This window comes from Melozone crissalis, unplaced genomic scaffold, assembly GCF_028551555.1.
Source record: "Melozone crissalis strain CALT ecotype California unplaced genomic scaffold, PUWL_Pcris_2 ptg000120l_1, whole genome shotgun sequence".
In the NCBI taxonomy this organism is placed as follows: Eukaryota; Metazoa; Chordata; class Aves; order Passeriformes; family Passerellidae; genus Melozone; species Melozone crissalis.
In genome coordinates this window covers 892067-2010661 of record NW_026535896.1, presented here as the reverse complement: position 1 = coordinate 2010661, position 1118595 = coordinate 892067, and the positions used below count along the sequence as shown (strand labels likewise).

Below are 1118595 nucleotides of genomic sequence, written 5' to 3'. Positions count from 1 at the left end.
AGGAAAATTGCTTTTTTCAGAGTGTTTTGGAAATTTCTCAGCCAACAGGATGGGATCATCTGCCAGCTCCTGGGCCTTGCTGCTCTAGGGGCAGGAGGAAAGCAGCAGGATTTGTTGCTGGTGGTTCCCTGGCCTGTTCCCTGCACAGCCCAGGCTCTGGCCATTCCCAAAAGCCCACGCACAGAATCCTGTTTCATTTTTCTTGCTGTGATCAGCCCTGTGCATGACAGGGTTGAGCACTGGTATGTGTGGCAATGCCAGAAGTAAATGAAACCCTTCCCTGGGGAGAAGGGTCAATTGCTTTTGGCTGCAAAATTTGCAGAATTTTCATTCTATTTTTTTTCTTTCCAAAATGTCTCATTGGAAAACACCTCTGTGTTTTCATTCAAAGGGAAAAATAAGCCCATGCTTTTGATTGTGCAAGTTAGAGAAATAAAATTTAAAAAATCATTTATATCTTTGAAAGGTGGATAATTTTAGCCAGACATGGGGAACAGAATCTGAACAGGGTCCATGGCCATGGGAAGGGCTTTAGAGGGTTTGGAAGAGTCTGCTGACAAGGAAGCATTACCCTGTTGACACCTTTCTGATGCAATGAGCTGAACTTCCTGCTACAACACCAAAACTCACTGGGGAGGATGGCAGGCAAATTTTTCTGGGATCTGGGGTGCTTCTCACTTATGCTTATCAAAAAATAAATGTTGGAAGAAAGCAATGGCAGGAAAAGAAAGCATAAAAGATAAAAGGATCAAGAAACCCGCTGATTTTTACAATTTAATATCCTTCTTCGAGTGGGAGCTGCTCTAATAATATGCACAAGGAGTGAATAATGCTTTCAAATATTCCCAGAGAGTGAATAATATGTAATTATATTCCCAGAGTATTTATTTGGCTAATTTCCCCCAGTGTTTTTGAACTGAGATCTGAGGAGAGATCTGACTCCCTTGGAAGTGTGGATCAGACCCCAAACACCAAATGAACCCACGTTCAAACATCACCAAAGGGTCAGCTGATAGACATCCAGTAAATTGTTGGGTCACTTTTCCCTGCTGATCCCCAAATAAATTACCTGCCAATAAATGGACCCAGAAGTGGCTTGGCCAGGTGTTCCACCGGGGCCCCAAGGGAGCTGTGGTGAAGAAAGGGGAAAATGGGGGAGAAAGGGAAAAAAAAAGCTAATAAAAAATAAAATATTAACATCCCCACCTCATTTGCTGCTCGGTGCCTCCAGCAGCTGTGCCCATGTCACAGAGCGAGCTGCAATGGCCCAGCTGGGAGCACGTGCCAAAAGCAGGATATGGGAAAAGGCTGTTCTTAAACCAGATGGATTAAACCTTTATTCCCTTTTAAATTACATTTTAATGCACTGGCTACTCTGGAGGTGTTGGTGGGACTGGCTGGGCCTGGGCAGGTTTGGGGTGAGTGTCCGCAGGGAACCTGCTGAACCCAATCCTGGTGACTTAAACAGCAGGAAAAAGAAAGATTGATTTTTTACAGAAAGATTGGTAAAGTTCTGGAATGTTCTGCCCAGGGAGGTGGTGGAATCTCCATCCCTGGGTGTGTTTAACAAAGCCTGGATGTGGCACTGGGTGCCAGGGTTTGGTTGAGGGGTTGGGGCTGAGCTGGACTTGATGATCCTGAAGGTCTCTTCCAACCTGGTCATTCTGTGATTCTGTGTGACTTGGTGGATCTCTGTGCCCCCAGCCCACCCTTCCCCATCCTGCTGTTATTTCCAACCCCATCCTCATGTCTGCATCACCTCTGATTGCTCTGGGTCAGCTCCACCCCAATTTCAGAGCTGAGGGGTCACAGGAGCAGCTCCTTTGTCCCATTCTCAGCTCCTGTCTCCTGTTGGGGAAGCACATCTTGAAAGACCCTTCCAAAAAACCTCTTGGAGCGTTTGGAGTCCTCAGCACAGTTTCTCACTGCCATTTATCAATTAATTAAAATATTTGGTTACTTTGGCAGCATAAATGAAGGTTAAATCCTGACATTCCTGGTTTCTCCCCTCTTAGGAGAGCCCTTCCACCCTGCTGGGGCAGCACCCCAGACCCCAACAGTGACACCCAGAGCCAGGTGCTCCCATGGGAGTAAAAACAAACCCATAAATGTTTGCTGCCTGAGGCAGACAGACAGACAGACAGACAGATCCGCTGAGCTCTGTGGGTGGAAAGGGGTCTCGGCACATCCACATCCTGACGCTTCTGGGGGTTTTTGGTGAGTGGTTTGGGTGGAAGGGGTTGTTTGGGTGCCTCTGATGGTGGGTAAGAGCTGGTAGGGGGATGTGGAGGGTGGGTCAGGCTCCTCACCTGTGTGAGAGGGGATGGTCTGAGCACTCCATAACCCCCAGAAAGGGCAGATTTACAGATAAAGAAGGGAACTAAAAGAAACTGTTCAGTTTGTTTTGTTTTTCCATCTGGAAAGAGAAATAGAAGGGAACATTCCCATGGACTGAACACGGTATTTAATTATTTTTGTGTTGCTTTTCTCATGTGACTGAGCTGAGCTGTACCAAGTCACTTCAGCCCCCTCAAACACAGGATTTTCTCACTTTTTGGTAAACTGCAGTTACCATGGAGAGGGCTGAGGCAAGCCAAATGCAAAACATTGGAAACTACACCCAAACTCACCGCAGCCATATCAAACAGTTAATTAGAAAGGCCGTCCATGTGTTTCCCATTCCCTGGAATGGTTTGAATCAATGGCCCTGTGATTTATCACCTGTTTTCTGTGTGAACGGTTCTGCTCTGCTCTTGTGCATGTGTTGGAAAGGGGATTTGTGCTCTACAGTGAAATAAGGAAGGGAGATATTAAGGACTTTAAAAACAACCCCAACACAATCATCAAATAACCACTTCTGCCCCTTCCCCCAGTACAAATCTCCCACTGGAATGATATGCTTTGGATCTTGATGGGATTTCTAGCCTTTGGCAAGAGGGAAAAGGAGACAGAGCTTTTGTCTTGCTTTGATTTTGGAGAGTGAGAGATCAGAGGGTGCTGGGTGACTCTCAGGGCTGCCTTATGATGTGCTCAGATGGAAATCAGAGTGTGCTTTCCTTTCCCACTGCACTGGGTGGAGAAGCAGGAAAGGCGTGGCTGGAGGGAGGAGGGAGGGAGAGGAAGAAGAAATCCAAACTTCCCACGAGTTCTCTCAATGTGTGATGTTGTCTCCCCCACACTAAGGAGAAAGAACTTGATGGTGGCAGAGGTGCTCCAGTGACATGGCTTATGGCTGGAGAGTCACTTGGAGGAGGTCCTGGTAGGAACCAGAGTCCATCCATCCATCCATCCATCCATCCATTCATGGATCCATCCATCCATCCATGGATCCATCCATCCCTCATCCATCCATCCATCCATCCATCCATCCATCCATCATCCATCACTGATCCATCCATCCTTCCATTCCTTCCATCCATCCATCCATCCATCCATGGATCCATCCATCCATCATCCATCCATCCATCCATCCATCCATCCATCCATCCCCAGGATGAATGCAACATTTTCCAGGTGAGCCATTCCCTGCAGCCCTGCTCCAGTGAATCTCCTGGTTGGGGCTGGCTGGAAATCCTGCGCCTTTGTCCAGCCCAGTCCCAAAAGGTGCTGGCCTGAGGTGGCTGCACCTCTCCATGACCCACGTTCCACCTTCCGTGCCAAGACTGAGGCAGAGAGGGAACAAAAGCTGCTTTCCTATCATTACGAGATGATTGGAAAACCTTACAGCTCCGCTGAGCCAAGTGAGAGAGGTATCAGCCCCTCTGAGAACTAAAAAGGGTTTTTTGGGGGGGAGGTTTGGAGGCTTGAGAGTGAGGATGAGACCTAAGAGAGCTGGTGTCATAGTCTTTTTTTCTGAAAAATCCCCTTGCCCAGGATTCTTCTCCTGGGAGTCTGAGGAGCTTCAGAGAAAAAGGAAAACAATAATTATCTCATTTGCTTCTCCTGTGTTTTGCTGCTTTGGAATGTGTTTGGAGATTGTTTATCCAACAGCTGGTTGTTTGATTGGTTTCATGTGAATTGTTTTAACTTAATGACCAATCACGGTCAGGCTGTGTCAGGACTCTGGAACGAGTCATGAGTTTTTCATTATTATCTTTTTAGCCTTCTGTAAGTATCCTTTCTGTATTCTTTAGTATAGTTTTAGTATTGCATTCTTTAATATAATATAATATAATATAATAAAATAAAATAAAATAAAATAATAAATTAGCCTTCTGAGAACATGGAGTCAGATTCATCTTTCCTTCCAACGATGGGGACTCCAGAAAATACCTCAGGCTGAAAAGGGAGATTTGAGTAGGATCCAGAGCAGAGAAAATCTCTATTCAAGGGGAAGCTGAAGCATGGAAGTGCAGTCAAACATGGGTGTTTGCCCCATCTCTTCAGATCATGCAGAGGTCTGGAGAAGGTCTCCTCCTAGAAAGGGCAGATTTGTGCCTCAGTTTCCCCTCTTACTGCAAAGGAAGGAGATGGTGTCAAGGAACACAGAGCACTGGCCTGGGAAGGAGGGCAGCAGCTGGGAGAGCTGGGGAGGCTGTGCTGCTCTAACTGGCTTTATTGCAGTCTGCAAGGAAGGAAACTGGTCTCAAGAAGCAGAAGAAGAGACATTTCCTAGGAATTTCCAAAAGTTTCCCCACCCTGGGAAGAACTGGAAGCAGTGAATGTGAGCACTGGGATTGCTGCTCTACCCAAACCCATGAGAGCCCAGCAGCCCCAGGCTGAGATCCTGCAGGGAGCAGGGAACAATCCTGCTGCATTTCATCAGGGTGGATGAACTTCTCATCGCCCTCTCCCAAATTTGTTGGACCTGCTCCTTGTGAAGCTCCAGCACTGGATTTCATTTCAGCCTTGCAGCACTGACCCTGTGAAACCACAAAGAAACCACCAACACCTCATTTTGGGGCTGTGGGTTGCTCGTCCCAGCCTTGGGCTGTCAGCAGCAGCAAATTCCACTCTCAACTCTGAGTCCTGGTGATGAAAATGGACCTGTTTTATACAGTGGAGCTGCTGGTGGGAAGTTTCCCAGGAAAGCTGAGTGAGGAGCAGGTGGTTTCCCCTGGAAAAATGAAGAGGGGCTCTGCTGAAGGCCCTGAAACCTCCCAGCAGGAGGGAAGAAAATGGCAGAGATGTTTGCAAGGCAAGAGGGAACGAGGCTTGCAAAGAGGAATGACCTCTATGAAGTGCTCTGAGAAGAAGCAGCTTGGAAAGGAGAATCACAGCTACAGATGTGTGAGGAACGGATCCAAGATTATCCAGCTGGGATCCAGCTCAAAAGGGCGGCTTTTCATCAGTGCAACACACTCCCTTCCATGGCAGCCCCTCTTCCAGCACTGCTCCCATGGATTGAGGTGTCCCTGCCCATGGCACAGGCTGCACTTGATGGTCTTTAATGTCCCTTCCAACCCACACCCTTCTGTGATTCCACAATTCTAAGATTAAACCCCATTCTTCCTAACTGTTTTATCCAAATCCAGAATCAATCACTGTTTGGTTGGTTTTGTTTTGAAAATAAGGCATTTATTTTCACTGGGGATCCTTCCCCAGTCTAGGGGCAGAAGTTTTGCATGGGATGGCACAAACTTCCTTCAGTCCTACCTATTTCAGAGAGCAGGTCTCTGGATCAAGGTCAGAGTTGGCAAAACTAGAAACCTGCATGCATCCCAGGGGCTCACTGGGTGTTTGTCACCTGCAGCCTGCAGAAATTATTGGATATGAGAAGCAGAGCCAAGATTTGCTCTGCAGGCACACAAATGCCTCATACAATGGGAAAAAATCTCAAAACAACCCAACTGCTAAAAATCATGAAGAGCTAAGCCTGCTTGATCTGCAGGTCCCTTTGTGCTGGTGGAACATAGGAAGGCTCTGCAGGTGGGACTGATGGCAGCAGGTGTTGCTGGCCCAAATTTGTTCCTGGGCTTGAACCTCATGATCTCAGCCTCTGCAACAGCTTCAGTTAAGGATATTCAATTCAATTAAGGATATTCAATTCAATTAAGGATAATTAGCCAGGTAAGCACAGACCACCTCCCTGCCCTGTGCACCTTTCTGTGCTTGGAGTCAGGGCTACGCTGCCTTCACGTCTATCAGGAAGGTGCTGTGGGGTTTTGCATTTTATGATGTTTAATGGGTTATTATTTTTTTCCTTGCTGGCTGTTTGTTTGAGAAATTTCTCCCAGGGGAGCCTTTTTTTGATGGCTTGCTTGCCAGACAGAATGACATCAGACAGACGCTCGCAGGAATGATGAAAAGGCAGAGCCTCATTTCTTAATAACAGCCTCTGGCAGGACACAGCGTGGAGTTGAACACACTGGAGAGCACCAGGCCCTGCTGCTGACAGGGCACAGGGCAGGGAGGGAGGGAGGGAGGAGGAGGAGGAGGAGGAGGCTGCTGCTTTGCCTAGCTTGGGCACCAGCACCTCCACATTAGCCCGTGGTGCTGCCAAAGTGTCGGCATGGACTGATGGGTTTTGTCAGAGGGCAGGGTTAGATGGGATATTGGGAAGGAATTCCTGGCTGTGAGGGTGGTGCAGCACCAGCACAGGGTGCCGAGAGCAGCTGTGGCTGCCCCTGGATCCCTGGCAGTGCCCAAGGTGAGGTTGGACAGGGCTGGGAGCAACCTGGAACAGTGGAAGGTGTCCCTGCCCATGGCAGGGGGCTGGGTGAGTTTGAGTTCCCTTTCAATTCAAACCATCCTATGATTCTGTAATTCTGTCTTTCTTCAAAGAAGAGGAAAAGAAGCAGCAGAGGATGCTGATGTCCTTGCCCTATCCTAATTATCCCTTATAATTTTCCATGCAAGCTGTGCAAGTCTCCTCTGTCCTGCTTTAGTTGAGATTTTCTATTTAATCCTTGGACCCTGTTGTGGTGCTGTTGCTGATTTCTCCCTGAAAAATGGTGCCAGTTTAAGATCTAAGCCCTTCTTTGTAACAGGGACATCCTGAGTCTTGAGCATCTCTCAGCCTCATCCCTTACCCCAGCCTGATGCACAGAGGTTCAACCAAGATGTCCTTTGCTGGAGGAGCTCTTGCTGGTGTTGCAGGAGCTCCCTTCAGTTCCTGGGGGGTTGCTTTGTCCCCATCCAAAGCCACTTGTCCCTGTTGTGAGCAGAGGACCTTCCTTCCTCAGCTCACCCCTCTGCTGATCCTCCCTCAGCAGAGCCAAGCTTTGCTCCCAGACCTCTTCATTCCGGGTGTGAGTGTAATGAGGTAAATACCACACCAGGCCTTGCTGACTGTTTAATTGGAATAATTCCTTTCTCTGCAGCTCCTTCCCTGGGATGTGCATCCAAGCAGAGCAGGTCTCTGTGCTGCTCGGGGTGTCTCACAGCTCCCGAATCTTTGTCTTCACAGCATTTCTGCTGATTCCTGCTGTTCTCTTCCTCATCTCAGCATCTGAAAGCAAGAGGTCAACGAGATGGTCAGATACTCCCTTTTGGATGTGGGCAGAAGACCAAGAAATAAGTGATCAAAAGTTCACAGTTGCCTCAATACCCGATTACAGACCCGTTGCAAAAATCCAACAGTTCCCTGTCAGAGCCCCTAAAAAAGTCTGAAACTAAACTAAAAGCCATCTAAAACTGCAGTTACATCTGGCTTTCAGTTTTTTCTCACTGCCTTCTCTTTTTAAGTCGCTCATAACTTCTTTGGATACAATTCCTTTTGGGCTAAAGTTTTTAAGTTTGGCCATCCCTCAAAAGTACGTTAAAAAATAAATAGAAAACTTGAGAAAATGGGCTTGGCAGTTGACATTAAGTTGTTGTGCAAAAATGCTGCCCTGCCTTCACTTTCTCCAAACCAGAGCCACCCCCAGTCAGCCAGACTGCACCAGTGTGCAAACTGCAACTTAATTGGATGGGCCATGAGACCTTTGAAGGGGCCCTGTGGAAGAGGACTCAGATCTCTTTCATCCCAACCCCTTCCTCCTGGCACTTCTGCAGAGAAATAGGCCAGATTATTTTCTTTAAAGCTCCTTTCCCACAGTTGCTCCCTGCTCCATGTTACCATGGGATGCATCACAGGCAGGCAGACAGGGTTTGCAGGCTGGGAGGGGAGGGGATGGAATCTGTAACAATTTTGGGATCGCATCAGCTAGGAAAAACCTCATCCCATGGTCATACACAGTCCATGTGCAGTCCCCAAACTCCTTTTATTACTCAGCTAATATCCATTTCCTGGAGTGTTCAAGGCCAGGTTGGACAGGGCTTGGAGCTACCTGACTGTCTCAGGTTGGAAGATGTGTCTGCGGTGTGCATTCTATCCCCATCTGTCAGAGCTGGGGCAGTTCTCTGCTGTTCATTGGGCAGTTTTCTTTATCTGTCCCACAGCCAATCCTCCCTCCAGGAGATCTCTGCTGTCCATGGGCCATTAATTATTAATTATCTTCTGTCCATGGCCACTGAGTGTCCCAGCATGGCTGATCCAATCCCACCATCCCATGGGGAGATGCTCCGCCCAGGGGAGGAGCCAAGCATTCCTCCCTGGATCCAATCTGAGCTTTGGGATACCCCAGCAGCCTTTGCCCCCTGCATTGCCAGAGGAGCAGCTTTCTGCTGCCCTGCATGGCCAGAGGAAGCCCAGGCCCATCTGCAGCAGCCCTGGAGCTGCAGAGGAAAACTCCCCCCTTGTGCAGGATCCCTGCTGCAGCAGAGCCACAGCTGGCACTGCAGGAGGGCTGAGCCCCCATGGGATGGGGCTGGGACACCCCCTGACACACAGGGGGCAGGGCATGGTCTGACTCTGGCAGGGTTGGTTTGTGTTACTGCATTTTTATTTTATTTAATTTTATTTTTTATTCCCTATTAAAGAACTGTTATTCCTGCTCCCATATCTTTGCCTGAGAGGCTCTTAATTTCCAAATTATAATAATTCAGAGGGAGGGGGTTTACATTTTCCATTTCAGGAGAGGCTCCTGCCTTCCTTAGCAGACACCTGGCTTTTCAAATCTAGACACTGGTCTGGGGAAAGTTGTTCCTGCCCTTGGTAGGGATGGGATGGCTGTAGAGGTTCCTTCCAACCCAAACCATTCTGGGGTTCTTTGGTTCTGGGACATGCAAAATGTGGCATGGAAAATGCTAAACCCCAGTGTCCTCTACACACCCTGGATGGATTTGTGCCCTCCACAAATCCTGGATGGATTTGTGCCCTCACCATTTAAGAAGTGGCTGAGATGGTTTAGGGAAAAGACAAAGCTCCTGTGGGTATCATCCAGCAGCCTGGATGTTCCAGAAGGCTCTTCCTTCTCTCTGTTCCCTTGCCATGCTCCTACAAGCAGATTTTGTGGGAGACTCCTGAAGAACCACCAGTAAATAATGCTTTAAAAGAGTATTTTCCTCCTCCTCTCTATTTGTTAAAGTACTGAATTATCCAGGAGCTGTAAGAAGCAGCAATGCAGCTCTGGGAAGATCAAAGCAGGGATTTTCTGGGGTGGGAAAGCTCCCTTCACCCAGGAGCTGGGAGCTTGCCTGGGGAACAGAGAGCTGGCTGTCAGCTCAACACAGGAGATCATTTTCCATTCATTCTCCATCCCCATTGTGTGGATCACAATGGCCATGCCCAGCCTGGGGCAGGACGGTGGTGCCACACTCTGGAGGGTGACAAACAAGGGACACAGTGTGGTTCTTCCTGGACCAGGGAGGAGGGGGATGCATGCCTTAATTCAGATATAGACAGAGGGGTTGTAGGAGTTGGGTGTTTGCTGCTTTTATTTGTGTTGGTTTTTTCCTCCAGGCTGAATTCCCACTTTTCTGCAAGCCTGCAGAACATGGACACCCTGGTTTAACTTGCAGCACACAAACACAGGATCTGAATGAGTAAATCCACCAAAACTCAGTCCTTGGGGATTTATTAGATCAAATTTCTCTTCTCTTCTCTTCTCTTCTCTTCTCTTCTCTTCTCTTCTCTTCTCTTCTCTTCTCTTCTCTTCTCTTCTCTTTTCTCTTTTTTTCTTCTCTCTTCTGAAGGACTCCTGTAGGATGCAAGTCCATATAAATCACAGTTTCTCCAACTGCAGACAAGTTTTGAGAAGGGTTTTTAGATAACTTGCATCATTTAAATGACTTTGCCTCATCTGCAAATGCCTTTAAAGGGCTTAACAATGGTGGGTTTGGAGATGGAGAAATAAATGTTTTCACCCCTCAGGGTTTGGAGCAGGGATCCTGGATCCACACCCAGAGCTATTCTGGCAGGTAAATTAAGGTCCTTCATACAGCATTTGTCTTCCTCATCCCCTTGCAAACCCAACTTTACTGCCTGTGAGCGCATGGAGATTGGCTTGACCCTGTGATGTTCATAAATTGGATTTGAACAAGAACCCCAAATGACTAAGGGAGAGAAAACCCCAAGCAGAGCCCAATTCCAACCCCTGGCATCACTTTCCCTCCTGCCAAATTCTCCATCTCCAGCTGGGATGGACGCTGGGCTGCAGGGAGCTGGGCTCATGAGAAACAGATAATGTTGAGAGGCCCCTGGAGAACTGTCAGGGCTGGAAATGTCCCTGGAGAATGTTCTGGAGTGGTGGGACAGCAAAGGTCTCTTCCAGGAGAGAGCCAGCTGAGATTGTCACATGCAGTTTGTCATCACTGCCAGCTAAAAGTGCCATTGGAAGGCTGGGGGAGGGCTGGGCTGTCCTGGAAGGGGGTCTGGATGGCTGAAATCTGGGCAGCTCATGTGCACCCTCCTTGCCTGTGTGAACCCTTGGCTTTCTACTCTCCTGCTCCTAATCTTCCAAAAAAAAAGTGGAAGGCTTCCATCCCTGCCTGTTCTGGTGCCTGTGGGCTCACACTGTCCTCCAGCTCCTGCCTTGAGGGAATGGAGCCATGGGCCAAATTATCTGGAAGAGTCCTCCAAACCAGCTCTTGCTGGATGAGCTGGGTGAGTACAGGGATCCTCCTAAAATTCAGCATTCCTGGAGCTGGCTGGCCCTGGAATCAGGCTCTGAAGAACTGCAGCAGTAATGCCTGATCCCTGGCTGGTGCTTTTTTCTGTCCTTTCCCTCATTAACCACCTCATTAATTGATAAGGGAAGGAAGTGGGGAGCGGCGTTCCCAGATGAAGGATGCATGATGCACTTCCCTAAACTTCCATTTGGCCCTTTTTCCTCTTGCCAAAACAAGCAAATAAACAAACATCTGAGACTTCACTGTTGTTCTGGGGCGCTGGAAGCCACGGGGACAATGCTGATTTTCCAAAGCATCTGCAGGATCACTCTCCAGGGCTGGAGGAGCACTCCTGATCCAGGTACACAGCTGCCCTTGCCCTGGGGACACTGCTGACAGGACACACAACAATGGCCTGGGAAGGAGCTGAGAGGTTTTGATCAGAGTTTAAGTCAGGAATCAGCAACATTCCTTTCCCTGGAGGTTACTGTGGCATGCATTAAAGCAGGACTAAAGTTCAAGCAAAACCTGAGCCAGCATTGCACAATGCTGGCAAAAGGTCCCATCATGAACACTTGGAGATTGTGGGGAAGAAGAAATTTAACCCATTTGCCTGCTTTTTTCCCTACTGCTGTGTCATCCAGATGATGTCCAGGAGGTCCAGGGATTCTGCTGAGCTTTCTGATGGCTGTCCTGAGGGTGAGGTGATGAGGGTTTGCTGTCTCTGACAGGCCTGGCTGTCACACAGTCTGCCCTGGGACACAGCTCAGAGAGACCAGGCCAGGGGCTGCTCCCCACAACTCCTGTCAGACCACTTGGGATGGTGGTTTCACTTTCGGACCCTGGATTTGGGAAGAAAAGAAAGGGGCTTGTTTTCAGAGCAGTACAGCACGGAAACGGGGTCCAGATCTCTCTCCAAACAACTCTCCATACAGACCTGCACCTTCCTCACATCCCAGAAGTGCTTGGCCCTGCATCCCTGTCCTGGATTTGCTTTACCTCTCTCTCCATCAGAGACATGTTATCAATTTCCTGATAACTGGATTATTTTCCATTGGATTGTAATTGGATTACTTTCCCTTTTAAATCCAAGTCCCAGCCATCCGGCTGTTCCTGAGGGGTATTTGGGTTTCAGCAGTCACAGACATCCCTGCCTGCATCTCCTTACAGGGGATGTGAAGCCCACGGTCCCACTCTGTGAACTTCAGGCTCCTGCTGGGCTACTCAGCCCCAGATCCAAGCAGGCAGCGTGTCCCAGGTGCTTTAGGGGAAGAAGGATCCTCACCTGTGCAACCCCACACCTCTGCAATCACAGGCACAGGAGGGCCAGAGATGAGGCTCCGGTCTCACTCTCTCCCTATTGTGGGAATCTGTGAGCTCAGCATGCTGCTGGCTCTAAAGGAGCAGCCTGGGGTTTCACAGCAGGGCCCTGTGTGTGACCCAAGCTGTGACACCAGTGTCCCTGCTGACAAGGTCTCTGGTGTTGAGATGACCCCGAGGTGTTGGAAAGCCTTTTTTTTCCCCAGCCCTGAGACCGAAGAAGAAGACAGAGTTCCTTGGCTCTGGTTCTTCAAGGTTGTTTATTTTCTGTTATCTATAAAATTCCTTCTCCAACCTGCTGAGGTCTGTCCAGCAGGTCGGTTCATGGCACACTTACAACCTTGGGGTGGTGTTAACTTTTTATACTAAAGACTACCTGTGCTTTATTTGCAATAATTCTCCAATACCTATCACCTATGTTAGACTGAGTCTCTATTCTAAACCCATCTAAAAGTGCCACCATCACAGCAGAAGATGGAGGTCAAGAAGAAGCAAGAGGAAAGACAGAACATGCCCAGATTCCTCCATCTTTCCTCTTGAACCCCCATTCTAAAATGCCCAAAATTCTACATTTTCACCCCATGATAAATTCACTATCATTCTATTCAAACTCTCATGGCTTGTAACCCTTCACACAAAGTTGGTAATTGTTTCCATGGGCTAAAATAGAAGGCACGGGTGTCTTTGACTCCAAGCCAAGGTCTCTGAGCCTCCAGGGCAGTCAGAAGAATTTCTTGTCACATTCCCCTGTGGCAGTGCCCTGGAGCTGCAGCACAGCCATGGAAAAACCATCCCAGGCAGGGCAGGCAATGAGGAAAGCTGCATGCCCAGCAGAGCTGGAATTCAAAACCTCTGCCTGGAACACACCAGGCCCCTGGCTTGTGCCTGCTTTCAGCACAGCCAGATGGAATCCAGGAGATAGGCTAGGAGAAATATGGGCTTGGAAAACAGAGACACGGCTTTGATGTGCAACCACCACCCCTCTCCTCTCTGTTGTTCCTTCTCCCTCACGCCAAGCTGCTCTGACAGATGCTTTCCCTCTGCCCCACGATTCAGGGGTCCCTGGGCAGATGAATTCATCACTCAGATAACTATCCAGCAGCCACGAGGCAGAGGAGGCCAAGGAAAACACACATCCATCAGCAGATATGTGGTGCAGCTCTCCCCCTCCTTGAGGCATCCACCTTGGGAATTCAAGCACAGAGTGATGGCTGCAGTGAGGAGAGACGGGAGGGGATCCAGGACCCCCCAGGTCCCACAGGGGATCTGCCAGTGTCCCTGCAAGGTGAGTCAAAGGAGAGGAGCACAGCCCACACCTGAGCTGGGCCCAGCCAAACTGATCTCCTGCAGGACTCTCTGAGGGGACGGGGATGGTGCTGCATCAGGAATCAGCATGGACAGCACAGATGCCTCCAGCTCACAGCACCTGACCTCCCTGAGCTGCATAAAACCAAAAATGGCATTGTGGTGCATTAAAACTGCCCCCCAAAAAGCAAAAAAAAAGAAAAAGCAAAAAAAAAAAAAGCAAGACAAATTCCCATGAAGGCAGAGCTTCACCGTGTCTTCCATCTTGCCTTCCCACAGAGCCCCTGGCTGGTCTCCAGCCCCCAGCTGGGCAGCAGCACAGATTTCCCAACACAGCAATCTGACTGATGTGTGGGACACTGGGAGCTGCCTCCCGACCCCTGCACTGCAGGAATGTGTGGCCTGCTGGGCCAAGAGAGATAAAAAAATGTTCCATCCCCATCCAGGGGGGTGCTGGGACTGCAGGAATGGGTTTGTATGGCTAAACTGGGAGAATGAGTCAGGCTGGGGAGCCATTGCTTTCCCTGGGTCTGGACTGAAGGCACTTGAGACTCAGACTCATGTCCAGACTCAGGTGTTTATTATTTCTTATCAGTAAAGCCATCTTACAACAATGAGATCTGCAGTTTTTCATTAGAAGGCACAAAATGGCCAACAATCCTTTGTTACAAGGTCTTTTAAGACTAAAGTATCCAATTAAGAACTGACTCCTAGATTATTTTCCCTTTTAACCCAATAACTGATCCCAAAGAGCTGCAATTCTGCCCAATTACAAAATGCCACCCAAACCCATGAAGAAGAAGCATGAAGAAGAAACCCAGAACAAACCCTGTGCCCGCCATCTTGCTTCCATCCACACCATACTAAAAATCCCAAAACCTAAACTGGGACAATGAGTCAGGCTGGGGAACCATTGGTTTCTCTGGGTCTGTATTGAAGGCACTTGAGATGGCAGTTCATGTTCAGACTCAGGTGTTTGTTATTTCTTATCAGTGAAACAGTCTCACGACCATGAGTTCTGCAGCCTTTCATGAGAAGACACAGAATGGCCAACAATCTCTTGTTACAAGGTCTTTTAAGACTAAATTATCCAATTAAGAACTGACCCCTAGATTATTTTCCCTTTTAACCCAATAACTGATCCCACGGAGCCCACAATGGGGACTTTTCTGGCCAATTACAAAATGCCATCCAAAGCCAAGAAGAAGAAGGAAGAAGAAGAAATTCAGGAGGACACCCTGTGCCCTCCATCTTGCTTCCATCCACACCACACTAAAAATCCCCAAACCTCAATTTCTCACCAAGTGACACACCTACACTGCTCTGTAATCTATTTCACACTTTAGTGGATTCCAGTCTATCTTGAAGTCTGGGAAACTTTCTCCATGAATGAGGATCAAAGTCGGTGCTCCCCAGGCACCATGACATTTTCTGAAAAATTCTCTTTGCCCAGGATCCTTCTCCTGGGAAACTGAGAAGCCTCAGGGAAAAAGGAAAACAATATTATCTGATTTGCTTCTCCTGTGTTTTGCTGCTTTGGAATGTGGTTTGGAGATTGTTTATCCAACAGGTGATTGTTTGATTGGTTTCCTGTGAATTGTTTTAACTTAATGACCAATCACGGTCAGACTGTGTCAGGACTGGAGCAAGTCACAAGTTTTTCTTTAGTATCTTGTTAAACCTTCTGTAATTATCCTTTCTTTATTCTTTAGTATAGTTTTAGTATAGCATGATATGATATGATGATATGATATGATATGATATGATATGATATAATATAATATAATATAATATAATATAATATAAGTCTTCTAAGAACATGGAGTCAGATTCATCATTTTTCTCCCTTTGTGGACAGGGTTTATCCTACAGGGTTAATCCTGCGGGGTTAATCCTACAGGAACACTCTTGGACACCTCTGTGGGATGTGATAGAAGCTGGGCTGAGCTCTGAGAGGAGGCCAAAGTCAACAGCAGTACTGGGAGAGGAGCTCAGGCACTGGCTGGGAGAACAAGGATGGGATCATGATGGATTTAAATGTGACACATCTGCCTGGAGCTGTCCAGGAAAATAAATTTTTGTGGTGTTAGGGTGGTGGCAAAGAAGAATGAGGGAAACAACAAGAGGGTGTAGCAGGTTCTCTCAATGCTTTGCTCCACGTCAATCCCACCCTTGGGTGGATTTGGGTCAGTTTGGACGGAAGAGGAGAAATTTGGAGTGAAGTCAGGATCAAAGCCTCAGGAAGTTGTTGGCACTGATGCAGTGTAATAAATAGATGTAGAACACAACATTTTCCTGTCATCCCAGTCCATTTTCCACAGATCTGGTGAGAGCCCAGACTCTTCCCTCCCACTGGCTCCATCAGTGCTGTGCCTTTAATTGCTGATCTAAGGAAAAGCTGAGAGCTTGCTGCTGCTCCTCTGCATGTGATGGATCACCAGGACAGCCTCTCCTCCATGATATTATGGGCCCCAACCCGTGATCTTGGGTAGAATTCAAAGTCTGGCTTATCAGCAAAAAAATAATCTAGTTAAACTTAAAACAGCAAGACTCAGCTCAGGCTAGAGGATGATTTATTAAGAATCATGGACTTTGGAGACAGAGAGAGGGAAAGGAAGCCACAAACCCCACAGACAGCCTGTAAAAGTTCCAGTTTATAATCCAACAGGAGTGGCTGGACAGCCCAGGCTGGAAAATCAGCTGGAATTCATCACAAGGATCTGCCTCCTGCCCCCTCCCTGGGTGCCCCCATCCCAGGCTGGGGTGACCGGGGGGATGTGGCAAATCTCACGTGCTCACCTGATTTGGGCACAGCAAAGAGGAGCTCACAGCAAAATCCCTTTCAGTGACAGATAGCTGCACTTTTTCTCTCTTAACCAGGCTGAAATATTTCATTTAATCAATTAACAATTTGTGTAAAGCAGGCATCTTGATGATAAATATATCTCTAAATATATACCTGGCAAGTTTTTTACAAGAGGAAGACAAAAAGCTGGAAATAAAGTTAAAAGAATTTATCAGGATCAAAGTGTCATCTTTACAAAACCTTATAGTTTGGAAAGAAAACCTCCTTTTCCACTAGGAAGCTGTTACATCCCAAATATTTGGCTCATGCTTACAGAAAGTACTGCAGGCTTTATTAATGATCACTAAAATCCAAGGATGAAAACATCCAAGCTCACGACTCCCTTTCTGCAAAAGTATTATGTTCATTCATAAAAGGGGAAAAACCCACACCTACCAACCTGATACCATCAGCTGGGATAGAAATATTCAGGAAACAAAGCAGTGAAGCTAGATTTCTTCCCCATATCATTCTCATTAAGACCTTATATTTGAATAAAGACCCTGAAAACAGGCAAAAAACTGAGATTTTCTCAAGGGTGAAGTCACAGCTTGGGTCCCTGTCTCGGACATCTTTTATGAAAAAGCCTTTCCTTAGGATTTTTCTTCCTGAGAAGCTGAGAGGCCTCAGGAACAAAATGCAAACAATGATTATCTGCTGCTGTGGAATGCAACAGGTGCATCTGTGATTGGTCTCATGTGGATGTTTCTAATTAATGGCCAATGACAGTCAGCTGGCTCGGACAGAGAGCACAAGCCACAAGCCTTTGTTATCATTCTTTCTTTTTCTATTCTTAGCTAGCCTTCTGATGAAATATTTTCTTCTATTCTTTTAATATAGTTTTAATAAAATATGTATCATAAAATAATAAATGAAGCCTTCTGAAACATGGAGTCAGATCCTCGTCTCTTCCCTCAACCTGAGACCCCTGTGAACACTGTCACAGGTCCCAAACAGGGAAAATGTATTAATGAAGATAGAAATTATTAGGGGAGAGTTAACAGGGGGAACCTTCCCTTGCCTGCCCCAGAAGGGATTTTCTGGGCAGAGCTTGCAGGGACACGTGAGAGTTCTGTGGGGATGGGAACGTGCTTGGTGGATGTTATAGAATCACAGAATGATGAGGTTGGAAGGGACCTCTAAGATCATCAAGTCCAACCCATGCCCTAACACCTCAACTATAGCACCAAGTGCCATGTCCAGACTTTTTTTAAACACATTCAGAGATGGTGATTCTACCACCTCCTGGGAAGAGCATTCCAGTGCTTCATTATTCTTTCAGTGAAAATTTTTTTTCCTAATATCCAACCTATGCCTTCTATTTTTCTCCCTGTTTAATCTGTGGCTAGCAAAATATGCTTTCCCCTTAAATCCAGGCCTCTTAATCCCAAAATGGTGATTTGGAACCCATCCTCACTCCTTTAACCATTAATTTTTGCTTTTTTGGTGGCTCTTCACCTTGCTTTGATAAAACATTGACTGCTGGGTCTCACATGGGATTTATTTGTGAGAGAGGCAGAGAGGTGAATGCACCAGGGAAATAAGAGCTCACCCAGCCCCAGAATCTGTTCTGTGTCCTGAATTCCCAAATCCCAGCCAGGAGGAACCAGGAGCTCAGCACCACCAGGGGCTCAGCATCAGGAGCAGAGAGAGGAGCCTCATCCTGCATGGGGCTGACATCAGTTCCTCCTGCTTTTATTGACGTGGTCCCAGCTCTGGCCTGATTTTTTTTAATTACCTCATAATTCTTGCAGCACTCAGGGTTTTTATAAGCCTCCTGCTTTCCTCCAGGTCAGCAATGAGTGGCCCCAGCTGCCCCATTTTTTAATCACCAAATAAAAGAGGAACGCAGATGCATTTCCTTGCACTGATGAGAGACCCACGGTGGGGTTTAAAGGAGAAAAAATTACTCACCTTTTAAGTCATTTTGGGGCCTTTCTTGCCCCCTCCTATGCCTTGGTGCCAGGAGGTAACCAGAGAGTTGGGGATGCCCTGAAGCCATGGACATCCTTCATGCCCTGAGAGCTCCAGGTTTCCCCTTCAGGGAGGTTTTTTGAGTGTTTTATTTTTGTCAGACACTTTGGAAATGTCTAATAGAGAGAGTAGCAGCAATAAGAGGTGAGTTTAAACCTGGAGAGTGGGCCTGGTGGGCTGCCTGTGGGTGGTAGGAAGCAGGTGGGGTTTGGCTTTTTTTTTCTGGCAATTAGGAGCAGATCGAAGCTATACGAGAGCAGGGAGTAAGGGCTGGGTTGAGCTGCAGCCAGGAGGGGTTTTTAGGGAAAAAAAACTGCCCAGTTTTCCCACTGAAACACCCACCATGCAACAAACTTGACCAGAGAACAGAGATGGAGACATCCCATCCCACAATGGTGACATTCCCACTGTACATGAAGAAGAACAGCTCTGTTCTGTGAGCTGGCCAAGACACAGAGAACAAATTTTCAGATCTCCTGGGGCCCAGAGCCACCATCTTCTCAGGGCACAGAAATTCCTGTGCAACAGACACTCAGCAGGCAGCACTGTGAAGAGCAGATGACATTTTAATGCAATATAAAATATGTTACTGGGTCACTCGGTGCTGTTTGGGTTGGCTGGGGGACACGGGGACAGCACATGGGTCAGCATGGCCCTGCTCACAACACAGCCACGCTCTGAGCCCTGGGAAACCATGTCCTCCTTGCAGGGAGAGGGCTGAGGGTGTTGGAATATCACCAATATAGCTGGACAGGGTGTGCCTGAGCTTGTCTGGGCCTTGGTGCTGAACCAAACAGCAGCACTGTGGTGTTTCACCCCACAGACACTTTGGGCTGGCTGGGTGTGTGGTGTTTCACCCCACAGACACTATGGCCTGGCTGGGTGTGTGGTGTTTCACCCCACAGACACTTTGGGCTGGCTGGGTGTGTGGTGTTTCACCCCACAGACACTTTGGGCTGGCTGGGTGTGTGGTGTTTCACCCCACAGACACTTTGGACTGGCTGGGTGCTGCACTGGGCCCGTGGGGACAAGTCCAGGCCTGCAGGAGCTCTGGTGGTGCTGGGATGGAGCTTCCCCCCATAACAGGGGCTGCTCCTCAGGTTTCCCTCTGGCAGAGAAGTGTCAGAAAGTCTCTTTTCCCAGCCCAGCACTCGGAGAAGGAGTCAGAGCTCTTAATTTCTTGGTCTCAAGGTTGTTTATTGTTTCTTATCTATAAAATTCTTTCTCCTGTCCAGATAAGGTCCACTCAGCAGGACAGACAGAGGCACTCTGCCTGCCCCCAGGGCAGTGTTATCTTTTTATACTAAAAACAACATGTATGATATTTACAATCACTTCCCAATACCTATCACCTATGTTAGACAGTGAGCTTCTACTCTAAACCAATCTAAAAGTGCCAACATCACAGCAGAAGATGGAGGCCAAGAAGAAGGAGAAAGGCTGGACACACCCAGATTCCTCCCTCTTGCCCCCTGAATTCCCATTCTAAAAACCCCAAAAAATCTATTTTTCACCCTGTGATAAATTCACTATCATTCTACTTAAACTTTCATGGCTTGTAATTCTTCATATAAGGTTAGTAATTGTTTTTTCCAAGGGCTAAATCAAAGGCACAGGGGTCTTGGGCTCTGTGCCAAGGTCTCTGAGACCCCTGGGCAGGGTCTTGAACCCTTCAGGGCAGCCAGAGGAATTTCCTGGGTTCCCACAGGTGTCCACACTGACCCCATTCCTTCACCTGGATGGAAGCTGGAGGGGGATGAGCAACAAAACAGCCCCTGAAAACATCCCCTAGACTGAGGCAAGTCCTCCTGGCCTGCCAGTCAAACCAGTAGCCCAGGCTGGGGAAGAGGCCCAGCCCTGTGAACCCTCTGCTGGGGCACTGCAACAGCTGGCAGCAACTGATGGTGTTTGTTCAGATGAGAACAATTTTTCTGAGCTTGTGCTCTTGACAAATGCAACCTGGAGGCCTCCAGGCCTGCCTGCCAACAACAACATTAGGGCAGGATGGGGCTGTGTCTGTTCCCAGCCGAGCTGTCAGCTGCAGTGGGGGCTCTGGGGTTCATTGGGCTTGTCAGCCCTACGAGCATCCTCAGCCTCCAGGGAAAATGTGAAATCACAGCCAGACCCCTTCCCTTCCCTTCCCTTCCCTTCCCTTCCCTTCCCTTCCCTTCCCTTCCCTTCCCTTCCCTTCCCTTCCCTTCCCTTCCCTTCCCTTCCCTTCCCTTCCGCTTAGCCAGGGCCAGTGTTTCCCATGGGAGCAGAGATGTCAGGATCACCAAAATGATGATTTGGAACCCATCCTCATCCCCTTAACTATTAATTTTTGCTCTTTTGGTGCCTCTTCATCTTGCTTTGATAAAGCATCCACTGCTGGCTCTTACACAGGATTCACATTTGTGAGACAGGCAGAGAGGTGAATGCACCAAGGAAATAAGAGCCCACCCAGCCCCAAATGCACAAATCCACACAGGAGGGGTCACTCAGACTGACCAAGGCTGCTCTTCCCATGAGAAAGTCAGCCTGGAGCTCCCAGTGACCCCAGCTGATGCAGAAATACCTCTCCATCCCTTGCCAAGGCCTCAGAAAGGGCCAGAGCTCCTCCTGACCCCGGCATTCCCTGGGCACCAGGATGAACAGAAATAACACAGGAAACACAGATTAGAACTGCAGAATATGCTCAGCTGGAAGGGACCCACAAGGATCATCCAGCTCAAACCCTGGCCCTGCACAGGACAACTCCAAAAATCCCACCATGAGCCTGAGAGACAAGGACTGAAGCAGAAAGGTCCAGATTAACATCCTAATTTCCCAGGACATGGCAGGGCATGAGGCAGGAGCTGCTTCCATGCACACAACTGTCTCCAGGCCTTTACAGCTTCCCAGGAGTGTTGTGGGCTGAGAGCATCACCAACCATCTGCATCCCCATCCCCATCCCATCCCATCCCATCCCATCCCATCCCATCCCATCCCATCCCATCCCTATCCCATTTTTCCCTCTCTCTGAATTTTCAGAGGTACCTCATGGCTGCTTTATTTCACGTGCTGAATAATTTCATCAGCATCTCCAGTGCCAAATAAAAAAACTCATTTCTGAAAACACATTTCTGGTTCTGAAACTCACTGAGAAGCTCTGAGACATCTGAGAGTGAATCAAACCCACAGCAGGAACAGAGTCAATTGAAATGAAATTAAAAAGGGAAGGAAATTAAATAATTTTTTTTTAAAAAGAAGGAAATTTAAGGAATGAAAAAAAAAAGAATAAAATCATGATTTGTGGGCACCTTGAGATGGAGAAGTGGACCCCATCTCAGTAAGGAGTGAAAAAATAAGGCTTTGTATGAGGTCTAGGGAGATAACTTGAAGGGGAAAAGCTAGACAGTGTTTTTCCAGCTGAACTGAGTTTTAGCAGACAGAATTTTGCAGGCACATTTTGGTTTGATGAAAACCTCTTCAAAGAACACTTCTGCAGGGTTCTGAGTGTGGTGTTTGGGGAGGGTCAGCCCTTGTGCTGTGCCTTATTCCTCTCCTGTATTCAGTTTTACTTGTAAAGACAAGAGGAAATTTCTCCTCTGTAGGTGAAATTCCAAACTTCTTTATTTAAAAATGACACACACACAGTCTGAAACGTTTGGATTTTTGGCAGGATGGAAATTCCTCATTTCCTCAGCACCTTCTGTGGGACTGAGGGGTCCTGCTGCTGACATTGAGGGGTTGTGGGGCACCCCTCTAGGAATTCCTGCCTCAGTTTCCCCAGTGCAAGGACACGTTGGCGAGGGGCAAAAATGTTGCTGGCACATCCAGGGCTGATGGTCCTTAGGGTTAGGGTTAAGATTAGGGTTTGGGTTAAGATTAGGATAGGGTTAGGATTTGGGTTGGGGTTGGGGTTAGGTTTAGGGTTAGGGTTAGTGTTAGGATTAGGGTTGGAGTTAGGGTTGAGGTCAGGATTAGTATTAGGGTTAGAGTTAGCATTAGGGTCAGGAATAGATATAGGTTTAAGGTTAGGGTTGGCGTTAGGGTTAGGCTCAGGATTAGGATTGGGATTAGTGTTAAATTACCATTAGGATTAGGGTTAGGATTAGGTATAGGTCTAAGGTTAGGATTAGAGTTAGGGTTAGGTTTAGGGTTAGGGTGAGGTTTACGGTTAGGATTATGGTTAGGTTTACGTTTCGGATTTTGTTTAGGTTTGTGGTTAGAATTAGGGTTAGGATTAGGATTTGGGTTAGAATTATGTTTAGGGTTAGGGTTAGTACTAACTTGAGTCTTAGGGTTAGACTTAGGGTTAGGTTGTGTTTTAGGATTATGAGTAGGGTTCAGCGTAGGTTTAGGATTAGGGTTAGGGTTAGGCTGTATGTTACGATTATGAGTAGGGTTCTTTGTAGGTTTAGGATTAGGGTTTCTCTTTCTAATAGAGGTCCAGAGAATTTTCTACATTTTCCTAGCTGTGGGATTAGGTTTAGTGGTAGGGTTAGGCTTTGGGTTAGGTTTAGGGTCAGGATTAGGATTATGATTAAGGTTAGGGTTAGGGTTTCTCTTTTTTCTGGAGATCCAGACACGTGTCTGCCTGCTCCTGGCTCTGGGAAGCTGCATGGGGCAGAGGGTCTGTGGAGGGCTCCCCTCGGTGCTCACAGACAGCCTCTTCCTCCTCACCAGACATCTTGGCTCGCTCTGGCTGCTCCTCAGGTGGGAGCAGCGCCAGCTCTGTCCTGGCCCCCGCAGGCAGGCGGTGATGGAGGGATGGAGGGAAGCTCTGCCTCCCAAATCGCATCCCCAGCCCCAGCCCCGCCGCTGCCGACAGCTTTATTGCAAACCCGTGGGGAGAGCTGGCCCTGCACCATCCCTGCTCCACAGCTGCACAGGCAGGGAGAGAGCTGAGCAGGAACGGGGGAGGAATCCCCTGGAAAGCCGTGGTGGAAATTTGGCCACCCTCAGGGAAGTTCCTGCTTGTGCAGAGGAAGGCTGGTGGGAAAAACTCACGAGGTGAGGTTTTTGTGATGGGATAAAAGGGAAAAAATCCCAGAGGTTTTGCATAGCAGCTGCTCTTGGACCTCCTGAGCCTGGCCCAGGAGGGCCAAATCTTGGTTCTCCCACACATGGGGTCTCACCTTCTGCCCTACACAGAGCCCAGCCCTAGCCCAAAGCCAGGGGGCATAAACCCACCCAGCCCTGCTCCACTCTGCTTCCCTCCTTCTTCAGACCTTGATCTTGCTGGGATTTGAGCCGTGCAAAATCCACATTTTAACTTTTTAACAGTAAAGATGTGATGAAGGAAAGGTCTGCATGGATGGAGAGCACTCCATCCTCGGTTGGGCTTAGTGGCTTTTCCCTCTTTCCTTTCCACATTTCCACAGCAACTCCTGGGCATCCTCACTCACCCTGCAGTCCCTGCATCCTCCCCAGGCTCCTGGTGCCCTCCACACCCTGTGCCATGGCCACTGGGAACCTTTCAGAGCTCATCTCCTGCAGGAAGGGAGAGTGGAAACAGCCGTGATCCTGGGCAGAGGGGCAGGAAAGGGAGGGCTCACCCTGTCGCAGACATGCTTTATGAAAAATCCTTTCCTTAGGATTTTTCCTCCTGAGAAGCTGAGAGGCCTCAGGAACAAAATGCAAACAATGGTTATCTGCTGCTGTGGAATGCAACAGGTGCATCTGTGATTGGTCTTATGTGCTTGTTTCTAATTAATGGCCACTCACAGTCAGCTGGCTCCAACTCTCTGTCGGAGCCACAAACCTTTGTTATCATTCTTTGTGATTCTATTCTTAGCCAGACTTCTGATGAAACCTTCTCTTCTACTCTTTTAGTATAGTTTTAATGTAATATATATCATAAAATAATAAATCACGCCTTCTGAAACATGGAGTCAGATCCTTGTCCCTTCTCCAATCCAAGAACCCCTGTGAACACGGTCACATCACCCAGCATCCCACCCACCCACCCACCAACATCCTTCCAGGCATGCAAGCAGCACCTGCCCCCCAGAATATTTTACCTGCTGGGACCTGCTGGGTGTGATGAAGAGAAGAAATGGGAGAGTTTAGGAGGTGGATTGTGGAAAACTCTGCAGACAGAGCCTCCCTTATTCCAAACCAAAGAACATGTGGGGCTGGGGGGCTCCCACAGACCTGGGGTGCCAGGGGGACACTGCAAAGCCAGCAGGGGATGGCTCAGGCCCTCAGCCCTCACTCCCTGGGCTGCTCCAGGCTTGCAGTGCTGCTTGCAGGGGCTGTGGGATGTCCCCTCTGCCTGGCTGCCCAAGCCCTGACCCCATCTCCTCACTCTGCTCAGCTCATTGTGGTGCCCAGATGGTCCCAAAAATGCCGGTGCCCAGCGTGACCCAGGTGTGGAGGGCAGTGTGGGCTGGCTGCCCTGCTCTGAGATCCCCCAGTGTTCTCCAAAGAATGTCCCCTTGTCCACCCTGCCCGGGGGCTGGGGGAGAAGGGCAGGGCAGGGATGGGGACAAAACCCCCCAGTGTGGAGCACCAGACACAACAGAGCCACACAAGGGGGGCACCCAGGGCTCCCAGCAGTGCCAGGGCAAAGGGGGCTGCTGTCCCTCCCTGTCAGCCAGCCCTGGGGACACTGGAGGGAGTGGCACTCTGGGGACAGGGCCAAGGGGTGCTGGGTGTGAGAATCCACAAAATCAGAGGGTTTTGGGAAAGCTGCAAAAGGCAGGCCTCAGAGACAGCAGAACTGTGATTAGAGCTAAGCAGTACCATGAGATAGGTCAGCAGAAAAATTATTTAAACTGTAGAAAAGCAAAAACAAATAGAACAATGGTCTGTGTATTAATGCTTGTCTGAATAACTCTCTAAGCTACAGAAAGTTTATCTAGCAAGATATTAGGAAGGCTAAAGCTTAATAATGGAGCTCTGTGCATTGTATTTTAAGGGTTACAAGCAGGTATTGTATTTGAAACAAGCAAGCATTGTTTTAACTTTGTTTTAAAACCAAAGGTAGGTGTGCTTATAGTGGTTAGACAGAACTACTATCAATGTGCTTTTGCTGTGTGTGATTGGTCAAAAAACTTATAAAGCAAGTTGTAACATTAAGTTCTGTGTCTGCTGCTGGGGATGTGAGCTGCTGGCATCTTCCCATTGTTATAGCCATGGAATGAGATTGATGCTGGAAAATAAAAGAGTTCAAGGCACATTCCACAGCAGCCCTGTCCCATTTGTGGTCTGTACATAGACCCCTGGCCAGTGATACTGGGGGCTCCCCCACATCTGCATTTCCCTGGCTCAGCTGGGAGGGCAGGGAGCTCCCCTGCTGCATGGCAGCATCTCCTGCTGAGCTGGGCAGGCAGCAGGCAGGCACTGGCTTCAGGCTGTGCCAAGAGTTTATTTTTCCAGCTCAAATAATTTAATTCAGTGGAAATTCTTTCTTTTCTCAACCTGTCTTCTCCTGTAAGCAGCCTGTCCTGGGGAGTGGCTGGATGGGAACCAGGCTGGATGGCATGGCAAGTCAGCAGGTACAGGAAAAGCCAGAGTTTATGTCATTTATTTTCCTACCAAGCGTAGCTTTCTTCTCACCAGCAGAAACCTGAAGCCCAAAATGCCATTTCTAATGGAATTTATTATTCCTCATGTCACAGCAGGGGGGATGTGTTGTATTTCCAGCTTCTTGCAACCTCAACAGGCAGCATGGCAAAGGTGGAACAAGGTGCACTGAGACATGGTAAAAATAATAATAATAAGGTAACAGGTCCATTGATGCAGCAAAATCCACTCACCTGCTCAGGGCTCAGCAAATCCCTCTCCATGTGGAGATCCTTGTACAGCAAATGCACCAGCTAGGATCCTGGTGGGATGTGGAAGGGTTGGATATTGGAGCTGAGCTGTGCACTTGTGGTTTTGTTAATATCTCCTGAGCAGCAGAAGTTAATGAGCCTGTGGGAAAAAAAACCCCTTGAAATTAAATTCTTTATACTGAGGTTTCCAGTTATCCATTACAGGGAATAGGACAGTTCTTGTGTGTGAAATGTGGCATGATTAAAACCATATTTATAAAGGATTAACTGCTCTGTAACAGCTACACATCTGCTCTGAGGTGGTAAAATCTCCCCAAACATGGCTCTAATCATCTGTACAATAACCAGGTTAATAAATCAGAATAAAGACATATTGGGGTAATTCCAGACTGGACCTGGTGGGTTTATGCACAGGGAAGTGGGGAGGGAAAAAACCCCAACAGCAATGAGAGGTTTGAAGAAAAACCAACTGTGGTTTGTGGAAATGCAGCAGTGGATGTGGAGAGCACCTGTGGAGACACAAGAGCCACTTCCCTGGGTCACAGCTGACCACAGGCTGGGATTCCAGGGATGCCACCCTGCCCAAGCCAAACCATGCTGCACCTCCCACCTGCCAAAACGTAGGGTGATACCAGGAGAGAAACCTTTAGCTCACAGTTAAAGCATGAAACCACCCAGGGCAGTGTAGGAGCGTTGGGGGGTAGCACAGTTGGGACGGACGGAGACGAGAGATCTCTGAAGCCAGGGCTGGTACTTGTGATTTATTGCAAAGGGCCTGGGTGCAGGGCCCTGCTGGGAGCTGCCAAACACAGCTCAGAGCAGGCCTGAGAGGAGAGAGGGGTAGAGAGGATGAGAGGGTGAGAGAGTAAAAGGGTAAGAGAGCAAAAGCGTAAGAGCAAAGAAGGGTACGCTCTTATGTATGAAGGGTACAAGAGAGTGAGGTTCCCATTACAATACCATAAATCTTCTTCTGTGTTGAATATTCTGATTCTCACTAACCAATCTAGTACAAGATACAAATCCTATAGCATTTACATACAGCCTATAAGAATCATTACTTTACCACACTTTGTTACATTTTAAACCCTAAAAACTCCTCTTTGGGCCCCTTCTGCCAAGCTGTAGGGTCTGCTCTGACCCTTGGGCCTGTCTGCAAGCAGAGGGTGTTGTTCCATCAAAAGGGGATTACCTTCAGCCGGCCACACCATTGTTTTCCAGTTGTTCAGTAACTGAGGGATCTCAAAGCTTGCTTTCATTTCAATCTTGCTTTTAGTTTCTACATTCTTAAAGTCTTTTGTCAGACAATCATATTAATAAGGCTTTCCTGTTTCATCTTCCCCAACAGGGCATCCTGCTCTGGCTGCTCCACACAGCAGCCTGGGGATGCTCCCCACAGCCTGGTGTTGGATTTGGGCAGTGGTTCCCCACTGTGGCTGCTCCAGGATTTTTCCTGCACTCTATTTGGTGCATCTCTCCCCCAGCAGCCCAGGTCCCTGCTCCAGCATTGCTCCTGGGGATGGATTTGGGGCAGTGGTTCCCCACTGTGAGCAGAACACCCGGGTGCAGAGAAGGCATTTAGCAAAAATAAACACCGAGACAGAGCTTGAAATGTTTATTTTCCAACTGCAGGCCATTCATCCAGTGACACCACTCTGTTCCAGTGAGTCTCCCTCTGTTTATATCAGATGATTAATGAGACACAGATTGTCTTTAACCCTGATGGATGTCACAGTCACCAGGGTATGAATTTGGGCTCGGTGTCCCAGCTCTGCTTCCACCTCTGCCTGCAGCCACCACTCCATCCTCACTGACCCTCATTCTTCCCACTTTATGGAACCAAAATCAAGATTTTATCACAATATTTGTTTTCTGGCCTCTTCATCTGCCCTCAGCAATCAGCACTCCTGAGGCTGGGACCTCTGATAATGTGGGAAGGGGTCTGAGCTGCAGGAGGAGTGAAGGGACAGATCCAACAATAAAAGAGGGGAAGAGGGTCAAGACAACTTGGATTTAGCCTGCCCAAAGCACAAAAGGGGACAGAGATCTGCCAGGACACCCAGGCTGGTGCTTGAGTTTGCAGACACCACCAGCAGACACAGAGAATCAGCCTAAGCCCAGGGTGGTGCCACCTGCAGGGCTGGCCCTGCTCCAGGAAATGTCCCACACCTTCAGCATCCCCCACAGATTTCATCCTGCTGGGCTGCTCCATCAGCACTCAGAATCCCAGAATGGATTGGAAGGGAATTAAAGCTCATCCAGTGCCACCTCTGCCATAGCAGGGACACCTCCCACTGTCCCAGGCTGCTCCCAGGCAAACCCCATCCAGCCTGGCCTTGGGCACTGCCAGGGATCCAGGGGCAGCCACAGCTGCTCTGGGCACCCTGTGCCAAGGCCTCAGCGCCCTCATAGGGAACAATTCCTTCCCAATATCCCTCCTAACCCTGCTCTCTGGCAATTTTAACCCATTCCCCCCTTTCCTGGCACTGTGGGGATGGCCTGGGTGGCACCAGGACCATCCTGCCATGGCTCAGTGCCATCCTGCTTCCACCTCCTGCTCAGCTGGACCTTGTGCTTTGCCTTTTTTTTCTTTTAGTTTTGGGAGGGTTTTAAGACTGAAACCAGCATTTTCTACCTCTCCCATTACCCTGCTGAAGGTGCTGCTGGTGATGGCGAGAGAAGGGTGGGTTTTTGGGCTCTGGGAAGAACAGGGCGTTTTGAGCTACGAATACAACTACAAAAATCACTGACATCACATGGGATTTACCTTTCTCCAAGGTAAAGAGCTTTAGACTTGCTGGAGGAGGAGAACAATCCCAGGACACGATGTCTCTGACCCCCCCAGGGTTAGGAGGATGTGCTGGGTACTCTGCAGCACACATGGAATTTAACAGAGATGAGCCAGAGGCAGCAGGAGCCAGGAGGGAAACCCCAGAGAAAGACCCCATAGAATTAAGGGATCTTCCTCTAAGAATGTGACCTCCAAAGGTCCCTTCTGACCAAACTGTGCTGTATTTCTGAATGGGGCTGGACTGAAACCAGATTGAACGTGTCACTGCAACAATGCCTTTGCATCCCCTCGGAGCACAGCTCCAGGCAGCAGCAGTGGACACATTTCTCCAGCACTCAAAGCTCAAATTGAAAAGCTGCCATGAACATTAAAAGGAAAAAATGGCTTTTTAAGAACTCCATACGTTTCTATTTCTTTCCTCTTCCTCTCTTTCTCTCTGATTCACCCTTCTGATATTTTCCTTGGACTCCAAGCCTAATGCATTCATCCTTCTTAGCACATTTTTGGGCTCTTTCCACCATTGTTCTTGGAAACTTTTTTTCTTTTTTTTGTAAGGACATATATTTAGATATACAACCTGATCTCCCACATTAAAAAAAAAAAACCCTACCTCAGGCTGGGAAGGGAAGAGCATACAGAAAAGGGAGTTGGGGCCCAGGATGACAGGGTGACAGGACCTCCAGGTGCCAGCACAGGACGTGGCATTGCCATGGGGACATTTCTCTGTGTCTAGAATTTGATGGCTGTCTCCAGCATGGAATATTTCCAAAAGCTTTGCTGGCTCCAGTGCAGGGGGGGTCACTGCAGCTGCCCCCATGGGCCCTGTCAGGGGAGAAAATGGAGTGACCAGAACTCCATGGCTCCTCAGCATCCCTGGGCACCTCACTGCACCCCTGACCCAACTGGGACTCATCCATCCATCATCCATCCATCCCTGTGTCCGTCCATCATCCATCCATCATCCATCCATCCCCCATCCATCCATCATCCATCCATCCATCCATCCATCCATCCATCCATCCATCCATCCATCCATCTCCATCCATCCATCCCCCATCCATCCATCCATCCATCCATCCATCCATCCATCATCCATCCATCCATCCATCCATCCATCCATCCATCATCCATCCATCCATCCATCCATCCATCCATCCATCCATCCATCCATCCATCCATTCCACAATCATGGAACTCACTCAAGGCTTTGGAGAATGGTTCAGGGCTTGCAGCAGCCACAGTCACTCCACACTGGTTCCCTTTTGACCAAACTGGGACCGTTCACTTTTTGGGGATCTCACCTGGAGCAGTGGATGGTGTGGGTTTGGCCAGCCTGGTTTTAATAATCCCTGAGCACTCACCCAAACATGTCATTGTGAAAAGGCAGCTCGCAGTCCAAGAAGCACTCGCAGGCTTTTCATAAACACACTTTAATAATCTTCATCAAGAATTTTAATACAGAGTGAGCTGCCTGCCAGGAAATGCATTTACACTGTCAGCTGCTGAGAGAAATAGCCCTGCACTGCTGCTCAATACCAGAAACACCCTCCCTTCCTCCCTCCCAGCTTTTCCTCTCTTCCTCTTTGGATGAAGTGTGCTGCTTTGGAAACTGGAGGGGCTAAAAACCTTGGCAGGGATCCAGGCAGCTCCCTGGAGCATCCCCTGAAGTGGGGCAGCCCCTTTGCCTTGCCCATCCTGCTCAGCTGGACCTTGTGCATCACCTCTTTTTTATTTTTTAAGAGTTTTAAGAGTGAAACAATCATTTTCTGCCTCTCCCATTAGCCTGCTGAAGGTGCTGGTGGTGATGGAGAGGGAATGGTGTGTTTTTGGGCTCTGGGAAGAACAGAGGGTTTTGAGCTACGGATACAATTACAAAAGCTTTTCTTTCACAGCAAAGAGTAACGGGATCAGAACACATTTCCTTGCTGGCTGTGGTATTAAGCAATTAAAGGGATTAAGCAAGGGCTTTACCATCCTCTGGCACATCAGGTTTTGGTTTGTGCCAGAGGCAAAATACCCAATTTGATGTAGTCTGAGCCCAGAGGGCTGGAATGGTGGGAATCACATTTTACAGCCTTTTTCCCAACAGCTGAAAACACTCTGGCTGTAAGCACCCTCCATATGCTGCTCCAAGACATCCACACCCCGCTCAGCCCAGTCTCCCTAAGGACAGACGGACAGACAGACAGACCCCTCCGAGCCCCTTGCAGCTGCCCCAACGCCCAGTGTCACCAGCAGGGAAGGGCCCAGAGACCTGAGAGGGGAGGGGAGAGGTTGGAGCAATATCCCAGGGGGACTTTGATGCCTCAGGTTTTAGTTTTTATATTTTCTGTGCTGCTTTAGTGTGTGGGTCTGGGCTCCATATTAGGGATCGTGAGGTCTGTGTACAGAGCAGGGAGACAAAACAATTCCTGCTCCAGCTGGGCACCAAGGACAAATGATCCAAATCTCAGCCCAGGAGCACAAACACCGTGGGCTGGAGAGAGAAAAACAAGCAGGGTGGGACTGCATGGGCTAAAGCTGGAATGGGACAATGAACTGCAAGGTGCAAATGGAGCAGAACTGATCCAAGTGACAGACCCCGTGCCTGGTTGTGCATTTTGGGACCATTTTGGTTCATCACGGGTTCCTTTTGTGACCATTTTGGTTCATCTTGGGTTAATTTTGGGACCATTTTGGTTCAGCTTAGGTGCAGCCCTATCTGGGCTCTTGTGCTGCCCAAGGTGGATCTATTGAGGAGATCCTTTTAATAAATACCTGCTTTATTGTTTAGTTCTACCAGTCTCTATTCTAGGTCAGCCTTCACAAGGCATCAACATCAGCATCAGCATCTCTTTACCCACCCTTACCCTGAATCCTATATTACATGCAAGAAGAATTTTTGAACACCAATTCCTGGGCAGTTTTTCTATTTATAAGTCTGTTCTCAAGTGATTTACAAAAAAGGATGCAAAACCCAACCTTGATGCAGTGAAATCAAAGGGTGAGATTAAAAATACACATCCCAGATGTCCTCTCTGAACCTCATTCAGCAGAGGTAGGGAATGCCAGCTTTCTAACAGGAATGGCACTGCCACCTCCTCTGCTTCCCTTTTCCTTGTGAAGTTCTTGCCTTATTTATTTGCTCGAGATGAAGAAAGCTGGGGGAAGCTGCCCAGCAGAAACACCAAGCTTGTGCCAGGAGTTTTGAAGTTTCAGCACAAATCACCATTTACAGGCAGGGGTAGAGGTGGAGAAAAGGTCACTTCTGCTGCAGGAAACCCCCAAAATGCTTTGAAGAGCTGAAGGGGCTTTTTCTTCACACACAGAGTCCATAGAGGGTGAAAGTGCCAGGTGCAGTGGGGGAAAGAGTGATGGGAAGGATGGAGGTGCCTGTGTGGGTCTGGCTCTGGCCCTGCCAGGGCAATTCAGGCTGCAGGGTAGAATCCCAAATTGATGCCTTGGGAAGGCTGGCCCAGAAGGGAGGCTGGATAGAGCTAAAGAATAAAGCAGGTATTTATGAAAAGGCCTCAATAGATCCACCTTGGGCAGCACAAGAGTCCAGCCAGGGCTGCACTCAAGATGAACCAAGATGGTCACAGAATGAACCCAAGGTGAACCAAAATGGTCCCAAAAGAACCCAAGATGAACCAAAATGGTCCCAAAATGCACGAGCGCTCCCGGGGTCTCTCCCTTGGATCAGTTCTGCTCCATTTGCACCTTGCAGTTCATTGTCCCATTCCAGCTTTAGCCCAGGCAGTCCCACCCTGCTTGTTTTTCTCTCTCCAGCCCACGGTGTTTGTGCTCCTGGGCTGAGATTTGGATCATTTGTCCTTGGTGCCCAGCTGGAGCAGGAATTGTTTTGTCTCCCTGCTCTGTACACAGAGCTCACCATGCCCTGATGTGAACACAGACCCTCACACTAAAGCAGCACAGAACCTGAAAAATAGAAAAGCTAAAGCTGAGGCATTTTTGCATTGGTTTGTGTTTGAAGGGATTTTAAAGCCCATCCAGTCCCACCCCCTGCCACGGTCAGGGACACCTTGCACTATCCCAGGTTGCTCTCAGCCCCATCCAGCCTGGCCTTGGGCACTTCCAGGGATGGGGCAGCCACAGCATCTCTTGTGACCCTGTGCCAGGGCCTCAGCACCCTCACAGAAATACAAATAAACCTTCAAATCAATAAGAATTTAAAAGGCACAACCTCCAAAAACCTCTCTGGAGCATGCAGGAACGTTCTGTGGTTTTCTGAGCAGTGCAGCAGGACTAAACGTAAATAAACTACTTATTCTCAACAATGTCCTTCTTCAGCTCTTCAAAGCATCCACAAAACAGCTCCCACATCCCCCAGAGTTCACTCCCTTTCCCTGCCCAAGGGATGCTCCAAATCTGGGGCAGTGCCCACCCTGAGTGTTGTCACAGACATCTTTTATAAAAATCCTTTCCTTAGGATTTTTCCTCCTGAGAAGCTGGGAGGCCTCAGGAACAAAATGTAAGCATTGATTATCTGCTGCTGTGGAATGCAACAGGTGCATCTGTGATTGGCTCATGTGGTTGTTTCTAATTAATGGCCAATCACAGTCAGCTGGCTCGGACAGCAAACCGAGACACAAACCTTTGTTATCATTCCTTCTTATTCTATTCTTAGCCAGCCTTCTGATGAAAGCTTTTCTTCTATTCTTTTAGTATAGTTTTAATGTAATATAGATCATAAAATAATAAATCAAGTCTTCTGAAACATGGAGTCAGATCCTCATCTCTTCCCCAGTCCGAAAACCCATGTGAAGAGGGTCACAGAGTGCAAGCTCGAGGCAGCAAGATCTGTCAGGAAATGATGACTGCAGACCTGGGAGAAAAAGAAACCTCTAAGAACCTTCAGTTGTGCCATGGGACTCTCAAAGGGGCAACCAGGACCTTCCTTGGCACAACAATGTGCAGGGTTTTCCCAGCAGCTTCTCCCTGTGCCTGAGGCACCCTAAAAAATCAAGCCCTGAGGCTGCAGACACACCGCAGTCATGCACTGAAATGCAGTGTCCATCCTGCAGGGGAAAATGCAGGTATGCACCAGGCTGCAGTGCCAGGGAGCTGCTGCTCCCCGGGGGCTCAGCTTTCCACAGGCTGGAGCGAGATGTTGTACCTTGTTTGTGTTTCTATGGAATTCCCCTCCCTGCTGGCTCCCATCCTGCAGCCCCTCCATCTCCACGAGGTTCATTTCAACATCAAAAACAGCCTCCCAGGAGCCACTGCGGTTGATTTGAAATCATAAAAATGAAAATCTCAGGTTTGATGACTAATCCCCGGAGAGAGGTTTAAATCAGCGCTGGCCAATCGGCCACAAAAGTCATGGGGAAAATTCCTGCTGGACTTCTCTCCTCAGTCTACTCCCTGGCTTCATTTTCCATCCCCAGATCCTTCCAGCCTGCAAACATATACAGTGTTGCCTCGGCAACTGGGAGACCAGATATATGTACACGAGAAAATGAGACAATCTCTTTCCTCTGCGATTGCCTGGAAAATGGAAACCTATTCTAGTCTGAGAGCTGTGTCAGCTTGTGCCAGACACACACAGCTCATCCTGCCCTTGAACATGCCACCTCCAGCTCCCACGTGCTGATAAATCCCTCTCCTCTCATAGTACCAGATCTCTCATCCCATGGGATGCTCAAGACTCACAGACTCACCAAAAAATGTGCTTTGCCCAAAGGTGTTTTTTGTCTGGAACACACCAACTGTCTGATTCCTCCATCCTCCAGGAGCCCAGGGTCAGGTGTGAGCTCCAGTTTTAGAAGTAAACATGCTTCCACTCCAGTCTGGGCCAGAACTTCCCTCAGACGGGCAGGGACACCATCCACAGGTGCCTCATTTGGAGAGTTCCTGCGTCTCGGGGCTGCTGTGTGCAGGAGAAACAAGCAGCAGGGCACCAGGAGATCCAAGCAGAGAATCTCCACTGTGTGGTGTCTCATACCATCATTGCATCCTGCTCAGAATTCCTGCTGCTCTGTGGAGGATCACCCTTGGCAGCCCTGGTGCCCTTTTAGCCCTGATGCTCTTGGCAGCCCCTGGAGCCCTTTGCAGCTCCTGGTACCTTTCAGCCCCTGGTGCCCTTTCAGTCCTGGAGCCCTTGGCACCCCCTGGAACCCTTTCCAGCCCCTGGAGCCATTTGCAGCCCCTGGAGGCTTTTGTAGCCCCGGGCATCTTTCATCCCTGGAGCTCTTTCATCCCTGGAGCCCTGTGCAGCCCCTGGTGCCCTTTCAGCCCTTGATGCCCTTTCAGCCCTGAATCCCTTTTCAGCCCTGGTACTCTTTACACCCCCTGGTGCCCTTTGCAGCCCTGGGAGCCCTTTCAACTCCTTGTTCCCTTTGTAGCCCCTAATATATTTAATCCCTGGAGCCCTTTCATCTCTGACGCCCTGTCATCCCTGGTGCCCTTTCAGCCCTGATGCCCTTGGCAGCCCCCAGAGCCCTCTGCACATAGCTGGGATGAGGCAGCCCTGCAGTTTCACAGGGATGTGCCCAGATCTCCAGCAGCACCACCCCTGTCTGCACAGCCCCTCTCTGGGTTATTCCCCTGTCTCTCTGTGCCATTTAATCCTGATCCTGGGAGTTCCATCTGCACCAGCAGCGATTTCCCCTCTCCAAGCCCACACCTGTAGGAGCTGCCTGGTGCCCAGTGTTGCACAGACTCCCTGTGCTGTCCTGGCTGCAAAAGGACAGGAGGTAAAACCCAACTGTCCCAATTCACCCCAGCACAGTCTGTGCTGCCCTACGAGCTTTGCTGTGAGCTGTGGCTCTCACAGCACCCCTGAACTCAGACATTTCCCACCTGTTGGGGAAGATGAAACAAGAAAGCCTTGTCAATATGATTGCCTGGCAAAAGATTCTGAGAATATGGAAACTATAAGTGAGATTGAAATGAAAGCAAGCTTTGAGATACCTCAGTTACTGAACAACTGGAAAACAATGGTGTGACTGGCTGAAGGTAATCCCCTTTTGATGGAACAACATCCTCTGCTTGAAGACAGCTCCAAGGGTCAGAGCAGACCCTACAGCTTGGCAGAAGGGCCCAAAGAGGAGATTTTAGGGTTTAAAATGTAACACAGTATGGCAATGTAATGATTCTTATAGGCTGTATGTAAATGCTGTAGGATTTGTATCTTGTACTAGATTGGTTAGTGAGAATCAGAATATTGTTATAGATGGATAATGAGATGATTGGCTCTTGCAATTAAAAGATAACTGTTGTGTGAATATTAAGAAAAGCTTTAGTGATGTATAGTTATGTTATTGTAGTTTAGAATGGTTTGGGTTGGAGGGACCTTAAAGATCATCCCATGGAACACCTTCCACTGTCCCAGGTTGCTCCAAGCTGCATCCAACCTGGCCTTGGGCACTGCCAGGGATCCAGGGGCAGCCACAGCTGCTCTGGGCACCCTGTGCCAGGGCCTCAGCACCCTCACAGTTAATTTGCCCCATCAAATAATAAATATTTCAGTTAATTTGCCCCATCAAATAATAAATATTCCTCTCAACCCCACTGTTCCCTGTGCCAGGGACATAACCAGCTCCATCCTAACCTCATTTCATATTGGGATTTTCACTTGCAAAGCCAGGAGAGCAGCAGCACCATCCCCCTGAGCATTTGCGAACATCGGGAGTGGCTTTGAAAGGCAAAACTGGGATAGCAAAGGACAGCACGTCATTATTCACAAAAACAAGGTGAAACATGCTTTGCCAAGGTGTGAAAAATGTTTATATCCAAACACAAAGTGTCCCTCGAATTTAAAGTTCCCTGCACGCTCTGGAACCTGAGCTGTATTTGTGGGAATGGCTGTAAAGATAAAAACTGATTCCTGCCATTAAAATGTGCCCGTGCTGGGGTGCAGAGAAGATGAGGTGGGAAAAGGGTGGGAAAATGGGATTTGATCTGCTTTTTAAAGCAATAATTGTTTCACTGGAAAGCCTCACAATCTGTAACATGCAGGGTGGAGCAGGATTAAAATCATAAATATCTCCAGGGAAGAAAAATGATGCCTTTTCACACGCTGGTAACATGGGATCTTTAAAACCAAAGAAAGATAAAATAAATGTCTTCAAATATCCCCATTTTTCATGCAGAAGGACTGTTTTAAACTTGTTTTATAGGGATCACTTTATTCTGTGGGTGCAGTGTGGCCACCTTTGGGCTGGAATGCAGCAGTGGCTGTGCCATGCTGAGTCCTGCTGCAGGATGGATATTTACCCCATTAAAATGATGAGCTGTTAGTGGTAACAACCTCTGGAGGGAGAATTAAAAACTGATTTGGCAGCGAGGCCAGTCTTGAGTAGATGTGAGGGTCCAAGAGAATTTTCTGTATGAGGAACCATTCTGGGATGTGACTGGAGTGGGGATGGTGGATCCTCCCAGCCCTGCTGGTCCCTTTCCCCCTCTATTTTTGCTTATTAATCATCCCAGGTTTCCCCCACCAGACCTGTTCCACCTGTGAACAAGCCTACAGATAAAGGTTTGGGATAAAAACCATAAATCCTGCCCCAGAATCAAGGGTTTTGCAGGAGGAATGCCAGATTCCCTGCTGAGCCAGCCTCATCCTGCAGCTTTAGCTATTTTCTCACTGGTGAAGGGTGGAGAAATTCAGACTTATTGATCCATGGTTGGGAATACAGACCCACTAAAAACGCAGGTGGGACTTTAGGTAGTTGGGATGCATTTCCTTAAGCTGGAATTCAGGCAGGAATCCAAGACTAACACCCTCCACCTTCCCTCTTGCAAACAGTGCTGAGGGCTCTTTAACAAGCCGTGGTCCAGGCCTGGGTTAATGTCTTATCCATAAGTTATTCACTATTTCCTTTTAAAGACAAAATAGTTGGAATACCACTCTTTCTCTCTTTAAATTACAGTTGTAGCTGTTACAAAACCCCCTCTGCACTCTTTCCAGAGCTGGGAAGTGTCCATTTCTCAGGAGTCCCACCCCTCAGTTTTTATGGGAACTCCAGGGTTAGGGAGTTTATAGTGGTGTTAATACCCCCAGAGATAAAAGCTGATCCTCCTTACCATCAGAGCTTGGTGGAGCTGGGAAAAGAGGCTTTCCAGGCTCCTGGTCATGTCCCAGTGTCTCCTGGGTGGGTTTTTGGGGCAGGAGCATCTCCTGGCCCTTCCATGAAGTGGCATCAGGGGTTGGGATGTCCTGGGTGGCTCTCTGGGGGATATGAGCTGCTCCTGCTGTCCCAACCCAAAACCTGAGAACCAGGCAGCTGTGATGACCTGATCTTCACACCAAAATAATTCCATGGAGTCCTAGAATCCCAGAGTCCCAAAATCCCAGAGTCCCAGAATCCGAGTCCCAGAATCCCAGAACACCAGAATCCCAGAATCCCAGATTCCCAGAACCCCAGAGTCCCAGAATCTGAGTCCCAGAATCCCAGAGTCCCAGAATCTGAGTCCCAGAATCCCAGAGTCCCAGAGTCCCAGAATCCGAGAACCCCAGAGTCCAAAAATCCCAGAGTCCCAGAATCCCAGAATCTGTGTCTCAGGATCCCAGAATCCCAGAACCTCAGAACCCCAGAGACCCAGAATCATAGTCGCAGAATTCTAGAACCCCAGAACCCCAGAATCTCAGAATCCCAGAACCCCAGAATTCCAGAGTCCCAGAATACCAAAGTCACAGAATCACAAAGTCCCAAAACCCCAGAGTCCCAGAACCTGAGAATCCCAGAGTTCCAGAGTCCCAGAATCTGAGTCCCAGAATCCCAGAACCCCAGAATCCCAGAATCTGACTCCCAGAATCCCAGAACCCCAGAATCCAAGTTCCAGAATCCCAGAATCTCAGAGTCCCAGAATCTAAGTCCCAGAACCCCAAAACCCCAGAGTCCCAGAACTCAGAATGTTTTTGGGTTCTGGAATGGACCTTACAGACCCTCCAGCTCCCAGCCCCTGCCCCAGGCAGGGACACCTTCCACCACCCCAGGTTTCTCATGTGTACAGGAGGTGCCTTGAGTACATCCTGGTCCCAAATCCCTGGAAAAGTGGGAAAGGTTAAGCCCAGCTCTGGATCCATCCAACCCACTCAGGAAATTATGTCCCATGGCAAAGTTTAACATTTTCCCCCCTCTTCTTCCTTCAAGTTTTTCAGAGCTTTGTTGAAAAAATGAAGAGAGAAAAGCCAGGAATATTCTGTTTTCTGGCATCAGAACTCCTCCTGGGAAGAGAATTCCCACGTAATGGATCATTGCTGGGGAGATGCAGCTTTAGATAGAGAGGAATGGAAAAGGCAAAGGATTTCAGTGTCCAGAGCAGAGAGGGTTTGGCTGGAACAAGAACGGAGGGAATCCTTTGCTAAGGTTGGAGGATGCAGCCTAAAATCGTGGCTCCTTTTGGCTTCCAAAGGGTAACATTTTCCCAAATGCCTCAGAGCCTTTAATCCTAACGGGATTTAGGGCTTAGATTCTTAAACAATTTGGAAACTTGTCCCAGGAATGATTCTCACATATTGAGCAAGGCTTTGAGAACTGTGGATTTAAGGACCATGGCCCAGCATCTCCTCCTCCTCTCCTGCAAGAATTATTCCATGTGGACACAGGCAGGTGAGGATTGGGTCTTTTCTTGGATGCTCTCATCCTTCTTTGATATGAGCGACTAAGGGCTCATACTATATAAATATTATATAGAAATATATATGTTATAGAAATATATATGACAATATATAATATATATTGATAAATATACATATAATATATATATTTAGAAAGATATATAAATATGTTAATAAATATATCAAAATAAATCCATTATATATATAAATAGATGTAAAATAAATATATAAAAATAAATTTATAATATATAATATATATTTATATTTATATTATATATATAATATATTTTATATATTTAGAAATATATAATTAGATTTATAAATATACAAAACGACATTTATAATAGATATATTATATATATAAATAGCTGTAAAATAAATATATATACATACATTTATAATATATAAAAATATATTTTATATATTTATAAATATATATTTATAGATCATAGATAATGTCTATAATATATAAATGTTATTATATAAACATATTTATTTATATATAGAATAATGTATAATATTTTTATATATATACATAAACGTATTTTATATGTGTAATTTTTTATGTATTTATATATTTTTATGTGTATATACATATTTATGTATGTATATATATAAATACGTGCATGTAATATATTTTATATATATATTATATGCATGAATGTACATATATATTTAGATTTGAAAGATCTTTATTTATATATTTTATGTATATATATGTAATATTTTTATGTATATACATATAAAATTATATATATATATGTGTGTATATATATAAATATTATATATAAACATATATAAATGTTACAGCCACCACCGAGGAGCTGCAAAGGCCATTGACAGGAGTTTTCCATCCATCCACAGCACAGACATCAACAGCATTCCTGGAATAGCTCAAAAAATCAGGACTCCAGTGATATGGCATTAGGAGGGGGAAAAATGATGTGGGCTTGATGTCCTGCAACACATTTAATAATATAAAAAAAATATATATACAAACACACACATATGTATTTATATATGGACACAGAAACATAAAACAAAGGAGATTCCGCACTCTGGAAAAAGTCCTCAATAAACCCAGCTCCCCTTCTGGGACTTGATAAAAACATCAGGCACAAGGTCAGGGAAATTATAGCAAATAAGACTTGACACAAATTCCTGACTGGATTTTTCTCCCCTAAAAGAGGACCATTTTCTGGTCTTTTAAATCTCATTTGTGTGAAAAGGTAAAATTAGCAAGAAATGGGTGCTCTGGAATGACAATCTCCACGATTTTCAGGACAACCTCTGTTTAATCCTTATCAACCACAGCAAAGATAATTCAGCATCAGCTTGAGCTCAGAATGGGACAAACGTGGCTAATGAGAAGTTGCAGAAGGCAATCCCTGGGAAGGAAAAAAGGATATTTTATTGCTGATGTTTCCCTAAAGATGTGCTTAGAGAGGATTTAGGCTGCTCCCATTCCGGCTCAGCACAAACCTTCCCTGTTACAGCCTCAGGTGCACTTGGAGTCACCCAGAATAAACCCTCCAAGCTTCTGCTTCATTTATTTCCAAGTCACAGCATCCCTCTGACCAATACTGGGAGTTAAGAGGGGGTTAAGAGAGCACAGGAATTTTCAGGAAAGATGACCAAATATTCACCTTGCTGCCCATTTTCCCTGCACATTTCCAACCTGCAGCAATGCCTGTGGATGGCACTGGCAGCCTGGGTGGGTCTCCTCCATCTCCTCCTCCAGGACAGCATTCCTGACCCCCCTTCCACCACTGGGGGGAAATTTGCCACCACTGGGACATTTTGCTGTCACTTTGCTCATCCTTTTCCATCCTGCTGTGGTCTTGGTTTTGCTGGTGTTAGGAAAATTAATCCACAAACACCAGAGTTTGATGTCCAAAAAGGAGACAGAGGAGTCCTGGAACTTTATTCCAATAAAGGGAGAGGCCATGGGGCATCCCCTGGGGTCTCTCCAATTTTTGGAGGATGCAGCCTCCTTTTTATCCCAATTTCCCAGCCACATTTCCCTCTCTCTTTCCCCATAGGCTGAGGTACTTGAGAGGTTCAGACTTCCCAGAACACCTGATACCAGAGATTCCCCTCTAATGTATAACCCTCTCTTTTAATTTTTAATTCTTATGGAATTTAGGGGTTTTCCCCATTTCTGAGGGGTTCGGACTTCCCAGAACACCTTACACTGAGGATTCCCCTCTAATATGTAACCCTCCCTTTTAATTTTTAATTCTTACTGAATTTAGGGGTTTTTCCCCATTGGCTGAGGTACTTGAGAGGTTCAGACTTCCCAAAATGCCTGACACCAAAGATTTCCCCTCTAATGTATAACCCTCCCTTTTAATTTTTAATTCTTATGGAATTTAGGGGGTTTTCTTCTCCATTGTTTCTTTCATCTTTCAATATCCAATTTCATCCATCAGCCAACCTACAGTTTATTTGTAAAAGCAAATATCTTTTTGTATTCATCAATCAGTGGAATACTTCCCATTGTTTCTTTTATCTCCCAGTGCTGGTTTTATCCACCAGCAGACCCACAGCTTGTTTGTAAAGAGAAATCCACTGTTCTTCTCACTGGGATATGGGATTGGCAGTGGTGAACCTGACAGTGATTCCCACCCCATCCTCCTCAATACCCTCAGAAAAAATTTCCCAAAGGCTCCCAAAAGAAAAAGCCAGAGCCTTTCTTGAGCCCAGCCATTTTAGCCAGCAAATAAACTCAGAAAACTGAAGGTAGAGCAGCTTTTCCAAAGCATTAACACCAAAAAAACCACACCAGGAGTCATTTTCCCTGCTCCATTTTCACATTTCCTGACAGGAATGGCAGCAGCTGCAGTGGAAGTAAAAAGAAAGGCCTGGCCTAGAGCTCTTTGATATGTTGGTAAGTGCTCCTAAATGTCCATTTGCATTTGGATGGAGGATCTGGATCACTCTGTGGTCTGTCAAGGAATATATTTCAGTTTTGTGAAAAATGTCACTGAAAGAAAAGAAGTGTTTCCTTTGATATTTCTCTTTAAAAGGTTTAATGTTTCCTTTTGAAAAGGATATGCCGGAACCCTGCAAGAGGAGAAATATCCAGTTTGGACATTTCTAACAGAAAACTTCCATTTGAAAATAATTTCTCCTCCTTCTCCCCTCAGATCCCTCTCATCTTGTCTTCCCCCTCCCTTGAATGCTTGAATGGCTAATTGTTCCCATCTCCAGATGAATTCCTTCATTCCTGCATCTGCAGCTTTAGCTGTGGTGCAGAACCCAGTGGGTCTAAAGGAAAATCTGCAGATCTTTCATAGTTCTATTAATTCCAAATGGTTCCATTTCCATGCCAAAGGCACCTGGTGCTTTCCCAAGGCACCCCCTCTTTTATTTTTAGGCTGATAAAAAGACAAATAATTATAAATCAAAGCTGGCACATTCTGGGGCAGGGTCAGAACAGACAGAACATGTCCTGAGTGAGGTTAACACAGGGCTGGTGATAATTCAGTTTTAACTCAGCTGAAATGAAGCCAGTGATCCTATCAGGGGGTTGGAGGGATGCAGCTCTCCCTTCACCTGACTCCAGCCAAGGAGATGAACATTGGGAAGCCTTTGCCTTGCAGATAATCTCACCTGGAGGCTGCTCTGGGCAGGATTTCTCTCCATCTGGCTTATAACAACCACGTGTTCCATCTCTAGTGTCCTATGGAGCCCAAATCCAAATCCTGCCTTTATTGTCATGGAATGGTTTGGGTTGGAGGGATCTTAAACTCATCCCATCCCACCCCTACCATGGCAGAGACACCTTCCACTGTCCCAGGCTGCTCCAAGCTGTGACATTCACATTTTCTGGAAAAATCCCTTTGCCCAGGATCTTTCTCATGGGAAGCTGAGAAGCCTCAGAGAAAAAGGAAAACAATAATTGTCTTATTTGCTTCTCCTGTGTTTTGCTGCTTGGGAATGTGTTTGGAGATTGTTTACCCACAGGTGATTGTTTCATTGGTTTCATATGAATTGTTTTCATTCTTTGGCCAATCAGGGCCAAGCTGTGTTGGGACTCCGGAGAGAGTCACGAGTTTTCATTATTACCTTTTTAGCCTTCTGTAAGTATCCTTTCTGTATTCTTTAGTATAGCATAATATCATATATCAATCATATCATACAATATCGTATCATATCATAATAAATCAGCCTTCTGAGAACATGGAGTCAGATTCATCATTCCTTCCCTCATCTGGGGGTCCCAGCAAATTCAATACCAAGCCCTGTCCAGCCTGGCCTTGGGCACTGCCAGGGATCCAGGGGCAGCCACAGCTGCTCTGGGCACCCTGTGCCAGGGCCTGCCCTCCCTCACAGGGAACAATTCCTCATTCCCAATATCCCATCCATCCCTGCCCTCTGGCAGTGGGAGCCATTCCCTGTGTCCTGTCCCTCCATCCCTTGGAAAAGGAGCCCTACAGCAAGGGTTACAAACAATAATTTTCAGGAAAGATGACCAAATGTTCATGTGGCTGCCCACTTTTCCTGCACGTCTCCAACCTTCAGCAATACCTGCGGATGGCACGAGGCAGCCTGGCACATCTCCACACAAGCAGAGAGGTAAAACAGCTCCTTTGGTTCAGAGCTGATCCAGATTTACCCCAGATTTTTACTTTTAAATTTATAAATTATAAATATTATAAATACAGATTTATATTTATATTTAGATTTATATTTAATCTATTTTTAGATTTAACCCAGATTTAACCCTATCTTGCTTTCCTTGCACAGCCCAGGGACTCCTGTGCTCCCTCCCTGGGCACCTGGCAGGGTCTGGCTCAATTTCCCTCCTCCCAGGCTGCTCCAAGGGACCTTAAACTCAGAGGAAAGTAATTTAAGTAATATATTTCACCAAAGCAGGAGTGAGACCAGGGCACTTCCTTGGCTGCGCCACCTCCACCTCCCCTCTGAGAATTCCAGGTTCCTCCCCTGCCCAGGGCTTTGGGCTCCCAGATGAATGCACCCTTTGAGCTGCCTGTTATTAAACACACCTCCGGGCTCCAAATCACGACACAAATGATTTGTTTTGGATGCTTTGAGCCACCAGTAAAAGTTTCCCTTGTTTTCATCTTCCCAGCCCCAGCAGAATGCTCTTCTCCTGCCAACCTAGCCAGAAAAACAGGAAAGGCCAGAAAATTCACCCAAAAAATGGGTGTCACAGCACTCACAGACACCCTTGCACAGTGGGTTTGCTGAAACCTAGAGACTGGAAGGAGAAATAAAAGCAGCCTGGACTTACCTTGGCTAGACCTACAAGCCATTTTGCCCTGAAACATTCTGGAAGATTCATAAATAGCACAAGTTCAGGCTGGTTTTGCAAATTGTTCCAAAAGGAAACGATTTTGAGACAGTAAAAATAGGCCCCTTGAACTTTTTCACCAACCTAGGCACCGGGCTGCTTCCTCTCATGCCTATGATTTTCCAGTTCCAAGTTGATTGCCACTTCTAAATTTTCACCTTTTAAATTTAGTTGAAAGAATGGGAATAGAAATGGAAAAAAAAATTCCCTATGGACCAAAACAAGTCTTGATTTGATAAGAAACACTTCAGATTTTTTACTAGCTGAGAAAAATCAACAGAATTATTTGGACTGAGCCACAAGCACTTTCTTAATTATTAAGCTTTTAGGAGCTGCTTGTAAACCACAGAAACCATTATTCACACAGGTCAGGCTTTGTGTGGCTGACCTGGGAAACTTCTGCAGAGGGCAGAATTTAAGACTTCCTGGAAATTATGGCAAGCCCAGGTTTTCTGATGGGCCCTTGCACTTGGGGAAAGAGCTGAAAGCTCCCTCAAAGAGCTGCAGATGCTGGGGGGGCTGGCCTGGAGCTGGCTCTGAGCAGGGGGTGATGTTTCATGGGATGACAGCAGCAGCTCCAGGTTATGGAGCAAGCTTTGAGCTGTTTTCATGTAAAGTTTGTGTGATAGATGAGTAATGAGATGGTTGACTCTCATAATTAAAAGGCAAATGTTGTGGATATGTTAAGAGAAGATTTATGGATTTATAGGTAGATAGTTATATATATAACTAGTCTATATATTTTATAACTATTATATATAACTATGATGACTATTTATAACTATAATGTATACATACATTATAATTATAACAAATGAATATATATACTGTAACTATATATTATAACTATATATATTATAGTTATAATTTATATTATATATTATCATATAATGTATATCATATATATGTAATCTATGTTATATATATATAATCTATATCATATATAGATTGTATATATTATATATCTATAAAATTTATCTATATATCTCTATATATATAGATAAATATAGATATATTTTTGTTGTTGTTACCATGGTAACAACCCCACCCTCCCAATTGTCCCAAACCCAGGGAAACCCCTGATAACAACACAAGGGGGGAGTAAAACATGACTATAAACCTGTATAACTAGTTATAGTTATATAAATAAAAATCTATATTTCTATATTTCTATATCTATATCTCTCTCTTTATATATATATATATATAATCTATATTTTCATATATCTATATCTATATCTATATCTATATCTATCTATCTATCTATCTATCTAGATATAATCTATACTTGTATTTATATATATCTCTATATATCTCTATATATAGATATAGATGTATATAAAAATACATTATTTATATAACTATAACTAGTTATATAGGTTTATAGTTATGTTTTACTCCCCTTGTGATGTTATCAGGGGTGCCCTGGGTCTGGGACATTTGGGAGGGTGGGATTGTTACCATGGCAAGAGGTGACCTCCAATCAGGATTTAAGGCAGTGATTTCCACCCCTGGACAGGGAAGGAGGAGTGGATGGACAGAACTTTGGGAGGGGCTAAAGGGTTGTGAGAAATACTGCTCACTTCCAAAATTTTAAAAAGGTTTTTTAAAACCTTATCAAAAATACAACAGCAGACTGAATAGAGAAAATATTACAGCTCTGGGAGCAGAGGATTTTTCCCACCAGGTGCTCACCCACACCATGGAGGTTTGGCTTTTTAACCCTTTGGACATTCTGGGCAGACACAACAATTCCTCTCCAGGCCTGGCAATCAAGGACACCTCACTGCCTCAGGCCCCAGAGATGGAAACAAAAGAGAGTTGGGGCAGCAAACTTGGGGTCAATGACTTCATTAGCTGAAGCTGGAATTGGCAGATTCACCCCCAAAATGCAAATAGACCAAACTTATAAAAGTGTGAAAACCCGTGACCATTTTTGGGTGGGTCTTGTCTGCCCTAGATGTACCTGAAAGCTCTTCAATAAATAGAACTGCTTTTTATTCTCCAAATTTTGTCTGGCCTCTATTTTCAGGTAGCCCAAAGGCACCAAGTTTAGAGGGGAAATTTGGTGACAGACAGGAGGCTCTGCAGGGCTGTCATCACCCCCCTTCCATGGACTGGGGGGATTTAAAGCAGGTGTGGGGTTAGATGGGCTTGGGGGCAATTTTGGGGGCTCCAGCCTGAAGGAAACCTGTCCAAAATTCCACACTGGAGATTGGGGGTGAGATGCTCCAACAGCCTCCAAACCAGCCCTGGGGAAGCAAGGAGGCAGGGAGAAAAATGTTAGAATTACTCAAGGGTTTGGAGTAGAAAGGACCTTTCCAGTCTCACCTTCCACTCCATCAGGCTGCTCTAAGACTCATCCAAAATATTCGAGAAACATCCAGAACTCCACTAATTTAAAGGCAGCACCGATAACCAGGAATAATTTTTAATTATTATCATTTTTTAAATCATTATTGTCTTCAAAGTTAGTCAGAAAAGAAGTTAAAATACGTAGGTGTGAGCAAGCTGGCTTCCCTTGGAGAGCTCAGAAAGCAAAGAGTTCATGACTATAATTTGAGAAGAGCTTTTTTTGCTGAACATAATAGGTTTGTGACCTCGGTGGTTGTAAGCAGAGGAGGGAAAAAAAAATAAAGCAGGAGAAACTTGCAGTTTGGGTCAAAAGTAATTGGCTCTTGGGAGAGTTTTCAGGAAAAAAATCCAAATATAAATAAAACTGGGTCAACTTAATATTTTCACTGATTTAAAACAGCATTCTGTTTCACTTTGATTCATTCTTTTCATTTGGTAGTTTATTCTTTTAATTTAGTAGAACATTTTATTCTCTTAATTTGGACATTTCATGAAAATCCTCCATACAAAAAGAAGGGTCAAAAGGGTTTATTTTGAAAAATGTCAAAGCAAAACATTTCTACATCAAAAAAGAAAAAAAAAACCCAAAACCTCCAAACCCCAAACCTCTTTCTGGCTAAAATGTACTTGCCAAATGAGACTGGAATTTGTGAGTCACTTCTCCACCACATTTTTTAGTGAATTTACTATTTGTCAGAAAGAAAAAAGAGAAGTTAAACCTTACTCTAATGAGAGCACGTATATGTTGGGTTCACATAAACAAACTCATGAAGAAAGAAAGGGGTTGGAACGATCTTCCATTTACTGTGCATTTATTTCAGCATCTGTCCCTGCATAAATTGGGTGTAAAATAGAGGCACACAGATAAAATCCAGACACAGTCACCCCCCTTCTCCCTTCCTACACATATTTCCCCCTCAAGACCGGGGGAGCTGCAAGCCACCCCGTGGAGAGAAGCAATTTAAGTAATATATTTCACCAAATAGTCTTTTAGGTTTATTTAAAATTCAGAGCAGGGCACAGTGAGTGGGATTGTTCAGGAAGAAAAACCAGTGGAAGTGCTGGCATCTCTCATCCAAGCATGAGCAGGATCTTCATCCATGTTTTTCTCTCTTCTCTTTTACATTGCCCCAAAAGCTGTTCTGTTTTAGGGAAGCTTTCTCCTCCTGAAAATGCTTTTCAAGATTTCGATAAAACCAGCACGGAGAAGATGGGGCTGCCCCATCCCTGGAAGTGCCCAAGGTGAAGTTGGATTTAGTGGGAAGTCCCCTCCCATGGGGTTGGAAGGAGATGATCTTTCAGTTCCCTTCCAACCCAAAACATTCTGGAATTCTGTGAGGAAAATTTCCAATTATGGAAATTAAAGAAGCCCCAATAATTCTGAGATTCTGTGATGAAACTTTGCAATTATGTAAATTAAAGAAAGGTGTAGATGAATAATGCTATGGTTGACTCACAATTAAAAGCCAAATATAATGTATATATTTTAAGAGAAGTTTCTTAAGAGAAGTTTTATATGTTTATAGTTATATAGTTATATGGATTATTTATATAACTAGACTATATATATTATAACTATTATATGGAACTGTTGTAACTATATATATATATAACCATTATATATAATAATATATATAATACATAATATATAATATATTAATAGATTTATTTTATTTATTTATTATTTTTCTATATATATAGAAATATATATTTATATAGAAATATATATTTATATAGAAATATATATTTTTATATTTTATATGTTTATTTATATATTTATTTATATATTTTATTTAGAAATATATATTATGTTTTTATATATTTATATATATTATATAATATATATGAACTATATATATGATAACTATTACATATAATAACTATATAGATTATATAGATATAATTATAACTAGATATAATTATATAGATTTATAGTTACGTTTTACCCTCCTTGTGGTGTTATCAGGGGTGCCCTGGGTTTGGGACATTTGGGAGGGTTGGATAGTTACCATGGCAACAGCTGACCTCTAATCATAATTTAAGGAAGTGACCTCCACCCCTGGACAGAGAAGAAGGAGTGGATGGACAGAACTTTGGGAAGGGCTAAAGGGTTAAAAGGCAAAACCTCTATTGTGTGGGTGAGCACATGGTGCGAAAAATCCTCTGCTCCTGGCACTACAATATTTTCTCTATTCAGTCTTCTGTTGTATTTTTGATAAGGTTTTAATAAACCTCTTAAATTTTTGGAAGTGAGCAGCATTTCTCACAAGAAATAAACAGATCTAAATTGAAGAAATAAATGACGAGCTGAGAAACGAGCACCTCCTTCCAGGTGAGAGGCCAAGCACCACACCTCGATCCCTGCCACTGCAGTCAAAGGGAATTCCTGAAGCTTTTGCTTCTGAAGGAGAAAAAAATAATGGTGAAAACAACAACAACTAAGGTCCAGCTATCAGCATGGAAAATTTAAGCATCTCCAGTTTCTAGACTTGATAAAGGCCAAGTTTTTACGCTTGTCATCTCCAAATGGTTCGGGGCAGCTGCAGAGGATGAGATCAGCCCGTGCTGCTGAGCAGGGAGAGCTGCAGCCCCACATCCTGGTGTGGAGAATGGCCCTTCCTGCTCCCTTCCCATTCCCTGTGCATCACCCACCCACCCCACAGCATTCCTGTGCTCCCCTTACCCCAGGAACAACCCATCCTACAGACAGGGCAAAGCTCCAGCTCCCCAGGCTGGGATTTGCCCTTGGGATTCACAGTCTGAGCACTCCAGAACAAAACAACGCTGGGACAATTCAACCTCAAATGCAAGAGTTGGAGTTCCAGTCCCTGGAGTTCCTTGGAGTTCCCTGCTTTGCTCCATGGTCCTACAGAACTTCCTCCCTTTTGCAGTTCCTCCCTACTGAACTGCAAAATTCCCTGCTAGGACAGCTTGAGAAATGTCCATTTTGCATTTCGCCAAGGGAAGATTGTGCTCTCATTTAACTGGAAAAAGCTCACCAAAAAGCATCTGATTTCCTTGAAAGTGTTTCACTCATTTTATTGGGAAATAAAAGCAGCAAAACCTGAAAATTGAGAAATACCACTTGGAGCAGTGAATGATAAAGTTTTGGACACAAATCCTTTTTTTTTATTATCCAACAAGTGCTAGCATTTCCCTTTCTTCCCTGGACACACCACAAATGAATGCTTTTCCTGGGCAGACAGCACTTTCACTTTGCATTCAGGTGTGGATTCTTTGCTTCTTTTTTTCTGAGGCTGGGATTAAATGTGTGAGATGGTAATTTCTTGTTGGGACTCAGATGTTTATCACTTATCTCTGTTACAGTCTCACAAACCTGAGTTCTGCAGCACTTCACTCTAACAAAATAAAAATGGAGCCCCATCTCTCTCTACAAGGCCTTTTAAGGATAAACTGTCCAATTAAGAAATGACACAAATTATTTTTACTTTTAACCCAATAATCAACCCCCCATGGCCTGAAATGGGGACTTTTTTATCCAACTACACAAAACCACCCAAACCCATGGAGAAAAAGGAGGAGGAGGAGGAGGAGGAGGAGAAGAAGAAGGAGAAGAAGATGAAGAAGGAGAAGGAGAAGGAGAAGGAGAAGAAGAAGAAGGAGAAGGAGAAGGAGAAGGAGAAGGAGAAGGAGAAGGAGAAGGAGAAGAAGGAGAAAAAGGAGAAAAAGGAGGAGAAGAAGGACCCACCTCAGCCCTAAAACCTCAATCTTGCTTTATATATATGACTATATTCTAAACCCTTAAACTCTAAGCTTCCCACCCTGTGATACCACACACTTCTATCCAAACCCCACACCCACAATCCCAGTTCTGTCATTCCATTTTGGGAGCCTTCTGCACAGCCTCAGGTGAATGCAGTGTTCTCTTGGGGGTCAGAGTCTGTCAGCACAGAAAGTCTGAAATTCTCAATAACCAGGGTCCAACATTCAAACATCTCTGTAGAAGCAGAGACACTCACAATTGTGGTTTCCACCTGCCTGGCCGGGGATCCAAGTGCAGTTCTTGTGTCCTTGAGACAACCAGAGTGTCCCAGGGCAGTTTGTCCCCAGGGAACGTTCCAGAATGAGAGAGGGTTGACACCCTGCAGGGCAGGCAGCTCTTTACAGCTTCTTTCCATCCTCCCTGGGTTTATCCCACACCTTCTGCCTGCAGATTGGGCAATTCCAGCTCAGTTCCTTGCAAAGGAGGCAGGACAGGACCTCAGTGCCTCCAGGGACAGCAACCCCTCCTGCTCTCCACTTCTTTGCTGTCAGCCCCACTCACCCACCACAGAACATGAACACAAAACCTTTCTCCAAATCCCTCCCTAGCTTCTCTTGGGAGACAGGAGCCTCTCTTCACTAAGATTGACTCAACCACCCACATTTGCAGGGTTAATGGCCTAAAAAGTTTTAGATTTAGCTGTTCTGAAAAGCAATTTCCATCTCCCCATGCTCCCCCAACTCGAGCAGCCCTTTGGTCTCCACTGAATAATTCATGGCCTTTCCCCAGGTTGTTGTTTTTCTTTTTTCCATGAAGGCAGGCTATGAATACACCTGCTTGTTCTTGATTTTTCTAATGAATAATCCTGAATTATCCATGAAATGCTAAATGGCACCATGATCTCATCAGGCATTAACCATGCATGAGACAAGCTTAGCAACCAGGCAAAACACAGCAGCCCAAGCTGGAGACCACTGCAGGCTGGGTGGACTTTCCAAGTACTCAACAAGGCAGGAAACAGGAATATCTTTGCTAGAGATAAGGACATCAGCACCAGGAGACATCAAAGGCTGCTATGGGGCTGGGGCTGCAGTGCTTTGGGATTTCACTCTCACCCTGACAAGCCTCATCAGACTTGGTTAAACCCTATTTTTCCCTTTCATTCATATTTTTTTTTCCTTTTTCTTCCTTTTGTTTATCCCCTCTTTCTCCTTTCTGGGCTTGTCTGCTGCAGGACAAGACAAACACCTTCAGTCAATGTACTTCAAGGGCAGCATGAGCAGAAAAAGCCTCAATTCTAAGAAATTTTTCAGTTGAGAGTCAACATGCAGAAAATTCTGAGCACTGGGGTATTGATAGAAAAGCAACTAAAGACCTTTATTGTCCCTTTCTTTCCCCTATTCCAAAGGAAAAACAGCCCCAGAGAAATGTGGGGAGGGTTGGTGTGGTCGTGTGTGGTTTGTGCACAGAGCTGGGGGCTGGAACAGGGTCTGCAGGTGCAGGACCATCATATTTCACCAGTGAGAGACCCATCAGCTCCAAAACCCACCTGGCAGCCCTGATGGCGCTCCAGTCCCTGCTGCATCCCCCCAGAGCAAGGTGTGAGTGAGATGCTCAAGTTACACTCCCATAGAATCCTGGAGTGGTTTGGGATGGAAGGGAATTAAAGCCCATCCAGTTCCACCCCTGCCATGGCAGGGACACCTTCCACTGTCCCAGGGTGCTCCAAACCCCATCCAGCCTGGCCTTGGGCACTGCCAGGGATCCAGGGGCAGCCACAGCTGTGCCAGGGCCTCACAATCCTCACAGGGAGGAATTTTTTCCTAATATCCCCTCTAACCCACTCTCTGTAAGCTTTATGCCATTCCCCCTTGTCCTGTCACTCCAGCCTCTGGTGAATCATCTCTCTCTTCCTTGTTGGCTCCTTCAGACACTGGAAGGCCACAATTTGGTCACTCTGAAGCTTCTGCTCTCCAGGCTGAACAATCCAAATTCTGCCAGCCTTTCCTCCCAGCAGAGCTGCTCCATCCCTGTGCTCATCCTGGAGCCTCCTCTGGGCTCTCTGCAGCAGCTCCAGCTCCTCCCAGGGCTGGGAAGCAGCTCTGGATGCTGGGGCACTGGGGAAACTGAGGCACTGAGGGAGTCAAACTTGCCCAAACCCTGCAGCAAGTTCAGGTGCTCCAGCTTCAATGATGTGAGGCTTCATTTAACCACAGCCCCCTTTTTCCCTCCACTCCAGGGGCCTGCTGTGCTTCATTGCCTCTGTGAGCAAAGCCAGCCTGAGCTGTAAAATGGGGATGGTTTACAGTTATCTAATCATCAGCTTTCCAGTCCCTAGACACACTGGAGCCAAAGGTTTGAGTCCCACCAGCATTCACAAGGTTGTTTTGCTTTAGGAAGTTCCCTCCTGAGGAGAGATTTAAACCCCAGCTCTGGACTGGGGAGATGTTTCCTCAGAGGGATCAGAGGGGCAGAAAACTGCAGCCTGGCTCTAAATTAAGTTTTCCTACATCTTTTGAGGTCCACAGTCTCCATCTGTCGCTGGCCATGGGTTTATGTACAAATCACAAATGGGATAGGACTGCTGTGGAACGTGCCTTGAGCTGTTTTATTTTCCAGCATCAGCCTCATTACATGGTTATGACAATGGGAAGATGCCAGCAGCTCACATCCAAGGCAGCAGACCAAGAACTTAATGTTACAACTTACTTTATAAGTTTTTTGACCAATCACACAAAGCAAAAGCACATTGACAGTAGTTCTATCCAATCACCATAAGCACAGGTACCTTTGGTTAAAACAATGCTTGCTTATTTCGAATACAATACCTGCTTGTAAGCCTTAAAACACAATGCACAGAGCTTCAGTATGTTTTCCTACACCTTTTGAGGTCCACAACCTCCATCCTCTGCTCAGCCAGCCTTATTCTCCAGGTCTGGATTGAATTTGCTGGGACCTCCAACGAAGGAAGGAATGATGAATCTGACTCCATGTTCTCAGAAGGCTAATTTATTATTTTATGATACTATATTATATTAAAGGGTTCTAAACTATACTGTACTAAAGAATACAGATAGGATGCTGAATACAGAATGCAGAAAAGAATGCTAAAAAGATAATAATGAAAATTCGTGACTCTCTCCAGTCCTGACACAGCTTGGATTGGCCAAAGAGTGAAAACAACTCACAGCAGAATCCAATAAAACAATCACCTGTGGGTAAACAATCTCCAAACACATTCCACATGTGAGCACAACACAGGAGAAGCAAATGAGATAAGAATTGTTTTCCTTTTCTCTGAGGCTTCCCAGATTCCCAGGAGGAAAATCCTGGGTGAAAGGATTTTTCAGAGAATGCGAATGCCACAGGTCTGGATTCTGGAAGGTGCTGCAGGATGTTTGCAGGGGAGGAGGTGCTGATTGAACATTTCTGCAGGTCCTGATCCCCGTGTTCCTTGCTCCATGTGCTGACCCAGGGGCTTGCACAACCCCACCAGGGGAAATGGAGTGATTAATGCTGAGGAGAACACTTCTGGAAGCTGTCAGGGCAAAGTGACTGCATGAGGAAGGACTTTGAGTAACTTCTCCAGCTCAGCCTTACTCAGTGAAGCCCACTGTGCCAGGAAACCCTTGGACATGCCCTGCCCTGAGCTGGGAATGAAATCCTGCTCACAGCTGTGCTAACAAATTCCAGGGCAATGCAGAAGGCTGGAGCAGCTCCTCCTAGCAGGGCCCTGAAGGCATGAGAATGCTCAGCAAGAGCCACTCATGAACCAGACATCCTCCTTCCCCTTCATTCCTCATGGAGACACCTCAGGTGCCACTCTGGGAGTGTTTTCTCACTGCAGGACTTGCTCACACAGCCACCCCTGCCCTGGCACCCTTTCAAGCCCATCAGCAGGGCAGCACAACTCTTCATACAGACCCAGCACCTTCCTGACACCAAACCAGGATTTCCAGGCTCAGGGTGGAACAAGAAAGTGGCTGTAAATCCCCTTTGCCTCCTACCTGCTCCCTCTCAGAGCAGGGAGAAGCATTTTGTGGTGTTTGCACAGCACCCTGGCAGGGCTTTGATGTCTTTGAAGCCTCCAGCTGCTCCTTCAGAGCCTCACTGAGCTCCCATTGATCCAGAATACAATCAGAAGGGGGAAAGCCCCAGCCACCAGGATGTTTTTGTAGATAAAACTGATTTTGTTATCTCCTTGCTTTTGTGGATGGCTCCAAAGCTCAGTCTAATGCCATGTCTACGTGGCAAAGCTCTTTGGGGGTGTCATTCCCTGCTCGGGCTTTTCTCTGGAGCCAAATATTTATCATATCTGGAGTAAGAAACTTGTAAAATGCAGAGGTGGGAGGTGGTTTTTCTTGCTGAATAGGCTCTGAAATAAAATACCTTTTGCCTGTTTTGGAGGTAGTTTTTCCTGCTGAATGGGCTCTGAAGTGCCTCGTGCCTGTTTTGTGTGCAGGGAAGTCCACTAGAAGAAGCAGGTGGTGCTGGATTTAATACACATTTTAGGTGACACTGAAAAGGTAAAAACCATAGAGATCCACCACATTTTAGAGTACACCAGGAAAAAAACAGCCCAATTTCAAGCACAGGAACCCATGTAAACAAACCCCAGGGACACCTTCCACTAGTCCAGGTTGCTCCAAGCCCTGTCCAACCTGAACACTTCCAGGGATGGGGCAGCCACAGCTTCTCTGGGCAGCCTGTGCCAGTGTTTTACCACCCTCACAGAGAATTTCTTCCTGATATTTAACCTTATTTTCCCTCTTTCATTTTGAACTCATTACTCCTTGTCCTTCCCATCAAACACTGAAATATTGTGCAGAAAAATCTTATCTATTCCAGCCAATTCAGAGCAACACTAGGTACTAAAACATACACAACCAGTTTCTCCATAAAGTGGAATATTCAGGGAACCAATTCAACAAATCCTTATTGCTGGATTGTTCATCCCTGGCAAGGAGCTGACAAATTCAGAGAGGAATGTGGTTCATTTTGTCCTGACAGATGTCAGAAGGAACAGACAGAGCCCCCCTCACTGCCCAAATGTCATCTCACAGCATTTCAGAGTATCCTCTGAGCTGGCAGAGGGATCAGAGTCAGACCTGAGTGTGGACACGTGTGTGTGACACATGTTGGGCTGGCTCAGCTCAACTTCACAATCCTGTTCCTAAGTACAGTTTGTATTTAAAACACTGGGGATGCACAGTCATCCAATTATAGTAAGCAGAGGGAACTGGGAACGATGTGAATTCTCAAAAGAAAGTGGAAAAAAAATAGCAGGAGAGTAAATGAAGCAACAAAATGCAGATGGTAAGGGAGGCTGGAGGAGGGCAGCAGGGCTGGCCAGGGATACAGCTGGGACAGGACAGGAGCAGAGGGAGTTCAGGGAGTCCAGGTCAGAGGGACACTGAGTGGATTTAAGGGAACAGAGCCGATGCAAGCCCCACGCTCTGGGCTTGGGGAAGGGCGGATTCACACCGAGTCATATCCCAGGTTACCCTGAGGGTTTTGGAGAGCAGGCTGGAGCAGTTCTGGCCTGCCCTCCTGTGCAGGGACACTGGGCACAGTCTGCATCCAGGAGGGGTCTGAGTTCACCTGCACTCACCTGTGCCCAAGGAGACACAACCCAAACACTGTATACAACCCAACACTGTGTGCATTCAGGGGCTGGATATTCCTGGGGACTATCCCCCTAATCCTGGGGCTGATGGTTGCAGGCTTGAACACCAGTTTGCAAGAGCAGGCTGTGCCAGGAAAACAGCACAAAATGGGAAGAACCCACCTAAGAAAGCAGATTGCAGAGCTGAGCAGTCACTGGGGCTGGGAGGATGCAGGGCTGGTTAACCTGCGGTGGGACAGGATGCAGTAAATTGATTTCCAGTGGCTTGGGAGTTTGTTGTAGGTTGTCCTGAGATTTTTCCAGCCAAACCCCTGTGCTTAATGTACCCTGGATATTTGTGCCTAGGTGTTGTTGTTATTTTACCTTGGTTTTATCATCATCTAATAGAGAGTGAGATCCCTTTTTGGCATCCCTGCTGGTTTGGATCCCAAAGCAATGCCTGGCCCTTGGATTGTTTTCCAGACTCACTGCTCTCTAAATGCAAGGACAACACCAGAGGCACCTGATCCCAAACTTCCAACCCAGTTCCACAGAGAGCCCTGGGCAAGGAATCCATCCCCATGAATTTGGGGGGCAGGGGTTTAGCAGCTGCAGACACGCCAAGGGCAGAGGTTTATCTGAGCACTCGAGGGGCTGCAGCTCCCACCAGGAAAAGGCAGTGCCCAACCATGGAGACGCACTGAGCTTGGGACTCAACACTGCCAGGCTGGAGGAGGGAAGGACCCTCCCTCCCTTTTTGGGGTGCAGAGGGGATCAGGCTCTGCTGCCCTCCATGGACAGGACAGCAGGGTGAAGCCTCTCCCTCCTCCCAAGCTCCTGGTGCAAGCCAGGCTTAGGAACACTGCAGCACCCTCAGGCAGCTTTGTCCCCCTGCACCCAGCACCTCCTGTGCTTGCACTGCCTCCCTCCTCCCCAGGGTGCTCCAGCACTGAAATCAGCTCCAGACACAACAGATGCCAGGGCAGGAGCCCTTCAGGGAATGCATCTTCCCCCCACCCTCACTGGCTTGCAAGGAGCCTTAAAAATGCCAAATTCCAGTATATTCCATTACACCATATAATCTCAGCCTAAGGTTCCCAAGCATGCCTTTAATTTAAGCTTAATAAAGCTGTTATTGTCCACTCATTAATGACTGCTTATTAAAACCATATTTATTGCATGTGGTGCTGAGAGATCTCGCAGAGAGCCCGGGGCTGCAATCCCTGCCTGCCTCCAGCCCGGGTGTTTAATGAGGGATCCATGTGGACAGGGCTGGGAATTCCCAGCACATGTGTTCCCAATAAGCACTTGTCTCAGCTGAGGTGCTGTGCACGTACCTGTGGGTGCACCCATACCAGATGCAAATGAAGTGCAGATTTAGAAGTTGTGTGTTCACAGCATTAGGGTTGCTTTGGGACGGGATGAAAACACGTTATAGTGTGACACCTAATAACAACAAAAAAATCAGGGTTATGATAATTTGTTACAGTTTTAAAGATATTTAGTGGGAGTGGTGGGTAGCATCCAAACCCTCCTGCATCCTCCCTGCTGCCCAGCACTACCCCCAAATAACTGGGGGACCACAGGCCTGAAAATTAATTTTATAATGAGGCTGACAGACTCGCTGAGATCCAGAGATAATTTCAATACCAGAAGAAAAGCCCTGTGCAAGCAGCAGGCTTTTTGCTTCCCGTAAGAAATAATCTTATATTGGTGTGAGGCAAGCTGGCATGGCTCAGTTTTATGAACAGGACTTGAAGAAAGCAAAAGCCTTCTGCATCCCAGAAACTGCATTTTCAATGCCATGTCTATAGACTGGAGCCTCCTGTCCAATGTGATCCCAATTATTGAAATATCAAGAGTCTCAGTCACACTGCAGATAAGGAAGTTGCTTCAGTTTGAAAAGCCAGGTGTCTGCTAAGGAAGGCAGGAACCTCCCCTGAAATGGAAAATGCAAAACCCCTCCTTCTGAATTATTATAATTTTGAAATTAAGGGGGCTCTCAGTCAAAGGTATGGGAATAGGAATAACAGTTCTTTTCTAGGAAAAAATAATAAAATAAAAATGCAGTAATAAAAAACAACCCTGCCAGAGTCAGACCATGCCCTGCCCCCTGTGTGCCAGGGTGGTGTCCCAGCCCCATCCCAGGGGGGCTCAGCCCTCCTGCAGTGCCAGCTGTGGCTCTGCTGCAGCAGGGATCCTGCACAAGGGGGGAGTTTTCCTCTGCAGCTCCAGGGCTGCTGCAGATGGGCCTGGGCTCCCTCTGGCCATGCAGGGCAGCAGAAAGCTGCTCCTCTGGCAATGCAGGGGGCAAAGGCTGCTGGGGTGTCCCAAAACTCAGATTGGATCCAGGTAGGAATGCTTGGCTCCTCCCCTGGGCGGAGCATCTCCCCATGGGATGGTGGGATTGGATCAGCCATGCAGGGACACTCAGTGGCCATGGACAGAAGATAATTAATAATTAATGGCCCATGAACAGCAGAGATCTCCTGGAGGGAGGATTGGCTGTGGGAGAGATAAAGAAAACTGCCCCATGAACAGCAGAGAACTGCCCCAGCTCTGACAGATGGGAACAGAACACACAGCCCAGACACATCTTATAACTTCAGACAATCCCCTGGAGCCAGGGCCACCCTATGGCATAGGAGAAGATCCATTACAGGCCCTGGTGCAGGAATGTTTCTTGGAAATCTGGAAAGGCCATGGGAAATGTGACCTTTAGGGAAACAGGAGAGGTGACCCTGAGCTGGCTAATTCACTAATAATTAGTGAATAATTACACTAATAATTACACTAATAATTCACTAATAATTAGCCCCATAATTCACTAATCCAGCTCCCAGTGCAAACATGCTCAGAGCTCAATTACCCTGCCCAGGTTTTAAAAGATGGTGATAGAACACACACCCCTGGACACATCTTCCAACCTGAGGCAGAAGTGCAGGGAGAAGAAGAGGGAAGACAGGGTTTACCAGGGATCTGTCAGGAAAGGCATCTTCCCTTGGAGCCCCCTGTGCTGTGTCCTGAGCCATCCCAGGGAAATCAGCCCCCAGCAGAACTGTCTGGGATGGGGATCCTCAGGGAATTTACAGAGCACTCTGTGCCTGGGATGCTTTGGGATCCCCTCATCCCAGTCACCAGTGTGACAGGGATGCTTGTCCCTCTTAGGGATCCTTTCCACTGTCACATAATGATGGTTCAGATGCACAAACCATCACCCCCACCTGCAGCACTTGACCCACCCAAGCCCCTCGCCCAGGTTTGTTTGCTCAGCTCCAGGAGCCTCTCTGGGTCTTACAGAGGGGGATTTTTTAGCGCTGACTTTTGGAACATTCAAAAACTCCCCCCCTCCTTCTCATTCCTTGTTTTCCCTCCGAGCAGCTTAGCCAGAAGTTGGGGGCAGGAGGGGAAACCCTGCCAGAAAAGCTCCTAACAACCCTCTTTGGAGACAGGGTTTATACACTCAGCTGTCCCTTGTAAACTAAGCCCTGTGTGAGATTTTTTTCCCCCAAACCTTTCAATCCCCTTCCTTGCCCTCACCCCTCCTGCTTTGCTCATGCTGCAAATATGCAGAAAAAAAAATACTTGGGTACAAGAATGTCCTTTTGTGCTGCAGGAGAGAGGGGGCAAGAGGAAAAATAAAACAACCCAGGCTGCAAAGAGGCAGCGGGGAAGCATCAGCATAGGCTTGGCTGTCCTTTCCTGGAGGGCTCCAGCAGGATTTTGTGGATGGAGAAAGGTCCCTCCTCTAGAGCCAGGTGCCCCAGACCACAGTGGGGCTAAAAACCACTCCAGCAACATCACCCCCATGGTCTGTAAGTGGAGGTGACAGCATGGAGAGGTTGTGCTGGGATTGTTTTCCTCAAAGCTGTGGGCTGGGGAGGTTCAGATATTGCTGGAGCTGACAAGGTCGAGTTCTACACACAGAGCAAGCCTTGGTGGGCACTTCTGATCTTGGGAGAGAGCAGGAAAGGGGAGTCCCATGAAAGGTGGGAGATGGTTTTTCACGGAAGCACGGAGTTAACTGGGTGGGATGTCACTTATTTCAGCTGAGAAGGAGCTCATCCTGCTAGCATCCCTCTCCAGGGCCCTTGGTGTGCAGAGCCCCTGTCCCTGGGACCAAAATCTTTTGGAAAGGGAAACCCTGAGCATGGAGAGGTTGTGGTGGGATTGTTTTCCTGAAATCTCTGGGCTGGGGAGGTTCAGATATTGCTTGAGCAGACAAGGTTGAGTGTGGTGATGTTCACAGGGCTCCCAGGATGAGGGAAGAGATGAGAACCTTGACTCCATGTTTCAGAAGTCTGGTTTATTATTTATGAGACATATTACATTAAAAATAAAAGATATATTAAGACTATACTAAAAGAATAGAAGAAAGGATTTCATCAGAAGGCTTGAAAGGAAAGGGAATGGAATGATAAAATCTTGTGACTGACCAGACAGTCCGAGACAGCTGACTGTGATTGGCCATTAATTACAAACATCTAACATGAGACCAATCACAGATCCACCTGATGCATTCCACAGCAGCAGATAACCATTGTTTACATTTTGTTCCTGAGGCCTGTCAGCTTCTCAAGAGAAAAAATCCTAAGGAAAGGATTTTTCAGAAAATATGATGGCTACAGTCAAGGTCTACACATGGAGCAAGCCTTGGTGGGCACTTCTGACTTTGGGAGGGAGCAGGAAAGGGGAGTCCCATGCGAGGTGGGAGATGGTTTTTCATGGAAGCACGGAGTTAAGTGGGTGGGATGTCACTTATTTCAGCTGAGAAGGAGCCCATCCTGCTGCCATCCCTCTCCAGGGCCCTTGGTGTGCAGAGCCCCTGTCCCTGCAGGACCTGACGTGGCCCAAATCCTTTGGAAAGGGAAACCCTGAGCACTTTGCAGCTTGGAGCAGGATTAAAAGGCCCCAGTGAGCAGGGTTTGCTGTGTTGTGGTGAGGATGGATGTGTCAGCACGGCGAGGCTCTGAGGACTCCCAGCTCCAGCTGGGATCACAGCGCAGGAAAGAGGCTCCTGGAGAAGCGTGTCCCTGCTGAGCAGATGTGTGTTCTCTGCATGCCTGGGAGAAGGAACTCCAGCTGATCTGTGAGAAACAACAGCTCAAGGAGGACCCCAGGGCTCACCATCCTTTAGGCATGAGGTGTAAAAGCAGCAGGACATCCCTTCCCAAGGTGGGCTGCACTGAGGTGCCAACCAAGAGGTCAAATCCTTTAACTTTCAGGAATCAGGAGAGGGTGAGGTTGGAGATCAGGGAAAGGTTCTTGCCCTAAAGAGTGCTGGGCACTGAAGGCTCCCCAAGGAATGGGCACAGCCCCGAGGCTGCCAGAGCTCCAGGAATGTTTGGACAGCACTCTCAGGGATAATATGGGATTGTTGGGGTGTCTGTGCAGGGCCAGGAACTGGGCTGGATGATCCCTGTGATCCTTCCCAGCTCAGGATATTCTGACTCCATGAACATCCCATGAATTCGAGGTAACATTCAGGACAGGAAAGGTCAGAAGATTTCTGCACTCAGAGCCCTGACAGCTCCCGGGTGCCTGGGGCTGTTATCAAAGCCTTGCAATGCAGGAACCTCCCATCCCTTTGATGCCTTGTGCAGGCTGGCCTAGAACAGAGGCTGGAGAAGTTCAAGAATAAAGCAGAGATTTACTCAAAGGATCTCCTCCATGGATGCACCTTGGGCAGCAGAAGAGCCCAGCCAAGGCTGCATCCAAGATTACCCAAAATGGCCCCAAAATGCACGAGCGCTCCCGGGGTCTCTCCCTTGGATCAGTTCTGCTCCATTTGCACCTTGCAGTTCATTGTCCCGTTCCAGCTTTAGCCCAGGCAGTCCCACCCTGCTTGTTTTTCTCTCTCCAGCCCACGGTGTTTGTGCTCCTGGGCTGAGATTTGGATCATTTGTCCTTGGTGCCCAGCTGGAGCAGGAATTGTTTTGTCTCCCTGCTCTGTGCACAGAGCTCACCATCCCCTGATGTGAAGCTCAGACCCACACACTAAAGCAGCACAGAACCTGAAAAATAGAAAAGCTGAACCTGAGGCATCAACTTTACAGAGTCCAAACCCGAGGAGGGTCTTGTTTTTATTAAAATGCTTTACATCTTTTATAACCTCCCTGCCAGCTGGATGGCTGCACTCTCAGGGCAATTATATGCATCATCTAAACAACATCTAAAATGGAAGGACTTCATTTAATTAGGTTATTTAAATGACACGTTTGATGGAAAAAGCCAAGCAGACTTAGCAGGATATTTAATGCTCACGTTCGTTTGCATGAGTACAAAACATTATCTGAAAGCCTGGGGAATGAAGGGCAAAATTCCTGGTGATTTCAGAGGCTGTGGACCAGATGTTGGCAAGGAAAGGATCAGAGGGATGACACAGGAGCTGCCACCTGGGCAGAGTGGCACCGCTGCCATGGTGGAGGCTTCTGAAGGGAATTCTCCCTGTGGTTTTTTCTTCCCCTACAGAAATAGCCCTGCCTACAAGTTTAAACTGTTTTTTCCTCCTGCTTTTCTCCTGATTTCCTCTATGTGGAAAAGAAAGCACAAAGATGTTTTAAAAATGGAAAATACTTTCCCTTCAGCAAACCAAACCTCAAAGCACATCTGCTGTTGAAAAACAAGGAAACTGGGATTTTGTACCAAACCCAAGAGGTGTAGTCCTGATTCCTTCAACTCCTTACCTCCCAGATTTGAGAAGTCTAAACTTAAGTGGAGATTTGAAGTCTATTTTAGAGGCATGACAGAAAATACTTCCAATTTCATTACCTTCTAAAATATACACACTGCAGGTGCCAGAGGCAGAGGAGGCACAGGGTGGAAGGTACAGTCTCAGTCATCACAACAAGCATTAAAAAACCCAACAAAACCCCAAGCAGACAACTATAACAAAAAAACCCAACCCCAAACCCACCACAAAAACAACTTCCCCCTCCACTTTGCACAGACAAGCAGCATTTAACCTTTTCAGGTGGTGTTAGCTCCATTCTGCTGAAACACAGAGCTGAGACAGCTTCTCTTTCTGCACAGTGAGCAGTGCGGAGAGTTAAGAGCCAATTCCTAAATTCAATATTTTCCCACCTGAAACACAGAACAACCAATACAACAGATGAAAAAAGAGAATACAGAGAATTGTCCTTGGGAGACAGATAGGAAAGACACATCTGTTAGACTTCAACGAGAAATTACTGGGAAATTTTTAGATTGCACTGACAGCATAAAGCATTTTGAAACATCCTTTTCCACAGTTTCTCAGCAAGAATGAGACACATGGACCTCTCATGCTTTCCTAGATGCAGCTCCAAGTCATCCCCATGAGCACTGCAGTGCCTGAAATCTGAACACTGCCCACAACTGCTCCCAGGAGGAGCAGGAGGCACCAGGCATCCTCTGTGCATCCCCTCTCCTGCTGCCCTGTGCCCAGGGCAGGGAGCATCTCAGCTCCAGGGCTTTTCCCTCTGCCCTTTCCAGCTCAGGAAGTGGCCAGAAATGTCAGGGAGTGAGTCACCAGCACTGGAAAGGCTCTGCTGAGCCCAGCTCTTGGGTCATCCATGACACAACCCCTTGGCCCTGGTTATCCCAGAACTGTGGGGCTGTCACCCCATCCCTCTGCTCCACAGCTCTCTCAGCATTATCACTGCTAGTAATGAAGGCATGGGGCTATTTTCAGGCTAAGAATGCTTGATTGCTCAGATAAACATCAGTCTCAGAGGCTGTGAGATTTTAGAGAACAAGCAGTTGACCATAGCTCAAGAGTAGTCACACAAGTTCTTTGTTACAAGGCAATATAGAACTTTATAACCCCTTATAGCCCCTTAATTTCAAAATTACAACAATTCAGAGGGAGGGGGTTTACAGTTTCTATTTCAAGAGAGGTTTCTGCTTTCCTTACAGACACCTGTCTGTCCAAACCAAGACATTCACCATCTCCAAACCCAGCAGAACCCCAGGGAAACCTGGCCATGGCTTGGGGCTGCAGTTCAGGCACCTGGGGAGGGCTGTGGGCAGGAAAAGAGCCCTGGGGAAAAAAAAAATGAAATGCTGAGAAATTCACTGAGCTTGGCTTGGTATGTGGCCGTGCATCAGAGCTGGGCAAATGAAGATCTCAGAAAAAGCGTGGTGTGGCTCAAGCCAGAACAAACTTTTTCCAAAAATGAATAAAGAAACTGAAAACCAGATCCCCAAATAGCTTCAGTCCTTTTCCTGCTGTTTCCAAAACTCCACTTCTTCTGGTGAATTAACTTTTTTGGACCTCCTACAATGAAACAGCCACTTCTGAATACAAACAGAGCAACCCAGAGCACGTTCAAATAAACACTCTCCTTGTGTATATTTGTATCTTTCATCATGTACTAAGTTTTGTGTAGGACTTATTTGTATTTGTAAACTTTGAGATAAAGGTACTTTGAGAGTTTACTTCTATGTAACATCACACATCCAAATAAACTGCAGCACAAATCCCATCCAGATTCACCTTTCCCTCTAATTTCATACTTCAATTTCCTCCTGCCCTAAACCAACAACAACAAAGCCAACGAGGAAAATTGAACACAAACAACCTTGTTCACTCGATTCCAGGCTGCCAAAAGCTCAAGGATTCAACCTACAAATCCAGCCAGAAGATTCCAAAAATGGTTGTGGGATTGGCAGCAGCAAGAGATTAATCACTTTTAATGATACTTAACATTCCCACCTCAAATTAATTTAGGTCTTCACGAGCCATTTGATTTCAAAATGGGTGAAGAAAGCTGGCAGCAAAATGCACCACAAAAATGGGACTGCTGGGATCAGCATAACCCTGAGTGTGACCCCTGATTCCTCACGTTCAAAACATGCAGGCAGGCTGATGGAACATGGTTTGGAGATGGAAAAAAATCCCCAAAAAACATCACCAAATGGAGATGAAAGAAAGGAAAGTGTGTCTGTTTCTCTCCACACCATGACAAAGAGGATGACACAAACTGGGGTCTCTAATTTTTTCAGTCCAGCATCCCCTGAAAACACAAATATGCCCAAAAGCATCCCCAAAATTGTATCGAGTTATCATTTTAACCTCTCAGCAGCAACATAGGGAACTTGGATTTTTTGTCTGAGAACTGGCCCAAAACACAGCACATGTGCAGAACAAGTTTTCACCATAGAGGATGTGATTTCCTTTATTACCACCCCACTCAAGCTCCTACCAGATGTTTTTTTGGGAAAAACTCATGGGGTGCAGGCAATGACAGCCTTCCTGAGCAAAAAGGGTGCTGAATCTCCTCCTGCAATGCCCTCCCTTTCTGTTCAATAATGGAACAAGCAAAAAGAAGACAGGGAAAAACAATAACCACATTCCTTCAAAAAACTCCTCAAACTGGATGTCCAGAAAATAATTTTTGTGGGTTTGTTTTATCAAAACCATCCCACTTCCCATGTCAATAATGGGCCATTATCCATTACGTGAGATTTCTGCCTTGTAACTTGATGTCTTGCCCATGTTTCTTTGCACTACAACAAAAAAATGTCTGTGAAAAACCACTCAGATAATCCGAATTTTCCAGCTGTTGGCAGCTCAGGGATTGGTGATTGATTGATTTCTTCACAATTGCTTGTTGACTGGTTAAAGAAAACATCCCTGCCCTCATTATCTCTTGTCTCCAGCAAAGTGAAGCTCTGATGTTCCACATCCACGAAGTGCAGCAGAAGCCACGGGCACAGAACCCATCCAGCCCTCCACACCTGCAGATACTGCAGAAAACTGTCAGCAAGGAATAAAACCAGGGGCTTATCACATTCCCTGAGTGCTTTGCAAACACATCGAGCCAGGCTGGATCCAGGCTCTGACCCTGTCTCAAGAGAGCACTTCCTTCCTCTGGGATACACAAATCAAGATTTCCCACAAATGAGGGTTACAGGGATGCAGGAGTACACAAGGAGAGGGAGCACCAGCCCTGCTGTGTCCCTGCTCTGGGATTGACTTCCTGACCACTCCAGCTCGGAGATGCAGCTCTGCAATAGCTGAGTTCCACTGGTTTGCAGCGGTTTTATTAATTTATGAAATTAATTAATAAAATATTAAATTATTAAATTAATTATTAAAACAATAAATGAATTTAATTATTTTATTAATTATTTAAACTGGAACTAATTAGTTAAATTTATTAATTGGTGAAACAGGTTTAATTAATTAATTAATTAATTAAATTTATTCATTAATGAAACAAGTTTTTTAAATTGCACTGGAATTTATTTATTTAATTAGTTTAATTTATTCATTAATGAAACAGGTTTTTTTTAACTGCACTGGAGCTATCTCTGCATTGCTGCTGCTTTTCCTGGTGATCCCCAGTGTCTGGGAGCTGCTGATATTGCATTTCCCCTCTCAGGCTATTTGGGTGCCTTTCCTGCTTTCCCTGCTGACCGTGGTCCCTCCCATTGTTGTAATTCTTTACCTCTGGGCATCAGCAGGGCAGAGCCTTCTCTGACTCCAACCAAAGTCAGAATTGTCATTGTCATTGTCCTTGTCCAGCTGGGTCTGGCACTGTTTTCTTCACTCTCCATCCTTATCCTGCCAGGTGGGAATGAGGCACAGGCTTTGCTCTGGGGCTGCCCTTGGGCTTCACTCTCCTCTCCTTTCCTTAGGAAGCACCAAAACAGAGCCAGATTCTAAATTTCCCCTGATTGTTTTGAATCTGAAAGAAAGTGAAATTTCCTCCCCGAGAATCCCAGTTTTTCTGCCTCAGTTTTGAGTTTTTAGGAGAATTAAGGGCCCTTGTGTTTATTTCACGGCTGTCCAGATGCACTTCCAGTGCTACATTAAGTAAAAACAGATGAACTGAATCCATTAACCTCTTTGGGACACTGTCTCCAAACATGCTGGAAGTCAACATCCTTGGAGAAGCATCTGCTTCCCTGAAAGGTGAGGTTATTCCTGACAAATCTCTCCGGGGGAGTTAGAAGAGGGAGGTGGAATTTTTGCACAAGCAACTGAAAATCCTGGAGATGGCTTTTGGCTGCGCCACGCTAATAAATAAGGGCTAATTTCTGAGAGCATAACTCATGCTGGTGGGAGATAAGAAAGGAATGCAAGTTCCCTGTGAGAGCAGCCTAGGAGAGAGTTATCCTCCAGGATCAGAGCAGGAATGGAGTCCACAGCAGAGGCCAGTCACCAATAATAAATCCAGCCCTGCAGAGCAGAGCCCAGAGCGTGGATTCCCACCCATCAGGCAGCAGGGGAGCAGCAGAACTGCCAGACTCTCCTCACTGAGCAAGAGCTTGGTGTTTGCAACACAAACACCATTTAAACAGCAGGGCCTTTATCTCAGATTTGAGGGGAATGCGTTCCTCCAAGGGGAGACAAAGCAGACAGCAGCAATCCCCCAGCAGAGGTGTCTGGGCACTCCTGTTCAGGGAATCCTCACAGAGGAGGGAGTCAGCTCAAAGCAGATTCAAGCTGGACCAACACTTCTCCACACTCAAGAAAAGCAAACCTGGTTCCCTCTGTTCCTGCTCTGCCTTCTCCTCATTTCCCAAGGCATGGAGGTTCAACCAGCACCTTGGAAATTCACAGAATTCACAAAATGACCAGGTTGGAAGAGACCTTCAAGACCATCCAGTCCAACTCAGCCCCAACTCCTCAACTAAACCCTGGCACCCAGTGCCGCATCCAGGCTTTGTTAAACGCACCCAGGGATGGTGACTCCACCACCTCCCTTGGGCAGAACATTCCAGAACTTTATCCCTCTTTCTGTAAAAAACCTTTTCCTGATATCCAACCTGTATTTCCCTTGGTGCAGCTCGAGGCTGTGTGCTCTGGTTGTGTCAGTACTGCCTGGAGAAAGAGACAAATCCCACCTGAGCAAAACCACCTTTCAGGAAGGAAAGGAGGTCTATCTCTCTCATAGAGAGTGTTGATGTCACCCCTGAGTCTCCATTTCTCCAGGCTGAGCACCCCCAGCTCCCTCATTGCTCCTTCTCTGTATTTGTAGATGAGAAAAAGTGAAGGGAACTGAACTGTGGAGAAAATGGAGTGGGAAGACCATCAGCTATGCAACACTGCATTGTTCTGTGAGCATGTTAAACAAAATATCCTATATCAAACCAAAGCCAGATTATTGAAGTTGTGAGGGGCTAATCCAGTTTCCTATCCAACCCTGCATTTCCCCAGCAGATCTTTTAACAGGATTTCAAAGATGCGCTCAAAATAAATGGGAAGAAATGTGAAAGAAATGCACAGCAATCCTTCAGTGTATTAAAAATCACAAGGGAAAGGTTCCTTGAAAGCAAAATATTTAGGGCCTTGCAGGAGCTTTGTACATATCAGAAAACATGCTGTGGTGAGACAGTCACCCAAACTGGCAAAGACAGGCAATTCTGCCACAGCAAGGCTTGTGAAATCCCTTTCTGGAATAGGGATACCTGTGTTAATGAAAGCAGCAGCATTCATGAAGTGAACAAAGTGAGTTTCAGTAGCAGCTTTCCCATTCACTGTCAGCCACAGCCCTGCTCCATGCCCAGGGATTGCTGCTGCCTCAGGCATGGCTCAGAAATTCTCATTTCAGCAGAAACCCCAATTTCAGAGCGCCAGGAAAACTCAACTCATCCAGCCAGCAGTGGCTCCCTGTGGCCATGAGTGCTCCCATCCTGTCTGATGGGACAGTCACCCAATCCCTCTTGCACTGAGGCATGGCCCTCAGGAAGGCAGAATAAGGACAATAACCTCATGCAAGAAGGGAATCAATCACAGAAATCCCAGAATGGTTTGGGTTTGAAGGGACTTTAAAGCTCATTCCCTTCCACTCTGAGACACTTCCACTGTCCCAGGTGGTTCCAAGCCCCATCCAGCCTGGCCTTGACCAGTTCCAGGGGCAGGCACAGCTTTTTGGGACACCCATCACTTCACACACACTGTGGGCTCCATGAAGTGTCCTCCCAGTTTCAAACCCACCTTGTTAATTCCATTGGGACCGTGCCAGCAGCACTGAGGGCCCAACACAGTCTGTTACCTGGTTTCCAGTGCCCCAAAGTAATTCCTTCCAAAGCCCATTTTCCCTATTCACCAACCCATCATAAAAAACCTGCAAACACCCGGCATTAAAGACCTGCTGGGAACACACTGGGATTTGTGGCAGCAGAAGTGCCAGAGACATCACCAAATAGCTATGCAAAAAGCTCTATTTTTAAACCTTCACCTTGGCTACCTATTAACTGCCTTCCTCCTGGGAAGAGGCACAGAGATTCCTCAGTTTGCAGACAGCACCAGCCCCAGTTCCTGCCTTTTAACCTTTATGATTTGTTTTCATCTCCAGGAGGGAGAGCTGCACCCCCTGGGCTCCATCTCCAGGCTGGGCTCTGTTGGTTTTGGACAGGTCCCGAGCTGTTTCATACTTGGCACTGGCAGGGATTTGTTACAGCAGCTGCTCAATGACAACACACCTGTAAGCAAGGCTGGGGCTGGGGGCTGCAGGGGGACCAGGGCTTGGTTTAATTATCTCAGGGTGCCACGGTGATGCCAGCATGACCTCATGGTTTATTTTAGCCTGCTCTGACACCATGAAGAGCCCGTGTTTGCTCAGCTGTCTCTGCTCCCTCCAGGAGACCTGGCTGACCCAGGGGCCCAAGCCCTGCTCCCAATGTGGGCACCTGCAGGAACTGGAGCCATTCACCCATCCTTAATGAAGTTGTATCTCTTCCCTGCTGATGGATAATCAATTCTCCTCTTGGAAAGCTTGACTGAAAGTGGTTTGGGGTTTGGTTTGGCTTTGCAAGCTGCTGAAAAGCATTTAATTCTCTCTTTTGGAAGTCTGTGCCTTCCTACAGCGAGCCAGGAAGCTACAAACCCAATGGCATCCACATAAAGACTGGGAAAACATCTCTGTGGCAAGCTGAAGGCTTGGGCAGGAAAATCTGAGGCACGTTTACGTAATAATTATAACTCACACTCGCGCAGAGCCTTTCAGCAGGGGATTAAAAAGCACTTTGCGAACATTATCGAGCACAGCCCAGCTCTGAGGTAGGTACCATTCCTCCCTGCTCTCCAGGAGGAGCCAAGGCACACAGAGGTGATTTTCCAGCCCATATTTTGAGAAGGCAGCCAGCACATTTGGGGACTTTAATGCTGGGATGCTGAATATGAAATCACAGGAGGGCTGATGATAGCACTGGACTGAGGGCCTGTCTTGGTTTGGAAAGACAGGAGTCTGCTGAGGAAGGCAGGAGCCTCCCCTGAAATGGAAAATGTAAACCCTCCCCACCCCTCTGAATTGCTGTAAATTTTTAATTAAGGGGCTCTCAGGCAAAAATACAGGAGCAGGAAATAACAGTTCTTTAATAGGGAAGAAAATAAAAGGATAAAATAAACAATGCAGTAAACCAAAACAACACTGACAGAGTCAGAACACAACCTGACACCCTGTGGGTCAGGGTGTTGGCAGCAGTCCCATTGGAATTGTGGCTCAGCCCTCCTGCAGTGTCAGGGCTGGTTCTGCTGGAGCAGGGGTCCTGGAGAAAGGTGCAGTCTCTGCCTCTGAAGATCCAGGGGAAGAGGCAGCTGCTGCTCCTCTGGGGAATCCAGTGGAGAAGCCGTGCTGGTGTTCCAGAATCTCCAGATTATATCCAGGTAGGAATGCTGTGCTGGTGTTCCAGAATCTCCAGATTATATCCAGGCAGGAATGCTTGGCTCCTCCCTCTGGGCTCACGTCTCCCAATGGGATGCTGTAGTTCTTATCAGTCATGCAGGGACATTCAATAGCTGTTATCAGCAGATGTCTCCCCCACAGGGAGGTGTGATTATGGTCACTCAAAGAGAGAGATAAGGTAAACTGCTCACTTGACAAAGATAATCTGCCATACAGATGGTAATTGAAAACATCTTGCATTGCAATCTTCAACAGGGCTTGTGTTCCAGAGGTGGCAGCTGGGGCTGGGATGATCAGAATCCTCACAAATCTGCCCTAAAATCACAGAATGTCCTGAGCTGGAAGGGACCCACAAGGATCACAGAATTCTCATTTCAGCAGAAACCTCAATTTCAGAGCAGCAGGAAAACTCCACTCAGCCAGCCAGCAGTGGCTCCCTGAGGCCAGAGTTTGAGGCCATGAGTGCTCCCATCCTGTCTGATGGGACAATCACCCAGTCCCTCTTGCACTGAAGCATGGCCCTCAGGCAGGCAGAATAAGGACAATAACCTCATGCAAGAAGGGAATCAACCACAGAATCACAGAATGGTTTGGGTGGGAAGGGACCTTAAAGCCCATCTCATTCCACCCCCTGTCATGGCAGGGACACCTTCCACTGCCCCAAGGAGTTCCAAGCCCTGCCCAGCCTGGCCTTGGACACTTCCAGGGATCCAGGGACAGCCACAGCTTCTCTGGAATCAAGTCCAAATCCTATTCTTGCACAAAATCCTATTCCTATTCCAAATCCTATCCCTTCACAGGACAGCCCCAAAAATCCCACCATGGGTTTTGAGAAAGCCAACTACAGAGCTCCTGCACCCAAAAGCAGTGGCCACTTTCACAAATAAAAACCTGTAATAAAACCTGAGATTAGAGTCCAGGAGTTGTAATTACCAAAGCTTTGGAATAAATGCACTATTTCAGCATTATTATTAATGTCTGAGCTGGGAGAAAAATAACATGGTTTTTATCACTCCTGATGCTTTAGGGAATAACCAGATGTACCATGGAACACAGTTCATTCCACCCTCACTAATTTCTGAGTTTGCAAGCAAGATTAATAGATTTTTGTTCTCCCCACAAAATTTAACTATAGAGTTGAAGGATACCAAGCCACACTGGAGACAAAAAGAATTTGGGATCAGCTCACAATGCTGAGATCAACTCTTTCCTCTTGCCTTGAAAATAGGACACAGTCAGGACAAAGGAGAAGCCAGGAGCTGCCAGCATGAGAGGCAGGAATTGTGACAGCTCTCCCAAGGCATCCCTGTCTTGGTTTCAACAGACAGGTGTCTGCTAAGGAAGGCAGGAGCCTCCCTTGAACTGGAAAATGTAAACCCTCTCCATGTAAATTATTGTGATTTTGAAATTAAGGGGCTCTCAGGCAAAGATATAGGAGCAGAAATAACAGTTCTTTAATAGGAAAATTAAAAATACAAAAGTAATAGTAAAAACAATAAAAAACCAACCCTGCCAGATTCAGACCATGCCCTGCCCCCTGTGTGTCAGGGCGGTGTCCCAGCCCCATCCCATGGGGGCTCAGCCCTCCTGCAGTGCCAGCTGTGGCTCTGCTGCAGCAGGGATCCTGCACAAGGGGGGAGTTTTCCTCTGCAGCTCCAGGGCTGCTGCAGATGGGCCTGGGCTCCCTCTGGCCATGCAGGGCAGCAGAAAGCTGCTCCTCTGGCAATGCAGGGGGCAAAGGCTGCTGGGGTGTCCCAAAGCTCAGATTGGATCCAGGTAGGAATGCTTGGCTCCTCCCCTGGGTGGAGCATCTCCCCATGGGATGGTGGGATTGGATCAGCCCTGCAGGGACACTCAGTGGCCATGGACAGAAGATAATTAATAATTAATGGCCCATGAACAGCAGAGATCTCCTGGAGGGAGGATTGGCTGTGGGAGAGATAAAGAAAACTGCCCAATGAACAGCAGAGAGCTGCCCCAGCTCTGACAGATGGGGATAGAACACACAGCCCAGACACATCTTGTAACTTCAGACAATCCTCTGGGGCCAGGGTCACCCCATGGCGCAGGAGAAGATCCATTACAGGCCCTGGTGCAGGAATGTTTCTTGGAAATCTGAAAAGGCCATGGGAAATGTGACCTTTAGGGAAACAGGAGAGGTGACCCTGAGCTGGCTGCAAGGGTTAATTCACTAACCCAGCTCCCAGTGCAAACATGCTCAGAGCTCAATTACTCTACCCAGGTTTAAAAAGAACTATAGAACATATATTGCATTGGCAAGATGGTCAAAAGCACCCCTGGGATGCGTGCTCTGAACTGCTTAAAGAGGCTGTGCTTGAGTTGATTTTTATTTTTTGGTTGGGTTTAGTTTTTGCTTTGTGCTTATCCAATCCATCTGCAGTGTTGTGAGGTATGTGCATAAGCCCTGGGAGATTAAAGAGCTTCTATCTGAGTGCTCTGCTGACATAAACAGAGCACAGTGGACCAAAGGCTTCAAATTCCAAAATATCAGAGGATCTGACTGCCAGCACAGGGCACGCTCCTGCATCCCTAAAGCTGTGCCATGGGCTCCCAACTCTCTGCTGCTTTCCATAATTTTGCTCTGCACCACTCCAGTCTCAGTGGCTTTCCCCCATCTCAGCCCAGCTGCTCCTCAGGCATGCAAAGAAGCTTTAAAATGTGGCTGCATTCAGAGAAGAAACTGCATAAAAGTGACACCTCATCACCACAAACATCTTCCCCGTGTTGCTGTGAGTCACACTCGGAGCAGAAACACAAACACATGTTTTTACTCCTCAGACCAACACGGTGCCAGTGCAACTCAGGAAAAGCCCAGGAGGGTCTCGCTTAGCTCGTGTTGTCATCACAAAACAAGCAGCCCTGCAGTCCACATGGCAACCAAACACTCTCCTTCCCACACAACACCCTCTGCTCTGACAAATTCCTTCTGCAGGTACGGGAACAGAGGCTCCAGGGTCCAGCAGGGGGTTTTAAAGATGAAGAATAGACTGATGAAAATGCCTTTCATAATATTCATATATTCATTTACATTTAATATTCATATTTTATAATAGCCATACCTTTTATAATATTCAAATGCTGCAGTGATGGGGGTTGCAAAGCCACAGATAGACTGATGAAAGTGCTTTTCATAATATTCATATATTCATTTACATTTAATATTCATATTTTATAATAGTAATAATTTTCATAATATTCAAATGCTGGTGACTGCAGCGATAGGGGTTGCAAAGCCACAGACCTTGGTGAATTTGCAGGCTCAGGGTTTTCCTGCTCTGGGTTTAGTGGTGTTCTGGCATTAGGCTGAACATGAATAATATGCAAAGGGACCTGATTAGCTGTAGGAGCAGCATTAATTGCCATCTGAGTGGGGAAACTGAGGCATGAGCTCACGATTAGCAGACACCCAGTGAAAATTAACAGGGGCTGAGGTTGATGCACAGAATCACAGAGTGATGTGAAATTACAGCCCTAAAACTCTACACAGGTGATTCTGCTGGAGCAGAGGATGAAACTGCTCCAGTTCAGGTGAAACAGGAACACAAGGAGCCTCCCAGCCCACATCAGCTGACCCAGCCCTGTTCTCCTGTTCTGTGATGGAATTAAACAAGCTCTGGTGATTTCCCACATCAGAGAGTGAATGGTATCAGGACCAAATTGAGGTCTCCACCCCTTCAGCGACTTCAGAAGGGCTCTCTGGGTAAAGCACAGCAACAAAACACAATTTTTGTAATAAAACAAAGTCCAGCCTCAACCTACACTACAGAAGGCAGCCTGGCACACTTGGCATTGGTAAAGCTGGGAGAGTTGTAAGAGAAACCCACTCAGATTGGAGCTAGAGCAATCCAGGTGTTCTTAAACCTCTCTTTAACACAGAACCAAGGGCTGAGGCCAGCCTGGCAGCAGTGCAGGTGTTGCACATCAGGCCCAGCTTGCAGCCATGCCTCAGGAATTGCTGTGTGCTCACACTGCAGGGTCAGAGCCAAGCAGGTGAGATCCCCATCCCTGGCAGTGCCCAAGGCCAGGCTGGACAGGGTTTGGAGTAATCTGGGATAGTGGAAGATGTCCCTGCACATGGCAGAGGTGGAATGAGATGACCTTCAAGGCCTTTTCCAAGCCAAACCATTGCATGATTCTACAACTCTATGAGATACCCTCTGCTCGAGTTGAACTGAGTCATGCGAGTTGAGTCATCACTAAAACTCATCCAAAGCTCTGTTTCACTCCTCAGATGGTTTTATCTTGTAGTGCCAGGAACTACAACAGCCTGGAAAAAGTCTTGAGAAAGAAGTTTTGCTTCAGCAAAATACTTTGGACTTGCAAAACCTGACAAAACAAGCCCAGTTCAGCAACAAGAACATCACCAACTCTGCTGAAAAGCATTTTAGTGTACCCAGAGCAGCAGCACTGCTGGGTTCTGTAACAGCTTTGAACAGGCAATTCCTGACCTCAAGGGCTGAGAGTGATGCCCTTTTGGTTTTTCCCTTCTCCTTCTCCTTCTCCTTTTCTATGTTCTCTGTATTCTTCACACACACATATTTGGAGCTCTGTCACCTGTTGTATTAGTAGCCAATTTCCCAGTGCTTTTCCATGGCCTTTCCCTAGGTAGAAAGACAAATTCCAGAGCTCCAAACCCCAGGGGTACAAGGCCCCAGTGCTCTCTTGGTTCTTCCAGGCTACCAAAGTTGAGAACAATTTGAGATACATTTCATGGACAGAACACAGCCAGTGCAAGGGGGAGACTCCAGAGAAAGAGCTTGACCTGGGGGGGAATTGCATCACCACTTGTCCTCCTAATTGGTGCTTTTTACCAGCTATACTAATTTCCTTAAACCTTTAAAAATGTCTTCACCCCTGTGGGACATTTTGTGGACATCTTTCCATGACTGCTCCTGAAGGCCTTCAAATAAAGATCCACTTTTATATTTATCCTTTCTGAAAGGATCTCAAGTTGCATTTTCAGACTGGGGAAAAGGCAACAGAGAAAAGTCCCCTGGTGGCCCCAAGCCCGGGGTGAAGGCTCCAAGCACAATCCTGCCCTCCAGACCAGACACAGCATCACTGAGGAACAGGGCAGAGCCAGGACCAGGCAGCTTTCAGGCTTGGAGTCTCTTCTGACCCACACTTTACACGTGTTTCTATTCCTGATTCTGTACCCCCCACTCACCACAGAGGGTGGGCACAGAACCCCTGAGCTCTGCTGGCACCCAGAGCCCAGCCCAGATCAGGACTGGCATCAATCTGCAGCCCAGAAATGGCACACAGGGCAGAGCTGTGATTAGGAAAAGCTGTTTCACAATGAAATGCAGTTACAGGACAACTGGTGCATTCTGCCAGGAAGAGTTTATTCTTATTCTGTCCTTTTTTTTTTTTCCTTTTCAAAACTAAACTGAAGTAGAAAAATGTGTGATTTTCATTGGTGGTGAAAGGTGCTGGATTTGTACTCAAAGGAAGCTCAGGGTTGTGAAATGAGCTGGGGAGAACTCATTGCCTGATCTGATCAGATTTTGCACTGTCCTGACTTTCTTCACATGCACATCACAGCAACAAGAACTCAGAAACACCATTTTTAAGGATTCTCCATCAGTGTCTGACTGTAAATCACAATACTTGACCTAAGAATCATCAAGATTCAAGTGTTCATATTCCTCCTCTAAGATTTTTCAGTAGAAAAACCTCAGTTTCCTACAGGAATTTCCAAGGACTGAAAAACATTTAACCAAAATCCCTCCAGAAGAGATTAGTAACCAGCATGGTGAGCAAACCTCAGCAGGGGTTGGATCTTAATTTTCCATCTGCAGATGAGGAACATGAGGAACAACTCACCCTTGGCTTAGATTGTTTTCTCACCTCTGGTGGTGTAAGAGCTGTGGGATTATCCCAGGAGGTCTTAAAAAAACCTGCCTGGGTTTAAACACCCACCACCCAACCAGTAAAAACACATCAGCTAATACAGAATTTTGGAGAAATGAGGAAAAGGAAAGATATTTGTGCACTGATGGTGGTAGAGAAGATGACTGAGAAGGAGGTGGGGTGAAGAAAATTTAAATCCAACTCCCCTTTAGCTAAAGCACCACTGACTTCAAACTGAGCATTGGCAACAGCAGCTCCAGATGACAGCTCTGACTAATCACAGAATCCTGGAATGGTTTGGGTGGGAAGGGAGCTTAAAGATCATCTTGTTCCACCCTTGCCATGGGCAGGGACACCTTCCACCATCCGAGGCTGCTCCATGCTCTGTCCAGCCTGGCCTTGGACATGTGCATGGATGGGGCAGCCACAGCTGCTCTGGGGAATCTGTGCCAGGGCCTCAGCACCCTCACAGGGAGGAATTTATTCCTAATCTCCCACCCAGAATTTATTCCCAATATCCCATCCAGAATTTATTCCCAATGCCCCATCCAGAATTTATTCCCAGTATCCCATCCAGAATTTATTCCCAATATACTCGCCAGAATTTATTCCCAGTATCCCATCCATCCCAGCCCTCTGGCAGTGGGAGCCATTCCCTGTGTCCTGTCCCTCCACCCCTTGTCCAAGACCATGGCGTTTTCCTTGCCCTCCTATCACAGAGGGAAAGAACATCTAAGCCAAGAAGAATCCTGTTCTGTGGGAAAGAAAACAAAGCTGTTTTTGTGCTGCTTTCGAGGCCAGCCCTGCAGGGTCCCCGAGGTCCAAGAGCCACCGTGTCCATCAGCACACGGGCCCAGCACAGCCATCCCTGCTTTCAGAGCAAACACAAAGCTGGGGCTGCTTTACACCACCAGACAATGTTCTCTCCATCATTTTTCTTGGCCTGGGCAGGACTTGCACGCTTGATTAATCCTGCTGAGGGGAGAGGCAGTGGATTCCAGGCCGCGGTGCTGACGGGACGCGGGGATGGAAACCATCACTGCTGAGCACGCGAGCAGCTCCTCTCCAGGGAAGTCCCCAGAATTGCTGAACCCTTCCCAAGGTGCAGCTGGTCACACCAAAGCTTTGCTGCTGCCCCACCGCTGTAAAAAAATAGGGCTGGGAAAGAGTTCAGGCAGTGCTAGGATACACTCGTTCCAAAGAGCTCCAACCACAAAATAACTTCCCCAATCATGTACAAAAACAATCATTTTGGAAAAGCCTCCTGTGAGTACATACACTCATTTACACTCTGTTGTTATTATTATACATGTTATTCTCCATTGGTGATGAAATCCATATGTCTGCTTTTCCCTTCGTTCTTTCTACATTACTATCTGAACCTTTGATTTATTTCCTGGCTTTCCAAATTGATTATTCAGAGCCATAGAGGAGGGAAAACATGATACTGGAGGCCCAGAGACAAAGTCATAAGCAAAAACAAAGGGGAAAAAAAAACCCCAAAAAAGACCCCAGTGCCAAGTATCACACATCTGTAGTGTCTCTCAACAGAGGTGGGGAAAAACACGGAGCTGTTCCCCGAAATGAAGCAGACAGGGATTTATTGGGAGAGCTACAGTAAACTAAACTTCTTGGGCAAGGGTTAAGCAACTCAGGACCCCATCTTATAAACACTGAAGCACATACTTAACTCGATTTTGACATCAAAGCTGCCTCACGTGAGCAGCATGTGTTTGCAGGGCACGAGGGGTTAGGGCTGCACTCATAAAAGCCTGAGAAGGCTGGGACAGAGAGGCAAACAAGCAAGGATTAAAAATAACCAAAACACAGAAAGCTGGCGAGGAACTCTTGGCAGCTACAATAATAATAGTAAAAACCCCACAGAAATTCAAACATTGTTAGCATTCTATATGTGAGGAGGGATCCTCAATCTGTTTGTTTGCCAGACCCAACGCTGAGATGCTCTTTGCTGTTGGGACCTTTGTTCTCTGTCACCCCTCCTAGTGCACGTCCAAAGCCTTGGAGATGAGAAAACAGCTTTATTTGCTTAAAACTTCTCACCCAAAGCAGAGAGGCTGCAGAGCAGGGCGACTGCAGGATTGGCAGCATCTTCCCAGAGTGATTTTCCCTCTCTGGATACTCTGAGACTGCCTGATGTAGATTGAGGAAGAGGTTCAATAAAAAGCCTTATCAATAAATAAGTTTAATGATTCATCCACCCATCCTATGCCTTTTGCATCACTAGGAGAGTACCTGCATGTTCCCATTGTGGCTGAGGACCCATCTCCTTTATTTAAATAAATAAAAGCCTTATTAATAAATAAGTTTAATGATTTATCCACCTGTCCTATGCCTTTTGTATCACCTGGATGTTCCCATTGTGGCTGAGTATCCATCCCCTTTATTTAAATAAATAAAAGCCTTATTAATAAATAAGTTTATTGATTTCTCCACCTGTCCTATGCCTTTTGTATCACCTGGATGTTCCCATTGTGGCTGAGGACCCATCCCCAGGAACCTCACAAACACATCCAGTGCAGCACAGAGCAGAACAACATTAAATATTCCCCCAAGTACCCCAACACAGCCTCTGTGAGTCACCCCATCCTTTGAGGGACCAGTTGTTGCCACCTAGAAAACCTCAGGGAAAAAAAAAAGAAAGTTTATTGTGGTTGAAAATTGCATTTTTAATGGTGGATTTCCACCTCCTCCTCTGGGCAGAGAGGAAAAGCCTCACCCCTCACTGCCCTTGTGCAACTTCTGCCAGCTCACAACAAGAGTAACACTTGGAAACATCAAGCACAAGCTGGAAAAACTTAGAGACAGCAAAAAAGTGAGGAAAAAAACCCCACTTACCCACGACTTGCAAGTTTCCTGTGGGAAAATTAGGAGGTTTTTTTTTGTGGAAGGCTGTCAAAAAAGGGATTTTTCCCATAACTTACTTTCTTTCAAGGGAAACGCTGGAGTTGCAGCCAGTTCTATTCTAAAGCTCTTTGGTTTCCAGTATTAGGCTGGGAATATAATAAAAATAAGCTTCTTTGGAAGAGTGCTGGTATTTCTAGCTCCTAACAGAGCTGATTTTCGGAGCAGCATGAAGAGCCATCAGTAGTCTCTCAAAAGCTGTCACTGGGAGACAGAGCAGCACTGATTAAAAGTGTCAGTAGGAGCTTTGGAGAACAGTTTAGCTCCTGTTGCCTTCCCCAAGCTATTTCCTTTGCAATATTTCTCAGAGACGAATTATTAATTATTCTCTGAGAGATGAGAGAGCCTTCAGGGTGTCTCTGCTGCTCAATGTCCATGTCAAGCATGGTCTGCCAGATTTTGGCTGAGGAGCTTGATCACTTCTTCAGGCACCTCTTCCTCCCTTGGCTCAGCTATAAACACCTATCCCAGGCCAGATGTCCAAAAACCCAGCTCTGACACACAGACCTTGCCTTAAGGGAAGCAGTGGGAGCTGCTCACTGTTCTGGCTGCTGGAAGAATCCCCCTCTCGTTGTTTCTTTACCTTTTTTCAGGTTGTTGGGAGGTCCCACCTGCTCCACCTTGGGCTGGGAGGGCTCTGTGGAGACCCATTGGGGGAAGATGTGCAGGAGAGGCAGGTTCTGCTGGTTATCATGCATCAAAATTTGCTTTTTCTGGGCCCTGCTTTTCCACCAAGTCAATGTGAACAAAGCAACGAGTCCTGTTTTGTAACATTATATTAAAAATAATTAAAATATTAAATAGTTTAATATGTCTCTATTTAAAATATCAATAAACATTTAATAAAATAGTTAATATTTTAATATTAACCACCTTAATAATTCCAGGCAGTTAAGGGATAAGGCACTCATGACTCAGAGTAAAGGACAGTCCTTTCCATGGCTGCCCCTGGATGTGAGCAGCACACCAGGAGAGTTTGACAATTCTCACTTTGTGCACTTTAGGAGTCCCATCACTGTGGGAGGGATTTCACTGACTGGTTCAGGAGTTCCTCCCCACCTTCAGTCATTGAAAAGCAAAGGTGACTCCTGTGAGTAAAGGTATGGAGGCTGTGCTTGCTCCTTATAAAAATAAAAGTGGAAGAAAGTGTGAGAAATGCTGCTCACTTCCAAAATTTAAAAGGTTTATTAAAACCTTATCAAACATACAGCAGACTGAATAGAGAAAATATTGCAGTGCCAGGAGCAGAGGATTTTCCACATCATGTGCTCACCCACACAATGTAGTTTTTGCCTTTTAACCCTTTATCCCCTCCCAAAATTTTGTCCATCAACTCCTTCTTTGCTCTCCAGGGGTGGAAATCACTTCCTTACACCTTGATTGGAGGTCAGGTGCTGTCACAGTAACAATCCCACCCTCCCAAATGTCCCAAACCCAGGGGACCCTCTGACAACAACACAAGGGAGTAAAACACAACTATAAACCTATAAAACTATAACTACTATATATAATCTATATAGTTATTATATATATAATTATATATTATATAGTTATTATATATAAAGTTATATATAGTTATAATAGTTATATATAATAGTTATAATATATATAGTTATAATAGTTCTATATAATATATATAGTCTAGTTATAGAAATAATCCATATAACTGTATAACTATAAATCTATAAAACTTCTCTTAACTATATCAATGATATTTGGATTTTAATTGTGAGTCACCCATGGCAATCCTCATCTATCACAAAAGCAAATCTGCCACAAAGAGAAATCAGAGCTTTTTCAAGTGGTTTTCCTGGGATAGCTGAAGTGCCAATCCCAGAGCAGAGCATTCCAGCCAAACCCAAGGCACGTTCATGGAGCAGCTGATACCAAGGGACTCAATCAGCACAAACTGCAACCCACAAGGAATGTGGGGCATTTTTATCCCCAGCTTCTCAGAAACCATTCACTTCCTTCCTCCGCTCTTGAGCTGTCTGGGTTTCCAGCACTTGGTGCCACATCCCACACTTGGAAGTGGCAGGAAGGCTGCAGAATCCTATTTGCACAGCACTGCAGAGGGATCATGTCACAGCCAAGCCCTCCCCCCACACCTATCACTGATTATTACAAGAAAAAAATCTCCTTGGAAGTGGGAAAGTCCTTTAATTCTGTCCTGAGACTGTCTCCATTTACAATCTCTGGTGTAACATTAAACCTCTCTGCAGTCACACCAGCCCCACTGGGCATCTGAGCTCAGCAGCCAAGAGTGTCCTGGCCCAGCCAGGCAGACTGAAATGCCGGGCAGGGACAATACCTCGTGTTCTGATAAGACCCAGCAGAAGGAAGACAGAGCCCTGGGGGTTTTCAAGAGTCACTGAAGCCTCGCAGCTGGATGAGAGAGCAAACACAAGGCTTGGTCCTGAGAGCTGAGGAGCTCTTGCAAGAGAAACAGCTTCCCCTGGAGATCCCATCTGGGCCAGTAAACAGTAACCTGAGAGGGGCTGTGGTTTCTGAGTGATGCCAGATAACACCCTCATCCCCACCCAGACCCACCCTTCCCAACAGCTTTCCCAGAAATTCAACCTTTCTCCAGGATTGCTTTGTTTCCTGCAGAAACTCCTGTTTGCTGTTGCCCTGCAGAGATGGTTGCAAACATTTCTGGACCCACACTGATGGCCACATTCCTTCTGCTCCTTCATTGGCCACAGCCTCTCCTGAAAGCAGCCCTGCAGCATCCCTTAACTCAGGTATGAAGCAGATGATACAGGAGCATCCAATTTCACCAACCTTCCCAAAGGAAAACCTGCAACCAAAGGGACTCCTCATCCCTGGAGGTGTTCAAGGCCAAGTTGGATTGGGATTAGAGCAGCCTGGCCTGGTGGAAAGTTCCCCTGCCCATGGCAGGAAGTTGGAGCCAATCTTTAACGTCCTTTCCAACCTATTCTGTGATTTTATGATTTGATAAACACAAGCTTGTGTTTATCAAATCATAAAATTGCAGAATAGGTTGGAAAATAGAGGGAATTTGCCCCCCCAATAAATAGAGGAGTTTGGCCCCCCAATAAATAGAGGAGTTTGCCCTCCCAATAAATAGAGGGAATTTGCCCCCCAAATAAACAGAGGGAATTTTCCCCCTGAACACAATGCAGAGCCATGAACAGACACCAATGACCTCAACCCCAGCCCTGAGGTCTGCCCAGCCTGGGAATACCAGTAATTTATACCAGTAATTTTGCCTGTTCCATGGTTTCTTGCCACAAATAAAAGTGATCGTGCTTCAGGGGCTGCTCTTTCTTCCCATCTCTGCACATTCCCAAACAAAGCATTACACCATGTGAAAAGAAGGCACAGGCCCTGCAAAGCCCATCCCACTGGCTGAGACAGGAAATATCTCCCATCAGCTCAGCTAATCCTCCACCAATACAATGAGAAATGATGTCCAACAGCCGCCAGAAGATTATTAAGTGAAGAACAAAAATACTGCACCGCCCATCGTTACAGAGCCAAAGGCAATAAAGGGGAAATACAAACTGCAGGCAGTGGCTGGGAGGAGGAGGAGGAGGGGGCAGGAGAGGCAGCAAACAGCAGCACAGCCCCAGAGATGGAGCACAACATCTGTGACCGTGTTCACAGGGGTTTTTGGTGGAGGGAAGAGACGAGGATCTGACTCCATGTTTCAGAAGGCTGATTTATTATTTTATGATATATAGTACATTAAAACTATACTAAAAGAATAGAAGAAAGGATTTCATCCGAAGGCTGGCTAAGAATAGAAAAAGAAAGAATGATAACAAAGGCTTATGTCTCGGACAGAGTCTGAGCCATCTGGGCTGTGATTGGCCATTAATTAGAAACAACCAACATGGGCCAATCACAGATCCACCTGTTGCATTCCACAGCAGCAGATAATTGTTTACATTTTGTTCCTGAGGCCTCCAGCTTCTCAAGAGAAAAAATCCTAAGGAAATGATTTTTCATAAAAGTTGTCTGTGACACACCTGGAATTGTGGACTGGGATCAGGTGGTTTGGGTTGGAAGGGACCTTAAAAATCATCCAGCTCCTGCTATGGGCAGGGGCACTTTCCACCATCCCAGGCTGCTCCAAGCCCTGTCCAGCCTGGCCTTGGACACTGCCAGGGATGAGGCAGCCACAGCTGCTCTGGGAAATCTGTGCCAGGACCTCCCCAGCCTCCCAGGGGAGAATTTCTTCTCTATACCCAAGGTAAATATCCTCTCTTTTAGTCTGAACCCATTAGTCCCTGTCCTATCACTACATTTCCTGAAATAATCACATCTAATCAAGCATAAATAATAATCACACACAAACCAGCATTAGCATTCCAGCTGCTTTTAGGAATGAGGCATTTGGATGCTTGGGATGGAATTCTTGCAGTATCTCCCTGTGGCTCTTCCCCATGGTGCTCCAGAGAGTCTGTCAAAGTAAACACAGCTTTTGGATGGACAGCACTGAGGGAAACTTGGCATCTGCTTCAATACCAGCCTCCAAAATGCAGTTCCCAGGTTGAATAACTTGTTTTTAAAGGCAGCATTCCTCGAGATATTTTTGTGTTTTTTAACAAGTGCATTTGAGGCAAATAGATCTGCAGAGGCAGCAGAGATGAGCCTCCTTCCCTTTGATCCCCCTTGGAGGAGATCTTCCAATTTTAGTGAAAGACTTCACATCTGCTGCTGACACAGGAAATCTTAGTTTGGGGGATTTATCAGTAAGTTATCCCCCCTAAAAGAAGCTTAGATTTGATTTATTTCTTTCCATATAACATAACCCCTCTAATTTATTTCTTGGATTCCCATTTTCAGTTGAAATTTCATATAGAAAACACCCATATTATCAACAAGTCCACTCCTGACCATGCAGATCTTCCATTCAACCTTCTCTACACCTTGCTCCTTGCCCCAACAAACCTTGCCCAGCATCTGATCCTCACAGCCAAGGAGATTCCTCAGCTGACAGTGCCAAGTGATGCCATTGTGATCCCTGTGGGTCCCTTCCAGCTCAGAATATTCTGTGAAATTATGAATTTTTTCAGCCCCAACCACCTGTAGAGGAAAATAAAAAGGAAAAACAATTTCAATCTTTAATAAAATAATAAAAAAACCCTCTTTTTTTTTTTCTTTTTTTTCAGCCTACAGCATGCAGACACCCCAGATGCCTTTGCATATCTAAAAATCCATCAGTGCTTCAAAAACTGCTGGTTTGCACTTCTCTTCCTCTGGGCAGCAGTTCTGCCCTGGCTGCAGAGCAGAGCTGGGTTCAGCTGGAACTGTGCTCTGTCCCTTGCCAAATCCCAACAGCTGAAGCCAGGCTTAATCCCTGTATAAACAAAGGCCTGGGAAGTGAATGTAATTTGGGTTTAATTTGTTGTTTGCTTACATTTTTGATAATGAGCACGGGGATGTTGGCATCCTGCACAGCACAGCCTCTCCGTGGTGAGCTCCTCATTGCAGGGAAATTCACTTTCCTGCTCCCTTCAGGGAAATGCTGGAACATCCTGCCTCATGCTGCCTCCCAACACCTCCAGGCATTCCTGCTCTTCCAAGGCAGCTGGGAACTCCTATGGGGCAGTTTGGGGTCAGGAATTGTGGTCAGTGGAATCTGCCTGAACCCATGGGCGGTGTAAACACCTAAATTTCAGCTGGCTACCCCAGCAATCATCACCCAGCTAGATCTGAAGGCAAACCAGAATATTCCATCCTATATTCTAATCAAACTACCCAAGGAGAGCCAGGGATCAATGGTTATGGAGCACAATAAAAGCCTGGCTCTCAATTTCAGCTCCCATTGAGTCAGGTAAGAGTTGCACATTACCAAAACTTTGTTTCATTACAGTTCAGCAAAACACAGGAACTGATGACAAAATTTGTGACTGTGGCACCACAATTATGCTAATAATGATAATAATAGAGGATGTTCCTTCCCAGAAAGTTTGGAGCCTGGTGAAGCAGCCAGACAGGGCTGGAGCAGAGGATTATCCTTATCACCGGTTCCTGTGACTCAGAGGGGCTCACCCAGGAGTCACACACGGGCTGCAGCAGTGCTGGGAAGGAGCTCAGCATCCCAATTCCCACAGCCATCTCTCCCACGTGTCAGGCTTCAGCAGCTCCTCTCCCTACAGCTCCCCCAGCTCTGGGAGCATCCAGGTTTGGAGACCAAAGCTATCATTCAGAGGGAAGAGTCTGCAGCCACTCACATTATCATCACATCCTCCAGTTTCATAAATCCCCAAGACTCTTGACAACAAAGTCTGGTTTGTGACAACTCCCAGCTCAGACTTCTGAATTTCTGCACACAGGACACTGCAAATTGTTCTACAACACATCATTAAAATCCTGTGGGAACACTCCAGTGGTTACACCAAAGCTGAAACACCCAACACATTTCAGAAAAGGTTATTTCCATAAAAACATAACAAATCCTTGTAACCTAGTGGAAGGATGACCTATCCCAGCTTTTGTGTGGTATATTCCCAAATGTAACATTGCCAAATTTCCCACATGAGTAACAGTGGGTCAGTGGCACAGAGGGAATGCACATCCTGCCTTACAACATCTGCCACAGGCTCCAAACTGGAAGAGGGAGGCATGGAGGGCCCAATTCCCTGTTCCCAATTCCCAGTTCCTGATTTCCAACTTATCTGGCCTCCAAAGCCATGAGGAGCAAACTGGAGAATGTGCAGGTCCTGATGCTCTGGGTGCTACTGGGTAATTTCATTATTTGGGTCTGCTCCAAGCTCAAATCCCACCTAACCATATCCCACCTCACTTGAAAGCTGCTGCTCCTGATAAGTGGAACTCACAGAATCACAGAATGACCAGGTTGGAAGAGACCTTCAAGATCATTGAGTCCAACCCAGCCCCAACTCCTCAACTCAACCCTGGCACCCAGTGCCACCTCCAGGCTTTGTTAAACACACCCAGGGATGGGGACTCCATCACCTCCCTGGGCAGCCATTCCAGAACTTTATCACCTTTTCTGTAAAAAACCTTTTCCCTGCTATCCAACCTGTATTTCCCTTGTGCAGCTCAAGGCTGTGTGCTCTGATTGTGTCAGTGGTGCTGGAGACAGAGCCCAGCCCCAGCTGAGCACAGGCACCTTTCAGGAGCGGTGGAGAGTGATAAGGTCACCTCTGAGTCTTTGTTTCTCCAGGATAAACACCCCCAGCTCTCTCAGTTCCTCAAAGGACTTGTGTTCCAAGCCCCTCACCAACCCAGTTGTGTCCCTTGGACCCACTCAAGCTTCTGAGCCTTTTCTCCTGGAAGGTTTAGGAGGAGGGAGGTTCCCAGTGGAGGCTGCTCCTGTTGAATTGTCAGAATCATTCCAGGGCTCCAGCACTGGGAACAATTTGCCACTTGGGAATGGCTTTTGTTCCAAAGCCTGGTGACTCCTCACCCCTTCAGCAGTTCATAGCTCCCAGAGGAGTCACCAGAAAGTTGCCATGGGCACTGCACACCTTTGTTATTCTCCATCACTCCTGAAGGCACTTGTAAGTCTAAGGAGGGATGAATATGCACATGTTGCTGGCTTTGGCACCTGAGTGTGCACATCCAGAACACTTAAAGATAATCCCAGTTTCTACCAGCTCCTCCCAGAGACAGCTGACAGCACGTTAATGTGGAGCCTGAGGGCTTGAGAGCCCTGTTTATACTTCCCAGCACGATACTTGTCTTTTTATTTGCAATACAAAAACCACAAGAGACCCAAGCCTAGGTCAGCTCCAAACCCTCCCAGGCAGAGCTTTCCCTGGCCAGCGTTTCTCCCTCCTCTATTTGTGCACCTGGTGATTTATGTGCAAACTTTATCCATGACAGATTACATCCAGGGGTTTGTTCCCCACCCAGAAGGGAGGGGGTTTCTCTCCACTGCAGCAGCCACCTCCAAAGCTAATCCCATCCTCCAGCAGCACCTCCCTGGCTGGCAGCACTGACACAAGTATTCCCTCTCCTATCATCCACAGCCTCAGGGATTATGAAACACTTTGGGTTTGAGTGGGGTTGGTTTTTTTTTTACATGCCTGGCAAAATCTCACTTTATTAAGTTTGCTGTTTTGGCAGCGAACCACCAGCAACTGTTCTGTGTCTGGTTTTCTCCTGCTCACTTCTACCTTTTCACAGCAGCCTCCAGCCCGTGCTTCCCAGGGCAGGGAAAGGACCACAACAGTGCCAACAACCTGCAAGCTGAACACATCCAAGTTTACTCTTCCCCATCCTCATATCTGGTTACCCAGCAGGAAAGACAATTAAATTATCTGGCTGAGGATAAATCACCACAAGTAGCCACAATTCCCTGACACTGACTTGTTTTCTTCTTTGTCATAGCAAGTGTCTGAGTAAACACCAGGCAAAACGCAACATAATTCAAGAATTCCATTCCAAAAGAGATCTGGAGGCATCACAAGTAACACAGGTCACAGGTGTAGAGTGTCTTTGCACTGACACATGTTTATTTGCAAGATGTTCACAGAGCAGTTTGATGGGAATCTGGGCACTGTTTATGCTGAACTTGCCCAAAATTTTTTACTCTGGATCAATTTAATGGGCTAAACCCTGAGGCAGCACATATTCAATTGATGTGGGATCAGGAGGGCCAACAGAAGCATGCATGGAAGCTTTGGAAATTTTCTATTTCTGAACAGCTCACCTTTTGCAGTATAAAGCTAAAATCTCTGCATAGGTCTGCAGGGACATGGATTGGCACATAGGCTAATTTTAAACTGTCTGAAGCAGAGAAAAGCATAATTAGAGGAAGCTGGAGCCACCTCTGCCTATTGCTAATGGTTATTGGGCTCCCATTCTGTGCTCAGTTCCTTCTCACCCACCAAGAGGAGCAAAAAAACCTCCCACATCATACATGGCACTTTATTTCCAGAGATTCAGAGCACAAGTGTGATAAAGCAGAAGCAGAAGTGATCCAGCAGCTGTTTCTCCATGATACTTTTCCAAAACAAAGCTCATCCTTAAACAACCACCTACGTAGGGAGCACTCATCCTGCTCACCACTTTGGCCAGACACCACCACACATCAGTTCTCATCCTATTTCCCCTTTTGAGCAGGAAACACTGAGTTGTCCAGGAATGAGAGAGACCTCAACACCCACATTGTACCATTGTGCCCACTCCCTGTCTGTGCTCAGGGGTTTCCTGCAGCCCTTCCCAGCCTGAAGAACTCCTGTTTCAGATGTGCAATGCCAGTTCTTCCACAGCTTATCCAAGCTCTTGCATCCATGTGGCAGCAGTTAAAGGATGAGTTCCACTCATGGAAGGCCTCTCTTCAATTCCTGCCTCCCTGGCTCACTGCTAAACCCCTGTTCCTCTGCTCCCCTTCTCACCCTTTTACTCCCACTTCAGCAGCATCTCTCCAAGGAGAGTCTCCAGGACACCCCAGCCAAGTTTGGTTTTCTCTCTGCTCACCCCTTTTGGTGTTCTTGTGCCAGTGATGCCACAGATGTCCCTTCAGTGCCAACCCAGAAGGTCTTTTCCCACTTTCTGTCTTCATCCCATCATCATCCTGCTGTGATCCAAGAGCCCTTTCGCCAAGGGCCCCACACATGGCCCCTATCCCACCCTAATGCGTCCCAGGGATTTCCTCTGGACGTTTCTATAGAACAAGGGGGAAAGGTTTAAACTGAAAGAGGTTTAGATGGGATATTGGGAAGAAATTCTTCCCAGTGAGGGAGGTGAAACCCTGGCTCAAGGTGCCCAGAGAAGCTGTGGCTGCCCCTGGATCCCTGGAAGTGTCCAAGGCCAGGACGTGGAGCAACCTGGGATAGTGGAAATTGTCCCTGCCATGGGGCAAGGTGGGTTTTAACGTCCCTTCCAACCCAAACCATTCTGGGATTCCTTCATTCCTGAGTCTGGACATGAGTGCACTCTCACTAGGGCAATCTGCACTGCAGAAAAGCTTCTTTGCCCCTCTTTCCTTTTCTCCTTGCCCCTGGATTGGTGCTTGGTGCCACGTGCAATTCCTCACCTGTGGTGGCGATGTCCCTGCCTGGAAACAGCAAATTTCTGCATCATTCCCTTTGGCACAAACACCTCAGATAACTCTGGAGGAACAAACCTCCCAACAATGGATTTGACTAGACAAAAGGAGTTATTGTATTTGCTGGGAATGCCCTGATGAAGGCAGGAATGATGAATCTGACTCCATGTTCTCAGAAGGCTAACTTATTATTTTATAATACTATATTATGTTAAAGAATACTATACTACTCTATGAATACTATGAATTCTATATTCCAACTATATTCTATGAATATACTAAAGAATACAGAAAAGATACTTACTAATGCTAAACAGATAATGAAAACTCATGACTCTTTCCAGAGTCTTGACACAGCTTGGCCCTGATTGGCCAGAGAGTCAAAACAATTCACATGAAACCAATGGAACAATCACCTGTGAGTAAACAATCTCCAAACACATTCCACATGAGCACAACACAGGAGAAGCAAATGAAATAAGAATTGTTTTCCTTTTCTCTGAGGCTTCTCAGCTTCCCAGGAGAAAAGTTCTGGGCAAAGGGATTTTTTCAGAGAATGTGAATGCCACAAAGAGTACAACCAACTCAGCCAGGGAGGGCAGGGGGATTTGCAGAGCTCCAAGGTACTCCAACCATTGGGATTTGGGAGGAAGCCATGGGGTTTGCTGGTGTCACGCAATGATGAAATAGCTCCTAATCCTACAGTAACTAAGGAGGATGTTAAAGCACAGCCAGTAAATGAGGGCTTTTGAAATCAGCAAGCACAGAGAACTCGTATTTAAAAGGGACCTGGCCAGAAAGTGCTCTGGATCGTTAATGTTGACTTTTAATAAGTCTTTGGAACACTGAGGGCTGGAAGAAAGCTCATGTTGTGCCAGAGTTTTAAGAGGATAGAAACAGGATGACCCACTTAATTATCCACCTGTGACCCTGACTCTTATCCCAGGTGAAATAATGGAACAGCTGTAAAAGAACTTCATTAATAAAGCATTAAAGGAGAGTAAGAGCAAATGCCAACAGCTTGGGTTTATAGGAAGCAGATTTGTCACTAAGTTGAGAAATTGTTTCGGAGTTGAATATGTTCCTTAAGTTTGCAGGCTGGATGTAAAAGGAGTACAAAGTTTATACAATTTAAAGCCAACTGAGGCCTTACAAAAACCTCAGCCTTCCTATCCCTGTAGAAGGACTACCAAAGGAGTTACAAAATCCCAGCAAGATGAGAAACCCTGGGGTAAGATGGGCAAGTGACCCCCGAGTGTCTGTGTGCTGCAGGAAGGCACAACTGGAGGAGCAAGGGGAAAGGAAGAGCCACAGCAGGAATTTCAGCAGGAATTTCCCCAGTGTGAAGGGCAGGACATTGTCACTCCCTGCTCTGAATTTCCTTGGCTCAACACTTCCATGACCAAGAAGCCCATTGGCTTCTAATTAGTTTTGTTTTCAGCACAACCTCAACATAACATTCATAAAAAATTCATTTATTTGAGACCAAATCCAAGTGCTGCAGCACAAGAATGAACACTGGGGATGTTTCCAGGCACACACCAAAAGCTGAGACACTGAGACAGCAACAAGAACCAGGACAGAGCAACATCCCACTGGTGAGGGACCAGTAAATCCATTACACATCAGGAAGGGCTTGGGTTCTTGCCCAAGGGAAAGAAGGGAAATATGAGGGAAAGAGTTGCTGGTTGTGTCATCTTCCAGAATGAAGCAATGGGTGTTGAGTAGCCAAGCTTCCTCATGCTCCAGAGCTCCACATTACCCAGAGGATGCACCTCAGCTCCAGCAGCATCCCTGCCCTGCCACAGGCCCAGCCTGGGGGCCAGCTGTGGTGTGACCTTCATGAGCCAGCCAGTTTTCCAACCCAAAAATCTTCAGCCACAACCCTGGCATCCTGTGCCTGCTCATGAGGCCTGCCAGCTCCAAGTGGGGCAGCAGCAAGTTGAGCAGAAAAGTAATTTTTCACTCCAAAATTGCCAGTGCTGAGCAATGCACTCCCCTCTGCCAGACAGCTGGGGTACCCTGGGCATCCCAGAGACAGAGACAGAGCCTGGGAATTATTTAAAATCCCCCTGATGGTCATTGCAGAGCCCTTATGACTTCATCTCAGCCACTGCCATGTTTTTGAGAGTCAAGAATAACATGAGTTTTTCCACATCTTGTGGTTTTTTGGAGGGTGTGAATAAATTCTCATGCTGTGAGTTATTTAGGTATCAGCAAACCCAACCCAGCAGCAGTGAAGCCATTGAGCAACACAAAAACCCCCTGGAGGAGATGTGGCAAGCAAAGAGTCACCAGCAGGACACATCAGGAGGTCCTCAAAGTCCAGAAGCACCAAGAAGAATTGCAGATATTCCTCATGGTCACGATAAGCCTACTCAGAGATGTCATCTAAATTCAGAATATATGGAAAATGACTTGACCTTCCCTTAGTGCACTTGGTTTCATACTTTGCACATGAATAGAAAATGCTGAAATGTATGAATACGAACATAAATGCTGAAATAGCATGAATATAAAAAATAGCATGAATATAAAATAGCATGAATATAAAAAATAGCATGACTATAAAAATAGCATGACTATAAAAATAGCATGAATATAAAAATAGCATTAATATAAAAAATAGCATGAATATAAAATGCTCAAACACAACAGACATGGGGCCTTTTGGGCCATCAGGAATCAAGGAATGCTCCAAAGCCCTCAGAAAAATGACTTTTTGGCATGCCAACAAGCAGAGTGGTGCCACAGTGACTTCCCATCTCCATGCTGTCCCTTCCTAAGGATGGGTCTTGACAGGAGCTTTAAGCTGAAGGCCAGGAGTTAGAATTGATGATCCTTGTGGGTCCAACTCAGTTCACAGAGTTATAGGATCATGGAATATCCTGATTCTTATCAGTTCTCAGGGCTGGAAGAAGCAAGGAGGGCTCAATGAATGTGGATCCCGAAGCCTGAATGCTTCCTAAAGGCAAAATTCCACCTCTGACACCGAAGGCTACTTTCAAATGTGTGTTCCTCAGCTGTGCTAAAGCCTACGAAAAGATGATGACTTGGTGGAGTGAGTCCAGAGGAGATCATGGAGATGCTCCAAGGGCTGGAGCCCCTCTGCTCAGGAGCCAGGCTGGGAGAGCTGGGGGTGCTCACCTGGAGAGGAGAAGGCTCCAGGGAGAGCTCAGAGCCCCTGCCAGGGCCTGAAGGGGCTCCAGGAGAGCTGGAGAGGGACTGGGGACAAGGAATGGAGGGACAGGACACAGGGAATGGCTCCCACTGCCAGAGGGCAGGGCTGGATGGGATATTGGGAATTAGGAATTGTTCCCTGTGAGGGAGGGCAGGCCCTGGCACAGGGTGCCCAGAGCAGCTGTGGCTGCCCCTGGATCCCTGGCAGTGCCCAAGGCCAGGCTGGACAGGGCTGGGAGCAGCCTGGGACAGTGGGAGGTGTCCCTGCCCATGGCAGTGGGTGAAATAAGATGACCTTGAAGGTTGTTTCTAACCCAAACCATTCTGGGATTCCATAATTCTACAAAACACCCCCCTAGAAATCCTGCATTTTATTCCCTGGCTTTTTGAATCCTACATGAACAAGTGCAGGAAGAACAGGAGGAGGAGGAGAGACCTCATTTAAGACTGTACAAGGGGAAATTGCAAAAAATTACCTAAACCTTCAGGAACATATTTATATTTTGATTTCAAGTAATATTACTTCCTGGTTTCCAACACATATTCCCTGGGCGTCCCCTATCAAATATCAGGCAGTATTAAATCACTGATCCCTGATCCCCGCAGCTCTCAGAAAAACATCTGTACTAATTTGTTGGTTTTCCTTAACACAAGGGCCAGCTGAACTCCTCCAGGGCCGAGCCAAGTGAGATCGCTGACAGCTGCAGAATAAAAAGTGCAAAGATTTTTTCCTTTATTAAAAAATAAGGCTCCACACTCCAAGCCCCGAGCCCGTGGTTTGCCAGAGTGATGAAATGACACGCGGCAACCTTGATGCAACGCTGTTGTGGATACAGAACCAGGGCTTTACCTCATGCTGCTCCCCCAGAAAATGACTCTGACAGCACAGCCAAAGTGGCACGGGCCAACAAGGTGAGGGGTCTGGCAGGGGGACACAGCCCTGTCCTGCTGGGGGGCTCTGAGCGGCTCAAAGGGAAGGAGTTATTCAAGTTCATTGCCCTGGGAGCACTGCAGATCTGGCACCCTGCCCCTCCAAGGATCTCACTCTGTTTTGGACAAACTTTGCTGCAGCAGCTCAGCACAGAGCAGGGAACAGGCACAGAAGGGCAGGTAAAGGCAAAACTTGTCCTTGTTGTTGTGATAGATGAGGAATGCCATGGTTGACTCTCACAATTAAAAGACAAATATCATGGATATATGTTAGGAGAAGTTTGATAGGTTTATAGTCATGTTTCATCCCTCTTGTGTTGTTATCAGGGGGTGGGCTGGATTTGGGATATTTGGGAGGGTGGGATTGTTACCATGGCAACAATCCTATCCCAATCAGGATTTAAAGATGTGATCTCCACCACTGGACAGGGAAGGAGGAGTCAATGACAGAACTTTGGGGGAGCTAAAGGCTTAAAAGCCAAACCTCCATTGTGTGGATGAGCACATGGTGGGAAAAATCCTCTGCTCATGGTACTGTATTATTTTCTCTCTTCAGTCTGCTGTTGTATTTTTGATAAGGTTTTAATAAACCTTTTAAATTTTTGGAAGTGAGCAGCAATTTTCACATTGTACATGTGGTGAACCAACCGAAATCATCAAGGACTGATGGGAGAAACTGCAAAACCCCTGAGGGATGAGACAGCATTTGGTAGGCAGTCCCCAACACTTCCAAGGCTCTTGCACATACAAGACACATTAAACTCGTGCCACAGGGGGGCCAGGACTCCTGCAAAAGCACACAGGAATCAATTACAGCTTTCCTTTGGAACCAAGAGCCATTTTCCTAAGAAAAAGCTCCCACAAGTAACAGCACAACTTTGGTTTGCAGTTTTTCTGGTGGGCTCTGTGAGGGGGATGCTCCTCTTCTGCAGACCTCACACCCAGTGTTGAGGATGCATCCATAGCTGCCCTTCCCATTCCTGGGAATTTTATCCAAGTGCAGTCCAGCTTCCAGGGAAAGTCCTACTTGCACAAACAACCCTGGCCATGTGTTCCACCCCACAGACTCACCACAGAGCCTGTCAGCACCACGTCTCTGTGGGAGCTGCCTCACACCCTGCACCAGTGCTGATTTCCCTGCAGGGAATTCTCCCCAGGGATGGCCCAGCCAAAGTGCAGAAAATGCCACAAACCCACATCCCTGGGGTGAATCCCAGCCAGGGGCACTGGTCAGCCCATTGACGGGCTGGATCTGCTTCCAATAAACTTTTATAGCCTGTCAATGGGCTGGATCCTATGCAATAAAATTGGTGTCATAAAAAAGGCCCTGCAGTGCCAGTGTCTTCCCCCCTTCCCCATTTTAATTTTAATTTGAGGACATATGGGAGGGGCTGATTGGGAAGCCAAGTTCATAATATATTTTGGGGGGGTGGAGGAGGGGGGGAAATTACTTTAAATTACAATGGGAATTTTCAGAGCCTCCTTCAGGGGAGAGCAGCCATTTTCAAAAGTGACTTCATTTCCAGAGCTGGCTTCCCTCCCAGTATTTGAACAAGCAAGCAAAGAAGAGTTCAGAAAGTAAATGGGTTTCAAAGTATGGCTTGATTGGTTTCAAATTTAACAGCCCTAAACCAGACTTTAGAATTCCAGGCAAATTTTTGGCTGGTTTACTTTATCAGGCTGCCAATCCTGAACCTCAGCTCACAGCATTGCCTGCAGGAGAGAGCTTCAGCACAAACCTGGCACAGACAGGGAACCTGGGCAGCCTCAGCTGGCACATCTGAGGTTTAACACCATGAGGCAAGTCCAAAAGTGTGGATTTTCACCGGGGTTAAAAGGTTTTGCATCCATTCCCTGGGATACGCTTTGTGGCAGTGGTTAAGGGCCATGTTCACTCGTCTGAAATCCCTTCCAGTCCCTGGAGCTGGTGACAGGGGAACAAGGGGACATTACAGAGCAATTCAGACTCCAGTAAAGCAGCAGCTGGAGGCACTGGGACCAAGGGCAGTATCAGCCTCTTTATTCCCTGCTTTAGGGTGCAGATAACATTGTTTTATTAATGAGAACATTACCAGGATAAATTGGCTGCCGTGGGTAAGAGGCTTCAGGACTCTGGGGATCCACAGCCCAATTCCCAGCCCCACTGAGGCTGTTCAGGGCAGCCCCAAGTTCCTGTTTAGGGCACTTTTCACCCATTCCAGCTGCCTGGTTATCAGGAAAAGCTTTTCCTGGGAGGAGCAGGGTGTTTGTAAAGCTGTGAGTAAGCAGGAGGAATTTTCCCTGCTTGGGCTGTCAGTCACTCTGTTATAGATACACATTATAATATTGGCTTTTTGCAAATATTAAAATGGATTTTGTATGTGTGGTGTTAAAGTAACTTTGTTATAAAGATATGGGTTGTGTTTATGTTGTTAATTATTTTATTATTTTTTATTATTATATTTTATTATAATAATTATATATTATAATTATAATATATAATTATATATTACATATAATATATACAATATATTTATATATTATATAATATATAGATATATTATATAATGTAATTATATTATATATACTGATAATACATATAATTATGTTATATAATAATAAGTAAAAATTATATATATAATAATAAGAATTAGAAATGTTTATAGTAATTATTGTATTTTATTATTTTTATTATTGTATTTAATTTTTTTTAAATTTATATTTCTGTTGTTAATTAAGCTTAGTGAAATAGCTGCTTGTGTTAAAATGCCTGCTGGGATGGGATAACACCCAATGCACACAGGATGAGCACACCTGTACAGATCTGCCAACCATCAGCACTCAATGTCTGAAGGGAGTGAGGACCAAGGCCCAAAACTGGACATGATGATAAAAAAGGACTAAAATCACAACCAAGGAATCCACATTCTTTAAAAAGGTGGAACAGAGTAGGAGCCATTCACGGAGCTAAACAATTCTTGGATATGTAAACTAGCTTGGGGAAAAGTTCACTATGCATAAAGATCTATGAATATGCAATAGGCTGATGTCATTAAAAGGTATTTAAAGGGTGTCCCCGAAGAGAACAGGGTGCACTTGGCTGAGTGCCTTTGCTCTGTGCTCCTTGTCTCCTATTGTCCTTTATTACACATTTTACATTTTCACAGCAGAGTGAACGTGTTTTCACCATCCAAACTTTGCTCTGAGTGCTCCCCCAGCCCTGCAGGGAGCTGTAAATCCGTGTCCCAGGTGTGGCTGAGGGAAGGAGGTTCCCCACGCAGGGTGCAAACATCTGGAGCTGCAGACAGATGTTCAGCCCAGCAGTGACCCGTGGGGTCTCTCCAGCAGAGATAAGTCACTAATGATGCTGTTTAAAGGACTCCTGGCAGGGAAAGAACACCGAGGCCTTCATGAAGAGCTCCTCTTTATTTGTCAGAACAGCAGAGCTGGTTAATTGATTTCATTTGCACGTTCCTGCTGTCCCTGGGGTGGGTTGGGGGATGCAGGGAGGGGAGGAACTGCTTTCCAAGGCTTGCAGGCTAGATGTTCATGTCCAGGACATGATGGAGTCCCACAGCTCCATCTCCTCATATCACATCCTCAGTTTTAAAGGATTTTTAAATGTTTCTGGTGAAAAGGGGAGATTGACAACCACAGGAGAGACAGGAAAGCTGCCCTGCTGCTCCTGCTGTGACACAGGGACTGGCTCAGTTCCTCTCCACTCCCAGAAGGGGGATTTAGGCTGCTGGGTGGCCTCTGGTCAGACTGGTTTCTCCCAGCATCCCCAACAGTCACTCTGCCAGCAACCCTGCTGGCCAGAAATGGAATTAAATAGCACAATCAATGCCTGGTCTCCAGGTGGCATCACAAAAGAGAAAGCAAAGACAACAACCCATCCCCTGATGACAGAAACCTCACTCCAAACTTCACCTGGCTTCAGGAGCTGCTCATTCCTGCTTTCCTGCTTCCCCTGGGTGTCTCAGTTCCAACTTCTGCAGTGCACAAGGGTTTTGCACAGCGGCAATCTCCAGCTCTGGGCTTTTTGATCCAAAATAAGAATATTTAGAGACAGCAGTTGCCAGATCCCGTTACATGGAATGGGAGAGCTTCCTGTGAGGTCATGGTGTGGATGCAGGGAAAGGGCACTGGAACTGCAATGGGGAGAGCAGGTTTTGGGGAACCTGGGTCTGATTCCTCCCTGTTTCATCCCACAAATGGGGAGAGCAGGTTCTGGGAGATCTGGGTTTGATTCCTCCTTATTTCACCCCAGAAATGGGAAGAGAAGGGTCTGGGGAATTGGGCCTGATTCCTTCCTGTTTCAAAACCACAAATGAGGAGAGCAAGTTGTGGTGAACCTGGGTCTGATTCCTCCTTCTTTCACCCCAAAATGGGGAGAGCAGGTCCTGGGAACCTGGGTCTGATTCCTCTGCTTCACCCCACAAATGGGGAGAGCAGGGTCTGGGGAACTGGGGAATCTGGGTCTGATTCCTCCCTGTTTCACCTCCAAAATGGGGAGAGAAAGGTCTGGGGAACCTGGGTCTGATTTCCCTGTTTCACTCCAAAATGAGGAGAGCAAGTTCTGGTGAACCTGGGTCTGATTCCTTGTTTCAGCTCCAAAAAATGGGGAGAGCAGGGTCTGGGGAATCTGGGTCTGATTCCTCCCTGTTTCGCATTCAAAATGGGGAGAGAAAGGTCTGAGGAATCTGGGTCTGATTCCTCTGTTTCACCTCCAAAATGGGGAGAGCAGGTTCTGGGAAATCTGAGTCTGATTCCTCCCTGTTCCACCCCACAAAGGTGACCCCTTCCACTCATCCTGGGGTGCAGGGATACCATGGAATCCCACATGATGGATTGCCAGCCTGCTCTACCAAAGGGTGAGAATGAAGTGGTGCCTGTAAAGCACGTTGGGAGACCGGGATGACAGGCAGTATGTAACTGCAAACTCTATTAGATCACTGCACCATCCCCTGGGCCAAAAATCTGCCTTTGCAGAGAAGATCCAGACACAAAAGCTGTTATTAAGTGAGGATGGCTGACAGTAGTTCAGCTGCATAGAGATGTTAAATAGTAATAATAATGAAACAAAGCTCAGCATTTGAGGATGCTGTACATCTTCAAAGCACTTCACCAAAATGTTAACTGATTGCACCCAAAATAAATTGCTCACAGCTGCTGGAGATGCATGAGGTATTCACAAGAAATGGATGGAACCTCATTTATCCTGGATCATACCAGGGGTGCATGTGCTAGAGTGTAATCAAGAGCTCAAAGGAAATAACTCACAGGGAGTTGGGATTTAGTGCTCTCCTGCACACCTCAAAATCGGGTTTGCTGTCAGAGAAAGCAGCAGAGGCCAGAGCTCTCTCCTCTCAATGCAGAAAAAAGTTGTGTCAGAGCCAAAGCCTTCATTCAAAGTTCAATGTTACCATGTGAAAACTCCTATTTCAACCCAATTTTAGCAGAAATAGCCCCATGCCAGGCAGCTTAAGGCATCTCTGGTGTTGAGACACAACCAAGGGAACACAGATTTGCCTCTCTTGTGCAAAACCCAGCCAACTCCTCCAAAAGCTCCTTCTGCACTCATCTGTCTTAATTTAATGTGGATTTCACTACTGCAGTTCTATGTTATGTCAAAGAATTGAGATTGTCTCCCCCAATCAGTTCCCTTCTGACTTAGGAACATCCCAGCCCTCCTCTCACAGCTTGAAAAGCCCTTTCAGGTGCACAAATTTGTTTGCAAATTTTTTTGTCAGCAAAAAATTTGGAACTTCAAGTGCCAGGTAACAAACACCCTCCAAAGAGCAGCAGGGCACTGGTATCTAAATGAACCCACAAGAGTTCTTTCCACAATTCCAACTGGAATTTCCAACTCTGGAGCCAGTTCCTGGCCTGTTCCCTGCCAGAGCATGGCATCTGCCTGGAAAGGCCTGGCACCTGAAATGAGCATTAAGGTGGAAAAAGTTGATTGTTCCCTCACAGTCTGCAGGACACAGGGCAGTACATAGGGCAGGTTTTGCTTTTTGCTCTTGCTCCTGCTCCTTAGTTAGTTTAGCTAGGCAGTCTGAATTTTCCCTGGATTGTTTTTCTTTCCCTTTCTTGGAACTGTTTGAACCTGTTTCAGACTGGGACCTGGGGAGCACCGAGAGTTTGCACCTTGTGGCCTAGCGGGGCCTGCTCTGGGCCGCAGCCATTCCCAGCACTGGAGGGACTGATAACAGAGCGAGCACCCCCAAGAGAGACTTTCTGAATTTGTCATCTTTTTCAGAGCAGTGAAAGAGTGGTGTCATCTGGTATTGTTCATTTTGTGTGTTGGGGGATGCTTTGCCTGATAAATAAACAGGTTCTTTCCACTTCTCTCCAAGGAATCCTTCTTGAGCCAGTTGTAGACAGGGGCCATGTGGGTTTGCTTTCTGGAGGGGCCCCTTTGGAGGTTTTCTCCCAAATTCACCCTGATACAGGACAAAGGGACATTGAGGATCTTGCTCCAAACCCCTTGTCCCAGGGTGACATTATGATGCTTGTATCTCTAGTTGTTGTTCCGTTTATGCTGGATATTATGATTTGTGCCTTCAAGCCTGGCTCTGAAAAGTGAATGTTCTGTTTTGTTTTGTTATCAGCTGCTCCCCCACGGCTGGTGGGACACCGAGACAGGGCAGTACATGGTGCTGATTTTGCCCTTTGCTCTTGCTGCTGCTCATTAGTTAGTTTAGCTAGGTAGTCCAAATTTTCCCTGGACTGTTTTTCTTTCCCTTTTTTGGAACTGTTCGAACCTGCTCTGCTCTGGGACCTGGGAGCACCGAGAGTTTGCACCTTGTGGCCTATCAGGGCATACTCTGGGCCGCAGCCTTTCCCAGTGCCGGAGGGACTGATAACAGAGCAAGCACCCACAGGAGAGACTTTCTGAATTTGCCATCTTTTTCAGAGCAGTGAAAGAGTGGTGTCATCTGGTATTGTTCATTTTGGGGGGGGGGGGGTGCTTTGCCTGATAAATAAACAGGTTCTTTCCCCTTCTCTCCAAGGAATCCTTCCCAAAGCAGTTGTGGGAAGGGGCTGTGTGGGTTTGCTACCTGGAGGGGCCCCCTTTTGGAGGTTTTCTCCCAAATTCCCCCTAAACCAGGACAAGGGGTCTCCTTTGGAGGTTCTCTCCCAAATTTGCCTTAAACCAGGACACGCCTTTTTAAGCAGCTCTGGCACTTGGGATTGCAGCCTCTGACAGGCTGTCAGCAGGTTGCACTCAAGCCTGAAACAGAGCTTAAAAAAATAGATCTGTGTGGGGCATCAGAGTAGGAAGAGCCAGGAACAGCTGGGAGTCAACATTGGGACAGATTGGCAGAACAGCATTGGAGTTCCCAGAGCAGAGTGGGATGGCCAGAAAGGCCAATTTGAGGAACTTTTGTGGTCACCCTTCACCCCAGAAGGGTCCAGGCACAGACAGGAGAGGAGGAACACAGGAGGGCAAAGCACACACAGCACCTGCTCAGGCTGTGCCTGCATCCACTCAGCTCTGTCAGCCTCTCACTTGGAAAAAAAGCCACCACTAATAGACTTTCTCCCATCCAAGGCTCTCTCCTTCCCCTCTGAGCTCATTCATGGCTCAGGCTCTGGGACAGCTGCCGGGCTGCCAAGTCCCCCCAGCTCAGTGAAGCACAGAGCAACACGATCAGGATGATGGCTGGGCCAGCTGTTGGAAACCACTGCAGCACTCCAAACAGCTAAAGAGAGCAGGGGAAAACAATAAACCAGCAGAAAGCCCCTCATTCCTTTGCCTCTGCCTGCACATTGTGGTCTCATTGTTACCACCAGCCCTCAATGGCCAAGTGAGCCCTTGCCAAGATGACAGCTCATTATGAATATTTTAAAAATACTCAGGGTGGGGACTGAGGAGCCCTGGGAGCAGGCAGTGGATTTTTTCACACCTAAGTGATTGTTTTGAATGCAGCTCAGGTCAATAGAAGTGACCTCCATCCTGGCTGGGACCCGTGCCAGGTGACTCCAGTGTGGAGCTCCCCCCTCCAACACCATCAGAGCCACGATGAAGTTCATGGAATTACAAGAAGGTTTAGGAGGGCTCACATACATTTTTGTACAGGCTCTGCTTGTAAGAGCTGCCCAACTCAACAGCCTTTACTTAGAGCAGAATCTCCTCTCTAGAAAAATCCCCAAACCTATTTAACAACAGAGTTCTCCAACAAACCCCAGAAGCTTATTAAAAAACACAGTTTTGCTTAAATTAGAGCACATTAAATCAGGGAACTGTCACTGACATCTTTTATGAAAAATCCTTTCCTTAGGATTTTTCCTCCTGAGAAGCTGAAAGGCCTCAGGAACAAAATGTAAACAATGGTTATCTGCTGCTGTGGAATGCAACAGGTGCATCTGTGATTGGTCTCATGGGGTTGTTTGTAATTAATGGCCAATCACAGTCAGCTGGCTTGGACTCTCTGTCCGAGCCACAAGCCTTTGTTATCATTCTTTCTTTTTCTATTCTTAGCCAGCCTTCTGATGAAATCCTTTCTTCTATTCTTTTAGTATAGTTTTAATATAATATATATCATAAAATAATAAATCAAGCCTTCTGACACATGGAGTCAGATCCTCGTCTCTTGACTCGTCCCATGACTACTAGCCATGTGCTCTTCTTTAAAATGGATGCTTCACTATTTATCTTTCTAGCTCTTCTTAAAGTCTTGTCCTTTGCCATCCAGTGGTGGAGATAATTTTTTAAATCTTCATTGAAGGTCAGGTGTTGCCATAGGAGCAAGCCAAACCTCCCCAAATGCCCTGAGTACCAAGGCCATCCCATGATAAGTTATATCACAGTAACATAACTACACATCTACAGAACTTCTCTTAACACACACATAAAGTTCACCCCTTCATTGTGAGAGCCAACCATCTCCTTACTCATTTAGAACACTGGGAATTTCCCTGGAGATTTTTGGTGCCTCTGGGATGGGGATGGGCCAGGCTGAGATGCCACAGCAACCCCATCACAGTGCCACAGGTGCCCTGATCCACCCTGGGCATCAGGTGTCCCAGGAGCCTCGGGGTTTGGTTGTTATTGCTGCCCCGAGATGTGCAGGATGTCTCTGCTTCGGCCCGCGCAACTGAAGAACAAGTGTGGACTCTTCACTTTTCGGTCTTGAGATTGTTTATGAATTCTTATCTATAAAATTTTCTTTCTGCCCAGCCGAGATCTGCTCAGCAGGGCAGCCACAGGCACTCTGACCGCCCCCGAAGTGGTGTTGTCCTTTTATACTACAAACTACGTATAACATATTTACACTTAACTCCCAATACCCATCATCTATGTTAGACAGTGCACTTCTACTCTAAAACAATCCCAAAGTGCCAACATCACTGCAGAAAATGGAGAACAAGAAGAAGAAGGAGAAAGGCTGGACACACCCAAGTTCCTCCATCTTGTCCCCATAACCCTCATACCAAAAATCCTAAAATCTACATTTTCACCCTGTGATCATTTTGTTATTACACCATTCAAACCTGTGTGACTTTCAGGTCCTCATACAAAGTTGGCAACTTGCTCCAGGGGTCATAATCAAATCCCCAGGTGCTCTGGGCTGTGTGCCAGGGTCTCTGAGCCCCCCGGTGGGGTCCTTGGCAACTCTGGACACCCAGAGGGATGCACTGAGTTCTGACACAGGAGGAACCCCCAGACCTGCCAGCTCTGCTCAGAGCACATCTGCTGAGGCGAAGCCAAAGGTGATACAAGGAAATAAGGTTGGAAATAAGTTTACAAGGACAATAAAGCAGAGGGGATGGAGTTGTGCCTGCCATGGGGATGCCTCCTGAGCTGTCTCCACCACCATCTCCCTGGGGTTTCTGGGCAGATTTTTACTCCTCTTTTTCAGCCCACTGTGTGCCAATCCCAATCAGCCTGCCCTGAGTGTTCCACAGGGGAAAGGAAGGCTCTGCTCCTCAGGAGACTCTTGGCTCTTCAGAGGAGCAGTCACTGCACACAGAGTCCAGCAAATCCATGGGCTGCTCCATCCTCTCAGCTCATTAAGAGCTGACAAGTTCATTACTGGAGACTCTGCTCCAGCTGAACTCCTCCCTTCCTGTCCTCTTCCTTCCAGAAAGAGGGGCTCTCCCTTTGGAGCAGTCCCTCACCTACAGCAAAGGCTGGACAGCACAAGGGTTTGGCATTTTAGGTGGGAACTGGAGCCACCACAGCCCCTCCGCTGCTTTTCCTCACCCAGTCTCCAGCAGGAGCCTCCTGGCAGCTCCTCACAGCCCCAGCTCCCCATGCCAGCCTCACCCCTGTGAGAAATGCTACTCTAAAAACTTAAATTCTTAATACTACTTCTAGATCTTAGAACCCTTTGAATCTATCTTAATACTACTTCTAAAAACTTTAAAAGTTTATTAAAACCTTATCAAAAATACAGCAGCAGACTGAATAGAGAAAATATTGCAGTGCTGGGAGCAGAGGATTTTCCCCACAATGTGCTCACCCACACAATGGAGGTTTGGCCTTTTAACCCTTTAGTCCCTCCCAAAATCTTGTCCATTGGCTCCTCCTTCACTGTCCAGGGGTAGAATTAATTTCCTTAAATCCTGATTGGAGGTCAGGAATTGCCGTGGTAATAATCCCACCCTCCCAAATGTCCCAAACCCTGGGCATCCCTGATAACAACAGAAGGGCGGTAAAAAATAACTATAAAGCTATAAAACTTCTCCTAACATATATACATTATATATATATAAATAATATTCATATTTATTTATATAAAATAGTATTCATATTTATATATCTATATAATGTACATATATATATATAATGTACATGTTTATATATATATATAATGTACATATTTGCCTTTTAATTGTGAGAGTCAGCCATGGCATTCCTCACCTATCACACCCCCACTGTCTCCAGGCTCACAACACAGCACGTTCCTGCCTCAGCACCGCTCCTGGGCTGCTTTCTCTCCCATTCCTGTTTGCTCTGAGGCTCTGCTGCCTGCACAGAGGACAGGACAGATGGAGAGGCTGCAGCAGCCCAGGGTGCCCTGGGGGACAGTAATTGCAGGATGAGGTAAGGCAGGAGGAAGTGGGTGCTCTGGGCTGCAGGGAAGGACAGTGTGGCTGTTCCCAGGATCTGGAGGAAGTTAATTGATAAATACCAGAGCTGGACCTGTAGGAAAACTGGGCATTTCCAGCCAAGAAAGCAGAGCTGCTTTAGAAGGAACCCTGGCCTTTGTTGCACAATGTCCATGGAAAGCACTCACTGTACTCACAGAGCACGAGGAGAGCAGGGATAAGCGAACTCACACCCCCTCACTGAGCCCAAAACACAGCTCAGCCCAGGCCTCCAGCTTCCCACCTCCCAAAAAACACCCCCTGCAACAGCCAGCACTGCAGCCTGTCCTGCAGCTGCCCCTGGGGAGCTCAGGGTGAAAACTGCAGGTTTCACAGAGAAGCCCAAGGCACAGAGCATCCTGTGCAGCCAGGGCCCCTAAAACTCAGTGCCTGGCAGCCTCAGGGGATGGTCAGCAGCAAGCAGGACCTCAAGCTCTCCTCACAAAACAATATTAAATATCCAGCCAACAGTATATTGTTGGCTGGGTATTTAATATAATATTAAATAAAACAGCCACAAACCCTTCAGCTGGGAGCTTCACAACATTCAGCAACACAACCTTGTGCTTTGCTGGATGCTTGCAGTTAAAATTCAGTAAAAGAAAACTCCAGTTGGTTCTCACCACTCATAAGTTGAGCTAAACCCTCCCTTATCACACAAACAGTGACTCAGATGCAGCCAGGACAGCCTCTGCTGTCCTGGGGTAGCTCAGGACGCTCTGGTACAGAAAGGACCTGGGAACAGGGAAAAAGAAATGTGCAAGCCTTCAGAAAAATCAGGGTATGACAAGCTCATATCCTCCTTGCTGCTCCTCAAGCCTCTAATCTCTGAGGTCACTGTAAGTTTCTTGCCACAAAAAGGACATCAAACAGGCAAGAACTGCCTCTCTCAATCTTTCCTGGGAAAGCTCAGCTCCTCCTGAGCCTGATTTATGTGACCTTGTGCCCTCCCACACCTGTGAGGACAGGTTAATTGGAGCCATGGGGTCAGCCCTCCTTCTCTTCTGCAGGTGGTACAGTTTACTTTGTTAGCCCTCCTCCTCTTCCTCCCCCTCCTCCTCCTCCTCCTCCTTCTTCTTCTTTCCCAAAGGGATGGCCCAGAAACTGCCTTTGAGATGCACTTTAAAGCCTCTGTGTGGCTGATGCTGGAGGATAGGGGAAGTTCTGTATTTTTCCACTTTATCTCAAAAGCTCAATGAGGCTCAGAGAGAGAACTCGGGGAATCACTGAGAGGAGAACTCTGAGCCACACTCATGCACCTTAACCCAGCCCAGAGCAGCAGGTTTAATTAACCCAGATCACTGCTGTGCACTTCCAGCTGCAGCAGCAGGACACAACCCCAGTGTGTGCGCACACACACACAACCACACGTGCTCAGCCCTGTGTGCAAAGGCTCTGAGCTCCCTCTGTGTTTGCCTTGGCTGCACAGCCTGAGCTCGCAGGCTGGGCCAGGAGATATCCAGGCAGAGATAAACACCAGACAGCTGCTGGGAGCCAGAGATGTTTGGTGATTAACAGCTGTGTGAGCTCCTCAGCAGAGACCCCCGACCCCTGCCAGCCCCCCAGAGCAGCCTGCTTCATTTCAGATTCCTGCTTGTCAGGAAAAGGCTGGGACTGAGCACAGGAGGCTCTGACACTCACAGGTGGGGAACTTGGTGAGGAGAATCCTTTGTCCAACCCAGTGTTGGGAAAGATGAAACAGGAAAGCCTTATCAATATGATTGCCTGGCAAAAGATTTTGAGAATATGGAAACTTTAAGTGAGATTGCAATGAAAGCAAGCTTTGAGATACCTCAGTTACTGAACAACTGGAAAACAATGGCATGGCTGGCTGAAGGTAATCCCCTTTTGATGGAGCAACACCCTCTGCTTGCAGACAGGCCCAAGGGTCAGAGCAGACCCTACAGCTTGGCAGAAGGGCCCAAAGAGGAGTTTTTAGGGTTTAAAATGTAACACACTATGGTAATGTAATGATTCTTATAGGCTGTATGTAAACGCTATATGATTTGTATCTTGTACTAGATTGGTTAGTCTATGAGAATTTGTCACAGACATCTTTTATGAAAAATCCTTTCCTTAGGATTTTTTCTCCTGAGAAGCTGGGAGGCCTCAGGAACAAAATGTAAACAATGGTTATCTGCTGCTGTGGAATGCAACAGGTGCATCTGTGATTGGTCTCATGTGGTTGTTTCTAATTAATGGCCAATCACAGACAGCTGTTTCGGACTCAGTCACGAGCTGTTGTTATCATTCTACTTCTTGCTTGCCAGCCTTCTGCTGAAATCCTTTCTTCTATTCTTTCAGTATAGTTTTAATATAATATATATAATAAAATAATAAATCAAGCCTTCTGAAACATGGAGTCAGATCCTCATCTCTTCCCTCATCCTCGGACCCCTGTGAACACCACCACAAGAATTAGAATATTCAGCACAGAAGATGATTTATGGTATTGTAACGGGAACCTCGCTCTCTTACCCTTTTACTCCCTTACTCTCTCACCCTCTCATCCTCTCTCCCCTCTCTTCTCTCGGGCCTGCTCTGAGCTGTGTTTGGCAGCTCCCAGCAGGGCCCTGCACCCAGGCCCTTTGCAATAAACCCCAAATTCCAAGCCCTGGCTGCAGAGATCTCTCATCTCCATCCATCCCCACTGTCCTACCCCTCCCACAGCCCAGCACTCATGCCCCGCCATGATTCATTATTTCAACACTTGTGGAATTGAGGAAGGAATAGCAAAAAGCCCGTTCTGTCCTGGTGTAACCTAACCAAACACTCCAGAACAAGTCCTGGAAGTGTTTCACTTGGAGCTCTTGGCACATGGGCTCTTCTCTCCAGCACAGGCAGCCAGCAATGACAGAACTGGGAGAGGAAAAGCTGGGAAAAGGGGATTTGGAATAAGAATGGGGCTGATACTTGGGAAAGACAAAGAAAAACATTATTACCCTTTCACACCAAGAGGGAACCGAATCACATAATCCCAGAATGGTTTGAGTTGGAAGGGACCTGAATCACAGAATCAGGGAATCACCAAACCACAGAATCACCAAATCACGGAATCACAGAATCACATAACTCAGAATGACCATTCATTCATGTTAAAAATTAATGAATTTTTGGAATGTTAATAAAAATCTAATTCCTGTTAAGAAAAATTTTCAGAAAATTAAATTCCATTGGCTTTTATTGAGAAACACCCCAGGCAGGATGCATCTATAGAAATTGATGTATAGTGCCAGTACTAGATATCTGAACAGAAGGGATCCAAGTCATCAAAGTTACAATTGTCTCAAAGATCTCTATAGAGAAAGAGATTTAGAAATATGACATTTCCAAAGAGGAAATAGAAGTGATTGAATTCCTTTTTCCTATAGGAAAGATCATTGAGTCCAGCCCAGCCCCAGCACCTCAACCAAACCCTGGCACCCAGTGCCACCTCCAGGCTTTGTTAAACACACCCAGGGATGGTGACTCCAGCATCTCCCTGGGCAGACAATCCCAAAAACCCATCCTGTTCCATTTGGCACCAGGGACGCCTTCCACTATCCCAGGGTCCTCCAAGCCTCATCCAGCCTGGCCTGGGAGCACATGTTGGCCTCGATGGCTGATGCTGGAGCTGATCTTGTCCAAAGAGCAGCAGGAAGTTCCCAGTGTGAATTTCCCAGTCAGCTCTGTGGGATTCAGCATGATTGCTGGATGGGAACTCATCCCCTGCAGCAGCCCAGGATGCCTCACACACCACTCCAGAGTGTTTTGGTGGAGAAGAGGGGAGAGAAGTGGGAAGTTGCTCACCATGTGACTCTAAAAACAAAGTCTGGGGATTAGTTAATAATGTGTGGCCTGAGAAAACAAACATCTCCCCATAAAGACCCTGGTTCAAATAAACTGGTGCTGTTGTCATTAAACCCCATCATCTGCATGTCTGTTTTCCACTGGGTCTGGTGTGAATTTGAAGAGACCACAATGTGGGGAAACAGCCCCCCAAACACCATCCTTTGGGACACTGTGAAATCCAGATGTGGCTGAAAGATGCCATGGTTTGGACTCATCCCTGCATCCCATTTGCAGTGAGGCTGAACTCACAGAGCTGCAATTCCTGAAGAGTTTATGCAGAAAAGCCTACACTGAAGGCATCTCACCTTCAAAATGCTACAACCTGAAGATTCTAAAGAGCCAGAAATGTGAAAATTTTAGAATTCAGGAATCTGAATCTCTCTTCCTTTCCTTATTCTCAGCTTTAAGTAAAGCTCAGACCTGAAAAACCAGGTCTAGTCCTAAACCCCCCTGAGCTCCTTGGGGGAGTGGAGACCTCACGGGCTCAGGTTGCCCTTTCATGCCTGACTGCAGCTCATCAAGGCCCAAACTCTAATAATGAACCGAGGAGGCTGAGAGCTCCCCCTGACAGCTTAACTGATGGCTGTAATTAGGGACTGGCCCACAGAGCTTTTCATTAAACACTTGTTAGGGCTGCTGTGGACAGAGAGGCTGCATGGCCAGGAAAAGCCACCACAGCCCCAAATCTGCAGGGGAAGGGGAGCAGCACAGCTGGGAGCAGGCAGGGAGCTCTCTGTGCTCTCCTGGATTCCCCCCTGGCCATCAGTGTGTGTCTGATGCACCCAAGCACATCCTGATTTCACTGCACAGTTGTTATTTTTTAAACCTCTGCCGTGCCCTGGTTATTGCCCAGATGTTGGGGACTGCCCTGAGCAGGGTCTGAGTCTCTGAGTTTGGGGCTGTGCTTCCTCCTCTCCAGATGTGCGCTGTGCCCCCAGAGCAGCCTGAGCCTCTCTTGCCTCAGCCCAGCTTCTGGTTTTGGCTGAGATTCCCTCCCTGAGTGCTGGGATGTCCCACCAATGCTGGTACCACAGGTGTCTGTACCACTTCCTCTCTTTCCCTTCATGGAAAAAATAAAAATTTTTACTCACATAGCAAAACCAAAGTAGACTAAGAAATACACCCATTTTCGAGATAGAACAGACTTCTCTCGGCTCCCTTCCTTCCTAAGCACAGGACCTTCTTCTACATTTCAAACAAGATTTTTGGGTCTGTTAGTTTCCTTCTGCAGCTTCAACTTTTCTTACTCCAGGGTAGTGTGTGCTCTTCTCGTGGCTGTTTTATAGAAGAACTTGTGATTCTAAATGGCAAAGTGAAGGAAAAGGAAGTAAACTGGTTATTGTGCCAGAAACACTCCTGGCACTGCTCCCATTCCTGTTTTCCCTTACTTTATAAAGCTGGAATAAATCAAAGTGAGCAATTCACTGGCTAGCTGATGAAAGGGGAGCAGAATCAGCACTCTGGTCCCTTGTACTGATATAAAAAAGGTGTAGTCCCATGCAGGCAACAGTTTGCCTGAATTACAAGTGGCGGGGATGGAGAATAGCCCTGGAGTGTTTATTAGCAGTCATAACCTTAATCAAATAACACTCAAGGATATGTAAAGAAATCTGTTCCACTGCAGCCTCCCAAGCCAAATAAAGGAGTAAATGGGACTTCTATCAAAAATCCCTTTTAAAACTCATGCATGCTGGGTTCTAAAAAAATATCTCTCTATTTCTTGGGGAGCAGCCAAGGCTCCAGAGGAGCTGCCCCAGATCAAACCAGCTGCCCCAGATCAAACCAGTGCCAGGCATTCAGCCTGTGCTGGAATGGAGAGAGGGGATGCTCCAGGGGGAACCTGCCTGCCTAGGACACAGGTGGGAGGAGGAGGAAGATGATGAAGAGGATGCTCTCCCAAAGCACCAAGCCAGGTTGAATGGGGGTGTGAACAACCTGGAAGGTGTCCCTGTGTGGCACAGGGATGGAATGAGATGATTTTTAGATGATTCCCTTGCAATCCAGACAGTTCTGGGATTCAATAACCATCAGTCCTACAGGCATCCCCCAGTTCAGGGATCTTCACTTGGCCCAGCAGAGCCTCATTCCCTCCCCCTCCCCCATCCATGGGGCTGCTTCAATCAAAGTTTGCATATTATGTGGAATTACTTGGGGGAAAAAGAAAGGAAAGAAAAGAAACAGACTCAGTGTAATAGAGGTGCATGTAAATAATCACTGCCCTAATCCCCTCTGACAATGAAAGATATCCAAGCAGAAATTGTTCGAGCCTGTAACTCAACCTGAAATTTAAGCACAAGGAAGTCGTGTCAAAAGGGGACTTGGGTTCCCATAAAAGCCTCTCAACTTCCAGACCCTGGGCCCCTTAGCCAAAAAAACAGAGCAAACTTCCAGACATAACATCTGAGAAGTGCAGGCCTCTCAAAGGACCAGCTGCAGAGACAACCAGCAGGGAAACCAGGGAGAGGAGGAACCTCCAGCCCAGATGGAGTACCTGCCATGGAGCAGGGGCATGCTCTCCATCAGAGCTCTGGGGCATTATCCCAGGAGGGCTGGGGAAAGCCCTCTCAGGGAAAGCATTCCAGACTGGACAGAGCCCTGGGGAAATTCCTGGCTGGAGTCTGTTCTGCTTCTCTTGTGCAGCAGCCTTGGAGTTGATGCATGGCAGGAGAATCTCAAGTGGTGGAGGAAGAGGAGGCCCTGGCAGAGAGGGGGCATTGGTGACCCCTCTGTGGTTTCAGTTCTCTGGCTCCATCACTTCCATCCTGCTAAGGACCCATGGGCTGTGAGGCCCTGCATGGAAACCCTCCTGCAAGCTGCAGATGGAGAGTGGGGACTGTCCCACTGCAGATGGAGAGTGGACTCGCTGTCCAGGTGAATCCACAGTGTTTCAGTTCCCCCCTCACAGCAATGTGCCGTGGTCCCTCAGAAAGGTCCCTTGGGGGTGCAGAACTTGTCATTGCTCTGGAGGAACGCCAAAGTTAAAGAACAGCACACCCAGAAATTCCCTCCAGAGCTGAGCCACAGCTCCAGGGAGTGGTGGGGATGTGGAAACAGCATCACTGAATAACCAGACCTGTTTGAGAGCAGGTCATAGAAATGTGGTTTGGGTGGGAAAGGACCTTAAAGTCCATCCAATGCATCCCCCTGCCATGGCAGGGACACCTCCCACTGTCCCAGGGAGCTCCAAGCCCTGTCCAGCCTGGCCTTGGACACATCTTAGGCTTCCGTGCCCAATGGCTGCAGCTGATCTTGTCCAAACCTGGCCTTGAGCACCTCCAGAAATGGGACAGCCACAACTTCTCTGGGCAACACGTGCCTCATCATCCTCACAGCAAAGAACTTCCTCCTAATACCTAAATTTGCTAATATCTAACTTGCTCACCTTGGCTAGAAAGTTTAGAAACCTTGGTTAGAAACATTGGTTTCTCCCATTATTTCAAGTTTTATGAACCCCCTCTATCTTCCGATAAAGGCTGTGTTCCCAGTGCTCCCCCAGCCCCAGCTGCTCCTGCCTCTGCCCTGTGCTGCTCTGCCTGCCCTGTGAGCAGCATCATCCTAGTGGAAGAGAAATTTCTAAGGAAACTGTTTGGAAAACAGGGAGCAGCCCATGGAGGGCAAAGCAGTTCAGCTGCAGAGCTCTCTGAGCTGGGAGCAGTTCTGGCTGCCCTTCTCCCCTTTATCCACACACAGGATTCCCCTGGCATTGGATTCCTGATGTTGGATTCCCCCTGTGGGTGGCAGGACCCACACTGACCCACCAGGGAGCTCCTCTCCTCTCCTCTCCTCTCCTCTCCTCTCCTCTCCTCTCCTCTCCTCTCCTCTCCTCTCCTCTCCTCTCCTCTCCTCTCCTCTCCCTGGGAATTTCCAGCAGGGTGGGTTCCCATCGGAAAGTGCCAACACACTGAAATCAAAGCCCCGTGTGGGAATGCACCAATTTCAGGGAATCTTTCATGGGAAACTTCAATTCCCAGTTTCAGGGAATCTTTCATGGGAAACTTGTCCTCAAGCCCAGGCTGGAGCTTTCCCCTTGGGATGTGTGAGCAAGGGCTCTCCACGCCCCACATCTGTCACTTGGCAGAGCTGGTGGTCCCTGGGCATGGGGGGACTCTCACCCCCTCTGTGTTTTCTCCACCCCCAGGAGCCCTTACCGTGATGCTCACGGCTCCACGGATTGATTTTACCCCAAATAAATGCTGTAACCCCTGGGACACAGACCCAGGATTTTCTCTGTATTTTCTCCACCCCCAGGAGCCCTTATCGTGAGGTTCATGGCTTGATTTTACCCCAAATAAATGCCGTAACCCCTGGGACACAGACCCTTCACCCCGAGGGCAGGGTTGGATCTGAAGCCACACTTGCTGGCACTTCTCTTCTAGATCGCTGGTCCACCAGCTTCTACTGAGAAAAACCCGGCAGAACAGAAAATCCAGCCGTGAAGGAGGGCTGGAAATGCTCAAATTTGTTCAATGCTCAGGTTTGGGAGAAGCTGCCATGCAGGAGCTGTGTCCTGCTCGGAGCTTGCGGGCTCTCGAGGGTCCCCGGCCACTGGGGCTGTCCCCGGTCCCGGCCATGGCCGAGCCAACAGCACCATCTGGTGACTCTGCTCTGCTTGAGAAGGGTCCAGGGATGAGCCCAAGCTCCCTCTCGTGGATCTGCAGCCAGCCCAGATGTTCCCTGCAGGTTGGACAGGGCTTGGAGGACCCGGGGCAGTGGAAGGTGTCCCTGCCCATGGCACAGGACAGTTTAATCTCAGAGGAGAGTGCGCCTACCCGCTTAGTGATGCTTAAGTGAGCAAACTATTTCACTAGTGCTACAGTACATTTGCAATTGATTGGTCTCCAGGATTAATTAAAGCACTTTGGGTATGTTTTAGACCACCCTCATATTCTATATCTGAGATAATCTTGGTGTCTGTCACGTGGTGGGAAAAGAGGAAAAGATACCCCACACCTGACAAACAGTTCCAATACTGTGAGTTTTCAGATAATGGTGCTCTGTCATTTTGGCCCTCAAGTTTTATTCTGGCTAGGCTGATGTTCTATCATGCCATCACTATTCAGTGTTTTATTCTTCACAAAGTTCGGTGATATTCCATCACTGCCCATTCCCTAGAAAATTGTTTTAAGTCCATCACCATTTAAATATATTGAAGCTTCCTCTTCTTGTGGGAATGAGATGGACTCCAAATTAAACAATTCTGTCATTCACCATCCCTTGAATTGGAGGGTTGGCAGCCAGTGTGAGGGCAAACCAAGCTTTGCAGCTTGCCCGCTCCCCAGAACAAAACATTTTGGAGAAAACACTCCTGGGCATGGCAGGACACAGCATGGACACCCCAAAGTCCACCCACAATACCCAGGATCCACACAGGGATAAGGTGCAAGCAAATATTTATCCTTGGGCTGACAGCTCAGAGTACCCCACGGATTTAGGAGCTCCCAGGTCCCACTTCATTTGTTCTCCCAAAAAAAAAGTGAAGAGGTTGGGTCCCTTCTGAGGTGCTCAAAGGCAGGGGAGGTGTCTCCACCTGTCCCTGCAGTGCTGGGGCCTGCATCACAGCTCTTACAGGCAGCTTACCTTAAACTGACACGTTTTTTGGCAGTTTGAGGCTGTTTCAGGAGGATTCTCCCTGCAATCACACTGTTGGCAATGCTGCCAGTGCCTGCCAGGCTTCCACACCTGCAGGATCAGAGCTGGCACTTCAGTGGGATTTGGGATGGTGCTGGAGGAGATGATAAGTGCATGGAGCTGTTTCTCCTCTTTCCCATGTGATTTCTTCCCCTATGCAACCATTTTCTAATTTTGCCTCGTGATGAAATTGGGACCTTCTGAAGTTTTGCCCCAGAAGGACCCGGAGGGCTCAGAGATTGCAAAAGCTCCCGGTGCCACCTTATCTGCCAGTGCTTGTGCTGCACTCCAGGCTAAACACAGCTGCTGCCAACACCAGAGATGAACTGGCTCTCAAGGACAATACCAGCCTAAGGAGCTTTTGGAAGGGTATTAGGAGCTTTAGGTGCAGCTTTAGTGCAGTGTTCGCCACCCCAGGGAAGGACTGCGAGTGCTGCTCTCACACCCAGATGTTTCAGGATCCCTGCTGTGTGCTCCTCTCCCTCAGCCACAGCCAAGAAATGCAGATTTTGAATAAATCCACAAGCTGGAAGAGACCTGCTAGATCATAGAGTCTATCCACCAGCCTGGCAACATCCCAGTCACCCCATAGCCATGTCCCCAAGTGCCACCTGCAGACACCACCACCTTCCTGAGCAGCCTATTCCAATGCCTGACTGATGTTTCAGCCAAACTTTTTTCAGATATCTGAACCTCCCCTCATGCAGCTTTACACTGTTTCCTCTGCTCCTTTTACTTGAGACAGAAGAGCCTGAGCAGCACCTCACCACAGCCAAGGAGTTGTAGAGAGAAATGAGGCATCCCCTGAGCCTCCTCTTCTCCAGACTGAGCAAACCCAGTTTCCTCAGCTCCTGCAGATTTCAGTCCTGTTCCCCTCCTTCCCTCCACTCAATCTGACTTTTTCATTCCTAATCATTGTGCTGTGCAGCTGTGGAACTGTGGAACTTCCTGCATCCTCTGCCTCTCTGGCCTCTGCTCCTCTCCATGCAGCTCCATGGAGACGCTTTTCCAGGCTGCCAGGACCTTTCCACACTGGAGTTCAGCCTTGCCCTGTCCCTTGCCACGTGCACTGAGCCTCCCAGGGAATATCCTGCCTGATGGCGTGCCAGCCTTGTTGCTGTCCACTATGGATGAGATAATGTCTCTCAAATCTGGATCCCTGACACGAGGGCATCCAACCCCCTTCCTCCAGTGGCTGCATTCCAGTTTCAGGACAGAAATGACCAGGAGAAATATGAGAACTTAGTGACATTCTTGGCTTGGGAATCAGCCTGGCGTGGAAAGGAACGAGATAAAAAGAGATCAGTGTTATTTTCATGTTATTTTCAAGGCCTTGTTTTGTGATGCACTTTGGCACTCATCATTCCAAAGAGGCTTTTGGGCTCCAGGTGAACCCTGCTGGGGAGGGTGGAACAGGTTATTTTTGTTGATGAAGCACACTGGGACAAGAACAGCCTTTAAAAAAGAATTGTGGGCATTGTGGCTGTTCCCTGCACGCTGTTTTTCCTCGAGACAGAAGAGCCAAGGCAAGGACAGGAATGCATCCTGCTTTTCCAGGCAGGTGCTGGCAGGAATATTGCCAGGAAACACTGTGAGTGCCTGCCTCACAGGATAGGGGATTTTCAGAGGGTGCCCATGAATCTGGGATAAACCTCTCAGAACATGCAGGGATGTGTTTAGAGGCGTGTTGAGGGTGACAGCCAGAAAAGCAGTTTATAGAATCCACTTGCAGGGATGAAAGGAAAAGCTTAATGGTCTTGATGGAGCACAGGAGCCCAGAGCAGCCTTGGTACAACAAAGATAGAGATGAAGTGCAGTGCTGGGAATCACCCAGCAGCCATGCCAGGAAAGCTCCAGGGTCTTCATTGTGACTGTGTTCACAGGGGTCTGAGGATGAGGGGAGAGACGAGGATCTGACTCCATGTTTCAGAAGGCTGATTTATTATTTTATGATATATATTATATTAAAACTATACTGAAAGAATAGAAGAAAGGGTTTCATCAGAAGGCTGGCTAAGAATAGAAAAAGAATGATAACAAAGGCTCTGTCTTGGACTCTGTCTGATCCAACTGACTGTGATTGGTCATTAATTAGAAACAACCACATGAGACCAATCCCAGATGCACCTGTTGCATTCCACAGCAGCAGATAATCAATGTTTACATTTTGTTCCTGAGGCCTCCCAGCATCTCAGGAGGAAAAATCCTAAGGAAAGGATTTTTCAGAAAAGATGTCTGTGACACTTCATCACTTTGTGACAACAGGAGTGACAAGAAGCAATCTCCATCCACTCAGAGTTGAGTGTTCCAACAGTGACTTCCTCTCTTGGCTGCACCCAGAGGGGCAGGGGAGGTGATCTGGGTGAGAAATCAGTATGCAGTTTGGTGCTGGTGTTTGCAGCACGTGCATGTTAGTGATGAGGGAGGAATCCAAGACTTTTTGTTGGCCTAATCAGATAAAAATGGTGCTGAAATCCCCACTGGTGCAGGAACACGCTCCTGTCACACAGATGGATTCCTCCAGTGGCCCTGACTGTAGAGGAGGCAGATAAGCACCAGAGCATCTGCTGAGGACAGGAGATTACCCAGAGCTAGTGCTCTAAAGGTGGCTGCAAACACGAGCAGCAAACTGGAGAATACTTTACAGGCAGGAAATTCAGCAGCATTTCTGCAGTAAACAAGGCACAAGAGCTCTTGGCCATGGAGGGAGGGGGGCTCAGCTCTGTTTGCTGTGTCCTGCACCCTGTGCCAGCCAGCTCAGAGAGGATGAGCCCCTGCCCTGCCAGCCTGACCTGGTGTCACCCCAGCTCAGCTCTCGTGGTTCTTTCACCCCATCCTGTGCTGTGGGAGTGCCTGAGACACCCAGAAATGGCATCACCTATCACAGAACCCCAGAAGGGTTTGGGTTGGAGGGGACCTAAAAGATGATCTTGTTCCATGGGCAGGGACACCTTCCACCAGCCCAGGTAAGTGAATTTTAGCCCTTCCAGTGAAGTCCACTGGGTTTCTCCGAGGGCTCATGGCTGCCCTCGGGGCGCTGTGCATGTCTCAGCCTCACAGCAATCAAGTGAAGCTATTAAATATCAATCACTTCCCATGAAGTTGATGTTTTTAATCCCCACGCTGCCTTCTCTTTTCACACACTGCTGACTGGGGCCTCTCCCCACTGTGAGGGCTTTTCCCCCCTTGCCTCATTTCTCCCTCCCACTCACAGCCAGGAATTAAAGGACATAATAAAGAGCCCTTGAAGCGGATGGGGGGGTGGGAGTGGGGCATGAAAACAAAAAGCAGGTTCCTTGTTGGAGCCAGGGATTCATCTGCCTCTCCCTGTGGAGATGAAGAGGCCCTTTCACCCCAGCAACCAGAAGGTTGAAGCTGGATATGTGCTCAGCAGCAGGGCCGGGGCTGGGAGCTGCCAGCCTGGGGTGTGATGGCAATGACATTTCTACCTCAGATTAGAGGGCACGGTGCAAAAACCCATTAGAGTTGCTGGGGAGACTGAACCTTCATCAGGCTGCACGCTTGGGAGAGAGCTGGGGTAGCCATGGAACGGGGCCCAGCGTGGCTCCCAGCCCTGTGTGCACATGGAGGGATGTTGGGAAAGGTGAAAGTTTGACAAGAAAGCCTCACAGATATGTGTGCTTAGCAGAAAGATTTTTAAATGTGGAGTCTAATGAAAGAATAGAGTTAGAAGCAAGTTTTGATATAGAAAAAAAGAATTGCTGAGCCAGTCTTACTCGGTATGTTAGTTAGAAGGGGTTTTTATGACTCAGAGCAAAAGATGAACCCACCTCAAACAAGAAGATGTTTTTACCAAGCAGAAAGATAGCACAGGAAAACAACTCAGCAAATGTAGCAAGTAGGAAAAAAGCCTCAGAATTTTCCACTGAAAAACAACTACTAGCTTAAACTGTAGTGTACTGACTTTTAGTGATTGGAGAACAGTAACATGAATATGGTAATTACAGTAGTTATGATGGGCTATAGATAATAGTTAAGGTATAGATTGGTTCTGCTGTATTGAGATGCTCAGCAAAGAAAAGTATAGAATGCATTGTAACCAAAAGGAAAGTGTATAATGCATTGTTACCTAAAAAGAAAAGTATATAATGCATTGTGACCAAAAGAAAAGTATATAATGCATTGTAACCAAAAGTATATAATGAATTTGAGACCTAAAGAAAAGTATATAATGAATTTGTAACCAAAAAAAAAGTATATAATGCATTGTAACCAAAACCAAGGGGTTTCCAGGCCTGCCTGCAGCTGGAGCTGACAGCCGTAGGCACAGCTCTGTCACCCACCACCCTGGACTGCTGTAACATCTTAAATAAAATAAACTGCATTTCAGAGAGTTCCCTGGAGTCCCCCATCTCTCATTCAAGCCCTTTCAGAGGGAGGTTGATCAGAGCTGCCCAGCCTGCCATGCCCACCACGCTGGCCCAGGTGGGAGCCCAGCGCCTCCAATATCCCCCCCCGGTGCCCCTGCTTTGTTCTCTGCTGCTGCCCGGCGATTTTCATTACAAATATCCTCTTATTATGTGCTCACCGAGGGACAGGGAGGCGGGAGAGGGCCCACACAAAGAGAAAGAAAAGGCTGCTTGCTGGAAAAGCAGTAATTACAGGGCTGGGGGCTCCTGGAGGAGGATTCAGACGGATTCGACATGGCAGAGGTTCACACGTCCGGGGCCTCCAGGGGCAAGCTCCTGGTTTGATTTCATTATCAGCACGCTGGGCTGCAGGGAGGCTTCTGCCCTGAAAGGAGTTCCCAAAAAGGGAAAGTTGCATTTCTTTTATTAGTGCCTTTGAAAGCGGTTTTGCTGCTGCCCCTAGAAGCCTCTGCATCCCTCTGCATGGGATGGGAGAGCACAAGTGCCACGAGTTGGCCTGACAGCACCAGTTAGGATGGGAAAATACATATTTGGTAAAGCCAAATACATAGATATTTGGAAAACACATATTGGTAAAGCCTTATAAAATAAGGGCCTTGTTACCCTTGTAAAATCATGGCTCAGGCCTGCTACTTCAGCTAAGTAGGAGAGGACTGTGGGAAAGTGACTCAGCTGCATTAGGTAGAAAAACAAGTTATATACATGTTGTGGTGTTTGGTGGCTGTTGAATTATGGTTGATTTAAAACTTTGTAACTGATAATAGGAGAACTGTGTAAAAAAGCCTGATTTTTGCAATAAAGAATCTCTCCTTTGCATCTGTCTGGGGGCTCTGTCACTGTGGACCCTCACCCACAGGAAAGCTTCTGACAGGATCCCAGAACTTCTGACAGGATCCTAGAATGGCTTGGGTTGGAAGGCCCCTCAAAAACCATCCAGTTCCAGCCCCTGCCATGGGCAGGTGGGCAGGGACACCTTCCACTGTCCCAGCTTGCTCCAAGCTCTGTCCAGCCTCGCCTTGAACTTGCAGGGATGGGAATCCACATCCCTCTGGTCTGTTATTTATATGTGGTCACCACCTATTTTAGCAAAAGCTGGGGGACTCAACCCTTCAAACATCTCCTAACCCCAGACATGTGGAGACTCTGCTCTCACAGATAAATCAAATCTCTGTCCTTTAATGTTGTAGTTGAGATGGTCACAACACAAAGCAACACACTCCATTTTCAGAAGGCTTAAAACCTGTTTTTATTCTGGCATGCATGCTTTTTCTACATCCTTACAAAACTCTTCAGTTTATACTTTACTCATTGGTCAGGAAAGACAAACAAAGTGCTCATTGGAATAGACAACTGCAGGTTTCTCTTATTTATCCTTCTTTCTTTCTTGGTTTCCATGTCAATGACTGTGGTAGGAAATTCTTTCAGGGGTAAACATGGATCTTCTTATCAAACTTCTCTCTGGCTCACAGAAGTCACTGTAAAATCTCTTTCACACTTTACAAAGGAGGTAAAACAGTATCCAGGTGTAAATGGATGCAGGTGAAGTGTCCCAGAAGCAAACCTGACCTTTATGTACTCACCTGTCACAGGTATGGTGTGACTTTCCCCAGTTAAGTTCAGCTCAGCACCCAGAGCATGGCACTGTTGGGTGTTTGCACAGCTCTGGGTCAGGTAAAAACCCCATTTTTATACAACCATTTATAACCACATAAAAGGCATGTTACCTGGGTGAAACATTAGCTCAGATTAACCATGCTAAGTCCATGCAGGAGCTCTGAAAGAACCCAACCTGTACCCTCACAAAGTGTATTAGATTCCTCTCCTCTTCCCCAATGCCTCCTCATATATTGGACACAAACCTGAAGGGGGCCTGCCTGGGGCCACTCTGCACCATTTCTCTGGGAAATTCATCTCAGGAGCAGATTTTCACCTTGCTTGGTGCTTTACCAGCAGCTCTGGGACACCTGTAGGACACTTAGCAGGGCAGGGCTGATGATGAGAGAGAAACCTCAAGGGAAGATGTTTCTGCCATTAGAACACACACTTTTAGGCAAGTTACCTTGATCCTTTGTGGTTTTATGATGTGCCCAGGACAAGGACCAGCACATCAATCCACTCTGCAGTCCCAGGGGTGAGCACAGTCATTTGTTTGATGACAAACAGTAAAAGAGCTGCTGGCATGGACAGAGCCCCCAGGAGCAGAAGTCACTTCATCCCCTGTAAGCTCACAAGCAGCATCTACCTCTGTACTTGTGGGTGTTTGAGTCCATTATTCTTGGAACAAATGCAAACTGAACTCTGAGGTGGGTAACCCCAATCTCCTACTAAAAAAAAAAAAAAAATAAAATCCCAGAATGGTTTGGATGGAAGGGACACTAAAGCTCAGCTTGTTCCTACCACAGGCAGCGACACCTTCCACTGTCCCAGGGTGCTCCAGCCTGGCCTTGGGCAGTGCCAGGCATCCAGGGGCAGCCCCAGCTGCTCTGGGCACCCTGTGCCAGGGGCTGCCCACCCTCACAGGGAGGAATTTCTTCCAAAAATTTAATCTAATTCTATCCTTGAGCTTAAGGAAGGATAATCATTCCCCCTTATCCTGTCCCTGCATGTCCTTGTGGATGTGCAGATCCTTCTTCAGCCTTAGAAGCTCCCTTAGGTGCTGGAAGGTGAATTCTGGAAATGAGTCCCAGGTTAATGGTCTGGCTCCCCATAAAGCCAGGCTGACTCCCAAACTCAGACCCCAGCCCAGCATTTACTTTCTAAACACCGAATGTTGCTTTGCTTCTCTCTTTTCTTTCTCTCTTTATTTACTTCTTAATTTCCATGGCTCTTAATTTCCTGCACCTCTTTCTCTCTTTATTTACTTCTTAATTTCCATGGCTCTTAATTTCCTGCACCCCGAGCCCTGCTGAGAGCCCAGGCAGTGCCCACATGGGGCTGCCTTGCACAGCCCTTCCCTGCTCAGGGAAAGGTCATGGAGGGAGGTTGGTGTGAGGAGGAGAAAGGCAGCAGCAGACAGACAGACCAACAGACAGACAGACAGACAGACAGACAGACAGAGAGCTCTCCTCAGGGTCTGGCTGTGAGCTCTCTCAGAAAATGTCAGCTTGGGGAGGCTGGAGCAGCTTTAATCTGCAGTACAAGGGGATTAAGAGAGTCCTTCTCACAGGACAAAAGGGAACGGAGGGAGCGGAAGGAGCGGGACAAGGGGAGAATGAAGCCTGCAAGGGAGGAAGGGGAAAGTTAAAGAGCTCAACTCTAAAGAGCATCGGGGCTTAAAGAGGGTAAGAAATGTGAAGTGGCCTGCACAGAAAAAGGGGCTCTGGCCAATGGCTTGGCTTTGCTTTTTCACACTAAGCACACACACTTGAGGCTGCTCCAGGCCAGGCGAGTTGTTATGTTTGGCTTTGTTGATTTTCAGGGGCAAAGGAGTAGGAGGGGGAAGCGGGAGGTTAATGAGGCTCTGCCAGATGGGGCACTCCAGAGGAGCAGTGGGCACTCTGTGCTTTAAACAGTGCTCCAGGGGCTTTGATCCTCACCCCTGCTGTCCCTCCAACCCTCCTTGTCCTCGAGGGCTGGGATGGAGTGCAGGGGCCTGGGAACAGGAAGGAAGTACGTGGAATTACGGGATGCTGCCCTCAAGTACTGCTTGAGCAGCCCTTTCACCCTTCAGCGAGGCTGGGAGAGGGAGAGTGGGACTGACAGGGAAGGGAAGAAGGGGACTTAAAATACTTTTCAAAAAACAAATCAGTGCATTAGTTGCAGGAAATGTAAAGGCCAAGGAGCCACCAACACAGCAGGGAAAACAGGCACTCCAAAGCAGCTCAGGCATTGCAGGAAAGGGGGATCTCAGGGCCCCGGGAAATGGGAGCTCTCAGGGCTGGACCTCAAACCAACACAGAGCTGCTCTGCCTGATCAGCAAGATTTGAACATGGCAAATGTTCTTGAAGGCAGGAGGGCTTTCTCCCATCAAGGACATATTTTAGTCTCCCAAAATGTTTGAAGAAATGGCAGGAGAGGAAGGTTCTGAGTTTCTCCCATGAACACTCACCAGCCTCAGGAACTGGCAGGGGAGAAAAGCAGGTTTCCAGCAGGCACTGAATTAACCAGGGCTGGAACAAGTTCTCTCACCTTCCACCTCACCCACCTTCCCAACTCCATAGCCTTACAACCAGGAGAGATGCTCCAGGAGAACACCAGGCACAGTTAAATCAATGTCTAAAGCAGCTTTTCCCTATTTTAGCAGCTCAGCACAATGCTGGGGCCTGGCTGGTGCACAAATTTTACTGAGAGGGGGGAAAAAAAACCAACTCTGTAACATAATAAGCAAGTTCCAGACAGGAATTAAAGAGTATAGCATATCCAGCAGAGCCAGGGGCTGCAGTGGCATTAAGGTAGGAAGAATATAATTACCTGACCTGGACTGTGGCCAGGATAATGGGATTCATTTATTTCAGCAAAGCCAGAAGTGCCAAAACCTGGATTTCCCATTGAAACCCAGCAGAGGGCAAATCACAGCACCCTGATTGCATTCCTCAACTCTTGGCTGGATGGAACAGTGCTCCTGATAAGGGTGAAAAATTAACACTGACTTCACGTGGCCACGATGGGAGAGCTCACCCTCAGCTTCATCTGGGAAGCCTGGTGGCACCCCAGTGCCATTCCTGGTGGCATCCCAGTGCCCTTCCTGGTGGCACCCAGTGCCATTCCTGGTGCCATCCCAGTGCCCTTCCTGGTGGCATCCCACTGCCATTCCTGGTGGCACCCAGTGCGATTCCTGGTAGCATCCCAATGCCATTCTGGTGCCATCTCAGTGCCTTTCCTGATGCCATCCCAGTGCCCTTCCTGGTGGCATCCCAATGCCATTCTGGTGGCACAACAGTGCCATTCCTGGTCCCATCCCAGTGCCATTCCTGGTGGCACCCACTGCCATTCTGGTGGCACCCCTGTGCCATTCCTGGTGGCACCCATTGCCATTCTGGTGCCATCCCAGTGCCATTGCAGGAGCCCAAGGCAGTGCCTGCATCTGGCAGCCCCCAGAACATTCTCCCACTGCCCACAGTGAGCAGTGAAACCTCGGTGGGGCACAAACTGAGCTCCAGGCCAGCTCTGAGTGTGATCTGGTATTAATTATCCTGTTCTGCACAGATAAATGCTTAATCCTCTGGCTGTTGACACTGGAAATGGCCCAATCTACCCCAGGGTGGATATTATCCCAGGGAACTTGGCTTCAGCCATGGTCCCACATCATGTGCTGTGCAAATGTTCGCTGCCTTGCAGGGAATGGAGCTCTTAGGGTGCATGGGCTCCTCTGTGGCACAGCTAATCCACAAAAACACATGACCCAAGCATTCATTGTATCAGGTTTTACTTATTTCCTCTTTTTTTCCCCCTTTGACATAATATTACAAATTTTATGTGGAATTCCTCGTTTTCAGACATTCCCTATTTCCTTACAGCTTAGCAGCTTTCCTGCTCCAGCACTGGCAGCAAGGAAAGGTTCCTAAGCAGAGCTGCCCAGGGGATGTGGAGATGGTCTGAGATCCCTGCTTCTAGGGGAGTCTTTCCTAAATGCCAGAAGAAAGCAAATGATCCACATTGCTTCCCTGGTTTTAGACTCCCTGGAGAGCCCAAACTGAGGAGTTTGTGTCAGGGAGAAAGCAGCAATGCTCATGGGTGGGAAATTGTTCTGATTCCTGGCCAAGCTTTAAGGACTTTGGTCTCTCCCATGTCTGAGCAGTCCCCCTGTGTGCCAGGGGGGAAAACCTGTCCCAGCCCACTGTCCCCTGCCCTGCTGCATTTTGTGACCCCTGGGAGTCACATCCACCCCTTCCCGCTCACCCCCAGCCTCCTCCCCACTTGTTCTTCTCTCCCAAATGTCGCACACATCTTTTATGAAGAATCCTTTCCTTAGGATTTTCCCTCCTGAGAAGCTGACAGGCCTCAGGAACAAAATGCAAACAATGGTTATCTGCTGCTGTGGAATGCAACAGGTGCATCTGTGATTGGCCCATGTTGGATGTTTGTAATTAATGGCAAATCACAGTGAGCTCTGTCCGAGCCACAAACCTTTGTTATCATTCCTTCTTTTTCTATTCTTAGCCAGCCTTCTGATGAAATCCTTTCTTCTACTCTTTTAGTATAGTTTTAATGTAATATAGATCATAAAATAATAAATCAAGCCTTCTGAAACATGGAGTCAGATCCTCGTCTCTTCCCGCAGCCTCAGACCCCTGTGAACACGGTCACAACCAAAGGCAGATTTTAAACTCTGACAGAGAAGTAAGTTTGAAATAAAGTCTTACTGCACACAAGTACATGGGAGTGGAGGTTTGCTCCCCATTTAACAATTAAATGGCTTTTTCCAGCCAGCAGAATTCCATAGAGACTCCAACAGCACCACAAATAGTTGATACAAATGGTTGAGTACAGAAAATGGGGCAGGGAGTCAGTGCATGGTGGCACTTTTTTCCCCTAAAAACACAATTTAAGAGTTATTTAGCTTAGAGTGGTGCCTTGGAGCTCTACACCACTGCACTCAGTCATTCACATCGCTGCTTCCAGGAAGATTCCAGTCAGCTGTGGGAAACTAAGGCAGTGGGAAGGGGAACACTTCACAAATCAGCAAGTGCTGGGCTGGAGGGAGATCACACAGGGCTGAAGGACCTGGAGAGGGAGAGCTGAGCACCCACCTGAGGCAGGTGCTGCTCTTGACCTAACGTGACACAAAGCTGCAACTCCTTCTTGAGGTCAAATCTGGCTGCTCTCACCACCTACCCTTTAGGAGAGGTGCTGGAGCCTTCTGCAAATTCCTTCTACAAATTCCTGCAGAAAAAAAGGAGCTTGCTGGGAATATGACACACTGAGCAAGCTTAAGCTTTTTTGTCAACTTTGTTTGTTTTACCAGAGCAGTTTTTCTAGTCTTAGTCCAACGGAAATAAACTTCCAGCCCACCTGAATGCAGCAGTTTGTATCTGCCACCATTGTGCTCAATTTAATCCCAAAATCACAGTGAGGCAAAGAACTCTCAGTAGAAAAAAAGCTGAGCTTTTTATTGGATTGGTTTTAGTCCTTAACAGCACGATGCAGAGAGGGCTCTTTGCTCCTGGGCTATTCACCTCAGCTGCAGGGCTGCACAAATGGGAATCTGAAGCCCAGCCAGGAGAAAGGGATCCAACCCCTCATATCTGAGACAAAAAAGGGGGTTTTGCAGGGTAAACCAACACTTTGCAGTTGAAACTCTTTTAGGTCTGTTCCTCACTCTGCCTTGAGAGCGCACATAAATAAATCTCCTTTCTGCCTCTCTGTCCCAGCTCTTTGTATCTGAACACAGAAGGAGCGGAATGATTTGGGGCTGCTGGGACAACCCCAAATCATTGCTGCACCAGCCCAGCAAAGCACCCAAAGCTCCCAAGCTGGCAAAATCACAGATTATTTCCATCTGGAGGACTGAATACTCAGTCATTTGCATCATTTCAGAGATGGGGGTTAAAAGCTGGGAGAATTTGGGCTTCCTGGCAAAGGACAAGTGTCAGCTCATCCTCCCAGTGCCACATCCAGTGTGTGCAGGGACTGTTTCAGACTTTTGCCCTAACCTGGAGCTGGCAGTGGATAATTTGCACACCATGATCCTCCTCAGCAAAGCCTCTCAATATTCTCCCTAATCAATGACAGACCTCAGTCCTGGAGCTCCAAAGCCACAAAATTCACTGGGAAGCAACAGCAAACAGGAACAGCAGGAACATCTGGGAAGCCACCAGGGCTCTGCTGCATCAGCCCTGGCTCAGGGTGCCCTGTGCCCCTCCTGGCAGCTGGGGTGGAAATGGAAGCAGGAGGAAAAGGAGGGGAACAGAGCCTGGCAGTGAAAGATAAGCAGATATTTAAGGGTTTATCTGAGTCCTGCTTCCCAAACTCCTGTTTGGCCATTTGGGATAATCCCAAAGCATTCTCCACCTCATCTTCTCTTAAATCCCTTAACTCACACCTCCTTTCTTCTCCAAGCAGGTGGCCAAGCTACCATCTCTGAAGAGAAATAGCTCCAGTGGTGATGCAGAATTGATTTGCTTCATGACACTGGATTCTGCCTGGTCTTGGGATGTCCACAGAGCTCCCTGAAAATCTTTTTGCTTGCAGCAAAATGATCCCTTTCTGTATTTTCACACAACAGAAGCCCAGAGCAGCTCACACTGTTGTGTATCCATAATTTAGCAGTTTTGGAAGAGCAGGACAGGCATGCTGGAGTTACACTGCCTTCCCTCCAAACATGCCATGGAGCATCCGGCTCCAAAAAACTGCAGCAGTCTCGTCCAGCCTGGAATTCCATGGTTCTGTGGGATGAAACCACCTGGTCCTGCAGCACAGACACCACCTGGGATCCTGCATGGCTCCTGTGTGGAGCCTCCTTAGATCTGCAGAGAACCTTCACCAGCCCAGGGCAGCACTGCTCAGTCTGTTTCTCCCAAAAAATACAGCACAGCTGGTCAGCACACTGGTCAGCAAACTGGTCACCACACTGGTCACCACACTGGTTACCTAACTGGTCAGCAAACTGGTCACCACACTGGTTACCTAACTGGTCAGCAAACTGGTCACCAAGCTGGTCACCAAGCTGGTCACCAAGCTGGTCATCAAACTGGGTCACCAAGTTGGTCACCAAACTGAGTCACCAAACTGGTCACCACACTGGTCACCAGACTGGTCACCAAGCTGGGCTGTGGCTGCACACTCTGAGTCCCTCAGTACTCCCAGAACCTGACTGCTGAGAACATTAAGTGCTCACAAAGCCACTCAAGTCTTGGACAAGATGGAGAAGCAGCTCCAAGTCCCTGTTCCATGACCTGAGCAGCTTTCCAGAGCCCTGTGGCAGCAGCAGGGGCAGCAGAGCAGAGCCCAGTGACCCAGCCATGGACAGCAGAGCTCAGGCAGTGCTCCCAGCTCTAACCCACTGCCTGTCCCTGACACACATCCAGGATTCCCCTGGGCTCCTCATTCCTCTCCCAGAGCTTCCTGTGACAGCCAGGTTTGGGTGGGAGCTGATTTGCTGCTGTCCCACATGGCTCAGCTCCTTTGGCCTGTGCCTTCCAGGTGACTGTCCCAGGGACTAAAAGGTGACTCAGAAAGCACAATATAAACAAGTCCTAAAGTCCAGCCAAGCCAGCACTCCTCCCTAGCCTGGGGAGGGTCTCTTTGCCAGGATCCCAGCCTGCCTGCACCTACTGAGAACCAGAGCAGGGAGAAGCAGCTGAGCTCTGTCCCTAAGGCAGGGCAGCACCTCTGGCCCTGCTCTCACCTCCCAGGTGTTTGGGCAGTTGGATGCTGAACTTCAGGACATCTCCACACTCCAGGACTTCTCCACACTCCATCCTTTCCCCATCTTCCTTCTGGGGACACAGCTGGTGCAGGGCAGGCTGCTCAGACAGCAGGGACAGCCCTGCAGCCCTTCCCTGTCCTGCAGAAACATTCAGCAGCAGATGCCAGCACACCAACTCTCAGTGCCAGGTGGACCCTGGAGCCACAAAAGCAGATCTCCTGCAGATGTTAGAGATGTTCAGAAGGGTCTGTGGTTCCTTCTCCAGCTGGTCAGGCTGGTTCATTGCAGGCTCCCCATCAGGTCAGCAATGGAACAGATGCTGCACAGCACCTCTGGGTTTGCTCCACCACCCAGCTGACACAGAGAAGCCTGGAAGCAGCTTCACTTAGCACTGGCTGGAGAAATTCCTTCCAGGAAGCTCCCAGGCACGTTCAGTAAAGGATGAAAATCCAACACTCCATGCCTGTGGCTGCTTCTCTCCTCCACTGCTGGGGCACCAGGCTGGTTAAAGTGCTGGGACACCTTTGTCTGTGCCACTGCAGGCACATGGTGTGGCAGCTGCAGCCTCAGGCTCCTTGCTGGAGCCCTTCAGAACCAAGAACTCCAGCAGAATGTCCAGGAGGCAGAACACCAGGTGCCTGGAATGGAAAAAACACAAAGCTTAGGCTGGGCAGGGCGTGGGAGGCAAAGCTCAGCACAAGGAAAGTGTGTTCCAATGCTCCAGGGGAGAGAGGAACAATATCAGGCCCCCAGAGAAATGTTTCCAGAGGTGGTTCAGCTTTTTTTCACCTCCCCCAAACCAGTGGGTGTTGGAAGTTGCTGAGCAGCACAGAAAACACAAATGCATCTTCTGGAGCAAAACATGTGTTTAACAGGATCACAGGATCCCTGAAGACACAAAAGACCCCTGAGATCATCAATCCCCACCTTGTCAAGCAGCCCAGAGCACTGAGTGCCACATACTGTTGTTCCCTGGACCCTCAGAAGATGGAAACTCCAACACCATCCTGGGCAGCCCTTTTAATGTTTAACAATCCTTTTAGTGAAGAAATACCTCCTGATGTCCACTCTGACCCTCATTTCTTTGCTCTCCATCACCAAATCCTTCCCTTCCAGACTCACAGCACTGGGAATAGACAGAAACACCCCCTGCACAGACCTGCAGCTCCTCCAGAACCAAACTAAACCAGGATCTGTCTTACTTCCCTGACATCCACTAACTAAGCAGACCGAACAACGTAATTAACATGACTGGCTTAATAACCTGCAGCCAGACATGCAGATGTCCCCTGATATAAGACTGGGATAATAAACTGGGTGTTTGGTGCCAAGCAGCACTGGCAAAACCCTGGGCACAGCTCTCAGAGCCTACCAGGGTGAAAACCACAATCACAAACCTGTTTATCACAGCTCTCAGAGCCCATCAGGGTGAAGACCACAATCACAAACCTGTTTATCACAGACTCAGAGCCCACCAGGGTGAAGAACACAATCACAAACCTGTTTAGCACAGGCTCAGAGCTTACCAGGATGAAGACCACAATCACAAACCTGTTTATCTCAGGCTCAGAGTCCACCAGTGTAAAGACAATCGCAAACCTGTTTATCACAGCTCTCAGACCCCACCAGCTAAAGAACACAATCACAAACCTGTTTATCACAGGCTCAGAGCCCACCAGGGTGAAGACCACAATCACAAACCTGTTTATCACAGGCTCAGAGCCCACCAGGGTGAAGACCACAATCACAAACCTGTTTAGCACAGCTCTCAGAGCTTACCAGGGTGAAAACCACAATCACAAACCTGTTGATCACAGGCTCAGAGCCCACCAGGGTGAAGATCACAATGACATACCTGTTGATCACAGGCTGGCTGAGTGACTCCAGCACCAGGTTCCAGCTCATCTGACACTTCCTGGTCCCAAGGATTTCTTGGATCACATCTGGAAGTGTTGGAGACAAAGCTTTAGGCAGTAAATATTTCCACAGGTCAGCCTTCTCCTGGTGGGTGCTGAATCAAAGCTCATGATGGTGCTCTGGGGCTGGGAGAGCAGGGAGTGCCAGGACAGCATTCCTGGCTGGAAGGGCACATACCAGCAGTGCTTTTTCATTCCCAAAGGACAGTGAGGGCCCTTTACACTCATGAAGGAGTTAAAAGTTCAGACTGCACTCACAGGGATTAGGCAGCAGCTGCTTTAATGCCAAAGGTCCCTGTGTCAAACTTCAAGAGAGGGAAATCCAGTGCAGCTGGGATTTGAGTCCAGTGCAAAAGCCACAGGCTTTGCATGGTGGCTTTGTTCACCATGGGACCCTCTGGCAGCAGGTGGGAGCAGAGCTGTCCTGAGCCCTGCCTTGGTGAGGTGGCTCAGGACTGTGAGCACTGAATCATGGCCTGGACTCACATCCCTTCCCTCCGAGCTGGGCTGCCTCCCAAACCCTTACACAAACTATCCAGAACTGGAAAACTCTGGGTTTTGCTCGCAGGAAACCATCAAACCTCAAGGGTCATGAAGGTTTCCCAGTGCCTTGGCACGAGCAGCCTCCATCTCTGTATTTAACCACATTTCCAGAGATCCCAGTGCACTGGAGTGTTCCCCAGCTGCTTTCCTGTCCCAGGGCAGCTGACAAGTCTCTGGGACACACTTACTGGGCAAGATCCCCATCAGGCTCTGCAGGGCCTGCTCTGCTGTTGCCTTCTTCTGCTCCTCTGTCCTGGGGGGTTTAGGCACTGCTGGTAGGACTCCTCCAGGCCAGATGGACTCCTGCAGCAACTGGAGGTACTGGACCCAGCGCTGGGTGCAGGTCAGGGTGACCATCTGCACCTCCAGCCACCTGCAGAACAGAGAGAGAGACACAAGGTCAGGAAAAGTCCAGCTTGGGAGCCAGCTGGGATATTTCCACCCATCAAGAGGGTTAAATCAGCTTCTTTGAGTTTGTTAACGTGCAGTTTTTATGTCTGTACACCAAAGATTTCCACAAGTATTAATTAGCTGAGTTTTCCATGCACCAAGAGTGGGTGGGATATGTTCCCTGTGTTTCTGATAAGCAAAGGAGCCCCATCACCCTGCTAATCACAGGGACCCAAATGAATCACTGGTGACTAAAGGAAGCCCAGCTCAGGGATATGACTGGCCTGAAGCTCCTCAGTTATCTCCAAGCACAATCTCAGACAGAGCTTGAGGAACTGGAACTCCAAACAACCCCAGGAAGGACTGGAAGGACACGAGCCCTGTTCTGGCAGCCTCTGCTCCTCTCATCAGTCCCTCTGCTACCAAGACAGCCAAGGATGTCTTTGCTGGAGACCAAAACACACTCCAAGGATGACAAGACATGAATATCCTGATGCTTCACCCCTCTCTCATCCTGCTGTCCATGCTGCCCTGCTGTCCAGTCCTGCTTCATCCACTGATGGCAAGCAATGAGATAACAGAATCCCCAAAATGTTTGATTTGGAGACCTTAAAGCTCATCTGATTCCACCCTGGGCAGGGACACCTTCTACTAGACCAAGTTGCTCCAAGCCCCATCCAACCTGGCCTTGGACACTTCCAAGGAAGGGGCAGCCACAGCTTCTCCAGGGTCACCACACTCTCACAGCCAAGAATTTTTTTGTTCCCATCCCAAATCCTACAGAACTGCTGATGGTCCCTCCTGCTGGGGCAGGACTGTGCCCTTTCTGTGTAACCACCTGCAAATCCCCAAATTCCAGCTCCTCAGAAGGGCTCAGAGGGGTTTGCAGCTGCACTGGATGATGTGTCCCCCACACTCAAGGGCTGGCCAGATGTGAAATCACTTCCTAGTCACAGCACAAGGCACAGCCATCAATCACAACTTGCACGGCCTAAAATCTTTGCCCTCAGCATGAGGAGTGGTGTGATGGTGTTCACAGGGGTCTGAGGATGAGGGAAGAGACAAGGATCTGACTCCATGTTTCAGAAGGCTTGATTTATCATTTTATGATATATATTACATTAAAAATATACTAAAAGAATAGCAGAAAGGATTTCATCAGAAGGCTGGCTAAGAATAGAAAAAGAACGAATGAATAACAAAGGTTTGTGGCTTGGACAGAGAGTCTGAGCCAGCTGACTGTGATTGGCCATTAATTAGAAACAACCCCATGAGACCAATCCCAGATGCACCTGTTGCATTCCACAGCAGCAGATAACCATTGTTTACATTTTGTTCTTGAGGCCTGTCAGCTTCTCAGGAGGAAAAATCCTAAGGAAAGGATTTTTCATAAAAGGTGTCTATGACAGGCTGTGGTTGAACCCCACAGGAAGGTTCAGCAAGGCTCAGGGTGCTGCACTGCTGGTGCTGTGGCCTCACTGGCCATGGAGCAAAGCTGGGAGTGTCAGCACAGCACTGGGGTAGGGAAGAGGTCTGTGATTCTGCCAGTTCTTCAAGATTCCCAGAGGACAGGAGGCAGCCAGCAGGGCCAGGAGCGCCGTTCCTCTTGGCAGCTGCTGTTCGTGCTTGCAATTCCGTCACCACTACGCCCCGGCAGCTCCCAGCACAGCCAAGAGCCCTGCCAAGGCAAACTTTATTTAACCTGCACTCTGCCAGACTGTCTGCATTCTTCCTGGGAGAGGCACTCGGGCCAAGGGTGTCCTTCACCACACAGCTGGGCACTGGGGAACAGCAACACCCAAAGGAAGCAGGTTGGCATCATGTGGGACAGGGCTGAGGAGTGAGCAGGGAATGAGGTGTAAACAGTGATTCTTGAGGGATGCTGTCCTGGTTTAGGGCAAATTTGGAAGAAAACCTCTAAAGGGGCCCCTCCAGAAAGCAAACCCACATGGCCCCTGTGCCCAACCAGTTTGGGAAGGATTCCTTGGAGAGAAGGGGAAAGAACCTGTTTATTTAACAGGCACAGCACCTCCAGCACACAAAAGGAACAATACCAGGTGACACCACTCTGCCAGCGCTCTGAAAAAGATAAATTCAGAAAGTCTCTCCTGGGAGTGATCACTCTGTAATCAATCCCTCCACCACTGGGAAAGGCTGCTGCAGCCACAAGGTGCAAACTCTCAGTGTTTCCCAGGTCCCAGTCCAGAGCAGGTTCAAATGGCTCCAAGAAAGGGAAAGAAAAAACAGTCCAGGGAAAATTCAGACTGCTTATCTAAACTAACTAATGAGCAGGAGCAAGAGCAAAGCAGGAGCAAGAGCAAAAAGCAAGAGCTGCACTATGTACTACCCTGTCTCTGTGTCCTGCTGACCACTGAGGGAGTGAGCAGGCTGATAACAAAACAAAATAAAGCTTTGCTCTTCAGAGCCAGTCTTGAAGGCACAGAATAGCATCCAGCATAAACAGAACAGGGGATACAAGCATCATAACATCACCCTAGGACAGATGCACACCTAGGAAATGCCAGCTGGAAAGCAAAGGACTTTAAAAAACCTGAAAAGGATCTCAGTGCAGTGGTAGAGCTGGAATGTCTCAGAGCAAGGGACAGAGGTGATGCGTCCCAGTGCTCTCAGGGAATGGGAAGCACATCCTTCATGCTCAGCATTGCCATGGACACAGAGTATGGATGCTGCTGCAAGATAAAGCCAGAGGTGCAAACCTCCCACTGTCTTAGAGGACAAACTGTCACATCCTGGTCCTGCCTGGGAAAAGCCATGTTGGAAATACAATTAAAAGAGTTTTAATCTCCAGCCATCAGCAGATTTTAACACTCTGGATCATGGTAAACCCTCCAGCTATTCCCAAGCAAATTAAAGTGTTAAACTGTGACTTCTCTAGGGGCAAGAGTTTTCATTAACACAGATTTTCATTAACAGGGTTTTTCATTAACATGGTTTCTTACACAACCCGCTCTCCTAGCTGAGAAAACCTCTGACAAGCAACAAAAGTTCAGAGACTTGGGGACAGAGCTGCAGAGTCAACCCTGCACCAAGGGGGATCAGACTGAACATTCACTCCAAACTCATTACAGCAACAGCCTCTTTCCAGCCTTTAAAAGGTTGCAGAAAGCAAAGAGCAAGCTTTTTTTTCCTTAGAGTTCCTAAAATAGCAAAAAAATCAGGCAAATAGTGAACAGAGAGAAAGTTGAACCTACAGAGAACAGCACACGTTTCCAGACAGCTCAAGAGCAAGCTGAGAACTGACAAATGCTGGAAGGCCCCACACAACCAACCTCCTGTATGTCCCTAAAACCACCAGAATTAGGCAACAAGGCCTCCAAATAACACCTCTAAATGTGATCTCACAATCTAAATGGGATCTGCACACACTGGGAGCAGATGAGTGCGTGCAGGTCTGGATTCCCAGAGCTGTGAAACACCAGGGATGGATTCTCCTCCTTGGGAAGCAGAGGGCAGCATCTGGGAGTGGTTCCATGGGTCCTACACAGCTCCACACAAGCTCCTATTAGAGACCAGCTTGCTCCATGGTGCTCAGAGAGCAGGGGAAGGAGCACCCAAACCCACAAAGTTTACAAGGAAAAGACAAGAAATGGGAGAAGAAAGAAGGAGAAACCAAAGGCAGGTGCAAATGGAACACAGACCAAAGCACCTCTGCTCTGGGCTCCCTTCTGCCAGTGGAGCCATTCCAAAGCACTGGGAAGAGGAGAATGGGGATTTGAAGGAGTTTGAATGAGTTAGAGATGGGATTTCTGAATTGGTTTTGATGATGTTGTTCCTTTTCTCATCTTCTACATAGGCAGGAAGGCTGAGTTTGGCTCACATCTTCACTGTATGGTTCAGGAGGTCACAAGATCTTTAGTTACAAGACCTTTTAAGGATTTATTGATTAATAAAACACTGGTAACAAGGATACTTATGTTTTTGACTCAATCTTTAAATATTCCATTTTATGGACTTATGCTACAGTGTAAGCTTTCTTAGCTAATCAGGTTATGACACACAAATCTACAGTGCTGCATTCTAAACTCCTTGTTTACCCTTGTAACTACTTTTATTTTTATATCTTAAACTCTAAAACTCTAAACTTTCTTCTGCTTAATTTAATGTGTCTTTGTTTTAAACTATAAATCCACATCACTTAAGTTTGGAAGCCTTTTCCAAGGTCTCAGATCAAATCTTGTGTTTAATTCCAAGCTTTGGCTTAGAGGCCCAAAGTTTTGAGAGTTCTTTACATTTCAGATTCGAATAGAGGAGAACTGTCAAGACTGGTCCATGTGGCTCTAAATCCACTCTGGGAGAACAGCTGAGGCTTCAAAAGAAAATCTCAGCACACAGTGAGCTGTCATGAAGAGTTTCCCTTCCCTCCTCTCAACCACAGGCAAACATCAGCACCCATTTTGGGGAAACACATCCCATTCCAACACACACAGAGCTGCACTAGCATTTAAATTGTGAGGAGCAAATTAATTCACAGAATATCTTGAACTGGAAGGGACCCACAAGAAAAGTCAAGTCCAACTGCTGGCCCTGCACAGGACATCCCAAAAATGTCCCCTCAACTCCCACACCTGTAGTTACATCTCAGAGAGAGTCACACCAATTTTATTGAAAATTCCTACCTGAGTAAACCCCAGAAAATGGCAAATTGACCTTTCCATCAGGCAGACTTGCTGCACCAGGATTGGATTAACCCCTCAGGAACTCCAGATATCTGCTGGTTCAAAGCTGACCTTCACCAGCAGGTCACAGATGATTTTTGTGCTATTAAAGGCCTAAGCATTTGAGATTCATGTACCACACTGAAAGCACTTACACACTGCTCTCAGGTAGAAATAAATCCACCAAGAAACATAAATAGAACCTCTCTTATTTTTTTTTTTATTTTTGGATGGCTGATGAGTTACTATTTTCATTCTGCTATTTCATGAAGAAATAGCCTTAATAAGAAAGAAAAAAATAAACCCATCACAGAACCATCTCCTTACACTTCAGAAATAGATAAAGTGACCTGCTGGGCTCAGAATGCTTTGATAGTGCCCAATGCAAAGAGCCAGACTGCAAAGGCTACTGAGGCCTGGAAGATAATCTGCGGGGGCATAACTTGTCCATGCTGTAAGGCACCTCTGTTTGAAATAGCTGCTGCTGGAGGAATGAAATGACTGCTAAAAAAGAGCCAAATTAATGCCATGGTTCAAGCTGGAGCCCCAAGGTCAGCTGAAGAGGTCCATTAGGATAAGAAGGGCCTGGGAATGAAAAATAAGGGCTGGGAAGTGCAAACCTTGGCATTCCTTGGGCTCCTTGGAGGGAGGAAAGACAGGCTGAGAGTCAGGGACGGGTAAATGGGCTTGGTTTTACCTGGCTGGAGCCTCTCACTTAACTGGACCATCCAGAGAGCTCAGCTCAGCAAGGACAGGCTGGATTTGCTTAGTCTGGACATCAAAGATGTACTAAGAATGAACAAAGAGATGTAATAGTCTGCAGATTTACACCCACCTGCTCTTTTTGTCCATCAAGGTGAGGATAAAAACTGAGATCACCTCAGTTAAGGAACAGTCAAGTTAAATATGCTGACTGTAATTGAAACCTGAAACAACAGCAATTGTGATTTCCTCAAACCCAGGGGTTTTAAGGATTTAGATAAACACAAATTGAAGGCCAGGCTAGAAGATGACAGAGATGACAAAGAGGAGAACAAAGCTCTGCTTTAGCTGCATAAATACAAACAGCTCTACAAATATACATGAACTAGCATGTCCAGCTCACCCCTGAGTGCTGCCCACCCCAGAACATGGCCCCCCTGTCCTAAGGAATACAGTGTGGAGATGCAGAAGCTCAAAAAGCCCTCTGGGACCAACGTAGTGAAAAGGATTGAAGCAAAAAAGCAACATCTGGAAAACACGAGGCATTCAAGCATGACTCTGAAATTAAGAAAGTCTGGTGTTTAATCACCAGACCATCCCTGCCTTACCAGCTCTTGTTCCCCAGATTCCTCCTCAGATAATGCACAAGATTATCCTTAACTCAAGGGTTCAAGAGGAGGAACACTGCAGTGCTTTGACTGCAAAACCTTTCTGAGGAAACCTTGTAAAAATGAAGCAGCAGCAGCAGCAGTGGGTACAGCAAGAACTGAAAAACACAAATAGATATTTCTTGCCCTGAGGCTCAGCTTTCAGCACCTGCTACCTGAGCCTAAATCCACCTTCTCCACACAGCAGAAACATGTGCAGCATGCTCAGCTCAGCACCTTCAAAGCAACCTCACACTTGTCCAGGCCATGGGTAAACCCTGTGCTGAGGAAGGAAACAGGAAAAAAAAACCTCCATAAATGAAAGGACATGAAGCATCCTGAGGCCTTTTAAACTTCTGTACAAATTCTCCTTCTTGAAATGTTCCTCTCCTGCTGCCCTGTGAAGGTTTAGAGTGGCAAACAACCCATTCTGGTCCTGGCTGGTTTCCCACCTTTCCTACCTGCTTGACCCAGGGACATGTGGGTGTGCAGGACATCTTACTGTGGGGCAGAGAGGAAGGAAAAGAAACAATTCTGTTCTGCAGGCAATCATTCACCCCTGCAGAGAGGAAAGTACCCCTTGGAGCTGGGATTTCTGTGCCATTTCATGTCTTGCTCCCTCAAAACACACCTGCTGCATGAAGAAATCATGGAAACTCGCAGGGCTGCAATGGCTTCACCCTGCAGGGAATGAACCATTGCTTTTCCCAGCCTGGATCTTCCTCTGATGCCCTGGGGCTCAGGGAAGGGGGGGAAAGGTATGTGATTAAAATAATCATCCCCAAACCCCCTTGATTTTTCACAAAGCATCCTGGCTTTTGATAACATCTTCTTCAAGTATTTATTGAGCCAATTAAGCTCTCAGTGGTGCCCCAGGGAGAGGCCAGGCTGTCTCAGCCAGACCCTGCTTGGAACAATTGCTTCATTAGCCCACTTCAGAATCAAAATACATAAACCCACTATTAACCCTTCTAAAACCAGGGAAAACTAAAACCAACAGGGAGACATGACTTCCACTCAATCCTTTTCTTCTTTGTTCTGTTTGAAATAGGAAGTTGTTGAGCTTTTTTAAATGCAGGGAAAAAGCTGGCATGTGTAACTATTGAAACAGAATCAGAGTTAGAATAATGTTGCAATTATTATCAAAGCATGGAGTGCTGGCTTCATTCTAGTGGCTGTTTTTGGAAGAATGCTGCTTCTAGAAGAGGGGAAAAAAATTTTGTTTGGGACAGAGATTCAAAGCCAGATCCAAAATTTCCAGGTGCTTGGAGACAACTGAATCGAGGCCCATTTCCAAGCTGATTTTATTTACTTTGCATATACACACCAAGACACACAGAGTCCTGAAATCACTTTTACTGACATACCACAGGCTGCAGTTCCTGCTGCTCCTCACGGCTACAACACAAACAGCCAAACCCAGAAATGAGGAGCAAGATGCCCTGAGGTTGGTTCCCCTAACTCAGAATTCTGGTGCTGCTTTTAGGCTTGTTTTTAGGGACAAAAACAAACAGGGACTTTGCTGCCACATAGCTGGGCCTGCCAGCACAGCCCCTCTGTGTGCAGCTGCAAAGATCCTCATCAAACATGCCCAGATCCACTCCCCAGGTAACAAACCAGGAGAATGAGTGGATTCAGATGCTGCAGCTGCACTGATATTGCGTTCCTGCCAGCAAAACTCAAGCACTGCCTGAGGCTGCAGTGGTACCTGCCAGCCAGGAAGCCAAAGGGAAGCGGGAGCACAGTCTCAGCTGTCAGACATGGCCCCTCCACGGCTGGCAGAACTCCCTGCCCATGGGCACTGTGCTCCCAGGGCTGCTTGGCTGCTCCAGGTTTACTCAGGGACACTGAAGAGGGGCAGGCATCACTCTGCTGGTGGCACTTTTCAGTCAAGAGGATCAAGGTGGCTGCCAAGGGTCTTTGTGCCAGTTCTGTTGGCACAGAGATCAAAGAAAACCAAAGAGAAAATCAGAACAAAGCACCAGGCAGGAGCTCTCTGAAGCTCCAGACCTCCTTGAGTTACAAGTGCCTGTGACACTCAGCCTGACACCAGCAGAGCCCAACACCAAGGTGACAGCATGAACTTGCAAGAACCAGTTCTCAAAGGCATGATGGCCACCTGCAGCCAGTCTCTAAGCATCTCTGCCTCTCCACCTACAGCTCACAGAGGCTGGAATGTCACCTCCTCAAATCTTCCAGTTTGGCCAAGGGATGAGGGGACATGGAGGAGCACAGGAATGACCCAAAGCACACAGCAAGCCAAGCAGTGCTGAGCTCGTGGGTAAGGCAGGGATGATTTGCATTTATTTTAACTCCTGCTCAGTGGAACATGACACCAGCAAAGCTGCCTGAGTAGTTCCACATGCTCCTTTCAGGGACAGGCACTTCCGAGCCTGGCACAGACTCTGTGCCCAGCCCTGCTCAGGTTCCAGGGCACAGACAGCCAGGGTGTGCTGAGACACCTTCCCCCCACTCAGTGCTTTGTGGCCATGGCTTGCTGTTGTGCTGCAAGAGAAGGAGCCAGGAAAAGCTGACAGACCAGGATCTGCCCCTTGAATCCTCCCAGGTCCATCATTGGGGTGCTGGGACTCCCCTTTGGAAAGCAGAGGTGGTGGCTGTCACCCTGGCCCCAGCACTGTGCCCAGCTCTGCAGGACACTGATCTGAGGCCACTGTGGGGACAATTGAGGGCAGGGTGTGGGGTCCCAGCAGCCTCAGCACTGTGCCCAGCTCTGCAGGGCATTGGCAGACCCAGACCTGTGGCCACTGTGGGGACAACTGAGGGCAGGGTGCGGGGTCCCAGCAGGGTGTGGGGTCACAGCATGCGCGGTTCGTGTGTTTGCTGCTTATTTTTAACACCTCATTGGCTCACAAGGCTCTAAAAAGCACCCAGATTCTCCAAATGCTTCCACAGGAGGCCAGAACAGCCCCACCTCCTCCCCTGTGCCAGCAGGTTGCTGTTGCAGCTCCCAGGGGAAGGAAGAGGAGCTGATCCCTGCAGGGCAGGAGGGAAGTGGAGCCGGACAGAGGCGGGAGGGGACAGAGGGTTTGGGGTTTGTTTACAGGCACGGCCCCAGCACGCTGAGAGGCTGCTGGAAGCAATCCTCGGCCCCAGGGTCATTCCCACTCCCAGCCCCTCCATCCTCCTCTCCTTTCAGCTCCAAAAAAGGCTCACTCCCTGTTACATAATGGGATGGGCTCAGTGCAGACCCGGCTCGCACACGCGGCCGCCCTTTCCTCAACAATCCCTTATTCGGTCATGGAGCCTTCCTGTCCCACTGCCACCGGCCTGACAGGCAGGGAGACTGATGGGCCTGGCTGCAGCCAGCCCTGCTGGGGAGAAAGGGAAGGAGCAGAGTGCTGGGATGGTCCTTGCACATTACAGGGAATGGAGCAACGCTGGGATGGTCCTTGCACAGAAAGGAGAGAAGCTCCTTGCACAGAACAGGGAAGGAGCAGTGTGCTGGGATGGTCCTTGCACAGAAAGGAGAAAGGAGCAGTGCTGGGATGTTCCTTGCACAGAACAGGAAGGGAGCAGTGTGCTGGGATGGAGCAGAGTGCTGGGATGCTCCTTGCACATTACAGGGAAGGAACAGCATGGTGGGATGCCCCTTGCACAGAACAGGGAAGGAGCAGTGCTGGGATGCCCCTTGCACAGACCAGGGAATGGAGCAGTGCTGGGATGCTCCTTGCACAGAACAGGGAAGGAGCAGAATGGTTGGATGCTCCTTGCACAGAACAGGGAAGGAGCAGTGCTGGGATGCCCCTTGCACAGAACAGGGAAGGAGCAGTGCTGGGATGCCCCTTGCACAGAACAGGGAAGGAGCAGCATGGTCGGATGCTCCTTGCACAGAACAGGGAATGGAGCAGGTCAGGAGGCCCCACCATCAGTAACAGTGTGCTCACAGCATTCATCTGTGAGCACAATGAATCAATCATCTGAATCATCTTGAGCACTGCCAGCCCAAGGCAGAAAGTCCTCCAAGAAGTGGGGACTGGCTCCTGGGAGAAGCTGGATCTTGTTCTTGGGGTGAGTTTTGTTGGTTTATGGTCATTTCTGTCACTCTGCACCCAGTGTCTCATGCCAGAGCAGAATCCTCATCTAGCAGCAGCAAGAGGGCAGCAGGAGCAGCACCTACCTTCCAAATACAAGCTGGCAGAGGAGTGTCCAGCAGCAGCCCCTCCAAACACTGCCAGGACACCTCCTTTTCATCCCCTACCACCTCAGCCAGCCACTGGCAGGAACTGGAAGGTCTAATCTCCTGAAGGGATGATGCCCACTCATACTTTGTGACCAGCAAAGAAGACACAACCCAAATCCATCTGCTGTCCTCTGTTTATCTGTTCTCAGAGGCAGGAGCATCAATTCCTTGAAGAGCAGATGCTCCCAGAAGAGTTTCTGGTACTCTCTCCACCTGTAAAGGGTCCCCAGACACAGTGCCAGCCAGAATGGCAGTGCCAGGTCTGGCTGAGCAGTGATCAAGTTGTAAATATTTAAATGGAAGAGAAATATAACCAAATTGACACTGTGTCCCTGGACAGGCAGGTCTGAGCTGGAGACCTTCTGGTTTGCTCAGGACAGCAGTGACCACCTGGGCCAGGAATGAGTCCAAGCCTCAGGGCCAGGGTGAATGGCAAACTGCAGGAAGGCTCCCCATTCCCAGATCTCCACTGTGGAGGTAACTACAGGCAGCAGAATTGGGAGGAAAATGTTCCCTGCAGCAATCCAGGTGCAACACCATCCTCCTGGTGACAGGTCAGCTCTTTCCCCTGTCCCTTGGGATTCCTGATTGTCCCAGAACAAGAGCAGAGCCAGCCATGTGGATTTCGGCACGGACACAGGGTTTGTTCAAGAGGTTGTTGTTGCACCTTGAACTGATGGGGACACCAAGAAGTCCCAGGGCTTCCCCTTATCACCCCCAGCCAGAGCTCTGCCTGAAGCACATGTGGGTTCACTCTGACCTGTTCAAGTGGAGCAGCTACAAACTCCTCACTCCTTCCTCCTCACTCTTTCAAGCACACAACCCAGGGAGCTCCTCCACCACCCAGCTCCAGGATGTGCTGTGTGTATCCCAACTTCTCTAGTGGAAAATGCCAATGCCACGTGTGGGTGCTGCAGGCTCCCTGGGTGACCAGGACACAGCTTATTAGGAGGTGATGATGTGCCTGTAGAAGCTCTCATACCTCTGTGCTTACACACACAGATTGGGTTGCAGCTTGGTCCCAAGAGGCCAGAGCCCATTCTGGAGAAGTGGGAGCAGCCCCCACCTCCTGCCACTGAAGGAACAGACCAGGACTGAAGGCAGCAGTCCCTGACCTCAAAGCACTTTGGCAATCTCTGCTGAGGGCAGCTCAGGTTACCAGCTCTGTTATAATGAGCTGCCCTGCACATTCTGATGCTGGCTCTGGATGCCTGCAGGAAAAGAAAGGGCACAGCAGTGGGAAAAGCACTGCTCTAAGACTCTCCCAAGCCCTTCAGGGAAGGCTTTCCTTGTGCTGTAAAAAAACCACATCCTCAGCTAGTGATAGTCACCAACCTACACCAAAAAACAGGAATTCTCTGTTTGTGTGTCTTGGCCTGAAGCCTTACCACCCAGAGGCCCTGGCCCCAGGAAGGCTTGGCAAGTGCACCCCAGCTGGAAAGGAAGCCTGTCCCTGCTCCATGTGTGGGTCCCTGCCCCAGGCACAGGCAGAGCAGAGGGATGCAGCAGTGAGAACAGGACCACACTCTGAGCTGTCACTGACAGTCACTGCTCCCTGGGCCTGTTTATTCCACTTCTGCAGAAGGAACAAGCTGAAGCCCACGGCAGCACAGAACAGGAGGCCAATCCTCCCCAGAGAGCCCCAGAGCTGGGCACTGCTGCCCTTGCATGAGCCAAGACTCCCACTCCCAGGGCTGGATCTTCCCTTTCCCTGATTTCAAGGGACAGGAGGCTGCCCATTAGAGCTGCTCATGAAGAAAACAGCTCCTGGTGCAGATCTCTAAGGTGTTTACTCCACATTCATGGAGCACCTGCTTTACAGAACTTTGGTGTTTGGTGCACACACAGCATTTATCTGCAGTCAGGCACAAGCTCCATTCCAGCTGTGACTCCAAAGGGAATGCCTCTCACAGAGCAGCCAGGCTGCTCACTCTGGCCTTACCTTTGAACAAGGGTCCCAAAGAGCACGTTGAAAACCTTCTGGATGTTCTCTGTGCACAGCCAGCCCCAGTGATCCACCAGCACCAGACGGAGCACGTCCAGGGCCAGGTCAGCCAAAGCTGTCTCGGAGTCTGCTGGGAGGAAGAGGAGGGGCAGATGAAGAAACCACCTCAGGGCAAATCTGGTGACAAGCATCATCCCAAACTCATTCATTTCTCCCCAGCCTGGCCCTTTGTCCACTCACAATGACCTGCTGCAGCCCAGCCAGCCTGGGACCTGCCCTCCTCACTCTGGTTTCCACCTCATCCGGGCAGCCCCAGTCTCCCACCAAGGGCTGCACCAAAGGCTCAGTTCCTTCTCAATTAAACAGTGGGATTATCAAATCCCAGTCCATGTGCCCCAAACAGGTGACAGAGCAGGTGGTGGCTGTAGCCAGGATAAGGTGCATTGCTGAGGACTCTCATCCTGTTTTTGCCCATTTCTTTCCCTTCTCCCAGCAGTTTTCCAGGCACCAGGCTCTGTTGGTGGCTGTGGGCTGCCATCGTGTGGCAGATCCCAGGCTTGGCAGGAAGGGGGATGAAACACATCTGGATAAACCAGATTTACCAGTTAAAACATAAACCCACACCTACCCGAATATCTCTGCTGTCACAGACCTGGGACACCAAACCCCCCTCTGATCCTCAGGGGGATGTCAGAGCCTTCAGCAAAAACAGTTTCTACTCACTAAGGAATTACTTTCATGCTGTTTGGCCCTGAGGTGTTGTGCTGAACAAGCTCATTGATGCGCCACAAAACTGCCCCAGACAGCCACTCCCAGGCCACCACCCCGGCCTGAGGCTGCTGCCTCGGCTCTGCTGTCCAGGTGAGATCCTGTGCAGCAGCTTTTCCTAATCTGGCTCCCCTCAGCCTCATCTTCCAACCTCTCTGTCTACAGAGACAATTTACACTTAAAATTTACTATGGGAAATAAAGGGAAGAGGGATTGTGGACCCCACTCCTCTGCTCTTCCTCTTCCTAAAAGCTGGACTAATTAATTCCAGGATTTCACTTGGAAAATACAGGGCACTTGGCACCTCTTGCTCTGGGCCATGCATAAGTTACTGCCCACTTGCTTTGCCCCCTGAGACTTCCCAGTGCAGTCTGGAGCTCACACAGGGAGCATCCTCACAAGCTGTTTATTCCCACAGCATCCAAATCCTCTTCCTCAGAGAGCTGCTGGCCAACCACTTCCCAGAAGTCACTCCATGAGCAGATATGGACATGGCTTTGCCTTTTTATCCAGACATTTGTTTTCCTCACCCTGCCAGCCCAGCCTGAAGCATCCCAGATCTGTGAGCATTTGAGATCACTGACATTCCATTTCCCTCAGAGTTCAGCTAACTTGGCCTGCTCTGTGCACAACCCTGGCCTCCAACTCCAGTCCTGCTTCCCCAGAACCAGGGACATGTGTTCCAAGATGACAGGCAAAGCTGGTAGCACAGGCTGGGTTTCAGAACACCAGGCCTATCCTATCACAAACACGTGCTTTCAGTCAGAGCTTGCCAAACTTGAAACACTGGAGACAAGTTTTTTGGGAAGTTCCAGTTGATACAGCTCAGCTATTCCAAGAAAAAAGATTGGGGAACATATTTTTGCATGTGTTTAGGATAATCTTGTAACTGTTGTGGGGCAGCCCTGTGCTTCAGAGGAGGCTTCTAGAAGCAGAAAGAGAACATCATTCCTTGAACTGAGATTACATTTTGTGCCACTCCCATCAAATCTATCTGAACTTAATCTCAGAGGTCCTTTTATAGTATAGACATATCAAGGCTAACCGGAGACTACCAAGAAACTGTGATTTGGCCCATTTTTAGTTTGTAAGAGCTTGATTTTAGAACATTGCCAGTTTAAGCAGCATGTCCTTAAGAAACCTCTTTGTGCAGTGACTGCTGAGCACACCAAGGTGAAGATGGGCAGTGACACAACTGAGCCAAAACCCAACTTGCTCCCAGCAGCCACAATGCCCAGAGCAATCACCAAACAGCACTGGAAAACCTAATTTGCTTTTCCCTTCAGGAGAGCAGGTCCTGAAGACTTTTCAAGCTGAACCTGCAGATGTTGGAGCTGCTGTGGTACCGAGGGGGAGAAATTCAAACACTGAGAGAGGCTGAGCTCACCAGAGTCAGTGTCTGGCTGTCCTTCCTGCTCTGCTCTGCTCAGCCCATCCATTTCTTCCTGCACAGAGATCTCCTTGGCTTCTCTGCCTCCCTGGCCTTCAGGAGCTTTGCTGGGGACTGCTTCCAGCAGCTTCTCCTGCTTCTGGATGAAGGATTCCATAGCAGCCAGAGACAGGGTGCCAGAGACCTGCAAAAGTGTGTTAGTGCCACAGAGCCTGGGGTCTGCAGGGCCCAGACAGCCTCCCACCTCCTGGTTTGCACCCAGGTGTAGCCAACAGCACAGCCAGGAGTGCTCACTGTCCTTCTGCCAAGAGCTGGCATGTGGCAACAAGGCTGCAGCAGCCACAGCCCTGGTGGATGGTGATTATTCCCAAACAGGGCAGTGGTTGGGGTTGTGAAAGGATTACAAGAGGATCTGAACTTACAGCATTGCCCTCCCTGATGGAGTACACGATCCTGTCATGAGCTTCACTCACACTCAGCACTGGAGTGATTTTACTGGATGAGAACCTCAGCCTGGACCTGGAAAGCAGAGCCATGGCACAGTCAGTTTTCCCTGCAAGTTGTGAGTCATGAGTTTTCCAGCCTCAGCCAAGCCCCATGACCTGTTCCTGCTGTCCACATGCAAGCTAAGATATCTGATTAGACCTGAAGTGGTTCATAAAAAGCATCTGCCTCCAGGATAACTCAGAGCTGGTAGTGAAACCAACAACAAAAGCTGTAAAGCAGTTTTCCTCACATACACCTGAGCTGAGCCAAGGTTTTCCAGCATTCCACAAGGAGCTGTTACACAGAAGCTGATAAGGAGATGTAGGCAGATGTCAGCAAGGTGTGAGCACTGCAACACACACAGGGAAGTGTTCAGAAAAGCCTCTGAGATGAAATAGACTCAGCAGGATTGTGAAATCTAATTATAAACATTGACAAAAAGAAAGATACGAAAGGACATTGGGATTTTTGGGACAAATTGTAAAATAGCCTGTTTATCATTAAGGAATGTCCTTTTCAGCCAAAATGGTTCCAAACTTGTACTTTTTGAGTTTGTCTTTCTGTCCAAAGCAGCTTTTTCCAGCAAAACATCACTTTTTGGAAAGAAAAAGCCATACTTGTGCAGAAACCTTCCCTTCCTTGGTGAGGGAAGAACCACTAATGAGACAATCACAATGAGACTGGGCACTGTCAGCAGCACCAACATTTGGTGAGGAACATACATGAAACAATTTTAAATATTGCTTATAAATAGCTATTTAAATGTTTTCTGGGCAAAGCCACTGTTGGAACACACGGGAGAGGCAGGAGGGGACTTTCAGGTAGATAATTTACAGCTGTATTTTGCAATCACTCCCTGCATATATTTAAGGTTAAAAAGCAATTCCTCAGGACCATTAGAGTCTCTGCTGGCAAATGGCAGCACCTCAGAGCTCCTTTAGGAAGAAACCTACCTTGTGTGGAAACCTGAGCATTGCTGGGAAACCCTTTAGATAAACTGCAGCTCAAATAGTTGTGTTCAGCAAGGGAAGGAGGAAGTAATTCAGCTTCAGAACAGAACTTACTACCCAACACAGAATTTACTAACCAACACATAAAGCCCCAAGTCAGTTCTTCCCCACCATGGGCTCAGTTTGTGCATTAATCCCTTGTCCTGCAAAGCTGAGGGAGCCCTTACTTGCTTTTCTTCCCGTCTGTCTGGGATTTCCCATCCACTTCTGACTCACTCAGATCCTCCGTGGGGCTCTGGGGCTCTGACCTGGGGAACGCCGTCTTCAAGGTGTCCACGATGGCATTGACAACAATCTGCAAAGCCAGCCTTTAATTACTGCCTTTAATTACTGCATTGATCCTTGGTACTTACACTCATCAGGAGTTTTGAGACTTGCACTGGATTTTCTATTAAATAGAAAGAACTGGATTTTCTATTAAATAGACAGAACCTATTAAATAGGTTCTTTAACACAAACTCTGACCCTTTATGCGTTTCTGGGCAAGCTGAGCCCAGCTCCAAAGAAAGGGTTTTGGCTCCTAGGAAACATTGAAGCCTAGGGAGCATCCCTGAGAGCAGCTGGAAAGGACTCAGGTAAGCAGCTTCCCATTTTTCCCACTTTGTCTATCCTGAAGACAAGGATATTATTACTGCCTTTAATTACTGCATTGACCCCTGTTACTTACATACATCAGGATTTTTGAGATTTGCACTGGATTTTCTATTAAATAGGTTCTTTAACACAAACTCTGACATTTTATGGGTTTCTGGGCAAGCTAAGCCCAGCTCCAAAGAAAGAGTTTTGGCTCCTAGGAGACACTGAAGTCTACGGAGCATCCCTGGGGGCAACTGGAAAGGGCTCAGGTAAGCAGCTCCCCATTTTTCCCACCTTGTCTATCCTGGACACAACGAAGGGCTTCTTGACAAAGGCGATCCTGGCATCGGTGTTGAGGGCCAGGAATTCCTGCACCTCCTCACTGTTTGCAATCTCAGGGACTGCACACAATTGCTGCAAGGACAGATGGAGATTCAGATCATTTCCAAGTCAAGTTCCCAGCCTGATTGTGTAATGTGGAAGAGACAGGGTCTGCTCCACTGTCTGCACAAAGCTGTCCTCCGCTCTGCTTGTAGCTCACAGGAGCACACAAACATCTCACCTTCAGGAAAGATTCCAGCAGACTTTTCCTGGCTTCCACTTTATCGCTGTCCATGTTTCCAAATGGCAGATCAGGGAACAGTTTCTTTGGTCCTTTGATGTCTACAAAGGAAACAAACCCACAGGCAAGCTTGAGACAACTGCAAAATCACAGTAACTTTAATTTAAAAGACTTTTAGTTCTTAAAATAAAAAAAAATTAAAAATTTAAAATTAAAATTTTAAAATCTAAATACAGATTTTAGCCTTTATTAAAACCTGAACGCTCTAATGATTAAGGCCATCCCCACACACTGCCTGGCATCAGCCCAAGGCAATACACAGACACCAGTGTTTATATGCATTGTTATGGTGCAAAACTGTAAAGCCAACTGTTGTGGAATGGGAAGAGGAATGGTTTAAAATTCCAGAAGAGATAAATCATTCCTCCAGCCAGCTCTGCACAGAGCACTGGAGGATGTGGGCAGGAAACACAGCCCAGCATCCAGAGCTGCATGAGCAGGGCAGGAAGCCCCGGGTGCAGAGGAACAAGGAGAGAGGGAGAAGGATTTTCTCGGAGGGTTGCTGCAGGCACTGACTTTTCAGGAACTTGCGGAGCTCCGGTTTCTCCTCCAGCCGCGTCTGCAGGTTGAGGAACTCGCGGTAGCGGCGGTTCACGGTGTGGTAAGCCACCTGCTGCAGGCTGCCCGCCGCCTCGCCTTCCAGGGCTGTCTCATACTGAGGAGGAAGGCAAAGGCATCATCCTCACACATCCTACAACGGCCCTGCTTCCTTCTCAGTCCCCACCCAGCAATTCCTCAGTCAACCCTTCCCTGAAGAGGAAGGAAGCAATCATGATGGAACAAAAGCAGGAAAAGAAAAGATTCAACCAGCCCCACAGAAATCCCAAACAGCCACAGTGCCTGATATTTCCCACCACCAGACTGTCCTGGTTTGAAAAGGAAGTGAGTTTTTTGGGAATTTGTGGTGAAACCAATCAGTGCTGAAATTTGAATGTTGGCCCCTGGTGTGGCCACTGAGGACACGGATACACCTCTGAGAACACAGGGAGTTAAAAGTCACATCTTTCTGGTCACATCTCACAGCAGAAACTAGGGAGAATATATTTTCATGGGGGCACTGGCACTGACAAAATTTATTGTTCAGACCCACACAGAGCAAGTCCTCAGGCAGTGGCAGGGATGTGGGAAGGGGTTGAGTACCTGGAGAGCCCTTACCTTGACGGTGTACAGGGTGTAGGGGTGGAAGCCAGTCCCGCTGTGCTCCCGGGCAGTGATGGTCCCGGTGATCCGCAGGTTCTGGATGACCACCGGCCCCTCGGGGCTGCTCAGGGGCTCGAAGCTGAAGGTGCTCATGGAAGCTGTTGGGGAGGATGACAGCAGGGGCAGGCTCTGCCCAGGCTCTGGGGGAAATGGTGCTGGGCCCTCTGCTGTGCCCAGATCTTTCCCCAGGCTGGAAGGTCTTTGTGAGGAGAACCTCCTGGGGACAGCTGGGCTTTCCTCCTCCTTCTCAGCCGCTGGCTCGATCTGGATGTCAGGGCAGGAGCTCAAAGCAGAGGTGGGAAGCAGGCCAGCATCCGAGCTGGGGCCAGGGCCGTGGTCCAGGTCCCCTGTGCCATCCTCCGAGGCAGGTGCTCCCTCTGGCACAGGAGGGTCCTGGGGGGGCTCATCAAGGAGCTCTCCAGCGGGGGAAGGAGCCAGCAGCTCCACATCCTGCCCCACGTCAGGCGCGGGGGATTCCAGCTCCAAACCGTCACAGGGGAAGAGGGATCCCAGAGCTTGGGGGCGCAGGAAGGGTTCCTCTGCATGGCATGACCTGCTCGCCTCCTCTCCCTCCTCTCCAGCAGCCCCTGCCTCTCTCCTGAGCCCCTCGGCAGCCCTCGGGGACGGGGAGAGCCCGGCGGGAGCAGCGTCCGTCTGTGCCGGGAAAGGCAAGGAATCCGGCACTGGGGGTGCAGGGTGGGGCTTCCCACCCCGGGGCTTCTTGGAAAACACCCCAATGAGCAGGAGGTTGATCCAGTCGGGATCGGACATCTTCCTGATGGCCGGCAGCAGCACGTTGCAGGCCACCAGCTCCACCACCACGAAACGTCCCGTCCGTGTCTCCAGGTGCGGCCAGGGCACCAGCGCCCGCAGCAGCGCGTCCACGGCGGCGCGGGCACAGCCCACCTCGGCCGCGGGGCTCAGCAGCGCGGGGTGCGGCCCTGCCAGCCGGCTGTACTCCTTCCACAGCGTCCGGCCGCCCTTGGGGTCGGCCCTCAGGGCATCCCGAGCCTGCAGGAAACTCTGCAGGTGCTGCCCGCAGAGCAGGAGCAGGCGGCGGGCCAGCGCTCGCCTATCCACCCGCCTCATCCGCCGCCGCAGCTCCGCGGCCAGCCCCAGCATGGCTCTCTCCACCTCGGCCTCGAAGGCCGGCTCTCTGCTCACCGTGCGGTACCACGAGGCCACGAAGTCCCGCACCACCTTGCGGACGGTGCTGGCGATCTCCTTCTCCAGGCGGGCCTCGTCCGCAGGGCTGCCGGCCGGGGTCCGCAGGGAGCTGACGAAGCGCTCCAGGCGCAGGCGGCGGCCGCGGGGAAGCAGGGCCGGGGGGCCCAGCCAGCCGCCCAGCACGGCCAGCGCCCCGCACAGCAGCCCCAGCGCCCGCAGGTCCAGCAGCAGCTGCAGCGCCAGCAGCCAGCCCAGGGCCACCAGCAGGGCCAGCAGCGGCCGGCGGGACCCCGAGGGACCGCGGGCAGGCATGGCGGGGCGGGCAGCGGCTGTCACAGCCGGGAGGGTGGGCAAGGGTGCACGGCTCGAACCTCACCGGGCTCGGCAGGGCCCGGCCTGGGCTGCTCGAGCAGGGATCGGGGGCTCAACCACCCCGAAACCTCAGCGGGCACTGGCGCTCAGAGCCCAGCGGGTCCGGAGCCCTGCCTGGGCTGGGTCAGAAGGCCCAGACCGGGATCCTCAGCGGACAGCGGGGCTCGCAGAGTCCCGCACACCGGGAACCCTGAGTGGGTTCTGCGGCGCTGCCTCCCGGGCCCCCACACCGGGCTCCGCATCAAGCACTGAGACAGAGCAGAGTCCCCCAGGCCAGGCCCTCGCCGAGCGCTGGGGCTGGGCACAGCCGAGCCCTTACCAGGCACCGGGGAGAGGCACGGATTCCGCCAAGCCCAGTCCCTCTGGGGCTGACAGAGCCCAGCAAACCGGGACCCGTGATCGGCTATCCACAGCGGCGCGACTGAACGGACCCTTCACCGCGCACGGGGACGGGTCCCTCACCGCGTACCTCAAGCCCCACCGCCCAGACCCCTTCCCGAGCAGGGCACCCAGCCCGCAGGTGCCGGGAGCGCGGGGCCGAACGCGGCACACCGGGAGCCTCGGGCCGCACTCACCGCCCGGGCCCTCCGCCGGCACCGCCACCGCTTCCGCCCGCGCTTCCGCTTCCCTGCGGCCTCCACACAGCGCCCCCCAGCGGGCCGGAGGTCTCACCTCAGTGTCCCATTTCAAGCTATAAAACGAAATAATACTACTAATACTAATACTAATACTAATACTAATACTAATACTAATACTAATACTAATACTAATACTAATACTAATACTAATACTAATACTAATAATATCCTCTGTTGGACAGATGGGAAAGGGGAAGGACGAGTTGTCCTTGCACTTTCCAGGTTTATGTGCCCCACCTTGAGGATTCCTGGTGTCCCTTGATTTGAACACGGATAATCACTGCACCCAAGCTTGTCAGCTGCCCCATGGCTCGGGATCCTTGGTCCACAGAGGGAACACACTACATCAAATCCTAAATCCTATGTTCCTCAAACCCTCCATGTGGGGATCACACTTCTTCTTATTCCATATCCCATGTCCCTTAAACCTTCCATAGAGGGACCACACTTTATCAAATCCTCTATCCCATGTCCCTGAAACCTTCCATGTGGGGATCACACTTCTTATCCCATATCCCATGTCCCTTAAACCTTCCACACAAGGATCATACTTCATCAAATCCTATATCCCATGTTCCTTCATGTGGGGATCCCACTCCACCATATCCTTTATCCCATGTCCTTTAAACCTTCCACAGAGGCATCCCAATCCATCAAATCCTATATCCCATGTCCCTCAAACCCTCCCCACAGTCTGTGCCCTTCTGGGATGCAGCACCAGCTTGTGTTGATTAACGTACTCCAGACTCATAAATCGAAGGAAGTGGATTTGGGGAAGAACTTTCCTGCCTCCAGTAAAACTTGCCTTTAAATTATTTAATGAGCTGCTTAAGTGACTCAGCCATTTTGCATGGAATTTGTCAAGGCTCCACTGGCACAACCCAGAGCAATGTGACAGCCATACTTTTATTATGAGCAGCGTATTAATCTTGGAATAGTGCTATTTGTTTTCCTCTCTTGCTTTTATGGTGCTTAAAAGCATGTATCTTCTGCTGAAAATCAATAACTAAAGCTATGAATAATAAAAAACACTGCAGTGAATGGCTTGTAGAGATCCTACGGATGGAAGTTGCAGCAGTAATGACTCTGTTTGCTATCCATTAAGTATGTGAACTCAGAAGAATTATGCAGATTATAATAGCTGTATCAACATAAGTATGTTTTGCTGATAGACTTTGCTGATTGGATCCACGGGATATAAGCCTGCTAATCCCTTGTGCAGAGGACCTGATTATGTTAGAGTGCTCTGCAGATTTGCAGATAGAAAGTTAAGGAACAATTAAAAAAAGAAAAAAATGTTGGTTGTTGTGTGGGGCTTCTCAAAAACACTTTGTTTGGGTTTATTTGTCAGGCAAATGTGGATTTTTCCACGGCTTTGGTGGAAGCCAAGAGCCCAGCTCTGAGCTCAGGTGTAAATGTAGATGTTTTATGTGCGATAACTGTGAGTTGCTGTGTACTGAGCATTAAATGTCCCAGCAGTGTTGCACAGAGAGGCTTGAGCAGATTTGGGGCTGGGAGGGGACCTCAAGAGCCCACGTGGTGGTGCTCAGCCAGGTGAGCAAGCCCTGGCTGCACGTGGATGTTGGATGCTGCATGGACCCCTCCTCCCTTCAGCTTTTCAGTGATGTGGCTGAAGCTCATAATGGAACTGCAACGAGGAAAGAAAAAAAAACCCAACAAAAATCCCACCCTGTAATTAAAATAATCAGCTTGCTGCGCACTTGGCACAAGGTTAAACGTCACTGCAGCTCCGTGGGTGAAATTCTGCATGGAGGATCTGCCTATTAATATCACCTTGTTAATGCAGTGTGTCACCTCAGGAGGTGACAGTGCCTTCTCAGGAGGTGACCGTGCGCTCTCGTAAATGACAACAAAACCTGTTTCCTTCTTCTTTTCACAGTGCTCCAGCTCTCTTAGAGCTGGGCAAGCTGAGGCTGTGCCCCAGGGAAGTGATGGATCCTCCTTGCCTGGCTGGGCTTTCGCTGGGGAGGTGCCTCAGTGTCTTGGTTTGGAAAGCTAAGGAAGGCAGGAGCCTCCCCTGAAATGGAAAATGCAACCCCCTCCTTCTGAATTACTAAAAATTTGAAATTAAGGGGGGTTCTCAGGCAGAAAATATGGGAGCAGGAATAATAGTTCACTGACAATCAATTATCAGCAGATGTCTCCCCCAAGGGGGGATTGGGTGTGGAAGAGATAAGGAAAACTGCCCACTGAACAGCAGACCACTGCCATACAGATGGCAAATAGAACACAATTTATACAATTTGCTTGACAAATCAGGACACTCAAGTGCTGTGTCCAGGTGTGGTCCCTCACTGTTAGGGAAGAAATTAAAAGATAAAATAAACAATGCAGTAACTAAACCAACACTGACAGAGAACCCAACCTGACACCCTGTGGGTCAGGGTGTTGGCAGCAGTCCCATTGGAATTGTGGCTCAGCCCTCCTGCAGTGTCAGGGGTGGCTCTGCTGGAGCAGGGATCCTGGAGAAAGGTGCAGTCTCTTCCTCTGAAGATCCAGTGGAAGAGGCAGCTGCTGTTCCTCTGGGGAATCCAGTGGAGAAGCCGTGCTGGTGTTCCAGAATCTCCAGATTATATCCAGGTAGCAATGCTTGGCTCCTCCCTCTGGGTTCACATCTCCCAGTGGGATGCAGTGGGATCCATGCAGTGACATTCAATAGCTGTTATCAGCAGATGTCCTCCTGGAGGGAGGAGTGGGTGTGGAAGAGATAAGGCAAACTGCCCACTGAACAGAAGACAGCTGCCATGCAGATGGCAAATATAACACAATGTGCTTCGCAATCCAGGACTCTCAAGTGCTGTGTGCAGGTGTGGCCCCTCACTGAAGAGAGACACTGAGGGGTGGGAGTGTGTCCAGCGATGGGGAAGGGCTGGGAGAGTCAGTTCTGGGGGGCTCAGGCTGCAGAAAATGGGGCTCAGGGGGCACCTCCTCACTCTCTACAACTCCCTGAGCAGGGGCCAGCCAGGTGGGGGTCAGGCTCTGCTCCCAGGGAACAGGACAGCACAAGGGGAAGTTTACATTGGATGTTAGGTTGAATTTCTTCATGGAAAGGGTTGTTGGACATTGACAGGGGCTGCCCAGCGGGGTTTGGAGTCCCCATCCCTGGAGGTGTCCAAGGAAGGTCTGGAGGTGGCACTCAGAGCTCTGGGCTGGGGACCAGGGGGGGATTGAGAACAGCTTGGACTTGGATCTTGGAGAGCTTTTCCAACCTTGGGGATTCTGTGGAGATGCCTTGCTTTGCACAAGCAAAGATTTGGTGTGCAAATCCCCCATCCCTGCACTCCTTGACCCTTCCTTCCTTGGGGACTCTGATCCTGAACTCCTGGTGCCTGGCAGACACCTTGGCTCCCCTCTGCCTTTTGCATCAGTGTGGCAGCTGCAGGAATGAGTGGAAGGGATTCAGCAGAAAAAGATCTCCCAGTCAGCAGAGAGGAATACAAAATGGAAATATGCTTTTGGTTTTTTTTTGTTTTGAGTCATGAAAGCACCCCTTTCCACCAGAATATCTTTTCCAGCATCTCTGCTCCATGCTGAGGGAGAGGAGAGCAGCATCACAGCTTGTCAGACTTTTGGGGATTGCAGTGGGAACTTCTGCTCAGTGAACTGGATGAGTCTGTGACAGTGTTTGCTCCAAAATTCATTTGTTTTTTGAGAGAAATCAGCCCTGGGATGAGTGGCTTCAGCTGTCTTTCCCTGAGGGGGAGATTTGCAGGTGGCAGTGCTACCTGGAGTGGACCTTTTGTCCTTGGTCCCCTCTCAGCTTGAATTTTGCCTCATCTATGGCCAAAAAAAGGAAATTTGTAGCTTTATGGTGCTTCAGGATCCACAGGAAAATGATTTATAGCTTGACTTCCATCTGGGATGTGAATTCACTTAATTCTGGTGGGGGAACTCCAAGAAGGGAGCTGTGTCTATGTTACAACATCAGCCATAGGGTTGCCCTCATCTTTTCCATTCAGCAAGAGTGGAAGAGCAATGCTATGGATTGGGCTAGATGAGGAATTTATAATCAATACTGGTAATTTACTGGCTGGGGAACCCATTTTGCTTCATGCCACGGAGGTGTTGCCTCATGCAGCAGCCTGCCCTACCCCAACTAGCATCTCATTAGCAAATAAAATTGTTATTTTCGGGCTAATGCTGTGAGTTAATGTGATGTGAGCATCGCCAAACCCCAAACGTGCCACACGCAGAGCGGGGCGAGCTGCAGTGATGAATGTCATGCAAAACTCAGAGGCACTAATTGAAGGTGGTTTCAACAGAATATTCAATTAATGCTCTCTGCGTCGCAGACAGTCTGGAAAAGGAGCTGTTTTCTCCCGAGGATCTGTGTTACTGTGCAACAAACAGATGAAAATGAACCGTTTTACGGCCTTCTAATTGAAAGTCGATGCACCAGTTTTATTAAAATTTTCATGGTGGGGGGAGCTGGATGCCCCAAGGGCCCAGTAAGGGATGAATAAGCTCCCTCTCCTCTGCTGCCTCACATCCAGCCTCGGGCAGAAGCGAGTGGAAATAAATTCCTGAGCAATCCCTGGTGGGATCTGTGGCCTTGGCATCTCTTGTGTGCGTGGATCCATTTTCTGTGTCCTCTGCAGGATCCTGGGAGCATTGCTTTGTGGGGACTGGTGGGTAAGGAGAAGGAAACGGCTTTATCCATTATTTTTTGTGGTAAAAAAATTGGTTTCTTCCAGCTTTGAGTGTTTTTCCCTCTTTCTTGGTGCCATGGTCCCACATGTTCAGGAGTGGAAGCTTATACAGGAGTATGGGACTTCTCTGCTCTTCCCTTTCATCTCTCCAGGGCAGACTGTCACTTAGTGTGGGGAATGAAATAATTAAATGGGGAATAAAATAATTAAAGGAACATTTTTCTGGGTTTTTTTTCTCTTGTTACCCTGCTCCTCTGCATTTTCCAGCCAGTGTTTGGCTGCCTGGGCAGCTGCAACTCTTCCCAGCCTGCCTGAGGAACCATGGATGTTCTTGAGGACATGACTGGGAGTGATTTGTTTCCTCCCTCTATCATTTTAACAGCTTCTTTCTTGCCTGATCTATCAATTTCCAAAGGTTATTGGCAGGGATTTGTGATATATTTTAAGCAAAATGCCTGGACCTGTGTGGTTGCAACTTCTGGGTGCTGGGAGGCAGCAAATGGAAGACTTGCTCTTCCCTATCACCTCTCCAGGGCAGACTGTCACTTAGCGTGGGGAAGGAAATAATTAAATGGGGAATAAGATAATTAAAGAAACTTTTTTCTGTTTTTTTGTTGGGTTTTTTTGGTTTTTTTTTTCCCTCTTGTCACCCTGCTGCTCTGCATTTTCCAGCCTGCATTTTTTGACTGCCTGGGCAGCTGCAACTCTTCCCAGCCTGCCTGAGGAACCATGGATGTTCTTGAGGACATGACTGGGAGTGATTTGTTTCCTCCCTCTATCATTTTAACAGCTCCTCTTTTGCCTATCAATTCCCAAAGATTATTGGCAGGAATTTGCAATATATTTTAAGCAAAATGCCTCGACCTGTGTGGTTGCAACTTCTGGGTGCTGGGAGGCAGCAAAAGGAAGATGTTTTCCATGCAGCTTCTGAAAATCCGTGTTCTTGATGAATGGAAGCTGTAATCTGAGCCATTCCATGGGGCTTCATCTGACTATTAATTTATATTCTCACCCCCAATGATGATTTAGCTATTTTAAAGCCTTATTTATGACGAGTTCCTATCCCCATTTTGTCATGGTGATGTTGTTGTGACAATGGGAATTTACAGTTTCTCCTGACAAGAGCCTGCAAGCCAACCGGCTGGATATTTTTTGTATTCCTACAGGCCTAATTTGTAACATAAAGCACTTAATAATTGTTATTAATGAACCTGCTGTGGTCGGTCTATAGACCCAGCTGGAAATCACATCTGCCATCAGATTTGCAGCAAACTCTTGGAGTTGAGGGAGGTGTGAGCAGCCAATGTGGTGCCCGAGGATCAGCGGGAGCTCTGCTTGGCCTTTGTTTTTTGGGGAGAATCCTGGAAATTTAAAATCTGAACGGCTGCTGCATGAGGTAAGGAGGATCATAATCACGAGGATTAAAACCCCAACTGCTGGTTTCTTAGGGACAGGGTTGCTGGGACAATTAAATCCGTGCTGATAAACAATTGCTGGGGACTTTAGTAAACATCCTTAGGGATTTTCAGAGCCATTCCTCATTTGAACAGAAAGCAACCAAGATTTTTACAGCCAGTCAGGGATTTCTGACCAGTTCCAGTCTTGGAAATCCTACCTGGGATAGGAAGATAACAGATGCTTCTCATTTATCCCCATCTCTCCCACTCGGTTGTGTGTGACCTTGAGAAAGGTGTTTAATCTTCATTCCTGGCTGGAATAAGGTGATGCTGTATTCCTTTGGGTTATGGCCAAAACAGTGTAAAGGTACAGGCAGCACAAGCTTTACTGGTAGTATTTTTGATTAAATCTTGCAAATCTCATTCCTGGTAGTCCCTCCTGCTTCAGGATGTTGGCTGACTTGGGATAATGGGCTCGGCTCTGAGTGGAAGCATCTTCATTACAAACAGCAAATTAAAACGTTGTTTGGGAGTGCACAGATGCTTTCGAGCCATGATGTCAGTAATTAGATGACTTCAGAGGGTTTAATCATCTGAGCACCCCCCAGCTAAGCCCTCCTTTCCCAATCCACATCCCCGTGCCTTGACCATGCTGCTGGAAACGAGGTAATCCTTTGAAGTATCACGAGCAGATCTTGGTGAGGAGGATATTTTGCATAATTGGTTTCTGACAAGGCCTAAAATACTATTTAGAGTTACATGGCTGAGTGTTAATTTATGCCTGCTCTCCTCAGCGTAACTTCGTTACACGAAATGTTATTTATGATGCTGGCTCAGATCTATTGTGTGTTGGTGAGAGTGCTGGGATAATGGAGATGTATTGCTCGTTGTGGCAAGAAGCTATAAAAGAAATGGGTAGATGCTTCTCTGCAGTTATGGACTTAATTTTTTAATGTGAGCTATGGTAGCGATTGAGAGTGATGTGATCTGGTAGTCAATGGGAAGCAGGATGGCTGAGGGCTTTTATTCTTCTTTTTTTTGGGAGGAATAACTTTCTTCTTGGAGGTGTTTTTGAGCCTTGTCACTTCTACCAGCATTTGAAGTGATTTGAAATCAAAATAGCAGGTATTGACACGTCGCTGCTTTGTTTCTCTTTAATTAAATGTGAGAATTATACTTAAGCTTAAATCATATGAAAATTTAGTCCTGTATATTTAATATGATATAACAGCCTAGAAGAGGTGAATAAATGGTGTTTTGCTGTCATCAATTTGATGCTTCTTGACTACTTCAAGAACTTCCACTTGATGGAAAGGGTGACTCTATCCTCATCCAATTTTGAAATACATTTGAAACACATTTTTATGCCCTTCCACTAGTGAAATTCTGTCTTCTGCTGTGAATTTTGGTGGCTTTGATTTGAATAGGAATGAAAAGCTGCGTTTCCTCACTCCTTTAAAACATTACAGGCAGGAACATATCTTGGGTTTGCATTACCTTATTTATGTCTTTGTTGCAAAAGCACAACAGGGAAACAATTGAGGGAAAACAAGACTGAGGTTAAAGTTGTTTTGAAACAATGGAAATACCGGATTTGAGGAGTATCAAAGCAGGATGATTCAAAGTTGTCAGATGTGATTTTTTTCTCCCTCTTCTGTGAAATGAAATTTCTGCAGAAAAAGACCTGACTCCGCAAAGTGCTTCTCTTCCAACAAATCTCATTTCTCTGACAGAAAGTGGTTCCATCCCAGCTGTTTCCAGTCAAACTCGCTACTTACCCTTTCCTGGGCCAGATTTATTCCTTTGCTCAACATGTTTCCTTGTAATCGAGACATCCCCAAAGCTCTGGGAAAGGAATCAAAACAGCTCCGGGTACTTCAAAGGGTGGAAGTCACTCTAGCACGCCGTGTTAGATGTCCTGCCACAACTAATCCTGCGTGTGATGTGACCCCTTTCCAGGTGTCCCTGCCTCTCTCAAAGACCTTGAAAAGAGCCCTGATAGACTGAACTCAACTCCTGCTTAAATCACCTGCCTATGCCTCTGTCCCTGTGAAAATGCAGGGGGGACTGGGGGATATGAAAGGCAGATGAAATGAGAAACTAGGGGAGAGCAGGAAACACGCACGGGCAGGGAAGGTGTGAGTGAGAGGGAGGGAGTGAAGGCCTCACTGCAAAAGGGAAAAGCCAAAATGAAACAATCAGGCTGGACATAAAGCCAACAATTTACCCAGAGTCCTGCCGCAGTAAATCACAGCTGAGCTCCTTCTGATGTCCGTGCTGATGTGAGCAGAGGGAGCTCGGGATGGGGAGCAAAGGAAAGCAGGAGCAGGAGGTGGAGGGGGAGGATGTGAGGGTTGAATGTGTGTAAAACACATCCCTCCAGCCTGGAGAAGATACTGAGGAGAGACCCTGTCTGGTGTGCAACTTTCTCCTGAGGGGCAGCTGTGATCTCTGCTCTGGGACAGGGACAGGAGAAGAAGGAATGGCTGGAGCTGTGCCCAAGCTGGAGCTCAGGGAAAGGTTCTTCTCCCAGAGGGTGCTGGCACTGCCCAGGCTCCCCAGGAATGGGCACAGCCCCGAGGCTGCCAGAACTCCAGGAGAGTTTGGACAGCGCTGCCAGGGATGCCCAGAGTGGGATTTTGGGATGTCTGTGTAGGGCCAGAGGTTGGACTCAATCCTTGCAGGTCCCTTCCCATTCAGGATATTCTATAATTCTGTGAAAACGATGGCTCATCCTGGCTCAGTTCATAAAAGGCTTCATGGGACAGCCTGGAGAATGCAGTGAAACTGCTCATTCTTGGCTTCCCCGTGGGTTTTTCTGCAAAGTCATTAATTCCTGGGAGCTACTTGAGGGAGTAAAACCCCACCTGTGTTTCAGTTCATTGAGGCTTAGAGTAACACCCATCAGAAATGGAAGGAATCTATTGTTTAGTCTTGAAATCCCTAAATGATGTAGAGGATCCTTGTTAATACTCTCTTGGATGGCTGCTTGTGATGATTCTTCACTTTTCACATTGCATTGAAAAATTTTTCTTTAAGGGCTATCACTTAAAATATTCTTTGCAATTACGGTTGTTAAAAAAAACCCCACCACAACTTAAAATCCCCAAGGTCAAAGCAGTCTCTTCTTTATATGGCTCACAATAAATTACTTGAAGTCTATTCATAGCATAGGGAAGACCTTTTTATGTAGAAAGGATCATTATAGAGTTGCCAGGTCGTTAATTACATTGGGTTCTTCTACTTGCTATGTGAGTCATTTCCTTGAAGCAGCGAAGATCCTGGTGAGAGATAATGCAGTAAAAAGTGCATTAAAATGCTTCAAATGTCCTTTTGCTCATATCTGTACATCAGTCAGAACGACAACTGATTCCAAAAGGGCGCCGCCAATTTAAATCAATAATTTTTTACTGGTGTGGCTGTGACCCGTAGAGATATCGGGAGTCCAGGCAGGGGGCTGGTAGCACACTCATTGTTGATGCTCAAAGTATTAAAGTTTAATAGACTCTCCAGTCCTGCCCTGGCTGTCTGTCACTTGGTGCAAATCCAGAGCTGCTGCCAATGGAGAAATGCAGGTGCAGGAGCAGAATCTGACCCTCAGTGCCTTGTTTACCAGCCCAACCACCTGCTTGAGGAGATAAAGCAGCTGCTATCTCTGCAGCTTTAAATGTGACATTCAGCCAGTGAGATGCCTGGTCCCCTCATCACTTGAGATGCTTGTTGATTTTTCTTAAATGTCAGGAGAGTTTTCAAACACAATTTGAATGCGGCTGCCAGGCTTGGGTGGCAGTGCTGTTACCTCCTGCGTGGCTCTCCCACATGGTCCTCTCAGTGTGTGGGTGTTGATTAAAATGTTAGGGTGAGGGGAAATTAGCCCCTTTTTAACCTACAGGAAGAAAGTTTTTGCTATGATTTACCTCCCTTATCCTGTCCCTTTCCACAGGCATTGGGGTGGGGCTGAGCTGTTCCCACTCTCTTTTCCTTCAATCCTATAATGGTCAGACATGGGCCAGTAAGTAAGTGAAGCCTGGCTTTTCCTAAAGTGTTTTGTTTTTTTAAAATGGTGCCCAAAAAGAAATGTTTAGCAAGGGAAAGCTCAGTCCTTTTTCTTTATGTTTAACTCAGTCCTTTTTCTCCAAGTTTTTCTCCTCCAATTCATTCCCCTGACCGTCTTCCACTTGCCTTGGAAGTGATGGCATCACTTGATGGTGATGGCATCAGGAGGAAGAGGAGGTTTCATCTTTCAGTCTTGCTTCCCAGAGGGATCCCTCATGTTTATGGGGGGAAAGAGCTGAGGGAGAGCCCTCGGAAGGTGTCAGCTCTGTCTCTGCCTGCTCTCTGTTCAGCTGAGGTGTCCCTTTAAGCCTGTGCAGGAGCACAGATTGTCAGACACTAATTCTGGTTAGAATAAAATACAAGAACCAGTTTGTCCAAGCACATCCAAGAGTCAGACCAGGTGAGGTGGATCCATTCTGGGTTTGGTTCCCATATTTTTTGGGTGTGTAAGGTCATTCCAGGTAAAGCCAGGCAGGATTCCTGCTGCCTCCATTGGCTCTGAGCAAGGTGGGTTGTGGCTGGGAAGACAACCCATCCCTCCCAAGGTCTCCAAGCTCCAGTGGCTTGTCAAGCCCTCAGCAAGTCTTTGAACCTGGAGGGAAACATCCTCTGCATGGGAAGGACCATTGCCATCATCACTGTGGCTCTTTAGGACAATTGGCACTTTGGATTATTGAGGTCTTCAGAACATGGAGCTGATCAGCTGCTCCAAATCAGCTTTGTCAGCTGGAGATCACCCCAAAGCTGCAAAATGGCGTTTGTTCAAAAGCTGTGGAGACAGAATTGTTCAAGGCCAGGCTGGACAGGGCTTGGAGCAATTTGTTCTAGTGGGAGGTGTCACAGCATGGCAAGGGCTGCAATGAGATGTTTTTTGGGGTCACTCCCAACCCAGACCCTTCTGGGCTTCTATGACGTGGGTTGTGAGGAAGAAGAGGGAGAAGTGTGCAGCCACAGAACCCTGGGCAGTGCTTTCTGCAGGTTGAGCAGCATTTTCAGCACTCAGAGAGCCTGACAGGAGATTAGCTCCCCCCTTTTGAACGGGCCAGGGTGGCCGTGGGGCAGGACAAATGTGCTGTGTCTAATCACGAGCTCAAAGCCTTCGCTATCAAACCTTCAGCCTTTCACAGCCTAATTACAACTTGCCTGGTGCATTGGTTACGACGAGCAATGAAGATATAATCACTGCTGCTATTTGTCCTTTCCTGGCTGCAGCTGTTAAAACAATTCCTCCTTCATAGCCCAGACAATTTCATGGCTTTAATGTGTCCCCACCGCTCCCCAGCCCTGGGTGTGAGGAGCCATGCACCGGAATCTCCATGAAAAGCAGCCTATTTCCTGCATGAAGCCCGTGAAATTGGGGAAGATAATATTTTCAGAGCTGCTGGTACCCTGATTGCATGTTTGTTTGAAATGACAGTTTATGTTGTCTCTCTCTTTCATTAGGGAGGTTCAGCGATCGCGATGTTATTAACTAACAACAGCACTCACTGCATATAAACATGATCTGCAGAGACACTCCAAGGAGCACTTGAAGGCAGAGGGGAGGGAGATGGAGAAGGAAAAGAGATGTGATGTTTCTTCCTTCTTTTTATTTTTTTTTTCCTTTCCAGAGGAGGGAAGGTTTGGAAGAGATTTTTAACTTGATTAGAAGCTCAGAAGAGTTTCATTTTGTGCTGAAAGCCCTGACAGCAATGGGGAAGAGTAGCACTAACTCCAGGGTGGGATGTCTGGCATTCCTGCAGTGCTGGGCTCTTCCAGGCCTTCAGACAGAACACTGGGAAGCTCCTTTCTGTGCAGCCCAGTGTCTTAAAGATGGGTCTTGATAGGAAAATTAATCCACAAACACCAGAGGTTTCTGTCCAAAAAGGAGATAGAGGAGTCCTTTTACTTTATTCCAATCAAGGGAGAGGCCATGGGGCATCCCCTGGGGTCTCTCCAATTTTTGCAGGATGCAGACTCCTTTAATCCCAATTTCCCTGCCACATTTGCCTTCTCTCTTTCCCCATTGGCTGAGGTACTTGAGAGGTTCAGACTTCCCAAAACAGCTGATCCCAAAGATTTCCCTCTAATGTATAACCTTTCCTCTTAATTCTTAATTCTTATGGAATTTAGGGGTTTTTATTCCCCATTGTTTCTTTCATCTTTCAATGTCTAATTTCATTTTTCAGCAAACCTACAGTTTATTTGTAAAAGCAAATATCTTTTTCCATTTATCAATCAGTGGAATCCTTCCCATTGTTTCTTTTGTCTCTCAGTGCCAGTTTTATCTGCCAGCAGACCCACAGCTTGCTTGGAAAGAGAAATCTGCTATTCATCTCAGTCTGAAACAGAACTTTCCATCTCCAAATGCTTGATCTTGCATCCTTGGCTGCTCTTACCACACATCAATCCATACACTAAAATTACACCAACAGTCATGTCATGTAATGATGACACGTTAACAATCTGCATTACAGCAAATTATATAAAAACAGGTATTTCCCCAAACTTGGATGTGTTGGAAAATGCAGTGGTTTGTATAAATGCAGGGTGACCCCAGCGTAGGGAATAATGTGCTCTGACTCCATGATTTCAGAAGGCTGAACAATTGCTTTATTAAGCTAGGTTATATTACACTAATACTATTTTAAAATTATACTAAAGAGATACTAAAGAAAAACCTGTGACTCTTTCCAGTCATGACACAGCTTTGACCTAATTGGCCAATCAATCCAAACAACCATCATTGGTGTCCAATTCACAAATCACTCTTGGTAAACAATCCCCATAACACATTCCACACGTGCCAAACAACAGGTGCATCAAGTAGAGATAAGAATTGTTTTCCTTCTCCTCTCTCTGAGCTTTCTCACTGCCTTCTCCAGGAAAAATCCTGGAGAAAAGAATTAAGAAAAATCTTGGAGAGAGAATTATGTCTCTCTCTGTTCAGAGAATGTGAACACCACAGGTTTGCTCTTGAAGTACCTTCTAAAACTTTTGGGAGAAAAAAAATATTAATCTGCCTCCAGACCCTCTAACACAGTGGATGGTCCACTTTATCATGATTTTTTCACAACAGAAAGTAGAAAAACTTGAAAGTAGCAAAACTTGCAAGTAGCAAAACTTGTATTATGTGGCACTTTCCTGCCTTATTTTTTTTCCCTTTGTGCCATCAGTTAGGACAGGGCTAGGTGTCATTCTCTATCAGGGTGGGAGATGAGGGTCTTGTGTTGCCTGAGGAGATCCTTTGCAGCTTTGAGCTGCACCCAGGGTTCTGTGCTGCAGCTGTATCCCCCTCTTGAAATACCTTCTAAAACTTTTTGGGGAAAAAAAAATTAATCTACCTCCAGACCTTCCAGCACAGTGGATGGCCCACTTTATCATGATTTTTTCACAAGAGAAAGTAGCAAAACTTGTATTATGCGGCACTTTCCTGCCTTATTTTTTTCCCCTTGTGCCATCAGTTTGGACAGGGCCAGGTGTCATTCTCCATCAGGGTGGGAGATGAGGGTCTTGTGTTGCCTGAGCAGACCTTTTCCAGCTCTGAGCTGCACCCAGGGTTCTGTGCTGCAGCTGTATCCCCCTCCCAGGCTCTGCAGCATCTCCTGGAGTGGCTCCTTCCTCCTCTCCCGGCTCCAGCTCAGCGTCAGGAAAATGCTGTCACTTAATTACCAGCCCGTGACTCCATCCCAGCAGTCCCTGTCCAAAGGCTCATCACAGTCCTGACAGCTCCTGTGACAACTCCTGTGACAAGGCTGCTCTGCCAGGGGAGCCAGGCCTGCAGGATTGTCTTCCCCTGATGCAATTTAGAGCTGGGGATCCGTGTGGGATAATGAAAATGTTGCTGGGGGGAGGCAAAGGAAGCACATAGCCTTTCAGATTTTGTAAGGGTGTTACTGGGTGATGAGTTGCTGGAGTTTTCATGGGCAGAGGCTTCTGCAGCTAAAATATCCCACTCAAAATTCCAGCAGCACCTCAGAGCATCCCTGCTCAAGGCTTGCTGTGCAACTTAGGGTGACTGGACTGTAAAAATAGCATTTTCCCCAGGGTCTCCTGGGCTCCATGTGGAAAACCAGCAGTGTCTGGGGGCTGAGAGTGAGGATGAAACAGCTCAGCTGTGGCATTTGCCCTTGGAAATAGCAGAAAGGCAGCTCTGGCTGTGGTGGGATCTGTGGCTGTTCCATCCCTTGCTGGGAGAAGAGGAGCTGGTTGTCCTGTCAGGACTGGGGCTCACTGCCCCCAAATCTGTGCTGTCTGTGATGGAAGAAAAAGATAAATTGGTTTAGTGAGTGCACCAGCACCCAACCTGCATGGTGGATGTGCTGCTGATTTCCCATGCTGCTGGTGCTGCCTCTTATTAAACATAAATAGCTGTGAAATGGACTTCGGGAGAGGCAGGGGGGGCAGAGCTATCCTGAGGTATGAACTTGCTTAAAATGAAGCCAGGCAAGTTGTTTATAGCCAAGAGTGCCCATTATAGGATCCTGTTTGCAGCCAGTTAACTCTCTGCCAAGCAGTAATTGTTCAGGCTAAAAATTTCCATGCTGTAAGCCTGCCTGGGGCTATGTGAAATTGGGGGAGAGGGGGTGGATTTTGTCTGGTTTAAGGGAAAAAAATAACTCAGTGAAGCTGAAGAGATCCAGTCTCTCCATGAGATGGAGGCAGAGACTTGGAGTTTGGCAGGGGGAGGCAGAGGCTGTGCAGGATTGAGCAGGGAGAGAAGCGATGGGTCTAGAGAGAGATAAGTGTCTATTTTCATTTCTAGCCCCTCGTAAACAGCAGACTTTGTGTCTGTAATCGCTGTTGTTGTGTTCAGCCCTGGGTGGGCCGGTTGGTTAATGTGGATCTCCTGGCTAGACAGAGAAAAGGTTCAGAGAGATTGTTAAAGGGGTTTGATGAAAGGTATAACAATTTAGGAAATGGCAGAAGGCTCCTTTCAAGCCTTAATTTGGCCATTTGCATGGGTTTGTTCACTGTGATTGCTCGAAATGATGTAATTGGGTGTTATTTTCTCCATGGGAGAGCTTTGTCTCCTTGCAGGAAGTGTGAGCTCCAGTGCAAACACAGCTCCTGGGTTCTGCTGTGTGTCCATCCTGCCTGCAGGAAAAACCAGGGACAACAAAACGACAGGAAAAGCTGCAGATGTCCTTGGATGCTGGTTTCCAGCAGCCTGTGCTGAGGGAATTCTGAGCTGCCTGTGTGAGACTGCTCTTGCTCCAAATCCCTTTTCTCCCTCGGATTTGATTTCTTACAGATTTTTCCCACACTTGTGCCTCTCACAGCACCCTGGTGCAACAAATTTGAGCTAATTAATGAATTAATGTGCGTGTGCACAGAGAAAACTCTTCAGTTTTGAATCTGAAGCCTGCAAAACCCCAGTGAATCATCCTCAGTGGTGCTCATCACCCGTGATGCTGCTGGAGGAAGAGGGAGCTGCATCCTTTCCCTGTCCCTGGGAGGAATTCTGGGCTGGGGTGGTACCCAAGCCTCCTCTGAGGGATGGGATGCCACTGTGGGTTCCTCCCTGCGTGTGCCACCTGATTAGAAAGCAGAAGAATGGCAAGAGAAAATGAAAATGAAAATGGGAAGGAGCTTGACAGCCCATGGAGAGGTATTTCAGCTGCAACACAAAACATTTGGTGGTAATTATAGAATAACCTTCATTTAAATGCAAATAAGCCTGTAATTAAGATAAGGGCTCTGTCATTTGCCAGCATTCCTCCTTCCTTCCCGTGCCAGCCATGGCTTCGGCGATGTTCCCCACCTGGCTCTGGTGTTGCCTGTTTGTCCAGGGGCTCCTGTGGTGAGGGTGAGTGATGAAGGAATCCAGATCTGCTGCCCTTGGAGCCATCCCAGCTGAGTCTGTGATGGGGTTGTGTCCTGCTTGGACCCTGTGGCTCACAGTTTCTGCCAAAACCCCCGCTCCAAACTCATCCCTCTGAGGCTTCAAAGCTGGATTTGGGCTGTGTGTCCTAGTTAAGGGAAATTTGGGAAAAAACCTCCAAAAGGGGGCCCCTCCAGATAGCAAACCCACATGGCCCCTGTGCCCAAACTGGTTTGGGAAGGATTCCTTGGAGAGAAGTGGAAAGAACCTGTTTATTTAACAGGCACAGCACCCCTCAGCACACAAAATGAACGATACCAGATGACACCACTCTGGAAAGGTGACAAATTCAGAAAGTCTCTCCTGGGGGTGCTCACTCTGTTATCAGTCCCTCCGGCACTGGGAAAGGCTGCGGCCCAGAGTAGGCCTCGCTAGGCCACAAGGTGCAAACCCTCGGTTTTTCCCAGGTCCCAGACCAGAGCAGGTTTGAACAGTTCCAAGAAAGGGAAAGAAAAACAGTCCAGGGAAAATTCAGACTGCCTAGCTAAAATAACTAATGAGCAAAACCAGGAGCAAAGCAGGAGCAAGAGCAAAAAGCAAAAGCAGCACCATATACTACCCCATCTCTGTGTCCCACCAGCTGTGGGGGAGTGGCTGATAACAAAACAAAACAAAGCTTCACTTTTTAGAGCCAGTCTTGAAGGCACCAGACATAATATCCAGCATAAACAGAACAGCAACTGGAGATACAAGCATCATAACATCACCCTGGGACAAGGGGTTTGGAGCAAGATCCTTGGTGTCCCTTTGTCCTGGTTTAGAGCAAATTTGGGAGAAAACCTCCAAAGGGGCCCCTCCAGAAAGAAAACCCACACGGCCCCTGTCTACAACTGGGTCAGGAAGGATACCTCAGAGAGAAGTGGAAAGAACCTGTTTATTTAACAGGCACAGCACCCCCAGCACACAAAATGAACAATACCAGATGACACCACTTTTTCACCGCTCTGAAAAAGATGACAAATTCAGAAAGTCTCTCCTGTGGGTGGTCACTCTGTTATCAGTCCATCCTGTGCTGGGGCAGCTGCTGCAGCCACAAGGTGCAAACTCTCGGTTTTTCCCAGGTCCCAGTCCAGAGCAGGTTTGAGTAGGTCCAAAAAAGGGAAAGGAAAAACAGTCCAGCTAAACTAACTAAAACTCCTCCTAATATATATACACTAATTATTTATATATTTATATATTTTTCTTTATATAAAATATATATTTTATTTATATATATATATTTATATATATTTGGAGGAGTTTTAGTTAGTTTAGCTGGACTGTTTATCTCCTTTCAATAGTGAGAGTCAACCATGGCATTCCTCATCTCTCACAGAGGCATCAGTGTCACAGAGCTGACAAAACTCGGGTGATGCTTTGGAAACACCAGCTGGGGGAGGCAGCACCCTGCCCTAACTCTCTGACAGGAGCTGGGCTGGCACAGGCTCTGCTCAGTGGGGAGGGAAACCTGAGCGCAGGAAAAGCCGCTGCTGGAAAGGTTAACCAGCAACCTTTGCTTAAACTGTCTCAATCTGTATGAAATGTTATCTCTCTGCCTGACTAAAGATATGTGAGCCCAGGGAGCGGAGATGCTCCCAGATTGTATTTATCTGGCCCTTTGAAAGGGCGTTTGAGGAATTAACTCGGCGGCTCAGGAGAACTTTAATGTTCTGATAAGTGGCTGGGGCTGCGTCTCCACCTGCCATGTGTGAAACCTGCTCTGGAGCAGCTCCACGATCGCTTAGGAGGAGGAAAACTCTTCATCCCAGCTGTAAAAAAGCTGCCCAGAACCTCTGGTGGCACTTCCTTCCCGGGTTGTCCCCCTCCCATCCTGCTGTGCTCTCTGGACCCATCCCTCGGGTGCTGCTGGGGCTGGGCTGGCTCCTCCAAGTCCATCTGCACTGCAGATCCCTGTGGAAATGGTGCCTGATATTCCCTTATTTTTGTCCTTCTTGATATTCCCTTTTCCTTGTCCTTCTTCCTTCTATTCGCTTTTCCAAATCCTTCTTGGGAGGCTGCAGGTGTCAGAGGGGAAGAGAGGTGGGCCCAGACCTTGTTGAGTTGGAAGTGAAGGTGACTCCGACACTCTGGGGTGCATTTTGGGATGGTTTGGGACTTGGAGCTGAGGGTTTTCCATTCCAAATTTCCAAAATTTCCATTCCAAATTTCCAAAATTTCCACTCCATTTTCCAAAGCAGTTGGTGGTGTGGATGATTTCCTCTGGGTTTCTCCTGGGAGAACACGAGACCTTGTGTGATACCAAAGAGGCCACGTTTCCCTCAAATACTGGCAGCAGGATTTGCTCTTTGGTTGCTGAGCTGAGCAGGGCAGCTGGGAGAAGCTGGGCTGAAGGTTTCCCTTGCTGGAGAATTTACAGCCTGCTGGCCCAGGTGATTTCTGTGCTTCCAGAAAGTTCCAGCTGGAGAGTGTGAGGGAGTGTAAAGATGCAATTACGCAGCAAGATGCAGCAGCAAGCCCTCAGGCTGCTCAGGAAAGACTCCAAAGGAGCAGAGTAAAAAAAGAAAGAACGGGTAATTTGCTGGTAAAAGTGTTGAATATACAAAGAATATGTCAATACAACTCTGCTTTTAATATTTGATATTGGCCTATGAATAATTCCCCTCCATGTAGAGCCAGCTCAGTGACCTATGAAGCGATGCTGGGGGAGCCTGGACATGGGATAAATGCTCGATGAGGACAAAGGAGAGGAAAAAGCCCTGCGGGAAAATCTTCCAGTGCCCACGAGATGGCAGACGGTGCCCATGCAGCACCTGAGCACCTCCGGGCTGGGCTGGGGGTGAAACCACGCCTTGGTCTGAACTGCCCGCCTGGCCAAAAACTCCGCGTTTGGGGCTCTTTGAGCACGACTGTGAAAAACGCCAATCACTTGGTTTGAAAATTTTTAAAGTTTAATAGTAATAAAATGGTTGTAAAAATAGTGATACAATTAGAGGAATTATAATTTGGACAAATTGAATTAGGACAATATGAGACAATAAAGACAAAGACTTACAGACAGTCCAGGTACCTTTTTCTGGGCAGCACAAGCCTGAAAAAGGACCCACGTTAACAGAGGATTAACCCTTAAAAACAACAGCCTGCTGCATATTCATACACCTCATACATGATGCATAAATTCCATTCAAACACAGGATTCTGTCTGGTCATCATCAACTTCCTCCAAATCCTAACAGCGCCTTCGAGGTGGTGGGAAGAAGTTCATTTCTTCTGATAAGAGGGCAATAAATTCTTTTTCTCTGAAAGATTCAGGTGTCCTGTGGCTGCTATCTGGTTCGAGGGCCTCATTCCTTTCTTAAAAAAAAATCCCACGAACATAGATCTTATTTTAACTACAAAAGTAATCTTTTAATTACAAGACTACATTTATCATATAATTAAAATGTTAATACAGCACGACTAATCAATACATCAAAATACATATGGTAAATATCTGTGTAGAGCCATATAATATGCGCTTTACACAACATCCAAAGCCTTGATTGCTGTGGGAGAAGCTGAAGAGTCATGGGATGCTTGGGGTGGGGGGGACATTTAAAGCTCATCTCGTTGTCCCCCACTCCCACCATGGGCAGGGACACCTTCCATAGACCAGGCTGCTCCAAGCCCTATCCAGCCTGGATTTGGACACTACCAGGGGTGGAAGGAGACAGAGAGGACCTTCCTTCAATCACTTTATTTTCTCTAAGATGAAGATAATGCCCCTTCCCTCTGGCAGCCTGGCCAAAAACTCAACGTTTGGGACTCTTTGAGCACGTCCAAAGCCATGAGTTGCTGTGGGAGAAGCTGAAGAGTCATAGAATGGTTTGGGTGGGGAGGGACATTTAAAGCTCATCTCGTTGTCCCCCACTCTCACCACAGGCAGGGACAGTTTCCAGTAGATCAGGCTGCTCCAAGCCCTGTCCAGCCTGGATTTGGACACTCCCAGGGGTGGAAGGAGATAGAGAGAACCTTCCTTCCATCACTTTATTTTCTCTAAGATGAAGCTGATGACCCTTCCCTCTGGCAGCCTGGCCTTGAACACTTCCAGGGGTGGAAGGAGACAGAGAGGACCTTCCTTCCATCACTTTATTTTCTCTAAGATGAAGCTGATGTCCCTTCCCTCTATAGCCTGGCTGGTGGCCCACTCAGCAATTCTGACATGGCAATGTCAGTGTCCCCTCCCCATCCCCCTTTCTGCAGGGGGGTTCCCTCATCAGCTCCTGATTGCTGCCCCAGGTGCAGGGCTGGTGGCAGCTCCTGATGCTTTATTGATCACTGCCACCTGTAAATTCTTAATTTCCTTTGTTTCCTCCCCATCCAAGCAGCTGTTGGGTTTTCTCCTCCCTCCTCCCTGCCTCTTTGAAACCAGTTTGAGATGTGCTGTGTGTAAATGTGTTTTTAAGTTGAAAGGAGAGGACTCCAGCCCTTTACCTGCCTGCAGAGGGGATGTGGCACAGGAGGGGGGACAGTGGGGTTTGCAGTGCTCCCTGATGGTGCATTTGGGATGCAATCCCATCTCCATCCCCCATCCCAAAAGCAGCAAAGGAGGCCCCCATAGCTCAGCAGAGGGCAGCAAGGCCCTGCTAAGCCTGTTCCCCACTCCCTGCCCCAATTGCTCCAATAGCTCATGTGCTACAAACAGCCCCAATTACAGTATTGATCTCCCACACGCTGGGAGCTGCTGGTGGGTCCCTCCCCAGCTGGCCTGGTAAACAGAGCCCTCCATCAGCAGAATGTCACAGAGCCACATCCTTCTCATCCAGAGCACTGCAAGGAAAGGATGAACCCTTTTGAGGGGGGGAGGAAGAATTTGTGCCATCCCTTGCACACCCACTGTCCTTTTTTTTTTTTTTTTTTGTGGTCCTAAAGCTGGATTTCTTCAGCACAAATATCCTGGGAGGCTGCAGGTAGCAGGCAGGTGATCATGTCCTGTTTATGCTGTGGGCTGGTGACTTGCTGGTGGTGCTTTATGGGGCTTCCCATTACATGGGAATGAAAGAAAAGTGAGTTCTACCCACCAGAGGGGTGGAAGATTCACAGAATTATTTTGTTTGGTTTAAGATATTGAGTAGAACCACTAACCCACCTCCCTAAGTGCCACTTCCACGTGGCTTTTCAATCCCTCCAGGAATGGGGACTCCCCACATCCTGTGCCAGAAATCACCCACCAGGGAGATCCCTGCTCCAGTTCAGGAGGAAAATGGGATGTGATCCATGCTGCAAATTGGGGGATCCATCTTTTGGGGTTGTTCTTTTTGCATTCCATCACATACAGGAAAACCAAATTGTTTGCTCTACCCTCATCCCCATCAATCTCATGTTTAGTTCTGGTGAGGAGAAAGTTGGTTTGGTTTGGTTTGGTTTGGTTGGTGTGTGCCAGCCTTTGTGGCTTTCATGGCTGAGCCAAAATAATCCATCACTTGCAAAGCTCTGGCTGCAGGTCCTTGGGCACAGGGAGCAGAATATCCTTCCTGGAACGCGGCAGGTTCAGGTGGATGTGAGCAGAGACCTGTGATGGATAACAGCAGGTCAGGAGTGGATGAGATCTGCATTTTTTCTGGCTGGTAATGCAGTGTAAGGTAGGGAATGTTTTACTCTGCAGAACCCAGCAGTGTGTGGGGCATATTAATTTGCCAAACCTCTGACTGGAACCCTCTGTGCTCTTGGGAGCTGAATCACAGCTCAGGAGGGTGCTGCTGTCTCTGCAAGTTCAGGACAAGTGATTTGATTTTTTTTTTCCTCCTCATTTTACCCATCTGGTCACCCTGTAGTGCTGATTTGGGTGAAAATGAGCAGAGTGCAGTGTTTGCTTTGGAGCTGTTTCCCTGTGCTGTGGGAAAGCTGTGCCCTACTCTGTCCCCATGCAGGGGACACTGAGCTGAGCAAGTGCAGGGCTCCAAACCCTGCTGGAGCTGCCCACATGAAATTCCCTGTCCATCCCAGCCAGGGAAAACCCTGTCTGTTAGGAAATGGAGTCCACAGCAGTGTTTTCACTGTCTCTGACTCAAATATTGTGGAAGCACCCAGGGACATTCATCTCTCCTTGAGGTAAGGAGCAGGATCTTGTTCCTTGGCAGTGCAGGGTGACCAGATGGGACGTCACAGACACATTTTATGAAAAATCCTTTCCTTAGGATTTTTCCTCCTGAGAAGCTGAGAAACCTCAAAAACAAAATGTAAACAATGGTTATCTGCTGCTGTGGAATGCAACAGGTGCATCTGTGATTGGTCTCATGTGGTTGTTTCTAATTAATGGCCAATCATAGTCCGGCTGTATCAGACTCTCTGTCTGAGACATAAGCCTTTGTTATCATTCTTCCTTTTTCTATTCTTAGCCAGCCTTCTGATGAAATCCTTTCTTCTATTCTTTTAGTATCGTTTTAATATAAAATATATAATAAAATAATAAATCAAGCCTTCTGAAACATGGAGTCAGATCCTCGTCTCTTCCCTCATCCTCAGACCCCTGTGAACACAGTCACAATGGGTAAAGTGAGGGGGAAAAAAAAAAATCACTTGTCCTGAACTTGCAGAGACAGCAGCGCCCTCCTGAGCTGCGATCCAGCTCCCAAGAGCACGGAGGGTTCCAGTCAGAGGTTTGGCAAATTAATTTGACCTGGTACCTGCTGCTGGAGTCATCCTGACATCCCTGAGCTGTGCAAATCTGTTATCTAAGTGTGCCCCAGGGGATGAGGACAGAGGGGAAGGGAAGGGAAGGGAAGGGAAGGGAAGGGAAGGGAAGGGAAGGGAAGGGAAGGGAAGGGAAGCTCTTGGTTTGGCTTCCTAGCTGTGCTTTTGCATCAGCTGAAAAAAACGACCCCAAGCTTGGCTGCACAGTCCTGCTGGAGCATCCATCCTTGCCTGGAATGGTGGAATTGCCTTTAGCCTGAATCCTGGAGTGTGTCAGGCTTAAATTGTCCCTCAGCAGCTGTGGGGAGCAGTGTCCCAGCAGGGGTGAGCTGCAGAGGGGGATATTGTACATTAATGTCTGCTCAGTGAGGAGTCCTGCTCGTGCTCCTTGGGCTGGGGGTGTGCTGGGAGTCTGGAATTATGGCATTCCCCACCCACCCTGGCATTCTGAGGGCTCTGCAGGCTCCCTGAGCAGCCTCAATCCCATCAAGCCAGCAGGGCAGCTCTTGCATTGTGGGGGGATTTACCAGGAAGCTTGGCAAGAAAGGAGGATTTAAAACTCTATTTGTATTCGTCCACTGTTGCAATTTACAGCCAAATTGTGAGAGTTGGACGCCGAGAGAAATCTGTGGTTGCCATAACAACCAACAAACTATAATTAGTCAAAGAGTTGAGGAGAGGGGTCCAAAGAATGGATGGAAAAAGGAGCTGCTCTTTGAGGGATGCTGATAGAGATCAGAAAGCCTGGGCACGAGCGTGTTACGGGAGAACTAATCTCTCTAGAAGCTGTTCTGACTTCAGGCCCCCAGTGGAGTTGTTTGAAGTCCTATAAACTCTGGGTTTTCTGATGTTTCCACTTCTGGAGGATTAGAAACACCCCATGTGCTGAGGCTGTTGCTCTTGAAGCGTGACTGGGTTGTACTGGTGGAGCTGTGTACGCTGATTAAAGGGGCTGCAGAGTTTTTCCTTGACCTGGAGATGTGGGGTGTGAGGGGAGCAGAGCTCAGGGAACCAGGCTGAGCTGCAGGAAGGGCTCCTTCAGCTTGGCAGAGAGGTGAGGAGAGAAGTTTTGGCACTGCTGAGTGACCAAAATGTGTGTTCTTGATGGGTGATGGGGTGTGATGGTGTTCACAGGGGTCTGAGAATGAGGGAAGAGACGAGGATCTGACTCCATGTTTCAGAAGGCTTGATTTATTATTTTATGACATATATTACATTAAAACTATACTAAAAGAATAGAAGAAAGGATTTCATCAGAAGGCTAGCTAAGAATAGAAAAAGAAAGAATTAATAACAAAGGCTTGTGGCTTGGACAGAGAGTCTGAGCCAGCTGACTGTGATTGGCCATTAATTAGAAACAACCACATGAGACCAATCACAGATGCACCTCTTGCATTCCACAGCAGCAGATACTCAGTGTTTGCATTTTGTTCCTGAGCCCTCTCAGTTTCTCAGGAGAAAAAATCGTAAGGAAAGGATTTTTCATAAAAGATGTCTGTGACAATGTTGTTTTTAAATCCCTCCAGTACTGAGGACTCCCCACTTCCCTGGGCAGAAGTCACCAGCCCTTTGGGAGATCCCTGATCCAGTTCAGGAGGAAAATGGGATGTGATAAATGCTCCAAGTTGGGGGATCCATCTTTTGAGAAACCTTTTACTGGTTCTTTTTACTGGGTTCAGTATCCCAGTTTGACTGGGGAGACAGAAGGGGGTGTGATGGACGGGGATTCCTGGGCTCTGCTCTGCCTCATCCCACACTTGGCTTTCCTAAAAACACATTTTCCCTTTTTGTTTTGCTCATCTGGATTTTGCTGTTCTTAGGACTGAAATCTGCCAGTGAAGTTGCCTGAAGAGGTGAATTTTAGCAGAAGAAAATCCAGTGGCTGTTTAAATCAGGATTAATGGAAAAGTCCTTACATGGACCCTGGAACCAAAATCTTATTTTACTTATTTTTTTGGTCATAGCTGTATCCTGATGTGGCATAGACCACTCTGCTGTTCCCTGTCCCAGTTCTGCAAAGGGAATGATGTGTAATGTGGGGAGAGATAATTCCATTGTGTCCCTGAGCAGTGCTGTCCCACTCCTGCCCTCTTACCCCTTCTCATCCTCATTTCTGAGGATGCTGCTCCCGTGTGCACAGGGGCAAAGACATGGGAAAAGTCATGCCAGCATGGGAATAAAAAAAAACATAGAACACCTCAGAGACAATATAGAACAAAAAAAAATAATAATACAAAAAAAACCCCCTTATAATATGTCTGGAATACAATAGAAGCAAAATCTCCTGGCAGCAAACATTCATACACTTGACTGCCAAGAAAAAAGGACTTTACAGAAGACGAGACATGAAAGGGATCCCTGCACAAAAACTAAAAGTCAGAACACAATAGTGTGTATTTCAGGAATATGAAAAGGAAGTGCGACAGTAATACTGAGGAGACAAGATACTCCAACAGAACCAGGAGGTGAGGAGGGAACAAACTCAATCAACAGTGACACAGGAGGCCTGGAGAAGGCAGCTCTTTGAATGGATCAGAGGCCCTAAAAAGAAAAAAAAAAAAAGGCAGCAATCCTGCTTTTATTTATTTATTTATTTTATTTGTTTATTTTATTTTATTTTTCTTTTCCTTGGGAATTAATCTTTCTCCACTTTTCTCAGCTGGTGCAGGAAGAAATGAGTGCATGAATAATAAACACATTGCTAAGGCCAAAGAGATACAAGGGGCTGTGTGCAGGGGGACTGTGGTATGGATAAAATAGTCTGTGTGATAAAATAGAGGGTGCTGCTGGATTTTATCTGTGCAAGGGTGTGCAGAGCTGCAGACTGGGGAGATGAGGAGTGGGTCTGTTTTTTGGGGAGACTGGGAACAGGTGGAGAAGTATTTGTGTATTTGGGTTTGTATTTGGGTTTGTATTTGGGTTGCCCCAGAAGGGAGGAATGATGAATCTGACTCCATGTTCTCAGAAGACTAATTTATTATTTTATGACCCGATATTATATTAAAGAATACTAAACTATGCTAAAGAATACAGAAAGGATTCTTACAGAAGGCTAAAAAGATAATAACGAATCTTGTGACTGTCTCCGAGCCCTGACACAGCTTGGCCCTGATTGGCCAGAGTCAAAACAATTCACAGAAAACCAGCAAAACAATCTCCAGACACATTCCAAAGCAGCAAAACACAGGAGAAGCAAATCAGATAATTATTGTTTTCCATTTTCTCTGAGGCTTCTCGGCTTCCCAGGAGAAAAATCCTGGGCAAAGGGATTTTTCAGAAAATGTAAATGCCACAGAGAAGGAGTGGAGCAATGAGGGGCTGGGTGCAGGGCTGTGCAGGAGCTCGTTTGTCCCTATCAAAAATCACAGGAACCCAAAAGGGTTTGGGTTGGAAAGGACCTTAAAGCTCATCTCACCCATCCTCTGAGGTCATCCCACACTTCCCACTGTCCCAGGCTGTCCCAGCCCTGTCCAGCCTGGCCTGGAACACTCCTGGGGATAGGGAAGCCACAGCTTCTCTGAGCAGTGAAAAATTTGGTTTTTTTCTCTTAGTGAAGATTCACAGCAGCTCTTACAGCAGTCGGAAGGATTTGGGACTCTCTCCAGCTCCCAACAACTTTGTCACCCCAAACTGCTGTTCAGAGGGGCTACATGTGGATTTGACAGCCTGGTCAGAGAGAGAAGCCAGATAAACTTCCCTGTCACAGATATCTTTTATGAAAAATCCTTTCCTTAGGATTTTTCCTCCTGAGAAGCTGGGAGGCCTCAGGAACAAAATGTAAACACTGATTATCTGCTGCTGTGGAATGCAAGAGGTGCATCTGTGATTGGTCTCATGTGGTTGTTTCTAATTAATGGCCAATCACAGTCAGGTGTCTCGGATTCTCTGTCCAAGCCACAAGCCTTTGTTATTAATTCTTTTTTTTTTCTATTCTTAGCTAGCCTTCTGGTGAAATCCTTTCTTCTATTCTTTTAGTATAGTTTTAATATATATCATAAAATAATAAATCAAGCCTTCTGAAACATGGAGTCAGATCCTCGTCTCTTCCCTCTTCCTCAGACCCCTGTGAACACGGTCACACTTCCCCAGGAATTGTTCCGGGGAGTTTTGAGAAGGCTGAGAGAAAGAATTAAACCAATCTTGCAGCTGGTGTTTTGAGCAGTTATTTTCTCATATGATGTTTACCAAAGGGTGTCTCCTGAATTAGCCAATGGTGTGAGGGATGTTGATTAAATGACCAATCAGGTCCACCTGTATCAGAACAGTGTTAAAAGAATGGGTTTCTAATAAACTCAGATTAGCCTGCTGAATCTTGGGTTTTGGTTGTTAATTGCTGCCCCGAGATGTGCAGGTTGTCTCTGCTTCGGCCCGCGCAACTGAAGAACGAGTCAGAGCTCTTCACTTTTTGGTCTTGAGGTTGTTTATTAATTCTTATCTATAAAATTTTCTTTCTGCCCAGCCGAGATCTGCTCAGCAGGGCAGCCACAGGCACTCTGACCGCCCCCGAGGTGGTGCTGTCCTTTTATACTACAAACTACGTATAACATATTTACACTTAACTCCCAATACCCATCACCTATGTTAGGCAGTGAGCTTCTATTCTAAATATAATATATTTACAATTACTTTCCAATACCCATCACCTATGTTAGACAGTGAACTTCTATTCTAAACCAATCCCAAAGTGCCAACATCACTGCAGAAAATGGAGAACAAGAAGAAGAAGGAGAAAGGCTGGACATGCCCAAATTCCTCCATCTTGCCCCCAAAACCCCCATACCAAAAATCCTAAAATCTACATTTCCACCCTGTGATAATTTTATTATTATACTCTTTAAATTTTTGTGACTTTCAGGTCCTCATACAAAACTGGTAATTTGCTCCAGGGGTCATAATCAAATCCCCAGGTGCTCTGGGCTGTGTGCCAGGGTGTCTGAGCCCCCTGGCAACTCTGGACACCTGAAGGGATGTATTGAGTTCCAACATCTGAAGAGCCCCAGAGTCTGTGTGTTCCTCATTCACCTGCAGTGGTGTCTGCAGGAGCCTTTTCAGAGGCAGGAGGTGCTGGGGCTGCTCCTGCTGGGGCTGGGGGTGCTGAGGGAGGGAGGCTGAGAGAGGAATCCCTGAGCTGCCTCCTCGCTGTCATCCCTGTGACAAGGAGGGAATTCCCAGCTGGGCGCCTTGTACATCTCTCCTCTGTCAAACCTCAGTGAGAATTTCAGCCTTAGAAGGTTTTTTTTTTTTGGTATATTTAACAAAAGAGATTATTTCTGTTCCGCTGGAGTGACTGGGGCTGGCGCTTCAAGGGGAAGATACTATCACTGACTAAAGCTGCAGGAGCTGCCAGGGCCTCAGCTCTCCTGGTCAAATGAGTTGGTGCCAAAGCACTACAAGAGCTGACTTTAAAAAAAAAATTAAATATTCAAATACAGCAGAAGGGCTTAAACCTGGAGTTTTGCTGTCCTTGAAAGGGACAAGAGCTTGAGGCAGAGAGCAGGGTTTGATAGCTCTACATGAGAACTAAATTCCTCTTTAATAGGTTGTTCTCTCTTTCCAAGATCAGAGAACTCTCCTTTCCCCTCGCTCATCCCTGGCACGGCCCTGCTGACTGCAGTTCAAGCACATACATTATTTTTAATGATGTCCTGTAACAAGAAGCCTCCTGCAATCATCCCATTTAGATCTGGAACCTCTAAAGGATGGCTTGCAAAATCTGAAGGGCTGAAGCACCTTGGGAAGAAATAAAAAACTCCTGCTAGGCAATTCCATACTATGGCTGTGCTGTTTCTGAAGCCTGATGCCACAGTTGAAGGCTGGAAGGGGGAAACAATTTGGTTATCTATGATTTCTCCAACTGAGCATCGTTTTGGGGCCCAGAGGGCAGCCAGGAAGGTTTTTGGTCTGGTGCTGTTTGCCCTAAAACAGATTTTGTCTCCATTCTTGGAGCCTGGCTGGTCTCAGGAGCAAAATCCTTGGCTCAGGGTGGTCTTTTATTCCTGCTTTTTGCCTGTTTTGTGAGGAATGAAAAAATTAAACCCCAACCTGGTGCCAGTTTAGTCAAATTTATCCCTGAGGACAGAAAGGGGGTAGGTAAGGATGAAAGCATCCTAAATGTGCAGAGATAAAACCCAGAGAAGCTGTGGCTGCTCCACCCCAGGAATGTGCAAGGCCCTTTTGGGTGGAATTGGAGCAGCCTGGTCTAGTGGAAGGTGTCCCTGCCCCTTTTGGGATGTGGAACTAAATTATCTTTATGATCCTTCCAACCCAAACCTTTCCAGGATTATAAATCCACTGTGCCTCTCACCAGGGGCTGACTGGGAGTTAAATCTGAATAATCCTGTGGATAAATCTGCAAGGAATGTGAGGAGCTGGCAAAGGCAAGCCCAGCTTGTAGGAGCACAGGACCTTGTTGATCTGCCTGGCTGTTCCTGTGTTTACCTGTCCTAATGCTTTTTATGGGGCTGCCATAAAAAACACTCATTAGTGTTGATTTTCATTAATGGTGATGCACCAAAAGCTTAATCAATCTTCTGTGACCAGCAACCCCCATTCCCAAGGGGGAACAAAGCTGTTGAACAAATTAGCCTTACAGATTGGAGGCAGAGCTTGCAGATGTGACAGCCTGGGTACCAAAGCATGGGAATTCCTGTGAAATGCCAAAGGAAAATGACACTCAGAGGCCTTTCCCCCCCTTTTTTTGCAATTTACACCTTGGCTAAATCATGCTGGCAAGGCAGCTCAGCCCTTCCTTGCCTCAGCATCCCTGGGGAGCTGGAAGGAGGAGGAAAGTTGTTCATGGAGCAGGATGAAACGTGGCTGTTCTCTGATGGTTCTGAGGTCCCTCATCCCTTGCTGCTGTGGTTCCTTGTCCTTGATAAATTCAGAGCTTTTCCACCTCCCAGGGTGCTGAGAGGGTGCGAGCACATCACTTGAGGAGGGGAGGGCTTTGCAGTGAGAGGTTGTTAAAACCAGCCAGCATCAAAGTGTGTCCTTCATCTCTGCAGGACCAGAGCGAGGCAGCACCCTTGCTGGGAGAGGAGTGTAAATATTCCAGTGTTTTCCATAAATAGGAGGGAATATCCTCAGGCTGTAGCCAGGGTGAGGGTGAGATGCTCTGCAGATCCCTGCTGGCAGAAAGTGCTGGAGCTGAGGGGCTGCTCTCTCCAGCTCCCAATGACTTTGTCACCCCAAACTGCTGTTCAGAGGGGCTACAACCGATTTGTGGATGGGACAGCCTGGTGAGAGGGAGAAGCCAGATAAACTTCCCCAGGAACTGTTCTGGGGAGTTTTGAGAAGGCTGAGAGAAAGAATTAAAACAATTTGCAGCTGGTGTTTTAACCAGCTGTTTTTAAAGAATCACGGAATAATGAGGTTGGAAGAGACCTCTAAGATCATCGAGTCCAACCTGTGCCCTGACCCCTCAACTAGACCATAGCACAAAGTGCCATGTCCAATCTTTTTTTAAACACATCCAGAGATGGTGAATCCACCTCCCTGGGAAGATCATTCCAGTGCTTTATTATTCTTTCGGTGAAAAATTTCTTCCTAATATCTGATAAGATGTTTACCAAAGGGTGTCTCCTTAATTAGTCAATAGTGTGAAGGGTGTTGATTAAATGACCAGTCAGGTCCACCTCTATCAGAACAGTGTGTAAAAGAATTAATTTCTAATAAATTTGGTATTAGCCTGCTGAAGAGACCTAGAGTCTGTGAGTTGCTCACTCACCTGTCTCTAACTCAACAGTGACACCCACTCTGTCATGGACACATTTTATGAAAAATCCTTTCCTTAGGATTATCTCTCCTGAGAAGCTGACAGGCCTCAGGAACAAAATGTGAACATTGATTATCTGCTGCTGTGGAATGCAACAGGTGCATCTGTGATTGGCCCATGTTGGTTGTTTCTAATTAATGGCCAATCACAGTCAGCTGGCTTGGACTCTGTCTGAGACACAAACCTTTGTTCTTCTTTCTTTTTCTATTCTTAGCCAGCCTTCTGATGAAATCCTTTCTTCTATTATTTTAGTATAGTTTTAATATAATATATATCATAAAATAATAAATCAAGTTTCTGAAACATGGAGTCAGATCCTCGTCTCTTCCCTCATCCTGGGACCCCTGTGAACACCATAACACCACTCCTCATTTTCCTCGTGCTTTGCAGCCCCACCAAGTCACTCCAGCCCGGCCATCAGGTTGGTAATGACTTTCCTTCTCCCTCCTGGGCTGGATGTGAATGGCTGGGCTGGAGGTGAAAGGCCCCCGTTCCCATTACTGATCCAATTTCCTGGACTTTTCCCGGCTAGATGGGAATTGCCAGAGCGGAACAGCCTGATGGGCCATCGAGCCCCTGTCTCCTCTCTGACAGCAGCTTGTGTTTGGCGTGTAATTAAAAGCCTTTGTACTATTTGACTTGTAATTTAATATCATGCTGCCACATCCATATCTCATTCAGGAAAGAATAAGCCCTGACATTTGCAAAGACAGAGACGAGCCCTGAGCCGCGCTGAGCATTGCTCGGGGAGCTCGGCCAGGGACTCTGTGCCCTGAGCATGTGGTACCTGTAAGGTTCAGCACAGCAGCAGGGATGCTTCCTTCTGGAATGGGGGGAACCTGGGAAGAGCATGATTTTCAGGGATGCATCACTCTGGAATGAGGGGAAAGTCCTGGGAAGAGCAGCATTTGCAGGGATGCATCGCTCTGGCATTAGGGATAAACCTGGGAAGAGCAACATTTGCAGGGATGCTTCCTTCTGGCATGGGGAGAAAGACCTGGGAAGAGCAGAGTTTGTAGGGATGCATCCAGGAAAACCTGGAGGAGCAGCATTTGCAGGGATGCATCTCTCTGGCATTAAGGAAAACCTGGGAAGAGCAGCACTTGCAGGGATCCTTCCTTCTGGAATGGGGGAAAAGCCTGGGAAGGGCAGCGTATGCAGGGATGCTTTCCTATGGCATTAGGGAAAAACCTGGAAAGAGCAGCATTTGCAGGGATGCTTCCCTCTGGCATGAGGAAAAAACCTGGGAAGAGCAGCATTTGCAGGAAGCAGTGTTGTGGGGACTTGTGCTGTGATTTATTGGGCTCTGCTGCAAACTGAGATTAAGGAAAGTGCCTTAAATGGTCCTTAAGAGCCGGGTTTGGGAGCAGAGATGAGCCCCTGTGATTGCACCCTGCGTGCCTCAGCCTGGGCTTCCCCAGCCCCAGGGCTGCCTGGAGCTGGAGCAGATAAGGAGAGGGCACAGCAGGGCCAGGACAGCATCAAGCCATGCTCAGAGGTTTGCTGGCACTGTGTGCCTGTCCCCTGTCCCCAGCAGAGGGGCTGCTCTGCTCTGCCATGGATATGTCCATCTGCTCTGTGCTGCTCCCTGCCCATGTGCTGATCCATGGGGATGCTGCTTTCCCTGGAGTTTGCCTTTGTTCTGCTGGTGGCTGCCTCCAGGGAGGGTCTGTCCAGAGCAGGAGCTGCTGTCTACAAGGAAGGGACCCCTTGAGTCTGGCTGTCAATGAACAGCTGGAGTCCAGCCCTGCTGAGGAGGATTTGGGGGTGCTGTGGAGGAAAGGCTGGGCCAGGCCTAGGGATGGGCACTGGCACCCCAGAAATCCAACTGGGACCTGGCTGAACCCCAGCGTGGGTGTCAGGACCCAGGACATCCCTCTGGCTGTCCTGAGCAGCCAAGACTCTGCCAGGGGGCTCAGAGACCCTGGCACACAGCCCAAAATACCCCTGTGGGTTTGATTATGACCCATGCAGCAAATTACCAACCTTATATGAAGATCAGCAAGCCACAACAGTTTAGGTAGAATAATAGTGAAGTTATCACAGAGTGGAAAAGTAGGTTTTGGGGTTTTTGGAATGTGGGTTCAGAAGGCAAGATGTAGGAATCTGTGTGTGTCAAGCCTTTCTCCTTCTTCTTCTTGGCCTCCATCTTCTGCTGTGATGTTGGCACTTTTAGATGGTTTAGAGTAGAAGCTCACTGTCTAACATAGGTGATGGGTATTGGAAAGTAATTGTAAACATTGTACATGTAGTTTTTAGTATAAAGACATAACACTGCCCCGGGGGCAGGCAGAGTGCCTGGAACTGTCCTGCTGGATGGACCTCGGCAGGGTAGGAGAAAGAAATTTATAGATAAGAAACAATAAACAACCTTGAGACCGAGAAATGAAGAGCTCTGACTCCTCCTTCATGTGCCGGGCTGGGAAAAGAGACTTTCGAACTTTTCTTGGGGTCACTGATAAGCTAGAGACCCCGACACCTGGGCAGCAGGGCAGGGGGGGATTCTGCCCCTCTGCCCCCCAGGTGAGACCCCACCTGCAGAGCTGCCCCCAGCTCGGGGCTCCCAGCACAGGGAGGAGCTGGAGCTGCTGGAGGAGCCCAGAGGAGGCCACGGAGATGCTGCAAGGGCTGGAGCCCCTCTGCTCTGGGGCCAGCCTGGGAGAGATGGGGGTGTTTATCTGGAGAGGAGAAGGCTCCAGGGAGAGCTCAGAGCCCCTGCCAGGGCCTGAAGGGGCTCCAGGAGAGCTGGAGAGGGACTGGGGACAAGGGATGGAGGGACAGGACACAGGGAATGGCTCCCACTGCCAGAGGGCAGGGCTGGATGGGATATTGGGAATTAGGAATTGTTCCCTGTGAGGGTGGGCAGGCCCTGGCACAGGGTGCCCAGAGCAGCTGTGGCTGCCCCTGGATCCCTGGCAGTGCCCAAGGCCAGGCTGGGCAGGGCTGGGAGCAACCTGGTAAAAGGAAAGGGATGGGGTTGGTACAAGTTGAGCTTGAAGGTCCCTTCCCAACCGAAACCAATGTGGGATTCTGAGACAAGCTGGGCTCAGAGAGGCTGAAGCTTTGCAGGCTGGAATCACTCTGCTTGTGATGGGAAGCAGAACAAAGTTTTGAAGCCTGAGTTTGTTGGGAAGGAGGAGGTGCTGAACACTTTTTGCTGGCTGTTTTGTGAGGAGAATCTCACCTCAGCAGGGTTGCTCAGTGAGGTTGTGCAGTGGCACCAGGGCTTGCCAAGCACCTCTCCATGGGCAGGCTCTACTTAAGGCTGATTAATTTACTCACCTGAGTGCTACTCCTAATTGACTGAACCTACAACAAAACAACCCTGGGCTGATCAATAGAGGAATAATTTGGCAAATTGTGGCCATAAATCATTCCTGATCGACGTGTTAATGAATAAACCAAACTAAATCAATTTTCTTTATTAAAACACATTTCTTTCATCCAGTATTACTTTAGGCAGGTGGTGTGAGGAGGGGGATGGGGTCATTTGCCTACCACAAGCTGCTTGTGCTGAGATGTGATCAGGGAACTGCTGGGTCTGGTGTGTGATCCCAGCCAGGCAGGTGGAGTGAGGAGCATGTTCTGGGAAGCTGCATGTCCAGCCAGGTGTTGAGGTGTTAATTAGCCTCATTAGTGCAATGTTTCTGTCTGCGAGGAGGAGGCAAAGGATCCAGGTGCCTGTGCTGCTGTCCTGTCACTGCTGTTGTCACCCATTCCTCACACTCCTGGGGTGCTCTTCCACCTTTGACACTTTTGATCCTCCAGCTCTGATATTTTGGGTGGGTGTCCCACTGCTCCCTTTCCCTCTGGGAGATTTCCCTCCTTGCTCCATGTGCTTTGTTTCATCTAGAGCTGAAATTGGTGCCTTGCCCCGTGCTCAGACCTTTTCCATGACCAAACACTGGTGATTTTTCCTCGCAGTTCCAGGCACAAAGGGGCTCTGGTGTGTGTGTGAACATCCAAACTGTTGGGGAAGATGAAACAGGAAAGCCTTATCAATATGATTGCCTGGCAAAAGATTTTGAGAATATAGAAACTATAAGCGAGATTGAAATGAAAGCAAGCTTTGAGATCCCTCAGTTACTGAACAACTGGAAAACAATGGTGTGGCTGGCTGAAGGTGATCCCCTTTTGATGGAACAACACCCTCTGCTTGCAGACAGGCCCAAGGGTCAGAGCAGACCCTACAGCTTGGCAGAAGGGGCCCAAAGAGGAGTTTTTAGTGTTTAAAATATAACACAGTATGGTAATGTAGTGATTCTTATAGGCTGTATGTAAATGCTGTAGGATTTGTATCTTGTACTAGATTGGTTAGTGAGAATCAGAATATTCAACACAGAAGAAGATTTATTGTATTGTAATGAGAACTTCGTTCTCTTAGCTATTGTCTTTTACTCTCTTATGCTTTTACTCTCTTACCCCTTTTATTCTCTTACTCTCTCACCCTCTCACCCTCTCTCCCCCTCTCCCCTCTCAGGCCTGCTCTGAGCTGTGTTTGGCAGCTCCCAGCAGGGCCCTGCACCCAGGCCCTTTGCAATAAACCCCAACTTCCAAGCCCTGGCTTCAGAGATCTCTCGTCTCCATCTGTCCCCACTATCCTACCCTCCAACGCTCCAACACCAAACTGCTCCCCCACACTGAGCTAGAAAGCAATTTGCTGCTCCCTCACCAAGAGGAGCAGGGCTGCTTTGTGCCCTGATTTACAGCCCTCTGACCAGGAGAGGAGCTGCTCTGGGTGATTTGCCCTTTGCTATGTGTGATAAGCACCTTGGAGAGCCCTGTGGGTGCCCCAAGCACCCGTTCAGGGACCCCCATCTTTTTATTGATTTTTGACCACTACAAATGAACAAATAACAGTGCAGCAATAAAAAGGGGGGATAAATAACCTGGTACTTTACACACAGAGCTGCACACAGCCGAGTGAAATGTGACACAGACACATGCTCAGAGAAGGTCAAGTTTTTAAATCTAAACTGGAGTTAAGTAAAATATTGGCTAACTAACTGGATTCCAAAGCTCATAAAATGTTGATAGTGCTGAATGTCAGCTGGAATATATCTCCTCATCTTTTAGACTGAGAGCTGGTGCTTTCCTTGATCTTCCTTTCCTGAGGAAATGTTCCTCTGGAGCAGAAGGGAGCCTGTCAAGTGGCTTGTTTTCCTCTGTGTTGGCAGGGCAGAGCTGGAGAGGTCGCTGGGGTTAAGAGCAGCAGCGAGAGCCAGGCTGGAAGCAGCCCTTGAGTGGCCGTGCTTTGCTTTCCTGAACTGAGCAGCGGGTTGGAACAGCTGGGGAGTGCTGCAGTGTGATTTCATGGTTCACCTCAGAACCCCGGGTCCCTCCCCTGCAGATTCCCTCCCAGGTGTGTCAGTCCCCTCTCCTTTCCCCTCCCTGACCCCTCCCAGCACTGTCTGTCAGTCATGGCATTCCAGAAGGGCATGGAGTGATTGGCAGATCCAAAGGATGCCCTCTACCCCTGGGGGGCATTGGGCCATCCAGGTGTCCTTTGTCCCTTTGTCCCTCCCCTCCTGTCCCTGCTTGGTGGCTCCCTGCCCCTTCCCTGCACCTCTCCCTGGGGTTCAAAGGAGCAGCAACCACGGGCTCAGGGAGTTCTGTTGGAGCTGGTGCTGCATTCAGAGGCCTGTGGGCCAGAATAAAGCTCTGGATCCAAACCCTCCATCAGAACCGACTCCTTTCCTTCACCATCACCTCAAAGCTTCTCCACAGAGGGAAACCTGAGGAGCAGCCCCTGTTATGGGGGGAAGCTCCATCCCAGCACCACCAGAGCTCCTGCAGGCCTGGACTTGTCCCCACGGGCCCAGTGCAGCACCCAGCCAGCTCAAAGTGTCTGTGGGGTGAAACACCACACACCCAGCCGGCCCAAAGTGTCTGTGGAGTGAAACACCACACACCCAGCCAGCCCAAAGTGTCTGTGGGGTGAAACACCACACACCCAGCCGGCCAAAGGTGTCTGTGGGGTGAAACACCATTCCCCCTTGTGCTGTCCCTCCATGCCCTTGTCGAAAGTTTCTCTCCAGGTCTCATGAGGTCCCTTTAGGTATGGGGAATGTGCTATAAAACAATTAATAAACTCAAGGGTTTAGATGGAGGAAGAAACAGCTTGTAGTGCCCCTTTTCCAGGCTGGCATTGCCCACAGCTCCCAGGGCAGCGCAGGATTGGTACAAGGGTCTCCTCAAGCCAGATCTTATAAGGTCTTGCAGATCCATAACACACCCGAGATAGCTCAGCCCCCTCAGATGGCATAAAATCAGCAGGATGGCTTCTGTGGCAGTGTTGGAAACAAAAAAGTTTTAATAAAAGGCAAAATAACAAAGCTCTCTACCGAGAAAAACCGAGCCAGGGCAAGAGGTTCTTGCTCCTGGTAAAACACCTCACAAAAGCGATTAGTTCCTTTTTTATCTTACTTTTCAAGTAAATTGCTTAGGTGGGACTTTTTGGCTTCTGTCCAATTAGCTATCCTTAAGTTTGAGGTGAAGTCCCCAAGGTCCTATGAGTGTCTTTTTACCCAATTCTGGGCTTTTTTCCTTTTTGAGGAGACAAAGGACAATTTTGTCACTCCATCAACAGGGAGCACATTCCTACCCAGGATGGTGCCCAGGGGCTCACTTGGCTGCCACAAACCTCAAACGACAGAGCCCACAAAGCTTTGGGTTGGGGCCTGAACCGAGCTGCTCCTGCAGCACAGGAAACAACAGTGCCACCACAAAGGAGTGTTGGTGTGAAAAATGCCAATCACTTGTTTTTAAAATTTTAAAAGTTTAATAGTAATAAAATGGTTATAAACATAGCAATATAATTAGAGTGATAATAATTTGGACAATTTGGATTAGGACAATATGAGACAATAAAAGCAAAGAGTTATGGATGTCTGGGTACCTCTTTCTGGGCAAAATAAGCCCAAAAAAGGACCATGTTAACAGAGGATTAACCCTTAAAAACAATAACCTGTTGCAAATTCATATATCTCATACATGATGCATAAATTCTATTCAAACACAGGATTCTGTCTGGTCAGTGTCAACTTCTTCCTCTTCTTCAGGGCTGAGCAAGGCAGGAAGAAGTTAATTTCTTCTGATAATGGAGCAATAAATTCTCTTTTTCTGAAAGATTTAGGTGTCCGGTGGCTGCTATCTGGTGCAAGTACCTCATTCCTTTCTTAAACAAATATCTCACATACATAGGTCCTATTTTAACACCAAAAGTTACCTTTTAACTACAAAACTACATTTACCATACTATTAAAATGTGAATACAGCACTACTAATCAATACAACACAATACATATAGTAAATATCTGTGTAGAGCCATATAATATGCACTTTTCACATTGGGGAGACAAGCCAGTTAATGTCTGTGCCATGCTTTGAAAAGGGGAGGCTTTTGAAGTGGGGATTTGGTTCTTTGCTTTCCTTTTTTCTTTGTTCCCGTCAGCGCTCTGTGAGGAGCCGTGCTGGTATCAGGGTTTGATGGCCTCGTGCTCCCTGGGAGAATTACCTCCCCTCTCCATGGCTTCACTTCAAGGCAGCCTCTTCAATTGGTATTCTCTGTATGGCATTTGTCTTGTACATAGTGCATTTTTATTCAAATAATGGTATTGATCGCGGGAGAAGTAATGGGGAAAATAAATGGAAACAAATAAACACAGAAGATTTGTGCTGAACTTCTTCAAGGTCTGGCCCTGAAAGTTAAGGAAGCATCTGTGTCCTCTGTAGACTGATGCAGCTCCTCTGGTAGCCTGAAGGTGGAAGGTGATTATGGCAGTGGGAGGGGTTTAAATATGCAAATAGTCCTTCCCTGGGAGGGTGAGGAGGCTCTGGCACAAGGTGCCCAGGGAAACTGTGGCTTCCATCCCTGGAAGCAACCAAGGCCAGGCTGAATGGGGCTTGGAGCACCCTGGGACAGTGGAAGGTGGGACAAAGATGACCTTTAAGGTTCTTGCCAGCCCAAGCCACCCTGGGATTCTGTTGTTAGGCTGGTATCTACCTCTAGATTCTGATCACAACCACCTCATATAGAGATAACTGGCAAATATGCCTGGTAAATTGTATATTGCACCAACCCAGCTCATGAAAAGGCCGTGGAAGGCTGCATTACTCCTTCTTCCTTAGAAATGACATTTCACTGCTGTTTCTTGCTCCTTTGAGAGTTTTGTGGTGGGGACAGAATCTCCTTTTTTATTAGAGATATTTTCAGGCCTTGTGATTGATATGAAGGCAGAAGGCATTGCCTGATGCTGTTGGAAGGACTTTAATTTTCAACTTGCTCGTGGTTTTGATCTTTTATTGTTTTGTTTTGTTTTTTTTTTTTTAAACTAGCCTGACAGAGGGAGAGTGTTTAATGATGAGTTGCTTACACAGTTCTCTGTCCTCACACCCAAAGGACAGGAATTCCTTTCTCATTCTGCACTCCAACCTGTCCCCCACCATTGGGAACTGTCCTCTCCCAGATCAGATGTGGCCTTCAGGTCGTCCAGGTGGTCATTTTACCTCGAGAGGCTCCTGCAGGGATTTGGGAGTGATAGAGTGTGCTGTGGGAGCTGGCCGGTTCCAGCTGACAAGATAATGAACTACTAAATAAAGCATGGGAGAAAGGGAAATCCGTGATAAATCCACCTCTCATATGCCGCAGAGGAGACGGATAAACTCCCTCTCCTCTACTGACAGAGGGATTTGTCTCTCCTCTGGCTGCTGCTGGAGATGTGGTGAGGATGCTGGTCCATCCCTGACCTCCTCTGCTGCTGGTGGACAGACAGACAGACTCAGGGGTGATGCATTGTGTCCTCCTGGGAGGCTGGGCACGGCTGGGGATGTGTCCCCATGCCCCTTTGTAGGGCTGTGTCTAAATGCTGGTAAATGACTGGAAACCAGCAAGGATTAATCCTGGGGCCATGGGTCTAGTCTGTCTCCTCTGGGATGGGAGGGTCCTTCCCTCTCCCCTCATTGCATTCCAGCTTGAGGCCACAAACTGCAACTCTGTGATTGTGTTCACAGGGGTCTGAGGATGAGGGAAGAGATGAGGATCTGACTCCATGTTTCAGAAGGCTTGATTTATTATTTTATTATATATATTACATTAAAACTATACTAAAAGAATAGAATAAATTATTTCATCAGAAGGCTAGCTAAGAGTAGAAAAAGAAAGAATGAAAACAAAGGTCATCTTGGACACTCTTGGACAGAGTCTGAGCCAGCTGACTGTGATTGGCCATTAATTAGAAAGAACCACATGAGACCAATCCCAGATGCACCTGTTGCATTCCACAGCAGCAGATACTCAGTGTTTACATTTTGTTCCTGAGGCTTCTCAGGAGAAAAAAATCCTAAAGAAAGGATTTTTCATAAAATGTGTCTGTAACACACCTCCTATCCCAACTCCCAAATCCAGACCTTTCTTCCCATGCTCCCTCCATGGGGATGAGGTTTCTGAGATCAGTGGAAGGGCCCTGCTGGGTTGGAGCAGCGTTTGAGGGGGAGAGCTGGGGCCTTGGGGTGCAGATTGCTCACCACTCTGGCTGTGCTGGCAGTGCATTAATGAAGAGGCAGGGGAGGAGTTGAGGTGTGTCAGAAAAGCACTTTCTTGTGCGGGTCAGGGGCTGGAATAACGGGGAGGTGACAGGCCAGCTTTGGGATGTGTCACTGGAGCCCAGCAGCCCCAGCACTGTGCCATTAGGGATGCTCTCCAAAGCGTGACAGAGCCGGCCTGGGGTCAGGCTGCTTCTCAGCCTTGCCCAGCAGCTCGGAAGGAGTTGGCTCCTTCTTTCCAGTGCACTCCCTCTCCCAACTCTTTTTTCCATGTTTGATTAATAAATCATGCAGTTTGCCCAAGACTCCCTCCGTCCCCACCCAAATACAAACATTCCCCGTCACCACCACCTTGCGCCTGGCAGAGCTGCTCCCTCTGACAATCAATTACCCTCCGGAGATGAAATTATTGTTTAATGGCTTTTGGAACAGGCTCCTGCTCTGACATTCATCACAATCAATAATGCATCAGCGGGGACAAAAGAAATTACCTGCCTCCTGCTAAGTGAAAGAGTCCATTTGTATTCCACACGGCCCCTTCACGCCCACTGAGCCGGCAGCCGCAGGTGGATCGTGCCGGCGGCACCGAGGGCAGCTGGCTCTGCTTAAACTGTGCAAAACTTGGCTGCAACTTCATCATTGGGGCTGCTTCTTGTTGAGCTGTGATTTCAGGGTTTACCTCGGAACGTCGGGTTCCTCCCCTGATAATTCCCTCCCAGGTGTGTCAGTCACCTCTCCTTTCCCCACCCTGACCCCTCCCAGCACTGTCTATCAGTCCTGGCATTCCAGAAGGGCCTTGAGTGATTGGCAGATGCAAAGGATGCCCTCTACCCCTGGGGGTCACTGGGCCATCCAGGTGTCCTTTGTCCCTTTGTCCCTCCCCTCCTGTCCCTGCTTGGTGGCTCCCTGCCCCTTCCCTGCCCCTCTCCCCGGGGTTCAAAGGAACAGCAACCACGGGCTCAGGGAGTTCTGTTGGAGCTGGTGCTGCATTCAGAGGCCTGTGGGCCAGAATAAAGCTCTGCATCCAAACCCTCCATCAGAACCGACTCCTTTCCTTCACCATCACCTTAAAGCTTCTGTGCCAGAGGGAAACCTGAGGAGCAGCCCCTGTTATGGGGGGAAGCTCCATCCCAGCACCACCAGAGCTCCTGCAGGCCTGGACTTGTCCCCATGGGCCCAGCTGCAGCACCCAGGCAGCCCAAAGTGTCTGTGGGGTGAAACACCACACACCCAGCCAGCCCAAAGTGTCTGTGGGGTGAAACACCACACACCCAGCCAGCCCAAAGTGTCTGTGGGGTGAAACACCACACACCCAGCCAGGCCATAGTGTCTGTGGGGTGAAACACCACACACCCAGCCAGGCCAAAGTGTCTGTGGGGTGAAACACCACAGTGCTGCTGTTTGGTTCAGCAGCAGGGCCAGACAAGCCAAAGCACGTCTCGTCAATAATCTTGGTAATACTCCAATAGCTTCTAGCAGGGCTGTCTGACAGACAGGAGTAGGGGATGGAGGTTGCTCTGGGGTGGGGTGTGCAGGTGAGGTTTGTGTTGGGGTTTCCTTAGGGCAGGTTGTGCCTTGCTGGAAATTGAGCTGGGATAGGAATCCTGGCAGCTGGAGGGCATCATGTTGTGGAATTAATGTGGTGAGGCTGGGAGGGGCTGTAGAGACACTGGGATGGCTGGAAGGGTGGCTGGGATTGCGCTGGGGAATCTAATGATGCCTCAGGTTTAGCTTTTCTATTTTTCAGATTTTGTGCTTCTTTAGTGTGAGGGTCTGGGCTTCATATTATGGGATGCTGAGCTCTGTGCACAGAGCAGGGAGACAAAACAATTCCTGCTCCAGCTGGGCACCAAGGACAAATGACCCAAATCTCAGCCCAAGAGCACAAACACCGTGGGCTGGAGAGAGAAAAACAAGCAGGATGGGACTGCCTGGGCTAAAGCTGGAACGGGACAATGAACTGCAAGGTGCAAATGGAGCAGAACTGATCCCAGGGAGAGACCCCGGGAGCGCTCGTGCATTTTGGGACCATTTTGGTTCAGCCTGGGTGCAGCCCTGGCTGGGCTCTTGTGCTGCCCAAGGTGCATCCATGGAGGAGATCCTTTTAATAAATCCCTGCTTTATCCTGTAACTCTGCCCAGCCTCTGTTCTAGATCAGCCTTCCCAAGACATCAGGAGGGATGAGCCAGGTATCCCTGGGCAGCGTTATCCCCTGCAGGGATCCCTCTCCTGCGGTCCTTGATGTCAGGAAGCTGCTTTGGTCTTTTCCCAAAGCCCAGAGGGCAAATCCTCCTCTGAGGATTGGCTCTGGTCCATCTAGCTTCTCTCAGGGCTGGGCCGTGCCATCAGCTATCCCTGAGCAGGGACAGGCAGGATCGATGCAGCTGTGGTGTGAGCAGCCTGTCCCTCCATGTCCCTGCAGCTTCCCAATGATCCCAGGGAAGAACCCTGGCTCTGGCATGTGGAACTGCAGCCTTAGAGAGCAGGGCTGTGTCCCAGCAGTCCCAAAAAACCAGTTGTTGCAGCAAACTGGGTGTCTGCAGGGAGTGCTTTGTGTTTTCTGCCTCTAAATAATCAGCTAAAAAGCTGATTATTTATGATAATTTATAAATAATTTTATATAAATTTATTTATTTAAATTATTATAATAATTTTAGCTGATTATTAGAAATTAGTATTTTTAGCTGATTGTTATTAATTATTTATAATAATCAGCTAAAAAGCCCAAATATTCACTAGGCAGAGGATGATCCTTTTGCTGCTTCCTTTAAGGTGACTTTTGAGGTATCAGTCTCCCAGAGGATGCCATGGCTGTGCCTGGGAGGCTCTCAGGGTGATTAGGCAGCATTATTTTATTTTAAACATCCATCCCAATTAGCGATGAACTCATCAGCTCAGTGCCCTGCCTTAGAGCCACTTGATCCCTGTTGTTTTCCCAGCTCAGCTGCTCCTTTCTCCTCATGGTTTTGTGGGAGTCAGGATCAAGGTGATGCTGGATCAGCTCGGATCAAATGTTCTGAGCAGGCAGGTCCTTGTTCCTGCAGGGCTCTGAGCAAGGTGAGTCCCTGCTGGAGAATTCTGAGAGGAAGAAAAAACCCAAATTCCCTGATTTGTTCCTTTATTGCTTGAAAATAACATCTTTGATAGGGAACCTGTTTTCACAAACAGGTGGGATATTGGGAAGGAGGGAAGGAAGGAAGGAAGGAAGGAAGGAAGGAAGGAAGGAAGGAAGGAAGGAAGGAAGGAAGGAAGACTTTGGGAATCTGGCACCCCCTGGGCTTCCCAGGGGACATAATTGGCTCCCCCTGGGACATGGCGTGTGACCAAAAGCACTGAAGGCATCAATGTGCCCAGTCTGGCTCCTTGTGGGGCTCATCCCTGCTGGTTTTATTGCCTTTGGCACCAGAGGAACAAGTCCTGAAGGGCTTTGTGTGCAGCACTGGGGTCCTGAGTGACCCCGCAGCTCTGCTAGGGGAGGGTGGCGCCACAAACTGGGCTAAGGAGGAGCCTTTCTGTGGTGTGGGGTGTTCAGCCTGGAGAAGAGAGGGCTGGAGGGAGAGCTCAGAGCCCTTCCAGGGCCTGAAGGGGCTCCAGGAGAGCTGGAGAGGGACTGGGGACAAGGGATGGAGGGACAGGACACAGAGAATGGCTCCCACTGCCAGAGGGCAGGGCTGGATGGGATATTGGGAATTGTTCCCTGTGAGGGTGGGCAGGCCCTGGCACAGGGTGCCCAGAGCAGCTGTGGCTGCCCCTGATCCCTGGCTGGATTGTCCCCTGGCCAGAGCAGAAAACAAGAGAAGGAAGGAGAAGCCTCTGTGCTCCCTGTGCAACAGGCAGACAGCAGGGAATGTCCTTTTCTTCACACTGGGTGAATTTGAACGTGGCCAGGGAGAGGAAATCCCTGGATTTCCATGCACTGGTGTGTTTTATATGGATACACAGCCATCAGCTGGTCCTGCAGGGCAGCACCAGCACTCCTTCTGCCTGCTGCTGCTCCTGCCAGTTGTTCCTTCAGCCTGGAGCTCCTACAGGCTTGTGTGTCCAGGCAGCTGAATCTCAAAGATCCCAACCCTCCCACATCCCTTTTGGAGTGCAGATCTGGTGAGGAGGGGCTGAGGGAGCTGGGGGGCGCAGCCTGGAGCAGAGGAGGCTCAGAGGGATCTCCTCCCTCTCTGGGATCAGGTGGGGATCGGGCTCTGCTCCCAGGGAACAGTGACAGGATGAGAGAAAATGGCCTCAAGTTGCACCAGGGGAGCTTTAGCTTGGAAATTGGGAATATTTCTTCATGGAAAGAGTTGTTTAATACTGAAAAAAGCTACCCAGGGTGGCAGTGGAGTCCCCATACCTGGAGGGATTTAAAAGCCACGTGGATGTGGCACATGAGGAGGGTCAGTGGTGAGCTGGGCAGTGCTGGGGGAATGGTTGCACCTGATTTTACAGATTTTAATAATCCTGTGGTGCTCCCCCTATGTAAAATAACGCACCTTTGTCCTGCCTTCCCCCAGGCTGAGGCTCCTGCACCTGCCCAGCCTGTGCCCAAAGCCCCATTGATCCCCTGGGTGATGAAGCTGTTGAATCAGCACTGCTGTATTTGTTGTGTGGAGCTGTCATTTTTCTCCCAAGATCTTAAAAGGATTTTTAACTGTCAGCTCCATCCCGCATCTTCGCTGCTAATAATCAATATTGATTTTCCTGTAATCCCGTCCATCTCCATGCCATGCCTTATTTGCTGGAAGATTAGAATCTCCATCAGCTTATAAAATAGAGCACAGGTTTTCCTCATGTCCCTGCACATGTGCATATGCAGAAAACACCCTGGGAAGATGATTATCTTCTGGGGAAAAAAAATAAAATTGGAGTCATGCTCTGCAGCTGCAACAAATATCCATTTTGGTCACTTTGCTCTGCATTAATATGTGGAGAGAGATCCCCTGCAACTGGGATGCTGCCCAGGGATGCTGCTGTCATTTTCTTGTACATTTTATCCTGTCCGGGGAAGATTTTGGCTGCTAGAATTCAAGCTGGGCTTTGTAAAGGCTTTTAAAACAGATTTTCCCTCCGTGAAGGGACTGAATTTCCCAATTATCATCCTCACATTAATTCCTGCTGCAAGTTTGTGTCTCTAAGTGATTTTTTTTCCAATGGGAAGTGGTGTGTTGTTGTTAGAAACCATCAAACTGGTTTTACTGGTTGGCTTTAATCCTCCCAGTGCCTTGGGGTTGGCCAAGAATCCAATTGTGCAGAACAATGAACACGAGACATAAACTTTACCCCAAATATATGGCTGATATTTCCTGCATGGCATCAGCAAAAAGTGATATTCCTGCCCTGGGTGTGTTTTTCCAGGAATCTTGTTTATTAGTGTTTTAGGTCAGAGTATTGTAGGATTTGACTGCAGACAAACTCCTGTTTCCTAAGAAGAAAAAGATTTTCTACAAAGAGTCTCAGCAAAGATAACATGAAAACAAAAGGTGATTGAAAGTGACTGAAAATGGGCCTAAGAAATAGAGGGTTTTACCAAAACTGTTGGAAGAAAAAGTCGATTTTCCCATTTTTGACAGAGGCCTGCCAGATAAGATGCTTCAAATCGGCTTATTGAATTATAAACCACCGACATTTTGAAGCAGAACACTTTGCTTTGAAGTGAAATGCTGAGATTTTTCATTCTGACATCTCCCAATTGATGTTTTTGGTAACTTTCTGCACACCTGGTAAAAGTGAGATTGGGGGGGAAAAGTTCAAGGCATTAAAATACTGAATTGCTGAAGGGGTAAAAAAAATACCTTTTTGTAGATAATTCTCATTAAAACCAATGTGGTCAGCTTCCACTTCATCTATTCCTATTTATGATCCCAAATGACCATTACCTTGTTTTTTGGGGGATTATTTGTATTCAGTGTGGCAAAGATCCCTTTGTGATTAGCATTTCTGACCTATTGGGGAGGGCTTTCTTCAATATGATGCTTTTTGTTCCATTAATCTCAGAATTTCATGATTATTGAAATGAGCTCCTAAGGAGGGGAGGTTTCATGAGATAGTTCCAATATATATATATATTTTTTTAAGCTGGTATAAATAAATATTGTCTCCCTCTGGGCTTGCTGAGAGAAGGATTTCTAGAAGAAACGTTGATATATTTATTTTTTATTCCACATAATTCACTTTGGATAGTAAAGTTGCTGTTCTTGCTGGAAATAGCTGCTGCAGTTGAGACAGGGACACCTTCCAGTAGACCAGGTTGCTCCAAGCCCTTTCCAAGCTGGCTTTGTTTGGATTTTATCCACATTGCCTCTGCAGTGAATTCTTTGCTATGGGATGGGGTTTGTCTCCCCACTTTTGCATCCTAAAGAAGGGAATGTGCATGGAGAGAAAGCTGGAGGGCTGTAATATGCACCAAAATGTGCCTTATAAAATAAATATAAAAGAATAAATAAAGCTAAGGAGGGAAGGAAAACGAAACATCAAAAGAAATGAAACGGCAGCAAAAGCCAAAGTGAAACTCTGCTCCTGAAGCACCTTTTGTGGCTCTGCCTGCGCATCCCTGCTTGGATTTCCTCTTGGTTTGGGGCTGCAGGAGGGGGCAGAAAGCTGAGGCTGAGCAAAGCTGAGCCAAGGATGCTTCATATGGTAATAACCCCTCCTGAGAGTCCTCACATGAAAGCCCTGCCCCTGGCACTGCTGATTAGACAGCTCTAATTGTCTGCCATGCCTGGAATGCTGGAGCAGGGAGAAACCCTGATCCTGTTTGCTAAGCCAGCCAAGCTCCTAAAATCAACCCCTGGTGCTTTTGGGAGGGGAGAGTGGGGTACTGAGGATGGGCTGGGGGTGATGCTGAGGATCCTCCCAGCCTGGTGCCTGCAGGGAAAGGATTTCTGCTCGGGTTGGTTTTGGGAAAAGCCTCAGCTTTAGCTGCATGTGCTCAATAAAGCTTTTAGTTCAATACTTCTTAATGCTGAGCCTCAGTGTATTAACTCAGGACTTCCCTGGGATCGGGGCATAAACATACAGGGGATCTTCCTGAGAGGAAAATCATGTGATAAAAGTGGGACATAGAGGGAGATACCTTATCTTCTTCTGGATATTGTGTAGGGAAGCTGCCTTTTTGCTCCAGATTAAATCTTGGACCTTTTATGGTCCCTAAAAACAGCATAAACCCAGAATGGTTTGGGTTGGAAGGGACCTTAAAGTTCTCCTTCCACCCCTGCCATGGGCAGGGACACCTTCCACGAGCCCAGGCTGCTCCAAGCCCCATCCTGGGGGCTCCTCACTGCCAGAGTCTGTTTGCAGCACTCAGCTCCTCACCACAAATATTTCAGCCAAGTGTTGCTCTCACGTCGCGTGCATTTGCAAAGGAGCAATTTATCAGAGTGATTTTTACTCTCATTAAGGCAAATTAAGCCCACAAAGCTGGCAATGGATGGGGAGAGAGGTGGAAAAAAATGGATAAAAATTGGTGTTCATGAAATATTTATTAAAAACAGCCATTGTAATAAATATTTGAAACCTGGTTATTAATGTTAAATCATATCAACGTCAAGCGTGTGTTTCACATGGTCTATTCTGCTAATTGGGTGCAGGGGTTGGCAGACCCGTGGTGCCGTGGGGTTAGCTGGCACCAGGACCAGAGGAAAAGCCTAAAATGCAGGAGTTGGAAATAAACTGATTTAAAAAATAAATATACAATAAAGTGGAGGAAGAGCAAGTGCAAGGGCTTGCCATGAGTTCGTGCTCTCGTGTCCCCTGATTGTAACCTGAGTGCCTCCTCCTAAAAGCTGATGATTATTTTCCAATATGGAATGAGCTCCCTGGCCTGTCAATGGGGCATGGTAATGATCCTGAGGAGCAGGAAAATAAGGGCTCCTGCTCCAAACCACACGCTGCAAAGCGAGGAAATAAATCTTTAGGCTGGGATAATAGCACAGGCAGTAAAATCAATATTGATTATTAGGAGAGAGGGGGGCAGGAGGCTGTAAAACTGCCTGTGAGGCAAAGGGAAGGGTTTTGTGGAGGGAGAGCAGCTGGGTAAGGGAGGACAGGCAGGTGGGGTGAGGGAGGGATTTTCTTGGGGCATGGAGGGCTTGGCTCTTCCCTGGCATCTTTGCAGGAATCTGTTGTGCTAGTTCAGGGCAAATCTGGGAGAAGGATGTAAAGGATGAGAGTGAGGAGAAGGAGGGGCTGTGTTTGATCCAGGAGGTTCACAGTGGGTTTGGGATATCCCCACTTCGCCAGTGTTAACCCTTGGAAGGAGACAGGAATCGGGTGAGGATTTCCAGAGGGAAATCTCAAACATTTTGTTGTTTTTCTTGGTTTGTCTAGGGAAAATCGGTCTAAAAATGAAAAAAACCCACCTCTATTATTAATGGAAGCAGTCTTTGGTTTCTCTCCATTATTAATGGAAGCAGTCTTTGGTTCAAGTGACCTTTTGTTTGAAACATTGCTTTTGCCTTTTCTAACAATTGGAAAGGATAAAAGCTTGAGAGGGAAGCAAAACACTTGGTAAAATCCCAAACATGGTTCCCCTCTTTGTGGATGTGAATGTGCTGCCTCAAAGGGGTGGGGTAGAGATAAGGGCAAGGCTACTCCTCCCATACTATAAGGATTTTGGTGATTGAGGACTTTGGCAGTTTCCCTACTTTGGAGGTAGTTATTGAACTATTCATATATGAATTATTCTGAGACTGGTGCTAATTATTTCATGTGTAGTTATGCAGAGAGTGTGGGAGCACAGAGCAGGCAGAGCAGCTGGATGGGCACTCTGGAGCTGCAGGGATGAAGTTGCTGGCTCCACATCCTCCTGCCCCAGATTGCAAGGCAAGATGGATTTTATCACCATCTGTAGGGCAGTTATCTTCTGTTCAGTGGGCAAATATCCTTATCTCTTCCACACCCACTCCTCCCTCTGGGGAGACATCTGCTGATAACAGCTATGGAATGTCACTGCATGGCTGATAAGAACTACAGCATCCCATTGGGAGATGTGAGCCCAGAGGGAGGAGCCAAGCATTCCTACCTGGATATAATCTGGAGATTCTGGAACACCAGCCAAGCATTCCTGCCTGGATATAATCTGGAGATTCTGGAACACCAGCACGGCTTCCCCACTGGATTCCCCAGAGGAACAGCAGCTGCCTCTTCCCCTGGATCTTCAGAGGAAGAGATTGCACCTTTCTCCAGGATCCCTGCTCCAGCAGAACCAGCCCTGACACTGCAGGAGGGCTGAGCCACAATTCCAATGGCACTGCTGCCAACAGCCTGACCCACAGGGTGTCAGGTTGTGTTCTGACTCTGTCAGTGTTGTTTTAGTGTACTGCATTGTTTATTTTATTATTTTATTTTCTTCCCTATTAAAGACCTGTTATTCCTGCTCCCATATTTTTTGCCTGAGAGCCCCTTAATTTAAAATTTATAGCAATTCATAGAGGGGGAGGTTCACATCCTCCATTACAGGGGAGGCTCCTGCCTTCCTTAGCAGGCACCTGCCTTTCCAAACTGAGACATCTCCTCATCCCTCACAGGCTCTGGGCTGCAGAGGGTGGATGCCACTCATGGATCAGCTCAGCTCAGCCTCCCCCTGACAGAGGTGGGACCTGCAGTGCCTCTACTCCATCCAGCCCACTCTGAACACACATCTAGGGATGCCAGCCCTCCAGTCTGAGCAGCAGTGGCATTTTATAAAAATATTGGAAGCAAACAAATAAATAAATGGTAATTTAATCGTGGACCCAACTCAGCCTCCCATAAAAGCTGGTGCAGACCAGATTTACAGCGCCGTGCTGAGATGCTTTTATGTGAAACAGAGCTTCAGAAGGGAAGCCATCTATCAGGCAAGGAGCCCGAGTGAATGAGATTTAAAAGGCAGCTTCCTTTTGTTCCCTAATAGTTTGAACAATTCGGTGTGAAAGTGGAGGAGGCGGGAAGGGGGAAATCAGGAGGTGTTAGGGATGACATTCATAATGGCAACACCATGCACCTATTTTGGTAATAGGCTTTAAACTTCTAAGAAGGTGAATCCTCTTATTTCCAGCGTTTATTTTCTCCTTTGCTGTAAATTTATCAGTTGGGGTCAAGTCTGCTGCAAGCTGTGAGGAGCCTGATGGGAAACGAAAGCCCTGGGTCCTCGTTAGTGCAGGGAACCTGTAATTTCCCAGCTTTCAAACCCTCCTGGGTTAATCTGAGTTTGCTTTTTAAACTTAGTCATCGCTGCCTGGTGAGCATGGGCACTTCTGCTCCTTGGCATTACTGCTCCTGGAATCCCTGCTCCGCTGTTCCCCGGAATCCCTGCTGTTCTTCTCCCTGCAGTCCCTGCTCTCCTTCTCCCTGGAATCCCTGCTCTCCTGCTTCCTGGAATCCCAGCTCTCCTACTCTTGGAATTCCTGTTCTCATGTTCCCTGGAATCCCTGCTCTCCTGTTCCCTGGGATCCCTGCTCCCCTGTTCCCTGCAGTCCCTGCTCTCATTCCCTGGAATTCCTGCTCTCCTGTTCCCTGGAATCCCTGCTCTTCTTCTCCCTGCTCTCCTGCTCTCCTGCTCCCCTCTTCCCTGGAGGCCCTAACATTCCTGTTCCCTGTTCTCCTTCACCCTGCAGTCCTTGCTCCCATTCCCTGGGATCCCTGCTCTCCTTCTCCCTGGAATCCCTGATTTCCTGTTCCCTGCTCTCCTGCCCCCTCTGTTCCCTGCTCTCTCCTCCCTGTGCCTGACAGGTGAGATCCCTTGGCTCAGGGTGTCTGGCACACCAAGGCTCAGCATCCCCCCAACCCCTACATTTACTACTAAATCTCCTTCTCCTGTTCTCTCATTTAAATATAAAACAATTCTCCCCAGACTATTTCACTGCCTTATTTTTGTCCTGAGGTTGGGGCAGTGCTGGTCCCCCCTTCCTGAAGCCACCATTTCCCCTTTCCAAAGAGGAATTCCAATGCCATTTGCAGTTGCTTTTTCCTCCCAAGAAGTGCAGGCCAGCAATTCCAGCCTGCCAAAGAGAGGGGAAAAAAAATCCTCAGCTTTAATCTTTGTGAAGGGAGAGCAGGTGAAGGAACAAAGGAATGGGGAAAGTGAGGGAAGAAAAGGGTGGACAAGAGGCTGTGGAGGGAAGCTGGTGTGTGGAGAGATCAGATGGAAAAGGCAGCTTTCGTGGGCAGGGATGTGAGGAGGAGGACAAAGGGCTGAAGGCAGACACTGATGGTGTGTGGGGAGGCAAAGCTTCAAGCAGGAGCCTCCTGGGATCTCTCATTTTGGGGGAGCTCTGTCCCACCCACACAGGCATCACCTCAAGAGCTCCTCCCCAGCACTGACAGGAGCCAAACCCTGTGGGCATTGCTGCCTCTGAGCTCTGCTGACTCCCAGGCCTGTTCCCAAACTGCTGTCATTCCTAAAATCCCTGGGATAAAGTTGGACTTATTTATTCCACATTCCCTGGTCGAAGAAAGAAGTGGGGAAATTGATGTCCTGGCATTCCTACTGGGAAGTTGTGGGTTGTGAGACTTTGTCCTTTTCATCTCTGCTGTGGTGGGAACATCTTGCGTCACCCGATTTTAAAAGTTTTTCAAAGCCTTCTCATGTTTATGTTCTTGTAACAACCTTTCTCACACACTTTCTGTAAATAACTTATTGTTTTGCATTCTTTTATGGAGGAGGACAAATTCAATGGACTGTTGGTCTGTCCAGTGTCATTGGAGAGGTAGCACTGTCACCCTCCAATCCACTGTCACTTTTGGAAATCTATAAATGTTGGATCCAGAAAATAAACTTTCCTTTTTTCACCTTGAGAGCAGCAGTGTGTGCGGTGTGTGCACGTTGTTTTGTGTCCTATAGTGACAATCTTGCATTGCCCTCAGCCCTCAGGGTGGTCCTGCAGAGCTGCTCCCTCTCATCCCTTCTTCCACAGACCTGTTCAAGGAAAAGGAAACGTCATTCCCATGTGCCTCTCCCCAGGGAAAGGATGGGAAAACCTAATAAGCCTGGATGTGGCCCTGGGGGCCATGTAAGGTCTTTGGGCTGGGTTGGACTCGATAGTCTTTAAGGTCTCTTCCAACCTGGTCATTCTGTGATTCTGTGAATTTCTCTTGGATGTCCCATGTGTCCAAGGCATGACTGAAAAGTGCTGGGATGTGTCAGGGATAACCATGTTCCCAGAGTCTCTGTTAGGGGGAAGGTCTTTCCCAGAAGGATCTGCTGGTAAATAAATTAGCCCTACATAGGAAACCCAGGAGATGCAGATTGACACATATCAACTCCCCAAATGAGCAAAAAGCTTCTAAAAAGACAAAATGCATTGGTTTTATAGCTCGGATCTGAAATGACTCAGCAGTGCAGGTGCCTGGTTTTTCCTTGCTGGAGAAGAGATCAAAAGAGGACACAAAAAGGTGGTGGAAATGGGACATTTTGGGGTGATCAGAGGCTAGTCCTGGCTGCCCTGTGGTTTTCCCTTTCTCCCCACTTAGACACGTGCCAGAAATGTATCATTTTTGCAGGATTTGTCTGGTTTGGGTTATGTCTGCCCTGGGATCAGGGTCTCTGAGGGCAAAGCAATTCCTCATTCAGCTCAGAGGAAAAGGCTGGAGCTACGTCTGGAGGTGGCTGAACATTTATAGGATATGATTTCAACTATTATCATAACTATCCTGTATTGCATCGTCTAATAAAGACATCAATTTAAACCCCTTACAAGTGGCAATTACCTAATAAAATGCAGTAAGGATCTTCCAGGTTGGCAGTAAAATTAGCATTACTGGGTTTTAATTAATAGCCCAAGCCTGAATGGCTCTTCCACGTCCTGTGCAGGAGGAATAGCTGCGTGACTGTTTGTGTGAATGGGAGCAGAGTGGGAGAAGGAGCTCAGTGAGCCCTGAAAGGGCTCCAGGTCTAGAGGGGTCGAGTGCTGGAGAGGGTGTGTGGGGCCAGCCCATGCTGGGGGCAGCAATGGGGCTGCTGTGCTGTTGTGGAATCCCAGAATGGTTTGGGTTGGAAGGAAGCTTAAAGCTCATCTCATCCCACCCCTGCCATGGCAGGGACACCTTCCACTGTCCCAGGCCGTTCCAAGCCTTGTCCAGCCTGGCCTTGGACACTGCCAGGGATCCAGGGTGTTCCAGATTGCAATGCAAGATGGATTCTATTACCATCTGTATGGCAGATTATCTTTTGTCGAGTGGGCAGTTTGCCTTATCTCTCTCTGAGTGATCACAATCACTCCTCCCTCTGGGGAGACATCTGCTGATAACAGCTATGGAATGTCACTGCATGGCTGATAAGAACTACAGCATCCCATTGGGAGATGTGAGCCCAGAGGGAGGAGCCAAGCATTCCTACCTGGATATAATCTGGAGATTCTGGAACACCAGCCAAGCATTCCTACCTGGATGTAATCTGGAGATTCTGGAACACCAGCACGGCTTCTCGACTGGGTTCCCCAGAGGAACAGCAGCTGCCTCTTCCACTGGATCTTCAGAGGCAGAGACTGCACCTTTCTCCAGGATCCCTGCTCCAGCAGAACCAGCCCTGACACTGCAGGAGGGCTGAGCCACAATTCCAATGGGACTGCTGCCAGCACCCTGACCCACAGGGTGTCAGGTTGGGTTCTGACTCTGTCAGTGTTGGTTTAGTTACTGCATTGTTTATTTTATCCTTTTGTTTTCTTCCCTGTTAAAGAATTGTTATTTCCTGCTCCCATATTTTTCCCTGAGAGCCCCTTAATTTAAAATTTTTTAGCAGTTTGGAGAGGTGGGGAGGGTTTACATTCTCCATTTCAGAGGAGGCTCCTGCCTTCCTTAACAGACTCCTGTCTTTCCAAACTGAGACACAGGGGCAGCCACAGCTGCTCTGGGCACCCTGTGCCAGGGCCTCAGCACCCCCACAGTAAGGAATTTTTCCAGTTATTTAATTCAAATCTCCCCTTCTTCAGCTTAAAGCCATTCCCCCTTGTCCTGTCCTGATGCCACTGCCCCACAGACTGAGCAGCAATGCTGTTACCATCACAGGTCCCTGGCACAAGAAATCCCTGTGAGAGCCCAAAAGCTCCTTGTGCCCGAGCTTGGGGCTCTTTGCAAACCCTTTTTGGAAACAATTTGGCTTTGCCATCACCCCTTCTCCCCTGCAAGGGGGGTGATGTCCTCTTGCAGCTGTTTTGCGCAGGTTTATTCAGTATCCTTGATGCCCCCAGGGTGCTGAGCTGTGTGAGGATGCTGCCCCTGGGGAAGCAGGTGAGATCTGCCTCCCCCTGCAGCCACAGCCACGGACAGTGCTTGATCTGGGCTGTGACAAAGTCAACGTGTCAGAAACCAGCGAGCACATTTGTGATGGCAGAGTAACTTTATTCCTCAGTGGCAGAGTGCCTTTATTCCTTGCAAATTTGTGATGGCACACTGACTTTATTCCTCGATGGCAGAGTGACTTTACTGCTCCTTCCTGGCTTTTATGGTGTAACTGCAGGATTTTTGATGTGCTACAAGGAGCCCTAGAGCGAGGCTGCCTTGTGCTGTCATCCCCCATCCTCTCTGCCCTTTTTTTCCCTGCTCCCCTTCCCATTTTCCTCTGCTTGCTGGCAAGCTGCCTGGTGGAAGCAAATAGCAGGGATGCTGCACTGATGGAGGGAAGGACCCCCGGTGTGCTTCCCAGGAGGGTGTCTCCATCAGCCAGAGAAATCTCAATGCTCCTGCAAGATTGCTTTTCTGGGGAGGGGAGGAGAGAGCCCAATCTGCCTGCAAATGTGCTGTTGGAGAGGGGGAAAATCAAACCCTGGCGTTCAGCAGAGCCAATTTCCTCCAGGAACAGGGCGAGGGAAGTGCTGCCTCAGATTGGTGCTTCCCGAGCTAATTGTATTGACAAAATAATGAAAGTATTTGTATGCACTTGTTCTTGTTGTGTATAAACTGCAGCAAATAGAAATCCACAGGATTATTTTTTTTTTTGTATTGCTGTTCTCAGGCAGCTCAGAGCTGGGAAATGATGGGAATTTACTGCAGTGACAGGTCAGTGTGGCTCCATGTCCCCCCCCTGCTCCTGCCCCTGATGCCCAGGGAGGGAGGGATAGGGTTCAGTCCTGCCTGAGCCACACCTCACACACCAACTGCTGTCTCCTTAATTTGCTCCTTAATTTAAAGGGTGGCTTTTGACTAAGGAGCAGAGCTGGGGGATGTGTTGGCTCCCAGGCAGTCCTGGTGTGCTGGGAGCAGCTTCCCAAGCTTGTGGGATCTGGGGCTGCAGGGTTTCCAGCAGAGCTGCAGGGCACTTCATCCCAAACCACACAGTCCCCCTCCAGCAGCTGTGACATTCCCTCTGTCAGGAAACCTGGCTGTAGCCATGATATTTTCTGAAAAATCCTTTCCTTGGGATTTTTCCTCCTGAGAAGCTGGGAGGGCTCAGGAACAAAATGGAAACAATGGTTATCTGCTGCTGTGGAATGCAACAGGTGCATCTGTGATTGGTCTCATGTGGTTGTTTCTAATTAATGGCCAATCACAGTCAGCTGGCTCAGACTCTCTGTCTGAGCCACAAACCTTTGTTATCATCCTTTCTTTTTCTATTCTTAACCAGCCTTCTGATGAAATCCTTTCTTCTATTCTTTTAGTATAGTTTTAATATAATATATAAAATAAAATAATAAATCAAGCCTTCTGAAACATGGAGTCAGATCCTCATCTCTTCCCTCATCCTAAGACCCCTGTGAACACGGTCACACCTGCCCAATTCTGCTGAACCCAAACTTCAGTGGGATGTTTTTAGGTGGTTTTTCTTCTTTTTTGGCAAATCTGCTGCTTTAACCCATTTCCAGTTCAAATTGAAATCATAGAATGCCAGACTGCTTTGGTTGGAGGGTGTCACCCTGTTGGTTTTTTTTTAAAGTTTTTCTAAGCCTTCTGATGTTTACATTCTTTACATTTTCTCACCCATTTTCTGTAAATAACTAATTGTTTTGCATTCTTTTATGGAGTAGGAGAAATTTGATAAACTGTTGGTTTGTCCAGTGTCATTGGAGAGGTGGCACTGTCACCCTCCAATCCAGGGTCACTTTTGGAAATCTGTAAATGTTAAAGTCAAAAATTAAAAGTTCTATTTTTTTACCTTAAGGTAAACTGTGTGTCCATGTCATGTTATTTTGTGTCCTATAGTGACAGAAGGGGACCTTAATGCTTGTGTCATTGCACCTCTGCCATGGGCAGGGATGTGGGAACCCAGGAAATTCTTCTGGCTGCCCTGGAGGCCTTGAGCCCCTGCCCAGGGGTCTCAGAGACCTTGGCACAGAGCCCAAGACCCCTGTGCCTTTGATTTAGCCCTTGGAAAAAACAATTACCAACCTTATATGAAGAATTACCAGTCAAGAGAGTTTAAGTAGAATAATAGTTAGTTTGTCATGGAGTGAAAAATAGATTTTTGGGGTATTTGGAATGGAGGTTCAGGGGGCAAGATGGAGGGATCTGGGTGTGTCCAGCCTTTCTCCTTCTTCTTCTTGGCCTCCATCTTCTGCTGTGATGGTGGCACTTTTGGATTGGTTTAGAGTAGAAGCTCACTGTCTAACATAGGTGATAGGTATTGGGAAGTAATTGTAAACATTGTACACGTAGTTTTTAGTATAAAAAAAATTACACTACCCTGGGGCAGGCAGAGTGCCTCTGTCTGTCCTGCTGAGTGGACCTTATCTGGACAGGAGAAAGAATTTTATAGATAAGGAACAATAAACAACCTTGAGACCGAGAAAGGAAGAGCTCTGACTCCTTCTTCAAGTGCCGGGCTGGGAAAAGAGACTTTCTAACACATCTGGGGGTCACTCTGAGCAGCAGAGACCCTGGGACAGGGATATTTTCCACCATCCCAGGCTGCTCCAAGCCCCATCCAACCCTTGACCACTTCCAGGGATGCAGCAGCCACAGCTTCTCTGGAATCCCTGCCCTTCAGCTTCCCCTGCTTTATGGAGTGGTTCATCACCTGCTCGTGTGTGAGTGAGATGATGGAGAGCGGCGCTGCTGAAAAGTAATTGTTTAACGTGCCTGCTGATCCCACATCTGGGAGCAAGCTGCCAATATTCCAGCACTTTGGAGCTAGGGCTTGATCCTGCAGCTATTTATGGTCTGTTTAGGGCTGTGCATCACTTGCTGTTTGTTACCGGAGCTGCAGGTGTAGCTCCATGGGGAGGGCTTGGTTGTTTTGGCTCATTCAGGGCTGTGGAATCCTGACTGGAGACTCCTGGCTGTGGATGAGATGAGGAAAAGCCTTGCAGGCACTTGAACAAGGGTGTCACTGTGAATACCTGAGCTTTGTGGATGAGGGGATGGAGAGGAGTGTTGGGGAAGATGAAACAGGAAAGCTTTACAAATATGATTGCCTGGCAGAAGATTTTGAGAATATAAAAATTATAAGTGAGATTGAAATGAAAGCAAGCTTTGAGATAACTTATTTACTGAACAACTGGAAAACAATGGCATGGCTGGCTGAAGGTAATCCCCTTTTGATGGAACAACACCCTCTGCTTGAAGACAGGCCCAAGGATCAGAGCAGACCCTACAGCTTGGCAGAAGGGGCCCAAAGAGGAGTTTTTAGGGTTTAAAATGTAACACAGTATGGTAATGTAATGATTCTTATAGGCTGTATGTAAATGCTGTAGGATTTGTATCTTGTACTAGATTGGTTAGTGAGAATCAGAATATTCAACACAGAAGAAGATTTATGGTATTGTAACAGGAACCTCGCTCTCTTACCTTTTTTACTCCCTTACTCTCTTACCCTCTCGTCCTTTCTCCCCCTCTCTTCTCTCGGGCCTGCTCTGAGCTGTGTTTGGCAGCTCCCAGCAGGGCCCTGCACTTGGCCCTTTGCAATAAACCCCAAGTTCCCAGCCCTGGCTGCAGAGATCTCTCATATCCATCCATCCCCACCGTCCTACCCAATTCTCCTACAGAGGAGAGGAGGAATAAATGACCTCTGCTGCTGCTTTTCAGATGCTTTTTGGTCTTTCCTGAGTTCTCAGTTATCCTCAGCCAGTGCTGCCCAGAGGGCTGCCTAACACCCTTTTGGCAATCCCATCACCCAGCTTGTCCAGGCCAGCACTGGCAGAAGAGGGACTGGCAGCTCTGGAGAGAGTGCAGAGAACCAGGAGCCCTTCATAAAGTGTCACTGATGTGGAAATACAGGATCAAATGAGTAGCAATTCGTGTGTCACCGCATGACAGAACAAAACCCTCTACCGAGGAATTAAAGCCATAAATATCCTACAGGGCCCCTTCCTGCTAACATGTTCCTGACATCTGGAGTGGCAGCCCACTGGAACCTATCTGCTGTCAAAGAGCTGTTGCAATTAAGTCGTGAATGCAGAGGGGAGAAGGGGGAAAACAATTTTTTAAATGACTTGGCAGGTGATGGAAAACCAAAATACCCTTTTCCATTAACGTGAGCAAATTTACCTTAAAAGGAATTGGGTTAGAGACTCAGGAAGTTAATTGCCAGAGTCATTCAGTCAGGTTTTGGTCTCCTTGGGGCCGGTGTGGGAGCGATGGAGTGGTTGGGCTCCCACCTGGCTCTGTGCTGCTGCAATATTTAACACTTTCTTGGCCTCCTGTGTTTCAGCATGGCTTGGTGGGCACATGGTGGTGTGGGAATCCATCTGGGCCCAGCAATGGGGATGGTTTTGGGGAGGCAGTGATGGGATTCACTGTGCCAGGCAGGAGCTGTTGGGGCTTTGGTGAGGGGCAGCACCACAGCCTGGTGCTCCCATTGTGTGGCTGATGGAGAGGCTTAGGAGATCACAGAATTATTAAGGTTGGAAAATCGAGTCCAACCATTAATCCGGCACTGGTGTGTTCACTAAACCATGCAGACATAGATACAGGGCCATTTTGTAACTTGTTAGTAGAGCTCACAGCTTGTAAGACTGTTATATAGATAATAAATAATAGACATCTGAGTCCAAGCACAAAATTCTGTCTTGAGCACTTTCAATCCTGACCCTGACCCAGGCAGAACAGAAGATAAAGAATTGACACCCAGGTGCTGGAGATCTGCTGGGTCTGGATGTTGTTAGGTGAGACTAGAAGGAGAAGGGTGTCAGGGTGGGGAGTTGTGTAATTAGCTTGAGCTGTGCCCTCAGAATATCCTGGAGAACACTTCCCAGGATATTGGGATTTACAGGAGCTTGGTGGGTGCAAACAGCCCAGGAGTTCCTCTGTGGGTGAGCAGTACCCTTGCTTCAGTGGGAAGCTGAGGCTTGGAGATGGGAAGGGCCATGTGGAGGTCCTGAATTGCTGTTCTCAAATCTGTTTTTTCCCTACCAGCCTTAGGAGGTGCCAGGCAGCCCCTTGCAGGTGATCTTCACACCCACAACTCTGCAGGATTTGGATGCCTCCACCAGGCATTAGAATCCGTTAGCACAGGGCATCCTTTCGCACAATCCTTCTCCCACAGGGCACCACCAGCACACCCATGCAAGAAACAGGACTCCTGGACAACTGACCAATATGATTAAGCAGAAGCTGTTTATTGTTTTTATGCACTTATTTATACATTCTAATTCTATGCACATGCTGATCACACTCTTCTTCATTGGTGTCTTTGTCCTGTCCACATGTCCTGCATGCACCTCTCAGAAGATGTGTTTGGTCACAGTCCAGGTGCTTTGCTGTCCCCCATTATCGAGTTCTTGTGGTCTTGGGATTCTGTTTCTCTGCTTCTCTTTCTTCTTTTAGCACAGTTTATATCTTAGAAACCTCGATGAATTCCAGAGGGCCCTGAAAAAATCCTGATAAGAACAGTTCCAAGCAGGATGGCTGGTGCACCCTGAGGCCCAGGCTGCTCAGATACATTCCCCACCCAGTGTGAGCCATCCCTGCACGCCAGCCATCAGCCAGGGCTGCAGGAGCAGTGCCTGGGGAGCTCATTGGCATTCTGGGCACTGCTTCGTGCCATCCTGCTCGTTGCCTCTCTGCAGAGGTGGCTGCGATTTGCATTTTGGAGTTCGCAGGAGGTGTCACCCAGCAGAGATCCTGGCAAGCTGCGTCTCGCAGAGAATTCATTTTCAGGGGGTTTTGCTCCCTCCTTCCCAATCTGGCTGGCTTGATCTCGATTAAAGCATGCAGCTCCTTTGCTTCATTGCAAGACACACCAAACCCTGTGCAGGCTCTGTGCTGGGCTGGGTTTTCCTCCTCATGGCTCCGTGTTTGGCTCCTCTCCAAAGGGCCAGCACTTGGGAGATGCCATCTCCATGCCTGTACTGGAAATTGTCCTCTCTTGTTATCTAAAAATTAGAAAATTTCCAGTACTGTCATCTCCATGCCTGTACTGGAAGTTTTCCTCTGTTATTTAAAAATCAGAAAATTTCTAGTATTGCCATCTCCATGCCTGTACTGGAAATTGTCCTCTCTGGTTATCTAAAAATCAGAAAATTTCCAGCACTGCCATCTCCATGCCTGTACTGGAAATTGTCCTCGCCTGTACTGGAAATTGTCCTCTCTGGTTATCTAAAAATCAGGAAGCAGAATTGATCCCAAATGCCTCCAGTTGACCATGGCAAACTCAGAAAATAAAGGATCACAACTGACAAGAGGTTGAGAATTTGAGATTTTGTCAGTGATTTTTTTGCAAGGTTTTATTTAAGGTACTTCTGAGTGGACCTGATTTTCAGAAGGGCCCTGATTGAAGATTGATTCTTGTAAGAGACTATTTCAAAATTACTCATCACTTTTGGCGGCAGGTTTGCTAAATATTCAATTATTCCACCAGCAACTTAGTCTTGAGCAAACTGTTTTCTGTAATATTTTTCCTCTCTATAATTTACACAAATGGGGGAAAAAGACCTTAACTGAATAACCTGCAGCCAGTGATTTGAGCTGTGCTTGTGTTCACTCCCTTTTGCTTAAAAATGATATTTTCTCACCAGACCTATGTGATTCAGCACATCCTGTTTGGGTTTCTTGTATCAGAAATAAGGGCTGAGAATCAACTGGAGAGGAGGGATGTTCTTGCCCTCCTCCTGAATTTGGGTCTAACTCTTAAAAGTAGGGAAGAAACCCATCCCTTCTCCTTGAAGTTCCTAGGAGACCTTCCCTCTCCATCCCTGCTGCCCTGCCGGAGGTTTGATGCACTTTGAATGCTTATATTTGCTTTAAAAAGGGGCAAATTGTGGCCTCAAAGGAATTTCTTCATGGTTTTTTAATAGGAACAGCTGGAGCAGCTCCCACTAAGTCCTGCTGTGGGTGCTTGTGGCATGGAGGGGCTGAGCAAGGAACAGGGATGGGAAGAGGTGATTTCAAGGGTGATTCCTCCACTTCACACCATCCAAACTCTCCCTCACCACAAGCACCTGAGCATCCCTAAGCTCCAAACACCCACCAAAATCAGGCAGGAATTTTCAAACCTCCTTCAAACTTCACCCTGCAGTGGCTGTGCTGGAGCAGCAGCCAGGTTGCCTGGGCTACACAACCATCCTCTTGGATTATTCCTGGTAAATAATATTTTAGTTTTTCACTCGGAGCAAATGGCCTCGGAGTCCATGGAGTAATTTTGGGCCAGCTTGCAGAGCCTGTGAGTTTAACTCTCCAATTTGGCCTGCAGCAGTGCTGGGCAAATTGCTCCCAGCAACTACTTTATTCATCCAAAACGTGGTTTTGTGCTGACCCAAGCGGTCGACTCAGCACATGTTTTCAGCCAGGAAAAAAGAAATTAAAAAAAGGAGGCAAATTGTTTCCAAATGCTGCGTGTTTTCTATAAAGGCAGCTATACAGGGTGTTTTTAAAGGGATGGTGGAAGAAAAAAGCCATCTGAAAGGGGGGGGTTTCATCTGGTTCAACTGTTCTGCTCATGTTCTCAGCACTAGGAACACAGGTGCGTGTTTTTAACTGACCTGTTGTGCTGGGTGCTTGTTCCTGGGAGTTTTATCAGGAGGCCAGATATCCTGGATGTCTTCCCTGCATGAGAAAATTGGGGGGAAAGATTTTAAATAGGAACTTTGGAGTTTTATCAGGAGGCCAAACATCCTGGATGTCTTCCCTGCATAGGAAAATTGGTGGGAAATATTTTAAATAGGCATTATCTGATTTTGTGCTATTGGAGAATTCCTAAGACCAACTTTAGACTAAGACCTGGGTGTTGCAGGTCTCCAGGCATCACCTTGTTTTTTTCTCCACATGAAGACCCACCTACTTTCAAGGAATAGCTTAACCCTTTTCCTTCAGCTGCAAAGACTGAGGATCATTCCTTCTCCTGCTGTTTTCCAGCTCTTTGCCAGACCAGAACCAGCCTTGACTGTCACAGGGGTGACACTGAACACTTGGCCTTCCCAGGAGCCACCCTTGGGTGGGTGTTTGGCCATGTAAAGGTGGAGGACATCCCTGTCTTCTCCCCACAGCCCTTCAGGCTCATATCACACCAGCTGGGCTGTTTGGGAGATGGGGAACTGTGGCATTCACATTCTCTGAACAGACAGAGACATCATTCTCTCTCCCAGGATTTTTCCTGGGGAAGGCAGTGAGAAACACAGAGAGAAGAAGAGAAAACAATTCTTACCTCTATTGACTGCTCCTGTTGTTTGGCACATGTGGAATGTGTTATGGGGATTGTTTACCCAAAGTGATTTGTCAGTTGGATTCTGCTGAGGATTGTTTTGTTTCCTTGGCCAGTTGGGTCAAAGCTGTGTCCTGACTGTCTCAGAGAGTCAGGGGTTTTTCTTTAGTGTCTTTTTTGTAATATAGTATAGTATAGTATAGTATAGTATAGTATAGTATAGTATAGTATAGTGTAGTGTAGTGTAGTATAGTATAGTATAGTACAGTATCTCTTTAATATAGTATTGTTATAATATGGTATTAATGCAATATATAATAGCGTTAAGAAAGCAATTGTTCAGCCTTCTGAATCATGGAGTCAGAGCACATTATTCCCTGGCCTGTTTCTTTGATAGGGAACTGGCAGATCCTTATGGGAAAGGACCTGGGAATGTGGATTATTGGGACTGTGGTATATGGCAGAGTGACTGCATTCCTCAGTGGCAGAGTGCCTTGTGTTGGTGTGGTTATTTCTTTCTCTTCCATTCATGAACAGTACAGGACTGCTGGGTACATTCCTTGAGCTTTATTTGCAGCCTCAGTACATGGCTGAGACAATAGGAAGGCGGCAAAGCTCATGTACAGCCAGCAGCAGCCAAAGATTTCTTTGTTACAGAGCACTTTAAAAACTTTCTAGCCAATAGCACATTGCTAAATCTTACAGACAATTGTTTTTGCCAATTATTAAAAGTACACATACACCTGCTTCACACAATGCTTGCTTATCTTTTTTCTATTAACAATATAGAATACACCATTATTAAGCTTAAAGTCTAATCATTATTAAGCTAAAAATCTTACCTTTACTATTTCCCACGTGCCTTTATTCATCACAAATTTGTGATGGCACAGTGACTTTATTTCTTGATGGCAGAGTGACTTTACTGCTCCTTTTCTGGTGTAGCTGCAGGATTTTTGACGCATGGTTTTGTGCTGGGCATGGTTTCGTGCTGACCCTGATTATTTACAGGCAGCTCTGGAATTCTTTTGCTGATGTTTCCTCCAAGAGGGGCTGCTCAGGCACATCCCAGGGCCACAGCTGGCAGTGGAGGCTCTTCCCATGCCACAGGCTGTGATCTCTGTGCCAGGCACTGCTCCCAATTCTGTGGCCATGCTTCACCTGCTGCTCCATGGATTTATCTGTGGGACTTTGGGAGATGCTCCTCAGCATGGAGGGACTGCCTAAGCAGCACTTGCAGCTGCTCCTGGAATTTTCTGGGTGTCCTACAGCAAACAGGCTCCCCTGAGAGACACAACTGCAGAGATGAGGCGCTTTGAAATGGGTGAAACACGGCGACAACGACTCTGATGAAAGAAGGGGAGGGTGGCTGATGGTTTTGTCTTATTTAATGCTGACATCCTGAGGTCAAACCATTCCCCCCAAGGAAAGCACAGCCCCATTAGTCAAACACAGCAATCTCTGTCTTTGTAGTTTTGTTGCATGATTTATAAGCCACAGGGGTAAAAAAAGAAGTTTTTCTCTGAAAATACCAGGGAACATTTCTATCCTTGTTGCGTTCCCTTGCTCGTTTTAACTTCAGTTTTACAACATCAAAGCTGGAGTTGAGCTCTCCTGGTACCAGTTTGCAGGATTCAGTATCTTACCACGTCTGGCTGCTGGCTCTCACCAGTTGTATGGCAGGAATTCATCTCACATCCCTCTGGAATTCTGTAAATGAGCACCTCCTGTTCAAAGAGGTGGTACAGGAACAAGGAGTCCCTTTTTGAGTTCTGTGGCAGTGGGAGCCATGAGCTCTGGGGTGTTTAGAGAGTGGGGTAGCTGAAATCCAGATCTCAGCCAGCATTGGGACAGAGGTTAATTTTCCAGTCCTGATTCCTGTTGGGAAATGTCAGATCATCCCTGCCTGGGACCTCAAAAATGGGTGTTTCAGGGACTAAAACACCTCTCTGCTGCTCTCAGCTAGGCCTGGCATTTTGGCTCAGTGTGAACTCTTGATCAGGTCAAAAAGTAAAACTCCCTTTTAGGAGAGATTTTAAGATGATGGAGAGCTTTGTTTCATTCTGCATTTGCAACTCTAATGTGTTCTTCCCCTGTGCTCCCACCCACTCCTCACACTCAACCCCAGACTCTCTACTCACATGGCTATCAGTGTCACTTCTCAAACATGTCTTTCCTTGGAAATCCAGCTTTTCATCAATTAAACATTTTTGACAGCTTTTCTGAAACAAATCTTAAAAAAAAAAAAAAGTAAAAATAATTAAAAAAAATTAATCTTTGCTTTCCCACAAAGTTTTGGTGGCATTACCTTAAAAGACTCAAGCAGCCCTGTGGTGAAGGTGACCCCAGAAGGATTTTGGGGCAGCTTTGGGCTGCTCCCATGGGTGATGTGGGGCACAGCCTGCAGCTTGTCGCTGTTGCTGTTAAGAGAATTCTACTCAATGTTTGGTGAGTTCCTGGCAGGAAAGGCTGGAGGAGGTTGCAGGTGCCAGGTGTGTCCCTGTGTCCCAGCCAGGTCCTTTGCAGGATGTTTGGTTTCTGCTTCCCTCCTCCCCCAGAAGCCCCCAGGTGTGACTGTGTTCACAGGGGTCTGAGGATGAGGGAAGAGACGAGGATCTGACTCCATGTTTCAGAAGCTTGATTTATTATTTTATGATATATATTATATTAAAACTATACTAAAAGAATAGAAGAAAATATTTCATCAGAAGGCTGGCTAAGAATAGAAAAGGAAGGAATGATAACAAAGGCTTGTGGCTGGGACAGAGAGTCTGAGCCAGCTCACTGTGATTGACCATTAATTAGAAACAACCACATGAGACCAATCACAGATGCACCTGTTGCATTTCACAGTAGCAGATAATCATCGTTTACATTTTGTTCCTGAGCCCTTTCAGCTTCTCAGGAGGAAAAATCCTAAGGAAAGAATTTTTCGTAAAAGATGTCTGTGACACCCAGGTAACCACTCATCACGTAGCTGAAGGTCCTTTCCCCATCCCTTGCTCCCACCTCTGGGTACCTTTGCCTCACTGCTCTGCCTGGTTGGGGTCTGGCCTTTCCCCAGTCCAGCCCAGTTCCCCTGGATGCTCCTTGCAGGGATTCCGAGCACACACAGATATCAAAGGTGCATCACTCAGAATGAGGGGCACGTTCCTGGATCCAGACTGCCATGGGATGAGCCTTGCCCAGGGCCTGGATGGGCTGGTGAGCTGTTTTTCATGGAAAACCAGGTGAATCTGTTGTTTGCTTCAACACCTTTATCCCTCTTCTGCTGCCAGATTTCAGCTCTTTAGTGTGACAGAAGACTTGGAGCTGAAATCAATTTAAGTGTCAGTGACCTCCTCATGGGTCCCTCCTGTGCTTGGGGAGCAGGGCTTGAGAATCTCACCCCAAACACAGCAAATGCCTCATAAACCACAAATGCAGCAATCACATCCTCTTGCAAAAAAGCACAAAAGCTATAAATAGACCTGCAAATGTAACTTCTGTGGCCAGCTTTGCCCAGACCTCGGCCTTTTGCCTCAGAATAGGCCCCATATGTTTTATCTTCTCTAAATGCAGTGTAAAACAGTCTGTTCCCTTCCCTGAAAACTCTTGTCTTTGTCATCCATCCTTCTCCTCCCATCTGAATCAGATTTAATTTTCTTGCCTAGTGCCACTTAGAAGCCCCTAATGAACAGAAGGTCCCATCCCTTAGTGCCAATCATACAAAATTGGTTTCGTGGGCATACAAATGCTTCAGTGCTGAGACTGAACTGGCAGGACATGATGGCTTTGCAATGACTTGCAGACTCCTTTAATTAAGGTGAACATGTTTAGCTGGGGAAAAAAAAAGAACACAGTCCATGAAAGTATGCTAAGCATGTTGATTTAATTGGCAATTACTGAATTTGAAATAAGCATTCAAGTGTAGCCAAACCCCTTGTAAGACAAAAGTCGGGCCCCAAAGTCCTCTGAAGTAAAACACCAAGAAAATGAGGCAGAGAAGGATTAAATGTCTTGCCCAAGGTCGTGTGGGAAGGCATGCTGGAGTTGGGAACTGTGCTGCCTTTTCCTGTGGCTGTCCTTCCTCTGCAGCATCCCTCACAGCCAGGGACAAGGGGGTGCCCTCAGGCTGAGAGAGGGCAGGGATGGATGGGATATTGGGAGGGAATTCTCCCCTGTGAGGGTGGGCAGGCCCTGGCACAGGGTGCCCAGAGCAGCTCTGGCTGCCCCTGGATCCCTGGCAGTGCCCAAAGCCAGGCTGGATGGGGCTGGGAGCAGCCTGGGGCAAGGGAAGGTGTCCCTGCCATGGAACGGTGTAGATCTTTAAGGTCCTTTCCAACCCAAACCCTTTTGGGATTTTGTGATTCCCCTCATCAAGCTGTGCTGCTCTGTCAGCATCGTGGTGCTCAGAAAGGCTTTTTAAACATAATCTCCTGTGCCTTGGCTCAAATGCCTTGCTGATCTTTTCTTCCCTCTTTCCAGGGACATTGGGAATGTCATTGAGCAGCTGGGACAGGGCTTGAATCCATCTGGATCTGCCCTTTGTGCACCTGAACATCCTCCTGCCACCTTCCCCCAAATTCCATCAGTGTTTGGGGTCTGGGGATCCATCGGTGTTTGGGATTTGGGGATCAATTGATGTTTGGGATCAGAGGATCCATCAGTGTTTGGGATCTGGGGATCCATCATTGTTTGGGATCTGGGATCCATCTGTGTTTTGGGATCTGGGGATCCATTTTGGGATCTGCATTGGGCACAGAGCAGCAGACAAATCCTGGCCCCTTCACCTTTCCTGTGCTTTGCTCATCAGCAGCAGCTGCGGAATTTTAATTACACTCATTATGCCCCCCTCAATTTCTGAGCATCCTTCTGCATTAAAAATCCCTCCCAAAGCAGGAGGGGAGAGCTGCTGGTCCTTTTCATTCCCTGACACACAATCATCTCCCAGCATTGCTGTGATGCTGTGGCCATGTTTGAGGGACATGTGGAGCCAAGCCGGGGCCCTGAGCAGCAGCCAAGGGCTGGCAGAGCCTGTTGGCACTGGCCAGAAAGAAGCACTTGTGGTTTTTATTCAAACATGGATTTTTTTTTTTTTTTGCTATAAACCAGATTATTTTGTGAGTTTTCTTTTGCCACAAACTCCTCTTTGTGGAGGAAAGCTTCAGTAAGAAGTTTTTGGCAACTCCAGAGCTGTGATGCCAAACCATGTATTTCTGCAGAGAAACATCTAAATTCTGCTTTTTTAGTGCTTCCTGAAGCTCTGCAGGGAGAGAAACTTCCTCCAGAAACAGGGAAACTTGACTTTTCTGGTTTCTAAGTCTGCCTTAATGCTGGCTAAAATAAATGTAAACCCTTACCTGTGTGCCAAGGTGTGGGACAGCCCCCCCACAGCTGCTCCTCTGCATCCATTGTGCTCCTGACATTCCCTGCTGAGCTTCCATTGAGGAAATGTGGAGAAATCAATTAAATCCAGCACTGTTTAAATTTGTTTTCTTGTTCCTCCAAAGAGCAATAAGTCACGGTGTGGCTGGGGAAAGCTCTTTACATTTTGAAGCTTTGCATCCTGCATCTGGCTGGAGTGGGAATTGTGGATAGCAGCGAGCTAGAGAGTGTTGTGGAGATGGACCAGGGTTAGACAGGGACAGGGATGATGGAAAGACTTCTGAAATGTAGTTACTCCTGGAATTATCTGCTTGGGACCTAAAGGAATGGAGATGATGATGTGAGGAGGGAGAGGAGAATTTGGGCAGAGGGACTTACAGCCTGGTGAGGAGATGTGCCGGGGAAAAGGGACAGAAATCCAGGGAACAGGACCAGGGCAGGGTGCTTATAACGCCCTGGAGGATTGATTTGCCAGTCCTAGAAAAGGACAGCAGGACCCTGAAATGGAGACCATGAAATGGAGACCAGCTCTGTGACAGCAATTGGGGGTCACTGCCCACTGTGATTTAAAAGGGCAAATTGAGGGGCAGGGGAGGAGAGGGCCTGGCTTGGTTTGGGGTGGGCTGCTTGAACCCCTTGCTGGTTTGTTAAGAATGTCCATCAGATGAGGATGTCCTTGTGGAGAGGATGTATGTTGTATGAGACCCAGTGTTCACAGCCTTTGGAGAGGAGGAGCTGTCACTGTCCTCCAGAGGGAGGAGCTGCCACAGGATGCTGGATGAGATGATTTGAGGTCTCTATGGGCCTGCAGAGGGACAGGAGCCAGGCATGGGGCCCCTAAAATTCATAAATCAGAGCCTGCTTGGTGACATCCTGGGCATCAGTGAGGGAAGGTGTCTTGGGGCCTCTTGCTGCTCAGAGTGACCCCAAGAAAATGTTAGAAAGTCTCTTTTCCCAGCCTGGCACTTGAAGAAGGAGTCGGAGCTCTTCATTTCTTGGTCTCAAGGTTGTGTATTGTTCCTTATCTATAAAATTCTTTCTCCTGCCTTGCCAAGGTCTGTCCAACAGGACAGACAGAGGCACTCTGCCTGCCCCAGGGTGGTGTAATCTTTTTATACTAAAAACTATGTGTACAATGTTTACAATTACTTCCCAATACCTATCACCTATGTTAGACAGTGAGCTTCTACTCTAAACCAATCCAAAAGTGCCAACATCACAGCAGAAGATGGAGGCCAAGAAGAAGGAGAAAGGCTGGACATGCCCAGTTCCCTCCATCTTGCCCCCTGAACCTCCATTCTAAAAAACCCCAAAATTCTACATTTTCACCCCATAATAAATTCACTATCATTCCTACTTAACTGCAGATCTTCATCTAAGGTTGGTAATTTGCTCCACAGGTCATAATCAACACCACAGGGGCATTTTGGGCTCTGTGCCAGGGTCTCTGAGCCCCCTGGCAGGGTCTTGGCTGCTCAGGACAGTCAGAGGGATGTCCTGGGGTCCAACAGGAAGGGATGCTGCTCCAGCCTGCAAGAGCTCCTCTCCCTTCAGGACCCTTAAAACCAGCACCTCCAGCAAGCCAGGAGTTAAACAAACACAGGAATTCCTTCAAGATGCCTACTACAAACACATTGTTACTGCAAGATGCCAGCTACAAGTGCAACATATTTTTCTATATGTGCCACTTATGTTTTCCACGCTGACTGTGCACATGGGGAAGGTGTCGGTGCCTCGTCGGTGCGGAGCTGCCGGGGAGGGAGGCACGAGATGAGGGGGCTGATGGGGGCAGGAGGCTGATGGCAGGAGTCTCTTCTTTTTACAGAAAGTGAAAAATCAATCCTTGACCTTTAAAGGAGTTTATGAATTCCTGGCTTAGGGATCGATGTGCATTGATTTTTGTGTGTCTGCGTGGGCTCGCCGTGCACACGATCAGGTGATGGAAGCCAAGTTTTGCTGAGTCTAGAGCAGGCAGAAGCAGGTGTTGTCTCTGTTGAGCTGCCAGGAGTGAAAACATTATTTTTCCTCCTTTTTCTCTATGTTTTCTGCGGGGCAGCTGGAGGTGGAGGTCACTCAGAGACACTGTGTTTGGTATTTTGGTGACAGCACCTCCCTGCCTCCTGCCCTGCTGCTCTCCATCACCCTGTGAAGCATCCCTGTGTCCCCCAGCCCTTCCCAGGGATGTTGCTGCCTGTCTGTCCTCATTTGAATGTCCTGGAGCATCCCTGTGTCTCCCAGCTCTGCCCAGGGATGTTACTGCCTGTATCCCCTCATTGGAATGTCCTGGAGCATCCCTGTGTCCCCCAGCCCTTCCCAGGGATGTTGCTGCCTGTCTGTTCTCATTGGAATGTTCTGGAGCATCCCTGTGTCTCTTCCCAGGGACGTTGCTGCCTGTCTGTCCTTATTGGAATGTCCTGGAGCATTTCTGTGTCTCCCAGCCCTTCCCAGGATGTCACAGACTGTGTCCCCTCATTGGAATATTCTGGAGCATCCCTGCGTCTCCCAGCTCTGCCCAGGATGTCACAGCCTGTCCCAGGTCATTTAAAGCTTTTGCTTTTGAGATTTCAATGAGGATCAATTCAGCAATCTTTGGTCCATGTCCCTGCACTTCATGGCACCCCATGCCTTTTGATGCCTTTTGCTTTGGTAAAGATTTATTTTTTTTCCACTATCCTTGCCATGTCACTCATATCTTCCCCTCAAAGTTATGTCTTCCTCTTTGATTTTTCAGCATCTGTAAGGTTAGTTTTTTGCATGTTTTGGTCCTTTGCACTGCACCTCATTTCCTCCCAGACCATTTTCTTGCAGTCACTAAATGTGTCAATTTTCTGGTTTTAGGCTTTTTTTTTCAATTGCATTTCATTTGATCATATCTCCTTTCCAGAGTGTTTGTGAGTCTTTCTTTTTTGTTTTGCAAGATTTCATTTCCCTTCCCAAAAGGAAGGGAAGGCTCCTGGCTGGTTTTGGGGGGCAGCATCACTGTCCATCCCTGTCACAGACAACTTTTATGAAAAATCCTTTCCTTAGGATTTTTCCTCCCGAGAAGATGAAAGGCCTCAGGAACAAAATGTAAACAATGGTTATCTGCTGTTGTGGAATGCAACAGGTGCATCTGGGATTGGCCCATATTGGTTGTTTCTAATTAATGGCAAATCAAAGTGAGCTGGCTTGGACAGAGAGCCAAACCACAAGCCTTTGTTATCATTCCTTTTTTTGCTATTCTTAGCCAGCCTTCTGATGAAATCCTTTCTTCTATTCTTTTAGTATAGTTTTAATGTAATAAATGTCATAAAATAATAAATTAAGCCTTCTGAAACATGGAGTCAGATCCTCATCTCTTCCCTCATCCTCAGACCCCTGTGAACACCATCACACATCCCCCCAGATCACTCAGCATGAGGCTACAGCTGCTTGTTCAAGGGGTGATTTTTGGCAGAGCTGGTGCTGTGGGTGTAGAGATTTAGTGGCAGTCGGGGTTGTCACCCCTGGGTGAAGCCTCCCAGCCCAGACTGGCACAGGAGGAGCTGTGAGAACCCAGACTCCTGCAGCAGCAAGCCAAGCTTTCCCATTTCCACCCCAATAAAATAGCAATTTCCTCAAGACTGCAGACTCAGCCAGCACAGAAGTTAGCTTAATGAATTAAAACTCAAGCATGGCTTGACCTCGGAGGTGTGACGTTCCTCTTGTGAATGAGGATTTAAGGGAGGAGGAGACATGCTGGCAGCCCAGCCCCGACCCGCTCCCACGAGACGTGTGAGCAGAAGCAGAGCCCTCCTGTGCACATTTCTATATATATTTCCATATATATTTGGTGTGTGTTCATGTCCTCCCACTGATCTGCTGAGATGGAGCCGTGTGAGCTGACAGCTGCTGAGGAGCTGAGGGGTGCTGGGGGTGGGAGGGAACAGAAGGCTCCAAAGGCTGTTCAGCTGCCACGGGCTGGGGAGGGGGGCAGGCAAACAGAAAGGCTGACGTGTTTCAACTCACAAATACTGCAGGAAAAGTGGCACCAAATAGCAGCCCCCACCAGTGTGACCGTGTTCATAGGGGTCTGAGGATGAGGATCTGACTCCGTGTTTCAGAAAGCTTGATTTATTATTTTATGATATATATTATATTAAAACTATACTAAAATAATAGAAGAAAGGATTTCATCAGAAGGCTAGTTAAGAACAGAAAAAAAAGGATTGATAACAAAGGCTTGTGGCTTGGACAGAGAGTCTGAGCCAGCTGACTGTGATTGGCCATTAATTAGAAAGAACCACATGAGACCAATCCCAGATGCACCTGTTGCATTCCACAGCAGCAGATAACCATTGTTTACATTTTGTTCCTGAGGCCTGTCAGCTTCTCAGGAGGAAAAATCCTAAGGAAATGTTTTCATAAAAGATGTCTTCTGTGATACCCACAGCACAGGCCTGAGCCCAGTCTCTGGAGCCCTGGGGGGATAATTGCTGGTTTTTCTGCAGCAAACCCCAAATGGGCCAAAAGCAGCAGCTGATGTTGCAGAATCCCAGAATGGGTTGGGGAAGGGAGCATTGAGGCTGATCAGGTCCAGCTCCCTGCTCCAGCAGGGCCGTCCCAGAGCATACAGGAGTGTGTCCAGAATGTTCTGGAACATCCCCAGTGAGGGACACTCCACTCTCTCCCTGGACAATGTTCAGTGCTCAGTCACTGCACAGGGCAGCAGTTCTGTCTCCTGTGAGAGGAATTCCCAGTATCAATATCTGCCCGTGGCTCTGGGGCCATTGCTGGGCCTGGAGCAGGGCCTGGGCCTGCTCTGACCTCTGCACACAGGGACAGACTGGGGGACACGGGGACAGACAGACAGGGACAGACTGGGACAGACTGGGACAGACTGGGACACGCAGGGACAGATAGGGACAGACAGGAACAGACAGGAATGGACAGGAACAGACAGGGACACCCAGGGACAGAGAGGGACCGACAGACAGGAACACACAGGACAGGGACACACAGGGACACACAGAGACACCCAGGGACACCCAGGGACAGACAGACAGGGATGCACAGGGACAGACAGGGACACCAAGGGACAGACAGGGACACCCAAAGACTCCCAGGGACACATGGGGACACTCAGGGACACCCAGGGACAGACAGAGAAACCCAGGGACACCTAGTGACACTCAGGGACACATGGGAACACTCAGACAGGGACACCCAGTGACACTCAGGGCACCCAGGGCTGTGGCCCCTCTCCCTGGGGCTCCTCTCCAGGCTGAGCAGGCCCAGCTCCCTCAGCCTTTCCTGGGCACTGAACTGCTCCAGGCCCTTGCTCAGCTCCAGGATCTCCTGGCCCTGCTGTGCTGGGGAGCCAGGGCTGGACACAGCACCCAGAGGTGTCCCCAGGGCTGGGCACAGCACCCAGAGGTGTCCCCAGGGCTGGGCACACAGACAGGATCACCCCCAACCTGCTGGGAATGCTCTTTGTGAAAAATGCCAATCACTTGGTTTTAAAATTTTAAAAGTTTGATGATAATAAAATGGTTATAAAAATAGTAATGCAATTAGAGTAATAATCATTTGGACAATTTGGATTAGGACACTATGAGACAACAAATACAAAGAGTTATGGACAGTCCAGGTGCCTTTTCTGGGCAGCACCAGCTCAAAAAAGGACCCACATTAACAGAGGATTAACCCTTAAAAGCAACAGCCTGTTGCATATTCATACACCTGGAACATGATGCATAAATTCCATTCAAACACAGGATTCTGTCTGGTCAGTGTCAGCTTCTTTCTCTGAATCCTAACAGTGCCTTTGAGGCAGGAAGAAGTTTGCTTCTTCTGGTAATGGAGCAACAAATTCTCTTTCTCTGATAGATTCAGATGTCCTGGGGCTGCTATCTCTGTTTTTTTATATTTTTTATAACCTAAAACAATTCCTATTTTTTTATAACCTAAAACTATATTTAACTATATTTAACACACTTCTTAACAAAATTAATACAGCATCACTTTCTAAGACAACACATATAATATTCATTTGAATATTTGCAAAAATCCAAACATAAAATACACATTTTTCACACTCTTCCTAATGCATCCCTGCATCCCTTTGGCCTCCTCACCCCCAGGGCACAGGGGGACAGCTCAGTGTCTCCCTTCTCTGCAGAGCTGCTCTCCAGGTCACCTCCAGCCAGTTCTGGTGTCCAGGATTTCCCTCCCCAGGAGCAGGACCTGCATTTGTCCTCGCTGACCATTCCTGCCACCTCTCCAGCCTGCCCAGGTCCTTCTGGAGGGCTGCTCTGGCTCCTTCCCCAGCTCTGAACAGCTCCATCTGCATCCCATGGGGCAAATTGGAAATTAGGAAATACTTGTTCACTGAAAGGCTCCTCAAGTCCAGGGGTGGTGGAATCAGCATCCCTGGAAGTGAGGGAATGATTAAATTAATTCCCTTTTGTGAAGTGTGTGGATGTGGTGCTCAGGGATGTGGGTTAGTGGTGGCCTTGGGTTAATGGCTGGGCTCAGGGATCCAAGAGCTCAATTCCAACTTTTATGATTCTCGGTGTGGGAAAAGAAGGTTGTGAAGCTTGCTCATGGAGTGGGGAAACTGAGGCACAGAGCAAGAATGAGCCCATGGATTCTGCAGCAGAGTGAGGAAGCAAATTCAGGCCCATCTTAAGGCATTTTGTTCCAGAAGATCCAAAGATATTCTGGAAGATCCAAAAGATTCCATCTCTTCCCCTTGCACCATCTCCTTTGGCATGTGTTCCACATCTTTGATTTGTAATGAAATCCAGTAGGGAAGATACTCCCCTTTGCTTTAGAAACCAAGGGATTTAGAAACCAAGGGATGGGAAGTGGCTCCTGCAGGCAGCAGGGGCTTTATTCCCCACCCCTGGCCCCTGCTGCCCTCTCCATGGTTGGTGATGCCTGGGCAGGTGCGTGGGGTGGGAGCTGTGAGGGAAAGCCACCCCTGGTCAGCAGGGATCCTGTCCCACTTTATTGAACCCAGCAGCTTCTCCAGCCTCTCCCACTGTCTCTCCTAATGTATTCCTGTTTGTTTGATCTCCTACAAACTTCCCCTCTCTGATCTTTTGATGAAATAATAAATCTGGGGCCCTCGAAGACACTTCACGGCAGGAGACTCTAAACGAGAGCCCTTTTAAGCATTTAGAGGTTTTTTTAATGTGACAATTCCCCTCCTGCAAGGGCACAGGATATCCTGGATTGCTCCTGGCTGTTCCCTGGGCAGCACAGGGCCATAAAACTCCTGTCAGTGGCAACGTGAGGAGGTGGAATATCCTCCTGCCATGTGCCTGAGGAGCTGAAGAGATGCAGAGGATGTCTGTACCTTTGGAAAGGTGCACAGCTGGATCCAGCTGTGCTGAGCATAACGTGGCTGTGCTGAATGCCACTGGGATGGGGAGGAAGGAGGTATTCCTTATTTTCACTCCTTAAACTGCTTTAAAAGATGTAAAAAAATCACCACAAAGTGTGTAGGAATGTTTTTAGCAATAGCTGGCTGGAGAATGTGAGGAATGGGGGTCATTATGGGCAGCTGTGCTTGTTATCAATAGGGATATATATCAAAGGGATATAGGGATGTCAACCTGTGGTCTGATCTCTTTGTAATCCTTTCTACTCCAATTCTAAGTCAGGAATTAATTAAGACCCATAGCCTGGGCACTGCAGGCAAGCTGGATCCATGTGCTGGGTTTTACTGGGAGCTCCTTCATGGCATCAAAGCTCTTGGAGTGCCCCCAGATGAACAAAAGGAGATTTTGGTCCCAAATAGAGACAGTAGGAAATGCTCTTGCAAGGATGCTGAGTGCTTGGTGAGACACAGGATCTGGTTCTCCAGAGCAGCTGTGGCTGCCCCTGGATCACTGGAATGTCCAAGGTGAGGTTAGACAGGGCTTGCAGCAGCCTGGGGGCAAGGAAGGTGTCTCCATCCACGTCAGGGGGTGAAACAAGATGGGCTTTAAGTCAAAACGATTCTGGGGTTCTGGGGTTCAGTGGCCTGCCCGCAGTGTGATGGAGAGCCCCTCTGCCCTGGGCTGAAATTGAATTTATTTGGTGCAGTTAAAACCAGGGCTAGAGCTGGGATCATCAGAGCTGCTAAGAGGTGACCCCAGCACTGGGGCAGGGATGCTCTGCAAAGCCTTTCCTGATGCTTAAAGTCCATCTCCTGAGCCCTCAGTGCCGAGCTGGCAGTGCCTGGTGAGGTCTTTGCCAATTTCTAACCTGGCCCTGTCAGCCAGGACGAGTGGCCTCAAATGGAGCTCATTTTCTGTGTGGAAAAGAAGTCTTTTCCTCAGGGTCTGGGGATCAGTTGAAAGGTGACTTTTGGGGCTCTATAGCCTTGCAGAATCCTAGTTACTGGCAGTTTTAGTTTTGGAGAAATCCAACAAGGTTTGCCCATTTCTACCTTGGCACTGCCCTGTCAGGAAGGGTGAGTTGCTGCAAACAGAGTCCATTTTCCATGGGAAAAAGGACTCCTCTCCCCAGGGCCCTGGAATCAGATGAATCGTGGCCTCGGGCCTCTAAGGACTTGCAGGGTCCTAGCTGATGGCAGCTTTAGTTTTGGAGAAATCCAGCAAAGTTTGCCCATTTCTAACCTGCCACCGTTCTCTCAGCCAGGACGAGATGCTGCAAACGGAGCCCATTTTCCATGGGAAAAAGAAGTCTTCTCCCCAGGGTCCTGGTATCAGATGAATTGGCAAACTTTCCCATAAAACCTGAGCTGTTGTTCACAGGGAAATGCTGCACTGGCAGGTGCAGGCACTGCTGAAGAACCTGCACGAATTGGCCAGCTCTGGCAAACACAGTGCCATCGTGTGGCTTTGGTGACAGAGGGACAGAGCCCTGGTGTCCCCAGCAGCCGGGCAGGGAGGTGCTGCCTGTCCCTGATCTCTTTAGAGATGTAATGATGTTTGTCTCTTTAGTGGGTTTGGCTGCTGCTGCTCCTCATTGCATCGGATCCCTGATCTGATCACATCAGAGCTCCCTAAGTGAGTTTGCTGCTGCTGAGGGTTTGTGTGGGAGGAGAGAGGGAGGGGAGGGCAGGTTTGGAGATCTGGCAGCCAAAGAGCATCTAGCTGGGAAATGAAGTGTCTCTGCTGTACGTGCAGGGCACAGGAATGTTTAGGGAGTCTGGATGTGACTCATGGAATCGTTTGGGCTGGAAAAACTTCCAGGATCATTGAGCCCAACTGTTAAACCAGAACTGCCAAGGCCATCCCTAAACCATGTCCTTAAGTGCCACATCCACGTGGGTTTTAGATGCCTCCAGGGATGGCGAGTCCACCACTGCCCTGGGCAACATGTGCCAGGGCTGGGCAACTCTCTCCACAGAGATATTTTCCCCAATATCCAATATAAACCTCCTCTGGCACAACTTGAGAGGTTTTTCTCTCATCCTCTCCCTGTTCCCTGGGAGCAGAGTTCGATGCCCACCCGGGTGTCCCCTCCTGTCAGGGAGTTGTGCAGAGCCACAAGGTCCCTCCTGAGCCTCCTTTTCTCCAGGCTGAGCCCCTTTCCAGCTCCCTCATCTGCTCCTGGGGCTCCAGCCCCTTCCTTGGACCCTTCCTTGTGGCTGGTATCCCTATTTCATTTAGGAGAAAGCAGAGAGGATGAAATGGGAGGTTTAAAACCCCAGTATCCAGCCTGTCCAGCTCCCTCTGTGGACTCCCTCATCCCCTTTCACTGGAAGATGGCACAGCTCAAAAGTGCATGAAAATGACAAATCCTTCATTTCTAGTGAAGGGGGAGGCTCCTTTCCCTCCTCCTGCCTTGGGGTGGGGATGATAATTCCCTTTCCCATGCTAATGGATGTCTCTAAGTGCTTTCCAAATGCATGCATGGCTGCAGCAGTGCCAAGCTGTCATTCCCCCATCCCAGTGGCATCGGGAAAGTTGGGTCAGGAGCAGGAGGATCCTTTGTGCTGGATTCTGCACAGAGAGGAGGGGAGAAAACAGAGAAAAAGCCTCACCCAAGGTCACTGAAGGAGAGAACAGCCCAGGTATTTTATTTCCAGGACCAATAACCTCTCCTTGTGCTTCTTTTTGTCATTCTAGTTCTTTTTTTTTCCCCTTTTCCAGTTGCTGTTTGGATCCCATCCATCGCGAATATTCGGGCAGTCAAACACCCGGCTTGGCTAAACATCCTTAAGTGATTTTAAAACGAGGGGAAAAACATGAGCTGGGAAGAAAATAATGAAGTTTGTGGCTCTGAATCCTAAGCAGTCGCTCTGGTCGGGGCTCTGTGGTGTGCAGGGATGAACTCATCCTGTGCCAGCCAATTGGTGGTTCCCTCAAGCCAAGCTGCTTTATAATTAAGTGATAATTGTTTTTGCTGGGGAGCACACAAGAAAGATAAACAGCTTGAGGAATCAATAAGCATCAAGGTCATAGGCTGAGTTATTTACTGAATCATCTGCAATTTATCTCCCAACTTTTCTGTACAAAAGAAAACAGTGGCTCTGTTTCACAGAGGGTTTGGAAGTGCAATGTGAGCTTTGTTACTTGAAAACAAAACAAAACACTGCAAATTTGGGGCTTTCATCTGAAAAAAACCTCCGGAATGAACCAAGGAAGGTTTGGGGGCAAACTGGCAAAGAGCAGTGCAGCATCCCCATACACACATCCCCAGATCCACTTGCTCTCTTACATTGGTTGAACCAAATCGATGCAAAGCCCTGCCTGGACACTTCCTTCTCATTAACTTAAATTTGTCCCTAATTGACGTGCACCAAGCTGCCCTGGACTCGGAGAGCTCGGAGAGTGTGAGTAGCCCCTCACACCCATGGATTTGCATTGCTCTGAAGCTGAACTTGTGCTTGGCAGGGGTGGGTGGGCAGCACTGGGCAGTCAGGAGTGCAGCACAGGGGTGGAAGGAGCAGCAGGAGCCTCAGTGAGGGTCCTTTTCCAGCTGCTGACAGCTGGAAGTGGCCTCTCCATGCTGTGGTGGTCCCAGCTGCACTCTTGGCCTGGTCCAGTGGCAAAGAACAACAGGAAACGGCTTCAATCTGACAGGGGGGAGGTTTGGATTAGATATTAGGAAAGAATTGTTCCCTGTGAGGGTGGCACAGGCTGCCCAGAGAAGCTGTGGCTGCTCCTGGGTCCCTGGAAGTGTTTAAAATGTCAAGTCTTAGCCTGGTCTAGTGGAAATTGTCCCTGTCCTTGGCAAGGGTGTTGCACTGAGGTGAGCTTCTCATCCTTTCCAACCTAAACCGTTCTATGATTCCACCCTAAGCTGAGGCTGCTCCTGCACTGTAGCTGATTTATTGGTGCCTGTAGTAGCTCCAGGTTAGTTATGCCCTCCCTTGTGGTGTCTCAGGCTTTGCTATAGACCCTTCTATATGTTCCTCAATCCCTAAAATAATGATTATGGGATGCTTTTCACTGGGAGACCTCAGTTCTGCTTGGTATCCCTATTTCACTTGGGAGAAAGCAGAGAGGATGAAATGAGGGAATTAAAACCCTCTAGATTATCTACTGAACCAGCACCAGAGCAGGGACCCCAGGTCCCAGCCTGGTGCATTATCCTCTGGGCAGCACTGACCCCTTGCACCAAAGAGAATATTTAATTTATACAGCCTCAAGTGATTGCAGGAAAGGCTTTTCCCTGGATAGAGATTGCAGTATCCTCATTACCTCACGTGAAATCCAAATCAGCTCTGAGCTGCAGAACTGATAAATGAATTAACAGCACAGATACAGAATTGTGCAGTCTGGAATGATTTGGGTAGGAAGTGACCCTAAAGCCCATCTTGTCCCACTCCCTTCCCATGTCAGGGATGCCTTCCAGCAGCCAGCATTCCTCCAAGTTCTGTCCAGTCTGGCCTTGTAACCTCCAGAGATGGGACAGGCACTCTGGCCATGTATGACCCCCATTCCCAGCACCTGGGTGCCTGAAGTGAACATTCCATGTGGAATCTTTCCCTTTTTCCAAGGCTCTGCAGGAAGGCGTCGCGTGCCGCTTTGCCCGCGGCAGCCCTGTGCTGCTGGCTGGCCCCAAAACAGATTAATGAGATCAAAATCCATCTGGCAGCTCACTCGCTGTTGTGGGAGGGCTTTGGCAGCTCCGTGGCTGTGAGCAGCTCTCCTGCCATGGTAATCTCCTCATGCTGAGTTCCTCCTCCCTGTATTGATCAGGTTTGGTTTGGATCAGGTAATCTCAGGCTGAGTTCCTTCTCCCTGTATTGGTCAGGTTTGGTTTGGTTTGGATCAGGAAATCTCCTCATGCTGAGTTCCTCCTCCCTGTATTGATTAGGTTGGTTTGGATCAGGTAATCTCAGGCTGAGTTCCTATTGGTTAAGTTTGGTTTGGATCAGGTAAAATCCTCATGCTGAGTTCCTCCTCCCTCTCTTGATCAGGTTCAGATCAGGTAATCTCATTTTTTTTAATCTCCTCCCTGTATTGATCAGGTTTGGTTTGGATCAGGTAATCTCCTCAGGCTGGGTTCCTTCTCCCTGTATTGACCAGGTTTGACTTGGTTTGGATCAGGTAATCTCCTCAGGCTGAGTTCCTCCTGTATTGATCAGGTTTGGATCAGGTAATCTCCTCAGGCTGATTTCCTCCTCCCTGCATTGATCAGGTTTGGTTTGGATCAGGTAGCCTGGGGATGGCAGAGCTGGGAGGGCACAGGTGTTCCTGGCAGAGCTGGGAGGGTACAGGTGTTCCTGGCTGTCATCCTGGCAGGGGCTCTGGAAAAGCTTGAGCTTGTCCTGCTGCTCTCTGATCACAGAGCTCTCTTGGCTTCAGGGCCCCACTCTGAGGCTTCTATTTCTGTGGGCTTCCTGCAATGCCCTTGGAGATGGTGCTGGATGTTCCAAACCCTCCAGTTTGTAGCATCCCTGATCTCTTGCTGGCTTTCCATGCTCCTTCCCTTTTTCACTCTCCATTTCTCCTGTTTTTCACTCTCCTGCTTTGTGATGCCCTGTTGATCCCCATTGCTTTGCTCCCCTCTCCAATGTTTATTAGTCTCTTTTGTGTGGCTGCCAGAGCATCCTCCCATTTCTTTGTCCTGGTTGTGTGTGAGCCAAACCATCAGAGCAGATCCTTGGAGCCGGCTGTGCTCCTTTCCCTGTGGCAGTGGAGCTGAATTTGAGCATGCTGGATAGGGCTGGCTCAACGAGCTACCAGATCCCAGTGCCAGCACTCCCAGTGCTTGGTGGGAGTGCCAGGATCTGGTGGAATATCAGGGATCACCCACCCTGTGTCTCTGTTACTCCCAGTGCCCCATCCTCTGCACCCAGCCTGCACAGCACAGCAGATTTCTGGTGTCATTTTTTGCATCTCTACCAGCAGCTCTGCAGACAAGATCTGGGGTTCTCCTCTTCTCAGGGCCATGATATTTCATTTTTCCCACAGTCTTCCTGGTTGGCATTTAGAGATGCTTTCCATGGGATGGCATTCACAGGTTCAAGCAGCTGTTGAATTATGATGTGGTTATCTCAGAGAGGAAAAAGCAGGAGTTCTTGACCCAGAGGTCCCTTCCAGTCCCCTGTACAAGTCTCTTTTGTTCAGTTCTCTGCTCTGATGCAAACCATGAGAGCCAAGCTGTGACCCCCTTCCCTGCACATCCGTGCCACCAGATGCATTCCAAGTGCTGCTCCTGTTATCTCGGGTTCCTTTATCTAATGAATTTATCATATTGAGGAAGCAGTCCACACACCTCCTCCTCCTCCTCTCTGCAAGGGCTGCAGTGCATTAACTGCCGTGCCACCATCCCAAATTACAGCTTGGCATAGATCAGTCCTGGCTTTTGAAATCTATTTAAATGGATGGAGTGATCTCCAGTGAGAGGCTGGAGAGAAGCGATGCTGTGTTAATCTGTAATGAAACATGAACTAACCCTGAAGGAAAGACAAGAGCGTGTGAATGGGGCCCTTGTTGCAATGAGCATTTCCCATGATGTTCTCATTCTCTTTCCATTTTTGCCATATATCCTCTGCTTTCTCTCCCCTTTTCCCTTTTCCCTTTGGAGATGCTCTCTATAATGATCCCGTCACCGGAGTTTTCACGAACAGAAATGAGTTCTTTTATTTCATTTGCTCACGACCTGAAGAAACTTTAAATGGAGCTGGTGGTAGTGAAAAGCAAGCTGTAAGCGTGGAGATGACAACCTTATATTATATTTATAAAGTCTGCCTTCAGATGAGTTGGAAAATACTTTCTGTACTTCGGGAAAGAAACTTTTGAAATTACTCTCCCACATTACTATTAATTTAATTTCTTAAAGTTGAAGTGTTTGCAAAGTCAAAAAGTGCTTCCATTCGCTGTATCTCTGTGTCATAAACTTCGCTGCTTTATAACACAAATTAAATTGTTTTGAAGCTCGGGACTGAAATTTTCAAAAATGCCTAGAGCACTTTGATTAGAGCTGGTTGGAAAAAAAAATTCTAATGAATCAGTTTTTCAAAATGGAAACACAGATTCACCGAAATCAAATCATTTTGTGGGGGCTATCACCATTTTCTCATTTAAAATTTCATCAAAATGTTTTATTTCAATGAAGCCAAATCCCCTTGGTTCAGTTTTGCTTGTGGGTTGTGCTGCAATTTGTCGTAGGGAGCGGTGTTAGGAGAGGAAAACAAAGCCTTTGATGAGGCTTTTGTCAAAGAGGTCAACTCTTTGTTAAAGAAATTTATTGGAGGTGGGAAACTTGCTTTCCCTGGTTAATGAAGAGGATAAGGCAGGTTGGAATGTTCCAAGGACAAGAGGTGGTGGTTGCTCCAGCTGTGGGTTCTGTGGATGTTCCTCCTGGCACTGACCCCATCCAGCCAACACTTCCCATCTCTTGTGTCAGAGCTCAGCTGTCGCCTCAACTCATAAATCAAAACTTGTTCTGCTGGGGTGAGATTGCTTTGAAGATTAATTCCTTTGAAAGATTAGGGCTGAGGGCAAGAAGGGGACCTTTCTCACCCCTGGAAATGGCAGCAGTGCTGTGAAATGTCTCGGTCTGAAGGAGAAGTCAGGGCTGAGTGGTTGGGGATGTGGCTGTGGTTGTGTTTGGGGATGACACCCCTGGAGCAGTGGGGCCCCAGGTCTCCAAAAAGAAGAGATGGTGCTGTGTTCTGGGTCACCACAGGGCATGAATCTCTGCCTTCCTCATATCCATCTTCTCTTGAGGAACATGATTCCACTGGAAATTTGGGAATTGCAAGCAGGAGGATGTGCTCCTCCTAATCCCATCCCCATGGGGGGCACCTGCTCCCCCCAGCAGTCACACACATCCCAGTGATGCTTCTCCAGGTGTCCTTTGGTTAAAACCCATCCATGTGGTTCCACCAGTCGTGCACCACAGTCTCTGTGTGCAACACCAATCTCTGATTCTCTTTAAACACAGAATATTCTGTCCTGGGCTACAGGCTGTGTGGTGGGACTTCCCCTGACATCAATTCCTCCTGTGTTTGTTGTCAAAAAAAATGAAATTATCCATGTCTTGAGGAATTTCTTGTCCTTGTAGGTGACTAAAGCCTAGATGGAGGAGTGGAGGGTATTGCAGCCTCTACCATACCCCATAAAACAGCGCTGAGCTGCCTCAGGCAGAAGCCACAATCCCAATAAAAGGCTTTCATGGTTTCTTCAGAGCTCAGTGCTGCTCCCACTTGTTGCATGCTATCTCTGGTACACTTCTCATGCCCACACATTGATGTTTACTAATTTCCCCCATTTTTTGCAAGATGCGGGGTTGGAAACGTTGAAGTGAGAGCCCCATTCCTGAGAACCTTTCCTACTACAGCTTCTGGTGGAGCTTGACACCCTTGTGCTCCAAAATCCCACGAGCACTGGGCTGGCCAGGAAGGTTTTCCATTCCCAGTGCTGGCAGGTGCAGTGGGAGGGTTGGAATTTGGGGACTGGCCCAACCATTTCTGCTGCCTGCTTGCCAATTAATCCCCTGCAGAGCAAATACCTTCCCTGTGCTTTATCATCTCACAAAGAGTCTTGAAGACAAACAGAAAAGCAAGAAAGAAACAAACCAAGGCACCCGCCACTAAATTCAATGCACCGAGGAAAACACAGAAAACACTAAGCAAACTCCAAACAGCCCCTTCCTCTGAGTTAATTAATTGGAGCCCTGTTTGAGAACAAGCACCCTCTTAAATCCCCCATTGCTGGATGCAATTTTCTCTGTACAATCACTCGGTGTCCCTGACGGACAGGAGCCCAATCACTTCTCGGCAGAAGGCGAGTGCTGCTGCAGTGCCCAAGTGAAAATAATAGATTTTTAACATTGCTGCAAGGCTTGTAAATACCCAGAGGGAGCCAGTTCCAACCCTTCACCACTGCCTTGTGGTCCCTCCGAGCTGACAGGAGATGGTGTTGGGCTCTAGCTGAACAGGAGACACAGTGCTGGTGATGGGGATTGGGATAAGATGATTTTTAAGCTTAGTTGGAAACCCAAACCATTCCATGATGCCATTAATTTTTGAAGTTCTATGGTTTCTCCCACCAGTGCTTGCAACGGGTGTAGGAACCTGTAAATGGCTGGCCTGTGGGATGTGGAAGATGGTTTTGAGAGGGGGCAAAGACCTGGTAGGATGTGGATCTGCTGGAGCAAGTCCAGAGGAGCCCATGGAGATGCTCTGAGGGCTGGAGCCCCTCTGCTTTGGAGCCAGGCTGGCAGAGCTGGGGGTGCTCACCTGGAGAGGAGAAGGCTCCAGGGAGAGCTCAGAGCCCCTGCCAGGGCCTGAAGGGGCTCCAGGAGAGCTGGAGAGGGACTGGGGACAAGGGATGGAATGACAGGACACAGGGAATGGCTCCCACTGCCAGAGGGCAGGGCTGGATGGGATATTGGGAATGAGGAATTGTTCCCTGTGAGGGTGGGCAGGCCCTGGCACAGGGTGCCCAGAGCAGCTGTGGCTGCCCCTGGATCCCTGGCAGTGCCCAAGGCCAGGCTGGACAGGGCTGGGAGCAGCCTGGGACAGTGGGAGGCGTCCCTGGCCATGGCAGGGAGGTTTGGAATGAGATGAGCTTCAAGATCCCTTCAAGCCCAACGCATCCTAGGATTCTAAGATGAGACAAGCTGGGCTCAGAGGGCTGAATGTGAAGCCTTGCAGGTTTGACTCACTCTGCTTGTGATGGGAAGCAGAACAAACTTTTGAAACCAAGTTTTATTGGGACTGAGGTGATGCTGAACACCTTTTGCTGGCTGTTATTGATGGGGCTTGGAGCAAGCTGGGAGGCTGGAGCTGGATGAATTTCAAGTTGCCTTCCAACCCAACCCAGCCTGAGTTTCTGTGCCCTGTGCCACTGCTCCTGCCATCCCTGGGCTGGGAGTTCAACACCTTGTGGTGTGCAAAAAGCTGGAGAAGGAGATGGATTGGGCAGGATGTGAGCAAATGGATGGAGCAGAACTCAGGATGTGCTTTGCTCAGCTCTGAGCAGCTTTTAGCTGTTAAATTGCTGTCTGCGTCCTTGAGCATGAAGCAGCCCTGAAGATTTTGGTGGCTGCTGGTGCTGGCCAGCTGGCTCAGGCCACGGGGTCAGTGCTATTAAAGGCCTAATTCCCAGGCACTGTGCTAACAACTTAACTATGTTTATAATATCAGCGCGAGAACCCATGTCAAATCCATTGTTGCATGATGTGACCAAATCCATTACTGCACACATGGAAATCAATTACTGCACATTAGGGAACATTTAACACTTGAGCCTTTTCCGCTGCCTTGTTTGCACGCCGTGGCCGGAGGAATCGTTATCTGCCACTCTGGAAATGGATTTGCTTCTTGTTTTTTGTAACCTCTGCAGGGGATGTGTGCAGGTAGGGAGTGAAACACATGCACAGTGCTTGGTTAATGGTGAGGGGCTCGAGCAGAGCTGGGTGATGCTGAGCTGGAGTTACTACCAATGGGTTTTATCCCAAATGTGTGGGAATAAATGTTTTCCTCTGCTGGATTCACACATACTCCTCTAGCTGATGCTTCTGTCTCCTGGAGCCACCTCTCCCACGCAAGCAGAGCTCGTTGGCCCACACTGCTGCATTCCTTCTCTGTTTTCTCTGCATTTAAGAAAAAAAAAAAACTCTGTCAAGTGGAAAACTGCGTGTTTACTCTGGAGTCACAGAGGATCAGGCAAGAAAAGGTGTGCTGGGATGTGCTGCAGTGGCAGCAGGGAGGGAGCTCATACTGACCAAGATTTAGCTTCACCTTCCTCCTTAAACAAGCTCACCCCCTGAGGTTTTCATGGGTTTTGAGGGCAGGGATAGACAAAATCAATGTGTAATAATAGCTGGAAAAGAGCATCTCCCTCCTGTGTAATGGGATTGAGCAGAAACATCTCCCACCCCTTTCCATCCCGGGGGTGGGCTGATGCACCTCTCCTCCTGCAGCACCCCAATCCTGCCCTCTCCCAGTCAGGATTTTCCTGCTTGGAGCTGCTTGCACATCCCACCTTTCCCCCAGCTCTGTGCCCTCACTTAGCAGGTGCTCTCCACCTTCCTTCTCCTGTGCACACGCTGCGAGATGAAGGAAATGGATGAAGGTTAATTTTTTCGGTCCCTCTCATAATGACTCATCCATAACGATTTCCATTGGTTATATTTCCTTGTGTGACAGAAACAATTTACTGCATTCCTGCAAAGCCTATTTTCTCTGCATGATCTGCTTGTGCGGAGGTTTGGGGAAGTAATTTACAGATATTTTGCCTCAAAATAGCTTACAAAGACAAAAGAGTCCTGTTGACACCAAGGTGCTCTCCTCATGAGCTGGGGAAACTGCATAAAACAGCTCAAAAATAAAAACACTTTATGGTAGTCACTCAAAGTCAAATTCTACACCACACACTGTGGTCAAAAGCTCTTTTTGCTGGTGGGGAGGCTCAGGGCTTCTCCCAGGAGTGCTTTGATTCAGGTTTGCCTTGTAGGAGGATCCTCAGTGACATAAACCAGCAGGGGTTTCAGTGTAGGGGGTTGGGATGCTGCTGATGGATTTGGCCCTGGATATTTTGTGATAGGGGAAAGGCAGCCATGGGGCTGCCATGGGGTGTGAGAGCACGGAGCATTTTCCAGGTGGGATTTTGGTGGTTTTGCTGTGGGATCAGGGCCAGAAGCCCCAGGAGGAGGCAGGGGGTCAGGGGGCAATGTATTTTGGCAGAGCCCAGGTTTTCTATGGCTGTCAGTGCCCTGCTGTAACCTCCCTGGCCAGCCAAGCTGCAGCCTATGCCAGCAGCACTCAGATCATGACTATTCAAGGGAATTTACTCAGGCAAATGTTTCCTAATGTCAGTGTTCTCCAGCTAGTCAGGATATTCTGAGTGGTGTGCTCAGTGCTCTGTTCCAGGACATAATGCCCCCTCCCTGCTTGCTCCCATTGCCCCACAAGCTCAGCATCTCCTGTGCCTGGCAGGGCATGGGAATCACCTGTGGCTGATTCAAATGGGAGCAGTGGGGGGAAAAAATTTCACTCTCGGGTCTCCATCTGCTCACTTGGTTTGAATCTTGTCAGTAGATACGGTGGCAGAAGGTGAGGAGTGTCATCCCTGAGAGCAGGCACAGTTTTGCCTTCCCCTGCAGTGTCTGGTGTAGATAGCACAGATAACACCCTGCAGGCTGGGAGCAAAGGCCACTGGCACACCAGAAGCTGCAGGGTGAGGGCAAGGCTGTGTGCCAGGCATGGGGGATAAATTAGACACGGTGAGTGGAGGGGAAAAGTTTTTATGCCAAAGAGCTGGGCTGTGCTGCAGTCACAGCTCATCCAAAGGAAGCAGCTCATGCAATGCATTGGGAAATTGGGAGCTGAGCAAGAAAATAGGGCTGAGAACATGGGCTTTGAGTGAGCACAGCACAGAGGCTCTGGTTTAACTCAACATGGGGTGATACCAACTGGCCTCAACTTTCTGCCGTGCCCCCATGCTGAATCCCTTCCAGATGCTAGTACCCACCTCCAGATTGCTTGGGATTTACTGGGAGCCCTTAGTTCCATTTTTGCTTTCCCTCCTTGTCCTTGCTCTGCTGTTTATTTTGGAAAGCAAATGCTAGTTCTGTGAAAGATTTGGTGCTGAGAAACCAAAACCAACCAGAAATGTCTTAACACGTGCTGTTCTAACACCTGATGCTCTTAGACCTCGAAGCTATTGCAGCTGTCGAGGTGAGGACAATCATCAAAGCTGTGATGTTCGAGGGAAGTGCTTGTGCTGCTGTCCTGCTATCCTGGGGATGGATCATGGATCTGAGCTTGGTACCTGCCTCCTTCCAGTACCATGAGACCCTTGGTGTTCCCTCTCAGCAGGGCTGGGGGGTCAGGGCAGGCACAGATCTGGGGGTGGAAAAGGCAGGCGGCTGTTGGTGGGCACGGGTCAGCTGGCAACATCCAACAGTGGCTTTTTATCCCCCTCCCACCCCAGGAATATCAAGGAACACTAGGGAGCACCAGGGAACATCAAGGAACACCAGGGAGCACAAGGGAGCATAGGGGAACATCAGGAGACATTAGGGAGCACCAGGGAGCACTGGGGAGCACCAGGGAACCCCAGGGAACATCAGGGGGGATCAGGGAACATCAGAGAGCACAAGGGAGCACCAGGGAACACAAGGGGACATCAGGGAACACCAGGGAACATCATGGAACACAAATGAGCACAAGGGAGCACAAGGGAGCATCAAGGAACACAAGAGAACATCACGGAGAACCAGGGAACACAAAGAAGCACCAGAGAACACAAGGGAACATCACGGAGCACAAAGGAACACCCGGGGAGACCAGGGAGCACAAGGGAGCATCAGGGAGCCCCAGGGAGCCCCAGGGAACACAAAGGAACACAAGGGAGCACCAGGAACACCAGGGAACAAAAGGCCCCTTGTGTTGCCCACAGCAGTGCAGGCTGCGGTGCTGGGGCCGAAGGCCATGGCTTGCCCAGCTGTCAAGGGGCCCTTTGTGCAGTTAGCCAAGGCAGATGGCTGCCACGTCAGGCCCACTGTCCCTCTGCTGCTGTGGGTGCCATGGCTTTCTCACATCATCCCCCTGCAGTGCTGGCTCTGTGGGGATTCGCTCACACTGAGGGCCCCCAGCCCTGGGTGTGCTCAGTGAGCTGGGGAGGGCAGGGAGCAGTGTCCTCACCCTCCAGATCTCCTCAGTAATGTGTTTTTCCTCCTTTGCTTGGTACTCAGCCTTCCCTGAGGCTCAGGAGCTGCCTTTGCAGCTCAGGAGGATCTGTGCCTGTGTCCCTTTCCGAGGGCTGCAGAGCGAGGTTTGGGCACCTCAGGAGCTTCCTGGAGGTGAGAGAAGGTGGTGCTTCCCCTGAGAGAAACCAGGGAGACCACAGCAAGGTTTTAACCCCTTGAGGAAGGGATGGATAAGTGCCAGCCCACAAGAGTGGCAGCAGGAGAGGCTCTGGAGCAGGTCCCTCCTGGCTGTGGTTGCAATGGTGAGGCACTTGCAGCCCCTCTGCGTGGCTGTGTTAACCTGCTGCATCCTCCATCCCCTGGCAGAGGGTGTCCCCAGAGCACCAGCAGAATCTGTCTGCTGGAACAGATCCCCCAGAAACCATGGGGTCTATTCCAGCACATGAATAAAACCCTCAGTTTCCCTCTGAAGGCAGGGGCTGTTGGCATTAAGTTCTGGTGCAAGTGTACAAGTGGCAGCAGCAGCTTCTACCAGATCCAGGTTGAGGTATGAAATCAAGACCATTTCAGGCTCCTGGTTAATAATACTGCCTTTGATTTTTATTTTTTTTTTAATATACCATCCATCCAGCACTGATACGAAACTTTCACCTGAAATCACAGCTATTGAAAACTCCTCTTTTGAAAATACAAAGCGAATTCCCTGGATGCTGAACACGTTTGTTGCAAATGTGGTTCGAGCCCGTTTCTATTCAGGGCCCTTTTCAAAAATGTTGCCCACAAATCTGGAGGATCTCTTCTTCCTCGAGCCATCCCAACCCACTGGGAGGATTCAGCACAGTCCCAGATGATGCCTTGGAGCAGTTTAAACTCCACCTCTGTGCAGAGCTCTGCTCCTGTACTCATCCCTTTTAAGTCTTCAGGGAAGGATTTTAGGGATGCACACACCTTTTGAAGGTTTGTTGGCAAAAGGCTGAATTTCTCCCTAATTTCATAGAATCAAAGAATATTTTGGGCTGGAAGGGACCTTAAAGCTCATCTCATTCCACCCTCTGCCATGGCCAGCAGCACTTTCCACTATCCCACATTGTCCAATCCCTGTCCAACCTGGCCTTGGACACTTTGGCCACATTTGAGGGTCTGCATTTAATCTCCAGCTTTTCTCAATTCCTGTTGCAGCAGAACAAACTCACGTGTGGAGCAGGGCTCTTGTGTAAGAGCCCCAAAAGAGCAGCTCGGCCGACAAGGTTTCTCTCTGTGCTAATTTGAAATGAGGTGAGCGATGGCAAATTGAGTTTCAAGGGCAGCAGAGACAACTTGTCAATTTAGCCTGGGCTCCTCTCCGCCAGTGCAATCCTTGGGAGCTGGAGCTGAGGCTTGTTTACGGCAGTGGATATAATAGCTGCAATCCCCCAGGTAGATTAAGCAATTGCTTCATTTAGGACTCGCAAAACTCGATGACATTTTGAGGGATTTTTGTTGACCTTGCGAAGGCCGAGTGCTGACTTCCCCTCGCTGCCCTCGTGGGTTTTTCTAATGAATCCAGAGGGGGAAACAGAGCTTGTCCAGGAAGGTATCCCTTGGAACAGTATGAACTTTGAGGTCCTTCCCAACTCAAACCGTTCAGGGATTCTATGATTCCTTGTTAAAAAAAAAAACAAACAAAAAAAAAACCAAAATAAAATGCAGAGCTTTACTGGCAACACATGTTGGGCAAAAAGAAGGAAAGCTGATTTTCTCTCGTGGTGCCATCCAAAGTCAAACAGGTGATTTGTGAACACAGGAGTAGCCCCAGACTGTCACAGACATCTTTTATGAAAAATCCTTTCCTTAGGATTTTTCCTCCTGAGAAGCTGAGAGGCGTTCTGCAGGGCAGCCAGAGGAATTTCCTGGGTTCCAACAAGGGTAAGGGGTGAATCACCTTCAGCAGGAGCCACGGTGGGATAAACAGGCAATGACAACTCTCTGCTTGGGTGCTGAAACTCCTCAAGCAGAGAAAACCAATGGAAACTTCTGAAATATTAAGGAAAGCATTGACAAGCTGAAAGCTTTGAAGGCAGGAGCGTGGCGGGTGCCATCCTGCTCCCCATCCTGCTCATGGCTGATCCGTGTCTGTCGGCACTGGGAATGCTCACAGCTGCATGCAGGACATGGGAAGTGCCTAATGACTGCTGCAGCTGGCGTAATTCCTAACTAGCTGTGGCATGTGGCTGCTCAGGAAAGGATTTGGGGACTGACAGGCTGTGAAAAGTGATAGAGGAGGGAAATGCCAGGGTGCAGGGAATTAAACATATGCACGGATTAAATGAGCTCGGGACTGACAAGCAGGACTGGCGTTGCCTGAGCGTGGCTTGTGATCATGAGGGCAGCAATGGTGCTTTGGGGTGCAAAATGGGTGGAAAATGGGTGAGGAGGGAGCAAGGCTTGGTTCACACCATCCTCATAGGTCCATGATGCTTCTTGGGGTTTCTTGGACATTCCAGAGGCTTCCATATGAAACAGAGACCCCCCAGCTGCCTGCTGCACATGTTGAGGGTATGTGGGGTAGGAAAATACAGGATCCATCCCCCCTGGTCTTTGCACTCCACAGCGTCTTCATCACTCCATGATTCTTCCTGGGTTTTTTTGGGTGCTCCAGAGGTTTCCATGTGAAACAGGGATATTGTGTTTGCGGGGTCCCCCGTGGCAGGAAGGAATGATGAATCTGACTCCGTGTTCTTGAAGGATAATTTATTATTTTATTATACTATATTATATTAAAGAATGCTATACTAAACTATACTAAAGAATACAGAAAGGATACTTACAGAAAGCTGAAAAGATAATAATGAAAACTCGTGACTCTCCAGAGTCCTGACACAGCTTGGCACTGATTGGCCAAAGGATCAAAACAATTCACATGAAACCAATGAAACAATCACCTGTTGATAAACAATCTCCAAACACATTCCAAAGCAGCAAAACACAGAAGAAGCAAATGAGATAATATTGTTTTCCTTTTTCTCTGAGGCTTCTCAGCTTCCCAGGAGAAAATCCTGGGCAAAGGGATTTTTCCAAAAAATATGGATGCCACGCAGGGACTCCTCACTTGCCTTCTGCAGATGTTGAGGGTATGTGGGGTAGGAAGAAGCAGGATCCATCCCCTAGCCTTTACACTCAGGGTTGTCTCACCACTTTTTTGGGGAGAATCTCTAAGCCCCTTTCCCTGCCCATCCTGGCAGTTCTCTGTCCTTTCCACACACACACACATCCCTTCCCCAGGTTTTCATTATGGTGATTAGGGAATGAAAATAATTTTCAATTTTTTTTTTAAAAACTGAATGATGAACTGATGAGCTGCTTTTGCTCCTGCCATATTGCCAAGTGCCTTAATAGTCCTATTTCCTATCCAAATACACTTCATAAGTCATTGCTCAGATGGTCAATGAGCAACAGCCTCTGTAACTATGCCTGATTTTGCAGCGAGAGCGAGGAACCAGGTTGTGGAAGCCTAATGAAAGGAATTATCGGTGTTTTGGAATGGAAAGGAGCACCTGGCAAGGTCTGTGTAGTTCAGAAGGATATTATGGGGTTGAGGTGATACGTTAGCATCAGGATGCAAACAAAATTGGGCTCCTCCAGGCTGCGTGTCCTTGGATCACTTGTTTTTATTCCTTTTATCCCTGCTGGTGCACCAGGAAACCCAGCAGCAAACAGGGGGGAGCTTGAGATCTCCAAAGATATGAATTCAAATTCGTATTTTGAGGCAGGACACTGCTCTGGGCCCTTGGGATTGATCCCCAATATTGGAAAAACTCACTGACTTCAACAAGAAGGAGCTTGGTTTGCTCCAGGATTCCTGGGTGCTCCAAGAAGTGAGTGGGAGCCCAATCTGGCTCTTAACCTGCAGGAGAGGGCCTTAGATGGATTTGCTCTCAGATGGAACAGGCTTTTTCCATCCCTGTGGGGTCGTCAAGGTGGTGAGGAAAGAAATTATATCAATAGTCCAAAGGAAAATAAAGCCAAAACCTAAAAGAATTCAAAAGCATCTTAATAAAGAGTAAAGTGCTGGAATAAATGTTATTAGAGTATCTTCAGCAGCAATAAAAGTATTAATTTGCCATTGCAGGAGGGAAAAAATAACAGCCAACAATGTGTTTATGCTCCAAACTGCTGCCAAGGATTGCTTTTCAGCCAATGCATTCTGCTTGACTGGGATTTGCCTTTCCCCCTCCCTTTTCTCCCTCTTGGAGCTGCCTGTGTGGCTGTAGGTGGTTGTGAAGGTCTGATCTATTGGTAGGGTATCCCTCAAACGTTCACATGCAGCTCCCCAGGGCTCCACAACTTGTGATTTTACTTTATTTTCCTTTTTTTTTTTTTTTTAAAGTTTTTTTATTCCCACCATGAAGAAACTGCTTTGCCAGCGGCTGCTCTGAGAGGGTTTTACACACCAGACTGGCAACATCTGATGTATGGCCACATTTGGAGCCCACAGACGACACCAGCCTTAATAGCATTCCTCTTTCCAGAGTGCTTCCTGTTAAATATTCATGAGATGATGCAAGAGCCACCATCGTGTGGGAGCGACAGGGGTAGGATGGGAGGGACACAGATGAGAGATCTCTGAAGCCAGATCTTGGAATTTGGGGTTTATTGCAAAGGGCCTGGGTGCAGGGCCCTGCTGGGAGCTGCCTGCCACAGCTCAGAGCAGGCCCCAAAGAGGAGCCCTAAACAGGTGGGAATTCCCATCACAATACAATAAATCTTCTTCTGTGCTGAATATTGTGACAAAAACCGGCTCACTTTGAAAATTTAAAAAGGTTTATTAAACCATGACAAAAACACAACAAAGGACTACCCAAGGAAGAAGCTGCCGCACTGGTAACTGCCCCTCGTGCACACCATGTGGCCGGTTCATTGTCAACATGGGTCCCATGCTGAGAGGCTTTTTCTGCCTCTGAATAAATTCTCAATTTAGAGTCAAACTCTTTGTCTTGATGCCTTGTCAGGACAACCAAAAAACAGAGGCCAGACAAAATTAAGAGAATAAAAAGCAGTTATGTTTATTGAAGGCCCTTCAGGTACATTTAGGGCAGACAAAGCTCTCCCAGGGGCTACACCCAAAAAATCGTCACGGGTTTTCACACTTTTATAAGTTTGGTCCATTTGCATATTGGGGGTGAATCTGCCAATTCCAGCTTCAGCTAATGAAGTCATTGACCCCAAGTTTGCTGCCCCCAACTCCCTTTTGTTTCCATCTCTGGGCCCTGAGGCAGTGAGGTGTCCTTGATTGCCAGGCCTGGAGAGGAATTGTTGTGTCTGCACCAAATGGGGAAGCAGCAGCTCCCACTGTGTGTGGAGTTTGGAGTTCTACACTGAAGAACTGCAGGATTACAAATAGATGGAAAATATAAAAGCTAAAATCCTAAGGCATCACTCTTACCTTACTTAGCCCCTGCCTTCCCTCTGGGAGGTCTCCGAGGCTTTTCCCACCTCTGGTTCCTCCCATAAGTTTTTTCAAGTCTCAGAACACCACTTAGGTGCTGCCGGCGAGTGGCTGCAGGGGACAGAGGTGGCTTTTCTCCGCCCAAGGGGAGGATGAAAGCTCTGTTGCCGCTGGCTAATGATGTCTTTCCTTTCCTTTGGTTTGGGAGGGTTTGTTCCCAGAGCCGCAGATCCCCGGGAATGTTTCACTGCCGGCACTTCCAGCGTTGCTCACACGCAGCAGCATTAAAGCAGATATTACATCCCAAGGGGAGATGGTCTAAACTCAACATTTCCAATTGTTTTAAAGCCCTCTGATTTTATCCGAGCGATAACGATCTACAAATTGCACTCATCATCTCCGAAAGCGGCTTTTCCTGGAATGTCCTCTCCGCCGCGGAATTGCTTTAATAAGCAGAACTAGCTCTGATTTGCATTTCCACCAGTAGGTTTGGAGGTTTTTTAGGGAGTAGGGGGCTTACCCCCATTGCCTTGCAAAGGGGGTGGAGGCACTGCCAGAGCTCCAGGCTGCCAGGGGGGCTGTGGGAGCTGCCCTGGGATGCTCCTGGGGCACCAGGCTGACCAGGATGCTGCTGGGGCACCGGGATGGTGTTGGGGCACCAGGATGCTCTTGGAGCACCAGGTTGCCCATCCCAGAGCCCTGGGGTATTTCTGGAGCCCTGGGACGGTTCTGAAGTCCTGGGATGTTGCTGGAGCCCTGGAATGTTGCTGGAGCCCTGGGATGGTTCTGGAGCCCTGGGATATTTCCAGTGTCCTGGGATGTTCCTGGAGCACCAGGCTGCCTCAAGGTGCGGTGGCGCTTGTCGGAGGTGCCAGCCAAGCTCCTGAAAGCCCCGTGTGAAACCTCACAGAGCAGCTTTAGCTCCTTCCAGTGCCACCCTTGGAATTCCTAACCTCAGCAAGGGGCTTTTGGCTGAGTTTCCAGCCAGTGCTGCCTCGTTTCTATTTCATCCTGGGAAGGCTGAGTGGATGTGAACATGTTTGTAGCCTCCAATTCAGCACAGAGCTGTGACTGTGTTCACAGGGGTCTGAGGATGAGGGAAGAGACGAGGATCTACTCCATGTTTCAGAAGGCTTGATTTATTTATATATTTTTATGATATATATTACATTAAAACTATACTAAAAGAGTAGAAGAAAGGATTCCATCAGAAGGCTAGCTAAGAATAGAAAAAGAAAGAATGATAACAAAGGCTTGTGACTGACCGACACAGTCCGGACAGCTGGACTGTGATTGACCATTAATTAGAAACAACCACATGAGACCAATCACAGATGCACCTGTTGCATTCCACAGCAGCAGATAACCATTGTTTACATTTTGTTCCTGAGGCCTTTCAGCTTCTCAGGAGAAAAAAATCCTAAGGAAAGGATTTTTCATAAAATATCATGGCTACACAGAACAAAAATGCCCATGCCTGGAATGCTCCTTACTCCGGTAACTTCCACTCAGTGATAGGGAAAGAGCTCCAATACTGCTCATTGAGGCAGAGCAGTGGCTCTGTACAACAAGCCAAGGTGCCTTGAATAAAGAAATGAGATTACAGCAAGGAGGCTTTTAGGTGAGACAAATTGGGGTGATTCTTTAGCATCCTGTTCACTACCTATTTATTCAGGCAATTGGGTGGGTCATTACAATTTACAGGGAGTTCTGGATGTGGGGTTGTGCTGCCATCCCGTTATCTCTCCCTCATGGCCAGCAGAAGTGGTCCCTGAGGATTGCCTGTGCTCAGAGCAGATGCACAAATACAGCCAGGGCTGTGCATTCCCAGCTCGTGGTGTATTTAATGTGAAATCATGGCTTTAATCTCAACAGAGGAAGTTTTTAACCCTTATAAGAGAGAACAAGGCAGCTGCAGGGAAAAGTGAGCAAGTTTTTATGTACTCCCATGGTTTTTATGATTATCTGAGGACATTTGGGGCACAGAAAATTGGTGTCTGTGTATTTATTAATTTCCTTGGTGTATCCATATGGATGATGCCTGCTGTGTGTGATGTGTAGGCAACTCAGTGCCGTGGGGCTGACTGTGCTTGAAGCCTCCTTCACTTCCCAATGTTTATATTCCCATGCCAGGGGCACATAAGGGAAGTCTGGGTGGATGAAGAGGGAGATGGGGATGAAGAACCAAGCCCTGAGGGTGAATGATTTGGCAGGACACCAGTGCTGGAAATGTCACCCTGCTTGAAACCACTGGTGAGCCCCCAGGATGAGCGTGTTGGTCTGGAAATGGGACACATAATATTCCTAATAATTTCACAGGCAGCTCTGTTCATTTCTGAAGTGAGAGGAGCCACTTGTGCTATTCTGCCTGGCTCTCTTTATGGTATAATCTCCCATTGAGATTCCAGGCACAGCTCCGCTAATTAAAATGATGAATGCCGGAGGAAGGCTTTGGGTTTCGGGTTGGGTTTTTTAATTTTTTTTTCTCTTTATCCTTCTTCTGGTGGGTCTCACTGGTATCTGCACACACAGAGGCTGCTTCAAGCAGGGGATATTTGCTTGTTGGATGAGTAGCCAGCACAGATAGAAACGCTCCCATACCCACACACACAAACAGAGGCTCGGAGATCCTGATGCCACGCAGCTCCTGCCAGCTTGGGAATTGTGTCAGCTCACAACGTGGCTGTCACAGCACCTCTGGAGCCATCCCTGAGCTGCCATCCCACCTCCAAGCAGCAAAAATGTTCATCAGTCTGCTTGCTACCAACTGCTACCCAACTGTCTCTGGATGGGGATATTCATAACCTCAAAGGTCTCCATGGCCATTTCAGTACCAAATATTATCTCAAGGTCCAAAAGGCCTCCAACATCAGAGCCTTGGAAGTTGGGAAAGGATCCTGGGCGGAAACATCCCGTGCCAATCCTGCCTCCTGCTAGGCATGCTCCATTCCTCACTTTGTAACATTAATTCTGGAGAAAAAGGCATCATCTCACATCTCCTGTTCCTCTCTTCTTATGACATGGACCGGGATTCGGGATGCAGAGGGGCACTTCCCCAGTGCTGCTCCATGCCTCCTGGAGTATTCTAAAGAGCTGCCGTGCTGCTCCCTACTGGCAGCCACATATTGGTGACATTTATTTGCACAAAAATAGCTGGAGCTAAAACTTTGCTCATTCCAACCCCCGGGGCAGAAATCAGGGACTGTGGGGATCCTTTACCTTCCCAAAACACCACCGGGGGGCTGATTTCAGCTGCCCACCAACATTTTTCTACTTTAAATGTCTTGTGGTTTAATTAATAGGAAGAGATGCTAAATTAAGAGATCTGATGGGCTCTCTTCTCCTGTAATTAAAGCCTTGTTTTGCAGTAGAGGCACTCGAGAGCAGCGTTTCCATGCGGTGGCAAGATCAGGGAGCAGATGTGTTCTCTGGTGGGCTGTGAGGGAAGGGAATGAATGAGCAGAAACACACCAGGAGGGTCTGTGGGGGGGTTTGAAATGTCTGTGCTTTGCTGTCACCAAAGCAGAGCTGCAAAGAGCAGCTCTGAGGTGCACGACCCATGAGCTTGAGCAGAGAGGCTTTATGGGGGAAGGGGAAATCTGGAGGAAGCAGGATTATTTATTTCCTTGGGATTTTTCTTTTTTTCTTTCCCTTCTCACATCCTCTCTTTACTCCCTGTGGCTGTGAAGAAGGAGATGGAAACGATGGGAGGGTTGGATGTGTCCCTGAGGGTTACACACACATTCCCACGTCCCAGCTGGGATGTGGGGCTTGGTGGGACAGCCCCGTGGTGTCCCCAGACCAAGGACTGCCTGGGACACTCCTATTCTTTCTCCTCCCAACAAGGTGGCTCTTGTCCCAGCACTGGCTTTCAGCTGGATCATCTCAAATCCCACATCAGAGCCAACCCTGCATGGCTTTGTCCTCCCTGGAAAAGCTTTGCCTTCAGCTCCTCACTTCCCCAGGGTGACAAGGGCTGGAGGAGTTTGCTGATTTAAGAGTAAAATGAGGGGAAATTCTATACCTGAGCCAAAGGGTGTCACACACATGTTTTATGAAAAATCCTTTCCTTAGGATTTTTCCTCCTGAGAAGCTGACAGGCCTCAGGAACAAAATGTAAACAATGATTATCTGCTGCTGTGGAATGCAACAGGTGCATCTGTGATTGGTCTCATGTTGGTTGTTTCTAATTTATGGTCAATCACAGTCAGCTGGCTCGGACTCTCTGTCCGAGCCACAAGCCTTTGTTATCATTCTTTCTTTTTCTATTCTTAGCCAGCCTTCTGATGAAATCCTTTCTTCTATTCTTTTAGTATAGTTTTAATATAATATATATAATAAAAAAATAAATCAAGCCTTCTGACACATGGAGTCAGATCCTCATCTCTTCCCTCATCCTCAGACACCTGTGAACACAGTCGCAAAAGGGAAATGATCCCAAGTGATTTGATCAGTGCCTGCTTACCAATACATCCTCTGAGCATGCAAGGAGCAGGGACAGCCTCAGCAAAGGGCTGACACACAGTGCCCTGGGATCCCAGCCCAGGATCCAGCAGAGGGGATGGGTCCAGTGACCAGCTGAATTTGGCTTTCCCACTCTGGAATGTCTCCCTTCCATCTCCTGAATGAGCAGTTACCTGACACCTTTTTCTGCTCGACTCTTCTTTGAATTCTGCTAAAAAACCTGGAAAAGGTAAACGTCTGGTCCTCTGTGTGCTGTTCATGGAATCAATAGGGTTGGAAAATCCCTTTAAGACTGAGTCCAACCGTTCCTCCAGTGCTGCCAGCTCGTGTCCCCAAGTGCCACATCCACATTCCTTTTGAGCACCTCCCAGCATGGTGATTCTGCCACTTCCCTGAGCAAAAGGTGACTTCCCTGTCATCCCTTGGGACCCAGCTCAGTGTGCTGACATCTCATCACCTTGTGCTTGGTGATTCACGGGCAGAAAATCCCCAGCTCACTCTAATTTCCATCAGCCTTTGGTGAATTTGTAGCTCCTTCCTCCATCTCTGATCCAAACAGCTGTGCTCATGGGGGCATGGGAAGGCACAGAAATCTTGAGACAGATGCTCTGACTCGTGCTGCTCTTTAATTCTGATGATTTAAATGGAAATTGTGAGCGCCTACTGTGGGACGAGCCCGGGCGCTCCGCAGCCGTTGAGCGTTGTGAATTTTACGATCGGAAGCGTTTGTTTCAGGACTGGATTAGTTTGTTTTCATTTCTCCTCTTGCCTGCTGATCATCCAACTGTCTCATTGTTTGGGTGAGACGCAAAGATGCTTGGAAATAGCAATAATAATTAAAAATAACAGGCAGCAGAACCAAACCAGCAGTCTGCATCTTGGCTAGTGGCCACTGGAAACAGCTCGGTCAGGAAGCTGCAGGAAAACCCTGTGTCCTGGAGGTTCTGGGTGATGCTGGGGGCATTTCCATGGACAGCAGCATCCAACTCCTTCTCCTACTCTCCCTGGAGTTCATGTCCTAAGATGTATTTTCTGTCTTCGTGGAGTCGCTCAACTCCAGTATCCCACTCTCCGAATCCATCTGGCTTTCTGCCCACAAGATTATGTTATATAAACCACCCCTAAATGCAGTGTCTGGGAAAGGGCCTTTATGTTTTAATTCTCAAATAGGCAGGGAAAATTGAGTGCTCTGATTGGCATCTGCAATCAGAGCCCCATTCAGCAGGCGCTGTGAAGGGAGTTGATTGCAGCGAGTGCTGCTCTGACCTTCTGGGGCCTCTGCTGCTGCCTCAGCTTCATTAACAGGATAAATATTTTTCCAGAAACAACATTTCCGAGCTGCCAGAAGTCATGACAGGCATGGGGACTACTCTGTGGCACGGTCTCTGTCGAGGCAGCTTTTTCACACGCTCTGTGGCTGAAGGTTTGGGTGGTGCCTGGGTGTTTTTAGCAGTGTGGCAATGTGGCTGGGGACACCTGGGCTTCTTTCCTGCAGTGCCACCGAGTGGCACACTGTCATCCTCCCTCCTTACACACTTTCCTTCCCTCAGCAGCTTTCCTCCCCCCTTTTTTTCCATTGAGTTTGTGAGCCATGCAGAGCAAGAGCAATGGTTTTGGGAAGTGTTGCCAAATGGAGCCTTGATAAGGCCCCAGTGGTTTGAGATAACAGCAGTGCCAGCGGTGGTGGTGGGGTGGTAAAGGGCATCTGGAGATGTTGTGTCCCATGAGCACTCCTGGAGCACATCAGGGATGTGGATGTGGCTGATAACCTTCAATCCTGTGCTGTGACTGTGCTGCTGTGCCCACACCTTGGTACTGAGTCAAAAGCCCCGGAGTGCCAGAGCCTGGGACTGGGATAACAGCATCTGCAGCATCAGATGAGCCCCTCCATGAGTTACAGCCTGGTCTCTGCTCCAGGGGCCTCTCAGCATCCTGCAGCCGGTAATAGATGTTTTTAATTCTCAGAGAATTATTGAACAAACATCAGGGAAATATGTTTTACAGTCCAGCGCTGGCTCTGAGCATCATTAACATTGTTATTGGAGACGAGGTGGATGATTTAAGCAGGGGCCTCTGACAAAGACACACACCTGTCCATGAATAAAAGGCTGTAATTTAATACCCTCACTGGTAATTAAGAAGAGGATGAGGGTCAAGTGTGATTCCTGTTTCAGAGGTGTCCCCAGATGGGGTGGCAGCAGTAATGCCTCCTTCTCCACTCCTTGCCATGGGGAGCAGCTCTGGCTGCAGGGAGGGGTCTGTGAGGGCTCTGAGTGTGGGGCACCGAGTGCTGGCTGGGCTCTGGGCTCAGCTCACACAGAGCTGCAGTGATGGAAGTGAGCAGAGGCTGCCAACTCACAGAGCAGGAGCAGCCATCTCCTATCAGGGCAGAGCCATCTGCCCCCCTGGCTGGGCACTGCCAGCCACCAGCATCTGTGGCCCTGGCTGGAGCAGGAAGAGCTGGCACATCCCTTCATGTCTTGGCAGTGACAGCTTCCCCCTGACCTCCCAGCCTGCCCTGATGCCACAGGTTGGGGCAGTTTGGTTCAGTTTGTGTGTATTGACCCAAAGCCCCCTGCAGCAGTGAGCTCCTGAGCTCCTGCTCAAGGCATCTCACCAGGGCTTTGCCATCAAACAATTTCAGAATGGTTGACTTGAGGCTGCCTCATCTCTGGAAGTGTTCAAAGCCAGGTTGGACAGGGCCAGGAGCAACTTGGTCTAGTGGAAAGCGTCCCTGCCCATGACAGATGGGTAGAAGGAGATGGTCCTTAAGGTCCCTTGCAAGCCAAACCATCCTGGGACTGTTTAAATGATACCAGAGCAATGTCCCTGTGAGCTGGGTTCAGAGGGAATGATGGAGCAGGGAATTGCATCTTCCCACTGCCTTGTGCATCTTCTCACCTGTGACACAACCTGGGGCTGTGACTGGGGAAAATTCTGTTTCCATTCTCCTTCTGCCTTCCCTTGGTCTGTGAGGTTCTCCTGTGCTGCTGGGGCTTGCACAGACTCTGCTGGTGTGTTTGAACCCATCTGTCCTGGGCACAGTGGGCACACATCAAGGCACGGTGTGTCCTGCCCTGCTCAGTCCCGCTTGCCTCTGACATCTCTGCCAGCGACTGAAAAGGCTGATGAAAAACCCAGCACTACAAACACGATAATCCTTGGAGGGCCTCAACAGCTGAAATCTTGTATTTTGGCTGTCAGTGAGCTCTAGAAATGCTGGTAAACACTGATTTTGCTTCATTTGGATGCAGAGATGAGCCTATGGGAGGGTTTGGAGGAGCAGAGCTTGTTTGCATGCATGTTTAAGCGCACAGGCGTAGTCGTACACATGTCAGCGCAGAGTTTGGTTCACTTCCCTTGCATCCTGCGTAGGCAGCCATGCACGGAAATTACTTCTGCATCACTCGTGATCCTCTGCTAGAATAAAGGACCAGCAGCTGGTGAGCTCCTACAGCTCCTTGTCTGCCTCCCCTCAGACCAAGCAGCAGCTCTTCTCCACCCACACACCTCAATTCTTTTTTGGTGTCCTTCTCTCCAGCTTTCCTGTGGCTCTAGGAGAAAAGGGGGTGATGCAAGTGCTGGATCCAGGGTGGGGAGACACTAGGTTCTGATTAGAAGGGCTCTGTCCTGCTGCTGCAACATAGAATCCCAGCAGGGTTTGTATTGGAAGGGACCTTAAACTCATCCAGTTCCACCCTGCCATGGGCAGGGACACCTTCCCCTATCCCAGGCTGCTCTGAGCCTCCTCCAACCTGGCCTTGGACACTTCCAGTGATGGGGCAGCAACAGCTTCTCTGGGCACCCTGTGCCAGGGCTTTCCCATCCTCACAAGGAAGAGTTCCCTCCTAATACCTAATCCAAATCCATCTTCTTTTAGTTTTAAACCATTGCCCCTTGTTCTAGCATGATTTTCCTATCACTCTTTGCACATTCCCTTCTCATGCGAAGGGCTCAAGTGCTCACCTTGCACCATCATCTGTTGGGAAGTCTCTGAAAAATTCTTCAGAACTGGAGTTTTGGGGAAGCAGATTCCCTGGGACTCTCTGTGAGGTTTTCCAGTGTTTTCCAGCAGATTGCACCCCCAGGTTGTGGGTTGGGTGTAGGAGCCACCCAGCAAGAGCGGCCGTGGGAGGAGAGGCAGCAGCAGCAGCAGCAGCTCCTCCTGTGCAGGCTCAGAGGATGAGCCTGCTCCCAGATGAGTGCATTGTTATGAATTCCCCAACGGTGGGGGAAAACTTTGATCAGAGCTTGCACCTCATTAGACATCAGAGAATTGAGCCGTGAGACACCGATCCATAGGCAGCCAGGCTTCATTAGCTGGGCTGCTCATGGGACTGCCTGTTTGAGGAACACGGGGAGGCTACAAAATTGACTTTTGTTTTTAATTATGTTTATGAGGACTCGGTGTTCCCCTCCCTTCCATATTATCTTGCTGTGAGGGCTCTAGTGAGATCAGCTTTGGGCAGCTGAAATTGGTACATCTTTTTTCATCAAAGCAAACCAAAATTTTCCTTTAGTTGAATACTGATGTGTGAATCCCTCTGCTGTGCCCTGGGGACCATATTTTGGATCAGGGGCCTCATGGGCCAGGTTTCCATCTCAATCCTTGTTGTGTATCCATGTTTTTCCTGCGTTGCAGGAACCAAATCCCAACGTGGTGCTTTGATTGAGCCCAAAAAGCCCAAGTTAAACAATGCAGTTCAGGTATGTCAGGAAGCAGAAATGTCAGAAAGAAACATTTCGACATTTCCCAACCAGTCCTTTTCAGAACTCTCTGATAAAAAAACAGCTGGAAAAGGCAGTGGGATGTGTCAGCTGTGGTTTGGGGTCAAACAAGCAGATTTTAGAGCTGCAGAAATCACTATGGGACAAATCCAGACAGGATTTAGCCATTATGGCAGAACCTTTGCAATTTGAGGCTGGGTTTAGAGAGTTTTGTGTGAGCTGGGCTGTCTGATTTCCATCCTCTGCCCTGCCCTTGGTTTTTGGGGAACAAAAACCTGAACATCCCCTCCAGCAGAGCAAGGCAGGGGACAACCCCGAGCGAGGCAAGCATGACAACACATCCATAAGCACAATTCCTGTGGAACTCCTCATTTGACAGGCACGGAGGACAACAAACATGCCCCTGAAAAGCCTGATTTGCACCATTCTCCTTCTCAGCTGTGCTCTGAGAAGAGCCATGGCAAAGCACAGAAGCCCCACGTGCTACAGACGGAGCCCACAGCTGAGAGGATGGAATTACTCACTCACGGACAGCATTCCAGTCAGGGTCACAGCTCAGAGAGAAAATAGAAGCAGGCAAGGTAGTGCTGCTGTTGCCTCCAACCTGCTTGATCCAGACATGGAGAGGAAAAGCAGAGTGCAGAGCAGATGAGAGAGACATTTGCCTCCTTGTGTGCAGGCTGGCAGCAACCGGGGATGGAGGAATTCATCCTCGAGTGGAGGGGGGAATAGGAATCCATCCAAGCTGATTAGTGAGAGGTCTCTCAAAGAGACAGGCTGGCTGGATTTAATTCCCTAGTCAGCATTCCCAGTATATTGATCTCCTCCTAAGTAGGAGGGAGGGGGAGCAGAGAGAGGGATGGTGGGGAGCAGGGAGAGCAGAGAAAAATGGGTTGAGGTGGTGAGAGAGCGAAGGCAGAAAAGGGAGAGAAATAAGGAGTGGAAGAGGAGAGCAGGAGAACAGGAAAATGGATGCAGAACCAGCAGGGATGATGCTCCAGCTGTGCCACCAGCCAGCCCCAGAGCTGCCACAGGAGATGGAGGAGTTGCTGCTGGAAAATGAAGGAATCCAGCTTGGTTGTCCTCTCCTGGATCCTTGTCCATGCTGGGGATGCAGCAGAGCTCTGTGTCCATGGAAGGGATGCAGGAGCAGCTGGATGCAGCCCTGAGCTGTCTGGGTGAGGGAGGAGGGTGATCAGGTGCTTACAGATGTTCCAGAGCATGGGGCAAAGGAAGGAAACTTCAGCATCTGGTGCCTCCTGCACCACCAGGGATGGAGAAGGGAGAGATAAAGTCTTTGCGAGACAGGAACCCCACTCGCAACAAGCAGGAAGCTTTCATTTCTAGCCCCAGCTGGTTGTGAGATATTAGGCATTAAAAACACATTATTCTGATTGCTGTCTTACTTCTTTTCCCACTTTTATTCCTCACTTGGATTCCAGCACGGTTTTAGTGTGCAGTCCCTCTAGATCCACAAGTGCCAGGAGCCAGAGCTGTATAGCATCCACAGGCTCAGCCTCCAGCTCTCACACAGGATAATTAAAGCATTAATCTCTTACTCCAGCAGCCTGGAAGACAGCAGCTGCTAAAATAACGTGGAAGGACTGCTGCAAAAAGGAGCTTTGCTTCCAAGAGAGGGGCAGCAGAACCTTCTGAGGTCAGCAAAGCTCCTGGAGCTGGGGAGGGCCCAGGGCAGAGCACAGTACTGGCCTTTGAAACTAGAGGCTGCTCTTGAGTCTCAGATCTGCTCCTCCCTAAAAACTTCCAACATATGAGGCAAAAAGATTGAATTTCTTCATATTAGGTTGCGCTTGGACTGGGTTGGTGGCTCCTTTTCCAAGGAGTTGTTGGATCCTTGGGAAATGCAGCCTTGAGCTGGGAGAGGAGGATCCACAGTGGTGCTACTGGATGAAATCTCAAAAATTGTCCTCAAAAATTGTTGGCTTCTTGCTGTGAGAATATTGATTATTTTAAATATTTTTGAATACTGAGTTGAATATTTTGAATATTTGAATATTGAATATTGAATATTTTGAGGATTTTGAATATTTGAATTTTGAATATTTGAATAGTTCAATTTGGAATACTGAATCCCATCCTTGAGGGAGTACTGTTTCTAAATTTTTTGGGGGGGTTGTTTTGTTGTTTTCTCTTATTTTTTGTGCTCTTGCAAGTACCTGGGCTTAATGTCTGCCCAGAAATATATATTATATTAATAAATATAATATATATATTAATAAAATATTAATATATATATTATATAATATATAATATATATATATAATATATATATATAATATATATAATATATATATATATATATTAATAAAATATTAATTTTTGGGGCAATATTGAGGCTAAGGAGAGAGAGGAATCTGATATCCTGCGTGTGAGCTCTGTAATAAGGGATGTTTCTTCAGCAGGGCTAAGGAGAAGGTGCTGGAGCGTGACTTTATTGAGATTACTGCTCACCTGTGAGGCTGGGGATGTTTGCTGCCACTCTTAGAAGAGTGGCAGGGATTGTTTAGTCTTGATTAAACGTGGAGTGTTGGCTTCAGAAGCTCCACGCCCCCTTTGGGTACTGAATCCTTTCCCCTGTTCCTTTGGCATCCAACTGCAAAATATCTGCAGGGTACAAAGGGGAGGTTGGGCTCTGGTGAGGGAAGAGACGAGAATGTTGACTCCATGTTTCAGAAGGCTTGATTTATTATTTTATGATATATATTACATTAAAACTATACTAAAAGAATCGAAGAAAAGGTTTCATCAGAAAGCTGGCTAAGCAAAGAATAGAATGGAATGATAACAAAAGCTTCTGTCTCTGACAGAGAGTCCGAGCCAGCTGACTGTGATTGGCCATTAATTAGAAACAACCCCATGAGACCAATCACAGATGCACCTGTTGCATTCCACAGCAGCAGATAATCACTGTTTACATTTTGTTCCTGAGGCCTTTCATCTTCTCAGGAGGAAAAATCCTAAGGAAAGGATTTTCCATAAAAGATGTCTGCGACATAACCCTCCCAGCTTCATCCAGGAGCCACTTCAAGCACCCAGCCCAGGGGAATCATGGCCAAGAGCAAGCCCTGCCCCAGGCTGCCCCGAGGAGCCGCTCCTCCTTCCTCCCCTCTGCCCTGCCTAGCAAGGACTGCTGAGGGAAAAATTAACTTTTAATTAAGTGGCCTGCGGGTAGATGGACAAAAACCCTGGGAAGGTGATCTAAGGGTGCACTCAGGGCCAGCTCTGTGTGTGTTGCTTTATGGACCTGGACTTCATTACCCTGAGAGCAGGGAAGTGCATTCCCAGGCGGAGAGAGGTGAGTCTGCACTTTTCAGCTGAGTGAACAGGTCGGGCAGAGTGTCAGCAAGACCTCCTGTGTTAAGCAGGAGACGTCGGGGCTTTTTCTTGTGGAAGACAACTCCTTCATGAAATAAGCACAGGCAAGAGATTTTTCTCCTTTTTAATGCCTTTATTAAAAGTGATCAGTTCGAGTGGGGAGAACTGACGGGTCTGCGCTCACACTGCTGCTCCTCCCAGGAGTGGCACAGAGGAGGAGGAGGAAGAGTGCAGCTGTGTCCAAAACCAACTTTGCGCTCCTTTCCCAGGGTGGTCACTGAAATAAATAGGGCAGGAGATCTTTCTCCTTTTTAATGCCTTTATTAAAAGTGATCAGCTGGGGTAGGGAGAACCAACGGGTCCATGCTTATGCCAGCACTGCTCCCAGGAGTGACTTGGAGGAGGAGGAAGAGTGGAGCTTCATCCCCTGGTCTGTGGGCAGAGCTGGGGGTTCTGTCCTCATGAAATTACCAGGAGATTCCCTTGATTTTCTGGTTTAACATTTGAGGTCCTCTGTCTAGCCAACATCTTTTAGGTTAGGGTGAGGGGTAAAAAGGGTCTTGGCGGGTGTTAGATTCTGTTCTTCATGTCTAGCCATTGCTTTGATTAATCAATTTTGTGTTGGCTCGTTGATTTGGGGGTTTTTGGCTAGGTTTGGTGAGGGGTCTCTCCCATTGCATGCTGGATCCGATGTCATTTGTGTGCCGACTCAACGTCCCCTCCTCTTCACTGTCTGGGTGTCACTGGACAAAAGGGGGATTCTTAACCATCAATGACAGGTAGTTAACAACAGGTGATGACAACAACAAGCAGAACTCTCCCTGCCAGCAACTAGCCCAACCTGTGAATTCTGCAAACTTTTTAAAAAAATTGGCAGCTTTTCTACTCATAACATTCAGGAGCTCACCTCCCACCTGTGGGAGCCCTGGTGTGGGGAGGGCAGGGATGTGGTGCTGCCAGTTGACAGTAATGGGATCGACCTGCTTGCACATTGTGCTGCAGGAATAAAAAATGCTCCATTGTGCCTCTGGAATAGCTGCAATTAACAAAATCTGAATAGCCAAGGGCTGGATTCATCTCACAGACGCGGTGGGAGGCAGCTTGAAATGTACCCACAAGCACTGATTGGGGTCTGGAGCCTAATTAGCCCCCGGGAGGCTCCCAGTTAGGATGTGAGATGGATGTGCTGTGGGCTCCAGGCAGGGCTGCCCCACACAGGAGTGTGCTGAGCTGCTGTGAGAAGGGCTGGGAGCTGCCCTTGGGGTGCTGTCACCCTGCAGCTACAGCAGGGAGGGCACGTGGGCAGAGCCAGAGCCTCTGCCCTGCTGGGCAAAGCCACCCCCGTCCTGCTGCTGCTGCTGGAATCAGACAATGCCAGCAGGGCTTGAGTTGGAAGGAAACTTAAAAATCATCTTGACTTAAAAATCATCTTGTTCCACCCCCTGCCATGGGCAGACACACCTCCCACTGTCCCAGGTGTCTCCAAGCCCCCTCCAGCCTGGCCTTGGACACTGCCAGGGATCCAGGGGCCAGCAAAAGGTGTTCAGCATCACCTCAGCCCCACTAAAACTCGGTTTCAAAAGTTTGTTCTGCTTCCCATCACAAGCAGAGTGATTCAAACCTGCAAGGCTTTGCATTCAGCCCTCTGAGCTCAGCTTGTCTCATCTTAGAATCCCAGGATGGGTTGGGCTTGAAGAGATCTTGAAGGTCATCTCATTCCAAACCTCCCTGCCGTGGGCAGGGACACCTCCCACTGTCCCAGGCTGCTCCCAGCCCTGTCCAGCCCGGCCTTGGGCACTGCCAGGGATCCAGGGGCAGCCACAGCTGCTCTGGGCACCCTGTGCCAGGGCCTGCCCACCCTCACAGGGAACAATTCCCAATTCCCAATATCCCAATATCCCATCCATCCCTGCCCTCAGGCAGTGGGAGCCATTCCCTGTGTCCTGTCATTCCATCCCTTGTTCCCAGTCCTTCTCCAGCTCTCCTGGAGCCCCTTCAGACCCTGGAAGGGGCTCTGAGCTCTCCCTGGAGCTTCTCCTCTCCAGGTGAGCACCCCCAGCTCTCCCAGCCTGGCTCCAGCCCTTGGAGCATCCATGGACTTTGTCCAGCAGCTCCATCTCCTTCTTTTGCTGGAACCCCGAGCTGAACTCAGCTCTGCAGAGAGGCAGAATCCTCTGTGGGATGAGTCCAGGGTGCCCTTGGCTTGCACAGGGACAGAGCTGTGGATTCTGGCTCTAAAGCTGTGTTTTATTCATGACTCAGCCATCTCTCCACCTACAAGATGAGGATAATGATACATTCTTCCTTTCCAAAGAGCCTGTCGTCTCCAAGTGTGTTACAAACTCCGGTAACAATGTACCTTAATTGAACATTTTCACTTTTTTCAAGTTCCAAGAGAAAGTTTGCAGCGAGAATAATTCTATTTTATCTGCATTTGATACCGTGAGGTGTGTGGCGGAGTACAGATGGTCACATCCAAGGTGGGAAGAGGACAAAGAACTCTTCAGGGCCCCCCTCCCTGTTGTGACATTAGGACTCAACGTGCTGAGCAAGCACTTGTAAATCAAGCCAGCAAAAATTAAAGGGCCCAGTAATGGGTTGGATTAATCTGCTCTGACTTGACTGTCTAAAAGTTGGATGTCAACGTTTGGGGTTTGTCGCCTTGGGCTCCCTCCTCACTGGTGGAGAGAAATGGGCATCTCCAGAGGCCATCCATCTCCTCCAGACAGGCTGCCTGGATGGATTGCCCTCTGGAGGTGCTGGTCTCTCTCTCCATTGATAGAGAGCCCTGAGTACATCTGATATATTTATATTGAAAGTATATGGAGGGGGATGAAGGTGAGTCCTGCCTGTTGGGGTGGAAAGGAGACAGGTCTGCAGCTGCCCTGGGTACCTGGTGAAAGGCTACCCCTAAAAAAGGGAATAACCAACATTTCAGGAGCTGAATCCCAAGGAGTGTTTCACTAAGTGTCTTGGTTTGGAAAGACAGGAGTCTGCTGAGGAAGGCAGGAGCCTCCTCTGAAATGGAGAATGTAAACCCTCCCCACCCCTCCAAATTGCTAAAAATTTTAAATTAAGGGGCTCTCAGGCAAAAATATGGGAGCAGAAAATAACAGTTCTTTAATAGGGAAGAAAATAAAAGAATAAAATAAACAATGCAGTACACTAGAACAACACTGACAGAGTCAGAACTCAGCCTGACACCCTGTGGGTCAGGGTGTTGGCAGCAGTGCCATTGGAATTGTGGCTCAGCCCTCCTGCAGTGTCAGGGCTGGTTCTGCTGGAGCAGGGATCCTGTAGAGAAGGATGTATTCTCCCTCTGAAGATCCAGTGGAAGAAGAGGCAGCTGCTGTTCCTCTGGGGAATCCAGTGGAGAAGCCGTGCTGGTGTTCCAGAATCTCCAGATTATATCCAGGCAGGAATGCTTGGCTCCTCCCTCTGGGCTCACATCTCCCAATGGGATGTTGTAGTTCTTATCAGCCATGCAGGGACATTCAATAGCTGTTATCAGCAGATGTCCCCCCAGAGGGAGGAGTGGGTGTGGAAGAGATAAGGCAAACTGCTCACTTGACAAAAGATAATCTGCCCTACAGATGGTGATGGAATACATCTTGCCTTGCAATCTGGAACACTAAGGAATACCCTGACTGAAGCTGGAGGTGGTTTGGCTGTTACAGTCACCTGTATCCCAGCTTGGTGTAAATCTGTGTAGCTGCATCTCACACGTGTTGGCACAGGACAAAACCTGCTGCTCTTGAGCAATCCCAGCCAGCAAATAACACAGGCTCAGCCAGCTAAGATTTGCATGGAGACACCAGAGTGATGGGCAACATTATAAAATCATAAACCAGAGGAAATGGAAGTTTTGGGCTCCTAACTACCAAACCCCTAAGCTCTGTGCATTTTGTCTTCCTAAAAACTATTCCAGAGGTGTCAGAAACAAACCATGCGCTTCCAGTCTCTTGTGTCCTCCTTCTGTATTTCAAATGAATAATAGATAAAGGAATCATTTTATTTAAGGAGAACGAGTTGAATAGTTTGCTTTAAAAAAAACCCACACAAAAAGTGCCGTGGCACTTGGTCCTGATTTCTCTTATAAAGGAAAACTTCCCTTTTTCATTTATTATTGAAGTAAATTAAGCTGATTGTCAGGAACGTGTGTGTTGGGTGAAAACGCTGCCATTGAGATTTGGGATGAGATGAATGAATTTAATTTACCCCTTCAGAATGTTCAGCTGATGAGCAGCTCCAGCTCTCGGCTCCCTGCCTCCTCCTGGGAGAGCCCTGCCAATTCCCTGGGGGATTTTCCATGCTGGGATTTTGTTTCTTCACAGGGGCATCTTGTCCCCTTGCCCTAGGGCCAGACAGGGAAAAAGAGGACAAGGAGATGTGTGGGTTTCTTCCCAGCTCCCTCACAGTGTTGTAGCAGCCAAATCCTTGCTGGTTTTTTTTCCAGAGCCAGAAAACGGCTCAGAAACTGCTCCAAGCAGGACAGAGTGAGATGCTGCTTCCAGATTTCCCTGGGATCCACAGCAGGCAGGGCTGCATCCCCGGGCACAGGGTGAGTTGGCAGCCAGGGGATGCAGGCTGTGGCTCAGAGCCTCACTGGCTGTTGGGGTCTCTGCTGCTCACAGTGACCCCGAGAAAAGTTCAAAAGTCTCTTTTCCCAGCCTGGCGCTTGAAGAAGGAGTCAGAGCTCTTAATTTCTCGGTCTCAAGGTTGTTTATTGTATCTTATCTATAAGATTCTTTCTCCTGCCCTGCCAGTAGCTTCTACTCTAAACCAACCTGTAAGTGCCAACATAACAGCAGAAGATGGAGGCCAAAAATGGGATATTGGGAATAAATTCTTCTCTGTGAGGGTGGAAAGGCCCTGGCACTGGGTTCTGAGTCCAGCAACTTCTCTACTACAATGGTTTGAGACTCTCAAAGCAACCTGGTGCAGCAAAAGTTGTCCCTGTCCATGGCTCCAGGAATGGGATGGGCTTTAGGGTCCCTCCCATCCAAAACCATTCCATGCTCTTGGAGCGGAGAGGGAGAATGGGGCTGTGACCAGGTCTGTGCTGCTGACATAAATCAGCAGTGATCTGAACAGGAGGTAATGCTGGGCTGGGCTCTGTATGAGGTGATTTAACACTCAGGCGAGATCCATGTGCCTCGTTCACGCTGAATTTGGGTGTTTGGACAGTGCTGTGACCATGGGAGTGTCTTGGGGACCATCCTCCCTCTCCTCAGGGATGTCTTTAGGCTGTGCAGGAGCCTGGGGGATTTGGGGATGGTGCAGGAAAGCACAAGGAGAGCTCCAGAAAGCTCCAGTGGCTCCTGAGGATCGCTGAGCTCCGGGCAAGAGCAAATGAAGGGCATCCTCTTGGAAAGGAAAGGCAGAGAGAAGGAGCCACAGCAGACCTTGGCACTGGGAGTGTTTGCCACTCGAATATTGCTGGCTGCAAGTGTGATTTTCCCTCTGCCAGTAGGTCTGTGTACACAGAACTTGCGCTGCTCTTGCAATTACACTGCTCTAAAGTGGCTTTTCTGTCACTGCTTGTTCTGCCCAAGGAGCAGGACAGCCTGCCCTGGTGCCTTCCTCACCAATGGCACTGAGCCACTCATTGTCACCAGTATTTGGGTACCTGCAAAGCCAGGTCAGCTGCTTGGGTCAACTTATTTCTTGTCTCGATTTGAAAAATTAGACCTAGAAGCTTGTTCTAATCTTCTCCTTCTCCTTCTCCTTCTCCTTCTCCTTCTCCTTCTCCTTCTCCTTCTCCTTCTTGTTATGCTTCTTGCTATTCTTCTTGTTGTTATTCTTCTTCTTGTTACTATTCTTATTCTTCTTCTTATTATTCTCAATATTCATATTCTCAAATTGAATTTATTCTGAATTATCCTCAAGGATAATCTCTCCAGCCACCATTTTGTGCTTTATTCTCCCCAAAATTCACCAGCAATTGCACAGGAGGATATGGCAGAGGGAGAAGGTTTGATTGAACCTTTCTCCTGGTTGGTTTATCTTGAATTTCAGGCAATTGTGGCAACTTCAATGACTGACTTTGGGTTTTGATTTCGGGGCTGGTGAGGCAGGATATTTCTTCCCAAGATCAGCTGCAGCACTGCAATGAATTTAGGGCCAGAAGGGACTTTTAGATCACACAAACAGGCCCTGGAAAGTCATTAGATACCTCTTTCCTGAGCCTTGGATTTGGTGTTTGTCGAACATAAATCTTCTGAAAAGGTGTTCAGGGTTGATTTAAGGATCTCAGGAGATGCTGAACCCAGGGCTGCCATTGGTAGTGGCTTTTAAAGGTTAATCACCTTTGCTGCTAAACATTTGTGCTGTATTTAATTTGTCTGTCTTTAACTTTTTGGTTGTTGGTTATTGCAGTGTCTTTCCCTGCTGGGAGAAATCACCTGGCATTTTCTTTGATCAAACTCCTTCCTCTCCCCCCCCAGGACTGAGGAGTTTCCCTGTGTCCTTCAGCTGAGCTGTGTTTTATCATCCAATTTATCCTCACACACTGGGGTGATGTATCCAGGTTTCTCCAGCTTCCCCTCTTTGGTTATTTGATAAAAATTAGAAATTATTTGCAAAACTGAGGGGAGATTTTGCAAGCCAACAGGACTCAGGGGATAGGAGAGGGTGAAGTGTGTGTTGTGCTTCTCCACTGCAGAAATAGCCTGACAAGCACAGGAGAACCCTGGATACTGGGCTCGGGCCAGAAATGGGTGGGACAAATCAAAAGCTTTGTGTTTTAAAGAATGTAATAGATTTTAAATTGCATTTCCTTTAATGAATGACTCACCCAATTACCACAGCCCGAACACCTGCGCCCGAGAGCCAACGTCTCCAGAGAGGCTTTTGCTTTTAACAATATTTATTATGCTGAGTGGTATGGCATTAGGAGCAATCAGGGAGGAGGGAGGCTGGGTCAGGGGCAGCACCAGGGCAGCCCTGGGTTATGCCAGGAATCCCCAAGCTCCCCTTTGCACCAGGCTCATCACAGAACAGCAGAGGCTCTGCCCAAACCCCTCGTGCTGGGGCTGGGCTGATTCCTCTGCGCCATTCAGGGAGGAAAGTGGGGAAGGAAAATGGGTTTGGGCTGACAGGGGACAGGGGTGGATGGGATATTGGGAAAAAATCTCATCTGTGATGGTGGGGAGGAACTGGCACAGGGTGCCCAGAGCAGCTATGGCTGCCCCTGGATTGCTGGAAGTGTCCAAGACCAGGCTGGAGCACCCTGGGACAGTGGAAGGTGTCCCTGCCCATGGTATGGGGTGGAACTGGATGACCTTTAAGGTCCTTTCCAACCCAAACCTTTCTGGGATTCTGTGTTGCTCCTTCCAATGCCTGAAGGGGCTGGGGCTGGCTTCATCTCCAGAAGAGCTGAAGAGGAGCTTTGGACACAGGTCTGGAGGATAAGGGGAGGAAAATCCTGGAGAAGAGAAGGTTGTGAGGAGACCTCAGAGCCCCTGCCAGGGCCTAAAAGGGCTCCAGGAGAGCTGGAGAGGGACTGGGGACAAGGGATGGAGGGACAGGACACAGGGAATGGCTCCCACTGCCTGAGGGCAGGGATGGATGGGATATTGGGGACAATTGTTCCCTGTGAGGGTGGGCAGGCCCTGGCACAGCTGAGAAGCTGTGGCTGCCCCATCCCTGGAGCTGGTCAAGGCTGGACATGGCTCTGAGCAGCTCTAGTGCAAGGTGTCCCTGGCCATGGAGAACCTTGGAATAGGATGTGTCCAGAGGAGGCAACGAGGCTGGTGATGGTTTTGGAACACAAACCCTGTGAGGAACCCCTGAGGGAGCTGGGGGTGCCCAGCCTGGAGAAAAGGAGACTCAGGGCTGCCCCCATCACTCTCACAGCTCCTGAAAGGTGCCTGTGCTCAGCTGGGGCTGGGCTCTTTCTCCAGCAGCACTGACACAACCAGAGCACACAGCCTCCAGCTGCACCAAGGGAAATACAGGTTGGATAGCAGGAAAAAGTTTTTCACAGAAAGAGTGATAAAGTTCTGGAATGGCTGCCCGGGGAGGTGGTGGAGTCCCCATCCCTGGGTGTGTTTCACAAAGCCTGGATGTGGCACTGGGTGCCAGGGTTGAGTTGAGGTGTTGGGGCTGCATTGGACTCGATGATGTTGAAGGTCTCTTCCAACCTGGTCATTCTGGGATTCTGTGAAGGTTTTAAAACAAATCCACACCTTGGAGGCATGAGGACCATGATAACTCAACCCTGACCCTTTTTGCACAGGAATGGGTGATCTGGGAAGGCAGTTTGATGTCATCTTGAGCAGTTATTTCTCATCCCCTCCTCTCCAGCATGGAGCAGGTCAGTGCTGAGATCCTTTGTGCGGGGCTGGAGGAGCAGATCCCAGGCAGGGCTGTGGCTGTGCTGGCTGGAGGGAGACAAAAAGGAGACAAAAATACAATTATCCCAGCTCCTGGTGCTCTCTGTGCTCTGCCAACGCTTCTGCAGGCCAGAGGGCTGAGCTGATGTATTTATGCACCTTCCCCTGTCTGTGTTTAAACAGCACCTTGGAAAATGCAGTAAAAGAAGCCACAACTCTCCTCAGTGTCCTCTAGGGGTTTTAATTTATTTTTATGGTGTTGGATCCTTGCTTTGTTGTGGGTTTTTTCAGGTTTTTTTTCTCTCCCAGTGCAGGAAGTTGGCTTTGCTGCAGAGCAGAGGTGGTGCAGAGAAACAGAGGCCAGTGAATTGCAGAGTGTGAAGAGATATTGTCAGTGAGGATGGAGGGATGTGGCAGAGCTCCCAAAGATCTCTGGTGTTATTTTATAGGCTATACATTTATAGTCAGTCTGTCTTTTTTCCCCAATGGATTGAATTGCTTTGGGCCCTGTTTTTGCTGGGGCACAGCCAGGATTCCCTGCTCTGCCTATGTTTTACACCAGGCACTTCTCCTGCATCCCTGTGGACAAATCCTGGTGTGAGTTGGGGGTGCTCAATGCTTGAGGACAGTGTAACCCCCAAATCAGCCCCCAAAACTGCTGTGGAGCCTCTTGCATTTCCCACCTCTGGATTCTGTGCAACAGGGTAGGATCCTGTGTGAATCCTCTGTTATGCTCATAAAAAATTGTTCAAAATAGTTTTGTTGGTTCTCCCAGCGACTAAAATAGCAAGAAACAGTAAAAGTCTCTGCATTTTGTGTGGGATGAACATCCTTTTGTCCTTGCAGGCTGATGTGAAGCCACCCCAGCTCTCCTGGCCACGCTGGATGCTGCATCACCTTGAGGAGACGACGTCTCTGAGGTTCCTTATTTTTGCTTTTGGTTTTCTCCACGTTTGAGGTTTTCTGTTTGCAAGATGATGCGTGCCTGGAGGGCACAGAGCACTTGTCAAAGCACCGAGGGTGGTTTATCCTCTGGCTGTGAGGTGTGAAGTGCCAGCACAGTGGGGCTTTGTGAGCCTGGTTTCATCTGGCTGGCATTAGGTAGCCCTGCTCCGTCCAGAACTGGAAGATTTTAAATATGATTTTGAAAACCTGGAGCTGTTTCAAAGCTTATGAGGCTTTTGACCTGTCTCATTTATGCTCACCTCCTGCATTGCAAAGGGAGAAGCTTAGAAATGTGAATTATGTGAAATACAGTGTGAAATCTTTTGAGATGTCTAAATCATGTGCATATACACACAGGCACTTCCATCTCCTTAAAACTTCATGTCTCCTTCCTCGGCTGATCCTGGTGCTGGGAGGATGCATGAGCAGCTGGGGAAGAGCTGGGAGGAGGGGGAGAATGATGAGGACTCCCATCCCCAGTGGCCTCCTGCTCCTCTTTTTGCTCTCGAAATGCAACATCCTCATTCAAATCCCTTCTGGGATGTGGGTGTGAAAAATGCATGTATTTTATGATTGGCTTTTTGCAAATATTAAAATGAATGTTATATGTGTTGTGTTAGAAAGTGATGCTGTATTAATTCTCTTAAGTAGTGTGTTAAATATAGTTTTAGGTTATAGAAATTGTTAAAATAGAAACTATGCTATGTAGGATACATTTTTTAAAGAAAGGATTTGCAGTGAGACAGCAGCCACAGGACACCTGAATCTTTCAGAGAAAGAGAATTTATTGCCCCATTATCAGAAGAAACGAACTTCTTCCTGCCTCACTCAGCCCTGAAGATGCTGTCAGGATTCAGAGGAAGAAGTTGACACTGACTAACAGAATCCTGTGTTTGAATGGAATTGATGCATCATGGAGGAGGTGTATGAATATGCAATGGGCTGTTGCTTTTAAGGGTTAATCCTCTGTTAACGTGGGTCCTTTTTCGGGCTTATTTTGCCCAGAAAAGGTACCCGGACTGTCTGTAATTCTTTGTATTTGTTGTCTCATATTGTCCTGATTCAAATTGTCCAAATTATTATTACTCTAATTGTATTACTATTTTTATAACCATTTTATTCCTATTAAACTTTTAAAATTTTAAAAACAAGTGATTGGCGTTTTTCACATGGGGACAGCAGGAACAACCCCCAGTGAGCTCTGGGCTCTGCATTTCTGAGGCTTCCATGGCTTTTTGATTCTTTATTTTCTATTTCACAAAGCTTGTGTCACAAAATGTCCGTTAGGTGACACATTAGTGTCTCTCCCTAAATGCAAGTTTTCAGAATCTGCCCAGTTTTCATATAAATGTGTGTTCTTCCTGCTAATTTTTCAAGTGGATATTTAAAACCTGGTAGTTGTGCTTGGGCTCTCTGCTGTGCTGCAGAGGTTTTTTATTTTTTTTCTTTTTATGGTCTTGTTAAAGAAAACAATCAGTTAAATGTGTGCCAGGCAGCGTTGGAGGCGTAGGGGTGTGGGTGGGCTGTGCAACATCTTCCTGAGGATATTGGTGGGGGAAAAAAAACCAACGCAAAACTTGAAATATTTTGAAAATTCCAGCTGCTCAGGGGTGACCCTCTGGTTCCTGGCTTTGTCAGTGCCATCCCACCTCACTGTGCTTTGTTCCTGCTGGCTGCACTGGTGTCCCTTGGTGTTCATGGGGGGACTGGAGGGCAGGGACCATCTTTTTATCTCCTGTGGCATCAGAGCTGCCTGACAGCCCCTTGCAGAGGCTGCAGTGGCTGGGAGGGAATGGAAGGGTGAGGAAACCACAGGGAAAGGCAGAAAGATGGAAGGGCTGAAGGGAATGAATGAGGCAGTTGGAGCAGCATCAGTGATCCCAGGTTTTCCCAGTCATTCAGTGATGCTGTGTGTTTGCCATCTAATTCCATCCCAAACACCCTAAACTGGAAATAAAGCCCTGTTTAATAAACAGCAGTCAGCATTTCATTTCCCTGAATATTCTGGGAGCAACTGCTCATTATTCTGATGATTTCCCCCCACTGTAATTATTCCAAACGACCATTCACAGATTCCACTGTTGACTTCCACGTCCATGCAATCTCACGCTGAAATATGGATATATTTTGGTGTCCTATTGAAAATTCAATAGGATCCAATTTCAATTGCTATTGCCTTCACCACCGTGCCTCCCCTCTCCAATTTCCCAATGCTACAGCTGCACAGTGGAGAAGAAAGGATGCAGCAGACATAAACAGCAACGTCCAGCTGAAATGGGGAGAGAAAAATTACTTCCTTGTACTACCACACTCCTGACAAGAGCTGACTCTTTCTTTTTTCTGGGTTTTTTTTTTTTCTTTTTTTTTTTTTTCCTTTTTTTTTTCCTACCACATTCAATTTTCTAGCTCTGCCAGGCAGGTTGCAGGACTTATCTTGAACGTGCTTTGAGCCTGCTGTATAACACCACTGGCTTTTAAAGCTTGGGATGGGGGAGAAGGAGGAGGAGGAGGAGGGTGTGGGGGATGCAATTAGTTTGGGGTGGCAGGATGAGCGGGAGAAGCTAAAATTGCAAATGAGGGTTATTTGGGGAATACGAATCCCCTTCCTCCCAGGGTTTACCTGCCTTCCTCTTTTGGCAGATGGAGAGTGGGAGATGTGAATTAGATGGCAAAAAAAAATCCCTAGACAGTCTGCAGGGTCTCAAATGGTGCTTTCATCACAGCCAGTGTTTTGTAACGTGCATGTTTATTCTCCCCTTCATCTGGAGTACAAAGGATGTGGTGTTTGAGACCTGCCAGGGGTTGGCTGGTGCTGGGAGGCTGGGCTGCATTTGGAGGTGTCACTGCAGCTCCAGGGAGCAGAGCAGATGCTGCGTGGCTTTGAGCACTGCAGCAAAGGTGTTTCCACTGCTGCACCTTCCGGAGCTGAGAATATCCATCAATAAATAGTTTCTGGTGGGTTTCTGTCTGTTCCCAGCTTCCAGAGAGCTCTGTCGAGGTGGGATTGTCAGAGACATCAAGGTGCCTGCAGGTTCCTTTATTGGTGTGGTGGGTCACTGCTCAACCACCTCACTGTGACCTCAAGGTCCAGACGAGCTGGAAAAGAGCAGTGAAAGAGTTTTTCCCCCCAAAATTTAATATCCCATTATCAGTTTGGAAGAGATAATTAGAAATGCAAAAATTTGAGTTCAAGTACATCTTCCAACACCTTCCAGGACAGACTTTGGCTGTTGGCTGAGCCTTTGTCTTCACTCCCCAAGCCACAGAGGGAGCTTGAGGAGGGGAACAAAAGGGAAAGGAAAGCAGGGATGTGCCAGGGCTGTGTCACCCCAAGCCCAGCAGCACACACAGGCAGCAAACAGCCACTATCTCCTCCAGCCATCTGTTTGCAGAGACTTTGGCCATGCAACGGTGCCTCTCCCCACGTGGACTTGTTGCCTCCTTGTAATCCGTAGGCAAACAGACTTTTAATCAGCTGGAAAGCAGGGAGAGGAGGTGGTGAGCCACGATAAGAGCCCAGCTGGGATGGGGACTGATGGCAGCACAAGCCCCAGCTCGGAGTGGGTGCTGGGAAGCATCCCTGCAACATCCTTGGAATACAGAGAAAAACGGTTTGTTTGATGGAAGGGAATGAATGGAGGAAACAGTGAGACCAAGCAGAGCATGGCCACTGAGCAGCTCTCCAGAGGCTCTTACCGCCTTGGTTTGCTGCTGTGTTGCTGGAAATCTGGAATTTTATGCAGAGAATAACATTTCCCTGGGTGATACAGATGCCCCATCCTTGTGCACTGGATAAGGGCAGGGCACTGTGGCCATCACCTTCCTGCAGGGATGCAGGGCTCTGAGCTTGCAGATTTTGGATGTTTGGGGACATTCAGCCTGGCAGGGCTCTGGGTGGTTCTGGTCTTGTGTCCAGGTGGGAGATCCAATCCTTCTCCATCCACCCTTTCCTTCTGCTTCTTCCGCTGTGAAAACCACGTTGTCCCTCAGCACTTTACCATCAAACAGTCACAGAATGTCCCAGCTTGGGTGGGGAGATCCCACCAAGTCCAACTCCAGCTTCAATTTTATATATTTACTACAATTGCCATCTTCCAGCTTGGGTGGGGTGATCCCATAAATTCCAACTCCGGCTTCAACTTGAAGGAGAAACAAGGTGTGCCCAGTGCTGGAGCTGCTGGGGTTTTATCTCCCGAGCTGCTGGGATGCCAGAGGTGCTGCAGATGTAGCTGAAAGCAGCCTCAGGCAGAGGGCTGGGGTTTGGGAAGGTGCTGTGGAGCTGGGGCAGTGACCTGGTGCCCTACAGTACACGGCATTACCGTGTTTAATGTACTCAGCGCTAATCTTTCTCTAAACACAAGCGATCTTGCTGAGTTCAGCACTGAAAGAGCAATAACCAATGAAGGAGATGAGATTAAGAAAACTCACAAGAATCAAATGTGCTAGAAAAGGGCTGGGGAAGTGCCAGGGGCACTGCAGTAAATGACCTCCCTGGGAATCGAGGACAAATAAAATCCATGCCCCGTGTCTCCCTCCCCTCCCAGGCGCCTTGCACTGATGCTGGAGCCCTCCCCTCCCTGGTGGGGCCAGAGCTGTTGCTTTCAGGGTTATTTTTGCACTGGAATACAACAAATCCTCTGTGCTATGGGGCCCAGACGAGGATCTGTGTCGCTGCATTCAGAAAAACCAACCTCTCGAACTCAAGGAGAGCTGCTTCAGTTGGCAGGAGCATTATTCTGTCTGGAGCAGCCTTGAGAGGGCAAACAAAACCTCTGAGCTGTGGCTCTCGCCTCCAAAGGCTCTCTGCAGGCAGGGATGCCAGTGAGAGTGCCTTTTTTTTTATTTGTCAGCCAGAAACAGCCAAAAATGGACCCAAATGCCACCAGGATGGGATGAAAATGGTGTGCAGCATCCTGAGGGAATTGGTGCCCCAGTCTGAGCTCTGCTGGGAAAACTCTGACAAACAACTTGCAGGTGCTCAGTGGGCATTGTGGGGTTTTTATCCTGAAGAATGGGAAGGAGGAGGGGATGGGATGGATGTGAACAACTTGCAGGTGCTCAGTGGGCATTGTGGGGCTTTTATCCTGAAGGATGGGATGATGGAAGTGATGGGGGTTGGTGGAGGTTCGCCCCCAGTGCTCAGTGGCTTTTTTTATTTGTTAGCCAGAAACAGCCAAAATTGACACAAATTCCACCAGGATGGGATGAAAATGGCATGAAGCATTCTGAGGGAATTGGTGTCCCAGTCTGACTCTGCTGGGAAAGTCTTGTGAACAACTTGCAGGTGCTCAGTGGGTGCGCTCCTCAGAGTGACCCCAAGAAGAGTTCCAAAGTCTCTTTTCCCAGCCTAGTACTTGAAGAAGGAGCCAGAGCTCTTCATTTCTCATTCTCAAGCTTGTTTATTGTATCTTATCTATAAATTTCTTTCTCCTGCCCTGCCGAGGTCCATCCAGCAGGACAGTTCCAGGCACTCTGCCTGCCCCCGGGGCAGTGTTATGTCTTTATACTAAAAACTACATGTACAATGTTTACAATTACTTTCCAATACCCATCACCTATGTTAGACAGTGAGCTTCTACTCTAAACCAATCTAAAAGTGCCAACATCACAGCAGAAGATGGAGGCCAAGAAGAAGAAGGAGAAAGGCTGGACACACCCAGATCCCGCCATCTTGCCTCCTGAACCCCCATTCTAAAAACCGCAAAATCTACTTTTCCACCCTGTGATAACTTCACTAATATTCTACTTAAACTGTTCAGATCTTCATCTAAGGTTGGTAACTTGCTCCACGGGTCATAATCAACACCACAGGGGCACTTTGGGCTCTGTGCCAGGGTCTCTGAGCCCCCTGGCAGGAGTCTGGGCTGCTCAGGACAGCCAGAGGGATGGTCTGGGTTCTGACAAGTGGGCATTGTGGGGTTTTTATCCCAAAGGATGGGATGGATGAGGGGATGGGGGTTCCCCCCAGTGCTCGGCAGCCTGAGGATGCCCTTCACGGATCCCAGGCATCCCAAATCTGCTGCCTCAGATCCCTGCCCCTCGCGCCTCGGAGGCTGCGGGGATGACTTGGCAGTGATATATTTACTACAATTACCATCTCCCTTCCCAGAGGAGGGAAAAAAAAATAGATGAATAATATGTTTTGAAGGTGTCATGGAGTGAAAGCAAGAGAGGAGCTTGAGCCTGAACTTATGAATAACTTATAGGCTTCCTCCCTTCATGCAGCTGCTCCGTTTGGGCTTATCTTTCTCACCCGTGGGAGGTGTAATTGAAGGAGCAGAGCTGGGCACCCGTGGGCACGAGTCTGTCTGGCTCCGTGTGTCCAGGGCACGGGGGTGCTGGAATGCCTTTGTGTGGACACGTGGGCAGGGCTATGTGTGGAGCTTTACAAATTCTGCCCATTGTCAAGACAAAAAGGGTCATTTTGCACATAATTCGCCGCTGGTGTTTCTGGCAGAGGGGTGGAAGCGTTGTTTTAACTCTCCCCTTGCACTGGGGAGCCACGAGGAGAAGTCATTTCAGATGGGGAAGCAGGTGAGCCCTGCAAGCCTTAAAATCTGGGAGGTTTTGGTTCTGTTCGTGACACAGCTGGAAATTCCCTCCCTGGCCTCATGTGGTGGCTTAGCCTTCCCAAGTCTTATTTTTCCAGCCCTAAAATGAGAAGTAATTTGCTCTTGTCTCAACACCTTCCTCTGCTTTCTTTATTTTGACTTGAAGAGCTCAAGGGAGGGACTGTTTTTACCGGGTGTACACACGGAGTGGAGCATAATGGAACCAGGATCTTATCAAAGGCACGCCAATGCTATTGTAATGCATACAGTAATTATAGGGATGTATATGGAGGGATGATGAAAAAAAAACCAATGAAACATGGCATTTCCCTCTGGAAAAAATGTTAGTGAAGTAAAACCACGCCTGGGAGTATGTCAGTTCCAGCAAAAAATGTCTATTAAAAATTATGCAGTGCTGCTCAGCAAGGTCACAGCGCTCCTTTTAGAGCCAGTTAGAGGTTTCCTTGCAAAGCAGCACATCAGGTTTTTTTTTTTTTTCTTTCCCTGCAGACTTTTAGCCAAGGTGTTGTGTTTTGGGCTTTTATTCAGATTTAGGGAGCAGAAAAAAATTGAATTTCATAGAAATTTTGCAGGAATTTCTGCCGAGAGGAACCTTCTGCATGGAGGGATGGTGTCCCTGTTAACACCAGGTATAAATATATATTTATATAAGATTTCCAATGAATAACTTGTCCCCCCATCCCTATCTCAGGAGTGCAGCCCTGCTATCTGCGTGTTCCTATCATCCCAGCACATAGATATGGACGAGTGTAACGGAGATATTAGGCATTTATTGCAAGGCATTCTGTTGAACATCACCTGCTGCTCAACATGAAAAGTTGATGTTCCACAAAGCCACAAGCCAAAGGCTCCTTAAGAGCTGTTCTGGTGCACTGGTAAATATCCGTGCTCAGAGCAGGCGCTGTGTGGATTAATAATGCATGGAGCAAATCTGTAGGAAGAGCAGCGACTGCGTAGGGCTGACTTAGAAACTGCTCTCCCTGCTTAGGCAAACAGGCAGGCAAGTTGTGTTTTTTAAAGCATAATGTGTTGGTAATAAACCAAACCAACCTAATTGACCATTTCCAGCTGCTCCAAGCACGGTCGCTGGCTGGGCAAGCTGGGGATCAAAGGAGCGATGCCAGGGTGGTAAAAATTGCTGTGTGGCATCTCATGGAAAGCGATTTGTGCAGGAGGAATGGTGTGGAGGGTGAGATGGGATGGGATTAGGAATCTTTCCCCCTCTCCAGGGGTTTTCCATCAGCTGGTGGTCGCTGGGGCAGCAGTGGGTTTGTGCTCCCAGCCCTGATATCATGACAGGATTAAATCCTCCACATCCTGTATCTGGCTCTGCAGAAGTGTCCTGCTGCACCACTGGGTCTTTAGTGCTACTGTGCTCGTTAGCTCTCTCTGTCCTAATGAGCTGGGAGGTGCTGCAGGCCCTGGCAGGGTGTGGGGTGCTCCTGGTGGTACCAGGAGGTGGTGGTGGATCTACTGGAGCTGCTCAGGGTCTGTGGATTGATCCAAGCCTTGGGAGGGGAAAGGAAGGAGAGCTGAGAGCCCTCTGCAGCAGCCTGAGCTACTTTTTGGCAAGCCCCCATGGAAACTGGTAAAAATTGCTGTGTGGCATCTCATGGAAGGCAATTTATGCAGGTGGAATGGTGGGGAGGGTGAGATGGGATGGGATTAGGAATCTTTTCCCCTCTCCAGGGGTTTTCCATCAGCTGGCAGTCCCTGAGGCAGCAGTGGATTTGTGCTCCCAGCCCTGACATCGTGATGAGATGAAATCCTCCACATTCTGTATCAGGCTCTGGAGAAGTGTCCTGCTGCACCACTGGGTCATTAGTGCCACTGTGCTCATTAGTTCTTGCTGTCCTAATGAGCTGGGAGGTGCTGCAGGCCCTGGCAGGGTGTGGGGTGCTCCTGGTGGTGCCAGGAGGTGGTGGTGGATCCACTGGAGCTGCTCAGGGTCTGTGGATTGATCCAAGCCTTGGGAGGGGAAAGGAAGGAGAGCTGAGAGCCCTCTGCAGCAGCCTGAGCCACTTTTTGGCAACTCCTCATGGAAACTGGTGGATCACAGCACTGGAGGTGCTGGGGAGCACCCAAGGATGGGTAAATGCCTCTTGTCCGTGGCTGGGGACAGCGTCACCCTTTGGCTGGTGGCAGGGATGTGCAGGCACCAAACAGGGCAGGTGGGAGCTGCCAATCCCTCCCAACATTTCACATTTGAATCCTTGTCAGATCTGAGGACGGGGCTTGAGCAGAGGGACCTGTGCTTTGTCACCTTCCTGCAGCACAAGGACTGGCCTGGGTCTGACTCAGAGAGTCCCTGGGTGATAGAGAGAGAAACACAGCTGGATTTCCAAGAGTTCGCAGCCAAGTCTTCTTCTGAATTGCAAAGTGAACAGCTCAGATTTTTGGAAGCCTCTGAGGAGGCATAAATACAAAAAGCCAGAATATCTTTAATTTTTTTTTCCTCTTTGTCATTTTTTCTCCTGGTTATAATGTTGTTTGAAGGGGCTGTGAGTCACCTCGAGCAATCAAACGAGACATCCTTATCACTTATGAAAATAATATTTAATGTGATATTTTTTATTTAGGTTGTTTTAAAGGGGTCTCTGGGGGTTCTGAGCCTCAGATATTCTTTTTATTGGACAAAGGGTGGAATAATTTAAAGTTTTTGTTTCAAGGACCTTTTCTGTGTGGGTATGTGGGTGTCATGCTCTTGATGCTGGGTTGTGGTGTTGAGAGATGTGTTTGGTTTGGGAATCCTGACGTGGAGAGAAGCCTATTTTATTTCTGGTGTTGTAAAATAGGGACCAGTAGTTGGCATGGGCAAGGAGCTGAAGTTACAGGAGTGTGTTCAATCCCAAGCTGGGACCAAGGGGCCCAGATGCTGCTCAGAGCAGGAGGTGGACTTGGTGTGAGGAATCAGATGAGCGTGGTTGCAGCATGGGAAACCCCCCTTGATCTGGACTAAAGGAGATTTCTGCTTCAACCTGAAGAGTTTTTCCTTATTATATTTGCTTTTAGAGCCATTTCCATGTGGGTTTAGGTGCACAAGCAGAAGTGGTTTGTAGGGGCTGTCCTGCAGAGATCAGCCCCCCAGGAGCAGGTGCCCCTCTTCCTTTAGGGCCAGGCAGGTGGGACACAGGGGCTGTGCGTGTGTGAATCCTTCCCACCACCGTGCAGGTGGGGAAACTGAGTCACAGCATCGCTGCAGCTGCTCCAGGAGGAATTCACCCCCTTCCCCAGAGGGGAAGAGCTTTGAGGGGGGATTGCAAGGGTGCTGTGGGGTGTGTGGGTGATGGAGCAGGGGTGTGAATGCTAAACGGGAAATGTGGGGGGTGCAGATGCTGGGGGAATTTAGGGGGTGCAGATGCCCAGGGGAGTTTGGGGGGATGCTGGAGCTGGGGGGATGCAGATCCAGATGGAAGGGGTGCAGATGCCCAGGGGATGTGTGTGCTGGCTGCCAGTGGAGTTTGGGGGGATGCTGGAGTTGAGGGGGTGCAGATGGAGGGGGGAAGTCTGGGGGTGCAGCTGCCAACACTGAGGGGGATGTGGGTGCTGAGGGATGGGGAGGTGCAGATCCTGGTGGGGTGAGGAGGCTGCAGATGCCCGGAGGGGGGGGCAGTTTGGGGGGGGTGTGGATGCTGGGGGGAGGCTGGGGACTGCGGGTGCTGATGGTACTGGGGGTGCAGATGCTGGTGGGCTTAGGAGGTGCAGAAATTGGTGGTGCAGATGCCGGGGGGATGCTCAGGGTGTCTTTGCCGCGGGGGTGCTGGGGTGCGGGTGCTGGTGGGGTTAGGAGGTGCAGATGTTGGGGGTGCAGATGCTCACGGTGCAGAAATGGGGGTGCAGATGGCGGTGGGGTACTTGGGGTGTCTTTGCCACGGGGGTGCTGGGGGTGCAGGTGCTGGGGTTGCAGGTGCTGGGGGTCTGGATGCTGGTGGGGTTTGGGGCTGCAGATGTTGGGGTTGCACATGCCCTGGGGTGCTCGGGGTGTCTTTGCTGCTGGGGTGCCGGGGTGCTGGGGTGCGGGTGCTGGGGTGCTGGATGCTGGTGGGGTTAGGCGGTGCAGATGCCGGGGGTGCAGATGTTGGGGATGCAGAAATTGGGGGTGCAGATGCCAGCAGGATGCTCGGGGTGTCTTTGCCGCGCGGGTGCGGGTGCTGGGGGTCTGGATGCCGCGGGGGTGCGGGGGTCCAGATGCTGGTAGGGCTAGGCGGTGCAGATGTTTGGGGTACAGAAATGGGGTTGCAGATGCCTGGTGGGGTGCTCGGGGTATCTTTGCCAGTGGGGTGCGGGGCTGTGGGTGCTGGTGGGGTTCAGGGCTGCAGGTGCTGGGGATGCAGATGCCTGCGGGGTGCTCGGGGTACCTTTGCCAGTGGGGTGTGGGGCTGTGGGTGCTGGGGATGCTGGGGGTCCGGATGCTGGTGGGGTTAGGCGGTGCAGATGCCGGGAGTGCAGATGTTTTGGGTGCAGATATTGGAGGCGCCGATGCTAGCAAGGTTCTCGGGATGCCTTTTCCGTGGGGGTGCGGGTGCCGGGGGTGCGGGTGCTAGTGGGATTCGGGGTTGCAGATGTTGTGGCAGATGCCGGGGGAGTACTCGGGGTGTATTTGCCGCTGGGGTGCGGAGGTGCGGGTGCCAGGGGTCCGGATGCTGGTGGGATTAGGAGCTGTAGATGTTGGGGGTGCAGATGTTGGGCTTGCACATGGCGTAGGGTTCTCGGGATGTCTTTGCCACTGGGGTGCGGGGGTGTGGGTGTCGGGGGTCCGGATGCTGGTGGGGTTCAGCGGTGCAGATGCCGGGGGTGCAGATGCTGGGTGTGCAGGTGTTGGGCGCGCAGATATTGGGGTTGTAGATGCCCGTGGGATGCTCGGGGTGTCTTTGCTGCTGGGGTGCGGGTGCTGGGGGTCTGGATGCTGGTGGGGTTAGACGGTGCAGATGCCGGGGGTGCAGATGTTGGGGGTGCAGATGTTGGCTTGCACATGCCCTGGGGTTCTCGGGGTGCCTTTGCCGCGGGGGTGCGGGGGTGCGGGTGCCGGCAGGGTGCGGGTGCGGGCGCGGGGGGGCCCCGCAGCCAATGAGTGCTGCGCGGGGGCGGCTGCGTGCGCGGCCGGCGGCGTGTTGCAGCCGGGCGGCGTGTGCGGGCCGGAGCGGCGGGCACGCAGCGCCTGTCCTCGCACCTGCAACCCCTTCCGACCCCCTTCCCCCCCCTTTTTTTTTTTCTTTTGGGTTTTTTCCCCCCTCCCCCACCCTTCGGTGCTTTTTTCCTTTTTTTATTTTTTTTCCCCTTTCCTTTTTCCTTCCCCCCCACCCCCCGCCCCTCTTCCTGCGCTTTGCTCCGGGAAAACGCTGGATTTTAAACCTTTCCCCGCCCGGCAGTGAGTGGGGAAGGAGAAGGAAAACCATGGCCCAGGCCAGAATGCACCACCCCGTCTCTTGGGTGATCTTCGCCGGGATGGCCGCGCTCCTCCTCCCCCAAGGTAGGGAACGCGGCGGGGGACGCAGCCCGGGCGGGCGGAGGATGCGCGGTCCCACAGCAGCACCCTCCGAGGGGCTGGGGGATGGAAACCCCCCAGAGCGGGGATGAGGATCCCCCCAGAGCTGGGGAAGGGTCCCCAGCCCGCCGTGAAGTTGCGGGGGATGCGGATGCGGGTGCGGCGCAGGAATTCCCGGCGCACCGGGCTGGCGGCGGGGGGGACACCTCTCCTCTCCTGGCGTCCTGGTTATTTCTGCGGGTGCAGAAGGACTCTGCCATCCCAGCACGGTTCTGGCAGGATCAATGAGCCAACAGGCTGGGGGGTGTCGGGGTTCCTCCGTGCTCCCCCCGCGCCTTTGCTTTTCCAGCAAGGTCGTCCGAAAAACTCGGTGCAGCCCCGCTCCCGCCGGGCTGGGAGTTGGGAAGCGCTGGTCCAGCCCGTCCCGGATAAGCCCGGCTGCCTCCCCCCAGCCGGGGGACGGTGCTGGGAGGGGAGGGGGGCTGTGCAAGGGGGAAAAAAAGAGCAAAAAGCGATGGGAAAAGGAGGGGGGAGAGGCGGCAGGAGCCAGCCCCATCTGGCCGGGAGCGCCGAGCCTGTCAGCTCGCGTTAGGCTCCTCGCAGCCATCTGGAGGGGCTGTGCGAGCGGGGTTTCCTCCACGGGAGGAGAGAATGGAGCCGCATCCTGCCCCGGGCCGCCGCGGGAGCTCGGGATGCGCAGGGGGATGCGCCGGGGGGATGCTGCCGTGCCTGGAGCGGGGCTCCGGGGCGGGATGCGGGCACTTCCCGGGGACATGGATGCACCCCGTGGGGGGATGCAGGGGCTCCGTGGAGCAGGGATGCGCCCCCGCGGCGGTGCGAGCGTTCCTGGGAGAGAGGGATGCACCCGGGGGAATGTGGGGTCTCCTGAGGATGGACGCACCCGGCGGGGTGAATGCACCTCCTTCTCCACAGCCGGATCCTGCTCCCTCTGCGCTGCCCACGGAAGGCTGGGGATGTCCAGAGCGGCCCAGGCTCGTCCCCCGTGTGCCGAGGAGCTCTGCAGCAGGAGCCGGGCGGGCTCTGGGTGTGGGGCTGGGGGTTGCGGGGTGCCCAGGAATGCTCACTGCGTGTCTCCCAGCACAAACTTCTCTCTGCTGGGCAAACCGTGCCGGCTGCTGCGGGGGGAGAGCCCTCCGTGCCGTATCGACCGGCACAGGCTGCTTAACATGCACATCACACGGTGCCGAGGCATCGCTCCTCTTCGCCTTCCTCCCGCTCCCCGTCTCGCAGGGCTGCTGCTGCCGCCCGCTCGGCATTCCTGCATCCCTGGGGCTTCCCCGGCTCCCAGCCCTGCAGGGAACCCGGGCGGGTGTGAAGGGTCGGGGCTGCCCAGGAGAGGGATGGAGCTGCACCTTTCCCTCCTCACTTCTCCCGCTCGGAATTTGTGCCTAATTTGTTTTATTATTTCATTATTTTATTATTTTTTAATGCTTGCTTTGGGGCTCTTCACCTGGCTTCCTCGCAGTCTTATTCCATCTGGTTATCCTTCCTGCTTCCTCTCCAAGCTTCCAGATCAAAAAGTAGTTGGGTTTTTTATTTCTTTATTTATTATTTTTATAACTCTCCTGGGCAGCAGAGCAGTGGGGAGGAATGTGCTGACTCCCTAAGCCCAAAATCCCCCAATTCCCTGCATTTCAGGAACCTGATGTGGGTGCCAGAAGTCCCTGAGTCACTCTTGGAGTGAGGGAAAGCAGGGAGCCACAACACTCCATGGTCTGGGGAGGACACAGGGCAGAGCTGTGGGGAATTGGGTGAAATATTGCCCAGGGCAGCAAAAAGCTGGGGCCTTTTTAGGGCTGGGAGTTGCTGCATTGTTGGAAGGAAGGAATCCCCTTGGGAATTCCTTCTTGCATAATTTTATTTAAGAGTAATTTAAAAAACCCTCAAACACACTCTACAAATGATTTCGTATTTTAGCACAAACTTTTAAAGAGAGTTTTGAGAAATTTGGCTTCATTCAAGCCCAAGGTGATATTTAGGTTTGTATGCAATGCTGAAAATCAGCAGTAATGTGCTTCTGCTTCATGAATTCTTCTGCTAATCCCAGCAGTTTTTGGAATTCATAAGTTTTCCCCTTTGTTTGGTGTCCCGAAGTGGAGCTGGCTTGTGTTTGAAGACATGAAAATAATTGTCATGCAGGAAAACTGTGTTTGGCACAAACCTCCTCCAAATATCTCCAGAGATGCGTGCTGCCCTCTGCAGCAGCTCGTCCTCCTCTGGGTCATTTCCCTATTTCCAGCCAAACAAACAATAAGAAAAGTGGTTTGTGAGTGTGCTTGAAAGGAAAGTGGAGCATGAAGTGGGATAATTCAGAGGCGCTTGACCACCTGCATTTGTGCAAACATCTGTGGGTCCTCTAAGTTTTGCAGATTCACTTTTGCGGAAATTCTGTAGGTTTGTTGGATTTGTGGAATTGTGGCCCTAAAATGGGAGCTGTTGAGGGCTGTGTCCATCAGGAAGGAGCCCCCTGAGCCCTGGAATGTCCAGGGTGGTTGGACACCAAGGGAGCTGGAGCTGGAGAGAGAGGCTGGGGCATTTTTTGGATGCTGCATCCCCTTGGGAAGGAGCTGCAAGTGTCCATTGCATCCACTCACAAGAAGGATGGAGCCAGAAAATGTCCAGCCACAACTTGGGGAATCAGAAGGGAAGAGGGGATGTTGCAGAGGGCTGGGATAGCCCCAGGCTTCGGGAAGTGAGTGGCAATTTGGCAACACAGCTCTCATTGTGTTTGCTCTGTGTCTTCTGTGTGATTTTTAAATAGCAGCAATGAAAATCCAAAATATCCTCACACAGGGCCCAGGCAGCAGAATTTTCCCTTCCCCCTTTCCTGGCTCAAAGCAAAGGGGTGTCCCCACATGTGCCCCATGTCCTTGACCCAGAGCCCACCTGGATTTCTTAAGGAAGAGGCAAAAATCTCACTCCAGCACTCAGGAGTGGAAGAGACAAGAAAACTCTTCACTCAGCCACGCGTAAAAGGATTAACCAGGCTAAAAGGTCATAGAAGATTTAGCTGGGCCTTTAGCATCAGTAAGCCAAGAATTATGGGAATTTGATTTACAAATTAGCATAAAGACCTTATTCTAATAAGCATACAAGCTGAAATAGGTATGTAAAATAATAGCATGTGTCAACATCCTACACGGAGCGTTCCTCATCCGAAAGAATTATTCGCTCGTTCGATGTGGCTGGGATGCAGATAATTCCCAAAGTGAGACAGGCTGTGCTGGTGTGTGATGGAAAGGCTGGATCTGACCCAGAGACACATCCACAGGGAGGAGGGGCTGGGTGCTTCCCTTCAGGAAGGGCAGGATTTGGGATCTGGTTTGGGGCTAAGAAAAATTTGCTATCCCCAAAAAATGCTGTGGCCAAAAAATGTTATCCCTGAAAAATGCTGCCCCCCAAAAATGATATCCCTAAAAAATGCTGTGCCCAAAAGTACTACCCCCAAAAATGCTATCTCAAAAAAGTGCCACTCCCCAAAAAATTCTGCCCCCAAAAATACTGTCCCCAAAAAAGGCTACGCCCTAAAAATGCTGCCCCCCAAAAATTATATCCCCAAAAAGTACTGTGCCCAAAAATACTACCCCCAAAAATGCTATCTCAAAAAATTGCCACCCCCCAAAAAATGCTGCCCCCAAAAATACCATCCCCAAAAAATGCTACACCCAAAAAATGTCGTCCCCAAAAAATGCTGTGCCCAAAAATACTATCCCCAAAAAATGCTACACCTGAAAAATGCTGCCCCTAGAAAATGCTGTGCCCAAAATCCTATGAGATTTTTCTGTCAGTAGAGGGGTGAGGGGAAACCTCCTGCTACTCCCAAAAAATGCCACCCCCAAAAAGTGCTATTCCCAAAAAATGCCATCCCCAAAAAAGACCGTCCTCAAAAAGTGCTATTTCAAAAAAATGTTGCCCCTAAAAATGCTACTCCCAAAATCCTGTGAGATTCTCTCAGTGGAGGGGTGAGGGAAAACCTCCTGCTACTCCCAAAAAATTCTATCCCCAAAAAATTCTATCCCCCAAGAAATGCTATCACCAAAAAATGCTGCCCCCAAAATATTCTACCCCCAGAATCCTGTAGAATTTTCTCTCAGTGGAGGGGTGAGGGGAATCCTCCTGGCAGCTCGTGCAGGAGGTAATTGCACTAATGAATGTGTATAAGAAAAATTACGTGTATCGACATCTTTTTGTGAATGCTCGGATTTATTGGTCCTCAGGAAAAATATTAGATGTGGTTAATAGTTATCACACAGGTCAATAAAACATGATATTCACCCCAACAGCAGAAAATAGCTTTTTAATAGGTAATAACAGTAATAATCAATAGCTACATGATTAGATAACCCAGTTATATGCAGTACATAAAAGGAGGGGAATGCACTCTGCCTGCTCGGTGCTGGATTTGGAGCGTGGCTGAACATCTGTCATTGCTGTTGATTCCCAGCAGGGCAGAGGAGGTATCAGCACCTCTGGAAATCAGGAACCACGTGGCATTAATTGGCACATTTTTAAGATTCATCAGAGCAAGCAGCAACCTGAGAAGACCTTTGGAAAGCAGCTGAGCTGTGCAAAACGCTGGAGGCACCCAAAATGCTGGGAAGGGGATGGGATTTTGGTTCGGGTGGCGGAGCTGCAGGTGGGGTTTCTAAGTGTGTTGTCATCTTATTGCAGGGGTTCCATAGTGTTGTCTCCTTATCACAAAAGTTTCACACCTTCCTAGTGTTTCTCATGGACACCTCCTCAGAGCACTGACTCTTTCTTCCCAAACTGACTCCAGTTCCCTTCTCAACACCACCCCACTCTTTATAGCATCTTCTTCTCATTGGTTACTGTTAAAGTCAGGCCAGCTCCTAATCTTTGATAATTGGCCCAGCTACAACTCCTTAGGGGTAAGAATACTTTCTACACTATCTTTATTTTCTTCTATTCTATCCCCCTACACAAGTGTGGATTTCTGCTGCTTCCCTGGGAGCATCCCTGTGCTGAGCTGGTTACGCAGCAGTGGATTGGCAGGAGACAAGGAGGAGTAAAGCTGTTGTATTTGCTCTATGCTGAGATCTCAATGATAAAATTATCAAAATGATAAAAAACATGATCAAAATGATAAAAAAACTGAAGTGAAATGGAAACTCCATTGTGTGAAATAAATTACCTTAGAGCACAGGAGGAGGTGCTGGAGTAGGTTTGTGTAGTAGCTACACCAGGTTTAGGAGCCCCACTGGTGGACTGGAGATGTGTGAGGCCCTGTAAATGCTGGCACAAATTTCAGGATGTGCAGTTGTTTCCTGGCATGAAGCACATGTGAACAAGTGGGTATGTGAGGAGGAAAAGATTGTCCATCCCAGGTGTTCATGGCAAGGGTTTGGAGCTGCCTTGGAGTTGAGCAACAGGGGCAAAAATGAACAAAAATGCCAGATTTGGGGATTCTGTGGAAGCCCAGGTTGGTGTCCAGCTGCTTCACATTTGGGATGAGCTTCATGGGTCAGAAGGAGATAAATATCAGTTTGATAAGAGTCGATCAGATGGGAGCTTGGAAAAAACCTCCTCTGGTAAATCCGAGCTTCTGAGCCACCCTAGGGACCATCCCTCTGTGCAGGACTGGGGCTCTGGAGGCTGCAGCCAGTTTTGGGATATCCTTGTGTTTAGAAAAGCTTCTTCTCCTTTCCCCACATAGGAATTTTGACCAGCACAACAACCCTGGCTCGTGGTTTTTCCATCTTCCTTTAACTTACTCCTGAGATGAGTGCATTTGATATTAGAAGTGTCTGCTTTGTGTATTTTTATTGCAGTTTTCACTTAAAAATACCTATATTGTGATTTCCTCCCCCATTTTATTTTTTCCCCATGGGGAAGGAATTGATCAGTTGACAGATTTAGGTCAGGTGAGTGAGCAGGGCTTGCTGTTTTCTGTGATAAACCAGGAGTGGATGGGGACAGCTCTTCCCAGGAAGCTCCAGTCACACAGTGCTGGTGAATTTCAGCTTTCTTCAGCCTGGGAAACACCATGAGGAGCAAATATCTGGCCATGGGGATCAAAAAAAGACTTTAATTTGTGTTTGTCTTTGCTTGCCAACTTCAGTAGTGGCAAGAAATGGCAAAACTTTCCTTGCTTGTTCTCCAGTTGAAGGGACAAGAGCTTTAAAGAGGGGAAATGGGATTTTTTGAGCATTCCTGTCATTCTCCTTTGATGGGCAGTGACAAATCTCCCATTAGACTCAAACCTGATCCATCTCTGATGTTCATGGCAAAAGCTTGGAACTGTGACTCGGACTTGGAGCTGAGCTCTTGGTTTCAAACAGGAGCCAAAATGAGCAAGGTGCCAGATTTGGGGATTTTGTAGAGGAAGTCCAAGCCATGCTTCTGTCTTCTGTTGCCAGTCAGCACCAACACATGGGTTTTTCATGCCTTTAGAAGCTTTTTATAGGAAAAAACAAAACAGGCTGGGAGAGCTGGGGGTGCTCACCTGGAGAGGAGAAGGCTCCAGGGAGAGCTCAGAGCCCCTGGCAGGGCCTGAAGGGGCTCCAGGAGAGCTGCAGAGGGACTGGGGAAAGGGATGGAGGGACAGGACACAGGGAATGGCTCCCACTGCCAGAGGGCAGGGCTGGATGGGATACTGGGAATTGGGAATTGTTCTCTGTGAGGGTGGGGAGATCCCAGAACAGGTTGTCCAGAGCAGCTGTGGCTGCCTCATCCCTGGAAGTGTCCAAAGCCAGTTTGGATGGGGCTTGGAGCTACCTGGGATAGTGGAAGGTGTCCTGTCCATGGCCGGGGTAGGAATAGGAAGATTTTAAAGGTTCCTTCCCAACCCAAACCATTCTGTGATTCTACAAAAAACAGGATCACTGTTTTGTGACCCCTTTGCACCCCTTGGGGCACCCCAAGCCCTGCATCCTGCAGGAATTGCATCCCAGCACATTTGGGACTTTGGCTGGCAGCTGGGAGGAGCTGCCACCTCTCTCCTCCTCCTCCTCCCCAAGCAGGCACCTTGCTCGTGGTCAATAATAAATCAGAGGTGCTGCCTTGCCAGGCTCTGCTCTCTGCTGCCAGGCGTCAGAGCACGGATTTTTGATGTGCTCAACAGTTAATATGTCTAATGCTGAAAGCTGTTGTAAATTAATTGACCTCTTGGCCCCCTTGTCCTGTCGACTGTTCCCACTGAAGACAGTGGTTGGTTCTTGGCATTCTTGCCCCGCTCCTCCTCCTCCCAGTAATGCTTTGCTTGCTAATCAGGGCAGTCAGAAATAGGAGCCTCGGCTCTGAAATGCTTCAGAGGAGCTGCATGGGCAGGTCAGGACTCTGGGCATCCACTGTGCCTGAATTCCTGGTGGTGAGAGTATTCCCTTTAAAGCTCTGCATGGAACCCTCTGCCTTCCCACGGGGACAATGGGGATGGGGGTGCTGCCAGGCTGGAAAGTCCCAGCACAGCCCCAAGGACCCTCTGGAGGTGGATGGAAGGGTGCACTCTATGCCCTGGGTGAGCTGTGACTCACACCAGGTCGTGGGGCTGGCTTGGAGGAAGGATGAAGGCAAATTCTCATTAGGGATTTTTTGGAAATTACAGAAAAAGATCCCAGAACATTTTGGGTTTGAGCTTAAATCTCATCTCATTCCCGTGGCAATCACATATCCTCTGAACACAAAGAGACATAGCTGTCCCAGGATTTTTCTGGGAAGCTGTGAGAAGCTGTGGGAAAGTTCAGAGAAAGAATTAAAACAATTATTATCTCTTTTTCTGTAAACGTTGTTTATAGACATGATTCTCCAGAGTGTGCTATTCATAGTTCACCAACAGAAGAGAGAAGATTCCTAAAGGCCAATCAGGTCTTAGGTCCACCATTGTTTCTGTAAGAACTGTGGATTTCTAAATAAAGTGTTTTTCATGCTTTCTGATGATGGAGTCTCTGTATCACCTTTGGCTTTCACTGATATCCCTTTGGTGACACATTCCATCCTCTACCATGGCAGAAACACCTTCCACTGTCCCAGGCTGCTCCAAGCCCCATCCAGCCCAGCCTTGAGGGACTGGTGTATTTTCCTTGCACACTGCTGATCCTGGAAACCCTGATTTAGCTTGGAAAGGAGCTTGGAAAACCACAAATGCTCAGTCCACAGGGCTGGTTCGTGTCCTCCAGTGACTCATGGTGGGAGAGAGAGAGAGCAGCTGCTAAGGAGTGGGAAATGCCACAGGAAATTGTGTAATATTAGAAACGAAGCAGAATGTTTCAGGTTTTTCTAATTCCAAAATGAAATAATAATAAAAAAAAGAACAATCACCAAATTCCCAGTGAAAGCAAATTCTGGGAAGAGTGAGGATTGATTTTTGAAGCATTTTCTTCGGAGCTTGCTGAGGCTTTATGTACAAAGTTGTGAAGTGATTTAAAAAAAAAAAAAAAATAAAAAGAGCTCCAAAGGCCGTGTTCCAGCAGTATCAAAGAGCCTGGAGTCTCCAGCCTTGTTCCATTTTGTATTGTTATTTCTTCAAAACAGATCCTTTGCTAATGTTTCCATTTTACTAGAAACAGAATTCTTGATTTAAACAACTGGTTTGAAAGCCAAACCTGACCCGCCTCACTGGAAGCGTGACAGGCCCACGGAGCAAAGCCAGGTTCATTAATGCCATAATAGTCTCTTTCTTTTTTTGGTGTTTGGGGCTTTTTTCCCCCTCTTAGAGGAGTTATCTGGTGAATAGCACTTGGTTCCTGGCTTGGTTTGGGTGTTTTTAGCTTTTATTCCCTTTCCACAGGACAGATGGTATTTAGAGATCAGAGGGTGCCTCCATTAGACTTTTACTTTTCCAAAGTCAATTCCCAAAGGCAGCACTGGGGTTTTTGATAGCGGGCCAAGGCGCAGGAGAGTGGCAGGGCTGGCTGGCACAGGGTGAATTTGGATTTAGGATGAGTGACATCTCTCTTAATGAAGCTCTTTTTGGAACAAAGCTGGCGAGGAGCAGGATCCGTGATCCATTAGAGGCCGGGGTAGTGGCAGAGCCAAAACTGCCTCGTCACTGGAGACAACATGAAAAAAAACGTGTATTATTTATTGTTTACTTTTTGTGCCGCTTTTCTGCACGTCAATGCTTCCCATTGTATGTTTTGGGCTTCAAAACCTGACACCACATTAGAAACCATCTCCAAAGCCCCCAAATAATGCATAAACTATGATTATTCCTTCTGATCCACTTGTGTTTATGTAAATGGCTGGAAAAGCGTTTTTCAGCTTATTTCAGAAGCTTAAGGGATTCATACCAAGCCTATTATTGAAAAATCAGAAAGTGAAAAGCAACTTCTGAGACAAGGAATTAGCAACTCAATGGCAGCGCTGGGGCTGCGGGGTCTGGCTGGACCACAGATGGGAATTCCCTTGGGATTCAAAAATCCAGCAGGTTTGGGGGGCTTTGAGGGGAGAGGGGGCTCAGAGGAGGTTTGGGGTCAATCCAAAGGGATGAGGGGCTGCAGGGGGAGCTGGGGCACAGAGCATTGGTGCTGCTGGAGATGCTGGTCTGGGTTTTGGGGGATGAAGCCCCCAGGCACTTGGGGAATAATCTCTTGCATCCATGGGTGGGAAGGGGCTGGCAGTGCCATCCTTGCTCCATCCAAACCTTTTCCCTCTGTCCCAGGAGAGCTGGGACCAGATGCAGGTTCTCTTTGGGCTCCATCCCGTTCCAGCCAGCCCTGCAGCATCTCATCCCTCTTCTCCTGCTGCCTTTTTCCCCCTGGTTTGGTCCCTTTCCCCCTTCCTTATGGTAATTTCCCACCTGAGCACCAAGTACTTTATAAATAGCAAATCTGAAATGAATTTCCTAGCAGCAATCATTATCTCCCTCGACAGCCATTAAACATTCACACAAGCAGAGCAAAATGACAAAGGGGATTGATTTTTACAGTATGTTGGGGGGAGGTAGGAGAAAGGAAATATGTTGACAAGGCTTTTTTTTTTGGCCTTATTTCCCCCCTCTCTCCATTCTCCCCTCCCTTCCACATCCTCTATCTTGGTGGAAATCAAAATCACCCTTTCGGAGATCGGATTGGGAGGGGATGAGAGACAGTGAAGTTGGAAATAAATAACAATAAATTTAAGAAAAAAAGGTGGAAAAAAAAAGCAGCAAGTTCTTCAAGCAGCAAGCTCTGCTCCCTTCCTCTGCAGCCCCTTGCTCCGATCCGCTGGCCATGTACAACTGGTAAACATGAAGTTGGTTCCGTGGCCTGGCTGTGGAGATGAATATGTCAGAGCTAATGCCTGTGAAGACGGAGGGGTGGGCTGCAGGGAAAGGGGGGGCCCAATCTGGGAGCCTGCTCAGCAGAATAAATGTGTTGATGCAATCGTTGGGAGCGGGCGAGCCGCGGCCGAATGAGGCACTGTAGCTGAAAATTTAACTTTGATTTCAATTTTCATATTTGTCAGCAATAATTAGATTCAAGAAATGTTTTTGCCGCTGTTCTAAAATACTAATAAGTAGGAGCCTTTGTAGTATGGCTAATGGAGTCTTTTTTTTCCTAGTGGGCTAGAAAAATTCCATTAAAGGGAAAAGTCATACTATATTACTGTGCTTCAACATGCAGTGGCTCTGCTGCCACAGGAATATCTGTGCTGGGAAACAGTGCAGGGATGATGCTGGGACTGGTTCCTGTGGCTGGGATTGGGCAGGGCCAGAGGGGACCCCCCACACCAAACTGGGCAGGGAGTGATGGTCTGAGGGGCTTTGGGAAGCTTTTGGATTGCTCATGGGGTGATACCCCAGTGGCTCTCACCCAGCAGGCTTTGGCAAATTGTTTTGGTGTTGCCATTTCCCTTTGGGTTTGAAGCCTTGGATCAATGAGGAATTTCCCCTTGTTGGCTCTGCCAAAGGCAGAAAGCTCCTTCCACCCCTCCCCAGCCTGCAGGGTGGATTTCCTTGGCAGCACTGCCTGGTTTTATCCCAGGGAGATGCCGGCAAGGAAAGTGATATTAAATTTGCTGGCGATATGCAGAGCAAATGGGGAAGCTCTAAGTTGTGTCATTCTCAAGTTACTTCAGCCTATTAAGCAAACAAAAGCACTTGTGGAGTGAGAAATGGAAATGGCCAACGTGGCCCGATTAATCCTGGAAGTACAATTCCATTAATAAGCCAGCTTTTAATAGGTGGCTCTTTCCAGGAGCTGCTGGGACGAAGAATTGATGTATTCACTGTAATTGTATTGCAACTAATAGGATCAGAAGAAAATTGTATGGAGAACTTATTCCTTTGCCACCATATTCCAATCAGTTGAAATAATACAGGAGGGCCCAGCATGGTAATGAGACTTAAATCTAAACAGGAATATTTTAAATTTTAGTGTGTGTGGAGGGGAGTTGGCTTGTGCTTTTTCTTTCCCATAGATTGGGCAGAAATAAAAAGAAATAAAAGAGAAGTTCAGAGAGGTGCTGGAGGAAATGGGGATCCCAATCCCAGTGCAAATGCTCCATGGTTGGGTGCTGGGGCTGGGATGTGGCTGCTGGTGCAGAGCTGCGCCAGCTCAGCCTCTCTCCTGAATGCTAAGGGGGTGTCTGGATGCCCAGGGATGGCACTGCCCCCTTGGCACCTCACCCAGAGCCTTTTGTTCCCATCGTTGGCAGCGAGAGGAGCCTTCCCCCTCTGCAGTCGCTGTGGTTCACTGGCAGAGCTCATTAACGAGCCTCAGGTCCTCCCTCCATTCATCCCCCATTTATTCCTTCCTCCATCTGCAGGCTCTGATGGTTTGCTGATCCTTTCTTCCCAAGGAACTCCTGCAAAACCCCATCTTCTGCTTTAGGGAGCAAATGTACCTTTGTGGCAGCGGCTCTGGGCCCCCGTGGGCTGCAGAGAGGGATTTGGGCTTTAATCCACGAGTGTCTCTCCAAGGGACCTTGGAAGAGAAGAGCTGTGCAAATCCCAGGCAGGCTGCGTGGCTCAGCACGTCCAAGGTGATGCACAGCAGTGCCCCAGGATGCACATCTCCACAATATCAATGGAATTGTGGAATGATGCAATTAAAGCAAGGGAAATGCCAATGTGGGAGCTGCCTGACCCAGAATCTGTGTGGCCCATGATTACTGGAGCTGTGACTCTGCGATGAGAAGTTTGCAATCACTTTTTGTCTGTTCATCACTGGTTCAGGGCTGTTTGTTTTTCACTCCTCCTCCCTATTTGTATGCATGCTCTGACCCTGCTTTGGTAACAGGCTAGAGAGTAAATAGAAAGGGGAGGGGAAAAAAAAAGGCAAGGGGAAAAAAAAGCCAAGGCACAGTTCAGCTGAAATCCCCAAGGAAACAGATGTGATTGCCTTCCAGAAATGGCTCCAATAAGGCCAGAAAGGAATATTGCTTTTATAGCTTTTGGGATATAAAACATTTAGAAAATGCGATTGACTGGTAGTGCCTAATTTATCATTTATCCATTTCTCCCTCCACCCAAACACAGCAGTATCCTCAGACGGACTCATTTCCACCTTTTTTTGGCTTTGTGCCCCTCTCCTATGTGTGACACACGCGCACACCCATGTGTCCTTGCACGCTGAGCTGTGTGCACACACACAGGCACGTGTTCCCCCACGCTCCTGGCTCCTTGTCCCTGTGTCATGGATTTATCATCCTTCTGCTAAGCACTCAAACTCCTGTGGCTATTTATAATTAATGCTCAGAAACCTGCCAATCCATTTAATGACACCAGGAGGTCACGGCCTCCCTTATAGCTTCCCATTAATCATCATTAGAACAGTTCTGGGTTTTTTACGTTCTTTTAAAATGTTAATTCACCTTTATAATGCTCCTTTCAGCTCTGACTGTAAAGGGATACTCTGCAGTCACTCCAGACTGTCTTGCAAGTGTGTGCAGGTGAAAGGCTCAGTGGGACAATTGCACTTGATAAAGTCTCTTGGATGTCTCCCGCTGGAATGAATTACACTCGCAAGCTCTGCCAGATGGGATTTCTGCACTGCCCTCTGCCGCCGGCTCCTCGCACGGTGCTGGCACCGCTCCCTCCCTGCCGGCTCCATCCCTCACCACTCCTCCCTCCTGAGCCACAGGATCACGGAATCCTAGGGTGGCTCGGGTGGCAAAGGACCTTAAAAATCCTCTGGTTCCATGTTCCAATCCTCTAGTTCCATGTTCCAATCCTCTAGTACCAAGACATGCCAAAATCTGGCTTGGTTTGGAAAGGCAGGGGTCTGCTAAGGAAGGCAGGAGCCTCCCCTGAAATGGAAAAATGTAAACCCCCTCCCTCCAAATGGTTATAAATTTTAAATTTAGGGGCTCTCAGGCAAAAAATATGGGAGCAGGAATAATAGTTCTTTAATAGGGAAGAAAATGAAAAGATAAAATAAACAATGCAGTAAATTAAACCAACGCTGACAGAGTCAGAACTCAACCTGACACCCTGTGGGTCAGGGTGTTGGCAGCAGTCCCATTGGAATTGTGGCTGCAGCCCTCCTGGAGTGCCAGGTGTGGTTCCCCATGTGGAATGAGCTTATCCATGCTGGCACAGAGCTGGCTCTGCCAGGCTGTGCTCAGGCACACCTTTACTGGGCAGGTTTTTTAAATCCAAGGTGGGCTCATGCACAGTTTGGCTTTATGGGTTCTGGTGTCTTGGTTTGGGTGGAGCATCCGTCTCATTCCTTGTGAAGGCTAACAAAAATCCTAAAAATCCCAATTCCCAGAGAGCAGGGCTGCTCCCATTGGTGAGTCCATCTCTTTCCTGCCAGTGCCCTGGGAGCCTCCAGCCCTTGTTGTGTGTCCCAAAGCACCTCCTGCCATGGTCACAGCACAGGGCATCAGCAGAGATGTCAAGAGGCAGCTTGGAGGAAGGAAAGCTCTGATTGCAATCTGGTACCTTTGGCAAGCAGCAGCTGCTCTTCAGTAGCCTCCTCCTGGCTCGTGGTTGGAAGCAATCATCCCTCTCCAAAGTCAATCTGTGCTTGCCACCAATGGGAATGGCTCCAAACAGTGCAATCCTGATCCAGATTGGGGTGTTGATCCTTTTGGGAACAGTCCCACGGCCCCATGTGAGCTGTGGGGACTTCTCACAGCTCTGGGTGCCAAAGCTCCAGAGCCTCCCATGATTTCTGCTCTGTGCTCATCCAAGAGGGGACAAGGCAGCACGGACACCCAGTTACTTTGATGGGAAGCATGCACAGCCCTATGTGTGCTCAAGGAGAGCAAAGATTCATGCTGGCCTCTCTGTTTGGGTGAAATAGGATCACTCCTGCTCCTTTGGAGACTTCTGGTCTGGGTGAGAGCCGAGCCCAGGCCCGTTTCTCTGAGTAAATACACCAGCAGCATTTGGCTTAATGAACTGTGGCTTTTAATAAATGGCTCTTATCTTGCTGAAGTGCTGCTAAATTGTCAGGATTTAAAATTAGCCTAATAGATTTGTGGGCGATGTTTTATTCACTGGTTAGTTGGAAAGAGATGGAGAGGGGGGGAGAGATGGCTCCACCCAGTTCTCCCTGAATTATACACGAGTTATTTATTTGTTTGGGCCGAAGGGGAAATGTTCTGGATTAATGTGCAATGCCTCAGCACCTGACTTAATGAGAATTTAGAGACCTATCCCAAACTGATACTCTCCCATTAATCACTTGGTGGCCCCTCTGCTTTGCTGTCCCTGGGATGTATTTTTCGTGGTGATAGCTGGGTTATGGTACCCACTGCTGCTTGCCAGGAAAAGGGGATGGGGATGCACAGCGGAAGTTTTTAGGTGCTGTGGTGGCTTCCAGGATGATTTCTTACATCTTTGCTCTGTGTTGAGTTGAAGTAGATCCCATAGATCTCTGTCTACACCACGCCTACCTGTGCAACTTGAGTTCTTGAGCATGAAGTTGCTCAGCTTGTGGTGCATCCCATGAACTTCCATGAGCCACTTTGCCTGCATTTCTTTTGGCAAAGCTGAGCTGGTTATGATCCTGTTGACAGTTTGGAGACATATGGAGAGTCAAGGCAGAACAGTGTCTTATAATAGAGTAAAATGGGATCTAGTTGGGATGAAAGATGCCAGGGAAATGTCAATCACTATCATTATCCTAACAAACTGCTGTACCTGCAGAGATAATAATAATATTTAGCAATTATATGGCACCTAACAAGCTCAAACAGCACAGACTGCAGCTAATTAAATCTCCCAAGACTTCCTTTGGGTGGGTGATTTCCTTAGAGCATGGACCAGCTTCTCAGAGTATTTTGTGAGAAGTTCTGGCGCTTCTTCCCCATTTCACAGGTAGGGAAGGTTGTCCTGCTGGAAATCCATGCAGTGAGGATGGTGGGGTCGGTCCTGGCACTGGGTTGGACTGTTTGCTCCATTAGGAGGTGTTGGGTGGCCTTGACTTGATCACCCAGATGGCCAAAGGTGTTTGGATGTGTTGATGTGCTTTTCCTCATCCTTTTTGGAATTGGGGAGAGTTTGGGTGCTGGACACCCAGATGAGGACCCCACCAGCATCCCTTGGTGAAGTAGAGGTGCTGGCACAGATGGTTTTCAGGGTGGACAGTCAGAGGGTGTTTTTTCCTGTGTCTGCTTTGCTGTGCTGCTGCTCTTTCCCTCTTGGTTCATCATTCCCCATCCCATCCCGACCATGCTGCATCCTCACAAACCCTTCTGGAGGGTGACACACCAACCAGCATCCCTGGTTTGGCTGGGTCATCCAAGATCACTATTGGAATTAAATACCAATATAGCCAGATGGAACGTGTCTGGGCTCGCCTGACCCTTGCTGCTTGACCAAAGGCGGCAACTGTGTTGGTTTCACCTCAGAGACACCTTTGGCTGGCTGGATGGTGCAGCTGGGTGCTTGGGACAAGTCCAGGCCTGCAGGAGCTCAGGTTTCCCTCTGTGGAGAAGCTTTAAGGTGATGGTGAAGGAAAGGAGTTGGTTCTGAGGGAGGGTTTGGATCCAGAGCTTTATTCTGGCCCACAGGCCTCTGAATGCAGCACCAGCTCCAACAGAACTCCCTGAGCCCGTGGTTGCTGTTCCTTTGAACCCCAGGAGAGGGGCAGGGAGCCACCAAGCAGGTACAGGAGGGGAGGGACAAAGGGACAAAGGACACCTGGATGGCCCAATGCCCCCCAGGGTTGAAAGGCATCTTTTGAACTTCGCCAATCACACAACGACCTTGCTGGAATGCCAAGATTGATGGACAGCACTCAGCAGGGTGCAAGGGAGGGGAAGGGAGAGGTTATTGGCACACCTGGGGAAGGAACTGGGATAGCTGAGACAGGCTATTACATCGCACTGCGACAGATCACAATGACAGAAAGCAAGACTTGGAACATTTCCCCATTTGTGGTGCTCTCACCTCTCCCTTCCTGGCAAGCAGCAGGTGAACCCTGCCTGGATCCAGCCAGACTCCCTGAGCCCTGCCCAGTGTGTGCTCCTCCAGCCCAGGCAGCCCCTGGTGTCCCTGTGACTTTGTGAAGGTCAGCATCGGTGTCTGAAGTGGTAGCAAGGCATGATGCACAGTGTCAGCCATAAAGGAAATGTTGTATATAAAAGATAAGTTTTTTTTCTTTTCTTGTGGCAGAGGAAAAAGGCGCCGGGTTCATTTAGCATTCATAAAGTCTTGCTTTGGAAACGCCTTTAAGTACTGCTGAGGGAGACTTGAAGGAGCATGTTTGAGAGTCAAATGCACATCTCCTTGGGCTCTCCTTTCATCTGCTTTAAAAAACACAATCTTTTTTTTTAATCTTTTTTTTTCCCCCTCTGTAAAAATACTAATCTTCTCCAACAGCAGCAGACACCCAGGGTGCAGGTGCTCGGCAATTAGCTCAGTGAACAGAATAAGTGAGGAGCAGAGGGAAGGGGGGACTCAGCCAAGGACCTGAGGATGCTGAAATCCTGAAATCTTGCCTGCTAATTAGGAGGCAGCACAGGATGGGGCCTGGGTAATCCAGGTGCTGAGTCACAACAGCCCAGTGTGCTGTCCACTCGAGTGGCGACGTGGCTCTTTGTCATCCTCTGGGCTGAGAGGAAGGCCCACCAGGGAATTTGGGTGTTGGGCTGGGGAAGAGTCCAAGGGGATGAGGTGAGGATGAGTTTGGCTTGGTTTAAGACCTGGCAAGAGTTGCCCTGATTCCGAGCAGGTCACGAGTAGCTGTTGGGAGAAACATGTGGAGGTTTTGGCATGATTCCTCCTTGGAATCTTGGCCAACACGTGGAGTGGAGTGTCCGTCCTCCAGAGGCTGGGCTTTCCCTCACAGAGAGTCATCCTCTTGGAGTTGGTGTCAGCATGGAAATTCAGTGCATGATTCCTGTTCCCCTCGTAGGAGCTGAGGCAGAAGGAGAGAGACAAAAGCGACAAGGGTTGTCGTCATCCAGACTTCTTCAGCTTGTGAAGAGCCAACTTCTTGGGAAGTGTCAGATGGGCAGAAGTTCAGCTCAGCCCCTTCTTTTGGCTGAAACTTTTCTTGTCCTTGAAATCTCTCTCCTTCTCTCTTCACTTGAGGGAAGGGAATTTGCTGTGATGGAATATGTTGTCTTGTGGCTTTTTATGAAAACAGCACATGTCACTGCCCCTGTTTCCTGGAGCCAAAGGATATGGCTGCATTTCAAAAAGAAAAGGACTGGATGATTTCATTATTGCTAACAACTGTTCCCACCAAGATAAGGGCAGTCTAATCACATTCCCTGTGAAGAAGTACCAGGGGAACCAAAGGGGAACATTTCCATTTGATCTTCCTCGTTGTCTTGTGTGTTTTGGTCCTCTTCGGTGCTGAGCAGTGCCAGGAGCAGGCTGTGAGGCTGAGGGGATTTGGGGGAGTCGAGGCAGCAGTTCGTGGTGCAGTGTCCTGGTTATCAGGGGTGTCCCAGGCTGGAGATGCTCTGCCAGCAGCTGCCTCCACATCAGGATTTATTTCAGTGATCGCCTGCAGTCAGGGCTGGAATTCTACATCCCAAACTCTTTGAGTGGAGCCTGAGCTGATGAAGGAGGCTGAGCATTGAGCAGAGAGGGAGTTTTCGGCTTTTTATTTTTTGATTTGCAAGTTGCCCAGAAGAAAAGTGCCACCTTCTTCAGAAAAAAAAAAAAAAATCAGCTCTTATGGCTAATGAATTTGCTTTTCTTAATTATGTTTCTCAGATTCTCGGTGTAGATTCCCCTGAGAACTGATCCATAGCTGAAAACCCCCTCTGCAGTGATGTCTTGGTTTGGAAAGACAGGAGTCTGCTAAGGAAGGCAGGAGCCTCCCCTGGAATGGAAAATGTAAACCCTCCCCACCCCTCTGAATTGCTATAAATTTTAAATCAAGGGGCTCTCAGGCAAAAATATGGGAGCAAGAATAACAGTTCTTTAATAGGGAAGAAAAAAAAATAAAATAATAAAATAAACAATGCAGTACACTAGAACAACACTGACAGAGTCAGAACCCAACCTGACACCCTGTGGGTCAGGGTGTTGGCAGCAGTCCCATTGGAATTGTGGCTCAGCCCTCCTGCAGTGTCAGGTTGGAGCGAGGGGGTCCTGTATCTCCCTCTGAAGATCCAGTGGAAGAAGAGGCAGCTGCTGTTCCTCTGGGAAATCCAGTGGAGAAGCTGTGCTGGTGTTCCAGAATCTCCAGATTATATCCAGGTAGGAATGCTTGGCTCCTCCCTCTGGGCTCACATCTCCCAATGGGATGCTGTAGTTCTTATCAGCCATGCTGTGACATTCAATAGCTGTTATCAGCAATGTCCCCTCCCGAGGGAGGTGTGATTGTGGTCACTCAAAGAGAGAGATAAGGCAAACTGCCCACTTTACAAAGATAATCTGCCATACAGATGGAAACTGAAAACATCTTGCATTGCAATCTTCAACGAGTGAGCATGCTCCATCTTTAGCTGCCAGGAGGTGATGCTGGCCATGGTGCAACCCGGGTGCAGGGGGAGGGCAGAGTCAGGATTGGAGGCATCAGTTTTTGGCTGTGCCCCCTGCTCCACTCCACTGCCTGCACGGAGTGAGCTGCACGTGTCCCCTCTGCAGCCATCCCTGTGGCAGGGAAGGAACTCTCAAGGCTTTGATTTGCCTCGTGGCAAAAGATAACATTATCATCTCATCCTTTAATGATCTGAGGACATTGAGGATTTTTCACATCAATTTCCCTGCCTCGGTAGCTCTGATTCTACCACGGGTGGGTAGTGCACAGTCAGTGCAGGCAGAGAGGATGCAGTAACTCAGTTTTCCCCTCACCCTCGTGTTGTTTGCATGCCCTTGGCTCCTCAGGAGCTTGGTGCAGGCACTAATTGATCCATCCCGTTGGCACAGCCAGCATGGAGCTGTCATTTGGTGAGCAAAGTGGGGTTCTCCCTTCTGGAGCACAGGGTCACCGCTTCAGGTCCCAGCAGCGACCACCCAAAGAGAAAAGATGACTTATAATTACATTCATAATTGAAAGTGATTAATGGTAGCAAAAGAACTTCGAGCGATTTCTTGTAATTAAATACTAATTTTAGTTCCTTTGCAGTGCTGAGCACCATGTTTGCTTTACTGGGGATATTTATGACTGTGCCTTAGCACAGTTTAAGATCTTAAAAATACATGTTCAGTCATTAAGAATTTTGTGGTGACTAGGTAAACAAGTAAACATCAATTAATTTGTTTACTTTGTGTCTGTAATTAGTTTTTATTCTTTCAAATTTTGGAGGATTTTTCTTCTAGAGGATTTGTGGCTTTGAGTGGTAGAGTGGAACCCTTAATCAGTCCCATACCAGGGGAGTCCTGCCCTGTGCTCTGGGCTGCTCTAGCTGCCAAAAATCCCCCAAAGAATTGCGAGAAGGACGCAGGAATCACATCTGGAATGGTTTAGGCTCAGAGGACATCATGGCCAAGTGTGGACCCTGCTGGCTCAGAGGCTTTGGAGCAGGGAGAGGAGCTGTCTGCCCACGGCAGATTCTCGCTGGCTGTTGCTTGGTCTTGAAGAACAGAAGTGTCACAAAATCAGCTGTTTCTGCCAGGTTTTGGCTGTCTGTAAGTGACACCTTTCAAACTCAGCTGCTGCTCATGATGCTGTGTGTCAGGGGTTGCTCAGGGCTGCTCTGCTTCTCCCCTTGCTCCAGCTGCCAACACCATCTCGTCCCCTCCCCTCTTTGGAGGCAGCTTTTACCCTGGATTCAGCCTGGACTGGATTTTGGGGATATATTTGCAGAATTTAGCATTTAATCCCTAGTGCTATCATTGTATTGATTTGATTTTGGATTTTGACCTGTCAAACGGGGCTGGTTTGGATTTTGGCTGTGAACAGGGAGCTGATAGATGCTGGTTTGGGTGGCTGTACCTGGATACAAGCATTGGGGAGTCACCAAATTGGGCAGAATTCCCATCCTAGGGAGTGTGGGCTATGTCAGACACCTTCCCACATCACAGTGGTCTGCTCTGGCTGGAAGTGTCTTTAAGTCTGGGTTTACTCATGGCCCAGTGCTGGGAAGGGTGAAAATTTGACAAGGAAGTGTCACACATATGTATGCATAGCAGAAAGATTTTAAATGTAGAGTCTGATGAAGGAATAGAGATGGAAGCAAGTTTTGATATAGAAGAAAAGAATTGCTGAGCCAGTCTTACTGGATAACCAAGGAGGCAGAGGGTGTGTTAGTTAGAAGGGGTTTTATGGCTTAGAGCAAAGGATAAACCCACCCCAAACAAGATGATGTTTTTACCAAGCAGGAAGAGACCACAGGCAAACAAGTCAGCAAATGTGGCAAGTAGAAAAAAGATCTCAGAATTTCCAACTTCTAGCCTAAACTGTAATGTACTAACTTTTAGTGATTGGAGAACAGTAACATGAATATGGTAATTACAGTAGTTATGATAGGCTATAGATAATAGTTACGGTATAGATTGGTTCTACTATATTAAGATTTTCAGCAAAGAAAAGTATATAATGCATTGTAACCAAAAGAAAAATATAAATTGCATTGTAACCAAAACCAAAGGGTCTCCAGGCCTGCCTGCAGCTGGAGCTGACAGCTGTAGGCAAAGCTCTGTCACCCACCACCCTAGACTGCTGTAATGTCTTGGATGGAATAAACTACATTTTGTATACAATAAACTGCATTTTGGTTACAATAAACTGCATTTTGGAGAGCCCCTGGTGTCCCACATCCCTCATTTCAGCTCTTACAGCCTAGAGCAGCTCTTTTTCAAGCCCTACAGGATGAGCATTACGCTGAGGTGTGCCCATGTCCTTCCTGCACCTTGACAAAGTTGTTTTGGGAATCTGTTTCCCAAAAACTTGGTCCTGCTCTCATAGCAACACACTGGGCTGGAAAGCTCTTGATGGAAATCGTGTCTCTTCCTCACCAGTTCCCTGATTCCTTGCTAATGCTTTTCATTCCCTCTTGCTGCTTGAGAGAGCTGATCGTCTGATTAAATTAAGACAGACACAAAAGCAGCTGGCCTGCCAAAGACTTGGATTTTATTAAAAATAATATTGTTTACAGAGTCTTCTCCCTTTACGGTGCATATAAAACAGTGTGTTCCACCCGAGCAGCCGGCAGACTCGCTGCAATTTACCCAGGAAAAGATGGAAAGACATTAAACCCTGGCTTGATGGGGAGCAGAGAGGGCATGGAGGAGACAGAGGTTGGGGATGAGAGACAGAGTGTAGCTGTGGCAGCAAATGAGAGGGAAGGAAATGCAAGGGAAATCAGCAGAGAAAAGGAAGGATGGCTCTCTGATCCCCACCTCCCCTTCTCCCCTCGCATACCTGCACTGAAATGAAGCTTTCAGCGAGAAGAGGGATGATGGAAAAGAGGAGATAAACTAGGGCAGAGAGCTTCAGCTGGGGACACAGCCTCCACTGGAGCAGGAGCAGAGCTGCTTGCCCTCCTTGCAATATTCAGGATCCCTTCCCAGGCTGTCTGTGCAGGTGGAGAGGTCTGTTCTCTGCTCATCTGAGGTCTTGCAGATGTTTTGCAAGTCCTGGGGCTGGGGCTAGGTCAGGCCTGGAAGTGCTGGCTCCTGCCCACCCAAGTGCCTCACCAAAGAGCTCTTGTGCTGTGTAAATCAATTATTTGTGGTTTATTCATACTTGAAGGGCAAAGGACGGTGTGCATGGAACAGCACAGTGATGGGTCATGGCATTGAGGGGCTGGCAGTGAAGCAAGGAGGGACAAAGAGGTTTTCCCAAGGTCACAGAGGCAGCTTGAGGTAAGACCCAAACTTCAAGCAGGGTCCTCACCTGCAGCAACACTTGTGCTGGCTAAAAGGGGTTGTGCCTCACTTAGGGAAGGCAGGAATGAGCCCTGCTAATGCCCTGCTGCAGGAGGGCCCTGGCTCTGCTTGGCTTTCTCTCTTCTTCCTGGGTCTTCTCTTTGTTTGTTTGATTTGGTTCCAAATAATTAATTGTAAAGAGCCATTTCTAATGGTTTGAATGAAGGGTGGATGGGTGCTTTAATTAACTCATGAGAGGATTATACACTCGTGTTTTCAGGCTCCCTGACCCCACCTGCAGTGACAAGGCTTGAGCACCCCATGTTTTGAGGGAGCTGAGCACCCTGTGAATGTGGCATGTGCTGGGTGGGGAGATCAGCTTGGAAATCCACCCAGAATGTGCTGGGAAGATTTGACAGGGATCCTGATTGTGGTTATCATGGAATCATAGAATATCCTGAGCTGGAAGGGATCTACAGGGACATGGGGGTTACTCCTTTCCCCTGCATGATCCCATGGGAGAAAGGTGTCCCACCCTGTTTCCCTGGAGCACTGAGCTCCACCCTGGCACAGTGAGCACTTTCTGACACTGGTCACATGCTGGTTTTAATACCATGAATGGGTTTGGTGGCGTGAGGGATGTGTCTTTGAGTTGTACAGAGACTTTAAAGATTTAATAAACCTGAACCACGTTTTGGACTGATACACGTGGAATTTGGGTTGAGCATCAGCCATCTGCCCCTTCTTCGCTAGATGGTCACTGTACAAGCTTCCAAGAAGAGATGCCTTCTATTTCCCAACTTCTCCAGACAAAATCCAGCCAATGAATCTAGTTGGAAATAAGCTCAGTAGGGCAGCCTTGGGCAGGAGGATTTCTGCAAACCAAGAGCTCAGGAGACTGTGAGACAGAAGGAGGTCTTGGAAAAGGTAGGTCTGGGTCATCCCTTGCTGGCCTCCAGGCATATGGAAACTTGGTGGGTGTCAAACCCTGGGCTGGTCCCTTGGCCTGAAGGCAGTGAGAGGTTTGAAGTTGTATCAGCAAATGCTTCAGCCTCTGCTGCCCAACATGTCACTATTTCAGAAGTTTTTGCGTCCAGAATTGCTGAGAAAATCTTTGAAGGCAAAGGCTGAGCCCTCATCATCCTCCCCACACGCCTTCCCCCTGCCCATTCCTAAAGCTGACTCCTCCCAGTGGCTACTCAGTGTTTCAGGATAAAAAATCCTCCTTCATGACTGTTTTAATGTTAAATAAACTCCCAAGACCCAACTCCAGGAGGATTAATGAAGGAACGATCTCCTTTTGCAGCTCCTTCACTGCACAGTTGAGGAGGTTGGGATGGGGTTGGGTCAAGTGACTCCCTGAATGAGTCAAAAGTGCTCTGAGCATCCAGGAGAGGCACAAGGTTGTCGCCTACATCATGCACTGAGTCACCGGGCAATTTCCTGTCCCTCCCAGCGCAGAACGCTCCAGGTGGGAGCTTCAGCATCTCTGCTTAAAACAACCCTGATTGGGCTTGTTCTCTCATGGAAAATGCATGAGAAAACTGCATTTCCATGCCGGTTTTTTTGGATCAAAAGTAATTTTTACTCTAAACAAGGCTTTTTTGGCCTTTTTTCAGTGTTTTTATGTGCCTCTAGAACCCTCCCCACTTATCAGTCCCCCAGTGAGCCGCTCGGTTCGCTTGCTAATCTGCTTTATTATGTTTTTAAATGCACTTTAACAGTTGAGTTTTGTGGCTTTTTTTTTTTTATTATTATTTTTGAGGCCAAACTCCAGCTTCTGAAGTTCCTAGCTCTCTTTTACTTCAATGGCAGCCCTCCCCATTTATCCCAAGGCATAACATGGTCCTCACACTGTTTGAAATTAGATGCAGTGATTAGAGCATCTCTCAGCCACTGCTCTGCACCTCAAAGGATAGCTCAGAGAAGAGGCTGGAAGTTGGAGCTGGGGGTATTCATGCACTCAGAATGTGATTTCTTGGGACTTTGCACTTGTTTGAGCACTCTGCAAGTGATCTGGAAATGGATGTCTGCTGGAAGGTGGTGAACTGGAAGTGGTGGTGGTGGCAGGAGGTCAGTGATGGCCATGTGAGGATGTCTCTGATCCGTATCTGTGATGGATGATTTTATCTGTGCTTTTGCCCTGTGTTTTTTATAAGTAAAGATATAAGTAAGAGTGGTGAAATACTGAGAAAATGGCTAAAAATTGCTGAGAGAGTGCTTCTGGCTCAGCCAAGGAGATGCTCCAAGGGCTGGAGCCAGGCTGGCAGAGCTGGGGGTGCTCACCTGGAGAGGAGAAGGCTCCAGGGAGAGCTCAGAGCCCCTGCCAGGGCCTGAAGGGGCTCCAGAGAGCTGGAGAGGGACTGGGGACAAGGGATGGAGGGACAGGACACAGGGAATGGCTCCCACTGCCAGAGGGCAGGGCTGGATGGGAGATTGGGAATTGGGAATTGTTCCCTGTGAGGGTGGGCAGGCCCTGGCACAGGGTGCCCAGAGCAGCTGTGGCTGCCCCTGGATCCCTGGAATGTCCAAGGTGAGGTTGCACAGGGCTTGAGGCACCCTGTGATAGTGGAATCTGTCCCTTGAATTTCCTTTCATCTCAAACCCTTCCAGGATTCCTTTCTGACTCTGTTCAGCTCCAGCAGCTCCCTCCTCTGCTCAGCCCCCGTGCCGTGGGGTGCAGCCCCTGCTGTCTGTCTGTCTGTCTGTCAGTCAGCAATGTGTGTCTGCAGGGCTGTCTGCAGCCTCGTTAGGCGCCTGCTCTGCCTGGAGCCGCTCCTTGCAGAACCCTGCCTCGATCTCACAGGAGTTCAGCGTTTTGTTAGGGAGCTTGCTCAGCTGCTCTGAGGAGGTTTTTAATTTCTTTCACCTCCTTGTTTTTCCTGGGGAATTTGTGTGTGCCACAGGGAGGCGTGGTGGAGAGGACAGATGTTGCAGATGTGGTTTGAGCTGATGCTGATGGTACCTGGAGGTGCAGGATCCACCTGGGGCTTGGCAGAGGAGCAGTCACAAGTTCTGGCAGTACTATGTTTTGCTCTTAGAAATGCTTTTCTCCTCTAAATGCTTTCTCTCGGGGGTGAAACTTTAATGTCAGCGTTTCAGACAAGGAAACTGAGCCCTCCAACAGAAGGAGGATGTGATTCCCAGGTCTGGATGGCTTTCAGGAGCCACCAATCCCACTCAGTTTGGCTGAAGGGGACGCGTGTGAGTGGTAGAGTTGTGCTTGGGGTCTGACCTGAGAGCAAAGGGTGTGATCTAAGCTTGGAGACAGCACATCATGATAGCCTTTCAGCCTTCCAATCTTTGTAGAAGCGTGAAGGTCCACGTGCCCTCTGAGGTGCAGCCTTGAAATGAGGGCGATATATAGAAATACATTGGATAGCTCTGTTTAATCCAGGCCAGCTGCCACCGTGCTCTTAATGATGGGCCCTTGCTGTCCCTGCAGGTAGGAGTGATATTTGTCTGAATTGGTTTAGCTTCTAATGATGGCCAGGAAACCTGTTCTGATTGAGTTGCCTCAGGAAACGTTCAGTGCTTCTGTCAGTCACTGTCTGAGCCTTGGCTGTCATTTTGGGCTGTGCCTTTTCAATCCTCCCCTTGTCAGAACCCTTGAGCAGTGCAAGAGAGGGCCTGGGATGGATGGAATTATTCTCTAGTTAAAGCCAATGCCCTTACACAAACAGGGGTGTGTCCAAACACCACAAAAAGTGGGACAAGAGCTGGGGGAGAGTGGAGGGGAGAGGCGATGATTGCTCTATCCACTGAAGCAGGGTTGTCCCTGGAAATGGAACATGAATAAGTAATCTGGATAAATAATGGAGCTGTCTTAACTGTAACAATAAAGAATAAAAGTGCTGAGTGTGTCTTGCTGTGATTTGTGGGGTCATGCTGTCTGAGGCAGTGGAGCCCTTGCTCCCACTGGTGAGCAGAAGCTTCAGATGGATCTCCTGGATGCCACAGAGAGGATTTCTACTTGCCACTGTCTGTGGTCCAGATTTTATGATGCTACAACAGTTTTGTGGACCCTGAGAGGTTCCTATGTCAGTCTGGTGAGGAATGACCTCTGAAGGTTTAGGACTGAGTGGATCCCAGCTGATTTCACCCTCCACTGGTGTTGGGCACATGTGGGACCTGCTTCATGGGCAACTCAGCTGCCCTCTGGTGATGGAGCCCTTCTGCAGGGGCTTCACGAGCCTCAAAGTTATTCCAAGTTCCCAAACAAAACTCCTGTTGCAAATTTGTGGTTTTTTCTTCTGTTTCTTTGAAGGGATACACAACATTCCTCTGCTTTGTATGATACTTATGTAAGGTGTTGGGAAAGATGAAACAGGAAAGCCTTATAAATATGATTGGCAAAAGATTTTGAGAATATGGAAACTATAAGCAAGATTGAAATGAAAGCAAGCTTTGAGATACGTCAGTCACTGAACAACTGGAAAACAATGGTGTAGCTGGACTGAAGGTAATCCCCTTTTGATGGAACAACACCCTCTGCTTGCAGACAGCTCCAAGGGTCAGAGCAGACCCTACAGCTTGGCAGAAGGGGCCCAAAGAGGAGTTTTAAGGGTTTAAAATGTAACACAGGATGGTAATGTAGTGATTCTTATAGGCTGTATGCAAATGCTGTACGATTTGTATCTTGAACTAGATTGGTTGGTGAGAATTAGGATATTCAACACAGAAGAAGATTTATTGTATTGTAATGGGAACCTCACTCTCTTACTGTTTTTACTCCCTTACGCTCTTATCCTCTTACTCTCTCACCCTCTCATCGTCTCTCCCCCTCTCTTCTCTCGGGCCTGCTCTGAGCTGTGGCTGGCAGCTCCCAGCATGGCCCTGCACCCAGGCCCTTTGCAATAAACCACAAGTTCCCAGACCTGGCTCCAGAGGTCTCTCATTTCCATCCGTCCCAACCATCCTACCCCCGATGCTCCTACAGTAAGGGAAGAGTTGTCAATTCTTACTCCATCTTCTCTTTTAGTGACAAAGCAAACCCTTTGGTGCCTTTCATCTTTCTCTGCAGTTGTCTGCCTCTCTCACCCATTTAATTGCTATTCTGTGGATTCAGCCCGGCTCGTCCCGGCTGGGATGTGCAATCAATTGCTCCACATCGATTAGAGATGTGTGTCTTGCACTGTGGCAAACGCACTTTGGATTGATCTCAGAAGAAAGGGAACCTCCAGTTGCAGGCTCAGGGCAGCCAGATGTGCTGAGGAAGAAGACAGTGTCAGCATGGGTCAGTGGGGAGGTGATGACGTGTTAAGTTGCAGTGACTTGACCTTTGCCTTTCTGAGAGCCTGGTGTGCAGGTCAGGCTGAGGTTCTGCAACTGAGCCCTTTCATTAAACCAAGTGGAGCAAAACGATTCTCCTCTGTCCTTTTTACAGCACTCCTGTTAAGATTTGCCATCTTCTGTAGCCTGGTTGAAGCCTCCATAATTTGTGGGCAGCTCTAACACCCTAGTTCCTTAGGTTTTTATGTCCTTTTTATTCACATTTTTCTGAGTGTATCACTATTGTATTTGCAGGGTGCCTGATGGAGGAAGGAGTGATGAATCTGACTCCATGTTCTTAGAAGGCTAATTTGTTATTTTAGGATGATATGTTATATTAAAGAATGCTATACTAAACTATACTAAAGAATACAGAAAGGATACTTACAGGTGGCTAAAAAGGTAATGAAAACTTGTGACTCCTTCCAGAATCCCCATACAGCTTGGCACTGATTGGCCAAACAGTGAAAACAAATCACACCAGAATGAAACAATCATCTGTTGGTAAACAATCTCCAAACACATTCCACATCAGCAAAACACAGGGGAGGCAATTGAGTTAATACTTGTTCTCCTTTTTCTCTGAGGTTTCTCGGCTTCCTAGGAGAAAAATCCTGGGCAAAGGGATTTTTCAGAAAATGTGAATATGACATATCACAACACAGTTGTCCATCTTGCATTTCCTACTGCTCATTTCCAGAAGAGATTTGAGATTCTGGTCCTACCCTCAGAACCCTTCCAGCCCCTTTCCTTTCCTCCTGGCTGGGCATCATCTACAAATGTAAATCAGCGCTCTCCCAGCTCCATAACGCAAGCAGTTAAATGTAAATGTTGGAGAGAGCAGGGCTGGACAGACCCCGGAGGAATCCTGCTGTAGGTTGGCCTCCTGGCATGGTTGTAAATAATAGATAAGCACTCTTTGAGAGCGCTTTGTCAACAGGCTGTTATCCCTCCTCCCCTCTGCCCCCAGCCTCAGCGATTACATCCACTCCGCACTTCCTCAACTTTCCTCGGAGGGGCCGCGTGGGACTGGCATCAGGAGCCTTATTAAAGTCAAGGTATATCATGTCTACAGCTTTCCTCTTATCCACCAAGTCTAGTTATCCTGTCAAGGCAGAAATTAGGTTGGTTTGACATGATCTGTTCTTGACAAACTCGTGTTGGTGGTGGATGTGGGGTTTTTTTCTCACTTTATTAAATTCCTGGCCCTTACAAGCTATGATGGTTTCATCGTTTGTTTTAGTATCTTCCCAGTGATTGAAGCTGAGCTGATTGCCTACAGCTCCTGGGTTTTTTTTACTTAAAGATATGAAGATTTCTTGCCCTTGCTGCTGGCCTCCACGAGCTCCCAAAGAGCAGTGCTGATGGCTCAGCAACGTTTCTGCCCGATTTTTCATCACTCTCCAGAGACTTTCCTCAATCTCTGCCAGTTTAATTTTTTCTTTTAACCCATCTTCTCCCCCTGCTCCAGTCTGAAAGCCATTTCCCTGTTAACATGAATTTTGGAGCTGTCTGCTGGCCACACACCTGCCTTTATATGGATAAAACCAAACACAGCTTCAAGGATCTCTGCCACATGCTTTCCTTGACTGCTTGGTGACAGACCCAACATTCCTTTTCCTTCTCATTTGAGCAAATCCAAGAGCCTTTTTATTCTCCTCTCATATCTCTTGCTAATTAAAACTTGTTTTTCATGTAAGTGCTGCTGACTTTATCCCTCTATGCCATTGTGGCTCTGTTATACCCATTCCTAATTATTAGCCCTTGTTTCCATACTTTTTTCATGATTCCTTTTTTATTCCCAGGTCATTGAATGGCTCTGAATTCAGCCACAGCAGCCTCTTCCTAGGATTCCTACCTTCTCTTTGCACGGGGATAGCCTGCTATTGTGTGTTTAATAAAGTCTCTTTCAGTAACTGCCAGCTCTCCCCTTCTTTGTGATTATTTTCCCAGGAGAACCCATCTACCAGCTTCCTGAATTTTTTTGAAATCTGGCTTTTGAAGTCCATTATCCATATTCCACAGCTTTCCGTCTGCTTGAGAACTCGATCGTTTCATCACCACTCTCACCCAAAATTACTTTCCTCCTTAAAGGCTTAAGTCCCTGCTCCCTAGGCAGGAAACCTCAGGCTTTTCCCTGTGCCTTCCCAAACACTTCCCTTGCACAGGGATGGGCTGTGTCCTGCAGAGAAACTGCTCTGTCTGTCCTTCTGGCTCTGTCCCTTGGTTGGAGAAGGGCTTGCCAGGGATGTTATCCCATTCCCTTGGCTTTCAGCTTCTCTGTGCTCTCCATGTCCCGTGCTTGCACATTTTGGGCAGGGTGGGGGATGTCTGCTGGTTGTGTCCTGCTCTAGGTGAGGATTTTGGGTGGTTTGCTGCCGTCCTGGCCACCTCACTTGTTCAAACCACATGGCACATCTGTGCCCAGGTCCATGGACATCACCATTGAGTCAGGAATGGATAAGTGACGCGGACCCTAGGTCAGAAGGCAAGAGGCTAGAAGCCCTGAGTTTATTGAAACCCCTTCTTTTATACCTGATTGGTCATTTAATCAACACATTTCACATGATTGCCTAATTAAGAAGACACCCTTTAGTAAAACGTCTTATGAGAAAAACAACTTGTTCAAAACACCAACTGCAGATTGTTTATAATTTGTTTACCATTCTTTCTCTCTGCCTCCCTAAAATTTCCCAGACCAATTCATGGGAAATTATCTTGCTTTCTCTCTCTCTGACCAGACTGTTGCTTCCACATGTGAAGGAAGGACTGGCTTCCCTTTCCAAGCCTCCTGCATCAATGCCCCAGGAGCACAAGGGTTTGGTGGCCATGGCGAACCCCACAGACAGTGACAGCACCTGGATATGCTGCTTTTCAATAAACCAGGCAAAAACATCTTACACCTGACTCTGAACTTTAAGGCAGCAGATTTGGGTGAAGCCATTCCCATCTTCTCTAACAAAGATGTGTAGGGCTGGCTGTCCAAGACCTTTAAATGTCAATAAGGAATTGTGCACAGCACACAAATCTTGGTGGGGATCTGACAGGGACTGCAGTGCAGGGTGAGCTCCCTGGCTCCAGAGCTGCAGCTCTGCCTGGGAGCAGAGAGCAGAGCTGGGCAGGAGCTGCAGTCAGAGCCATGTGGTCACTGGAGCAGATCCATCTGGATTTTGGATATCTTAGACTGGATACTGGGAAGGAATTCTTCCCTATGAGGGTGGGCAGGCCCTGGCACAGGGTGTCCAGAGCAGCTGTGGCTGCCCCTGGATCCCTGGCAGTGTCCAAGGCCAGGCTGGATGGGGCTTGGAGCAGCCTGGGATAGTGGAAGGTGTCCCTGCCCATGGAATGAGATGAACTGAAAGGTCCCTCCCAATCCAAACCTGTCTGGGATTCAGTGATTGAGTGGTTTCAGCATGTGGGATTCTCCTTTCCCATGGGATTTGTGGTAGCTTTTTAAAGCAGCAAGGCCAGGCTGTGGCAGCTCAGGGTGGTTCCTACAGGGCTTGGATGCAAACGTGGTGATGTTGCAGAGTGGCTGGATGGCATCAAGAGACTCCCAGTGAAGTCTGAGACTGCATCAACAGGCCCAGTCTGAAATAACTCAGGCAAACAATCCAATCCCTTTGGATTCTAGTGAGAATGAGGGATTTGCCCCTCCAGCTGTGCCTGAGAAACCACAAGTGTGAGTTGCTTTGCTTGTGTTGGCACCAGCCAAGGTGAAGTTACACCCTGGCTGCCTCATGTGTTGGATTGGTGTTAAACACAGGGATTTGGGGGCTGATCCTGCCCGCAGCTGCTCTCTGGAGCACGGGAGGCACTCTCAGAGGATGCAGTTTGGCATTCCCATGGCAGTGGTGGAGCAGGAGCTGGTGGCAGCAGGGCTGTGGGTGCCACAGCGATGTCCCCACGGGGTGACACTTTGGCAGGGAGCACACATCGACAGAAACCTTCCCAAACCAGGCTGTTGTGTCCTCAGGGATGTGTCACAGTGCCCAGCTGTGACAGCTGGAGGTGCTGCTGCAGGGGGGCACAAACACACAGTGTATTTTCTATTTTTGATAGGAAATACATCACCCACAAGCTCATGCAAGGGTGCTGTTGGGTGGGCTGGCCATGCCTGGGTCCCACCAAGCCCCCCAGGACCCCTCCCCTCTGTCAGAGAGTTGCAGTGCCTCTCCCCAGCCCAGGAGCACATTAAATTTGATGGATGTCCAGAAATTATCATATCTGGGAAACACTCATTAATCTCTGTCTGCCTGGCTGGGTTTTATTGTCTCCCCTTCCTGCGAGCCCTGATCCTTTCTCTCAGTCCGTGTCAGCTTCTTTCCACCCGAGTTTTGCCTCCCACCCCTCTTGGCTCCTGCTGCACCCCTGCACCCAGGGCAGGGCTTGGCAGGGTCTGTGATCCAGAGCCCATCCACTGCAAACTGGGAGAGGTGAAGCTTTTGGAACACGTCTTGGTTTTATCAGTGGTTGTTTTATCAGTGGTTGTTTTTATGGCTTTGGAGGGCTGTGGGAGCACAGGGGGAGGTGTCTGCTGGCTGTGGGCTGGTCTAGCCTGATGCCTGGTGTTACCTGCTGGCTTTGCTAAGGGAATGCTGCTCCACACCTCCAGGTGTGCTTCACTGATGGCACATTGTCCCCATCTACACCACAGGGTGGGTCTGCAGTTCAACCCTCTATCCATCCGTGAAATAATTGGATTTCTTGGTATCCCATCATAAAATTGTTTGGGTTGGAAGAAACCTCAAAGCTTATTTTGTTCCATCCCCTGCCATGGGCAGGGGCACTTTCCACTATCCCAGGCTGCTCCAAGCCCTGCCCAGCCTGGCCTTGGACACTCCCACACATCTCAGTGGCCCTTTGCAACGGCTTATTTCAGGTATTTCTGGGTTTATTCTGGCAATCCATGCAACACAGCAGCATCTGCAGGGTTGCAATCATCTGTAAGGAAAGGGTCTGGCTCACTGAGGAATAACTTTGGATGGAAGGTCCTAAAGATCCAAGCTCCATCTATGGAGTCACACTGGGGACAGGCAGCTCCAAGCCCCATCCAACCTAACCTTGTCTCTTTCCAAGGATGAAGCATTTACCAGCTCTCTGAGAAACCTGTGCCAGTGTTTTACCATCCTCACCACAAAACATTTCTTCCCAGTATCATCACTACTGTGAATTTTCCCTGCTCCAAAGGGCAGGGAAAGGAGGGAAGGTTACCCTTGCACAGGGGCTCCTGCTGGTTTGTAACATCCCTTCCCTGGAAGTTTTCTGTCTGCTAAACATGACAATTCTTTGAAGTTGAGTGAAATAAACTTCTTAATGATTAAACTAATTTTTCCGGCTGGTGCCACAGTTTCCCTCTGCAGTGCAGGCCCTCTCTGCTGGCACCACACATCCCTGACACGCTTGGGAATAGCTCAGCCCCATCAGCAGGGCTGTAATTTGGCACCAAACCTCTTTCCACACAAAGATTTTTTTGTTTAATAAAGCATAAGACTGAGCAGTTTGCTCTCGCTCGTAGGTTTTGAAATACGCATTTAATTTCGCCTTAATGAGGAAATTATTGTGTATAAAATTAAATGCTTTGTCATGGCTCTCCAGGACGGGGCTCTGTAGGATGAGAGCTGTTGGGACAAGAGATGCTGGGAGATTTTGGGGATAGGGGTGCTGAGGGGAGAGACCTGGAATGATGAGAGTGGATCTGCAAGGCAGCAGTGACAGATCACTGAATAAGGGAATAGTTTAGGTTGAAAAAAACCTTTAAGACCACCTAAGGAATACCCAAACTACTCCCCCAGCACTGCCAAGCCCACAACCAAACATGTCCCCAAGTGCCACATCCATACATGTTTTTAACCCTACTCCATGGTGTGACTCCACCACTTCCCTGGGCAGCCTGTTCCAGGGCATGACATCCCTTGCCATAAAGAAATTTTTCCTAAAATTTCCTAAATTCAAAATTTCCCAAATTCAATTTCCTAAAATCAAGCCTACATCTCCTCTGGAGCAACCTAAGGCTGTTTCCTCTTGTCCTTGTGGTGAAATCCTAGGATGGGAATGGCTGCTGCAAAGGAGAGCAAAGAGCTGTACAGAGGAATGACTTAAATTTTCCAAGTATTTTTATTTATAGGGAAGTTTTCTTGCATAAGCATCACCAACATGTGTAGAGCTATTTCATGGCACTGGTCTCCCAAAGCTGTACAGTCTGGGGGTGGCAGAGGAGGAGGTCTGAGCACAGCAGAGATGCTCTGATAGTTCTTGGCAGAGGTGCAGAGCTGGGATAGGGACTGCAGGCCCTGTATGTCACAGACATCTTTTATGAAAAATCCTTTCCTTAGGATTTTTTCCTCCTGAGAAGCTGGGAGGCCTCAGGAACAAAATGTAAACAATGGTTATCTGCTGCTGTGGAATGCAACAGGTGCATCTGTGATTGGTCTCATGTGGTTGTTTGTAATTAATGGCCAATCACAGTCAGCTGGCTCAGACACAGAGTCCAAGCCACAAACCTTTGTTATCATTCTTTGCTGTTCTATTCTTAGCCAGCCTTCTGATGAAACCTTTTCTTCCATTCTTTTAGTATAGTTTTAATGTAATATGTATCATAAAAAAATAAATCAAGCCTTCTGAAATATGGAGTCAGATCCTCATCTCTTCCCTCATCCAAGAACCCCTGTGAACACCGTCACACTGTATGTTGTGGAATAAAAATGCCTGTTTTCAGTTCTGCATGGGAGGAATAACAGGATTTGGAGATCTTTACCTGCAGGTGAGCCACAGCCAGGTGTGTTCCCTTGACTTGGAGCACAGCAGAGCTATGGCAAGGCAAGGAGAATCTCAGAGTGGTTTGGGTTGGGAGGGACCTCAGAGCCCCTCTCACTGTGGGGCAGAGACACTTTCCACTATCCCAGGTTCTCGGGTGGTTGCAGTTTATTGCAGCTCCAGGACATGTGAACAGTCTCAGTTTCAGCCCGCACGTTCGAAGAATGAGTCGGAGTTCTTCAGTTCTTGGTCTCAAGGTTATTTATTGTATCTTATCTACAAAATTTTTTCTCCTGTCCAGCTGAGGTCCATCCAGCAGGACAATTCCAGGCACTCTGCCTGCCCCCAGGGTGGTGTTATCTCTTTATACTACAAACTACATATAACATGTTTACAATTACTTTCCAATACCTATCACCTATGTTAGACAGTGAGCTTCTACTCTAAACCAATCCAAAAGTGCCACCATCACAGCAGAAGATGGAGGTAGAGAAGAAGAAGAAGAAGAAAGGCTGGACATGCCTAAGTCCCTCCATCTTGTTTTCAAAACTTCTATTCTAAAAACTTCAAAATTTACTTTTTCACCTAGTGATAATTTTATTATTACACTACTTAGACTTCTGCGGTTTTCAGGTCTTCATAGAAAGCTGGTAATTTGCTTTATGAGTCATAATCAAACCCACAGGTGTTCAGGGCTGTGTGCCAGGGTCTCTGAGCCCCCTGGCAGAGGGGGGACAACCCAGAGGGATGTCCTGAGTTCCAACACCAGGTTTCTCCTTGCCCTGTCCAACCTATTTTGGAGGACTTTCAGTGCTGTTTGCAGTGGATTATTTCAGGTATTCAGGTATTTTGATAATTCAGCCAACAGAGCAACACGTGCAGGGTTGCAGTGTTCTCTAAGGGAAGGCTCTGCCTCGCTGAGGATGAAAGGTCCTGAAGATGCAAGCTCCAGCCAGCCCCTCCAGTCACACTGCTGGAGCAGTGGGGACGAGTTCAAAGCCACTGCACAAATAAACTCTAATAGCTTTCCTCTTGCATTTATGTTATTAGGGGGTTCGTTTGACTGGCCTTATGATGATAAATGAAAAATGCTTTGCGCCATTACGTTGGGCGCTAATGCGTAGTGGGAAGAATTTTCTACTCATTAAAAGAAAAAAAAAAATGAAAAAAAAGGAAGAAGAGGAATGCAGAGGGGAAAGTGATGGGTTTGTGCAGCAGCACTGAGCTTTTCTCAGGCAGCACCAACCTTTCGCATGTCCCCACCTTGTCCCTCTGCTCTTGCTGGGCTGGGGCAGGCTGGCTGTTGAGTCCTGTAATGTACAAATCCACATCTCCACAGCTCAGTGTTGCTCCCATCCTGTGTGTTACCCTCCCTTTTTCACCACATCCTGCATCCCTGCAGGGTTTGGGATGCCATCTCCAGCCCCAAATATGAATCAAGGGCAGTTGCTGTGGGGTGAGGGGCATGCTGGGGCCCCAAAACCTTTCTCAAAGTCTGCAGCCACCCCTGGAAGCCAAAGGAGGAGTTTGACAGTCCAAAGGCTTTCCTTGGTTTTCAAGCCGTGGAGCAAATTGAGTTCAGAGGGTCACTGTTACTCCCAGCTGCTGCGACAGAAATCCCTAATGCACCGTGTGCCTGCTCTCTCCAAAGCTTCAGCTGCTTTTTTATGAGGAGTTGTCACTCTATTATCTGGCTCTGAGTTGGTCTTTAGCTCTTTAACCTCATGAGAAGGGAGGGAAAAGGAACCTTGAAAGGGGGGAAAAATAAAGAGAAAACAGGATGCTCCAAGAGCAGCTTTTCATCCTCAGTCACTGAGCTGTAATTGGGTGCTTGGCAAGAGCTTCTTTTGAAAGGGGCAGGTTTGAAATGTCCTGGCTGGGGGGAGAAGGGGCTCTCCATGTCCTTTTTGCAGGGAGGTGGGTGCAGGGGGTCAGAGCTGACCAGAGACACCGGCATCAAACGGGGACTGGCTGTCCTTAGTGCTGGCGTGCTGTCACCTGCCTTGCTGCCCTGCCTGGTGCGGCCACAGAAGGAGGTGAGGAAGGGACGAGGAGGGGACCCTGGAGGCAGGTAAGGCTTGGAGGGGCTGAGCCCCAGCCTGCAGGGGAGGAGGAGAGCTCAATGTGGGGCTGGGGCATGGGGTGGGTGATGGCTGGGACACATCACCTGTGGGAGCCTGGTGCTGCTATGGATCACCTGTGGGTACCTGGGTGCCAGGATGGATCACCTGTGGGTGCCTGGGTGCTGGGATAGATCACCCGTGGGTGTTTAAATGCATCACCCATGGGTGTCCAGGTGCTGCTATGGATCACCCAATGGTGCCTGGTGCTGCCATGGATCCCCCATGGGTGTTTGGCTGCACCACCTGTGGGTGCCTGGGCACTGTTGGGGATCACCCATGGGTGCCTGGGTGCTATTAGGGATCACCTGTGGGTGCCTGGTGCTGTTATGGATCGCCCTTGGGTGTTTAGATGAATCACCTGTGGGTGCCTGGTGCTGTTATGGATCACTTGTGCATGCCTGGGTGCTGGGATGGATCACCTGTGGGAGCCTGGGTGCTGCCACTGTCACTGGGGTTGTGGGTGCCCAATGCAAGCTGGCAGGGGAAGGGATGGAGCAAGGAGCTCATGGTTCTGGACAGATGAGTTGCTGCTCCTCCAGTTTGAGCCGTGGCAAGACGGGTGGTGGCATCCTCTCATAGAGGGAAACTGAGGCAGAGGTAGATTAGGCACCAAACCCCATCCTTGCTTTGCAAGCAGGAGCTAAATGTGAAGAGGAGAGGGAGCAGCAGCGAGGGGCTGCAGAATCCCCAAGCCCCAGCTCCTTCCAGCAGCAATTTGCTGCTCCCGGCCGGCTGCTCTGTGGCACGAGACAGGGCTGTGCTCTGCACTCTCTCCTGCATGCTAAACACGGCGGCTCCCTGCAGGATCCTGCAGCCTTCTGCACTGCTCTGCTGCAGAGGGGGTGGGGAGGCAGCTCTGCCTTCCAGCACAGCAGCAGGCGGATGGCGCGAGGTGGAGAACTGCAGGACACGGCTCTCTTTCCCTGCACACCCTCCTGTGGGTCTGTTCTCACCCCAAACCATCCCAGCTCATGCCCAGTGTGTGCCCAGCCCATGCTGCTGCTGCTCTGGGTGCAGCTGGAGTGTAACTCACTCACCCCACAGGGATGTGCAGCCCCACACCCATGCTGCTGCCTTGTGGCAACCCAGAGCATCACTCTGGCTGTCCAGGATGGCCAGGACCCCTGCCAGGGGGCTCAGAGACCCTGGCACAGAGCCCAAAATGCCCATGTGGGTTTGATTATGACCCATGGAGCAAGTTACCAACCTTAGATGAAGATCAGAAGGCCACAACAGTTTAGGTAGAATAATAGTGAAGTTATCACGGGGTGAAAAAGTAGATTTTGGGGTTTTTGGTATGGGCGTTCAGGGGGCAAGGTGGAGGAATCTGGGTGTGTCCAGCCTTTCTCCTTCTTCTTCTTGGCCTCCATCTTCTGCTGTGATGGTGGCACTTTTAGATTGGTTTAGAGTAGAAGCTCACTGTCTAACATAGGTGATAGGTATGGGAAAGTTATGGTGAATATTTTACATGTGGTTTTTAGTTATACTTTATAAAGATATAACACAGGCCTGGTGGCAGGCAGAGTGCCAGAAGTCTCCTGGTCCTGCTGGATGGACCTCAGCAGGGCAGGAGAAAGAATTTTATAGATAAGAAACAATAAACAACCTTGAGACCGAGAAATGAAGAGCTCTGACTCATTCTTCAAGCACCAGGCTGGGGAAAGAGACTTTGGAACTCTTCTTGGGGTCACTCTGACAAGCTAAAGATCCCGACACTGCCTGTCCCGTGGGTTTGTCTGTCTTTGTTTCCAATCTCCAGTGGTTGACACTGTGCTGGGGTGGGGTTTGTGGGGACTGGTTCCTTGTTTGACCTCCAAAAGCTGTCGCCGGTGATGCAGGATAAGGTGGTGGTTGTATTCTGACCATGGGTGCACAGCAATGTCCCCTGCATGTCTGAGGTACAATCACTCCTTAATCCATGCCAAGACTCTGTAGGAGGAGTTTTGAAGAAAACAGAGCAGCTCCTACAATTTTTAGACAGCACATGTTTATTCCTTCACTTAAGTGAGGTCTTCTGTTCTTCCTGTTGGGAATCCACTTGGTTTCCATTCGGTCATACTTGGGAGCACATTCCCCTTTCCTTTCCCTGTGTTCTTGTCAATTTATGCAAAATATGAGGGCAGACTCTTGGAGTGATTGCTCTAAGTCCTCCTCCAAATCCACCTGGAGATGGTTTTCACCAGCTCATGGAGCTGAGAGCCAGGGATGGCTCTGGCCACGTGTGGTGCCAGGGTGAGATTTGGGACTGTGCAGGGAATGAACTGCTCAATGGATGCATGGATGGGGAGGAGAGGTCCTGAAGGGTTTTATCTCATGAGAATGTCTCAGGAGAACAAGCTAGGGAGGTGAGGAGAGAGCTGGGAAGGAGGGGAGTGATGGGCTGGGGTGTTTGGGAGGGAGTTCAGTTCCCTGGCTGGTTGGAAACAGGCAGCTGTATGAGGAATAGCAGGAGCAAGGGGTTTGGGAGAGGTCTGGAGGCCAGCAAGGACCCCTGAGTGTGTGACATGCTAGTGTCCCTCAGGGCTGGATTTCCACATTCCTCAATAAACCTCTATCACTGCGGCTTTTGCTTGGGTTTACTGGCAGGGCAGGAGCACACGAGGTGCCTTATGGTCTTCAGAAACACGTCCCTGCTATTTCCAAAGAGCTCCATCTTTTTAAGCAAGGACCAGAAAACATCCAACTTTGCTTTTTCCTCTTCTCTAATAATTCCTCCTTTTCGGAGCTAAATAATAGAGAGGGAGAGCACACCAAAAATAAAAATGGAATAGTTTTTTTAAAGATTTTTTTTATCTGTTCCTAACAAAGAAACCACTAAGGAAACATGTCTGGGGTTTTTTTTGAGACGAGGCATTTTGAATGGGGTGAGGGTAGAGAAGGAAAGAGAGATCACATTAAAAACTTCCACCAGCTCCAGTAATGAGATTAAGGGAGCTGCCAGATGAAACCATCTGCCTAATCTTCTACCCAGAGTCGCTGTGTTCCCAGCTCCCATCCAAGGATGGGACCAAAGCCACCTTTTTCCATGGACTGGCCTGACAGGAGATGTACAGGTGTCTGCCAGGGATGGACTCCTCACTCCAGACACAGAGCTCCTCACTGAACATCTGAGGAGAAAGGGGAATGAAAAGGAAAAAAAAAATAAAAAAAGGGAAGAAAAAAAAAAAAGAAAAAAAGAAAGACACTCATAAAAAAGACAGTTTGACATTTTCTTGACTGTTTTGAAATTTTCCTAGCACAACAAGCTGTTTATCCGCCACTCCAGCTCTTATTGAATTAAAGTGTGGAGGGGGTGTTAGGAAGAAATCAATTCGTGCTCCATATGCTGCTCTGCCGAGGAGCGCGGCTCCCTGCGCACTATGGAATATGTAGGGAAGGGTGGGGGAAGGAGAGATAAATCCATCAGCTAACAAGATAAGTGCCTTGTTCCTCCATCTGTTACTGCTGTGTCCTTATCTGGGATTGCAGCATGGCAGCAGTGATACATCTTGTGTCAGGTATTATATTCCAAATTCATATGAATGAATTTCCACGCTCGCGCTCCCGCCGCCGGCCCCGCCGCGGCTGCGGGGCTCGCCCAGCTCCTCTTTCCCCACTGTAATTTGTGACTTCAGAGGGATCATGTGGGGACAGCTCCAGCCTGGAGAGGGGCTGGTAGAGCTGGAGGAGGGCCTGGAGGATGGCCAGGCTGGAGATGTGCCTTTCACAGACAGGAAAATCAGCTGGGAATAAAGCGCGTGTTTAGGGTGGCAGCAGGGACAAGGGCTTCTCAGGTCTTTGCTGAGTCTCGTTAGGTGGAGAACTGAACAGACAAAAACCAAAGTAGGATAGGTCTAGATGGAATGCTGGGAAGTAAATCTTGGCTGTGAAGGTGGGGAGACCTTGGCACAGGGTGCCCAGAGAAGTTATGGCTGCCCCTGGATCCCTGGAAGTGTCCAAGGCCAGGCTGGATGGGGCTTGGAGCAGCCTGGGACAGTGGAAGTTGTCTCTGCCCATAGCATGAGATAGAATAGGATGAGCTTTAAAGTTCCTTCCAACCGAAACCTTTCTGGGATTCTCTGTGCTACACATCCTTGGGGTGTGGATGCCGCACTCCAGCCCTCATGTGCAGTGAACAGCAGGGAGAGAGGCAGTGCCAAGTGCCCTTCACATCATCCTTAAATTGGGCTTTTTTAGAAGCATCAACCTCTGCTACTGGTGGAGGAACCAGATTCCTGCCTTGGTTTTTGGGAGTAGAAGTTGGATGGGATGGATCTGCTCCTTCTGTGAGAGCATGGGGAGCTCACTTAGCTTTACATGCCCAAAGTCCTGATGGGCTCCTCTGCCCAGCTACAAACCAGCTCCAAACATCAGGCTGCAGAATGCTGAGTTTCTACACCGTGCTTGTGTTTAAAATCAATTTGTCTCTGGTCTGGCCTCAAGACTTGTACCGGATTCAGTGGCTCAGTGGGATGAGCTGGGCTTTTCGGAGCTGGGAGCCGCTCTCAGAGTCTGCTCTGTGGCTAATCCTGGTGCACTTGTAATTGAAGGGACAAACAAAATCTGCTGGAGGATTTTTGGGTGGTCTTCAAACCTCTGGTGTGTGCAGAACCCATCACTTTCTGGTGTATTGGTCATGACAACTATCTAGTGAGCTGTGGGTCCTCAGAGCTGTCAGGGGCCTCGGGGTATAAATCCAAGTCTGGCTGGGATGCAGGCAGGCTGGTAAAACCCACAGCATCATCCTGGAGTGAGGAACAGCATCGCCATTTGTTCCTTCATGTTTTTGAACACTTGTGTGCTGTCGGGCCAGCTTTTCCTGGAGAGGACACTGTGGAGACACAGAAACTTTAAACAGGGAGTGGGAATGCATCTAAGTCATCTCTAACTGGCCATACTCCACTGAGTCTCTCCTGACCTGCAAGCCCTTGGGTTGCCCTCAAGGACCTGCTGCCACCAAGGAGATGAATTAAGTCTGCAGTGCTCATAGAGGGTTTTCTCTCTGTCTCTCAGCTTTGGAAATGGGATTTTCCTCGCTGGAAGAAGAAGAAAATCACAAAAGTTTTTTGTACAACTGGGCTGTGTGAGGCTGGAGCGAGAGTGGTGAAGGTCAGAGCCAAATCCCAGCCTTTGGCAGCAGGAGGGTTTGGAGCTGGGTGATTTATTTTGGGGCCAGTTTTCGGTCTGGGTTTGTATGTGCTGGCGCAAGGCACAGACTGTGGCACAGTGCCCAAGCCAAGAATTCAGAAACCTGTTTTTAGACGTAAAATCTAATTTGGAATTAAAGCACAGGAATTGCTAATGTGCTCATGGGAATAATCCGTGCCTGGATCCTATTTTCTGCTTCACATGTGTGTTAGACTCCTTTGAGCAGCATCCACAGAGAGGGATCACTCAGGGTGATGTGTAGGGCTGAGAGAGAGTCGGGAGGAAGAGTCGCTAGTCACCAAAACCTTTAGAAAGGGAGAAAGTGAGATGCTGCCATTAAGCACCTGGCTCCTGAGCATCCCTCCTGCCTGGGACTGGGATTTGGGAAGAATTCAGCCCCTCTGAATAAATGGTTAAGGGTGGGTTTGGTGGGGTGATTAAATTGCCTTTCTGCTGCTGAGGATATCGGTCCAGGTGGCCCTGGTGCACAGAGAGATGTGGGCAATGAAACAGCAATAAAAGCAGGAGTTGTGCCTTTTTTCAGGTGGTCTTTTCCTCTCCTTTTGTGCCTCTGAATAAAAGGAATGAAAGTGAGAACGCTTATCTTTGCTGGTGTGAGCATCGGGGGAAAAGAGCACGTTTCACTTGCAGAGCGGTAAAAAGTTTCAGGAAAGAGTCAGGAACAGGACCCTGAGCTCAGCTTGCCCTGGGTTCCCTCAGAGCACGGGAGGTGTGGTTTGATCTTGAAATATCCTCTCTGAATCCATCTCAAGCTGAAAAGGCACAGAGATGCCTGAGGGAGAAGCGGGAGCATCGTCTCTGCCCTGCCTGCGGGAATCTGCGCTGGGACAAAACCCAGCTGCAAAGCCAAGACTGAGCAAACCAGGTGTGTCGAAGCCAGAGAGGATCTTTTTTCTCATTCCCACCTTCTTGTTCTTGAATAAAGATGCTATTTTTATTTTCCCTTCTGTTTAGCCCCAATGGGCTTAACCCATCTCTGCAGAGGCACCGAAATCCCAGCTCTAATTTCAATTAAGAGCGCTCCTTTTGATTGCAGCCCAGGCTGGGCTTTGGGATCTATTCCTAATCCCTATATTAGCACTGATTCATCTCTTCCATGAGTATTATCATCAGCAGCCCTTAGGGAAGGGAGGGGAGGGATCATTGGGGAGGATAAATACCATTTGTTTGTGTTTGTATTAGCTTCCACGCCGCATCCTGATTACATCCCGCATTTTGACACAACAATTATTATTAATTTCCCGGCGTCTGCGTTTGGATTCTCGCCGACACAAAGGGAAGATGACGGATAATGTCAGGCTCGGTAATTGGGTGGGGGAGGTATGGAGAAGGATACGGGGGGGCATTTGGGATATTATTAGATTGCAGTTCTCAGTGTGGAGAGGGAAAGGTATTTCTCAGCAGATGTCGGCACCGGCTATTTATCCGCACGTTAGCGCCAGCAGAGCGATTGTCTGGGACACACTCAGCTCCCTCACCCCTGCCCCTCTCTGCCCTCTTCCACACAGAAATCCCATCAGCTCTGTATTGTGGGAATTGGCTTTTCCAGGGAGCCCTGCTGGTTGCTTTCTGCTGCGGCGCTGCCGTCTTTGCAATTAACTTGGCTGGGGCGAGCCCTGGCTGGGAAGCGGCGAGTGCAGGGCTGGAGGGCTCTGCTCTGGGGAACAGGGCTTTGGGACAGCTGCATCCCTCTGGTGGGGGTTGCAAGGAGCTGGTGCCCATTGTGGAAACTCCATGAGCTGCCCAGTGTGGCTGCAGGCAGAGCCAAGATGGGAACACACCAGTCCTGTCTCCATGTTTCAAAGATGTTTTCCGTGAATATCCAACATCCTTGACATCCAACCTCGATCTGAAACTGTTGCATGTTTGGCTGGGGGAAAGGTGGCAGATTATGAGCAGAAAGGTGATGGAGAGACATTGCTGGTGAAGATATCAGAGCAGGGCATGTGCCCTGATGTCCCTCTGTCCTTGCTGACGGGGATTTTTGGTAACTGCCTGCTTTTTTCCTTCATCCGGCCTTCACTGGAGAATTGCAGCAGAGCTGTTGTGTTGAGCACAGCCCAAGCGATGCAAAATCCCAAAGAATACTCAGAATATCTGTGCAGGCATGCACAGACAACCTTCTCCTCCCAGCTCTTGCATCCATCAGCTGATCATTGACTTGCATTGGGTCATTCCTTACCATCACAGCTTGCCCAGAGAAGCTGTGGCTGCCCCATCCCAGGTTGGATTTGGGATTGGAGCAACCTGGGATAGCAGCAGGAGCTGGAATGAGATGGGCTTTAATGTCCCTCCCAATCCAAACCATTCTGGGCTTTGGAATGGTGGTGTCTGAAGCAATGTGCTGGGAGGGAAGGGCTCCTGCCCCTCCTGTGCCTCGCTGCTGCCTCACCCCTCCTGCAGTGCCTGTGCTTGTGAAACTCTGCCTGCCTCATCCCCTGCTCCCACCATGCGGAAGGAGCTTTGAGTTCAAGCTGGGAAAATAATAAATAAACCAAAGGATCTAACTGTGATTCAGTGAGCATTGATTTCTGAGGCTGCTCCTGAAACATGGAGAGATGCTTGAGATGGAGGGGAAGCTACAGGAGAGGAGGAACAGATGGGTCTTTGAACCTTTGGGAAACCTCCCTCCTCTTATTTATAAATCTGTGCAGGGCAGGTGATGTGCTGGAATATGTTTTCCTCCCCACCACAGGCAGTGAAGATGGTGATGGAATTGGTGAAGTTGATGGGAGGAGACCTGCAGTCCTGGGGCGTTCCAGCAATGGGATCCCCAGGCTCTGTTCTGAGCTCTGGCAGGGGTTTGGGAGATGAACAGAAGTGCTGCTGGTGCCTGACCCTCCCTGGGGATGCAAAGTGCCTTTACAGCCATGCTTAGGGCAGCAGCACAAGGTCAGACCGTGTCTCTGCCTGAGAGAGGACCAAGAGCATTGATCTTGTAACTCGTGAAATAATTTCAGGAGGGTGATGGGTTTTGTTCTTTAATGTTTGAGCTTTGGTTGTGCCTGGCATCCACAGGGAGTGCTGGGTGCCATCCCCCTGTGCCAGCCCCTTGGCTGGATGCTGCTGTGGGCATCCTGCACTGCTGGGGCAGGAGGAGATACTTGACACTCTGTTTCTTGGATTTGTGGTTGTTTTGCTCACCATGCCCTGCTCTGACATAGCCAAATCCCCCTGCTCATGCTCCCTCCCTCTGCATTGGGTCCCGTCCATCCCAATTCCTCTCCCTTTAACGTGTCCCAGAGCTGTGCCCTGGCTCTCCTTCATCTCTGCTGTGCAGGTTTTCCCTGTAGGGTCATGGTTACATCCAAACCATCCTGTGCATCAGCTGGTCCTTCCCAGTTACCCTGCAAAGTGTTTAACCCTGAGACTGCACTCCCAGGGCTGGCAGCTCTCACACAAAGGGACATCTGCTCCATCCCTGTGGTGTTCACACATCTGGGTGCCAAGAGCTGCATTGCTTGGAGGTTGCACTTGTCCTCTGGAAGGGCTACACACATCCAGCCCTGGAAGTCTTCCAGGCAAGGCTGGATGGGGCTTGGAGCATCCTGATCTGGTGGAAGGTGTCCCTGCCCATGGCACAGGGTGGAAAAAGATGATTTTTAAGGTTCCTTCCAAGACTGACAGATAAAGATCCTGGTCCTGGTGTGGCACAGCTGGCATGGCAGGAGGAGACCCATGTCCTGCCCATGGATGGAAGCAGAAGGTGCTTCTGAGAGCTTTCCTCTGAAGTAGGGCTGCTTTCCCTGCTGCCCAGTGGCTTCTCTGGCTGACACACAAAGCTGGGCTGGCTGGAGCAGTGGCTTTGTCTCCACCAGCCTTGCAGGAGGGGCTCTGGGATGAGCCAAGCAGCTGGGCTGGGCTCACAAGGCGACGTGAACCTGCACTGGGGATGGGATCCTGGTCTGGAAAGAGAATTAAGGGATTTGGTTTGGGTTTTACCCCTTCTGACAGCTTGTTGAGGGGGCTGTCATGGGGCTGGAAGCACCTCCTGGGTGTAGTCCTGAAGTATTTACCTATGGATTGGAATGGGCTTGGCTTGGTGAAAGGAATGGATTTGACGCTCTGCTCTGAAATCAGGCCAAATTACAATCTCTGGATGCAGCAGCTGAAATTATAGAACACACATTGCAATTACATTCATTGTGATATTTATTCTGTTTAGAAGCAAGACTGAGTTAGGCAAGGGTGATGTGGCATGGTCCCTGTGTGTGCTGGGACCTGGGGGATGAGGAGCAGCTTGGTCCCAGCCCTGTGATCCTGGCCAAGCCTTTCTCCGTGTTTTCCCCTCTCAAACTTTGATCTTTTCTCTTCAGCCTTTAAGCACTTCCAGCCGTGGATTTGTGTTCAATATCCAGCCCAGTTCCTGTGGTGTTGCTAGGGGTTAGCATAATGGCAATAGTAAGGCAGGGAATTATCAGAGACCTTATCAGCACAATCAAACCTGAACTTCTTCCATTTTTCCCTTTCACCCCAAAAGCAGGATGGGTTTTCTGTGCACTGTGACCTGTAGGTGCTGGACCCAGGCCATGGGGTCATCTCATCTAATAGCAAATCCTTTGTCCTTAGAACAATAAATCCAATGTTTCATTCCCCCTATTGCATCTTTTTATGTCCATTTGCACATTGAAATCTCTTCAGCTGACTCCTGCCAGTCTTCACAAAAAGCTTTTGCTGCTTCAGATGTTTCAAAGATTGCAGGGTTGCCCATCAATCCGAGAGCTTTCCTCGTAAGCAGCTCCAGCTCTGCGGAAGGCAGTGGGAGGGAGGTAAATGTATTTGGAAAAGATGGAGAAGGGGGGCAAAAAGAGAAGGGGTTTTGTACCCTGTTCTCCAGGGGAAAGCATTTTTTATCTCTAAATCTGTGTAATTGATGCTCAGATACTCCGGTGATGAGTGCCTTAGAAATGCATCTGCAGTAATAATCTAATATCCGTTTGTTAGGGCTCCAAGGAAATCTAATAATACTGATACTTTGCCTAATAGAGCTCTTTTCATCCCAGGATAAAATGCAAGGAGTTTGAGATGGAAAAGACCAATTTTAGGTCGTGCAGTTCATCTCCCTTCCCATGCAAAGTCTTGAGGTGTCTTGCAGACATTAAATAATTAAGGAGTAGTTATGGTCAGGGAGGCAACTGAGTGAGGAAAGCAGCAGCTGGGGAGCTCCTGGGTGTGCTGGCAGGCTGGGAGCTCCCGGGGATGGCACATTCCCACCCCACTCCTGCAGTGAGCCAGGGGCTCTGGGTTTTACTGGGGCCGTGTTTGTGTGCTGCTCTGGGCTCTGAGCACTGCTGAGGATGGAGGTGTGTCACGATCCGTCCTCACGAACGGATTTCGTGATGGTTTGTGGATTGATCTCAGGGTGCAAAAAGAACTGACACGGCACGGGGGATTTACAATGATAATCAAAAGAAATGCATCTTTATTAAATGACCACAGAAAAATGTGATAGAGCGATTAAGGGAGAGATAGAGAAAGAGAGAAAAGAGAGAAAGAGGGGGATATAGCTACCAACGTAGAGACGAAGTCCTTTGGTCCAGTCCAGTCGAGGATCCACCTGTTACGTCAGGGAAATCTCAGCATCTCTAGCTAACTCAGAGGTTTTTATTAAGATAACTCTATTGAAAATTGCCAGGGGGGGAAACAGATACAATAAGGAATAGATGTAAAAGGTAGTCCATATTCTCAGCAGTAACCGAGAGCCATTGCCTTCTTGGTCCAGCAGTCACAACCTGCAGGCAAACATCTCGCTTTGGTCAGCTTGCCTTCCCCACACACCTGCCCTGGGTTGGGGGTTTCAGTCCCAGTCCTTGGGAGAAGCAGAGGGGCCTTTTCACATGGTGGTTTAATGTCTTTGATGGAGAGGCTTCTTCCATCTCAGTCTGTCTGTCATGGTGGTTGTAAAACAGGTGAGGGTCTTCTGTGGGAGACCACCTGAAACTCAGGAGATGTCCAGCCAGGCCGAGAGGTGGGACAGCTTCCAAGGCTGCTGTTGCAAAAAGGGCACGGTGCCCCCTTCTCATTGGGCTCAGCGTAGCATACAGCAAACAACACCTGTGAAAACAATAACTTAGCAATGCTCTCAGGTCTCAGGGCCTTTGGCACGTGACTTTCTCCTTCAGAGCCAGAGATTTTAGATGGGAGGGTCTCCTCTTCAGTGGTCCCCAAATGACGATTGTGAGGCAGATGAGGGAAAATTCAGACAGACTCTCACAAGGTGACACCCAGCTCCTGGGATCCTGGCCAGCCCAGCTGTCCTGGGACACCATCCCTGCTAGCTGGGGATTTAGCAAAGGCATCAAGATTCAGGGCTGTTGGTGCCAGCCAGGGCAGGGCAGCAGCCTGGTGGCTGCAGGCACAGCTTCACATCCTTTCTGACCTGAGAAATGCAAGACAGTGATGGAGCTCACCTGAGCTGGAAGCTCAAGGTGTCCCTTCTGCAGGAGCAGCTCCAAGAAGGAGGCTGTGATGTGATTTTCCAGTTCACTGGCAGCTCCTGCAGGAATCGTAGCAGATGAATCTCCCTCAGTTCCTGGTGGTTGCAGTCACTTGGAATCAGTTTGTTATCTTCTGGAAGAAAGGGTTAAGGGCTGGGTTGAGGTTTGCAAGGGATGAATTACTAACTGGCCCTCAACCCCCCAGCTATGAGTTATCAACCTAGTCACAAAACAACTAATAATACCCCTAGATAAAAAAGGACACAAATGAGCCCTAATTTGAACATTCCTCATAATCTTCCTCCTACTCATTTATCTACTAGGACTGCTATCATACACATTTACCCTAACCACCCAACTATCTATAAACTTAGCCCTAGCTTTCCCCCTGTGAGTAGCCACCCTCCTAACAGGACTCAGGCTCAACCAAGTGATGTTCTCCAGTCTCACCCCAAGAGCAGCACTGTGACAGTGTTCACAGGGGTTTTCAGATGAGGGAAGAGACGGGGATCTGACTCCATGTTTCAGAAGGCTTGATTTATTATTTTATGAGATATATTGCATTAAAACTATACTAAAAGAATAGAAGAAAAAGTTCTCATCTAGGCTAAGAATAGAAAAGAATGAATAACAAAGGTTTGTGGCTCAGACAGAGAGCTAGCTAGCTGGGCTGTGATTGGCCATTAATTACAAACATCCAAGATGGGCCAATCACAGATGCACCTGTTGCATTCCACAGCAGCAGATAACCATTGTTTACATTTTGTTCCTGAGGTCTCTCAGCTTCTCAGGAGGAAAAAATCCTAAGGAAAGGATTTTTTATTAAAGTTGTCCGTGACACAGGACCAGCCCAGAATTCAGCCCCTCCATTGCTGAATCCATATCAGGTGTGATCCAGCAGTTCCCTGCCTGGGGAGCAGAGCTATGAGGGTTTTACTCCATGTTTGCTACAGGGAGTAAAACCAGGCAGGATCCACTTCCCTGGGGCTGTGGAGGGAAGAGCAGGACAGCAGGAGCTCCTGCAGGACTCTGGCTGCTGCCAGTTCCAACCTGTCGTGGCTCTGCATTCCCCAGGATGAGGGTGGCAGGAGGGTGGGATTTGGGGATTTGCAGAATTGATGATATCTGCAGTGAGGATCTGCCCCCTGTGGCTCCGTGCGGGGGAAATCGCCTGTGACAGCTTCCTCGGATGTGCCCTACTGGAAATCACCTGGAGATGGAAATGTCAAGCCTGGAGCTCCTGATGCCAGCCTAAAGGAGGGGATGAGCAGAGGGAAATGTGTGTGTTGGTGTGGGAGGGCGAGATATAGAAAGAATGGTGCTGGGAGACAGTCAGTGCATGACGGAGATGCAAACGGAGGAGATCTCTGCAGGGATCAGGCTGGGAGAGATCCCAGGGAGATGCTTGTGATCCTGTGTGAGGCTCTGTGAGCAGGGCAGGGTGTGTGCTGGGCTGTGCAGTGAGCATCCTCTGCCTCAGGATGCTTTCCCCAGGACTGTGAAGGGAAGGGATTCTCCTGGTTAAACGCAGAGATGTGTCCTTTCATCCACACAGAGACACACAGCACGGAGGGATGGCTGCTTCCCTTCCCTTCCCTTCCCTTCCCTTCCCTTCCCTTCCCTTCCCTTCCCTTCCCTTCCCTTCCCTTCCCTTCCCTTCCCTTCCCTTCCCCCTTGGCCCTTTGCTTCTCTGCTGAGTGTTAATTAGAGGGCCAATTAGTGTTCAAGGTCAATTGGATTTACACACTTACTCCAGCAGCAATTGGAGGGAGCCCATCTCCTCGTTTTGGGAGGTGGGAGGCAGCTCCCTCTCCATCACCAGCCTGGCAATGTGCCGTGCACATCTGGACTGCTGTGTGCACATCTGTGCAGCCCTTACCCGGCTGATGGGGAGCAGCAGGCACTGGCATGGGGAGAGGGGAGCACCTCTGCCACAGTGGGGTGAACCCAGGAACACTCAAATAGGAGGAAAAAATAGATTTGGGAAGCTGGCAGAGCTGATGGGGAAATGAAAGAGTTGGAGCTGCTCAATTTGTGTTTCAGCAGCAGAGCTGTGCCTGGATTTGCTGCAGTGGACAGCGGGATGCTGAGGAGAGGGCAGGTGTCAAACAGCTCATGAACAGAGACCTCAGCAGGGATCAGCATCCTCAGCCTCAGTTCCCACTGCTGAATCTAGCTCCAGCAAAATCCAGACAGGAGGATTTGGCCCTTCCTGTGAGCTGTGGACAGTCAGGACATGCAGTATCCTCTCCAGGAATTGGTGTGTGCTGGGATAACACTGGCAGCTCCAGTGCAGCATAAGTGGATGTTGCACCATCCCAGCTGACTGGAACATTTGGCTTTTTTGGGCGTGGGACAGGCATCAGAGCTGGCTTTTCATGGCTGTCTCAGGTGCAATGGCACAGCAAAGACACAGGGTACACCTTCATGTGGTTCTCCCAGCCTCAGGTGTCCTCAGGTGTCCTGCCAGCTGGGCTGTGCTGCAGGACCGGTGTCCCTGCATGGAAAAGGTTTCGTAGCTGAGATTTTGCCACCCCTCCGCTCAGCCAGTGTGCCCACACAGCCCACCCTGGCCTTGCCACCGGGATTTCTGGGCACAAAACAAGGAGCAGATGGAGTGGGAACGTGCACCCAGGTGTGTGACACCAGCACCTGCCCATCCCTGAAATTCCCCCTGGGTGCAGAAATACCCCTCCAGCGTGCAGCCAGGACTGCTCACATGCCCTGAGAGACACAGGCACGTCTCCATCTTCCCCACCAGCGCCTGCCTTCCTCACAGGCAAGGCTGGCTGTGTGAAATCTGTGCTGGGGGCATCCGCTGATACCAGCTCCAGTCCAAAGCCGATGAGGAATGCACAGACTGGCAGTGCTGGACTGCATACTAATGGTGTGAGAGCTCGCAGGGAGCAGGGAAGAGAAAGGGAAGGAGCCAGACTGCAGCTCCTGGCTACCCACGATTGATTTATTACCAGGTTTGCTGATGAATGTGTGAGAAACGCTATTGGTGATAAAGCAGAAAGCCCGTAATTAAAGTAACAGCTTTCAGTTTTTAAGCACTGCTTGGGTGTTTTCTTGTCTCTGGCAAATTTTGTGGCTCGGTGCCACTCGGCAGCATCTTCCCTCCACCATCCTGAGCCTGAGCTGCCTTTGGCTCCAGCCTGGAGGCTCTGTGCCAGCCTGGCAGCTGGTGAGGGGTAGGGTATGGTGTGGCTTGGTCAGTGGCTGATTTGGGGAGGGAATATGGCATTTTTGGAGACCTGGTGGCATAGGGATCTGTGCAAGGAAAATTCCTCTCCTCTCACACTTGCCTTTCCTTTCCGCCCCAGCATGTTTTCTTCATGCTTTCAGGGTATGCATAGTAATGCATCACACTCTCTGCCCCATCAGACAGTCCATGAAATGTAGGATAATCCACATCATACATCATGCCACTCCCTCAAAAACCCAAACATTATCTCCCAAATGGATGATATTCTGCCAGCACACTCACCAGATACATTCTTGTTTCAGGTACCATATAGCCCAAGTGTTCCTACCCACAGCCAAGCTGCAAGCATTACCCAAAGACCCAGAATCTTATCAACTGTGCACAATACCCAAAAGTGAATGAAATGAAATATGGCATTTTTGGAGCCCTGGTGGCATAGGGATCTCTGCAAGGAAAATTCCTCTCCTCTTACACTTGTCAGAGAGCTGGGCAGGATCTGGGGGAATACAGGGCACTGATGCCCTTCGTTAGTGTGGGGATCAGGATTTTCTTTAAATCCTTGCTGCACCTTGCAGAAGGTGCTCAGCACTTTCCTTATCAGCATGTGCCTGGTTTTTGTGCTCCTGCCCAGACCAGGAGCTGCTCTTTCCTCCTGCTGGTGGACATGCAGGTGCAGCCCAGCCCAGCTGAGCAGTGTGAGCACTCCACAACCACTCCAGCCCTACAGTCTCCTCCTGTAAGAGCGTCCGGGGCAGGATGGTCAGGATGGATGGAGATGAGAGATCTCTGCAGCCAGGTCTGGAACTTGGGGTTTATTGCAAAGGGCCTGGGTGCAGGGCCCTGCTGGGAGCTGCCAGCCACAGCTCAGAGCAGGCTGAGAGAAGAGAGGGGTAGAGAGGGTGAGAGGGTGAGAGAATAAAAGGATAAGGGTAAAAGGGGTAAGAGGCAAGAGCTAAGAGAGCGAGGTTCCTGTTACAATACCATAAATCTTCTTTTATGTTGAATATTCTGATTCTCACTAACCAATCTAGTACAATATACAAATCCTACAGCATTTACATACAGCCTATAAGAATCATTACATCACCACACTTTGTTACATTTTAAACCCTAAAAACTCCTCTTTGGGCCCCTTTTGCCAAGCTGTAGGGTCTGCTCTGACCCTTGGGCCTGTCTGCAAGCAGAGGGTGTTGTTCCATCAAAAGGGGATTACCTTCAGCCAGCCACACCATTGTTTTCCAGTTGTTCAGTAACTGGGGTATTTCAAAGCTTGCGTTCATTTCAATCTCACTTATAGTTTCTATATTCTTAAAATCTTTTGCCAGACAATCATATTGGTAAGGCTTTCCTGTTTCATCTTCCCCAACATCCTCCCCTGGCTCAGAGCTCCTTTCCCAGCACCATCCCCTCTCCAGGGCTCCTGGCTGTGGGGAGAAGAGGACCTGCTGCTTGGTGGGCTGTGGATCCAGTGATGCACAGGGAAATATCTGGTGCCCTCGGGTAGCAAATGGAGCAGAGAGGCACCGAGCCCCGTGCAGCAAGAGGCTGTGATGGATGGGCTGGTGGATGGGAGGATACGTGCAGTGAAGGATGGGGGAGAGGAGGTGAGAGCTCTGCCCGTGACAGATGGACAGACAAGGGGGGTGTGTGGAAGTGTGTGTGGATATATGGGCAGGTAGGTGGGGAAAGGGTCTCTCTGATGAGAGATAGATTGAGAGAGATGGATGGATGGGATATTTATAGTGATGGCTAGGTAGATAGAGCTGGATGTGTGTTGATGAATAGGTGGATGATGGATAGAGGGCAGGGATTGTGGGAGCTGGCAGGCTAAAGGGTATATATGGTGCTAGATAGATTAGATAGAAGGATATATGTGATGATAGAGAGATGGTATAAGCAGCAGTCTCTGCATCCCCAGCAAACTGCTGCTTTTAGCTTCTCCGAGCTCCGGTGTAATCTCATTTTGCCCTCGTAAATTCCTTATCAAGGCAGCTTTAAAAGAAAAAAAACCATGAAATCTCCTTAAAAGAAAGAAAGAAAAAAAAAAAAAGGGAAAAAGAACAGATCACCACCAGTAGCACTTCCTGACTCCTGCACCAACAGCCACTGACCCGGGCTGGCTGTTTCCATGATGACAAATTAACTGATGCTTTGCAGCAGCTCCAAGTTTTTCCCAGCACCTGTGGCAGGGTTTGCCTGGGAGTCAACAGGGAGAGTCTGTCCGTCTGTCCCTTGGGAGGAGGCTCCCTCCTCCCTCCCCACTTTGGGGAAGCCTCTCTGTCCTCGGGCAGCCTCCACGTGTCCCCACAATGCTGGATACACACACGGCATTGGTGTGCAGGCTGTCCTGGTTGTTGGGAATGGGCTGTCTGTCTGTCTGTCTGGGCTCAGCATGTCCTGGCAAACCCTGGTGCGATCCTCAGCATTCACCAAGAGCAGGGCTGTAAGATGAGCCTTGACTCCTGTGAAAAATGCCTATTATATGATTGGCTTTTTGCAAATATTAAAATTAATATTATATGTGTTGTGTTAGAAAGTAATGCTGTATTCATTTTCTTAAGTAGTGTGTTAATATAATTTTAGGTTGTAACATAATGTTAAAATAGAAACTATGCTGTGTAAGATACCTTTTTTAAAGAAAGGACCTGCACTGAGATAGCAGCCACAGGACACCTGAATCTTTCAGAGAAAGAGAATTTATTGCTCCATTATCAGAAGAAACGAACTTCTTCCTGCCTTGCTCAGCCATAGAGATTCGTCAGGATTAAGAAGAAGAAGCTGACACTGACCAGACAGAATCCTGTGTTTGAATGGAATTTATGCATCATGGATGAGGTGTATGAATATACAACAGGCTGTTGTTTTTAAGGGTTAATCCTCTGTTAATGTGGGTCCATTTTGGTCTTATTTTGCTGAGAAAGACGTACCCAGACTGTCTGTAACTCTTTGTTTCTGTTGTCTCATATTGTCCTAATCCAAATTGTCCAAATTATTATCACCGTAATTATATTGCTATTTTTATAACCATTTTAATATCATTAAACTTTTAAAATTTTAAAAAAAACCACAAGCAATTGGCTTTTTCACAGCTCCTTTCCCTCTCCCTGCTTCCTCCTGCAAGCAGCTGAGGAGCCCCAGGGACAGATTGTGCAGAGAGGAGAGCGAAGTGTAGGCTGCAGGATGCTGCAGGATTCTGAAGGATGCTGCAGGATGCTGCGGGATGCTGAAGGATGCTGTGGCATGCTGCAGGATGCTGTGGCATGCTGCAGGATGCTGCAGGATGCAGGGCTGCGCTCTGGTGCTGCTCCCCCATCCCCGAGCAGGCACACAGACTCAGCAGACGTGGGGAAATCTGGCGTTCCTCTGCCGATAGCAATTAAGATGTGCTAATGGGTTCAGAACAGCACCTAAAAAATGTGGATGTTTCACTCGAGCCTTCTGGAAGCTTTTGCTCATCTGCAGACATTCCTGCTGGTGGGAAATGAAAGTGTTCCATGGCACAGACATGTTCTGAGGTGGCATCTGGAGTGACCTCCTTGTCCTGAGAGGGAAGATGTGTCTTAACCAACAATCCCATGGCTGAGGGTGTGGGCGTGAATGGCTTTAAAAACTTTGAGCAGCAGATTTATTACAGAGCCCAGAGAGTTTGGCTCCTGAATCAGACTGCACAAGCCTGAACTTTGGGGGAAAATGACAGGTTTAGGGGGGGATATAGGGGAGGTGGTTCAGGCTGTACCTTCCTAGTGCCTCAGCAATGGGAAAGGAAGAGGGCAGGTGCTGCAGGGAGTTTAGGATAAAAGGAAGATGTGCCCTCCAAAACCATGCGAGAGAAAAACCTGGTGGAACTCTCCCTTTATTCCAATAAAGCTGCAGGACTCCTCTGTCTCCTTTATGGACCCTGGCTTTTCCCAGGGAGATTTACCACGCAGTCCCCCACATGGTATGGAAGGTCAGGAAGCCCTCGAGGTGTTTTCTGAGCACTCCCACAGAGGTTTGACCTCAGCCTGCCTTTGGGAGCTGCAGGATGCTGTTTTATCCATCTCTATATCTGCGTTGGGCTCTGCTGGGGAGACATTGGAGAGGGACAGGAATCCTGGGCAGAGTAAAGACCAATTCTGCTGTGGGGATTTATTCCCAGGCACTATTTTTAAAGGACTTGGTGACAAACACAGTTCAGGCCTGTTGGCTTCACTGTCCCAGGTTGCTGATGAGGAGAAAGGCCATTAGGTTCTCCCTGGCTCTTGGGTTCATCCAAGAGGTGCTTGAAGGGGTGGCTTTCTCTGCTGATACTCAGCATAGCAGCCAGGGCAGCCTGGAGGATCATTCAGGATGTGGAAACACAGGAGCCCCCATGGTTTGTAAGGATAGGCTGTAGCTGGTGTTTGCTGGCTGGAAGCAGACTCTGCATTTTATAGAATCACAGATATATGGTTTGGGTTGGAGGAACTTAAACCCCATCTTGTTCCAACCCCATGCTACAGGCAGGGACACCTTCCACTATCCCAGGGTGCTCCAAGCTCCATCCAACCAGACCTGGGACAATTCTATGGATGGAGCAGCCACAGCTGCTCTGGACAACTTGTGCCAGGGCCTCAGCTCCCTCACAGGGAATGATTTCTCCCCAGTGCCCAATCTAAACCTGCCCTGTGTCAGTGTGAAGCCATTTGCTCAGTCCCTGTGTACTCCTCATGCCCCTTTGGACAGCGCATCCCTTGGTCACTGCTCCAAGTACCCTGAAATTCAGGAATAAATAATGCAGAGAGCCCATATGATGATGGTTGACTTTTTCCACAAGTGCCTGTCCCTTTGGGAACCACTAGAAACCCATTTCTGGTGAATCTGGCTTCCCCTTTCCTAAACTGGAAATAAATCCACGCAATAATCAAATATTTCCAGCAGACTGAGAGAGAGTTCCCTGCTCTCCTCCTAGACAGAGGAGGAGATCCCCTCTCATGCAGGCAGTGAGACAAGGGGAAATGCATCTCCATGCAAATCTCTCTCCCCTTCCTTGGCAACTTCATCTCTTGATCATTTCTGACAGCCCAAGTTTTGTCAGCCAGACACATTTGAGGCAAAAAAAGAAGGGAAAAAAAATAAAAAGGAAAACCACAGCAAGTCAAAGCAAGTTGGAGATGTGATTGGGGGAAGGGAGAGGGAATAAGAAGTAGGTGGAAAAGGAAGGTCCCTGGAGACAGCAGTGAATATGTAAACTTTCTCGATTTCCTCTGCCTACTCATACCTCTGTGTGTTAACAACTAGACAGACATCTTGTATATATTTGATAAATAAGCCTCTCCATTTATTCAGAGGAGTGAATTTGTAGCTATTATGATTCAAATGGCATGACAGGTTCAGGATTGTTGTATTTTTTTGCTATTGAGTTTACAAAAAGAAAAAAAACAACCTGAAAATTGCGAAATTCAAAGCAATTTTCTTTGGCTATGAATCCTCACAATGCACAGATAGAGAGAAACAGTTATATATATATATGTATATACAAAAATAATACAAAGGCCAGTCCAAGTGCCTCTTCCCTCGAGACAGGAGGATGAGGGGTGCAATAAATAATTTAGAAATTGCTACCACCACTTGATTCAGAGTGATGGATCTGGCATGTGTTCCAACAAGGCACATGCTGTATTCATTACCCATTGAGCTACATTTTAATTTCTCCCTCATTAACCTTATCTGTGACTGGGGTTGTGCATCAAGTCAAATCCTTCGGATGTCAATCAATTCATTAGATGGTTGTTTAGTTTGTCATATGTGCTGTTATCGCTTATTAGGCTGCCACGCCGATCAATCAATCAAAAGGCAGCGAGGAGCTGGCTGGAAGGGACACGGGCAGGCAGCAGGCAGGCAGCATTCCATGGAAAGGGCTGCTGGAGCACAGCCCACGCTGCCAAAAGGAGCATGAATATTTTGTGTGAAAAATGGGTATTTCATGATTGGCTTTTCGCAAATATTCAAATGAATGTTATATGTGTTGTGTTGGAAAGTGATGCTGTATTAATTCTCTTAAGTAGTGTGTTAAATAGAGTTTTAGGCTATGACAAAATGTTAAAATAGAAACTATGCTGTGTAGGATACTTTTTTCCTAAATAAAGGACTCGCACTGAGACAGCAGCCACTGACACTTAAATATTTCAGAGAAAGAGAATTTATTGCCCCATTATCAGAAGAAATGAACTTCTTCCTGCCTCGCTTGGTCAGGATGATGCCGTCAGGATTCAGTGGAAGAAGCTGATACTGCCCAGCCTGAATCCTGTGATTGAATGGAATTTATGCATCATGTATGAGATGTATGAATATGCAACAGGCTGTTGTTTTTAAGGGTTAATCCTCTGTTAATGTGGAGCCTTTTTCAGGCTTATTTTGCCCAGAAAGAGGCACCTGGACATCCATAACTCTTTGTTTCTATTGTCTCATATTGTCCTAATTAAAATTCTCCAAATTATTATTATTCTAATTGTATTACTATTTTTATAACCATTTTATTACCATTAAACATTTTAAATTTTAAAAACAACTGATTGGCATTTTTCGCATTTTGCAAAGTGGAAGGGAAAAAAGATTCGGAGGTACTCAGATGGCTGCCGTTGAAAACCACAGCTTTGTTTCAGGTCATTGAAGCAAGTTATAGGCACATAATAATAATAATAATAATAAGGTTCGTTGAGTGTTTACAGTCAGGGCTGAATGCTTGGTAGGGAAGATGTTGTCTCACCATCCTGCTGGCACCGAAAGTTTCTCCTCCTGACTGAGTCTGCCTCTGTTTCCACGTGATATTTGCTGCCCATTGAGTTCCTCCAGGGTTTCCAGCTGATGGACCATCAAGGAAAGGCTCTTGGCTGGCTGGAGCTACATTCCCGCCTTCTTGGCACAGCTCATCTGAGCATTGTTGCCATTCATGGATTAGGCTAGAGGCCTCACCTGCCCTGTTAGGAGAGGGGCAAGGTCCAGGAGCCCCAAGTACCCCCCAACACAGCCATTCACAGCCCTTTGCTTCCACTGGTGGCGCTTTGTGGGAAGCACAGGAGCACTTGTGTGGGGGTTGGATATGAGCCAGCAAGTGCCCAGGTGGCCAAGAAAGCCAAGGGCATCCTGTCTTATACCAGCAATAGGAATATTTTTCAACAATAGGAAAAATTTCTTCATCCAAAGGGATATCAAGCACTGGAACAGGCTGTCAGTGGTGGGGTCCCCATTTCTGGAGGGATTTAAAAGGCATAAATGTGGCACTTGCAGGTATCATTTAATGGTGGCCTTGGCAGTGCTGGGGGAATGGTTGGACTTAGTGATCTTAGAAGGTTTTTCCAACATAAATGTTCTGTGATTCTAAGGCATGGCAAATTTTGATTCATGGCTTTGGCTGCTGGCAAATCCTCATGCAGAAACTCCTGTGGCAGTCCCAAACCTCCCCATGGAGCACCCAGGAGAAGGCGACAGCCCAGCCGAGGGCTGCAGGTGCTGCTACATCCCAGAATTCTTATTCCTCCTCTTCTCCCCAGCATGTGGCTGTGAGTGCTGCAGGGCTGAGTTTCTCCACCAAAATATTAAAAAAAAAAAAAGAGGCATCCAGAGAAGTTGTGGCTGCCCCATCCCTGGAAGTGTTCAGGACCAGGTGGGATGGAGTTCTGAGCAGCATGGTTTAGTGGAAGTTGCTCCTATACATGGCAGGGTGTTGGAACAAGATGATTTTTAGTGTCTATTTTAACCCAAACCATTCTATGATTCCAAAAGTGCTGGTTCAGGTTTGTGTATGTGAAGGTGCTGCTGGGTGCTTGCTGCCCACATTGGTGGCACTGCATGCTGCATGCCTGGGAAATTATCCCTCTGTGCCTTGATCCAGGCAAGCTGTGAAGACCTTGGCGCCGAGCCGAGCCCTTCCCACAAGCCCAGTGAATCCCGCCCTGCTCTGGGAGGGAAAGCCACTTCCCCTCCCACTTTGTGCCCCTGGTACCTGCTAATGAGCTCCTTTTCCACCTTGGCATCCTCTCCCTAATTGGGAGGCAGGGACACAAAGGACTCAGGTAGCGCGACTTCATTGTAGATGGAGTGGGATGGAGCAGCAAGAGGGGACAAAAAATATCCATCCCTTTGCTTATAAAGTGCAGCTGGGTCTGCAGCCATTCAGAGGAAATGGCTGTGGATCCCCCCCGTGTCATTCTTCAAAAATAGAGCCATTCTCCTCCAAGTGCTCTTCCAGGATTCATTTGAAACCCCCCATTGTAGCTTGGCCGCTGTTGGGCTTGGAGCGCAGGAGTTGGCAGCTTTTAAGAGCTCTGCTCCTGCCACAGGTGTCCTTTGGTGACAGTGCCTCTCTATTAGGGTACAGCAGGTAGATGCCACTGCTCGGTGTCGGGGAGGCCGGGACAAGCAATCCTAGCAAGGCGCCGGCGTTTCAATTAACTGCCAAGACAGGCAACATTTCAGGACCTGTACATCTCTCTCCGCAGCAGCCGGGATGTATTGTATTATAAATAACAATAAGCAGGCCCAGTCAAAGGCTGTAATTGAATCTCTTCATTTTGCTGACTCGGGTGGAAAAGCCCCTTTGAGTGAATTATGCCGCGGGGGTGGGTGATTTGGGGATGTGTAAAGGTAACACACACTCGCTGTAATTAAAGCAAACATCCATCCCTGTCCCTGTCACTGCCCTCGGGGTGTGCAGGAGCTGCTGTGATGGTCTTGCTGTGGGCAGATCCTGCTGCTGGGCTGGGAAGCATCACTCTGCTTTCCTAAACTATCCCTTCCTGTGGTGGTGTTCCCCAGGACGAGGGAAGAGATGAGAATCTTGACTCCATGTTTCAGAAGGCAGATTTATTATTTTATGATATTTTATTATATTAAAAATGCTATACTAAAACAATACTAAAGAAAGAGAAAGGAGACATCAAAAAGCTAGAAAGGAAATGAGTGATAATAAAATCTTGTGACTGACCAGAGTCTCGACACAGCTGGACCTGTGATTGGTCATCAAGTAGAAACAATTCACACGAGACCAATCAAAGATGCACCTGCTGGAAAACCATCTCCAGACCACATTCCACAGCCATCAGATAGTTATTGTTTGCATTTCTTTTCTGAGACTTCTCAGGAGAATAATCCTAGCGAAAGTATTTTCATAAAACATGTCAGTGACACCTTCCCTCAAAGGGCATTCCTTGATGATGGAGCTGTGGATGTTTGTTGAAGAGGAAAAGGAAATTCCCTCCTCTTGAGGTGCTGGAAGAGCTGAGAAGGGACTCGCTGCTCCTCCATTCTCTTATGGTTTTCCTTGTAATGGTACTGCAGCCTCCTTCCCATGTTGCCAGCTGTCCCCAGGCTCCAAAATCCTCATTTTTGTGATCATGGAGACCTCCTTCATGCTGATGACCTTCTGGGAGATGCCCATCTGGCACACTCCAGCTGCGGGCCCAGCGTTAAGGAATTTTTATCAATTTAAGCAAGTACCTTCTTTGTAGCTGAAATGGACTTATGCAGGTGGTGTTGCCAACAGAAATGAGCAGTTTAGTTGACCTTTTCCTAAAGCAGTAGTCTGGCGTGTCTTTTGGCTAATGGAGAGAGCCAAAGGTTGATGCCTTCCTGTTCCCTTCTATCCCTTGCGCCTTACTGCTCTCAGCCCACACCCTTCTCATCTCATCTCTTCTCTCCTATCCAATCCTATCCAATCCAATCCAGACATCTCCCCAAGGCCAGCACATTTTTCAGCCCAAATTTTGCATTGACAGAATATATTACATCTGCGGCGAGGTGGAATATAAAGTGAGGAGGAGTTACTGGGGGAGCACAGGGAAATGAGGTTTTCTCCACTGCAAGAGCACAGGGTTAAATTGGCAGCTGCAGCCAGAGCTCCTAGGTCCCTCTGTGCTGTTTCAGGTTTTCTTGGAGATTTTTTTGTTGAGAACACGTTCCACCTTTTTTCTTTTCCCCTCTAGAATCCACTTTGTATGTCGCTTGCTTTTTCTTTTTTTATTATTATCTTAAACATCCATTATTTAGAAACTGCTGGAGCCTGGAAACCAATTTCCATGCTTATTTCAAAGGGTTTGCAGCGTTTAGGTGGTTATGTACAGGCTATTACATGGACTGACCATGGGGAAACAGCCTGGCAGGGCTGGGGAGGGGACAGCAAGCAGAGGGGCAAATATGGGATAACTCCTGCCTGATGGACATTTGTACCTCAGGATGCTGGGGATGAAAATCATAGAGGGTGAAAATGATGGAGGATGAAAATCAGTGCTGCTTTTGGGACAGGGTGCTGTGCTGGAGGAGGGATGGGGGCCCATATTCTCCCCCTGAGAAGAGGGCTGTGGTGGGCAATGCTCCCTCAGGGGATGCTGAGCTCCTTCCCGGATGGGGATGTGGTTGTCACGAGTGTCCTTGGCTGTTCTTGGCTTTGCAGGGCTCAGTGTGTAAAGCAGTGGATCCCTGCAGATGCTTTAAGCTACTCAAGGGATTAGGCAGGGTTATGAGCATCCCAGGATGGGGGAAATGTGGAGGCAGCTTGCAGCCAGCCTCATCCTCCTCTCCTCCAGCCAAGGAAAGGAGTGGAGGGATCTTTTTGTCTTGGTTTTGCCATTTGTGGGCAGGTGGTTGAGGAAGCTCCTGGTGCAGGAGGGATCCCTCTTCCCCAAAAAAACCTTGCTGCTCATATTTAGGGCCGAGGAAGTGGTGGGAGGGAAATCCAGGATTGAGGGATTGAGTTCATCCCTCTTGTAAGCGCGTCAGAGTCAGCGGAGTCACGGCAGGAGGAGAGCTGGCGGGTGCAATCCCGGCCTGAGAGCAATCCCCAAATGCCATTGCCTCAATGTGACCCTCTGCTGAGCCCTCGTGAGTCGCAAGGATCCCTCATGGTGCCACTCTGGTGGTGAGGGAGCACTGCAGAAGTCACCATCACGTGGGCATGGACAAAGGGAAGAGCTGTCCCAGCAGGACGTGCTCCTTTTTGCCAGTGTTAAGCCCAGAGTCTTTTATCCTGTGATTTCAAAAGAGCTGAAAAAGATCAATCAGTGGCATTATCTCTGCTTCTTGCAAACAGAACCGAGGTAGCAGAGCTGAGCTGGGGTCAGACAAGCCCCTGCCCTCCCTGGGTGCTCCTGTCCCTCTCAAATCTCCCCAGGATGCCAACATGAGCAACTGGGGTCTGCAAGAGGTGCCATCCGCAGGACATCTCCCTCCTGCTGTCTGCGAGAAAATCAGGATAGAATGATAGAATCCTGGAAGGGTTGGGGTTAGGAAATACCTGAAAGCTCATCCTGTTCTACCCCCTGCCCTGAACAGGGACAGCTTCCACTATCCCAGTGTGCTCCAAGCCCCTTCCAAACTGGCCTTGTGCACTGCCAGGGATCCAGGGGCAGCCACAGCTGCTCTGGGCACCCTGTGCCAGGCCCTGCCCACCCTCACAGGGAACAATTCCTAATTCCCAATATCCCATCCAGCCCTGCCCTCTGGCAGTAGGAGCCATTCCCTGTGTCCTGTCCCTCCATCCCTTGTCCCCAGTCCCTCTCCAGCTCTCCTGGAGCCCCTTCAGGCCCTGGCAGGGGCTCTGAGCTCTCCCTGGAGCCCCCTCCTCTCCTGTCCTCTCCCCCAGCTCTCCCAGTCTGTGGAGAGGGGCTCTTTGAGCTGGTCTCTCCATGGTCTCTCTGACTGGCTCCAGCAGCTCCAGCTCCTTCAGCTGTTGGGTGCCCCATAACTGGAGGAGTTCTGCAGCTGGGGCCTCACCAGGGGACAGAATCCCCTCTCCCTCCGTGCTGCCCACACTGCTTTGGGGTTCAAGATTAACAACTTGAGATGACTGCATTGGGCTGGGTTGGTTTTCCAGGCTGCAGCCCAAACCTGGGTGCTCTGCAAGCACCCACACAGCAAACCCAACAATGTCAGATCTTCCTTCCAGGGCCCTCTCCAAGCCCCCACCATCCTCATCCTCCCAACAGAAGGCTGAGGCTGGAATCCTCGTTGTGCCGTTGGTGGGGAGGCAGGCAGCAGCGCAGTTGGAATTTTCCCCGTGTCGCCGTGAGTTAATTCATTCCAGCAAATCATCCACAATAATTTGCGGCGAATATCAATTTTCTGTGTGAACTTCTCGCTGCCTGCACAGAAGTATCTTCTGCCGACACGGCTCCCTTATTCTGCTGATCTGAGACAACAAAGCAGCTGGGGAATAAACAGGAGGCGAGCTGGAGTCCCCAGGGCTGCCGGCACGAAGGAGGTGCCTGGGCTGGAGCTCACTCGTGGATAAAACCCAGCGAAGGCAGCGATGATTAAAGGCTAATTTGCTATCTGTGTAGTGTTAAGTGCCCCCCTTTCCTAACAAGCAGGAGGCACTGCCAAGCCGTTCTGCTTCGCCGCCTCTCTTTTATTTACCTTTTCAATTATTTTAAGGCTTTTACGAACTTTGATAACGAACACCTCTCCTCTGTGAGACCCCTCTGCACCAGGTCGGTGGCAGGGGGTGTGTTTCCTATGCTAAGAGAGACTTAGATGGGCATCAAATGACGTTAAAATACCCCCCAAAAACAAACCAGAAAAGCCAGGCTGCTCTGGCTGTCTCGTGATGGATTTCAGCCGTGAGGAGTGCTGGCTGTCACTTGCTCGACCTTTCTCCCCTACCAGCTGGTGGAGCAGAGCTGTCCCAGAGCCAAAGGCATGGCTGCATGGAGCTCTGTCACCCCGGGAGGGTGGTGGCAGGGTGAAGAAGACTCAGTATTAGCATCTTAACCACCGTCTGCCCTCCAAAAAGAAAAAAAAATCCCAGGGAAGACTTTTGGGGTGGTTTGGTTGTTTTTAAGGAGGGTATTTTGTGATGTTTTAAGCGTGGTATACAATGTTTTTGTGTTATTTCATAGGATACTGTGATTGGTTAATCTCTGTGGTTTGGTTGGTTTTATGTTATTTCACAGGATTCTATGATTGGTTAATCTCTGTGCTTCAGTTGGTTTTATCTTATTTCATAGTATTCTCTGATTGGTTAATCTCTGGCTGCGTCATGGCTGTGTTCACACCTGGGTTTGGAAAACCTGTGATGTTTTAAATGTGTTATACAACGTTTTGATGTTATTTCATAGTATTCTCTGACTGGTTAATCTCTGGCTGTGCCGTGGCTGTGTTCACACCAGGGTTTGGAAAACCTGTGATGTTTTAAGTGTGGTATACAAATTTTTTATGTTATTTCATAGGATTCTATGATTGGTTAATCTCTGGCTGTGTCATGGCTGTGTTCACACCGGGGTTTGGAAAACCTGTTTTGGTGTTTTGGCTTTTGTTCTGATCCTGATGGGAAAAGTCTTGGGAGAGTTGGGATGAGGAACCCATTTTATCACAGGATCACAGAAGGGTTTGTGTTAGAAGGGACCTTGAGGCTCATCTTGTCTCACCCCCTGCCATGGCCAGGGACTCTTTCCACTCGACCAAGCTGCTCCAAGCCCCATCCAGCCTGGCCCTTCTCCCACCTTTTATCACAGAGAGGAGCTGCCAGGTGAGAGTTTCTGAGTGGGGCTGTAAAGGAGAGAAAAGAGGAGCTCTTTTCCCACTCAGAGAGCCTGGAAGCAGCTTATCCCCATGGTACATACTGCAAATGTCCTCAGCATCCCTTCTCAGGGGCTCTCCAGCCAAGGTTTAACCTGGATATAAGGACTGGAGTGCCTTTGGCTCCTCATCTGCAGAACTAGCAGCACTGCAGCTCCTTCCTGCAGGAAGGAAAATCTCCTTGGTGCTCAGGCAGCTCAGGCTGGGTGTCCTGTGATGGGGACCTAGCACAGCCCTGGGGAGCCCAAAATAGATCTGGGGCACCCATTTGCAACCGGTGCACACAGGCTCCCCTGGGGGAGGCGGCCCTGATTAAAAGAACTATTTTTACAGAGCCTAGGTGCAGGGAGGAAGAAGTGATAATTAGCTGGTGGCAGTGGCTGTGCTGCAGGACTGGGTTTGGATGGGTCCTTGTGCTAGCAGGGCGATCCATACAGCCAGAAAAAAACCCTGCTGGAATCTGGGAAGGACTGGCTCCCTTCTCCATGCCTCTCTCTCCAAGAAATCCTGCTATTTTATTATCCCTGTTTTATTTCCATAGATGTAGCACCTGCTCTTCACTCCCACAGTGGGAGCAACCAGGGCGTCGAGGGCTGGTTGGGAATTGTGTCTGTGTGGTGAAGATCATCAGGAATGATTTGGGTGATGTTTTTTTCACCACGAAGAATTTATTTGTTTGTTTGCTTATTTGCTTTTTCGATGGCTGTGAGACAGGATGAATTTTTCATGCGGAAAAAAAAATTCAAGTGTTTTATTGTTTGAAAAATTGGCTTTAAGTACACGTGTGTGTTATGTGCAGTTGGGAAAAAAAATGGAGCTCTTCAGTCATCTCCACTTATTTATTTATTTGTGTGATGCATCATGCAGATTTATTTAATTGATGGCAGCACCTGGAGTGTGTTAGGCACTTCCTAAGCTCTCCCAAAGGCCGGGCTTTGGTTTTTTGTGCTCAGCCTAAGGACAGACCGACACAGCGCTGGAGGTCAGCAGAAGGGGAAGAGCTGCAGACAATTTATGTGGGAGCTAAATCTCCTCACTCTGAGCTGCCCAGAGCCAGTACCTGCAGCCTCTCAGGGGGCTGGATTAGCTCGTTGTCACCTCCCCAGAGTGGATTCAGCTTTTATATATATATATACACATATATATAATGAGTATGTGTGTGTGTGTATTTCTCTTTCATTCGGCTGGGATAAAAACTGCTGAGTCAAAGATTCATTTTCTTCTCGAGCCCCTTGGAAGGCAGATAAAGGGGCTGGCAGTGCTCAGCAGGGCCATAAATAATGCATAGAGCACAGGAGCAGCCAGCCCAGCCCCTGCTCACACCGAGGAGATTTCTCCATAACATATTACCCTGTCTCCCAGTGCCGGCGCTTCTCCACTCACCTTAGGCTAACACCTACTGCTCGGGGAAATAAATAAATAAAGGAGCCTAATAAAGGCTCTGGTTACCAGCATTCCTGCCTGAACCATTGCTGCAGTGAGTGCTGTCCTGGGTTTGCACCATGCTCAAGGTGATGTGAGGACAAAGGGAAAAACGTGCCTGATTGTCCTCCTGTCATCTCCCCAAGGCTGGAACGCTGCCTTCCCACCATCCCCCTTCATCTTGGGGATAAGGCTCTTGTCCATTTAAATGCAGAAAATGTCCCTGTGCTGAGCTGGAATGCCAAATCCCAGGCAGCTGAGAATGTGGAGGAGGTTCAGATGTAGCTGAGCTTGGGTCTTCACCCTCAAGGTGATGCAGAAAATGCCTCTTAGGATTCACTTTTGCTCCGTATCATTGATCAAATTGCTTCCAGCTGCTCCCAGAAGTCCTCCCCACTTTCCAGGTGTTGCTGCTGGTGGCCTGAGCCTCTCCATGGTTGGAGAATGGCTTGGGAAGGTTTGTTGGTGGGAGGGTGGCAGCCCAGCTGGGGTGTGGCTGCTCCTGTGTGCTCCACACAAAGCTCTGCCCCCCTGCTCAGGGTGGGAAGAGGCTCCTGTGGAACATCGAGGAGTTGTGTGGCCTCAGTTCTGAACTCCCAGCAATGCTCCAGGGAGGTTCAGATGTAGCTGAGCTTGGGTCTTCACCCTCAAGGTGATGCAGAAAATGCCTCTTAGGATTCACTCTTGCTCTGTATCATTGATCAAATTGCTTCCAGCTGCTCCCAGAAGTCCTCCCCCCTTTTCCAGGTGTTGCTGCTGGTGGCCTGAGCCTCTCCATGGTTGGACAATGGCTTGGGAAGGTTTGTTGGCAGGAGGGTGAGGTGTGGCTGCTCCTGTGTGCTCCTCACATAGCTCTGCCCTGCTCAGGGTGGGAAGAGACTCCCGTGGAACATCGAGGAGTTGTGTGGCCTCAGTTCTGAGCTCCCAGCAATGCTCCAGGGAGGAGTGAGCGAGCCCTGGCACAAAGGGAGTGAGGGTGTTCCCCAGTCAGTGGCAGCTCAGGGGCCTTTTCCACGCAGTCCCACACCATGGGGGGCTTCAAAGGCCCTCTCCCTTCCCTTTGAGCTGCTGGTTCAAACGAGCCTCACCTGTCAAAGAGAAACTCTGAGCAAAACTGTTGTAGTTCATCCTCTTGCCGTTGAGTCCGGATGCAATAAATTGGTCCCAGGTTGGCACAGGGGATCCAGGTGAATAAATGGAGAAGGGGCCTCCCTGTCAGGAGATGCTGCTGAGAGAAACCAAAAAGCAGCAAATGTCAAATCGATGAAAGAGAAATCTTCTCCCTTTTTTCTGCCTGCTCACAGAACACGCTGCTGCTCCTGAAGTTTCTCACCCTGCTTTTCCTTGGTCTTCAGCCTCAAATCCCTGTCAGGAGCTACCTTTGAAACCAAAGAGTGGCTGTGGAAGGGTGAGAGGGAAGGACACATTTCCCACCCTACCTGGACAGCCTTGGAGAGTTTGGAGGAGCTCTGAGCCATCCCAGTTCAGGGTGTCGGGCACCTCTGGATGAGGAGGGTCAGGAAGGGAGACTGGCTTGGGAAGGGTAGCCCAGGAGTGCCATCTTCAGGATTGTCGTTACCTTTATTCCTGAAGTTCTAACGAGCAGGTTGGGTGCTGCTACTGCAGTTTGAGCTCGCTGAAAATCCTCCGTGGCCAAGTTTTCCGTGTTTCACCCTAATTCTCCTCCCTGGCTCCTGGTGCAGCCATGCATGCTCCAGGCAATGCCTCTTCAGTGACATTTCTTTGGGTAGCATTGCACTTAGTTGTTTGAGTCCACATTTTCAAGGGTATTTGGAGGAAATGTGGATGGTTCATTGCCTGGTATTTGAAGGAAGCGGCAAATTTAATTAAAAAACATGAGGCAAAATTAGTAGTAAAGGAGACTGATTGCAAGGTTTGATGTAGGGCAGATTTAGGTACGGCACAGGAGCCCCAGGAAGCACTGGCTCCCTGCTCCATCCCACTTCTCTGCCCTTGGGGACAATAATAACAAGGAGAAGCAGAGAGAGGAGAAGGAAAAAAAAAAGAGGCGGTTTTTATTGTTGTTTGTGATTTTTACATAAATTTTTCAGATTGCACAGCCTGTCTTGTCTTTTTTTTCCCCTGTCTGCTCTGTTTAATGCAAACGGCACCTTCCCGCTGATTGCAATCACACACTGATTGAGAGCAGCTCCTCTGCCTGGGCTGGGAGGGAAGGAGGGAGCTTTAACCCTTTCCCTCTCTGCAGTCTCACTCTTTCCTTGCTCCCTCCCATTTCTGGAGGGCTCCAAACCCACTCCCCAAACCCCCTGCTTATACATGCGCCAGAGCTCCGCGGCGCTAGCAGTAGATTTATTTTCATAAGTGAAAGCTTTGAAATAGATACTGACCTGCTGCTGCAGGGCACGGGCCCAGCTCCAGCTAATATGATTAGGAAGAAACTTTTCCTGCAGAGGAATCCTTGCCTATCTGCCTGCTGCAGATGGGTGCCCCGGGATGCTCAGAGCAGCGGTCACCAGGGGAGGGGGAAGCCTTGGCTGGGTGGATTTTTGTCTGTTCTACCCCAGTTCTTGTTTCCTCCTCATCACAGCTGCTTCCTGTGGTGCATCCAACAACACCCAGCCCTCATGGCCCCTTTGATGTTTGGCAGGTGGATTGGTAGGGAGCAGCCTCACAGCTCACAGGATCGTGGAAGGGCTTGGGCTGGAGGGACCTTAAATCTTGTCTTTGTCCATGTGATTTCTTCTTCCCATTTCTCCAGGCATCCAGATTGCTCTCAGTCTTGTTCAGCTTGGCCTAAAGCACTTACAGATGGGGCTTCCACAGCTCCTCATGCTTGTGCTTTGCCTTCTCCCAGGGACTGGGATCCAGGGATCCCCATAAAATTATCATCATGGAGGGTGGCCATTCCAGCAGCAGTTTGGCACAACTGCTGCTGGAGCCCTCTGGGCTTTTTGCTAATTCCCATCTTGTGAAAACTCATAAAAGCTCTTAAATCTCCATAATCCTTAATCCAGTGGACACACACCTTTTCACAGTGGAGATGCACAGGCTGTGGGAATGGTCCAGGAGTTCGATGAGTGCAAGTCTCAATTCCACGTGTTGCCTTGGGGCTTGGATCACAGCGCACAGAAATCTGACAGGCACCAGGAGGGATGAGAGTCCTCCCAAAAAAGTCACTGCTGCAGGCAGCAGGGCTGCAGTGGTCACTCCTGTCTGGCTGCAGATTGTCCATGTGGGGTGGAGGAGCTGAGGATCAGTGAGGAACAGGGCTGAGAGCTGCACTTCTTCAAGGCTGACAGCTTCACACCCAGCGGTGCAACCTGGTTCCCATGCATCGTGCAAAAATAGGAGCAAAATCCACCCTGGTCCTTTTTTGCAGGGATTCCGCTGGGAGGGAGATCAGCCAGGCCAGGTGTGTGCATCCCAAAATCTCTTCATGCCAGGTCCCTCCCTTCTCTTCCCCTTTGATAAAGGTGCCCCAGGAGAGAGGGAGGGGAGCTCTTTGCAGGCACAGCGATGCCTGCAGAGGTCGGCAGTGAATGTGGTCCATGGGCTGATAAGTTACCTGAGAAGAGAATGACTGCAGGGATTGGATTGCGTTGCCCAGCTCGGTTACGTGGAGATAACATCGTGGTTTGAGACATCGATCACTTCAAAGGAACCTGCAGAGGGATTTTAATGCCTCGCAAATTGCTTTTGCTTCTATTCAATTTACATTCACGATTGCACAGAGCATATTTAGGAGCTTTCCAAACTGCCACAAACAATGACAAATTTCTCCTGAAACGTTCTCCTGTTGCAGTAAATTTGACCTGACAAAAGAGAGGGAGAAACTTCAGCCTCCTTCAGTGCCATAAGGGTCTCCTAACCCCACAGGGATCTGGGGTTTGGGCTGGCTAGCCCCAAACCTTTGTGGGAAAGGCATTGGTGTGATGCTGCAGCATCTGAGGGCTGGGTCAGGATGTTCTGTGTGAGAGAAGTCACTGATCCTGAAATTACTTGCCTGTGGAAAGTCTTATTGATGGAGCTAGAGCCTCTGAAAGGGCTGCTGGTGCAGATTAAACAGAATTTATTCCTGGCAGTGGGAATACACTGCCCTTGCCACTGGAGACTTGGTAAGGATAGACAGGGATCACTTCTGCACCAGAAAAACCCTTCTTGCTTTAGCTGGGGCTGTGAGGTTGAGCCTTGGTCCCAGTGCCCATGGGAAGGACTGATTGCCATCCTGATTAGCATGCAAATGAGTGGATTGGGAAGGAAGCAAGGAGCTGGGAAAATAGGAATGTGCACCAGGACCTGGCAACATGGCTGGGATTCATAGCACAGGGCTCTTCTCATGTAACACAAAGTCTTCAGGCCATTCTTTCTGAGGATTCTTGCCGTGGCAAGGGGCACAAGAAGTGCCTCTGGGCTGGGATGTTTCTCTCTGCAAGGCAGGCTGAATAGTCCCACCAGCCCTGTACCCAGCCCACCATCCCACGGGAATTCTGCTAATTGAAATGTAATCAATACAGCAGTGATTGGCTTGCTGGTGAGAGAGGATCCCTTTCTCCCACCACAGGGACAGGCTGTGCTGATATCTGGGGGAACACAGGAGTCCCCAGCCTCAGCCATGCTATTTTGGGATTTCCAGGCTGCTCCAGTGTGACTGGATCTGATCCTCATGGCGTCAGAGATACAATAAACCTTCAGTATTTGATCCTCATGCTCCCAGTGCTGCCATGGTTTGGCATGGGCATCTTTCTGTGTCTTCTGATGGGGGTAGGGCTGGGAGAGGAGGGCAGATGCCAGGAGGAGGGAAGGATATTTTTGCCAGGCACTCTCCAGGGCTTGCTTCTCTCCAGCACAGCTTTTTGCCATGCTTCCCAAACCGTGGTCAGGCAAAGAACCCTGTTGCCTGAGATTAATTTCATTAAAGATGTTAATTCTGACCCTGCCTCTGCATATTCATGAGGCAGTGGTGTCCTTCCTGGCATGGGCAGTCAGGATGAGCTGCCATCACGGCACACAGCAGGGGCACATCCCCAGAACCAGAGGGTGCCAGGCTCAGCTCAACCTCATCCCCCTCCAGCTCATACCTGCTGGATCCTGGAGGCTTTAAAAGCCAGTGCAGAGCTGCAATGGGTTTGTTCCAAAACTTTCACTGGGTTTTTCCAGCAGCATTTGTTGCCCCAAAGTGTCGGAGTGTTCTGGGGTTGGAATGGATGGAGATGAGAGATCTCTGCAGCCAGGGCTGGAACTTGGGGCTTATTGCAAAGGGCCCTGCTGGGAGCTGCCAGCCACAGCTCAGAGCAGGCCTGAGAGAAGAGAGGGGGAGAGAGGGTGAGAGAGTAAAAGGGGGTACCAGGGCGAAGTTCCCATTACAATACCATAAATCATCTTCTGTGTTGAATATTCTGATTCTCACCAACTAATCTAGTTCAAGATGCAAATCCTACAGCATTTACATACAGCCTATAAGAATCATTACATTACCATACTGTGTTTTAAACCCTAAAAACTCCTCTTTGGGCCCTTTCTGCCAAGCTGGCAGGGTCTGCTCTGACCCTTGGGCCTGTCTGCAAGCAGAGGGTGTTGTTCCATCAAAAGGGGATTACCTTCAGCCAGCCACACCGTTGTTTTCCAGTTGTTCAGTAACTGAGGTATCTCAAAGCTTGCTTTCATTCAATCTCACTTATAGTTTCTATATTCTCAAAACGTTTTGCCAGACAATCATATTGATAAGGCTTTCCTGTTTTATCTTCCGCAACACCAAAGGACTTCTGCAAGTCCACATGGCCACTGCTGCTTAGATGCCCCTGGATGACCCCCAAAGCACCCCTAAACTTCCACAATTCATTTCCCAAACGGAAATCTATAGATTGCAGAGGCCAACTGAGCTCCTTGGCATGGCCAGCACATCAGAGTGAAGTCTCACATTTTGTCCATGTCCTCAGATTTGCTATGTGGTACCTGCCAGAGCACCTCCTGCTCTGATAGAGCCAGAGATCTCAGCTGGAAAATGTCAGCTAGCCTTGGATGGATTAAGGGGTTTTGGCATCACTCCTGGCACCTTTTTATCTCGTTCCTCCATGAAGCTGTGATCTCAGGGATGACTGTGCTCCAGGGGAAAGCATCTATCAAATGCAGCAAGGAGTAAAGCTCCTACAGCAGAGCAAAACCTATTCCCCAGGCCCCCAGTGTGGACAGGCTTCCCAAGCCCTTTCATTCTGTTTGAGAATGGCATGTTTGGCACTTTCCCTGATTTTCCTGCGCTTTGGGGGTCTGAGATAAAGCCTTCCAGCTTTACCCATCTATCCCAGGAGGCTGGGAAGGGCTCTGAGGAGGCTGTGGTGGTGTTTCCAGCTGGAGCTGGATGTGGTGGGGCAGCCTCTCTGTGTGGGGCTTTCAGGTGATGTCTGGCACTGCCACGTGCATCCCTGTCCCAGCTCCCTCCACCTCATCCCCTCCTTGGTGGAGCACAAAGCTGCTCTGTCCCCTGGGCCCTCTTGCCCTTAGATGGCTGCAGAAGGCTGCCAGCCCCGTCACTGGGCTTGATTTAATCCTGGGTTTTGTGTAACAGCCTGAAAATCCTCACGGCCATCAGGGCACAGCACATTAGGGAGCTGGGAACACGTGTTCCAACCTTGTTCTGGGCTCCTGTGGAAATGCTCCCGTGGCTGTGGCAGCTGTGGGGAGGTGCTGGGATGCACAGGCAGGACTGGATTACACTTAGAAAGTCCCTTCCCTCTCCAGCTATTCCATGATTCTATTCTGTGATCTTTCCCAGATGCTTGGGATACCCAGAGAAGATGCACTGATTTCATACTGGTGTCTTCTCCCAAGTGTTGTGTTTGGGTAGGGAGGTAAATTTGAGGCTCCAAAAACTGAAGGAACATGATCCATGGGCATGGGAGTGCTGGGCCCCTCTCCTGTCCAGGCAGGTTATTTCCTCCAGCATATCTTTGATCTGCACTGAAGCAGCTTTTAGGGCTCCACCCCTTTCCCTTGGATGGCCCTAAAAAGGCACAGAGGAATTCTCAATGCCCAGTCTTTGCTGCCCTATTTGCTGCTTTGTCCCTCCAAATCCAGGTTGGCACTGTAGAAAATATCCTGATTATATTCCTCTCCCCTGCCTTGCCCCTTTTTCATCGAATTTGTGGATGCACCAGGGCTGATCATTAATCTTCCATGGCTCTGAGCTTTGCTGGGGTGAAGCTGTGGAGTCACTGCTGCACTGGGCTCTGACCATGCCCAGGGCTCAAGAGGGACCCTGGGGTGTCACACTCCTCTCCTCTCCTCTCCTCTCCTCTCCTCTCCTCTCCTCTCCTCTCCTCTCCTCTCCTCTCCTCTCCTCTCCTCTCCTCTCCTCTCCTCCCAGGACAGGAGAGTCATAAATCAATCTCGAGTGTTTCTCTTCTCTTTAGGGGTAAAATAATAACCCCAAACAAAACAAGGTCGGCAGAAAGGAATTCCTAATGACAAACTTACTTCAGCTAGGACACCAGGGGCTTCAGCAATATGAGATTAAACCTGCTGTGCTGAGACTCTATTACTCCATATATTACTGTGTGCTGCTGGACTGATGGTTCTCACAGGCGGAAATATAACCCTTGGAAATGTCAAGGCACATAATAAAGAGACCTAGCAGGGGAGGCTGGATGGCTCCAGGGATTGATAAAGCCTTTACAGCACCAGAGCTGCTGTGAGGAGGGGTGGGTGCCTGCTGGAGCTCACACACTTTGCTGGTCCCTTTGTTAGATGGCTCTGAGGGAGAGGTGACATGGGAGAAATTCTCCTGGTACAACTCTGTCTGGCCAAGTTTGCTTTGGAAATAAAGCAGGGACCTCAAAATGAAAGCTTGGATGAATAGCCGCCTTCCTTGTGCAGTCTCAGCTGTGTTTGTCCCCGGGGTGGCTGTCACACTTATACCTCTTCATTAGCTCTTAATACTCCCCGTGTCCTCTTGGCACTGCAATTCCCTTGGGGACAGGCTGTTTCCCTGGGAGCCCGCCTGGGTCTCCTGGGTTTGTGTGAGACCACACTGTAAATCTCTTGGGAAGTGTCTCCCTAATGGCTGGTGGATAGAGCCATCTCAAGGGGAGAGCAGGCAGCACTTGGGATCCTCGCCAAGGACTCGAAACAAATCCTCCAGGGGAGCAAAAAGCATTTTCTCATTGGCATGTGGACCTGAAAATCCTGGGTTTGGGAATGGGTACAGTCATGAGGTGCTGGATGAGCTGATGCCAGTGGGTCTGTGAGTTCCCAAAACCCCCACTGGCCAGTGCTATGCATAGCTGGGCTCCCTGGTAGCCCTGCTTGGGGACTGGACGCTGTGAACCTCCCCACTGCTCCATGGAGGCTGCAGGCTCATTAAGGCGAGAAGAGGGAAATAAATCTCCTGGAACTCATGAACTATTTACAGCAGTGCTGAGCAAGCAGTCTGCAATTATTTATTTATTCTCCCCAGGACGCTGCACTGGTGAACCCAGAGAGTTGGGAATGCTGCCAGGGCTTCCCAGTCCAGCCCCACACTGTCTCCTCTGCACGGGGCTCCCAGTGGGCAGGCAAATCCCTGAAGATCCCAAAAGGCAGCACACACACCCTGGGAGCATCTGTGTGCGGTGTGTGTCTTTGGAGGGAATAAAACCCAACCTTTCCTTGTGCTGAGGTATTTTCAGCCCTGCTCTGGCTCAACATTCCTGTGCCCAGGGCCACAAAAAGAAGGAGAACCATATTGTGGAAGAGAAGGATATTTTTCAGGGAGATGCTTTGGGGGAGTCTGTTGCATGTGAAATGTATCTGCAGCTGGGTTGGGGTATGAGGGAGGATGAAGAAATGGTTTGGGTTGGAAGAGACCTTAAAGATAATTTTGTTCCACCTCCTGCCATGGGCAGGGACACCTTCCACTACAAAGGTTGCTCCTTTCAAGCTCCATCCAGCCTGGCCTCGAACAATTTTGTGGATGGGGCTTGATTTTATGAAACAGCCATTTTCCCCTGAATAATTCCCAGACAATCAATAGATATTTATGACTGATCCTTCCAGTAATTACACAACCTCCTGTGTTTGTGAAAACAGGTCCTGTAAACAGCTAAGAGACAAGTCAGGGTTTGCTGGGCCATATCCACAGCACCCTGCCTTGCACAGGGATGAGTCTGGGAGGCACTGCCCTGTTAGCCTTCCCTTCCCTTCCCTTCCCTTCCCTTCCCTTCCCTTCCCTTCCCTTCCCTTCCCTTCCCTTCCCTTCCCTTCCCTTCCCTTCCCTTCCCTTCCCTTCCCTTCCCTTCCCTTCCTGGAACCTTCCCTTCCCTTCCCTTCCCTTCCCTTCCCTTCCCTTCCCTTCCCTTCCCTTCCCTTCCCTTCCCTTCCCTTCCCTTCCCTTCCCTTCCCTTCCCTTCCCTTCCCTTCCCTTCCTGGAACCTTCCCTTCCCTTCCCTTCCCTTCCCTTCCCTTCCCTTCCCTTCCCTTCCCTTCCCTTCCCTTCCCTTCCCTTCCCTTCCCTTCCCGGAACCTTCCCGGAACCTTCCCGGAACCTTCCCGCAACCTTCCCTTCCCGGAACCTTCCCTCTCCCTGGGCATTTTCTACCCCAGAATTAGGGTTTATGGAGAGGATGCTGTGAGGATGAAGGAACAGCTCCATTCCCTTTCCTGGCAGCACTCCTTACTGGCACTCATGTTTCTTCAAAGGCATTTTCCTGCTGTGGGGCTTATGGGCCAAGGACACTTCTCGCCTTCAGCTTTATATCTGTCAGTTTGATCAGCAAATGGGGGTGAGGGCCATAAAACTGTGGAGGCTGAGTCCTAGTCCCTTTAATCCCTCCAGGAGGGCCGGCGTTATTTCTCCACCGGGAGCGCTAATAGGATTCTAATACGCTGGCAAATGGGATTTTTTACAACTGCCATTCTGCACTTACGGAGGTGGTGTGTCACCAGGACAGCCCTATAAATTCTGCAGATGGAGGGGGCTGGTGGCTTGGGAGGGGGAATGGTGCCCTTGCTGATGATGTTTGGGAAGGATTGGTCGGGTGCACCATTGCTGTTTTCCATGCTCTTGGAGCATCACCATGGCTTGACTGGGCGGTGTTGCTGGGCTGGTGGTTGGGCTGATGGGGCAGGGGTGGTTTGGCTATTTCTGGTAGAATTTAGAGTTGGTGTCTGGAATTTTGGATTTATCCGCCTTGCTCCCTCCGTGCCCTTTTTGGTCCCTCCATCTGTGCCAGGATGAGCATCTCTTTGATGCTCTCAGCAGGCAAAGCAAGGAGTTGTTGCTTTGAGCATGTTTTCCATGCTCTTGGAACATCACCACGGCTTGACTGGGTGGTATTGCTGGGCTGGTGGTCAGGTTGATGGGGCAGGGGTGGTTTGGCTATTTCTGGTAGAATTTAGGGTTGATGTCTGGAATTTTGGACTTGCTCCCTCCTTGCTCCTCCTTGCTCCCTCCGTGCCCTTTTTGCTCCCTCTGTGCCCTCCTTGTTCCCTCTGTGTCTCTCCCATGCATGTATGTGCCAGGATGAGCATCTCTTTGATGCTCTCAGCAGGCAAAGCAAGGAGTTGGGTGCTCAGTGGTGTTCACCTTGGTTTAAAGGAATTGCAGAGCCCTCATACACCTGGGAATATTCTGGCAGGATCTGTTTTTTCCTCCCTATCACTGTGCCTGTGTCTCCTCTGTCACAGTGGCTGGAAGGCTCCAGTGTGAAGGTCACATCCAGCACCCAGCTGCCTTTCACAGCCAGCTCCAGACCAGTGGGACCATCAAGTCTGTGGAATGGCAGGACAGGGGCTCATTGGCAGTGGTCACTGCAGGGTGGCCATGCGTGGAACACCTGCCCTGGTCAGGGAAATTCCCTGGAAGAGCAGGAATATCATGTCTTCGGAACCCTGTTCCTTGCCTTGTGCTCATGCACATGGAAATGTTGGTGGAATTGTAGGACAGTGATGTATTTATGGCCTTGCTCTAAATCCCTGGGCTAGAGCAGGGCTGGCAGAGAGGGCAGGCTCCATGGATGCAAATGGATCCCACTCCATTTGAACATCACTCTGGCACCCATGGGACACACCAGGAACTGCACTTCATCCCCTCCTCAGCAGGCAGTGCCTGGCTCGAGTGCCAAAGCCATAAATATTGTATCACTGTATCCAATCTCAGCTCTGGATTGATTTTCCTCCAGCCTTGATCGTGGGAAGGCAGGGAGATGGGATTATTTTCCAGGGCAATCACAGGTTGACGGCTCCTTGCAGCTGCTTCCACACTTTTTGCCATCAGTAAATAAGCAGCTCCCCACGCTGTGCTCAGAGTAGCACCTATTTCCCTGGGACATTCTCCGGGGTTTCGTCCTCCTCTGCTGCAAATTGGTACAGGAGAGTGGCCCGACCCTTCTTGTTTTACAGCAGCGTGGGCATGTCGGTTTTATCTTATCTATTATCACCTCTGCCCCAGAGCTAACAAGATCTCATCTACCTCTCTCTGCAAATCTTATTTGTCATCACATTCCTCCAGCTGCCCAAAAGTCCCACCCTGACGTCAGGAATCCTCATGCCAAGCGCTGCACAGGTTGATTGCCAGAGACAGAGCTGCCCCACAGGTAATAGAGCAGCTCTCCTTATTCCCACTTTACAGGCAGCTGAGCTGAGGGGAAACGCGTGGTCCAAGTTAATAAAAACTCCTTGAATAATCCCCCTGTGATTTTTCCAAGGTTATAAAGGAAGGCTTGAAGGTTTGAAGAGAGATGTGGAGAGCGCTAAACAGAAATCTGGCAGTGCGTAAACAGCTCGCTCCAGGGTTTTAAATTGTCAGGATGCAACCAAAGCAATAGAGTTCCTTCCCCAATTAAAAAATAAAACAAATTTGAAAAGTTCTGCATGCAAATCGGCACCAGAGAATGAGCTCGTGTTGTGCAATAAATAGGTGAAGGCAGGAAAATGTCACATTTTATTGAGGGAAAATCTGTGACGGGAGAAAATATCTTCTCTGAGACTGATATGTTTGGGGAAAATAAAATAGCAGCAAAGTGGCTTTTTCAGAGTCTCAGCTGCAGGAGGAGGTGGAGGAAGTGGGTGTCCCTGGTATCACAGATACCTCTGCACCCAGGACCTGGGAACATCGTGGAAAAGGGCTCCTGAGCTGCCACTGCTTCCAGCAGAGAGTTGATGCAAAATTGGGAACATCTGCTGCCCTTCAGGATTTACTTCTTATGCTGCTCCATCAACACATCTGGGCAAGGAGAGGTGGTGAGACAGCTGCTGGGGACAGAAACCCTTGAACTTACCAGGTGGTGTGTTAGCTCAGGCCACTCCAAATTCTTCCAGATTCTGAAAATCCCAAGCTTTTCTTTGCTTGGAGCAGTGGCTGCAGCTCTCTGTGCTCCCAAAGTCCTGGAACTGGGGTCAAACCAATGCAACATCTCACAGGCTCTGCTAGGAATGGGTGGGATGTCCTCTCCTGGACCAAGGGACTCTCCAAATAATAGAGTCATTGAATCAATGAGATTGAGAAAGACTCCAATGTCATGGAGCCCAATCTTTGACCAACCACCACCTTTTCAACCAGACCAGAGCACTGAGTGTCAGGTCCTGCCAAAGCCAGGGCTGCATCTCCCCTTCTCCTTTCTTCCTAGAAGAGCCAGGGGAGATTTGTCCCCTGGACAAATTAATCTGCTCTTGTCACCTTGGTTTTTAGTCTTTGTAGTGAAACTTCGTAGAAAGTAATCTGGAATTGTGGGGGAAAAGTTGCAAACCTTCAGTGGTGTGTGGGTGTATTTTGGTATATAAATATATATACCTGCTGTCTCTGTGTGCTTTAACCCCAGGATTTTCTGTCCCCTGCCCAAACCTGTCAGGGTGCACTGCACTCTAAGGTGAGAAACAGGAGAAAGAGATTAGATTTTTTTTACTGTTTTACTCCTAAAATTGCCTGTGACCAAATCCATTTGCTTGACAAGCAGTCAGGAGATCGAGGATTTGGACTTATGAGAGGAAAATTGTTAGGAAAGTGCAGTATTGCAAACCAGGATGGGCCTGGAAGGGGTTTTCCACCTCCTGAGGCATCTGGCTCTGGGCACTGCTGGCAACATATCCCAAACCAATGGGACTTCAATGGAAACATCCATTTCTGCAGGTAGGAAACAAACACTGACAACAGAGAGCCCAGCAGTGAGTGCAAGCAAGGCAGAAGAAAGATGAATATTTGGCTTGCACAGAACTGTTTTATTCTGTTCCTACCAGAATAGGATGCTCCTTTCCCATTCAGAAGAAAAATGAGGCTGTAGAGATGATCTTTGGGCTTTATTTGTAGAAAGGATTTCATGGCAAGAAGGCAAACAAGGAAGAGAGAGAAAACAAAATCATAGAATGGTTTAGGTTGGAAAATCCCTTTAAGGTCACCAAGTCCAACCAAACCAGCACTGCCAAGGTTACCATTGTCTGTGTCCCCAAGTGCCACATCTACATGGCTTTTAAATCCTTCCAGGGATGTCAAATTCATCCCTTTCCTGGACAGCCTGTGCCAATCCTTTCAGTGTAGATATTTTCCCCAATATCCAACCTAAACCTCCCTTGGTATCACTTGAGTCCATTTGCTCTTGATTTTCCTATGCTCTTGTTGAACCTCAGCACAATTTTTCATTCAGTAACTTTATATTAAATATTTTTAATTGATTCTTTAAATAATAATTGAGCTTGGAAGAGTCTGAAGCTTTGTAAGCCCTACCAAGGATACGATGGATGTGAAAGCCGTGCATGGCCAAGCCTTGTTAGGAGCTGCAAACTCTCTGCTTGACGGGAAATGGAAAATAAGACAAATAGATCAATTTTCATTGCAGCAAAAGCTTAGCAGTCGTGGGCTTCAAATTTCCTCTGGGGGCTAATGTTGTTTAACTTATTTCTTAATGGTCTGAAACACGGGGTGACTGGGGCTGTGGCCTTTGACTGCAAGAGAAATATAAAGTTGCCCTAATAATGGAGCATTGGGAGTTATGAAAAGGAACTGGATAAATTAGATTGTGGCCTTGTGTGTGGCAATGGCAGTGTCCTCCTGGAGAGATAACGATCAGTATTTACTGAGGGGAAAGGAAAAAACAGGCCAAATATCTGCTGTATGTGGAGAATCTATTCCTGATACTGGGATGGGTGATGCAGTGTTCATGGAGTGCTGGGATTTCACACATTCCTGGGAATTGCCAAGGGGCAGCTCCAAAATGTGCTGCTGGCAAAAGCCAGGCAGGTTTCTGGGCTCTGCAGAGATGTGAGGAAATTAAAGCACTGAGGAGGGATCTGTGTGTGATTTTATGGCAAGGAAAAGCTCTCAGTTAGGCACTGGCAGGAAGGAATGCATATCTCCTAACACATGGGGCTGATGTCCTTAGTCACGCCGGTGGAAGTGACCCGATGCGAAATAGAGTTATAGATTTTTTGTGCTCCTGGACATATGGCCAGAGTGGGATTTAGAGCTGCTTTTGCAGCTTCTGGGCTGTGGCTGCAACTGCAAGGAATTGCTGATACGAAGATGTTTCTGGAGACTCCTCACCATTACCAACAAAATAAACATTAAAAAAAAGATTTTTGCAGTGCAACATTATATAAAGAGCTGCAAATTGAATTTAAGTGCTCAATAAGAATCAAATTTTTGATGTAAAGCTGACTTTTTTCCTCCACACAACCACTGTATGACGCCAGCAGAGGCTCAGCCAGACCCATTGGGACATTTTTTGGCGCAAAAGTCTTGTCTAGACTTGGTTCTCCTATGGTTTATGCCTCATCTATTGTCCCCAAAGCTTCCCTGAGCCTTTGGCACCTCACATGCTGCTCACTGGCCCCTGGGGGAATCAACAGCATCAGCAAACCTTGGAAACCTTTTTTAAATTCTCCTTGCTCCATGGTTTCACTCTGTGGCAAGGAGCTGTGGGGAGGGGTGACTTGCAGCAAGAATTTGGGATGAAATCCTCCTTGATCCGGGTGATTTGTGACATTTCACCTGTCATTTAAACTTCTGAAGTTGTTGCACTTGGGCTGAGCAAACCTCAATGTAAAGTGAAGGAAAAAAACTACATGAATTACGTATGTGTAATATATATATTTGATATGCAAAACTCAGTGAATTGATGTTTTCCTTTCTCTTGTTGAATATTCTCCTTCCTCATCGGGGAGCTGGAATAAAGTTCACAGCGCCGGGAACATAATCGAGCAAACGGCCTCTGCACTTATCAAGTGCCTCTGTTCTGCTTGGGCATTTAATCACCTGCAAAAGCCATTTATTGCCTCGTATACTCCTCTTCTATGAACATTAGCCCTTAAATACCTGGCATAATTAAAGGTGAAGCCGCAGCGCCGCGCTCCGTCTCCTGCCCGTGGAAGGGTAACAGATGAGGTGGGAGTTCTGGTGGAGTTCAAGGTGAGAGCCGTAAAGCCCATTTTCTGCATGTGTCAGGGACATTATTTTAGGAATGTCTAATTCTGCTGGTGAAAATTGAGGCTGGCTCAAATAATAATTCACGCTTAATGAACTTAGAGTTATAGCCCCGGTGCTGCGATTCCCTCCGTGCCTGGCGCGGTCGATTGGCCTTGTCAGATGTTTAAAGGATGGTGAGGAAATGACAAAAAGGATTTGATGGAATTAGATGGAATTCCCCCCAAAAACCTATTCCTTTTGTGTTTAGATCCCTGTCGGGGAAGAAAGAGAGAAATTTGCCGCAGCTTTGGCTGTAATCCAGTCGGCTCCTTGATCAGGACTTTTCAGGGCTTTAACCTTGTGTGTTCTTCTTGCAGCTCAGCTCTTCAAAGGGCTCCTGCCCTTCCTTTATGTGAAGGAAAATAAACACAAAGCCTTGATGAAGGGTTAATACACTGAGCTGTGTGTAGGGAGCAAATTGAAGCACTTGTCTGCCACGTTCCTTGACGCACCCTCGGCTGCCCAACAATCAGACATCCAAAGGCTCCATCGTTAACGCCCTTATCCTCATAACACCCCTTTGATGGTAAATTAATGGGCTGTGGGATGTAGAACATCAGACTGTTGCTGCTGCTGGGTTTATCCACTGGCAAGTTGTATGGCAGGGATTGCCTGCTGATGAGAGTGGGGAGTGGAGCCGAAGGCAAGCATCTCATTATGGCAAGGAGAGAGCAAAATGTGAGACAACCCAGGAGATGGACTGGGTGATCCTTATGAATCTCTTCCAACCCAGGATATCTGATGATTCTGTCCTGGCTTCATGCCCAGGGGGTTTGGTACCATCTGCTGATGGTGGAGATAGTTTGTTCATGCAGGTTGTCCCATGATGTGTCCTAAGAAGGGCAACAAAGATGGGAAAGGGTCTGGAGTGGCTGAGAGAGCTAGAAAGGGGCTGAGCCTGGAACAAAGGAAGCTCAGGGGGACCTTGGGGCTCTGCACAGCTCCCTGACAGGAGGGGACAGCCAGGGGAATCAGGCTCTGCTCTCAGGAATCAGGGACAGGAGGAGAGGAAATGGCCTCAAGTTGTGCCAAGAGAGGTTGGGGTTGAATATTGGGAAAATTTCTTCATGGAAGGGGTTGTTCAGCCCTGGCACAGGCTACCCAAGGTAGTGTTGGAGTCCCCATTCCAGGAGGGATTGCAAAATCATCTAGATGTGGCCCTTGGGGACACTGTTTAGTGGTGGTCTTGGCAGGGTGGGGTTAATGATTGAACTCAGTGGTCTTAGAGGGCTTTTCCAGCCCAAATGATTCCATGATTTTATGATTCCATGATTCAGCTGTTACATTTGGGAGGCAAATCTGGGATGAAAGAGTAGGGTCTGGGGCAAGTGGAGATCAAAAAGATCCCCCAAATCACAGCCCCATTTTCCACCCCTCTTCTCCCCAAGCACATCCCCACAGCAGGATTGCAGTGCCCTGCATTGCTTCCTAGAAAGACAAGGATATTTCTGGCTGTGGAAACATGAGACATCTGTATAAACAATTGTATTAAGCTGCTGTTGTAGTAATTGTGTTTGTACAGTGAAGCAAAAAGGCTCAGTTTACCCCTCTGCTGTCTGGAAATGATTCCTTTAGGTTATGTGTGAAGCATTTTTTCAGTGTGCTGATTTCATTCAAGGGGAAGGAAAAAAGCAAAGATCCCATTACAGTGACATATTCTTCCCCAATGGTAACTTTATCCCTGCTTCTGGCTCCGTGCAGAACCATAATTCATTTTGTCACAAGGATAGCAAATAAATAATAAGAATAAATTGAGCAGATTATCTCATCTTTAAGCCATGCCCAGCATTCATCAAATCCATGCCAAGAAGTAAGACTTAGCTGCAGTCAAATTGATCCTACAAGAACACCTACCTTAAGCTCCATTAGGGCACCTCAGAGCTGCTTGCCCATTTCCTGGTCCTTGGCTGCTTAAAATGACAAGTCATTAAAGTGACACATTCCCAAAGTGTCCTTTTTTCTTTTTTTTTTCTTTTTTTTTCTTTTTTTCTTTTTTTCTTTTTTTTTCATAATAAAGGGGCCAGAGAAAACCTAGATGTTGCTATTTTTCCTCATTGATTTTTCCTGAAAGGATGAAACCATGCAAAGGCTAAATCCAAGGCAGGAGAAGTGTGCTGCTCATGCTGAAGATGCAAAAACATCCATTTCTTCTCTCGCTTCACTGAAGTTTTAATAACAGCTGCTGCAGGGACTTTGCACAGGACTAAGGTCTCATTATTTTTAAAGAAGATGCTTCTGTACATTTACTGGTGGTACTGCAAAGTGTTATAAATAATTAACGTGGAACTACAGCAACTAAACCTACTGCAGTCCGACTAATTGGTAAACAGCCATGTATTTCACTCGGAGTACATGAGAGGTATTACCACTTCCAGTGGGATGATTCACTTGTATAAATTTACGCTTATGAATAATGGTTTGAAGGGCTGAGGTTCGCTTTTATTCATCTCACAGTACTCAAAAACCAATGGGTGCGTCAGATGAAGAAAGGTGAGGTTTGTTTCCCCAGAAAATATTGGTTCTAAAGCCTTGTCTAAACTAAAACTGGGACAGAAGGAAGTCACTTTGGTAACAAATAACAATTAATTCACTGGAAGGCTTTGTGTTCAGTTGAAATAATATTCCCTGAACCTGCTTCAAGCCCCTTCCCAAGTCATCACAAAGCAGTACATCCTGAATGCAGAATTAGGTGGTTGATTTGCAGTTGTGCTCTCAAGGTGTGTGTGATGAAGGCTGTGCCCACAGCACAAGACTCATCTCCTTGTTTATATGAATTTAACCCGATATCTTTAAGCTGGAAAACATGTGAGGATGAAGGGCTCCAATTTGCTTCAACTTGATCTGGAACTTATTTAAGGCTAGGCTGGAACAAGCCCTTTTCAAGCTGAAATATTTTGTGCTCACGAGTGTTTGCCCCTGTTTAGGTGGGTTGGTTTGATAACAGGGTCGCATTAAATGGTGCTGGCTCTTGCTCAGCTCCACACCCTCTGTTATTCCCTATATGTGAATTCCAGGAGCAATTTTCCACCTCAGGTTTGCCTTACCCATGTGCAAAGGGAGCACAGGCTGGGCATCAAACCCTTCCCAGGGCAGAGGAGGAGGGTGCTGGTGTGGGTTTCATGCAGGAGAAGGGAGAGCTGAGGGTGGAAGCCAACATGGCAGTAGTGCCAAAGGGGGAAAGGTTTGGAAGCTGGACTTGCAAAGTCCTCAGCTTTGCAGCAGGTACGGCGAGAAGTGAGGCTGTGCCTCAAAAGGCAAGCTGCCAGCGTGGTGGCACACAACATTTCAAGACTATATATAAATATCTGACCTATTTCTTATGGATAGCACAATAAGGACTCGATCAAAACCCCATTGAATTCTGCAGGAGTCTTTCCATTGACTTCAATGGCTTTAGGATTGGCCCCTATAAATGGCTCTTGAGAAGAAAGTGGTGCATTTGCCTGACTATTTTTATAATGTGTTTGATCACTCACTTGGTGATTTTTCCAACTTCAGCCGTTCGCGATGGGGAGCCAGTGCAAATTACAATGTTCGATGTCCAAAGAAATGTCTCTTGAAATTGAACGGAGACGCATAAAACAGATAAATGTGTTGGCATCCCATGGCCGCAGAAATGAAAGGGGAGCATTAACACTCATTAAAAGGGACAAGTCAGTGCCATGCTTCCAGCGACCCTGTCATGGGAACACGAGGGTTTTGTCATTTATTTTTCAGTACTCCCGGTTTTTGGACTAGCGTGGGACTTGCAGGATCAGTGGGCCAGCTCATCCCCTGCCCTCTTTTCTGAAAAATGGGAGTCTGGGGAAGGTCCAAGAAGCTTCTCAGAATGTGGCTGCAGAGTTACAATCACAGAATCACAGAATCTCTGAGGTTGGAAAAGACCTCTAAGATCACTGAGTCCAGCCATTAGCCCAGCACTGCCAACACATCCCACTTGGAGAAGTTTCTTTCTCTGAAATCACAAGGGCTTGTTCTATTCTGCCGTGGAGCTGTGCATGTTCTCATTGCTCATGTAAGTCCTTCAGCCTGATGGTTCCCTTTTAAGCTGTTCTGTTTAATGATACCTGGTGTCAGAGGTTAATCATGCCTTGTGCAAAGAGGGGCCTCATCTCCCACCTCTGCATGGAGCTGCCTGTTGAATTTCACTGAGAGGCTCCTCTGTTTCTCCTCTTTGAGGGCTGGGAAGCACCAGGTATTGGGTCTGCGGTGAAAGGCTTTTCCACCACCAGCTACAGTGAAATCAGAATATCCAGTAAGATCTTTTCCACTGGAGCTTTGCATGGTGTCACCAGTGGATATCATTTCCATAGGTTGGAGTATCAGAGAATTATGGAATGGTTTGGGTTCAAAGGGACCTTAAAGCTCATCTCATTCTACCCTTGGCCATGGGCAGGAACACCTTCCAATATCCCAGGGTGCTCCAAGTCCCATCCAACCTGGCCTTGGGCACTTCCAGGGATGGGGCAACCATCTGGGTACCTTGTGCCAGGGCCTGCCCACCCTCACAGGGAACAATTCTTCCTAATATGTCATCCATCCCTGTCCTCTGGAAGTGTGAAACCATTCCCTGTGTCCTGTCCCTCCAGGTCCTTTTCTAAAGTTCTCTCCAGCTCTCTTGGAGTCCCTTTCGGCACTGGAAGACTTTTCCAGCATTCTCTTTTTGTCTTGTTTTATATAATAAAAACCAGTGGAATCAAAATGAAAGCATTCAGTGATCCCACTGATCACTGGGAATATTCTGTTCCTGGAATATTCTGTGATGTGAAGGAAATTCACAGTTTCAGATTTTTGCCCCAGGTTTTGTACCAGATTTCAAAGTCTTTCGTGCATAAAAGTGAATTTACATTTTTTGGCTTTTTTACCCTCCCAGGAAATAAAGCTGTCTGCTTCTGCTCCTGTTGTATCCCACTCATCAAGACAGGAGCACTCAATTTTTGTCACACCTTGAAATTTCCAACTGAAGGCACAGAGCATTTCAGGAATACTGTGCTCATAGATTGCTTTATACGATAATAATGGAGTTGTGTTTGCTTTTTCTTAAAAGCCTTTTGTGGATGTCTTGGAAGCAACAAGAGGATTAGGGATGGAAAACTGGCTTTGCTCATCACACCTCAGCCAAATCTCTGGGTTCTGTAAGGATGCCTGCTTGGTCTGTTCTTGCCTTTTTTTTCATGGGTACAGAATGGATAGAAACCCTTTGGTTTCAAGGAAGACATAATAATTTTTTCTTGGAATACAGAATCTGAGACTCTACCACACCCTGCGGCAGGAGTTTGCCTTCTCAATGTCACCACCTGTCCCAGGGCTTGTCATTTAATTCTTTGCTTCTTGCTCTGATCCCTCTCAATATGCAGCAGGAAGGACAGAGGGACAGGCGCCTCCCCCGTGCCTGCAGTGGGGAAGATGCCCACGGAATTGATTTCATTTCTCCTCCATGTCCTTACTCTCTAATTGCTCCCCAGCAGACCTGTGCTGCTGGAATATTCCTGCTGTCCACGCCCAGGGGTTCAGCCTGGGAGCTGGTGTGGGCAGGTTGTGGGTGAGATGGGAAGATCTGAGGTTGTTCTCTCTGCTCTGACTTTACCGGTTGCCCACTGGGGAGACCTCCTGGCTCTTTTTCCTGGGTCACAGTGTCCTTCTCTGCTATTTACTGAGCTTTAAACCCTCGATTTTCTCAGCAAATCTAGACTTTGTGTGCCTAAAACAAACAGGGAAACCTTTTCCATGTGAACTACAGAGTTTGTGTCTGTATTTGTTGTCTAAAATTCACACTATAGACCCCAAAAGTGAAGCCTGACCCAGGGAGCAAGACTAAACCCCTCCAGTTTTAGGCTGCTTTAAGTAAAGGCATTGGAATGATCTTTCTAAATCTTGGGAGAGATCAGGATTAATTTGACCATGTGGAATTTCAGTGACTGCTTTTATGTATTTTGTGTAGGTGCTCTTTAGAGAGATTTCCCATTGAATCCCATTCTGGGATTTCATAGGGGTGACAGCTTGCTCTGTCTTTGCTTTTTTCAGGATGGACACAGCATTGGGTGGTGGTTCCAGCCATTGTTTTCAAGGAAAAATGATAAATTTAGGTTGGAATAAGTGGGCCTGAGACTCCTCCACAGCTTGTGGCTGCAGGTCACCTTTTCAGTGTCACCACCTGTCCCATTAGGAATATTGATATTCCCAGTGTCTCATTCTGAGATTCAATATTGATGTGTCACTCAGGACTGGAATATGCTGTTAGAATGGACTGGCCAAAGACCTGGATGTTAAAAAAAACCAATTAAATAATGAAGAATAATAAAATAAATCAATAGCACTGGTGTAAGTCAGGTTGGTGGCTGGGCTGCGCTGTGTCAAAGCTCTGGTCCATGCACCTGCCTGGGGAACTAAACTGCTTTTTCTCCCTTTTTAAAGTAGATGAGATAATTATCCCTGTACTTAATTTTTAAGTCTCTGACCAGCTGAAGTGCAGGATCCTGTATTTTCCATTATGGATTTGTCCATCAGTGCTGTTCCAGAGGGCCAGAAGGTGCTACTGATGCTGGGAAGAGGTCCCTGGTCTCAGGGATCCTCCCCCATCAGCCCCAGCAGGAATTCTCCCAATTCAAACACACCACTTTTTTTGCCTAAAGGCAAACTGAAAATTAAGCGAACTGATCTGTTTAAACCTTTATAAATACGTGTTTAATATCTGCTTAATGGGAGATGGAATTTATGAGCCGTTAAGTGATGCCGGATCGTTTTTATAAGAATAGAGAAGTCTAGTGGGAAAACTTCCTCCTGGGACATAATCTCATATTATTATTTTTTTAAGAGAGAGAGATTTAATATGTTACAGTTGACGTTTGCAGTGACACTGGAATATTTCCTACACGGGAGCTTTCACAAGTGCTTTATAAATCTTGAAGGGTTTAAGTTAATGAAATCCTTCTGCCAGTGGGAAGGATTCCACCTCCTCTGCTGACAGGGAAACTGAGGCTGGGGTGCAGGGATGTGAGGGGGGGAATGGGATCTGTGAGTCCCATGTGGATCAGGGTGGCCCAGACACATTCCCCAGTGATGAGACAATTCTGCGCTTTGCATCTCCTTGGATTTGGGGGTTTTGCCTTTTGTGTGGTTGTGGAAAGGTTGGTGGAAGCAAAGGATGCACCAAGTGTCCTCCTGGTCCCTGTCCTCTGCCCCCACTTCCTTCCCATCAGTCTTTTCCTATTTTTTTTCATCCCTTCTTTTTCTCTGTTTTTCTTTTTCCTTCTTCCCCTTCTATTCTTTTTTCTTTTTTTTTTTCTTAACCTTTTTCCTTTTTACTATTTCTCTTTTTTCTCCTATTATATTTTTTCTTTTCTGTTTTTTCTCTTTTATCCTTTTCTTTTTTTCTCTTTTCCCCTTTTCCTTTTCCTTCATTTTCATTTTCATTTTTCCCTTTTCTTTTTTTTTCTCTTTTCTCTTTTCTCTTTTCTCTTTTCTCTTTTCTTCTCTTTTCTTTTCTCTTTTCTCTTTTTTCCCTTTTTTTTTATTTTATTTTTACTCTAGTTTCCCTTTTTTCCCCCACTCTTTTTTTGGGCTCTCACCTCCCACTCCCTTTACAGGGGATATTTCTCATGCGAATCCAAAATCCAACTCCGGGCTTTCCCAAGCTGCTGCTGCTGCAGTAACCCCTTGCCTTGGATCCACCTGGAGCATTATTATTATCATCATCATCATCATTATTATTATTGTTATTATTATGATTATTATTGTTATTGTTGCTATTTTTTTTTTATTTTATTTTAATTATTTATTATATTATTGCTGCAAGGGCAGCTCCAGCCCTGGCAGAGATTCACTGCACTTGGGGGTTTTGGGGGTTTTGGGACATGGATCAGCCCAGGGAACATCTCTGTTGTTGTTTGTGACGTAAAGATTTTCTGCTTGGTGACTTTGGGGGTGGCACTGCTGCCTGGAGGAATAAAGAACTTTCTGCTTCCTGCATCTGGGGCTGGAATGAGATTTTTTTTTCCTTCAATGTGAAAAACATCAGCGAAATCCCTCGGTGGATGTTGCAGTTTGCTTCTAACATTTGGAGCATTTCCGAAAAAACCCTCATGCATTTGTGATATGAAACTTTTATATTTTCTCCTCTTTCTTTCTTTTTTTTTTTTTCTTCCGTAAACCTGCATTTTGAGGAGGAGGATCCAATTGCTGTATTCTCCTCAGAGGAGCGGATGGATGGATGGATGGATGGATGGATGGATGGATGGATGGATGGAGGGATGGATGGATGGATGGATGGATGGATGGATGGATGGATGGATGGATGGAGGGATGGATGGATGGATGAATGGATGGATGGATGGATGGATGGATGGAGGGATGGATGGATGGATGGATGGATGGATGGATGGATGGATGGATGGACAGGGGAGATGCCAGTTTCAGCTCATCAGGTGACTCCCCATCAGCAGAGCTGACTTGGTGCTGGGCAGTTTTCCATCTCCAGCCCCATTTTCTCCCAGCCCCAGGAAAGCCTTGGTGGGGGAAGCTGGGCCATGCAGGACACCAGATCCCGGTGCAGGAATTGCATTTTCACTGTGTGGATGCAGGTCCTGGGCACTGCTGACAAACCTGGGCCATGCCAGCAGTGTCCCTGCCCCTGTCCCCAGCTGTATTTATCATTCCAACCCTGTCCTGGGGCCCTGGCCTGCATCCCACCTCTCATCCCAGCCTCCTCCTGCCTCTGGCTAATTAGGGACAGCAGAGCCTCATTAGGATGGCATCCAGACAAGGGCTTTGACCCTTTCCCTGCAGCTCTTGGATGGGAAGTCAGGATGTGGCTCATGGGGACTGAGTTTTGCAGTCCTGAGGACTCTTTACCTCCTTCCCCCTGTTTTGGGGGTGCTGGGGGATCTCAGTATCCCACAGGATGCTCCTGGATGATCCTGAGAATAGCCCTGTGCAGGAGCAGCGCTATCTCAGACTATCAGCACCCGTTTGTCTGGTTTCTTATGAATAATTATTAAAAAAGAAAGGCAAGAGAGGCAGAGAGAGCTGAGGAAATAATCTTTTTACATTTTAATCTGAGCAGTTTTCAAGCAGTTTGATAAGGCGGGTTGTAGAAATGTCAGCTTCCCCTTATCTCTAATTGACTTAAAGTAGAAGGCAGCTTTAATCCCGGCATGCAGAGGAGCTTCTGATGGGGAGATGAGGGCAATTGATTTCTGCCTTTTTAATTAACAGTCTGACTGCTTTTAAAAACAATGGGGAGGAGGGAAAGGAAGGGGAAAGCACATGGTGACATTTGGAGCTGGCGGCGTGAGGATGGACAGGTGCTCTCCAGGAGGATCAAGGTGCTGCCCAGCTTCCAGAGAGTTGGGATGGGCTGGTTCCAGTTTAAAGAGGGAATTGCTTCCTGGACAGGGGGCAGAGAGTGGGGCTGGGGGATTCCCTGCATTTTGCAGCCTGTGAGGATGTGAGGTGTCCTGTGCCAGGTCCCAGAGCTGGGGACTGAGTGTGCTGGCTCTGCTTGGGCTGTGGGAGTGATGGAGGGTGACAGGCTGTCCTGGGACACGTCCCTCAGCCATCCCACCAGGGCAAACCAACAGTGGATGGAGAGATGGAGAGGGGGACATGGTCCCACCACCCTGTGCCCCCTCCAATGACCTGGAGCTGCCGTGAGGACCAGGACCATGCGTTTGGTAAGGAAGGGGCAAAATGGATGCCATTCCTTTGCCAGGCTTTCCCCTTGCCTCCTGACCTTGCTGTAGCTCTGCTCCCCTCCAGCCCACACACACGTGTGTGTAGGGATGTATGGGAAGTGCTTCCTGCATGGACAGCCCAGGAAGCAGAGGTTTGCTTGGAGTCCTCTCTCACACTGGATCTGTAGCATCACAGAGTCCCCAACCTCCTGCAAACCCCAGATTTCTCAGACCCCACCAGGCAGCACATCACCAGTGGGGAGGAGGCGAGTTTTCTGCAGAGGTTGCTTTCTGTGTGGGAAGGCAGCCCAGATGTGCTGATGATTATGGCTCTTTCACTGCAGGGGAGCTGCTGCTGCCACTGTTCTGGCTCCATTTGCTGTCCTGCTGCAATTGGCTTCCACTTGTCCGCTTAAGTGTCAGCCACGCAGCAGAGGATTGTTTATGCAGCACTTAGTAACATCGACGGGGTAATGGGCTGTGCAGAGGACCCTGGCATAATTGGGAAAATGTCTGGAAGTGGATTAGCTGTGTGTCGGCGCGGCGGATATTTGGAAATAGATACATACGTTCAATTTTTAAATACATATTAGGCTAAAGTCCTGCTCGGCCCGGGGATTGCTGCAGTGGGGTTAATGTTGTGTGAATGAAGTGGGTTCAAATATCCCAGGAAGGATGGGAGGGGCAGTGCTGGATGCCTGGCTGGATACCAGGAGGGGCTGTGTCCCATGGGAGGTGTCCCTGCCCATGGGAAAGGGTTGGAACGAGACAATTTTTAATGTTCCTTCCAATCCACACCATTCTAGGACTCCATGATTCCATGAGATTAGTGGTTCATGCAGCATAAAGATTTTTTATTACAGCTGGACATGGGAAGCAGAACTTGCACCCAATTTCATCACTGTGAAGGGGCTGTGTGTCCATAGTGGGGCAGGAGAGGAGTTACCTTCCCCAGGAGAACCCCCCATGCTAAAGAGCTGCTGAATCCCAGAATTTTTAAAGTTGGAAAAGACATCTCAGATCAAATCCAACCTGTGACTGATCCCCACCTTGTCAACTACACCAGAGCACTGACTGCCATGTCCAGTAGCTCCTTGGACACCTCCAGGAATGGTGATTCCCCCAGGGATAAGCAGGTTTGGGATTGTGGCTGGAGGAGAGCAGAGGGATGCAGGAGCATCCTGGGAACACCAGCTCTTTGCCAGTGGGTTATTGCACTTTGCTCAGGCTTTAAGTGGAGGTCAGTCTGTTCTCTCTCAGCCATGCCCCAGCTCCCCTGGGCTTCATCCTGCTCTTGTGCATTCCTCAGCCTTCTTTTTATTCTTATTTTCTCCAAGCACCTCCTGTCCTAACAGCAGGAGAGAGAGAAACCACTTAAACTCACCTGCCCAAGGACACGAGCCTCTCCGTACCACCTGGAACAGAGGATGGCCACTTCCAGACGTGGGGTTTGGGGCCATCTCAAGCATCCTGGGGGTGCAGAGCCCCTGGGAATGCAGAGCCCTGTGTGCCTGCTGGCACCAGCCTTCCCAACCCTCCCATTGCTCATTATATTCCAGGCGCTTGCAATGAATTGTTTAACGAGCTTTCTGCGAGGCTGAGCAGATGAGAGGAGTGCGAAGCTTGGAAAGGAGAGGAATAAATTGGGAATGCTTTTGATTTGTGAAGAGCTGTGATGAGCAGGAGGGAAATCAGAGCTGGAGCATCCCTATTGAGGGTTTGGCATGGAATAGGGCTTAAAAATGGGGCTTGGCCCTGTTCTCTGGTATTTTTAGCCCAGATGCAGGATTGCAGGACCTGCGTTGTAGCCATGTGCATTGTGAGTTCCAAAGGGTATGGCATCGGCTCAGAGCAGTGGTTTATAGGTATCAGATTTTTGGCTTTTAGAGCTCCCTAATAACTCATAATTTCTTAATACCATGTGCTGTCTCTCTCGTTCTAACAAATCAATTTGTTATGGGTTATATCTGCTGCTGAACCGTGGTGGGGAGGAGAAGGAAGAACAGTTTTCTCTCTGCACTTTTCACATTCTCTTTTATATCCTAAGGGTTATCAAGTCAGCCACCAAAATGCCATGACTTAATGTGATGGGTATTTAAAGTAAAAAACAATCCCAACTGCAAAGTAATACAGTAGCAGCAACATTAAACCACATCTGAAGTGATTAAATTGGGTGCAAGTCCTGCTTCCCATGTCCAGCTGTGACAAAAAAGTGTTATTCTGTGTGAACCACTAATCTCATGGAATTATGGAGCCCTAGAATGGTTTGTGTTAGAATGAACATTAAAAATGTTCTTGTTCCAACACCCTGCCATGGGCAGGGACACATCCCACTAGACCAATATGTCCTGGTGGAAGGAGCCTGAAATTCCATTTAAATTGTTTGGTTGCAAATATGAAATTGTAGATTCCAAATGTGTATTTTCAAATATGAAAATTATTCCAAATCCACACAGATAAAATCCTTGCTGCCTCCAGATCATCTCCTGCCTCCTCATCATCTCCAAGGAAAAAGAAATTGGGGATCAAGCATAAAGGCAATGGTGTAGACACCCAGGATACAACAGCCTTGATGGGTTGGAGGCTTTGCTCCAAAATCCTGAGAAAATTTGGCAAAGCACAAGGTTTCATTAAAAATTAATGGAGCTTAGACTGGTAATTGCGTGGAAAAATGGGAATTGGACCTCTAAAATCACCTTGGTCCTTTGGGAAGTGTTGTCCTCTTGGTTGCCATTCCCAAAGCTCAGCATGGAAGTAGATGATACAGCTCTGGTGGTGGCATTGATTTCCCGTCAGGATCAGGCTGGAGGGGCTCTTTCTTCAACCAGCCTGAGATTTTTGCAGCTTTGTGATTCAGTATAATTAACATCTGGGAGGAATTAAAGGGGTCTTGGGGGAGAAAAGCAAGATCTGAAGTTTAAATAACAATTTGGTTTCAGCACAATTAAAAATAAGCTGCTTTGCGATTACCGGTGCGGCTGCTTACACGGAGATGTAAACGTGAGCTGTGGGAGGAGGAGATAAAGGTAGGGATGAACATGGAAAGAGCAAGAGGCTGAGGAAGGGCTAAACCTGATCCTCAGGCTCTGGGGAATAAATCCAGGTTGCACCAATAGGAAAAGCATCACAAAAAGCCGGAGCTCAGTTGCCACTTGTGGTCTTCTCTAGAGCCTCCTTGTCATTCTTTATATGCAAAAGTGGATCCGAGCGCCAGCTCCACTCACCAAAGGAAAAAAAACCCAAATCCACTCCAGAAAATCAAATATTTTGCAGGTTGGGTGCCAAGACCCTCTTGAAGCTGATTGGTATCAGTGGCCGTCTGGGAATCTCATGCGATTCCTTTAATTGCTTTATTTTCCCTCCTCTGATTGCATCTCGCAATGTAGAATTGGGAAACAGGGAAAACTGAAGCAAACAGAAATTGTTGTGTGCAAATGAAATGCTCCACTTGCCCAGCAGCAAAACATTTGGAGAAAACTTCAGCTTCGGGTCTGATTTGAAATAAAGCCAAATTTTTACCAACTTGCAGCAAATTATGGGTTTAATCCTGGTTTGGGAGTTTTTGTGATTGGATATGTGCAGTGAGCAGCAGCTCTAAAAAAGCTTTTTTTTGGGGGGGTTGGCCATCTGCAGCCTGGCAGGAGGATACGACAGAGTTCTTGGGGAAATGGCAAAGTGAGAAATACATGATCCAAGGAAATATCATTTTAATCAGGGTTTAGTTGGGTTGTGGAAGTCACTGGTGGAAAATATGACTAGGAGAGTGGAATGAAGCTCCAAACCTGTGGATTTGGGATGGGGTGGGTTTGTGGAGGTGAGGATGCTTTACTTTATCTCCTACTTTCCATATATCCCTTCACCTGCCGTGTCCAGTGATGGACCAGCAATATCCCAAAACCATGAGCCCATCAAAGGCCAGCAAAGGAATAAAGCTTCTCATTTCCTTCCAAACTCGTGTTGTACTTTGTTGGTGAGACACAGCAGAGTCCCTGGTTTTCCTTTCTTTACAGATTTCCATATTTATTACTTGTGTTGCACCACAGGGGGGAAAAATGTTCTGCAATTGGAAATTTTAGTGGGTTTGGAGATTCTTGTGCTCCTCCTGCTTATTTGGAGTCCATTTGTTGTTAGATAATTATATTTTATCTGTTTAAGGTGGTGTTTTGGTGGGGCTTTTTATGGTTGTTTTCTGAGGGGGTTTTATGTGATGGTTTTATTTAGATCCTTTCTTGGGCATAAAACCTTAGAGCACAAATGCAACCTCTGCTTTGTTTTGAGGGAAAGTGCCTGTGGGAATTTAAGGTTTGGAATTGTATAGGTTCCATTTTGAAGGGTGGAAGTTGAGCAGATATCAATGGAAGGGGAGTTTAAGAAGCAAGTGACCCTTGACTGCCTTAGGAAAATCCCCAAATTTCCTTGTAAATGCAACCAAATGCTTTTCATCCTGTGAGCAGGTTTGTGACACTTGTGTTTTGCATGGACTAAACATCCTGAATATATGGGAAGCTTTAAAATTTGATTTTGAAAGCACAAAAGGCAAGTGGAGAATGAAGCAGGAGAGATCTCCAGGTTAGAACGTCTCCAAACCTATTGGAAATCTGGAAATGTGTTGGTTTTTTTTCCAAGTGGCAATGTGGGACGTGGCAGCTGTGAGAAAGTTTCTCACCCCTTCAAACCTCTCAGACATTGTCAGTGGGACTGGCACAGGTCAAAAATGACAATCATTCCTATTTTGAAAGACATTTGGACTTGTTTAAATGTCCCTGCTATTTTCCTCACCTTTTTTTCTGACTGCAAGATGTAGACAAATGAAGCCTGAAGAGCTAACAACTGCCTGGAACTGATTTGGGTGGAAATTACAAAGGATTTTTTAATCCCTTTCTCTCCTAATAGTTTTTGTGTTTTTTTGTTTTGTTTTCTTTTTCTTTTTTTTTTTTTTTTTTACTTTAAAGTGAATTTGATCCAAAAATCTAAAGAGAAGTAGCAATTTCGCACAGAAACCCAATTTGCATTTCCAAAATACACCTAGAAAAAAAACATCCCCAGCTTCCACCAGCTACCGCCGACATGTGTTTCCTCTGGGAATGAGTCTCTCATTTGTCTTTTAATTTCTCAGTGCTCACTTGGTGCTTAGTTTTGGGCACAGATTTATTGCAGTGATCATTTCCCCAGCAGTTTGTACCTTTTTCTGTTCAATATTGTTGGTGCTTTGCCTTGCAAGTGGTTTCGGAAACAGTGGGAGTTTTGTTCCCTGCGCAGGAACATCGTTCACCGCTCAGATTGAGTCTTCTGGGTGTTGTAGTTGCCTGAATAATAAATAATATTAGCAAAATTCAGGAGCAGAGGATAATTGGGCAGTGAAATACTTTGTGTTGGAAGTTCTGCCGCCGCAATAGACTTGTTCCTTTCTTTTATTGACCCTTGATTAAATTTTTGTAGCAATTACAGACCAATAATAGGCAGCTATTGATTTCTGGAGAGGTGAATATCAAGATTTATGGACAGGAGAGTGGAAGCTATTGACTCTGAGGAGAATAATAACTGGAATCAAGTGGGGGGTTGCTCGTGGAGGCAGCTTCATTTCCATGTCTGATCCAGTGGTTTCTGCCTCTCCAGCCTCGGAATGGACAGACTATGGAAATGCAGTGCCCCTTGACGTGTGTACCTGCCTGGTGAGAGCTGTTCCCCCATGGCTTGTCATCAAATGGGCTTTGAGAATGGAATCTAATTAATCTCCACATTATCATGGAATTCCAGACTGGTTTGGGTTGGGGGAGACCTCGAGGATCATCCCATTCCAGCCCCCTGCCACAGGCAGGGACAGATTCCACTAGACCAGGTTTCTTTAGAGCCACCTTCGTCAAAATTGAGTATTTTCTATGCAAAATTCAGTTTTGTAGAGTCCCCAAACTTATAGAAATGTTGGGACCTGCCCCAAATCTCTGAAATTGCTCCTTTTGGTGCTTTTCAATTCAATTCTTGGCTCTGACTTCAGCTTTTTTGTTTTGGGAAGTGGTTTGCGCTTTTCTTCGAGATCTTTCCGTTTCTCTTGCAATTCGGGAGGAAAAAAGTGCCTGCGAGCTCTCTTTTCATCTCAAAAACTCTCCTAAGATCCCGCTCTTGTGCTTATCACCTTTTCCAATTGAGGCTGGTGCGTGTCCTCCCGGGCACTTGAAATTAAAGGGTGCTTTGAAACAGCGCTTTTAACAGCACCGGGAGGATAACAGCAGCTGGAAATCGCTGCTCCATCTCCAAACCCTCAGGAACCTGGTGCTCCTGGTGGATCTAGAGGTGCTGCTCTCTTCTCCATCATCCCTGTGGATGTGCCAATAGGTGGCAATCTCTCCACATGGAGACGTGCATGTGGCACCTCTCCTGGCACGTGTTATCCTCATTCTGCAGAAGCTGATGTGGGAGTTGGATGTGGCACTGAAGGGAAGGAAGAGGAAAAAGGGGATTGATCAAGAGATGGTGCTCCCTTGGGATACCGGCCAAAGTTTGGGGGCTTTGCTGGGAGGGTGGGGTGGAAAAGGGGAGCAAAGCAACTTCCATGTCCCTTTAAGAGCCTTTGTTGGTGTAATGGGATCCTTGATCTTGCGGCTGCATAAATCACAGGCAGCCAGTTCAAGTCAATTCATATTTTTGCAGTTCGTTAGCAGCTCGGGAGGAAATTGCATTTACTATAATTGCCTCTAATTGCACCAGATTAGTGATTACAATTATTGATGGTGGCTGATTATTCATTAGGCTTCAAATCAATTCCCCTGCTTCATCATTACCCAAAACAGTAACTCTGATGAGGAGAGAAAGAGGTCTGGAGGAGTCCGCGGCCATGCTGCTGCCAGGGAGCCTGCCAGCCTCCAGAAGCCGTGTGAAATCAGCACTCCAAGCTGATTAAAGCCTCGACAGGATGGGAAAGGTCGTTAGCCAGGACTTGGGATGCTTTTGGTGGCCAGGAGATTAATTAGTCCATCCCCTTTGCACGGGCAGTGCTTCTCCTGTCTCAGGTGGCTTCCTTAGAGGGAAACGTGAAACGTGAAGCGGTGAAACGTGGCTGAGCTTTGTGGAGAGGGGTCTCAATAAACCACCCATGATGTGGCCCTGGCGCGATTTGTGACTCAGGAGAGCAGTGGGACAGGGAGCAGCAAAGGGAGCAGCTCTCCCAGAGCAGCCCTGCATTCCTGCAGCGCAGCCCCAGGTGCAGGCAGCCACCTGCGCTGCCTCCCAGCCATGCCTAATTGTCCCCAGAGCTGCCTGACTCGCATAATAACCAGCACTCCGGGCCACACACAGCTCCTGGCTGCCTGCATTCCCAGCTGGAGTGGTGCAGGGGTTGGGTTTGCCATCCCAGCCCTGCTGCCCCGACCCTCTGCCCTCCCATGGGGGGCTGAGCTGCAGCCAGGGTAGGGGGGCTGTTCCTGGGGGCTGTTCCTGGGGGCGGCCCTGCCCTCCCACCCGGACACCTGGGGCATTCACATTCTCTGAAAAATCCCTTTACCTATGATTTTCTCCTGGGAAGCTGAGAAGCCTCAGAAAAAAGGGAAACAATTCTTATCTCATTTGCTTCTCCTGTGTTGTGCTCATGTGGAATGTGTTTGGAGATAGTTTACCCACAGGTGATTGTTCCATTGGATTCTGCTGTGAGTTGTTTTGACTCTTTGGCCAATTAGGGCCAAGCTGTGTCAAGACTCTGGAAAGAGTCACGAGTTTTCATTATTGTCTTTTTAGCATTCTGTAAGTATCCTTTCTGTATTCTTTAGTATAGTTTAGTATAGTATTCTTTAATATAATATAGTATTATTAAGTAATAAATCAGCCTTCTGAGAACATGGAGTCAGATTCATCATTCCTTCCTGCCACGGGAGTCTCTGCAAATAGAACAGACAGCCAGGGCTCTGAGGAGCTGGGGGCACCTGGGATGATGCTGAGGAGCTCGTGTGGTTGTGTTTTCTGGCATGGGTGGTGCTGGCTGTGGCTGGATGTGACGCTGCTCACAGGTCTGACCCATCAGAACCTATTCTTCCTCCCTCTCATCATCATTGAATCATCACAAAATGCTTTGGATTGGAAGGGACCTTAAAGCTCATCCAATCCCATCCCTGTCATGGGTGATGATCTCATGTTGATCTCAAATCTTCCACTGTCTCAGGTTTCTCCAAGCCCCGACACCTTCCACTATCCCAGGGTGCTCCAAGGTCTGTCTAACCTGGCCTTGGGCACTGCCAGGGATGGGGCAGCCACAGCTTCTCTGAGCAAACTGTGCCAGGGCCTCAGCACCCCCACAGGGAGCAGCGTCTTCCCACCTGCCCTCTGGCAATCTAAAGCTATTCTCCTTTGACCTCTTCCTGACCTTTTCCCTCCCCAAACATTCCCAGCCTGGGATGAAGGGTGCTTCAGGATCCCAAGCTGTCCCAGGGGCTCCTTTGCAAACATTAATTGTATTTATGTTAAACTGACTGGTGGGTGCCAAGAGTGGATGTGGTTTGGCAGAGCTTGAGCATGTCCCCAGAGGTGGTGGATATATAACCAGCCTTCCGTGTTCTGGGGATCTCATTCCAGCCATTCCTCCTGCTGCCCCCACAATGAAACAGACCCTGGATTCCTTCCTTATGTGGGGACTGAGGGATGAGCTCAGTCCTTAGAGCAGCTCCAGCTGTTGGCCTCTGTCCCGTGATTTACAGCAGCCCAGGGAGCTCAGTGCCAGAGTTATGCCTGTCAGGCAGGATTGGGATTTGTGGCTGAGCAGGACATGCAGGTCCCAGCTGTCTTCCTAAAGGCCACTTATTACCTACATTTCCCACCTATTGATCCTGGCTCTGCTGCTGTGCTCAGACACTGCTAGGAAAAAAGGACCATAAAAAGAAGGGAAAGGTTGGTTCTGTTCATTAATCTCAGCTGCTCCCATCATGGGGAGGAACAGGGCCTGAAGGCTCAATTAGCCTTAGTGGCTGCAGCTCGGTGACACATGGCAGCTTTCATCACTTTCCTCGCGGATACTTTCCCTCCCCATGTCTGTCTCCAGCTGTTTTTCCCTCACAGCTGGCCCAGAGAGGCCTTGGTGCTGGGAGACAAGCTGGGGAACACTGGGAATTGCAGCCAGGTGAGGATGGGAATGTGGTGGGCAGGAGCTGACTCAGCTGAGACAGACAAGGTCACTGGTGTCTGCCTTCTTGTGCAGGGTTTGGAACTGCTGTGGGATCCATAGGGATGCTTCTTTTCAAGATCTGGGATTTTTTTATCTGAAAGTCTGAAAGGATTTGGGTCCTAAATCTTCATCCCACGCTTGCAGTGCCAGTGCGGTTGCCATCTCAGGTGTGTGTCACCTGTCAGGACAGGGAGTGAATTACATTGGTTACAGGGACATCTCACCTCAGTCTGAATGTCCCACATGTAAATCTGGCTCATCTGGACCTCCTGCAGTGCCAGGAATTGCATTTGTCCTGAGAGAGATGAAATTCAGATTGTGGTGCTGATGCAGCTCTAAAACATCTCCTGGTGGGGTGGAGGCAGAGCTGGCTCTGGTTTAGGAATATCCCAGGGGTGTTTGCAGGGTGTGAGGGCCAGAATCAGAGCCAGGGAATCATCAGAGTCATGGGATGGCTTGGGTTGGAAAGGGACATTAAAGCTCATCCCATTCCACCCCTGCCATGTTCAGGGACACCTTCCACTGTCCCAGGGTGCTCCAAGCCCTGTCCAACCTGGCCTTGGGCACTGCCAGGGATCCAGGGGCAGCCACAGCTGCTCTGGGCACCCTGTGCCAGGGCCTGCCCACCCTCACAGGGAACAATTCCCAATTCCCAATATCCCATCCATCCCTGCCCTCTGGCAGTGGGAGCCATTCCCTGTGTCCTGTCCCTCCATCCCCTGTCCCCAGTCCCTCTCCAGCTCTCCTGGAGCCCCTTCTGGCCCTGCCAGGGGCTCTGAGCTCTCCCTGGAGCCTTCTCCTCTCCAGGTGAGCACCCCCAGCTCTGCCAGCCTGGCTCCAAAGCAGAGGGGCTCCAGCCCTTGGAGCTTCTTTATTGTCTCCTTTGGAATCTGTCCAGCAGCTCCAGGTCCGTTTTATGTTTAGGGCTCACCCCATGACTGCTCCCCTCTGGCTCCCACCTTCCCGGTTACCCTCTGCCCCTTTCCTGGGCTTGGCAGGGCTGAGCAGCTTCCATTCCATCCATTTGGGAATTCCTGCCTCTTGCATTTTGTGTCCCATGTCTGCCCCGTTTGGGCCTCTCTGGTTTTCCTTCTAATTTGTCTGAGCATATGCTCAGGAGTGATTTGTTTGGTGATTGTTCACAGAAGAGAATTATTCTTCTATCCTGCCATTCTGAATAGCCACGAGCATCTCCAGTCCCCAATTATTTTGCAGTTTGCATTCAGTAGGAAATGCCACAGCAAAATTCAGAAAACTTGCATTCCTTTCCACTGTCTCTGAATGCTCAGCCTTTGCAAACACCTGTAGGATTTTGAAATGCTGTGGAGAAATCTCCTCTTCCACTGAGGAAAGAAGCAACTCCAAAATAGGGACCAAAAGTAGGTTTTAGGTTAAAAGGCAGAAAAAGCAACCCCAATATTTTCCAATCTGATTTTTAAGGACTAAACTCCTGCTGAAGGTTTGGGATCAACAATACTGAGAGCACCTTCCATGGGTTTGCATGGAATTAGTTAAAATGGATTTATAGAAAGGGACTTTTAAGCAGTTCTCTTTGAAAACTTCAACTTGCAAAAATTAAAGGAAAAACTAAGGTACCAGTGGGGAATAAAACTGGCATCATCAGAGCCTTTCTAGTGGAGCAACACAGCTTGAACTGGACTAATGAGCCTGAGAGTTTAAAAAAAAGATTATATATGTCTCTGTATCTCTATATCTCTGTATCTCTGTGACTCTGTAGCTCTAAATCTCACATTTGTACCTTTGAAGTCCTGGCAGTTGGATATCTTGGGTTTGGTTGGGCTGCAAACACGCATGATATTGGATGTCCACTATTTATTCCGAATTTTCTGCATTTTGCTACTTCCATCATTGTTGCAAGAGGTTCCTCTTCCCCTGTGACGCTGTCCAGTGCCTAAAAGTTCCATTAAGTAGATGCAGAGTTTGTCCTGGAGGTGTCCCTGATCTCAGTGATGGCAGAGGGGTCTCCTCCTCGTGGTAATTCAGAGTCAGCATTATTTAGGAAGTTGAATAAGGAATTTGGGAACTGGGATTCTCATTTTGGGGTGCAAAGATCTTTACCTGCAGATAAACGAAATTAGAAAATTAATTAACTAGCTGAAATAATTATATCCAACCTGGATAATTTACCTGGTCCCAGGCAGTGTCCTTGCAGGATGTGAGCCTAAGAGAGCACAGGATTCCCAGCCTCATCCCTCTCCTGCCTAAGTGCTCCAAGGGAGTTTTCGGGCGATTTACGGCTGACTGAGGAGATCAATCTCTCCAGCAGATGGGAGGGAACTCATTTTGGGGTTTTGAAGCAAACACAGTTAAATCTTCTTTTCCCGGCTGAGCTGCTTGTCTTGGAATGACAGGAGGGCGGACGGCTGGGAGCCCTTCCCTGCTCCTGCCAGGAGAATCAGGGGTGCTCCTTTGTGGCATTCGCATTTTCTGGAAAAATCCCTTCACCCAGGATTCTTCTCCTGGGAAGCTGAGAAAAGGGAGACAATGGGCACTGACAAAAAGTTATTTCTGAATGTTTCCAGCCTCCAAATTGATCCCTGCCTCTTGGGCCGTGCCCCAGTAAGTTCCTGTGTTAATCCTAAGGAAGGGGAAACTGAGGCACGGAGCAGGTGCCTCCTGGCTCTCCTGGGGGAGAAGGTATTACAGGGATCTGGCATGGGAAGGGCTGCAGACTCATCACCACCAAGGCTCTGATGATGCCAGTTTTATTCCCTACTGGTACCTTAGTTTTTCCTTTAATTTTTTCAAGTTGAAGTTTTCAAAGAGAACTGCTTAAGAGTCCCTTTCTATAAATCCATTTTCTCCTGGGAAGCTGAGAAAAGGGAAGCCTCAGAGAAAAGGGAAACAATTTTTGTCTCATTTGCTTCTCCTGTGTTGTGCCTATCTGGAATGTGTTTGGAGATTGTTTACCCACAGGTGATTGTTTCATTGGATTCTGCTGTGAGTTGTTTTTACTCTTTAGCCAATCAGGGCCAAGCTGTATCAAGACTCTGGAGACAGTCATGAGTTTTCATTAATATCTTTTAGCCTTCTGTAAGTAACCTTTCTGTATTCTTTAGTATAGTATAGTTTAGTATTCTTTATTATATTCTTTATATTATAGTATCATAAAATAATAAATAAGCCTTCTGAGAGCATGGACTCAGATTCATCATTCCTTCCTTCATCTAGGGGAAATGCAAATACAATACTCCTTCTCTGCTCCTGGCTCTCCAAACTGCAGGTGAGGGGAGCCAGTGTTGTAGGGATCTGGCATGGCAAGGGCTGCAGGCTCATCACCACCAAGGCACTGCCTCTGTTTTTAGGGAAAACCCCAAAACTCAAAAATTTATCAGGGCATGGACAGTAGAACTGAAAGGGAAGCTGCTGGTGGGAGTCTAATCCCAGTGGTTGAGCTGTCACTTCTCTGTCTCTGTTGGACAGCTTTCTATGCCATTTCTTTTTGATGGTTTGGAGTGAAGCTACCTGCTATTGTCATGGAAACAAGCTGGCTGCAGGGTCAGGTGGCAGCAGGCAGCACAGAGCCATCTGACCCTGGCCTGCCTCTGATTCCCCCTGCTTTCCCTGACATCCTCACTGCAGCTCCGCACCTGGTGCTGCTGCCAGACTAACAAACTGGCTCCCAAGGATGGATGCCCAGCAGGAAGTGAAAGCAGAGGGTTGCTCCTAACCTTGACAGGAAATTCCAGCTTTCTGCTGGGCTTTGTGTTGGCTGAATTCACAGTAGGGTGATTCCCCCACTCCAAATTACCTCCACCCCAAATTCCCTCCACCCCAGGCCTGAGAGGAATTTCTGAGTAAGTGGAAGTTGTGGGGAAAAAAATCCCAAATCAAAAAGAGGGAAGTATCCATATCAAATTGTACCTGATGCAGAATCCTCTGCTCTCTTTGACTGATGCTGCAGGAGGAAAATTGAAGTGAAACACTTGGAGTTTATTGAAGAGATGAGAATTGACAATTTGATCTTTTTTATTCCTTTAGTTTTGATGCCATTGCTCAGGTTTGGAGTTTGGTTATTGGGATAAAAAGCAGAATTTGTAGATAGCTGTTTCTGGCTCACAGTCAGACCTTGTGGGAGCCACAAATCTGCTCCATGCCTCAGTTTCCCCTTCCTTAGGATTAACACAGCCTGAGCCATGCAGGATCTTACTGGGGCACAGCTCAAGAGGCAGGGAGCAATTTGGAGGCTGGAAACATTCAGAAATAACTTTTTGTCGGTGCCCAAATTCCTGATCTGAGCGAGAGCACTTCGGAAAGGTCCCAGATGCTCTGAGGGAAGCAGGGCTGCTCATCCAAGCGGGACAGAGAGGTGCATGATACAGTGGAGCGGTGCTGGAATAAAAAGCAGAATTTGTGGATAGCTGTTCCTGGCTCACAGTCAGACCTCATAGTAGCCACTAATCTGCTCCATGCCTCAGTTTCCCCTTCCACACAAGTCCTCCTTAGAATTAACACAGCCTCTGCTTGTGACTGCAGGATCTTACTGGGGCACAGCTCAAGAGGCAGGGAGCAATTTGGAGGCTGGAAACATTCAGAAATAACTTTTTGTCAGTGCCCAAATTCCCGATCTGAGCGAGAGCACTCCGGAAAGGTCCCAGATGCTCTGAGGGAAGCGGGGCTGCTCAACCAAGCGGGACGGAGAGGCGCATGATACAGCGGAGAACGACAGCCTTGTCACGTTGACTTATGATGGATGAGGAAAAAACCCATTTCTCATCGGCTCTGGGAAGACGTGAAGTGTAAAGAAGGATGCACCAGGAGTCTCCGGGCGATTCATCTTGTGTCGGGCGTGCTCCTGGAGTTGGCGGAGTTGAGAGAGAGCGCGCGCTGGCAGAGCCAAAAGGCGCGAGGGAAGGAGGGGCCGGGGAGAAAATTCATTATGTGGAGGATAATCTCAGCGGGAAATATCAAAATGTCAGCGGCACCCCAGATAGGGGAGAGGAGAAAAAATTAACTGGGGGCATTTGTCATCTGGTTAACCAGGCGTGGATTGGAGCAGAGCGGTTGGATGGCTAGGTGACGGCTGCCAGGATGGGATGGGAGGCTTTGAGGAGCAGGGAGAGGGGCAGAAGGGGCATTGGATTCACTGCCGAGGGGGAATTTTGCCTTTGGGCCTTCCTTCTGCTTTACAGGCAGTTTCTGCTTGTGCCTGACCGAGGGGCCCCATGCATTTTAGGCATAGATTTCCTCCAAAGTGAGTATTTCAAAGACCCAAAGGGACTCAGATGGGCATTTGGAATGGCTACTGTAGAGACAGAGGGCATCGAGCAATTGAATACCTTGCCTGGACTATCAGAAAACCCAGCTCAATGAGTGTGCTGCATTAAGCTGGTGTTTTCCATGGAAGTTAAAAAAATTATTACTTACTGCCAAAGGGCTGCTCTTCGCCTCTCAGGAATTAAAAACTCAGGATATTTTTAGTCCCAAAAGATGGTGCCTCTCTGCTGGTGACTCCCAACCTGGCTGCTGGTTCTGGTCCATTAAAGGCTGTGGAGCCCCAGTAGCCACCAAAGGGAAGTGGGGGAGCAATTGGGCTGCTGGGTCTGTGCTGTTATTTGCCCAACCTAGATCAACATGGCCACATCCTGTGGTTCATCCCTGGTGCAGATAGAACCAATTTCCAGCACAGGAGCTGAGTTCCCATCTGGACTGCAGCAGCTGCGTGAAAGAAAGTCAGGACTGAACCCACCCAGAAAAGAAAAACCTTGATTTTCTCCCTGGCCAGGGTATTTAAGGAGTTTTAGTGTTTTATCCCATCCTAGAGTGAATTTCCATGCATGGAGCTGCCCTCAGCATTCCCACAGGAGCTTGGGTAGGGTCTGCACTCCAGCAGGGTTTCCAATTCCTTGTTTTTCAGTTGGTAAATCTGAAAAGCAGCTTTGCTTCAAGAAATCTCTTGGGTCAGGTGGCAGCAGTAAATGGCCAGGATGTTTAGAAATGATTGAGCCATTTATTTCTGACTGACACCAAACCCGCTGCCCCAGCAGCGCTTCCAACTCCGTGTCCAGGGAGAAGGTTTAATAGCTGGAGTCCCAGGGTGCAGGGTTTGGGATAACAGTTGGGGCTTGACACCAAATAAAAATCCCCTATTAAAGAAATCAGGTTAATTTACTGTGTGAAATGAACCAACTTAAACTGCTCCCAAATAGACAATATATTGTACTTTTTAGTGGGAAAAATTATCAGAAGCCTCAGCAGGAGCCTGTTTGTCTCCTGCCCGTGCTGCTCCTGGGGCTCTGATGGATGCTCCGTGCCTTTCTTCCCTACCATAAAGCCCTTCTTCATCCAGGTGATACAGAAATCCACAGATGGGAGCACTCAGCATCTCAGAGCTGCTCTCCAATACACTCTGCAGCATCCAGGGAGCTGCTGATTCCATCCTGGGAGCATCTGGAGAGGATTCTGCCTGTGCCTGAAACCAGACCTGTGGGGAGGTCTGGGAACAGGTTGCAGACCTCAGAATTAATGTTCCTGTGTGATGCGTTGTGATCAGGGAGGAGACACCTGCACTGAGCTGTTGCAAACCCATCAGGGACCCAGAAACATCTTAGAGGTCTTTTCCAAGAACTGAATTCCATGATTTTATGAAGCAAGGGAGAGTTGGAAAGCTTTGGGTGAGAGACATCTACTGCACTGTAAAATACCAGGGTGCCACTTAGGGCCCCATTCCACTCTCAAAAATTGGTGTGTTTTCCCCATTTTCCCAACAATGCTTTTTTTTCACCCTATTTGTCTGAAACTTCTCCATTTCAGTGCTGTGCCTGTGTCCTTCAGCAGAGATAAACCCCAAATGATTTCTCCTATCGATCCTCACCGTGAGCATCGTGGGGAGCCAGAGGTGTAAGTGCCACTCTCTCTCTGCGCTGCTCTGTTAAGTGAGACTTTTAGCAGCAAATCTTGAAAGGGAAAGACAAGTCTCCTCCACAACCGGAGCCCCCTTCTCCTCCTCACCCCAGGAAGCCGTGGTACAACTTGAAACCGATTAATAATACACAAAGGGATGATGTGGTTGGGCAAAGTGCGGCGGTTTCCTCGGCTACCTTGTGTTATGCTTTTATTAAGCTGCGAACTAAAGCGAAGGAGAGGGAGTGATTTTATAGCCTGCAGCGTCTTGTTTGCAGATTATTTTTCCAAAGATGCTCAGTAGAATATCAATTGGCTGTGATGAGACATCCCGGCAGGTGCTGCCTTGCACAGAGGAGGCTGCACAAGTCCCTCCTGGCATCTCTGTGCTCATCCCGTGCTCTGCCCTGGTGGAATATGGCCTGACACGGGTGGGAACGGAGTAGGAATTTTGGGGTGGGCAGCTCTAAGTGCAGAGGATGGTTTGGGGCCGAGATAAAGCCCTGCTGGCTGTGCTGTTCCATCCCTCCAGCCCTGATCCAGAGGTTTCTGTGGCAGCACAGATGTTCAGCCCCGCGTGTCCAGGTTGCAATGGCACTGCTCATTAGCGTTTGCAGGGAGCGCTGCGGGGCTGGGGCTTGGCCGGGGGACAAGGAAACAGCCCGTGTGTCAGATGGCAGAGAAGGGAAGAGAGAAGGAAAATGGGAGGGGGCCCGGCGGAGTACGATGACTTCCCAAAGTCACACTGCAGTGTGGGGAGGCAGCCAGGCACCTGCCTGCTCTCTCAGCCCCCTGATCTGCCTGCTGGATTGTGCTACCCGAAATAAAACCATATTTTCTCTCCCTCTTGGGGATGGACTGAGGGCAGCTTGGGGTGATTGGCATCTTTCTGAGCGGCTGTGGTGAAAGCAGCTGAATTCCTGAGTGTACAGCATGAGAAAAACAGGGAGAAAGAAGCTAAGCAGGGGTTTTGCTTTACAAAAGTGATACTTGCTGGCTCTTTGTGATGCTCTGAACCCTCCATGCTGCCTTGGAGCCCCTTTAAGCACCGGCTGGTGGAGGGTGCAGGCAGATTCCTGCCATCAGGCAGAGCTTCCCAAGAGCCACAAAGCCCAATCAGCAGGAGAGGAGCAGTTGAGGCGCCAGCGGCCTTGGAGCTCTTCAGCTGATGAAGAGAGCAGGGTCTGGACAAATTTGGAATAAGAAATCAGCTGCTGAGGAGGAACACCTAGTGACCTAGCTGGGGAAAGGAGGCAAAAAAGTTCTCCTCTATTACTTGTGTGTCTTTTCAGAGCATCTTTAATCATATCCCGTGTCATCTTCATCAGAGGGAAGGTGGTAATCAAGGCAGCTGCCTGAGGCTGATGCTGTGTCTTTATGCTGCCGAGGCTGTTCTTTTTGGGGTAGTCAGGAGAGCTGCTCTGGAGTGTGGCAGTGCATTTGGGATGTATTTGGCTTTTTTTTTTTTTTATTGGAGCCACTTAGGAGTTGGCTCACATTGTGCTAAGGACAGGGATTGAGATGCTCTTGCCCAGGGAGTTAACGAAAGACAAATGCAATGTAGTCTCTTATTTATTTTTTTTTCTTCTTCCTGCCTTCTTTTCTTTCTAGTGGTAAAATGATAGAATTTCATGCAGTCAATTGAGGCTATTGAGTTGTTTTGCCACTAAAGTTCTGGAGCATTGACTGTATGGATTCACAGTGTCCCCTCGCAATAACATCCCTTTTAACAATGTGCTATCAAGGGAGAGCTGTGCAGGCTTTAAAAGGTTTTCCACGATTGTATTTCTCTCTCTCTCTCTCTCTCCACTTGATGTGCTGAAAGCAAACCTGGGGCAGGTTTCAAGGGAAGAAGGGGGCCTCGAGTCATGGCTGTGAGGGAATTGATTGTGCCTGTATCCTGCTTTATGGCAAGACACCAAATCACAGATTTTCTTGGAGCTGGAGCCACGTGGGATGCTTGCCCCTTTCCTGCTGGGTCCATCACTCCAGCTCTTGGCTCCTTCAGGAGCTACTGAGGACAGCTAATACTCTGTACTTACAATAAAAGTAAGGGATAAAAGGAATGCAAACCCAAGGCTGAGAGGGAAAGCAAACAGCTGAAAACCCCAATTTTCTCTGAATTCCTGTGATCCCCCCCTCTGTGTGTGCTTACCCTCATTTGCTGTTAGCTCTGCTCTGCTGCCCAGAGGAGACCTTTGCCTGCATGGAGCAGCACAGAGAGGTGCCAGGTCCTGAGCTCCTGGGTGAAATCCCATCCTGGTCCTTCTCACCGTGATTCTGTGGTGCTGTTGGTCTTTGCTCTCTGAAGGCAGAGTTTAAATGAGCTTTTCCTTCAGAAGAGAAGGGTGGCTTTGCTGGGCATCCCCTGGTGTGATCCCGTGGCTGTCACTGCTCTGGGGCACATCTGGGCACCCACAGGGTTCCAGGTGGGGCTGGGATAGCTGGGCTGACCCCTCTGGGTTCAGTGCCTTGGGTATGACCCATGTGAGATGAGCTGCAGCCCAAAGAGGTCTCAGGAGGTGTCACCCAGGGTGAATCAGAGAATCCCAGACTGGTTTTTTGGGTTGGAATGGATCTTAAAGCCCATCTTGTTCCAGCCCCCTGGCACGGGCAGGGGCACCTTCCCCCAGACCAGATCTTGGCAGCTCTGGGTCCCCAGAGGTCTCCGGGGAAGCTCCGTGTCCATGCCTGCTCCAGGAGCATCTCTGGCATTGCTGGGCCTCCCACCAGCCCATCCATAATGCAGCTCTCTCCAGGTGTCCTTGCTGCAATATCCCTGCAACTGATCAGGCTGGGGCTGGGATATTTATGAAACTCAGCTTTCCAAATTTCAGCTGGTTTTAACCTTCACTCCTCGGTTTCCTGGCTCTTCAGTGTGTGCTCTTTTAATAACTGTAACCCATCTGATAATGTTGTTGTAAATTAATGATCTGTTTACAACCTTAACTCTGTTTTAATGAAGACTTTTTTTGTTGAGGAAAATAAAAGCTGCTGTAATTATACCTTGTAACTGCAGGGTTTTATAGCCGGTGAACTCATCCAACAAGCAATTTCGATTAGTTTATCCAGGCAAATATTCTAGTGTTGATTTCATACATATAAAAACACACACAGCTACTTCCATGAGCAGCAGAAATAATTATTCCTGGATCCCTGTGCCTGTGTCTCGAGAGCAAACTCATGCTAGATTTTCTGATGCTTAAAAAAAGTTGAATTCACAGCGCTGCCTTTCTCTGGGTAAAAGCTTTAATAGTATCTTTCATCTGACTAGTTCCCTATTTTCCCCAAACTTGTATCTTGGAGATAAATGTGTCCTTCCATCAGATTTTATTGAAATGGGTTATAAGGTTTAGAAATCACTGGAGATGGGGAAAGGAAACAGCCGGGCAGGCACTGCCGGTGTGTAAGGCTCATTTCCTCAGGAAACCAGGCTGAAAATGCTTTGGGTGCCATTAAAAAGTTGGAGCTGTCATTTCAGGGGAAAGCTTCAGAGAGACTTGGAAGCTGTTTTCCAAGTGGTTAGTTCAGTCTGTGTTTCCCAAAGTACTCCACTTGGATTCCTGGACAAATTCCTGAATTTCGGAGGCTCAGCAGCCAACTTGTTGAGGACATTGGAAAACGTGGCAGCTCCTTTTGGTACCTGCATCGAGCCAAACCCACCAGATCCTTCTGGAGAAGTTGGCCAGCACAACATGTTGATACCTTTATTCCATTTTACTGGAGATTCTGGTTCTCATGAGGTTCACAAGGTCCAAAAAGCCCTCGCCTCCCACCAGTCGGGGGTGGAGCTGATTGCCAGAACCTTTATGCCAAGGACAAAGACAGGGAGCCAAGGCCATGGGCTGGGTTCTGGGTGATCTTAATTTTGGTGCTTTTGGCAGAGCTGCAGAGGTGGGTACAGTAGGGAGCCTCTGGCTTTAAATCCAGAAATTCCTGTGGGATTGGGAAAGTCAGGTCAGGCTCCCATGCTGATGGTGCTGCAGAGGAGTCCATGAGGATGGTGATCCCTTCTCCTCTCTCTGAGCCATCCTTTCTCTCCACCTGGAAATCCCTCCTCAGCAATAGTTCCCTCCTCCTAATCTTGCTGATCATGGGTCATGCAATCACAGAACCCCAGAATTGTTTGGGTTGGAATGGATCTTAAAACCTCATCTCATTCCTACCCCTGCCATGGACAGGGACACCTTCCACTGGACCAGGTTGCTCCAACCCTATCCAGCCTAACCCTGATCTAACCCAACCTGGCCTTGAACACTTCTAGGGATGGGGCAACCACAGCTTCTCTGGGCAACCTGTGCCAGCACCTCAGTGCCCTCACAGGAGCTGGGAATCTCTAAGATTCCTGTCTGCCTTGAACAGTTCTGGTGCTCACCATCCACACTTATCCCCAACTTTTGCTCTTGTCCTTTCTCATAGTATCCTGTCCCAGCCCTGCTCTCCTGGTCCTTCACCCCTTCCATGCTGCCATTATCCATGGATCTTGCTTCTCTGACTGGAACTGCCTGTGTTCTGGGCTTTCAGCTCATGTGTGATGTGCAGGTTTAAAAATAACCAGCGCTGGGCATGAAATAGGAATTCTGGCTAATGAGGGTGCTGGGATTCACTGCCCATGGTCACACCTGGCATAAAACCTGCAGGGTTTGTGCTTCACACATGACCTTTGCCATCCTGGGCATGGCACCTAGCTGGTGTTCCTCTGTGCTTCTCCTCCTCATCCTCAGGTATAGAAAAAACTGAATTTCCTAGAGATTTTCCTTATTTTATTTGAGTTTCTTTCCTGCAGTAGGATTCTGCCTCTGCCTCGTGGATTCCCTATATTATCAGAGTATCAGTAACAATAGTGGAATGATTTTTTTCCTTGGAGGCTGTCTAGCAAGGCCCCTGGAGCAGGGACACTGGCCTCGGCATGTTGAGCTGCATCCCTGCCCTGCAATCAATTCCTCCAATTCCAGCCCCCTGCTGCAGCAACAAAAAGTTGAACCAAAAGCATTTCCCGCCCCTGAAAATCCATTACAGCCCCTGTCACAGGCCTTTTCTCACAGTTGCTTGCTTTTTTTTTTATTTTAATCTATTTTTTTTCTTTTTGTTTGGTTCAGTGGGGCTGTTTTCCCATCCTGATTACAAGGAGTTATCAGAGAAATCCTTTGCCAAGTGTCAGCCCACAGCCACCTGAGGCAGCTGGAGTAGGAGTTATCAGTGTTTGAACAGGTATGGAACAGGCTCCTGGCCACAGACTGGGGCTATGTCCTTCCTCTTGTCCTTGTGGCAGGCAGGAGGGACCAGTTAATGAAAGATACTGAGGTAAAAATGGCTTGGATTGGAGTCTGGCTGGTCCCACAAACTCCAGCTCACAGTATGTGGGGTAAGGTGCCCAGATGCTGAACCAGGACCGTGCCTAGGGATGCTCTGGCTGCTTTGAGCTGCTTTTAGATCCAGCATCCCATTTTTAAAATTCCTTCTCCTTCTTTCTTAAGTGCAGAGCTCCAGGCGGTATTTTCGATCATTTTATTTTACTTCTTTTTCATATTTTTTTAAATTCCCAAGTGACGCTTCTGTCTGAACCTTGGGGATGGGAACGGAAACACTGTGGGAAATCGATGCTTTAATTTTCTGTCTTTTTTTTTTAATTTTCCCTTTTCTTTATATCTCCACCAAGGATCTGCATAAAGCTCCTCTATGTATCATTTATTCATCTGTATTTCAGCATGAGAGGCTCTGCCTCGTGATGGAGATGTCATTTGCAAAATAATAAGGTCCCTCTTGCTGCAAGAAGAGCACCCCCACTCTTCCCCCATGAGGTCATTGCCTTCAAATTATAAATCTTTTTAACCATTACCTCATGGGTATCCACGAGCACAGCTCTCAGATTAATCCCAGGTCTGCTTCCTTGGCGTCTCCTTTGCTTTTTCTTTTTGCCGTGCGTTCGGCTCCTGAGCGTCGGATCTGGATTCCTAATTGGGTCGCATCAGAGGATCTTTGCCGTCAGCTGCTGAGCTCTCTGCGTTGTGCTGGGGCGTAAGTCACAGATATCATCCCGTAATTAAGTTGGTATTAGGTGTAGGGAGTGATGCTTCCCTGTTTGATCCCTTCCTGTGCCATCCGATGTCCCAGCAAAGCTGCAGCACGCGCTGGTCCCTCTGCTCAGGGCAAGGTGGAGACAAATATTAAAAAGGATTTTGTTTTTATTTACAGGGTCGTTCCTGCAGCAGGAGCTATGTAAATGATGAGTGACAGTAGGGCACTGGTGTTTTGGTGTGAAAAAGGCTTTTTTTTTGGCCTCTGGCCATCCAATCCAGCAGGACACAGTGCCAGACCCTCATGGAGGGTGCCCATAGGAGCCAGGGATGCAGAGTTGGCTCCTCTCAAACTCAAAATCCATGGACACAGCCTTGATTTCTAATTTGGCTCATCCATACCAGAGCCAAGGGAATTGTGCTGTGCCATGGGTGAATCCCTCCCTATATAAAGATGCTTTTATAGGACATACCCCTGAAGCCCATCCCATTTTCCTCTTCCCTAAATTTTGGAATTTCTTCCTGGCATCTACCCCCAAACCCACCTGAGGCTGAGCCAGCTGCATCCCAGGAGCTGCTCACATGGCCGCTCCTACGGAGAGGAAATTATTAATGACCCAAGGTGTAATTATCTGTGTCTTAAGTCTTGCTCAGACTCCGCTGACATCTTTCCAGAGGAGGGAGGAGGGGTTTCAGGGAGACACCTTGCTGTTTAATAAATAAAAGAAGAGATTCATAAAGTGTCTGGCAAGCACATTCCTCACATAGAAATGTTACGGAATAACACGGGATGAATAATAGAAAAGGTTATTGAAAAATTCATAATTTCCAAGCGCCAGTGAAGGCCAGGCTTCCATGCCGTTTATTTGCCTGTAGAAAAGTGATTAAAATATATATTATTGTCCTGTCTATAGGAAAATGTATTATTAAGTGGATACTAGCATGACATTTGAAAAATCCATTTCATTCCATTTAGTGGCGGGTGGTGGGAGGGGAAGGGGGGTCTTTTTCCTGCTTTTGTGCAGGAAGGTTTTAAGGGCGTTTTAGTCAGGCCGTCAGAAAAACAGTGAAAACATAAAGAGGGGGAGGGTTTAATTACAGCCCCTTCCCTCCCAGCGGTGCCCTTCACTCTCTGTTTTCATTCCTTTTTGCTTTAAAAATGGAATGAGATTCCTTCACCTTTATTTATTGCTTTAATTGCCAAGAAGGGGAAATGAGGACGGACAGTGGGGGTGCAGGGATGAGGGATTTTGTCCCTGGATGACACGGCTGAAGGGTGGGTGGGTTTCTGCCATGGTTTTCAGAGGTTTTCATCATTGATGATCTTGTGATGTTGACCTGGTCAGGTCAGCCTGGATGACCTGGAAGCAGAAGGATTGTCCTCCGTCCAGGTTGTGCTGGTGGGGTTGGTGACACCCAGGTTGTCACACTGGGCTCCTCCCTCTTGGTTTTGGGTCATTTTATTAACCTGAGTGGATGCACAGGCCATGCTCACAGACCTGTCCTGATTCTTGGCCTAGGAAAGGGGAGGATTTGGGTTTTTTGGGGGATGTTGGGTGTGTTTATTGGGCTTGATCCCTCCCCTGATCCATCCAGCTCAATTATATAATGAAGGGTGAGAAATTGTCCCAAGAAATTTTCTTGACCAAGTACCAGGATTTTGATCAATGTGACTAAAAATAACTCTGAGCTATCCTCTTGTTCTCTTGGTTAAATATCTCCTCTCCAAGCCAGCCACATTCCTGTAATTGTTTTGGGGATGGGTATGATGCAAGGTCTCTGGGCAGACCAGGTCAAACCAGAGGGTAAATTTGTTGTTGTGGGATCTGATTCCTACAGAACTCCATGTATAATACATCTTTCCACAGGGCTAAAGACACAGGTCACTGAACAGATTGTTTTGGGATATTTGGGCTTTTTCTCCAAGAGCAGCCTCAGGAGACGAGCATTTTGGGCAGGAAAGTTGTGTCACGCATAGCCAGAGGCATTTTGTATATCCACTGAATTGATCTGGGGATTAAAAGGCAAGAACCGTCCCCTCTGCTCCGTTAATGTCGGCAGGGATACGTCATCCCACATTAGCCTGGATCCGTCCTGGAGACGAGAGGTGGGAGCTTTGCTTCCCCCTCCCCCTCATGCCTCAGATCTTGAGCTGAGTCTATATTTGCTGCGTTAATGACTCGGAGCCAATCTCCAGCTCCTCTTCAGTTTTATTCATAGATCCCATCTGGGACTGTCGGAAATAGAAAGGCAAAACCTGCAAAGAAGCCATGTGGCAGGAGAGGACATGAGGCAAGGATCTGCTTCTAAAAAGAAAACAAGGCTTGGGATTGACTTAAACTACTCCTCAATCTGGAAGGATTTGCCATGTATCCTCAATTAAAGCACTTTAAGAGACAAAGCTGCTGCTTTTAGGGTTTTAATTAAATGTTTTGATTTTGAGCCATTGTTCAAATTTGAGCTGGGCCTCCAGCATATCCAAAAAGCGACTCACAGAGTACTGATGTTGAGAATTTCTGGAGGTGATCTCCATCCATCCATCCATCCATCCATCCATCCATCCATCCATCCGTCGTGTGGAAAGCCTCAGACCCTGCCCCTCAAATTAGATAAAATACATAAGCGCCAGTATCTGAGATGCAGAGGTGTTCATTGTGTAAAGCTCTTTAAATCTGCATGGAAAATCAGGCTGGGAGGACAGGAATATCGAGATCTCTCTGCAAAGGAGAACTTAATGTACCCAGAAGCCACTGATAGACTGTCTGATAGCCGGAGTCACAGCCCGGTGGGCAGCCTCTTCCTCTCCTGCCTGGAAAAAAATAAAAAAATAACTCTGAGCAGGAATAGATGCTGTGCCCAGGAAAATGGCAATGTTTGGTGTGGAGGGGCTGCAGCTCAGTGCTCCCCCTGGAACTGGGAAGGATTAGGGAAAAGGAGCAGGGGTGGGTGCAGGGATGATGATGTGGCAGTGACAGCTCCGTGGTCAGCATGGTAAACGTGTGGACACAACTTTTGTGATCAGCCATCTCTCCTCGCTTATTTTTCTTTTCTCCCCCTCCCTTCCTTACAACCTCCCCCCTTCTCATTCTCTACCTCTCCCTGCCCAGCCCCAATACCCATCTTGGAGGATCTAAATTAAAATCTGTTATCATTTCCTGGATAATCCCCTTTGATGCCCTGAATACAGCAGAATCTGTCCTGCTTCAACCTTGCATGTAAGTGCTGATAGCTTTTGAACAGCTAAATGGCTTTGTATATCTCATACAAATGTCTGTCTCATCCAGGAGCTGGCAAGCCCCGTGCAGTCGGCTGGGGAAGCTTTATGAGTTACAAGTGGAATTACTTTGGAGAGATGCTAAGGAGGCCAAAGCTTTCAGAACACGTTCCCCTGGCATCTTCTGTCTGGCAGGGACGAGACTCGCATTGTCTTAACCTCACAGAGCAGCTAATTGGTGCCATGGTGCTGATGCCATTTGTCATCAGGGCTTTCCTGCATCCAGCCCGCTGTGCCAGCCTGCATCTGCCCCTCTGGGCTTGGCTGTGGGTATCAGTTTGCCCCAAACTAAGCTCCTGGGGAGCTGTGGGTTGAGGAGAACTTGGGCATGGGCTTTGTTTGTGGGTTTTGGGCAGGGCTGAGGGCAAATGGGTGTTTCATAGAACCCCACAATGGTTTGGGTTGGAAGGGACCATAATGCTCGTCTCAGTCCCACCCCCTGCCATGAGCAGGAACACCTCCCTGCACCAGGTTGCTCCAAGCTGGTTTGTGCATCTCTACCCTGAGATGCACAGGCTCAGATCCTGGTGTTCTCCCAGCAGAGCCAATCTTTATGCTGGGGCTGCTGGGTTGCATCCCCAGTGTGAGGGGCCCCTTGTCCCTCTCCATCCTCATTAGTCACAGGATTTTGGAAGCTCTGTCAGGTCGTCTCTCCCTCCTCTGCTTTCCCTGGGGATCTGTGTTGTGTCCAGGGATGCAGAGGGATGTCCAGGGATGCAAGGTGAGGGATGCCTCCCTCCTTAAGCCAGTCCATCCCAGCACCACCTCTTGTGCCATCCTTGCAGGAGAGCTACAAGGACACAGAACCTTGCAGAGGGGAGTTTTCCCAGTGGGAATGGATTGTGAACTGCTTGGGGGTGAGCAGGCCAGTGGTGCTCCTGGAACATCCCAGCTCTGGGAGTGTGTCCATCCCCTCCATGGTTTAACCCCAGACAGAAACTCCAGCCCAGCCCAAGCTGGCAGAGTGCTGCAAAATACAGAGTGCAGCACAAAGTCATTGCCTGTCTGAAATAAAAACCTCTCCAGCAGGGAGAGAAACCAGGAATCACTGCAGCCAGTGATGTCTTCATGCTCCCTGGAGGATCTGGAGAGATCTGTGGGCATCTGGGGAACAAGGGGGAGGAAATTCTGCAGGAGGCTGATGATGGTTCAGCAATGGTCCCATGACATGAGCTGATGTGGCAGGGCACAGCTGGGACTGGGAAGCATCTCCCTGCCCCAGGTGATGGGATATAAAATCACAGCCCCATGCCTGGGGAGAAGCACTTAGCCAAAAACCCTGAGGAGAGAGGATTAAGGGAAGGAGCCAGAAAAAGGGAGGAAGGGCTTTATTTTTAAAAGAAAAATGAACAATAAGTCATTTTTAGTTGCAGTCACTTCTTCCCCATGACTGCCTTGCTGCTTCTCTCTGGTGCAGAGCTGGAAAAGAGTGGATCTACATCCCCTGGTTAAATTGTGGGGTGCAGGAAAGAGGAGCTCATGGTTCTGCAGATCACCAGCCCTGTGTTCAGCCCAGGGGGAGAGGACAGGGCACAGCCAGCCAGCACCAGCTGCATTCATTCCTCAAAGCTGCCTGTTGTGCAGGAATTCATCTGCCAAATCGGCCACAGAGCTAGCAAAGAGCACTGGAGTGGACTTAACCTTCCACCTCTGCTTGTGCTTCCTCAACAAAAAAACCCCAAACAAACTGCTCTTGCTGAGCAGGGACTTTATCAGAATGAAGGGGAAGCAGGCAGCTGGGCTGCTGAGAGCTGCTGGCTCAGGGCAGGCAGCCCTGGCTCTCCAAGTGTCCCCTGGGAATGTGGGATTCATCCCTGCTCACTCTTTCTCTCCAAAGGTGCTGAAATCTCCCAGCTGTGTCAGAGGGAGCTTCCCCCGGGAGCTGAGGTGCCATGGCTGGAGGGAAGGGGACAGGAGCTGACCTTGCAGTGTCAGAAGGAGTCGTGGCACAGGCCTGGCATGGGCTCTGACTGGCACTGCTCTGCCATCCTTCTAAAGGATGCTGATTTTCCATTTTGGTCTGATGCTTGTGGCTGGGGACAGCAGCTGTGCTGTGAGTGCTTGTGGCAAGAGCAGGGCTGGATGCAGCCCATCCATCACCCTGCATCCATCCATCCATCCATCTGTCCATCCCTCTGCATCCGTCCATCCATCCATCCATCCATCCATCCATCCATCCATCCATCCCTCTGCATCCATCCCTCTGAATCCATCCCTCTGAATCCATCCTCCTGTAGCCCATCCACCCCCCTACATCCATCCCCTCTGTATCCATCCCTCTGTATCCATCCCCCTGCGTCCATGCCTCTACATCCATCCATCCCTCTGCATCCATCTATCCCTCTGCATCCATCCCTCTGCAGCCCATCCATCCCCCTATATCCATCCCCTCTGTATCCATCCCTCTGCATCCATCACCCTGCATCCATCCATCCATCCATCCATCCATCCATCCATCCATCCATCCATCTGTAGCCATCACCCTCCATCCATCCATCCATCCATCCATCCATCCATCCATCCATCCATCCATCCATCCATCCCTCTGCAGGGGCAGCTTGGGATGGCAGAGCCGTGGGCACAGTGCCAGCCCTGCCCTGCTGACCAGAGCCAGATGTGTGTCCCTGTGTCTGGTGACTCTGGTCCAACAGTGGTTTCTGCCACTGGTGCTCGAGGTGCCCGTGGGCAAGGTCAGCCCTTCCCAGCACTCTGTCTCAGTTTCTCCCCTTTGCAGGGCTGGGATCTTGCCAGGGAATGTGGAGGTTGGTTATTTTCAGGCTTTGGGATCAAAGCTGGTCTCTGTTGTGATGGAGGGTGCAAAGGAGGGCAATTCCTCCCATCCCTGGGATGTGAGGATGCTGAGGGCAGAGATTTGAAGCTTGAGCCCTGGAGTGATCAGCATTTCTGAGGCTGATGCTGTTGGGCACTGCTGTGATGAGCTGCTTCCAATCTCTGCATCCTCAAGGGCAGGAGCTCCCTACCACTCATCCCCTTTTCCCCCCAGCCTTTTTCCCCATGCTGAATCTAGTGAAAAAGCAAAAAAAAAACCACTCACCCCCCCTTAATGAACTCAGCATTAATCGCTTGTGTCAAATCCTTGTGCTAACAAGCTGAGGAAATCAAACAGGCGTCCCCGGGGAGACCCAGGGAGTCAACACTCATCCATTAAAATGGTAATTTTGTATTTTTCACCGAGGCATTTGTTGCCTCTTGCCCTTGTGCACTCGTTAGAGCTTTGGCCTTTAAATTATAGTGATTTTTTTTAAAAAAAAAACCCAAACAACTAAACCGCAAAACCAGCTCTCTTCAGACTTCTTCCCTTCCTCTTCCCAGGAATGCTGAGCTGCTTGCAGGGGAGCGTGTCTCCAGGTGGGCCATTATATTGGCTTCAGTAATGGCAACAAAATGCTTGTGCCTTCCAAAACAACTCATTTTCTCCCATGAATTTAAAACTGATCCTCACTAGCTCCAAAGAAAGCAACTTGTGAGTGTCATGCTTGGATCCAAGTAGGAATTTCAGGTCGTGCCGTTGTTCATGGCTTTGAAATGTAAGGTTTCTGGGAAATCATGGAGGTATTTGCATATCCCAAGGGGTTTTGTGGTGTTTGAGTGGAGGAGGTGGGGGCTGGCAGCTGTTTGCTGCTTCCTTGTTTTAAAAAGTTGGTGGGAGCAAAGTTTTATTAGGCTGCCAGAGGAGTTGGACAAATGCAGCATCCCTCCATCAGAGCTCAATCAGATCTGGGTTTTCAGCATAAAAAATGGTTTTTCCCACCTGCCTCAGCTGCTCCAATGAAAGATATCAGCTCTCCCCACAAACCCTGCAGTTTCCTCACCGTGCCAGTGGAAGGCTGTTAAAATTCCAGTGCGTGCAGCAGAAAAACCAGGAGTTATTGAAATGCAGAATCACCAGAGCAGCCCGGGAGAGGAGGAGCAGGCAGGAGCCACAGCACTGCTGCTCCAGCACCACATGGCCTGGGGAAAACCAGTCTGCTGCCCTAGTGCCTCAGTTTCCCCATCAGCAAAACAACAACAGGAAAATATCCTTCCTGGTGTGTCACCATCATATTTTCTGAAAAATCTCTTTGCCCAGGATTTTCTCCTGGAAAGCTGAGAAGCCTCACAGAAAAATGAAAACAATAATTATCTGATTTGCTTCTCCTGTGTTTTGCTGCTTTGGAAAGTGGTTGGAGATTGCTTATCCAGCATGTGAATCATTTTTACTTATTGGCCAATGATGGCCAAGCTGTGTCGGACTCTGGAGGAGAGAGTCACAAGTTTTTCAGTGGTATCTTTTAGTCTTTTCTAAGTATCCTTTCTGTATTCTTCAGTATAGTTTAGTACAGTTTTAGTATAGCATTCTTTAATATAATATAGATCATAAAATAATAAATTAGCCTTCTAAGAACATGGAGTCAGATTTATTATTTCCTCCATTCAATGGGGGTCTCAGAAAATACCACACTGGTGAGATCAACCCCCCTGTGAAAGGGGGTGGAATTGAAATGGGTTTTAAGATCCCTTCCAACCCAAATCATTCCATGATTCTGGGATTCTGGAGGCATATGGAAAAGGCCATGGAAGGCACAGATTGCTGTTGTGTCAGTGAAGACAGACATGATTTTAAATCAAGTTAGGGCTCATCTGTGCTGAGCAGGAGCACGAGGGTTTGGCTTGGGGTTTGTTTGCCTTTTCCAGCCGGGATAGCTGTGGAGTCCAGTGCCTGCTTCCTGCAGCTGGAGTCGCTCATTCCTGGCTTTGCAGAGGTGGGAGGGAGCTGTGCTGGACTGGCAGCTCTTTGAGACAGGGGCTCTCTCTCATCTCTCACTCTGGCACAATTAATACACCATAACGACGTGTCAGGCAGCGCAGGGACGCGAGCGCGGCGGCAGCGGCGTTTCCCAGCGGAGCCTGCCGTGTGGAATCCGATGAATAATCATGCCCGTCCTCCTCTCCCCACGTGGAAATATTCCGATAAATAAATAAAATAAATGACATTTTCTCGTTCCGTTAAAATTTTTTCCCCCTTTCTATTTTTCATCAAAGCTCTCCCTCTGGTGAGCAATTTGCAGGCAGCGTGGCGCGGAGCAGCTCTGAGGAGAGGATCTGCTGTGGTTGATGTGTTTTTCATCATCTCATTGTCCCATTTTCTGGCATGAAGGAGACTGGTATTCCCCTCCCCAGACTGGTTTCTGCTTGCCATGATCCAGTTCTCAGCACTCTCCTGGAGCTGGGACCATTTGCAGCCGCGAGGTTCTGCCTGGGCAATAGGAATGGGGAGAAGCCATGAGTGGTCAGGAGGGGTTTGATTGGACAGACTTGGTGTTAAATTAGGGCTGGGGCTTGTCACTGTCATATTTTCTGAACAATCCCTTCGCCAGGATTTCTTCTCCTGCAAAGCTGAGAAGCCTCAGAGAAAAATTTAAATAATAATTATCTAATTAGTTTCTCCTCTATTTGGTGCTTTGGAATGTAGTCTGGACATTGTTTACCAACAGGTGCATGTTTGATTGGTTTCATGTGAATTGTTTTTACTTAATGACCAATCACAGCCAGCTGTGTTGAACTCTGAGGACTCAGTCACGAGCTTTTATTATTCATTCTTGTTAAACCTGTCTGTATCCTTTCTCTTTCTTTAGTACAGTTTTAACATAGCATTTCTAGAATAGGATAGGATAGGATAGGATAGGATAGGATAGGATAGGATAGAATAGAATAGAATAGAATAGAATAGAATAGAATAGAATAGAATAGAATAGAATAGAATAATAAATCAGCCTTCTGAGAACATGGAGTCAGATTCCTCATCTCTCACCTTGTCCTCACAAACCCAACAGGGGCTGGGTTTCAATTGAGATCAGAAGGGCTGTGTGTGTGCACAGTGGCAGTGCCAGGGGCATTCTGCAGGGCTGTGGAACCAGGATTAATGGCTCCAGCATCCTTCAAGCAAACTGTATCTCAGAGTGCTTTGTGCAGTTAAATGACACAGGACGGTGGGTAATAGATGGTGTAAAGCGCTGGAAAACAGCAGCACAAAGATATGGCAGGGGGAATAAATTAAAGCCTTCCGTCAGAAAGCCAATAATGGGGAAAGGGGGAGTGGAGAGGTGGAAACAAGGGAGAGGATATTTGTTTGCAGCTGAGCTATGGAAGGAGTGGAGAATCAATGATTAGAACATACAGCACATCATGTATAGCACCAATATACACACAGCAAAAACCTGGCCAGGTTTTGGGGGGGCTGGGGGTACCCAGTTCCTTCAGCTGCTGCTAAAAGGGATGCAGTGTGTTCCTGTGCTGAGGTTTCTCCCCTTGAAGGTGGATTTTTGTTTGGTTTGGGCTTTTTCAGAGGTGCCGAGAGCTTTTGGAATTTTCCATTAGCTGGGTCCAGCTTCTCTCTGTTTCTTTGGTTCTTCAAGGTCAGTCTTGCCTGTCTCATCCAGCAGCTGCTGTGAACCTCATGTAGAAAACTGGATTTAGCCTCACACCTTCCCCAAACCTCCTGAAGGAGGGAAATCTTACACACCCAGCTGTGAATAGGATATTGAAGGGTAATTTTTACACCCTAACCGGGACAGCAGCATGGCTGCACCCACTTCTAGGAGCCTAAGGAGAGCAAGGAATGAGCACTCCATGCCCTGCAAGGGTGTCTCAGTTCTCATTTTTGGTTTATTCAAGGTCAAACAGTGCCATGGGACAAAGCAGCAGCTCTGCCAGGCCTGCTTTTATCAGGAGGGGCAAGAGGTAGAGGAAGGAGGGTGCGGAGAGGGGATGAAGATCCCTCGCGTGCCTCGTTAGACAAGTTTGCAATCCAAGGAGCGGCTTTGCAGGCGCCCTCACATCCCTGGCTGCGCTGGGGAATGTGTCAGAGCTGCTCCCCAGCTCCCCATTCACCCCCTCTGATAAGGTAATGAGATGCAAGTCTTTGGTGTGTTTGACAAGCTGCTGTCCTACAGCGCGGGAGCTGGGAGTGCTCAGAGGCTGGGAGAGGAGATTAATTAATGCTAAAAGACACAGTTTGATGTGGCAATGAAATTTCGATTATAATAATCTCTAATTATCTTGTAGCACAAGTGCCTTGGCTCTCCCAGGTGTCTTCCCCAGTTTGAAATTGTTATTTGTCAGCATCAAAGGGAGAGAGGAGCTGGTGCAGGGGGTGCACGTGGGGTCCCTTGGGATGGGGAGCCCAGCTTCTGCCAGGGGTATCCCTTAGTGGGTACATCTGTCAGCTTCCAGGGATCCCAAATCAGGGCAAACCAGGGAATTTGAGGTGTCTTCAGTGTACTTTGCACAGAGTGTAAGAGCACAGGGAGGCAATCTGAGGTCTGCGCAGCTGTTTTGTGGCACTTCCACTTCGCCTTTCCAAAGTGTGTCATTCAAACACCTGGTCCCTCACAGTTCTTTTTTTCTGTTCCTGATGGTTTTTACTCAAAATCAACTCGTTCCCAGGGAGAACTTTGGTCTTGACAAAACGACACTTTACTCAGGAAAGTAATTTCCTTCAGCTGCTTTATTGCCTCTCCTCCAGGCTCAGTGAGCTTTAAAATCCTCCTCCTCCTCTCCCATCAGCCTGAGCCCTTCTGTTCCCAAATCTTCAGCTGTGATATGTCCCTTCCCAGAGGGATCTGGTGGCCTTTGGAGAGGTCCCTGTGAGCATGGCTGGACAGTGGTGCTGCGTGTGTGGAATAGCAGATGAGCACAGTGGCACCTCTGGGAGCAGGAATACTTGGAGCGGGGGGGTCTGTGCCTGTGCAGCTCCAAAACATATTTATCTACTCAAAATGGTCGCTGGAGAGGAAACATCATGGCTTTGAAGTCCTGGCCCCTCTGACATTGATGTCTTAGATTTTAGTTTTTCTATTTTCCATCTATTTGTAACCCTGCAGTTCTTTAGTGTAGAACTCCAAACCCCACACACAGTGGGAGCTGCTGTTTCCCCGTTCTGGGCAGACACAACAATTCCTCTCCAGGCTGGCAATCAAGGACACCTCACTGCCTCAGGGCCCAGAGATGGAAACAAAAGGGAGTTGGGGGAGCAAACTTGGGGTCAATGACTTCATTAGCCGAAGCTGGAATTGGCAGATTCACCCCCAAAATGCAGATGGATCAAACTTATAAAAGTGTGACAACCAGTAAGTCCATTTTTGGGTGTAGCCCCTGAGGGATTTTGTCTGCCCTAAATGTACTTGAAGGCTCTTTAAAAAATAAACCCATTTAATTTTGTCTGGCCTCTGTTTTTAGGTAAGCCCAGAAAGTCTCAGTTTATCCGGTACTCCCTGGGGCTGTGAGGGCAGGAGATTTCCTGTAGCCACCAAACCCCTGTGAGTCCTGGAGGAGCTCCTCTCCTCCCCAGGAGCTGCAGCAGGATGGGGGAAGGCAGGGGGCATCTCCAAGCCCAACATGGGGAAGGGTCCACCCTGTTGCTGGCTGTGACCTGTTGCCATTGTCATTGTGACCAATGTTATCATTGTTGCTTGCAGCATTATTTCAAGACAAAAAAAAGTGGGGGAAAAGAAGCCAGTTGCAAATGAAGCACCCTTTCCAAAGCCTTTCCCATTCTTTCATCCTTATGGGTGATGGAGAGCCCCCCTCCAGCCCCCCACTGCCTTCCCATATGGCTCCAAGCCTCTCCAACAGCATCCCAAATCCCAAACTTGCACTTCAGCATTTCCAGAGAGAGCGGAAAAACAGCACAAACCACAAAAAAACTCCATCCCCATGTGGGTTGTTTGGAGTCACAGCTCTGTTTGCAAATGAGCTTGGGGGCTCACTGGGTAAAAGAAGGGCATGCTTGGTGAATCCCATTTCACTTCCCCAATGAGCTGAAAAACTCTTGGATAATGGGTTATGAGTTGTAGATCTGTTTGATTGCATTGTTGCAAAGTGGGAATTGTTTTGCAACATAGATTCTTAATCACTGAGGCATCTGTGATTGAATGTGTCGAAAATTGGTTGAAATTGAAAGTTAACTATACTGCAGACAGCTTATTCTTGTGTATAATTGAAAATAAATTCTAATACTCTTCTTGAAAAGGGCTGCCAGGAGGAAATTTCCAACCTTGTCATCTCCTCAGCTCCCTCCTCCAAATCCACAAATCCTCTCCCTTCCCCTCTGATCCTTTTCCTCTCCATCTTTTAGAGCTGGGAAAGAAAAAGCAATCTCTGCACATCACTCCCTGCATCCTCAGCCATAAAATACAGAACTTGTAAATAGCTCCTTTTGGAATGCCTGGAGATGGGAGAGCTGGAAGGATTTAGAGGACCAGGACACTGGGATCAGGGTTTTGTTTGCCACGTACTCAGCTCTTCTCTGAAGTGTTTTTCAGTGTGAACAGACCCATAAAATTCCAGAATGGTTGGGGTTGGGGGGATCTTAAAGCTCATCTCATTCCCCTGCCATGGACAGGGGCATCTTCCACTATCCCAGGTTTTTCCAAACCCCATCCAACCTGGCCTTGGACACTTCCAGGGATGAAGCTTCCCTGGGTGAAGCTTCTCTCACAGGTGGGGTGGTGCTGGAGGGGGAGCTGAGCTGCAGTTGCTCTTGGCTCTCACTTAATTCAGCATCCAAGCAATGTCCCACAGAATTGAAATTTGACAAAATTAAGGCTGATGCAGGGAAATTTTATACCCACAATAAAGTTTTAGTAGGGATGCGATTGCCCTGTGACACCTCCTGCCCCAAGGCATGACAGAGGTGAGGGTTTGGCAGAGTTCAGGAAGAATGAGCTGTTCCAGGGAATCACATCATCCACTGCAGTGTGGGCTGGGGGGAAACCTTTGCCAAGGTGGCTCCTGCAGTTCCCCATGGATGGCAATGGGGAATCCAGGTCTCAGGTCCCTTGGGATGAGAGCTGAGGTCTCCTGTCACAGCGGCTTTCTGTCCAAAGAGAGAAACACAATTTTCCCAGGCATCGTTCTGGGAAAGGCTGTGAGAAGATCGGAGAAAAGAATGAGAAAAAATTCTGTGAAAAACGCGAGTCACTTGTTTTTAAAATTTTAAAAGTTTAATAGTAATAAAATGCTTATAAAAATAGTAATATAGTTAGAGTAATAAAAATTTAGACAATTTGGATTTAGGACAATATGAGACAATAGAAATGAAGAGTTACAGACAATCCGGGTACCTTTTCTGGGCAAAATAAGCCCAAAAAAGGACCCACGTGAACAGAGGATTAACCCTTAAAAGCAACAGCCTGTTGCATATTCATACAGCTCATCCATGATGCATAAATTCCATTCGAACACAGGATTCTGCCTGGTCAGTGTCAACTTCTTCCTCTGAATCCTGACGGCACCTTCGAGGCAGGAAGAAGTTCATTCCTTCTGATAAGACAGCAATAAATTCTCTTTTTCTGAAAGATTTAGGTGTCCTGTGGCTATCTCGCTGCAAGTCCTCTCTTTAAAAAAAGTATTCTACATAGCATAGTTTCTATTTTAACATTATGTTATAACCTAAAACTATATTTAACACACTGCTTGAGAGAATTAATACAGCATCACTTTCTAACATAACAGATATAATATTCATTTGAATATTTGCGAAAAGCCAATCATAAAATACATGCATTTTTCACAATACTTATATTCACTTGCTGCACCTGGTATTGTGTACATGTGGAATGTGTCATGGAGATCTGTTTAGCAATGGATGGTTTCTTAATTAGCCAGTGGTGATGGTGTTTTAAGTAAAGGACCAGTCATGTACACCTGTAACAAACAAAGGTGTAAAAGTATGGGTTTCTTAATGACGATTATTATTCAGCCTTCTGTAATGCATGGAGTCCGTGCTAATTATCCCTCAGCAGGGGCCCTTGCAATGATTCTCTCCTACCCCTGTTCCAGTTGACTTCTCCATCCTCCTCCCACCCTTGCCGTGCTGTCCCACAGCTGCTTCCATGGCTCCTCACACTCCAGGAGTTTTTGGGTTAGAGATGATGATGATGCACACAAAAGGTCCTGCCTCCCCGTTTTATGCAGCCCACAGGGGTGAAAATCAAATGGTTCCCTGCTTCTTCCAAGCTTTTGGCAGTCTGCTGGGGGTTATTCTTCGTGGGATGAGAGGTCAGTTCTGCTCGACAAAGGGAGTGGACTTTGGTGGTTTTTTTTTTCCCTGCACTTATCTCAAGCTATTTTTATTCCTTTTTCCACCCTGTGATGGGACAGGCAGCCAATAGGGTGCTTTCATGGCCTCATTTCGGAGAGGTCTTTGGAGGAATTGAAGAGATGGGTTATTATTAAGTCTTTGTCATGCTAAAGATGCTTTGAAGCCACAGCTGGACCTGATCATGATCTAAGCCTGGACCACCAAAGAGGAAAGGGCAGGGCAGTAACCCCAGGATGGGGAACAAAAAAATCAAAAACTTTTTTTTTTTGTGTATTGATTCTCCTTTGGTTGCTTGGGAAAAGCAAGTTGGAATCTTCTGTGCTGCCCGGAAAACTTGGGGCAATGCTGTTTCCTTTTGGAGGAGTATGATGATTTTATAAAAAATAATCACAATTTAAAGCTGAGTTAACTATGGAGATTTCATCATTTATCAAATGATAAATCATTATTTTATAAAGAATGATCATAATTTAAAGCTGAGTTAACTATGGAGATTTCATAATTCCTTAAAATTATCATCCAAATTTGGCATTTGACATCTTTGGGGAAAGAACCAGCAAGGAAATAAAGCAAGTAAATGGCTGAAACCTGAACTGAGCTTAGTGATGCCTTTGCTTGTATTAGAAATTTGCACAAAATCAAGTGAATTGATTTTAAATCAATTTATTTTAAATGGTGCAAACTCCTAATACAGACAGAACTAGTTTAACCTTTGCTAAAATTGATTTTGCTTGCAACGGTAAATTACCAAGTGAGACTGAAGTGATTTAATGGAGGGTTAAGCCTGTTTAAGTGTGTCCATTTTCAGGGGTTTCATTGGTTTGGAGAGTGAGGATGGCCCAGTCCTTGGGAAACTTGATTTTCCTTTCTTGCTCTGCCATAGATCTTGTCAAATTCTCCTCTCTGGGGCTTGGTTTCCTGTGTGGGATGGGAGATTTAAAATTTTTCCTGTTTTGTAGGAGCACTGTTGGTGGTGAGAAGCACCTTAGAGGGTGTCTGTCTAGGAAAAAAATAACTGCTGCTCCACCAACTCAACTGAAAATGATAACAGAGGAGTTGCTCACAGGTTTCCTTTAATTGGTCGGGCTGAGCCAGAGCCATATTCTGTGTTGCAGGATGGAAAAATTGACATTTTTCCAACACCAAGTTTAAACCCCATCCCTGTGCTGCCAGCATCCCTCCTCCATCCATCAAACTCTGCATTTCAGGATGCCTTGGAGCATCTCCTCCAGGCTGGAGGGGGCTGCACGCTCTGCAGCCCTACATCCCCTTTGTTGTGACATTTGTTTTGCAGGGCTTGTTTGAAGAGATGGATGGGGCTGATCCAGCCCAGCCTGGCTCCCCAGTGCTGAGTTTAAGGTTAAGGTGGTTTTCATTATGCCAGAGCAGCCCAAACCTGAGTCTTTGGACGTGGAGGAGCCTTAGTCCACCTGTACATCTGTTTTCCAGTGGATAGTAAATCCCTGTGACTTGTCTGGGAGTGATGTGATTTGAATTAATCAAAATGCTCAACTGCAGGAGGGGGAAAAAAAAATCAGGTCTAGATTGACGGAAGCAATGGAGTGGTGATAACTGTGTTTTAATCCAGTAGCTGAGGACTTAGAGCAGCAGCCTGGGAATCAATCCTGCTTTTATTTTTTATTTTTTTCTTTGCCTGGGGAATTTGAACCTGCAGCTCACTGGGAAGCACCAAAGGATGTTGGGGGTGCTGGGCTGGCCCCTGCTCAGAGCCCTGCCTTGTGTACCAATAGGTGTTTATTAATTAGGAATCCGAGTGGCTCCCTCGTTCAGAGGTTAGGAGACTCGCTGGGGAAGTTCTGGTCCCTATTCTCATTAAGGTTTAATTATACAAAGTGAAATATCATCAACAGGAGGGAGCAAACCCCCATGAATGCTCAATGAGGGGGTGGCTGGCAGGATGCTGGCCGTGACTTTGGGTCCCTGGGGATGGGGAAGGCTGAATGGCTCCCATCTGGAGTGGGGGATTTTGGGATCTTTTCCCTTCTCCTGTTGAGCTGTAGGGCAAATCTGAGGAGTTCAGCCTGCTGTGGGGGATATTGGGATCTTTTACCTTCTCCCATGGAGCTGTGATGCAAATCTGGGCAGTCCACCCTGCAGTGGGGTGGGTGTAGGATGGGGTTAATTCCACAGAGATCAGTTTCCAACCAGGTATCCTGTGGAATGAATGGCAAATGATCCAGAGCTGCTGATAAGTGAAGTTTCCATCTTTGGAAACTTATCTTTGGATCATTTGGATCATTTTGCATCTTTGGATCGTTTGGATCATTTTGCCGGTGAGCTGCAGGTTCAAATTCCCCAGGCAAAAAAAAAAAAAAAAAAAAAATTTAAAAAGCAGGATTGATTCCCAGGCTGCTGCTCTAAGTCCTGAGCTACTGGATTAAAACACATTTGCCATTCCTGCATCCCGGGAGCCCATAAATTCCAGGGATAATTGGCAGCTGCCATACAGAGAGCGGCAGGGCACTTTCCACTTGAGGTCTGGAGCCTCTTGGAGTGATGTGGAGGAAGGCTGAGGAGGTTCCTTGCAGCAGGTCTGACCCCAGCCCATCATCCCAGAGGGTGGGAGCACTCCGTGAAGGCTCTGTGGATGGGTGGCTTCATTTTGACTTGGAGAAATGCTGCTTGATGAATGAAAGCATCTCTCTGAGAAGTCACCCCATGCTCTTGCTGCCTGCAACCTTTGTCTCTACATCTCCTGCTCTTTTATCACCTCAGGCATCTTTTTTAAGTTCTTCTGAGCCTTCTGATGTTTACCTCTTGTAACAAACTTTCTCACAGACTGTATGTAAATAATTAATTGTTTTGCATTCTTTTATGGAGGAGGAGAAATTTGATAGACCTTTGGTTTGTCCAGTGTCATTGGAGAAGTGTCACTGTCACCCTCCAATCCACTGTCACTTTTGGAAATCTATAAATATTAGAGTCAGAAATTAAACTTCCCTCTTTTTACCTGGGAAATTCCAGTGTCCACATCATTTTATTTCGTGTCCTGGAGCGACATCCTGGCTTTTACAATGTGGAAACAGAGGCAAGGTGCTGCACAGTGTCTTTGCTGCCAAGATCAAGACAAGTTTCCTGCTTTTCCTGCTGCTCTGGTCAGCGGGGTGCAGGCTCTGCTGTGGCCAGGGCAGAGGCAGAGCAGCTCCAAGGAGGGGGTGGTAATGAGTTCACGTTCTGGAAGTGCTCTCAGGTGAAAGTTGCTCTCCAGGAGAAGTGCAAAGAGTGCTGATTTGCATTCTTATTGCAGGCAATATCCATAGGGAGAGAATGTCAGAACAGCTGTTATGTCAAATTACCTTCCTCCAGTAACAGGGGATTTTATCTGTCATCTTGTGGAGGGCAGAGGCACTTGCACCCCTTGGGGGAAGCCTGGGTTTGCATATTTTTTGCATCCAGCGCTTTGTGGAATGACTTTGGTGAGTCCAGCTCTGGGAAAGGTGCAGGGTGAGGGATGGAGAGCAGATAGAGCAGAGCAAAGGGGGCAGAGCAAGGGCTGGGACCAGCCCAGGTGCTGCTCTTCGCTGTCACAGACACATTTTATGAAAAATCCTTTCCTTAGGATTTTTCCTCCTGAGAAGCTGAGAGGCCTCAGAAATGAAATGTAAACAATGATTATCTGCTGCTGTGGAATGCAACAGGTGCATCTGTGATTGGCCCATGTTGGTTGTTTCTAATTAATGGCCAATCACAGCCCAGCTGACTCAGACTCTCTGTCCCAGACACGAACCTTTGTTATCATTCCTTCTTTTTCTATTCTCAGCTAGACTTCTGATGAAATCCTTTCTTCTATTCTTTTAGTATTGTTTTAATATAATATAGATCATAAAATAATAAATCAAGCCTTCTGACACACGGAGTCAGATCCTCGTCCCTTCCCTCATCCTCAGACCCCTGTGAACACGGTCACACTTTCCCTTCACTTCCCCAGGTCTTTCCCCATCCCAGGCTGTGGCAGCAGCTCTGTGTGTGAAGCTTTTATCCCAGCCTTTCAGTGTAATCACTTCTTAATTAACTCAAGCGATGGCTTTATTTTGTGAAGCTCGTTTCCAAAATCTTAATTTTATTTCTATGCAAAATTAATATTTTTCATTTTTTCTGCTTGGAAAAAGCACCCACACCCGCAGGGAGGGGGAGAGGAGGAAGCTGAGCCAGCACAGCTCCTCGCACCGAAAGGTTTCTGCTGTCGTCTGTGTTTTCCCAAGCAGCCATCAAGTTCTACTGATCATTTGCAGGGAGCAAAAAATAAAAATAAAACCAAGCGTGGATCAAGATCGTTAAAAGGCTCCATCTGGATGGCGCTAAGGATGGGTGGTGGCAGCAGGACCTGGCCCTGCCTGGCCTCAGCTGTCCCCATTGCAGCCAGGGACAGGCAAACAGAGTATTTTTATATTTAGATGGGATCTGGGGGCTTGCAAGAGCCTCCTAATGTCCTTTGTGCCTCTGGGCTGGGCAGTGAGGCCCTGCAAGCAGGGGGGAATGGGAATGGGTTTGGGGCAGCTCTGTGTGTGGAGGGCTGAATGTGGGCAGGGATTGCCCTTTGGGTAAGGCTGCTGAACAGCAAAACATGCTGCTGATGTTGTCTCTCTTCCAAAATACCCCCAGTGACTCCTTCCTTCCCACAAATCCAGCTCAGGCTCAGCTCAGGCTGGTTTTGGTCATGGCTGTCCCATCCTTGAGTTCCAGGCTGAAAGGGGATTTCATTCCCAACAGCAACACAGCGTGCCTCAGTTTCCCCTTCCACAGAAGCAGGCTGGTGCCTTTCCTTGAGGTGCTCTGAAGGCTTTTAGGAGAGCAAGGTGCCACTGCCATGGTCCACGTGGATGGCTCCACTTGGCTGTGCCTTTTGCCCAGGACAGCTCTGAGCAGGGCCAAGGCTGTGATGGTGTTCACAGGGGTCTGAGGATGAGGATCTGACTCCATGTTTCAGAAGGCTTGATTTATTATTTTATTACATATATATGATTAAAACTATACTAAAAGAATAGAAGAAAGGATTTTATCAGAAGGCTAGCTAAGAACAGAAAAAGAAGGAATGATAACAAAAGTTTGTGTCTCAGACAGAGAGACTGAGCCAGCTGACTGTGATTGGCCATTAGTTAGAAACATTCAACATGGACCAATCCCAGAAGCACCTGTTGCATTCCACAGCAGCAGATAACCATTGTTTACATTTTGTTCCTGAGGCCTCCCAGCTTCTCAGGAGGAAAAATCCTAAGGAAAGGATTTTTCATCAAAGATGTCTGTGACACAAGGCCAGTTAGGTCTGACAGGAAATGTCCGCTCCCTCCTAATCTGGAGTGCTCAGTCCAGGCCTAAGCTGCTCAGTGGCATTAGGAGTCTAAAAAACTTCAGGTGGGACAGGGCACTCCAGGGAGAGGGCCACAGGTAGGACTGGGTGTCCCCAGCCAGGTGAAACACTGGGCCCCAAAATAACCACAGGCCAGCTCAGGTGGACTGGCCTTCCCCAGCCTCTCCTTGAGATTAAATCACATCCCCCAAATCCCAGCCTGGAACCTGTGACTCACTCCTGCAAGGGCCAGAACACCCAGGCTCTGCTCCCCATTCCCTGACAGGCACCAGCTGCATCCCTGCTGGGTGTGTGACTGTGCCCTGCACCCCTGGGTCACAGTGTTAAATATATGTTAAATATATGTTAAATATATGTTAAATATTCTGTATTATTAACAGTATTATTAATTGTTAAATATTCTGTATTATTAATTGTATTCTGTATCTCATTCCCAAGCTTTGATGCACAACTCCTTTGCTGTGCCCTCATTCCCGTGCTCCAAACAGAAGGAGTCCAGAGCCAGTTAAGTGCTGGAAGTGTGGCAGAGGGACGCTGAGAGAGATATTAAATCTCTGTAGCCTTTCAGAGGATCCATAATTCATAATCCTGAAACGCACAGGCTGATAATTGCCTTAATCACTGGAGAAACATGGCCAAAATGTACTGAAATAAGCCATAAAACTCATTACAAGATAACAAGATTCTATCTATTCTCGGAGGTCGCGTTAAAGCTTGGCAGGTCAGGGAGTTAATCACCTCCTCCAGCAGAAGCAATGCTGATAAGCAGCAGAGCAGAGCCCAGCCCTGCCCGGATCCCCTGATCCCACCCTGCCTCCCAGAGGGATCCCAAAGGGATGGGGTGTCACCACATCTCACAGAGAAAAGCAAGGCACAGTTCTTCCCAAGAATATTTCTGGGTTTCACATTCTCTGAGCATCAGAGAACGGAAAACAATTCTTATCATTTGCTGTGCCTCTGTTTGCGCAAAAGTTTAATGCAATGTGGAGATTATTCGCCCAGAGTGATGGTGTTTTGTTTCCTTGGCCTAATAGGACCAGGTGTGTGTGTTGGGACTGTTGGCTGACAGTCACGAGATTCTGGGCAGTGGAGTGCTTGGCACATTCAGTTTAGATATAATGTAATACAGTAGAGAATAATATACTATAATAAAGTAATTAATTAGCCTCCATCTGATAAGATGGAGTCCTCTGTCACCCTGGTTTTTTAAGATTTTTTAAGCCTTCTGATGTTGACATTCTTGTAGTGAGCTTTCTCACACGCTTTCTGTGAATAACTCATTGTTTTGCATTCCTTTGTGGAGGAGGAGAAATTGATGGACTGTTGGTCTGTCCAGTGTCATTGGAGAGGTGGCACTGTCACCCTCCAATCCACTGTCACTCCTGGAAAACTATAAATGTTGGAGTCAGAAAATAAACTTCCTTTTTTCTTCACCTTGAGAACAGCGGTGTGAGCTTGTGTTCTGCCCTGTCCTATAGTTACAGTCCTCCTCATCATTCCTTGGTCAGGGCATTCCCTGCAAATGCTATAATGGGGTGCCACTGTAATTGGGCAGAAGCCAAATAGTCCTGCCTGGGCAATTAACTAGAAAAAGAAGAGAACAAAGGAACTAATCACTTTTGTGGGGTGTTTTACCAGGAGCAAGCACCTCTTGCACCCAGCTCAGGTTTTCTCGAGCCCTGTCCAACCTGGCCTCGAACACTTCCAGGGGTGGAAGGACCCACCTTGTATTTTCTCCTCTTTGCACAACCAATCCAGTCTTCAATTCCCAGCATTGCAGGGAATGCCCCAATGAAGGAAGGAATGATGAGGAGGACTCCATCTTATCAGAAGGCTAATTAATTACTTTATTGTACTATGCTATTCTATATTCTATACTATATTGTATTATATCTAAACTGAATCTGCCAAGCACTCAACTGGCTATCCTTTAAGTTTGAGGTGAAGTCCCCCAGGTCCTATGAGGTCTCTTTTTCACCTAATCAAGGAGAGAAACTTTCCTTTTTGAGGGGACAAAAGATAGTTTGGTCACTCCATTAACAGGGTGCACTTTCCTATATCCATCCTGTTCTGGAATGTTCCTTTCAGGGCTGTGTAGGAGAAGAACCCCTTGGAGGGGCTGTGGAGGTTCCCCAGGGGTTCCCCCACCACAGGACAGCCTCGTGCTGGCCCTGCTGGCAGCTGGATTTGTGGTGATGGATACTGGGCATGCAGCTAATCCATAATCCCCAGTAAATGCTGATGATGAGTCAGTGCTCATTTAACATGAAATAGCCCTCCTGCGAAATCCATCTCCTCGGATTTAGCACAGCTACTTGTTGACTAAATATTAATTGGTTATTAAAGGCATCGCTGGGAGGGAAGGAATTCAGGGTTTCCCAGGGCTGTGGCTGGATTTGTGTCCCATGGATGTGGTTTATCCTGGCCCCTGGACACTGGGACCTGTCCTGCTCCAGTGTTTGAGCCCTCCTTGCCCAAATTTGTTATCCCCTTTTTATTTACCACTCTCAGCTTTGAAGGAGCTGCAGGGGAGGGATCAAGGTGCTGGCATCAATAATAGCAACACCTCACACGTCTCTCTTTTTCTGACTTAATCCTCCTTCCTTTTTCCTTCTTTTTTGTATGGAGTTTAAAATAATTATTGGTTTTTTCCCTCTCCCCTGCCTAGAGGGATTAATGCAACAAAATACAACAAGGACAAGGGTTGATACCTGTGGTACTGGGGAGCAAGAGGGGCTGGGAGGAGGGAGAGGAGTTTTAGGTTTATAAAATAAATTCTGGTGTCTTCCAAACCCCTCCAAATCCTGCTGAGCAGGAGGGAAGCTCTGAGGAGCATGAGAGCTGTGCCTTCCCCTCCATCACTCTGGAATTGCAGAGCTGTGGGAGATTTCCAAACCTGGAAAGGTGAAAAGGACCAAACACCTCTCCTGATGGAGTTGGGGGTTGAAGGGGATCCTGGACCCTGGAATGTATTTACAGATATAGGAAAAGGGGGTTATTGCTTGAGATCAGCAATAAGGGATGCAGCATCCTCTGTGTTACTCTGCTGTGGCTGGAATGAGGTGTTTTAAGCAGAGAAATGTGAATATTCAGTTATTTTTGAGGAGGGTGGTCAGTGGCTCTGCCCTTGGTGCCAAACTGAGCAGACCCTCCCCATCCTGTGAGCCACCTGCAGGAATTTTCTCCTGGACAGGATTTTAACCAGGAAAATCCTGTCAGTTGGAAAAACACATCATTTATTTTTCAGTATGAAACGAAAGAAAGGAATGCTTTTTGTGTGCTTACCATGGACCTGTGCCCTGCTGGGTGACAGGGGCAACAGTTTAAAGCTGTCACACATTTTCTATCCCTCAGCCCTCCCTCCTGTTACACGGGGGATGGTGGGTCCTGCAAATGAAGATTCCCCACAGGTGCAGAATGTGTTGCATTGCCCAGTGTGAAAAATCAATGAATATGAAAAAAAAAAATTTTTTTAATATATATATATATATATATATATGGTATATATGTGTTATTTTTATATATGTTCTTTTTATATATGTATATATATGTTATTTATATACATATGTATATATATATGTCTTATTTATATATAATGTATATACATGTTATATATATATATATTCCAAATTACAAAAAAACCCCATTTGAAAAATCAATAAATATGAAAAAATTATATATATAGATGTCTATATATATACGTTTTATATAAATATATATATACGCGTTTTATATATATATATTTTTTCACGTTATATATATGTTATATATATGTTATTTATATATGTTATTTATATATGTTATTTATATGTGTTATTTATATGTATATATATGTTATTTATATATATGTATATATATGTTATATATATGTTATATATATGTTATTTGGAATATATATATATATATTTCAAATAACAAAAACCCCCAATACACAGGAAAACTTGCTGAAAAGCAGGAAGAAGGGAGAGCAAGAGCTCCTCTCAAAGGAATCATTGCTGCAGAGGGAGATATCGGGAAGCTGATAATAATTTTGATAATAAGTCCAAGCGCTTTGCAGGAGAATTGGATCGGGATCAGCGGGGGACGCTGCGGGAGAACACACACGCACACTGCTGGCATGGCTTTGGCTCTCACCCTGTGTTTTGCTTTTCCCAGCAAGGATTTCTCACATTCCCTCATTGCAGTGCTGGCTCTGAGGTGCCGCGGTCCCCCCGCATTGCTGGAGCATCCCAGCGCCGGACTGGGATGAGCTGGGAGCGCCCGGTGTCGGTGGGGCTCGGTCTGTGGGACTCTGTCCCCATCTAGCGATGGCTCAGCCGAGCCCGGCGCTGCTCACATCCCGGTTAGGTGACCCTGGCTCGGGGAGAGACAGAGCTCCACCTCTGCCTTCACCTCCCTGCTCCGAACCACAGGCAGGAGCCAGAGAGGGAAACCCAGCACAGCCATTCTGCGCCTAAAGCTAAAAACTGCGGGAGCTGCAGGGGATGGGGAGCGGCAGGGTGACAGAAATCCTCATTTCAGGATGGCATAAGACGAAAACCCTAAGAATTTAAGGGGACAGATATCCTGATTTTAGGATGGTGCTAGAGAAAACCCTGAGAGTTTAAGGCAATGGGGAGTGGGCAAGGTGACAGAAATCCCGATTTTAGGATGGCATAAGAGGAAAACCCTGAGAGTTTAAGGGGATGAGGAGCAGGCAGGGTGAAAGAAATCCTGATTTTAGGATGGTGCTAGAGAAAACCCTGAGAGTTTAAGGGAATGAGGAGCAGGCAGGGTGACAGAAACCCTGATTTTAGGATGGTGTAAGAGAAAAACCCAAAGAGTTTAAGGGGACAAAGACATGGTAGGATGTCCCCACTCCTGTATTTTAGGATGTGTTAGAATGAGAAACCAGTAATTCATTACAGTAGGGATCATTTGCCAGCTCTGGGCTGGGGCTGCAGAGCACTTAGAGCATGCTCCAAGTGAGTCTCGACCTCAGGTGTTTGCAGGGAAGAAAAAGGGATTTATATCTCATGTACCCACAAAAAAAAAAAAAAGGATTTATGTCTCATGTACCCACAAAGGAGAGGTGTGAGAGCAGGTAGGGTTGGGGTGGGGGGAATTTGTGAATCCCTGAAGGGGAGGAGGAGGAGGAGGGAGGTGAGGATGAAGCAGTGGTAGCCGAGTGTGACGCTGTGACTGCAGGGATGAAGGTGATGGAGCACTCGGAGCTCCAGCCTCTGTTCCAAGCAGGAGCTGTCTCAGTCTGGTGCTCTGCAATAAAACCATTACCAGAGCCACGGGCTGAGCCAGGCTGAGGCAGGAGGGGTTTGTGTGTGCTCTGCTCTCCAGCCTGCCCGGGTTGGATGCTGCAGAGGAGCCCAGGCTGCAGCAGGACGTGCTCTGCTCCCAGCCCTGCTCTGTGACACTCCCTGTCACTGCTGCTGCCTCCCTGCATATGGGAGAGGCAGATGGATGCATGCAGGGGTCCTCCAGCTGCTTCCTCTGCTCCTGGTGGGAATTGTCAGCACGATGCTCAGCCTGAATGAATAACCACCACATCCTAAATACACCCTGAGTGCTCCCCACCCATGAACCACATCCTAAATACACCCTGAGTGCTCCCCACCCATGAACCACATCCTAAATACACCCTGAGTACTCCCCTCCAGGCAGCTTGTGGGGCTGGAGATGCTCTGCAGAGAGATCAGACCAAAGTCAGTTTATGGGGCTGGAGATGCTCTGCAGAGGGATCAGACCAAATTCAGTTCATGGGGCTGGAGATGCTCTGCAGAAGGATCAGAAGGATGAAACCAAATTCAACTCATGGGGCTAGAGATGTTCTGCAGAGGCACCAGACCAAATTCAGCTCATGGGGCTGGAGATGCTCTGCAGAGAGATCAGACCAAATTCAATTTATGGGGCTGGAGAATGCTCTGCAGAAGGATCAGGAGAGATGATACCAAAGTCAGCTTATGGGGCAGGAGATGCTCTGCAGAGAGATCAGAGGGATGAGACCAAATTTCTCCTCTCCTCTTCCCCATTTGGAGCAAGTGTGGCTGTACATCACATTCCTACATTTGAGGTTTTCTATATGTAGCTCATATACGTGCTGTAAAGGTGGGCAGGCAGATGGATGGGGATGATAAAACTGCTCTTTAATAACAAATATCTCTTTTTGGCACTCAGCTTTCCTTAGAGATAGGGCCTGTTAGGCTGCAGATAGCACTGGAAAGGATGCAGATTGGAGAATTTGCCTGAAATTGTTCAGGAATGAGCTGGAGAAAGGCCCTCATTGAGTCCTGCACTGCAGGAGGAGTGGGGAGAATTCCAGAGCTCTCCTTGTGCTTGGATTTCCCATCCCTTGCATATGATGTGCTGAGATGTGCAGAGATGAATTCCTCCATGGAACAGAGGCTGTGGATGCCTCAAGTGTTCAAGACCAGGCTTGGAGCAACCTGGTCTAGTGGGATTAGAAGATCTCTAAGGTCCTTTCCATCCTAAACCAGGCTGTGAGTCTCTGCTTTCACCTCCTTTATTTGTTATTTTTCTTTTCTCCAGCTCTTTCCTTCTCTCCCTCAGAGGGAAGCAGCCACGTAGGACAGGAGGAGGTGGACATTGCCTGAGCACAGAGCAAAATTTAAAAAAAACCAACTGTACCAGAGGGAAAACTGGACTCAGGGAAACCTTTGAAACTAGACAGTCCTTTAAAAGAGTTGGGGAAAAAAGAGAGGAAGGGAAGTGGGAGGAAAATATCTTTCAATTTTTGCCATTTCAAAGCTTTAAGCTGACCTGATTTCAAAGAATACGTGTGTAATACTTTCCCTCTTTCTTCTCTTTTTTCCCCCTAATAGGTAAGTGACATTTTATTCTACTTATCCTTGAGGCAAAGTTGGATTTTTTTTTTTTAGACAGGGGGGATAAGGAGGGAAGGAGCAGGGAAGGAGCCACACAGGCACAGCAGCCAGTGGCGCCAGGAGAGAGGCATCCAAAAGCTGTGCAGGTACGTGAACCCAGGTGGGGACAGTGCAGGGAAGGGGTGCAGCCCTTGGGGGACATCCAGCCATCCCAAATCCTTTGGTGTGTCCAGTTTTGACAAAATCATAGGGAAAATCGCCAGGAGGGAGGAAAATCATAGGGAAAATCCTCAGGGGCCTTCCCTGCAGCTGTAGGGAAGCAGGGTGGATGCTATCAGGGAGAGAAGCTCATGCTGGACTATGAGCATGGGGGTCTCTGCCTGGATTTGGGTGCTGTGACCGTGTTCACAGGGGTCTGAGGATGAGGGAAGAGATGAAACTCCATGTTTCAGAAGGCTTGATTTATTATTTTATTATATATATTACATTAAAACTATACTAAAAGAATAGAAGAAAGGATTTCATCAGAAGGCTAGCTAAGAATAGAAAAAGAAAGAATGATAACAAAGGTTTGTGGCTCAGGCTCTCTGTCTGAGCCAGCTGACTGTGATTGGCCATTAATTAGAAACAACCACATGAGACCAATCCCAGATGCACCTGTTGCATTTCACAGCAGCAGATAATCAATGTTTACATTTTGTTCCTGAGGCTTCTCAGCTTCTCAGGAGGAAAAATCCTAAGAAAAGGATTTTTCATAAAATGTATCTGCGACAGGGTGCTGCTGTGGGGTTTGGGTGGAGAGGATGTGCTGAGGGTCAGTTGTATGGGTATGAAGGCTCACAGGTGTTTTTACATCCCTTTATTGATGATGTTGAATGATGTTTTGGTGCTTTGGTGTGGGGGAAAGCACGACAGATATGATATAACCCAGTTAGCACATGGACGTGCTCTCTGAGCTCCTGGAATAGACATTGCAATAGCACTGGACATCTCCCTGTGCATCCCTCCCACCCCTAAAGGTCCTGGCGACAGAACCTTGTCTTTCTGGGCTGCTGCCTGTGGAAACCACATCGTGTGAATACCTGGGATAATTTACTGGGAGCTGCTTTTGCTGATGGCAGCAATGAGGTCATTTCTTGGGGGCTGTTCCAGGCTGATCTCCTGTGAGTGTGCTGACTTCTGAAGGTTTGGCCTGGCAAGACAAACCTGAATTACAGCAGCAAATACCCTGGGCACGGTCCAGGAATGGCTGGGGAAGAATTATGGTTTTCTGCCCCGTTTTTCTCTGCTGCAAGACGACTTTATAACCACGGCTACGTGAGCGGGACGGGGCAGTGCTGAGCAGGAATGCAGGCTGAGCTGGGAGTCTGGGAGAGACAAAAATACCTGTAAACAACAGCAAAAACCCCAACCTAAGCAAACAGCAGCACATCTCTCCTCCCAGCATTCCTCTGGAGCCCAGAGCAGCGGGTTCTAACCTTTGTTGTCAGCTCTTTCTTTATTTTTCATCTCCATTTCTGCTCCTCATAACCGAGTTGACCACTGAGTGAATCCCACACTGGTGCTGATGCTCCAAGGGTTGTCCCAGAGCCCAGCTCTGTCTGAGCTAGAGAAACATGGAAATCTACATTTTTTTTTGACTCAAATGGGAGGCAGAACAAAGAAAAGAGGCTGGAAAAGAATAAATGCAGGCCGTGGAGATCACAGCTCTATAGGAAGTTGTTATTTCCATGAAATCCTAGCCCAGGTTTGCATGGATCAGCACCTCCCTGGGACTCTCTGGGACTGCTGTTCTTCATTAGCAGCTTGCTGTGGGGGGAATATTTTTTAAGCAATGTTCTTGTTTTTTCAGCTGCTTATTTTCTTTACCAAAAGGAAGTGTCGAACCATTTTCCAAGCGAGTTTTGCTGCTCCAGTGCGGGGGTTTTAGGAGCAGCAGGGATGGGGAGGAGACAAAGCTTGCAGGAGCTAATGCACATTCCCACAAATAATTTGTTATATTAAAAATATAAATCGAGCCTTTTTTTGGGGGAAAACGAGGTTTGAAACAAGTCAGTGTTTATATTTCCGTGATGAACTTTGGTGTTTTTTCTCCTGCTCGGTTTTGCAGCATAGAAGGGAAAATTAAAAGTAAATTACTTAAAACCCACTTTGCTGCAAGAAGATAATTTCCCCGTCACTTTGATGTTTTGTTTCAGGGAGAGGGAGGGATTCCATGAGTAAACTCGAGGTTTATCGGGTGATGCTTGAGATCCATCCCTGCGGCCTGGGAGACCCAGGATGGATGGGAAAACCAGAGCGGAGCATCCCCGAGGGGAGCCGAGCCGAGAGGCAAAACACAAAGTGTGTTTGAGGCAAATATTTGGACAATCTCAGGGCTTTGTTTAAACTGAACGTCAACTGTTAATAGCCGATCCCGCAGGGAAAAGCGGATCCTCCTGCCGAGCGCAGATTAGAGCATCGCTGATGGGGGGACCGCAAAGTCAAAGCAGTCCCAAGCTCCAGAGTTTCTGCTCGGGTCCCGCTTGGAAAAGCAAGAAATGAAGCGATTTCTTCCCCAAAAAGATGAGTTTGTGCATCCCACAGTAGTTTGGTGTCAGGAATAGAAAAGGTGCCCCGTGGCACTGGGTTTGGTGTGGTGCTGGATGGAGGTTTCCGTGCATGATTTAACCAAAAAATGTGGGAATTTATGGGCTGCGAGATTAACGCAGCACCGAGGCTGCTCCCCTCCAGCCCCGCTATCAGACTTCACAGGAATTAGGAAGCGGCACTATATAGATTTTAATAATTTTCCCTTTGATCTCGCTTGTCCTCATCCCTCTCCCATTCACACCCCAGTTTTTGATCTCTGTAAAGTGTTTACACCCCACAATTATTGTAATTACCTGTAGGAAAACCGGGAGTGAGCTGCCAAACCTGTGTAAATCCAAGGGTTTTTAACCTTTTCCCTGCTGGGCAGCTCTGGCAGCAGAGCCGGTTCCGTGTCATGGTGCCCTGCAGGGCGCTGGCTCGGCTGTATTAAATGTGTTAAATGTGTTAAATACTGCAGGTGTTACACAAATTGCTCAGGGGTTAGGACATGTAGGAGGGCATGAAAGAGCTTTTGCTCCTTTAATTTCTGCTGTCCGTCCCTGGACCTCTGCCTTGCATGAGGAAGGAGAAGGTGGAAGTGGTTCCTCCCCAGCACCAACTGGTGACTGTTATCCTTTCTCATTTGGGATGGATTTTCCCTCTCCTTGGCCAACTATTTATTTTTTTTCCTTTGTTTGCTGCTTGGGGAAAAGCTTCCTGGGCACTGGAACAGATTCCTCAGGGAAATGGTCATGACTCCAAGGCTCCCAGTTCAAGGAATTTTAACCAATGTTCAAGGAATGCTTAACCAATGTTCCCATTCACAGGGTGGGATTCTTGGAGTGTCCCAAGCAGCCAGGAGTTGGGCTCCACAATCCTTGTTGGTCCCTTTGAACTCAGGATATTCCATGGTTCTTGTGGCTTTTTGGAAATGCCCAGCTGGAAATGCCACTGGGAGCAAGACAGTGAGTGATAACAGGAACAGAAATGGATAATCATGAAATATGGAGCTGTAATTCCATCACACTGAGGTGGGGAAGCCCCAAAGGGGAGTTTATTGTAGGGATCAGTGGAAAGGGGATTCAGCAGAACCTGGAGGGACTTTGCTTTGCTTCAGCTCCCAAGTCAGGGGTAGATGGTTCCCTCCACCCCTTGAGTGCGGCCAATGGGAAAAATTCAACTTCAATATTTCCCAGGTTAGGAAAAGCTTTGAGGCTGAAGCCTGGGAGATGAGCATTCCTGACTGTGTCTGCTGCTGCAAAAAGGAATAGACTGAGTTTCCTCTCCCCTGAACACGAGGGGAAACACGGGGGAAGCACCAAGCTCTGCAACAGGTCCCATTTCCTCCCTTCCCTTCTAATCCCTGATTTCGGACAAACACCGACCCAGAAAGGGAGAGAAGAGGAATTAAATTAACGAACACAATTTCTCCCTGTCATTGCACTCTGACTAATGAGTCTATTTCTGGGTAATAAGAAGGAGCAGGAAGTGACAAGGCACTGTAATGAATTAGTGGCCCAGAACCTCGTTAGTCAGAATAATCTTTCCATGAAAGATAAACGATGCAAACATTAATTATGAAGCCGCTGCGGAAATGCATTTTGTTATTTGGCATCCCAAGACATCTCTCCAAGTTATTACTGAAGTGAGATGCTTTAAGAAACAAAATAAAAGGGATTATAAAAAGAAATGGGGATAATATGTTGGGCTCCAAGCAGGAGCACCTTTGTGGAGTGATGCACGAGGTGAGCAGCCGGGTGATTTCCAGGGGGCAGCACAGATTTCCAGGGTGTCCCTGGCTGCTGGGATTAATCATCCATCTCCCACTGCTGCCTGTGGGTGCCTGCCAGCCCAGAGCCCAGAGCCAGAAGAAATGTCAATCCAAAGAATTGCACCCTAAGGGGTTTAAAAAAATAATAGTAATTTTTTAAAAAAATTAAAATTAGGAAGTAGGATTTGGATTATTCATCTATGTCACTCTGCACATGGGATTGCAGGGTTTTGGCTGCGTGAGTTTTGGCCAGCTCAGTCTCTCCGTAGCTGGGTCACTGCTGCTTCCTGAAAGAGATGTCCTAAAACTGGCTCAGGGACATCTCTGTGAGCCAAATCCATGGCTTGGATTTCTCTGGAGGTACTGGTACAGCAGCTGAAATGAGGCTGGATTTTAATGAGGGGAAAAAAAGCAGCAACATCTTTTAAAATATATTAAAATTATATAGATATTATATGTATGTCTATAGCTCTCACATGGGAATAAGGAGAATCATTCCACCCCTGTTCTCCAGCTACTGCCTGCTCCCACCTCCACTGTATTAGTGCAGCTTGTCCCAATTTTCTTCTTTGTTGTTTTTATTCCCAATGTATTCCGGAGCTCTTCTCCCAGATTTCAAAGAGGCAGCGCCTGGTGTTTGGGCTCAGCCGTGGCTCTGCCTTCCAGGTGCAATTACTGAGCAACACAACCTTGTCTGGTGCAGTGTCTGTCACGGCAGGGAAAGGGGGGAAAGGGGCTGGGGGGTGCTGGGGCTGGGGAGGAGGCAGGGGAGAGGGATGGAGGGAGAGGGATGGAAGGAAAAAACAGGGGGGAGAGGTATCCAGGGGGAGGGATGGAAGGAGAGGGCAAGGGAGAGGAATCTGAGGAGAGGGGTGGAGGGAAAAGGCAAGGGATAGGCACCTGGGGAGAGGGATGGAGGGAGAGGGCAAGAGAAAGGAGAAAGGAAGGAGAAGGCAGGGAAAAGCAATTTGGGGAGGGATGGAAAAAGAAGGCAAGGGAGAGGAATCTGAGGAGAGGTAGAAGGAGAAAACAGGGGGAGAGGTACCCAGGGGTACATGAAAGGAAGCAAAGGAGAGATATCCGGACAGGAATGGAAGGAGAAGGCAAGGGAAAGGAATTTAGGGAGGGATGGATGGAGGAAGAAGGCAGGAGAGAGGTACGGGGAGAGGGATAGGAGGAGAAGGCAGAGGAGAGGAATCTGGAGAGGGATAGGAGGAGAAAGTAGGGGAGAGAAATCTGGGGAGTGATGGAGGGAGAAAACAGGGGGGGAGAGGTACCTGAGGGGAGGAATGAAGGGAGAAGGCAAAGGAATATCCAGAGAGGAATGGAAGGAGAAGGCAAAGGAGAGGTATCCAGAGAGAAATGGAAGGAGAAGGCAAGGGAGAGAGTCTGGGGAGGGGTGGAAGGAGAAGCAGCGTTCGTGTCACATTTTAATACAGCAGCGCTCCCAATGACACCTTGTCACCCCCGCAAAGCCGCTGCCAGGGTGGGTGGGATGGATCTGGTGGATGTGATGCTCTTCTGGGACTCTGCTTCCCTCTGATGCTCTTCTAGGACGACCTTAAGTTCCGTGCCACGGATGACCAGGTTTAGTTTTGATGCCCTGGGCAGATTTGATGCAAGTAGCAGAACAAGCCAGGTACTCACACAGATGCTTTTGCAAACCCTGCTGAGCATTTCCAGCATTATTTCAGTGTTATTTTGCAAACCCTTTTGCTCGCCTCCCTGGATGGCAGATCATCGTTCCTTAATGGGGAGCAATAGTGGAACATTGCCTTCGCAGAGGGTTGCAGGGTACATCGGTAATTACGAGGCGCTCAGAAAGGGCCGTAATGGGGCCAGCCGAGCATTGTGGCAATGCAAATACTCCTCAACAATCTCTGTGCTGCCTCCGAGGCTCTGTCTCGAATTCGAGCGTGCGTTCCTACGGCTCCAGCTGCTCTCAGATGGGTCTGGTTAACGAGACACAACTCCAATAGCCCGAGGGTGGCTGTGCGCTGAGAGGGTATTTTTGGGTCTGGGTCAGACTCAGTCATACAAGTGTTATAAATGATCAAGGAGAAAGTCAAATTAAGAAATGCGAAAGATTTTATTTTCGCAACCGAAAATACCGTCCTCAAAAAGCACAGTGTAAGAGACAGCGTTGAGCCCGAGATCGGCACTGGGTGAACCTGGATCCGACCTCTATAGCACCAGATCTCCCTCTGTTCACAAATGCCATCTCTGGTGGGGCTGTTTTATACAGTTTTTTATGCCTGAGGTAGAGGTGCCCTGATTTCTTTTGTCACCCTGCATATGTATGAAGTTCCTTTTTACTGTGTGGGGCTGGACAATGCTGGTTTTTGGGTGGTGGTCGGCGCTGATCATGTCAGGGGAATTCCTGTATTCAGGTGTATGTTTTTGACGACTTTGGTTATCTTGATTGATGATACTTATCAAGTGCTGATCATCCTTGGGTGTTCCCAGGTGGTTCCAGGGGAAGCCCATCTCCGTATTTGCCACGTCCTTTTATTTGTTAACGAGGCATTAATTCCCGCTGCCACCAGGAGTTTTGCAGCTTTTATGTGGTAATCTCTCTCTGGATAGTCCGTGGTCAGAGGCTTCTTGGATGTTTAATTTATTTCAAAATTTTTATTTTATACATTTTCCATCTAAGCATGAGTTACTTTACATTACATATTACACAAGTTTAAGATGTCTTTTTGGTCTCCATCTTGGGGGTCCACATCCAAACTGCTTAACCTGTGGGGTGGGAATATTCCGTGGAAAGTGAGGTGCAATCCCTCTCTAGTTTAGGAGTTTGTTGGTGATCCTGGTTAGCCAGCCCTGGCCGAGCACTCAGCCTCAACAAATCCATAAACATCTTTTCCCAGAGGCAGGAACACGCAGTGTCAGCCTGTCTTTATCCAGTTCCTTATGTCAAAATAGAATATTTTTATAGAATCCCAGATTGGGTTGGACTGGGAGGGACCTTAAAGCTCATCCAGTCCCACCCCTGCCATGGGCAGGGACACCTCCCTTTATCGCAGGTTGCTCCAAACCTCATCCAGCCTGGCCTTGGGCACTGACAGGGATGGGGCAACCCATCAAATTCCCTGGGCAGCCTTTGTCCACGTCTCACCATCCTCACAGGGAACAATTTCTTTCCTATATCAAACCTAAATTTCCCCTCCTTCAGTTTGAACCCAGACAATGAATGGTCTCCGCTTATTGTAGGCCCTCAATCACAGCATGAAACTCCCGGTAATCACCACCATCATCCTCGCTATTGTCTCATGAAAGCGAGAGAGAAAAGAAATAACCCCGACCTTGTCTTTTAAAAACGTTGTTATTGTTTTCCGGCAATTGTTGCCTCGTTATGCCGGTGCTTGAGTTAAAGGGAGAGAGAAACAGGCTGGAAATAAGCTGAGGAAGAGCCGTGTTAAAGCGCTTTGCACCGGAGCTAAAGGACTCCAGGGCCGGGTAATTAAGGAGCCCAGCATCCCCCCCGCACCCGGGAATTGTGTTTCTGCCTCAGGTGCTTCTCTGCATGTTCAAAGTGCACAGGAATGGATCAAACAGGATTTACTCCTTTCTGCAAGGGCTGCCTGACAAGCCGGGATTATGCTCTGGGAAAGCATCTGATGAGGAATGAAATGAGACATGGCAAAAAAGAAAGCGCTTTTTAGAAAAATACAGGGGAGAGGAGGGAAGGGAAGAGAAGGGAAGGGAAGGGAAGGGAAGGGAAGGGAAGGGAAGGGAAGGGAAGGGAGAAGGGAGAAGGGAGAAGGGAGAAGGGAGAAGGGAGAGAAAAGAAAAAGAGGGAAGGAACTAATGAAGATATTTTCCTGGTAAAAGGGAATGAAGATGCTCTCCTGGCTTTATGGCCAGCTGGTTCCTTGGGTAGTACCTCAAGATGGGAATGTGAAGGGACACCTGTGCAGCCTTCTTTCACCTGTCCTAGACAATCCAGGCTGTCTGATGGTCACAATACAGGGGGAAAAGGGAACTATGGGGAGAGCAGAGGACATCTAAACCACAATAACATAATTATACATCACTAAAGCTTTTCCTAATATTCACACAATAGTTATCCCTTACTTGTGAGAGCCAATCATCTCATTATCCATCTAGAACAGGAATATCACTGGGATAAGAACAGTGGCCCATGTTCCCACCCATTAGGATGGCTGGGGTGTGGCCTGAAGGAACATTGAGGTTTTGGTTTGATTTTGAGAGGAGTTTGAAGCTAAATTTCCCAGTAGTCCTGACCTACCCGGTGGGCTGGTGTCGCCTGTGATATTCCTGCCGTGACTTTCTGCCCCTCTGAGCCCCTGTCTGGAGCTCTGTGAGTCCAACAAAGCAAACTTTGGTTTCAGTGGGCTGAGGATAGAGCCTATAGGAAAAGGAGATCCCTTATCCTGAAGGATAAGGAGGATTCAATGAATTCAGGGAGGTCATAAAGGGAAGGGGGGAATCTCTGCAAGGAGAACTGTCTGGGCAAACAACTCTGTCCTAATTCAGGGCACAACCACACACCCTGGGGATGCTTGCAGCCCTTTTCCCCTTCTGCCTTGCAGAAGGTGACACCTCAGCCTCTGCACACAGCTGGAGCTGAGCTCTGTGCTGCGGTGGAGCAGGACCTGGCAGGCAGATGCAGCCTTCCCAGCTGAAATTCCTGTGCCAGCTCTGGCTCTCAGAGTGGTGGTGTGCTGCTAGTTGTCTTTTGCTAGGAATTGCCATTTTGGAGGCTTGAAATCCCCCACCAGGCCGTTGTTAAAAACAGGTTAGAAACTGTTGTAAAATAGTTGATAATTGTCAAGCATATACTGTTAATTTGGTTGTCGTAAAAGGGGTTAAAAGGGAAGTTAGAAAAAATTACACCCGAGTGAAGTGCACCACCCCCAAGAGAAATGAGCCAGCCTGGACAGAACTGTAATGGCCCAATCAAGCGCCTTAAACCTTCATGCAAATGAAGCATCCAAAAAGAAACCAATCCAAAGGGACAAAAAAGAGGATAAAAAAGGGCTTCTGACCCAGGGAAGATGTGCTTCTCCACTTGGAACATCAGGGACATCGTGTCCCAAGAAAACCCAGCGCCAGAGCTGCAGCATCCTCGAGGGAATGCTCCTGCTTGGACTGGGCCCCCTTGCTTCAGGCGTTTCTTTTTATTAAAATAAATGCTGAAATCACTTTAGTATCAGGAATCTGCTCCCGTTTTTAACAGCTGTTGTGTTTTCCCTCCTCCCATTCCTCCTTCATCCCCCAGCCCGTTTTCTGGCCCCCATGGGGTGTCTGCTGTGCCGAGAGCTCAGCCGCCAGCAGATAATTGACTTGGGAAGCGTTCGTACGAGATCTGGAAAGAAAACAGGGGGAAATATGTTATTTTACAACCTTGATACTCCTGACCTGATCGGAAATAAATACACCCAGCAGCCTAGAGAGATGGGATGCTGCAGCGAGGCAGGGATGGAGCGCGGGGCTGTGCTGGCCTCGCACGGCTCTGACTGGTACTACAAGGCTCCGACACGGAGTAAAGTGCTTGGGAGGATGCGCGGAGTGCTGGAGAACCCAAGGCAGAAGGACAGCCCTGTTTTACTGGTTTTCCTCCCTAATCTGTTACTGGGAGCTCTGGTGCGGCACCAGACTGGTGATACTGGTGTGGATGTGGGGGGGTTTGCTGTGCTCTGGGGGGCTCCAGAGGGATCTCAGCCCCTCTGGGATGCAGGAGGTGAAGCAAAGCCCCTCCATTTGCCAGGATCCAGCTGTTGATCCCCCGGATGGCAAATTTAGGTGCTGACACCCGATTCCTGGGCCAGGGTGGGTCACAGCATCACCTCCAGCACTGACCAGAGCTCTGGGGGACCCGGGGCACCTTGGCTGCCCCTGCCCTCCCTGTCCCTCTCTGCCATCTGTGCCAGGGTCGTTAAAGGTGTGAATTAGTGCTTGTCGTGGGCGCTACTTAAAGGTAATGAAGTTTACTTGGCTGGGTAAATTACCAGCTCTCTTTAAATGGCCCTTTTTCCCCTTCATTACTATGCAGATGTATGCTAATGCGATGGTCTCCAAACACAGCTTTGATGACCTTCTAATTTTTATTTATTTATTTACTTGACGAAGCAGTTTTGGCTGGCAGTGTAATTTAATTAGCAGCTCCATTTCAGAGCCTGCCTGGCAGCCAGGGGAGAGGAGCTGGGGCTGCAGAGGGGTTCCTCAGAAGGAGACAGGGGGTCCCCCCAAAACCTGGTGGTCACAGAATCCTGGAATTAGGGAATTATTTGAGTTGGAATAGACTCTAAAACTTGTCTTGTACTCCCTACCACGGCCAGGGACATCTTCCACTCCCCCAGGTTGCTCCAAGCCCTGTCCAACCTGGCTCTGAACAATTTTAGGGATGAGGAACCCACAGCCTTTCTGGGCAACCTGTGCCAGGGCATCACCACCCTCACTGGGAAGAATTTCTTCCTAATATCTAATCTAAATCTCTCCTCTTTTAGTTTAAAACAGTCCCTTCACGTCCTGTCACTCCATGCCCTTGTAAAAAGTCACTCTCCCTCGTTTTTGTAATCCAAATTTAAGTGCAGGAAGATGCAGCAGGGAGGCTCTGGTCTGTCTGCACTACTCAGGGGTGCACTTAGGGAGTGACCCTGCACCGGTGGGATTAATTACATGAAGTTTCTCGGGTCCTATGAAAGGAGAGTGCTGTAAATATGCTGAATAAGAGGAAATGTCTGCATCTGGCCAGAAGGAGGGCACTGCAGGGAGCATCTCCTGCAGGCAGAGCCAGCCTGTGCCACGCTGCCAGCTGTCCCCTGCCCGGGTGGCCGCTGCCAGTTCAGTGTCTGGGTGTGGGGAGCAGCTTGGGGACAGACCAGGGCAAGGAAATGCTTCTTGCAGAACATCAGCGTGGCTGCAATGAGCACAGCCCGGGAGGGCAGATCTGGAATGTCTCACCTGCAAGGGAACCTCACCTGCAAGGGAATGTGTGGCACAGCAGAAATCAGGGGCTGGCTTGGGGAGTCAGGTCAGACAGGACATGCAGGCAGTGTCTGAGCCCCCATGGATAGGCTTGAGTGGTGATTTCCCAAATTCCTCTTCTACCGGACCTCCTTTCCTTTCCCCGCATCCTTCTCTCTCCCCTCATTTCCCCTCATCCTTCTCTCTCCTTTCCCCAAATCCTTCTCTTTCTTCTCCTTTCCCCATCCTTCTCTCCTCTCCTGTCCTCTCCTCTCCTCTCCTCGGGGTGCTCAGACTCGGCGCTCAGCTCCAGCTGCTGCTGTTTAGGTTTAAGTGTTTACATTTGTTTATCACAAAGACACCCCTGAGATTTGCTGGCTCATCCACAGGCTGGGCCAGAAAGCTGAGCGAGGAAAGCCACAGAAGCTGTTTGTCAGCAAAAACAGCCCCCAAAACAGCCCCAAAACCACCCCAAAATGAGCACCTGGCTCTGTCCTCGCTTTGGAGGTGGTTTGGAGGGAACAGAGCTGGGGAGGGGCTGTAGGTGATCAGGGACTCACCAGCTGGGACCTTTCCATATTTTTGGGTGCTTTCAGAGTTGTACCAGGTTGCTGACCCCGTGGTTCCCCTGCAGCTCTGAGTGGCTGAGCCTGCCACAGGGTGAATAATAATAATAATAATAATGATAATATTAATAACAAGAATAATGCTCTGGCAGCAGGATTGCAGCCTCTCCTGCCCATTCGTTCCGCCTGGTTAGAGGCTAATGGGAAAGCCAGAGGAGGGAGCACAGCCCAGAGGAATTTGGCTGGATGGAGCCTCCCACAGCATCCTTCATCCTTAGGGATCCAGGGTGTGAAAAATGCCAATAACTTGTTTTCAGAATTTTAAAAGTTTAATTGTAATAAAATGGTTACAAAGATAGTAATAAAATTAGAGTAATAATAATTTGGACAATTTGGATTAGGACAATATGAGACAATAGAAACAAAGAGTTATGGACAGTCTGGGTACCTTTTCTGGGCAGCACAAACCCGAAAAAGGACCCACATTGATTTCAGTTATCTTGATTGAAGATACTTAACAAGTGTTGATCGCTCTTGGGTGTTCCTGAATGGTTCCGGGAGAGAATGGTTCCTGGAGAAGCTCATCTCCATACCAGCCATGTCCTTTTGCTTGCTAATGAGGATTCTTTCTTTGCTGCCACAGGGAGTTTCACAACTTCTGCATGGTAATCTGTCTCTGGACTGTCTGTGGTCTTAGGCTCCTTGGATTTTAGTTACACGTAAAATTTATTTTACAATTTTTATTTTATACATTTTCACATAAGCATGAATTATACCCTACAACACATATTACAAAGCCATTTCGGTGAGGTTTGTCCTGTTCTGTCCTGAGCCCTGAGCTGGGGAGCACAAACTCATTTCAGTGAGATTTGTCCCCCTGCAGCCCTGGGCTGGGCCAGCTCCGGGATGTATAATTTATTTAACAATTTTTATTTTATTTTATACATTTTCACATAAGCACGAATTACCCTACATCACATATTACAAAGCCATTTCAGTGAGCTTTGTCCTGTTCTGTCCTGAGCCAGGAGCTGGGGAGCACAAACCCATTTCAGTGAGATTTGTCCCCCTGCAGCCCTGGGCTGGGCCAGCTCCGGGATGCTGGCAGCAAGGAGGTAGTTCAAACTTTTATTGGCGTATTCATGTCCTCCGATTGACTGATAAACTGGCTCCTCATTATGTTTTTGTGTTCTACTCGTCTTTTTAATTAGCCTAAGGGCCTCATTAGCAGCAGCAGCAGCAATGACTCTGTGATCAGCCTTGCCTGGCATCCAACCTGCATAATGTCCTGCTGAGGGGTTACCTGTGAAGTGCCTCCCTCTCCTCCCCAGGGCCCTGTTCCCGAGGGAGAGAACACGGGAGTGGGATGGAGAGTGGCAGTGCTGCCTTCATGCTGCAAAGAAAGAGGGTGCAAGTGTCAAAACGCTGCTCAGAGCCTCTGGCTCCTCTGCTTTGCTCCTCTCCTATTCCCTATCTGGTGGTGGCGTATGCCTCAGTTTCCCTGCCCGAGCTCCCAGCCCCCTCCCTCACTCCTGCCCACAGTTTCAGCGGAGGGTGAGGATCCCTCTGGATGCAAATTGCTCCCTCCTGTTGTTTGGGGACTTGACTTCTGCACCCGAGTGCTGGAGGAAGCCAAAACCAGCAGCCAGGGAAGGCCCTGCCTCGGCAGCCAGCTGGTGCCCCCTTGCTCTGCCTGTGCCATCAGGCAGCCAATTAGCAAGAAATTAATATTGTGATTAGCAAATATTATGATTTTCTATCTGAATCTGTAATAAGCTGATTATTCACTCGTGAGTAGGAGCCACTGCTGGTGGATGAGGCTGCCTTTACCCTGCCAGGATGGAGCTGGGCAGGTCCTGGACAGGAGCATCATCCTGCCTGGAGTGGGGGACTCCACCCTGGGCTTGCTGGGCTCCATCCACAGTGCCTGGAGGGGAGCAGGAGCAGGAACAGGAGTGGGAACAGGAGCAGGAGCAGCAGCAGGAGAAGGAGAAGGAGTGGGAACAGGAGAAGGAAGAGGAACAGGAGAAGAAGCAGGAACAGGAGAAGAGAAGGAGGAGAAGGAGAAGGAGAAGGAGCAGGAACAGGGGCAGGAGCAGGAACAGGAGCAGGAACAGGGGCAGGAGCAGGGGCAGGAGTGGGAGCAGGAGAAAGAACAGGAGCAGGAGCAGGAATAGGAACAAGAACAGGAGCAGGAGCAGGAATAGGAACAGGAACAAGAACAGGAGCAGGAGCAGGGCTTGCTGCAGGAGGTGCAGGGCAGCAGCCTGTCAGCAGATGGCAATGCCCTCCTGCAGCATGGCACAGCAGCCTGGTGGCACTTTGGGGACATCAGGGCTGGTGGGGACCACTCTCCCCAGGCAGCAGTGCCATGCCTGCAGCAGCTGAGCAACACCAGAGAGAGAGAAACAGGCTCAGTGTAGTGAGCTGAGCTCTGGTTCTGCACTCTCTGCAGCTCCTGAAATGCGCCTGTGCTCAGCTGGGGCTGGGCTCTTTCTCCAGCAGCACTGACACAACCGGAGCACACAGCCTCCAGCTGCACCAAGGGAAATACAGGTTGGCTATTAGGAAAAGGTTTTTTTCCAGAAAGGGTGATAAAATTCTGGAATGTTCTGCCTAGGGCAGTGGTGGAGTCCCCATCCCTGGGTGTGTTTAACAAAGCCTGGATGTGGCACTGGGTGCCAGAACTTAGTTGAGGTGTTTGGGGCTGGGTTGGACTCAATGATCTTGAAGGTCTTCTCCAACCTGGTGATTCTGTGATTCTGTGAATTTCCTGGCTTGTGTGGTTCCTGCTGCAGCTGTTCATGGGGCTGGGACTGCTCTTCCTGCTCATCCCAGGGCATCCACAGCGCTCCTCCCCAGAGGGGATGGTAGAATTGTACAATACTTTGGCTTGGAAAGGATTTTTAAAAGGTCTCTAATCCACCCCCTCTGCCAAGAGCAACCAAACCAGGCTGCTCCAAGCCCCATCCAACCTGGCCTTGAACAATTCCAGGGATGAAGAGTCCACCAGCTCCCACTGGACATTCTGCTCCAGTGTTTTACCCCTCGGACTCGCTGTGCTTTCCCTATCAAATTTATTATTTTTGAGTTAGCAAATGTCTAGGTTGATGTGAGACAAACTGATGGGCATCAAAACCTGCTCTTCCTTTGTGTTATCCTATGCATTTTGGATCTCATGGAAAACATCCTGTATTCAGGTGTTTATCCTTCAAAAATATATTGGCAAACTTCCTTCCCTTGCAGTTCCCAGAATACTGATGAGGTATGACAAGAGAAAATTTTCTCTGTGTTGTTAAAGGGGGATGTTTTCCTCTTCTTGAAGAAACTGAGGCACACACAGTGATTTCTTAAAGCGAAGGAAAAGGAGCATGGAAAGCAGGAGGAGAAAGCAAGGTTCCATGGACTGAAAACTGTGTGTTCTCCCTGCACCTGTTCTATGCCAATCTGGGACAGCTCAGTTTTGTTCTCTTGAAAAAAAATTACTCCAAAATGACCCAAATATGATAATTTATGACTATCTTGTGCTCTGGGTCTTCAGATGCACAAGGGCCAGGCCTGAACTGGCTTGGAACAGCAGGGTTTTATTCTGCACCGCTCCGTACTTGTGAAATAATGCGCAGTTTTGGCTGGTTTGTTGTGAAATAATCTGGCTCTGGCATGCAAGAGGGAGCTGAGCACTAGATGGCGAAAACGAGCCGTGGAAAAGGCCGGTGGTCCTCACCCCGGCATCCTCCCCTCCCTCACTCGCCATCCTCCTCATCCTTACCCTTCCATCCTCCCCTCCCTTACCCCACCATCCTCCACTCCTTACCCCTGCATCCTCCCCTCCTTCGCATTGCTATTTTCCCCTTCCTCCCTCACCCCCCCCATCCTCCCCTCCTTCACCCCACCATCCTCCTCATCCTCACCCCACCATCTTCCCCTCCTTACCCCACCATCCTCCCCTCCCTCATCCCACCATCCTCCTGGTCCTCACTCCAGTGTTTTTTTCTGGAGATATGGGGAAAAAAGAAGAGATAATTTGTGGAACATGATTTCTGCATCTGCAACTCTTCCCTGACCTTGAGGATCGTCAATCAGGATGTGATGGCTGTGCAGGTGCTTCAGCTTGGCCCTCCTGCTCTTCTCCTGCCTCCCTTGCTCTGTGACCCCCCTCCAGCCCCACTTGCACGTCTCTGAGGCTGGACAGAGCTCATTGCAGCACTGGGAGGTGCTGATGGGGCTGGAAATGGGAACAGTGAAAGGCTGCTTGGAGAAGGGCTGAGAGGATGTTCTCCAGTGCTGCCAGGTATGGACTTATCCTGGCCAGCCTAACCTGATGTGTGACCAGGGAAATCACTGCACATCTCATGGGCATTGTGCCACCCCTGCCCATCCCAGGGCATCTCCACTGTGTCCCCAGGCTGAATCCTCAGGGATTTTCCTTATAGGTGTGGGTTGCTTTTCCTGCCAGCTCTACATTGTCCCTTTCCCCTGTGCAAGCACACAGAGCATCTTAGTAGAAACAACAAAGCAGCATCACCTCCTCTCCTTCCTCCTCCTCTCCCTCCTCCTCCTCTCCTTCCTCCTCTCCCACCTGGTGCCACAGGGGCTTTGGCTCCTTTCAGGGAGCCTGGCAGTGCTGTCAGAGCCCTTGCTGGCTCCACAGGCCGTGGGCAGAGCAGGGTCCTGCTGGTCAGCCTTTGTTTGCTCTCCTGCCACCAGGCTGTGCCGGGCTGGAATCGCTGGAATCGCTCCTCCTCCTCCTCAGAGCAGCCTCTCCTCTCCTGTGTGTGTTTATGAGCTGTGCCCAAGGCATGTTTCCTCCCATGGAGAGCTGGCCCTGCGTCTTGCAGCTGCTTTTCCTCCCCAAGCCAAGTCTGGAAGGGGTCTGCTGCATGCTAAAGCACCACAGTCCATCCCATCAGGGAGCAGAGGCTCAGGGAGAGCTGTGTGTCCGGCTGTTTGTCTGTCCACCCTTCACGGAATCACAGAATCACTGGGTTGGAAGAGACCTTCAAGACCATCGAGTCCAACCCAGCCCCAAAACCCCAACTGAACCCTGGCACCCAGTGCCACATCCAGGCTTTGTTAAACACACCCAGGGATGGGGACTCCATCACTTCCCCATGGCAGATGATTCCAGAACTTTATCACTCTTTTTGTAAAAAACTCTTTCCTGATATCCAGCCTGTATTTCCCTTGGTGCAGCTGGAGGCTGTGTGCTCTGGTTGTGTCAGTGCTGCTGCAGACAAAGCCCAGCCCCAGCTGAGCACAGGCACCTTTCAGGAGCTGTGAGAGTGATGGGGGCAGCCCTGAGCCTCCTTTTCTCCAGGCTGAGCACCCCCAGCTCCCTCAGGGGTTCCTCTCAGGGTTTGTGTTCCCAGCCCCTCTGGATGTGCAGGTATAGGTAAAAGATATAGATATATAAGATAACTTGAATGCAGCTCTTCCATCAGTCTTAAATTTATCTACCAGACAACATCACTGTCCAGCTCCTCCTGGGTCCATTCAGGGCTTGCAGGGGGACAATGAACTGAAAGTGTGACCCAATCTGTAATTGATGCCATTGGCAAATTCAGAGCTCAGTGTCCCAAGGTCCTTCCCAAGCTGAGGGCCCAGAGCTGGGCACTGCACTCCAGGTGTGCCCTCACAGTGCCCAGTGCAGGGCACAGTGACCTCCCTGCTCCTCCTGGCCACACCATTCCTGACCCAGGCCTCCACAGCCTCTTCCTGATGCCCACAGCCCTGATGCTCCCACCTACATGAGGATCATGGAAGGAGAGGGAAGAAGTCCAGGTTGGATGGAGCTCTGAACAACTTGGTCTCATGGAATTTGTCTCTGCCCATGGCAAAAGGTTGGAACAAGGTGGATCTTGAGGGTCTCTTCCAACCCTCAGCATTCCATGATGCTGTGATTCTGTGATAAGTGTTAATGCAAGCCCTGGAGCCAGAGGTGTCCATGGCTTTTCAGAGTGAGCTCAGGAGAGCTGGCATCACCTCCAGAGCAAGGAGTGGGGCTTTAATGGTTTTAATGGGGGACAAAATGAGAGTGGAAGTTGGATAGGAGGGGTGCTGAGCTTCTTCTTCAAAGCAGCGCTTATCCAGGGAATTTATTTTCTACTGTGGATTTGCCACAATCAGGAATTGAATTCAGAATTTCTCTTTTTTGGGTTTAAATTCCAATTCTCTTGTTTGCTGCTCTTCCTGAAACACTTGAATACGTGGATCCAAACCTCCCCAGAGGCTGAGCAGTTTGTAAATGCATTCAGGCCCTGTCCCAGAGCACATCAGAGGAGGTGACCGTGTGCTTAGTGACCCTGCAGGAGCCACACCACACAGCCAGGTGAACAAAGGCGGCTTGGTGGGGACATGGGGACTCTGATCCAGGCTGAGTTAGAGACATCAGCTCTGTAATCACTGGCAAAAAAGGGATTAAGAAGGGGCTTCGTTGAGGGCTTACACATTTCTGAAGGGAATTGAGCGGATTGATGCCACAAGACTCTTTGAGCTCGTGTCAGATTAGAGGAACAAGTGGGCATCAGTTTAAGCCAAGACGCAGCAAAGCAGGACATTAAAGAAATTTTTGTGAATATACATATATTTAAAATATTTTTCCTTGTGCTGTGATTAGTTAATCTAAGTCATTGACTACCCAAGGCAGCAGTCAGAGTAATCAGTGCAAATGACTTTAAAATGAGGCCAAGTTGGTAATTAGGGATAACAAATGTAATGTCAGGAAAGTGGTGGCTTGGCTCAATGGCTCTGGAGCTTTGCTAAGATTGTCCAGACCCTGTGTCCAGCCAGTGAGGGAGGAGGAGGAGCAGGACAACCTGATGATGCAGAGCATGTTGGGCCATGCTAATTGTGCCCCACTCAGCTCTGTGCGCGTTCATTATATTGGGAATTCTTTAGAAAGTCTTAAGAAATTTTTGGGAAATCGGTGGAAATTCTTGGGAAGTTCTTTGGGTAATTCTTTGGGAATTCTTCGGGAATTGTTTTGGGAATTCTTGCGGAATTCTTGGGAAGTTTTTGGGAATTCTTGGGAATTCTTTGGGAATTTTTTGGGAATTCTTTTGGAATTACTGGGATTTTTTTTAGAATATTAGGGGAGTTCTTCAGGTATTATTGGGGGTTATTTGGGACTTCTTTGGGACTTCTTTGGGGATTCTTTAGGAATTCTTAGAAATTCTTGTAGAATTCTTTGGGAATTCTTGGGGAATTCTTTGGGAATTCTTGGGATTTTTTGGGAAATCTTAGGGGAGTTCTTTGGGAATTATTGGTGGTTATTTGGGAATTCTTTGGGATTTCTTTGGGACTTCTTTGGGATTTCTGACTGCCCTTGTGGGGCTGGTTTTGGGGTGCTATTTGCAGAGGAAGCAGGAGGCTGAGGGAGGCACAACCAAGGAGCAGCTGAGCGAGCTGACTCAAACACCACGAGGGCTTTGAGCTCGCCATCAGTCGGTTCCAGAGTTAACACCTCTCGGTGTGAGTGCCTGATAAGACATCTGACGTTCAGCTTAGCACCGAATCTCCTCTGCCTGCTGCAACTCCGAGCAAACACAGCCCTTTCCTGAAGGGAGGCATGGTTTCTGCCTGTTTGTGAAGTGCACAGCAGGGCCCTGATTTCAGCCGTTATCTCTGGAGCTCACTGGAACAATAACAACATCTGACATCCTCGAGTTTTGTAATGACTGTTTTTACAAAGTCTCTTCTAGTTGCGTTAGAATTTTTTTTTTTTCCTTTAAGTTGCTCTGTGAATAAATTGAAAGCAGATACAAACCACAGCCAGCCCCCTGGAAAGTGTCACCTTCACAGTGACGCCGAGCGTGGCGCTGACAAAATCTCCTGTCGGGCGCTGCTGGCAGATGGCAACGTCCGCTGGGATGGAGCGAACGAGCAGCGAGCAATCCTGCAGAGAAACGGCCAAAATAACCCCAATCCACCCAGAGTGGGTGTCCACTGGGACAGGGGAATGCTGCCAGGGAGTGGAGCAGGGTGCCTTGAGCCCTCCTGATGGGGTCTCTGGTGTTGAGATGAGCCCAAGGTGTTGGAAAGTTGCTTTTTCCCAGCCCCGAGACTGAAGAAGAAGACAGAGTTCCTTGCTCTTGTTCTCAATGTTGTTTATTTTCTCTTATATATGACATTCTTTCTCCAACTTGCTGAGATCTGTCTGGCAGGTTGAGTTGAGGCACACTGACCACCCTTGGGGTGGTGTTATCTTTTTATACTAAAAACTACGTGTACAATATTTACAATTTCTTCCCAATACCTATTGCCTATGTTAGACAATGAGCGTCTACTCTAAACCAATCCAAAAGTGCCACCATCACAGCAGAAGATGGAGGACAAGAAGAAGAAGGACAGGACACATCCAGATTCCTCCATCTTGCCTCCTGAACCCTCATTCTAAAGCCCTCAAAATTCTACATTTTCACCCGGTGATAAATTCACTGTCATTCTACTCAAACTCTTGTGTCTTGTAACTCTTCATACAAAGCTGGTAATTGTTTCCATGGGTTAAAATCAAAGGCACAGGTGTTTCTGACTCTGTGCCAAGGTCTCTGAGCCCCCTGCCAGGGTCTGGAGTCCTCCAGGGCAGCCAGAGGAATATCCTGGGTTCTAACACACTTCCAGCTGGTGGCTTCTGAATCCGCAAATCCAGGCAGTGACAGGACAAGGGGAAGTGGTTTTAAACTGACAAAGATCAGGGTTAGGTGGGATATTAGGAGGGAACTCTTCCCTATGAGGGTGGGAAGGCCCTGGCACAGGGTGCCCAGGGAAGCTGTGGTTGCCCCATCCTTGGAAATGTTCCAGGCCAGGTTGGATGGGGCTTGGAGCAAACTGGTCTAGGGACAGCTGGGGCTGGAACTGGTTGAGATTTAAGGTCCTTTCCACACCAAACCAGTCTGGGACCCTACAATTCAAATCCCAACCATCTTCCCAACAAAAACAAAGCTAGAAGTAGCCTGGGAGTGTTTTATCTTCCTCTTCTTCCCCTTCTTTTTCTTTCCCCCACCCCTGCTCATTCCTTACCATGACTCCAGCAGCCATCTAATGAAGTGAGGGAATTTATACTGGCCAAAGTGGAATGTATGAGGCTGATTGCCTTCATCTTATTACCCTTAATGGGAGCCTGTGTAGATAAATCCTGCTGGATCCTGATGGGAGCTTACCTGTGAATATCTGGCATGCAGGGTGAGTTATGGGAATGCTGAGCCTGGGGGAAGGGGAGTCCCACGTGTCACCTGCTGCAAGGCACAGGAGTTACAGTGCTTCCATGGGGATTTAGGATTGAGATACACAGGTGACAACTCTGGGCTGGATTTTTTTATAGATGGGTGTGTCACCCTGTTTTTTTTAAGATTTTCTAAGCCTTCTGATGTTGACATTCTTGTAATGAACTTTCTCACACACTTTATGTAAATAACTTATTGCTTTGCATTCTTTTATGGAGAAGGAGAAATTTGATGGACTGTTGGTTTGTCCAGTGTCATTGGAGAGGTAGCTCTGTCACCCTCCAATCCATTTCCATTGTCACTTTTGGAAAACTATAAATGTTGGAGCCAGAAATTAAAAAATTCTCTTTTTACCTTGGAAAATCTGCATGTCCAGGTTGTGTTATTTCGTGTCCTATAGTGACAGATGGGAGTCCAGTGGCTGCTTTTGTGGGTGATCCCCTTGTCCTGGTTATGGTGGTGGCCTCATGGGTGGTGGCCTGGGGATTTTTCACTGCTTTATCAGCCCCCACCATGCTGGATCAAAGGGGACAGTGGGATCCACCATGCCGTCCTCCCCACATCTCTGAGATGCTTGAACAGCTCACCCTGAGAAGCTGTGGACTCTCCATCCCTGACAGTGTTCAAGGCCAACTTGGATGGGGTTTGGAGCACCTTGGGACAGTGGAAGATGTCCCATGGCAGTGAGTGGAATAAGATGAAGTTTAAGGTTGCCTCCACCCCAAACCATTCTGGGGTTCTGTGATCCATCCTTGCTGCTGGCCTGGATGGCCATTTCCCCTGTGGATAGCAAAAGGAAAGGAGGAGCCATTTCCCATGGCTCTCAGAGCTACGGTCCTGCTGGTATTTACTTTTTTCCTCCCCAATAAGCCCTGAACTCCCTGGCTAATTAAATAGCAAGTGGCTATTAAGCTCTTGCCTAGGACTAAGGTTTAATAAGGCAGTAATAGGCGCTGTGTGTTTGTATGTGTGTACCCAGCCTGAGGTGGGAAACCTCAGCCCAGGTGCTCTTTAAATAGTCAATAGTTATTTATTAAACATGGGGCAGCTATCCAGAGAAATTTAAATTAAAGGCCTGCCTGAGAGATGAGCTTGGATTTAAAGAATTAAAGGGTTAGCAGCCTAGCACAGCATGCACTGGAATCCTAAACCTGCATTCCTAAAACTGGAATAGCAGAAGGAGGCAACACATTGCCACTTAATTTGTGTGAGTTGCCTGTTTGCTCTGCAAATACCAATGAAGGTTAATGTTTTTAAAAGTTTTGGGCTGGCTTTTTTCCCTCTGGTAGCAATCTGGGTGTGTAAAAGCCCAAATGACAATTCTCCTGGGGGTGTTATTTCCCAATGGACCCCTCCAGCTCCTGCTCCTTCCTTGGTGTGAGGCTTATGGGCTCCATATGTGAGAATTATAGGGTTTTAAGGAATTAGGGTAATAAGGAACCCTAAAGCTTATCCAGTTCCAACCCCTGCCATGGGCAGGGACACTTTCCACTAGACCAGGATGCTTCAATTCCTGTCCAACCTGGCTTTGAAAACTTCCAGGTATCCTTGGAAGTATTCAAAGCATCCACAGCTTGTCTGTGCAGCCTGTGCCATGAACTCCTACCCTCCTAGGGAAGAATTTCTTCCTAAAGAGGATCCTCTTTTCTTTATGGGCTTTGCCAAAAAGGTGATGCTCAGAGTGGTGGGGTACAAAATACCTCAATTAGGGTGGGAAATTGCATCTGTGGATGGATGATACCTGTCAGTATTATACTGTAATATTTAATGTCAGTGTTATACAGTAATATATTTTATTTTCTGTATATATAAATAAAATAAAATAAAATAAAATAAAATAAAATAAAATAAAATAAAATAAAATAGCAATAATAATAATTAGGGTCGAAAATTGCAAAATTGCATCCGTGGATGGATGACACCTGCTTAGGGAATGGAATGTCAGTATTATACTGTAATATATTTAATGAGAGTATTATACAGTAATATATTTTATTTTATATTATATATATATATAAAATTATTATTATTAATAATAAGGGTGGGAAATTGCATCAGTGGATGGATGATAACTGCTCAGGGAATGGAATGTCAGTATTATACTGTAATATATTGAATGTCAGTATTATACAGTAATTTATTTTATTTTATATATATATATATATATATATACACTATATAATAATAATAATAATAATAATAATAATAATAATAATAATAGTATAGTAGTAGTAGTAGTAAATGTAATATAATATACAGTTAATCAACTCTCAGCATGGCTTTCCCATTCCTTGGCTTTCCCATTCCTTGGCTTCCCTCTCCAGCCATAGTGATCCTCGCTTCTTTTTCCTTCGATTTTCCTCCCAAGGGGGATGGGCTGGCTCTGTCCTCCTCACACTTGAACCAGATGCTTGATGACATCTGGGGACTCGCAGAGCTCCCCCCGTGGAGCCTTTTTCCTCTGGGTTTGTCTTCCCTGCTCAGGCAGCCAGCAGGGAGCTGGTTCCCAAACAAGTCAGCTGTGCCTGCAAGCACCTCGCTGTGTGTCAATAACTTTGCTACAGTTGGTTCAGCATTGCTCCAGGAAAAAAAAGAAAAGAAAAAAAAGAAGGGGAGAGTGTGGGAGTGGGGAAAGAGCCTTAACTGCTGCTGTTTATCCCTCTTATTTTCAGTTCATTTTATGCAGCTTCAAACACAGCCGACACTCACCCAGGTCCATTAATGGAAAATAAAGGTCAGGGCTGGAGGCAGCGGCGCTGCCATCCCCGGCTCCCACGTGGTGTGTGCTGAGTGCCAGACCAGGATTTTCCATCTCATTCTCATCTGGGGGGACCAGCTGGGGCTGAATTGGCTCCAAGTGCCAGCAGCCTCCCAGCACCAGGCAGGATGAGTCCTGCTCGTTCCTTGGATGTTCTGCACTGCATCTCCCTGCAGGAATAGTGTGGGTACATTTAGCAACCAATTCCAACTCTCTTTCAGGGATTTAGGGTCACAAGCTGCACCCCAAAATCTCACTTGTCTTGAAATATTGCTATTAGCATTCTCCTTAAGGCAGATTTACTGATTTTAAGGATTCAAACAAGATGAAGTTTATTTGCTGGTGTGCTGATGGTTTCAGGGTGGGTCCCTCAGTTTCTCCAAAGTGCCCAGGAATAAGATTGGCTGGAATATTGCCTGTGAGCAGCATGAGCTGCTGACACAGGTCTGGAGTCTGGGCCTGAGGCTCCTGGACTCCATCTAATGGGAAACATGAAGGTTTTGTCGGGGTGATATGGAGGGCTTGAAGCCATGTTTGGGTGTTGTCCAAGGGGATAAGGCACTCTCCTTTTCCAGGAATTCTGCAGAATGGACTGCTATCCCTTCACATTTTGCTGGTCCTTCAGCAAAAGGAGATCCCATCTGCAGATCCCATCTCTCCACAGGAAATTAGAGAATCCTGTATGTATATTTTGGGATTTGCCTCTTGTTTTTCCTCCCCCTGAAGTTTGCTGCTGGGCTCCCTGCAGGGCAGCAGGAGATGCTGGAGAAATGGCTCTGTTTGCCCATGCAATATTCCCAGGTCTGTGCAGGGCTCTAGCAGCCCTGTCACCTTGCTGTGCCTCTCACACCTCACCCAGCTCTTTGCTTTATTGCCTTTGATGAGTAAACCTGACCAAACTATGGATCCTGAATAAAAGTCAGGAGCAGCAGGTTGGTAGCAGCTGTATGACAGCAGCTGGAATGTCACAGACATCTTTAATGGAAAAATCTTTTCCTTAGGATTTTTCCTCTTGAGAAGCTGGGAGGCCTCAGGAACAATTGTTATGATTATCTGCTGCTATGGAATGCAACAGGTGCATCTGTGATTGGTCTCATGTGGTTGTTTGTAATTAATGGCCAATCACAGTCAGCTGGCTTGGACAGCAAACCGAGACACAAGCCTTTGTTATCATTCCTTCTTATTCTATTCTTAGCCAGCCTTCTGATGAAATCCTTTCTTCTATTCTTTTAGTATAGTTTTAATGTAATATATATCATAAAATAATAAATCAAGCCTTCTGAAACATGGAGTCAGATCCTCATCTCTTCCCTCATCCTCAGACCCCTGTGAACACCATCACACTGGGACAAACCTGGTGGCAGCAGATTCTTACAGAGCAGGAATTTGCCCCTCCTGCTTCCCACCAGAGCTGGATAACTTATTCAAGGCAGGCAAAAGCAGGTTTTGTGCCTTGCCTTTGCATTTTCCTTTATTTGTGGTTTTCCCCTCGGTTTTAGCTTGGTGTGAGGCAGCTCCTGCCTCTCCCTCATGCTCAGTCGCTGGGTGATGTCTCTATCAGGCTCATGCTCAGCATCCCTCCCCAGTGTGGCAGCACTCCCCCATTCCCAGCCCTCCTGATGCGTGACAAAATCCTCCTGCCACTGCCCTCGGGCTCTGTGCTGCAGCTCTGACAGAGGGATTGGGACAGGGGAGCTGCATTTCCAGCCTGGATACAAAATCCGTGGTGCTTTATTCCTTCCAAGGCACTCACCTGGACTTCTCCCTGTGTCAGGATGCTCCTGTTCCTCACATCACCCTCCTGCCTCATCCCCTAACTTTTTCCTGTGCAGGCTGCAAAGATCATCCCTGCTTCTCCAAGGAGCATCTCCAGGACTTCTCCGTGGGCAGGGAGCCCCGGGGCAGGGGGAAATGCTCTTTAGGACCAGCACATCTTCCTGTTTGTATTTCAAAGCACCGCTGGAGTGGGACTGGGATTTTTGCCAGAGTCTTGCTAGAGGGAAAGTTTTCTCTGGCTCAGTTCACACAACGAAGATTTCTCTTTCTTTTCCCCTCTCTGCTTTATTCTGATAGCTTTTTAACAGGATCAGCTAAATAAGAAGATAGAGTGTACCAGTTCACAGGCCCCTAGAGGTGAGGAGCCACTGCAGATTAAAGCATTTTTGTGATCTCCAAAGCAGCTGTATTTTATATGCAGGCCCTGTTTTGCTGATCCTATTAAGGGGTATCGTGGAACAGAGAACCCTGTGGCTGTGTGTGTCTGGCTTTTTGGGAGCAGGGTTTTTTAGTTGGGTGGTGGATCTTGTGCCTTGCCTCAGACCCTCAGATAAAAGGTCTCTCCTTAGGCTGAAAGGAAATTTCTAATAATTCAGGACTAAATTCCATAAGGTCCTTAAGGAAAGGACATCTCCCACATCTCAAAGGTCACCCTCTGCTCTGGAGTGACTCATGCTCTGCTGGGCTGGAGGGAGCTGGGACAGTTCCAGGGTCAGGCTGGAGATTCCCTAAATGCATTAATCCCTGTATGGGATGCAGATGATGTGGGCAAGGTCAGGGGATGTGATCTCTTTACCAACTCTCCCATATTTTGGGGGGATGTAACTTCATTTTGTTACTATAGGACACGAAAGAACACAAGTGCACACCGCTGTTCTCAAGGTGAAGAAAAAGGGAAGTTTATTTTCTGACTCCAACATTTATAGTTTTCCAAGAGTGACAGTGGATTGGAGGGTGACAGTGCCACCTCTCCAATGACACTGGACAAACCAACAGTCCATCATCTTTCTCCTCCTCCATAAAGGAATGCAAAACAATGAGTTATTTACAGGAAGTGTGTGAGAAAGTTCACTACAAGAATGTCAACATCAGAAGGCTTAGAAAATCTTAAAAAACCAGGGCGACATATTTCACCCCATTTCTGTACTTCCAGCCCATCTCCATCCCTTCCCTGCTTCCATTGCAGCCCCTGGCCCAGGCTCTGTGCAGAGATTTGAAGTTCCAATGATGAGGCACAGATTTCCCTCCTCCCCCTGTGCACTGCTGAAACTCCAGCGTTAATCTGAGTTTTCAAACCAGTTCTCCTGCAAAGCACTGGGCCCACTCACCCCTGAGCCACCTCTCAGCTCCAGAGGAGCCTGCCAGGGACCCCCCTCATAGTAATGAATAAGGACACTAATTAATGATCATTGCTATTTGTGTTGAAGACTGTGACTGCTGTCTCTGCTGACTGCTCTGGCAATTACTAAGGCTGCTCCCTCCCGGCTCTGGTCAGCAGGAGAGGAGGAGGAGGAGGAGGAGTTGGAGGAATCACAGAGATGTTCAGGAGTCACAGAGATGCTCGGGGCTGGCCATCTCCAAACTATCCCTCCCCAAAGTGTCCCTTCCCAAAGTGGCCATCCCCAAAGCATCACCTTGCTGAGTGTGGGAGCAACCAGCAGCAGGTCCCTGTGGTGCTTCAGCCACCTCACCCTCCTCCTCCTCCTACTGCCGGTATCAATCAGCCTGTTGGAGCTTTCCCAGATGGGTCTCACTTTCTGTTCCATCTCATTTGACATTTCATCAGCTGTAGACAGCAGAGAGACATGTCAGCTCCTGAGATCCATCCCCGACCTGCCAAAAGGCTTGTGCTCCTTGGCAAGAAATGTGATTGTTCTGCTTTGTGGCAGAGATTTCTCTTTGTCTTATCTTTGGGAGGAAATTTCAGCCCCCTTCCCATTTCCTTCCCCTTTTCCAGCAAGGGCTTGGTGCTTGTTCTGGTATGACGGAAATGTGGCTGAGCTTCAGTGGGTTATGCACAAACTGACACCCGCCATGTGAAAATCCCAGCAGAATCAAGAATTTCTGCTTAAAAGAGCGGGAAAACTCCTGTGTTCCCCTATGGAGAGCATGGAGATCTCTTGTGGAAGCTCTGATGCCTGCTCAGAGTGGAGGGAGGGGCTGGGCAGGTACAGCAGTGCCACTCCAGGAGCTTTGAAACCTCCCATTCCATCCTTCCAAATTCATCTGGAAAACCGCTGAACCACACCCCAGTTTCCCCTGAGATCCATCTGCTCATCCCTCCCTGCAGCTGGCCCTCATCTGCATGCTCCAGCTGCTGTCTGGGTGACTGGTGGGAAGGACTCATGGCAGAGAGAAGAATTCTCTGTATTTTTCCACATCCCAATGTTTTCTCTGTGTGTGTGTGTCGGTGTCCCATAAACAGTAATGGTGGACATTATGTTTTGAAGCTGTTTGAAGGGAGAACATAAAAGCTAATAGGTAAAAATGGGCTTTTCCATGCAGATTCCTTAGGAAATTAAACCAGCCTGGCTTTCAGCAGGTTTTGTGATGCCCTTTTCCATGGGGTTGATGCTCCCATGGGTAAATTTCTTCCTTATGTTCCTTATGGATGGTGGGATACCATCCCTGGGCTCTGTGCAATCAGCTCAAACAGAGGAAAGGATGTCTTTGGAGCTGTTGGCAGGTGGAGGAGCTAAAGGAGGTGAGGATTTAAGAGCCTGGATTCCTCACTGGGGCTGTGACTTGTGATAACGCCCCAAGGCACTGACTGAAATGCACGTCATAAATTAGAACCAAAAATGTGATTACTTTGTCGCTTGGAAGACAAATGTGTGTGCCTGGGGAGTAACAAAGCAAGTTTGATTTGTTGTTGTTTGTACTATGTTTACTGTTATTATAACTTATTCCAAATTATTCCAGTCTGGAACGGAGACGAGGCTGTAGCTGGCAAACCTCTTTTGAGGGTGGGTTTGGGGAAAGGGCCAAATCCTAAAAAGCTGAGTGTCATGGCATGGAATGGTCTGGAATATTGTTGGGGGGAAGCTGGGAAGGTCTGGAGAAGGTCTGGATGGTGGAGGGTGTTGAGTAGAGTGGAGATCCTGACCCAGGAGTGCAATCACTGAAAATGTGGGGAGGGACTGGTACAGGGGGTCTATCGCAGACATCTTTTATGAGAAATCCTTTCCTTAGGATTTTTCCTCCTGAGAAGCTGGGAGGCCTCAGGAACAAAATGTAAACAATGGTTATCTGCTGCTGTGGAATGCAACAGGTGCATCTGTGATTGGTCTCATGTGGTTGTTTCTAATTAATGGCCAATCACAGTCCACCTGGCTTAAACTCTCTGTCCAAGACAGAAGCTTTTGTTATTCATTCTTTCCTATTCTATTCTTAACTAGCCTTCTGATGAAACCTTTTCTTCTATTCTTTTAGTATAGTTTTAATGTAATATATATCATAACAAAATAAATCAAGCTTTCTGAAACATAGAGTCAGATCCTTGTCTCTTCCCCAGTCCAAAAACCTCTGTGAACACTGTCACAGGGGTCCAGAAAATCTTCCCTGGAATGTCCAAGGCCAGGCTGGATGGGGCATAGAGCAACCTGGAATAGTGGGAGGTGTCCCTGCCATGGCAGTGGGTGGAACACGATGGTCTTTAAGGTCCCTTCCAACCCAAACTACTCTGAGATTCCGTGATAAAATAAATCAGAGAGAGTTGCCACCTGCTTTTTGGGGACGGAAAGATGAAGTGAAGCCCTGCTGGATACTCGCCCACCCTGTGTAACCTTCAGCTCAGAACTGAGTCCTTGACTTTGGGCCCAGCTTGCTGCTCCATCCCTCCCTCTGAGCAGCATCTCCTGGGAGCAAGGCACTCCTGAGCCCCTCCAGGCACCTTTAGGATGAGGATGACAGAGGATCCTCCCTCATTTCCCCCCTGTAGGAGCAGAAATCTCCAAAGAATGCTCCATGCCCCATCATTCCTGACCGGGGAAAAAAGAAATGGAGCTTCTAATACCCATCTCCGCAGGAATCTCTAATGCTAAAGAGCTTAGAGGGAGCACTCATGACTTTGAGAAGAGTAAAAGCCTCCCTTGTCCCCTAAGCGGTGTCCGGCTCAGTGAGCCAACGCGCTCTGATACCATGGCAGATGGGTATTTCCAGCATTTGTTTTGATGATGAAAGTGTACATTGTGCTCAAAGATGCCCCCAGGACACATTGTTCTCTGGATAAAGGGATGGAAATTAAAACTAAGTTTCCTAGGTCAAAAGGACGCTCGTTAAAGCATTCAGGACTAAGAGGAAAAAGAGGAGGGATTAAAAAAAGACCCAGCTTGCAAAACCCAGCCCTTTCCTTAAAGGAAGGTGGCTCTGGAGGAGGTGTGTGGGCTCGGTTTGTTATTGTGTGTGCTGGAAAAGCTCAGTATGGACGAGGATTTTGGTGCAGTGCACATTGTCCCAGGCTGGGGAGCAGGTTTGGGGTTGGTGTGCTGGAGGGCCAGAAAATGCTGGGGTAATTCTTATTTTAGGGTTGTATCCAGTGGGGTTGGGCCTGGCAGGAAAAGGCAAAGCTGAGGGGTTTAGTCCAGGGAGAAAACATCAGGATTTGGTTCCTTGCACCAACAAGGTGGTGGGAAGGCAGTGGTGTGGTCAGGTGAATGGGATCAGCCACTGCAGTGCTGCAAGGTGTGTGGGAAAAGAGGGGTAAAAAGGGAGGAAAATTCAGATTTCATTAATGTCGCAGACATCTTTTATTGAAAGATCCTTTCCTTAGGATTTTTCCTCCTGAGAAGCTGAAAGGCCTCAGGAACAAAATGCAAACAATGGTTATCTGCTGCTGTGAAATGCAACAGGTGCATCTGGGATTGGTCTCATGTGGTTGTTTGTAATTAATGGCCAATCACAGTCAGCTGGCTTGGACAGAGAGTTGGAGCCACAAGATTTTGTTATCATTTTTTCTTATTCTATTCTTACCTAGCTTTCTGATTAAATCCTTTCTTCTATTCTTTTAGTATAGTTTTAACGTAATATATATAATAATATAATAAATGAAGACTTCTGAAACATGGAGTCAGATCCTCGTCTCTTCCCCAATCCGAAAACCGCTGTGAACACGGTCACACATTAAGGTTTGGGTCCAAGCAGGGGCTGTGCCTGCTCCCTCTGCTTTCCACCCCCTTCCCAGCTGAAGAACAAGCCAGGAGCCCCTTAAGAGCCACGTTTCCCTGGGAGAATGGAAAAACACCAGGTCGTGGAGATGGAAATGCCAATCAGTGGGAGCGAGGGGAAGAGAGGAACAGCGTGTGGCCTCTGCAAATTGCAGGAAAAGTGACACAGTTATTCAGAGCTGCTCGGGGAGGGAGGGAGCTTTAGTGGATAGATGGGAAAAGTGGTCTTGGATTCCTTTTGTAAGCACGTTATTGAGCCAGCATGGACAAATTGTTTCCCATTTTTGTTGCCCCAGTTTCCCCAGCTGTTCAGAATGGGAGTGATTTTTTACTGCTGCCTGACAGGGGTGGGAGAAAAGCTTGGGTTGTTCTTGGGCATCCCCAGAAAGGCAATGCCACAGAAAGGCTGGGCACTTTTGGGGCTCCATAACAGGATCAGGCACTCAGCTGTCAGATTTAGGCTCTAAACTGTTGTTATCCCATTGGAAAATATAGAAAGGCCATCCAGGCCACTCAGATAATAATCCAAGCCACCCACCAAAACAATCAGATTTTGTTACTCACCATATTTAAGAGATGAATTAGGAAAACCCATGTTTAAAAAGTGACCTCTCCTCTCTCTCCTTCCCAGAACCAGCCCCAAACCAACAATCCTCCTGTTTATTTTTCAGTGGATCTCTTTTGGAGCTGCTTCTCCCTTCACTTGGGATTTGATTTGTCCTACAGAGATCAGCAAAGAGCACCAAGTGCCATTCTACTTCTCTCCTCTAGATCAAGGGAGAAGATTAATTTATTAATTTACTAATTTATTAATTTATTTTGTGTGTGCTGGAGTGTGGAGCTCTTGTTTCTCTTTAAACATTTCCTTTCTGGAATCAAATTTAGGACTATCTGCCCCACAGTTAACACCAAATTCCTCCTTTCTCCTCCCCAAAACCATATCAGAATTATGGATTCCCTTGACAGCAAGAAATATCTTGGGGCTGCCAAGTTTTTCATCCTTTTCTCCATCCTCCACCAACCCCCACTTGTATTCTGTCATTAAAAGGGTTCCTTTTGATCTGGAAATTAATTTCCAGATAAACTCAGGCACATGTGTGCATCCATGAGTGGTTTGGTGGCACCAGCTGCAGATCAATCCCAAATCCTGTGACATCCCTGAACCCCAGCAGCCCAAATGCAATGAGGTTTTGTAGGTTTAAGCTCTTTTATGGAAAAATATATGTATAGGAATGTGAAGATATATTTTTTAAATTTTCAATTCCCCCCTCTATCCCCGTTTTTTCTGAGCTTTTCCCTTTGAGGGTGGCAGGGATTTTTTTCAGGAGCTTCACATCTTTCTCCATGCAAGATTTTTTTCACCGGCTTCCAAAGCCAAGGCAATTTTCCTGATGCTCTGGCTGATAGAGAGTCCTGCTGAAATCCCAACTTTCTTTTTCCCTTTGAAGTAACTCTCTCTTCAGGGTGGTTAAACACAAAAGCTCCAAAAAGCAGCTGCTGAGGGCTTAAAAACAGGGAGAAAAGAGGGAAAAATAGGAAAAGGCTGCAACTGCATCATTTAAAAAAAATCCTTTTGTATTTTAAGGGCTGTGTTCACCTAATGAGGAATGCTGTGGGAAAGGGATCCCTTCAGAATGGCATGAGGGAGGGGGAGCTGTGGGAATCACAGAATTCCAGAACAGTTTGAGTTGGAAGAGACCCTAAAATTCCATCCAATGCCAGCCCTGCCATGTCAGGGACACCTTCCACTGTCCCAGGGAGCTCCAACCTCCTCCAGCCTGGCCTTGGATAGGGATCCAGGAGCAGCCACAGCTTCCCTGGGCAACACAAGTTCACAAATAAAACCCAAAGTTCATAAAAAATTTCATTTCTTTGTGCCTCAGTTTCCCTTTCTCTGCAGTCACCTTGCCTTGCGAACACGCTTGGGAAGGGTCCATGGACTGAGCACAGCCTTGGGCGATGCTGAGAACCTTAATCCAGACCTAAAAGGTGCTTAAAAAAAATCCTCCCTGCTTGACTTTCAAGTGGATTTATCCGTAATTCACTCTCCATGTATGTACTAGGAAGGATTTGGGCTCTCAGAGGGTGGGTTTAGGTTTTTTTAAGATGTATTACTTTTTTTATTCTTTAAAGGCAGCACACGAGGGGAAAAGCAGCTAAGTTCACCTTTAAGGATTTATTATCATTCCTCTAGAGCAGGTATTTACTGGGGGTATTTCTCGGAGGAACTGACTGTCGATTATAAAAAATAAAATAAAATAATAATAATAAAAATAAAAAACCCCCTCTCTCCTTAAGCCAGTAACCTTGTGGAGTGATGGATTGTCTTGCTGAAAGTGGAGTTAGGGAGAAATGGAGACTGAGAGGAAGAAATGTAGATACTGTAACATACTCCAGGGGGTCGGGAAAAGGGATATGAATTATTAAATAAAATTAATAATTGAAATAATTAACAGCTGCAAGAGATTTTTTTGTCCATCCTCCACATAATAGGGGAGCAATGTTTAGTATCAAGCTGGAGTAACCATGAGTAATTTGATGTTAATTAATTTGTTGGCTCGGTATTCTAAGCATTTATGGGTGTTTTCTTTCCTTATAAATATATTAATAAGTTTAAGTCATTCTACAAAAGTAATTTCGAAAATAATAATAATAAAAAGCGAGGCCTGGCAAATGCAAGTCATTTATTTTTGATCAGTAATTAAAATGGTTTTTCCCCCACTCTCGTGTACATCAGAGGAAAATGGCTTTGTTCCGAGGAGCTTCTAATCCTTATTTTCCTTCCTCTGATAGGAGTTTATATCATTTGTTATTTGGGTCCAGATTTATGGATTATTTTTCTCTGTGGGCTTTTGGAGTCTGTTGCTGGAGCTCCTGAAGACGAGAGGTTTTCCTTCCCCAGCCCCGTCCATGGGTAATTCAGGAGAGGCTCTGAAAGATGGAGTGAAATGATGTGTTTGGGGCAGATAAATTTGGGAGTGCTCAATGGGTGGCTGATGGGTGTGGGTAGGAGGAGCCAAACCCTCTCTGCTGGGAGGGAAATCCATCCAGAGGGATATCCAGGGGCAGATAAATGGGAGCAGTGGGGTTGATTGCAACCCCAAATGCTCCTCAACAGGGCTGGGGGGCAGAATGCACATGGATCCAGGGATGCTTGAAGGATGTGTGGCTCTGTAGGGCACAGCACTGCTCTGCTGACCTTCAGCTCTGTCTTTGGAGTGGAAAGGATCCCAAATGTCCCTGTTTGGGACAGCAGAGGTGTCCAACACCTGTCCTGGGATCTGCTCCTCCTGCTCACCTGCATCTCCCAGTGAAATCCCATGACTTGGAGTGGTGTTGCTGTTCTTCAGGAATGGGTTGGTCTGGTTGAAGTCTGTGGGGTTTTCTAAGGGTTGGCAGCCTCAAACTGAATCCCAGACCATGATGCTGAAAGCAAATTCAGAGATGAGGTGGCAGAGATGGTGCCCTCTGTGCCACACTTCACTTCCACCTAGGGAAACTGAGGCCACAGCAACACATGGAGAAAAGGCTCAGGGGTGCAGGCAGTGTTATTGTGCCTCTGGATTGGGATCTGGGGTGGGATGCTTGATGTTTGGGATGTTCAGGGTTTGTGATATTCAGTGTTTGGGATTCATTTGGGATGCTCCATGTTTGGGATTTTCATTGTTTGGGATGCCCTGTGTCCAGCACACTCTGTGTTCAAGTCACTCAGTATTTGAGATGCTCACAATTTGGGATACTTGGCATTTGGGATGCTCAACATTCAGAATACTTGATGTTCAGGATGCTTGCCATTCAGGATGCTCTGTGTTTAGGATGCTTGGAGTTTGAGATGCTCAGTGTTTGGGATGTTTGATGTATGAGATGCTCAGTGTTTGGGATGCTCAGTGCTTGGGATGTTTGATGTTCAGGATGCTCAGTGCTTAGGATGCTTGGCATTCAGGGCTTTTGGCATTCAGGATGCTCCGTGTTTGGGCTACTCAGTGTTTGGGATGTGCTCAGTATTTGGGATGTCAGCGTTTGGGATGTCAGCATTTGGGATGTCAGTGTTTGGGATGCTCAGTATTTAGGGTGTCAGTGTTTAGGATGTGCTCAGTATTTGGGATGTCAGTGTTTGGGATGTGCTCAGTGTTTGGGATGTCAGTGTTTGGGATGTCATTGTTTGGGATGCTCAGTATTTGCGGTGTCAGCGTTTGGGATGTGCACGGGCTGTGGCAGCAGATGGAGTCTGTTGGATGGCAAATGGCATCTCCATCCTCGGGGAGCAGCGGGATGTTATCTGCAGGCAGCAGCAGCAGCAGTGCCCCTTTGCAAAGCTCAGCACAAAATAGTGGAGCAGGGAAGGGAATAATTCCCATCCTCGTGGGCAGATGGGAGCCAGACCTAGTTCTGGCCAGGCTGTGGGAGAGGAGTTTGGATCTCCAGGCTGCTTTGGAGTTGGCTACCAGGGGCAATTGAGGTGCTGAGCTGAAGGGATGGAAGAGGGAATCCCTGCAGATAGAACAAAGGGTGGGAAATCCTTTTTTTCCCCTTCTCCAAATGCTGTGGGAGCTGCAAGGTGCCTGGTGGCAGAACCAACTGCTTCTGCCCCAGGGAGTGAAAGCATTAAAAGTTGGAGGTTAAAATGATAGAGCTGAGCTGTAGCAGCGGAGTTCTGTGCATTTCTCCCACTCAGGGATTTGCCCTATATTTAATTTTTTTCCCTGACTGCTTTAGTGACTCTGTAAATGTTGCAGAGTTTTCGTGTCTTTTTTTTTTTGCCTTCCTGCTAGATGAAGTAGGTTTGGTTTTTATTGAATCAGTTCCCTCCGAGGATAGAGGTTGCGAGTGGATAAAACCTCTTTCAATCCCATAAAAATGCCGTCAGGGGATTCACTTAAATTTATTTAATCCTGTGCACTTTATCGCGGTCACTTCATCATGGCAGGTAAGTGGATGCTAATGGATCCCTTCTTTTTATGGCCTGCAGACTCCTGGAATTAGATCCCCCAGCTGCAAATCTCTCGTTTGTGGTTGGCATTTTATCTTCTTTCTTTTATTTGATTAGCGGAGGGAGTGAGAGGCAGGACGCCCATTTCAGAGAATTAAGGCCAGGACAGCTCCTTGCTCTAATGCTCTGACCTTCTGGCTGCCACCAGCCAAAATTTCACCCGGAGGAGATGCTCTGAGGGTGCAGGACATGAAATCCTCACTCCAGCCCTCCCATCCTGGTCAGCTGGGGTCTCTCAGTCCAGGTTTGTATGATAAAAACCACACAAAGCTTCTGCTCTTCTCTGCCTCAGCAATGAGTCAGGGTTGATGTGAATTTTCCTCTTCTGATGGCCTGATTCACTCTGCTCCAAACCTGACAGGCCTTTTTCACTGAAATGTTGAACTTCATTGTCACTGAACCATTTTCTTTCATAAAGTCGAAGTGTTTGGGTGCTTTCGGGTGAAGGTTGTTGAATTGCCTGCTCCATTAATGCTTTTAAAACAGAGATATTTTTTCCTGTGCTGTCACAATTCTGCACTTTTTTTTTTCCCTCCTGAACCTGCTTTAGTATTTAATTTTGGCTGCTAAATCTGGAGGCTTGTCCTGTCTGACCTCTGAACTGTGGGATGCTCAGGCTCGAGGATGAGGGATGCTGATCCCATGTGGTCCAGCCCCACCTGTGATGCTGTTGAATCCCTTCCCACCAGGAAAATATATTATCCAGGCTTAGCATCATGAAGTGATGCTGCCTGCATGGAAATTCTGGCCAGCTTAGGCTTTGGAGAAGCTGAGGGCTGCAGGGTTTGTGTTCTGGCCATCACCATTTTGTCCCCAAGGGATGCCTGCAAATCCATCCCAGAGAGTTGCAAAAGGCTCCTCAGGCTCTCATGGAATGTGTTGTAGAGCCTTACCTCTAGAAAAGCCTTACCTGGGGGAAATAACAGAGAGTTTCCTCATGGCAAAATGTCATTTTACAGCAACAGGCAGCCAAATCAGTTCCAACTCCAGAATAATCTGCAGGGGGAAAGCAAAGCTTGGTGGGAGCAAATTAACCTGGTGGTTGGTACCATGGGAGGAGTGGTGCCTGTGGATTCCCAAAGGGATTTATTGCCTCTTGGAAGGCATCCCCTGCAGGCCAGAGCATCCCTGAGCACCCACTTCCCTCCTGTGTGCCCCAGGCTGGTGTTGGAGTGTTAATGGAAAAATTAAATAATGCTGGAAACACAAAACCATCAGGTGAAAAACAGAGTTTGAGTTATTAAGGAGCCCTCTCGTCACTCACTGCAGAGAGAGAGGGGGAAAGGGAGGGAATATTGGTGTTTGGGAAGCCCAATTATTTCTGAACTGCAGACAGTCTTATTAACTTGGGCAGAAAATTAATTACTCTAATTAGAAAAACTCATTGGAGTTTGGTGAGGAGTTAGTGGGGGAGATGATAGTGATGGGGGGGAGTTGGGGGAGTCACCAAAGCTGTGGGAGGGAGGGGACAGAGGGGTACACGAGCAATGGGGGAGCTGCTGAGATTAATGGGAGAAAAGAAGAGATGGGGGAGAGGAAAGAAGATTTTATTTGAGTCATAATGGTCTAAATTTAGCAACTTTAGTCTTTAAAAAACATGGGTATTCTTATATGTGCACATTCATATATATATATATAAAATAAATATATATATGCACAGACTCACAAATGTATATATATTTATATATATACACATTTATATATATCTATATATCTGTATATATATATATATATTTGGAATGTAATGCAGAGATTTATCTGGCTTTCTGTGGGTGGCTGTATTTATTTCCAACGTGCCAGCCCGTCAGCATGGGGGGTTGTTAGAAAGTGCTGGGTGGGAGGTTTTTTTATCTTCACGGATTTATGGAGTCCTTAAAACATCTGTTCCAGCCTGATTCCACAGTCCTTCAGCAGCTTGGGGAGAGGGAGATGTTCCTCAGCAGAGCTGTCTGGCTGCGCATGGTTTGGATAAAGATGCATTTGCTGGGTGTTAATAGTGGTGATGCAGGAAGGAAAAGCAGGATCCTTTCTTGGAAGGGATCCCAGGAAGGAAATTCATCCAGGATTGATGCTGGTGGGGAAAAATGCTGAGTAATGGGAGCGGGAAATTGGGAGTTGGGGTTTTTGAGGGAGTCTTGTAGGAGTTCAGTAAGAAATCAATTTTCCCTTCTTTCCTCCTATGAGCTGTGGTTGCATAGTGAGTGTATTCAGTCATGCCCACATAGGTAAAGACAAACATTGATTCCCAGCAACATGGTGGGATCCTTGGGACTGCCCTGTGCAGGGCTGGGAGTTGGATTCAGTGACCCCTGTGGGTCCCTTCCAACTCAGAATATTCTGGTTTTCTATGACTTTTTGATTCAAGAACACTGAGGTCAAAGCTGGGCAAGGACCAGGATCTGGTTCTCAGTCTCCTCATCACAAAACCCAGCAGCCAACCTTATAATACTAAAAAAATCCCAAAAACTGAGACAAAGCACAGCTCTGGATGAAGTGGAGCTGTCTGGTGTTTGGGACCCTGGTGTCACCTATGAGCCACCACTTTGCCAAGCTGAATGTACAGCACCCGGAGTCTGCACAGAAGGGTTTGTGCTGAATTTAAACCTCAGCTGCAGCCCTACAAGGAGCACCCTGTGCCCCCATCCTGAGCCCCACACAGTGCCCGTGGTGACATTGTGGGACCAGCAGGGACCGAGCCAACCCTGGCCCTGCCAGCTGCACGGCCCCCAGCTTCTCCCCAGTGCCTTTGCTCTGCTGCCTTTGCTGCCTGTTACTGAAATAACCTGTCAAGCTCTCGCTAATAATGAGCCATAAGTCAGATTCTCTCTGGTAGGTTGCCCTGGGTGTCTATCACAGTCTTTAGGGGTGACCCAATTATGGTAATTGGCCAATTTTGCTACCGGTGCTCAAAAAGAATTGCCAAACAAAGGAGGAGAAATCAAAGCTCCCTAGAAATTAGCAGAAACCCCAAATCTAGCTATTTTTCAGACTTTCCTTTTAAAAGCATGAGGTGCCTTTAATATTAACCTCTTCAGTGTGATACCTGCAGGGGAGAGTGAAATAAAACCCCAAACGCAGCAGATCACGCCAGTGATGCTCCTCTCGGGTACCACATCGTGTACTCCATCCCCAGGATTGCTCACAACCCAGAGACACAGACATTTGTTCAGCTTCAGAGCCCGAAACTATGTATTTAGAGCAGTAGTTTCCCTCCCATTCAGTCATAAGGCCTTGATTTTGCAAGAATCTCTCAGATTATACAGGGATGGACTCAAAGGGGGAAGGCAGAGGAGAGATTTCTTTTCCACCCAGCTGTGTGTGACATGTACCTTCAGTTAGTCAGGGCAAGATAAAGGGAATAAAGAACAATTTTAGCCCCATCCTTGCTCCTTTCTACCCACCTCCTCTCTCCCTACTCACTGGCCTTGTGTAGAGCAGCAGTATTATTTCTGCATCAGAATAATAATAATCCAGAGAGAACACACTGCTACCACTGCTGTGACCTCCTGCCCAGCGGGCTCGGCAGAAACGCTGCTGGAATTGCAACTTGGCACCGAGCTTTGTAGTGAAGCATTGCTCCTGGCTAATCTATAATTTACAAAACACACTCAGATTCATTTTTTATGGGCTGTTTTGGTATGATGCCATTTAAAAAGCGGAAAGAAACAACGCACCTTTTTAAAGGTTGCTCCTGGTTCTTCTTGCTCTTTTTTTTTTTCCTTTTCTTGTGGAAGGGCATGTTATTTTTGTTGCTTTGCCATCTGGCCACAGAAAGGGATTTTCTGTCCTCTCACAGGTGTTGGACTATTCCCTGCAGTGCTGGGGACAGCCTGGTGTCACAACCTGCACCTTCAGCATCCCAGCTGGCTGTGTCTACAACCCTCTGCCTGTTCCTCCGGGCATTTCCCCCCTCTGCTGGCTTGGGATGCATATTTCAAAGGAGGAAAATGATGTTTTCTTAGGAAGGTTGGGCAGGGATAGAGAGGGAGGGTGATGCTGACATCCCCTGATATCCCCAGGGATGGGGATGGGCTTGGGTTTCCCACCTGTACCACCATCCCATACCTCCTGCAGCCTCTGCAATGGGGATATAAAACTCCTGGCACACCAAGAGGAAGAGTTTCTGCTGGCAGTGGGGTGGCTCAGCACAGAGGGCAGTGTGACGGTGGTCACAGGGGGTCTTATGTTGAAGGAAGAGACGAGGATCTGACTCCATATTTCAGAAGGCTTGATTTATTATTTTATGATATATATTACATTAAAACTGTACTAAAAGAATAGAAGAAAAGGTTTCATCGGAAGACTGGCTAAGAATAGAATAGGAAAGAATGATAACAAAGGCTTGTGGCTCGGGCTCTGTGTCCAAGCCAACTGGGCTGTGATTTGCCATTAATTACAAACATCCAACATGAGACCAATCACAGATGCACCTGTTGCATTCCACAGCAGCAGATAACCATTGTGTACATTTTATTCCTGAGGCCTCCCAGCTTCTCAGGAGGAAAAAAATCCTAAGGAAAGATTTCTCATAAAAAGATGTCTGTGACAGGGCAGAGCCTTTTTGGGGAGACCAAGGCTTGTTTCTCAGGTGGCAGTGCTTCTCCCAGGTGTTTTATTGCCTCCTCTTCCATGTCTTCCATTTTATGGTGCCCCTTCCTGACTAATGCAAATCCCATCCGGCATACATTAGTGGGAAGGGCGGCATTAGCAGGAAGAGCAGCGCTGTGAAAAACCAGCCATGAATCTTCTCAGGCTCACAGGGCTCTGTGAATAGCACAGGAGGGATTAAATGTGTTCATCTTTCCAATCCAAAGGGAGAGGAAGGGGTTTCTCATCAGCCCCCGGCTGCAGTGTGTCCGTGTCAGGATGATGGAGCTATAATTAACCTCCTCCCTGGTGGAGACTGAGCTGCTGCTCAATCCCCCACCAGTTGCCCACTGTGGGAAGCAGTGTCTTGAGCAGGAAAAGCTTCCTATCTGTTGATAAATAGAGGCTGTGGTGCTCAGCACCCAGGTCCTGGGATGCAGGAGCACCAGCAGAATTTGTGCTCATTTTTATCCATGTGCAGGTTGGAGTTTGGGTGTTTTATTCTTCCCTTCAGCCATGAAAATATGGACTGTCAGCCTGTCGCAGACAACTTTTATTAAGAATCCTTTCCTTAGGATTTTTTCCTCCTGAGAAGCTGAAAGGCCTCAGGAACAAAATGTAAACAATGGTTATCTCCTGCTGTGGAATGCAACAGGTGCATCTGTGATTGGCCTTATGTGGTTGTTTCTAATTAATGGCCAATCACAGTCAGCTGGCTTGGACAGAGAGTCTGGGACAGCTGCATTTGTTATCATTCTGTCATTTTCTATTCTTAGCCAGCTTTCTGATGAAACCTTTTCTTCTATTCTTTTAGTATAGTTTTAATGTAATATATATCATAAAATAATAAATCAAGCCTTCTGAAACATGGAGTCAGATCCTCATCTCTTCCCTCAACCGAAAACCCCTGTGAACACGGTCACACCAGCCCACTGGTGAGGAGATCTGCTCTCCTCTGGGGATGGATGGGAAATAGCTTAACTCTCCTGACATTTCCATGCAGTCCCAGAGATCTTCTGCTGTTATTTTAGTCAAATATTGAAGACAAAGGAGCACAAACCACTTTCTGTGCCATCCAAATGGTCTGGGTGGGTGCTCCTCCATCAGGTGTGCTCTGGCAGGTGTGTGATGGGAGGGCAGATCACACACAGCTGATCCATGGCAACTTGGTCTCCTGCAGGGGCACAGGTGGACTCAGTGGGGTTCTGGTGCTAAGAAATGGTTCAGGTGACACAAGCCTCTGCAGGAAGGGGGGTTATGGATGGGGAGGGTGGTGCTGGGTGTGTCTGGAGGGAGAGATGGAGTGTGAGCCTGTCACAGTGAGTCCAGAGGAGGCCACAGAGAAGGTTCAAGGGCTGGAGCCCCTCTGCTCTGGAGCCGAGCTGGGGTTGCTCACCTGGAGAGGAGAAGGCTCCAGGGAGAGCTCAGAGCCCCTGCCAGGGCTTGGAGGGGCTCCAGGAGAGCTGGAGAGGGACTGGGGACAAGGGATGGAGGGACAGGACACAGGGAATGGCTCCCACTGCCAGAGGGCAGGGCTGGATGGGATATTGGGAATTAGGAATTGTTCCCTGTGAGGGTGGGCAGGCCCTGGCACAGGGTGCCCAGAGCAGCTGTGGCTGCCCCTGGATCCCTGGCAGTGCCCAAGGCCAAGCTGGACAGGGCTGGGAGCACCCTGGGACAGGGGAAGGTGTCCCTGTCCATGGGATTGGAGTTTGATGAGGATGGAGTCCCAGGTCTCCTCTCACCCAAACCATCCAGGGATTCTGTGACAATTCTGTGACACAGCACAGGATGGGACTGTGATGATGCTGCCATGTCCAGAGTTGAGAGGCATCATAGTCAGTGCCATGTCTCAGGAGGAGTAAAGCTGGAGTAAAGCTGGAGTAAAGCAGGAGCAGTGCAGTCTCTAGGGAGGAGCACGTGAGTGAGGAGCACTGAACAGAACCAACCTGATAATGAATGCTGCTGTTACAGCACCTGTCACAACTGCTCAGCAGTTTAATACTCTGCAATGGCAGATGAGGGAAACATCTTTTGCTGATGATTGCCACTTCTTTTATTTAAAGGGAAAAAACCATTCCATTCTCTCAGTGTTTATTTGCCATTCATCCTGTTTTTAAAGGTGGGGAAACTGAGGCAGCCCATTGCACTGGCAGTCCTGGGGGTGAGGGGAGCTGTGGGTTCCTGTGGCATTGCTCTCCCTCCTATCCCCTGCTCCTGTTAATTCTTGAAAAATAAATGTGCAATGTTCTTTGCAGAAGTCCACATAGCCCTGACTCTGTGCATGGTTAATATTTAGGTCAGCAGAATCTAATTCCTTTTAAAATCATAATATTATCATTGTAATTGCAAATGTTTTCATTAGGCTCTGGCACTGGGGAGCCTGGCACAAGCCTGCAAATGGGCTTTTGTTTCTGGTTTGGGTGTCCAAAGGAGAGGCAGGGAATACTTTGTCCCTCTTTCTATCCTACCTCCAAACCTGTGGCTGGTTTGTGGCTGTGCCCTGACAGCATCGGAGTGGACAAGGAGAGACACGAGTGGCATTGCCAGGCTGTCATCTGAGTGTCGCCTTTCCACTGCACTTCCAATCCCCTGGCAGAGAGAATTAGCTCTCCTTAAGTGAGTTATTGTGTCTCCAAGCCAGGGCTCTGATTCCAGAGAATGAGACAAAACTCTCTGGGGATCCAGCGTTAATACCACCTGCCTGGGAGTCCTGATAGGGGGCTTAGTGCCAAAATGAATATTCATCCTTTGTGCTGGGACTTATGATCCTGCTCCCCATCTCAGGGGGGATTACAGCCCTTTCCAGGAGGGATGGTGTCCTGGGGTGACTGGATGTGGCTTGCTGTGGGATGGGGAGCAGAGTGGGGGCTGTCCATTCCTAAATATCCCTGTCCCAGGGCTGTGATACAGGGGGGATTGAGGAGGGGCTGTCCAGTCCCAAATATCCCTGTCCCAGAGCTGTGACAAAGTGAGAAGGGGCTGTCCATTCCTAAATATCCCTGTCCCAAGGCTGTGATACAGAACAAACTGAGGAGGGGCTGTCCATTCCAAATATCCCTGTCTCAGGGCTCGGACAAACTCAGGAGGGGCTGTTTGTTCCCCAATATCCCTGTCCCAGAGCTATAATGAGGCAAGCTGGAGCCCTGATTTTCAGGCAGGGCTGGTGAGATGCTGGCTTAGGCTGGGACAGGGCAGAAAAGCTGATGCCACCTTTTCCATGCACAACTTCCTTTGCAGTCTGGAGCTCCAGGACACAGAGTCTCCAGGAAGACCATTCCATGCTGTGGCTGGCAATCATCCATCAGTCTATCTGCAATTCCTCCATGGGCATCCTTCACACCACCCCCAAATATCCTGGGGTATTTGCTGTGCAGGAATTGATCCTTTATCTGGAAACACTGAGGAGAAAACTGCAGGAATCAGGTCTTGGACAGCAGAGTTCCTCTGCAGCTTAACTGTCCCGAGCTAGGGCTGCAGGAAGCTCTGCCAATCCCTGTGGCAGCCTGCAGGAGATAGCTGGACTTGGTTATGCTTTGATTAAATAACATTTTTGTTTTTACAGTGGTTAATCCATCCAATTCCCCTGGCACGTTGCTGCTCAGCAATATCTGCCTGGGATAATTGGGATGGTGCCGGGGTGAGGGGCATCTCCCACCCCCTCCTCAGCACCACAGGATTTCGAGCACAATTTTTCCTTGCAGTTTTCCTGGCCAAAATCACAACCTGTGCAAACTCTGCCCTGATCAAATCTACCAAGCCCCAGTTTTGGAGCCATCTGTTGATCAGAGAAATGGACTCGAAATTGGGCCTTTAATGGGAACACAACTCTCACACAAGTGTTGGAATTAATGGCAGTGCCCTTCTGCGAGCTGGCAAGTTGGGCATTTTATTCCAGTTACAGGAAATTGCCATAATTTCTGCTCCATGCACCTCTCAAGTGACACTAAACATCCATCTTTTTATTTATTTATATTGGGAGGAGAGGATGGTACGTGGGCGCTCTTCCCCACCCGAACTCTTGCCTTGTTTTCATGGCAACCCCTGCTTAGCAGCAGACCTTTTGTGTACTGAAAAAGGCAGGGAAAAGGGAGGTCTGGAGGGAGAAAAGGATGGCTGGGAGGGAGAAGAGGCTGGAAATTAGATCTGAAGGGCTGCTTTGATGAACGGGACTGTTGCTGTGGGGATGCTGGGGCTGATGCGCCTCTCTGGTGTAATCAAGCTGGGAGAGCCAAGGGGTGTCCCAGGAGGTGTCTGAATGCTGAGGATGGAGCACTGGGGTCCTCAGGGTGCCATTCCCTCCAGGAACCTCAAAGCCACCCTGCAGAACACCAGGAATGGCTTTTCCTAGCGGAGACCTGTTGTTATAGGACACAGAAAAACACAAGCTCACACCACTGTTCTCAAGGTGAAGGAAAAAAGGGAAGTTTATTTTCTGACTCCAACATTTATAGTTTTCCAAGAGTGACAGTGGATTGGAGGGTGACAGTGCCATCTATCCAATGACACTAGTCAACTCAACAGTCCATCAACTTTTTCCTCCTCCATAAAGGAATGCAAAACAATGAGTTATTTACAGAAAGTGTGTGAGAAAGTTCACTACAAGAACGTCAACATCAGAAGGCTTAGAAAATCTTAAAAAAACAAAGTGACAGAGACCCTTATCCTGCTGCAGGCAGGCTTCTTCTTGGGTCAGCTCCTGGAAAAGCAGCTCTGTCCCACTCAGCTTTGCCAGGGGACATCAGTTTCTTAGATTAGATGTGGAACACAAGTGTGTAAATATCCCACCCTCTAGGGGGATACAGTATGAAGGTGGTATAGAATGTAATCATCCACCAACGAGTTGCAGCTGGACCAATTACTAAAGATTAGGAGCAGGCCTGATCTTAACAGGCCACACGTGTAGCCAATAAGAACAAGTGGTATAAAAGAGTGGATTGGTGGCAACTGGAGTCAGATGGCTGCTGCAAGGGCCAGGAACAGGCAGTGCTCAGAGGAGCTGCCTGTGAGAAACATCAAGGAGGTATGAAACTCTGGTGATATGGAATCCTTGCACTATAATGATAAGAGAACTCTTGATGTATAAGACAACTCCACCCCTCACTTTGAACTGTCCATTCCCAAATATCCCTGTCCCAGGGCTGTGATACAGGAGGGATTGAGGAGGGGCTGTTTGTTTATCCCTGCCTGAAGGTTGTCCTCATCCCCCTGGATGCTCCATTGGGCTTGGTGCTCTCATTTCCTCCTCTCCTGCTGGCCAAGGTTACCTGGGGAGGTTGAGGCACCAAAGCACCAGGGGCTTTGTTCCCAGTTGTAAAACAGGGAAAATAGTGAAGAAGGGCTGCAAAGATGGATGTGAGGAGGTTTCCAGAGCATTTAACACTGGTGTGGGAAGCAGCAGAAAATGCTGAGGAGGAGGTGAATAATTTTGTCTTTGGAAAAGGATGGAGCAGTATAAAATAAAGAGACCTGGAGGCACTGGAGCACTGAGAGCCTGAAGTCTGCCTGGGGTGAGGATGTGCTGAGAGCTGGAACCAGTGCCTGATCTGGTATTTGAGCATGGACACTTCTTGACCCTCTGCTGGTTTCTTACCATGTCCTGGGGTTTTTCCACAATCCAGAGCAAAATGTTGAGCTGAATTTTCTGGGCACAGGCTGTCTTGGAGAGTCCAACACCAGCAATGCTGGAGGATGGGGGGATCCCACATCTCCCAGCACTATGATAGAGGGATGCTGGCTCTTCTCTTAGGTGCCTCTCTCTGTAGCAGACTCTATTCAAAACCGAAACAGGAGAAGGGAGTTTCTCTCTCCACCTTTTAAATTATTTCTTTCGCTGTTGTTTTTCCCTGGGCTCACTGTGGTGCAGGATGACTTATCTCTGCTCAAGTTAGGATCCTTTTATTTCCAACCAGCCCTGGCCCTAAGTCATGCAGTGCTCCTTTGACAGAGCTGTAAATTCCCCACATCAGCCTGACAGCCAGTGAACAGGGTGAGGACATTGGGAAAAATGAATTTCTGGGGATATGAAGGGGATGAAGCTCTTGGCATCCTCTTCGAAGGAGGAAACAGGTGCAGGGATCACAACCCAAAGACCCTGAAGCGTTTTTGGGGCTGTTTGTATGGGAAAATTGTATAAGATGATTCTCTTTTCTTCCTGAGGGAATATTGTCTTAAGAAATGATGGCAGTGTAGGACAGGAAAAAGCAAAGGAGTGCACACAGGTGTGTGTGGAGAAATCTGTAAATAACGTTTTAAATTAAAAAAAAACCCCAACAATCATATGCAGCTGTGAAGATCCCAAATTGGTAAAGGCATATACTGCCTAGGGCTGCCTGCCAGCACCAGCAGTCCCAATGGCAGTGGCTCAGGAAGGCAGAAAGTGGAACCTGATCCTGGTTTTCCCCATGGAAAAACAAGGGAAAACCTCGCAGCTGTGGGGAGGATCTGGTTTGTGTGTTTTGGGCTCATGTTTGGTTTTCTGATGGTGTGAGTGTTTGTGAGGCCTTTTGAGGGCTCACAAACACCCCTTTTTGCTGGAATAATGCTTCTTCTTTTGGTTTGGGAAAATTCAGCTGGGAATTCTGGACAAGCTCTTCATCCCATGTGTTTGTGCATGTCTCTAAGGGTGAGATGTCACCACTGTTTCAGGGTCATGGAATGGATTGGTTTGGGTGAGACTTTATTGTCCATCTCATCCATGGGCAGGGACACCTTGCACTGTCCCAGGGTGCTCCCAGCCCTGCCCAGCCTGGCCTTGGGCACTGCCAGGGATCCAGGGGCAGCCACAGCTGCTCTGGGCACCCTGTGCCAGGGCCTGCCCACACTCACAGGGAACAATTCCCAATTCCCAATCTCCCATCCATCCCTGCCCTCTGGCAGTGGGAGCCATTCCCTGTGTCCTGTCCCTCCATCCCTTGTCCCCAGTCCCTCTCCAGCTCTCCTGGAGCCCCTTCAGGCCCTGGCAGGGTCTCTGAGCTCTACCTGAAGCCTTCTCCTCTCCCACCCATCTCTCCCAGCCTGGCTCCAGAGCAGAGGGGCTCCAGCCTTTGGATCTTCTCCATGGCCTCCCTGGACTTGCTCCAGCTGCTCTGTATCCTCCTGTTTGGGGCTCCAGCTCTGTTTTTCCACCCCTATTCCCCCAGGGTGATGCTGGGGCTGAGAAGTGCCTGCCCTGGGGAGGGGAGAGCCAAGGGTGTCCCTGGTGCCTTGGCAGGCAGTGCCAGCTCCAGCCTAACTCAGGGGGAAAGGTGCCACTGTCCCTCCCTGCCCCCCTGTGCCAGCCAGCACTGCCCTACGATCCCAGCTGACCTCCTTAAAAGGGATCAGCCACGGCAAGTGAGGAGATGAAGAGTGAAGGGAGGAGCTGGGAGCAGCAGGAGGAGGAGGAGGAGTGAAATTAGGAGCAGATATTAATAACCATGTTAAATATTTATCTGACCTCTTTTCACATGATCCTTTTTAATGGTGACCCAAAAAGCTGATGTGCTAATATTCATTCACTCTCACTCTCCTTTCTGCCTCTCTGTCAAAGCTTTGGGTTTGAGCAGGAAAAAACGACTCCTTTCTCACCCTCTTGGGTTGGAGCAGGAAAATCCAGCTCCTTTCTCGCCCTCTTGGGTTGGGTTGTGGGAGAAATGGGGTCCCAAAGAAGCCTTCACAGATAAAGTGACCCTGATGATGATGATGGGCTTGTACTCACAGACTGCTCCTGCCTTAATGGTGCTCATTCACATCTGATTGAAGGATTTGTTGGGTTTATAAAAATTTTCTTTGCTTGTTTTTCAAGTCATCCTGCTCTGAATGGCTCCAGGCACTCTGAGCTGTAGCTTGGGGGAACATCACTGCCTTGGAACTTGAGGGCTCAGGGATGGGAGCGTTATCAGCTCAGTGAGTGTACAAGTCATTAGTGAAGCTTGCTGAATTCCTGACTGCCTTTCCTCCTACACACCTGAAAGGCAGTTGTGCTGGAGTGCAGAAATGTCTGCTGTGGTTTAACCTGTTCAGAGGAAAATGAGAGTGGGACAGAGCATGGGAACAACAGGGTTTTGGTTGTGGCTGTTATGAGGCAGGCCCATGCTGGGGCACAGGGGAAAAGCAGAAATAAGTCAGGGTAATTTTAGTTCAGGGAGCTCCATCGTGTGTTTCTGATCACATTTGTGCTGTGTTTCCACTTAGCCCTCAGGTTTCCTTCTCTCATCAGCTCCTGAATTGCAGGAGCATCAACTGTGCATCCAAACTGCTCCGTGTTTTCCATCACCTCATCAGCCTGCCTTTTGCTGCTCAAGTGCCTGCTGTGCTCTCCTTCTTGTTTTCATGGCTCAAAGCCTGTAAAAAGCCCTTGAGAACAATGTGAAATATCCTCTCACATTATAGTATTTGTCTTTTTAAAGGAAGCTGAATCCATTAGGAGCAGGACTGAATACAGTAGCAGGATTTTTCTAATCCTGCAACATCAGCCCCCTGGGATGAGCCCCTTTCAGTCAACTTGACTGGATCCTCTGGAATTTAATTTGTGTTTTCAATTTAAACATCAGCTAAACCACAGCATCTCCTCTCTTGGCCTCAGTTTCCCCTTTGCAGGGTGGAGCTGAGGGAATTTTCCAGCTCCAAGGTCCAAACCTGGTGGGTCTTCCCCTTGCTCCAACATCCGGCAGAACCAACAACCATTTCAGTGGGGCAAGACTTATTTTTGGGTTAAATGAATGGACTTAGGGATGAAAAGTGGCATTTGAATCTTCTGCCAGAATACAGAGGCCCTGGGACAGGTTGCTCACCCCATCCCTGGAAGTGTCCAAGGTCAAGTTGGACACGGCTTGGAGCATGGATGGTGGAAGGTGAGTTGAAGCAGGTTGAGCTTTAATGTCCCTTCCAACCCAAACCATTCCAAAAATCTGTTATTTTTCCACTGGAATGGCTCTTCCCACAACCTGCTGCATGACTGTGCCTTTAAAAATTAATTGCATTTATTTTAGGGAAGAAGAAAAAAAAACCAAAAAGCCCCCATGTTTTTTGCATTCCTGAACTTGTCCTGGATGGAGATTTCCACTGAGAGTCTTTCACCAAGTCCCCATCCCCACTGCCTCCAGCAAAACAGAAATGTGTTTAATCTTCCTAAATGTAATCCTGTTGTAGAACAGGAAATTCTTCGCTGGTCAGAGAGGATATTAAGATGCCTGCTCTGAGAAGTGTTTGAAATTATCATCATTAATCTGGAAATGATTATTGCTTAGTTCAAGCTGAGTAACGTGAAAAATAAAGTTAACCTGAAGTGTATACGAGGAAAAGTAAATTGGATTTTTAAAAAAGCTCTCGTTTGCCTAATGGAAGATAAGATTAATAGCACAGCTTGGGAATTTAGAAAAAGTGCAGGTTTCCAAAATCTAAAAGCAACTGGTGCTTAAGATGTTTGGAAACCTCCCAGTTGGAAAGAATTCTGTCTGACCCAAAGCGTTCCATTATTGTGTCATTCCATGAGCCAGAGCTGGTGTGACTGGCAGGTGGATTTGGGCAAGGGATGGGGGGGTTCAGGTGTGGGAAGGGCTGCAGGCACCTGATTTCACTCTCAGTCAGTGTGGGAGGAACTGGAGCCTCTCTGATGAGCAAAGCTAATTGTACAGGCGTGACCTCCACGAGAGGCTGGCAGTGAGTGGCTTGAAATCCCCACCTGGACACCTGGGGATTCTCCCAGAATCTCTCCCTGAAGGGTTTTGACTTTATTAGAGCCTCCCTTGTCACTGTCTTTGACCAGATCTGAGTTAGTTTGGGTTGGCTTCTGCTTCCAAGCTGAGCCAGCACCTGGCGGATGCAGAAAGCCACATGATGGAAAGGAGGGCTTTGGGAGGGAGTTCTTTTCTGTGTGTTTTGAGCAGAGATCTGAGATAATCACTGCTCTTCCCCTCTGCTGTCAGACCTGTCTCTAGTTTGGTGCTGTGAACTCTCCCAGGTTTATTCTTTCTGGTTTTCTCTCCGATTTGGATCTGAGAACCATCTCCTGCTGACACCTGCTGAGCTCTGAGAGCAGCACAGTCATAAATCCTGGGTTCCTCTTGCCTCCTTGATCCCTGTTGATGCTCCTTAATCCCAGGTCCATGGGGGCAGCAAACTCTTGTCCCCAGCCCTGTCCAGAGCCTGTGCTAGCATTGACAGAAGGTTAATACCGATGGGGTTTCACAACTTTTTGATTTATTGTCTTTCAGCGTTCATCACTCTTTTCTTTAAATTAAAACTCCCTCCAGATGGGGTCTGTGACACAGATTTATTGATCTGCAATAAAACCTCCCTCATAACCTGTACAGCTGCCCATTCATCTTTCAGTGAAGGAGGGATCATTTCTCTGTGGATGTCCCAAGAATGAAAGCGAGTTGTTAACTTCTTCCCTCTTCTGCCTGTCCGGCTTCTTCCATGATTTCCGTGCTTCTTTTTCGGTCATTTAGGAGGCTCTAGATGGGACCAACATCAGTTCTGAGCTACTCCTCAGACTCCTGTCTTCAGGTGGGATTCTTCAGGTTCTGTGCAGGGCAAGAAGTTTGACTCCAGTGAACCTTGTAGGTCCTTTCCAACTCAAGATATTCTATTATTTCTTGATCCAGGTGCTCAGAAGGTGATGTGGTTGCAGAAAAGCCACCTGGAAAAGCCCTATGGGATAGCATAAGACATAACATTCTGTTGTAGATCCTAAGTCCTAATGAGGATTCTACCTCTGACTCTGATGGGGATGTACAGAGGGAGGGTGCAATGGTAGAAGTTGTGTGGCTGCTCTGGTGCAAGAAACAGCAATGATAAGATGCTGGAATAAATTCTAACAAGATGAGTTGGCTGGAAGCTGAAATGATCTCCTTGTGTGTGGCTTCTGGCAGTCTCTTGGGGTTTGTTTCACAAATGCCTCAATTTCCTGATTTAGGAGGAACCCAATCAGAAAGTATTGTCTTTGGTGGTGATGGGATTTTGCTCAAGTCTGTGTTTTTAATGATGTGATCACACCATCCATAATGGTTTCAGTCTTGGGCCTGAGTTATTAACAAGGCTGTTTTTTTAAAAGTGTGCCCAGAAGAAAAGTGTATCTGTGATGAAAAATATCACAGAGTCGCAAACTGGTTTGGGATGGAGGGAACCTTAAAGCTCATCCTGTTCCAGCCCCCTGCCATGTCAGGGACACCTTCCACTATCCCAGGCTGTTCCATGCCCCATCCAACCTGGCCTTGGACACTTCCAGGGATCCAGGGGCAGCCACAGCTGCTCTGGGCAATGCCAGGGCCTCAGCACCCTCACAGGGAAGAATTCTTCCCAATATCCCATCTAAACCTGATCTCTGTCAGTTTGAAGCCGTTCCCCTTGTCCTGTCACTACATGCTCTTTAAAGAGTCTCTCCCTGTGATGTTGAAGTATTGAGTTACTGCAATTTTAGGCAGATTGATAAAAAACATGTCCTCAGAACACATATTAAAGTCTAGACTTGCCCAATTCAATTCTTCCTCCTGAGTTTCCCAGCAGAAAAAGACAAAAATGAAATAAAAGGCAAAATTTCAGTGGTCTGAGGCAAACCCCTCGAACTTGCATTTGTGTGTGAAGTCTGGTTCCTGACTTGATAGACCTGATACTTAACAGCCTCAGGAATCATGTAGAGCTGCTCATTCTTCAGGAAGCAAATGGGATTAGGGAAGGATCAGTCGTCCTGACAATTGGAACAGGGTTTTTTTCAGGTGCCTCAAAGCACAATGCTGTGTGAAGCAGGATTATGGAATGTCTGCCTGAAGTCACTCAATGCGCTGAATGTGTACAAAGACAGCCTGTGCAAGGCTGGCAGGTGTTGGCTGAGCACATGAAGGATGATTTTGGGTAACTGTCTTGACCCACCTACATCTCTTCAGGTCACAGAATCATAAAATGGACTGGATTGGAATGGACTTTAGAGATTATCTCATTCCAACTCCCTGCCATAGACAGGGGTGCCACCCTCTAAATCAGGTCGCTCAGATCACAGTCATGCCCAAAAATGCTTCACCTAAATTCTAGAGGTGGTCAAAGCTGCCCTTTGGAGGACATAGCGAGTGAGTGGAGCTGCAGGAGAAACACATGTGCTGGTGGAGATGTGAATGGATGGATGGACCAGAAATGGTCAATGGGAAAGGTCAGAGAGCTGGACAGAGGGGTGAGCAGTGCCCATGGATAAATCGGGATGAGAGCTGGCCAGGGCAGGGGCGCTCAGGGGAGGCTGGGTGACTGTTGAGTCAGAAGGGAAGGCACTGTCATTTGTCACCATAATCAGGAAACCAGGCTGAGAAGGTTTTAATCACTGCGCACGGAGCTGGAATGCAGAGCAAGTTTATGGTTTACAGTGAGCGGACTGACACAGCTGATTGATGTCAAATATGTCATGATGTATATTGTAAAGCCAGGAGATTTAATGGTGTAACTCCATGGTAGTCTTGGAAGTGAGGAGCTGCAGAGCAGGGAGTGATGGATGGGCTCATTTACATGTAAAATTGCCGATGGCATTGACAGCACTGGTATGTGCAGGGAAGATAAGAGGGAGACAGTGAGATTCACTCTGACCCTGATATTGAAATATTAAAATACAGCTGTAGGATCATCTGGACTTTGCAAAGTGACTGCATGTCTGGGTGTGTGTGAGCACATAAATACATGGGTGCTGGTAGTTATAATTGTGTGCACAGGGACCTTGGAGAGGCAGAACAGCTCCGGGTGCTGGTACCAGCCCTTGGGTCAGGCAAGGAGAGTTTGTGCTGTTCCTACACTCACAGAAAGATGAATCCAGTTATTTCCTAGCTTTGGAGCAGCCTTGGTCCCAGTGCTCTTTGGGGCAGTGTTGCAGAGCAGAGGAAGCTGCATTCATCCTGGGAAGGGCTTTCTCCAGCAAGCACAGGCTGGTAGCCTGTCGCAGACATCTTTGATGAAAAATCCTTTCTTTAGGATTTTTCCTCCTGAGAAGCTGAGAGGCCTCAGGAACAAATTGTAAACAATGGTTTTCTGCTGCTGTAGAATGCAACAGGGAGATCTTTGATTGGCCCATGTTGGATGTTTGTAATTAATGGCCAATCACTGTCAGCTGGCTCAGACAGAGAGCCGAGCCACAAACTTCTTTTATAATTCTTTGCTATTTTATTCTTAGCTAGCCTTCTGATGAAATCCTTTCTTCTATTATTTTAGTGTAGTTTTAATGTAATATATATAATAAAATAATAAATTAGCCTTCTGAAACAGAGTCAGATCATCTCTTCCCTCATCCTCGGACCCCTGTGAACACGGTCACAGTAGCCCAGGGCTCGGTGTGTCCCATGGCACAGGGCTGGTTTTGGTTTTCCACCTTCAGTGATCCATTGATGCAGATCCCCATTGTCTTACTCCTGACAGTCCAGGTGATGAACGCAGGAGCTGCCTTTGTAGCTCAGCACCTCCTTCTAATTTTGGTTAAGTGAGGAGAGGGAGAAAAGAAGAAGCATCACCATAGGACATGAAACAACACAAGCACACACACTGCTGTTTTCAAGGTGAAGAAAAAGGAAAGTTTATTTTTTGACTCCAACATTTATAGTTTTCTAAAAGTGACACTGGATTGGAGGGTGACAGTGCCACCTCTCCAATGACACTGGACAGACCAACAGTCCATCAACTTTCTCCTCTTCCATAAAGGAATGTAAAACAATGAGTTATTTACAGAAAGCATGTAAGAAAGTTCACTACAAGAATGTCAACATCAGAAAGCTTAGAAAATCTTAAAAAACCAGAGTGACAATCCCCAGCACAGAGTACCTGTGAGTGGGGAAATGCCTCCAGTGAGGCTGCTGGGCTCACCCCCAGGGTAACTCTTCCTTGTTATACCATGAAGAAACTGAGGCATGAACAAGGGAAGGGAAAAGTTGACTTGGAGATGGATGTGAAAGAGAAGGTTATGCAAGTCCTTGCTCCCTAATGAGGGATATTTACATAGAATTTGCCTCCATCCACTTGTCCCTGTTGCCTTTGATCCCATCCCTCATTCCAACCTTCTGGACAGCCATGGAAGGACCCAAACTGGGGTATTTTCAGAGGTGGGTTGACTAAGAACGAAGTGAGCTGACCCTGATAGAAAAACTTAAGAGGCTTTGCAGGGGATTAAGTGACTGAATTTTAATCTTGTATTTTAATTCGTTGTGGGGATGTCTGGCTGGTCTGCCTGGGGCTGTGGAGTCTCTCCCCATCCCTGTTCCTGGCTGCAGATGCTCCTGGGACAGATGGACCAAGTGGAGCAGGCAAAAGACAGTATTTACAGGAATTAATTTGAGTTGCTCTTTCCCTAAATGAAAAGGCTGATATTAAAATTATCCTTGAAAAGGACTTTTTTTTTTCCCCCCCTTGAATTTATGAACTTCTCCGTGGTCTTTGGAGACAATTATAAATTATAGAGTAGCCATATATCTGAGCCCGAGTTGGAGGCAAAGGGGCTCTGTCAGGGAGAGCAGCTGTGGGGGCAAGGGGAAAAGAATTAAGATTTTTTTAGACTTTTTTTGACTTCCTGAGCTCATTTTGGTTCTGATCCCAAATCCTTGGAAGATGTTGTGTATTCCATTTCCCATTAACTCTCACAGACTTCAGAAAGCCTTTTTCTGAGCAGAAATTGGGATTGCAATGCCAGATCAGTGCAATGTCCTATCTCCAAAAGCTGCCAGCAGCAGATGCTCGGGGGGGAAAAAAAGTATGAGAGAGTTATGTTGGAGCAATAAATTTCATCTGGGAAGTTGGCTGGGGGCTGTACAAACAATTATGCTTAACCTGTCCTTGCCCAGATGGGTTCCCAAGGTAAAACAGAGGATCACAAGCATGTGAAACGTTGTGGGATGTGGAAGGGTCATTTGTGTTCTCATTTAGACTGGAGCATTAAGAAATGGCAAGAGAATGGAGAAGGGTTGAAGGGAAAGGTCATGAGGAGAATCAAGGGGGGAAATGGAAAGCCTGGAAGGGGTGCAGGCATCCAAGAGGTTGCATTCCCATTTTGGGATGGTTTTATCAGGATTCAAGGTCATCTCTGTTTCTGTGTAGCCCCAAGCTTTAAGAAATGACAAGAGAATAGAGAAGGGTTGAAGCTGGTTTATTTTCTGGCAGCTCCTTGAATCCATCCCCAGGACAAGAATGTTGGGAGAATTGCTGGAAGTGCCTCACAGAGCATCATTCCTGAAAAATGGATGCGTTTTTATGGATTTGGGGTTACAGGGGAGAGTTTCACACATGGTTGCTTGCAGGAGCACTGTGGCTATCCCCTCGTGCAGCACAAAACTCAGAAGCACTTGGGGTTGCCCTAATCCCAGTGGATACACTGGTACCACAGCATCAATTTGCCCATTTTTAGAGGGTCCAATTGTGCCAAAATCACTTTGACTCTAATTGCCCCATGTGGGAAACATGGATTGACAGTGACAACTGCCCAGTTGGTGTCACTGGAGCACAGAGCTCTGTCCCCAGGCGCCACGTGGGCCTCTTTGCAGTCCTTCTTAGGGCAAGCAGAGATCCCAGATGGCTCAGCTTTTCCACCTTTTTTTCCAGGAATGGCTGGGTTTCCCCTTGTCTTGTGCCACATTTTTTTCTTTGTTAAATAAAGAGACTGAATGTGTTTAAATGATGATTTTGTGCAACCCAGTAAGGCTGCCTCAATTTATCATGGAATCCCTGAATGGTTTGGGTGGGAAGGGACCTTAGACCTCCTCTTGTTCCACCCCCTGCCACGGGCAGGAACATTTTGCTTGAGGTTGCCTCAATCCCTGTTCAACCTGGCGTTGAACATTCCAGGGATGGGACATCCTGATAGAAAACAGTGAGAGATGGAATTTGAAGGTTTTTGGTGAGTCAATGAAGAGAGGAGAGATGCTTTGGGAGACTGGCACAGCTGATTTCTGGCTTTGAGAGTTCCAGTCAGAGTGGGGTGAGGAGGATGCTGGGAGAGTTGTCCCTGCCATGGAATGCAGCACTGCATCCTCGGGGCATCCTCATCCCTCCTTGGGATTTGTTCAGGCTGCAGTTTGCAGGTTGCACTAAAGAAGAGATGGTTTAACCATCCATTGTGTGTAGCTGCCCTTCACAACATCTGGTGACAGGGACAGGTGGCTTCCCCAAGCATTCAGTGTCCTGATCCCCCCAGCTTCCCCTCAGCTCCCCTTTTGCCCTCTGCCATGTCCCAATGGCATCCATCCATCCATCCATCCATCCATCCATCCATCCATCCATCCATCTTCCCACATAAGGGATGGTGGGATGGATGGTGGGATACTTTCCCAAGCATTCAGAGTTCTGATCTCCTAGCTTCCCCTCAGCTCTCCTTTTGCCCTCTGCCATGTCCCAATGGGATCCATCCATCTATCCATCCATCCATCCCACCACTCCTTATATGTGAATTTGAGGCTACTTTTTGTTTGTTTATTTTAATTATCATCTTTCTCCATGGCTCGGCGCTCCCGCAAGGGAGACAGCGTCCGTGTTAATGGGATTTTGTGTGCTGTTTGCTGATGGGGACGTGTTCTCCACTTCCTTTCCCTTTGAATTTCACCCAGATAATTGATTTCTGTCTCTTCCTTGGCACTTGCTTTTGCAGCACGAGGTGTTATTAGTCCCCTTTTGTTTCATTGCTGAGAGACGAAACCTTTACACGGCAGCCCAAGCACAAACAATTGTTGAATCTCCTGTTTTCTTTATTAACTAACTGGGGATTCCAGGCAGCTTGAAGCCCTCAGAGACACACAATAACCTCAGTGATGGATTGGGAGCAAAGCAGCTCCTTCCTGCTGCCAGGAGGTTGGGTGGATTCTCCAGGTCTGTATTGTTGGTCGTGAGCCTAAGTGGACTCTTCTGTCTCCTGTCCATCCATGTATCCCAAGATGCTGGGAGCTGAGGGAGCAAATCCTTCCCTGCTCTGCATGTGAGGAGTTGAGGGTTGGATGAGATTCATGGCATGGGATTCCCTTCTGCCATGGGTGGCTAGGAGGGAAGAGAATCATGTAAGGATTTGGGTTGGAAAGGAGATTAAGGCTCTATCCAGTCCCACCTCTTGCCATGGGAGGGACACCTTCCACTATTCCAGGTTACTCCAATCCCTTCCAACCTGGCCTTGGATACTTCCAGGGATCCAGGGGCATCCTGTGCCAGGCCTTCCCACCCTTCCAGGGAAGAATTTTTCCCAATATCCCATCTAAATCTCACCTCACCTTAAGGCCATTCCCCCTTGTTCTGTCACTACAGGAGACATGGCCTTAAATGAGATGATGGAACACCTTCCATCTGGTTCTTCTTAAACAGGGACATAGAGATTTAGGAAAAGCAGCTTTCCAGGAGAACAGACCAGTTTCAAAGGGGTGTTTGAGCAGAACTAAAAATACAAGGAAAATTAAAACATTTTGCAAGATTTTAAAATGTAATATTTTTCTTTTCCTTGTGGAAAACAAGTGATTTTCTGGCTCAAAATAGAAGATTGAAGTGTAGCTGAATTTTTCTTATCATTAATAAGCAAAAAAATGTGAAATCTAAAGGTCATGTTGACTTTGGCCCAACTTTCCTCGAATTTGAGTAATTTGAGAATTTTGGTTTACAGCTTCTTCCCCCCCCTCCTTCCCTACATGGGAAAGGGCAAAATTTTTATAGAGCGGGAACAGTTATTTTCTCCCCAGCTCTTTTTCTGACTGCAGAGATTTCCATAAGAACATCATGTCTAATGCCATACAAACACTCCGAGAACGGAGAAGACGTTGGGTTGTTAAAGAGGACTCAACTCCATGGAAAAGAAATACAATTGAGTCCTCACTTGTTAGGCTGTCCTTTGCCCCAGTCTCTGGGCAGAAATAGGATCTGCTATCCCAAAACACGGGGAACTGGCTCCTCTCTCTGCCCTTCTGGCTCTTGGCTTTGTTTTGTTCTATTTGCATAATTTCTCGGCTTGTTTTCCCTTCTTATTGTTTTTTCTCCTTTCGTTTCTCTTCATTTATTTCCTATTCTCTTGCTGCCTATCTTCTCTTTGATTTTTGCTTTGTTTCTTCCCTCCCTCTCCAGCCTCAAATGTGGGTACTATGAATGAGTGATTTCTAGAAGGAATAAAACCAGTTAGGGAGGCAAAAAAAGCAACAACATTTTCTGTGCATCACGGTGTAAAATGTACAATAATCAAGCAGAACCACTCTAAATGAATTATGGTAAAAAAAGGCAGATTACCAACATGTCAAATACTATTAGCACTCACATTTGTAGAAGCGATGTATGCACAGAGGAAGGGTTTTTTATTTTTAGTTTATTCTAGCCTTGCTTTCTTTGTAAAGAGAATGCCAGCCACTCCTAACAGCTAGGTTTAGTGCTTTGAATGAATTACTGACAAAAAAAGAAAAGCAGGACCTTTTCCCAGGACCATTTCTCATGATATCAAGTACCAAGGTGTGATTTGCAGGAATTTCAGGTGTGCAAAAGTCTAATTTCATTGGAAGGGATTAACAATCCCTTATTCCACTGGAGAAGGGAGATGCAAGAGAATCAAATCTAAAAGGCCACAGAAAGAGGAATTCTGATCAGGAATTTGATTTGCTGACATGGACTAGAAAATCGAGGAAGGATGGCTTTAGAGGGATTCCTAAAGGACCAAGTGTCTCATGGCATCCTCAAGGACTGGTGAAGTTGGCAATTAGTTGGTGGCCCTGATGACCACTGGAAGAGGCCGCTATGGCTGTTCATATTAAATACTCATAGAATCACAGAATATCCTGAGTTGAAAGGCATCAATAAGGATTATCCAAGACCAGCTCCTGGTGCTGTACAGGAGAGCCTCAGGAATCCCACTGTGTGTTCTAACTCAGCTCTCCAAACAGCCAGTTTGAGGACCTCAGATGGGGTTGCTTTCCTTGTCCAAGTTTTATTAATACTTATTAATAATATTGCCCTCCCAATTTCATTAATAAAGATTGCTCTTGAATGATTACAGCTATTTTTCCTGGTGTGATGGAGTTTGGAAGGATGAGGAGTTCAGCCAAGAGATGAAAACATTCTGAGTTTGGCCAACAAACCTGTCTCTCCACCTCGTCACTGTTTGCTCCGGGGTGAATCCTCTGCAGAGCACAAGGACAGCGCACGATTTTGTCTCTTTTTCATAGAAGCTGCTCCATTTTGCATGAATAAATATTTGTTGGGCCAGCAGGGATTTTATAGCCCATCAGCTCAGGCACTCAGCCGGGATGGAGGAGACGTGTGCCCAGGTCCCTGTTCCAACATGTGGTTAATTATTTATCTGCAGCAGAATGGCTGAGAGAGACTGAGACAAAGAGCCAGAGGCCAAGTCTGCAGCCTCATTGCTGGATGAGGCTTGGTTGCCAAGGCAGGCCATGAATTTTATCCCTGCAGATAAGTGGCTTTTTTAGGGTTCAAGTGGCTTTGCTGCTCAAGATCTGAGTAGGCAGGATTAGACTGGGTTTTAAAGATTGCTCCTGATAAGGGTTGGTCTGAGCAGAGTGGTAGCGGGGTTGTATTTTTCTAGGTGGAAATTTTCCAAGATCTAGAGAAAGGTGATGACTCTTGGAAATGTCCAGCTTTTTCCAGGATGGGATAACTCTTTCCCTTCACATGTTTTCTATTGGACTTCTATGCTCTCTTCTTCCTCAGACACCTTCCACCAATTTCCCTTTTCAAAGGACAATTTGTCCAGCCTGAAATTTGTCCAGGCTGTCATGCACCCACTTCCCAAGGAACGCTTCACAAGAGGACCTGTTTAGTGCGGGAACCCTGGGACATCTCTTTGAAGAGTTCAGCATTCAGCTGAGGTGGCTGTCGAGCCCCCAAACCTGTCCTGGACCAAAGGTCGGCACAGAGGTTGCTTTACCCAAGACATTTAAGCATTTAGCTTGAAGTGAGTTAATTAGCAGCTGAATTAAAGTGAAATAAGTTGTAGTCTAATAGACCCAGGCTTGCAGAAGTTTCTCCCATGCATGCTTTTCCAGAAGGGCTGAGACTTCAGAGGTGTCGTGTGGCCTCTAATGAAGACACACTCTGAAGTTGGTGTGTGTCCAGCAGTTCAGACTCTCATCCTCTGCTATTGAGTGGGAAGAAAAAGGTCACCTTCGTGACCTCCCCCAGGCAGATCTTATGCCAAAGCAAAGCTGCAGCTCCTTGACAGAAAGGCTGGGAAGCAAATTAAACCATACAAACTGTTTGCCGACGCACTGAGCCTTCTTCATTACTGATTTGCAAAACTATGCTGCTCTTCCTCGCTAAAAAATATCTGGGATACTTTGAAATAATTACATAATCAAAACAATTGACTCAACTTTAGAAAAATCTGTTACTTCAGGCATCTTCTTATTAGTGGTTAATAAGAAATAATGCAATAGGTGTGAGATAGTAATGGCAAGTTTCATTGGATTTGGTCTGAAAATGAAAATAGTTTCAAGATGTAGGCTTAATCTAAACCTGGAGGAAGTTTAGGCTCAACTTCAGGTTGAAACCTGCTCTTGTTTTGGGGGACTAGATCAGGGGTGTCTGGAGGCCTCATCTGACCTGATGGCTCCCTGTGAACGATGTTCATCATGTCCTTGTCATGTTGCTTGGATTTTCCCTTCTGAGTCAGTGGAAGGATGTCCCTGAGCAGTAATCTTTATTAATACCTTGCTCTGGTTTTCTCTAAGCACTGGACTCCTGCGGAGTGCCAGAATAATTGCATTGAGATGGTCAGTGAGGCCTGGAGAAGCCTCCCAACCATGGCACAGGTTCCACTGCCCCAAAGGTGACAGTGACTTTACCCAGTGCCATTTGTGCTGTTGTGGGAGACCTCCCCAATGTCTGAACGCATGTTTCTGCTGAGGAGCAGCTCGAGGACAGCCATGTGTGTACTGCCACGTTTTATATTAAACAAAAATAAATTCCCTCTAATGTGAGCTTTTCAGACAGGTTGTCCTAATATATTAACTTCTGTCTGTGTTTTGAATAGTCAATTTCACGGTGAAATGAGTTCCTAATAATATATTTACCACCTGGGAGAAATCTCCCAGCCATCTGGAAAGGAGTGGGGATTTAGTGCCTCCAAATGGAGATTGGTTTTTTATTTATTTATTTTGCCAATGGTTTAATCCCTCCCCCAGATCAAACCCAAAAGATGCTTTGGGTCCAACTTGGCCATTGCAGCAAGTTTTGGGGTCTTTTACCCCATTTCCAGTCTGGCAGGAAGTTCCCTGCCCATGGTAGGAGAGTTGGAAATAGATGATCCTCAATGTCTCTTCCAAACCAAACCAATCAGGGATTCTGGGATTTATTACTGGTATGGAGGTGTCAAGAAGCATGCGGAGGTTCTCCACAGCTTCTCAGGCTGGATAGTGGTGTTAGGGCAGCATGGGGACATGTCACCTCCACCAACCCTAATCTGGAATGGCTTCCATCCCAGGCGCTGAGAACTGAGGTTTGGAGGAAGAGGAGTTTTCCTTGTAGGTGCTGGCAAAGCCTTTCCCTTTGGATGGAGATGTCAGTGATACATGACCTAAATCCAGGCCAGTTTGTGTAATATATCTTTGGAACTCCGGTAAAATAGGAACCAGATGCAAACCAAGCTATCCCTTGATTATGTGGGGGAAATGGTGAATTCATCATCACTTGAAGTCTTTTAAGCAAGACTGATTGTCCTGCTAAAACCCAGCCAGAGCATCAGCAAGAAGCGACTGGGTTTGCTGGTGTTTGCCTGAGTGCAAGGGAATAATCCCTGTGTTTGCTCCGGGGCTCTCAGGGTGAAATTGCATGGTTTGGCTTCTCCAGGCTGTCAGCTTTGATTGTCTCTTCTGGCCTCAGACATTGTGGATTGATGGAAGCTCATCATGGCCTTTCTCTTGTGTCCTCACGTAGCTTCCCCTTGTGCTTAACCCTCATCTTTTATATCGTTGCAGTATGAAATTCCCACGTGGCTGAGGGAACTTGGTGCTCACCCAACACAGGTCCCTGTGGAGGGGAAATCTGATGGTTCCAGGGCTTGAAAATCATTAATTTTGTTTGCAGAAGTGATAGCATTAGGGATTTTAGCATATCCCCACCCCCTGCTTTCGTGCTCCGCACAGGTTGCTTATGTGACACAAAATGAAACTTTTTCCTGGGAGATTTTACACAATCCACACGGGAAATCATTGAATTCACAAAATTGCTCAGGACACGTTTGCACATGTCATTGCAGGGGGAAGGATCTGCCGCCCTGCTCTTGGAATTTCTCCCTGCTGCAGGAATGTGTGTAACCTGGTGAATTTTATCTGCCAAAATCTTGTTGGGAATGGTGGGAGGGCCTGCAATAGAAGGTTCTAAAGTAAGGGGGTAGCAGGGTTAGCATGGACCCATCTCTCCACAGTCACAGAATCCTGCTCTGTAATTTCCAGGGCTGTTGTATATGCAAATTAAAACCATGAGGTCACAGAACCATGGAATGGTTTGGGTTGGAAGGATCCTTAAACATAATATAGTTGCACCCCCTGCCATGGGACACCTTACACTACCTCAGGGTGCTCCAAGCCTTGTCCAGCCTGGCCTTGGACACTTCCAGGGATCCAGGGGCAGCCACAGCTTCTCTGGACAATAAGTTTGCCCTTCCCAAAAGACATCTTAAACCTCTTTTGTTTTTTCTGGGCTAAATGAGTTCAGGAAGCAAAGCAAGTCCCAACCTCTCATTTTCCACTGCTAAACTCTGCAGGCTGGAAAAGGGTGAGGAGAAGGGTTGAAGGTCCCCTTCGACTGAGGTTGAAAGCATTAAGGTTTTATTTGTCTAAACCATTTAACCCACCTATTTCAACAGTGTGTGGCCAGGATGCCTCCAGCCATCCACAGTCTCTAATTCGGTGTAGACACCTGGCAGCTCCTAAAATATGTATGGGAGAGGGGAAAAGACAAAGGGAGTCCTGTTAGAGCTGCATTTTACATCAGGTTGCACCAAACCCCTGGATTTAGCTTTCCTTGAACTTGAAGCTGGCAATAATTGAAGACCAGATTTGGCAGCTGCTGTTCTGACATGATATTGCTGCTGGGTGTTATGAAAACCACTAGAGCCAGAAACCAGTGCAATATTCTCTGCTTGGAGTTTGAGCTTTCAAACATATGAAGCATCAATCTCTCGCTAGCAGCTCCTGAGCTATCAGTTCCTACAATCAGGTGGAAAAGAGTCTTTCAAAAGTGCTTAGTTACTGGAACAGTACAAATGCTTTCTGGACCAGTAAATGCTTCCATGTATTGGTCCGGGACCATGATTAGGATGATAAAAATCTGGTCTCTGAGAAAATGCACTGCCTGGATGCTCCTATTGCTGAAATGTCAGAATAAGCAGGAGGATGAGGAAGGATGCAGGGCCCTGGGATCAGTTATCTCACCCTATGGGGCTGCTTCCAGCTGTGTTCTTGCTGTTATTTTTCTTTTTGTGGCCAATGAGTGATTTTCCCCCTTGATATTTTAATATGAAATCTTTGTTCTTGAATTTCTTAATAGGCTAATCCCATCATCCTCACCCCATGGATTAATTTTTAAAGTTTAGGGTGATTCGAGGTATGCCTGAAATTTTTAGAGACATGGATGATCTTTGGGGGATGTGGGGGGTCAGACATACGTTTAGGTCTACCTAGAATATGTAGAAAGTTTATTAAATTAATCCTTATTTGATGTTGCCAGGATCATAACTGGACTATTTTAATTAATTGAATTAACATGATCCATGTGTCTGAGTGCAAAAACAGCATTGGTGTGGCTTGAGCTCTGTCTTCCAGACTTACAAACCCAGAATCCAGCCCTACATTGGATAATCACTGCTAAAAGCATCACTTTGAGCTATTTAAGCTCCTTACAAATCTTTGTGATATTGCCACTGAAACCGCCAGTTATACTTCACATTGCTGTGATTTTATCAGTTGTAATGGGAATTGTGGGCTTGAACCCCCAGGATGATGATTTGGGGGATGAGGATTGTTGCTATTTTAACAAGAGCTTGGTGGTGCTTGTGCTTTTGAGCATCATACGCTGGGTGAAAGCAACATTTTATTGATTTCCTTGCATAATTTTGGGTTCAAGGGACAAATAAGTCTGGAACTTTTTGCCTTTAAAAGTCGCTGGTGAGCGATAGTGTGGGGCTAGATCCAGTGGAAGGAGCAAACAAACTCTGCCAGGGACCTGTTTCTTACCAACAATTTGTTTGGTTGTCTCAAAATCTCTTGTTTGATTGTCCCCAAAACCGCTGTGGGGGTTAAATTTCCCCGTGTGACGTCCCAGTGCCTTGGCTGCATTTATCTTGGAAGGATGTAAAAGGTGGGGATGTTTTCAATTGAAGCCATCTCCGTTCTCAGCCCATTTTGCAGGAGCCGTTTTACTGGTTATGTGACACCATATCAATAACAATGAGGTTTCTCGCTGCCTGCTCTCGTTGTTTATGGAAAGGAGTTTCAGAAAACATATTATTATAGAGAATAATGGATGGGCTGTAGGGAGACAAGGAAATAATTGCATTGAGGGGGCTTGAAAACATCATAAAGCCAAGAATGGGGTTTGGTTGGACTCTCGTGTCGCAAGGTCCCAAGGACTAAACTAATTCTCCATAAATCTGTGCAGCCTATTTAGACTTACGGGATTTCTTTTCTTCCCTTCTCTACTAGATTTTTTTCCCCCTCTTTTCTTTTGAAGAGACACCACAGAGGAGATGGAAGTGAATAAAAGCCACCCAATCCCCAATTATGGTGATTAATTATCCGTTTGTATTTTGTTAGCACCTATAGATTCTCTGTCAGGGGGCTGAGAGTCATCCAAGCACGGAGTAGAAAAACACACAGCCTTTTTCTAAGGAGCTTGGAGCTTTTTTTAAAAAGGGAAGGAATGAATATTAAAAATAAAAACAACTAAATAATTAAAAAGGAAAAGAAAAGGAGCTGCCACAGTGTTGACATCCAGATCAGAAGCGTTGCCAGCACTCTTAGTGCTAAAACCTTTGCTCTGGGTTTATTTCCAACTGCCAGAGGGCAGGGTTAGATGGGATATTGGGAAAAAATTGTTCTCTGTGAGAGTGGTGAGGCCTTGGCACAGGATGCCCAGAGCAGCTGTGGCTGCCCCTGGGTCCCTGGCAGTGCCCAAGGCCAGGCTGGACAGGGCTTGGAGCACCCTGGGTTGGTGGAAGGTGTCCCTGCCATGGCAGGGGTGGAACGAGATGATCTCTAAGGTCCCTTCCAGCCTCGACCATTCCATGATTCTCTTCCCTCCAATCCATTCTGGAATTCTACAAATTTTGGCAGCCATTGCTAAGATCTCAAGTTGTTAAAGTCATTAATTTCTAAGCAGAGCTTGTTTGAATTAGGTTGTAAAAATAAGTCCCTCTCTGGTGCCATGGCAGTAGGGAGCTGAGAGGGCAGGATGAGATCCTCAGTTGTGCTTTTGGGGGAACTGGAGATCCATCCAGGCATGAGGTTGGAAGGAGTTGGGCATCTCAAAATCCCTGTGGATATCCACATTCCCAGTCCTGAGAGACACAGGGGAAAACAAGCATCTTCCCAAAACTAGGCTGAACTCTTCCCCTCCAGTGGTCCTCCCACTGGAAACCTCAGACTGCTACATCACAAAACTCCCATTGACTGACCATTCCCCAGAGATGTTTTCCCTCTATTTTCCAGTCAGTCATTCCCCCCTAGGCCCTGTAATTTTTATCTGCATTACATCAGTCTGGGGGAGAATTCAGAAAATCAAGACTTTGACCAGTTCTTTCAGAAGGTGATGAAAAGGCCTTTTCTCCCTCGGGGAGGGGTTGTTTGTTCCAGCCTGGAACCCCGGCATTATAATTATCATGGAATTAATCTGGTGGTGGATTAAATTGGTGGTGGCTGGTCGTTACACTTCCATGAGCTTCCTGGGATCTGAGGTCAAATTCAGGATGAATGGGACAATTTATATTCCCTGCATGTGCTGGTTGTGTCATTTTTCAGTCCTGTTTTCTCCACGTTCCTGAGTTTTAGGATTCATTAGTTTAATATGGGCTCGTGCTGGTCTAGCTCTGTCACAGCTGCCAAAACCTGCCATGACTTTCCAAGGGGATTTGTACACCTGCACCACTCTGGACAATTCCCTGCGGTGGGAACAGCTCCACGCACTCTCCCAACCCCAGAGCTGCCAATGCTGGGTGAATAATGGCTTTTTAAATTCTTTTTCACAGCTTAGTTGGTGGCCAGGGCAAAGAAACTACATTGCCTTGAGGTCACCTCAGAGAAAAGTGTGGAGCTGGGTTTTTTTACAGTGACGTCAACCCAGTGTTTCTGTCAAATCCTAATGAAACAGTTTATGCAAACGTGGAAACCGACCCATATGCTTCACTCAGCGTAGCCTTTTTTTAACCTTTTAGATAAATGTCAATTTTTTGGAATGACAATGACATTTCAAGTGAGAGATTGAAATGTAACACACAAGAAACATCATCCACGAGATGTTTTGACTTCTCTGCAGCTCCCTCCTCTCCCCGTTCTATTTATTTTCTGTGAAAACTGTTCGCTAAACCTGACTTGAATCCACAGATAGTTCTGGTTCCTGAAAATGACATTTTCTAGCAAACACGCCGTCAATCGAAAACAAAAAGAAATCAATCTTACAGGCTCTGCTCACCTTTGATGCCAGAGCCAGCCCTGAGCTTTACAGCACATTGTGTTGCTCAAAATCACTGGGGCAGGGACATGTGGGTCTTCTGACCCTCTCTGACATGCAGAGCTTTTGCTTTTCCAGCTTTGCAGCCGAAGAATTTTCTGTTTTGGATCAAGTGCTATGCTTTGGTGGCTCTCTGCAAGGTTGGAGACGAGCATTTTGGGGCTTGGTTGCCATCCTTGCTAATTAAATGCACCAGCCAAGTTCCTTAGGAATCAAACACAAGATCAGAGAATCCCAGAATGGGTTGGGTTGGGAGAGACCTCGAGGATCATCTTGTTTCAAGCCCATGCCAGGGGCAGAGACACCTTCCACTGTCCCAGAGTGCTCCAAGTCCTGTCCAACCTGGCCTTGGGCACTGCAGGGATCCCGGGGCAGCTGCAGCTTCTCTGGTGAACCTGTGCCAGGGCCTCACCACCCTCATAGGGAAGAATTCCTTCCCAATACCCCATCTAACCCTGCCCTCTGGTAGTGTGAACCCATTCCCCTTGTTCTGGTACTCCAGGCCCTTGTCCAATGTCCTTCTCCAGATCTCCAAGAGCACCTTTAGGCCCTGGAAGGGGCTGTAAGTTTTCTCCAGAGCCTTTTCCTCTACAGACTGAACATCTCTCCAAGTATGTCTCCATAGGAAAGGTGCTCCAGCCTTTGTAGCATCTCTGCGGCCTCCTCTGGACTTTGTCCACATCCTGCTGATGTTGGGGTCCCAGAGTTGGACACAGTGCTCCAGGGGTGTCCCACCAGAGTGGAGCAGGGGAGACCTGGACCTAGACCTGGACTTCCCTGGACCTGCTGCTGATGGTGCTGGGATCACAGCCGAGGAGCAGGCTTGGCTTTCTGGGCTGAAAGCACACATTCCCAGGTCAGGGAAGATCCAAGCTGGGAAGCAGAGTGTCCTTGTCACACAGGAACAGAGCTCTGCATCAGCATCGTGAGTGCCCGCCTGCCCTGGGGGGAACTGAAACATGGAATGGGGAATGACACCTACAGACTTCATGGGATAAGCTGGGATTGGAGATATGGAATAGGCAATGACTCCCACAGCCTGACATGGGATGAGTGGGATTGGACACACAGAATGGGCAATGACACCCACAGACTTTCTTGAGATGAGGCAGGATTGGGAGCAAGGTGCTGGCTCTGGCTCAGGAGAGCAGTGAAGTGCAAACCTCAAGTACTTCATCACTCAGGCCCTTGTTTAACTGCTGGCTTGTGAATCAGTCCATGGCCACGTGATTCCCTGAGTCACTGTCTAGAAAGGGATAAACGCTGCTTCTCAGCCTCTCATCCAAATTGTCCTCCTTCAGCCCCTTTATTTTTGTCTGCTGGTGGTGTTGGGAAAGAAAATCTTCAGTTTACAGAGAGGAGATAAATCAAGTCTTTGCTGTGCTGCTTTGCTTCTGTTTCACCCCAAAGAGTGTGTGGCTTCCATAGAATCATTGAGTGCTTTGGGTTGGAAGGGACCTTAAAGCTCATCCCATTCCAGCCCCTGCCATGGGCAGGGACACCTTCCACTACCCCAGGTTGCTCCAAGCCCAACCTGGCTTGGGCAGTTCTAGGAATGTGGCAGCCACAGCTTCTCTGGGCAATGACCTGGGGAAGTCACTGCTGCAGGATGGCTCTGTCGCCCCTCCTTCTGCCGGGCTGGTTTGTGGCACAGAGCAGGGCGCACCCACGTCACTCCCTCTGTCCAGTGTAAGCTCTGAACCTTCTTTATTGCCAGGGAAAATTAATGGCAAGCAGGTTTGGAAGGTAGATTATTTCATTATCATCGTAATTGGTGCTTATAATTAGTTGTTACTCTGGCGTGTGATGTGCCCTGAGCTCTGCGGCTGCAGAGTGCAGGAGCAGAAAGGAAAGGCTATTTTTATTTTATTATTAATTATGGCTGTTGTTTATTTTATTGGATATTTATGCACTTGCTGTTTCAATCAAGTAACCTCAGCTCATTTGGCTTTGCAGCAGGCAGATGGTTGGGCTTTGCCTGGCCTGGCTTTGGTTCAGCTTGGGCTCTGCCTCCTGCTCTTCGGTCAGCCGTGCCTCGCTTTGCCCAGGAGAAAATTTGGAATAGCTCTGCCTGCCTCTCTCTGTGCTTGGGCTGTGCATCCACAGAAATTGCAAACCCCAGCATCAGTGATGCTGGATGCAGATCCCTCACTGGGCATCCAGAGAAGCATCGCTGCTTCTCCCAGCCGGGACCACCGTCAGCCCAGGCATCTTGCTGGAGGACAGAAGCCTCTTGTGGAAGGCAAATCACCCTGGAAAAGCTGCAGATATTTGCTCTGAGTCAGGCAAAGGGCCCTCTTTGTGGTGCGTCAGCCTTTCCCTGCTGAAACAATAAATGGCCTTTTCCTCGTTAGCTGATGCAACCCAACAAAGCGCCATTGATTTTGGAAGGTGCTTCATCAGTGGCAGCGAGGCAGGGACGGGGTTTGCGACCCCACCGGCTTTTCCAGGCGTGCACGGACATGTGGTTGGGTTTTAATGAGCACTCTGGGCCACAAAGTGGGTCAGCACTTTCATCTGCTCTGCCTTGTCCCCCCCAGCCCTGCAGCACAGACCCGAGGATGTCACTGTGTGTGTCACAGGCTGCCACATCCCGGGGCTGGCCCGTGGGGGGTGGCAGTGCAGGCAGGGGTCCTGCTGGGACACGGGGCTGGAACCTGCTGATGCGGCTCCCCACGGATCCTGAGCTTTGTGCGAGTGGCCGGCGTGGTGCGCTTTGAAGCCTGAAACCTTGAGCACTTCAAACGGGCAGAGGACAGGGGGATGATGTATGGGAAATTAATATCTAACGGGGCTAAAAATTCTTCTCCATGTCGCCCGAACTCCCCTGCCCAGCTGAGCTCTATTTACTTTCATCCCATCCGGAGCATTTAGCACAAAGAGACCCCTTGCACCCTTAATTTCCGAAAACACAAAGCTTTCCATTTCACCGCATCCAGCTGAAACCTTCCCCTTTTCTCTCTCATTTTCCGGCTCGCTTTTGAAACCCTCTTCTCCCTCGCTGCAGCCTCTCAGGGGATGAAGCAGCAAAGTTTGGAAAGGAGAGCAGGTCGGTAACCCTTTTGTGGCCGGTTTGGTGCAGGGAGGGCATCCTGAGGCTTCCCACATCCCAGCCTTTGCGGCACCACGGGCACATTTAGCGCCGGTCAGTGCACGGTGGAGGGTTTGTAACTGGAAATTGGGATGGTGGAATCTCATTTATGTCGCAGTAGGAGGATAAGAAGTGAGAGCTGTCTCTCTGGCACAGAGCAGAGCATCCCGGCGGAGCTGTTTTGGCTGTGGGGAGGAGGAGGAGGAAGGAGGATGGTTTCAACATCAGGGCACCAGCCCGAGCCCGGGGGCAGCCGGGTTCAGCCCTGGTTGCTCACCCATCCCTAGGGAGTGTGCCCCATTTCCTTATCAGAGCTGGGGATGACTTCAGGGAGGATTGCTCCACGCCAGGTGGGAATGGTGTGGGCTGGAATGAGCCTGACATTTCATACCCCACCCTACACGGACAGGGAGTGCCTGAGATTATCGGGGCTGGGTGGGGGAGAAAAAAACGCAAAACAAGTGATGTTTCAAAACACAGCCTCGAGATTTTCTCAGGCTGATTGGCCGGCCCTCCTTTATAGGCTGGTGCAAAAACAGCGAAGGAAAAGCAGTTCTTTAGCGCTGACAGGTTAGAGGTGAGTGCTCCTGGGTGATCTCCGCGGGGCATCCCTGTGCCGAGGGCCGGGCAGGGCTTGGATAATTGTAATGGGACTACAAATCAGGACGGTGCTGGGAGCCAGAGCCCTTCCCGTGGTGTCTGACCCCACTCCTGCAATCCCGGTGTATCATCGGGAGGAGATTTCGACTTCCCTGTAAACACACCTTGGGCTCGGTGTGCCAGCACAGTGAAACAGGGAAGGGTGGGAGCAGCAGTGCCGTGCCAGCTCCCTGGCACCCAGCTTTGCCCCGAGGCCTTTGATTGCTGCAATGGTATTCCTGTCATTCCAAGAGCTGTGCGAGCGCCCAGGGCAGAGGTGCTGCTCCCTGAGCTGCTGCGGGTGGTGCTGACCCTGAACGGGAACCTGCCCTGCACAGCTGCTAAAAGGAGGCAGGAATTGCAGTCCGGGAATGGAAACTTGTTACTGGTGTAAGGGCTGGCTGGTTTTTAACTCCTCATATATTTATGTGTGTGTGTGTGTATATAAATATATAAATATATATACATGCACACACTTATATGTGTATATATACACCTACATACATATATATATACACACACACCTGTATATGTATATGTATACATACATATATACATATATGTATATATGTATCTCTGCATATATATAGATGTATATTTATATGCACATATATATGTGTGTATATATATATATGTATATATGTATATGTATATATGCATATGCATATATAAGTCTTTACACCTTACTGGTGTAAGGACTGGGTGGTTTTTAACTCTTCATATATTTATGTGTGTGTATATATATATAGAGAGAGAGAGAGAGAGAGAGTGTATATATATATATGCACACACACATATATATATGTGCATATATATATATACCATATATATGTATACACATATATATACATATATGTATATATATATATATACATATATATGTATATTTATATGTGTATATATATGAGTATATATATGCGTATATATATGCCCAGAGAGGTTGTTGACTCCTCACCCTGGCAGTGTTCCAGGCCAGGCTGGAGCAAACTGGTCTAGTTGGAGGTGTCCCTGAAGGAGGTGGAATGAGATGAGCTTTAAAGTCCTTTCCAACCTAAACCATTCTGTGATTCTCTGACTCTAATTTTCTATATATTTGTATACATAGGGTTTTCTGCCTTATGGGGTAACACCACAGTGCATTTAGGTCCCAAATATGCTCTGAGAGCCCGAGACTGGAGTCACAGGTGTGTGCAGTACATGGCTTTATAGGTTGATGCCTTCTTGCCATGCTGTTTCTCTGCACTGGAGTGAAATCCTGCAGTTTTCACCTTTTGTTGCTTCTCAGCAGCCCCTGGAGAGCCCCTATTAGCACTGCTGGAGGTCTGACATCTCCTCCTGGACATGAGCCGGGATGTGGAGCTGACGAGCCTCCCCAGCCTCCTCAGGGACAGCTTGCCGTGCCCCCAGGGGTGTCCCTGAGCAGGTGCAGCTCCCTGGCTGTGGCACCTGCAGCAGCTCCTGCAGAGCCCAGCATCTGTCAGCGCATTTCCCTGCGGGACCAGCGGCTCACCAGCCGTCCCTGCAAAGCTGGGCTCCCTTCCATGGCCCCAGGGCCTGATCCTCAGCTGGCACCGTGTCACCAACAAATGGCCCAGCTGGTCGGTCGGTGGCTGCTGCTGCCCATCCCTGAGCAGCCAAACCTGCAGCAGCCCAGGGCCAGTTGGAGCTGCTCCCCTCCCTCTGCCTCCCACTCTTTCCCTCACTTCTCCCCTTTAATTCTCTCCCCGTCTGTTCTTCTCTCTCCCCTTCTGTTCAGCCCTCTCTATTCTTGAGCCATCCTTCTTTTCCTCTGTGAAGGAAGCTTGGGGAGGAAGGGAGCAGAGCAGTCCAACTCTGTGGGTTTCTCCAATACCCTTCCCTAAAATCTCACCAGGTTACATTACGCTCTAATAGACTTTAAGCCAATCTGCCTAATGCCACTGCAAAGGTCAATTAAATTCACCCTAAAAAATTTACTCCTGGCTCATTATACATTTGGAAAATGAGTTAGAAGCACAAGCTGCCCCAGAGGTTTCTGATATTTTCCTAATGAACATGTCTCCTAATGGAAAGAAAAGAAAGAAAACCAACACACAAAAAAAAAAAACCTCACAGCGATTTGAAAGGAATATTTTGCTGGTCCATTGGAGAGAGCAGAGTAAGGCTGAGTGTAAGGTGAAGAGGAGGAGAGATGTGTGATGTGATATCTCAGCGAGGTCATTACACCCACCAGAGGAATGTTTTTAAGGAATTTGCTTGCCAGGGCACTTGGGCAAGAGCTCTGACCTTGTGTCCATGCCTGGCCCCTCCTGAAGGGTGGTTTGGCTCCGTGCTCCCCAGGCACATCCACGCTGGGTCTGTCTCAGCCCACCCATGGCTTCCCCACCCCGATGGGGTTCTGTGCCTGCAGGGACTCACAGGCTAAAGGAGGCAAAATTAATCAAGTGAATGATTAATTGCAAACTGTGACCTGGCTTGCTGGGAGTGACAACTTTGAAGGGCTTTTCAGGATGAAGATGCTTGATGTGAAAGGCCTTTTTGGACCCTGAGAGGATTTTTTGGTTTGTTTTTTTCTTGAGAGAGTGGTGAGAGGGCTCTTGAAACCCCTGTGCCTTTGAAGGCACAGATTTATTTACTGCTTATCAGATTTTCATCCTCATTTCTAACGTGCAGATCCAGCCAGGTGCAGGACAGAAATAAATTCAAAGATGTTCACTGGTCCTTTGGGCACCCAGCTGTGGGTGCTCCCCACAGTGCCCAGGATTGGGTTGATTTGGAATCCCTCTCAATTATGCAGAGGTTTTGTTGAATATGAGCTGCATTTTGAATTTAGAATTTCATTTCCTGCCCTGCAAGTGGAGTTTCTCAATGGGAAGAAGTGGGGGAAGCAGAGCATCTCTCCAAAAGATTTGCTAGGTAGGAATATAAACCATTAAGAACCAGCAGAGGTGCTTGGAATTAAAATGAAGCAAATCAAGGCAATAAAAGCACAAACATGACTTTGTCAAAGTCAACACATTCCCATGGGAAGTTTTAAATTTCAACAAAACAGCATTTCTGACCAAACAAACAGCCCAAATCCCTCCCATTTGTGCAGGGATTTGATGTCCTGGGGTGGTTTGTTGAACAGGACTGAACGTGTAACTTCCAGTGGTGCAGAGATGCCACCCCTGGGTGTGCTGGGCTTCACCACACCCAGGCTTAGTCACCTAAGTCGTAGGGGTCTGGTTTATCTGGGTCATCTTCCAGCCAGGGGAGACCTTCCAGCACCTAGGGACGCTTCAAGAGAGCTGGAGAGGGACTGTGGAAAAGGGCCTGGAGTGGCAGGGCAAGAAAGAATGTATTCCCATTGCCAGAGGGCAGGATTAGATGGGATATTGGAAAGAAATTCTTATCTGTGAGGGGAGAGAGGCCCTGGCACAGGTTCCCCAGAGAAGCTGCAGCTGCCCTTGGATCCCTGTGTCCAAGGCCAGGTTGGATGGGGATTGGAGCAAACTGGCACAGTGGAAGGTGTCCCTGCCCATGGCAAGGGTGGAAGAAATGGTGTTCAAAGTCCCTTCCATCACAAATCCTTCCATGATTATTCCTCACAGAGAGTTCATCCCCTCCTGCAGCAGGTGGCTAAAGGATGTGGGGCACCTGGATTGCAGCCCTCTCCTTGTGTCTGGCTGAAAAGCCCAGTCTAGGCACCATCATCTAAACCAGGCAGCAGCTCCAGGCTGAGCCTCTGCCTCTCTCCAAGAAGCTGCTGGGAATTTTCTTGCAGAGCTGTTTTTTTGGCACGGGGAAAAGCTTCAGGGAAACAGAAAGCCTGGGCATAACTCCCTTCAGTTTGTCTTTAATTACAGCTAGGGAAGAGGTGGTAATTACAACACACCTTTCCCTTGCACAGATCCTCAGGTGGAATCAGAGCTCAGAAATATGCATACTAATCAGGAGCCTGGCTTTTGCCAGGGTTGCTGTTGTGTTGGTTGGGATTGAGCAGAGCGGAGCTGCCCAGATGGCATCCAGGATGTGGCTGGCAGAGGAGGCTTTGCAGAGCCACGAGGACAGGGAAAGCTGTTTTCTCCCTCTTGCTACGGATATTAAGCAGGAGCTGGGGACAGCGGGATGGTGCTTGCAATGTCAATTATTAGCGTGTTTAGTAAATTACCTAGTAAATTGGCCCTTAAAATTTCCAACTGCGTGTCCTCTCTTGCACTCCAAGCCTGCAGCTGAGTTGTTTACACTCTTTCAGCGGGGAAGATGGATCAGCTCTGTCTCAGTTTCTGGACGTCTTGCAGAGAGGAGCCTGAGCTGATCCTGCACGCTGTGCCGGGCTGGGAGGCGGAGGGAGGGCTGTGCCCACAAGCTCAGGAACCCTCACCTTGGCCCGGCTTAAAGCTGAGAGAGCCGTGACAGGGAAGGCAGGACCCCAGGAATCTGTGTCCTTGCCATCCGCACACATCCAGGGGCTCCCAGCAGGTTCAGTGCTGCTGGTGTGTGACAGCATCTCCCGTGGTTCTCCTGATTACCTTCCCCCTGTGCACTTGTTCCTGGTGAGGGCTGTGCCTGGAACCGGGAATGAGCTCCTTGTCCTCCTTTTCTCACAACAGCAGGCTGAGGGAGAGGCTGGCAAAGGAGAAAGGCAGGTATCTGTGAGATGAGGAGGGAGAAGGATGCTCTAAAAGCTGTGTGAGATGGGTGAAACGGTGCTGGAGAGACTTTGCCGTGGTCTGCTGGCTGATCTGGGGAACTTATCTCTCTCAAAATCTGGGGTTAAATAGCTGGGAGATCACTGTGGGTGAGAATCTGTGTCCTTGCCATCCACACGCATCCAGGGGCTCCCAGCAGGTTTGGTGCTGCTGGTGTGTGACAGCATCTCCTGGTTGCCTTGCCCCTGTGTGCTTGTTCCTGGAGAGGGCTGTGCCTGGTGTGCCATGGAACTGCTGGCACTGGGCATGAGCTTGTCCTCCTTTTCTCATAACAGCAAGCTAAGGGAGAGGCTGGCAAAAGAGAAAGGCAGGTATATGTGAGATGGGGAGGGAGAAGGATGCTTTTCAAGATGCGTGAGATGGGTGAAACAGTGCTGGAGAGACTTTGCCATGGTCTGCTGGCCACTGCCTTCTCCTTAAGGTGATCTGGGGAACTTATCTCCCTCAAAATCTGGGCTTAAATAGCTGGGAGATCACTGTGTGTGAGTCCTAGTGATGTTTCCCAGCAAGGGCAACCACAGTCCCATGTGCTTTTTGGGGTAAATCTGCTCAGGGCCTGCATTGGGACTTACCCTTTTGGGTTGGGACAGCATTGAGCAGGCCTGGCTTTATTTGGGAGTGATCCCAGGCCAGATCCCCTTCCTCCCCCATTTCTTCCCATTTTGCTAGGTGGGATGTGCATGGTCTGTTTTCCATCACAAGGTACATTTTCCCTTCTGTGCATTTCCACCTCTCCTTTTGCCTTTTCATGTGTTCTGGAAAGGTCAGCCCATCTCTGGAACATGTTTTAAATTCACACGGAGAGCCGGGGGCAGGAGGAGAGGGGAGTGTCGTGCTGCTGCAGCTCCAGCCCTCTCAGAGGGAGGTTTGCTGCTTATTTCACTACTTTTATGGATGGATGGGATGCAGGACTGCGTGAAAACCCACCTGCAACCTGAGGAAATCACCTTTTCTTAGCAGAAATCTCTCAAAACACAGAGTGATGGTGTTGTAACCCTGTGACCGTGTTCACAGGGGTCCAAGGATGAGGGAAGAGACGAGGATCTGAAGCCATGTTTCAGAAGGCTTGATTTATTATTTTATGATATATATTATGTTAAAACTATACTAAAAGAAGAGAAGAAAGGATTTCATCAGAAGGCTAGCTAAGAATAGAAAAAGAAAGAATGATAACAAAGGCTTGTGTCTTCAACAGAGTCCGAGTCAACTGGACTGTGATTCGCCATTAATTAGAAACAACCACATGAGACGAATCACAGATGCACCTGTTGCATTCCACAGCAGCAGATAACCATTGTTTACATTTTGTTCCTGAGGCCTTTCAGCTTCTCAGGAGGGAAACTCCTAAGGAAAGGATTCTTCATAAAAGATGTCTGTGACATAACCCCTGTAGCGATCCACTGTCCCCCTCCAATCTCATCTCTTGGGGTACATCAGCCTCGTCCTTCCTCTCTCCCTGGGATGATTCTCATCTCCTCCAGCCCGCTGCTGTCAGTCGAGTCTCATCCCCCTGCTCCGTGTCCCGCTGTGCCGGCAGTGCGTGTCGGACCCGCTCCCCTTGCATCCCGCCGCATCCTGCATCCCTCGCCCTTTTCCCGGGAGCACCGAGGACGCCGTGGCCGCCGCCGTGCCCCCTCCTTGTCTCCGCGTCAGGCCCTTACCTTGCCTGTCAGGCGCTGCCTCCTCTCGCTGGGACCTGATGCTGCTTCATTTCTGTTTTAATTTTGCTGCGGTTTCGCGACAGCCACTGCAGGGTCAGGAGTTACAGAAAGGTTACTGGTGAGTGATGGGTATTGACATCCTTAACAGCGCCCTGACCCCATCAGTCTCGCTCTGTTCTTCTTTTTCCTTACACTTGCCCTGTTTTTTTTCTTTTAAATTGGCCTCTTTCATGCATAAAGCTGCTTCATCACATTTTACCCAAAGCTGCAGCCGGCGAGGCAGGAAGGGAAGTGCTGATTTGCCCTGGCTGGCATTCAGGAACACTTTCATTCTCTTATTTTCCTATCCCAGCAGCCTCATGTGCTGCTTTTTGCCCCCTTTTTTTTTCTCTGATCTGCCAGTTCATCCATCCAAATGCCCACCTGGATTGAGGTGCCTGTGTATGGGGCTGTCATGGGGGCTCACACAGACAACCAGCTCACCTTGTGCAGGGCCAGGCTGCATGCTGGAGGCTCAGCAGCAGGAACAGCTCATCCCTGCTCCTTTTCTGGTGGATTCCATGTGCAAACAGCTGGGAGAGCTGGTCCAGAGATATGCACCAGGCTGTAAAACCCCAGCACAGCAATTCAGGTGCAGCCGGAGAAGCTCAGAAGGAGTTGGTAGTGGGGGGATGATAGAATTTCTACTCAAAAAAAAAAAAAAAGAAAAAAAAAAAGAAAATAAGAAGCCTTATTTAATTTGTTTTGATGAAAGAGAGTAGCTTTAGATGGGATAGTGGGAAGAAATCCTTCCCTGTTTGGGTGAGGAGGACTGTACTGAGAAGCTGTGGCTGCCCCATCCCTGGAAGTGTCCAAGGCCAAGGTTGGATGGGGCTTGGAGCAACCTGGGACAGTGGAAGGTGTCCTTATCCATGGCAGGGAATGGAATGGGATGAGCTTCCCATCCCAAGCCATTCTGGGATTCTGTACATCCCAGTGTTTTCCCCCAGCCAAGGCTCCTGGCACCCCCTCCTTGTTGCACCTCATAAACCCCATCCTGGCAGCCCATCCCTGCTTCATCTGGCCAGACATAAACCTTCACACAGGCTGTTTGGAAATACGGCACAGCTCATTTTAAACGTGTCTTATCTCCCCGCTGAGGAGCTGTTGTGGCTTAGCAAGGCTGGGTTTGCCTCCCTCCTGCAGCTCATCCACATCTCCACTCCCATCCCAGTGCTCTCCTTCCCTCCATCCCATGACAAGCTGCCGTGACGTTATCAGATGCTTCAGCACTAAAACTCCTGGCACGAAAACTTCTTCTTTTTTTTTTTTTTTTTTTTTTTTTTGTGGGCTTTATTGTTGCATCCATAAAACTGGCTGGGAAAACTGCTGAAGCAGTAACCCTGCTCCGTTTTAAAGGCAGCTGCAAATCAGCCCCACTCCCCGGTGCAGCACTGAGCTGGTTTTATGAGCTCTAATTAAACAGGATCTGCCCTGTGGTCCAGCTTCCACCCAGCCTATCTGAGAGATGGGATTTAATGGTTGGGGTTATGGATCTGTGTCCGTAGGCTCTGGTTCCCCTGGAAATGAACTGTAATAGGATGGTGAATGGATTAAAGTGAACGGAAACAGCCCGTGCAAAGCCGTACATCAGGTGTGTGCTTTCTCTTAACTGAAAAATGCAGGTTGGGGACTCAGTCAACCTGTTTTAGGGTTGGACAAGGAACAATCTAGCACTGTTTTGTGATGCTGACAAACGGGAATGGGCATTAAATGGAGGAAATAGTCATTGCTGAGAGAGCGCCAGGGCTGTTGACATGCCTGGGTTGTGCTTGTAGAATACCAAAGGTTTTCAGGATTTTGTAGAATACCAGAACAGGGTCTTGGTAGCTTCAGGCTGGCTTGGACCGAGATCCTCCTGAGAATGGGATGGCACAGGCTGTCCCTTTGCTTGTTTTCTGTGGAAATCTCTTTAAGGCTTATATCTCTTGACATTTCTTTGTGGTGGCATCACTATAGGGGAAGCCTCACAGTCCTGCCACAGCAGGAGGAGGGAAGTGCTGGCACCCAGCACTTGACAATTTATTTGAACCCTTGAGTCTTTCCAAGAAAGCAATTTCTTTGATATTTCTCTTGGCATTTGAAGAGAGGAAAAGGTGTTTCCCACATACACGCTCTGGTTTTAGCCTTCCCTTCCCCGAAATGATGATTTCTCTCTTTGTAAAAGTCAGCTGCATCTTACAACCCATAAACAAGGTGAGGAGGGAGGTGGGGAGGAGACTTTGCAGTACAGGAACTCTGTAGTGGTGTCCATAAGGATATTGGAATTTTTCACGGCATGAGAGGATCCTTCCAGACAATTCTGTGCACCCAACACTGGGCTCCCCCAGCTGTGTCATCCACAAGCAACAGTGAAATATCAGCAGCATCATGGCTGGGCTTAAATCTTTACTGAATCTCCATTTTTCTTTCTTTAAACGCTTACAGAATAAATGGAATTTATAATCAGAAACCATAAAATCTCTGATTTATGATTCATCTTGATGACAATATTTAATAACTCGTGTATATTTTATTACATCTTTTTAATGCCCTGTTGTGGAATTTTACTTAGGCATTTCACCCTCTATATCAACCTGTCTCAGCACAGATGGGCTGACTTTTTTGCCTTGGGCTGGCAATGGAGCCAAATGTGCTCCGGGCTGGGCTCTTTCAGGACTGCCTCAGTCTGTCCAAGCAGGCACAGAAAGCAGCGCTGGACATCCAGCCGTGGTCCAGCTTCTTCCAAGAGCTGCTGCTCACATTGCAGATCTGATGTCTTTCCCTGCCTGGGCAGCTCTTTTCCAACATCCCCAGCCAAGTTTCGGTGCAGGTGGGGAGAGATATTCAACTGTAGGGCCTCTCTTCCCTCCTCAAGGACATTTTGCTTGGAAACGCGGAGCTATTTAGGTTATTGCTCAAGTGTGTTCTCCTCTGGAGAGCTCTCCCTGCCTTTCTGGGACCATTAGTGCAAATTAGCTGCTGCATCCCATCATCCCCCAGCCTGCAGCACCCAGGGTAGGGATCCTCCCACAGGGAGGGGATGCTCATAAGCACCAGAGCTGAGTTCTGGCTTGGCTGGGAAGCAGCAGCTCCCTGCATCCCTCCCTCCCAGCTGGCTGCTATAACCAGAGCTGGAGTGCAGAGAAACGAGGGATGGGCAGCAGCTTGGGATGGGTGTCTCCTGAGGTTTGGATGCAGGAGGGGGTTCATGTGCTTCCTTAGGTGCCTGCAGCCTGTTCTGGATGTTAAACCCGTGCCAGCACAGGGACAGGTCATATCTAGAGTTAGTCATAGGAGGGATTGCCAGCTTGGGGCCACATCAGCCTGGTTTTAGCCTGGTTTTTTGGCAAGTGAGCCGGGAGCGTGTGGTAACATCCATTTTCCTCCTGCTGAGCATGGTCTGGTGGCTCCTATAGAACGATGATGCCCCAGCACTACCCTGGTGCTCGAGCAAGCCAGGTGAGGGGATGGGGTGCCAGGAATAGCTGGGAGCACTCGGGCCTGGGGCTGGCAGCACCCCAGGATCTTGTTGGGAGCGTCTGTGCTGTGCTGCCGGGCGCTGCCCGTCCATCCGGCGCTGCCTTCGCATCGCTGCTCCTGGCAGGGGCTGGGTGAGCAGCCAGGTGGGGAGGAGGAAACAGGGCGAGACAAGCACAGCCTCCATCCCCCGTGCTGCCTGCACAGCCTCCATTCCCCGTGCGGCTCCATCCACATGGATGGGCAGGGCCCAGGGGCCAGGAGGGGCTGTGGGCATCAGCGGGACCTGGGGACAGCAGGACTGGCTGCAGAAGGGAAGGGGAGAGGGTGGGAAGCAGTCAAGGCAGGGAGGAAAAAGCAGCATAGCATCAAATTTTTTTTTTGTTTGTTTTTTGGCACCCAACAGCAGGAGGATGTGGAGCTGCTGGAGGAGCCCAGAGGAGGCCACGGAGATGCTCCAAGGGCTGGAGCCCCTCTGCTCTGGAGGCTGGGAGAGCTGGGGGTGTTCACCTGGAGAGGAGAAGGCTCCAGGGAGAACTCAGAGCCCTGCCAGGGTCTAAAGGGGCTCCAGGAGAGCTACAGAGGGACTGGGGACAGGGGGTGGAGTGACAGGACAAGGACAATGGTTTGACATTGCTAAAGGGCAAGGATGGATGGGATAATGGGAAAAATTCTTCCCTGTGAGGGTGGGGAGGCCCTGGAAGAGGTTGCCCAGAGAAGCTGTTGCTGCCCCATCCCTGGAAGTGTCCAAGGCCAGGCTGGACAGGGCTTGGGCCACCCTGTGATTGTGGAAGGTGTCCATGCCCAGGGCAGACGTTTGGAAGTGGATGAGCTTTAAAGTCTCTCCCATCCCAAACCATTCTGGATTTCTATGATATTTGGGGTTCAGCGTTTTTTTGGGTTGCACTTTTTGGGTTCAGATAGGTTGGTTGTCTGATTTTGGAGCTATGATGGTGTGACCCTGTACTGTCCCTCCAACAAAGAGCACTGCAACCACTTGGCTCTTGCACGGAGAAGGCAGAAAAGGCAAATACCTGAATTCCATGCACTGTTATGCACCCACCAGTCTGTTGGTCCTGGGTGCTGATGGTTCCTTTTGAAATGAACAGAAAAATTCAGTCTCCTTCACAATGTTTTGACAGTTTTTTGGGTTTTCTTGTTGGTTGTTTTTTTGTGGGGCTCAAACTGTTTTGCAAAGAACTCTGAGGGCTGGATGAAATGTTTGTGCTGGGAAATCAGCCATCTTCAAAAGGGCTACTGCTCCCTTGCAAAACATTTGCAGAGTTTTCATCTGCGCGTTTTGGCTCCTCTGATACAAGGCAGAAATCATCCTGGGAATTGTCTTCCCGATGGTTGTTCTGCTGTCTCTGCTAGGAAATAGAGAAAGGCATAAATGAGAATAACTTCAGCCAACCAACAGCAAGAAAACATCCTCTGTGCTGCAGGTTGCTGGGCTTGGATGGTTTTGGTCTAAACAAGGTCATCGATCCCAAACAAAAACCTTCCTGATTTGAATTGAATGGCTGAGATCTCAGATCACAGGGATTTGGAGGAACTTTTGCAGTCCTTGGGTGCCTCAAATTGCTCTTAGTGGCTGCATGTCATTGTTCAAAATTTATTTATTTCCTTATTGAACACCATAACCAAAGAGGATTTTGTAGAATAAAGGAATCACAGAATGGTTTGGGTGGGAAGGGACCTTAAAGCTCATCTCATTCCTGCCCTTGACATGGATAGGGACAGCTTTCATTGGGCCAGGTTGCTCCAATCCTCATCCAATGTGGTTTTCAACAATTCCAGGGATGAGGCAGCCACAGCTTCTGTGGGCAGCAGAGACTTTGGGAGGAGCAGGATGATCACTGTGACGATCTGAGCAAGAGAAAAATGTCATTGGGAGGATGAAACTCCTTCCCTGTAAGGTGGAGGTGACTTCTGAGAGCAGACACATCACAAGGCTGGGCTGACCCATTCCAGCCCTAAAATATAACCTAGCAAAGGAGAAGAAACCTCCTGAGGAGGTGGGATTGGATCACAATCTCCAAAGACCTTCTGGGCAATGTCGGAAATGAAGAAAAGGAATTATTCCTGGTCTCCAAAGGTGGTAGGACAAGCACTAATGGCCTGGAGCTAAGGAAGGGAAATTTATTCTGCTTGGCTATTCAGAAAGTGCCCCCCAGGCAGGAGGGAAGGGGGAGAGTCCCCAGGGAGGGAGCGCTGGCGCCGGCCACAGCGCAGAGATGGGATGTTAATGGAGGTGGTGAAGGCAAGGATCTTTAGGCAACACAAGAGGTCAACCTGCTGACCTGAGCCAGCTGTCTCCTGGCCCCACAATCTGTATGGTGCCATGATAAATTCCACTTCCCTGGCTTTACTGCGGGTGCTTTATCGCTCGACTTAATGGCTGGGAAATGTCTTCACTTGACTGCTCTGTTCAGATGAGAGGGCTGTCTGTGATCCTCGGGCTCCAGCAACAATTCACTGCCTGCAAAGGGATGATGTCTTTTTATTATCTTCCCTTTCAGAGCCTGGACTTGAGGTCTTGGCTCCTCTTTGCCACTGATTTTTCCCTTTCTGACCTCGTTCCATCCCTGCTACCTTGCAGATTCTCACAAGCTGCCTCTGGGAACACATGTTTGGAGTTTCCATCCTCTGGGTTCTGATTTGGCAATGGTTCTGCTCAGTTAGAGGCAGGTGGGTGGTGTGGGGCTCCCTGAGGGTGTTGTGACCCCTTTGGATTCCAGCCTGGAGAGCAGGAGTCAGGTGTGGAGGAGGATGCTGGCAGCAGGTGTGTGTGGTACAACCAGCCCTCCTGTTTTTATTGCAGGTCTCAGTGGTCTCATCAGAGTTGATGTTTTCTTTAATGTTATGGGCACCGTGCAATTCCAGAGGAATCCAGGCTTTGGGTGAACAGCAGCTTTGAGATGCTGAGGTTGCACAAAAAAAATATGGAAATACATCTGGAATCTGCCAGCTAACAAACCCAGCTCATCTTCATTATAACTGCTTTTATTTTAGAGGTCAAAGCGAAGGTTTGGAGGGGTCTAATTTGGAGCAGTGGAGGTTCTCCCAATGGGAATTTTGGAGGAGTCTGGTGCTGTGCTGGGTTGTGGTGATGGAGGGGTGGCGCTGTGTTGCAGGGAGCTTTGAATCATTCCTGGAGAGAGCCAGCCATGCTGGAAGCTTTTATTTAAGAAAATAAGGGAGAGGTGGTGTTTGAGGCAGAGCCAGGGCTGTGGATATGTCCCTGGGCTGGGCTGAGTGCTGTGTCTGGGAGCAATGCCTCAGGGTGTGGACACTGGCAGTGCCCTTCCAGCTGCCCCCAGGCTGTGCTCCCCACGGAGCCTCCACCTTTCCTTGGATAAATGCCGAAGGAATGTGTGTCCCTTTCTGGGGGCTGTTAGAGTGAACTGTGAGCAGGTGATGGGAGGAGCAGAGGAACTGTCGCCATCAGCGGCTTTTTGTTAATCCAATCCGAAGGTTCCCAACGTGGATGTGGCTGGAGATGTCCCTGCTTTCCCTGTGGGTGCAAAGGGAAATGTGCAGGCTCCTGGTGCTCTGTCTGTGTGGAGGGAGAAAAGGGAGGCCAATGCAAGAGGGATTTTCCTGTCTCCACCTGTGCTTTTGTGTAGGGGGACACAGTGTGGGCAATGTAGAATGTAATCTTATCCCCCAATGAGTTGCAGCTGGACCCTATTACTAAAGATTGGGAGCAGGCTGGATGATAACAGGCAACACCTGTGGCCAATAAGAACAGAGGAGTCAGAGAGGTCAGATGGCTGCTGCAAGGACCAGGAACAGTCAGTGATCAGAGGAGCTGCCTATGAGAAACGTTGAGGAGGTCTGAAACTCTGAGGACATGGAATCCTTGCGCCATAATGATAATAGAACTTTTGGATATATAAGACAACACGAACTCTTGGTATATAAAACAACATTGCACCATAATGAGAATAGAACTGTTATAATATGTAAGACAACACTTTTGTATCTGCATCCTTTTGTTTTGCTCCATTTTCCCGTTCCCAAGCAGACATGGAGATGGAGAAACCCACCTTTGGAACTCTGGCTGTGAATCCCAGAATGGTTTGGGTTGGAAGGGACCTTAAAGCTCACCTAATCCAATCTCCTGCAGTCATCAGAGGCATCTTCAACTAGACCAGATTGGTTAGAGCCCGTTGGTCTTCCATCAATGTACATTTCTGCACAGAAAGTGCCTTTATTGCAAAATTCCTGGGATACCTTTAACTTTTATCCAGAGAAATTGATTTTTCATTGGGCAAATCTAAATCTAGGTGAATGCCTGGAAGGAGCTCAGTGGTTTAGTTGTCTGATGTCTAGGACAGGAGTTGTCCCTGCTGGCCAGGGAGATCTGCTAGGAAGCAGTGGGAAGCACCAAACCCCAAAACCCCAAACCCTAAAACCCTATGGAAAGCAACTTCCCTTATTCTGTCCCATCTACAGGACACTGATTACTCTTTCAGGAGCTGAGACTTAGCTGGAATGTCCTTGCATTAGGTAAAAGGGGGGAAAAATAATCTATTCCCTGAAAATTTTACTTTTTCAAAATTTCTGCTGAGATGAGGAAGTTAGAGGATATTTTCTTTTTTATTTAAACATATATAGACATACATATATATACACACACACATATATATTTGAGTTTCAGCAGCTTTCCGTTTCCTAGTGAGCTCTCTGCATGATACCATTTCTGCAGGCACCAGATGACTTTTTTCCCCCTCAAGAAATTTTCTAATATCAATTTAATTTTGACTCTCACAGCTGCATCTATTCCGTGGGGAACCTACTCTACGGCCTCGCCAAGAAAGTGTTTCCTCTTAGCTGCGAGTTCATTTTCCAGCTTTAAAACATCATTCAGTCATTCCTAACGAAAGGTATAATCAACTTTAAGGCTCCATGGCTTAGCTGAGCCCCTAATGGAGATGGGGATCATTCCTGTAAGATCATTCCAGCAATGGCTCAGCCTTTATTTCCCATGGCAGCTGTGCTGGCACCTTGCAGAGGATGGATTTCAGTGGATGAAACTGCACCCAGAGGGATTAGAGCCAGTCCACGTGGATGCAACTCCGTGAGTTGCTCCCTTGGGATGCATTCTGGCATCCCACAGGGATTTGCTCCTTCTCTCTCGTTGTGGCTCCACAAATCCTGCACGGCTTCTGCAGGAGCAGATGATAAAGAATTTGGTCCAGCTTGACTTAAAACAAAGAAAAAGAAGGAAAAAACAAACCCAAACAGCAAAAAAAAAAAACCCAGCAAAAACACAGTTTGTGTCCCATCTGATTGTATTTCCATGCCCACGTCTGCTCTGTGTAAATGTTTTGGGAACACCAAAGGGGAATTGTCTTCATTTTCTGTGCTGTGCAACAGGAAGGGTTGGGGTTATTCCAGACCCTGCTGGACTCCACCATGGATACAGCTCTGTACATCCCTTCCTGTGCCCATCTGCTGTGGAAATATGAATGCAAATAGCAGCAGGAAAACAGAATTGGGTGGAAGGAGGGAGCAGTAGGAAACCTGCGAGGAACATCAGGGCTGGGCTGGGCTGCCTTGGGAATGGGGTAGTGTTAAATAAGGTCGTGAAACACTGCAGCTCCAAATGGGACCCCATGGAGCAGGGTAGGATTTATTCCATTGAGCGTTTACCCAGCCTTGTGGAACAGGAGCCTTGAGCTGGTCTGGGTGGAGGAAAGCCCTGGAAATCATGGAATAGGATGGAATGGAATGGAAGAGAAAAGAGAGAAGATGAATAGAATAGAATAGAATAGAATAGAATAGAATAGAATAATTTAGGTTGGAAAAGATCACTGAGTTCACCCTTTCCCCAGCACTGCCACACCCACCACTTAACCAGCCTTACACAGCTTTTAAATTCCTCCAGGAATGGGATTCCACCAGTGCCCTGCTACCAGAAAGAAATGCCCTGGGGACCCTGGGATACCCAGATGTGCCACAGGGGAAGGGCTGTAGGGATGAATCCACCCCTCAGCCAGGCCTGGGTGCTCTCCCTGCAATGGGTTCTTAAGTTTTCCCCTCCCTGTTCAACCCTAAAGTAGCTTATGAAGCATCAAAATGACAGAAATTTGGAAATAAGCAAAACCTCCAAGTCCTCCATCTCTCTCCCCAGAGGAAAAACCCAAACAGATGAGCCAACAGAAATTTTTAATTGAAATGTTTGGGTACAAATTACCTGACAATCCAAACAGAGGAGTTTGGAACCAGCGCTGAGCTTCTCATTCAGAAAATATTGAAGCGACCTGACACTTCCAGAACTCCCCATAAAGCTTCAGAAGTGAAAAATTAATCCGGAGTAACCTCTTTCTCTGCTTTCCTAAAGCAGATTGGCTTTTGATGGATGCTTTTACCTCCTCAATAGATCCCAAGCAGCCAAGCCTGGCTCTTCCTCATTCTGTGGTGTGAATCCCTGGAGCACCAGAGAGTAGGAATGCACCTGGGGCTGCTCTGGGTGTGAGTGATTGCTCTGGGTACCTGGAGCATTTCCATTCCTACCCCCTCTCCTTTTGCTTTGCCTGTCAGTCCACGTCCATCATTCCTTCTTGCAGCAGTCAGGTGTCTGTTGCTGCTGCCTTTTATCCCTCTGGATCTACCTCATGGGATTAGGCAGGGAATGGAGAGTGGTAGTATATAATAGCAGGGCTGTAATTACCTGATGAATACAGTGTAATTACACCGTGGTAAAGCTTTTGGATAACCTCACCACCTCCCACTTGTCCCTATAACTGGAATTTCACTACATTTCAGCTCTTAACGTTACCTCCATCTCCAAAATTGTGGCCTTGGCTTCCTGGTCACCATGGAAGGGTATTTATAACATTCAGCGGCACCACTGATTTTGCACTTACACTTTAATTAATTTGCAGCCATGGAGCCTTGAAGTTGTAGGAGTAGAGTGAAAATTGCAGGTGTGGGAAGCAGAGCTGTGGTGTAATCACACCACAATTGCTGGGCAATCACACCCCGCAAGCTCTGCATAAAACCACATTAAAGTTTTGGTGGGATCTCCCTGGGGTCTGTTGGCATGGGTTTGGGTGGGCAGAGGGATCTGAGCTGCTGCAGATCCCTCTGCCCAGGTGCAGACAGGTTGGACTTCTCACTCTTTACAACTCCATGGCAGGAGGGTGCAGGTTGGTGGGGGCCAGCCTCTTCTCCCAGGGAACAGGGACAGGACAAGAGGACACAGCCTCAAGCTGTGCCAGAGGGGTTCAGGTTGGACATCAGGTGGAATTCCTTCATGGAAATGGTTGTTGAGCATTGGAAGGAGGTGCCCAGGGAGGTTTGGAGTCCCCATCCCTAGAGGAGTCCAAAGAACACCTGGACATGGCACTCAGTGCTGTGGGCTGGGTGACAAGGTGGGGATTGGTCACAGGTTGGGCTTGATGATCTTGGAGGGCTTTTCCGACCTTAATGATTCTGGGATTCTCTGAATTCTCTGACTCTCCTTCAGTTAGCACCTGTGGAACAGCATTTCCCCTGATCCATCCTGCTTGCAGCCTCGAGCCCCTCAGCCCAGCCTGGATGTGGCCTGGTGGCACCACTCAGAAAACTTCATCTTGATGAGTGACCTGAAGCTAATTACCACCCTCCTTGCACATTTCCATCCCTCTGACTCCAGTAAAACCAGCCCAGCCATTTCCCTGCCTTTTGGAGCTGCTATTTGGGACACAAAACAAGCCCTGTAACATAATGGATTTTTATTATTATTAGGCTCCCAGTGCCTGTTTCCCTGTCAGTGTAACAGGGCTAATGAAATGTCCCCACCACTCATGGGGCTTGGGAGAACAATTTGGGCGGATCTCTGCAGCATTTGGAAGAGGTGGAACGCTGGTTGTTATTTATTACAGATCTGGTTTACTTAGCCCTGGGTTTATTGAGTCTCCCACTCGCAAATGCTGACTGCAGCTCCCAGCGCTGCTCCCGGTGCCAGGGATCCTTCCTGCTGCCTCTGAGTTGCCAGCTGGACCTGTTATGGACTCCAGCTCAGGCCAGTGGGCCAGGTTCATCCCTGGTGTGCCATCATTGACTTTAATTGAGCTACCCCAGGGAGGAATTTGGCCCGCTCTGGTTGTGAGCTGTGCACTGATGCCAGGCAAAAAGCACAGCGGGTGCCAGCGAGGGCTGTGACAGCCCCATTTCAGTGTGGGACAAAATTCTTGCACCTCTGTCTGCTGTGTGACACCAGCATCCACTGATGGGCAGGGAAAGGGGAATTCAGCAGCACGTTATTAGAGGACTCCACGTCTCATGGGGTTCCAGATTTCATCTCCCTGTCTTGTTCTTGGACTGCCTGGAGGTAAACAGAGAGAAAAAAAGCAAGAAGGGGGAAAAATGGGCATTGGATCCTTAAGTAAAGCAAGGTCTGAGTCAATGCTGAAGAGCTGTTGTTCTCAGACCCTCTGGATCAGACTCAATTTGCTCCTTACATGCTTGTAACTGGCATCAGAACACACGCATAGAAGCAAGCCTTTGTTTCCTGGTGGCAAGGTTTATTCTTGTTTTACTCAGGATCCTGTGTGCCACAGCCCCAGCATCACCTGGGTGGGTGACAGCCACTCCTGCAGCATCACCTTGGCCACCCCCCAGGCAGTGCTGGACCCTGCCCACATCCCAAACCCTCTTCCATCACCTCCTGCACACTGCCTGGAGGCAGCCGCTTCCCGGGGAGAGAATTCAGCTGCCTGGTTCAAAGCAGAGGGGAAGTTTCTGTGCTGGCAGATCTGGGGCAGAATTTTAAGAGTGTCTGAATTTCCTCCCGCTCTGTCTGAAGTGAGGCACATCCAAGGATGCAGCCCTCAGCTTTCATCCTCCTCACCGCAGGCACTGTGAGCTGTTCTCCTCTGAATGTGCTCTCCCGGCTTTGGATTTCCTGGGGTGTTTTTGAGAGTGGCTCTGGCTTGCTAAATGCAGCGGCATTAAAAAAAAATACATATAATTAACTCTAAATGCAACAAAACCGTGGCTTTTAGTGCGTCCTCCCACCTCAGCCTGATGGGATGAGGTGGGTGCATGATGGAAAGAGGTGGATGTTGTGATGGGATGAGGTGGGTGCATGATGGAAAGAGGTGGATGTTGTGATGGGATGAGATGGATGCCTTGTTGAATGAGTTGGGTGCATGATGGGATGAGGTGAGAACAACAATAATGGAATGAGGTGGGTGCTAGGACGGGTTGAGGTAGATACTGTTGTGGTGTGTTATGATGGGATGAGGTGGGAGCATGATGGGATAAGGTGAGAGCAATAATGGGATGAGGTGGATGTTGAGGGTGATGAGGATGGGGTAAGGTAGATGTTGTTGTGATGTGTTAGGATGGGATGAGGTGGGCATTGGGATGGGGTGAGGTGTTGCCATGATGGGATGAGGTGGATGACATGATTGAATGAGGTGAGAGCAATAATGGGATAAGGTAGATGCTGTGATGGGGTGAAGTGGGTGCTGTGATGAGATGAGGTGAGAGCAATAATGGGATGAAGTGGGTGTTGAGGTGATGAGGATGGGGTGAGGTAGATGTTGTTGTGATGTGTTACGATGGGATGAGGTGGGTGCTGTGATGGGATGGGGTGAGGTGTTGCCATGATGGGATGAGGTAGATGCTGTGATTGAATGAGGTGGATGCTAGGATGGGGTGAGGTGGGAGCAATAATGGGATGAGGTGGGTGTTGAGGATGGGGTAAGGTAGATGTTGTTGTGATGTGTTATGATGAGATGAGGTGGGTGTTGAGGGTGATGAGGATAGGATGAGGTAGATGTTGTGATGTGTTATGAGGGAGCTGCCGGGTGCAGAGGAATTTATCTGCGGCTCACACAGCCGGAGATTTGCATCTCCCACCATCTCCTCTGCCACCCTGTCATTCTCAGCCCTTCTCTCCCCGGGGGCTGTGAGGCCCTTTTGTAGCCATAGCTGCACATCTCGGGTTATCTCAGGACACGGGGTGCAGGGAGCAGCAGGTTTGATGACAGCAGGGACACGCATGGAAAAGCTGTGGTGCAAACAGTTGGAAACTGATAACTAGCAGTGATGCCTTTGCCAGGAGAGGAAAAAAAAGGACTGTAAATTTGCTTTGTTTTGATATTCAAATACTCCTTTCTGTGTATGTGCTAATGGGTACGCTGGTGTTATGGCATTATTAGAACAAAATATTCAGATGATTCCTAACAGAATTTGTGTTTCACAAGCTACATGGAAATGTTGGCTTGGAAACTGGAGTAGTGTTAAAAGACTGTTTCTCCCAGGGGGTAATGACTGGCCCAAGCTGCTCTGCAGGGTTGGGGGTTGGAGTGTGGGATCCAAGTGAATTCTCTCAAGAATCCCTTCTAGACAATGCTCCCCTTCCCAGCATGAAAAGAGCACCCTAAACACAGACCAGGGGGAGCCTCAGCCCCTCCTACCCTTGATCCCTTTTCCTCACATGCTTCCCAGCTTTATGGGATGTGAAAGGCTGTTTTGAAAGGACAGCTCTGCTTCTGCTGTGTAACAGCTCAGCTGAACCCAGGGCTGCATCCCCCAAGATCTCCTCTGGCTCCATCTCTGTGCCTGGATTCCTCAGCTGAGGCCAGGCTGAGGCTCTTAGTTCTTCATTCCCACCGAAATGAGCAGCAAATCAATGCAGGCCTAATAAAAGATGATTGGGAATTGCTAATAGGAGTGTGGGAGGGCAGCCCTGCCTCCCAGAACCAAGATGAGTATGGATTTTCCTGTGCCAGGGACTGTAAATGCTTCTGAGCTCCCCAGGGAGCCCTGGATGCTCACCCTCTCCCTTCACCCTCATCATTCTCCCGCTGCCTTGAAAAGGAACCTGGCAAAGGCAATTAGCTGGGTTAATTAGCTGGAGGTGGCAGGGAGGGCTCAGCCTGGGTGGGATGGAGCGAGCTGGGACAGGGTGTGTGGTGAAGGCAAGGAGCCCCTCGGCCAGGGACAGGGTTAGATTGGATATTAGGAAAAAAATCCTAACTGTGGGTGTGGTCAGGCCTTTGCGCAGGTTTCCCAGAGGAGCTGTGGCTGACCCTGCCCTGGAAATGGTTGGATAAGGCTTGGAGCAACCTGGGAGAGTGGAAGGTGCTCATGGTGGGAGGTTCCTTCCAACCCAAACCATTCTGGGATTTTATTACAAGATCATCTGCCCTGCTCAGAGTTTGGTCCCCATCCCACAGTACCTGTGCAAGGGCAGGAAGGGGAGAAATGAGGTCATAGAGTGGGAACACAGCTGGAAAGGTTCCCACTGCTTTGCTGGTAGGATCCCACTCCAGCTCCTGGTAGCTGCTCTCTCCATCCTTGCCCTGTTTATAGACTCACATCTCTCCCAGTGTTCTCCCTTCAGCACGCCAAAGGCTCCCCATCACTGATAGATCAGCACCAATAATCTCCCTGCTTCACTCTGCACTCAGCAGCCAAACCCCTCCTGCCCTTCACTTTGGTGCTGCTGGGGGATGATGTATGAAATCCAAGTCGGTTTGATTCATACCAGTTGTGTTCACCTTGCAGAACAGGCTGTCACCAAAAATAATAAACCTCCTTGTTTTAATGCCTGGAGAGGCTGTTGGACGAGCAGCAGGACAGGTTTAGATCCTCTTCCAAGGAAAAGGACGCTTTTGAGAAAGACGGATTGCGAGCCACGGGATGGCTGCACGAACGGTAAATAATAATTAGAGCTGTGTCTGGAGGCTGAACGGGGAGCAGGGACCTGTCAGGCTTCCTGTGCCACTGTTGTTCTGGACAGGACAACTCCTGACCCGTGGCCTGTAAGGTCTAAATGGTGCTGCCAAGAGCAGGGGGTTGGCAGAGCAGGGTAAGTTGATGTGTCCCTTGTCACCCACGAGAGAGGTGGCACAGCCTTGAGTGCTGCAGCTGCTGGTTCGTGCAGGGCTGGGGACAGGGTGGCTGCAGTTCATCATCCCCTACATCCACAGGCCTTTGCAAGAAGAGGAAAAGCCCTGCTGGGCAGGTCTTTACCCCCTGATTTATAGCTCATCCCTTGAATTTTTCTCGTGCCACAGCACAGTCCTTCCCTGAGCTCACACCTGATTGCAGGAGGAATTCTCTTTGGAGTAAAAGCGCCAGCACAGTATCCACTGAGGTTGTATCCTCATCTCTCTCCTCTTTGGGCTTACACCTGATTCCAGGAGGAATTTTCTTTGGAGTAAAAGCACCAGCACAGTATCCACTGAGGTTGTATCCTCATCTCTCTCCTCTTTGGGCAGCAGCTCAGATTATGCTGCCTGTCTTTGCCTGGATCAGAGCTGCCTCCAGCAGGGTGCTGGGTGCCTCCAGCACAGCCCCTTGGCCCTTTTCCCTTTGGATGCTCTGCTGTCTCCTGCCTTGGGATGTGGTGCCCAAAGCCCCGTCCTCCTCCATGTCCTGGAGCAGCCCACACATTCACATGGCATTGAAGCAAAAAGGTATTAATGGGGGGAAAAGTTAACCACGTTTATTGAACTGCAAAAAAGGTTGTTTTTACATCCCTTTATTGGAATATAAAGACAGCTTTTATAACCTTTTAAAGGGGCATAAAAGCAGCTTGGAGACCAGAAACCTTGCTCCAGTGGAAGGCAGGGGAAGGGAAAGGGAAACAGAAAAGGCAAAGGAGGAGAGCAAACATCTGTTCTGAGGTCAGGAGTAGCTGAGGGGTGGCTGGAGCTGCTGAGACCCCAGGTCTGAGGTGGTTGTGGTGTCACCTCTCTCAGGGAGGTTTGCAGCCCTCGCTGCTGCCCGCAGCCCTGCTCCTGGGCTGGGACAATGTTCCTCCCCTCTCCAAGTGAAGATCCCTCCTTGGTGAGGGAGGTGTTGAACATTATGAACTCACCTTTCATTTTTCTCCCCAGTCCTCTGTGAATAAATCCTGCTTTGGCTTCGCTCCTCCCGGAACGAGGGAGGAGGGAATGTGTAAAGGTCTGGCCTTGAGGCTGGAAGGAAAGTTTGCTCTGTGACTGCTCCAGCCTCTCTGGGGCTTCTGGGTGGGCCAGCTCACAGCCTCAGTGGCCCAAAAAGCATTGCTCAATTTGGGATCTGGGGCTGGCGCACTCATGGCTGGTGTGAAAAATGCCTATCAATTGTTTTTAAAATTTTTAAAGTTTAATAGTAATAAAATGGTTATAAAAATAGTAATACAATTAGGGTAATAATAATTTGGACAATTTGAATTGGGACAATATGAGACAATAGAAACAAAGTGTTTCGGATGTCCAGGTACCTTTTTCTGGGCAGCATGAGCCCGAAAAAGGACCCACATTTACTAAGCATTAACCCTTAAAACCAATAGCCTGTTGCATATTCATATACCTCATACATGATGCATAAATTCCATTCAAACACAGGATTCTGTCTGGTCATCCTCAACTTCTTCCTCTGAATCCTGACAGTACCTTCGAGGCAGGAAGAAGTTTGTTTCTTCTGATAAGAGGGCAATAAATTATTTTTCTCTGAAAGATTCGGGTGTCCTGTGGCTGCTATCTCGCTGTGAGTCCTTTCTTTAAAAAAAGTATCCTACATAGCATCGTTTCTATTTTAACAATTTTTATAACCTAAAACTACATTTAACACACCACTTAAGAGAATTAATACAGCATCACTTTCTAACACAACACATATAACATTCATTTGAATATTTGTGAAAAGCCAATCATAAAATACATGCATTTTACAGAGCTGGGATATCCTCTGTCCCTCAGTATTTTGGGGTAGGCACAGGGGTGTGCTGCAATTCCTCTCCTCCACAGCACAGGGCTTGCTGCCTCCTTGCCCATCCAAATCAGCAGGTCCAGCTGCTGTTGGGGTGTGGTGGAGAGCAGCACCTTCAAATCCAGCAGGAAGCTCCTTCAGCTGTTCCAGAGCTCCTGGACAGCGCTCTGAAAGCATTTGGCATTGCAGGTGGGTCGAGCCCAACCAGCTCCTGCTCGCTCACTCCTTCCAGGGCAGAGCTGGATTTTCTCCACCCACTGGGGGAGATGTGCCTTTTCCCTTGCCTTGTTCCCTCAGCGGTGGCTCTGACACGACATTAAGAGAGGAGAGTGACCTTTCCACCAGGCTGCAGCTGCGGGGAGGGGAGAGCTGAGCCCTGTCTGCAGCAGGCCACCGCTGGAATACGGATGGGTCACGGCGCTCCCTTATCTCCACGCCATCTCCCAAATAATAATCTTCCCCAGATAATGTTGTAGGGCTGTAAAGAGGACGGGAGCAGGAGCAGCTGCTTCTAATTTCACTTCATGGGGAGGGAGGCGATGCTGAGAGCACCCCGCATTCTCGGCACATATTTTTCATCATTATAGGCAGAAATGCCAGAGCTCTGACAGGTATTAATGCAGTTCACACCGGGAGAAAATCTTCTTTCCATCAGGCTCCATGTGCAGCAAGAGGGCAGTGCCATTTGCAGCCCTAGGGAGGATGTGTTTGAAAGGTGATGTGTTTTTCACCTGGGAAGTTTTATTCCCAGCCAAAGTTCTGTTTGGAGAAAAGGCACCTGAACCCATCCCACCGTGGGATCACTCTTCACTGACCTGGCTGAAGGTGCATTTGCAGCACTGCTGGGAATTAATCTGGATTTTGGAGTAACTCAAATTCCCCTCTGCTGGCTTTGTCATGGCTGTGTGTCACCACAGGGCTGTGATTGCCCATGGAGCACTTTTGTGACCTGGGCTCCCATCCTCCCCTGACCCACAATGATTCTGTGAGGTTTTCAGACTTACCCCACAGGGAACTGCACCTCCTTGCACCCCTCAGCCTCCTTTTATTTGCTTATCCCACTAAATATTCATCAGTAACATTTAAGACAAAGGAAAGAGATAATTACAAGGGGAGAGTTTTTTTGCAGTATTAAAGGTTAACAGAATTCTTGGCATTTGTGCCTTGTCGATCTCCATGTAATTATGCTCATTTCCCAGAATTCAGAGGCGACTGTGCCTGTTAACGCTCAAAGATGGTACCCCGGGAATTAAATTTATGAGATCATTTCTCAAAATCTTCAAATTCAAACCAAGCATCTCGCTTAATGGCATGACTATTATTAATATTATTCTTGGATGCAGAGAGCCAGTGAGGGTCAGAGGACCAGTGGCAAAACTCAAATTGAGACAGACAGACGGCGACAAGCCTGGAGTTTTTTCCCAAGGAATGCACTCCAGCAACTTGGCAACTTCAGGGAAGCAGGCTGGCAAAGGATGGGTGCTGACTTGAGGTGAAAATGGGGAAAAGCCCATTTTGGGCAGCAGCTGGTGGGGACTCAGGAAGGACAGCTTGGTTTGGAGGTGGCTGCTCCCGGTGTGGAGGCAGGTGCAGGCAATAGGGAGATCAGGAGAGGCTCGTTGCAAGGATGCAGAACACCTGGCAGTGGGCTGGGCTTTCACCCAGCACAGCTGAGAACAATCAGTGCTTTTAAAAGAGGGATTTTAGGAGCTCTGCTCTTAGTTTTTGCTCTTTGTATGTGGTGATCTAAGCTGAGGTATGTGCTCCTTTTCTGTTGTCTCCTTCCCCTGGTTTTGTAGGGACTGAGCAGTTTTCTGCTCAGAAAGGGTTTGGGGATGGAAACTGAGCTGGAGGGTGTGAATCACGCAGGCTTTTTGCTGCTCCCTGCAGTTGAGGCTGTGTGTGATATCCAGATGGGCTGGGGAAGGCTTGGCTCAGTGTGTTTGCCTTGGGACCATCCCAGGAGGAGGCACAGCAACTCCTGGAGCTGCTTTCCCAAACAGTTATCCAGCACAGAGCCCCCAGACTGCAGGCAGAGCCTCAGAGGGGGTAGAACCTTGTGTTTTCACATTTAAGGGAGTCGTGCTGGAGCTCTCAAATATCCATGGTGAGATCTGAGGAGTGCCTGGCTTTGCTTTTCAGCTCATTCAGCTTTTTCCCCTTTTCACTGACTGCAGGGATTGAGTGGTAGAGCTCTGGGTTAATGTCACACACTTATCAAATGCCATTAGATGGATTATGACATGGCTTTATCCCACGTCATCACTGTCCCTGGCACCTGAGCTAATCAAACACTGCTGGGGATGCAGAGTCTGTATCAAAGGAGTTCTTTGGGCTGTTCATACAGCAGCATAAGCTCACAGAAACAGATTTATGTGAAATCAATATTGATTTGTACCAAGGATCAATCCCAGTTCATAATTCTCACTGTGCCAGCGTGGCTTGGTAGCTCTTTGATCAGTTTTTTAACTCTGCATAGATGTTTGATCTGGAGCCTGGACCTGCACAGGTGTCACTCCATAAATGTGAGTGCCTGGTTGGGTTGCTGTGAGAGGCCCAGACACTGAGGGCTGTGGGGGAAAGGACCAACCCAAAGGGAAAAGTGAGGCCTTGAGGGCTGCTCTGCATCCTCCTCATCCCAGCTGCAGCACTGCCTGGTCCCTCTGCAATGCACAAACAAACCCGGGATGGTTTGGGTTGGAAGGGACCTTAAAGCTCATCCAATCCCACCCCCTGGGACTGGGGACACCTTCCACTGTCCCAGGCTGCTCCGTCCAACCTGGCTTTGAGCACTGCCAAGGATGAGATATTGAGTGTTGGGAAAATTAATGCACAAACACCAGAAGTTGTTGTCCATAAAGGAGACAGAGCAGTCCTGGAACTTTATTCCAATAAAGGGAGAGGCCATGGGACATTCCCCTGGGATCTCTCCAATTTTTGGAGGACTCAGCCTCCTTTTTATCCCGATTTCCCAGCCACATTTCCCTCTCTTTTTCTCCATTTCTGAGGCACTTGAGAGGTTCAGACTCCCTGATACACCTGATACCAAAGATTCCCCTCTAATGTACAACCCTCCCTTTTAATTTTTAGTTCTTGTGGAATTTGGGGTTTTTCTTCCCCATTGTTTCTTTCATCTTTCAATGTCTAATTTCATTTTTCAGGTAAACCTAAAGTTTATTTGTAAAAGCAAATATCTTTTTCCATTCATCAATCAGTGGAATCCTTCCCATTGTTTATTTTATCTCCCAGTGCTGGTTTTGTCTACCAGCAGACCTCACAGCTTGTTTGGAAAGACAAATCCACTGTTCCTTTCATTGAGTATCCTCAAGGATGCTGCTATGTTTTAGTGCTGGCAGAGCTCTGTGGGGCATTTTGGCTTTCCTTGGGTATGCTTTGGGTTATCTGGTGAGATGGTGCAGGGAGATCAGCCCTGTGCTGGCTTTGCAGCACCAGTTTGGGACAGATTTCCAGCTATTTCCATGTCACCTGCTCCTCCAGCCGCTTTGCAGCTCAGCCTGGGGTGCCCTGGAAGGAGTTAATTCGTGCTTGAAAATTCCGAAGTCCCTGAGCACGAAGAGAGCAAGCGACAAACCCGAGCCCAGCAGTTTTTTAAAGGGCAAACAAAATGTTCTTTTTTTTTTTTTTTTTTTTTTTTTTACTGCGAGGCACTTGGTGCAAAAGCGCAGGCAGAGCAGGGCAGCATGGCTTCAGGGGAAGGCTCCCAAAAGCACATTTTATTTAAATTTAATAGGATGGTTACTGTAAGTTTATCTAAACTGCAGTTAAATATTAACAGCATCTCTAGCAGGGATTAATGGGGTCTCCTGCGTTGTTTTTAAACACCGAGAGGAGGGTGCTGGGAGTCCCTGCCTGAGAGGCATTGAGTGCCCATGAGGATGCTGCCTGAATTCCAAAACCTGCCCTAGAAACAGCCCTGAACAGGCGGTTCCTCCAGCTCGGATGGGAATGCCTTTGGGGCTAGAAGGGCTCCGAACGGCTCCGGCCAAGTAAGGCTCCCAATTATTGTTCTTTAATTGGGGCCACGGCTAATGAGGGGGTAAATGAGGCAGCGAGCGGAGTTAGAGCCCCGCGTCCTTTGTGGCTTTGGTGAATGGCTGTAGGCACGGAGAGCTCAGCAGTTATTCAGGAAAAGCTCCCCCGGACTCGTGTGTCATTCACCTGACTAATGCCAAGGAAATTAAGCACTTTTTGTGCAACTCGGAGCTTATTGGAGAATAATGTGGTATGCGATAGCACGGCCGGCGTTGTAAAATCGTGTTTTCATTTGGAAGGAACGAGAGTGTCTCGAGCATAAATTACGTTTCTGATCATATTTGGCCATTTCAGATTAAAAATAAATTTCCACTTTGGGGCTATAGATTGCCATCTATCAACTCCCTGAAAAGGGAAAAAAGGAATTAAAAGGAAAATCTGGCTGTACGAATTGCCTCGCTATGACCTACTTATTGAAAGTAGTTTTTTGTTCTCCAGGAATGAAATCCATTGGTGTGGGGAGGTGTGGGATTGTGTTGGATAAAGGTTTGCAGACAGGTCTCTAGGATGGGAGAATCTTTAACTTGGACCTACAATAAAATAGAAGGTAGAGTCGTGCTGGATACTTGGGAGGAAGCAGGAGAAAATGCAGCAATGTTGTTGTTTCCCTTGACAGAGGAACTTGAACTGCAAATTTGCATCTGATTATCGGCCTTTGGGACCAGATCTGCAGATTAGCTGCTTAGGGTTTGGTTCTGCATGAAAAGCCTGAGACTGGGGCAGTGTTTGCTGGGAGGGTCTTTGCAGAAGGAATCGGTTCCCTTCCAGCAATACAAATGCCATCATTCTTCCCTGTGGGACATTTTTGGGATTGATTTGCTCCCTGGTCTGCTTCTGAAATTCCTCCTCCTCCCCAGCTATCCACAGAGATGCTCCTTTGGGAAGCAAACACACAGGGCCTTGCTCCTTCTGACCCCTTCTACATCCAGGATTTCAGCATCCTCCCATTCATCTCCCATGGGGAAAATCCTTTTTCTGGCTCCATCCTTGTTGTGCATCACTTCCCACCCTGTCCATCCTTGTCGTGCATCACTTCCCACCCTGTCCAGCCTTTGCTGCTCCTGCTGCCCTGTTTGTGGTCTCTGCCAGGAGAGGGGGGCCTTTAGCCTTGCTGGAAAGGAGAGCAGCGAGATAAAGACACAGCTCGAGTGTGCTGTGCTTGGTTCTGTTTGCCTCCTGCCTGTTGCTCGAAACGAGGAGGAAAAAAGAAAAAGACTTTCACCTAAGTAGGAAGAAAGGGAAGAAGCTGGAAGCGAGAGGCTGTTTGGTGCTCAGATGGGCTCAGCCCGTGTGCAGCAAACTCTGCTGCTGCTGTGGTCAAAACCCAATGAAGGAAAAAAGACTCTCTCATCCCCAGAGAGGGCTACAAAGCTCTCTTTCTCTCGCTGCTGAACCTTCACAGCTGGACTCAGTTGCTGGCTCCACTGCTGCTGGAGCAACTGAATTATTTAAAGGAACCTTGATTTGGTTTTCTCTTTGCTGTTTTCCCGCGTTGTGTTTATTGTCTATAGATATTTTTATAGTCCGAAGCAATTACAGCTGTCAGAAAAGAGACGAGCTGTGACAGGCTGATTTATATGTACATTGTATGTATGCAAGAGAGGGAGGGAGACCAGGGATTCTGCCGGGCTTTAGTATGCAGGAGCATATTGGATGTAAATTCCTTGGGATTTTCAAACAATGCTGCTGATGATCTCCTAACAGTGGGCCAAATTCAGCCCTGGCAAGGGCTGGAACAGCTCTGCAGGTCACATCTGCCCCAGCCTCGCATGATTTCAGTGCAGGGAGGCGTTTTTTCGCTGGTAATTTAAGATGCTCCTGGCGATGCGGGGCTGAATTCCGTGTTAAAAGGTTAACTGGCTGTGGTTATTGGAATCCCTCTGCTTTTGCTGACACAGGAGTTGGTCTCTGCCCGTTCAAAGGAGCGGCCCCACAAAGAGCGAGCTCTTGTTGTGATGGTGCTGCAGGTATCCCAGCGGGGTCACCATCCTGCCGGGGGTGCCTGGATGCCGCAGCCATCAGCAGGATTGCTGTGTTTTATTCTTTGCTGTTTTGTACACCCCGGTGCAATGACACAGCCCTGGACAGCCTTTCCCCCTGCCTCTGACGGGCTCTCCTTGCGCAGCGAGGTTTCAGAGACCCCTCCCATGTAATTTGTGGCCCCAAAGGATCCGCTGAATGCGGCGTTCCCCCCTCCCTTGCCAGTTCTGACAGCCGAGTTCACTGCGGGGATTAAAGTCCTTGTGCCAAAGCTGGGGAAAGCTGCCGTTTCCTCTGGGAAAACACAGGGCTGGAGGCAGCACGTCCCACCAGCGCTAAATTCAAGGAGCAGAGAACCTTCAGACAAGGAAAAAGTAGAGAGACTTGCAGAGCAATCCCCTTCTCGTATGACCAGCCAGCATGCACAATAATAATAAAGCTTTATTTGATGGAGTGTTTCCTCTGCCCGGCACAGCTCATAATGTTTTAGAGATTAAATAGCACAGTTAGTGAATTAAGCAGTAGTTTACAGGGGATTCGGAGACTCCGGGGATTAGTAACGGGCTATGGATCCTTTCACATCTAGGTCACCAGTTTGAATCCAGCTCAGGTTGCCAGCAGCAAACTCAAAAACAACCAAAAAAAACCCCCACCACCCCACGTTGGTGCCGTGCAAAAGCTGCCGAGCACTCGGTGGGGGAATGGAGGGAGGATTTTTGGGTAAGGCAAGGTAGGGAAGGCATTGGGCAAAGCAAGGGGGGAGATCTGGTGTTCCCTGAGGCTGGGCTGTGGCAGCTGGGGGCTTTGAGGGGTGCAGCACCCCAAGAGCTGTGATTTGACTGCTGCCTCCAGGACTCTGTGCTCTGAGGATGCTCCCCAGCACCTTTTTACCAGCATGGAACTGTGCCTGGAAATATTAATGTGTTTAGCCACTAGCGGAGGGAAGGAGGAATTACTCGGCATAAGCAAATGTGATATTTGTTAAATTATGAGCTGATAAAAAGTACACGGGGACCGTGCTTGCGGCTGGGGAGGAATTTGCCACTTTAAGCTCACGCTGTGTCTGTGAGGTGCAGGGGACCAGCAGGACACGCTCCTGCCTCTCCTCATCATCACCTGGCTGGGGGGAAGGGGGGGGATATCACCCGTGCCTCAGTTTCCCCTCTTGCACAGTGACTTTGCCGCCTGGGATGGGGAAGGTGCAGAGCTAGAGGAGGGCACAGGGGAGAGTTGTGCGGTGCTGGCTGCGGGACGCAGGTAAGCGCAGGGGGAGAGAGGAGAAAGGAGCGAGGGGGGTCTTGCCATCCCCCCGCAGAGCGCGGCGCGGCGGGGGTTAATGTGCGTGTCCTCCCGCGCATCCCGCCCCGCTGCCGCCCGCCCTGCCGCCCGCCCGTGTGCGGGGCTCGGGCCGTGCGGGAGCCGAGGCGCCGGGCAGCGCTGGAGCCGCTGCCATGACAACCCCGGGGATGCTGCCGGCCGGGGCCGGGGTGCTGCTGCCGCCGCCGCCCCCCCGCGTCCCCCCCGCCCGCCGCTGAGGCCAGCCAGGGGCTCCGGCAGCCTGACATCCCCGCATTCTGCATCCCGCCGTCCTCGCATCCCCATCCTGCATCCCGCCTGGACCAGTCCCCCGGCAGCGGGGCGGGAGGAGAGGAGCTGCAGGGCATCCCGAAGGCTTTTGCTCGCTGTGCCTTCTCGCGTCTGGACACCTTTGCTAGCTCGCCTCGGGGGTGTTTTTTGGGGTTTTTACTGGTTTTTGGACTGCCCCCGCCTCGGGACAAGCGTGCGGGAGCGGGGTACAGCCGGGCCCCCCCCCGGCGCCTCCTCGCCCAAGTGAGCCTCGGACTGCTGCCCGAAGAACCGGCTCGCCCAGCACCTTTGCCACTTCTCCTCCTCCTCTTCCTCCTCCTCCCCCCGGCCCTCCCGTCCTCCTCCCTCGCCCGAGGACAGCGGGACTCCCTCCGATGCCGCTCGGCAGGCTCAGCGCTCGCAGCCAGCCTTGCCGGGGGCTCTCCTGATCTCCGTGGAGCTCCGCAGCGCTCGCCCCGGTGGTTTTGCTCCCCCCCATCCCTCCTCTCCACCCACCCCTTCCCCCTTTTCGCCTTGTCGGGTGTGTTTTTTGCCTGTTGGAAAAGTCCCCGCTGCCCAGGATGGGGGTCGGTGGGTGCTTGGCCCTGCCCTGGAGGTGCCTGGTCGTCCTCTGTCTCAGGCTGCTCTTCCTTGTGCCCGCAGGAGTGCCCGTGCGCAGCGGAGATGCCACCTTCCCCAAAGCCATGGACAACGTGACGGTGCGGCAAGGGGAGAGCGCCACGCTCAGGTAGGAGCAGCTGCACGGGGGCTTGGGGGGTCGGGGGGTCTCGCTTGCGTGGTGACTTTGGGGTCGTGACTCAGTTTCCCCGCGGGGGATGCGCCGTGCCGGTTCGCGGTACCGGGCAGCGAGCTGAGATTGGAGTGCCAGGGGATTGGGTTTGGGCTCAGCCCTCCCAGTTGTGCTCGGGAAAGTTACTGGGGTATGAAAAATAAGGGAATGTGGTTCCCTTTTGGCGTCCTGCCCCACAGCAGTGCGAGGCAGGGGCTCCATTGCTGCTGTCGGTGCCGTGGCTCGGGCACTCGGGCTGCGTTCGGTGCAGATAAATCCTGCTCTGCTCCTGGGGTGTCTTCACCCGTGTCAGACCGCCCCAGCCTGGGGACAGGGGGAGTTGGTGACCCCCTGGTGTGGCTTTGTGCCTTTATCTCAGGTGCAGACCTGCTGGAATAGGGAAGTGCAGGATGGGGCAGGTTAATGCTCCGCTCCTTAAAAACCCCCGCGCTCCAGAGGCAGGGGCTGCTGTTCTCTGGCAGCATTCCCTCCCTGGGAAGGGGAGAAATGGGGGCTGGGCGTTGCACCAGGGTCCTGCCTCCTGCAGCAGCGATCCGAGGGGTCCAGGCGCTGCCGAGGAATCCGTAATTCAGCTCAGCATAATTTCTGGGACATCTTATGCCCAGACACTCGTCCCTGTCCTCGCAGCAGATGGGCGCAGTCATCCCAGAGGATGTTTGATAGGGACATTAAAAATCAAAAGCCAGGTTTTAATTGCAGCGCTGGGAAGCGGCGCTTGCAACTCCGGCATGCTCGGGAGCGACTTTGCTCCTCAGGAGCTTTGAATAGGTGACACCAACATCTGCGGGGCCAGCTGGGCGTGTGCGGTGACACTGCACTCCTGCTTTGGGCCAGCCCGTGGAGAGGGGACAAGCCAGGGCAGAAATAAAAGCCCCAGGAGGAATTTCAGCAGGAATTTTTCTTCAATTCCGTTGTTTGAAGCCAAAACTTGTGTCCCCCTTCCCAGCTCCTGGGAGAGTGGGATTTGTGTTGTGGCCATTCCTCTGGATCGGTCTTGCATCATGACACGACTGGGCAAAGAGGCTGGAAAAGGTGGCAGAGATGGAGGACAGTGTCTTGCTTAGGAATTTGAGCTTGGCTTAAAAAAGTAAAATTTCTTTCCTGAATCGCTGTATTCTCCCAAGTGCTGAGCCAGGGCAGACAAAAAAGCCCCGGGAGGAATTTCAGCAGGAATTTTTCTGCAATTCCGTTGTTTGAAGCCAAAACTTGTGTCCCCCTTCCCAGCTCCTGGGAGGGTGGGATTTGTGTTGTGGCCATTTCTCTGGGTTTGTCTTGTGTCATGGCACGACTGGGAGAAGAGGCTGGAAAAGGTGGCAGAGATGGAGGACAGTGTCTTGCTTTGGAATTTGAGCTTGGCTTTAAAAAAGTAGCAGCTCCTTTTCTTTCCTGAATCACTGTGCTCTCCCAAGTGCCAAAATTCCAACAGATCCTGCTGTCAAAGAGGGAGAGGTTTGGGTTACTGGGGGTCTGGGCAGTGAAGCACTCGGGGTGGCAGCAGCTGGGTGGGTGCTCTGCAAACTTGTGAGAAGAGGCTCTTGTGAGGGCCTGCACAGGGTTTTGGGCATAGATCAGGGATCTTGATCCACACCAGGATGGAGGTGCTCTGCCCTGGCACTGGGTGGCCGCTGGTGTTGGAGGAGAACAAAGGGAAGCTTGGGTGAGTCAGCAGGAGGGATTCTTCTGCCAGGGAGGCTTCGTGGGAAGGGGGACGAATCCTGGCTCTGGGGATGGAGGGAGGACAGCAGTGTGCCATCATCCCCGAGCTGCCATGAGTGCATCCCTGTAGAGCTGGGAGTCGCTCTGGTGCCAAGGGATGTCAGTGTCCCTTCATAGGTGCCTTGCCAATACAGGTGTGCCCCAGGAGAGGGGCACGTGGGCTTTGGGATGTGCAGATTCCATTCCCACTGTGCTGATGACATCCCTGCTGTCCTGGAGCAGGGATTGCTCTTGGAAATGAATGGCTTGCTGCCACTGCCACCTCCATGCTCTACTGTGGTGACAGGGACACACAGGTGTGGCTTTGCTGGGCATTTGGAGGTGTTTTCCTGCTGGTTTGAGGTGGGAGCAGCTGGCCCAGCAGGCAGTGGGACATTGCTGCATCCCCTGGTCAGTCCCTGTCGTGCTGCACCAGGAGGAGCAGAGCATGTGAAAACCAGAGGAAATCAAGGAAGCATGAATCTTCCTGCCTGCTCCCCTCCCAGCCCCGTGTGCCCATCGATCTGTTGTGGAGGAGTTAACTTGTGCAGAATAGCAATGCTGCTACAAAGGCTCTGGCAGACCCCAGTGATGCTCCTGGCCACCTCCTGCCCAGCCCTGCATGGGTGGCAGTCAGAAAAGGGAAAAAAAAAAAAATCAGGTCTAATCCAATCCCACTCATTTCCATGCAAGGTGGGAGGACAGGGAGCTGCAGCCAAGGATTTGGAAGGAGAGATGTTTCTAGAGGTCCCTTCTTGGTATTTCACAGATGCCAAAAGTGAAGAGGAAGCTGAAAACTCCACAGCAGAAGTTGCTCTTTCTCTGGAGCACTTGGAAATCCTGTCCCACCCTCTTCCCAAGGGAGAGGCTTTGGCTGTTGGAAATAGGTTGTTTTATTGGGGTGGCAGGTGCTGAGGAGCCTGAGCAGCAGTGCCCTGCCAAGAGGCTCTTTTCAGCTCTGTCCCTCCAAGCAGAGTGAATTCAGTGCTGGGAAAAAAGCTGGATTAAAAGCTGCAAGGAGACTTCTCTGTTGTAAAGGCTTTGCTCTGTACAATCCACTGTGGGGAATCAGTTTAGGACCAGACATGTCGGAGGCGTTCAGATATTTCCTTCCATCTCGTGGTGTTTCTGCTGGAGGGTACAGGCATGCCATGGGTACCAGCACTTTGGATCACTGTATTAAATTTAAATCAAGCTGTAGATGTTGGGTCAGAGCTGCTGCCTGGGATTGGAGGGGTAAGATTTACTCCTGGATGCAGCAAAGCTTGTGGGAATAGGGAAAGGGTTTGAGGGTGTTGTGTCACAGCACTGTGTTTTTACTGATGGATGTGTTGGTCCTGCCTTTGGGGTTACACTGAGGAATTGTGTGCAGGTGAAGGTCAGTTTTCTGTCCTTCTTTGTGTCCTTAAGCACAGATTGTGAGGATGAGGCTGATCATCCTCCCCTCCCACCATGTCCAGACAGCTCTGCCCTCACCAGCAGTGAGTGTTTCATGCTGAGAGGACCCATCCTGAACTTCCATGCAGTGCTTGAACCGAGTCCAGGCATTGCTGAGACCTTTGGAGCAGCTCTCTGGGCACCAAAACAAATGGCTTGATTATGATTTCACTTTAATTGGCATCAGTCAGCGCTTTCCATGGCGAGGCTCTGACATTCCCATCAGCAGCACAGGCGCCTGCATGGTGTCCCCCCAAATCCACGGTGCTCCTCTCTCCATCTCCTCTGGTTTCCTTGGCAGGGTGATGCAATGCCTTCATTTGTTCCCCTCTTTGATTCCAACACTAAAAGTCAAATTTGAGTTAAACATGAGGCAAAGCTTTTTTTAACCCTGATGTTTCCTGTGGTTTCCACGCAGGCTTTGAAAAAGGCTGTGAGCTTTGCTACTGAGCTCTGTCATTCTTTACCTAAGCCTGTTTTGCAAATTTATTTGGCCCCTGTTGTGCTCTTGAAATAATTTTGGAGAAATGATGACTTGGCTGTGAAACAAAACAAAATCAAGCATGTTTGTTTGATGGGTGCAAACAGAAAGTGCTTGTTTGCTAAGCAGAAAATACTATTTTTCAGAGATGGGTCTGTTTTCTGTGACTCTCTGCTGCCCCATCTTCCCCCCTTTATTCACGGGAATTTGCCTTGCTGTGTTTTTATTGTGCAACAGAAAAATGGGAATGATCTCTAATGGGTAAATGTGGTGTGTTCCAGCACCCAGGTCCTGGGGGAGCCTCCAAGTCTCCCCCAGTGATTTTCTTGCCAGAGTTTGAGTGAGGGTGATTCTCGCTGAGGTTTTGGGCAGCTGCCTTTGTGGTTTGCCGTCAATGAGTGCAGAAATCCTGCAGAGGAGGAGGCCAGGGGAACCCATCCAGCCTGTCTCTGCCTGGGAAAGCCTTGGCTGAGTCATGGGGGGTTCAGGGGGGCTCAGAGCAGTGCCCAGCACCGGGCTGGGCTCCTGGTGTGAGTAACAAAAGCCAGACAGGGAAGAGGATGATGATGAAAGGGGCCAGCCATGATTGCTAAACCTCCTCTGGTGGCTACCCAGCTCTGAGTCCGTTTTGCTCCAGGCTCCCACTCCCACTCTGAGCTGCAATAACCCCACTGAGGCAGTGCTGCCTGTCCCACCAGCTGAGAACACCCCAAGTTAGCTGTTCCCATCTCCCGCCCTGCCCAGCCAGCTCCCCCCTTCCCTGCACAACCACCACATTCCTCATTTCCAGATCAGTGCTGATCTGCCTCTCCAGGCTCAGACCTGTGCAAAATCCATCCCATTCCCATGGTCTCCATGCCCAGTACCGGGTTTTTGTCCTGCTGCAGTTGTTTATTTCAGAGACTCCTGATTGCTTGCCTAACTGCTTCTCAAGGCTGAAATGGGAGATGTAGCTGGGGCTGGCAGAGGCCGAGGTGTCACACCTTTGCTTTTCTCTGTTCCTGAGCAGCAAAGGAATTCTGAGCACCTGAGATGGGCTGGAAGCAGCTTCCAACAGCCCTGTAGGTATGGAGTTAAGCTGTGCACTCATGTCTTAACCCAAGTTAATTCCACTAATTCTCCAGTATCCACCACCTTTGTCGTTCTCCTTCAAACCTCTCCCCTTTTCACCTGAGGTTTAGGCAATCAATTCAGGGGTGTGGTGACCCCTCCTGCATTAAGGTGAGGAAGGAGCAGAGCATGTTCTGCATCCCTCACAGTGCCACTTCACCTCTGTCTGTCTCCTCTTGCCGAGTCCTCCTTTCTGGTCAGGGTTTTGTCCCCACGTTTTTGGGAATGCCCCATAGGAGAGGCTGCAGGAGCCCCACGTGTGGGGTTTGTAGCTCACGAGCCGATCGCTCTGCTAGCGGTGGCACGTTTCTGAAAGAGGAGTTTATTACTAAAGTGACATGTCAGCAAATCTCTGCCACCTCTCTCCCATCTCCGAGATGGAATCAGCTTAAAGTGGTGAAAAAAAATTGTCATATGCATGGATTATTCTTTTTTTTTTTTTTTTTTTTTCCCTGAGTGCAATTTCCATCTGAGATGAGACAAGCTCCTGATTGCTGTGCCAGAGGAGGGTTTCCCTTTATAGCTTTCCTGGTAGAGCTGCTGCCTCTGGTTCACTGGAGCTGGGGTCTCCTAGGGGACAAATGGGCTTTTGTGGAGGTTTCATCTCCACCCTGGCTTAAGCATCCCACATCTGGAAAGGCTGAAGTCAAACAGGGATGGGATGGGGAAGGGAGGCCCCACATTGGAGACATGCTGGGCTGGTGTTTGTAATGGTTAAGGCAGGCTTAGGAAATGGATTTTCAGTTGTCAGCCCTGCCCTGAGCTCCTGGTGTGATGTTGGGTGCCCTCCCAGGCCCTATAAATGTCTTGATTCGTGCACAGCAATTGCAACGCTTCCTTTCTCTGCTCCATGAGTCATCTGCTTGCGTTGCAGTCTCTTTGTGGCAGGATTCATCCCTCTGCAAGGAAAATGCTAAAAGTGTCCTACTGGAGGGCACCAGAGGTGTCCACCCATGTCCTGCCCTTGCTTGGGGTTTGAAGAGGGGACTGGGAGATTTATTGGGTTGGCCATGGCAGGGAATTGTCATGTTGGGGGTTCCTGGTGTGTGGCTGGGGTACTGCAGAGCTGCTGGTAGGGTGGATGGTTAGGTGGGAGCTGAAGTAAAACTAGGGGTATTGGGAGGGAACTGGGTGATGTATTTGCTTGGGGTATGAAGAGGGGACTGGGAGATTTATTTGGTTGGCCATGACAGGGAATTGTCATGTTGGCAATTGTCATGGTGTGTGGCTGGGGTCACTGCAGAACTGCTGGCAGGGTGGATGGTTAGGTGGGAGCTGAAGTAAAATCAGGGATATTGGGACCTGGGAAAGCAATGCCTCTGTGGGGCTGCTCACAGCCCCCAAGTCTGCTCTGAAGCTGCCTCACCAGAACCATGAGCTGATGTAAGCCTTGGAATCAAGCATTTATGGGTGCCAGTCCAAGGGATGGCACCTGGCCTCACCTCTAGCCTTTGGCTGTCCTGGTGTGCTGTCCCAGTGCCACCCTGGCAGAGCCCTTTGAGCCACGCTGCTGCTGGCACTGCAGCCCTGAACTGGCAGCTCCACGTGTGTGTTAACAGAGGTGGGCTGGGGATGTGGGCCATCTTCAGCTTGCCTGAGTGTTTGTCACTTCTGTTGGCTTCACTGGAGTTACTCCAATCTGTGCTGTAGGAAAAATTCTCCTCTTGATCAGAAAGAGTTGTTTTCTTCCCCCCAGACCTGCCAAAACCTGCCACTTTGAGCTCAGACACCCTTATTTTCCTTCAGAGGAAAAAAATCAGGAAGGAACTAATCTACGACCACATCAGTGGGAGCCTGGGCTAATAGAAATTGTAATGAGAATCCAGAGCCAAACAAACAGGGAAATGGGGAAAATGCAATCCCACTGATGCGACAGAGAGATTTATGCCAGCAAAGGGGCTGATCCAGTGCTCATTAATGTCACCACAAGTCTTTATCCCAACTGTAATGGACTGGGGATCAGGTTGGAAGACAGCATTTCAGTCCTGCTCCAGTATGCAGACTGTGAAGGGGTTGTGTGTGGAATAGCAATGTGGAATTCCTTCTCCTCGGGGTTTGCTCGTTGTTGCATGCGGCACCTTTGCAAAGCAAGTGGGAAATACCTTCTGCTCCCCTTGGGTTTAGTTCTCAGAGGTGCAAGGCTGTGAAGAAGCCAAGTCTGAGGCTCAGGCTTGGCTGTCTGGTTGCTGCAGCGTCTGCTGAACCGCCAACAGCATCTCCATCATGAGGATATTAAAAATGCTGGTTTAAATAAGGATTCTTCAGCTGTCAGGGAGTGGTGTTGGCTGTCACCGCCACAGTCACGCTGGGAAGCATCCTTAGTTTATGTGCAAAGTGAGGAGGCAGATGGGTGGGTAAGGGAAATCTGCAGGCAAACTTGACTTTGCAGCTGGATTCTTCCCTGGAAAAATCTGGGAGAGAATTGGGATGAGGTATGGAGAGCTGAGCCTGGTCTGAAGGTGGGGACACCTTTGGGGACGGTGCTGAATAGGAAAGGACACCAAGGGTCAAACAGGAGAGGAGCGAGTCCAGCTCTGCATGTCAATGAGGACAGAGTAAATAAGGGATAAAACCACCTTCCAACATGAGCAGCTGGTGAAATATCACAGGATTTTTTTTCCCAGAGATGGGAGATTTTGACCGGCTCTGTGCCTGCAACCATAAATGGCTCTGACACCTGTGTCTGTTTTATCAGACACATGCAGAGCCCCGGCCATGATCCAAACATTCATTACTTGGGATTTTTGAGTCTCTTTTTCCCTTTTTTTGTCATGGTGGGATCATTATTTTTGCAGCTTCACATCCTCAGTTCAGCAAAAGCAGCGTGTTTTTCAACCTCATGGTTTTTACTCATCTCTAATAAGAAGAATGAGAGGAAGCTGTTGAGAAAAGCAAATTCTCAAAGGTATGAAAGGAGAGCAGGGCAGCTCCAGGCTCAAAGACACTGCCAAATCTCAAGATACTTTGGACCTACAGATAGGCACAGCAGTAATATTCGAAGGCACATTTGGGTTCTTATCCTTCAGTCCTCCAAATTCAGTCAATTATATGTGTAGGGCTTTATTCCTTAAATAACCTTAAAAACCATAAAGATAACATTTAATTAGCTTGCATCCCTTTTCCTTTCTCACAGTCCAGTAGAAAGCTCTTGATGAGCTCAAAGGAAAGGTGACTGAGGTGAAAATTCCAGGAAGTATTTTCCAAGTCCTTTTTCTTCCATTACTATTCAGCAGGAGCTGGGAGTCTACTTTCATTCAAAAATTTCAGGCTTTTATCATTTGTTAAATAAGAAAATACTTTTTCTTTTTTAATTCAAACCCAGATATTTTTATTACACAATCCATTTCTTTCTTGCATACCTTGACTGGAAAGGATTTGACTTAGAATTGCCTTGTGGGAGAGAAGGCAGGTTTAGGTTTGCTTGGAAAAATAGTATTTCTTTCCTTTTATCCGAGTGTGTGAGTTCAGTTAAGCATCTTCTCAAATGTTACAGGAAGTTCTTTGATGAAGCTAAAGCAAGATTTGGTTTAAAAGTGTTTTATAGGAAGTAGCAAGATTCTGATTTCATTCAGCCTCAGAAGGGAAGGATTTCTGGGCACACGCAGTTTCCCTTTAGCTGAAAATAAATCTTCCCCTCACCTCAAAACTGCTTTACATCTTGGGTTGATTTTTCCATCAAACTTCATCCCTGCCATAACTTACTGCTATGTGGAAGAGCTGCTTTGTTTTGAATCAGACAAAGTTTATTTTGAATGATATTTTCCAAGGCCAAATTTCCAGCTGGCGAAGGCACGTCAGGACCCTGTTTGCTCTGCAAACTTCCACGGTGTGGGAGTCAGGGCAGGACGTGGCAGCGTTGGGAGGGAGCAGTTTGGAGGTTCCTCATGGTGTGTGTGTGCAGGTGATGTGATTGAGTCCTCTACAAACACGAGGAGCCAAAGGTACCGTGTTGGCCTTGACCAGTGGAATTAAAGAGTCTCTTCCCTCTCTTGCATTCTGTGGCAGGGCAGGGTGTGGGGATTGGTTTCCTCTCATGAGTAATGAGTGATAGGACAAGAGGAAACAACCTTAAATTGCACCAGAGGAGGTTTAGTTTGGATATTAGGGGATATTTCTGTACCAAAAGGGCAGTCAGGCACTGGAATGAGGAATCCCTTCTCATCCTTGGAGGGATTTAAAAGCCACGTGCATGTGGTACTTGGGGACAGTGGGTGAATGGTGGCCTGGGGGAATGGTTGGAGTTGATGTTCTTGGAGGTCTTTTCCAGCCTGAACAATTCTGTGCTCAGAAAGTCAAAATCCCTTCTTGGGTTGTTGTTGCTTTGTCATGGAGGTGGTTGGTCAGGGGAGATGCTTTCACTGGTGAATGTCAGCTGGGCTCCTAAATTTCTCCTGTTGTCCTTGTCTCCTGGAGGTTGGCAGCTGCAATTTCCTTGCTGGTTCCGAGCCAGCAGCTTGCAGACTGTTGGCATTGCTCAGCAGACACGGGGCCTTCACCTCAGCCACCTCTGTGAGTCTGAAAACAACACAGACATTTTTGGCCATCCAGAGGTGCTCCTGGTGACCTCCATCCATTCAAGTGGCACTGCCTGAAATAATCTGAAGGGATCACAGGGTTATCAACATCCTCTTGATCTTTCTAGAAAAGGCTGCAGGCTTGGTGGCTGTGCACTGTTAGGAGGAACTTCACCCACCTTGTTGGCTCTGACCTGTCAGGGTCTCTGCTGCTCAGAGTGACCTTGAGAAAAGTCTGAAAGTCTCTTTTCCCAGCCCGGTGCTCAAAGGAGGAGTCAGGGCTCCTAATTTCTCGGTCTCAAGGTTGTTTATTGTTTCTTATCTATAAAAAATTTTCTCCTGCCCTGCCAAGGTCAGCTCAGCAACAGAGTCCGAGGCATTCTGCCTGCCCCAGGGCAGTGTTATGTCTTTATACTAAAAACTACGTGTACAATGTTTACATTTACTTTCCAATACCTATCACCTATGCTAGACAGTGAGCCTCTACTCTAAACCAATCTAAAAGTGCCACCATCACAGCAGAAGATGGAGGCCAAGAAGAAGGAGAAAGGCTGGACACACCCAGTTCCCTCCATCTTGCCTTCTGAACCTCCATACTAAAATCTCTAAAATCTACTTTTCCACCTCGTGATAACTTTACTAATATTCTGCTTAAACTGTTGTGGCTTGCTGATCTTCATCTAAGGTTGGTAACTTGCTCCATGGGTCATAATCAAACCCACAGGTGTTCTGGGCTCTGTGCCAGGGTCTCTGAGCCCCCTGGCAGGGTCTTGGCCATCCTGGACAGCCAGAGGGATGCACTAAGTCCTGGCACTGACCCTCTGGGGTGGGTGGGAGTTGCAGGATGATCCCCCTGCAGGTTTAGTGGCAAGGGTAGGACAGAAGGTGCAGTGACACCCTGAGCAAAGGGCTGTGCTACCCACGCTGGAAGGGGAAGCTGGTCCTTTCAAGTGGCACTGCCTGAAATAATCTGAAGGGATCATAGGGTTATCAACATCCTCTTGATCTTTCTAGAAAAGGCTGTAGGCTTGGTGGTCATGCATTGTTAGGAGGAACTTCACCCACCTTGGTGGCTCTGACCCTCTGGAGTGGGTGGGAGTTGCAGGATGATCCCCCTGCAGGTTTGGTGCCAAGGGGAGGACGGAAGGTGCAGTGACACCCTGAGCAAAGGGCTGTGCCACCCATGCTGCCAGGGGAGGCTGCTGAGAGGCACCGTGGGGCTGCTGAATGAGCACGCCGGGGACGTGTCAGCTCTTCCTCCTCTCAGCTTCCCCGCGCGGCGCCAACTGTCAGTAATTTAACGAACGTTTTGTAAATAAATGTGGCATTCGGACAGCTGTCACCATGCCTGTTATAAACACTCCCTTTGTCACGAAAAGCTGGCAGCACTGCTCCGTTTCCCCTGCAAAGGCAGCCACCACTGCCAGTTAGCTCCCGAATCCAGGGCTGTCAAGGAATCACATGGCGGGCGGTGGCTGGGACACCATGGCTTTGCACAGGGAGCCTGATGAGGCACTGCCAGGGCCTGGGAAGAAGGCAGATTTTGCATCCCAGAAATAAATAAATGGCCTGAGAAGCGAGCAAGAAAACCCATCTGAAAGTGGTCATAGGGCTGGTTCCCAGCCAGGAGCCCGGGCAGTCCAGCTGCAGTGCTGGTGGTGGCATTTGGTTCTGCTGCCATCTCATCCCAGCTCGGTGGGAAGCTCTGATAGGATCAGAAGAGGAGCTCAGCCAGATCCAGGACCTGATGTGCTAAGGGAGTGATTTGGCACCAGCGTTGTGAACGCTTTGTACTTTGAGCAACCAGGTTTTGTGAAAGGTGTCCCTGCCCATGGCAGGGAGTTGGATTGAGATGAGTTTTAAGGTTGCTTCCATTACCCAAACCATTCTGGAATTCTGTGAAAAGTGGGCTACTCACTCACCAGGATTTGCTTTTGGTAAATCTGGAGTGTCTGGGACTGGTTGGATTTAAGTGGTGAGATCAGGCCTTGGAGATTTGCCTTCTGTCCATCAGTTTTTCTCAGCACACTTCTCGTACCAGGAGTAGATCCTACACCTTCAGGCAGTCAGGATGCTTCTCCTACTAATGAATAGGACTGGCAAACATTGTCCAGAAAAGTTGAGGCTGCCCCAGACCTGGAAATGTCCAAGGCCAGATTGGAGCAACCTGGGATAGTAAAGGTCTCCCTGCCCATGGCAGGAGGTAGAACAAGATGATCTTTAAGGTCCCATCCGTCCCAAACCACATTGGGATTCTATGAACCTGGAGAAGGGTTGCTGTTAGCTTTCTCCTTGCTGGGAATTTTTGATTCTGTGCTGCTTTTCTGTTCTCATCTTTCTGGGCCCTGCAGCTCCAAACCCCCTTTCCCTTGATTTTCCGTCCTGGTGCAGGGTGGTTTAACTTCCAGCTGTCAGCACCTAAGGCCTGGCTGTGCTGCAGCACTGGGTGATGCAGACAGTACAGAAATCAGCACATGACATCTCTCTCCCTCTAAGCTGCTGTAAAATTAGCTTCATCTCAAGTGGCAGAAAATGATCATATCCTCGCTTGAGGGCGATGAAGAATATTCCTGAGTCACTGCTAGTGATGAAACAGGCAGAAAATCCAGAGTGATACACAGCTGCCCACTCAGTTCTAATCGCTGAGGCCATTTGCTGCTGCAGAGCCTTAAGACACAGCTTCCTCCTCCTCTCCCTCCCTTTCATCCATCACTCCCCATAGAGGCCAGGGCTGCAGATCCCAGCAGGAGCAGAGCAATTTCCCGTCCCACCAGCGAGGCTGCAGGCTGTGAGCAGCGTGTCCTCCTTCCCTGCTCCCCTGAGACAAGAGGAGGGGGTCAAAGCTTCCCTTTCTTAAAGAAATCAGAGGAAAATTATGGAGCCTATCCTCCTCAGGTCTCCTCCTTCCACACTGTGATCCTGCAGTCTGGGAAAAACTACTCTGAGCTCAGCCTCCTCTCCACAAATTTTCCCTGCTGTCTCTGAAGCAGCTGCTGTGCCCACGAGGATATTTCCTTTTTGTCTTTCTCCTGCATCAGCTTTAGTTCAAAGCCATCTCCCCGGATTTTTATGTCTTGGATAAAGCCACCCTCTTCCCTACAACTGCCAGCTCAGTGCTTGGGAAAGCTCTTGCCAAAATTGCTGGCGACTAAGGCCAAAAAAGCCCTTCAAAACAGGGATGATCAGAAGCAAAGTGCTGTAATCCTTCTTTTCCTTGCATATACTTCCTGGCAGCGTGGTAAGGGGTAGGACTCCTTGAAGGATGCTTCCTGCAAACCTTGCCCTGCCAACTTCCCCCATTTTCAGATGGAAGCCCCCCATACTCCAGGAGCAGGTTGGAGGTTCTGAATTGCCTCCTCCTTCTGGTTTTCAGTATTTATCCCTTAACCCGGTTTTCAGATGTCCTCTCTCCTGCAGATTTGCAGGATATGCTATTCACACAGAGCTGTCCTGGTGTCAGACTCCTAGAAGGATGCTTCTTTCAAACTCTGCCCCAATTCCCCCAATTTCAGACAGAAGCCCCCCATACTCCATGAGCAGGCTAGAGGTTCTGATGCTGCAAACCCTGCCCTGCCAATTCCCCCATTTTCAGATGGAAGCCCCCCACACTCCAGGAGCAGGTTGGAGGTTCTGAATTGCCTCCTCCTTCTGCTTTTCCATGTGGCTCTATCACCTGGTTCAGCAGCATTTAGAGGGAAAACCGAAACAATCCTCCAGTTCATGCAGGTGTTTGAATGAACACTCTGTTCTCCAGTCAGGGCTTGTCAGTATTTATCCCTTAACCTGGTTTTCAGATGTTCTCTATCCTGCAGATTTGCAGGATATGCTATTCACACAGAGCTCTCCTGGTGTCAGACTTCTGCTAGGATCGCTTCGCCGCTCCCGCCAGCCTGCCACGGGAATTAAACAGTGCTGGCAGCAGAACAGGGAAAAATGTGTCAGAGCAGGGCTTCTGCCAGTGTCAAATAAAAATATTGCACCAGCTCATTCCCCCCCCAGAAACCGCTGCACCAGCGCGAGATTCCCGCACTGCTCGACCAAATCTGGGCAATTTTCTGTGAAAAAATCCTGCTCCCTTCCATAGTCCCAGAATGCTCTGCAGGCTGGGCAGTTATTTGTCAGCACAAGCAGGTGCAGAGCTGCAGGACATGGGCTGAGCATCTCACTTTGCTGGTTATTCCAGCACACAGCCGCTTCATCCTCCCGTCAGGCAGCACCAGCAGCTTAATTTCCTGTTTTCCTCATATCTTTCCTCAAAAAACATGGTCTGGATGGTGTGTTTTGGGTGAGGTTCAGCAGGGAAGCAGGAGAGCAGTGTCAAAATGAGTATAGGGCTGGGAATTTAGGGGTTGAGTGTTATAACAAAGCACCCCCTGAGCACAATTCGTTCTGCATGTGTCAGCCATTGGCACACACAGAGACCAAATTTGTGTGTGTTCATCATGGGATCATAGAAATGCTCAGACTGGAAGGGGCCTTGAAGATAATCTAGTGCCAACCCTCAATATGTAAAAAAATAAATCTATATTTATATGCAAAACATAGCTTTTTTTTAAAAGGCAAACATGTATTTATATTTACATACTCTGTGAACAAAGGTACAGGTGGGGAGGAGTAATTCATGCAGATACCTGGTGAGAGAGCCAGTGCTGAGGGACAAAGCCAGGGGAGATAGAGCAGATGGCCAGCCTGGATGCCACAGCTATGCCCTGAAAACTGCTTCTGTGCAAAAGCAGCACTGGAGGCTCCTTTCAGGAGAGGTGAGGGGACAAGCCTGTTGGTAAATGCTCCAATCTTTTCTCCTGGTGCTGCCAACTGCTGCTTGTTTCCCCTGCTGTGAGTCTGAAACCACCCCGCTAACCTCTGGCAAAATCAGGGGATAACAAGGATGGAAGGCTGACTTTGTTTGTGGCATTCAGTTATTTATTTTTTCCCCGGCTTGGAAAGGAAGAAATAAAGTTGGATTTCAAGTGGGGTTGTTGCAGTAATGGAGGAAAATGAGATCTGCTCGTCAGCTGCCTTCTCCTTCCTCGTGTCCCCATAAATAACCCTCCTCACTCAGAGTCAGCTCAGCTCCTACACGAGGGACAGAGATGGCTCTGGGCTTCTATTTTTTTGCAGTGGCTGGAGAATTCCTTCTCTTTCCTGCCTGCCATTCTCCTCCTCAGAGCCCCCTCCTTCCCAGGGCTGCTGTCAGGTAAAGCAGTTTCCCTTGCCTGATGGAACAAAGGGGAATGGCTTCCCACTGTGAGAGGGCAGGGTTACGTGGGATATTGGGATGAGATTCCCAATCCCTGTGAGGTGCTGAGGCCCTGGTATGGGTTGCCCAGAAAAGCTGTGGCTGCCCTGTCCCTGAAAGTATTCCAGGCTAGGTTGGAGGGGGATTGGAACAACCTGAGATAGTAGAAGGTGCCCCTGGCAGGGGGATGGGACTGGATGGCCTTTAAACTTGCAACCCAAACCACTCTGTCATCCCATTATCCCAAGGATTTTTGGCTAGGTTTGACATGCATTTTAACTTTGCTGTCTGTAGCTCATCTGCCTTAAAGACATTCACACCTTCTTTGTGGATGCATGGAAGACAGGTCCAGGTGTCCCTTTTCCCCTTCACCATTCCTGCTGGCTTTTGTGAATCAGCTGCCTGGTTTTGGCCAGCTTTTACAGGGAGGTTACATTCCTACAACTCCCATGAAAACAGTAAAGCTTTGAGGGACCTCATTATTCCTCTGAAGCAATGACAGAACAAGCTCAACTCTTGTACGAGACACCCGAGAATCCGCGTGGGTGCTGGTTACGTGCAAAGCTCAAGGGAAGAGGGAGCTCCAGCCTGAGCTTGCATCATTTAAGGTTTAAAATGTGTAGAAAAACACCCTTCTTCCATGCAATGTGTAGAACTGCTCATTAAATGCAGCAAGGAGCGCAGGTGGGGAGGGGTTGAGAGCTCCAGATTGTGCGTAAGGAAAACTGCAGAGCTGATGTTGTGTTGGTGGAGAGAAGCTGCCAGTCCTGGTGTCAAGGAGAAGAGACAAAAGCTCAGGGCTTTGTGCTTAATTCTCCTGCTCTCAAATGGGGGATGCTGCACTGAGCTCGGCTGAATGGGAAGGCTGCAACAGCTGGTGGCTGTGGCATTGCTGGAACGGGCTGGCTCACCCTTCCCTCCGCTTAGAAAAAAAAAAATAAAGGCAAAAAAAGGCATAAGAGCATTGACAAAAAAAAAAAAAAAAATAAAGCCGCTAACTCCCTTTCCAGAAGTTCCTAATGCTGCAAGAGGCAAGGCACAGGAGATAAAAGAAATATAAAAGCAAGGGAAAGAGGAAAAAAAATGCATTTATGAGCTCTCAAACTAACAGCATGCAACTCTCATATTATTTTTCCTCCTTAGCCTTTGAAACAGAACAACGGCCTGGAGCCTTCTCGGCAGATGGACAATGTGCGTGCCTTAACCACTTAACAGCCATTAGCCTAATTTCACGTACTGGAGCCAAATTAAATAATAAGTAAGAGGCTATGAAAAGCTGGTTTGGAGGCTGCGTTACTGCCTTTCACTTGATAACCTTCTCATAAACAGATGCTCTCTCTCTACCCTATTAACCTTGTCTGAGAGCGGGGTGGGGGCTTCGGTGAGGCAAACAAGCCAGACCTTGGTGGGGAGGGGGCAGATGAGCTGGAGGGGCCAGATGTGGGGGCCCTGCCTGTTTTGGAGGCTCCTCTCGTTTTTGTCCCCGATGCCCTGGCCCTGGAGAGGGCCCTGAGCAAAGAGCCCGTTCTGCGGTTGCGCCCGGGTCACTGGGATGTGCCAAATGATTCATCTTGATCAGCGAGTCCATCTGTACCTGCTGGGCGAGGCTGCACCACCCGGAGCTGATTTTGTGGACAAATCTGCTTTACTTGGAGGAGAGGGGAGATGGGGCTGATAGACACGAAAGGGGAGGTGGCCACGAGGCTCAGTGCCTAATCCCTCCCTGGTTTTGCCTGATTTTGGCTCAGGGGTGCTGCTGCCTCCTCTGTCCTTACTCTGCCACCAGCTCGCCCTTTCCAACGAAGTCATTTTGCTGCTCTTTGCCTCTTTTCCCCCCTGCACTGAAATAGAAACAAAAGTACTTGCCTAAGCTCTGGGACTTTGGGAATATTAGTTTGCAAAATGCTTTTGACACTGCTCTAGTGCTGGGAGGGTGAGGCATGTGCAGGTGTGTGCAGAAAAGGTGCGCTGCATTTCTTCCTGTAAAGGTTTGGGAGTGGCTGCCCTATTTCCTCACCACCCCTCCACTAACTCCTGCTCTGTGCTTTGCGCCTCAACTTTGGACCTTTAGAAGTTTTCAGGGGATTATAAATGGCTGTGCAGCTATTTTTGGTGAAAGCTTTTATTTATTAAAAAGCCATCTTCCCTCATTAAGAAGATACATTGATGGGAAATAGATGAGCAGCTCTATTACTGGCGTCTGGCGTGCCGGGCCAGCCCGGGGCCGCTGAGATCGTTTTGTGCCCTCCTTTGATGCAAGAAATGCCTTGAATGGAGCCAAGAAAAATTTGGTGCAGGAACCACCTAAAATTTGCTGCATCAGTCATCCCCTCACCCTGCCTGCAGCATCCAAGGGCTCTGGATAGATGTGGGAAGGTTTGGTGCAAGATTTCCTGCAGTTTCTTGGTGCCGGCAGCAACTTGACTTTGCTTCCATGTTGGTTTTCCTCCTTTGTCTGAGTTGTCACACAGGCTCTGATTTCATATGCAAAATCCATCCTCTGACTGGCACGGAGGCCGATAAAGCCGGAGTTCTTTTAAGTTTACTTCATTTTAATCCAAGTAGGAGTCAATGATTTGCTGCCTGTGGTGAGGACGTTTGGAAAGGCTTTGTGCTGAGTGGATTCTCTGAGGTTCAGATGAGGATGAATCTCATTTTCCTGTGGCCCTTCCCTCCGTGGGGCACTCGCAGCGTCCCTCTCCCGTACCTGGCTGCCTATCTGCACGAGGCTTGCAGGTACTTAATGTCTTTGAGCCATCTGTTCCTCTGTCAAATTTAGTTAAAATTGGCCAAAGGCTTCACGAATTATTGGGGAAGATTGCTAGACAGAGGTGTGCAGGTGAAAAGCACGATTGAATAAGCTCATCCCAGTAGGACTCAAGGCTAAAAATGTATGAGGGTATGTTATTTGGAGACAAGGCAGTTTGGAAAATGGGATCCATATCCAACTTTTCCCCAGCATGAGAGATATTAGATTTGAGTCTATTTTTTGGTGCTGTAGGAAGCTCCTCAGTGGAGATGGACTTTGCCTTAGGTGGGATGTCGTGCTTTATCTTTTATTTGTGGTAACGCATGGTTTCCTCTCCAAAATGAGCCCCATCCATGCTTTTCCAGAGCTCTGATCCTTACCCCAAGATGCTGCAGCTGTTTGCTGAACAACCCCTCCACCAAGGGCTTGGAGGGCTCTCTCAGCCTGGGTGAGACATGAACTGTGGGAGAGCACGGTGCTCCTGTCAGAGACTGCTTCATTCATGTCTTAAACCAGGATGCTTTGATTCTCTCATGGATGTCATGATTCTGTGCTCCCAGTTAGATCCATCCAGAAATTCTGGCATCCAGAAATTAGGTGTCTGATCCAAGCAGGTCTTGGGAAAAGAGAGGGACCAGCCCATCTCCCAGAGTTCTCTCTCTTGTTGACTACAGGAGGACATGGGCTAAGGAGGAACAGAGAGAAAGCAAAGGAACTGCCAAAAATTCTGTCAAAAGCTTGATCCATGAGCATTTCCATAGGAGCCCAGAAAAGGAGGGACGGTCTGGGATACCTGCTCCTGTAACTGCAGGTGTCTGAGATGATGGATGCCTGTGTCTGAGCATGTTTGTCCAGTCCCCCTTTGCAGTCACTGGGGAGCAATGGGCCTTTTTAGGGTGCAATTCATCCCAGTCTAAGGCAGGTGCCTAAAATAGGTCAGGCAGATTGTGTCCTAGCAGTGCCTCCATCTCTCCATTTGCTATGAAATGGGGTCCAAATGGCTGAACTTGGCTGGTGAGGTGATGAAACCCAACCCCAGAATTTAGAGGAAGTCACAGGATCAGAATAGAAAATATCCAACATTGATCAGGTATGTTAGAGCCTCATGAGGGTGTTGAGCAGCAGGAAAACACCTGGTACTGCACTAAGCAGAAATAGGGGAAGAAATGGCTTTTTTGGTGAGCTGTTGCATCCTGAGTCCATTTAAATCTCATCCCTGAAACTTCCAGGAGACTCAGCTAAGCAATTCTGCATGTGGCTTGTCATTAGGTGCCTCACCCAGCAACCTGCAAGTTCATTAGTATTCTTTTTAGTGCTAACAAAATGTCTGAGCTGCATCTTTTCTGCATGAGAGGCTGAAACAGAGGCAGTAAAGGGAAAAATCCAACTCCAGCTCTATGGAGACCACCCAGAGCGGGTCCCTTCTGCCAGCAAAGCGCTGCTCGTGTCAGTGTGGCAAAACCACAGGAGTGCAATAAAAAACTCAACCCCAAAAGTAGTTGGGAAGAGAATTTCAGCTTTATAATTACATCTGCAGTGGGGTCTCTGCCAACGTGGCAGTTTGAGGCGAGCATCTTCCCACCCCATTGCAGCTGTTGCTGCACAAATCCACGGGAGTGAACATCTGCAGGTAAAGAGCAGTGTGGAGGATCAGGTTATGGATGTTCCTCTTTCTCCTGCCTCTGTGGGAACTCATAGGGCTGCTTGGCTCTGCTTCCCGAGCTGGAAAATGTGGATCCAAGCTTTGTTTGTGGGCGAGGAGAAGGCAAAGCAGCACGAGGGCCGTGGCTGTGCCCTGCCTGCCTAAGAGGCTTCATTGATTTTTCTTTTCTTCAATGGAAACAGAACTGACATCCATTAACCAGCCTCCCAGCCTCTCCCGAGCCAGCCATGGAGGCAGCTAAGCCTTTATTGCTATTTTTTTTTCCTTTTTCTCTTAGGCTTGTGGGTTTCTCTCCTACTGCTCCTTGCTAATGCTCAGCAGCTCTGGCTGCAGCCTGGGGGATGCAGAGGGGTTGGAGAAATACAAGGTGAAAATGCAGCTCCCCTAAGCTGACTTATCCCCAGTGTGTTTTGGGAGACCCTCCCATGTATTTAACCAGCTTAGACACCCACAGAGAGCTCTGTGGAATTTCCAGGGGGGGAGATGAATGGGAGAAACCATCTTCTCTGGATTTATCTGGCAGCTCAGATGCTTTTTGCTCCCTTGGGAAGGGAGCACAGCCAGGCTGTCAATAGTGGGGTGCAGTGTGGATTCTTGGGGTGTTACCAGGCTCTGGGAAATGGGATTCTCCTCCTCCAAAGGGTCTAAAGGGTTTCATTCCTCTGCTTGGAATGAAACGGGGTCCAAATGGCAGAACTTGGCTGGTGAGGTGATAAATCCCAACCCCAGCATTTAGAGGAAGTCACAGGATCAGAATAGAAAATATCTAACATAGATCAGGTGTATTAGAGTCTCGTGAGGATGTTGAGCAGCAGTTAAATAGAGACTGGAGGGGAGAGCTGAGGGGCTTGAGGTAGCAAGAACCAGGGTCTCACTGCAGAGGTGGGATGCTGGTGGCTTCATCATCTGCATCCTTCCCATCTCCTGGGGGTTATTCCAAATCCCTGTGCAGTTGTTCAGGGGAAAAGATGTTTTCCTTTCTCAGAACCTGTGGATGGTGAAGAGAGCAAAAGCCATGTATGGATGAAAATAGAGCTTTTAATTTCAAGTTTTGCAAAGTAACTAATATATATTTAGCATTGTGTCTGTCTTTATGATATAGATTTATGAGCCTTATGTATATTTTATTCATACACATTTGATCTTAGACAATTAACGTCTCCTGAGTTCTCAGCAGAATTTTTTTCCTTATATTCTCCTTATTTACTTCTTTTACTCCTTATGTTGGGTGGGTTTGTTCCTCATCACTGTCACTGTGCAGCTCTCCAATAACTATATTTTGTATTCAGTTGCAGAGTTTTCTTTGGGGGGTTGGTTTTTAATATACAGTTTATGAGGAAGCTTGATTTTTGGGAGCCATCTATGTTTACAGCAGAATATTTCTGCAGAGAAAGGGAAGATCTCAGAAAGACAAAGGAACAAGGGGGAAAAAGAGATTATTGGGTCTTTTTGGCCAGTGAACACTGCAGAAATACCTTTGACATTTTCCCAGACTGATTAGACAGGTCTCGAGCTGACTCAGGTACTTGGTTTCCAAATGTCTCTGCCTGGACCAGACCTCAGCTGTGGATTTAATGGCAAACCTCTCATTACTATCCTGGCTGTGCTGTACCATTCCCTGCTGGAAAAACAGCCTAGGCTCTGGATTTTAATGAAGGAGTTGTTAATGCTGTGGTACATAGAAAGCTTCCACCTTTATTAGGGAAAGAAAGGAGCTCCCTCCCTCCCCATCCCCATGTGTCTGGAAAACACTCACAGTACCCATGCACATTGATCCCATTCCAGTCCTAGATGCTGGTGAAGTTAATGAACTCCATCATAATCAGGATCCTGTCAAGGATGTGCTGTCCTTGGCGTTCTGGGTGGTTTTTTTGGTGTTCATCTCACCAGCTGCTCCAGAGACTTGGTGGGACATGAGGTTGTGTGGAAGCACTGGGAGTGAATGTCCTGAGCAGGAAAAAATTCACATGCTGGAAATGGAAGCACTGGGAGCTGTGGGCTTCGTGCTTGATTGCCTTTCTGATTGGTACTATAGAAAAAAATGCATTAGAGAAAGAATGTTTGATTTCAAGAGTGTGCTTGGGTGCCGACATCATCTCTGTTTGTTTTCCTTCCTTTAGCAGAAACCTTGTAAAATTTTTATGAAGCATTAATGGAACAGAGATTTCTTTTTCCTCAAGCAAATTTCCTGAGGTGAAGGTACTCCCCACAAGACCAGCCCAGTTCTGCACTCCTGAGAAATGCAGGACAAGGAGGGCTTTGGGGCAGTTCCCAGAGCATCCCTGATGTACTTCCCACCTGGGATTAGGAGGAAATGAAGGGCCCATGTTTATCCTGGTGTGTGTGGTGGTGTCATTGTTGGTCCTGGAAGGACAAGCTGCTGGGAAGGATGAGGAGGAGGTGCAGGATGTGTCGAAAAAGTGAAGGGATGCAAACGTGGATCTTCAGGTCAGCATCATAAACTAACCCTGAACTTTAGATCCACCTCTGCATTCACCTCTCAGTTTGTGGGGAAGGACATTTGAAGGTTAGTGAACATCAAGGGGAGAAAAAGTGAAATATAACATCCCAGCCATCCTCTCCTGGCATCCCTTCAGGGTGCTAGGAATGTGCCTGCAGGAAATAAGCTGGTCAGAAGTGATGGATAAGAGGATTCCTCCATTTATTTATTTTTTTTTTAATTTTGTTTATATCTTCTGTGTTGAAGGCCGTTATCTTCCTTTGGAAGAGAAAGGCTAAACTGGGATCAGGGCAAAAACTCAGAGGCTGTGGTTTCTCTGCCCAGCTCTGCCAGGGATTTCCAGCAGGACTGGTGGTAGAGATCTCATTTTACAACAGTGCCTCAAGCCATATCCCTTCAAGAGTTAGCTGGGTAAGGAGAGCAAACAAGCCCTGGCAGCAGCCCTGCAGAAAAGCATGGAAAACATCCAGCTCTGAGGAGCTTAATGGGAAGTTATTAGCCGGAATATCCTCCTTATTGTGGAGGCCGGGCTGCCTTATCATCCTGACAGCCCCGAGTAATTGATGTCCCTTCAGAAGGAAGGTGAGCAGAGGATTTGTGGCTTGGTGGGAACTTGTGCTCTGCTTGACCTTCCCATTGGCTGAGGATTGCAGCGCTGCTGGTGCAGCTCTGGGAGCTGGGCATGGGGCACTGGCCAGGTCTGTGAGGCACAGGGAGCTCAGGATAGCAGAGAAGGAACTGAGGGCAAACGAGGACACCAATGGCTCCTGGTGGACATTTGGTCCTGTGTGGAAGCCTGGGCTCAAGTCCCATGGCAGAGTAGGGAACATCCTGGCATGGGGAGTGGCTGCTCCGATTTGGAGGGGTGGGGTTATCCCTGGAGTTTGCTTAATTTCCTAAAAAATAGAGCTCAGAGCCTTGGGAAATTCAGAGCCCAGGCACAGATGAGTCCCATGATTATGGATTAAAGGATATTTGCAGTTACTGTAGGTAATGGGACATAAACCGGCATCATCACTGTGATGCTGGGAACACCTGGACAGGGCTGGCAGAGGCTGCTCCACCTGCAGCCTGGGACTTGTGCTCAAAGAAAGTTTCACAAGTTATTACAGAAATGGTCAAGTCTTGTGTCAATGGTTCTGGAAGGTCTTTCACATCCTCAGGGTTTGTTTTGACAGGAATGAGAAATAAATCAGAAGCTTCAAATGTTAACTCCTTCTGTTCTGGTCCCCAAATGGCTCTTTGTTAAACTAGCCCATCTCATCCATTTTTTTCTGCGCTTTCTTCAAATATGCAGTAGCAATCAAGGCAATTAACTATAATTGCAGAGAGACTACCTTGTGAAGGCGGGCCGCAGAAATAGGCAGGTAATTACAAGGAGTTATAAATGGATGGTTATTTACATCAAGAGTGATGCATGGGGATTTAGCTATGGGAAGTGGCAATTGGTGATTGAGGCACAGGGCAGTTGTCTGGGGTCATTTGTCCCAGATCCTGCTGTGCCCTGGCACCTGTCTGGTGTTGATCCTCTCCCTATGCAACCCAGGGACTGCATGCCCACCACCTCAGGATCATCAGCAAGTTGTCAGGGTCTTTAAGAGAGCTCTGCTGTCTTCAAATGAAATGAAAAGATTATTTAATTAGGCACATCTCTGAAGACATGGGGACTTTGAGGGTGAGCTGCTAGATCTGGTTTCTGAGTGATGCTTTACTGGCCTCTGAGCTCCTCAGCGGCTCAAGGTGGGCTCATGGTGAGCAGCTACAGCAGCACCCAGAGCTGCCCCATTGCTGAGCTGACCTGTGCCTTACTCCTCCTGGCAGTTGTAAAGCTTTCTTCCTCTTATGGGATAAAAAATTGCCTTTTAGGTGTTCTTTCCCTTGGGGAATTCATGGGGCACAAAGACCTGCCTCACCTCTCCATGCTCCTCATGCTTTAGGGACATAACCTAGCTGCTACAAGGGCCAGCCACATCCGTGTAGCTCGTGCTGTGCTTTTGTAGGGCTGACAGGAACCTCGTGTCACCCTGCTGCCACTCCTCTCTGGAGGAGCACTTTGTAGGCATCATGCTCTATGCTGAAATGATTTTTTAAACCATATTTGAGAAAGCTGTTAGGAATCAAGGAGGATGCCTTTCCTGTAGTAGTGACAATCACCCTGAGGGAGGAAGCACTACAGGAGTGGCTCCAAGGAGCAGCACAGCCAGTCTCATTTCAGGAGACAAGGTACTTTGGTGGCAGGACATCTTGTGAGTTGTGTAGATTTCCTGGTCCTGGCATCCCCAGAGAGGTTTAAAACTTTTAGTGCCCGCTTGCTTGGATGTACTTAGCAACAAAGAGATTTCAATTATTTACAGGTACAGGAAGACATGAAAGCCATTAGGAAGGGACCTGGTGCCCTCAGGAGATGTTGCTGGCTTCTCCTCCAGCTCGCAGGACTGGCTGCAAACCCCAGCACTGAATCAGGGGACGAAGTGAAGAACAGATGAAAACCACCTTGGAAAAAAGCTGGAGTTGGGTTTGGGTTGGAATCATTGGCTGGGTGCAATGGGGACCCAAAAGGAGAACAGCAAAGCCTGTGCAAGGAGGGGGTGAAACAAAGAGATCAGGCAGCAGGGTGTGAAAGGTCAAGATTTGGTGTCACTTGTGTTCATTGTGCCTTGAGCAGAGATGGGACTCGATGTCCAAGAGTGGTGATGTGAATGGATGTGTATGGATGAGTAGGTGGGATGGAATCCTTTCTGCCCCTCTGTGGGTCTAAGGGTGGCTTGGGGCACAAGGAAAGTCTCACTCTGATGCCCAGGGAGTCTGAGGCAGGCTCTCTTCCAGCCCTGCTGCCCTTTGGGTCTCTCCAAGCTGTCAGTAGCTCAGTCACAGAGCTGGGATTTAAACTGGACATTAATGTGTGTTCTCCCCAGAACAGGGTGGGTTTGTTGTCCTCATGACAGCTCACCCCACTGCAAGGAGGTAAACCCAAAGTATTGAATGCAGAGGGGTTTATTTCTGCTGGTAAGGGCAATACTTTTAGTGTCCTCCAGACTTCACCATTGTTTCTTTCCAAATTCTTCCTTAGTGGTTTTCTGTGCCTGTCTGGAATTGCCACTCAGGTGGCATCAGGTTGTTAAACTCTGAGATTTCCACCCCAAATTTGGCTGCATAAACTCTGAGATTTCCACCCCAAACGTGGCTGCATTTCACTGCTGAGTGAAGCAACTCATTAATTACCTCATGTTACTGGATCCATCACGACGGAAGGCAATGCACAAATAGCAAATGGATTTAATTACAATTTTAACCAAAATTAAACCATTGTGGTCAGAGATACAGACCAGGGAATCTGGGCTGAGGACATGTAAAGTGGGTACAGTGGGTGATCAGCAGGCCTTCTCCAACTGCAGAAACTCCTCTTCACGCAGAGCAAGTACATTTGATTTATTACAACTGGAAGTGGAAATAGTACTGAAGCAGTACGAGAATTAAAAACATGCGTGACACGGATATGATACAGAATAACTAATCTTTGCTGACATTTACTGTCAGTCATGGCTAAGGAGAAGATAACTAACTCTGCCTCTCATGTTCTGTGGTCTGCCGTCTTCAGTCATGAAGATAAATGTCAGGCATCAGCTGTCCTTGTGTACAGCCATATTCTGCTTTCAACAAATTCTTATGCTGGAATGGGAATGTTTGTGGACCCCAGATCCACAGTCCTGGAGGCTTTGTGGGGAAAGTTGTGGTCCCAAAAGAGGAACCCAAAGTGTCCCCTGCACTGTGACCTGCCACGGTGGCCTTGGTGGTGATATCCCCATGAGCCACATGGAGCTTGGAGGAAGCCCTTGTGCTGCTCTGATTTTCCTGAAGTGTTTATATCCCACATGGATCTGCCTTTACAGTCAGTCAGAGATGGGACTGCTTTTCCCATGGCAGCTGGACCAAATTCCACATGCATTTTTCCTGTAGAAATAATAATGCCTTTTTAGCCATCTGAAATAATTTCCCCATTCATACAAGGGCTCTCAAGTTGTCCGGGGGAAAGGGAAAGCATGGAAAAATAAGCCAAAAATGACTCTTTATTTTCGAGTGTGTCATTTGAAATCAGGGGGGCCAAACACTCAGCTCTTGTTGCTTTAATTTGAACTGCTCGACTCGGGGTTATTTTGGAAGGCGTGTGAAGTGGAGGAGGTTCAAGTTCAGTCACAAGGTGGGAAAATGTATTTTGGGCCTTGTGCGAGGAGATAGAGTTTTCTTTTGTGTGGGGGTGAGAGAAGCACTTATCCAGCTTATATCCTCCTTGGGAAAAAAAGATGGAGAAAGTCACGAAGTCCAGAAAAGACAAACAGGGATGTGCCCCTGTTGTTGGCACGGGGAGGGAGCACAGCAATCCATAGGGAATCTGTCTATGGACACTTGCAAATACTATTTCCCTCCTAGAGGTGCCTACAAGGGCAGAGTTAGCAGTATATTATTAATAATAAATAACGATAGGACGGTACAATGTTTACTTAAATACCCTGTGTCATTCAGTGCATCTCTCTGTGCCGAACAAGGGAAAATTGTAAGCACGTGTGAGAAGCGTAAATATGAGACTGGGAGGGAGATATGGTGGAGATCAGGAGCTTTTCCCTCTTCTTGATTTTTTGGGGTTTTTTTTTGGCTTATATATTATAATGATCCAATTCCCAATTACCAGGTGCTCTTTAGGGCTAGCAGGCCATTTCTGCATGCAGGATGAATCCAGGCCGGGTGAAAAAGTGGAAGGAAAGGTCGCGTAACTTTCCTGTCATACAAAATCTGCTGGTGATGGGGGAGGGCGAGGGGCTATCGCTGTGTGAGCTGCAAATAGAGCTGTTAGTGTGCCATCAGATAGCTGCCGGCCATCGATAGCGCCGTATCAATGGAATAAAGATAAATGCGAAGATAAGAGAGTCGGGTTTGCCTTGAAATCCACTTGTGGTTACCAAAAGGCTTTGTCTTCACGTTGATTTCTTCATCCCGCTCCTGTGGTAAATGCCAAGGCTTGAAATCTTATTTATGGTGACGCTAATGAAAAAATGTCCAACAGAGCCAGCGCTTCACCCAAAGGATATGAAGATCTTCTGTGCTGTCTTAATTAAGTGAGGTAACGGGGAGACTTCTGAAGCTACCCGGCAGGGCTTGAATGGCTAATTCTCTCCAGCATAGCATTAAAAATTAGGAACATTTAATAAGCGGGGTTAGGTGCCCCCTGAGTTACGGTTTCAGCAAGATGCAGTTAAGCCCAGTCTTTTTGCCGGTTTTTGAAAGTCTGACTCATCTTTCCCAGCACTTCTCTGGCAGCTGTGAGGGCATGAAACTTTTAGATCAGAGATAAGATTCATGTCGTAATCACATGATTGGGGAGCTGGCGCTTTAAGGGAAAGAGTGCTAAAAATAACCAGAATTGGTGACAAGATAGTAGCAATTTTGGCTTTTTCTACCGCAAAGGGCTGGTTGCCAGCTCTAGGGAAAGAGTCAAGGGCTTCATTCTGCAGTGAGGTTCCAAAATGTCATTGCTCCCCTGATAATGGGGGGTAATGAAAAAAAAGAGGAAATTATAGGAAGACAAAAAAGATGGAATGGAAGTGAGAGTAAGTAATGGGGAGATTTGGAAGGGGTAAATATTGCAAAATAAATAAAAGCAGGGGTTGGGAAGCAGGGCACACCTTGGACTAGTCCTGCATGGGCTCAGATGGCGATGGAGGAAGACAAGAAGAGTGAGACAGAGCGAGAAGCACAATGACTTTAATTTGTAGGCAGAGACTGTTAAGAGAGAGAAAAAAAAAGGTGATTTGAGTTCTTTTATTCATTACTAACCATAAAAGGCCCAGACTGTGTTGCCAGTGGCTTTAAAATCCAGGATCCTATTAAACCTTCCTTGATAGTAACTCAGCACTTGGAAACGGAGTTAAAGAAGGAGCAGGCGGGAGGGAGGAGGGATGGGGGAGCTGGCTGGATCCAGGAGAGGCTTAGGGCGAAGGTCTCACCTTTTTCCTGGCAGTGTTTTTTGGGATCAAGTGCCTGTTTTCTTGGAGAGCCACGACAGGACTGGCAGCATCCCGATGCCCCTTGCAAAGGGATGGCCCCAGCTGCTACTCCCTAGAAAAGGGCACTGCTCCCCATTCCCAGGTATTAAATCAGGCTTTATGCTGCTGCTCACAAACCAGCTGCAGCTCCGGGGAGGCTGCACGGAATGCGAGATGAGATGGGAGAGATCAGCAGATAAATGCGATGGATAAAGCCAGCAGCAAAAGGTTCTTTGGATTAAGTCCCTGTATGATAAATAGCAGCGTGTGTCTGTCTGTCTGGAGTTTGAGGTGAGGCTGGGCTGGATCAGGACAGTGCCAAGGCGGGACTGGGAATGTACTGGGAGAAATGGTTAATTCCCCCTCTTCACCTCCAGCATGCCCAATGGTCCCTGCACACCCCCAGGGACTGCCCTTCCCGGTTTTCCATCGTGCTGCCAACCTGCAGAGCCTGCGCCCAGCTCAGGGGAGAGCTGTAATTAAAAGAGCTGTTCCCTGAGACCCAACGACTTATTGATTTTGTGTGTGTGTGGGGAGCGCTCGCTCCTCTCTCCTCGGGGAAATAGCAGAAACCATTCATTTCTAAGCCAGACTCGGAGCTGACATGCGGGTCTGCACCACACCACGTCCCCAGCTCCCTGTGACACGTGCACAGCAGTGCAGCCAGGCAAGGAAATAGCTCCCACGGGAGGTACTCGAGGGGATCTCATCTCCTCCAGGATTTTCCTTCCCTGCTGGAGTTCTGGTAGCGGCTGGAATGCAGAGGTGCTGCATTTCACAAGGCTCCACACCTTGCATTGAGGATCTCCAGGCAGCCAGCAACAGGTCTGGGGAGCCTTCACAGCTCTGATAGAGATGTCACTTGGCTGGGAAACAGGGAGAAGGAAATGGGACTGAGCATTCCTTGTCTGAGCCAACACTGAGAATCCGGAGCTGCTGCTCCGGTCGGTGAAGTGGGTAATCAGCCCTTTTTATGAAGTCTGACTCCAACCTCTTTGAATTTCACCCCGTGCTCTTCCTGTTGTGGAATAGAATTGACTGATAAAGGTCTTATCTGGTCACTGTGCTTCAGGGAACCGGTGCAGCTGGCTGAGCATGGCTGTGACCAGAGCCTTGTTGGGAATGCTGAGCTTGGCTGGGGGATGGAGGGCAGAGCAGGGCAGAGGGGCACTGAGTGACCCCAACAGCTGTGCTGAAACAGCCAAGAGGGACGGTGCAAGGAAATGGAGTTTGGGGTGCCTCCCTTTCTGTGTGGAATTTGGGAATTGCCTGCTGTAGCTACTTTTGCCTTTCCCAGAGGGGTGTGGTGTGTTTGCAGATAGTTCCTTTGTTTGCTTCGTAAGAAAAGTGACAAATTGCAAAATTAACCACAAGTATAGGCTCCTGTCATCACTTTCCTTTCCTAATGGAAATCCAGAGGATCCTGCGTAGTAACTAATCAGTCAAGCGGAGGAGTGAGATGGTTAATGCAGGAAAAATACTCCTCTCTGTGCCTTGTCTGGGAGAGACTTGACAGCTTCATGCTCAGTTATCAATCTGAGCAGTGGAAGGAGACACTGGCAGCTCTGTGTGTCTGTGCTGAGGAGAACATCAGGGTGGGTGGATTTGGGCATTTGAATACCTGAAATAAACCCTGTAAAAGAATAAGGAGATCTTCAGCACCTTTTCCCTCCTTAGAATTATAAGGAGAACAAAAAAAATTCCTCCAGTCCATGAGGTCTCCCCCTAAATCAGGCATTTCTGAAGGGGCTGAAAGGAGAGGAAGGAATCTCATTAGCCGCCCTTTGGAAGCTTAATTTCAGACAAGCCTGCCAAAGTTCCATGGCCCCTCAGACAGGAAGTGTTGGAGAGCTCCAACAGCAGCTCTCCATGTCCAGACCAGCCTCAGAGAATATCTTTAAGTATTATTTAAGGATTTGGCCAACTGGAGCTGGGCAAGCTACAAAATCCAGATATTGTTGTACTTGGCAAGAGCGTCTTCCCCCTTGTAGGGTGCAAGGCTTTGCCCTTTGCTAAAGCCTGAACAAACTTCCATTAGGAACTAAGCAGAATTCTCTTCATTTCAGCAGTCTGGGATGGCTTCCTTCGTGTTTGCCCTGCTTAGCTTGTGGAATTCTGCAGAGCATCCATTTTCCTAGAAAGCTTTGCGCCCATCTGCTCTGCCGACTTTAGTAATGGAGTTAAGACCTCCCCTCCCGAGCCAGGGTGAGGAGATTATCCCTCTAATATAATTCAAGGAAACCCCTCAGCTCCCAGCTGGCTCAGGCAGTTGCTGGGTGATAGAATTCACTCCAGAAACAAAAAACCTGGTCAATGTGGCTCCAGGTGGAGCGCCTGCAGTTGGAGATGACTCTGGAACAGGGGGTTAAACAGCTCCACCAAAGTTTTTCTCATTTTCTCTCAATTTTGAGGTTAAATGAGCTTGTTCATTGAGGACACTGGTGTTTTGTGGACAGATTTAGGGAGCTAAAGTGTCTTTTTTCAGTTTGTGGACTTGATGCTCCAACTGGATCAATGTATGGGGGCCCTGTGCATTTCTTGGGCACAAATTGTCTGCTTTTCCATTGCCTGTCTTGTGGGTTTAGACACCATGGGAATGAGATTTGGGGAAAACTGCACGTATTGAGTGTTGAGGAGGGGGGTAGCAATTCACAGCATCCCTTTTCCAAAGGGTGTCCTGCAGCCCTCAGCAATGCTAGCTGAAAGCTTCCCATCATGCATTTGCCATAGAAACATTCCATGTGGTATTTTGCTGTGTAAAAAACCCACCCTCCTAACAGCAAAACCAAAAAAGAAATACAAACCCATAGAGAGTAAAGGAAAAGATATTGATTTTTAGTTTGGATCCTTCCAGAGGAGTCTGTGCAATCATCGGTCCCTGTCTGTCTGCCTTACCCACTCCTACCCCTCTGTAGTTTCTGAGCCCTTTGGCCAATTCCTGGCCAATTTCTACCCAATTTGACAGAAGGAAAGAGGTCTCAGAGATATTAAATTTCTATAAATTTCATTAAAAGAGGTGGCTGGGTAAAGGAGCCCAGCTATTACAGCAGCCCCATGAGACTGGAGTACCAGCATATGCAGAGCCTTTGTTACACAGCAGACAGTGGCTGAGGAGAAAGACTTTTCTATACAAGCAATTTCAGGGAGGGGAAAAAACCACCTTTGACCAGCCCTTGCACCCCCAGAGCTGCCGGGGAGCGTGGCTGGAGAGGCTGGAAGGCCGTGTTACATTTGTTCCGCTGCCTGTGGATGGTTGTTCATTCAGAAATGAACTTGTAAGTCCTCGAAATAGGTCACGAGCAGGATGGAGGCAGCGTTCCGGCCCCGCTCGGGCGTCTCCACACCAGAATAAATCCCAGCCGTGGAGATCTGGCTGATTTCTTCCCCCACCCCAGCACTTTCTGCTGGTTTTATTTGTGTTTTTTTTTTAAATTTTTTTTATTTCCACGGCTGAAAATGCTGAGCTCCAAATTGGGAATTGGTTCCGAGTGGAGCCGCGTGCACCCGGCGGGGAGAGGATGCGGAGGGGTGGAAGGAGGCAGCAGCCGAGGCCAACGGAAAGCTCGGTGTTATTAAGATTTTTAAGATATACAGTTTTGATAAAAGCTTGCAAGTAGCAAATTTGCTATCAAGCCTAATGTAGCATGGCAGATTTTGTCTGAGCTAGCAAAGGATCACATTTGCAGCTCCTCTGAGGCGGGGAAGTGGGCTCAATAGGCTATTTTCCACATCCATGCTCTGTTCCTAAAAAAAAACCCAAAAAGAACAGGGAGGGGGAATAGGGGAGGTGGAAAGGAAAATAAAGACAGTTTCTCTTTTTTAGCTTTGCCCTGATTTTGCATGTGTTTGCTCTGAATGTTAATTGCAATAACCTGAGTGCTCCACACCGCCTTTACCGTGGGATTTGTGTTTTGCTGGGTCTGCAAAGTTGCTCAGGAACACTTCCAGATGGGTTGCAGAATTTTGGCAAGTCTGGCATGTTACCCATCCTCTGGCATTTTTGTTTTGCCCCTTGTTTTGTGGAATTAACACCTCACTGCGCCATACTGAAGCTGTAAGGCTGCTGAAGGGATGGGGAGGTGGAGACAACATAAAATATCCATCAAAAATTGGATTGGTTGGATTAGTTGATATTAATCAGGACCTGGTTTCTGCCATCTGAACTTGGGTTATATTAAAAAATGAGCGTTTTGGGAGAAAAATGGTTAATTCAGCTGTCCCACCATCACCCAGTGGGGATCCTGATACAGAGTGAAACTATTTACAAGGGCTTGGAGGGACAGGACAAGGAGGAATGGCTTCAAAGTGATAGAGAATAGGGTAAAATGAGATGTTAGGAGCCAAATCTTCCCTGTGAGGGTGAGGAGACCCCAGCACAGGCTGCCCCATCCCTGGCAGTGTCCAAGGCCAGGTTGGACAGGGCTGAATTTGTGACCAGCCAGCAATGGGATTCCTCACTCACCCTCTCAGTGAAATAAAACAGATATTTGGATGTGGCCTGGAGGAGACTGGGTGTTTTCCTGCGCTGATATACTCACATTTTTCTCATGCATGAAGCAACTCTTCTTGTTTGAAGAGACTGTGGCGTATTTTCCTGCTCAGGAGAGCATGGGGAGATGGCTTATTTTTTTATGGGATCAGGCATGTGTTTTGTTAATGCCCTCAGTGATGTGCTACTGGTTTTATTTGCATCATTTACTGTCATTCTGTGGCTTAGTGACCCAATGTGATTCTGCCCTGGCTCCCAGCACCAATCCTGAGCATCCTGCAAGCTCTGGCCACATTCCTGGATCTTGTATTATCCTTTTGCCGTTCTTTCCCCTATTTCTGCTTGGCATTTGGTACCTCGTGCAGTTTATTAATGCTTCTTTGTCATTGTCTGCCTGATGGGTTTTCTTTCTGCCTCCCTGCCGCATCCCTAATCTTCCAGTCTTGCCTTCATTTAAGGGGGGGAATCAAAACCCTGCTGCTTCTGCTAAATCAAGTGGTGTTTGTGTTGGGAAATGAGAGAGTGTGATGCCATCAAACTCACTTATTCCAGAGCTCCGCTAGGATCGCAATCCGGCTGCTTGCAAATCACGTTATGTGGAGCCAGGGAGCTCGTGGCTTGGCGGAACAACTCCCATGGCTGTGCCCTGTCCTGACAGGAGGGAAACTGCTTATTTTCCCCCTATGCTTTAAGAAAAATATGGGATTTGTGTTTTTAGGGGTGGTGATGATGCTCTGGTGCTGCCCCTCGTGCCGTGTCCTCCCCTGCAGCAGAGCTGAGCCTGGGTGACGTCCCCCAGGGCTTCCCTGCATCCAGCCAGCAGATCTTGTAAATGTACAGGACCATTTAGGCTTTTAAGACATCTGAGGTCACTTTTCATGGCAGGCTGGGCCGCTGCACAGTTTTACAGGGTCATAAAAGCCCTGACAGGAGTCATAAAAGCCTCCAATTGCACTGCACAAACCCGCGGAGTATATTTTAAGGGCCCCTGAGTTTTCATTTTGCTGCTTTTATGGGAACTCATAAAAGCCTCGATGAGCACAAGCCCTGATTGGCTCCTCAGCACGGAGGTAGTTAAAATTACAGCCGACGACAAATTGTTCCAGTCTAAATAAATCAGGGGTTTGCATGGAATGTGGGGGAGAGGAGCCCTGCTCCCCCTTCCTGCGTGCTCCTGGTGTCTGTGTGGGCACCATCCCCTGTTACCTGTGTGGTCTGCTGTCCTTAGGGACACATCTCGGCTGTCCTGTTGGAGAACACAGTGTGTTCTGCTGAGCCTTGTGCTGTTCTGGCCTCCCCATGGCACACAGCTCTGCTGCATCACTCACCCTGCACAATCACACCACCAAACACTGCCCCATAATCCTTCTGCTCCCTTCCAACCCAAACTCTCCTATCCACGGTGATTCATGCCCCACACTCAACCCCCAGTGGCACTGCAGGGCTGTCCCTGCTCTTTGTGCACAAACAGATGCTCAGCTGGCTGTCACCGAGGCAGGGACAGCCCCCTGTGCATGGCAGTGGTTGTGACTGGAGGGGCTTGGCAGCGTTTTTGGGCTGCATTGTATTTCTAGTGAGCAATGTCACTTTGTCAAGAGGGAAATATTTCATGGAAATAGCTTGTTGTGGTGTTTATTTTTAACATTACCTAGCTAGACGGAAATAAATAAGAGTGGTTGAAATTCAAATGTGATGCTTGGAAACTACAGAATCAGACCTCTGGGTGTGGTGTGACCTGAAAACGGGAATGCTTGGGATGATTCCCTGTCTTCCTGGGGCAGGGGTGTATTTCTTGGTCCTGGCAGTCCCACCTGGGCTGCTGTTGTGAGGATGAGAGGGATGTGGTGAAGGACAGGGCATGGGAGGAAGGAGGCAAAGCAGGTGTTGTGGAATGCTTGCAGCAGCAAATTGAGTGTCTGGGTTTGTCATGGAAATTTCCTTGGTTGTTGTCCTGCTTTCTGCACCGAGCTGGGAACGGTGAGGGCAGGTTTTGGTGGTTGGGTGTGCTGTGGTTTTTGGGTTTTGTGCAGGTTTTGGTGGTTGGGTGTGCTGTGGTTTCTGCAGGCTTTTGTGCAGGTTTTGGTGGTTGGGTGTGCTGTGGTTTTTGCAGGTTTTTGAATTTTGTTCAGATTTTGGTGGTTGGGTGTGCTGTGGTTTTTGCAGGTTTTTGGGTTCAGGTTTTGGTTGTTGGGTATGCTGTGGTTTTTGCAGGGTTTTGGGTTTTATGCAGGTTTTAGTGGTTGGATGTGCTGTGGTTTTGTGCAGGTTTTGGTGATTGGGTGTGCTGTGGTTTTTGCAGGGTTTTGGGTTTTATGCAGGTTTTGGTGGTTGGATGTGCTGTGGTTTTTGTGCAGGTTTTGGTGATTGGGTGTGCTGTGGTTTTTGCAGGGTTTTGGTTTTTGTGCAGGTTTTGGTGGTTGGGTGTGCTGTGGTTTTTGTGCAGGTTTTGGTGATTGGGTGTGCTGTGGTTTTTGCAGGGTTTTGGTTTTTGTGCAGGTTTTGGTGGTTGGGTGTGCTGTGGTTTTTGCAGGGTTTTGGTTTTTGTGCAGGTTTTGGTGGTTGGGTGTGCCCTGTGCCGCTCTCCCTGAGCCCTTCCCTACCTCTCACTCCCATGGGCATCTCCTTTTCCCCTGGGCTATTTCTAGCCTTCCCCTGAGCCAGTCCTCACCACAGGGAGCAAAACTCCCCATCAGTGGCTTTCTCTATCGCTGTGACCTCCCCTTTTCCCTGGTTCTGTGCCCAGGTCGCTGCCCATGGTGTGAGGCCATTGCTTGGTGTGCGACCTGCAGGATCTGTGCTGGCTCCCAGGGCTCAGACTGGCAAAGCCAAGCCCAAGGGACCAGGCTCAGGTCCCACAGCTCCTCAGAAAGGGACTGGCCAAGTCTCAGCTGTGTGACCTTCCAGCCTGGAATCTGCTTGTCACAGCTTGGGAAAGAAAGGAAGCGATCAGAAAGGTTCTCTTTGCTCTGTGAAGATAAATGTGTCTTATTTCTGTCTTGCTGTAGCTTTATATAGTAATTATATCAACTACAGCTGATCAAAGCATTTGTTAAAGAGAAAACTATCTCTCCTTTGCTTTTGTTACTGTTTGCAGCCAATTTGACAGGCTTTATATCTCTGACTACATTTTCTCTTATTTTCCACGCTTGATTTCTCTTTTTCTCTTCCTTCCCCCTTGTTGGCACCTGGCACATAGATGTATCGCCCTCCCCTCCTCCCCTTTCCCTTCCCCCTCTCTCCATCTGGCTTAATAAAAAGGTTTTTTAAGCCATCCCAGAGACTCTGGAGCAGCAGCAGTCGTGCAAGTGCTCAATCTACCTGGGCCTCGTGTTGAGGCAGAGGTGGGGGTGAGGTGGTTCAGCCCAGCACGAGAGTGCCCGGAGCAGCTCCCCTCGCTCCTCACCTCTCCTGGTTTTCTATTTTCTGACATTATTGTTTCTTCAGGTGTTTGTGAGGGTTTAACCTCTCATCTCAGAGTTTTTCATGAGGCTGGCACAAATGGGCTGACCTTTTGTCCGAGCCATATCCACAAATCCCAGAAAGCACATCCTTGCTGCTGCTTTAATATTCTTTTTTTTTCTTTTTTAGAATTCCTTCTTTTCTTGTTGACTTTCCATCTTTCTTTAATCTCATTTAAAACCTCCCTCTCCTCCAGTGTCTGTACTCCTTTCTCTCTCTCTCTGTTATTGGCTTCATGGCCAAATGCTTTAATTTATTTGCCACACAATATCTCTTTACCACCGTTCTGGGGATACAAATTGTTTGAAAGACGTTCCAATAATATCCAGGCTTGGCACATCTGTTTGTCAGTGCAGAGCTTTTCCAGCTCAGCCGCTCAGGGATGGGTAGGAGGAGGGTATTTTCCTCTGCTTGAGCAACTGGGGAGATTAGATGTAATTACCTGGGCTAAAACTTAGCTGGGATTGGAATTCCTTAGACAAACTGTCCTGGGAAGCTGCTCCTCCCCCAATATCAGTGCTGTGGTATTGACATCAGCCAAAATGATTTGTACCCTGGTGCTGGTTAATGACAAATTCACTCCTTGCGCAAGAAAAGGCTTAAATTGATAACTGGGGGAAGAGTTCTTCATCAAAATAGGGCTCAGAGTGGGGCATTTGTGTTCATACTGCTGGGGCTGATTGGGAATTTGTGCGTGGGGTGGAGTCTGGCTCCGTCCCTGCTGACAGAGGTATGGGTGCTCCACAGCAGCAGCAGGGACAGGATCTGTCCTTATTCTCAGTCCCAGCAGGGAATGGAGCTGCAGAGGGGGCAATGGCATGGTTGGATTTGCAGAGGGTCTCCAGCAGCCTCAAAGGTGATTTTATTCCTGCTGATGCCTTTTAGCTGTGAGGACCTCAGTGATATTAGCACCATGCTCTAACCAATTCTAGCCCAGTTGCCTTGGGCTGGGCTGGGGGTAGTGCTGTTAAATCCCCTCTGTGCTTCAGGCAGGCAGCAATTGCCTCCCCCATGGTGTTTTTAGCTCTCCTTATCAACGTGCTTCATAACTCCTAATGTACATTGATTGCTGTCTATTCCTCTTTTATTTTTGTGTTATGCTTGATTGCTGCTTTAGCAATAAGAATAGGGCTTTTAGCCAAAATTGTCTTTTTTGGATTGTGGAGTCCTGACTTTTTGGCTCTCTAATAAGTTTTGTGTTACGAGCCCACATTTCTCTGTTGACACTTTTCCTTCCAGCCAATTTCTCCCATAATTTTCCCCCGTGTTGGAAATGAGTCCTTTTGAAGCCCTGAGTATATATATTACTGATTGGGGCAAGCCTTTATTATCCATTGTGAATGTAATCAGGTCCTCATCACTAGTTTCTTGATAATCACTGAGCACCAGTTCAGTCATTAATTTCATCTTTATCCATCATGTCTTCTTTCCACGTTATTTGCTAAATAGCTCGGACGTGATTACGCCACTTGGCATCTGAGCTTGTAACTCTTTGCTTTCTTAATGTGTTTACATTGTCAGGGTAATGCTGTCCCTGCTGCTCAGGTCTGGGGGATTTTGCTGTGAAGGATGTTGAAGCAGCTCCAGCAGGGAGGAGATGAATACTCCTTTGTTGGATCATCACCATCGACGGTCTTTAGACCCTGAGGTTTCAATACTGCCTTGCCTGCGAGCTCTAATTTATTATCTCCCCAAATCAAGCTCCTCAGAGGTGTTTGTCTTCCCCCTTGTTAGCAGCATGGTGTAGAAATTCATCCTGGTGTGTGGTTGTGGTTTCCCTCTCTGAGGTCTGTGCTGCTCAGGTTGATCCATATGTATCCAATAGGGCGAAGAGATCAAAAGCTCTAAAAGTAGGAAAATAAATGGATTATAGGAAAGGTGGCCCAGTCATTCTGATCGCTTGGTAATGCCAATAATATCTCCTCACTTCTTGTCAAAGAGATTTTCCAGTTCTTGCTGCCTCTGGGGAACTCCTGTGACATGGATGGATGCAAGGAGGGATTGAGGGAGGGAGGAGTGGATGGAGAAGCAGAGGGTGAACGGCTGCTTTGGGTAGTAATTCATAGAATCTCAGAATGGTTGGTGTTAAGAGGGACCTTGAGGTTCAGTCCCACCTCCTGCCAAGTGCAAAGACACCTTGCACTAGACCAGGGTGCCCCAGGCCCTGTCCAACCTGGCCTTGGACACTTCCAGGGATGGGGCAGCCACGATTGGTTTGCTCACTGACCAGTCTTGGCATTTGTGCCCTGCTCATCTTTTTTAGGGTACCCTCATTAAACTACCACCCTCTACTGACTGCAGGGGTTAATTAGCCAGGACAGGGCTTAGTCCTGCCATGCTTGTAACTGCTGGTGCCCAAACCAGCTTCTCACACTTGCCCTGAGCCTCTCTCTGTTCCTTCTGCATGGTGGGACCCCTTCAGCGCCTTTTGAGAAGGTTTTCAGACTCCTCTGGCCTCTGCCAGGGGGAAGCTGAGGCTGCAGGCATTAAAAACCTAAACTTCCAGCTGCTGCTGATCCCTGTACTGGTGTAAAACGAGCTGAGGGATGACAGGGGCCTCAGGGGGGAAGACACGGTGACTTGCAGGATTGAGCTGAGCCCTGCAGACACCTCTGCTGCCCTCCTCCTCCTCCTTCCCCAGCCAAGTGCTCTGCTAACACTTTTCCCTGACAAGCTGCCATGCTCCCTCCTGGCTGCTCTGTCTCCTGCCTTCCCTCGGTCTGCAGGGATTGGGCATTTAGCATAGGGAATGAGACTCTCTGTGATTACATTAGGCTCATAAAAATTGGAAAAACAAATGCAAAAGGACTCTGAAATCTGTTTAAAGCCACAGGCTAGTTTTTCAGCCATGAGGGTTTGTAACAAACGTCCCCAAAAGTGATTGTTTGATATTTCTGACTGTGCCCTGCCTGGGCAGCAATGGCTGTGACAATCACTCGGTTTTAGGGTGGCCAGCTTTGGGTCCCCACATTCTTGTTTGGGGTGTTGGAATGGGGCATCAGGGCAGATATCTGAGCATATTTTAGACAGCACACAAGGTACTGTATAAAAAACCAGCTCTGGTTTTGTTGCTTGGAGCAATGGAGTCAGCAGGATGCCCTGAAAATTTTCACAGAATCCTACAATAGGGATGGAAAGGACCTTGTGGATGGATCATTTATCTCCAACCCCCATGCCATGAGCAGGCATCCACCTGCTAGATAAGTCTGCATGTCCAACCTGGCTTGGAGTTTTGAACAATGTTGTTGCATTGCCACTTGGATCAAATTTCAATTTATTCAAATTAATTTAACCAAAGTGTGGAGCTGTAAGTGGTGGGTACAGAGATCCTCAACCCCATCAGGGATCAGCAGAGAGAATCTCCAAGAGGAATTTATCCCAGCCTGTGCCTGATGCTCAGGAGAATTAGAACTCATGCTGCAGGGTGACCTTAAAATGAGATTTTCTTTTGTCTTTCCCATTGGAAAGACAAATTCAGGAGGCAATGGATGCCACTGGATGGTGGCTGCAGGATAGGTGAAAAGCTCAGTGCCCTGCCTCCTAAAGGAGCAGCCTGGGAGCTCTCAGTGCATGGAAAACTAAGCAGCAAATGGATTTTAAAATTCTTGATTGTGTCCTTCTTGATAGTGTCCTCCTTCCTTCTAATGCACATCTCGTCCATCGTCACCTCTCCTCGTTCTCACTCACAGCTTCAACTTTCCTTTCTCCAGAGGCATCAGCCCCTCTGGATAATGTGCCCTGACAGCTCCTCTTAGCAGAGCTTTCAGCCTCGCTGTGCAGGGCTCTGTGGAAATGGAAGAAAATCCACCTGGTAAATGCTTCTATGGGCTGAAAACAAACTGCACTGAACACCCAGCCCAGGCAACTTCTGCAATTCCCAAAGTCAAGCAAAACCTTGAGGGGCTTAAAAATGAGCAGTGGCTGAGCTTTGGGATTTTCCTCCTATTTTGCTCCGCAGTTGTGGAAAATGAAGGATATTGGGAAAGATTTTACCAAGAGGAAATCAGGTAGCAGGGAAGTGCAAAGACATCCACTGGGGCTCATTCCTCAGTCCATCCTCACCTCCCTCGGCCCTTCCAGAGCAGGGAAGGGGGTGGGAGATCTGGAGCCCCTCGTGCTCTTGTCACAGGCACGGATGCTGTGCCAGGACAAGGCACTCGTGTTCAATTCCAGCTGTGCCTCCAGGATTCCTGGTGTGCATCTCAGATTTACCAAATCCCCATCATTTCTGAAAAGATTAAAGCTGGGCTTTTCAAAATCCTATTTTTTGATAGTTTCTTTGCTTCCGCCCCCCACCTCCCTTTCTATTTTCTCTCCCCTCCATCCCCCCACTCACCCACCGCTCCTTGCTGTCATCCATCTCTTGTACACACATGGAGAGGGTCCTTTCTGTTGGCCAAGCCTTTGGAGCTTCTTTTTATTTTAATTAGGAATGAGTGAAGGCAACACAGGGATTTGTAAGGGGCAGCATCCGGCTGTAGGATGCTGGGTCCTGCTGGAGAAGGAGCTGGATATGTTCCACTTCTTTGTGTGCTTTACAATTTCTTCTATTGTTTTAGGGTAATATAATTTACTTTGTTTTAAATACAAGGGCTGCATAAACCTCCATCTGTATTATTTTGTGGACCCTGACATAAATTTCCATTATGGTGCTTATTAAAATGTCTCTTTAATGCCCAGAACATTGACAGCGCTTTGCAAATGTGTGGTTTTTTCCCCACTGCCTTGTGAATTGACTGGATTTATCCCTGCCAGGAGTCTTTTGGAGGGTGATGCTCAGGGGGAGGGAGAATCTTTTTTATCTCATCCTGTTCAGTGAAGCTTGTGCCCCTCACAGGGGCTCCCAGGCCACCTCAGCGTGAGTAAGTAGAGGGCAACAAGTCCTGCTGGGACAATGCAGCCATGAAATGCACCAGGATTAAAAACTGGAAAAGCTTTTATGAAATATATGTGTCTCTTTCTTTTCACCCTGCCCCCAAAATCCAAATATTTCCTGCAAGTGCTGCTGTTTTATCAGAGCAGGGCTTTTCCTAGAAGAGATCTTTTTATTCTGCTCAGTGTTTGTGCAGTGTCTAGCCAGGCAAAGATCCCGTTCTCCATGTGTTCCTAGGCATCTTTCTAATAACCGTGGTTAATAATGAATGACAACCATTAAATCACTTTAAATATGTACGAGCAGCACGATGGAGACCCTTGTTTCCCGGCACTGGTAATGCCAGTCAGGTGTGGATAAGCATGTTGCTCTCTTGTGCCACGGCCACAAAAGGGGGGGACCCTGTAGAGAGCCGGGGTAATTTGCCTGCTTGTTGCTTTATTTAGCAGGAAAAATGCCTGGAAATGGAATCAGGAGAGACATTCCCACGTGGGGGTCGGGGGGGCATCAGTTCATGGTGGCGCGGTGGAGATTATGTGAGGCGGCAGCTGCTCTGCCTCCGTGGGCTCCACCAGGGTAAAGCTCGTTTTGTGGCAGCTTGATTCCTGCAGGCAGGAATAATCCAGATTAGAGGGACCTGCTGTGCTTGTGGAAGCTGGTGAGCAGCCAGCCAGGAAAGCCTCTGTGCCCATAAACTTGGTGTGTGATCAGGGGCTGTGCTACATCTGTCTGGAGATGTAGAGATAGAGGGATACAGAGCGTGTTCCTTCCATAGTTATCAATGCAGGGCACCCCTGATGTGGGGAATAATGTGCTCTGACTCCATGATTCAGAAGGCTGAGCAAATGCTTTATTAAGCTAGGTTTTATTACACTGATACTATATTAAAGCTATACTAAAGAGATACTACACTAAAGAGATACTATACTAAAATATACTAAAGAGAAACCCATGACTCTTTCCAGACAGTCACGACACAGCTTTGGCCCAATTGGTCAATCAGTCCAAACAACCATCACCAGTCCAATTAATGGAGATTGTCCAATTAACAGTCTCCATAACACATTCCACATGTGCCAAACAACAGGAGCAGCAAGTAGAGATAAGAATTGTTTTCCTTCTCTCTCTGAGCTTTCTCACTGCCTTCCCCAGGAAAAATCCTGGGAGAAAGAATTATGTCTCTGTCTGTTCAGAGAATGTGAATACCGCACATAGTCCCCACCCTCTGCCCTGATGTTGGACCATCTCCTCTGGCAGGATCCAAGGGATGCTTTAACTCTGTCTCTTTAAGTCTGTGTTGCCTCTGCTCCAACAAAATGGGTCTCTGCCTTTATCTGGTATTCTGCCTTCATCCCACAAATCTGCCAGTGTTGATGGCAACAGGATGAGGGACAGATTTTGGCAGAGCTGTCAAGACCCCTCCAAGGTTCAAGGAGCTGAGGGCGACACGTGTCCTGTTCCTTCCCACCCAGGATGGTTTGCCTGCCATCCCCATCAGGTGCCTCCAGACCCTCTCCAAGCTCCCTGTACCCCTCACAGAAGGCAGTCCAAAAGGAACCAAACACTCCCTGTTGTGCCCACACCAGCACAAACAAGAGAAGAATTTGTTCCTCTCTGCTGCTCCTCGCGTGGCTGAAGCAAGCTCTGGGATTTTGGGATTTTCCATTGCCCTGCACCTCGTCTGTCCTTCTCCTCTCTTGTCATCACCCTCACTTGGTCCCAACATCCTGCTGCAGCTCAAAGAAGCCTTTGGAGTGCAGGGATGGTGCCCAGATGCTTAACTCAGGCGCCTTTGGAGGTGTCACACACTCCTGGGGAATTGTGGAATGACTGCACGGGGCTGGAGGTGGCAACAAGAAGCTGTTTCTGGCTGCTCAGTGGAGCAGAATGACATGAAAAGCCTGTCCTGCTGTGACAAATTCCCCTGGTCATCATTCCTGACCTGCTGAGGTGGGGCAGGAGGAGGAATGCTGAAGCATGTCTGGGAAATGGGGAGGAAAGAGCATGAGTGTGGAAGAGGAGTAGATAAATTATTTAAGATACGATCATTAGAGCCACGGGAGGAAGGAAAAAGTAAATTTTATTGCCTTTTGCTTTGCTTGCAGTATTGAAAATGGGGGAAAAAAATCATTTGGGAGCAAGCTGGAATTCAACCTTAGTAACTGACGGCTGAAGGGAAATAAGGGAATTGATGCTGGGTTTGACTGTTCTTCATTCAGTGAGAGTGCAGAAAAGCTTTGCTCAATCTTTTCCTAGTGAGACAGGCCAGGAGGCCAAGGGAGCAGCAGAATCCTTTGGGAGAGGTCTGCTCCTGCTGCTGCTCTTGGTCGGGAAAATCAGAGAGAAGAGAAGGGCCAACTCTGCTTTGGATGGCACCTCAGGCTGTGCATGGACAAATCCCACAGGTTTTGGGCAGCATCCTGAGGCATCCCCCTCCCCTGGGATGTGGTTTGGCAGGCACTGCTTTCATCCCTGATCTGTTGCTGGTGGGATTCTCTTCCCTGAGTCATGTAGCTGGGATGGATTTCTCCTTCCCTCTCCCAAGCCATTGTGGCGATGTCCTAGTGAAACCTGTCTCCCTTTGCTGGGATGAAGCTGCTCCAGTCTCCCAAATAGGACATGATGCTTCTTCCCAAGCCCTGGCAGAGGTGATGCTGTAGGCTCTGGACAAGTGCTTTTATAGTCTTTTAAGATTTCCAGAGCCACTCTTGGAGGGCCGTTAAGACCTTCGGCTGGTGATAATTGGATTTGTAAGACAGTGCAACATGTGATAAAGTGCTCTTGTTGGACAGGATCCCAGTTTTCTTCTATCATTCCTATTAATGTGATAAATGTCGCTGTCTCAGCTGATAGGACCGTGTTGGATAATAAGATTGGAATCAGCTTTGATTTCTCCAGCTCAGTTCTGCATCACGGCTCGGCAAGAGCAGGCAGGAGAGACCTGGCTGAGGTGGGGGTTTGTGTCCCTTCACTCCACACTGATCCCTGGCTGGCAGGATGAGACAAGGAGATGGATCCAAGGCAGTGGCTGCAAGCCTTCAGACCCCTCAGCATGGAGTGGGTAAGGAAGGTGGCCTTGGAGGAACTGGAGCCGAGGCTTGGATGTGTCAGGTGGTGAAACTTCTCCTAATTAAAGCTGATGGCAAACAAATGCGGGAGTGGGAGGACAGCTGGGAAGCACAAGTCCAATTTGGAACTGAGCAGCTGTGAAATTGGACCCACTGACCACAGCTGGGGCTGGAGGAGGAGGGAATTGGGACTGGGAGAAAACCATTATGGCTATAGGTGATCTTACTGCTCCCTGCATGTCTTGATGTACCACAGCCTGTAGGACATCCTACTTTGCTCCTTGGGAGTTTGTGGAGCTGTCCAGGTCCTGGATTGTGGATATGTAGAGGGAAAAGTGGTACTTTGGTGGCTCAGTGTGCTCCTTTTCCTCTACCATGGTGGTGCCAGCCAGAATGGACAAAATATTTCCTCCAGGGCATTGAACTGAGGCAGAAAGAGGGGGAAGAGTGAGATTTTTCCGTGTCTGACCTCCAATATGTTGGAGAATTAATGGCTACCCTTTGTGTGCCTAGATAAGAAAGGTCTTTTACAATCAGTCTCCTGAGCTGGAGATGTTTTTCCCCCTGTCCTTCACTTTGTGTCTGTCCATTTCACTCCTCTGAAGATGTGCTGTGCTTCACTGGTTCCTCAGGAACGGGATGTGTGTGCTGGGGAGGATAATGCTGCAGCAGCACTCCAGTGTGGGTGAGCAGTAAATAGTTATGACATCCTGCTCATGGCTTTTCACAGGACTTGTGCTTTTTCTTGCTAAACAAATGCCAAATGAAGCTGCCTTCCTCTTGGAGGGTGGTTTGAAGAGGCAGCTGGAGGCACCAGCCTTTGAAATTAGGTGGCAAACTGAGCTGCTGTCTCTTTCTGCTTGGTATTTTGTGCAAGATGAGGGCAGCAGGAGAAGGGCTCTGTGTCCAGCCTCCTGCCTGCTCCTTGCAGAGCTTGGCCCTGCTTGCAGCTGTGGCTGGGCACAGGGAGCTGCTCCCAAGCCTTAAAACCTCACTGGGCTTTGGTGTGGAGGGAGGCAGTGGCCAGAGAAAGTCATTAAACACCCCCTGTGTTTAAAGCTGGGCTTTGCCAGCCGTGCAAGCAGAAATCCCAGCGCTGTGAGGCTGCTGCTGCTGCAGGGATCATCCCAGGGTTGTTATCCTCAGGTTCCCTTTCTCAGGGAGCAGCTGCACTCAAAGGGAAAGAGGAGCACACACTGTTCAAAGAGCCAGGCAAAGTACCCTGGGCCTGCTGAGCCCTGCATTGGTAAATGTTATTTCCCATCTTCATTGACTTCCCGGCGTGTCCTTTCCACTGGCTCTGATTGCTGCCTCTCCCACCCTGAAAGCTGGGTTTTGTTCTTTTCTGTGATTGCTTTGATCTATACAACACAGAAAATAAAAATGGGGGGAGGCCAGCAGGCAGCAATGAAGAAAATCAAAATTAAAGAGAAAAAGTGTTCATAAATAAATATTTCCAGGCTCTGAATGATCTGCCCTGTTTGTGCCAGTGAAGTATTTGAGAGCTTGATCTGAAGCTGAGCAGGGTCAGGAAGGATGCAAAGAGCAAGAATTGCAGCAAACTTCTCCTCGCATTTGGGAGGTGAATTGTGCCCAGAGGATTTGTTTTAGTTGTTGGGAGAGATCTGTTGAGTCTTGCAAAGGCCCCAAGAGCTGCAAGGGAGAACAGGGATGGGGACTTGGCAGCATCAGCGTGGTCTGATGGGTGTTTGTGGTAGGAGCTAAAAGACTGAGAGAGGAAATTTTACCTCTTCCTCCTTATCTGGTGGAAGGTGGGTACACATCTCAGACATCCAGCTGCTTCCCATGGTCCTGTTCCATCACAGTAGGGCAGCCAGAAGGATTTGGAGCTTGGATGTGTGGGGCATTTTACTTGGTTGTGGTTTTGCATTGTCCAAGGGGATCAGGGAAAGGTTCTTCCCCCTGAGTGTAGGATTGTCGGGGGGTAGCACGGTTGGGGTGGATGGAAATGAGAGATCTCTGCAGCCAGGTCATGGAACTTGTGGGTTATTGCAAAGGGCCTGGGTGCAGGGCCCGGCTGGGAGCTGCCAGCCACAGCTCAGAGCAGGCCCGAGAGAAGAGAGGGGGAGAGAGGATGAGAGGGTAAGAGAGTAAAAGGGGTAAGAGGGTAAAAGCCAAGAGCTAAGGGGCAAGAGAGCGAGGTTCCCATTACAATACCATAAATCTTCTTCTGTGTTTAATATTCTGATTCTCACTAACCAATCTAGTACAAGATACAAATCCTACAGCATTTCCATACACCCTATAAGAATCATTACATTACCATCCTGTGTTATATTTTAAACCCTAAAAACTCCTCTTTGGGCCCTTCTGCCAAGCTGGCAGGGTCTGCTCTGACCCTTGGGCCTGTCTGCAAGCAGAGGGTGTTGTTCCATCAATAGGGGATCACCTTCAGTCCAGCCACACCATTGTTTTCCAGTTGTTCAGTAACTGAGGGATCTCAAAGCTTGCTTTCATTTCAATCTAGCTTACAGTTTCCATATTCTCAAAATCTTTTACCAGACACTCACATTTATAAGGCTCTTCTGTTTCATCTTCCCCAACACTGAAGGTGCTGGCACTGCCCAGGGAATGGGCACGGGGCTGCCAGAGCTCCAGAAGTGTTCAGACAATGCTCTCAGAGACAGGGTGGGGTTGTTGGGGTGTCTGTGCAGGGCCAGGAGTTGGATGTAGTAATCCCTGTGAGTCCTTCCAGCTTCAATTCTGTGATTTGTGTTTGGACCAGGGACAGCCTCATTCTGTGGCCAAGCAAAACCAGCCCGGGGTCTCACCATGCCAGGGTCTTATCTCTGCCCTGCCTGCTCACTGCTGTCAGCTGCGGGTGCTTGTTTATGAGGAAGGAATGTCAAATATACCCCCAAAATGTGTTCTGCAAGGGTGAGAGATCCCAGAGCAGAACCCAAAAGCAGCTACTGCCTTATCACACCTGGCTGGTACCTGGTGAGTCCGTCATCACCCTGTCAGGACGGTGACATCTGAAATCCTGCTGGGTACAGCCCGTGTCACACAGGCAGGGGAGGCTGCCCTGCTCTGCCCAGAGATGGGATCAGCAGAGATGGCTCAGGGCAGCGTTTCCAGCTGCTCCAGAAAGGCCAGGCAGAGGGGGGATGCTCAGGGGCTGAGAGCCCCCTCTGCCAGATGGTCACCCTTCCAATTCTCTCACTGAATTCCCTACATCCTCTCACTGTGTTTTCAATGCCCAGCTGCCTGTGCATCACCAGCTTGGCGGCCTGACCCTCAGTTATCCCCTATTTTAACTTTTCTGGGCTCTGGTGTGTTTTATTGAAGCCCTGGAGCAAAGGAGTGCTCCTGCATGCAGCACTTTATGTGCCACAGTGCAGTCTTTATTACTATTATTATTATTAAACGTTGTGTTTTTTTAGTTTCTTTTTTTTTTTTTTTTTTTTTTTTTAAATCTGGAGAGAACGGATATTTATAATTTACCACCCAGGGCTTGGTAATTAATATTTGTGTAGAGCTCTCAGCGATGTCTTGGATGTGAAATGTATTATATAAATAAAGACTGTCTTACAAGCAGCAGGGGAAGAGGGGAATTAAATAAATACCAGGTTTCTGCGATGTTCATGGGAAAAGGTGAATCTGGGAAGGGATTCACAATGCCCAACCCCAAAAGGGCTGTGGGAGTTGTCACCTGGGGAGGTCAGAGGTCCTGGTGATCTGAGGCTGCTGAGCACACTTGGAATGAATTTGTGTTCTCACACAGAGCAGGAAATGCAATGAATTTGCAGGAGCTTTGCGAAATATTGGAAATATCTGTATGGAAATAATAGTGGGGGTTAGATGGGCTGTGGGGACGGAGCTGCGGCAGAATGCTGCTGCAAGGGGACTGTCACCACATGGGTGACAATCAAGGGGTCCCTTGTCCCCATCCCCTCATCCCCCTGAGCTGCAGAGGGGCAGGAGAGGGTCTGTGGAGGAGCCAACACCCCTCAGAATCTGTCACAGGGATGTGAATCCTGCTGGCCCTAGGAAACCTGCCCATTTCAGATTGCCCTGATGGCACCAGAAGTGAGGATGAGGGAGAAAATCCCACTGCCCCTTGTGGGGTCACCAGCCCCGGGGGCTCTTTTGTATCAGAATCCCACAATGGTTTGGGTTGGAATGGATTTAAAGCCCACCTTGTTCCATTTTCTTCCATTGGACCCTCCCACTGACCAGGTTTGTCCAAGCCCCATCCAATCTGGCCTTGATGACCCTTTTGGGAGGCATTTGGGGTCATTGATGTCTACAGGGGGTTAAAATCCTCCCCAGCAAACTCTGCCTGTTCACAATTTGACTTTAAAAGAAACCCATGAAAAAAAAAATCTGAAAAAAAAGGGAAACATTTGCAAAGCCCTCCCCAATACCTTGCCTGTCTCACAGTTGTGCTTCAAAAATTCCATCTGCTGCATCCCATCACAGCTTTTCATGGTCAGAATAATTTCCCTGGAAAAGGCAGGTGTGGGTTGTCTAGAATTATTACTGAACACAGCTCAAACCACCAATTTTGGGTCAGGGAAAGATTAAAAAAAAATCTAGAAAACTTGTTTCACTTTCCAGAAAAATATTTGGATTTTTGTTTCAATTACTGCTTTGGGGTTTGTTTTGTTTTTTGTTAAATGTAACCAACTGTGGTTATGAAGGTCAGAGAAACCTGCTACCTAAACCAGAGAACACCTGACAATGAAACAAAACCTTTATTTTCTGGTTGAACAAAATATTTAATTTGACTCAAACAATTTTTCACCTGATTTTTCACTTTGTCATAAAATCAATTTCCTGCATAGCTCTGTTCTCCCACGCTGCCGGCATTGTGGAGTCAGGGAATCTTTTTCCTTTCTTTGTATTATTTTCTCCTTTTTCTCCCTTTCTTCTCTCTTTTTTTCTTTTCCTTTTCTATTTTTCCTTTTCGTTTGAATTTTTCTCTTCTCCTTTTGTCTGATGTTTTCTTTCATCCTCCTTTTCCTTGCTCCTCCTTTCTTTCTCTTTCCCCCATTCTTTTCCTTTCCCCAGCTTTTTTCCCCTTCCCCACCTTTCCTCTTTCCTTCCCCCTCTTTCTTTTCCCTTGTCCCCCTTTTCCCTTCCCCACCCTTTCCTCTTCCCCTTTTCCTTCTCCCCTTCTTCCCCTTCCCTGCCCTTTCTCATCCTCTTCCCCCTTCTTTCCCTTCCCCCTTCTTTTTCCTCCCTTTCCTTATCCTCTTTCTTTTCTTTCTTCCTTTTCTTCCTTTTTCCTTTCCTTCCCTGTCCTTCTCTTTCTCCCTTCTTTCTCTTCCCCTTTCCTCCCGTTCCCCTTTTCTTCTTCCCTCCCTCCCTTTCCTTTCCCCTTCTTTCCATTCCCTCCTTTTTCTCTTCACCCCTTTTACCCTTTTACCATTCATCCCTCTTTCCCTTTCCCTCCTTCTTTCCCTCTCCTCCCTTTTTCCCTTCCCCCTTTCCCTTTCTCCCCAATCTTTCCCTCTCCCCCTTCTCCTTCTCATCCTTTTCCTTTTCCCCCTCTTTCCTTTCACCTTTTCTTCCCTTCCCTCCTTCTTTCTTTTCCCCCTTCTTTCCTTTTCCCTCCCTTTCTTTTCTTTCCCCCCTTTTCTCCTCTCCCTTCCTCCTCTTTTACCCTTTCCTCACTCTTTTTCTTCCCCCTTCTTTCCCTTTCCTCCCTATTTCTCTTCCCCATCTTTCCTTCCCCCATAGTTCCTTTTCCCCTTTCTTCCCCTTCCTTCCTTGCTTTCCCTTCCCCCTTCTTTTCTTCCCTCTCTTTCTTTCCTTTTCCCTTTCTTTCTCCTTTCCTCATTCTCCCCCTCCCCCTTTTCCTCCCCTTCCCCCCTTTCTTTTCCCTTCCCCTCTTTCCCTTCTCTTCCATTTTTCTCTTTCCCTCCTTTGCCTTTGCCCCAACTTTTTCCTCCTCTTTCCTCCTCTCTTTCTCTCTCCCCCTTTTCCCTTCCCCCTTTCTCCCTTTCCCCTCATTTTCCCTTCTCCCCCCTTTCCCCCTCCTTTTCCATCCCTTTTCTCCCCTTTCACTCCTTTTTACCCCTTCTCCCTTTCTTCCCCTTCCCCCTTTTTTCCCCCTTCTCTCCTCTTCCCCCCTTTCCCTTCTCTCCCCTTTTTATCTTTCCCTCCTTCTTTCCCTTTCCCCCCACTTTCTCCTTCTCTTTCACTTTCCTCTTGTTCTCTCTCCCCCTTTCCCTTCCCCTCCTTCTCCCTTCTCCCCTTTTTCCCTTCTCCCCCCCTTTCCCCATTCTTTTCCATCCCCTTTCCCCCTTCTCCCCTTTTAATCCCTTCCCCCTTTTCTTCCCCTTCTCCCCTCTCTTTGCTCTTTCCCCTTTTTCTCCTTCCCTCCTTCTTTCCCTTTGCCCCTCCTTTTCTCCTCCTCTTTCACTTTCCTTCTCTCTTTCTCTTTTCCCTTCCCCCCTTCTCCCTTCCCCCTCTTTTTCCCTTCTCCCCTCCTTTCCTCCTTCTTTTCCATCCTTTCCCCCCCTTTTTTCCCTTCCCCTTTTTCCCCCCTTCTCTCTTTCCTCTTCCCTTCCCCTCTCCCCCCTTTTCTCTTTCCCTCCTTCTTTCCGTTCCCCCATTTCTCCCTTCCCCCTCTTTTTCCCTCCTCCCCACCTTTCCCTCTTCTTTTCTATCCCCTTTCCTCCCATTTTTTTCCCCTTCCCCTCTTTCTTCCCCTTTTCTCCCTCTTTTTCCCCTTCCCTCTTTTCCCTTCCCCCTCTTTTTCCCTCCTCCCTCTCTTTCCCCCTTCTTTCCCACCCCTTTTCCCCCCTTTTTTTCCCTCCAATCTCCTTGCCCTGCCCTGCTCTGGCAGCCCTTATGTAACTAATCTGCAGGTAATATTGTGATTATATATCGGGAGCCATATGGTCCTGTGCAGTCACTTCCCGTGTTGTTAAACTGCTGAAGCGGATAAACTCCATGTCCATGCACAAAGTAATTGCACAAAACTAATTTGTGTTTGCAAACAGAACTGAAATTAAGTATGTAAATAAGCAGAGCTGCAGACTAAATATTATAGTAGGGAAGGAGGGAGCGGGGAGGGGGGAGGAGAAAGTGGAAACAACTTCATAACTGCAAAGTGCAATCCATGCAGGAGATGGGAATGGGAAGTGTTTCTAATGTGCAGGGAGCTGATGCTGTGAACAACTGTTGGAGGGTTTGTGGTTATAAATCCTCTCTGTCTCCAGTGCAGGCCCTGCCTCCAGCTGCAGCACCAGCTCCCTCATCCAGGGGGGAATAGAGATACGTTATAATTTAATGGGGATTTTTAGCTGGGAAATAGATCTAGTTTAACCCCGTGTGTCATTTGGTTAGAGGCTCTATTTTATTTGAAAACTTTTCAGGATGAATGTTTTATAGCCCGGGGTGAGCAGCGTGAATAATGGATGCGGGATTTGCTTTGGATCCATTCGGGGTTGAGCAGCAGCTCCCACTCCCCTAAGGGGCAGAGACCCCCCTGTCTATGGGGTGTGAGCTTCTCCCTGAGCCAGGGAGAGGCTGAATTTGATTTTGGGGGCTTTTGGGGGCTTTTGGGGCATCTGGATGCCAGTTCCTGCTGAGCAATAGGTGGGAATCTGCAGGGATGTGTCCCAGGGAGATGCAAATGGATTTTCGCAATGGTGAGATTTGGGAATGGGGGGTGGATTTGTCACCAGTGCCCATCCCAGATAATTGAATATTTGCACACTCTGCACCCACTCGAAATGCACTGGAGTGTCTGAGAAGGTCACAAGTGCTCTGTGTGTGCTGGGGTCCCAAAGCTGGGCGAAGCAGAGCGATGTTGGCTGCTGCAGAGAAGCTCTGAAGGGTCCCTGCGTCTCCCAGCCAGCAATGGGAAGGTTCCCTCTGCTGGCAAATGCCAGACTGACCCTGGAAAAGCTCTCGGTGATTACACCGAGCCAGCGCTGAGGCAGAGAAAGGCTTTAATTGCGAGATGCTTGGGAAAATGTCACCGCGTGTACACACATGTGACATCCTGTATTTATCGGGAGAAAAGGTGCTGGCAACGCTGCCTCCTATTTATAACCCTGCTAAAGCCTTGTCTTGGGACTGGAAGAAGAGCTCAGCTTCTCTCTGCAAGTTTTTACTCCTAAAATTAGCCCCGTGTTTGGCTCCTCTGCTGGGCGCTCGCAGGTGACTCTGAAATGGGTTGAAATCTGCCAGAGGAGGCACGAGGCAAGTGCAGTGTCATTATTCCTGCTATCATCATTAATGGTGATGTCCTGGTCATGGAATTGTGGATTTCAGCTCTGTTAGAAACTGAAAAGCTTAAAAAAAAAAAAAAAAAAGCCAGGGAAATAAAAGAGAATGGCTGTTTACCAGATGGATAAGTGGCAGAATTGCTGGAGGGATATTATGACTCCTTGTTTTCAAGATGGCGCAAAAGCACAAGGTAAAATAGATACATTAATTGATAAATAAATAAATACTCCTGAAAAACAGATGGGTCCTCTTGAGCCCAAAGCCATCTCTCTTTGTTTCTTTTCCAAGCTGGTACTTCAGAGCAGTGTTGGAGCGTGCCTGGCACACTGAGCTCTCCCCTGCCTCAATGTTCTCAGGGCAGGATCTGCACCAGGTGGGTTTGTCCCAGGTAAAACATCTGAACTGGCTCCAAGGCTCCCATTTCTCTTTGTCTTGCAGGGACAATCCCCCCTCATCCATCTCCATACCTGTTTCTGCTTGGGCTTCCTTGCCCTGCAGCCAAACTCTGCCCCTCCCCACAAATAATGAGGCTCAGCAGCCTGGGGTGCCCACGGAACTGTTTCCCAAAGCTGTAACAGGAGGAATGGGGTTTGCAGTGGGATGTGCTCCTCGGAGTAGTGGTTGGATGGGTCATGGTTAGGATGGATGGCTGCTCACTCTGATGACCTGTCCAGCTCCCATCTCCTTGTGGGGAATCAGCAGGGAAGGCTGGGAGCAGCTTGCAGAGCTGTCTCTCCAAAGCATCCCTGATGTTTCCCAGTGTCGCAGACATCTTTTATGGAAAATCCTTTCCTTAGGATTTTTCCTCCTGAGAAGCTGAGAAGCCTCAGGCACAAAATGTACACATTGGTTATCCGCTGCTGTGGAATGCAACAGGTGCATCTGTGATTGGTCTCATGTGGTTGTTTGTAATTAATGGCCAATCACAGCCCAGCTGGCTTGGACAGAGAGCCAAGCCACAAACCTTTGTTATCATTCTTTCTTATTCTATTCTTAGCTAGCCTTCCGATGAAATCTTTTCTTCTATTCTTTTAGTATAGTTTTAATGTAATATATATCATAAAATAATAAATCAAGCCTTCTGAAACACAGAGTCAGATCCTTGTCTCTTCCCCAATCCGAAAACCCCTGTGAACACCATCACACCCCAGCAGCAAATATCAGGGATCATCCTAACCCTGGGCACCCTTTGGCTTAGGAAAATTCATCCTTCAACAGATGTGAAGCTGAGTGGTTGAAACCAGGGGATGGTTTGGTCCTGGAGAAACTCGGGGAGCATCCTTTAGCTGTTGGGAGAGATGTTCCCTCTTGTTTGTGCTGTACGGACAAAGTTCCCACCCGACCTTTGCTGTCACTCTGAATCCCTGCACATTGCCCAGGCTGAAATCTGGCTGAATTCAGGACTCTCAGTGCAGATTTGCAGCTGTAGGATGGGGATTGGACTCTTTGCCTTGACCTGAGCTCAACCCCAGCCTGCAGCAGGCAGGGCTTTGGCTCAGGGAGATGGGAAGGTAAAATTTCCAGAGCTGGGAGAGGCTGATTCCTACCCTTAGCCATGATCATTAGGTTCTGTTGTTGTGCAAATGTTTTAAAAATAACTAGGGAGGAAAAAAAATGCAAGTGCAGGGGGAAAGCACTGATAAACACAGCCTGAAATGCTGTTACAGGCAGACTTTAGAGCCTGAAATCACCTCAAATGTATTCTGAATTACCTTGAGCATATTTAGACAGATCTATTTTTCATTGCAGGACATTAATGTACTGACTTGGGGGATTTTTTTTCTCTGCACAAACATTTCTGTCGCATGCTGGGAGGAAGGAGTAATAACCCTCCTTAGCACCAGGGCAGGAAGAAAGACTTTGTGAGGGAATGGCTGGGGAGATGGCTGGGGGCATGGCTGCGAATTTGGACTCTGGGGAGCTGTTTTTTGCAGTGCAATCCAAGGAAAACTGGAGCTTTGGAGCTGGCTTGGGCTCTGGAGTCTTTTCTGGTGAGGCTGAGAGTTGATTTTACCTATTGAGAGTTGATTTTCTTATCATGCACAGTTTGTGAGGCTCTCATGCTCCGTGCAATATTTGTATCCCTAAAGGTTTGTGAATTCCCAAGGTATCCTTTCCATAGGTTAGGATTTGAGGAGCAGGTTGTATGAATTAATACAAATAGCAGTAAATGAGTGTTTTCTCCCAGGATCTGGGATATTAGGGCACCATCCCTCTGCCAGGCAGGGACTTTGTGCAGATCTCAGGATGAATTAAATTGGAGTTTAAGCATCCTGAACCCCAGATCTTGAGTTTACAGCTGGATGAGAGGGTTGGGGTTGTTTCAGTGCCTCTTGCTGTGTCCTGCAGCAGGAGGATGTGGGGATGGAGATGCTCTGCAGGGCTGGAGGGAGGAGGAGGAGGAGGCACTGGAAAAATCCAGCACAGCTGGCGGCCTGAGCCGGGTGGGAATGTCTGTGTGAACAGCAGGTGAGGGGCAGCAGGAGCAGCATGGCAGATGTTGAGGAAAGGTTTTGGAGAGGGGGATGTGAAGGCACAACGGGCTCCTCCCCATGCAGCCTGCTGCCAGGCGGGGGGGAGCTTTGCAGGGATGAAGAACGGAGGAAGATTTCTCCCATTTCTGGCTTGGTACCTGCAGTTCCTGCGTTTGTTAGGGCAGTTCAAGAGTCTGGGGTGGAGTCAAAGACTTCTCCTGGCTTCTGGCATTTCCAGGATTATCCCTGAAGGCAAGACGGGTCTCATGTTTCCCTCCTCCTCCTCCTCCATCCCTGGCTGGCTGCCTGCTTGGAGGATCTCTAACCCTTCCCTGTGTGCTTCTCATTAATGAGAGAGGCAAAGAGACACCAGGGCTGCTGCTCAGCTCCTGTGGGCAGCATCCTCCACCCAAGCTGTGCCTGACCCTGGGGAGGGCAATTTCTGCTTGGATGGGAGACCTGGGTTTATCACATCCTTGGGAACTCAGCAGCATCCCTTGGCTGAGTTGGAATGAGGTGGAATTCCATTGGAATGAGGTGTTGCCCTTTCCAGCAGGGATTTAGGTGATTTAGTAAATCCTGCAGATGCTGTCGGGGCAAAGGCACCAATGGGGTCGAATGCCTTGGAAAATTCCTTGGAGCTTCCATGCTGTCCCCAGTACTGGGCAGGTGTCCAAGGAGGTAAAATGGGATGGAAACAAGGTGAAATCTCTCCTATTTTCCCTTCTCCTGATGCTGAGGTTGTATTCCATTTCCACAATCCATCACCTATGGCATGGCTGTGTCCTGTTGTCCTTCATGGAAATGCTTGGTTGCTGCTTGTGGACAGTTAGGAAGAACATATCAGTGTAAAAGTGTGTGAACTTCCCCTTATCTGGATATTTTTCTTATCAGGAGGGCAGATGGAGATGTAGAGCAATAGGTGGATTTAGAATTCCGCTATTAAAATTCCTAAAAGTTGAGTTTTCCTGCAAATATAATGTAAAGAGAAGATTCTAAGAGGATTTCCTCTGTTTTCATCAGTCATAATGTACATTTGCCAGGGTTTTTTTTTTTTGTCCTTGCACTGCCGTTATCTCCAGCATTTCCAAGCATGATCTTCCAAGGCTGGGGCTGTTGAGCTCAGCCCCATTGTCATCTCCATGGAGCCCCATCCATGGCAAGGCTGTGGTGTCCTCTGAACATGACAGTGATTAACTACCAGAGATATTGGATGGGGATCCACCTTGCTGGCTTTAGGACGGTTGGTCTGAAATGGGCTGCCAAGAAGTTTGTGGATAAACTAGAAACCAAAAAAAACCAAAAAAAAACCCCCCAAAAATCACAAAAAAAACCCCCAAAAAAACCAAAAAGAAAAAGAGAGATATATTTTATTTTTTAAATTAAGTCAATAAAGCCTGGGTTGTCAGAGCAGAGCATGCCCTTGGCTGGTGACCTTGGTGTTATCAGTGCTGTCAGAGATCTTTATTGCTTCCATCTCACTCTCCAGGGATGGAGTTTTCTTTGTGTAGGTGGTGTGACTGTGGGGATGTGACTTGTCTGGAGAGGGGACAAAGCACCCAGCAGGGATTTTGGGGCGAGGTTTGCAGCTCTTCCACACAGCTGCATCCCCCTGAATCCCCCAGGGCAATCCCCTGTCTGGCAGAGCTTTTCCCTTCATCCCTGATGGAAGGGGACAAGTTGAGGTCAGCTGGGCCAGTCTCCCCTTTAAGGACTTAGGAAGGGCAGAAAGAGGGGACTGATACCAAAGGAATTTGTCTCAGCATCAGATTTTTCCCAGCTCCCCAGTTTTCCTTGTGGGAACTGGCCCCTGAAATTCCTGCCTAAAGAAGGCAACGATTTGTCAAGTAAAAGGCAAAGAAAACGGGCAGTGATGGGAAGACAAAAGGGAACATTAAAAACCCCTCTGCTATTCCAGAAGAAAGCAATGTGGGCTAAAGAAGGGTCCCTGAAAAATATAAGGCATGAGTCTGAAGGAAGGGAAAGGGGAGATGCCAAATTCCCCTCTAATCCCCTCGACAACAGCCAGATTTAATGGGTTGCCAGACTTTCCCCTGAGCTTGTTTTGCTCTGGGCCGGAGATTTTTACAAACTCTGGCATGCTGGGAATTTTAATCAGGGCCAGAGCCTTGTTTGTGGTGATGTTTATAAATGGGAGTGGAGGAGAAAGTCCAGATTTTGCCCTTAAAAAAACCCACTAAGGAAACAACAACAACAAAAAAAAAGCAAACCAGAAAAAAAAAATAAAAGGGAAGCTTACAAGCTGTTCCCATCCTCATTCTGTCCTGGCTGATGGAAAATCACCAGCACTTGCCTCATGTAAATGGCACTTTATCCACTGGAAATGTGAATGCTGTCACCAATGGCCAGGTCTGTCAAGCTTATCAGCTGAGCTGGTGAGACAGAGAGATGCACCCAGTCCTGTTCATGCCAGGAGAGTGTGAGATAATAATACTTGGAGGGGAGAAAAGGCAGCCAGGCTGACGGACAGGAATTAAGGTGCCCTGTGGAAGTCCATCACTTATTCACTCCTGGATTTATATTCAGGAGAATGGTGTTTGTTCTTCTCTTAGTTTTCTTTCTTCCTTTTATGCTTTTGAAGAGTCAACCCGGCAGGATTAATTCCCTTCTCCCCTGCTCCTATCTCTGCACAGGTCATTCCTCATTTGCACCTGGAATAGGCTCTGGTGGAGTTACTCTGGGGGGTTTGGGTGCTGAGAAAAAGAGAGATTTGGGGATTTTGGGGCAAAACAAGGAGTGGTGTGGGAGCAAGGAATACCCACTCAAGGAGGCACTGCCATGGGTGATGTGAATCCTCCTCCAGAAGTGCTGCTCAGGCAGAGGTATTTGTGCTGGGTATTTGGGAATGGGGGATTGCAGCCAGGAATCTGCTGATGGAGAGGGCTGTGCCATGGAAGAGTGTGACCGTGTTCACAGGGGTCTCAAGTTGAGGGAAGAGACGAGGATCTGGCTCCATGTTTCAGAAGGCTTGATTTATTATTTTATGATATATATTACATTAAAACTTTACTAAAGGAATAGAAGAAAGGATTTCATCAGAAGGCTAGATATGAATAGAATAATAAGGAATGATAACAAAGGTTTGTGGCTTGGCTCTCTGTCCGAGCCAGCTGGGCTGTGATTGGCCATTAATTACAAACAACCACATGAGACCAATCACAGATGCACCTGTTGCATTCCACAGCAGGAGATAACCATTGTTTACATTTTATTCCTGAGGCCTCCCAGCTTCTCAGGAGGAAAAATCCTAAGGAAAGGATTTTCCATAAAAGATGTCTGTGACAGAAGAGGGATAGAAAGAGACTCCAGCAATGGTTTTGGAGATGTTTTGGGTTAGGGAGATGTTTTTCCATCCCTAAAAGAGGGTATGAGGGAAGAAAGGGAGTCTGGAGATGGCTCCTTCTAAAACAGGGCAGCTGGGCAATGAAGCTGAAAATAAAAGTGCAGAAGTTGGTTTTGTGGGAGCTAATCATCAACTGGGCGTCAATGCATATAGAGAAAGGCTTCCACTCTCCTGGGAAATGAACCTCCAGGAGGAAGGGGCTGTCCCTGAGCAGCACTCACAGAGAGCTGTGGGATCTCTCCTTAGCCAGCCCCAGCCTCGCAGGGACTGTTAATGCAGATCAGAGCCGTGTTCCATATGTATGATCCTGGAATCTCTGCTTCCAGAGCGAACCCCAGGCACGAGGGCTCTAATGTAATGAGTTAAACTGCTTGTTCACAGCTCCACTAAAAGCAAATGGACTGGGAATTTGTTTTAAAAAACTGGACGGAGCTTTATCGGCCAATTAATCAGGATGTATAATGGATAAATTAAAGGGCAGAGTCAAGCGAGGCTGCCAAATAAAAACCAATAAAGTGCAATCTGCAAATGGACATGACATTATGGGATGCTGAACAACAGCAGCACAGGGGATCAGCACACGGCCTTAGGCTCCCCAGGTTCCCCTTGGCTTCCCAGTGCATGTCTTGGAGGAAAACCCATCCTGTGCAGATTGTTGTGGTTCACAGCAGGAGAAATGTTGCTGCTGGAGGGGTAACACCATTCCTCTTTGAAACTGGAAGCTGAACAAGCCACAGGCTGGATTGAAGGTGGTTGGAGAGTTGGGAGCTTCAGAAATTCAGATGAATTATGTGCAGCCCCAAGGGGAGAATTTTGCAGCACTCACGGGAGCATCTTTTTTCCCCTTTTTTATTGACATTGCTGGAAATAGCAACATTCAGGATCCCTGGGTATTACAAGAACTGCTCCAGTGCCTTTATGGGCAGAGGTTTTCCAAGGAGCACAGGCAGGGGGCTAAAAGGAAGAGCTGGCAATGGCAGGGATGGGTTGGAGGAGCTCATTTCCTCCCAAGCTGTGCAAACTCTGCGCAGTTGATCAGGCACTGAGGAGCTGCGTGCGGCTCCCTGGGCAGCACCGACCCCTCTGCCTGTGAGCAGCCCCGAGGAAGCTTTGGGAGCAGCAGCCTGGCAGATTGATCGCCCTGCTCCCTACATGCCTCCACGGATGGGGAATTTCCTCCCCAACAAATAAACCTGAGTGCTAAATTGACTTTGCAGGTAGGGTTGGGGGGCTCAGCCCCAGGCTGAGCTCCCAGCAGTGCTCACACTCCACACCCAAGTTGTCCTAGGCTAAAAAAAAAATAATTTCATTTCCTTGGTGTCAGGATCTCTAGCTGCTCAGAGTGACCCTGAGGAAAGTCTGAAAGTTTTTTTTCCCAGCCTGGCGTTTGAAGAAGGAGTCAGGGCTCTTCATTTCTCGATCTCAAAGTTGTTTATTGTATCTTATCTATCTTATCTATAAAATTCTTTCTCCTGCCCTGCTGAGGTCCGTCCAGGCACTCTCCATCCAGGCACTCAGGGTGATGTTATTTCTTTATACTAAAAACTACCTGTACAATATTTACAATTACTTTCCAATACCTATCACCTATGCTAGACAGTGAGCTTCTACTCTAAACCAATCCAAAAGTGCCACCATCACAGCAGAAGATGGAGGCCAAGAAGGAGAAAGGCAGGACACGCCTAGATCCCTCCATCTTGCCCCCGAACCCCCATACCAAAAACCCTAAAATCTACTTTTCCACCCCATAATAACTTCACTAATATTCTACTTAAACTGTCGTGGCTTGCTGGTCTTCATATAAGGTTGATGACTTGCTCCATGGGTCATAATCGAACCCACAGGGGCATGTTGGGCTCTGTGCCAGGGTCTCTGAGACCCCTGGCAGGAGTCTTGGCTGCTCAGGACAGCCAGAGGGATGTCCTGGGTTCTGACACTTGGTGCCAGCCATGACCATTCTGCTTCTCAGGTTTTGTGTCATAGCAGTTATAAAATCACTGGGAGTTCTCTCCAGGTGACTGAGGCTCCGTTGGGCTTTCTGGGAAAATGAGGTGGCATCTGCTTCTCCACCACTGGGTATCATGTCACAGCTCCAGCTGGGGCCTCTTCCAGGTCACTTGGCACATCACAAGTGTTTGATGCATCCTCTGAAGGGACAGCAGAGGTGTGAACCTGTCAGGAAGAAAAGCCACAAACAACTAGAAATAGATTTTTAGTTTATTTTAAAAGTTTTTTTGGTAAGTGAAAGTGTGAAAAAAAAACAAGGAAACTTTTTTGGGTCCTTGCTAGAACAAAAACAGCAGGGTAACAGCTCCAGAGCACTACAGGCAAGGAGGGAATTATATTGATTGATATTTTAATGATATTAAGCAATATTTAGTTAATGAGAGATCTGATGGAGAGGAGGTGTTTGGAACACTGTCCAGGCCTTTTCCTTGAGAGCTTTGGATGCCAGACCGATCCAGCCACGCGTGTTCTGTAGCGTTGCTGCCTGTGGAGAAACTTCCATAAGGAAATGTTCGAGTTGAGAGACGAGGACAGATCCTGACGAGCATATTGTTTGTGAGCAAACACCAACAGCTCTCTCCTCAGCTGCTGCAGACACGGCCATGTGGCAGCTTCCCCCCAGCTCTGCAAATCCCTGCTCCTCTCTGTAATCAGCTATAGGAGCGTGCTGCTCCCGATGATGCTGTTATGGATGAGGCAGGGCTGTGTTTGTGGGGTGCTGGTAGAGCTGAGGGTCAGCTCCAGAAAGATTTTCCCCTCTCCTCTGACTCCCATGTTTTTGAAAATCCCACTGGGTGCCTGCTGCTTCTCCAGGGCCTTAAATCTCTGTCTCCTTTCTTGGTCTTGCCCCCAAAAACCGCAGGCACTTTAAGTTGAGCAGGGATTTCATTGTGTGTGCAGGACCCAGATTTCCCATCAGCAGCATGGGTGAACACTCCTTGTTCTTTAGCTGGGGATCAGGGGCTGAGTGTTATCTCAGCAAGGAGATTGGAATTAGATTTGGGGGCTGTTTTGAGCAGCAGAGAGTCTTGGAGCTGAGCAGAGATGGAGGGCAGGGCACTGTCCTCTGTTCCCCTGTCCTTCTGAGGTTGTGGCGTCATCTATTTGTCCAAAAGAAGACAACATCAGCTTTTGGGGTGTTGCAGGGTGAGGAGGGAGCTGAGCTGCCTTTGGCATTGCAGCAGGAAAATGGAGCTGGAATCCCTTGCAGAAACACGGGATGTTGGTCCTTCCTGGGCTGAGTGGCAGCGCTTTGTGTCACCCGGGTTTTTTAAGATTTTCTAAGCCTTCTGATGCTGACATTCTTGTAGTGAACTTCCTCACACACTTCCTGTAAATAACTCATTGTTTTGCATTCCTTTATGGAGGAGGAGAAAGATGATGGACTGCTGGTCTGTCCAGTGTCATTGGAGAGGTGGCACTGTCACCCTCCAATCCACTGTCACTCTTGGAAAACTATAAATGTTGGAGTCAGAAATTAAACTTCCCTTTTCCTTCACCTTGAGAACAGCGGTGTGAGATTGTGTGGTTTTTTTGTGTCCTATAGCGACAGCTTTGTCTCCCTTTTCCTGCTGTGGGCTGTAAAGAGGTTTTTAAGTGTCCTTAAAAAGCCTCTCCCAGCCCTCCTGGAGGTGCTCAGGGTGCATCCTGATGGATGAGAACCCACATCTCCTGGGCATCCCCCACAGGCTGACTCAGTGCTGAGCTTGCTGAACTGGGGCTCTCAGGATTAATTTCCTCCACTGGCTCCGCTTCCCGAGGCTCAGACTCAAAGAGGATTTGACCGGCGAGAGAGCAAATCTCACCCAGCACATTTGTTTACTTGCAAATCGCGACTGTTCCCGTGCACCCAGGCCAAGCTTTGCATCCTGTTTGTGGGCAGCAGAGACCACAAGAACTTGCTCAGCATTGGGTGCAAATATCCCTCCTCATTCCCACAGTGAGAAGGAAAGCACAGGGAGGCTTTGGGTGCTGTTGGGTCATCCACTGAAGATGCTCAATGTAAGGGATGGGCCTTGCAGGGGATGCTCCTGGCCAGGGATGCTCCTGCATCCCTCTGCTGAGGAGGGAACCACTCCTCACCTCCCCAAGGAGCCTCTGCTGCAGGGTGGGAGAGCTGCAGTGGCAGCGTGGGAGAGGGTTGGAACCTAGAAAATCTGGGCATGTTGTCTTCTTTTTGGACAAATAGCTTATTCTCTGAAAAATTCAGTTGTGGGTCGGCCAGCACCATCTGTGAAGCCCTGCCAAACGTGGTGAAGAGTTTCAGCCAAGAGTGAAAGAAAAGGAAAAATTAAAAAACCTGGAAAACGTCCATTTCCAAAAGCACTTTGCAAAACAAACATTTCAGGTCTTTCTGTCCAAATTATGTTCCCTGTTGACATGTGTCTGGTTAATAATATATACATTTTTCTAAGGCTTGGAGGAGATGACCTCAAGTACTCTGGTTATTTGATTTGTGGCTTCTGTGTGGGAAATGTTTTCACTCCCTGAACACAAAGCTATGGGAAGAGTAGATGCAGTCAGCTCAAGGACCTGTTTTGTGCTTGTACAGTGATTAATGCAGCCTGGCCTTATTCATGTGTACAAGTCTGTAGGGTGGGATTGGCTTTTCTGGGGAAGGGTGGCAGGTTTGGGGTCCAAACAGCTCAGCATCTTCTCTGGCTGTTAAAGATTGAATGTGGGAGCCATGGGGTGTAAAAGTGACCGGGTTTGCTATTTCAAAGAGAGTTGGCTTTTCTGGAAGAACAGCACTACACCTACTTGTGTTTCCACTTTCCCTTTCATATCTCTCTTCTCTGGTAGTTTCTCAACACTCTTGGTTTCCCATCTGTGCTTATCCAAGAGCTGTGACCCAAGATCAGTGTCACCAATCCCTTCTCATGATCAGAATTTCACAGAAAAGAGGAAATAACTGTGGGTGGTTGCCAGCATGGACAGATTCATGTAATAATTTAAGCCTGATGAAACTTCTAGGACATCACCTGGTTGAACCTTCTGCTGATGTGGAAATCACGTTCAGAGCACCGATGTTTGTCGCGGATATCTTTTATGAAAAATCCTTTCTTTAGGATTTTTCCTCTTGAGAAGCTGAGAAGCCTCAAGAACAAAATGTAAACATTGATTATCTCCAGCTGTGTAATGCAACAGGTAGATCTGTAATTGGTCTATGTTAAATGTTTCTAATTAATGGCCAATCACAGCCCAGCTAGCTTGGACAGAGTGTCCGAGCCACAAACATTTGTTATCATTCCTTCCTATTCTATTCTTAGCCAGCCTTCTGATAAAATCCTTTCTTCTATTCCTTTAGTATAGTTTTAATGTAATATATATCATAAAATAATAAATCAAGCCTTCTGAAACATGGAGTCAGATCCTCGTCTCTTCCCTCAACCTGAGACCCCTGTGAACGCCATCACAGATGTTATCTATTACAGAATCCCAGACTGGTTTGGGATGGAAAGGACCTTAAATCTCATCTCATCCACCCCCTGCCTTGGGCAGGGACATTTTCCACTGTCCCAGGGTGCTCCCAGCCCCATCCAACCTGGCCTTGGACACTTCCAAGGATGAGGCAGCCACAGCTGCTCTGGGCACCCTGTGCCAGGGCCTGCCCACCCTCACAGGGAAAAATTTTTTCCCTATATCTAATCTAAACCTGCTCTCTTTGAGCATCACACCATTCCCCCTTGTCTGTCACTACATTCCTTGGCTTCATCCTTTTAAAACCACTCCAGCTGCAAACCACCAGGCATTCCAGTAAAATATCCTCCGGACCAGTGGAGGTCTGGAGTCATCAGCTTGCTAGAGCAGTTTATTTGGCTAAATATGCCATTGATTTGTTTGGGCTGCATTCCAACCGTGTGGGCTCTGTAAGTCAATACAGCTCCTGTCCTCCTCTCCACGCTCAGTAATTGCAGGGTAGTAGATTCTGTTTAAAAAGGACAATGCTCTGTGTGTGCTCGAACAACAGGGGATGGGAGAGTCAGCACCCAGAGAAGAGCAGGGTCAGGACTTGGTGGGGTGCTGGAGAAGGAAGCAAGTGAGAGTACCACATTTCCAGGTTGCCAAAGGAAGAGATGAGACACGTGGTTGTGTCCCCTTTGCTCCTGCTGTGGATGTCTGGGATTTTCTGCTTCTGGATGTCCCAGAACTGCTCAGGTTGGGAGGAATCAGTCACTCCAGCCTGCCAGGGTCATCTCAGCACAGTGGCACAGCACTGGGGATGGTTCTGGGATATCTCAGTGATGGAGATCCCCACTCCTCTCTGTTCCAGGGTGCGGTCACCTGCAGAGTAAGGAAGCTCTTTCCCACATTACAGGTTTCCATCAGCCCAGGTCTGTTGCCCCTTGTTGTGCCCATGAAGGTTTCATCTGTCCCTCTCTTAATTTCCAGTGCTGACTGGGGAGGCACAGAGTGTCTGGTGGAGGAGACTGCCTGGAAATGAAGAGATGCAGACTCCACCCCCACTTGCTGTCCCTTCCCTCCCCTCATCATGCTGTCATGAGGTTCAGTCCCTGATCTGGGTATTGTCCTGCTTCCCAGAACAGATCCAGTCCCAGATTGGTGGTTACCAGCATGAAAGTCACTGTGATATGTGATTATAACACTTATTAGTGACCATAACGCTTATTAAGGGGCTCTGTTACCCCAGAGTAAAATACTCTGGGTGGCAAAGGGGTTAAACAGCACCTGCTGAGGCCAAGGGCATGGTCGAGTGGGCTTGACTTTTCTTTTCCCTTTCTCTCTGAAAGCAGGCAATTTTAAATACCCAATCTCCCCTTAGAAATGAGGCTTTATCATCAGATACTGCAAATGTGGGTTTGCCAATCAGATTCTGCAAATGTGGGGTTATCATCAGATACTGCAAATGTGGGTTTACCATCAGATTCTGCAAATGTGGGGTTACCATCAGATACTGCAAATGTGGGTTTACCATCAGATTCTGCAAATGTGGGTTTATCATCAGATACTGCAATCCCACCTCCCCATCACAACATCCAGCTCCCCAAACTGGTTCAGAACTGAGGCAGAAGGATTGAAGAGTGGTCAATTTCTCATCCACAAATCAAGTCTTGCTCCCAAAACCCCTTTGCATGAAGACCAGGCACACAGGCAGCTGCAAGTGCTCCCCTCCCTGCACTGATGTTTTTTCCGAGCTAATCAGCAGTGTAACCTCAGCATCCCTGATTGCAGGTGAGGTCCGTGCTGATTTCCCAGGGAGCCTCAAGACACTTTAATCCTGAGCCTGGTGGTCCCAGGGAGCCCCCCCAAAGCCAGCCCATGTCCCCATCAGCAAACACACCACCCTTGTTAGGACAGAGTGCAGCCCAGCCTGCCATGCCAATCGAGGCACATTCATTCAGCAGGGTCTTCTTGCTCTCTCCAGCAATATGTAATTACTGAATATTTAGAATAACAAATTCCTGGCTTGCAGGTGGGGTGTATCAGGGTCAATTCTGCCCCTCGTTGGAAGGAGGGGGTTGCATGGATGCCTTTTCCTGGGAAAAAGGACACCTGAGTTGGGAGGTCATTCCTTTTGTGCTCCTTCAAGTGGATTTGCACATTGAACTGCTGCTCTGGGAGCTTTACCTGTGCCCTCAACACACAGGGCTTGTAAAAGCAGTGGGAATCTTTGGATTTTATGTGTCTTTCCTGCTCTATTAACACTGTACATGGAGAGCTTTGCCTGGTATGTTGTTCAGTGCAGCTCTTGTCCAGCACAAATGCCACTTTACAGTGCCTGCACCCACACATGGGTTTGTTTTTAATGCTGCTATTTATTATCTGCCTTCCATCTAATGTCACTGTCACTTCCACGTCTGCCACCAATTGCCAAGGAATAAATACAATTAAATCAGCATCTCCTCAGGACAGAGAGAAGGAAAAAGCAATGTGTGTGCTGCTTCCTACCAGTGTTGCTGGGCTTGCTGCAGCGCATCTCCATCCCAGCAGCTTTCAGCTTGTCTTGGCTGGGGCTGGAGCACAAAGAAAGCAGGGAACAAGATTTTTCCAGGTCCCTTGGAAACACAGAGGGAAGGAGGTGATGGCAGTCAAAGGGTGGAACTGTCAGACTTGAAGAAAAGCCATTTCCAGGCAGGGAGGAGGTGCTAATTAAATTAAATTTGAGATTTCTGCCACTCAATCCTGAGCAAGTCTGAAAAACACCAAACAACCTTTACAAATAATTAAAAGTTAAACCAAAAAAAAGAGAAAAACAACCAGGTGGGGAGGGTTTGCTGACTACAGGGTTTGCTGCTGTTATCCACCTCCTGGTGCCTCTCTCTGAGTGCGTGCAGCTCTGCTGGAGCCCTTTGGAGCTGCCTTCCCTTTGATGCTGTGATTGATTTCCCCCAGGGATGGGAGAACACTACTTGGGGAAGAAATTGATGATTATTTTTAGCTTTGTGAGCACCGAAGGGGATTCCGCAGCAAGGCTGAGCTCTGCGTGCCTGAACCTCTCCCAGCCCATCCCATCCCTGCTCCCGTGGCTTTGGTGAGAGGATGTCAAAGCTGAGAAAGCAGAATTATTGCTGTAAAATTATGGAATCCTTACACCTCGAGCTCCTCATGCACTGGCACAGAGAAATTGTGGCTGCCCCATCATCCCTGCAAGTGTCCAAAGCCAGGCTGGACACAGCTTGGAGCCACCTGCTCTAGTGGGAAGTGTCCCTGCCCATGGCAGAGGATGGAATGAGATGAATTTTAAGGTCCCTTCCAGCTCCAAATACTCTGGGATTCAAGGCTAAGCAGCCTTGAATCCAAAAGGAGTCGCCCCAAGAGAGCACTTGGAGGCAGCAATTGAGAGCGGGAGGAGAGATGGAGGAACACTGCTCTTGTAGAGGGCAGAGCAAGTAGCTTGGAAAAGGCAGTTGAGGTTGGAAGTGGTGCTTGGATTGGTGGTATAAATAAAACAACATTCGGGCTCGGCTCATGAACGAAACGTTTCAAAATGTCAGTGGATTTAAAATCTGGGAAAATATTCTGACTGGATTTCACTCTTTTGCCTCAGCAAAACCCAAGAAGTCTGGTGTTTGCTCTTGAGCTTTCAGATTTGTGGCTGATATAAAGCAAATGTAAAGGAAAGGTTGTAGGGAAAGACTTTTAAACACAAGAGTTTGGAGTTAAAATCCAGAACAAAAAGTGTGTGAATTGGCGGTTCTATGGTGCTTCTCCCTTTGCAAACCCTGATTGAGTGACAAAAATAGCACTTTCCACACAGCATCTCATCCATCCCTAATGATGAGATGGAGGGAGGGAGCCAGAGCTCCTGGGTGCTCCTCCAAACTGTGGGAAGGGCTTGGGCTGGGATTTTGGATGGGTTTTTGGGCTCTGGGCAAGCAGGGGGAATGATTCCCACACCTGGTGTGATACAGGAGCAGAACCATGGGTCCATGGACCAGGCTGGAAGGGGAGAGACCCAGCTCCAGCCCTCCTGCACTTCTCTGTCCTCTCTCCAGATGGATTTTTCCATCCTCTGGGCTTGGCCTTTGTGGTGGTGAGGCTGCTGACGGGGAGAGCCAGGGTGCTCTAATTGGCAGGGAATCGGTGCTGAAATGTCACAGAGATTTATATCTCTGTGCAGCCTCACCAGGTGCTAATTGTGCCACAGGCTCCTGGATAATGGCTCCAGGAGAAAATCATCCCAGGCTCTCCTGCTATCCAGCCTCTTTTTTCCGATTTTATTCACCTAAAGGCTGGAAGGGGTGAGTTCTTGCATTGTCCCCCAGCTGCCCTGCAGGGAGAGGGAATTCTGTCCCCAGCAAAAGTGGGAGCAGGTTTAGTAGGAATGGGGAATAACAGAAAATGTCACTGCAGATGGCACTTGGGTGGAATGCAGCTCTTCAATGCTGCTGACACAGGAAAATTTCTGGCCGGATTGCAATTGTGGCTGCTGGGAGACTTCCCAGCAAGGTCCTGCTGTGGGATATGGAACTTCACAGCCCTGGCAAGGAGAGAACCCCAAATTTTATCTTTCTAAGAGAGGAAAAATCTCACTCAGGGTTTTTCCACCCAGGGTGGTAGTAGGGGATAAGCCATCAGTGATGGTTTTTCCTCTCCAGACCAACCCAGCTAGCCTGGTTTGGGCAGTCCTGAGCAAGGTGCAGGTTGCTGCAGGCAGGTAATGATGTGTTTTTGTCAGACAGGACAAATTTTTTCCTTCCCCGACTGAAACAACAATATTGATCTATCGTCTTGGTCAGTTACATAAAGACCATCTGCATTAATCTGATTTAATGGGGATTTAGCTGGCACGGGAGGGAACCTGTTACTGTTCTAATCTCATTTCAGCAACACACCGCTGCTTTTTTTAATACTGTTTTCCTTTCCCCCCATCTCTGCTGTTCCAGTCTATTTGGATCAGACTGTTCCTGGCTGGTTCTTTACTTGTTTTGCAGCATTTCCATGATTTCTTTTGCCATGCTCTGTGTTCTCCCTGGTGTCCCAGCCATCCCAGCAGCCCCAAACTCTTCTGGGTTTGAGTTTGCACCCCAAAATTTGGACTATGTTGATCTATTTCTCCACAAGGGCTGGGTGTTCCTGCACAAAGAGGAGGTGCTGTTAATTGCTGTGGTCATGGGATCCTGTGATTGTGTTCACAGGTTGAGGGAAGGGACAAGGATCTGACTCCATGTTTCAGAAGGCTTGATTTATTATTTTATGATATATATTACATTAAAACTATACTAAAAGAATAGAAGAAAAGATTTTATCAGAGGGCTAGCTAAGAATAGAATAAGAAGGAATGATAACAAAGGTTTGTGGCTCGGCTCTCTGTCCGAGCCAGCTGGGCTGTGATTGGCCATTAAATAGAAACAACCACATGAGACCAATCACAGATGCACCTGTTGCATTCCACAGCAGCAGATAACCATTGTTTACATTTTATTCCTGAGGCCTCCCAGCTTCTCAGGAGGAAAAATCCTAAGGAAAGGATTTTCCATAAAAGATGTTGGTGACAGGATCCCTCCATGATGACCTCTCCTTATCCCAGTCCTTTCCCAGAAGCTGCTGGACCATGTGTTGATGTCCACAAACTGAGTCTCTGCTGCTGCACCTCCAGAGGTGGGACTGAGCTGGGGTTTGCAGCACCAGGCCTCCTGATTATCAGTCCTGCAGCAGAGCAGCAAGCCCTGATGGGTTTTCCCACCTCCAGATGGTGAATAGGATGAGAAGTACACGAGTACCAGGGGAGGGAAGATCAAACATCATCTTCCTGGCGCTTGTGCTGGAGGCTGGGGAGTTGCTAGGACCGAGCAGCGAGAGGCAAATTAAAACCTTGCATTAATTCCATTAACTATGATCATCTTCTCACCAGGGATGAATTTAACTGCTCACCATTAGTATTTTTATAGACAAAAAGTTGCATCGAGAGGCCCACGCGCCATTAACCCGACCCCAGGGCGGGGAGGGTGTGATCCATCCTGGATGTTCACATTCCCTGGGTGCTCCATGATCCCTCCATCCCTTCTCCTGCTGCCTCCCCGGGAGGGAGAGTGGGGAAGGTGTTAAAGGCAACACGAGGCACCAGTTTAATTTGCCAAGTGACTGGCTCAGTCCAGCTGCGCCATTAGTGCCTGCACAGCTGGACTGCTGTGCTGGTGGCAGCCAGGGCTGCCCGCTGAGATCTCGCTGTAGAACCAAGAGCAAATACATCATAAATGCTCAGCTGCCTTTTGTAGCTCGAGGTTCTGTCTTGAGGTCAGAGCTTTGGGGGTTTGGTGTTTGCTGAGCTCAGTTTCTGGCATGGGGAGGTGGGAACAGTCCCAGTGTGGTGGCTGCAGATTCCTGCTGTGCTCTCAGCTCTTTGTTCCATTCTTGTCTTCTGGAGCAAGGGTCAGGACAAATGGTTATGTCCAAATTCATCCATAAGGCAGAGCCAGGCTTTTCCCACCTTGCCAAGACAGCAAGGAGTGCACCCAACACATGGCTGAGAGGTTCTCAGAGCTGCTCTGGGTATCTTGCACCATGAGATCTTCCCAGAGCCAGGAGGCACCATGTAGTTGGGATTTCTGACTCCAGAAGCAGAGATCCATCCTCAAAGCATCCTGCAGTGCTGTGCCTGGTGCTCACTTGCTCTCTGGCACTGATCTGAGCTCCCTTGGCAGGTGTTTGGACTGAGTACATCCCTCTCTTCAGCTGGGAGGGGGTAGGTTTGGCATCTTCTACATTTTTGGGTCCGATTTTGTTTAAATCCTTGTTTTCCCTGTTGCCCTGGAAACACTGCAGTGGAGAGGGATGGGAGAAGAGAGTGCACAAGGGGCAATGGGAGCATCTTATGCTGTGCCATGGGGACAAGTTGTGGACACCTGAGTGAGTGGTTCTTTGTGACTTTTAGCAATTAGGGAATTTCTGTTAGGACAGCTCCAGCTGAGGGGTGGAGGAGGAAGGGACAGAGAGGTGCAAAACCAACTGAAGAAGTGCTAGCAAAGGAGGAATGGCTCAGAAAGAGCTTCCTTTTGGGAAATTGACTTTCCCTCAATGTCTTGTCTGCACACCTTGTCCAAGTCCTGTGGGCAATGAGGGCTGCATTTCTTGCTGCAGGGCTGGGGCTGGCGGAGCAGGTTTCTGGTCCATGCCACCCTAGGTTGGACATAAACCTCCTCAGATCCACCTGAGGTCTTCCCTGTCCCCTCTGGGATATCCTGGAGCCATCATCAGTCTCTGCACAATTTGTGAAAATCTCTCAGCTCCATTGGTTGTGTCCTCAGTGTCAGGATGGTCAAAACCTTGACTGTTGCAGGGTGAAATGCTTCAGGGCCAAGCTGGGACATGTCCAGCCCTGTTGTGTTATGTTTGTCCCATTTTTTTGGCTTTACATCCCTCCTTCTGTACCTGCCCACAGCTCAGGGTCTGCAGTTCAAGCCCAGGGCTGAGATGGGACAGGCAACAGGAGAGGAATGGGATGTGGCTGGTGGCACAAAGAAGCTTTTTTTGCTCCATGCCCCATGGCTTTGGGGTCAGATGGGGCTCTGCAGAGGGCACACAACTTGTCGGGAAGCACTGGAGAGTTCCTTGGCAGCGGGTGATTTTTTCCTCCTCTTTTGCATGGATTACACTTGTTCTCTGCTTGCCCTTTTCAGCAGGGAGAGCAGTTTGGATACACATTACCTACATGGCAAAGTGTGCTCTAATTGGCCAAGAATTGGTCCTAAAATGTCAGGAAAAGATTTATTTCCCAGTGCAGCCTCTCCAGGTACTAATTTTTCTATGGGCCGCCAGATAATGGCTCCAGTGCACAATAGCTCAGTTCCTAATCAGGATACAGAGCTGTAATTGGGTTGAAGGGATTTAAAATCATTAAAGCCACATTCAAGGGGAATAAAAAGGAATCCCCCCACCTCCTTTCCCCCCCAAGACTGAGTGACTGTGTTTAATGAGCAACTCCTGGCATGTCACTCGTAATAGGCAGCAATGAAGTTGCAGCAAGAAGTCCAAGGGCAATCAAGAGAGACTTTGTGGCCTTGGGAAGACTGGTTAAGGAATCAGGAGCACCAGCAGAGCTCTCCTGTGTTCTTCCAGCCAGAGGGAATGCTGAGGGAAGAAATGGAACGAGCCAGCAGATCAATACCTGGCTCTGAGCCTGGCATCATGGGCAGAATTTGGGGTTTTTTGGTCTCCACAATGGGATACCCCTGCCTCAAAGAATCTGTGTGCAGGAGTCAGCAGAGCTTTAAATGAGATTTGAAGGGGTAAAGGAATGAAACCAGACTCCAAGATAAATCTGCAGGCAGCACATCAGTATTGACAACAGCCAGACCTAGAGGAGGTCACTGAGCCTCCAGAAGTAAAAAAGTCTCAGGTTGTGCCATTTTGATGATTTTTCTGCTCTGGCATCCAGCCCTGCCTTGGCAGTGGCAGCCAGGATCCAGCTCTGTGCATCTCCAGGTCCCTCCTTACTGCTGCACCTCAGGGTCCTCCAGCCTTGGGTGCAGAGGGATCTCAAGGTGATTGTTCCCATTTTATGGTTCTGGGTCCATACTGGCATTCTGGTTTGTCCTATTGCCAAAATCAGTGCAAAGTGGTAAAAATCACTGGTTCTGTAGTGGGCAAAGAGTGGATCTCAAGGTGATTGTTCCCATTTTATGGTTCTGGGTTCATACTGGCGTTCTGGTGTTGTCCTATTGCCAAAATCAGTCCGAAATGGTAAAAATCACTTCTGTTCTGTAGTGGGCGAAGAATGGCAGGTAAACAGCTGAGCAAAAATCTCCCACTCTGAGCAGAGCAAAATTGTTTGGTCTTGCTTAAATTTGCTGAGCCTTTTCTTTTTCTATTCACTGAATTTTCTCTTTTTCATGTGAGACCATATCTGAAAGTGTGTTGAGACCTTCCAAATTCCACACCTGCCCCTCCACACCCCTTGCAAACCCATCAGCTCGGTGTCACCCACCCACCAAGGCCACATTAGCACAACTCTGCAGGAACTGCAGTGGCTTTTGTCCTTCAAGCCGTGCCCTGTGCTGAATTCACGCTGTTATCTGGCCTATTACAACCTCAGGTATTAATTTCCCCCAAGTCTCACTTTACAGCACTGCACCCTCACTCCTCTGCAAGGATCATGGGGAAAGGTGACGTCAAGAGATGGGGAAAATACGATGTCCAGGTTTAATTGGCAATGATTGTTTTGTCTCCTGTACAAAAGCAGCAAATCCCCAGAAGCTGGAGAGGAGCACAGCTGTTTATGGGGAACAGAAGCCGCTGCTTATCTCCTTGTAGCAACCTGTCTCCAGGAGATCACGGCTTAATTAACTCGCGTGTTATCGAGAGCGAAATTGTACAGACATTGTTAAAAAAAATAATATTAGAAAATAAAAAACTAAGAGGAGATAAAGTGGGAAGGAAGGAGGTGACCTGGGAGCTGAGTGGAGTGAGCTGTGTAGGGAGCCAAAGAGCTGGAGCTGCTGGAGGCAATGGGTGAATTTGCATGTGGTGGATGAGGTGGGGAGGGGAGAGCGATACCCTGGCCACGCGGAATGTGATTCTCAAAGCAAGGTGTGGGATGGACTTGGCCAAAAATGCATACCCGGGTTTGCACTGGTGGGGTTTGTCATTAAGAAGGGATCACTGTGCACAGCTGGAGCTGGAGCCTCCTGGGCACCCTGCACATCAGCACGGGGTTCCACCTCCTCCAGGCTGCTGGAAGGGTCAGTGCAGTGCTGCTGCCCTGGTCTCTCCACCCCTCAGCCTCTGATTTCCTAATCACAGAATGGTTTGGGTTGGGAGGGATCTTAAAGATCATGCCATTCCACCCCCTGCCATGGACAAGGACACTTTCCACTACCCCAGGGTGCTCCAAGCCCTGTCCAACCTAGCCTTGGACACTTTCAGGGATGTGGCAGCCACAGTTTCGCTGGGCACCCTGTGCTGGAGCCTCACTAATCTCACAGGAAAGAATTTCTTTGTAATGTCCAATCTAAACCTATTTTCTTTCCATTTTAAGCCATTTCCCCCTTGCCCTATTGACAAGGACAAGTAGATCCCAAATGACTGAATGGGGCCGTTATTTTCCACCAGACTGGAGGGCATAGACCAAGCAGCCACTTGCAGTTGAAGGGAGGGGAGAGCTGAGTCCCTCCCAAAGATACTTTCCTCTGGGCAAATCTCATTCCTGGCTCTTAGATCCCAAGTTTGTCAGCAGCCTGATCCCTGACTTCAGCAAGATTTCCATCCATCCCATGTATCGTCCCCATCCAGGTGCTGCTGCTTTCTCCCAAACGGTTCACCCCAGAACAAGGGGCCTTGCTGGTACAGATCTTCCTGAGGATGTAAGGAATGATATTGCTGGAGGAAATTATAAAGCAACCTCTCAGCAAGGGCTGTGGAGTCACTTGGAGAGTGGTGCAGAGGGAAATTTGACAACCTCTCCCATTCATCGCTCAAAGTGCTCTGCAGATCAAAGCCAGAGAGACAATAATACATTTTGAACTAAGAACATTAATTTGTATCCAGAGCATTTTAATAAATAATTTTTTAAAATCCAGTTCAGCCCTGTCATCTCAAGCCAGTTCCATTTAATATCCAGACCTTCGACTGACAGATTTTTAACACCATAATTAGCATGTAGGGCTCTTAAAAGCCTTTGCTGGTATTCTCAGGCCTTCTCTACATTACAGCATCTCTTCTGCTGTGCTCCCAGCCCCCTTTTCCGATATTGTTATGCCATTTGTAGTTGTTTATTGTGCCTGCTGAGGCAGATTAAAGACAGGAAGGAGCCAGAGAGTTGTTCTTAGGGGCTCCCGTGCAGTGCAGAGTAAGCATGGCAGAGCTTAAGGATTCCAAATCCGGAGTCTTGCTTTTCAAACCATGTGCCTGGTGACTGGAGGTGGTTTTTGAAGCATTTCATTGTTGCTTTGTTGGGTCGCTTTTTGTTTGATTTGGTTGTTTTTTTTTTTTTTTTCCTGTGGATTTATATTTTCTATATTTTTTTGAATGGGAAGAGGAGCACCAAGGGTTTCTTATATAACGATATATGAGTGAGAGCTGAGGTTATTGAATACTTGATCATATTGTAAAGTTTGGCAGCACCAGGAAATATCCTCATGTGTTATTGCATAGAACAAACCTCCTCAGGTTCCATCCAAGCATGAAAGCAGGTCCAGCAGAAGCCAAACACAGCCCAGTCCCTCAGTTCCCTCCTCAGAGCTTTTAAGTGGGATGTAAATTGTCTGCAGCCCAGACACACTTAGATCTGGGTCCCCTTCCTGCAGCAGAAATGGCTGGTGAGAGCTGGAGCCCTTTGCCAGTTGCCATTTTCATGTGGGATCTGGCACACAGAAGGAGCAGGATTTTGTTTTCCAAAGGCACCGGAGTGTGCGAGGTGGGGAACCAGACCTTGTCCAGAGAAACAGAGACACCAAATGCTTTCTTGTAGTGATTTTGTTCCGCTTCACTCTTGGCTGAGGGTGGGCCCAAAGCAAAATCCCAGCTCTGAGCAAAAGCCTGAAAGCTGAACCTGCTCCCAGCCTGCAGCTGCTGCTTATCTCAGTGATAGGAATCAAACCTGGAAACCTGGGGCTCTGCTCTGTGGCTGCACCTGCCCTTTGGAGCTTGTCCTGTCCCACAGAGGTGTGTAAGCACCGGGGGCATCCGTCTGTCTCTAAATCTGAGCATTTCTGGGCTGCAAGAATTCATGCTCTGCAGTGAGCGCTGTGTAACCCCCAGTCCCTGCAGTCCCCTGTGAGCCAGGCAGGTGTTATCCTTTCTGTTTTGCCATGGCATGGAAATCAAAGCAAGGCTCTGAGGCAAAGCAGTGCCAAGCCTTGTTTTGCCATTCAAGACGTGCTGGTGTTATCCCCATTGTGTGAGGAGCTGGTGGGGAGAGCTTTGGCTCCAGGATGGGTCCGGGATGCTCCCCAGCACTCAGCAGAGAGCATGCAGGATTACAGAATCACGGAATCTGCTCAGCTGGAAGGGGCCCATGAGGATCACTGTGTCCAACTCCTGTATCTGCTCAGGACCATCCCCAAGAGTCACACCCTATGTTATCCAAACTCCTCCTGAGCTCTGTCAGGCTTGGGGCTGTGACTACATCCCTGGGGAGCCTGTTCGGTGTCTGACCACCCTCAGGGTGTCAGACTGCCCAGCCCTGGCAGACACCCACCCCCCAGCACAGTGTGGCCCGTGCACTGGAGCACAGCAGAGCCAATTTGGGCTGCACAGCCCCGTCCCTCCTCCCGGCTCTGGGATGCCCAGAGCTCATGCAATGCAAATCTGCAGAAAGCAGCAGCAAAGCCCTTGCTCTGACTCATTATTCTGACCACAGCAGATGCTTTGCAGAGGGACACTGCCTGTCCCCTGGCCGTGGCATGGGGCCACCAACCCCGGCGTGCCACAGCAGCCCTGCCAGCTGACAGCTCTGACAGGATGATGGGCTTTGGCATCTTCCATCACCAGCTTGGAGCTGGCCCACGGTGCCCTCCTGGGTCCACGGAGGCTTGCAGTAAACTTTAGGGCTTGCGCCTGGCTTATTGTTGGCACTTGATGCTTCTCCTCGCTGCTCTGGTGATATTTCTTGTCCCTGGCTCATGGCTGGCTTGCAGCTGCAGTGTGCTCGCCCTCATGCTGAGGGGAGAAATTACTCTACAAGCCCCCAAATTGATGTGGAGTTAATTCCTTGCTGCAATTTGCTAAAATCCTCCCTCCTCTGTGCTTTCCCTGTTAAAGATCACATGGAGTGGCTGGGTTTGGTGCCTGCTCTGTGGGAGCCAGCTGCAGTCCCTCACAGCCTTTTGTTTTCAGATTGCCTTTTTGGAGAGATACGAAAATCCACTGAGGAATGATGGGTGAGCTCTGCTTTGTAAAGCTTCGCTCTCCTTTCTTTCTGGAGTCCCTGCAAAATGTCAAATGCTCTTTTCCTGCCTCCTAAGTGCACACATTTACCCAGGTTCCTGGTATTTTGGGAACAATCCCATTTGCTCACAGGCTGTGTAGGAGGCACTGGCAGAGGCTGTCCAGAGGAGCTGTGGCTGCACCATTCCTGGAATTGCTCAAGGCCAGGCTGGACAGGGTTTGGAGCAAACCAGGAAGGTCTTGAGGGGGTTGAAATGAGATGAGTTTTCTGGTCCCTTCCAACCCAAACCATTCTGGGTTTCTGTGATTCTATGCCACATTCTCAGTTCTGCTCTGGAGCACTTTGAAAACTGGAGCCTTAGATGTAGAAATTGCAAAAACTGGTGATTTTTGGTGCAGTAGCCAAGCTGAGCCAGCGTGGTCATCTCCATCCCCTTGCCTTTTACCCTCTGCTCTATTTTCTGTTACTGGGAGCTCTCAATAGGAGATTTGGGCACTTTCACTGCAGGTTGTTGCCTGGTGCGGATTCCATCCGCAGTCTCCTACTCCCGGTGTCACTCGTGGGTCGTGTCCCTGCAGCAATGAGCCACACAGGGTGAAGGTGACACTTCCCCTTAATCCCCAGCCCCAGAGGCTGAGCTTGACACGGGTCAGCTTTTGTGCAAAACAAGGGAGAAAAAACAAACAAGCAGCTGAAAGTTGAGCAGAACAAGGAAAGTTCAGGCTGCTCTGTAATGTCAAGGTGAGCAAGGCGATGGCATTTACGTGTGAGATATCCGGGACTCAGGATCTGGGATTAGTGTCAGCTCTTCTGTGGCAAGCTAAATTAGGAATGCAGAGGCTGTCTCTGTTTATGATACAGGGTTGTTAGGTGCTTCAGGTACTGTCATTCTTATTTAAGGATATATTTAAGGATTAACAGTAAGAAGTCCAGCATTAGCAGGAGAGAAATGAATGTTAGTGAGCTTAGGCTTGGAGGGCTTATTTTTGATCATCATCATGTGAGCTGCTTTAGGAGAGATGAGCTCCAAGATGGGGAGGGCGGGGGGAGATTCTTGTATTTTTGCAGGAAAAGAAAACGTTTTGCAAGTTTGAATAGAGCTCAGAACTTAGCAACAATGACGGCTGCACGGGTAAAACTGCATAACTCCCTGGAGCCGGTGCCTTTGCTGGGCTGGGGAGCTGGCTCACAGCACCCAGCCTATTTTTAGCCTCTATTTTTTTGCTGTTTCTTTCTTCTCGTGCAGAATATGTGTGATCAAACAATGTCCACGGATTTCTTTGTTGTTTGAAATCATTCTGTGTTTTTAATTGGCAGCTTTTCTGTTTCGCCTTGATCGTGGTTGACTGCAAGTAGGTTACGTTTGCTCTGAGCTGTCTCAGGCACCTTGGGCTGGTCTGGAGAAGTTTCCTCCTGATCCTGCTCCCTCCAACCGGGTGTAGCACAAAGATTTTTCTTGCTGCCAAACATTTTCTTATGTGTAAACGCCACGTTTTTCATTCCCAGGCTTTGGCTTTGATATTTGCTGCCCACAAGCACCTGGTGCTGGGGAAAAGCTGCTGAGGATTCATAGCTCTTGACATCCCAAGATTTTTTTTTTTATTTTCAGGGCTTTTCTTAAAGCAGAAATGGGTGAAAAGATTGGTTCATTTGTGCAGTGGGTTAAGTCAGTTCTGATGGCTGAGATGCAGGAAGGGGAAGGTCTCACTATCCCCCCACCTCTGTTTGAAGGAGTAGCAGAAAATGTACATCCCAAACTCCTGGTTTTGACGTTCCCATTTAAATAATTTAAATTCTTATCATTAAATATTGCAATTATCAGGTCCTGCTCATCCTTTGAGGTGAGTTGGGTGTGCTGTAGGCTGTGTTTCACCCCTCTGCACTGAAGCCTCTGCAAACCCTTGCTGGATGATGGAGTGGGCACCCCATGGCTCCAGTCCAGCACTCCAGAGAAGAGGGTAGCCAGGCTGAAGTAAAAAAGGTGCCCAATTTTGTGTTAAAAGTTCTTAACCAAACTGGACAACTCCTGAGTATCCATTACTTCTGTGCTTCCTGAAGCTGAAACAATTGCTATTATCCCCCATCACATTGCATGACCTACATTTGACTTGAAAGCCTCCTGCTAATAATTAGTTTGAATTTCGATTTAAAAATAAACACATTCATATTCTAGGTTTCAAAACTTGAAGAAATCAAGCCCCTGGATAGATGAAATCCCACACCTTTCCCTCCTGGTCCCTCCTTTCCCTGATTTCTACACAGGCAGTGAGGAAGGAGTGAATTAGCTGGGCTCAGTGGAGGAGGAGAATTTGGATATAATGAGACCGCTGGGCATTTTCCTGGAAAACTGCAGGAGCCTCAGTGCTTGGAAGATTTGGGCCATCTGGATAAAGAGGGTCAAACTCAGCGTTGGCAGGGATGAGGCAGCGGGGGCAGAGGGACAGCTTGGTCTCGCCAGAGGAGCTGTGGAGAGCACAGAGCAATGCTCAGCACCTCCAGCAGAAGGCTCAACCCTTCCCTTCCCTTCCCTTCCCTGGCTGCCCAATCCATCAGCATTGTGCTGCTTCTCCTGCTCCTCACTATCAATCTGCCTGCCTTGTGCTCCACAAGGAGCATCTCAAGGTGTGGAGGCAGCGCCTGGCACTTGGCAGGGAATGGTCAGTCACCCACAGGTTGGGGGTTAATTAACAGTTCTGGGGAGGACAGGCCTTGTAGCAGGCCATGGGCTTGCTAGGGCCCCGTGGAGAGGCCTAAAGATAGGGTTAGGGCACTTTCACTGCAGGTTGTTGCCTGGTGCAGAATGCACCCTTGCTAGGGCCCCGTGGAGAGGCCTAAAGATAGGGTTAGGGCACTTTCACTGCAGGTTGTTGCCTGGTGCAGAATGCACCCTTGCTAGGGCCCCGTGGAGAGGCCTAAAGAGAGGCCTAAAGAAATGCCAAGTCATTGCAAGCCCCTCTCTTCTGCCTTTCGGACCCCAGCTTATCTCTCTGTGACCCCATAGGTCACTTTTCCTTAACCCCTGCTATTAGACAATTTTGGATCCCCCTATACCCTACATAATGGGCTGTTTTAGCCCATTCTGGTTAGAAGAGCCATCACTGGAACCCTTCACAGACCCCCACTAAAACCATCACTGTGCAAATCCAGGATGAATCTTCTCTCTCACATCTGCCTCGCAGCCAGCCTGGGCACCTCAGCAAGCAAAGAGCTGAAATTATAAGAGCTGATATTCACTAAAGAGCTGATATCCCTTAAGCTTGCTAAGGTTGCCTGCAGCTAAGAGCAGCCTGAGTACTTGGACACTCTGTCCCCAAAGGACTGAGCCATCTGCCCATGCTGCCTGCTTGGGGGCAAACCTGCCCAGCAGGGAACCGGGACAGGACCTGTGCCTGGTGGAGATGGGATCTCTCACAGAGAGGAGAGGTGCAGCTGGGCAGTGTCCTGCTGTCACTCTGGGAGATGGATGCATATTCTTATTAGGGCTTAGATCCCATCCGATGGGATGCAGCAATAAGGTCTGTGGTGATTGTGGCAACACCTCATCCTCTGCCCTTCTCCAGGCACCTCAGGGCTTTCTGTTGCTGGAGAGAGAAAATGCAGAGAGCTGTCATGATCATAATGCTTCTCCAAAATCCCTGTGTCCTCATTCAGTCATTCCATGTCCAGGCTTTCCCCTGTGTTTCTTGGCGTCCGGTCTCCTTTTGTCATGGTGTGCTGCCGTGTGCTCGTGGGTGGTTTTTGTGCTCTCAAGAGAAAATGTAGAAGGTAGAACAGCCAGAGAATGTGTTTTTGGAGATGCATCCTTGCCTGGATGTGATGGTCCCTTCCCACCAGGTAGCTGTCCACACCCACCCCTCTTGCTCTTTGTTCTGCAGCCATAGCCCAGTGGGTTGGAATTTTGGATTGTGCTTTTGTAGATAAATCTCACAGCACAAGTGGCTGCACCTGGGAGAAAAACCTGGCTCTCTGCTTAATCCAGAAAACCCCTAAAACACCGGATGGCACTGTGGGGTCGTTCTCATTCCGAGCTGATGATGTGTCCATGCCTTGAAGCATGACAATTCCTGCTCCTGGTAATTCCTTTATAGCAAAAAAAAGTCTAATCAAACTTAATAGCGACAAAACCGAGAGGATTCTGTGGAAATTAGTGTGAAATCCCATAGAAAAAGGGGAAACAATGAAGCATCCCTGCTGGGATCCCACAGGTGAATTTTTCCACCCATGGGAAGGGTTTTATACTCCGGCTGCTTCGGCAGCACTTGCCCATAAGGTGTAATCCTAAATGATGCCACTTCAGGTGCTATTTTTATTCAGGAAAATGTCAAATCCTTTCTCAGAACTTAGTGACTTGTTGTCTTGGTAATTTCTTGCAGAAACAGGATCTATAAAAATCCCTTATTTTCTTGGCACTAGGCTTTTCTTGTCTATTTTGGATGTAAATATTTTTTACAATCGGGGAGAAAAAAAAAGGGGGGGCTGCTTTAATTCTACAAGTGGTGCAATTTTTCCCTAGAATGTCTCTTGGAGGGCTGTGCAGTCAGATTTATGGTCCTGGCCCGGTGTCCTTTGAAGTGAAGTCCTTGTACACGCAGATTGTATCTGCCCCATTCTCTCTTCATGCACTGGTTCCTAATCTGAATCCCAGCCCTTGGGAAGCTGGAAATCCAGCACTGAGCAGGGTTATATCCATTTGGAGTTGAGTGTGGCAGCATGGAGGGCAAACTATGCTGTTTAGTGGGAATTTAGAAGAAAATTTCCAACCAAAATGACATTTTCAACAACAAATAATCACTTTGACGATGACTCACTTCCAAATTTTGGCAACTACAAGTAATTTGCAAATTAAAAGAACATAATCAAAGAGTGTTTCTGATAACACCAAGATGTTCTGCACTCAGGGGCTTGGGGCTGGTTCTTCATTGCTTCAGTCAGAAATCTTCTCCCCAGAGAGGCTCCTGCCTGGTGGCTTTCCAGTGAGGCTCTGCCATGTCCTGGTGGGATTGGGAGCTCTGGGCAGGCCTGGTGGACACTTTCACAGGATCAGAAAGGTTGGAAAAGACCTCTAAGGCCATTGTGTGCAAGGATTAAGCCAGCACTGCCAGATCCACCACCAAACCCTGTCCCTGAGTCCATAAGGTGGTGATGGAGGAGGAAGAGCAGAGCCTTTGCTCCCACTGTGATCAGCACTGACATCTTGGGGTTTCTGCAAGATGCAAAAGGAATCTTTGAGGAGGGCAGGGGGTCATTTTGGGATATTCCTGCCACCATCCAGGCTCCTGGGGTGCAATGCACTTTGAGTGAGATCGGAGGGAAAAGCAAGGCAGGAGCTGCACAGCCCTTCCTGGGAGAGAGGGAGATGATGAACAGTGTCTTCCCAATCACAACAAGATCCCCAGAGTCCAAAAGGAGCAAGGCTTGGGCATAAAAGCCAGAGCTGCCCTAATAAAACATTTACTGGGGTTTGGAGACCTGTGTGCTCCGACACGGTGCATACATATTAAATGATCAAAGTTTCCATGCCTTCGGAGGAGCTGGCTGCTAATCTAATGCAACCCTTGGGCTTTGCTCACCACTGACTCAGCATGAAAGCAAATGCCGGCTCTGTTTTCCTATTTAAAAGATTTCTGAGCTAAGCCAGGCGGGTCACAGTTCAGGAAGCAATAGGATCTGGCCTCTTCAGGGCTTCGGCAAGGCTTGTTAGGGTTGGAAAAGGAAAAACGTCAGTCACTTGTTTTTAAAATTTTCAAAGTTTAATGATAATAAAAATAGTAATATAATTAGAGTAATAATAATTTGGACAACTTGAATTAGGACAATACGAGACAACAAGAACAAAGAGTTATGGACAGTCTGGGTACCTTTTTCTGGACAGCATAAGCCAAAAAAGGACCCATGTTAACAGAAGATTAACCCTTAAAAACAACAGCCTGTTGCATATTCATACATCTCATCCATGATGCATAAATTCCATTCAAACACAGGATTCTGTCTGGGCAGTGTCAGCTTCTTCCTCTGAATCCTAACGGTGTCTTCAGGGCTGAGTGAGGCAGGAAGAAGTTTGTTTCTCCTGATAAGAGAACAACAAATTATCTTTTTCTAAAAGATTCAGGTGTCCTGGGACTGCTATCTCGCTGCAAGTCCTTTCTTTAAAAAAAAGTATCTTACACAGCATAGTTTCTATTTTAACATTATGTTATAACCTAAAACTATATTTAACACACTACTTAAAAAAATTAATACAGCATCACTTTCTAACACAACACATACAATATTCATTTGAATATTTGCGAAAAGACAATCATAAAATAGGCATTTTTCACAGGATGGATCCGGCTCCTTCTCTCAAGCCCTCTCTGCCTCTGACTCCTGCAGGCCAGCTTGGTGCTGCCATGGCCTCACCCCCTCCTCCTCCTCCTCCTCCTCTTCTTGTCCCTCCCTTCCCTAAATTCCTCTGTCCACATCCCATTGCCCGGCTCTGCCGGCTTCTCAGCTCCCAGCCTGAGCGTTCAAGTGCTGCCGTTGGATTAAAACCAAAGCAAAGGGAGGAAAAAACCCAACCCAAACAATCCCACTCCCTTCGAATTTATAAAGCAAGCGCACTCGAGCTGGAATGTGCCGAGGAGGAAAAGCAAAACACAGAGCCCCCGGGGTGCTGTTTTTCAGAGTGATGCAGCCCTTTATTTGCCTGCCTCCACTTGTTTTAGCCGTGCAGAGAGGCAGGCAGGTAAAACCCTGGCTGGGTGCTGGTTCCTGGCACTGGGGCCGGCTCAGAGCTCTGCAAACCTCCAGCTCTGCCATCATCTGTGCTGCTGCACAGCAAACACTTCACCTGCTGCTCATCACTGCTCCAGTGCTTTGGGACAGATGGGTTTGGTTTTCCACTTGGTTGCAGCATTTCTTCTGTTTCTCAAGTGTCTCCTGTGTCTTTCATGTAATTCCTTAACTAGTTTCCATTTACCGGCGGTCGCTTTCTTTTAAAGTACTTGAATCTGTTTGATCATCAACAAATTTCCCTTTCTGTTCCTCTGATAAAAAAATTAAATCTGGGCACTTTTTGAAGGCTTCCTCCCCACCCCCTTTTCTCTTCCTCCATCCCTGCTCAGTGGGGAATCAGTCCTTTTCTAGTGAAATGAAAATAAATAAAAATTAGAGTTCAAAGTGGGATATCTCCTCTTAAGAAGAAGAGGGGAAGAAGAAGGAAAAAAAGCCCCGCCATATATTCTTACAGATGTGACATCAAAATGGAAAACTATAAAGGACATGTTTTCAAAGCCTTGTACAGGGACTGAGTTGGATCAGTAGGAAACAGGCAAAGTCTCTCTGGGTGCTTTGAAATCCTATCCCCAAGCCACCAAAGCTGTTGTTTTAGCTGGAGTGCTGGTGCTTCTCCACCTGCCAAAGCAGCTGGATGGGGAGCAGAGGCTGCTGCGGGCCCCATGTCACCACAGAGGTGTGGGGGTGTGCATGGGACAGGAGAGTGACACTGTTGGGTGCTGGCATCCCCTGTGTCCTTGTGTCACCTTGGCATCTGCATCCACATCTGCCAGCAGAGCCATCTCCTTCCTTCCTTGCTCACTGCAGAGGAGCTTTTGGGTGTGATGGGAGATGGAGCAGGGGAAAAGCATGGCCAGTCCCTTGGGAAGGGATGGTACCCAGGGAAGAACAGAACTGTGGGACATCAGCTCCTTCTGTGTCTTGGGGATGGCCACCATCATTAGGGCTGTGAGGATGGGCAGCGAGGATGCTGGCTCTGCTGAGAGCTGCTGTGTCTGGGGAGGGGCTGCATCAGGGCAGGGCTGAGTGTGGGGTCACCTCTGGTTTCCCACCCAGCCTGGAATTGGGTTGGGATAACCCCCGTGAGGCCGTGGAGCTGCAGTGTGGGCTGGGGGCTCCCCGGCAGTGGAGGAGCAGCTGGGCAGTCCTGCGGGGTGGCAGATGGATTAGCAGCTCTCTGTTGCCCAGGTAACTGCCTTTCCTCCCCTGAATCCTGATTATTTGGTTTCTCACCACTCGCCGTGGGGCCCTGCGACTCGTTCCATCCTTCCCAAACCCACTGGTGCCGTGGCAGAGCAGCTCCCAGCTCTGCTTCCTCCCTCCCCAAAGGGCTTTTTACCCTGTGGACACAGTGGAGGCTGAGCCATCGTGTCCTGGGACCCTCTGAATGAGCCACAGTGGGGCTTGGAGCAGCCAGGACATTCCCCAGGGGTCTCATCCAGCCCAGTGGTTCTGCATAAAGGGTCCAGTGTGCTGGTGGTTGTTTCCTGCAGGCAAAGGCTCAGCAGCAGTTTGCTTGCATTAATAGAAATTATAGGAGTTTCCAAATGCATGTGGAACCCCTTGGCTGCCCCAGGACGGAGGGAGCAGTATTGGGATGAAGTGGGTTGGTGCAAACCCAGCTCAGCTCCAGGTTTGGGTGTATCCAAGGTCAGCAGAGCATCTCTGCTGCAGGCAGAGTGGGAACAGGGACCAGCCCTGAGCTATCCAAGCCTGGATTGTGTATCTCTGTTGTCTAGGGAAGCTCATAACAGCCAGGAAAATGTCCCACGGCTCCCAGCAAGCAAAAGCTCCCCCCTGCTCCGGGTAGGTGACTTGCACAGGCACAGGAGGCTTTAGGAGGTTGAGTGATGTTTCAAACAGCAATTTTTCATCTGTCACTTCATCTCCTCCTGCACCTTCCCTGGGTTATCCTGAGCCCAAACTCCTTTTCCAAAGATTTTCTCCAACAAAACTCTCTCACCCCATCAGTCCCCTCAGTGCTCATGGAGCATCCTGGCTGTCTGATATGGAATACAAATGTCTGGAGCCCGTGGCTGTGACATCCACGTGCTTTCAGGGACAGCACAAGCACCTGCCTGATGCAATCGATTATTTCTTTTGGGGAGGAGGAGCTGCAATTAATCTCTGCTTGTCTTTAGTGCTTTTTGTTGTCTTTCTGGCTGTTAAACTGCTTGTGTGGAAGGGAAGATGTACATGTAATGGTGAAAACCTTGTCTGGGGAGGAGGCACTAGGAAACCTTTGGCTTCTGGGGTGTTCTTGTTGTCCAATGTGTCTCTGGTGAGTGAAGAGGGAGATTTCTTGGTTTGGGCCACAGGGTGGGCTCGAGCCCGATGATGTGCTGAAGTTTTGAGGCTGATTGTCTCACTGTGAATCCCTGGCTCCTGCTCCATCACCTTGGATTAATTACAGTACAATGCAATATACATTTATATGGTGTCTGCACAAGTGTCTCAGGGCTTCTGCAATCTGAAAAATCTAATTAAGGTGCAGCCTCCAACATGAATGCTTATCACCGGGATGCGTGCAGCCAGCCGGGGGCAGCTGCCTCCCCGCCTCACCCAGAGCAGGATCCACACTCTCCTGGCATTATTAATTACTCAAAGCTTGGTGTCCGAGACACGATCGATACTGCAGCTCTGCAGAGATAGAAGAGACTGAGTGAGTGTGAGGGAGCTGGAGATAACCATCGGCCAGAAACATGGTGGTGGAGCCTGTTCCTGCCTGGGGGGAGGAGGAGGAGGAGGAGGAGGAGGAAGAGGAGGAGTCTCTTTGCTGAGATGAGCACCTGTTTCCCTCTGATTTTGATGCTGGGATGTTACTCACTGATGGAGAAGAACATGGTTGATGTTCAGTCTTGGTTTGGAGAAGGTGCTGCCTTGGGGGTTGCACTGGTGATGGACACAGCATTACTGCAACACTTATTGGGCATTTTTATTTTCTCTCAGCAGCTGCTGGGAACGCCCCGAAGGGAGGGAGGGAGCACCACAAGTGTGATGAGAACGTAAATAACCAGGGGAAAAGGGAAAGGAAATGTGAAGTGGCCCTTTAAATATGAGCCTCCAGAGCCCAGAGCCCAACTAGCTTTCCCTCAAGTATTCAAATGAGATTGCAGCATCAGATTGGTATGCATTAGGCTGGTCTCAATGAAAATTAACATGTAATTGCTTCAAATGAAGTAAGTGAGGAGGTAATCTGTTCTTAAATTGGATTCTCAGGATTTTGTGGTACCATAATGCAGCTGTGAAATGAAATATATTTTAAGGATGATGTCCTCAAGGGGAGAAGGAAGGATGGGGGGTGTCTTTACTGGGAAGGGTCCTTTCCCTCCTTCCCTCTTTTGTTTCTGGTCTCATTAGCGCTATTTTATAAATGAGGAGAGGGCTTTGGTGACATGGCATGGCTGGAGAATGTCCCATTGCTTTGGCTCCATCGTGTTTCCTTCCTCAACATCCCTCCTTCTCCTCCCTTCCATTCCCTCTGGTTCCCCACTTGCTTTGCTGTGCCAATGCCTCTCCAGCCTCTTCTGTCAGGCACAAGTCCCCACCCCATTGTGATGAGTCACAGGGGAGTCATGAGAGGAGCACCTGAACTTTGTTTATGTAGCAAACCACCTCCTGGTTAGGCAGTGGGAGAAGATCTGGCTCTGTGGTGGAGTTTATGTGTCTGTGAGAAGGGTGCAGGTTCTTGCTAGGGACCTGCGTTCTCTGAGGAGGGATGTCAGGGCAAGAGGCACAGTTTAACTTTTTCTCTCAGCTATTTGTGCTCTTCTGCCAAAGAAGAATCACCCTGTGATGCAGCAGAGCACTGCAAGGCTTCAGGATTCATCTCCAAAGGCTTGGGATGCCCCACTCCTCCTACTCAGCCTTGAGTTGCCGGGACCACCTCTCTATTTTAATTTTAAGGATTTGCTGCTTGTCCTTGTTCTATCTCTCCCCATCTCTCCCCACCTGGCAGCAGAAGCATGACGAGCTCGTAGTGAAGATGCAATTAGGGGTGTGAGGGAGAGCTGGTGTAGGAAGGTGGTGTGGTAACCTGCAATTATTCCCAGGCTAGAATTATAGAGATGGCATGGCATATATAGATAGAGAATATATAGATAGAGAATAGATAGATGGATATATATAGATATGGTGTATATATGTACAATAGCAGAGTATTTTTGCCACATGAAGTCGTGGCTTCCCCATCCCTGGAAGTGTCCAAGGCCAGAATTATAGAGATGGCATGGTATATATAGATATAGCATGTATGGGTAGAGAATATATAGATAGAGAATAGATAGATGGATATATATAGATAAGGTATATATATGTACAATGGCAGCATATTTTTGCTACATGAAGTTGTGGAAATGCCCAAGGCCAGGTTGGATGGGGCTTGGAGCAGCCTGCTCGAGTGGAAGGTGTCCCAGCCCATGGCAGGGGATAAAACAGGATGATCTTTAAGGTTCTGTCCAGCTCAAACCATTCCATGATCCTACATAGACCGAGCTGGTCGGCAGAAGGCAGTGACAGTGCAAGCTCCCCCAGCTCCCCAGAGCAGCTCTGCCAGTGCCTTGAAAACCTGATTCCTGATCCTGTGCCCTTCCCTGGGCAGGTTTCCCGTGTTATCCCCATCAGTGCCTTGCAGCCCTCTGTTTGCAGCTCCTCTCGCCCCCTGCTCCTCCTGACAGAGCCCCCGGACTCGCAGCATCCTTCAGCAGCCTCCCATTCCCTCCTCCATCCCTCTCTGCAGCCCTGGCAGAAAGCGTTCACCCCTCACCGCTCCTGTTTTGTGCCTCAACTTCTAAGGAAAAGCCACTTCAGTGATAATTTCCCACTTGTGATAAGTTAAGTGCATCGCTTCCTTTGGAATGCATTTTCAGTGCAGTTAAGCTCAGCAGTGCCTTGCCTGCCTGCGCAGTTAAACGCGCTCCTTTGCAGCTCGTTGGAGTGGATGGCATCGCTTTATTCCAGGGCCATTAGTGTCACTTGGCAAAGCAGAACCGGGATTTATTACGGGGCACAGCTTGTAATTGGGCGAGTTCAGCGCTGTTCAGGCAGTGCAGAGTGCAGGAGGAGAGCTGGAGCTGCTGGGGGGGCTGGAGGATGGGGAGTTGGGGTGAGTTGAGGGACTCAGCCCGGGACTAGTAGGTGATAAAGAGCGTTTTTTCCTAGAGAGAAGGCCAGAGCAAGGAGAGAGATCCCTGTTTCTTTTGGAGGCAGAGAGAGAAAACAACTTCTCTGCACTGGCTGCTGACAATGCAGCCTGCAGGAGGAGAGCAGGAGCTGGAGCTGCTGGGGGGGCTGAAGGATGGGGAGTTGGGGTGATTTGAGTGGCTTAGCCCGGGACTAGTAGGTGGTAAAGAGCATTTTTTCTAGACAGAAGCCCAGAGCAAGGAGAGAGATCCCTGTTCTTTTGGAGGCTGAGAGAGAAAATAACTTCTCTGCACCTCCTCAGATGAGGAGACCTTGTTTGCAAGGGTTTACACTGCTCTGTAATGTTTGAGAGGAGAGGATGAGATCATCAGGGAGTTATTTTCTTCCCGTGGCATTTTCCACACCTCTTTTTGAAGCTGCCAGAGCCTGGTCCTGGGCTGGGCTGATGGAGTGAGGATCCTTCTGTAGGCAACCCTGGAAGACTGCCAGGGGAGGGGTGGCTTTGCCTGCTGGCGTCCAGGAGCCTCCTGCTCATTACTTGGGCTATGGGAATGCAGAAAAAGGAGAAAATCCTGAGGAATAACTGTCCCACAGCTCAGCACAGGATCCCTCCTGTAGGTTCTCTGGTAGTACCCTGTCAGGATCTCTAGCTGGTCAGAGTGATCCCAAGAAAGGTTAGAAAGTCTCTTTTCCCAGCCCAGCACTTGAAGGAGGAGTCAGGGCTCTTCATTTCTCGGTCTCAAGGTTGTTTATTGTTTCTTATCTATAAAAATTTTTCTCCTGTCCTGCCAAGGTCCATCCAGCAGGACAGTTCCAGGCACTCTGCCTGCCCCCAGGGTACTGTTATGTCTTTATACTAAAAACTACGTGTACAATGTTTACAATTACTTTCCAATACCCATCACCTATGTTAGACAGTGAGCTTCTACTCCAAACCAATCCAAAAGTGCTACCATCACAGCAGAAGATGGAGGCCAAGAAGAAGAAGGAGAAAGGCTTGACACACCCAGTTCCCTCCATCTTGCCCCCTGAATCCACATTCCAAAAACCCCAAAATCTACTTTTCCACCCCGTGATAACTTCACTATTATTCTACCTAAACTGTTGTGGCTTGCTGATCTTCATATAAGGTTGGTAATTTGCTCCATGGGTCGTAATTGAAACCACAGGGGCATTTTGGGCTCTGTGCCAGGGTCTCTGAGACCCCTGGCAGGGGTCCTGGCTATCCTGAGCAGCCAGAGGGATGTCCTGGGTCCTGCCAGTGCCCATGTCATTTGTGCCCCCACACAGCTGCCCACAGGCATTTTGGTGCTGGTGTCACCCTGTGTCTGGCGCTATTAGCACTTCTGGAGGGCACCCAGGCAGGTGGGCCAGGAACACACTCCAGTGGTGCCCCAGGGAGCCAGCCCCAGCCAGGGTTAGGGACTTCCTGCCCTGCTTGCTGCCCTCATTGATGTTTTGTGGCACGCTCTGAGATGCTGAGATGGAAGATGCTATAGATGTGCAGAGCCCTGTTGTTAGCAGAGACAATAGGAGGATAAATAGAAAGGCTGGATGAGCCGAGCACGGGACTTGGAAAGGTGCTGGTGCACTGCTGCATTGCAGAGAGATAAAGACTCTTCCAGACGAGCCATTCCTGCCGGCTGCATCGCGATCTGCCTGCTCTGCAGCAGCCCTGGGGCCGGCACAGGGCTCTCCCAGCACTGCAGGATGCACACAGAGGTGCTCACAGAGGTGCTCACAGGGTGCACACAGAGGTGCTCATAGAGTCCCAGCACTGCAGGATGCACACAGAGGTGTTCACAAGATGCACACAGAGGTGTTCACAGGATCTCAGCACTGCAGGATGCACACAGAGGGGCTCACAGAATCCCAGCACTGCAGGATGCACACAGAGGTGTTCACAAGATGCACACAGAGGGGCTCACAGAATCCCAGCACTGCAGGATGCACACAGAGGTGCTCACAGAGGTGTTCACAGGGTGCACACAGAGGTGTTCATAGGATGCACACAGAGGTGCTCACAGGATCCGTGCCTGCTCCCCACCCTGCCTGATGCTCAGTCAGCAGGAGCTCCAGCTCTTTTTGCAGCTCTTCTTCCCTTCCCAGTCCGGTTTCCTCCTGTTTCCTTGGCATGTGCCAATAGCCGTGTCTAAGGCAGCGCACTGGGAGTTGTTTGCAGCTCTGCAAATCCCGGGCAGTGAACCAAGGCGGATCTTTTTGAGCCCAGTATTATTATTAATGTAATTAGTGTGAATCATTTGCATGTATAAACTTTCAATTGAGGAGATCAGGTACTTTATAAACATGAGTTAACTCACACTCCCTGGCAAGGAGGTGCCAGATATCTTTAAAGCCTTGCAGAGGGCAGGAATGAAGGGTAGGAACTTGCATGGGTCACTGGGAAATGCAGGACCTCACAGTCTAGGGCCCTGCCCTCTGCAACAACCAACATGGAGCTGTCTGGGCAGGGAAGAGAGGGGGAAGAACAAAGGGGTTTTATTTTCCACTTCTGAGTATTCCTTTTGACAGCTCAGTGTTAATTTGAAGAGGCACTGGGGTGGCAGCTGATCCAAGGGTACCTCCTCACCCTGCAGCCTTTGGAAAGCTTTGACTGCTGCAGGGGGGACAGAAGGAAGGCGCCAGCCCCAGCAGGGACCCCCCTTTCCTGGCAGACCCCACTGCTGAGTTAATCATTGGGTCAGCTCCTGCCTGGCAGGAACCAGGCTGCCCATGCAGGGAAGAGCACCGTGAGCCACTCTGTGCTGTGAAAAGCTCCTCGGGCTGTGTCGTTGGTGGTGTCACATCAGTGGGAGCTCCAGGGATGCCCTCCAGCCAAACTCACAGTGAGGGCCAGGATGACTGGGCTGGTCCTGGGGAGCAGGTGAGGACAGGAATGCCAAGAACCTGATCACAGCCACTCACCCCAGCAGGGCTGAGCCTCCAGCCCCCATTAGAGTCCCTGACTGAGCACTGGGGGCTTTCAGCAGTACCAAACCTACGGATATTTTAATCCAACAGTTCACTGTGAATGTCTCCTGCTCCTTGCCTGTGACCAGCACATCCAGTCTTGCCATCCGAACTCCATGGCCTGAGCTGGGTGTCCCTATTTCAGCAGAATGGGATCATTGCTGGGGGAGCACACGCTGTTCCCCACGTGTGCTATGTGGGGCTGGTGTGCAGGGCAGCACTGGCCAGCCCTGTGGATGTGAGCAGACAGCATTGCAGGGAGGGTGTGTGAGCAAACACAGGCTGGGTGTGCACAGAAAGGGAGCAGATGCTGTAAATCCTGCTGGAGAAGGGCTGGACTGGGAGAAATTGCTGGTGCGTGACTTAGCCCAATGCAGCAGAGAGAGCGAAACCAGACTGGGTTGTAACGATGAGAGATTTGGCTCGATATTTATTAGTTAAAAAGCTTCCAGGCCATGTTCTGTGTGATAGCCACACCTCATGCTGTCCATGGCATGGGCATGCCAGCCTTACAGGATTGTGGGCAGTGCCTGTCCCAGGGAGCATGGCACAATCTGGCCTCAGCTTTCCCTGTGCCCAGGAATTGGTGGCCAAAATTCTCTCCTAAACATCATAGGAAAGTCTGTGAGACTGTGCCTGACTGGGATTGAGTTGTTCACAGCCCGGCCTTTAATTAATCCTAATAAATAACAATAAAATGTGATAATCACAGAAATAAATCTGAAGATGTGGAGCTCTGCCTCGGGCAGCGGGCTGGTTTAGTTGATCATTTATAGCTTGGCTGACTGTGCAGAGGCTGGAAGGTGATGTCTGGGATATGAGAAGCTGGGGACAAGGCAGGCCCAGAGCATCCTGTCATCTTACCCAGCCTCAGTGGGAGGATTTGCACCCAATTTTAAGATAAACCCCAAATTTATTCCCAATCTCCAGCTCGGTTTAGCTCATAGCAGACAAAACAATGCTGGTGTGGGATTGATTAAAAATCTGGAAGTGTGTGGGAATGGCTGAGTTGGACTGGGAAGAAAATGAAAAGACATCTGGGGATGCTTGATGATGGATGTGGCACGTGGGGACATGGTTTAGGGGTGTGTTTGGCAGTGCTGGGTTAATGCTTGGACTCAATGATCTTAAAGTTTCTTTCCAACCTAAAGAATTTGGGTCAATGTCGTTGTGAAATTCCACCAAGTGGGCAGGGTTTAGGAAGGTGGTTTCTCTAGGGTGGGCATGCCATGAAAATTAGGGGGTGATGGAAGGAGAATTGAGCCTGGGGAGGGGCAGTTTGGTCACAGCCCAGGCTGGGCCTCCACATGTGATGGGGTGAGCCAGGCTTAGCCCTGTTCTGCCTCCCCATGATGGAGCTTGTACCTTGATAATTGCAATGAAAGCAGCAATCAGGTTGGTAATTTTGCTGAGCTCTTTTCAGTTCTAATTAACATTATTCATTTCTTGTGTGTCCTGCTGGGTTGAGACAATCTGTGCTCTCCAGCCCAGCCCTCTGGAACACCAGCAATCTGCATAAGAGGCAACAAAAAAAGTGTTGTGTGCCAATTACTACACTTCAGTAATTAAAAACCTCCTTCCCCCCACTGCCTGCCCACCTCCTCTCATGTAATTTTTTTGTGTGCAAACTGGAGAAAGCAAAGAGAGAAATTCAGGAGGGCACGTCACTGCTGGTGTGTGCCATCTGTGGCTGCTCTGGAGTCGCAGGGAGGTGCTGGGGACGCAGCACGGGTGGGATCAGTGGTCAGGGAACTCAGCCTCAGCACCCTGCTGCTTGTTTATTCCTGGTACTTGTTTACGAGGCTGTTTTGTCCCCACTGATGGCTTTGTTGGCATTTTCAGCCCTGCTTGTCTTTGTGATCGCTGGCAGAATCCTTGTGTTGTTGCTTTCCCTCTTCTAATTTGCCTTTGAGTGCTGTCCCTGCAGCCAGGTGGGCTCTTGGCTGCACCTGTGGGGCCCTGTGGATGCATGAGCTCAACCCTCATGCTGTGGAAATCTTTGGGAATACCAGTTTGGGAGAGAGTGGCCAGTCCCTAATGGACCAACTTGATAGAACAGGGTGGATAACAAAACCTGGGAATTTTGGCTGTGGGAGATGTTGACAGATCTGGAAAGGGCAGCTCCACCCTGTATCCTGTCACTATAGGACACCAAAGGACACAAGCACACACCGCTGTTCTCAAGGTGAAGAAAAAGGGAAGTTTATTTTCTGACTCCAACATTTATAGTTTTCCAAGAGTGACAGTGGATTGGAGGGTGACAGTGTCACCTCTCCAATGGCACTGGACAGACCAACAGTCCGTCAACTCTCTCCTCCTCCATAAAGGAATGCAAAACAACGAGTTATTTACAGAAAGTGTGTGAGAAAGTTCGCTACAAGAATGTCAACATCAGAAGGCTTAGAAAATCTTAAAAAAACAGGGTGACATCATCCCTTTGCACACACCACACGTCAATAATTGGGGAGTGCAGGTGGGTTGAGACAGGTGGGGAGGACGGAGATTCACAGGTTTCACCTTTACTCAGTGCATGTAAATGTCTAAAATGCCCCAATTTGTGGTCATTTTGAGGTGGCCTCAGAGGCCTCAGGGAGCAGAGGGGCTGGTGCAGCATCAGGAGCTTCATCTCCCTATAAACCATGCTTTCCTACCCCAGGATGATGTAGGAGTGAGTTAGGGAGTGCTCTCCTCTCCCAGAGGAGAAACCCCAAGGCTTGGGACTCTGGGTTTATTGGGAAGGAAACAGCAGAGAGAGGCAGCAGTATCCAGAGCAGCATCATCTCCACCTTGTGCTGGCGCACAGCAGTTTTTCATCTTCCTGCAGGAGAAGTCCTTGCTGTCTGAGCAGGAGTGCAACAAGGATTAAGGATCTTGAGAGAGAGAAAATTACCTCATCTGTGCTTAATTGTTTTTAGATCATCTTTTTGGAGGCAAGCACTGCTTTCCGGCACCCCGAGGACCTCTCCCTCCCCTCCTTCCCTGGCACATCCTGGGCTGAGAGGGAAAGTGAGAGCTTCCAGCGAGGTGGAGGAGGCATCCCAGGGCTTTGCACTTTGCCAGGAGCAGGGTGGAAGGATGGGAGGCTGCGGGCTCGGCGGTGGCTTTGCTCTCCCCCTGTGCCTGGAGTGTGGCTTGCTGGCCAAAGCCAAACGGTTTCTGCTCGGCTGCCCATGTGTGGGAGAGGAGGCTTCCCAGCCCTGCACCAGGATGCTGGAGACGGGAGCTGCTGGAGGAGGGAAGAAGCAGCAGATGTAGGGGCTGGAAGAGCACTGTGATGAGCCTCGGCCATGGCGACCCTGACCGGTGCTTGTGCGAGGAGGAGCAGGAGGGGCTGGAGGGTCAGGAGGGGCTGGAGGGGATGGAGGGGATGGAGGGGATGGAAGGGCAGGAGGGCTGGAGGAGCAGGAGGGGCTGGAGGGTCAGGAGGGGCTGGAGGGGATGGAGGGGCTGGAGGGGCTGGAGGGAATGGAGGGGATGGAGGAGCTGGAGGAGCAGGAGGGGCTGGAGGGGATGGAGGAGCAGGAGGGGCTGGAGGAGCTGGAGGAGCAGGAAGGATTGGAGGAACAGGAGGGGCTGGAGGAACTGGAGGAGCAGGAAGGGTTGGAGGAACAGGAGGGGCTGGAGGAGCTGGAGGGGCTGGAGGAGCAGGAGGGGCTGGAGGGGATGGAGGAGCAGGAGGGGCTGGAGGAGCTGGAGGAGCAGGAAGGATTGGAGGAACAGGAGGGGCTGGAGGAGCAGGAGGGGCAGGAAGGATTGGAGGAACAGGAGGGGCTGGAGGAGCTGGAGGGGCTCGAGGAGCAGGAGGGGCTGGAGGGGCAAGAGGGGCTGGAGGAGCTGGAGGGGCAAGAAGGGTAGGAGGAACAGTAGGAACAGGAGGGGCTGGAGGAGCAGGAAGGGCAGGAAGAGCAGGAGGGGCAGGAGGGGCTGGAGGAGCAGGAGGGGCAGGAGGGGCAGGAGGGGCTGGAGGAGCAGAGTGCTTGGAAGCAGTTCAGGAAGGAGCACAACTGCCAATCCCTAAATAGCCCAGTGCATCCAGAGGTCAAAGCACCTCTTTCCCAGGAGCCATGCTGTGCTCTATTATATATATATATATTTATATATATATGTAGGCTCAGGAGCTTTAAGAGGCAGGGAAGAATACAAAGTACCAGCTTGAAGCTTGCCGATCCTAGGGACAGGGAAGCGTGTCTGGATGATAAGGAGAGATTGTGCCCGGGTGCTGTGAAGGGCGACAGCACTTATTTCACTGTTGCCTCATGCGTTACCTGAGCCCCGTTGCTTTTCAAAAGCACTTAAATGCCCATGTGATAGAGGGAATGCTTGGATTGCACACTGTCTGGCTCCATTATTATCCAAGGATCTCCAAGCTGATGCATTTCATAAAGGATACTGGCGTGGAGGAGGAGAGGGGAAATATACATTTTTAGTTCTGCCTGCTTACAGTTCCTCAAGGTAACGTCTGCAGAGGGGATTGGGTGAGAAATTCAAGTCATGTCTGGTTTCTCATCACCCAGCCCTGGACACCCCTGTGTTTGTGCAGAACCACCACCACAGGAGCCTATTTCATGGTACCAGAGCCAAACACCAAATAACCACTTCATTTTATTCGTGCCCCATAGGTCTGAGCTACCAGCAGAGCTGAGATTTGGAGTTCAATATACTAAACCCATCCTCTGGGAAGAAATCTCCAGTTTAATTCAACTTGTGCAGCTAAACTCTCAGGCCTTTCACTCAAGCTGTAATGCAGCTGAGAGCAAGAGCCAAGTTCTTGGTGTTCAGCCCAGACTGAATCTATTGCTTTTTTTAATGTAGATCATAAAAATCTGTTCACATTTAATTTATTATTATCGTAATATCATTATGGAACAGTAGTAAAATGGTTTAATTTATTGGCTGTTTTTCACACCAGGGAGGGAGGATGGAGCAGGAGTTGGGTACTGGCAACTCAGGGGTGTCCTGTGCTGCAGACAACACATCTTATGCGTGTATCCTCTGTCACCCCCAATCCCCAAAATTTGTGTGTTGAGGCTGGGTGGGTTATTTTGGCTTCTCCTGTAATCGCTGGGGCCAAAGAGGTTCCAAAAAGAGGCTGAATGAGATGAGACATCTTGTCCCTAGGTGGGTACCTGTGTCTTCCCTGGCATCAGTAATGGACACAGGAAGAGAAGTCTTCCATCGCAGGGTCATTAAGGTTGGAAAAGCCTCTAAGATCAGTCCAACCATTCCCCTGTACTGCCAGATCCTCCACGAATCCATGTCCCCAAGTGCCACATCTATGGGACTTCTAGATCCCTCCAGTGACTCCAGCACTGCCCTGGGCTTGAGCACCCTTTCAGTGAAGAAATATTCCCTAATATTCAATCTAAACCTTCCCTGGTGCAACTTGAGGCCATTTCCTCTTGTCCCATCACTTGTTACTGTGCAGAAAATGTAAATCCCCACCCAAAGGGGGCTATAAGGATCTCCAGTAAGGAGACAGCTCACCCAGAGAAAGGACACACTCCCTAAAGTGTTCAGGACAAGTCCATGTGCCACAGATACACCATCTTTGCCATCAGCTCCCCTGTCAGTGCAGTCTGGCACGTGGAGCCCATTAAGTCCCTTACATTCCTTGAAGTCACACTGAGTGAGACATCCCAGAGGCTGCTGGGCTCCCTCTCGGTGCCTCTGAAGTTAATTTGCATCCCAGCCACTGCACAAGTAATGAAGTAGTTTGGGGGAGAATATAAACAGTGGATCTTAGGCTGAGTGGTTTTATGCAGGGACATTATGTTATGGAGCCAGCATCCAGCAAAGTGTGGCCAAATCCCAATGGCTCCGTAATCCCAAAATTTCTCAGGCAGAAGCAGGGGTTTAGCTGGCTGTCGGGGCTGCAGGTTTCTGCTGTTTAGAGAACTTCTTGATGCTTTGAGGACTCAAACCCGGCTTGGGGACATGAGGATGGGAGGTTACAGGGCTGGCAGAAACCTTTGGGAGGAGCAGGACTGATCCCAGCTAATGTTGACAGGAAAGTAATCTCCTTCAGGATCAAAATAATTTCTAGGTTTGCACTGTGTTGTCTCCAGGGGGAACTCAGGTGCTTATTGAGGCTGAATATAGAGGATTTCTACTTCCAAAACATCCCTGGATAAGTGAAATGCTCGGCTCACAAGTGAGGGAGGTGCAGTGGAGCAGGTGATGGGTACTGAAGGAAAAGTTGACAGAGGGGACAAATGGTCAGATGTACAAGGTTTCTCTTTAGAGGTGTGTGTCAGAGCTGGCTTTCTCCAAAGATAAATTTTCCTTGCTCCTTTGTCAAGCAGCACAAGTTTTCCCAGCATCAGTTTGCATCTCTTTGTGTGACTGCAGGGATGTGAAGGTCTGCAGAGAGAATGACAGGTGATGGATTTGGGCAGGAAGTAACAACCTGCACCCCTACAAAAAGTGTGGACTTCGGATGGAGGCTTGGGCTCAGCTCTGTTTGTCTGAGAGTTTGCAAAAGAATAAATTGGAATGGAGGAGTGAAAGGCTGGTACTGGATGGTTTTGACTTCCCTGCATCTGAAAACTCTGTGAAGCTGTTGGGCAAATCTCTGGAGCTGCTGGTTTAGATGGATATTTGTGCCCTGAGCACCGCAGGAAAAGCTCTGACCTTGTCCTCTTTGGACACTGAAAGCTCTTGGTCTCTGAAAGTGCTGCTGACAGCAAAGCTAAAAATAGTGCCAGGAGGGCTGGAGGGGAGGGAGGGAGAGCGCCCAGGAGCAGCACACTGATGGGTCACCTCTGTGCCTCTCCCCAGGTGCTCCGTGGACAACCGGGTGACCCGGGTGGCCTGGCTGAACCGCAGCAGCATCCTCTATGCCGGCAATGACAAGTGGTGCTTGGACCCTCGGGTGGTGCTCCTGGCCAACACCAAAACCCAGTACAGCATCCTGATCCAGGATGTGGACGTGTACGATGAGGGCCCCTACACCTGCTCCGTGCAGACAGACAATCACCCCAAGACATCGCGTGTCCATCTCATCGTGCAAGGTAAGAAAAGGGAGTTTGTGGAGGGCTTGGGACTTTGCTTTCTGTTCCTTTTGCCTTGGTGTTTTCTCATCCCATTGCTCCTATGTTGAGCATTTGACACAGCTTGGTGCAGAAGTAGAGTCTGATCCACAAGCTTGGATTGTCCCGAGCTGGGTAATGACTTTCACAGAATCAGAGAACCTGCTGAGTTCTCTGGACCCACAAGGATCCACAAGGATCATGGAGTCCACTCCTGGCCCTGCACAGCACTATACCCAAGAGTCACACCATGTCTCTGAGGGTGTTCTCCAAATGCTTCTTGAATTCTGTCAGGCTTGGTTTTATCCATCTTTGCTGACATAATCCCAGGGCTCTGCTACAGGCTACAGATATATCCATCCTTGCCATTAGCTCCCCTGTCAGTGCAGTCTGGCACGTGGACCCCATTAAGTCCCTTACTCCTATGTTGAGCATTTGACACAGCTTGGTGCAGAAGTAAAGGCTGCTCCACGAGCTTGGATTGTCCCAAGCTGGGCAACGACTTTCACAGATTCAGAGAACTTGCTGAGTTGGAAGGGACCCACAAGGATCCCCCAGGATCATGGAGTCCAGCTCCTGGCCCGTGCTTCTTGAACTCTGTCGGGCTTGGTTTTATCCATCTTTGCTGACATAATCCCAGGGCTCTGCTACAGGCAGCTCTTCCTCCCAACACAGTCACTGGCAGACCCGCAGTGCTGTTTGTTGTTGTTGTTGGTTTTTGATGTTTTTTTGTTTTCCAAGCTGGAGGCAGTGCTTGAAGTAAAACTTGTGTTGGGTGAAAAGAGAGAGCTGACAGATTTGTGTGCTTTGTGGGAGTGTGTGTATGCCTAGCAACAACATGTGTTTGTGTGTTGAAATTCCATACTTCTGGAGGAGGAAGAGGAGGAGAAAGACCAGCACAGGGTGCTGGAGTACTTTTGGTGGCTCAGTGGATGCCTACATGTGCTCTTCAGCAAGTGTGTGAGCACACACAGCTTCTTGAGAGGGGACAGACAGGTGTGGCCACATGAGATGGTCAAGCAGATGGACATTCAAGGAGGAAGATTGATCCTGTGCCCATGTGGCAGGGCAAGAGCTGGACAAGGGGGAGCCTCATGGAGGGACACACAGGAGCCTGATGAGCTCTTAGCCTGGGGGAAGATTAATGGAAAATTCCTAATCCCTTGCTAGCAACCGTTTTTTTTCATGCTGCTTCTTCTGTGATTTGGCCGGGAGCCCTCTTAACATGACACACCGGCTTGAGTATTGGAATCTCGTCTCGGGCTAATTTTCGAATGCTGATGGGTGTATTGATTTGGAAACAAGCTGGGTTAAAAAGGCATTGGTCTTGTACACAGAGTAGGGTTGAGCTAATCCACCGTCGATATTCCAGGCCTGAGCACTATTGACAGCCTAATGAATAGAAGTGGGGAAAAAACCCAGACTCAGGGCCTTTATTTTTCTTCTTCCCTCCCTTTTCATTTTCCTTTTCCTCTTCAAGCAATCAAGCTGACTAACCAGAGCCGGACTTTCTCCATCTCCATTAAGCACAGAGGGAAAGAGGATGCATTGCCAGCCCTGGTTCTGGCTGTTTATCTTGCAATCTCTTATTACCTGCTTGAATTTCTTAAGCCAAAGTCGATCACCAGCAAGTTCTGAAGTCGCTATCAGATGCTGGGGTGCTGCAGGACAATTTCTATCTGTTCTCTTCTGATTCCCGTTTCCTGACCTAAATTTCCTGTATCACCAGACATCCAGACCCAGCCCTCCCGTGTCTTGCTGTATCATTAGGAAGAGATATTTGGGCACTGCAGGAAAAGGTCAGAGCTTAACTCCTTGCAGCAGTTAAGTATGGGATGATTCAGTGATGGGCTCAGTCCTGTAATGTGCTGAAGATCCTCAGAAATTCCAGCTCTGGAGAGCAAGCCCCCTAATTTGAAAAGCTGTTCTTTGGCTCACCCAGCCCTTTCTCAGAGCAGGACATGAAAGTGAATTATCATGTCCAATTAAAGGGAAACCTGCCTTAATGACCTCGATGAAAATTGGGCTGTGGTGCCAGGATTAACTCTCCTGCCTTGGAAAATGGGCCCTATAAATATGTATTCTGGAATAATCCTGTCCAAAACAACACTCAGCTTGTGGGAAATGGTGCTTATTCCCCCTCCTAGGAAAGCAGAGTCACTCAGCACCAGATTTCAGGGGTGTGCCAAGTTCAGCGCACAGCCCTGGGATATTTTGCCCCTTCCTGCAGCTTGATAAGAAAGGAGAGGTGATTCAAGGAGGTGGGAAAGGGGGTGTCTCCCTTTAAAGAGATTTAACCAGGTAGAGGAAGGAGTGCAGGTTGCTCTAAGCAGGTCCTGAGCTTCTCCTTGCTGCACCAGGAAAGGGCCTGGGGGCAGGAGCGCTCCAGCCTCTCAGGATGCAATTAAATCGTGCCCCGGGGCAGGCTGTGCTCTCCAAAGGGACTGAATGCTGGGGGGCAAGGAGCTCTCCCCGTTCCAGCCAGGATGGCTCAGCCTGCTGCTCCCCCAGGATGGGTGCATATCAGCCATGCCCAGACACTGAGCCCATGCCTGCATCCCTCCTCCTCCTCAGGTTTAGGGGATATCTCTGGGAAACAGCCATGGATGGAGGGCATCTGTGGGTTTGGCCAAGGGCTGATGGAGGGAAGCAGAGCTGTGGGAGGGGGGAGAGCAAAAAACAGCAGAGGGATAGGGGCGGGAGAAGGATATTCCATCAGGGTACGAGGGTCAGGAATGATCCCCAAGGAGAAAATGAGGTAGAAACACCCAGAGCTGAGGATGCCCACACTGCAGCAAGGGGTGAGCTGCACATTTATTTCTAGGCTGGCTTATTGGATGGCCAAGATCCCAAAATAGGTGGGGAAAAGGCACCTCAAGAGCTAATTTATCCCGTCCCCCTGCAACCAGGCAGAGACCTCGCTGCCAAGCACATGTGAAAGCTATTCTTGAAAATCTTTAACAAAGCAGGTTCTTCAGTCTCCCCAGACAATCTATTCTACTGCTTTGCTACCTTTTTAATTAGAAAATGTATAGCTAATATCTAACTTAAACCTTCTTTGTTGCAAATGAAGTGGAGTTTTTCTCAGCCTATTCCCAGTGGATGTGGGGAACAATTGATCAGTGTCCTCTGTAATAACCTTTTGCTTTTGGGAAGGTTGTTATCCTGGTGCCCCTTAGCTGCCTTCTTTCTGAAACCATCCCAGCTCTGTTTTTCCCACTTTTCCTCATTGGCCAGGCTTTCAGAAACACTTGTCAGTCTTGAAATCCTGGTACAAAAGGGAAAAGGTGATTGCTGCTGATCCAGGAATAGCAGGTCGGTGCCTCTGTGCTAATGTGGGACAAATGAGCTCAGGAATGAGACAGCAGACCCTTGGCACTGAATGCACCAAAGTTCAGACCTGCTATTTTGGGGACTGCTCTAAATGGGGTCAGGCTGGTGGTGCCAAGCTGATGTCAGCCAACAACAGAGCTGCCAAAGGCACAGGGAGGTTCTCAGCACCTGGATCTCTCCTGGACAAAATACACCCAGATCACAAACAGAGCTAAAACGAGGAGCTCAGGGAGCATCCCTGTCATCTGCAGGGTCTGGAAGGTGCTCCCACTCCTTCAGTGCTCATTCCTTCTTAGGAGGAGTTGCCATAAGACCAGACAAAGTGTCAGAACTCTGGCATCCCTCTGGGTGTCCAGAGTTGCCAGGACCCCTGCCAGGGGGCTCAGAGACCCTGGCACACAGCCCAGAACACCTGTGGGTTTGATTATGACCCCTGGAGCAAATTACCAGCTTTGTATGAAGGCCTGAAAGCCACAGAAGTTTAAGTAGTGTAATAATAAAATTATCACAGGGTGGAAAAGTAGATTTTGGGATTTTTAGAATAGGGGTTTTGGGGACAAGATGGAGGGACTTGGGCGTGTCCAACCTTTCTTCTTCTTCTTCTTGGCCTCCATCTTCTGCTGTGATGGTGGCACTTTTGGATTGGTTTAGAGTAGAAGTTCACTGTCTAACATGGGTGATGGGTATTGAAAAGTAATTGTAAACGTGTTATACATAGTTTGTAGTTTATAGTATAAAGAGATAACACCGCCCTAGGGGCAGGCAGAGTGCCTCTGTCTGTCCTGCTGAGCAGACCTAGGCTGGACAGGAGGAAAATTTTTATAGATAAGATATAATAAACAACTCTGAGACCGAAAACTGAGGAACTCCAAATCATTCTTCGAATGCACGGGCTGAAACAGAGACTGTTCATGTGTCAGACAGGACATGCAGTGTCTGAGCTTGGAGGCTTGAATGGTGATTTCCCAAATTCCTCTTCTATTGGACCTCCCCTCCTTTTCCCACATCCTTTTCTCTCCCTTCATTTCCCCACATCCTTCTCTCTCCTTTCCCCCCATCCTTCTTTCTCTTGTCCTTTCCCCCATCTTTCTCTCTCTCCTCCTTTCCCCAAATCCTCCTCTCCTCTCCTCTCCTCTCCTCTCCTCTCCTCTCCTCTCCTCTCCTCTCCTCTCCTCTCCTCTCCTCTCCTCTCCTCTCCTCTCCTCTCCTCTCCTCTCCTCTCCTCTGGCACAGCCTCCCCTTTCTCCCTGCAGGACATTTCAGCTATTTAAGCCATTTTCTGGGTTCCAGGGTTTAAAGGAGAGAGGCGAGGTAGGAGGAGAAGGAGCTATCTGGAAAGCTGTTATTTGTATTGATAATAAGCCGTCTCCAATGCGTGCCTGCAAAACACTCCCACTGCCTTGTAAGATGCATTAAGGGAAGTTGGCCTTATCTCAGTGCGGGAAATGGACTTGGGGAAGGAGGCTCAGAGCCTGCCAGAGTTTAATCTCACTTAGGCACACGAATTTGCATGATAGAAAATGGTGGAATTTTAGTGCTTAAAAAGAAAGAAAGAAGAAGAAGAAAAAAAGGCAAAAGCAGGCAACTGGGGGGATATTAGCGCTTTCCCTGCTTCTTTATCACTTTTCCTGGCCCTATCTGGCTCTTGCTGTTGTCACTGGAGAAACTAATCACCCCTCCCCCTTTGTTTGGTGTAAATGAGTTTTCCCCACTCCTTCCCGAGCTCAGGTTAATCTTCAAATCCCTGCCTTTGTCTGGGAGTTAATTACCTGCTCGGCAGAGTCGGGGGGCTGTGGACACAGGTGCAGGGGGTGGCAGGGGGCAGAGGTGGCAGTGCTGGTGGCACCTGTCCCCGTGCAGGGAGCAGCACTGCCAAGGTCTGTGCTGGCGAGATAAAGCCTCCAGTGGGGCTGCAGCGCCCCAGCCGGCTTTGTTTCAACCATCAAACTCTGGCCAATTAATTTTCCTTTGATGCCACAAGTCCCTTTCACTCTTGGGACATCAAGGAGAACTTTTTGTTGCTGCTTTGCTGCCTGGGTGCCTGGGAAATGCCTTTGCTGGGAGGAAGGCTCAGTCGCTGTAGTCATCATCACCTTACCTGTGAGGCAGAGCTTGTGCCACCAATGCCTGCATTGCACATACCTGGTTTGGGAGCAAGGAGGGTGTGACCGTGTTCACAGGGGTCTGAGGATGAGGGAAGAGATGAGGATCTGACTCTGAGTTTCAGAAGGCCTGATTTATTATTTTATAATATATGCTAGATTAAAACTATACTAAAAGAATAGAAGAAAAGGTTTCATCAGAAGGCTAGCTAAGAATAGAATAGCAAAGAATGATAGCAAAGGTTTGTGGCTCGGGCTCTGTGTCCAAGCCAGGTGGGCTATGATTGGCCATTAATTATAAACATTCAACATGGGCCAATCACAGATGCACCTGTTGCATTTCACAGCAGCAGATAGTCAATGTTTACATTTTGTCCCTGAGGCCTCTCAGCTTCTCAAGAGGAAAAATCCTAAGGAAAGGATTTTCCATAAAAGATGTCTGTGACAGAAGGGAAAAGGGATTTGCCCAGACACTGGTCATATTTGAGGCCATGGGCTGGAGTTTCACACTGGGTAAGATGCTCCCCCTGCTCCTGGCATGGATTTACTGGAGTGTCCACACATTTCCCCCTGTAGGAGCAGCTATTCCTTCTAGAAGCAAAAGCAGGTTTAGATAATAACTCCTAAAAGGCATGGGGGAGCTGGAGAACCTCCCCAAAGCAGTGGAGGGGAGGAAACCAGTGGCAGGAAATGGAAGTCCTCCCTCGCTTTGCCTGTGCTCTCGGCTCCTTTGACTGATGTGCTCCTTCCCCGGCTCTCTTTTGTCGCTAATCACCGGCCCTCTGTCAAAGCATCCTTGCCTTTTGTACCAGGGCTGTTGTGGAGGACTGAAGGTCTCCCACACGCTCTCACGCACTGGCCTAGTTTTTGGCTCTTTATCCTCGTTTTGCTCTGCCCTTGGAGAGCATCTCTGCAAGTCCCACATCCATTACTGCCCCTGCATCTCTCCATCTCCCTCACACCCTCGGATCTCAGCCCTTGCTTCTCTGGGGTGTGCTTGTCCATGTTCCCCTGTGGAGTGGCCTCGTACCAGGCCAGGCTCCCTCCAGCCTCCCCAAAGTCACTTGACCTCTTTGCAAATCAGTTTAACATCTGTGAGGCAGAGATAATAGTTGTCACCTACTTCACAGGGGGGTTGATGAGGATTAATTCATTAATGTCGACAGAGGTCTTTGAAGATGGAGCGCGCTATCTGAGAGCTAAACGTTATTATTAATTAGCAATTATATCGTGGGGTGGGAGCAGGGAGGGAACAGAGACTCCAGAGTCTGTACTGTGGAAGAGTTTGCTCTGGGCTCACTTTCTGCCCTTGCTGCAGCTTCAGGCTGCCCCAGTTTCATGTCTCTGCTGCTGCTGGAGGGAGCCAGGCACGCTGCATCCCACTGGGGGTGTGTCCCAGCATGCTGCTCCTTCCTGGAGCTTGTGGATGAGCCCACTGGTGTAAAGAGAGGGAGGGATGGAGAGGTGAACAGTGGTTGAGTGAGTTCACATTATTAGGAGGGCAAATTGGTAATAGGGAATTTGGGATGAAGTCATAGAATCCCAGAATGGTTTGGGTAGGAAAGGACTTTAAAGATCCCCTAGTTCCATCCCCTGCCATGGCAGGGATACCTTTCACTATCCCAGGCTGCTCCAAGCCCTGTCCAGCCTGGTCTTGGACATTTCCAGGGATGGGGCAGCCACAGCTTCTCTGGGCAACCTTGGCCAGGACCCCACCACCCTCATTTTAAAAAACGTCTTCCTTATATCTACTCTACATCAAACTTTTCAATTTCAAGCCATTCCCCTCCAGGCTTGCCTGGCACCCCAGTGATGAAGTGGGGCCAGGCACTGCCAGAGTCATGGCAGGATGTATCCTGTTCCCAAGGAGAAATAATTGGCAGGAGACTGGAGCAGAGGAGAAGGAAGATCCAGTGATTCACAGGACACACAGATCAGTTTAATTCCCTTCCTGTTTTTCTTTCTCGCATACACCCAGGCTGTGGCTAATTCCTGTTTGTGTCCCCAGTGAAGAGCTAATGCTGTCGTCCTGTTTGTCACTGGGTTCCTGACAGAGTCCTTTGTGGTCCCCTCCAGATATCAGAGGGGCATTCCCACCTCTGGCATCCCCACGGCTCCACTGTTTCCATCCTCCCTGGCTCAGCTGTGTGCACTGCTGTGGCAGCGAGGAGTGCTCAGTGGAACTCTCTCTGCTACTCCCTCAGAGCTGCGGAGGTCACCCTCGCATCACCCCTCTTCTTGAAAACAAGAGTCTGCTCCTCTTTGAGCCTTTCTGAGCACGCGAGCTCCCAGCAGCCCCGTTCACCCAGCCTCTCCAATGGCTTTCAGGAGGAGGTCACCCGCCTCACCCAGAGCCATTCAAGAGTGACTCTGCTAATCCCTTCTGCGGAGCGGGTGAATCCGGGAGGCCAGCGGCGCCGGCAGCTCTCCAGGCAGGGAGGACTGCGGCTGGGGAAGATGAAACAGAAGAGCCTTATAAATATGAGTGCCTGGCAAAAGATTTTGAGAATATTGAAACTATAAGCAATATTGAAATGAAAGCAAGCTTTGAGATACCTTATTTACTGAACAACTGGAAAACAATGGTGTGGCTGGCTGAAGGTAATCCCCTTTTGATGAAACAACACCCTCTGCTTGCAGACAGCTCCGAGGGTCAGAGCAGACCCTGCCAGCTTGGCAGAAGGGGCCCAAAGAGTAGTTTTTAGGGTTTAAAATGTAACACAGTATGGTAATATAGTGATTCTTATAGGCTGTATGTAAATGCTATGGGATTTGTATATTGTACTAGATTGGTTAGTGAGAATTAGAATATTCAACACAGAAGAAGATTTATTGTATTGTAACGGGAACCTCGCTCTCTTACGCTCTTGCTGTCTTTCCCTTTTACTCTCTCACCCTCTCATCCTCTCTCCCCCTCTCTTCTCTCGGGCCTGCTCTGAGCTGTGGCTGGCAGCTCCCAGCCGGGCCCTGCACCCAGGCCCTTTGCAATAAACCCCAAATTCCTAGACCTGGCTTCAGAGATCTCTCATCTCTGTCCATCCCGACTGTCCTACCCCCTACCGCTCCTACAGACTGCAGCTGTGTGTGTCTCTCCAGATGTGCAGCACATCCCCTTCCTTCCCCATGGATTTACCAGCCAAAGGGGTGGCACAGCAGCACCCAGGATGCGCGTGGGGTACTCCCACTGCCGCCTGCGGTTTCCAGAGGAGCGCTGTGATAAAGCCGGTGGGGGTTTAATGAGGTCACTGCAGTTTAATGTTACTGCAGTAATCTCTTTTGTTTTACTACATTAAAATATTTGTGGTGGAACGGTTGGACCACTGTAATGCGATATCGCTACCTTAATGTTATTGTTGCCATGGCGACACTAATGGCAGCTCAATAACATTATTGCAATTTAATCTTACGACAATAAAATTAAGGGTAGAACAGTGAGACCCTGGCTCTGTAATGTTACTACAGTAACAGCATTGTTATCGTAGCCGCGGGAGCGGAGTCAGCCCGCTGTAGTGCAACGCTGGTGCCGGCGCTTTGTTGTTACTACAGGAGCAGGAGCATCCACGGAAAATCGCAGCAGGGGATGAATGGGAGGAGACGTCACCGGTGTGCCGGTGCTACTGCTACCCTGGGGCTGTCAACATGGGGAGGTCATGCTGTAATCCCGTCATTTATTCATCTAATTCCTCAATTGTGGTGTTTTTATCGGGGTCTGTCCTCTTCTCCCTCCGTTGCTGGAGCTCTTTGGAGCGGGTCTGTTGTTTTAGCGGCAGTAACTCTGCAGGGAAGGATTTAAAGCACTGCCTCCGTCTAGTTCCAGATCCTTCTGCCTGGCGTTTTATAGCATGTGGCTGTTATGGAGTGATAACGTTTTATATTTATATGTCATCTTTCAATGTGAAGGATCCTAGCACAAGCTACAAATTACTGCCGTGCTGCAGGGCCAGGCAGACAACCCGACACACACAGTGTGCCAGAGGAGGAGTTTCATCCAAGGGCACTGATTCCTGTGCAAGTGAGAGTCTCCTTTGCCTAGAGGATTTATCCAGAGTCCCCAGACTTTGTGAGGTGGGGCACAGATCTTTGTGCACCCTAAACCATGTACCCCAAGAAGCATCTTCCATCACTGGCATGAGTATGGGCAAAATTCCTCCTTTCCTGGCTGGCAGCATTGTATCAGGGCTGGAAAGGCATGGGGGGACAAGGCGCAGGTGACATCTCTGTGCCATGCAGGGGCTCGCTGCAGTTTTCTCCAGCCTCCAGGGGAGGGAGGCAGAGCTGCTGATCAGTCCCGAGCATCGCAGAGCTCCCTTCATCCTGCCCAGACCCAGCACTCCTGGGGATGCACACTTGCCATGCCCAGGGCTGTGTGCTTTTGGCTGAGCGATGTGCCCACGGATTTATGCTTGTCATGCCCAGGGAAACACACTTTCTGTGTCCAGTGATTCGTGATTGTTTTGCCTGGGTATGAGCTCTTGCTGTGCTCAGAGATGGGCACTTTGTGTCAGGAGATGCAGGTTTCTTGTGCCCAGGGATGCACTGTTGATGTGCCCATGGATGCAGGCTTGCCATGGTCAGGGATGCACTCTTGCTGCCCCCAGGGATGTCAGCTTGCTGTGCCAACGGATGCACAGTTGTAGTGCCCAGAGATGCACTCCTGCCATGCTCAGTGATTCAGGTTTCCCAGGGATGTATGGTTTGTACCCAGGGATGCAGGTTTGCCATTCCTAGGGATGTGTGGTTTGTGCCCAGGGATGCAGGTTTGCCTTGCCCAGGGATGTGTGGTTTGTGCCCAGGGATGTGTGGTTTGTGCTTAGGGTTGCAGGTTTGCTTTGCCCAGGGATGTGTGGTTGGTGCCCAGGGATGCACGGTTTGTGCCCAGGGATGCAGGTTTGGTTTGCCCAGGGATGTGTGGTTGGTGCCCAGGGATGCGGGTTAGCTTTTCCCAGGGATGTGTGGTTTGTGCTCAGGGATGTGTGGTTTGTGCCCAGGGATGTGTGGTTTGTGCCCAGGGATGCAGGTTTGCCATTCCCAGGGATGCAGTTTGCCATTCACAGGGATGTGTGGTTTGTGCCCAGGGATGTGTGGTTTGTGCCCGGGGATGTGTGGTTTGTGCTCAGAGATGCAGGTTTGCCATTCCCAGGAATGTGTGCTTTGTGCTCAGGGATGCAGTTTGCCATTCCCAGGGATGCACTCCTGCCATGCCCAGCATGTGTGCTTGCCGTGCTCAGGGATGCACATTTGCTGTGCCGCCCCACCTGTCAGCCATGTGCCCCAATTGCCCATCTGAACTATCCACCTCCTCTCCTGCTCAGCAGGCAGGAGTTTCCCTCTGCTTTTAGCCCCTGTGCTCCCTCCCAGCTCCTCAGATCTCCATCTCCAGACGGCTCTTTGGCACCTGAACCTGGGGGTGTTACAGCTGCCCGTGTTCCTCCAGCCCAGCCCAGTCTGGGCCTGCTCAGTGCAGCAGCTGCTCCGCTCCCCTGGTGCCTCAGCATTTGTTCTCTCTCCATGAGTGTTTGGATTCTGACCACCGCAGTAATTCCTTGTTTGTCCTTTAATAAAAGACCCGTGAGCTCCCCTTGACACGGGAGCTGGAATCGCTGGGGCCTGGGGCGTCCTGTGTGCCAGCTCTTTGTGGCAATCTGGTTCCACATCCATCCTGCCAACCCTGCTCCTCTGGGGGTTACTTGTTTGAAAACATGAGCAGCAGCTCATCTCCCATTCACTGTTTTTCTCCATCATTTGCTTTATTAAATATTGATTTTCTGTTGCACTATTAAACCTTAAGTCCTGAGCATAAATTCAGAGTTGATACTTTAATCTGGCTCTTCTTTTTGGCCTTTAAAACTGATTTTTCTGGCCAGTCTCTCTGGAGGAGAGTCCAGAAGCAAAAACCTGTTGCAGAGGCTTGGGGAGTCAGAGGATGAAGCAAAGGGCTCTTCCCAAGATATTTTTGTCTGTTTCGTGTAGTCTTTGCCATGAAGGTGGCATCCATGGGGATCCTGGCCTGCAATCCTGCACAGACCTTGAGTGAAAGGAGGTTGGGGAGGAATCAGCCAAGTTTTTTCAGGGAATTTTGTACATTACTGTCAGCCGGAAGGATATAGCCCTCTCTTTTTTTGGTAGCACAGAGAGATTGCAATCTGGAATGGGAATTTAGCCTGGAGCCACTGCGTGGGCAGGGTGGCAGTGAGGCATCCAGCCTTCCACGTGCCTGGCTCTGCTCCCTGGGGTTTGCTGCCTTGCTCTGCCAAAATTGCCCTGCTTGGGAGCAGGACTCTGCTGAGGACAGGAGCCACAGATGGCAATGCCTTGTCCTAAATGCGTTCCCAGCTCCTGAGTGGTGCTGCACAAATCTGTGTTATTTTACCCTACAAATCCTCAGCAAAAAACAATAAATGTCCTTGGCCAAAGCTGCAGGCAAAGCTAGATGAATGTGCATGGTAGAAAGCCACCAGCAAGGCGGGAGCAGTGCAAGTGGGCACTAGCACATCCTTGATGGCCACGGTGGGTAGCTCTGACCCCTGTGAGATCCCCGCTCTCCTCCCATTCCCTATCAGAGAGCTGCACGCTGCCAGCTGCTGCCAAACCCCATGCTGCCAGCAACCAGGTGTCTGAACATACTTCCAGAGCCAAGAGAGCTCCTCAGCCAAAAGGGAGGAGGGGAAAGCAGTGTGGCAGCACCGGCAGGTTCAGGAGGATAAAAAAAAAATTAAAAAAAAATAAGAAAATTAGAGAAGAAAAAAGGCAGAGGGAGGTTTGCAAACGGCTTTTGGATCCCCCATCCAAACGGGGCACAGAACCTGTGCCTGGCAGCTGCTGTGCTGAACAGTGATTTAAAAGCAGACTCCCAGCAGCAGGGAAAGAGGCAGAGGGGGAAGCAGATGTGAACACAATGCTGGAGATAAAGGAGAGGCCAAGGGAACAGCTGCCAAAAAGCTGCTGGGCCCTGCCACCTCCGAGGGCTAGAGAACCTCCAGCAAATATCCCCAGGCTTGAGGGCAGGCTGGGGGGAGGTCACTGGGACAATAAAGGGGGAAACTGGGTGGAAAATGTGGGGTTTTTCACACTGTTCTTGCTCGGGTTTTGAAGGAGAGGGTAAAATGGGTAGAAGGAGCTGCAGTGACACATGGGGAGAGATGTGATTTTGTTTCTTTCTATTCTGGTGATGCAATGGAGAAGGAGATTTAGAAAAACAAGGAGAAGCAGGAAGTGGAAAACAAAAAGGCATCTTTGTAAAAGATGTGGAAATGTGGTTGTTCAAATAAGATATTGAAATGTGGTCTTGATTTGTTTTGGTCTTGATGGGTTTTCCATGCCTGCTGTGAGACAGCATTGAAACACCTTTGTCCTCCAGAAAGGAGGTGAATTTGTACCTTAGTCTGTGACTGGATCCCTGGAAGGGATCAGCATGCAGGGGACAGGGTGGGGAGGTCTTCTTGTTTTAGGTGGATCCATACCCTCATACAGAAGGAATTGGGCCCTGTGAGGGTGCTGAGGCCCTGGAACAGGGTGCCCAGAGAAACTGCCCCATCCCTGGAAGTGTCCAAGGCCAGGCTGGACAGGGCTTGGAGCACCCTGGGACAGTGGAAGGTGTCCCTGCCCATGGCAGGGGGTGGGAATGAGATGATCTTCAAGGCTCCTTTGAACACAAACCACTCTGGGATCCTGTGATTTTTCATTTCTGGCTTACTGGTCCTAGTAGTAGAGATGCCCAAAAGATTTCAGCTGTCCTTTTTGGTAGCATTTTGTATAATTTCCTGGGTAGGATTTGGGACAAGGCAGGAGAGGCCACAGACCCTGTGCTGGTTTGCTGTCCTGTGTGAGATAAGATGAACAGGTCTCAATCCACCCTCCTCTCTGCCCAAGTCTCTGCCCACTGGGCCCCCCCAGCCAACAGACTCTTCAGTTTGTGCCCCAGGCTCTGCTTGCCTGGCCCAGCATTGACACAAGGCATCAACAGAGATGTCTCCTCCATGGTTTGCTGTCCTTGTAATCCCTCCTCCCCGCAGCCAGCCCGAGAGCTTCAGTCTTTGATCCTCTTCCTCTTTTGCAAACACTTCTCCCTGCTTGTGAAATTAAATCTCTCTCACAGTGATTTCCTTCCCTATCTTTTCTTTTTTGGCCGAGTCTGTCTGAAATACTCTCTTTTTTTTTTGCTCCTTCAGCAGCAGGGCTATATAATTGATGGCCTCGCCAAGCTTTCTGCACTGAGCATTAAACCCTTCCTGCCTTGGCTCCGACCGGAGTTCATTACTTTCTGAAAAGCTCTGTTGTCTGTTTGTGCTCAGATGATTGTTGTTGTGGAGGGGAGGATGTCGTCGGCACAGAGAGAGGAGGAGGGGTTGGATTTGGCCAGGGCTGCTTTGTAATCAAATCTCTCTCCCTTTAGCAAATTTTTGAGTGGAAAAGGTCTCTTTTAGTAAAATTGAAATATGGTACCCTCCTGAAGCAGAAGCACAAAACTCAGGGTCTGAATTAGTGCAGTAAAATGTTGTCTGGCTCTTGGGCTGGTGGGAGAACACTGCTTTGCAATATACCCCTGCTCAGCACTGGGCAGGAAGGAGCAGAGGCTGCTACCATCATGTCAAGCTGATTTCCTGGAATAGGCATTTCCCAGGAACCTGCTGTGGTCATTCCTTCCAAGCTTCTGTATCCCAGGAGCTTCCCTGGGAAGGATGAGCCCCACACAGTCCCTCCAGCACCGTGCTGTCCTCATCCTGGAGCTGGGGGTCACTCTGTGTGTGTGTATGCATGTTTTTAAATGATGCAAATCCTTTCTGCACATTTTGGCCCTTCCTGGCAAGACCAAGTGGTGCTTTCTGTGCTTTGCCCTACGCCAACAACGCTCCTGGCTCCCCGTCTACCTCCGTGGGCTTTCCGAGCTTAAAACACAGCAAGGCTGAGGTGATTACAAGGATTGGAGATGCAGTGACACTTCCCTGCCAACAAGTAATTGATTTATTAAAGACATTACAATGCATTCATGGTTGAGCGTGAGAGTTTCCTTTGAACTGGCTCAGAAATCTGAGGGGATTGTGCCTGGTTTGCGAGGGACCGCGGGCAGAATAAATCTGGGCTCCCCCATCACCTCCCCCCCGCGCCGCCACAATTTCATTTCCCTTTGACTGGCGCGAGTAAATATCACAGCTCGACAACTCCAGTCCAGTGACTGGTGTGATCCAATTTAATAGCATTTAAAAATTCAAAGTGATTGTTAGCCAAATGGAAATGTAAGATTTCATACCCAGCCTGCCTTGGGGAGGAAAGGGAGAATTAGGGAGGGTGCGGGGGATGTAGACAAATGGACTAGATAAAAAATAATGGAAAGTAACTTAATTAAGAGGCTCGAGTCAAGTTAAAAACAGTAATGATTTTGAATCGGAGAACCACAGGTATTAAAAATGAAAGGGAAAGAGGAAAGAAAGGAAAGGAAAGTGTGGATAAAAAGCCTCCAAAATGATTAAATGGGAGGAAAAAGAGGCATAGGAAGAATGGGGTAAAAATAGTCCATCCATGTAAAGTAGGAGCACATGGGGAATAGATGGTGCTGGTGATGAGGCTGGGCATTAGGAAGACAAATAGGGGAATTAAAGATGCTCTGGTGGGGATAATTCCCTGTGGCTTTTCTGGCATTCTCGGAGGCACGAGTGTGGCCGAGAAGAAGGCTCGAGGGCTTTGTTTAGGAGGAACAGGAAATGAAGGAGCAGTCCTAATGGGAAAGGAGAGCAGCCCCCGCGTTCTCCAGGCACATCAATATCCTTCCCTTGTGGGACCATCGCTCCCTGCTTCTCCTCTGCTTTTAGCTCACTCAAATGTTGCTTGGTTGGGTTGAAATTGGCGATTGGAATTTTAATTGCCCCTTTATGTACAGGGATACACAGCTGTGTCTCGGCGGCCTGATGACTGATTCTTAACTGTGGAGCTCTCATTCCGTGCAGCCCAATGGAAATACCTGCCCTGACAGCCACCCTCGCTCTCCCTGTGCCTTTTTAACGTGGTTTTCCAAGCTCCACAGAGCCTGAGAGGCAGGTGCTGCAGAGCGTTGATCTGAACAGGCACTTCTGGCCCATTTGATCTTTGGGTCTCATTTCTCCATCCATGAAGGGGGAGTAATAACGCTCCCTTATCTCCCAGACTTTGGATGATAGGGATAAACCACATTTGAAGGTTTGGGAAGGACAGTGAGCCCACTGTCCATCATCCCACAGACTCTGGATTGTTGGTATTTGCACTCCTGCTTGTTCCTGGCACCTTTGGCCAAGATTTGGGTTGGTGCCCTGGGCTTGGGGAAGCTGTGAGTTGGCCTGGAAATGTGCCTTGGGATAGGATGAGGAACCAGAAATATTCTATGGGAGGGATGAGCAAGGCTGGGAGGGCTCTTGGAGCCAAAGAGGGAGAGACTGAAAAAGCAGGGATGTAAAGAAATGGCTAAGAGGAGTAAGGAATGCATCAGGGCATCTTTGGGAAGGTAGGCCTGCCTCTGTTGGAGTGATGCATTAGTCACAAAAGTTGTGTTCCCATGGGGATAGGAGGAGTGGCAGCACATGGAGGCATGGATCACCTCACCTGTGGTTCATTTTGAACTGCTGGACCTTGCTGACCTCCCACTTCACTAGCTTTGTTCTCCCACTTCACAAGCTTTGTTCTCCCACTCTGTTCTCCCAGACAAACAGTCTGGGCATAAGTAGCAGCCTCCAGACCACCTAATCAGACAATAACAGGGCTGTGCTCCCTGCCTGATCCATTAATTTTTAGCTGTTGTCAAAGGCAAAGACGGGAAGAAGCCTAAGCAGAAGTAAAAGCCCTGTCTGGAGCACGAGGGCACCTGGAAGAGCTGGAGCTCAGGAAGGATGGGAGGAAAGGAGCTGTCTGGAGACAGGCAGTGCTGGCAATGGAGGGATGTAAATAGATAAATGAGACAAAAAGGGCATGCATAGACTCAGAAGGTCCAAATAAACTCAATCAAAACTTGGGACTTCCGCATGGTTCCACATTAACACCACGAATCTCAGTGGTTTATGAAATAAAGGCACCGGGTCCGGCAAGGCATTTGGGGAAGCACAGCTCATCCTCCTGCGGGGGTGGGAGAGCTGTGTGCTCCGCCTGGGCACGGGCTGGCAGCTCCTCGAATTAGCTGAGTGTCAGGGTGGAAGTGTAATCACAAACACTTTGTGCTCCAGCCCTGGGAGAGGAGGGAGCACAAGAGCGAGAGCGCCGAGATAAGAACAAATATGCAAGAGCATAGTGTGTTTTTAATGGAAGGGAGATTTATTTCTCTCTGTGTCTTTTTAAGCCTCTAGATAGATCATAAAAAAACCCAGCCCAACCCACACACAACCTGTCTGCCTGAAATAGCCGAAATGTAATTTAAAGAGCATCATTTTAACTAATACTTCACTTCAGAGACACCTGCCCTATATTCATTGGAGATGCAGGCTGCATTAGAGCAACTGATTTATCTTTGGAAAGGATGTTTGAGCTCCTTTGTTCCTGTCACGTCCTTTTTGAGGAGGAAAGTGGTACAGGGCAGTTTGGCTAGCTCAGCCCTTGGCGTGATGCCCACTCTGCATGGACAGGGGAGACAGGGAGAGCCCCCCCTGCTCTCCAGCAGCAGAGTGGGGAGCAGGAGGGTGGGGCACGGCCTCTCTGGCTGGTTGTGGGGAGGGGAGCTGGGGGTTTGTGCAGGATTTAGCAGGACAGTGTGTGTTGATGGATCAGATGAGCAATATCATGGATAATTGCTGTCCATTGGAGATTCCAGGTTGGCTGGGAACAGCTGTTTGCAGGTACATCCACTTGAGACATGTCCTAAACTAGATCTGTGCGTCTGTCCCCATGGAGAAATGCCCCCACATCCAGTTCCTGTGGCCATAGGTTCTGGGTATCTTATAATTTCTTATGTTGTTGTCTTTTTCATGAGCCTGCAAGGATGAGAAATTCTTGTCATTACATTGATGGAGAGATGAGACCAAACGAGACCAAGGGTTTTGCCAGGAGCACTCTGGCAGAGCCAGCATCCATCCATCCTTCTCTGCACTTATTGACCCACAGCAAGGATGCTTTTCTATGATTAAAAATAAAGGAAATTCCACAAATCATGCTTTTCTCTCGGGGTGGAGGAAAGGATCCTCTGTTGGCCTGCATCCCCCAGCTCCCAGGCTGGTCCTAATCATCTCCAAGCTGGGGTCACCTATGGAGGATGAGGGAGTGTAGGGATGAGTGTGAGGAAAGATGGGGAGAGGAGAGCTGCTGTGAAATCCCTCGCTCGCCCTTTCTGATCTGAAGTTCACTTGTAATATTTTCCCCGGCTCGGGTTGCTAATGCGTTTTGTTCTCCAGAGTGTGCGTGGCCCGGCTTCCTGCGCAGCCTTTAATTAGTTTCTGGATGATGACATCTCCGCCGAGAATCATCTCGTCGTGTCCCTCCGATCTTGGGGGGAGATAAAGGAATCTAATAAAGACATTCAGCATTTCGAGGTGATGGGTTTGACAAGCTTTGTATTAGCCACGAGTCGCGTTCAAACTTTCTGGGGTGCTGTCAGCACGCTCTGGCTCGTCCCCACACAGGGATTTTCCCAAGGGTCTGATGGAGATTTCACTGGTACCCAGTGGAATGAGAGGAGCTGGGGACCCTGCGTCCCCTGTTTAGGGTGTGACAGAGTCACTGTCACTTTGATGGTCACCGTGGAGGCAGTTGTGAGAGAGGCTGTCGTGCCTTGAGCAGAGGTGTCAATAATGCTGGAAAAATGATGCAGGTGTCTTAAGGATTCGAGATCCTTCAATTTTCTGCCTTTCATGAGGCGTTGCTTGGCTTACAGGGGGAATCCCAGGTGGCTCGGGGTGCAAAAACTGGAAACTAGATCCGTGCAGCGTGTGTGGAGTTGAAAATGAGATCTGTCTAGACAGGGAGCTGAACTGCCAAACACTCCTTGTTTGGCTGCATTTCTTCATGGATAATAATGGAAAAACTTTGCTTTCATATCTTTCTTCTTGTTTTCTTTTCACTCAGCATCATTAGACTCATTTTAAAGGAGGCAGCGAAGTCCAGAGCTGTGCCACATCTTCCTTCAGGCATTGTAACATGAACACAGAACTCTCCCAAACCTGACAGAGGGATTCTGCCTCCTCTTAAAGCTGCTCATTAATAGCCACACAAAGAAACTCTGGTTTGATTCCCCACAGGTGTGGGGCTTGGTGTTAGGTTTTTTTCTTCATTTTTTTTGCTAGGAAAAATGATGCAGATCCCTTCAAAATCTTGTAAACAGGGGAGTGAATCTAGTGAGGCAACACCCTGACTCCTTAGGGAGCTGCTCTTTATCCAGGCCCGTGACCTGGACCCATCCAGAAATCAGGGAAAAATCCTTGTGCTCCAGCCCTGACTCTCCTATTGTGCCACGTTTATTGTGGTGTATCCCTTGTTGACTGCAGTAGTAGTGCTGATTTATGCTGTCGTAAGTGGAATCAGATTGGGCTCCCTTTTGGCACTTAGCTGTAAAGTTTGTCTGCAGAAACCCTGCTGTTTATGCGGTGAATTATACCCACGTTCACAAATACTTTACTAATGAATGATTGGGAACGTCTTGTTTCCCCCTCCTCCTCTGAGTTATTATGATGCTGTGCTGTATAACCTGCTGCAGAGACGGGCGTAAAAAATCTCGTGTCCTCCAAGCTTCCCTGCAACAGGAGCTGCTACCTGACTGGGAAATCATTTAGACACATTTCGGTGCCGTATGACACATCTCATTACGCCTCGCTTTAGAACGAGCAATTGTCATTAGTTATTTATTAATTGCTTATTAAGGTCGTTATGTATGTCCTCTTTGTTTCCAGCCTTCTTTTTTCATGGCTTGGGCTGCTGCCAGGTTTGTGAAGAGAGGGATCAGTCCCTTGGTGAAGCTGTGCTGAACATGGGAAGGAGGTGGTGGTGCCAACCCAGGGTCCAGGCAACCCTGGGAAGCAGGATAGGCACCCATAAGGGTTTCGTGTGCAAACCTTTGTGACTGAGCAGGCTCTGAGGCTGTGTCTGCCCTTCCTCACACGTTTGGACAGGCTCAAAACAGCTCCTGATATGATGGAAGGACGATATGAAGGAAGGATGAAGTGATGAAAGTATGATATGACAGAAAGACAAAGCCCTCTCTGCTTTTCTCTTAACTATAATTGTGTTAGAGCAGCACAAACTGATTTAAAAGCCCATTATAATACACCTGTAATTGAAGGCACAGGGCTCTCAATTTGCTCCCTGAAGGCAGAAAGCTTTGAAACACAAAGGAGGGAGGAGGCACCATGGAGGTGGCAGCCAGCACTGCACCTTCTCCTGAGCTGGCAGCTGCAAAGTGCTCTGGTTACACCTTGGAGGAGTCCTGGAGCTGGACATTGGGTCCCCACCTTTGGCAGACCCTCAATTGCCTGAGAGTGGGTTTGGCTTGACTCAGCATTGCTGTCTGCAGGGATAGGACACCCAGGACTCCCCCTCACCCAATCCCAGTGGCAGCACCCATGGCAGCAAACTCTGTAAAACACATGGAAATCTGAGTGTGACAGCAGCAAGAAGCTGTTATGAGCAGCAGGAGAAGCATCAGAAAGCTGCCAGTGCACATCACAGATCACCTGCAGAACGCAAGTCTGACTCTCCCTCTTTTTCTTTCTTCCAGACACTTTTATAGTTGTTCTTTGTTGTTTCCTTTGATCTGGAGCAGATGTTGCTCGTGCTGGAAGATGGAAGTTTGCATGTTTTATGAAAGGGAAGCAGGACTGGGCTTAGCAGGACAGCCACTCTCTCCCAGACCGTGCCATGGGCTGAGACCCCTTGGCTGGGGCAAACACCTGCTCTGCCTCACTCCTACACCAGAAGGGGTCTGCTGGTCTGGAAAGGTCCCATCTGTATTTCTGCACTATTGCTTGGCTCCCAAAAATGTGTAGAAAGGGGGTAGTTAAGGTAAAAAATTGCAATTGCTCCTTGAAGAAGGAGTAGTCAACTTGGTGAGGCTCATTTGAAGTCCTCTTGCCAATCTGAGGTGGAGAGGTTGTTCCAGATGCACCCTCCACACAAACTGCTGTGTGGCTGAAATTTGGGGTGCTGGGGTGTCAGGAGACAGAGGTGGAGACAGGGGGTTAGGGAGAGGACAGCCTGGGCAAGCAGCACAGTCAGTACATGCCAGGAGGGTGGGTGGGGAGCTGATGATGATGGAAATGGAAGTGGCAGGGCCCAAGCAAGGAGGCAGAGCTGGTGATGGTTATACAGTTTGGGATGAGGTATAAAAGGCGTCTGGAGGAGTAATCAGGGAAGGCCTCAGTGCTGCAGTGGGTGCTGTGGGAGAGGAAGCAGAGGAGGTGGCAGAAATGCCCGGGGAGCCCCAACACATTCCCAGGACGTGAAGATCTGTGTGCAGCACTGCTGTGGGATGCAGGCACGGGATCTGTGAGCTGCACACCTGTGCTGGCAGGAGCGGGTGTTTGGAGGTGAAAGCAGAGCAGGGATATGTCTGTGCCAGTGGCAGGAGGGTGTCTGTGCGCCAGGGAATAGATGTGTGTCGGCAGGCACATATGCTTGGATCCAGAAAGACATCTATCACCTGCCTGAGCACCCTCGAACGTGCAGCTCACCATATGCTTTGGTTAAATATTTAAGCAAGCTGCTTTCTGTCCTGGGGACTCCTTGTGTGCACCACATTGGGGCGAGCTGGGGGCATGCCCAGGGCACCTGGTGGGGGCTGAGAGAACCCAGAGACCTTCCCCAGAACCCGTGGTGAAGATGGAGGGGGGAAAAAGAAAGAGTTTGATCAATAAAGCACCAGCCTGCCTGTGGGGAAATCTGTGCAGTGTCACCGGAGCAGCTTGGCCAACACTGCCATGTTTAATCACTCCCGAGCAAGAGAGATGCTGAACACAAAAGGACTGCCTGCAAGGAGAGGGTTCCCACCTGGGAAGCCTGCATTTACTTAGCTTTATTTATTTATTCATTCCCAAAGGGGCACAGCTCCATCTGCGTCCTGCTTTCGGCACAGGAAATGTCTCCTCTGCCCCACTGCTGCAGAAATGCCAAGTGCTGGTGAAAGTCCTTTAATGCAGAGGGAATGGAAGCGCCAGTGACTGTTAAATAATATTCAATATATACTTGGATCATTTATTTATTAAGATTTCCCTCCCTACTCTGGCAAAAGCCTTACAAACACCTGTTGTGTCTCTAGAAAGGCATTTGGAATAGTTTGTGCAGTAAAATATTCAAATATTTAATTAGCATACAATAACCACCGTGTTAAATCCTACCACTGCATAGACAATTCCAGACTTAGTTAACAGCTTCAGTGACGTTTCTCTGGTTTTCTTCCCAGATGTTCTTGCCTCTTCTCACTCCAGATGGGCCACAGTAAATTGCATCTCCCTCAAAGTGTCCTGGGCTTGCCGGAGTATGGTGAACTTTTGCCCTGTTGCACGAGCAGTTTGAGCTGCTTTTTATAGAATTATGGAAAGGTTAGAGTTGAAAGGGACCTTAAAGACCCTCTAGTTCCATCCCCTGCTGTGGGCAGGGACACCTTCCACTATCCCAGCCTGCTCCAAGCCCTTTCCATCTTGGCCTTGAACAGTTCCAGGGATGGGACAGCCACAGCTTCTCTGGGCAACCTGTGCCAAAACCTCACCACACTCATTGTAAAAAACTTATACCTGTTCTAAATCAACCCTCCTCAGGTTAAAGGCATTCCCCCTTGTCCCATCAATCAAAGCCAAGTTTAAATTGTTTTAATTATGTTTTATAACCTGGTCAGTTGATTTTTGTCTCTCGCCTGGGTAGGTAAAAGTGGGTCTGTGCAGTCCCAGAGTTGCAGTGTAAAGTCTGACTTGCCTTTTTTAAAGCCTCTGCAAAACAAGCTGAATTGGGTCGATGTGGATTCAGCAGTTAAAAACATCAGAAAGGTTCCTCTGTGATGCAGCAAACAGCACATTAAAGATGATGGATATTGCTTTTGTTTTTTTGGGACTTAGAGCTGGAAGCTCTTGCTGCTTCCCAGGCAAAGGTGGGTGATCACTGCGCCTCTGCTTGGCTCTTCCCACCTCTCTCTCCAAAATGACCATGGTAATACCCCCTTGGCCTGTTTTTGTTGTGGAGACCACACACTCTGTGTTTTTAGAGCCTTCTTGGATTTCCTGGCTGGCAGTCCCAGCCTCACCAGGAACACAGTGGGGCAGTCATAACGACGTTGTAATTAAGTGCATCTCCTCAATGGACCTGGCCATGGGCAGAGCATTCCCAGCTCTGAGTGGTCTCATGAGGAATGTGCTGCCCCCTTAGTGACACTGAAGCATATTAATATTTTTTAGGTGTTGTCTTTGTGCCCTCCAATGTCCTGCCCCAGGGCCCCCTCTCTTTGGGATCAGCTGATCCAGGGCTGTTCTCCAGTGCATGATTAGCAGATTAGCCATCATGCCCAGAGCAGCAAAAAAATGAACTCCCAGAAGCCCTTCAAAACAGAGAATAATTCATTACCCACCTTGATTTCCACTTAAAATGTACTTTAACTACACTTCCAACTACAAACCCTAAATCACCATCATGTTCACAAAAAATCCATCATTTTTTATTTTATTGCACGGCACTGGCATGACATAATCCCTTCCAGAGCGTCTTGGAGTGCTTTACGGATCAATAAATTACTTACCTGCACAGCAGAGGCATTGCGTGCAAGGCCATTGCAGTCATTCCGCCTTGGCGCAGCCCAGGAGGGTGTGGGAGGTGGGGAGAGGCAGGGGAGGGAGCCCCAGGAGTGGGGTCCAAGCCAGGATTTGGGATTTGGGCCCCAGGAGTGGGGTCCAAGCCAGGATTTGGGATTTGAGCCCCTGGAGTGGGGTCCAAGCCAGGATTTGGGGTGTTGGGCTGCAGCCCCACGTGGGGTGATGAATCTGGGTCTCCCAACCAAGGGTGGAAGGTGTGTGTGATTTGTGGCTCTCCTGCAAAGTGCTGCAGGAGGGTGCCAGTGCCTGCTAGGCTCTGGAGAAAGTCTGGAAATAAACCTGAGAAGGTGACAGTCTTTATTATGTTCTGCAGGTGCAGGCTGATTACAGCAGGTGATGTTTTTCCCTCCTACATCCCCACCAGAAGATCTCCCAGCCCTCCCCAGCAGCCACATCGTGTCCTCTGTTCATGCAGCAGCAGGAGCTGAGTGATCCCTGCTTGCTCCTCATCCCTTCCCACCCCCCTCCTCATCACCCCATCCTGTACCTGTGTCCCCTCCTGTATCTGACTCACTCCTGCATGCTCTCGATGGCAGTGCCAATGCAGGGGGATGTTCTTCATCCCCACAGAATTTCCCTCCCTTTGCAGGGTGGTCAACCTTAGAGGCTCCTAAGCAGATTCTCTCTTCATGCCCAGCTCCTCTTGGTGCTCCTGTGCTTACGAGGGCCTGGCAGAGAGGAAAAGCTGCAGGAGTTTGAAGGAAACAATCATATTTCCTCAGGATGATGCAGCTCTGCTGGGAAGGATTTGTCATGGCTAGGAGGACACAAGGAATGCTGGAAGTGGGGTAGGAAGAAGTACTGTCTCACACCACGGAGGAGTTTCTCGAGCCTCCCCAAAATGACTGAATCCCCTCTGGCTACAGTTTCTTCCCACTTCAGCTGTGTCTTCTCTGCCCCCTCTTTTCCCTGTTTGTTCCTGCCAAGTCAGATGAGACTGATGGGCTACTGCAAAAATTGTCAAAGCTGAGGGAGGATGGAAATTCAGCCTCCTTCACCCACAGCCTAAGATTTGAGTTGAAGCAGAACCAATTTTCCTTCTCCTCTTTGCATCATTGCAGTGTCTCCAAAAATCACCGAGATCTCTTCTGACATCTCCATCAACGAGGGCGGCAACGTCAGCCTCACCTGCATAGCCACGGGCAGGCCAGACCCAACAATCACCTGGAGACACATCTCACCCAAAGGTAAGAACCAAACATTGCCTGAAATATTTTGGGAAGGGCACAGCACTCTTTGTGAGCGGCTGGGGAGGGGTCGGTGGCTTGTTCTGTTGCCAGGAGAAGGTGAAATGCACCAAAAAGATGTGATTCAACACAGGACTTAGTGACTTTGGTGGAGGAACTTCCATCCTGGTGGTCTGGAAGAGGAGTTTTTGTCCTGTGGAGGACTGGCTGTAGGTGCCAGGTTGGGGTTGTTGTGCTTAGAGATTTATAGAATCAGGGAATACTCTCTGTTGGAAGGGAGACACAAGAATCGTGGAGTTTCTGCATGGGCCCCTCGCATTGCACATTGAATGTGCTTGTCTGGCCATGTTTTGAAAATTTTTCAGGCAATTCGTACAGGTTGCTTCAAAGGGGGATTGTAAATAGTGCAAATGAGCAGGAAAACACATGAAGCATTAATTGGTGGCCTTGTTAATTGGTAAGCAAACCCTCAGCAGAACTGTGTGGGTGTGACTGCTGGGAGGCAAATTCCCAGGCGTGCAGGACCGTATAATTTCACCCTCCTTTCCCAGCTGCTTTTTGGCACTTGTTTTGCGTTCTGCTGCCCTGTTATTCCCAGGCGGGTGCGGGGCTCTCGTGGGTGAGCCGGGGGTGAGATCCGGAGGCTCCGGCTGGGATGAGCCGTGCGGCCAAGCGGCAACGCCTGCCTCTGATCCTCTGATCCTTTCTAAGCGCTTCAGTTCCGCCTCAGAGTCCTGTTTCCCCTGGGGTTTTACCAACGTGGGCTGTTGTTCCAGACATCTGCCTCAAGCTCTCCTTGGGGATGCCCAGCCTGGCTGTCCGGCAGCCGAAGGAGCCGGCGCAGGGGCGGCAGTGGCGGATGGCGCCATGGCTGCTCTGCCTGCCCAGCTCCTGACAAGGGCTGCGGTGTCTCGCTGCAGCTCCATTGATTTTTTGCTATTTGTCTGTGCTGGAGCAAACGGCTGGGCCAGATCCATCACTCTGCAAAGCCCAGGCTGAGCAAGCTGAGTTGGCGGCATCTCAGCCCCTTCCCTTGTCAGGAGCATCTACAAACCATTCCCCTAGAGCACATTTTGGCTTATTCACTGTAGGTGGTCTTGCTTCTGAGCTGGGGGCTTTGGTCAGGGTCTTTGCATGGATCCATGTGCTCCTCCCCATCCCTGAGCATCTCTCTATGGAATCAAAGTTGCTGTCACATTTATGGTCGAGGCAGTCTCCATGTGTTCCCACCTTGAAGCTTCTTCCTACTCTTCTCTTTGTCTACCCTGACAACATATTTTTGTTTTGCTCAGCCTCCTCAGTACCTGTTTTTCACAAGCATCTTGTTTTCCCACAGCCCCGCTCTCCTTCCTACATCCCCTCCTGCTCCCCAGAACCCTTGTCTCCCACTCATGTGCCCCTTGCTGCCTTCTCCCACATGCCATCCATCCTGTCCTAAACAGGCTCCCAGCTCCTGATGCCTCTGTCTTTCACCAGGGCTATTTTCTGTGTTTGCTGCCATCCAGCAGGTTTTTTTCCCCAGGGAATCTTTACATGCGCTTGAACCAGATGTTTCCATTTTACTTAGGACTTAGCTGCTATGGAAACTGAGGATGCACCAGGAGAGGAAGAGTGAGCTAATCAGAAATTACCTGTGGCGCTGTGTAATTTGCAGCAGCAGCTCTTTCCTGATTTTGGCCATGATTAGGCATTCTGCTTTCAAAACTCAAAGGGAACAAATGATCACAGAGATTTACCAGAGCCTGGTCTCCTGCTGATGGAGGGTGATGAGCCCAGAGGTGGCCCAGGACAACTTCCATGGCTGCCCATCTCCGTGGGCAGCTCCTCTGTTTCTAGGTCTGCCAAGCCACCAAGGGGAACCTCTACTTCTCCATTTTGCATTCACCACACACAGCAAAGATGAAGATCAGGAGTGTGAGGACTGAAATGAGAGCCAGAGAAAATGCATAGAGGTGCTATAGCAGATCTGGGATGTAGGATACATTCTAATTCAGAGTGCCAGGGCCAAGCAATACCCAAACCTTGCTGCTGGCCCCTCTTGGTTGTTGTTCTTCTACTCATCCCATGGGAAGTTTTGAGCAAGCTGCCTCCTGTTCCTTCTCACCATCTTCCTCCATTTCTCATGAAGTGGTGGAGAAAAGGGACAAGGGAGAATTGTTTGAGAGAATGCTGGTGCATAATTTAAGGGTTCACACAGCGAGTGGGGAAGTGGCTCTCAGCAGTGCTGCTTGGCACAGGCTGTGCCAGCCCTGTGTGTGCCAGGCACGGCCCCACCAGGAGCTGTCCCCGAGCTGACACTGGTGAGTGCTGCTCTGTGCAAAGGCACTGCACAGGTTTTATTATTTCCTTGGTACTTGTGAGCACACAGTGCACCTCTTGGTGGGAAATGGAGCAAATAAGAGTGTTTGCTCACCAGGGAGTGCATGGGAAGGCCTTTCAGAGGATATACACCAAGAGCAGCCCAGCTCCCTGGTGACTGATCTCACTTGAGACCCTTTGCCAGCCACTCCAGGCTCCTGTGACTGCTTGCCTCTTCTGTCTCTGCTCCAATGAATTTGCATTCAGTGGCTTGGGCTGGTAAACTCTGCTGAATTTGCCTGCCTGCAGCTGTTGCCATGTTCTAGGAGTTGTCAAACCCATTTTGGAAGCTCTCTTTGGTTTGGGGGCTGGAGGAGTTCCTGCAGCTGGCATGAGGAGATCAAATTCATGGTATAACTCAAGAGCTCAGTGGACCTGAGCAAGAGAGTTTTTTGCTTCTGATTTTGAGAAATGCAGGTGTGTTGGCCTTGTTGGTGCCTCCATTAGTTCTCAACCTTGGTCCTACCTGTGCCCATCCTCATCCTCCTGCATGAACAAAAGCAGGCTGATAGCTCTGGAGAAGTGTTTTGTGAGCCTGTGGCCAGTCCAAATAAGGTGTGATGCAGCCTGTCTTCTGTCCCTCTGTCTCAGGTCTCTCTGTCTTATTTTATTTCCCCTCCCAGTAATGCTGTATTAACTCACAGCAACTCCTGTTAATGCAGCTGAACAGATTGAGGTGGAAAAAGAAGTGAAGCTGCTGGAGTCACAGCTTCTTCTGCCTCAGCAGAGGAGGCTTAACAGCTTAGAGGCTCTGTCCTGGGCTTGGATGCTCCAGCTGGCATCACAAGTACCAGCAGAGCTGCCAGGCACTGGGGCTTCAAAACTCAGCTCTGTGAAACTGCTGTGAAGAGCCAAGATCTGGCATGGGATGGGGCAGCTCCATCCCTTCTTGGCACCCCTGTGGGACCCAGACCCTTGGGATGGCAATTGAGAGAGGCATCTTGGGGGCAAAAGGGGGGAGAAAAAGAGGCAAAGAGGGAGAGAATTATGTACAGAACAGTGGTCTGGATGTAACACCTGGCATGAAGGCAGCAGCATATGCCCAGAGGAGGGAGAAGTTGCATAGGCTTGGACTCAGGGGTCTATGTGTGCCCATAAACATCCATTTTGCACCCTTAGGTGCAGAGCACGTCTGTGTTTCTGAGTCTTTGGCTGGATTACAGTCCCCAGCCTCGTGTGCTGATGCTGTCTGTAAACTGCAGTGAGGTCTTCCAGTTAATAGCCTGGTTTTGGTCACTCAGGTGTTTCCATAGTTACTGGGCTTTTTATTTATTTTTGGGGGGTAACTGATGTTGTCATGGCGATTGTCATATTGTCAGGCCAGTTTTCATCTCTCGGTGGATGAAGGCTGAGGTTTCCTGGCTGGGATAAAGCACAGCACGCCGGGCCACCGGGCTCAGGGTGACGCCAAGGCACTGGCAGAGAGAGTGGCACCACGTTGAGCTATCCAGGGGATATTTATCTGTGCTGCAGACACAAAACCAGTCATGCCTCCCATTAAGCTTGGGAAATGTGCCAAGGAATTAAAGTGAGGGATCTTCCAGGAGGAATGAAGGCTCAGCAGCCTCTGTCCCAGGAGGAGCAGGCACAGTTTAGCAGTAATGATGAGGAGGGCTGTGTGGGCAGACAAGTGGGGTTATCGTACCATGGCAGGGCCAGAGGAACAAGGAAAGGGTGTAAAACTGGGTGTGTGCATGCAGATCCCTCCACTGGCTCATCCAGCACTGCTCTGCCACACACAGACATCCCGAGCCAGAGGCTGCATCCAAGTCGTCATCCTTAATGACCCTTGATGGACTTTTCTGCCATGGTTTTATCTAATTGCTTTTTGATTATTGCTGTAGTATGATGGATTCTGGTGTGAGGCTTAAGACAGTGGCTGCCAGGGTAGGAAAACATTATGGTTTGGCTGATGGTGTATTTACTTGTAAGAGGTCTGATCGAGAGGTCTGTGTGGTGGGAATCCCTCATTAATCTCAGGATTAAGCTGGGTGCTGAAAGCTGGATCCCGTGCAGAGCTGGAGTCCTGAGCTGTCATTTGTGGGGCAGGTGATGCCTCAGGGCTACCAGGCAAACACTGGGGATATGCCTGGAGGATCCTGATGTGGCCACATCCAGGATATCCCCCATGATCAGCCCGTTTAACCTCCGTGGCCTCCCTGGAAGAGGAACAATTGCAGTCCCTTGTCTCAGAGAGCTGCAGGAGGATAAACACATTCCAGACGTGAGGCACTCAGAGGCAGCAGTAATCACAGCTCGTATACACACTTAAGATAGATGAGACATGGTGGCCTGATGTGGCAGAGGTCTCATGAGATCATCTGTCTATACATCAGCAGCAAACCAGCAAAGGGACTCTGGGAGAAGTCTGGTATATTTGGGTATATTGATTCTCCCTGGCTCTTGGCAAGGCTTAAAACAAGAGGACAAACATCTGCAAAAATTATCCACCTTGAAGAGGTGCTTGTACCTGGGAAGGGGAGACATCCTCCTGTCTCAGAGGTTTGTCCATTAAGCACATTGCCTGCCATCTTCATCCTCCCTGGAGAGGAGGCAGAGGATATTTATAGGTTGGACACCAGATCTGGAGCCCAGCTGGGAGGCACAGGGAGAAGGGGGATCCTCTTGGGTGGGAAAATCTCTGCCTGCTTTTGTGCTGCCTTGTTCCTCCCCTGATCAGCTGCACGTGCTGTGAGATTGCTCCCGTTAGCCTGTCCTCATGTCACCTCATTAATGGAGGACCAGAGAGCCGTGTCCTCTGCTGGCCCCTTTAGCAGGGAAATACCTCTCAGAGGGAGCAGATGGTTTGTGTAAGGCTCCTTCTGTGTTCATTCTGGGTCTTGTGTCTCCGCTCTGCCTCTTTTCTGCTTTGGAGGTTTGCTTTGAGCCAACATGAGCGGTGTGTCAAAGGAGGCAAGCGAGTGCTCCTGCTGTGTGATGGAGCTCAGAGCCCAGCCTGAACTGCTGGCTCTGGTTGGGATGGGATGGGATAATGGAATCGGATGGGATGGGATGAGATGGGTTGGGTTGGGATAGGATAGGATAGGATAGGATAGGATAGGATAGGATAGGATGGGTTTGGATGAGTTGGGTTGGGATGGCCAACATGTTGTACATGCTGTTCCAGCTCACTTTACTGCATGTGTCCGTCCTATCTTTTGGTGTCTGGGTGACTCAACAAAGGTCCAACTGACACACTTGATGTCCAAGCACCTTGTCCTAGAGGCAGTTGCAGGCCTGGGCTCCACTGTATTAACTGGAGCATTTCAACTGGCTCCAATCCTGTCGGCAGCTCAACCATCCCCTTGTTTACTGTTGAAATAATTACTGCTTTGCCATAATATTAGCTCTGAGCCGTGACTCCATTACCATTATCGCCGGAATATTACCCATTTATTATCTCCCAGCAACCCTGGAAGATGAACACTAGGCTTCAGAGACCAATTGTTTTACAACAGACAGGATCTTGGTGTGCATTGTTTAATGAGGTAAACTACATTATAGCCAGCATTAATTTGGCTCCGGTGCTCTCCACTAAATCATTGTTAACCTGTAAATCTGCCACCACTTTTGATACTCCTTTAATCAATGTTTGCCAGACAGAGCAGCTGGGCAAATGGTCAGCAGTGGTCCAACTCTGCTTGTATCATGTAGGGTATACAAACAGGAGAAATAAATAGGATAAAGTGGCCATGGAGAAGCAGGACTTTTGGATGGACCCTGTTTTTTTGTGTGGTTGTGGTGATGGAGGCAACTGGCATTGCCATGGGTTGCTTGAGAAGAGTGTGGACCCATATGACCACCAGCAATATCCTGACAGGGGGATCAGAGGGAATATTCAGTTTGTTGAGTGCCAGCAGCTTCTCCATCATCTCCCATGGGAGAGGGATGTGGCCCAGCAGGGGACAGAATCTGGTGGAATAATTTCATGAGCTCCAGGTTGTTCTTTCGCCAAGGAATGACTAAAAATTGGTGTTAGCATGACATGTGGGAAGCTTCTTTTAGCATTTCCCTTCCTGATGCACCCTAGTTCCTCCTGCTTGCTCAAAGCAATGGGAGATTATGTACTTTTATGTGTATAAAAGTAATATTTTTGGCTCCCTGCATGGTAGAAATGAACTCTTGGAGCTGATTTCGCATATTTGGCATAGATACCTCTAAAATACGCATCTTGGTACAAAAATAACAAGACCCCTTCCAGCTACAAATGAGGCAATGTCTTTCCCTTAAAAAAGGAGGGGAAAAAAACACTCTTGGTTTCAGATATTCCCTAAATGCAGCTTTGCAATGTCACACTTTCCCAGTCTGCCAGAGGCAGAGAGGGGTCTGCTCCTCATCACAGTTTGGGGAAGCAGCTGCCTGCTGGCCTAATAGGGGGCAAAACCAGGAAGCTCTGCCTGCACCCCCAAATTTTGTCCTGTGTCTTATCCCCTTGGTCCCTGACCACCTTTCCCACAAAGGTGAGACCACTGAGGAGTTGCAAATGCCCTGATCTGTGCTCTGCCTGGCATCTCCCTGCAGGAAGAATGGGATGTGTTAATGGCGTGGTGGGACAAAGAGGACAAAGCCCAACACACCAGCAATGTCAGCTTTTTGTTGGATTTTCCATCTCTTCTTTCTTGCTGAACAAAACTCCCTGTTTCCCTGATAAATGCGTGGCTTTGTGTCGCTCCCTGCCTGGGACTCTCCTTTCATTCAGCTGGCCTGGGGAAGAGCAAGGGACAGGAGTGCCTGAGATTCAAGAGATCTCCACGCAAATTAAAACCTTTTATCAGCCCCTAATAGCTGTGCAAACTAATTATATTTGGGCCAAACTTTGCCAGCGACTCCCTTGAGGTATTATTATAAAAATCTGAGCTGTGGAAATGCGTCCCCATTCTGTCAACACCAGGTCTCTCCAGCTATAGAAAACTCTGCTCTGGCTCTTTTTAGCTCCCGTGATGTGCTTTGCATAAGCTGCTGCTGTTGTTTTCAGCAAGGAGAGAGCCTGGCTGGGCTGTGTCACAAGTGGCCTAGGTCTGCTGAGCCAAGGACAGGGCTGTGTGCTGGATAATAGCACTGAAATATTTATTTGCACAAGTCCTGTGGGCTTGGCTCAGTTTGTGGCCATCAGTGTGGCTTTGGGGCTGTGGATGCACGAGTGCTTCCACCCCTGGAGAAATGGGATGTGGTGATGAGGGGTGGGAAGGATGCTGGAGAGGTGAGGATGCTCAAACACAGCAGGCAGGAGATGGGAATGAGCAGCCCAAAGAGAAAGCACATACGGCTCTCTATGGATGGCTTTCCCAGTGCCAGTTCCTTGCTGGGGTCTCCTTGTGGTGTTGGAACTAATTTCCACCCAAATTTGTTCTTTATTTTTCCTGGCATCATCATTTGCTCCATTCCTTGCCTTATAACCTGGTTCCCAAGCTTGCACGGGGCAGGGCATCAAAGATAACCCCCGTGTTCACCCACACCCACTGTCCATAGATGGAGGCAGCACAAGGAAATGCTTTGAACCAAACTTCCTAGAAGGAAGGAGGATTTTGCCCAGTGCCACCATTCCCCCACCATCCCTGTGCTCTTCCCGGGGCACAGATTGCCAGCTAATGGGGTGGAGCTACTGCGAGCACTCTCCATTAATGGAGCAGAATATAAACAGAATAAAGCCTTCATTTCCCGGGCTGTGATTTCATTATTAATATACTTTACAGTTCACAGGTTGTTCATTTGCTTCCATGTTTTCTCAGCTGGTGTAATCTGCTGCGCGGAGTGAGAAGAGTCATAAAATTTCCATTTCCAGTTGAATGTGCGTCCAATTCGCCATGAAATGTTTCTCTCTGTCGTGAATATTAAGTGCCCAAGGAGTCAGTGGCCCTGGGATTAAGCAGGGCAGGTTGCCAGCCCCTCTCTGTGTCCCAGGGGTGCAGGACAGAATGGGTGTAGAGAAGGAAAGGTGACAAAGCAAAGTGGGGGGACTGAGGGAAAAACCACGTGGCAGAGAGATGAAGAGGGAAAAGAGGAGGAGAGAAAGTGAGGATAGAGGGAAAGGGAGGAAATTGAGTGGCAAAGAGGCTTTAAGGAGGGATGTGGTGGGTGAAGGATGTTCTGACAGGACTGACCTGCACTCACCTCCTCGTTTCCCTGTCCCATCACCTTGACACTCGTCAGGGAAGATGCTGCACCAGTGTTTGCCCCAGTTTGTAAATCAGTTGTTGATGTCTGTGCTTGGTCACTGCCATGGGCCTCAGGGCTGTGCCCTTCCCCTGGCCTGAATATGGGTAGAAAAAGAGTCTCCTTGTCTCTGAGGAGACTGAGAAATGCTGCTGGGCTTGTAAGGGCAAGGAGAGCCAGAGTGGCTCAACTGCCTTACACCAAGTTGGAGAATAACAGTGAAGCTACAGCCAGAGAGCTGTAGCATCACTGCAGACACAGAAAAATGGTTTTTCACATGAATTTGGGGAGAAAAAAAAAAATCATGTTCTGTTCATGTTAAACAGCCAGCAGGAAATTTGCTGTGTATTTAGGATATTTAATGGCTTGTAGCCAAGCAATGGGTTTCTGGGACAAGGAAGCAGAAATTTGGGCAGTTGTGGCAGGTGGTCATGCCCCGAGGCTGGGAAGGTGGTGGGACCAGCAGTGCCATGGAGGGGTGCCCACAGCTGCAGCGCCACTGGCAGTGGGCACATCTGGCAGGACATCTGGCATGTTGCTGCAGCTGGAGGTGGTGGGAAATGTGTGCCCTGGTTACCCCTCCCTGGCCTTGCAATAGAAGCACGGGATGTGCTGTCACTGCTGGGAAAGGGGACAAAAAGGCAAATCATGGTGGCATGCCCAGGCTGTGGGGGTAACTTGGGTGCTACCCCGAGCTGATGGCATCGTTTCCTTCCGGCTCTTTGCTGAAATTACTTCAGCCACAGCATTCCTCACTGCAGGGAAAAAAAATGCCTCTTCCTTTCCCATCTTCTCTCGGTCGAGTCAAGATAATAATAGTCTTTTTCTGATCCCCTGAACTTTCCCATCTGCTTGGTAAAACAATGGCAATTCTTTTTCCTCCTGGCCTCTCTCTCTGTCTTCCTCTCTTTTATTTTTATTCTCCTATGGTATAATTTAAAGCCAGAGCAATGCTGTAGCCCATGGGTTTTTCCCCTTCCTGTGACACATTGCTGTTATTTAAAATGGCATTTCCCTTGCAGAGCAATGCCTCTCGCTGCCCTCCCAGCTCCTGTAGCAGGGCCAATACCTACACAGAGGCCTGAGGAGGGGATGATGGGCTCCAAGGAAGGGGCTCAGCCTGCAGTTCCCCAATCTCAGTCACCCAGCATCACAGATCCCTGAAATTCCTGTCACAATCACCCCTTCCCCAGACCCAGGGCATCCTCACCAGCCCCCCAGAGCCCCAAACCCATCCAACTCATCGCCCCTGCATTTCCCTGGCTTCTCTCAATAAGCCACAACATTGTGAGTGATCCTGCAGAAATGGAGACATCAGTGCCATAAAACACAAGGGACAGAGCAAGGCCACTGGGCTGGAAAATAGCGTGTCTGAAAAAATAAAGACGGGATAAAGATGATGGAGAGGCGACAGCGAGTGTCACCCTGCCATGATTCAGATGACTCTGGGGGGTGAAGAGTGGTCAGGGGGTCCCAGGGGAAAAAAGAGGGATGGAAAATATCCCCCATTTGCAGAAAGTTGTGGCAGCCACAGAGTCCGGGCTTGCCATGAGCAGCCTGCTGGGATATACATGGAGAAGGGAAAGTTTCCCAGATCCCCGTGACTTCTTGCCAGCTCTGGGGATGGATTTAGCCGGCACTTGATGCTTATTTTTTTACTCTAATGCCATTATGCCACTTGCTTCCATTCTGAGGGATATTTCCCTAATGCGGCTGAAATACGGCTTAGCCGAGGTTACAGCCATTTAACGCTTTGCATTGCAATTGCTTCTTAAGAGCTTGTCCTGTGGAGAAAGCCTTGGGGTTTAAATTTCCAGCCAGAGGGACCCTTCGGTCCTGGCTGCCAGCAGCTCTTTTTCACACAAATCGAGAGGAAAGCAGGGTGCCTCGAGTTTGGCAGGGGTTGGGAATGTTTTCTCCTGCACTGCAACGTGGTCGCATGGAGTTGATGGGAAGGGGTGTGGTGGACCTCCCATGGAATTTTTTCGGGTTCTTTGCAAAGCACTTGCAGGTAAAGGACTTTTAAGGTAAAAACTCTTCACAATGGTGCTATAATGGATGGCTCAGGCGACTTGGCAGCTCTGCATAACATTGGTGGGTGAGCAGAGTGGGCAGATCTCCCCGGAGCAGGCTGGAGCAACCTTGGTTCTTGCTCTCCTCGCCAAGCCCTGTGCACCACAGCTTCTCCCAGAGCCAGCGAGGAAACTGCCAGAAATGGGATGAGCTCCAGAGGAGCCAAGTTGCGACAGGATTTAATGGAGGAGCAGCGTTCCCACAAACAGGATGCGTGTTTGAGCGGTTTTCTCCAGCGGCATCTGTCGCTCTCCAACATCCTGGTAGCATTGCAACAAATTATTTAACCACTACCCACTGTACCCCATCTGTTAGGCAGCCCCTCCACATGGATGGGGCCCTACTTCCCACCTTTCCAGAGGAACTCACCGGCGAAGGCTGAGCGCCAAACAACAGGACAAATTAAATCAAAAGCACAGCTTCGGCACCCAGGGGGAAAATGCACATCAGCTTTGACTTATTGCATGGCGCACGCTTACAAGAGAGAAGCAGCGGCTTTTGTCACTGCAAGGGGCCATGAAAAATGAATTAGGGCCGCTGCTGGGAGAGGGCATGCCGGAGAATCTTTCATTCCAGCAACGCTGTCCTCTCTCACCTTGGAAGCAGCTATGGGGAAAAAAAAAACACAGGGAGGAAGGAGGGGTAAGGAAAGGAAGGGGAGAGGACTTTGTGTTGGGCACCTGATTGGATGCTCTGGGCTGTGGAAGAGACCATGGGAGGAAGAGTGGTGCCAGGAGCAGTGTTGGTGCTCAGGCAGGAGCTGCTGGGAGATGCTGTCTCCTCAGGAGCTCTCTGGAGAAGGCTTGGCTCTGTGGGAGCCTCGACATTGATTTTCATGTACCTTTTGCATTTGTTTTTGCAAGGAGGCAGAAAAGCTCCGTGGGAAGTGGCTCCATGCCAGTCACAGCTTCTGCCGAGCATCAGTCCCTCCCAGTGTCACCACAAGGGTCACCCTTGCCTTTCCAGGGCCAAGGAGAAAGGGATCCAGCTCATGCTGGTAATAATGGGTGGGTGTCATTTACAGCTGCCCTCTAATGAGCCCTGCACCCATCTTTGCTGCAAATCTGATGCTATTTAAGCTCTTTGTGAACCGTAGCCATTGTTAATTTGCTCTAACATGATGACACATGCCCTCTGGACCTTTTCCTGGGGTCCAGTGTCCTTACCAGCACCCCAGGAGGAGGCAGAGGCTGGGAGAGGCTGAAGACAGTCGCTGCCACTTTGCTGAGCCTTGAGCTGCCTCTGAGCTCTCCCTCTCACCGAAATAAAAGAGCTCATTCTTTATTCGACTCATTTACTCCTGAGTTAGAGCCTCGTTCAAGGGTGGTTGGTCCCTGAGTTGTTTTGTTTTGTTTCTTTAAATATTAATTTCCATAATCCATTTATTTCCCAAGGAACTACTTCTTGCAAACAAAAGGTTTAATGCTCCTCTTTTATTCCTGGTAACAAATAAGTTGTCTGAGACGTGCAAAAACCTCGGCAGCAGCCAGCCATGCGCCGTGCTGATGCCACAACCCACACTAAGGATGGAGAGATGCATCCCTGAGGGATCACAGGTGCCACAGCAGCATCTCCCTGGAGGTGCTCGCCCAGAGAGGGAGGGCAGCAAGCCAGGCCAACGCTGGGAAGCCCCCACAACCCGGGATTCCAATCTTTTGCATGGAGGCGTCTCTGACATGCCTTTTTGAGATGGAAGATTTGAGAGCCGAAGGCCAGGAAGCACAATAGAAGATAGACTGCTTGTACCTCATTGTCTGGAGAATAGATGGGCTGCAGGCTCCCGGAGAATAGGAGCTGCCACTCAGGTGGCTTTAATAGAACAGGCGGCAGATAGATTTCAATAAAAGAAATGAGTATAAATATTGTTAGCGGAGAATAGAGGGAAAGTGAAAAAGATCTTGTTTAACGAGTCACAGTGGGAAACTTTCAAGGACTTTTAAGCTAAAAACTCTTCACAATGGTGCTATAATGGATGGCTCAGGCGACTTGGCAGCTCTGCGTAGCATCGGTGGGGTGAGCAGAGTGGGCAGGTGTCCCTAGAACACTGCGGGGAAGGGCATGGCCGGGAGTCAGGGACTGGTTTGAGTTGGAAGGGACGTGGGAGATCATCTCATTCCAACACCCTGACATGGACAGGGTCACCTTCCACTAGACCAGGTTGCTCAGGGCCCCAGTGCCTTGCTTTAACTGTCACTGGAGTTCATGCCAATATATTGACTATGTGTGACCACAGGCTGAGTGACCAGGAGATGTGGTGGCATCAGGAAGGTCTCTGCAGGTCACCTGTCCCTGTGACTGGTGAGATGTGTGCCATGTACCCACCTAATAGCAAATATCAGAGTAGCTGTGTGAGATATGAGCCCCAAGGGTGATCTCAGGGATGCACTGAGCAAACAGAGCCACAAATGTGGGTCCTGACTTAGCTCTAGCTCTGCATTGAGGAAGAAGTTGAAGAATGTGTCTTTCCTGCCTTTGTGATGGCTCTGTGTTGGAATGTGTCTGTCAAAATCCCCGTGTCCCGACCCTTTGGTCATGGGCAGCCAGAGATGGCCCTTCAGAAATAGTCACCTGTGCTCATGTCAGCACAAAATCAGGTCTGGGTGGGTCGTCCATTTTATTTTGGAGCAAAATTCAAGGTACCCTCAGCTCACCTATGCCCCAAAAAGTTGGAAGGGGAGGAAAAGCCACAGCACTACATAGCCACAGGCAAGGAGAGGCTCCCACAGCCCCAGGGAGGAGGGGACACTGATGCCAGTGGAGGAGAAGGACTTTATTTCAAGGATTTTATGGCCACCCCTCTCCTTCAAAGCCTGTGCTGCCGTGCACAAGGAGCAAAACTGGCTGAGAGAGTTCCCCAAATCCAAGGTAATAAAGGGTCTGAGTAAGGAAAACATGATGTTTTCTCTCTGTTTGGTGACGCCAGACACAACAAATCCTCCTGGGGTGTGAGGATGAGGAGGGAGCTCAGACTGCAGCAGTGTAGTGAGCTCCTGCCAAGCTCCCACATCCCCGAGCACCGTGCAGTGCCAGGCAGCGAGCGCAGCATCCCCTGGGGCTTTGCACAACATCAGGCCATGGAAACATGCTAATTAACATGGAAAAGCATGTCAGAGGAGAGATTCCCTTCCTTGTCATCGGGAAACTTCAAAAGCAGTGGCCTGGCCCCGTGTAAGCACAACAGAGACTCTGATGTGCTGCGTGCCCGTTTCTGGGGAGACGGCCCCGCTTCTGAAGGCTTGTGAACATGAGGAACAGGAGGTGTGTACCCTGTACCTCATGTAGGTGTGCTTCCTAAATGGATTGCTCAGCTAAGGGGGGGTCACAGACAGAAATGGGCTTGAGCCTGCGGTTCAGGGATGCAATATTCACAAGAGGAGCAGAGGAGTTTGTCTGTGTCGATAGGGTAATCTTAAAAAAAAATCATTTTTTGAATGATTGCGCTGGATGGTTTCCAGCAGGTTAATTATCCCTAATCTTTGTCCACTGGAGCATGGCAGCTTCAAGCTGGCACAGAGGGGCTGAAAAGAGGGGATGCACGGAGGAGAAGCTGCCCTAGCTGGGGTCATTCACCTGATCAAACAAAAATGGGGAAGGGAATTTCAGAAATGCCTGAACTTTGTTCCTTATGCGTTAATGAGCCATCAGAAGAGGGTAATAGTGGCTAATGAGAGGTGAAGCAGGTGCCTTCCCCAGTTTGGCTGGGGAATGTAATGGTGGCAGCCTTAGCTCTTGTTTACCCACCCACCTGGGGCTGTGTCCTGCCTCCTTTGAGAGGAATTTGGGGTGATTTGGGGTGGTTCTTTTCTGCACCTATTTCCCCATCTGCTCTGACTCTACTAAATCTCCCTTCCCGCTCCCATCCCAGCTGCACTTTTCCTCTTGCTGCTGCATGTAGGAGAGGTGAAGCGGGTCTCAGGTGCCAGCAATTCTCTTATTGCCTTTGTGTGTTTTATTTATTTACCATAAACTGTTATAGGATGGCCATCAGCATCGCATCGGGGTGACGTTTGAAATATATGGCTCTCGGGCTTAGTGCGTCACTTGGAGCCGGGAGTCTGCACGATGTTAATTTTTATTGCCAGAAGTAGCCATAAATTGATAGTTGAGAATTGCTGTAGGGACTGTAATTAACTAGTTACTATTTCACCTCCAAAAGGAGCAATGTTTCACGCTCTTACTTTTACTTATCTGGAATCAGCTGCTGTCAACATCCGCTGAAGCCTGTATAAAGATTTATAGACCTTGGAGGTAAATATTGACTAATGGGCAGCTTGGCTTAATGTTCACCTTGAAGGACAATAAATTGTGCTATTGATTGAAGCGAGATGTCAATATCTGCATTGTTGTAAACATTTTAATAAAATTATCTCCATAAAATATTCTCTTTCTTTGGCTCATCCTGGCCACTGGGATCAGTGCCTGGAAAATGCAGCAGCACAGTGTAGAGGGCAGGGCAGTGCTTTGGGATCACTGGTGGGACTTTGAGCACCCAGGGACCAAACCTGTTGTGGGATCACTGTTGAAGTTGTGCCTTTGGGCTTTAGAGATGAAAAATCTTGCAGCCCTGGCTGGCTCAGCTTGATCTGAGGTCAGGGAGTTGGTATGGACACAGTGAAGATCTCCAAGGAAGATTTTTCAGTGGCATCACAGGCAGTCTTCAGCCAGGGAAAGCTGTGAGCAGTGTCCTAGAGACCTGAACATGGCTGCAACAGTGAGCCAGGGGACAGTGGCATGTAATTAATTTGGGAACATGTGTTCACTTTCTGGTGAGTTATTATCTTGTCAGAGGCTCAATGGAAGCAAATGGGGAGGAGGAGTCAGAAGGGAGATGAGTCAGGATGGGAAAACGAGGAGAAGCAAGGAAAGAAGAAGGACATGTAGGGAGGAATATGGATGCAGGAGGCATCTGCCCACACCTCATTGCATCCATGCAGTGTGGGACCCCAAGCACAGCTTGGCCATCTGTTGGGTTTGCCTTGGTGCTCTGTGGCAGACCAGGACCTCGCCTCTGTGGCTCCTCCACTGCCATGATGGTCAAACTCCTCCTTTCCTGAGGCTTTTAACAGAGATCTGCAGAGCAGGTTCCAAATTGTGTGGTGGTCTGTGGGCAGCCTCCTGCTCACTGAGCACAAGGACTCAGGCTCTGCTTTTCCATCTCCCCTGCTCACAGTGGGTTAGTTCATCATCCTTGGCTGATGAGCAAGGATTACACTTGTGTGTCGTCCATGGCCATTCCATTTCTAGCCTGCATTATATTATTAGTATTAATAATAATAATGATGGGTGCTGGCTGTGCTAGTTTTCTACCTCCTGAGGAGATGAGAGAGCTCTCCATTAATTCCTGCAATATTTCAGCTCCTAATTGTGCTCAAGCTGAGACAGCCTTGAAAGTTCCCATCTTCAGTTCAGGCAGAGAAGGATTGGTACCTCTGGCAGAGCTCCTGGAGCTGTAGGGCTCTGGTCAAGCCTTGCCCTGGGCATTCCCAATTTCCAGGTGCTTCCAGGATGTGGTCCCACAGAGTGAAGAGACTTAACAGATATGATTTTCCTTCAAAGACACTTGTATAGGAGAGGACGCGGGAATGTTGTCTTAGTCACCTGGTGTCACCAGGGGGCAGGGACTCTTTATGTCACCTAAATATTCGAGATGCTGTATCTGTCACTAAGGAGGCATCCCTGGGCCAGAGCCTCTTGCAGGGATGGTATCCCCAATGCTATTGTCATCTGAGCATGACTTATATCACGTTGTGCACAGGACAGAAACAGGAGTCATCTCCAGCTCAGAGCATCCTGTCTCAGTCAGGGATAGGCTCTGTTTGGCTCTAGCCAAATTCCCAGGATGCCAGACCCTGAGTTCCTGAACTTCAAGCTCTGCCTCTCCATCAGCTGATTACTGTGCACATATCTCAGACTTCAATGCAACGCAGGCACAGGGGAAACCTTCATCCCCCAATTTCCTGTGCTTTTGCAAGTGGAAATCTGACCCTTGCAGTTACTTTAATGAAGTCTTTTGCTGGGGAACAAAATGCACTCGAGCTGCTTTGCTCCCTGATCAAACCAGGCACACAAATTATGGCTTGACTATGGCAAGAGCTAATTCTTGCCGTGTGTGAGCCGAGTCTGGAACTTAGGAAAGGGCCTTTGGTGAGTTGGGAAGCAGTGTTATCTGAGCCTTTGCACAACCCAGAGTCACATTTGTGCACGGAGCCTCTGAAGGCCACCGGCTGTGTCCTTACTTTATCAGCAGGCAGCGCTGTGCTACAGAGAAGCTGATTCTAGGTCAGCCACAAAAAGGAATTTTTTTTTTCCCTCTCTCCTTTTTTTTTTTTTGCAGTGCTGCAGGGCCGCTGGATGTAAAGCTGTAATTTTTGTGTCTCTAAAGGATATTGATTTTGGGGTAACGCCTTCATATCTCACCCTTCAGTTGCACTAAGTACTGATGAGCTCAGCGGTTTGCACCACCAGCCACTCGGGTGGGAATTTCAGCACAGGGCTGAGGACACTGGTGCGTGTCAGCAATTCATCAACAGGAAAACTCACTTCACTCCTTTGCAAAGCTCACAGGGCTGCCTTCCCAGTTAGGTCAGCCTGGAAAGGTGGGATGTATGTGTGCATGCATGGCATCCTCAGTTCAGGGAGCAGTGGACATGCAGGGTTCCAGGGATGCTGTGTGGAGGTGGCAGCTGTGAGTGCTGGTGCAGGGAGAGAGAGCCAAGGTGGGATTTCGTCACGGCTGAGCATATTTGCACTAGTTTGAGTTGACAATAGCGGCACCTGGGATTGCAGCAGGATCTTGGCAGATGCCTGGGGTGCTCAGTGTTGAGCTGTTCCAGGGCATTACAGGAACACCATCAGTGCTGCTCTGGTCTTTCCACGGTGGATGGTGGATTCTGACCACACCACTCCTGCAGCATGGGAAGAGATGACACAAAAGCATCAGCCGGTGGGATGCAGCGGTGTGTGCCCTGCTGGGAGCCTCCCACATGTGGATGTTGCATGCATTTGTTAGGAGCAGGATGCACACGGTTGACCGGCCAAGCGCGGCGAGCTGTGGCCCATCAGGTCACGCCAGCACAGACAGCAGTGCCCGGGTGGGAAGCCAGGGCTGGCCGAGCTCACGGCATCCCCCTGGGGACCAGGGACCTGTGCTTGGCCTCTCTGCCATTGGCACTCGCTCCCAGAAACAGCTGTCCAGAGCTAATTTATTTCCTAATGCTGCAGCAATGTTAATTTATAAATTACACTGGTAATTCGAGCTATTATTAATTTCAGATGGTGTAGGGCAAGCCTAATTAAAATATGACACCAATTGCCACACATACGTACCAAGGACTACCGTTTAAAATTTATAGGAATATTAAGTGTGACACAGGGCTTGGAGATGTTCCGTGCAGTAATTACAGCATCCTGGCTGCAGGAGATCCAGTGGGGAGATGTAAACAACAGGAAAGGGAGAAGTTGTGCCTGGTTTGGGACTGCAAAAAGTAATTTTTGCTGCTTGTTTGGGGAGGAACCTGGGGAATCTCGTGCCCCAACTTGCTCCCGGACAGCCAAGCACTGGATGTTTTTCCGGGAGTGTGTCAAAGCAAAGAGACCTCTTGCAAGGAATGGGGGCTGAAAGATGCCAGAGCAAAGAAAATGCCAGTTATTGCATCTTTCTGGCTTTGAGTGAAACAAGAAGCTGCACGGCAGCCTGGATGGGGGAGAGGAGGACAAGAAATGAGCCTGGGGTGGGACAGGGATGAGGTGATTCAGCTAAAGGGAGATGCTGGCACCACCACTAATGTGAATAGATTTGCTGTGAATTAATTGAAGCTGAAAAATTAGAGAAGGGTGTTTATGTGAGCTGAGTTAGCCTGGAGGAATCTCCCAGCAGAGGGGATGTGCAGAGGTGAGCTCAGGTCATTTTGCAGGGTGCAGGTTTGCCTACCCTGAGCACATCAAGGACATTATCTCCAGCAGGTGATGCTGGAGCAGCCCAATGTTTGCAGAAACCTTTCTGGCAATGATGTTATTGGAATGGAGGGGCACAGGCACAAGGGCATTCCGGGCTGTGACCTGCAGGCTGGGTGTCCTAGTGCAGAGTGACACGCTCACAGATGGTGAGCAGCCAGTGGGCACAGGTTTGTTGTGCCTCCCCATCACTCAGGGCTCTCTGTCTCTGCCTCCACAGCCGTGGGCTTCATCAGCGAGGATGAGTACCTGGAGATCACGGGAATCACGCGGGAGCAGTCGGGAGAGTACGAGTGCAGCGCCTCCAACGATGTCTCAGCGCCCGTCGTCCAGCGAGTCAAAGTCACCGTCAACTGTGAGTCCCTGTGGCCCTCAGGGGACAGGGGTGGGGCTGCAGAGGGTCACTGTGCTGCCCCACAAGGCAGTGAGGCACACAATGGCTCCAGAGCGAGACAGGCAGCAGCAGTTTTTATGAGCAGGTGGTGTTTTGCCCTATTTTCCCCTTCTTTTCAAGCTCCATTTTTTCCCACCACCTCCTCCTCAGCTGTCTCCATCAACCTGGGTTTTCTGCCCATGGAGAGATGCTGTGCTGATAACCCCAGAGGAGAGGAGAGAAGTGAGCAGTAAATAGAATTTTTTTTTTTCTGTTAGAAAAAATGAGAGGAGGAAAGCAGCCTATTTCATGTTTAGACATACACAAAGACCCTCCTAATCCCCTTTCTGGTCACTCCATTAGCTGAACATGTAACAACCATCAGTTGGGGGTCTGTTGTTTTTGGAAGAGAACCCCCATGAACCTGAAAACCTCCGTACAGCAGCACCAGAGTGGCAGAAGCTGAGAATGGGCTCAGAGATTATTTTGGCTCCTGCTCACGTGCAGGGAGAGAAAGGAAATATTGAGGAGCAAGGGGCAGGGATAGAGCTGTAGTTGTTTGTTTGCTTTGTTATACATAGTAGTAAAGAACTGCTATTCCTATTTTCATATCTTTGCCTGAGAGCCCCTTGATTTCACAATTCTAATAATTCAGAGGGAGGGAGGGAGGGAGGGGGTTTACAAGGGAGGGAAAAAGAAAAAACCTCCTCCTTTCCAAGGGAGGCTTTTTCTGCCTTCCCTAGCAGACACCTGTGTTGTAAACCATGACAATAGGAGTCCCAAAGGCTGCTGGATGTTCACCCCAGGCTTTCCCTCTCCCCACAGACCCTCCGTACATCTCGGATGCAAAGAGCACCGGGGTGCCCGTGGGGCAGAAGGGCATCCTGCTGTGTGAGGCCTCTGCTGTCCCCTCTGCTGAATTCCAGTGGTACAAAGATGACAAGCGGTAAGAGTTTTTATTTAACTAATCAAATTTGTGGAAGGGGATTTTCCCAGGAACCTCTTTCAGCCCCTACTGGGGGAGGATTGTTGCTGCTCGTGCCTCTGTGTGAAGGTGTTGTGGTAAATCCCTGCCTGGGTGAAGCATAATGTCCAAAATGGATATTGGCAGCACAAATCCAGGCACTTAAGAGTGGATGAAATCTCTGTCATCTCTCTAAATGCTTTGGCCAGAAGGCAGCTCTTGGAAAAGCGAAAGGAATGTGGTGTCAGTCAAGAAACAGGGTTTGCTTTGCCTCAGAGACAGCCTGCCTTGCTTTGGGGTGAAAATGGACCTTTTAGATCAACCTGCAAATTCTGTGTCCTGCCAAAGCACAAGGACATGGTTGTGGTGCAGCACAGCCTAGGGTAGGTCCCACTCTGGAGAAATTGTCTCTCTCTGACCCCAAGCAAAGTGGTTTTAACAAATTTTTTTGTTGATTAGCCCAGATGGGCTGTGGTGTGGCCAACCACAGGACAAGGGCACACCGGTCACTGATAAGGAGGGATGATTTGGCCAAAAAAGATGCTCCAGAAGGTAGAGGGAAGTCTGGCTCTGCCTGCCTCACCCGGTTGGAGAGGAGAGGAGCATCGGAGTGTACAAAGCTGCGGATGTTTGTGTGGCAGATGAAAGGCTCTGCTCAGAACTAGGTCAGATCATGAGGGCCTGCGGAGCAGCGGCAGGAGCGGGCTCAGCCCATCTGATCAGCACCCAGCGTGGCTCATAATGGGAATCCAGCGCTTCCCCTGAGGAATTAGCAAGCTAGAGCAGCAGGAGCTAAGCAGGATGGGGACACCAGTTCAGGGAAGCCCAAGCACTTGGTTAATGCTTCAGCATTTGTGCTGCTGAGAAGCCTCTGTGCTGTGGTGGGTGCCTATTGCAGCACTCATTGGGGACACGCAGGGATGAGAGAAGAGGAAGGTCACAGAAGGCATTCTGCAGAACAGAGAGGACTGAGGACATAGGAGGGAAGCCAGGCTCTTCTGTAGGGTGGGAATGAGCCTTTCCCAGGCACGGGAGCATCCCTCTCTCTGCACAGCATTTGGCAAGTCCCAGCACCTCCCATGACCCTGCAGCAGTGAGGATGCCTCTGGTCAGCATGGGCTGGCAGCTGGAGACCCAGCAGAGCAGCAGCCATCTCCCTTATCTTTCCCAATACCTTCCCTTCTCCCTTGTCTCCCAAGCTACATGACCCCATTCAGGCACAGCCAGAGGATAACTGGGCATGGAACTCAGTGAGCACTTCCCTTCCTGATGTCACCCCCATGACCTCCCATTCCTCTTTTCTCCCAGACTGGCTGAAGGACAGAAAGGGCTGAAAGTGGAGAACAAAGCCTTCTTCTCCAGACTGACCTTCTTCAACGTCTCCGAGCAGGACTATGGCAACTACACCTGCGTAGCCTCCAACCAGCTAGGGAACACCAACGCCAGCATGATCCTCTACGGTGAGTGCGGCTGAGGGAATCAGCCAGGAAGGGGGAATGGCTTCACAGTGAGAGACATGGGAAGGGTCTCCCATGTCTTTTGGGGGAGATGTGTGTTTGCTGCTGGTCCTTTCTGCCATTGGCACGTGGGCTGGAGGTTGTGGTGAGTCCTTGGGAAGGGCAGAACTTCCAGAGCTGCCTCCTGATTCAGATCCAGTGTCTCCCACCATTCAGAGGTGTTTGGCACTGTGTTTGGGACATGCCATGAATGCAAAGTTAGGAGCTGGCTGCAGGTTTCCATCTTCTTGCTTTGATGAGTACCTGAGAGAGACTCTTTGTGAAGGCATCCCCCTGTGTTGATGGGTGGGAGGAGAGATGCTGCTCAGTGTCACTGCTGCCCCATTCCCACGTGAGAACAAACAGGGTCCCTGCTCCACCGCCTTCCAGGCCATGTTTTCTGCTCCTGACAAGCAGATATATCCTTATCAGAGGTGCCAAGGGAGATGGGAAGGTGTGGAGGGCAGGAAGGAGGAGAAGGTTTGTAGCCTTGTCCCAGGACTGTTTTCCCTGCATGCTGGAGCTGGGATCAGAGCAATACTGACACTGCCCATGGATGGGAAGGGCTGTGATTGATGGACATATTTGTCAAACCTCTTCAGGTGGCAGAAAAACAAGAGCAGGGGCTCCCTCTCCACTCCTGCCCTCCAGGAGTCAGGAATGGATGACAGATCTCATCCCTGGGCACTGCTTGGGGATATTTCCCTGCTGGGGTGTGGGGTGTGTGGTTCTTGCAGCTGAACCACGCAGGACAAGTGAGGACTGGGGACCTCCAAACTCTCCCCAACATTGTCCTCCTCCTTGCCACCTGGTTGTTGTGCCTGATCACCTCCTTGTCTCTTGTTGTTGTACAGTCAGAGGGAGCAGAGCAGAGGGACAGATAAGCCTCCCTCCCCCCCAGGTCCCTCAGGGCAGTCTATATCCTGGCCATACAAAGTGTCTTGGCATAGGGAGCGGTCCCACACTATGTTCTGGGTTCTGGAGTGTGCCAGGTTAGTGGGAGGCATCTGGAGACCCTGGGAAGTGCTGTCCATGTCCTGGGGAGGGGCTGGATGGATTCCAAGGGTGCAGGTTAAGGATGGTAGGAGATGTCAGGCTTTTCCAGGGGCCACACCACAGCTGTGATGTCAGGATGGCATCACAGGACAGGCTTATCCTCCCTGCCACTGGTACTGGCAGCCGTGCCAGGTTCCCCTGACCCGTGACAGAGGAGTTCATCCCATATTGCGTGCTCAGACCCATTTGTCCCCCAGTAAAGTCCAAGCTGCCTGTGATGAAGGTTCACCTGTGCTAAACCATCATTGCTGTTACTTAGGAACTATCTCAGTTCTGTGCCCCACCAGCCTTCCTGGCAATCCAATAACCCCATGTTTTAGGGATGCCAACACCTCTGGCACTGCAAAGCCACCCAGGCCTGGCTCCACCTGTTTTGCAGGCATAGGGTGGCCGTGCCAAGTGCTCAGCATAGCCTGAGGCACATTCTTAGCTGTGATATTCCATCTTTCCAATGTGTTTATGAGGCTAAAATCTTGATTAGTGGGAGCCTTCAGTTGGGCATCTGCAGATCCAGGCTGGATGAACAGCCTAAAAGTAAAGATGGCATCTCCCTGCTGAAGAGCTCATGGTTCCTTGGGTTCTAACCTGCCTGTGGGACTCATGCTATGATGGCAGTGTCAGGTGGGAGGCTGGGAAGCATCCCACAAAAGCCTAAGCTTATTTTATGGTCTCCCCTTAGCTTTGAGGTCTGACTGTGAATCCCATCAGGGAGCAAAATCAGAGTCCTTTGACCACCCATAATTTCCATAAAGACTCCATTGATTGAATGATCTGTTCAGTCTTTGATAATTGAGTCCCCTTGGGGGGTGACAGTTCCCTGAGGAGACTGTGACATGTGGGTGTCCCCATCTCCTGGTACAGGGCTCCCCAGCACCCCCAGGAACAATCCCTCCCTAATTACCAGGGTTCTGATGGCCCTAAGCATCATAGGGCCAAGCTCACCTGTCCCTAAGCAACCAGTGTCTTCAGTCTGGGGATTAATGTGTCTTTATTTATCAACATATTTATTTATTTAATGCAAGATAAGAGGGAAGTGGATGCGGTGGCTGCACTACCTGTGCATGAGAAATGTCTCTTCTGTGAGGTTTTGGGGGACAATTTTGTAAATGGCCTTTTTCCCCTGAAGCTGAGTGTTTTGGAGTTTCCCCCCCACAAACGGAGGTTTCATCTGTGCAGGTAGCATGACGTGAGCCTTTTTGGGGTTGTGAGAGAGGCTAATGTAGCATTCATCTTTTAATCCTTTTTTTAATCTAATTTTTCATGGAGGTCAACTAGTGCTTTATTTAACATGTAGCACTCGTTATTCCAGACCTGCCGTCTCATTCAGCGGCTCATTTGGTGCTGTCTGGGATGTGATAGAGTGCTCAGGGAAACCACATCATTCTGTGGAGTTGGGGAAAAAAACCAACCCTCTGCTTCTCACCCATCACACAGTCTATGTTGCTCCCAGAGGCAGCTGTCAGGCCATAAATCTTTTTGGGATGTTGCAGGATTAGCAAGAGGGATGGGCCCTGAACTCACAGGGGATAGCTGAACCCCGTGCATCCCACATCCCAGCCCCTGTGCTTTGCCTTTTGCACAGGGTGCAGTACAGGCTTTGCCAGGTCTGAGCTCCCATATTCATCTCACTTAGAGGCGAGGGGACCATGGCCCCACAGCAATGGGGTGTGATTTGGGCAATCAGATCCCATTTCTACCCCATCCACTGGTTTTCCCACCCCAGGTCGAGGGCAGGCTGAGGGAGGTATCTCGAGCCTGCGCTTTCCATTGCCCTTTTGCCTTAACTTTCCCTTGTTCTTTAATTTTTAGAAGAGACAACTACCGCTCTGACACCCTGGAAAGGTCAGTAATTTGGGGGTTCCCTACAATGCCAGTGCTTCCCTTGCTGTTCCCCTTGGGTCCCTCTGACTCCCACCACAGCTCACCTCAGTGGGAGCTGCAGCACCCACCAGCTGGATCTCCTGCCCCACAGCCCCACTGCTTTCACTGGTGTAGGGATGAATCAGGGCTTCCTTAGCCTCCCTCCCATCCTGCCCCCTCCCTGCCAGCCTGCTGTGCCTGTCTAGTGGTGGTCTGTGCCCTCTGCATGCCTGTCCCCATCCCATGGTGTCCCGCTCCCTCCCCATTGCCAGGGCACAGCAGGGATGTCTTTGGGCTGCTTTCCCAGTGTTACTGTGTAAGTGGGCCTTGTGGCAGGTCCTTCCTCCTCTGGGATGCTTCTAGTGCCTTTTTTATGGGATGAGATAGGTGTGGACAGGCATTTGGTCCCCCTCCTGGTGTTATTCCTGGGCCACGACAGCCAGCTCTCTGCTGTGCAATCTTACTGTCTGGCCAACTGGCTTGGTGTCATCTTGATTTTGGGGTGGCTTCATTTTTGATGAATTGAGTGGTCAGTCATTGGGATGACTTGTAAATGTCTGTAGAGGCAGCGTGTGAGACCTGGATCTGTGAGGTGTGAGGTGTCTGAGTGTACTGGAGAGTGTTACTGGTGGGAAACCAGATGGTTACTGATGCTCAGTGCGCCAGTCAGGTTTTGAAGTCAGGGGACATGTCCTGGGGTTTCAAAAGCAGTTGTGAATCAGACCTTGTGGTCAGCCCTGTGTCCACAAGACATGAGCGTGGATGCCTTCCTGAGGTCTTTTTCCAACTTAGTCGTCTCCTGGGCCAACTATTTTGTGAAAAGATGGGTGTTTTGGTGAAAGCCATTGTCTAAGACACCCTCCACATCCTTTCCCACAGTGAGCTTTGAACTCCTCGCTTCCTGTGGTCCCCATAGACGGGTGGGCTTGGCTCTTCTTGACCCTCCTCATCCCATCTCCTTGAGGTGGTCTGGGCCCATACTGAGCCCCACAGAGACTCTGCAGAGTTGCAAAATGCCAAGTCCTCAATATAGTGCTGCTGGTGGTGTCTCTGCAGGGTGGGCAAGTGGTTACTGTCCCTCCCAAGGGACACTGGAGGGCAACAGGGTGGTCACCCTGGGGTGGGCGGAATGTGCTGGGCAGCAACTGTCATCTCCCCTACAAGTGTGGCTGGAAAACTGGGACCAGTTTGGAGGAGGGTGAAGGGGGCTAAGGGAGGTTGGGCAGTGGTGATGCACAGGAAGTGAGCTTGAAATGGGGACTTCAGGCTGAAAAGGGACCAGAGAGGATCTTGTCCCAAAAATCAGCATTTGTGGGGACAGGGATGGCCGTTCCCAAGTTCCTGAGACAGCACAAATGGAGGAGGACACCCAGAGACCTCTCAGAGCAACCCCACCACGTGCAACACCACCGGGGGCCCCAAATAGCGTGATTTTGTTTTTATTGTTTCAATCTTTATTTCATGGTTTCTGCTATTTGCTGACTTCATGACCAACCACACGGGCGTTCCTGTCCCTTCCCACAGGCCCTGGAGCAGTGCACGACGGGAACAACGGCGCGTGGCGGCGAAGCGGCTGCGCGTGGCTGCTGCTCCTTCCGCTCGCCCACCTCGCCCGCCAGTTTTGACCCGAGAGCCGGCCCGCAGAGTAGCGGCAGCGACGACCATGGCCAGCGAGCGCAAGCAGAAAGGAGAGGGAGAAAAGAAGAAGAAGAAGAAGAAGAAGAAGAAGAAGTGTTCACCGTTTCCGAAAATAATCATAAGAATTGAGAGAGTATCCGGGCAGGCCACCTGGGGGAGGGGGAGAGAGGAAAAACACGCAAAAAAAAAGAAAAAGAAACCACAACGGGAATTTGGAATGGAGAGAAAAGGGAAAAAATTAATAATCCAAGGCTTCCTGCTGAAGATGCAATGCGACTGAGTCTTTTTTTTTCACCCTATTTTTTTTTTTCGTCCCCTACCACTTTTTCCCCCCGTTTTCGTTGTTCCCTGCCACGGGCCAGCATGGAGGATGGATGGGGCCATCGGAGTGTGGCACTTGTCCCCTGCCCTGTCCTCTTCACTGCCGCCACCCGCCTGCTCCCTCCCGTGGGACCCTCCATCCAGACACACGGGTTTTCTCCTTTACCAAGATTTCCCTGTCTTCTCATGGACTGTGCCGCCATTTGTGTTTCTGAATATATATACATATATATATATATCTCCACGTATACATATGTATATGTATAGATATATAGATCTTCAACAGTTACCACACCACCACGAAAGGAAAGGGAGGAAGGAGACCGGTGTCGAGACACGCTTTCATCGTACCATCCGCGGACATCGTGAATGATAAGGGATTCTGAGTCATGGTTAATTTTATTAATTGTATTTTCTGATACGAGCCTAGAACTCTTAGTTCCAAAAAAACAGAAATGCAAAAAAAAGAGGGGGAAAAAAAGAAAAAAAAAAGAGGAAAAAAAACAATCCAGGAGAAGGGGAGCAAGCGGAGAGAAGTTTGTTTGCCGAGGAGGCGACCAGCCAAGGAGGTTTGTGAGCCCGGCGAGGAGGATGAGGAGGAGTCCTGTGCTGAAACACCCCTGAAACCGGCCCAAAAGCGGTCGTCTGGACAGTTCCTGCCGAGGGCACAGACGACACTCGCCGCGCGTTGAGGTGGAGGGAGATACTGAATCTTTTTATGGGATATATATATACAGTATATATAAATATACATATATATATATATATAATTTTCTTTTTTGTTAGAGTTCTAGCCACAGTTCCCAGCAGGGTCCTTCCGCTGCCATTACTGCATGCTGTATATGGAGTTAGGTGTGTATCAGTTCTCAACGAGGCGAGCGTCTCAGTCACACATCCCTGAACCCCCTCGCCTTTCCACCCTCGGGTCACCGGGGACAAAGGGTCACAGGGGACCAGGGCCCCTCTCTGTCGCTTTTTGCCGCATGGCCCTGGCCTTTTCGCGGTGGAATAAAGCGAGCTGAGGGACAGAGGGAGATCTATATAGCTCAGTTTTATATATTTTTATATATATATATATATATGTGTATGTATATGTGTGTGTGTGCGCGTGCGTGTGTGTGTATATGTATATATATATATATATAAAAAAAAAAACAAACAATACAAAATAAATGAGAAAAAGAAGACGAAGCAACCGGCCCCTGCCGAGGCACAGGACCTGTTGCCTTGCTGTCCATTTCAGCGGGGGTTTCTCCTGCAATTGGTTTTCCTCCTTCAATTTCCTTTCCTTCCCTGTGGCCGGCGGCGGGGGGCACGCGGGGGGCCCGGGCGCGGGCAGGCAGGCGGCGAGGGGGCTCTCTCTGCCTATCCATTAAAACGATTGTTCCATGTGGCCGCTCCGTCTGCTTGTGGTGCTCATTGCCGCGGGGGCCAGGGCCACTCCGCGTTCTCCCCTTGCGCCACCAGGAATGGGGACCGGGATGCGGGAGGGATGCTGGAGGGGGAGGGCAGATGGGAGCACCAAGTCATCACAATGGGCCAGGAGAGCATTGGAAAGATGGCCCCTGGACCTCACTGATGAGCCCAGCAGGAATGCTGTCCCAGGTAAGGCTTGGGTGAGTAGATGGAGACAGTGTGGGGCACAGCTGTGCCAAATTTCCCAGCTCAGGACCCCACTCAGTGCCCCTAAGCTCAAGTGTGGCTCTCTAGCCCAGCTGCAAAGCATTGCTGGGGATGCTTGTGGAGCAGCTGAAGTGAATCCTGCGTGGGAAGGAGGGACAGAGTGATGTGAGGTGGGTGCAGGGAACAAGGTCCCTCATGCAGTGCTCCATACAGGCAAAGCACTGCAGGATTGTTTGGGTGTAGGTGCATTTTGCTGTCCATGGAGCCTTGTCTTGGTCAGTGTCTTGGTTTTTGGTGATGCTGGAAGGTTGCTTAGTGAGTTTGGTCCTCATCCTCAACTGTTGCCTCCAGGGTGCTGGTTTCTTCAGGTCACCTGACACATTTGCAGGATCAGAAGTTGGGTGCTGTTGATGGTGTGACAGTTTTGTGTGAGCTTTTTTTATTTTTTGACCCTATGATGTAACCCAAAAAATGAGCATGGAGAAGGAGGATGGGAAGATGTTGCTTTGAGGTGTGACATGCAATGTCCAGGTGATACTGGGTAAGGGAAGAACCATGCTCAGGCTTTGTGGCATATCCCAAGGAAGGGACAGGGCACTGACAGTGTGGGGACAGGACAGCTGGGCACAGGTAGCAGGCTCAGGATGGCAGAGATTATGGTGTTGGGTCTTTACGCAGCTCCTGCAACTCCCAGGTTGGACCAGCCAGCCACAGTAGAGCAAACCTGGTAGGAGGGGCAATGCCCAGATGCTTGGGGGTAATGGGGAGGGATCCAGGGATAGGTATGGAGGTAACAGGGCTCTCTCCCTCACCTCCTCTCTGTAATTGTAACTTTTTTGGTGTTCTAGGTGAGAGATCAAGGAGTGCCAGAGTAGCAGACAAAGAGGAAGTTAAAGAGAGAGAGGCGGCTCGATGGATGCATTTATGTAATAATTTATTGACATAGGTAAGGGTGTCTCTTGGTGCTGGGAAGGGATGGAGGTCATGGTCTGACATATGCCCTCCCTCCCCCTGGATGTAGCAGCAGAGGTCCATGTCCTTAGGCACAGGTTGGGCATTGCTGAGGGCCATGGAGAAACATCCCTCTCAAGCCAGGAAAGGGAGATGGAGGATATCACATGGGCAGAGAGGGGCTACATCGCCTCCCCATGCTCTGTGCTGGGGGCAATGCAGATGAGGCATCAGGATGTGCCATGAGCAGGAGCATTTGGGCATCTGCAGGTATTCACTCCAGTGAAGGCAGGTCCAGCACTGGGCATCAGGCAGAACTGGCATGGGAAGATGGGAAGCATTAGGGAAGCTGTGATTGTGGTGGGATACCCAGATGACACATGCAAGGGGTGAGTGTTGCTTTGTGACCTGTAGTTACATCAAATCAGTCCTGGCCCCCTGATGGGGTGGGGTTTTTGGAAGAGGCTCAAAGCAGAGAGTCTCCTATGGAAGTCACCAACGCTTGATTCACTGCAGGTGACATTGAGGAAAGTGGGCAAGGTGACACATCCCTCCCAGATCCCTTCCCTCAGGAGGTTGTTGAGTTTTGGGAAGAACTTACCTGTCTGCTGGGGTCACTTGAGGAAGACAGCAGAGGTGTTCCTGATGTGCAAGGTCACAGCAGCTCATAGCAGTGCTGGGACGGAGCTTTTTGCTTGCTGTGGTGTTCAGGGAAAAACTCTTGGGACTGGGCTTTTCATTCCCATGTTGGGAAGACGAAGGGAGGTCTCAAAGTGAGCAAGACTCTGATGGGTCTGCCACAGTACCACTACCCCCAGTCTCCTGGCAGCAGGTCTCACACTAGAAGAGCTTGTTGAATGTTTTGTCCTGGTTGATGGTGTGGAAAGGTGAGGCATCCCCTGGGAGTGGTGGGCACAGCCTGCTGTGAGATTGCAGCCATGTCAGGCAGACGCTGAGGGTCACAGGTCTTCTGTTCCTGGTCCTCAAGGTTTTTGTCCTTTGACAAAGATGTTTGGTCTGTGTCACACACTGCCAGATCAAGACAGGAGCAAACCTTGGGAGTGCATTTTCTGCAGACGCATCCCTTCATGGGGGCAAGTTTAGTTGTCAGAGTGAGCATTGTTGCAAGATGATGGAGGAGACGCTGGGAATGTCTCAGTCGTGGAAAAGAGGCCCCCAGTCATGCTGCTTCCATGGAATGTAGGTGAGTGATGAGAACCAAGACAGTCCTTACCCTTCAGGGCCTCCATCAACAGGTGTGTGCTCATTACTCATCAGCAGACAGAGGTGGGCAGGAGCCGAGACTCACTGGTGGATTCCCAGGAGAGATGCATGGATGGGGTGAAGGGTGGCCCAAAGAGCAGCAGGCCCCCAGCTGTGGGGCTTCAAGCATCACTGTCACAGGAGACGATCAAAAGAGGGTCCAGCCAAGTGCTGGGTGGGACCCCAGAAGTGGCAGAGGTCCCAGGCACTCAGGAGCCCTCCCAGCTCAGCTCAGCAGGTGCCCAGCACGGCATCCCTTCCCTGGGCTGCGCGGGACCCTTGAAGCAAAGCCCCGAAGGTACAAAGTTCGTCAAACTTTATTGATACACTGCACAATCACAACCATCTCTTATTCTTGCCGAATTAGAAAAGGTTACAACTACAATGTAACATGCACAATTCTCAGGTAGTATAGCCACCCTTGGAATACAATGATCGACAGAAACTCAAGACCGGCCATCACGGCCGTCAGCAGGAGAGACCCAAGAGCCACACTGCCCCTGCCCTGGGCACCCAGCCACCCCCTGGGCATCCAAACATGGGGAGCAGTGGTCACAAATGGGTCTGGCACCCAGCAGAGCCGCGGTGGGGCCGGCCTCAGACAGCCAACACGTTCCTCACAATGGCACGTTACATGGCACGAGAAAGTCGAATGCCGTCCCGGCAGGGTACAGGGGAGCCCACCCGAGCCAGGGACAAGGATGGGATGGGGGCAGCCCTGGCACCAGGCCCGCCAGCCTCAGTGTGCGTTGTGGCATCTCATCGCCGCCGCTCTCCAATTCGCCGTGGCCTCTTGCCCCGTGACTCTGCAGCATTTCTGCTGTGGGGACGGAGAAATTTGGGGCTGACCAAGGAAAGGGCACGAGGTGGCAGCGGGGGGTGGATGTGGGGCAGTGCGGACCAGTAAAGGCATCAGGGCAAGGTGTCTCCTGCACCCACGGTATTTTGGAGCGGGCATGTGGAGAAGGATGTGCGTGTTGCCATGCTGGCTGAAGACAGTGCCATCCCCACGTGATAAACATGCCTGGGGCTGTGGGACAGGACCCAGATCTCTGACAGTGCCACCTTCCTTGGATGCCAGCGGAGAAGCAGAGCAGCACTGCAGGGACCGCAGGACGCGGACTCACCCAGTCAACACCAGATCCCCCTCCACCAGGTAAGCCAGAGCCTCAGGCCAGCACTGGGGCAGCCCCTGCCCTGTTTTTTGTCAATCAGCCATGGGACATGTTGAACATCCAGGATGGGCAGGCAGGAGCATCCACTGAGATTTTGTAGCAGGTCCTGGGCAGCCCATTGAGAACAGGGATGAGGAGGGGCACAGCTGCATAGAGGACACTGTGGTGGCCCATCATGGCCTCTGGCTCAGGGTGGTTTTTCCATCTTGTGTGCTGAGGGCTGGCACCCCAGCTTCCTTGCAGCCACAGAAAGCAGGTTTGGGCAGCAGCAGAGTTTGCAGGGGGAAGACAGCGTGTGCGTGGCTGTTGTTTTAAGTCATCTCAATTATGGAGGGAGAAAGAAGGGACAAGGCACGGGGAGGTGCTGGGTCAGGACAGGGGACACTCTGTGTGCTTGCTCAGTGCCTTGCTGTGGTCGAGTCTCCCTGTCAGAGCAATAGGGTGCAGTGCCAGGTGTGACTTTTCAGGAGCAGGATGGGAGCATCCATCCCCACACTGTGGCACCAAAGCATTCCTGGGTGGCCGTGGAGTGACAAGAAGGCTCAGGGCTGCCACAATGTACCAGGCAAGGGGGTCCATGGTGCACGAGGCTATCAGGAGCACAATTCCATATGTGGGGAGAGGACATGGCCACCGCCACCACGGGTGGCAGCTCCCAGGGTGGCTAGAAGAAGCAGAGAGAGCAGAGTCTGGGTGTGTCTATTTTGGTGTCACAGGCAGGTTCCAGCAGGGAGCATTGGAGCCATCCTTATCCCTGCTGTGCCAGCACAGCAAATTGACAGAGCCCAGGCCTCCTCCACAGGGTCAGACACATCAGACTTTCCTCAGGCAGGGACACGTGATGGACATGAGACAAGGCAGAGTGAGGACATTGCAGCTCAGGGCCCCACAAGGGGCAGAGATACAGACGGTCATGAACCTCAGAGCTGTAGCAAAAGGGCCTTGTCAGCTGGTGTTTCGATCTGCTGTTCAGTGCCTCTGCCCCATGCTGGTGATGCTGTGCTTTTGATGTGCAGGTTGGAAAGTGCTTGGAAAACAAGCCCAGAGAAACCTCCCTAAAAAGTGCTGGCAGAGCATCAAGGTGAGAGCCATGGGGCAGCCCCTGCCATCAGGGGGGCAGCAGCAGAGTGGGCAGGGATCTGGAGCAAGGAGTGACGGCCTGGCTGTCCGATGCAGCAAGAAGGCTTTAGTCTCTGGGAGGGCTGGTGGCAGTCCCCAGGGCTCACATTCCTGGGAGAGCAGCCTCGTGTCCTCAGGAAGGTGAGGGGGTTTTAGTGGGAAGCACAGGGGTACGATGTCAGCTGGAATAAAGAGTAGTGGGAAGTGTGTGACCCTTGAAGGACAACTGGTTGGATTGGGTGACCCTCTCCCAAAGGGCCAGAGAGCATCCTGTCAGGAGCAGAGGCAGGTGATGGGGGGCTGGCGACATCGGGGTGCTTAGGGAGGAGCTTTGGCGACAAGAACTGACATTCAGGACCGAGAGGGCTGAAGGCAGAGCCAGGAGGCTTCAACCTTGGGGTCTTTTTGGGCATAGGCGGCTTAGTGAGACGACGAGACGGACATCCCGGTGAAGGCTCTGGGCGGCACCCGCCCCGACGGCTCCGTGCCCCCGGCATTGGAGATGAGGCAGCCACGGGGGGCACCGTCCGTGCCGGGCCACATCCCCGGGGCGACGGTGGCGGGTGACAGTCTGGTGGCACGTGGTGGGGTCTGTACAGCGTAACCGGCGGCGAGGACGAGCCCGGCACGTGGGAGACGGGGCCATCCTCGGACGCTCGGCACCGCCGCCCGTCCTCCGGTGCACCCATCGCCCGTCCGGTGGAGAGGAGTCCCCGGGCGGCGCGGCGGCCGAGCCCGCGGCGGGGGAGAGGTGCGGCGAGGCCTCCCGGGACCCTCCGCTCCCTTATCAAAAGTCGAGAAGGAGGCGAGCGAGGAGGGTGGCCCAGAGGCAGAGGCCGGCAGCCACCCGGGACGCTGCGTTGCCGCCATCGTGCACTGCTCCGGGCCCTGTGTGGAGGAGAGAGGAGAAAGACAAAGGACAGCGTTAGGGACTGTGCTGGGATGATGTGACAGTGCTGAGTGTAAAAGCGTTAGGCTGTAGTCCTTTTTACAGAGGTTCAATTCCTCTTCTTATCGGTTCTCTAGTGAAGTTGTAAGCTCATTGATGTGCATTAGTTACGTACCGGAGCCTTAGGCAGAGGCCTGTTGGTTAGGGTTAGCTGTTAACTATAGTATCATGGGATCAAAGCCCTTCTGTCTAGTAAATTGGAAGGTCCTAGCTTAATTAAAGCACCTGAGTTGCATTTGAGGGATGCAGGGTAACCCACCTCCCCATTGTCCCTGCAGTTCCCACCCCTAAGCTGACCACGGTGTTGTGTTCCCCCTTGGAGGGGTGGTGGATTTGTCCATCATTTGGAGAGCATTGTCAGTGCTGAGGAGGAGGTGAGGAGGTTTGCAAAGAGCTTGAGGAACATTTAAGGCAGACACAGTCCTTGTATGAGGAGGAGGGGGAGGATGCTCTGGGCAGGTATCAGTCCAGCCCCACCATGTTTAAAGTTGCTGTCCTTGGGGAGTCCTGATGCAGACAATCATGTGAGAGCCACCAGGACCAGAGGCCTTGGTGCTCTGGAGTGGCACAGCTCATGACTGGCGACAAAGGATCATTGGCTTTGTCTAGATGTGGATTCTGAGGTAAGCAGGAGCATTTTGGGGTCGCTGGGAGGTTCTTGGCAGGCAGGTCAGGCAGGGAGGAGGCTGGTCATCTGATTACACCGCTGGAGTGGAGATTTGTTGGTTGTTTTGTTTGTTTGGTTTTTGTTAGGGCTTTTATTTGGGCTGCAGGTCACACAGGGGGCCAGTCAGGATGGGATTAGACAGCTGAACAGAGTGAGGGAAGCAGAGGCAGCCACCACACACTCTGCCACAGGGCCATGGGTCTGTCCATACTCTCTATGGCCATGGAGAGATATTTGAGGAAGTCGCAGGTCTGAGTTCCAAGTACTGGCATTCTGAAAAGGAAGAAATAGAAAAATAAGTGCTCAGCTGTCTTAGCATCGAAACTCAGCGCATGGATGAAGTGTGAAGTTAATGGGATTCTTATGCACTTGTAAATATGCTCTCAGGCCTCCAGTCACCTGGAATGGGTTCATCATAGAATCCCAGAATGGTTTGAGTTGGAAGGGATCTTAAAAACCATCTTGTCCCACCCCCTGCCATGGGCCAGGAACACTTCCATTATCTCAGGTTGCTTCAAGACCTGTCCAACCTGGCTTTGGACACTTCCAGGGACGGAGCAGCCCCAGCTTCTCTGGGCAACCTGTGCCAGGGCCTCACCACTCTCAAAGTGAAGAATTTTTTCCCCAGTATCTAATCTAAACTCATTCTCTTTCAGTTTAAATCCATTCCCCCTTGTCCATGCCCTTATCAAAAGTGCTTCCCCAGCTCTTCTGTAGCCCCTTCCAACCCAAATCATTCTGTGATTCTATGAAATCATACCCAGTTACAATAATTTCCTCAGGATGGTGTTATTCCTTGTCTTTTTATCTACTGATTTTTTGTGAGCATTTATCTTAATTCAGGAAGAGGCAAAGGAGAGTCTGAGATGTTAAATCCAAGCACTGCCAGAAGGTGAAGGAAATGATGGGAAGATTGAGTGATGAGCAAGAAGCTGTGTCATGCCCATGCTCAAACAAAATTGATTATAAGAGCACATGATCATCCAGGAGGGGTTAAACTATGCCATAATCAGACATTTCCTTGCTGAACAGACCTTGTGATATGACAAGTGGAAACCCACATTTGTTAGGGGCAGGTAGACCCTTTGCAGGTAGAATAGAAAGGGATTCTTAGCTTGGTTTTCTCAGACCTGTCACTGCTCCTTCCTCTTTGGTTTTCACCCCTCAAACCAATGGCAGCAGCTCAGCACATCATCCAAAATCATAAAAATAGTGAACATTTCTGCAGATTTAATACTAAATGCTGATCAGCCTTTAAGTTTTATGTATTTACACCTGCCCAAACACTGCTAAATTGGTGCCTTTCTCTAGTATCTATAGATGTGGATTTTAATGTGTGACTAATTCTTATCACTATTTTCTAGTTCACAGTTCTGCACTGGTTATTGGCTTTGATTTAATGACACTTTCAGAAATTTCATAATCTATCCTAAAGCAATTGCATTGTGGTTGAGTTGGAGAGCTCCCAAATAGATAAGTCACCTAATACAGGGAGGAAATAAAACTAAAAATGCTGGGTCATTACTAGGAAAAAAAAAAAGAAAACAAACATTTTCTCTTCAATTTATTCTTTACTGTGGAAGAATGTATTCTGGTATCAGACAGCTTGGCCTTGTAAAGATTGTAAAGATACTCTACAGAAGAGACAAGAATAAAGATACAGAGACAAAATAAAGTAGTAATTAGATACAATCACAAAATCAGGGCAGATGGCACATTTCATCACAGGCTGCCTCTGACTCCTGTGTTCTCTGAACTGTCACTCTCTATGGGAAAGGGACAACTCCCACTAGGACAGGCAGAGAATTCAGCTGAGGCTCCCTAGCCCTGCCATCCCAGCAAATATTTTGGCTCTGTTTGCTCAAACCCCAGCGCCTGGGCATTGAGGTGTGAGTGTACCTGGACTCTGGCTGTCCCAACTCAGCTTATTTATTATTGCAGTTATTTATTATTGCTTGCTTTTAGTTTTTTTCCTCTTGATTTATTTTTTGTCTACTTTTCTGGCTATTTTCTTCCTTTCCTGGCTATTTCCTTCCTTCTCCTTGAGGCAACCTTAGATTTTCTGAGACCCTGATTTGAGTACAGATGGCAAGGTTGGGATTTTGTTTCTCTCCTAAGATCTTGAATGCAAAGGTCAGAAGGAATCAGTGGGTCTGTGGTGAATGGATTTTCTCAGCCTGTGTTGGAGGCTCTCTCAACTCCATTGTGAGCCATGGGAATAGCACAAATGCTTACAGAGCTTACATGCCTTCACATGCACCAAAAAATAGCTTTTACTTTCTTTTCCTGCCTTCTTTCTGTGCAGGACAGGAGTCCCATGACTTCCACTTCAATCCTCCCAATTTTTTGCAACATTTACCGTTCTCCAAGGGAGAAACAGACACATGGAGATTAATTTAGAGTGTGTCTCTTGCTGCTTTTCATTTTCAGGACTCAGGAGAAATGGGAAGGGAACATTCCCAAGCTCAAGGTGCTGCTGGAGCCTCTCTTTCCTAGAGGGCTCAGGAAAAGACAACAGTTTCTCTCTGCTTCTCATGGTCTGCTAATGGGGGAAAGCCTGACCTATTCTTCATATATGAGGACAGCAATAACTGAAGGAAATCTGGGGGAAGCCTGTCCATAACCCATGTCTGAGAGCAGAGGCACCTGGAGTAAGTCTTGGCAACCTCCCCAGGATGAGATTTTTCCTGATATTTTCCCTCAGGTAACTGCATGGTCCATCAAGGCCTGCGCCTGCTCATTGAAGGGGGGTTGGACTAAATGTCCTTTAAAAGGTCCCTTCCAACTCAAATTTTGATTCTAAGAAGGCTCCAACAGGGATGTTCACCCCTGTGACTGAACAGCCACCCAGCGCAGAGCGAGGAACAAAAAGTGGCGGCTTCTTGCACACAGAGATGAGACACAAGTTGAGCAAAATCTAAGGCTTGCCACAAACACAGACCCTGGAACTCTATGGTAATGTGAGCAGTGACTGTAGGTAAGCATTTTATAGGACTATAATATAATATATAGATTATATATTATTACATATAATATTTATGCTATATATTATACTATAGGACTATAGTATAATATATAGCATTTTATAGCATTATAGTATAATATATAGATTATTTACAGCATCTAATAGCAAAGTTGGCAATTGGCATTTCATGAAATAGGTAAGAGAAAACACAGACTAAGTACCAAACACAGGAAGACAACTGTGAAATATAGGGACCAAGTGGAAATAAAAGTGTGAAAAAGAAAAAAAAAATACATGCATAAGAGGCAAAGATAATAGGTGGAGTCAAACAGGGATAACAGGGAATGTGCTGCAAAAAAATCCTACAAAATAAAACATCTCAGCGAAGAAGAAGGAGTTGTCCCTCATCCCTTCACAGGAAGATAGAAGAGAACACTGATAAATACTGAGGAAAAAGAAGATATCCCACTTCAGCTCTGGCTTAATTCACCAAGACATGAAGGGAGCTTTTGCCCCTCACCTCCCAAGCTGCCCAAACCACAGTGCCATGGCACAACCTCTGCCCCACTATGAGACTGCTCTTGTTTGAGATTCTAATTTACAGCTAATTTAGGCCAAGTTCATTAAAGACTAATTATTTACCTGTGTGTGGATGATGAGCTTTAGCTTAACCCTGGGTGATGTGCCATGTTAATGATTGTCTAATAAAGCCTGATTTAAGGTTTTAAGCTGTGTTGGTGTCTTTGAAATGCCTCAGCAGATCTGCAGCTGCACAAGGTAAAGAATGGTATGGACAGAGGGACACAGAGATCCAGGGGTACCAGCCAGAAGAGATGGAGCTGGAGAGCTTCACTCTGCTCCAGATCCTCAGGATCTACATCTTCTCCCAAAAAAACTGAATGCAGGAGGATCTTATGTGCAAACAGGCCAAGAGGGGCAGGTGCTCACAGGACATGGGTGGGATGGAATCTGGAGGCACAGCTGGGGCCAGGGGACAGAGGGAAGGGCCAGGGAGCCTGGCATGAGCAACTCATGGTGCCTAGAGAACTCAAAGTCACCAGGGTGAGGGTGGGACTGACACAACATTGGCACCATGGAGGGCAGTGTGACCCAGCAACAGCACACGGGGGTTCCTTGGTGTGAAATGGAACAGAAGGAGTTGTGACAGGGACACAAAGTCAGGTCGAAGCTCTGCTGTCACTGCTGGAGCTGGTGACCTCAAATACTGGAACAAGAAAAATGGCTGAACTCAGCAAAGCCCAGCATGGTCCCCAGAGATGGAATGCGACCTCAAATAATGCCATGTTAATTGGCTGACCTCAAGTAACCCCAATGACCTAAAGTAACCCCAAAGTGCTCTGTAGAGAGTGAGTTTGACCTCTAGTAACCCCAATGACCTATAGTAACCCCAAACAGTAACTGGATGACCTCAAGTAACCCCCAGTGACCTCAAATAACCCCCCCAATGACCTATAGTAACCTTAAAGTTCTCAGCACAGAACAAGTTTGACCTCTAGTAAACCCAACGACCTAAAGTAACCCCGAATATTACCTGGTTGACCTCAAGTAACCCCCCAATGACCTCAAGTAACCTCAAATTGCTCTGGACAGAGCAAGTCTGACCTCAGGTAACCCCAAATACGAACTAGGTGACCTCAAGTAACCCCCCAATGACCTCTAGTAACCCAAATGACCTATAGTAACCCCAAATATTAACTGGTTGACCTCAAATAATGACCTCAAGTAACCTCAAAGTGCTCTGCACAGAACAAATTTGACCTCTAGTAACCCCAATGACCTTTAGTAACCCAAATGACCTCTAGTAACCTCAAATATTAACTGGTTGACCTCAGGTAACCTCAAAGTGCTCTGACCAGAACAAGTTTGACCTCAATTATCCTCAATGATCTACAGTAACCCCAAATGTTCATTGATTGAGCCAAAGTAACCCAATGATCTAAAGTAACCCCAAAGTACTCTACAGAAAGTGAGTCTGTCCCAGGTAACCTCAAATCCCAATTAGTTGACAAATAACCCAAATTAACCCCATGAGTTAGCCCTTTCCAGCTCTCCTGGAGCTCCTTTAGGCACTGGAAAGACTCTAAAGTCTCCCCAGGGCCTTCTCTCCTCCATGTGAACGCTCCCAGCTCTCCCAGCCTGGCTTCAGAGAAGAGTTGCCATTTCCTGAGGAGTGTCTGGAGCAGAAGATGCTGAGGGGATGGATGGCTCAGCCCAGAGTCATGAGGCCCCAGCACAGCCATGCCCAGCACCAGGGACCCGATGGACATCTGCCCTGATCCCACCCAGAACATCCACACAGCATAATCCACTCAATTAACAGGAAAAAAAAAAAATTATTGTTGACCAGAGAGAATTGAAGCATTTATAACTCCCCACCCAACAGTGCTCTGTTCCCTCCACTGCTTGCAGCCAGGCTGGCTGTGGCACCATGGCACAGCAATGTGTCACCACCAATCCCTGAGCTGTCCACCAGCACATTCCTGAAGCAAAATGAAGCTGGGGATTGCAATTCCCAGACTCTTTTGCAGCATGTATGGAGCTTACATATCTCAGCCTTTTTGTGGGCTATTAATAATGGCGGGTGGCAACTTGAAGAATGATGAAATGAGGTGTGAGCTGCTCCCTTGACCCGAAAAAGCATTGCTGGTGGCAGACACAAAAGAGCAGTTGGACAGATTCACCTGCCCTTCGAAGTTCCTGTAATGCACAACAGTAGATGTGGGGTAATTACTTTCTCTCCTGTACAAAAGACCTGCTTCAGATATTATACTGCCTGAATACAGCACTGCCTCCTTCTCCTCTCCTTACTAATTTCCACTCCTAATATCTCTTAGTTTTGTCAGATTACTGGTTTGTGTGCACAAATAAACACAGAAAATCACTGCAATCACAGACACTCCACAGCTATAGGAAAACAGGGCAAAGATGCTATTTCTTGCCTTTTTTTTTTTTTTTTTTTGCATATGTTTTGTATTGATTCTCTTTTCGCAAAATTCAAATATTTGCAGTGAGGCTCTGGCACAGGGTGCCCAGAGAAGCTGTGGCTGCCCCTGGATCCCTGGAAGTGTCCAAGGCCAGGTTGGATGGGGCTTGGAGCAGCCTGGGGTAGTACAAAGTGTCCCTGTCCATGGCAGGGGGTGAAACTGGATGAGCTTTAAGGTCCCTTCCAGCCCAAACCATTCTGTGATTCTATAACTTGTGTTTTAAGTGTTTTAAGTCAAGCAGTCTTTAAATATTGAATCAGGGCTCTTATTCTTAAAGACATAATTGCTTTCCCTTGCTTTTATGTATTTAGTCTGAAGCTGCTGATTCTTAAGAGAGTGCACAATAAAGCATGAAAAGATTTTATCTCTCCATAGAATAATTGGTTTAAATCACATCTAACACTTGGTATTTTAGCTTATTTTCAGTTAACTCACCCAATCATCAATCAAAAAGATTACATACTAGAAATGAGACCCTGAACATTGGAAAAATGCAGATGGCATCTTTTATAAAACAACTACACCTCTCTTTATTCCAATAGCTCTTCAATGGAAAGGGACAATAAAAGGTCCCAGAGCTCCCAGTTTGGAGTGGGGGCTTGGGGGAATTTCCTTGGGTGACTGAGGGACACACTGCACTTAAAAGAGATGTAAAGATCCAGGTTTGGGTGATCTTTTCCCCCCCCTATCTCCATATATAAATAGCAAGTACAAAATGCAATGTGCTCATCAAAAAGTGAACCCAGACATGAAATCTTTAAATAAAAGAAATAGCAGATTTCCAACCACTTGTGCTCCTCTCCCCTTTGGCAAAGGCTGGTAGAGACTGTCCAAGAAACACCACGCACATACCCAAATAGCTCTCCACAGAGCCCATCTTTTCCACTCTCCTCTGTGTTTCCAAGAAGCTGCAGTTTTGACAGACAAGCTGTTGAATTTCACAACATGTTCACGAAACGAAAAAAGCGCAATCCTTGAGGAGGGATGGAATCCCACCTGCTTAAATTCCTTTTTGAGCTCACTCCATGGCCTGCTTGCTCCTCACTGCTCCAGTGTGCTTCACTCAATACACTCTTGAAAGAAGGGGGGGGGGGGAAATAGAATATGAATATTTGCTTTTTTCTCTATTAAAAGTTATGAAATTAAAATAGCTTTAGGTAACCTGAGTGTTCACACAGCAATATCCAAAGGATGTGCCAATATCCTTTCAAAGACAAATTTAGGCTTCAGTGTTGGTGCAGCTAAATACTCACATGAAAACAAATGGAACATTTTAAGTTTTAACTTTTCCTTCCTAATGCTTTTTCTTGCTGTCTCACTAGTAAATATTTTCCTAATCTTCTTTTTATAAAACAAGGATTAGAGTAATATTAGCATTCCATTGAACAGACCATTACTAACAGGAGATGCTACAAGGCAGGGAGAGCCATAGGATTGGGCTCCTACATCTCACTTTTTATGGATGATTTTTAATATCCCTGTTTTGCCATCTATGCAATCACCTCTAATGTACTTCACTTCAGCCTGCTGGACGTGTTTGTGGGATTAATTTATTAAAACAAGGTGAAATTTTGTTTTCTCTGCATGTTGGCATCAATTAATAACCGTTGTGAGAGGATTGCTGTGCTGTCACAGGAGGAGTGTGTAAAGAGCAACACTATCTGCTGAGAGAAGGAAAAATGCCTGAAAACAGATGTTGTCAAATAAAAGATATCCACATAATAGCTTGGAACAAAACCAAAAATTCCTAATCCTGTCCCCTTCTGAGTACAGGGAGTTACCTCCACTGCAACGTTTTCTTTAGTATGGTTTCAAGCCATGAGAAAAAGAGACTTAGGTGATGTTATTTTGTCTCACATCAGAGAAAGAGCAAGTGTAAGAGTGCCAGCAGGAGAGGGAAACAGAAAAACAAAAGGATATTGGGAAAACTGGATTGGAATCTTAATGTACTTATTTATGTATTAAATATCATAAATACAATATTTACTATATACAGTCATAGAATCATCAAGGTTGGAAGAAACCTTTAAGACCATCAAAACCAACCATCAATTCAGAATTGCCACTGTAACTCCTATACCCCTAAAACATAGATATATACAAAATACCTCATATACATTGTAAGTTATATATTGTATTATTCAAAAACTAATAATGTACACTAGAGATTCTATAATTTATATACTGTGAGTATAATACATAATATATAATGGAGAATAATATGCTTATATATTATATGTCAACATGACACTATTATTAAATATATGAATAAAAGTTGCTTTCATATCTATATATATTTATTATTGAGATATTAGTATTATTAATAATATGTACTACATTGTTTTTGTATCATATTGTATTATATATAGTCTATTATAGCATACTGCACTATACTGGATATTGGGAAAATTTCTTCACCAAAAAGGTAAAAGAGAAAAGGAAGAGAAGAGAAGAGAAGAGAAGAGAAGAGAAGAGAAGAGAAGAGAAGAGAAGAGAAGAGAAGAGAAGAGAGAAGAGGAGTAGTGGAGACGAAACAGAACCCAGAGTTTGGACCCAAAGAGAAGAAATCAGGCCAGGGCAGAGGAGAACTGGTTAGAATACAAAGGCCTGGACCACCCCTACTCAAACACAACCCTACAGAACACAACAGAACAGAATGGAGCAGAAAACACCTGAAGGAGCCATCCAGCCCCACAACCAAAGGCAAAGATCTGTCCCTCCCACCACCCCAAAACACCAAAAACCCCCCAAGCTCCCCTCACAGTGTCCATCCATCCATCCAAACTCCAAACTGGTGTGGAAACATCCCTGTCAACATCTCCTTAAGCCTGCTACCTGACTTCCATCCTCTCCCACCTGCTGGGGGAAGGCAGGCTCCTGCTGTCCACCCTTGGATCGTGACAGCTCTCTTGGCTTGTCAGAATGCCAAAGGGACATGCCACAGGTGCACGCCACCTTCCTCAGTGACAGGCTGTCCTTGATGACACCATTCCTCAAACACCTTCCTGCCCTGGCCACCTGAATCACGCAGGCTGATGTCACCCATCCTGCTATTGCCAGTACAACGTGAGCACTGCTTTAGCAAACAAGGGAAACCCCACACCATGCACCCAGAGCGTGTTCTTACCTGTCCCAGGCTCCCTCCTCACCCCTGTGCTCCAGCAACACCAGGGCTGAGCTGACTGTGGTCAACTGCGCTGTGCACCCAGTGTTGGGCTGATACAGATCTCATCCTCTGAGCATCCTCTGGCAGGACCTCACTGCTTGGGGTTTGTGCTGTTCGGCACCTCGATGCACCAGGAACACCAAATACAGCCAGCTCTGCTCCATCACTCCACCACTGGTCATCTGCCAGCCTCCTTCTCTTAATCCTCCTCATCATGCTCTTCAAATTCCTCTTCATCCTTCTCTTCCTCTTCATCCTCCTCCTCCTCTTCCTCTTCTTCCTCTTCTTCATCCTCCTTCTCTCCAAATGCCTCCTCTTCACTCTCCTCCTCTTACTCCTCCTAGTCACCTCACCTTACTGCAGAAAACCGGCACCTACCGTAGAGGATGATGCTGGCGTTGGTGTTGCCCAGCTGGTTCGTGGCCACGCACGTGTAGTTGCCGTAATCCTTCTCCGAGACGTTGAAGAAGGTCAGCGTGGACAGGCGGCCCTTGCTCTCGATCCGCACTCCCTCCAGCCCGTTTGCTAACCTGCAGAGAAACACAAGAGCAGTGCTGGGAGAACGGGGCTGGGGTGGATCTTACCCTTTCCTGGGCTTAGCACCAGCCAACACCGCTATACATGTTCCCCCACTGGGCTTGCGCATCCCAGTTTTGAAGACCAACTCTCCATTCCACTCTCCATCCTATAACCCTGCCTGTCCCACAGCCACCATCCCTGGGAGAAACAGCTCTGGGGTTTCCTCAGCTCTTAGCTCAGCACCCACCAAAACGAGTTGATCCCAGCCTTTTTGTGTCACCACATTTCTCTTCACAGAGAAAAGCAAGGCACAATTCTTACCAAGAATATTTCTGGGTTTCACATTCTCTGAACATCAGAGAAAGAAAACACAATTCTTATCTCATTTCCTGTGCCTGTGTTGTGCCAAAGCAGAATGCAGTATGAAGATTGTTTACCCAGAGTGATGGTGTTTTGTTTCCTTGCCCTATCAGGGCCAAGCATGTGTGTGTGTGTGTGTCAGGATTGTCGGCTGACAGTCATGAGATGACTGCAGTTTTGTGCAGTGTTGAGTGCTTGTCAGATTCAGTTTAGATGTAATGTAATATAGTCTAATATAGTGTAAAAATGTAATAATGTAATATTGAATAATATAGAATAATGTAATATAGAATAATATAGTATAATAAAGGAATTAATTAGCCTTCTGATAAGACGGAGTCCTCCTCATCATTCCTCCTTTGTCAGGGATCCCTGCAAATACTATATTTTTCCACATAATGGCCTCAGATACTGTCATCCCCCTCCACCTCCTCGCCTTGTCACCCCAAGGCTGTGGCTACCCTCTGCAGCCCCTCCTCACCTGGTGTCCTCCTTGAACCACTGGAACTCCGCCACGGGGACGGCCGAAGCCTCGCACTGCAGGATGCCCTTCTGGCCCACCGAGGCACCCGTGTTCTTGGCGTTGGAGATGTATGGCGGGTCTGCAGAGAGATCTTGCTGTGTCACATTGGCCCAAGTGCACCCACCCCCCTCACCATTCTTTCCCCTGTGCCCTGCACTCACAGTTGACAGTAACTTTGACTTTCCGCACATCTGGGACGGCCACGTCGTTGACGGCGCTGCATTCGTACTCCCCGGACTGCTCCCGTGTGATGCCCGTGATCTCCAGGTATTCATCCTCACTCACAAAGGTCTGCCCTGGGGGATGTACTGAACGTGTGGCACCATCACCCATGGACACCAACATCAGGAATTTCTCTCTGCCCCTGCCCCGACACCCCCTGCCCAGGCATCTGGCATCCCCTTCACCCAGGAAGCACTTGACAAGTGCCCTCAGCCCATCCCAGGTCAGCACCTCTGACTGTGAGTCACCTTAATGCCACCCTGACCACCTCTACAGGGACAACCATGCATCCCACACCAGGCAGGATGGTCCTTCCTCAGACCCAGGCAGTTCTTCCCCCAAGCAAGGGCTCACCTTTCCCAGAGAGGTGTCGCCACGTGACGGTGGGCTCCGGTCTCCCAAAGGCCAGGCACATGAGGGTAACGCTGCTGCCTTCGTTCACCGTGATGTCTGACGAGATGTTGACAATCTGGGGGGGCACTGCAAGACATAAAGGCCACCAAAGGCACCATCAACACACCAGCTTGACAGGTGCAAGTGGGAGGCCCCAGCTGTGAGACCTGTCCCATTGTGTGATGCTGTGTCCCCTCTGTTGCCCTGTCCAGTCAGCAATTCCAGATCTCCAAACCAGCAATTCCAGGTCTCCAAACCAGGTCTCCAAACCAGTATCTTGGACTGAAGCCAAGCATGGATCTGGGGTGTGGAGGGGTCCACTCACTGTGCCAGCTCCCCTACTCCATGGCTGAGACCATAACCAGCTCTCGTTATGGCCTGAGACAAGGCTCATATTTTAGCATATTTATTAAAGCTGTTTAAATTACTGAGCGTCTGCTCCTTCAATACCGGCCAGGGTGATTTATATTACTCTATCCCCAGATACTCCATCTAATAAATAACTTGGCAATCACCGTGCCCATAAATATCCCTGGCCATGGCAAAAAGCAATTAAAGCTCACTTGCCGATGCTGCTTCCTGGCACTCTGGGCTGTCAGACACAACCCCCCAAAGGGTCTGCACCCCAGGGAGTAAATGAGGCCATATTTAACAACCCTCCCCAAATGAAACACCATACCTACAATGCCAGAAAGGATGCCCTGTGCCCCCTCCCCAACATACTGAAAGCCCAGGTCAAGTGGCATTAGATGCCCAACCCTTGCACCCAGGGCTCTCCCACAGCGCTGGGATTCCAGGATAATCACCTGAAAACCACTGTGGCCAGCACCAGCAGTGCCTGAAGGGAAAGTGGGGCTGTCTGGCTGTCCTTGCACCCCCATGGAAGCTCTCCTCCCACTCCCAGGGAGATTCTCCTCTCTCTTGGTGTGGGAGAGGCGGCACAGCAGGATGAGCCACGGCAAAGACGTGGTGCGGTCTCTGCAGCCCTATGGGTTCTGCAAAGCAGTAAATTTCCCAGCAACTTGACACATTAATATAGAAGTACAGTCTGTTATAGCAGAGGGAGATTGTCTGAGTCCTTCAGGGGAAAGCAGCAATCCAAAAATGAAAAGTGTGTGCCGGCAACTGCTGGAAAACGTAGTTAACGCTCGGAGCAGAACCGGCCAACTCCGACAGTGCAGCCACAATGAGCTGCAGGAAGGCTGTAAATGGCCCTTCCTCACTCAGACAAGATAACACTAATCCATATTACCAGCATCCTTGCACCTCTCCCCTCCAGTAACAGCTCCTCAAACTGGTACCAGGAATATCTGAAAACTACAAGAACATCCAGGACAAAGGTTCCCACAACTGGGGCATTTTTCATCTGCTCCCGAGCCCTGCAAACCAGCCCTCCTCGTGAGCAGTTTTGGTCCGAGATGACATCACCATCATTAGTGGATGCTGAGACCTTGGGAAGCCACCCCTGTTCCAGATGGCAGCCTGTCTCTTCCTTGTGTGATTTTGCCTGCAGATGCTGGACTAGAGCGATGATGTGTGATGCAGGGCATCAGCAAAATCAGTCATGGTTCTATCCTTGCCCTCCCAGAAACTTCCAGCTCAAGGCTGACATCCCTTCCCTGTTCCCTGAGTCCCAAACCACAAGTACAAAATGAGATGCAGAAACTGGTGCTCTGGGCACAGATGTGAGCCTGTCCCCCTCCAGGGCACAGAAACACTTTCACTCCTGTGGAAAATATTACCACTACCCATCACCACTACAGTCCCAGTGCTCTTATTTGGAAAACCCCAAGCCATACAAACCCACGTATCAGCCTGAAAGCCCTTCCCTTAGCAGAGGATGCTGACACAGACATGCCAGCAGGTCTCACAGTGGGGAATTGCATTTCCTGAGCATCCAGAGGCAAGGGAAGCACGGCCTGCCCCAATCCAATCGGAAATGTCCCTGCGAGCCAGCAGGGACACTCAGTGGAGGGACACCCATGGACAGCACGGGGACCCCACAGGGCAGCTCAATACCTGTGACTGCAATCGTTGCCTACGAGGTTACCAGGACTTGGAGAAGGACATCAGAGGACCTTGATTACATTTTTATAGATCCCACTGACTGGACTGTCAAGGATGGTGTCTCAAGGACACTCTGGTTTGCCATGGGAGGAGCGGGTGGAAACTAGGGCCACTTAGGGATGCAGGCAGGGCGAATTTGATGGCAAATATGACATGTGGATAAAACTAGCCCTCAGCCACACCCCGTCAATACCATGAGATAGGGATGACCAAGGCATGGCTGCCCTGACAAGCACATCCCACCAAAGCTGCCTTGTCTCAAAGTGGTGACAGCTTGGGATTGGTGCTGGTTGTGGAGTCCAAAGGCTCTCCCAAACTCCATAGGTTTCTCTTGGTCCCCTCAGAGGTCAGGCAGCCCTGATAATTCCTTGCAGCCCTCCAGCATGACTCTGGGTGCTATTCCTTGTCCTCTACCTGCTGACAGCATCTTTCCCTGAATTACCTTTGGTTCTCTACATTTCCCTCCCTCTGCTCTATACAGCTGCAGTGAGAAAAACAGGGCAGAACACCATCTCAATCCCCTTTTATCCATAGTCCTTCCTCACAGAAGTCTACAACTATAAGCAAATTGAATAAAGAATAAATCCTGAGGAAGCGACGAGCGGCATGGTCTCACCGGAGCGACGAGCGGCGCGCAGAGGGTTTCGTCAGCCCTGCGTAGTATTAATCACAGGGAAGTTAATGCATAAGGTTTGGTAAGCCAAAAAATACATTTGCTCTGTAATTTCTTGTTTGTTCCGAAAGCCGGCGAGAGAAATTGAATGTGAAAGCGATGCCACTAAATTCAATAACAATAAGCCTGTGATTTATCTCCATCCTTTACCACTCGAGACCTGCACTGCCTGATGCGCCAATCCACGCTCTCTGTGGGACCTAGGCATGTGCCAGTGTCTGCCACCATCTCTGGGGACTGTGAGGTGCCATCCCTCCCCTCACCTCACAGACTGGGCCCTATGGGGCTGGCCATGGGATCACACCTTGGTGACACCGCCATGTCCTGTGCAATAGTCGGGATATCTGTGGGACTCTCCCCAGTATGTTCCATACCACACGTGCTCTGGACACCAGTGGTGGCTTTGCACTCATTGTCCCATCTGGGGACAAAAGCAACAGGAAAGCTCAGACCTGGAGAGCCACTACCAGCTGTTGGAACTCAGTACATGCCTCTGGGTGTCCAGAGTTGCTGGGATCCCTGTTGGGGGGCTCAGAGACCCTGGCACACAGCCCAGAACACCTGTGCTTTGATTATGAACTCTGGAGCAAATTACCAGCTTTGTATGAAGACCTGAAAACCATAGAAATTTAAATAGTATAATAATAAAATTATCACAGGGTGGAAATGTAGATTTTAGGATTTTTGGAATGGGGGTTTTGGGGACAAGATGGAGGAACTTGGGCGTGTCCAGCCTTTCTTCTTTTTCTTGGTCTCCATCTTCTGCTGTGATGGTGGCACTTTGAGATTGGTTTAGAGTAGAAGTTCACTGTCTAACATAGGTGATAGGTATTGGAAAGTAATTGTAAACATTGTACATGTAGTTTTTAGTATAAAGACATAACACTTCCCCGGGGGCAGGGAGAATGCCTTGGACTGTGTTGCTGAGCTGACCTCGGCAGGGCAGAAGAAAATTTTTTATAGATAAGATACAATAAACAACCTTGAGACCAAGAAATGAAGAGCCCTAACTCCTTCTTCAACCACCAGGCTAGGAAAAGAGACTTTCAGACTTTTCTCAGGGTCACTCTGAGCAGCGAGAGACCCCAACCACCAGACACCCAAGGGTGAGGGGGGACGGGGTGTCCATAGGGACGCCTCATCCCCGCTAAAGCACGCGGGGAGCAAACAGCACCTCGGGAATGGCTGCGTGCTCGGGGGGCTGCACATGACGGTGACGCACACGGCCGTGCGCAGGCTGACTCATCCCCGGAGTGCCCATCCCTACCCCAGCCACTCGCCGCCGTGGCCCTGGATTATTTTTAGCTGCCAGATCATTACTGCTGCACGCCTCAGAGCGGAGAGCCTGCATGAGCACAGTGGCTGACACATGCAACTGATGTCCCTCCTCCACATCATTAGCTCCTAATCCATTAAAAGAGATGTCTTCCTAAGCTGCTGATAAGGGGAGATGATGGATAACTATGGGTTCTTCACACTGCCAGGCAACAGCCACTTGTCCACCCCTACCTGGGGGACAGGTCCCCATGGGGACAGCAGAGAGGGACATCTCATCTTCAGAGCTCTGAAGCCTCCATGGACACTGTCACACCTGCAGCACATTGTGTTTCTGGCCTGGCACCTCCCTTTCCACCCCCTCACACATCTCCTATTTCGGCGAGATGCAGCCTTCATGCAGCTCCCTCACCTCTGCAGCTGCAGCGTCCAGCTGTGTCCTGTGACAGGTGATACTGCCACCAGCAGGGAGAGGGACTGTCACCCTAGCAGGGGTCGGATGCCTGCAGGAGATGACACTGCCTGCCTTCCCAGCACCCCAGCTGCCTATAGCCCCAGGCATCTCCAGCTCTGCACAAGCCTCCCCGGTGCAGGCAGGATGGGGCTGTCAGAGGTGTCACTGTGCAAGGTCTCATTAGCGTACAGAAAGTCAGCACAAAGGAGGCAAATGTGCTGAAAACTCACATTTTGCCTGCGCCTTCCATCTCCCTCACTGATGAGCACAGCAGGGTGGCACCAGGGCCTCCTCCAGTCCCTGTGTGTCTGCTGAAGGCACCAGCAATACGAGACCTTCCCTAGAACAGCTCCTGTCTGGGTCTGATGGCCTTAAATGGGGCACCTGAGAGCCAGCTCCTGGCTGGCAGATGGAAATTGATGTTTTCACTCTCTCCAGCTCATTGCTTTAGGGGTTCAGGAGATACCTGCAAGGACACACAGGGTAACCCTGTGAAAATACAACTCAATGTTCCCACAGGGGAACTGACTGGGGCAAGGAGGTGACATCAAGAGTTTTAACAACATGTTGCTGCTCAGCAGCGATGATGATCATCTCTGATCGAACCATTCTGGTGACAGCTCGGTCTGAGAGGCTCATCAGAGCTGATTTTATTGAGATAATGGATTGAGCACTTATAAAAGCTACAGTTTGGTCAACAAAATGATTTTTGTCAAATTTCCCTGCCAAGCGAGCTGCGTGTCATGGCCTCACATTTTCTACAGGCATTCAATTTTGGTAATATTGTCCTTTTCCCTTTGCTTGAGGTCTTGAACACCGTCTTTTCACAGCATTCCCCCAGTAAAACACCCTCTGTGGGATCTCTGTTGCATTTACAGGAAGGAACATGGCAAAAATTAAATACAGGCACTGAACACCCTTTTCCAGGTGGAGCCACCTGACTGCTCGCACTGCATCCTTTTTCTCCAAGTTTTCATGTTGAGACAGGGAAAGCAATAAAACCGAAACTCACAGTGTTATACCTACTGTGTAACCACCTGTCAGTAAATTTATGAACAATTAGGAAGTGAGAGTGCTTCCCAGGGAGCTATTTGTGCACGAGCTAAAACGTTCTTTCTGTTCGGAAATATAATGGGGAAACAACTTCACCAGTTCTCCCTCCTCTCCTCCAGTTTTGTTTTTTTGCAGTAATTAATCATCTGTTGCTGCTGGTCCCTGTGGCACATCCCGATGGCTCCTTTTCACCAGTTTCAGGCAGCTTTGAGACTGGGAGCCCAAGGATGCTGTCAGGTGGATCCCATCCTGCCCCTTTCCCATTCTCCCATCTGGATTTTGGGTTGGTATGTCATGGGGCAGTGGCTGTTCCTGTCTGGCCAGTGTGTGCTGTTTTCTGCCTGCCAGTCTGACTCTTCCTCCTTCCAGACCTTCCCCCTCTCCCTGCCCTCACTCTTTCATTTCTCCCCTTTGCTGCCTCCTGTCCTTTTGATGCTCTGGTGCTTTTCTGTGTGCTCACATTTCCTTCTCTCTTTCCTTTGTTCTAGGAACTCTGGGCTTTTCTTCTCATCCTTTTTTTCTTTTGTTTTTTTTTCCCCCCTCTAGTTGCTTCCTTCTTCAAACTTTGCTATTCCTTCCAGATTTTCTTTGGGCTGCTTTGTCTTTGAATTCACTATTGCATTGCTCCTGCATCACCTTCATTTGGCCGTTTTCACTCTCTTGCCCATCCTCTGCCTCTTCAGGGAGGAAGGAAGGTTGAGATAGGGGTTTGGCTGCAACTTTTCATCCAACCTTTTCTCTTTGGAGAAAAAGCTCTCCGTGGGGATGGCTTGGTGGGAGGTGGGGATGGCCCTTTGAGAGCCCCAAGGAGCCCCAAGGAGTTGTTATCAGAAGGGAAAAATAAAAGTCTCAGTTTGGTTTTGAAACACTCAAGGAGAAGCTACATCTGCACTGGTGCTGCTTTGCGAGGTGGTGAGTGAGACACAGGAACAGCTCCAGGAGAGCATCCCTAGGTGCATTTGGATACTACACCCTGTAAACGAAGGCCATGGCCCTTCAAAACCTGTCCTGGTTCCCAGGGCGAGGAAAGCAGCAAACAGCAAGACAGAAAATGAATTGTGCCAACCAGAAACAAGAGAAACAATGCCAACAGCTGGGAGAGGCTTCAGTATGGCGAGTAGGAACAACACAGTACAGGAAAGGGCTCTTTAAATAATCAGGAACAGAGGAAATACCAAAGATCACTGTTAGGTAGGGATGGCCAGTACCAATGCTCACCACCAAAATCTCCACTAGAAGGGATCCAAAGCTCACAGCCTCTACCAAAACAGTGACCCTGAGCTCTACATTTTGGACTGAAGTACAACCTGAAGCAGCCCAAGCCATGAAGACAGGGCTGTGCCTGCCCACCACACTCCTCACTCCAAAAACTATCCTGCAGCATGATGCCATTAAGGTCTCCCAGCTCCTCCTTGCAAGCCTGCACCTCCCAGGAGCTCTCCTTCTCCCCCTTTTTGAGAGGTGGCCTCCACACTGCTCATCCCAGAAGCAGGAGAGCTCACCAAGGTCCACCCCACTTCAGCTCCACTCCAGCCTTTATGACAAGAGAAGGATGGGGTGGCTCATCTTCTGCCTATATGAGCTTAAATGCCTGTTCTCTCTCCATCCCAAACTCTCCCCAGAACACACCAGCGTGCCATAAACGCCACATCTATCTCTGAAAGCATCCATCCCTTCATCACGAGGCAGCTCCTGACAAAAAGAGGAAAAGGGAGACAAAAAAAAAACCCCTCTGGCTTCCTGCCATCTACGCTGTTAACGGCTGTTGCAATGAAGCAATGCAAGAGACATATTAATAGTGCTACTAAGAGACACATTTACTGTTGACGGCGATTCCCTGGCAGATTTATTGCTGGGTTGCTGGGAGGGAAGGCTGGGCCCCTCAGTAGCACAATTAAAACCCAATTGAACACGGGCACAAAGAATCAATACTCTCTCTGGCCAACTTATAGTTTTGCAAAATACAAATAGAAATTAATTGACCTGAATATAGTTGCTAACTGGTCATTACTGCGTGTTTGGCATCCTGCTGGCACAGTGAGGGCAAGAAAGAGAGGACAGACCTAAACCTCAATTTTGAAGCCAGAAACAGGGCTTTGCTCTCATCCCTGTAAAGGGTGTGCTCTGCTTACAGAAACAGCCAGGACTAAATCCATCTTTGGAAAATCATTCCTTTTGTCTCAGCACTGAGCAAAGGACTGAGTGTTGCTCCCCCGCACAAAAATCACAATTTAGCCACGAAGGAACTGCAGTGGAGTTGAATGATAGAATGGCTTGTGTCAGAAGTGACCTTAAAGATCATCTTGCTCCCATCCCCTGCCATGGGCAGGGACACCTTCCACTAGACCAGGTTGCTCCAACCTGACCTTGAACACTTTCAGGGATGGGGCAGACACAGCTTCTCTGGGAAACCTGTGCCAGGATCTCACCACTCTCACAGGAAGGAATTTCTTCTTTACATCAAGCCTAATTTTCCTCTCTTTCAGCTTGTACCCATTATTCCTTTCAACTACAATTCCTGATGAAGAGCCCCTCTTGACTTCTTTGTAGGCTCCTCCAGATCCTGGATGGCTGCTATGGCATCTCCATGCAAGCTTTTCTTCCTCAAGTTGAACCAAGAACAGAGCACAGGAGGATTTGCCTCTCTCATCACCACCTTCAAAGGCGCCTACAGATGGATTTTCTCAGCTGGGCAAACCATGTGGTTTGAGCTTAACCCATTGAAAGGGAAGTACAGACACTGCTCAGCATGGACCACTTGACCTGTGCCTGCATCCCCAGTTCCTCTCATGCTTCCCTCCAGCTGTGCAGGAGTGACACTGCTGAGAACCACAGTCATCGCTGCGGTGGGAGCAATTCATCAGGACTTGCTCACACCAGGAAAAAAACCTTCTCCAGCACAGTTAGGAATGCCTCACCACCAGACCACCACTCTGGACACAAACCCTCCCTCTCACCTTCACCTGGCTGTGCCTGGCAGGTGCCTGCATCACCCTGAGAAAGGAGTGAGGGCAGCGGGTGCTGAGCGCCGCAGCCAGTTCACCTGATTTCATTAGGTGCAAAGCACTCGGATACTTCACCGCTGTTGACTGGATGGATTAGCACGATTAGAGAGCAGACAGGATAAACAGATTAAACCTCACAGATGGACAGCTCGCACACAGCTCGAAAAGGAGGAGAGGGACAGCTCCGAACAAGGAGATGGAGGGATGCTTCCAGTGGATGTCCTCTCCCCTCTCCCTTAGGTGAGCACTCCTCTTCTTCACCACAGCCTGGTGCACACAATCTGGGGTTTCCCAACACACTCCCACAGCCACCAGGCAGGAAAACCTGTTGGATAGGTGACTGCAATCAACCCCTGCCTCTAGGCAATGAGGAGGGTACATAAATACATACATAACTCTGTTGGGGGCTTCTCAGAGACGTGTCGAGGCTGAGAAAGTTTTCAGATTTGCTCATTGCAAAATCAATACCTATCAGCTGTTTGAAATTAAAGGAAAGATTAGGTCCTGGTTTTATACACGCTTTATTGTATTCCGAGAGCTTTCTACTCAGCCAAATAAATCTTCTTTAAGAGGATTAGGAAACTTTCATTATCTTTATCTAACCTGAACTAACACTAACTCTGAAAAATTAATCTAGAGACCGGACAAAAGCCAGTAGCTGGTGCAAAGCCACAAGAATCCAGAGGCAGCATCCATCAGAGAGCTACTGGTCCCTCTGATCTGCCAGCACCTGGATCCCCTCATCAGAACAGCCTCAGAACACTGCTTTGCAACCCAACAGCATCTGCTATATTAATAGACTTGCCTGTGAGGCCCTGTGCCAAGAGCCCTTCATGGCCCCACAGAGATTTCGACCTCTCTCCCAAAAGCACAGAGCCTTGTGCTGCTGGGATCTGCTTCTCCTCTGTGCCTGGCAGCACATTGCTTTTGGCTCTCCTGAAGCACTTCAAACACCTGCTTGAGCACCTTACTAACAAATCCCTGATGGAGCAAGCTGAGCAACACGGTTCCAAGCAGTGGAGACAAGTCAAATTCACAGCACGGACAGGCAAAGGGGGAATAAAGAAGAGCTCAGCAGCCCCACTGCCAGTTCTCAGGTGTCCTCTGCCCCGTGTGACAACTGCACAACACAGCAAGGCTGAGACAATGCACGCTCATCTCCTCCCTGGCATGGTGGGCACTTGTCCACACCACTGCTCCCATGCCATGCAATCTCTGAAACAGCTCCAACTCAATCATCAAGAGGGCCTCCAAACCCTTCCCAAGTCCAGGCAGCCTTCCAGACCAAACCACCCAGCAACAGCACGAGGCACGTTCAGACCTACCTTGCACGATGAGGTGGACGCGTGAAGTCTTGGGGTGATTGTCTGTCTGCACAGAGCAGGTGTAGGGGCCCTCATCGTAAATGTCCACATTGTGTATCTTGATGCTGTACTGGGTCTTGGTGTTGGACAGGATGACCACACGGTTGTCTATAGACCACTTGTCATTGCCGGCATACAGGATGGTGCTGCGGTTCAGCCACGCTACCCGCGTGACCCGCTCATCCACAGTACACCTGCAGGGGACACACAGAGGGTCACACACCTGGAACGGGACACACACAGAGCATCCCAGGTCCCAAAAAGGGATAGGAGCAGGATGGGAGGGTGGTTACTCAGCTCTGCCATGCTGCGGCCATGCTCCCTGTTTCCACATCCCCCATCACGTGAGATTTCACATAAACAGCAGGTTTGCCAGAAATAAAACCTCCCTTTTTCTTTTACACACAACTGGGGAACCACAGACAAAATTTCTATTGTTTGACCTCTGCAAGCCAGGCAGACCATCTCTTCTCACCCACCTCCACAGCCCCCCTTGCCTTTGCTGTGCACTGAGAATTCCAGATGAAGCTGTAAAATGTGCTGACAGTTCAGCTTGTCGGCACAGCCCTCGAGCCATCCCCGGGGTGATAAACACCCCCACTGCTGGGGACAGGGGCCACAGCACACGCACAGGGAGAGGGGAAGAAGAGAAACAGCCGGAGATGGCCAAGCCAGCACATGGGGAAGGGAAGGGAACATTTGGATAAGCAGCTGTAAATCCTACAAGTGCCTTGAAAACACAACTCGGTCGTTTCCATTATTTATTTCCTGCCTGGCTCCCACCCTCCCTGCTCTGAGACGTGCAGGAGCTCAGCAGCTCCGGTCCACGGTGCTGAGTTACACTTGGCAAGGAATGGGATGGGGGGGAAGGGAATTTAAATGTTCCTGGAAAACATGGCTTTTTCATGCTTTTTTGATAGATTCTTCCCCATCTATCTACTTGCAGCCTTCTCTGCTGCTGCCATGGTATCTGCAGCAAAAGCTCTGAGAGTTTGGTTAAATTAAGAGCCCAGCATCCCTTGGGAGCTTCACCTTTACCACCTGAGGACCTGGCTAGGGAAGCTTTCTCTTGGCATAAAAAGAAAAAAAAGGGAAATCAAGCTACACATGAGCTAGTGCCAGAAGTGGCAGGCCTGCCGCAGCCCAAGACTGTAGGAAAAGGCACCTACAGTCAATCACGGAACTCGTGCGAGTCCCTCTCCACATGCCTGTAAATTCAGAGAGCAGCTGGGAGGCTGTTCCTGTCCTCATCCCCACTGCAGTGCCTCTCCTGCCCAGGCTCTGGGGGTGTTATATGCCTCCCTTGCTGAGATCACAGAGCATCACCTCGATCGAGATTATTAATCGGGCGCAGGGAAGGGGCGATACTTGGCATGCTTGAGGGTCCCCCCGGGTGCTCGGTTCAGAGGAATGAGCCATATATTCTCCTGCAAACAAGTAATTTTCCCCTTGCAGGAGCTGTACGTCTCTGCCAGCCACATCACGTATGGGCTCAGGGAAAGACGGATGGTGCTCCATGCCTGCCACGGCACCATCAGCACAAGGGGACCCTGCCTGGTGTCAGACCTGCCCTGGTGCCAGCTCGGCTTTGCCAGGCCAGGGCAGCCTTGTGCCAGCAGATAGCATTGTCCTTGTCAGGAAACCGAGCCCTCTCTTCCTTCAAATTAACTGGGGGAGAGCTAAGCACAGCCGAGTAAAGTTCGGCCCTGGGGGATTCCAGTCTAGTGGACTATTACTGCTGTCTCACTTCATTATAATGAATAATAAAGAGATACTTACACACGGCTTCTGTAAATTATTCATTGCGTGCACTGAAAAATCAGGGCAGCAATATGTAAAACAGACAACTCGCATGTCTGCGCTCATATAAATATCCAGACTACAGCCCTGCGAGGTACTCTCGGGTCCCCTCATTAGGGGTGAAGCACAAGGACTCGGTTTGAAGTGACAGGGATGAGACGCTCGTGCCGGCGCTGAGTACGTTTCAGTGTTGCAGCCCAGCTTCGGCTGGTGCATATGGGATGTACTTCCTGAGGAGATCTGGGGTGGTCCAGGACACCTGAGAGCTGGGGTGGTTCATTCTGCATTTACATCTCACACTACATCTCAGAGCTGCACTGCATGAGCACCCAGGGATGCCCCGGGTGGACACTCACAGGAGGGAGGGCAAGGACAGCATCACCCTGCCTTGTCTGCGGTGCTGGTGACTGGTACTGCCCTCAAAACCACTTGGAATGAGCAGGAAGCAGCAACTTGGAGACCTCTGTGACAAGCCCATGCCAAGAGCAAGGAGGCAAAGGCTCCTTCTTCCCATCCCTCACTGCCACTCAACACCAAATTTAGGACCAAGTCTCTTCAGCTTTGTGCAGCATCATGTTCCTCTCTACTGGAACCCAGACTGTCCCCTGCAGCTACAGACAGCCAGACAAAAAACAGACCTCCTGGGAACGTGTCAGAACCACCACCAGCAGAAAAGCCCCATCCATCAGCTGGCACAGAGCACATGGCATTCCTGCAGGCACCTTCTCAGCTAACCTCACTCTCCCACCGCCAGTTTTCCCGTACCCTGGCAATTGGCACTACAAAGAGAATACTGATGGATACCCTGGCACAAGGATCACCTCATCAGCCTCTTTACCTGTCTGGGAAAGTGATCTCCATTAGCTGCTAAGCTGACGGCACTCGCTTGTCTGCTGAGCTGTCTTTGCTCCTCATTTCCAATTGACCAGGATTATGATAATGTCTCCAGTAAGCAAACAGGTAAAGAGACTTCTGCAAAGTGTTTAGATAAAGCAGACAAGCTCTGACAAAGCTGGATAATAAAGCAGGCCAGGAGGTTTTCCCTTGAAGGGATCTAATTAAAACCAAAGACAAACCCCCATTAACAGCTTCCTGAAGGCACCGTATCCATCTCTAGAAACTGCCTTACCAGTCCAGAAGGGACAAAAGACAATAAAGCACCTGTCACATGGGAGGGAAATAAACTTATCCTGGCTCTGCAGTTCACCTGGAGAAAGCCCATCAGCAAGGCAGGGGGAATATCTTGGGAATGATATCATCAGCCCCCAGCATACGCTGCATCCCAGTTCCCCCACACATCCCTTCTTTGCACAATGTGACCAGTGTCATCAGCTCCTCCATCTCTGCATCCCACTTACACCCTCATTGCCTCTGAGCAGAGACTTTTCACCATCTGTAACCCTTCAGCTGCCTCCAGCCACTGCTGCTCTCCTCCAGAGTGGCTGGGGAGCTCTGGATGCCAGGCTTTGCTGGAGCTCCCCACAGCATTCACAATGATACATGTGGGCTCTCTAAAGCTCCATCTCCTGAGACCCATACTGATCCCCTCACTCTGCAGGAGGACGAGAGCTGATGCAGGGATCCCAGTGCTCCACCAGAGATGAGGGTGATGAACCTGAACGCAGCAGCGTGAGAAGATGCATGAGGGTGGGAGCTGGGGGCACCGGCGCTGTGCTGCTTCCCCTCTAATTGCCCCTATTCCTCATTCTTAAATGCTAATTTTGAAGTTTGCCATGGGATTATTTCACTTAGTGTCAACAATACAGATAGCTCTGCTGACGTGCTCTTTGTGTGTGGTGGCACACAGTGCCCGTCTCCCTCCTCCTGCACCTATTAGGAGAGACCCCACATAGCTCCCACAGCAGGCTCCTTCCCAGCCCCATCAATGAGCACTGACAGCGCCTCTCCTACGTGTGGGTTGAGCCATAACACCCTCCACCTTCTCCTGCCTTCTCTGACCATGTCACAGACCTTTCCTGCACTGCTGACTCGGCTGAACACGAGGGAGAAGCCTGGGGCTGCCCTCAATGCCTCCCCCATGGTGAGGGAAATACTGCATCCAGGGTCAGCACAAGTTTTCTGGCAGTAATTTAGAGGGATAAACAGCAAAAAAAAGAGTTGGAGCCATGCAGGAAGTCTTGCAAAATCCTCTCCATGGGTGCAAAATATTCTGAGGAATGGGATACGAGGGACTCCAAAATGTTGATGCACATCCTAAGAAACCCAGGGGACACGTTTGTACCTGAAGAGCCAACACCACAAATCCCTGTCCATGCCAAGAGGCTGGGGGGATGGATCAACCCAAATTTCTTGCCCATTTGTTTGGACACATGGTGGGACTTTTGGAGTTGTCCAGCACAGAGCCAGGACGTGGGCTTAATGATCCTTGTGTGTCCTTTCCAGCTGAGGATATTTGATGATTCTAGGATTCAAACCTCTCCTGTTTCCTTGTTCAAACCAACAACGCTCTACTTTTAAACTCCTCTATGGCCCTTCAACCCCAAACTGCTTCTCTCTCCTGTAGGTAACATGTCTCGTCAGGATGACAAATGGAGATGCCAAAACCAGTTGCAAACTTGCCGGCTGACCCAGTTTTCAGCAGCTAAAATAGCTCACCCAGATCGGGAGTGAAGCCCCTCGACAGCGACCAGGTGATGCTTCACCCTGGGAAACCTCCAACCAAAAATACCTGTCACAGGGGCAGAACAAACACCCTTGTCTTTCAGAAGAAATTGTTAATTACATTTGCCAGGGACTCCTAATGGGATTTCTCCTGCACTTCCAATATTCGCCCTGGCTACACAGTTAAGGGGCACCGGATACTTTTTATTCTGGGCGGCTGGAGAAAAGGCAGAGGAGATTTATTTGTAATCATCGTAAATAAACACATTTCCTCAGAAGTAAACACAAAAGAACAGAACCTGGCTGGGCTCCCACTTCGTTCAAGATGCAAATGAGAAGCAGGCCATCAAAACATTGCAGCTCCTCTAATCCTCTCCCAACAATGCAACCGCCACATTATCTGCAGGGACAATGGCATCTGCGCCATGTGACAGCAGGTCTCACATGGCAGCTCCCAAGGGCAGGACTGCGCCACCTGAGCTTCCCCCACTGCCAGCCATGCTGTTTATTCATGGGTGGAGGGCTCAAGGCACTTATTTTTTCATCATGCTCCTGTCCACTCTATCTCCGAGGCACCCACAGTGTCCCTTCTCCCCTCTCTCCCATCCTTCTCAGTGCCTGGATGTGGAGTGCACACCTCCATGCCATCCCAGCACCCCAAGGACAGACACCACAGCTCCATGCCATCCCAGCACTCTGAGAACAGAAAGCATAGCTCCATGCCATCCCCACACCACCCCAGCACTCTGAGAACAGAAAGCACAGCTCCATCCATCCCCATGCCATCCCAGCACTCTGAGAACAGAAAGCATAGCTCCACACCATCCCTACGCCATCCCAGCACCCCGAGAACAGAGGGCACATCTCCACACTGACCCCATGTCACCCCAGCATCCCAAGGACAGAGGGCACTTGGGATGCACTCTATGGCATCACCCAGCACTACTACCACCCATCCAGCCTTCACCAACCACTCAGCAAGTCCTGATCCATCACCACACCCATACCCACTGTGGGAAAACAAGGAGCATGGGGTGTGCCAGAGCTTGGCCAGCCCAAAGTTCTCCTTTTCTCCATAACATTCCTCCCTCCCCACCGTACACCACTCAGCTGCTGCCTCCTGCAAAGCCACACACAACTGCAAGTTTAATTAATTGCCTGGCCCCACTGCTACTGCTCCAATTCCCCAAGAGCTCCCAGTGCTGTTCAAACACAATCCAGGCCACTGGAAAACCTGTTTCCTCCCAACAACCCCCTGCCCAAAGCCCTCCAAGGGCCATGGGACGCTTCTGCCCTCTCCAGAGGCTCAGGGCTTCACAGGGAGGGTTTGTCCCTGGTGGTTCCCCTGCAGTGGCAGTTTGCCCACCAGCAGGCATCAGAATAGGAGCTGCTCCCTGTGAAAAATCAAAGCCCAAATTGATACATTAGCTACTGCTAAATATAAAATATCCATCTGCAAAGATAATAAGCCTGTGAGGGCAGAGGCTGTCGAGTTGCTCCATTTCAGATAGTTTAATGGTGTTTTGGTCCATGACTGCAGCTCCCAGACATTAGAATGATAACAAGATGATGAGGAGGGCGGGAGCCGTCTGCGCGAGGCATCAGAAGTCAAGACAATGCTCACTACGCAGTCCCTGAGGGGTCCATGTCACACAAAACACTGGCTGCTCTGTGCCCAGCATCCACAGGGCTTTGGGTGGCCTCTGTAACAACCTAGCACATGCAAAGGCTGCCAAGGGGTTGCTGCCAAGCTTGAGCTGACATTAATTCAGGGAGGGGGGTCTGAGTCCCCTGGAGTCAGGGGTGGACCTGGGTACCACTGCAGGTGGCACAGAGTGATGCTAAAGCTGATGCAGGCATAGCTGTGCTGCAGATGGCTTAAAAAGCAATCCCAGTTTGAAGAGGGAAGGGATGCCCAGTGAGGTGAGCTGCTGCATGGTGCCCCCTCTGACAGATCACATCTTCTCCCCAAAGCCATTCACGGGATTTTCTGAATTAATGCTCCGCATCGAGCAAATCCAGAAACAGTCAGCTCTGTTAAAGCGAGCCAGGCTTTGCCTCCAGTTTGTAAAGCCCTTCTTTCACTCCTCATTGCTTCTACTTCAGCTTGCAGGGACACACCTCACGCTGACAACATCATTGGCAAGGGAAAGGGGGGCTGGGCAAAGTCAGGTACTCCTTCCAACCTGATTTTCCCTTGTTTCTGACACAGCACTGCATCAATATCCATGCTCACGTGCCGGGATGCTCCCCCTGTGTCGTAGGGAAGGTCAGAAGGCATTAGCCTAAGCCCCAACAGCCAACAGCTGTTATTAGCTCAGGAGAAATCTTCATAAGGAAATATGAGGTGGCAGCAAAAGAAATAAAGCGGAAGGCCTTTGGATGGAGCAAATCAATGGGAATGTTTATAGAGCAGGTGGCACGTAAATGCTTCCATCAGAGGCAGTCGATGCTGGCGGCCACACCTCATCTCACAAAGACAGAGATGAAAATGAAGGCACTGAGCAGGGGCAGCCAGGCCAGCAAAACCACAGAAATTGGAAGAAGTACAGAAAAGCATCTTTACTTGCCCAAAATGATTGCACTTTCTCCCTAGCACAGCCAGGTGTTTATTTCACACTTCTCCGTGGTCACTTGGCCATGCTGTGGTTTGAAGAAGGCTGGGACATCTTCCCAGCTCTTCTCCAAAAAGACAGTCACCATCCAGCAGCGTTTACCATCAAGGCATCAGTACCTATCCTAAGAAACATGGGCAGAGAGCTGTTTTCTCACCAGGAAAAGCAAATTGCCCTATCCCTACACCAAGCCCTGCCCTACATCCTTGCAGGGAAAAACCCACCAATGCTCTCAGCAACTGGAAGGGTGCAATCTGGAGATTCCCCTGCTCTCTGCCAGTGTAGGCAGAGCGCCCTGCTCAATCAGCACCTGCACCTTGCCTAAATCAGTGCTAATCTCACACAATACAGCACCTGCAACCGCCTGATTTCCAGTGTTCTTCAATCAAAAGCAGCAAAGAAAACACTGAGTTCATCGCTAGCAGAGCTGAGCAGTTGAGAAACTCAACTCCTCCACGCCCGTGCTGGGGTTGTAGGGTTGTAATTTTCCTTGCTATTTCTTTTTTGACAGGTTTTTTCATTCATCTGCCCAGGCAGGGAGAGAGAGGAATAACTTTGGCTGTCACAGCTGGACACGCAGTTAAGTGCGATAATTAGCATGTGGCAACGTGAGGCTCTGACCGCTCTGATTCAGCCATCCTGATGGGACTGGGGACCGTCTCCATCTCAGCTGGATGAGGGGGACACTTGCAACCCAGGGGGATGTGGCCGTGGCACTGGCAGCAACCCACAGCTGCAAAAGAAGAAAGGATGCTGGCAGGCTGACTAAAACCTGGATCAAGGCACATCCACGAGAGAAGGAGCTGGAGCAAAACCATCGGACACTTGTCCCTGCATTGCAAGGAGGGGAAATTGGCCTGAAGCCACCCCAGTGCAGGACACAGTGGCAATGCAGCAAGGGAGTGGTGCTGTCACCCCAAAAGGGGTTCCTGGGGGAAACAAAAGCATGTAGAGCCCTTTAATAGGAAAGCCATCCATGTCTTCATCACATGTGGGCCTCTCGGTCGGTCTATCTGGCCACACCACCTTCCCCAAGAGCCAGGCAAAAAGCAAACCTCTTCTCACATCCTGTTGTTGATTACCACCAAAAATATATTTGTCATGAGATGCCCACTGCTATCTCTGTGGCTCTTAAGGGTAATGGAGAGGTTTCAGTCTTTGGAGGATAAGTCTCAAGCTCTTGGCTGCTTGCCCGGGAGGATTATTTTACATCAGGTTGAGTTCTGTAGTAATTATCTTCAAAACAGCTGGACTGCTGGATAAACTCACTGTATCTTAATGCACAATACGGGAGCAAACGCAGGGAATTAAACTGCAATTCCAGGCAGATCGACGGAAAAACCTCTCGCCGGTGTTTCAGAGGCCGAGGCTCAGGGCTTCTCACACGTTAGGGGTGGGGAGGCATTTGCTCATTTGAAATCAATTCCAACTTCCCCAGAGACAGAACGGAGGGAGAAAGAGATGCTGGATGAAGATGTTTTACCCTCAAGCTTTCAGCAAAGAAAAAAATCTGTGTTTTTCTGACCCTCATGGTTGGAAAATGAAGCAGTGTTTGATCCAGGCTGGACAGCTTGATGCTCCACACAACCCTGAGACTTCCGTAAAAGCTCCAACATTACAAGGTCTTGGCTCCATGCTGCACCGTTCACTGCAGTGACAGCGGGAAGGGAAAGCTGAGGGGCAAATCAGCTCACTCCATCCATACCCCTCACACCTCAAAGTCACTCCCTGTGAGTATCTCACCCCAAGAGGATGAAGGGGCTGACAGATGGACAAACTGACTCCCAGACTGGTCCACCAGCATGAATTAAAAGGAAAAAAAATCAGGTACCTTCACGGTTGTGCTGCCACAAGATTTAGGTGCAAAATCCTTGCAGACGGAATTAATAACCTCTAAAAAGAGGGAAATTCTGCCGCTGGAGAACGAAGCTGTATTTCATGGCGAACACCATAAAGCGCTCCTGCCAAACGCGAGATCTGTAAACGACCTGGGTGAGCCATCAGCTCAGGAATATAATTGCCAATTTTCAGGAATTTCACCAGCAATTAGGCAAAATAAAATAACCCACCAGAGGAAATCCTCTGCTCGCTGCTCCCACGCCTCCCTGACCCATCTGATTTCTACCCACCACTGCTCTGCAGGGATGAGGGTTGATGCTTCAGGCACTGAGGAGCCAGGTGACAGCTCCGTGAAGATGAAGAAGTCATCTCCAGTGCCAGATAAAGAAGTCGTCATCATTGTGAGGTGACAACAGACACTCCTGGGCACCAGCCAGATGAAGACCTTTCCTGCTGGTATCCCCTCTCCGAGCATCCCTGAGAACCAGGAGTCTCATCTAGGTAACCCCAGGGGCTGAACAACTGCATGCAATTACGGGGTTTATTTGTTTGAGTTGCACGTGAATATCCCAAATTACATTATCAGATCATAGTCCTGCTTCTGATTTATTCCTTCTTTGTTCTTCAAGTCTTCGTACATCTAAGCAATTAACCTCTCAAAGAGCTGGAGAACACATAATTATCCTCATTTGTCTAAACGTCACCAAGATGGCTGCCTTTCAATTAACCTTCTGGGAATGGAGGGAAGTTGGAGTGATACAGTGATCATTTCCAACTTCAGCCTAGGCTGCAGCTTTTTTTTTCCCCTTAAAGTAATTTAATTGAAATATTCAGATGATAAAATATAGCCAGATAACTGTTACTGCAGGTAACGGGATCAAGAGGGGGCTTGCAATCGAAAAAGAAGTCAAACGAGGTACAGTAATATTATATCAATACGTGGCACTTCCATCTAAAAATATCAAAGCACTTAATGAAGGGAGCATTTCACACTCCCTTGCCAGGCTGAGACTTACATCACTTCAATATGTCACTGCTATCAATAGGGAAACTGAGGCAGAGGATGTGCTCTGCCACTCGGAATTTACAGAGTCAATCCCTATGCAGTCAGGAACTTCCCAACTCTCATGAACCCCTTTCCTACCCTAGCAGAAGTTGGCTCCTTCATGAGGACAGCAGGGGAGACACTCTGGGGACCGAGCTGCTTTTGTTTTTATTTATTTCAATAATAATAACCCCCGATCTGCTGAGCCAATGTCTGCCACACCAGGGAGTGAGGGAGCCGTTCCCACCCATTGCCTCACTAATAAATATGCATCGTTCCCGCCAGGAAGTGTCAGGTCAAGCTTTGCACCCGCACGAAGCGCGACACCAGCATCGTCTGGCACGGGCGAGCAATATTTATACACACCCCCGCTCATAAATACACAGGCAAAATAAACAAGGCGGCTCTGAAGTTCAGCGCATCTCCTCCCTGACAAGCGTGGCTCCTCAATTCCCCGCGGTGCCACGGCTCCACTCCCGGCGTGAAATTGAGCTCTCCAAAAAGCAATTTGGGCTTTGCTCCAAGCCCTGCTCGGTGCCTCCTGCCCCGGCAGCACCAAGGTGGCTGTGGCAGGACCAGCTCTCACACTCCCTGCACACAGAGTGGGTTGGGGGAGGCTGGACAGAGCTCCCACATAAAGGGAAACTGAGGCACGGTGATTCACAGGACTCATTCCCTGCATCCTTCCCTCCCAACCTCACGTGTGCATCAGTGTTTGAGCACTAGGCAGCCACTTTGCTTATCCATGCAGGCAAGAGGGGAGGAAAGGAGGTGTGAATACAAGAGGGTTCCCACTGGGGACACCACAAACCCGGAGCATTCATCCGGAGATGAGAAGCGAGGGTAACACAATAGCCACTGAGTTTATTCTCGGCGCAGGCTGGCGGCAACACAATTAAAATGCAGGTCGGAGTTAAGGAACCTTCCTATAAATCTTTGCTTTTGACTCTTGGGCTTGACAGGAAGCCTATACCTGGCGCGGGGAGTACAGACCGAGGGGGAGGCATGGATAAAGGCTCTGCTTTATGGACGGCCATTTTAATGTTTCGTTTGAGTAATGGGCCTTGCAAATTAGCACCCCGGCAGCCTGAAATACATATTTTTCCAAGGACATGCAGGCTTCCTGATCCGACAGGTGATGTGGGCAAACAAGCCCCGAGGGCAGCTGCAATCTCAGCTCTTTGTGGCTGCAGTCATATTCTATCCCAGCCGGCATGATGAAGAAGAAAACAGAGAGCTTGGAGGGGGAATCCGGAGGCTGAGGGAGGAAATGGAGCAGAAAACGACCCTGTGTGAGACCAGCAAGGGGCTGATGAGCGGCAGCAGTGGCAGGGAGTGCCTGCCAGCCTCTGGAGGGAACTGATGCTGCACTGGCACAGCACGGCTCCTCTCTCCCTCAAGGGAACCCGGCGAGACACTCCGGGGCACGTCTGTGCCTCTGAGAGGCACGTGCCTCTCCTTGCACAATCAAAACCATGGATCTCCAGCTCTTCATGCAGCTTGTCTGAGCATCTGGCTCTGGGCTGAATATTCAGAAAGGCTGGAGGTGCTGCAATCACACTGGGGAGAAGGGCGATGCCTTGGTTGTGGGGAAATTAAGCTGACAGCGAGTGGACTGCCCAGTGGGGCTCCAGCTTCTCCAATGCAAACATGGCCAGGAAGATGGGAGTCAGGAGAGCAACGGAGAAATATGTGTGGCTGAACACGAGGGGGAGCTCAGGCCAGAGTGTACAGGGGAGCACAGAGCAAAAAGCAGAGCCTACAGCTCACCCTCTCTCTCCATCCCTCCTTTTCTGCATCCTCTCCTTCTTCTCCGTTTATCCATCCCACCCCACCACGTACATAATCTGCCTGGCTGTCACCTTCCCACACCAGCACTAGACGTGCTGGAGCTCCACCAAACTGCAGAGGAAGAAGGTGGTTGGGCACCCAGGGTATGTGTCTGAGCTGCCCCATTTGGATGTAACTCTGCACAGCAAGGGGGAAACCCCTTGCATGGAGCTGGACGTGTAGCTGGGCATGCACCCAAATCAGAGCTGAAAATGTGCCTGCAAATTGTTCTGAACCTCAAATGAGGAGATGGATGTCTGTAATTCTCCTCCTTGTCCACACAGCCTCCTGCAAGAGGCACGGGGTGACACCTCCCTGTCAGCACACATCCGTCTGCCTCTGGATTTCACTGCACAGACCATAAAGGATGGGTGGACAGAATGAAAGCAAGATCAGAACCTGGAGCGGCAGTTTGCACTGTACTTTCAGGGTCATTATCTTAGATTTAAAGTGTCCAGAAAGGACTTGGGAGCAAACTGAGCTGATGACCAAGACATGAACTTTGCATCACGGCGTGTCACAGAACTGGAGATGGACTCCTTCCTGACCCACTCCATGCACAGGGCACAACTTTCTGCGTCTCTCAGATTACTCCAGCACAGGGAAGTTGCACTTTGCGAGCACGCAGCTCTGCCTGCCTCTCCCACTCGCCCTGCCAAGTTTCAGTCATCCAGGATGTGATTTGGAGAGACAGCTCTGAACTCGGTGGGAGCGGCAGGAGTTTCAGCAGTGTATCCCGCACTCCTGAGGCGCTCTGGAGCTGCGGCACGGAGCCTGCGTGCCAGCCACTGGTGCGTGCTTGTCCAGCCAGGGAGATGCTCCAGGGCAAAGGGGAAGGAGCAGCCTTTCAGAGGTACCACGCAACCCAAGATGCTGGTTTTTATATACCAGCAACTCCCTCCAGGAGGTCTGACTGCAGCTAACCAGGGCGAGTGCAACAACATCCACCTTTCTCTGAAGGTGTAGGTGTGGGAATCCACAAAATTGGAGGGTTTAGGGAAAGCTGCAAAAGGCAGGCCTCAGAGACAGCAGAACTGTGATTAGAGCTAAGCAGTAGCCATGAGATAGGTCAGCAGAAAAATTATTTAAAAAGTAGAAAAGCAAAGACAAATAGAGCAATGGTCTGTGTATTAACGCTTGTCTAGAATAACTCCCTAAGCTGCAGAAAAGTTTATCTAGCAAGATATTAGGAAGTTCTAAGCTTAATAATGGAGCTCTGTGCATTGTGTTTTAAGGCTTACAAGTAGGTATTATATTTGAAATAAGCAAGCATTGTTTTAACCAAAGGTATGTGTGCTTATAGTGGTTGGATAGAACTACTGTCAATGTGCTTTTGGTTTGTGTGATTGGTCAAAAAACATATAGAGTGAGTTATAACATTAAGTTCTTGGTCTGCTGCCTGGGATGTGAGCTGATTGCATCTTCCCATTGTCAAAACCATGGAATTAGGCTGATGCTGGAAAATAAAACAGCTCAAGGCACATTCCACAGCAGCCCCGTCCTGTTTGTGATTTGTACATAGACCCCTGGCCGGTGATAGGGTTGAGCTCTCAGGAATTCCAGCCACCCAGAGCCCATACATTTCATTTATAGCCACAAAGAGTGCCCAGAGCCACCATCAGTAAATCCATGGTCTTGTTGCCACCCTAAGGACATGCTGAGAGCTGTTCCGAGAAATCCCTGCAGCTTTAATACCCGGAATGCCAAAAAAGGGACATGGTGATTCCAGGTTTTTCTGCCACCCATTTGTGTGCACCTACAGAGCAGAGAGACAGAGGATTGGGCCAAGGCACATGGAAATAATTTTCTGCTGGCAAAGCTGCCGACTCAAGGAGAAACATAAAACCCTCGATGAAGGGCTTGTCTAGTTTATTATAACATCGCCTTTAATTTATGCGCCTGCCTTTTATGATTGTTCTCTATCGCTGTTCCTGGGGCTTATTTATGGAGGGCCATTAGCACAGAGAGCAGGCCCTGATGAGGGAGCATTTGCAGTCTGCCGGGGGACCAGGATATAAACTGAGCTGAGGAGGAGGAGGCAGTGAGCTCTCGCATGGGGCTGCCCGAGTCCTCTCCCCGAAAGCTGAGAAGGATAATTTGATCTCGGAGAGTGATACAACTTCATTTCACGTGGCTGTCTCTGGGCAGGCTGCAGCCTCCTTCACATGCACTTTGCTGAATTCCCTGGTCCCAAACAAACTCTGCAGTGAGCAGAGGGGATGTAGAGAGCTTTGGATCAAACTGTCCACACCAAACACAAAGACAGGGAAAAGCCTCTCAGGGGTGTGAAAGAGATGCCAGGGTGAGGAGAGGGAATCACAGAGTGGTTTGTGTTGGAAGGGGTTTAAAGATTGTCTCATTCCAACCCCATGCCACAGGCAGGGACACCTTCCGCTATCCCAGGTTGCTCCAAGCCTGATCCAACCTGGCCTTGGACACTTCCAGAGATCCAGAGGCAGCCACATCTTCTGTGGGCACCCTGCACCAGGCCCTCCTCATCCTCACAGGCAGGAATTCCTCCCCATATCCCATCTAATCCTGTCATCTTAAAGCCGTCCACTCTTGATCTGTCTCTACAATACCCTTATAAAAAGCCTCTCTCCAACAGAGAGGGGTCCCCCCAGAACTGCACAATGTCCAGGCAGTGCATCCCAGGATGCTGACACTGGCACTCATCCCTGCCCGGGCATCCCACCCCTGTGCCCATCTCATCTCCTTCCACTAAAAGCAAAACACTTTGAAGGCTGTGCGAACACCCCACAGTACACAAACAAACTTCACTAATTATTCCTATTTACAAACATCACTCTCCAATCTTCAACACAACTCAGACAGGCAATCCTATGCTGGTAATTAAAACCACAGGCACCAAAATGATGGGTTAATTAAAGGTCCAACCCACCCCCAAAACGCATCGAGGTGCAGGGAAAAATGCATTGGTTCAAACCCAAAGGAAGCGGGTAGGTGGGTCTGTTGGCAGAGAGAGGCGATGTAAAATGAATTTGTATGATCAAAACCTTCCCGTACAGTTCGCAGGTAATTTGCGACGAGAACAAAAGCTTTAAATTCATCCACTAAATTATTCACTACAAATCGTCCTCCCGGCTCCTGCGCCCGTGTCCTTCAAGCTGTTCTAGGTGGTGATTATGTCCCCTCGGTGCACACGGAGGCCTCGGGGAAGCAGCTGCAGGAAAGACGGAGCCGCCGATCCGACACTGGCAGTTTGATTTACAGAGAGAACTGGGGAGAGGAGACAGCAGCCCTCAGGAAAAAAGAAACTTCAAGCTCTAACCATCCCATCAAGGGGCTTTCTGCCTTCTTTATGTGGCGGGGTTTTTTTTTTTTTTTTGCTCCCTTTCGTTTTCCGCAACAAGCTCCCGCTGCAGGCACAATAGATGATGCTAAATTATTTTGGAATATGCTGAGAATGCCCTGCTTGGCCAAGCGTAGCCTCATAAATCATTCCTCTTCTTCCACTCCCTTTCCTATTCCTGATCTCTCTTTCAGGCAGGATAATGCCAGGTTGCTGGGGAGCCCATTGCCCTGGCACCCTGGGCACTGCTGAGAATGACCAGAGCCATTCCTGCTGTCAAGGGAATGAGGCCATGTGACTGGGACAGACTGGAGCCACTCGAGCTGCTCAGGTCTCTTCACACCAGGAATCAGTTCTGGAGCTCACCTGGGTGCAAGGCAGCCTCACAGCAGCTCATGGTGGTCACAGTTCCATGTATTGCTGGGAAGGGATGGGAAAAGCAGCTCACGTTGCATTTATGTGTCAGATTTTTAAACATCACCCCTGATGAAGATGGTGATTAGGACTGAGCTCCTCTACGGGCAATAGCACAGGTCCCCTCCAAAGCAGGGGAGATGCTGGTGACGGACCTGGCAGAGCAGTGTGCCACCAGTGGTCTGGAGAAGAGGGAGAAAAGGAAAGCTGGGGAGAGGAAACCCCTGCACAGAGGAGATGTGGAACTCTTTCACATTTGTGCTGTGGAACTCATTCAGCATGTGTGCTGCAGCTGGAGTGGCTGCATGGCCCAGGGCTGTCAGCCTGGCTCCTTGCACCATGACTAAAATCACACTTTTCACTAAAAACCCCAGAGCAGAGATACCTCAGTCAAAGGCAGAGGCCCCTCCAGCTGGAACTGATGGGAGAAAAAGCACTTTGGACCAGGAACCACAGTGTGGCAAAAGCACAGTCATTTTCTAATACCTGAAGTGACATTTACCGAGTCCCTCACACTCAGCTGTGACACTGAAAATGTCATAATAGGGATATGAGTGCTGTGCATCTCTGTGCTGGCCTGGTACCCATCACTCAGGAATGATGGAGAGGCAGCAGGCTTGGGGAGCTGCTGACAAGAAGGAGCAGTGAGCAGCTCTGTTTGCAGCCCTGGGCAAGGACTACACTCTGTTCCCTCCTCAGCTCAGAATAAGGTGGATTCCCATCTTCCATGGCTTGGCTATGAGCTGGCCTGGGAGGACCCAGCCAGGTATTTTGGAGGGATGGACAGGATGAGGCAGAGTCCCCTGAGGTCACCCCAGGGAGGACAGAGCCCCGTTATCCATCAGTGTTTGATGAAGGATGAGGCTCAGGGTACCAGAGCAGAGCTGGGGTCCCCCAGCCCTCTCAGCATTACTTCCACCTCCCCATCCACAGACACAAGTAGGGTTTATCTTGGGTTTTTTAATAACTGCCCTTCTGCCCTCCCCAGGAAAACAAACCCCAAATGCAATAAGAGCCTCAGCAGTCACCCCTGCCTCTCCAGAGCCTGAGCTTTACGACTCTGTAGCCATTTCTCACTCGCTGCGTTTTGCACAGACCAGATGTGACACTCATCCTGAACAGCCAAATTTCAGGCCCCTTGGTTATTCCTTAGATGGAGCTGCTATTTTAGACAAGACAGACGCAAAACAAAAACAAAACCTAAAGCAGAAGCGGAGGGAAAAAGCCCTCTGAGCATCACAATGGTGACAAAAATCCACAGTGAGGCATTTGTCTTTGGTTTTTAACCCGGAGGAAGGTGAAAAAGCCAAGTAGGGCTGCAAACATGCCAGGGCCATGTGCCCCAGCAGCCCTGTGGGGCTGGATGGGAGCTGCTGGTGAGCAGGGAGATACCAAGGACTCTGCCAACACCGGGACCAGGGTTGGGGATGACCCTGTGTACTCACTGGATGTCTGCATCACCACCTCTCCCATGCCAGCCCCTTTTCTGGGAAAACCAGACTGCCACAAACACGTGGCTTCCCTCCAGTGCTTCTCCCAGCATGTTTGGATCACCCAGCTGCAATTCCCACCTTTGCCATCAGCACCTCTGCTGGAGTCCAAGTCCCTTCAAGTCAGCCCACCCACACCAACGAGGCCCCAGGTACCCAATATTTCATGCCCAGTATCCCAGAAGGGCTGAGGAACATGCGGACGCGCTCCATAAAGCCACCATTAGAGATCCCCTGATGGAGATGGATTATAATTTGCAAATGATTAAAACACAATTAATGGTGGTAGGGAGGTACTCGAGGCTCTGCAAAGGAGCTGTACAAATGAGGAGTTATCAGGACCTTCGGTGTCCTAAGCACCTGTCAATTCTTGGTTGAAACAAGTGCATTAGCCTCGTCCAATATCCATCTAACCTTTCCACTCTCCCTTGCTCTGTTTCCCTGGCAACCAGTTAAAAGTGCTGGAAAAAGGCACAGCTGCTTTCAGAAAAAAAGAAAAGGAAGAGGAAAAAAAAGGCAGTGTGTTCTTTTAAAGCACGTGTGCTCATCACTCTTTCCCCCCTCTCTCTCTGTCTCTCCTTTAAGTGTCTGTGTTTTCCCTGCCCAGCTCGGCTCCAACTCCCAGACCTCAGCACAAGCTGCCACGCTCAGAGGGCAACGAGCAGGGTGGGGATGGCTCTGCCATCCTGCCCTCCCTGGGGATGGCCAAATGAGCCACGAGACACTGCAGAAAACCACTTGGGACTGCTGAGGAACGGAGGGGAACAAACCCAGGAGTGGGCTCACCATGGGAAGCAGCAGAAAGGGGAGATGCTCTCCCAAACCAGCCTGTTCCTGGGGCAGGAGAGCTCAGTGTTCCCCCATGGTGTGCTCCCTGCCAGGCACGTCACAGCAGAGCCACACACAACCTGCACAGCTCTCAGGAGTGGTACAAGCTGAACACTCTGTATTTCATGGTGCTCCCTGTCAGTCTCTGAGCAAAACAGCAGTTTAACAAAGATCAAGACTTGAGGCTGTCACTAAACCCTGCTCTGCTGCCTGCTAAACAGGGTGATTTTTCCTTTCTTGCCTTTCCTCCCCGCTCCTGCCTGCCTGGGCAGAGCAACACTGATGAGTGTGGCATTTGTCCTGACACCTTTGGGGACTCAGCTCCGAAGGGTGGAAGGAAAATAGCAATGAGAGGGAGAGCAGCCATCACAAAAGATGGATGGGGAGAATGGTGCTCACTGTCACTGCCATGTCTCCTGTCTCCACAAGCAAATGCCAGAGAGGGGCTGGAAACACAGATCCCCTTCCCCAGGGACGACCCAGCACCCAGAGCAGCCTGCTGTGGGTGAGGCGGATGGGGTGGAAGAGGAAAAGGTTCTCCAGGTGCTTCAGAAGCTGTCACAAAGGATGGAGCTGGGGATGCAGTGAGGGAAAGAGCAGTGAAGGTGGGATGGGGGTCACTCAGCACCCTCTGATGAACCTGGTGGTTCTTGCCAGCACTGTTCCATCAGGGAAGGTGCAACACCAAAGCTGCTCCATCCTGGAAAGGGGAAACTCTAGGGAAGGAGCCTCATGGTGCCACATTTGCAGGACTGACCATGAATTTTCCCCCAGACCAGAGAGGCTCCAGGGGAACAAAGCCCCTGGGATGGCTCCAGAGGCAACCAAGCCTCATTACTCTGCTGCTCAGTGAACAGCTCCATCCACACATGGATTTGCTGCTCCATGTCCCAGCCTGGCTACTGGCGCACACAGGGATTGCTGATAGCTCTCTTCCCTTTATCCTGTCCCTCCCCAGCATCCCCAGGAGCAGGGGCTGAGGACCACCCCCACAGCAGCATCCTTCTTACATGGGGGCCAAGGAGCAGAAAGGGGTGGCAGCAGCGTGGGGAAGAGCTTGATTGTGTTAATTAATTGCCTGGTTTGAAGAGCCACTGCCACTTTGCACTCAGCATCTTAAACAGAGGGAGGGGGGAAAGAAACAACCCATTAAACAACGCACATGGGGGAAAGAAACCAAAACAAAGGAAAAAAATCACCCTAATCTAATGTTTTGCAAACACTGGGCACCCAAACAGCTGATCTTTGTCAGGAACCTTAGTTCCAAGAACCACTTAGAGGCTTTCATCAACACATTATAATATTAATCAAGACTCATAATGCAGAGTGATTTGCATGCCAACAAATATATTTACACTGTAAATTGTTTGTTGAGAAGCCTCCGAGAAATATGCAATTCACTGCTATTGAACTTGGGTAGCAGGGAAAAAAAAATGAAAGTATCAAATCCCTGTAGAGTTGGTTCCTTCTGGTTTTGGCAACACGACTCATTAGCATGCACTCGCACTTCCACGTGGGTTTTTGCTCCCAGCTGTTTAGCTGGATCACAGCAGTTGGAGGTGGAAAAGCTTAGCAAGGTCCTCACAGTTAAATCCAGGTCACTGTCTTCCCCACAGAGGACACACAGCCTCTGGTAAACTGGCGCAGCAAGAGCCAAGGAGTCAAAGCACAACAACTTTCACCCATGGGTGACTGTCTGACACTCAGAGTCACCCCAGGCTATTTATGCAGCTCTGTTGTGAAAGCCAAAGTGACCCCAGAGAAGTCCAGCTCCCACGGAGGGGAGGATGGGCAAGCACAGGGAGCTGGAGTGGCAGTGGCAGAGCTCCCACAGCCCCCAGCTCGTCAGCCAAAAAGCCTGAGGATGGTTGGACTTGATCTTAGAGATCTTTTCCAACCACAAAGACTCCATGATTCCATGATGTCCTGCTGCAGAGGACCATGGCAGCATGCGGGATGTGACTGCTCACTCCTGGGACCTCCAGCATGTCCCTGCCAGCAGGGAACACTGCTCAGAGAGACAGCTCAGTCCAGATCCCAGGCTTCAGGGGTTTGGCCCACCCTGACAAGCCCTTACAGACTCCAGAGCACTGTGTGGAGAGGCCAGGAGGAGCAGTTACCCTTATTAACTGCACAGGTTCACAGCACAACCTGTACTTACAGCACAGAGGGAGAGGACAAGATGGGAAACAACACCACTGTGAGATGTTTTCCTCCCTAAATGATTCTGTGACTCCAAGAGCATTCAAACAGTTTGCACGCTGATGCCATGCTTCCCATCCCAAGGGGTCTTCCCCTCCTGTCCCTCCCACTGCTTTTCCCCCCTGCATCCCTGCTCTTTCCCCTGTGTTTCTGTGTAAATGAGCACCTGCTGTGCTTCCCATCCAGACCCTCCCCTCCCTGCCTGCCCGGGGCTCTGGGGCTGGGAGGGATGATTAGCAAAGGTGTTAGAGGAGAATTAAAGGGAGTATTCTGTGGTGCTTCTCTAAGCTGCTGAAGAGCGGATTAGCCGGAGACATTGATCTCCTGGTTCAGAGACCTTCTAAAGAGCGAGGCAGGAAAATAATGGGAGGGAGGAGGGGGGAAGCTAATTAACACTTCCAGGGTAGCAAGCCCTCCATGTGGAGCTGGTATTAATAGACTGGATAGAGGATGCCCTGGTCAGAGTAAGCAGCGTTTGTTCATCCACTGGGTTTCCTTGTGTGGTGACTGGGAAGGAGCTGGGAGACAGCACCAGCAGTGAGGAAGGGGAGATCACAGAATCACAGAAAACACAGAAATCACAGAATCCCAGAATGGTTCGGGTTAGAAATGACCTTAAAGCTCATCTCATTCCAACCTCCCTGCTGTGGGCAGGGACACCTTTCACTAGACCAGGTTGCTCAGAGCTCAGTGCAACTCAGCTCAGAACAACTGGGTATGGGGCATCCAGAACTTCCCTGGGCAACTTGGTGACACAGAGCAGCAGAGAGCCCTCTCTCAGGTCACTGCTGTCCCCATGGAGTTGGGACAGGACCAAAGGCTGCTCTCACACAGGTACCTCAGGCCACAGCTGGTGTCTTTGCTCCAGCTTTTTATGGGAACTCTGAAGCTGAAGATGCACTCCTGCATCCTGGCTAGTTATCCTACCCCCAGTTATTTTGGAACACCACATTGCTGCTTTCAAACCTGCCATGCCACCCCCATGATGAGCAGGGAAATGATCTGAAAGCCCAGGAAGCATTGCAGCAGAGCAGTGAAAATCCCAGGAATAAACTTTGCAGGTCCGTCAGGTGGCTTGATCTGTTTGCATTTAATACTCAGTTTCTCTACGTGCGCGCAGTGCAAGTCCCTAATCCCTGCTCAGTAATTACCAACATTAGAGGACCAGAGCTCAGTCCTGCCCATCCGTGCTCGCTAATTCCTGCACAAGCATCTCCCTAACCCTCGCCCTGCCATGACATTAAGGACAAGCAGATGCCTTCAAGCTCTCCATTGACAATGATTGCCCTACAAAAACATCAGGGAAGGAGAAAGAGCTTGGTTGGGGGCGAAGGGGCATTTTATTTGATAAAATCATAAAGAGCAGTGCATTCTGCAGAGGAAGAATCTCCGAGACATAAATGTCAGGTTTATGAACAATTGAGCTGCTCTGTGCTTGCCCGAAATTGCTCTTTAAGGTCAGAGCTGTAAGTGTTCCCTCGGGAAATGGACTGCGGGACCAGAGCTGAGCAGGGAATGTGGCTGTCCTGTCATCAAAGTGGGGTAGGGACCAGCCCCAAGGTGTGGCTGCCCACATGATCCCAGACACCCAAGCACGCTGCTGCTTTGGGAACAGCCTCAGGAACAGGAGCATCGCTGCCTCCAGCCTGCTGCAGGCCAAGCCCTGTGCTGACACTCCAAGGAAGCACTGGCTCCCTCTCAGAAATGCAGATTTATCTGTGCAGCCACAGCACTTGGATTGGTTGTGCCAGGATGCTGCACTTCACCTTGGAATTAAAGTGATGGGATGCAGACAGACAGACCAGACCTCTTCCAACTGAGGGCAGGGGTCCCTCCTGCTCTGAGAGTGCTCCCTCCATGGAAATGAGTGTTATTTTAGCAGAATTTGGTAAAGGAAGGCTGTGAGTCCGCAGGGGAACCAAGGGAAAGCCCCAGACTATTTGAGAAGACAATAAGCTGAGCTTGCTCCAGATTCATCTGAATCTCAAGGAAAGACCAACCAGATGTGGCTTATCCAGCTTAGCAGCTGGGCTGGCTGAGGACCGAGGGGGATGGAGGCAGTGGAGATATGAGCCACCAATGACACCAAGAGGCCACTTCACCCCAATCCAGGGATGAGAAATGCTGGCAGGAGCAGTAAATGCTCCAGCACACCCTCGGGTGCCAAAAGGGCTCACACATGACACCCAATTTCACAGCTGCACACACAGAGTCTCCCAGCCTTCCCTAAATCAGGCAGAGTGACAGAAGACTGAGCCTGGAGCCACAGATCCTGAGATGCCTCTGCTCCTCCTGCTTGCCCAGTCACCCCATGAGGGGACCCACAGGGCTCTGAAAAGCAGCTCAGGGCATAAATCAGAGCAGGGTGGAGCTGGGGAACCGCTCTCACAAAGGTGACAGCAAACAGCCTTGAGAGGAGGCAGGAAGGGTGAACTAACACAAGGTGTTTTATATGCCTCCGGGTTGTTACGACGGGACCTTGATGGGCCATATGGTCTTGTCTTGACCCTTAAATCATCTTATACCCTTCTAACAGCAGCCATCGCTGTTGCTGGCTTCCAATCCTTGTTATTCTTGGCACTGGGAGGCCAGGAATGGGAGGCAGCTGAAGCCCATAATGAGATGCATCAGATGGAGACCATCTGGAAGGAGCATCAAACTTTAACCTTGAGGGCTACTTAGAAAAGGACCTTCAGCCAGCAAAAGTTGCCTTCCCACCGACTAACAGCCGCCTCTCGGCTGCTTCTCCCAACATTCTGGGGTTTGGGAGCCGTCAGCCTCCAAAGAGCCCAGCACTGAGCCTCCTGCTCTTGATGCCCACAAGATGGGCTGTCCATCTGCTCCCTGCCAAGGCTTCGTGTCCTCGTGTGGTGGGAGAGCACTGGAGCGGGGCAGGAAAGCGGCTGCAGGCACTCGGGGGAAGTGGGACAGCCGACAGCCAGGTGGGGCATGGCCGGAATAAATCAATTATCCAACGTTTATCATCTGGAAAGGCAGGAGGAAGCTCCAGCTCTGATTGGGAAGCTGCAGGGGACGGCTCTGTCCGCTGGCGTTTTGGACTTTCCTCGCCATTCCCCTCACCCTGTGCTCCCAATCTCCTTTCACTAACAGCCAATCCTTTGCATTTTCAGATTCACATCTACTTAAGGGCCACTGACAGATAATGCTGACAAATCTTGCCTGGCCATCCGGAAGGAGATCAACTTTGCCATTAGCAGAAAAAAAAAAAAAAAAAATTTTCTAAACAACTCAGAGGTTTCTGCCTTTGTTTCCGTCTCAATTAGAAAAGAAACCCACAAAAAATGGGGGAAAAACCCTTTATAATTCCAGTTGGTGTGAGGAGAACATGATCCAGAACATAGATCATAACATTTCCCATCAATGTGGACTTGTTTCTTGGGGAAAAAAGCTGGGGGGATTTGCACCAGTAGCCTTAGGACCCCAATTTCATGCAGCAAAGTCCCAAAACACCTCTAAGCCTGCACTGAAAGCCAGGAAAATCTGTTACTTCAACCATTTGTTGAAGAGCTTCGCTCAATTGTGCCTTTGTTCTTCCCATTTTTTTTAATTAAGATTGAAAGGCCGAGGCTGTAAAAAGAGGCATTGGGAAGCTGCACGAAAGGGAACAGGGAAAGTTCATTTGAATGGAAATTGAGAAGCCAAATCCTTGGAAAGGCTTTCAAAAGCCACCTTAAACGACTTTCTTTGTTGTCTGGCAGGTTAAACAACTCATTGGAACTGGGATATCTGTCTTGAAATGCCTCTGCACATCTCCCCAAAGGCTGCTCTCCATAGCCTGGCTGCACATGGATGGGTTTTTTTAGGAAAGAGCTTGTGCCAGGGCCAAACAGGAGCAAGCGGAGAGAGGAAGAGATATGTGCTGTGCTGCCTTTTTAAGATCCAGGGCTTCTCTGACAAAGAACCCTCTAACAGCCCAAGTACATCCCCACAGCCTGACCCAGACGCCGCTTGAGATTATTTGAGAAGGATCAGGCAAATCGTTTCATATCAAACATCCCCCTGGGACACACTGAGGAAAAAGATTCATTAATAAAAAAAAACCAAACGAGCAGCACTTAGGCAGAGAGAGGCTGGGATGGAAATAGCAACCCCAGAGGGCTTCAGGAGGGCAAGCTTTCCTTCACACCGAGGGTGACCGGAGGGGACAGCTGAGCTGTGCCAGCTGCACAGGCAGCTCTGCCCATGGCAAACGTTATCAGCTCCACGCTGAAGGATTTATTCCCAGCCACAGACTTCTGCTGTCCAGCCAGGCTGGCTGGCATGAATCATCCACACACCCAGCCTTAATTTAGCATCCATCCATCCATCTCAGCCAAGTGGATGCCAAAGGATGGAGGCCCTAGGGCAGGATCAGGCTCACAGGATGCACATCTCTAGGAGAAACCCAGCAGAGAAGATCCTGAGAGGTCACACTCTGCAGATGCTTCTCACAACATCTACAAACTTCAATTCTCCAGTCAGGGTTGGGCAGCAAACACCACCAGGGTGCTCTCAGATGACTTTGCTCCCACCCCTGGGGCTCACACAATTTTCATTTCCTATTTCTCCCTATATAAATCTCTTAGATGCTGTGCCCAATGACCCAAGCTGACTTCTTGGGGAAGGAAAAGCCTCTCCCTGTACAACCATCCATCTCATGTTTGTCCACTAAAGATGATTTAAACCTTCCTCCAACGTGCCTGGTGCTGGTCTGGACCTCAGAAGAGGCACAGCACCAGCCACCATGGACAGGTGAGAGAGAAGCAATTTTGGCAAGACAGGCCAAAATTCGTTCGCAAGACAGACACCACTCATTAAGAGAAGGGCTAATTAGTGGGGTGAAGGGATGAGCCAGTATGATAGAGACAACTTAGGAGCAAACCCCCAACTCCAGATCCAGCATCTGACAAAGCCACCTCTTGGTGTTCTTCAGGCCGAGAATGCTTGTGAAGCTCCTCACACCCGCTCCCTCACCCAACAAAGACTCCTGAAGCAGCACAAAAAGAGCTGGGATCCCTCAGCCTTTTTCCATTTGTCTTTCCCCTCTCGCTGTCAGCATCCTCATCCCTTCAGCAGGATGAAGGTGCCTCTGCTGGGCGCGGGATGAGGTGCTGATAACAGGGAGCCACACAGGGAGCGTGCGAGCCACCCCGCTGTGTTATTAATACATGAACTTTGCCACCGCCCTCCCACGCTGCCTGCTGATTTTTATACCATATTGCATAATTAATCTGTCAACATTCTGTGACGAGGTATAAATATTAATAATACGATCACACAGTTGGCTGTTCCTTTTAAAATTCAAACTTGGCGAAGATAAATCGCGCACTTAATCTTAGCAAGCTTTGAAGAGTGTATTAAAAAGGGAGAAAAAAATAATAAGGGGGGAAAAAAAAAAGGATACATTTGATTTTGCAACAGGATTGCCTGATTTTACCTGGGTTTATCTTTCTCTCTGCCTCTCCCCTTTCTGCACATGTGTGGGTGATAGCAGCATTTTCTCAAATATTTGGGTGCAAGTACCAAAATGGGGTGGCAAAGGGAACACAAACACAAGCTGTGCCCAGGTCACTAGGTTAGGTCTTCCTGCACATACTCAGCTGGGAAAAAAACCATAGGAATGGCTTTAAAAATGCCATCAAGCACTGTTTGAAGGGTAAGCAATAGGGGAAGAGTGCATCCTCACAGAGTTCTGAATTGCTTTTAGTGCCAACCCAAAGAGATGGACGCAAAGGCACTGGTTTCCAGTTGAGCCAACAGGAACGGGAAGCTTAAAGCACCACCAACTTCACAAATGCCTTTAAAAACACAACTCAAGAGGCCCAGCACTGCTGAGAAAGTGCAGTGCTTGCAGGTATGTGCAGTGCCTTGCAGATAGGAGTTGTCCAAGGTAGCATGCAGAGTTTCTGAGCTCTTTGCCACTTGTACAATCCTCTCAGGCCCTTCCCTCAACAGAGGACGCTTGGGCTGAGGAAAGCCTGTGGCACAGCTTGCAGCTGTGATCGCTGAGCATCCACCTTCATGAACAGCACCTCTGTGACTCCCCAGACCTGTCTCTGATAAACTCCACTAAGAGCTTTTGCAGAAACAACTTCCCTGCTTGTTCTGGGTTCCAAGACCCCAGTAATGCTCTCTGCCTTCCCTGCTCCAGCCTCGCTATCCCAAGACGTCAACACCCCATAATTTCCACATATTGCTCATCTCCAGTTCAGATGTTGCCTCCTCTTGTGCTTGCTCTGCCTCCCAAGATAAAAAAAGCCTCTCTGCTCATGATGCAACACCTCGTGAACCATGGGAATTCAGCCTTTTCCATGCCCATTGAGTCCCAGCTCATGTGCTCTCTCTAACCCTGCTTTTGTTTCCAAAAGAGGAAGACAGGGAGGGGAAAAAAAATCACACCACCCGCCTCCCTAGTACAAATAAAGCACAGTGATGGCAAACTCTTCCCTCAATACTCCAGTCACTTTGTTTTACAGAGTACTGAAATGAAAGGGATACTTTAGAATAAAAGATTTGTTTAATGGTCTGATTAATTCATTCCAAACAGACAGAGACTATTCTGAGGATCTCTGTTAGCTCTTAACCTTTCCAGCTTGGGGTTTTTTCGTGTATAAGCGAGGATGTGTTTTAATTTAATATTCAGCGCCTGCTGCGCTCTCTCTGGGCTGGATCACATGGCTTTTCTTCTGCACACGGAGAAGGGACCAAATGCTTCTTAAAATAAACAGAGAGGAGCTGGTAAACAAGGAGGGCAAAAGCAGGAGGGCTCACCTGGCGGCCTGCACACGCCACGGGCAATTACCCCATTCACCCTGGTTCAGTTCACAAAATTAATTAGCACTGAATGCTGCTGGTCCATATTATTTATGAGCTAATGAGCAGGAGAAGCTGCAAATCCAAAGGCAAGCACACCAGGTGGCCAGAGGCAAGTTTCCAGCCCTCAGGAAGGGAGAGAATCCTAACCCCATGATCCCAACAAGAAGCTTTGCAAAGCTGGGATTGGAGCTGGGAATTTGACTGTGGAGGTTTTGGGGAGGAGAGCTCACCTGCGGGACAGCAAGGCATGAGGGGAAACTGATGCTGTTCCTTGGTTTTTGAAGAGCTGGACCAAAGAGCAAGGGAGCTGGGCAGTGCCCTGTGCCCCATAGAACATGGCTCCATAGAGCAGCTACACCTGCACCTGCAGGTCACCAGGTCCTGGTCACCTCAGTGCCTGTGTGCCCTCAGTGCGTGCAGGGAAACACAACCATGACCATTCTTCACACAGGCACAGTGTTCTGGGCCTTCTAATGCCCCTGTGCCTTCTGCTCCTCCAAGGAGACGTGAGGAATGGACAGCATCAGGCATGGGCACATCCTGTGACAGGACAGATGGGTTGCAGGATTGCCACATGGGTTAGAGGTGACAGAGCTTCAGCTCCTGACTGGCAAAGGCCATCTCTCTAATGGGCATCACTGTCATGCTGGAATTCAGGAGGCCTATCATGCTATACCTGCTTCCTGCAGGATTGAGCTGTTTCCCTTTCCCTCTGTCCTCTCTAGCTGTGAAGACAGATTCATCCTCCGATGGAAACACAGCATCACTTTGCCAAGGGGAGAAGGGACAGTGACAAACAGGTGCAGGAAGCGCTCCCACCAAACCCCAGATCAAACACCATGCTTTGTCCTCACTGCCACAACCACTCTTGTCCCTGGCTCATCAACCCTGAGGAAAGACGAGCTCAGCAAGGCGAGGGGGAGCCGATGCCCAGGCATAGCTCAGGTGTCAGCCTGGGAGAAGTGGAAGCAGCGTTTCCCCTCTGCCTGACGCGCTATCGCTTACGCAGGATCACAGCTCCGCTCCTGCCTTTGCTCAGCCCCCTCCTCTACAGCCGAGGAGAAATAACACCGCTCGCTTCAAGTGAGGCAGAAAGTTCAGCGCTGGCATCTGCTAAGAGTACTCCAGTCTAGTGCTCATCTCTCACGCGAGCCTCCAAGCACAGGCTGCTCCCCGATCATCCCCTCCTCCCAGGGGGCTGGAGCGGGTTAGGAGAGGCTCCATTAGCATAAATGGGATGATTTTGGGTTGCATGGACAACCTCCAAGCCAGCAGGTCACTGGTGCCACCCCTCTTTCAGCCCAAGCTCAGAGCTCCCATGAACGCAATGTTATTTCCATGTTCAGCCTCCTGTGTGCTCAGCCTCACAATTAATTTCATCTGACTGATCTCTGTTTGCCTCTTTTACTGACAACACATCCCCCTACAATACCAATTCCAACATCCACAAATGAAACAAAACTGAAAAAAATCAGCTGCCCAGCCAGAACATCATTTTACTTTATTCGCCTGTTTATTATTTTTCACCCCATATGCTCACAATTATTCTTGTTTCCATTTTGCTGCTTAACAAGCAGAGGGGAGGGGGAAATCACATTCTCGAGTTTTTCCCTCTATCCGCCTTTCCCCCTTTTTTTAGCACAGAACAGATGTTTCCCACGTCAGTGTCTCTCTTGACAAAGGCAGTCTTTTTCTGGTGGGAAAAAGATACTCGAAAGGAAATTTTCCTCCAAGCTCTACTCCCAAATTTTTTTTTTCAGGTTTCCAAGGGCTCTTCCTGTGTCTCTAGATAGAGCTCAAGATTGAACAGGTCCTCTGGGTTATCCCAGCACACAGGACTGCCTGGAGCAGCCACCCAACCTTGCTCATGACCTTCAGGGCAGTTTGTACAAAAATAACACAATATCAGAAACTGCCATTAATGGGAATAAATAACTTCCATTAACGTCAACTACAACTGTCCCATGAGGGAAAAGGAGTCCAGGATTAAAGGTATTTAATTAAAGACGTTTCAGAAATTTAGGTTTGATAGATGGAAAAAATTCTTTACAGTGAGGGTGGTGAGGCCCTGGCACAGAGCACCCAGAGAAGCTGTGGCTGCCCCATCCCTGGAAGGGTCCAAGGACAGGCTGGATGGGGCTGGGAGCAACCTGGGATAGTGGAAGGTGTTCCTGCCCATGGAAGGGGGTGGAACGAGATGTGCTTTAGAGTCCCTTCCAACCCAAACCATTCTGATTCCATAATGTGGTGTTAGCACTATAGGAGGAACTCACTGACCTAAAACCAGATGGATAAAACCACATCTAAACTGCAGTGAAGGCACAAACCAGCGCCAACAGCCTTGACACAGGACAAAGAGAAAGGAGGTCCCCTCAGATGCCTTCAAAGGCATCACAGTCAAAACAGTTCAATCCCAGGGCTTGGTGCCAGGACCTCTGGCTATTTTTTGGCTCCTTGTTATCTACTGTTCTTATGTTCTGACTGTGCCTGAATCTGCCTGAATTGATTTGTATGAAAAATGGGGGTGATAATGGCCAGCTAACAGTGGCAGTCTTTGAAATACTGGCTCTGCTAAAACAGATGAGCTGTCTCAGCTTACAGAAGCAACCCTGTGAGCAAACACCAGAGATGGAGTTCTCTTTTCCTAGCGTGAACCATAAATCACCAGCTCATCTCTGCCCTGGGATAGTCAGGGAATCGGGGTAGTGGCCAACAAGGCGTGCTTTGTCAAATTCCCCCTCAAGTATCAGCTACTGAATATTGCAGCACTGGCAGAGAGAGGAGAGGACTGGGGCTCACTCTGACTTTTCCTCCAGCTTCCCTCTGCATGAAGAGAACCATGTGCTTGAAGAGAAAAGCAAATAAACCTCTTGCTACAGAAAAAGGCCAAAGAAGTACAACCTGTGTCTATCTGGGGCCTTCAAAACTATCATCTGTTCTTGCTTGAGCCAGTGGCACAAACTGGAAATATGGCCAGGACTGAAGGGGTTCTACAAGAAAGGTGGAGAGGGACTTTTACAAGAGCACAGAGTGACAGGACAAAGGGAAACAGCTTCACACTGACAGAGAGTAGTTTTATATAAGATATAGGGAAAAAAATTCTTCCCTGGGAGGGTGGTGAGACCCTGGCACATGTTGCCCAGAGAAATTATGGATGTGCCATCCCTGGAAGCATTCAAGGCTAGGCTGGAGACAGCTTGCAGCAGCCTGGGATGCAGGAAGATTTCCCTTCCCATTGCAGGGGGTTGGAACTTGATCGTTAGTATAATTTCCAATCCAGGCTATTCTATGATTTTATGACTCCATGTTTGGCCAAGAGTCCCAGCCGTGACACTCCAGGATCATTCTCATGCATGGAGCAAACCCCACGCCCACACTCCCCAGCACATTCCCACCCCATGCCCAAATCCCAGCGCTTTGGAGCTGCATCTCCTCCGGAGCTGCCGTGATCGCTGCTAGCACCAGCCCCTTCCCCAGGATGAGAAATTGTGCATTATTTGCTAAAATAAGTTTGACATTAATGAGCAGGAGTCTCGCTGGCAAAGGCTCTCACTGTGCAGCAGATGTGATGCGGGCTCACAGCTCCTTCCCTCCCTGCCGGGTGGATGGGAGGAAGAGCTGGAGTCACGGAGCCGGTGTAACGCGGCCAAGAAGAATGCGTCAAGAGGGACTGTCACCACCGGTGCCAAGGCAAGACGTCCTCCCAGCAGCAGCCTGGATGCTTTTTAAAGAGGGAAGGAGACAGATGTCACCCCTGATAGACAGGGGAAAGGCAGGGGAGGGTTGGCACCGGGGCTCTGCTCCCCCAGAAATGCCGACATGGGACACGGAAACTTCCTCTGGAAAGTGGGCAGTGAGTGATTGAAGCATTCGTCTGAAAGCACTTGTTCCCTCCAGAACATCAGCTTCAGATTCAAGCCAGGCAGCTCAATTCCTCATCCTCTGTGCTCAATAAACCCTGGTCCATAAAATTTATTGCCTGCTTCTAGATGACAACTGCAGGAAAAAAAAAACCACCATGCTGTAGTTGTGTCTCGTGTAGACAGCCTTTACAGATGGCATCGCCACGGCTGATTTACGTGAGACAAGAGGCAGGCCAGACCTGAGTCCTGGGAAAAATCCCATACCTGGTCATCAACAAACACCTTCTCCTTGGCCCCATTCTCTCTGAGCAATGCCCCACTCCACAGGTCAGCCAGAGGATCCTGGAGAAAGTTGCAGAGCATCCAGGGACCTGGGAGAACCAGAGCTCGCTCACAGCCACCTGCACCAGTGTCTGCATCACTATGGAACCCACATCCTCCTGTCCCTGAGTGGGAAACATACAGAACAGGCAGACAGAAGGCACAAGGAGGACAGCCATGGCAGGAAAGCTCTCTCTGAGCCCAGGAATGGTGCAGTAGGACCTGCTGCTCTCATTCTTACACTGACTGTGACAAGGAGTTCAGTCCTCCTGAATTACACACTTCAAAATTCAAGAGTGGCTGGTCAGCCCCAGGGAAGTGCATGCTCATTCCACAGCTCAGGAAGGGCAGGTACGAGACAGAATAAAACCAAGCATCCACTGACCCTGAGAAAAGGGCAAGGACTTGAATTAACTGGAGTATCTGGGGTGCAGAATGAGGCTCAGACAGGTCTGGAGTGCCTGGGAAAGGAGCAAAACCATAAAGGTTGGGGAAGGTCAGCACTGAAGGAAGCAGCACTGATATCCTGGGAGACACAGTCCCTTCACTCTCATCCCCACCAAACTCACTGCAGCCATGGAAGTGAGGGCTGTGTAGCAGAGCAATGTGTCTGCCACACTCTGCCCCCCTGTGAAAGCTTCATTGACAACTGGGGAGAGAAGCTGCAACAGCAAAGTTCAGAGCAGGTGAGGACCCAAACCACACAGCATCCGCGTGTGAGCACAAGGCAGTCTCCGTGAGGCTGGGTGCAAGTCAGGGTGGGAGTGACCTCCTGAATCTTCCTCCATGGCACAGGGGCTAAGGGGCTGGGAGAGCGGGGAGGGAGCAGGAGGAGGGGGGATAAAAAAAAGCCATGGTGAATGGAGTGGAAAGATTTCTGAAGGAGCCACGTTTGTCACATTAAAGTGAGTGAAAGGCAGAGCAGGCGCTTCCCTGCCTGTCAAGTGTGTTTGTCTCTGGTCCTGGGAATTTTCATTATTCATTATTTGCCTGGCATGGATAGCAACAGGAGCATGAGGTTCTGCCTAATCCCCACCTGATAATGCATTTCTGATAAGCGTGACGGAGCCGACGCCACTGACCGGATTCACATTTCCAGCGGATAAAATGCCATTTACAGTTGGCAGGCGCTGAAAATTCAGATTGGGGAGATAAGGGAAGGTATGGGCAATGGGTCCCAAGGGCATCAGGGATGAGCAGTGATGTGTGCCTGGGGACAGAGGTGACATCCACACTGCTGCCTTGCCATCTGTGGCAAAGATGAATGGATGCAAATGTTTAATATTATAGATAACCCAAGTGAGGACAAATCAGCACAGGAAGAGTTCTGGGTAGAGTTGTCCCATCCAACCTGAATTTTCCCTCTATTATACAGAATGTGAGAAAACAGAGGCCAAAATTAACCCCTGAGGACACAGTCAGAGCTCCAGAAGTGCATAGTGCTTGGAGAGACAGCTAATTCAGAGCTGCCTGGGGTCCGTGTCCAGCAGCAATTATCATGCCTTGGATCAACCTCATTGACTCCAATCCTACCACAGTACAAAGCTACAGCAATGGGCCATTAATATTTATCAGACTTCATACCAGGAAAAATGGCTTGTATGATATGTTCTGTGTAATTTATGTCATGTATTTTAACAGTGGGTCATGGCAGAAGCCAGATAACAATAACCTTGTCAACAAGCAGGATTTATAGCCTGGTTAAAACACATATAAAGGCACCTGTATTATTGCAACTATAGGTATTTCAAGTGTGAACACTCTAAAGAAGTGGGGATATTGGGAGAAGGGATATGGCCACAGGGCAAAAACTCTGGCTATTTCCAAGAAAGAGAGAATTTAGGTCAAGTACATAAATGAAAGAAGTTCTTGACGCCAAGATCTACAGGGCAATGCAGCCATCTCCCAGGAGGAAGGAGGAGATGCTCCGTTGTTTTTAACAACTGAAAGTAGACTGAATGGAGAACTAAATATTACATATGATGGAGAGGAGCTCACATGCTAGCATGGGGAGAGACTAAAATACAACCCGCTGTGAAAAGTGGCCATGGGGAGATGGCACAGCCTATCCATCCTATTCCACAAACCAGCTCCCCACACATATCCAGGGCTGGAGCTGCTGATTTTGGGTGACACACACAAGCTTGTAATGCTTTCTGTTCCTGGCAGGCAAGTGGAGTGAGCCCAGAAGGAGGGAGCTGAGCCTCCCCCGACTGCTGTGTGATGAGCAGAGTTATTGCCATCCAAGTACTGGATCTGCTGCCCCACAAGAGACAAGGAGGCAGCATGGATATGACCAAGGACAGTATTTCACCTGGAAAAGCCCAGCTTGACTTTTAGATCCCAGCCTGAGCCAGTAGAAAATCTTTTACTCCTCATTAGGAGTCAAGAAGCAAATCTTCTAAGGCTCTGAGAAGATGGCTCATGGATACTGGACTCAATGTCCCTGGCAGATGGGGAACACGCCCAGAGAGCCCCAGACTGAATTGCTGCTGTTGGTCACAACACCATGGCATGTCCAAACAGCTCAGCCCAGAGCCAAGAGATGCACATGGATTTACCCTCACCCAGGCTCTAGCCTTCCTGTGCCTATCCCCTAACGACCCCTCAGGATCCAATGCCAAGGAGCAGCTCCTCCAGGAAAAGGGGAGATGGAGACCAGCTGGTCCCAGAAGACAAGAGCATCCCCACAGTCTTGGCAGCAGGAGAGGCACAGCATAACTCCCTCCACACAGAGATCATAACTTTGCAACAGCAGCTCTTTAACAGCTTCCCTCGCTAACAAGCTGCTCTTGTTTTCATGTTTTGGAATGGCTTAATCCTGTATATGATAACATCCCCAACAAGCGAGTGCATTAAACTGTGACAGCTTTTCACTGACCTAAGCAATTGCATTGTGAAAACGCCATTAGTGTCTCTCTCTTCTTCATCTAATCCCCCCTTCCCTCCCTCCCTCTGCCTCTTCCCTGGCCAGTAAGAGCTATGCTCAACACCACTATTAAATTACCCTTAGAAATACGCTCCTCAAAGAAAATCAATGCACATGTGTTTTAACACTTGTCACAAATAGATCAACCGGGCAATCAAACATACATCATTCCACCCAAGGTTTAAATAAGTACCAGCACCACGTGTTGATGGTGCATTCCCACGGCTGGAGCACCTCTGTGCTGCTGCCATACCTGACACTGGGCTCTGCTCCACCTGTATCTCCTCTAACAGGGGTGCTGCCCACGCTACTGAAAAGGCAGAAGGTAGAAGAATCAAGCCCCATCACACCAAAACTCATTGCATCTGGCTTTCCAGCAATCCTCATCCACATCCAGTGAAATTTGGGAGAGTGGAACAGGCAGCACTGCCTGTGGCAGCATCAGGCTGTGCAGGAGCTGCTGCACAGGCTCACTTGGCTTGTTTTTCAAACCTTTCTGCTCATTCCCTTCCTGCCACTATTATTTACTGCTCCGGGTGCCAGTGGGACAATTGTCCTCACGTCTGTCTGTAAAGAGCCATGGCTGATGGTTTGTATGGGGAGCATGCACACAGGTCTAAAGTGCCTGATAAATAGATTGTGAGCCTTGAAATCTGTTCCTACTGTGAAGATGTTTGCTGCAACTATTTTTACTTCAACATCATTTTCTCTCCCTACTTTTTTTCTTTTAAAAACCATCCTTCCTCTTTTTTCCTTGGTCAAATCGGGACAGAGTGGGATTTCTTGCCAACTAATTAAAGCCCCACATGTTAATGAACTCCCAACACTTTACTGCCTCAGAGTGTCTGCAGCCCCACAGGAAATTAATAAGAGCTTTAATCACAAAGAGACTTGAAAGGTCAGTGCCTGCTATGGGTCTCTAAACACAGAAGGCAAAGGAATCATATCATATTTTTAAAACACCCCGCTGAGAAGCCACGGGGCTGAGGCCAGAGGCAAAATAACAGGCAGAAAATGAGTGTACAGCTGCCGTCACAGGGCTGGAGAAAAGCAGGACAGGAGAGGCTGTAATCACACACTCTCCCTTTGTCTTCTATTTAATCTGCCCTACCTTTGTTATTCCTTTTTCTCTCAGAGCAAGGCCAAATTACACGTGATCGATCTGCTTGAGAGTAACCCTTTACCAGCCTACTTGACAGCTCATCTCCTGACCTTCCCCTCCATCCTCTTGCTAAACGAGCTCTTCCTCATCTTCCTTTCCTTGTTAGGAGTGTGCATCTTCCTAAAGCTCTTTTCAAGATATTAAGAGGTACATGGAAAAATTGATATTGTAAGTAGATGCTCCATATGGACCAATTACTGAATTAATCCATAATACCCACCTGGCTCCAGCAGCCAGTTATTTACAGCAGGCACCAAGGCACGCACAATCTATTCACTCCACAGCGCAGTATCTAAGTGCAGCAACATGAGCACCAGCTTCACAAGCTATTTTTAGCCCAACCCCAGTGAAATTTCAGTCTTGAAGGACTCCAGCTCGAGGAGCATCTCCAAGTGGAGGAATGAACTCAGAAGGATTGCTTGAAGCAGGTGTTTCTGGTGCCAGAGAGCACAGCCCCATCAGCAAGAGGAGTGGGGTGATGGTTACACGTGGCTGTTCCTGGGACAAACCTCAGCCTTTCATGGTTTTTAACATCCAGTCCAGCAGCATCTCTAGGACCAATGGGAGAAACCATCCTGAGGTCACAGCTGTGACTTCAGACTTGGTCTGGCCACAAAACAAAAACCACCAGACCAATACTCAGTGCCCAAGTCAGGAAAGTCTCACTTGTCACAACCAGGGCTGTCAAACCAAGCTGAAGACCCTTGGCTGTTTTGAGGACCCTCAAACTTTGCATCCACACATCCTCCTTGCCTTTCCAAGCCCCTCATGAGGCTCTGTCAGCTTTTCCCTCTCCTCACTCTCTCCCCGATTTCTCTGACCTCTGAACCCACAATGATGTGATTTCCTACCTGATGGACCATAAAAGCTTCAGCTCCTCTAATCACAGATCAATGACCTGTTCTGTGGAGAGAAAATCATCCTCGGTGGTGTTTATCATCCCTGCAAAGTACTTCTCTCCTCCTCCTTCCTCCTCTCACTCCTCTGCCTCTTTAACCCTTTGCCACCCACAGTCTCCTGCTGGATGCCCTTGGCACAGACTGAGGAAGGAAGTAATTCCCTCATGATGTACAAGCAGCCGCTCCCAGAACTCTCAGCACAGCATTTTCTCCAGAAATCTCTGGCCCTGCCTTTAAATGAAACCTTTTATCCCTCATCTCCCCCAGCCACCTCAACATCGTTGTAATCCCACTAGCAAGAAGGAAAAAGGCCAGAAGTAAGTCCAAGCAGAAACCAAACTTCCCTGCAAGCTGGAAGGAGGTGCAAGAGGAGCAGGAAGTTTGGCCACCAAAAGCAATCATCCAGACACAAGAGGCAAGCCTGGCTCAGCCACAAAGTGAGCTCCTGCAGGGTTCATACCCGAAAGTGAGGGATCAGACCTAACACATCACTGCTCCAGCTCAGCTCCAGAGAGCATTCAAAGACTTCTACACCCCAGAGGCCTTTCAGTTTTTAGGTTTACAAGCTAAATCCCAAGCGGGAAGGAGCCCCGAGCACTACCATTGAGGCTCAAATAGAGACTTGGCAAGGCACAGCCCAGGAGAAAACCCAACAATCCAATGGCATCAGAGACATTTCAGACACCCTCCTGCTCGCAGGCTCACAGCAAGCGCTTCTTCCCTCGAGTTCAAAGCCTTTTCCCTTCAGGCAGGTTATAATTGAGCGCCGTGACGTTCCCCACACGGCCGCTCCCGGACCCATCATCGCTCCGGTTTCTCTCCGGCAATTCCTCGATCTCATTTTGACTTAGAGTTCCTCATCCCCTCTAGGGATTTGGCCCCATCTACAGAGATAATTGGAAACACACCCTCTGCGTTCTCCTCCTGTCAGGAGCCAGCTGTCTGAGGCTTTAAAGGCAATCTCCCTCTTTTCCTTTCCTCGCTCCCCAGGAAAGCATCTGCGGAGATCCTGGGGAGCGGAAGGAGACAGCCCCTCTCCCTCTCCAAATATCTCATCCTCTGCAGGCCAGCCACAGCTTCTCCCTTAATTTCCAGCCAGATTTCATCTGACAGCACTTTAGGATGCGATAGGAGAAATCACCATCGGAGCAATAATATGATTACAGTCCCTCTACAGCCATAGCTGAGGCTGCAATAACTGCAGAGGCTTTGGCCCCACCTCAATCCATCCTGCTCCAAGCACCCCAATCCCCACTCCCACCATTATTTTATTTCCCCACTACCACCATTATTTTGTTATATTTGATTATCTGGCTGCATCAGAGAGAGGGAAAAGCACGCAAACCCATGAGAGATGCAGAAAGCAAACTTTCCTGGTGATAGCCAGTCCTCCCACCACATCCTCCCTGAGACAGGGAATGTCTTCCCTTTCCTGTTATACTGACGTTGGCCTTCTGAACAACTGGGATATATATACATGTATACACACACAGAGAGACACATACATACAGATATATATATACATTGTGTATATATATATATATATAAAAGAACAACCCACTTAATGAGCTCTGATACCCTCCTTGTAAAGAGTGGGAAATTATCTGCAAGTCTAGGAATATCTTCATTAAAAATGCATTTAGCTGTGAAGCGCTCCAAAAAGAGAGACCTGTAATACATGAAAGATTAGCCCCAGATTGCTGATTGGGCTCTTTCACATCGTTATGGTAATTAGACTCACACAGCCTGTTGTGCTGACTCCGACACTTTGGCGGGTTTGCCTTTGTCTGGGATTTAAGGTGGATTTTTCCCCATTCCCCACCCCTTCTCCCTCCTCTCCAATTCCTCTGGCCAAAGAACGGGCGCTGCCTCCGTTCATCAATGCCCCGAAGTGCTGGAATCCCACTCACCCCGCTCCTGCTGCCTGTGCCAACCCCAGCCCTGCCTCGCAAGAGGAGGGAAAAAATTAAGGGTAATTATGAGGTGTGAGTGGATATTACAGCTCTCAATCTGATTGCCACTGAAACCAAATAAAAATGCAACTTAATCAGCCGATTATTAAAGCAAGGGATAAACAAAAGGCGACGCACCCTCGTCCCTCCCAACTCCCTTCCCTGCCTGCACACCCTCGCTCCAGCTGGTTGGGGGTGTTTTTGCCCCATCTGTATGATTTGAAAGGGAAATCCATCTCAGCCCACCCAGCCTGTGGAACTGGAGCAAAGAGCTGTACTTCAGACGAGGAGTGAGAGGAAGGAAAACGCTCAGAAGGTTTCCGAGGAGGAGCACATCTAATGATTGCAGTTTCCAACAAGTCTCCCGGCTCACCCCTTGTTGTGAAGTACTGCTTCTCTTTCCTGAGCTGCTGAACTCCCTCCGTGGATCACAGGGCTGCAGGCCCCCTCTGAGCCACATGGGCTAGGCATGAAGCTGCCAGTGAGACACTTGTTTAACCCTGACAAGGAGAAGGGGCCATTCCATGGCACAGAACCTGCACACAGGGAAGCTGGGAATGTGCGGCTATTACTGCTTGGGTACCGCTGCAGCTTCTGCCCCTGAGCCACAGCAAACAGCAAAACAACCTCTCCTGGGGGTCTGAAAGCAGGATCCACACCCTACAAAGTCCTTTACTGCTCCCCACCTCCTGAGAATTAGCCAAGACCTGTAAAAATCCCAAACAGGAGGTCAGCAGCCACTGGGCAGCAAAGATTTCCAAAACCCCTACTTGCCACCAGGTGCTGAAGCATCTCTGGGATGGGGAGGGGTTTGAGATGCAATGGCCAAACCCAGCCAGCCCAGGAAGCAGGGAGTACAACCAACTACAAGCCCCCCTCATCCCATCCCACAAACCACTAGGCACTACTTCCTCCCTCCTAAAATAAGTCTGCGTGTCTGTTCTGCCAATATCCCGGATGATAACGCTCCTCTGGTGACCCTGAGCTGGTGCCAGCCGGTATCATCACTCACTAATCCCAGCCACGAAGCCCTCTAACCCCTCTGCTCACCCTCTTATTTCTTGCTCCCCTATCTGCCCACCTTAGGTTTCAGCTGGAGTTTGTCTAATCCGGCCCCGAGCCCAGGGGATCTCACTGAGCCATTGGCCTTGTATTAACCTTATGGCACCAGGGCAGGTTTGGAGACTTTCCAAATGTGATCTGAGTGTCTGACTCAGAATAATAATAGACAGGAACGACCGTAAATTAATCTTGTCCATCTCTCCCTTCCTCATACATGTATTAATGTGTTTCTATAGCCCCTCTGCATCCTTCCTCCACTCCATTCATCCATCTATCCTGGCATGTCCTTTAATTACCTACCCATTAGGCTTCCTCTTCCCTGGCTCCACATTTGATCCCCTCTCTGACTGCACTGGGGAATATGTTTTAACCCTGCAATAGACTGTAGGGGAAGATTTGGGGCAAGTTTCTTGCTACAGGGGGATGCTGAGCTCTATGATTCCCAGGAGGGTCTCAAGAAATTCCTTCCTGGAAGCAAAAGAGCTTTTGGCTCAGTGGAGGAAGCTGTAAGCTGGACACCTACCCCAGGGGACACAGCTGGGGTGCCAATGTGTTCTAAACCACCACTGGGAGAAAGTCAAGCCACATCTCCCATAAGGATTTCAGCTTTAGAAACCCACCCTGTTCCTCCTCATCCCATCCCCTTCAATTCCTTCTGCCAAGGTCCCATTTCTCCAAGTCCTTGCAAAAAAGTGAACAGGGAGGATGCAATGAAGGCTTCTGCCTTTGCTTACAGAGAGGGGCCAATGCAACACCAGAGGGGTTAACTTAGATATGATAAAATATTTCTTTACCAAAAGGGATGCCAAGCCCTGGCACAGGCTGCCCAGGGCAGCTGTGGAGTCACCATCCCCATAAGGACTTAAAAGATGCAGAGATGCAGCATTTAGGGATATGGGTCAGTGATGGACTTAGCAGTCCTGGGCTAACAGTTGGACTCAATAGCCTTAAAAGGTTATTTCCATCCTAAATCAATTCTCTGACTGCATCCCTGCATGGTTTCAGGAACCGTGGTGGGTGCTGACACAGCCTTTGCCTTTGGAGCAAGCAGATGGGAGTTCTTGCAGCTCCCAGCCCCCGGAGCTAGTGTTCATGTCCAAAAAGCACAGCAGAGGCTCTCTGTGAGCAACACCACCACCACCACCACAAATAAACCCAAGCACCAGCAGGATGACAGCTGTAATGAACCAGTGCATACGTCCCACTCAGAGGTTTCGGAGAGGCTGTTCAGCTGCTGATGACGGATGACATTTGGATTTCAGCGAGACAGTTTGCACAGGAAAGCTGCAGAGCAGCCAGTTTGGAGACACCTCTCTGCTTCCCCCAGTAATTGCTCAATAAGCATTGTATCCCTGCAGCCTCCATCACTGTGCCCACATCTGGCAGGGAGGGACAACATCATACTGGGAAGCCACCACTTACAGATTGTCCCAGAGCCCTCCACGGAGCAGCACCAGCTGTCCCCATCCCATCCCCAGCATCAGTTTGTTCATAGAGCCCCCAGTCATGAGACACACTGATCTCCCTGTCCCCTCCCAGCAGTTTCCAGTGCTTGCCCCAGACTGCTGTTCCCACATATCTAACCTTGATCTTCCCTACTGCAAATTAATCTGATTCCTTCCTGTTCTGTCTAGCAGTGGAAACGGAAAGCAATCGATCGGTCTCTTTTCTGTAACAATTTCTGACATATTGGAAAAAACGAGATCGCATCTCCCTCTCTTCCTTCGGGTCCCACAACGCTCAGAGGTTTTCCAGGAGCTTTTTGGGCTCCACAAACACCCAGCCCTGCTGCACAGGGAGAGGGGCTGATCTGCAGATCTGCCCCTTCTCTCTCCTGCTACTCTGAGAGTTACACAAGTGGCTCAAGCCTGAAGGATAGGGGGTAGGGAAAAATATAGGAATAGTGGCTTTAAACAGAAAGAGGGAAGGTTTAGATTAGTTACTAAGAAGAAATTTTTCCCTGTGAAGGTGGTGAGGCTGTGGCACAGGTTTTTCTGTCTCTGGAAACACTCAAGGCCAGGTTAGATTGAGCTTGGAGCAGCCTGGGATAGCAGAAGGTGTCCCTGCCTATGACACGGGGTGGAAGGAAATCCACAGAGTCCCATCCAACACCAACCATTCTATACTTCTGTAACATCCAAGAGACCAAGCAGTCATTTCTAGCTTGGGCAATAGAAAAACTCCAAAAAAGCAGCACTGAGCCTGTCTCCCTGCATGTACACACAGCTGCATGTCCTTCCAGCATGCATTTCTCCCATGGACTGCGCTGTGAGTGGGTGCCCAAGCACCATGCTCCCAGGAGGGTCTGTGGCAGAGCTGGTTCCCTGGTGTGTGCCATGCCATGGTCTGTGTGACCACACTGAGCACCACCACAGCATTTGAGACATCAAAACAACAGAGAGCGGCTTCGTCAAAAGCTCTGCTATTTATACCTGAGGGCCTGATGAGCGCCAGCAACAAGGGAGACACAAAGGCGAGCGGCAGGAGCTTGATTGCCAGTGGGTATTTTTAGAGCATGCTGGGGGTGCAGGAGAATTCTCCGCTCCCAGTGCTGAGGGTTTTCAATCCCCCTTTTGATCCCAAATGGCTCCCCAGCATTCGACCCCTGCCTGCCAACTCACTTGTGCTCCCAACCTGCAAATGGGTAAATCGCTGCAATTACACTCAAAATTCACATCCCTGTCCTTCCTTTCTCCCGCTTCCCTGCACACCTGCCCCACTCCCACAAAACAAAGTAATGAGTGGCAACTGAAATGCTTACACTGTTAGTGGAGCCCAGTCTCTCCCTGGTGGGTGTTCTCCTTTGCAGCCAGAGCTGGGTGCGTGCGTGGGAGCCCAGCAAGGAGCCATCTCCAGCCAAAGGGCAGGCAGCAGCTTTTCTACCTCCCAGGTGAGGCCAGGCCCCACCGAGGCTGACTCACAGGCAGGCAGGGGCTGCTGTGTGCCAGCACATTAACACAGCTGTGTCAGCTTCCAGGTGAATCAGCTTTGCTTCATCAGACACATCAACAGACTCGGCACTGCCATCCCCTCTCTCCTGTTCGGATTTATTTTAATTGCAAGATGCAAATAGCATTCCCCTTTCATTTTCCTACCCACGTCCATCTAGAAATATCTCTCAGATCATCTACTTTTGCGTTCATGACTTTTTTAGCAATCCACTCTTCCCTTTCCCACTTTGCCCTGATCCAAGTTTGTAGCAGGGACCAGGGAATCTGGAATGGGAAGGGTCTGGGTCTCTGCAGCCACTTTCCCAAAGACCAGAGGGCCTAAAAGATGCACCCTTACTGACCAAGACCTCAAAAACTGCTTCTCCATTCCATCTTCATTATATGCATGACCCACAGGCTGTGTGCCAGCATTCCTGGAGTTTCAGAACTTTCCTTGAATATTCTCACATTAAATATGCTGGACACCCAGCAGTTTCTACCCGTATGGAAAAATACCAGCACAGCACCTCTGGAAACCAGGCTGTGTCTCCAGAGACCTGTGGTGGGTACAGGCACAGAGCAGCTAAGGAGAGAACAACTTCACAGAAACTAACCAGCCACTTCAAAACCTTCCCAAAGGGGTTCCTGTTCCTCAGCCACTCTGGGGAGGGTATCTGCCAGCACACAGCTCCCCTTGAAGCCATCAGCTCTTCCCGACTCCCCTTGGATACACAAGAGCCATTTCAGCCTTGTCCTTGGACGCCTCTTACACGCAGCAAATTAATACCAGCAATCAATCATTAATCAGAGCTCTCCTCCAGCTACCAGGGAAGGGAGCTGCAGCAGGCCAGGCTCTGCTCCCATTTATGTCAGACAAATGCAAGCCCGTGGAGCGACTCCAGATCTACACAGCGCAACAGACAGCAGAACAGGGCTGGGCACTCAATCACTGGCACCGGGAGCCAAGCAGAGCAGTCAGTGGCCCGGCAGCTGGGCCAGGCTTCAGCAGCTCTAGCAAGGCTATTAGTGAAAAGGGAAGAAAAAGTACCCCGGTGGTTATTCACCCGCCCGGCCTCGCTAAGAGAATGCAATCATTAGATACGGCTTTTCCCATTATGGCTGGTTAATGACTTGCCATTGTCCTCCAACATGTGAGGAGGGAAGCATGGAGGACAGGATCGGCCTGATTGCTGAGGTGTCCTGCTACAGCCACAATTGTAATTAAAAGATGCTATTGCCCATTTCTTATTAAGGCAGGCTGGCGATTAAACCTGCCCTGCCAAGAATTGTGTCTTCCCTTATATATGCACACACATACATATAGAGATATAGGTAAATTTTAAATGCAATTATTTGCAAAATAAGAAATGACCTCGTTCTGCAGGCGTTTCAAAAGAACTCCCGTCATTCCAGACTGCATAAATGTTTTTTAATATCCTTAGCACGGCCATCCAGCCTGTCCAACTGCTGCAAGGCTATTTCTTCCATGCTTCAAGCCACCCATGCCCACCCTGAAATACGGGAGCTGTAATCCACGCGCCCAAGAGAGGCTCCTAACCTGCTTATTTTAATTATCTGTGACACCAGCTCTAGATATGTGTTGTGAAACTCATGATCTTGTGATTTCCAGCAGCTCTCTTCAGGGACCACCCCACACAATACTGCCACAGCCCTGCTCATAAACAGCTCTGCCTGTGCTGAGGGGACAGTGGTGGCTTTTTTATTTGTAGCTGCTGTAAAAACCATGCAGCAACCACCTGGAGAAGGGCAGAAAAGCAACTTGGGGGAGATCTGGGAGCCAACAGGTCTCCTAGAAGGATGCAACCTGCTGGGGAGTGCAGCAGGAATGACCAGCAAGGTTCTGCTCTGACTCCAGGTAGGTGATGCACATGGGCACTCACCTGGTTGAGCCTTGCAGCTCCCCAGCGAGTCAGCAGGGTTTTTCCTGTTTTACCATGGCATGAAAAGCTCCAGCAGCACCAACACAGCGTGTACTCCCCCTGCCTTAGGTCCCTGCAGACTTCTGGAAGCAGCCTGCCATGGCTGCCTTTAATAACTTTGCAATCAGGTTTAAATTGCCACTGCAAAGGTTTATAAAAGTTTGTGTTGCCTGCTAATTAAATCCATACAAATGCCGGCTTGGCATTAATTTACTGTAAAATTAGTGTGAGGCTACAGTGGGTTATTTTCAAGAAACTTGTCCACGCTGAACTACCACTGAGGAGCAGCTGACCTTGGGAATTATCTCCCCAAAGCCTCCCTGCCACAGATCAGAGGCAGCTTTTCTTCCAGGCACCACATGCAAATATTGTTGCTTTTCAATTATTTGCTGACTGATCCAGTGGCTGGGAGACAGCAGCTAATTAAAATCTAATTGAAATAAAATAATTTCCAATTCTGCTGCCTTTCATCGCCTCTTGGAGCAAAGGTTCCTTGTCACACGGACTGGCTGCTCTCGGTCCCGTTTGCCCCTTAGCTCTGCACTCAGCCTGTTCTCTCTGGGGTGTTTCCAGATGTGGGGCCAAGATACATCCCCATGGGGCAAAGCAGGGACATGGCGGGACAAGGGAAATCTTGAAATAAATAGGGAGCAAAGCAAGGAAAAAGAAGAGGATGGCAAGGGGAGGTATGGAGAAGGAAGGGGAGGGGGGACAGAGGGCACAGGCAGGGAAGAAGAGAGCAAGCTCTGGCCAAATGGATGTCCAAGGCCAGGCTGGATGGGAATTGGAGCAACCTGGTGTCCCTGCTCACAGCAGGGGGGTCAGAACAAGATGAATTTTAAGACCCTTTCCAAGCTGAACCCCTCTGGAATTCCATGATCAATGAGAATCTCTTCTCCCAGAGCAGCACCCAGCCAGCACCTCGACCAAGCCACATCTGAGCACAGAGGATAAATACACCCTCAGTCCACTCTGGAGGCACAGCCCCACTGGATTCCCTTGATCTGATTCCATGGGGAGGATGGAACAGAAACGAGCATGACAGCAATGCCAAAACAGCCTCACTCAACAAGGCTGAGCTGAGGGATCTCCTCCAGCCACACAGCAGCGGGGGCAAGGAGCAGACTGGCTGCACAACCACCTCTATTTCACCCTTAAAAATGAGGGAAAAAAATCCTCTGCATAATTCAAGCAGAGGTGGCAGAAATGGCTTCCTGATATAGCTGCACCTCAGCCACTGAATATAGAACTGGACACACTGTATAAAACCCAATTACTACTGTGAAAACCTCTCCCAGACATACACACTTGAGACTGTATTAACTCCAGAAACACACTATATCTTGTCATGCCAATACAGTTCTTGACACCGAAATTGAGAGGAGGGAGAGCATCTATATGTACATGGGGACTATGGGGAGAGAGCCACGGAAAGCCAAGGATACAGCAGCAGCAGTTGATTATAACAAACCAGTTCAATTTGCCTGATACGGCTGCCCTAGTATTTTTTTTTCCCTTTTTTCCTCACCGCCTTTACAGCTCAGCAGGAGCAATCATAGTAATAATTAAAAAAATCCAACCAGAGTTATAAATAAAATGAGACAAAGGAAGAAAGGAAGAGGCACACGCGGTGTTTTGAGGCAGCGGAGCTGCCACGCCGAGGGCTTTGGAGAGAATTCCTCCTGCGTGCCCTCCCAGCTGTGCTGCTTTATCCCTTTGTGACCAGATTGGATGTTGTACCCCCAGCTGGTCACTCAGCACTACAGCCACGACCAGCAGCACAAGAGCATCCCGTGGTGATGCTGAAAGTGCAGGGATGGGGAGGTGCCATGGCCAGTCCCCCATTTTTGGGGTGATGAGCAGGCTCTGTGCCCAAGTGGAAGGAAAGCTGCCAGCCTTGCCCTCCCTCCCACTGCATTGTGGTGGGAGGTGTCCAAGGCATCTACACTGGAGCACGGATTCTTGCATGTATATACCTAGCAAAAACTAACAGTAAGGTTAGGACTAAGTCTTTTGTCCTTGGGTGTGTATGGCAGCCATCTTGACATCTTCAGTGTCATGCTTTTTATAAGCTACAAAAACGTAAAACTTAGTGGGTGATTGGTTGATGATTTATCGTCATGGTTTGTATTTTTGTTTGGTTTTTTGGGGGAGGTTTGTGACCATCGTCACAGGGGTTTCAGGATGAGGCAAGAGACGAGAATGTTGACTCCATGTTCAGAAGGCTTGATTTATTATTTTATGATATATATATTACATTATAACTGTACTAAAAAGGAAAGGAAAAGGTTTCCTCAGAACCTAGCTAAGCTAAGAAGAGAATAGAAAAGAATGATAACAAAAAGCAGCTCTCTTGGACTCTGTTCGAGATAGGTCAGTCCTTGATTGGCCAATAATTATAAACATTCCAGATGGACCAATCAAAAATCCACCTGTTGCATTCCACAGCAGCAGCTAACCATTCTTTATATTCTTTTTCTGGGGCCTCAGCTTCCCAGAAGGGAAAATCCTAAAGAAAGGATTTTTAGTGAAAAAGATGTCTGCAACAGAGGTTAGTTCTGGGGTTAATTCTATGTTTGTTTAGGGGTGGTTATGGAGTGAGGATGACAGTTGATTATTGTTTTTGATACTAGGAAATATAGAGGAAGGTTAATTGAAAGTGTATTGATGACAAATTATTTGGATAATGTAGGAATATATGGTTTAATGGTGAAATGGTGTCCCTTGATGTGTCCCTGCATCCTCCTCCTCCTCAGCAGCATCTCAGGAGCACAGCTCCCTCTGAGACACCCACCACATTCCCTCTCCCTGGAAGTTCTGCTCACAGCTGGCTCCCACCTGGAGCTCTCAGATAACCAAATCTGCTGCTCCTCAGGTTTCATTCCAGTGAAACATTCTTCATTATTAATCCTCGGAAGAGGTTGCGGAGGATCACACTGATCAAAGGATATCTGCATTAGCAGGAACACAGCACAACTGTCACTGCTTCACACAGCTCTTTCTCCCTCTCAATATTAACAGGAGCTTAAGGGCTAAACAGACTTAATTTGAGGAAGGAAGGGAGAGTGGACATTCTTTGTCTCCACTGAATGGAGTGGGCTGTGGGAAATGGCAGCTTGAGTTTGAGGAAGACATTCCAGGTTGGGATATTTGGGAGGCAGGGGCACCAGTGAGGATGGTGGACCTGCTCCTGGTGGACACAAATCCACAGCAGCAACCTGCGCTCCTTCCAACTTCAGAGACAGAGGAAGCTCTTGGAAAACAAATTTCCCTATCCAAGATCCCCCAGTAGTCATAGGAATAGATGCTACAAGTAAGGATGGGGGCTGTGGATACTGCTGTGCTTCTGCAAGGGATGCACAGCACTGGGGGGAAAGTTCACAGCTGTCTCCAGATGTGGGGAGACTCAAATTGCTAAATATCTGGGGAAGAAAAAATCAACTCAGTGTTGGTCCCATTCCCACAATCTTTTTTCTAGCACCAATCCATGTGCCCCAAATGGAAGGAATCTGGAGGGAAGGTCCCCTCACATTGCTAAGGTGGCATTTGGTACAGGTTTGAATGGGCTTTTCCTTGTCAAACCAGCCTATGATCAAAAAGGGAGCATAAGGCAGGGAGGGAGGAGGATGGCACAAGGCTGGACACCTCGCACAGAAACTTAGGTAGCAGGTTTAATTTAAAAAGATAAAGAAAAATCAGGGAATGGGACATAAGGATTTGCACTGGGACAAGAGGAGGCCCTTCTCTACCCCTCAGAGCATTGGCAAAATGCTTCCCATTCCCTCATGCTCTTGGGGGAAGATGATGGTTCTTCATATTAATGATAAGTGTCAGCATATCAATTTCAGCCTCTCTGCGAGTTGAGATGAAACATGTGCCAAGGTCAGGGCTGGAAGGCTTAAGTGTATCTATTGTCATCCACATAATAGCACACGGATTCATTTCTATCATTTTTATCTCCCTTCTTTTTTAATAATCCTATAGCGAGGATATAATTCTCTATTAATACATTATAGAAGAAGCTTAATGGAAAAAAGCAGGGTGCTGCCTTTTTTTTTCCCCCGACTTACAAGCAGCGCATACAGACAGGCGGGGTCTGAGGTTGCCCATTCTCTTATTTTTTGAACTTTAAAAATGTTTTCACTACTTGACTTGCCTCTTCTTTTTTCCCATTACCTCAGACAAAACAAGAATACAGAGCTGTGCCTCCTGGGGTGGCTCATTAGAGGTTCCCCCAAACTGGAGCTTTTCTGAGCCATTATTTCATGGTTCAAGGTTTAACAAGGACATCTCTCTCATGAGCTTTTCTCCAAAATGAGCATTCCAAAAGGAGGTGACAACACAATCCACCATCGAAAGTGAGGTTTCAAACAGCCAGAGCTACCCCTCAGCCTCCAAAGAAATCGTCTCTCAAACAACAAAATCCTAACAAGTTCTCCAGATGTCCTCCGAGCCTCCCAGAAAATAGACGACAGACATATCTTGAATTTTTAATGTGAAAACACTCCGAAAAGTAAGAAAGCAAACAAAGAGGAACAAAACCAAACAAAAATGAAGCTTTTTAGCCCTTCTATATATGTAAATCTCATCTCACTGATTCCAACATCTGTTTTTTCCTATTTTTTTAAATCTCAGCATAGCTACATGAGAGAAAACTACAGCAAACAACTCCAGAGCTGGAGCTACAAGGTCTGCTTTGGGAGATGATGAGCTTGTCCCTCATCCATGCCATACCTATCACCACACACAGCTACCAGCACACAAATAAATCCCTGTGAGCCCAATTTTTGGGAAGGTGAGCCCAGGTTTTGCCTGGACAAGCCAAGTGCTGCCTGTGGCCAATGTGATGTGCCATGTTCCACGCTGCCTTCCTGGTGTGGAACTCATCCAAAATGGAAGGAGCTTCCAACCATCACCTTGCCAGGGAAGATTAATCCTATGGCATCTGGAGATGCAAGTGTAGCAACACAGAAGAGACAACAACTGCTGGACAAGTAAAAAGCAGTTTGTTCCCCCCAGCAGCACGTCTGAGGAGCAGCCCACACGCATGGCAAGGTGTCAGCTGGACCTGTCATCCCCAGCTGGGAGCCCAGCTCCCGTCACTCACTGCCATCGAGCTGCCTGTCGCCTGCCAGTCTCATCACAGTCAGCCCTAAAATGCCACATTGTTCTAACTGAGTGCTGGCAGCCCGAAATGTCTCGGGGAGGAGGTGGGAAGGGGAAAATGGAGCAATGAGGCGCCAAGACAATGACTGCACACGATTGCAATGATTGCACGATGCCGAGCCCAAGGTGGGGGAGTGTTGTGCCACATCCATCACCACACCACAAAGCATTTCTTACACACTTGAAGGAAGCAGTAGGGACATCCACCTCCTCTCCACAAAAACCCCCTTCTACAAGGGTTTCTCCTATGACTCACACTACTCCAGTAGAAAAGCCTTGTGGCTATATATTCCCACCAACACAGCACTTACTCCTCATTTAAAATATGATGATCAGGGTAAACGGCTTCCAGTTCTCTGACATTGAAAGCTCAGAGCAAAGAGATAAACGTGAACACTTCCAGAAAGCTGTAGAGATAGAGAAATTATGGCTGGCTCCTCTGTGGCTCCAAAGACCTGGCTGAACTCCTTCTGGGGCCTCCTGCTATTCCCAGCAGAGATCAGCACAAGAGCTGGATGAGGCCCAGAGGTCCACGCTCTCAGCTCGTTTATTAAGGAGCCAAGGATATCCAGAAAGCCAATATTTTTAGCATAGTTTTTTAAAAAAAATAATAATAAAAGCAAAAGCACCCTTCTATTCATAGCATGACTCCGGAGGATCCAAGTTGTAATTCTGAGTGAAGGCATCCTTGGACGACAGCCCCTGGATCCCTGCTGTGCACAGCAGGGATGAGGCTCAGGAAAGCTGCTGCCAAGAAACAGGATTCAACCTCTGCCCAAGCCACAGGCTGAATCCAAATGCCAAAACATCCTGGGGTTCACAAGCAGGGGTACGGCGAACACAGGCTCTTCTAAAATGCTTTTAATCTTTGCTCCCAAAAGAGCATCTTCCTCCCATGGGATTTCTATGGGAAAAGAAAGAGCTGCAGGTGTTCAAGGGGGAGGAAAAAATAAGAGAGGGATGAAAAAAAAAATTATATTCCCATCTTTGAAAACAAAGTTTTGGGCAAAAACCTGCCCTGGAGCTGCTGCTTGGCTGTGGCTGGGCGGGTGAGGCTCCCTCGGAAGGGACATTGATCTCATTGTCGCATTAAACACCGAACCAGTGCTCACCGTGTTGAATTAGTGCCGGTAGATTTCTCTGCCTAGAACATGTTAGAAATCACAGTTGGGTTACAAGAATCAATTAGGGCCAGATGGGGGTGTGAAGAAGTCAAACAATTTGCCTTATTGCAGGATTCGGCACTCCGGCAAAGGGTTCTTTACATTTTCATTTAGATTTAAAAATCACTCGAGTGCACCCTCTGTATAATTCAATCGAGGAACAGAAACTACCAAGCGGGTAAGAGATATAATGTTCTTCTCCAGAAGATAAAAGTGGGGAAAAAAAAGAAGAGAGGATTAGAGCACAGATCTTCAGCAGGGGGAATTCTGTGTGGAGATACAGAAGTTGATTGAGCATCACCATAATCCAGAGAAGTTAAGAGCACATCCTCTCCCATCATCGCTGAATCCATCTGGCCATTGGTGGGAATTCAAGCTGGGCATTTTGCTTAATGAATCATAGAATAGTGGAATGGTTTGGGTTGGAAGGATGTTGAAGTTCCAACTCCCTGCCATGGGCAGGGACACCTTCCACTAAACCAGGGTGCTCAGAGCTCCATCCAACCTAGCCTTGGACCAGGGCAGGGAATCCAGGGGCAGACATAGCTTCTCTGGGCAACCTGTGACAGGGCCGCACCACCCTCACAGCTAAGAATTTATTCCCAATATCCAGTCTAAACCTACTCTCAGTGTGAAGCCACTGCCCCTTATCCTGTCACTCCAGAACCTTGTAAAGGGTTTCTCTCCATATTTTTTATCAGCTTCCCTCAGGTGCAGAAGGCCACAATTAGGTCACCCTGAATCCTCTCCTTTTCCAGGATGAACAAGGCCAATATTCTCAGCCTTTAAAACTTGTTGATTATTTAGAGTTTTTTTCCAACCTAAATGATTCTATAAATTAGCATGACAAAGCACATGGAGGCTGCCACCCCATCCCCAGCAAGATGGGAAGGCAGTCACTTTCCCTTCAATGGGACCCAGACCCACACAGACGGCCAGCCCAACAGAGCCAGGAGTGGGTAATGAAACCTGGCCAAGGTTAGTCAGGGGAAAAAACTCCTCGCTAATATGCAGCACACCTCCACCACCGCAATAAAGACAAGATTGAATTGCAGAACGTGGCTGCAGGTCTTGTTTCTATACGTTTCAATGTTGTGCTCCAACAGGTCGGAATATTGTTAACAATTCCGTCTGCAGAGGAAACATTGCTGAGCTGGGTAAAACATGTGGCAAATTTCTTTCTGGGCTCATCTTGGATCAGGTGAAGGCGTTTGATTATAGAGGCTCAGGGGTTATTTGCATTATGGGATTCCCAACACTCCCCCTGAAATGGTTCGGAGCTTTATGTAAATCAGCCAGAGGGGAAGCTTCTGACGAATGTCTCAGCTGATGGAACCACTTTAATCTCAAACCTGGCTACTTTTCCAATTACCTCGTAGGTCTTTTGCCAACAACAGCTTCATAAGGGAAATCCAGCCTTTATGGGGGATCCCTGAGTTGTTACATTTGAAGAAGGGAAAGGGCAAAGGTGCTCTACAGTTTTCCATCTGTGTGCATGGGCTAATGTGATGTGCTTCCCTCAGACAAGAGGAAAGGTTAAACGGAGCCCCATCGGAGAGGAAAGCCGCAAGGCTTAAAGCCGAGATGTGCAAAGGAATCTGAGAGCCAAAGCCCACTGAAAGTCAAAGGACGATGAACATCTAAGCCCACAAGGCCGTTCTGAACCATCTAAATGGAAATAAGTCCAGATCCTTTCATGCCTGGGCTTGCCTGCTCCAGAGAAGTACCAAAGGCAGAGGGAGATGTGATGAGGGCTATCCTGCCCTCCACATGATGCAAGGCTGGCAGGGATCTCCAGCATTGATGGAAAGGAAAGGGATGATAAAAGGGGGGCACAGAAAGGAAGTAGAGCTCTGTCTGTGCCTCAGACAGCTGCCATTTTCCAGAGCCCAGCTTGAGTTTGCATCCACCCAGCATCACTAGAGATGTTCAATTCCATTACATTTTTATACCTGCCTTTCCTCACCTTTTCCACCCACCAGACAAGATTGTAACTGAAACACCACAACTTTGCCATGAGAAGTCCCTTTCTTGGTCATGGACAACTCTTTCTGGGCAGCAGTGAATCCTTCTGCACAAAATCCCAGAACAATTTACACAGTTTAAAGGAAGAGGAAGATCATCTAGAGATTCCTCTCTGGCTGATTTGTAGGTACAACTTCATTTCTGTTCTGTGTTGACAGTTGCCGAGCTGCTCCCGAGCTCCCTGCATTGGAACATCCATTCCTCCCCCTTTGGATACACCTTGATTAATTTTGCTTCATTTATTATTTAAGCCCGGTATCTTCATGTAAAATATTGAAGACCTGACTCATTCTTTATTATTAAGCCCTGCCATGCACCCTTAGGATGCTCTGAGGTCTCCACAGCCTTCAATCTGCTAGGAGAGAACAAACTCATCTCAATCCCTCAGTAAATATGAGGGATTGCTGGAGGGATGCTGTCAGCATCCTGCTCCCTCTTACCTCGGCTGCTGCGCCGCCTCGCCATGGAAAACACTCTGAAAGGCTAATTCACTCTCCAACATCTGCACGGCTCATTTCCTGCTCTCCCCTCTCCCCCTCCATCCCTCTGCAGCTGGCATTGACATTGGTTGGCTCCCAGTAATCCCCGTTTGTGGATATAAATGGAGCGAGCCGGGAGCTGTGACTACGGCCAATTAGACACCGAGGGCGGCTCTGCCGGCAAGGCCACGAGGAAATCCCACTCACACAAAGAAAACAAAGGGGTGCCATGGACCCAAAGCACCTCAGATGCTTTCAGAGTGGTAGTGGGGCATCACATGGATTTTTTTTTCCCCCATCAGAATCTCAGCTGGGTCCCATAATTTTCTAATTTTCATTTCTTTTCCATCACAGACACATTTTGGAGGCAAACACAGCAACAGCCCAGCTTTCAGAAGCAGAACATAGAAAAAATGTGGCTTCCCACCAACCACACTCCCAGCTTGCATTCTGGATGCAGAAGGATGACAGTCAAGTGATCACTGCTATCTCCAAGGAAGCCATTCCCAAGTTTCCATCCTGACTATCGGAGCTCACCAGCTTAAAAAGCTGGGCAATCAAACCGTGTCTGGTGGTGGCTTAGGAGGAATTTACATCTGAATTTCACAGCTTGGTTCCAATTCTGTAATAGGCTGAATGGGAAAAGAAAATGTAGTGAAAGCTTCCCTCCTTTGAGCAGGGATCTACACCTCGAGATGAAACTCCATGGCTAAAATTCATTCCTACTTCAAAGGCACCTGCGTAACTCAAAGGCAATAAACCCAGGAAGGGGAAAGAATAAAAATATTTCAATGGCAAAAGGCAAGGCATCGCATTTCTACAGCTCTCAGAGTACTTTGAAACGTAACAGAGCGCACAGCCAACTGCAGGTCATGACAGAAGCCAAGTTCACACCTTGAAATCAACCCCAGCTGATGGAAAGGGAATTTTGGAGCAATAAAAGAGTACTGGTGGTGCAAACTCCAGGTGAGCACCTCTCATTGAGCACTCAGGGTAGCACCGAGCTCAGCTCAATACAGCAGTCTGGAAGTCTCATAACTTGTGAAGGTTCACCTTCAAAGCTGTTCAAAGAATGGTGGCCAACCCCAACCAGAGAACTGTGGAGGTTGGAAAAGACTTCTAAGCTCATCAAGTCTCATCATTAACCACCACAAATTTGGGCTGGGAGGACATTTAAAGCACCCTCAAGAGGACATGGCCTCAAGTTGCACCAGGGAAGGGTCAGGTTGGACATCTGGAGGAATTTTTTGCACTGAAAGGGTTTTTAAACATTGGAAGGGGCTTCACAGGGAGGTGGTGGAGTCATCATTCCTGGAGATATCCAAGGAAGGCCTGGTCTGTGTGACAAGGTGGGAATCAATTACAGATTGAACTCAATGATCTTGGAGGTCTTTTCCAACCTAAATTCTGAGATTCTGAAAATGAACACCCTTGAAGCAGTTTTTTAGAGTGCAGTGAACTGCTCTCTTGACAGACACAATGACCACCAAGATGTCCAACAGCTCCCACTGCAATTTCAGCTAACAAAGAGGAAGACTTTGCCTCCCCGTGCCCACATGCAGCACTGCTGACAAGTTCACACCAAATCCAACAAGGAGCAAATTACACGTCTGTAAATATCAAAGGTAGGTTGTTTTGTGAGAAGTTCAGCATCCTGAGTTTGGGTTTTCTTTTTTCTCCCATCTCCCCCCCCCCGCCTTTTTAAGCTTTGTCAATACCAACTGTGTTTTTCTTCCTAGAAACTGTATAATGATGAGAGAAGCTGTTTGTTTTTCTCTTTAAAGGGATGAAGTATTTTTCACCAATATTTTACATGTCTGTAAAAACGATTTATGGGATTCAGTGGATGGGTTACATGATGCCCTTTGCCTGCTCAAGGGAAGGAGAAGAAAGGTCACTCCAGGGTGAGATTTCATGAGCTTCTTTGCTTCTCAAAGGCTTTTATGTGAACACCATTCCCCTGCTTTTCTGGCCAGGGAAGAGAGAATGGGATTGTAAACACTGATCAGCATGGGCTCATCTTGAGAAAAAAGATGATGCAAGGCAAATATAATTGCATTTGTTAAGGGACTAAAGCAGCCAGACAGAAGGGAGATAGTGGATGTGCTTTGCTTTAGTGTCAGCTAATCCTCTGGAATGGAGCATGTGCAGCCCCAGCATGGAGAAGGAGGCAGGAACAAATCCCTGTCATGCCTCTTTGGCATGTGGTTATAACCAAAACCCACTGGGCATAATAGAACACACACACTCCCTAAGCAAGGCAGATTGGATCTCACAAGTGCACTGTTTTCTGCACCCTGGGACAGGAAGGCAGCCAAGCTCCAGAGAGCATCCAAGGGAAGCAACAAGCGTCATGATGAGGGAAACAGGAATTTTTCACTGGGTAATGAGCAGGAAGGGTGGAAGATACTCATGTGAGGATCCACAGCTGATGCCTGGAACCCAGGAGTGTTTCTGTACCAGTATCTACCTCTCTTCCTCCACCACCTCTGCTTCTCCTCCCACCCACTCCAAATGAAACCAGCGCGCCTTATCAGCCACGTAAGCCAGAGACAGCTGGAAGGAATAGATTTCCTCCCTTCTTTCTTTCTCCTTTTTTTTGGATTTATGACAGAGAGCTGCAGACCAAGAGCCTCTATTCCTGGAAGAGCGGTGCTGGCTGGGAAGCCCTGCGGCTGGCAGATGCACGAGGCAATTAACCCCTGTGCAAGAAGGAAGGGATGGAGAGGGAACTGCCTGCAAAACACACGGCAAAGGACAGCACAGCTGTCCCTGCGTCCCCTGCTCGCTGCTGTGGGGCACAGCTGGACGGGGGACCAGGGACATCACCTCTCCAGGAGACCACTGTGTAGGAGCTGCCTTATGAGCTGGGGCTGGGATCACCCAAAGTATTTAGTCAGGCAAATATCTTGTAGGTCCTGAGCCCCTCGGAACCTCCTCATGCCTGAATCCACGCTCCTGTACCATGGAACTGAAGCCCCACAGCACCTAGCAAGATCAGCCACTAATTAAATCGTTCCCACGACAGCTTGCAAGTTAGTTATGGCTCATTATCCTCACTTAACCGACTGGAGAAACTGAGGAAGGAGAGAGATTAAAGGATTTGCTAAATCTCCGGCAGCAGTCAGTGGCAGAGGCAAACCCGGAGCTCATAAACATCATAAATCCCCCACCCCAGGGCTCCCACCCCCCCACATCCTCCACTCGCTGTTTTTACTACCAAGTTTTGCTTATTAAGTGCTGAGTGTATGCAAGAAGCAAAGCCTGGGGAGCACCTTGCTCAAGAGCTCATATCTGGAGGGCAGGTATGAAAGGGAAAGGATGCTGAAAGCCAAAAGACCCCCAAACCTCTCCAAAAACACGGCCCGCAAGGGGAGCCCACCCAGCCCAAACCACAGCACTTGACTGTGATCCTGAAAACAAACCCAGTGCCCTTTTAGTGCTCTCCCAGCTGCTGGCAGCGTCTTGGAGGCAAAAATACCAGCCCAAATTTTCTCCAAGTGAGCCAATAAATCAGTTGTGGGAAGAGACAGAGGAGCGGAGGGGCCCCAGGAGAGGCTGCAAAGCCTGGCGGCGATGGAGAGGATGCTGAGAGAGGAGGAGGGCTTGGGAGAGAGGAGCAGCGATGAATTTAAAGGGAATAAAGGAGATAGGAGAGCGGAGGAAGGGAAAGGAGCTTTAGAATAAAGGAAGAGATTGACAGAGCAAAACAAAGATGGAGGAGAGGCACAGAAAGGAGAAAGAAGGAGACAAAAATAAAGGAGAAAAGCAGGAGGGGGAGGCAGCGGGGGAAGAGGGGAGGTGGCGAGACAGGGAGAATTAAAACAGTGACAGCAATTTAGCAGCCGACTTTTATCTTCAAGTTTAATGGGAGAAACCAATCCTCTGCAAGGAAGGTGGGTTCTGTCTCTGGCTGTCGCTGCAGCATGACCACTGAGAAAGGGAAGAGCAGAACTGGGTCCTTCCCCTCCTACCAACAGCGCCGCTGTTCATTAAAGATGGGATGCTGCCTGCTCCCCCTCCCTGCTCCTCTGCTGCACCGGATTAAATCCTCATTACCCCCTCAACGACAGTTTGCCAATCATAATTTGGTTGTTATTACTCTTGATGATGAACTCTGGCAGCTCTGGCTCCCTTGATATTCCTGCCTCCCATATCCTGCCCTGCCACAGGGAAGGGTTTGTTTGTTTGTTTTTTTTTTCCCCAGGGATTAAAAAGAATAAATTTCAAGTGCAGTTTTGTTGGTTTTTTTGGTTTTTTTTTGTTTTTTTGTTGTTTTTTTTTTTACTCAGCTCATCTCTTTCCTTGTGTTCTGTTTGTTATTTCACTGCAGATGGGCTTGATTTAGAAACAACATTGGCTGTGACACCAATAACTTCCACCTCCCCAGGGAGAGGAGAAACCTGGCAGAGCTGGTGGGAATTTGGGATGTGGGGCTGCACAGCCCCGGTCTGGAGAGCAGCTCTGTACCTCCAGCCACCCCACACTCTGCACATCACACCCTGAAGTCTGCAAGTTGTGCAGCTGGAAAAAACAAAGCAGAAAGAATGGATTAGGCCTTGGGTCTGAGACTCCTTTGGCCCTCTGGTTTTATCCAGTAAGATAAACCATTCCTCATCTTGTCCTGAAAAGCCCAACTGCATGAAAAATGGGGATCCTGAAAAACCCCAGTTTAGGAACCCCGGGAAGCAAAAGGCTACAGAGATGTCATGAAAGGGACTGAAAGAAATATTCATTCCCAGGTCTGCTGGGCTCACAACGAGGTGCTGACCTGCACAGATTTGGGGTGGCAGTGGGAAGCTGATGCACATGCTTTGGGCTCACAGTGGGATGCTGACCCAGCACAGAGGTTTTGGGGGATTTCAGCCCTGGAGGCAGGAGCACACTGTTGTAAGCTCTGCCCAGACTGAAACTAAAGAGGGATTTATGGGGTACAAGCACAGCCAGGATCAGAGACAGCCCAGGTGCCAGAGAGCTCCCCTGGACAGAGACATGGATCCACAGGAAAACATGAAAAACAGGAAAAACAACCAAAAACAGACCCAAAAACCAATCCAAACAGGATCAGTATGTCCCAAAAAGGGCTTCCTTCCTATGCTCCCCAAGCCCACAGCTCTCTCTCCCTAAGGCAGCCTCTCACCACAGGCACAGAGCAGCGATTTGAGGACAGACACTGCATCTTTCACTTGTCCTCCCCAGTATCTCAACAAGGCTGACGAGCAAAACCACAATGCAAAAAGATCCCTCTGGAGATGGGAAATCGGGGGCAACCAGTTTGTCTCCATAACAGTATCAGGCAGGGCTGGAAGCGCTGCTCCTCAGAGCTTCACCTTGCAAATAAATAGCTCTGAATTGCAGCCAGAAGCAACGGGATCTTTCAAAGACATTATCTGGGAGCAGTCAGTGGAATGCCCCTAAAGTCTCATTAATCATCCCGCCGCTTACAGTACTTCTTAATGGCTTTTATGGTTTATCCTTTGAACGCCAACAAAGAGTGTGATTTCTCCTGGCTTATTCTATTAAACAGAAATCAATATCTAACACAAATGTGCCGACGGTGGGAGATTTGGAAGGGCCGAGGAGGCACCTGTCAGGCCTTTCCTCCTCTCCTCTGATGTGGGCAGCAGGCTCTCCAAGGGGTCTGCTAAGCTCGGATCCTCGCTTTGCAAAGCCAGGACTAAGCAGGAGAGGGAGCTCACACAGGGGCTCTGAAACGCATTTGGTGACAACTTCTTTTTCCTCATGCTCAAAACTTTGGAGGCAAGTGTTGTGAGCGTGAAGGAGAGAGAAAATAGAAAAGAAAGCGAGGCAGAAGCAGGATAGGGTGGTTTTCATCTCTCCTTTCGGTGAGAGCACTTGTGAATTTGAGTGATGCATGTGAGGCAGCTGAATCAACACTAAGCACAGGTATAAATAAGCTTCTGGGAACATGGGTTGGGGAGCTGAAGCTTGTTATTAATTTTTGCAGCATGAGAGGCAGGTAAGGAGAAAAAGCTGTGGGTCTTTCTCTTGCACCACTGGAAACAGGACTAGAGGGTGAAAAAAGAGAGGAAAGAGGGAATTTGCTGTGCTGAATTAGTTGAAAATGAGTGCAGATTTAGGATAGGGATGATCCTTCATCAGCAAGGCTTTTCAGCCCAGCTCAGTCTAACTGGGGCCCCCTGGACCACACCAGGAGCCAGGATTGAGAGCAGCCACCAAAGTGAATCATCTCTGGGGTTCAACCTGCATAATGTAGGGCTGGCTCCTACACTTGCAGAAACAGTACCCAAAACAACTACAAAAAGCAGCCTTAACCACCTCAGAAACCAATTCCAAGATCCTAATAGAAAATGAAATTTGTATTTGTTAAAAACCACTTAGAAGCTTTGGAGCCTTCTCTTTATGCTCCTCTCAGAAGCATGCTGTTAAGTAATTAGCAATTTACCAGGTTTAAACAGTTACAAAAATCCTCCCTGAAAACACCAGAGGCAAATCACATCACTCCAGAAATGAGCTCTTTCCTCCAGAGCCCTCAGTGGTACCAAGCACCTCATTCCAGAGGAGGAACAGGGCACAACCTCTTGCACTGCTGCCTCAATGCACTCCCAGTGTCCCAGAGGGAATTACTGAGCATGAGAGGGTTTAAGTTTGTTTGGTGCCACAGACATCTGGAGCATCCTGGCACATCCCAGCCCAGCCCATCCATGCACTGGTGTGATCAGAGCAAGAGGATTTTGAGTCCAGAAGCATCTCAGAGGCACCGAGTGCACCCTACCAACACCCAGCTCCAAGCTCTTCCCTGCTCTCACAGATGCCAGAAAAACGATCCAGAGGAGATGAGAGATGGAGGGGGTGAAACTGGGGAAGGAGCCAGCCCAGGCAGCCCACACAGCAGTGCTGATGGCACCTCCTGCAGCACCCTACAGGATTATTTAGCACGGCTGATTGCACTCGCTTCCCTCTTCAGAAAGTTTCTCTTCATGGAGGAAAAAAAACCCAAGGAGCTGAATAGTTGGGGATGCTCGAGGCACTTAACTACACTTAGCAACCCTGAGCCTGCCAGAAACATCCTTGTGCAAGTGACAATTCCAGAATTAACTCTCAGCTCTTGGTGTGCTTGGGAAAAAAAAAAAAAAGGAGAGAAGCAGGCAAATGCTTCAATGGCAGCTCTTGATTCGGGTTCAGCACCGGTTCACACTCGGTTCTTATCCCACCTAACACTGCCTGGATGGGGAACAGCATCTGACCTGCTGGGCAGCACCCTCACCTGCCAAAAACAGCTGGAATTCTGGTTTGGGTGAGCACCTGGGCTCCAGGTGCAGCTGCTCGCTGGGCTTGTGGTGCCTAATTCAGGAGGAATCACACAGCAGTGCAAAGATGCAGGTAAAGAATCAGCAGGGTAAATGTGTGTGGGAATGTCTCTGGATTGGGTTGGGAAGGAGCTGCCCCACGCCAGCTTCCTGGAAGGAGAGAGGAATCACCTGCTCCTCTGCCTCCTAAAGAATTAAAGGAGGCAATGAAATAAAAGACCATTTCTCTGGCAATGCAACAAAAGGTCATTATTTTTTCATCTCTTTCCCAGGGAAGGGCATCACCAGCTTACATAATTAAAGCTGTTGGGATTGTCCTTACACCTATCTGGATCTTTTTAATTTTTTATTTCCTTGGCTCATACTCTTCCAGCCTGAAAATGACCACATCATCAGAATCCTTCCAGAGCCACTCCTGCCACCCCAACTCAGAGGCAGAGCCCGCAGCCAAAGCAAACAGCTCCAACACCTCTTCTCTGAAATGAACTCGGTGTTAATAATTTAAAGCTTTACTGGTCCTTTTGGTTGCATGGTAAATTATTCACCGATTTCCCCCTGCTAACAGCACCCCCGCCCACGGCACACACGGAGCAGGTGCACCCACACAAAGAGAGATGCTCTTTACAACTTCGGAGATGCTCTATCATGTCAAAGAGAAGGGATGAAAGGCAGAGGGAGGACGCCAGCCTCAAAAATCACATCCTCCGCTATTGCTCTCGAACAGATAAACGCTCCAGGAGAGTTTCGCGGGGCATGTGATGATAGGAGACGTTTTTGTGATACACAGGTGTGAAAAAGGGAGACAGGCGGGAGAATAAAACCTGATAACACTTCACTCAGGCAGCGGCAGCAAAGGCAGGTGCTTTTTATTCCCCAGCTGCATGAACCAAGGGGAGCAGAAGGAAAGCGCAGAGCCAGCTCAGATCCCAGGCAGGATCTCACCCTGGATGTGAGAACCTCCTGCAGCGAGGCAGCTCTGCTCTGCCTGCACACAGGTATTGCACTCCCAGCAGCTCAGCTCGTGGGCTTGCAGGCTGGGGTGTGCAATGCCAGCCCGCTCCTGACAGCCTCCCAAGGGTTCCCTGGGAGCAGCTGCATTCATTTGCATCACCAAACGTGAATTTAACTTTTTTGCAGAAGTAGAAGACAGTCAGAGACAAGTTTGCTGTAGGAAACATGAGGAAAAGCCCACCCCTGCTAGAGAAGGTGCTGTTTGATAAGCTGCAGGCAAGCCCTGTCCCTTGAGCCCAGCCTAAACTAAACCAGAGCAGTGCAGTACACAGGGAAATCCCAAAGGATGTGAAAATTAGAAGCAATATTATTATTTTTAACACCGAGATTAGGAATAACAACTTTTAGGACTTATCTGGGAACCACCTATGCATGCATACACCTACACACAGGTGTGTGTGTGTTATTTGTAGGAAACACTTCCTGAGACACCTGCACCTTTATTTCTGTATCACAGCGTCCTTAATTTCTCTATACCCAACACTTTCTTAGTAATCAGCATATTTTTCCCTGATTTTGAACCCCTCAGGATCCATTTCATCTGAAGGAGCTTGTCTAAAGGAGGATTCCTCCAGTGACCTGCTGACAGGGAGCTGGGGGCTCATTCTGCTGATCACATCCCACTGGGAGATCCTCGGAATTGTCTGGGAAAGGCAGCAACAATGACAACCAGGGTTCCATGGGGCTTTTCAGACATTCCAGAGGGACAGAGCATTGCTCCATTCTCCACTGCTGCAGCTCCCAGGAAAATATTCTCCAGCTCTGCTGTGAGAAGGACAGCACTCAGGAGTGAGGGGCACAAGTGGGATTTATCACCCGACACGCTGGCAAGAAAAGCCAGTCCAAACCCAGCTGAGCACAGAGGTTTTGCCTCAGCCTGGGCTTGCGAGGGACATGACCTTTCTGAAAACTCTGGTTATTTATTTTGATAATCCTTTTGTTGGGATAAACGCTTTGCTCTTGCCCCAGCCTCAAGGTCATGGGAGTTAATGAGGAGAGGAGAAAGGCCAAGTGAATGGGATCTGTCCTTTGCAACTGAAGGCATTAGTGAATGAGGGGTGAAATGAGGGGGCTGGACTCCTTCTCCTCTGCTTTTCACTCGAAAAAATCCAACAACAGCAACACAGCTGCAAAATAAGTCTCTTTCTATCCCTTCTTTATTCTTTTTTTTCCATTGCTGCCCTCATTGCTTTTCCCTAGGTAGTACCACTACCTCCATACTCCAACTTGTTCCTCACAAACTACACCTTGATGGGAAGAAAAGAGGTTCTTACCCATGTCCTGGACCCTCACACAAACACCCCCAAGGCAGCACAGCCCTGCCCCCTCCAAGGACCCCACACCCTTTTACAGACCCTAACACTGAGGTGGCCTTAGAGCAGAGCAAAGGGGTGGAGGGGAATCTGCCAACCCCTCCCTGCTTGGATACAGCCATTTTGGTGCAGAGATCTGCAAGAAGAATATTAAGCTTGGTCTGAATGCAGCAGCCTCGCTCAAGATTTATGAAGGATGAAGGAAGGAAGATTCTGAGGCAAAGCATCATCTCAAAAATAACTGCCGAGTCCTAGCGGGTATAAAAGATCTGTCCATAAACCAGTTTGTCATCACCAGTCAATAAAAATTCAAGCCATGGGAAGAGGAGGCGATAGCTGAGGTCCCTCTCCTGCCACTGTGCCCTCGTGTGATCCCGGCTGGATCACCTGCACACACAGGTGGGCAAAGGCAAGTCCATCCTCAGCTTGGCTCCCAGTGCACATCCCCTGCCCCAGAGTCTCAAGGTGGGCACAGTTACACCCATTCAGGGTCTGTTGGCCAGGCAGGACCAGGGCAGCAGGACCAGAACAAAAGGAAATGGCCTCACGTTCCAGAAGGAGAGGGGTCGGTTGGATATTAGGAATGAGTTCTCCATGGAAAGGGTTTTCAAGCACTGCCACAGGCTGCCCAGGGCGGTGGTGGGATTTAAAAGATGTGCAGATGTGGCCCTTGGGGACATGGGTTAGTGGTGGGTTTGGCAGTGCTGGGGAATGGTTGAACTTGATGATTTTAGAGGGCTTTTCCAACAGAAATGATTCAGTTATTTAAGGAAGAAGGATGGAGTCACACCTATAAAACCCATCTGGGGAATGGTGTCAGCACAAAACCCAAGTGCTGGTACCTGTCAGATGTCCCTGCTTCTCTCTGCCACCTATTGCTAACACTTCAGCCACCTTCTGAGCCAGACAGAGACAGAGAGAGAGAGAAAGAGAGAGAGGAGGATCTGCTGCCAACTCAGGTGACCCCTCTGGGGCAAAGCCTCCTGGCCACAAGCTGTATCCAGGCAGAGCTGCCCAAGGCACAGGAAGAGGCTCTTTGATGAGCTGCACCAAGCTGAAGGCAGTTGGCAAGCAGAGCAATCCATCGCTGTGATAAAATCTGTCCTTAAAGGAGCTTGGTGCCTTTTCTTTCCTTTCCGCGGGTTTTTTAACGCTGCCTGATGCAAAGGAAAACACCCCAGCTGGTAAAAGATGAAGGAAACTTCTCTCATCACCTTTCCCATCACAGGCAGCCCAGACACGTGCGGTACCTGGCAGCCCTGGGAGCCTTCACATCTGATTTCCCTGTGCTTGTTCAAAGACGGGACATCCCCGGGAGGCGACGCCGGATCAGCCGCCAAGGGCTGACGGCAGCAGAGAGGGAAGTGCCAAGGCTGGGAAGGATCTGTCAGAGTTCTCCAGGCTCTCATCCAGCTGGGGCAGGCCTGTTGCTTTGCTGTAATTCTCCATTGCTCTATCAAGTGAAGTTTTAAACAGCTCAGGTGGTGGAGAGGACTGTGGAGGCTTCAAATTCTCTCCAATGGGAGGATTTCTTCCTCTGTGAAATAATTTATTCCCCTAAGGGAACATCTCATGCCAGTTTTTGCCCATTTCAGCCTTTCCTCAGCTTCCAGCCTGATGGATCATGTCCCTCTACCCCATCCTCCCATAGAGTCTCTTGCCAAACTCCTTTGCCCATCAAGGCATGGGCACAACACCAGTGCTACCAAGGCAGTCAGAGCCAGCACACCCAGAGAAGCAGGAGCAGCACCAACATGGGGAGAAAAACCCCTTTCCTACCAATCCCCAGCCATAAATTCAATTATCTGGATGCTTCTCTGCTGGAACAAAAAGGAACATGCAGGGATATCACTGAGGTTAATTTAGAGCCACCAAGAACTGTGTGTGACCAAGCACACCAGCTGTGTGTGTCCTTGCTTCTTCTCCATCTCACCAGGTTTTTCATTCCCTAAACCTTCTGGCTTAAAAAAAAAAAAAAAATTAAAAAAAAGCACCTCACCATCCCTTCTCATTACTAATCATTCCCATCAGCCTCCCAGGAAGCACTCTGGGGCCACTTGACCATTAACAGGGCACTAAATGCATGGCAGAGGAGGATATATTAATATCTAATAAGAGTGATAGATGATCTGAGCCACTCAGGCACTCCAGCTCAGGTAGTCGTGGTAGGTACTGGAGCTAATTTAAAATAATAATAATAATAATAACAACAATAATGGCAGCAGCAGCAGCAGCTGCCTTCATTTTCCAAGTCAATTGATTCCTCAGCAGGAATGCCATCTTGACAGATTTATTTTGATCGAATTGTCTAATTGAATACAGTTCTTGTTTCCCTTCACTTTGTGACCTTTCACGCCTGTGAAATAAATGCAATTTGGAGAATTATTCCTCAGCATCAAACTCAGCTTCTCCGGGGCTGGGGTGCCTGCCTTGTATCGCCAGTTTGCCAACAAAACACTATCAAAGGATGCCAATGCAAAGGAGGTGCCCAGGCTTGGGCGCTCTGCCAGTATTTAATTTCCACTTCCACTTCAAAAAATGTTTAATAAAAAAAAACAACTATAGGAGGTTTGCAAGAAGCACTATCAAATATCCTGGCTGTTTGGGCAGATTTTATTTTCTGCCTATTCAGGTCCCTAACATTTACTGTACCACAGCTCCTTCCAGTTTAATGGAAGAAGATTTGCTCCCAGTCCTACGATGCTGCTGGAATAAGACATACCAAGCTCTTCTCTTCCTCCAGCAGAGACACAGGCTCCAACCCTCACCAGCCATTCATCCAAATTCACCTCCTCCCCAGGCCCTCCCAGATCCTGCCTGGGATGCTCTGATGTGCCAGATACGAGATGATGCTTCCCATAAATTTCACAAGAACGAGTATCAAAGATTAAAAATAACTAAGCCACGTCCCTCGCAGACAAACGCGCTGTCTGTGCGCCAAGAGAGGTCCTGGTGAGAAGAGTTGCAGCTGAATCTTTTATAATAATATCAATCAATATTAAAAATGAATGGCCTGCTCAATTTTTAAAGCATCTTAAATTAATCTTTAAACACAACTATTTTGCTTAAACCAAAGGCTTTTGGTAGTCTGAGAATGGTATTTCCATCTGCTCCCTCGGGCTCGTGCCAGGTACTAGAAGAGGTCTAATAAATAAGCAAATAATATACACCCAGCACAATTCCCTTGAACCTCAAAAGGGGGAAAATGCAGAATTTACTACTAAATTTGTTATTGACTTAGCTGCAAAAAACATCTTTTTCAGTGCATTATGATAGGCCCTACGGAGACTATTAAACCTGCTAAACCCACTGGGTTTAGACTGGATAACAAACCTTGCTGCTACCCCAGGAGATCAGGATGGTGCAGGACCACAGAACCACTTAGGCTGGAAAACACCTCTCAGATTGAGTCCCACCTTGTCACCCAGCCCAGAGCACTGAGACCCACCTCCAGTCCTTCCTTGGACGCCTCCAGGGATGGGGACCCCACCATCTCCCTGAGCAGCCCATTCCAAGGTCTAACAACCATTTCTATGAAAAAAAAATCCTTCTGATGTCCAAACTGAACCTCTTTTGATGCAATCAAGGCTGAATAAGAGAGGAATGGGGACACAGGGAAGGCATGGACTACAATGAAGTTGGGTTGAACCCATCTAATCCCCTCCAACAAACGCCTACACCTAAGCAAAATCAAAATTTGGACATTACTCTCATGCTGTAACAACCACTTCTGTGAAAAAAAATCCTTCTGATGTCCAATCTGAACCTCCTCTGGTGTAATTGAGGCTGAAAAACAGAGGAATAGGGGCACAGGGAAGGCTTGGGACTATAGTGAAGTTGAGTCGAACCCATCTAATCCCCTCCAACAAACACCTACACCTAAACAAAATCAAAATTTGGACATTACTCTCATGCTCCATGGACTGCCCCAGAATTTCAAGAGCTTTCCCAGCACGGGAAAAGCCACTGAGTCAGGCAGCAAGCTTCCCAGTGCCAGTGATTTTAATATATTCAGGAGAATGTGGCATTTCTGATGGCAAGACTTCTGCCTCACTTGCCGTTTAATGTTAAGAGGCTTGTACAGTCAGCAGCGTTTAAAGAGTAATGACTGTTTTCATGGTAAATGCTCTGTTAAATAACCCAGGATTATTGTGTTGTGTTATTGCATATATAAAATGGCATTTCAAAAAAAATAATAATTGTTTTAGAGCTAATTGATGTTTTTAACCGGCTCCGTGCGTGGAATTTTTATTGGGTGGAGGGTCGGGCTGCTGTCAGGAAGAGGCAATAAAGGCAGGGAGGTTTTGACCTGAAAATCACTCTGTCTGGGTTTTGTATGGTTCAGGTGCCGCTTGTGGTCAAACAACTGGAGAAGATTCAAGCTCTCTGCTCTAAAATGTGAAATTTAGCCACAGGCAGGCGTCTCTGAATCCCAAATCTGAGTGTCCACCCATGGCTGGAGCATCCCTTGTCCACACATGGTCAGTGGGACACTGGAAATCCACTCTGCCAGCAGCACCTCCTGCCAATCTCCCCCTCTCAGCCCCCAGCTTTGGTCAGTTATCCGTGTGGTGACACTTGAGAGCCACCCAAATCCCCCTGGGGGGTGACACATCCCCCTCCCCTGCTCCCCAGAGTTATTTCTGCAGACAGCAAGGGAGAACCACCCTAATGCTCAGGCTGATGAATCACTGATGAGCAATCCTGCCGCAGGAGTTTAACTCTGACCGTGCCAGAAGGGATGAGGATGGCTCAGCTCCTTCCCTGCTCCCACCTCCCACAAGGGCACTGTCCTCACACATCCTCAGTAAAGCCATCACTGCCATTTCTCTCATCACACAATGATTTTGGCACCCACCACAGCCCTGCCCTGCTGAGCTGAGCACATTCAGTGACCTTGTGGCTGCTGAGATCCCAAATCCTGTTTGTGTACACCCCTCAGAGTCTGTGGGTGCTTCAGTCCTCAATTCAAGGCTGGGGGAGTGCTCCTGCCTCTCCAGCCTGGAGACTTTGAGCTCCTCTGACAGAAGCTGCCTCACTGACTCCTGTCTGGACACTCACAGGGCAATGGAGCAGTCAGAACCACTGGCAGGTCCTGAAGCTTCAGGGAGTCAGTGATTTTGGGGTGATTTTGGGGATGTGTGGTTAATTACAAGAGCTCTGGGAGCTGCTGGAAGGGAGAGCAGGGCCATCAGGGCCCACAGTTAAAATCCTTGACCATCTCCTAAGATCCCTGAGTCCACACATGAGCCCAGTGCCAGCGTCCTCAGATCACAGGGTGAGAGCAAGGAGGTGACACACACCTCCCAAAGAGACCCGGGGTGTCACTGAGTGTCATCCCTGGCAATCTGGCAGTTCATTAACTCAGAAGAGTCCCCAGCATCTCTCCTCTGCGCCACGAACCACCTCACAACAGCTTATAACAAACCAGGGACCCGTAGTGCAGAGGGCAAAAGTCACCAGCTCTGAATCATCACAGGGAAGGAGGGATGAAAGCCACCATCGTGCCCCAGACCCTGGCAGCAGCAGGGAACAGGTAAAAGGAAAACGTTCAAATGAAGCACAAGATGAGGTTTGCAGGCGGGCAGGGAGGAAATCTCTGCACTCCTCCAGCATGGGAAGGACAGCACAAAAATAATTGGGCTGAAATATCTAAGGGAAGGCTGCCCAGAGCAGGAGAGTTCAAGACCATGAGCCTGCAGATTTGAAGTTGTTCCTTATTTTCAGAAGTCACTCCCAGGCCTGTCTTTGCTGAGCCATCAGCACTCAGGGTGGGCCCTATGGACAGTCCCAGACCTGGCCAAACTCACCCTGCAATGAGTTTCCACCTCCTGCTACAGCTTTTCCCAGTCCCCAAAGACAAGCTTGATCTGATCTGGGAGATCACATCATGCTGTAGAAATCAGAGAGGTGACAGGAGTCATCTCCTTTCTCAGCATCACCCCATGCTCCACTCATGATCCTACAGCAGCTGCACAGCCCAGGAGGTGCCGGTTAAATGCAGCTCTCTGTGTTCCAGCAGTGCCAGTAATATCGCTGGCTGCACACACAGCCTCTATAAAACAAGACACAGACGTGAGAACCTGAGGCCAAAACAGTCTCACCATCATTTTCTCCCAAACCCACCCTCTACAAAAGCCAGAGAATCCTGTCCCTCAGACAGGACAACTCCTCACTTCATCCTTCCCTTCTTCAGAGGGGGCCTTTTCCAGGTCCTGGGGCTCTGTCTGAACCCTCTCCCTCCCTTGGAGGCAGCTGGATCCCAGAGGGACACTGCCCTAATGGATTACATCTCATTACCGTGACCTCAATGCCTCTCCACGTCTCCCTCTCCCTTCAGCATCTGTCTCCACGGCACCCAAGTGCCTCAGATGAGTAGAAAAGTCCCTTTGTGTGTTTTCCCAACCCTTGGCTGTACAAGTACCGTTTAATCAAGCTCAGTAATGAAGGCAGAAATGAGCCAGAACAGGCTGCGCTGCCACAGGCAGGATCAGCACAGCCTTTGAATCAGAGGTGGGGGCTGACCCTGCCACCCTCAGGTGACAAAGGGGACAGGAGCAGCAGCGGGGTCGGGCACCTCTGTGATGTTCCAAAGGATCCAAGCAGCCTCAAAGTTCCAAACAGCCCATGGGCATGTCAGCTATAATGCAAGTGCATGTGGTAAATCCCAAATCTGTTCCTACGCATTAACACTGTGGGATATTTAATTTTCCAAGGTTCCCAGGTTTGAGTTTAACCCTCCACAAAAGCAACACTCACCTCAGGACCCCTAAAAGATATTTAGGGCGCAAAGTCTGTGCTTTGGAGTGTACTCCTGCCTGGCACTGCCAGCCCAGATGCTGCTGCCAGCTCCAGGCTCACTTCTGAGCATGGTGCCTGCTCTCCAGGCTTGGCTTTCTCCCTCTCTCCAGGATCCTCCTTGCATGGATGCTGTCACCATGTGCTTTAATTAGCACTTCCCTCCAGCCTGGCCAACTCCTGCTTCCAGCATTTGTAAGATGACTTCCCCATCTGTAAATCAGGCAGCAGAAGACATCTCTCCCTCCCACATCATCCCTGACATGAGTTCTGCCCTGCCGAGCATCCGCCAGATGCTGTGAGGGGAGTCACACACCTGATGGAAGTGCTTGGGACACAGAGCTTTCCTAAACCAGCTCTCCATGTCTGGTGTCACACTGTCAACTCCCACCACTTGCTGCTTTTCCCTCTCTGCTCAAATCTGCCAGACCTGGAAATGGCCCTGCATGAGGATTTCACCTTGTACAGAGCTGCAGTGCATGTGTGGAGCTGTAGGAACACGGGTAAAGGTTTGCAGCCACGATCTGAGATCATCTTAGAAAAGCCACAAAGCAAATAAAAGGCACTTCAAAACACAGAATGCCAGAATAATGTGGGTTGTGAAGGGATTTAAAACTCATCTTGTCCTAAGCCCTGCCGTGGGCAGGGTACCTTCCACTCGCCCAAGTTGCTCAAATAATCTGTAATTTAACCAATCAAAATACATGGGTTCTGTTCACCCCCTCATGGTCTGGACTTTGCCCCTCCTCTTCAGAGTGATTAACCATTGCTATCACTAGTAGGGAATTACTATTTCCCCCTACTCAAGAGGAAGGAGAAACACATTTGCAGCCTGTGCTACACAGGTGCAAATGATTCCAAATAACTTTTATTTCTTGGAAAAGCACATTGATGATCCTGCTGCTGACATAAAACTCCCTGCAAGCTGTTCTGGGCAGGGACTATCTCCGTACTATACACTCACACAGTGCCTGTCCCAGCCTCCAGGCCCTACTACAATATAAATAATGATAATCCCTCACTCAGCAATACAATGAAACACTTGCACGGTATTAAAAATTATTTAAAATTCATACCTACATTGGGAAATTATTCAGTAAACTCTAATTACTTATCAAAAGCAACGATGATAGTTTTAAGGAGAAGGAGTGCCCATAAATACAGAGCCATAAATAAACTGCTTCTCGGTAGCACGAATTAATTTGTATTTAATTGCTAGAAATTGCTATCAATTACTAAACATTCCTTGCAGAATAGGCAAATTCTTTTAAGAACAATTTCAATTGCTAATCGACAGTCTTTTTTTCTTCTTTTTTTTTTAATTTTTCCTCTTTCTCATCCCTCCTCCTGTCAAGTGCAGGAGACCTCCCAGCCAGTGAGGCTCTGCACTTTTGGGGGGCAGAGAGAGACCTGTGAGGAGCCAAGGAGCTGCTCAGGCTTCAGGAGGTTTTACCACCTGTAAAACCCTGAAGAGACAATGTAGGAGTGACGGGGGGTAGGATGGTGGGGATGGATGGAGACGAGAGATCTCTGCAGCCAGGGCTGGAATTTGGGGTTTATTGCAAAGGGCCTGGGTGCAGGGCCCTGCTGGGAGCTGCCAGCCACAGCTCAGAGCAGGCCCGAGAGAAGAGAGGGGGAGAGAGGATGAGAGGGTGAGAGAGTAAGAGGGTAAGAGAGTAAGAGGGTAAGAGAGCGAAATTCCCGTTACAATACAATAATTCATCTTCTGTATTGAATATTCTGATTCTCACTAACCAATCTAGTACAAGACACAAATCCTATAGCATTTCCATACAGCCTATAAGAATCATTACATTGCCATACTGTGTTACCCTAAAAAGTCCTCTTTGGGCCCCTTCTGCCAAGCTGTAGGGTCTGCTCTGACCCTTGGGCCTGTCTGCAAGCAGAGGGTGTTGTTCCATCAAAAGGGAATTACCTTCAGCCAGCCACACCATTGTTTTCCAGTTGTTCAGTAACTGAGGTGTCTCAAAGCTTGCTTTCATTTCAATCTCACTTATAGTTTCCATATTCTCAAAATCTTTTGCCAGACAATCATATTGATAAGGCTTTCCTGTTTCATCTCCCCCAACAAGACAGGAAAACCAGTGCTGAGAAACATCCCTGACACAAGCAAGGAGAGTGATTCCTTGCAAAGGATTGAAAGGAGGGAACTGGGAGCTGAAGCTACACAACCAGGGAGAGAAACACCTCCCAGGGGCTGCATCTACCCACAGCAAAGCCATGGCAGATGCTGGGGGAGGCTCTCTGTGCCCCACTGCTCCTCTCCAGAGGCAGCCCCTGCCCTGCTGCAGGAGGATGGTCCCACTCCTGCCGTGTGGCAGGACACGAGCCCAGCGCACGCCTGGCTGCCGCTTCCCGCCTCCCCGCGCTGAGCAGCCCCGCTATCGCTCCTGACTCATTTTCTGGTGTTTTCTGCTTTGCTGTTGGCATAACATCCCATCAGCACAGTTAATTACATCCACGCTGAGTGTGAAGGACAGGCTGAGTCTCGCAAGGAGCCGGCGGCTGTGCAATCCTTCCCGCTGCTCTCACAAAACAGCTTCCATGGATGCTGACAAACCGTGTGCGAGACGGCAGCTCCCGGGGGAACTCCTCCCTGCAACGCCAGGATTCGGGATTGCTCTCACCCCCACATCCCTCCAATTTCTCCCAGTGTCCCTGATGTGAGCTCAAACTTGTGCCCGCAAACACCTTGTGTTGGGGAAACATCCCTGGAAGTGTCCAAGGCCAGGCTGGAGCAAACTGGAATAGTGGAAAGTGTTCCTGCCCATGGAATATGAAATGAGCTTTAAAGTCTCTTCCAACCCAAATAATTCTGGAACTCTGATCTCCCTGAGCCTCGTTGCCCAAACAAAGGCTACACACACTCCCAGAAAGTTTGCACAAATCACAAAATGCAGAAGAAACATCTGCCATGTGTGAGATGGCAGTTCCCGGGGGAACTCCTCCCTGCAACACCTGGATTCGGAATTGCTCTCAACCCCACACCCCTCCAAATCCCCCCAGTGTCCCTGCTGTGAGCTCAGACTTGTGGCTGCAAACATCTTGGGTTGGGGATGTGCAAACTGGAATAGTGGAAGGTTTACCTGCCCATGGGACATGAAATGAGCTTTAAAGTCCCTTCCAACCCAAACCATTCTGGAACGCTCTGATCTCCCTGACCCTCATTGCTCAAACAGAGGCTACAAAGACTCCCCAAAAAGTTTGCACAAAGCACAAAATGCACAAGAAACATCTGCCCTCTGCCAGCAGAGAAAGCCCTGGCAGAAAAAGCCCTGTTCCCACACAAACCCACCCTGCTGATGGAGGCATTTGTACATCCATGGGTGAGAGCAGGCTGGAAGCAGAGAAGGGTGCTGGGAAGAGCTGCTCATGTCTGCAGCTCTATTAAAGACAGACCCAGGGTCTCCAGCACTGTCAATCCAACATCCAGGCACTGCTCCATCACCGTCCCCCCAGGAGCGGGCTGACAGTCACAGGGAGCCATGTGCCAGCCATGACAAGCAAAGCAAGTGACACACACATCTCCTGCTTACAATAACAGCCCTTCCGTGTCTAATCCATCATATTCGATGCAGATCTCTTACCCTGAAGTGTTGTCAATGAGGATTTAATTTAGTGCTAATTAGACAAATATTGCATGTTGAACAGCCATTGATTATTAAGAGACAGGGAGCGTGGCTTGGCTCAGCAGTGAGCATGGACACGCTGGATTATATCCGGGATGAGACTGGGAAATGTCTTGCTGTTTCTAATCATCAGATAATAATTAACGTCCAATAACTTGTAACTTGGTTTATCATTATAGATTTAGGAAGGCAGTAATAGTACTGTATGCTAATTAAATATCAATTGATTATTTAAGGCATATAAAGATTTAGCAGCAAGGTAATAGATATACACAGTTGTTAAAGTTTAATATCCATCACGCAGCATTCTCCCATTCTATTAAGTTAGTGTTTAATGAGAAAGAGTGTTGTTACTGTAGGAAACTTTTGGATGGGAGTGTCCAAAATGTTTGGCAGCATGCAAGGTTGAGAGTCTCTCAAAGGAGCAAGAAGTCAGGAAATTCAGAGCCTCAGGTGCAGTGAGGTCAAGCAAGAGGTGGTTGCAGAGCCCAAGGCACTCCTAAAACTCCTATCTGACATTTTGCATCTCAATCCATGCATCCCCCACCCAAAAAGTAAGACAAGTTGTCAATTCACTGCTGGAATAAAACTTTCTGTTTCAAACCCCAGCCCAAAACCTTCTGGAATCCCACCAGCCCACAGGGCAGCCTCATCCAACTGTAAGATACGCACAAGAAGCTGAAGTTTGAGGCAAACTTCCTTAAATAATAATAGGAAATAAATCAATAGAATCCTGATATCCTCTTTCTCTGGTACCTGCCCCCCAGAGCTGGCTCTCCCCCCTAGGATGGGGTCTGAACCGTGCCCAGCACCAGAGATTTGGGAGGCTTGGGAAGACTGAGCTCCTTCCCACATGAGAGATAAAACCAGAGATGAGAGACAGAAGCCCAGCATCTAAAAGGGAAAAGATAAATGGTTTCTGAAGGAAAATAACCTGCTGGACTCCATGGGTTTGGCAGCACCCTGCTAAGTGCACCATCACTCTTGAAAACCGCTGCAAGCTCAGCAATCGCAGGACAAAGCACAGGATTCTGTCAGGGCTTCTCCCCAGAGGGAGCCAAGGCCCAGGACTGTCTGGTTTTGGCCACCCTGGATGGCTCCCAGCTTGGGGAGGTGGGCTAGGAGAGAGAGGTAGCAGGGAGAACACCTTTCAGCACACAGAGATGCTTCCTGCAGACAGGCTGGCCCCGTCACTGATTTACCAGGCAATAAAAGCAAAATTAAGGAAAATGCCTCAACTGCACCCCTGAGAGCATCCAGCCTCAGTTATAGAGTCTGGGCAGGCCCCAGCTGCCTCTTAAAAGCTTGTCTTGTACACAGCGGGACTGACATGACTGGGGAAGGGGTCCAGAGATGGCTGGCTCTGTGATGGGTGCTGGAGCATGACACCCACAGCAAGGAGAAGAGGAAAAGTGCTGCTGCTTGAGAACAGCACAGAAAAGGGCAGCTGGAGGCAGTAGGCTGAGGCCAGCGCCCATTCTGCAGAGGGCTGGAAAACTTCATGACGTGGAAGGAAAATCAATACATTTCATCATGGACATTCCCACTTGGGGCACCACAGGATGGGATCTAGAGCAAGACATCAGCAACTGCACATCTCTACTTCAGAAACCTCCAGAGTCCTTGGTGGCATCCCAAAACGCCAGTCCTGCAGTACAATGATGCCATGAACAGGCACACTCCTGCACAGGCAGATTCAGGGCATAAAGCCAGCTCCCCAAGCTTTCTGTGCCATCCAACAGGATGTTACCAGCCAGCTGCAGCCCGAAACTACTGCAAAGGTGGCTTTTCCTACCAATTGGGAATGGATTTTAGACTGGGCTGCGTCTCAGAAGCAGAGAAGCACCTTAGAACTCCCAGCCTGCTTCCTTACAGCCATCCCAGACAGTGATGTCCACCTCAGGCTTCCCACTGGCTCACAGGCAGCAGCTCCAGCCTTGCCTGTGTCACCATCTGAGGCACCTCCTGCTGCCCCCCAGCCCACCAGGCTCCTTATTCCATGGTACAGATCAGATTCCATTTGTCTGACACAATTTCTCCTTGACAAACCTCTGCTGGCTGTGGTGGAGTTTCTTGTCCATTCTAGCTGATCACAAATAATTTTGCTTGTTTGCTCCAGAGCATTGCCAGGATGGGAGGTGAGTGATCTCCTGCAATAGTTTCTCTCACTTTTCTACACCAACCACTAAATTTGCCCTTCCCTAGGGGTCTGGAGCATTCCCTGCCCTTTGGGACGAGCAGCAGCAGTCCTGACATCACTTCAGCCACTTCCCTGCAGAGCCAAGCAGGAACAGCATCAGCCCAGGTGATTTATACCAGAACTCCAGCAAGAGAGCTGAGCAAAGGCTGAGAGAAACCTCTCTTAAATAGTTTTGCAGTGGAGTTTACCCGAGCTGCAGCCGGCAACAAAGAAACGTCAAGAGCAATGAGACAAGGCAGGGGAGGCGTCATAGCAGATAAAGGATTCTTCAGGTATGAGACAAAACCAGCTTTGGAAACCTCGCAGAAGTGAGTTTAAAGTCTCCAGAGGATATCAATTGAGAGTCTGTCACTTGGTGTCAGGATAACTTTCTGGACAGCTCTCGGAGCTTGTTAAGCTCTTGCTTGGGCTGCATTTGAGCTCTGGTGGCAGCGCTGTCTGCAAGCACCAGCGCTGAAACCAGAGATGAAAAAGGTCTGCTGAGTCCATGCAGCTTTTCCATTATCCCTCCAAAATTCCCCACCATGACCTGCAGCACCAGTATCAGGCATAAGGAGCTCAGACAGGGTTGCTCCAAGACACACTCCCACAAGGAGGGGATATGTCCAAGCAGAGAAAACACTGTGAAATTGAGCTCCTCTCACCCCAAAACAAGGGCTGATGTGTCCAGGAGGGATTTGTGGGCACAGGGTGGGAAATGCAGGATGAGAATGCAGCAGCCCGTGTAAAAGCAGGTGGCCAAACCAGACGGTCGTAACTCTGTCTCAGCATCACAATCTACGGCTCAGGGTAGGAAATAGCCACTTCCCCCACAGCAATCATTTCATCAAAAACCCTGCAAGACTCCTGCTGTTCCCACTAGCCCTGGATCCCTAACTTTAATTAAGTCCAAAGAGCCTTCCTGCAAGAACAAGGGAGGAGAGGGTGACTCAGACAGCGATGGGACCAGTCAGTGCAATTATCATACAGTTAAGAATATTAATTAAAAACAGCCCTCCCCCCAGTTCAAAAAAAAAAAAAAGGCAAACGAATCAATTCTACTTAAAGGAATATATGGGGATGAGGAGAAGGAGCAGGGAGGGTGACGGAGACAGAGATGGGACGCGCTGTGAATGCAAAGAGCTTCCCACCGTGGCCGCTGCCGCAGTCAGCCCCAGGCCTGGCTGCTGCCAACACTTACTCCCAGTCTCCTCAGAAATGGGCTCAATCTTTCCTTCTACCTGCTGCCGCATCAGAGCAACTCCTGTGATCACACAAAGGACTTTAAATCTTGGCTTTAACTGCCTTGATTGAATTAAATGCAACACCACGGTAAAGCAGGCTCTTCATTCCAGGTGCGAGCAAGGAGCCCTTGCTCTGCCGCTAACGGCACTCTCCCTCTCTCGGAAATGATGAGTTGCTCATGGGTTATGCTCTTTAAGAAAGGGAAAAAAAAAGTCATCTGATAAAGTGGGTTATAAAACCGGTGGTGGTAATAAACGGAGAGCAAGGAGCCTGATGCAAAGCCTGCAGAGAAGGCAGAACCTGCTGTAGGGACACAGTATCTGAGCCATGATTAATGCATGACCACGGGTGACAGCTCGGAGCAGCGCAGGTGCCACCCATGACACAGGGGACAAGAACAGCAGAGGGAAGTCACCCAGACACCAGAGCAAGGGTGCCAGGGGAGGATGATGAGTGACTGGCTCCCAAGTGTTGAGGCTGAGGGAGTGGAGGTGCCTGGTAGGCACCTTCTGCTCAAGCACCTGCAGCCCGTTGGTGGAGATGCTTCCACCACTGTGATGCAGCTGGGATAAAACCCAGCCAAGGTTTCCAGGCAGGATCAGCCCATTGGGATGGCCAACCATGACCTGCCAGCAGTGCCCCCCCAGCAAACCCAATGAGAAACATGCAGAGAAAGCTGTGACTCAGTAGCATTCTGCCACAACAGCCTCTTTGACTGCGGGCACCACAGGGGACAGGCCATGGGCACAAGGGGACAAGGCCAAGCAGTGACATGATGGGATGGGAACAGGCTTGCAGTGACTCCTGGCCCTCCAACAAAGCTACTGTGCCATGAGTGAGAACTGCAGGAAAAGGCATCTCAGGCGCCTGGGTTTATGAGAGGAAAGCGAGGAGATGCTGCAGGAAAGGACTCTGAGCGGAGAAAAGATGACAGCACAACTCTGGCACTCCCAATTCCTGCCTGAAACTCCCCAGGCCATGTCACTCCAAGGCAGTCCTGCAGGGACCGGCACCACCACAGATTTATCACAGAGGGTGGAGAAGAGCTCAGCTCCCTCCTCTCCTTCCATGTTCATCCTCCTTTCCTGGGACTTGCCTCTCCGTGAAACAGGGATAAAGAGGAGCACGCTCCTGTGGCTCCTACGAGCCCCAACACAGAGCAGGATCTGTCACAAGAAGGTGCCCTGGGAGCACAAACCATTTCTCTTTATCAGCCTCTATTATTATCGCATTAATGGAACCTTCACTGGCAGGATGGATGCTCAAGTGCCCAGGAAGCACTCCTGGCTCTTTCCTGCCCCTCCATGGGAGCGGGGCACTGTGCTGACAAATCCCCAGGAGAATTACGGCTGAGTTCCGGGCACAGACACGACTATCGGTTCCTTTTTATGAGACTTCATTGTTATTACCACCTATTTCTTTTTACATTCCTGCCAAAATACCAAACATTAATCTCCCTCGCTCCCTGCAGGCAAAACATGGGTAATTGGATTTATATGGGTTAGAAATTTGTTAGATTTTTATATAAATATATATATACACACACATGCACACATGCACACACACAGAGAAGATATAAAAAACCCAGTGAAGGGATACACTATCCCATTGGAACTTGGCTACCAACTGGCTCAAGCCAAACCCCCCACATTTCTGTGCTGCCTGCTGGGCTTTAATTTAGGAGCTCATCCCTCAAAGCTGAACTACACACACTGAGAGTTCCCAGTCGTGGATTTTTCTTTGGTGCACCCTTTGCAACACCCTGGTTTTACCTTTACCCACTCCCTTTTTCCACCTGACATTTTTCTTTCCCCCTTCCCAACTTTTCTTTCTCTTTTTCCACTTTCTCCTTTCTGGATCCCATTCCTCTTCTCTCCAGCTCCAGCCCAGAAGCAACACCACACACAAGCCTTGGCACACCAAGAGAAGGAAAAGCAAGATGTGTGACATGTCCTCAAGTGTCCCCACACTGAACCCATCAGCACTGGATACGGCACAAAATACCTCATCAGCATCAGCACAATTTGCTGATCTTTTACGGGATGAGAAAAAATATCTTAAATTTACAGCTTACACCACAACAGATGTTGTTCTCATTATCCTCCCCCTCCACTGAGAAACAGACTTGGAGACCCATTTGTATCCCAAGGAACAAGTCCGTCAAGTGAGCATAGTCATGGAAACAACTCATTTTAAGCAAATCTTGGGAAATATTCATAGGAAAACAGAAATATAAAATGTGAGTGTTTTTGCACTGAAGAGCCGACCTTGAAGGGTTCTGTCAGGAAAGACAAGACCTACATATCAAATCCAACCTGCAGTAAACAACCCATTACAGGCTAAAAATTGTTGACAGGGGCTGTGGGGAAATTATTTTTCTCATTAAAAAAAAAAAAGAAGAAAAAAAAAACCCAGCACATCCTAACCCTCAAAGGCTGCTCACAAGGACAGAGGAAGAAGTGATAGTCACTGAATCAGATATTTCTTATGAACTGTCTGCTAGGCTGCAGTATCTAAAGATTATCACTTAAAACAATATGTCCAGCTGTTGTAAAAAGCATCCGTGGTTTAGGGCTGAGGAATGCAAGGAGGAGGCAAACTGTGAGAACAGTCAGGGGAACAGAGAAACTCTTTGGAAAGCAGGAATGTGAAAGACAGCCACTGTGCCCCCGTTTGGTTCTGCAGCGTTAACACCTAATCCTGTTCCAGAAACAAAGCCCTGAGCTCCTGGAGGAGTGTGCGTGATCCAGGGGAAGGACAGCTATTACCAGGGAGTTTATTATCCTTGCAAAAAGATCTCTGTACCCTATAGTGCAGGATTACCAACAGTTCAGTCTCATCCCCGGGAGGTAAATATCACCACTTGGAAATATTTCTGCCTAGTGGAGCTTAAAAATTTAGCGTGGGGGGTGGGTTTTTTGCTAGACAAGAGGATCTTCCCAGGGTTTGAATCGTGGCCCAAGGAGATGAGACAGTGAGGGTCCCCTCCTCCCTCTGCAGAGCCCCACCAGCTCGCTGTGCTCTCCAAACCAGCATTTTCTGCAGCAAACCCCCAGTGCTGTGGTTCCAGCCGGTGTCAGCAGGACTCCCCAGTGCTCTGACACTGAGCCCAGCCCTACACCCACATAAAACCTGCCTGGTGCTGGCTCAGCAGGACAAGGGCTGGCACAGGCAGCAGCTCGAGCTGGCTGAAGGTGAATTCCCCAAAGCCAACCCTGGATCTCCCCAAAGCCAGACTTGAATTTTCTTGCACAACAAAGGGAACCGTGCTCTTGGAGCAGGGACAATCGGTGTTGGGGACAACGAACTGCAGGGACAACCAACTGCAGGGACAATGAACGACAGGGAACACCAACCTTGGGACAACCAGCATCAGGGACAACCAACTGCAGGGAACACAGCATAAGGGACCACCAATTGCAGGGAAAACCAGCCTCAGGGACAATGAACAACAAGGAACACAAGCCACAGGGAACACCAACCTCAGGGACAAACAGCTGCAGGGACAACCAGCCTCAGGGACAATGAACCACAAGGAACAGCAGCCTCAGGGACAACCAGCATCAGGGACAATGAGCCACAGGGACAACCAACCTCAGGGACAATGAACCACAAGGAACACCAGCATCAGGGACAACCAGAATCAGGTACAACCAACATCAGGGACAATTACTCCAGAACAACCAATCTCAGGGACAATCAGGCACAGGGACAACAAGCTGCAGGGAACACCAGTTTCAAGAACAACCAACCTTAGGGACAATGATCCACAAGGAACACCAACCTCAGGGACAAGTAGTTCCAGGGACAACCAGCCCAGGACCAACCAACATCATTGACAACCAGCCCAGGACCAACCAACATCAGTGACAATAAGCCCAGGACCCACCAACATCATTGATAACCAGCCCAGGACCAACCAACATCAGCGACAACCAGCCTCTCACTGCACAACCCAAGATGTGACCTCACATAAACCAGCCAGCTCTGACATGAGCTGGAGACCAATATTCACCCCACAGCAAAAGACACCAGGACTCAAAGCTCCCTCCGGCACGTCCTTCACTGATGCCAACAAGGACAACATTGTGGAAGGGGCTGTGAGGCTGCTCCAGCCCCACCAAGGTGGGAAGGGGCACATGCAGGGTACCAGCTCCATGGGCTCAGCATCTGCATTTTGGCAGCATCACTGGTGCAGCAGCCTGGGGAGGAAGGAGCCCTCCTGCAACCCCCTGACCTTTCTCCAACCACCCTTCCAGTGGCTGCAATATTACAGTGAAATTAGCGGGCACTGTAATTACAACTATCAGGAGCAGATAAGACAAGTTAAATACCAGCTACCTAGGGAGAAATTATTATGCCAGCCAGGAGGATCCAAATGCCAGAATCCATGGCTGTAATTTCCCTGAGTTGCCAATTACAGCTCCGCCACGCAGCGAGCTCTACCTTGGAAACGGCAGGTATATATTTAGCTGCTCCAGAAAAGTTTTTGGGTAGGAGAGAGGGGGGGAAAAGGAAGGGGCAGCAATGGAGCAAGTCCTCACTAATCTGCTCTGCGCTAATCCTCACGCTTTTAGCATTTGCACACAAAGAGCAGTGACTCTCTTCCTGCTCCCCAGCAAGGATTTAACAGCAGAGATGTGGATGCATTAACGCTTCTTTTCTCTGCCAGGTCCGTGGCTGCTGTTGCAGGGCGACAGGTGAGTGTCACAACCCCCATTAACAGGTAGGTACACAGAATATCAGCAGTTTGACTGAAAAAGAGGCCAAAAAAATGTGATTTCCTGACTTCCCAGACCTATGCCTGGAGACTGTGGTCCTGCCTCCTGCTCCTGCTGGTTGTATTTTACTGAGGTCTTGTTGCGTGCTGGAAAATAGACTGCGGTAGGTTATTACACCAAAAGAAAAAAAAAAGAAGAATCAAAGCAGCATTGTCAGAAATAATTAAAACCATAATTGCAAAAATAAATGGAAGAACAGCATCTCATGATGTTTTATTCGGGCTTTTTATTTTTAATTGGAATTGTTCTCACACTAGCTAATTGACAGAATACAGCCAGGCACAGAGTCTGGGATGCCAATGAGCAAAGCTAGCCTGACTTCTTGGTCTCCTCCATGGACAGGCAGGAGGAGAGGCCACGGGTTCACCAGAAGCAGACAAGCCCAGGGGATTTGACTTGAAAATTCGCCCTTATGTACAGAGATAAAGCAGCTCTGTATTATTTAGTTTGGAAAAAAGCATGGTTGTACCTGCCTTAGCATCACCTATGAGAACCCATTCCTCTAATCATCACTGATAAACCACTGCTGATGGATCCTTTTAGAGATGGGGAAACTGAGGCTGAGAGCAACAGAGGGGCCTCCTTAAGTCCTGGTGTCCCTGCAGTGACCGCCACGGAAAAAAAACTCAGCACACCCCATCTCCCAGCTAATCCCTCCAACCTCTAAAACACACTCTAAAACCCAACAATATTTCTTAAATACATATAAAACTATAAAGCCTTGAAATTTTGAGCAGCTGGTGGTTGATGTCTTTATGAACTGTACTGATGGCTGCTGTAAAGGTCGGTTTGCTGGCGGCACAGCGGGACGATCCCATTTCCATCCCCATTTTAACACCATGGGAATATTTGCCACAGTTTCCCCTCTGGCCTCATGGAGATGCTTCCACCACTGATGCAGCTGGGATAAAACCCAACCAAAGTCTCCAGGCAGGATCAAGCCATTGGGATTGGCCAACCATGCCCCCACAGCAACACTAGGACGTGCTGCATGTGGAGAATTCCAAGACTCAATGGCATTCTTCACAAAAGAAGGAACTTAATCCCTGTTTCCACATCAAATCCCAGCTGTGAGATTGAAAAGTGACCATCTCCAACAGGGATAAAACCCAACCAAAGTCTCCAGGCAGGATCAACCCATTGGGATTGCCAACCATGACCTACCAGCAACGCTCCCACAGCAACCCTAAGATATGCATCTAAGGAGCAGCATGTGGAGAAAGCCAAGACTCAATGGCACTCTTCCCAAAAGAAGGAACTTAATCCTTGTTTCCACATCAAATCCCAGCTGGGAGATTTATGTGGAAACAAGAATTAAGTTCCTTCTCTTGAGAAGAATAGGAGATTTGAAAAAGGTGACCATCTCCACCATCCCTGGTGGTTCCCAGTGTGCTCCTTGATCTGTTTCATGTCCCACATTGGTGGGTAACATCAGTTACTCCTGCCATCTCAACACCTGAGCTTTGTGTTCCTGAGTCAGGGAAGAGGCAGTTTGGTTTGATTTTTAACAGTACACAGAGAATTTCCATACTGCCTTTAGTTCTCAGGAGAGAAAAGGTGCCTGACTATTATGGGAATTGTTTGTTCTTACAATAAAAAGGAGTGAATTACCAACAATCCCTGCTTAAAGCGGAAATTATTTGTTGCTGATCTAAGATGACCTGCAAGTTGCCTGTAGATGGAGCCTGAGTTTCTGCAAGAATTATGCTGAGCCTCCCTCGGAAAAAGGGTGGAGAGCTGGAAATGGAAGCACCCAAAATCCAATACAGGAAACCCACAAGCAGCCCTGAAAACCTCCAGGTTTCCTTTGCCACTTCCACGCAGATCTGCTCGTTCTTCCAGCTCCTTTCTGCAATGCAAGGGGTGGTTAAAGAGCTGATCGTGGAAAGCAAAGAGCTTCCACCAACACTGCAGGAGCCAGGGAGATCTGCAGGCTCTGCCCTTCTCACAACCAGAATGAGGGAGAGGACCTGGCCATCCAGACCTGGGGCTAATCCTGCAAGAACTACACACTGGAATTACAGCTCTCACTTTTTACAAGCCCAGCTCCTTGTTTGAGCCCCAAGAAAAGTGCCATTTGCAGGGAGGACAGCAGAGGACACCACCACCTCCTCCTGTGGGTCTACAGAAGAAAATAACATTTAGCAATAACACCACTCACTGGGAAAGACTTCCCATGGCAATTTTTTCCTGCCTGGCTCTTCATAGGAAATCACAGCCTGCAAACAAACATCAGCCCCATCCTCAAGATGCTCCATCTTTGTCCTCCTGCCTTCAACCCACCACTGATGGCTTGATGTGTGCAATTCCCTGCCCATCTCCAGATCGCAAGGGAAGATGGAAAACTGCTTGCCACCCAGAGGCTGCAGAGGGGCAGCAGCAGGGAAACAGGGAGAGGAGGGAAGGGAAGGAGCACTGGGAAAGAGAAGTGCAAGAAAAGATGGAGGAGTCTGGGAGCAAATGGGAGCTGGAGGCAGAAAGCTGCCAGCAGCAAGGGAAAGGTGGACTTGAGGAGGAGAAGGGAGGGGGTAAGAGCATGGAAAAGATGCACTGGGGAGCCTGGGTAGGAGCAGATGCCAAGGGGGGAAATGGAAAAACCCAGGTGCTTTTGGGGCAAGGGCTTGCCCTAAGTGTCAGCACTTGGGAGATGCAGAGTTTCTTATGGGAAGGCAAAAACCTCCCAGCACTCCAGGGCTGCTTCACAAACATCGCCTCCTGCAAACAGCACAGAAAAGGGGGCAGAAGACTAGAAATTTAAAAAAAAAAAAAAAAAAAAAAAAAAAAAAAAAAAGAAAGAAAAAAAAAGAAAAAAAAAAGAAAAAAAGGAGATCCAAGTCAGCCCTCTGCTGGCAGCAGGCTCGGCTGGACGTGCAGGGCTCCGCAGGGAGCAGGCACAGGCACCCATCCTGCTGTGAGCAGCACCAGCATCGCCTCCGAGAGCCCCAGAGCCACACTTCACTGCAGAGACAAGCTCCAACAGCGAGGAAAAGAGCACCAGGGCCAAAGGCACCTCTCCGGGGGACTGTCCTTCCTTAAACTGCTTTGCTCACACAGCTCAGGTTAATCATCATTGCAGTTCAATTAGGAAGAGCACAAGGAGACAGCGCTCAGCTCCCCAGCTGTGCCACAGCCCCCAGGAACGAGGGGTGATGATATAAGAGTGTCCCAGCGGGCAGGAAAAGGGACAGCATCCCACAGTCAGGCACTGAGCGTGGTGGGAAGGGGCAGACAGGCAACCAACACCTTCCTCCGCAGCACGGAACCCACAGAGCCTCAGCCAGAGCCTGATTCCCAAAACCACCAAACACTTCCCCTGCAAAGCCCACCTCAGGCACGGAAACCTGCCCAGGTGAGCACAGCTCCCTCTGCCCAAAGCAGCAGCAGCTCCTCAGCACTGTGCTAACTCTGCTGCTCACCGACAGCGTGCCAGGCTCTGCTTGTGCCATCCCCGTGCCTGGCTCTGGCAGAGCAGCTGCTCTCTGCTGCAGAGACCCCGTTCCTCCGGCTCTGAGCGAGCCTCGGGTGAGGGGCACACGCTGCTCGCTGGTGCAGGCAAAGCAGACAAACTCCTCCGGGCTCTCTCGCTCCACGCTCACGTCCCACCACCCCCGAGCTCCTTCCGCCAGTCCCACAGCTCCCGGATTAACCGGCTCGGCTCCTCCCGGGGCTGCCTGAAGCACGCACAGCACGACCCAAAGCCTCACTGCCCTCCAAAATAAAGGCTGGGCTGCTCCTCTGGCCGCGATGCCTGTGGAGAGCTGCGGTGCTACCTGGGCACAGCCCCGCGTACACCTGTAACTCATTCAGGGAATGGAAGGGATGCTCGGCTGGGCTGTGCGGCACAGGAGTGACCCATCTGCATATCAGCCGCCTGTGTTTCTCCTACAGCAAACAACGTAAGGGAAAGCATCCATCAGAATTCATAAGATGCACCCCTGGAGTAAAAGATTGATTTGATATTAACGGATTCGTGCAGAGACTATAAAGCGATCGAGGAAAACACCGACACCTCGGAGGCAGCGCAGCCCTGGAAAGCCGCTGGCAGCGCGGGCTGGCACCGGCGCCAGCAGCACGGACCCCCCCTCCCCTCTCACGCAGGCACAACTTTGGGGTTTTCAGGCAGCACTAACTCACTGTCTGCCACCTAAACCCCTGTGTGCTCTCCTCGTCTGGCACCCGCAGCCCCCCCAGGAGCTGCAGCCCGAAAAGCACCGAACGCATCCGTCCCTCCAAAACTGCTCGCACGGGGTGGCCCCACCACGACGGGGACAGGCTGCCACCCGGAGTGTCCCCTGCCACCACCACGGGGACAAGCTGCCACACGCAGTGTCCCCTGCCACCACGACAGGGACAAGCCCCTGGGACACGCGCAAAGTCTCCAGCTGGTCCCAGGACCCTCCGGCAGCCCCGGCGGGCACGGAGCATCCCCCAAAAGCCGCAAGCGGCACCCCCGACCCCCCAAGCCCCCGTGCAGCTGCTCCTACCTGAGCGTGGCGCTCTCCCCTTGCCGCACTGTCACGTTGTCCATGGCTTTGGGGAAGGTGGCATCTCCGCTGCGCACGGGCACTCCTGCGGGCACAAGGAAGAGCAGCCTGAGACAGAGGACGACCAGGCACCTCCAGGGCAGGGCCAAGCACCCACCGACCCCCATCCTGGGCAGCGGGGACTTTTCCAACAGGCAAAAAACACACCCGACAAGGCGAAAAGGGGGAAGGGGTGGGTGGAGAGGAGGGATGGGGGGGAGCAAAACCACCGGGGCGAGCGCTGCGGAGCTCCACGGAGATCAGGAGAGCCCCCGGCAAGGCTGGCTGCGAGCGCTGAGCCTGCCGAGCGGCATCGGAGGGAGTCCCGCTGTCCTCGGGCGAGGGAGGAGGACGGGAGGGCCGGGGGGAGGAGGAGGAAGAGGAGGAGAGAAGGTGCGGAGCACGAGATGAAGGTCACAGATGTGTGGCTGCTGGAGACGCTACTTTCAGCTGCAGCTGGGCAGGCGCTGCGGAGATCTGGCATCAAAAGTTTATAACCCACGGAGGAAACGTGAGTGTCTGTGAAAGGAAGGGGAGGGCGGCATCGGCAGCGGGGGGGACACAGCGGGCCGGGGCTGGGCTGTTCTCCGGCTCTTGAGCTTTTGTTTCAATCACAGAGAGAAAGGAGAATTTTTTAAAAATACAAGAAAAAAAAATTAAAAAATCCCAATAAAGCTCCCCAAAATCCCGGTTCTGTCGCAAGATCGAAACTTCCCCGCGGAGCTGCAGGCGATGTCCGCGATGCTCCCGGGCTGTGTCCGGAGGGTCTCGGAGCTGCTCGGGCTGCGGCTCACGCGCGCAGCGGGGCGGGGGGGACGCGGGGGGGCGGCGGCGGCAGCAGCACCCCGGCCCCGGCCGGCAGCATCCCCGGGGTTGTCATGGCAGCGGCTCCAGCGCTGCCCGGCGCCTCGGCTCCCGCACGGCCCGAGCCCCGCACACGGGCGGGCGGCAGCGGGGCGGGATGCGCGGGAGGACACGCACATTAACCCCCGCCGCGCCGGCACCGGGGCTGCGGCCAGCCGAGGGACCCCCAGCCCTTCACCCGCTTCAGCCCTGCTTCAGAGGGGGCTTTTCTTGCGCCACGCACCCCCCAGCTTGCCCTCAACAGCAGCACGTTGCCCAAACCCTTGCCCACCGCAGCATCTTTGCCTGCCTCCACCTGTTGATGCATATCCCTGTGGGGGACTGGCTCCAGTTCTCTCTCCCTGTGAGAAGCAGGGTCCTGTCCCCACGTCCCTGTCCCATGGGATGTGTAAGACAGCTTCAGAGCATCTCCTGTCCTGTCCCTGCTTCCTGACACTGAGATCCTTGAATTTGGAAGCCCACCCTGCCACTCACAACAGAGCATCAGCAATACATTTCAACAAATTTCCTCCTCAACAATAAATTTCAACAAATTTCCTCCTTTGGAGACACCCACAGACCACCAGTTATCTCCTCAAAGAGCAGCTGAAGGCACCAAGACCTTGGTGACCACCCAGAAAACTGTGTGCCCACAGAAGAAAACTAACCCTGTGCTGCCAGGGTTCCTCACACAGTTCCTCATCCCAGGACCTTGGCTGGGTGCCTTCCTCCAAAGGACATCTGCTCCTCTGCTGATGTATCCCAGAGAACCTGTCCCTCTCAGGGGCTGGAGGAGGGAAATAACCACCAGCAAAGGAGTTTAAGCTAATTCAGGACCCCGACCTCATCCAGAGATCCAAACACAGCTGTGAGAACTGATAAAGGGGTTTTGCAAGGGGTTTTCAGTGATCCCAAGCCCAATTTTCAGCAGAGCAGGTTCTTTGTACGTGGCAGTGGGATTTAGTGACCCTAAACAGCCACCAGTCACGGGCTGGCACTGCAGAGATGGGTGCTGGCACCCAGCACCAGAGGGATGCTCTCTGCAGCCTGGATAAACAGGGCAGCCTGGGAGCCCAGGGAAGCACGGAGAAAAGCAGGGCTGAGTTTTCCATCAGAAAGCTCCTCAGCTGCTGAAAAGTTGCCTTAACCCTGAATGTGCAGGATGGCTGCTCCCATGCCAGGGATTCTTTAGTGGGGAGGATGGGAGGGAAGGACACTCCACTCCTTCCTGAGCTGCTCCATTCTGGCACGGATGAACTGTGCCTGCTGGAAGGGAGGGAACAGCAGGAGCCAGCACAATCCCATGGCACTGAGACCACAGGCACTGCTGAGCCTCACCCAGCAGCAGGATTAGCTCCAGGGGACAAGGATGCTGCAGGGACCACAAGCTCTGCTGGGTAAAATCGTGTTTACCCCTTGGGATAGGAGCTGTAGACGTAGAGTGTGTGCAGCACAAAGCATGCCAGAGCCACAGCAATCCAGGAGAGGGGAGATTTATAGGGGAAAAAGCCTGTCTGCCTCACAAAGAGACTCTGAGGAGGCTGGAGAGCCATGGATCCATGAATGGATGCAAAGGCAGGGAATGAATAGACACACAGAGAACTAAACTGGCTGCTACAGACAGGTAAGGGGATATGGGGCATCAGGGAGGGGAGAGAGAGAGGGCTGGGGAATGAATGTGATCCATATTTATGTAGCTGGGTAGGGACCCAACAGCCTAGAATGGCTGTGCAGGAGACTCAGGAGATGTGGCTCAACCATGCTCATCCCAGAGGCCACTGTGGGCACTGAGGGAACCAGAGCAGCCTCTCCTGGTTTGGTACTCTGGACCACCCCATCACAAATACGTGCCAGTCCCACTGCTGAGGTTAATGGTAACTCCCCAGTGACAGCACTGCCATCAAATGATGGGACGTGGGAGAGAAAAGGGCAGGGGGGAAAAAGCTTGATATCCAGGAGGCTGCAAAATCTTCATGAAGCACAAAGTCAGCAGACACAGAGGCAGAGGCACTTTTTGCAGACCTGAGGTTGCACAGGGTGGCTTCAGTTCAGGTCCGTGGCTAAAAATATCGCCTGGCTGAGAGGGACTCGAGGCTGGCACGGGCCCTGGGGGCACCAGGCAGATGGCAGTGGTGGATCCTGCTCCTCACGATGACGTTAACAAGCCCTGACCTTCTCTCATCCTCCCAGAGGCTCAGGAAGAAACGGAGCCAGCAAGGACGAGTCCCTGCACCTCCCCAGCCCACTGTCAATCTCAGCTGTTATTAGTGGTGCAGTTTAGCCTCCCTCTCCCTCCGAGATTTCTCCCTCATTGCTCTAATCAGGAGCTTGCAAATGTCAGGAGTACAGGCCTGGAAGTAATTAGTGAGGGACCCGAGCCTGGGGGCTGTGAGGGAGCTCAGCCACAAAGCTGCTCCAGTGTCACACTGGGAATCAGCCTGCAGCCACTGGGACCGATGGATGGACATGCTGGGTTTCATTCCCCAGCCTCATTCCTGCTCCCAGATGATTTCCCTTTTCTCCAGACAGCTCAGGGCACACTGAAATGCTCACTGAGGAGCAGGGAGCGAGTCCAGCTCCCTTGGGATCAGTGCAGTGAGGGAGGGAGTGACTGCAGCACCTCTGGGACACTGCACATCAGCCAGCAAGTGCCACCTCCTCCTTTGGGACTCTGCCTCTTCCAAAAGAGACCCAAGGACCATTTCTCACTCCTTTTAAACCTGCCTGGGTAGGGGAATGCTAGGAAACATGGGCACAGCTGTACCACAGAGATGTGCTTTATCCTAGGACAGCAGCTTTTCCCTCAGTGGGCACAACAAACCATGTGCTTGTCACAGTCCTCAGCTGGCAAAGAAAATAACATCTTAAGGCAAAGATAATGGGAAAAAACTTTTATTTTCCATTTTTTCCCTTTCTCTGAGATGAACTTTGCTGCCTCTCAGCCATTCAGCCTTGTTCAAAGGGGTTCATGGGGTTAATTAACCCGTTGTTCAAGGGGTTAATGCTACACCCAGGAAAGCAAAAACCCAGCAGAGCTGTAGGGAAGAGCAGCCCTTGGAATCCTTGTGCTTGTTTAATCAAAGAGCAATCTTTGCTTCCAGGGATTCACCCTCCAGCACTGGTGGAAATGGGAGTTCTCCAGATCTCCCTCTGGAAAACCCAGACAAGATTTTCAACAACAGCACCTCCTCTCTGGTCCCCAGCTGGCAGACAGCCACGGGCACCTTTTTTCACAAAATTGGGCTCTTTTAAGGTGTCTCTTTCCTGCGGCATGGGGAATTTCTAATCCTGAGCATCTCGGCCACCCTACCTGGCCAAGACATATGTGACACCTCCATGGTGAATGTGGAGCTGTGTCTCGGTACCCTGCACTCTCCAGATGGTGTCTGGGCTCGGGGCTATAAGATTTTTAACTAATTTCTTTGCACACTATTATCCCCTCCTCCCTCTCCTCCCACCTCCTCTTTCTCTCCCTCCTTCTCTCCATCTGTCTCTACCCTTTTTCTTCTCCACCTTTCTCTTGCACACTTGCAGCTGCTAATTTTTTCCCCGGCATATTTGGCAATCCATCCTGACACCTCTTCCCCCACAGCCCAACGCCCTGCTTTGTGCTTTTTCCCATTTGCTGCCGAATATTCTCATTTCTTCACCCAAAAGAGACGGCACGAGCACAGGCAGGGGGAACACATATCCTCCTGTAGGAGCATCGGGGGTAGGACAGTTGGGATGGATGGAGACAAGAGATCTCTGAAGCCAGGTCATGGAATTTGGGGTTTATTGCAAAGGGCCTGGGTGCAGGGCCCTGCTGGGAGCTGCCAAACACAGCTCAGAGCAGGCCCGAGAGAAGAGAGGGGGAGAGAGGATGAGAGGGTAAGAGAATAAAAGGCAAGAGCTAAGAGACAAGAGGTAAAAGTGCAAAGTTCTTGTAACAATACAATAAATCTTCTTCTGTGTTGAGTATTCTGATTCTCACTAACTAATCTAGTACAATACACAAATCCTATAGCATTTCTATACAGCCTATAAGAATCATTACATTGCCATAGTGTGTTACATTTTAAACCCTAAAAACTCCTCTTTGGGCCCCTTCTGCCAAGCTGTAGGGTCTGCTCTGACCCTTGGAGCTGTCTGCAAGCAGAGGGTGTTGTTCCATCCAAAGGGGATTACCTTCAGCCAGCCACACCATTGTTTTCCAGTTGTTCAGTAACTGAGGTGTCTCAAAGCTTGCTTTCATTTCAATCTCACTTATAGTTTCTATATTCTCAAAATCTTTTGCCAGACAATCATATTTATAAGGCTCTCATGTTTCATCTTCCCCATCATCTCCCATGCAGGGAGAATCGCATATTGTCCTGGGACAAAACTGATCACCCACAAGTTTTTGGAAGGGGCACAAAGCAAAGCATCACCCCTTTCCCCGGTGGAAAGCCTTGGGAATGGGATCCACAGCTGCACTGACCACTGCCAGGCCTTTGCCACACACAGACCTCCCTCTCTCTCACCTCAGCCTCTTCCCAGCAGAATTTATTTATCCCCCTTAATTTTTCCAGTTGTTTTATCTTGTTTTATCTTCAGACTAAATCAGGGCTCTCTCTGCAAACGGAACTTTTATTTTCCGTGCTGTTACATTTAATGCGTTTTATCGCACAAATTCAGCAAAAGGAGAAAAAAAAAATTAAACAACCTGCTGAGGTAATTGTGGGAAAAAAATGCGACTTGTTTTTCATATTGATCATGGTGCTTGAGCTACAAGGGCAGAAGATCCAGACTGGAGGCTCAGGCTCCTCATTTCCAACTGGCTCAGGGCTGGTTTAGCACTCAGTGCCCAGGTAGACCCTCCAACCCCATCCCCGTGCCCTAAATTCACCCACAAATCCTTCCCTCCTCCACAAAATCCCCCCAAGGCCACACAGACCCAGCCTGGAGCCGGGATTACAGCGTGGGAAGGCAGGTCGTGGTTGAGCAGGACCCCCAGCAATCCCTGGGGATTTTAATGGGATTACTCCACACTTAATGCTCGGCTGCAATCCCCGGCTGAACCCCGGCATATGGCACGCTTAAAGAGTGTGTAAACCTGACAAATGAAATCCAAAACGGAGGCAGCTCCATAGACACCCACCTGGAGCAGTTAAAGCTGACTCCTCCTTACACCAAATATTGAAGGAATAAAAAAACATCTCTGAGAACACCCAGTGCTGCTCAAGCAAAGCTCGGAGGGGCTGGGACACCCAGGGGCAGCAGAACCATCACAACATCACCCTAAAAGCTTGAAAAACACAGATTTAATTTTCCTGAAGCATTTCTGACAACCATCCAGCATGGCTTAGGGGTTTTTTTTTACATTTTTTTTTCTAAGGAAAGCAAAATGTTAAGATTTTCTCTGCGATGCCAAGATTTTTTTTTTTTGCTGCCATTTCTGATGGTATTTAGTGCATTTGGGCAAATTTTCAACTCCTGTTCAGTCTCTCCCTGAAAATCCAACTTTAGAGGGAAGGGATGGTGGCAGGGGCATTACAGACATGTGACATTTTGCTTCCTTGCCAAAACATTTCCATATCAAAGCAGCCAAAGTTCAAGCTGCCCTAGCAAGGACATTGTCTTGGAAAAAAACAAAACCAAACAGCACAACAAAAACCCCATCACAGTGCACAGTCTCTGCCGAAGAGATGCTTCCAGGAGCTTTGTCCCAAATTTTCCACATCCCTGGGAAGCAGACAATGACAGGACAAGGGGGAATGGCTTTGACCTGACAGAGGGCAGGTTTAAATTGGATATTAGGAAGGGTGAGATAAATTGGATATTAGGATGTGAGGATGAGAGGAACAGCTTATTTCCAGAGAAGATGTTGGTGCTCCATCTCCATAAAGGACCTTAAAGAACATCCAGTCCCACACCTGCCATAAGCAGGGACACCTTCCACTATCCCAGGGTGCCCCAAGGCTTGTCCAACCTGACCTTGGGCACCTTCAGGGATGGGGCAGCCACAACTTCTTGGGGCAGTCTGTGTTTAACAGGTTTTTCTTGGGACAGTTCATGTTTAACAGGTTTTTCCATCATTAATACCCAATGACCCCTCCCTAAGACAAGGTGTGGAGGCACAATCACACTCCCAAATTGGTCTAGGAGTAGGAGAAACACCAGAAAAAGGGCTCTGGAGCACAGATGCTGAGCCTGAAATATGCATTTGAACCCTACCAGCCATCACAGACTGGAAATGGAAAGCAGGATCTGGGATCCACCCCTGCATCTACCACGGTCTCACCCTGGCCATGGATGCACAGGGAACCCTCAGCTTCCCCCATGTGCTAACTGGAGCAGGAATGCCTTTCCCCTCTCCTAGGAACATTACAAGGCTCATTTCATAGACACTCACAAAGTGCTCTGTGAGCTCTGCGCTGAACTAATAAAAGAACAAATAAATAGATATCACATCGCCCTGTTTATCCTGTTTCTAAACACGAAGCCATCGCGTAGCCTCGGGGCTTATTTACAGAATACAGACATGCAGGAATGATCAGAGAGCAGCTGTGCCACCTACACTCCGTGCTGGAAGAGGGAAACACCATGCTCTGGGCTGTCCTGGGAGGCTCCAAAAGGCATCCCCAGCACAGGTGAGAGAAAGGAAAATCCTGTCTTCCCATCCTCCTTTGGGACACTGCCTATTCTGCTCTTTTTCACACCTGGATGGCACCAGAACCTCTCAGGATATCCAGTCCTACGCCTGCCATGGGCAGGGACACTTCCCCCTATCTCAGGGTGCCTCAAGCCCTGTCCAACCTGGCCTTGGACACCTCCAGGGATGGGACAGCCACAGTTTCTTGGAGCAGCCTGTGTTTAACAGGTTTTTCTTTGACCAGTCTGTGTTTAACAGGTTTTTCCATCATTAGCCCCCCCCAGAAAATCCATCCTCGTGTGATGAACAGGTGAGGGACTGCACACCCTGGAACTCTGCTCAGACTCAGGGTTTGCCTGCCCAAACCAAACCTTTGATATCAGCAGAGCAGCCAAACCAGCAAGATTTCAAGGTAAAGAGAAAAACATGCCTGAGTCATTCCATAGAGATAAACTGGGCCTTGAAAACTTGTATTCTCCTGAAGGAATGGCTTGTGCCCTGCAGCTCTGAAGTGCGGTATTTGTGTTCCTCTGCCCACCACATACCCTCATCCCCTCCAACATGGTCCTCATAGATTGGGCAGGACAATCCCAAATGTCCCTGGGGCTCTCAGCACCACCCAGGACAGCCCTGCCCTGCCTCTCATATTTAATGTGGTTGGCTGCCCCATTCCAGAAGTGCTCCAGACCAGCTTGGACAGGGTTCGGAGCATCCTGGGAGAGTGGAAGGTGTGCCTGCCCATGGCCAGGAGTGGCACTGTATTACCTTGAGAGTCCCTTCCAACTCTGGAATTTTCACACCTACACACGCACCTACTCTCCCAACCAACAACACAAACCAGCCTCCAGAACATCTCACTGCTGGGGACATTTGGGATGTTCCTCTGCCCACCACATACCCTCGTCCCCTCCAACATGTCCTCTCAGCTTGGGCAAGACAATCCCAAATGTCCCTGGGGCTCTCACCACTACCCAGTACAGCCCTGCCCTGCCACTCATATTTAATGTGGTTGGCTGCCCCACTCCTGAGGTGTTCCAGGCCAGCTTGGACGGGGTTTGGAGCACCCTGGGATAGTGGAAGGTGTCCCTGCCCATGGCAAGGAGTGGCACTGTATTACCTCGAGAGTCCCTTCCAACCCAAACCACTCTGGGATTTTCACACCTACACACACCCAAAGAACAACACAAACCAGCCTCCAGAACATCTCACTGCTGGGGCGGCTCCTGGGGCTCTCAGATCCTGCCTGTGCTGCTGCTGGAAGGGGCAGAGGAGGGCTGGGAGCTGCAGGGAGCTGGGTGGGATCTCTGCAGAGCTGGGGAGGAAATTTCCCTGCTCCCACTCCTCACCCCGCACACCCCCCTTGTCTCCAGGTGCTGCTGGGCAGGTTTGGCAGCCGTGTTATGCAGGTAAAGGTCTGAACACTTGTTCACAGCCTGTCTGAACTACTCGGGCTGCTCATGCTGCAGGTCCCAGGAGAAATAAAAATTCTCAGTGTTTTCAGTCTTCCTCTCTGTGGCCCATGCAGGTGATGTTTTTTCAACTTTTAAATTCCTGCTTCTAAGGGCTGAAGTGAGGGGGAGAAAACCATTAGGTGAGGGAAGGCTCTGGGTTCCTGCAGGTTTTGGAAAACTTCCCTGGGAGTTTGATGGGAGCTGTGGGTAAATGCTGGTGCAGATCTCTGCTCTCAGAGGCAGCAGAGCTGCTCCCTGCATGTCTCACTGCTGATTTATTCCCAGTGGTATCGGGCACAATGAGATAAATATGCAAGTGGCACAACCGGGGTGTGGATGGGAACATCTCCATCTTCCTAGGTCAGCTTTAATTCATCTGTTTCAGTCAGCCTGGCCTCAGCCATTCACTTGTGACTCCAACCCAATTCTCTTCAAAGCCCAGCTCTGCCTGGATGCTGGGATTAAAATCTAGGTTTGCGGCAAACAAAACTAAGAGTGTTTTATGAGGAAGAATAACCTTGGGGGAGGGTTTGACTGCGGTTTCAAAGGCTGAGCAAGGTTTCTGTGCACAGCTCTGACTGAGTTCTGCTTGCTGTCAGCAATCCCTGCTATCTCCAGGCTGCTGACAACCCGACAACCCCCGATACCGCAGGAAGGAAACAACCTGCAAGCTGCAAAGCCACCATCCCATTTTGCAGAGAGAATGACAAGGCAGGAAAAGACAAAGGAACCCAAATACCTCTGGGGAAATAGGAGAGCTGCCCACGGCTATCCTGGAATCCCCTCTAAGGCATTGTTCCCCATGGACACGTGGCTTGGAGCAGCCTAGGTTGTCACCAGGAGCTGCTGCTCCACAAACAAACAACCCTGAGGCTCCTTCTTCCTTAAACCCCCTTTAATCCCACAAATTCAAACAAAGACGCAGCGCTTCAAAACCACAACTGTTCCCAAAACAGCAGGCACTGGGTCCAAATTGATCTTCCCAAGCTGGACAAGGTGGTGGTGTTCACAGGGATCCCAGGATGAGGGAAGAGAAGAGGATCTGACTCCACGTTTCAGAAGGCTTGATTTATTATTTTATGATATATATTATATTAAAACTATACTAAAAGAATAGAAGAAAGGATTTAATCAGAAGGCTGGCTAAGAATAGAAAAGGAATTATAACAAAGGCTTGTGACTGACTGAGACAGTCTGGACAGCTGACTGTGATTGGCCATTAATTAGAAACAACCACATGAGACCAATCACAGATGCACCTGTTGCATTCCACAGCAGCAGATAACCATTGTTTACATTTTGTTCCTGAGGCATCTCAGCTTCTCAGGAGGAAAAATCCTAAGGAAAGGATTTTTCAGAAAATATCATGGCTACAGGACAAGGTGGTGCAGGACACCAGGGTGAGCCTGCTCTGGGCTGTTCACACCCAAGAAAGAGCATGGGAGAGCAGGATGAGCCATAGAGCTCCATCCCTGCATCTCCTCTGGCTCCTCGTTATTAAAGCTGGCGTTTGTCATGTTAAGCAGCTGCTCTAACATAAAGCAAAACTGTCAAGAAAAATACGAGTGTTGCAGATGGGAGGCATTTTCTTCCTAACTGCTTTATTTTTTATTTATTTGTGGGTTTGGGTTTTTATTTTTTTTTCCCTTCCCATCTCCTTCACCCTTTACAACTACCCCTGCTATTGCAGCTGGCTCTGTGAGCCACCATCCTGATAAGCAGCCGCTCGCTCGCTTCTTCTGGTCCTCACAGGCTCTTCTATTCATTGTTGTTTCTCTGTCGCTACAAATTGGCACTTCTAAAGAGATTTCCAGGCCAAGTATTAACCCCCTCCGGAGCCCAGGCACATAAACACACACGTTATTTGTCAAACGAGAGGAAGGCAGTGGAGCTGCAGGGAAATTTAAGTGACTTGTCTGAAAGAGCAGCGAGGAGCAAAGGCGGAGGAGCTGACAGACGTTTCTTACTGCCAGGACCCGCTGCCTTCCTTGCAGCCCTGTCTGCAGCCAAACCCTTGAAATCCTCCCTCTGCCCCATAAATCAGCAAGCTCAGCTCCCTTTCTGAACTAGAAACAGGACCCAGGAGTCCTGACATCACACAGCACAAAATCAGGTTTCCTCTCATTGCAAATTCCAGTCGAAACTCCTTTTAGAAAAAAAAGTTTTATAGAGGTTTTTATTTATTGTCAACTCCTGGATGATAAAATGAGGCCGCTACAAGCCCTATTTATTTCCCACCCTCGCAGGAAATGGAGGGGCTGAGATGTGAAACAAATCCCGGGCTCCAGCACTGACCCTGGGCTCGTGCTGGTTCACAGAGCGCTGGGTGATTATTTTATAATAGCTGATAGCATCTGTGATTTAATGCAGCTGTTAGAAATTAGCAAGGACTCCATCGAAAGCGTCCCAGTCACTCACGATAACAGGCTAATAAATCATTCCCCCAGTGCTCTGTGGCATTTATGGTTCTATTTTAGAGATGCAAAGTATAGATCCGGCTGCTCTCCTGGATTTATTTTTATTTATACTTTTAATAATGCAATTAAATAAATAAATTTAGGATGTTGTGACTCTGTTGCCAAAAACGGCACCGATGAGAACTTCCCCTGCATGACTTCCCTTCGTTATTTTCTCCCCACTAGCCAATTAAAGGGAAAACAAATGGCTCCAAAGCTGCTCCAAGATATTGTTTCCAGTGCACGGGGTGAAAAATCTCACACCACAGAAATCCAGGGGAGGCAAGAAGGGAGATGGGGGAGGAGAAGGAAAAGCTGGGCTGGCTGTTACTCTCACACCTATCACACCTCAATCCTGAGCATCTAGAGGCTACATTTAATGGATACCTACAGGAATGCACTCACAGCTGCCCAGTCTTCAATCAACCAGCAAACCCAGCTTTATTAATTCCTTCTGGGGTGATAATCTGGAGCATTCCTCATGCTCCTAAGCAAGCAGAAGAGCAGCAGATTCCCTGTATCTGCCTACTGCAGCCTGGGTGCTTAAAAACCCTCCCTGGGATGGGATGCCTGACCCCAGAGCAGAAGGAGCTGTCTCCAGGCCAGCCTGGCTCTGAACTGAGCCAATTCACAATGGAGCACACCCTGCCCTGGCTGCACCCTGTCAGAACTCAGTGCATCCCTCCGGGTGTTCAGAGTTGCCAGGACCCTGCCAGGGGGCTCAGAGACCCTGGCACACAGCCCAGAACGCCTGTGGGTTTGATTAGGACCCCTGGAGCAAATTACCAGCTTTGTATGAAGACCTGAAAGCCACAGAAGTTTAAATAGTGTAATAATAAAATTATCACTAAGTGAAAAAGTAGATTTTGGGATTTTTAGAATAAGGGTTTTTGGGGACAAGATGAAGGGACTTGGGCGTGTCCATCATTTCTTCTTCTTCTTCTTCTTCTTCTTCTTCTTCTTCTTCTTCTTCTTCTCTACTTCCATCTTCTGCTGTGATGTTAGCACCTTGGTATTGGTTTAGAGTAGAAACTCACTGTCTAACATAGGTGATAGGTATTGGAAAGTAATTGTAAACATGTTATACAATTTGTTTTACAATAGTTTTTAGTATAAAGAGATAACACTGCCCTGGGGCAGTCAGGGTGACTGGAACTGTCCTGCTGTATGGACCTCAGCAGAGCAGGAGAAAAATTTTTATCGATAAGATACAATAAACAACCTTGAGACCGAGAACTGAAGAACTCCGACTCATTCTTCGAACGTGTGGGCCGAAACAGAGACTGTTCACATGTCCTGGAGCTGCAATAAACTGCAACCTTCCAAGAGCACCCTTCCAATCAAACCCAAGGGAATTGCATTTTCTGCTGGGGATGGTGTGTCTGGTTCAGCCATCCTGCTCCCCAGGGAATGGCCAAGGCAGGTGGGAACACCCCCACCCAGAGGGAGCTCATTGCTCTGAGCTGAGCCCCAAATCCTTCTTCCTCCATTTGCACCTTGCAACAGCACATTTTGGGACACTTTTGTGCCCTAAATGGCTCCATAAACTTCACAAAGGGTGCAGCAAGGAGCAAAGCAGCCATCACTCTGCTCACCATCCCCTGGGATCCTCCTGCCTCTGCCTTGGCACACTCGTTTTTCCACCTGTCAGAAACCAAAACACACTCCAGCCTTCAAACGTCTCACTGATGGGGCTGGAGCAGAGCAGAGCCAAGTGGGGTCTTTAGAATTGGGAATTCAAATTCAGAACTGGGAGGCAAACCCTGCCATTCCCAAGGCTTGCATGCCAACACATCACCCATGCGCAGCTTCAGGGTCACAGCTCCTTTCAAAGGCCTTCTCTGACAGGGTTCACCAGGCTGGCTTTGCTCGGCCACTTTAGACAGAGAGGGAAAACCTTGGGAACAGAATTGGGACTGGAAGTGCCTTCACTGATCCCAAGGGAGGCTGATGTGGGCTCACATTTTGAGCTCCTGTGGAGGGTTTTTTCTTCCACTCCCTAAAACGAGCCTTGTCGTGTATTCCCTCACACAGCCAGCGAGCCTGACAGACACACAGACATCCCTGGTGCTTTTCAAGGTCAGCTTCACCCCTGGGAGGTTTCCACCACTTGGAGACCTGATCCATCCTGAGTGGAGAACCCTGACCCAAGGTGGGGAGCAAGCACCCCAGTGCCTCCCCTCAGCTTTACCAACCTCCTTGCTCTCATGGCTTAAATCCCACCAAAATATTCAAATATGGCTCTTCTTTCTCCTTCATCTGAGAGTATTTTCAGTTAATAAGGAGAAGGAACCAATTTATTTCTCAGTCACGCACTAAACTCTGGTGTTAGCAAGTTTAGAGTAAGCCAACACCCAATAAAGTCTGCACAGACTTCACTGGACCTGAAGCAGATCTCTGTTGGGTCCATTTAAAATGCTCTAAGCATTTCCATCATATACTTACTTTTAAGTAGAGTTACAGTCAGAAAAATTACTCTACATACATGACCCCAGAGGTTTCATATTTCTTCTCCTGCGGTGACAGTTCCCAACCAGATCTGCTTAATTTACAAGTTGGGAGATAGGGTTGCTTTCCCTCCCAACCCCTCCTTAAAACTGCCAGCCCTGCAAATTCCTCTGGAATAGAAATAATTGCCTCCCCTCACCAGCTCTGCCATTGGAGTGCAGGATATACAGTCCTGGGTGGATGGGACAGGGAATCCCATCCCAATCCCCATCCTGGCTTTTGTTGACCATAAACAACCCAAAAACTCAGAGAGCATGAGGATCCCCAGCACTAAGATGCTGGAGATGGAGATCTTTAGAGCTGCAGAAAACCTCCTCCATGCCTGGCTGTGAGGTCTCCTTTTAATTATAGAAACTGATTTTTTTGCAATTACCGTTTAATATAATGCAATCTCTCATTAAAGGAAAGAGTTCAACCGCTCTGATCTTTTCCCATTTAATAAAGACAGCAGGAGAAGGCTCTGGGAATTGGCACCACCCACCAGACTGGCATCTCCAGCTCGGGTCAGCCAGGAGAGCTGTTCCTGGCCAATTCCCAGCTCCCTGCAGAGTCAAAACAAGCAGAGCTGCTCCCCAGAGGTGTTCTGAGGAGGAAAGGGCAGGGGGCACACAGCCTGGGAGCTCCATGGGGCTCTGAGCTGCTTCTCTTTGCTCTCCCTGCAAGTTTTTTGGGTTTGCACATCTCTTATGGATGGAAGAGCTACAAGTCCATCAGCCCATCTAGGATTTTTCCTGCCCTTTCTGACAGCCTGGTGCCATCCTCAGAGTTCAGCAGCATCCTCAGCCTGACACTGAAGCTCCCCAGGTGTCCCTCCTGGCCCATGAAGTGTTTTGATCCTGCAAAACCCCACTAATGCCTTTCTAAAAGAGTCAAGCCTAGACAGGCACTCCCATGGGTCCAGCCAGGGCACATCCCACACCCAGCATCCAAAGGAAAAGTGCGGTTGCCTTATTCAGAAGATATTTGGTACAATTATTCCCTTCTTTACCCCAAATCCTCCTTTAGCATGCAAGAAAATGAAGCAGCCTTGATCTCCACAGAAAGAAGAGGGTTTCAGAAAGCACTCGTAGCAAGACTTCAACAATAAAAATTCTAATTAAATTTTTGCATGTTTAAATACATTTGTCATGTGTTTTCATTAAGAGCATTCTGCGCTGTCTTTAATTTGATAATCTCCTCACCCTGTGCAAATAACCTCCTCCAAATCCTGAGGCACATCTAGCAGCACAGGAGCTGAAAAGCATTCATGAGGATACACAGCACATGAGGGGCAGAGATCCACGGTCCTCTAATGGGATCAACATGAATGGGAATGGGAAACACAACAGAGGGAGCAATCTGGAAATGGGTACCCACAGTCACGTTACACCAACTCCATGACAAGGGGAGATGTGAGGATGCTTTTCCTGCTAGAAGCAGTACACAGCAGATGAAGAAGCAAGAGGACAACAGGAATCAGAGGCAGCTCTCAGAAAACATCCTGTTTTTAAGAGCATTGGCACGTTAAAGACTAGCCATTCAATTTCCCAAAGCCTTGAAGATCTTCTGAGCTTCAGCTCTTCTCCCTAATATGGAGACAAGAGATGTGCCCAAAGGGGAAAAGATGGGATATTTCTGAGTCCCCCAGCCTGTTTCACTCGCTATCAGCACACCCCAAATATGCCTCAGTCACAGAACCACAGGATCATCACAGAATGGTTTGGGTTGGTAGGGACCTCAAAGCCCATCTTGTTCCAACCCTTGCCATGGGCAGGGACAACTTCCACTGTCCTAGATTGTCCAAACCCCATTCAACCTGGCCTTGAACACTTCCAGGGACGCAGCAGCCACAGGGAAACCTGTACCAGGGCCTCACTGCCTTCACAGGGAAGAATTCCTCCCCAATATCCCATCTATCCCTGCCCTTTGTCAGGTTAAAGCCCTCACCCTTGTTCCCTCAGTTCTCAGAAAACATCCTATTTTCAACACCACTAGCACACTAAAGTCAAGTCCCTCAATCTCTCAAAGCCTTAAGGATTTGCTGAGCTTCAGCTCCTCTCCCTAATGTGGAAGATAAATGTGGGAAATGAGAAATTACCCCAGATATGCCACAATTGATTCTGACTGCTATGATTCCATCTTTAGAGGGGGCAAAAAGCCAGCAGACTGATTCCAGCTGCTTGTTGATTCCTGCCTGGAGCAGCCTGGTGTTTAGGAGCTGGGCAGAGCTCTTCTGCAGTTATGTATTTATTTTATGAATATTATTATTATTATTTTTAACCGTGGAATCATTTTATTAATATTAATAAACCCGCAGAAAGTGCTAATTTCCTCCATCATTCTCCTAATTACCTCTATTGAATTGTGAGGATCATCTGCATGAATAATGATTCCCCGTGCATTTGCTTCACTGTTCAGCAAAGGAATCAGCAAGAGCTGGATCCTGTGCCCACAGATGGCAGGGAAGGAGCTTTGGAACTACCACCAGATGCCTCCTCCAGTATTTCATGACATCTCCCCAGCTTCAAAATCCTGTCTGGGCCACCAGAGTCATTCTGCATGAACACAAGGGGTGGGACAGGTCTGCTAAGGGGAGGTGAGGCTCCCATGCTATTCAGGACACAAGGGCTCTCTCTGGTCCTCTGGAGCTCCAACACTGTCGCAGACATCTTTTATGGAAAATCTTTTCTTTAGGATTTTCCTCCTGAGAAGATGAGAAGCCTCAGGAACAAAATGTAAACAATGATTATCTGCTGCTGAGGAATGCAACAGGTGGATCTGTGATTGGCCCATCTTGGATGTTTGTAATTAATGGCCAATCACAGCCCAGCTGGCTCAGACTCTCTGTCCGAGCCACAAACCTTTGTTATCATTTTTTCCTATTCTATTCTCATCTAGCCTTCTGATGAAACCTTTTCTTCTATTCTTTTAGTATAGTTTTAATGTAATATATATCATAAAATAATAAATCAAGCCTTCTGAAACATGGAGCCAGATCCTCGTCTCTTCCCTCATCCAAGAACCCCTGTGAACACCATCACACAACACCTTCCCAAGTCCTTTCAAACAAAGATCAAACAGCCCATGGCTGTTTGTCTGACCCTCCTGGCCCCTCCAGAGCCAATGCCAGTCTTGCCATGATTCTGGATGAGGCAGAACCTCAGCCTGGGTTTTGGTGCCAAGAGCAGGGAGCCAGCACAGCATCACTGAGGAATAGCTGTGACTGCCCCTGGATCCCTGGAAGTGTCCAAGGATCCAGGTTGGACAGGTTTGGAGCAACCTGGTCTAGTGGAAGGTGTCCCTGCCCATGGCAGGGGGTGATTTTAACAGAAACACTGAATCACTGAATGAACTAGGTTGGAAAAGACCTTTGAGATCATCAAGTCCAACCTATGACCCTACACCACCTTGTCAACTTTAAGGTCCCTTCCAACCCAAACCATCCTGGAATTCCATTGTATCTCCCTTAGTCACACACAAGGACTGGAACCAGGAGGTCCCAGATCAGGTGGAGGAGGTGATGCCAGTGACAACTCTCCCCAAAGCAGGGTATGCACAACAGTCTTCCCAGGAACAGAAAAGCCTTCCATTTATTTCTTTTCTTATTGCTGATGCCAAGATGCTTTTCCTTTCCAAGTCATCTATAAGCTCTTGAAACCACAGCATGGGAATGTTTCCCAGCTCCAGAAACACCCCAAGTGCTGGTGTTCAGCATGAAACCAAGGAAGATGCATCAGTGTCACCTCCACGGCTCCTCCAGAGTCCCTGCTGTGCTGGCTTTGCAAGACGAGCTGCAAGAAAAGGGACACCAGCACATCTCTGTGCCTTGTGACTCCAGCCCAGCCTGGCAGTGACAGCTGCACAACCCCCTCGGGCCGGCTGGGGGACCATAAGTCTTTAAAATATGTATGATGCTCTTGGATGGGCTCCATTCCCTGCAGCTCCCCCACGCCAGCAGGCCTGCAGGATGCTCAGGGAGGCAGCACATGGCACTGTGACACCGCATCTGTGACACTGCATCCCCACCAGGGACCCTGGGCAGGAGCTGGCACCCTCTGCCACCATTGCTGCAGGACATCTGGCTAGGGAGAAAATTCCGAGCACGAAGGAGAGCTCCATAAGCATGGCTGCTTTTTTTTCATGGAAAAGCAGCTCTGACCAGCTGCTTGCTCAGGCAGAGGGAAAAGCTGGGATAGTTCTGAGTCCCCCAACCTGTTTCACTCACTGTCAGCACACTCAGCTTCTGTGACACCCTTCAGCCATGTCCCCACACTGCAAGGTGGCCACAGGGTGCCTTTCCACCTCCAAAAAGTTCTCTTTGGAAAAGGAATAGGACACATCCGTGTTTTCCTGGGTTGGAGAGGGAGGGTAGGTTAGGGAGGATCATTTCACAAGAGAGGCTGCCCGGATCGTATTTGTATTCATTTTCATGAAATCCCCATAAAAGTCACTAATAGAACACAATCTGCTAATTAAATTTCACGCAGGAAGGCATTTTCACCTTAGATTAGCAATGTCCTTGCACATTTTTTGCTACTAATGTACTAATAACATCTTATTTATCTTATAAATGAATTCCGTTAGACTTATCATTAAACTTGAGATATTAACGTGCTCAAATGAACTCAACGTGAAAGAGGGGGGGGGGGGGGGGGTGGTGATTATTCCAAAGGGATGGAAAACACAAATCCATTTTCCTTCTATGGAAAGGAAGGAAAGAAAGGCAGCAGGGCTGGCAGCTCTGGGGAGCAATGTCCTGACTTTAATTGCTGCAGAGGTGTGAGGGAGGGCAGGGAGCAGATCCTGCTGCCAGGGATGCTCTATCCAAGCAAAGGACACACCCAGAGCTTCTGCATCCCCCATTCTCTTTGTGGGAAGGTCCATATTGAGTGGTTTCACAGCACAGGAGAGGATTGAGGTGCATCTCAACGCACCAGACCATACCTACAGACCTCCATTCCAGCTCAGGGCTCCCACTTCCCAAGGAATCTCGCCACAGATGTCCCAGCTGGGTGCACAGACAGGCACCTGCTTCCCAGCCCAGGGCTTGGCTTTAAAATATTTGTGGAAAGCAGGAAGGAGGTGGGGGAGAGGCGTTCTTGATCATGAATCTTGGCAGGATACAGCTGCTTCCCCACGACTGGCTGGAAGATGGATAACGGGGAGGAGGCCAAGCTGCAGTGTTTAAATCCAGATCTGCTTCCTGAGAATCCTCCCCTTTCCAGAACTGGATTTTCTGAGTTCACATCCTCCAAGCTCCCTTGCACCCAAGGAACACATCCATCCCTGTCCTGCAGAAGGGTGCAGTGCCAACCACCAACACCTCAGCTGTGCCTCAAGGAAGGGAGTACCTTTTTTTTAAGCCAGGTTTTCATTCTTTCATTTTCATTTTTTCATCCCAAATCAAGGTTTAGTCTTTATGCAGATGGGGTCAAATCCAGCCCCGGCTGAGCCAAACAAGAGCAGTGATGGATTCCTCCTCTCCGTACACGGCTCTACAGTGTTTAATAACCAACTTCGCTGAAGAAAACAACATCCAACCTGCGATATTCTGACAGCAGCGTTTTCTCCCCCTTTCTGAAGATCCGCGATTTTCCCACTCGTAATTGGATGAGGCAACATTGACATCCAGTGGCCGATGAGATTAATCGCAGCGAAGCCGGAGTGAATTCCCGGGGGATGGAGCGAGCGCTCGGCAGGGGCTGCAACAGGCAGAGAACAGCGGCATCCCACTGCTGCCCATCCCTGCCAGGGCCACCACCACTCAAACCAGCAAGAGAGGCATGCCAGGCTGTTGTTCCCAAATTTTCCTCCACGCTGGAGGGGACTGTGGGTGCAGCAGCACAAATCAGCATCTCTGCTGCAGCTGGGGGTGTGTGGATTTGGGCTGGTGGTGCCCTGATTCTGTGTCCCAGTCTTGTGAGAAGCATAAACATGTCGCAGACATCTTTTATGAAAAATCCTTTCCTTAGGATTTTTCCTCCTGAGAAGCTGAGATGCCTCAGGAACAAAATGCAAACAATGGTTATCTGCTGCTGTGGAAGGCAACAGGTGCATCTGTGATTGGTCTCATGTTGGATGTTTCTAATTAATGGCCAATGACAGTCAGCTGGCTTGGACCGAGAGTCTGAGACAGCTGCCTTTGTTATCATTTTTCCTTTTTATTCTTAGCTTAGCTAGCCTTCTGATGAGATCTTTTCTTCTATTATTTTAGTATAGTTTTAATGTAATATATATCATAAAATAATAAATCAACCCTTCTGAAACATGGAGTCAGATCCTCTTCTCTTCCCTCATCCTCAGACCCCTGTGAACACGGTCACACAAACACGGTGGGTGCAAGCCAGAGCTGCCTTCCTTTACTTCATAGAATCATTTTTCCCAGAATCATTCCTGTTGGAAAAGCCTTCCAAGACAGCCAAGTCTGACCGTTAACACTGGATTTCTCCCAGTGGCTCACCAGCACCTGCTATGACATTTCACAGAGGTGGGGACACATCTTGCTACACACAGATCCATCCTGCCAGTGAACAGCCTCTCTCCAAGCATTTACACCTTTCCTACTCCCACATGGAGCCAAAACCTCCCAGCTGAGCATCAGGCCATGCCCAGGAGCCTCTCTGCTGCCTCAGGTTCCACCTGGATTTACCTCTCCCACAGCACAGAGCTCTGCCCATCACACACCCACCAGTCCTTGCTGTGTTTTACCTCCACAGCACCATGGGCTGAGACAGAGTCCTGGAATGGTTTGGGCTGGAAAGAACTTAAAATCATCCAGTCCAACCCCCTGCCATGGGCAGGGACACCCTCCCTATCTCAGGCTGCTCCAAACCCCATCCAACCTGGCCTTGGACACTTCCAGAAGCAGCCACAGCTTCTCTGGGCAGCCTGTGCCAGACCCTCACCACCCTCATTATAAAGATTTTCTTCCCAATCTAAAACTGACCTCTGTCACCTCAAAGCCATTCCTTCCCCCTTGCTCTGCCACTCCATGCCCTTGTGAATTTTATGGATACCCATTACTAAGGATAATTTGATGACTTTGCTCATTCTCAAAATGCATCCAGATGCAAGCTACAGCTGGGCACCTGTGAGCTTTGGAGGAACTCCTGTATTCCTCATTTACAGAAGACAAAACTGAGCCCCCACGAAGGGAGGAAGACTGTGATGGATGGGGCAAGGCTGTAAATCCCTGGCCGAAGCCTGAATCAAGGCCATTTTGCCAAGCACAGAACAATTTACATGCCTGTGGGGGCTGTTAGATTCTGCTCCCTCCCCAGACAGCTGTAAAAACCAGAAAGACTCCCCTTCCTCAAATCTGCTTTAAAGGTTCTCCAGTTTCTGTGGGGCTTTTAATTTTATTTTTAAAAAATACGAAGGCAGATTACATGCTACACAATTAAATATTGATTGGGAATTCTCCCCAAGTAGGTTTCCCCCTCCATCTCTCTGCCTCCACGGGGAGATGTCAAGTTCTGTTTCCTAAGCTGTCCCCATCCAGTGATTACGTTCATTAGGACACCAGTGTTGTGGTTAAAAGTACTTTCTTTGCTGCTGTACGTTTAATTAGACAACTCTTTCCCAGAAATTATTTATAGCCAAGCTTGGGAGCTATAGTTAGTCCGAATGTAAATAAGATTCAAAAGGGAAATCCCAGGGCACCCCTGTGGCTGGTGAGCCGCTCGCTTCAATCCATTAGCACTGGTCCCAGCGCCCCTGCTTAGCACAGCCTTCCAGGGCTTTATGGCTGCAAGTTGTGCTATTTAACAAAATAATAAAGCAAACCAGCCCAGGCACAGGTTTCCAATCCAACTTCTGATGGACAAAGAAAATTTTCCCTCCTGTCAGCGCAGGGAGCTGGGAAACTCCCCAGCCTCAGAAGGAACAGGATGTGGAGGGCAGCAAAAAGCCTTTGCCCTCAGTGGGGAAAAGCTCAATTAATTAGAGCAATATAGAACTTTGCAAACCTCTGAGAACACCTGAGCAGGGTTCTGGGTTTGTTTGGAAAGTCTGCGTTGGAAATGTGCTGAGGAAGGAAGGACCCAGACTAAGCCCAATGCCTTAACACCCTTTGCAGCGCATCTGTGACACAACAGCACTGCAATTCCTGCAGGAAAAGAGAGGGCTCTGCTCTGATCCTCACCAAAATGACCACAGAATTATGGTTTAGAGTCACAGAATCATTAAGTTTCGAAAAGACATCCAAGATCATCAAGTCTGACCTTAAGTTGGAACGGATATTTCAAAGTCATCCAGTCCATCTCCCAACCAGACTAGATCACAGACACACCCACCACCTCCAGGTGGGATTTTCCTCACAGTCCCAGTCCTCCTCTTGAGCGCCCTTGGAAGCAGCACGGTCAGAAAACCAAATATCACAGAATTCTAGAATGGTTTGGGTGGAAGTGACCTTAAAACTCATCCCACCCCCTTGCCATGGGCAAGGACACCTTCCACTATCCCAGGTTATTCCAAGCCCCATCCAACCTGGCCTGGAACACTTCCAGGGATTGGGCAGCCACAGCTTCTCTGCACAATGGCTCTGCTTTCAACTCAAATTTAGCACTGGTCTGGGCAGGCACAGCCATCCCACCATCCCACAAGAGTTTGGTTGGGAATATTTGCCAACCTTCACATTCACACTGCATTAACAGGGCAACCCAGCTGGGATGCTCTGCCTCCCGCCTCACAAACACACGCATCACTTGATGGCTGATTCACAGGGTTAATCTCGCATTTTCACACCTTTGTGTCTCCTCCTGGCATTTGAGGGAGAGCAGAAGCGCACTCAGGCAGTGTTATGTAGCACAGCAGCACTCAGCTGCTCGGGAAATCACTGCTCCAGGCAGGGAGCAGCAGTGAGGCCACGCACGTGGAGCAGCCGATAATGCTGGAGAAACAGTAAATCTCTAAAACCCCAAATAATGAGCAGCACAAAACCCCAAATAACGAGCAGCACACTGGAAATCTCTGCACCAGGCATGGCATCTGATGGCTGCATCCATACATGTTGAAGCTTACAATGCAAGTTGTTTTCCATTACCATCTGTATGGCAGATTATCTTTTGTCAAGTGGGCAGTTTGCCTTATCTCTCTCTTTGAGTGACCACAATCACACCTCCCTTGGGAGGGGACATCTGCTGATAACAGCTATTGAATGTCACTGCATGACTGATAAGAACTACAGCATCCTATTGGGAGATGTGAGCCCAGAGGGAGGAGCCAAGCATTGCTACCCGGATATAATCAAGAGGTTTTTGAGACACCAGCACGGCTTTCTCCACTGGATTCCCCAGAGGAGCAGCAGCTGCCTCTTCTTCCACTGGATGTTCGGAGGAAGAACACATCCTTCTCTACAGGACACCCTTGCTTCAACAGAACCACCCCTGACACTGCAGGAGGGCTGAGCCACAATTCCAATGGGACTGCTGCCAACACCCTGACCCACAGGGTGTCAGGTTGGGTTCTGACTCTGTAAGTATTGTTTTAGTTACTGCACTGTTTTTTTTATCCTTTTATTTTCTTCCCTATTAAAGAACTGTTATTTCCTGCTCCCATATTTTTGGCTGAGAGCCCCTTAATTTAAAATTTATAGCAATTCAGAGGGGTGGGGAGGATTTACATTCTCCATTTCAGGGAAGGCTCTTGCCTTCCTTTGCAGACTCATGTCTTTCCAAATCAAGACAACACACCACGCCTGGCTCTGCTGGGACCAGGAGGAAATGCAAAATTAAACGCCAAAATCTCAGCTGTCACTTCTGATTCTGGCTGCCACCACGCCGAGCTCCAAAGCCACCTGCACGAGGTGTCCCAGGCCTGGTGGTGACAACGCCAGCAAGTGCCACCAGCACTGCCAAGCCCAGGCAGGAGCCATAACCATTCTGGAGAGTTAACACCATGGGGATGTCTATTATTTTAAACATATAATTGATTCTAATTCATCACTTATCGCATAGTGACAGATTTTTATATAGTTTATTATCTCAGTCGCAGCACGAGGGCCCGGGGAGGCTGGCTCCTATTGTTCAGCAGTTCCTGCTGCTGCCTCATCTCTAGCTGCTCCCGTTATCTGTCTGATTAAGTTAGGGATTCTGGTAGCTCGGGGTCCCCAGGTAACTGTCAGCACTCATCTCCTCCCCTGGCAGGATCTCAGCAGCCTTTGTGTCCCTCTCCTCCTTGACCCAGCTGTCCCATGTTCAGTGCATGGTTTGGGGGCCACAGAGGTGGCTGTCACCCCCCTGCTCCCAACATCCACAGATCCAGGTGCCACAGGATTGAGCCCTTTGGACCACACAGAAAGGAACTGCACCCTGCTGTCTCCATCCCACCCCTCACTCCTGGCACCTCACCTGGGAAATCCAAAAGCGACAAAAAGCCCCAAAAGGGGCCCAAACCCAGCTCGTTTAGCACAGGGATGCACAAACATCTCTCTGCTTCCTAACCCTTCCCAAACCAATTCAGCCCTGACACAAAGGGCTGGGCACTGCCACAGACTGAGAGTCCCATTCCTTTTCGTCCTCCTCCTCCCCAGTTCTTCCTCTTGTGCCACAGATAGGGGATCACAGCTAAAATGGGTCGATTTGCAGAATTTCCATTTCACAAGGTGCTTTCAACTCCTCCACGCTTTGTTTTCGCTCAGATTTGGAATGAAAAAAACCCAAAAGCGGCCGCACACTTTCTTCCGATGAGCTCAGCAACTCCAAAACTGCCAGAAACCAGAATTTTCCTTTGACGCTTTAAGGAGCCGCTTTGCAATTTCACCATTTCATTTCAGCATTTTAGATTATTTTGAATTATTTCTACAACATTTCCCGATGCTAAATGCAACACTGAGCATCACACAGCACAGCTACGAGGGTGTCATTATGTGACATAACATAATGATTGAAACATTTGATCCTATTTTAAAATCATTAAGGGCTGCTGCTTTTCCATTCTGATTGAAACATCTTGGGGTTGTGGTTTTTTTTTCTCCTAGATCAAAGCACGTCTTGTTCAAAATGTAAGGAAACAGTTTGACATTGTTCAAAAATGGCGTCAAAACCAGTTTTTACAACACAAACAGCAGAGACTTTCATCTCCGTGTCAAACTACTTCATTACAACAACAAACACAAGGCACTTTTATCTAAAACTGGGATGTTTTTGCTGACTTTAAGTAGCAGCTGCCCTTAATTATTTTAAAAAGAAAAGGAAACACTGCAAGAATTAATCTGCTTTGGTGAGGGTGATGTCTTGTAGAAATGTATGAATAATAAAATGAACCTTCCTAACACAGTCACATTCAAGAAAAACTTTAGAACAATGGAATTCTTCAGGATTTTTCTGTTGAGGAGAGCGGTGTGTGGGGGGGGGTCTGTGCATCCATGGAGATGCTGGAAGCAATATCTGTGCTCTGTGAGCCTTTTATCAGCCATCACCAAGTGATGTAACAGCAGGTGTGGCATAAAAACCAACAGCCCAGACCTCACAGCCAGTCTTTCCCAGCAAACACACCCAGGAAGCTCAGGAAGGAATTTTTGCTGAGGGTAAGAAGGAAAGCTCAGTTCTGGCTTGAGGGATGTCCCAGCAAAGCCATCCCTGATGTCCCCTCACTGCAAGGGATGCTCTGTACAGCCAGGAATGAGTAACATCACCTAGACAGACCTTGATAGGCCCTAATCTGATAAGAAATACAGTCAAAATTCCTTCTTTTATCTGGAAGGAGTATCCAAGGAAGTTGAAGAGGGTCTCTATTAAGAACTGTAGTACCAGGACAAGGGGAATAGATCAAACTGACAGAGAGCAAGTTTATTTTGGGATTTTGGGAAGGAATTCTTCCCTGTGAGGGTGGTGAGGTCCTGGCACAGGATGCCCAGAGAAGCTGTGGCTGCCCCATCCCTGTTCAAGGTCAGGTTGCTGGGTCTTGGATAATCCCATAACCAAGAAATGTCAAAATTAACAAAATCTCAAATTAAAAAACCAAAACCACTACACAAAATTTGTGTTTTTTTCACACAGAACCCAGTGCCAGGGGAGCGGAATTGTCCAACCCCTTGAAACAGTGGGAAGGAAGCAAATAGTAACAGTAATTATAAATGCCTCTGAGACTAAACAAAGGGATATTTTCCAAACTCACACCTACACACAGGGAGGAGGAGGCTGCAATCTGCCCAGGCTTCAGTGTTGATTCAGATGGGATCAGAGTAATCAAGAGAGAACCACACCAAAATAGAGCAAGTTAAACCCACTGCCTGACCAGAAAAATTGCCATTAGAAGCACCAGCTTAGAAAACACAACTTTTCCCCTTCCTTTGGGTGCCCACTGACACCACAGTGGCAGGTGACCAGCATCAGCTTGGGCACGATGCTGCCATTCCCCGGAGCCCTGCATCCATGCTGCATCCTTGGAAACCAAACCCTTCCTCTCCTACTACACAGAAGATGCTCTTGAAGTGCTCTCAGCTGTTCCTGGGAGAGGCTGAATATTTCAGAGGTGGGCTGGGGCTGGGCTCTGGGTGCAGGAAGGAGACCACTTGTTTCCCTTCCAGCTATTGCCTTTGATGCTGACATTTTGCTCGGTGCACGATGAGCTTCCTCCCCCACTTCCCCTAGGAATGACACCGCTGTTATCTCCACTGCATCTAAAGCACACACAGACTCAGTTTAGGGACAGTTAATTTCCAATTCTTTCCAGATGGGTTGGAATAATATCCCCAGGTGGTAAATACATTATTAAGAAGGCAGTTTGGTGTGAAATTGGCTATTAAAATATAGATAAAGTTTAATATATTGAGCTCCTTGTCAGAAAAATCACTTTAGAGGGAGCTTATTATTTGTTTGATATTAAAAGAGTCACAGCTCCGCTCCAAGTGACAAATGGGGAGGGGGAGGAAATGCCACCAGTAATGAACAAAAGCTTTTTAACATTTAAATTTAGGTTTCCGCTCAAGGCCCCGCGATGTCGTGGGCACACTTGCCCAGCGGATCCATCCACAGGGGCCAGGAATTCCGGGATCCCTGTGCATCCCAAATCCTGATCCATCTGCAGGGGCTGGGAAATCCAGGATCCCTGTGCATCCCAAACCCTGGTTCATCCACAGGGGCTGGGAATTCCAGGATCCCAGTCCATTCTAAGCCCTGATTGATCCACAGGGGCTGGGAATTCCAGCATCCCTGTCCACCCCAAACTTTGATCCATCTTCAGGGGCTGGGAATTCTGGGATCCCTGCCCATCTCAAACCCCAAGCAATGCCACAGCAGGAACACACGTTGCTCTCCTTTGGGGAATTTCAAACCAAGTCAGTTCCCCTCCTTGCTCCATGATTCCTCATCCCCTGGGGCATTTAGGGGCAGAAATCAAAATAGGAATAATTAAGAGGGAAATCCCACTTTATAATCAGTCCTGTGCAATCACAAATCCTATTGCATGATGTGGGATGTTTTAATGAGGGCAAGATTCCCCTCTCGCTGGAGTGTCCCATCACTACAGCTCCAAAAGGAAAAAGTTTTCCTTTATTTCCCAAAATAAAGCTTTGGGATGCACTGCCCACGCAACTGGAGCAACTGGAGCAGCAGCATCCCTGCCTGGGTGGGATTCCTAAAGGATAATCATGCAAAACATCCCTGCTATGATACGGATTAATCAGAAGGAGGGAGACAAGCTGCATCTTCCTGCGGCTCCGCGCAGGGCTCGAGTTAGGTCTCCTATTACTAAGACTTCATTAGTTTTACAAAATATCCTACAGAACATTTTCTAGCGGGCTATGAAGAATCATAAATAATTAAAATTAAATTACACTTGTCAAGGAAATGAACGAACCGCTTCTCTGCGATGCATTATCCTCCTGAGCTTATTTCTTTATTTTTAAATATCTCTCTTAAAAACTTTGCTGGTTTTTCCAGGGTTAGAACAATGTGCACTTTGGACAAAAAAATGCCACCGACCTGATTTTTACCCCAATTAGCCACAAAGCAGAAGAAATGACAATTTAAATCAATGGTGCTGCAGCACATGTACCCACATTTGAAATTAACAGTGGTGTTAAAAGCATTATTAATCAGCATTATTATTAGCTGGCAATTAGCAAACTTCAATAATTGGCACTTATTAGATCTTCCACTTGATGAGAATTTACTGTCAGAAGCCTTTGAGGGGAGGCACAATAACAGTGGAAAACATCTTAACTAATTAATTAAGCCTCCCAACAGCTCCAGAATCCTTATAAATGATAAAAAAAATAAAAGGGGAAAAAGGCATTTTGTCAGTGCCAGAGTTTGTGTCAAGGCTCTTTACCCCGAATTAAGAGATTGCTCTGGGCTCCCAGATGGCACCTTCACACCTCTTCCCCATGCAGGAACTGGGCTCCTCTCTCACCTTCTTGCGCCTTTTAGTTGTAGTTATTTCTTTCCTTTTTTCCCTCCCATTTGCCAGAACTACCTAAAAGTCCTTTCCACAAGTTCACACCCCCCAGGCGTGCAGGGATCCCTCTGGAGATGGAGGGAGGTGAGGCAAAGGATCACCTTTTATCTCCCATTTCTGTTCTCTCCTTATGTTCTAATGGTTTGGATGTTTTATGTACAGCCTCACTCTGCTCCAGGCAGCTGGGGCCTGGAGAAAGAGGAGAAAGAGGAGAAAGAAGAGACAGAAGAGAAAGAAGAGAAAGAGCTCTGTGAGCCTGGCCCACCTGAGCTTGGACCTGTGCCTCAGTTTACCCCTTCACCACACAAATCCCCCTGTGATCACGCTTCATTAACACCTGTAATGGGATTGGAGCTTCTGGGATGACAGGTGGGATAGCAGCACACAGCATTAATGGGTTAATCAATACCTAATTCCTCCAAAATTTGCAAAAACAATAAAAAATCCCTGAAAACACAATTTACCCAGGAAGCTTTACACGCCCAGATTTACACTCCAGGGTTGCCTAAACCGGTCCTGACACTTCATTGCCCAGAAGCTGCTTTTCATTTGTGGGCTTTTTTTTGGGCTTTCTCCTATAACAAATAGAATGGCCCAGCAAGAAGCACCTTATATAATCCCAAAAGTTCATCCTGGTGTTGGAGAAGATGGAGAACACACGGCAGGCAGTGCTGTGGGTATGGAAGGGGAGTGCTGTCCCATGGAGAAAGGTGAGATACAGCAGTAGTTACCTCTAATTGCACACTGCACCACAGACAGCAGGGAGACCCCAGAAAGACCCAAATCCCTCAATGATTGCAGAGCCTGGGTAGGACAAGCTGGTGGTGGTGGTGAACTGGGGCTCCTTTTCCATCCAAAGGGTGCTGAGAGCACATCCCTTTTGAAGGATGCCCACAAGGCTTGGGAGAGGAAGATTCAGATCTCATTTACAGTCTCTTCCACACTGCACTCATTAGCCAAGCACCAACCCAGAGCTGCAGCTGCTTCTCCAAAGAAAACTCCCACCCCTCTGTGCCATCTCCTCCTCGCTTCTCTTCCCCGGCAGTCCCCAGCCCTCCCACTCATTCCAGTGCCTCCACCTCCATAAGAGGAGTCTGCAGCAACTGCCTCTGCTAGTGGGGAGGAGGAGGAGGAGGAGAGGAAGATCAAGGTTGCTGCTGCTCCTTTGAAAGAAGGCCTGGAGAAGTTTGGCGGAGAGGCGGGGCTGCCTGCAGGCTTCCCCAGAACATCTTATTAGAGTCACTTTCACACATCACTTGAAAGCTGCCTGACAACGTCCTTCCTTTAACAAAGCAAATATTGTATAAATTAATAGTCCTTCAGGGAAAGTCAGAGCTGAGCACTTCCCATGGCAGGCCCGACAGCCACTTTCCACAGCCTGCTCTTGGGGAGGTGACACGAGGACACTCGAGAAGAGGTCCCTGGATGCCAGGTACACCTCAAAACCTCCACGGAGGAGGCTGCAGAAAGCAAAACACACCCTGAATCCTGATTGCTCTCGGCTGCTGCATTCCTGAGGCAAGCCCAAGGGTCCCTCTTGTATCCCCATCAATATTTCAGTGCACACGTTTGTAATTTATGAAGGTAAAGTGACACTTCTGCGAAAGCATCGCGCGTTCACAGCTCTGCAAACCCGAGGGCTGCTCCCACTCCTTGCAACTCGCAGGTGCAGAAGGCCTGCAGAGAGGAGACAGGCTGTGGGCTTTGTTCAGAAAAACCAGGAGACTCCTGGATTTGAAAGGCATTGGAAGCACTATCCAACCCAGCCTCCTCCACCTGCCACTCATTCCTGCTGTGTTTGGCTCCCAGGATGCAGAGAGGAGGGTGCTGGGCTGGGATGCCAGGCTGAGAACTGCTAAGCATGACTGGGGGTGGTTTGGTGTTAAGATGGATTTTGAAATTCTCCTAGAGAGGCTCACACGTGGCTCTGAATGGACTTTTGGTTGTGGGACCCTTGGCCATGAAGGACCTTGGCTTTTCTGCACCAGCCTGGGAAGCTGCACACAGTGCATTCTGCCTCTTTCCTACTGGACTCCTAAAAAACACATCCCCCACTGTCCCTAGCTTCTTATCTTAGACAGAAGATTCTGGCAACCACTCATAGGATTGTGGAGTCATGGAATGGCTTGGGCTGAGAGGGACATTAAAGACCATGTCATTCAACCCTCTGCCATGGGCAGGGACACCTTCCATAAGAGCAGTTGCACCAAGCCCTGCCCAACCTGGCCTTGAACACTTCCAGGGATGAGACAGCCACAACTTCTCTGGGCAACCTGTTCCTTGTCCAAACCCCCATGGAAAGACTCGAGAGCAGACAGAGGTCCCTGCACCCCACACAGCCACTTCCCCACTGCATCAGCCTCCCAGCAGCTCAACCCTCTTGGTCTTTGCACAGTTCTCCTAAAAATACCCACGGAGCTTGCTGCTGGTTTTCTCCCTCCCCTCACTTTGCTGCTATTCCCTTTCATCGTGTTTAAAACCCCTGAGCTCCCACCTCCATCCATCCCCGCCTCTGCCCGGCCCCTCGCCAGCGCCCCGCAGTTGATTTAACCTCTGTTATCTCTGTGATTAGCCCCGCCATGGAGCAGATAGTTGGCTCTTATCAGCCATTAAAGAGCCAAAGAACGCTGTTACCAGTTTTTTATCTGCAAAACGCACACAAAGCCCCGCTGATTATTCTATTAATTCGTTAATGAACCTGTCTTGCCAGACAGACTCTCAGCGCCTTTCGAAGTAGGGGTAGGGAATTTTAATCTTCCTAGGGGTTCAGGCCCTGGGCTGACAAGGTTTTTCAGCTCCAAACTTCTGTAGGATCTGAAACAGAAAGTTCAGCCCCCTTATCAGCTGCCAAACACATCCGTGAGGGTTCAGAAACTGCTCCTGAGCAGTGCTGTTGTGCAGCTCTGACAGTGAGCACCAAGGCCTTGCCTGCTGCTGAGTCTACTCCACAGCAGAACCCAACCCATCTCTGAGATGACCAACCTGGAGATGATGTTGGGCACCAGCACCTTGAGTTGAGCCCAACTTTGAGGAGTGCCAAGCACACAGATTAACCCAAAATCCTCAATTTCCCAGTCAAGAGTGCCACAGAGAGCCTGCACTGTCAATGGGGTCCACCTTGGGCTTCTTTTTATGAAAGACAGTGCCAGGACCCAATATCACAAAGAGAGCCACTGCTCTGGACCTCAGGTTGGACATCAGGAAGAATTTCTTCACTGAAAGGATTGTCAGGCATTGGCATGGGCTGCCCAAGGAGGTGGTGGAGTCACCAGTCACCATCCCTGGAGGTGTTCAAGAAATGACTGGATGTGGCACTCAGTGCTCTGGTCTGGGTGACAAGGTGGGGATCAGTCACAGGTTGGACTCGATGATCTTGGAGGACTTTTCCAGTCTAAATTCTGTGATTCTATGACCTGACAAGGAAGGTCTCCTTCCTGCCAAGGACGGTTCAAAATCTTCCAGCGGACTCAGAAATAATGAGATATTAAAAATAATATATTTGAGGCTGCTTTTGTCGACCCTCTGAGCCTCTGAGATTTGCAGGTGCGTGCTCTCTTTCTCTGCAGGAGCCTTCCCACAGCACCTTAATGCCTCCCAATCTTTAATATATTTACTCTTGCAACCCCTCTCTGCAGAAATGGTGATATTACAACTGCAGAGAGACTTAGATGACACAGAAAGACAGCAGCAAAATGAGAGGTTGAGCCTAAATCACCTAAATCCTGAGCTGGTGCTGTAACCACCAGCCTACACTTCCTCCCTCAGAGCTCCTTGTAGCCAGAGCTTCTTCAAACTGGGGAAGGGATGAATAAAAGACCCAAATAACCAGAAAACCACGGTGGGCCTGTCAGGATTGGGCTGCATTCCTGCCTTGCAGAACACATTTATCTCCTTGGCCCACCTCCTCCTGAACAAAAAAACCCAACCCCAGTTGCTTTCCAGTTATTTTTGGGCAAGGATAGCTGGATGCTTAAGTACTTCTAAAGCTCTGCCAATTGCACAACAAATTAAATGCATAACCCTGGAGCACTCAGAGGATGAATACATTAAGGACAAAAGAAACATGTCATCACACCCACACGGCAGCTTTGTTTACTCTGCATTCATACATGACTCTGTTGTCACCTCCATCCCTGACTCCTAATGATAAAAGACAAAAGGCAGAGAATTCCTGCTCAAACCCCCAAAGTCTCCATCTGATAGGCACAAATGCAATTTGTCTCCAAGCCTCCCGAGGCCCCTGGTCGAAGGGAGATGAATACAGAAAGAGCTGTGGGTAGGACCCAGCCCAAGTCCTGCACAGAGCCCAGAGAACAAGCCAAGCTCAGCCATTGCTGTCCTATCCAAAATTTGGGACCAGGCTTCCTGGACAAGCTCAGACATTTACATATCTGGAAGCAAACGATTTCCCATGGACATTCACGAGCTGCTATTGTTCCTATAGGAGCCCTCCCTGTTTATCGTGCCGTGCATTTTGTATTCACGCTTCTGGCTTTCAGCTGTGCTCTCCAAATCAGCCCTCCTGTTTTTGTGCTGAACCTGGGCTTGATGTAAAAAGCAGAACTGATACTACGCCATCAAAGCAGTGTCACCTTTGTTGGATCCACCACTCAGAGCCTCCTCTTCGCTCATCCTCGTCTCCTCTGAAATGAGTCACCTCATTTAGAGTACACATTTTGATGCCTCACCCCAAGTTTCCTCTGATACATCCCCAATTTGAGAGCAGACTCGAAGTGTCTTTCAACCAAAGCATTTAAAAACCAAAGCATCCCCAGCACCTGGCAGGGCACGGAGCAGCTGGGCCTGCAGGTCTGCTCCATCTGCTGCTGGCAGTGGATTTCCAGGTCAAAGCACGTTTTCACTGCACAGAGCAGAGACAACTCGTGCTGTAAGGAGGCCACAGGAGCTCTGCATTAATCCTCCTGAGCATAAAACCACAGGATCAATGGCTGAAAGGAAACAGGGGTGGGTGGGAGACAGGCAACTCTTGAAACAGACAAAAATACCCATTTTGCACCCAAAAAGGTCTTCCATCTCAGGGATCCTCAGGGAATAGCCTGGGGAGGTCCAACAAGGAGGTAATACTGTGGGAGGACCAGGCCTGACACAGTCCCTGGGACAGGATATTTATCCTTGATTGTCTCAGATCCTCATACCAAACAATGGACTTTGAACCTTTCCCTAAGGGAAAGGTCACAGGAATCTCTGCTTGCAACATTTTTGCTTTAGTTCTGGAGATTGATTTAACAAGAAACACATTGTGAAAAAAACCCCATCCTTCAACTAAGAGCTTTTACTACCTAAGAGTCCATTTACAGCATTCCTTGCCACTACATGGTAGCAAGGAATTTTGCATTTTTTCTTCTCGCCACTACAAGGTAGCACTCAACACACAAAGACAAACCCATCTGTGCAGTTTTCAGCCTGGTGTTTTCCTAAGGCTGAGCACAACTTGGTGTCCGCTCCTGTCAATGGTTCTAAGCAATAAATATCAGCAACAGCACAGGAAAGGGAGCTGAGCTGGAATACACCGGGGGAAAATAATCTGGGAAGGGGTTATTCTTCCTTCTACAGTCTGGGAAAGGGAACCAAACCTCCAAATCCAAGCCTTGTGTTATTGCACAGCCTGCTCTTCCTTAGAGCATCATCCAGGCATCTTCACCCCAAAGGACTTCTCAGAGCCTGGGATCCTCCCAACAGGCACTGTCGTCTTCCTTCCTGCCTGCACCTTTCTGTCTAACCAGTGCTTGGTATTTGAGTCTAAAGGTTAATTAAGTGTGGCTGCAAGAATGAAAGGCCACAATCAATTACCGGGCCTGCTTGTCCATTTGAGTCAATTTTTAATCATGGTGATTTGGTATTTTGGGAGGCGTGGGGTGAGGAGAAGGGCGAAATTCTCTTTCTTTTCTCTCTTTTTGAAAGGTATTTATTGAAGCTGGATAATTCCCCTGTCTCCAGGCAGACAGCACGCCTTCCCCTGGCACCCGCCAACTTCTCTCACCTTCCCTTTGTTTCTGCAGCACTCCAGAAGAAGGGAGCAGAGGTGGGGGAATGCAAGGAAAACAGGATTCAATGCATTCCCATTGCAACTTTCCAGACCTGTTTCCTCGGGTTTTTCCTGTCCTGAGGCTGGAAAGACTGGGAATGGACCCTGCACACTCAGCTGGGGCAGCACACACACACGTGCCCTCAGACCCTCATCTCCACAGCTCTTTGAACTCTGCCCAAAACTTGTTTGCTCCAAGACATGCACTTCCAGGTGTCATGGGGCCACCCATCTACATTCTCACCTGGATAAAAGTCACTCCAGCCCTCCTCAGGCAGCATTCCAGGTGTACTCTGCTCACACTCACACCATATGCACACAAACCTTCCAAATGAGCCACCCACACCCCCAAAACACTCACTGCCACCACACCAACACTCACCCCTTCACACACAGCCACCACCCCAAACACAACACACCCTCCCACCCCCAAACAGCTCCTTTTGCCTGTTGAAATAATTAACTATTTAAAATTCAACCAGTGCTAATCACAGCAGCCCGGGCTGTGTTCTCATTACCCGGGATCAATTCCTGTTTAATATTCACCTCCAGGGGCAGATGTGGCTGGAACAAGTTGCCGATTTCTCTGTGCTACGCCAAAGCTAATGAGTGGCTCCTGCTATTGTAGTACAGTCACTCTCCTGTAATCAGTCAAAATAACAAGCAGCAGCACCTTCCAGGGACGCAAAGTCTTCTACATAAATATACACAGACAGTCAGCCACGCCAATGGACTTCAAATCTCCATGAGCTATGGCCAAGGCACAGCCCTTTCCCCAGCTCCTGGCTCGGGAAGCAGCTCCTGCCTTAACAAGGCATCACAGCCATTTACAAGAGCTTGTGCACATCTGGAGGCTCCTCTGGCCTCAGAGTGTGCACAGCTGTCCCTGCATCCCTGCACACACACCTAGCACAGACGTGCTCCCTGTCTCTCTCTACCTCCGACAAATGAATTTGCCCACCAGGAGAATGATCTGCAAAGTCATTCCTGAGGAATTCCATGTGCTGTACATCACACGCAGTAACTCTCAGCCCTGAGAGTCACCCTGTCCTTCAAACCTTTCTCCATGGAAGAAAACAGGGCTCCAACAAGATAATAGCAGGGAGAACCCACCCTACCTGCTCCCTCTGAGGCGTTCACTAATACACCTTGCATGGGATGTGACTCACCTCCATCTCCCTCCTCTCCCACATGAGTGAAAAATTGAGATATCTGACAGAGATATCTGCTATTTCCAAGGCTTTTGTAAGCACTGGGGGAAAGTGCTTTCCCATTCCTCTGGGAAAAGCAGTCTAACACATGATGATGGCACCATCATCAAATACCAGCATGAGCAGGATGACCGACCTCACTCCTGGGGACAGGAATTAGCACAGATAAAAGTAATCCTAAAGGGTGGCCCTGATTAAAAGGATGCAATAGTGAGACACAAGGATCACAGAGGAAGAGAGAGTGGATCTTAGCAGGGCTGTAAACATGCCACCCCCACATCAGCTGGCTCATCCATGTGGAGATGCCACAGGCACATCACCCAGAGATGCTCCAGGAGAAGCGAGTGTCGATTCTCATCAGCCTTTGAGTGGACAGGTCACAGGACAGCAGGAAAATGGGAGCTGGCAGGAAGCTTCATCAAATGTCCAAACAAGCCAATTTTTTTTTTTTCCTTAGCAGCAATTAAGGGCAGAAGATTAAACCAGAACATTCGCAGCAAGCAGTTGTCACCCTGGTGGGTGGCAGGGACCCGTCCCCAGCCAGCACTGCTGGATGGGAGTCACCTTGGCCTTGGCAAAACTTCTAAAAGGAGAGGGAGAAATGCCCATCAGCTCTGCCCATCCCCAGCCATGGCACTACTGATGGAGCAAAGAAATCATCTCCCTGGTGAGTGTCCATCCCAACAGCTCACAGAGAGGATAAGGAAAACCACAGACGTCTCCAGGCACTTTGCTGCCGAAAATCAATAACTGGTATTAAAAAATGGATCCCGTTCCCATTGGAACAGACTGCTCAGGGCTCTGCCATAATTCTGCAGAACAGTCAATATTTACTGTAAGTGTCTCAAATAAAGCCTGAGCTTCGATTTAGTGAGATCGTTATTGCGCGTTAATAACATGCCAATTGATTATTAAACATATTTACCCAGGGTATGAAAAATAGGCTACAAGGGAAAGGGCAGCTGATGCAGGAACATGATGTTAACTGAGGAACCTAATTGTGCAGAGCTGCATTAGCCAAATTATCTTTCTGTCGTTAGGAAACGTTTTATAAAGGCATTAAAATGCTACAGATAGAGGAATGATACATGAACATTCCAAGGAGTTGGGCAAGAGGACAAATTGCATCCCATCAATGTATCCACTTCTCCCTCTGCATGGTGATCCTCCCCAAAAAATGGAGGCAAAAGGCTGGCAGAAAACCACAAACTTTATGGGTAAGCCCAATGCCATCTATTCCAAGCTCCTGGATCCCATGTCCCCGCTGTCAGAACGCCTGCGAGAGCATCACAGGGTTCAAAGTGACACATGGCTGCTGCTGAACAAGGCTTTGTGCTGTCTGAGGATTCTCACAGCGCGCCCACAAATGTCACTTCAAGTAACACTTGTGGCTCGGCAGTCAATTCTCACTTTGAAAATACAGGGAAAAGTCAGTTTCTGTGTGTTTTGCTCCTGAATCCTACTCCTTCTGCTGAAAACCTCACATAACCGACAGGGCTTGCTTTTTTTCCTTGTCCTTTTTCTACAAGTTCTTGATGAAATGTAAATTATTCTCAACTTTGATCTTTATGTTTCCTGGCTCTTTCTGATTATATTTCTTCCTTAACAACTTGACTCGAGCTTTCTCCAGCAGTAAAGACTCTGCACTCCCATCTGCACTGCACAAATTACTGAGCAGCCCAGTGCAATAGCTCAGAACAGGCCACTCTCTTCCATAGCAATAGAAATTATTTCCATTTGGAGCAATATATCCTCCTGCACGATGGACTGCTGCTCACCAGGCATTCAGATTTTGTTCATCTTATGCCGCAGGGCAATTTTGAATGCACCAAGCCCAGGTTGCTCAGCCACGGGATGCTGATCAAATTCACGTTAGAAACAGGGTTCTCCTGAGCAAAAGGAGGATTGGGATGTGCAGTCTCCCAGCTGTCCTGAAGCCTGTGGAGGTTTCAGCGGTAGGATTTTGTTCGGAGCTACCCAAGGAAGAGGTGCAGCACTGGGAACCTGCAGAGCTCCCTGCACATAACACTCCTCTGGCTCCACGCTGAGTACACTCATTATGTTTGGGCTACTGGGCACATTTTACTTACAGCTGATAATAAAAAAAAGAGAAGTGCAGAGATCTAAACCCTGACTATTTTACAATATTAAAAAAAAGAAAAGAAAAGGAGGAATTAAAATTCAATTCAGAGCCAAAATACACGATGCTCTCCCAGAGGGAGCACTGCAGGCCCCACACCTTGCCTGCTGCACCCCCCGTCTGCCCAGCCTCAGCACAAACACCAGCACTCTGCATACCTGGGTTTGATCCTGGTCTCCAGGCAGCAAAGGAAGGCTGGATAATTCATGTGTTCTCAGAGGCAGCGAGAGAAGAAAGGTATAACTTGCCTTTAGGCTTCCCTCCCCTCCTCCCGAGATACTCCTGGCTGGTGAAGCTGCCAAGACTTTCTACTTTCAGCTCAAAAAATGTGATTCTCAGTGTCCTTTATAGGGGGCATCTCCCAGGGATCCCACTGCCAGCTCCCCCCAGCACTCTGAGCCTCACCACGCTGACAGAGCCACCTCCTCAGCCCCTTGTGCTTTCCACCTCTCCCTTAAGCTAAACCCGTGAATCCTGGAATTCCTCAGTGCTCTGTCAGCACCTTTCATCAGAGGATTTCAGAGCATTTTCCAGACATGAACAGAACAAGCCTCCCCGCTACCCTAGGAGGAGGGTAAGTAAGATTAAGATTAATCCCATTTCAGGAAATGAAGGCCTGAGAGGTGAGGAGTGGGAAAATTATAAAATAAAATAAAATAAAATAAAATAAAATAAAATAAAATAAATAAAATTAAAAAATAAAAAATAAAATAAAATAGTAAAAAATAAAATAAAATAAAGTAGAATAGAATAGAATAGAATAGAATAGAATAATAAAATAAAATAAATAAAATAAAATAAAATCAATGCAAGAAATCACAGTGGGTGATTTAGCACCTTCCACTGGTTGAACTGAGATGCCCAGACCTTGAAACACAGCCATGAATCCCAGCACCACCCTGGGCTGAACAGAGACCTCAACCCTCCTGCTCCCCTGAGCCCATCAGCTCCCCTCCAGCATTATTCCATCCCTGCTTCCCTGTCCTCCAGAGAGGCTTGGGACAGACACAGCCATGACAAGCTCCCCAGAGATCCATGGACCTGTTTGCAGAATATGACTTTTTGCTGCGGTGTTTGATGGAGAGGGAAGGTTTCCCCTGGAAGCGGCGGCTCTGCGGCAGCCACCGCCAGTGCCAGAGGGAAGGTGACGGATAGGGTGGTGGATGGCTCTCTGTTACCTCTGCTGTCTGCCTGAGTGCTGCTGGAATGAAGATAATCTATGAGCAGCAGCGAGCATCAGCACCGCTCGCTTCCCTGTATAAATCAGGAGGGCGAAGCCGTATTGAAGGCAGCGCTCCTGAGCCTTCCTCCTGCCTGCCCGTAGCATTATCCATCTGCTGCTGAAGGTCAAAGAAGCCTCCAAGAACAGGATAATCACTACAGGAGGAGAGGGTTACACTCCATCACTGGCAGGGTGGAGACAGGACGAGCATGGGAAGGGTGCAGGTATCCCGCCTTGCTGCTCTCCCTTCTTCCCACCCGTCTTGGAATTATTACCAATATAACCAGATGGTCGTGCCTAGCTTGTCTGGCCCTTGCTGCTTGACCAAAGGTGGAAACTGTGGTGGTTTCACCCCAGAGACACCTTTGGCTGGCTGGATGCTGCGGCTGGGTGCTAGAGACAAGTCCAGGCATGCAGGAGCTCAGGTTTACCTCTGTGGAGAAGCTTTAAGGCGATGGTGAAGGAAAGGAGTCGGTTCTGATGGAGGGTTTGGATCCAGAGCTTTATTCTGGCCCACAGGCCTCTGAATGCAGCACCAGCTCCAATAGAACTCCCTGAGCCTGTGGTTGCTGTTCCTTTGAACCCCGGGGAGAGGGCAGGGAAGGGACAGGGAGCCACCAAGCAGGGACAGGAGGGGAGGGACAAAGGGACAAAGGACACCTGGGTGGTCCAATGTCCCCAGGGCTGAAAGGCATCTTTTGAACTCTGCCAATCACTCAACGCCCTTTCTGGAATGCCAGGACTGACAGACAGCACTCAGAAGGGGCTCAGGGTGGGGGAAAGGAGAGGTGATTGGAACCTGGGGAAGGACTGGGAAAACTGAGGCAAGCTATGACATCAACCACAACACACCTGCATGTGAATCCTGAGCCTGGCTGTTGGCCTGTGAGAGCATCAAGAGGTTCTTGGCAGTGCTGCCTGCAAGGGCTGGGTGGGCTTATCAGCTTTTTACCCTTGTCTCAATGTGAAGCCCTTGGCGTGGAGGAGCAGAAATGGTTTCACGCCTCTTTTACAGAGAAAGGACCCTCCAGGAGTGGGACAACTCAGGGAATAGAGCCAGTTTCCACCTGGGAAGCACAGCTAGTCAGGCAAGAGGATGAGTTAGGCATTAGAGCACACACTTCTGAGACCCTGAGGAAGAGCTCTGGCATTGGAAGCATCACCTCTGATGTCTCTTTAGAAACACCATCCCCACATGCATGGAGGGACACTCTCAGCTGGGCAGAGGAGGAAGCCCAAGCCAAGCAGACCAAGGGTATCCTGCACTGCCAGCTTGGAGGCTGTGATTTATCAGCCCTCTTGACACGGTCAATAACCTCATCCCTCTTTTTGACACAGCTGTGATGGAAGAGGAGGTCGGAGGGCGTTCAACAGGCCCTGAGGTGTGACTGATGGTAGGGAAGAACCCGCCTGCCCTGAGGAGAGCCTGGCCCTCATCCACCATAAAGGTCCTTCCCTCCTAGAGCTTGGCAATGGCTTTAATTTATCTGCTGAGCAACTTAATTATAGCCAGTGCTTGAAACGAGCTGAGAAATCATTGAATCTGCCCCAGATCCTTCTGTCCTCCCTCCATCTCAGCCACTGCCCAAAGCACCCCATTACTTCTCCAGCCTGCACTCAGCATTTCCTACACAACAGCCACCAATTCCTTACTTGTTTCCTCCTGTGCCATTTTGCAGAGCTGTTCCTGCCCACCTGGCAGAGGAGTGTGTGCAAAAATCAGCCCCATTCCCCTTTTTGGGACATAGTTCTCTCTCCCAGCCAGTTCAAGGGTGCTCTTTTCAGCACAATGGGATTTTACAACCCCACCATAAGGAGAAGCAGGATGGCCTTAGGAAATCCAGGCTTGGTACTTGTGGCATTTGTCTCTGCCACTCAACAGCCATAATTGGTCCCCGCTTTAGGGAGGGAAAAGAAATAACCTACCTCCAAAAACACCTCTCCAATCAATAAGAATTTGTCCTTTGCATCTGTGGCACGGTGGCTGGGGGCTCCCTGGGGCTGCTGCCAGCCTATTTTTCTTTCCTTCCTCTGGCCCATCGTTTAAGCCTGGTGCTGAGCTTCACCTCTGGACCCTCTCTCTCCCCTAAGCCGATCAATAGCTAACCCTCTGCTAATGACCTTTCCATCCCTCTGGAGGAGCAGATCCGTCAGAGAGCCGGGACGAGCCAGGAGCTTGCTCATCCCTTCTTGGACAGTGACTAATTGCTGCCATTAGATGCAGAATTACAGACAAAGAATGAAGGCAGGGAAATGACTGACCCTATGTTTAATGCAACTGGTGTCCGAGTGTCCATCGCTGCCGCAGTGCTGGGGTAATTGAAATGCAGCAGGGAGGCCAAAGTCCTCTCGTGGCCATCCCCTGGGCCAGCTGGGCTGCCTGATTGCACTCCCAAGCCAGAGCAGTTATTCTTTACCAGAGGAAAAGATTTTGCTGGAATCAGCAAAGTTTCCCCTCCCAAAAACATGACTGCCCTCACTCAGACTGAGTATCTCAAGGCTGGTAAAAAATCTCCTGCAGAGCAGCAGTGAGCATTTCTCTCTTCCTCAGACTCATTCTGAAGAACTCCAGAACAACTCAGAGCATGGGCAATATTTTTCCCCTGTAGCTGAGCTGCTTGTTTAATCACCAAGAGGCACTTTGATAGGAACGAGGTAAAAATTCCTCCCTGTGAGGGTGGGGAGGCCCTGGCACAGATTACAGAGAGTGTTGCCCTGGAAGTGTTCAAGGCCAGGGTGGATGGAGCTTGGAGCAATCTGAGATAGTGAAAAGTGACCCTGCCCATGGCAGGGGCTGGAATGAGATGAGCTTTAAGGTTCCCTCCAACCCAAACCAGTCTGGGATTCTACTAAAATGCAAAAAACCACAACCACAGTGACTGTGACCAGTGACACTGGTGCAGGGCTGCTGGAGCCTGGGACACACCAAGGGCAAACAGGGAGATGCTTTTGATTCATGCACAGAGAAAACTGGCTTGGAAAGTCACTGGAAGAGCACAGACAAGCAAATCCCAGCAGTGTGGAAAGCAGGGAGAGCTTTTTATTGCTGCTGTCATCACCACTGCTGTTTTCCTCCCTGCAAACCCCAGGCCAGATGATTCCTTTTTGTAAAGCAAGCCTCTGATATGGAAAATTTCAGCAGCTTTCAGCACACAGCTGAAGCAACATATTCCCATCTCAGCTTGGCCTGCCTGTCTTTGTGCATCTGATTGAGCCTGAAGATCTGCACCTCTGCCAGTTGCAGCTTTGCTTTAGACTCCAAGTCAAGTTTCTGTGTGCTGGGTTCTTTTGTGGGGGATTTCTAAGCCCTGAACTGCCAAGCATGGAATGAAACAGTCAACGCAATTATTGTGCGCTGGATCAAGCCCAGGCAAAAAGCAGCAGGCACCTTTTCTGCCTGCTCCTCGTGAGTTCAGACCATGAATTTACAGAGGAATCAGTGCAAATTGCACAGCTGAGCAACAGGATTCTATTCAGCTCAAAGAGGGTTGGTAAAACACTGATGGCAGCAGCTCTGCCTGGTTTTCTGTACCTCAGCTGAGCAGGTGTGGAGGTGCTGGATCAATGCCTGGCATGACCCCTTGCTCCAAAAATTCCCTCTGGGCTCATTGGGCTCAGCCACCTGTGGGACAATGACCACCACAATGTCCCAACACAGCTGCACCTTGGTGCTGGCAGTCACAAAGAAATTTGGGTCCCTGGCAGACCACAAGAGGAGCTTTGCTCAGGATGTGCTTTTGCATGTCCGGAGAGGATAGCTCTCATGTCTTTGTTAGGATAAGAAATGAGTGGTCATCGGAGTCAAAGCAATTAAGAAGAGCGATTACCATAACACGGCGCATCCTTCTTCCCTGCCTGCTGTCTTGCTTAATTTCACAACTTGGTGCCTTTCCTGGGAAAGCTCACTTGGAGGTTTTTCCCCCATCTCCTCTGCAGCTGCCACCCCTCACTTCCCACCCTGCCTCCCTCACCCCTCTGCCTGCCACACTTCAACCACAGCACAGGATGATTTACCAAATAAAAAGGAAAAGAAGTCTTTAGCACCAAATCTTTACTCTGGTGCAGTAAATATTCCTCAGTGCATCCCCTCCTGTGCTCTCAGTTCTGCTCCACGTGTGGCTCTGTGGCACCTCTCCTGCCTCAGGCCCTGTTCTAACAAAGCAGAAAGAAGCAAGACAATGAAGGACTATATTTTGGCCTTTTTTTTCCCCCCAAAGCCATTTCAAGAATCCCTTGTGGGAGGACAATGCAGGAGACGTTTTCTAAATATACACACCCGTATCTTTCTCAGGAGCGATACCATCGGCTGCAGACAGAGACAGGAGGTACAATTGCTGAGACAAAGAGAGATTAGACAGAGCAAGAGCAGAGAAAAATGTGCATTTAAAGTGTGATTGATCTAGAAAGACTTCCAAGTGCCTGGTGAGTAGAGTAAAACTTTGCAGCATCATGCTCTGAAGTGCACCCACTCCACGCTCACGGTTTTCAGCGGAATATTAAACTGCCAAAAATCCAAGTTAAAATTCCCATGGCTAGAGGGAAGCAAAGTGCCAGACTTCCTTGTGGCCACTCACCTTTCACCAGCAGCTCACAAAAGCAGGATCCATTCCCTGCACCCAGCAATAGAAACCACCAGCACCAGGATGAGCATCCCCATCCTGCACCCTCTGCACCACCCAGCCCAAGAGCTGTTCTCACAGGGACAGAGCAAATATGCCCAGCAAACACAGCTCCTGGGGACTCCAGGAGATCCACAGACCCACAGCTACATATCTGTAAACCAGCAATTTAATCTCAAAGGCAGATACAGCCTTGTTTGGGAGCTCTTTGGCACAGATCAGAGGACAGCGTGGCACAATGGACAGGAATCCATCAGTACCATTGGTTTCTGCCCTCCTTCTTCTCCCAGGAGCTGATCCTGCTGATGGCTGATCCAAAGTGGAGGACGCTGAAGTGAAACCACATCTCTCCATCCCGGGAAGCCTGAACTGCTTCCCTCCCACTGCTCCATTGCTATTCACTCACACACAGCGAGGTTTATGCGCTGCTTGATTGGCACACACTTAATTAACATTAATGGAGCACTCACATCATGATCCAGGAGAGATTCGGAACCCCAAAGTATACTAAATCTAAAGAATTACAGAAGAATTCATGGCCTAATTACACTGTATTGTTGAAATACTACTTAAATACAGTGATTATTAAAAGCATATTATTGATTGGGGTTTAACTGCTATGTAAATAAATCTCGTCGAGGCAAACCGAGCTACAAATTCATTACTCAGCCGTAAATCCTCGATAAATATTTTTTCATAGAATCAGTTGTTGTTTATTATACAATAAACGTCTTATTAAGTCAAAATTAATTGCGTATTTGGGGAAACTTCATTGAAGGCTCCCTCCCCTCCTGTGCCACATGGGCTCTTTGCCAGATGTCCTTTTAATATCCCTCTTCCTGGCTACCTGTGCCCCCGGGGCTGGTGGGGAGCAGGTGCTGTGTTTGCCTCGTGCCAGAGCAAATCCAGCAAGGCACAGCATGGGGAGAGACCTGGTCCAGCCATCTGCAAGGCTTGGCAATTAGCAAAGCTCATCAGTTGCCTCCTCCTTTCCCAGCCCAGCTCCCACAGGATCCCCCCTTTTCCCACGCTCCCTCCTGCAACATGCCAAGAGCACGACCAAAGTGGCCAAGCAAAGCCCACCAGGTCTTGCAGAGCCAGACCCAGCAGAGCTGGTCAAAAAAGTGAACAACTTAAGCCAGAAATTATGAATTTTTTATGAATTTCCCATGTTTTCCACAAGTGCAGGCAGCCAGGCTCCGTAGCTGGGCAATTTTCACGGGACCCAGCAGCTAAGAAAGAAAGAATATTAATTCCTCTTTGGGCATGAACTATCATGATGAATAATAAATAAAATAAAAAGCAGCAATATTTTGCATCTACCAAGAGCTTTTCATCTGTAGAGCTCAAAATGATTTACAACAAAAAGTAAGTGTTAGAGGTGTTAGGAAAGCAGAATTTCCTTCCTCTGGGAAATCTCTGTAGTTCAACATTTGTTTTCATCTTGAGATAGGGTTAGAAGTTGAAAGGTTTTTCTGGAATCATCAGTTCCACAACGCTGAAATTCAGAAATGGGGACTTTTTTTCTTTGTTTCATCAAACCAGGGCGTTGTACCAAACTGAATTTGCAATGTTTTGATGTACCAGTTTCAAACAAAAAATGTCTTTGGATTTTCTCCAGGAAATATAAAAACCTGCGGCATAATAGATGCTCCTGTTTCCAGCCCATTCCTATCACCACAGATGTGGATCTCAGCAAAACTAAGTTTCTTTATAGAAAATATTTTTTTTCATTAAAATTCACCCAGCTGCAGGATTCCTAAAGTTCTTTTTCCAGATGAGGAAACTGGAAGGTTGCAGAGATGGGACTGAGCTCCCACAGAGCAGGAGCACATTAAATATCATAGAATCATAACATACACTGAATTTGAAGGGTCCCACAAGGATCATTTAATTCCAGCTCCTGGCCCTGCACTGACAACCCAACAATCCCATTTGTGTTGCATTTTCCAAATGCTCCTGGAGCTCTGGCAGCTTCAGGGCTGTGCCCATTCACTGGGGAGCTTGGTTAGGAATCTTCTCTGAAAATCCAACCTAATCCTCCCCTGGCACAGCTCCATCCATTCCCTTCTGTCACTGGTCACCAGAGAGGAGAGATCAGTGCTGTCCCTGTGCTCCCCACCAAGAGGAGGCTGCAGATGGCCATGAAAGCTCCCTCAGTCCCCATCCTCATCTGGCCTGTCCACCCCAGCAGGCACGAGGAGCAATCTCTGCCTGTGCTGTGGTTTGTCCTGAGCAGGTGAACAAATGAGCTGGGCTTGTACACAACACCACCAGGATGGGAAAGGCTGAATCCATCTACTGCAGAAAAACGAATGCTCTCATTAGAAAGCTTAATTATTAACATGAGCCTCCAGTTATTCTCCCTGACACTTGTTTCATTTCTGCCTCCAGAGCAATTGCTCTTTGCAGACCCACGGCACACGCTCCCTGTCTGAGCCTCACCGGTGAGTGCTGTATGAATTTCCCTGTCCACCAATCCCCCCATCCCCAGGGAATCGATATCCCCTCATTCCTAATGCCTCAAACAAACAACGAGCCCCCTTCTTCTGCCTCCTGGAAATGTTTGTAGAGGCTGCATGCGAAGCAGAAGGAAACAAGACAGGGACAGGACAGGATCATATATATTTTCCTTGACGTGCCATTTATTGGAAACACATCAGTAGCTTTTCCAGAGCTCCTGATGGAGAATTGATCGCCGGGTCATAAAACTAAATTGTGGTGCTCATAAGAAGAGTAAACACAGGAGTTGGTGGAGGGAGACCGCAGTGAGGGCAGAGCTGCAGGAGCAGCTGCCTCCATATCTGCTTAAGGGCTCCAGGGATTTGGGAGTCCACGGGATAAATTGGATCAATGCTGAGCTTCCCCTGAGAACCCATAAATCCCTAAATAACCAAGTGCACAGCCCTTTTTGGACGCCACCAAAATGGGAATGAGTGAGATGCCTACCAAAGGTGCCCAAAAGAATGAGGGCAGGAGCCATCCTGGTGCACCAACACCCTCCCCAGCACTGTCAATGTCCAAGGCAGCACACAGGGATCTGGGAACATGAAAGCCAAGGAGGAAAAGTGCTCTTTGCTTCCACTTTCTTGGGTGCCCGAGGGGGTGAGCACATTTTGCCCTATACTCCGTGAGACGCGTGGCCCAATTACACAGCAATCAATTTTGGGAGCACTGAGGAGATAATGGAGTGATAAGGAACAGCCACTGCGGATTTGTCAATAGCAAATCATGTCAAACCAACTTAATTTCCTTTTTTGACGGTGTAATTGGTCTCCTGGATGGGAGGGGAGGAGGCAGCAGATGTGATATACCTTGACTTCATTAAAGTGCTTGACATGGTCCCTCGTGACATCCCCTACGAGGGAAGTTGGGAAGAAAGCTCAGGCAGCACCAGGGGTGGAAATGTAATCGGCTGAGCTGACACAGGGAGCAGCTGCCAAGCACTTCCCATCACTGAGGAAGGCATTTCAAATGGCTTCCCCTCCTGTGACACGGGCCAGAGTCTCTTTGTTTTATATTTCAGCTGTGCTGGGGATAATAAAGAAGAAAGAGCCTGAGACCTTGCAGAGAGGACCCTACAATGCTCCAAAAATGAGGATCAGAATTCAAAATATTGGTGATAAATTAGACAAACAGGGAAAAAAAAATCAGTGAGATGAAATTCAATAAAGACAACTGCAGAGTAATACAGGGAGGATGAAGAAATCAAAGGCCAGGCAGACGGCAGTGCTGTGGCTCAGGGTGTGCAAACAGACACTCCATCACCAGGTAAACATGAGCAGGGCTGAGAGGAGCAGCAGGGCACAGTTTGGGATACCAGCTCCCAGGGAAAACCACATCCCTAGCAGGAATGGGTTGAAATGGGAAAATGTGAGTTATCCACTTCTTGGAAATTTTGAGAATGAATTAAAGACCTATCTGAAATATTCCTGACCATTTATTAACGAGAGGCTGGCTGATCTCTTGATCATCACAACAAACAAGAGGTTTTCTCTCTGCTGCCTTCAGCAGGTCTGAACCACAAAAAGCTGAGTCCTGCCTCTAACAAGGTCTCTATAAATCCATCCTAGCAGCTGGTTAGAAAGCACCTACATGTTTAAGAGCTGCTTTTGCTGCTAAATGCCATCAAAGCATTGTTACAAGAGAGCAACAGGTGGAGAAATAACTAAGGGTTAGACAAAGTTTGGGCTGATATTTTCAAAGTCAGCTATGGGACAGATGTCCTCTTCTTCTTAAAATTAATGGGAACTGAGCATCCCAATCTCCCAAGTGACTTTGCAAATCTCATCCTCACTCCCTGTTTGCTGCCCAGCGCCTACATGGCTGCCTCCTTCCTTCTACCTCAGCACTGCCAAGAGATCCAGGGGCACAAAAAACAACATTTGCACCAGAATAAATTATTGGGTCGGGCTTTTTTTTTCTCTCTCTTCACTCATCTCCCTTTGATTCTGCTCGCTCTGCAATTTACATACATATAACTAATTGCACATTAGGAAACAAAGGAGGGGAGGAGAGATGAGGGCTCAGAACTCCTGCAATCCAAGTGCATCCAGGTTGGATGGGCACCTATCCCAGGGACAGCCCCTCCTATTCAGCATCCACAGGGCCAGTGACTCTGCTAAGGGCATCCATCGTCTGCCTGCAAAGCAAATCACACCTGCAAGCCCCCACAGTCCCAGCCCTGGGGAATCACATCAACCAAAGCCAGGCAATGTGCACGGATTACAGCCAATATTATTCAAGAGTAAATGAGATCCCAAACACTGCCTGGCCAGTGAATAGATTGGTAAAAAATGTACTTGGCAGGAGGGAGCTCTGACACAGCTCTTCATAACCCGGAGGAAAATGCACCAAGAAAAAGAAGAGTAATCAAACTGATAAACTTCTCTGCACCACCTGCCCTGAGGGTACTAAAATATTCTCCATTCATTATTCTGAATAAGCTGGACAGAGACTACTGGCCCAGCTGTGTTGCTCTGGATGCTCAGGGCTTCCCATACAGCTGTGGGGTGATGTGAGGCATCCCACACAGCCAGGGCGTCCCATGTCACCTCAGCTGCCTGGTGTGGAGGAAATATCCAGGTAAGCCCTTTGGGATCATCTGCCCAAAGATACCCTTCACTGGGTACAGGTCATGGAGCCATTAAGAGCCCCACTGGGCACCCAGTGCTAATAAATTCAAATTAAATACACCTGGAAGGACTGCAGGCCTTCACATCTGCTGCAGCTGGAGCAGAAGGGGCAGTCTCGCTGGGTCAGCTCCCCATCCCCATCACATCAGGGCTCTGGAAGGATGCCAAGCCCTTCACACCTCTCTTCTCCCAACCCTTATATAGTGCAATACCAAGGAGCCAGGAGACTGGCAAACACAATCCATTGGTGACCTGCTCCAGGCTCAGCAAAGAGGTGTGAAGCTCCTAAAAGTGCTGGGAGCAGGAGCAAACCTCTCCCATGCATTAATCATGGCTTGATTTTGAACACTTCAGGACAGAGAGGAGGGACTGATGACCTGAACACCCTCTGTCCACATCACCACAGGTTCCTTCCCTCTGCATCCCCTCATCTCCCAGCATGGGGTCAAGACATCCCGAGCTGACAACAGCCCAGAAAGAAACAGCAAATTGGCCAAAAGCTGATTAATTCCTCCCTTTGCTTTTCCAACCCCCTGAGGTGGCAGCGAGAGGGAGAGGATGAATCACCCAGTGGGGACAGCACTGCCCAGGTACGGTGAGGAGGAGGAGACACACAGTGAGCCTGAGTGTCACCCGCAGAAGAAACATCCTTGTGGGACTAAATTGGATTCAATATAATAAACTATCATCTTGAAACGAGTGCTCCAATTGAGTTTTGATGTAAACACTAATATTTTCTCCACTCTGCTATTCTCTTCCACGGAGATCTCATGTTTATTTCACTATGTGTCCTACCTACTATTGCTCTCATACATCAAAGGGTTCGAGGACAAGGAGCCTGATTTTGAAAACATTATTCTTTTAAAGATTTATTCGCTCGTCTTGACCACCTCCTCTGCTGAAAGGGAGAAGCTCTCCATAAATTATTTCAGTGCCCTATGTAAAACATGCACGTGCATGCCGCCCTCAGCTCAGCAAACTTTGTGAGGAGACCTCCAGCCCTTCTCCCTCCTGGTTCACACTCTTCTGAGAGCTTTCCTTGCCCTCTCCATGCTGAACTACTCCAGTTACCACCCTAATCTCATCCAATTATTATCCCAAACACGAAGAAGCTGAGAGACAGCTGACATACCCAAGGTCATATGGGGACAGTGTGGCAGAGAAGAGCTCTCCAGGCACCTTGATGTCCTGACTTGCACTTCTGCCCAGGTAAAACCTGGCCTAGGGCTCAGCCTAACACCTCTAAACCCTGCTGAGAGCTCTGTGTGACAGTGGCATCCAGCAGAACCCCCATGGCCTCGCTGAGAAGTGTTGGCTCTAAGCAGTGCAGACAGACACATGTCGGAGAGATGAAGAATTCATCTCCTCGTTTTGTAGCCACAGAGCCTGACTCACTCGGGGTCACCAAGGACAGCTGCAAGAAACATGAAAAAGTTTCTAAAGTCCGAGTAACAGGCAGGTCTTTGAGGAGCAGCACATGCAAAATTAACCGCCCGCTCCCTCTGCCCCTTCACGGCAGATGCCGGGAGCACTCAAAGGACTCTGCGTTTATTTAAAATTAAATAAAAGAAGCTAATTTTGGCATGCAAGAGCAAGTGCACCTGGGGGACTCCTTGCTTCAGGGCACTGCCAACAGAAGAGGAGTAACGAAGTTAAGAAAGCAATTAAGAAACTGCTGCAGACACTCGGTGGGAGGTTGGCTGCTCCAGAGTGCAGCGCAGCATACACAGCAATGAGGGGAGATTGCAGCCCTGCTTCTGCCACCCCACAAACCAGGAACTGGCTGTCTCTGAGCACACCCACAGCCTGCAGCACATAAAGAATGCTTGGGTTTGTCCTGCTCCTCCAAGGATGGATGAGCCCTTTCAGTCTCACCTGCTGGCCTGAAAATGGGAGGAAGCACACCTTGCCCACCGTGACCCCACAGCTTGGAGAACAGCTGGAGCAAGAGCATCAGGGCATCATCCAGGGTCTCCAGGCCCTGCCATAATCAGGGAGCTGAGGGATACTTCCTAAACATCCAGCTGAGCATCTCTTTCTCTTCTCTGCATCCCTGCAGTCGAGATAATTCTGCTCCAGGGCTCACTGCCAGTCTTTCACCTCTTGTGGGATGGGGAAAGCCACGATCACTATGGAGGGTGCTGGGACAAGGTGCTTCTGCCACCCCACAAAAGCAGGAACTGACTGTGTCTGAGCCCACCAAAGCCTGCAGCACATAAGGAGTGCTCAGGCTTTGTCCTGCTCCTCCAAGCATGGATGAGCTCTTTCAGTCTCACCTGCTGGCCTGAAAATGGGGGGAAGCACACCTTGCCCACCCTGACCGAACAGCTTGGAGAGCAACTGGAGCAAGAGCAGCAGGGCATCATCCAGGGTCTCCAGGCCCTGCCACAATCAGGGAGCTGAGAGATACATCCTAAACATCCAGCTGAGCATCTCCTTCTCTTCTCTGTGTCCCTGGAGTCGAGTTAATTCTGCTCCAGGCCTCACAGGCCTGATGACCTGAACACCCTCTGTCCACATCACCACAGGTTCCTTCCCTCTGCATCCCCTCATCTCCCAGCACATCTCTCCCAGCATGGGGTCAAGACATCCCGAGCTGACAGCAGCCCAGAAAGAAACAGCAAATTGGTCAAAAGCTGATTAATTCCTCCCGTTGCTTTTCCAACCATCCTGAGATGGCAGCGAGAGGGAGCCTCCAGCCTTTCATCCCTTGTGGGATGGGGAAAGCTACGAGCATCACGGAGGGTGCTGGGACAAGGCGGCTATGGAGTGAGGATCCAGAGCCTTGTGTGTCTTGTGTGGAGTTTTGTCAGCACCGTGTGGAAGAGCTGCAGCACTGCACGCTGCTCGGAGCTCCTCACGGCGCTGCCACCCGCACGGATCCGCACGGATCTCAACATCCACACCTCGGTGGGGCCGGGGTACTGTTGCAGTGTAATAATAGCCTGTCTCAGCTATCCTGGTTCCTTCTCCAGGTTCCAATCACCTCTCCTTTCCCCTCCCTTGCCTCCTGCTGAGTGCTGTCTGTCAATCTTGGCATTCCAGAAAGGGTGTTGTGTGCTTGGCAAAGTTCAAAAGATGCCTCTCAGCCCTGGGGAGCATTGGGCCATCCAGGTGTCCTTTGTCCCCTGAGACCTCCCCCTTTACCTGGTTGGTGGCTCCCTATCCCTTCCCTGCCCTCTCCCCGGGGTTCAAAGGAACAGCAACCACGGGCTCAGGGAGTTCTGTTGGAGCTGGTGCTGCATTCAGAGGCCTGTGGGCCAGAATAAAGCTCTGCATCCAAACCCTCCATCAGAACTGACTCCTTTCCTTCACCATCGCCTTAAAGCTTCTCCACAGAGGGAAACCTGAGCTCCTGCATGCCTGGACTTGTCTCTAGCACCCAGCTGCAGCATCCAGCCGGCCAAAGGTGTCTCTGGGGTGAAACCACCACAGTTTCCACCTTTGGTCAAGCAGCAAGGGCCAGACAAGCCAGGCACGTTCCATCCAGCTATATTGGTATTTAATTCCAATAGGGTACCCCTGCCCCGTGCAGGACAAGGCTTGGCATCCCACGAGATGTCACAGACATCTTTTATGAAAAATCCTTTCCTTAGGATTTTTCCTCCTGAGAAGCTGGGAGGCCTCAGGAATAAAATGGAAACATTGGTTATCTGCTGCTGTGGAATGCAACAGGCGCATCTGGGATTGTTTCTAATTAATGGCCAATCGCAGTCAGCTGGCTTGGACTCTCTGTCCGAGTCACAAACCTTTGTTATCATTCCTTCTTATTCTCTTCTTAGCCAGCCTTCTGATGAAATCCTTTCTTCTATTCTTTTAGTATAGTTTTAATGTAATATATACCATAAAACAATAAATCAAGCCTTCTGAAACATGGAGTCAGATCCTCATCTCTTCCCTCAACCTAAGACCCCTGTGAACACGGTCACACACGCTGTGTTCCTGGCTCTGCAGCCCTTTGCTCCGCAGTGACTCATCGATATTTTAAGGCTGGAAGAGATGGTTCTGACAATTTTTAGCCTGGCATTGGAATAAATGGCAAACAGTGATTCAGAGCAAACTCCAGGTGTCCAGAGCCTGGTGCATGCAGGGGTCCATGGAGATGAGGAGAAGCAGGGCTGCAGAGCATTCCCCAGTCCCTTTCAAAGCCTCTCCTCTCAGCCCAGGTGGTTTCTCTCTGTGCAGAAGCCCGAATGCAAATGGAAGCAAAGCAAAAATGTTCAAAGGCTTCAAAGACCTCTGTGTTAGATTTGGGCAGGCCCAGAGGTGCTCCTGCTTCTCTCTCCACTCACACACTTGCTCCAGGCCTCAGGCAGAGCAGCCTGCCCAGTCCCTTGTGCTGTTTGAACATGGGCACCTGCTCTGACTGCAGGGAAGGAAATGCTCGAGGGAGGCACAACCTTGTGCACACACAGCTTGTCTGCAATGGCTCAGTGAGCTCAGGCTCAGATATCACTGAGCCTTCCCCAAATCATCACCCCCAGAGCCAGGAGCAGACAATATTCCCCCAATTTTTAATCCAAACTCCCCCAATTTTTAATCTAAAAGGCCAATTTTTAATCCAAAAAGCCAATTTTTAATCCATCAATTTGTCCATGCTGATACAAAGGATTTGGAGAGCCACAGCTACTCCCAAGCTTTGGGGCTCTCTCTCCCACAGGAAGGGAAAAAAAATGAAAAAATGCCTCAGAGCAAGCAGAAAGACAAGACTAGTAAGATCAAAGCCCACACCAGGCTTAAACCCACCAGGATATAACTCTGTCCTTTCCCATTCCCTCAGCCCAGCCAGCATTACCCTGAAACACTCCTTGGGCTGCTCCTCTGGCAGCCCATGGGCAATATGGGAATGGTTTTGCTTTTCCTTTCCTGTCAGATGGTCTCAAGTCAGGATTTTCTGAGCATGGGTTCACAACTGCAGAAAGAAAACTGCTTTATATTTGTGTGCCATGGGACACTGAGTAACAGAAGGGCATTTCTGGCTCAGCAGTGGCTCAACAGCAGCTGAAATGTCAAGCACAGCTGACTTGCATGATTTTCCATTGATTAAGATGACAAAGTTGGGCCAAAATCTTACAGAGACTGATTACAGAGGCCTGATGCCATCTAATCTAAGCCTTGGTTCAGTAGCTTTAGGCCTAAATCCTAGCTTAGTCTGCAAATGATCTGTGCTTCCCTGGTTATCTCCACCAACTCGGAGAACAAGCAGTCATGCAAAACCACACACGGAAAGATGCTAAGGAATTAATGAATAAAAAAACAAACAAATGTTTTCTCCACTCTGAGGCTATTCCTTAGAAGAGGAAAAAAAAGGAGATGGAAGGAACTGCTCCAAGCACCATGACAGGTAAAACCACACCTTGAGCCCCCTGGCAGCATGGCAGTGCCAGCAGGAGCTGTTTAGCTGAGGGTCTCACCCCTGTATCAACAATAAATACATCTGCAATAAATATGCAAAGTTGTAACTGATTTGCATTGACATTTGGACTGGGGGGAGAGCCGAGGGGAGAAAGAAATAAAGTCCATTACAGAGCGGAGTAATTTAGGATATTACCACCAGCATCTGAATTACAAATCTACCTCTCATTACTGGTATGTTAACCGGGAAAGGCAGCTTCTCCACAACATGCAAGGCAGAGTTTATTAGCATGAATTTGCATAATAATTAGCTCTGCAGCAAGCAAAGGCTGTTGTGCCTTTCAAAAAGCCAACTTTCAATGTCAATATCCAGCCCAAATTTGGCTCCTGCCCTTGGGCCCTCTGGCAGTGAAACCCTCATCAGTCACTGCCATATCCCTGGTACTGGTGCCTGGTGGGGTCCAGAAAGGTCCTGCCTCATCCCATAGATTCTGGGCAGACAGGAGAGCTCCTAGGGAGGGGTTTTTGCCGGAAAAAACTCATTGCACAAAGTTTCTGCATTGTAGAAGGGGTCCCTGCATCCCATGAAGAGTCTCTGCATCCCATGAAGAGTCCCTGAATCCCATGGAGGGTTCCTTTCCCTGCTGCTGGGAAGTCACAAAGAGCTCCTAAAATCCTCCTTTGAAGGACACCCATCCCATTGCTCTCCAACAATGCTACGATGAAGAAAAGAGGGTGATCACAGAGGGAGTTGTATTTATTTTCTGGTACTGGTGCCTGGTGGGGTCCAGGGAGGTCCTGCCTCATCCCATTGATGCTGGGAGGCACAGGAGAGCTCCTAGGGAGGGGTTTTGCCCGGAAAAACTCATTGCACAAAGAGTTTCTGCATTGTAGAAAGGGTCCCTGCATCCCATGAAGAGTCCCTGCATCCCATGGAAAGTTCCTTTCCTTGCTGCTGGATAGTTACAAAGAACTCCAAAAATCCCCCTTTAAAGGATCCCATCCTATTGCTCTCCAACAATGCTACGATGAAGAAAAGAGGGTGATCACAGGGGGAGTTGTATTTATTTTCCATCGACCCAAGCTGGCTGGCAGAAGGATGATGCTGATCCAGCCTGGCATTTTCCAAGTAGCCTTATGCCAATCACAGACTCTTTACTAACCAGAATGGAAAAATAAAGGCAAAAACATGAGGCTATTTTAGTCTTTTTGCTGAAACTACAAGTTTCACCTTCTAGGGCTCTATCTATAAATATATATATACATGTAGGTGTGTTTCAAATGCAAATATCTCCATTTGAACAAGCCAAAGAAAACTTGCTTGCTGGGGGAAGGAGGCTGCACTATTTTGTTTCTCCAAATGTTTTCTTTGATTTTATTTTTTTTTTCACAGCTTTACAGCAGAAAGGCTTGCCTGGAAAAACTCGCTCTCTCCAGTCCCCAGTGCTGCAGGCAGCCTCCATTACCTTGCATGATCCAAGCTTTCTGCTTCAAGCACTTCTGGGGACACACCAAACACACTTTGCTTCACAAAGGAAAGAGCTGCTGTTCCTGCTGTTTTAAAGTCAATGCACCTCATTTTCCCCTAAAATGAAATTATTCCCAAGCAGGCACCGAGCTGATAATTTCTAGACAGCATCATCTCAGTGTCGGATTGAACTCTGCTGTTTCCAACACAGGAAAATCCTTATGCCAGCTCTAAAAAGAAAGGAATTACCCAGCTAAGTCTCAGATCTGCCATCTCCAGGCCTTGGGCTGCAAGTCCTGAGCTCTGCAGCCTCTCCCTACCTCACACACACAGCTCCTGACCAGCAGGAGCTGTGACGCACCAGCTTTGCCTTTCAGCATCTCTCCCTGCTAGAAATAGACATCTCAGAAAGTGCTTTTTTTGGCCTGATGCTGTCCCCAGTCCTGTTTTCATCAGAAACCCTTTTAACTCACCATCTCTGGGTGTCAGCAGCCTTAGAGAGGATAAAACTACTTTACAAGATGCAGCAACTCCTTGCTCCAAAGGCTGGGTCCTACATACCCTTGAAAACCCGATCCCTCAAACGAACAGCACTTCTAAATATATTCTGTTCTGCTCTTATTTCAGACAGGCATAAATAGGGTGGTATAAATGGAGTCTGAGCAGCAGCAAATAAACCTCGGCACTTCTGCATGTCCTGAAAGATTAGGAAAAAGAAATGATGCACGTTTGAACCACTCAACATCCCCTCAGTTAGCAGAAGGCTTCAGAACTCCCTGTCCTTGAGAAACAGGAGGGGAATAAAGGAGAAAAGCAGGATCCACGTTCTGAGAGGGTGGAATGGGGCAGCTGGGACGAGCTGGTGCTGGGGAGTGTCGGCATTTCCGCGGGTTCTCCAGGAGGTGCAGCCGGGCAGGGAGCGGCTGTGCCGGCTCCAGAGCGACGCGAGATGGTGCTGCTTCCCCAGGCACGGGCGGGGACGCGGGGCCGGGACGCGGGGCCGGGATGCAGGAGATGCGCCGAGATGGGGATGCGGCTGCCCGGGCAGGGATGTGGGACGGGAATGGAGCCGGCGGGGCAGGGATGCAGGGCAGGGATGCAGGTGACTGGGCAGGGATGCAGGATGCAGGGCAGGGACAGAGGGCAGGGATGCAGGTAAGCAGTCAGGGATGCAGGACAGGGATGCAGGTGACTGGGCAGGGATACAGGTGTCCAGGCAAGGATGCAGAACAAGGATGCAGATGACCAGGCATGACGCAGGGCAGGGTTGCAGGTGACCAGGCAGGGATGCAGGTAACTGGGCAAGAGGCAGGTAGGGATGCAGGGCAGGGATGCAGGTGAGTGGGCAGGATGCAGGTAAGCAGGCAGGGATGCAGGACAGGAATGCAGGGCAGGGATGCAGGTGACTGGGCAGGGATGCAGGTGGCCAGGCAAGAATGCAGGTGTCCAGGCATGGTTGCAGGTAAGGAGGCTGGGATGCAGGGCAGGGATGCAGGTGACTGGGCAGGGATGCAAGTGTCCAGGCAGGATGCAGGTAAGCAGTCAGGGATGCAGATGACTAGGAGGGGATGCAGGTGACTGGGCAGGGATGCAAGGCAGGGATGCAGGTGACCAGGAAAGGATGCAGGTGACTGGCAGGGATGCAGGTAACTGGACAAGATGCAGGTAGGGATGCAGGGCAGGGTTGCAGGTGTCCAGGCAGGATGCAGGTAAGCAGTCAGAGATGCAGGTAAGTAGTCAGGGATGCAGGTGACTAGGAAGGGATGCAGGTCACTGACAGGGATGCAGGTGACTGGCAGAGTTGCAGGTGACTAAGCAAGAGGCAGGCAGGGATGCTGTGGTATAGCCAAAGACATGACTGCCCAGGCAGGATGCAGGGCAGGGGTGCAGGTGACCAGGAAAAGTTGCAGGTAACTGGGCAGGGATGCAGGTGACTGGGCAGGAGGCAGGTAAGCAGGCAGTGATGCAGGTGACTAGGAAGGGATGCAGGTAACTAGGAAGAGATGCAGGGCAGGGATGCAGGTGACCAGGAAGGGATGTAGGTAACTGACAGTGATGCAGGTGTCTGGACAGGGTTGCAGGTCACTGGGCAAAAGGCTGGTAAGCAGGCAGGGATGCCGGGCAGGGATGCTGTTGTATAGCCAAGGATGTGACTGCCTGGGCAGGGATGGGGTCACTGGTACAGAAATGCAGAGCAGAAGAGCAGAGATGTGGTTGCATTTATGGGCAGGAATGCAGGGCAGCAGGAATGCAGGGATGAGAGCAGACAGAGCAGGGATGAGAGTGGCTGGTCCAAGACCTCTCTCTTTGCAGCCCCTCACACTCTTGCACCACACCCAGCAAGGAGCAGATGAGGGAAATGCAGATGGGAAGAGCTGGCAGGAGCCAGTACAAGTTCCTGCAGCTCCTGGTTTCCAGCTCATTTAAAGTCTGTTCATAGAAAGAGAGAGAGATGGGTAAATAACTCTATTCCAAAGCACTCTCCACCTCAAGAGATTTGCTGTCGAACAAGGAAATGCTGAGGTTCAGAGAGAAAAAAAGTCTGCTTGAAAGTTGAACAAGTGAAAAGGCATCATAAACCACATAAACACTCTTTTTTTTTCCCTGTGCAAGTCAAATATTTGTTCCCAACTTGGGCTTCTAAAATAGAGTTGGGGAAGCTGTTCCTAATTTTTTATTACATTCTACTATACAAGGCACATCCCATGCATTTTTTTTCCTTTTGGAAAAACACGGAGCTGAGGATCCAGCAGAGCTCATCAGCAATCCAACACCCATGTGTGCAACACCAGGATAACAAACTCAGGCAGGGACGTGGGGGGAGAAGTGGGGAATGAGCATTTGGAAGGAGATGATTCTGTAGTGAATTTAAAAGGAGTTATCAGCTGCTCCTGGGTAAATCAGCTTGGCTAAGATAAGAACCAGAACAAATACTTATTCTAAATTTACACTGACCTAAACCTGAACGCTTCAGGGTTGAATAATTTTGGTGAACTATATATTTTTGTGAAATCATTTCCTGGGCTTCTTGCATGGGTTGAAAGAGATTTAGCTGGGAAGGATAAATCCTGGCTGCTCATATACTGTTGTCAAAAGGATGGGATGGAGACAGATACAAACACTGATAGACGGCAATAAAAAAGATCTTTATAGTGGTTCAGTTTGTGCTGTTTCACTGTGGCAAGATTTCTCCGAGCGATTTTTTAATGTGTGCTTGTTTAAAGGGCTCATCCAGAAAAAAAAAAAAAAAGTCCCAAATTTTTAGAAAGCCCTTCATGCCTGCTCATACACAGACAGGCCTCCCAAATCATCACCTGTTAGGAGAAGTCTCAGTTTAACTCCTTGAGATGGGGTCATCCAGGAAATTCAGCAGTTTTCTACCACACAGGCTAATTTGGAGAGACTTAAAATCAGTTGCCTGCCCTGCCTGAAGAAAGAATCAGACCTATTGCACATCTGGCTAGGTGGGGTCCACACCTGTGTGTGCAGCTGCAGGCTGTGCTTGCAGCCCCAGGCACTGGCCTGCAGCAGGGATGGAGCCAAGGCTGGGGCTGCATCCAAAGGACAGCACCTTTCCCACCACCACACCAACCATCACCCCCAGCACAGGTGTGATGCTGCAGCAGCACCTTCTGCCTGCAAGGACCCAGTGCTGACACAGTCCTTGTTATCAGACACAAAACTGTCACAGAAACATCCAGCCCTCAGTTCCTGCCCTACCCGCACTGCTGGGTTCCCTTCAAGACCCTTTTTCACCAGGAAATGTTCACACAGGAATTTTCCCCTGCTCCATCTCCCCCTCCATCCCCAGAGGAAAAAGAGCACAGGCACGGTGTGACAGGAACAAGCAGAAGCCAAGTTTACATAAACAGTGGAGAGCAGGACGTAAAGGTTATTTGTGCCTGCGAGCTGCTTGGGGAACCTGTGAAATACCGAGGGCTGGCACTAGACAGAAAATTCCTGTAACGCTAAAGACTGCAGCTTTTTGAAGTCCCTGAGCAGTGCAGGGGTAGCTGAAAGCAAGTGTGAGCAGCTAGAGCAGGTGGTTCAATGTTATTGAGCACCTCCCATCCCTTTCTCATGCTGGATATCAGCCTGATCCCAACCTCAGCTCAAGAAACATCCACTCACCTGGCTGAGACCTCCTGTCCCAGCACAGGAGTGGGAAAAACACAGGAAAATTTACATTAATATTGTACTTCACACTTAAAGCTCTTCATGAGGACTAATTTGAACTCTGGGAGAGGTTTTAATATTTTACGCCTAGGGAAAACAGAGCCATGGAAATCAGACACCTTATCCAAAGCCCCAGCAGAGCAAATAGAAGATCCAGGATTAGAGTGAACAGAGCAGCAAAGATCTCCTCCTCCTTCCCCACAGATCACAGCAGGAAAGTGGCTGGTCCAAACTCCACAGAGCAAAAATAACCCAGGAACAGGCAAACATTGCAAAGTTGTGCAGGGTCTGGTTTGGGACAGGAGAACAAGTGGAAATCAGGGGATAACCATCCATGAGGAGCATGTTCAACTCTCAGCTCTAACAGGATCTCCTCAGGGTCACATTAAACCGGTCCCCTTCATCCCTCTGAACTGGGAATGGGGACAAACCTCTCACTTTGGCTGATTTTCCTTATTCTCTGCTCTCTTACAGGCAGAAATTCTCTTATCACTTGCTCATCAACGACCCAGATTAATCAGACAATTCTGGAAGCTCACAGACTATACCACAGCAAAGAACCAAAGAATACTGCAGTTTTTTTTCATTTTTAACCCACCTTCAGATTAACAATGATTTTTTTCCTACATCTTGCTCAATTGAGAGGGAAGCGGTGAGTTACAAGTGGGCTCACAAAGCACCAGTGTTTGCATGTGTATAAATATCTCTCTCCCGGTGTGTACACACCCACATGGACTTGGGATGAGCAGGGTGGAGGTGGAGCATGTAAACTTGGGCAGAGATAAAAATCAAATAAAACCCAACCAAAATTAACAAGAGGAGAAAGCCTTTAACTCAAACAAAGAAAGTCATTTTGCAGCCACCGATTTTTCCCCCTTCATTTTTTTTTCTTTCAGATTTTTTTTTTCTCTAAAGCCGGCATTGTACGGAGCACAGTTCCTTTGCGAGATTTCAGATGTTGCTGTGTTCAAATGAATCCCATTTTGTCACAATCAATGACTTTCCCCGCTCGTTATTACCTGCAGCCCTCCGGAGCCGCTGGCTCAGCTCCAAGAGCCAGGCAGGGAGGAAGAGGAGCCCGCACCTCTCCAAAAACCCACAGCCAAGGTAAACCGGAGAATGTCACCTACACCTGGGTAATTTTTAATTTTCTTTCTTTTTTTTTTTTTTTTCCCCGTACTGTTAAATTACCTCCAGCTTATTTGTCTGGCTAGAGGTTAATGAAACATTAATGATGTTAATGAGCCTTTCATGCTGCAAGTTTTTTCAAGAAAGAGATAGAATGGCTGTTTTCCTTCCCTCTTAATCTTTTCCATCATTCGGGAGTTGCAGGGCCAAAGCAATTAGTGACTCAGGCAGCTCTGTCTCCCCTCCTGGTCACAGCCCAGTGGGGCAAAGAGAAGAAACCTATTAAACCCCCTTCACACGTCCACAGGTGAGGAGCTCACGGGCTGATGCAGCCACGCTGCTTTAGCCAGAAGGCAAAACGCCATTCAGGGGGGAAAACAGGGGGAATTAACAATCTGGAGCTGTCGGGAATGCTGAAGTGTCGCCATTAGCTGTGCACTGTTTGTTAGGGAAGGTGACAAGTGATTTTCGAAAGGTTCGAGGAGGTTTGGGTAGGGCTCCACAGCCGAGGGGTGGCTTGACAGCTTCCCCCATCAAACCCCACGTCGGTTTTCATCCCGCTGAGCTCTGATTCCGGGTGCATGACATCCCTCTGGATCACGGCCAGCCGAAAATCAACCCTTCCTTCCCAACTCATTTGGTTTAAATACAAAATGTGTATGAGAGGGAAACACACGGCAAGGGAAAAACTAAAAAATTCAGAGGAATGGCTGCTCTCCACCCTGCCCATCTCCACCCTGCTGCCTCAGACACCAGGCAGGATTTCTTTACCGCTCCTTAATCCCCTCAACACAACCACAGAGTGAGAAACCCCACTGGGCTCATGTCAGAACTCAGTACATCCCTCCAGGTGTTCAGAGATGCCGGGGGGCTCAGAGACCCTGGCACACAGCCCAGAGCACCTGGGGATTTGATTTTGACCCCTGGAGCAAGTTGCCAACTTTGTATGAGGACCTGAAAGCCACACAGGTTTGAATAGTGTAATAACGAAATGATCACAGGGTGAAAATGTAGATTATAGGATTTTTGGTATGAGGGTTATGGGGACAAAATGGAGGAACTTGGGTGTGTCTAGCCTTTCTCCTTCTTCTTCTTGTTCTCCATTTTCTGCAGTGATATTGGCACTTTGGGATTGGATTAGAGTAGAAGTGCACTGTCTAACATTGGTGATAGGTATTGGGAATTAAATGTAAATTTGTTATACGTAGTTTGTAGTATAAAAGGACAACACAGAGTGCCTGTGGCTGCCCTGCTGAGCAGACCTCAGCTGGGCAGAAAGAAAATTTTATAGATAAGAATTAATAAACAACCTCAAGACCGAAAAGTGAAGAGTCCAGACTCGTTCTTCAGCTGCGTGGGCCGAAGCAGAGACACCCTGCACATCTGGGGGCAGCAATTATCAACCAAAACCCGAGAGGCTCAGCCCATTTTACAGGTGGCTCGTCCCACACTGAGCAAGGAGGGCTGGACCCCGGGGATCCCTTCAGTGCTGAGCCCCCACTGGCACTGCAGTCCCCGGTGCAGCACCGGGAGGTGACGCTGCCTCCATCCTGTGATGGATGCGCCCGTGCCAAAGGGCACACAACTAAATTACGAGCTGGCACTTACAAGGAGTGAGGGCTCTGGCTTGTGCTTCCATTAGAGGGTATCTATCTGCATTTAAAGCTGTGGCGCTCTGATAAGGAGAAGGGAGGAAGCCAGAGAGACCTCAAAAAATTGCCTGGACGAACTCCGAGATAAGACTTTTCAGACAGACAAAAAAGCCTGTCCTGATTTATAGAGCTTCGTCCGTCCTTGACAGTACCTCTGGAGCTCCTGATCTCGGCTGTAAAAAAGGAAAGTTCCATCAGAAATGTGTGTTCTGCCCCCAAACTATTTATCCAGACAACCTGTCAACCTACCACAGCCAGATCCTCTCTTGACACAGACAAGGCAGCAACACAATCGGCCACCTTTTATTTTTACCCTCTCCTCTCCCCTGTTCCTGCTAATCACAGATGCTTTGTCCGCTCAATAATAAAGATCCCGGGCGCCTCAGTTTCCATTTTTTTGTTATCATGCCTTTCACCCGGCATGTTTATTTATGACTGCTACAAAGCACTTCCACGGGAAGATGCCATTAGGCTGGAATGATGCTCCCTTGACATTGAGATCAGAATCGGCACAGGAGCCATGCAACAACTCATCTTTATGTTTGCCTGTCTTAATTCCTTTTCTTTTATTGTTTTCATTATTGCTATTATTATTGTTATTATTTTTATTATTATCATTTCCAGTGCAAGGGCTGCCAGGGAGGGAGGGGCAGAGGGGCACGTGCAGCACAGAGATGAAGCAGCTCTGGCTGAGGGCACAGATGGCATGGGCTGGCTTGGATAATCCTGCCCTCTTCCAGGGCAGCTGCTGGCACATGGGCTGAACAAACCCATTAAGAGAACAGGACCCCACACTGACAAGGGCACAGGGATGGATTTACCCTCCCTCATGGCTCTCCCGCATTCTGGGGCAGAAGCTCCCCCAGCAGAGACAGAAATCCAGGGAAAGATGGATTTTGGGGAGCTGAGGTGCACTGCTGTTTCCCTGTTGAGCAGCATGTGATAGTCAGGGGCCAAGGTCTGACATCCAGCCAAACCCTGGTGGTCAGCCTGTGCTGATGGGGTCACCAGGGTGCTTTGCTTACAGAGCCTGGCTTGTCACCAGAAAAGAGGAGCACGCACCCCGTGATGGTGACTTTAACACTCTCTCCAGACCCCTATAACCCATCCATCCCTGCTCTACACTCTCCCCCTGGAAACTCCTGGCAGAGCTCACCATGACCACAGGACAGCTCTCCAAAGCTGTGCAAACACCCCTGGCATCTTTTCAGTCTGCTCAGCAGATGAAAATGGGGGGAAGCCAAGCCTGCTGCACAGGAGTCAGCTGTCCCCTCTGCTTCCCAGCCCTCATCCATGCTAGAAGGTGGCCCTAGGACAGGGGACACACTCCCTTTCCAGTGCTGTCCCCCTAAGGACGGTGTGCCCTGTCTGCCACGCTCAGGAGAGGCGCTGGGACAGACAAAGGGAGGGTTCTGTGGGATCTGGCACCACTTCCAGCCGCCAGCCACAGCGTGTCCTTCCTCGGCACCGGCTCCCTAATTAGTTCTATTGGTTTCAACAGTTCGGCGGGCTCGGGGAATGTAATATTTAACACCCTAGAGGGAAGCCTTTCACGCCGATGCCTCTTTCATCATCTCTGCCCATCTGGTGCTCACTTCAAGCTCGCAAAGCACCGCCTGCTTGGGAAACAATGAACTCCTGTGGCTCCCTGTCTCCTCCTGACTGGCTGGACCCTCCAGGAAAGGCATGTGGGAGCAGCCCTCCCCAGAGCAGCGAGCCTTGGCACCCATGGTGCATGTCATGTTCACTCAGGAAGGGATTATTAGTGCGTGTTTACAGCACTCTCATCAGGATGCTGATTCCAAGGGAGCAATTTGTCCAAGGGAGCAATTTGTCCCCTCATGGCTTACTCCACAAGAGCCCAGGAAATGCACAACACATCCATGGGGATGGGGAGAGGGGCAAACAGAGCCCTTGTGCTCCCCCTTTCTCAGCAGTGACAGCCTCACCATCACTCTATCTCCCCCTCCATCCAGAGGGGAATTCCCAGATTAATCCAGGATGGATAACTGGGTAAGGGCCATTAGCAGGGCAAGGAAGGAAAGGCTGGGTGGTGAAACTCCACAGCAGCAGCAGGTAGCAGGTGCTGTCTGTGACATGGTGACACCCATGAGTGGCATATCAGGACCCTGCTGCAGTGGACAGTGCCACGTGGCCACAGACACTGCACCCTTACAGCCTCTCTAACAAGACTGAGCAGAAATGGGAACTGAGCCCATAAAACCATTTGCTTTCTGCAGCCACAGCAGCACGGCTGACGTTTGGAGAGACCACTGCATCTGGAAATTATTAGATTCCTTCCAGTGACTGACACCTGCTAATAACCTGGAAGATGGGTAGAGCATACTCACATTGTCATCTCCAGCTATCTACAACTTCATTTTCCATCATCTTTGTCACTCAAGGACAGCAGCAAAGGATATTATTGCCACTGGTATTGTTATTGTTATTATTTAAACCATGCAGCAACAAATCCGCAGGTGTTGGGCTGGGTTGGGCAGACCAGCAGATTCTCCTTCAGATCAGAGGGAAAATTATGGGGAACATTATGTATAATGTATTTTTCTATTAAATTAAAATAAGCTTCTCTTGACAAAGTTCGGTGTGTTAAGCGACAGTGGGAAGGACAGAGGGTTTAACCTCACGCTCAGGGAAGGTGGATGGATGGATGGATGGATGGATGGATGGATGGATGGATGGATGCTCAATCCCAGGGAAATAAAACCACATTCCCTCTGCACAGTGCTGAACTGTATTTCAGAGCCTCCTGCCTCTTCACATAAACCCTATTAGTCACTCATCAGTGCTAAAAAAAATAATAAATAAATACGCCAGTGCACAAGAGTGCCAAGGGCAGTGAAGTTAAAGGACGTTATAACTCCTTAATTACATCAGTCGTGGAAAGAAAAGAGCTGTCATTCCCTCCTCCTTCCCTCTGGGGAACACTCGGTATCTACCTTGGCCAGAACCCCCTTAGGAAAGTTGTCACAACATATGTCCTCCCTGTGATTCGTGCCAGGGATGGGTTTAGTCCTGTATTAATATTCCCTACCCACTATTTACTGTGCTGCATTCCCACACAGATGTACACAAACAAATGCCTTTCATCTCCTGCCTTCATAGGAGGGGGGAAAAAACCTTAGTTAAGCTTTCAAGATAAGGCTGTTGTCTGCAAGTCACTGGGTTTAGCCAGGAGGGAGGATTTTCTTCTGAGAGCACCTTAAGGAGGGTTTAAAAACATGATTGCAAGGAAGCAACCCCTCGAGGGGCTGAGGACCCTGCCCTGGGGACACCAAACACAGTCAGTCATCACCCCCCCCTTCCCACCACACACAGCCCATCGTGTGCTGCTCTGCCATGCCGAGAGCCATCAAAGAGCATCCAGAGAGCTCTGAGAGTTTCTTCAAATAAGAATGTTTTTAAATATATTTCTCCCTGACAAAAATGCTCTTTGTAGAAGTGAAAACGGTTGTCACGAACCCATCGCCCACCTCCTAAAAGATCCCATTACATTTCTGCATTGAACTTCTTTTTCATCACTGAAGTTATTGGAACAGTGATGGCAACAGCCAATAGTGCTTTCGATTAAAAATGTATCACAGCGTTTTGTGATTTAAAAGCAAACAAACAAGAAAGGCGCCATGAAATGTTAATGCGCACGTGAGCGGGTTTGATTCCTGTTTGCTGTTTGTTTGTCAAACATTTTCAACTATCAATTAATTATCAAAAGTGGGCCACAAAGTGGAGCCTGATCCGCACGCCCCGTGACACCAACTGTAGGAGCGTCGGGGGGTAGGATGGTGGGGATGGATGGAGATGAGAGATCTCTGCAGCCAGGGCTTGGAAATTGGGGTTTATTGCAAAGGGCCTGGGTGCAGGGCCCTGCTGGGAGCTGCCAAACACAGCTCAGAGCAAGCCCGAGAGAAGAGAGGGGGAGAGAGGATGAGAGGGAAAGAGAGTAAGAGGGTAAGAGAGTAAAAAGGGTAAGAGAGTAAAAAGGGTAAGAGAGTGAGGTTCCCATTACAATACAATAAATCATCTTCTGTACTGAATATTCTAATTCTCACTAACCAATCTAGTACAATACACAAATCCTGTAGCATTTACATACAGCCTATAAGAATCATTACATTACCATACTGTGTTACATTTTAAACCCTAAAAACTCCTGTTTGGGCCCCTTCTGCCAAGCTGTAGGGTCTGCTCTGACCCTTGGGCCTGTCTGCAAGCAGAGGGTGTTGTTCCATCCAAAGGGGATTACCTTCAGCCAGCCACACCATTGTTTTCCATTTGTTCAGTAACTGAGGTATCTCAAAGCTTGCTTTCATTTCAATCTCACTTATAGTTTCCATATTCTCAAAATCTTTTGCCAGACAACCATATTGATAAGGCTTTCCTGTTTCATCTTCCCCAACAACCAACCAGGAGGCTCCAGCGGCAGCAGTGCCCCTGTGAGGATGCACAATTCCAGCTGCAGAGCACGGCCGTGGGATGACTTCAGGAAGGTGAGCAGTGAGTGATCATCCTTCCACCCCTTCAACTGACACAAGAGACTGATGGGGCTGCAGCCCATCAGCAGCTCCCTGGTCACCTTGGAGCCAAGGCCATCGCTCTGTGTTGTCAGAGGCACATCACGAAGCCCAGGACATCTTTTGTGGTGATCTCTGATGCTGAAGGACGCGTCATGAGGGATGGCAAAGGACTGGCAGGTGCCTTGGTCAGCCCCACATCCTCCCTTCCTGCTGCATTTTTAAAAGCCTTTGCAACATCAAAAGAGAGCAGGAAAAAGGTAAAAAAAAAAAAAGGGCAAAATAAAAAAGACACTCTTGGAGCCGAGGCAGGTGAATAAGGAGATATGGCAGAGTCAGGAGGCAATGGCCCAAGGGACCCATTAACAAGATTCCTCCCACACAACATCCAGGAGCCCAGGCCATCAATAAAACCTGCTCTCCTCCCCAGCCAGCCTTGCGTGGCTCTGAACTTTCCAACTACAGGCTGCAGATTGGATTCTTCCGTCATCACCATAAAACCAGATGAATTGTCCACGGCTCAGGGACCTGTGAGAAGGCAGCACCCTCTGGGCAGGAAGGCAGCACACCTCATAAAACCAGTGCTGCCTCTCAGCAGGGCTGGCCCCGTGCTGCCAGGGTGGGTGTCTGGTCCCACACTCCGCAGCAAACTCCTCTCCATGCTTTTCATACCTAAAAAGTGGGGTGGAGATCCCCTGCCTTCTTGTAACCCAACAACTCAGTGTGGTGATCTCTGCCACAGCACATCCCAGGGTGACACCTGCATCTCCTATTTCCTTATCCCTCCCTTGCCAGGATGTGCAAGGAGCCCTCTCATCCCAAATTTCTCAGGAATAACTACAGCCTTGCTCTGCTTTTTTGCTGCAGGAGCCCAAAAAGCCACTGGCAAAAGCCATTTCATTGCTGGCTCTTCCATTTCAGCAGCAGGGAACTACTCCTGCATGGGCTGGGAAGGGCAATCAACAACCCTGGTGATGGATAATGTGTCTCCTGATGTAAGATCCTGTCCCAGGAGGTGCTGGGCAGCATCACCTAGTTCATACCCCTCTGTGGTAGTGGGACACTCTGGCTGAGTCAATGTTAGTGCCGTTGAGGCCTTAAACAGGACATTCATCCTCTCTTCCCACAGCTCTGGGGGTGAAGAAGCGACTCCAGCATTTTGGAAAGCACCATCCCAGCCCAGAAAAAAGTCTTTGAGAAGCAGCAAGGAGCTGAAGCAGACAGAGCCTGGAGTCTGCAACAACAGCATTTCTTCCTGTTTTGTTTTGCTTTGCATTCTCATTGCCAGCTTCATTATCTGGGCCCTTATTCCTGCACACGCTTCCCATTTTTCTCCCTCCTATCTCCCCGTGTCCAACGCAGCAGCCTGTATTAGTTTATGTTAACAAGCTGTGGCAGCAGTAATCCTGGCCTCTCCAGCTCCACTGCCTGTTCTGCTGACCAGGCACATTGTCTGTCTCCACTGCCTGGTCCCCTGAGCCTTTCTCCCCCTCGAATCCCAGCCTCCTGCAGGAATTGCACTGGGATATATCCCGTGCCAAACCCTGTGATCACGCTGTCACCAGAATGCAAGCTGGAAAACATTTTGCTGCCCTGCTGCCACCTCTGCAGAGCACCAAAAGGATGGAAAAAGCTTGTTTTTTCTCCTCAAAATAGAGGCTTTTCTTCTGTGCTGCAGAAACAAGCATCACCCCCGTGGCCCCAGCGTGCCAGGGGCTCCCATGTGCTGGGCAGTCCCTCCTCCTGCTGGCCACGGGGCAGGAGGCCGGGCTGCCCTCTCTGTCCCACCCCACCCCTGCGATGTGACAGCCCGCATTTGTCTCTTCAGCTTTGACTCCCTCCTCGGCCCAGGTTGACAGCCAACAACACTTGGAAAAAGAAGAGAAGAGGAGGAAAAAAAACTAAAGGGCAGCTGCTGTGGTGGAGGGAGCGAGGAACAAAGAGAGATTTCAATCACTGCTCTGCTCCAAGGGCACAGGAGCGCCGTTGAGTGTCCAGGAGGGAAAGGGAGGGTGAAAAGCCTCGCTGGGTGCCTGGGCTCAGGCCTTCTGCCCGGGCACCTCTCTGTTCAGCACATCAAAGCCTGTTATCCCACGCACGCTCAGCCAGCAGGGGTGGGTGCTGGCCCTCTTCACCCACCTGGCTCTCCAAGCATGAGCAATCCACCAGCCCAAGGCACAAAAATAAAGCTCTGTGGACAGAACCTTGTGCCACTGCACCAAGACACTGCTCAGAGCCCTGCTGGGCTAATGCTGGGGCTGGTTTCAGTGGAAGCGTTTAACGAGTGCTGTGTGTGCTGCTGATTAACAGTGTGGCTCTCCAAGGCCAAAGAAGAAAAGAAATTCAGTGTAAGACTGCAAACAATTACTCCTTTTAGATAATCACTGTTTTACAGTCCAGACACATGCATAAATATTGCATAATGCTGGGGCCCAGCACGTAATTGTCAGATATTATTCAAACCGAGTCGCTGCTTTATTGGCAAGAGCTGTGAGCTTGTCACATCTCAGGGTCAGCGGCTGGATGGCTGAAGGATTTTCAAGGAAAGCTCAGGTAATGCGAGCAGCAGATCAGCCATTCCCTAAACTGCTCAGCGCCGACCTCTGCAAAGCGATCCCGCATTCAGGAGCGTTTGTGCGTGAGGACAGGGATGCGAGGCACAGGGAACGAGCAGCTCCCAGCCAAGAGCTCCAGGACAAGAGCTCCCAGCCAGCTCTCCAGGGCAGGATTTGGGACCAGAGCCCTCACAGTGCAGCCACCAGGTGGTTTGCAGGGGCACCAACACCCCCAAGAGCAGCAGAGCCTGCCTGCCCACAGCCATACACCTGCCCATCCTGGGGAAATGCCGCTGCCAGCGCCCTGCTCGCGGTGCTGGGGCTGAGCTCCAGCCCCTCTGGACAGGTCTCCTTCCCCTCCTGAGCCAAAGCTGTTTTGTTTGCAAACCATCTGCTCGGCGCCCCGCCGCGCCGGCAGCAGCGAGGGGGCCCAGATGGACGGGCTCTTTGAAAATTCTTTAAAACGAAGCACCCAAGCACAACGGCTCCATATGCCAAAGGGCCGGCCGGCCCCGAGAGCTGTCACACGACCCTCCCTCCTCCCTCCCTCCCTCCTTGTCTCAGCCCTGCCCAGACCCCCGTGTGCTCTCTCACCTGCTGAAAGCTTGCAAGCCTTTCCAGAGCCCACCTCGGCTCTGCCCACGACAGAGTGGCCAGAAGGAGGTTGGGGCTCCTGGGCAGCCTCCAGCCTGCACCCTGTGCACACCAATCCTGCCTCCTGTGGGTTGAAGGATCAGGTACTGCACTCCCTCAAGCCTCCCAAGGCAGATTATGGGGTAAGGAGAGGCAGGTGGAGGAGATGAGGCTGATTCTTTGGAGAGTCATTTCTTGGCCTCAGTTCACTCCTAGTTTAAATGAGACAGCTCTATGATTACTCTGCACAATAACCAGGGCTGGATTTGGCTCAGAGCAGCTCACGGACAAGCTCAGTGGCACAGGAGAAAGCCAGCTGCTTATGGGCAATAAAGCCCTGCCTGGAAGCACAGCTTTCCTTCCCTAGGAAAGCTCTGCTTCACCTCCAAATACTCAGACAAACTTTCTCATTAGAAGGAGAAGGCAGACAGAGATTCCTGCACTGTCACAGGAACTGGGGCTTTAAATAAAAAAAACACCTTGCAAAACCCACACCACAATCAGATGAATTTTGATCCAAGCTGCAGTGAAGGACAGCTCTGTGGGATTTCAGATAAATAAAGGCACAAAGGCCAGTGAGATTGCACTGACACCTTTCAGGCTATGCTTTCGTGCCCCTGTGCCTTGAATAGCAAATCCTCCCTCTTGCCAGCAGCCCTGAACCCCAAAGCTCTGGTGAGTGGGGTGGAAAGGACAGATTCCCCTAATGGAAGCTCACCAAAGCCTCTGCTGTTTATAGATTTGGGATGCCAGAGCATGGGAAACCCTTTTTGAGTGATTTGTATTACCAAAGACCCCCAGGACACTGCTCTCATCCCTCTGAGGAGGCAGGAATTGCAATCCCAAATAATGGGGTTTCAGTGACCTGACGGCCCAGCTCCTGGGCTGCAGCATCACCCCCAGACTGCATTCTCCATATGGATCTGCCAGGAGTGTCAATAAGGAAAGAGATTACATCGTCCTCCCGAGAGAGAGAGAATGCGGAAAAATCAGTCAGAGCAAAGAAAAGCTGCTTTAGAGTCCGAGCTAAGCAGGGAGCACACTGCTTCCCCTGGGATTGCTGAGCTGGAGGCCAGCATGGAATGAGTGAGAGATTTGGGGGGCTCAGGGTGTCCTTCCTCTGCCTGGCTGGCCTGGAAAGAGCCAGAAATGGAGCAGGAAGTGATGGAGAGAGGATCTCCCACACCAGCACCTCCTAAGCTGCTCTTCTCGAGACATCAACCTCACCTCTCATCATTTTGTGGTAGATGAGTACTTTTTTTAACAAAAATCACACCCATTGCCTCCAAAAACATCTGATCCAGGGCCCACAACTGCAGCAAAGTAACTGGGAATGCTGATAACTTTATCATCCAACAAGACTCGGGCGAAATGCTCCTCTTGTGCTGATGATTCGCTGGAGACACTCGGAGCTGAGGCGGGACAAAGCTCCTGCCAACTGCTAATGAAGGACCATAAATAGTGCACCAAATCAGCCCTGAGTTCCTCTCTGCAGCCCTTGATCAAGCAGCACCCCACCAAATAATGAAAATCTCGTTCTTTTGTATCCATGCAAATCACAGGCGCCGCTGGAAATCGCCTGTATTAGTGACTTATCTGGTGGGCCAATAAGGAAAAAAAGTGTCCCATTATCTTGTCCACTTAAGCATTAGAGCAGCTCAAAGTGTTTTCATCCGCCTCGTGGCTTCCAGCTCTGTTCCCATGGACCATATTTCCCACCATCCCTGCTGGCTGCTCTCCTGGACAGACAGATGCCAGCTCCATCGCGGAGGGATCAGGCAAGGCAGCAGCTCTCAAGCCTTTAGGGATAACCACCACTGTCACAGACATCTTTTATGAAAAATCCTTTCCTTAGGATTTTTCCTCCTGAGAAGCTGGGAGGCCTCAGGAACAAAATTTAAACAATGATTATCTGCTGCTGTGGAATGCAACAGGTGCATCTGTGATTGGTCTCATGTTGGTTGTTCCCAATTAATGGCCAATCACAGTCAAGCTGGCTCAGACAGAGAGCTTGAGCCACAAACCTTCCTATTCTATTCTTAGCTAGCCTTCTGATGAAATCCTTTCTTCTATTCTTTTAGTATAGTTTTAATGTAATACATATCATAAAATAATAAATCAAGCCTTCTAAAACATGGAGTCAGATCCTCGTCTGTTCCCTCAACCTAAGACGCCTGTGAACGCCGTCACACACCACCACATCCCTGCTGCTGCCCTGGGGAGCTCTGAGCATCACCAACCCACATTTACACCCAAAGGCAGAGGGGTCTGGCCGCCCGTGATTCTTTAAGGCTCACCAGTGAAGGATACTGTTATCCAGCTGGAATTCCACAGGGGAATTCAGGTAAGCAGACTGTAATTCACCGAGCTGGCACGCTGCTGCATCCAACAGATGTAGAAATGCACCTTGAAAGGAGGAAAAGGAGGAGGGAGGGAAAAGCAGGAGAGCAGTGATGCCTACCCAGGGTCCCTCCCCATGCGCTCGGGGGGGATTTGGGGAGATGCAGTGGCTGCAAAGGAGCAGTCAGATGTGGGGCAAGGCTTTCCTCCTCCTCCTAGCTGCTGGGCAGGAGCAAAATCCGCATGAAATGCAGGCAGAAAGCCTCAAAAGCAAGTTAGAGAGAGAGTCTGATAGCAAGCTGGAGCTGGAGTTAGGCTGTCCAGCACCCTCGGGCAGAGACGGCCGACATTTGGAGTGGGAAAGAGAAAATTCATGTTGCTCAGCTTAGGAGGCTCAAGCCACAGCTCTGCTGTCAGGCACGTCACGCTGGGCTTTCAGAAAGCAACCAGAAAGCAGGATTTGTCTGCCTGACCCCGAGCCAAGCAGCAGTAATCTCCACCCAGCCCAGCTAACTCCCATGTCAGCCGCACTCCTTCAGAACCCACTCAGAAGAAATTTACCCAAGCAAATGCCTGTCCTGGATTTGTCCTGCTCTGGCCTGGCTCACACCAGCACCCGCGCCTCCAAATCCTGCAGAGATGAACCTCCCCATCCCACCATGCCCAAGGCAAGACCTTCAGACTGGAGCTTGGACAACACTGCCTGGGCATGGCAAGGGCAGAAGAGCAGCTGGGTCTCCTGTCCTGCCCCACACCACCCTGACCTCCATCAGAGAGGCACAGCTTTATCGCATTCTCTTTTTGCTTTTTTGGGTAATTTGACTTCTCCCTGCTCTGCCCTGCAATCAGAGTGGCAGGGAAGAGCAGCAAGGGTGGCTCTGCTCCTTTCAGATGTCAGAGCCTGCAGTAATTGTGGCACCCACGTGCATTGATGTCAATGGGGGAAGCCTTTGTGTGGCAGAGAGTTCGCCCTGCCAGCTCCGAGCCTGGGACAGCCTCTGCTCGTCCTCTCTGAGGTCTTGCTCCTGCCTTCCTGCTGGGAATGTGGGCAGCACATCACCAAGCAAAGCTCCCTGTCAGAGGGAACATGTTCCCCAGCTCAGTCCTGCTCCAGGAGCCCCTCCAAAACACACAGCCCCCCTGTCCTGCTGCCTGCAGAGCTTCTCCAGACCCTCCACGATTGTTTCTGTGACAGAGACTCCCAAAATCCCCCCAGGTGACTTCAGCACACTCTTCTTGCCCTCCCCTCCCAGACCCTCAGCTCAGCATTTCAAGACATGTGAAGGTTTTCCTTTGCAGGGATGTCCCAGGAGAGGGAAAAAAGCCATCGGGAGAGCAGAAGTTGTCCCAGCTGCAGGAAATTTGCTCTCCGAGTGGGAGCTTTGCCCATCTGCAGCAGGAATGGGACCAAGCAGGGGACCAGGGTGGGAAGAAGGGATCTGAGGCCAGATGATCCAAGCACCTCCCTGCTGCCACCCCCAGCTTCAAGCAGAGTGACACAGGGAGTTGGAGGACGATTAAAAGTCCTATTTGCATCCTCTGCCTCTTCTTGCACACAGGAAGAATAAAACCCCTAACTCCAGCTGGAAAGGTGGATGGGGAGAAGCAGCAACAATCTCCCAGGTCAGGCAGAGTTTCCAGGCCCCCAGGTGTCACATTTGCTGTCACACTGCCTGCCCTCCCCTGGCTCTGCAGAGCTCCCATGCCCATGGCAAATGGGCAGCTGGTACTGAGGAGCAGCATAGTTTAAAAAAAAAAAGTAAAATAAAACAAGTCAAAACCCACAACGCCAAAAACAAACATTGCAAAAGACAGAACACATCAAATATTAAAGGAATCAAACTCCTCCTGTCAGCAAGGAGGACACAGAAACTGCTCCCAGATGTGGCAGGGCTGTCACCTTCTCTGATCAGCCTGGCTTCAAACAGCTTGTCACAGGGATGTTTGTGCTTTTGGGGTCCCTAACCCCAGTGTCTCTCCCACCCTCAGCTCCTGATGAGGGCTGGATCCTTCCCTGGTGTAAATCCAGCTGGAGCTGCTGCTGAGAGCTCTCCTGGCAGCTCAGGGCTGCTTTCACTGGCAGCAGCAAGGGCTGGTCACCAATGTGGGGACAGCCCCACAGAGGGGACAACCCCAGAAACACCTGGGATGGCCAAGACAGCCCATGCGGAGGGCACAGCACCCTCCATCCATGTATCCATCCCTCTTGGGTTTTGGTTGATAATTGCTGCCCCCAGATGTGCAGGGTGTCTCTGCTTCGGCTCACACAGCTGAAGAACGAGTCTGGACTCTTCACTTTTCGGTCTTGAGGTTGTTTATTAATTCTTATCTATAAAATTTTCTTTCTGCCCAGCTGAGATCTGCTCAGCAGGGCAGCCACAGGCACTCTGGTCCTTTTATACTACAAACTACCTATAACATATTTACACTTAATTCCCAATACCTATCACCAATGTTAGACAGTGCACTTCTACTCTAGACCAATCCCAAAGTGCCAACATCACTGCAGAAAATGGAGAACAAGAAGGAGAAGGAGAAAGGCTGGACACGCCCCAATTCCTCCATCTTGTCCCCATAACCCCCATACTAAAAATCCTAAAATCTACATTTTCACCCTGTGATTATTTTGTTATTACACCATTCAAACCTGTGTGACTTTCACGTCCTCATACAAAGCTGGCAACTTGCTCCAGGGGTCAAAATCAAATCCCCAGGTTTTCTGGACTGTGTGCCAGGGTCTCTGAGCACCACAGTGGGGTCCTCAGCAACTCTGGACACCCAGAGGGATGCACTGAGCTTCAACACATTCCAAGCCTGCCCAGCCTGCGTGGCCTCAGGCACAGCAGCAGCTCCAGGGCTGGATCCTGCTCTCCCTGGCACAGGCACACAGGGAATGAGAGCACAGCCCTGGGCTCTCCCTCCTTCCCACAGGGTCCCTGGCACCTCATGCCACAGCTGCAGTGTCCTTGATAAGAGGTGGCACACCCCAGCCATAAAGCAGCCTTGTTCTGCAAGGGATTGACAAATGAGGAGTCTGGGACTGGTCCCAGTAGCTGGACCATTGCTCCAAGCACCCAATTGTCGGGATCTGTCACTGCTCAGAGTGACCACGAGAATGTTAAAAGTCTCTTTCCCCAGCCTGGTCTTTGAAGAAGGAGTCAGAGCTCTTCATTTCTCGGTTTCAAGGTTGTTTATTGTATCTCATCTGTAAAAAATTTTCTCCTGCCCTGCCGAGGTCCATCCAGCAGGACAGTTCCAGGCACTCTGCCTGCCCCAGGGCAATGTTATGTCTTTATACTAAAAACTACGTGTACAATGTTTACAATTACTTCCCAATACCTATCACCTGTGTTAGACAGTGAGCTTCTACTCTAAACCATCTAAAAGTGCCAACATCACAGCAGAAGATGGAGGTAGAGAAGAAGAAGGAAAAAGGCTGGACACACCCAGATCCCTCCATCTTGCCTCCTGAACCCCCATACCAAAAACCCTAAAATCTACTTTTCCACCCCGTGATAACTTCACTATCATTCTACTTAAACTGTTGTAGCTTGCAGATCTTCATATAAGGTTGGTAATTTGCTCCATGGGTCATAATCAAACCCACAGGGTCATGTTGGGCTCTGTGCCAGGGTCTCTGAGCCCCCTGGCAGGGTCTGGGCTGCTCAGGACAGCCAGAGGGATGTCCTGGGTCCTGACACCCAATCTCACCTTCCCAGGGCAAATATTGAATATCCCTGTCCCAGCTGCCTGAAAAGAGGCACTCACACAAAGGACAAAGCCCTGCAGGCTCACTGCTCCCACCTCCCAGGGATGCTCACTCTGTCCCAGGGTGATTTCCAGTAGCACAATTCCATTCCCACTCTGGATTTGACACATCACTGCCTTAGTTTTGACCCCAGAATCTGGGCTTTCTGAGGCTATGAATTTCATCTCTGCTGGTGGGCAATGCCAGGAATATTAAAAAAACCACAACCCACAACAGGCTTTGGGAGGTGGCCGCGTGCCAGGTTCATCTGTTCCCAAACTCCTCAAAGTTTTGTGAAATCCCTCCCTCTCCCTGCAGCACACAATCTGCCTGCCCTCCTCCCTGGACCCCATCAAAGACTCCTCTGGCCTTCTCCTTGCACAGCTGCTGCCTCCATGGCACAAAAAAGTGGGATTGGAGGGAATTCCGGTGCCCCATCTCACCCTGTGGCTTCTACCCTTGCCACAGCCTTTTACTGCAGCAGCAAATTGTTAATGGCCTGGCTGTTTGGAGCAAGAATGAGATTGGCTTTCCCATGGAAAAGGAGCTTTGCAGCCATTCCCCCTGGTCCCATTTCTCCAGGTTTCTCCGTTTAGCAGCCACACAAGGGACATTGGGGAACCACGGCCTGGGGGCTCCTTCCAGCGCTAATTTAGAAATATTCAATAACCCCCAGAATGACCCCATAGAAGATCTGATGGAATCTCTGGGACTCCTTGGCCATGGGATCAAGCAGGGATCTCATCAGCCCAAGGATGTAGCACCAGGATGGGGTGAGATGTGCTGACCAGGACAAGGAGAATCAGCTTTTCCCTGCCCTAGCATTGGAAATCACTCAGCCCCAGACCAAGTGCTCTGTCAAGGTCAAACAAGCAATTTTTGGAGTGTCCAATGCACTCAAATCCTAAAACAGCATTTTTGAGAAGATGTCAAATCCAAGTATCTTCCCTTGGAGGTTCTGCCCACAGAACCAGCCTGGGACCCCCTCCCTCCAAACTCCTTAATTTAACTTTTTCCAGAGCACAAAGCAAGTTGCTCTCCAATCAAGGGAGCTCTAATGTGGTAATGCCAGTAAATTGTAATTAATTTTCCCCCTAATTGATGCGTGGGAATATCCGGGACCCTCATTCTCCTGCCTTCAATTCCCTTATAAATATATGATTTGACAGGTTAATTTGAGAGTAAAAGTTTGGTTCTTTCCAGCAATCCAAGAAGAAGCCCCAGAACAGAGCCGGCTGCCTCGCTATGTGAGGCGGAATGAAAAGGGTTGAAGTCGGGTTACAGTCGTCATCATCATCATCTTTTTAATTTCACTAATTTAATTTCTGCCCCCCCCTTTCTCGGAAGATAATAAAAGCTTCATTTCACAGTCCAGAAAATTTGGCAGCAAAAGGTGACAGACAGCCAAGGAAAGATGGGGAAGATGCGTAAGAAGGGTGACAATTCCTTCAAAGTTAAAAGATGGTGCTCAGCAGCCCGGGGAAGGGCACAGGAGGGCACACAGGACACCGAGGCATTAAAAACCAGCTTTCCCAAGGTGGCAGAGGGAAATCAGGCAACACTAATGATGCAGCTCGGTGCCAGAGGGTGCAAAACTCCCAGAGCCTGCAGGTAAACACACCTGCAGCTCCCCTCCCTGCTGGCTGCAGGAGAGCCAGGTCACCTTCCCTGAGCTTTAATGAGTCTGGAGGTGCTGTCTGAAGCTTTTTTGGCTGGAAACTCATCAAGTCTAAGGCTGTTTTTTCCTGTTGGCCTCCCCAGGAGAGGACATGGCACTGCTCCCACCCAGAGCCCCAGGGCCCTTCCATGCAAACGCCAACTGCTCCCGAGTCCGCGGGGAAACAGCTCAAACACAATCACACAAAAGGTTCCAAAATCTTTCTTGACTGGCTCCTAATTAGAAAGGAAGCATCAAACCCAACCCTTTTAATAAGAAGAAACGTTCTGGGTTGATATATTTAACCTTTTCTAATGAGAAGTTGCGTTGAAACATCCCCTTTCCCCTTTCTTCCAGGAGCTCCATTGCTGCTCCCTATCTGCCAGCCCTCTCCCTGTCATCTCCACAGGCTCCAGCCTGCAGGTCTGGCATCGAGTCAGTCTGGAAATGCCATCCCCATCCCCTGCATCCCTCAGCACCAGGGGACAAAGGCTCCTCACCATTCCCATGGCAGTTACGATAAAAGCTCGACAAGCTGGGGAAAGAAAAGGGCTGAAGTCACGCCGGACACTGGCCAAGGGAGTGATAAAGAATAAATAAATGCAAGCCTTAGATGAGGATGACTGGCAGAGAATCGAACTTCAATCCTGGCTGCTGAGGATATTTACTGGAAGCAGATCTGGACTAAGCAAAGCATATGGGAATGCTGTTCCTCCAGAATCAACACCAGCGCTGTCTCCTGCCAAGCCGCGTTTTGGGGCCTAAGGGACATTTTTTGGTGGAAATCTGAAGGAAAACGTGATGAGGAATTTGAAAAATGTGCCTGGATTTTTGTCTCTATGCTGACAAAAGGATGTTCAAGCAGTACATTTTGTAAAATCCCTCCTCCTGTTTGCTGTTTTCTAACCACGTCTCTGCTTCTTGGTCACAAAACTGCCCTTTTCATCCACGTAGCCAATTGCAGTGGCAAAACACCAACAGAATCAAGCAACAACAAAGGCAGGCAGAGGGAAAGAGAGGCCTTTCTTGTGCTTTTTGGAGTAATCCAGCGATTTGGTGCAGTTCCAGGAGACGAGACAAAACTATCAATTTGCAGTTCCAAGGGCAGCCTGTCTGATTCATGCCTCCCTCAAAAATCACTTTGCCTGAATTTGTGGTGGGGGAACTGCTGAGCCCCTCTGCACCAGCAAGGAGCTGGAAGTTTTCTGAGCCCTGCAGAGATGCAGCAAGGATCAGGTTTTCCCCTCACATGCATCTCCCTCTCCCTCCTGCCGCCTCTCATAAAGGGGAGAGATGTCATCTGACAATTTCTCAGCGGGGAAAAAAGATGGAAAAGAGAAGAAAAAGAGGGGTTTTATCTACTTTAGGTTATATTTTTATTGCCAGCCATGACTGTAACATTTGCTGTGATTACCAGATTAATCACCAGATTGCAAAGCCCATTAAATAAAATCAAATCGGACAGTTGAGGTGTTCTAAGAGCGATGTCCCTCAGAGCGTGTCCCAGCTTGCTTCTCCCTCATCCTTTCTCTCCCTGACACTCAGTTTGAGAGAAAGACCATTCCCCAGCTAGGACAGAAGGGAAAACAACATTCCCTCCCTCCTGATCCACCGGGAAAGGCCAGCACAGCTGTATTCCAACACCACCAGCATCACCTCTCCCCTGTCCAAGCTCTATTTGCCAACCCTGCACATCATCAATTAGGGTGATGGACAGCACAAACAGGTGAAGATGTGTTTCACAACCCTCGGCTCAGGTCTCTGCAAATGAGCGCTGTAGATCTCCCCTTCTCCTAATGCCACCTGTCAAAGCCTCCCCTCTTCCCGGGAACAGGATCCCGCATCAAAGCACAGTTAAATGGGGTGTAAATGCCTCTTTCATGCACAGAAAATGGGCTGGTTGGCAGTAATAGGGGGAACTGTAAATGCTGTCAGCGGCTACATTTTGTTTATTGATTTACACCGTGTAATGGGATGACTCGATTTGAATCATATACACAGGTGTCATGTCCCATTCATCGCCATCGGATTTAATAACCACAACAGTGCACCGCCGAGCTCGGCTCTGCAGTGGGCACAGAAACTGCCCAGGAGCACGGGGATCCCAAAGCCCTGGGGTTTGTGAGCTCACAGCAAAGCCAGAGGCAGGAGATGGGCACCAGGGCTCACACAGTCATCCCCTACAGTCAGGCTTGGAAGGGACCTTAAAGATGATGGCAGGGGGGTTGGAATTTGATGGTCATTTCTCGGGTTGCTGTTGATAATCGCTGCCCCAAGATGTGCAGGGTGTCTCTGCTTCGGCCCACGCAACTGAAGAACGAGTCTGGACTCTTCACTTCTCAGTCTTGAGGTTGTTTATTAATTCTTATCTATAAAATTTTCTTTCTGCCCAGCGGAGATCTGCTCAGCAGGGCAGCCACAGGCACTCTGACCGCCCCCAGGGTGGTGTTGTCCTTTTATACTACAAACTACGTATAACGTATTTACACTTAATTCCCAATACTTATCACCTGTGTTAGACAGTGCACTTCTACTCTAGACCAATCCCAAAGTGCCAACATCACTGCAGAAAATGGAGAACAAGAAGAAAAAGAAGGAAGGCTGGACACGCCCAGATTCCTCCATCTTGTCCCCATAACCCCCATACCAAAAATCCTAAAATCTACATTTTCACTCTGTGATCATTTTGTTATTACACTGTTCCAACCTGTGTGACTTTCATGTCCCATCCGACCCAAACCATTCTGGGATTCCACATTCTAGTTCCAACCCCACATCCCTTGTGATGTTCATTGTGGTGCTGGGGAAGTTTTTATGCTTGCCCTGGGTTTTGGGCTGTGTGATTCCCTGTAGGCACACACAGATTAAGCCATTCACAAGCCTGGAACACCTTCCAGAACAATCCACCTCTGCTGCTACAACCCAAGCGTGCAAATTGCTCCTCCACCTTTGCAGAACCTTCCCAAAGCCCAGGAGCCCACTGCACCAAGGGATGAACTCCCTTTACTTAAACTCTACCTGCACCATCCAAATCCCAGGCTGAGTTCACCCTAACGTGGCAAACCCAAGGGATTTCTCCCTTCTCATCCCGTGTCTCTCGAACAACACAGAGGAATTAAACCCTATTACTTAATCTCTGCAGCATCTGCCAGGCTTCCCCCCCTCCAAAAAAAAAATAAGGAATCCAATCAAGAGCCTCTGAGCGTGTCACCCCAGCGGTTACGATGCCAATTAGGAGAGAGTCAAGCATTCAAATGGCCAAGCAAAACAAGGCAAATGACAAGTAATTTAAACCCTGCTGGGCACTCTCCGACGAAGCCGGCTGCCGTGTCGCAGTGAGCTGCGGCGCTTGCTAATTAGTAACCACTCAAAAGCCTGTAAATAGCCCTAAAACACGCTCCGAGTACCAACAGCGATGGGCTGTTGGGTTTATCCCTGCTCCCAGATTTTATCCCTGCTCCCAGATTTTATCCCTGCTCCCATCACCTCAGGGTCCCACAGCCACCTTCCCTGCTCAGATGGGTACAGCGGGAGGATGTGTCCTGTGTAAATGTGTGGCAGGGACAAAAATGGGACATTCCATGTCCTGGGACTGCCGGCATCCCTTCCCATTCCCAAGCCTCCACAGCAAGCCAGAGGTGCCTCTGCAGAAGGGGCAGGGTCACTCCCAAGCCTGGCATTGACAAAGCTGCACACCCAAGCACCAAATCCTTCCTTTCCTCCGCTCTCTTCCTCACCACGTGAGTAGAGGGAGGCTGGGATGGCATTGCCTCCATTTTTTCAGGTCACGAGTCCCCTCGAAATACCATCACTCGGAGCAATGAAGCTGTCACATTTTGTATTTTTAGTTTTTCAAACCTTATATTTCATTTCACCGCCAGCTGCTGAAAAGGATGAGCAAAAGGCCAGAGCAGGGAGCAAAAAATCAATACGCTGCAGGAAGACAGAAGATCTGTTTCTATTCTTCATCTCTGATGCTGGGCACCCAGGGAACATCACTGCAAACAAGGCTGGGAGCTACGGCCCTCCTGCTCAAGCCAAGTCCTCCAATTCCCTACCCTAGTCATCCCAGACAGGGACACACTCACTGCCAGAGAAGGAGTTGGCTCTTTGGAAAATTATTTCCCTATATGGATGAACCTGAATGAATCCTGTATGGGTGGTAGGCAAAAAAAAACAACCCAGCCCTAAGGAAGGGAGGACTATATTGATTTCTCTCCAAATGCTCCAAATTTCTCCTCAGACTTCTCCTCCAACTCATCCCACACAACCTACACATTCCTATTTTCCATGCTGTCCATGGGATTCCCCTTGCCTGCTCATCCCCAACTTTCTGCTCAGAGCTGCTGATTGTTAACGCCCTCAAGTTTCACCTATTCCCTTTATTTTCTCTTTCTCCCCCCACACTGGGGGTGAGGTCCCCAGAAGTCTCTCTGAAGCCACCTTGGCACCAGGCTCCCTCAAAGCTACTCTGGCTCCCCTGCACAGGCTGAGGAGTCACTTGTGCTCAGCCACTTCATGCTCTGCCAACCTGCTGCTGGTGCAGTGTGGGAACGTATTTGACACGTCCAGACAAATCAGGCTCCCCTCGACAGGCTCGACAAGGGAGCCAGGAGCTACAGGAGCTCTCCGAGTGGAACAGAAATGAAGGGATTGGCATCCCGGGCAGTAGAAGCATCTCTCAGAAGATAAACCAGCCTCACTCACAAGCCAACCCAACCTGAAGGGGTTGGAAAGACCTTTCAGGTCACAGGAAGAAGCAGGTATGGGTTTTCTTGGTGTGCTGAGGAGGTGGAGGATGAACAAGATGCAGGATCAAAGGCTCCCTCCTGTTCCAGGCATCATCCTTTCAACAGCTGTGTGATGCATCCAAAACACCTCGAAAATGAGCTGATACAGCAGTTGAATAGGTGAAGTCCTGACGAGCAGCAGGATGTGATGGCTGGTATTAGCCCAGATGGTGACACCATCCATCCATCCATTTATCCATCCATCCATCCATCCATCCATCCATCCATCCATCCATCCATCCCTTCCTTCCTCAGAGGCCCCCTTCCAGCAGGAGCCTCCCTATAAATCAGGGGGTGAGGAATAAGCATGGAGCATCAGAACTGCAGAAGCAGCAGCACTGCAGTCATAAATCAGGATCTAATTCAATCTTGTGAGATGCCTCGTTTGATTAATTTATGTCAGCGTTTTCTCTTCCACCAGCGGTTGCTGTCCCTCCCTGCATCGCCTCTGCCTCCGTGCTCCTCTGGACAACCCAGCAGGCTCCAGGCAGGAGGGATGGCCAGGAGGGGACACAGCCAGGCCCCATCCAAAGAGATCTCCATGAAACTTAACCAAGCCTGCCCTCCTGTCCTCTGCCAAAACCCCTGGATGTGGTGGTTACACCCATCTGCCACCCCAGGGCAGAACCTCTGATGTTCTTCAGTCATGATGAAAGACACTTTGGGACACCTTCCCAACACGGCAGAGACTCCCTCTGATCCTGGTCTTTTCCCACATATTGCTCTCAGCAACAGAATCCAGCATCACTGAATAAAAAAACCCTAGAACCCTGTCCTTTAAAATGGGGGGTGATGGGGTTGTTTTTCACAGGAAAACCAAATGCCTGTCGCCACCTTAAAATAAAGCTGGATCTTATTGAAAATCCAGATGCTTCATCTGAGCCACACTTTCCTGGGGGAAAGAAATTACTGAACTAAATGAACATGGAGGAAGGAAATAAAATAATACCCTTGCTAGCTGTCCCTGCTGAATCTCCAGTAATGAGAGTCTGATCAAGTGCTGCATAAATTAGCTGATGTCTCAAGACAAGAGGGTGTAAGAGCAGCATCCACACTGACCCCAGCAGCCTCAGCCTTCCTCGAAAGTGTCCTCCCTGAAAGCACATTACACCCTCCAAACTTCTCTGTGAAGCACTCATTTATTTAGGAATGAGGTAGGAGACAGTGAGAGTGATACTTGGGCCATCTGTTTGAGCTCTCCCTCCTCCCTCCCTGCACAAAAATTAGCAAGAGCCTGCAAGAAGCAATGGCACATGCTTAATTCAGTCCTGTGGAGGGCTGGAGCCGTATTTTGGGCTTGGCCTCCTCTGTAACAAGGGTTTAAATAAATCACTGGGTCAGAGGTGCAGAGGCACCAGACATTGATGCACATGGCCATTGCTCTTGCCCTCCATGAGCATTCCCTCTGCCAGATCCCAGGGCCAGGAGTTGACACAGGCAGTTCAATAGCTTAACCTGGTGCAGCCTGGTTAACATCAAAGGGAGCTCAGATAAAGCTCCCTGTGAGATGCAGGGCTTTGTTCAGAGCAGCCAAATCCTGGTGGTGATCAGTGCCAGCTCCTGGGTTGGAGGACTTGGGCTCTTTGCTCCCCAGGGGCTGGCAGGAGCTTGCTGGAGCACTGGAAGAGCAAGCTGCTCTGGCACTGCAGAGGCAGAAACCAGACTGTTAAAAATCTGCTGAACCCCAGGAGCTCCAGGCAGCCCCATCTGAGCCAGAAGGTTGCAAACCACAGGGGCTGCAGGTTGACACTCTGCCCAAGGAGCCCCTTGCTGAAACCTCACAGCCTGGGTGACGGAGAAGGTGGGAAGGTGGCTTGGTGGCCCAGGGACAGCTGTGCCTGCTGGGTCTCTGTGTCATGGACAAAACCCTGTGGTTTCACTCACATGCTCCATCCCTCAACACAGCACTGGAGAGGCCCAGCTAAGGACACTGTGCCAGGCTGCTGTCAGCCCAAAATCCAAAACTGCTCATGGGCCCTCACTGAAGAGAGACAATGTGATGGGAATGTTCCTGCACCTCTTCTCTTCCCAGAGAGCTTTCACCATGCAATGCCCCAGCTAAATTCTGGCTCTGTACTGGACTACCAGCCTGGGGCAAAGCTGTCTGAGCACCTGCACTGTGACCGTGTTCACAGGGGTCTGAGGATGAGGGAAGAGAAGAGGATCTGACTCCATGTTTCAGAAGGCTGATTTATTATTTTATGATATATATTCCATTAAAATGATACTAAAAGAATAGAAGAAAGGATTTCATCAGAAGGCTAGTTAAGGATAGAATAAGACGGAATGATAACTAGGGTTAGTGGCTTGGATTCTCTGTCTGAGCCAGCTGGGCTGTGATTGGCCATAAATTACAAACAACCAACATGGGCCAATCCCAGATGCACCTGTTGCATTCCTCAGCAGCAGATAACCATTGTTTGCATTTTGTTCCTGAGGCCTCTCAGCTTCTCAGGAGGAAAAATCCTAAGGAAAGGATCTTTCAATAAAAGATGTCTGCGACACTGCACCATCCCATTGTCCTTCCTCATCCTTCACTCCTCTCTGGAAATTAGGGCTATAAAGAAGGAGACAATCCTAGGGGAAAAACGCTGCCCTTCTCTTTTCACCCCCAGCTCAAGGCAAAGAACAGCCTTGCTCTTCCTGCTCCAGTCCCACAAACTCCTGCTTCAGCCTCTTCCCTCTTCACCTCTGCTCTCACCAGCTTCACCCCCCTCATGCATCATCCTGGGAGTCGCTTCCCACTGGCCTCCCATGGGGCTCTGGCTCTGCCGCCCTTCCCCAGACTCCCCGCCAGCTCCTCTTCAGAGGAGACTCCACTCTCCTGCTATGCATCCGAGCAGCAGCAACTCGCAACGTTTGGAGCAGTTTCAGAACATCTTCACTGACAATTTCCTCAAAGGCCGCTCTTCAAACGGCAACAAACCCACCTTGATCTCCTCGGCGGAACAGCGGGAGACGGACTGAGCCTGTCCTCTTAATTGGTGTTACTCTCCCATTATTTCCAGGCTGGTAGAAATCCTGCAGGCTCCTTTTCTGGCTGGTGGGCAGAATGGGATTTCCTGGGGACTTAGCAGGGAGCAGCACTCCGAGGCACTGATAACTCAGAGCACAGCTCCCTGGGGAAGAGACGTGGAGCCAAGGGCTTACAGGCACTGTCATTTCACGCCTGCCTCGGAGCACAGAGATGGCTCTGAATGGATTGGGAATGCCATCAAGCCACAGACAGGCCTGCTGCACCCAAACTGGGTCAGGGCATGCTTTCAGACTAAGGTAATTCCTCACCAGCTCAGCTGGTTCTCATATGTATTATTCACATGTCAGTCTTGGCTAAAAGCTGTCCGAGTTTCCAAGGTGGGTAACTCCAGGCATTCTGGGAATCAAAGCTGTGATGTCCCCAACACTTCCAGGCTTTCACAGGACAAAATCAGTGTCCAACATTTGCCATCAACAACTGTGCTGTGAACACACCCCAGCATAACTGACCACCAAGCTCTAGCACTGCTTTTTCCAGAGCAGAGGGAACAAAACAGCATCTGTAAGCTGGGTGCACCAAGGCATGGCTCTGCTGGCCTCCCAGTCCAGCCCATTGGAAAAAAATTCCTCCAAATTTGAGCAAAATTGGAGGCAAGTAAAACCCCTTCTGTTACCAAAGTGTTAAGACAGAGTTATGTCCTCACAGGCAGCAAGGACAAGATGGAAGTGGACTTCCAAAAGTTGCATTATTTACACTGAAGGCTCAGCCAAGTTTGAGATAGATCTATTCATTTTAAATCAACGTAATATTTATGATAGAGCACAAAAGATTATGGGCCAGAACCTCAGCCAGTGTAAATCAGCACAGCACTTGACCCAGCTGAGGACCCAGTTCTGGCTGTTGGCTTTTAAAACTCTATTTTTCTTCAGCTGTCTTGCTCCTGCCAGCCACATCTGGGCAAAAAAAGCACCAAAAATACGGGGGCAGACAGAGACTTGTTCCCATGGTCAGGGCTGTAAGGATAGTGACCAAAGGTGAGGAGATTTGAGAGGTGAAACAGCTAAAAAGAAGGAGAATTTAAAGAGTAGTTGATACCTCAGGTCAGAAATCTTCCTTTTGTGAACTCTGCTCAGGGATGGGGAGTGGGAGTGTAGTTCCACAGGACTCCCCATTTCTGGTGGAGCTCAGGTGCTCCGTGTAAAGCAGCCCTGATTCCATAACCACATGCTATAGGCAAATGGGAAACCACACCACCTGATTAATTTTTATTTTTATTCTTTTTAGATTTGGCAAGATTTAACAGGATTTGCAGCCCTCTGCCCATGCCCCCATCTGCCCTGAGCTGCCTCTCCCCCAATTTTGGGGGCTGCCTGCAAGTTAGAGTGGAGTTTCTGTATCTTAATCTCAGCAATCTTGCTGATGTGGTCCCCGTGTCTCCTGTTGCTTCTGTGCCCTTGAGAGGAGGAATTTAGATGAGGTCCACCCAATCAGCCTCACGTAACCCTAAGTGCTGCTAATCAAATGAGCAATTAGAGCAGGATGCTTCACTTCCATAGCCATGTTACTGTGCATTCCCCAGCAGCTCCCTCTGAAAAGACACGGTGATGGATAACAACTCCATATTACTTATTAAACACCTAATACAGCTCTAACAGTTCTGTTTACTGAAGAGTGTTAATCTTAATGAAAACAATATTTGAGGCAGACTGGCAAGGATAATTCTCTACCCTTTTATCCAGGGATCTCAGAATACAGAAACAGTAATTGATCCTCACGGCATCTCTGTGGGTATTACACCTTTTCAAAAGGGTAAACAGAGGCACGGAGAGGTTAAATGGTTTGTACAAAGTGCATTTGCTTCTCGCAGAGCGTTGGTAATGCAGTCCCCGAGCCCTCAGGAAAGCCAGGGAAGCATGTCTCTAACAAGAGAGGTCTGTGCCTTTTTATCCCCCTTGCCTCTCACAAGGCTGGTTTGAGTTCTGCGGTGACAGAGGAGCTGAAATGGGGCTTCACAGAAATCAGAGATGGAGGAGACCCACAAGGAAGGTCCTCGTTATATTAGGAGAGATCAAAACTCGGCAGGGCTCTAAACGCTCCTGCTTTGGCACACGAGTCAGTCACTGGCTAACTGAGATATGCAGACAAAACCCTTCCCAGGCAAGAGGCCATCCCAGGTCCTGGGAACCTGTCTCCCAAGTATCTGGGACTGGGAACCATCAGGTTCACCTGACTGGACCAGCACCCCAGTGCCCAGGGCTGCCAGAGCATCCCCTCTCCCGCTGCCCGGGCCAAGGACACTGACACAGGCAGGGCTGGTGGGAAGGGAGGAAAGAGAGTTGGAGCTCCCTTAGCCCAGAAAATTCATTTTCCTCTCCTTCACAGTCTTTTCTGCCCTGTCAAGCCAGGATAGGGTGTAAGACAGGAAGAGGCACGACAGAGTATTGAAAACACTGCCCTGTGGCACATTCTCCATGTAATTTTCCAGCTCTAAGAGTTCACAGGCTGCCTCTGGAATGAAAGAGATGTCAAGGTTCATAATATTTTCCTATTTTTCAAGAGAAATACTCTTTTACCATCCCAAAGCCTTCACTATCTACTGCTTAAGTCCATCTCATAAAATTCATAAATCTTTCCCAAAATATCCCCCAGCCAGAAAAGCCCAGGTTAGTCTCAATTCTAAGCAATGCACAAACCCTTAATGACAAGTTCCTGATAACAAAGGCACTCAGGCATCAATCTATCAATCCACAGGCTGGCAAAAAGCACCTTAAGAGAGGAAAGGGCGCATACAGAGCCAGAGCTGAATCACCAATTTCATTAGGACAATCACCATCCAAATGCCTTCACATTTGCGTAGGATTATTTGATTTCCCCCAGCACTGAAAGGTCTTTTATTACACACCAACAGCACCATAACAACAGGCCTGGAATGGGAAGGAGAGCCATCTAAATTAATATTGCTCCTGAGTTCCTCTGCCTGTGTCAGTGGGGACTCTCAGTGAGCCCCTCTGCATATGAAGGGCAGGTTTGAACACTTGCACCATGTTACCAAAATGACACCTATATATCCATATGTCACCAAAATGATACCTATATATCTATATGCTCTCATATATGCATTCATGCACCCAGCTCTTTAGCAGGAGTTTAATTTCACCCAGGTATTCTCCTGACACCTTGGCAGGTGTTTATTATTTAAAGCCCTTTATCTGCTTTAGTGGAACTCCTGTCCCTGAGGCCACAAGCACACCCAAGCAAAAACAACAGAAAAACAGCCAAACCCAGCATTCAAAATGGGTGCACAGACAGAAGGTCTGGCAAATCTGGACATTTCCAACGTCAGTATCTTGGGAGATGGAGACTGAAACAAATTGTTCTTAGCCCAGAGTAATTTCACGAGATTTTATCCATACAGCAAAGTCACTTTCCACCACCGAAAACGATTTTCTGCCATGCCTGCAGATATCACCAGAGCACTCTCAGCTCCTGCAAGTCTTGCAGCTCAAGAGGGGAATTGTGGACATGCAAGTCACGTCCACCCGGATTTAGCTCCCACAGCCTGGGAAACACATCCCGTTAGAGCCCCAGAGCTGACAACCTGTTAGCACCACGAATTAGCCTGATCCCGGGTGGGATCTAACCCTCTGCTGCCTGGGAGAGACAGGGAAAGGCAGACACAGCAGCTCAGGGATGGATGCTCAGCAGGAACGAGGCAGAGCAGCAGCAGAGCATTTACATGGGCACAGCAGCATTAATGACCTTGCAGTTTGCACTCATCCCAGGTCCTGACTATAGACCCCTATCCCTGCTGGATCAGCGAGCCCCACTGAGAAATGAACTCCCATCCCTTCTCTCGTGCAGCAGGAAGTCTAAATAAGTGCTTTCCACACATTCTGGGCTTGTGTACACACAGTTCCTGCACGAGCTGTACTGGCTCAGCAAGAAACAGCACAGCCCAGCGCGAGGGATGGAGTTATTCTGCCATGAAGGCGCTGTGTCAGGGATAGCTTGTTTGCACATGCATAGAGAAATATGCCAGGCAGCCCTGGCTGCAGGCAGCATGAGGGCTATCCATTATTAGGGAGTCTGGGAATGAGCCTTCCTCCAGTGGGAAAAGAGGGAAAAGAGCAGGGACCTCTGGCCGAGAGGCTCACAGCCCCAGGGGATACCTGAAATATGGTGCAATCCCAAGGAGGAACCCCACTTTTTCTCACCCCTCCCTGCAATACAAAGCTCTCAGTTCTTCCTGAAGCCTCCAAGCCTCTTCCAAATCTCCCAGTCCTTTCCTGACATGATGCTGGCACTCACATCCCTCTCTCCCTGCCTATCACATCCCTTTCTCCCTGCCCATCTCATCCCTCTCTCCCTGTCCATCTCATCCCTCTCTCTGTGCCCATTTCACCCCTCTCTCTGTGCCCATCTCATCCCTCTCCCTGCCCATCTCATCCCTCTCTCCCTGCCCGTCACATCCCTCTCTCCCTGCCCATCTCATCCCTCTCTCCCTGCCCATCTCATCCCTCTCTCCCTGCCCATCACATTCCTCCCCTCCCCTCCATCACTCTGCCTGCAGCAGCATCCCTCCCTTGTATGTATTTTGCTGGGGAACATGTAGGGCTTGTCTGGCTAATGAAAAGCTACTTTGGATCCCCCTTTGGGCTTTTCAGGAAGGATTAGCAAGGTTTCTCCAAAGCAGACACAGCAAGACGGTGTGTTTCTCTAAATACATCAGGGACTTCTCCGCTGCTTGGCTTTGGCAGGGGCTAAGTGCAGTTGTCTCACAAGTTGTCTCCTTGCTCGGGTGTGCAAGCAGGAAGGTGCTGTCAGGCATTGATACAGGGCTGCTCGGGCTCTGCCTCTCTGGGGTGCTGCACAAAACAGCGAGTGAAAGCTGCTGCCTGCTGACAGCTCTGCCCAGCCTCGCTCAGAACAACGTGGGCTGGGGAGAAGCTTCCCTGCTGAAGATGCTGGCACTGGTACCAGCTGTGCAGCTCTATCAGGGAGGGCAGCAGAGCCCAAATAATCCTCTGCACTCCACAGAGCCACCATCTCACCCTCCTTTGTGTCCCCAGAGCAAGACCCAGGGATGGCTACCCACTGCTTGCTTAAGGAGCACAAATTCCAGCTTAACTTGGCATCTCCTGATCATCCATGGACTTTCTCTTAGACCCTGCCACAAATTTAAGTGAATTTCTGTGGGAATCCACAAAATCAGAGGGTTTTGGGAAAGCTGCAAAAGGCAGGCCTCAGAGAGAGCAAAACTGTGATTAGAGCTAAGCAGCAGCCATGAGATTGGTCAGGAGAAAAATTATTTAAAAACTAGAAAGGCAAGGACAAATAGAAGAATGGTCTGTGTATTAACGCTTGTCTAGAATAAATCTCTAAGCTACAGAAAAGTTTATCTAGCAAGATATTAGGAAGGTTGAGGCTTAATAATGGAGCTCTGTGCTTATTGTTTTAAGGCTCACAAGCAGGTATTGTATTCAAAATAAGGAAGCATTGTTTTAACCAAAGGTATGTGTGCTTATAGTGGTTGGATAGAACTACTGTCAATGTGCTTTTGCTTTGTGTGATTGGTCAAAAAACTTATAAAGTAAGTTGTAACATTAAGTTCTTGGTCTGTTGCCTGAAATGTGAGCTGGTGGCATCTTCCCATTGTCATAACCATGTAATGAGGCTGATGCTGTAAAATAAAACAACTCAAGGCACGTTCCACAGCAGTCCTGTCCCATTTGTGATTTGTACAGAGCCCCTGACCGGCATTAAATTTCCTCTGGTCAAGCAGCCAAGCCATGGCGGAGCTGGGCTCAAGGCTGACCTCCAGCTCCACGACGTCCTCAGCACACCAGGTCTTTAGGGGACCTGTGCATTCCTAAAACTGGTGCCATCCCCAGTGATCCTCTTGGCCCCACACAGCCTCAGAGCTGCCTCGTATTTCTCATTTGGAGTAAGTGGGGCAAGCAATTAGCTTTCTCAACAACCCTTACAGGAAGCTGCTGTTGGCAGGGGTAATTGAATGTTATCCCAGCAAAACAAGGGGAACAAGATGTGATAGCCATATCATCTCAAAATAGGCTACACACGGGCCATTCATCCCTCTCTCTGGGGGCCTGGCTTTGTTTGAGCAAGATTATGAACTCCCCTTCAGAAGAGCTTCATCATTTCCACATATTTCCCATTGGCCATGGGCAGGCAGGATCAATAAAGATATAATCCGAGAGACAGCTGCAAACACAAAAGTTCCTAATGAATTCCCAACTACCCAGGCAGCCCAAACACATGGCCCTGTCAGCTGGGAATTTGTGCAAAGCCATCACTGTGACACACTTAAAATTTCCCCATGGAGGGCAGGACTAGAGGCAAGACAGCATCAGGTGGCTCCAGTCCATCTCAGAGTCCAGCCTTACCCCCGGAGTAATTACTCCTCCAGACATCAACATCTCCAGCCAGGGGAGAGATTGGAGGAACAGGAAGGGATATTTGAAGAAAACACTATGAAAATGGCCTGGCAGTGTGGCCTTGGGGACAGAAAGTTGATGTGCTGGTAATAAGGATGAGTCAGTAGCCCAGATTGTCTCCTCCAGCCTAGCTAATTCACAGGCTCTATCTCTGCTACCACCTTTCCCCTTCTTCCTTTCCCTAGCTCCTCCCTCTAAATGCAATTTAGCATCTCTAAAGGTACATATTGTCCCACCATCTAAAGAGTTTACTACAGATGTAGAAAGGAAAAAAAACTGCACATGGATTTATGTGTTCTTAAATTGAACTGGACAATTTGACATCTCTTTAGAAGGTAAAAGTTGCACTGAAGGGGATAACTGGAGCTTTATTTCCTCTGCTGGGCCACAACATCCCATAGCTGCTAATAAGTTAAAAGCCAGACATCCAAAATTCACTGGGTTGTTTTTGTAGGAAAACACATTTTACTGGTGGTTACACATGTTACTGGTGGTTTTCCATGTTTTTATAAAACCTCCTTTTGGAAAATACACAGCAAAACTTTCTAAGCCATCTGGGAAACGCGGGATATTAAATTCCCATTCAACGAAGCACAAACCCAAAATCCCAGGTGGGTTTGTAAATTCCAGTTAAACTGTCCTGACTTTGCAGTAAGTCCATTGCTCCCCCAGAGGACCCCGTGGATCTACTGCCACTACTTAGGTGAAAAACTCTTCTGAGTGATAGAGATCTGTCATTTTGAAAAGCTGAAGGAAAAAGATGCTTATCCCAGATTCCCAGAAGTCATTTTGTGTGCATGCAGAACCACAGATATTTCCATCCCAGCTCACTCACATCCCTCATCCACACCCACAAGAGCTGAAAAGGGGGAACTCTTCCCTTTTGGGGCCACATCTGGTCAACAAAACATCCTTAATGGACTGCCAAACAGCAGGTTTAGTCAAGAAATTGATGCACTTGGTAGGAGATTGATATATAATATATCTGCATAAATACAGAGAGAGGCAGTGCAATTACAGGGGTCTGCCAGGAGCAAGAGTAAGTACAGGGGAATTTGAGCAAAGCCCTGCAGCTAAAGGTCCAAAGATCTTTCATTTTACTCGCTGTGAGCACAAGAAAGCCTCTCCAGGCAGCGTTACTTCAAGGCAGGGTAGATAAAAACACAAGAGGTCTCTCATTTTGCCTTGTAGCACAGAGGTTAAGCAGCATGCACATGGCCTCCAACCCCTGGGCAAAGCCACGTGTCTTGGGTCGAGGGCAGAGACAGAGTCTGCAGCCCTTTGTACTCACTCACTGCCTTCCAAGCCCTTCCTGACCCACCAGCCAAGCCTGGAGTCTTAGGCAGCAAATTGTTCACTCAGTAAAGGTAATTTGAATGCCCCGGTGGCTGGGATCATGCAGCAGCCTTTGCTACCACTCCCGCTTCCCCAAAAGTTTACAAATGATGTTACTGAGGGCAGTGGATCACAGGAATCAATAAGTGCTCTGCTGCAGTTTGTAGCGAGCTAATAAAAGCACTCAGCACCAGGCACGGGCCCTGCTTGCAAACACTTGGCTCTGATTGACTCCAGCAGCTCCTCCATTTAACAGGCACGGACCAGGAGAGCAGGAGGTCACCTCAGCACGGGCTCCAGGGTCATGGGGCTGCTGTGCCAGCTCCAAACCAGCGGGTCACCAAGGAGATCAATGCTAAAGTGGCAGGAATCATCTGCTGTTTCCTACCACCATCCCTCCCAGACTCCCTGTGAACTTCATTAACACTTATTTGCTGAGGTAGGTGATGGATTTCCCAGCTCTGGCCCGTGGGTATCACTCCTTCCTGCAGTAAGGAAGTGGAGCCTTTCAGAGATCTGCCACAGGCCCTTTTTAGGTACATGATGAGAAGGATTCAAGTGGCAGCCCAGGACGCTTTGAAATCAAACACCTTCTCTTCTATTCTAGGTGTTGCTGTGATTTTTTTGAATGGCCACAGTGTGCCTGCAGCGAGAGCTCACGTACCTAGCAGTACTCAATTTAGCTGTATGAATAGCATTAATTACTGAGCGATTAAATGACTTGCTCAAAGTCAAAATGAATCAGTGGCAGTGCCAGAGAAACAGCCCAGCAGTCCTGGCTCCAGGTCCTTCACACCTGACATCAGATCTCAGCGCTCCAGCCGCCTGCCTGGGTGATATTTAGGGACTTTAATTGCACACCACCATCAGTCTCCCTGCTCTGGGTTTCGAGGCTCAGGCAAAGCTGATCCCCAAGAATCCAGAGGAAAAGGAGATTCCTGTGGTTGGAAGGCTGCTTTGTCACCAGCTCCTCTCCAAAGTTAGCTGTCAAGAGCATCTGGGCTTTTGGCTGGATCGCTCCCTGATATATGAGGAGCATGTTGAACATGTGCTGCCTGCAGTTGGTACAAGGCTCTTTGTCAACCCAAGCATTGCTTAAGTGCCCATAATAGGGAACAGGTTGCCCAGCCGTTCCTCCTCCCCAATATTGATTATGGGGGTATAATTCTGCACAGAGCAGCAGCAGCTGTCTTTCACTGCCTGGATATTCCACATGATAAAGCACTGCAAGTTCCTTCTCCCGAGCAGTCATTACCTGCTGCACCACAATAAGCTGTGCTGGCTCAGCCTCGCCACAGGCAGCCCCAAATAAACTAGCCCTGGTGACAGCCCCTCCAGTCCAGTATTCTGGGTAATCCCACAGGGACACTCAGGAAGCTGTGTGAAGGAGTCTGTGCCTGCAAAGAGGCAAAGGGAACAGGCAAAATTTGCTTATCCTCATTTATGGTTACAACAGATACCATCAACTCTGCATCAGCAGTGTCACAGCCCCTGCACTGATCCCTGTGTTACACGAGACTGGCACCCCATCCACTGTCCTATAAAATCTTAATTCCAGCACAAGCTCTCACCTCTGCTTGATTTAAGCTCTTAGGTTTAGTCCTACAAGCCCAGAAGAAAAACCAAGCGGAGGCTGCAGCCCAGGCTCCCTCCTGCCCTACTCCAGCACTCCTCACAAAGCTCCCCACACCTATTACAGCAACAGCTGGAACGAGCAGCTTTTGTGCCAAGTTCAATACACACACAGAGGAACAAAATCTTTTACCAAAGCTGCCTGCAATCAGAGGAGAGGAGTGAGCAAAATGATGTGCTGCTGGGGAAGAGAGAGCAGACTGCAAAGCCATTTGCTGAAGGTCACGCAGTCAGGGCTGCGACAGAGCAGGGCTGAGTCCTGAGTCCCAGGTTAATTCCTCAGCCTCACCACTTCACAAATCCCACATACATTTGGGTTTGCCTCTTTCTGAACTCATTCCAGAGGCTGCAAATGTCTGCTGTGGTCCTGAACCTCTCTCCTGACAGGAGATGACTCTGCCTGCACAACACTGAGACCTTCAAGCAAAGGAAACTGGGAGACACTGAAAGGAAACACTGGGGCAGCACCTTTGACCAGCTCTGCTGCTCCCAGTTTTAGCAACAAATGGTTTCCACAAAGGTGATCTCTCTCAGGAAGCCAGACAGAGGAGTTGGAGTCTCCCCCCATCCCATCTCCATGGACAGAACCATCCCTAACCACTCCATCTCCTCCCATTTGCCCCTGGATGAAACCATGGCTCATTTTGCCAGGCTGTCACTCAGCACATTGTTCATTACAGGGAAATGAACTCTGTGCCCGAGCGTCTGGGGGACAGAGAGTAATTGGGTTCTGTGCAGCCTTTTCATTTAATTTACTCAAGTTGTATTTATTTCTTACAGAATTAGGTTTTAGCAGCTGACGGACAAGACATCAGTGGAAGACAGAGGCAAACAGATGGGATAATAAACCTGGAGAGGGAAAAATTATGTCTCTCTGTCTCTCCTTTTTTCTTTCCCTCACTGTCTCAGTCATCTCTGCCACTCTTTCATCCTTTTATAAGGAACATGGAGGGCTGCTGCTAAAAAGCTCTACTTCATCACCATGTGGCTTTGTAAAGGTAACCTTATTATCTAAGTTCATCCCAATATGGAAAAAAGGATATTTAGTGTGGGTTAAAACATGCCAGCAGAACAATCTGCTGAGTTTAATGAAATGAAAACATTTGCAAGAACCTATTGATTGTGTTGACATTTTCAGCGAAAAATTATCAAAATGTTATTTTTGATAAGGTTGAAGTACTTCATTTCAACATATTATAATTATATCTGATATCCTTATGGAGAGAAATTCTGAATATAATATAAAAGTCAGAAGAAATTGCCTCAGCCTGCCAGAATGAATCACTCTAACCAACACCAGACTTTCTCATATACTTACACTTGGGGCAAAGCAAGACACCAAAAGGAAGATACTCACCCTTTCCATTCTAAAACCTTTTCCAGCAGCACCATCCTGCTGCAGAAAGGCAGGAGGGGAACGTCATGGGGTAACTAATTAAACCCATTATCTCTGCCCCAGCAGGCAGGGACGACCTTTGATGGGCTGAGCATCAGCACCTCTCATCTCCCGTGGTCACAACACCCCTGGGTGCATAATCCTGCATTATTAAATCCCTTCTCTGACTGAAAGTGGGACCTGAGGAGCAGCCACCAGCAAACCTGGTGCCACCACCTCCTCAGTTTGCTCAGAGAAAGGGCATGGGATGGCACAGGGGGCAAGAAGCAGAGGAAGAGCACACAGGGCTTCGTCTCACCCTGTGGCACCATAAATTATGCAGCTGCCTTCATCCATTATTCAGCATAATTTATTTTGAACATTTAGATCAGCAGTTTGTGTGAGGAAAAAAAACAGAAGTGGAGGGGAAAGGAGGGAAAAAATAGGGAATGAAGTGAAGGAGAGAGGGAAGCACTGGAATGGATAGTCCAGTCATTAATCAAAGACAGGCAAGGAGACGACAGGATGAGAAGGAGCAGCTGGAGAGCCACTTAAATAATAACAGGAGCTCCAATTCCCCCAGCCCTGGAGGAGCAGAGGGTGAATGAAAAGCCCTGTGCACAGTTTAAGGCTATTAACAGCTTCAGCCCCTTTTCCAAACCCAAACCCCCTCACACCCAACAGAGCAGGGCTGTGAGAGAAGGGTAGACCAGCAAAGAGCTTTCTGAAGGATGTTCTTCCCAAAAAACTCAGGGCAGCCTCCCAGGGGAGGACCTCATCCCCCATCTGCCTCTCTGAGCTCACCAGCCAGCCCTGATTTCTGAATTACAAATGTTTTCTGACACAGAAACCTCAATGTATATTGGTATATTACTCCACAACTAATAAATTGAAGGAAATAACAACTTGCCCAGCAGACATACCCCAAACCTGAGACTGCTGAATTCAATGAATAAATTACTTCCATGAATTTTTCACTCAAATCTAACACGCTCAGAGCAGCTGTCCCAAAGCCACGGCATTATCAGCAGCTCTGAGGTACTTGGGAAAAAGAGGAAAAATGGTGACCACGATAAGCTGGGCTAAGTTATCACCATGAAATATCCCTTACTGCAAACAGGAGGTGCCCTGGGTTTGCAAAAGTCTCACTCTGCCCAGGAAGCAGCAGGTTCCTTTGCAAGCATCTTGTTCTGTATCTCAAGGGGCTTTTCAGACACTGATTCCAATCCTTTGGAGAGCAAGGATTTGCCATCCCATGGTGCTGTGAGATCCTTGGGCAGCAGCAGCAAGAGATGGATTCAGGTTAGGGGCGTTTGAAAAAAATCACAAGGGGTTGCAGGAGTGTTTACAGAGCAAATGCAAGTTATTCTCTGGAGGAAATCAGTAAAAGTGGTAGCTTTTGCCTTTCAGATGTGTAGGGAACCAATGGCTTCATCGAAAGACAGTTTTGTTTGCAGCTGAAAGGAAAAGGTTCCTATTCCCAAATTGCTGTGACACATGAGGTGCTCCTGAAAACCAGAACACCCACAAACTCCTTCCCCAGCTCCAAACAGGTTGGGAGCACACTGAAAAGCAGACAATTTTTATGGTAACCATTCACATCCCAAGCGGGCACAGCAGAACTCAGTCCCAGCCAAACCCTCCAGGGGTGCCACCGGGGCTCGGTGTGAGCTGGGAGAGCCACCAGTGCTGTGGAACAGAAGGGAAATGATCCCATGCACGTCCCTCTGCTCCCATTTTTCCAGGCCATAACCCTGGAAAGGGAACATGCATGATGGGGAAGGGACAGGCAGGCTCCAAGCGAGCAAACACCGAAACGAGGAGGGGAAAGCTCCAAGCCTGGATGGCTCAGCAGCTGCTGTGCTGTCAGGATTGGCACTGCTGGAGCGATGGTCTGGGCATGGAGCAGCCCCTGCCAGGGCTGCAGCTCCTCTCCTGAGGGCTGCTCACTCCCACCTTTGCAAAGCTGTTGAGAGAGGGGTGGTGTGACCGTGTTCACAGGGGTCCCAGGATGAGGGAAGAGACAAGGATCTGACTCCATGTTTCAGAAGGCTTGATTTATTATTTTATAATATATATTATATTAAAACGATACTAAAAGAATAGAAGAAAGGATTTAATCAGAAGGCTGGCTAAGAATAGAAAAAGAATGGAATGAATAACAAAGGCTTGTGGTTCAGACAGAGTCCGAGTCAGCTGGATTGTGCTTGGCCATTAATTAGAAACAACCACACGAGACCAATCACAGATGCACCTGTTGCATTCCACAGCAGCAGATAACCATTGTTTAAATTTTGTTCCTGAGGCCTCTCAGCTTCCCAGGAGGAAAAATCCTAAGGAAAAGATTTTCCATAAAAGATATCATGGCTACAGGGTGGAAATGTGGGAATGAGGTGCTGGATCACTTTGTGCACAGCACCAGGCTGAGGAGCTGATGGGACCCAGCTGGAGACTTTAATGTCCTGGAGCAACTCTCCACAGCTCCTGCCCGAGAAGGGCACTCGCTGCTGGCAAAGCCATTTTTCAAGTTGTCACTACTGCTTTCACAAAGAGTTACAAGGTCTGTTTCTCTCCAGAGGGAAAGATGCTGATGGTGTTTCACTGGACAGGAAAGTTCCAGTTAGAAAACCAGATACCTCCAGGGCAGGCCCAGCAGGGAGCCCCATCACCACTCAGGGTTTAAATGCCAAATTTAATTTGCTCTCATCCCTCTCCCCCTGGCCGTCTGTTTGCCAGTGCTTGCTTTGCAATGAGACCTCCTCCATCCCCACACCTCACCTACTCTTACTCCTCCTCTCCTCAGTTCCCGGGAAAACTCAATTCAATCTAAGCTGACTTTGAAAGCTTTAATGGGACCAGATGGTTCCATAAAATATAAATGCAGGGATAAAAATACCATCAGACCTCTGAGCGATTAACTTTGGATCTACCCTGACTGGGAAGGATTCAACTGAGCTCGCTGAACTGGCAACTTTGCTGCCTTCCTCCTGCAGATGGGTTCATAAACCCTCCCTGTGCCTTTCATCTGCCTCGGGAGCAATGCCAGAGGTCTCTGCACCTCTTTATGGTCCTCCAGCCCCTTCTGAAGGTCTGGTCTGCCAGCCTGTTAATGTGGCATCCAGTTCTTCCTCAAAGAGGTGTAACAAAGGGAGAAAAGCCACGCAGGGTTCTCATAAAGGCCAAGATACCAAATGCTTTAATTTGCTGCAGTAGACTATTTTGGGCAACACTGAATAGAGGAGATCCTTTCACATAATTTAAAAATATCGAGAAACTTTCATAGATTGAAAACCAAATTAAGACTAAAATTATCACCCAATTTCACTCAGTAATTTTTGCTGGCATGGAAATGATCATTCCACGCTTTCGAAGTGAACAGATAATTCCAGACTTGAAAGGCTCACTTCAGCAGTAAGTAAACTTGTTAAATTGGGGGTTTGAAAGTTATAATAAACTATCTGGATGAACGTGATGAGGCACAGTGTGGTTTTTAGAAAATAAAGTGTCCCCTCTCTAATCTATCAGAGTCCTTTGAGGAAGGCAGCAATACTTTCAAGAAAAGCTGTTATTATTTATTAGTCCTTCAAAAATGTCTTAATTAATAATAACCAGTACCCCTAAAGAAGCAGCAGGCTCCGAAGATGAAAACCATCTTCCTGCAGATGCTTTGTGAAGGGATGTCATTTGAACAAGGGAAGCACACAAACTGAACAGCAGCTGGAGAGCAACAGCAGCTTGTCAAGATCCATACAAAGCAGGGATGAGGGAGAGTGAAAAATATAAGCCAGATCTCTTGAACCACATATCTCCCATTCCTGTATCAAGCAGATCCCAAAAATGACATTGATATGGCCAGCAGGACATAGACCATACACAGATGAGCTGGATTTGAGTCACCATGGCTGAGAAAATCCTGCTTTAACAACCCAAACCCATATCCCAGAGCTCCTGAAGGGTTTATACCACCTGTGCAACATCTTTGCCCTTTCACCTTTAGGGAAAAGAAACTTTCACTCCCATCATGGCTAAATCCAAGGTGTGCCCCTCCTACCATGGAGGAAACCCCCTCAAAGCTGACAGAGCAGGAGAGGGACAGAAAGAGGGAAAGGAAAGAAAGGAATGCCTCAAAATATGAGAAATTGATAGCAAATTAAATCAACCAAGCCAAGGTGAAGTTTTAAATGGCATGGAGAAAAAAAAAGGTGTCAAGTTTGAAGCATTTGTGATACAAATGCTATTCATTTTAGTCAGGAGGAGAGGACTGTGGGAAATCCAACATTATCTAACACAGGCAATTAAGAAAACAATGACAGCTGAAATTTAATACAGACAAGTACAAGGTAATGCCTATCAAAAGCAACATTGCCAACAACTCATACACATTGATGGATTCTAACTTAATTGTAACCACTCAGGGGAAGGGAAAAAAACCACACATCACTCTGGACAACTTAACAAAAACATCTGATCAACAGCCAGTGGTGGCCAAGAAAGCAAGACATGGAGAGAAAGGGAGAGAGAACAGTAAATGAAAATATTGTGGTGGTTTCATGGAAGAAAACAACATTCTCAGCTTGCAATATCACCTTCAGCATTGGACAGACAGAGGTGTAAGGATAATAGGAAAATAACAATGAAAAAACGTGGTCTTAAACACATTTCCATACCTAATGAAAAAGTTGTGGGTGGATCATTCCAGAGCAGGATGAGAAAGGAGAAAAACATTAAAAAAAAAAAAAAAAAGTTTATGTGGTGCCTTTTATTCACCCTCCCATAAGGAAAAACACAAATTCACTGACACTGGAATCTGGAAGAGACAGACAGTGAGTGCCTCAGCAGAAATGCCCAAACTGCCCTGGCAGCCTCATCCACGAGCTCCCAATGGTGCAGGGAGCAATTCCACAGCTCACAGGGATTATCAGGTGTGCTGCAATAGCATCAGATGTGAACACAAATGTCAAATCCCAAAGATCTCTTTGTAGGATAAAAATCCATTAGGATCTGAATAGAGGCTAAATAAAAACCTCTGGGAGTCTGACCTATTTGTGGCTTTGGCCAGCCTGGTGTTTGTTTAATGACAGGTCCTTATAGATCTTTGAGGCCAATTACCAATGGCTTGTATTCAGAAAAGGAAATTCTCCCTCATTTTTCTCTGGGGAGAACTTTTCCCCCAAGCTCCTGAGGAATCCAGGCATCCCTGTATCCCTGCCACAGCTGGAGGCAAATCGGGTGATGCTGACAGCAGGGGTGCTTTGCACAGAGGGTTTACCAGGGAAAGGGTGGAAATCAGAATAAACAGTGAGGCTTTTCTCCAAGTAACCCCAGAGGAAAAGATGTTGATGGTGTTCACTGGGCAGGAAAGTTCCAGCTGGAAAAGCAGGTACCTCCAGGGCAGGCACATCACCACTCAGGGTTTAAACGCCGAATTGCTCTCATCCCTCTCCCCCTGGCCGTCTGTTTGTCAGTGCTTTCTGCTTTGCTCCTGCAGGGAAGCAGGGTCCTTGCAGCAGGCAGAGACGATTGCATGCCTTGCTGCAGCAATAGCCCGGCTCAGCAGCATGAGGCACTCTTGATTCAGCTTTCACCCAGCGCAGAAAGCAGCGGCGCTGCTGGCCTGATGTGACCCGTGGGGAGACATGACACAGCTGAACAGGGACCGGGTCCCTCCGTGCCACTCACAGGAACATTCCTGAGGTCAGCAGCTCGGTGTGGAGCCCAGAGAGCTGTGCAGGAGGAGGAGGCATCCCTTCATCCCTGCCAGCATCCCTTCATCCTGCCAGCATCCCTTCATCCCTGCCAGCATCCCTTCATCCCCTTCCTTTTCTCATAGGACAATTTATTAATTCCCGAAGTGCTGACAATTTCGGTGGGGAGGCGGGGAGAAAGTGGGTGTTTGTGGGGACCTGGGATTTGCAGCCACAGGCTGCCACCGCTCATAACCAGGGGTGGATGTGAAGGGCAATCTGAGCACATTTGCAAACAGATTTAATAATAAGGGGCTGTCTGCCTCGATGTGTCAAGCTATCTGCAAGTACTGCAAAAGAATATCATCAAGTGTGACATAATGCAAAGCAGGATAAGGTCATTTGCTTTGCTTTCCTCTGTTTTAAAGCATCAGAAAAATTCTTTTCAAAATACAGCTTTCACAGAAACATGACCGGCTGCCTGAGGAACGGCTCGAGATCAAGCGTTTGATATTCAAAATTAATCCCAGGAGGACGAAGTGAGATACGTTCCCTTTCCCTTCATCCATTTCCAGGCTGGAGATATCTCTCTTCCATTAACTCAGCTCTCCCCCTCCTCCCTCCTCCCCCAGCCAGGTTTTCTTCACAGGCTCCAAGTTCATCTCATTTTTTTTTTCCTTCCTGAACCATTGATCTAAATGAGGGGTCTGATCCCACACTCTTCATTCAACAGGGATTTTCAGCAGAGTGAAGCCTTCACAAGTGAAATCTTAGATTTTATCATCCCTACGAAGCCAAACACCACAAGTTTGCAGCCAAAAACACTCAAGGTGAAATTAAGATAACTGGGGACTCCTGCAGCTTTCACCTTCAGGGAGAAACAGAAACAAACCTGAGAAGGAGCCTTTAATGACAACTCCAAGAAGTTATTTAACTCACATCTATTTAGGGTTTAAATTGAGATTACTGCAACACAGACAAGCAAAAGCCTTGCATGTGGGGAATGTTTAAAAACACATATTGCTTTTTCCTTTTGCACCAGAGTGGATTTCCAGGCTGTTCTTTCTTTCTCTGCCCAGGTCACCTCTGCCCACCTGGACACTGCCCGTTGTGCCCAGTGCTGTCAACACAGACTGCTCCCTATGGAGCTCAGCTGGGGGCAAAGTCACTGCAACCTGTCCCCCCACTAAACCACCACTCAGACACCCAAAAGAGAGCCAATGAGCACAGCTGGCTGCTCCCAGCACAGCTGGATGCTCCCAGTGCACATCCCAGTGCCCCACCACAGGGAGTGGCTGCTGGAACACGCGAGCACACGGCACAGTGAAATCACAGAGGTTCAGGGAGGGGAGTGAACTTTGCAAATTTGACTGTCCCTTATGAAATGAGGCAGGAGGGATGGAGCCCTGGCGATGGCACCTCCAGACGTGTAAACATCTGGTAACGGTTATGGCTGGGGACACTCTGGAACTCGCGCGGCGCTGGCGGCGGCTCACGGAGGTGTCGGGGATGGGGTCACTCATAGCCAGGAGGCAAGATCCAGTTGCAGAAGAGGTCAGGGGAAGTCACAACACATAAATCCAGGCTTTGTCACCGTCACAGCGCAGCTGTGGGAGCCCTGCTGGCAGCACAACGGGGTCTTGGGGCTGCGGTGCAGAAGCACAGCTGCACACAGCTGTACACAACTGCAGCAGCAGAACCACGAGGGGAAGGGTAGACTGGTCCCAGGCGAAGCCTCGCCACAGCTCTCTTTCCTACCTGATCCCTGGGTAGCTCCTAACGCTGTCAATAACTGCTGTGGAAAGCTGAACTAAAAAGAAAGGAAAAATAAAACCTAAGCAAGCTGATACTTAAGGGAAAAAACAGCCCTTTCCTCTGGCCAAACATTAGCAGTGTGCTGAGATTTCAGCTGCAATTTAGCCTGGAGAAAAGGAGGATCAGGGGAGACCTTATTGCTCTCCACAACTTGCTGAAAGGAGTGTGGAGCCAGGTGGGTGTTGGGCTCTGCTCCCAGGTAACAAGTGACAGATGAGGAAATGCCTCAAGTTGCATCAATGGAGGTTTAGATTGGATGTTAAGAAAATTTCTTCACAGAAAGGGTTGTAAAATTGGAACAGGTTGCCCAGGGAGGTGGTGGAGTCAATGTCCCTGGAAGTGTTAAAAAAACCCATGTGAATGTGGCACTTGGGGACATGGTTTAATGGTGAACCTGGTGGTGGAAGGGACTTGATCATCTTAAAGGTCTTTTCCAACCTGAACAATTCTGTGATTCCACATCTGCCTGTGGTGACTGACTCTCAAAGTTTCCAGCTAAAGAAAGGCTCCAGCCACCACCACAGTGCCTTGCCCAGCACCCTCCTGGCCAAGCTCCAAAACTCCACAGCTCAGGAGTCCCAGGGCCAGAGAGTTCACAACAAGCACCTGGATGGGCTGAATCCCCAGCCACAAACCTCTCAGGAGGCTTTGGGAAGCGAAGGCCATCAGTGTGGTGCTGTGGCTGTGCCCACAGCCACCAAACTGACCGGCTAAACTCCTCCAGGTAGAGGAACACAGAGCCACACCCAGGCTGCAGAATGACTTTAATGGCTTTTAAGGGAAGGTTTGCTGTGCATGTGGCCCAGTGGTCCAGGATAACCAGGAATGGAGAGCCATTTAGCATCCACCAGGTCTCTCCAAATTCAGTGCCAACCCTGAAGGCGAGCCACCCTGCTGGATGGCAGGGGGTAAAGCCAACCCACATGCTGGATGTGGCCTCCTGAGCTCACTCATCAAATCCAAAGTGAAGGACCCTGACCTCCCCACCTCCTTTTCCACTGGCAATCACTCCTGCACACATGAATCCATCCCACATTTGTGCTTCCCAAAGGTCCTCCAACATTACAGCTGTCCCAGCTGGTACCTGGGGTCCATTCAGCTCCACTGAGGAGACCGCTCCTTTTTAACGAGCATGTTAACATAACACACAAAACCCTCCAGCTCTCAAATTTCTCACGAGCCCCAGAGGAGTACAGAAAATTCTTCTTAATTACAATGTGTGTGTTAAATAAGGACACCAGAAAGCAGCAGTTGAAACTACCTGGGAAAGGCTGTGAAGACATCACCATCACTCTTGCTTGGGTTTAAGGGTGGCCACCACTTCTCAGGTCTGTGTCAGCCCCAGGGGTCGGTGGTGAGGCCACCGAGGCTGATCTAAGGAGGCTTCAGAGTGGGAAAGGTGATGCTGGAGAGATACACGCGATGCTGCAGAAGCAGCAGCACCTGACACAAAGTTTTAACTAAATAATCACAAGTCACTATTTCTTTAACAAAGGACCGAGCCCTTGAAAAACTACTTGCAATGCCACGGCAGCCCTGGGCTCGTTTGTCATCTGGCGAGTAATCACTCACCGTCACAGGAGTTTAACCCTGTCACGGGAGACAGCGGCTCTGTCCCTGCCGGGGATGTGTCGCCGCAGGTCACACCTCATTCCTCCCAAAGTGGCTTTTTCCAGAGGGCATGGTGCGTGCTCCTGGATCCCCACCCGGCTGATGGGATGCTCTCCGTGACTGGATTGCACCGGCCCCGCTTCTCAGCCCAGCGCTGCCACTTAGAATTTGCTAATTAGGTCCTGTTAATGAATTCCCGCTGATGCCTATTCACAGCACATTTGTGCTCCCTCTCTGCCAGCGCTCTCACCAGCCCGTGCTGTTGGGAACTTGTCGGAAATGGGGAGGATGGTGCCAAGGAAGGCCCATTTCAGCTTCACGGGCATGAACGCTCACGCCAGGAGCACAGCTTAACGCTGCATCCATCCAAGGAGGGAGCAATCACAGCCTGCCCGGGATTCTGGCTCTGGCAGGAGAACAAGGATATCACACATCATCCATTTTTTATCAGGGCATTTTATGGCTACAAAAGTCTCTACTCCCAAGCAGGTACCTACAAACAAGCTACAGGTAAGTCCCACTAGCAGAAATTACAGCAACTGGCTCTGAAGGGACCACAGTCTGTCCACCAGTAGATGAATAACAAGCAGGGAAGGTGAATTATTTGTCCAGACAACCACCCAGCCCTTCTGCTCTCCAGCACAGATACCCCTGTGCAGCTGACACGCATAGAAATAAGGGGAATTCAGGTAGACGCTCAAGAATATTACTAAATATTCTTGTTCCTTAGACACTTCTTTTCATCCCCAGGATGTCTCAACATCTGAGCACGGTAATTCCCTAGTGATTAACTTCTTTATTTATTTAAAACAAGCAGAGAGGTTTCCACCAGCGCAACTGTCACTCTGAGCGTCTCTGCGACAGCGCGACGGGGATGATGTGTGACAAACGCTCTGCACCAGGCCCGCATGTCTGCTCCAAAGGGAGATAAATCCCCTGGTCATGGCACTCCCTGGAGGCCTCCTGCCACCACTGGTGCAGCAACAGCTCCCAGTTGAACAACAGTCAGCGCCTCAGCTCTTCTCCTCCTTCCAAATATGCCCCCAAAAAACATGGGAGCACCCAAGTGCATCAGACACACCGCATGGACAGGGTGGGACACGAGCTGATGGTGGTGACAGGCAGCAAATCCATCCTCCAAAACAGCCCTCCAAGGACTCCAGGGAAAGCACCCGCTGGCAGCCAGTGGCAGAAGCAGCTTAGCACAGAGGAGAAAAATCTTTAAACACAGAAAGAAACGCGACAGAGGCACGGGTAAAGCTTTGCAGCTTTTCCCCAGCCTTCCCAGAGGCTGGTAAGGGCTCCTCCTAGGCAGAGAGAGGAGAAATGAGAAACAGTCCTGCTTAAAATGAATAAAATATGTCACTCCTGATCTCGTAGCTATTAAATCACTGGCTATACAATTACTTAATTATGTAGCAGTAAAAAAAAGGGGGGGGGTGGTGAGATGGTATTTTTCCTCCTGAAAACTTCAATTTGCTACCTCAAGAAAATAATTGCTCGATTCAAACATTAAATAATTGAGACATTCATTAGTAGTCCTATTGTATGATTAGCACAAGGAAGGTACCATTTAAAGACTTAGAAATTGATTCAGCAGGGTAAACGAGAGCCAGTTTTAATGGGCTAAATGGGAGCATGGCCTCGAGGGCTGGTGGCTCAGCAGAGGACAGAGGCAGGTTGTCACTTACCCACCAAGGGAAGCATTCCCAAACCTGGCAGCGCTGGATTCAGAGAGGGTGCTGTGGGTGTTTACAGCCCAATCCAAAGCCCAGCTGGCTTGTCCTGGTGTAGGTTCATAAATACTGTCATAAATACTCCTCTAGCATGACCACAGTGAGGATCTGTGTGCTCACCCACAACACCAGGACACCCAGCACTCCTCCCTGTTCACAATGCCACAGGACTCTCCAGAACGCTCTGATCCCCTCGGACACATCACCTGGTACCTTCAGTCCCTGCCTGGACAGCACAAGCTGCTGGTTCCCTCAACTCAGGCCTCAGCTACACCTCAACATGAACCTTGAGTGAATTCACTGCTGCTGCCAAATATCTGAGGATTCAGGAAAAGCAAGAACCCTTTATCCTTCTAGATGCAATTGAGCCATTTACAGTGCCTGAAAAAACTTGCAAACATGCTCCAGCCCAGCAGAAGGTGGGAGAAAGCTATGAGGGGTGGACAGGGGACAGCAGCTCCTGTAAAAGAGAAAGGGCAAAGGCAGCACCGGAGGGAAAGCAATTACAAGCAATAATTGGCAGAGGCTGCCATGTGGAAACACTGTCATTGTTTAAAATTTGACCCACCGCGAATATCTTTCTTAAAATGGTTATTGCCTTATCCTCTCTGATCTAAATAGCCCTCTCCACACTTGGCTGCTCCAGGGAAGACTAAAGAGCGGCTGGTGAATGCAGACGAGTTTCGGTCGGTCAGTGTTTCCCTCCTGACCCATCTCATGGAGTCCCAAGGCTAATGAGAGGCACATCACTGTCTGCAACAGGCAAAACATTCCTACTCTATCCCACCCATGGCCCAAGTGGGTTCATGCTCCCACCACAAACACATTTTTGCTCAAGGCAGCAAAATTTTGTGGAAATGGGCACAGGCAGGACGAGCATCCCCACTCTGTGCCACAGATGTGTGGGGAGGGAAGAGCATAGAGCAGGAGGAGATGCTGCAGCAGCCCCTGACTGCAGGCCAGGCAGCTGCTATCCCTCAGCCCTGTTTATTCCCCTTTAACAAGCAGGAAAGCCGGGGAGTTTGAAGTCCCAGACAAATTATTCATCCCCAATTTAAGTTTGGAGTTGAAAACTGAAGAGACAGCTTAGAGCTGAGTGTCTTTGTAACTTAGATCATGAGCTGGCTTCTTTTATGAGCCGACACCTCGAAAATACATTTTCTTCCATCAGAAAATACTGTTACATGTACAAAAGATGGGCTTTCCTAGTGAGGGGGAGGGTTATCTTCACTTCACTTTGAGCAATTCTAAACCCCACCTTTCACCACGGATTCGGGTTCTTCCTGACAGTGGATCAGACAGCTCAGAGACTCTTTAAGGTGGAGCACGAGCTCCTGCAGCTGCCTCAGCAGCTCCCTCAAAGCTGCATCAATGTCAGTGCCCTCCCCAAAGCAGCATCAATGTCAGCACCGAGCAATGCCACCGGCACGAGGGCGGCGAGATCCCAGCGCAATCCAGCGCCGTATTGAACCGGAACGATCGGGGGACAAAAGTGGCCGTGTTAATCTCATCTCCATTGAAAAATAATAATGGATCAAAGTTTGCCAAATAGAAAAGGACAAAATCAGCAGAGAATTACTTTAATTATTACCTTCAAGCTTACAAAAAAAGGAAAAAAAAATTGGTATTACAACCGAGAGCACGCGCGAAAGGAAAACTATAAAGGAAGTACTTGACAGTGTCCCTTTAATTAAAGTGCTCTGAATATCATTAGCAATGGACCTTTGGAATTTAAAGCCAATTACAGTCTAAATGCAAAAGTTACTTGCTCGCCAAGTCGCTTACACAACATCTTTCAGAAGTGGGCTTGGTGCACAGGGAACAGCTTTTTCCCTGCTAAATTTTTACGCAGGCTGGGGATGTCAGCACAGAGAGATCCCAGATAAAGGAGGGGTGAGAGGATCCCACCAGAGGCTGCAATTATGGGTCTGAATATGCCCACTGCATCCTGTGATGCACACAGGCTCATCAGCCAACAGATGATAGACATTAAACCATGGTTAAAGGAGTTTTTGACTTGCAGGAAAGGTCTATAGGGCTGCTGAAAAGTTAAATATTTGGGATCTAGAGGCCAGCAGCCTGGTTAGTGTCACACAGACTCGCGCTCATGCTCCTGGGACCCAAGTGTTTCACAGCAGCTCAGGAGAAACTCAAGCCTCTGGAACAAGCTTCCCATCACAGTGTTTCCAAATCAGGCTCTCCACTACTCAACAGCCCAAAAAGGGACAGAAAATCCATTTCCTTTGGATATGCAACACAAGATCACCAGAGATGTGGCTCTGCCCACAGTGAGACCTGGGATAGAGCAAATTTGTGGGACATGCCCTGGCTCCCAGATGTCCCTCCCATGCTCTCTCCCAGGCACTGCCTCTGCAGGACCCCTTGGTGTGCCCAGGGCTTGGGTCAGACCCTGACTATGGTGCAGGAAAACCCTGCAGTTTAACTCCTGGACAGAAGAACACAGCAACAATGCCAGGAGACAGTGGCTGTGTGCATGGAAAGAGCTCTACCTGTGCCACCACAACAGGGAAAATCCTGCTGTGCTGGGACTTCTGCTCTGCACTGGGGTCTGGAGGGACAGGGAAGAGCAAACGGCACAGGGAATGGTTCACCCCAAAAGTTACACCACAATAGGGCCAAATCCATGCTGGTTTGGATTATCCCTGGGTTTGGGATAATCTCTGGGGTTCATGGGAGCTCTGAAAATGACAGAGGACCCCAAATTCCTGTATGAGGGAGTAGAGAGAGCGCAGAAGGTAAAAACTTTATTCTTTGGTGCTCTGTCATTAAAACCAAGCAATAATTAAGCATCAATGATAATTTTTCTTTGCCTTCACACCTTTCATCTTTATGGAAAAATCGTGCAGACATTACAGACTGCACAAGTGTTTGACTTTCAAAGCAAACCGGGGAAGCATTCCCCAGCACAGCATTCGGCGGGACAGCAAGACAAACCCAACAGAAATATTCATTGCCATATGTTTCGGGAACAACTTCCACAGACGTTCATTAATATCATTGCCATGAAACTCTCCAGGACTTTCCTGCAAGGGAAGTGGCAGTTGCTAATTAAAGTGCAAACGTCACCCCAAGCAAGGAAGGGGAGGCTCAACACCTCCAGTTGAAAGAGCAAGAAAAGGTGATGGAGAATGCTGTAGATCCCCAGCTCTGTCCTGGCTGGAACCCCAGCTATTCCCAACCATTAAAAAACCTGATTTCAAAGGGAGAATAATGATGTCTACAATCTCCACATATTCAGGATTTTTGGCAAATAAACCACAGCACAGAGAAACACTCTTGCCCACCTTTGCTCATGCAAAGTGTCCCAAATAAGACGCAAACCAAAGCACTCAACCTAAACTTAAAATAAAAGTACTCAGTGGTTTGTGAAACCAAGACTGCTACTTTCCTCACCATATATAATATTAATGCTTCCAGTTGGTTTGTTACATTTTTGGGGTGGGTGAATATCTTGAGGGACTCGTGTGGAGCAGAGATGAGGAGCCCTGGTCCTTTTTGTTCTTCATCTCAGCAGAAGACAAAGCTGCTGCCCACCAGGACTTGATGCTCCTGAGCAGTGCCAGGAAAGCAAAGGCTGGCAGGAGAGGACAACCTCATGTCTTAACACCTAGAAAAGTTTCTCCAGACCAACCAGAGCAGGAAACCAAGTTGAAATCTGGGTTACGTTCCTAGGTGCGCCACAAAAGCCTTCTGAGCTGGGAGAACCAACCCCGGATGGAAAACAAAATTGTTATTCAAAAGTTGCAGGCTTAATACAAACTCTCAGAGCCTGAAACGTCAATTCAGGAGGGAATTAGACGTGGGCTGATGGCTTTTCCAGGCAATTTCTTCCATCCTTAGCTGGACTCCCAGAGGGGTAGCACAAACGAGAGAAATGCAGCAAGAGGAGGAGGATGGAGCCAGAATCAGTGCTTAGACATGATGACTGATTCAGTCATCTTGCAGCTTCCAGCCTCCCCCCAGGGCCCACCACACGCCTCTTTACTGAACTCTGAAGCACATTTTGCTCTTCTGAGCCCTAGGAAGGAGCACGACCCTGGACAGCAGAATGCTTGGGTTCCATTTCCAAATTGCTCCTGACTCACTGCACAATTTCGGGCTTTGCCTCACTTTTCCCATGTGTAAAAGCGACCTCAGCAAATTGCTCTGAGACGCTCAGGAGGAAAAAACATCTCAAACGCCTCTTTTAATAACTTAATCCGTGCAGTCCTGCAGTTATCCCACTCCAGGATCTCCCCACGGAGCAGCAGAACACGTGTGCATGGAACTGCAGAACACAGTTATTCTGAGGAGATGGATAGACAGGGAAAGAGACAGGCTTGACAGCCAGCAGAACATTTCAAAGAATCTCAGCTGTCCAGGAGTCATCCATCATCCCCAGGAACACCAGCGAGCCAGGGCTGTGGGATCACAGGAGGTGTTTAACACCTGTGTTCATCGACATGGGGTCCCAAAGGGCACCTCGTGGGCTGGGACCCCAAACCTGGCTCACAGCCATGGCAAAGTCCCCAGGGACATCACCTGGAGTTGAAGATGCAGGGAGTGAAAAGCTGTTGCTCTCTAATTCATATCCATCTGCCTATTGTGCATTTCAGGTGCATTCTATAAGCAGATTCAGGTACAAAGCACAAGGTTAAGTGCTGGGATGAGCACGCCAAGCTTTGCTGAGTGGGAAACTGAGGCAGGCCAAGATCAAAGAGACCTGCCCAGTGCTCCAGGATTGAAAACCAGATCTTATATTCCCAGACTGGCCACAGGCATTTCCTTTTTGACCCCTCTGATCTCAGCCAGGAAAGTAATCTTATTTTTTTATATCACTCTTTGGTCCTTTTTGGTGGGTCCCAGTGGCAGCAGTGATGAAATGCTCTTCCTTCCCAGCACTGCTGGCAGCCAGAGCAAAGCCTCACGATGCTGATGAGCAAACAAAGACCTGGGTTTTGTACTCTCCTTCCACCTAAGGAAGCACAAAATCACTCAAGGATGTTTGTTGGTTTTAATCAATACAGAAAGAAAATGGTTATGTCTGTTCTCTTCCAAAGAAAGAAAACATCCCCTGTGTGCTAAGTCAAAAAAGAGAGCTGGAGAGTGAACTCCTCAAGGGAGGAATCACGATCCCAGACTCCTGAACCTACCTCCAAAATGAAGGGGAGGGAAAAATAATCTTCTTTTTTTTTCCTTTTCCCCTCACTGCCACATCACCCAGTGTCTCCCAACCTGTAATTTTCAGAGACATCCAGGAAAAATTACTCATGGGGAGTAATGAGACTCCCATGTGCCAAGAGTGTTCTGACAGCCTCTGGCAAGAGCAGCTTGCCATCAGGATGGACAAGAGGACATAAAGTTACTTTGGGATAGATTTACCCCTTTATTCCCTTCCTTTTCTACCTTTACAGACACCATCCAAAGCCACCTTGTTTCCTAGAGCGCTCCCAAAGAGAATGAGGGCATGTGGAAAGCAAGCTAAGGAATGGCTGCAGGCAGAAACACGAAACAAGAACAACACTGGAAGGGCCCACCAGGAGGGAGAAACCCTGAGACAGTGCTGGGGGAAGCAGCACAGACATCCCTGCACGAAACGCGCCTCCCAAGAAACCTACAAAACCACCCCAGTGGCTCCTGCAAAGCCAAACAAATCCTTGCCCACCAGCAGAAACCTTGGTGGGACAAACTGGTGTCCGGGAGGTGACCACAGCCCTGACCCACTGGGTGTACAGAGCTGCTCCTGCACCTTCAAACCCCCACGAAAAGGAGGGGTTGCAGCATTGGCTGCAAGAAATGAACTGTAAGGGAACAGAAGGACCTGGCAGGCAGGCAAGGGTTGGGCTCTGCAATCTGGATAATCCATCTGAAACTCAGAAAGCAACAAGGAGAATGAAGGAAGAGAAAGTAATGAATAAAATGAGAAGGAGCACAAATCTGCCTGCAGCCATTCCAAGCAGCAGTTTTACCTCCAAGTGCTCCAACAGACCCAGGAGATTTCCTAGTAACACAATATTGGGAGCCAGGGAATCCTTAGGATATTTTGGAAATCACAAAACCTGCACATCAGCACCAGAAGGGGTCAGTCTGAGGAGAAATTCACCCAGGATTTTAATCCTGCTTTGGAGCTCCATTTTAAGGAGGTTCCAGAGGACTGACCTACCCCAATAACGACTCGTGATCCTCCCATCTCTTGAGCACCCCAAAATTCCTTCTTTCAACACCAGCCCTCCCTTGCTGGCCAAGGAGGGAAGGGAGGGAATGCACAGAGGGAGAGAAAGGGAGCGGGGATGTCTGGGAGGAGAGCACACAACAGATCCCGAGTCTCATTTAGAGAGGGGGAATCTGCAGCACAGGCATGGCAGGAAAATAGAGAAAAAGCACATCAGTGCAAGAAAGCTCGAACAGATGGGACTGGGAGCCAGCAGGAAAGGCAGGGATTGAGGCTGGTAAATGCACGGACAGCAAAACCTGGGATTTGCTCCTCTTCCCAGTGCAAGAAACTCAGAGCAAATATCAGACTTGCTGCTTTTCCAAACACCTTTTCCAGGAGTTAAACACAGTGGAGGCTGGAGGAATTCAGAGCAATTTCCCACACACATGTCACTGTCAAGGCTCCAAGCAGTGCTTAAAATGGACACCCCAGCTGGAATCTGCTGTGTGCAGAGACAGCACAATTACCTGCCTTTGTCTTCTCCTGTGCTGCAGGGAGGAGGAGGAAGGAGAAGGTGAAGCAGCCAGATCTGCAGGATGCCTGAGCAACTCTGAGATGGGATGTCAGTGAGGGAAAAGCTGCTTTGGAATCACAGAATATCCTGAGCTGGAAGGCACCACAAGGACAATCCAAGTCCATCACATTTCAGTTGACATCATTTAGCTTTAAAAGCAGGGCCACCTGAGCTATCAGGGTACAAGCCCAACAGCACTGGAGGTTTTCCATCAATCCAAGCCCCATATTTTTTTAGGAGCGTTATGAAATTAGCAAAAGCCATTGCATCCCTGCAGGCCTTACACTCCCAGAGAGTCCAGCTGGACCCCAGTAGTGTTTTGCAGCTCAGAGGAGTCTGGCACAGGACTCCAAGACATAAAGTGAAATTAACTCATCATTCTCTCCCTTTCCCATCAGTGCAGACACAAAACAAATCCCTCTGAATGGGCTAAAATTGTGTTGAAAGCTGCACTCATCCAAAATCTGGACTGGGCAGCACCAGGCACCCACCCCCAGCAGGTATAACCCATCCAAGGCTGCATTAAACAGAGAAGATGCCTTGAACGAGGCAACAGCAACAACTCAGCCCAGGTTTAAAAGCAACTCTGGTGGCAGAGATGGGGCTGGAAAGGCAGAGTTTCTCCTCCCAGCCCCACAAGCCAGCAAGGCACGACTGCTCCCTTTGTGCGGCTCCCTCTGTGCTTTAAAGGGAGAGGTGATAGCAGAGACAACACTTGAGAGGGGAAAGCCCTGCAGGGCAAGATGGTGTTAAAAATGCAACAATTAAATGAGCACCTTTTGAAGTAACCGGTGAGAGGGGCTTCCCAGCACACCAAGGTTAGGCAGCTCTCAGAAGTGGTTTTGTTTTCCCAGAGAGATAGGCCTGTTCAGCTTTTGGCTCTTCCTCTGTGGAAAAGATAACTGATATCCTCAGATCACAGCATATTCAGGTTCACTAATAATTTAGATAAGTCCAGACAAGCTGGGTTATTAAAAGTAAAATAAAATTAAGAGAAATCTGAAAATTTAGACCTATAAATCTACAGGCATTAAGGAGAATTGAATTCTTTCTTATACGGATGTAAAATCAAGTCTTTTTTATACGATTCAATTATAGATTGATGGGAAGGCTCAGAAACATGGATTAATGATCTTTTCTTAAAGGAAAAAATTATATAAGAGAAAATAAAAGAGAGCCATATAAAAGAAAGAATTACTACTCCCCAAACCATGATTAAGGTTTAGTAGGTTTCGTTCAGAACAGCGTAAAAGGGAATTTGTGGATTCCCAACCACATTAAGAGAGTATAAATGGAGATAAAGGAAGCAGCATGGTACTGTAAATTACTGTCCCTGCCAACGTGGGGGAAGCACATCTCCAGTGCATGGGACCAACGAGGACATGGTCATTTCCCATCAGGAACAAGAATGTGATTTTTAAGGGACTCTGGAGTTTCTGAAAGGTCTCAGATTTTCACAGACATGGGGCAATTGCATGGATGTCAATGGAGCTGGGCTCTATCGATTTCCACCAGCTGGGGAGGGAATATCAGCTTTTCCTAGTGATGGGAAAATGATGGCAGGGGCACAGCACAAAATAGTCCTGATGTTAGTACTCCACAGCACCTTACTCAGCCCAGCCGCCTCTGTAATTCATCCCAGCTTTAGTATCCAAAAATCAATGCAATCCTACCAAAAAAGCCACTCCAGGCCTTGTGCCCAGAGCTTTCCTTATGCTGCTGATGATTCAGCCCCCAGCCTTTTATAAAAAAGGATAACGCCACAGGGTTAACAGGAAAATAAGCGTCTTCAAAAGCCACAAGGCGCTCAGATCCTATGGTAATAGGGGGCATGGAGTACCTGAGATAATCTGGTTTTGAGAGAATATTTCCCTAATGCTAAATCCAAGCCCCACTCAGTGTGGAGCAGCAGCCGAGCACATTGTCAGGGATTCCATTGTTTATGGCTTTGTCCGGAAAGAAAGCACTATCTGGGTCACACATTACAGGGGAGCGGGCTAGGAGAATGCAGCCCCGGACGAGCTATGGAAATGAAGGCAATAAATGCAGGAAGAATAGCAGGGAAGGAGGTGAGAGGAGCTGGGGAAGGATTGCATTGAAGAGGGAAGGTGGCAAAACCAGAACTCCTGCGCTGCGACACTGAAATCTAATTCACACCTCTGCGCTGCCTGCCCGTGCGGCTCCCAGGCACAGGAGAAACGTGGAGAGGGCACCCAGGATTACTTTTCAAGCTCGCCTCCAAGGGTAAAAAACATCCTCAGCCAGAAGGTGGGAAGTTGCAATAATATAAATAAATGTATAGTTACATAAATAAAAGGCTGGTGGCTGATTCTTACGTTTGGCAAGGGGCCGGGGCTTTGCGCAATTAAAAGGAAAATGGATTCCAGCGGAAAAAGAACAACTTCCCCTTCTTCAGGAAGATGTCCTTCTGATGAGATAAAACCTTTACTTCACTCAGTCTGGAGCAGAGTAAAAGGCCAAAGTAGTATTTAAGCTTCCAATTAATTTCCAATATTTTGGAAGGCTGTGATAAGATGGCAGCAGTTGAACACAGCACAGGAGGAGCAGGAAGGGACGGGGGAAGTTAAATCCACACCAGGACTCAAAGCTGTAAAACCCATGGAGCTGGGAAGAACTGTAGTCAGGTTTTTTATCAAGTTCTGAGGTTTAGGCTGTTTTTTTCCCTTTCTACACCATTATCCACTGACACTGCAAATGGCAACTCCTTTTTCTTTCATCCCAGAGAGTTTGCTCCAGTATCTCTTTCCAACGCCCACACAACCCACTGCTCTCCACCCCTACTTCCATTAATTGATTTGTACGGATCCTCCTGTCAAAGAAAATTCCCTGGGAAGCCCAAACTGTGAGCACAAGTAACAAATTTTAGAACCCAAAGATTTCATGAAATGGTAACAGCTAGTGGGAATCAGGAAACATTATTGAAAATTAAGGGTCTGGGGTTAAATCAAAGTTTCTCTTTCCCTCTAATAAGATGACAGCCCAGACCATTTGACTGACTGCTGAGACACCGACTCCTCACTGGCTTTAGATTGCTCAAGTGCTCAGAATTTAATCTCAAATGGCTGTTATTGAATTTTCTCTCAGACTAGCTGGCTAACGGGCACAGCAAGAGAAGCCAGGCCCTACTCACCCAGGCAGCCTCCCAGCCTCTGGAGTAAGATACCTGCTGCTACACCAAGGGTTTGCAGGAGCTTTTGCTCCAGCACCTTCTAGGAGGGAACAGCATGGCTCAGGAGGTACAAAAACACCGGGAATAATTTATGGAAGACAGGGTTGCTTCTCCACACACTGCTTCTTGCCACAAAAGGTATTAACTGTAAGCAACAGCAAGGAACCGTGCAAGAAGTGATCCCTCCAGATGTGTTTAACGCCCGGCGAGGCGAGGCAATCCTCCAATGTACACATGGCTCTCCAAAGGGTAAATGTTTCCCAGCTTCTACCGGCATACTCCTGTCATTTACACAGCGCCGTCAATCACTGCTCTCCCAAGAAGGGGAACAGTGTAAACTCATGTTTAATGCCAGATTTACACACATTTCTATTCGCCAGTAAATGAGACCATTACATATGTTGTGTCAATTGATTTTTATAGTCTGAGCTGTGAGTGTTGGCACCAGGGAAGTGCAAAGGAACCCAGGCACTGGAAGTCGGAGCTGGCTCCTGGTTTCTGCAGGCATCGCCCCATCCTCAGGCACATCCTGACCTTTACCCTGTGACATTAAATTTCCCCTGGCCATGGACCTTCTCAGCTCTATCAGCTGATCCCAGCCCTGCTATGCAGACATTCTTCCTGAGCTGTTCCCCACTGCAGGGAGGGAGGCATCTGTGACATGTTTCACCCATGGACCAAAACCTTGGGATCTGCCCCAAAGTTTTGCTAGGTCCATACTGAGCGCAAGCCCTCAGAATGACACTCAAACCTGCACTAGCCCTTAGTTCAGGGCTTTGCTAGGGCCACCACAACCACAGGGCAGGACACTGTCCCCCCTGCAATGCCACCAAGGGAGCTGATGTTCAGCTGAGGAGTTAATTCACCATCCTTGTAAGAAAGTCCTTCTAAGCACATCTTGCCAAAACAAAGCAACCTTCCTCGAAGAATTATCTTTGTAAATACCCCCCAAGGAGTTAACAATTCCCTTCCCAAGATGACTCATCCTCCTACACAAGGGACGGGCAGAAGAAGAGCAATCACGCTGCTGTGTCAGGCTGCAGAGCATCGCTCACCTCCCTGCATCGCCCCCAGAGAGGTTATGGGCACAGCCCCACCTGCTCCCCAGAGCATCACCCACCCCCATGTCCCTCATGGGGTGGCCTCTGTGTGTGTCTCAAGCAGTGATGATCCATCTGCAGGCAGCATTTCACTGCTGACCTGGGTGCTTTGCCTTCATCAACATGCACAGCAGCACCTTCCAAGGCTGGAGGAAAAGGAGGCTGATCCTTTCAAGGGGTGGCTTTTCGCACCCCCCACAGCCAAGCAGAGCTTTCTCTCCATAATTAACTGCTCCAGCCGTGTCTTGGCTGAGCTCCACCAGCAACAGTGACCTCCAAGAGCAAAGCCCTGGATTTTGGCTGCTCCCCACCACCCAGACCCCACCACAAAAAGCCAGCCTGCTGATGCAGGAGGCAGCACAGAGCCATTCAAACCAGCCACGGGCAGTTTCACAGAAACAGAGCTTCAATCCAACATTAATTTGCAGCATCCTGGGCTGAACACTTTAGATAAGGAGCACCAGAGCCAGGGAGATGACAGGGACAAGCTTGTGACTGTGGCACATGCGTGCATGATCACAACACCCGGCTTGGGTCCGCTGTGGGCTCCAGCGACCTGTGTAACACAATAGCAGGGTGGTCCTCGCGGCAGACCCCTTCTCCAAATCCCTGGATACATCTCTTTTTTTTTCCCCCTTCCCTGCAGGGCTTAAAGCCGCATCCTGCTCCAGTTATTCTGAAAGGGAATTTAGTGCCTCGCCATAAATTATACGAGCATTGGACATAAGCATCGTTTATGCACAAATCACTGTTCCCTAGAACAAAGCAAGTATCAGCCTCCTGACAAAACACTTTTTAGTAGGATTGGCAAATGAATAAAACCTCTCTATGAATACCAACGTGCTGATGAAAAAGTCCTAGTGATTTTAATAGAAAATTATCATTTTCCTATAGGATTTTTGTGAACCATCTTGTTGAATTTAATGGAGATTTTCTATTCTGGTCTGCAATTATGCAAGAGTTAAAATACCTCCAGAGACGAGGAGATTATCTATTACATTCTATAGGATTGCAGAGTAATTTCCATAGAATCCTGTTATGTTTCTATAGAGCCTGACAAATTTAATCCCTATTGAACTTTAAAGGGACTTTTCCATAAGGGACAAATAGACACTGACATCTGTTAGCTGCAAAATGAGTAATACTCAGAAAATAGAGGCCTTACACACCACTGCTGCACTCGAAATGGTCGAAAGATGTCTTGAACAAGCAGCTTAATGGGGAAAATGCATTAAATTGGTGTCACATGGCTGCATTAGTAGGGCTGTGTTGCAACATTTCTTTTATACACAATGTCATTTATCCAACCAACGCTTTACAAATTGCATTTGCTACCAATGTGCACTTGATCTCATCATCCCATGCTGGGACTTTCCTGTATCAGCGCAGGAATACTGAGAACAATCTAAATCCAGGGAAAAAATGCCAGTTCCAAGCATGGAGCTGGCAATGTATCCGTGCACATTCCTCTGCCCTAATGGCTCTAATAAATGCATCGACTCCCAATCTCTCTCTCTCATTGAACTCCACTGTGGTGCTTGAAGGGCTGCACTTCTCTTTTATGCTCAGTACTAAAGGAAAAAAAAGCCATTCAGCTGAGCTATCTGGAGAATGAAGTCTTTTAAAGTTAACTGTAAGGTACTTATAATGAGGAACAAAACAAGCAGGGACAGCCTAAGGTTTCCTACACCAACACGACAATTTGTCCTAGACTGGTTCAAGGAACAAATTAAAAGACACAGCAGCCCCGTGGGTCCTTTCCCACCTTTCCTTGTGCAAGCTGGCATCAAACACGGTACATCTTTGCATGTAGCTGTATCCCTATCACCCACTTATCCAGTTATTCCTCAAAAGCTCAAACTTACTCCAAGAGGTCTTTTAGGAGATCTCAATTTTGGATGCGTCACCTCTGCAGAGTCGCTCTGGTTCTTGCCTAGCCATTCCTTCACATTTTTGGAGGTTATGGGTGCTTTAAGATTCCCCTGGATGAAGCAGCTTGAGTGTCCCTAAGCCAGGCTTGTGGCACCTAAAGACATACGAGTTGCTGAGTGATCCTAGCAGCCCGCACAGGAGCCTCAGAGCAGTACTAATAGAATAGTAATATCCAAATTAACCTTCAAATTATAGAGTTGACAGGGAAAATTATCCTAAAATAGTACAAGAGGCATCTTAGAGAAGGAGGGAATTGGCAATATGGACCTAAACCCCCTGACAAGCATCTGGCAGTGGTGGAGCTGAGGGGACCAAGCCAAAACTGGGCACCCAGAGCCGCATGTCTGAAGACACCACAGACATACCCATGGCAACAAGAAGAACAAGCACCTCCATATGTCTTCCCAACTGCATTTCCTTTCCAAAGAAAAGGACAACGTGGTAACTGAGCACAGCAGGAAAATATATGGCTTTAATTTTTTCTCATTTGCCAAATGCTGGCTGGGTGTGGACAGTGGGTGCGGGGAAGGCTGGGAGCTGGGTTTGCTTTTTTCCTCCTTCTGAGCTATATCTGCAAGTGAATAAAGTGCTTAGTGGTGACAGGACAGCTCTTTTGGATAATTACTGCCCAGAGACCCCTCCAAAGCAAGCCCAGACTATGAAGGGGATGCATGGCAAAAATCAATGTATAATTGTGTGGGTACATCTCTCACCCTCACTGCTTCCCTTCTCTTTTTTTAATCAATTCCTCTGTTTCTAGAAACCAAACTCAGCTTCCACATGGGCTAATAATGATGTCCCTTTTAGGATCCCATTACTGGGAATGCCAACATCCAGGCAGAGTAAACCTCATTGACTTTTCATCCTGAGCATTGTAAGACTGGAAAAGTGGGAGAAATGAGGGAGGCTCATATTTCCAATACCAAAAGGAAGCAACAGGAGAAAGCCTTTGATGCCAGCAGCCAGCTGAGGGTTTTCACACACACATTGCTCCCAGGGACAAGGGAAAAGACAGATCTGGGGAAGGAAGAAGCAGACACCAGACCTCAGACTTAAAACTGACTCAAAGGCAACTGTTTAAATGAGCATTTAGGAGTAAAACAACAGCGTAGGAGTTTCCCAAGGGCTCCAGCTGGGTCTGAGGCAGCTCCTACCAAGCCCACGGGTACAGCCCTCACTGACACCATGGTCACATACAGGTGATTGAAGTGACCTTGCACTCCAGACTGGCATCACTCAGGGCATTTCACCCAAAGACTTAGGAAGGTCCATATAGGAGGCAAGGTGCTGCCAGCCAAATTTTCTTAATGGGAATGTCACATCATATGATTGGCTCTAGGGAGCTTAAGGAAAAGTTTCCCAAAGTGATGGCACCCTCACAGGGCCCATGGGCAGGATGAAGGCAGGGATGCTCCTGCTGCTGACCCCAACACAGATCTGACTGTTCCACCATCACTGCAAGGGGAAGTCTGGAGCAGTTTCAGCTGGAGCAAGCTGTGCTTTGCTTCAAACCCTCCCTCCCCACAGTGTGCCCAGGTCTGTGCCATATGGAGGCCCAGCATTGCCGGGATGGTGATTTGCAGTCTGCTCAGACACAGCCCTACATCACTTGGGAGAATGAACCTACAGTTTTATAAACTATTTATTAGCCCTGTCCTGTAGCGCTACATCAATATGGCCATCGGTGAAGCAAGGCAGGAGCTATAAAAATACCATCTATCCAAAATAAGCTTCATAAAATCAAACAGAGGCCAGTACAGCCTAGGATGGGATTGTGGCTTGACATATAAAGGGCCTCTCAATCTTTGAGATAGACCATTAAAATCCTCAAGCCCTTTTGGTTCACAGAAGTCTAAAACAAAAGGGGAAAAATAATGACACCTTTTCTGGCGGAGCAGGAGAAGGCAGCAAGGCAGTCGTGCAATATCATTTGTTTCCACAGGAGCCAGATTACTCCCTCTTCCCAAGCAAGAAAACTACCAGCTCCAAAAAAAAAAAAAAAAAATAGTAAAAGTAAAAAAAAAAAAGTAAAATAGATGCTTGTTTTCCTTTGCCTTCCCCACTCACAAGCTGCCTTTCAACAGGCAAAAAGTTTCTCCTCCGTGTGCCAGCAGCGCAGGAGGGGCTGGGGAGACAGGGCTGGAGCACTCCGATATCCCAGCCCGCACTCCCCCCGGCTCCCGAGGCAGCGGGGTAAGGCAGAAGGCAGGTCAATACATTGTCAGAGATGATGATTAACATTTCCAGCCAGTGCTCCCTCAAACCACCTCTAAAACATGTCTTAATAAACTGCATTGCAAATAGCCTTGTATTTCTACCTCGCTGCATCTGCCAGGGTGAGATAATACAGCGACCTCAGGAAAAGTGACACACGGGGAATGAGCTGCCGGGAGTTATACGACACCATGAGACCTGGCTCAGCACATCCAGCCCTGGGTGGCTCTTGCTGTGGCTCACCCAGGCATTTTGGGGCTCATTAGAAAACAAGAGGTACTCTTTTGAGCAAAGAAAATACCAGCTCACAGAGGGTTTGGGGCAGAAAGGGTTTGAGGGAGAAAATCGCTCTGAATTGCTATTGAGTGTGAAAATCACTGTACGAGAGAAATATTTCAAAGTCAGGCATGTGACATTTTTTTTGCAGAGGCAGGCACCATGCTTTGAAAGGTCAGAGGGAGGTGAGAGCAAGCATCATTTTTCTGGAAACACAGCTCTGAAGCTTTCCAAACTGTGTGATGGCAACAGGCTCTGTGACAGTTCCCAGCGTTGCTGAAATACTTGGCTGGATTGAGCACGGCGTGGCTCAGCATCACCTTCACCTTTCCAGGGGATTTTGAACCTCACACCTTGCTGCACTGCGATGCTCAACCCTGAGGGAGACAGACAGAGCTGCCAATCCAAACTGCAACTCAGCTCCTCAAAGCAGTGAACTGGAAATGAAGCTCACACACCTTCACGCCCTTCCCCTGTTTATCAGCCTGCCTCAGTAACATCAAAGAGAGAGGAAACAGCTTGGGTTGGACATGGGTGAAAAAAAGAAGGAAAAGATTTGGGTTTACCTGACAAGTCACCTTCAACTGGGCAAGGATGTTTTACATCCCCGCTCTGGACCTTCAAGTACTTCACCATTAAGTAAATGCCACTTACCTAGGAGGGAAAAGAAGAAAAAGTTAAAGTTCACCAAGTACTTTAACGCAACGCATTTTAAAAGTGATGGAATTTGTAATTCACTTGTAGACTGCAGGAAACACAAAGGGGAAAACTCCAGGTTTTAATACACTTTTATAAAGGTCAGCTTGAATGGCACAGGGTCACAAGGCCATCCTATAAGCTGTTTGTTTTCTTATTTGCCTCTCACAATCTCAGATTTTTCCAACCTCCCCACACAAGCCTGTAGAACAGGCCTTAGTTTAAGAGGCAAGAGCTGCCTCTTCCCATCCCAAAATTTAAATCCCTACAGAAAGGTGCCTCCTGGTCTTTCTTACACTGTTTTTTTTTTTTCCCCAACAGTAAAATTACTCATCCTTGGTCAAAGTCTGACACCAACCTTTCCATCTCTGCATTCTCAAATAGGTAATGCCACCAAATATTTCCAATCAGCCCTGATTCCATGCTCCAAGGGAAAAAAACTGCTCAGGATCCATCTTTCCCAAGCTCTAGCTGCAGCAATTCATCCTTCCAGGTGGGGATGTCCCACCTCATCTCCAGCCCACCAGGCAAGATCACAGACATGGGACAAACACAACTATTCATCCTTTCCTTCCAGAAAGACCAGTTTGACCTTCTCTAGGACAAAGAAATTCCATCTTTGCCAACCTAAATCAAAAAAGTCTTCCTTATGAATACCATAAATATTAATTGGAGATAAATGAGAAGCCCTTCCCTTTTTTCCACAGGCATCTGGAAGCATGGAAAACCAAGCAAGGAGGCTGTGCCCATCCAGCTGTTGCTCCATAGGCTGTTGCAGGAATTGAGGATGCTGGGATGGGGCACGTCTGGATAATGCATGGCTGTGTGTACTCTAAATGACTAAAAGGATGCCTGGGGCTATGGACAGATGCTGCTAAAACACACAATTGAATAAATAAATGGAAGGTAACGGAGAGGGGAGCGATGCCATGGGAGAGCGAGTGGCAGAGTTGTGTGCCAAGGTGTTAAAAAAACTCCCACAGAGCTGCCTAAACCTCTTCTGAGACTCCGCTGCTACGTGTTTCAGATGCTGAGAAGATTGAACTAATAAAAAAGAAATGAGAGAACTGTCACTGCAGATTACATGGTATTTATTCCAAAATCTGCTCATTATAGAAATTTGCAAGACAAATGGATTTTTAGGAGGAAATGGCAGCTTTTCCTTAAGTGTATAAGGATGAACAGATCTGGTTGGGAGCTGAATCTTTCTCTCTCTTTTTTGAGCTACTCCGGCTCCAAGTCTTACCAACCACCCAAGAAATACTCGTGAGGGCTGAAAAAAAAACCAATTTTTTTTTTTTTTAACATTCTCCACCAGCCTCTTCATAATCCTATAAGAAAGTACGATTAAGAAATATTTGAAGCAAGAAAAGCTCATTTGGCCTAGAGAGTTTCTAGGCGGAGAGAGCTTCTCCTGCTCCTCAACAGCCTGCAATCGGCATTGCTAACGCTCTGGATCCTTCCTTCCTCGCAGGGAAAGCCCTTCACCAAGAAGAGTATTTGTGGTCAGGCTTTAATCCCCCAGCCTTGATAAATGTTTAATTCCTGGGCCTGGCTTCGTATCTGAATATAGACTGGAGGTGCTTCGCATTCTGCCGTATCCGAGAGCTTCTAATGACATTTTGGCTTCTTTCCCAGTTAATTCCAAGTGCCTGAAACCCAAGCATCTCCCCTCTCTCCCTCCCCATCGTGGATGCACATGCGGATATTTAACTGATAATATACAAAGCCAGAATATGTGGTTTTAAAACAAGTCTCTGCAGCAGAGACTCAAGAAGGGAGAAGAAGAAGGGGGAAAATATGCCTTGAAATATTACAGAGTAGGAGCTGTCAAGTTGAAAAAGCTTCTACAAGGTTTTCAATGCCATAACTGTGTTATTTAGCTGGGGATGAGAATTTTCAGACACATCAACAGGAAAAAAGGGGTTTCAGGAAGGGAGAAAAAAAAAGAGAGGCGGCCTGTCTTATTTGCAGCTCTCCTTTGTTGGAAAGCAATTACAGCCTTACTCAATTTATGACCCAGAATGCACCCTAATCTACTTGTAAATGCGTCTTATTCACCACACAGCACTTTCAGATACAGCCAGGGTAAATAAACGCGAGATTGTTCCTACCTACATTGCGGCACAACTGTTAATTGTAACGCCCCATGAAACTTAATTATGCAAAGCAGAGTGGCGACACTGCAGCCATTAATGAGATGTTTGATTCAAGAATAATTTGTTGTTTGGAGCCTCGGACTTGTTTTGCCTGTCCCTTCCACTGTGCTGCACTAATTCTCAATTCGTGCTTATTTTAATAGTGCGGCAGCAGGGCACAAAATGGCTCGGCTGAGGCAGTAATGGGAGGGCTCCTGGTTGGAATCCCATTTTCCAAGTGTGCAGCAAGGCCCCACCATATGGGTTTCCCTCACTTCAACAAATTCAGTGGAAAGCTGGTGATGGGACACAAAACATTCTGCAGGTAAATACTGAGAATGCTACCAAGCCCTTTTAGACAAAGGACTGGCTAAAAGGAGGAAACCTCAGCTTTGCTAGACCCCCAGAAACTCCCAAAACCATGCTGGGATGGACATGGGTGCAGATCCTGTTAACCAAACACAAAAACACCCACGGCATTGCTTCCAGCTCCTTTGCAATGGCTGGATCTGAGCAACGCTTCAGGCTGAGCTATCATGTTGCCTGCCTGGAAATTACATTTTAAAAACCACAAATAGAAGTCGAGAAGAGGTTGAAGAGACAAAGAAAAAGCTGACTTGGAGCAAGAAGTTGTAGTACACCCACTGATAAGGCAGGTGATAGATAGAGCTACAAGATGTTGCGTGGAGACTCTCCCTGCTGCTCTAAGAGACTTTCTCCCTAAATGGAGAAAGGAGATTGGTAGTCAGACCAAGGTCTATTATTTAAGCCTCCAGTTATTGATAGAAACACGCTATCTTTTTAAATTTACAATCAAGCAAGCAATTCACTCTCTCCCATTTACAACAGCATAAGATGTTTGCTCATATCTGCCCTGGAGATACCAGAGTCTTTTCTCCTCTCGGTTCTCTCCCAAGCTCTGACTGCAGAAATCCTTCTGCTAACATCATCTCTGAGCTTTCCCCTCGTTTTTCTTCCTGGTGACACACTCTGCTCCTAACTCAGGCCGAGCACTGACCCACTTCTCCAGTTGGTTCCATTAATACTTGTGATTAGTAGGCCTTGGAGCCAACAGCCACCACCAGCCTATGAATCACCAAGATTTCTTCCCTTCTGTGGCACCAGCAAAAAGGAAGGAGCCAGGGTACTTTATCTCTGATATATCTGCTGGTGATAGGAAAGACATTGTTGGTCTACTGTAACTGTCTATTTTTTTCTTATAAATGTGTCTCTTAAAATAGCAAGTCACGAAGAGGGTTTTAGACATATGGGAGGCCCTTGGGAGCGGGGCCCTCATGACTGCGCGCGGTATTGATAGCAACGAGATAAAGAGGAGCCCGGCACACACCGAATCCCGCCGACGCCTCTAATAAGATCAGGACAGATGACAAGGCACTCAACTGTGCCCCAGCAAGGTCATTACTGAGCATTAATAACGGAACCTTATTATGAACAGATCACTCAGTGGTAGAGCCTTTCCCACCTTTGCTGCTAAGAAAGTCATAGCATGCCAGGCCCCAGAGCAGCAGGGTTTGGGTTTTGCTGCCACTCACCCAGGCTAAATATGGCCAGGGGTGTCAAGCTGCCCCATGGGGCAAGTCTATCTTCCTAAGAAATGCTCATAGTGGAGCCATTTGGGTTGGAAAAGACCTCTGAGATCACAGAGTCCAACTGTTTCCCCAACTGTTGCAGTGCCAGTGGTGGCACTGCAAGGGCCACCACTAAAGCACATCCCCCAGTGCCACATCCACATCTCTTAAATCCCTCCAAGGATGGGACTCCACTACCCTCCTGGGTAGATTGTTCAATGCTTGAAAGCCCTTTTGGTGAAGACATCTCCCCTAATACCCAATGTTAACCTTCTCTCAAGGCCATCTACTCTTGCTAGTCATTTGTTAATTGGGAAAATAGATCAATCCCCACCTGGATCCAACCTCCACTTGGTAGTTGTTGAGAGTGAGGAAATTTCCCCTGCGACTTCCCAGCTCCCTCAGCCACTCCTCACAGGACATGTGTTTCAGACCTTTCCCAGGCTCTGTTCTTTGGACAAACTCCAGCATTTCACGTCTCACCTAATGTCTTTGTATCTTACTTGAAAGTCATGACCAGCGGCATGCACCAAATCAACTTTTAATATTCTCCTTGCCTTGTGTGACCCCCTTGCATTCCAAACCAACTCTTCCTATGAAGATACTCCCACCAAAGCAGCAGCCAGACCTGCTCTCCTCTGCCAAAACATCCAGCAGCTGTTCTCTCCCTTTCCATCTTACACAGAGGAGAAGGTTCAGGTTTGTCTGATCCTCCATCCATTGCCCCTTTTCCAATGTATTTTGGAGTTCAAGCCAGGGAGAACTGGCACCACCAGAAATCTGACCCAGGTTCTGCTGAAACTCTGAGTGAAATTATGCCAAGCCCACTGAATGGGTTTTGACTTCAAGAAAAATAAAAAGCATGTTGGGAGAAGAGCAAGATTTTTTTTTTCAAGCAATTTTGGCTCTTTTCCCCCCTACTGTCTGATATTTCATTTTGGGTGTTACTTTGATTTTATAGAAAAAATCAAAACCAATCTGACCCCAATTGTCCAGAAGTACTGTGAAAAAAATATCTGATATTCACAGAGCTGTGGTCCTATTGCCCTAATTCTCACCTTCTCTTATTCTGTAATTTCCTCCTTCGTAACGTGGTGACTGGAGCTGAGTGCAGTGTCTCAGACGTGCACTCAGCAAGGGCTGAGATATTATTGTTGATTTATGGGGGCTGGCTCTGCTTAGGGAGCAGTGATTTACTTCAGTGTGTTTTCACAGCGCTGCCATCTCTTTGGAGACAGATCTCACCCTCAGCTTCCCCACATCCAAGCACCTGGTGCTAAGCACTCGGTCACAGATTGCTGAGACATTTCCCCATCCTTCCTCCTCTCTGTAGCTCTGTTTCCAGGAAGGTCATTACCACGTTTTTGCTCCCCTAGGGTTTAACAGCCCAATTAGGGGAGACAGCAACACTTCAGTAGATGCTGGCCAGAGCATGGCCTTATCCCTGGAAACCAATTCTTCCTCAGACTTAAATATGGACCCAGGTTTATACGTCACTTATCTTCACAATGGAACAGGTCAGGAATTATTCTTCCCAGCTTTATCTGCTATTCAGCTCTGCCTTTTGTTGGTCTCCTCCTTTTGATGCTGTGAAAGAAGCAGGCCTTGCACACAGAGGCTTTCCTAAAGTACTTATTTACTTCCTATGGGAGCAGGCAAACCTTGCACCCAAAATCCAACCAAGTGACCATGCCAAGATGAAGCACACTGCTCCCTGGGTTGTTTTTCCAAGAACTGTGTCTGCAAAACACTCCTGGGAGACAGGAAGAGGAATGGGAACAACACTACAGCAGGACCTGGCCATAAATACCTGTTAAAGGGGCCTGTTATGGCTTTTCCTTCTACAGTGGTTTTATACATACATAGATCAGTAAATACTGTAATAGAGGCAGTTTTCTGTACAACACTTTTTGCTGCTATTTTGCAAGTGCAGATACATCAGCACAGCATCAGGCTCTTAAAAATGCTCAGGAAAAGCTGCTCAGGAGAAGCTGCTGGTGCCATTACCCAGCACCCACACACCAGAACAACGAGCACTCCTCAGGCTCACATTTCTGCTGCAAAGGAGGGGAATCAAGACACTTTCAACAGCAGAGCTCGGGACTAAGTCTCCTATGGAGCAAGTCCCAACACCCCACTGGGAGACAGGAATCACGATCACCTCTTTGTTTCCCATCTCCCTTTTCATCCTCCCTTTGCCTCCGTTTCCCCCACTACAGGAAACCTTGAACGCCGGCTCCCTACCAGTGGTATTGAGAATCTGAACAACTGAGCAGCGTTCTGAGGGCCTTTGAAGGAGCTGTACAATGTGGGAACAGTGGTGCACGCCGAACAATAACGTGTCCTCGCTCGCGGTGCGGCCCCCGCGATGACTGTCCTCAGCACAACTGTCAACTCCACTCCCGGTGAAGGATCTTTATTATTAGTGATGAGCTAAGAAGCAGGGTGAATGCAGCTTGATTTTGCAGCTCCAGCACTTAGGGGAAAGAACAAACTGCGTAAATCCATAATCGGAACCGCGGAGTAAGAATAAATGTGGAATCCCATCAGGTGACATCTTGCTTTAGGTCCATGTTTTCCTTGCTGCTTCCCACATCTCTCCTGTGAAAGAAGCACCAGCTCCTCTCCCCTCCCATAGCCCTTACCCTATAATTTCTACCCTTTATATCCTCAAACATTCCCACATTCATTGTAAACTCCAACACTCTCTCTCAAGCCATTTCAGGCAGTTCCTCTGCGATGCTCATAAGTATAAAATCTTTCAGTGATGGTTGCAAAAGGCAAAATCAAATGACAGGTTGATTTAGTGCAGCTCTTACTAACAGCTTGCAGAAATTAGAAGTAAATAGGAGGTCAAACAGCTCGCAAGCAATTTGACATTGGCAATTGCAGCTTAGTTAGGCTCCTCTGGTAATAAAGAACCACGGTGTCTTTCCTTTACCTCAGTGCTCGGCAATAGAAAGGTCATTACCAGCTAAAGATACTGCAAGAATAACACTTTAAACCTTTATTATTTTTAACAAGACACGGGTATTTTAAATAGTGTCTGTGCAATACACTTGTGGCATGCTACAATGACTGGAAATGGCTCAAAATAATAATAAAAAACCAAGTGAAATTGGAAACACAATATGTAACCATCCATGGTTCTTAAAGCTGTGTCAGTCAGTTAAGCAAAAACCATGCTTGGGCATAAGTGAGCATGAAATTTAATATAAACATCCTGAATGTCACAGAGAAACAGATGAAATATGTATACAAAATTCTAAAGTAAAATATACAATGAGCTTTGTATAAATAAACAATAAAGAAATAAGAAGATTAAAAAAAGCTGTCTTTATGATATATAGGATTGGCGGGAATGAACCCATTCTGCAATTGTCTGGCTTCAGATACTTTGGGGATGTTGATTATGCTTTTAATTCTCTTTCATCAAAAGCAGAGGTAATTAGGGACAAAATACTTCCAGTAAATGTCAACTGCCTAAGACTTGAGAAAACTCAAAAGAGGCAAAGTCATACACAAATATTTTGAAGTGAATAATAAATGAATTGTGGGCTCTAAACAATTATTTTTTGAAGTATCCCTAATGTAAACTAACCAGATGTCCTGGGTGAAGAGGGTGAGAAATTGCCTTGACAGGCCACTAATTCCTTCACTGCAGATCCCTTCAGTGAAGTGGGGATTATCAAAATAAATAAATAAACAAATGAAAGCAAACACAAGAGGCACAACATGGCTTAAAAAGCCAGAGAAGGCCAGTGCAGTTATTACAAAAAACTGCAGTCCTCAAAACATTTCTGAAAAGTTCCTATCTGAACTTCAGTACCTGTTTCAAATGGGAAAACAACATCCCTGGCTTTTCAGACCACCCATCCCTCATTTAGAGATGTGTGTCCCCAAAACAGTGACAGCATCCCTAAGCCCAACTTGGTTCCCGACTTCCCCACACCTCAGTTTCCCACCTGTCTAATGGGAATAATAACAGGGCCCCATTTCCCGAGCTGGAGCGTTGCAGCAGCACTCAGATGCCATGGAAACAGGCGACATTCCACCACCCACGCTCCCCCAAGCCAGCTCTGTTATTCAGCAGAAATGCAGATGGACCAGCAGCTGGCCCAGAGGAAACCTCGTCCTCCTGGGTGAAGGATGGGCAGCATTTGGCAAACCTCTGCTCCCAACTCTGTTTTATGAGCACTGGGGTGTCAGCAGCCACTGTCAGGGTTTTGTGCCCTGGAAACACTTCCCAGCCCATGCCATCCCACCAGGATGCATCACTGAATGCCACCTGTGAGCTCTTCTCTAGACATTCTCTGCTGGGATTCAAAACCCTGCATGCAGGTGCAAGGGAGCTCATCCCCAAGGTGCAAAGGACTCCAATATTGCACCGAGATGCTAAAAACCACAGGCAGGATTACCAAAATGGCTGTGGAACAAAGATGTTCCTCTCCTGAATGCTGAGTGCAATCCCATCCACGTACAGTCTCCTCCACTGCCCTCCCCGAGCAGGAGAGGGACTGATCTGTAACTCAACCCATGTCCACCAAGCTGCAGGAATTATTCATCATCATGCCAAGCTATCAATTGCCCAAATACATCCCAACTGGCCACAGCACAGGTAATTAGAGGCCAGAGCCACCAGTGATTCAGGAGGGTGAGCACTGAGTGCAGGATCCAGGAGTGCCCTGGGAAATGATGGGACCCTGTGGGTCACGCTGGTTCATCTGCACATGATTGGCTTAATCAGAGATAAGACTGACAATAGAGCAGAAATTTGAGCTGCAGACCAGGTCACACAGGCCAGCTTGGTAGGAGACAAAGAAAATCAGAAATGTCAGTAGCAGGTCTATAATAATTGAGTAACTATTTCAGATAATAATTTTACAGCAGAATTTTTCCCTGGCTTGCTATCCTGTGCAAATCCCAAATCAAGGCTGAATCGAGGGGTTCAAATGCCTGAAGATTTTGACAATGTAGAAGAAAACTAGTGAGGGACACCCTCACACTGATCTCCACTAGGGTGGAGGGACAGAGCCCCCAGGAGCCAGAGGCAACCAGAGAAAAGCAGAAACACCTCCCTGGCTAGCAAAGGACACGGCTCCACACCACTTTTGTCATCTTTCCCTGTTCAGCAGACAAGCTCCTTGGTCACTGCGAAGGACCAGGGCCGTGGAGAGCAATTCTGAGCTGTCTCTGCCTGCAACCTGTATTTGTTGCTCCCTTGAGTGGCTGCCTCAGACAGGCTTTACTGTATTTTAGACCTGACATTACCCAGCAGGCAGTGAAAACTGGCTACTCATTAACTTTGCCAAGATGGGAGCAGCTCCCATAAAAGCCACTGAAACCACTCCAGCATTCGGGGTGTGTGTCATTTAGCTGTGATATGTCCCTCTTGCTGTTTAGCTTTTCCCTTTCCCTTCAGTTTTATTTTTACGTGGTGACATTTGGAAGAGAAAGCCATTGAAAGCAGCAATATTGGACATTCAATTCCTGGCTCCCTCGCTGTCACTTAGCAGAAAACATTCAGAAATTTAATATTTGATCTTCCACCTCCTCTTTGATCACCTTTTTGTGCCTCTACCACTCCAAGGACAAAGTGGCTTAATAAATTGGAGAAATGGGCTGAGGAGGCTGCTCTGAAAGGGATTCAAAGCAGAGGCAGGAATCAGATGTACAAATTACTTGCTAGCCAAGGTTTTGGCAGAGATGTCAAGAGATTTGTGTACTTGGTGCTTTTTCAGGCCAAATTTCCCAGAGAGGGACTCTGGCTGGTTAACAGAGAGTTAAACAAGGCTTAATAAAGGCAGATAGTTAGCAGGTAATGGATTGCTGAATATTCAGCCGATGAGGCAGCGCTCAGCTCATGTCTGTAGCCACCAGCAGCATCATCCACTGACGGATTTATCCCAATCTACCACTAATATCTGCAATATGCTTCTAACATCTGCTAACCACTTATTAACTCTATACAGACTCCTGAAGAGCTATCAATAACCCTAACTTTAATAAGAAGGGTGACCCCGTAGCCAGCATCAGGACAGAAATGTCATTCAATCAACTTTTCTGGCTGGGCTGTTTTGCTCTGCCAGAAACCTCCTGGGAGCATCAGGCAGGACAGAGCAGCACGTTCAAGGTCAGAGAGTCCTCAACCAGCCCTGTCCTTGGGACTGCAGAGCCCCAAACTTCAAGGCAGTGTCATATATCAGGCTGCATGTCCTTCCTTTGAGCTCCTCGGTGGCCACTACACAGTTAATATTCACCTTTCAACCATTAAAAAAAATGTTCATGATGAGATCAAGCACAGTGACCTCATTCTGCATGCACCAGCTTCCCATGCTAGAGCAGATATTTTACTCTTTGCAGATGTGAGGTGAAAAGCGTGTTGTTGAGGGGAGGCACCACAGTGAGAGCCGTGGGGAAGGATGGCACAGAAGTCACATTTTCTCTCCATGAAGGAAGCATCCTCCTTCTCCACAGCCTGCTCAGCTGCATGGGGAGAGTTCACAGGAAGGAGGACATGGGACAGAACTCTGCTGCCTTCTCCTCACCCTCACAGATGGTTCCTTTCTGGTGCTGTAGGGGCCAGCACATCCCCAAGCCCTAATGTCACATGTCATATAATGTGCTAACATTCCATGGAGCTCCCCTTGTACACCTCCATGACACACCCCACTGTACAGATGGGGAAACTGAGGCAGGCTGGGTCACAGCAGATGGGTTCCTGCTGCCTTCGGTGCTGCTTCCAGCTCACATCCCAAGGTCAATGTGCCAGCAGCACTCACACATCCTGCAGGGGTGGAATTCACAAGCCAAAGCCCAATCCCTCCACCAAACTGAGTCACAGGCAATCTGCAAGCCAATGGATTTGGGTTCCAGCAAAAGTTTGAGTCCCAAACTAACACAACTGTGCCCCATGCTGTCCAAAGGGGACGCTATGCCAGCTTATGGAGCAAACACCCCATTTGCCCATCGCTACTCCTTCCAAAATAAACAGGTTTATGATCACGCCATCATTCCATCGGTCCAAGGCTCTCATGAAAAACCCAGCCTGCGCCGTGGCCAGCACCACCACCCCGCGCTCCGCAGACCGGCTGCGGATCTGTCACCATTTCAAGAGCCACTTTCTGCATCCCAACCGTCCAACACAACCCTGCCAGCCCCTACCACCTGTTCTGCTTTGGCCTGCACCACCACCACTGCCCTCGGTGGGCAGGAAAGGCCCTGGCATGGCGCGGATCCTTGCGGGTTTGCAGCTCCGTGGCGGGCACAGCTGGCTGGATGCTGCTGCATCCCACACCGCTGCGCCGGGGAACGGCCGCTGCAGCACCAAATTAACGGTGCATCTGCTCCTCGCTGCAGACGCCGCCGAGAGTGGGCTGTAATTTCGTCTCCGATCCCCCAAATAATGTTTGTTGTCGTGCTGTAATCTTGGCAATCAATGTAACAGCTGAACAGATCGTTTCGGCTGAAATATTTGCTAAACACGCGAAGACCTTGAAACCACACCTCAGCGTGTGCGCATTGTGTGCGGAATTGCACGCTGAACTAAATAAGGACTGGGTGGGGGAGACACGGGGAGAGCTGCCAGCCAATTAAAACACAAAAACAACGAGGAAACAAAACCAAACATCAAACCCCTGTGAGTTTATCTGCACCATCTTCCACCAGCAACACCTTATTTCCTGTAAATCAGGCAAAATAAAGATTCAAGCACTCTTTGGAGCACTCCACTGTCCAGGATGGATCAAGTGAAATGTGTATGCAAGGCTCTCAGAAGCAGAATTTAATGGTCACAAAAATCAATTGGCCAAACCAGCTGCATGCATATTAACCTCCTGATGTCCCTCTCACTGAGTGCTACCTTCACTATAGCCAGCTATAAATAGGCTAAGCCACAAAATGTTTTTATTTAGGGAATTTAGCAAGAGCTGCTTTTTTGATTTCTGTGTTTAGCCTGCTTGAAATGCCAGCCTGGGAAATGAAAGCAGCAGATTAGTGAAGACAAAGCTGCAGGTGACCAGGTTACCCTCATGGCTACACTATCAACCACCTGCACGTCTTTCTGCAAGTCATGGTTCTGTGATATTTCCCTTTTTCTTCTTCAAGACCTGTCTTTATTTTGAAATCAGCTTTCTGAAAAAAAGAATCTGATTTGGATACAACAGCTGGGCCGCAGGACCCCAACTGGGGCTGGGGCTCCCAGGCATTAACTTAACATTTACCTGAAATAACACAAGGTCTTTGGGGACAAGAAAGGAAAGTTGCTCCTTTTCTGGTTAAACTTTTGTGTTTCCAAGGTTTTGATTTCTTCTAGCACTGCAAAACATTTGTATAAATTAGTGCAGACATCTGAGATACATCAAATTTGACAGGCCTGGGGCAAGTTCAAACTTCTGATCACAACATCCATCACAAGCACTGAGCTATTTATCAGCAATTGATCAAAACAAAGACGCAGAACAAAACCTATCACTTCAGTAATTGATACCTGAGGACTGACAAGAGCAGGTCCACCGCCTCCCCCTCAAGGCTGCAGATTGCTTAGCTGACCCCCAAGACTTCATTCCATTAAAGCACTTCACCAAATGCGAATCTTTGGGAGACCTGATGCCACAGAATGAAAAAAAAAAATCTCATGGACCTGCTCAAGCTCCACCTTTGACCCTGTAATTCAATCACACAAACCCCCTGATGACCTCAGTGTAAGGAGTAGCTGGGAGAGGTTGGAAGACCAGAGATGTGACTGATGGAAACAGAGTCTGGGATTCTGGATAAGAGGAGTCACTCTCTGTTCTGCCACAGCCTCCCAGGGAGGCCTGACACATCACCCAGGCTCCCTGGTCTCATCTGGAGAGAGTTGCTATCTCTTTTAGGGGAAAGAAAGCACATTTGCAAGTCTGGGATGCCAAGATATGACAGAAAAATGGGCAAAATCCTTTCAGTGAGACCCAAGCAGCCTTTTAATCCTCCAAGCAGCAGATCACAGCTGCTGAATCACAGCTCTCTTGACTAGGATTCAAAAGAGAGAATTTGGGGTCACTGGGCACCTCCATGGTGATGTGTCAGGCTCAATTCCTTGGCTGCGACATCCCTTCCATTTCTAAACATCTCATTCAGTGGGGTTTCAACCATCTGCACTGCACAGGGACTTGTCTCCAGCCTGGGCTGCAAATTTGGCTGGGATAAAACTGGCAGGAGCCAAGGAGTGAAGCCAAGGGGACAATGGCCTGGGGCCAGGAGAGCCACACCAGCACAAGCAGCACCACCACGGTGCCCTGATCCCAGGGACTGGGCACTTCCCTCCCCAGAGGAGAGGAGGGAATCACTTTGCACGTCTTTATCACGCCACAGCCTCTAACCCAGCAGCGGGAGCCAACCTGGCTTGCCCGGATCCCTCACGGAGCCACGAGCCTGCCAACCTGCTGAGAGGCAAAGGCTGCCAGCACTGCCAGCCTTGGCAGCTCTCCCAAGGTGGAGAAGCAATGGGCTTTCCCTGGAGGCACCAGGCAGACAAAGGAGGCTCCGTGCTTCCTGCAAGGCGTGCGCGGCCCTTGCCAGAGGACATGTGTCCCCAACAATTCCCTGTCGGGCCACACCACTCCAAGGGAGCTGTGACACAACCTCATCGCAACGAGGCTCATGGAATCCATGTGTGCCAACCACGGCAAGAAAAAGCATTGTTTTCTTTAAAAAAAAAAAAAAAAAATTAGCTCATTGCAACGAGGCTCGTGGAAGCCATGTGTGCCAACCATGGCAAGAAAAAAAAATAGTTTTCTTTAAAAAAAAAAATTAAAAAACAAAATTAGCTCATCGCAACGAGGCTCATGGAAGCCATGTGTGCCAACCACGGCAAGAAAAAACATTGCTTTCTTAAAAAAAAAAAAAAAATTTTAAAAAAAATCAACCGTTTTCCACACATTTGCTAATTACTCATAAGATTTTCCAATGAAGGTGCTTCCATGGCTCATGGAAGCCATGTGTGCCAACCATGGCAAGAAAAAGCATTGTTTTCATAAAATAAAATAAAATAAAATAAAATAAAATAAAATAAAATAAAATAAAATAAAATATTAGGCGTTTTCCACACATTTGCTAATTACTCATCAGATTTTTCTAATGAAGGTGCTGTGCTGAGCACCGGGAAACAGAAGGATTTTCTGCTAAAATCAAACGGGGAGTAAGTGCGGCGTTTACCAAGGGATAGGCAGCTTCAAAGCTTTCCCTTCCACTTAGATTTTAAGCACTTCTACAAAAGAACATTGATTTTGGGTTAAATTGACTGATTTTATTCATAGCTGGTTCGTATGGTGTATTCAAAAGACAAATTGTACGAGACTGCAAGCTATGGATCAGCTCTGATAATTCAGAGTCCTCTTTCCTCTTTCTCTTTTTCTTTTTTTTTTTTTCCTAAATATTTTCCATGCTTATAATTTGCTATTATTTGGCCCCTGCCTGGACAGAAAAGGCATTTTCACAGTATGGGAGCCTGTCTTTGAAGGAAAGGTATTATATTTTAATGCCAATTACAACAGAAGTAAGAATCAGACATCCCTGCAACCCTTTAGAGCTCCTGCATAGCAAATGGCCTATTTGGGGAGGGGATGTGTGTTTTGTTCAGAGACATTATATTTATGCAGAGAGTTTATTGACTCCAATTTAGTTGAAATATATAATAAACATGTGTATCAAGCACTAAACACTTGTGACAAAGATCAGCTCTAATCCCTCAGGTGCACTGCTATAGCTGTTAAGAGAAGTGCTAGATGAATACTCCTTAAAAATATCACAGGCCAGGAATATTTAAGGCCATTGCACATATTAGGCATGAGGCAGCAGGGCTGGGATATGCTGCCAGCTGCCTTTGGACATGCAGGAGGGAGCATCAGCTCCTGCCACCCCAGCACAGGTCACCATAAATGTCCCAAAACATCCTCCCAGGCTGGCTTCAGCACATCCCCCCTCACACACAGCTGGCCAGCTGCAAACAGCTGGGTGCAAACCAAAGCAACCTTATCCCAGCAAGTCATGGCCTGAGGCTGGGCAGCTCGGCCACTGTGACTCTGTTTCCCCATGGAAATGGAGATGTTGAAAGCCACTGGTGAGAGGATTCAAGGGGGGACTGTTTGCAAAATGTATCTGAGGAACTGAGACATCAGTTGCTAAATTAATGCCTGCATCATCACTCTTGGAATCATTGGAAAAGCCCTGCAAGACCATTGATCCCCACCTTGTCCCCAGCCCATGAGGGTCACATCCAGGCATTCCTTGGACACCTCCAGGGATGGGCACTCCAAACCTCCCTGGGCAGCCCCTTCCAATCCCTTTCCATGGGGAAATTCCTCCTGGTGTCCATCCTGCTCCTACCCAGCCCAGCCTGAGGCCATTCCCTCTCCTCCTGTCCCTGTTCCCTGGAGCACAGACCGACCCCCTTGGCTGTCCCCTCCTGTCAGGATTGGTGCAGAGTCAGAAATTCCCCCTGAGCCTCCTTTTATTCAGGCTGAGCCCTCCCAGTTCCCTCATCTGCTCCTCATAGGATCTCCAGACCTTTCCCTATTAACTTTGGTTCCATTCCACATTTTCCTGCAGCAGCGATGCAAACCTAAAATGGCAAAATCCTTCCATCCTCACATCATGAAAGGCTGCAAGACTCATTTTATTAACTTGGAGGAAGAGAAACTTAAACTATCAAAAATATTTCTCTCTAAACCAAAAGTTTGGTGACCCCAAACAATTCTTGGGTTGAACCCACTGGATTGTTTCAGAAAGGGAAGAATTGAACAACTTCAAAAGATGCTGAAACACAAAAACATGCAGAGCATTCGGTTCAAAGGCCCATCACACGGTTTCCTTCTGTTTTATTCAAACCCTTTGGGAATATATTTAAATAAATGAAATCTAAACAAAACAGTTGTGTTTGCAGGGAGTGGGGCTGAGCTTTTCACCCCTCCTTTTTTTTTTTTTTAAAGGAATTTTGTCATCCAGCAAATGAGCAGAAAAATGTGTTATTCACTGAGCTCTACTTAATGTGCTGAATACAAAATAATAAATAAATAAAAGGAGTATACAAGTGCATCAATCTGAACATATAATGAGAGCCTGGTGGTGATGAATTTGAGAGATGCAAGACAAACCACCACTGAGAATTGTGTAGGGACCAGGATTCATTGTTGTGCCATACACACACTCCCCAACGGATGCTGAGGAATTAGGGGTGGCTTCTGCAGCTGTGGACAACCCAGAGGAACATTTACAATAAGCCTGTTCATGTCACACCCTGAACATGGAGGAAAAGAAGGGAGAAGAGGGCACAGACTGCAGAGCATGAGGTCAGGAGTGCTGCTCCTTTAGCTGGATTATCTACTGATCTGGAATTACTGAAGTAAATACCTTCAAAACCATCCATATATCCAAAATCTCTCTGCATTCCAAGTACCATTAGATTCCCAGCAGTCAACCACTGCAACCACCTACCACTCACAAAGCTACAACCCTTAAACAGGAGATGGTATTTCGACCAACCCAGGAGCATCCCTTTCTTTTTTCCCCTCCCGAGTCCAGCAACCTTCCCCAACAGCCAAAATCCCACCAATTTTTGCCATATCCTGGCACCTGCACTCTCAATTTGCAGCCTGGGATGCCAGGCATTTCTGGAGAGCTCCTCTGTTATCATTTCAGAGCATCCGATGCCGCTAATTGATACACCATAATACTCTCATTTACTCAGCATCAAGCTGGAGCGTTGATAATTGATGGATTGGTTTGCCTTTGATGATCTGCAAAATTAAAAGCCACAACTCTGCAAGATGCTGAGGATCCCACGTGAGAGCCTGCAAACTCTTGAGCTCCCAGTGCAGCTGAGCAGAAAGGGAAGGCACTCAGGACCAGGCAGGGCTGGACCTTAATTCAACAGCCCCCATGACTTTGTGGAGCTGTATCTATTAATATGAATTTAATTGTGGGTTTATATCTTATTATTGTCAAGTGAAATGAAATTAGGAGGAAGGAGATGCTGGTCCTCCAGGGAGCATCTGTATTTCCAGACCCAGAGAGCTTTAACTTGTGGAAGAGGGCAAATAGACAATAAATGTCAATAAGACATCTCTTTTCTGCTCTTTTTTTTCATTAAAAAATGCTTCCTGCAAAAACCCACAAAGCCGAGGGGACTGCAGGCATGGAAGTGTGCACTCCTACCCAGTTTCATGATGCTTTTCTGAGAGGAGCTGCTTTATTCCAGTCCAACTTCCCTAGGATACACCTTGGAGAACACCAAGTGCAGCACAGCACAACAACATGTACCCAAACCAGTTGCTGAGTGTTTTTTCCCCCAGCACGTTCAGCAAACTGCATGGCTGGTTCTGGAGGAGGGGGGAATGTCTGGCCAGGCTGAGATTAATCAAAACAGGATTTCTCGAATGAGTTTTACAGATTCCTGACCCAGCACCGCACGGCACATTTGCGAGGTCAAGGAGACGTATGCTTGAAGGATGGCAGTTGCATGGCTCCTCTCAATCCATACTTTCCCCTCAACCTATTATTGCTTCCTCAGAGCAACTCCCCCATTCGCAAATGATGATTAACACTCTAATCTTGGCATAATTACTCCTGCCTTTCAAACCACACCAGAAAAAGAAAAAAGAAAGGGGAGGAGCGCCGAGGAGCCGATGTCCCACTGTCATGGCAGTGTTTCAGAGCCAGCTGTCCACGAGACAAGTCACGACAGCAGCTCTGTCCACCTGCTTGGGAACAATGTCACAGGAACTGAGGAGGACACTGGCCATCTGCATATATTCCCCTCATTACTGACTCTCGAGCTCAAGTCACCATGGCTTATCAGGTTTTAAGACAAGGTCATTGCAACCAAAGTTCTCCCGTTCGCTCCCCAGAATTTCTTTTAGTTATTCCTATCTGGATACTGATATTATTGCCATTAAATTATGATAATTTAAGCATCCTGCGTTCTGGGCGAAGCAGACAGAGATACCCAGTCAGGATTCCTGCCAGAAACTTGGGCTGGCTGCCCCTCCTGAGCATCTCTTAATTATCTCTTTCTCTTTCTAGTGGGGAAAGGTCTGAGCTCAGGTGAGTGCTCCCTGCTCTCTTCTATTTGATTCAATTCTCCGGCTCATGAAATATGCTCCTGCTTCCTTCGAAGGACAAATGAAATGAAACAGCCTCTTGGAAGGAGACAAACGACAAAGGATACGGGTGAAGACATAATTCAAGAGACTTTGGGAAAGTCGGATGGTGATTTTGAGAGGTACTCAAGGAATTAATCAAGGAATGAAAGAAACAGAGAAGGAAGTCAATTAATTCACTGCAGCACTGCGTGGACCTCTGACTGGAAGTCAGCTGCAAGGAGTGCCCAGGGAGGCTGAAAGGCACTACAGACATTGTATTTTTTAAAAAGGGGGCTGAAAGGTGATTTTTCATGCACAGAGAGAGCATGTGGAGCTGGAACAGCACTAAGGAAGTGGGCAAGAGCAAGAGCCATCAGGATTCACCTTTTCTCCTCCCTTTGGTGAGCCCCACCTTGGCTCTGCAGGGAGGTCCCTTGGGTGATGGCATTTGGCAGCACGGTGTGCCTAACAGCAGCTATAAAGGATTGTGATGTGACTTCAAAGACAGACAAAGCAGGAAAAAGGGATCTCTAGGAGGTAGGAAAGGACAGCTGGGCACTGAGCAGCACAGGTGATGCAGGGCTGCCAGAGGAAGTCAAAAGGAATTTGGCAGAGAGGTGAGTGGACAGATGGAGTGTCCTCAGGGCAGCCAGGAGCAGCCGCCACCCACGGAAAGCTCCTCCACAAATACCAAGACCATCACTGGGGGAAGGAAAAAGCAACACCTGGGATCAACACTGGCCAACTTTTGTCCCTTGAGATCTCTGGAGATACCAGACTCTCCTGGGAGCCAGAACTGGGTCATCTCCAACAGCACAGACCAAACACAGAATGGCTTTGGTTGGGAGGGACCTTAAAGAGCATCTTGTTCCAGGGACACCGGAAGGAACAATTCCAGGGATGGGGCAGCCACAGCTTCTCCGGGCACATTTTAGTGGATACCACTTTAACCACCCTCTGTTTGCTCTCTGAGGTTCTCCAGAGCCCCAGCAGGGACCAGAGGATGTCTCTAAAGCGCCGATGAAGCCGGAGGTAATTAAATACGAGGGGCCTCCCATTGTCAGCCTTGTGCCTCTGTTTTTGGCAGCCGGCTCCAGCAGAGCAGAAGAGGGAAGATTTGATTTTAATCACACAGATTTCAGGTTTTATTTTGCTCATTAAAATTTCTGATAAGGATTTAGTCTGACATTATGCAGTATTTTGGAAGAGGATGTGTGGCAGTGGGGGGGATTGAAGCAAACCACGTTTCCTTGTGATGAGAAGATCTTTCTGCCTCCCCATGACAGACACAAGGATATGAGCAGGTGTTATTTCAAAGGGAAGGGATTTGGGGGGAAGAGGGGAGCAGGAGGGACTCAAACACACCAAATCAAGGATCTAAGACTTGGATTATGGAGAAAAAAGGTCCAAAGTCTGAGATTACAGAGCCCATTTCAGAGCCGCCTCCTGGAAGCCATGATCAGTTACTCTCCTAGCGCCTTTTCAGGCCCCATCAGAGGGAAGGGAACACTTCCCCAGAACAGAACCAGGGATTTCCAGACTGTCCCAGCCTCCCCACACCCCTCCAGAGATTTCTCCAGAATGGGCTGGTACTCCTCACTCAGCTTTGCCTTGGCAAGGGGGAAAATGATGGAGTACAGGAAATGGAATTGTCACCATTTCACTGCTTTCAGGAGCACCATCAAACACTTCCGTGGAGAGGAAGGGTGACAGCTTGGACAGGGGAGGGAGCAATTCTCGTTTGCTCGTTGATTAGGATCCAGCAATTGCAGGCAATTTGCCTCCTATTTCTTCAGCAGCTTTACACAAACACTGCTTTAAGAACCTAAGTGTTATTCATCAAGAACAAGAAGTCTGCATGAAGCCAAAGTCACCTGAGCAAGAAATAAATGAGTGAATGTGAGCTTCACCCGGGCCTGCTATTGCCAAGCATTTGGATTTGTCCCCACAAAAGCATTTGGAAACAAGATGGATTTCTTTGTCCCCAGAGGATGTGTTGTTCTTTTAATAAGTCTTAAACCAAGCGAGTTGTGCAATGTGAGTCGTGCAGAAGATGAGATGAGCTTTTAACTGCAGTTCCCTGGGTGCTCTCAGCCTGTGTACCCACCAGCTATGAGCCAGACAGGAGATCTGGGGAATGAGCAGAAATCCGGGAAACAGATGGAAAAAGAATCTATGAAATACCCAGTAATCCCCACCAAACCAAGGGCAGCCAGAATGACAACAGCAGGAAATGCTCAGCCAAATATTTCCAGCGTATCTAAAGGGCTTGTGCCACCCCAGAGGTTCCTGGTGCATCCAAACCAGCACCCAGAGCAAGAAAATTGCTCTGCAAAAGGGATTTTCACTGGGTCAGCACTGCCAACCACCCCACTGAGGCAGCAGCTGGCACCAGTCCCCTCTTGAACCTCCCCTCAGTGGAGACTGAGCCTCAGTTATGTGCAAGGTGCTGCAATTAGATGGCAAAGAAAACAATGCAAATGACACCATTCATGTATTTTTAACAACTTCTAATGGAAATCAGTAGCTGGGAATGAGCAGGGATGCACATCCTAAGCGCAGTGAAGCCCCAAGGGCCCAGAAATCCATCTTGGGTGCCAGGAAGGGATTTGATTTACTGTGCCAGCTACAATCCATGACTGCTCAGGGTTGGATGTGTCCTTCCCACCATGGTGCTGGCAGTGAATCCCCAAATCCTCCCCCAGGAGAGACAGAACACCCAAAGCAGCAGAAGAGGGCTCGTGTTCATTCTTTGTGGCCCCATCCATCAGGTGGCCCCTGGGGTGCTTCAAGCCTCACTGGTACCCATTTCAGGAGTAATTTCTGAGTTAAAAATCAATTAAAACGCTGAGCCCTGCCTTGCCCCTGCAGGCCTGGCACACCATGGGGGGTAGAACAGGGAAAAAAGCCATGTGCATCCATGAGTGCTGAGCAGAGCCCTGAGTCACCTCCCCCAGCAGCGAGGCCACCTCTTCTCAGGTGTTGCAACTCATTTATTAGATCTCTTCTCTCTTTTCTCCTCCACCTTTCACTGTCCTTATTATCTTTTTTTTTTTTTTTTTTTTTCCCAACCAAAGGGAAAAGGAAGAAAAGGAAATCTCTCCACCACAATAGCGTGTCAGGCTCCTATCATTTTCAAACCCTCCTCTCCCCTCCCTTTCAACTCTCCTTACTTAGCAGAGAATTTTTCTTCATTAAAATTAAGCCTCATTTCAGGCTCATCTTCTTTTCTCCCTCTCCTTTTCTCCAAATTGAATGAAACGTGATCTCCATCAACCTGGCCTCCCTTCCCTCTCCTCTTGCTTTCAGAACCAAACCTTCCTCACCATAAGGAAAAAAAAAAAATAAAATTACCCAAGCATCCATCCCTCCATCCATACTCCTCATCCTCTCCTCTTGCAGCCCCACTGAAGGTGATAGCTTCTGCAGGGAGCTGCACGATTCCCCCCCTTCCCTCTCCCCCCCACCACATCCCACTTTCAGCTCATCCTCCTTAATTGGGGAATATTTTCTCCCACATAATGGAATGAGACCTTCTCCTCTCATTTTCTTGCCAGCATTTTTTACCTGCCTTAATAATCCTGCAGCTCCCCTGGCAAGCAGCAGGAAGGGGCTGGGGGTCCCCCCCATGAATCCCCACCCTGTGAGAGACGCTGAGCGGCTCAGCCCACGCAAACCTTGGCATCCTCTCCTAGGAAAAGCAGCCAGATGGCTTTAGCAGGACTTTCCCCTCCCCTCCAGGTTTCCAGTAGCCTCTGGCACCACTGGATGATCAACAAGTGCTTCAAAGGCAGCTTGGAGATGGCACCAGGCACAATCTGCACATCCAGCCTGACCAGAGACCTGCCTTGGCTCCGTGACCAGTGCTCAGAAGGGATAACCCCATCCCATTTCCCAATTTCTCCCACCTTTGCTGTCCTTCCCTCCTTCCTTCTATCCAATGCTGTTTTCTCCTCCTCACTCCAGCTTTTTCTCCACCAAAAAATGTATTTAACATTCTCTGATGCTCAAGGCCAGCCGGCTCGTTAGCTCTGCTACACCTGGATCAGGATCTGGAGACAAATTGCTGCTTCATTATAGGAGCTGAGGCTCTAATGCATTTTTTTTTTTTTCAGGCTGTTTAACTTGGAAGGACAACAGATGGATACAGGGCCGTACACTGCAGACTCCTTAAGATCCATCACACAGGCTTGGAAGTGCAAAAACACAAGGCTGGGGAATGTGAAACCAGAGCAGATCTTAGAGCGGTCACCTCAAATTAGGCACAAAGAGAAAATGTGCCAAGACTGGAACTGGACTGAAACTGCCAACTTGTATTGCTGAAGATTAAAGGAAAACCATACTTATTCCCTCCACATCCCACAAACTAATTTAAGGTTTTCTTTTACTTTTGTCTCTCCAGTGAAAAAGAACAAGGGAAAAGTTCAGTAGAAAATTAACTAAGAAATGAACATACTCCTACTTTAGGTTTGAACAGATGATGTGCAAGAGCCACAGCCTGAAAACCTCAGGTTTTGCTTTGGGACTTTTCACAAAGGTAATGGAAACTTTTGACCTACCAAAAGACCTCCTGCAAATGTTCTACACGAGAACACATCCAGCACCACCTTCCTTTCAGCATCTCAGACAAGAGATAAATTTTTATAGATAAGATACAACAAACAACTCTGAGACCAAGAACTGAAGAACTTCGACTCATTCTTTGAACATGTGGGCCGAAACAGAGACTCTTCACATGTCTCAGGGCTGCAATAAACTGCTGCCTTCTGAGGATGTGTTGGTCAGGGCACCAGGCTGTGAATGCTGGCATTTCTCAGGTCTTTGAATGCTTCAATCACCTCGGAAGGGCACTGAACTGGGAGCCTGGCATTTACCCTGGCACTGCCCGACCCTCCCAGAGCAGCCTCTGCTCCAGCCAAGCCCGGGGCTGCCAAAGCAAACCAGTGCCTGGCCTCGGGGCAATTCCCTCCCCTCCCTGGAACACATCCCAGGGACAGTTTCATCCTCAGGGCACCAGAAGACTCAGAAATCAGGGAGCTCACGAAGGGATGGGCAGCCATCCTTCCCAAAGCCAGCAAAGCCCCCGGGAGCACTCCAGCTTTGCAGAGGAAGCCTTGGACGCCTGCCACAACACGCTTGCCACTGGTTTAGGGATTTGCTGGCACAATGGCAGGACAGCAGCTCCTACCCAGGGGCAGGAGGATGAATAGGCACAAGAATCCCTATTTAACACACACAATAGCCCAGCCCGGCTGCCCGTGTAGGTTCACCCGGCGTTTGTTCACGTTTCCCACTCCTTGGACTCTCTCCTGGTCCCTCCCAGAGCTTGGAGGCAATAACTTGCCTTCTTATCTGACCCAGAAGGACAGCCAGCTGTCAGCACACAAACACGGCCTTTGTTTATCCTGAAATGAAAGCTCAGTTAATTAAAACCAGAAATCACTTTCTCTTATCTGCAGCTTCTGGCCCCGGTGGCAGGCAGGAGGCTCCGGGGCCACGCTCACGCCCCAGGCTGCTGACAACAGCCCCCACACAATGTCCCTTGCCAGCACCTGTTGCATCCTCCTTTGGGGTTCATTCATGGGAAATGGGAGTTTGTAAGGCAGAAAAAGCTTCTCCACATTCCCAGACAGGTTAATGCCACTCAGTTCTCCCCCATTCCCTGACTGTGGAGCTGCAGAGCCTTTGGCTGATGTGCAATGAGCTTAATGCTCTCAGGGCTCTGGGTTTGCAATCCTGGGGTGATCAAGTCCATTGTGCTGTCACATCTGTCCCCTCACAGCCCAGACCAGCATTTTTTCAGCCCCACACAGATATTTCACCCTCCAAAAAGGAGGGAAAGCCAGCAGCCTGCCCCATGCAGTCACAGAGGGCCCAGCCTGGCTGGAGCTCCCAGGCAGGGGATGCTGCACACACCCAGCCCCGCTCCCAGCACGGCTCTGGGTGTGCTGGGAGCCCTCGCCAGCAGCAATCATGGTTATGCAAGGCAGGAGCTTGACAGAGTGCCAGTTCTGCATGCTGAAAATTGAAAGCGATCGACTTCCACCTTGCGCGTAAGGCAGAGAAAATCACATTCAACTCATTGAGAGGCTTCAACAGCAGAAAGATTGATCAACTTGATGAGAAGTGACTCTCTCCCTGCCATCCTCCTTCCCCCCACGCTCCTCTCCTGTTGATCCCAATTTCAGCACAAACAAGGGAGCAAAGGGCCCAAAAAGGAGCCCGTGCGCTGCTGGCTGGGTCAGATATGTGGAAGAAGTTCTTCCCATGAGGGTGGGCAGGTCCTGGCACAGAGTGCCCAAAGAAGCTGTGGCTGCCCCATGCCTGGAAGTGTCCAAGGTTGGACAGGACTTGCAGCAACCTGGGATATGGGAAGGTGTCCCTGTGCATGGCAGGGGTTGGATGGCATGAATTTTAAGGTCCCTTCCAACTCAAACCATCCCATGATTCCATCCCAGGGCCAATTCTCACTAGAATGTCACAGGTGCACCAAACTGCAGAGGATGTTTTCTGATGAATTTTAAGGTCCCTTCCAACCCAAACCATCCCATGATTCTATCCCAGCGTCAATTGTCCCTAAAAAGGTCAGAGGTGCACCAAACTGCATTGGATGTTTGCTGATGTTCCTGGCTCCCACAGAGGATGCAGCAATGGGCTGCACCTCCCTCTGGGGACACCAGCAGGATGCTCAGGATGAGGAACAGTGTCCCTGTGCATGGCAGGGGTTGGATGGCATGAATTTTAAGGTCCCTTCCAACCCAAACCATTCCATGATTCTATCCCAGCGTCAATTCTCCCTAAAAAAGGTCACAGGTGCACCAAACTGCAGAGGATGTTTGCTGATGTTCCTGGCTCCCACAGAGGATGCAGCAATGGGCTGCACCTCACTCTGGGGACACCAGGATGAGGGACCCCTACTCCCTGAGCTGCCTGCCCACACACAGGCTGCTCCCTCCCTCCCCTCTCGCCTGGCACTCCTCACTTGGCCATTTACACGTGTCACACCAAAATCTTTCTCATTAAGCGGAAATTGAATTTCGTTAATTAAAGCAAAAGAAATCAATTAACCTTATCAGCAAACAGGAGCCATTGGAAAGGGAATAAGGAGAAGGCATCCCTCCCTCTCACCCCGAGCCTCTCCTGGATGCTCAGAGCCCTGCACGGGCAGCTCACTGTGGGCTGCAAACAAGCGAGATGGGGCTGCGGGGAAGGTGGGGAACTGCTGACAAGAGGAAAGGGATTTCAAAGCAATTAACACCCCCAAGATTTACCATCAGGTTGACAAGCTCTCAGAGTAGCCATCACTCAAACCTAAGGATTCAATTAATTTTTTTTTCCCTCTTCCCCCAACTCCCCTGGTAGCTTTGCACGCAGTAGCAGAATGACTCCACTGTGGAAGGAAGATTTAAAAACCAAACAGAGCAGAGTGATTTTGAAGGAGATAAAAGCACAGTTTCCCCATGTCCCCCAACAGCCAACATTTGTTTTTCCTTCCTTTGCTGCTCGCCTCATTGGCACAGCTCAAACGCAGCCATTTTGTCACTACCCCTGGATATTTGCGTGTGCTCCTTTTGCTTTCGCATTTGCAGAACCTTAATCCCAGACCTGAATCTCATAGGGAAAGGTTGGCTATTCTGGGATGGTTAATCCATAAGGGTCCCAGAAAGGACCTGGCAGCAGCTCTGCCACAGGACCTGTCCCTAGTATAGGAGATGGTGGTGAGACACACAGGCTCGAGCACACTTTTAACCTGATTAAGACCATTTGTCAATAACTGCATCATTTTTTCCAAGACAGATGGGACAGGCTTTACCTGCAGCCCTGTGAACAGTCTGTGGGACCTCCTGCTTTTCAACACCACTCTCTGCAAAGGCAGGGAGTGAGGGAAGCTCATCCCTCCTTCCCGTGGGCAAGGATGCTCCAGGGGAGAGCTGACATTCAGAGTGCTGGTGGAAATCTGCAGTCTGAGCATGAACCTCTCCTCCAACCCAGGCAGATGAGCTCAGCTCTTTGCTGCTTCAGGTTGTCTCTTGGGGTGGATGTTTGCACCCAAATCTGCTCTGGCCAATCTTCTCTACCTCTAAAAGCCTCAGCTGAAGGAGTCCTTTAATGTCTCAGTCTCTCTATGCAATAAAAGCATCACAATAATAATAGCTTCTGCTGAGCACCCTTAATCTGTAGAGATCCAGGCACTTTAGAGAGGAGCAAAGCTATTATATCGAGGGGACAGCAGAGAAAAGAACAGGGACACGGGAAAATATGAGGATTTGCACACAGAAACCAGCAACCCAGGCAGCACAGACCCCCAGTCTCCCTCACCTCCCTCCAAGGCCTGGAAAGCGGAGACGCAGCCCCCCAGAATCAGGCAGGGTAAAGGAATGAGCAGTGCCCACTGTTGGGTGGGTGCTGAGAGCAGGGGGAGGGAAGACCCATCATTATATCAAGGAGCCAAAATTACCCACTCTGTCCCAAACCTTTACTGCAGCCTTTGCACCCCCTGCTCTGCCCTGCCCTTAAACACCCCCAGACAGCTCTCAAACCACCCCCTCCTGCCTGCAGATTCCAGAAAACCTCTCCTTGAGCTGCCTAATGAATGAGGTGGGTTCATGCAAAGCCCGAGCCCAAGGATGAAATGAGATGGAGATCTCCCTGGCTGATACAGGGATTTTTTTCCAGAGATCAGGATGCTCAGTTCTAGCAGGCAGGCTGCTCCTCCTGGGAGCAGGACTGGCAGACCAGGAAAGCCCAGGAGTTAGCAGAGGAGATTTCCTGAAGGAATCTCATCTGTATGAGGAATCCTTGGGTGCAGGGCCAAACCAGCACGTGTTTTCAGGAGCCCAGACAAAATTAGGGAAGAAAAAGATGCAAATATCCCAGGAATGTGCCCAGCAGTCTTTTGTGCGAGCACATTAGAATACAATAGAAATGTGACTAAAAAAGACTCAACAGAATAAATACTGCACTTATAATAGGCCTCAGGGAGAGAAAGAGATTTAATGGCAACATATTAAATGTAAATCAACACAAAAGGTAACTGGGAAGGGAAGAGATATACCAGCTTAGGGATTATAGCACAAAGCTGTAATATTTACTCACGAGATTAAGGCACTTATAGGAAATGAAATATTGTCCTTTGGAAATAATTCAATCCTTTGCCTTTATCCAGGAGGATTGGACATATCAAGCTGTTTGAGAGATGCAGACATAAATTCACACCTAATACTAGTGGAGGGATGGGGAGCTGCATCTGTCACAGAGCTCTACGAGGGCTCCAGGTTTTCCAGGGGAAACTCATCTTGGAGCAGCAGCCTCTGCCTGCACATCCCCATTGACACCCAGAGCTGCTGTGAGCAGGGATTTTGGATGGCCTGGACAAAGCAGAAATGATTTCTGACCATTTTAGGGGGACCTTTCCTCCCCACAACTCCCAACCATCCAACACATCCCAGGATCTGCTGACCTGCTGCTCCCCATGGATGGCAGGATAAAAACTTCTCCAACATCCTTTTGGTCAAGGTGATCCCATCACCTCCAACCTCAGTGTCTCAGCTTCCACATCTGCAATTCGGGAGTGTTCCCCTGCTGTGTAAGAAGCTTCAGCCAAAACATGCATCAGGAATGTGATGTATCATCACCACACATAAGGTATCTCCCAGTTTACTGTAATTTTTTTTTTCAGGCAAAAAAAAAAAAAAAAAATCTAACAACTCAATCTGATTTCCAGGTGCCAGGCAATAAAAAAAGACAATCTTCTGATTACACAACTGCAAAGCTTCCCTTAAACCAGATACCTCAGCTACTTGTATACCCCAATCAGCAAAGCATCTTTAGCACCTCGCAATCTTTAATAGACTCGTCCTCTGCAAACCCCCGGTGAGGCTGGGAAGTGCCATTATCTCCTCTAAACAGGCAGGGAACAACGGCTGGGAGTCGGCCGCCCACGGCGTTGTCTCGCTGCATTGGAGACCTGCCCGAAAAAAACTTTAAATTAAGCAGAGCAGTGCCAGGCAGCCAGGCCGGGCTTAACTGCTCCTCGCTGCAGAGAACTTGGTGCTGCCAAAGTGGCAGCTGAAACGGACAGTTTAAGGTTAAAAATAAAATGAAAAATGCAAGCAAAACCCCCAACAGCAACGAGGAAAAAAAAAATCAACCGAGCAAATAAACAACACTGATAAATTTAAAAAATCGACCAACCAATTAACAGAAATGGTGGTAAAAAAAAAAAAAAAAAAAAAAAAAACTAAACTAAAGGAGGGGGAGGGGGGGATAAAAAAGAAAGCTTAAATTCAAACAAGAAGTCTTCATCATCCTTTCAGCCAGACAGGGAGGCAGGCAAGCCAGACTTCCCTGTGGAGCTGTCTCCAAGATGTGCTCAGCACGGCACAGCTCCTGTCCCTTCCCCTGCATTATTTTTTTAATAACCGGCTCCTGGTGGAAAAAACAATATTGGCACTGAAGCGCTGCTGCGGGCTCGGGGGAGAGAGAGCCCAGCCGGGCTAAGGGGACCATTAGCACTAAAATCAGCCTCCACTTAATCGCTCCCGGGTTAATTCAACAGCCTCTTCAGCTGCCACGCCTCGGGTGTCCCTGAGCGCTCCTAACCCAGAGCATCCCGCGGCACTGAAGTGGTTAATGCCACTTGGAGTGCTCAGGGAGGCTGATAGACACAGTCCCACTCTGCTCTTTATTTAATAATAATTACCCGGATAGTAAATGCGACCCTGCTGTTTTGCTCACTTGAATTTTTTTGTTTCCCCAGCTATGGCAGTGTCACTTCTCCCGAGGCGGCCTCCCCCACTTGGCAGAGGTAAATTGCATTCTGATTCTATTAAATGGTACTAAATGTCTTCAAAATCAAAGAGCAAATATAATTTAAGTGCCATTTGGGTCTTCCCACAGGTTCTCAGCTGTTCACTCTGCAACCAACCTGTAGAAAGCTGCCTGGTGACAGGGGTATAGTTTAAAAGGAAGCACGCAGCCAGCATATACAATAAAATTCCCTTCCACACCACGTCCTTTATGGAAATGCACAATGCACCGTGTTTGCAGCCTAAAACACAGCAAGTGCTCCGATCAGCAGAGGGGAAGGGAGAGGGAGGGCAGCAGGAGAGCTGGGGACGGCCTTGAGCATCATGGCACTGCCATGGGGTCCAACCCACGGCAGGGAGAAGCTGGAACCCTAAAATCTTCCCTGATCTCACCACGGTACCAAACATAACCCAAAGATGCTGCCCACACCAAAACCTCAGGAGCCTAAAGCACACCCTGTTAGTCTCAAAACACTCCCCTGTCACAGACATCCTTTATGGAAAATCCTTTCCTTAGGATTTTTCCTCCTGAGAAGCTGGGAGGCCACAGGTACAAAATGTAAACAATGGTTATCTGCCACTGTAGAATGCAACAGGTGCATCTGGGATTGGTCTCATGTGGTTGTTTCTAATTAATGGCCAATCACAGTCACAAACCTTTGTTATCATTCCTTCCTTTCTATTCTTAGCTAGCCTTCTGATGCGAACCTTTTCTTCTATTCTTTTAGTATAGTTTATATATATATATATATATATATATCATAAAATAATAAATCAAGCCTTCTGAAGCAAGGAGTCAGATCCTCATCTCTTCCCCAATCCAAGAACCCCTGTGAACACTATCACACTCCCCTGATCCTGTTTTTGCAGAGAGCCTGGCAGGAAGGAGGGGCAGAAAGGTTTCAGCAGGGCTGGGATGTGGGGCAGCCCTGCCAGGGAGATCCCAAGGAGATCCCAGCGGCAGGCAGGGAAGAACAGGGGGAAGTCATTACTCCAGCAAGAAAGAACCTGTAAGCAGAGTTAAGATGATAAAGCAACTTTAAGGTGTTGGTTGTATGTTGCAGTTTCAGGGCTGGTTTTTAAGGGCAGGGGCTCAACAGAAGCAAAAAGCACTTAATTAAGGTGTTCAGAAACACCAATTGACCTAAGGTGCTTTCACACTTGCAGCAACTACCAACCAGGAGTGTTTAAAGGCAAAGTACAGTGCAGAGAGAGGAAATCTCCTTTAGGCACCAAGGCTGGGCACCAAACTGTAAATAATCTCACATGAGCGTGTTCTTGGCATGGTGCTGGCTCCTGATGAGGCAGAGCTCACCTGCAAAGCAGCAAAGCTGCAGCCAGCACACCTCTGCGAGGCCAGGGGCAGCCTGCCAGCTGACAAACCTTCTCCTTAGCTCCTGCTGGGCACAGAAACAGTCCTGGGGGCAGAGCCCAAACCAGCACATCCCCACCAGGCAGAGAGAAGGGAAGAAATACAGCTGTGTACAGCCTTTCTCCCACTCTAGTGAGCAAAATAACAGCCTCTCCGTGCTGGATTCTGGCAAGCCAGGCTTTTCTCCCTGTTCCCTGCTGCTGTCGTGCTGTGGATGGACCCAGTTGGCTCCATCAATGCTCATCCTCTGCCTCTAGCACCTCACCCAACACCCAGGGCACAGCTGCAAATCTGAGGGTGCTAAAAATGTAGACAGAGAACACAGAGCTCGATTTGAGCATCGCTAACAAAAGCCACCACGAGGCAAAGCTCATCTGGAGCTGTCCAGACCAGGAGGACTCGCTCTTCTGCTCCCTCAGCACAAAGCCACAAATAGTTCAGGCCCTTGCTCTCCCTTTGAGCTTGTGGAAGTGACTAATTGTATTTTGAGAGAGAAGCAAATCATCACTCAGATCATCTGCAGCAACTCCAATAATAGCTGATTTCCCTGCAATGATCTGCCACACAGCTCTCAGGCTGCTGCCTAAGCCTCATTAGGCAGCAAATGCTGTGCAAAGGCTCTGTGAGGTCAGAGTCCAAGATTGTGCCCTGCCAGACCATGGCTGCCTCCTCCAGCCACAGCAGCATCCCCCAAAACCACTGAATTGCCAGGAAATGGGGCCTGTTTGCAGCCAGAAGGAGAAGCATCACACAAACATCTGGCCTGATCAAAACCAGGGCACCAGGAGCAGGAGGATAACAGCGCTCCAAAAAGTCCTCCTGGCTGCTGAAGAGGTGCAGCTTGGGAGGCTGGAAACGGAGCATTCTGTGGTGGCTGTAAGGTCCTGGCATCAGCTGTCAGATTCTCCCCCAAGCAGCACAGTTTGGGGGGATGGACTGCCAGAACATCAAGGACAGCAGCTCCTGATCCTTGGTGGTCTCTCCAAGCTTTTATCCCCGCCCTTGGGGATGGTCAGGCACTGCTAACCAGTTTGAGACCCAGGGATGGTTTCCTAAGGAAATCAAAGGTTTAGCAGGGAGGAATTCAGCCCTGACTCCTGTCCCATTGCTGCAGAGCAGCCCCAAGCCCAGGGATGTGCTCTAGCCTGAGGCATTTCTCTGAGTGACACTGCAGCAAAAATCCTTTGGATGTTTCACCTCTACCTGCACCCAAGGGTTTGCAAGGTGTCCTTGTCCTCCCCATATCCCCTGACCAGACACAGGAGGAACCAGACCTGTTTTTAAGCCAGCATCACTCCCCTGCAGCGAGAGCAGCCCAAGGTTTTTAAACATTCAACACCTCCTGGCCAGCCTGGCCTGCACTACAGAGCTGCTCAGATCAAAAGATCTTCAGCTCAGAAGATTAGAAGGCTCCAGGGATGGGTAAGAGGATGCAGAGCTCTTCACCTCGAGGTGGTTGGCCCCGTTTCTAGGTCAGGAACAAGCACAAAACCTGTCTCTGCTGCAGCAGAGGAGGCAGCCAGCTTGACTTCAGCTCCTGGCTGTCAGCTGTCCCCTTGTGGGGGACAAACAGGAGCTGGGCTGGCACTGCTTCAGCACATAAACCCCCTCAGGGACCCGAGATGGGCTGAGGCCACCCTGCTGTGTGGCCATGAGGAGGGCACTGGCGAACAGGGGGTGTTTTGGAGGGGATGACTCAAAGCCCACACCTGGGATGTCCCTGCATGGTGCAGGAGCACTCTCCTATGGAGGGACACTCCAGCCCTCTTTGTGCACTGTTGGGGAAGATGAAACAGGAAAGCCTTATAAATATGATTGCCTGGCTACAGATTTTGAAAATATGGAAACTATAAGCGAGATTGAAATGAAAGCAAGCTTTGAGATACCTCAGTCACTGAACAACTAGAAAACAATGATAGGGCTGGCTGAATGAAATCCCCTTTTGATGAAACAACACCCTCTGCTTGCAGACAGGCCCAAGGGTCAGAGCAGACCCTGCCAGCTTGGCAGAAGGGCCCAAAGAGGAGTTTTAAGGGTTTAAAATGTAACACAGGATGGTAATGTAATGATTCTTATAGGCTGTATGGAAATGCTGTAGAATTTGTATCTTGTACTAGATTGCTTAGTGAGAATTAGAATATTCAACACAGAAGAAGATTTATGGTATTGTAACGGGAGCATCACTTTCTTACACTTCTGCTCTCTTAGGCTTTTGCTCTCTTGCCCTTCTTACTCTCTTACCCTCTCATTCTCTCTCCCCTTCTCTTCTCTCGGGCCTGCTCTGAGCTGTGGCTGGCTGCTCCCAGCAGGGCCCTGCTCCCAGGCCCTTTGCAATAACCCACAAATTCCAAGACCTGGCTTCAGAGATCTCTCATCTCCGTCCCACTGTCACTCCTACCATGCACCCTCTGGAGAGAAGCACTGCACGCTCAGTTCACGCCTCGCTCCCTCCCCGACAGCTCCCAGCCCGGAATCCTTGGCTGGGCTGGCAATCTGGCACTTTCTGCCGGTGCCGACTGCACGTTTGGGGAGCGGCGTTAAAAATATCCCTCGTGCCCGCACCCTCCCCGTGCCGCCTCCCACGGGCGCGCCTGGCTGGGCCCCCTCGGCTCAGGCAGTGCTGCAATGCAGGCGGTCACCTCCCCTCAGGTCTGCAAGGACAGGTGGGCAACAGATGGAAGGACCTCTTCATCCCCTTCTCCGTTTTTAACCCCGCTGCGCACAGCTGGGGAGGTGCTGTTGAGGAAAACACGGTGCTTTCAGGAAAGCCGCCCTCGAGCCGTGGTTGTGGCGCTCTGGGGTGTGTTTAATTCACAGAACAGGAGAGCAGGACTGTGTCTATAGGCTGGATCCAACAGCCTGGGCTCGGTATAGTGTGGATGAGAGAGGACTTTTAAGAATTCTGGGGAGGTTCTCATCATCTTGGGGATGAGTCATCTGTTGTCACAAGGATGATATCATAGTTACTATGTCCTGTACCAAATGTTTCTGTTGCAAGGTGGTTAAATCATCATCTCAATCCCCTTGAGTTTGCCAAGGATGGGACAATTCCTTCAGGAGCTGATTAAAGTCACCTTCAAAATTTAAGGGTAAGAGCCTGGAGAGAGCTCTAAGTTGGTCCCTCTGTTCAGATTTTGCTCAAATGGGAAGATCTCCTAAAACTCCAGCAAGCATCACCTCAGGAAGTTCTTGCCTTTTAAAAGGTGGCCAGCCAAGCAAATCCTCCAGTTTCCCCCACCACCACCAGAGTGGTGCAAAGAGTGAGCAGTAACTCTTAGGTCACTCATATCTCCTTAGTGACTATGGAGAAACTTGGACACCTACCACAGCTGGATTTTTATGGAGCTAACAACAGGTGCCATAAAGTAACTCTCTGTCCCCAGACAAACCATGTTTGTGAAGAGGTTCTCCAAAGGGTGCATTTATAACCAAGACTTTGACACTTGCCTGAAGTTGCAAGAAGTAATTTATGAGGCAGGGGGGAAAACAGTTTGACTGGGCTCAAGCCTGCTGAGCTGCAGCAGATGGCTCTGCAAGAGTGGGGAAGGAGGAGAGACATCTCTACGCACTTACGAAAGGTTGCCTCCTCTTCTTAGTCTGCTCTTCCCCACACTCCTCCTCCCTGAGACAGAGAAGATGCGGGAAATATGCCGGTGAATCCCACACAAGGCACTACTCAACTGACTTCTCCAAGTTCCTTCCCTCCCATCCAATTTATCCAAACTTCGCAGGCAAACTGTGGCCTGCTGAGAGGGAAACTTGGTCGCCTCATCAGCGTTCACATCACGTCAGCCTTGCCTTGCTTCACCTCAGCGAGGGCTCACCACGTTCTCTGAGAGACCTCACACAGCTCGGCGGCGCGAGGTGAAACCAGGAGCCTCCGAAGCAGCATGGATCAAACCCAACAGAAATATTTGTACCAGGCTCTGTGAAGTGAGACCGCCAAGCTTCTCACGGCTTTAATTATGGCTGGCAAGCTTCCACGGTGTTAATAAAACCGGTGGTTCTGTGGCACCTTTCCTCCCACAGGTCCCCGAAGTCACAGCCCTTTGCAGACATGGTGGGAGCGTGTCTGCCGAGGGTGCTGGGATGCAGCCACTTGTGGAGCATGATGCTCCAGCTTCCAGCTTCCAAGGCAGCCAAGCAAGGCTGGCCAGGCTCCATCCTGCTCCTGCTTTGCAGGGATACACGGTGGGACCAGCTCAGCTATCCCTGGGGTGACGCGCAGCACCAAGCCTGTATGAGCCAGCTCAAAGCAGAAGGTAATGGCTGGAACTGGAAAATGAGCAGCATATTCCCAATCTGACCTCCTGACTTGGGTTCTTTAGTGGTTTGTTTCTCCATGCCATTTATCTTCCCAGTTTTCCTAAGTGGTTTTTTTTTTCTCTTCTGTAGAGAAAACTGTTTCCCCCTCAGACCACTCATTCTCTGCACTGCCCTGCCTGCTAATGGGAAGTGATCAGTGACAAGGGGGTTCAGTAGCCCCCACTTTCCCCTACATTGAAGCTTTTCCCAGTACAAACAAGCTCCAAAATCGGGAAAAAATATAAGCAAACGCCCCCTACATGCCTTATCTCAAGGTCACCTGCAGCCACATTACATCCTTTACCCAGGCGTCTTCCTGGCAGCCAAAGCCTCATTTAGGCCACAGATCAGCCTTTCCAGGAAGGAAACAACTTCCTCGACAGCAGAGGAACAGAATTATCCATTTGGAAAAACGGCGCCTCGTCAAGCTTAACACACACAACAAAGGCTCCATCCTCCACAACCGGCAGAGGCACAGCAGGCAAGATGAGCAGAATCCCACAAAACATCATTTAGAGGTATAAAATATTCACCATAAATTGCAAGACCACTCGGGACCTGGCATTCAAAGAGCGGAGAAGAAAGCAGAGCCTCAGCAATGACATTTGGCTCCTGAGCTCAACTTTCTCCCAAAGCCCTGAGGGGAAATGAGAAGCCGGACGCTCCGGCAGCAAAGATTCACCTCCCATCCCAGGCTTTTAATCAGCGTCTCCCCCAGTATTTCACCAGGAGTATTAATACCTTTAACCCTGCTTTACTAGGCAGAAGGAGAAATAAAAGATGTTTTAGGGAACAGCTGCCTCTCATACATCCCAATCTGGACCTCCTGCCATTAGGCAACACTTTCAAGAGATAAGGATAAATCAGGAGATGAGGAGGCAGAAAACTTCCACGAAGTCCCAAAGGAAAGAATCAAGGAAACATTTTCTTATGGGTGGGGAAGCTGCTGTGTATTTATGAGGTTGCTTTAATAGGGAGATGAGTCCAGTGTTTGAGAGCAGGGATGGAGCCAGATGTCTGCACCCCCTGAGCTGAAGGTGACCAACACCCAGCCACTCAGCATAGAACCTCCTCAGCTGCTTTCTGACATCTTTCTTCGCTATTTTCTTTCTTTCTTTGTCTCCTACCACACGCCCAAATTTCCCTCAGAAGGTGAACACTTCCCATGGAAATTTCACTTTTGATGAAAACCCAAGTTTCTGTCAAAAAACAACCCTGATTCCCCTGAAAAATTTTCCACTAACTCTAGGAAGTAACAATAACACTTAGATCTGAACCACTCCTGGCTTGGTTTTGTTGTTTGCAAACGCTGCTGGAGGCTTTGCCCACCTGTAGTTATTATTTCATTGCTTTGTTCCTGGCTGTCAAACTTCATCTCTTTTTTTTTTTTTAACCTTAACACCATATGCTTCCTAATGAAAAACGTCTCCATATTCACACCTGAAATTAGAGTCTTGTGTCAGCGCTCTTTCACAGAGCCCTCATGGAATTTCACTCCAAGGCTTGAGGAAAATGAAAAGGCGAGAGAAGAGCCTTAAAGAAGAGAGAGAGGACCCTGTTTTTACTCATCTCCCCATGACTGTGCAGCAGAAGACACCTTTCACTGGAGGTCTGGGCTTAGCTTTATGGAAAATTCAGATTTCAAAGGGAGGAGAAGAGAAGGGTTGGGGCATCACTCACCACAGCCGTGAGAACCACCTGGGCTTTTCCCTCGGAATGGAGGGTGGGAAGGTCAGCAAGGCTGCCTGCTCTGAGCTGAGGAACAATTTAGCTGTAAAAAGTGCCCAAAAGCCTCTCCATCTTCCCTATTTTTGGAGGTGACCTTGCTGTTTGATAAGATTCCCCGATAATATTTGATTTACTGATTCCCTTTGTTGTTCTCTAGGGTTCAAAAGCACCCTGCAGCCTTGGCAGGTAAATCCAGGTAAAGCTCCCACAGGCAGCTCTCCCTGGGATACCACACACAGCATCCCAAAAAGCCCTCAGAGTTCCCCCTGAGCAACACCCAGGTGCAGGGAGGGCAACACCACATCTCGACAGCTCAACCCACTCTGCAGCACGCGATGTCCTCAACACCACCGCAGATTCACGCCAAGGACAGGAAGTTTCAGAAGTTTCCAAGGAAACCTGACATGCTTTTTGCAGGAGAACTTGAAAAAGCAGACAGCACAGTGCTTGCAGTCAGAGCTCAAAGAGCCCGCACGGCTGGAAAATTGCTGTATATTTTATTTCTCATCTGCAGCCCTGGACAGCTGAGCAGGATGTGGTGGGGGAGAGGCTGCGGATGCTCTGGATCCCAGCTCGGCACCTCGTGGCACAGGGTCAGAAACACGCTCACCATCAAGCTGTGCTTGGCCTTGAGTCATCTCCACAGCCCCTGCTCCTGCCAGGCCAGGCTGTCAGCAAAGATTTCACTTTACTCCCAGCAACCACTTAATGAGCCCGTGCACAGCGTGTTTAATTACACCGTGCTCTGCATGTTTGTCATTCCCAGATCCCAGAAAACTCAGCTGAGCTGGAAGGGGCTGGCATGATCTGCAGGCACCCAGAGCTCAAGCACCCAAATTGTTTTCAGCACCTCAGTGTGTCCCCAAAATTACTTTGCAAAGGAAGGCCCAGCGTTCCCCTGTTCTGTGCCAACAGCAGGGCCAGTTACTGCACCTGCTCTTCCCCGATGGGAAGATGTAATCCCAAGAATTACCAGAAAACACCACGAGGATAATTAGGATTGCATCCTCCCAGTCCTCAAAGCCAGCAGGCAGTGTTGAGAGAGCGATGCTGGGAAGGAAGAAAAGCAGCTTGACAGCAGAGCTCCTGGATGCAAGACAGAAAAGTGAATTGCTGCAGAGGAATTTCTGGAGGCATTTAAGTGCTGGGTGAGGTCCTGCAAGGAATGTTTCTGTTTAGGCGAGGAGGATGTGCAAGGTGGGGAGCTATTATGGTTTTCTCACATGGATTTCAGAGCCTCGAGCAGGGGTCAGCGAGCAGCGATTGGAGCGGTTCCCGCAGCCCCCGCGGGGCACGGGCGCCTTCACTTCCCACCACCACACTTCCACCAGCAGCCCACGAGGACTTCTGGCAAAAACTGCCACTGCGCTGTCACGGATAGAGAAAGAACAGGTTGAAAATGCATTTTGTTTATGTGTGGGCAGCTAGATTAGGGAAAACATTTATTTAAGGGATTGGGAGGGGTTTTGAGCCCCTTTTCCCCTCCTCCATCCATTTAGCAGTGACCAGGAGTTTTCCTTCCCAGCTTAAACCTTGACAAGAAGTCAAATTGAATTTTTGCTTCCCTCCTCAATACCTAAAAGCTTGAGACCTGGGTGCAGACCAAAAGACCAGGGCCCCCTCAGTTTTAGGTGCAAGGCTCTCCACTTTTCCTGTGGCTGCACCAGCCCAAGCTGTTCTAGAGGCAAACAGGAAGAAAGAATAGAGCAAGAAAAAGGGGGAAAAAAAAAAAGAAAAACCCAGGAGAAAGACTGAAAATTGGATCCATTTATTTTACTTCAACCTTCCCCAATAGCTGCTGGTTATTTACCATTATCTCTCCTTGCAGTGTCGGTGTTGAGCTGAACTCCCCTCCTTAGGCTGCTGACGGTCCATGATTACCAAGGAGCACAGCAATTCCTGCAAACCTGCCTGAGGAGGACCCTCTGTGCCAGAAACAACCAGCCCCCCTCGAGGGCGAATGGGGAGAAGGGGGACAAGAGAGCCACAGAACCTGCTGAGATCACAGCAGGCACACAGAGATGAATTTTCCTCCGTGGGACCCAGCAAGGATCCCCTGAGATGCTGCTGCTCCCACCTTGCACCCACGAATACAAATTTGGAGGTGCCATGCATAAATTTTCCCCCTCAGCAGGATGCTTGCCAAGGCAGAGCTGTTTCCCTGCTGCACACCACAGGGATGAGGACAGTGTTCAGGCAGAGGACAGCGCCTTTGTCACCCTTCTGTGCCCTATTTGCCCAAGACACAATTTGTTTGGCCTGCATGGGAGGGGGTACACACAGCATCTTGTGTTTTATAAGAATATTTTGTCCCTTGGGAAGGGCTTTAACCAGCTTGTACCTCCAAGGGAATGACCCACTGCACAATTCATCTGAGATTGCCTAGTCAGCTTTCAGCAGCAGAACAAGGAGCTTCACTATCCACCCCAAGTTCCCAGGGTCACGCAGAATGTTTCCCAAACCATTCTCAAAGAAACACTCCTCCTGCTGAGATGAAAAGAGAGGGAGCTTGGATGGGTGTGGAAATGAGCCTGTCACTTCCCCATCTGTGCCAGAGGCAGGGGATGCTGCTCAGCACAAATAACTCAGGCTGAGAGTGACCCCTGCCCCCCGAGCTGAAACACAGGCGTGGGGAAATCAAGCCTGACCAGATGAGGTCAGGGGAGCCAAGACAAGGGGCTGCTGCTGGGTCTGCCTCGGCTTGGTCATGTTTTTCAAGCAATCCCTGGCCTCTGCCTCAAAGTCAACAAAACGCTCCTAAAGCCAGGCTTTTCCCTTGGTGAGTGACCAGCTGGGAATGTCCTATACCTTAAAATAAATATCCTGCACCTCCTCACCCTGCAACCCCCTGGAGCCCCTGTCCTGCATCCATTGGCTCCAGCATCCTCCATCTGTCTCAGGCAGGTCAATGCTCTGTCACCCTTCAACCCATCCCCACCAAACACAGGGCTCCAGAGGGAGCTGCAGGTGTCTTCCCAGATTTATGGCCTCTTTATTTATTTGTATCGATTTTTAAAAATGCTTTTGAAAGGAATAAAAAAAAAAAGAAAAAGGCACAATGACTCTGCTGATCCCTGGAGGCCTGGCAGTGATTAGTGCTTAATGCATCTGCGGTTGCTCCCTGCACCTGGGGACACCCCAGCACAGTGCAGACACCCAAACTGGGATAAAAACACTTTATGTTCCAGCTTTCTGGAGGGGAGAGGCCAGCATGGGACAGTCCCCATCCCATGGATGGCAGGGTGATGCCACCAGTGGGTCCTGCAGCAGCTCCCAGCTTTCCTTGTGGCTCCTGGAAGCCCCTCAGAAATGTCTCCCTTTAGTGCAGAGCTCATGGGTTATGGCAGCCCTGCTGTGGCTCAGAGTAAGTTGTTGCAATGATTAATTACCCTCCCTTCAAAAATCGGACGCTGCTTCTACTGTAAATGAGTCCAGCTTCACCTTCCAGCACTGGATCCTGACACTCTCTTTGCTGCTAGATTAAAAACCTGTCCATTCTCAGCAGCTTCTCCCCCACAGAGAAATATGTAGACCACAATGAAATCACCTCTTAACCTCCCTTTGATAAACTAACCAGGCAGAGATGCTTCCCTCACATCCAAAGCGAGCCTTGCATGCCTTAATTTACCCACATGTTTTGTTTTCAACTTTCTGCATTGGCTTTTTTCCCATCTTCTTTTGAAAAATGCTCCCTTGGAGCTGCACAGAGCCCTGTTAAAAAGGTCCTGCTCGTACATGTAATTCCACCTCCAAACACTGGTTATTCCTCACGAGTTCCCAAAGACATTTCTTGCCCAAAGGAGTTCATATTTACATTGAAAGAGTGACATAAACTGAGAGAAAATAAGGATTATTATCCCTGTTGTCTAGATGAAGGAATCAAAGCATGGAGATGAAGAGATTTCCCTACAGCCACGGGGAGCTGAGGAGCTGCCTGTGCTCACCAATGCCAATAATTATTTAGCAATCAGGGTATCAACAGACAGCAGAAGGAACAGATTCTCCTTCAGATCCTGGATCTTGCTGTTCCGATGATAATCCAAGAACCTCTCTGACCTTCACTGCCCTGACAGGAGGATTTCAGCACAGAGGAACAAAAGCTCCTCAGGGTCAGAGAGTTTTCTGTCACAGGGAAGAAAGGAAAAGCCCTGTTCGAGCTCCCAGACCAAAGGAAAAGCCAAATTTCCCATGGGACCCAAAGCCAGTGGTCCCAACAGCTCCATCAGCTGGAAATCCTCAAAGCAAGGTCCAAGATCCAGCTCAACCCCCTCTCCAGTTGGGCTCTCTGCAAATTCTTGCCTGTGCCCTGTCTGACTAAAGACAGGGGCACCTTTGTATATCCAAAGCCATGAAAAGCAGGTTGGGACTCTTCCCACACTCTGTAAAACAAGGACAGTTCTATCCCCTCCCCAGCTTTTTATAACTCCATGACTTGGGATGGAAGGGTTCTCCTTGACTCCCTGCCTCCAAGGAGAACCACCCTGTTAGGGTTTGTCACCTTCCTGGTGACGGGGAAGTTAAAAAAGGGATCTGTAAATTTTTTCTTTATTCCCACCCAACATCTGGCTTCTCCCAAAGCTTCCAGTGGCCAAACACGAGGGAGTGGTGTGACAGCCAGCGGGGGTGGCAGCCTGCTCCTGCGGGGTGCTGAACAGCAGTGATAATTCCACTCCTGTCAGGATATTTCTGATCAATTTGGGATAAGCACAGCCATCATAAGCAGTTTTTTTCACTCTGCCAAGTACCAGTGGCCACCAGGGCTCTCCTCCCTCCTTCTGACACAGTCCCACTTCGTTCCCCTAAGCCACCAATTGGGCAATAAGAGGAGACAAGAAAAACCCTAAGATGCAGCATCCCTCTGCTCACTCCCCTCAGGGAAGCTGACACAAACCCAACCCACTTGCCAAACAGTTAAAAAGAAAACAGCCCAGCACAGCACATCAAAACTGCACTTTAATTAACTTGGGATTGTTTTCCCTCTCCCCCTCTCGCCTTTTTTTATTCCTTTTCTTCTCTGTCTCCCGGCATCAAGAACCAAATTGAGATGCAGGTGAATTCATTTTCATAAACTATCAGTTTCCATCAAATCTATCTAATCCATCTCTCCGTACAAAATCCCTTAAGCAGAAGATCTCGCTCCCACTCTGCCTTCCCCAGCTGTGTAAGCCTCGCAGAGCCGGCAGAAATACCAAGCGTGGGTGGCACTACAAGTTCCCAGCTCTCTCTAGATGTGAATATCACTGAGCTTACACGTCCTCGCCGTTCCCTCTAAAACATATGGCTTTAATGTAGCACCAGTCACTTCCCATCAAGATCAAAGTTTAAATATATCTGTGGACCAGGATGGGAAAAGCAGGTGCTGCTTTTGGGTCCAGAGCTGGGATGGAGATGGGACGAGGCACAGCTGGAGCACAGCTGCAGGGAGAAACCAGGGATGGACGGAGAGACTGGGGAACAAACATCCCTCAGTCCCTATCCTGTCACAGACATCTTTTATGAAAAATCCTTTCCTTAGGATTTTTTCTCCTGAGAAGATGAGAGGCCTCAAGAACAAAATGTAAACAATGGTTATCTGCTGCTGTGGAATGCAACAAGTAGATCTGTAATTAATCTCATGAGATTGTTTCTAATTAATGGCCAGTCACAGTGAGCTGGCTTGGACAGAGAGTCCAAGCCACAAACCTTTGTTATCATTCCTTCTTTTTCTATTCTTAGTTAGCCTTCTGATTAAATCTTTTCTTCTATTCTTTTACTATAGTTTTAATATAATATATATCATAAAATAATAAATCAAGCCTTCTGAAACATGGAGTCAGATCCTCGTCTCTTCCCTCATCCTCAGACCCCTGTGAACACGGTCACACTATCTCATCACAGATATGGCAAAACACCCCAAAATTCCTCCATCCAGCTGGAACATCCAGAGCAGCTGATGCAGACAACATTCCCCAGCTCTGAAACAACTAAAAACTCCCAATCCACTGTGTGAGCAGGGCAGAAAGTCAGCTAGCCCTGCCTTGAATGTCACACTGGCTTTTCCACAAACTCTGCTTTGAACCTCTCCCTCCCAGGGATGCAGCCTGCCAGGCACAGTGATGGCAGTGAGCAGGATTAGGGCTGGGGAGGCAGGAGAGGAGGCAGGAGGAGATATTGCATTTCTTTCAGCATCACCCAAAAGTGTTTATCAGGACCACACACAAAGGTACTGGGCACAGATTGAATGTGTCTCATGGAAGTGTTTCCCAAAGCCGCTGGGAGCTGGAGGGCTCATCAGAGAATCTTAATTGGTTTTCTCTTAAAAAACTCCAAATGCATAAATTAGAGCAATATAATAAACTCCTGCCTGTTTTTCGTTATTAATAATATGAACACAGCAAGACAACACTGCGAAGAAACTTTCTCCAAATTCTCTCTCCCAAGATGGAGCAGCCAGGAGGGTGGGAAGGCTCTGGCACCCTGGGACAAAGTGGGATCTGGAGAAAGGAGAGGATCCTCAGTGCTGGGATAGCATCTGGGGGATAAGACTGGGGCTGCTACAACCTCATTTTTGTTGGGGTTCATATCTTGCTTCTTCCAGCCAGGTCTCTTTACGATCATCTTTCATCTCCCTCTCTCCTTTTATTTCCTCTCCAGTGCAGGCACTTGCTCTCAACAGCTCAGTTTTTCTCCACATTGTGTATGGCTCTGCCCTTTCATCCCAGCCTCCAGAGGCTCCAGCAAAGTTCAAAGTCTCACCCTGGCCCAGGCAAAGCAAACATCAAAGCAAAGAGCTGATGCTCAGGATGGGGCTCTGATGCCCATCAGCCTGGCACCTCCCAGGCTGTCCCGAGGCCATGCCAGCTCCAGGGAGAGATGAATCTTGGTGGAATCAACCAGATGGAAGGTGGGCAGTGGACCTTCCTGACCTGGCATTCAGCTGGGAGCCAAAACTACAGCAGCAAGTCCTGTTTCCCTACTTCTGGTGAAGTTTTTTCCTGATATATTTGTTTCAGTTGAACAATCACAGAATCCCAGAATGGCATGGGTTGGAAGGCACCTTAAAGACCATTTAGTTCCACCCTCTTCCACGAAACCAGAGACCCATTCAACCTGTCCTTGAAAGCACCAGACTTTATCTTACTAAAGTCTCCAGTGAATTAATCTCCTTTTGAAGCGCTCAATGATTCTATTTCCCAAATTACGAGGCCAGAATCCAATGGGTGAGCTGAGAAAAGAAGCCAGTCCCTTGCACGTACAGCCACATTTAAAAAGGAAAACACAAACCAAAACAGACCTTGCTCCTGTTGTTCTTTCTCTTTATTCCTCCCCAAAAGTGGGTTATTTATATTTTAATTAAAGTGAGCACAATGTAACTCCATGAGTTTGGCCGCTGAGCGTTGTCTCAGCTCGGGCTGGAAGATAAACAGGCTCAAATACTCTCAGTGTGGCCCTTTTCTGGGAAGCACAGGGATCACGCTCACAATTCATCTTAAACCATCGCAAGATGATGCCCATTAGAGGGAGAGAAGGGGTGTTAATGAGATGAAGTGTGAGAATGGGGGGAAAATGAATAAAAGCAACAGCATGAATAGCACATGAGAGGCAAATGAAATAATTACTCCATTCACCATTGTTACAACAACACAATAAATTTAATGCAATTTCTAAAGGCCAACCAGTTTTCTTTCTTACTTTCTGCTTCTTTTTTTCTGCCTCCCCCCCCCACCTTTTTTAAGTTCCTTTTTACAGTTTCAGAATTATGCTTTAATTAGCATAACATTTAAATTAGCGAATGGAATCTTAATTAGCTGAGGAAATAGACTTTTGTTGGAGTGGTTGCTAAAACAAATAAATCCTCTTCCTCTTTCAAGAGCCATTTGCTTATGGCACATTTAATAGCCTAGTGTACCATAAACAATTTGAGACAAGGATAAGTAATTAAATTAGAAAACATGCCGACAGAAGTAGCCCAGCCTGGCCTTCTGGAGCTACAAGGAGATAATGCAAACCTCCCTTCAGGAGGGAAAAGTGGCCATGCTGGGATGTTCAGTTTTTGTTTACAGAATTCCAGTTGCAATGTTTTGGGTTGAATATTGGAGCCTCGAGAGTGGTTGAGCCCTGACTGAAGCAAGGCTCCCATGGAAATGCAAGGAAAGGGTTGCAGAAGGTTCAGCCAGAATGACAAACCCGTAAAGGATTGGGTTAAAGAAGGGAAAGCCCACAGTGGTGAAACTCTGGGATGAGTGAGATAGGAGCCACAGGTTGAAATGAGACAGAATTTCCAAGAGAATTTCCATCCAGAAATTCTTTCAGCCGCTGCATTTGAGGTTCAACCACAACAACATGAGATCCAGGTCCGGGACCATCTGCTGGGTGTGATCTAACTTTCCTCCCTCTCTCCTGGGTAGAAAACATCTCCCCCAGCTTTAGTCTCAGCATGGTTAGACAGGGACCAGCACCTGGCCAAGGCACTCAGCTCACCGGTCCTGAAATTCTATTCCTTGATAAATGCCCTCAGCATGCAGCTCTTCTCTCTCCCTGTGCCAAGAGAGTGTCAAGTCAGGCAGCTCAGGCTGCAGCATTCATGTTCTGTCTCCCTCACATTATCACATGTGATAAATTTTTCCCATCCCTAAAAAGGCAGGATCCTTTTGTTAATATTTAAGCACGAGGCTTGTGGATGAAACAGGAAAAACAGCACCACCCAACTTTCCCACACAAACCCTTTGGAGGACACACTTCCAGTTCCTTATCTGCACAGTCAAGTTGTACTTAAAAACCTGGATAGTCTCAGGATGCAACAAAAATAAGTCTTAAGCCTCTTGCACTCTCAGCTTTTAAGGATGAGCAGGGATATTGTCAGCCAAGAGAGGTGGGAAACAGCAAGACCCAGGGGAGGATGTATTGGTTGATCTTTCTGTGTCTTGCAGAGGATTGTGACAACCATCATCACATCCAAAGCGTCTTCCAGCTGATGAGCACATCCTTGGGTGGCCCTGTCCCTGCTGTCCCTGCTGTCCCTCCTCTCCAGCACAGCCCTGGCAGCTGAAGACAGAGTGTTTCCAGCAGCAGGGCTGCTCCATCCCGCTCCGGCCAGGCAACTGCAGAGAGCAATAAAAGTTTAATGGCTCCCAGTGGGTCGATTCCAAAAGAATGAAAACGCTATAAATCCAGAATAGTGCTTATGTGGAGCTTAAAAACAAACTGCTCCAATCACACTTAGCGAAGTCGTCCAGTCTTCACAGAAGACAGGGATGAAAAAGAAAGATTTAACCTCAGCCGTGCCTTGGGCAGAATTCAGGTTGGGCAGAAAAACAGTTTGGCCTCAGTGGGAAGATTTTCCTGTCTTTGTTTTTATTTAGTGTGATTTAAATCCTTGTGTGTGCATCCCTGCCATGAGGGCTCACACTCCCAGGCACTGCCAGGGCTCAGGGTACTCATGGAAAATTGCCAGGATCAGGCAAAGCCAGCTCCTTGCTTTCCAAACAAAGCCATGCTGAGGATCCCCTTTTAAAAGCTTTGCTCCATGATGTTTCCCCATGCAAAACTATCCCAATCCCGCTGCCTCATTCCTCCTCTCCATGCATTGCAACAGCCAATTTTCAGTAACAGCCTCTCTCAAGGAAAATGCTCCATCACAGGTCTGATTCCTGGCCACTACTCTCTTTCCATCTTATCTCCCTTTGTTCCCTGCTTCACCACACAGCCGTGGGGCTCTGGAGTTTCTTGGGAAAAGCAAAACTGCCTGTGTGCAATCCCATCTCTCATGGCAGAAATGCCTTCCCAGGGAGGCCAAGGTGCAGCACAGCCCCATCCATCTTCTGTCCATCTGCTCCATGGTGCTGCTGAAACCAGGGGTGGGGATGGCTGCAAAGAACAATTAACCTCTGCTCTCCACTGGGGAAAAGCCCATCAGCAAAGAGGAGCCAAATCCTGGCTTTTCCACTTTTGTTCTTTTGTTCTCCTTTTCCAGGATTCTTGTGTTTCTCACCCCTTACAGGCTGCTCTGCCCTCAGCAAAAAGAGCTGTTAGGTCTCAGGGAGGCTGAGAAGAGCAGCATTTCACAAGAACACTGACACTCATCTTCTCCCGACCTCAATGGCTGGGAAAATCCACACCCCAAGCAACAAAACCATCCCAAAACAATTGAAAGTTATCCAGGGAAGTCAGATTCTTTCCCATTTGAAAACAGGTCATCACCCAATCCTCATTTCCTATTTCTTACACATCCATTATCAGCTTTCATGGCAGAGTCATAGAATTGATTAGGTTGGGAAAGATCTCCAAGATCATCCAGCCCAACCTTTGAGTCCAGCCAAACCATCCCACACAATCAAATTCCAGGAGATACCTTGCCCTGCCTCTAGTGGAATGTTGAAAAGTCAAGTGATCTTTGTTTCTAATTCCTGTAAGGATATTTTAATTATTAAGAGGATGTTTTGGTGGTGTTAGGATGAGGACACCCAGCCTAAGGACAGGGTATCCTCCAGCATCTCCCATCCACAGCTTCTCTGTGGGACCCCCAGCACCCACAGACCAGTAATTCCTCATTTTTAATATAAAACCCTGTTTAATATTTTGACCCATCACTTCTAAAGCTCAGAAAGCTGCTGAAGCACCACAGCTGGAGCTTTGCTCCACATAAGCATCCCTTTGCCAGGAGACAGAGGCACCGAGTCTAATTACTAAAATTGCATCTACATTGCAGTCACAGAAGCTGAGCTGGCTTAAAACAAGCTATGCCCTCATCCCAAATAGCACTTTTTATGGACATACTTATACACACAGACAAGGAAAAAACAACAAAGTCAAACAAACCACCGGGAAAAGAGGCTCTCTTCCGGTAAAATTCCAAATGGCAGCCAATTTATGCATTACAACTACTAAACTCTTCTCTCTAAGTTACTTCTAGCCCTTCCCTTCTTTGTTGACAGGACATGGGGTAGGATGAGGATACTGGATAGGATTGGATGCTGCACCAGTGCCAAACATTTGGAGCTGGAGGGACAAAGTGTCTGATGGAGACCAAAGCAAAACCCCACCCAATTCCTTCCCTCCTTTCACAGCACCAGCTATTTTTTCCATTTTTTTAAAATACATTTCCGCCCTCCAGAACTCAGACACCCCAAAATGGCCCAGCTTCATCCTCTGAGCCATTACTCCAGCAGTATTTATAGTTTTCCAAGAGCAAACAAAGCCATCACACCGAAGCCTGCCTGTTAATGGCACAGCCTGGGGACAGATGACTTTGGGGAAATCACTGTGGCGAGAGCACGATGGTGATGGATGGAGGAGGAAAAGGGGGAAAAGCAAAGAAAAAACAGCAGTCTGCAGAAACAGGGGGGCAATTTGCAGACTTGAGCAGAGTCACACCTCCTTGCTCCAGTGACAAATCTGCTCCATTAGGCCTATAAACCACATTTTGCCATCACCATGCTGCAGAGAACGGCTTGCACTCAGTAATGGGCCTCACAAGGCAAATGCAAGCCCAAAACAAACACTTTTCTAAATGCCTCATAACTTCTCTGTTCCACCTGACTGCAGTCAAACCTGAACTCTGACCCTGCTGTTTCTGCCACACGCTTCAAACACCCAGGAAAAAAAAACCCAGCAAACCTGGTAGGACCCTCAGCTGCATTCATGGGCTGCAGTAGCTCTCAGTGCAGCCCTCTTAAAAAGCTCAGCACAGAGAATCTTCTTTCCTATGCTGCGCTTATTTAAGGAAAAGCAAAGGGTAGCCACAGAGGTGATGGGAGTGAGAGATTCTCCCTAATCACCAATCTTCAGAGAAGTGATTTCAGAGAACCATCCTGAGTGGGAAGGGATCCATAAGGATCACTGAGTCCAACTCCCAGCCCTGCAGACACCCAACAATCCCACCCTGTCTCTGAGATCGTTGTCCAAATGCTTCTGAAGCTCTGGCAGCCTCTGGGCCGTGTTGCTTTGATTTTTTTAAGATTTTCTAAGCCTTCTGATGTTTATATTTTTGTAACAAACGTTCTCATACATTTTCTGTAAATAACTTATTGTTTTGCATTCTTTTATGGAGAAGAAATTTGATAAACTGCTAGTTTGTCCAGTGTCATTGGAGAGGTGACACTTTCACCCTCCAATCCACTGCCACTTTTGTAAATCTATAAATGTTGGAGTCAGAAAATAAACTGCCCCTTTTTTACCTTATAAACAGCAGTGTGTGCATGTTTTTTCATGTCCCATAGTAAGAGCACTGTGCCCATTCCCTGGGGAGCCTGGGCAGTGCCCAGCACCTCTGGGGGAAGAACCTTTCCCAAAATCCAACCTCACCCTCCCCTGGCACAGCTCCAGCCATTCCTGGGTCCTTTTCCTGGTCACCAGAGAGAAAAATATTTGTTTCTGCCCATCCACTGCCCATCTCAAGGAAGTTGTAGGCTGCTGTGAATCTCCCCTGATTTCCCCCAGCCCCAGCCTGAGGATGCTGACCCTGCTGTGCCTTGCAGGATTAACACATCTCGAGATCCACTGACGAAAGGATGCTGCAGGTAAGGGAAAAAATGCGATTCCCTCGGACACAAACTCTGACATCCTATCTTAATCCTCAGCTGCAACGGGAGCGCTACCCTGGGATCTCCCCCCGCGTTATTAAAGCACTCCAGATGGTTTTGATGGGGAAGAGACATTCATTGTGATACCCCAGACACCAAGCTGACATCTCAGCAGCTGCGGGAACATCACAGAGAAAATCGGTTCCCCACCAGAGTGTTTGTGCAGCAAGAGGGAACTCGTGAACTGAAGCAGAAAATCCTCCACGACTGCTCTAGACTAATAATTGCCCAAACGCCGGGTGGTGGCAAAAAAAAAAAAAAAAAAAAAACAACCCACAAAGCGATGGCTGGCTTTGAAACCAGCCCTGCTCCTCGACCCGGAGGCAGCGGCTGTGCTGCCGCCCCGAGGGGGCGAGTGAGCCGCGGGACACGGTGTCCAGCAGTAAATTAAATGCCAGCAGAGCCGCCTCGCTCAGCCCGGGCACCCTGCGGGCAGCAGAGATGAGCTCGCTCCGGTGTTCGCTGCTCTGCATCCCCTCCCGCGCATCCATCCATCAGCACCGCCTCTCCTCCCATCCCTTCTCTTCTCATCCCTTCGCCTCTCCTCTCATCCCTTCGCCTCTCCTCTCATCCCTTCACTTCTTTTCTCATCCCTTTGCCTCTCTCCTCACCCCTTCTCCTCTCCCCTCATCCCTTTGCCTCTCCTCTCCTCTCCTCTCCTCTCCTCTCCTCTCCTCTCCTCTCCTCTCCTCTCCTCTCCTCTCCTCTCCTCTCCTCTCCTCTCCTCTCCTCTCCTCTCCTCTCCTCTCGCCACCTCTTTCCCTCCTGGCTTTTGGATCTCTCCCTTCCCAGGGGCTCTGCCTTCCCCTCTCCCATTGCAGCAGTGGAGCAGAGGTACAGAGCCCGCGTGTCCATCGTGGTCATTTCCAGCGCTTCTCCCTCTGTCTCCATCAGAATTCCAAAGGAGCAAAGCCGGACCCCACCTCGCACTGGAAAGGCAGCCAGGCTTGTGTCACCACGATGTCCCTGTGGTGCTCAGGGCATGAAAGGCAAAGGGGACAACGTCTAGGGAGTGCTGCAGGATGCTCCTTACCCTCTTCCCATCCCGCTTCCCAACGCACTGCCACCCTCCATCCTCACCCTGCGCGGCGCTGGGAAAAGAGATGTCACAGAATTACCACATCACAAGTGAGCAGAGAGCGCGGCTGTAAGCAGAGGACACAGGGAAAGCTCCCATAGGGACGGGATGAAGGGGAAAAGCGAGCCCCGGGCCGGGGGAGCGGGCGGTCACAGCATCCTAACCTTCAATCACCGCCAGGCAGCCGCGCTTGGCTGCCAGCAAAATAAAAGCGATCGCTGCGGCCTTTTAAAGAGCAATATAATCGGGGGTGATTACCATACAGAGCGGCACGGAGAGAGCTCGGCACAGCGGGAGACTTATGAGGAGTTTGGCTGCTCCGCAAAGCGCAGGCTGGTGCTTTTTGAACCGCGCTGGCACAGCATCCCCCGGCTCACCGCGCCTGGCATCGCTGCCCGGTGCCCTCTCCGGGCACACGCAGCCCCGAAGAGCCAAGAAAGGGTTTCCATAGGTGAAGCTAATGAGGCCGATCATCGGCTGATGTTGCTTGGCAAAATGCTGTGGATATTTGGCTAATTTGCACCACCAGAGAGCCCTACCCCAGACATTCATTATCATTCTGGGCTTGAGCACGCTTGCTGAGTTTGGTTCCCCCTCCTCCACACGCTGGACTGGTTCCCCCTCTGATCAGCCAGGCTGGAGCTGGTCCCTCCTGCCAGCTAGTGCCAGCACAGATGATGGCACAAACTGCACAAAAGGGAGGAAGAATAATAACCAGGACCAGAGCAGTGCCAGAGCCATATTCTGTCTCTCTCCTTCACATGGGAGATGAACAAGGAAGTTTTAGGAGACCACTCATGTGTGTGGGACTGGGAGATGATTTCTGGCTGAGAAATCCTGCCTGGAAGCAGGAAAGGACATCACTTGAAGGGGCAGCTGGGCATTAGAAAGCACGATTTGGGTGAAATGAAGCTCATCTCCAGCCAAGAGCTCGTATCTGAGCCAAGCTCTCCCAAGGTATCCACCTGCTGTGAAACCTTCTCAACCACCTGGGTTTTGCCAAACCAAAGGCATCAGAAATAACACTGATTTGTGATGCTTTCACAACCATAATAATGCAAGTCACACTTCTGGAAAAAATCTATACCTGTGTACATGATGTATATCCCCCTTTGAGAAGTCCTGGGGCTTGGAGGGCTCCATGCTCGAACAAAGAGCTCTAAACATCACAGTGCCCTCAGGTGAGAGCCCATCCCACCACCTGGCATTCAGGTATCCAGCACCAGAGAGGCTAAACTCTCATTTTTGGGGTCCTCTCCCTTCCACTGCTGCCAAAATGAAGACTAATGATGATGGTCCCACCCGTCCACACCATACAAGAGCATCTTCTCCTTGAAGGGCAACAACACAAAGAGAGAACAAGCCCATTAAAAACTCTGCTTTCTCTGCAAGTCAAGCCCACGTCTGACCTGGCAGTGAGAGAACAGCTCAAGTGATGATAAGGAAAACAGCAGATCAGGCAAATTTAGTCAGACTGGATTATGGGAGACCAGCAGTCTCCAGGTCCTCCATAGAAGAAGTATAGTCAGGAGTCTGCGGTGAGCTGTTCCAATGAGAGGCAATAATTGAATTTGTTTTCATTTAATTTGAAGGACCTTTAATTAAAAGCCAAGCCTGTGTGTGCAGAGAGATAAAGCTGAGCACGTGGAGAGCGGGGGTAATTTGGGTGCTGAATGCAATAATTAATTGTAAACGTGGAGGTCAGGAGCCGGGCTGTATCTCCCTGCAATCAGCACGCGGCGCTGGCCGGCCGCGCGGAATGGGCTCGCCAGCGCCGGAAACGCTTAAGTGATTTTTGAAGCCTTAATGGCAATTATAGAGCAGCGAGGAGGTTAATTTGCAGAGTTCATTAATCAGAGAAATAAACACGTCAGCGATCGCCACGGAGAGGGGAGGCAGAGGAGCCTGCCTTGGAGATGGAGAAGGGCGACCTCGGCACCGGGGACTGGGGATGGGGTTTGCCTCCTCAGCTCAGGGTGAGCCCTGGCTTTTCACACTAACCACGAGCTGTGAAACCCTTGGCCACTCACCCCAGGGCTGCTGCTAACCAGAGCTAAATGTTCCCCAGCTCCACAAGGTGCTAACTGGATAACAAGCCCACTAACTCCATTCCGCTCAGTCCTGCGACTCCCCTGCAATCTCAGCTTCTCATGGGTTGGGACTTCATTACTGTTGCTGAAAAGCTCCTCAGCTTCTCAATAAACCAGCTCTGAAGTGACAACAATCACTCTCAAATTAAGAACTCACCCTATGGCTAGGAGACCTAAAGCCCAGCCCTCCCAGGGCATCTTTTCTCCAAATTTTGGGAAAATGGAGTTTTAACACAGCACCTTTGATGTTATGGCAGGACACAGAGTGTCTGTTAAGAGAAAACCCTTAGAAATAAAGAAAATGGCTCAAATCCTAACAGGCATTAATGATGTTAAGAGATGTGTGGCTTCCTGGACATGCATCATGAGACAAGAGTGGTGCATTGTGGAGGAAATATCTCAGCAATGAGGTAAGGATGGCCCCAAGCTGCAGCAGGACAGAAAGGGGCCAGGAGTCAGGGGTATCTCTACTGCCTCACACAGCTCAGGCAAAATGGGATTTTGCAGTGGGAAGAAAACCTCTACAAGGAGTAAAGAGGGCTGGAGTCACCCTGGGCTGAGCAGCAGCAGAGATTCAGCAGAATCCTGCGATAAAAGCAGAGCAGGCCAAGTCTGGAGACCTCCAACAGCTCCCTGTAGTCCTGGGGATCTCCTGGCTTTCCTTCCCCTTCAGGCTAAGGAGAGCAGGGTGAGGCTTTAGGGAGCAGCTCCCTACTCTCAGGGGAAGGTTCTGGAGGAATTGGGTGGCTCCTCCTGTCCCTGCTGCTGTGGGACCAGCAGGAAGAGGATACAGACAGATGGAGAGGTGTTTCATGGAGTGCAGCACCAAGAGCTTTTTCCCAGGCTGGTAATTGCTCCCTGGAGAAAGGCTGTACACTGCATTTTATTTTTTCCACTCCTTCCTTCCTCACAGATTATTTCAGGAACTGAATGCTGATGCTTTTTGGGATGTACCTTTGTGAAAGACCTGTGCTTCCAAGGCAATGGACAAAAGGGCTCCAAACCCAGCACAGATAGGTCTTTCCTTGCTGATTTGTTCATCCTAGTTACTGACAATTAACACGAGCCAATTAGTCCAGCCATTGCCTTGGCTCTTCTGCCTCTTCAGGCACTGTTATCCCAGGGACCTCCATATGGAAAATGAGTTTTAAACACCTCAACAGACTTCAGGGATTTGTTTCTACAGGAGCAGCTTGTTCTTCAAAATATTGAAGAGTATCTATGACATCAAGCAGAGTGCCAAGCTGAGCGCCTGGAGCAGGATAATCCCACACGCTGGAACAGGCTGGGAGGGGATGAGCTGAGCAGGAGAGCTGCTGAGAGGTTGGGGGGTTGCGTGCAGGATGAAGAAGATGAGACACTGCTATGGAAAAAGCAAAGAACCAATCTCCAGCTGCAGGAGATCCAAGGAAGCTGCCATTCCCTCCTCATTGGACCAAGAAGAAATGAATAAGCAGCACACACACATACATGTTCCCTGTGACTTTGTCCCTGTGAGTTTGTTGCTCTGTCCCTGTGACCAGGTTCACCTCCTGCCCTCCTGAACACTGAAGAGAGTCCATTGTGTCACTGATGGAGCTATCTCCTCCATGCCCATCTCCTCCTCTCCCTGCTCCCACTAACCCCAAATCTGGGGACCAGCCAGGATCTGTGTTAACTTTTCTGCCTGCTGGAACCGTGTGTAATTAAACATTTTAATTAAAATCTACAAGAGTAATTGCCCTGTCATCCTCTGAAGGGAAGGCTAATCACAGCCCTTTTATCCAGTCCAACAAGTGGCCCAAGGACATGATGGTGAGGATGTTCTGGGTGATAGCAGAAGTGTCTGTAAGGGGCCAGGTCCTTACCTGCAGTTGAGCAGAGCCAGAACCTGGCATGGACACAAAACCTGGGTATGTGGAAGCTTGGATGTGGAGACAGGAGTGTCTTAGGTTGGAAATGGGGGTGCATATTCTATTCCTATTTGTTAGAGCTGGGGCAGTTCTCTGCTGTTCATGGGGCAGTTTTCTTTATCTCTCCCACAGCCAATCCTCCCTCCAGGAGATATCTGCTGCTAATTATTAATTATTAATTCTCTTCTGTCCAGGGCCACTGAGTGTCCCTGCATGGCTGATCCAATCCCACCATCCCATGGGGAGATGCTCCGCCCAGAGGAGGAGCCAAGCATTCCTTCCTGGATCCAATCTGAGCTTTGGGACAGCCCAGCAGCCTTTGCCCCCTGCATTGCCAGAGGAGCAGCTTTCTGCTGCCCTGCATGGCCAGAGGGAGCCCAGGCCCATCTGCAGCAGCCCTGGAGCTGCAGAGGAAAACTCCCCCCTTGTGCAGGATCCCTGCTGCAGCAGAGCCACAGCTGGCACTGCAGGAGGGCTGAGTCCCCATGGGATGGGGCTGGGACACCGCCCTGGCACACAGGGGGCAGGGCATGCTCTCACTCTGGCAGGGGTTCTTCTTGTACTATTGCATTTGTATTTTTAATTTTTTTCCTAGTAAAGCATTGTTATTTCTGCTCCCGTATCTTTGCCTGAGAGCCCCTAATTTCAAAATTATAACAATTTGGAGGGAGGGGGTTTACATTTTCCATTTCAGGGGAGGCTCCTGCCTTCCTTAGCAGACACCTGTCTGTTCAAACCAAGACAAGGAGGATGCAAACCATGCAGAGAAGTGCATCACTCGCTGCATCTCATTCCTTCAAAGGATTTAGACTTTTGGAAAGCCCTTCAAGAACTGTTTCCACACCACAAGCAGCGTCTGTGTCATTGGGGCTGGTGGTGCACACCAAGCCCACCTTGCTCCAGCTCCATCCACCCTCCCTGATCCTCCACCTCCTTCTCCTGCTGCCTCTCCCAAGCGCCGGAGGGGCTGGGGAGGCTCAGAGCATCCTCAGAGCGCTCACCCTGATTGCAAGTGAAGTGTTTGAGCAGTGTTTCAGAAGTTTTCTCCCCCAGTGCCCGTCAAGAACAAATAAAGTATTTGTTGTTGTTGGAGTAAAAAATTCATCAAAATAAAATAAAATAAAATCAGGAGCAGAAATGCACACATCTACATTTGACTAAGTGGGAGAGAACAAACTCAGAAACTTTTTGATCAGAGCAGAGAGCCTCAAATCCTGACAGAGAAAATGTATTCATAATTTATTAAAAAAATAATTTATAATTTATTTTAAAATTCATCAGACTCCTCTTTTTTTTTTTTTTTCCTTTTTGCCTCCCTTCTGACAAACAAGTTTTTCTGTAATTCCCAAGGAGGGCAACCGATGGGGACAATATTGCTGAAGGCTTCTCTGCTTTCAGAGGTTGGGAACATGAAAAGACAGAGCAGCAGTGCCAGAGACACCCTTGACCAGCACCCCTGCTGTCCTAAACCCTCCCAGGGATGCTCCTGCATCTCAGAGCCTCTCTCTCATATTCAGGGGCTTTACAGACTTAAAATAAGAGCCCCCCACCCTCCCTGGCTGCTGCTGGGTTCTACCACCTCACTGGGCTTCATCCAGCATTCAACCCTGGCTCTGACAGGTAGAAAAAAAGCAGCCAGGGCACAACACTGCAGCTCAGATCCCTCCTGCTGGACTCCTTATCTGGGAAGATTATGAGGTTTACTGCTGCTTCTCCATTATCCTAAATAAAGCAGCCTTTCAAAATTGCTTCAGACATATTAGATCATGTACTTTTTACACTTCCAGAGACACTGGTTATAATATCTTTTTAACAACACTGGGCAGAATCTATTTTCTTCTTCCACTGAGCTGAAAAATACTGTTTTCTCAAGGAAGAAGAAAAAGGAGGAGGGAAAAAAAAAAGCTATTGATTTTGTTTAGGGTCAGAATAAAATATCATTGGAGTGGGTGTTGAAATCCTCAGCCACAAATTACTTCCAAAGTGACAGTTTGGGCTGTGAAGATTTTTCTTGTGAAATAAAACAAAACAAATGAAACATTGTGTTCTTCCTCTCTATGTGCACGTTTGAGGTTTCCACCGGCTCCAGCTGGTTCCTGCTGGGTATATTTAGCGTTTCAATCTATTCTTTTCCCATTCCCGTCCCTGCTGGAGCTGCTGCACGGCCAGCACCAAATCCTGCTGCCCAGATGGAGTGAGGCAAAGAGAAATGCTGTGGGAGGGATGTGGAGGGACAAGTCCCAAAGTCACAAGGAGAGAGATTTTATCCCCTCCGATGCCCGGGGGATGCTGTTGGCTCTCTGTTCTCCCTCCATCCTGCCCCTCTGCCATGCAGGGATGAGGATGGTACCCAGCACACTGTAATTCAGCATCCCCCTGGCCAGGACTGGCTCCTCTCATGCTGCTTTTGAAATCAAAAACACCTCCAGGAACCTCCAAACCCGGGAGCTCTCAGGCAGGTTTCACTTCTCCAAAGAGTCAGCAAATTAACCCCCATTTATATGCACAACCCACTTCCCTCTAATCTATCCATCTCTCTCTGCTCTCTGCTGGTACAAGAGATGAGTATTGGCTTTAAATACAATAATTTCTTTATAAATAAAGAACAGGCAACACTTGTGAAAGGGAAACCAGATGTCTACCTCGGGCTTCTGTGCTTTCTGCTCCTCAGCATTGTGTGCGGGAGATGGGAACACGCCACCGGAATGAAGAGATCTGCAGGTCCCTGCCTTCCGCTCTCAATTTTATTTTATTTATTTAGATTTATGCAAATGCAAAAAAGAGGTCACCTACCCATATGCTCTCAATGCCCTTGATGTAACTTTAAAATGCATTATAAAAATGCCCTGTACACTGCGGTATAATTCAGCACCACGCACCCGCAGGTAAGAGAAAAGCCAAAATCTCCCCCTGCTGCAAACAGACACATTCCCACCCTGGCAGCACCTGCACACACACAGATTTCAGCTTCCATCAGCCCTTGCCTTCCCCATCACCTTCTGCCCAGGGCAGCCAACAGCCACAGCCTTTTTTCCCCCCACATCTGCTTCTCTGCTCAACATCTGTCCCCCACCATGGATCTCTCCATGTCCCACATCACCATCCAGGAGCCATTCCTGCCATCCCACACAGCAGCCAAAGGGACCATCCCAACCCTGCCACTGAATCAGGAGCCCTTGCTCTTCTCCACCCTTCTGAGCATGATGGGCTCAGAAACCTCTTTGTGGTGGGAGAAGGAAGAAAAATGCTGCAAAAGCACCAAAAAACTCACTCCAAAGTGTGCCCTTGGGGCACTGCCAGACTGGTCTGATGGAACCACGCTGTTCCAAGCAGGGCAACATATTCCCAAGGACACGGAGGCAGTTGTGGCACCAGGGGATGATCTGGACCATGTTCCTGCTCGTGACACCACACCCATCTTCACAGCCACACTTGAGCCACCAGCCAGCCCAAAACCCAGCAGCATTTTGGACAGGAAAGACCTACCCATGATTCAGGATGAAAATTTTTAATTCCTGAACGTCCCAGAGCCAACCCTGCAGTGATCCCACAGCTGGCTCCTGCCTTTAAGATGCCACAGGATTTCTCCGCAGCGACTCTTCACGGTTCCCGGCCATCCTCCCTCGGGAACGTGCGCAAAGAGTGAACTAATGAGTCTATTAGACTTAATTAAGCTAATGTGAAATTATTTACTTAATCCGGGAAGATCTTATGATGGTGAGAAATCCCCATGGACAAAAGCTTCCAGCTGCCTCGCACGGGCAGGCGAGAACCTCGTGAGCAGAGGCTGTGGAGATGCTGTGGGCACAGGAACAGTGTGGGAGGGGGCTCAGCCACCACCACAGCCCAGAGCACCTGGCCCTTGCATGGCACTCCAGCACCACCAGGAAAACCAGCCAGGCAGCCCCAGCCCTGTTTCCCCTTCATATTCCAAATGCACATCTCTCCCTGGCCAGCAAATCCATCCAAGGCTGGCAGCTGGGAGGGAAAAGTTTTCAGGAGTGGTTGGCCCCTGTCTCCCGTGGATGTCAAGCATCCCTCATCCCACAGCAGCCAGGCTGTGCCTCAGCGTGCAGAGCAAAGGGCATTTTGCCTCGTGCATTTTCCTGGCTATTTTTTTCCCGTCCCTTAACGTAGAAAAGCTTAACGCTCGCTTTGAATTCCTAATACGACTGAGTTCTTTTTGCCACTTATTTTGTTTTGTCATGCACTACATACAATTACACATCTCTAATCCGCAAATCCTCCCCCGACGCCAGAACACGTGCCAAGCCTTTCCCTTCCACTGCATTGAAAGCCTTCGGAGACAAGCTGACATCACAGATTGCCAGGGTGCCCTGGCATCACCCACTGCCACCATGGAAGCCTCTGATCCCCAAGGATTGCTTTAAAAATGCCCTATCCCTGCCCTGAGGGTCTCCAGCCCTGGCAGTGCAGCCAGAAGCCCTGGCCAGGACTAAATCCCAGAGAAGGAGCTCCCTCCATCCTGGCTAAAGGAGCTCAGCTCAGCATCTCTGAGACAGAAATCACATTTTGTAAATCTCCCACGGTGAATCAACTCCCCAGTCAGATATGAGCTCAGCAAAAAACTGGCAGGCAAATGATCTCATTAATAATCAGCACTATCAGGAGTTTCTGCTTCTCTCAGGCAGCCAAACAGGCAAGAATTTATCTGGGAATGGGAGCAGAGCTACCTGAACACAATGTAATTATTGCCCCAAGGTCAGTGCTGGCAGGCAGTGCCCTGCTCACAAGTCAGGCCACCTGCAAAGGGGGCACCAAAGCTTTGGTGGCCCCTTATGATGCCTGTGCTGGTTCAGACCCGGGTTCCTCATCCACAGGAGTGGCCCCTCCACCAAATCCAGGGAAAAAGAGGAGCTAAAAGACCCCAAAAACATAAACCATAGTGTGGGCTCTCACCTGAGTGCATCAACCCCTTAACCAAGCCTTGAAGGGGACCAAGGGCCTCCCTGCCATCCCTGCTGTGACACCCAGAGCATTTCGGTGAGGTATCAATCAGATTTCGGTGAGATATCAATAAGATTTTGGTGAGATATCAAAAAGATTTCAGTGAGATATCAACGAGATTTCAGTGAGATATCAATGAGGTTTCAGTGAGGTATCAAAGAGGTTTCAGTGAGGTATCAATGAGATTTTGGTGAAATATCAAAAATATTTCAGTGAGGTATCAATGAGATTTCAGTGAGGTTTCAATGAGATTTTAGTGAGGTATCAATGAGATTTCAGTGAGGTATGAATGAGGTTTCAGTGAGGTATCAATGAGATTTTAGTGAGGTATCAATGAGATTTCAGTGAGATATCAATGAGCCGCCAAGGTGCAAACAAGTCTGAGAGTTTCCCTCCACACAAAAAAGCCTCACTGCACCCTCAGAGCATCTCCCAGCCCCGCTCAGGAAAAGAAGGAATAAGAGAGACATCAATTTCCAGAGCTCTGCACCAAAATCCGGCCTTCGCCTTTGAAAGTGTAATTTATTCAAGCTGCTTTATTATTGCAGAGCCCAGCCTCGACAGGGGATTATGGAGAGGTCACAGCTGGAGCAATAACAATAATAAGAAAAAATAGTGAAGTGGGGACAGCATCTTGTGTGAGTTCGCTGTGAAGCAGGGACTCACTTTTTTTTGGAGCCACGTTGTTGGAAAGCACAGGAAGAACATCCCACGTGCCACCAACTTAACACAAAAGTGGCATCCAACAAATCTTTGGGGGAGTAACAGGGATGGGGGCTTCACACCCCCTCTGTTTGTGAACCCAATTAGGCATATGTTGAGGAAAGGGTGTATGTATATTAGATTTTAATTAAGCAGTGTTAATTATAATCTATGAGATGTGCTTACTGCTTATCTGATAATTATGAGAAAGCCAATTTGGCTGCTGGCTTGTGACTAATTAAGTGGAATTAGTAATGATAATTATAGATTTAATTTTTGTTTGCCTTTATTGGCAATGGGGGGGAAAGTGGCTTCCAGGGCTGGGTAGGGCAGGGATGGGAAAAGTCATGGGGAAAGGTCACCATGTCAAGAATTTGGCCCATGGAATGGGGATTTGACCAGGACTTCCCAGAAAAGGGGAAATTTTAGTGAAAAAAAAATCCAATTTGGCATTAAAAAAGAGTTTTGCTGGAAATGCTGATGGAAACAAAGTTCTCCTAAAAAGCAGTAGTTTCGTGGAAGATTGGGCTGGGTTTTGTCAGCTCATTGCACAAGTAGTCAGAGTCCTAAAAAAAAATTGAAATCTTGGGCAATTCAGGGAGTTTGACTTTTCCAGCACACAGGGGGAACTTCCCTGGGGATCCCTCTTCTTCCTCCCACATCTACCATGACCCTGACTCCTGTTCCCAAGAAAAAAGGGACTTTTTAGCACTTTTTTTATTTTTTTCTTTTCCCCTAGTGTAAATTGTTAAGGTACAAAATAAACACCGAATCCTGCAAAAACTGCTCAATCCCTGGGAATGGGACCTGCATATTTTAAACCTGCCCACAGGTTGCTCTGCCTGGCTGCAATCCTTGAAATACTAATTTTCTGCCCTTTCTGAGCATGCACTATGCTCGGAGGCTGCCAAATTGACCCAAAACATAAAAGCAAACCTTTTGTGCTAGGCAAAGAATAAAAACACAGGGGGGGAAAAGAAGGGAGGGGGGGGAAAAAATTAAATATATTGCAGCTAGATTTTTAAAAGGCCCAGCTAAACTTGCAGCTGCACGACAGCACGTGGAGCTGTGCAAGCTCAGCTAATGATAATTAAATCTCCTGCTGCAGGGGTGAGCAGCAATTTTGCGCTAGGTCTGCTGCCCGGGATGAGAGCTCTCCCGGGAAAAGCAGCGCAGGGCTGGAGGGCCGGAGCACGGAGATGCTCTGCTCGCTTGCCAGGCAACACCCGGAGCTGGGGATGCTCTGCCCGGCTCCTTCCCGCAAACAGCATCTCCAGCGCCGAGCTAAATAATACATGGCGAACGTGGGGATGCATTCCAGGCGGAGCGGGGCGCAGGGAAGACAATGCCGGCTGAATGCATTCAGGCAGCAGCCCCAGTGCGGCCGCGCTCATTTGCGAGGCCCCGCTGCACAGGGGGGACCCCGCTGAGGCACCCCCAGGTCCTTGGCGAGGGCTGAGGAGAGCGGAAGGAGCCTGACCTGACTGCAAAGTGGCTCTTTGCATCGAGAGCCTTTGCATCGAAAGCCTTTGCATCCAGAGCCTTTGCTCCCCAGCTCTCAGCATCCAGAGCCTCTGCATCCCGGCTCTCTGCATCCAGAGCAAAGTAGCTCTTTACATCCAGAGCCTTTGCTCCTGGCTCTCTGCACTCTGATTCTCTGCATCCAGAGCCTTTGCATCCAGAGCCTCTGCATCCTTGCTTTCTGCATCCCAGCTCTCTGCATCCCAGTTCTCTGCACCCCAGCTCTCTGCACCCCAGCTCTCCGCATCCAGAGCCAGGGCATTTCTGGGATGCAGCCTTGGAAGTGGCTGTGGGATGGGAGCGCTGCGCTCTGCACGCTCAGTCCCCAGCACTGACTGAAATAGACTCTTTGCCCAGCTACCACTCGGCTAAATTTGGTGCCCGGCCCCCTGGATTCAAGGAAGCAGCACAAGGCCATTGGCCAGATCACTCGTGGCACATCAGGGACACCGTGGCAGGCAGGGACACAGCATGTCAGGAGCGCGATGCATGGTGACTGAGGAAGAGGATGGCACGCAGGTGATGCTTCTTGCTGGAGGAAGCTGGAGTGAAATAAACACCAAGCCCTGGCCACCTGTGAGCATTAAAGATTATTTGCCTGACAGGCTCTTGCCCTGACCTCTGTGGTGGCTGGTTTAAAGAGATTAAATGAGAGCAAACTCACAATTTCTGGGGTTATTTTTCCTTTTTTCCATTTCAGCAGCTACTCAAAAATAGGCTTGTTTATAGAGGGAGAAATCCCCCATGAGTCATGCACTATCCAGACAAAAAAATACTGCCAGCATCAGCCCAAAGTGACCAAAACACATGCACAGATGGGAAAAATTTGACCTCATTCCTAATGATACTCAGAGTTTGTGCAGCCATGGACATCTCTACAAATTCCCTCCAGGGTTTCCACTATATCCATTATAACAGAGCATCACCCTTAAGTGCACTTGCTGAATCATCCATTCCAGCTCCTGGACTTAATTTTTCCATGATACATTAAATACCTTCCCTTCCTGTCCTAAAGAGCTGTGGGATGCACTGGGAGGAACACAAATGGTTCTGGCTCTGACTTGATGCTCAGCTCTGCAAGAGAGTTGCTCACTTGGAATTCCCCGGTGAGCAAGAGAGCTAAGAGAGGTCAGTGCCCAGCCCTAGAGGGATAAATAATACTTTAGATATGACTCAGCTCCATGCCAGGACCTCCTGTTGAACACTTCCACCTGTAGTTGGCAAAGGATGAATCACTGAGTGCTTCCACACCCCTCTGAAATGAGGAGTAATGGGGTTTTAAGAGAATAATGCTTCATAACACTCAGCATTTTGTTGGATAAGGTAAAGACAAGGCAGAAGCCAGGAGCTGATAAAAGCTACAGCTTGTAATTCCATTGCACCTTCTCTACTCAATAAATGGGTTTCAGTCAGAGCATCTCTTCCATCCAACCCAAAAAGAACCTGAAGGGTAAGTTGATTGCATTGATCGTGCATGCATTTTCCCGGCAGGGAAACTGGCCCAGTCCCTGGCTGCTCCTGTCCAAAGTACTCCACTCACTTATTACGGGAATATCGCCAGAGACTCCAGGGCCAGGGAGCGGGACGCTACGGGGAATTCGTTGCTCTCTGTGTGCTGGGAACACTGAGTGGGAAGGCAGAGCAGGGGGGTATGGCAGCAGCTCAGCTCAGCCTGTTCCCCATCACAGCCCCTGGCAGCCAATCACTCCTGCCATCCTTCCCACAGGACTGTCCTTAGCCCTTGTGGGAACAGGACTCCAGGGCACAGAGCAGCGTGGCTGTGCTGAGACAAACTGCCCTCAGGCTGCTCCTGTCCCCTACAGCCCTGTCACCACTCACACCTCACATGTGCATCCTCCAGGTGAGAAACTCCCTCTGCATCCTCCCTCAGTCCCTACACCCAGCTGTGACACCACTCAGGGTCCAGCCCTGAGCCAAACCACGTCCCCTGCTGCTCCCCAGCTGCCCAGCACTGTAGGGTCTGCTGGTGTGACCATATCCATCCCCAAAACCCTGCCTGTCCTCCCCAGGGAAGAGTGTAAATCCCTGGACTTGGTACAAAGCACAAACTCCTCTCAGTAAGGTCAGCACTGCCATTGGCATCCACTGGTTGGAGGGCACTGCTGTCCTAAACCATCCACAGGGAAAGCTGCTGACACAAGGGGTCTGAGCCCAAATTCAGCATCCAATCCCAAAACTGGAGCAGAAGGCATTGCACAAGCTCTGTGTCCCAGCTGTCATGCCTTTCACCCGGTCATGTCCCCTCCTAAGGGGTGGCACAGGTGTCCCAGAGGTGGGAAGGGTACATCCCAGGGCAGCTCTGCTGGAGCAGTGACAGGCAGGACCCAGGGCAGGCTGGCAGCCTCACAGCAGCACTGCCCAGCCCGGGGAGATGGGCCAGGGTACCTGGCTTTGCTAATTAACCCCGAGGCAATGCCCTGCAGTGCTCCTCCAGCAGAGCTGCCCCCACCTCTCCCCGCAGGAGGCTGAGCCGTGCCTTGCCAGAGTGTCTTCGAAGGAGAAGGCTATCAGCTCCAAACAGCCGAGACCTTTAGCTCAAATCCATTAATCCTCTTTATTAAACCCGGGTCACCTCTGAGTCCTGGCAAATTAACCAGCATCTCCCCACTGCAAGTACATCAAGAGGAAACGCGCTGTGCAGCGCCTGTAATTTTCATGGACCAGGGCTCTGGGGTCAGAGGGCTTCCCGGGCTCCAGTCTCTGCCTTTGTCAATTTAAAAGGGAACATCGGCCTGAGCTTGTATAAATTACGAGAGAGGCAGAGCAGGGGCCCAGGGCGCTCTGCCAGCTCCAGCTGTGCCACTGTCCCCTCTGCTGCCCGGGGACAGGAGCAGGGGACAGCAAGGCCATGAGCACTGAGTCCCCTGGGGGGAAAAATGGGGCTGGGGATATCCTCCAAACAGCTGGGCAGGCAGGGCACCGCGCTTGGCATCCTGCAAGGCTACCTTGGCCACGTGCCTTGGCACTGCCTCCAATAAATGGCACATCCCTGCTGCCAGCCCAGCTGGGGAGCAACAGAAAGGGAGACTGGAAGGGCTCTGCTCCAGCTCAGAAGTGGGTGGAAAATTGCTCCCTTGTTGCCTGAAATTTCACCATTTGAAATATCTCCCCCTCGCTGCGCTGTCCTGTTGGAGCCACTCTACTCTGAGTGCTCACCAAGCCAGCACCAAAGCAAGAGCAGCTCTGGTTCTGAAAAGCCAAAGACATTTAGCTGGGCTGGGGAAGACCTGGGGCCAAATCCCTTATAGAAACTAATTGTACACCCACTAGAAGAACTACAAAAGAGAAAACCAGCCCAGCCTGGCCTGGGGAAGGAGAACTCTGTGTGGGCTGAGGGATAAGGGCAGCATGGGGATCAGAGGTCACAACACTCCCTTCCTCAAATGGGTCTCCTCCTGCTCCTAGAACTAGCATCCTCAAGATAAGCAAGCTTCCCAGAGCCAAGCAAAGAGTGCTCCTACACTCTGTGAGCGAAGATAACAAAAAAACCATTTTTCATGGAGAAAAAAAAAATGTGGGAAAATTTCCAAGCAGCTCCTTAAGAGCTGTAAGCATCACATCTATTCCCCTAAGACAACTCCAGACCTGGCACTTCCCAGCACACTCTCCATCCTTAGCTTTACCACAGGGCTATAAATCCTCTGGCTTTGGCTGAAGTTTCTGTGGTTTTACACCAGCCTAAGCCAGAAGAGACTGAGCTGGGGAACCATGAACCAAAGGCCAGGATGCTTGCCCTTAACTCAGTCCAACAGCACAAGGAGTTTTCAATCTGGGGCTGAGATACAGGTAGGATTAACACACAGCACCTCAAATCTCCCAGCCATCAGCTTGTATCACTGTTTTAGTTTTTTATTAAAAACATCACTTCTTGCTGTATTTAATCACAGCAAGGTCATTTCAGTGACAGTTGTCAGCATCCTGGCCAAGGAGCCAGAGGAGCAGAGCCCTGGCCTACTGGCCAGATAAAAGGAGGAGATGCTGGGTTTCATTTCCTTGTTTTCAATTGAGAAATGCCCACCTCAGTGTGCAGATTAAGGTGTGGGTGGGCCAGTGTCAGCCCCCCACGGGCAGAGATGGGAAGCTGCTGCTTGCTCTGCTCATCAGGAGCCCTGAGGAGAGAAATTGCATAGTTCTCCCTGAGGCCCTCTGCCCACCTCGAACCAATTTCTGCTCCTTTTAATTCAATTCAGCTCCTCCTGACCCTGGCTGGCTGGAGTTGCAGAGTTTCTCTCAACAGATAGCACCAATTACAGAGGTGTGAAAATGGAAGGCTTTCAATTCAGAGAACAAACCCAAGAAACTGGGCCTTTATTGAACTGAGAATCAGGGGGTGGGGAAGGGGGAGCGGGCAGGGGCATGGGCTCAGCAATATCAACTGTGCTGGCTCCGAAACCCAAATTCTGGGGCTGATCCCTGCAGGAGTGAAGGCAGCCCCAGGCGCTGGGGTGGCAAATGGCAGGAGAGGTGCAGGTTCAGGTGTGCAGAGCTGATGGCAGCTGGAGATGAGGGATGCAGAACCCAGCGCTGCATCCCTGGCACGTGCCTCACTCGTTAGCGTCTGTGTTTGTGTGTGCAGCACCCACAGGGCTGATTCCAGACCCTCAGAACCACATCCCACACATCTGACACAAACTGAGTTTGCCTCCCAGCAGCAGATCCTGGCTGGATTGACTCTGCAGCATCTGCAGCCCAATCCAGCCATTAGGAACAGCGGCACCTCCCTCCACTCCACTCATGGTGTGACACCATTTTCTGTCCTCCCACAAAGCCAAGGACTGCAGGTCAAGCCTCTGGAAATATGAATGGCAGGATGAGCCTGGTCAGATCTGGGTAGGAGGGCTGTGGCAGGCTGGTGGAGCTGCCTGACAGCCTCAGCAGTGAGATCAGCACATGGACTGACTTTACAAAAACTGCACAGTACAGCCTGTGATGATCAGAGAGTCCCCAGACAAAAGCAGGAATGTTCAGTTCATGGGAAGGAGGCAGGGATAAGCACTTCGCTGAGCTGAGCTCACTGAAACTCTTTACCCAACATGCCCTGATGCTAAAAAAAATTTTTAAAAGCTGAAGTAAGAAGTCCTAGATGCCCAGGAGAGAAAATGGGGTTACTCTTATGGGAAGCAGAACCACTGAGTAGGGTCCCCTACCATCTCTGGATACTTCCAGGTACCTCACAGGATGTAAGGATGCAAAAAAGCCTCCCCCAGACCTGAAAATTCCCCTCTCCTGTCCTGTCTTTACCTGACTGGTCAGACCATGAGGACAATGCCCATGTGCCAACCAAGCCTAGGGGCTGCCTTTAATCCAGACTTCTCCAGACTTCTGCCTATCCCTGGAAAAGTTTAAAACCAGGCAACCTGGCCTAGCGAAAGACAGGAAGGATGTGGGATGAGATGATCTTAAGGTCCCTTCCAACCCAATCCATTCTGTGATTCTATGATTCCCTTCCTTGATTAGCAAAACCTCACATAGCAAAGCTCTGCCTCCCATGCCAACACCCAAAGAGCAAGGGGGTCCTCTCAGTCTGAATTTTGAGCAACTGCCCAAAATTCTGGCTGCCACATCCAAGCAGGCTCAGCATCTCCTTTCGGAATCCCAGAACTGGGGTGGGGGGCACCACAACAAAGCAGTGGCTCATTCCTGCCTCTCTCCCAAGAGTTCCACGACTCAGAGCAGCTCCGAGCGTGGCTCCGAAGCCAGTGCATGGCCCCTCCTTTGCCTCCAGCCAAGCTGTGGCCACGGCTCCTCCAGCACTGCCCATAAATCCTGCAGGCCAGTAAACAGCGGAATTACGGTGCCCCGCCATTGCTTAGCCGCCTTTGACACTAATTGCTCTGCAGAGTGTGTGCAACTGGCAACACCTTATTAAAAGTGAAATATATTATACTGTCCACTTATTGCGACTTTATAAAGATAAAGTGTCCCGAGGATCCGGAGAGGCTGGCAGAGGCAGCGGCCGGAGGATGCTGCAGCGCAGGGCAGGCACTGACAGGACAAATGTGTGCTCTCCCTGAAATTCCAAAGAGCGTTTCCACCTGGAGACTGAGGGCTGAGTGAAGAGCGTGCTTGAGAATTTCTCCTCTGTTCGTCACCGCCTTTCAGCTCCGGGATCATCACTCTCAAGCCTCGGGGGAAGGACAGGCAAAGATGCAACGTGAAAGGGCAGGGGGATCAATCACGTGCTGCCCTCCTGCCAGCCTGGAGAGGAGCAGAGGGTGCCCCTCCACTCACAAAGCCAGGCTGACCATGAATTCACATTTTCCTGCTTCCAGACATCACTGCCTGAACTGTGGTACACACTCTCCTGCCAGGACACAAACTGGGGCATCCAAGTGCAGGTTCAAGAGCCTGGTGGTGCTCCAGCTCCCTGCCAGCCCAGCACAGGGATTTTAGCACCCAGTGTACTGATCCTACACTGTTTCTTCTGTGTTTCTCAAAGCAGGGACTCCACTGTTTCACAAGGAAAAACGCACTTCAGATTTGGAGTTACAGCAAGGACACGTCTCTTAACACTTGTCTCTGCACATGCCTTGGGCAAGTCATTTTCCCTCTTTATTCCTTGGCTCCCCTGTCTACAAAAACAGGTACAATGAAATTTCTCTTCTCCGTGAATTATTTTAAGATCTGCTGGAAACAAACACCGTGTAAGAGTGAGACCTGATATCACTGAGTTTCAGTAATAAAGGTTTTGATCCAGGCCCCCCGGCCTTGTCTCACCAGGTAATTTTGGAAGAATTTTTGTGTTTCTTTTGAATTGATGGGCTATTTCTGGTTGGGAACACAACAGACAGGAGGAAGGCAGACACAGGGGATGCCATCAAAGGCACTTCTGCAGCCTGCAGTGTTCACAAAGAAGTGGTGAGCAGAGAGGGCACAGAAAACCCACCCATGTGAGGTAAAAATCAGCTTCTGAGGACTTCTTCCCAGCAAAATTAAGATATTCCCAGGCACATCACAAAAGTCATTACGTCTGCATCCCTCCTGTGTTGTGGAGGGTACAGACAATATTATTTATCACTTATTGGTCATCTCCCTTGTGGCAGAGAGGAGACACCCACCTCCCACGGTCCACGTGGTGCAGAAACACAGCCTGCATCCCTCTTTGATTCCTGAAGGAAATGGCACGTCCTCCACAACGGATTTGAAATATCCAGAGTCTTTGGTTCAACAAGTTCAAATCCAAGCAAGATCAATACCTTCTCACTCCTGAGGTATCAGCAGGTAATTGGGTATCGTGCAGTGATGAGTAACCTAGTTTGCTCAGAAACTGCAAACTTTAATCTTCATCCATTCCTGGTACATAGAATAGCGAGGGAGGAACAGATCAAAGGAGAACAGATCAAATTCAGCTGCATTTGGACCCAGATTGCAGAAAAAAGGACTCATTCTTAAGCAAAATGGGCTCAGGCTTCTGAGGTCCAGCACCTTGAGAGATTTGGGTACAACACAAGGCAGAGAAGTTTCCACTTCTCCAGTGCAGCCACCTGTGACCCCAGATGGAGCTCAAAGGTACTGGGGTTTAGGCTGCTCCTGACCCTCCAGCTTGGACCAGAGCCCTCTCCAAATTCACACACAACATCTGAGCACCTCAACCTCTCCAAGTATCTATGACTCCCACCCCAGCCCTCTCCCCTTTTCCCATTTCCAGCTCTGTAATGCCCATGGCACCAACCTAGTGCAGGCAAGGAGAAGCTGGACCAGCTTCCCAAGCAGCAATGTCCTACCCTGCTGTGGGAAGTTCCCAACATTGCCATGGAAAGGAGAAGTGCCAGGTAGACTTATGGGCAGAGCGAGACAGAAAAGCACCGGGGGCAGCACAACGACCTATTTGACAGATTTCCCCGCCGATCAAAGCTAACTTTGCTGAGAGCTTTTGACATCTGATTAATTACGTGGCGCTGGCTCGCCTGAAAATCCCGAATTTGTGAGTTTCCCTCCTCGCAGCCCTTGGCGCCCAAACCCGCTCCCCTGGCGCCAGCAGAGGAGGGGATGGCAGGAGGTGGCACAGCCAAAAGTGCTGGCCTGTCCCTGGGAGGATGGAGATAAGGAGGGCGAGGGACAGCCGGGGACAGGGCCCCTTTGTCTGAGGTGCCTTTTGTCACGGGGAGATAGGAGGAGGCTGCCGTGCGCTGACATTTCGGTGACCAAATTAAAATGCGCCGCCACGGAGACTAAATGTCATTAGCCTCATTAGGAGCGATCGCATTAAAATAAACAACCACACAAAAAAAAAAGAAAAAAAAAAAGAAAAAAAAATGGAAGTGGAAATTAGCCAACGCCAATAAATAAAACAAATAAATGGGGAGATCCTTCGAGGACTGTGCAGGTGATGCCAGCAGAGCAATGAGTTGAGAAGGGGCAGGAGCAGCCAACATCTCCATGGGCTCTGCTGCCAGCCTGGACTGTGATGAGACAAATCCCCTGCTGGTGTGGCCCCAAATGGAGCTGCCCCTTTGGGAGAAGTCTTTGGACCTTCCAGACAGTTCCAGGTTGGCTTTCACCTCAACACCCATGTCTCCCAGGGCTGGTGCTATGGGCACTGCTCTGCCAGCACCTCTGCAATCCAAGGCATGCACCTGTGTGCTGCTCTAACAGGAAGGAGGATTTTTTTAGCAGCACCAAGGTTTCTCTTGGATGCTTCCCAGTCAATTATTGGCCAACACCAACCGCATTTGGCTGATGCTCTGTGACAGGGCCGCCACACGAGGTGGAAGGCTTGGTGAAAGAAGTGCCACTTTGTCCTTGCAGAGAGAGGAATTTTTCCTCTAACCCCTCTTGCTATGCAAACTCCATTTCCTTTGGGGCGGGAGAAGTCATCAGAAGGCCCTTGCAAGATCCTGCTTATGACAGAGCAGATTTGAAAGCCCAGAGATCTCCTTCCCCCTCCCTTCCTTTCTGTCAAAAATTATAATCATCATTTTCCAGCTTGCTGAACAATCAAAGTGTGGCCTATATTCGCTGGAGCTCCTTCCACATGCTGCATGCATAGCAACAAGTCCAGGAAACAAAAGCCAGAAGTAAACAGTTGGGAGAGAGGAGGCAAAGGGCTGCCAGGGGACAGCAGGGGGACACTGCTCAGAAAACACACGGGGCACAGCCTGGCTCAGCCCAGTCTCACCAGTTTGGAGCTGCTCTGAGGGCCAAAGCCACATGTGAAGACCTCTTCTTCCATGATCAGCAAAAAGCATGGGGATACACATGCCTGGGAAGCGTGGTTAGTGGAAAAGGCAGTGGCAGAAGGAAGCCCAAACCTCCTGCTGCAGGGTCAGCTGGTCCTCATGTGGCTGAGGAGCCGGGAGGAGCAACCCATGGGGTGAATCACATAGGACAAAGCCATGTGGAGCACAGGTAACCTCAGATGCCCTTCTGGGAATCCCATATCCATTGGAAAACCCCATGAGTGCACCAGCTCTGCTCAACACCACAGACATCCCCCATGGCGTTGCTGTCCAGGCAGCCTGAGGTGATGAGGTCCAGTCCCACCATCCCCTCCTGAAGAGCTCACAGAGAAGCTGTCCTGGGCTACCCTTCCCTGCACTTTGCTTCAGCCTCCAGAGCAGTCAATCCAGCACTTTTCACTAGCGCTGAATTCACAGAAAAGTAAACCTAAAAATATCTCCTCTTTTTCCCCCTTCCTTGCCTCATCTCACACGTGTCCCCGGCGCACATGACTGCTGCTGCACAGGCACAACAGGTTCCCCTTCCCAAAAGCAGCCTCTCCCAAGGGGGTGGCTCTGTCACTGATGGGTCCCTGCAGTACCTGAGCATCCCAAACCACGGCCCTCAGCCATGCCATGCTGTCTGAACCTAACCTGGGGCCAGAAGGAGAATCCCCCAGCTCCCACTCAGCCCCACCTGGGCTCACATGTCCATCCATTGACAAGGGTGTTCACAAGGGTGACACATCCCCTGCCACTCCCAGCAGAAAAGCCACCTTGCCTGGGCACCCACAGAGGGTGAAAACACAACCCCAGAGCTTTGGAGAAGCGAGGAAAGCGTTTCTTCTCTCTAAGCATGAAACGAAGAGGAGCTCCCTGGAAAAACCCACCCACGGAGCAGCAAGTGTCAAAGCCACCTCTGTTATGTGCTGTTGCTGCATTGGTAATTATAAGTACCGTGCCTTCATTAGGGAAAGATGACTGGGAGGCAAGGAGATTTGCAGCAAAGCTGTTATTATTTTTAAGTTTAAACAAAAAGGAGGAGTGTGACAGCTGAAATCACTCCCCATCCTGCACATGCCAGCAGCTGAGAGCATCTCAGGGGATGCTCAGAAGGTAAGAAGGGCTCAGGATCAGTGCCCAGCTTTGCCTGACTGGGGAGGGGAAAGGCAGGGCTGCAAACTGAGGGTGACCCCAGGGTCGTGAAGGAGATTACAGATAAAATCCAACCAGTTTTCCTCTATCCCCACCTGACTGCAGCAGAAGGATCCTCCTGGGTACCCTGCTCCCCCACAAACCTGTCAGGGTTCATCACAGCACCCCAACAGCCCCCTTCAGTGACTTTTGTTTCTTACCAAGCAAAGCACAAACTCTGAATTTCATATTCAACTGTAAAATATGAACACAGCTGTTTATGCAGCTCAAAATTTGCCATAACCAAATATTCAAGCCTTTGGAGAAGATTTTCAAAGGCGCCAGTTAAGGCACAGAGCTCCCATCGGTGCCTTTGAAACATCTCTCCCTTTTCAGTTTTTCACAGGGATTCGCACCAGCAAAAGCTCCTCCACCCGGCCGTCTGCAACCACGGAATGCACAAAGGAGAGGCTGTCAAAGAGAAGCTGCTGGAAAATGCAAAGCAAGGTTCAGCACTTTGGGGCATCCTGAAAGGCAGCTGCCAGAGCCACCAACCGCAAAACCCAACAGCCCCCAGGGCAAATTCTTCTGGGAACTTGCACCAGAGGGGGGGATTTGCACGGAGCAAGAGCTGTGCGTGCCTCCTCTCCCCACATCGTTTGGAAATGACAGCGATGCTGCTCCTCCCCAGCAGAATTAAAGCATCCTCTAAGAGCCAGCATCGACATTCTCCCTGTGCTGGGACCCAGGAGATGGAGAAATCTCCCTCTGGCAGGGAAAGTGCAGGCCAAGCCTCAGGGAGAGGCAGAGGAAGCCCAGACAGTGATTTAGGGATCCCACCCCATCCTGCTGGGACATCTTCCCCAGCCTCCCCGACTCCTCCTGGAAGACTGATGGTTGCAGTGCCTGATCCACACCTATCCCCAGCCTTTGGGAGAGCACAGAAAATCCCTTTAAGCCCCTCTTGCTCATATTGAAATGACACTAAAGCAGAACTAATGTGCTCCAGGTACTTATTCTCAGGCTTAGTCGCAGGGATCAGCAGCCCTCCACCAGCCCGGCATCCCCCACCAGAGAGAGGTGACAGTCATGTCACAGGCAGCAGGAAAAGCAAGCTCCTGCAGCAGGAACCCCTTTAGGAGGGGATGGGAGGGTGTTTTTTAATGCCTGCAATGTCTATCCTGTAAATTTAGATGGGTTTTACAACCACCACCAAAGCCAGGCTGCCCCAGCAAGGATGAAGTCACACAGAGTCTGTGGGAGGATGCAGAAAGCAGTTCCTGGGTGCAAGGGTGACAGTGGCACAACTGGGGGACACCCCAAGCTCTGCAAGCTTCACCTTGATCCTGGAGCAGCGAAAAACAGGATTGTCCATCTCCCCCTGCAGTGCCAGATTTTCTGACCACTGCCATGACAAGTAATTTCCCCCAGCCTGCAAAGGCAGCGATATAAATGTCTGAAGAGGCTGATGAGCATTGATTTTTGCCACCTGTAGAGCCATGATGTCACCCTGTGACTGCAGCTCAGACAACGATTCCCCCTGCCCCAAATTCATTCTCCATCACAGCCCACCCTCATCTCAGACCAGCAGCATCCACAATGCCCAGCAGTTCAAAGCATTTGCCAACAGCTTGGCAATTAAATTACCCACTCACCTCCCTATCCTGCAGTGTTGGACTCATTAAAAACCCTCAGCATCCTTCCCACCTCAGAGAGCAACCCCTGTCCAGGAGCCCGCCTCCCCCGAGGCTCCAGATGACAACAGCATTAAGGCTTCCAAATTATTTTAGATAGAAACTTGTCTTACAAAGAAGTAAAAAGCTGCAGAGTAAGACAATCTCCATGACCAGAGGGGTCAGGGTTTCATTATTGCATTAACCTTTCGTGTCTTTAGATTCCACGAGAGTAAATTGGTAACAAGATGACACGAGACCCAATGGGGAAAATGCATCTTTCCTAACAAAAATAAGAGAAAAGGGGGGAAAGACAGAGGTGGGAGCAGGAGAAAGAGGAAAAACTGGCAAATAAGCTATTACAGCTAATAATAACTTTGCGATGCTATTTTCTGCAGGAGCCTTCAAGTTGTGATGTTTCCCTTCACTCTAATTACACCTTCTAAAAGCAGGTTCCCTTCTCACTTTAACCACCCCGTGTGAAACTCCCGCAGGATTCGGATAAAAACGGAAAGGAAAAGAGTTTGCACTTCAGAAACAGCCTCTGCATATCCCAGGGGAGAGTCACCTGCACAAAACCTTCGGGATTGTGCCTGTGAATAACAAACAGCCCAAGAAAAACACTTTGGGAAGGTGCAGGCTCCAAAGGACAGCAGGGACCATTCACCTTCCCTCTGCCATCCGTGACTTTGCCAACATGACTCGTGTTCCAGCCCACAGCAGTGAAACCATGACTGAAATCGCTGCTGGGACAGGTTGGGCAGGGAGGGAAAGCATCCAACCTCTGCAAGCCAGGCACAAATAAAAAGGATTGGAGATGCTCAAATCCAGGGCAGAAAGGCAAAGCACCAAGCAGCCCAGAGTATTTCCCTTCCTCTAATGCAGGCAGAAGGGTTTGGCTTGATGGATTAAGGGCTGAGCCCAGCCAGGCAAAGTCCTGGGCTGGTTTAGCTCAGGGGAACATCCAAAGCCAAAGCAGATATTGCTGCTTAATAGAAATAAGAAGAGAAAGCTACAACCGCATAAGTGCGGCTCAAGAAGCCTCTCCCAAGTTTCCAGGGGCTTAAATGCAGGGCATTTTCCTTCCCTGGCACACACAGGGGCCAGAGCCAGCCCAGGCCTTGCCTTGGCCTTGGCCCAAACAGCCACATCCTGAGGAAAGTGCAGCAGGGCACTGGCAAACAGCAAACGCGCCCTGTCAGGTTTCTGCCAGCTCCTGCAGCTTAAGGACATCTCTGTGACAGCCCATCAAGTGTCACACGTCCTCCCATTTGGCCCACACAGCTGCTTCCATCCGTTCCTCTGCAATTCCAACCCACAGAGCCTCATCCAGCAGGAGGGTGAAAGAGCCAATGCTCTGCTCGGAGCAGCCTTGCTGAGGCACGCCTGCCCCCACCCCAGGCACACCCACCCTGTCCTGATGAACATCTATTTTCAAAAAAATACCCTTTACATGCTCAAAGTCAGGCAGCTCACACAGCCATGCTCCATCATGCTCATGTGCTAAACTACAGATGCACCATTTTGGTTTCTAGTGTTGCTGAGGAGCTTGAGGTTCTGCTGACAAGGGTTCTCCACCACTGCTCCCCAAAGTGGTGGAGTCACACACCACTGCTCCCCAAGAGCCAAGGCTCAAGCCAAGCCCACAGAGGGGTACCCAGCCCATTCCAGGGGGCCTTGTGCCCACTGATGAGCTCAGTTTGCTCTGTGACAGCTCCACAGGACCCCAGGATGTGGCTGCTCCCATGGCACAAGCCTCCACAAGCAAGTTCTAACCCAAGAACCCTCCTGTTCAGCCCTGCTGTGGGCAGAGCTGTTTGCCAGATGGGACATGAGTAACCTCTCCCCTGCCAGCCTCACCCTCTTGCCACCCATACCAACCCCTCACAGCCCGTGTGTGGTTCAGCTGCTGGAATCACAGCCCTGCCTCTCTCTGCCCTCCTGGGTGCAACAGAACCCTCCCTGGCAGTCACGAAAAACACAAGGTTGGGTTGAGATCGGATCCCAGCCTCGACACCCAGTCCCCATCTGCTCGCACAGGGATGATAATCTCCCCAGCTGCTAAAAGTGCACATCATCATCAAAAACACGCCGGTGACTTCCTCCCCGCGGCGCTCAGCTCTGCCCTCCGCCCCCATCGCCCTGGCTGGATGCAGCGCCCGCTGCCCCGCGAGCATCAGCACGGAGCCAGCGCTGGATGCAGCCCCAGCATCGCCCCCCGAGCCGGGGGGATGAGGCCAGCCCTCCTTTCGGGAGCCATCCGATCAGTCCAGCGAGGCTGCGGCACCGGCACGGCCCCCCCGAGTGCCTGGATTGGGGCGGGGGGCTCATCTCCACTTTGGAGGGGAAGGCACCGAGTTTGCCTGGCAGGAATCGGGGATGCACGGATGAGGGCAGCGCAGGGAATGGCACGACAGCGCTCAGAAGAGGAAGGGCACAGCAGGTGCCCAACTCTGAAGGGAAAAAAACTGCATGAGCCCATCATTTCGAGCAGAGCTTGCCGGAGGGGACAGACCGTGCCCGACTCGGGGGCTGCAGGTGCGGGCACCTCTCAGGTACCGGCGGCTCGGTGCCCACCTGGGGGTCCAGCACGGCTCCGGAGCCCCTCAATGGGAGTAGGGGGCAATCACGGGGAGCACTGGGCAATCCTCGATGCAGAGCCCCTCACTGGGAGCTCACTGGGCAATCCCGGGGAGCACTGGGCAATTCCCCGATGCAGAATCCCTCACTGGGAGCTCACTGAGCAATCCCCCGATGCAGAGCCCCTCACTGGGAGCACTGGGCAATCCCCCGATGCAGAGCAACTCGCAGCCTGCCCGCCTGTCTGCGCGCGTTCGTGCGCAATGTGCGCGGAGCCGGCTCCGTGCGCGCAAAACCCACTCGGCTCTCCCATCTCCCAGCCCCTGCCCTCCCATCCGCCCGAGAAAAATCTACCTGGGATGAAGAGCAGGGCAGTGGTGGCCGTGAAGACGATCCAGCAGGCAGGATGGTTCATCTTGGAGCTGCGCTAGGCGAGCGGCTGCTCGGCTCGCTGCTTGCTGCTGCTGCCGCCGCTGCTTTCCGTCTGCGCTGAATTCTGAGCAGGTTTAAATCCAATGTTTGCAGAGGGAGGGAGACGGAGTTAGCGAGCTGGAGAGAGGGAGAGAGACGGGAGCAGGCAGTCAGCGTGCCTGGTCTCCCCTTGCACACGCACGCACACTCGCACACAACTGGCAGCAGGAGCAGCGGGCTCCGTGCGTGCACCGGGAGCGCAGACCTCCTACCGGGCACCCATTGGCTCCGGATGCTGACTGACACACGCACTCCCGCTCTCCTGCGGGCTGCGCTCCGCAACCAGGGAGTTAAATGCAGGCGTCGACCCCCCGAGCATCCCTCCCGGCAGCAGCTGGTGCCCGGGATGGAGGGAGCAGCTCTGGGATGGAGGGGGCAGCTCTAGGATGGAAGGAGCAGCTCTGGGATGAAGGGAGAAGCTCTGGGATGGAGGGAACAGCTCTAGGATGGAAGGAGCAGCTCTGGGATGAAGGAAGAAGATCTGGGATGGAGGGAGAAGCTCTAGGATGCAGGGAGCAGCCCCGGGATGCAGGAGCAGCCCCGGGATGGAGGGAGAAGCTCTGGGATAGAAGAAGCAGCTCTGGGATGGAGGGAGCAGCTCTGGGATGAAGGGAGAAGCTCTGGGATGGAGGGAACAGCTCTAGGATGGAGGGAACAGCTCTAGGATGGAGGGAGTAGCTCTGGGATGCAGGGAGCAGCTCTGGGATGCAGGAGCAGCTCTGGGATGGAAGGAAAAGCTCTAGGATGCAGGGAGCAGCCCCGGGATGGAGGGAGAAGCTCTGGGATAGAAGAAGCAGCTCTGGGATGGAGGGAGCAGCTCTGGGATAGAGGGAGTAGTCCCTGGATGGAGGAGTAGCCCCGGGATGGAGGGACAAGGTCTGGGATGCAGGAGCAGCTTCGGGATTCAGGGATAAACTCTCGGGATGGAGGGAGCAGCTCTGGGATGGAGGGAGAAGGTCTGGGATGCAGGAGCAGTCCCAGGATGCAGGAGCAGCCCTGCAGAGACACAGGCACAGTCGCACCAGCTCCTTGTGAACCAGCCACCTGCAAAGGGGAATTTTTTCCTTCCCCAGCCTGGAGCTGGCTGGTGGGGCAGCCCCAGGCATCAGCCCCTTGGCTCACCCTGCCCTCTGCTCCCCTCAGCGGGAAGGCAGCAGCAGCTCTTCTACTGCTGAGGCAAACCAGAGAGCAATCCAAGCTTTTTAGCATGAGTGGGTGTTTTTCACACAAAATCTCTGAAACCAGGCAGCAATCTTCCCTGTGCATCCCAACTAGAGACATGTTTTTTTTTCCCTTCAGCAGCTCACAAAGCCCCCAAAAGACACTGAGCTCCTGCAGACCCCCTCCCCAATACCATCCCATACCCAGGAGTTCTCCTCAGGGTCTTCTTTCCTTCCAGGATGACACAATTTTCCTCCTTACCCCCAGAGCTCCCTTCCTGGCACATTCCCACATCTCTGCTGAGCCCAGAGCATCCCTGGGCTTGGGCAGCTGCCCCTGCCATGTCCCCCTCCCAGAGCCACCTCCAGACCAAGACATTCACCTGTCAGGGCCTTGAGTTCACTGCATTGCCAAAAAAAGGAAAAGAAATGTTGCAAAGGTTAGTTTCCAAAACAAACAGTACTCATTTTTGGCATTTTCTAAACAAAAAAACCAAAAAACATGTTTCTTATTTCTCATTGCAGCTTTGTTAAAAACAGACTGTAAATGGGGTTTTTTTAATGCTTCAGGACAAATTTAAACCTTCAGTTTTTCTCAAAACAATCCCTTTCCCCACTAACTCAGGGTTAAAGGATTCTTTTTGAATTCCAGGCCAGCCCAAGAGAACTTTCAGCCCAGCACTTTGTCTTTCCAGCTAACCCACCACAGCTTTCTGGCACCAGTGACCGCACACTCCTCCACATCCCACACCCAGGGTTTCACCTGCTCCTCACCTTGGTCTCTGTTCTCATCTACCTGGGCTTGTTCTCACCAGCCCTGGATCCCCATTTTCCTGGATAATTTTCCCTTGAGACTCCAGACCATCATCTCAGGGAGCACCTGGCTAAAAGACCCTGTGCATTGGGGTGCAGGAATCCTGGAAGGACAATGGATCCACAAACCCCAATTCCCACACCCTGCCACAGAGCTGGGGCCAGAACTCTCCTGGCACCCAAACCCAAAATCCCTGATCATTCCCTCCCCTCTGGTCTTTTTCCCTTTTGTCTCACCCACCTGTTACAACACAATATCAGAACATCCCTGTCCATGCACATCCCTCTTGTCTGGCATTATTTCCTCACACAGCAGCACTGGGAGGAACAGGAGCAGTGGGGTTGGAGCACAAAGCCCTTGTGCTCTGGAAGGTGTGTCCTCACCCAAAAAGAGGGGTGGGAGCCAAGCACACGCTCCCAGGACAAACCCCTCAGGCTTTTAACCATTAATTCTTCATTTTCTACTCGGCATGAATAAACCACAAGTTTTCAAAAGCTTTTAGCTCAGTCATATTCCACATTATCTGCTGAAAGCATCCCATCTCCTGTATCCTCAGGAAAGCACCAAAGAAAACATGACTAAGGGTTTCATTCCTTTAATAAGGGTAAAGTTATGTTGTTTGACCTCTGAAAGAGCTAAATCACCACATGGAGCAAAAACCAGTGAGCAGACTGTCTCCCTCTCAGGGATGAGGACAGGGATATTTCTGTCCTGAATTTCCCTCTAAATGACACCCCAACAGATGACACCAAGCAAATTTATCCTTTTCTTCACAAGTATTTTGGGAAAACAGCTGCAAAGAGACATTTGGGATTTCCCAGGGCTGCCAGGCATGTGGCTGCATCCTCCCTGGCCAGCCCAGGACAGGGACATCTGTCCCCAGGGGAAACTGAGCTGCTCTGGGGCTCAGCTGAGCCCTGTGGCTGCAGCTCATCCTCCAAATGCACACAGCGAGCTCTGAATCCGCCCAAGGCAAAAAAAAGAAATAAAGTTATCTTGGAGGAACTAAAGGAAATGAACAAAGAAATAATTTCTAATTAACAGAAATGTTTGATGGACTCAGAACAAACATGTTGCTCTGCTTTCAAACCCTGAGTTGAAAAGCTATATTTGGGTAAGTTTCAAAACAACACATTCTTACTTTTTTTTCTCCCACCACACTTCTCCCATTTGCTTTTTTTTTTCCTTTTTCACCTGGCAGTGATTATTACCCAAATCCAGCACACACTGAGTTGCTCTCTTTGCATATATTTTGGCCAATTAGGCTGGCACCTGAATTGCCAAACACAGCTCTGAGAGTGACCCCAGAGCAGACCTTTGGTACCTTGCTGCCTTTACCTTCCCATCTGCAAAACGGGAACAAATGTGCTTTGATCAGCCAAACAAATCCATCACTGCTCACCAGCTCTGCAGGACCGAGCAGGCACTGGCCTGTTTCATTTGTTTGATTTCCAAGACACATAATAAAAAGGTGTATAAATATGTATTTAGCTGGTGGAGCTTTTCTGGGATATTTGGGGTTGTTTGCTTTCCGATATCAAGCAGAGAATCTGAAATGCATATTTAAATTTGACAGGCAGCCCCCGATCGGAGAGGAGACATTCTGCTCTGCTGGGCACATTTAGACATGATTTTTGTGTGTATTTCCAGAGGTTTTTTTCCCCAGCTGTCTCAATGCATATTCACATCTGGGACCAGAGTAGTCTCTGGGGGAAATAACACGTTTTTAGTGAAGCAGAGGTTTGCACAGACAGGGAGAGAGGGCAGAGCAGCGCAGGAGAGCAGCGTGAGGAGCGTCCCTGCTCCCATCCTGGGTGCTCCATCCCCAGAGCAGCCTCCACTGGGCTGATCCCCTCTGCCAGAGAGATCCCTACAGTGTCCTGCATCACCTCATGACACAGATCACCATGAGCCACACATCATCCCATGCCACAGATCACCACATGGCACAGATCATCATGAGCCACAGATCACCTCATGTCTCAGATCACCTCGTGCCACAGATCATCACGTGCCATAGATCACCATGAGCCACAGATCACCTCATGGCACAGATCACCCGGTGCCACAGATCATCATGAGCCACAGATCACCCCATGCCACAAACCATCTCATGCCACAGATCACTATCTCCCTGCTCCTCCAGGTGCTCAGGACCATCCTTGCCCTGGCCACCTCCACTCTCCTTCCCAACCCCAGCATCCCACACCCCCACAGACCATCCCACCCAGAGCAGTGCCAGGGAACTGGATGGCATCTCTCTGCACGGCTGTGACTTTGCAAGGAGCCCAAGTGGTGCCTTGAGAGGTGTCTGCTCACACTGGGAGGTGTAGGGGAGCAAAGTGGGAGTGCTGGGATGGGGAGCAGAAGAATTGGGATGAAAGGGATGCTGAGGGGGGCAGGATGGGGAGCAGGAGCTCTAGGATGGGCAGGAAGGGGTGCAGAAGGGTTGGGATGGGGAGGATGGGGTGCAGGAGCTATGTGATGGACAGGATGGAGTGCAGAAGGGTTGAGATGGGCTGGAAAGGGAGCAGAAGGGTTGGGATGGGCAGGATGAGGAGCAGAACGGTTGGGATGGAAGGGATGCTGTGAAAGCAGGATGGGGAGCAGGAGCTCTGGGATGGACAGGATGGGGAGCAGACAGGTTGGGATGGGCAGGATGGGGTGCAGAAGGGTTGGGATGGGCAAGATGGATGCAGAAGGGTTGGGATGCACTGGAAGGGGAGCAGAAGGGTTTGGATGAAAGGGATGCTGAGGGGGGCAGGATAGGGAACAGGAGCTCTGGGATGGGCAGGAAGGGGTGCAGAAGTGTTGGGATGGGCAGGATGAGGAGCAGAAGGGTTGGGATGAAAGGGATGCTGAGGGGAGCAGGATGGGGAACAGAAGCTCTGGGATGGGCAGGATGAGGAGCAGAAGGGTTGGGATGGGTGCAGAAGGGTTGGGATGGGCAGGATGGGTGCAGTAGGGTTGGGATGGGTGCAGAAGGGTTGGGATGCACTGGAAGGGGAGCAGAAGGGTTTGGATGAAAGGGATGCTGAGTGAGCAGGATGGGGAGCAGGAGCTCTGGGTTGGGCAGGAAGGGGCGCAGAGGGCTCCAGAGAAACAGAAGGCCTCCCAAACCAGCCGTGCCTGTGGCTTTCACCCCCGTGCCCTCTCCACAGCACCCACCCCAGGCAGCCCCCACAGCCTCCTCCCTCCTTCCTGTCCCCTCCCTCGGGGTGTGTGTGTGTGCTCTGCTGAATGAAAGGCTACCCTTTTCTCCTTGACATCTTGTTAGAATGTGAATACAACAGCTATTGATTTGCATTTCGTGCAAGGAGAGAGGAAAAAAAAAAAAAACTAGCTTTTTTCGTTTTCTATTTTTTTAAAAGAAAGACTCTGTGAACTCAGAGCTCCTGCAGGAATAAACAACCTGGATGGGGCTTGGAGCAACCTGGTCTAGTGGGAAGTGTCCCTGGCCGTAGCAGGGGGTTGGAATGAGGTGATAGCAAACCACACCATCCTGTGATTCTCCGAATTGAGCACCAGCCATGCCAGGCTCTGCAGGGAGAGCACAAGGACCCACCCAACCATCCTCCCCAAGTGCCTTTGCCAAGGGCAAACGCTGTGAGTTACCCCAGGGCTGCGCCAGCAGCATCCACCCAGCCCCAGGAGGAATGCAAAAAAGCAATTAAGCCAGACCTAAGGCAACTAAATGAGCCGGGAAAGCCAAGGGAGAAGCAGGCTGGGGCTCGGGAGGAGATGGAGCAAGCAGCATTGCTCACCTCTTGCAGGTCCTGGCTGGCAGTGCCATCAGTCAGGCTCCTTCCACGCAGGTCCCCAGCCATTGTGACACAGACACCAAGTGTCCTGCTACCCTTCCATGGGGAGAGTGCCCCACTCCTCCAAACCAGGGCAAAGACAGCAAGCAGGGAAGAAACCAAGGGCGAGGAATGAGGGTGCTGGCATCAGTGGCTGAGGGCAAACAGCAATGCAATAATTAGCTTTTGTAAGCACTTTGAAGATAAATGAGACTGTGGGAGAGCTCCTGGCCAGGAGAGAGGGGGAGATGGGGATCAGGGAACCCAGGTATGGTGTGGTTTCTTATCTGGTGTGCAAGCTGCAGCCCTGGCTGGGCCGGCGCCACGCGGGTGCGGATGAAAGGTGGAACGGGAAAATTTCCGCAGAGTGAAAAAAAATGAGAAATCATGCGCATGCTGCTTGGGAAAAATGAGTGAGAGAGAGATGAAAAGATGGGATCTAAGTCTCTAAAAGCTGTAGAGACCTGCTATTGATTCTGGCTTGGGAAGAAGGGGCCTGAACAAGAGCTGGTGTGTTGCTAAGTGCACTTATCTCCTCTTGTTAGATGGCAGAACAGGGCCAGATGGACAGGGTCCTAATTCCCGTCAAGAATCATTACCTGCTGCATGCTGGATGAGGCACCTCCAAAGATGTGCTGTGAGCACTGGAAAATGTGGCAGCACCAGGAGGTCAGGACCCCACAGTGTCCCTGGACAACCCATTCCAGGGCTGGAGCACCACTTCCCTGAAACAGCTTTTCTTACGTTTAAAGAGAATTTCTTGCACTTTGATTGTGCTCATTGCCCTCTCTGGACACTCCTGAGAAGAGTCCCCCTTTGCACCCCCAGGTGCTCCCAGCCATCCCCAAAACACCACCGCCCTCCAGAGAACCCCTTCTCCTGGGAGGAATCCTCATGGGAAGGATTTGTGTGTAATTCCAGAGGAAATCCATGGGAAGGAGGATGGTGGGAAAAGACAGCGAGGGAGTTTGCTCCCCTCCTCAGCTGTCAGGAGGATGGGCCAGCGCCAGGAGTGATGAAACACAAGATATCCTCACACAGATCTTTGATCACAGTAATTATCCATTGTTGTCATGTACAAAACATTTATCTCCACGCAGGCATCGAGTTCCTCTGTGCCACCCCCATCCCCTCACGCCTCACTGCTCCAGGCTCCCCATCCCACCCTCTCCAAAGATGCTCTCCTCAGGACCAGGGCAGGACTCCCTTCTCCCACTCAATGGGGTGAGAGCAAAGGGTTTTTTGTTTGCCTGGCTTTGATCAAAATGATTGAATGCCAGGGAAAGAGCAGGGGGGAAAAGAAAGAAAGCAGAGCAGAAATGATGTATCCCTGATCCATAAACAGGAGACGGTTCAAGGATGAATCCAGGCATCGCTCACTGGCTGTGCGCTTCTGGGGGTTGGGTTTTCTCTTCTTTTTTTTTTAATTTTTTTTTTTTCAAGAATGAGAGAGAAAACATTTTTTTAAGCTTTGCTCCTTTTCATTTTTCTCCGAGTTCAGTGGCTTTCCTCGTCAAGCCTCTGTAGCTCAGGTAAGAATAGAGGGCTCCAGATTAAAGAGCAACACGGCAGCCAAGCAGAAGCCGTCAAGATAACAGAGAGGACAGAGTCAGCAAAGACAAAGGAGGGAAGCCTGCTTTCTCCAAGATTCCCACTCTCAACTTTTATGTAGATTACTCCAGAAACAGGGATCAAACTGATCAAGCTGCACATTTCAGACTCCAATCCTGACCCTCTCCACCTGGGTTCCAGGACAACAATCAGCATCAGGAGCCCTGGCACCAGCAGCAGGGCTCTGACAGACATTTAATCCAGCCTGGATTTTTATAGATGCCTGGGTGGGTGGACAGACAGACAGCACGCCAGACTGACAGCTCGAAATACCTCTCTGCACGAGCGTGGGTAGCAACCAAGCGTGGAGGCTCCTGCCAGAGCATTTCACGTGCCGGTGAAAAGCCCAGCCCTGCAGCTCATCCCAGCCTTCAGCCCTCTCCCAGGGCACCCAGGGAGACAGGTTTGAGAGGAAAATTGCTTCCATCCCTCCAGATCCAACCAGCTGTGTCCTGCAGCATCACCCACCACAGCTCTTGCAGCCACAGGCTGCGATATTCCCTCTCCTGCCTCAGCTTTGGGGTGTCCAACCCCAGCGCTGCTCCTCGGGACCAAAAGCAGTTTGGGAGAGGATTTGCTCAGAGCCACCCCCCCCACAGGAAAGGCAGGCACCCCCCAGAGCAAGGGCTCAGCAGGGTCCACATCTCCTGTGACAATGACTCCAGCAATGACATTCTCTGAGAGTCCTGAGAGGTTCCCCAGGGAAGCCTTCCCTGCTGGCTTGTTTATAGATCTATTCTTAGCTCGACTTGGGCTCATTGCAGAAGCAGCAAGGAACCTTTCATCCCGTGACCCCGAAGTACCTCAAAGAATATGAGCCAAGCCTTGTGGAGAGGAAATATTGTCCATTCTGTTTGACAGAGGGGTCAGCCCACGTGTGAGGCCAGGCAGAGGAACAGGGAATAGCAAACAGGCAGGAGAGGCTTTGGATGTGCACAGGGTGAGAGGCAGCCCAGGGACACCATGGGCAAGATGAGCACGTGAGGTGCATCTGAAATTGGATGGATTGGGGGGGGCTCAAAGGATGGAGAGCGGGGAAAAACTTCAGCTGGAGACCCAGGGCTTGTGCTGCTGCCCAGAAGGATCATTCTGGGGCTCTGTCTGCTCCCACAAACTCACTGCCCTCTGCTTAAGGCACAGGGAGGTGGGAAATATGTGACCAAAACCTCATTTACAGCAGAGCAGCAGGAAGGAGGCTGGATGGTGACAAACTCCATGCAAACAGCCCCATCCTTGGGATGCTCCCAGGAAAAGGCCATCCTGGACGTTGTTGTTGTGAAGAAGCCACCAAACCACCATGTTATCACTCTGCCCTTGACTGACAACAACTTTATTTCTTTTTTTATTTCTACAGAATCATGCTGGAATGGTGCTCTGCCAGCTGCAGGGCCCTGTCCCAGATGTTTGATGGGAACATCTCCCATTAAGGATGGGAGATGCTCCTTGTTGCATGGCACCCCTAATTTGGGGAGGCAGAGCAGGTGCCGGGAGAGGGGGCACCGCACCCTCACACAGCACAGAAAGTCTTTTCCATATGCTGCCTGATCAGTTATATCAGTTTCTTAAAATGCTATTGCACAGATATTTCAGAGGCATCCTGTAGGACCATCTGGTATGTTATATATTGCACAGAGCCCGGCCAATTCTCAGATCCTGTAATTTTATCTCCTCCATTTCATATGCGGCGCAGGCATTTTGCAAGGCGGCGGGGAATGGGAATCTGTGGAGTGACGGAGCGCAAAGCGAAAGGCAAGGCCCAACACTGAGAGGCACTGGCAGCTCCCACCCATCCCAAGCACTGGAGAGGAGTTTTGGGGCTGCACGGGGGTGTTTGGGGTCACCCAGCTTGCCTGCATTGCCCAGGGCAGAGTGCAGCTCTCTCCATCCCTCCCTGCAGCGCTGCGGGGTGGAGACGCCTCCAGCATCTCACAGATGTCCTTTTCCCTGCCTCCCCCAGCTTTTCCAGGCAGCACCATGGTCCCCACATTCCCCATGGAAGCAATGAGCTGCACTCCAGCACGTCTCCCGACATCCAGGAAGGGAGCAGCAGCTCCATGCTGGGGCTATCCCTGCCATCGTTCCTTTTTCCAGGGAGAATGTGTATGCTGACCTATGGAAGTGACCAAGGATGGGATTTAGAGCAGCATGGGCTGGTGGAAGGTGTGCCTGCCCATGACAGGGGGTTGGAAGGAGATGAGATTTAAGGTCTCTCCCAATCCAAAACATTCTATGAGGCCATGAATTATTGTTGCCTATCTGAGAGCTCGTCAGCAACATCCAGCACTGTGACCATGTTCACAGGGGTCTGAGGATGAGGGAAGAGACAAGGATCTGACTCCATGTTTCAGAAGGCTGATTTATTATTTTATGATATATATTATATTAAAACTATACTAAAAGAATAGAAGAAAGTATTTCCTCAGAAGGCTGGCTAAGAATAGAAAAAGAAGGAATGATAACAAAGGCTTGTGTTTCGGACAGAGTCCAAGCCAGCTGACTGTGATTGGCCATTAATTAGAAACAACCACATGAGACCAATCCCAGATGCACCTGTTGCATTCCACAGCAGCAGATAACCATTGTTTGCATTTTGTTCCTGAGGCCTCCCAGCTTCTCAGGAGGAAAAATCCTAAGGAAAGGATTTTTCATAAAATGTGTCTGTGACATAGCTCTGCGTTGTGGGGAGAGCAGTGACAAGCCTGGGCAAGGAAAAATTCCCAAGCTATCCCCATGGATAGCTGTGTGCTGCAAGAGCAGGGAAAAGGCCAGAAATAACCCCCTGAGATTATTGCAAAAAATAGACTGGAGCAGGTGGGCAGAGCAGAAAGGAGAAAGCCCCGTCCTCCCAGAGCCAAAAACTTTTGATTTTTAAAGTGAGTGCTCCCAACTCATCCATCACACACTGACACCACTTTATCAACTCCTTCTCAACTGACAGCAAAGTTTGGTGCTGCTCCACTCAATTTCTTCTGATTTCATTAGGAAAAGAGATATTAAAAAGGCAGAAATGTTCTGATTTCCTGTGTTTTGCTGGCTCCCTCCTCTGGCACTTGGAAATATTTTTATTTTGTAATGGGTTTGGCCATGAAGTAATTGGAAATAAGTCCTGTGTTCTCCTTGGAGCTGCTCTTCAGGATAAGCAAATCTTGCTCTGACTTGTCAGAGGACCTATTTTTAGAAGCTTTTTGTATCCTTGCTACCACAATTAAAAGGAAAAGGAGAATTGACCAAAAAAAATACCCTTGCCACTGTCTAATATTTAAAAAGTCAAACACACTTTGAGAAAAGCAATGTCAAGCAGAATTAGCAGCACTGAAGCACATCCATGTCTCATAGCTTAAGGAAGATGCAAGAACCTCAGAGACAACTCCTTGAGAGTTTCCTACCCAGAAGGGTCTTCCCCTGACCACCATTAATATAACATCAATGTCAATCTGGAAGCCCCACAGCTGATTTTCCCCCAAAGGCACATTTCGTGGCTTTATTTGTTTTTAAATAAAGATATGACCCTCTCCTGTGGAAATGTGGCAGAGCCTTCACAAAAGTTTGGTGTCAGGCATTGAATTTCTGCTTTCAGTTGCATTTTATTCTTCTCTTAGCTCATTAATAAGCATTAATACCTTGTATTTGTGGCATTTAATATTCCTCCCAGCACTTCAGTTTTGCTTTTGAAAGGGACACGTCAAAGGCTTTTTAAACATTATTTTGTTGTTGTTCATGAAATGGTCCTGACAAAAAACAACATTTCCATTCTAGTTTAAAATTTGTAAACAACTTTTCCCCTTTCTGAGGAAATAAAATGTGTTTATCCATCTACTAAATCCCAGCTAGTGGAGAGCTACAGGGAGCCTGTTAACTCCAGGAGCTCAGGGTGGGAGGTGCTGGAAAATAATAAATAATAATGCCAGTTTCTCCATGTTTCTTCTAAAGTGGAAGGACTCTTGGCACCTTTACCAAGCATATAAAAACAGGTTTCATATTAAAACATGAGCTTGGGTCTAGGACATTCACCCTGTTTTCCTGGGTGTGCAACACCTGAATAACCTAATTGGGTTCTCTGTTATTTGCTGTGTAATTTAAATAGGTAATTAACAGCAGAAGCAAGTTCTGCTTCCAAAATGAACTGAGGGTCTCATGGCAAGCATGTGATTGTCCTCTCCCTTCCCCAAAGGAAAATCTGAGCCCTCCAGAGTGAGGATGAAGAGGGGAGGAAGAATTTCAGAGGAGGAGGAGGGAAGTGTGAGCAGCACAGGGAGGAAACTGCTTCTCCAAGGCACAGCAAAACCACCAGAGCCCCTCCAAGGCTGCTCCCTCCTTCCCCAGCACAGAGCCCTTCCCAGCTGGAGAGTTCCCCCTGCCCGTCTATCACTCCCCACACTGCTCTGGAACACTCAGCCAGCTGCAGGCTACATAAATATTGACAAGGCGCATTCTTAAATAAATAGCTCTGCTCCAGCAGTCGATATTGACCACTTGGAGAAGGCAAAACAAAAAGGCCTGGGGGACGGGGGGTTTCATCCAGCCCCAAATTGGATAAGAGCGGATGCAGCCAAGCCCTTTGTTCATGTCCTGACACCAGCTGGGACATGAGGAGGGAAGGAAAAGCCCTGGAGAGACAAGGAGGCAAAATCCTTGCATGGGAATGATGTTTTGACAAGACATTTGTTTTTCTGGTTCTGCTGCCTTGTGGTCAAGTAAGTTGCAAATTCGATAGTGTGAGTAGAGAAGTGGGGCAGGGGAGGAGCAGGGTCCTCTGGGGACGATCCATCACGCAGGCAGGGCTGCCAAATCACCCTGGAGCTGCCCAAGTGTGTTTATGGAAGAGATTAGAGAGCTCCTTCTGGGGATCAAAGAAAAGCTCTCCCCTAGGAGCATGCTGCCTTCAACTCCCAAATTCCCAGAGGACTCCTTTAGCAGCATTTCCTGCAAATATTTTCTTTGGGAGGGTCACAATCCCACGAGTCTCATTAAGGACATTGAAAGAAGACAACGCTTAATTTGGGGGAACCACACTTCACCCAATTTAAAGTCAAAATTCCACACTGGGTTATTTGGATGCAAAGCCTCGAGTCTCAATTTCTAACCCAAAAGGTATCCACTGGTGCATCCCCAGCGCCCTGCACTGTAATTAAACTGGAAATTATCATTCCGAGTCGCAGCCCTTGTGCAGCCAATGGCATTCATCTCTCTGATATCAACCCATAAAAAAATAATAACCACAACTGGAGCTTGCTGGAGGAAATGAGCATCTCAAGGCACAGGGTTTGGATCACCAGAGTTCAAACCCACCAGTGGCAGGAACCTTGCAGCTCCAGGTCCCTGGTAATGGGAACTTGCCTATTCCATGAACTCCAAAAGCAATCCAAAGGAGAATCATTCTTTATAATTGTTTTGCAACTTCTCCTCCAGCTGGAGGAATAATGATTGCACAATTCTCCTAACAACATGATCATAATCTATCAGTTCTATGAACTATAGAATGAACCCAAAGAGATAATTGGTGCAGGCACTGAATGATAAACATGTCAAGATTATGATTTCTTTGCTTAAAAATGAAACGAAGATATGATTGGAAATGCCATGCTTGGGGAGTATGAGCAATATTCCCATGCTCCATCATCTAAATTAGTTTATAATTTGCATACACTAGTATTTTTAGGCATTGTTTGAAGGCAGGGGAGCTGTAAAACATTAACATCCAAACATCCTCAGACGCTGTCCTTCAATGGCACCTTCCCAGTAAAGATCTCGCCGTGCATCAGGAGGTCCCATTACCGTGGGAGCAGCTGGGGAGGTGCAGCTCTGCTGGAGTCTCAGGGGCTTTATCACCTCCTTCCACAGGGTTTTACAGCCCCAGACACTGGCTGGGAGCACGAGGTGTGTGCACACAGCAGCAGCCAGCTCAGCAGGCAATGAATTTTAGCGCTGCACCTTCCCGGCTGCTGCACTCCCAGAGGGACCACAAACCCAGGCTGACATTCAGCTCACAACAAACTTAAACCACGGCAAAAAACTCTCCTGATTTCCATGGATTATACAAGAGCTGCTGCGCAGCCCTCTGAGGTTATCAGCCCACGGGGCTTTGTTGGGTTAAACAAGAGACAAAAGCACCTCCAGCCCAAGCTGTGCTCGCAGCCTGGAGGAGCTCTGGCTCCCCTCCTTCCCTGAAAACACCTTCACTTTTTAGCAGCAATGCCAATGAAAATGGGAGGGAAATGGGCATCTCCCAAAACTTGTGAGGGGCTATTTAACCCCCAAATCCAATGCACACCCTCATCCTGCACAAAGATGCGCCATATCCCACAAAACACCCTGCTGTCCCTGCCCACGTTGTGCAGCTCATGGGGACTCCTCAGAGAGCAGCAGGTGAAGGAGCTCTGGCTCCCCTTCTTCCCTGAAAACACCTTCACTTTTTTAGTACCAATGTCAATGAAAAAGGGAGGGAAATGGCATCTCCCAAAACTTGAGGGGGGCTATTTAACCCCCAAATCCAATGCACACCCTCATCCTGCACAAAGATGCCCCACATCCCACAAAACATCCTGCTGTCCCTGCCCACCTTGTGCAGCTCACAGGGACTCCCTGGAGTGGAAACAGAGCCTGCTGAACCATGAAAGAGCAGCTAACAGGTCCCTGTGCCTGTGACTGCTCCTGTCACTGCTTGGAAACCCCTCGGGGCTCCCTGGGAGCACAGAGGGGGGGTGGGAGGCAGAGCCAGGCTCGTTCCATCTGGCACCCATTATCCTGATAGAGGGATGGCAGTGACAGCGTGGCACGAGCCAGCTGCCAGCCAGGGCGGAGGCATCACCCCACCTGGGCAGCTCCTGCTCCAAAAGGGGTGGGGAGGAAGGAGAAAGGACCTTGGTGGCCCTTTGGGGCACTCCCTCCCATGGATTCTCCCAAACCCCTGCACAGGGAGCGGAGCCTTGTCCCAAAAACCAGCTCCAAAGTGGGTGGGGAGGAAGGAGAAAGGACCTTGGTGGCCCTCTGGGGCACCCCCTCCCATGGATCCTCCCCTGCACAGGGAAAGGAGCCGTGTCCCAAAAACCAGCTCCAAGGGGGGGTGAGGATGAAGGAGAAAGGACCTTGGTGGCCCTCTGCTGCACCCTCTCCCATGGATCCTCCCAAACCCCTGCACAGGGAGCAGAGTCTTGAACCAAAAATGCAGCACAGCATCCCACACACAAAGGGATGGAAACCACACAAAAAGGGACATCTCTGCACTGGGACAGGCTCTGCAGGACTCAGGAGCGAGGGGGGAATGCCAGTAAAGGGAGCTTGAAAGATGAAAGCGCCAACTCCATCCTTTCTCTGCTGAAACAGAGTCCCTTAAAGCAAGTCTACTGAATTAAAGAGGAAACCCCAGAGAGCCTCCATGCTCATGAATAAATTCAATTTGCCATCTCATTTTTGAACTTATAAAAGCCAAGGCTCTCTAAACAAGAGACAAAGCCTCGCACTGTACCTCCAGGCACCTGGGGAGAAGCCTCAGATGGGGCACCAGGCTCCTTGGAGCGCCCCAGCAACCCAGCTCCATGTCCCTTGTCCCATCTCAGAGCCCCAATTCTGGTGACCAAACCCAATGTCACATAATTGGTCACCAGACACAGTCAGGACATGAAGGGAATTTGCATTAAATCTTCCCATGGCATTATTTTTCATTCTGCTTTTATTATTATTATTATTATTTGCTTGTATTTTCCCCCTCCTTGCTTCATGCTGCCTTATGTGGAATTGCAGTGACAGCCCCTCTGCTTGGGCACTGCTCCCTCACCCAGCACCTGCCAACAAAACAAATCCACCTTTAAACAAGAGCAAACCAAAATCCAGAGTGATGGGGGGGGTGCTGAACAGCAGCTGCTTGGCTGAGCTGACCAAGCCCCTCTGGTTTTTACAGGTTACAAACCCCAGCAGCACCACTCCAGCGGGACTCTGCAGGGATGATCACAGGGACGGCTTGGCCCAGCTCCTCCCAGACCCCTGGGTCTGCACACCTGGGGCTGCCTGCGGACAGCAGCACCTGAGCAGGTTTCTAATGCAGCTGCAGTGCAGGAGAGCAGCTCTGACACGCCCTGGGCACTGGGGTGCTCTGGGCACTCCCCCTGCACCACTCCTGCCCAGCTCCTCCGGCTGCGCTCAGCACACTTGGGAAATCACAGTGGGAGCAGGCCAGAAGCAAATCCAGACAGAGACTCCCTGGATTTTGCAGATCCCACCATGCTGAGCCCTCTAAACCCTGGAGTTTGTGGCTCTGGCAACGGAAGGGACAACCCAAGTGATCTGATCACACTCCTCCCTCCTCAAACACCATCACTCCAGCATTGAAGGCTCCCTGATTTTTTCTGCATTTTGTTGCATGTTGTGTCCCTCCTGTGTTGGGAACACAGGCAGCACAGCCCAGCTCAGCGCTCAGGAGCCAGCAATGAAGTGCTTTAGGAACCCAAGCCAACTGAATTTTGTGCTGTAATGTGTTCAAGAAACACTGACACACTTGTCAAACTCTTCACAATTCCTCCTTTCTCTTTCCCTTTTTATTTTTTAAATTTCTGCCTAGCTTTATAGATCATTGGATAACATTCAGAAAATCATGGGGATGATTTTCTTTTCTTTCCCCATCATTGCCATCAAATGAAGTTATTTGTGAATACATCTGCTGGAAACCAAACCAAACGAAACATGACAAGTCTATTTTCACCGTTGGCAAGGCACCGAGGTGCTCACAGCCCCGTGTGTCATGCCTGGCTGAGGCACCAGCAAGGCACTTTTTGGGAATTTGGGAAGCAGGGTGTCCAGAGGGGGGACTGCAAGAGAAGCTGGGATGGGATTCTACACCAGGGGAAGAATTTTCTAATGGCAGAAAGCTCAGGAAGCCATAATGCACAGGGAAAAGTCAGCCTCTCCCGTAAAATACAGCAGGTTTTGGAGTTGCAACATCCCAGTGCAACCTATTGCTAAGTCATTAGCAGTAAAGTAATATTCTAATAGTTACCAATTTGACTAATAAGCCTCCAAGGCAAAGGAAAAGCAAAGACAAAAGGCTCTGCCTGATGCACCAATTTATTCTGGTGATAAACTCCTGTCACAGACATCTTTTATGGAAAATCCTTTCTTTAGGATTTTTCCTCCTGAGAGGCTGACAGGCCTCAGGAACAAAATGTAAACAATGATTATCTGCTGCTGTGAAATGCAACAGGTGGATCTTTGATTGGCCCATGTTGGTTGTTTCTAATTAATGGCCAATCACAGTCAGCTGGCTCGGACAGAGCATCTGAGCCACAAACCTTGGTTGTCATTCCTTTTTATTCTATTCTTAGCCAGCCTTCTGATGAAATCCTTTCTTCTATTCTTTTAGTATAGTTTTAATGTAATATATATCATAAAATAATAAATCAGCCTTCTGAAACATGGAGTCAGATCCACATCTCTTCCCTCAACCTAAGACCCCTGTGAACATGGTCACACACTCCTGAATCAGATACAACCACGCTGAGGTTTGCTGAGGGAATCCTCTCCTTCCAGAGAAACACAGGTGCTCTACCTGCTCCTCTGCAGCCATCTCCATCTGCCTTGCAAACCTCCCAGTGTTACACAAAATAAAATCCCTTTTTTAGCCTGTCCCAGAGCCCAGGCACAACTCCCCCACTTTCTCCCAGCCAAACTGCAAGGATCCCTCCCTCTCCCAGATGTGGCTGGAGATTCTTCCTGAAGAGGTGGTTCAGAGCCAGTGGAGGCTCCTGGAGTTCAGAGCCAAATCCTGAGGTTCTGCCAGCGGAATACACACAAAAACAGTCAAAAACACCTGTGCCTTTGATTTTAGCCCATGGAAACAATTACCAACTTTTCATAAAGAGTTACAAGCCACAAGAGTTTGAATAGAATGACAGTGAATTTATCACAGGGTGAAAATGTAGAATTTGGGGTTTTTAGAACGGGGGTTCAAAACCCCAGCAAGGGGCACAGCCCAGGATGGGAAATGAAACCAAACACTGGCTTAGACATACATCATACCAAGCACGGCCCTTTCTGGATTTAAAATCTTGATGCTAGTGAAATCTCTTCCCAAGAGGATGCCTGGAATAAATTGTCATCTGATAATAGCTACCAGGTGGTGAGGCAATGAAAAAAACAGACATGCACAGAATGTTTTGACTTCAAACTCATGTGGATTGTCAGAGAGGGAGTGTATTTTGTGTCCCTTCCTCATGTCCCCCTCCCCATTTTTATCCCTTTGTGGTCTTTAAAAAAATTATTTTGGCTTTCTTCAGGTGTTAGGCAGATTCCCTGGGGCAGTGGCTGAGGCCAGAGGCAGAGCCCAGAGCAAACTCCCACCACTCCTCAGAGGCTCGGGGTGGCCAGGTTGGGGTCTCCTCTCTAATTATGTGAGCAGATGAAGAAAGCCCTACACAGCCATCCTGCTTCTCCCTCCTTCCACCTCCTGCCTTATCCATCTGCCCCTTCCCACTCTGCTCCTCTCTCCCCATCACACCTGTAACCTTTCCCATTAACACCTGCCCAGGCAGGGAAAACCCTTCCTGAGCTCAAAGCATCTGCCGCTCATCAATTTGCCAGGGAGCTGCCTCAGCCTGGGGCGAGGAGCAGGCACAGAACTGCCTCCCCAGCCAGGATGACATTTGCAGGGCAGGGCAGCAAAGGGCAATCCTCTCGCCAGCTTCAGAGGCCGGGCAGAGGCAATGTCAGAGCTCCCAGCTGCGTCTGGGGAATGCACATCCCTTTCTTCCCGTTCCAGGAGCCTGATGCTGCTCTGTGTGAGCCTGTGAAGGCACACACACACAGATTACATCTTGTTCCTAGCAGGAAGGAGATATTGACTTGGAAAATATCAAAACCGCCTCCGAGCCCGCAGCACCCTCATCTCACAAAACAGAAAAACAACAAAAAAATAAAGACAGAGGTTGAATCAAAGAAGAAGAGACATTTTACTACACAGACTATCCAAGGCAATTTGGGTCTGTAATGAGGAGGTCAGCGCAGAGAGCAAGAAGGAATTTTAAATGGCATCTTGGAATTTTAGGGATCTCAGCGCACCAGGAGGGAGTGCAGCAGGAGCTGCCAGGAGAGCTGAGCTGCTCAGCCACCCCTGTGGAGGGGACATCCAGCTGAAGGCACCAAGCAGTGACAACCAGGAGAGCGTCAGGCACTGCCCTGCACGAGTGGGGACAGATGCTCAGGTCCAGAACCACCCAGGTGTTGGAGCCCAGGAAATTCCTCTGGCTGCCCTGGAGGACTCGAGACCCTGGCACAGAGTCAAAAACACCTGTGCCTTTGATTTTAACCCATGGAAACAATTAACAACTTTGTGTGAGCCACAAGGGTCTGAGTAGAATGACAGTGAATCTATCATGGGGTGAAAATGTAGAATTTTGGGGTTTTTAGAATGGGGGTTCAGGAGGGAGGATAGAGGGATTTGGCTGGAAATTCCTCTGGCTGCCCTGGAGGGCTCGAGACCCTGGCAGGGGCTCAGAGACCTTGGCACAGAGTCAAAGACACCTGTGCCTTTGATTTTAACCCATGGAAACAATTACCAACTTTGTAAGAAGATGAACAAGCCACAAGAGTTTGAGTAGAATGACAGTGAATTTATCACAGGGTGAAAATGTAGAATTTTGGGGTTTTTAGAATGGGGGTTCAAGAGGCAAGATGGAGGAATCTGGGTGTGTTCTGCCTTTCTCCTTCTCCTTCTTTTCTTCCATCTTCTGCTGTGATGGTGGCACTTTTGGATTGGTTTAAAGCAGAGCCAGATTGTCTAACATAGGTGATAGGTATTGAAAAATTATTGTAAATAAAAAGTACAGGTAGTTTTTAGTATAAAAAGATAACACCCCAAGGTGGTCAGTGTGCCACAACCTGACTGCTGGACAGATCTCAGCAGGTCAGAGAAAGAATGTAATAGATAATAAATAATAAACCTTGAGAATAAGAGCCAAGGAATCCTGTCTTCTTCTTCACTCTGGGGCTGGGAAAAAGAGACTTTCCAACACCTCAGGGTCATCTCAACACCAGAGACCTCATCACCCAGGCACTGGCCTGGGCAGGCCAGTGCTGCAGGAAAACCCAACATCCCAAGCTCAGCCTTGGCTCTGCCTCCACAGCTCCATTCCTGCTCTGTCAGACACGGCTCAAGGAAAAAGAAAGTGGTCTCAGGCAGGCACTAATGATGAGTGCCAATCTAATAACACACATAATGCAGGCAGCTCCATTGCAAGTGTAATTGCAATCATAATGCAATCAATACCAATGGAAACACCGTATTTATACAGGGCCTTTCATCACTCACATGGAACGCAGTCGGTGCCAGTGCAAATATGCCAGCATCTGAAATAAAATATTTGCCACACATCTTGTGTACATGCAGACCAAACACTGCATTCGGGAGAGCCTTGGGATGCTGAAGGCTTTGGGAAGTTTCTGGGCATCTGACAGAGGCAGGAAAAACGAAATAAAAATCTCAGGTCCAGCTGTGCATCTGAAATAAAGTATTTGCCACACATCTTGTGTACATGCAGACCAAACACTGCATTCGGGAGAGCCTTGGGATGTTGAAGGCTTTGGGAAGTTTCTGGGCATCTGACAAAGGCAGGAAAAACGAAATAAAAATCTCAGGTCCAGCTGTGCATCTGAAATAAAATATTTGCCACACATCTTGTGTACATGCAGACCAAACACTGCATTCGGGAGAGCCTTGGGATGTTGAAGGCTTTGGGAAGTTTCTGGGCATCTGACAAAGGCAGGAAAAACGAAATAAAAATCTCAGGTCCAGCTGTGCATCTGAAATAAAATATTTGCCACACATCTCATGTACATGCAGACCAAATACTGCATTCGGGAGAGCCTTGGGATGTTGAAGGCTTTGGGAAGTTTCTGGGCATCTGACAAACGCAGGAAGAACAAAATAAAAATCCCAGGGCCAGCTGTAGTTTGGGAAATAATAAAACCTCCATTCACATTGAATTCTCCTTAGCTTAAGTCACGATTTCCACATTGCTCTGCCTGTCAGTTCCCTGCCCTGGCACACTGCAGTGGTCAGGCAGTCATTAACCTCCTGACGGGGAGAAAATGGGGAGAAACGCTCCTGGCTGCCAGCAGCATCCAAATCCTCCCCACAAGGGCTGCACCAGAGACCTGTGGTGCTGCTCCATCCAGTGATGGGCGAGCACCGGAGCTTCAGCTCGCTGCTGGCATCCCTGCAGACACCTGTGACTGCTTCCATTAAGGTGAAGCATCTGAAGGATTCTGACATTTGGGGAAATCACAGCATTCCTGAGACTCTGGAGCCTGGGAGAGCAGAGAAAACCACCCTGCCCTCACTCACCATCCCTCCTGCCCTCTGAATCTGATCCACACAGTCCATCACTGGCTCTTGACACATTTAATGTCTCAGTAAAGAAAAACATGATGTGTTGATGCTCCTGTAAAGCTCTGACAACTGACAGCCTAATGGCTCCTTATTTTTTCCCAGCTGCAGTTTAGAAAATGAAATAAATTTAGGTTCTTAAGCAGGCTGGCTGCTCCATGAGTAACGTGTTTGCTGCACCAGCTCTGAGCTGCAGGAGCAGGGAGCAAGGCTGGAGAAGGAAAAGGATGAGGGCTGGAAGTGGATGGAGGAGTTGCTCACTACTAATTTAAGCATCCAAATCCTCCTGGAATGTCCTTTACTTCTGTTTGCTGAAGGTGAGAGCAGCACCTAAAACTCCAGCTGCAAGTGATGCTGCTGTCCTATCCTGGAAGTGATGGGTGGGGAAACATGATCCATCCTGTTATGGTGGATTTTAGGATGACTGGGAAAAAGGTTTGCTTAAATCATCTTTTTTGCTTGCATTAAGCACTGCTATATTACAACACAGCAATTTTAATGCTGTGAAAGTCCAGTCAGTTGCTGTCTCTGAGGCCTATCTTTTGCAGCTTTCCCAAAACCGTCTGATTTTAAGGATTCCCACACCAGCAGCTTGGATGCAGCTCTCTTCACATGCAGAGGAGGGATGGGGGTGGTAGGATTCTGCTGCCTCTCCCCCCACCCATTACAGTCACCATGGGACGTGACACCCTCTCCAAAGCACCACACAGCTGGCAACCCCAGGCAGGGAGCTCCCGACCACCCAGATTGTGGGAGACCTTGGCAGCACCAGCATCATGCAGAGGCAAGAGCAGCTCTGATGTTAATAATGTGGAACTCCCAGATTCTAAAAGCCATTTCTTTTTATTCCCCCCCCCCCCCCCCCCCGACAAATGAGCTGCTCTTAGGCCATTTCCCCCATGGAGCCTTGGCCCCTGTTGGAAAGCACAGCTTTGATGGTGGAAGCTGCCAGACCCTACTAGCCTGTGCCAGAGCCTGCAAGCTCAGGGGACTCCTTTATGACCCCACACTTTTCCCCTGGAGGGAAAAGCCAAGCAGAAAGACATGACAGCCACTGTTGGGGAAGATGAAACAAAAAAGCCTTATAAATATGATGGTCTAGTAAAAGATTGAGAATACAGAAACTATAAGCGAGATTGAAATAAAAGCAAGCTTTAAGATACCTCAGTTACTGAACAATGAGAAAACAATGGTGTGGCCAGCTGAAAATAATCCTTTTTGATTAAACACCACCCTCTGCTTGCAGACAGGCCCAAGGGTCAGAGCAGACCCTGCCAGCTTGGCAGAAGGGGCCCAAAGAGGAGTTTTTAGGGTTTAAAATGTAACACAGGATGGTAATGTAGTGATTCTTATAGGCTGTATGTAAATGCTATAGGATTTGTATATTGTACTAGATTGGTTAGTGAGAATCAGAATATTCAACACAGAAGAAGATTTATGGTATTGTAACGGGAACCTCACTCTCTTAGCTCTTGCCTTTTACGCTCTTACCCCTTTTACTCTCTTACCCTCTCATCCTCTCTCCCCCTCTCTTCTCTCGGGCCTGCTCTGAGCTGTGTTTGGCAGCTCCCAGCAGGGCCCTGCACCCAGGCCCTTTGCAATGAACCCCAAATCCCAGCAGGGCCCTGCACCCAGGCCCTTTGCAATAAACCCCAAATCCCAGCAGGGCCCTGCACCCAGGCCCTTTGCAATAAACCCCAAATCCCAGCAGGGCCCTGCACCCAGGCCCTTTGCAATAAACCCCAAATCCCAGCAGGGCCCTGCACCCAGGCCCTTTGCAATAAACCACAAGTTCCAAGCCCTGGCTGCAGAGATCTCTCATCTCCATCCATCCCGACCATCCTATCTTACAAAGCCACCAAACACAAACTCTGCTGCATTCCCCACAGGCAGTGCAGCCCCTCACACACCCCCAAAATCCCGGGGGTGCCAGGGGAAGCTCACACAGCCCCTCCAAGCACTGTCCCTGTCCTCAGGCCCCAGCTGGAGCACAGAGGGACCTGGTCCATCTGCGCACACCAAACCCCCCCAGGCACAGTGTGGAGCACAGACTGTTCCTTTCAGCACTTTTCTCACCCCAAATTCCCTGCTCTCCCCCTCCCTCACTGCCAGAGGCTGTTTTTCTCTTGATCCAGGCCAGCTTCAAAACCAGGGCCACTGCAGCATCTCTTTGCAAGTGGTGTTTACTGCTCTAAATGCATTCCCATCTGCACTCAGGATGACCCCATTTCTTTCTGGAAGCACCCAGGACTTGGAGAAGGGATGAGAAGGGAAGACAGAGCAGGCTGCTCTGAGGCCAAAGATGTTGAGATTTTCAAAGAGGTAGGAAAGAAAAGGCAATGTTAACTGCTCTGAAGGGAGCAAAGGGATAGGAAGCAGTAGAAGAGAAATTAGGGAAGATCCAGTGCATTGGGAACAAGGGCAAAGGCAGCCTCAGCTCCCTGGCTCTGCTATGCATGAGTCCATTCCTCCATGCCCTCCCAAAAATCCCTGTGGCTGTAAGAAAATCATGTTTGGGAAAGTTTGAGAGGGCAGGGAAAGGCAGAGAGGAGGAGAGTGGTAAATTGAGCTGGAAACAAGCAAAGGGCCTAGTCTGTCTCCTCCCAAGCATGGCAAGACACATGGAGTGATGAAGCCGCCAACAAGTTATAATCAGGACTAATAGTTTGAGGTTCTTAATATTCCTGCAATCCAATAAATCAATGGTGCTAAATACGAGCGCGGGAAGCGAGGGGGATTGACAGCACAAATTAGCTTGGGCTGCAGGGAGAGATTTCTCAAGCTGTTGGTTCTGTCTGAGCTCACAGGCAGCTCCTAAGGTGAGGATGCTGCAGGGACATCCCTCAGGTGAGCTGTGCCTCCTGTCCCCACACCTCTCCTGGCATCAGAGGCTCCCAGGGTCCTCTCATGCTCAGGGAATCCAGAGCAGCCCCACTCACACCACAAACATTAACTACTTGCTCACCCTGCTGCTCCCCAGGCGCTGAGAGGATTAGCTCAGTGTTTATTTCCTTATGGGTGTGCTTAAACCATCATTCAAGTGCCTGGAATTATTATTAGAGATATACAAATGCTGGGATTTACAAGAGGATTAGTACCCTAAAACAGGGCTGCTGCTATTCCTCCTCTGATCCTCCCGAGTATCCCAGGAAAGACTCTTGTATTCCGGGGGAAAACAATGATGGATAACCTTCAAATTAGGGGGAAGGGAATAAGGCAGCCTAGCTCTTCCAAATCCTCCAGAAGACACCTTGCAATTACAGGAGATCTGGATCAGATCTTAAGCAAATACCACAGCTACAACCTCAGCCAAGTTATAAAGCATTCCTGTGGAGGGAATGACTCAAACATGTTCAGCATCCACCTCTGAGTTTGGGACTAAGAGGCCAAACAGACAGCTCCTATCAAATGTAGCTTATTCTGTACAAAATTCAAACTTATCACAGCCCAGCATGTGTTGCCAGCATCAAAAATGGAGTGGACAGATGTGCTTCCATGCACTTGTCCCTTGCTAGCCACAGGACATCTGCAGAGAAACCAGGATATTCAGCCCTGTCATGTCCATCTTCTGCTCTGTCCTCCAGAAATGAAAGGATCAGACTCAACACTTGAATCTCTGTATCCCTTGTCATATGGAACTTTTCCAGCTCCTTAAATCATTCTTGTCTGCATATGACAAGGGATTGGAAGGGCTGAGATTATTTATCTTAAAAAGGAGACAAATAGGAAGTCTTATGATAAATGTATATGAATTAATGAGTGAGGGAGATAAAGTACATCTGGTATTTCTACCCTCGCTGCCTTGCAACACAAGAAGTCCCGTTTGATTCCACTGAAATAGTGACAAATTCAAAACTGATGAAAAGAAACACTTTCCCTAAGCAGCCTATGAAATCCGTCAAAGCCTGGAGCTCGGGAGGTTTCAAAGACATTTATATCAATAACACGGCTCTCCAGAGCTAATGGTCAATGCTAATGAAAAGGAGAGAATGAGTTTAAGGCACTCTCTAATGACTGCAGTGGGCTGCACAGAAGTCCTGGATTTAGCCAGCAATTCCAACCTGAAAAACTCTACTTCACCTATTTGCAAGTCAGGTGCTGTGTGGATTTATTAGGGGAGACTGTTCTCCCAAAATCTTCTGCTCCTGCCTGTGATTCAGGGCCCATCTCAAAACCCTGCTATGTGCACTATGAATTCAGGCAGATCCTCTTAGGAAACATTTGTGTTTCCCTTCCTACCCTCCCACTCAGGTGAAAGAGCAGAGGGAGGTCTGGAAGGCTTTCTTCATTGTACACCAGATTTCAGTCCACACTAGAACTGCAGCCTGAGCTCCCCAGTACTTCTTATTTCTTGTCAAAACTCATCTATATTCCTTACCCCTGAATCACCAACACAGGAGAGCACCACTGCTCTATTTTTCCTGGGAATTGTTCCTTTGTCTTTGGTCTCTTGCTATCATGATTGTTATTGATGTCAAAAGCAGCGCCCAGAGACTTCAAACAAGAGGCAAACCTCGATTAAGTAGACATTGTAAGAGATGGTTCCTGCCCTAGAAAGCCCAGATACAAAAAGAAAAGAAAGATTTGAAAACATCCTCAAGGTCACAGAAGGAATCTGCAGCACATCCAGGGGAAAAAACAGTGCTAAGCCATCTCTATCAGAAATTCACCTCATTCTCCTGTTTTCACATCACCTGTGGCTGTAAGTTTAATGTGCTAGTTCTGCATCTGCTGTGACAGGAACAAGCCTGGCCCATCACATCTCCCTTCTTAGGGTCTTGAAACTCAGGACATGCACATTACAAGGATCTCAGCTCCTCCTTCCCTGCATCACCACAGCCTCCTCCTTTCTTTACTTCACACCATGTTCTTCATGGTTGGTGAGGACCTCTGCATGTGACAGCTTCTCTGTCTGAGCAGCACATTAAACTCATCATCTTGAGGCCAGTAATTAAGGCCAGCTCTCCAATGAGTCCTGATAATAGACAGGGGAGGTCAATGGACCAAGTCAACAAGAGGAATGGACTCTTCCCAAGGACAGCTCTCCTCCTGCACTGACACAACTTGGGACTTTATTAGACAACAGGACTCAGAGAGTGTGAAAGTCCTGCAGCACCTCTGAGCATAAATCACAACCCAAAAACCACCTGAGCAGAATGATGCTTCCCTACACAAATACATTGCAAAACACTGGGCACATTTGTCCTGGCCATCAGCAGCTGCAGGGATCACTGTAAGAGGTTTGAACACAGCAGAATGTTCTTTACTCTGGAGTGCAACATGCCCATTATTAAGTGCTATATAATGCTGAGATCCTGCTGTAAAAGGGTCTTCAGAAATGACAACATAAAGAATTAACAGCCTCCAAAACAGGGCTCAGGTGAAACCTGATAGTTAAAGCTGGGAGAATTTTATAACAAAATCCTGCAAGTTTCACAGGAGCATAACACAAAGCCATAAATCACGTTGGCTCTGCTCACAAGGTTGGTGGAACTCAGGAAATATAAAACCCCAAAACTTTTGATGAACATCCCAAGTCCTGAGCTTGTTACATGGTTCTGAGCCACTGCTTGTCAAACCCTGTTTACCAATACACCCTCAAATAATTCATGGGATTCTGCCAAGTGTAAGGCAAATACTACTCAAAATAATGAAGTTACAGTGCTGGCCCAGAGCAGGTGTAACATGGGGATGGCACATGGAGGACATGGCTTTTAATGCCCAAGGAATGAGATCTCTGACTGCTGTAGGAGTCCAGAGTTGAGATACAGCCCTGCAACCCAAATCCCTCTGCACAAAGCAAGGACAAAACCAGTTTTTACCCCCACACTGTGCGTTTCAGCATGTAAATGATGAAAAAGTGCTCAAATACTAAATAAAGGCATGAAAAAACATACACAAACAAAAATATCCCAAAAAATAACATAGGCACTACAAGCAGACAGAGAATATTATTCTTCAATAAACCACCAGCACTTTTTCTCATGTGTTCCATCTCCTGTGTCCTACTGCTGTTTTTGAGTGGATACCTAAAACAGAGGCTAGACAAGAAAGTAGGTATTTATTAAAGGCCTTCAATAGATACACCTTGGGCAGTCAAAAGCCTCTGAGAGGGGCTAAACCTAATTTGGATGATGGTCACAAGTTTTCATAAGATTTGTCCATTTATAGATAAGATAGATATAAGATAAGACCAGATATAAGTCTGGTCCATTTACAAATCAGCCGTTAATCCTCCAATTATAGCTTCAGATAATGAAATCATACCCCCCCCCCCCATTTTCTCCACTCCTCAATTCACTTTTGTTTACACTTTTCAGGGCCTGAAGCTGTAGGTTGTCCATGGATCTCAGGCCTAGAGGAATTGTTTTGTCTGACTAAAATGACTAAATGTGAAGACTGACTAAAATGTGAAGAGTTAACTACACTTTATATGGAGTTTAGAGTTATGCACTGATGAAGTATACAGGATTTGAAAAATACTAAAGGCTAAAATCTTAAGGCACCACTACCTTGCTCTGAAGAGCCCAGCACTGCAGGGCCGTGTCCAGCCCAGCTCCTGTGAGACGTGGTGCCGGAATTTGTCCATCAGCAAACGAAACCTGGCGCGAGGATAAAGCTGGCCAGGAGTTTTAGCGGTTTTATTTCTGTGGTGCTGCTTCCCCTGGCCATGGATTATCGATCTCTGGGGAGAGGAGGCAGCAGCCACGGCTGATGTGCTGTCCCACAGCCGGGTAATGTACGGCGCTGCCGGGATCTGCAGGTAACTGATGATCCCATCTGGCACGGAGAGGGAAGTGATTGATTTACTCTCCATCCTGGTACTTAGACTTTTCACCCTCAACAGGCCACAAAGCCTCGTTCATCATCTTCATCAATCAAATGGGCAAATATCATTAAATCTGCGGGCCACAAGCAGCATCATTTATATTTTTGTCTTTTTTTTTTTTTTTTAAACTTTGTTTCAAAAGTTTGCCACCTTATCTTCCCACGTCCCTTTCTGAAAAATAGTGCTTCCACCTGTCAGGAATTCAGTGAGGCAAAATGCAGAAGCTGGACCTTGAGAAGAAGGGATGTTACCAGGCTTTGAGGTCCTCACTCCCAAGCCACAGGAGGGGATGCTTAGAGGAGTAGAGCATTCCCAAATTCTCCAGAGCTGCCAGGCATCAGTGATTGGCCCTTTTTGCCACAAGGATGACCCAGGGCACAGCATTTAAGCACCACCACACAGGATGTGGCACAAATCAGGGCAATTCCTCAGAGTTCAGTGGAGCAGCAATGACCTGTCTGTGCTGTTCATCTCCCCCTTAACTTCCCAAGGACAATGGGAACCTCCAGTTTGTCACCACCAGTTTATTTAAGCATTGGTTTTTTCCTTAATGCATTTTTTCAAAGTCACTTTTTCCAATGTGCAAATGTACCAACACCACCAAGCACAGGATGTGCAGGAAGGGGATGTGAAACCCACCAAAAATCAGGGATAGGTTTGAGGCCATCCTGAATTCACCCTGGCAGGTTCCCTCTTTCCCAGAGCTGTGTGAATCCACTCTGTTTATCCCAGGGCTCTGAGCAGCCCAGAGTCAGTGCTGAATGTGTGGATGGATGGACAGCACTGCCAACAAGTTCACTGCCTCCCCTCCCAGCAAAGCACTACATTAGTAAAGTTTTTTAGAAATAAAAAGAAAAGCAGCCGTAAACACTGGGCAAAATAATCTGACTCAGGGAAATTTCCAGCGAGTTCAGAATAGCCTGGAGTGAAAATCCATCTCTAATGTGACTGAAAGAGCCTTGTGAAGGAACAGATGCAGCCTGTAAATTAAATCACCAAGAAAGGTTGGAGGAGCCAAATGAAATCTCCACCTGCCATTACTTCTGAGGCAGAGACAGGGCTGGGCACAGGGAAGGAGGGCGATGGATGGGCAGACGAATCATTTTATTAGCCTTAATTGCCATTTCAATACCATACCCATGTCTCCACATAAGCCTTCATTCTCTGCAAAGTTGTCAGTTCATGTCCTGAATGGGCCAGGCTTGTTATCAGCAAGGCGTTTACAGCCCCTGGGCTGTGCATTAATTAAAAAGGCTTTGTGCTGAGGCTCATTCATTAGCACACTGCTCCTTTAATCACTGCCTCTTCAGCCACCAGGACAATCTATAAATCTCCTCAAATATGAAATAATGAAGTGGAATGGTTCAATTTATTACAATGTAATAAGCCAGGATAATGTGGGGGTGGACAGGGTGGCACTGGAGCTGTCTCCTTGCCCACTCTTCCCACTTCCCTGACAGGGACCACGAGGGAGAAGGGCAGGAGGGATGCAGGACAGGATGGGGAATGCACGGGACACAGATCTTCCCATATCCTGCCATCCCTCCCACACCAAACCCAGCATTCCACAAGTCACCGAGGATGATGCTGGAAGCCAGAAATGCTTCCTTAGCCTTGGGAGGGAGGTTTTGCCCTGAAATCTCCAAGATTCAGACACCAGCATCCATCAGCAGTAGGGGAAGTCTCTCACTCTCCATCCCATTTTCCCATTTGCATCCCAATTTTCCCACCCCTCCTTGTTCCACCATTCCTAGAAGGATCCAAGTTGAGCTGGACAGGCAAGTGCCAAGGAGCAGATGTTCTAGGGAATATCAACAAGCTCCAAAAATCCACATATTAACTCAGCACAAAGCTCCTGTTTCCCCTCTCATGGCTCATCTCCCAGCAGCTGGGCCCTCCAGTCAAGCTGCCAAATAAAATGGGATTGTACACACTGGGTTAATTAACAAAGGGAGAAGGGGCAACACTTGCCTGGCTTTGCATTTCCTAAATGAATGCATCAAGGACACCTAACTAGTGATGGGAGGCCAAACATGAGGTTTTCTCTCCACGAAAATTGCAGACTAAAAATGCCAGAGGAAGAAACAAAACTTCAGCTATTCCAGAAAAGCAGCCATGGCATTCAGAGAAAGTGCAGAATGAAAACTGCCCATAGAAAAGTTGACAAAAGCTAATTATGCTCTAGCATAGAAGGGAAGCATTTAGAGAAAAGCAGGATTTGTAAAGAACATTGGAGTGGGTTTTGTAAAGTTACTTTTCCCTGTCAAAAGACACCAAGAAACATCGAGTTCACACTATAACAGCTCTAGAATTTGCCATTTTATTTTCATTGCTCTCCCTTCTCAGTCTTAAAAGGCCTTGAATTCTTATGCACTGTTATATAATTAACGTGGTTATTAATATAATTAACACAAGCTGTTGATTTATCTGAAATTCCTTCCGGGGGAAGTGAGTTGTGATAAATTCACAGTAAGGAAAAAAAAAAAATTAAACTATCAGAATATCCCATATCAGCATTCTGTTTAAAACTGAAATTTGTCTTAAAGACTTTATTTCAGAACCCCAGTTAGGATTATTCCAGGTTTTTCCACAGGGAATATGCAAGCTGTGAACATGAATCTTTTTAACTGACCCAGCTTTACCCTGCTAGGAGGGGATGGTGTGGCCCAGGAAAAAACTCAAAGTTTTCTTTTTTTTTCTCCCTATTTATTACCAGAAGTGCATTCAAATGCTGTTAGAGAATGGGAAAATGATTTTTCCTGTGTTAAAAAGGCCCAACTGTACACATCGCTCAAACCCACAGCTCTTTAATACCAGCAATCTGCTAAGTGCTAATTTGTCAAGACAAAACCTTTCATCTCCAAGGCTCCCCAAACGTTTCATTTGCTCGAGAATCACCCAAAATAAAATTCCAGATCATCCACACAGCACCACAAGCAGAAGGTTTGGGTTCCTCTTCCCTTCCAGGAAGGGCTCCTCCAGGAGAAGGGCAACTAATTACTGCTCAAGTCAACGAATTAACCCTGTCCCTGGCTATTCCATGAGTTTCAAGGTGCTTTTTAGAGGGAGCAGTGTGGCAGGGTCCTCACCATCAGAAAACTCTATTACACGGATCTTCAAAAAAGCTCATTACTACAAAGCTACGAGCATTCAATCCCATTAATAAAACACATCGGTGTATAATTATAATATTAGGCACTTAAATTGCAGTTTTCATCTGCAGCTCTCAAAGTATTCTGCCAGAGTAAATTGAGTCCCCCCTAATTTGGGCTGGTCAGAGTTTTCTATTTGAAGCCTTTCCTGATGGAGAATTTGATTTTGCGTTTGAAAAGAAAATTGCGAAAAGGATCTGTTCTTCCTCAAAACGGCTGTTTCCTTCTGGTGAGGGATATGCAACAGGGAAAAAATCCCACAAAATCTATAAAATTGATGGGGAGGAAGAGTTAAAATGCTGCCAAGAAAGGAATAGCCATAATCTATAAATTTTTCATGGCAGTGAAATCAGTTTTGCTGCAAATTCTTCAGGGTGTGTTTGCACAAAGTCCAACATTTGGGGTTGTCCAGCTTTCAGCATCATATCAAGGATAAAAATGCTTCATTTTGTGGACAAAACCATGCCATGAGCTGTTTTTCTTCTCCGATGGAATCTCCAAACTGGGAATCTCTGGATTCCTAAGAGCTGCTCCACAGGTTTGGGCTGTTGGGGACAAAGCCACGCTCTCTGCGAGGTGACAGTGCCACTACCTGTGACAGATGGAAGGTGACAACCACTCCTCCAGAGCCACATCTTGGCCCATGCCAGAACAAATCTGCTTCCAGCGGGCAACCAAGCTAAGGAAATCAGAGATGATAATAAAAATATCGAGGAAATTGTCTGTCTGGGAGCCAGGGCCAGGCGGCACAAAGGGGCTCAGCGTTAATTTGTGAGGAGACCTGTGTGCTCTGGAGGTTATCCCAGGAATACCACTGGAAATGATATCACCATGGGCACCCACCAGGCAGCTCCCTCACAAACCTATTCCCTGGTAAACAGCAATCTTCAGTAATTCCAGCTATTAAAAACAACTTAAAGAGGACTCAGATCTCATTTTGCAGAGAGCGCAGGGGTCTCGAGGACTGTTTTTAAAGTTTTCCTGCACTGGAGTTAACAGTCTGTGGCTTTGATATGTTCAGCTGCTGTGCTGCTTCCAGGTTTATTAAATTTACAGCCAGAGAGACAGCATGGCTTTTTATTTTTTTCTAAAGAATCCCCAGAAGAAAGGCAAAGTTTATCAGGCATCAATTCAAGCTGCAAGCTCGGAAACCATGGGTGTCCAGGAGTTTCCTTTCCTAACACCACACAACAAATTATTGCTCCATGCACGCATTTATTCAAATCTCAAAAGGGTTATTATGTATGTGGTACCCTCACAAACACACCTACCTTTGGACACTCACACTGACAACAGGGAACAGATTAAATGATCAAATTCAATCTCCAGTGGGGAAGGTTAACCTACCTGCTAATAAGGGATAAATACCACAGCAGCACTTTTGGGCACTGGCAAATACCCCAAACCCTTCTATTCTCCAATTATTTATCCCCACAGTTTCCTTTTGAGGGGGCTTGGTTTGGACATGAAAACACGACAGAAATTATACATTTTTTCCCCGTTGATGACCAAAATATTTTTTTTTTGCTGATACTGCTTTTCAGTCAGCTCTTATTAAAATTAAACCCTTTTTGTTGGATCTGGAGAGCTTTTATGACCCATCCTCACACGTGTTGGTGACCAAGAGGGTCACAGAATGATGCATCTCCAGGTTTCCCATGGTGTGAAGGGAAATTCTCCCTCCTGATAAGGAAGAGGATTTCATGCTGCTCATCACAGACATCCCAGAGATGTCTGGCTAGAACCCCATTAAATCCATCCCGCTTTTTGCAAACCCTGAGGAAGGAGAAGAAAGGACAAGACCAGGCACAAACCACCAACATCTATTGTGCATCACAAGGGGAAGAGGTTGAGCTCCGGGGACATTTTTCTTTTGGCACTTATTGTCTTCTAAACTCCGCAATCTATACAATAGCTATGTTTGTAATCACTCGAAAATTTTCAATTAAATGTAAAAAACCAGAAACAAGTAAATCTATTCTCTCTTTTGACTGTTTTATTGATTAAAATGGATGCCTGAGCTGCGGCCACTGAACCATGAAAAGCAATCTGTCTTGGATGGGTAAGAGATCGTTAGGAAATCGTTGTGCTGAGGCAAGAATAACTATGCATGTACACACACGTGTGGGGCTGGGCACAGATAGCCACATGCTACCAAGGAAAAAGCCACCTGCAACGAAAATTGTGTCTATATATTTCACTACAGAGTTCAAAGCAAGCTGAGGTGTTAGCCTGTCACAAGACCTCTCGTTTTCTAAGTTTCATCATCTCCCTCAGCAGCCAAACCTCGTCTCTGTTGCTGCAGAGCACAAAAAAAACCACAAAGTGGGAGAAGGAAAACCTCAAGGTCTGTCATGTGCTACAAGCTCCAAGAGCAAGGAAACCACTCTGTGGGCCATTAGGAGATTTTCAGGATGATGACAAGGAGATTCTTCAGTTGATATTTCAGCTTCCTTTTTGTCCCTGTCCTTACAGGGTGATGTGAAGGATGTTAAACGAGTCCTAGACATCACAGCAACACTCAGCTTTGCGAAGCCTGACTGGTTTGGGTGTGAGCTAACCCAAGGCAAGGCAAAGGAGGGATGAAACTTCCCACATGGAGCTTTTGCCACGAGCCCTCACTCACAGATTCCCAGCCTGCAGTGGAGCTATCTAATATTGGCTCCTGACAGCCACGGGAACAGATGGAGAACACTTCACTCTGTGCTGACAATACTCTGCTTCTGAAGCAAGACTACCCTGACATCAACTCTGTTTTATCTCAGCACCTCAAGTTAAGGCTTAAATAAACCAAACATTGCTTTTTTGTTGTAGCCCATCACACAAGCCTTGGGGAGTTCAGATCTGTGAATTCTCAGCCTTTGCAAGAAAATTCTCTTATTTGCTGAAGCCAGTCCAGAACCATCTCTAGGAATCCTGGACCAAACACCACTCAAGGAAGAGCCCTAAGAAAGGTCAGGTTTGGAAGCCTTGCAGCAAAGCACAGCTCTGAAACCCTCAGCTGATGCTCATCCTCTCCAACAGCACCATCAGGAAACTCCTTCCCAAAATCCACTTCCTAGCAGGTTTTTGAAGGCAGGGACCGAGGCCACCACAGCTTTGTCCCACCAAGACAGGTCTAGCAGACATCTGGCCTCATCTTAGCAATGGAAAAATCAACAGCAGCCACTCCCCTGCTCAGGATACCTGGGAGAGCAGGGATGTGCTGAGCCAGGCTGGGAATGTTCAGCAGAGCAGCATCACTCATGAGTTCAGCCCTGAACAAGCTGTCATTCAGGAAGGAGGGCATGCCCACCTCCCCACACACTCATCCCCGGGATCTGCTAATGGGAAGAATGAGGCACAAGAGCAGATTCAGGCTGACTCATGCAGTTTGTACATTTATTGGGTGCCTTTTTCCACACCCCCCCCTTCAAAGTGCAAACAACACAAAGGAACGGTGCTGAATGAGAGTGGATCTTGGGGAATGGTGCTCCTAATCATTCCTTTCCTATTTATTTGGGTGTGAGAACTCTGAGACCCTGACTCCATCTCATGCTGCAGGCATGGGGGGCTCACAGACACAGGCAGCTGCCAGGTGCTTTGGGAAGAGCCCTATAATAATAATATTACCAATATCAATATTAATAATGATAATATAAATTTAATTATAAATTATTATTATTACTTATATTTTTTAAATTTAATTTTTAAAATTATTATTGCTTTGCTTTAAAAGAAAAATTGGTAAGAGAATAAATTTCCAAATCCTCAAACTGGACAGACCTAGAAAACCCTGCCCTGCTTTAGAGGGCAGTAAAACCTCTTGTGCCATCACCCCACCACAAAGCATCACATAAAAGCAGCAGCAAAGACAAACTGGAGGGGGTCTGGAGCCCCACATGTGTGATACCACACAGATGTACCAAGAGGAGGCACTGAATGGGTTAGCATCTCTCAGATCTTTTAATATATTTTCCCTAATTAAGCTGTTCAATTCGGCAGCTTAAAGAGCTGCCAATAGCTGCTACAAATTGATTTATCTTTTGATGAAGGTAAAATTTGCTGGAAAAAATGAGAAGCAAACAACATATGGGTTTGGGAGGGATTAAATTACTTTGTCTTGTGTTAAGATTGAAACATATTCTGGAGGCAGGATGAGTCTTTTACAAGTAAATTGTTTTTATACTATATATCCATTTCTTTGTAAACAGAAGGATCCTCATTTACACATCCACCTACAATACCTGCTAGGTAACAGAAGCAGATCCTTAAAAGCCAGATGAGATCCCAAGCTTTCCGTGGGCACACACACACAAATAAAAAGCAATCATGCTGCAAACCGCCCCTCCTCCCCAGGGTAGGAGAGAAAAAACCTTCTGGAAACACAATAATTCATAATAGAGATGGCTTAAAGTAGTCTCCACATGGAGGGTCATCACCAGCTACCATGGGGGACATCAGGGCTCCAAAACTGCACTGAAATTCCCAACCCATCCCTGCCTGTGAGCTACAGTCCCCTTGGATAGCACGAGCTCAGAGTTTAACAGCACCACTTCATTATTCTGCTTAAATCATCAGTAGGAAAGATAAGGTGAAGAGGGATAAATATTAAGAGTAAATCACAGCCAGCCTGACAAGACCAAGCAACAGCAGCAGCCAGAGCAGGGTAATTTTCTTGATCTCAGATGAGGAGTTTCCCTGGAGGATGGGATGCTGTAACCTCAGGAAGGAACAGGAGACAAGGAGCTGGCTCTCCTGCAGCTCAAAAATCAAAACACACAGGGCTCCCTGCACTGACATCCCCCCAAACACAGATCCTTCTCCTTTCCTCAGCAAAGCCATGCCTGTCTCACCTCTGCAGCAGCAAGGAAATTCCTCTGTGAGCTCCCTCACCCCAATCCAGCTTCAGAGCATCTCCAGATCTCTCAGTTAGGGAGAGTTCAGCAGGAGGGATGCAGCAACAGCCATGGAGGGGTTGCATTTATTAACTGCTGTGCCCTGCATCCCCTTTATCAGCTATTTTGGACTCACACATTTCCTACACAAGCACATGCCAGACATCTGAGAGTGGATAATTTGCCCAGACAGGCAGTAAATACATCCCATCTTATGCTTCCTCTGAGAATAATGTGCTTGCCAGAGTCACCTGTCATGTAAATCATCACCTTGCAATTTATCCTGAGCTACATTTCAACTGTTTCTGGACCAGGAAAAAAAAAAAAAAAAAAGAAGAAGAAACACTCAGAAAGTCCAGTAACTCCTTCTGTGAAACATGGATGCTTCTTCCCTGGCCAATATTCTGAATTTATTGAAGAAAGACATCTACCGAATTTATGGCTTCCCAGCTGAATTTCCAACTCTTAGATTTAAAGGAGTCCTAGACTTTCTCTGAGCTGTACAGAAGACATTTACATAAGTTTTTGTGCAACATTCCTTCAGCCTGTTCCTCTCTCACCATATGAGTAGCCAACAGCTACCCACTGACTTACTGCAACTCAACAACTTTGAGGTGGATTTGAAAAATCCCACGAGTTGCATGAGAAATTAAATGCCTGTGATTTTTTTTTTCCCAGCCCCTGGCATTTTTTATTTAAATCTCCCTGCAAAAACAGAGTCGTGTAAAGAATTGGGGTTGATGGCACTGCCTGGGCTGCTGCCTTTCAAGGGAAAACAAGAGAATCTATGTTTTCTTTCCAGAAGCAAGCACAGAAAAGCTCCCATGGGAACTTTCCACTAGAAAAAAAAACCAAGACATGTTCCCCAGAAATCCATTTTAAAAGGTCCAGTGGGAGGTTCTCTAGTGGAAAGAGTCCCTGCAGAGGTTTGGAATGAGACAGCCTCTAAGGCCCCTTCCAAACCAAACCACTCCATGATTCTCTGAATTTATCCCCAGCAGAAATTCCTCCAGCCAGCTGGGCTTGTCGAAAAGGTTGGATTTAAAGAGGTCTTTAGGCAGCTTAAGCTGGCTGGGAGTGCAGAGTCCTGGAGGACCCCTTTAATCTGTGTCCTCTGGCTGCAGAGAGAAAAAGCCCACTGCGCATCTGTGTCGTCTCAATTCTGTGTTCAAAACACTTGAGAATCTCTCTTTTGTTCCTTGCCTGTCTCCCTTAATCCTTGCCTCAGTCATTATTCAATATTTGGTTTTGTGACTACATTATTTAACTTGGCAGAGCGTTTTGGGACGTAGTTTGCATAAAAGCCGCTATTTTTAAGCGGCGGAGGGGACTGTCACCGAGGCAGGGAGGAGACAGCAGTGACAGCAAAGAGCAGACCAAAGCTTCACCCATCAGGAAAAATAAAAAACCCTTCTCCAGGGGAAAGGCAGTCAGAGGATCGTCACTCCAGGGAATAAATCACCAAAGCCAACTCCAGTGTCAGTAATTTTGTGACGCAGAAAATTGATTTGTACGTTACAATCAAGGAGCGCCCTCCTCCATAATGTATGCTCGGCATTTTAACATAATTATTTGCGCAACAGTTCTAACGTTTGCAGCCTTCCCTGGCTGTCAACCTGGAAGTAGTGGGGGAAAAAAAAATAAAATTTTAAAATACTCTTCTTCTTCAGAGACAGGATTAAAGGGAAAAAAAAAAAATCAATCTCCGAGCAACCTCCTTTGTATTTTGTTGTGACAAGCCTGAATTTAAACAGCCTGTGAAGTCAAAACAACAGGAGAAATATCAATACACATTAATTTAATCAAGAAACACAACTCTGCCATGCCAAGCCCAACTTGGCTTTATTTCCTCTGAGGTTTCTGTGGGAGCTGATGACACCCTGGTACCTGCCAACACCCCCCCAGGTAATTGGGGTTCTTCTCAAAGGCCCTCTCTCCATTTGGATGCTTTGCCACGCAGAAATCAAAATTCCTGGTGCTGCAGCTCCCCGCTAGCACATCTCCATCTCTCCTCCCCTAAAAAGCTGATTTTGCTGGCAGAGCTGCCCCGAGTGGCCATCCTGCTGCATCCTTATTGTGTGCTGGGGAGCTTTCAAAGGACAGGCAGATAAAAGGGTAAACATGATAACAAAAACTATCTCCAGCACACTTGACTCCGTCAAATCCTGGGCACAGCGCGACTCTTTGAAACAAGAATCTCATTAACGAAGGGAGAGTTGAAAGGATAAGCCCCCGCATACCAAAGGCAGAAATCAGATGTGCTTGACCTTTCAAATGAATGTACATTTTCTGAGTGACTGTTCATGTCAGAGTAATTCAAACAGACACCTGATAATCCTCTTAAAAGTCTGAAATTTGGGTACTGGATTGGACACAATGCAGCGGGATCTGCGGGTGGTCTCGTCGCTGTGCTCCGTCCTGCCCTTGCTCCCAATTTCCTGATGCACCCTCAAGTCTTGTCCCCTCCCTGGGCTTTCATGTCCCCACACATACATAGAGATGTTTCAAGTCCAGGATTCATTAACAAGGAAGCATCTTCTGTGCTGGCACAGCTGGAAATGAGGAGCTGATGCTCCTTAACACAAATTAGGTGATTAAACACTTTGGATGGAAAAGAATTCCATGCAATTGCCCCACCAGCAAGGGAAGAGGAGGATTTTCTTCCAGAAAAGCCCCATGTACAAATCCAAGGACCATGAACCCCACCCAGGTCATGCATCTTTATATATCAACATAACCCATGTGCAGAGGCTTGCTGGGAAAGAGAAACCCTCTTGAGCATTCCCAGAAAGTCCAGCAGCTTCACAGAGAAACATTCACACAGTGAATTGCTTCAAATGGAGATGTTCACTAAGCCAAGGATGTACTAATTACAGCTCAAAGGCTGTTAATGAACACAGAGGGCAACTGTAAGGTTTCCTCATGGACAATGTTGCTGAAGAAGAGGTCTGGAGAGGTCCCCAGAATGAGGTCCAGGAGTCCACTTGAATCACCTCCCCCTCAATTTTTGGATGCCCTGGTCAGATCTAGTGACTGTCCCTGAACTTCAGTTCCATTTCCACCAACAACTTCTGGGCCTTGCTTTGCACATCCATGTGTGCAACATGAGCAGATTCTGCCAAACCTTAGAGATCCCTGATCCTGGGGAGTCAACAGCCCAATAGACACTGCAGGAAAAGGGGGTTTTGGTGTCTATTTATGGCCTGTCTCCATGAACAACCCCATGGAGAGACAGACCATGCAGTGACCAACAACAGGTTTCTTTTGAAAACCCCAAAAATCAGCAGCTTAGCATTTCCAGTGGAAACCAGTGATATTTTGTGACCTGTAAGGAATCTGGGAGGGCAGCAGCCTCCTGCTGATGTGACAATAACAACAGCCCCAGCCATGACAGCACTCACAGGCTGCTGGCTCCTGCTCACGGATATTGCCATGCTGGACAGGTACCTCATGGCTTTGTATCCTCAGTGAATCCTCCCCTTCCTGCTCCCCCTGGGCTCCCCAGTACTCCATGTTAATTAGCTAATATTTGTGTAGATCCTTCCTGACACTGCCTTTTGATTCCATCAGCAGCTCTGGGCTCCATTGCTGGGAGATGGAGGAGGGTGGGAGATGGAGGAGGGTGGGAGTGGGGGGCTGCTCTGCTTCCAAGTCAGCCCCCAAACACACAGGACAGGTGCCACATTCACATTCTCTGAAAAATCCCTTTGCCCAGGATTTTTCTCCTGGGAAGCGGAGAAGCCTCAGAGAAAAAAGGAAGACAATTCTTATCGCATTTGCTTCTCTTGTGATTTGCTCCTTTGGAATGTGTTTGGAGATTGTTTCATTGGATTCTGGTGTGTGTTATTTTGACTAATTGGCCAATCGGGGCCAAGCTGTATCAGGACTCTGGAGAGAGTCACAAGTTCTCATTATCATCTTTTTAGCCTTCTGTAGGTATCCTTTCTGTATTCTTTAGTATAGTATAGTTTAGTATTCTTTAATATAATATAGTACCATAAAATAATAAATTAGCCTTCTGAGAACATGGAGTCAGATTCATCATTCCTTCCTTCATCAGGGCACCCTGCAAATACAATAGACAATCTGCAAAGAAATCTCTTGGAAAAGTGGGATGCAAGGGTGTCAACCAGCTCATCTCACAACAGATGGACTGGAGCACGCTGCCCATGCAGTGACACTCCAGGGAACTGCCTCTCTGTCACAGAGTCTTCCTGAATTCCAGGGAATGGAGCTCATCTTGTGGATTCTCAACCAAAGCTCCAAAGAACCACAAATCCAAACTCCAAACCAGCAGCAGGCTCCCTGAGTAGGCTGAGCCCTGCTGTTTCCAAGCTCCATCCCTGAAAGGACTCCTGTTTCTCCAGTGGCTCTCTGAAGGCCACCCAAGGAAAGCTCTGCACAGTGAGTAGGTAAAGACACAGTGGTTGTCACCAGGAGAAACCAGCATCTCTCCTCCTGTGGGGATGCATCCTCTGTCCTACATGAGGCTCTCACACCCCATCTCAGAGCCCCACACGGTCCCCAAAGCAGGACCCTGCTGGATGTGCCAGCAGCCACGTCCCTGCTCACTCCCAGATGTGTTTTCCCCCCTCCTCTCCACACTTCCTAACAGCTCATGAATTTTATAAACTAAACTCATTGTAACCAAACCATGAAATTGCAAATTTAACTCTGTCAACAAACAAAGCTTCGACGGGGAGCTGCTGCTGTCTGAGCCTTTCCAGGAGGGAGGGAATCTCCTCCAAGGGACACTGCACCCCCTTCAGTGCCCCTTGGCTATGGGGCAGTGGCTGTGGTTGTGCAGGATGCTGGAGCATCACACCCTACACAACATCACAACTCGCTCCCAGAGCTTCCAGCAGCGCCAGCCATCCCCATCACCCTTCCCTGATGTGGCCATTCCAACCCAAAGGCACAGAAAATCCTCAGCAGCCCCAAGAGCCCAGGGCAGAGCCCTCCCTGCTCAGCCACCAAGGCTCTGCCGCAGCCCCCGGGTCCAGCCAAGCCTGGCTCTCCCTCTCCTGGCCACGGCCAGGGTGGCCGGCAGAGCCTCGTTAAGTTAATGGAGTGCTAATTAGCTGGCAGGCCGAGGGGAGGGCTCGGAGGCGCTGCCTCATTTGCTCGGTGGAATTGGGCCATTAAAGGCAGGGTGGGCTGCAGAGGCTGCTGGAGCTGAAGGGATGCAGCGGCATCCACAGGGACACTCGGGGCTGTTCAAACCATTTCACTGCTGTGGAGCAGCCTCTGGAGCTGAGAAAGCGCTGCCTGCACCACCGGGGACACCAGAGCATCACCAAAGGGACCTTCTCCCATCGCCTTCAGTTAGAACTCCACCATGGCAGCAACTGGCCCAACCTGTGAACTCTGCAACCTTTCAAAAAAATGGGCAACTTTTCTACTCATAAGTCACCATGACCCACTCCGGTGTCCCCACCCATGGGAAGGACAGCATTCCTGCTGGGGATGGTCCTTCCCACCCACGGGAAGGATGTCACCTCCCACCCATTCCTCCTGTGGATGTCACCATCAGCTGGCCCTGGCAGCCCTGCAAGCTCCCAGCCTGCAGAGCAGCAGCAGAGCTGGGGTCATCAGTCACAGAGTTGTGCTATAGGCAGCCTTAAATCCCAGGTCTACCTTCCCATCGATCTCTTCAGCTCCGTGAAATTAAGAAAAACGCAAGACAAACACAAGCGAACGTCCCCGAGCAGGCTCTGTGAGAGGCAACCAAACAGCTCCAATTCCCCTGAGCAAGGCTGGGCCAGCGCCTGGCTGGGGAAAACAAAACCCAATTCCAGCCAGAATGCCAATCTCAGCTTAAACATCCCCCTGGAGCCCCGGGAAGGGGGACCCACAGCATCCACAGCACCTACAGGGCTTTTAGGGGGCTGCAGCAGTAGAGGGGCTGCAAATCCCTTTGCTATGGAGCAAAGCTGTCATCAAATGCAGCAAGGAACACCTGAAAGATTCCCCTCCTTCCACAAAAATCACTTCCCAGAGCAGATGTGCACTTTAAAGATTAAATGTGCCTGGACAACTCAACACAACATTAATAATGTCTATTTTCAACAAGCATCTCTATTGCAACCATCTTTTCTCTCTCTCTTTTTTTTTTAACCATCACTTTAAAGTCTTTCCTGTCCAACCATGTATTGTGGGAGGAAAAAAAAAAAAAAACAACTTGTTAAAAAAAAAATCAAGAAGAAAAAAGTAATTTAAAAGCTTTAAATCCAGTTCTCTGGTCTCCGACCCCCTGAAGATTCCTGCACAGAAAATAAAGTGCTTAGCTGCCCTCCTTAAAAAGATTTAATCTCCCATATTTCAGAGCTTGTATGATTAAACCCTACCTCTAATTCTGCTTTCAGAGGCACAGCCAAATCTCTGCTTAAAGGGAAGCGGTGCAGGCGCCTCTCCTCCCCTCTCCCTTTGCCACAGGGGAGTGGAGCTGCATCCACGTGGACGTGGGGGAAGAGCTGGAGGTAGAGAGGCAGCTCCAAGCATCCCTGCATCCTCCTGCTTCCTTGCCAGACATGGAAATACCTTTTTTATTTAGGCAGCTTTCAAGAAAATTGAGCTTTCTTGCATGCAGCTCTGAAGGAACGAAGAGGGGAGGAGGTGTGGACGTGCAGGGCCAGCTCACACTCCCAAATATCATCAGTTTTACCCCATCCATGGCAGTAAGGAGGGAAAGAGCCTCAGATGAGCAAGGAGAGGAGAGCCAAACTTCAGCTGGGAGAGTTAGGGCAGGACAGAGCCCAAAAACCTGGTAAGAGAACACCCAAACAAGGTTTGTCTCCATGATGAGCTGCTCCCTATGGCAGCAGGGAATTTGAGGATGCTAGAAACCGGGCCCTGGTGAATTCCTGACAGGCTAATCACTGACTTACCCCTAGCCAGGAATTATTGACCAATTCTACCATAGAATGCCAACCTGCCCTGCCCCAGGCACCTCCATCCCAGGTCAGCAGCAAGAGGGCTGCAAAATAAAAACCTAATTTTGCTTCAGACAAACACCAGGCCCTGCGTCCCCACCCTCTCTGCTTTCTGATGGGCACAGAGTTTGTTAAAAACCTGCACTAATAAGGCAGAATGTTTACTGGAAAGGCAGGAGAAATCAGCTTTCCTGAGACACAGCGACCTTCACCAGCTGAAATGTGGAGGGAGCTCAGGGCCAGCTCTCCAACACACCCAGCCAGCAGCAAGCGTGGCCCAGGGTGGGATGGACACAAATCTCCAAAGAGCAACAGCCAAGAAGGCGATTAGTGACACAGGAATGCTGTAGCTCTCAGTACCAGGAGATTTGGACAGGGGCTTGATGGAAAAATATCCCCTGACACTTCTGCTGGAGAAGTTTTGCTGAAATTCCATGGGCAAACGATAGCAAATCAAGTTTCACACCTTCCCCATCCCCTTGTTCAACAGAGACTTTTATGCTGCCAAAACCTATTTATTTCTTGCAAATCTCTCTGAGCTACTGCTCATGAATAGAAATGCTTTTATCAAAAAAACTGCTCACATTTTCCACAGAAAATTTTGAAACAAGTGTTTTCAGGGGGAGGCAGGTTGCCTTCTGTGAGAAAACCACATATAATGCCCTTTTGGAATATTTTTACTTCAAAAACAAATAAAGAATTTCAGATATGTCAGCCTAAGAGAGATGAACAAAAAGCTGTTACTGCTGCTTCTGGGCTTGATTTCAAAGAACTTGGCCTCAGACATCCTCTTTGGAGCAGGAACCTCTTCAGAGTGTGTGCCCAAGGACCCCCAGCACCCACCCCAGCCTGGGCAGTGCTGGTGCTGCAGGACTCCCTTGTGAGCCAAAAAACACCGTGGGGAGGAGCCAGTGTGTCCAGGAGCACACAGAGCTGGGCTCTGAGCAGCCCCAGGTCATTTATCTTGATTTCTCTTTGCAGCGCTGCTGAAGGCTGAAAAACATCAGCTGTGTTTGCTGGGCTTGAATTCAGCACGAGGCAAAAACCACGAGCGCTGTGAGATCCACCCCAAAGTCTGCAGAAAAGTGTGGGAACGCAGGGCATCCCTCTGGCTGTCCAGGATGGCCAAGACCCTGCCAGGGGGCTCAAGAGACCCTGGCACAGAGCCCAGAACACCTGTGGGTTTGATTATGACCCACGGAGCAAGTTACTAACCCTGTATGAAGATCACCAAGCCACGACAGTTTAGGCAGAGTAACAGTGAAGTTATGACAGGATGGAAGATTTTAGGGTTTTTGGTATGGGGGTTCAGGAGGCAAGATGGAGGGATCTGGGTGTGCCCAGCCTTTCTCCTTCTTCTCTACCTCCATCTTCTGCTGTGACAGTGGCACTTAGAGATTGGTTTAGAGTAGAAGCTCACTGTCTAACACAGGTGATAGGTATCGGAAAGCAATTGTAAACATTGTACACGTAGTTTTTAGTATAAAGACATAACACTGCCCCAGGGGCAGGCAGAGTGCCTGGAACTGTCCTGCTGGATGGACCTGGGCAGGGCAAGAGAAAGAATTTTATAGATAAGGAACAATAAACAACCTTGAGACCGAGAAATGAAGAGCTCTGACTCCTTCTTCAAGCGCCGGGCTGGGAAAAGAGACTTTCAACAATCTCGGGGTTGCAGTGACTCAGAAAGGCTCCGAGAGAGCCCAGGAGCCCCATCCTGCCAGGAAGGGCATCTCCAGTGCCATCTCCCTGGGGACATCACTGTCATGAGTATCCCAAACAGCACAGAGGAGTTTGGGGCTGAATCTCGGGCCCTGCAGTGCCTGATCCTGAAGCTGCTGTAATTATCAGAGCAAGCCACGACACCTGCGTGAGCATCCAAGATGCTGTGCATCCATCAGCTTTGGGTGGTGCATTATTGTCATCTCCTGGGGTAAACAACACCACCCCAGCATCTGAGGCAATCCCACTGTCCTTTCTGAAAGCTTTAATGTACATTCACTTTGGGAACTGCTGCATCTGATAGATTTGGATTGTTCTGGGAAAAACAATAAATAAACCCTTTAGCTCCCTAATGGCAATCACTGCCTTGTCTCCTCAACCCTGCTAAACATTTCCATGCAGAAGAGAAAAGGCTTCTCCTGTCCCTCTCATCACAGATCCAAAGGGCAACGGTGTGTGTGGATAAATGAACAGGTAGATGTACTTTCATTAAAATCACCACATTTAAATTACTCACAGACGAGATTGAAGACATGAGGTTAAAAACTTAATTGACTAAATCAGCTGAGATGCCAAGGGCTGATTATATCATTTAAAATAAATGTAATATTGGCCATCAAAAAAAAAGCTCCGCACAATATTATTACATATCAAAAGCCATTATTCAAGAAGCACAAACAATATCCTCCTAAAGCCCTGGCGGATTTAAGAACATCACCCTCCCTGCTTTCTTGATTGTTTTTCTTCTTCCACAAACTGGATTGGGAGAGAGAGAAAAACAGACACCTTCCTGTGAGTCCCTGAAATCCAACATCAGAATAAAAATCTCCCTGGCTGCATTCTCATCTAGGACTGCACCTTTGATTTAAGGCCAAAGGTGGGCAGGCACAGCCACCTTGCCCAGCCTTGCATGGAATTTGGGATATACCCTCATGATATCCAGGTTTAACCTTGGAAAATCCAAGTGGTTAAAAGTTATCTCCTCTCACCATTAACTGTCTTCTTCAAAATACTTTGGGTTATCCAGGCTCCATCCATTTCCAGCTCCACACTTGGAGTTTGTTCCTGCAAACCCACACAAATCAGCCCCTGGGCTCCCCATTACTCCAATTACATTCTAATTGCAAGCACTGCCATCAAGGGTTTCTCAAGCTCTGTGTCTGTTCCTAGAGGCTCCTGTAAGGCAGGAAAAGCACATTAATATGTGTGTGCCATGCCCAGGGAGGAGACCACGGGCTGGGAAGCAGCCTGGCAAAGAGCAGGGCTCTCTGATTTGGCTTTGCTGGGCTGGCAGACAGAGGTGCCATCCCTCATCACCTTCCTGCATCCATGGAGCCAGGTGTGTCCCAATCAGCCATTCCCCTCATTTCCCCCAGACTCGAAGTATTGGAATCCAGGACACTTCTCTGGCTGCCCTGGAGGCCTCCAGACCCTGGCAAGGGGCTCAGAGACCTTGGCACGGAGTCAAAAAGACCTGAGCCTCTGATTTTAACCCATGGAAACAATTCCCAACTTTGTGTGAGCCACAAGAGTCTGAGTAGAATGACAGTGAATTTATCACGGGGTGAAAAAGAAGAATTTTGGGGTTTTTAGAATGGGGGTTCAGGAGGCAGGATGGAGGGATTTGGGTGGAAATTCCTCTGACTGCCCTGCAGGACTCGAGACCCTGGCAGGGGCTCAGAGACCTTGGCATGGAGTCAAAGACACCTGTGCCTTTGGTTTTAACCCATGGAAAAAACTACCAACTTTGTATTCAGATGTACAAGCCACAAAAGTTTAAATAGAATGATAGTTAATTTGTCACAGGGTGAAAATGTAGAATTTTGGGGTTTTAGAATGGGGGTTCAGGCAACAAGATGGAGGAATCTGGGTGTGTCCTGTCCTTTCTCCTGTTTCTTCTTGTCCTCCATCTTCTGCTGTGATGGTGGCACTTTTGGATTGGTTTAGAGTAGAGACTGACTGTCTAACATAGGTGATAGGTACTGGAAAATTATTATAAATAAACTACATGTACTTTTTAGTATAAAAAGACAACACCACCCTGAGGGCAGTCACTGTGCCACGAACTGACCTGCTGGACAGATCTCAGTGGGTCAGAAAGACAATGTATGAGATAGGGAAAATAAACAACCTTGAGAACAAGAGCCGAGGAATCCTGACATCTTCTTCGGTCTCGGGGCTGGGGAAAAGAGACTTTCCAACACCTTGGGGTCATCTCAACACCAGAGACCTCCTCACCAAGGGATCTTTCATCCATCTGGGCACGTACCAGGGCTCACCCAGCTGCAGGATGATCTTTGTCCAGGGACCCACAGCGTGGAGGGAGGGTGGCAGCAGCAGGGTGATGGTCACAGCAGGGCTCATCCTAAATCCCAACCACCAGGGACTAGGAAGGGACTAACCCTACCCCAGCCAAAGGCAGGACAGCAGGGAAGCTCCTCATCTGTGCTGAGCTAAGCAGGAGCGCAGTGCCCCCTTGCCTGGATCCTATCAGGGTCCATGATCCTCCCTGGATGTGGTGCAGGATCCCCCGGCACAGCCCATGATGTCCCCACATCTCCATCCCTGTGGCTTTTAGGGCATCAAGCACGTTCTGTGTCCCACGGAGCGTGCCCTGCAGGGGGGCTGCATTACAAAGCCATTTACTGAAAATAAAAAGCCCGAAGCCCCAAGCAAATGCAGCGTAATTGCAGGGTTTCCAAGCGTCAGGCTCTCACAGTGCTGTCATCAGCCAGGCTCCGGGAGCCGTGGCCAAAAACCCACTCCAAGCACTGCTGAAACACCTCATGGCTCCTCGAACCCTCCCTGCTCTGGAGGAGGCAGCGGGAGCGCCGGGATGCTGCACATCTGGCAGCTGCAGAGCGCACATCTGGCAGCTGCAGAGCTCAGCATCGCTCCGGTCCGACACTGAGGGGTAAAACAGGCAGCAGGCACCATCCAAGCCGGGGTGCTGCTCCCCTGCCTGCTCCCCCGCATCTCCTCAGGGGCTTTGAGCTGCTGGATGCTCCACAAAGAGCAGCCGGAGGTGTTAAAATTCCCGTCACGGCCCGCGAGGAGCCATCCCCAGCATCCCGCTGCAGAGCGAGCTAATCCTGCCAGGTTAATTCTCATCCTCAGTTCATTCCAGCTTATTAAAGCCAGCAGGCACCCTGCAGAGGATTCATTACCTGTGTCACTCGGAGGCGAGGCCGGGCCTTAATGAGCTGAGAAACGGGGGAGCAGAGCTGGGCAGGGTCCATGCTGCTTGTGGGGGTACCTGGGGTTCCTGCAGCCCGCTCCCATCACGGGCAGTGCTGCCACAAACAACAGCAATGCTCAGGTTCTGAACGTTCTGCGAGGTTCCAAGCTCCATCCAGACACATCTCGCCCCCATTCCCTCCCTTACACCCGCTCTCCCCAAACCCCCAGCCCAGCCCAGAGCTCAACCTGGAGCTCAGCAGCTTTTATTTGCTGGGAATCACTGGCAGAGGGCAAAAGGAGATGAATTTTCAGCTAGGTGAGCGAGCACATTACCAGCCAGGGAGATGGCAGCTGCTGCAGTACATCTTCATCCCTTTAAATAGTTCCCAGCCTTCCCCCCGCAGAGCCGGGCTGGCTGTGGGAGAGAGAGCTCTCCTAATTAATCCAGTCCTCTCCATCTCTGGTGAAACAGAGCCCGGGCTGGCGGATAAAATATTGCAGGAGCTAACAGAGGATGGCAGGCTTGGGGTAGCGAGGCAGAAAGCAGCGCTGGACTGCAGCCGAAGGGGTACAATTATTTTACTGCCATGCTATGCCTCTATTCCCAGACCTGTCTGGCATCTTCCAGCACCAGCCTGCCTTTTTCATCTGGGTTTTATCCCCCCCCTGCCCATTTTTCACTCCACTCCCTTTTTTCTCACTGGGTGGCTATTTAATTTGTTGTATTCCACGCTTTCCTTTTCATGAGGAAAAAAAAAAAAAAAAACTTGCATCTGAGCTTTCTTTTTCTCTCTTTCTCTCTCATTTCATTTTCAAAAATTTTGCTTTTTGTGGGGGGAAAAAAAGGGGAGAGAAAGAATGGGATGGAAAATGCTAAAGGAGGCAGGAGATGAAAGTGGCTTTTATTCACAAGAGGGAGGATGCAAAAAGGAGTGAAGAGAGCATTGGATGCCACTCACACAATTATTTCGACCATACAGGAGTGAGACGTGTTGGACAACAGCTTTCAAGGGCTGCAGCAGAGCAAAGCCATGCCCAAAAGCACTGTGGCATCCAAAAAAACTGGGAGAACAACATGCTGGGAATGCTTGGGAATCACTTTTCTCCTGCACAGGGCTGGGTTGATGTTACCACCTCAGGAAGGCACTGCCTTCCTCCCCAGGGCTCTCCCCAGCCATCATCTTCCCTGGCAGCTCCGCTCCACCTCCTCACCTCTGCCCACTGTCCCTGCAAATCCTTTTTTTCTCTCAGGATCAGCATTTTGGGCCCCCACACCTTCACCACCGAGCAGCTCAGCAAAATCTGCACACACAGCCCCCAACACTTTGCCTATTTAAGTCCAAGCAGGTCTGCTCAAGGAGGAATATTATCTGCAAGCGGCAGAAAGTCTAAAAAAACCATCTTTGCTGGTGATCAGAGAAATTGAGACAACAAACAGAGCACAGGAGGGAGGCAATCCCTCGTTTAAACCTGAGCGAGGAATCTGGCTGCCAGATCTGGGCTCTGCTGATGAGAGTGTTTAAAAACCAGTGGGAAGGCTTGCAATGCTCACAGGGCCAAATTCACCCCAGAAAAAGGTCCCTGGCTCCCCATTTGGCTGTGGCAGAGGAAGAGCCACAGAGAAAGTTACCAGCGTTTGATTTAGATGAGGAGGGAAAACAAATTACTGCAGATCATCAAAGGTACCAAAGCCCCCACAGCCATCCTCACGTGTGCTGATAGCAGGGCTGGCTGTCCAGGCCCCTGAAAGGTTAAAAACACCATCAGGAAATCAAAGTGAATGACACCTGGGTGCCAGCAGCCTCCCACCTAGAGCTGCCATGCCTGCCAGGATGCCCAAGGCAAACCTGCTCACTGCTAAATGCTATTTCATCCTTCCTGGCTGGCCTTCATCCCCGGGCTTTTACCTTCTCTCCTCCCCCATAATGCTTTAAAGAGCATCCTGGTGCTCCACTGATAGCTCTCAATTACTGCAGAGCCAGGAGATGTTTGCTTTTAATAAGTTTTTCCTAAAGAGCAGAGCAGCGGGGCTTGAAAGGGATGGATATCAGAGCTCTGCCAGGCTGGGACCACCCCGAGGTGGCAGCTCCAGCTCCAACCGCTGCGCCAGGGCCCTGCACACCCCCGGGATGGCTTGGACACCTTTTCCTGCTCATCCCCTGGATGGCTTGGACACCTTTTCCTGCTCATCCCCTGGCTCTCTAGCCTGGGGCTCCCTCTGCCTGTCACCGCACTGTGCTTGCTGCCCTCTGTCCCCAAGGCTGGGGGGACATTCAGTGCTGCCAATGACAATCAGTGGTCAGACCAAACCTCCAAGCATCACCAGAACCTCCTCCTGGAGGTTCCAAATCCATAACCCAAGCCCAGAGAACAATGCCACGTTATTAGGGGAGCAGGGGAAGGTTTTCCCTGGCTCACATCCTGCCTTCTCCTTGACAGCAGCCACCGAGAGCATCAGTGAGGCACCAGCACCTCCTCCAGAGGTTCTACCACGACTTGCTGTCTGTTGTCCCCATGGCTGGGGGGACATTTGCTGCTGCCAATGACAATCAGTGGTCAGACCAGACCTCTAAAACCTCCTCCTGGAGGTTCCAAATCCATAACACAAGCCCAGAGAACAGTGCCACGTTATTAGGGGAGGTTTTTCCTCAGCTCACATCCTGCCTTCTCCTTGACAGCACCATCAGCGAGGCACCAGCACCTCCTCCAGAGGTTCCACCATGACTGAAATTTGCTGGCAGCTCAAGTTTTAAAAATACCGATGGCTGCTAGGCACAGAGTACAGAAAAGTCCCCACCAAAGTCAGCAATTATCTGGGCTTAAGTAGAAATTAATTGCAGGCACCAGGAGTCTCCAGTAGGACACAGGCAGACGTGTCACCCCCACTGAGCGTGAGGGAACAGCAGCACCCACGTTGCCATGGCTCTGCAGATCTTACAGGCTTCCCCACAGCAGTGGTAAAAATAAAATCCAAAAGTACTCCCAGCTTGGATTGGGCTCCCTGATAAGCAGGGAGTTTGTATTGCCCAGGTGGGATGTGGGCCCTGACAGCAGCTCTGCCCATGGGACAGGGACATCCCAGGGACAGGGACAGAGCCCTGGGCTGGGTGTGCCAGCGCCTGGCAGAGAGCAGGGACCTGGGAAACCTCCCCCAGGGCTGCTGGAACCCCAGCTAGGAGAGGATGGCAGATTCCTGTGTGTTTAGGTGTGGGATGGCAGCAGCTTTCACTCCACAGTCAGGTGGGACACAGAGGGATGTGAGTGAACAGCTGCACAGCACAAAAATGGCACACAAGTGACAAAAGACTTTTGCAAAGCTCTGGTGATGCCAGGAGAGCGCTGCCACCCACAGCCCCTCCCAGGAGCCCTGCACCAAGCCACAGGAAAGGCACATTTTGCCTTCAGACATGTCCTGTGCTTCTCAGATGGGCAGTTCAGCTGCACCTGGGTCCTTTGCCTCCAACTCCACATTTCCAGAGGAGCAAACTCTTTTCTCAGACCCCTGGCTGCTCTTTCCAGCAGAAACAGATCAGCTCTGCCAGGCTCCATCATTCCCAAGCGCCTCAACTCCAAGCAGGAAGGTGGATGGAGCCCAAAACTGCTCTGCAGAGCCTGCCAGGATTAGTTTGCAGGTGCTCTTCACCTGGTGCTGTGATGGTGTTCATAGGGGTCTTAGGATGAGGGAAGATACGAGGATCTGACTCCATGTTTCAGAAGGCTTGATTTATTATTTTATGATATATATTATGTTAAAACTATGCTAAAAGAATAGAAGAAAGGATTTCATCAGAAGGCTGGCTAAGAATAGAATGGAAAGAATGATAACAAAGGTTTGTGGCTTGGCTCTCTGTCTGAGCCAGCTGGGCTGTGATTGGCCATTAATTAGAAACAACCACATGAGACCAATCACAGATGCACCTGTTGCATTCCACAGCAGCAGATAATCATTGTTTACATTTTGTTCCTGAGGTCTCCCAGCTTCTCAGGAGGAAAAATCCTAAGGAAAGGATTTTTCATAAAAGTTGTCTGCGACATTGTGCCATCATTTCCCGTGTCTGGAAGGCTGCTGTGTTACCTCTGCTGTGTTATCTCTCCCTCTGCTCCACATGCTGCCCCTCTCTGCAGGATTCCAGACCCCTCCCCTGCACTCCTGGTCTTCTCCCTCCTCCTGCAGCAAACCTGGTGGCACCACAAAGCCAGGAGCAGCAGCTTTGGGCTCTCCCTTCTCCCTGCTCAGAGATGGAGCATCCTCAGCCAGGCTCTGTGGCACCTCAAGGAGATAAAGACGGGACAGGAGTTTTAAACTGTTTATCAGCAGGATGTGAAGCCTCCAAAAGGGAGAGCATGATAAATTCACCCAGAGAATCAGAGGCACAGAGCGCAGGGTGACGACTTATCCTTCACCATACACACAGATTTATTAAAAATTTAAAATTGCTACATAGATCTAAAGGGCCAGGTTATTTATTTTTGCAGGGCTGATCAATCACATGTGTCCCCACAGGATACCAGACCTTTAGCTACTCATCTGATTATTCCTGCTCTACCTGCTCCAGCCCCAGTGCTTAATATTTCATCCACATGGTTCCTGGGCAAAGCTGGAGTGGAGTCTGATCTCCTGGCAGAGCCTTTGGATTTTATCAGCTCCCACTCAAGGGCAGAGGTGGAAGGAAAGGAATAACTTTTCTTTTACCCTCTGCCCCTCCTTTCAAAGCTACAGATTTATCTTCAGTCATCACCAGCCTAAAAATACAGAGGTTTTGATCAGGAATGACAGAGGTGCTGTGGTGTTTCATCTCCCTGGGGAAGGGATGGCCAGAGGAGTCCTGGGGGCGGCACACGTGCTCACCTGCCTCTCCTGCAAACCACGTTTCAGCAGCAGAACTGAGGCTTTCCGTGGAGAAGGAGGGGAAGTGTTGGCAAGGAAGGGTTTTTGTGGTCTATAAACTGCAAGGAAATGCTAACACCGCCTCCCTGAGCTGGCTCCAGCCATGTGTTTCATCTCACCCCCATCTCTGCAGCCCACCTGCAATTGCTGCACAGGCAGGACAAAAAGGCAGCTCTGGGCTGGGGGGTGAGTCCACAGCAGGGCTGGGGGCCCTTCTCACAGCTCAGCATCCTCCAGGGCACGTCTGAGGAGCTGAGGGAATTCTGCAGCCCGACACTCTGGGATTGCTGCTGCAAGGAGGCTGATCTGTCCCCTGGGAGGAGGAGGATGCTCAGAGCAGCTCCATCCACTTGGATTTTGCAGCAGACACAGCCAGCAAAGGAGGCAGCACTAAAGCACCTGCTTGGGAGTCAGCAGCACTGAACACCTCCATGCCCAGCTGTTGCATCTCTTGGCATGTTCAGGCTCAACTCAACCTCTGGAGCTCAGTCCCCATCGTTATCGCAATGGATGAGGGAAGAGGATGAGTTGAGGAGTCTCGGGTTTTGGTTGTTAATTGCTGCCCCGAGATGTGCAGGATGTCTCTGGTTCGGCCCGCACAGCTGAAGAACGAGTCTGGGCTCTTCACTTCTCAGTCTTGAGGTTGTTTATTAATTCTTATCTATAAAATTTTCTTTCTGCCCCACCAAGATCTGCTCAGCAGGGCAGCCACAAGCACTCTGTGTTGTCCTTTTATACTACAAACTATGTATAACATATTTACACTTAATTCCCAATACCTATCACCTGTGTTAGACAGTGAGCTTCTACTCTAGACCAATCCCAAAGTGCCAACATCACTGCAGAAAATGGACAACAAGAAGAAGAAGGAGAAAGGCTGGACAGGCTCAGATTCCTCCATCTTGTCCCCATAACTCCCATTCCAAAAATCCTAAAATCTACATTTTCACCCTGTGATCATTTTGTTATTGCACTATTCAAACCTGTGTGACTTTCAGGTCCTCATACAAAGTTGGCAACTTGCTCCAGGGGTGAAAATCAAATCCCCAGGTGCTCTGGGCTGTGTGCCAGGGTCTCTGAGCCCCCCGGCAGGATCCTCAGCAACTCTGGACACCCAGAGGGATGTGCTGAGTTCCAACAGAGGAGTAACTGGGAAAGCTCCTGCTCTCCCCACTGAGTGCTCTGCACAGGACAGAGCCCCTGTCAGCCTCAGGCTGTGTTATTCCATGTGTCCCTTTTGTGCACAGGGCTAATTGAATGGTGATGGCAGTGCTAAGCAGCCCCCGTGCTCTGAGACCAGAGTCAGCTGAAGCTCTGAAATCGTGTAATTTTTTGCATGACTGAGTGCACAGATGTAATAAAAAAAAAAAAAAATTAAAAAAAAGGGAAGAAAAGAAAAGAAAAAGAAGGAGGAAATCAGGCCCTTAAATGAACCTATGATTGATGGCAAGGAATGGTTGGAGGAGCTGAGTTACAAAGAGGCCAGCGGGGAATTGTCCCCCTCTGACCACGAAGGGGGCGAGACACATGCCCTGATCAAAGCTGTGCCCCCCTTGGAGCAGTGGTGCCCTGTCAGACTCCTCTGTGAGGAGCAATGGGCTCATTAGCAGAGCCAGAGCTCATTAGGGAAATACAGAGATGACAATTACCCCTCCAGCCATGCTATGCCAAGCATGGACTCTGTCTGGCCTCAGGGAAAATGACGGGAAACTGACTGGGAGAGAGAAAATCTGAACCCTGGTCACTGAGAGCTTCCTCCATCCACCCACAGGAAAACCCTGCAGAGCTATTGCAGACTGAGGTGCCTCTTCTGAGAGCTCCTTCCCTCCTTTGCCAGATTACATTTGTCCATCCAAGTCCTTTCCAGGGCTCCCAGTGGAGCTACAGCCACCATCCTTGCCCTGAGATGCCCATGTCCCTTTGTCCCTCTGCCTCTCAGGTGGTGCACAGGCCCAGCAGAGGTGACAGATCCCTGGAGCGAGGTGAAGGATGGCATCTGGCATCCCCTGCTCCATCTTTGCATCTCAGCAAATCCCACAGGGAGGAATTCAGGGGATTCCTGGGATTCACCCTCCTGGCTCAAGTCCCTCAGCCAAAGCCAACATTAAACGTGCTGCTGGGGCTTTGCATGGCTGTGGGTGCAAAGCAAACACCCCAGCACGGCCAGGGCACATCCAGGGAAGATTAATAAAGCCTGGAGGATTGACAAGGAAAGGCTGAAGGGGAAGAGCTGGCTGCTAATATAATTCCAGGCACGCCAGGTGCCCCTATCACCCACATCAGGAGGAACAAAAAGAGTTTTCAGAAGAATCACGGTCAGTCAGCTAAAGATTTAATAATTTTATTCTTAGTGCGCTTTAATTGCTCCTATAAATTAAAAATGAACTGATTCTGCACTGCGTAAAGTGACTGCATTCACCTAAAAAAATTGCACTTCAACTTTTAATTCCACTTCAATTGCACGCGGGCACGGCGGCAGCGCTGCTCCCGCACGGCAGCCCCAGCTCAGACCCTCTGGAAATTGCCTTGGCAATCCCATTCCACCTCGGCTGAGCACATACATTTTTTAAAAGTTACTGCTGTGCCGTACAGAGCGACATTAATTGAGTGTTAACGAGCTGTCTGATCAGCTTCCCACTGTCCTTATTACTGGACGTCAGGGTCTCTGCAATGTCCCAATTAAACGGAATCAAAGAATACTTAATGCACGGTAAACTGGTTCCCAGCCACTCGAACTGATTACCCAGCTGTTCCCTTTATTTGGGGCCCCATTAAACCACTCTGCACAGCCTATATTGCCCAAGCAGCTCCTATATTCTGGGTTTAAATGGAGATTTTCAGGAGAGGCTGTGGGGATTTTGGGATGACAAACTTAACACCTCACATTTCATCCCAAAACAGGGTGGTACGGAGAGACAGGATGAGGGGAAATGGCCTCGAGTTTCACCAGCTTAGATATTAGGAAAAGGGTATTTTTCATGGCAAATGTTGGGAAACATTTGAAAAGATTACTCAGGGAATCACCATCCTGGAAAGTGTTTAAAAAACACGTGGATGTGGCACTTGAGGACATGGTTTAATGGTGAACATGGTAGTGGCTGGACCTGATGATCTTAAAGGTCTTTTTTAGCCTTAAAGTCTCTGGGATTCTATAACAGAATCATCATAATTCAAATTGGGCACCTGGACTCAGTAGGCATTTTGTAGCTCCTGTTTTATTTAACCAGCTCTAATGATAAAGATGGAAAGGCAGAAAATAACTTGAATCACTGACGAAGAAATCCCAGCATCCCAATACCAACAGAAATACAGAGCCTACTAAAACCCCACTGGCAACATAAGATAAGGACATAGGGCAGGACCAGCAAACCCTCCCTGCATATCTGCTCTGGGCTGGCAGGCTGCTCTGGCAGAAAATAAAGTGCTTCTGGTTTGGCATCCACTTCAGCTTGGGTGGGAAATACCAGTGCAAGAGATTCCCTGAGGAAAAGCCTCCCAGGCCCTTGCTGTACACTGTGGAAATACCCAGGGATGCACAAGGTCTCCCAGGTTTATCTTTCCTATTTCCAGATGGACTCATCACCAGAAATGGGGAGTCATTCTGGCTGGGGGGAGGGAAACAACCTGACAGAGCACATGGCTCCCCCATCACAAAATTTCTTTGGATCGCTTGAATCGCCAATCCAAAGTCTGGGAGCACCCCTCTCCCCAGGATCACCCTTCCCACAAGGATCTCACATGGCCACCAGGATGGCTGCAGAGCAGAGACACCCACACATCCTCCAAAATGCCAACACTGCTCCAGCCAGTCCATACAAGTCCCACATACCACAGAAAATCCAGGGATGGGGACAGGGCAGGGAGTCCAGCATTTTCCAGCTGCAGGAGGAAAGCTGCTCCAGCTGTCTGCGGGCCCGGCGGTGACACCAGTTGAGATAAAAGAGAATTTAAGGTGCAGAGGAGAACCAAGCAGATCCTTGTAGATTGGAGGCGAACAAGATAAGGGAGCAATGATTAATACAGGCACATTACACGGGGACAATTCTGAGCACACGCAATTTTGGCGGATGGGAAAACGCGATAGCGCCGCGTCCTTACAGTCCCCGAGCGGAGGTTTCCCCGAGTCAGCCTCAGCCAGCCACGCTCAGGGGGCAAAGAAAACAGACTTTTAAGGATCATCAGCATCCAGTTTCAGGAGAGAAGCCCACGTTTCAGCCAGCAGGACATTCCTGCAGCTCGGGCTATAACAGTTTTATTCGCTGTTATTTTACAAGACGTTGGCAGAGCGCGCAGCACAATTATCAGCGCCTTCGGCTCCCCCTGCTCCTAAATGGAACAGTCAAAGAAAATAGTCTAATTTGACAATTTTCAGTCAGTTGAAATGATACGTGGAGGAGACATGGAAGAAGGGAAGCATATTATTCACTATTTGATAAATTATCCCCATTATGCGAGAGGCAAATCTGAGCAGGGACAGCACGGGCGCTTTTGGCAGCCCCAAAGGGGAGTGCTGTTGTGTTGGGTGGAGAAACAACCCTGCTCTGCTCAGCCCCTGCCTGTGAAGCCACAAACCCAAAGGAACAGGAGGAAGATGTTTGGCAGAGTTCAAAATTCACTGCCCTCTTCTGCCACCTCCACATGTCCCTCTGCTCCTGGGAGGGGTCTCATTTTGGCCACACTTTTCCCTGTTTTTCTCCTCTGCTCCTAGGAAGGGCCTCATTTTGGCCACACTTTTCCCTGTTTTTCCCCTATCTCCCCACCAATTCTTATCCTGGTGTGGATAACAACCCCCAACTCTGGTCTGGGTATGGATTCCCTGCTCCTCCCTGCCCCAAACGATGCTGCAGACAGACACACACCCCAAGGGAACACCCACTGCTCTCCCAGACGAGTTTTCATGGATCCATGTGAGCACAGACACCTCCTCCCCACACTCCTGCACCCCAAACCCCATCCCCAGCGCTCCTGATCCACACAAATGTATTCATGAATTCGCTCACAAAGTTCTCCCTGTGCTCGAGCGGGTGCTGCTTGTAATTGCTGGCGGCCAAAATCTGTTCTGTTTTTTCTGGCTGAGGTACCAGGCAATCATCAGCTGTAATTATTTCGAGTCTTGTTACAGATGGATCTCGGAGCTTTTCAGTCTTAAGCAGAATTCATTATTCAAATACCGGCTCCAGCCTTCTGCAGAGGGGTGGGCACGGGCGCTGCCGGCCCCGCAAACGCTCGTGGGGAAGGTGAGGATGTGGTGGGATCTGCTTGTCAAAGCCACCCCTGCAGCTCCCCGGAGTTCCCACCCCACTCGTGCTTTAGCTCAGGTTTGATGCCAGGAGAATGGGGGTGTCTGAGGGGGGCTGTGGGGAGCTGGGGATGGGGTCAGCACCAGCCGTGCCAGGTCCAAAAAACTCCAAATTCCAGCTCCAAGCTCACTTTGGATACATGACAGCACAAGAGAGGTGTGGGAATCCACAAAATCAGAGGGTTTAGGGAAAGCTGCAAAAGGCAGGCCTCAGAGACAGCAGAACTGTGACTAGAGCTAAACAGCAGCCATGAGATGGGTCAGCAGAAAAATTATTTAAAAACTAGAAAAGCAAGGACAAGTAGAACAATGGTCTGTGTATTAACGCTTGTCTAGAATAACTCTCTAAGCTACAGAAAAGTTTATCTAGCAAGATATTAGGAAGTTCTAAGCTTAATAATGGAGCTGTGTGCATTGTGTTTTAAGGCTTACAAGTAGGTATTGTATTAGAAATAAGCAAGCATTGTTTTAACCAAAGGTACGTGTGCTTATAGTAGTTGGACAGAACTACTGTCAAGGTGCTTTTGCTGTGTGTGATTGGTCAAGAAGCTTATAAAGTGAGTTGTAACATTAAGTTCTTGGTCTGCTGCCTGGAATGTGAGCTGGTGGAATCTTCCCATTGTCATAACCATGTAATGAGACTGATGCTGGAAAATAAAACAGCTCAAGGCACGTTCCACAGCAGCCCCGTCCTGTTTGTGATTTGTACAGAGGTCCCAGCAGCAATAGAGAGGAGCCCTGGGGACTCAGCAGTGACTCCAAGCAGCTGGACAAGGTGTTACTGGACCAAATCATGGAATCATTTAGGTTGGGAAGCACACCAGGATCATGGAGTCTGTTTAACCCATCACTGCCCCATCAACTAAACCGGAGCACTGAGGGCCAGTCCAAGCATTAAATGGCAAAAGTGAAGTTGAAAAGGGAATAGATTGGAGCTTTTTATTGACCAAACCACCGATTTCAGCCTTTTCTTTCCAATTTTGAAACTGCAAAAGTCAAACACTCTGAGATCCTCAAAATATATCGGGCAGAAAACATTCCCTTACCAAGGGAAAGCGCCTGCAGGAATAGCAGGGGGCTCAGGGCAGGGCTTCCTTGTGGTGCTCAGGCACAGCCACCTGGGACCTGCCTCTGGAGATCCCTGTGGTGACACTCCAGGAATCACAGTTTGCAGCAGGAAGGCTCAAAGCCCAGCAGGAGCAGCAGCTGTGGCTGCACAGTGTCCACCCAGGCACACACCTCGCTCCCCTCTGGCTCAGAATTCCCTGACACAGAGCCAGCACATCCCTCTCCTCCTTCCATATGGATTTCAGGTTTGTGACACATCAACATTTGCAAGGGAGGCATTAAATTCCAACTTTCCAGGGTTTGTGTGGGAAAACTAAAAAGGGAATGTTTCCTAGGCCAGAGCAGGGACAACATCCAATTTAAAAAGTCAACATTTTCTGCAGGAAATCTTAATCATCTTATTTTTTTCTTTTCCTTTTGGTCCAAAAAGATTTTTTTTTTTTGGTCAAAGTTTCCCAGGAGGAGGGGAAGAGGGATGCTCATAGCAGGCAGCAAAGTGTTGCTAATCTTATGCACATACAAAATGGAAACACTGCTTCCTGGTGGGATTGCTGCTATTTTGTTTTTATAAAAATTTTAATCTCTGTATCCCTCCTGCTACTGTTTGTATTTTTCGTGTGTCTATTTGAAAAGCAAACAATATTGCCTGCTCCTGTGGCGCTCTGGGTTTGGGTTTTGCTTTACACTTATTTATTTTGCTCAGCAGTTTAAATTATTAGTCCCTGACCCTGCAAATATCTTGTTGCACGTGGATGCTGGGGCACACAAGCGAGACGTGCCCGAGGTTTATTTGCACTTTCGAGCACAGCCCTGGACCCAGGGGCAGGGAAATTAATTTGAACTGCAAAGAAACAAACTCTGGTGATGCCCCCCAGCAGAGGGGACAGTTTGAGGTTGGTTTGTTTGTTCTGCACCCCTTGGTTCTGTGGACAGGCTGGAAATGGGATGGGGAAGGGCCAGGAGAGGCTTCAGCAGCTCTGGGGGATGTTGCTGTGTCCCCTTCTGACAGCTGGGAAAACAGAAGGAAAAATCCCTTCCTGCTCCATCCCCACCGCACAGAGAAAACAGCAAAAAATTCTGTGTTATATCAATGTGAAACGCTAAAAAGGGGGGAAAGGTCTCATTCTCTTTCCAGGAATGAAAATCTAAATAAAACAAGTCATCCCAGGAGCACCAATGAACCCTGCTTCCCTTGGCATTTATGCCTGGAGCTGGAATGGCAGAGGAAACAGCCTGTGGAACTGGGGCAAGTTTCCCCCAAAGGGGGGTTCAAGATCTGCCCTTTTGGGATCCCCCAATCCCAGATAAATCCTGCAACACTGCAGGAGGCTGAACCTGGGTCAGACCACGCTGCTCCTGTTCCACTTCCCTCCCTCCTGCTCTTTCCCACAGCAGCAGCTCCTTCCGACCCCAAAACCCATCCTGAGCCTCCATCCCACAGGGGTGACCCTGTTCCTACTCTTCTCAATCAGCCCACCCTCCACAGGACCCCTGCCCAGCAACCCAGCCCCCCTTTCCCCCTACAACTCCTCACTACCAGCCAAACCAGCCAAAAAGAGGAGGAAAATCCTTCCTGGGCAGCAAACAGCAAATCCAGCCCCACACCAGCCTGGAAAAATGAGATTTCACTTCAGTGCCAAACCAGCCAAAAATCAGGAAGAAAATCTGTGGAGGTATTCACAGGGGTCTGAGGATGAGGGAAGAGATGAGGATCTGACTCCATGTTTCAGAAGGCTTGATTTATTATTTTATGATATATATTACATTAAAACTATACTAAAAGAGTAGAAGAAAGGATTTCATCAGAAGGCTGGCTAAGAATAGAAAAAGAAGGAATGATAACAAAGGTTTGTGGCTCAGACTCTCTGTCCAAGCCAGCTGACTGTGATTGGCCATTAATTAGAAACAACCACATGAGACCAATCCCAGATCCACCTGTTGCATTCCACAGCAGCAGATAATTATTGTTTACATGTTGTTCCTGAGGCCTCCCAGCTTCTCAGGAGGAAAAATCCTAAGGAAAGGCTTTTCTATAAAATGCGTCTGTGACAAAAATCCTTCCTGGGCAGCAAACAGCAAATCCAGCCCCACACCATCCTGCAAAAATGAGATTTCACCTCAGTGCACCCCAAATTCAGGGCTCCTCCTGTGCAGCAGCAGCTCCAGGGCCACCACCATGGGCATGGAACCCGCCAAAGCAAGTCCTGCTCAGGAATTGAAATACTTCAATTCCTCTGGGAATTCCATATTAATGTGTTCTGCCCCAGGCTGAGCCATGTGCAGAGATCTCTGTGGAGCTGGGTGGTATTTGTGCACACTCAGGGACATTTGGTGACACTAAACACCAATCCCAATTGGTAATTGGAACCCAAATCCAATTGGGGCATCCTCCTTGTAAATCATTTTTCCATGGGGTATCAAGAGTGAAGGAGTGGAGTTGGTTTCACTGCAGCTCTCAGACACCCCCACAGCGCAGTTTGGGGGTGATTTGCACAACGCGGCTCCCTGTTAGACTGAAAAAACCACAAAAATTCCTTTTCTGGAGCCAGCAGAGCTGAGAGGAGGCAGCTGCACACAGCAACAGCTCCATTCACCTATTAAAAACCCAAATCTTTCCATTGTAGCTAAGGAATTAAACCCAAAAATAAAGACATCCACGGCTCACCCTCAGCCTCCCCCACATCCTCCAGCTCTCCCACTCTGCAGGATGAGCCTGCTCCTCCTCCTCCTCCTCCAGGGGCTCAGGGATGCCGGGAGCTCCCAGCTCACCTGCAGCACCCCCCCAGGTGTGCTGGGCTGGGGGAACCACCCCAAATCCCCCAGAGCAAGGGAGGCTCTGGATGGGGCCCTTGCTAGCAAGTGAAAAATGTGATGTGAATTAAAAACATGGGGGAAAAGCAGGGAAATATCATCCCCAAACCCCAAATCACGTATTTATTATTGAAAGGCTCTATTTTTTAAACCATAATGGAACTGGGGAGGGGTTTTCGGGAAAGACCTCTTAGGTCATTGATTTCAACTTTCTGAGCCCCCATTCTGCCCAAATATGAGAGTTTGGGGTCTGGGAGGGGGATCCCGAAACCAAAATTGTTCTAGAAGTGCTCTAAAATCCCAACAGCAGCACAGGGATGGGGGGACCCTACAATTAGGAATTTGGGAGGGAGAGGGGAGCAAACTTCACCCCCTGGTTCCCCTGTGCAATCCCCAGGTCACAGCTGAGCCCCAGGGATGCTGCAGGCCCTGAGGAGCACACACAGGGACCACTGGAATCTCACCCAAACCCACACCAGCAGGGATATTTATTTCTGCCAGTTTACACACAGCTTTTGTGTCTCGCTGAAAAACAAAAGCCCTGAAGAAAGGCAATTAAAATATTATAATTATTGGCGGTGGAGTATTTGCTTTTATCGGCTCCTATTTAAAAAGATGCAAATAGGGGCAGCTTTAGCATTCCAGTCAGCCCAGCTCCCTCCTGCAGGGATGGAAATATTTGCTTTAGTCAACTTTGTTGTGCTGATTTCCTACTTTGCCTTATTTTCCCCTTATTTTCCCATCATTACACTCACTCCCCTCCCTGGCACCGAGTCCCTTTTGCTGGTTTGGGCTTTTCCCTGGGCTGGGCCCCGTGCCTGGGGGGTCCCCAATGCTCCAGGGGGGGACTGAACGACACTGGGGGTGCAATGGGGTCATGCCAGAACCTTCCCATGCCAGAACCCCCCAAGCTGGGAGGGGTCAGGAGTGCAGCGGGGCTGGAGGGGGACAGGGGAGGCTGTTCTGCACCTGGGGTTGGGATTTTGGGGGGCTGTTCTGCAGCTGAGATTGGGATTTTGGGGGCCTGCAGGTGGGGCAGGGTCACAAGGGCTGGAGGGGGATTTGGGGAGGCTGTTCTGCACCTGGGGTGGGGGATTTTGGGGGGCTGCAGGTGGTGTGGGGAAGGGGCTGGGAGGGGGGAAGCTGTTCTGCACCTGGGGTTGGGATTTTGAGGGGCTGCAGGTAAGGCAAGGCTGGATGGGGACAGAGGAGGTGTTGTGCACCTGGGGTTGGGGATTTTGGGGGGCTCTTCTTCACCTGGGGTTGGGATTTTAGGGGGCTGCAGATGGGGCAGGGCCACAGGGGCTGGAGGGGCACAGGGGAGGCTGTTCTGTATCTGAAGTGGGGGATTTTGGGAGGCTGCAGAGCTGGAGGGGGACAGGGGAGGCCGATCTGTACCTGAGGTTAGGATTTTGGGGGGCTGTTCTGCACCTGGGGTTGGGATTTTGGGGAGCTGTATTGTACCTGGGGTTGGGATTTTGGGGGGCTGCAGGTGGGGCGGGGCAGGGGCTGGGAGGGGCAATTCTGAGCCGAGAGCGCCCTCCTCTGGTCACTGCCGCTGGTCACAGCCCCGGGGGGACCCCGGTGCTGGGCAGGGGCTGTGACAGCGCTGGGGGTGTGACAGGGCTGGGGGTGTGACAGGGCTGGGGACATGTGACAGGCTGAGGACATGTGACATGAGCTGGGGGTGTGACAGGGCTGGGGACAAATGACATGAGCTGGGTGACATGGGGATGTGTGACAGGGCTGGGGGACATGGGCTGTGGGACATGTGCCATGGGCTGTATGACGTGGGTTGTGTGCCAAGCACTGTGTGCCATGGGGTGAGTGGCGTGTGTAGTACACAATGGTCCATGTGCCATGGGCTGGGTGGCATGGGCTGTGAGACATCTGCCATGTGCGATATACCCTGTGCTGTGTGCTTGGGACCATGCAGGCTTTGCCCTGTGCCATGTGCCGTGCACAGTGTGTCCTGTCCTGTGTGCCCTGTCCCGTGTGCCACGTTCAGTGTGACCTGTGCCACATGCCCAGTCTCTTGTGCCCAGTCCCATGTGTCACGTTCAGTGTGCCCTGTCCCATGTGCCCAGTCCCATGTGCCATGAACAGTGTGACCTGATCTTTGTGCCCTGTCCCTTGTGCCCTGTCCCATTTGCCACATTCAGAGTCCCCTCCCCTATGTGCCCTGTTCCACATGCCCTGTCCCATGTGCCATGCACAGTGTGCCCTGTCCTGTGTGCCATGCACAGTGTGACCTGTTCTGTGTGCCCTGTCCCATGTACCACATTCAGCGTGCCCTGCACAGCACTGGGCTCTCATACACCATGTGTGTTCCTGCTTTTTGCTTTCAGTGTTAGAGACCAAGCAGGTGACAGAGAGGCCACCAAGAGCCCACGTCCCTGTAGGCCAGCACAGCTCCTCAGCAGAGTGCCCCTTGCTGGAACCCCTGTGCCAGGATGGTGACCCCCAGACCCCAACACTGCCAGGAACAGGGGGTGGAGAGCTGGATTTAGGCTGGGATCCATCCCTGGGGACGGGACAGGAGAGGGGAGAGAGGGACAGGACAGGTGCCCACCCCTCTGTCCAGCCAAACCCAGCATTTGTCACCTGGGGTCTCTCCCTGGGGACAGGAGAGGAGGGACAAGGGGACAGGACAGGTGTGTCCATCCCCCATCCAGCTAAATCAGGAGCCACCAGCCCCCCCAATCTCAAAGGTCTTTGCCCCCTATTGCACTCACAAAGCAGCTTCCCTCCCTGTCCAGCCAGCCCCTCACAAGCCTCCGAGGGTAATTAACTCTCTAATTAAAGATTAGAGCGCGGCTGTTGTTGGGTTTTCCCCACAGGGACACTTCCACAATCTGGGCAAGGATTATCCAAAGCCGTGTGCTGGCTCTGGCCACGGGGTTTGGCTTTTGGAAGGGCATTCCAAGGTGCACAGGAGGGGCAGGACAGGCTGCTCACCCTCAGTGCTGATTTGGGGAGAGCAGAGAGCAGGAGGGAGGAGAAAGGAAGGGGAAATTATTGTGTGGGTCCAGGGACAGCCTGACTCCCACCCACGGGTCCCAGTCATGATGCTGAGACAGGATAGGTGGGCAAGGAGACACCACAGAGAGCTGAGATTGGCAATGACCTGTGAAATCAAACCTTTTCCATTCTTCTTTCCCCCCTTCTTCTCCGTCCAAGGCCAGAAATTGTGAAAAAAATAATGTTTCCTGCATTTTCACACCATCAGTGTTGGGTAAATCCCTGGAGAAAAGCCAAGGGGGCAAAGGGGGAGCCCAGCCTGGCACCAGCTGCTCACCCCCAGTGTCCCCCAGTGCCCCCTGGGCTCTCCCATCCCTCTCGGGTTTTGGTTGATAATTGCTGCCCCGAGATGTGCAGGGTGTCTCTGCTTCGGCCAGCGCAACTGAAGAACGAGTCTGGACTCTTCACTTTTCGGTCTTGAGGTTGTTTATTAATTCTTATCTATGAAATTTTCTTTTTGCTTCAGCCAAGATCTGCTCAGCAGGGCAGCCACAGGCACTCTGTGTTGTCCTTTTATGCTACAAACTACCTATAACATATTTACACTTAATTCCCAATACCCATCACCAATGTTAGACAGTGCACTTCTACTCTAAACCAATCCCAAAGTGCCAACATCACTGCAGAAAATGGAGAACAAGAAGAAGAAGAAGGAGAAGAAGAAGAAGAAGAAGAAGAAGAAGAAGAAGAAGAAGAAGAAGAAGGAGAAAGGCTGGACACGCCCAGATTCCTCCATCTTGTCCCCATAACCCCCATACCAAAAATCCTAAAATCTACATTTCCACCCTGTGATCATTTTGTTATTACACCATTCTAACCTGTGTGACTTTCATGTCCTCATACAAAGTTGGCAACTTGCTCCAGGGGTCAAAATCAAATCCCCAGGTGCTCTGGGCTGTGTGCCAGGGTCTCTGAGACCCCTGGCGGGGTCCTCAGCAGCTCTGGACACCCAGAGGGATGCACTGAGTTCTGACACATCCCCTTTCCTCACCCCTTTCCTCACCCCCCTCCCTGCACAGCCCCGGGCAGCGCTCAGCAAGGCTCTTGTCCCACGTTATTAAGTTTACCTTGCTCATAAAGCCCACAAGATTATCAAAATGCAAAAAAGGCCCTTTCTGTTCACCTCCCTCATCCTCTGCTTTGCACTTTCGATCAGATTCCAGCACAGCTGGCTAATTTCCCCGCTTCCAGCCCTTTTTTGCTGCTGGGGGGAATTCTGTGGGATCAGCCAGCCCTGAATTCTGAATTCCGCAGAGGTGGAACCCACCTAAACCCCACTTTTCCCCCCTGTTTTGGAGCAGATCTCTGGTTTTAGGCTTCCCAGCCTCTAACAACGTCCTCAAAGCAACAGGCTGATATAAATGAATCATAGCCAGACTTTTTTTTTTTTTTTCTTTTTATGCCTCTACAGTTTGGCCTTGTTGTGGAAAAATCTATATTTTAACCCTAATTGTCTCCCGATGGTAATGATTAAGGCATGGCTGGGTGATTTGCATTCCAAATGCCACAGGGCTCTTGGTCCAGCCTGGATGAATCCCAGGCTCAGTGTCCAAATCCCATTAATAAAAAAAAAAAAAAAAAAAAAAAAAAAAGGGAAAAAAAGCCCATTAATGTGCATTTGCTTTTGATATGGTCTGTGGGAGCTTCTTGCTCCTCCAGCAGCCACCAGTTCCTGCTCCCCAAAAGAGGGGAAATGCAAAAATTTCCAGAGATTTTTCCCCACCATTGGGGCAAAATAAAACATCCTGGAGCTGCTTTCCCATCTCCTCCTCACAGATTTGCCCTGCACCAGGAATTTGGGATAATTCCCCCATCCACACACACACACACCTGTGGTTAATACAACTTCCCCCAAGAGGGGAAAACCTAAAATACAGCCATCCTTTGGGGAATTGCAAAGTTATATTTGGAATTAAACACAATAGACCTGAGATAATTACATAGGCAAAATATCTATATATAAAAATATTTTCTATGAAATCTGCATATTAAAAGAATTCCCACGAGAAATCACACAAAGCAGCAGAAATTGGAGAGTGGAAACAAGTTTGTAAATAATGAATATGTATTAAAAAAATGAAATATATTCAAGTTAGGAAGTAGAGGGGTTGCTAGGCTGGTAAATATCAGCCTATAAAGAGCAAATTGCAATGGAGCCGGAGTTTATTTAGTCTTATGTGAGGTTTTGTAAAGGCTCAGTCCAACCCACTCTGCAGCTCCATAAATGGAGTTTTCCATTATTGTTTTGCAGATTAAAACACACAGGCTGCAAGTTGAGGAAGGACATTAACCTTCTTTTTTATTACTTTTTATAAAGTGATATAACCGGCTTTATTATATTTTCAAATTTCAATGGAATGAGCATTTTTACTGGGATTTACACATTCCCCCTGCAGCAGGGGGAGCTTGGCAGGGCTGTTACAGGCGATGAGACCCCAGCACCCAAAAATAAAAAGAGTTAGAGCACTTGCAGATCACATCTTTATTCATATTTGCCAAAAAAAATCAGGAAAACAGCCCCACAAAATGCAGGAAAAACCAGAGTGCACATGCAGGAAAACATGGCTGGAATAAATTAAAGAGCGATGCAAATCCTGCTAGGGATCAGTGTTTGGAAAAGGAAACTAAAAATGATGTCTCTTGACATTAAGAGCCGAAAAAACATCCCCACTTCAAATCAATTTTGGATCCAGTGCCTTCCCAAAAGGAACCTCTGGGTCCTGCTGGATCCCTGGCCAGGCTGGCACCTCCATAGGGGAGCAAACCCAGCTTGCACCAAAACCATCCCGTCCCACCCCATTCCCAGGAAGAAATATCTCCGTTACAGAGCTCCTGGAGCATTGAGTGCTGCTGAAAACAAGGAGGGGAAGGGAATGCACTCCCGTATTTTAAATTACATGAGTTTGGGGCTGCTTCATCCCCTCCTGCCTCCCCAACAACCCCACCTGAGCCAAAAAAACACTTCCCAACAGCTCTTTCCTTGCCAAACATGAGCCCAAGCCCCACAGATCTGAGCAGGATCGGGGTTCCCTCAGGCTCAGCTGTACCTGGGAGCATCCAGCCGAGCGTGCCTAATAAAGCCAGGAGGAATTTCCTGCCCTGTTCCCATCAAAGCTGATTAGTGGGAGCCACTAACGAACCCTGTCAGCAGCTGGATGGAACCTCTGCTTCTTGCTGCAGTGGTAATGTCCGTGGTTCAGGCCCCCCCAGATCCTAGCTGGGATTTTTGAATAAATTTTTTTTCATATTTTCATATTTTATGAAAAATCCTTTTGACCTGAGAAGCCTCAGAGGAAAAGAAAAACAATTATTATCTGCTGCTGTGGAATACACCAGCTGCATCTTTGGTTGGTCCATGTGAGTTGTTTCTACTTGATGAACAATTACATGTCCAGCTGTGTTGGGACTCTGGTCAGTCACAAGATTTTATTATCCTTTCCTTTCCTTTCCTTTCCTTTCCTTTCCTTTCCTTTCCTTTCCTTCCCTTCCCTTCCCTTCCCGGAACCTTCCCTTCCCGGAACCTTCCCTTCCCTTCTTTCTGATGAAATCCTTTCTTCTATCCTTTTGGTATAGTTTTAATATATAATTTTCTTTTAATATAATATATATCATAAAAGAATAAATCAGCCTTCTGAAGCATGGAGTCAAGATTCTCATCTCTTCCCTCGTCATGGGACCCTCAAACACCACCACAGGGGATAGGTACAACGCCAGTGCCCCATGGAAATAAATTCTGCCCAGTGTCTGCTGTGAGATGTGCCCAGAAATAGAGCAAAGCTTCTAGACCAGAAATAGAGCAAGGCTCCAGCTTAGGAATAAAGGAAAAAACTTTATTAACTTACAAGATGGAAAAAAGGAACACACAGAACTCAGAATGAGAACCTTCCAAAAACATTCCTCCTCCTCCTCCCCTCAGTTTCCACCACCACACACAAGATCTGACCTCTTTCAAGGACCAGAACCAAGAGAGTTCTCCTGGGAGGTCTCTGCTTTTAACCCTCTTTGTTCTCAGAGGTGTATCCCTGTCCTCACACCACGTGCCAATATTCAAATCTGAGCGCCCCTTGGTTTGACCACAGCTCCCAAAAACTCACTTCCTTACCAGGACAACAATAAAAAGCTGAGCTTCACCCCAAAAGCTGGAGGGGAGCAGGGTGCAGGATTTGGGGATTTGTTGGCTCACTACACCTCCCACATTCCAAAATCTGCCCAAGCCCCCATCCCATTTTGGTTCACCCCAAAATAAAGAGCCCTAGAGGCCACAGAAGGTGAAGGAGCATGGTCTGGGGAATTGCCACAGTGCAGGGGTTTCGTGGAGGGACAGAGCTGCAGAACAGGAGAAGGTGAAGAACACAAGCATCAGTACAAGAACAGATGAAGAACACAAGTGTCAGTGACTGTGAGTGATCCCAGTGCAGCCTCTGCTCTCAGCTCCAAGGATTTGGGGACTGTGTTTGGAGCCTGGGTGCATCCTGCCAGGCCAGCCCAGCTCCAGGGACAGCATCACATCTCCCAGGGGGGATCTGGGGCCAGGAGATGATGTCCAAAGCTGTCCTGTGACCCCAAGGCTTTGAAACCACCCAGTGATTGGTTCAACCAAAGCAAAGAGGTCTGAGCAGCCAGAGCTCTGAAATAGGGAGGGATGAGGGGGGAGGAAAGGTTTTGTTGGGCCAGCAAATGTTTATTGATTGCATTTAAAATAAAATATTACAATTAGCACAGAAATGAACTTCAGTACTATATGGAAATGAATCACAGAATGGTCTGGATTGGAAGGCAATTTAAAGATCATTTTGTTCCATTCCCTGCCATGGGCAGAGACACCTTCCACTATCCCAGGCTGCTCCAAGCCCTGTCCAAACCACTTCCAGGGATCCAGGGGCAGCCACAGCTTCTCTGGGCACCCTGTGCCAGGCCCTCACCACCCTCACAAGGCAGAATTCTTTCCCAATATCTGATCTAATCCTACTCTATGGCTGAAGCCATTTCCCTTTTCCCTGTTGCTCCAGGCTCTTGTGAAACATCTCTCCCCATCCTTCTCAATGGCTCCTTCAGGTACTGGGAGGTTGAAATTTGGTCACCCCTCAGCTCCTCTTCTCCAGGCTGAACAATCCAAATTCTCTCAGCTTTCCCTCCCAGCAGAGCTGCTCCATCTCTGATGATGCTGGTGCCTCTCTCCAGCAGCTCCACATCCCTCCTGAGCTGGATGGACATCTCTGCTCTCCGAGCCCATGGAGAGGTGTCACAGACATCCTTTATGGAAAATCCTTTCCTTGGGATTTTTCCTCCTGAAAAGCTGGGAGGCCTCAGGAACAAAATGTAAACAATGGTTATCTGCTGCTGTGGAATGCAACAGGTGCATCTGTGATTGGTCTCATGTGGTTGTTTCTAATTATTGGCCAATCACAGTCAGCTGGCTTGGACTCTCTGTCCGAGCCACAAACCTTTGTTATCATTCTTTCTTTTTCTATTCTTAGCCAGCCTTCTGATGAAATCCTTTCTTCTATCCCTTTAGTATAGTTTTAATGTAATATATATTATAAAATAATAAATCAGCCTTCTGAAACATGGAGTCAGATCCTCGTCTCTTCCCTCATCCTCTGACCCCTGTGAACTCTGTCACAGAGAGAGGCCAAAAACAACAGGATCTGGGGATTTTCCTCTTCTGTAGGAGCAGCAACACAAACGTGGGCACCTCTAGAAGTGAACCATCCCTGGGAAGAGCAGGAGGCTGAGCCAGGCCATGGGGAACAGCCCGTCCTGGTGGGTGCTCCGCGCCGTCGTCGGCCAGCATGAGGGCAGATCTGATATCCATAAATCAACATATTCCTCATTTCCAGGCATTGCAGCCTGACAGCTGTTACATGAGCACATTGTTAGGAGCTGTCAGGCGCTGATACATAGTGCCTTTTACAACATATGTTGACTTTTATCTAATGTTGTTCCATAATTAGCCCCAGGGAGCGGGAATCTGGGCAGCCGGCTGGCTCTGTGATCTCGGCTAACCTTTGCTGCTGGGGGGAAAAGGGCACAGCTGGGAGGGCTGAGAGCTTCCAGGGAGGCAGGAGAAGGCAGGTGGAGCATGGATGTGAGTGGTACCTGCAGTCCAACACCTGGGGATGCTTCCAGGATGGAGGGGAAGGCAGGTGAAGTGTGGATGTGAGTGGTACCCACAGTCCAACACCTGGGGATGCTTCCAGGGATGCAGGGGAAGGCAGGTGAAGTGTGGATGTTGTCAGAACTCAGTGCATCCCTCTGGGTGTCCAGAGTTGCCAGGACCCTGTCGGGGGGCTCAGAGACCCTGGCACACAGCCCAGAGCACCTGGGGATTTGATTTTCACCCCTGGAGCAAGTTGCCAACTTTGTATGAGGACCTGGAAGTCACACAGGTTAGAATGGTGTAATAACAAAATGATCACAGGGTGAAAATGTAGATTTTAGGATTTTTGGTATGGGGGTTATGGGGACAAGATGGAGGAACTTGGGCATGTCCAGCCTTTCTCCTTCTTCTTCTTGTTCTCCATTTTCTGCAGTGATGTTGGCACTTTGGGATTGGTCTAGAGTAGAAGTGCACTGTCTAACATAGGTGCTGGGTATTGGGAATTAAGTGTAAATATGTTATACATAGTTTGTAGTATAAAAGGACCAGAGTGCCTGTGGCTGCCCTGCTAAACAGATCTTGGTGGGGAGAAAGAAAATTTTATAGATAACAATTAATAAACAACCTCAGGACCGAAAAGTGAAGAGTCCAGACTCGTTTTTCAGTTGTGTGGGCTGAAGCAGAGACACCCTGCACATCTCGGGGCAGCAATTATCAACCAAAACCCGAGAGGATGTGAGTGGCACCCACAGTCCAGCACCTGGGGATGGTTCCTTCCTGCAGCCCCTGAGTGCTTTGGAGCCATCTAAGAGATAAAATAAAGCCCCAAGGGATTTGGGAGCTTCCCTCCTGGATGGAGCCTTGCTCAAAGCAGGGTCATGGCCCTGGGGGTCTGGGATGAGGAGGGGACCAAGAGGTTCTTCCCTCATGCATGGATGGAGAGGGAAGACAGGGATGATTTACTGGCCAGGATGGGAGATAAATGAAGGAGCAGATGGCGGAGTTAATGAGTGGAAAGGGTGGATGGATGGACAAAGAGACAATGGAGACAATGTGATAATGGATGGTTGCATTTCTACCCAGGTGAGGACGAATGTTCTGACGTGTCCTCACAGCCTGGCTCCTGCCTAGGACCTCTGATGGTGCCCACAGAGGACAGTTCTTGGCCACTGTCCCTCTCACCACCCCATGGTCCCTGTCACCCTTCAGGAACACTAAAAATAATTCCACTCACTCTGAAATATCCCCAGGCTGCTGCTCCACCAAAACAAGCACCAGAGTGCTCAGAACATGTTGGTCTCCATGGAACAGCTCCCAGCTTTGAGGAGAAGCCCCATGGGACCAATGGCTGCAGGGAGGGAACACTGTCCCACTGCAGCCCTGGCTGCCTGGGCTGTTTTCCCTTCCTCGCTGCAGCTGCTCAAGCTTGAAAAAACAGGAAAGGAAAAATAAATCAATGAGACACCAAGATAAATATGCTTTCCATGCTGCAGCCGATTCCTCTGGACGTGCTGTGGAGGCTGCATAATTCATAAACTCACCCCTAATATGCAAATGGGGCAGCTCCTGCCAGGCTGGCCCACAGGGACCCGAATTTTCCCCCCCACTGGCAGGCAAGCCTCTGTTGTGTGTGGTTTTGGGGTGCAGAGTTGTGTGTTCGTGTTCAGCACCGATGTGATTCATTCCCTCCTGAAGCTCACATCATTCTGGGCTGTGGGGTGAGAAAATGTTCCCTCCCTCTCTTTGTGTTCAGCCTGTCCCTGCTGTAATGCCTGGTGTCACCCCACAGGGTTCTTTGGGGGTTTGGGGCTTTCAAAGATGCTTCCCTCCCTGTCACAGTGCAAGGATAACATCCAGCACAGGGTTCATTCCCCACAGGCTGCCCTGGCTGCAGAAATCCTCCTTTTGGGGTCTGGAACACTCCCACACCCACCACAGAGTGATGCTGGGGCAGCCCCAGGTCTGGAAGGGCTGGAGAAGGAGGCACAGCTCAGCTGCAAGGAGAATTCTCTTGGGGAATAAATCCCTGCCCAGCCCTGGCCAGGCACAGACCCCTCCAGCTCTGCACCCACCCATTCCCAAACTTTCAAGGCAGCATTTCATCTCTCCCCACAAAAACCATGTTTCTGAGAATAAACCCCAGCCAGAACCCAAGAAACTTCTCCAAAGTGAAGGATGAAACCCAACTCACCCATGACCGGGCATCTCCCTGTGGGGGCAGAGCTTCACAGCCCCTCTCACTGCACGGTTACTGTTGTTTTGCTGGATAAATGCTTTTTTTCCCATATTTTTACACTGCCCCCCCTCACTCTGGATTGTCACAGACATCTTTTATGAAAAATCCTTTCCTTAGGATTTTTCCTCCTGAGAAGCTGGGAGGCCTCAGGAATAAAGTGTAAACAATGATTATCTGCTGCTGTGGAATGCAACGGGTGGATCTGTGATTGGCCCATGTTGGATATTTCTAATTAATGGCCAATCAAAGTGTGCTGGCCTGGACAGAGAGCCAGAGACACAAGCTTTTGTTATCATTCCTTCTTTTTTTATTCTTAGCCAGCCTTCTGATGAAATCCTTTCTTCTATTCTTTTAGTATAGTTTTAATGTAATATATATCATAAAATAATAAATCAAGCCCTCTGAAACATGGAGTCAGATCCTCGTCTCCTCTCTCATCCTCAGACCCCTGTGAACACGGTCACACTGGATCACTGATCAAAGATTTCCCCACATGCTGCACGTCCATGCAACCAAAAGGATTTGTGGCACCACATCAGGGGTGAGACATTCCCCTGTCCCATGGAACCCATCTCCTGCCCACAGCCCCCCCTGGATGGGTTTGATCTGAGGATCCAGGTCTTTCAAAAGGAAAATTTCACAGGCATTTCCTTCCCATCCTTCAGACAAACACAACAGTGGAGGAAAGCACCCAGCTAAGACCTTGATGCAGCAGAAGGGCAAGAAAACCTACGTGCTTTTATGAGGGATTTAGGGCCAACTTAGTTGTGTCTTAAGCTACTAAAGGCTTATAAAAGCCCTGAAGAATAGGCTGCACTCCTCGGAAAAACCTCCCAGGGCTCCACTAAAAATGTCAATTTAAAGTTAGAGTGCAGCCTGCTTCAGTGCAGAGCCGTGCTCTGCAAACAGCAAGCCTGGAGAGGGGAGTTTGGGGGAGAAAAATGGGATTTGGGTCCCCTGCATGGATGGCACAGAGCTGAGGGGCAGCTGGGTCTCAGGTTTTGGTTGTTAATTGCTGCCCCGAGATGTGCAGGGTGTCTCTGCTTCGGCCCGCGCAACTGAAGAACGAGTCTGGACTCTTCACTTTTCGGTCTTGAGGTTGTTTATTAATTGTTATCTATAAAATTTTCTTTCTGCCCAGCCGAGATCTGCTCAGCAGGGCAGCCACAGGCACTCTGACCGCCCCCAAGGTGGTGTTGTCCTTTTATACTACAAACTACCTATAACATATTTACACTTAATTCCCAATACCTATCACCTGTGTTAGACAGTGCACTTCTACTCTAAACCAATCCCGAAGTTCCAACATCACTGCAGAAAATGGACAACCAGAAGAAGAAGAAGGAGAAAGGCTGGACACGCCCAAGTTCCTCCATCTTGTCCCCATAACCCCCATACCAAAAATCCTAAAATCTACATTTTCACCCTGTGATCATTTTGTTATTACACCATTCTAACCTGTGTGACTTTCATGTCCTCATACAAAGCTGGCAACTTGCTCCAGGGGTGAAAATCAAATCCCCAGGTGCTCTGGGCTGTGTGCCAGGGTCTCTGAGCCCTCCGGAGGGGTCCTCAGCAACTCTGCACAGCCAGAGAGATGGACTGAGTTCTGACAGCTAGGAATAAACACTATTCATCAGTATGGGTGAGGATGATGGGTGTTATAGAACTCAGCACCAAGTTCTGAGCTAGAAAAGCAGTTTATTGGTGATTTTAGCACTGCAGCATCCTCAGGGACTCGTTTCAGGCAGCGCATGCAAGACCAGGGTCTGACCTAGGGATGGGCAGGAATGCTGGGGATGGAGCCCACCTTGCTCAGGTTCTCCCTTTCCAGGGGCTGCCCACAGCCTTCTGCTGCTTTCCCCTGCTCTGTGCTCCTTCCTCCTCCACCCTGCCAGCTCAGCTCACCAGGAGTGGCTGCTTTTCCCAGATAAATGGCTTAATTAGCTTCCTATTGACTCAAGGAGCACATTCCTCTGGCAGGGCTGGGAAAGGAGAGCCAGGGGAGCACATCCTGCATCCCAGCAGCACCAAAGGCTGCCAGCATGGAAAGCTCTTTGCCCCATGGAATCACAGCTGAGAAAGGCAGATCCAGCCCCAGGAGTGGTTTCTGGTCCCTGCATGAGCATCCCTGGAGCAAATTCCATCCTGTATTCCCTGGGAGAAGAGGAAAACACAAAGGGTGAGACCGTGGCAGGAGGAGAAATCCAATAATTAAAATTATATATGTGTTTTTGGGGAGGTGGGGTAATAAAATGATATTAAATTCAATTAAATTAAAAAATAAAATACAATACAATTTAAAATAAAAATAAAATAAAAATAAAATAAAAATAAAAATATTATAATTATAGTAATATAGTAATACTATATAATATATAGTATGTATATATAGTATTAATATATAGTATGATACAGTACTATATATTAATATATAGTATATAATACTATATATTAATACTATAGCAATAATAATATTAATATTATTATTATTATTATTATTATTATTATTATTATTATTACTATCACTATTATTATTATTATTGATCTGCAGCTGCTGGACAGTAAGAAGTCTGGAAATCCAAGCACGAACGCCAAATACATCTGCAAGACACAGGGAAAAATTTTAATTTTGGAAACTGGCAAAAGATTTGAGATAGCTGGAGAACAATCAGCGCTTCCCTCCGTGCCTGGAGGGACTGACAAACTTTGCATAAACAATTTTCTTTCCCTCTGATGTGGAAAAGCTGCCATGGAGCAGTGGGAGAGGCTGATGCTGGTCCCCACTGACTTGGGGAAAGCCAAGCCCAGAAGGATTCCTTGGAAAATGACATTAATGGTCCAGAGCAGCAGGATGGGGGAATGCAGTGGGAGAGGGGGAAGCAGCAGCTCTGATTTCTGACCCAGGGATCCTGTGCTGCTTCCTAATCATGAACCCTCAACCCTGACCTAGCAGAAAAAGGTGTTTCCCTGCTAAATTAATTGCCATCCACAGAAAACAGGGTGTGGGGGGGTAGAAACAATCCCTTTTCCATGCAAACCCCCCAGACTGCACCATCCCAAGACAAGCACCAGCACTAGAATATTAATGTGGTGGAGGATGCTGTCCACCTCAGCCAGGCACCAGCTCCAGCACAGCACAGAGATACCAGGAGCTCAATTTGTGTTTGCCTGAGCCAAGGAGAAAATCTAATTAAACATGGCGTGGGGGCTTGGAGGAGCTGGGGATGGGGCAGGAATATAAAGCGTGGCTGCTGCCTGCAGATCAGAGGGCAATATTAATAAACCCACGGAGGGGGACTGTGAGATCAGCTGGTAATATTGATAAATGTAAAGCAAAGACAAAGCAGCCTGGGAATATTGGATGGTAAAGCTGATAAAAAGACAAGCAGGGGATGCAGGCAGCTCTGTCGTCCTGCTGGAATGAGCAGTGCAGCTTGCCAGTGGGACAGCACTGAGCATCCCAACAGCTCCACAGCTGGGTGTGGGGCAATTCTGGCCTCATGCACCTCTACATCCATTGGTGTACCCCAAAATGTGCACCAAAATGTGCTGCCCTGCACACCCCAGAGCCATCCAGTGGGATGGCACTGAGCATCCCAACGGCCCCCAGTTGGGTGTGGGGGAATTTTGGGCTCATGAGCCTCTACATCCATTTGCTGTGACCCAAAATGTGCAGCCCCAGAGCAGCACAGCTGCACACCCCAGAGCCAGGTCAGGGTGGGAAGAAGCTGTGGAGACACAGGGGATTCATCTGGGATTCAGCCTGGGAGCTGGGGCAGCACTGGGGATGGAGAGCAGGGACACAGCATGGGAGAGCACAGCAGGGTGAGCTGGGGGCCCTGGAGGAGCTCCCAGATTGCTCCACCAGCCCCAGGGATTCATATGGATGGGGCTGAAGGCAGGGCAGAGAGCATGGCACAGCTCCCTGCAGCTCCCCATCACCTGCAGCCTTCACCTGGAGCACGAGGTGAGAGTTTCTTTCAGAGTGACCTTGAGTGTCCCCGAAGCCCCTGGTGTGGGACTGTGCTTCCCCAGCTGAGCACTCCCCAGCCCTGCCAGCAGCACATGGAGCCAGGGCATCAAAGAGAGCCACTGAGTGCGTTTTAAATAAAAGATCTCATCTTTCAGAGCTATTGGAGTGATGATTTAAACATGAAGTCAAAGGCAGTAATGGTGTTGTCAGAGCCGTGGCGGTAAATCCAATCAATAATTCACTGATAGCTGAGACTCCAGCCAGACCTACCTGTGGAGGGCACAGAGCATTCCCTGCATCCCTGCCAGCTCCTGCCAGTGCCACCCATGCTGGCAGCAGAGGTTTGGCCCCCAGTGGGGCTGGGAGAGAGCCAGGAGCCAGGTCTGGGGCTCCAGCGGAGGGGAATGCTGCCTGGCTCCTGGAGGGGAAATAAATTTGTTACCTGGGCACAGGTGTTCAAAATGTGGGAGCAGCTCGGCTCTGATTGCAGCTCAAGGCATTTTCTCAGCCCCTGCACCCTTGGACACAGTCCAAACTGCCCCCAGGAAATGTCAGCTGTTCTAGAGAGGCTTGAAAGCACAGCCAGGGGACCTGCCCCAGGCTGGGCTGCCCACCTGCACTGGGGGGACTGGGGATACTGGGGATACTGGGGTGTCACAGCTGCCATGCACACCAGTGCCATCCTCCCCCAGCCCAGGGAGCATCCCTGTGACCCACACAGCCTGGGTGAGCTCCAGCAGCATCATTCTGATGCCTTAGGATTTTAAATTTTTCATCTATTTGCAATCCTGCAGTTCTTTAGTGTAGAACTCCAAACCCCACACACAGTGGGAGCTGCTGTTTCCCCATTCTGGGCAGACACAACAATTCCTCTCCAAGCCTGGCAATCAAGGACACCTCACTGCCTCAGGGCCCAGAGATGGAAACAAAAGGGAGTTGAGGACAGCAAACTTCACTCCTGGAGCGGGGTTTAACTGGGAAGCCCCAGAGCTGGCACCCAAAGATGCTGCAGTGCCCTGAGTTGCATCCCTGCTCACTGGGGGTTCAGCTGGGACCGGGTTTAACCCTGGAACCGACCCTAAGGATGCTGCAGGGGCTGAGCCCTGTCCCCAGCCTGCTGAGGGGTGTGAGGGTACCACATATTCCCCTAAAATCCTTGCAGGGAGGCTGGGGGGGACTTGGTGCAGACCCCAGCGCTGGGGGATAGCTCAAGGGCAAGCAGGAGGACGGACAGACAGACAGACAGACAGAAGCATCCCCTCCATGCCGGCCCTGTGGGGGACACACGGAGCGCAGCGATGCTGGAGGTGATCGAGGCATCCTCCTCTTCCTCGGAGCGCATCTGCAGCGCCGGGAGCTGCCGAGCCGGCACTGCCACCTCGTGGCACGGCTACCAGCGAGCCTGGGGACAGCGGGGCACGGCCACCAGCGAGCCTGGGGACAGTGAGGCATGGTCACCAGCGAGTCTGGGGACAGAGGGCACTGCCACCAATGAGCCTGGGGACAGTGTGGCATTGCCACCAGCGAGCCTGGGGACAGAGGAGAATGCCACCAGCGAGCCTGGGGACAGTGGGGCACTGCCATCAGCGAGCCTGGGGACAGCGGGGACCGCAACCAGTGAGCCTGGGTACAGCGGGGCACGGTCACCAGTGAGCTTGAGGACAGCGGGGCACTGCACAGTCCACCTCGTGGCCCGGTCACCAGCAAGCCTGGGGACAGCGGGGCATGGCCACCAGCGAGGCTGGGGACAGGGTGGCACTTGCACCAATGAGCCTCGGGACAGCATGGCATGGTCACCAGCGAACCTGGGGACAGGTGGCACGGCACAGTCCCGGACACGCTCCATGGCTGCACACAGACTTCATTATCCTGGGGATCCTGCGGGATGAATCAGTGAAAAAATATGGAAAGCAACTCCAAAGGCAGCAGGGAAAGGAGAAGGGATGAGAAAGGAGCTGTGGGAGGGGACAGTAAGGGACAGGGCTCACTGTCCATCATCACCCTGCCAGATCAGGTTAGGGCTGTCTTCCCTTCTATTCCATGCCCCAAATCAGGACCTGAGCATCAGTGCCCGTCCCAGAATCCAGCTCAGCCTGGAGCACCAGCTGGGACATGCTGCAATCCCATGAGGACAACACAACTTGGGATGCTTAGGGCAAAGAACAGCCCAGCATCCCTCACAAACACCTGTGGGGCAGCCCACCCCCTCCCCACAGCCCCTCCGAGCAAATCAATGACACCAACCAAGCCTTTTTATAGATATATTTTTTTTTTAGCAAATGTTTATTTATATCAAAATACAAAACATTTCTGAAGCAGGGTAATGTTACATGAGGAGCAAGTTAATCGATTCCAAAACCCATCATTCTCCTACAGCATGGCTAGTTGTACGTAACATTGCAACACTGCCAGAATTTCTTATAGTGGGTACATTAAAAGAAGAAAAAAAAAATCAACTCAAGTCAATCTATGAACATGCAATGTTACCGGCGATAAATTAAATACTCAGCAGGCCTTAAAATTCCAACAGGCAGAGACCGAGGGGCCAGCCACTCCCAGTAAGGCAGGGCTTCAAACTCTCATTTCTTCCCCTTTTTTGTTGGCTTTATGAGCATTTACTCATTAAACTGACAACAGTCCAAGAGCCAAAAGGACCCAACTTTCTTGGCAGAGTGGGATTATTGCTTCGAGCTCTCAAAGCAGCCCCAGCTCCCCAGGGGAAGGGCTGGGAGAGGGCTCGCAGGGCAGAGCCAGGGTCTGCCTTGGCTGAGCGCTGCGGAGGAGGTCGGGCTGGGCTGGAAGATGTGGAGTCCCCCGGAGCAGGGGGCTCGGTGGGTAAAACGCCCTGGAGGTCTCGGATCCCTGCCCAGGGCAGGATAGCACCCAGTCGGAAGGAGAGTTTGGGGTGAGGGACTTGTGCCCCTCATTGCGTGCCTGGGGAGTGATGCTGAAATTTGGCTTTCCCTCCCCGCGGGCCAGGAATTCCGGGGAATGAAGGACGATTCCCATCCCAAGGAATTCCAGGTATACGATTCCCACCTCAGGGAATTCCAGGGATGCCGATGGCAAGCGCGGGCCATCGGTCCCTCCTGCTGGCATTTCCTGGCCTTGGCGGAGGCCGAGAGCAACAATACAGATACAGAGAGATTATAGAGAGAGCGGAATAAGTTTCGTATAAGGCTTTGGTACAGCACCATCATGTCAGATTTATTTGTAAATCGTTTACAGAAAAAAAAAGCTTACTGAAAAAATAGTGTTTTGTTTCTATTATCTTTTTTTTTATTATTTTTTTAATTATTATTATTATTTTCTTCTGAGGAACATACCTGAAAGTTCAAAAATTAACCCTCTAGTTGCCGTCTGGGCTCCCATCAAATGCTTGTTTTGCTGTGTGCAGTTCCAAAATGAAGCTACTTGATCCCAAATCCCACTAAATTGTGACGCAGCCTGCCAAGCTCACAGCATCCACCAGTCACTAAAATCAACACCACAGAAACCCGGCAGCTGATCGCTACTCACTGTTTAGTAAAAATTAAAAAAGAATTAAAAAAGAAAAAGAAAACAAAACCCTAACAAAACTTCCAAAAAAAGAGAAGAAAAAAAAAGAAAAAGTCACGACAACGAACGTTATGGAACCAGCGGCACTAAAGTTTCTTTTATTGTTATTGTTATTTAAAAAAGTCAGTTCCACTGGTTACCATTGAAACAGCACCAAAGAGCACCCTAACGTGTGTTATACATCGTAATACTCGACATTCAAGAGATGGAAACGAGGTTGGATGGTCTAGTTTTTATATCCAGAGGCAAGAAATTCTTCTTAAAAGGAGGAAAAAGTTGTCCCACACAACCAGAGATGCATTGGGTGGGTCTGGAAGAAAATCCTGCCTTAGGGGAAAACACTATGGGGTTAGGAGGGGATTAAATCAAGAGCTACCTATGGAGGTCTACGAGGGTTCAGAGAGTCTACAAACCTATTAAAAGGGGATTAAAAAGTCTGGGCTCCCCCGGAGAGCCAGGGATGCTCCCATGGGAGAGCTGGAGATGCTCCCAGGGCTGCTCCCCGAGGAGCTGCAGTGCAGCTGTGATCCCCTAACGCCCAAAGGATGAACCTTATGGCAGCGTGGGCATTCCCAGGATTCCCAAAGGGCAATGCCAAGGGACCAGAGCCTGCACAGGTGTGTGGAAGGTCCTGCACCCCCTGGGGCCACGGGAGCATCCCCTGCCTGCTCTGTGCCAGCCCCAGAGAAGGAAAATAAAGGGAAGTTTGGCCTTAAAGTGCATCTGGGAGGGCAAGGAGTGAGTGCCAGCATCTCCCACCGAGCCAGAACCTCCCGAGCAGAGACAGGCACTTCCCACAGCTCCCAGGTGAGCGGGAAGATCCTGGGAGGGGGCAGAAGCAAATCCCTCTCTGGACAGCTTCCCACAGCTCCCAGGTGAGCAGGGAGAGCCTGAGAGGGGGCAGAAACAAACCCCTCCCTGGACAGCAAGCTCCAGGCAGGTGCATGCAGATGGAGGCAGCGGGGATGGTGTCCAAAAAAACCAAAAAACCAAAGAAACCAAGGGAAGCAGGACGATGCTGTGGGAGCCACCAGCCCTGAGCGCAGGGAGGGGGCAGCTCCTGATGTGTCTGTTTGGCATCCAGAGGGTTAACGGTACTGCGGGAAGTGTGCTTTGTAAACATTTCGAGCTTTCCTTTGCCTGTTTTTTTTCTGTAAGTGATTCCAGGGGGAGATGGGGAAAGGAGAAAGCTGCCTGCCCCCCTGCCCACCCCCAGCAATACCCAAAGCCCCACCGGGGGGGGGGCAAGGCAGCCCCCCCAGCCCGGACACTGAATGATGAGAAATCTCATCCCTTCTCTTTCTCCTGACATCCTTTTTTTTTTTTTTTTTTTTCCATTTGTTTTGGTTTTTTTAACATATAAAATACTCACTTATGTATTTACCGCTAATAAATGCAAGTTAGTCCCACCAAACATGCTTTGCTTCGAATATCAAGAATTGGTGCTGAACAAATCTCGGCTGGATATTAGAAACATCCCCCACCCCAGCCCCCCCCCCGACCCGACGAAGAAGAGAGAGAAATATCATGGAAAATACAGGTGACACCTACGGAGGACACGGGGCTGCTGCGAGGGGGCAGCTCCTGCGAGCGGGCACCACGCTGAGGGACCTCTGCAGGGGTGTCAGCACTCCAGGGCTGTGCCACCGTCCCCTTGGGGACATCTGAGCCCAAACAACAGCACCTGTATGCCCCCAGAACCCAGGATTGAGGGACACAGACCAAGGGGAGCGAAGCCCCGGTCGCCACTGCCCGAAGACAATCCCCAAATCGTGCCCCAGCGAAGGCAGAGGGGTGGTTTGCAGCTCCCTGGCATTGCTCAGTCCCAAACTGGCTCCTTGTCCTGCCACGGCCCAGGGGGAAGGGGACAGGGATGCGGCGGGTCCGTACTGCCCTGCAGGAAAAGCCCCAAATATCCCCAGCACATCCCAGGGCTCGATGCCACCTCAGCCACTGGGACAGGGAGAGCCCCAGATCCCATCCACAGGGAGAGGGAGAGCCCCCATCCCATCCAGAGGGACAGGGAGAGCCCCCATCCCATCCAGGCAGGGAGAGCCCCACATCCCATCCAGAGAGACGGGGAGAGCCCCCATCCCATCCAGAGGAACAGGGAAAGCCCCTCATCCCATCCAGGCAGGGAGAGCCCCAGATCCCATCCAGAGGGGCAGGGAGAGCCTCACATCCTATCCATCCAGGCAGGGAGAGCCCCACATCCCATCCATAGGGACAGGGAGAGCCCCTCAACCCATCCATCCAGGCAGGAAGAGCCCCTCACCCTATGCAGGCAGGGAGAGACCCAGATCCCACCCATCCAGGCATGGAGAGCCCCACATGCTGCCCCAGTGCACCCCAGCAGCCCCACAGCACCAGCAAGCCCCGGGTCTCTCCTGGACAGGTCCTGACATTCCCTACAGAGCCGGTTCCCCGCTCCAGCCGGGTGCAGGGACCTGGAGAATCCCCCTGTGGCCACCTGGGTGGCTCTGAGGGGTTCAGAAACCCTCGAGGTTTATCAGGGCAGCAGGGACAGGTGACAGGGAGGCGGCAGCGTGGGGATCCTGTCCCCACAGCGTGTCCCCACCCTGTGCCACCCCGCCAGGCTGCAGCTGCCTGCTGCTCCTCTGAGCTGAAATTTGTCTTTTTTTCTCTGAGAAAAAAAAGCCCAAGACAGCCCTCAGTGGAAACACCACCTCACCACGGCCCTGGGCAAGCTGGCAGCAAGCCCAGGCTTCCCCATCCCGGGATTTTGTCCCTTTTTAGTGTTTTTTCCCTATTGAAACAGCAAACAGTGGTGATGCTGGGTCTGGAGAGGGCAGATCCCCCGGAGCACTGCAAGCCCCCCAGCCTGGCCCAGCCCTCCTCTCCCTCGCCACTGTATTGCTCAAACAGCACTAGGCATGGATACAAAAATAAAACAGCTATGTGACTTAGATATATATAATTTTTATATATATATATATATATTTGTATATATATTTTTGTCTATTTATAGGTGGATGGAGAAGCAGAGAAGCTGAAGCGCAATATAATGTAAAAATACTCGCTCTGCTCCTGCTGTTGAGACTCTCCCCACCTCTGACAGCCTCTCTCATGCTGCACAGAAGTTTCTGACACCTATTACTAATGAATTATTTTAAATATTTATTCTTCCCCCCTTCTAAAATAGAGACTAAATATATATTTGTTTAATTTTATATACAATGCGGTTTCGATACACCAATATCATTTCTTTAGATAGAGATACTGGGGCCCATTTCTCAAGTCTTTTTTTTTTGTGTGTTTTATTTTAATCTAAGTGCTGGGGGGGGAAGTGGGTGGAAATCTGAAGAGCTTTCAGACCCGGGAAGATGGGCACCCTCTTTTGCAGCCCTGCAACCTCAGAAGAACAAGAATAAAAGCCCTCCAGGGAGAGAAAGTGTCATTTCGATGGTAAATATAAAATCTGGGCAAAAATCTGTCCTCCATGGGGGATGCCAGCCCCTCCATCCTGCATTTCCCACCCCACTGCAACCTGTACAAAAATCCTTATCTACCTCTACAGCACATGCTTGCCTCATCCAACACCCCCGAGCCTGGACCAGCCCCTCTGCCCACCCCCTCCCCAGGTCCCTCCTCCATCCATGCACGTATCAAAAGTCAGCCAGAGCCCCAGGACTGGGGATGCCCGTCCTGCTGCCACACAATGCCGAGGAGAAGAGCTCAGCCAGCTGTGCCAAAACATCTGAAATTGGGGAAAATGGGCAAACACGGCTCCCTCTCATCCCAGTCACCCAGGCAGGGGAACAGGCCCCCGTCTGTCCACACTGGTCCTCCCTGCTTGGGGATGTGCCAGCTGATGGAAATTGAGTGCAATGTTAAGTTTCTTCTTTTGCTGGCACCAGTGTTGCCAAATGTGGTCGCTGCTTCGCAGCCCTCAGTTTCTGGATCAAGCGTGCCCTGACAGATCTCTAACAGGAACAACTGCACTTCCCACCTCTCCTTCCCACAAACACAGGCAGAGAGGAGTCAAGATACTCAGAAACAGAAAATAAAACCCAAAAAAATTAAGCTGAAGGGGCGAAATGGGAGTAAATATCCTGCTTTCTGTAAGGGCCACCCTGTGCCCAGGCAGCACAGGGATGGCTCTGGGAGAGGAGTGGGGATCCAGCCTGAATCCAGCTGCCCCCATCAGTACCAGCTCTGGCATCACTGGTGACCACATCCCCTCTCTGCCTCAGATCCTCAAAGTCCTGCTGATGAGGTTTAAAATAAAAAGACACTGTCAAGAACATCCTGTCCCTCCCGGGAGGCACTGCTGGGGCTGGCTGGCACAGCCAGTGCTGCATTCCTCAGCTCAGGGGACAAATTTAGCTGTATCCCTCTCTCATCCCTTCTGACTCACGCTTCTCTGGGAAGAACAGACGCAAAGCAAAATGCTTTCACACGAGTAACCAGAGAGCAGCATCTAGAGGGACTTGAGGGAAGGGTTTTTGCGTGGTGCAGCTTTTTCTTTAAGCGATGGCACCGGGGATGAGGCAACGTGACATCCCCCTCCTGTGTCGTGTCCCGTGTCACGCCCCACGTGCCTCGGCCACGCAGAGCACAGGACCTGTCCCACCTGCTCCTCCATCTCAGGGCCCAGAGGTGAGTCACAGACAATGAACAAAGCAAAGCTAAAAACTGGGGATGAAATAATGGAACAGAGTGATCTGTTGTGTGCAGCAGGGCCGCCGCGCAGCGCACGCCGGTGCCTCTCCATCCCCAAATTCCCCTCAGGCTGCAGCTGCTCCCAGCCCCTTCCCAGCTTGGCCCATCCTGATCCCCTGCCCCAGCACGGCTCTAAACTCTCCCCATGACACACACATACCCCGACATGCAAATCTACTGAATTCTGCAAACCTAGCTACCTTTGTCCTACGCTTCTCTAGCTATTTATATCTCATATGTACAGTGGGTTTTACTCCGGTTCCTTGAGAAGATTTCCTTCCAAAAAAGCCCTGACTTCAGTCTGGGGCTGCAGCGAGCCCATGTGGGACGTGTGGAAATCCCTGAAGGTCCAGCCTCATGGAAAAATACCTCCAGACAAGAGCTATAGCTGAAACCAACCCAAAACTCCGAGAACTCTCAGATCTACGTCACTGCCTGAAGCAGGAAGAGAAACCAAAATGCCAGGCGGATTTTGTCCTAATACAGACAGCAAGGTGAGAGCAGCAATGAGTCTGGAATGTGTGTCATGTCTGTATGCCACCAGACATGACTAAGCCCTGCCAGGACCGTGCCTGGGCTGCTGATCCCATACCCAGTGTCCTCAACACTCCCAGAGGTAGGTACAGCAAGCTGTTATTCCCTTTATACTCCCTTTACATCTATATATCCAAACAGCATCACCTCCAGCCTTCCTCCAGTGGCACTGAGCCAGCTGACAAGGTGACAAACACCAGATGAACAGCCTGGAGTCCCCCAGTGCCCCAAAGCAGCCTCCAAGTCACAGGGGAGCAGGAATGAGAATCCCCCCAGGAAAAGCATGCCCTGCTCACACAGACAGCATGAGGGCTCATGGAGACTCAGGGGGCAGACTGCAAACCATGCCGAGGTTCAGACTGGGAAGGGGCCCTGGGACCTTGCAGCTCCCCCATCCCACAAACTCATCACTCCCTGTGCCTGTGGGTGCTGTTAGTGGCAGGCACAGAAATGAGGCCCTACAAACGAGCCCTGAACGCTCCCGCTCCCCCCCTTTCACCAACTTGCATTTTCCTTCACGTCAACACCGCAGAGCCAAAACGCTGCTGGGGCTGCACAGCAAAGTCACCTTCGAAACACGTGGATGAGAGCTCAGCAAGCCCTGCTGGAAAAGCAGGCAAAGCACTTTCCCTGCCCTTTTTCCCTGCCTGCTCCAGGACTCATTGTTGGACTACAAGGGACAGCAGCCCAGGAGCACCCCTTTTCCACAGGATCCCAGTGGCATCCTGTACCCACCTCTCCATGTCACCTTCCCCAGCTCAGGGTGTCCCAGTCCTGCAACCCCCAAGGCAGCATGAAACCAGTGCTGGAGCATCCCCACCATGGCCACCTTGCAGGGAGAAGCATCAGCAAGGACCCCCCAAAACTGAGCTGGTATCCCTGCACTGACACCCCAGCAGAGCCCAGGGACAATATCCTTGTGATTCAGAGGAATTTTTTCACCGTGGGCCAGGATTTGCCAAGGGACCTAATGGAACATCATGTTCACAGCGTGAAAGGAGGAATCGTACAGTTACTGATACAGAAAGAGCCATCTACCTCAGACCAGCTTAGAAAATAAGAGAGTTTGGCCCAGGAAGATAAAAATCGAGATATATTTTGCAGCATGAAAGGAAAAAAAAAAAAAATAATGAAGAAGCAGCAGCAGCAGCGACAGCAGCTGTGTTTGCAAACCACCAAAGCGACACGGAGTTCAAACGGGGGTGAAATGGGGGAAGTGTTTGGCATCGTCTGACATGGCTTCGATGTTTCCAGGTCCACGGAAGGAGAGAGGAGCAACCCTGAAGGGCATGGAAACCAGAGGGCTGGGAGAAGCGAGGAGGAGGTTGCCAAAGCAAGAGGCGAGCCAGTCAGCCAAAGCACGGCCCGAGTCTATCGGAAGGTAACTCGGTCTAGCAGGGAAAGGAGTTAAGGATGGTTTTAGGGAGGAGCTGCTTCCACGAGGCGCCCGGGCGGGATTTCCCACTCCAGCAGCGTGGCAGGTACACGGCTGAAAGAGAGAGGGCTGCAGCTCCAGCCTCTAAAGGTCGAAGACCATGAAAAGCCCAGTGGCTCAAAACACCTGCAAAAGGAAAACAAATCTCAAAAGACTGACCCAGCAAGCCGGCATGCTCCGTCAACCTGCCCTGCACTCCAAGTCCTCTAGAGCTCCTTAAGATGGGATGGGGCATAGTCCTGAGGTAGAAACCTCAAGAGCCTGAAGACAGCGCCTGGCCCATCCGAACGGGTGTCGTAAATCGTTTGGAAAGCACTCAAATGGGAAAGCAACCCTCTGTTCCAGAGGCTGAGGCAATGAGAGCAAAAGGAAGAGCAAGTTGGCCATGGCACGGGCAGCACAGAGCCTCCACGCCTCCCCCAGCCCCGAGGGTCACCTGTCCATCAGGAGCAGCCTGGCTGGAGTGACCGGCGAGCTGGAGTTGGCCAAGCCAGGCAGAGTTTTCCCCGCTGCCGAGCGGGAGAATGGCATTAAATCAATTCAGATCCGAGCGGGTTCTAGGGAAAAACCCCTAAAAACACACCCAAAGAAAAGAAATTCGCAGTCATACTGGTTAGCAAGGTTGAGTTCTCACTCTGAGAGTTGAGGTTCTTACGTCAGGTCACTCGTCATGTCAATAAAAAGCCCTGGTGCAGGCTGGAAAGAGAGGGGCATTTCTGCCAGACCCTCCCTCCTTCCCAAGACAAACCTGGTGATGGTTTGAGAAAGTTGTTAAAGCTCAGAAATATCTGGTTATCGATTTAGAGGATTCATTGTCCAGCGGTTCAAACCTTACTTAGGGCCTGGAGATTGGAAAAGACATGGTGCTCTGCTTTTGGTGGCCACAGGTTCCCGAGCATCCTGCTGGGAAAGGAAGCACAACCTCTAAAACCAGGTATATGGAGGCAGAGCAATCAACAGGCTCCGACCTAAAAGCGTGGCGTGGTCAGAGAGCCAGATCACAACCGAGAGCTCACGTCTTCCTCCAAACATCTCAGCCCTTGGAGGTTCAACCAGCAGCAAGAGCAAAAACCAAGGCAAAGCAGAATTAAAGGCGAGATTGCAGAGAATCTCTTGGCAATTCTACCTGGGAATAAACAAAAGTTTCATATGCAAATAGAGAGCCTGGGGCTAAAAACATGCCTGCAGGCTCTCCAGCTCTCCTGACACTTTTTCTACAGCCTGAATCCACTCAAAGCAAGAATATCTACATGAAACACTCGGTGTTTTATTCCCAGGCAGGCTGGAGGGTTTAGCACTTTACCGCAGAGGAAGAACTGTGCAAACCTGGATGCAGTGGTTGATTTTACCACTTCAAACAAAAAAAAAAAAAAGAACCAACTCTAAATATTTTAAAGGTAGGGATTGCTTGGTATTAGCACTAAGCATTTACATAGCACTTGCAGTCTGTAGGCCACCAAGTGCTTGTCCAAAGTGCTCAAATATGACTTATCCCCATTTTACAGATGGGAGAACTGAGGCACAGAGAGGTCAAGTGACTTGCCCAAGGCCACGCAGTCAGAGAGTGGAGGCAGAGCAGGAAAAGTGAGCCCAGCTGTTCTCGGGTTACACCTTGCCTGCTAAAAACAAACCAAAAAAAAGGCCTATGCAATCCAGAAAACCACCAGCCACCAAACCTACCCTATTCTGAAGAGGAAATACATTCTGGTGAAGAGTCAGAACAGCATTACTGAGGGGAACAAGGAGCAAAGGGAGGGACACAACCCTGGCACGTGTCACAGCCGACACAACCAGGCTGGAGCAGGAAGGAAAAAGGGAAAAACGGTGAAACCAGCAGCAACATTATTTTAAGCTGGCGCGAAACGCTGGGCTTAGCTTTGCACGGAGCCGTCCACGTCCATCCGCAGAGCTGGGCACTTCCAGATGCTCTCCCTGGGGCTCAGCACCTGCCGACGGAGGCTTTGGGGACCAGGCAGCCAAACCCCGCTCGCTCGCACGCCCGCGTCTCCCCCTTTGCGGTTATGGGTAGGGATTAAACATCACACAGTAAGAAATCACATCACCACGCGGCGCTGAAGAGCATTTGCCTGAGATACACAGAGCAGTCGGGCAGAATTAATCAAACCCGCCCTCATCAAAGCTGGCACACGCCACACCTGGAGGGGGAAACACCCTCAGATCGCGTCAGCCCCGCACCTGCGCGCTCGCACGGCATCAAGCACACGTCACCGAGGCTCGAGTGCGTTTGCACACAGACAAATGGTGATTTCTCACATTGATTCCAAGGCTGGGGGTCTTTCTGGCTTTTCCCTTTCAGAGATAGGTAAGGATAGATGTCACGGATGGTTTTGCTGCTGTTACCTTCACGTCAAAGGAGGCTGGGAAGGGGGAGGCAGGGAGATTTTCACAATTACATCTTTCCTGGGATTATTTGGTCATGTTTTTATCATAATCAGATTCATGGGATTACCAGTTCCCGCCTGGGTTGTTAGGTTCTTGTCACTTAATTACACCCTGTGTCATTCAACTTCTTCTGGCGATTGAGGGCCAGCTGCTCAATCCCACACTTTCCCCCTAAACACGCGCTGCCGACGCAGATGTCAAAAGCTCCATCCATGCCTTTGAAGCCTAGAGATCTTTTCCAACACCGAGGTGCAACACCCCCCTTCCCACCCCACCCAAACTGTTTGGGGTGGGGGAGAAGTGGATTTGAGGAACACCCAGCCCAAAGCATCCTCCCCAAAACATCCCCCGGGTCCCCCCCCAGCTCGTCCCCGCCGTGAGCCACCGAACCCCTCAGAGAGGTGACAGCTTAGGGGTGTCCCCCCCTCTTTCCCATCACCTCCATCCCCCCGTGGTGTGACACCAGCTCCCTCCACCGCTCCTGTTCAACCTCCTGGCACCGGCACTAGGCTAGAGCAGGGTGGCGTGTCCACTGGTGTCATCGTGGTCCACGCTGTTGAGAATGGCTGTCTGGTCTTCAGGGAGCTGCCGGTGGCAGAGGTCGTCCTTGAGCGCTGAGAGCCGGGCGAAGGGGTCCTGACGAGGGTGTCTCTTCTTCTTGCGGAGGCAGACAGCTTCGTCAGGTGACAGTACCTGAGAGCTGGGAGGGTGCTGAACCTGGGAGGCAGAGCCATCTGGGAAGGGGGGAGAGAAGGCAGATGGGACTGGAGCCTGCAGCGGGCAGAGCAGAGCGCTTTGCTTGCTGAAAAAGGGAGGTGACAGCAAGCCTGGCCCTGAACAGGCAGCGTGGCAAGAAGGGAAAACGCCGGGCATCAGGGAAAATGGAATTAACACTCAAAATCCAAACAAATGACTAAATATGGGAGATGCATGGAAAGGACTCGGTTTGGAGGAGCAAAGGAGGGACAACCTGCAGGCAAGCAGCCCGGGGAGACATCCCTTTGGGAGGCAGGGAACAAGGGCAGCATCCAGGAACGGGCTTGGAGAACCCCAGCGCTGGAGCCGGCAGGGATCTGCCCAAGCTCTGCTCACAGCAGGACACAGGGAATGCCGTTGGGGACCGTGGGGTCCTCGCACTCACTGGGTTGTTTTCTGGATTTCGAGGAGCCCTTGGATGACTTTTTGGGCTTCTTTATCCGCTGGTATTTCAGAGCTTCGAGCCTCTCAGGTGCAGCAGCGTCCCCGGGCGGAGATGGACGTTTTCTAGGAAGGAAAAGCAGACACGTGCCATCAGCGGCTCCAGGCCACGCTCGGGCCTCTGGGCGTCCCCGGTGGGGGATCGGCCGATCCCAGCTGGCTCTGCCGTGGAAAAGGAAGAGGTGAGAAACCCAGGGCCGAGGGAGCAGGGCCAGCCAGGTGTGCCAGAGCACGGGTTGGAGGAAGTGAGGCGTCCCCGCTGTGCCCCTATGTCTCCTCCAGGTTTTGCAGCAGCACCGCGACCTAGCCGGTGCCACATCCAACGTGGGCATCCCCAGCTCACCTGCCTGCCATGCCAACACTGCTAGACAAAACAGGACGGGGCAGATCCTATGTCCGATAAGGCATTTCTGGGAAGTGATAGGAAACCCCTTGGGATGGAAAGAGAAGAGAAAGAGATAGGCAGAAGCGGCACGGCAGCATCGAGACGGGCACCACGAGCCACCCGGGGCGGACAACACCTGCGCCACAAACAGCAGGGAGGCAGGATCCTGCTGGCCCTGCTCCCACAGCCAGAAAAACCAGGGGCCACACGACAGACAGGGACACCAAGGGCACACACCGACAGAGCTGGGAGAGGTACCTCGCTCCCAGGTCCCTGTGAGAAGCGACAACAGAAACGCGACAGCACAGGAGCATCTGCTCCTGGAACAGCGAGAGGCTGGGAGCTGGAAATGGAAACACTGACAGGGTTTTATTGCAAGGACAAGGAGGACGTTTGCAAAGGGGTGCTTCCTGCAGGAGTGCCAGCAGGTGCAAGGGATAGTTTATCAGCTGTACCCCCTGGGGAACTCTTCTACAGGAACCAGCTCAAGGTGCAGTATCCTCCCCTTTGCAAAGAAATTTTTTGTTTTATTTCCTTCACTGTACCTGTTTCTTCCCATCCAAGGCCTGGAAAGCATGACTGCTGTAGAGAGCAGAGCATTAGAGGAAAACATTTTCCTTAGGAGAGCAGGCAGTCCAGCTCTTATCTATTGCACATCACAGCATCCCCCCCTTCTTGCTGCTTTCCCATCTCCTTCCCCCTCTCCATTTTACTTCCATGAGCCTCCAAGAGTCACCAGCTCCTAATGCCACAGAAGAAGTCTGAGGCCATCTGGGATAAACCCAAGCCACATGCAGACAAGGTATCCAGAGAAGATTGGAAGCCTCCACAAAGCACCTTTCACTGTGATAAAGCCAACATTTTAAGCCAGGCTCCGGCGAGGAAAGGAGATTTAAACCAGCCTGCCGGCACCATTCAGAGGAGGAGATGATGCTCTTGTGCTCTGACAACTTGGTCACCAGGGGTCAGCAACCAAACCTTGTCACAGGAGCCACACAGAGGACAGTGCTGATGGCAGCTCCTGCATCCATCTGTGACCAGGGCAGCAATCAGCAAATCCCACAAGCCACGGGCAGCAGGACAGCAGGAGAAGCCACCTCAGCTGGCTGCAAGAGGCAGCATCAGTGCCTTCAGACTCCTGCTGGGGCACAGAACCACTGAGGAGAATGTCCCCCCATCTGTCAGCAAGGTGTGCCCCATCCAGCATTGCAAAAACGCCGTGGCTGCTGGCAGGAGCAGCAGGGAAGGGGCGAGGACATGGGCTGGAGCACAGACCCTGCACTCCCGGGCTGTGGTACCAGAGTACACCCACCCACGGAGAGTCTGGAGCTCCCCATCTCCCCTGGGGTCCAGGCAGAGCCTGGCTGGCACTGAAGACACCCTGCAGGCTTTCCCCCATGTGTGCAGGGCACAGTGTGACAGCAGCGCTTCCCATCCGACATCCCAAGGGTCTCCAGAGCGTTTAAATTTCAGCTGGAGTGCACAGGCAAGGAGCTCCCAGGAGCTTTTTCCCCTTGGGGAGCAGAAGAGCTTTTGGGTTTTTTTGAAGATGAGTGTGATTGCGAAGCTTCTCAGTTTTGCTGGCAGCACTGGAGAGCACCCAGGGAAGTGCAGCGTGAGGTGAAGAAGCAGCTGAGGCGCAGCAGACGCAACAGAAACCCAAACACTGGGCACAAAAAAAGCTCATTTTCATGTTTTTACTGGGCACAGAAAAGCTCCTTTTCATGTTTTCCAACGCAACAGAGACGTCAGGGTGCGGAGAGTTCCTGGAGAGCCTCTGTTCCAGCTCCCAGCAGAGCATCACATCAGCCAAAGATGAAGCAGCTCATTAGACATGCCGGGAGTCCCGCTGGCTGGATCCAAGCTTTTCCTCATCCAGAAGACAACGTTTACATTTGCAGAGCTCAAACGCCTTCCCAAGTGCAATCAGCCTCTTGTGAGAGATGCTGCCAGCAGCAGCTCTGCCCTCAGAGCTGAACCAACCGAGCTTCAACCATGCTGGCTGAAGGCAGGACCACAGTGACCCACAGGTCACAGCATGGCATTCCCTGCAGCAATTCCTGCTTGAATGGCCCATGTCAGGCTTGTTCCACTTATAGCCAACATTCTGTGGGGTGCACATGAGTTGCATTCCTGCAGGTACTTGGCTAATGTGACTACAGCTGCTCCAGCTCCATCACACACAGAGTTCAGGTGTGCCAAGCCCTGGACAGCACCGAGCTCGGTGATCCTGCCATCAGCCTGCCCACCAGCACCTGCCTTCTACCACCTCTTCCCACCACCCAGACAGCTTTTGCCACTGTTATTAAAGCTCAGCCTGTAAAAGTCTCTTTCTCTTTCCACTCTGTTTTCTTTCTAAGAAGAAGCTGTCGTGGCATGCTGACAAAATTAAACAGATTTACATGAGGGATTATGAGGAAATTGCCTGAAGCTCATTTCCACTAGTTCTCCGTAATTGAACTCGTATTTATACACACAAACATAAACAGTGAGTGCACTGAACCCATGTGTCACCATAAATACTGTCTGACCTCTGGCAAGGAAGGGATACAGAGGACAAAACGTTGCTACTCAGCAGCCAAATTTTATCTGTTCTGCCCACCCTTTATCTCTTCAAAGGGCGCCGATTCTTCCCAATTAATTTTCATTTTAAACTCTGCCAAAAGCCTCTTCCTGCCCCCAGAGTTCACATATTGGGCAGCTGCCCACGCACGAAGGAGCTCTTGAATACCAACAGATGAGATGTTTAGGGACGTGGGCGAACTTCTTCTGGAAACTTCAGTGCAGAGCCAAGCAAAGGAGCTTTGAGAAGCCCACGTGAACTCCTGGCACCAACCTTCTGCGAGGCACCACCAACACCTGGAGCAGCAGGTTTCCTCAAGTCTTCAAAGGAAAACCCTTCTGCATGAGCACATGTCTGTACTGCATGGACTGGGAGATAATGGAGAGGCCACAAAGGTACTGAAGGACCTCCAAGAGCCCCAGGACAGGAAAAGGAAGTAGAGGAGAAGTATCCAGTCCAACACACATCACAGCTGCTCTTCGTCAAATGTCCTTCCGTGTACAAAGCAAAGATATAAGGGAGAAGACCCCTGAAACCATCCACTCTGAAAGAGAACCCATATAAAGGAAGGGTCCAGGAGATTCAAGGATACTATAGATATATTTACATATATTTAACCTCATGGAGGTCTCAACACACCCTCCCTGTCTCCTTCTCTCCTTGAGCCAAGACATTGACATCCAGGAATAGTTTGGGCATGTTAGAGCATGCACTTGGATAAAGTAGAGTATCCACTTGAAAGGAGCCCACTGTGTCCTTCAACCCTTCATCCTCCTCACATGAAGAGCTCAGTTCTCCTACACGAGGCTCCTGCAAGTCAGGATTCCCACTCTGCTCCGAGGCTGCTGCCTCCATCCCGGAACGCTTGGGATCCTTCAGCACAAGAGGTGCCAGAGAAACACGGCGGTGACAGCCCCAGGCCAGGGCTGCTGCTGCTGCCAAGGCACCGCCAGGAGGGAGGGAGGAAGGGGCTGGTCACAGTGGGGAGCACACCAGAGAAGGGGTGCCCTTCTACAGGTCTGCAGACACCACAACTCATCTACACAACGGACTTCACCACCATGCTGACGGAGAGGAGAGAAGGCGAGGGAAACGGGGCCGGGCTGGACAGGAAGAGGGGGATACAGTCATGGGGAAGGGGAGGGGAGAGAGGAAGATAAATGAAAAACAGGAGTGAGAAAATATATAAGGAAATTAAAGAGACTGAAAAGAAAAATAAAGTAACGATAATAATAATAATGATAATAATAATAATAATAATTAAGAAAGAAAAGAAAAAACGCACTCAGACAAGCGGACTCACAACTTCTCCAAGCGGAAGGAGGCATGGAACACATGCAGAGGATCAGCACATGGACAGTCTTTAAAGGGGAACCTGTTTTCTTTCAAGCGGGGAGCCAGGGCTGCTGCTCCTCCCGCACGCCTGGCGCCGACGTCCCTTGGTCACTCAACGCTACGCCACTGCCAAGCCCCCCAGCTCCCTGCACTGGCAGGGCTGCCCTGGCAAGGGGGGCCTGGGGAGGCCTCCCAGGGCAGGCTGCCGTGCCGAGGGGCAGGGGAGCTTGGTGCCTTGTCTGTGGTTTTTGGGTTTCCCTCTGCAGGGAGACGACAGCTCCCTTTTCCCTGTTCCAAGATGCGTGCTGCATCCTAGGAAAAGAAGATGGGAGAACTCCTCGTGCTGGCTCAGTAGCTGCATCATGTATCTCTGCCCATCCATAAAAACTACCTGAGCTTCACCTAGCAAAAGCCACCATGCTGCAGCAAGGAGCTCACATGCTGTCTCTCCTTCTCCTCTCAGCTTCCAATGCTGCAATAGAGAAATCTGGCTGGTCTGGTATAATATCCCTGTGCTCTGCATGCACTGACAATTTTATGACCCCAAATTATCAAGAAATTACTCGGCTGGGCTCTCTGCGGGATTCCTCGCTTATTGAAGTGAGATTTATTCTTCTGGTTTCCCCTTTTTGGGGATAATGACTGTGGAGTTGCCCCTGTGACTGCAGCTCCCAGCAGCATCCTGGAGTAGGACACATGGCTGCTCCCACCCTGCTGGGCAGTGTCACCCTGCTCCTCAAAATCCATCAGCCCACATCAGCCAGCACTGGAGCCAGCCAGGACCTGGGCAAGAGCCACACCAAACTCAGACACGAGCCTGGAGTCACCTCTGCTGTGCTAAAGCCATGTCTGCTCGTGTCCCTAATGCTGCCAGAGCAGGGAAGTGTCACAGAGCAAGAACAAACAGCCACATCCTCTCTGAGGGCTTCCCCATCATCCTCTCTGAGGGCTTCCCCATTTCCCAAAAAGGCTGGCACAGCCCAGATCTCACCAAGGCTTGGTGCCAGCTTTGCTCCTCACGGGATGCCCTGCTTTGGGATCAGCAAAGAAAAACAGAAGGAGAAGGCAGCCAAGTGCTCAAGAGATTTGGAGGCTCAAACAGGATGGGTTTTGTCATGCCAAGAGGATGGCTCCTCCACGGAGCACACACATCCAACACCCCCTCCTCGCCAATCCTGCTCTCTCCACCCCAGGACAACCCTCCAGGTCAGCTGGAGGAACTCCCCTCTCCTGGAAACATCTCCCTGATTTCTGTAGGCATCCCACCTCTCTCTCATGAGGCTCTTTCCCAGCCCAACAAGGCTCCTCAGGCTGTCGGAGAGAATCCGCCAGGATCTTGACTCTTCCCAACCAAGGCAGCAAAGCTTCAACCTTTTGTAAGACCTGTCCTAAGGAAGTTTGGGCATGGCCACGCCTTTAGAACCAGCCCCATCTACAATCCCATTTCTGCTTTCACAGCCAGCCTGGCTGATGGCCAAACAGGCCAGTGCTGCCAATCCTCTGGGTCACAAATTACTATTATCCCATCTGCATTTGGCAGTTCTAGTGATATTCTTCTGCTTCTAAGATCTGAAAGCCATCTCCAGATTACTCCATCCCAGTTCCAGAAATGCCCATGGCTATCTAGGAAACCAGCCCCATGAAGGCAGCCCAGGAGGAATTTTCTTGGAAGAGTCTTTCAAGATCTGCTTAGGGCAGTTCAATTACAGCTGGGTCAGAAAAAGTCAAAGATTTCTCCAAGGAGAATTTCAGGTATGGAAGGATTTTCCTAATACTACACTTGTGATGGGAAGGAAAAAATACCTTTCTGGCAGCCTGAGACTATGGTTCTGCTGCTGCCAAGCATACAATCCATCTTGGGGGGAAAGAGTTTTCCCATTTTCTGTGATTGAGGAGACTTGGGAAAAAGAAAACAAATCCAGACACTGCTGTAAACAAAATTCTCCACGTGCTGGACTGCAGCTGGAGACTGATTTTTGGAACCCGCTCTGAGCACGCTGTCTGCAGCTGGCAGCTCCAGAGGTGGCTGTTTTTCCTGGCTTCAGGGGATGGCTGTGGGCTCCTCCTGGTTTGGATCATCTGGGACAACCCCACCTCAACACACACCTCCCTAACACCACACAGCCCTCGTGCACCCTGCCAGGGCCAAAAGTGCCACGTGTGTCACCAGCCCCTAAGAAAGGAAGGGTGGCCCAGGGAGACGTCAGCTCGGCTCGTCCCAAACCCCAGCCCCGAAGGCAGGGGAGCAGCGTGTGCTGCTGGGAGGGGAAACCCAAAAGCCACAGAGACTGTGCGTCCAGAGGTGTTTCCTGGTGTTTTCACATTCCTTATTCCCCTTTAAAGGAAGAGATGGTATTGGAAAAGCCCCTTCCGTGTCCCCTGTCATGCCCCGCTCCCGGCCACCCTCCACAGCACCCACACCATCCTTTCGGACATGGATCACCCTTACCTATTGAGCTGAGGAGAAGCTTGTCTCGACAACACTGCCCAGATAGCTGAGATTAATCAAAAACAAAGCAGTTATCAACACCCGCAAGGAGCCGAGCTCCGCAACACATCAGCACGTCAACAACTCCAAAGGAAAAAGGAGGGAAAGAAACCAAACTGAAACACAAACGAAACGAGGCTGGAGAAGAAAGGGGGAAAGAAACAGAAGAGAAAGGAAAAGAAGAAACAAAAACGATAATCAACGAAGCGAATGGATACACTGCATAAAAGCACGGACAACAGTGCTGCTCTAACACGGCTCTGTCCCGGAGCTGGCTCTCCTTGGCATGCCCTGCTAGACACATGGACCTGTGACTACATCCCTGACTGCATCGCTCCGTAGCTGGGTTTTCCAGAGGCACACAGAAGTCATTTCAGGCTCATCCAGCTGCTCTCCCTCCCCATCCTCTCTCCCCTGAGCCCTCCTTCCTTCCGTTCAGTGCCGGAGGGATTTGCTAAGGCCATAACGCTTCCAGGTACCAGAGGGCGGGAGTGAAATGCGGAGGGCACTGCGGGGTGAAACGCTGCCTCCCCCCTCCCCAGAACACAGCCTCTCCTCCGAACGCCTCCGACCGCGCCGGCTCCGCGGGGCCGGCAGCCCCGGCCCCCGACTCCTCTCCGCCACAAGCCGGAGGAGGGGGCTCGACCCCGCCAGACAAGAAGCCAGAATGAAGCGAGACGAAAGGATGGGACGAAAGCACGGCTACGGGGTCTAAGGTGCTGTGAAAGACGGAAGGAAAGAGGAGAAATAGAGAGAAAGAGAGAGAGAGAGAGACGCTTTTGCCTGGAGCAACCCTGGTACCTGGAAAACCAGCCGCTACTGTCTAGTGCAGCCACATCCCTCTTTAGGGCAGGATCTGAGCGTGCCGGCAGCCTCCCGATCTCCGCTGGGCTTAGTTTATTTTTATTTTTGCTCCTCTCCTGACATGCTGCTGGTGTGGCTAAGTCCTTGATCTCTCCCTGCCCGCGTCCTGGGGCTGCAGCATCCCTTTTGCAGGTGGGGCGGTGACCGTGATAGCTGTTTCTGTCATGCATTAAAGCTCTCTAGACTCCGCGGGAAGGAAGAGGAGGAGGAAGACAGAGGCGCGGCGGCGGCGGCCCTAACGTTCGAAGAAAGCCAAGAGCCAGCAGCTAGAAGAGGAAACAACCTCCAGTGACACCAGGACACTTACCTAAGCGAGCCAGGTCTCTGTACACCTGGTAGACGGCCCGTAGCCCGAGTTCACGGCGCTCCCAGATTCCCGAGGGACCGGGAAGGTCGCCTGCCTAAAACCCAGCGCTCTCGGGCGGCGGCCATGCAACCCGTGCCCGTGGCACCAGCCTCTGCCTAGCAAAGCCCGCGGGACGCCGTCTCCAAAAGGGATGCTGCAGCGTGCCCAGAGAGACCCTACCAGTTGGGATGGTGATGGCAGGGAGGGAGTCAGAGGGAGTGGGTAAGGCAGGGTGGGGGAAGCCAGGAAGGGGCCGGGGGGGGGGGTCACCACGGGGCTCACGCACTTACCCTGTGGCGGCTACCGTGGTGGTGGATGTCGGCTCCGGTTGGAGAATCTCCTCGCCAGCCCTCCTTGGAGAAGGGATGTCTCCGAAAACATCCATGGTGTCCACGGGCAGGGAGGAGCCCTGGGAGTTGGAGAAGCCGGTGCCCACGGGGGTGAAGGCGGTGGTCGGTCGGAAGCTGGGGCTGTCCCCGCGGCTGCTCGGCGCCGGAGATCCCGTGGAGGACGGTGTGGATTTGCGGGAGAAGCTGACGGCCGCGGGCGGCTGCAGCGTGATCTCCGACACCTCCGCCTGCTGGATGAGCCCCGGGCGGGGCCGGGCGCGGGCAGTCAGCTCCGGGGAGCTGTTGCGGGAGCTCAGGGGACTTTGGGTCAGAGGTGAAAGCCTTGAAGGTTGTAGCACCACCTGATGTAAACTGGGCTCAGCCCTCCTGACCTGCCGAGGGCTGGGCCGAGGTCGGGGTTGGGGCTCGTACCACCTGGTGTCCAGGCTGAATGTGCTTGTGCCGCTGGGGCCGACGGGCTCGGACGGTTCGTGGTAAGGCAACACGGGTATGCCCATACCTTGGCTGGTATGTCTTAGCTGCCCTTGACATCCCATGGGTTGCATAGGTTTGTCCTGCCACTTGGTGGTAGAGGGCACGGAGGATTGACCCCTGCCCGGTGACTTGCCGGTCCAGCTCTTTGGTGCCTCCAGGGGCAGGATGCCCGAGTAGGATGCGGGGACCACCTGGAGGGAGGAGGGTGGTGGCCCCCGAGGAAGGCAGCCCGTGGGCTGGGAGCCCTCGGCCGCCTCGCAGGGCTGGAGCTGGTGGGGGAACGGCGCGGGGGCCAGCTCCAGGCTGCCGAAGGGGAACTCGGCCCTGCCCCAGGGCTCGGGGGACCGGCCCCCCGTGGGGGTCTGGGCCAGGGGCAGCGTGCTGTTGGAGGCATTCTCCCCGTTCTCCTCGGGGATGGTGGGGTGTCCGAAGGGCCCCTCGGGGGGCAGCGGTGGGGAGGACATGACTGAGCTCAGCGGGCTGACTTCTGGCATGTAGAAGGGCGGCGGGTCCACCTCCCCGGGGCTGCTGCTGCTGAGGTAACCGTAAAACTGGTGGTGGAAAGCCCGGGGGGCTGGCGGGCGGGCCTGGCCGGTGGCCTGCAGGGCGCCGGGACCCTCCAGTGCCCGGTGGAACCGGGGGCTGTATGCTGGTGGCTGAAGGTAGGACTCCTGGCTGGAGGAGAGAGGGGTGAGCTGGGCTTTCAGGGCGGTCACGGAGGTGGGGACGACGGGGTCGTCGTTCTCCTCGTCCGACTGCCTGAACTCGGGGTACATGTCCGTCTCCTCCACGAAGGGGAAGCCCTCGATCCGCCGTGTCTTCAGGGAGGGCTCCATCTCGGCCGGGTCCATGACGAAGCGTCCGTCCGGCCCGCGGCTGATGAGCTCGATCGGAGTGGTGGCCTCAGCTTCGGCCTCCGCCTTGGAGACGCTGTACTTCTTGCTGCTGATGGCTCGTTTGGTCTTCTTGTAAAGGGAGAGCTCCTTCTCCTTGGTGGGGCTCAGCATCCGCTTGGCCTGAGGGCCCTGGTCGTCAGAGGACTCCGAGGGGGGACGGAGTGTGCGGATGCTCTCGGGACTCACCTTGCCGGAAGACAACCTGGACCACAGGGGAGAAAAACCGAGAGAGGGGACGGTCACCCGGGGAGGAAAGGAGCCCTTCCTGCCCAGGAGAACAACTCTGGATCCGGGAAACAAAGTGCTACCAGCTCTCAAAAGAGGAACCTCTGGGAGAAATTGGCAGGGGCTAACCAGGATGGCAGAGTCTCACCAGCGGCAGTGCACAACATCCCTGCTCCTTGGGAGGGCAGCTCGGAACACTCAGGGCTGAAAGCTCACACCAACACCTTGCAATAAGCTCCACCAACACCCCAACATCTTACAACAAGACCTTGCAACAAGCTCCACAGCCCCACAGAGAAAAAAGACACAACCAGAGCTTGCTTCCAACTCCTTCTGGGCTTTCCTATGTCCACCTGAGCTATCCATGCCCAGGAAAGGCCCTGAGAGGGACATCAGGCAAATGTTCCCTCCCACAGAACTCAGCATCTCACTTGGAGATGCTGACGGATCATTTCAAACCAACTCTTTTTCCCATTATCAACACTCAGACTTCAGGCTGAGCACCTCAAAAGGCAGAGAGCACCAGGACAGTTCCCTCATCCCTATCCAGAAAGCCTCGAACAAACAGGATTGAGAGGTAAAAGACAGCAGATCCAACAGATAGTGCAGGTTATTTGAGAGCAGGGAATGAACTGAAAACAAGTAAGATTCAGATCCACCAGCACCAGGACATTTTCCAACAGTCGAGGAGCCAAAGAATGAGGTGTCCACATCCCAGACTCTTGCACTCCCACCGGGAAGATGCTCCTGCTGATTTGCAGCTACACATGCTTTTGATGGGCTCTGCAAGGAGCTGTAGCTTCTGCAGCACCACAATCCACCTTTGGGTACATGTGGAAAGCAGCTTCAGCAGGGCACTCTTCAGGAGAAAAGATGAATTTCCCAGGAAAAAAAGAGTCAACAGAGAATGACTCAAAAACTACACTGAGCTGGCAGGAAGGACTCCATATGTAGCAGGCTAGTCCTTGTCCTAAGGAGCCCCTTCCAATTGGTATGAAATTGAGTTCCATCAGCCAACTCCAGCTTTGGAAAGTGTTCACAGATCCAGCGGGGTCATCTCTTAGCTCAGCTTGCTGCATTTGTCCCTGCTGCTTCCTGCTCCAAAGCCCATTTGTCTCTTGTGAACTGCTGTGTTCCCAAAAGTTCAGGGAACACTCAAAAACAACTCATCAGGAGCAACCAAATAAGGATGAGACATTTCCATTTGAGCTTTGCAATGACTGTAGGAGGGAGGCACCTTGAAGACCCTCACAGCCTGGTGCCACAGCTAAGACAGATACTTACGGGGACTCCAAACTCTTCCTGCAGTGGGTTATCGAGAGAGGAGGGTCTGGAAGAGAATAAAAAGGGGAAAGAAGAGAGAACGCTGAGGAGGCGCAACACGACAGAGACAAGAAACACTCAACATCACGACAACAAAAAACACTCAACAAGAGGCCAAGGTTTCATTGCTCCAGTGCTTTAATGGTTGCTGACAACAAACAGCTCCCGTCACAGGGTCCTGCCCGTCCTGCTGCCACAGCCCCGCAGGCTGGAGGAGACGGAGCCGCTTCCCTGCCCTCTCCAGCTCCCCAGCCGCCCTTTTCCCTACCAGCCACTCCTGCACGCAGGCTGCAGTCCCAGCTTTTGGGAAGCAGAGCAGCAGGGTCTCCTCTGGGGTCTTCTCTAGCCCAGCACTGCCCGCTCCATGCTGGGAGCAGCTGGAGAGCCCAGCTCCAGGGTGACCTGGAGCAGGTGAGCAGTGCCCCCCGTCTGCATCCCAGAGGACAGCCCAGCCTAAACCCCCGGCTCTAGCAGTTATCACCACGTGGGAGAGCTCCCTCGGAATTCCCAGGCTAGTTTCTCTGGCGCCTCTTCACCCACCCTGCCTCTCCCGCTCCCGACCGCGGGCGCTTTCAGGCACAGCCGAGGGAGGAAGTCAGGGCTTCACCTGAGGACGCGCACGGACGAAGAAGAGACAGACAGGGAAGAAGGTTACGACCACAACACAACCAGGGGGCAGAAACGAGGGGGAGACAGGAAGGAGGGAGGAAGCACACAGGGAATGGGCTCACCTTTCTTGCGCTTGAGCTTGCGTTTGCGTTGCTTGTTGACGAAGCAGGCGGCGAGTGTGCTGAAGAGGATGGCAGCAGCCAGGAAGCAGATGGTGGCAACGATGCCAGCCAGCACCGGGCGGGCTAGGCCCTCGTCCGTCAGGTCAGGCTGAGGAAAAACATCTGGGGGAAAAAAACACAGTTCAGTGTTACACCTGCTGCCTTCCCCAGGGAGCTGCCACAGTGTGGAGGCAGTGATCGTCTCCAGGAATGATAATCTCTGTAAAGACCCTGCTTCCAAGCCAGCCCGCCCATGGAGAGCAATCAGCACTGCTTCAGGGCCAAGGGATTTGGTGATTGCACACCAGATCACAGAATCATAAGATAGTTTGGGTTGGAAAGGGCTGTTTAAAGCTGTCTAGCAGGGACATCTTCAATAGATCAGATTGCCCAAAGCAACCTGATAAACTTTTCTGTGTTAGCTGGTGGACACCCAGGGAAGAAGCCTCCACACCAAACAAATACACATTTAGGTCTAAACACACACAACTGCAGCAAAACCATAGTCACCTCCTGGCTGAATAACCTGCCGCAGCAGCACCAGGCATTTCAACCTCTTTGTCAGTGCTTCATTTCAGCGTTCCAATGCAAACTGGGCTGCAAACCCTTTGCTCAACAGGAGCACGTGTGAAGCCCCAGCAGACCTCAGCTGTGGGCACGTGCAGATGTGCACCCTGCACACCTCGGTGCTCCTGCCGTGTGCCATACCCAGCATCAGTGCATTTCCCCATGGAGCTTTCAGCCTGGCAGAGCAGCTGCCTGGGGCCGGGCACCTGCCAAACCCCATCAGAAAACCTGGGCGTGAGGAGCAAGGGCAGCGAGCAGGGAATCTGCAGCAAGCTCTCCTCACCACATCAGCACCACTTGGGGGCAGAGAGAGACCGCGGCATCGCAGCACAGCCGAGCAGGCTTTTCCAAGAGAGCCAGAAAATCCGGGCTCGCCGCATCCCCATCCCTTCCTTCCTGCTGCCCTCCTTCCCAACGCCATCACAACCCTCCTCCGCCTGCCCCTGGCTCCAGCAGCATTCTCAGCGCTGCATGTGCAGAGGGAACACGCAGGAACTGCAGCACGCTGCAGCCTCCCTGCTTGCAAAGCCCTTTTCCCTGTGGACTCTGCACTGCAGTGCTACGTTTCCCTCTCTCCACCTTTCATTCCCGCTCCCCGGCTGCGCCAGTGCCCGCTCGGAGCTTTGTTCTCCAGGCTCACCGCAGAGCCGGGGCGGGCTCGGCTCGGCGATGCTCCGGGGATTTGTCCTCGCCTGCTCCCATCGGGGTCAGCTCAGCACACCCATGAGAGCCCTGCACCCCTCCCTCAGCCCAGCTCACAGCCCCACAGCCGGGGGGAGGAGAGGAGAGGAGCCAGCCCTCACCTGTGCTGGACACGCCAGCGACGTTGCTGGGTTCGCTGATGAGATCCTGCATGACCGCCAGCACGCGGAACTCGTACCAGGTGTCCTGCAACAACAAACACACCTGTCAGGGACCCACACAGCCTCGTCTTACCAGAGCCTCCAACATCCCCATAGAACCTGTCGGGATCTCTAGCTTGTCAGAGCGACCCCAAGAAGAGTTCAAAAGTCTCGTTTCCCAGCCTGGCGCTTGAAAAAGGAGTCAAGGCTCTTCATTTCTCAGTCCCAAGGTTGTTTCTGGTTCTTTATCTATAAAATTCTTTCTCCTGTCCTGCTGAAGTCCACTTAGCAATCTGCCTGCCCCAGGGCAGTGTTATCTTTTTATACTAAAAACTATATGTACAATATTTACAATTACTTCCCAATACCTATCACCTATGTTAGACAGTGAGCTTCTGCTCTAAACCAATCTAAAAGTGCCAACATCACAGCAGAAGATGGAGGCCAAGAAGAAGAAGGAGAAAGGCTGGACACACCCAGATCCTGCCATCCTGCCCCCCTGAATCCCCATTCTAAAAACCCCAAAATCTACTTTTTCAACCTGTGATAAATTCACTATCATTCTACTTAATTTTTCAGGGCTTGCAGATCTTCATCTAAGGTTGGTAACTTGTTCCACGGGTCATAATCAAAGCCACAGGCATCTTGGGCTCTGTGCCAGGGTCTCTGAGCCCCCTGGCAGGGGTCTTGGCTGCTCAGGACAGCCAGAGGGATGTCCTGGGTTCTAACAAAACCCTCTAACAACACAATTTTAATATCAGCAAGCCACGTTTTTATCCTTGCCCAGGGGGTGTGTGGACATTTTGTGCGGCCAACCAAAATTCTGGCCTCCACCCAGACACAGATACAAAACTTTTTCATCTATTTATAGGCTTTCATCAAACAAAAATTATTGTTCATTGGTTCTAAATGACACAATTCTCTTTCATTAATTCATATTCTATCCTCTATTGGTTATTGATTTCTCGCTTCTTATGCTAATTAGTGCATATTTTTAGTATCTTTTTCCTCCTGTAGGGACTTCCTAATGTATACTGAGACTTTGTTAGTCTCTTTAGCTTCTGCTTTCTGCAAAATGTCCTTGTGGCCCATAAATCCTACATTCCAACCTCAACAACACATCCTTCTCTCCCAGGCTTTGTTCATTGAAGAATATCAGAGTGGCTTTAGCAAAAGTTTGTGTCTTAGCCATTTTCTCAAGCTGTGTTCCTACAGAAGTTGCTTATAACAACTTTATACAAATGCTGGCTAAGAGTAATTGAAGAATAACACACAATTTATCATTATATGCATATTGATTGTGATTACTTAATACCATTAATTAAAATTATTGAAGTGTTCTATCTTGCCCAGCTCCTTGATCGAGCCACTCCAAAACTTCCCCGGAACTGCAGCAGATGGTGCAATATTATCACAGAACCGTGAAGGCTGGAAAGGATCATTGAGTTGGGCATGGTGTGGGCAGCCATCCCCTGCTCACCTGGGACAAGTCCTTGGCAAAGAACTCGCTCTCGGAGCCCGGGATGCCATCATCCAGGATCTCCCACTTCTCCGCCACGCGGAACTCCATGATGTAGCGGTCGATGGGGAAGCTGTGGTTGGCGGGAGGGAGCCACGACAGGAGGACGCCTTGCTGTGTCCGGTTGGCTGTTAGGCACCTCGGTGGGGTAACCAACACCAGAGGCTCTGGAGTTGTTACAGGGAATGCTGGGGACAGAGCAGAAGGGACAGGGACACCTCTGAGTTGGGGCAGGGCAAGCACAGCAGATCCTCTCCCACCCGTGCCCCCAGCAGCAGCAGCAGAAGTGTGGGAATCCACAAAATCAGGGGGTTTTGGGAAAGTTGCAAAAGGCAGGCCTCAGAGACAGCAGAACCGTGATTAGAGCTAAGCAGTAGCCCATGAGATAGATCAGCAGAAAAATTATTTAAAAATTAGAAAAGCAAGGACAAATAGAACAATGATCTGTGTATTAACGCTTGTCTAGAATAACTCTCTAAGCTACAGGAAAGTTTATCTAGCAAGATATTAGGAAGTTTGAAGCTTAATAATGAAGCTCTGTGCATTGTGTTTTAAGGCTTACAAGCAGGTATTGTATTTGAAATAAGCAAGCATTGTTTAACCAAAGGTACATGTGCTTATAGTGGTTAGATAGAACTACTGTCAATATGCTTTTCCTTTGTGAGATTGGTCAAAAAACTTATACAGTAAGTTGTAACATTAAGTTCTTGCTCTGCTGCCTAGGATGTGAGCTGGTGGCATCTTCCCATTGTCAAAACAATGCAATGAAACTGATGCTGGAAAATAAAACAGCTCAAGGCACGTTCCACAGCAGTCCCATCCCGTTTGTGATTTGTACACAGACCCCGGCCGGTGATAAGAAGGACCACTGTGGCTGTTCCCACATTCCAGGAGTCTAGGACACCTCTAGTCTCTTATCATAGAAATAGAAAAGTGGATTTTCAAAAGGCACTGGACTAATGAGGCCGTGACTCCAGGCCTTCCTGCTTCCTCCCACCTCCACCAGAGAGCCCTAAGGCTCTGAGCTGTAACAAGTGATCTCGTGCTCTATTAATACCTCCTGATCCCAGCTGAACTTAAGGAAGATCTGAAAGGTGACGGGCACAGTGCAGCTCCCCCATGCTGTCTCTCAGGATAAGCCTTCCAGAGCCTCATGCATCCAGCAAAATCTGCAAGCTTCATCCAGGACCCTCCACAAACTATCCCCTACATGGCTGGAAACTATTGCTGATGATGTTCATCTCCAGCAGACAGGAAACATGGAGAAGGCAAAGCCCTTCTCCCCACAGACCTCACAGATCCCTCCCCTGTTCCCAAGGAGGACCTACCTAGAGTGTTCACAGTGACCACCTCACTGAAGGAGCTGGTGCCCAGCTTGTTTTGAGCCAAGACACTGAACTGGTAGGCAGTCTCTGGTTCCAAGGTATCCACCAGCAGCCAGCTGGAACCAGCTGGTACAGGGAGAGACAGCCAGTCATGGGGTCCAAACTGGGCTCTCTTCATCCTGCCAAGAGAAAAGGGAGCATCCTCAGGGGGAGGTGTCGTTGACAGGGAGGACAGAGAGGCAGCATTAACTTCTTATGCAAAAATGGAGCTTTCCCGAGCAATGGTTTGGTTTGACAGCAGTGATGTGGATGGACATGGGGAAGCCACTCACCACCCACGAGCTGGCAGAGGACACCACGCCCTGGTGTCCCAGCAGCTCTCAGGGGCACTGCCACGAGCTCTCCCCTGTGCCCTGAGCTGGGTCAGGGATGGCAGCAGTGCCAACAGCCCCGCTCTGATGTGATCTCCACCAGATTGCCATGGGCAAAAGTGGGAGCTGGAGCATTTTGGGAGTGCTGCAAAGGGAACGGCTGACGCAGGAGACAGGCCCTGTTCCCATTTATACCTCGACATCTCCTGAGCCAGAGCCAAGTTCTCCCTCAGCTGTAGCCCTGTACATGTCATCCCACGAGAGACATTTAACTAAATCCCCATCTCTGCCACATTTGGACAAGGTGGGGGCTGCCAGCACAGCCTGGGGCACCACTCAGGGTTTGGCAGAGCAGCAGAGGCACTGGCAGGGGGTGCAGGACAGAACCTTTCTGCTGGGGTCTAACCACAACCCCAGGGTGAAAACTGCCCCCAGAGCCATCCCAGTGCCACCTCCACAAGCCATTAATCCCACATCCCAAAGCAGCACCACTGCACCACTACCGTACTGCTCGTATTAGAAAGATGTTTTAGGGAATCTGAGCCCTCAGCTGCAGGTTTTGGTGGTGTCCATGGAAAATTTGGGAAGGATTGGTGCAGAAGGTCTGTCCTGCACACATAAGAGGGCACATCTGCAGTTACCAGCACACAGCCAGGTGAATCCACCCAGCAGGAAAAAGATGGAGGAAAGAGAAATACTGCTGCTGTCCAGGGAGCAGAAAGTGAGGCAGAGAAGCAGCAGCAAGCCATGGAAACGAGCAGGTCAGTGGAGAGCCATGCATGTGCTGTGTGCCTCTGCCAAACCCAGGGAAAGCCTCTGGATCAGTGCAGCTCCAGCTGGGACTGCAGATCCCAGGGTGCCCCTCCACCCTGGCAGAGGCAGGAGGGCAGCAGGGCAGCTCCTCTCCTGGGCAGTTTCCCTGCAGTGTTCAATCCCAGTGCCCTCACATCCCTCCTTCCCGGCACTGCTGCAGGCAGGGACACAGCAGAGAGGGGCTGAGGTGGGGAAAGCAGGAGGGAAATGCAGCACTGAACTGCGAGAACCCCTTGCTGAGGGAGGATGTGGTGCAGCTGGAATGCTGTGCTGGCCCTGGCCACCCTGGGGAGAGGGGTTTGCATTTCCAGCCTCAACAATGGCAGAGGCAGGAGGAGAGCAGGAATCCAGAGAAAATGGAGGCTTGTTTTGCTTCAGCATCCCAGAGCCACAGCAGTGAGGAGAGCGCATGGATGGCACTGTGGATGGCACTGCAGGAGCCAGCTGTGCCCCAGATCCCCCAGATGCCCAGGGAACAGCACAACCCCCAGGGATCACACCCCAGGGTCAGAGCAAGGCAGGACACTGCCTCCCTATCCTGAGCCCCCACAGCTCCCTGTGAATTCCTGAATGCAGGCTTGGTGCAAACACCCTGCCCTGCTGGCTGCTCTCTCCCTGTGGAGTCTGGAGGAGCCACGAGGAGGCAGGAATCTGAGAGCAGCCTGCAGAGCAAGAGCAGCAGCAGCTGCTGATGCAGCCAGAGCAGAGAGGTTTAACCACTCCTTCCCAAGGACATTTTCATCAAAGCAAGGTCTGCACTGCTCAGCTTGCTCCCTCATTTTCCCCCTCTCAGTTCAATCCATTCCTTCTTTCCATTCCAGACAGACAGCCCAGCCCCAGGCTGGAGCAGAGCAGAAATCATTACAGGCAGCGTCTCCCTCTCTCCTCTCTATCAGCAGCCTCCATCAGGGCAAATTAAGGCAAGGAAAGAAGGAGAGAGCGAGAGGAAAGGCTGAAGAACATCAGCCCAGGCCTGGAAAGGGAACACATCACCCCCTCCATATTTCCAAGGATGATTCTTTAGAAGAAGACGACAACAGCAGAGCCCAAAGAAAACCCCAGCCTTGCTGCAGCTGCATTTCTCCCTCCCCTGCCCCAGGGGAAAGGCACAGGGCTGAGCCTGGCCCTGCTGCAGGAAGGTGGGATGCACCTGGGGAGCACAGGAGTTATGGGAGCAAAGCCCCAGTGCCAGCATCTCACAGTGGCTGGTCATGATCTCAGCTGGGATTTAACCATCCCCCAGGGAGCCACAGAGCAAGGAGAGAACATTTCTGCTTAGTCACAGCTCTTCCAGGACACACTCTCTAAAGGTTGCATTTTCCATCCTCTCCCTGGCTGTTAAGCCTCATAAACAGTTTATCTTGAAATTAGATGCCAGAGGCACAGCTACACAAATGCAAAGCATCTCCTGTGCACCACAAGCAGAGTAAAACCTGCTGGGGCAGACAGAGGCAGTGGCCAGCACAGAAGGGAGAGGAAATACAGGAACTGCACCATCCCACCACCACCACCACCCATCTCTCAGAGGAGCCCCGAGGGAGCTCAGCCCTGTAAGGCCCACGGGCACAGAGCTGGGCACAGAGCTGGGCACACCACGCCACCCTCCCCACCCTCCTCCCCCCGGCTGCTCCAAGCTCGGGTCGGCTAGGAAGGAAAAGAAGCAGAGAGCAAAGCATGCCAGGATGACTCACAGAGGGCCGTACCAAACTGAGAAAGTCTGCTCGTATCCACCGTCATAGCCGGGCTCCCAGGACACGTTGGCTGAGGTCATGGCGGCCACCACGTGCACGCTGGTCGGGGCGTGAGGGCTCGTCCCTGCACAGAGAGGGGACAGCTCAGAGGGCAGCAGCACCACAGCTGCAAAGGGGCTTCTGCCAAGCCATGCTCTGAGGGGACTCCTCTTGCACCAAGCCAAGGGCTGTCACAGACATCTTTTATGAAAAATCCTTTCCTTAGGATTTCTCCTCCTGAGAAGCTGGGAGGCCTCAGGAACAAAATGTAAACAATGGTTATCTGCTGCTGTGGAATGCAACAGGTGCATCTGGGATTGGTCTCATGTGGTTGTTTCTAATTAATGGCCAATCACAGTCAGCTGGCTTGGACTCTGTCCCAGACACAAACCTTTGTTATCATTCTTTCTTTTTCTATTCTTAGCCAGCCTTCTGATGAAATCCTTTCTTCTATTCTTTTACTATAGTTTTAATATAAAATATATCATAAAGTAATAAATCAGCCTTCTGAAACGTGGCATCAGATCCTCATCTCTTCCCTCATCCTCAGACCCCTGTGAATACGGTCACAAATGGCCAAGGCCATTTCTGCTGGAAATGGCAGCAGGACAAGTGGCCAAAGTAACAGCACAGAGAAAGGCAACTCCAGCAGGAAATAACATTTAAAGGAGACACTGCTCTTAGAATCATGGAGTGGTTTGGGTTGGAAGGAACTTGAAGGGACAGCTACTCAAACCTCCTGACATGGGCAGGGACACCTTCCAGTAGACCAGGTTGCTCCAAACCCTGTCCAATGGGACCTTGAACACTTTCAGAGATGGGGTAGCCACAGCTTCTGTGCCAGGGCCTCACCACCCTCAAAGGGAGGAATTTCTTCCCAATATCCCAACTAAACCTCCTATCTCCCAGTTTAAAGCCACTGCCCCTTGTCCTGTCACCTGTGAGGAGCACACCCACCTCCTGCCTTGCCCGGGGCGCTCTCCCCAGGCCCCTTTCCCCCCCTGCCCGTACCTACGACGGTCAGGTGGGTGCTGGCAGTAATGCTCGCGACAATGTTGGTGGCGACGCACTCCCACTCGCCGTGGTCGTCCTTGCCGAGGGAGCGGATCTGCAGGGTCCCGCCGGGCAGCGTGTTGTGCTTGCTCCTGCTGGGCTTCCCTACCTTGGGCAAGGAGCGGGGTGGGGGGCCAGGCAGAGAGAGAAAAGAACAGGACTCAGCAGCGGGCGGTGGGGCAGGGCGAGGCGGCGGCGGGGTCACTAAGCTACCTGCGCGGCCCAGGGGACACCGCCGGCCACCGGCAGGGGATCCGGGCTCTCCGATCGTGGCAAGGCAGACGGTTCCCCCGTTTCCGAGAGGACCTGGGGGGCAACGCGAGAGGCATGCGTCAGGAGGCTGCTGGCAGCGCTCACACGCCAGCGGGAAACCCCACGGCACTCGCACGGACGGCCAGCCCCGCGGCAGGGCTCAGCCTCCGGCATCCAAAGCTGAAACTGCTGCAAGAATGGGCACTGGCTGTCCCAGCAAACCCCCTCCCGGGATGGGGAAGGCACAGGATGCCCCAGGAGATGCCCAAACTGCCCCTCAGCCTCAGTTAGCAGCAGATGAGAGGCAGGAGCCTTTGCATCAGAGTCTGGGCAATAAGCGTCCCGTGGGGATGTGGGAGGATGGCGTGCGTGGAGGTGCCTGGAATCTCTCAAGCCGAGCGGAAAGATGGATCTTGTAACAACTCATTTATGCCCGTCAGCCAAAGCTGTGCAAATTCCACGTTGTCCTGAGTCTTCTTCAGCTGTTCTTCATGTGGGGAACTCTGCTGATCAACAGCAGGACCCACAGGTTGATGTAAAGAAGGAGGAGCAGAGGAGCCCATGGACACGTTGAGTTACCAGTGCAAGGCAAGGAGTTCTTCAAGAGGCTGGTCAGCACTGGTGGGCTGATGGGGAGGGAGGAATTTGGCTTCTGCCACTGGCAAACTGAGCCCAGCCCAAGCCAGCCCTAACTGAAGTTGGAGGAAATAAGTCCAGAGCCAAAAAACGAGGAGGATCACCAGAAGGCACAAGTGGGATTGGAAAGAAACCTGGCTGAGACTGGTGAGGGCATCTAAAGAAAAATAGGATGGAGAAAAAGGCTAAACAGCCAACAAGCTTTAGGCAGGTCACTTGCAATGTGTACAAGTCTTGGTCCTCCTCGTGCTGCTAAAAAGAACCCAGAGGTGCAGCAGCTCAAGACACAAAGATTGGGGATGGCCCCACTGGGTGACAGAGGGACGCAGATCACTCTCAAGAGCCCTGAGAAGGGCATGGAAGGCTTGGAGGGAAGCTCCTGACAGCACAACAAAGAGCCCAGGAGCTCTCTTGCACAGTGGCTTTCCTATGGGAGCAGTAAAGGTGGGAAGCAAGGGGAAGGCTGCAGGAGGACTGGAAAGCCCTCGCTGCTCCCAGGCTGTGACACCACACCCTGCTCTATGACAAGGAACGTCTTGAAGACTTTATATCCAGTTCGGGATCAAAAAAACAGCTTCTTCCCAGGCTCTTTGAAGTCACGGGGCAGTAAAGCAGCTGCTGACTGGTCCAGAGCCCAGGATGTGCTGCGGTGACACATCCCCTCCCTCCACAGGAGGTGTGTGCTGCGAGAGCAGCACTGCCACCACTGCCACGTCCCGCTGGTGACACCTGGGAGCCAGGCAAGGAGGAGGGCGTCCTGTGGGCCGTGCTGGCGAGGCAGAGGAGGGGCCGGGGCGGGGGCAGTGTTTCAGCTTTGCGGATGCTGCCGTGTCGGTTTCCCGGGATTACTGGGCGGCCACAAGCCGGGCTTCCCCCACCCACCTGCGGGACAGGACGGCAGTGGCTCAGCCCAAAGCGAAGCAGCTGTACCTGCAGTTTGTTCTTACCGGGACAGAGTGTGGCTTCTCTGTCTGCAATATTCACCAAAAGCCAAAGGCACTGCAGATTTGTCTGGCAGGCCGGGTACCTTTCTCCAGGCGATGATGGGAAAGGGGTCTCCGGCAGCAGCGCAAGGAATCAACAGCTCCCTCCCTGCCTCCTGTCTGTACTCCCAGCCTGGTAGCACCGTGAAATAGGGGGGGTCCTGCAGCCAAACAAGGGAAAACAAGGAGTGTCAGCCTGCCCAAATTCCCATCACCAAAACCAAGCCTTTGCCAGACCAACCCAATCCCCATTCTGGGTAAGCTTGAGGCATTGCAAGGAAAATTGTGTGGAGAATGTGTGCTAAGGAGCTTCAATGGCTCAAATTACACCTGGAGGAAGATTCTGTCCAAAGAGCCACCACACTGGAGCATAGAATCATGGAATCCCAGAATGGCTTGTGTTGGAAAGTACCTTAAAGCTTATCCCATTCCCCTCTCTGCCATAGCCAGGGACACATCCCACTATCACAGATTGCTCCAACCTGGCCCTGGACACTTCCATCCAAAGCTTCTTTGGACAACCTGTGCCAGGGCCTCACCACCCTCACACTCCTAATATCTAACCTAAATTTTGCCTCTTTCAGTTTGACCCCATTACCCCATGTCCCATCTCTACAGTTCCTGACAAAGAATCCCTCTCCAGCTTCCTTGCAGGTGCCCTCAGAGACAGGAAGCCTGCTTTGACACCTCCACGCAACTTCTCTTCCCCAGGCTGAGCAGCATCTTGCTTTTTACCTCCTGGAAACAGGAAGAAACCCACCCACATCACATCAGCCATCAACCTGATTTCCTCGCCCCGGCAGCCGCCCCGGCGGATGCGCGTGTCTGGTACACAAAGCGTTCTCATCTGAACCTCGCCGAGACACCATGAATCACCACGGCTCCCTCCCAGGCACAGGACTCCGTGTTCAGGGAGGGAAGAGGCTGCAGCTCCCACCCCAGCTGCACCAGGAGCTGCGCTGGGAGCTCAGCACGCCCCAGGCGCCGCACGCAGCCGGAGCACGTGGAGCTCAAATCATTCATTTATTAAAATCCTCCTGAACCCAAGCCCGGGCCAGCAGGGCTAAGTGTTTTGTTGGCAAAGGGGACATTCCAGGGAGATGTTTCCTCAAACTACCCCAGTCCAGTGTCAAAACGCTCGCTGCTGCTCCAGCAGGTTATTTCCAGCTACACCAGACAGGGTGCCCTGGGGGTTTGCCTGGGCTGGTGGGAAGCACATCTCCAACCACAGCACAGACACACCACCCTCACCCTGGAGCCTCTGCTCTTCCCCACACAGCCCCGGGAGCTGCTCCTGGCACAGGAGGACACTGCTCCCAGCAAACCCACGGGATTCTGGCAGAGCATTACCTTCAGTACCAGTCGGGCAGGGGGAGACTGGCCCATCGTACCCAGGGCGTTATAAGGCACACAGGTGTAAGTGCCGAGAGCATCTTCAGTGGCCTCCTCGATCCGGATCGACCCGTCTTCCAGCAGGTTCCAGCCAGAATACTGCAGCAGGGAGAAGCAGGGAGATCACTTAGCCAACACCCACCACAGCTCCTCATTTCCCCCTCAGCCAGGCCCCCCACCCATGCCCAGGGTGCTGTCACATCTCTAGGAGATGCCAATCCACTCCCAACATCCAAAGCATCTCCTCAACAGAAACTTGGGCAACATCAGCCTGTCCAAGCACAGCCAGGCTCCTTCATGTAGCTCAAAAAGATTTAAGATCAGAATCGAACACTAAATAAGACTTGTTCTGGAGTCAGCAAGACATCTCCACCTGGAGAGCTGAGGGCACCAAGGACCAGGAGGCCACAGCAGCAACAGCTTTAAATGGAATTAAAACTTCAAATCGTTAATATTTAAGCAAAAAAAATTTAAAATATTGAGCGTTTTCTTTAAATATTTAATGGCTAATATCCTTGCTCAGACTATCAAACCATGATTAGGGGAAGATGTAGATTTGTTAAAAGGGTCTTTTAACCACCAGTTGCCACTGGAAAAATAAAGCAGGGCCATCAGGAGGTGACTTTAGGGGGAAGAAGGCATCAAGTGTGGGAGACATAGAATATCCACAGGCACTGTGGGCTCCACATGAGAACTGGAATTAACTCTGATAAGGAAAAGCAGCGTCATCCCATCCATGAGATTCTTCTCTCCCAACACAAAGGGGTGGCTGGTGGTGCTCACTGATGTTTGCTGAGGACATGAGGGTCCAAACCCTCTGTGTCCCCCTGTCCCCTCCTCCCTGGAGGCTCTGTTACCTTCTCGATTCGCAGGGGACGCCCGTCCTTGTTCCACTTGACCAGCGTGACCGGCGGCTCTGCCTCCACGGGGCAGCGGATGTACCCGTGGATCCCGATGGGAACGTAGATGATGGGGGGCATGTTCACCACACGGGCAGGATCTGGAGGGCAGCAGCACCATGTTAGCACGGGGAGAGAGCCCTTCTCTCCTCCCAGCCCGGCTTCGCAGGATCTGCCTCACTTTTGTAATGAATTCCAAACCCAGCACCACCCTGGATCCAGCAGGTTGTTAAGCCAGGCTTGCTACACACAAATCCTCTGGAATACCTGGCATTTCTGGGAGGCTTTGCTCATGTCCAGGGTGTTCCTACCTGGGGCTCATTAAAGATTGCATTTAAGAAGAAATGAAGATACGCCTGCTCCAAATTCCACACCAACTTACATCTTGCTGAAGCCTGCGCTGCTCCATTACAGCACATGTGCCAGGTGTGATGAACACCCAGCACAGCCTGGTTTTACATATAAGCAATCAAAGCTATTTCAACTGCCAAGAGCCTTAAAACACACACAGATAGGAAAAGGGATCTGCGTCCAGGCTGCCATGAGTCCTTTACCTCCCATATCTGCTTATACTCGTGCCTCATTGAGACTGGGTCATGTTGAACAGCAGCCACCTCACCCTTTCCAAGATGCAAAAACCTTAAAATACATATCTAACCCCCCCTCCACACTGCACCACCCACGCAGAGAGGTGTCTCGCAATCCTCCAGTCTAGAATGTGTCATTAACAGCACTTCTAAGAGCTTTTTAATTAAGTGCGAGTGGGTTGAAGAGAATCTAGACTTTCTTTAATAAGAAGCTTTTTAAAAAAATGTTATTTTTAATAAGAAGAGTGAGTATTTCTACAATCTCGTCTAGACACCGGTAGCACGAGGTTATGGGAAAATCCTGATGGGGCTTATGTTGCATTAAGGGATAAATGTGGGAGTTTTGGGGTGCAGCATCCCTGCACTGCTGATGCAAATTGGGAGGGGTAAACATTAAGGTGCTTAACAGGAAGGCATGGAAGATGTGGAAGATGGAAGATTATTGCTTTCTTGGGGCAAAACCAGCAGAGTTTGGCAGCTCTGCTCCCAGCACGTCACCCCAACCACTCCCCAAAACCGCTCGCCCCCGGCAGTGGCACCATAACCCAGATTGCCCAGTGCCACATATGGAGCAGGCTTTACCCCCCTCTGCTTAACTCCACCTCTTAGGAAATGTAATCAAGGACTCCAGCAGTGCGGGAGAGGGTAATGGGATCGAGCCTTTCACTACTAGGTCACTGGCCAGGGGCCAGCCCAGCCCACTAATGACCCGGAGCTGTGTCCCCATTTGCTTTTGGAGGATGGGAAACTCCCTCCAGAGCTATCACCCCGGTGTGGATGAGGTTTGCTCAGGAGGAAAAGGGTTTGTGGCACCAAAAACCGAGCACCCTTCCTTGTGCTGAAGCCTGGCTGAGCAGCAGATTGTCCGAGCCCGCTCTCCCTGCCATTAGAGCTATTTTTAACAGCTATCAGCCCTGACAAGCGGCCCTGGATTAGAGGCAGGGCAGATTTAATGGCCTGAGGCCACAGGCTTTCCCCAGAGCCACCCAGCTGGGAACATCCAAGCCCCAAATCACGCCTGTGCCTGGGCACAGCACTACTCACACCATCCCCCTGCCCCTTCATCCATCCCCACAGGGACCTGCCAGCCCTGCTCTTGGGCTCCCCACTAACCAGCACCAGGTCTAAAGGCAGCAGCAGCTCTAAGGCAGCCTTGGAAAACCCACGCCGAGAGCCCACTTTGCTCAGGCCTGTCTTTCATTATGAAATAAAAACGCCGAAGTCTTTGGGAGCAGAGCAATATTGCAATTGGAGCGGCGGCAATTGAGGCCATTACAGTGGAATGCCACAGGATGCCGGTGGCACACTACCCATTACCGCCCGGGGATTCCGGCAGAACAGCGAGCGTGGGAGGCGCCGCTGCTGCTGCAGCCCTTTCTCCCGAGCTTGTTTAGATCGCTTACCGCCCGAGGAATGTGACACAAGAACAGCCACGCCACAGGAATAACCCCCGAAATAAACACCAAAAAATACACCTAGGCACTGAGAGCCTTCACCTCACCCCAGCAGGATGAGGACGGTGAGGCAGCAGCCATGGGATGATGCTCACCTGTTACAGAAATCTTTTATGAAAAATCCTTTCTTTAGGATTTTTCCTTCTAAGAAGCTGAGAACAAAATGTAAACATTGGTTATCTGCTGCTGTAGAATGCAACAAGTGGATCTTTGATTAGCCCATGTTGATTGTTTCTAATTAATGGTCAATCACAACCCAGCTGGCTCAGACAGAGTCCGAGCCACAAACCTTTGTTATCATTCTTTGCTATTCTATTCTTAGCTAGCCTTCTGATAAAATCCTTTCTTCTATTCTTTTAGTACAGTTTTAATGTAATATATATCATAAAATAATAAGTCAAGCCTTCTGAAACAGAGTCAGATCCTTGTCTCTTCCCTCATCCTAAGACCCTGTGAACACTGTCACGCTCACCTAATTAGAAAACACTTGTAGCCAAGGTGGATGCTGGTCCCAGCTGAGCAGTGTCACTGAGGCTGCTCAGACCATTTGCTTTCTCGTCTCCCACGCCCACGTGGGATGCTCTTAAGCTTTTTTACTAACGATGATTCCGTGTTCATCCAAAGGCTGCTGTCACATCAGCCTGACTCTCCCAGTGTCACACCAGGACAAGAGAGCCTCTGGGGCTGCCTGGGAGCCAGGTGTTATCAATGCCAGCCCCATCCCCGCACTCACACTGCACTGTCAGGTAGGCAGAGGCTGATGGCGAGCGGCCCAGGCTGTTGCTGGGGATACAGGTGTATTTTCCAGCATCCTCTGGTTTGACACGGAAAATAATCAGCGTCCCGTCGATCAGGATCCGCACCCTCAGCTTCAAGTCACTGCAGGAGAAGAGGAGAGGAGGATCACGAGGAGAGCCAGGGGCAAAGCCCAGCACAAACAATCCCAGCTCCCAGCACAGCCCAGGAGCAGCAGGAGGAGGAGAACACGCTGCCCCAGCAGCTATAAACTCACTTCTTGAAGTAGACGTTCTCCTCCTCCCAGTACCACAGGTAGGTGAGGTTCCCGGGGTACGCCTCGGCCTGGCAGGTGAACAGAGCATCCTGGGAGATGTTGACTGTGATGTTCTCCGGAGGGGAAACGATAAAGGGAGGTCCTGGAGGGGGGAAGAGGAAGGTGTCACTCCCACCACTACAGGTTGCTCAGGTTCAGCTCCATCACAGCATTTTAGCTGGGAGCTGCTGGAGGGCTCTGGGGCAGGGCTGGCCCCGATCCTCTGAGAACCACAGTGACCCTGTCATTCCCAACCCTTTCCCTAATCTTTGGACTGACAGAGAACCACAGTGACCCTGTTATTCCCAACCCTTTCCCTAATCTCTGGGCTGACTGAGAACCAGTGACACTGTTATACCCAGTCCTTTCCTAATTTCTACAGCTTTGAGGAGAGGATCCACACCCATGACGCTTCTCCCAGGGCACACAAGGACACACCTCCCTTCACCCTCAGCACTTCTGGAGGATAGTATCACCCACAGGAAAAATCCAGGGGGAACAGACTGCCAGGAGCCAGCAGCCACCACTGCCACAAAAGCAGAGCAGAGGACACCCCGTGCTCCTCTCTCTGCCGGTAGCTGTTGACCTAATTAAAGATTTATTTAATAGGAGAGGGAGCAAGGAGCAGGAGGCCTGTCATGCATCACCGCTGTCTGACGAGGCGCTTCATGACAGCCTCAATCTTTTCCCCGCTTCCCAAACAAAACCGAGCTGCCATCAGGGCCTGGCTGCTCATCAGGGTCCCAATTAAGCAGATTCCTCCATCCTACAAACCGGATGCAGAACCAGGGGCAGCCAGGCACAGAGGCCTGGAGGGTCACCCCAGGGTGACACCATGGACCTGTGGCTGGTGGAATCACCCCATCCTGGCTTCCCAGGGGATGCTGAGGAGCTGCAAGGTCTCACCTTGGACGAGCAGGCGCGTGGTGTGCACAGCCTCGCCCTGGATGCTGTAGGCCCGGCAGGTGTAGGCACCTCTGTCCTCCCGGCTGACCGAGAGCACCGTGAGGCTCCCGTCGCTCACCTGGCAACAAGGGAACACCCTGGAGCGTGGGCAGGGACCCCCGGGGGGACGGGGGAAGACCCTCCCTGCCTCCCACGGCGGAGCGCTGCCGGCGCTCTCAGGGCCGGATGAGAGACGGGTTTCCCCGCTCTGCAAGACGTGGGATATTAATAAACCAACACACGCCTTGCTGCTCGACGCCGAGGGGAAGGGAGAAAAAAAAAAAAATCACGAAATAAATAAATAACCATCCCAGCACATTCATCTCCCTGAAGTGACTGGCAGGCAGCAGGCTCCAAGCCGCTCCTGCCAAGCGCCCCAGCACCATTGGAACTGCACAAGGAGCCTTGCTGGAGCATTCCCTGCCCCTCCAAGGGCCTGCTCCATTGCTGGGGGATGAGGGGAGACCCCAGCCTGGCCACTGACCTCCCTGTGGGGTCACCTCTCAGCTGGAAGAGGAGTGGATGCATTCCCCTGGGGACACAGCAGAAGGATGGACAAGGGGCTGTCACCTTTGGGGTAGCAGCACCCCCACGCACAGGGAGGCCTCCCAGCCAGGCTTCCCCCCCACCTCATTCTGCCTCATCCTTCTATTTCAATTAGTAACAAATGATTCCTAATTACTCTCATTAGTGCCTGCGCTGATTCCAATGCCTGATTTACCAATTACAGCTCAGGGGGGAATCTCTGCCTGGGAGCCTCTGGGATGCAAAAAGGGTCCTGAAGGGGAGGGGAGGAGGGGAAATCCTCTCTGCTCAATCCTGCCCTGCCCCAGCCCTGCTGGGGGGACACTACCCCAGGCTGCAGCCCCCACCCCATCTGCAGGGTCTTGGCCCCTGGGCTGAGTCTGCAGGGAGCAGGTCAGGTGCAGGAGCAGAGCTGTCCCCAGCACTTGGAGGGTCTCCAGCCCGCACCCAAGGGCTGGCAGCGTTACAGGCTGCTGCTCAGCAGGGATGGGGTGGGGGAAAATGGGCATCTCACCAAGGAGAAGTGCTGAGGAAGCACGGCTGGCTCCAGGCACGGCGGAGCCGCCGCCACCGTGGTGCTGTCAATACTGTCCCTGCCAGCTCCCAGCCCAGGATCCCCACGGCAGCCCTCCCCCACCTACCTGGTACTTGCCATTGGCACCCAAAAGGTCTCCCTCCCGGAGCCAGGTGACGATGGGCTTGGGGTTCCCGAACGCCATGCAGGTCAGGGTGACGCTGCTGCCCTCCTTCGCCTCTACGTACTGCGGCGGGGTCTCCGTGAACGTGGGGGGAGCTGGGGGCACACGAGACCCCCAGGTCACCCCAGCCACTCTGGGGCTGGGGGCACACGGGGACACAGCGGCAGCTGCTGCCTGCACACGGGGGATGCTCTGCACATCCCCATGGCAGGGCTATGACCACGCCAAAGGCTGCACGGACACGGGTGGCTCTGGGGACACCGACCAAGAGGTGCCACATCGCACCCCAGCGCTGTCCCCTCTCCTCCCCGCACCCCGCTGCACATTAACTCGCTATTGTCAAAACATGGGAAAACACCGCAGTGCAGATCGAAAGGCTCCTTCCTGATGAAAGAGGCTGGCAGGATTACAGCCCGCCCCTAATTACCCGCGGTTGTTAAAGCCCACTTTAGAGGAAGACAGGTTGGCAATTTAATCTGCTTGGGAGAAAAAAAGAAAAAAAAAAAAAAGAAAAAGGAATTATATTTTGTTTCTCCCCAAATGATTTTTATTTTCCCCCTAAGAAAATTAAGCGTTGTAATGCGCTGGGGGAAAGCCACAGCCCTCACCCTGAAAGCAATTCCTCGGGCTGGGAGGATTATGGTTATTATATTGTTATTAAGCCCCTGCACGCCCCGTGCTGCATAAAGCCCCAAAACTGGCCCATTTTGCCAAGGGGAGGGACAGGGCATCTGGGGCCATTTTCCAGCCCCTCCGCCTGGCGGCTTGCAGGATCCGTGCACGTGGCAGAGGTGAGCCAGGCACCTCCATCCTCCTCCTTCCTCCTCCTCCTGTCCTCCTTCCCAAGCCCTCGGAGCTCATTAGCAGGTTGGGGGAAAGCAGGAAGCAGCAGGCAGGGCAGCAGGCAGGGATGGGGCTGGTGGCCTGCACAGCCCCGCTTGCAAAGCTCCTGCTCACTAATTGGGCTCAATTAGGTGGCTCTGCTCTGTGCCACAGCACAGCCATCCCCCCAAAGGTTAAATTAATTGCACAAGGTCAAGGCAAGACCAGCGAGGAGCTGCCAGTGGCCACATCTCTCCAGCCACCCCACTGCAGCAGGAGAGGCACAGCCCTGCTGCTGGGCTAAAAATAAAGATCTGTCTCCTGATGCAGAGAATGACAATTTGTTAATTAGTTTAATATACAGCCTTAATAAAATGAAAAAGTAATTTGAGTAAATCTGAATTTCAAGAAAACAAAGATTTGATTTTCTGATCTGTTTGTTGAGAGGAGATTCATTCCCAGCCCCGGTTCTTGATGTCTCTCTTTTAAACAAGCTCCGAGTAATTAAACTGAGGAATCCCTAATAAAGCTTTGTCCCTTTTGAAGTCACACCCTGGCCGGATCAGCCAGCCTGGATGGCCTCAGGCTGGCGTGTCTGCCAGGCACAGATGCCATTGAGGCCCAGCATCCTCCAGACATTCAGCATTCCCCAGAAATCCCATTTTGGCACCTCAGGGATGCCACAGCCCCTGCCCCGCTCACCATTGACCGTGAGGTGGACCCAGCTGCCGTTGTGGAAGGTGTCGTACTGCTGGTCCAGCATGAGCACTTTGCACTCGTACCAGCCCTGGTCCTCGGAGCGCACCTGCTCAATGCGCAGGGAGGCTTTGTCGTGCAGGCTGGCCCGGCCTGTGGGAGAGCACAGCGTTGGCACCACGTCCCCAGCACCAGAGCAGCCCCCAGAGCATCACTGCAGGGGACAACCCAACCCAAACTGGTGCAGCCACCAGAGCATCACTCTAAGGGAAATCCCATCCCAAACTGGTGCAGCTTGCAGGGCATCATGGCAAGGGAAATCCCATCCCAAACTGGTGCAGCTTGCAGGGCATCATGGCAAGGGAAATCCCATCCCAAATTGCGGGAGCTCGCAGGGCATCACTGCAGGGGACACCCCATCCCAAACTGGAGCAGTCCCTGGAGCATCACCGCAAGGGCAACCCCATCCCAAACTGGTGCAGCCCCCAGAGCACAGCCACAGGGGACACCCCATCCCCACACCAGGGCAGCCCCCAAAGCATCATTGCAGGGGATAATCCATCCTGACACCAGAGCAGTCCCTCAGAGTTCACTGCAGGGGCCACCCCATCCCAAACTGGTGCAGCCCCCAGAGCATCACTGCAGGGGACACCCCATCCTGACCCCAGAGCATCACCACAGGAGACACCCCATCCCTGTGTGGGCACTGTCCCGGTTTGGGGCTGGCTGAGCCCCATGGCATGGTTGCAGCCGGCGTTGCCAGGCCCGTGGTGCCAGGGCGGTGACACACTCGCCCATCTGGGGACAGCAGAGCCGAGCTGCCAGGGCCAGGCAAGATGCCTGCAGCAATGTCTGCCCGCAGCGACACCGGCCTTCTGCTCCCAGCCGGGGGCTGGCGGCGGCACAGCCGGCACACGGGCGTGCCCCAGAGCTTTGCCCCGCCTGGGAGACTCCCAGAAAGCAGGGCAGCCCTGAGCTGACCCTGTGCACAGCCCCAAAAACTGGGTCAGGAGCAGAGCAGCCTAAAGCTCCACCCTGGTGCAGTGGCCACGGGGCTGTGGGATCGCTCATTGCTGAGCTGAGTTTGGCAGGGCTCAGCTGGTGCATTTCTTAGAGAGCAATTTGGGCACAGAGTCCCATAAGACCCAGGGAAGATTCCCAGGACAGGGAAAGAGGTACCACAACGTGTCTGTCCTGCCACACCATCCTTCTCAGGGCTGGTTTCCAGCTCTCAGATCCCACCAGAGGTCACTGGCCACGTGTCACCGGCAGCACATTGGCAAGCAGCCACATGAGTTCTGCAGCTCCAACCTGTCACCTCCGCCCAGCACGTGGCCCTGGCTCCATCCCCAGTGTCCCCCCAGCACCCCTCCCTGGGCTCACAGCTGCTCTGGGGCGCAGCAGCAGCAGCAGCAGCAGCCACCGCCACCACGCGTCACCCTGGGCTTCTCTGCCTCGCTTGCTCCCATCCCACGCAGCCCAGCTGGCTTCCTAACGCTGCTGCTTAATTAAAACCAACTAGGTGGAAAGCGAGCAACGAGAGGCAGAGCCCGCGTGGTTTCCGACGGAGGAACGGATGGAGTGGAGCTGCATGTCCCAGGCCGTGCTGCAGCCAGGACCTGGCACCCTCCCCTCATTCCCCTGCACCCCGGGACTCACCGGCATACTCTGGGTCCACATGGGGAGGGTAAAACCCAAACTTGATGAAGATGGGGATGGGGACGCCGAACTTGAACCACTCCACGACATAGGGAGGGGGCTGGCCCGTCAGCGGGTGGATCACGTCGCATCCCAGGATCACGCTCTCGCCAGCGCGAGCGGTCACGAACTCGGGCTCCTCCCTCGAGCCGAGGGCACCTGCGAGGGGGCAGAGGAAGAATCTGTGGCTGATGCCACTGCTGGTGCCCAGCATCGAACCAGGATGCCCAAGAGAGCAACAGCAGTAACCACATGTCTGCAGCAAGGGCAGCCCATGGGTCACCCTTGCCCCAAAACCAACAGGGGGTCCCAATCCCTTACACTCAGATCCAAGGCCACCCCTGACCAACCACAGGAGTCAGGACAGTGGCCATCAGCACCCTAATGCTCCAGGACAGCTTCCCAACCTCTGCACCAGGGCAAGGGTGATGCCCAGTGACCCCCCCCAGGGGTTTTGGGGATCCCTGCTCTCATTAGAGGGGCACAGAGTATGCCTAGCACTGCTCCCCACACAGCAGCACCATCTGGGCTGCCCTGTATCCTTGTGGCAGGGAAAAGGCTGCTTTTAGCTTGTGCCCCTGCATCCTCCAGCAGGCAGGACTGGGCATGGAGGGACCCCTGGGCACAGATCTGTATGCCAGCCCTGGGACCCAGCTCTCCCACCGGTGCCAGGATGGGCTGGGCCCCCGGAGCTGCCATGCCCCAGCCAAGCCCACATGTCCTGGGGCATCCCCGAGAGCCCCAAGCCTGAAACCCGTCTGCGACCTGCACGTCGGGTCTGTCACCCTGCTCCTCCCTGCTGGCTAATTACAGGGGACTTCGGTCTCAGCTCCGAGGCTGCTCCACCCCGGCTGTGCCGCCCTGCTCGCTGCAGCCTGGCGTCATCCCGCTCTGCCAGCAGCAGCAAAGCTGCATCCTCAGCACGGCGTTCAGAGAGGGAGAGAGAGGGAAACCCAGAGCTGGGAGGAAGCCAAACAGGGGGTCCCCAAAACTAGGTTTAGACCCACATCGCCCTCCCCATCATGGAAAGGACCCCGTTTTCCCGGCACACGCGGCCGCTGGCTGTTCCGGGGGGGATGCTCGGGGAGGGATGCTCGGGGAAGCACGTTCCCACTCCTCCGCGCTGCTCCTCGGGGCCGCCGGTGATTGGCGGCGAGTGACATCACCGCTTCCCCGCCGCGGGAGCCGAGCATCACCGAGCATCACCGGCTATTTTTGGCTCTGGCACAAGCGCGTACCGGCGAGAGGCCCGTGATGTGCCACCCCACGGGCCCACCAGCCGAGTGTCCCCGCGGGAAGGGCAGCGGGCAGAGCCGGCCGCAGCTCGCACATTGCACGCACAAGGTGTGTCCCTGCACAGGGTCACAGCCGATGGCCACCGAGCCCCCACGCCACCAGCAAACCGGGCACGGGTGGCTCTTTAACTGGGAGGGCTGGCTGGGTGAGGCCGGGGTGCAGAGCTGTGCAGAGCCATCTGCAAGGAGCAGATGCTGCATTGCACACCCACTGCAGGCACCGGCCCCGCTCGGGGGTCCTGCAGGGCCAGGAACCATCCCGGACCCCGTCGGGGCGGGGGGGTGGCTGAGCACACACGTGCGGTGTGCACGCACACCCCCGCACACGCTGTGCGCCGCCTCGACAACACTCTTGCACCTTTCCATCCCTCGTTAGCGCTGCATCGCCGATGAGCTCCCGTTCGCAGCCTGTCAGCAGGGACGGCACCAGCCCTCCCCTGCCACCCCGGCGCTGAGCTGTGAGAACCCGTCCTGACCCCTCCACCCGGGAGGGTGAGGGGGGCTGCGCTGCAGGGCTGGATGAGCCCCCTCCCTGTCCATGGTCCTGCTGCGCCGATCGGGGACGGAGCTGTCACATGCTGCTCAAGAGCATCCAAGGACGCGCTTCCCGAGAGAGCAGGTCCCCAGCACCTCGTCGCCTTCAAAGTGACATCCCCCCGCACCAGCAGGAGAAGATGGAAGCTGTAGCACCCAAACCCCTTTCCCAAGCCCCCCACCTGCCCCAGCGCTCCAGCTCCTGGGCTACCAAGCTGGAATTCTTGGTTTCCAACACCTCTCCACCAACTGGAGCCTGGAATGCTAATGTTTGCCCAGCTGGAGCAAGAGGCCACCCAGACACGCTGGGGATGGGCGCCAGGGAGTCACACCGCGCCAGGATCCCCTGGCAGAGCAGTGGGTGACATCCCCGGCGAGGGGACGAGCCAGCCGCTCCACCGGACCCACGGCTGGCCAGGGCTGCCCGGGCGCAGGAAAATAGGTCATCCCCGGCAGCTCACAGCGCCGGTGTCTGATCGCGGGGCCGGTGGGGAATTGCACGCACGGCTGAGCATCACCTCCCCAGCGCACGGCCGACTGGCAGCCACGGCGGGGAAGCGGCCCCCGGCTCTGCCCAGCTGCCACCCGCCCCGCTACCGGCCCCGTGCCCTCCTGTCCCCACTTCCAGAGCGCCAGCAAGGCAATGGGGAGATGTGTCACTAACCCTCTTGGGGTCTCCTCAACTTCCCAACCCACCAACCCTGCAGGGTCCCAACCCTGACCAGGTTTTCCTTCCATGCCCAGACCATGAAGAAAGCGAGCAATGGAGACTGCAGCTCTAGATTCAAAAGTGTTTTCTCACCCCCACATTTGTAGGGAAACGCTTGAAAACAACCCGCAGACGCCAGAAGAAACAGAGCACAAATAGACGGGGTATTTTTAAACCCACTTGATTTTCCCAGCCAAGTTCAGAGAGGTTCCAAGGCTGAATCTGCGGTTCGGAAACAGGGTCAACATCAGGGAACGGCAGCACCGAGGCGAACCCCAAATCCGCCTCGGTGCAGGAGCTCACGTGAAGCTGGGGGATGCCTCGTAAAGAAAAACAAGTAATCAACAGGCTTCGTCATGCAAGCAGATCCAGGAAAAATAAAAGCACGCCGCGTGCCAGGAGGCAAGAATACAAGATGCGGAGGTGGAGTTGAACAGCATCCCAAAGGGAGAGGAGGGGAGGCTGCCGCCACCGAGACGGTGCCACCGCGGGGCTCCCCAGGACGGCGATGCCAACCGGGGGAGACCCTCACCTGGATCTGGGCGTGCAGCTCCTCTGATCCCCGGGGCACAGGTGGAAGGTGCCACAGGACTCGGTGAAGCTGAAGGCATCCAGCATCTCTGCTGCACTCACCAAAGCAGGACCCTTCCTGCAGGTGTCTTCAGAGAGGTTTCCAAAGGAATTAACACCTGGGAAAGCTTCCCCTCCTGGCACAGTGGGCACCCATGCTCTGGGGCAGAGAGGGCATCCTGTCCTGACCCACCTCACCTTGCAGCCTGCTAACAGAGGCACCACTATCCATCTCCAGTGCTGCCCCACACCCCTGGCACTCATCCCCACCCCTGTGCCCCCATGGGGATGGCTGAGGGAGCAGGCACAAGGCCCGGAGCCTGTGGACCTCTCCTCCCTGGTGAGCTGAGACGAGATGTGCTCTGACACATCCCACTCCCATCGGTGGAGGCGGGATATGGCAGGGATCTCTGAGGACAAGGCCACCAGCGTGGCATATGGAGGCCAGCAGGGAAGGAGAGCAGGCAGCCATCGCCATGAGATGAAGACAGAGGGAGACTGCAGCCCAGGGTGGGGGACGGGGACAACGTGCTGCAGGGACCCTAGCAGGGTGTGGAGTGCTGGGAGATTGCCTGTCTCCACCTCTGTACCCCTTAAATATCTCAGTAAGGGTTGCACCCCCATTACAAACTCAGTCCCTATTTTGGGGTATCCAGAGCCCCCCAAAAGCACCCGCCTGTCCCCTGGTGGGGGAAGCCCTGGGGCTGGGAGCGCAGCCCTCACCCCCTCCCCCAGCTGGAAAGCAGCATCTGGGCTTTCAGTGCGATTCCTGCGTTTTAAACCCGATTTTCCAGATGGATGGAGGGCGATGCGCAGGTCAAGTGACATGCCTCAAGGTCACACGGGGCCAGGGAGGAGAAGGATTAGCGGCTCTGAGGGGTGGCTTGGTGGCCCATTCCCAGCGAGATGGGGACTCAGAACCCCATTCCTGGGCACAAGGGGTGTCCTGTGGGACCATCACCCTCCTCCTCAGGCAGGCAGGCAGCTGCCCTGGCATCCCAAGGGGAATGCATGCATGGGATGCTGCCCCACAGCAGCCCTACAGTGGGTCCTTGCTCCCTGGAATGGCACAGGTGGGAATGTGTCTGGCTCAGCAAGCACATGGGAGCACAGGTTGGTGCTCTGAGAGGCACAGAGATTGAGCAGGAAAGAAAATTACTTCCCTGAGGTCACCTTACTCCTGCCTGGGGGTCCCTTGTGCCCCCTCCCTCCAATCACCACCAGCCCAGTGTCGAGCATCCGGTGTTGGCAGCTGCCTCATGGGAGGCATCATCTCCCAGCAACGACCAGCAGCTACCTGTGCACTCCCCGTGAGCTCCCTCCACACACCACAGGGACAAACAAGCAGCTGTGGTGGGAGCTGGAGCACCAAACCCATCCCAGAGGAGACCTTCAGCAGCTGGAGAGCGCTGCCAGGGTGCTGTGCCCCCAGTCCAGCCCCACATCACACCAGTACCCCCATGCAGGCTGGCACCACCCTCCCCGTGGAGCAGTGGGTACCATCCCGATGCATTCACAGCCCTCCAGCAGGAAACTGGGATGCCGGCAGCGCTCCGAGCTGCTCGCCAGCAGCTCCTGAATCACGCTGTTCCTGGCTCAGGCAGCCCTCCCACCAACGCCAGCCTCTCCATGGAGGAGCGGGAGGAAGCGAGTTGTTTTTCCAAAGGCCAGCTGGTCGCTCGGGGCTCCCAGCCTGGGAGATTCCTACCGCAGGGAAAGGGAGAGGGAAGGGCTCCTCCATCGGCACAGCATGGGCTTGGACCCACTGCTGGCCCATCTGCAGGGCTTCTCGTCCACGTGAAGGCATGACCTCCAGGACAGAGGACCAGAGGTGAATGGGAGCTGTGCCACCCTGCCACAGCTCTGGAGAGGAACTTGCAGGGCGCACCCATCACCAGCAAAGCTGCATCTTCCAAGTCAAAAGGCAACTGAGCCGGCAAAGCATCGCCGCAAAGACCCGCCGGCAAGCCAAGTCATCCACCGAGCCGCTCACGTCCCTCCCTGCCCCGTGTGCTCCCATCCAACAGGTCCAGAGGAGCAGAGAACCTCCAGGGAATGATGGAAATGGGAGCCCAGCCAACGCCCTTGGCTGTTGCCGGTGCCAAACCATCCCCTTGCCAGAAGACAGCGGGGCCAAAGCCACACGTGCCAAATCCAGCGGCTCCCGGTCCAGACTCCTCCACGGCCAACGAGGCAAAACCCAAGAGCTGTGCACGGCGAGGAGCAGGGGATGCAGGGCTGGCACTGCCACCCTGAGCCACTCCAACCGGCCAAGGTCAGCGCCAGGAGCATCGCCCGCCGCGGTGCCCGGGGAGCCGCCTCAGCAGAGCCGAATCCTCGCTCTGCAAACCCTCCTGCCTGATCCACCAGCGTCCCCGCTCCCTGTGTGTGTGCTGCCACAGCGTCACGCTCGTGGGAGAGGGAGGAAAAGCCCCTCGGTGTGACGGCACTGCTGGGAATGCCAGGAGGCCGGATCCTTCCTCTGACACCCACTCCTGGCGCGGTCACGTCCTGGCTCTCCTCCCCCATGCCATAAGAGGGGATAACGCACCCTCCTTCCCTCTCTGAGCCGATTAACGCCTGGAAAGCCCTTGGAGAGCCAGGCAAGAAGGCTGCCCAGGGCCAGCACCGCTGGCAAGGAGGAAGTGGTGTGGGAGGAAGGCCACGGCTAGAGGAAAACCCCCAGCGAGGGCACCAGCACACGGTGAGCCCCAGCTCTCCTCCAAAGCCCTGTCCCCAAGCAATGCGGGGTGACAGCTCCCCATGAGGACGGGACAGTGCTGGGAGCAAAGGGCTGCAGCAGCTGGGGTGAGTGCCGTGGGCTCCCTGCCCCTGCGGGGGCCGTGCTGGGCCGCACACCCCCTCCCCCGGCAGCCACCCCCGCATTACTCACGGCGCGCTCATTCATCACGTACACGCTGCTCCACACGCACAGCACCCCCGTGCCGGGGCTCCCCGGCACCCACCCACCCCAGCACCACCAGTTCCGGAGCTCCATCCCCGCGGCTCCAGGGTATTTCCAAGTTCCCAGGTGCCGAACGCGCTGCTCTGCTCCTCTCCCCGGCGGAGCATCCCTGTACAAGCAGCTGCTGCAAACACTGCCTCAGCACACTGCAGCACGCAGTTCAGGCAGGCAGCAGCCGGCCACGGCTCGGTGAGAGGGGCCACGTATCCCCAAATGGGGCAGCCCCATCGTGAACCCCCCGAAAAGGACAGCCCCGTCCTGGCACACACCCCCCTGCCTCCAGGAGCCGCCTGCCAGGCGAGGAGGACAAGGGACAAGATGTGACCCGGCGGGCTCATGGAGCGCTGTGAATTGGGGGGGCTGCAGCACGCCGGCAGGTGCCCCCTCCCATGCCAGCCGTGCCCCCCGAGGCAGCGTCCCCCTCACCACGGGGACGGGAGTGGTGGTGGCTCCCAGCCAGGCATCGCTTGCTGCCGGCAGCACCGCATCCCATGGGCAGGGTGGGTGACACCCAGGGCACGGCTCTCATCCCGGGAAAGGAGCACCGGGACGCAGGGAAAACCGTGTGCCCAACGAGGAACCAGCGGCAGAGATGGGGGACGGTGCTGCACCAGCGGCAGGGAGCTCCCCTCTACCTGCAGGGATGGCTCGGAGGGGTGGGAGGGGGCTGGCGGCTGAAGGGAAAGAAGCTCGAGCAGGAAAATCAGGGTTATTCCTTGCTGCCGTCTCCGTCCTGACCTTGGACAACCCTGTGCCTCAGTTTACCACAGCACAGCAGCCAGCCCGCAGTGGGGGGAGAAGGAGGGCAGCCTCTCCTGGGCGGGGGGGTGGCAGCAAAGTCACCCCCAAACCCGCAGCCGGGGCGCTGCAGGGGAAGGCGACGAATCCCTCCCGCATTTCTCCTTGCCCAGCCGGGCTACCCTTGCAGGGAAGGGCAAACGCCGCCCGCACCCCCCGGAGCTGCCGCAGGGGCTTCCTCAGGATGAGAGGAGAAAATCCGAATGCGGAGAAAAGCTTGCCCATCCCTGATCAACGGGGACACTCCGCCAGCCGCGCTCCCTTCCCTCCCCGCCAGGACCCGCAGCCGCTCGCCTTCTCCCAAAGGGAATTTCCAGCCCCTGGGCAGCGGCTCCGCCGCACCGGCAGCGCGGCTTCCCGAACTTGCCCAGCTGCAGCCGCTGCCCTCGGGGAGGTCACGGCCAGCCCCGCCGAGCGCCTGCGGAGGGAGGGAGGATGCGCCGGGCGCTCCCGGCTCCCCCCGGCAGCGGGGGATGAAGGAATCGCCAGCGCCCCGCCGCAGCGGGAAGCGCTCGGTCCCCGCACCGACAGCGGGGAAGACGCGAAGCCCGCAAACCCCCTTGGCAGCCGCAGTTCCCCCTCCTACCCTCCTCCCCAGCCCCTTCCCGGTACCCTCTCCCCGGGACGTGATGCCCCCCCCCGGTGCGCGCATCCCTCCCGGTCCATGCGCATCCCTCCCGCCGCATCCGGTACACCGGGAGAAGGGGGGGAGGACACGCAAAGGCGGCCCCGCCGCCGCCCCGCAAACCCCGGCGCGGCCCTCCCGGGCTCACCCCGGCGGAGAACACCCCGCGGCCGCACTCACCTTGGACGGGCAGCCCGCGGGCGCCGAGCACACTTGCTACCAAAGCGGCCACATACCAAATCATAGTACTACCGGCCCCCGGTGCGCAGCATCTTCCGCCCGCCGGGCGGCCCGGCCGGGGCGGGGCGGGGCCGGGCCGGGCTGGCCGTGGCCGGGCAGGGCTCGGCGGGGCTGGCGGGGCCGGAGGGGCGGCTCAGGGCCGGCCGCCCGCCGCTGCGCCCATGCCCGCGCCCATCCCCGCGCCGCGCCGCGCCGCACCTGCGCTCCGCCGCGCGGTGCAGCCTAGCCTGCGCCCTTTAGCGGCTCGGCACCGCCCCCGCCCGCCGCCCATTGGCCGCGCCCCGGCGGAGTGGGCGGTGATTGGCCGCCGCCGCGGCCCGGGCCGGTTCAAGGTGGGTTGGCGCGCACGGGGCCCCTGCGCCGCAGTATCATGCGCACTGCCGGGAGCGGCGCGGTCACCTCCGCCGGACGGTCACCTCCCCGCACGGACACCCGCCGGGACCTGCGCCCGCATGGGCCGCCGAACCGCCTCGCTGCCACCTCCCCGTGTCCGGATGTGGCGCCGCACCGCCTCGGTGCCGCCTCTCCGTCCCCAGATGTGTCACCGAACAGGATCGGTGTCACCTGGCTGTCCCCAGATGTGCCCTGCACCGGTGCACTGTCACCTCCCTGTGCCTAGGTGTGCCCTGCACCGGTACAGTGTCACCTCCCCGTGTCCAGATGCTCCCCTGCACTGGTACAGTGTCACCTCACCATCCCCAGATGTGTCAGCGAACCGGATCAGTGTCACCTGGCTGTCCCCAGATGTGCCCTGCGCCGGTGCAGTGTCACCTTTCTGTATCTAGATGTGCCCCTGCACTGGTACAGTGTCACCTCACTGTGTCTAGGTGTGCCCCTGCACCGGCTCGGTGCCACCTCCCCGTGTCCAGATGTGTCACCACCGCACCTACTCAGTGTCACCTCCCTGTGCCCAGATGTGTCACCGAACCAGATCAGCGCCACCTCCTCGTCCACAGATGTGCCCCTGCACCAACTCGGTGCCACCTCCTCACCCCCAAGTGCGTCACTGCACTGTTTGAGTGTCACCCCCCTGTCCACAGTTGTGTCACTGCACCCACTCAGTGCCATCTCTCTGTCCCCAGACGTGTCACCATACCAGATCAGTGTCACCTCCCCATCCCCAGACGGACCCCTACACTGGTACCATGTCACCTGCCTGTGTCCAGCTGTGCCCCTGCACCGGCTCAGTGGCACCTCCCTGCCCACAGATGTGCCCCTGCACCGACTCATTATCACCTCCCGATCCCCAAATGTCACTGCACGACTCACTGCTCCCTCCTTGTCTCCAGAAGTGTCCCTGCAGTGGTGCAACATCACCTTCCTGTCCCCAGATGTGTCCCCTACACCAGCTCAGCATCACTTTCAGCTCAGTGTCACTCCCTGTCCCCAGGTGCATTCTCTGTGCCAGCTCAGCGTTACTTTCCTGTCCCCAGCTGTGCCCCTGCATAGCTCTAGTGTCACCTCCCTGTCGCTGGATGTGCCCCCTACAGCAGCTCAGCATCACCTCCCTGTCCCCAGATGTGCCCCCTCCCCTGGTGCAGTGTCACCTCCCCATCCCCAGATGTGTCCCCCTCCCCTGGTTCAGTGTCACCTCCCTGGCCCCAGCTGCCACCTGCCCCTGCTGCCCCACGCCGCCTCTCTGACACGCCAGTGACAGCTTGTGACTGGGCAGGGTCACCTCCCCACCACAGCCTGAGCCACCTGCCCCCTGCAGCAGCTCCACATCAGCTGTGCCATCTGTCCCTGCCACCCTCCCAGCTTGGGGTCACCTCCCTGCCAGCTGCCTGGTGCCACTGCAGCCTTGTACCACGCACCAGCTCAGGGTAACGCAGCTGCCACCATCTGTGCCCTGGCAGAGGTCCAGGGCCATCTCCCCACCAGCCTGGGACAGATATGTCACCTGGCCCCTGCCCCAGCTTGCTGTCACCTCTGCCAGGACCCTGCACCGCTCAGTCACCTCATTGGCACCACCACAGCTTGGTGTCACATTCACTCAGTGCCACTGTCACCTCTAGCACCAGCTGTGCCACCTCCTCCTGTCATTGCACCACCTGTGCCACCTCCCCTGCTCCTGCTCCACTGTGACAGTTCCTTGTCCCCTTCTGGGTACTTGACAAGAGAGAATTTGGGTTCATTTCCATGGAAAATGGGCAGAGAACAGGAAGTGCCCCTGTGCTCCCCCATCTCAGCCCAGCCATCCTCCCTGCAAAGACCTGGCAGTGCCAGATGGGCAAACAGCCGGGCTGGCTCCCCCAGGAGCGTGCCAGCCATGGAAAACGGGCCACTGAACTCCCCTAGATGACAGCCAGCCCGGGAGGGGACAGGCTCACACAGAGAGGGGGACATATTGTTTTGTCCCCAGCACTCACTGTGTTCACCTTGCCCATTGGAAGAGGTCTGAGCAGCTGCTCTTCCCACCTCTTCCCATGCACGTTCAGGAAAAAAGCAAAATAAAATAAAAAAACCCAACCCAATTCTTGCAGAGGATGTGGGAGTTGGAGAAACATCCCACAGCTTCTGCCTGGAATTGCATTCCTGGAGGATCAGATGTTGGCACAGCCCCGGGCAGGAGGGAAGAGCATCCCCCAGCCCAGCTCACGCGAGCTCCCGGGCACTTTGCTTCCCCAGCAAATTCCAAGAGCTCATAAAAGCCTGACTCAGCTCCTGGGGCTGAAGTGAAAGCTTGCAGATCTTCACAGGGGTTGGCACAGCCAGGGCTGACCCTTGTGCTGGGGCAGTTCTGCTCTCCAAGCTGCTCTCCTATTTCCTGAAAGTCTGGTTTGGAGTGGTCTGGGAGGGTAAAACCCCTTGTCCAGCACCCTCCCACGCCGGCCCTGCCACCTTCAAAGCACCCAAAAACTCCCAGGCTGCAGAGCAGCCAATCCAAAGCTGGCACAGCTCCATCTGCCCTCGCCCAGCCAGACAGAGACAAAGTGCTCTGGTCTAGCTGGAGTCTGTGTCACCAGTCAGATCATCTCCATGTCTTTACCTGGCTTTTCCCACTGTTTCAAAGAGGAAAAAAAAATAATTAAGGGCATTGATGGCACCTTTGGTAACACATCCCAACCTGGGAGGTATCAGGAACCCGTGGTGGATGGGGGCACCCAGCCCTGATCCCAGTGTGTGCACCCACAGGAGCCCCACCAACATCCCTCAAGAAACTGGAAATATGGGCTTGGTTTGGAGCATGGCTGTCAGTTCACACCCTTGTTTCTCCAGACTAATTTGCTGGTTTCATGAAATCCATTCCCCACTGTTTTCACACTTCTCTCCCTCTCTATTTATAGCTGGGTTTATTTACATGAGCAGGGCACTCCTTGTACTTGCACGTCAGCCTGTGGTGGCAGAGCCGGGAGCGGGTGAAGGAATCAGTGGCGAGGCAAGGAGCCCCCCAGCCCCTGGCCATGGCACATGGCAGGCTGGTGGGCAGCCCTCCATGCCAAGGGGATGGGCTTGGAGGGAACCAAATGAGCCACACAGCGCCCAGACCCACACAAATATCCCCATCTCCACATTCCCAGCACTGCAGTTCCCATGGGATGCAGGGCACCCTGGAGCTGGCACCTTCCTGCCCCACATTCCCAGCACTGCAGTTTCATGGGATGTGGGGAACCCTGGAGCTGGCGCCTTCCTGCCCCACACTCCTACAGTTCCCATGGGACACAGATCACCCTGGAGCTGGCACCTTCCTGCTCCCCATTCCCAGCACTGTAATTCCCATGGGATGCAGGGCACTCTGGAGCTGGCACCTTCCTCCCAGCATGGCAG

The 1118595-nt window shown here is 49.2% G+C and overlaps 4 protein-coding genes across 22 annotated transcripts; 1 reads left to right on the top strand and 3 right to left on the bottom strand.

Annotated features, from left to right (window-relative positions):
* Nucleotides 1-127824: 127824 nt before the first annotated feature.
* SNX19 (sorting nexin 19) lies at nucleotides 127825-150797 on the bottom strand. The gene is made up of 11 exons (XM_054292948.1): nucleotides 149204-150797; nucleotides 148565-148703; nucleotides 147989-148089; nucleotides 147721-147840; nucleotides 147018-147145; nucleotides 145777-145873; nucleotides 145352-145538; nucleotides 143194-143323; nucleotides 130824-131008; nucleotides 130032-130119; nucleotides 127825-128814 (listed from the first exon to the last, which is right to left on the bottom strand). The coding sequence occupies exons 1-11, from the start codon at nucleotides 150725-150727 to the stop codon at nucleotides 128682-128684; spliced, it is 2832 nt and encodes a 943-aa protein (XP_054148923.1). The 5' UTR covers nucleotides 150728-150797; the 3' UTR covers nucleotides 127825-128681.
* A 128540-nt stretch (nucleotides 150798-279337) lies between these two features.
* LOC128948301 (protein CEPU-1) lies at nucleotides 279338-671349 on the top strand. 5 transcript variants are annotated; one of them, XM_054292954.1, is made up of 9 exons: nucleotides 279338-279490; nucleotides 521676-521760; nucleotides 619104-619336; nucleotides 643583-643708; nucleotides 662466-662600; nucleotides 663444-663564; nucleotides 664891-665042; nucleotides 667944-667976; nucleotides 669519-671349. In XM_054292954.1, the coding sequence occupies exons 1-9, from the start codon at nucleotides 279415-279417 to the stop codon at nucleotides 669617-669619; spliced, it is 1062 nt and encodes a 353-aa protein (XP_054148929.1). In that variant the 5' UTR covers nucleotides 279338-279414; the 3' UTR covers nucleotides 669620-671349. The 5 variants fall into 5 exon arrangements, with proteins under 5 accessions (XP_054148929.1, XP_054148933.1, XP_054148932.1 ...); XM_054292958.1 differs by lacking the exon at nucleotides 279338-279490 and adding an exon at nucleotides 520680-520703; XM_054292957.1 differs by lacking the exon at nucleotides 279338-279490 and adding an exon at nucleotides 521144-521276.
* A 2740-nt stretch (nucleotides 671350-674089) lies between these two features.
* Nucleotides 674090-983739, bottom strand: OPCML (opioid binding protein/cell adhesion molecule like). 5 transcript variants are annotated; one of them, XM_054292856.1, is made up of 8 exons: nucleotides 983440-983739; nucleotides 784203-784287; nucleotides 698706-698938; nucleotides 688815-688940; nucleotides 688400-688534; nucleotides 688197-688317; nucleotides 687215-687366; nucleotides 674090-676972 (listed from the first exon to the last, which is right to left on the bottom strand). In XM_054292856.1, exons 1-8 carry the CDS (start codon nucleotides 983498-983500, stop codon nucleotides 676872-676874), a joined length of 1014 nt encoding a protein of 337 aa, XP_054148831.1. In that variant the 5' UTR covers nucleotides 983501-983739; the 3' UTR covers nucleotides 674090-676871. The 5 variants fall into 5 exon arrangements, with proteins under 5 accessions (XP_054148831.1, XP_054148830.1, XP_054148832.1 ...); XM_054292855.1 differs by having other exon boundaries at nucleotides 688400-688546; nucleotides 983440-983738; XM_054292857.1 differs by lacking the exon at nucleotides 983440-983739 and adding an exon at nucleotides 784472-784876 and having other exon boundaries at nucleotides 688400-688546.
* Nucleotides 983740-1070257: 86518 nt separating this feature from the next.
* IGSF9B (immunoglobulin superfamily member 9B) lies at nucleotides 1070258-1114895 on the bottom strand. 11 transcript variants are annotated; one of them, XR_008484112.1, is made up of 22 exons: nucleotides 1111908-1112547; nucleotides 1107053-1107250; nucleotides 1105400-1105546; nucleotides 1103819-1103970; nucleotides 1102614-1102731; nucleotides 1101669-1101810; nucleotides 1101390-1101535; nucleotides 1098574-1098716; nucleotides 1097675-1097815; nucleotides 1096369-1096485; nucleotides 1094667-1094759; nucleotides 1094412-1094562; nucleotides 1093362-1093485; nucleotides 1090490-1090665; nucleotides 1089123-1089349; nucleotides 1087604-1087688; nucleotides 1086195-1086356; nucleotides 1085425-1085470; nucleotides 1082486-1084117; nucleotides 1074159-1074280; nucleotides 1070774-1073751; nucleotides 1070258-1070668 (listed from the first exon to the last, which is right to left on the bottom strand). XR_008484112.1 is itself a non-coding variant. In XM_054292994.1 (21 exons), the coding sequence occupies exons 1-21, from the start codon at nucleotides 1114829-1114831 to the stop codon at nucleotides 1073528-1073530; spliced, it is 4410 nt and encodes a 1469-aa protein (XP_054148969.1). In that variant the 5' UTR covers nucleotides 1114832-1114895; the 3' UTR covers nucleotides 1070258-1073527. The 11 variants fall into 11 exon arrangements, 7 of the variants coding, with proteins under 7 accessions (XP_054148969.1, XP_054148965.1, XP_054148967.1 ...); XR_008484113.1 differs by having other exon boundaries at nucleotides 1070258-1070962; nucleotides 1071051-1073751; XR_008484114.1 differs by lacking the exons at nucleotides 1070258-1070668; nucleotides 1070774-1073751 and adding exons at nucleotides 1080947-1080992; nucleotides 1081787-1082115 and having other exon boundaries at nucleotides 1074240-1074280; nucleotides 1111908-1112551.
* Between the last annotated feature and the right edge of the window lie 3700 nt (nucleotides 1114896-1118595).

Coding starts and splice junctions, on each gene's coding strand:
- IGSF9B (XM_054292990.1), bottom strand. CDS start 1,112,091: ATGGGTGCGCCCTGCAAGTTCCTCTCCAGAGCTGTGGCAGGGTGGCAC. Junction 1,094,760..1,096,368: donor CCATCATCGCCTGGAGAAAG/GTACCCGGCCTG, acceptor GTTGCCCCCCAG/GTCCTCTCGGAAACGGGGGA. Junction 1,073,752..1,074,158: donor GAAATCCAGAAAACAACCCA/GTGAGTGCGAGG, acceptor CCCCCTTCCCAG/ATGGCTCTGCCTCCCAGGTT.
- OPCML (XM_054292853.1), bottom strand. CDS start 784,369: ATGGGGGTCGGTGGGTGCTTGGCCCTGCCCTGGAGGTGCCTGGTCGTC. Junction 698,939..784,202: donor GGGGAGAGCGCCACGCTCAG/GTAGGAGCAGCT, acceptor TGTCCCCTGCAG/GTGTACTGTGGATGAGCGGG. Junction 688,941..698,705: donor CGTCCACCTCATCGTGCAAG/GTAGGTCTGAAC, acceptor TATGTCTTGCAG/TGCCCCCCCAGATTGTCAAC.
- SNX19 (XM_054292948.1), bottom strand. CDS start 150,727: ATGCCTGCCCGCGGTCCCTCGGGGTCCCGCCGGCCGCTGCTGGCCCTG. Junction 145,874..147,017: donor ACAGACGGGAAGAAAAGCAA/GTAAGGGCTCCC, acceptor TCTGCTTTCCAG/GTCCAGGCTGAGGTTCTCAT. Junction 128,815..130,031: donor AGCCAGCCTGTGATCAACAG/GTATGTCATTGT, acceptor TTTCCATTCCAG/GCACCTGGTGTTCTGCCTCC.
- LOC128948301 (XM_054292953.1), top strand. CDS start 521,594: ATGGGGGTCGGTGGGTGCTTGGCCCTGCCCTGGAGGTGCCTGGTCGTC. Junction 521,761..619,103: donor GGGGAGAGCGCCACGCTCAG/GTAGGAGCAGCT, acceptor GCCTCTCCCCAG/GTGCTCCGTGGACAACCGGG. Junction 643,709..662,465: donor GAGACACATCTCACCCAAAG/GTAAGAACCAAA, acceptor CTGCCTCCACAG/CCGTGGGCTTCATCAGCGAG.